Genomic DNA, 1,153,433 nt, shown 5'->3' on the forward strand with positions numbered 1-1,153,433 from the left:
CCTCAGAAGAAATAGTTTCTAGAGATAACAATAACTAATATTTGCTGAATACTAATTGTGTGCTATGCGGTGATCTGAGCATTTTGTTTGACTAGTTCATTTTGTCCTCACAGCCACCATATGGTAGGGTCTATAATTATCTTTATCAGGAAATGAAAGTACAGAGAAAGGCTACACAGCTTAAAAGTGGCAAAGTAGGCAACTAAACTCTAAAGTCTGTGGGAGTTCCTATTGTGGCTCAGCGGTATTGAACCTGACTAGTATGCTTGAGGATGCAGGTTTGATCCCTGGCCTCCCTCAGTAGCTTAAGTATCTGGTGTTGCTGTGAGCTGTGGTGTAGGCTGCAGATATGGCTTGGATCCTGCTGTGGCTGTAGCTATGGTGTAGGCCAGCGGCTTCAGCTCCAATTCTGCCCCTAGCCTGGAAACTTCCATATGCCACATGCGCAGCCCTAAAAAGCGAAAAATAAAGTCTGTGCTCTTAACCATTAAGCTACTTTTCCTCTCCTAAAATATTAAGAGAAAGGAGACGGGAGAGAGGAGGTGGAGGTGGGACAGTCTCAGCAAAATTGACCTTTGAATGTGGCATTTAATTAGATATTATCATCCTTGATATATATGTGAGTTTTGTGATTCTTTCTTTTTTCTTTTTTTTTTTTAAGGCCACACTCATGTCCTATGAAAGTTTCTGGGCCAGGGATTGAATCTGAGCTGCAGCTATGGGCCTACCAAAGCTGCAGCAACACCAGATCCTTTAACCCACTCTGCCGGGCAGGGATCTAACCCACTCCTCTGCAGTGACCCTGGCCTCCACAGTTGATTCTTAACCCACTGTGCCACAGTGGAAACTCCAGTTTTGTGATTTTTTTTTTTGTCTTTTTGCCTTTTCTGGGGCTGCTCCCACGGCATGCGTAGGTTCCCAGGCTAGGGGTCTAATCAGAGCTGTTGCTGCTGGCCTATGTATGCCACAGCCACAGCAACTCGGGATCCGAGCCGCGTGTGTGACCTACACCACAGCTCAGGGCAATGCCGGATCCTTAACCCACTGAGCAAGGCCAGGGATGGAACCCACAACCTCATGGTTCCTAGTCGGATTTGTTAACCACTGAGCCATGATGGGAACTCCAGCCACAATGGGAACTCCAATAAATATTCTTTATCTCTGTCTTCTAACTGAAAGTTTTATGACTGATGTCAACCATAATGCTGTGTTCTTCATATTTTAAGTTAATTGGGATGATAGGCTTGATAAGGATAAGGAGGTAAAAGCATCAACAACTACAGTGGAAACAAAAACCCCTGCCTGTCTTCAATCTGGCTCAGAATTTGCTCAGGGTGAATCAATTCATTGCTGCTGGTGACCTAAGTTCCTGCTTGGGCCTTGGTGACACCTTCACGATTTTAGTAAATTCAGAAAATACTGTAGGTAAAACTTGATGAATCTATTTGGCAGCTTGTTTTTGAAGAAGGAGATAGGAGGAGATTAAGAAAAGTACTAAATCTTCTCCCTTACCTTTTGTAGCAAATAGCTAGAGGGATCTTTCCAACATGCGAGAAGATCAAGACTTGAAATGCTTTAGGAGGTGTCCACCTCCTCAGGGTAAAATACCTTGGCTTATGAGGCCCCTCCTGTTCTTGGCCTCCTTTCCTCTCCAGGTGCATCTCATCTTGACCTCATACACACAGAGGCCCCTCTGGGGCCAGTGTTCTCTTGAGCTCCTCCATCCAACACACCCTGCAATTTCAATTCCAAGCTTTCAAACTTGCTGTGCCCCCTGCCAAGAACACTCCTCCCTCCCTCTGTGCCTTTGCTCTCCAACCACCCTCCCCACCTCCACCTAAAATAACCCTTCTTGAATTGTTGATTCTTAGCTTTTTCTTAACTTCCAGTTTTTGTTTATGTCAGGTGTCTATCTGCTCTAAAAGTTCTGCACTGCTGCTCCTCTTGTGGTACATAAATATAACTGGCCATACTTCATTTTCTTTCTTTCTTTCTTTCTTTTTTTTTCTTTTGTATTTTCTAGGACCGCACCCGCGGCATGTGGAGGTTCCCAGGCTGGGGGTGTAATCAGAGCTGTTGCTGCTGGCCTTCGCCAGAGCCACAGCAACTCAGGATCCAAGCCATGTCTGCAATCTACACCACAGCTCACGGCAATGCCAGCTCCTTAACCGACTGAGCAAGGCCAGGGATGGAACCCGCAACCTCATGGTTCCTAGTCGGATTCGTTAACCACTGAGCCACAACGGGAACTCCGCTCCTGAACACACTGAGTGAGGCCAGGGATTGAACCTGTGTCCTCATGGATGCTAGTCAGATTTGTTTCTGCTGAGCCATGACAGGAACTCCTGCATTTTCTTTATTTTCTTGTCAGTAGCTCTTAGGTAGGATCAGTCTATTTAACTTACCATTATATTCCTAGCAATCAGCTCCGTGAATCCTCAATAAAAAGTATTCAGTACAAATTTGTTGGATAAATGAGTAAACAAAGGTTTGCTGGGTGTTTTCATTAAAGTATAATATTCAGATAAGACCTAGGTGTCTGTACTTATCAGTCATCCATTCTTCTTGGCTATAGATGTCAACTCACACTTGTTTTTCTATCAGAAGATGATTCATTCACTAATAGAATTCCTGTAACAGGACCCTGCCATGCTGTCAGTAAGCACATCTGCAAATGCTCTTCTGTTACTGCCACTGGGATTTGCTGCCCAACACAGGAATCATTAATTGTAAGCCTGTATATTTTGTTGCAGAATTAATGTAAGGTGCTTGCTCAATAAGAGACTTGGCACAATACCCTTTACAGTTTGATCGTTTGATAGAATGTGTGCTGATAATTATGACAAACCCAGGGAACTTCCTGCAGCTCATCGGTATTTCTACTATAGATCAAGTGTGACTGTCATTGGCCACACCCTATCTATTGGTTCCGCCACTGATCAGTTCCCAGACAGGATTGGGAGGCAGAAACTCAGTAATTCTATTGTCACACTGTGTGCCTCTGTTTAGGGACATCACTTTTAGCTTCTGGGCCTTTTCTGGCTTGACCTCACCCCCATACCTATCTATGCAAAATCATAAAGTGGGGATGAAAAGGTGTTCTTATTAGAAGATTAGAGGCTTTTGAGAACCAGAGTTGAGTAAGTCTGGGATAGAAGCATTGAACTGATACACTGATACTAGTTGCTGAAGATTCTTAATCTGAAAATCATCCATATTCATTTTAATGTAATGCGTTGGAATAATCCAGCTAAAAGATGTTAATTCTGTTTTCTGGTTACTGTTAATTACTTTTCTATCTGGAAATAGGACATAAGCCTCTCACTACTGTAGGACTAGTTTATTTTTTGTTTTAGAAAAGCATTCTGAATCTGTAGAAGTATCAAACCACTATGTTATACACTTTAATATAATATTGTAAGTCAGCTATACTTCAATTTGAAAAAGGAAATAAATGCTTAATTATTAATTTTTTAAAAAGCATTCTAGTTTTAAGAGAGAACTTTGGTCTGGGGTATAAAATTATTCTTCCAAATCTTGGATTTCCATAGCTTGTGTCTGCTTTGTGGCCTAGAATATCACACAGATGGCCATTTTTTAGGCTATTAATTCCTTTCTGTAAAATGAGCTCCCTATCCAGAGGCTTTTTTTTTGTTTTTTTTGTTTGTTTGTTTTTGTTTTTTTTTATGGGGGCATCGAAGGCACATGGAAGTTCCTGGGCCAAGGGTCAAACCCAGACCTCCACAGTGACCTAAGCCACAGCATTTGGATTCTTAATCCACTGCACCACAGCAGCAACTTCTAGAGGAGTGTATTTCTAAGTGATATAAACAAATGAAGACTGGAAGGGACTAGATAAAATTACTTTAAAATAGATAAAGCACAATTGTAATATGTATGATGGAAACACATGTATGTTTCACCCTCCTCTGGAACAAATATATTGTCACAGAAAGCTCATTAAATTGATTCTATTTCTTTTTATTATTATTGAAGTATAGTTGATTTACAATGTTCTTTGCTGTACAGCAAGGCGATTCAGTTATATACAATATATGTATGTATATATATATAAATTCTTTTTCATATTTCCATTATGGTTTGTAACAGGGTATTGAGTATAGTCCACTGTTGTTTATACAGTAGAACCTTGGAGTTTATGACACTGTTTCTTATCCTGCATTAATCATAGCAAGGTCACACTGTAATCATCTAGTGATTAGTCACCATAATAATAACAGTACTTCCAGAGTTGTGGCTCAGTGGATTAAGGACCCAGCTAGTATCCATGAGGCTATGAGTTCAATCCCTGGCCTCGCTCAGTAGGTTAAGGATCCAGCGTTGCCCTGAGCTGTGGTATAGGTTGCAGATGAGGCTCAGATCTGGGGTTGCTGTTGCTGTGCCTGTGGCATAGGCCAGCAGCTGCAGCTCCATTTTGACACCTAACCTGGGAATTTTCATATACTGCAGTTGCAGCCCTAAAAAATAAAATAAAGCAAAATAATAATAAATGTTTCCAATTATTGAGGGCTTTTCACATGCCTGTAGCTATGATAATCACTTCCCTTCCATTATCTCATTTAATCCTCATAACAACCCTTAAGTACTCTAATCTCTGTTTTTTCCACATGAAAGATGAGATTCAGCAAAGTAAAGCCACTTGGCCAAGGTCTCACTGTTAGTAATCAACAGCCAATACTCAATCTCTGGTTTGACTCCAAAGCCTTGCAGGTATATTTTTAATCCCTACAGTGCTTTAAGTGTTGAGTTGGAGAGAAATTCGTGTCCTGATCTATGGACATAATAATTTCTGCTTCTGGAAATTTGCTAATAACTAATAGCTGCACAGGTAGCATTCTACTTAAAAGAATGAAGCTCAACATTTATATTATACCTTGTTTTCTAAGAGCTTTACTAGTCCACTTATTTAATGCAGATGCTTTCTCCTGAGATAGGTCAGCAGCTCTCAAACCTGGGGTGCATCAGAATCACCTGGAGAGCTTGTAAACATGAAAATACCCAGGTCCCCATCCCAGACCCACTGAGTCAGAATCTCCATGGGTGGGGATCAGACATCTGATGTTTAATAAGCTTCGCAGGTGATTCTGACACACAGAGAAGTTAGAGAATCACTGAGATCTGTGAACAGTGGCAGAGTTTTTTTAGGAATGATAATTCTCAGGTTTGTAGATTTACTTAGGGCCTCACAGAAAGTTTGGTAATGGCTAAATTATAACTCATGAATTCCAAGCCATCTGTCTAAATTCACATAATAATTGTTAATTGGCAACATCTGTGTCATGACCTATCCTAATGGAATTGATTGTCATCTCATTTTTCCTTTTTCCTGATTGTTTATTAGGGATAATAACTAGCACTCTTTTATGTTGAATCTTTTTCACTTGGTATGTGAAAGTTATTTCCTGTAACCACTATTAATAAAATCTCAAGCAGTTTAAAACAACAACTGTTCAAATTCCAAATAAAGAATCACAAAATCCCAAGATTAAAGTCATCATGTACAGCCATATGTTACTTGAATTCTCTTTTACAGCATCTCCGCTAAGTGGCCTATTTCTGCTAGATAGCTGGCTCTGCCTGGGAGCAGTATGTTCTGACTTAAAAAGTCTTCCCCATAATAAGGTGAAACCAATTTCTCAAGAACTTCCAAACATCGGTTCTAGCTCTAACCTCCTCATCAGAACTTCTTACTGAAATCAGCCAAAACCTTTACTCAAGCAAATAACTCCCTGGAGTTCCCTTCATGGTTCAGCGGAAATGAATCTAACTAGCATCATGAGGATGCAGGTTCCATTCCTGGGCTTGCTCAGTGGGTTAAAGGATCTAGTGTTGCTGTGAGCTATGGTGTAGGTCACAGAAGGGGCTCAGATCTGGTGTTGCTGTGGCTGTGGTGTAGCCTGACATCTGTAGCTCAAATTCAACCCCTAGCGTGGGAACCTCTGTATGCCATGGGTGTGGCCCTAAAAAGACCAAAAAAGGGGGGGGGGGAATTTCACTGATTGCTATTTTCTGAAAGTTCACAGGATGCCTCTCTAAAGCTGTTTCTGTTCCATGACCAAGCCATCTCTCAGACTATTTTCTGTTCAGATGCTCTTAGAATTATAGGACTTAGACTAAATTCACTGATGCATATTGTTTTTTTAAAAATAAATTTTAGTAATTCTATACAGAACGACCTATTTGGGGTATTTAAATATAGAGGTCCACATGAGAGGAAAAGGAATATGATCTTACATTTTGTTAATGCGTTCTAAGTGTGCCATTTTATGTTCATGTCATCAGCATGATATGTTAGATGTAGCAACCAGATTTAAAGTTTCAGACTTTGTTGACATTCTCTGTGAGTTGTTCAGAAACTTCCAAAAACCTGGTGGTTGTTAACAGGTCTCTTCTAAATGGGAAATATAATGTACATCAAGTTCCTGGGATTCATTTGTTCATTTGAAGCTCAAAAGAAAGAGAACATTTGTGTCCTCACTGCCTAAGAACTTCTGGTTCTAATATTCCTTCTTTGAGATAGACATTTCCTTTTCACCATCCTTTCCCACAGACCAGAACTTGACCTGGAGCCCAAAAGAAAAACAGCAAATGCATCACTAACCAGTGGTACAGTTGCCACCAATGTTAACCTTTAATGTTTGGAATTCAATGAGAATCAAATATGGACAGAAGCTAAGGTAACATGTTAGGTCAGTGATGGGAAGAGATATTTTCATAGGACTTCATTGCTATAGGTGCTTTTGGATATAAAGTCAAAATTTTAGAAGATAAAAGACAAATAGAAAATAAGCAAGACCTATGTTAGTTACTACTATGACCATTCTGATAGGCCGGCCAGCTCGGAAGAACTTTTAATACACAAATCGAAGATGGAAATAACACTTTATTCTAGCACAGAAAACCTGCAGTTCAATTACAATTTATGGTCAAGCTTAGCCATGTCCAAGAGACAGCTCCTTCTTCAGTACCCTTTTCCTGGGGCCAGAGTGAGAGGCCAGCATTCTTTTCTATCTCCCCTGATGCATCCAGAATTTTGTCCTTTTACTATAAAGGTTCTTTCCTGAAATTATTGTGATCGCTTTTTGTAACTCTTAACCAACCTATTCAAGATATTTTGCCACCACCTCTTTAGCATCTGGTTCTACCGAGACTCGTCTACCATCACTGATGACATTTTCAATATTACTATTGACTCTTTGGATGTAAAATGAAGTATAAGGAAAACCATATATGCTGATTGTATTTAGTTTATAAGAGAAGACTATGAACTTATGGACATGTTCTGACAACTGAAAAGTACACCGGGAAATTATATTCCTGCTTAGCAATAAGGGACTGAATGATTGACATTTGAAGTCTAACTATATATGTGTTAAAGTCTGATTTGGAAAATTATAAGCAAAAAGATACTGATTTGTATCACTAAACTTTCTAGTGTTAATTCCCATGCAAACCAAGAGATAAAGTGTACTAACATTTTTTTATAATTAAAAAGTAGGAAGAGAAGCAATTAAAAATTATGACCAGCTCACAACACTGCTGACATAGTGTTTCACGAAGGAGCCTGTGTGAAAATTGTAGAAATTCTGACTATCTGCCTCTGCTCATTAACTGTAGGAGCTCAGAAACCTGCCAAGTGTTGTATGGCTGCCAGTCTTCCTCATAGAATTCCAATTTATAATCTTCAGTAAACTGAGGCCAACTTAGGCATTTGGTACAGTAGGCACAGTGCCTAAGGCCCAGGGTACTTTCAAGGGCCCACAAAAATATCCTCATTTCTTTTAAAATAAGAAGAAAATAGTAAATTCCCTGTGTCACAGCAGGTGAAGGATTGGGCATTGCTGCAGCTGTGGTGCCGGCTGCAACTTCAGTGTGGGTTCTATACCTGGCCCAGGAGCTTCCACATGCTTCGAGTGTGGCAAAAAAAAAAAAAAAGAAGAAAATAAAATAGCAATGAATATACTACAATGGATCTGCCTTAATTGTATTTGTTGTTATACCAATGTAGTCATAAGCTAGAATTTAAAATTTTTTTCTGGAGGAAGGGATCTACAAAGGCAAGGTGCCTAGGACCCCCTAAAATCATGATGAGGCTCTGTTTGGGGTTTTTGGTTTTTGGTGGGTTTTTTTTTTTTTTTTGCTTTTTTAGGGCTGCACCCTCAGCATATGGAGGTTCCCAGGCTACGGGTCTTATTGGCCACAGCAATGAAGGATCCAAGCCACATCTGTGACCTGCATCATAGCTCACAGCAACACCAGATCCTTAACCCACTGGGTGAGGCCAGGGATCAAACCCACAACCTCATGGTCACTAGTCGGATTCGTTTCCACTGCACCACAATGGGAACTCCCAATAAGGCTCTGTTATAAGCGGTAATACTTGCTAATGTTGCTCATAAGCCATCACATTTCAATGGCTCTTAATAACTCACAAAATATAGCGATTAATGCTATATGAAGTTCTGTGGAACTGTTTGTCACGTGATAAGAACTAAAGAAAGAACTTGTATTTCAGCATCCTAATTGGATCCTCATAGTTCACCCATGAATAGAGGGCCAAACTTAGATGATCATAGCTCTCCCCACCACCTTCCTACTCAATGTTAGTCCATAGTCTAGCAGCAGAAAGGAATTTGTTAGAAATGTTGGACCTTAGGCCCTACCCAACCAAGCCTTCCTTATCAGACTGTGCATTTTTACAAAATCCTTAGGTGATATGGTATGCATGGAAAAATTGAGAGGCACTGTCAATTCTAGAAGAATCTGTACCTAGGTAGTATTCTGCATTCTAATAGGGAGGGCTCCTCCAAAAGTAATATGATTGAGGTAAAAAACTCTTTTGCTTTTTTTTTTTTTTTAAGAGCTGCACCCACAGCATATGGAAGTTCCCAGGCTAGGGGTTAAATCGGAGCTGTAGCTGCCAGCCTACACCACAGCCACAGCAACACCAGTATACCCATGTTTATAGCACCACTATTCACAATAACCAAAAGGTTAAAGCAATGCAAAAGTCCATTGACAGATGGGTAAAGAGAAAAAAAAAAAAGCAAGGGAATTCCCGTCATGGCTCAGGGGTTAACGAATCCAACTAGGAATGATGAGGTTGCGGGTTTGATCCCTGGCCTCGCTCAGTGGGTTAAGGATCTGCCGTTGTCCTGAGCTGTAGTGTAGGTCGCAGACTCGGCTTGGATCCCACTTTGCTGTGGCTGTGGTGTAGGCCAGCAGCTATAGCTCTGATTAGACCCCTAGCCTTGGAACCTCCATATGCTGTTAGTGCACCCCTAGAAAAGACAAAAAAAAAAAGACAGAAAAAAAAGCAGGACTTCCCCCCGTGGCTCAGTGGAAACGCAACTGACTAGCATCCAGGATGCAGGTTTGATCCCTGGCCACACTCAGTGGGTTAAGGATGCAGCATTGCTGTGAGCTCTGGTGTAGGTTGCAGACACAGATCAGATCTGACATTGCTTTGGCTGTGGTGTAGGCTGGCAGCTACAGCTCCGATTTGACCCCTAACCTGGGAACTTCCATGTGCCATGGGTGTGGCCCTAAAAAAAAAAAAAAGGAGTAGTACATAAATATAATTGATATTATTCAGTCTTAAAAAGAAAGAAAAATATGATGCAGCTACGACAGAGATGAACCTTGAGGACATTGTACTAAGTAAAATAAGCCAGTCACAAAAAGACACATACTATGTGATTTCACTTATATGAACTATGTAAAGTAGTCAGTTTCATAGAAACCGAAGGCAGAAGGGTGGTTCCTGGGGGTTTGGAGCAGGGGGCAAATGGGGAGTTTTTTAATGGTATATAATTGTCAAAAAGTTCTGGAGATCGGTTGTACTACAATGTGAATAATATACTTAAAACTACTCAACTGTACCCTTAAAAATGGTTAAGATTGTCATTTTCATGTTATTTGTATTTTACCACAACTATTTAAAAAACACAGTAAGACTCAAATCAAAGGATGAAGACTATCTAGCTTTCAGACTTATTATGCATAGATATAAACAGAGGGCTAATGTTTTATAAAGGCTGGAATGTGAGGCAGACAACACACAGAAGGCACAAGGAGGGCTTAGGGATAACTTGTCTGAGTCTGGAGTTCAACTGCTGTATTTCTCAGGTATTGTGACTGGAGCCAGTGCTTTAGCCTCAGTTCCTATGGTGCACTGAACATTCCTACACTGCATCCATTGGTCATTAATAAGTGGGACCACCAGGCTATAAGACCCTCAAAAACACAGAGGGCAGTAAGTGTTATGTAACTCCTTCATTCTAACATTTGACTTGTTTTTCACTATTGTTCAAATGCAGTAACTAGCAATATTTATATTTTAGCATTTAGAAAGCACTTTTTTTTGTTGTCTTTTTAGGGCTGCACCTGTGGCACATGGAAGTTCCCAGGCTAGAGGTCCAATTGGGAGCTGTAGCCCGTCTACATCACAGCTCAATGCTGGATCGTTAACCCACCGAGCGAGGCCAGGGATCGAATACGAGTCCTCATGTATACTATTCGGATTCATTTCCACTGCGCCACAATGAGAATTCTCTACAAACACTTTTGCTAGAATATCATGGGATGTTTTTAAAAATTTGACTCTTTTTCTAATATCAAAGGTGAATGTTTTTCCTTACGTTTATAAGTTGTTTAGCGTATCTTCACATTTCCCCACTTTATTTTACTTACATTTTTCACTGAATTTGGTGGAAGGAATGATAATTTAGAGGAAAATGAAGAAAGTGAAATCTTTCCATTGTGATTTATTTTTTTAGGACATTAATGCAAGTTAGATGCCTCTTGAACTCCATCAGAGACGATTTCAGAGGACTTCCATAGGAGACTTCAGAAAACAAACCTCGGGTGCTAGTGGGTGATAGACATTTTTAAATATTAAGGAAATTGGCTCCAGTTTACTTGAGTGAAAAAGATTAGCTAAACTACTTGAAGCAAATGAGGTTTAAAACTCAAAGGGCAAAAATCAGTTAAATACCACAGTAGTTGGGGATTAGCACAGCTAAAGTTTTCCAATCATTTAGCTAGTATTACTCTATTTTTTAAAAAAATAAATCCATTGACTTAAATACAAGTGAAGTAGCTAAGGGTATGATCCTCATTACTTTGCATTCACACTGTGATAGCCAAAATATGAAAAATAGTTTGAAAATCATTGTGATACTGAGACATGCTAACAAGAAGAATATTGTGACAGAGGGGAAAAAAAATTATCGCCAAAGATGACACTTTAAGTGATCATAAAAACTCTAGATAAGGATGGCAACTATGTTTTGGTTGATTCAAATTTTAAGAGTTCAAAGTAAATTCTATTTTATATATATTTAGCAATGTTAGCTTCTCCATTTATTTTTTAAAATAGTTTTATGTTTTAATAATTTATTCATAAAATTTATTTATAAAAATATTTAAAAGCTCAAACAGAACACTTTTTTAAAAAAGAAAGAAAAGAACTACACTTGTAAAACCCACAGTCAACCTCTGTTGGTATAATCCAATATTTATAAAAATTCCTTGTGTCTGTTGGTTGGGGGGAGTTGAGTATTCTATCTATCCCTGTCCTTGTTCACCCCCTTGTGGCCATAATTTGTTCACCAGGTAGCAAAAAAGGAAGATGGAGAAAGCAAAGATCCTGAATAAATGAACTGACCACTTCTCACTTTAATAATATTTTCCATAACTAAGATAAGTAGGTCTGATTGAAATCTACATGGGTCAGGATCTTGAGGAAATAGATGGAAGACTTGAGGTGGTGACTAAATTATCCCTTTATTAAACTTTCTTGGAAGTAAGGGGATTGGTAAGGGAAATTGAAAGGGATGTCCTACAGATACTTCCTATTGGCTGAACTCAACCTAGAAGCACGCAGAAGGCAAAGGAACCAAGTTTTTTTCAATCCTTCAAGGGCCAGTCCTCCAGGGCACAAAGCAGTGCAGAGGGCAGAAGGTGGATCCGGCTGGGCAAACAGAGCAAATTTAGCACAAAATTTTTCTAAAACATTTCACTATAATTTCATTTCTTCCATTAGGCATGAGTCCTAGGGCTACATTATGGAATAACTCTTATATAATTTGAACTTGAATATCTATGCAATTCCCATGGTCTACCTGGAAAACACCAGAGATGACAGAATTTCACAGCACTTGAAAACATTAGATTTCTCTCCTCCATCCAATGCCTGTGGAGAAGTTTAAGCCTGGCAATTATAGGGTCAAATCACTGGATTCTTTGGTATTAGAGTGACAGTAAGGTAGGGAAAGAAAGAGAAAGGCAGAAATGGGGATACAGAGAGCTCAATTGCTGTGTGTTGCTGGTACTTTCCTGCCCTTTGCCCCACATAAAAAGTAAACTTCCCAGTTTCCACCTGAGATACTGACCATCACTGATTACAGAACCAAATATGTGCCCAAGACACCAGCAAAGCTGGGTTACCAAAAAATGTGTGAAATAAAATGAGATAAATTTGGGATGAGGCTATTTTTATTTCAGTGTATTTATAAATTTTGTATTATTTTAGAAAAGTGAAATTTAACTTCATAATTCAGCGTAGTTTTGATGGTTGGTGTTGGTGGGGAGGGTTGTAGCACGTAATCTTTTTAAAGCATGTCTGCTTCTTCCAAAGATTCAGTGTGAAGAAATAGCTATCTTCAGAAGACTTAGGTAAACTACCCCTAAGCAGCAGCTGCTGATGCTCAGAATAGAGTATGAGCTGCATTCCCAGTCCCTATCAGGGATTCAGAGTATTTGGTTCCTTTGTTCTTTTTCCAATTTTTGTTACTCTTCCCTGGGAGGCTAGCTCTAGGCACGGCAATGTCCAAGGCCCAACAGAAACTCTGGGCAAGGCACCTTCCTGTCTATCATCAAGAAACGAACGGATTGAAGAAGATGATCTCTGAAATCTTGCCTTAATCCCCATGATCAACACTGGCAGGCTTCCTCCAGTTATGTTATTTTCATTACGGAAAAGCATTCAAAACTGGACGAATGGTCTAAGATAAATAAATGCAGGTAAATGTCCTCCAACTCTTTTCCTTTGTACCAGTCGAAACCCTTTATAAATAGTTTACGTATTTTTTTCCAGCTATTTTTCTGTGCAAAGACATTATCTCCTTTAAACACACAAACGGGAGCATTTTCATCTTTTACGTCTCGGGGAATCTCTAGAAGTTTTTTAAACGCTCCTTTCCGGACTTGTTTCTACCAAAGTCTCTTAAGTAGTAATCGTCTTTTACTCTGGTGTGGTCCTAAGGCCTCGAACACACACACTTCAGCACCGTTGCTTTGTGCGCGGCCCCCTTAAAGCGACGCTAATCACATGGCCCTCCAATCCCGAGCGCGCGGAGATCGCTGCATTTCAGCCTCGCAAGTTGATTGGCCAAGACTTCTGCGCTGGGGTTTGAGTCCAAAGCTCGCGCGGAAGCCGGCGCGCCGGGATGACGACATCGGCCGGTGGCGGCGGTTGCGGCAGTGGCGGCGGCAGCAAGAGACAGGGAGGGCTTCCGGGGCTGCGGGCCTGACCGCGGAGAGCTGCTGTCATGGCGGCCGCCCTGTGGGCCCTCTTCCCCGTCTTTTTGCTTCTGCTGTCAGGGGATGCCCAGAGCTCGGAGGTGTCTGGGTCTACCTCCGAGGGGTCAGGAGGGAGTGGGGCCGGCGTAGGAGATCGCTTCAAGATTGAAGGCCGTGCGGTTGTTCCTGGAGTGAAGCCCCAGGACTGGATCTCCGCGGCCCGAGTGCTGGTAGACGGAGAAGAGCATGTCGGCTTCCTTAAGTGAGCTTCCTGAGGGCAGCGCGAAAGCGGTTGGGATGGAAGCCTAAAGGCAATTCCTCCTTCAGGAGCTAAGTGTCAGAATCTGACAATGTCGCTATCCGAGGGTAAAGGGGCGGGCGCCACTAGCGGTCTGTGCTGGAAGACCTTGGGAGGCAGTCGGACGGTTTCCCCTTCCCGGTCTCTTACCTCGAAATGAGGATGGCAGGTGCTCGCTCCAGGGCTGGAGCTGTGGGGTCAGTTATTCTCAGCTCCAGTTTGGCCCTCGATGGAGACCACCACTCCTGGACCCTAGGGACAGGTGGACATTTGTCTTTTGATGAAGTTTTTCCTGTGCATCTGTTCTGGTTTCCCTGAAATCTGGCTGCTTTTTGCGTTCATTTCAGTCTCTTGGTAGCTTTATGTTGTGTAGAAGGATGCTAAGCAACTGGGAATTCTCAAAGCCCACAGGGCTTCTAGTGATGCTATAGACTTAGGAGGCTAATGTTGCTGCTTCTAAAATTAACCGGCCCTGAAGTCCCTAATCAGCACCTTTTTTTGGCTCGAGGTGGGATTGTTGTTCTTTTTTACATTTGAATTCATCGAGGAATTCGCAGCATCACACGTGTCACTTATGTGAAACTAGGGTTTCTCTACAGTGCTCACAGGCTTCTGTCCTTTTTAGATATTAGTAGAAATGGGATTTGAGCTTATATGAAAAACGTGGTGGGTTTATTAGCACTGTAGTTTTTCATAAGCCTGATTTTCAGATGTCTAGGCACAAGTATGATGTTTTAAATCTTTCAATCGCTGCTTAAACTGAAACTTTGAACTGAAAATATTTGGGAAAGGTGTTTCTGTGGTAGGTTTGTATACCAGCAAGTGGTATCTGAAAAGCACAAAATTTAAATGTGGACATTTAATTCTAAGTCTGATTTGCAAATATTCAGATTTTCTAGGTACCTTTGAATGAAAAGTTCAACCTCAGATTAGTAAATAATGACAGGAAGTTTATAGCCATTTTTTCAGTGCTGTTTATCATTAAAAATCTAGCATTAGGGAATTCTTTTTTTTTTTTTTAATTAGGGCATTCTTTAGGGTTTACCCTAGTAAATGATGTTTTAATGGTAAAACTCCCATTAAGGTTTGGAAAATTAACCACAATTAAGCACTTGATCTCTTCAGTATACAGTTTTTAAAAGCCATCTTTTTATTTGAAAATAATATATAAATAATATGTTCGTTGAAGAAAATATTATCAGGAAAATAGAGATAACATTTTATTGTATCTTTTTGAAATTGTATCCGTGTCTTTAATAATAAAATATGATATACAGTACTTTGTAACATAGTTTTTCAAAAAATTTATTGAAGTATAGTTGATTTACAATATTGTGTTAATTTCTGATGTACAGCAGGGTGCTTCAGTTATATATATACACATATTGATTCCCATATAGGTTATTAATGGATATTGAGTAGATTTCCCTTTGCTATACAGCAGGACCTGGTTGACCATTCATTTCATATACAATAGTGTGCACATTTCAGTCTCAAACTCCCAATCCATTCTTCTATCCCCTTTCCCCTCTCCCCCACACCTTTTCCCTTTGGTAACCATAAATTTGTTTTGGAAGTCTGAGTCTGTTTCTTTTTAGTAAATAACTTCATTTGTATCATTTTTTTAGATTCCACATATAAGGGATATCATATAATATTTGTCTTTGTCTTACTTCACTGATGTGACAGTCTCTTGGTTCATCCATGTTGCTACAAATGTCATTTCATTCTTTTTTTGTGGCTGAATAATATTTTTTTCATTTAATATTTTGTGACCAACCTCTGATACAGTTTCATGTTCTTTCATTTATGTGTAGAAAGTTTAATTGATAATTAATATGAGGAGCTTATGGTGGCAATCTTGTTGGAAAAGGGATAACCCTAACCCTAACCTTGTACCTGTTACGCATAACCAGCATGCAGTTTTGTTGTTGTTGTCTTTTTTTTTTTTTGCCATTTCTACGGCTGCTCCTGCAGCATATGGAGGTTCCCAGGCTAGGGGTCTAATCGCAGCTGTAGCCGCAGGCCTACACCAAAGCCACAGCAACGCGGGATCCAAGCCGAGTCTGCGACCTACACCACAGCTCACGGCAACGCCAGATCCTTAACCCACTGAGCAAGGGCAGGGATCAAACCCCCAACCTCGAGGTTCCTAGTCGGATTCGTTAACCACTGAGTTAACCACTGAGCCACGACGGGAACTCCAGCATGCAGTTTTGACTTTTTTTTTTTTTAATTTTTTGTTGTTGTTATTTCCCCAATGCAGTTTTTTTTCTATTGTACAGCATGGTGACCCAGTTACACATACATGTATACATTCTTTTTTCTCACATTATCATGCTCCATCATAAGTGACTAGACATAGTTCCCAGTGCTACACAGCAAGATCTCATTGCTAATCCATTCCAAAGGCAATAGTTTGCATCTATTAACCCCAAGCTCCCCATCCACCCCACTCCCTCCCCCTTCCCCTAGGCAACCACAAGTCTATTCTCCAGGTCCATGATTTTCTTGAATTTTGACTTATATTTCTGCTTATTGGAGGTGACTTGGCACCTGGCTAAATGGAAATCTGGGGAGTTTCACCTAAGGATCCTCCATGCCACTTCTTGCTTTTATCACTGGTATATAAACTGTGATTTATTTAACTAGTCCTCTGGGGGCATTTAGGTAGTTTTCAGTTTTTTGAAATTATGTGCTATGCTTTATGTGCTATATGTAAGATTATGTGCTATAATGTTTTGAACTTTTTATTATGGAAAATTATAGACATACGCTAAAATACACTAAGTATCTTCATAGTTTAGGAATCCATCACAATCTACTGTTAGATTTCCTGTCTCCTCTGCACCGCATTGATTTTTTGTGGAATATTTAAATATGATCTTAAACATATGTAATTTCTCTTGTAAAAACTTGTAAAAACATGTACCTCTGAAAGATAAAGGCTTTAAAGAAACACTAAAAAACATTGATTTGACAAAATAAATAATAATGCCATAATATCATCCAATACCCAGTCCATTTTTGCTTCCCCGCTTATCTCAGAAATGCTCTTATGTAATTATTGTTTTTTCAAATCAGGATGCAAGAAGGCCAATATATTGTAGAGTGCATTTCATTTTTTTTTTTAAATTCAATCCCTCACCCAGGAATTTCCATATCCTGACCCAAAAATTTCATTTTAGGATGAAAAATATACTTGCACAGTCATTAATTTAGTAATTCTTTTTCCTGGACCTTGAAAAATGTTTTGAAATTCTTTCAGTTAGGATCCCATCAAGCAACAAAAGTACATTCAAATTAGAATAATTCAAGGAAAGTTTAGTAAAAGGATTAAGCAGGGTAGTCATGTTGTAGGGAAACAAGCAGATTATGCAGTGCCCTAGGATTCATCACCTCTCAGCCTGGAGGGAGGAGGGAAGTAAAGGTACTGGAATAAAGTAAAGTTATTCCTTTAACTGAGAAAGAGCCTAATGATTTAAGGAGTTATTTCTTAACGTTATGATGAGTCTAGCAATTCTCTGATAAAGTCATCTGTTTTGAAACAGAAACTTCCTTTTCCTCAGAATGGCAGTTTCTCATTAGTAAAACAAATGAATTTTGAACTATGAACATGAAATTATCAGCTCTTGATGGGGGTAGTTTTCTAAGTCTAGAGAGTTTAGAAGAAATCAGTAAGAAGAAGGTGGATGGTTTTATGTAATTATTAGCATTTTAAACTTCTGCATATCCAAAAAGAAGTAACCAAAGTAGATGAGAACTATTTGTGGGGTTTTTGTTTTTTTCATTTTTTTGGTCACCCTGCGGCATATGGGGTTCTTGGGTCAGGGATCAGATCCAGGTAGCAACACCAAATCCTTTAACCCACTGTGCCAGGCCTGGATCACACCTGCATCCTGGTGCTTCAGAAATGCCGCCGATCTCATTGCACCATGGTGAACAGTTTGTAACAGGTGGAACAAGCAGTACTCAATTACCTTTTTGATAGAAAAAAAAAAAAGAAAAGTGCAAAATAAAATAGGAAAAAGCCATTTTTAATTTAAGATATTCTTGGAGGGGATTGGCAGAATTGGAACCCAGGTAGTCTAGGAATAATGTGTATTATTCTCATGAATGGAAACATGGCTTTAGATTTGGTATTGTGCTCCTGTCACTTGTCATTTCTATCCCCAGAAGAAATAGAAGCACTTTCTATGTCAAGGTTCTCTGTGGAATGGTCTAGGGTATTTTGTAGAACCCATGCAGTGTAATTAGGGAAGCTGAAGTGTGGGACAGCTCTTGCTAGTTTGGTGGAATTTTTTGCTTAATTACTCTGTCATTTTTAGGAGTGTTGGTTTGTGAGTTAACAGATAATTTAGGGGGGTGGGGGGATGTGCCTGGGCTGTGGGATGGAAATCCTGTGAAATCAGATTGTTATGATCATTATACAACTACAGATGTGACAAATTTATTTGAGTAATAAAAAAAATGGAAAAACCAGATAATTTAAAACGTAAGAAAAGGAGTTCCCGTTGTGGCTCAACGGTTAACGAATCCAATTAGTAACCATGAGAATGTGGGTTTGATCCCTGGCCTCACTCAGTGGGTTGAGGATCTGGTGTTGCCATGAGCTGTGGTGTAGGCTGTAGACATGGCTCAGATCCTGCGTTGCTGTGGCTGTGGTGTAGACTGGCAGCTACAGCTCTGATTTGACCCCTAGCCTGGGAAACTCCATATGCCCTGGGTGCAGCCCTAAAAAGATAAAATAAATAAATAAATAAGAAAAGAATAATCTGTTAATCAGAAGTGACTAAATATGATTTTCATTTTTCCAGGACAGATGGCAGTTTTGTGGTTCATGATATACCTTCTGGATCTTATGTAGTGGAAGTTATATCTCCAGCTTATAGGTTTGATCCCGTCCGAGTGGATATCACTTCAAAAGGAAAAATGAGGTAAGGACAACTAATTTAATTTTTACCAAAGTCTAGGCTACTGAATACCTCATTATTATTCCTTTTAGAATTTTTTGTTAAGGTTGAAAAGTTTATTTAAACTATGTTTATCCTGGAGTTCCTATTGTGGCTCAGTGGGTTAAGAACCTGACTAGTATCCATGAGGATGCAGGTTTTGGGTTTGTCTTTTTTCTTTTTTTTTTTTTTTAGGGCCACACCCACAGCATATGGAGGTTTCCAGGCCAGGGGTCTAATCGGAGCTACAGGTCCTGGCCTATGCCGCAGCCACAGCAACGCCAGATCTGAGCCACATCTGTGACCCACACCACAGCTCACAGCAACTCAGGATCCTTAGCCCACTGAGCAAGGCCAGGGATCGAGCCTGCAACCTCATGGTTCCTAGTCGGATTCGTTTCCGCTGAACCACAACGGAAACTCAGAGGATGCAGGTTTGATTCCCTGGCCTTGCTCAGTGGGTTAAGGATCCCATGTTTTGGCACAGGTTGCAGATGTGGCTTGAAGCTGGCATTGCTGTGTCTGTAGCGTAAGACAGCAGCTGCAGCTCTGATTTGACCTCTAGCCTGGGAACTTCCATATGCCACAGGTGTGGAAAGTTAAAGTTTCTGCTGCTCTGGCTTAAAATAAATGCGTGTATGTATATGTGTATTTTTGAGTTTTAGAGCTGTACCTGCGGCATATGGAAGTTCCCAGGCTAGAGGTCAAATTGGAGCTACAGCTGCCAGCGTACACCACAGCCACAGCAATTCGGGATCCAAGTCAAGTCTGCAATCTACACCACAGCTAATGGCAACTCCGGATTCCCCACCCACTGAACGAGGCCAGGGATTGCACCCTCATCCTCATGGATACTAGCTGGATTCATTTTCCTGTGCCACAATGAGAACTCCTAACATTTACTTTAAAGCTCCTATTACGATTATACAGAGAAGAGGTAAAGTTCGTTACTGTGGGAGCAAAAGCATTGTGTTTTGTCTTTTTTGTTGTTGTTGTTGTTGCTATTTCTTGGGCCGCTCCCGCGGCATATGGAGGTTCCCAGGCTAGGGGTTGAATCGGAGCTGTAGCCACCGGCCTACGCCAGAGCCACAGCAACGCGGGATCCGAGCCGCATCTGCAACCTACACCACAGCTCACGGCAACGCCGGATCGTTAACCCACTGAGCAAGGGCAGGGACCGAACCCGCAACCTCATGGTTCCTAGTCGGATTCGTTAACCACTTCGCCACGACAGGAACTCCAAGCATTGTGAAAGTTATAATTGAAATGTGATTATTAAAGTTGGAAATAATTTAACATTTCTAAGTTGAAAATATTTGTCATCTATTTTTCATTGGGATATTTTGATAATTCCTCTTGGGACCTTTTTGATAGTATCTTGAACTAGAAATATTTATAGTTCTTCCTTTCTGGAGTATTTAGTGTGCATTGTAAATTTAGTATTTCTTTAGAAAACAATTGATTACTTTTATCTTTAAGTGAGAGTGATGATAATAAAAGTACAAAAAAAGACAAAAGAAAAGAAAAAGTACAGTATTAGACACCAGCAGACTAGGAAAAAGTTTCAGAATTTACATGTAGATGAATATATGCTTTGAAATCGAGGTGAAAAGAATTTTAGATGAATTCAGGCTGTGACTCTGGAATACCACAAACTCATTTGAAGTTGAAATCAGTTGTGTAGATGTCCACAATGTTCAGATTTAGCCTTCTGCTGTTTTAACTCCCAATTTATTTATTTGGTTGGTTGGTTTTTTTCCTTTTATGGCTGCACCTGCGGCATATGGATGTTCCTGGGCCAGGGATCAAATCAGAGGTGCAGCTTTGGCCTTTGCCATGGCTGCCGCAACACCAGATCTAAGCTGCATCTGTGAGCTATGCCACAGTTTATGGCAATGCTGGATCCTTAACCCACTAAGCCAGGCCAGGGATTGAACCTGCATCTTCACAGAGACAACGTCAGATCCTTAACCCTCTGAGCCACAATGAGAACTCCTCTTTGTTTTTTTATTGTCTCATGCCAATAATACTCTCTTTGGTCTACTCTGACCAGGAAGTATAGGAAGCAGTTTTCTTGCTTGCTTAATTGAGGTGTATGATTGACAAATATGAAACAATTTTAAATGTAAATTTCTCTTCATCATTGTTTGAGCTATTGCAAAATTACACCATGTCTCAGTAATAAAGAAGAGGTTGTGCAAAGGCAAAAATAATTTGTGGTTAGAGGAACTGTATTTACTACTGACCTTTTCATTATGTGCCTAGCATATTTAGGTTATTTTGCAGAGACCCCAGATTGAGCTGATGTAAGCCAGAGAGGTTCAGTTAGTACCATAATATTTATATTTCAGTTAGTGTTTACTCCTAAAATGTTTTCCTTCTTCCTTTGCTTTTTTTTTTTTTTTGGTCTTTGAAATATTTTAAAGAATGATATGTAAATGTTATAATTGAAATAGTGAGCCATAGCACTTGCCTCATCCTTTATATCAGCTACATACTAGTCCACTGATATCAGCTCCTGTTGATGGACAGGTAGAGTTTTCTTTTTCCTCTTTTAGCATGTGTAGTAAACAGAGACAGTTATTCAGTAGTATTATTATGAAGCCACTACTGTGATGCCACTAAAAATATGTCCTTTAGAAACAAGTTACTTTCCCCCCCTTATTTTTGAAGTTAAATTATTGTCTTAGAATAGTCTACTTTGGAGTTCCCGTGGTGGCGCAGTGGTTAACGAATCCGACTAGGAACCATGAGGCTGCGGGTTCGATCCCTGCCCTTGCTCAGTGGGTTAAAGATCTGGGTTAAAGATCTGGCATTGCCGTGAGCTGTGGTGTAGGTCGCAGACGCGGCTCGGATCCCGAGTTGCTGTGGCTCTGGCGTAGGCTGGTGGCTACGGCTCCGATTCGACCCCTAGCCTGGGAACCTCCATATGCCGCGAGAGCGGCCCAAGAAATAGCAAAAAGACAAAAAAAAAAAAAAAGAATAGTCTACTTTGTCCAAATTCTAATATTTCTTGCGGTTGGCTATTTAGAGCAAGGGTGAAGCTTGAATTAAAGGCAACACCTTGTAAATATGTTTATAATTCTTTGGGGGGGCACACTTGCAGCATATAGAAGTTCCTGGGCTAAGGATTGAATCTGTGCTGTAGCTGCAACCTACGCTACAGCTGTAGCAATGTCAGATCCTTAACCCACTGAGCTGGGCCAGAGATCGAACCTGTGCTCCCGCAGAGACAATGCCAAATCCTTAACCTGCTGCACTACAGTGGGAACTCCTGTTTATATTTTTTGTTGTAATAAACAGATTGTTGAACCTCACTAGCTATTGACGTTTTCATGTCTTTTTATTTTTTGCTTTTTAGAGCTGCACCCACAGCATATGGAAGTTCCCAGGCTAGGGGTTGAATTGGAGCTGTAGCTGCTGGCCTACACCACAGCCACAGCAACATAGGATCCAAGCCTCGTCTGCACCCTGCAGCACAGTTCTCACAGAAACGCCAGATCCTTAACCCACAGAGTGAGGCCAGGGATCGAATGTGCATCCTCATGGATACTAGTCGGGTTCGTTACTGCTGAGCCACAACGGGAACTACTCATGTCTCTTTAGAGGCATAAAATCATGCATATATAAAGCATGTCTAACATTTATAACGTGTAACACATAAAAATCCTAGTATGTTAAAATCTAAATTGTAAAGGACTTATCATTGACTTTTTATATATGTTAAAATTGCAAGCTTGGAGATGGAGGGGGGTATGTAGATTACCATATGCACTATATATAGGTTTACATTTTTTTTTTAAATATTGAAAGTGCTGAATACTAGAGGGAATGAGGGTTGTTAAAATAGGATACTTGTGGGGTTCCCATTGTGGCTCAGCGGAAACAAATTCGACTAGGAACCATGAGGTTGTGGGTTCGATCCCTGGCCTTACTCAGTGGGTTAGGATCCTGTGCTACTGTGAGCTGTGGTGTAGGTCGCAAATGCGGCCCGGATCCTGCATTGCTGTGGCTCTGGTGTAGGCAGGCAGCTATAGCTCTGATTCAACCCCTAGCCTGGGAACCTCCTTGTGCCTCAGGTGAGGCCCTAAAAAGACAAAAGACAAAAAATAAATAAATAAAAGGGGATACTTGTCAATTAAAAATTGTAATTTATTTTTATTCTCTTAATGGCAATTTTTGTTTTTTTTGGTTTTCTTTGCTATGATGTGCAGTGGCTTGATGTTCCCAGACCAGGGATTGAACCTGGGCCACAGTGGTGAAAGTGCTGAATCCTAACCACTAGACCACCAAGAAACTCCCTATTTATTCTCTTTACTTTGACTTTTGAATAAAGTAGTCTAAGCAAACAACTATTTTTCTAATTATAAAATCTTATTTGCTTTTCTACCTTGGGTACAGAGTACTTCCTGCTCTAACATTTAAGGACTGGTTGCAGCAGTGGGATTCATGTTCTCAGATCCATTCCTGATGATTAGTACCTAAAGCATAGGTTAAAAAAAAAGCAAACCATAGCCCATATCATTTTAATAATGGGGTAGACAGAGTAGAGAACAAGGTGGGATTCGTATAAGATACTAATATTCTTGACCAATATTTTTATAAGCATCATTATAAGTTAGTTTGAGATAAATGTGGGTCCTCCATTTCTGACATTTTGACAGAGTGGAAAATATTAGAAATGCTGGATAAAACATGATAAACATTTCTTTTTAAATGTATAGCTGCTCCCAAAAGAAACGGGAACCCCCAGAGGATAAACTCTAAAGTACTTTCCCACCTGGGAATTTTGTTATCCTCTCACCAAACAGCTTAGATTTTATTAGTATGTAGGTAGGAGGCAAGCCTTGGGCTTGCTTGGAGTCAGAATTAGATCTAAAATTGGTTCCTCTCTTGACCCTTGGCCTGAAATCCAAAAGACCAGACTCCTGGAGTTCCCTGGTAGCCTATTGGTTGAGGATCTGGTGTGGTCAGTCCTGTGGCTTGGGTCACTGCTGTGGTGCAGGTTTGATGCCTGGCCCGGGAATTTCCATATGCTATGGGCACTACCAAAAAACCCCTAAAGAACAAAAACAAAACCAGACTAATCTAGCCCTGGCTTTTGGAGGGGAAAGTCTGTCTTGAAAACTGATAGTCACAGTCTTACCCGCATTGAAATTTGAGGTATGATCTTTTACTTCCTGCATGATCCAGAAACTTCAAATCTGAGTAGTTAATAATCCTGTACTCCTGGCAGAGACATACCTAACCTCTATGGAGGCAGATACTCTGTCCAGTCCACACATAAATAGTCTTCTTACCCTTTAAATACCCAAGAAAACAATGTACATGGAATCAGCAGATGAATCAGACCTCCTAGAACTCTAGATAGTAGAGTTAATGCATATTGATAATAAAATGGTTTAAAATACTTTTAAAATGCTTAAACAAATAAAGGAAATATTTACTACCACAAGAGTAAGATAATACCAAAGTAGACCATAGATATTTAAACTAATAAAATTGAACTTCTACAGTCAATATAGGCTTTGGAATACAAAGCTCAGTGGATATGTTAAGCAACTGAACAGAGGTTTGATGAACTAGAAGACAGATCAGAAGAAATTAACCAGAAAGCAGTACAGATAAAGGAAGAGAGTGAAAGTGAGGGTTTAACAAGATGTGGAGTAAATAGTAGAAAAGTCTGATATATGTCTAATTGCAATTCCAGAAGGAAATGATAGAGAAAATAGTGGAGCCAATTTTCAAAAAGTAACTGGAATATGTGCGAACATGGGTGATTAGAATTAGTGACGTCTTTGGTAAAACCATAATTTACATATGGCACTGTTGCAGGACTTTCTTAAATCATAAAATTTTCCTGCAAAATAGCCTTTAAAATTAGGGGTTCCCATTGGAGTTCCCTGGTGGCTCAGCAGGTTAAGGATCCAGTGTTGTCACTATTGTGGCTTGGGTTGTGATGTGGGTTTGATCTCTGGCCCTGGAACTTCTGCATTCCACGGGGTAGCCAAAAAAAAAAATTCGGGTACCCAATAATGCATATCTCAGACAAGCAAAAATAATCTAGTTTTGTGTGTGTGTGTGTGTGTGTGTGTACACGTGTGTGTCTTTCTAGGCTGTATCAGCAGCACATGGAGGTTCCCAGTCTACCGGTTGAATTGGAGCTGTAGCCACTGGCCTACATCACAGCTCACAGCAACGCCGGATACTTAACCAAACTGATTGAGGCCAGGGATCGAATCTGTGTCCTCATGGATACTAATCAGATTCATTTCCACTGAGCCATGATGGGAACTCCAAATAATCTAGTATTTTTGTATATTTATAATAAAATAAATTTATTATTAAATATAATCAAAGAGCTTTAGAGCTAGGATTTCAGAAAAAGTTTTGATATAACCAGAACAGTTAAGAACTTGTTTAACCCCACAGGCCTTGTAATAACAGAGCTATAGCTAGAAACTGGGTCTACTGACTCCAAGTTTAGTGTTTTTTCTTTATATTTTGCTAAATATTTTAGACATATAGATAAAGCTACTTTCATCAGATTTTTAAGATCTAAAGTTTAGATGCCAAAGCATTTTGGAAAAAGCTAGAGGTAATTATATGGCGTTGCAAATACAGCATATTTTTTTTTGGTCATGCCTGTGGCACGCAGAAGTTCCATGGCCAGGGACTGAACCTGTGCCACAGCAGTGACCCAAGCCACTGAAATGAAAGGAAACTCCTTTCTTTTTTTTAAACTAGTAATGTTTTTGGTAGGATTACTGATGCTTTTTTCCTGTTGCTTTGTCAGAGCGAGGTATGTGAATTACATCAAAACGTCAGAAGTGGTCAGACTGCCCTATCCTCTCCAGATGAAATCTTCAGGCCCTCCTTCTTACTTCATTAAAAGGGAATCTTGGGGCTGGACAGACTTTCTGATGAACCCAATGGTATGTATCAGGCTTTGATAAAGTATCTCTATTAATCTCTTAATTTCTTTTAGCAGTTGAAAACTTCTAAACCCTGTTAGAAAGAAAGCTGGGGCCAACTTCTTGGATGAAAGGATTATTGGAATAATTTATAAATTTCAGGAAAATAGTAGCTTGGGGAATACACAATGAAAAGGATAATAGTGAGAAAGGCACAGTAGATTTGACATTGAAATGTGCAACAGAAATTGGGTAAGTACTTAGGTTTAAATTTCAAACAGAGTGTGCGGTAAGTCACACGTGGAGCTAGATGTCTCATCCTTCATACACATGCATATTAGTCCACTGATGACTGTGCCATCATTAAAAAATTTCCCCTCTTGAAAGCATAAGTAAGGTATTTTCTCCTTTTTCAAATATGTAGTGAACAGAGAAATTATTCTGTGGTCATTTAAATACTTGATATTTTCATTAAACAATGTTGTGGTATCCACTAATATACTAATAGCATAATTCTTTAGAAACACATTGACTTTTTGAAAGTTGAATGATTATCTTAGAATTGTCTAAATGTTGATCATATTTCTTGCTGATGGCTATTTAGATCACAAACAGGAATGTTTCAGGCTATACCTCCTTTGAGAAGAATAAGTTAGTAAAACTAGTCTGCCATATTACTGTTACTATAGTACTGCCTAGTAACCCTATAGTTAGTAAAACTAGTCTGCCATATATACTATTACTATAGTACTGCCTAGTACTATATTATACATTCCATGGAGGATATAGTGTTTTCTCCAAGAACCCCAACTCGTCTGGAAAGAGAACCTGGCTGGCCATCAGGATCACCATTCTGCTAGATTGCATATTGAACAAAGTAAATGACTAGTTCTGTTTGCAAACTGTATTAGATAAAACTCTAAACTCTGCCAAATGATAGGTAGCACAGATAAGAAGTAAAGTGTCTATAAAGTCCACGCACTTATAGGTAAGGCTTTTACACTGTACAGCAGGTAGACATTGAGCTCCTTGCCATCAGCAGGGCTCATTCAGTAGAACTGAAGTGGGGGTTGCTAGATTTATTCTACATACAGTATTTAATTTCATCACTGGTTGTTAAGTGCAGATTTTATTCTACAGTTAAGTTGGGAAAACATTTCCGAATTTTTTTTTTTCACAGGTTATGATGATGGTCCTTCCATTACTGATATTTGTGCTTCTGCCCAAAGTGGTCAACACAAGTGATCCTGAAATGAGACGGGTAAGATGATTGAACTGTGTTCTGATGCCTGGTCCTGGTCCATCCTCTGAGGCTAAATGGCTTGGGGTTTTTCAGCTTTATCCTAATTCCCAGGCCAAATTCATCTACAGGTTATGTTGACACAGTATTAGTGTTCCTGGCATTTAAATAATTGCTTTCATTGGACCAGATAAAATCAGTTGGTTCTGCCTGATAAAAGCCTCGGTCTCTTCATATAACTAAAACATTCTGCTTAGCACTTGCCTCTTTGTGCCTACCTATTGAATAGTTGGCAATGCATAATAATCCTAGTGTATCTGATCCAAATATTACATAAAATGATATCGTTTTATAATCTGTCTTTACCCTACAAAACTCTTCAGAGTATACATTTAGTTTATTTATTTTTTTCCCAGCAGCTTTGCTTTTTATTTTTTAAATTTTATAATTTTTATTTTTTCCATTATAGCTGGTTTACAGTGTTCTGTCAATTTTCTACTGTACAGCAAGGTGACCCAGTCACACATACACAGATTATACATTTAATTTATGTGTTCAGACACACAAAAGAAATTTGGATAAACCAAAAAAGAAAAATAGAATAGTAGCTTGCAAACTGTCTATCACAAAACCATTCTGCTTGATAAGGGGGAGGGGAGTTGCCAAGTAAGATGTTTCAAATTTACTGCCACCACTTTGTCTCTTTTAAATATTGGTTTCCATATAAAATCTTCAGAATTTTTTTTTTTTTTGTCTTTTTAGGGACGCACCTAAGGCATATGGAGGTTCCCAGGCTAGGGGTCTAATCAGAGCTATAGCCACTGGCCTCCGCCACACCCACAGCAACACCAGATCTGAGCTATGTCTATGACCTACACCACAGCTCACGGCAACACCAGATCCTTGACCCAGTGAGCAAGGCCAGGGATGGAACCCGCAACCTCATGGTTCCTATTCAAATTCTTTTCCTCTGCACCACGACGGGAACTCCCAGAATTTTTTAAAAAACATCCATTCTTCCACCCCAAAATTTCATCAACAAATATCTCCTGAGTTCCAAGTTTTTCCATTCTATTAATGATGTAGTTATACCTTATTCATCACTGAATAACCACTTATTAATCAATTTTAAAATGGATTATGCGACTAGGAACCATGAGGTTGTGGGTTCGGTCCCTGCCCTTGCTCAGTGGGTTAACGATCCGGCGTTGCCGTGAGCTGTGGTGTAGGCTGCAGACGCGGCTCGGATCCGGCGTTGCTGTGGCTCTGGCGTAGGCCGGTGGCTACAGCTCCGATTCAACCCCTAGCCTGGGAACCTCCATATGCCGCGGGATCGGCCCAAGAAATAGCAACAACAACAACAACAACAAAAGACAAAATAAAATAAAATAAAATGGATTATGTGTTATCCCTGTCATCAAAACAGAGTTGATGATACAGTTTTGTAGGGACTCGAGATCTGTTACCATATACATTTAATTCTTATTTGTTAGGGTATATTAACATATTTGATTTGTGTTTATGTTTCTTTTCCTGGCCTTATTTGTAAAAGCACTTTTTCCTTAAAAACTCATGTGCTGGAGTTCCCAAGTGGCTCAGGGGGTTAAGGATCCAACATTGTCACTAAAGTGACCCAGGTTTCTGCTGTGGCTTGGGTTCGATCCCTGGTTTGGGAACTTCTTCATGCTGTGGGTGTGGCTGGAAAAAAACAAAAAAACAAACAAAAACCTCATGTGAAAATTCTACCTTTGGAGAGAAAGCCCAAGCTAATAATTTAATAAAAAGCTTAATTTTAAATGAGAGGTAATAGAGTATTATTTTTGTGTGTGTCTGAACTAGTACAATTTAAGTTCACTTTTGGAAAGTCACATGAAGTTCAAATGAAGCAGACATTACATTAATACTGTCAAAAATGGATCAGTATTTTATAGATTGTTGGCTTAATAAGGGGGATGACAAAACATCAAATTAAGAGTGCCAAATCCTTAAGTCTTGCGAGTGACTGTAACATTTGTGTTTCTTGACTATAGATGCTGTAATCGAGGTCACCCAAGTCATAGAATATTCATAGATTTTCTTCAAAGGCAAGGGCTCAGGTCTTGGAAATACTACTGAGGTTTTCAAAACATTCCTGATATTTTGATATATAATTCAAGATTGATTTTAGTTATATGCATCTAAAAAAAGTATGCATTTAAGAAAATGCATCAAGAAAGCATTTAAAACATCAAGAAAGCATTTTTTTGTTTGTTTTTTTAGGGCCGCATCTGTGGCACATGGAGGTTCCTAGGCTAGGGGTCTAATTGGCTACCCCACAGCCACAGCAATGCCAGATCCAAGCTGAGTCTGCAACCTACACCACAGCTCATGACAGCGCTAGATCCCAGACCTACTGAGTAAGGCCAGGGATCAAACCCGAAACCTCATGGTTCCTAGTCGGTTTCATTTCCCATGCGCCATGATGGGAACTCCTCAAGGAAGCATTTTAATCAGAAAACATAAAATAAGGTGGCAGGAATATAATCTCCCATGTCCATTATCAGAGAAAATGGCCTTTATAAAAAAAACATAAGCTGAATCAAACCCTAGGCTACAATTATTGGACATTTACTAAGGATCAAAATGCTTAGTTATAGAAAGGACACATGAAACATAGTTTCTTGAGTGCTGTTAGGTGTGAAATTGCAACATTGCTCAAACCATTATCTTTTACTTGTATTGTTCCTCTCATTCCTTAATGGAAATACCAGTTATTAAATGACTTGAAGGATCCCTGTGCCTTTTATTATCACTGTGCTTTGTCTTCCTGCAGGAGATGGAGCAGTCAATGAATATGCTGAATTCCAACCATGAATTGCCTGATGTTTCTGAGTTCATGACAAGACTCTTCTCTTCAAAATCATCCGGCAAATCTAGCAGTGGCAGCAGTAAAACAGGCAAAAGTGGGGCTGGCAAAAGGAGGTAGTCAGGCAGGTCAGAAATGGCATTTGCACAAATATGGCAACACTGGGTGCCATCCAAGTTTTGAGGGAAAACCATGTGAAGCAACTACTGTAAACAAGTCATCCTTAAAGTTGATCTCTGATAACTGTTGTGTGTGATAACTCTTCAGCACATGTTTGCGTTTGGTACACAAGAAAATCCAGCTTTCATTCTTTGTACGAGGTCAATACTGATGTCACTGAATTAATTACAGTGTCTATAGAAAATGACATTAATAAGTTATATGAAGTACTATACATTAAGTATATTAAAATAAGTCTTAATCCAGAGATAAATTTATCTTGTCATTTTTTTCCCCACTTTATATTTTTTTTCTTCCTAACAGTTTTCTGCTATCTTTCATTATCTGTGGCTTGTTAATTGTCCTTTCCTGGGGTTTTTTTTTTTTTTTTTTTGGTCTTTTTAGGCCCATACCTGCAGGATATGGAAGCTCCCGGGTTAGGGGTCAAATAGGAGCTGTGGCTGCCAGCCTACACCACAGCCATAGCAACGCCAGATCCAAGCCACACCTGCAACCTATACTGTAGCTCAAGGCAACGCTGGATCCTTAACACACTGAGCAGGGCCAGGGATCAAATCTGCTAGTATCCTCGTATCCTCGTGGATACTAGTCAAGTTTGTTAAATCAGAGCCACAATGGGAACCCCTACCTTTCCTGTGTAAGAAGAAGTAGTTAATATTCTTAGAGCATCTAGCACTATGGTTTTCTGTGTAACCAGACCTTTCAAAATTCTCACTCCTGATGAGACCCATTTAACATTCCTTGATATTTGAAGTAGAACCACATGTTCCTGATGTAGTTTTAATTTTTTTTTTTGTCTTTTGTCTTTTTTGGGGCTGTACCCTCAGCAAACGGAAGTTCCCAGGCTAGTCGAATTGGAGCTGCAGCTGCCGGCCTACACCACAGCCACAGAAACTTGGGATCTGAGCCACATCTGCAACCTACACCACAGCTCATGGCAACGTCAAATCCTTAACCCACTGAGCAAGGCCGGGGATCAAACCTGCATCCTCATGCATACTAGTTGGGTTCTTAACCTGCTGAGCCACAACGGGAACTCCAGTTTTAATTTCTGTTATTACAGTTAGTTTTAGAGTGTGGGTATGTGAGTTAGAATAGATGCTATCCATTTTTAAATTCTGGTTACCATTTGTGGTTTCATTTTACAGTTATTTCAGACATGAGCTATAATTTGGGGTATATTAAAATAAGTAATGGATAATATCCAGTGCCAGTCCTCAGTAGAGATGGATAATATCCAGTGCCAGTCCTCCGTAGAGATGGATAATATCCAGTGCCAGTCCTCCGTAGAGCTCTTATGTAGGGAGGAAGCAAAAATCACAACAGGCAGTGAATGGCCAGGGCAAAGTAGTACAGCAGTAGAAAAGCCTTGTCATCTGAGAATGGAAAATCAACCTTGGAGCTCCATGTTTTAATGGTGGTGTAGCAGAGGTAGCTCTCCCATCATTGATTCTCAGAGGTATTGGAATATAAATGATTACTTTCTAATCAAGAATACCTCAAAAACTTTCCATTTTAATAAGTTACAGAAAGTTCACACCTTTTCTTTTGGATTGTTTTAATTAAAGAAGAACTCTGAGGCCACAATATTGCTTCTAGTAGAGAGCTTCTGTCCTCTGTGTTAAAGAACTCCTCTGTGCTTTCTTAGGGTTGTTAAATCAGCAAAAAACAACAAAGGGATTGGTTCTGAACTCTTATTTTCCCTTTTGTAATAGATACTGTTGTTTGTTTTGAAATGAGGTAAATGAGTTTTCTTTTAAAGAACTAAGTTCTGAGAGTTCCTGCTGTGGCACAATGGGTTAAGAATCCAACTGCTGTGGCTCAGGTTGCTGTGGGGGCCCAGTTTCAATCCCCAGACCAACACAGTGGGTTAAAGGACCTGGCATTGCTGCAGCTGTGGCTTGGAATCAGTTCCTGGCCTGGGAACTTGCATATACCACAGGTGTGGACATTTTAAAAAAGAAAGAAAAGTTCTGATGCAGGACATTTTAAAAATTATATCTCAGATTATATTACACACGCTAAGTTATAGTGATTAAGCTATGAATGAATAAGGGGATAAACTGGTTAATGGTAGAACTAGGTCTTAAAAAATTGTCACTTATGGAAAATAACTAAAATGTTAGAACACTAGTTAAATGAAAATTGCAATTCAAAGGAGCCAGAATATAGTAAGTCATAGATGTACAACCAGAAGTCATATTCAAAAATTTGAAAATTTGGATTGTCAAAATTTTCACATGGCATACCTAATAAGCTAGAAATTAGAAAGCATTTCCAAGGAAATTACCATTTCATTTGCTAATTAAGGAACTATGTTGGTTATTTTATATAGACTCTTAACAATCTGAATATTATAATATATATATAATATTCCTTATGTTACAGAATGTTATTATATCAATTGTATATGAAAATCTTATCTTGGCATAGACCCTTCATCAAATGCTTAGTGTGCTTAAGGTACAGAATAATTGTATATTATTAGACAATATGGAATTGAGTGCAAAGAGCCCCTGTTGAGAGGCTAAATTCCATTGTGACTTTGGGCAAGCCACTTTCTCTCTGGACCTTGTCTTGTTCATTGTTGTATTTCCAGCATTGAGCATGTAGGCACGTAATAAATGGTTGTTGAGTGAATAAATAAATGGGCCTCAAGTTTCCTCATCTGTAAATCGAGGGATTTGCATTGGACCTGTAAATTCCTTTTCATATCCAAAATTCCAATATAATTTTAACCCAATCTTATTATTTCTTACCCTTAACAACCGTATGATTAGTACTAACTTTTTTCTTTTTTTTACTTCCTTGGATTCTTTCTGCTGTTTTCCACATTGAGAGAACATATTATTTTGCTCTTTTCTAGGGTCTTTCTTAGATTCATTTATATGTATTTCATTTTAAATGTAAACTTTGTGTTTAAAAATGTTTCACATCTGCTAATTTAAACCTAAATAGTGACTTTATGCAGAACAGGTCATTGTCCATTCTTGCCAGAAAGTGCTGAGTGCCCAGGATGAATCCATTGCTCCTAAGTTTGTTTGTTTGTTTTGCTTTTTAGGGCTGTACCCACGGCATGTGGAGGTTCCCAGGCTAGGCCAGGGGTCTGATCAGAGCTACAGCTGCTGGCCTATGCCACAGCCACAGCAACGCCAGATCTGAGCAACATCTGTGACCTACACCACAGCTCACAGCAACGCCAGATCCGTAACCCACTGAGCAAGGCCAGGGATTGAACCTGCAACCTCATGGTTCCTAGTCAGATTTGTTTCCGGTGCGCCACGATGGGAACTCCAATTGCTCCTAAGTTTTAAGCAGTTTTTTAGGGGTCAAAGCCTCAGGACCCATCTCAAGTCTGATTAAATTTTTTAAAAATTCGGCATTTTACCTCATCTGCCTTGAGTAGTAGAGTATCTTCATTTTGTCTTTATGTTTACTCTGACAAGAGAGAAGAAGCAACCTTTCATCAGAAGGGTTTCAAGTTCCCAATGAGGAAGGTCAATGATAAAGGAGACCTTTTTCATTTAAATAGTCACTCAGACTTTCAGGAAGTTTGAGGGTTTTTTTTAGTGTTCAACTAAAAAAGCTGTTGAGGAGTTCCCGTCGTGGCGCAGTGGTTAACGAATCTGACTAGGAACCATGAGGTTGCGGGTTCGGTCCCTGCCCTTGCTCAGTGGGTTAATGATCCGTCGTTGCCGTGAGCTGTGGTGTAGGTTGCAAACGTGGCTCGGATCCCGTGTTGCTATGGCTCTGGCGTAGGCCGGTGGCTACAGCTCCGATTCCACCCCTAGCCTGGGAACCTCCATATGCCGCGGGAGCGGCCCAAGAAATAGCTAAAAAAAAAAAAAAAAAAAAAAAAAGCTGTTGAAAGTATTTTTATGAAATATCTTAAAAATTAAAACAACTATATTTATTTTAAAAAAAATGCTTTCCAGAACTATTGCATTTGGAATGGATTAGCAATGAGATCCTGCTGTACAGCACAAGGAACTTATCTAGTCACTTATGATGGAACATGATGGAGGATAATGTGAGAAAAAGAATGTGTATATGTATGTGACTGGGTCACTTAGCTGTACAGTGGAGAATTGACAGAACACTGTAAACCAACTATAATGGAAAAAGTGAAAATCATTATTTTTAAAAAATGGAAAAAATTGCTTTCCAGTTCACATATAGACATATTTTTGCATAATTACAGTCAGTTCTTTAAAAAGTGGGCAGAGGAAGTTCCCATCATGGCTCAGCTGGTTAGGAACCAACTAGTATCCATGAGGTTGTGGGTTTGATCCCTGGCCTTGCTCAGTGGGTTAAGGATCTGGCATTGCTGTGAGCTGTGGTACGGCTTGGATCCCCCATTGCTGTGGCTATGGCATAGGTCAGCAGCTGTAGCTGTGAGTCTACCCCTAGTCGAACTTCCATATGCTGCAGGTGCAGCCCTAAAAAGACAGGAAAAAAAAAAAAAGAAAAGGGCGGAAAGTCACCTCTTAGAGTGGTTTATAGATGCATTTCATATTTTATTTTATTTTTTTGGTCTTTTTTTGCCTTTTCTAGGGCCACTCCCACGGCATATGGAGGTTCCCAGGCTAGCGGTCTAATCGGAGCTGTAGCCACCGGCCTACACCACAGCCACAGCAACACGGGATCCAAGCTGTGTCTGCTACCTACACCACAGCTCACAGCAACGCTGGATCCTCAACCCACTGAGCAAGGCCAGGGATCGAACCTGCAACCTCATGGTTCCTAGTCGGATTCGTTAACCACTGCGCCACGATGGGAATGCCACGTTTTATATTTTAACCCAACAAAAATTCTGCTAAGCGCTAACTTCAGAGAACACAATAGAAGCTAGCGGCCTAGTCTTTTAGTACCGTTCAAATTGGAGTATGTTGAGGCTGGACCTAGTTATGCCGTGCTCTCCTTTTAGCATTTTAAGTGTGATTACTGTTATCAAAGTCAGTTATTTTTTAATTTGTATGTGAGAATATCCAACCGGTACAAGTATTTATATTATTTAGGAGAACTTGAGGATGGGTTTTGCAAAATTCAAATATTGCCTATAAGTTATGAACATTGTTTTAATAGTCCTGAAAAAAATGATGAAATACTAAAAGAGCTATTTTATTTTATTTTTGGCTGTGCCTGTGGCATGCAGAAGTTCCCAGGCCAGGGATTCAAACCCATCCCGTAGTAGTGACCATACTGGATCTTTAACTGCTAGGATACCAGGGAACTCCCTAAAATAGCTATTTTAATACTATCCCCCCCCCCGAATAGTACCAAGTATTAGCTTATCTCTTCCCACAATAACACAACTTTATCATAGGGGCATAGGAAACTGAAGCCTTTCACAATGGCTTCAGTCTGGTAGGACTGAGTTAGCCTGAGCAAACCTGAGAAGAGGGAGGAGTAAATTAATAAGATCAAGTGGAAACAAGAGGAATGGGTAGAGCCATTAAAAACTAGCTGCACACAGCATTTCCAACAAAATTTTTGACAAGGCATTTAATTTCACTAAAATTTAATAAAGCAGTAATTATTGAAGATTAATATCTGTACCTCCTTAGGTAATGTTGAAATATAAGTAATTCCACCCAGTGAACTCCTACTGCATGTATTTGGATATTTTAAAACATATTTCCGAATAACTATAGTAAAAAAAATTGGAAAATATTTAGAATTAAATGGTCATAGAAACTTGGCATGAAGATTAAGAAGTAGAATTGTTCTAAAAGTGTTATGAGGTGATTCCTAAGGGACACTAGAAGATGGATAAGGAAAGCTTCCTTACAATCACTGCTGTCATGGAATCTTGTGCATTACACACAAGAAAGAAAAGAAAAATTTTGCTTTGCACTTGTCTCTCCACAGGCCTGGATGGACCTGCATTTCCTCCCACAGCTGTTGGACTGAGGGTGGGATTTGAGCCAGTCACTTGGGTGGTACTGGATCAGAGGAGGTACTGGATCAGAGAAGGTGGTACTGGATGTTGATCCTGGGCCACAGGTAAGCAGAATCAACAGTGGAATCTACAAGTCTAAGGAATCTGGTCCATAAAGAGAGCATGCAGATGCCCAGGTGGGAGAAAGACCTTGGTGACCCCAGAGATTGGTGGAGCGAGTAGCGGTGGATGACCTTTTAGATCCATGGATTCAGTGAAAGCCACCCCCACCCTAACCCCTTACTTATAATCTGTTCTGATTGGAGAGTACTAGGTCCAGTTATAGCCACTGTAATGAGACACAAAGATCAGGTCTAGAGAAAAGCTGCCGGTGACTAATATTCATGCTTTTCTATTTAAGTTAGAATCACTTAAACTACTGACCTCATGGCTATATTAACTAGATTTACTTAAAGAAGGATTCAAGTGGAGTTCCCGCTGTGGCACAGTGGATTAAGGGTCTGACTGCAGGGGCTTGGGTCCTGAAGAGGTGTGGGTTTAATTCCCCAGCCTCGCACAGTGGGTTAAAAGACCCAGCATTGCTGCAGCTGTTGTGAGGTTACAGCTGCAGCTTGGATTTGATCCCTGTCCTGGGAACTCCATATGCTGCAGGGCAGCCAAAAAATAAAAAAGAAGGATTAAAATGGATGTAATTTTAGTTTGGTAAAGCAAATGCTGAAGGGATTTTTTTTTTAAATGCTTGCTAACCTTTTTAACGCTAATTGTAATGAGCTGTGTGTTATCACATGAAGTCTGAGAAAGGAAGTGGACTTAAATTTCAAAAGAAGGAATTAGCTTGTGAAGAGGAATTTCTTGGCATGGTAAACAAAATTGTGAAGTGCCGATGAGCATGAGATTTACTTTTCTTGGAATTATTAAAAAATTGGACAAAAGTCACATCTTATGAAGGTTTATGTACGTGCCTACCTAATGGTCTCTTAAATTTCCTCCTATCCCCAAAAGTAAATTACTTTATACCCAGAATGTGAGGAATGGTAGAATCAGTACTTTATGGAAGAGGAAATGAGATAAATGTCAACAAAATTGGACAATAGGGAAAGGCAGAGGAAAAACTAAGCTCTGACAATAAGAGCGTTTCTTCCTTTAATGCACATCTGTTGAGTTGTCATTCAGCTTACCCCTGTAACTGGTTGTCCCCTGGGAGGGGGTGCAACCCAAAGAAGTGTTCTCCAGGCAGCTATATTTGTGGTATGGGGCCCTGCTTTTATGGGCATCTCCCCTGGTTAGGCCAAAGGCTGTTCCTTGGGAATTTGAAATTCAAATCGAGGGACCAGAGGAGTGGATTGCAACATATAAACTTGCAAGATGTTCATGGCACTTTATTCTGTCATCCTCACTGCAGAAAAAGAGAAAACAGGTTCCAGGGGGAAAATACAGAATGAAGCAGATGTATAGAGAGGAGTTGAAATAGAAGATGAATTTTGAGAACTGTTATCTTCATTCAAATCCTTTCTTGAGGTAGCTATGTTCTTGCCCTTGGGGTCCATGGAGCACTCCTCTCCCCTCTGGTATAGTGTTTATGTGTTTTACGTCAGCTCCAATAAGGGGTCTGTCACTTGAATTCAGCTGTTCTGACTTATGTATTTTTACCAGGACTGACCAAAATAATCTCCAACCTAACGAAAGCCTTCTCCTCTTCCTTGTCAATGCAAAATTGGTGGTGTTAGTAATATTCTTACTTTTCAGATGAAGAAACAGGTGAAAATTTTCTCAAGCTCACCAGCTGGTAAACTAGAAAAAATCCTGTTAACTACTTCCTATAATGCTTCTCTTACAAGGTAAACTAAAAAAAAAAAAAAACCCTGATATGGGTATACCCATATCATATATCTATTTTGGCTTGCCCACCTTCTGCCTATCTCTGTCAGTATGATGGGGACTTGCCCCTCTCCTTACAAACATTGTATCAAGAGAAATTGACTTCCAGAGTTTCCTGGTGGCCTAGAAGTTAAGGATCCGGCTTTGTCATTGCTGTGGCTTAGATTTGATCCCTGGAACAGGAACTTCTGCATACCATGGACATGCCCCCCCCCCACCCCCCCCAAAAAAAGAGAGAGAGAGAGAAATTGACTATTAAGAAAATGCAGTTCTAGTTTCTGGTGTCTGGAGCTTTAGACATGCTAAATCTTAAGATCTTTCTAAAAGGCAAATCCGATGGGGTCACTCTTATTAGAACCCTTTGTAGGCTCTCCATTGAGGTAAACAACCTGACCATGGTCTCTCCACACTCACTTCTTGCCGCTTTGTTCCCACATACATCTTGAAATGTTCTCATTTCCCCAGTTTAAGTTCTATGTGTGTGCTTTACTCTGGACCTTTTCGATTATTTCTTCCTTTCAACTCTCTCTCCAACCCCTGTCCTTTTCTCTTGTCTACCTTTTACATCTTCAGGATTTAGTGTAGAAATAACCTTTGACAGAAATCTTCCAGATGCTCCCAAATCTTGGATAAGAGCCTCTTTTATGTCCCCTTTCGTGTCTGTTCTTACGTGGCTATAAAATTTCATTTTATCAGATTACCTGTTTACTTCTCTGATTTCACTCTCTGGACTCTAAGCTACCTCGACTGTGAAGCACTAGTAATACAGCAGTCCTGTCCTCTAGGCAGGGCAAGAAGAATCTTTAGAGGAGTTTCTCCACTAAAACAGTTCTGGGGTGGCTGCCAGACATAGCTTCATCATGTTATAATACATCCCAACTCAGAACATTAGACAAAGATAGAGATCAGAGACTCTTGGTGAATTAAGCTTCTGCTTCTCAAAGAGCCACAAAGATACTAGCCATGCCAGAAAAACTCCACAAAACCCAAGAACCTTGCCTTGCAGCCATCTCCTACCTCAGGTAGGTACTTACCTATTTAGTAAAGACTACATTGGGAAGCCCCTATACTATTAAATGTGCCAAAGGTAAATAGGTGAGCGGACACAATAATGAGCAAAATGACTCTGGCTTCAGAACTTAGAGTTTAGTGGGAGAAATAGATGTGAATAGCAAAACACATTTGTGTAATCATATGTGTAATGAAAACCTTTTTTTTTTTTTTTTTGGCTGCATCCACAGCATGCAGAGGTTCCCAGGGCCAGGGATCAAACCCACACCGTAGAAATGATGACACCAGATCTTTAACCGGCAATGAAAACCTTGATAGGTGCTCCAAGGACAAGTCCTGGGAGCTATCAAAACTCATAATATGGGAACCCGAATGAGAAGGTGAAAGGCCAGTGTAGGACCACTTCCCTGAGTAAGTGGCCTGTGAGGTAAGTTGAAAGACGACACAGGAATTAACTAGGCTGAGGCTGAGAAGAAGGGATGAGAGAGAGGAGCTCCCTGTGTGAGCTAAGGTGGCAGGGAGGAACCGAAAGAACCATGTAGCTGGAGCATTTCCAGGAGAGGGGAGAGGGAAGGACCTGGAGAGGTAGGCAGAGGCCACCTGGAGGCCTTGCAGGCCTGAATTTGCCTTGTCTTCCCGAGGACACACCAGGACAAATAATAGGGAGAATTATGTATGTGATGTTCCGTGGTCACCTGGCCTCGCTGACTACTGATAACCCACATCTGAACAAACTGTGGTGTATGAAGATCACTGCCCAAAAGCCTAAATCTTTAGTAGAAATCTCAGGGACCCAGACACTTTGAGATAATATGTTAATGAAAGAAAACAAGCCTTCCTCCCCTCCTGCCTTGCTCCCTGCCCATCTCTGACTCAGCCTCCCGTCTTTCATGTGGCCCAGCAGAGCTCTCTGGCATAAAGCAGCTTCATTTTCCCTTCATCCTCTTTGGAGCTGGTGGGGATTGATTGGGAAGGAGGTTCCTATTCTTCAAGGCATCTCAGAGGGCTCTGAGCTCCTCGTGGGCTCTCAGCCCTTCTACTACTCTGAACTAGCTCTTGCCATCTTGAACTTGGAGCTCTTTGCTGTCCTCACTGCTTAAGTTTTATATATGTGAATGTGTGTGTGAGTGCACGTACTTGATTTTGAAAGTGTCCTTGCAGAATCCTACTGACAACGTCTCTAATTTCTTCATTTCTACCTGACCTCTATCTTGAGAAGGGGTTGGATTATGAAATCGGAAGGTTAGGCTCTATCCAGGCAAGACTTCTTTCTGGAAGGCTTAGTAGTATCCCGGCTTGTAGCCCAGGTACTGGGAACAAAATTGGAAAAAACGACCAGAAGATTGTGAGAGTTTCTAAGAGGAATGTTGGAGGTGATTCCCATTCATCTTGTCACTTTTCACTCACCTCTTTTCAATCATATAAGACTTCTGCCCTCTGTGGTTCAGATTTTGGGCTAGTTTCCTCTTCTGCACTGAAGAGCAGGTAATAAACTGGCCTGGAGAAGGGCAATGTTTGTGCTTGGATAGTAGGAGCACCTTCAGCCATCCCTGGAGTACTCTTTGTACTGTCATTCATTCTGTCCTTCATTCTGTTAGTCTGGGTTCTTGGAGGCAGGGACAATGTCTTATTCCCCTCTGCAACTCCAAGGTCCCCACAGAAATCCGTAATTGTTTGCTGAACAAATGAGTAACCAAACAAAGGAGTAATCAGATTACCTCCTGGATGGTGGTTCTTGGGCCTTAAGTGAAGGAAAGAGGGTGCAAAATTTGTGGCATTTTAAGAAGGTGACTCCAGTGATAGAGAAAAGAAAAGAAAATGTGAGTAGAAATGAAACAAGGGTTACTGATTTTGAGTAGAAGCTATTCACTGTGGATATAAAAACTCAAGTGCTTTTATTACCACTTTTACGAAACTGGTCAGGATCAAGTTAATGGCCCATTCATCCTGCTTCTAGGTAGTAAATAGACTAAGGTCTTTATTTTGTTCTGTTCTGAGATTTAGATTCTCAGGGCCCCAGAGAGATGATGCTGGGAGTTTAGGAAAGAAACTTTCCTTTGCACACACTCTCATCTACCTCTCCAGGAGTGTGCCCTCAGCTAGGCTCCAGATGTGTGGGCCTAAAGCCTCCAGAGGTGCTCCGTGCACACTAGAAGGAGCATAAAACAATAGGATTCCATTCCTTTAGTCCCTGTATTTTTTCAGGCCTGGAGACTAGAGGCAAACTTGTGTTTTAGAAACACTAGGTAGGATTTCCCATTGTGGCTCAGTGGTTAATGAACCTGACTAGCGTCCATGAGGAGTCGGGTTTGATCCCTGGGATAAGTGGGTTAAGGATTTGGCATTGCCATGAGCTGTGGTATAGGTCGCAGACGAGGCTCAGATCCTATGTTGCTGTGGCTGTGGTGTAGGCCTGCAGCTGTAGCACTGATTCGACCCCTAGCCTGGGAACCTCCATATGCCACAGATGTGGTCCTAAAAAGATAAAAACACTTAGGTGACTGTCCTATAGTAGTTAGGACCACCTTGTCCTGCCATGTCTCTGTGATGGAGTTGGAGACACTTGCAGTCTCAGCAGGGGCTCTGAAATCCTTTCTATTTGGTACTACTCGGCATTGGTCTACAGCTTGCTCATCTATGAAATAGGAAATGTTTTTCTTGTTTGGGTGTTATGGGTTGAATTGTGTCCCCAAAGTATTGGAGCCCTAACCCCCTGTATCTCAGACTGTGGCCTTATTTGGAAATGGAGTCTTTATAGAAGTAATCAGGTTAAAATGAGACCATTACGGTGACCTAATCCAATATGACTGGTGTCCTTATAGAAGGGGAAAATTTGGACATAGAGACAAACGCACAGAGGGAAGATGATGAGAAGGGGCACGGGGAGGAGACGGCCATCTACAAGCTGAGGAGTGTGTGAGGCTACCAGAGGGTAGGAGAGGGGCCTCAGACAACTCCTTACCTAGAGCCTTCAGAAGGATCATGGCCCTGATACCTGGATATTGGGCTTCTGGCCTCCAGAATTCTGAGAGAGAACACATTTCTCTTGTTTTAAGCCACACAGGTTGTACTGCGTTATGACAGCCCTAGGAATAAAATACAGTTATTTCATGTATTTATTTTTTTTATGGCTACACCCGCAGCATATGGAAGTTCCCAGGCCAGGGATGGAATCCAAGCTGCAGCTGCAACCAAGACTGCAGCTATGGCAATGCCAGATCCTTTAAGCCACTGTGCAGGGCTGGGGATTGAACCCAAGCCTCTGCAGCAACCCCAGTTGCTGCAGTCAGTTTCTTAACCCACTGCACTACAGTGGGAACTCCAATTATTTTAAAAATTAGACTGTTGGAGTTCCCGTTGTGGCTCAGTGGAAACGAACCCTGCTAGTGTCCATGAGGATACCGGTTTGATCCCTGGCCTTGCTCAGTGGGTTAAGGATCCAGTGTTGCTGTGAGCTGTGGTGTAAATTGCAGACACGGCTCAGATCTGGTGTTGCTGTGGCTGTGGTGTAGGCCAGCAGCTACAGCTCTGATTCGAACCCTGGCCAGGGAACTTCCATATGCCACACCTGCAGCCCTTAAATAAATAAATAAATAAATACATATTAGGCTGTTAAAGTCTTTTAAAAAGAAAATCCCTCCAGATAATGATTGATTCTTCTCTAGTTCAGAATTACAGAGGGCAATAATCCCTGTAGCATAAGCTGTATTGTGTGTGTCTAACAAAGATAGAAAAGGACAGAAGTAACCTCTTTCTAATCTACATTTAGTTGTAGATAGGAGCTCTTCTGTTAATTGAAGGCTTATGGTTTTTCTGCTTTTGAAGAACTGAGTGGTCATATTTTCAGCAAGATAATAAACATTAGGATTGCCAAACAGCACTTAGCAGCTCTGTGTGTTTTTAAAAGTGTATTTCTATATATAGGGAAAAGGATTACAAGAACAGACACTAAGATAGTTAGCAGAGGTTATAGTAGAACAGACACTAAGATATTTAGCAGAGGTTATAGTAGAATACTTTCTTGCTATTTGCTTATTTATTTTCCAAGGTTTCTAAGCAAATGTATGTTATTAATCACTATATTATTACATATAGTGACTATAAAACAAAACCTAGTATAATTTTTCATTTCTAACTCTCCTGAATAGGCCCTACTTCTGGGTATAAAGGATCTGTCAAAAGAGTTTCCAATTGGGAGTTCCCTGGTGGTCTAATGGTTAGGATTTGGCACTTTTACCACTGTGGCCCAGTTCAATTCCTGATCTGGAACTAAGATCCCACATCAAGCCTCTGCACGCCCCAGCCAAAAAAAATATTTTTCTAATCATGGAAGTCTGGTTTTTCAGCGAGAAGAGTGGTCCTCCAAATCCCCATTTAAATCTGTCTTCCAGTCTGTGGTGTTTCCCACCAACGTCTACTGTATGGTAGGGTAGGGGGACTGGGCTGTAGTAGTACATCATGGTCAGTAGCTTCATGAATTCTGACTGAAAGTGGCAGGACTACACACCTATCTTTGGATATATATGGGATTACTAAAAGTAAGCACCGGTTCTCCAGTGAGTGACAGTGGAGATAAGTGGGTGGATTTGAGCTGCTCTTTGCTGAAGATAAGGGTGTCCATTCCTTTACTAGGACAGCACTGAGATGCGTTTATGCAAGCTACTCTCTCTAGAAAATCATTGTTAAAGTCTGGGAATTAAACTCTTTGGAAAACTGCTTTTAGCAGGAGCCTAGGGCCATCCTTATTGGTATCTGGTGGTATGAGGCTTGTTCAAGGGCCATATAAAATAAGATTAAGACTTTCTGAAAAAGTAGATTGCCATAAGGTACACTAACGAAGACAAGTCTGAATGATAGTAAAGCCCTGTGTGCAGACCATGTGCTGTGATTACGCCTCGGCTTTCTTGGTAAGAAATGGTAACACACCCCGCCCCCTTCAACACACACACACACACACACACACACACACACACACACACACTTACTCACTCACTCACTCATCAAGGGAAATAGGGCAGAGTGCGGTTCATTAGAAGGATAATTAATCCCTGCTGGATGTGCTCTTTTTTTTTTTTTTTGTCTTTTTGCTATTTCTTGGGCGGCTCCCGTGGCATATGGAGGTTCCCAGGGGTCAAATCGGAGCTGTAGCCTCCGGCCCATGCCAGAGCCACAGCAACGCGGGATCCGAGCCGTGTCTGCAACCTACACCACAGCTCACGGCAACGACGGATCCTTAACCCACTGAGCAAGCGCAGGGACTGAACCCGTAACCTCATGGTTCCTAGTCGGATTCGTTAACCACTGCGCCACGACGGGAACTCCTGGATGTGCTCTTTTTAATTTAATATAATTTTTTTCCTTTTGGATATATATATATATATATATGTCTTTTTTAGGGCTACAATAGTGGCATATGTAAGTTCTCAGGCTAGGGGTCCAGTCGGAGCTGCAGCTGCCGGCCTACATCACAGCCACAGCAATGCGGGATCTGAGCTATGTCTGCAGCCTATGCTGCACCTCACGTCAAGCTGGATACTTTAACCCACTGAGCAAGGCCAAGGATCAAACCCATATCCTCATGGATACTAGTTGTATTCTTAACCCACTGAGCAACAATGGGAACTCCCTCCTTTTGGTTTGTTTTTGTTTTTGTTTTTTTTGTCTTTTTTTTTTTTTTTTTTTTGCTATTTCTTTGGGCCGCTTCTGCGGCATATGGAGGTTCGCAGGCTAGGGGTCTAATCGGAGCTGTAGCCGCCGGCCTATGCCAGAGCCACAGCAACGCACGATCCGAGCTGTGTCTGCAACCTACACCACAGCTCACGGCAATGCCAGATCGTTAACCCACTGAGCAAGGGCAGGGACCAGACCAAACCCACAACCTCACGGTTCCTAGTCGGATTCGTTAACCACTGCGCCACGATGGGAACTCCCCTCCTTTTGGTTTTAATGTGAATATTTAAGTGTCAGTCTTTTGGCTGTCATTACTTATGTCTTCAAAGTTGTCCATCTTGTTCTACTTGGTGTCTCATTAACAGAAACAATTATTGAACCTAGTCATTTGACTATATCCTTTTCACTCTTAAGATGAAAAAAATGCAAACAAATGTTGGAACTTTACTAAAAGGTTAGTTTTTCACAGTGATATGTATTTGCAATTCTGAAACTATGGACAGAGTAAGCAAAGTGAGCAAATGGTGATTCTTGCTGTTGGAGAAGGGAGATACAAATGTAGAATGGGAAGAATTCTGTAATATAGGATTCAAACTGCAGGTGTCAATATGAACTCATTCTTTTTAATAAGGATACAATGAACATATTTCTTATTCCATCCACTGAGAAGGCCTAATAGCAATGACTGCATCCTAATTCCAAAATTGAGTCAGGTACCATTCTCTACTTAATAAAACAGGGCTCCTTAAAGAAATGGCTCATTCTTGGGTTGGGGTAGAGAGAATGAACAGGAGCCTGGAATATCTTCTTATACCAGAAAGTAAGGGAGTGCTCAAAAAAATGTCCAGGATATGTCAAAAGGTCATGGAAGTTATCTCAGAGGAGCTCTCACTGCTTAAATTTGTGACAATTTTAACACTGAAATAATGATAGAAACGGATTTTAACCAATTACTAAAGGTAAGAATTTGTGAGCCTATAATGATAATAAGTAAATAAATAATAAAGCACAAGTTTCCCCTACAGTGGACTGCCAACCACTTGGCAGTCGTCATAGTAATAACTATTTGGGTGAGAATAATAAAGATATGTTACAGTTATTGAATGAAAACCTGATGGCTCACAGGAAATTTACAGAGACTCAGAGTCTCTTTTCCCCCCAATTTTTTTCTTTTTGGCCATGCCCACAACATGTGGAAGTTCCTGGGCCAGGGATCAAACCTGCACCACAGCAGCAACCCATGCCAAGCAGTGGTAATGCCAGGATCCTTAACCCTCTGTACCACCAGGGAATTCCCGCTTTCCCAAAATTATTAATTGCGGAGGGAAAATTAGTAAATTTATAGTGGAGAAATCTGGGGTGAGGTGGGGTGGGAGGAACACTTTTAACCAAATGATCAATATTAATATCACTGCTATTGGGATAAAACATCTTGTTTTCCTGATATGCTGCACCGAGAACACAATATCACATTTGTGATACTCCTGCCCAAATCAAAACAAACAGACTAAATTTAATGGGGAAGGAAGCATCACACAACCACAAATGGAAATTATTATTTTTCAATTGGATTGAATGTACTCTAAAGAAGCGACCGTATTATGAAAGACAAAGGAAAGCTGAAGACCTCTTCCAGGAGTTCCTATTGTGGCTCAGTAGGCTAAGAACCCAACATAGTGTCCATGAGGATGCAGGTTCAGTACCTGACCTCACTCAGTGGGTTAAGGATCTGGCATTGCCACAAGCTACGGTGTAGGCCACAGAGGTGGTTCAGATCCGGTGTTGCTGTGGCTGTGGTGTAGGCCTCAGCTGCAGCTCTGATTCAACCCCTAGCCTGGAAACCTCCATATGCCACAGGTGCAGCTAAAAAAAGAAAGAAAAGGAAAGGCCTCTTCCAGATCAGAAAAGTTAGAGAGACATGGATGACAAGTAAATGCAATATGAGATCCGGATTAGATCCTAACTGGAAAAGAATTCTTATAATGAACGTTGTTTGGACAACTGATAAAAGTTGAGTGTGGACTGACTATATTACATAATTATGTTTTATGTAATAATATTAAAGCAATGTTGAATTTCCTGATTTTTTATTTGTATTGTGGTTTTTGTAGGATAATTTCCTTGTTCTTAAGAAATAACCACTAAAGTATTTAGAGGTCAATGGACATGATGTCTCTGCAATTTACTCCAAATGGTTGAGGAAAAAAAAGGGTATACACACACACACACACACACACACACACACACACACACACACTACAGATGTGGCAAAATGTTAATTGGGGAATGTGGGTGAAGGAAATCAAAGTTCTTTTTGCTATTGTGACTTTTCTCTAAGTTTGAAATTATTTCAAAAAAGTAGTTTTATGTTTTAAAAAAAATGTTTCTTCTGGTTCCTTCCTGGATACTTTAAAAACATATTTTCCTGCTGCCTTCTACTCTTAATCTTGGATTCTTATCAGCAAGAATTTATATAATCTCAAAGTTTACTGGTGAAATTAGTAGGGGAGATGGGAGTTAGTATCACTTACAACAGGAGTGAAATGACCGGGAAACCAGCTCTTTGAAGAGAAGAAATGCTGCTGATCTGTTTGGTTGCAGGGTCTGTACTGGCTGAAGGGCAGCAGTTTGAGGTCTACCTCACCCTCCTTGTCCTTGAGTCGAATGGAAGCACTGTGGTTACAGGAATCTTGTCATCATTATTTTATCTTAATTTGGTCATTGGTAACTGAGAGGAAAGGGGAAAATCACAAAGATGGCAAGAGGGACATGTATCCACATTGTATATCAACCCCTCTCCTCTCAAAAGGCCAAGCCATGCAAGTGTGTGTGAAATCTCTAACATAGATGGATCTGTCAAGTTCACCTGAGACCATTTGCTTATTTAAACACCTTTCATTGGACTACTGTGTGGTTAAATTTCTTTAATATCCAGGATAATGATAGTACAATACAGAAAAGCAGCCCAGCCCCCACAACCCTTGCTGTAATTCCAGTTATTTACAGTAGACAACTAGATCTTCCAATCTAGAAATTAGGTACAGATTTCACAATGACAAAGAGCTGAATATTAGCATCACCCTCAAAGGACATTCACCAAAGGAGCAAAGCAGAAGCCAGGAATATTGATAAAGTGCTTTAACCAAAAATTGTTTTGAAAACAGCTTCCTGGACAAGCCATCAAATTCATAGCCAAGGAGAAACAAAGCATAATGCTAGCAACATAGCAGCATCCAAAAGGCAACTAATCAAAGATGCACACAGTTCATCATAGACAGAGCTTTGGAGGTGGGGCATAAGAAGGGCTAAGATCCAGACGTCAGCCCACACACCCCACCCATCCACCCATTTGGTCCCTGTAGTTTGGATCTATTCATTCTCAGGACCCCACCAGAGGCCCAATTCTAGAAAGCCTAGTTTCCTGTAGTAGTTTGGGGCATTATGTTTGTCTTTGTCAAGGTGCATAGGTGGTCTGCATAACTGGCTGTCTCCCAAAGCCCATGATGAAAGAGGGAGAGGCCTCTCAGTTCATTTCACAAAAGGAGAACAGTGTGGAATGAGAAAAGTGTGCCCTCAGCAGCTCTCCCTCCTCCATTCTGTGTTCTTTGCTTTGAATAAGCATGTATCTCTCTTGACTATGAACAGTGAATGTGCTCAACATGCTATTTTCTTGGAGGGATTTCCATTCTTGTCAGGAGACAAAACCTTAAAGAATTAACTGTTTATCTAGAGCTAGTGGAGCAGGTTTGCTGATGAAGTCACACTCTGTTGGCATCTTGGAGACCTGGAAGCCTCTGTCCTGGCGAATTGAGCCAGTTAATTAACATTCTCTACCAAATTCTTGGTGGGTGTCAACCTGTCTTTTGAAAAGGTTCGGCAGCTACATTACTTCTAAGCTGTCTCATCTCAACATCAAGTACCTACTGGGCTGGGGAAGCCTGGGTTAACACTTTCCTAAAGCCTCGTTGGGACTTTGAGGAAGTTCCAAGTGGAAGAGGCCCATTCACTCTCCAGGGGAAGGTTGAGACTCTCCTCTCAAGTACATACCGAATTCCCAGGACAACTTAACCAGCTGTTTTTACATCCCCTTAGCAAACAAGGCTGAAAAAGAACTGGCCCACATTAGGTGAAAAGAAGCCCAGAGATCTTTAAACACAACTGCAGTGTAATCGACAGGTTAAATAATAAGCAAGTGTTGTGTGACAGGAGTGCTTCATCTTTAACATCCTCGTTGTGTGCTCTACTGCTGCCTTCTCTGTGGACTGTTCATTGGTTTTATGCCCTATGGTATAGTTTCAGTTTCTTGCACATTGGTTTATTTTCAGAATTATCCAAGAAAGCTCTTAGATTCCATTTGTTTATATACAGAGATCTCAATTAAAATTTGGTTTTTGGATAATCCTGATGCTTAAATGTATGCTCATAACTTTTATTTTTATGCATTATTGTGACTTACATTTTGTTTTTAAGAAAATCTGGTCATTTTTAGTGACCACAGCCAGCTTCACTGGACCTCAACTGCATTTTTCCGGGCTTCTCATCTTTGTGAATCTGTAGAGGAATGAATAAGTAAGTCATTTCTGAGCCATGATTTGAAGGACCTATTTTTTTTAAAGCCTTACCCCCACTGTCCCTCCAAATGCCACTTCTGGCTGGAGGCGGCACAGTGATCTGCATGTGCCTGGGTGTGAACTGGGGGTCTGGACAAGGGCCTGCAAAAGAGCTGGGAAGAGGTGCAAAAGCATGAAGTGAAACCAAATTTGTTTTGCATTTTTTGCCTCAGGTTTGCCTTCTAAAGAGATTAGAAAGTAAGACTTCTGAAAACAGTTTAAGAGAACCATGATTAAATGGACTGGAGAAGGTCTTTCCCAGTGCAGGGCTGTCGTACAGCTAGTCCTCCTAAGAACAGCATAAGTAAATGGGTTCAAATGGGCACAAACTAAAATATAGAATTTTTTAGAGAAAAGGAAAAATTCCCACTGTTAAAATAACTGACTATGGAGATCTGATCATCTTTATTAGCAGAATAGAGGCCCCTCTGTAGGACTGGGTGTGTTCAGATTTCAATGTCCTTCCAGACCCAGGATTCAGAGAGGAAGAGTTGTTCTGTGGGGACCAGGAATTGGCATCAGTTGTGAAAAGGAAGAGCAAGAGCTTCATTCAGATGCAAAGACAGGAAAACATACCACTGTACAGAGCACATAGTAGCTGCGTAATAAGTACTGATCAGTTTATAAAGAAAGAGAGTCTTAGAAGCCAGTTGAATATCACTCTTGTTAACAGGTGGCACTGACTTACATTCTCCTGGTTCTTACTGAAATGAGACATCTTCATAGACACATATTGCACAAAATGGACAGGTTTCCACCTGGTCTCCACCATTCCCCACAGAAGGTTAAGCAGAAGCTCCCTCAGTCTTTGTTCGTTGTGTCCAGCATGCCTCCTCCTGCGAAGGGCCATGAATCTGTCTCTTTACTTTGGTGTCAAACCCCAGTGGCATCAGGTGACACTGGTCATAGACAAGATCACTCAATACGGCAGTGATTGTGGCAGCTGTGACACCTTCCTTTTGGTGACAGACCTGGAGCCTTTACAAAGTCCTCAGGGACTCAAAAGGATAGATGTCTTTTTGGAAAGTTAACCAGAATCAGCTGGCTCCTCCTCAGAGGCAGTAGACCTCTTTATTCTTTGAGGGGAATTGTTACTCTTCAGGGGAGCTTGCTGTTCCCCTGCCAGTACAACTTCTCTTCCACTTTTTTCTTTTTCCATCGGCAGAGAAGCAGCATCTTAAAGGTCTTCCTGAAGGTTCTGTTGCAGAGGGCATAGCAGATGGGGTTGACAGTGCTATTGACGTAGCACAACCAGTAGCCCAAGTGCCACAGAGAGACTGGGACACACTTGTCACAGAAGGTGGAAACCAGGACCATGATATTGTAAGGGGTCCACGTGATAATGAAAGCCAGGAGAATGGCACTCAAGGTCTGGGCTGCTTTCCGCTCTTTGACGAGGACCATCCTCTTTCGTTTGGTCATCTGATGGCTGAGGCTGGGATCGAGGCCCTTGGTTGAAGGGTCCTTGGACACTGGGAAGGAGCAGGGCATGATTTTCACCTTGTGACATCCGTTGTTGGTGTCTGGGGTCCCATCAGCTTTTACTACCAACCGGAACTTATAGGCCACACATTTCTGACTCTTGGGTCGCTGAGCCGAAGCTGGAGACAGGAAGTATTTGGGGGTGTCATAGTCATTTTTTTCAGTTTGAGCATTCACAAGAGTTTCCTTGGTCTCTTCAGCACTGAATTCTTCCCTCAGGCTTTCCTTGGCCTGGCTCTTGTAGACCACTTGGAAGACAGGGGCAGTGGTGGGCTTGTCCTCGTCTTCTGAGGAGGGGTAGCTGCTACAGGAGGTTAGCTGCTCGGCTTTGGCCCACTCAGTGCTCGGGCCAGAGGCTTGGGAGGGCTTCCCAGGGGTGGAAGTGCTCCTGCGGGAGGATGACCAAGAGGCTTGGTTCCTTTCCCTTTGGGCCAGTGGGGGCCGAGGGCAGCTAAAGCAGGACCTGAGCAGCACCTTGTGAGCTGGCTTGCTCTTCTCCACTTCAGCCACTGAGTCAGAGCCCTGGAGGTCAGCCAGGTCCTTGGTTCGCTTCTCTGTTTCCCGGTAGATTCGGCAGTAGAGGATTGTCATGACGGAAACAGGGATGTAGAAGGCAGCAATGGCCGTGCCGAAAGTGATGGTGGGCTCAGACAGGAACTGGATCTGGCACTCATCTGGTGGTACCGTTCGCTCCCCAACCAAGTACTGCCAGCAGAGGATCGCTGGGGCCCAGAGGATGAAGGAGATCAGCCATGCCAAGCCAATCATGATGCCAGCCCTCTTTGGGGTACGCTTGGCCCGATACGTCAGTGGTCTTGTGATAGAAAAGTAACGGTCAAAACTGATCACCAGAAGGTTCATGACAGAAGCATTGCTGGCCACGTAGTCCAGTGCAAGCCAAAGGTCACAAGCCAGACTTCCGAGAGCCCAGCGTCCCATGAGGATGTATGTCGTGTAGAGGTTCATGGAGAAGATCCCAATGATGAGATCTGCACAGGCTAAGCTGAGCAGATAATAGTTGTTAACTGTCTTCAGCTGGCTGTTGACTTTGAAGGAGATCATGACTAAGACATTGCCCACAATGGTGATCAGGCTCACCACAGCCGTCACAGCTGCGATGGTGATCACTTCCCACAACCCATGGCGTTCCAAAGGTTGGTGATTCACGGGGGTGCCATTGATGGTGGTTGCATTGTGGTAAGAGTCCCCTTCCATCCTGGTGCAAGAGTTTACATTAGGAGAAGGCTTAGATTCTAGGCTGTTCTCTTTTCTATCTTGTCTCCTTCGGCCAGGTTCTGGAAGAGAGGGAAATACATTAGTTCTACTCACCAGCTTACATTTATTTTCCACTCATTGTTTTTTTTTTTAAACTGAATGAATTTCATTACATTTATAGTTGTACAATGATCATCACAACCCAATTTTACAGCATTTCCATCCCCGCCCCCCTGCAACCTGTCTCCTTTGGAAACCATACGTTTTTCAAAGTCTGTGAGTCAGTTTATGTTCTGCTAAGTTCATTGTATCCTTTTTTAGATTCCACATATAAATGATAGCATATGATGTTGGGGTCTCATTGTCTGACTAACTTCACTTAGCATGATAATTTCTAAATTCATCCACGTCACTGCAAATGCCCTTATTTCATTCCTTCTTATGGCTGAGTAATATTCCATTGTGTATATGTACCACAACTTCTTGATCTACTCCTCTGTCAATGGACATTTAGGTTGCTCCCACGTCTTGGCTATTGTATATAGTACTGCAATGAATATTGGAGTACATGTATCTTTTCAAGTCATGGTTTTCTCTGGATAGATGCCTAAGAGTGGGATTGCTTGATCAAATGGCAATTCTGTGTTTAGTTATCTGAGGAACCTCCATGCTGTTTTCCATTGTGGTTGCACCAATTTACATTCCCACCAACAGTGTAATAGGGTTTCCTTTTCTCCATATCCTCTCTAGCATTTATTGTTTTCAGACTTTTTTGATGATGGTCAATCTGGCTAATGTAAGGTAGTACCTTATAGTATTTTTGATTTTCATTTCTCTAATAATTAGTAATGTTGAACATCTTTTCATGTCTTTTTTGACCATCTTTACATCTTTGGAGAATTGTCTGTTAAGATCTTCTGCCCATTTTTTGTGGGGTGGTTTGTTTTTTGGTAGTGAGGAGCAGGTGTTTGTATATTTTGGAGATTAATCCCTTGTCAGTTGCTTCATTTGCGAATATTTTCTCCCAATATGTGGGTTGTCTTTTCATTTTCTCCGCTGTGCAAAAACGTTTAAATTTAATTAGGTCCCATTTGTTTATTTTTGTTTTTGTCATTACTCTAGGAGGTAGATCTGAGAAGATATTTCTGTGGTTTGTCAGAAAGTGTTCAGCCTATGTTTTCCTCTAAGAGTATTATAGTATCAGTCTTATATTTAGGTCTTTAATCCATTTTGAGTTTATTTTTGTGTATGGTGTTAGGAAGTGTTCTAATTTTATTCTTTTACATGTAGCTGTCTAGTTTTCCCAGCACCTCCACTCATTGTTTATAATTTCTAAAAGAACATTAAATGTCCCACACCTTTTCAGAGCGAGAATATCTAAAATATCTAAAGCTTTGACTACAGTTTCATACAGGCATCATCCCTTTGCTTTTTATGATTACTGATGTACAAGAGCCTTTCCTGTACATGAGGCTGCTGCCCTCTTGTGGTTCCTATGGGCATATTTTTCTTTTTAGAGCCTAATGTGGAAGTTCCCAGGCTGGGGATCCAATCAGAGCTACAGCTGTTAGCCTACACTGCAGCCACAGCAACACTAGATCTGAAGTGCATCTTTGACCTACAGAGCAGCTCACAGCAACGCTGGAGCCTTAACCACTGAAGGAGGCCAGGGATCAAACCCACATACTTATGGATGCTAGTCCGGTTCACTACTGCTGAGCTGCAATGGGAACTCCCTATGGGCAATTTTTTACACAGTCTGGGAAGATGAGGAGGGCAAACCGAAAAGAAAAAAAAAAAAAAAGGATTGTTGGGGAGCAGTAGAGGGGGGAAGCAGGTGACGTTGTTACCTTAGACAGCAATGGCTTTGAGAGCAAACTCTGTTTTTTTAAGATCCTGATGATGAGAACCTATTCTCTCATGCACTAGGGAAAAAGACACATATCTACTTTATAATCTAATTATTAAACATTATTTGTTTAATTAGGAGTTCCTGTTGTGGCACAGTGGTTAACAAATCTGACTAGGAACCATGAGGTTGTGGGTTCGATCCCTGGCCTCGCTCTGAGGGTTAAGGATCCATCGTTGCTGTGAGCTGTGGCTCGGATCTGTGGCTGTGACATAGGCCAGCGGCTACAGCTCTGATAAGACCCCTAGCCTGGGAACCTCCATATGCCTTGGGTGCGGCCTTAGAAAAGACCAAAAAAATTTATTTTAATTAAATATTAAATTATTAAACATGAATGAGGCACTGTTGTGGGCCAAGACCGTATTATACCATTTCTCCTTGACTTAATGCACAAACTTCCTTTGCGGACCTGATTCCTTTGCGTACCTGGTGCAAAATTTGTCCCAGCTGCTGAAGATGATGATCTTCCCATCATTTTGGAGCTATTTGCAGTGTCACAAAAATGTGGCGTTTTCTTTTGTTTTTTCAGGTCCACAATAGCATCATATGGAGGTTCCCAGGCTAGGGGTCTAATCAGAGCTGTAGTCACAGCCACAACAACGTGGGATCCGAGCCTCATCTGCAACCTACGCCACAGCTCACGGCAACGCCGGATCGATTGTTAACCCATTGAGCGAGGCCAGGGATTGAACCCTCAACCTCATGGTTCCTAGTCAGATTCGTTAACCATTGCGCCACAATGGGAACTCCGTAGTTTGTCAATTTTATAATTTAAGTGGGTGAATTTTTGAGGACTTTTTAAATTAAAATATTGTGGGTTTTTTTTTTTTTTTTGGTCTTTTTGCCTTTTCTAGGGCTGCTCCTGCGGCATTTGGAGGTTCCCAGGCTAGGGGTCTAATCGGAGCTATAGAAAATATTGTTAATCCTCAATGTTGTATTAGTGTATGGTATTCAGCAAAGTGATTCAGTTATATATACATATATAAATGTATACATTTTATATTAATATATACTCTTTTTCATATTCTTTTCCATTACGGTTTACTATAGGATATTGAATGTAGTTCCCTGTGCTATACCATAGGTCCTTGTTGATTATCTATTTTATACACAGTAGTTTGTATCTGCTAAATCCAAACTTCCCCATCCCCTTTCCCCTTTGGTAACCATAAGTTTGTTTTTTGTTTGTGAGTCTGTTTTTCTTTTTAGGGCCACACCCACAGCATATGGAAGGTCTCAGGCCAGGGGTTGAATCCGCGCTACAGCTGCCACCTTATGCCACAGGTGCAGCAACTTGGGACACATCATAGCTCACGGCAATGCTGTATCCTTAGCCCACTGAACGAGGCCAGGGATCAAACCTGTGTCCTCATGGATACTAGTCAGATTTGTTGCCACTGAGTCACTATAGGAACTCCCTGTTTCTGTTTCATAAATAAGTTTATTTGTATCATATATACATATATATATGTGTATATATATATGTGTGTGTGTGTGTGTGTGTATATATATATATATATATATATATATATATATATAGTCTTTTCAGGGCTGCAACCAAGGTACATGGGGGTTCCCAGTCTAGGGGTTGAGTTGGAGCTGAAGCTGCTGCCTGCACTGTAGCTACAGCAACACAGGATCTGAGCTATACCTCAGGTCATGGCAACTCCAGATCCTTAACCCACTGAGCAAGGCCAGGGATCAAACCTGCATCCTCATGGATGCTAGGCAGCTTTGTTAACTTCTGAGCCACAATGGGAACTCCTGTATCATATTTTGGATTCCACATATAAATGGTATCATATGGTATTTCTCTTTCTGATATACTTACTCATGATAATCTCTAAGCCCATCCGTGTTGTTGCAAATAACATTATTTCATACTTTTTAATGGCTGAGTAGTATTCCAGTATATATATATACCACATCTTTTTTTTTTTTTGTCTTTATTTTTTTAGGGCCACACCTGAGGCATATGGAATTTCTCAGTCTAGAGGTCAAATTGAAGCTGTAGCTGCTGGCCTACATCACAGCCACAGCAGCGCCAGATGTGAGCTGCTTCTGTGACCTGCACCATAGCTCACAGCAACGCCAGATCCTTTAACCCGCCGAGTGAGGCCAGGGATTGAACCCACATCCTCCACAGAGACAAGGTAGGGTCCTTAACCCACTGAGCCACAATGGGAATTCCTGTTATTTGTAGACTTTTTGAGGATGGTCAGTCTGACCGGTGTGAGATGGTACCTCATTAATAAGTATGGTACCTCATTAATAAGTATGGTACCTCATACTTCTTTAATAATTAGCAATGTTGAGCATCTTTTCATGTGCTTTTTGGCCATCTGTATGTCTTCTTTGGAGAAATGTCTATTTAGGTTTTCTGCCCATTTTTCAATTGGGATTTTTTTGTTGTTGTTATTGAGTTGTATGATTTGTTTGTATATTTTGAATATTAAGCCCTTCTTTGTTGAATCATTTGCAAATATTTTTTCCTATTCCATAGGTTGTCTTTTTATTTTTTTATTTAATTATATATATTTTTGCTTTTTTTTTTTTAGGGCCGCGGCTGTGGCATATGGAGGTTCCCAGGCTAGGGGGTTGAATCAGAGCTGTAGCTACTGGCCTATGACACAGCCACAGCATCTGCAGGATCCAGGCCACATCTGCAACCTATGCCACAGCTCACAGCAATGCCAGATTCTTAACCCACTGAGCAAGGCCAGGGATCGAACCTGCATCCTCTGGATGCTGTTCAGATTTGTTAAATGCTTAGCCATGACAGGAACTCTCTGTCTTTTAATTTTGTTTATGGTTTCCTTTGCTATGAAAAAGATTTTAAGTTTGATTAGGTCCCATTTTTTTTATTTATTTTTTATTTCTATTGCCATGGGAGACTCTCTTAAGAAAAAATATTGTAGGTTTATGTCAGAGAATGTTTTGTCTATGTGATCTTCTGGGAGTTTTATGGTATCATGTCTTCTGTTTCAGTCCTTAAGCCATTTTGAGTTTATTCTTGTGTATGGTGTAAGAGTGTGTTCTAATTTCATTTACCTGTGTTAGTACCATGTGCTGAAGATACTGTCTTTTCTCTGTTGTATATTCTTGTCTCCTTTGTAGAAGATTAATTGATTGTAGGTATGTGAGTTTATTTCTGGGCTCTCTGTTCTGTTTCATTGATCCATATCTCTGTTTTTGTGCCAATACCACAGTGTATTGATTACTGTAACTTTTTAGTATTCTCTAAAGTCTGGGAGAGTTCTGCCTCCAGCTTAGTTCTTTTTCCTCAGGATCACTTTGGTAATTCTGGGTCTTTTATCGTTCCATATAAATTTTAGGGGTTTTTTCCCTAGTTCTGTGAAAAATGTCATGGGCAATTTGATAGGGATCACGTTAAATCCATAGATTGCTTTGGGTAGTATGGTAAATGGGGAATTTTTTTTTTTTTTTGCTGTTTTTTGTTGTTGTTGTTGTTGTTGCTATTTCTTGGGCCGCTCCCGCGGCATATGGAGGTTCCCAGGCTAGGGGTCTAATCGGAGCTGCAGCCACCGGCCTACACCACAGCCACAGCAACGCGGGATCCGAGCCGCATCTGCAACCTACACCACAGCTCACGGCAACACCGGATCGTTAACCCACTGAGCAAGGGCAGGGACCGAACCCGCAACCTCATGGTTCCTAGTCGGATTCGTTAACCACTTCGCCACGACGGGAACTCCAGGAATTTTTAATGTCTACACTCTGAATTTTGTTTTTTGCTTAACAAATCATCATGGACATCTTTTGGATCAGTACATCTTTTGGCTCAAAGCTGTCTTTTTTTTTTTCATTTTAGTGACTGTATATTATCCCACTTAATGGATATACTATAATTTATTTAATCATCTCCCCATGACAAATTTCAACTTTTAAAAATAAAAGGGGAGTTCCCGTTGTGGCGCAGTGGTTAACGAATCCGACTAGGAACCATGAGGTTGCAGGTGCGGTCCCTGCCCTTGCTCAGTGGGTTAACGATCTGGCGTTGCCGTGAGCTGTGGTGTAGGTTGCAGGCGAGGCTCGGATCCTGCGTTGCTGTGGCTCTGGCGTAGGCTGGTGACTACAGCTCCGATTCGACCCCTAGCCTGGGAACCTCCATATGCCGTGGGAGCGGCCCAAGAAATAGCAACAACAACAACAACAACAAAAAAGACAAAAAAAAAATTTAAAAATAAAAGGAAACTTTCCCTTTCTAGATTAAAGATCTAGAAACAAGATTAAAAAGCTTCATTAGGCACCAAAATATAAAAGGTAAAAGATCAGCCTTCCTCCCACTTCTGACCTCCTAACTCCCAACCCCTCTTTTCCAGAGGTAACCACTGTTACCATTTTTTATCTTTCCTTATGAAGATATAATATGTGCATACAATATATATATTTGATGATGTTTGAAAAATACCATTTTAATTACAAAACTCCAGGTACTTTACATGATGATAGAGAAGGGAGAAGAGTCTTTTTGATGACCCATCATGTATACCTGCTCTGCCTCCTGGCCAGTCTTGACACTTCTTTGGTAATAGTAGTTGCTATAAAGATGACAAATTTGTGAAGGGCTGTACATTTTCTTGGTTTTGTTTTATATTTTCAATTGTATTTTTAGATGCTTTCATAATACCTCACATCAGTATGGAATTGAATTGATGATACTGCCTTGTATCAGAAATCAGATTCTCCCAAATTCCTGATCTTGCACCCTTCATCCCAGGGAAGGCAGCCCAGATTACCCATGAAATACCCCTCTTATGGGTCACTTTCCATTCCTGCTGCTACCACCCTAGTCTAGCCTCCTGTTACCATATACTGATAACTCCCTGTTGAAATCAACACCCAAAAGACAGCAAAGCAAATCCCCTAGATGCCAGGTCACTGGATAAAGACTCCCTAGCACTAGAAAAGACCAGTTTTGCTCTACACTCTACAATTTATCAACTGGCAAATTTATCAGACACTCTCAGATTTAAGCCATGCAGCACAAGAAAGGACCTACAGAAATTCTTTTCTCCTTGATTTCTCTTTCTCTTCTCCCCCCCATAAATATTTATTGACTGTCTTTTATGTGACAGACTCCAATGCTGGGGATATCACTAGTCGGGCTATAGATAAATAAACAGGTAATAAATACAAGGGTTGGTCCTGCATGTCATTGGGATACATGTGAAGGACATCTAACCGAGTTCACTGGGGGTGGGGGTGGCACATCCTGAGAAAAGGATGTTTCCACTGAGACTTAAGCATGCATCACCTGAGCCAGACAAAAGGGGTGCATGTGGGTGAGTTGGGAAAAGAGTGTTTTAGCCTCAAAGTGGAAAAGCTTGTCTGCAAGCCTAGGGGCAAAAGGAGACATCAAGTTGAAGAAAGCCTAAGTGAGACGTGAGATTAGAAAGGTTGAGGGAGTGGGTAGGAGAGACAGGAGTGTGAACTAGAGAGAAGTCTGCTTTCAAGGGGAACAGTGTCAGCTTTTTCCAGATTCCCCATCTGCTCTGACGGTAGTCCCAACACTCAGGGTGTAGGACATTAGTCTGGAGAGAAGTAATGAAATGAACTAACTGCTTGCTGATCTTTCTAATCAAGTCTTCAAAATAGAAACAAATGGTGTTTTGGAGGAATTTCATTTTCTACTTAATTTTATTAGAAGACAGGGAGCAATATATGAAAGATTCTGGAATATGAGTGTGCATGTTTTGTGAACGCATGTGTTCACTAAGGACATATCCTTTGTGATCTGTTTTCTCACTTGCAGAAACCAGAAAATTGGACTATGCAGAGTTCCCACCATGGCTCCAGGGAAACAAATCCTACTAGGAACCATGAGGTTGCGGGTTCGATCCCTGGCCTTGCTCAGTGGGTTAAAGATCTGGCATAGCTGTGGCTTTGGTGTAGGCCAGCAGCTACGGCTCCAATTAGACCCCTAGCCTGGGAACCTCCATATGCCATGGGTGCTGCCCTAAAAAGACAAAAAGACAAAAAAAAAGAAAAGAAAATTGGACTATGCAATCTAGGATACCTATACTTTAATGATTTTTTGTATATTACATAGTGGGATGGTTAATTTTAAGTGTCAACTTGGTTAGGCTACAGTACCCAGTTGTTTAGTCTAACACCTGGTCTAGGTGTTGCTGTGAAGGTATTTGGTAGGTGTGATTAATATTTGAGTCAGTAGGCTTTGAGTAAAGCAGATTATTCTCCATAACATGGGGCTCCTCTAATCAGTTGAAATCCTTAAGGGAAAAGACTGAGGTCCCCAAAAGAAGCTATTCAGACTGCTAATCTGAAGCAGTCTGCCTTCAGGTTCAAGACAAAAACATTGATTCCTGGTGGAATTTCCAGCCTGCTGGCCTGCACTGCACATTTCAGACTTGTTAGCCCTCACAATCCTTAAAAATTTCTCAAAAAACTCTGTCTCTCAGTCTGGTAAATGGAATACCCACCTCCCCCACTTTTTTTGGCCAAGCCTGTGGCATGTGGAAGTTCCCAGGCCAGAGATCGAACCTGAGCCACAGCAGCAACACAGGCCACTGCAGTGACAATGCCAGATCCTTAACCTACTGCACTACAGGAGAACTCCTGGAACAAACACTTTAATAAATGGAAAAGAAGATCATTTATAGTGGTAACATCATCTCGTAGTCATACAAATGAATCTGGTGTTGGGCAAAACCTAGTTCTATTACATACTGTGTGAGTTTGGACACTTAACCTCTCTAAGTCTCAGATTTTTAAACTTTAAGGTAGGGCTATGAAGAGTCCTTACCTCATAGGATTTTTTTTTTTTTTTTGGCTTTTTAGGGCTGCACCCTTGGCATATGGAAGTTCCCAGGCTAGGGGTCGAATTGGAGCTGTAGCTGCTGGCCTGCACCACAGCCTCAGCAATGTAGGATCTGAGCCACCTCTTCGACCTACACCACAGCTCTCGGCAACACTGGATCCTTAACCCGCTGAGCGAAGCCAGGGATTGAACCCGCATCCTCATGGATCCTAGTCAGGTTCATTAACTACTAAGCCATGAAAGGAACTCTCCTCATAGGATTGTTTTAAGGATTTTTTTTTTTTTTTTTAAAGGCCAAGGCATATGGAAGTTTCCAGGCCATGGATTAAATCCCACCACAGTTGCCAACCTATGCCACAGCTGCGGCAATGCTGAATTCTTTAACCCACTGCACCTGGCCCAGGGATCCAACCTTCGCCTCGGCAGGGATCCAAGCCACCGCATTCAGGTTCCTAACCCACTGCACCATGGTGGGAACTCCTGTTTTAAGGATTAAATGAGATGATCTGGGTTAAGCGTTTTGCATACTGACAGTTTACAAGGTAGCAATCTTTCCAGAAGGACTTCACAATGACTCTTCCTGTTGTGGATGGGTCTGAGGCATGGCCTCTTAAGGGACAAGGTAGAATAAAACAATAAGGCCATCCTTGAGCTGGGTGTTTTAGATGTTTCATGGGGTTAATGGTACTTTTCTCTTTCATTATTATAGCTGGTGCCCTGCCTCTGGTGGGATAGCTGATTATTCCCAACCACTCAAGCAGAATAGCCTTGAAGGCTCGAAGTCCTCTCCAAAGTCTGCTCATTGGAATAGGACTACTTCAAGATTTCTGATAGAAAAAAATGGTTCCATAGTTAAATAAGTTGAGGATATACCATGCATTATATAAAGCTCCCAGAGACTCAGAAGACACATGAGCCTGGTGAAGGCTGACCTTGACCTGAGGTCAAGGATACTACTGAATTTGCTTTAACCCAGAGGTGGCTTAGTGTATCTGACTTTTTCCGGGGGGAAATCTGTTAGTATCTTGTGGAATCCCACAAGGTCGATCACATGTGGAAAAGGCAGTTTTGCAGGAAACATACTAAACTAGGAGTATGGAGATCTGAGCTCTCATTTCAGTTTGAGACAAATTTCTGGGCCTCATTCTCCTCACATATAAACATAAGAGATTGGAATTGGTGATTCATCCTTTAAAATGAATTCAGGCTGTTCCTGTAGATGTACAGTAGAAAATATTGGGTATCGTATTAATTTTAGACCTTGACTTCCCTCTGTTCTCAACCAGAGAAATAGTTATTTAGCTGCTCTGTAAGTTCATGTAGTGAAAGCAGCTCTCAGATAATTTTCTCATCTGTTAAACAGGTACAACAATATTTGTTCACAAAATTGTTTGGAGGACTCCCAAGTGAGATAATGGAGGGAATATACCAAGTCTTATTCTGATATCTGTTGGGGTTTTAATTATTGCAAAATGGAGAGTTAGCCTAGGTAAGCGGATCTCGCCTCAAGCCGTTCACTAGAATCATCTGGGAGCTTTTGAAAAATACTAATGCCTGGGCCCCACCCCAGACCTGTTAACTCAGAATCCATGTGGGAGATACCTGGGTGCATGTCATTTTGCAGTCCCTCAGGTGATTCTCAGGTTTAGCCAGAGTGGAAAACCAGCGTCCTCTCTACTCAAGGTGCAGTTAGTAGAGGGGCAGTACTGGCATCACCTGGGAGCACATTAGAACTGGAGAATCCCCAGCACCAGAATCAGTGCCTCTCAAAATGCTGATGGGTTACCTGGAGGATCTTGTTAAATTGCAGAAGCGCAGGGCTTGCAATTCCACACATCTCAAACCTTCTCATTGCGGCTGATCCATGAACCGTACTTTAAATAGCAAGGATGAGGATAATTTTTGAACTTCCTAGAAAAGGGGAACCATAGCATAGAATGTGCTGTTGAAAATGGAGTTTTCCGACTGACGTGTCCAGTAACAATTTGGACCCCCTCTGCCTCCCAAGGACATTTGAGTTCTTTTTATTTCTCCTATTTGAAATGAATATATATTTCCTTTCCAACTTTGTTTCCCTCTATTCTTTTCATTTTTTCCCCCTAGCTTTTTTTTTTTTTTTTTTTTTTGTCTTCTCTGGGCCGTGCTGAGGCATATGGAAATTCCCAGGCCAGGGGTTGAATCAGAGCTGTAGCTGTCAGCTTATACCACAGCCACAGCAACACTTGATTCTGAGCCTTGTCTGCGACCTGTACCTCAGTTCACTGCAACACCAGATCCTTAACCCACTGAGTGAGGCCAGGGATCGAGCCCAAGTCCTCATGGGTACTAGTTGGTTTTATTACCTCTTGAATCACAATGGGAACTCCGCTGCCTCATCTTTGAGAGAACAATTTCTCCTGATTCCTCAGCTGCTGAGAATGGACAGATCTTTTTCACAGACAAAGGCATCTGGAACATGAGGTAGGTTCCATGACTGAAGGATTAATTTCTTTTTGTTGTGATAGCTGGATAATAGGCAAGGATGAAACTGAGTTTCAGGCAGGATAGTGTTCCACAATAAACTTCAGAATCATTAAAAGATTTCTGGGAGTTCCCATCCTGGATCAGTGGAAACAAATCTGACTAGCACCCATGAGGATGCAAGTTTGATCCCTGGCCTTGCTCAGTGGGTTAAGGATCCAGCGTTGCTGTGAGCTGTGGTGTAGGTTGCAGATTCGGCTTGGATTTGGCATTGCTGTGGCTGTGGTGTAGGCCATAGGCTGCATCTCTGATTCGACCCCTAGCCTGGGAACCTCCATATGCTGTGGATGTGGCCCTAAAAAAAAAAATTTTCTGAGTAAAGGATTGTGCTTTTGGAGGGGTAACTCAATGTTTTTTTGTGCATTGTGAAGGCACATGAAATCTAAGTGGTTATCTTGGGAGTGAGAATTCTGAGTTCTTTTCGTTTATTCAAACTTTAAAAGTTCCCAGTTTTCACCATAGTGTAAAGTGTATGTTTGTTTCTAGGGTGCTACCATCAGCAGAGAGCAGATAAGCATCCCAAGTTTATTTGCTACTACTGAACAGAAAACAAGAGTCCCAGAGTGATGTCTTGTTCTCAACCTTGGCAGATTACTTCCTTGCTTCTTTGTTGTCAATAAATTACAAATGAAGCAAGGCAACATAAAAACCAAATAAGGTAACACTGTGTACCAAATGAATTCTTTTCCTTGTGGAGTGGCTTTGATGACTTCTGGGGCTTTGCTTTTTCTGAAATACCTTTTCTCTGAGAAGCTTTATGCCTGAGCCATGCTTCACTGTTTCTATAGCAACCACGGTGGAAAACTTTAATAGCATATGTCCAGTGATATCAGGACATCATCACCACCAGCTCATGTTATGTAGAGTATTCCTGAGCTGCTCCCCCTTCCTTCCTCTTTAAGGAAAAATCATGGAAAGTAAGCTTAAGTGCATGGTAATAACATTAGGTTAGATATCAGGAAGGACTTCCAATGACAAAATGTAAGGGAGGTTCTGGACTTTGCTTTTTTTGGTTTTTGTCTTCAAGTAAGTTCTATCTAAACTTTGATAGAATGGGCTGCTGTCCAAAACATATGGTGATTAAGAAAGGACTTCGTGGAGTTCCCGTAATGAACGGAAACGAACCTGACTAGTATCCATGAGGACTTGGGTTCAATGCCTGGCCTCGCTCAGTGGGTTAAGGGTCCAGCATTGCCATGAACTGTGGTGTAGTTTGCAGATCCAGCTCAGATCCAGTGTTGCTGTGGCTGTGGGTAGGCTGACAGCTGCAGCTCTGATTTGACCCCTAGCCTGGGAACGTCCATATTCTGTGAGTGCAGCCCTAAAAAGACCAAAAAAAAAAAAAAAAAGAGAGAGGCAAGAAAGGACTTCTCAATGTCATTAACAATAATATATGGAGCAGAGTTGTAATGTGACATGTTTTTAAAAACATGTTCTGGAGTTCCCGTCATGGCGCAGTGGTTAACGAATCCGACTAGGAACCATGAGGTTGCGGGTTCGGTCCCTGCCCTTGCTCAGTGGGTTAAGGATCAGGCGTTGCCGTGAGCTGTGGTGTAGGTTGCAGACGCGGCTCGGATCCCGCGTTGCTGTGGCTCTGGCATAGGCTGGCGGCTACAGCTCTGATTCGACCCCTAGCCTGGGAACCTCCATATGCCACGGGAGCGGCCCAAGAAATAGCAAAAAGACAATAAATAAATAAATAAATAAAAACATGTTCTGTGTTCATTATAGGACATGTAAAAGAGATATACAATAGTCCTTAACTGAAGTAGTTAATCTTTTACAGCTCTAAGAAAAAAAGGATGTAAGAATTGTCAAGCCTTTATACCACATTTATGCAACAGTGAAGTCTGTCACAGAGATCATCAAATGATAGCATAGGAAAAGACAGATGGGTTGCTTTACAGGGAGCATTAAGTGGGAGCCATTCAATGCATGCACTGTGACCCTCAGGCCTTGGAGCTGCCTCTGTGGGTCAGCTTCTGTTGGGATTGGTCTTGTCTTGTTTTCCCAGAGTACTGGCAGATACTATCATCTTTTTATGTGTGTCATGACATGAAAAAGTCTGGGAGGTCCTGCCACGAACAGGTTTATGTGAGATTCTGGAAGTCTAGAAGCTCTTGGCTGTATTGTTCAAGTCTCCCTAGCAGACATGGAGGCATGGATTATAGATGCATCTTTGAATTCCCAAGGATATAGTGTGTTGTTCTGGAAGCAACCAGAGAATGTTTCAAAGAGGGGAGAGTGATCATCTGTATCCACAGAGGCTGAAAAAATAAGAAAGATTAAGACCGAGGCCTGACTATTGGATGTAGTTACGTGGAGATAGATCCTGAGTCACACTGGTGAAGGGGTGAGTGTGAGAGCCCCGTGGAATGAATTAAAGGCTGAGTGGAGGAGAACTGAGACTGTGCTGCAGATGGCTCTCTGAGGAGGTTTGTGCTAGAAACAACTAGAGAAATGGGGCAGAAAGTAGATTAGGACGTGGGACCAAGAGGGTTGGTTTTTTTTTTTTTTTTTTTTTAAGAAAGGTGGAAAAATGGCATCTTTGCAGCCTAATGTGAGTGATCCATTAGAGGATAAACACTGACATGTACGAGAGAGTGGGGGTAGTTGCTGGAGAGATGTCCTCAAATAGTTGAGCAGGCATAAGACCCAGTGCTGTAATAGAGGCACTAGACTCACACTGGAACAGAGACTCCTCAAGAGCAGGAGAGGAGGCAGGGTGTGTGGCACAGATTTAGATAGGCTGAGACTTGCAGTAATGGCAGTGGTGGGAAGTTTTTTCTTTCTTCTTTCTCTCCCTCTCTCTTTCTATCTCTATCTCTCTTTTGTTGCAGCCATGAAGTTTCCAGGCCAGGGACTGAATCTCAGCCATAGCTGTGATGCACACGGCAGCTGTGGAAATGCCATATCCTTTAATTCACTGTGCTAGACTGGACTGGGGATCAAACCCGCATCCCTGCAGTGACCTGAGCTGCTGCAGTCAGAGTTTTAGCCCAATGCACCACGGAGGGAACTCTGGAAAGTCATTTTCTTTTCCTTTTTTTTTTTTTTTAGGGCCACACCCACAGCATATGGAAATTTCTAGGATAGGAGTTGAATTGGAGCTGTAGCTGCTGGCATAGCCACGGCCACAGCAACACTGGATCATTAACCCCCGAGCAAGGCAAGGGATTGAACCTGCATCCTCATGGATACTAGTTGGGTTCTTAACCTGCTGAGCCATGATGGGAACCCCTGGAAAGTCTTTTCTGATTGCTTCCACTTCTCTCTGAAATAGAAAGCAAGATCAGCAGCTGGCAGTGAGGATAGAGTGAGAGAGCACAAGGGATCAGGCTGTGAATTCTGTATGTTAGGATTTTGTTCTGTTCATTTTGGGGAGGTTTCTACCCCTGACTCCCACTCGCACCATTGTGAGCTGACAGATGGTTCACTGACCCTCATCTTCACCAGGTTACAGGCTAGAGATCTTGGCCTGAAAGTATAGCTCCTACCAGGCTTCCTCCCCCAGCAGCCTTAGCACACACCTCAATAGTGGATGCAGCTGTTCAAAACACAAAGTAAATAAAATGACATCTTTTTGAGAGAACTTAATAGTGTTTTCCTATTTGCATTGTTCATAGACTATGCATCAGAAATCAACTCAGCTATAGAAAATCTGCCTGCTTACAAAGAATCAGGAAGGTGATTTTTTTCCCCCCATAAAAATTGTATTTGCAAGGGGACAGTGCCTTTATTAAAAAGTCTTATCATAACATCTACTTGGAGCAGTGAGAGCCTATAAAATCCATGGTCTTGGACTGGGAAATAGGCGGTTTTCTTGTGATGTTTAAACGCCCAATACTAGCTTGATACAGTGGTTCTCAAACCTGAGCATGGATCACAATCACCTGATTTGGGGGGCGGGGTGGGGAGGTCTGTTAAATCCCTGATTGCTGAGCCTCATTCTACAGTTTCTGATTCTGGGGTGAGGCCCAAGAACTTGCATTTCTTTTTTTTGTTGTTGTTTTTTAACTATACTCTTTTTGCATTTTGTCTTTATTTTTTATTATTTTATTTTATTTTTGTCTTTTTGACATTTCTTGGGCCGCTCCCGCGGCACATGGAAGTTCCCAGGCTAGGGGTCGAATTGGAGCTGTAGCTGCCAGCCCACGCCAGAGCCACAGCAACGCAGGATCCGAGCCGCGTCTGCAACCTACACCACAGCTCCTGGCAACGCCGGATCGTTAACCCACTGAGCAAGGGCAGGGACCGAACCCGAAACCTCATGGTTCCTAGTCGGATTTGTTAACCACTGTGCCACGACGGGCACTCCAGAACTTGCATTTCTAATAAGTTCCCAGGTAATGCTATGCTGCGGTTCACATTTTGACAACTATTGCCTTAAGGAATTGGCTTCCTTTATTAAAAAAAAAAAAGGGGGGGTAATATATATTTTAACACATGCAAAAAGTGCAGTTTATTTCCTTAAGGAATTACTTTTGTAATTCAGGACTTTGTTTTTGATGTCTCATGAATACTACCTAAGGGAACATTGAATTTTTTATTCATGCAATGGCATATATTTAAAATCAGGACCATCACGTAAAAGCAATAGCAGAAAATCCTCCTTCCCTTCATTATTTATAAAACCAAAAGGTCTCTGTTTTTTTGCAATGCAATAGGTATTTGTGTGCCATTTTCATCCTTGATGACAGACACTGTTCCCATTTGGATCAGAATCAAATGAGGAAAGCATACTCAACATCCTAGTAAAAAGGATTTCTGCCAGTCCTCCAATTAGGAAGTGTTAGCAGGGGACCTCCAGTCTCTGTATCCTAAACACTCCTGGTTGAATTGAAAAAAGCCCTTGAATTAATAGATGGGGAGGGGAAGGTAATGTGGTCCCTGGACTCCCTGATGGCATCTGCAGCATAGACTTAAGAACACAGATTCTGAAACCAGACTGGGTGTGAATCTGTTTTGTCACTCATTAGCTTGAGCAAATTACTGAACCCCATTGTGACTCAGTTTTCTTATCTGTAAAAAAGAAATAATAGCATTTACTTCATAGGAATATTAATGAAGGTTAACTAAGTTAGTATGCTGGAGAATCCGACTGCAGCAGCTTGGGTCGCTGCAGAGGTGCAGGTTTGATTCCTGGCCTGGGGACTTCCATAAGCCTTGGGTGAGGCTGTAAAAAAAAAAAAGTTAGTTTGTGATTGCGCAGGCAAAAAGTAAATGTTAAATATTAGCTCTTACTATGCACAAACAAGTCTGTGTCCTAACAAAGTTGGCTTAATCTGAAACTCACTTATCTTTTCAACTTCATAATTTTGGAAGCTTCTTGGGGGATAGTTATATAGTTAAATCAATTTGTGCTGGTGGCTCTCATCCAGGGTGATTTTGCCTCTTGGGACAAGTGTCTGGTTGTCACATCTTTCGAGGGAAGGGTCCACTTAGCAAGTAGAGGCTGGGGATGCTGTGAAATTCTGCAATGCACAGAACAAGCCACTACCACTACAGAAAATGGTCCAGCCCTACATGTGCCAAAGTTAAGAAGCCCTGATTTGTGCTTTCTCGGTGAGAGCCCGAGTCTGTGCTATGCTGATAAATATTTAACAACCTGTTTTTGCCCCCACTTCCAACAAAGCCCTGATTTGCAGAAAACTGCCAATGGCTGTGGTATAAAAAGTCTCACTTTTTCAAGCAACCAACTTCATGTCACTGCATATAGGATTAGGAAGAGATAATGTACCAAATCGGTATAGTTCCTGGCCACACAGGGGATGAGGGCCCAGGCTGTCCAGTGGCTTCTCCTTTTAGTTCCTTTGTAGGGGTGCAGAGGAAAGGATGAAACTTTTGTTACTATTCCCATCTTCCTGTTTAGTGTTTCTTTAGGGGTGGGATTATGAATTTGCGAGTTTAGCATGAGGATGAATAACTTAATCCTGAGTACCTCTGATGGTCTTAATTTCACCAGACAAGGGGAAAAAAAGGGGAGGGGCAATAGGGTGTGGAGAAATAAAAGGGAAAGGCTGGAAAAGAGTAGAGGGAAAAGAAAGGAAAATTGATGTACTGTATGAGAATAGTGTCTGTTGACAAAAATGTTAACTATTAAATAACAGGAAAATATGAAATATGTTTAAAAAATACTATTATCCTCACACACATCCTCCCCCAACCCTGTATTTCCTCTCTTGGCTAGTGGTATCATTAATGACCTGGTCATTGAAGCAAAACACATGGGAAATCACCCCTGCTTCTCACCCTGACTTCCCCACTTAACAAGTGGATAATGAAGTCCTAACAGTTCTCTCCTATCTGTCCTATTATCTTTCTTTTTGGGTCTTAATTTAGACCCTAATTATTTGTGACTTGGATTCTTCCAGTAGTTTCCTAATTGTTGCCTAGAATTCTGATTCTCCTCTACAGAATGCTTTTGAGCAGAGCGGTTAGCAGAGTCTGAGGCCAGACTGTCCTGGGTTTGTTTACCAGCTGTGTGATTTTTTGAAGTTACTTCTTTTATACCCTCATCATTGAAATAGGGACCACACTAGTACTACCAAATAGGGCTGCTGTGAGGTTTTAAGACAGTGCCGCATGGGAGATACTTAGAACCATGCTGTGTTAAGACTGTTTCTCTCCAGTTTATAATCCTTCACTGGTTCCCTACTCTCACCTATGAACCTAGCAAACTCCTGCTCAACATCAGGCCTTGGGGTCCGTTTCTCATGAAGCCTGAGGCTATTCATTTAGGCAGCTAACTTTTCTTCCTTTGGGCCTTCACCTTGGACCTCTCATTGCCCTCAGCACACTAGTTTAATCACCTGTTTACAGTTTCCTTCCTTGTAGGAAGTGAGCTATTTGAGAGCAAGGACAGAGCCTTTTTATTTTTTTAAAAAAATCTTCAAGGAGTTCCCATTGAGGCGCAGCAGAAACGAATCTGACTAGGAACCATGAGGTTGAGGGTTCGAACCCTGACCTTGTTTACTGGGTTAGGGTTCTAGTGTTGCCATGAGCTGTGGTATAGGTCACAGACGGGGCTCGGATCTGGCGTGGCTGTGGTTGTGGCATAGGCCGGCAGTGGTAGCTCCGATTCGACCCCTAGCCTGGGAACCTCCATATGCCGTGGGTGCAGCCCTAGAAAAAAACTTCAAGATCAAGCACTCAGCCTAACACAGAATGGACAATTAGAAGCAATGAATAATGTTAACTATATATGGATGTAAGACAGGACAGAAAGGACTGTCAAGAAAACACTTGATTTGCAACACTGATTTGATCTTTTAGCCCTTCTTTGTATTATTTTTATGTGGTTTCTGTAATACATAGTAGTTAACAATGGCTCCCCCATATCCATATAACCAACTGTCCTTTTCTCCCTTGGCTAAAACACTAGATCCATATGATGGACTACTTACTGCTTAGCAATAAAAAGGAACAAACTATTAAAACTTAAAACACAGGTGAGTCTTGGAATTCTCTGGTGACCTAGTGGTTAAGGATTCAGCATTCTCACTGCTGTGGCTCCGGTTTGATCCCTGGCTCTGGAACTTCTGCATGTTGAGGGTGTAGCCAAAAAAACCGAACATGGGTGAGGCTCAAACATTTCTACTAAGTAAGTGACAGACACATACATGAATAGACTGCTGTCAGCCTGCCAGAGTTAGAATGGCAGTTCCATCACTACCCAGCTGTGTCACATTAGGCAAGTGGTTTAACCTCTCCAGGGCTATTATCAGCAAAACAAGAACGACAGTAGTACTTGCCTCATAGGCCTGACAGGAGAATTAAATGCTCATGTGCTCAATAAGTGTGCGCTAAAGCAGTCATTTCTATAGTTCTCTTGAGGACAGGCTGTACTGTTCCCTCTACTCCCAGCTGCTTGCATCCCATACTTCTCACCTCAGACTCCCCCCCCCCCCCCGCCTTTCCTCCATACCTTCTACCCAACCCAGACTTCAGTATAACTTTAATGATGACACATATTCACTCTTGAAGATCAGGAGACTAAACAGAAAAAGAGGAAGAATTAACTCACTGGAAGTCTCACCGTACAGTTAACCACTAGCGACATTTTGCTATATACTTTTTAAGACCGCTTCTTATGCAGCTACGCCATAACTATCTATTCTTTTAATAAAAGATCGAGTTCATATTACACAAACTGTTTTATAACCCGTCTTTTACTTACTACGGTCCCTCCCCCAGACCGTCCTTGCCCCCGCCTTTTCAGGTCCCACTGGTCGGATCTTTTCTCTGAACCCCTCGCTCTTCCCAGCCCCGGTTCCGGCTCCACCTGCCAGGACCGGGGGCCCGCCCCGCCCCCGCCGCGGCCGGCTTCCAGCCCCGGCCCCGCACCCCGCGCTCGCTGCCACCCGGGGCCCGTCGCTCGCGGCTCCTCCGTGCGGCCCGTTTCCGGTGGGGCAAGGGCGTCTCCGCGGCTGCCCGACTCCTGCGTGCTCAGCACCGCCGGCGGCGGCCAGATGCAGGCGGACCGAGGAAATCGGGGAGGCCGGGGTCGGCGACCCGGCCGCGGCCGGCCCGGCGGGGATCGTGACCGCGAGCGGGCGGCCACCGCAGCGGCGGTGGCGAGAGGCGGCGGCGGCGGGGATGGAGGCGGCCGGCGGGGTCGCGGCCGGGGCTTCCGGGGCGGCCGCGGAGGCCGAGGAGGAGGCGCTCCGCGAGGCGGCCGCCGGGAACCGAGAGGCCGGGGCGCCGAGGTCAGCGCGCCGGTAAGAGGCGACGGCCGGTGGGACCGGGGCGGGTGGGGCTCCGGGCCGCGAGTCTGAAGCGGCGAGCGGCGCTCGGGGCTTGCGCGAGTTGGGCTGCGGCGGCGCCTGCGCGGCTCGGGCGGAGGGCTGCGGGGGCGCGCACCGGGGTGTGCACGTGGCGCTGGCGGCTGTGTTCCGATCGCCTCCTCTGTGCTGGGCTGACCTGGAGGGTCAGGTCCGTGGACTTCCCCACCCTTCCCAAGGGGTCCTGGCCCCGTCATTAAAGGACCCAGCGACCGCGGCTCTGTGTTGGCGCCGCAAGTCTAGGGGGCCCCTTGGGTTTGGGTGAGGTGTCAGTATGATTAACCCTCGTGGGGTGCGGGCAGCCAGGACTTGTGCTCCAGGTGCCTTACCTTACGGTTGACATTTCTGTTATTAGAGGGAAGGGATTTTAGGGTCAGTTTTGTTCACTGTCTGTGCAATGCTTGGCAAACAGTAGGCGCATAATAAATTTTGTTTATTGCATGAACGACCCCAGTGGACTGGACTCTTAATATTTGGGGACGGGATCAGATGCATAGTTCTCTCTCTTTTTAAATAGCATAGTTCTCTTTTTATTAATATGTGTGGAAATCTGGGGACAGTGGCCTTTGTCTATCAGAATTCCCAATCTGTAAATGTTTCAGCAGTCAGGTCTCAATTTTAGTAACAATATAATCATATTCACACATCATAATTGGAAATGTCTTATAGCTTGGAGCAGGGAACGATTTGGGGCAAATTTTTACTGATATTCTAGCTAAAGGAGTTAAATTACTGTCTTTATGAGCTGTTCTGCTGTTATTTTAACACTTGTAGTACAAAACTGTCTTTAAATTTTGAATTCTCATGGCATAGAGTAAAAAATTATTATAGTTTTTGGTTGAGTTAAAATTTCCCATTACTGAAGTGTAGTATCTTAAGGGTATAGCAGGTAAGATGTCCCTAAAGATAGTAGTTGCATACAGAATAGAGTTGGAAAAAAACATCATAAAACTTAAGTGCAGCATATTTAACCTTGTTAGGATAAAAGTAGGTATTGAGTAAAATTTTAGTGAAATATGAAGAAATTAGAATCAGATCACCAGGAAATAAAGGAAGCTGACCAGTCTAGCAAACACCATGTTATCACATTTTGCCTTTATAACATTATTTACATATATGTAAAACATTATTACAACTTACTCTTTTTAGCAACTTGAAGTTGTTTAAACAACTTTATAACAATTTTATTTTATATATACTTTATAAAATATTCATTTTCATAGGTTAACTGACTTCCTTAAGCTGCCATGGCTGGTGGCAGAGCTGACTTTACACCCAGCTGCCCTTGACTCAGCTGTGTTTTATCTCATATTTTTGTGAACCAATCGCTGCTTTACTGAGATCAAAGTGGACACACTTTGGTTGCAGGGATAGTGTTTTAATAGTAATTGTGGTAATGGTACCTTTGATATTTACTAAAGTGTCTGTCACGCGGGCCTTTAATAACAAGTGTCTTAAACTTGTTGAATTGAGTGAATGAAGGTGCTTCTGTCTTCCTCGTCTCTGATGAACCAAATTGAGTAAAATGATGGTATATGATTTAGAGATGAATAATAGTTATTGACTTATGCAAATATTATAACCATTGTATTAAAAGTTAAGGCTTTTTATCTTTTTTTGGAATGGTGTGAAAAACTCCATCTTGTATTTTCTTTTAGGCTTTTCTCACTTCACAGTTTAATGATTCAGTGTGTCAGTGTATGTGGATGCTTGGCACAGGGCCTGGGCATAGATGATGCTACAGCCGCTGTTACCACCACCATCATATTTTCAGGCAAAGCTGGACAAAGAGAGGTTGGAAAGATAATTCCTTCATTTTGGTTTGTGTTGGTGGCCTCTAAGGTCACTGCCACTTCTGAGATTCTCAAGTGCTGTTCATATTTAGGCTCGCTAAGAATACCATTCTTGGTGGCTAAAGACTAAATGAGACTGAGAGCTCCTGCTGTGGCACAACAGGTTAAGGATCCGGCATTGTTTCTGCAGTGGCTCAGGTTCATTCCCTGGCCTGGTGCGGTGGGTTAAAGACCCAGTGTAACTCACAGCTGTGGCTGGGCTCTGCTTGGACTCAGTCCCTGGCCTGGGAACTTTCATATGGTGTGGGCATGGCTGGAAAACAAACCAACTAAATGGGACAAGGTTGATTAAGCTGCCTGAGGCGTCCTTGTTCTTTTATCTTGTGGTGCATTCGTCCCCTAGATGGAAATTGACATGATTAGAAAGAAAAAAATTCATAGTAGAGTTTTAGCTGTGTGAGGTCCAGGTACCTAACTCCAGACTTTAATACTGTGTATACTCTTTGCTTTCTACTTTAGACTATTGTGTATACATGGCTTATAAATGGAAAACAGGACAAAATAAAACTAAAGAAAATGACTTCTTGATATGTAATACTCCAAGGTAACTTAGTTGAGTACATTGCCTCTACTTGTCTCTTGCTCTTAAGTCATTCCCTCTGTAGGTGGTATGAACCCCAAGCCTTCAGAGTTTGGGTAAGCAGATCATAAGACTAATTATCTTCATTGAATACCCACGAGAAAGGTATATTGTAGTTAATGCAATTATTAAGTTAAAAGAAACTAAATACTAGAATTTGCTTAGTATTTTATTATTATTATTATTATTATTATTATTTTTGGTCTTTTTAGGGCCGAACCCATGGCATATGGAGGTTCCCAGGCTAGGGGTCTAATCAGAGCTGTTGCTGCAGGCCTATGCCAGAGCCACAGCAATGCCAGATACGAGCCGCCTCTGCAACCTACACCACAGCTCACGCTGACGCCGGATCCTTAACCCCCTGAGCTAGGCCAGGGATCCAGAGGGCAGAGATCGAACGGAACCCGAAACCTCATAGTTCCTAGTCAGATTCGTTTCCTCTGCGCCATGACAGGAACTCCATATTAATCTTTTTGATGAACTATTAACAGAGAGGAAGTCAAGGCCTATTGGCAGTCCTTAGTAGTTTTTCTCTTCCCTGTAATATTTGTGGTAACTCATGTTTATTGAGCACTTAATATGGGATGAGAAAACTGAGGCACAGTTAGATAACTCACAGTCAGGAGAAGTCAGGTGATTTACCCAGTATCACTCAATCACCAGATTGCAGAGCCTGTATTTGCCCCAGGCATTTCAGCTTCAGAGCTGATTTTTTTTTTTTTTTTTTTTTTAGGGCTATTATGGAAGTTCCAGGGCTGGGGGTTCAATCAGACCACAGCTGCAGCAATGCCAGGATCCAAGCCATATCCAAGTCAACCTATGACCTACACTGTGGCTTGTGGCAATACCGGATCCTAAACCCATCACTGACCAAGGCCAAGGATTGAACCCACATCCTTATGGACGCTAGTTGGGTTCTTAACCTGCTGAGCCACAACAGGAACTCCCAGAGCTGATTCTTTTAACTACCACCCTGAATTGCCCCTGGGGTGACTTTAAGATTTGAAGAGAAAGAATGTGTGGAGAACTGGGTGATCCTTTTCATGTACCTGTTTTCCTGATGTTTTGATATGATTATAAGGTTTGAAGGAAATATAGATACCATATTCAGTTATTGTGGATGTCAGATCTTTGCTTTCTTGCTCCATGTGTATATGTCAGCTGCTCTTCCTCATTTTTAAATTACTTACGTCCAATACAAGCTAAGACAGCTGTTTATAGCTGCAGTAAGGAGAGCAGACTTGGAAGTTTTTTCTTTTTTTTTTCCTTTGAGCAAACTTTTGCTTTTCAAGCAATAATATAAATCCTTTGCCTGACTAGTAATTAAATACTAGATGCCTTTGACATTTTCACTGCTACTCTTTCACTTGGTGAAAGGGAAATCTCCGACTTTGATGTTCAAGCTTAGAGTGAACTGGGAAGAAGAAAACGATGGCAAATCAAAGTTTGCTGGCAGGTTTCCAAGACACTTGCTCTTTCGTTGTGGCTGAAAGGTGTCACCTGCGTCATGTCAGCCAGGTAGTTTGAGGGCCTGTTAAAGCTCAAATGACAGCCTCTAGACTGCATTGCTCCTATTTTCAGAAAGCCTGAAGCAGATATGGCTAGAAACTGAACGTGCTTAAGAGTCCCAAAAGAAAATTGCTTTGAGATTAGCTCTCAGTAAACCACAGAATTGGCCCCCTCCTCTGCTGCTGCAAACTGCTGCTCCAGCACTATTTTGGCATCCTTATTCTTGCTGGTGTGTATGGTTTGAGGTCCACTTTTCTCACTGCCATTATTTCACTTACATGTTTTCATTATCGGTACAAGCAACTAAACCTTGAAACTTCAAAAGAATTTGATAAATTATATATGATTTTGTACTTTAAGGTTGATAACTAGCATTTAAATCAGTGGTTCCAATTGTTTCAGAATATAAAATCTCTAGCACATTATATATATTGACATTTTAAATAGAAGTGTTACATCATTCTTATACATGGAGGCAGTCTAAATACTATAGTCATTTAATTTTCACTATCTACCTACCTACCACCTTTTTTTTTCTTTTTTTGATATGTGTTATTTTGTTTCTTCCAGTTTTGAGATTAAATTGATATACAATGCTGTATACATTTAAGGTGTATAGCATAATGATTTGACTTACATGTATCATGAAATGATTACCACAAGTTTAGTGAACATCTGTTATCTCATAGAGATACAAAATTAAAAAAATAGAAATAAATTTTCCTTATGATGAGAACTCAGGATTTACTCTCAATAACTTTCATACATAACATATAGCAGTGTTACTTATATTTATCATGTTGTACACTAAAGCCCTAGTTTTTATTTATCTTATAACTGGAAGTTTGTGCACCATCATCCATTTAAGAATCACATTAATAAACTCTTTAGCAGTGAGGAGATTTACATTATTCCTTATTCTTTTAAATTTGTGTTTTAATTCCACATTGCCTGTAGAACTTGACCTGGTTTAATACATTTTCAAACTTTAAAGTCTTTTTTTTTTTTTTTGCTTTTTAGGGCCGCACCTGCAGCATATGGAACTTCCCAGGCTAGGGATCGAATCGGAGCTGCAGCTGCCCACCTGCGTCACAGCCACAGCAACATCAGATCCAAGCTGCATCTGTGACCTATAACCACAGCTCACAGCAAAGCCGGGATCAAACCTGCATCCTCATGGGTGCTAGTCAGATTCATTTTCTCTGAGCCACGATGAGAACGCCTACCTTTCTAATTATATGCCCCAATCATTATTATAATACATTTGAATGATCTGCCAGTTGATAATTGGGTTAGGTCCTTACTCAGTTTTGTTGAAAACGAGGAATTGGAAACTACCTGATTTGTGAAAGGTCTATGTCTCAGTCTTTTAGAGTTATACTTTCTCGACATCTACACCTATATTTCAAATTACCCTGTGCTTGGGGCTCAGGAAATGCATCACAGGCAGACTGAGAATGGCTGAGAAGGGGCTGCTGTATCCTCAGGTGCTTTCTAAAATAGACCACTCTTAGGAAAGCATATGGACACCAAATATCTGGAACTTGATTCTTTTAAAAACATGTTTCTCAGTACCTACATCTATAAAAACAAAAATAAGAAAAGAATTGACAGCAAGTCATGTCTCAGTCAGGCAATAAGTAATATTCTTTTTTTCCCCTTTTCTTTTGGATGGAAATAACAACTTTGTTGGTCTGAATATTTTCTCTGGAGGTGTCATGGGGCAGTGCATTGATAATGTCACCTTTGAGTGACAAAGGATGTTGACAGGACATGCTTAATTTTACCCTGATGTTGCTAGGATACTGTTTTTTACAATTCGACTGACCTGACGTTTCTCAGCCTTAAATTGCTTAAAAGCCAGTTTCTCTAAAGAACAATACTCCCAAGGATGCTTGATCACATATAGTCAGAGTACTTAAGTAGACCAAACTAATGTTTGTTTGTTTGTTTTTTTTTTGTCTTTTTGCCATTTCTTGGGCCGCTCCCGAGGCATATGGAGGTTCCCAGGCTAGGGGTCTAATCGGAGCTGTAGCCATTGACCTACACCAGAGCCACAGCAATGTGGGATCCAAGCTGCGTCTGTGACCTACACCACAGCTCACGGCAACGCCAACGCCGGATCGTCAACCCACTGAGCAAGGCCATGGATCGAACCCGAACCCTCATGGTTCCTAGTTGGATTCGTTAACCACTACACCACGATGGGAACTCCCAAACTAATGATTTTTAATTACTTACTCAAATGTGATGTTTTATCATTTTATGAGAATATCTTCATCATCCGTCTGAAGATTTTGGCACCTAATTTAAGTTTGTATTTTTCAGTACATTCTGAGCGACACTCACTTGTATGTGATTGATACACACATTATGTGACTTTTTCAATTCTGAACTTATTCAAATTTGACCCCTTCCAACATGCCTCCCCATATTATCAAAATTAATCTCTTTCCTTTCCTTTGGTAGAGATACAGGTATCTTCTAAGACCAAAAGTTCTACCTCTTCTATTAAATAGCAGAAAAATACCAAGAAGAAAATAAAAATTACCTATAATATCATAACCTAGAAATAATGATTGTTAACATTTTGATGTATGTTTCCTTCCTTTCTTTCTTTCCTTCTTTCTTTCTTCTTAGCTTTTTAGGGCTGTACCTGTGGCAGATGGAGGTTCCCAGACTAGGGGTCAAATGGGAGCTGCAGCCACTGGCCTGCACCACAGCCACAGCCACGTGGGATCCAAGCCATGTCTGCAACCTATACCACAGCTCACCGCAACACTGGATCCTTAACCCACTGAGTGAGGCCAGGGATGGAACCTGCATCCTCATAGACACCAGTTGAGTTTGTTTCTACTGAGCCACAACAGGAACTCTGTAAATTCCTTTTCTGCCTAAGTTAGCCAGAATTCATCTCCAAAGTTTGCCACCCAGACTCTGACTGATATTTTACATTTTTCACACTTTCCATTTTTAAATATCTTATTCATCTTTACATGTTTAGTTTGAATGCCACCTTTTTTTGGGTGAAGCTTCTAGAAGTTGTTCTCAGTTAGAAATGCTGTACTTTGTAAATATAGCACTGATTTTTAGTCTTCATTTTATTATAGTCAGTTATTTACTGTATGTCTCCTTCATTAATTGTAAGCTGCTTGAGGCCTGTACATGATATATCACTGTGGTGTTTTGAAAGAGTTCAATAAATGCTTGTTGAATGAGTGAGTGATAGGATTTAGAAGGTAATTTCAAAGGTAAATGGGACAAGCTAGAGAAAATGAGTGTTTTTAGACACTGCCATTTTGAGAGTTGAGATCAGGCAAACCCTTTATGTTTCATTTGCCTTTGTTACATTATTTGAAGTACCCTTCTTCTGGTAGTTGAAAGCTAGGTAACTAAAAAGTTGTTCCTCTCCCAAGGGCCAGATCTTGCAACAGCTTCAGTCACATTGGATTTTATATTCTCCTTGTTCTAATCTTTTAAACTTTCCAGTTTAATACAAGCCACAGGCTTTTTAAACTGTCAGAATAAAATGGGGATTATAGGGAGTTCCCTTTGTGGCTCAGTGGTTAACAAACCTGACTTGGATCCATGAGGACTGGGGTTCAATCCCTGTCCTTGCTCAGTGGATTAAGGATCTGGCATTGCCATGAGATGTGGTGGGCTGGCAGCTATAGCTTCAATTCATCACCTAGCCTGGGAACTTCCATATGCCACAGGTGTGGCCCTGAAAAGACAAAAGACAAGAAAACCAAAAAAAAAAAAAAAACAAAAAAAACAAAAAAAAACCCAACAAAAAAAAAAGGGAAGTATAGTATCCAGAAGTCTTATTACACATAGTGCCCCTTTTCACTATTTTGTTCTCTATTTATGTTTTAAACTCGTTTGTTATATGTATTTTTTGAACCTGATTTTTAAGTTTGCCTATACTTTGGAGTCCTTGCCACTTTTACCATTGCCATCTTTCTTGGTCAATTATTGAACAGAAAAGCTTTTTTAAAAAGCTGTCTGATTATATGTTTCTGTATTTTTTAAGTTATATTTGAAACGTTAGATTCCATAAGACATTTTAGTGTTTGTTTTTTCTGTTTTTTTCTTAACCATTTCCTAATCTGTTACTGATGAATTGGCAGGAGTACATGTTTGTTAAAATTAAACTAGAATTTATTTATAAAAATGTGCTGCATTTTGTGTATAGAATAACAGAATAGAGAAAAGACATTTTTTAACCTAGTAAGGAGTAATTAAAGGAACTACCTTTTTAGTAGTGTTTCTTTGTGCTGTAAAATTAGGTCAGGACTAACCTAGGACAGAGCATTTCCTGTGTCTTATTATTGTTGTAAATTCTTTCTTTTGCCAAGTGGAAATTGTAGTTTCCTTATTTGCTTCAAAGAGATGGTGGAAACATAAATTAGGTTGCTTACAAATATTTGAAAAAAATATCTGTTAATTTCCTTGGAGATAAACTTCCTAATGAAGCCATATACAAAAAGAACCTTTAAAACAATGCTTTTTAAAAAAGTGTTGCTTACAGTCAGTATGGGCTGAACTCAAACACTATACTATTCTCTTCTCTTGGTAGGAGTTGATATAACCCTTTAGTGAAGTCATTTGACATCAGAATTTTGCCTTTGGCCCAGCAATTCTGTATTTAGCAATTTATTTTACAGATATTTCTGAATAGTTAGCAAGTGTAAGTAGATGATTGTTTTTTGCAACATTGTTTAAAATAAGGAAAATCTGGATTGAATTTCCTTAATCTCTAGTGAGAAGAATTGGTTAAGCAAATCATGGTCTGTCTATACAGAGGGATACCATACAGGTGTTAAAAAATGGGCCAGATATGGAAAATATCTAATATCAAGAGAGTTATTTCAGAAAAGAAAGCATAGTGTAAACACATTTGTGTAAAAAGAAGGTATTCATGCATAGGCATAGAATGGAAGGCTACACAGGAAACACATGTAGTGATTACCTTTGGGGAATAAGACTAGGAGGAAAGGAGAATTTTCCTTTATATCTTTCTATAATTTTTTTTATAACTCAATTTATTACATTTATAGTTGTACAATGATCATCACTTTCTATACTATTTGAAATTTTATTTTGTTGCTATCAACATGCATTACTCCTATGAGCAAAGAGACAAATTAAACATTAGAACTAGAACTGCTTCTTCAGAGTAGGTCCTAAAAGTAATCCTTAAATTTAAATAAATGATGTTCAGAATCTCCCTGGCAAAGGAGGCATGCTGTGTGAAATGTAGTTTTTTTTCCCCCAGCCATGCCTGTGGAATGCAGAAATTCCCTGGCCAGGGATCGAACCCATGCCATAGCGATAACAAGAGCCACAGTGGTGACAATGCTGGATCCTTAACCTGCTCATCCACCAGGGAACTGGTTTTATAGATGGAGAAATTAGTACCTGGGTGGATTTAGGCCTTTTTTTTTTTTGTCTTTTGTCTTTGTTGTTGTTGTTGCTATTTCTTGGGCCGCTCCCGCGGCATATGGAGGTTCCCAGGCCAGGGGTCTAATCGGAGCTGTAGCCACCGGCCTACGCCAGAGCCACAGCAACACGGGATCCGAGCCGCGTCTGCAACCTACACCACAGCTCACGGCAACGCCGGATCGTTAACCCACTGAGCAAGGGCAGGGACCGAACCCGTAACCTCATGGTTCCTAGTCGGATTCGTTAACCACTGCGCCACGACGGGAACTCCGGATTTAGGCCTTTTAAAGGATACAACCAGGTAGTTGGTAATGACTTGAACTTGAGGTTGATAACTTTTAGGACGCGATAATTTCTTTTAGTTTATCAGTGATCAAAAACAGTGAATTGTGAATTGTCCCCCCCACCTCAGAACAGTTATATACTCTTCATGCTTTCCTATCAGGCATATATACCTTTCTTTTTTAATATAGCAAATGGTTAGGCTATACTGAATTGTAGTTTACCCCTTAGATCTATTGACCTAAATAAGCTTTGCTAGTTTATTCAACATGTATCTCATTGCTCATAGAGACAGAAAAAGGTGAGATAGTAAAATGTGGAGATGGGAATTTAAGATTTTCACCAAATGACACAGAAATGGAGGTTTCTGCCCAGTCTCCTGGAGTCTAGGTGTGTGGCTTCCAAACAATGTGCTTCCCAGGATGTAAAACCTATGCTTCTGTCCCTCAGATTCCATTTCCTTAACATAAGGGGTTCTCGGTTGGCTGCTGTGATAAGTGATAGTAAAAAGGCTGGGAAACTTTTTATCCTGCTTACCTTCCCTTCTCATTCTTTTCCTTTTCTGTCTAAAATTGGGACATCTCTAGCAAAAGTATTAATTCATTCTTATTCTCTCTCACTTATAAAAAATTTAAGTGTGAAAAGCTTTTAAGAGAGATCCCTTAGTTTTAGAATGTCATCATTATAGTTTATAATCAATTAAATCATCCCGAAGATTTAAAAAAATTGTGTTAGGAGTTCCCGTTGTGGCTTAGCAGTAACGAACCTGACTAGTAACCAGGAGGATTTGGGTTCGATCCCTGGCCTTCTTGCTCAGTGGGTTAAGGATCTGGCATTGCTGTGGCTCTGGTGTAGGCAAGCGGCTACAGCTCCGATTAACTCCTAGCCTGGGAACCTCCATATGCCGCAGTGCGGCCCTAAAAAGACAAAAGACCGAAAAAAAAAAGTGACTGTGAAGTGGTGATGCTTCATTTCTTTTTATAAAAGTTAAAGGTTTTTTTTTTTTTTTAAATAATAGTAGAGGTAAAAGCAAATATGTAAGTGCTGGAGTTCCCTTGGTGGCACAGAGGGTTAAGGATCCAGCCTTGTCACTGCAGTGGCTTGGGTTGCTGCTGTGGCACCGATTTGATCCCTGGCCAGGGAACTTCTGAATGCTGTGAGAGAGATCAAAAAAAAAAAAAAAAAAAGTAAGTGCTTTGCGGCCATGAAATAAAGGACAGTCGAACCATCTGTCAAATCAAATGCAGGTTGAACTAGAGGTATTAGCTCCAAGGCCTTTATCTGGCTCCAAAACAGCAATGGAAAGAAAATTTGAAGCCACTCCCAGGCATCATCTGCCGTACAGAACACGTGTTTGCTCAAAGCTAAGCGAAAGCAGCAGCCAGAGCAGTTTTAGCAGTGAACAGCAGGTGGGGTCAGCAGTCCAAATTACTTCCCAAATGAGAGTAACATTCATTTCGTACTTTAGTCATGGGTTGAAACAGCCTTGGAATGAGTGCAAACCTTAGTGTGTTCAAACCTTAGCTGAGTAGATGAAAACAACAGCAACAGCAACAAAATCTTGTTTGTGATTAAAATTCTCAATTTTAACTGCATCTTAGATGGTTGATGTGATTTCCAGACTGGAAATCTGAGAAATGAAGTATACTCTTTATTCTCTTTTGTGTTTCTCCCCTCCTTATTTTGTGAGAACAGTACAGTCTTACCCATAGAGGGAAAAAAAGTGGGATTCAGAGAAACAAGTTATGGAAGAAAATCTCCTTTTTTTGGCCATCCTGTGACATATGGAATTCCTTGGTCAGGGATCAGATGCAAACCATAGCTGCGACCTATGCGACATCTGTGGCAACACGGGATCCTTAACCCACTGTGCCAGGCTGGGGATCGAACCTGTGTCCCAGTGCTCCAGAGATGCTGCCCATACTGTTGGGCCACAGCAGGTACTTCAAAGAAAATCCTTTTTTTTTTTTTTTTTCTTTTTAGGGCTGTACCTGTGGCATATGAAAGTTCCCAAGCTAGGGGTCGATTCAGAGCTGCAGCTGCTGGCCTACACCACAGCCACAGCCATGCCAGATTTGAGCTGCGTCTGTGACCTTTGCCTCAGCTTGCTGCAGTGCCAGATCCTTGACCCAGGGATCGAACCTGCATCCTCATGAATACTAATCGGGTTCTTAACCCACTGAGCCACGATGGGAACTCCTAAAAAAAATCTTTTTTTTGTCTTTTGTCTTTTTTTGTTGTTGTTGTTGGTATTTCTTGGGCCGCTCCCGAGGCATATGGAGGTTCCCAGGCTAGGGGTTGAATCGGAGCTGTAGCCACCGGCCTACGCCATACGCCAGAGCCACAGCAACACGGGATCCGAGCCACGTCTGCAACCTACACCACAGCTCACGGCAACGCCGGATCGTTAACCCACTGAGCAAGGGCAGGGACCGAACCCGCAACCTCATGGTTCCTAGTCGGATTCGTTAACCACTGCGCCATGACGGGAACTCCAAGAAAATCTTTTGATAATGAGGTTTCTTATCTCTTGGAGGTATGGGCGTTATCTCTGATCATTGGTGTGTATGTCATGGCCAAGGATAACTCAGGCAAGAATAATTAGCAAATGTATGAGTACAATAATTAGCAAATACACCACTTAATATTTTCTCCTTACCAGAGGTATTTCTAGATGAAATATTGACTGAAGCTGACTTATGGTATAAACTCCAGGCCTGGTATGTATTATCATAGTTGTGAAGTTTCAACATAGTTTCATTGATTATAGAGCATTAATGTCTTAGAGTAAAGGTAGAGTTTATAGAATAAAGTTTCTGGAAGAAACAGCAACTTTGGGAGTTGTTCTTTTCTTTTGGGTTAGAGCTTCTTCTGATATGTTGACTTTCGTTCACACTACTTCATTTACTGGATTGTAGAAACTGAGTTTATAGTTGTAGCTTATGTATATAGTGACTTTTGGTGCTACAGCCATCTGTACTTCCCTGTTTCCAAAACTGGTATATCTTTAAATACACATTTATTTTAAAAGAACAAGTTAAAGAGGCAGCTTTCTTTTTTAGTACAGGAGCTGACTATATGTGTTGTGTAAACACATACAATTGGCCTGTATCCCTCTCTTTACCTCTGTGTATATTGGTATGTTAATAAATACATAAATTGTATATTAGTATGCTATTCGGAAGCTCTTTTTGTCTTTTTTTTTTTTCTTTTTAGGGCTGCACCCGTGACATATGGAAGTTCCCAGGCTAGGGGTCAAATCAGAGCTGTAGCTGCCAGCCTGCACCACAGCCACAGCAATACCAGATCCCAGCTGTGTCTGCGACTTACACCACACCTCAGGGCAATGCTGGATCATCAACCCACTGAGCGAGGCAGGATCGAATCCATGTCCTCATGGATACTTGTTAGGCTTGTTAACCACTGAGCCACAATGGGAACTCCTGGAAACTCTTTCTACTCCCTGGTTTTTTCCTTTTTGTTTATGGTAATCGTTATGACTTATTAGTATTCCCTAATGAATATTCTCTGGGTAAAATATCTCATATTTTGTTTTCTGGCCTAAAGAATTATTACTGATGATGTTATGGACTGAATGTTTCTATTCCCCCCAAATTCATGTTGATGCCTTGCCCTCCCCCCCCAGGTGACCATATTTGGGGATAGGGCTTATAAGTAGGTGGTGGAGTTCCTGTCGTGGTGCAGCGGTTAACGACTCCGACTAGGAACCATGTGGTTGCGGGTTCAATCCCTGGCATTGCTCAGTGGGTTAAGGATCCGGCGTTGCCGGGAGCTGTGGTGGAGGCTGCAGACGCGGCTTGGATCCCCCGTTGCTGTGGCTCTGGCGTAGGCTGGCGGCTACAGCTCTGATTGGACCCCTAGCCTGGGAACCTCCATATGCCGCTGGAAGGGGCTCTAGAAAAGGTAAAAAGACAAAAAAAAAAAAAAAAAGGAGGTGGTAAAGGTTACATGAGGTCATAAGGGTGGGGCCCTAGTGTGATAGAGCTGGTGCTTCTGGAGAAGAGAGACTAGAGCCCTCTATCCTTGACAGATGACGATACAATGAGAAGGTAGCTGTCTACCAACTAGGGAGCAGATCCTCCCCACACACCGTCTGCTGGCACCTTGATCTTGGACTTGCCAGCCTCTAGAACTGTGCAAATACATTTGTTTTTTTTTTTTTAAGCCACCCAGTCTGTGGTATTTTGTTATGGCAGTCTATATGACTAAGACAGATGGCCAACTTTCTAACCGTAAAGAAATAGATATTTCTTAATGTGATGACTTGAGATGAAATAGAATAAGAAATTGATGGGAATTTTCATGCAAACTAAGACCACTTGACTGTTAATGAAATGAATAGCCCAGCCTCCTTTTTGGTGGAGCAGCTTACCACATCAGTTCTTTTAGGTACTGGTCTTTGGATTCTCTAATTTGTGATTGTTTACTTCACATGTGAATAACACTCATCCTTTCAACTGGCCTGGGGTAAAGACACCAGCTGGGTAGAAAAGGGCTCTCCTCCTCGAAGCAAGAGAGTTCTTTCTAGATGCCTTTTATTTGTTTTTTACTGTCTCTGTAACAAATTGCTGAGAACTTAGTGGTTTAAAGCAATGCAAATTTATTATCTTATGGTTCTGGAGTCCAGTGTGGGTCTCCCTGGCCTAAAATCAAGGTGTCAGCTGGGCTGCGATCCTTTCTAGAGGCTCCTGGGAGAATGTTTCCAGCTTCTAGAGGCTGTCCACGATCCTTGGCTCTTGACTTCTTCCTGTCTTCGAGGCCAGCAACATAGCATCTCTGACTTTACCTCTGTGGTTTCATCTCTTTTCCTTTCTTTTTCTGCCTCCCTCTTCCACTTTTAAGGACTCTTGTGATTACATTGGGCCGCTCTGGATGATCCCGGGCAAGCTCCCTATTTAAGGTCAGCTAATTGGCAACCTTAATTCACCTTTGTAGTGTACCCTACCGAGCCCAGATTCAGGGGATTAGAAAATGGACATGTTTAGGGAGCCATTGTTCTGCCTATCACAGGCAGAAAGTGATATGTTTTAATAAAGCATAAGGAAGCTTTCCTTGAAAAATTATTGGAATTCTTGTCCTTGAGGCTGTCTTTTCTTGGAGGAATTGTGGTCTGTATTTCTCAACTGTTTAAACCCACACCCTCTTTTTCTTTCTTATGGCTGCACCCACAACATATGGAAGTTCCCAGGCCAGGAACTGAATCTGAGCCGGAGCTGCCACCTCTGCCACAGCTGCAGCAACGCCAGGGATCAAACCCATGCCTCCAAAGTACCGAGCAGCTGCAGTCGGATTCTTAACCCAGTGTGCCACAGGGGGCCCTCCAAACCCAGGCCCTCTTTTGAAGAACAAGTCTTGTCCGTTCTGTGGTCAATAATAAACATATTAGTTTTTTTCCCCTCCAAAATATTTACATAGCCCCTGTCCCCCCGCACTCCCCCACCGGGCTGCTTTCCCCAAAATGTTTGAGCTAAAAAAGAGTCATCGCACCTATACTTAGCCACATCTGGGCCATTGTTTCAGACTTCTGGGATATTTCAGGCTCTAGGATATCACATTCCTACTTCTGTTCGAATTAAAAAATCTGTTCAGTGTTATTCTTATTACCAGCTCCATTTCCCCCACGATAGTAATTATTTGACATTTGCTATTGTGGACTTAAAGAGCTAAGCATGCCTAGTATATATTCTCCGAACATGTCTGTATACCTAAGAGGTAGGTAGAGTGTGGAGAGTGCTTGTTCAGAAAAAGTGGACCTACAGTCTCAGTTGCTTAATTGATTAGAAGCTAATTTTCAGTCTCATTGTTGTATCAACTGAAATAACTCACAGCAGTAGGATAAGGTGATTGGTTTTGTTGGTATGTGGCCTCAGCATGTATCCCGCAGGGAGGTTTTTATATATATAGATACACACACACACACACACACATGCGTGTATATATATATGTATGTATGTATATGTATGTATGTTTATATGTACACATTGTAAATAGTTTTAAAATAGACCGTATAGACTTTTTAGAGCTATTTTATATTTACAGATAAATTGAGAGAATAGTTATAGAGTCCTCATACATCACATACCCAGTTTCCCATTATTAACCTCTTGCATTAGTATGGAACTTTTGCTACAATTAATGAACCAATATTGATATATTGTTATTGACTGAAAGCTATGATATCAGTTTTGTTTTGTAGTAGACAAGGAATAATTTGGCATTTGAGAGTATTATTTATGAAATATAGATAATGTGTTTGGGAGGGGTGGATTAATTATGCTTTATTCATCTTTAACTTTGTGATTTGACTTTGATTTGGTTTCTTGATCTGTGAAGACTGACTATGAAGTAGATTTGAATGTTAGGTTTAGCTTGAGTTTGAAAGTAAGTTTGTTTTCTTTTTTGGTCTTTTGTCTTTTTAGGGCCGCACCTGCGGCATATGGAGGTTCCCAGGCTAGGGGTCGAATCGGAGCTACAGCTGCTGGCCACGGCCAAGTAAGTTTTGGATTAAGACTGAGAATGAGAGTGATGGTCAGATTAAACCTTGCATTTTTCATGTCTCTGTGGGTCTGCCTTCCCATCACATTGAGAATAAAATCTCAATTCCATACCATACCCTATAAGGCCCTTCATGGTCTGACCCCTGTTAGCCTCTTAGACCTTATTTCTTCGCCCTGTCCTCCACGTTCCATTCAATGTAGCCACTCTTCTGACTTTAGTACCAGCTTGAATGTGGCAGGATTGTTCTCTCCTGAGGGCCTGGAACGTTCTGCCTTTCTACCTCCAGATCCCTGCTGGCTTACTCCCTCATTTATCTGGTTCTCTGCTTAAATGTTGCCTCTGAAGATGATTCACTGATGATTCTGTATAAACTAGTGCCCTCATCATTCCCTAACCCCGTACCCGACTTTATCTTTGTAGGATTTTACTCTTCGCTACCTGAAATCACTGGGTTTTATGTGTATATTTTTACAAACATCATATGTCTGTTTATTCATTTACTGCATTAGAGTGGCAGCTCCACAAGGGCAGGGAATATTCCACACAAACTCCACGCCTGCCATCCTATTGGCTCTTGAATAGATATTTGTGACCAAATAGAGGACTTTGTATTGAAGCATGGCATTAGAATATCTTGGAAACGTTCATATGTATTTTCTGTTACCAGCTTTATGCTTTTCCAATTACAACTAAAAGCAGTGAAGGGAGGCTTGGTGTAGCTATAGTAACTCTGACCCCACAGCTGCTCCCTGGGCACCCCCTCTGCATACAGTCCTCTATTTTGCCATCAGTGGAAAGAGCCAGAATGAGTTGAAATGCCAGAGAGAAGCATCTATCAGAATTTCCAACACGTGCTTGCTTTCTTTTGATGCCCTTAACCACCTGAACATGTGTAGATTAGTTTTCCTTAGTTTCTAGCTACTCAATGAGCAGCTGTTTACAATGAATAGTTCCCCACCCACCCAGCCTCTTAAACCCCCTTGTGAGGAGGGGGAAGGTGAGAGGCAGTTGGAACTTCCGGGCAGATGCAACTACAGCCGAGTTGGCTGCCTACTTCTGTGGGGTGCAGTTTGATGCCTTAGACATGTGACCCGAGGACTCAGAAAAGCCACAGAAAGCTGGCAGATTGGGAAAGAGCGAAAACCCGGGTAAGTGATCTGTGTGGGGGCCAGGGGATCGAGTTTCTCCTTGTTTTTCTTTTCTCCCTGGCCCTGATCCTTGGATCAGGTTCTCAGCAGAGCTGTAGCCTTGGTGCAGAGGTAGCTAAAAGTCAAGATAAATTCCATCTTTCTGACCAGAAGACCAGGAAAGATATAAGCTGGAGGGCATGGAGGGGCCCCTCCATTTTTTGAGTGATGGGTTGAGTGGGGGGGGGGGCAGTAGACCTTTTGAAGGGCCGGGCTGGCTGGTGGTGCCAGCAGCTAAAACATCCATAGAAATTCTGTCTTTCTGGCCAGAGGAACCAGGAAGATGGGTCCATGCAGTCCCCAAAGTAGGGGGAATGCTTGTGTGTTTCTTCCGCTTTCTTCTTTGCCCTCTGAGGGGCACTGTGGGCTGCTAGAGCTCCAAGAGAAACCCCACCTTTGGGCCAGAGGCTTGGGAGAATCCTAGAGAGGAAACAGCTGGAAGGGAATTCTGTGTATGAACTGGCCAAAAGTAGGGGCTTCCCTTGAGTTGCACATGGGGGAGACAGACCGCAAGCAGTAGTGTAACAGAAGACTCAGGAACTAAGTGACATTAGAACCATTGCCCACAGAAGCCGAGCCAGAACTTTGCCTGATAAAATGGAATAAACCATAATGTTCGCCAGGGGATTTTTGATGGAAGCCAGAGTCTAAATGACTTGATGTTAGGATGTTATTCTACATCTAAAATTTCACAAAATGTGACCAAATCTTGAGGCAAAACACAGCCCACAAATGCCGACCCCAGGATGACCCAGATAATGGAATTACGAGCCAGAATTAAAGCAGTTATTCTAACTCTGCTCCTTCCATGAGGTAAGGTATCGTGACATGGATGGAAGGCTAGCCATTCTTAATTTTTTAAATTTAATTTTTGTCTTTTTAGGGCTGCACCTGCTGCATTTGGAGGTTCCCAGGCTCAGGGTCGAGTTGGAGCCATAGACGCCAGCCTACACCTACGCCAGATCTTAGCCGCATCTGTGACCTATGCTGCAGCTTCAGCAACACCAGATCCTTAACTTTGTGGCCAGGGATCGAATCTGCATCCTCATGGATACTGGTTGGGTTCTTGGTCCACTGAGCCACAACTGAAACTCCCTAGCCATTCTTCTTTTAGAAGGAACTAGGAGAAATTGTTTGTGACCCTGAGTTAGGGAGACATTCTTTAGATAGAACACCAAAAGGGTGATCCACAAAGAAAAAAATAGGTAAGCCACACAGGGATATACGGGAAATTGCTGGAGTTTTCATGCAATTTAGCTGTGAACCTTTCATGCAATTTAGCTGTGAACCTAAAATTGCTGTAAAGAATAAATTCTGTTATTGAAAAAAAAAAGACAGACTTGGGAGAAAATATTTTCAAATCACATATCCAACAAAGGACCTGTATGCAGAAAATATATAAATCTCTCAAAACTCAACATGCAAGTAAATTGTTAAAAAAATGGTGAAGAGATTTAAGTAATTTACCCAAGAAAATTAGATTTTTTTTTTCGTCTTTTTAGGGCTACATCTGTGGCTCCCAGGCTAGGGGTCGAATCAGCTGTAGCTGCCGGCCTACACCAGAGCTATAGCAATGCCAGATCCGAGCTACATATTCAACCTACACCACAGCTCACTGCAACGCTGGATGCTTAATCCTTGAGCAAGGCCAGGGATTGAACCCACAGCCTTAAGGCTCCTAGTCTGATTTGTTTCCTCTGTGCCATGACAGGAACTCTCCAAGAAGATATATTGATGGCAAATTAGTACAGGTGGTCACCATTTGTCTTAGGGAAATCCAAATTAAAACCACAATGAGATACCACTTTATTATTAGAGTGGCTTAAAAACCTGACAGTATCAAATCCCAGGGTTTCTCGTCACATTAAACATGCACTGTTCATATGACCCAGCAACCCCACTCTTAGATAAGTGTTTTACCCTAAAGAAATGAAAACTTGTGCATGGAAGTGTTTAGTGGCTTTTGTTCATAATTGCCAAAAGCTGGAAACAACTCAAAGACTCTTAAATGGTGAGTGGATACCCAAACTCTCCATACAAAGGACTACACCTTAGCAGTAAAAAGGAATGAACCATTGTTACTCAGAACAGCATGGATGGATCTGCTCTGGATGTGCCAGGTTGAATGAGAGGAGCTTGAAGGATGGTGTGATGGGAAACCTTGAGGAGATGGGACTGTTCGTGTCTTGATCGTGGTGGTGGTTACATGACTCCTCCAGGTAAATGGATAAAAAGGAAATGAGTGGAAACCATCTAGCTACAATTTTTAGCAGATCCTAAAAAGGTAAATATTACAGAGGACAGTTGTTTTTCACGTGAAATACTTTGGCATTTAGGAAGGTCATCAGCCTTCTTCAGTTGAGAAAAGCAAGTCCATTCAGCTGATTTTTGTAAACCTGTGATGTCTTCGTAAGTGAATCGTGTGCCTTAGCTAACGGAATCTAGCACTCTGGATCTTAACTGCCTTTTGAGTGGATTCAGGACCCTTATTATAAGAATAAGAGGAATTTCCCTTTTGCCGTTTTAACCTTCAGTGTACTGAATTGCTATGAATAATACCTGATGACTGTGTGCAGAAGGAAACAGGATTTGTCTTGATGGTGATAGTGATATTTTCTTTGGGACAGACCCTCTATTTCCCAGGGCACTTTAAAAACATTTTTTTAAATGATTTTTATTCTTTGCATTATAGTTGGTTTACAGTGTTCTGTCAATTTTCTACTGTACAGCAAAATGACCCAGTCACACATATGTACATTCTTTTTCTCACATTATCCTCTATCATGCTCCATCACAAGTGACTAGATATAGTTCCCAGTGCTATACAGCTGGATCTCATTGCTTATCCATTATGAATGCAATAGTTTGCATCTATTAATCCCAGATTCCCAGTCCATTCCACTCCTTTCCCTTCCCCCTTAGCAACCACAGGTCTGTTCTCTAAGTCCCAGGGCCTTTTTCCTGTCCCTTCTGTTCTCTTGGGTCTGCCTCCGAGATGGCCCACCCAGGCCTATCTTAATAATCACACTCGAGACATTTTTTTTTCTTCCCTTGTCAAAATTATGATAATGATGCGGTTCTCATTTTGGCTCAGCAGTAACAAACTTGACTAGTATCCATAAGGACTCGAGTTCCATTCCTGGCCTCACTCAGTGGGTTAAGGATCCTGTGTTGTTGTGGCTGTCATGTAGGCTGGCAGCTATAGCTCCAATTCAACCCCTAGCCTGGAAACTCCCATATGCCACAGGTTCGACTCTTAAAAAAAATTGTGATAATGACAATATTTTACTCTCAGGGAAGGGTTTGAATTTCTAGTTTCATCACTCTAGTTCGTGTTGCCTCTGTGGACATCCAAGTGGGGGCACTATTTGGGGGTAGATGAAGCCTTTTTTGTGCCAAAGCATATTATGGAAAGATAGCATTTTTGTTCTGCCAGAGCTAGAGTTCATGTTCTAGTAGGCTTTTCAAATTTATTCCTATTGAGAATTTGGATTATGATTTTAAACTCACAGGTCACCTTGCTAGAGGAAAGTAATGCTGAGAGTTTAATTTGTGCCTCTTCCACAAGAGGGGAGCACTGTTGGTGGGGTTCTAGAGCAGGTGGAATGAAGTGTTGCTTTAAATTTCTATGGAGCAGAGATGGTCTCACCTTTATACAAAAGACGGCACACACTGTCAGTATTGCTGACCCCGGGGGAATGTGACTGGCATGCGGTCATTCAGGCTCACTGTGCAGTGGCCCAGTTTCCAGACCCTTTTGGCTTGTGTGCGCTATGTAATCCCAGTGCTGGGATTTGCATTTTGCCCGTGTGGATTGAGAGCTTGGAGAAAGTCCACCTTTCTCTAATGCAAGGTAAAAAGCTCTCTCCCTTCCTCACGTGTCTTTGCTGCCCTTTCTTTTAATTAAATTTTTTTTCCTGCCTAATGTTGGAAGAGCTTCCTAAAGGTCACACTTGAAAAGAACTGCAGAAGGGAAATGCCGATTATAGTATTCTGTCCTTTTACAGGGGAAATTGTCTCTCAAATCACTCTGCCTGTGGAGAGTGCATGTTCTTTTTCTCATTTCTCAGTTTGGGTTAAAGTAGTGAGGATTGGAAGGAATTTTTGCTAATATGTAGCCATGATGTCATTGAGTTTTTGGCAGAGAAGGCAGTTCAGCCCCAAAGGAAGAAGGTGCCAGCTGAGCGCCTTGCAAATGTCATGCTTTGTGTGGTAAAAGTAGGCCTAACATCTAATGCATGCACTTGGCTTCATTGCAAACAATGCTGTCTTATTCCAGCTACAAAATATTTACCCTTGAAATCTCTAAATACGATGTTTATGCAAGTTGTCATTTGATTTCTATGCATGTTAAGGGAGCCCCTGCATCTTTCTCTGGTTCATGTTGTCATGTGTAAGTGCTTTTGAAGGTAAAAGATTTTAATAGGAAAAAAAATCAGCCAGCCCACAAAAGAAAAATGTTATGATTTGGAACAGTTTCTATTCGTCCAGGAAGAACTGAATAGGAGGATAAATTCAGAAGAGAGGCTTCAAATGGTAGGAATCTAGAGAAAATGGAAGCATTAAATCATCTCATAAGTTTCAGAGAAAATGCAGGCACAAAGACTTTTCTGATGACCAGTCTGGTGATTTATTCCTCACTTGGTCAGTGTGTATATGGGATGCCCCACGTTACATGGGGTAGGGGTTTAAAAGGAAGAGGATTCTCATAGGTCCATTTGTTCTTTCATGTGAAATGGTAAACTAAACAGCTTGCTTTCACTTGTGGGGGCTTGAGCTTAGCCCTTGTCTTTAGAGATAGAACAACAGAAACGTATGGAGATGCTCTCTTTTATCGATTTGACCTAGTTAAGTTCACACCTTTTCAGCCCAAGGAGAGTAAGATGATAATTCCGTCCAGGGATCTGAGTGATGGAACACGCAAAACTTGTACGAAGGCACCCACATGTCTGACTGTGCAGCTACAACTTCCATCAGTCATGAATGAAGGTGCAGTGAGGCCGGCAGTCCGTTTGACTGAGTAGTGAGGCAGTATGAGATGTGTGTGCTCCCAGATGTTGGCATTCAGCCTTTGATTAACAAAAATAGACTAAGATTTAGATCACACCTGTTTGGTTATAATTTCCTTCCCCCCCCCCCATTTTACCAGTTTGTCACCTGTTGACATCTTCTGTTTCATTTTCAACAATTTTTGCATATGCACCTCAACTCCCCTGTTTATGTATTTTTTTTTTCTTCATGGCATTGATCTCTTTCCCCCAGCCTCTGATCTTATTTATTGCTTTTAACTGTAAATTACTTCCTCCTATCAAGCTCTTCCCCACACTGTGAGCCTTGCTGTTGCCAAGGATCAACATGAATGTGTTGCAATGGATGAGTTTTGGGGGTCTGATATTTGTTCTCTTGGGTGGTTGATAAGTTACTGGACTGGGTATCTGACCTGTTTGAACAGTATTTCATCTGTATACATATAATTGATTATGCATAAGTAAGGTCTTGTCTATCCTCTAAAGCTTCCTTGAAATTAAATAAGATAATCGAGACTGAGTTTTGAGAGATATAAGATGTAGTGAAGATAGTTTCACACAGACGGTTCTTGAATCACCACTCTCTGGCTGGCCACATCTCTTCTGCCCATTAGATAGTCTCATTATTTTTCTCCACTGGTAACTTGGAATTTTGAGCAGGACCTTCACAAAAGCTTTATAAACTATAAGACTTGAAACATCAGAATGATTTGTGAAGATTTTGCTCAGTGAAGAGCCGTATTTGCCAAAGCACCAAATTGCATCTCGGCAGATTGTCATTCTGCCTCTGCCATTAAGACCTTGGACAAATCCTTTTTTGAACCTCATCCCCAACGTCTCAGGGCTTAAATCAGATGATCTACAGGGATGCTTGGAGAGCGAGTGCTGTTTCAACGAAATTTTTCAATTTTTCTTCTTGGACCGATGGTTGTGGAACCAATTTGTAAAGGTATTGGTAGGAAATTCTGTTCTAGAGGTAGAAAGTGACATTATCTAGTGGTAAAACATCTATTTTGAGGCATGGAGAAGAATAGATGACTTTATTAAAAACACGTATTGGCCCTGTTGTGTGCATTGGATAGAGTATAGCAGTATGCAACAGAACTGTATATAACCTTGTGACTCTAAGTGCTGCGAATAAATAATTGCTGGATAACAGGAGTTTTCAGTCCTTTCAAAACTTCTGAATAAGGCTTACTGAAATCACTTCTAGTAATTGGCACCTTATTAGAATTAATAGGTACATGGTAACAGGGACATTGCTTGAAAAGTCTTAAATGGTAAATGTTTCAAAATAACTCTTTGAGAAAACTGCTTCATGTTACTTGAACTAGGATGAGATTTCCATGTTGTTTAAAATGGCAAGTGGAGGAGTTCCCATTGTGGCTCAGTGGTAACTCGACTAGTATCCATGAGGACTCGGGTTCGAACCTTGGCCTCACTCAGTGGGTTAAGGATCCGGCATTGCCGTGAGCTATGGTGTAGGTTGCCGTGGCTGTGGTGTAGGCTGGCAGCTGCAGCTCCGATTGGACCCCTAGCCTGGGAGCTTCCGTATGCCGTATGCCGAGAGTGCAAGACCACCCCCCCCATCCGCCCCCCGCAAAAAAAAGGCAGGTGGAGGTGGTTACTCTGTCTCATTTTGTAGGGGTTGGGGTGGAGTTAAGCTCTCCATTCTGGGCTCTGTGATGAGATGTTAACAAGTGGACTATAGGGGAATTTGGGATGGGGGGCTTTGTTGTGGGTGAAATGACACTTGGCAAATCAAAACTTTTGATAAGCCCAAGAGATGATTTAGGAGACAGTGGTTCAGAACTCTGAATGTAAAGAGGAAACAAACCTTGTTTTTTTCTTAACGTTTGAGCTCACCAGAGGAGGATATTCTCTAAGTATTTACACTGTTTCTTTATTCTCATTTGCTCACATACACACTCAGAGACACTGGGTTTAGCTAACCGTGGGTTTGCAAGTTTGATGGAGAGAAGTTTGTTGGCTGGATCAAAAACTCCCAGTAGAGATATTTTAGAAAAGATTCATGTTCAGAAGTCCCCATTGTGGCTCAGTGGGTTAGGAATCTGACTAGTCTCCATGACAATGTGGGTTCAATCCCCGGCCTCGTTCACTGGGTTAAAGGATCTTGCTTTGCCGTGAGCTATTGTGTAGGTTGTAGACCTGACTTGGATCCTGTGTGGCTCCCGTTGTGGCAAAGGCTGATAGCTGTAGCTCTGATTTGACCCCTAGCCTGGAAATTCCCATAAATGCAGCCCTGAAAAGAATAAAAAAAAAAGAAAAAAAATTCTGGTTCATTTTGCAGCTCAGGAGATAAATATTGCTGAGATACTTTTGACTAAAGTATAGTATTAAAGAAAAGGGGGAAGCTTGTTGGAGCAAGGGATCCCATATACAAAGAATGAAGTAACAAGGAGATAAACTGATTGTGAGATAGCTGCTGAGATGGACCCTGATGGGTTTATTTATATAATTACATCAGCCTGAAAAAACCTGCAGTGCTGATCTGATAGTACCGTGAACTTTCTTCTGATAAGGAACCTAGGAAGTACAACATTACCCCATGTTGTATCCATATTGTGTTACTGTTCAGACTGGAGTGTATTTTTTATTTTATTTTTTGGTTCTTAGGGCCGCAGGTGCCACATATGGAAGTTCCCAGGCTAGGAGTCCAATCGGAGTTGTAGCTGCCAGCCTCCGCCACAGCAACGTGGGATCCGAGTCATGTCTTCGACCTACACCACAGCTCGTAGCAATGCCAGATCCTTAACCCACTGAGCAAGGCCAGGGATCGAACCCACATCATCTTGAATACTAGTCGGGTTCCTGCTGAGCCACAACGGGAACTCCCTGGAATGTATCGTTAGAAGGAAAAATGAGGAGATTTTGGGAGCTAGCCATGAAGATGAGTTGTATGGCCTCACATTCTTGCTTCTGCTAACAATCACTTTTCCATACGTCTTATTTTTATCAAACACTAAGTGTTACAATGAGAAAAAGATAAGAACTTAGAGAAGGAAAGGGACAGAGGCAAGAGTCCCGTGAGCTGAGCCATTGAACAACTGCTTCATGGGTTGTTTTCCCTTTTTTTCTCCGTCCTCGGATTCTTTCCACCTCACTTTTTTTGTGTGTTTCTTCATGTATTGATGTCTCTGAGCAAGATTGAGCCTGGACAGCCTGCCTTTTATCATTTGCTCCTACAGACTGAGTGGAATTTCTAGTTACATGCTTAATAAAATAATGAAATTGTATTATGATAAGACACGTTTGGATGCTGTGTAGAATTTGTTGTGAGAATACTCTTATCTTGAGTATCTTTATCCTTATAATAACAACTTTGTATGGGATCTGAAAATATGATCCTGTTGGTTCCTGATTTTCAAGAGAAGTCAGTTTCCCAAACTTTTCAAAGGGAGACACTCTTAAGGACGGCTTTTCAGATTGATGGCTCTGGAGCCCCATCTTGTGTTATGTTTAAGTGTGAAAATATGGACTTTCTCACATCTGGTACCTCCCTGTCTCCACCACTTCTCCCCTGAATTTGGCCTCCCCCCCCCCCCTTTTTTTTTTGGTCCCTGTTGGCCTTAATTTTTTTTTTTTTTGTCTTTTTGCTATTTCTTGGGCCGCTCCCGTGGCACATGGAGGTTCCCAGGCTAGGGATTGAATCGGAGCTGTAGCTGCCGGCCTACATCAGAGCCACGTCTGCAACCTACACCACAGCTCACGGCAACACTGGATCCTTAACCCACTGAGCAAGCGCAGGGACCGAACCCGCAACCTCATGGTTCCTAGTCGGATTCGTTAACCACTGCGCCATGACGGGAACTCCTGGCCTTAATTTTTAATTTATCCCTGGACATTCCTGGGCCAGGGTTTGCCTCTGAGTCACAACTGCAGCCTACATTGCAGCTGGATACATTTTTCATTTCTTTTTTTCTTCTTTTCTTTTTTGGTCTTTTTAGGGCTGCACCCATGTCATATGGATGTTCCAGGCTAGGGGTCAAATTGAAGCTATAGCCGCCGGCCTACACCATAGCCACAGTGGATACAAGCCTCGTCTGTGACCTACATAACAGCTCATGGCAATGCTAGATCCTTAATCCACTGAGCATGGTCAGGGATTGAACCTGAGTCCTCATGGATGTTAGTTGGGTTTGTTACTCCCGAACCACAAGGGGAACTCCAACACTGGATCCTTTAACTTACTGCAAGGAGCTGGGGAAACAAACCTGTGTCTCCACAGCGACCCCCTCAGCTGCTGTAGTTGGAGCCTTAACCCACTGTGCCATAGCAGGAACTCTAGTTGAATCTACCCCCAGAAGTTTGTCTTCAGAGCAGAATTTGGTTACTCTTTAGCTGGTTTCTTTTGAGAGTTAATGAGGCCCTACCTACTCAGTCCCTTCAGGCTTTTCTGTGAACCCCTTGTGCACACCCCCTAGTGGAGCACAGAAGACACAGCACTTGTAGCCACTGTTTATTTGCAGATGCTCAGGTCTCTCTGGTGCCGCCCTCTACTTGGTATCACTGCTGCTGGCAGGGTTGGGTATTGTGTCTGTTGGTGATTGGTTTCTACCTGTTCATCTCAGGGGCTTTGTGGCCATAGCTTGCACCTAGGTTTTTGTGGATGTTTTCCATGGAGCTTTGATTTTGCTACTCTCACGGCTTTGTGTGGTTTTTATGGGGGGATTTGGGAAGACAGAAACTGTGCCATTATGCTACCATCTTCCCAGAAATCCTCAAAAGGATTTTTCTTTGTTCACACTTTGCCATTTGACCCCCCTGGGCTTTGCTCTGAACCGCTCTCATTCCTTAGAAGCATGTTCTCCAGTTCTTGAACCTGGGGACTGCCTTCCAGCAGCCGACAGTGCTCTTCCTTCAGGAGACTAATCTCAGCCCACATGTCTGGGCTTAATAGGTAATTTATATATATATGTCGTATATTGCATTTAGGAACTTTTTCAAATATGACTATACTTTAGTGTGTATTTTTAATACACAATGACAGTTGAGGGCCACCTTCCTGGTATACCTGTATACAAGGTATATAGTATGTTTTTTATTCAATTATTAAAATTTAGCTTCTTGAAATCTTACATAAAAATTATTTTTGCTAGCGTGCTTTTCTAATCACAAAAGCTGTCATCAAACTCTTTATAGTGTGATTTTATTAAAAAGATAATTAAAATCGTGATATATCAATTGATGCTTATGGTCCAAATGATTAAGATAAAAATGGCATTAATATGGTTACAAATATAAAAGTTGGTACAAATGATAATATTTTAACTATTAACTAATGATACATTTTAAAGCTTGATAACATTTAAAAATTTTATAGTAGGATGAATTAGTATAATTTTCCAATTATACACATTGTAACATTTTTGGTTGGATATATTTGACATTATTACTTAATTACTGAAATTACTTTTCAGTGACTTGCTGTAGGTGGGTTTCCTTAAATGTGTTCTCTATAATGTCTTTTTTATCCTACCCGTTCCCTTCTGGGGTATAGTTATATTTTGGGAAGAACACATGAGGTTGTTGAAAAATGTGTGATTGACTATTTTCAACCACCTTCTTTGGGGGGGAAAAAAAGGGTGAGAGGATATTTAAAAAAAAATATTGCCCACACATATTGTTTCATATCCTGTCAAGTTAAACTAATGGTAAGTTAATGTAAATTACTGTTTTAAATTAAATAGGACTGCAGCCTCAGTAAATCATTTTATTGATTCTGCTGTGCATATGGTACCTTTTGTCTAGTTGTTTTATGCATTATTGGAAATGGAGTATTGAAGTCTGCAGATACTATTGTTGAACTGTTTCTCCCTTCAGTTGTGTCAGTTTTTGCTTCATTATTATGGGCTTCCCCTGTTAGGAGCATATGTTTAAATGTCTTTCTGATTGATTGACCCTTTTACTGTTGTATAGTGTCCTTCTTTGTCTCTTGTTAACAGTTTTGCCTTGAAGTCTATTTTGTCTGATACTCCAGCTCTCCTTTACATAGAATATCTTTTTCTATCCTTTTACTTTAATGATATTTTTATGTTTGAATCTAACATGTCTCATAATTATATTTTAGCATATAATTAGATTTTTTTTTCTTGGTTTCTTTGTCTTTTTAGGGCTGCACTCATGGCATATGGAGGTTCCCAGTCTAGAGGTAGAATTGGAGCCGCAGCTACAGAAATGCTGGATCTGAGCCGAGACTTCGACCTACACCACGACTCACAGCAACACCAGATCCTTAACCTGCTGAGCGAGGCCAGGGATTGAACCTGGGTCCTCATGAATACTAGTCAAGTTCACTAACTGCTGAGCCACGACGGGAACTCCACATATAATTGGATTTTTAAAAATCTCTTCTGCCAATCTCTGCTTTTTTGATTGAATTGTTTAATCTATTCATGTTTAAATTTTTTTTTTGGTCTTTTTGTCTTTTTAGGACTGCACCTGCAGCATATGGACGTACCCAGTCTAGGGGGCCAATCGGAGCTATAGCTGCTGGCCTACGCCACAGCCATAGTAATGTGGGATCAGAGTAGTGTCTTGTTACCTACACCACAGCTCATGGCAACGCTGGGTCATTAACACAATGAGCAAGGCCAGGGATTGAACCCGATGCTAGTTGGGTTTGCTAACCACTGAGCCATGATGGGAACTCCTCACAGTTAATGTTATTGATACAGTTGGATGTTTGTGCCTGCCATTTTACTTACTGGTTTTCCACTTCTGAATATTGTTCTTCTATTTCTCCTTTACTGCTTTCCTTCACACCAAGTGAATATTTTAACATAATATTTAAATACATTTAATGTTTTTTTTCCCCTTCTTTTTGGATAGTCTTTTCCTTAGTGGTTGCTCTAGGGGTTACCATGTATATTTAAACATCAGAATTGGAGTTCCCGTCCTGGCACAGTGGTTAACGGATCCGACTAGGAACCATGAGGTTGCGGGTTCGGTCCCTGCCCTTGCTCAGTGGGTTAACGATCCGGCGTTGCCGTGAGCTGTGGTGTAGGTTGCAGACGAGGCTCGGATCCCGCGTTGCTGTGGCTCTGGCGTAGGCTGATGGCTACAGCTCCGATTCGACCCCTAGCCTGGGAACCTCCATATGCCGAGGGAGCGGCCCAAGAAATAGCAAAAAGACAAAAACAAACAAACAAACAAAAAAAAACATCAGAATCGGTATCAGATAAGTTCATTCCAATGAGATACAGAAACATTACTCCAATATGGCTCTAGTCTCCATTTCCCCTTCCTATGGCATTATCATTATGCATGTTACATACCAGCAATCCATAGTTACATTTATTACCTTACATAATTTTATCTTTTAAAGAACAGGAGAGAAGAAAGAATAAGCATGTATTTATGACTTTAGTTATAAGACTTGTCTTATTTACTATTTCTAGTCTTCATTTGTTTCTGTGTATCCCCATGTGGGTCATTTCCTTAGTCTAATACAATTTTGCTGCCACTCACCTCATTTTTGCTGTTATTCGCGAATGTATTGTTGGTCCTGTAACCTATAGAAATATAATTATGCACATATTGTTTTATATAATTACTTTTAAGTTATTGGAGGAGGGGCTGTGCCAGGTAAATGATTTGCAGATAATTCTCCCAGTTGGTAGGTTGCCTTTTCATTTTACTTTGATGGTTTACTTTGCTGTGCAGGAGCGTTTTAGTTTGATGTAGTCTCACATGTTTGTTTTTCCTTTTGTTGTCAAATTGAAAAACTCATTTCCAAGACTGATATCAAGGAGTTTGCCGTCTGTGTTTTATTCTAGGAATTATATGGTTTCAAGTCTTACATTCAAGTCAATAATCCACTTTGAGTTATTTTTTGGTGTATGATACAGAATAGGGGCCCAATTTCATTCTTTTGCATGTGGCCCTCCAGTTTTCACATCACCATTAAAAGAAGATAGTGTTCTTTCCCCATAGTATGTTCTTAGCTACTTTGTCGTAAATTGAGCCTATATATATGGGGTTATTTTTGGGCTCTCTCTCCTGTTCCATTGTGTTTTATGCCAGTACCGTATTGTTTTGATTGATATAGCTTTGTAATACAGTTTGATGTCTGTAAGTATGATACCTCCAGCTCTGTTTTTCTTAAGATTTCCTTGGCTATTTGGCATCCTTTGTGGTCCCATACAAATTTTAGGATGGTTTGTTCACATTGGGTGAAAAATGCTGTTGGAATTTTGATAGGGATTGCATCAAATCTGTAGATTGCTTTGGATGGGAGAGACATTTTAATTCTACTCCATAAGCATGGGATACTTTTGCATTTATTTGTGTTGTCAATTTCTTATATCCAAGTTTTACATTTTATCGTATATACCAGACTAATTTCATAGTGATGATGTTAACATAATAATGATGCTTCATATGTGAAACCTCAGTTTTCACATTGCTTTCATTAATATTTTCTTATTCTGTCTCTCCATCATGGGACTTTGCATATTTTATTTTGTCCCAGAGTTTTGCAAAATGAACCGAACATTAGAGCTCTATGAACTTTTAAGATGGACCTTTCTCTAAGTTATATCAAATGTCTTTTAACTTTATTGCTTCTTACTACCCTCTTGTGATAGAGGCTAATGACAACTCTTCTTGTCTCCACAGTTGGGAGGAGGTAATGAGATTCTTATCCAGTGGTTCTTCCAAGTTGGGGATGAGTGAGTCATTGAGCTGTGTGAGGACTAGCCTATTATAAACACTGTAAATATTAAATATTAGGAACGGCAGGGTCATTAATTCTATCTAGGTCTCCAGTCTCCCATTTCAGTGCTTATTTCTGTGTTAATAGTTCCTTGGGTGTTTCAGATCATAATCCTTTCACATCGAGCTAATTATTTTGCTCAGGTTTACATTTTTGCCATGGGCTATCTATATCTGTGTTCAAAGTTTTTTTTTTTACTAACTGGAGGAGCCTGTCTGACTCTATTTACCCAGTGGGTCAACAAAAAGAATATTGGATTTTCCCGGATTAAACCCAGCCCGTATTTTCAGCTGTAGTTCTGTCCCCCAATTCTCATCAGTTGCAAGACTATTTTCTTTGGAATGTTCCCAGCACTTGTTATTTATATCACAGAGTTCCTTCACTCACAAACCTTTAATCTGCCAGAATCTTTTGGTGCTGAGAAACTTGCGGGAATGGCAGGAAACCTCTAGGTTTCAGGCGGTCTTTGCAATTTCTAGATGATGATGTGGATGGCCATTTTTTTGTCCTGTCAAAAAGGTTTATGATATTTGAGGGCTGAAAGTGATCTTGAAAGGCCATTTACTCCATTGTTTGATAAAATCTTATGAAATTTGATTCGGGTAAGGATTGTTGACTAGTGTTAAATTTGTTAGATGAAAATGGTTGATGGGGAACTAGAAATTTGTAGTGGACCAAAAATAACACCGCACAATTTTCTAAATGCAGTGAGGAAAATATACCTGTACAGTGGATGGATTAGGCTTCATCATTCATACTCATTGGTTAATCTTAACATTACTTAGGTTGGTGCAGCCATTTATCATCTGTCACTTGATGTACCACCAGCTTCATCACATAAATGGCTGTGCCAACTTAAATAATGCTAAGATTAACCTATGATGTAATTTAGCCAGAAAATAATTTATTAATCTATGATGTAATTTAGCCAAAAAATATTTCTCTATTGGATATTCAGGTTAAAAAAAATTAAAAAAAATACACTATTTCCTGCAAACTAAGCCATAAACAAATATCGCAAGGAATTAGGCAGATAGAGAATAGGTCCTTCTGCCTTATACATGTACTGGTCTCTTCAATAAATCAATGTTATAAAAATGGAATTTGTGCTAGATTCAAAGAGACTTTAGGGCTAAGCCATGAGATACAATGCATAGTCTTGAAATGGACACTGGCCTAGACAAACCAATGTCCAGGAAGTTTTGTGTATCAGTTGGGGAAATTTGGAAATGAAATGTACTGAAATGTAGAGGAGGAGGAGACTGAGGAGAAAAATCTGGTTACCAAAAAAGTATAAATTTATTAAATCTGGTTACCAAAAAAGAGTATAAATATATACGTAATAAAAGATCTGGACATGTATACACTAAGGTTGTTAGTGGTACTTCCCACGTGATAGGAATATGGGGTTTTTATTTTTTGCTTGCCTCTCCCTAGTTTTCTGCAATATACATGTCCTATTTTTGCATTAATAAACGCTTTCTTAAAGTCTAAAGTAACTCGTCCGGTAAAGATGGATTGTTTTAACATATTGCACAAGTTTTCTTCTTTTTTTTTTGTCTTATTATGGCTGTACTCAGGGCATATGGAAGTTCTCAGGCTAGGGGTCTAATTGGAGCTGCAGCTGCTGGCCTATGCCACAGCCACAGCAACCCCAGATCTGAGCTGCGTCTGTGACCTATACCACAGCTCACAGCAATGCCAGATCCTTAACCCACTGAATGTGGCCAGGGATCGAACCCTCCTCCTCATGGTTACTAGTTGGGTTTGTCACTGCTAAGCCACAATGGGAATTCCCAGGAGTTTTTTCTTGCTAAGGATTTTATAACCTTCGGAATACTCCTTTGAATTGTCTTTAGACTCTAATGCATCTCTTTGTAAATTTTTTTTATTAGGGAAAATTTTAAACACCTCCAAAAGTAGGTGGAATGACATGAATTTCCATGTACACATCATCCAGCTTCAGAAATGATCAGTTACACCCAGTTTATTACATCACTACCCCACCATTTCTTTCCACCTATTGTTTTTAAATACCACATGTTATATTTTGCATCCATAAGTAGTTCAATGTATTTTCCCTTTATTGGCCATGTGACATGTGGAAGTTCCCAGGCCAGGGTCAAACCTGAGCTACAGCAGTGACAACAATGAATCTTTAACTGCCAGGCCACCAGGAAACTCCTCAATTTCTAAAAGATGGGAACTTTTATTTCTAAAAGATGAACAATAGGTAAATAAAACATTTCCTTAACAGAAGAAAATATCTTGTTCACATTTCTCCAAGAGTCTTGTAAGTAATTTTCTGTAGTTACAGTGTTTGAATCAGGGTACGGATGGGTTGCCAACATTACTATGGTTACGTGTCCATGAAGCTCTTTTAATCGATAGGTTTTGCCCTCCACCCCCACCATTTCTTCCCTTGCAGTTTACTTGTTGAAGAAAACTAGACCCTTTAGCTTTTGTAATTTCTCATATTCTGCCTTTTTCTGCATGCTCTCTTAAAGTTTTAATACTCCAAACTGGAAACTATTCTCTCGTATGCATCCGAGCCGGGCTCCCATTTAAAGCTTATAAAATGTACTTATGGATGTGTTGATAAAATCGGTAAATTGGAAGAACTAATTTCCATCCTAAAGTCCTTTGAATGTAAGACACTTAGAGCCTTGATGGTTTCAGTAAGAAGAAACAAGTATTGAAACAGGGTGCGCTGGGGTAGACTTCAGAGATTCATTTGCACAAATTTTAGGTAGGAACTCAAGTTTCCTTTTCAAAGCTAAAGGAAACGTTTACTGAGAATGTACACCCTTATGTAACTCTCTTGAAATATTATTTACATTCTCAGAGCCTGACTTCTAAAATGTGCTCTTTATCGTGATACCTGTGTGCTATTTTTTGTTTTGATTTGTTTTTATAAAATTTCACTGCTAAGGCTACTAAGGTTAAGATTTCCACTGCTTGCTTATCGATTTTTCTCTAATGATTGCAGCCTGAAGATGACTGGGATGCAGAGACCTATGGAGAAGAGAACGATGAACAGGGAAATTATTCTAAAAGGAAGATAGTCTCTAACTGGGATCGATACCAAGATACTGAAAAAGAGGTCGATAATGAAAGTGGAGAAGCACAGAGGGGGACAGATTTCAGTGTCCTTCTCAGCTCTGCAGGTAGGAATTCCAGTTGCACGCGTACCACTTCGTGTTCTCAAAGTTGCATAGACACTTGTGTTCCTTTTCAAATAGCATTTCAATAATTAGCAATTCATTGCTTGTTCTTTGGATTTTAAATCCAGGGAAAGGGCAGTGTGTCTAGCAGTTTGCAGGGGAAAAAAATGACATTTCTTTAAGTGGAAGTCAGGGTTTTCATGTTCTGATGTAGAATGACTTTAAGTAGAAATGGATAAAAGGCTTTAATAGAAACGAAAAGTGCTAAGGCATACCCCTCTAAATTGGGTAGCCTGAGAAACAGGTGTTTTCTTTGGTTTTTGGTTTCACAAGAATTGGTACTTAAGGTTTTTTTTTTTTTTTTTTTTGGTCCTTTTTTACCTTTTTCTAGGGCTTGCACCCAAGGCATGTGAAGGTTTCCAGGCTAGGGGGTCTAATCGGAGCTGTAGCCGCCAGCCTATGCCACAGCCACATGGGATCCGAGCTGTGTGTGTGAGACCTACACCACAGCTCACGGCAAGGCCAGATCCTTAACCCACTGAGCGAGGCCAGGGATTGAACCCTCAATGTCATGGTTCCTAGTCGGATTTGTTAACCACTGAGCCATGACGGGAACTCCGGTACTTAAGTTTAAACAAAGCTTTACTAAGTTTCTGGAGTATATGTTCTTTTTTCCTTCTTTTATACATACTAGTGGGTGGGCACATATAGGAGCCATATGCACTTGGACATGAGAACTTTTTTGTGTTTGGACAGTCTTCTCTATCAGTAACATGAAAAACTCTTTCCTTCTATGACCAACTGTCTTTTAAGATCGACTCCCTTGAGCAGTGCACAGCAGTGGCAAGCTGGAGGGTAATAACAGGAAATGGAGCAGAGCTGGTTGTATTGAAGGATGTTCCCTACTAGGGTGAGGCCTAAGAATTTAAAGACTAAATGGTAGATAGAGTCATGGTTTTCAAGAGTTGGGGTTGGAGGATGGGAGGTAGTGTGTTTATAGAAGTGCAACATGAAGGCCCCTGGTGGTGCTGGTACCGATCAATATCTTGATTGTGGTGGTGGACATACAAACTTATACACATACACACGAGTGAGTCCAAATAAAACTCAGGGACTCTGATAAGATTGGATTGTATCTATGTCAAATGTCAGTTTCTGGTTGGGATATTACACTATAGTTTTGCAAAATGTCCTCACTGGGGCCGACTGTATAGGAGATCTGACTGTATTGTTTCTTCTAACTGTGTGAATGTATAACTGTCTCAAATAAATTGCCAGATTACCAAGTTTAAAGGATAAGGCTATGAGAAGCAGAGACATAAAGTGGAAATGGTATTTTCAGATGATTTAGTTTGAATTCTCTTCTCCCCAGCTTTTATGTTGCTATTGAGTTGTAATCTTTTTTTCTCATCTGCCTATATTTTGAATGCCTTTGCCAAACTAAGAATTGTAAAGTGGTGAATTCTCTTGAACTTAATAGAATAAACCCTTTGAGTGGAAAGGAAGAGGTAAGTGGAGGGAGTATTAGCTTGAGTCGGAGAGCAGATTCAGTCTGGGGTCGTTATGTCCTATGTCACACGGAGCGTTAACCCCCTTGTGTGGATGATGGCTGGTGACTCATCTTTTTGCCTCTCATGTGAATTTTTCACTATTGCCATCTGCATTTTGGCCAAGTAAGGATGTATAAGCACTTTCCTTCAAGGCAGGAGAAAGGTAAAACAGGGGATGATTAGTTTCAGTTTTTATCAGCTGTTCTAAAATTTAGGGGGAAAATTGAAGTAGTGTAATAAAATTAACATGTAGGCTATTGGTGGATTTAACGGAATCAGTTGTGTAGTCAGTTACTAGGACAGGATCTGGGAGTCGGTGTGGTTTTGTATAAGGAGCACGGGCCTCTAAATAGAACAGATCCTGGATTTGAACCGTGTTCGGGCTGTTTCTGTCTAATCTTAGGCAACACTATTCCTCTCTCAGTAGGAAATGTAAAAATAGTAGGAAGTAACAGAGCTTGATTTAATATTGGCATCATATCCCAAGTTTATCACTGACTTTAGTTCTGCTTAATATGTAACTGTGGTGCTTAGATTTAGTATTTATTTGAATTTTTTGTCGCTAGAAGCTTATTTAACTATAACCAGTAAAATAAAGTTCAATATCTTTTTTCCCTTGAATTTTAGACATAATAGCAATGGTTGCCAGCAGAATTTATGTATTTTCATTTTCCTGAGGAATTAAACATTATCCTTAGGTATAATATAATTGATTTGTTGAGTCTACTTATTGAATAATCAGTGGTAGTGATCTGAGTTGCCAGGCGTTTAAATGTTGGTGGCCTCAGATTCAGTCAGAAAATAGACGTTTCCCCTTTCTAGCACTTTGCTGCCTATACTTAGAGTTATTCATCTGTTTCTCCCTCATCTCGGTTTCTGCCATATGCCAGGAAGGATGGCCTTTGCCATTGCAATGTGTACTCCAGACTTGGTTTCTCCATCAAGAGCTCTGTGCTTTGTACCGTTCTTTGGATAGTATTTTCTATTGCAGAATTAGCTGTGCTGTGCATACACCTAGTCCATGCCCTTTTGCAGGCAGACCTTTTGCTAAGAGTATATCTAGCTTAATGTGGCCACGCTCTCTGGTAGGATTTCCATTACAACAGTGAATTTTTGAAGACCACTAATGAATTCAAAGAGTAAATATCTATTGTGCATACAGTTGGTATATGTTGATATGTTCACTTTGGGGGACCGTTTGCCATTTTCAAGTAAAGTTGAAGATCAGTACTTCCAACCTTGGAAGTTACTCTGGAGAAATTCTAGCACATTTGCACCAGAAGATATGTTCATGAATATTCATAGCAGTGTCTTTCAGAAGAGCCACAAATGGAAGCAACTCAAATGCCTGTTAACAGTGGAATGAATATGTAAGTGGACGAATCTCTCAAACATAGTGTGAATACCCCAAACTACCTTAGTGTGATTCTATTCATTAGAGTACAGTCATGAGGAAAAAGGTAAAATGTGGTATTGAGGGATGCATGTTTAAAGAAGTGGTAAAATGGAAACCAAGGAAATAATTACTACAAAAATCAGGATGGTGGCCATCTCCAGTGGAGAGATGAGGGGTAATAATTGGGGAGGGGCATATAGCAGGCTTGGGATAGGGGTGAGGGGAGACTGTTCTGATGTGGGTAGTATGCTATTTCGTGACCCGGGTAATGGTTACTTGTGTGTGTTTTTAATAATTCTTTAAATTGTATGTATGTATTACCTATCTTTTTATCTTTACATATCTCTCTAGACAAGGAAAAGGTCTAAAAAGGGATTTCTCACGGTAGAATTTCAGTTACTTCCGCAGACCATGGGAATCATTTTTGGGAGAAGCAGCCCTTTTTAGCATCTTCAGCTCATGTCTTCAACAGGCTGGTTCTTTCTGCCTTGTTGGAGTTTCTGGCCCGGAGCAGCGGCATCTCATTTTTGTAAATGGAGGATATGGAAAGGGGACTAGTCTGCTTGAAGTCCTTCTATTCCTGGTACGACTGGGAATCTTCAGATATCTTTTTAGTGCTCTTTCCTAAGCCTTCATCTTAGAGCTAATCATGCCTTCAGCTTTTCTTTGGGAACAGTATGCTTGCTGCTTTATTCACGAGCTTTGAAAATGGTCTCATGCTCTCAGGCATAAAGAGTTACATCTTTAAGCAATTTTTCTGCCTCCCACTTTTTTTTTTCCCCCCAAATGATGACTTGCTGAAATCATGCCATAAGCTTTACTTTTCCTTTAAAGATGTCACAGATAACCAGAGTTAGAAAGATGTTCACAGTGTGAGCAGGGTGCACTGGAGCAATGTTGAAGATGCACATAAAAAGGCTTTTTCTCATGTGTAAGTCTATAAGCTGTTTAAGTGGAACAAATAAAAATGAAATGATTAGACTACAGTTAGATCAGCTTAGTTGTCTAGGCATGTTTTCAGTTAAATCTGGTAGAGGAAGAACTCTTCTGTAAGAGTTCATATTTTTTATGAATAAAGCCAACTAAAAATATATCTTACTATAATTTTATGAAGTTAATTTTTTGGGGAAGATTTTAATAATGACATTTTATTATTTTTTGCTTCTGTATCCTTTAGCCAGCAATTAAAAGGGAAAAGAAAGCATGTCTCTCTCACAGCGTGTACTTTTTAATACTTTTTAATAAAACTTCGAACCTTTTTTCCTATGAAGCAGCAGGACAGTAGAATTGTTTTCCCTTCACTGATTAAGTTCTTTGTTCTTTTTTAATATGGTATGTATTTTATTTTTGTTAATATTCTCATATTAAGAGTTGACTGGAAGAACCTTCCTTTTGATATTTGAATCATTTGAACTTACACAGAAGTATAGGTAAAAATTTTTTATTTGGACGAAAACAAGAAGAAGAAGACAGGTTAAATAAACCACACACACCTGTGAATCTTTCTTCTAGCTGGACGTTGAAGTGGGTCAAAATTTTTCTTTTTTCAAATCTCCAAAGATAAAAGCAGCTGAATACCTAGAAACTTGTTTTCTAGCCTACTGGTCTCTTGCACCATGGTGTTTTCTATTGTGGGTTTTTTTTGTTTGTTTTTTGGCTGTACGTGCAGCATGCAGAAGTTCCCAGACCAGGGATCAAACCTGCACCATTGCAGTGACCTGAGAGGTACTATTGACAGGGCTGGATCCTTAACCACCAGGCTACTGTGTTTTTTATTGTTTTGATTGAAGGTTCTTTGTCTGTTTTTATTGGTCCAGCTGCCTCATTTTTATCGTGTTCATCATCACGATCAATTTCATTTTTCTTGCTCTGAAACTGCTTTTCCTTTAACAGACCCAATGTAGGTAGCCTTAATTCCTTTTCCTTAAAATTGATGACCTTTTGACTTCCATTTGTTGAAAGATCCTGGCTGATCCTCCTTGATTTTTTTCAGTGCTGTGTTTTGTCCTTCTCTTGGTACTTTCCATCTTTTTTTTTCTTCCTTAATTGTAGGTTACCATTATTGGCGTTTTCAGCTTTATCTAGTGCTTTTTCAGCTTTTTCATGAAATAGAATTATTTCCTTTTTTTTTTTTTTTGCTCTTTTGATAAAGTCTATCCACTGTATTTCCCCATGATTTGAGAGAAGGAAGTATAGATCTTCTCTATAGGTCAGATCATCTAAGTCATCCAAAAATCTCAGCACACGCCAGTCTTTTCTTTGGGAGGTTTCATTTTAGCATTTATAGCACTGCTATTTTTCTTGTTTACCTCTCAATTTAGCTTATTCTTTATTTTGTACTCCCATCTTTTCAAAGTAATCTTTCTTGAAAGCTTTTAGAAACTCTGTCTTTATGCTTATGGCCAGGGGTATCTGTAAACATTTTAGCAAAATCAGACACTGGAAATACTGATCCTTTAAATGCTTTGTATAATGTGGTTCTCATTTGAAGATTTTGTGCTTGACCTTTATCTTCTAATCTTTCTTTTGTCACCAAGGGTTGTACCAGTTAGAAGCCTTTTATATAAATCTGTTTTACATCATTTTTTAATACTCATCAATTATCGAGACATTTTATACTCATGAGTTTTGCATGGAGAGCTTCTGATTTTTAGCATTATTTATTTTCATGAGTTTTGACTTTGACTCAACACTTCTATTAAAATCTGTAGGCTTTTGAATTTTATTCAAAATTGACCTGTTGAATTTTATTCTCTCCAGAAATACCCAGCTCTCACTCATTTTGATCTGTTCCCTAGATAATTTGTCTTACGGCAAATTAAAGTCATTAAAATGATACTTGGTTTGATGACAGATTTTCATCCCGGAGTAACTGTTTTCCACCATCACCATTTTTGGCTGTTGTGTCCGTCTTTCTGAGCCTCATCCTGCAGAGCTGAGCTGCAGAGTCTCTAGCAGTGACCGAAATGGCTCAAGTTCATTTTATGAACTGAATGTTTATTTAGGTTGTTAGATAATTTAGATTATTCTTACTAGAAATATAAATACATACGATATTTTGCTTCTTAGGGCCACACCTGCAGCATATGGGCATATGGAATTTCCCAGCCTAGGGGTTGAACCGGAACTACAGCTGCTGTGCTGTGCCATAGCAAAATAAGATCCAAGCTGCATCTGTGACCCACACCACAGCTCATGGCAATACTGGATCCTAAAGACACTGAGCCAGGCCAGGGATCAAACCTGCATCCTCGTGGATTCTAATGGGGTTTGTTAGAGCTGAGCCACGTTGGGAACTCCACTAGAAATATTTTAGTGATGGAACATTATTGACTCTTCTTGGGTTTGACATGTGTTCCAGATGCTGTTCTGGTTCATAAATGTCTCACTGGCTGCATCATCAAATCTGTGTGTTGCATTTTAGTAGCATCTAGCATATTCCTCTCAATTCTTCAGTTTCCCCCTCAGTTTTTTTTTTCTCATGGATTCATACTTCCGTTGAAAAAAATGACCCTTATTTAAAGGAGGGTTTTGGGAAGCAGAGCAAATAAATGCTTGTGGTCAATGTCATATTTAAGTGGAAGTTGTTAAGTTCCCTTTACTTTAGAAAAAGAGAGTAGAGCTATTTTGGTAAAGCATTTAATGAAGGTCAGAATAGAACCTTTTCTAATGTAAAAAGCATGAAACATGAATTTAAAGGCTATGAGAAGGGTAGATAGAAGCATAGGACTGTGATAACAAAGTCATCTATTTTTGGTAAGTGTACCTAAAATGTTGTATATGTAGTTTGGTATTAGGGTGGAAGGTGCATTTGATTGTCAGCCGAGCTGTCTTGGTTTTGGTTGTTAACCAGTTAACTACATGCCCTTGAGGGGAGTAAAACTCTTGAAACTTCCTTTTTAATTTTTTTTGAAACTGTGAATTAGCAATAATACCTGCCTTGCTTTAATCCAGGATGGTTGTGGGGATCATGCAGAATTATTTTAAGAAATGATAAAATGCTATAACGTTAAGAATTATGTTATAGACAAAGAAAAGCTAATTATTAGGCTAGAATACCTTGTGAGTGTGATTGAGAAAAGCTCGGTGCTGTGTTTGAAATGAGGCCATTAATTAATATGGGGCCATCATTAAATTTTAATTATCATTAAAATAACAGCATAATACTAACATATGGAATTAGAATATGGAACACAATGACCATTAGCTCATTTTTTCTTTTATGAGCTATGTTGACCTCTTTCAATCTCTACAACTACAAAGGTGACACAGGGAACTGGAAAGAAGACTAAAAATGGGAAAAATCAGATCTGTGATGAAAGTTTATGATGCTAAGGAGAAGAAGTTTGAGAAGTGGCTTAATTATGTGTTCCAAGCCCTAAAGACAATAGAAAAAAAAATAAACTCTGCTCAATTAAAATGTAGCTGATATAGATTAAGTATTAGTGTACATTGTGTGTATGAGATGTTAACTGGGCATCTCAGGGAGAGTTGGGAAATTGTCTTCATTGGAAATCTTTCAAAATGGATTTGGTCTCTAACTGGAATGGATTCAACACGGTGCTCCCTGCTGCAGAGACAGGCAAGATAATTTATCAACGATTTTTGTTTGTTTTTGTTTAACCCTATCATTCTGTTCTAAGTTCTTAAAATTTTTCAATGGTTCTATAGCACTTTATGCAGGCACATCAAGTTAACACATCCAGTGTTCTAAGAAGGATTGGTATTAAGTAAGCAAGGGATGTGTGTATAAATGGATCCCTGGGGCCATTAGTGACCTTGTGACAGCAAATGACCTTAAATAAATGAGCTGATGGCAGTAAGTATTACATTTCCTGAATATACATAGGCTCTTTTCTGTATCATTGATAATGGAGCTGCAACTGTAAGGTGGATTTTTTTTTTACCTCTACATGTGTTGAAATCAAGCCTTTAAAACAGTGCTAAATAATATGTATAAAGTTCACAAGTCTAATATGTAGCAGACTAAGGATTCAAACTTAGGTACGCCTGGCTTCAGAGTTGGTATCTTTCCATTTGATGCTATCAATTAAAATCTCTTTATATGTCATTATCTAAGATAGGCTTTCTCTGTTTGCAAAGGGAAGCTTTATTGTCTACCTTTGGTCTGCAGATTGGGAGAGGGTCTGCACTTGGCTAAGAAGCTGCCTTTGGGCTGGAGACAGAGACTCAGGCAGAAGTCCAGAGGCTAGGGAGCAGCAGTGGGACCTCAGAGGCAGAATCCTTGGAGATAATTCTTTCAACATCTGATTTCATTTCTTGAGCTCCTATTACTAAACATTTCCTAGAAATTAAGCCAATGAAGCTTAAGGAGATTGTGTGTGTACATGGTCACAATATTGACACATTTGGCATCAAACTCAGGATTTCTAACTTGCAGTCATTCATTTAGCCAACATTTAATTGGGTGTCTCCTGTGTGTCCTGTGTCATGCTAAGTGCTAAGGGTGCGGAAATGCCTAACGCATTCCCTACCATTAAGAGCATTGTTGGGAAAGAGTTCCCTGATGGCTCAGTGGGTTAAAGATCCAGTGTCATTGCTGTGGCTTGGGTCACTGCTGTGGCACGGGTTCAATTCCTGGCCCAGAAAGTTCTGCATGCCACAAACATGGCTGGAAAAAAAAGAAAAGTACTGCTGGGAGAGGCAGTGTGGGTCCTGAGCATTCCTGCATATTCTTGCTGAACAAGCAAGAATGCAGGATCCTGACTACTCTCTCCCTGAAGCAGCAGGCAACCATGAGAGATGAGGTCTCCCCCAGAGAAAGGTCAGGCTTGCTTCCACTGACTCTGAGATCAGTGAGTCTAGTGTCCCTTTCCTTAGTATAACATGACCCACAGCGTGGACAGGATTCTGCGGTGGGCTCCTTGAATCACTACTCTGAGGCAGAGGGAGCTTAAGGGATGAACACAGACAAACACAAAGCTTTGGCCATGAGTAATCAAGTCCCTGGTCTCTGACTCAGAAGTCTTATGTCTTCTGCCAGTGCCCATGAAATGGTAATAGGCTAGCTTATTATCTTACAAATAGGATGCAGTCTCAGACCCTGCATAGGACTTGGCAAGTATCACTTGTGAGATGTGATAGGTGAGGAAACTGACAGTGACAGTCCAGGGAGGGAGGCACAGAGTGCTGTGGGATGACCAAAGAAGGGTGCCCAGTTCAGTTTTGGAAGGTCAGGGAGGCTTTTCTTGAGTACATAGCTCTTGACCTGATCCTACTAGATTATGCAACAATTGAGGGTAGATCTTTTTTATCCTCGGTATTTGGCATGGTACACAGCACATGGTTTACTACTATAAGTTGCCTGAATGGATGAATACACTGTTATTTGTGGTTACTGGGTGGGATTCACTGTATCTTTGGTCCATACATTTGCTAGTACAGTTGTCTCCTTTTCAAGAACTGTAGTCCTAGGAAGATAGTCTATGATGAAAAGCAACTTCGTAGTCTAGCATAAGTCTAGCATAAATCTATTCCAACAAATGAGAGAAGTAGTCAAGTTGCAGAATATCTTGCATGTGGATTCATTTAATATTAAGTGATATTAAGGCCCAATTATTTGATTTTTTTCATTTTCTAATACTTTAGATTTTTTTCAGAAGAGTTGAAATGATAGAGTTCCCTTATATCCTTCACCTAGCTTCCGTTAATGTTAAGTAACATCTTAAATAAACAAGGCACACTAATCAACACTAAGAAATTAACATTGGCATACTATGTTGAATTCTCTGGTTATCTCCCCACTGGTGTTTTTTCTTTGTACTAACTCAGGAAACCACATTGCATTTATTTACCTCCTTAGCCTCTAATTTGTAACAGTTTTTTCAATCCTTTCTGGACACTTGTGAAGGCTAGTGGTTAGGAATTTTGTAGCATGTTCCTCAAAGCGCTTTTTTTTTTTTTTTCTCTGACGGTTTTCTTGTGATTGCACTGAGGTTATGGATTTTTTTTTTCGGCGGGGGGTGGGCAATACCACAGAGATGTGCCTTTCTTGTTGGCACACGTGATAGCAACGTGACACTACAATATTCTATGTAACTTCAATATTCTATGTAACTTCAAGTTAATCCTGTAGGCTCAGTATTAGAACATCTTGCAGATGAGGCAAATGGAGCTCAAGGAAGTTTGATTATTTGCCTAATGTTTATAACTAGTACATGATGGAACTGCAATGTAATTTCCCATCAGCCTGATTCCAAAATCCATCCCTATTCTTTACTGAACCCTTACCTTCTGAGTATGTGTACAGTTGGCTGTATGGCAGTAGTCCCTTTTATTATATTGTATAGAAAATGAGTCATTTTACCATTTTGGAAGAGTTCTTGCCACCCTCCCCAGTTAAAAAAAAAAAGCAAAACAAAACTTTCAGCTACTTTAAAAAAGTTAGCTTTGTTGGATAGTGTGTAGCCTTTTGATTGGTCATGAGAATGGGAACATTACTCTTCTTGGTACTTGTTTCATTTACACTGAAAAATACGGAAAAGAAAATAGGGATTTATTTCAACTATCTGACTTCTGACAAAGAATCTCAGGAGCTGTAATATGGAAATGAGTTTTTCTTGACTGCTGGTAATTATTAGCTCAAGCAAAAAGATAATTATGTGTTAACCTATGTATGCTGTCTGTGTAAATGAAATTCATCTGCTTCATATTAGGAAAATTGACAAGGCATCACTATTATTTTTCACGTTACCCTTTGGATTTCTTATTTAGATATCATCTTTGCATAATTGAGAGAAAATCCAAAAAGATTGTTGCCTGGGCTTGGAGGAGTCTTGGAAAAAGTTTTGATTATAACATTCCTACATAAATCCAGCATAACCTCAGTAGACTGAGCATTTTTGCAACTTGATAGCTGTTTTAAAGTGAGAGAGTCCTTATTTGCAAAGCTGATTCTGAATCCCAGGTTAGTCTTTTTTGAATTTTGATTGGAGTTCTAGTGATGTCACTTTTAGGGTAGCCTAAAGTTACTTACATGAGAGCTGTATCTTTTCCCTTCTATTTTGAATTCAGGATGGTATTGCAAGTTAGTACTTTTCATACTATTCTTATACTATTCTTGAAGCTTTAATTTACTTATGATATAAATGGAATTTGGGAACAGATAAGGGACTTCTCTCCACCTCTCTGGAGAGCAGGGAATAATTTTGGGTGCTCTCTGTGTATAGCTAATGATAAATGGGCCATGTTGTGGGCCAAGTTTTATCTTTAAAATTCCACCTCTTTTTTTTTTTTTTTTTTTTTGGTCTGTGGCACTCCCTTTTCTTTCTCATGTAGGTGGTTGACTTCCTATTGTAATGCCCAAGGCTTTTAGGTACCCACTGATGCTCTGTCTGCTCTGAGGGTACCTCTGCCTGGAAGCCCATCCATGTACTTGGGTATTCACACTTTGTGCTCCTATCATATGTGAGGATTGGTGTGAGAATCGGTCCACAGTGGAAGAAATGGGAGTGTTGCTTGAGAGGCAGTCCGTATGGAGTGTTCATGTGAGGGACTGTACTTGGATACCCTTATATAAGTAAAGCAACATGAACAGTGATAGCACTCTAGAGCAGCTGCTCCATGAGGTCGTGTCAAGTTAGGACATTCCTGGTGCGCTGGTACTTGGAAGGGGTGCTGCTAACAAAAAGATGTTATTAAATCCAATCTGTGTAGGAGTGTGCATGTCTGTCAGCTATACAGTATAATTCCTAAAGAAGAATTTTGCTGTTCCTGATGTAACTTTAACGCAATGTATCTTCAGCTCTTTAAGTTTTATTTTTCTGGTGCCTCATTTCCTCTGTGCCTGGTTTCTATAAGCCATTCTAGTTTACTATGGGATTATTAAAAAAAAAAGTACTGGAGTTTCCTGGTGGTTCAGCAGGGTTTGATCCCTGGCCCAGCAACTTCTGCATGCTGCAGAGGTGGCCAAACAAACAATCAAGCAAAAACTCATTCAACCAGAGTAACTTAAATCCCGTTATTCTTGTGCTCTTTCTATTCTTTCTTTAACACTCAGAATCATAGTGAATGAGTTGTTTCTTATTTTGAAACCCAGAGAATTAAGAACTCTTAGCACATAATGAATTCAGAGCTAAAACAAGTAAGGCTTCACCTGAATGGTTTCTTCTAATAACCAGTCTTAAATTTCTGGGGTTGCTCCTGCTACTCCAATAACAAGCAGTTGACATAAAAATAAACTGCCACAGAAAGACAAATACCATGATGTCACTTATGTTAATGTGTCATATTTTAGATTCCACATGTATCTATGAAATTCAGATGTAGAGAACAGACTTCTGGTGCCAAGAGGGAATGGGGGGGGAGGGAAGGATTGGGAGTTTGGGATTAGGAGATGCAAACTAGTGTATACAGGATGGATAAACAACAAGGTTGGGAGTTCCCATCGTGGCTCAGTGGTTAACGAACCGACTAGTATCCATGAGGACGCAGGTTTGATCCCCGGCCTTGCTCAGTGGGTTGAGGATCCACCATTGCCATGAGCTGTGGTGCAGGTCGCAGATGTGGCTTGGATCCCAAGTTGCTATGGCTGTGGTATAGGCCAGCAGCTGTAGCTCCAATTCAACCCCTAGCCTGGGAACCTCCATATGTTAAGAATGCAGCCGTAAAAAAACCCAAAAAGAAAACCAAAGTGACAAGGTCCTTGTTTGTAGCACAGGGAACTATATGCAAAATTGTGTAATAAACCATAAAAGAATATAATGCGGAAAAGAACATGACATATATAACAAAGTCACTTTGCTATACAGTAGAAATTAACACATTGTAAATCAACTATATCTCAATAAAACTGGAAAAAAAAAAAAACCAAAAAACAATTCCACACCTAAGTTGCTGCTTTTTTCTTTACTACTTGAAGGTCCCTATTTTTCTACATATACCCTTTAAATCCCTAAGGATCTTAATTGCTCTTATTTGAGTGAAATTAGTATTTTGAACTTTTGATGTCTTTACCTCATTCTTCAAGGGGCACCATAGAATGTACACCCTGAACAATCTTTGATCTCATTTGATCCAGATATTTCACTTTTCACATTGGGAAACTGAGACTCTTTAAGTTGGGGTTTAACCTAAGGGCACAGAAGTATTTTTTGGAGGTGAATTGTTCAGATAAGTATCTTTTCTGTAGGTTCATAAGATAGCATGGTTTCTAAATATCTTTTCTGTAGGTTCGTAAGATAGTGTAGTTTCACTGCAGTAGACACCCCACTGAATTCCAGGTTTTATTTGGAGAGGAATTTAAGTGGATTCCTTTGGGGTAATCTATAGTCAGATTGGTATGTAGAGAGGAAGTAGGGATCATTTTTTTCAGAGTTAAAAATTATGAATACTCAAGTATATAGACTTTCCTAAACATATTCATAGAGGATGAAAAAGAAACTTGGAGTACCATATAAGCCAAGTCCCATCTAGTGTCTGTTTTTTTGTTTGTCTTATTCTGCTACCCCTGCCCTCTACTCTTGCCTGTCAAGGACATACGTCTTTTTCCTCTATTCATCTTTTCATGTTTGCTTTCATTAGACCTGAGACTTAATATGGAAGTGAATATCACTCACTGGCTTCCATGTTTGTGGTTTATAGCCTTCTAATGATTCTTGGGTATAGGAACCATGGGGAAGGAAAAAATTGAGACTAATTTGTTTTTCTCACACCCTTCAGGGACCAGTTTGTATAATTTAATTTTCATCTGGTATTTTTTTTCCAGGTGTGTTTTCTTTTTCTTTATTTTTTCTTTTCTTTTTTTTTTTTTTTTTTTTTTTTGTGGCTGCATCTGAGGTATATGGAGGTTCCTGGGCCAGAGGTTGAATCAATGCTGCAGTTTAGGCCTATGCCACAGCCGTAACAACACTGGATCTGAGCCGCATCTGCAACCTATGCTGCACCTTGTGGCAACACTAGATCCTTAATCCACTGAGCGAGGCCAGGGATCCAACCTGCATCCTCATGGACACTATGTTGGATTCTTAATCCACTGAGCCACAATGGGAACTCCTTTTCCAGTTTTTAAAATGTATTTAAAAAAAAAAAGTCTTGTGAGAGACCACCTCTGTCTATAGTGGATTCACCATAGTCTGGTAATACAACATGTTCAGAGGCTGTTCAGGAAATATTAATAGTACATAAATGCCACATTGGATCTCTGCCTAGAGATTTTCTACTCTTATCTACTCTGATCTCCAAATTTTTCTGGACCTGTTTATTTGTAGTTTTAAATAGGAGCAGTAAATCTTTTAAATTCTTTTTAAAGATTTTTATTGAAGTATAGTTGATTTACAAATGTATTTCTACTGTACAAAGTGACTTATATGTATGTATGTATATTTTTGCGTTATATAATAAACTTATGGTTTATTACAGGATATTGAATATAGTTTCCCATGATATACATTAGGACCTTGTTGTTAATCCATCATGTATGTAATAATTTGCATCTCCTAATCCCAAACTCCCAATCTATCCCTCCTCCCTACCCTTGGCAACCACAAGTCTGTTCTCTATGTCCGCGAGTCTGCTTCTGTTTTGTAAATAAGTTTATTTGTGTAATATTTTTAGATTCCACATATAAGGGATATCATATGGTATTTGTCTTTTTGATTTACTTTGCTTAGCATGATATCTCTAGGTCCATCCATGTTGCTGCAAATGGCATTATTTCCTTTTTTATGGCTGAGTCAGATTCCATTGTGTATATGTACCACATCTTCTTTATTCATTTGTCATTGGACACTTACGTTGCTTCCATGTCTTGGCTATTGTAAATATTATGGCTATGAAAATAGGGGTGCCTGTATCTTTTCAAATTCTAGTTTTGTCTGGGTATATGCTGAAGTGTGGGATTGCTAGATCATATGGCAACTCTATTTTTATTTTTTTGACGAACTGCCCTACTGGTTTCCATAATGGTTGCACAAGTTTACATTCCTATCAACAGTGCAAGAGGGTTCCCCTTTCTCCACACACTTTCCAACTTTTTAATGATGGTCATTCTGACTGGTGTGAGGTGGTACCTCATAGTAGTTTTGACTTGTGTTTTTTTAATAATTAGAGATGATAAGCATCTTTTCATGTGCCCATTGGCCACTTGCATGTCGTCTTTGGAGAAATGTCTATTTAGGCCTTCTGCCCCCCCCTTTTTTTTCGGTTATTGAGCTATATGAGCTGTTTGTATATTTTAGAAATCAAGCCCCTGTCAGTCACATCATTTGTAAATATTTTCTCTCAGGCGGTAGGTTGTCTTTTTGTTTATGGTTTCCTTTGCTGTGTAGAAGATTTTAAACTTGCTTTATTTTGTTTATTTGTTGCTTTGGGAGATTGTCCTAAGAAAAAATTGGTACGATTTATGTCAGAGAATGTTTTGCCTGTATTCTCTTTCTAGGAGTTTTATGGTGTCTGGTCTTATATTTAAGTCTTTAAGTCTCATTGGCTTAAGGAGAACCTAAACAAAACACTTTACATGGCTTAAAGGAACAGTGAATTTTGAAACAGTCTTTCTGACTTAAGCCTGACTGCTTTAACAAGGAGAAATCACTTACCTAAAGATCTTATTATTGGAAACTTAGAGTATAATAGAGCACCTGTGATCCTCCATTTGTAGAATTACTCAAGGTTCAAAATTTCACCGACATAGATAGAGGGATGTAATGAAAAGGAAAAATATGCATGGACCATCCTTTCTTTGAAAATGTGCTTGAGGGGGAGAGAACATATGAATTGTGCTCAATGAACCCACTGGGCTGAAATACAGCGTGACTCTAAGGGTGCTGTCAGAGCCTCCTAATGAGCAAGAAAGTGAATGTGTAAAATTGGAACTTACTGTGATGTGCACTGTTTGATGTGCTGGTGGATAAAGGCAAGGGGAGAGAGTTAGGAAGTGTTGGTGAGGAGGGGAGGATTTGTTTGAATTTCAGCTTCTGTTGAAATGTTAATCAGATGACCCTTCTGTGGTAGCAATATATGAGAAACGGTATCTTTTAAGGGGTGAGAGTACTGGAGCTCACTCCCAATCGTTATCCTGAAGGCAAGCTTCCATTTCTCCCTGTAAGAAGTCCAGCCTTTATGTTCCCTTTAAATGTACTTATTGTTGTGGTTTTCCTTTTGTTTCTAAAATGGGGAGCAGCTGGATTTTCCCACTGTCTTTTGACTGAGGAGATGTGCATTTTCAATCTTCCTAGCTCTTTGGTACCAATTCGAGCCAAAAATACATTTTTAAAACACATGATTGCTATAACTAGTTTGTGCTTTTGTGACTACAGGTTGAGGTAGCTCTCTTCTACATAAGAAATCACTGTTGAGAGTTGATTTCCATTCTCAAGAACCCTGTAATATTGATGATTTTACTTCCACCCAGGATGTTACTACACCACAGGAAGTTGACACACGGAGGAGGTAAAAGAAACTCACTTACGATTCTCTTGTCTAGGACATTTATTTCAAAAGTTCAGCTGATAGCACTTACATCTGGAGTCTAATACACGGCACAAATGAACCTTTCCAAAGAAAAGAAAAATCATGGACATGGGGAAACAGACTTGGCGTTACCAAAAGGGAGGGGGAAGGGGAGAGAACGGGTTGGACTGGGAATATGGGGTTAATAGATGCAAATTATTGCCTTTGGAATGGATAAGCAATGAGATCCTGTTGTATAGCATTGGGAGCTATACCTAGTTACTTATGATGGAGCATGATAATGTAAGAAAAAGAATGTATGTATGTATGTGTGATGGGGTCACTTTGCTGTACAGTAGAAAATTGACAGAACACTGTAAACCAGCTATGATGGAAAAATAAAAATCATTTAAAAAAGGAAAAAAAGTTCAGCTGAGCAGGCGTCTGAGACAGCAAGGGTACTATAAATTAAAAAAAGTCATGTCTTGGTATTTACATTTATTTAAAATATTTGGAGTGAAGATAGTTCTATAATGAATAATTAAGTATCCTTCTGATACTTAAAAACCTTAGTAAAGATGTAGAATTAGAACCAGCTCCAAATACACTTATCTCAGAGAAAACGGTTGTATTGCCTGCTGGAGTTTTTCTTCATAGATCTATGTATGGAGGGGACATAAAAAAAAATCTGATGCAGAGATGGCAAAAACTGTTACTTGTTAAGGATGGGTAGTAAGTACATGGGTGTTGGCCATCTGTTTGAAATAATTCAAAGTAAAATATTAAATAGAATCTCAAGAATATATTTAGAATCTCAAGACTATATTTCAGAAGTATTTTAAAAAAATTTTAGGGAGACAAAGACTTCTCTTGAGAGATAGACTTCAAAATAGGAATTACTTGAGATTTTGGAATAATAGTTGTGAGAATTCCTTAGTAAGCAGAAATAATGCTAAGAGATAATTTCTTCATTTCTGTTCATTGATGATTACATAGCCAGTGTAATTGAAATATTTTGGGGGGATGGAAAATAATATTTCCTCTTGGGGGAAAAATGTTGCTCTTATCCACTATATTCTGCTAGATACATGATTTAGATATATATGGTTTATAGTTTAAATACTTGAGCCCAATCTCACTCTCAAAGTATATTACAAAGCCCACGAACCTGGAGTCAACTGAAGGCAGCTAAAATGTTTTGGCACAATGTTATAAGTGAAAGAATATTATAAAGAAGCTTCTTGGATTTCCACCAGTTAAATTCTGTTGATTTCTCACACTGTATTTTGATTTCTGTTATGATAAATTCTCACCGTTTGATTTCTAGGCCTTAACTTCTTGAGATAATGTTGATTTTAGTTACTTCTTGGATATCCTAGCCTAAATTACAGATGTTTAGTCCTTGCTTATCAACCTGTAGCTTATTTGAATCCTTGGTCTTGGTTGCTTAAATAATTGTTGAGACAACAGATTGAGTAGCATCTGCCCTGTTTTGCAAGCTGTGTCCCCTTGGGCTAGCAAAAGCTAAGACTGATGTAGCTTATTCTAGGAATTTTAGATTGGAGTATTGGGTGGTGTCTACATGGAATCAAATAATGTGTATTAAAATAGAGAGGAATACTTTTGTGGGTCCTCTAGATGGCAGAACAGTTACGACAAATACACTTCAGGAGCCTGTCCAAGAAGCGTGGGGAAGGGAGAGCAAGGAGGGGGGTGGATAAGGGGACCTTCTAGCTAACAGGGCTCCAGGCTTTCTATCTCAACCCAGCCAGGACAGATCTGCCTTTACAGGCTTTATCTTGACAATCTATCTGAGATCTTGTTTGAAAGACTGTAACACCGCTAAAAAATAAATAGCATAAAGATAAAAACCAAAACAAAAACCTTATAAGTAGTGTACGGAAACATCCGGCCAGATTCCTGTGAAAACTTAAATGAATGTGTTCATCCAATAGCCTGAGCATCTCTAGAAATGGTAGCTGACTCTGCCCCAGCACACGGGCTGATGAATTCCAGAGCAATGCTGGCCTGCTTCAACATGCTTCTTACCTGAATTCCTATCAAAGAGAATCAGGTGCTGCACAGACCTAAACCTTTGTCCCTACTTTGAAAGAGGCCACCATTGTTGGCATAGATTTAACAGATGAATCTGGCATGGTGGCTCTCAGTCTCAGACAGGGGGCTTCACTTAGAAACCTGCATATATTCATTCCTCACATAGAATAAGCATAGAATAAGATTTCTAAGTAAGTCACTTTTCTATTCTGATCTTTGAATAGAAAGCCGATTGTAGTAGTACTTGAATTTCTTTTGCAAAATGCTTATACCAATTGTCCTGTAAATCAGTCACCTTTTACTAGCAAGGTCAGTTTCAGTCCTTTTGGACTATTGATGAAGTTCTTGATCACAATATGGTATGGCAAGTGTGATTTCCATATATCAAACATGGAAAGAAATTGAAGGGATAAATTTGCTATCCCATGTTTACAGGCCTCATAATGTTATATAATGTGCTTAACAGATCTGATCGCTTTGAAGCTATTATTTCTGTAGGACTATTCTAAGAAGTTCCCCACATTGAGACACTTCTGTCTTTGTCTTAGTTGCTCATTACTAGTGAGTCGAAGCTGAAGTATATTTCAGGATCCCTCCTCTTCTGCCCTTTAGATGAGATTATACTTGACAATGTAGTAGGATACATTTTCACATTTACTTAACTATTAATTAATAGACAAATTAATGAGACATGGCCCTCATTCTTGAGACCCTCACCCATGAGGATGCAGTTTAATAAGCAAGATAAATATATAGATAGATAGTCAAAGCAGTCTAATAAGATGTTTGAAAAAAGAGGTATTAGAAGTTCCCTTTGTGGCTCAGTGGTTAACCAACCTGACAGCATCCATGAGGATGCAGGTTTGACCCCTGGCCTCACTCAGTGGGTTAAGGATCTGGCGTTGCTGTGAGTTGTGGTGTAGGTCACTGATGCGGCTTGTATCTGGCATGGCTATGGCTGTGGCATAGGCTGGCAGCTACAACTCCGATTGGATCCCTAGCCTAGGAGCCTCCATGTGCCGCAAGTGCGGCCCTAAAAAGACCAAAAAAAAAAAAAAAGGTGTTAATTACCAAATGCTATAGAAGTATCTAGGCATAAAAAAATTCTTTGGGGAGTTCCCGTCGTGGCGCAGTAGTCAATGAATCCGACTAGGAACCATGAGGTTGTGGGTTCTATCCCTGCCCTTGCTCAGTGGGTTAATGATCCGGCGTTGCCGTGAGCTGTATTGTAGGTTGCAGACGCGGCTTGGTGTAGGCTGTGGCTCTGGCGCAGGCTGGCAGCTACAGCTCCGATTCGACCCCTAGCCTGGGAACCTCCATATGCCGTGGGAGCGGCCCAAGAAATGGCAAAAAAAAAAAAAAAATTAAAAAAAATTCTTTGGTAGGTATTACTCACAAGCAACCCAGAAATTACTGCACTCAGAAGATTGTGTCCTTGCAACACAATATGAAGGAACACATGTGATTGATTAAATATTAGTGGTATCATATTATGTATTAAGCCTAATTTATAGACCAGCCAGCATATTTATATTATTGGCAGCAAGAAAAGTCTATAAACAGCTAATGATTTTTATTGGGATAACTGAATTGGAAGCTGACTTTTGCTGCTCCAAGAGAGCATTATTCAGTGCTACATTCTTATAGTGATGATCAGTAGATAGGAAGCCCACATGTTCTAATGATGACAACAATGTGACATCACACTATGAGTCTATAAAAGTGGTAAACTTTGGTCTGGATTCTTTTTTTTTTTTCCTTTTTTTTTCTTTTTTAGGGCCACATCTGCGGCATATGGAAGTTCCCAGGCTTGGGGTCAAATCGGGTATCTAGCCCACTGGCCCATGCTACAGCAAAGCTGGATTCAAGCCACGCCTGGGACTTACACCGCAGCTCACAGAAATGCTGATTCCTTAATCTACTGAGCGAGGCCAGGGATTGAACCTGCATCCTCATGAATACTATTTGGGCTTGTTACCACTGAGCCGTGACAGGAACTCTCTGGTCTGGATGCTCGAGCTATTTTACTCAGACCCCCAATACCATTTGAAAAGTAGAGGATGGCAGGGTCTTCTTCAAACAGCTATTGAATAATAAAAGTGATAATAATTTCAGTACATAGGACTGAAAAAATGCTTTTGGAATTTTCTAACACAGCATTGTTTCAGGCATTCTGTGTAACTACAGATGACAAGACTTCAGATTGGCTTCTAGTAAGCCATAGTTACTGGTTTTTTTTGCACATAATCTTTATATAGGCTCCGTGTCTAGGAGCCCAAGACACAAGTGACTGATACTTTGAATAAGGGCTACTGCAGCTACTCAAAGGACACACTGCACATGTGTTCAGTGTGGAAGGACTGGTTGGTCTGCCCTGTCCTTTGAAGCTAGAGCTGCATGAAAGATGATAAAAAGATAGTCCTTGTATGTTTATGTGTTTGTAAGAGCAGCTCTCATTCTCTCTCCTTTATTGAGCTTTAATTCCCAAATTAGTTTCATTTTCTGCAAATTTTTGTTGAAGACCTTTCTAGAACACAGTAGTTTTGTGTATGAAAGAGATTTCTGTTGTACGAGTTGATGTTTTCTTAAAAGAACATTCATCAGCTTCCTCCTTATCCCCCACCCTCAGGTCACAGTACTGGTGTCTGTGGCTCACACTGAGTCTGTGTCATGGGAACACTTTATAACCCCTATTCAGGAGTCTTTCTCATTCAGAGACTCATTCCCATTTTGAGTGTCTTGGTAACTTTCTCAGCATCCTGAGTGGCATCAACATTTCTCTTAGAACAAGGGTGCAGTTTGAACTATCTGTCTTCCTTCATTGTCTGGCAGCTGGCTGGTACTTCTCTCACTCCCATTTTATCATCATCACGAATTTGATTACTGTGATGTTTACTCCCTCTTTTAAATTATGAATGAAGTAAACTCTGCAGTGGTACTTTGCGTAGTTGATGCTGTGAAAGTGATAAATGCAACGCAAGCATCTTTCCCTCTGTCAGCCCACCTCGTGCGTCTCCCTAGTGTCTCTGTGACAGGACTTGAAATGATAGTGCTCCCATCTCCTCTGCAGCTTCTTCACATGAAAGGACTTAATCATCGGTTTGCTCTCACAGCCACTTCCCTGGCTCAGATTGTGATGTCACAAGCCAAAGATGCTTCCCTCTCAGCAGGAAGAAGCTGGAGAGGAGATGAAGCTCCATGATGAACCATCAGCCTAATTCAAATTCGGTCACTTCATGAAGAAAAAGTAACCTTAATAAAGAACAAAGATACTGGCTAGTTGAAATACCCTGTTGAATTAAGCTTGAAAAAGTTTTGCATGAAACTGGAATATTCTTTGAAAAATTCTAAGAAAAAGTTACAGTAAGGCAGATATCGGTAAATAGTTACTAAATTAAAAATATTAGGTAGTGCCAGCACCTTTGAAGTAAATGTTAACACTTGAAAATAAGTTTGAGGTCTCTTTCTAATTTTATATGGGAAATAATGTGACCTTGCTATTTCAAAGATGACATATCAGTCTCAAAGTCAGCAAGGCACTAAATGGATGGACTTTATTTGACCTATACACCTACTTTCATATTCTCATGGTACAAAGAAAAAGTGGGGCTTTTAGATGATTGAGCAGAACCTAAAAGTACAGTAATAAATATCATTGTAAAGATATGGTATCCAAAATATTTGCTTCATTTCTATGAAAGAATCTAATAGTCATATTACTTTTATAATATTTTTATACGTGTGCATAAAATACATTCTAAATTACAGAAACAATTAGTCATTGAACACTTCCCACGCAGGTTCAAGATCTCTTTAATTGTTAAATCTATCAACATACAACACACAAACTCCTGTAATTAAACCAAGTCTTTAGGTGTAAAATTGAATCTTCTAACATAAAATTCCTTTTCCATTTGTACCCATGAAATGCTAAAGTTGAAGCAGTTTTCAACCTGAATTACTGATAAATGATGTGTTGAAAATTAGCTAATGTTTTTACTTTCTCACTTAAAATGAATAAGAAAATGCAGATTATTCTAAAATGCTATAGTTTTTTTTTTCCCCCCCAAAGGCTGTTCTTTAAATCTCAATAATCTTTATTTAGAATGGATTATTAAAGAGAAAAAACTTTGATTTAGATAGGAAAGAAAATGAAGATTTACTGGGACAGATGCTGACCAGGGCTAGAGGGGAGTTTGGTTTGTGGGACATTGTGTTTATGACTTATCATCTAAACTGGTGAGACTCAGGTCTCTTTGTATACTACAGTGAGTAAATAAAATCCAGAGGACTTGGGAATGTAATTTTATACCCCTTTCAATTCTGCTTATTGGAAGCAAATTGAGCATAATACTGTCAGTTTCTATTTTTCCCTAAGTTCACTTAAATTGAGTTAAAATAATATTTTTTTCAACCTAAAAATATATGCATATTTTCAAATCATGTCAGTTTACAATGAGGAAAAAGATGAAAAGAACCCTTAAGGGTTCAGGTATGGCTCAGCGTAGTTAAAAAACAACAACAGGTACACCAGTTAGGGCTGGTATACAAAATAAGTATTTTGAAATTTCTAAGTAAATGTTTTTTGTCTGTAAGAAATTGTACACTGCACTATTACTGATTACATTTAAATTGCTGCTTTCTTTTACTGGGAAATGATGGGTGAATTTCTGTAATGAATTTAGATGCAAAAGATTTATGATATTTAAGGTTATTTATAGACTCTTGAAAAGTGGGATAATGTAATACACTGTTTAAAATTTGAAAAAAGGTAGAATTTCAAATTTGTGTTTCTGGCAAGTACTGAATAATTAGATTAATTTCCTTGTATTATCAGAAGATCTCGATAGTTAGGTGTGATTTGCTTTTATTGTTTCCCTTATCTCTTGTCTTCTAAGATAATAGAAATATATTATTTGTTGTAGGGCTTCTTTATGCAAAAGATTAAGCTTTGAACTTTTCCTATTGACGTTATATGAAAACTAATGTTGTTGAATTTTTGCTAAAAATCTATGTAGGATCTGACAAATCCTGTAAAAAGACACAAAAACAAAAAACAAAAAAACAAAAAAAAGTCTCTTAAAGTCTCACTGTAGAGTGATTTCTAGGGAATTTCTAAAAGGCATTGTATCCTTTAAAATTCTTTGATGGTTTCAGTAGTTCTTTGCATTTCACAGCTTGGGGCATTTGACCTGAGTTAAATCTTTTGAGGTATTAAGATACCAGACGTTTTTTGTTCTGTTGTTAACTCAGAGGAATGTCCTCATTATAAATGTTATGAAAATATGTCCAGAACCTCAGCATATATTAGCCCCATTCTACTGAAGTGCTATACCTGCATTTACTAGAGATTGTTTTTCTTGTGTGTGAATGAGGGTGACATCAGAAGGATTTTTTTTTTTTTGCTAATGATAAAAATCAGTCATTGAGCTTTGTTCTTTTGCATCGATAGAAATAATATTAAAAACACATTAATTGTTCTTTGTTTTACCAAAGGCCCAGGGAATGTTTGGTAAATAAAGCACCTATGAATGGCTCTTATGCTCCGTTCAGGGCTCTTTTTGTGCATTTGTTTCAAGCTATTAAATAAAACAAAATTGGGATTTTTAAGATGAAGACAAAGATAGGACAAATCTAGTGAAAAATGAGTGGAATTTGGGGGGTGGTTTCTTATCTAGTTATGATTAGTTTACACAGCATACATTAAAAACAAGTGTTTACCTCAGAAAGCTTAAATCTGCACAAAGCTTAAGGGAGGATCAACACAAAATTCACACTGACTGGCTCATTCACAGCATCTGTAGGTTCAGTTTCAGTAACTGAGACATCAGTTAATATTATAAAATTAAATCTTACCTGGCAGTGGTTTGTTTGAAGCTCAGTAATTTGAACTCTGGCTGGAAATCGTCAGCTCCGGTACCTGAAATGCCTTCTCTACTTGCTTTCGTGTTTTCTTTGACCACTGTGTTTTCTTTCATGCAGAGTCTCTGTATCTAATCCTGGTCATCCTGTAGCATTAGTTAGGACAGCATGTAGTAGATGAAGATTCCATTTGGATGAGATTATAGAACAAAGCGTGAATTTTGCCTTTCTCTCTGATAAAAGCTGTTGAGCTGACCACAGACAACTTGAGTGTTCAGAACTTATTAAAAATTCATTGACTGTTTCAGCACTTGAGGAATCCTGGTTCTTTCTATAGACGTTTTACCTTCTGCAAAAGTTCTGTCCATTTTTTCAGAATTACGTATGCTCCTGAATCAAGTTGCTTTCAGAAAAATTGTCTGGACTGGAAGCATGGATGTTCTCAGCATTCTCTGGCTTTCCTTGTTTTTCCCTTTACCAACTTTACAGTCCATGAGCTTCCTTTCTACAGAGGATGGACTGATTTCTTCTGTCTGTCTTGGGTTTCTGTGACACATAGTTCTGGTCCACTGTTGTGTGAATAGTGAGGGAAAAATCCAAAAGGAGGCATGGCTTTACCATCATCTCCGGACAGTGAGCACACTTGGCATGAATGAAGAGCTGATGTGAGCTATTCAAGTCAGACAGCAAACTGATGGGATGACGCTTTCATACATAACAAACCCATTAATTACTTCTTCTGATGGACAGCAGGATGCCCTGAAAGGAAAAAAGGAAGGAGCAGATGCTCACATTCGGTTTAATAGGTGCTCTCTGAGCAGCCTGTCATTGAGAAGTGAATCCAGGAAAAGCTGCAGCTTTGGAATGTGATCAGGTAGAGTGGGCAAGAGTTGTTTTGACAGACAGTTAAGTGACGTATTTGGGGAGGAAAAAAGAGAGCTGAGCGCAGAGGTAGCTGAAATAAGGCTCCAAAAATGCTTCTGAAAATGTTCATTTTTTTTCTCTGTTAGTCCTTTTGGCTGGAAGAAAGTAATCTGTATTTTACTTATGTGTTATTTGCAGGAATTTTGCTGAGCTGTTTTCTCATGATACAGCTTTCCCCAAGGAAGGAAAATGTTTAAAAAGTCTTTGAGATAGAAAAATATGTTGTGAGTTTAAAAAAAATTGTAGCAGGGAAAAACCTGATTTTTGTGAAAGATTTTTTTCTTTTTTTAAACAACCTTTCAGCTGTTTTCTGACATAAATCTGAGGGTAAGCAAAGAGGCTTCTGTTTAAAAGATAATAAATCCGAGGGTAAGCAGAGAAGAGGCTGCTTTTTAAAAGCTAAATTTTTATATTTTTACATATGTTTTAGCACATGTATTTTGTTGCTTTGGAATAAGGCATCACTTGACATAAAAATTTACCAGGGTCTTCATTTTAAGATGTTCTTAAATTAGTTGGAATTTTGAATAGTTGTATAAATAAGTAGATCTAATAATGTTCATTTCATAATTTTTTACTTCATCTTGTGATAGTTAAAAAATGATTTTTTTCCCTACCTGTTCAGAGTCCTTTTAGGAGGGTTCGTGAACAATAGCATACTTTGAAATGTTTTAAAAATTGTTTATTTCTTAGTGCTTTTTATTTCAATTCTTTTGACATATCTAAATATCAAAGTACACACATGCAAAATTCAGAACAAGTTCCTAAAATAGTGTTGGCCAGTCTCTGACATCTTCATTTTGAAAGTTTGAATTGTCTAAAGTGCATTCTTGCAGCTAATCAATATCAACATTTGTTTTGTTTATAAAACCTTAAGAAAAATCCAGACAAGAGGTGGAAAAATCCCAATAAAAAATAAAACGTGATCTCTATATATTCTTCCTTAATCAGCCAAGACAAACACACATATGAAATAGTTTATAAGTACACAAGAAATATACCAAAAAAGCCTTATAAAAAAGTTTGTTCAGCAATGAGAAAAGGGGCTCTTTCTCTATTAATATTAAATACGGCAAGGCATAGAGTATAATAGTTTCTTAAATCATAGATATCTTTGGAGCCATGGGGGGATCTTCGATGTAGGCCATTGTATAATGGATCTGAGAAATCTGCGATTTTCAGCAAAGCTGGAGTTCTACAAGAGGGCTCAGAAGACTGCTTCTGAGGTAGCTTTGGAGAAATCACCAACACAAATGAAAATGTTCTTTCGTTATTGAGACCATCAGTTCATGGCTTCTTGCACTTGGGCTGTGCATGGTGCAGATACCCAGGCTCCAGCTGAGATCCTGCTCTCATCTCCATAGCTACAGAACACCTTATTTCTGTGTCAATCCATTCAGACTCTGTTCTGTCTGGTTGGGCAGGTGCTACTGTGGAAGATCTTCATTTTCGACCAGTTGGTGATTGTTTTTTAAAGTCTCAATATCAGTAAACTGGACTGATTGTCCACCATTCCTTGTTTTATAAACATCACCCTTAATTAGCTTAATTTCTGTCTCCCCAATGGAGGCTAGTTCCTGGTGGGTCAGCATGTACTTCTCACATTTAGCTAGTGCCTTTTCATTTGCAGCACATAGAGTGATGCCATGAGGGACATGTGGCTGCATGACTGTCTGAGTTTGCACTTTAGAGGCAGGCTTATGATCTACCCATCTGTCTCCTACAGAGCGAGATTGTCTATCACAGAAAATTGGTGGTGCGTTAAGTACTGGTGATGGAGATCCAGATCTGAGTAACCTTTTCTTGATGCCCTTCCCAAGAGGGTCTCTCTGGCTTTTCAGTTTGGGGTTCAGTAACAATAGCCTTCAGTTGTGGCAGTTTTTCACCTTTCACCTGGAGTTTTATTTTGCATCTCCTGCTGTTTGGCCACCACTCGATGCTCACATTCTTTCTCCCATTTCATGGTTGTTTCTGTCACTATGCTTTGCAACCTGGCTTCTAGTCTGGTTTCTCAGAAAACTGTCACTGAAGTTTCTGATTCTGGGTTTCAAGCTCCTGTTGCAGATTGCACTTAGTTGTCTTCTTCATAGATTGTTGTTTCTCTAAAATCTCAATCTTACATTCTAAAGTTTTGTTTTTCTTCTCCAGTTGTTTTATTTCCAGTTTCTGTCCCAAGATCATCTTTTCTATTTCTTTTAGTTTTCCTTGAATGTAGTTTTGTTTAAAAGCATTGTCAAATTTTTGCAACAAAGCTTTTTTTAAAATGATTTTTATTTTTTCCATTATAGTTGGCTTACAGTGTTCTGTCAATTTTCTACTATGCAGAAAAGTGCCCCAGTCACACATAGATATATACAGTATTTTTCTAACATTATTCTCGATCATGCTTCATCATAAGTGATTAGATAGAGCTCCCATTGCTATACATTAGGATCTCATTGCTTATCCATTCCAAAGGCAATAGTTTGCATCTATTAACCCCAGATTCCCAGTCTGCCCCACTCCCTCCCCTTCCCCTTGGTAACCACGAATCTGGTCTCTAAGTCCATGAGTTTCTTTTGCGTGGAAAGGTTTGTTTTGTGCTGTATGTTAGATTCCAGATATAAGTGATATCATATGTTATTTGTCTTTCTCTTTCTGACTTACTTCACTTAGTATGAGAGTCTCTAGTTCCATCCTTGTTGCTGCAAATGGCATTATTTCATTCTTTTTTATGGCTGAGTAGTATTCCATTGTGTGTGTGTGTGTATACACCACATCTTCTTAATCCATTTATCTGTTGATGGACATTTAGGTTGTTTCTATGTCTTGGCTATTGTGAATAGTGCTGCAATGAACAAACAGGTGCATGTGTCTTTTTCAAGGAAAGTTATATGCCCAAGAGTGGGATTGCTGGATCACATGGTAGTTCTATATTTAGTTTTCTGAGGTACCTCCATACTGTTTTCCATAGTGGTTGTACCAATTACATTCCCACCAAGAGTGTAGGAAGTTTCCCTTTTTTCCACACCCTCTCCAGCATTTGTTATTTGTGGACTACTAATGATGGCTATTATGACTGGTGTGAGGTAGTATCTCATAGCTTGGATTTGCATTTCTCTAATAATCAGTGATGTTGAGCATTTTCTCCTGTGCTTGTTGGCCATCTGTATATCTTCTTTGGAGAAATGTCTATTCAGGTCTTTTGCCCATTTTTCCATTGGGTTGTTGGGTTTTTTTGCTGCTGAGTTGTGAAGGTGTTTATATATTTTAGAGATTAAGCCCTTGTCAGTTTCATCGTTTGAAACTATTTTCTCCCATTCTTTTTTTTTTTTTTTATGGTTTCCTTTGCTGTGCAAAAGCTTGTCAGTTTAAGTTCCATTGGTTTATTTTTGCTTTTATTTCTGTTTCTTTGGGAGATTGACCTAAGAAAACATTTGTAAGGTTGATGTCAGAGAATGTTTTGCCTATGTTCTCTCCTGGGAGTTTGGTATCTTAAGTCTTTAAGCCATTTTGAGTTTATTTTTGTGCATGGTGAGAGGGTGTGTTTCTGTTTCATGGATTTACATGTGATGGTCCAGTTGTCCCAGCACCACTTACTGAAAAGACTGTCTTTTTCCCATTTTATATTCTTGCCTTCTGTAAAGAGGAATTGATGTAGGTGTCTGGGTTTATTTCTGGGTTCTCTGTTGTGTACCATTGGTCTGTATGTCTGTTTTGGTACTGCTAGCACACTGTCTTGGTTCCTGTGGATTTGTAATATTGTCTGAAGTCTGGGAGAGTTATGCCTCCTGATTGTTTTTTGTTCCTCAGGATTGCTTTGGCAATTCTGGGTCTTGTAACAAAGCTTTAAAAATAACAGCTTGTTGCAGTTACTGTTGTGGTTCAGTGGATTAAGAACCTGACCAGCATCCATGAGTATACAAGTTCAATCCTTGGCCTCACTCAGTGGGTTAAAGGATTTGGTGTTGCTGTGAGCTGTGGTGTAGGTCTCAGACATGGCTTGGATCTGGTAAGGCTGTGGTGTAGGCTGGCAGCTGCAGCTCTGATTAGACCCCTAGCCTGGGAACTTCCATGCAGCCCTTAAAAAAAAAAATTGTTAAACTCATCAATCATCTTTTGTTGTAGGTGATGTCGTTTCTCTAATGCTTCTGTCAACCTGGGAATAGTCTGCTCATCATCGATATCCAAAATTTCACAGGATGGCAAAGGTGGAAAACTCTGTAAAAACCACTTCTGAAACCAGTGGTTCATCTCCAACTGGACCTTCCTGGGCCTGGTTTCTGTATCCCCTTCCTGGTGTTAAACTACATATTGCCTTGTCATTTGGTCTTGCTCCCTCAACTTCTTGGGTCACTTTTGTAAATCTCATAACTTGAAGCTTTCTTCATAATCAAAGTAGTTCTTGGACAGAAGGCTTAACTTTGAATCTCTATATGGAACCGTTGTATTAGTTCCATACATTTGGTTCTCTCTTGGGACCTCCATACATGTTCTTAGCATCATTAGTGACTGGTTAATGTTACCAGCTTCATGTAATCTGTTTCTGCTTTTGTCTGGTTAGTTCTTTCACTTCGGGCAAGATCAATCAAGGATAATTGGCTTATGGTGATTTTTTTTTTCTTTTTTTTCTGTAAGACATTGTCTCCATTTACGTCCAAGGGAGCCTGAACTAACTTAATGTTGAACATGCTATGGGAGTGGCTGGACACACGATTCAAATGTGTGTTAGCAATGTGTCACATTTTGTGGCCTCTCTAGAAAACTTCAAAAGGCCGCCTCAGTAAGATTTTACTTCTACTTCTATAAATCCTGTTCTTAACGTCACAAAGCAATTTTGATTGTGGAGGTTTAGGTGTTATGGGATTAAATGGCACTTCTTCCAATAGATCATATATGTAATTGTTATATATTTCAATATAAGAGACAAATACACTGTAGACACTATCTTTATCACACTCTTCTGCTTTGCAAAATTCTTGTGCATTTATCATATCTAAAAACTCTAAATCCACTTACTCGCTAGAGAGGGTCTTTAGATTGCACATGGCTTCTCTTTTCTGCTGCTCTAATAAGGCATCAAGTTTACACCGTATATCCATGCTATTCTTATTATTAGATTTAAAAACAGGAGGTCCTATTGTGGTTCAGTGGTAACAAACCTGACTAGTATCCATGAGTATGTGGGTTCAATCCCTGGCCCTGCTTTTTTGCCATGGAGCTGTGGTGTAGATTTCGGATGTGGCTTGGATCCCATGTTGCTGTGTCTGTGGCCTAGGCCAGCAGCTGGAGCTCCCATTCAATCCCTACCCTGGGATCTAAAGTATGTCAGGGGCGCAGCCCTAAAAAAGACCAAGAAAAAAAATATTATTTAGCTTGAAATGACCCTGTGCTGTTAAAGATCATGTCTGGATGGTGAGGAAGCATCCCTCTTTCCCTGGAGAACCATCATACTGTGAGTTTTTCCACTTCTTGTCACACCATATGTAAAAAAGGAGACCATTTTTACCATGAATGAGGTCATCTACCACGGGATTAGCCACAACATCAAAGAACTCTTTCTGGGCGTCTGAGTGCTGCATACTTGTTTAAATGAATATCGAGTCTTCTTATGGTCTCCATTTCCATTGAATCTGTAACCCTTAGGAGTATGACTAGTTGAACTGTTGTATTGTTGATAACATCTATGCAATACTCTTGATCAGGAAGGCTCAGTGGGCGTACCCTACAGTACACCCCAACTGTGTCTTCTGTAAATGTTGTATTATGGCATGATTGCTGGGTCACTTTGGTACTTTTTTTGTGTTTTTTATTAATCTGTGGTTGACTACAATGTTGTGCCAGTGTCTGCTGTACAGCGAAGTGACCCAGCCATAATTATATATACATTCCTTATATTCCATTGTGGTCTATCCCAAGAGACTGGATATACTTCCCTGTGCTATGCAGTAGGGCCTCATTGCTTATCTGTTCTAAATGTAGTGGTTTGCATTGTGTAGTGCTTCTTTATGTTCTCAAGTTATGCCTTATTCCTTAAATCTTGCTCAACAAGGAGTATGTGTTTATTTTTTACATATGTGAAAGCCTGGTGAATAGTTAATAACTATGACCATTTTATACACATAAATTTAATAGAAAAATATGAGCCAAAATGCTTCTGTCTTGTGTAGGATGGACTTTCTGCCTGGAAGGCAAGGCATTGTCTCCATGAACTGATGTTGTTCAGAGATGTAATGGGTTGTGCACCCAGTTGGGTGCATGGCTTGTTCTCTCCACCCCCCCTCCCCCCCCAGGAAGAGGAGGGAAAGTCTCAGGGGAATGGATTTTATGTTCTCCTTGGTGCATATAATAAAGCACAGTTTTCTTTTGTTCAGATGTTTCAACTCCCATCTCCCATTTTGTGACTCCCTTTATTTGCTAAGTTAATCTAAACTCTCCCATCTCCCCTATAAAATTGACTGAAGAACTTCAGAAGTTTTATAGTCTTCAAAGAATTTTAAAGAGTTTTATTTATAAAAAGAAATGTTTTTTTTTCCCCCCCGAAGTTCTTTCTCACAGTAATGTTTGGTCCATACCAAGAAGTATGCTCACAGCTGTTTCTGAGTCTTTGCAAAATTGGAACTTCTTTTATTAAAAAAAAAAAAAATACAAGATAGCCACTTTTTGTTCTCCAGCTCTTAGATGAGTAGGATTTGTGTTGCAGAACTTCTGTGGCAACTGCTTATTTTTAGGGCGTTTTAAATATTCATAATCTCAATTGAGTGTGGTTTTTTTTTTTCAGTTAATAAACCAAGAAAAAAGTTGCATTTTATGAGTATTGTAGAATTGTGCAAGTTCTCTCAAAAATATGCTTTTTTGATTGCTCTTGTTAAAGACATCAATTCTTTGTTGGCTTACCTGGGTCAGTCTAGATTACTTGAGCCCATTAATTGTACTTGATTCCTTCCTAGGTATATGACATGACTTTAGGTTCTTTGAATATATGATGCATCTATTTTTCGTAGCTTTGAGGCAGAGACTGTTTTATAAAGGAGGAAATTGAGATAGGAAGGGTTAGGTGACCTGGTCAGTTTACCCAGCTAGTTAGTTGTTGAACTGTGGTATGAATCCAGTAAGATACCCTTATTGAGAAAAAAGATCTTGGAGCCTTTTCCTTTAAGTGTGAATTTCCCAGTTTAGTTTTGAGAGTGGTGCCTCTTCAGCACTACCAAATGAGGTCTGCAGTTTCTCTGTAGATCACAGATAACCCTAAGAGTAGACTGTCTTTGAGAAAAGGACCAGTAAATTTTAAAATTTTATTGGAGTATAGTTTACTTACAATGTTATTAGTTTCAGGTGTATAGCCAAGTGAATCAGTTGTGTATTCTTTTTTCCCCATATAGGTATTACAAACTATTGAGTAGATTTCCCTGGGCTGTATACAGTAGGTTCTTACTAATTAACTATTTCATACAGTAGTATGTATATGTTAATTCCTATCCTCCTAACTGCTCCCTCTCCCCTATGGTTTCCCCTATGGTAACCATAAAATTGGTTTTGAAATCTGAGTTTGTTTTTTAAATATGTTCATTTGTGTCATTTTTAAAATTAGATCCTACATACATGTGATAACATATATTTGTCTTCCTCTGTCTGACTGACTTCACTCAGTATGATAATAGCTAGGTCATTCATGTTGCTGCAAATGGCATTGTTTCATTCTTTTTTATGACTGAGTGATATTCCATTTTGTATGTACCACATCTTCTTTATCTCTTCCTCTGTCGATGGATATTTAGGTTGTTTCTATATCTTGGCTGTTGTAAAGAGTGCTGCAATGAGCACTGAGGTGTGTGCATCTTTTCAAATTACGGTTTTCTCCAGATATATGCCCAGCAGTGGGATTTCTGGATCATACGGGCTTTGAGAAAAAGACAGTGAATTTAATATAGAGGGAATGTTTCCTTTGTAGCTTCCATGTTTAACATTTATAAAGAGTGATTTTTTTTTCTTTTTAAAACTATGTATTCCTTTATAGACTCTCAAATAGCAGTATGTTTTTAGAATACCACTGATTTATGTTTAGTTAAAAAATTTGAAAATGTGGTATATGAGAGATAGGCATTAGATTTGTACTTTTCCACAAAATTGATGGGAAACAATTCCTCATATGTAGCATATTCAGATTTACAAATTGCATGTTTATTGTCTTTGGATTTGTTTTATGTTTCACTTTTAGACTTCTTCAGTTGATTATTCCACTCACTTGTGTCTCTTAGCTTGGCCTTAATTTGTGTCCTGGTGTTTGGCCCTTGCCAACCAGCGCCCCCTTCAGATTTTTGCCTTTTCCTGGTGAATGGCTGACCACTAGAGGTCTCCAGACCACACTTGAGAAGGCTGATTCATGCCCATCTCAGTGGCTGTAGGCATCTAGTCTTTAGGGAATCACTTCATACAAGAGTCAGCCTTGGGAATAGGGTACACCCCACAATTTGAGATCTTCCATTTCCACTCTGATTTATACTAGGGACATTTTTTAGAAAGGGTCTGTGTCCTGTTTGCATTTCTTGTGTTAGGAGTGGTTACACGGAGAAATCTCTCTCAGTAATGTGTGTGTAGACTTACTCTGAGTCACCATGAGCAGAACCCAGTACAGTGTCTGCCACACAGATGACAAGTCAGCAGTTATTATGAAGATGGGACTTAATTTTAGTACTGGAAGGACTTCAGAGAATTTAGTCTAACAATCCATTTTACACAATAAGTTTTATTTATTTGTCTTTTTGCCTTTTTCTAGGGCCGCTTCCCACAGCATATGGAGGGTCCCAGGCTAGGGGTCGAATTGGAACTGTAGCTACCAGCCTACACCAGAGGCACAGCAATGTGGGATCCGAGCCTCGTCTGCGACCTACACCACAGCTCATGGCAACTCAGGATCCTTAACCCACTGAGCAAGGCCGGGGATGGAACCCGAAACTTCTTGGTTCCTAGTCAGATTTGTTAACCACTGCGCCACGACGGGAACTCCCTGTACGATAAGTTTTAGAGTTTTTGTTCAGATGGGGTGTTTAACTGGAGTTATTATTGTGAGTGCTATCCATTCCTGAGTAGGAAGACCAGAATTGTGATTCAGTTATTCATGTGGATAAATGGTTTGAAATAAATGGCATTTGGGAGTTTTAAAAGAAATTAAGAGTGAAAACTGGGAGAGTACTAAACAAAACATTTCTATGTAAACAGTGATGGTATAGAAAGCTTGGCAGCTTGTTAGTATTTTACCTGTAACAAAAGTTCCAGGGGGAATTACAAAAATGATAGATTAGTAACTTTCTATTTTTAAACGTGTGGAATCCTTGACTACTTGAATAACCAATTATTGAAGAAAAAGTAGCTCAGTTTCAGAAGTAAATAACTATATGGATGAATAGAAACAGGGGGGTTATATTTTAGATTAAAATACATTTTGAAAAAAACTTACCTTAAAATCTATTTTAAACCCTTAATAAATGACTATATAAATAACCTTGGGAACCTTTAAATGAATAGCAAGAGCTATAGGAAAAGACATTGATTCTTGGGAGGAGCTGTGGGGATCCTCTAGAGTTGAGACAGTCTTCATTTTACATTTTTGTAGATGAGTTGAAAGACAGAGGATAAGAGGAAAGCCGCAAGATTAGGTAGTAATAAATTTGTCAGGGATACATTCCAGGGTGAGACTCTGAGTGAGTAATGTAGATGCATTTTAGTGTGGGCACAAATAAGTGGAAAATAACATAACAGCTATGTGATGATGTGCGCTAAGATGAGGAGTCGTAGGAAGGTTTTAAGCAGGGGCATTCCATGATTTACTATGTCTTTTTTTTTTTTTCCCCCCAAAAAAACCCTGTGAGTTCTTTATGGCATGGAAGCGATTGGTAGACCAGGAAGGAGATGACTGTGATGATCTAGGCAAAATATGGTTCCTGTCTTAGTCAGCACGGGCTGCAATAACCAAGTACCATAGATAGGTGGCTTAATCTACAGGTGTTTGTTTCTCACTGTCCCAAGGGCTGGCAAGTCCAAGTTCAAGATGCCAGCATGGTCAGGTTCCAGTGAGGGCCCTCTTCCTGTCTTGCAGATGCTCCCTTCTTGCTGTGTCCTCACATAACCAAGAGAGGAAGCTCTGACATCTCTCCCTCTTCTCATAAGGGCCCGAATCCCATCATGGGAGCTCTACTCCCACAAGCTCATCTGAACCTAATTACCCCCGAAGGCCCTACTTCCTAGTATCATCATATCGGAGATGAAGGGTTCAGCATGTGAATTGAACAAACATTCAGCCCATAACAGTTCCTTAGACTAAGGGAGTAACAGTGGAAAAGGAAAGAGGTGGCTAGATTAAAAGAACATTTTGGACATGTGAAGGAGAGCTTGCTGATGAACTGGGGAGTGATGTGAAGTGTTGAGAACAACCCTCAATAGTCTGGCTTGAGTAACTGGGTGGAGATACCCTTCGCGGAGACTGGGGAAGCTTGACAAGGAGCAGCTTTGGGAAGGGGAAGACCAACACAGGGCCTGTTGAACAAGCTGGACTGTGGATCTGACAAGTCTTAACCTTCTTAAATACTTGGAGCATGTGAAAGAACAGTCTTTATGTGTGGGAATCAATGTATTCCTCTGTTATCTTTGTAAATCTTTTCCTGTTTCAAAATCATGGTTGTTAACCTCTTTTTTTTTTGTTTCTTCTTGTCCCCACTAGTTACATGTAACACATACTCATGGTAACTTCTTTTCTTGCAGGTATTCCAGGGAGGTAGGAAAGGAATTGATAAATCAGTCTCTCTGTAGGGGACGTGGCTTGAAAAAGCCACTCTAGGAGTAAGTACGCCCACGTAGAGTTCCATCCTCACCCCTACCTGGTTGAGAATAATTAAAAAAAACAAACTTCTGTGAATGGTGTTTGACACATGCAGATTCCTCTAATGTTTTTTTCTTCTTTTTTTTTGTCTTTTTGCCTTTTCTAGGGCCGCTCCCACGGCATATGGGGGGTTTCCAGGCTAGGGGTCTAATCAGAGCTGTAGCCGCTGGCCTACACTACAGCAATGCAGGATCCAGGCCGCATCTGCAACCTACACCACAGCTCATGGCCACGCTGGATCCCTAACTCACTGAGCAAGGCCAGGGATTGAACCCACACCCTCATGGTTCCTAGTCAGATTTGTTAACCACTGCGCCACGACGGGAACTCCTAATGCTTCTTGATTCCTCTTTTGAACTGGCTCATAGGAAGGGCTCTCCTCAGTTGGTCTAGCTGCCTCATTTTCTGGATGAGAGTGCTGAGCATCCGAGAGGTTGGCATTACCTCAGGGATGCAAATCTTGCAACTGGTTAACAGTAGCTATGTTAGAATAGTAGAACCCCAGGAACTGGAATGCCAGCCTGTAGTTCTCTCCACGAGACAGACTATTTACTTCTACATTTCTCTCATAAGAGGAATTCTTATGAATAATAAGAGATAAGAAATTTTTTTTACAAGAAACATGTTTTATAAAGGTAAAAATAGTTGTCCTATTATTATTGTTATTATTTTTTGCTTTTTGTGGCTGCACTCATGGCATATGGAGGTTTCCCAAGCTAGGGGTTGAATTAGAGCTGCAGCTGCCGGCTTTTACCACAGCCACTCGGGATCTGAGCTGTGTCGGTGACCTACACCACAGCTCACGGCAAAGCCGGATCTGTAACTCATTGAGCAAGGTCAGGGATCGAACCCGCATCCTCATGGAAACTAGTCCGGTTTGTTAACTGCTGAGCCACGACAGGATCTCCAGTTGTGGTGTAGAGATCTTTTCTGTTTATAATTTGGTAGGATTGATACTTTACTCCTCAGTGGAGCAGTTGAGCACCTAAAATATCTGCATCATCCCAGGCTAGATGTGTAAGAGTGACCAAGGATAAATTATTCCAGGTGGCTGACAGGGAGTGAGGGAGATAAGCATGTAAATGAATGGTGTTGTCCTTAAAGTGATAGTTACTAAAGTGGCTGTAGAATAGGTGATAAAATGGGCTTGCATGCTGGAGGAGATAATTTCATCTGGAGAGATCAGGGAGGTCTTCTAGAGGAGGTGTGTCAGGGGCTGGGGGTGGGGGGACATGGGTGCAGTGTTCTCTGAACTCCTCCAGAAGAATCCATTTTAAGAAGCCCATTTTCTTTTTCTTGTTAACCCAAGACATTGACAAGAGGCTTGTGTGCTAAGTGGAAAATGTAGTTGGAGATTACATGTAAAACATATAAAATATTTCTAATGGGAGTGGGAAGAAAATCTGAGAGACACACACACACGCTCTCTTCCTCTTTTTAATCCAAGTATTCTAGTTGCCATAACAACCTGATTATGGTGGTGCATTTGCTCGGATGGTTAAGGTTGTGTCAGCAGATCCCATTATAAGCTGCAGTTTTCAGGATTTTAAAATTCAACGTCATGTTCACTGATGGGACAAATAAAAATCCCATCAATCGATTTTATTTTCCCATCTAGCGGAGTGCCCCAAAGTCATTTTCCTCTCCCCTCATGTTGACAGAGTCCACATATTCAGTGTCTAGAATGCTGCTTTTGTGAATATTTTATTGCTAAAAGAAACCTCCATATCTGGTGAAGTGCTCTTATTTTATAGTGAGGAAATTGAGGCTCTGTAGGGGTAAATGCCTGAGGGCTAATAATTCAGCAGGAATTTGGTAGGTAATCCACCACAGCACTCTTGGTATTGGAGTTCAACATACCTGTGCTTAGTGGTCTCCTGGACCTTTGGTTAAATCTCACAAGGACATAGCTTTAATTTATTTAAATGTCTCTTTGTATCACTGACATGTGTCCTTTCTTGTATAACAGCACTCATCTCTTACACATTGCATTGTAAAAATTTGTTTATATGTCTGTCCAGTCTTTACTAAGGGGGCTTCTCCAGGGTAGACAGTAGGCTTTATCCAACACTTGCTGGGGAGAGACTCACTCTAGCCTCTTCCTTCTTGACTCAAATTTTCTTGGCTTCTGATCTTCTTGGTTGCCTATTTATAGTTCTTAGACCTGATGACCTGTTGTTCGTTTGTTGTAGTTTGACTCCCAGCCTTCCCCTCTCACTAGGAGGGAGGAAGCGGCTAGGGGAGGGAGGGTATTCTTGCCAAGGGAGAAAGAAGAACTAGGAAAGAGTCTGGAAACTCAAGAGAGCTTGGTGCTTGGGGCCATTGCTTTGCTTTAGTATTAGAGGGAGTAGGTAATAAGAGACCCATTGAAAGGTGGTAAGTAGTGGAGTGGTAGGAGATTACCTAGAACAACTGACTTGAAGACTGAAATGTGCATGAAAAAAAGTGAGGCATCGATAGATACATTGTGTGAAGTAGGAAAATGTAAGCACAGAAGGAAACAAATAATTCTGTCTGCAGCATGATGATAGGGAACTTTTACAAAAGCGGTGATATTTCAGCTGGATTTTAATTGGTTGCTAAGATTAATTACACCGGCTGGGGAAGTGGGAGAGATGGCGTTTTAGAATTTGAGAAGCAGTGTGAATGAAGAATTTGGAGGCAAGAACATGGCAAATTAGGAGAATCTTGACTGTGCTGAGGCTGGTGCAGTGTCAGCGTGTAAGCTCCAAGGGGCCAATGGTTGGGGCGAGACTTACGCCCTAGAAAGGTTTTCGGTGTAGACTTACGCCCTAGAAAGATGGGAGTCATGGTCTTGATACAAGCAGCAAGGTAACACTGAGCTGACATAGAGAAGTAGTTTTGGCAATTTAGAGACTGAATTGGACAAAGTTTGAGGTGTTGAGGTAAAAAATGAGGGTGTCTGTTGAACTGGGGTGTGGGGTTAGAAATACTAAAGAAAATGGAGGGTAAGAATTGAAGGGGAGAGGCCTTCAGAGGTAAATTTCCCAGATGTGGTGATTGACTGCAAAGAGGGAAGGAGGGGGAGTTTTTTCATTCACGCTTGTAGGTGGATTGTTTTGCCAAGTATCAGGATTCGGAAAACAGGAGGAGGAAATAGATTTGGGTTAAAGATAATATTTAAAGAATTATATCCAAATTCTGAAAATTGAGTTAGCATTTGCTTGTAAAGTGCTCAGAACCCAGGTGAACTTTTAAATGAGCTTTGACAATTGTATACACCTGTGTAATCACCTTGACAAATAAGATACAGAAAAGTGGTGGTTCTTAGTCTTTAGGGAGCATCGGAAACACCTAGAGGGTGTGTTGGACCCACCCCCAGAGTTTCAGATTCGGTAGGTCTGGGGCTGAGACTTGAGAATTGACATTTCTAACAACCCCCAGGCCTGCTGGTTCAGGGCCAGGACTTTGAAAAGCATGATACAAAAAATTACCATCACTCCAGAAAGGCCTTTTCTCCTCTTCTTCACGCCCCAGAGAGTCGTGATTTGATCCCTATCATCATGATTTGTTTACCTTTCCTTGGATGGCATATGGATTTAATTATATAGTATGTTCTCTTAGGTCTGGCTGTTTTTTTTCACACTACATTACATACAGTGTAGTGTAATGATTTGAGGTTTACCTATTTACATATAGTTTAGTCTTTTTTTTTTTTTTTTCTTTTAGGGCTACACCCTGGTATATGGATGCTCTCAGGCTAGGGGCTGAATCTCAGCTGCAGCTGCCAGCCTACACCACAGCAACACCTGATCCAAGCTGGGTCTGTAACCTCTACCACAGCCCATGGCAACACCAGATCCTTAACCCACTGAGTGAGGGCAGGGATCGAACTGAGTCCCCATGGACTCAGTTGGGTTCATTACTGCTGAGCCACAATGGGAACTCCAGTTTATGACTTTTTATTGCTGATAAGTGTTGTTTATAAGACCTGTTCTGACATGTGTGTTAGTTTTTTTTGGCTATTATGAACAAATCTTATATGAGCATTTATGTACAAATCTTTTTGTAACTAATTTCTCTTGGGTAAATATCTAGGAGTAAAATTGTTGGGTCACGAGGTAGATTTATGTTCGGTTTTCTAAGAAACTGTCAACTCATTTTCTATAGTGGTTGTAAGGTAACTAGTTGAATTGTGATTAAACATTAATTGACTCTAGAGAGGTTACTAGACTTTGACTAGACTGAAGGATTTTGTCATAGAAGAAAGGACTAGGGTAGACAGGGGAGTTGGGCAAAATTGCCCTTTGGGATGTGCATGCAGGTAATCAACAGTGATGCAATCGTCTCCAAATCCTAAATTAATGTAAATGTATACTTTGTTCTAAGAAACATAGATCACTAGTCATTCAAAGGATGTTCTTTAGGCAGTTGTGTGCCAGTCTTATAAAGGTACATGGGTTCTCATACCTGCCTGAAGGAGCTCACAGGTAAATTCTTGTACTTTAAGAAGGTGTAAGGTAGCACTTTAAGTCTAAATTGCTCTTAATTCTGGTTTACCTGCTGTCATTGTTCTAGAAATCCTTAGCACCAAAGAACTGTGACATAAGGAAATATCCCAACCCCCCCAAACTTGAAGCATTTCATATCACTGGGAAAAAGATGGCTTTGTCAGTCAAGGATGTTGGTCCAAATGGAGTCACCATCTGGGAAAAAAGTGGGATTCAGACCTCAAACCATATAATGGGATAAAGTCTACATGGGTCAGAATTTTTCATGTAAAAACCTCCATGTTAGAACAAATCACTGACAAATTCTTCTCTAATGTCAGAATGGGGAAGGTCCTTCTAAATATCACACAAAATCCAGAAACCATAAAAGACTGTTAAATTTAATCATATAAAAATTAAGAATTTCTGCATGGCAAAAACCATAACCAAAGTCAAAAGACAAACGATGATGTTGATGGGGATGGGGGTTGGGGGGAGGATCATAACTCATATTACAGAGAACTAATTTACAGTATAAGTATAATGAGTTTTAACAACCTTATTAAAAATGGGCAAAGGCTATGAGCAGACTGTTCACAGAAAATGAAATGCAAATGGCTCTTAAACATGTGAAAAGATGCTCAACCCACTCATGATAAGAGACATGCAAATTAAAATTGAACGGAAATGCATATTTTCAGCGATCAGACCGACAGACGTCAGAAAGTTTGGAGATTGTTGTTGGCAAGAGAGTGGCTGTGTAGTGTTGGAGAAGGGTGTTGGGGTTGAGGGAACAGCAGGAACAGAGACATGGAGGCTGAAAAGTAGTCATCACATTGGAACGGGGCAGGGAAAGTGGGGGCAAACATGTTGACAATAGCGAGGAGTAGCAGCAGCAAACTAGTGTCCCGGGGAAGAAGACAGGGAAACTAGACATCAAAGCAATAGCTCAAAATGTTCACGACTGTGGAGGCAAACAGCCCTGCAGTATCAGTAGCCCAGGAGGGTCACTGACCAGGGTCACTACAAAAGGTTGCATCATGCCCAATGTTTTGTTTTTCATTTTTTTTTTTTAATATGGAAGTTCCTGGGCTAGGGATTGAATCTGAGCCACAGCTGCAATGCTGGATCTTTTAACCCACTTCACCAGGCTGGGGTTGGAACCTGTACCTCTGCGGTGACCCCGAGCTGCTGCAGTCAGGATTCTTTCTTTGTTTTTTTTTTTTTTAAGGGCCACATCTGCTGCATATGAAAATTCCCAGGCTAGGGGTCCAAATGGAACTCCAACTGCCTGCCTACACCACAGCCACAGCCATGCCTGATCCTTATGGGAGCTGCATCTGCGACCTACACCACAGCTTGTGTTAACTCCGGGTCATTAACCCACTGAGTGAGACCAGGGAGCAAACCCACATTCTCATGGATACTAGTTGGGTTTGTTTCCGCTGAGCCACAGTGGGAATTACTGAAGTTGGGATTCTTGACCCACTGCCCAACGTTTTTATTTAAGAAAGCATTAAGAGATAATACTCTTCCTTTTTTTTTTTTTAAAAAGTAGTTTTATTTTATTTACTTATTTTTTTGGTCTTTTCTAGGGCTGCACTTGTGGCATATGGAGGTTCCCAGGCTAGGGGTCAAATCAGAGCTGTAGCCGCCGGCCTTCACCACCGCTACAGCAACTCGGAATACACACCACAGCTCATGGCAACACCGGATCCTTAACCCACTGAGCGAGGCTAGGGATCGAACCCACAACCTCATGGTTTCTAGTAGGATTCGTTAACCAGTGAGCCTTGACGGGAACTCGTACTCTTCCTTTTTTACTTGTTGAAAGTCTGTGGATTTGTTTTGAGGATTAGGTACTTAGATTATTAGAAATACTGTATGGTAATGAATGAAGTAACTTATTGTTAAATCTTGGGTTTAGGAGTAACCTATGTTCTTTTTCTCTCTTTTAAAAATTTAATTTTTAAATTGAAGTGTAGTTGATATAACTTGTATTCTTTTCCATGGAAATGTCTTTATTAGGTTTTGAAAATTTTTCAAATTGTTCTTTGCAAATAATTATTTCAAAAGTAATTTAAAAAGACACTCAATAGATGAATTTTAGAATTTAGCACTTTGAATAGTTAATGTAAAGATAAGGTTTTTTTTTCAGTTATCTCAAATTTAATTTTCAGAGGGTACTTTATATTTGAAAATGCTGACTAAACACATCATAATTTTTTGTTGCTCATTGTGATTCTTAGCTTCTCTTACAGTGAGTTCTGTTACATTACTGAATATCTAGGCCAAGAGTGGCCAGTTGCCCCTCTGGCTCTCTGTGGTTGCCAGGGAATAGGTGACATAATTTACTCATCAGGAGAGAGATGAACTACTACTGATTGATTTTGTTTAAAAAGCAAGTAATATGTTTAACAGAATGGCGCTTTTATTTTTAGTTCCCATTCCCTCCCCCCTTCCTATTTCTTAGCCTCCTTTTATTACTTCTGCTTCATTGCCTATCTTATTCTCAGAATTCTAAAATTCACATTGCTTCTAAAAGTGAAGTTATTGTCACTTTTCATGACTAGTTAGTATTAGAGATAAAGGGTTAGGTAAGATGACTACTCGAGATACCTTCTGGTCTAGACTTATCATTCTCTGCAGTACTCCATGATTTTAAGCATTGTACACTGTAGATTATGCCTTCAGATTTTGTAAGTATTAGGGGCAAACAGGGCACCAAATATTTAATGAGATTCTTGTCTGCTTACATTCCTAGCAAAGAATGTAATTATATGCTCAACCCAAAAAGTGAACTTAATTTACATTTTCCTTCTTACAATTTGGTTGCCGTCTAGAATTAAAAAAAAAAAAAATTTAATCCTTTACTCAAGTATATTTCAGCCGTCTCTGAGTCACTAAGGCAAAAGCTTTAGCAAAAAGATAAACCTTAATTGAGTACTTTGAATGCTGATCAGCCTGGATCCTTGATGATTTTCTGAGGGGCAAGCCTTTAGGTGCTGTTTAGAAAGAAAAAAAAAAAAAGGCAATGGTGTTAAATGATTACTATTCTTTTTGGGATCTGTAAGGTAGGCTGATCATTTTGTATTGAATTTTTGGGCAGGTAATCACTATCCAAGATGTTTTGTATCCTTTTCAGTACAAGGTTGTAGAAAGATAACCATCTGATGATTGGCAGTGGTCTTTTCAGAGACTTGTCTATGTAGACAATCTAATGATTGAGCAAGGGTGAGACGGATAACTCCGGTGTTAGTCATCTTAGTTAAGAAGAGTTGAGTTTGTGAGACCAGAAGTAGATGGAGAAGTCTTGTTTTCTAATCCTGGGATACTTGGTTTTTCTTTTGAGATCCTGGGGGACTGTGGTCATTTAAACATGGCATTCTTGGTGTACGTAGCTGTCTTCCTGTAGTGTCATGTTAGATGCTCAAATATGGTTATCGCTTGACATTTTTGTCTGTATTGTTTTCCTCAGTTGGACAGTTTCATTTCCACATCCAGTTCCACTGTCTCAGAGAATTAGGTAAAATTGAGTTGTTACGCAAAACCCTAATGCATGTTTACTCTTTTTCTATTTGTGCTGTTTGGGAGCAATTTAAAAAAAGAGTTGATACTATTTCATTATTTATGCTGTTTCATATCATTTCAGAGATTCATTGTAATTTTTTTCCATTGAGTGTGTTGATGTCTGACTCGGAAAGAGAAGAAATACTGAAATTGCAGTGAATGAGACTTAATTTCACATTTCCCTTGAACCAACAAATACTACAGGTGCTACCAATTATGGGCAAGTATCTACAGAGATAAAGTAGTTTAAATTTAGGAGTAATCTTCTAATTGTTCAGGGAGTAGATTGCAAGGTATTTTTGTTGTGTTCTCAGCGTTTTGCCTCTTCCAACTTCTTCCATCTGTACCCTGGAAAACTAGAATGAATTTTGTCTTTTTCGATGTGGAAAACAGAAGTGGCATTTTTCTAGCTGCAAATTATATTAATCATCCTCCCTCCCCCCTGCTGTTATCTTATAGCCTTCTTTGTACAGACTCTGATTTCTAAAGTTAGGCCAGAGAGAATTTGGTTCTAAAATCCATCTTTTGTTACTACAGCCATGTTCACCCTGGGTGATTTAGAGATCTTGCTGTTCAAGTTGAATGGATTTTTGAGCTCTAGAACTGTGCTTGCTTGAATGGAGAATATTGAGTTGTGTGTGGTAGGTATTTGGGAAATGATGATGGTTAGCATCAGTCTTATCTGGCCTTATAGATGGAGGGGAGAGTGAGTTCTCTGAAGAATAGAAGCCTCCTCCTCAGTTAAGATAAAGTTTAACTTTGAAGTCTGTCTATCAAACTTCCCTCCTGTGTAGGCTACCCTGGTCTTACCTAAATAATTTCTTCTTGTAATTATTTTATATTAATTGCCACTGTGATACTTTAATAGTAGACCTGGTCCTAGAACTTAGGAAGTAGCCCCCACCTTTGTTTTCTTCTGCCATCTTGGTTTGCTTGGCTTGTTCTCAGGTGACCTTAATTGGGTATGTAAGTACCTTTCCCTCCTACTTGGGAGTAGATGAATAATTTCAATTTTCCCTAGTCCTATTATGGAGACTCGAGGTGCTTGTCATTCGGCAGGAAGTGAATTGAGCTTTTGAGGGCTTGTGGGCTCATTTGGCTAGAGGAGTACCTTGTAACTTTTTATAGCTTTTGATACTGGATGAGCTGGGCGCCAAATGATAAATGGTAAACACTTTTATTTTTATTTTTTAATTTTTTGTCTATTTAGGGCCGCACCTGAGGCATATGGAAGTTCCCAGGCTAGGGGTCCAATCAGAGCTATAGCTGCCAGCCTACACCACAGCCACGCGGGACCTGAGCCGAGTCTTCAACCTGCACCATAGCTCATGGCCACGCTACATCCTTAACCTGCAGAGTCATAACGGAAACTCCTAAACACTTCATCACTCGGTTAAACATTTAAAATTTCATTTATACGAACTGCAGACAGGATTATCTTAGCATTACATGTGTTTATATGTTAAAAATATTAAAAAAATTGACTTTTTTTCTTTTTAGGGCCACACCTGCAGCACGTGGAAGTTCCCAGGCTAGGGGTAGAATCAGAGTTGCAGCTGCCAGCCTTCACCACAGCCATAGCAACGCCAGATCCAAGCTGTGTCTTCGATCTATAGCTCATTGCAACACTGGATCCTTAACCCACTGAGCGAGGCCAGGGATCAAACCTGAATCCTCATGGATACTAGTTGGGTTTGTTACCACTGAGCCACATTGGAACTCCCAGGAGGAGAACTTCAAAGTGCCAGTGATTGTGGCTGTGGAGTCACCCTGGTGAGGGCAGTCCTTGTGGAGGAGTGAATGCAGCCTACTGGGGTCTGAGGAATGAGTGAGAAGAAAACGGAGGCAGAGGAGGTGTAGCTCACGGTAAGCAGTTTTAGTGGAGAAACAGCAGAGGTTGAAGGAGAGACAAGTCCAAGGAAAAGTGTGTGTGCATGCATTGTGGAATATTTAAAATATCTTCAAGTGTAAGAAGCTTGAGTTTGTAGGTGCGTTGAGAAGAAGCCATAAAGGATGAGACTGAAATGAGAGAAAAAGGATAACTATCTGTAAAGCAAAAGTCTGAGAAGTAGGAGAGGATGTGTAATAGAAACAATGAATGCCATAGGTCATTTTGTTTCGTGTCTCCACGCGTCATTCTCTGGGAACCTTAAAGAGCAAATTTACCATCACACAAACTGGAAATACAGTAGGCGTAATTCAGGAGCATATTTTCTAACAAGGGTCCAGGGCCACATTTCGTATAAGCTAGGGTGAATTCAGAAAGGGAGTGAATTAGAAACTGCATAGAGGTTATAGAATTACTGAGGTTGTAGAGAAAATGCCCTAAAGGACATGAATGCAGAGCTTTGATTTGAGAATGTCTATTCAGGTAGATTGGGAAGGAAATTCCCGTGTTTGTGGAGTCCTTTGGGCAAAATGCCTCCTGCCTTCATGGAGACAGGTTTGATGAGAATGGGAGAGTGTGGGCTTGAGAATAATGCAAGCTTCTACAAAGAAGCAAAGGGAAGTGAAGGAAGGGATTTCAAGGCTAATTTAGTCTTTATTTAATTTTTGGTTCAGGGAATAATAGCTGTATTACATTGACATGGTCAAAATAGTCATGGTTAAGAAGTGGTTTCAGGAATACTGTGAAGCACGTGGAGCCTGGGAGGCTAAACAGTGTTTTTCCTCTCTCCCTGTGGAGGCCTTTGTAAAGATTTTGAATCTGGGAGTTTCCATCATGGCTCAGCAATAATGAGCCTGACTAGTGTCCATGAAGATGCATGTTCGATCCCTGGCCTTGCTCAGTGAGTTAAGGTTCTGTGGTGTGGGTTGCAGACATGGCTTGGATCTGGCATTGCTGTGGCTGTGGTGTAGGCCGGCAGCTGCAGCTCTGATTCAGCTGCTAGCCTGGGAACTTCCATATGCTGTACCTTCCACTGTAAAAAACCAAACCAAAACAAAACAGATTTTGGAGCTGCAGATCATCCAGACGGGAGGGCCACATGAGACTTCCCAAGATCTGGCCTTGGCCAGAGTCCTGCCTCCTCTCTCACACGTTCACCATCTAACTGCTAATAGTTTCTTGAACATACCAGACCCTCTTCCCTTTTCCTGGTGGTTTTATCTGATTATTCCCCTAACCTAATAATCTGATTATGCCCCTATTTTTTTGCACTCATCCTCATTTCCTTCCTAGAATTTTCCTTGATGGCCCAGTGCAGTCGGTCAGTCCTTCCTTTCCCTGTCCCCTGGACTCGTCTTCTCACAACCATGGTAATGACTTGTCATGACAACTTGCAGTGTTTAGGCATCTGTCTCCTTCATAGCTTTAAAAAAAAGTTATTAAAATATAGCAGATTTAGGAGTTCCTGTCGTGGCTTAGTGGTTAACGGATCCAACTAGGAACCATGAGATTGTGGGTTCGATCCCTGGCCTTGCTCAGTGGTTTAAGGATCCAGCATTGCTGTTGAGCTGTGGTGTAGGTCGCAGACACGGCTTAGGTCCTGCGTTGCTGTGGCTCTGGTTACACCCCTAGCCTGGGACCCTCCATATGCCATGGGAGTGGCCCTAGAAAAGGTGCAAAAAAAAAAAAAAAGGTATGGCAGATTTACAATGTTTTAATTTCTACTGTACAGCAAAGAGCAAAGTGATCCAGTTATATATGTATGTGTGTGTATATATATATATATATACACACACACACACAAACATATATGTATAGTCTTTTTCATTTCCATTATGGTTTATCACAGGATATTTTATATAGTCCCCTGTGCTATGCAGTAGGACATTGTTGTTTATTCATTCTCTGTATACTAGTTTGCACCTGCTAACTCCAAACTCCTAATCCGTCCCTCTTAGCAACCACGTCTGTTCTCTGTTGGTGAGTTTTTCTGTTTTGTAGAAAGGTTTGTGCCATATTTTATATTCCATATGTAAGTGATATCATATGGTACTTGTCTTTCTCTTTCTGACTTCATTTAGCATGATAATCTCTAGGTCCATCTACATTGTTGCAAATAGCATTATTTTATCTTTTATGGCTGTGTAGTATTCCATTGTACATCTATATGACATCTTTGTCCATTCATCTTTTGGTGCACATTTAGTTTGCTTCCATATCTTGGCTATTATAATAGTGCTATAATGAACATTGGGGTGCATGTATCTTTTGTAATCAGTTTTCTCGAGATATATAACCTCCCTAATAACTTTTGAGTTCCTTGAGGGCAGAAGCAGTGCTTTTCATCTTTGAGGTGTGAGCTGCTGGTGGGATACTTGGAATATAGTAGTACATCAGTAAATGTTTGAGATGAATTGAGTTGAACAGTCATACTTAAACTTCAGAAACCAAACTTGGTCTTTTCAGGGCTGCTCCTGAGGCATATGGAGGTTTCCAGGCTAGGGGTCAAATTGGAGCTGCAGCTGCTGGCCTATGTCACAGTAACACAGGCTCCAGGCCACGTCTGTGACTTACACCACAGCTCACAGCAACACTGGATCCTTAACCCACAGAGTGAGCCCAGGGATCGAACCTGCATCCTCAGGGATACTACTGAGCTACAATGGGAACTCCCTCCAAATTTATTTATTTTATTTTTTTATTACTCAATGAATTTATTACATTTATAGTTGTACATGATCATCACAATACAGTTCTATAGGATTTCCATCCCTCAACCCCAAACTCCAAATTTATTTTAGGTGCACTTTTGGGGTCTCAGACTTCTGTCATAGTATCTGTGAGTACAGAGATGGCTTTTTTCCCCTTATATTTTTAGTAGTTTTAGATACTTATTAAAATATATTAAAAGTATTACTTGAAAGCATTAATTGTTCTGCTTTTTCCATCAATGGCATCTTTAAAATATTAATGATTTTTTTTTTCTTTTTAGGGCCACATGTATGCATATGGAAGTTTCCAGACTAGGGGTTGAATCAGAGCTTCAGCTGCTGGCCTACACCACAGCCATGGCAATACCAGATCCAAGTCAAATCTGTGACCTACATGGCAGCTGTGGCAGCACCAGATCCTTAACCCACTGCAAAGCTAGGGATCAAACCCATATCCTCATGGATACTAGTTGGGTTCTTAACCTGCTGAGTCACAACAGGAACACCCAGCTTGATTCTTATTTATTTATTTATTTATTTATTTTTTGTCTTTTTGCCTTTTCTTGAGCCGCTCCCGCAGCATATGGAGCTTCCCAGGCTAGGGGTCCAATTGGAGCTGTAGCCACCGGCCACAGCCACAGCAACGTGGGATCTGAGCCGCATCTGTGACCTACACCACAGCTCACAGCAACGCCGGATCCCCAACCCACTGAGCAAGGGCAGGTATCGAACCCGCAACCTCATGGTTCGTAGTCGGACTTGTTAACCACTGTGCCACAATGGGAACTCCCCAGCTTGATTCTTTTTTATTTATTTTTTTAATTTATTTTTTCCCACTGTACAGCAAGGATCAAGTTATCCTTACATGTATACACTTTTTCCCCCCACCCTTTGTTCTGTTGCAATATGAGTATCTAAACATAGTTCTCAATGCTATTCAGCAGGATCTCCTTGTAAATCTATTCTAAGTTGTGTCTGATAAGCCCAAGCTCCCGATCCCTCCCACTCCCTCCCCCTCCCATCAGGCAGCCACAAGTCTCTTCTCCAAGTCCATGATTTTCTTTAATGAGGAGATGTTCATTTGTGCTGGATATTAGATTCCAGCTATAAGTGATATCATATGGTATTTGTCTTTGTCTTTCTGGCTCATTTCACTCAGTATGAGAGTCTCTAGTTCCATCCATGTTGCTGCAAATGGCATTATGTCACTCTTTTTTATGGCTGAGTAGTAGTCCATTGTGTATATATACCACATCTTCCGAAACCAATCATCTGTCGATGGACATTTGGGTTGTTTCCATGTCTTGGCTATTGTGAATAGTGCTGCAATGAACATGAGGGTGCACGTGTCTCTTTTAAGTAGAGTTTTGTCCAGATATATGCCCAAGAGTGGGATTGTGGGGTCATATGGAAGTTGTACGTATTTCTAAGGTATCTCCAAACTGTTCTCCAGAGTGGCTGTACCAGTTGACATTCCCACCAACAGTGCAGGAGGGTTCCCTTTTCTCCACAACCCTTCCAGCACTTGTTCTTTGTGGACTTATTAATGATGGCCATTCTGACTGGTGTGAGGTGATATCATGGTAGTTTTGATTGGCATTTCTCTTATAATCAGCGATGCTGAGCATTTTCTCATGTGTTTGTTGGCCATCTGTATATCTTCCTTGGAGAACAGTCTATTCAGGTCTTTTGCCCATTTTTCCATTGATTGATTGGCTTTTTTGCTGTTGAGTTGTATAAGTTGCTTTTATATTCTAGAGATTAAGCCCTTGTCCGTTGTATCATTTGACACTATTTTCTCCCATTCTGTAAGTTGTCTTTTTGTTTTCTTTTGGGTTTCCTTTGCTGTGCAAAAGCTTTTCAGTTTGATGAGGTCCCATGGGTTTATTTTTGCTCTAATTTCTATTGCTTTCGAAGACTGACCTGAGAAAATATTCATGATGATGTCAGAGAGTGTTTTGCCTATGTTCTCTTCTAGGAGTTTGATAGTGTCCTGTCGTATATTTGTCTTTCAGCCATTTTGAATTTATTTTTGTGCATGGTGTGAGGGTGTGTTCTAGATTCATTGCTTTGCATGCAGCTGTCCAGGTTTCCCAGTAATGCTTTCCCATTTTATGTTCTTGCCTCCCTTGTCAAAGATTAATTGACCATAGGTGTCAGGGTTTATTTCTGGGTTCTGTCTTCTGTTCATTGGTTGGTCTGTCTGTTTTGATACCAGTACCATGCTGTTTTGATGACTGTGGCTTTGTAGTATTTCTTGAAGTCTGGGAGAGTTATGCCTCCTGCTTGGTTTTTGTTTCTCAGGATTGCTTTGGTGATTCTGGGTCTTTTGTTGTTCCATATAAATGTTTGGATTGTTTGTTCTAGTTGTGTGAAAAATGTCCTGGGTAATTTGATAGGGATTGCATTGAATCTATAGATTGCTTTGGGTAGTATGGCCATTTTTACAATATTGATTTTTCCAACCCATGAACATGGAATATCTTTCCATTTCTTTACATCATCTTTGATTACTTTGATTAAAGTTTTATAGTTCTCAGCATATAAGTCCTTTACCTCCTTGGTCAGGTGTATTCCAAGGTATTTGATTTTGTGAGGTGCAATTTTAAAAGGTATTTTCGTATTCCTTTTCTAATATTTCATTGCTGGTATACAGAAATGTGACTGACTTCTGAATGTTAATCTTCTATCCTGCTACTTTGCTGAATTTATTAATCAGTTCAAGTAGTTTTGGGGTTGAGTCCTTAGGGTTTTCTATGTATAGTATCATGTCATCTGCATACAGTGACAGTTTTCTCTCTTCTCTTCCTATATGGATGACTTTTATTTCTTTTGTTTGTCTAATTGCTGTGGCTAGGACTTCCAAAACGATGTTGAAGAGCAGTGGTGAGAGTGGGCATCCCTGTCTTGTTGCAGATTTGAGTGAGAAGGCTTTCAGTTTTTCCCCATTGAGTATTATATTTGCTGTGGGTTTATCATATATGGCTTGATTATGTTCGGGAATGTTCCCTCTATACCCACTTTGGCGAGGGTCTTGATCATGAATGGATGTTGGACTTTGTCAAATGCTTTTTCTGCGTCTATTGAGATGATCATGTGGTTTTTGACTTTTCTTTTGTTAATGTGGTGTATGACGTTGCTTTTCTTGCGTATGTTGAACCATCCTTGTGAACCTGGGATGAACCCTACCTGGTCATGTTGTATGATTTTTTTGATATTTTTTTGGATTCGGTTGGCTAAGATTTTGTTGAGAATTTTTGCATCTATATTCATCAAAGATATTGGCTGATAGTTTTCTTTTTTGGTGGTATCTTTGTCTGGTTTTGGAATTAGAGTGATGGTGGCATCATAGAATGTCTTTGGGAGTATTCCTTCTTCTTCGACCTTTTGAAAGAGTTTAAGGAGAATGGGCACCAGTTCCTCTTTATATGTTTGATAGAATTCACCTGTGAAGCCATCTGGTCCTGGACTTTTATTTGTAGGGAGTGTTTTTATGACCTCTTCAATTTCATTTCTGGTAGTTGGTCTGTTTCTTCTTGATTCATTTTTGGCAGGCTGTAAGATTCTAGCTTGATTCTTTATATGAGTTTTTATAGTAACTGAGACAGCCGATATAGGCAATTAAGATACATTATTTGATATTTTCATAAGTACGTGGATAATTATAGAAATAACATGTGATCTCATGTTTATATCTAATTGTATGTATACTTGAGTATGTTTACACATATTGCTTTGAAAGATTTTGTTGGAGTTGCTATTGTGGATCAGTGGGTTAAGAACTCAACATAGGAGTTGCCCGTTGTGGCTCAGTGGTCATTGAATCCAACTAGGATGAGGTTGCAGGTTCGATCCCTGGCCTTGTTCAGTGGGTTAAGGATCCGGCGTTGCCGTGAGCTGTGGTGTAGGTTGCAGACGTGTCCCGGATCCAGAGTTGCTGTGGCTCTGGTGTAGGCCAGCGGCTGCAACTCCGATTAGATCCCTAGCCTGGGAACCTCCATATGCTGCGGGTATGGCCCTCGAGAAGGCAAAAAGACAAAAAAACAAACAAACAAACAAAAAACAAAACTCAACATAGTGCCTGTGAGGATTCAGGCTCAATCCCTGTTATGGCTCGGTGCTAAGCATCTGCTGTTGCCGTGGCAGCATAGGTTGCTGATGCAGCTCAGATCTGGGGTTTCTGTGGCATAGGCTGGCAGCTGCAGCTCTGTTTTGACCACTAACCTGAGAACTTTTGTGTGTCACAGGTGTGGCTGTAAAAAGAAAAGAATGTGGTCTTTTTAAATTTTTTTAATGGCTACACCTGTGGCACATGGAAGTTCTTGGGCCAGGGATTGAATCTGAGCCGTAGCTGTAAACTGTGCTGCAGCTATGGCAATGCTGGATCCTTTAACCCATTGCACTGGGCCAGGGATTGAACCCATGCCTCCTCAGTGACCTGAGCAGCTGCAGATGGATTCTTAACCCATTGTGTGCCACAGCGGAAACTTTGATTTTATAATTCTTGAAAAGGAAAAAACTTTAAAACAGTTGGAATTGCTCCTGTATTTTTTATCTAGTAGAAACTTACTATTGCAAGGAGTTCCTGTCGTGGCTCAGTGGTTAATGAATCTGACTAGGAACCATGAGGTTGCGGGTTCAAGCCCTGGCCTCGCTCAGTGGGTTAAGGATCCAGAGTTGCCGTGAGCTGTGGTGTAGGTCGCAGACACAGCTTGGATCCTGCGTTGCTGTGGCTCTGGTGTAGCCTGGCAGCTGCAGCTTCAATTGGACCCCTAGCCTGGGAACCTCCATAGGCTGCAGGTGCGGCCCTAGAAAAAGACAAAAAAAAAAAAAAGAATAAAAGAAACTTAATATTGAAGTGTTTTCTGTCCATTACAGATATAGCATACCTATCATTTTTGTTACAAATGGTTGTGTCCAAAAGAGTTTAAGCACTTATACTTCATGATTAAATTACTTATCTAATTACATAGCTTCCAAATACAGCCACCTGTTACAGGTATTTCTGTTTTCCTCTTTTTTTTTCCTCAGCCTCTTATGACCGTTTTTTTGCTTTTCCTTCTCGGCTGGTGGGATATGTGTACCTCTGTTTTCAAAAAACTAAAGCACTGGGAACACCCCAGCTGTGGCTTTTCACTACCTCATGCTGGAAGCATATTCATTGTTGTCTATGCCAGTATCAGTCTCCACCTGATGCCTAAGAGTCTGGCTGCCAGGATTTTTTGTCATTGGTTCTGGGAAAGAAGGTTGGAGGGGCTAGGAGTTTGTTATTTTTTATTCTATTTTCCCGTTTTCAGTGGCGCCCCCTCCCCTTTCTCCCACAGCTCTGCTCTGTATCCGATGAGCCTAGAGCTCCTCTGATTCCATGCTTCTAACCTTGTCTACACATTGGAACGACCTGTAGAGATTTTGAAACTGCTGATAACCAGCTACAAATAAGAACTATCAATTACGATCAGAAACTCTGGGGTGGGACTCTTTTTTAATTTTCCAGGTGTTCCAAAGTGCTGCCAGAGTGGGGAATCACTGTTCTAGTGGATCTTTCTGTGATCGGGCTTTTTCTGGCTTCTTCTGCCAGGTTCACCTTCACCTCCCCATCCCCTCCCCTCCACATCAGTTTCTCATTGTTTGCTGATGGAACATGCTTCCCCTTGAGGCTGTGCCCCCCACCCCCTGCCCCTGCTATGGCTGAAATGCTCCTTCCCTGTGTATCGCCATGGCTCACTTATCCTTTTTTCTGGTTTCTGCAGCCTAACAAGAAGCACAGCCTGCTGCCTTGTGCCTGCCCTGCTGCCGCTGCTCCAGAGCAGTAATCGCACCTAATCTGTCACGCACCTGCCTGCTAGTTACTCTGGTTTAGAGTGGCAGCTCCGTGGAAGCAGGCCTTAGCTGTGCCTCCACAGAGATTTCTGGGCCTCAGGGACAGAGCCTGGCACAGAGTAGGTGCTCTCTGTCTATCAGTTGAGTGAATTTCTATAGTGTTCCTGCTGGCTTTGGAGGGAGAGTTGATTATATGACAGTGTCCTCTTGCCAAGAGCTCTGGGGAGTCTGATGATGCTAAGATTTTTTTAGCCTGCCTTTCTCTTTGCAGCCCTTTCTACACCCATGTGCCAGACATACCTGTGCCTTCACTCCCAAGCCTTACTTGTGGGTTCTGGGCTGCCCTTCTAAGGTTTGCACAACTGGGGCGGCCAGGTCACTTGTCCCACGTTGGGCTGGTTTTATTGGTTCTCTCTATCCTTAGGGATTTATGCTTTTTTTTAAAAAAAAAGACTCTACCAGTTATTTAAGGGAGAATTCAGGAGGGAATGGAGGTGACATTTGTATTCATTCCACACCCTGTTTTCACCAGAAGTTGCACCCTTATTAGTTCCTCCTTCACTCACTTACAGATTAATTTCTTCTGTGAGTTTATTGAATATCAACTCTGTGCCAGACACTATGAATAAAATATGCAGTTCCTGCTCTCACTCAGGCTGTGGCCTAGGGTTCGTGAGTGGCGAATTGGGATGAAAGAATCTGTTCTTTTGACTATTCCTGCCACGTTTCTGTAAGTTTGAAATTATTTAAAAATCATTTCTTTCTTTTTTTTTTTTTTTAAAGTGTCATGCAGGGGCTAAGTTGTTAAGAAGCTCCTATGCTGTGTCAGAGATCCCCAAGGCTTCGTGCACCATGGGAGGTTTTAGGCAGGGGAGCGCCTTGATAAGTTTTGGATTTGGAAAGGTTCACTCTGAGTGTAAAAGCAGGATGGGTTTGAGGCAAGCAGGATGGGTTTGAGGCACGCAGGATGGGAGGAAGGGAGAGCAGGTAGGAGGCTCTTGTAATAATCCAGAAATGATGAAGGCACAGAGGATGGAGCAAAGCTGCTTTTCCCACGATGCCCGGGTGTTAGATTCCCGCAGAGGGAAAGCTGTTTCTGTGGCAACGCAACCTGTGGAATATACCGTTATTAAGGAAAGTAAGCTCATTCTCAGAGACTGAGTGTCTCTTGTGGTTGTACCTGGAGATGAAATACTAGGATTTATGACAAAAGTGATACTGCTCTACACAAAAGGACCCACTCGAGAGTAACATGGATTTTTACTGTCCAGGGGACAGCTTCGGGTGCTGTCATTGTGAGACATTGCTTAGAACTGAATTCAGCTGGTCCGATGGAGAAAATGTTGGGCTTGGTACAAATACATTCCTTTATAGCCACTTCAGCCATACCTGTCCCATTTTTACTGGGTTGTGTATTTCTATTCTGTTGAGCAGCTTTTGCTGGCTCCTGTTGCTATGGAGCCTGTCCCTGCTCTACTAGGCTCCTAAGTGCCTTAAGGGTTCTTTATATATCTGCTTTAGTGGAAGGACAGGTCTCTCATTATGATGTCAAATTTTCCTCATAACAAAAGGACTTTTGGGGGAATTCCCTTTATGGCTCGGTGGTTAACGAACCTGACTAGGATCCATGAGGATGCGGGTTGGATCCCTGGCCTTGCTCAGCGGGTCTGGCGTTGCTGTGAGCTGTGGTGTAGGTCGCAGACGCAGTTTGGATCTGGTGTGGTTGTGGCTCAGACCAGCAGCTGTAGCTCCGATTCGACCCCTAGCCTGGGAATTTCCATATGCCATGAGTGCGGCCCTAAAAAGCAAAAAAGCCCCCAAAACCAAAATACAAAACAAAAACCACCACCAAAAGGACTTCTGGTTGGTTGAATGTTTATTTTATTTTTATTTTTATTTTTATTTTTTCTTTGTGGCCGCACCTGCAGCATGTGGAAGTTCCCAGGCCAGGAATCCAACCCTCACCAAGCAGCCACCCAAGCCGCAGCAGTGATAATGGCAGATCCTTAATCCACTGAGCCACCAGGGAACTCCTAGTTGATTGTTTTAAAGATGATACTGACTTCTGTCCCACATGCAGTTATTGTTATTTGTGCTTACTGTAGGGGAACTTTGTCCAGAGGAACTTCAGAGAAATCTCACTTTTCTCCTACAGTTTAGGAGGTCATTGAGGAGGATTATAGAACTAGTGGATTCATTGTACAGGGAATAGGTTCCCAGCACTGAACTATGTGCAGTTGGTTTCTCTGATCTGCTCAGGAGCAGGGATCATGACTTAATTAATCTGTATTTTCTCTTTCAATGACCTCAGACAAGTTGCTTGCTTGATATCTGTTGAGTTGAGCAGGGGATGTGAGAGAATCAGGTTTGTCCTAGGAGCTACAAGGGACTCTTAGGCAGCTTTACTCAGTAGTTACCCATCATACTGAGTAAATAAACATCAATTTTACTTGAAGATTTGGGACAAATAAATGATTAAGCAAATTTAAAATTGTGGTAAATAACATATACCATGAAATTTACTACCTTAAGTGTTTTACATGGTTGTGAAACAGATCTCCAGACACTTTTCATCTGCAAATCTGAAACTTTATACCCATTAAATAACAACTGTCTTCTTCCCTCTTCTTCCAGCCCCTGGTTACCACCATCCTGCTTTCTGTCTATGAATTGGGTTACTTGGGTTCCTCATAGAAGTGGAATCATATGGTGTTTGTCTTTTTGCGACTGGGTTATTTTACTTAGTGTAACATTTTCAAGATTCATGCATGTTTTAGCATGTGACATGATTTCCTTCGTTAAGGCTCAGTAATGTTCCATTGTATGAATGTATCACATGTCATGTACCCACTCATCTATCAATAGACATCTGAGTTGCTTCCTTTTCTTGGCGATTGTGACTAGTGCTGCTGTGGACATAGGTGTGCAAATACTTCTTGGGGACTCTGCTTTCAGTTATTTTGGATATACACCTAGAGGTGGATTGCTGGATTGTGTGATACTTGTAAACATTTTTTTTTTCATTTTTAGGGCTGCACCCACTGAATATGGAGGTTCCCAGGCTAGGGGTCCAATCAGAGTTGCAGCTGCCGGCCTCCACCACAGCCACAGCAACGCCATATCCAAGCCACGTCTGTGACCTACTCCACAGCTCATGGCAATGCCGGATCCTTAACCCTCTGAGCAAGGCCAGAGATTGGACCCTCATTTTCATGGATGCTAGTTGCATTCGTTAACCACTGAGCCACGACGGGAACTCCTGAGAGTTGTAAATTTTTTTGAGGCACCTCTTTTAGCCAACACAACATTGTATAACCTTTCAGCAGCACACAAGAATTCCAGTTTCTCCCCGATCTTGCCAGCACTCAAACATTTTCATTATGTTGTAACAAGTGTAGTGTGCGTGTTGAATCTTATACTTTGAATGACTTTTAAAGGTGAAACAGAAGATTTCAGACTTTGATTCTGTGGTAGAGCCTAGTTTAACAAAAGGAGACTTTGGTAGAAACATCTGAGAAGCTATAAAGGCAATCCTCAGAATAATCTGGTTGAGAAGAATTCATGCACATACATGGAGATAAAAGAGCGTCTTCCCAAAGCCGCATGTCACAAAGAACAGCTTCATCCTGAAACATTAAATACCATAGGCGTTTAGTAGGGGAGTGAAGTCTAATTATGTCAGTAACACAAGACTTCCTGAAAGTGATATGTTTGATTAGGAGCTTGAAGGAGGATGGTAAATGTGAATTGACAGCAGGAAGACTATGCATTAATGTAAGGAAGAAAATGATGTCATAATTACTCATAGAAGTTGCCATTAAGAGCAAATAGTTAAAGATTTTTCTTCCCTGTATGTAGTAATAGTTGTAATTGGATGTAGTGACTTGTGAGTTTATTTAATGAGGACAAGTTCAGTATTTTTATCTTGATTTTCTTCAAGATCTGACAGTATGTCTTCAAGTGCTATCATGAATTGTGTCATGCAGGTCTTAAGAGTGGATTTAAAAGGCGGCTTGATAAACACCATGTTGTTAGCTAATCCCCTAGGACCAAGCATTTGGGTGATTGTGATTTAGGGTAGGCTGTTCCTTGATTCCCTTTTTCTTTGACATGGCTTGAAGGAAGAAGAAACACTTACTGTCAAGAAAGCAAATGCTGAAAAACTAAAGTGTGTAGATGGCTAACTAAGTGTTCTACTTGTTGTAAGTATTGCCCCATCTTGTGTGAATCTAAGTCAGTCTTGATTCAAGTGTTGACTTATTTTTCAATGTGAATATTGACTTTATGACTCATTCCATAAATCTTTCTGTTTTTTTTTTTAATTTTCCTTCTCAGAGATTTTTCTCCTTTTGTAGTGTATCTTAAGACTTGTCCATTTTCAGTTTTTTAATCTCCCCCCTTCTACTGGTGATTTAAATTATATTTACCTTGTTTTGTGTGTGTACATGTGTGTTTAGGGCTGCACCCGCGGCATATGGAGGTTCCCAGGCTAGGGGTCGCGTTGAAGCTGTAGCTGCTGGCCTACACCACAGAAATGCCAGATCCAAGCTGCATCTGCCACCACAGCTCTTGGCAACACTGGATTCTTAACCCACTGAGCGAGGGCAGGGATCAAACCCGAGTCTTCATGGATACTATTTGGCTTTGCTAACCACTGAGCCACGACGGGAACTCCTGTATTTACTTTGGCTGTACCTTTTGCTTGAAAGTTATGTTTTGTTTTTTAAATGTACACTGTGCAGGAGCTCCCGTCGTGGCACAGTGGTTAATGAATCCGACTAGGAACCATGAAGTTGCGGGTTTGGTCCCTGCCCTTGCTCAGTGGGTTAAGGATCCGGCTTTGCTATGAGCTGTGGTGTAGGTTGCAGATGAGGCTCAGATCCCACATTGTTGTGGCTCTGGTGTAGGCCGGCAGCTACAGCTCCGATTATACCCCTAGCCTGGGAACCTCCATGTGCCACAAGAGCGGCCCAAGAAATGGCAAAAAGACACAACAAAACAGACAAACAAAAGTACACTGTGCAAAACTAATGCTAAAATAATCAGACTAGAGCAAATAGAACTTACATTCTGATGGGGTAATAGTAATTGGAGTACCAGGATCAGAGAGCCTGGCGATGGTTCTTATCACACTTGGCTGTACACTTTGGTTGGTAGGTTTCAGGTACTTGTATGAGGGAGACAGCCTTACTGTTTGCTTAACCTTGAACAATTCAGTGTTGGAAAAACTAATTTCATGTTCAGAAATTACTCAATGACCCTTTGATGTAGAATGCTAGTAGCAGAAAACACATCAGTTTCAGTTTAGCAATGTGTGAATTAACTAGCATCACATTTTGAGTAAATTATGTTTAAGCAAACACCTTCTAAAGGTGGCTTCCTTGGAGCCCTGATTTTATAGGGTGTTAATAGATATTCTGTGAAAAAAGAGTTTTGTGTTTACTTGCATCGAGGAACCTTGGATTAAATAGTATAAATCTGGTTTATTTACTCTCTAGGGCTTCTTAGAGCCTTTAATATGTGTGTGTTCATTTGTAATTGCTCAAGAATGAGGTGTTACAGGCAGCATTTTGGACCCATGTGGCATTCTTTTTTTCTTAGAGCATCTTGCATTCTGTAGAACAAACTGTGGAAAGATGGACTAGGAATTACTAGAGCCAGAGTTTTATTGCAGGTTATAGGAAGGATATATAGTCCAAATGATGTGGAATTCCTCATGGTCAGTTTGAGATAAGAATCAAACAGATCACACAGACAGTTCAAGTATATTTTATGTGTGTATGCTGTCCCCAGTTTCATAAGTATAACTGAAATCTACTTTCAGGACAGAGAGCAATGGGGACAAGAATCCTGCCAGTCAGTAACTCCTAACATCATATTTGCACTTCGAAACACAGGGAGGAAGGGAAAGGCTGATGGATGAGAGGAAAGAGAAAAGGATGTTTGTTCCGTTGAAATACTTGGTCTTACTTGATTTTATACTCTCTCAATTTTACATATTAAAAGAGATAATAAATACCTTCATAGTTTTTCAAGATGGTTAAAAGGAAACTGAGATGCTGGTTTAGCCCAAATTATTGTTGAGCCCAAATTATTATTTCCAGCTCACGAGGCCACATTTTCCCCATCTGTGGAGAAGAGTTTATAGAATCATAGAATTTTAGTGCTTTTAGAAATTTTAGCCATCATTTCACCCTATTTTTAAGAATGAGAAAGCCGAAGACTAGGGGTATTACATTGCTCCCTTAATTCACAGCTAGTTTATGGCAGAGTTTAGAGTAGCATTTGGGTTCCTTGATGCCGAGTAAAATTCTTGCCAATGCATTTTGGAACTTTTTAATGTGGCTGTTACCTCTCCCTCTCTCCCTCTCTGTTCCTTTATAGAGTTTACCTCTATAGACGACTTTGTCTGGAGCTTACTTTATTCAGTTTTGCATGTTACTTGTAGCCTCTGATCCTATCTCCTGAAATGGTGCCATTTTACACTCTGGCAATTCATGAATTATAATGTAACCAAATTCTGGCAACTACATTGGAAATTCAGTGATACTTCAGGGGGAAGAGTGAAAGGGTGCTGGGAGGTCTCAAGGCTTCAGTGGCTGGGACCCGTGATAGTGCTATTAAAAGGAACAGGCTTGGAGTTCCCTTTGTGGCGCAGCAGTTAATGAACCCAACTAGGATCCATTAGGATGTGCGTTCCATCCCTGGCCTCGCTCAGTGGGTCAAGGTTCCACCATTGCCATGAGCTGTGGTGCAGATCACAGACATGGCTCAGATCCTGAGGTGCTGTAGCTGTGGTGCAGGCCGGCAGCCACAGCTCCAATTCGACCCCTAGCCTGGTAATTTCTGTATGCTGCCGGTGTGGCCTTAAAAAGCAAAGAAATAGGCTAGATGATGCTAGAGCTTTGGCAAGAAACTTGATGTTTGTGGTAAGACATCCAGAGTTCATTTAAAATAATAGCCTTATCATTTATTTTGATTATAAAATTAGGACATTCTCAATTCAAAATAATGGAACAATATGGCATGTTGATTAACAAGATGCTGCAAAGTTCTATATGATCGTCCAGCAAGTAGTTTAGAATTGTAGGAGTTTTTGGTATATTCTAGAACTAGATGTTAATTTTTGATTGGCAGCATGTGTGAAAATATTTTCCTCCCAGGACATGGTCTGTTAAGAAAAAAATTTTCTTAACCTTGTACAATTTAATAAATTAAAGCAAAATGGATCATAGGAGTTACCATCGTGGCTCAGTAGTTAACGAACCTGACTAGTATCCATGAGGACGCAGGTTTGATCCCTGGCCTCACTCATTGGGTTCAGGATCTGGCGTTGTCATGAGCTGTGGTGTAGGTCGTAGACGTGGCTCAGGTCTGGTCTTGCTGTGGCATAGGCTGGCAGCTATAGCTCTGATTTGACCCCTAGCCTAGGAACCTCCATATGCCACGGGTGCAACCCTAAAAAGACAAAAGATCAAAAAAAAAAAAAAAAGGATCATAGACCTGAAGGTATTAAAATTTTGGGCGAAAATAAGAAAATCTTTGAGGTCTGAGTTGGGCGAGTACTTTTTAGATAGGACTCCAAATGAACAAATTATAAAAGAGAAAAATTAATATGTTTATCTTCATCTGTCTTAGTGTGGTTGGGCTGCTGTAACAAAACAGCACCATGAACTAGGAGGCTTATCACAGAAAATTTATTTCTCAGAGTTGTGGAGGCTGGGAAGTCCAAGATCAAGGTGCTTATATGGTCAGTTCTGGTGAAAGCCTTCTTCGAGGTTGCAGACTGCAGCTTCTCCGTGTATCCACACGTGGTGGAAAGAGAACGGCCTGTTTTAGCTTTGGTCTGTGGTGTCTTTTGTTGAATGTAACTTTTAAAATTTATAGGAACAAAATTTTATCAGCAACAGAATTTGCCAGCATTTCCCTTTATTGTTTCAGGTCTATTACTTCAAGAAACTCTTCTTTTGTCACAAGATTTTATGTGAATGTATTTACTTTCTTGTTAAATTCCTTAATTTTCTTTTCTTTTTTTAAAATTATAGTTGATTTACAATGTTGGGCTGTAAAGCAAAGTGACCCAGTCAATATATATATATATTCCCTTTCATATCTTCCATCATATTCTATCCCAAGAGACTGGATATAGTTCCTTGTGCTGTACAGTAGAACCTCGTTGCTTATCCATTCTAAATGTAGAAGTTTGCATCTACCAACCCCATAAATTCCTGTATTTTTGAAGTTAGTACTTTATTTCACTTCAGTGGTTGGTTTTTTTTTTTTTTTTTGGTGATTTGTGTTAGTTGTCTCAGGCTGTCCTAACAAAATACCATCGACTGGGTGGCTTAACAGAAACTTATTTGCGGAGTTCCTGTCATGGTGAAGCGCAGTTGAATCCAATTAGGAACCATGAGGTGGTGGGTTCAATCCCTGGCCTCGCTCAGTGGGTTAAGGATCCGGCGTTGTCGTGAGCTGTGGTGTAGGTCGAAGACACGGCTCGGATCTGGCGGTGCTGTGGTTGTGGTGTAGGCAGCAACAGCTCCGATTAGACCCCTAGGCTGGGAACCTCCATATATGCCACAGGAGCGGCCCTAAGGAAAGACAAAAGTTTAAAAAGAAAAAAAAAAAATTATTTTCTCACAGTTCTGGAGACTAGAAGTTCAAGATCAAGGTGTCAGCATACTTGTTCCTGGTGAGGCCTCTTTCCTTGGGTTGCAGATGGCTACCTTTTCTGTGTCCTCACATGGTCCTTGGGGGGTGGGGCATGCTAGGGGAGGTGGTAGAAAGTGTGCAAGCTCTATGGTGTTTCTTCTTATAAGGGGACCAATTCCATCATAGGGCCCCCATCCCCATGATCTCATCTAATCCTAATTACTCCCCAACGGCCCATATCCAACCCATCACATTGGGAGTTAGGACTTCAACATAGGAACTTTAGGGGGACACAACACAATTCAGTCCATAGCAAGATTTTATTTTTTTCTTCTTCTATGTGTCCTACTAGTTGCCCTGGTGTCAGCTATCCTTGCCCTACTGATTTATAATGACATCAAGGTCTATGTCTGGAGTTTTAATTTTTAATAATTTTTCTTTAATTGTGCTACTACCACACTATCTTAATTACGATAGTTACATAGTAAGTTTCAATATCTAAGGAGGCAAGACTATCACTTTATTATGTTATAAAATTGTCTTGGCCCTTCTATGCGAAATTTAGGAGTAGTTTTTTATTTTTATTTTGTTTTTTTATTAATAAAATGTGTTACATTTATAGGTGTACAACAATCATCACAACCAAATTTTACAACCTTTCCATCCCAAACCCTCATTTCATCCCCCCACCCTGCAACCTGTCTCATTTGGAAACCATAAGTTTCTCAAAGTCTGTGAGTCAGTATCTGTTCTGCAAAGAAGTTGATTGTGTCGTTTTTTCAGATTCCACATGTCAGTGATACCATTTGATGTTGGTGCCTCATTGTATGACTGACTTCACTTAAAATGATAATTTCCAGGTCTGTCCATGTTGCTACAATGCTGTTATTTCTTTCCTTTTAATGGATGAGTAATATTCCATTGTGTACCACATCTTCTTGATCCACTCCTCGGTCGATGGACATTTAGGTTGTTTCCATGTCTTGGCTATTGTAAATAGTGCTGCAATGAACATTGGAATACATGTGTCTTTGTGAGTCATGGTTTTCTCTGGGTAGATGCCCAGGAGTGAGATTGCTGGATTGAATGGTAGTTCTATGTTTAGTTTTCTGAGGAATCTCCATCCTGTTTTCTACAGTGGTCGCACCAATTTACAATCTCACCAACAGTGTAATAGGGTTCCTTTTTCTCCACCCCCTCTCCAGCACTTACTATTTGTAGAGTTTTGTATGATGGCCATTCTGGCTGGTGCAAGGTGGTACCTCATAGTGGTTTTGATGTGCATTTCTCTAATAATGGGTGATGTTGAACATCTTTTCATGTGTTTTTTGGCCATCTGTATTCTTCTTTGGAGAATTGTCTGTTCAGATCTTCTACCCATTTTTTGATGGGGTTGTTCATTTTTATGGTATTGAGCTGTAGGAGGTGTTTATAAATTTTGGAGATTAATCCCTTGTCAGTCGATTCTTTTGCAAAGATTTTCTTCCATTATGTGGTTGTCTTTTTGTTTTGTTTAGGATTTCCTTTGCTATGCAGAAACTGTTAAGTTTGATTAGGTCCCATTTGTTTATTTTTGGTTTTACTATGAATACTCTAAGATGTGGATATGAGAAGATGTTGCTATCGTTTATGTGGGAGAGTGTTTGGCCTATGTTTTCCTCTAAGAGTTTTATAGTGTCTGGTCTTACATCTAGGTCTTTAATCCATTTCGAGTTTATTTTTGTGCATGGTGTTAGGGAGTGTTCTCATTTCATTCTTGTACATGTGGCTGTCCAGATTTCCCAGCACCACTTATTGAAGGGGCTGTCCTTTCTCCATTGTATATCCTTGCCTCCTTTGTCATAGATTAGTTGGCTGTAGGTGCGAGGTTTAATTCTGGGCTCTCTCTCCTGTTCCGCTGATCTCTATTTCTGTCTTTGTGCCAGTACCATATGGGTTTGATGACTGTTGCTTTGTAGTATAGTCTGAGGTCAGGGAGCCTGATTCCTCCAGCTCCATTTTTCTTTTCCAGGATGTCTTTAGCTATTCTGGGTCTTCTGTGCTTCCAAACAAACCTTAAAATATTGTGTTTGAGTTCTGTGAAAAATGTCCTTGGTAATTTGATAGGGATTGCATTGAATCTGTAGATTGCCTTGGGTAGTATAGTCATTTTGATAATATTGACTCTTCCAATCCAAGAGCATGGTATGTCTTTCCATCTATTTATGTCATCTTTGATTTCTTTCATCAGTGTCTTAGTTTTCAGAGTACAGGTCTTTTGTCTCTTTAGGTAGGTTTATTAGAAGTAGTTTTTTAATCACACACACAAGCCAAAAAATAAGCCCAAGCTGAAGAATTTTGTTTGTATTTGTATTGAGTTTATAGATGACCTGGAGTGAAGTGACTTTGTGATAATGGGTTTTCCTGTCCATGATCATGGCACATACTACATTTATTCAGCTCTTTTATATTCTTTTTTGTTGTTGTTGTTGTTGTTGCTATTTCTTGGGCCACTCCCGCGGCATATGGAGGTTTCCAGGCTAGGGGTTGAATCGGAGCTGTAGCCACCGGCCTACGCCAGAGCCACAGCAACGCGAGATCCGAGCCGCGTCTGCAACCTACACCACAGCTCACGGCAACGCCGGATCCTTAACCCACTGAGGAAGGGCAGGGACCGAACCCGCAACCTCATGGTTCCTAGTCGGATTCGTTAACCACTGCGCCACGACGGGAACTCCTCTTTTCTATTCTTGAATAAGATGTTGTAACTTTTCACCACAAGAATCTTTTGACATATTTCAATGTCTTTATTTTTAGATAATTTATACTTTTGTTGTTATGGTGCATAAGATTTTTTTAAAAAATCAGTTATATTTTCCTAGTTGTCAATGGAACATGTTTGATTCAGTAACCTTAGTGAACTCTCATATTAGTTCTTACAGTTTGTCTGCAGAGGCTCTTGCATTTTCCAGATGGGTAGCTGGATTATCTGAGTACAAGATGCATTTTGCTTCTTCCTTTTGACTTTTCATGCCATTGACTTCTTTTCCTTATCACACAAATGTTTGTACAAGGTTGAATGGAGGCAGTGATGGAGGACATCCTTGTTTCGCTTTTTCCTTGAATAGAAATGATTATCAAGTTTCACTATTAGGTACCTGTGCTGTAGATTTTCGTTAACTTGTATCAGTTTAAGAAAGCTCCCTTCTATTCCTAATTTTGTTTTTGATTTTTTTAGTCTTGAAAGTGATTCATTTTATGATTGTGTTTTCAGGAAAGTAAGTGGTTACTCTTAGACAAATTTCTTGCCAGTGATATTATAAAACCAAATCTGTGACCATATGTTGTCGCAGTGAGAATAACTTTTTAAAAAAGTTAATAATCTCTCTCAGTCTTAAACATTTAGAGTATATTATAGAAAATTTGGAAAATACGCAAACATATTAAAGGAAGTAAAAATTAGTCATAATCTCCTTAAATACTTTTTTTCTATTCATGTTTTATGCGGTAGAGAAGGCATACTGCTTCTGTCCATCTCTGCTTCTTGCTTAGTAACCACAGACTGATGTGTATATATTCACCTTTTTTCCCTGCATGCAGGAAGGAAATAATCTGAAATTATATATACGCACATACACCACCTGGAAAAAATTCCCAACAAGGATCATGCTGTATATATTTTGCAGATTTTCCAATGCAGCACTCTTTAATTGAAATCTCCCTAGGCCTTTTAAAAATGCTACTTAGAACTCCCTTATACGGATATACCGTAATTCAAATATTCCACTGTTAAAACAAGTTCTTCCAAGTTTTGTCTTGTTTTAATGTTTTTAGGGCTGCAGATGAGGCATATGGAAGTTCCCAGGCTAGGGGTCAAATCAGAGCTATAGCTGCTGGCCTGTACCACAGCAACTCAGGATCTGAGCTGCATCTGTGACCCACACCACAGCTCACGGCAACACCAGATCCATAACCCACTGAGTGGGGCCAGGGATCGAACCCACATCGTCATCGTCATGGATACTAGTCAGATTCATTACCACTGAGCCACAATGGGATCTCCAAGTTCTTCCAAGTTTTTGACTACTACTAATAATTAACTACAAGGAGCTCCTGCTGTGGCCCAGCGGGTTAATAAAAATGCAGTTACTATTCATGAGGATGCAGGTTCGATCCCTGGCCTTGCTCAGTGGGTTAAAGATCTGGCTTTGCTGTGAGCTGTGGTGTAGGTCACAGATGTGGCTCAGTCCCTAGTTGCTGTGGCTGTGGCATAGGCTGGCAGCTGCACCTCCAATTTGACCCATAGCCTGGGAACTTCCATATGCTGCAGGAGCAGCCCTTTTTTAAAAAGAAAGAAAATTGTGAACACACGTTTACATACATCTTCACCTACTTATGCTAGTATTTTTGTGTGACAGATACCTAGAAAAAGGACTGTTAATATGCCTAACTTTCTGTGTCTCATTATTTTTATGGCGACTCATGGCAGGGTGATTTCTTCATTTTAAGTGTCCCCAAATCTTTCCTTTGTGCATTTGTGACTCAAAATAGGAGAAAATAGGGCCATCAGAATACATGAACCATGTCTGTGCATTATTACTGTTGAATCATAGCACTTTGGTGGATCACACCCTTGCTGAAATTGGCCTTAGTGACATCTGTTTGTTTCCTCTTTTATATGTAGACAGTCTGAAGACCAGAAGTTGTTTCTGGGATTTGAGATGAGCATGATTATTTTCAAAGAAAGTAATATTTGAGGCCTTATAATGTGCCAGGCAGTGTGCTTTACATACATGATTTAATTTGACTTTTATTCAACCCTATGAAGTATGTATTCTCATTTACCCTTTACAGTTGAGGACACTGAGGTTTGGGATTTAGGTGGGTAATTTTTTGAGTTACAGTGGTAGAAAAGTGGTAGAATCAGAGTTTGGAAACCATAGCATTCTGATAATAGAGCCATGTCCTTTTCATTAAGTTACTTCCTTTCTGTGAGACCATGTAACCAGGACACTAGGTACATACGTTATATTTAGGTTGTGTCCATAATGTATTGATTTCATGAGGCGAAGTGTTAAATATATTCATCCTTTACCAGTTAGTCATCCTCTTTAGTGAGGAAGCTAACATGCTGCTAGGAGAGTCAATAGAGAGGTTGCTGGGAAGGGAGCCAGCTGATGTTTGTGTTGCTCAGAATGGCCAAGATCAATATAAAAAAACAAAACCAACCTGGGTGTAGAAAACACTGTGATTTTCTTTTGGTCTCCTGTACCCTTGTAAATTCTTTTTGATTCTTTGAGTTTCTAGAAAATTACTGTAATCTAACTCCTGAAGATCTTTTTAATCATCATCTTAATTCTATTAGATACTTTTGCCAAGTATAGATTTAGCCTCAGCAGTGAGTAAAGAGGGTTTTTTCTTTTTCTTTTTCTTTTCTTTTTTTTTTTTCAGGGCTGTACCTACAGCATATAGAAGTTCCCAGGTTAGGGGTTGAATCGGAGTTATAGCTGCCGGCCTATGCCACAGCCACAGCACTGCCATATCCGAGATGAGTCTGTGACCTGCACCACAGCTCATGGCAATGCCAGATCCTTAACCAACTGGGTGAGGCCAGGGATCATCTCGAGTCCTCATGGATATTAGCTGGGTTTGTTACTGCTGAGCCACAACAGGAATTCTGAGAGGGATTTCTTTAGCCATGAAAATTCCTTTTCTCAAACCAGTTTTTATTTTTATTTTTATTTATTTTTTTTATTTTCCCACTGTACAGCAAGGATCAAGTTATCCTTACATGTATACATTACAATTAATTTTTTTCCCCACCCTTTGTTCTGTTGCAACATGACTATCTAAACATAGTTCTCAATGCTACTCAGCAGGATCTCCTTGTAAATCTATTCTAAGTTGTATCTGATAACCCCAAGCTCCCGATCCCTCCCACTCCCTCCCCCTCCCATCAGGCAGCCACAAGTCTTTTCTCCAAGTCCATGATTTTCTTTTCTGAGATGTTCATTTGTGCTGGATATTAGATTCCAGTTATAAGTGATATCATATGGTATTTGTCTTTGTCTTTCTGGCTCATTTCACTCAGTATGAGAGTCTCTAACTCCATCCATGTTGCTGCAAATGGCATTATGTCATTCTTTTTTATGACTGAGTAGTAGTCCATTGTGTATATATACCACATCTTCCAAAACCAATCTGTCGATGGACATTTGGGTTGTTTCCATGTCTTGGCTATTGTGAATAGTGCTGCAATGAACATGCGGGTGCATGTGTCTCTTTTAAGTAGAGTTTTGTCCGGGTTTTGCACAGCAAAGGAAACCAAAAAGAAAACAAAAAGACAACTTTCAGAATGGGAGAAAATAGTTTCAAATGATGCAACCGACAAGGACTTAATCTCTAGAATATATAAATAGCTTATACAACCCAACAGCAAAAAAGCCAATCAATCAATGGAAAAAATGGGCAAAAGACCTGAATAGACATTTCTCCAAGGAAGATATACAGATGGCCAGCAAACACATGAAAAAATGCTCAACATCGTTGATTATAAGAGAAATGCAAATCAAAACTACCATGAGATACCACCTCACACCAGTCAGAATGGCCATCATTAATCCACAAATAACAAGTGCTGGAGGGGTTGTGGAGAAAAGGGAACCCTCCTGCACTGTTGGTGGGAATGTAAACTGGTACAGCCACTATGGAGAACAGTTTGGAGATACCTTAGAAATCTATACATAGAATTTCCATATGACCCCACAATCCCACTCTTGGGCATATATCTGGTCAAACCAGTTTTTAACTGTTGAGGGTCCCTCTTTTTGCTGTTACTAATTTTTAATTTCAAGCGTGTTTGATAAGTAGAATCTTGGCTGTTCCATCTGTCTCAGTAACTTGTCATCCAGGTCTTCTTGCAAGCAGAAAGCACCTATTAACTGACCTTTTTGAATGAAGCTTCATAACTTTGACTTTCAAATACTTGTAGAACCTTTGCTGACACTGTGAGGGAATATATCTAAAATTATGTGTAGCCATCAAAAGTATGTTGGCCATACACATTTAACAGATTTGCATTTATTATTGTATTTGGTCTGCTTTATGATTAGTTCTTTTAGAAGAGAGAAATCATCTCTCACAGTATCTTAGCAAGTTTGGATCTTTGAGGTTATTTTGGAGACAGAGCCATTGGATTCCTCTAGAACAAAGATTTCCGCTTTCTTAAATGCTTTAATTCTAAAAGATGCGATGTTTTAACTCTACAATTTAGTTGTAGCAAACTTGTTTTTGATTTCTCACTTTAGCTTTTAAAAAAGGACAGGTAGCTTCTCACTGAGACTTTCACTGCAGCTAGTGTTAATGTGTGGCTAGTGATGCTAGGAAGTGACTGAACCTTACAGTTGAAGAAAAAAATCATTTTCTAGTCATATTTTAGACCTGTCAGGCTTACAGCCATTTGATAAAATATGGGTGGGGTGCTTTTATGTATCATGGTGGTGATAACCCAACTTCCTCTCTTGTAGCTTCTCTTCTTGTAATGATTATCCAAATATTGAAGGCTTTTGTTATTGGCCACTACATAGTTGCCATATATCCTGGCCTGGGGTTTCTCAGGATTTCCACGTGGAGGTGGACAGATCACTCAAGTCAAACCATGTTCTCTCAGAGCTTCACAACCTTGTTCCCGCTTCCAACAGCTCATTCTACTCCATCAGTGCATAGACAAGACCTCTTTTTGGAATACGTTCCACTCTTCTCAAGTGCCACAGAGTGATTCTTTGTGATTCTGGAGCTGTAGGTATGAGAAGGAACAGGATTCTTTCAGGTTTCCCTTCATCTCAAGCTCTGGTTAATCATGTTTTGTCTTGTAAAGGCAGTGCTTGAAGCCGTAGCTTTCAAATTTTCTTGAATAGGATCCAAGTAAAAAAATACAGTTTATATTGCCACCTCTTCACTAACGCACCAGAAATAAGACTCATGAAATCTTGTATTTACTACATGCAGTGTCTTTGATATAGTCTAATACTTATTTGATTTAAAAATGCCTGCTATATTGATATAACAAAATATCGATGTGTAAAGACTTGAAATTTAAATTTTTTCTAAATTAAAAAAATTTTAAATTATAGTTGGTTTACAATGTTCTGTCAGTTTCTGCTCTACAGCAAAATGACCTAGTCATATTATATATATTATTTTTCTCACATTATCCTCCATCATGTTGTATCATCAGTGACTAGATATAGTTCCTTGTGCTATATAGCAGGATCTCATTTCTTATCCATTGGAAATGCAATAGTTTACATCTACTAACCCCAACTCCCAGTCCATCCCACTCCCCCTTGGCAACTATAAGCCTGTTCTCCATGTTGATGAGTTTGTTTGTTTTTTTCCTGTAGGTAGATACATTTGTGCCATATGTTAAATTCTAGATATAAGTGATATGGTATTTGTCTTTCTCTTTCTGACTTAGTGTGAGAATCTCTAGTTCTATCCATGTTGCTGCAAATGGCATTATTCTTTTTTATGACTGAGTAGTATTCCATTATGTGTATATATACCACATCTTCTTAACCTATTCATCTGTTGATGGACATTTAGGTTGTTTCCATTTCTTGACTATTGTGAATAGTGCTGCAATGAACATATGGGTACATGTGTCTTTTTCAAGGGAAGTTTTGTCTGGATATATGCCCAAGAGTGGGATTGCTGGAGCATATGGTAGTTCTATATTTAGTTTTCTGAGGTAGCTCCATACTGTTTTCCATAGTGGTTGTACCAATTTACATTCCCACCAACAGTAAAGGAGGGTTCCTTTTTCTCCACACCCCCTCCAGCACTTGCTATTTGTGGACTTATTAATGATGGCCATTCTGACTGGTGTGAGGTGGTACCCCATTGTAGTTTTGATTGGCATTTCTCTTATAATCAGTGATGTTGAGCATTTTCTTGTGTGTTTGTTGGACATCTGTATGTCTTTGGAGAAATGTCTGTTTGGTCTTCTGCCCATTTTTAAATTGGTTTGTTGATTTTTTTTTTTTTTTTGCTGCTGAGTTGTCTAAGCTTGTATATTTTAGAGATTAAGCCCTTATCAGTTGCATCATTTGAAACTATTTTCTCCCATTCCATAGGTTGTCTTTTTTTTTTTTTTAATGGTTTCCTTTGCTGTGCAAAAGCTTGTCAGTTTAAGTCCCATTGGTTTATTTTTTGTTTTTATTTCTGTTGCCTTGGGAGACTGACCTAAGAAAATATTTATAAGGTTGATGTCAGAGAATGTTTTGCCTATGTTCTCTTCTAGGAGTTTGATGGTGTCTTGTCTTATGCTTAAGTGTTTAAGCCATTTTGAGTTTATTTTTGTGCATGGTGTGAGAATATGTTCTGGTTTCATTGATTTACATGCAGTCATCCAGTTTTCCATAAAAATAATTCTGGCTTAAGGAGACTATGTATTTTTTTCCATTATAATTGCTTAGTATTCCTGTTGGGTTAACTTCCTCATAGAAGCAATCTTCCAAAATCCTGTACCTTGTAATGTAGTGTATGCAACGCATTGTTGTTCTAAAACTCTATCTTTTGTGTGCACACACGTAACTGACTAAAGATTACTGTATGACTTTTCAACATGTGTATCCACTGGTGGAAATGAAGACTCCAAATTGTTGATTTAGAAGTAGTAGTTCTGAACTTGCAAACTTGAGTGTATGCTATTAAATAGTATATATTACAAAGGGGACCAATGGTTCTTGGAGCTTATTTTGATTCTTCAGATTTCTGCTCATTCATGTCAATAGACAAAGCTTGTTTATAACATCTAATGCTGTTCTTGATGGCCTGAATCTTGACCTGCTAAGATGTACTTATTAACTCAGTGATTTTCAGATTTTTACATGCTGGGAATCTGTTCAAGCTAACCTTATTGGATGCTAGACAGTACTTCTCGTTGTGATTTTTTTTTTTTTTCCCTGTAGATCAATGTCATCTCAGAACTAAGCCTATTCAAGTGAGTGTGAACTGAGTGTTTTATTCCTTCTCTGATTTCTCTTCTGCTTGACACATTATTTTGACCTTGATGAGCTATTTGCTGTATTGCAAATGATCTATACTTCCAGATACGAGAAAGGAATCTTTCTACCCAATTAGATCTTGTATTCTGCTTACTTCATGAATTCTAATGACCAATGTCTTTATTAGGAAAAAAAGATAAAATACTTGAAATTAAATGCTTGATTTTGCTATAATATTGTTTATTTTAAGGAATTTAATAAAAATATTTAGCATAGTTTTCTGGCAAATAGGTTTAAAAAGATTTCTTATTTCAGTCAGCATATAACCAAATTAACTTCAAGATAAATCCACGCAAATGATCCTATAAGTTGAATAAAATATGTAAATTTCAGTTTTTGAAAGCTGCCTTTAAGTGAAGAGGGATAATGGTTTACGATTCAGGCTGTGGATAATTTACATACTGTTTATACCAGACCTGTCATTGTAGTCATTCTGAAAGAAAAGCACCTATTTGTACCTTCTGTTTTTTTTCTAAGGGGTGGGTGGGGTATGCGAGTGAAAGATCAGATCTACCCAGGGAAAAGGGGGCTGTTGAAAAATTGTGAAATCATTGTTATTATGACAATGCAATATGCTCTTAGTATTTATTAAATTATAACAGATTGCCTTTCAGGATTTCATATTTAATGCGATAATCTTAATTTTGGGGTCTAATGACTATTTCCATAGCATTTTACATTTAGCAAAAAGGTATTTACAGGCAGTTTCATGTTTCATTGCTCAAAGAGTTATGGATTATAATTTATGCATATTTTATTCATGGTAATATTCTTTGGAGGAAGTCTCTTTGTCTGGGATTGGACTTTTACTTGCCTGAAACTGGACTTGAAATTAGTAATGGGCTAATAAACTGTCTATGGATTGCTAAAGTGGTTCTGTGTCACAGATGGACACAAAATAGTACTAAGTCACACGTTACTTCCTTGTGTCGAGTGGCGAGATGTCAAGTTGCTGTCTTGAATCAGATCTTTACTCCCCTAATACAATCTTCTCAGCTGTGGAACATGGTTCTGCTTGCTCCTAAAAAATGAGGAAACAGGCAGAGGGACAGATAAAGGTAGCAGATTATTTGTAAAATGCTGGAAGGTATTTGTTAATTTTTTTCTGTCTTGGGATTTACCAGTTTGTCCTGGGACAATTTGCTAATCTCATCAAGACACTGATATCTTTACAGTATCCTTGTGGTATGTCTCAAGCACATGATTGATTTAAAGCACTTAGGAAGAAAGGACTAAATGGATTTTTTTTTTAAGCAGCAGTTTTTTTAAGCACCAGTTATAACGGCGCACACTTGTATTCATCAGTCTGTTATCATATAATCTTTATTCAGTTTGCTAGTAGTTTAATGCCTTATGTTCTATTTGTTCTGAATAAATTTCCCTTCTTAGATACATGAAGATTAGACTGATCTGCTTCACTGTGTATTTAGGGACACTGTGTTTCCCATTTATCACCTGCTGCTAATCTCCAGCAGTAAAATTAAATTGACATTTGTTAAAGGGTGTTTTGATCTATCTTTGAAAAGGGTAGTAAAGAGTAATTCGTCACAGTAATAGCTACCTCTCTCCCCCACCTTTGTGTGCAAATTTAGGTGGCTTGCTGAAACATTCTAATTTTGTAATGGTGGTAGAGAATTCTTGCTTTAGTTTCATGGTTTGTTTAAACAATTACAAATCCAGTGAATCCTTGCAGCATTTATAAATTCAGCATCCTTGAAAACCAGCCTGCTTTCTGTGGTCTCTCACAAGGTTGGCCCCGGCACCCAACCTACAGTTGCTTTTCTTTTTTCTTTTCCTTGACCCAGAGGTAGGCCCCAGTCCTGTCTTTTGAAAGACTGTCTACAGCTATGAAGATGTGGGCAATTCGCCTGAAATCATCACTCAAAAATAGGAAGACAGGATATCAGCGATCTGACTTTAAATTTCCTGGGTGACTATGGTTGGCACTTCTGTGCCTCTGTGGCTTTCAGCATAAAGACCTGGGAGGGAATAAGATGAGACTGGGAGGCAGGATGCATCAAATAGCAAGTAAGACTCAGGTGCTCAAGTGATAAAACTGTGTGCTTTATATGCTGTATGTAATTGATTATTCTGGGTCGGGTGTCCCATTCTCCACCTCCATGGTTCTTAAGTGCCACCAAGAGCAAGTTTTCTGCCTCCCCCAGTGACCTATTTCTTGGAGAACATTCTTTCTGTTTCACTGTTCCCCATCATTCAGCTTCAGACTTCTGCACTGTTGGTTCATCCTCCAAGTGCATTCTTCAGCCTAGACTTGCTGTCTGCAGCCTCTCTCTTGCATTCTTTCAGGGCCACCTTCTCTGCTAACCCCACAGACCTACTGCCTTCTGCTTTGTCCTTGCCAGCCTTGCTTCTTTGGTCAAATTCGGGAATACTTCTTTTAGCTTTCTTTCATAGCTTGAACAACTTTGAACCTAATTCTATGGCGCTTTTAAGTTTTCTTGTGCAGAGACTCATCTCTGAATTGACAGCACTTAGGAAAGTGTTTGTTCTTGTCTCTGTTGTAGTGGCTTAACCTGAGTTTCATGGGACTTTTTTTTTAAATAATTTTTACTTTTTCCATTATAGCTGGTTTACAGTGTTCTGTCAATTTGCTACTACACAGCAAGGTGACCCAGTTACACATGCGTGTATACATTTTTTTTCTCATATTATCATGCTCCATCATAAGTGACTAGATATAGTTCCCAGTGCTATACATTGGATCTCATTGCTTATCCATTCCAAGGGCAATAGTTTGCATCTGGTAACCCCAAATTCCCAATCAATCTCATTCCCTCCCCCTTGGGAACCACAGGTTTATTCTCCAAGTCCATGGTTTCCTTTTCTGTGGAAAGGTTCATTTGTGCCATATATTAGATTCCAGGTATAAGTGATATCATGTGGTATTTGTCTTTCTCTTTCTGACTTACTTCACTTAGTATGAGAGTCTCCAGTTCCATCCATGTTGCTGCAAATGGCATTAATTGTTTTTTTATAGCTGAGTAGTATTCCACTGTGTATATATACCACAACTCCTTAATCCAGTCATCTGTTGATGGACATTTAGGTTGTTTCCATGTCTTGGCTATTTTGAATAGTGTTGCAATGAACATGCAGGTGCTTGTGTCTTTTTCAAGGGAAGTTTTGTCATGGGACTTTTTTTGGTCATTTCTTTGGGCTGCTCCTGCGGCATATGGAGGTTCCCAGGCTAGGGGTCGAATCGGAGCTGTAGCCACTGGCCTACGCCAGAGCCACAGCAATTCGGGATCCGAGCCGCGTCTGCAACATACACCACAGCTCATGGCAACGCCGGATCGTTAACCCGCTGGGCAAGGGCAGGGACCGAACCCGCAACCTCATGGTTCCTAGTCGGATTTGTTAACCACTGTGCCATGATGGAAACTCCCATGGGACATTTTTTAATAGTCATACCAGTGCATTATTGAACAGAGGGGGTTTCCTTTTGTGTGTGTGTGTGTGTGTGTGTGTGTGTGTGTGTGTGTGTGTGCTTCCTGAAGCACTTACTATTTTTTTTTTTTTTCGGTCTTTTTGCCATTTCTTGGGCCGCTCCCGTGGCATATGGAGGTTCCCAGGCTAGAGGTCTAATCAGAGCTGTAGCTCCCAGCCTACGCCAGAGCCATAGCAATGCGGGATCTAAGCCGCGTCTGCAACCTACACCACAGCTCACGGCAACGCCGGATCGTTAACCCACTGAGCAAGGGCAGGGACCGAACCCGCAACCTCATGGTTCCTAGTCGGATTCGTTAACCACTGCGCCACGACAGGAACTCCCTGAAGCACTTATTTTTAAAACTTTTTTTAAGTATAGTTGATTTACAATGTTGCGGCAATTTCTGCAGTACAGAGAAATGATCCATGCAATATATATATATATATTCCTCCCTATACTATCTTCCATCATGTTCTATCCCAAGAGACTTGATACAGTTCCCTGTGCTGTACAGTAGGACCTCATTGCTTATCTATTCGAAATGTAATGGTTTCCATCTACCAACCACAAACTCTGTCCATCCCCTCCCTCCCCCCTCCCTCTTGACAGCTACACATTCCTTCTCTATGTCTGTGAGTCTCTTTCGTGGATAGGTTCATTTGTGTTATAGATTTCACATATATGTAATATCATATGGTATTTGTCTTTCTCCTTCTAACTTCTATTAGTATGAGAATCTCTAGTTATATCCATGTTGCTGCAAATGCCTAAATATCCATCATCTGTTGATGAACTCCTGTATCAAGATGTCTGGAAGTGACTGCAAACCACATGCATTAATAAATTGTACACATTCTAAGCGCACCATTTAAAATGAAGATTAATTCATAAATGTGTCCAAAGTTACCATATATTTTTCAACAGCCCAAACCTAATGGCTGTATAATACTCCCTTTGATAGTTATCACACAATTTCACCATTCCCATATTGGTGGAAATCGAGATGGTTTCCCCTGTTTCATTATAAATGATGAATCGATTAACTTTCTTATGCATAGATCTTATATATTCTCCTACATCCTGCCTGTGTCTCCAACTCAAATTCTCTTTATTCAAATCCCCCAAAGGCCCAGGGCCACACCAAAGCTACCCATACAAGGGAAAGCGTAAAGTCAGAGTCAGAAGAAAGGATGCGCTTAATATTACCTTTACAATATCTTTCTTTTGCAAATTCTACAAAAAATTCTACAAATTCTACCTATGACTGATGAATTTATTGCTAGGCCTCCCAGGGCCTTGGAAGGAGCCTCTGCAGATGAGGTGCCCCAAAATGTAGGCCTCATTAGTTTTCTTGTAAACTGCCTCTGACTGTTCTTTATCCTCTATGGTAGAGAAAGATCTGAATGTCTGACTACAGTTAGGAGCAGTGCCTGTTAGAGTGTCTTATACATATAGTTGGCCCTGGAGAATCACTGAAGTGAATAGATGTCAGTGTACAAGGCATGATTGGTGATAATGGCAGACATGGCGTTAGCGTTTTCCGTGTGCAAGGCTCTGTCAGGAGCCCTCAATATATTATCTTGTTGAATCCTTAGGACAGCCCTGAGAGTGAGGTACCATTATTCAATTTAAACAGAGTTCTGAGGCTCAGAGACTTTAAATAACCTACATGGCTGCTCAATAATAGAGGGGGATGAAAGCTCAGGCTGCCCCCTCTACGTCCTTCACCTTCTGCACCACGTCTTGTTCCTGGTAGTGCTGCTATAACCCTGACCTGCTGTGGAAGGTCGGGAAGAAAACCTTCCAGTGTACTTAGTACGGGTGTCTTCTGTTCTTGTTGTTGTGAAAAAGACGAAGGTTCATAGAAAAGATGCTTCAACGAAAGAAATGATTGAGCTCCTAAGAAAATTAGAGTTCAGATTGTTTAGCCAGGGAGAGAGCAGTTGTTGAAAAGCTACTTAATTTTACTGTTTTCTGAAGAAGTACTTCTCTTCCCACTTTTTGATTTTTGTAGTCAACATGAGCTTTACAGATGAACATAGGTGACATGTTCCCCTCCCCCATCTGAAAAGCTGTTTTTAAACTGATGATAGAAATGAAAATGGTATCTTGCAAAAAAAAAAAAAAAAAACTCGTAAAGGATTGCTAGAAAAACTGTTGTCCAATATCTTCCTTTGCTGAAAAGGAATAATTAAGAGAAAATAGGTTAAATGATAGAGGAGGAGTTTGAGGAAACAAATACTTTCTTAAGTAAGGACTAGGGGTGATTACATGTACAGCATGATAAATATGATTAACACTGCTGTGTGTTATAATAAAAGTAAAGAGTAAATCCTGAGAGTTGTCATGAAAAAAATTATTTTTCTGTTTTTAAAAATCTGTATCTGAGATGATGGATGATATTGTGATAAACATTTCATGATGTATTTAAATCAGATCATTATGCTGTATACCTAAAGCTTATACAGTGCTGTATTTCAATTACATCTCAATGTAACTGGAAGAAAAAACAAACCAAAACAAAAAATGAGGAAACCTGGGAGTTCCCGTTGTGGCGCAGTGGGAACGAATCTGACTAGGAACCATGAGGTTGTGGGTTCGATCCCTGACCTTGATCAATGAGTTGAGGATCCGGCATTGCCGTGAGCTGTGGTGTAGGTTGCAGATGCAGCTTGGATCTGGCGAGGTTGTGGCTGTGGTGTAGGCCAGAGGCTACAGCTCCAATTCGACCCCTAGCCTGGGATCCTCCATATGCCGAGGGTGTTGGCCCTAAAAGGACAAAAAAAAAAAAAAGAAAATTTTTTTATTTCTAATATTAGAACAGTATATCACAAAGAGGTCTAAAATACCAGCTTCTCAAGGTATATAAATATGATGAAGAGCTTTCCATTCCAAATGTGTTAGGGGTTGAATTCTAACAATGGTTTGGGAAACTTCCTGACACTTAAGACTCAGCATACAGGCTAATTTTGCTTTGGAACCTTTTTAGGTAAAAATCTCTTTGTGTGTCTTATTCACTACAGTCTTTCTTCATATTATTCATCCTCACCTGTGCTGATGGGCAGGCATTACCTTTAAGTATCATATGCATTTAATAACCAGTAACCTACACATCTTTCTTAAAAGCTCTGCCTTATGATTCTGGTGGTGTCACTGTAGTAGTAACTGGAGCCTGAGCAAAATGAATGGCAGTGGAATGGTCCCGCTCTTGTTTTACCCATTCCTTCAACCGAGGTGTCATAGGTGGCCATCAGAGATTTCCTTCTTTGACTGCCAGTTTCACCTTAATCCTGTTGGGATCAGGTGAGCAGCCCTGCTTTTGTCTTAAAGAAAGTATCAGAAAGGAGATTGGGGTAGATTTCTCTCCATCCCCTGTCAGCATGAATCATTTATCCTTCTGGGACTTTGTACACACAATATTGTTAGGTGAGAGGAGTGGTACCTTTTTTTTTTTTTTTCCCCCTGTAATTGTTTTAGGGAATCATTAGGAGAAAGGTCCAAGGGGCTTGTGTGAAGTCATTGAGTTGCCTTATAACCAGAAGTTTTGGAAAAGTTGACATAGTTGACGAAGTTTAATGATGAGTTTCGATTCTAATTTTGGATGTGGACAATTAAGTATATTTTAAAACAAGGCTTTTTATAACATAAGGGTGTTTGTTATAAGGAGTTTTTTCTTTCCTTTTTTTTTTTTTTTTTTTTTGCCCACACCTGCTGCACTTGGAAGTTCCCAAGCTGGAGAGCGAACCTGCACCACAGTTCTGACCTGTGCTATGGCTGCGGCAATGCTAGATCTTTAACCCTCTGTGCCACAAAGGAACTTGCTATTATGAGGAGTTTTAAAAAGACTCCTGTCATGGCTCAGGGGAAATGAATCTAACAGCATCCATGAGGACGAAGGTTCTATCCCTGGCCTCCCTCAGTGGGTTAAGGATCCGGTGTTGCCCTGAGCTGTGGTGTAGGTTGCAGATGTGGCTCAGGTCCTGCGCTGCCATGGCTGTGGTGCAGGTCGGTGGCTATGGCTCCGATTTGACCCCTAGCCTGGGAACCTGCATATGCCATGAGTGCGGCCCTAAAAATAAAAATAAATAAAAAAAATAAAAATAAAAAGCATTTGATCAGTTATATATGTTAAAAACATAATTTATAGTTTTCACAATATAGAATTATGTATTCTCTCTAATTCAGAGCAGGAAAAAATTGTTTCAGTTATTTATTGCCTACCTCCTTCAAATAATGCCAGTAATTCTGGACTAATCTATAGTGGAATATTCTACAAGAGAAGCAGGAGTGTGTTGTGAATGCTTACCCCTGTATAACTCGAATGCTTCAAAATGCTTTGAAAAATTCCGGGGGCATGTTTGTTAAAATAGTTCAAGACAGTCATAGTAAAACATTTAAGATGAATGTGCTATGAAAAGCTCATTGACCACCTAATAATCACACACAGGTCTCAAGGGGTCTGAAAGGGACCTCATCCGCTTTATGTAGATCTGGCCATCGGATCTGCACTCTCTCACCTGTTGTGCATTCCTCTCCAAAGCTGTGTCATACTTTGGTTAGTTTTAAACTCTTGTGCATTTTTGCTCAGCTGTTTTCCCCCAGTGAGAAGCACCCCAGGTTTCATCCTGTTTTCATTTGTCTAAATCCTACCTTATTTCCACTTTTTTATGCTCAGTATGTGCTGCTTTTTTATTACTGAGCAGCTGTGTTACTTTTTGGAGGGTAGGGACCAACTGTACCCTAGGTCCTCTGCATCCAGCAGCGTGGTTGGTGGAGATGAAGATGCCCTGCATCACAGATGAACATGTTACCGCCTGAAGGCCAAATCTGGCCCATTGCCTGCCATTTTTTTTTTCTTTCATTTTTTAAAGTTTTGTTGAGGTACAGTTGATTTACAATATTACCATTTCTGCTGTACAGCAGAGTCATTAAATTACACATATACACACATCCATTGTTTTTTAGATTCTTTTCCCATATAGATCATCACAGAATATTGGGTAGAGTTCACTGTGCTATACAGCAGGTCCCCATGGACCAATAAAGTTTTGTGTGGTTTTTTGGCTGCATCTACCACTCATGGAAGAAGGATCGAACCTACACCACGGCAGCCACTGGAGCCACTACAGTGACAGTGCCAGATCCTTAACCCGCTGCTGCTGCAGGGGAACTTTGTATAAGTTTTATTGAAACACAGCCCCACCCATTTATTTACTAACTGCCTACCAGCGCTTCTGCACTCTATCAGTGAAATTAGTTCTTGCGGCAGAGACTATGTAACCCATAAAGCCTAAAATATTTACTATTTGCCCTTTGCCAGAAGAGTTTGCTGATCTTCACTCTGCATTTGTAATATTGCAGGCTCTCACAATCTGGTAGTGAAGGAGTAAAATCATTTGGTATGCCCAGGTGAAGTAACTGTGATTACTCTTCATTAATGCATCTGCTTGACTGTGATTGTAAAGATACATATAATTATCATTAACATGGTGGGAGTTAAACATCTATTTCAGGGATAGAATAAATTCCCAAGTACTCATTCCTTTAATTGGTAACACAATGTTTGACTATATCTTCTATTGCTAATTCTTTTTTTCTGCTTAATAAGGATGTTTCACTGAAATGGAGCAAAAGCATGGCAATTACCAAACATATCTTCTTCTTTTTTTAATATCTTCTTCTTTTAAGCTTATCCCTTTTACATGTAGTTTGCCTTAATCTTGTAAAAATTTTCTAATTATAGTATAAAATTTGTATCCTTAAAATATGTGCTCTTAGGTTAATGCAGAAAACATTTATTTTAAGCTGATACTTATTAAACATATATGTGATACTGATTAGAATGCCTGTAAAGCCAATGCAGATTGAACATTCCACTCATTTCCTCATTTTTTTTCCTAAGGAAACTTTGAGCTTTGTACAGAGATTTGTGAATGTCCTCAGGATTGGTCACAGAACCAAAAAAAGAGGAGGAACGTATTAAGTATCTAAAGTAGAAAACATTTCATGAAATAAGCTGTTCAGAAGAGAAGGGTTCTGAGATAACACAGCAGATTCAGCTGTCAAATCAGAGTCATGAGAATCTGATCTTCTCTCCCATTAGGTTTTACTAATAATGTTTCAAGGATTAGGATGGTCCTGAGGCACCGCAGGGCATGCTGAGAACCAGGACTACCCCTCGCTCCCTAGGTCCTCTCTGATTGCATTATGGTCCTCTGGCCACATTTAAGGTACCACATCTCTAAGCAATGCCTCTGGTGTGTTAGTATATGTTTGCATTGGGAAGTATTTTCATTTTGTACTCTGATGGTGACATAACTTCTGTGACGTATCCCCCATTCTATTCCATAAATCCAAAGGTTCCAGATTTGTCAACTGTAAGTGATCCTGGAAAGAATAGGTACATCCTGCTAAACTGACTCCGTGAATAAAAAAAATATGAGGCATATTTACAATGGAATACTACTTGGCCATAAAAAATGAAGTAATGCCATTTGCAGCAACATGGATGAACCTAGAGATTATCATCCTAAGTGAAGTAAGTCAGAAAGAAGACAGATACCTTATGTTATCACTTATATGTGGAATCTAAAATATGACACAAATTGGCTTATCTATGAAAGGGAAACAGACTCACAGACATGGAGAACAGTCTTGTGGTTGCTGAGGAGGAAGAGTGGGGATGCATTGGGAGTTTGGGATTAGCAGATATAAACTATTACATATAGAATGGATAGACAATAAGGTCCTACTGTATAGCACAGGGAGCTATATTCAGTAATAAACCATAATGGAAAAGAATATGCAGTTAATGTGTATGTATAACTAAATTACTGTGCTGTACAGCAGAAATTAACACAATATTGTCATTGACCTATATTGCAATAAGATAAAATTATTCCATAGATAAGGACTCTCCTGCTATTAAACACAATTAGATTTTTTTTTTTTTTTTGTCACAGTCTGACACTAATTGTTTACAAGAAGACCTGACCAGGTTCACTGCCCTCCTCCTGCCCTAGAGCATTTCCACATTCCATTCCTTCCCAGCCCACAAAGGAGCACATGAATTCTAGGCTTGCTGGTAGCTGTTTCTTCCCAGTCTTTCTCCCTGGCCTTGCCCTCCTCCCTCCTTGCTGCCCCTGCGCCCATACACATATTTGTGCTGTGGAAGATGATAGAAGACCTGAAAGAGGAGGCAGGATGGTACAGCCATGTCAGCATGTGCCCTGAGTTTTTCTTTTGTTCTCTTTCCTTAGCAGTTACGGAGATTTGTGGACATGCTTAAATTTTGTGCCTATATTTTCAGAATAGGGAGAGATGTGTCCAGATGAACCTGGCTCTCCGTCCTCACAAGGGCATTACTTTCTCACCATTCCAGCTGCCACTTAAATATCATCTCCCACCATTTCAAGGCAATGCACAGTCTGGTCCCAGCTTACCTTTCCAACTCTCTTGGTTTCCATTTTCCTAAAGAACCTGCCTTGCCCAACAGGAGAGAACCACCCCTGCCTCCAGCATGGCTTCCTCATGCCTGTGACTCTAGGCGAAGTTCCTCCTGCCATGAACGTCCCCTCTTATTCACTCTTCTCACTCCAGTCTATCTGAATCATTCCACTCCACACTCTATTGCAAAAGAAATCTCATCTGTTCTGCCAAACGGTTTCTGACTATCCGTTTACAGCAGGCTCTTTTCTGAAATGTGAACAGTCCCTGTTTGTGTCTATCACTGGAACTTGGCTGTTTCTCCTCCTAACTAGTTTGTGAGCTCCTGAAGGATAGGCACTGTTTTGTAGACATCAGGTGTATGGGTACAGACCTACAGAGGTTAGTCTGTATTTATTAGGAGTTGGTTCATGTGTTGAGAGTGCTTTAATAATAATAGTAATAAAATATGGGTGGGGCACTATTTTTCAAGTTGGTAAGATGTTTTTTCTGAGTTTTTGTGTTTTTAAGAGTCAGACTTGTCATAGAGAACAGGCTTGTGGTTGCTGTGGGGGAGGGATGGACTGGGAGTTTGGGATTAGCAGATGCAGGCTGTTATATATGGAAGGGATAAACGACAAGGTCCTAATATATAGCACAGGGAACTGTATTCAATATCGTGAGATAAATCATAATGGGAAGGAATATAAAAATGTATATAGATGATAGCTGAATAACTTTGCTTATAGCAGAAATGAACACAGCATTGTAAATCAACTGTACTTTAATAGAAAACTACTTTCTGTAGAAGAAAATCATACCTGTCAATCCTGCATGAAGCCAGCACTACAGAGGCAGCAGGGTGGGTAAGAGCAGAGGACTTTGTAGCCCGTACGAAGGGCCACCAGGATTGCACTTGAACGAGTCCTATAACCTTCTATTCTTGAGTTTCCTCATTTATTACTGTAAAATGGGGCGGTAGTAGTACTTCCTGCATATGAAGAGTATTGAACCTATAGTAGAGCTGCTGCTGTTGCTGCTGCTATTTTTTGTTATTTTTGTTGGGATATGAGAAGAGCCAATCGTTTTTCTTTAAAGGTCCTAAAATAAGTCAGTCATTCACTGGTGGTTAAGAGGTTACTCCGGCAAGCTGGTTATGCCTGCAAGAGACTTTGACTATATGTGAAGATGAATTCCCATGCCAGAGGAATTCATGCTAGCTAAATATGAGAAACATTCCCAGGGCACGCTGTTTTCCAAAGCCAGTTCTTCTGTACTGGAGATCCTGTCCAACAGGACCAGTTTTCTCTTCATTAAGCTGTGAGAGCCCCAGAGGCTTAAGGAAGTGGCAACAAGGAGGGTGCTGATGCTAGCCTCTTTCTTGAAATAATAACTAGCAAACTTCAAAAGAAGTATATGTACAAAGTAGATGTTCTGGGCTTTTTTAAAAAAAAAATTTGAAAGAAGACTTGGTATACAGCATAATAAATAGGACAAGGAAATAGACATGTGGAAGTGGAATCCAGGTTCACTAAGGTAAGGAGGGTTGGTGAGGAGTGGGGGCTGTCTCAGAGCTTAGAAAAGGTAGTTATTCTGTAATCTTTTAGGTGTTCAAAAATACAAACTCAGTAAGTGTAGAACATGGTAAAGAGGATGAGAGAAGAAGATAGGGACCATTGGATCAGTGAGATTGTTCTAGTTAGTCTTTTAAGAGCCAGATTTAAAAACTATGGCTGTTAATAGCCATCTCTATTCCTAACTAGTGAGATTGAATGTTATTTTGATACACTTATCCATAGAGTACAGATCGAAATGGTTAAATGTAAAATGCCGTTTCCTATCAAATCAGTGAATATAAAGGAGATGATGATGTTCCCTGTTGTTGAAAGTATAGTGTGAGAGGCACTCTGATGACATAGTTATTGGCAATGTAATTGATAGAACCTTTAAAGTACTATGTTACTAGGTATAAAGAATGTTCTCCCTTTAAAATAATTTTTACAATTCTGACTCTAATCATTAAGAAATAGAGGATCAGGAAGTTCCCATTGTAGCATAGTGGAAACAAATCTGACCGGTATCCGTGAGGATGTGGGTTCAATCCCTGGCCTTGCTCAGCAGGTTGGGGATCTGGCATTACTGTGAGCTATGGTGTAGGTCGCAGATGCAGCTTGGATCCTGCATTTCTGTGGCTGTGGCATAGGCTGGCAGCTGTAGCTCTGAATGGAATCCTAGCCTAGGAACTTCCATATGCCACGGGTGCGACCTTAAAAAGTGCAAAAAAAAAAAAAAAAGGGATCAGATAAAGATTTATGCCCAAGAATGTTAATCAAATCATCATTTGTAATGAAACATGGGAAGCCATCTAAATTTCCACCAATATTGGAGTGGTTAAATTGTGTGACAACTATCACATTTTGCCCCAGTATTTTAGTGGGTTTTTAAAAATTGAAGTATCATTGATTTACAATGTAGTGTTAATTTCTGCTGTACAGCAAAGTGATTCAGTTACACATGTGTGTATACACATATAAATGTGAATATACATATAAGTGTATATATTTATATACACATGCTTTAAAAAGTCTTTTCCATTATGGTTTTTCATAGGATATTGAATATAGTTCTGTTTTATTTGTTCTCCATGCCACACAGTAGGACCTTGTTTATCCCCTTTGTATATAATAGCTTCCATCTGCTAATCCCAAACTCCCACTCCATCCTTCCCCCACCCACCTCCCCCTTGGCAACCACAAATCTGCTCTCCTTGTCCATGAATCTGTTGCTATTTTGTAGATAATTTTAGGAATGAGAATCTTAGTGTAGAGAGTGTCACTTTTTTAAAAACTAAAATCCAGTGGGAGGAATGCAGTGGTTGAAGCTAGACTTTGTAGAAAAGCATTAAATATTATCCAGAGCAGACAAAAATCCAGCTATTGAAAACTGAAGAAATGGGAAAGTATACTTAGAAAATTAATCATCAGACACTTATGGGGGTGTCTTTTGTGTACTTGCCACTGTGCTAGAGATCCAAAGATGAATCAGAAGTGGTCCTTGCCCTCAAGCTTACAGTCTGGTGGTAGGATAGACAAACATACAGTGAGTCATTAGGAAACCGTGTGGTACATCCAGTAGCAGAGGAATGTCAGGCTGTTAGAGTGAGCAGAAAAGGGCTGCTAATTCAGGCTGCATGGGTTAAAAGGAACCCTTTGTGGAAGGGGATGAAGAAGGTTGCTTTTAAATGTATAGTGAGTGAGCTAGATGATGCAGAAAAGGGGGGCCGTCATTCCAGAGGAGGAAGGAAGGACAAAAGCCAGGGCCTGGAGGCGAGATGCATCACAGTGCGTTTGGGGAGTCACTGGAGCGTAAGGAGGCAGGCGGGTTAGTGGTTCGGGGTGTCAGGCTGCTGAGGTTGCAGGGAGCAGATAACGGTGCCCTCTTCAGAGTCCTAAAGATCTTTGACTTGGTCTTCCATGTAGTGGTTATTCAGGGGTTTTAAGCAAAGCGTGACAATGAGATTTGCAAATTAGGAAGACTCTATATGGTGTGTGGTTTAGAGGTCCAAGACGAAAGGCAGGAAGAACGTTAATGGTCTTTACTGAAGTGAACCTAGAACACGAAGGGAACAGGACAAGGAGAAGGACAAAAACCTACGGTAGGATCAATGAAACAGAAAAGAAAAATCCATTGTGTGTGTTGTAATACCAGTTTGTAAAAATGTTTCTCTACATCTGTATGTATCCAGAAACAAGACACATAGAATAATAACAACTGTAAGGACCTTATTTGGACTATAATATAATTATACTCATAGTGATTCTTTTTAAGTAGTAGGCCTTCAGGAACCAATACCTTTTTTCTTTTTTTCTTTTTCAAGTATTTTGCTTTGAACACGGATTCCTTCTATAATCATAAAAGCGATGTGTCCTTTCCCAAGTAGTAGGAGAAAGATTAAAGAGAGTACTGGGATTAAGATATTGGTCAGATTTAAGGATGGGACTGCTATAAAAAGGAACCCCATAAAGTGTTGACAAAAAAAATAATAGGACCAAGTGAAGTCACAAAGAATCACATAGTGTGTGACTGCAGTTAGAAGAGTAATCAAGCACAGAGCAGTAGTAACTAGAAGCGGTTTGGGGTTGAATCAGAGCTGCAGCTGCTGGCCTACATCACAGCCATAGCAATGCCAGATCAAGCTGCATCTGTGACGATACCCCAGCTCATGGCAACACCAGATCCTTATCCCAGAGCAAGGCCAGGGATCAAACCCGAATCATCCTCATGGATACTAGTCAGGTTGGTTACTGCTGAGCAATGATAGGAACTCCACACACCTACTTTTTTGAGAAATTCCAGTTTTGTCTTGCTAAGGTTAGAATTACCTTACTGTATTTGCCTTTGCTGTTTAATGTTCACCATTACCCAGTGTTTTTGAATATTATCGAAGGCTGGCCTAGGGTCTGGAATATTTCTCCTTTTTTCCCTAAGAAAATTTCTACTAAAATTTTCTTTTTAAAAGATGTGTCTTTTTCTTAAAGAAGTTCCTGCCATGGCTGAATGGAATTGATGGGTGGGGGTGTCTCTGCAGTGCCAGGATACAGGTTCAATCCCTGGCCTGGCACACTGGCTTAAGGATCCAGTGTTGCCACAGCTGTGCAATAGGTTGCAACTGTGGCTTGGATTGGATTCCAGGCTTGGGAACTCCATATGCTGCAGGGAATTAAAAAAACCCCAAACCCCAAAAACAAAATAAAGCAACAACCAAAAAAAAAAAAACTCCACAAACAAAAGCAGAGGTTGCTTGTTCTTGTTTTTTATGAGAAGTCAACAGTATTAACCTCCATTAGAAAGGTGGATTAATTTTCTCCACATTGAGGGAATTGTTTAGTCATTTGAGACCATATAATTTATAAGAAAAAGTTTAATTATAAAAAAGCGTGCTCTAATTTAAAAGCCTGGAAGACATAACATGCTTCATCAAATTTCATAAAACGCTGTTTTTCTTTGACACAATTGTAGTAATGTTCAGCTTGTGTTGTCTAAATTATTTAATAAACAAGATTTAGAAGAAGATTGCTAGATTTATAACATCTGTTTGATTTTGAAAGTCCTAGTAGGAGCTAAATGAGCTTAAATTTTTATGGTCATTTAAAAGTACCTTCAAGAAGTGTTTAGAATTTGGTTAATTTTTTCCAGGCCTATCAATTGATTCTGCTTTGCTTTTCTTAGATACATATAAGAATCTGCTTTATATAAAAAAATTAAAGTGGAATATCTTATTTCTGTTTTTGTCACATAATTTTATTAAAATAAAACAGGTACAGAAAACTACACAAAATAAATGTTTCTTAATCACAGGGCAGATACCCTTGTGATCACCACCTGACTCAAGAGAAAAAAAAAAAAAATCACACCCCAGAGGTCCGCTTATGTCCCATCCTAGTCCCAGCCCAGGCCTTGCCTCTATTAGTAACCACCATCCTGGTTTGTAGTAATTACTTCCTGTGTTTTAAAAAAGTTTTATTATCCAGTGTAGTTCTAGACACTATAGTTTAGCTCATTAAAAAAAAATTGATTTTTTAAATCTCTTAAAAAACACTGCTGTATGGCAGCACTGTGCAATAATGGGAGCCACATACATGATTTAAAAGTTTTTAGTAGCCACATTATAAAAAGTAGGAAAAATGCAGTTAATGTTAATAATATACTTTAGATATATCCAGAATATTATTTCAACATTTAATCAGTGTAAAAATTATTGGTATATATATATATGGGAGAGTACTAAATATTTGAAATCTGGTGTGTGTTTTATAGTTGTAGCACATCTCAGTTTATTCTAGAGGTGGCCATTTGAAAGCCCCTTTTAGCTGGCTGCTGTATGCTTGTGACATACCCCATCATTTTTGGGGTGTACTTTGTTGACTTTCTATTTTTCACAATATTCCAGACTTGTCTTGTACCCGTCCTGTTTCAGTAACCCTGGAATTGGCCATTTATCTCGGAAGTCCTGGTTCCTTTTAGTGCTGATGGATCTAAAGACGGAGATGTGGTGCTGAGTGTGTGCATTGCTCCTAGGGGGCCTTTGCTAGATGGTCAGAGGTAGGGAATACATGCATGTATATGTGTGCATGTGTGCATATACATATGTAGGTAAATACAGATGTGCATACATGTGCTTGTATGTAACTCTACATACACTTTTTATTTTTACTTTTTGTAATCATGAATTCACACCATACTTCCAATTCTAGTCTATCCTCTTCGTTTTGTGTGGTCCTTCATTCACAGTGAAAAACTGACACTCGGCAATATCAACCTGTTCACTTATTTTTCAATCCTGTAATTCATCATCTAGTATAGTTTCCAAATTGTGTCTGTCACTTCCCACTACAAAAAACAAACAAACAAAAAACCAAAAAAAAAAAAAAAGCCACTGGAAAGACTTAGGGAATTTATGGGCTCTTTTCTCTCCGCCATTCAGAGTATACAGCCAATCAAATACAGTCTTTGTAGATTGCTTGAATTACTTCTTTTTCCTTCCCTTTCTCCTTCAGTGTGGTTATGGTATTCATTTGAAATACAAAGGAATATTTTTTTTTTCCCTGTTTCAGGTGCTTCTCCCCCTATCTACGCTTACTGATTTAATTATATATGTGACGTCGCTAAGCTTCCAAAGGTTAAAACTACCTAAGATGCATCTAGGGAAGTGTTCCTCCCTCCTACTTCTGTTTCACCCTGTGTCCTCCACCCCTTGTGGGTAACTTCCATCACTGCTTTCATAGCTTATCTGTCTTATGTTTCATTTTATAAGGATAGGCAAATAAATACATGCTTTCTTCTTTTCCCCTTCCTTCTCAGGTACTGTTCTAAGAGACAGAAAGTAGACACATGGTGGCCTAGGGCTGGAGATACTGGAGGCAAATGAGGAGTGACAGCTAATGGGCACAGGGTTTCTTTGTGGTTTGACGAAAATATTCTAAAATTGCAGTGATGGCTACACAACACTAAAGGTACGGAAACCATTGACTTGTGCCCTTTAAATGGGTGTGTTGTTTGGCATATAAATTTTCTCTCAATAAAGATTTTTCTTTTTAAGGTAGAAACTCTCTTTGCACTTAGCTTATTTTACATGCAACTGTGTCTCGTGGAAATTACTTGACATTCATAGAGATTTTGCTTTTTACAAATCACAGCTAGAAAGCCTTTCCCTATCCTCATGTTAAAGAGGAATTCACCTCTCATTTCTTTTAGGACTTGGTGAGTTTCATGCATTTGGAGTTTATTCTTCAGTGTGGTTTGAAGAATGGATCTAATATTGTCTTTTTTCCAATAGCTATCTAGTCATACCATCTCTTTTTATTAAAAAGGCTGTCTCTGCCTCAGTGGTTTGTGATAGATCTCCATCATATGGTAGAGATGGGTCTATTTCTGGACTTTTTGATTCCACTGGCATCTTTGTGTATATGTGTGCTACATACTGTCTTAATGAAAGGCTTTTTAATGAGTTTTAATATTTCTCATGCTCTTCCTTTTCAGTGTGTTCCTAGCTATTCTTGTATGTTTATTTTCACATTTGAACTTTATAAAAAAACAGCTATTAAACTACCATAAAAGAGCTCCTTGCAATCCTGGGGATTTCATTAAATTTATCCATTACCTTAAGGAGAATTCACATTTCACTCTTAGCACTCCTTCAGATATAGATGTAATTCCATTCACCTCCTCTTTCCTCACTCTTTGTGCTGTTGTTTACTTTTCCATACAGGTAATGAGCCCTGCCTTCCAATGTTGTTGTTTTTGCTTTAAACATCAGTTGTCTTTTTCAGGAAATTGAGAAGAAAAAAAAAGGTCTTTTATATCTCTGCACATATTGACCACATCCAGTACTGCTGAGTGATTTCTGTAGGTCCCAGTTTCCACCTCGTACCCTTTGACGACCTTGAGGTGTCCTTAGGAAGGGCATGGGACAGCTCTTTATTCGTTCGAATCTCATCTCTTTGTGTGTTCTCGAAGTGGTGGGAGAGGACATTTCTTGCCTTGTTTCTGATTTTATGGGAAGAGCATTCAAGATGCTAAGACTAATGGTATTTTGGTCATTTTGTTATGACTCAGTGGGCTGACTATACATTTCCTGTAAAACTGAAAATGACTTGGCAATTTGTATGTGAGAGACTTGCTGTTTTAGGTCTCATCCCAGGCTCATTGCATTTGCCACTTACATACTGCTAGTCACCCCACTGTAAGGCTTAGGAAATGCCGCAAGGCAATTTTAATATTAGACTAAGCAAACCGTAATTAGGAATGTAAATCTGCTCAAAGCCCCTTATGTTCTGTAATATGCTGTACAGTACCAAATTAATGATGTTTTGGTCGTCTTTATTACCTTCTTCATTAATTGAGCAATGGTAGTGTTGACTGTTTGGGAACCAGTATTGTTCCGCACCTGTATGTGTATTTCTACTCTGTTTAAAACCAATCAGTTTAAAAGATGAACTGTTTGGTTTCAGCCTTTGTTTAAAAGTAGGTGTGGCTGCTAGGTTTAAGTTTAAGCCTCTTTATCATATAAAGGATAAAATGAATAATCTCTAAACAATATATGCAGGCTATAAATGACTGTCGTATTAATTTTTACTAATGAATTTTGGAAAGTTCTTCCCAAATAGGGATTCTAGTCACTGAGCTTCAGGGACTCCGTTTTTCCCTTTGCCATCAGCAAGCACATCAGTACACCATCATTGTACACAGAGCGTCGTGAGTGTCGTTATGTCACCAGTGTGGAGGTGATTAGGTCAATTAGCAAGGAAAGACGAGCTTTTCCCCTAAAAGAACACGAGAGAAATAAGATTGGGATTGGCATTTCAAGTGGGCTGAACTTCAACCAAGATGCCCTCTTTGAGAGGACTTAGGTTTAAGTGTTGATGGAAGTCTGTACTTGGGCAAGTTTTATATGGTAGTTTTGCCCTTTCACTAAGAACTCTCCTAGATATATATATATATATAGTGTGTGTGTGTGAGTATAATTTTTATTTATTTTAATTTTATTTTTTTGCAGAATAAAATATATATATTTAAACACAGTTACATTCACACAGATTATTATATCATGGATCTTAAGAAACAGATTAAGTGACTCCCTCTGGAGAAGTAGAATGGAAAATATGCTGAGACAAATAGGAAATTTATTCTATACTTTATCCCATTGTGTATGGCTTTCATTTTTACTACTTAGTATTATCTATTACATTTCCATTTTTCTTTAAAAATTAGCATTATATTAAAATTGTGTATATTATGCAATTAAAATTTATAAAGAAAGCCTTATATACCATTAAATATTTTATAAAGCATAATAAAAAGAATAACTGGTAAGAATAACAAAAATAACACACCCTCTGAAAATAAGTAAAATATAAAATGCATGAATTGGTTAAAAAAAGTGTAATTATATAAATATGTCCTCACAATTTGTCACATCTTATTGAGTCTTCAATATAGGCATTACACCATTCTAGGTGATGTGATAAACAAGACTTTTATAGACCTTACATTGTACCATGGAGAGAAATGGTTATTAATAATACAATTGTAGAACTATGTTATTTAATTGGACAGTTGCATTATTTAATTATAATTATCATAAATTCTTTGGAGAGGAAATCAGAATCAGATTGAAGAAGACTTCAGCATTCCAAGAATAGTGTCAAATGACCCCTTTCATGGTGGATTATGCACTTATTTACTATGAGATATATTTCTTCTCCAGAGATTCCTTGTTTATCAATTATAGATTTTTGGTTTGCAGTTATTCTGAAGTTTTGATATGAGTTTATATGTATATGAGATAGCTTTAAGTTGTTCTCTTAATTGCAAGTACATCTCCAGTGTCCTGCATTTGTACCCACCTCTTCTCATGATTTCTGATTTTGGTGGTATAATTGTGCATGGATGATTTCATATCTTTACTGTATATATGCCAGTAAAGGTGAGCCTTGTCATTTGTGGAATTTTTGTTTCCTGTTGCTGTCTTGTCTTTTCTGCCTAGAGAAGTTCCTTTAGTATTTGCTGTAAGGCTGGTTTAGTGTTTCTGAATTCTCTCAGCTTTTGCTTCTCTGTGAAGGTTTTGATTTCTCCCTCAAATCTGAATGAGAGCCTTGCTGGGTAAAGTAATCTTGGTTGGAGGTTTTTCCTTTCATCACGTTAAGTATATCATGCCACTCCCTTCTGGCCTGCACAGTTTCTGCTGAAAAATCTGCCGATAACCTTATTGGGGTTCTCTTGTATGTTACTTGTTTCTTTTCCCTAGCTGCTTTCAAGATTTTCTTTGTTTTTAATTTTGGTCAGTTTGATTAATATGTGTCTCGGTGTATTCCTCCTTGGGTTTATTTTATATGGTACTGGTTGTGCTTCCTGGATTTGAGGGAGTGGTTCCTTTCCCATGTAAGGGAAGTTTTCGGCTATTATCTCTCGGAATATGTTTTCTGTCCCCTTCTCTCTCTCTTCTCCTTCTGGCACCCCTATAATGCAGATGTTGGTGCATTTAACGTTGTCCCAGAGTTCTCTGAGACTCTCTTCATTTGTTTTCAATCTTTTTTCTCTTTTCTCTTCTGCATCCGTAATTTCCACTAATCTGTCCTCCACCTCGCTTATTTGTTCTTCTGCCTCCTGTACTCTGCTGTTAGCTGCTTCTAGTGCATTTTTTGTTTCAGTTATTCTATTTTGCATCTCTTCTTGTTTATGTTTTATATCTTGTATCTCTTTGCTTAGTGTTTCCTGTAAGTTATCCATCTTTGCCTTCAGTTTATTTCCAATGTCTTGCATCATCTTTAGCATCAACAATCTAAAGTCTTTTTCCTGGAGGCTGAGAATCTCCTCATTGCTTAGCTGATTTTCTGGGGTTTTTCCTTTCTCCCTCATCTGAGTTATAGTTCTCTGTCTTTTCATTTTTATAAGTTTTTGGTGTCGTGACCTTTTTATAGATAATAGAGCTGTAGCCTCTCTTACTTCTGATGTCTGCCCCCCTGTGGCTGAAGTCAGTATGGGGGCTTGCTGTAGGCTTCCTGATGGGAGGGGCTGATGCCTGCCCACTGGTAGGTGGAGCTGATTCCTATCCCTCTGGTGGGTGGGGCTTAGTCTCTGGATGGGATTAGAGGCAGTTGTGTGCCTGAGGGGTCTTTAGGCAGCTTGTTTACTGAGGGGCGGGGCTGCGATCCCACCTGGATTGTTGTTTGCCCTGAGGCTACTCAGCACTGACTGACTGACTGATGGGTGGGGCCAGATTATCCCAAAATGGCCCCCTCCAGAGAAAGGCAGCTGCTGAATATTCCCAAGAGCTTTGCTTTCACTGTCCTTCCCTCACAACAAGCCACCTTCACCCCTGTTTTCCCAGTAGGTCCTCTAAGACCTGCAGTCAGGTTTGACCTGGGTTCCTGTGGAGACCTCGCTCTGCCCTGGGACCCAGTGCACGTGAAAGTCCGTGTGCACCTTTTAAGAATGGGGTCTCCATTTCCCCCAGTGCTGTGAAGCTCCTGTGCACAAGCCCCACTGGCCTACAATGCCAGATGCTCCAGGGGCTCTTTCTCCCAGTGCCAGATCCCCGCACATGAGGGTTTGATGTGGGGCTCAGAACTCTCACTCCTGTAGGTGAGTCTCTGTGAACCAGTTAGTTTTCAGTCTGTGGAGCTTCCCATCCTGGAAGTATGGGGTTGTTTATATCACAAAATCACCCCTCCTACCTCTTGATGTGGCCGCCTCTTTTTCTTCCAGAGTAGGGTATCTTCTTTAAGGTTTCTGGTCCATTTGGAGATTGCTCAGCCTTTAGTTGTGAATTTTGTTGTTCTTAGGAGAGAAGTTGAGCTCCAGTCCTTCTATTCCACCATCTTAATCCTCCCCAAACTCTCCTAGATATTATAGATGATAATTTTGTGAGGAATCCCATTTGGATGCCCATATTTGAATAACCTTTCCTATGAATATTTTACATTTCTCCATATTTTTAAAAAAAATATCTATTTATTGGAGTTCCCATCATGGCTCAGCAGTTAATGAACCTGACTAGGATCCATGAGGATGCAGGTTCAATCTCTGGCCTCACTCAGTACTTTAAGGAGCTCCCGTGTTGCTGTGGTGTAGGCCAGTGGCTACAGCTCCCAGTCCTCGGGAGCTCCTCTCCATATTTAAGAAAACATTTTTGTAAACCAAATTTTAATGATGACTGTTCTGTAACTGATCATTTAAAAGTATTAAGCAAAAACTACCATGCTTTGTCACAGACTTTCCAACTCTGGTCTGTTACCTCAGTAAGTGACCACTGATGGTGCCTCTTCTGAAAGACATTCTATATTCTTTCACTTAAACATTAACAGTGGCTCTATGAAGTAGATAGGATTAAATCTTATTTTACAGATGAGAAAGTTAGGGATTAATTAACCTTACTGAGGTCACAGAGGTGTGGAGCTGTTTTTTAAGCACTTTGTCTCTTTGATTTCCATTATCTCATGCTTTCAAAGATCCTTGGATCGTTTGCATAATGCAGGGAATATATATATATATATATATATACACAACAGCAAATCCTTGAAGCCTAGAGTTCCTTCCCTTTACCCTCATCAAATCTAGTTATTGGAAGATTCATTATGAAAGAGTGAACTTGGAGTTCTAGTTGTGGCACAATGGAAATGACTCCAACTAGGAACCATGACATTGCGGGTTTGATCCTTGGCCTTACTCAGTGGGTTAAGGATCAGGCATTGCCGTGAGCTGTGGGGTAGGTCTCCGACCTAGCTTGGAAATGGCATTGCTGTGGCTGTGGCATAGGCCCGCAGCTGTAACTCTGATTCGACCTCTAGCCTGGAAACCTCTGTATGCCGTTGGTTTGACCCTAAAAAGCAAAAAATAAATAAATGAAAATAAAAATAGCAACTGACTTCTGTTTGCCTGCTCCCTCCCCCACCTCTCTCTCAATATATAACTGAGAAAAAATGCAAGGGAACCATGTAAGTCAGTAGCTAGTTGCCAGCCTCTAAGTAACAGGAAGTTCACTAAGATGATTCTTAATTACTATTCCACATTTCTGTGTAATTTAGAGCAAATTAGACTTCCATCTTCTCATATTGCCAATTAGATGAATACACAATATCTTTTCAGTGTTTAAATAATATGTGCTTTTATTTTCTGAGCTCTGGATTATTAACTATTGTATTTAGCTCTTCAACTGTCTCAATTTATGGCTCAGAGATGCTTATTTTAAAACCCTGGCCCTGGGAGTGCTTTAGGTTTCAAATGTAATGTATGCTTTTAACAGAGTTATTCTAGGCATTCTCCCATTTGGTCTTGCCATACTGGAGAAAATATATACCTCTTTTTCCAGGCATTGCATTATTTCTAAGCGTTGCTTTGAATGAAAGACATAGGTGCCTTGTGAAAGGCTGTGTAACATATTTGAGCTTTTGTATACATCTCCTCAAAAAGAAATGGAAATGTGTATATGTAAAGTTGAATCATTTCGTTGAAATTTTCACAACATTGCAGATCAGCTATACTTCAATAAAACTTTAAAAAATGAAAAAAAAAAAAGAGGAAATACTAATTAAGGCACATGGAATTCCCATCATGGCTCAGTGGCTAATGAACCCGACAAGTATCCATGAGGATGTGGGTTTGATCCCTGGCCTTGTTCAGCGAGTTAAGGCTCCTGTGTTGCTGTGAGCTGTGATGTAGGCTGGCAGCTACAGCTCCAATTCGACCCCTAAGTTGGGAACCTCCATATACCAAGGATGAGGCCCTAAAACAAAAGAGAAAAAAAAAATTAAGACACAGATGAAAGTAGCTAGTGACACTGTTGATTTTGTTGTCCTTGTTGTGCTTGTGACCCTCTCTTGTTCCTCATGAGGTGTCCAGTACTGGCCATAGTCTGCTGCCTTCATGGTAATATCCGGTCAGAGGAACAAGTCTTTTTGTTTGTTTTTTAGGGCCATACCCACAGCATATGGAACTTCCCAGTCCAAGTGTCAAATTGGAGCTACAGCTGCCTGCTTACACCACAGCCACAACAATTCAGGATCCGAGCTGCATCTGTGATGTACACCACAGCTCACGGCAATGCTGGATCCCCTACCCACTGAGTGAGGACAGGGATCGAACCCACATCCTCATGGATTTGTTTCCACTGTGCCACAAGGGGAACTCCCAGAGGAACAAATTGTAACCATGTGTTTTGCTTGACTCCTTATAAGGCATTGACACAGAGGTGGTTTATGCTAAGAATGATGAGGAAAGTGGGAATGCTGGAGTTTGTCCACAGAGAATAAGGAACATTTTTTTTTTTTTTTTTACTGTCTATAAATATTCTTGAGAGTTCTTTGTCATTGTTGTTGTTTGCTTTTATGGTTGTACCCATGGCATATAGAAGTTCCTGTGTCAAGAACTGAATCCAAGCCACAGCTGGCACCTATGCCACAGCTGCAGCAATGCCAGGTCATTAACCCACTGCACAAGGCTGAGATTGGAGCCCATGTCACCACAGAGGCAATGCTGGATCCTTAACCGGCTGTGCCCCAGTGGGAACTTTTGAGAGAAAATTTTATTAGATGCAGTGCAGGTTAGTTTTCATTTTTTGGGGTTTTGGTTTGTTTTTGTTTTTTTTCCTGCCTGCACCCTCAGCATGCGGAAGTTCCTGAGCCAAGGATTGCACTCACACCACCACTGTTGAAAATTGTGCCACAGCCGTGGCAACGCAGGGATCCTTAACCCTCTGCACCATACAGGAGCTTCCTATGCAGTTTAGTTTTTGAAACTGTTCTCGCTGTTTTTAGCTTCTCTCCCCTAATTCAGTGTTGAGTCACAATGATTCATTCATGTAAGGTTGCTTTTCTTCCGAAGAGCTCAAGGCTCTTTAATAGGGAATATTTATGATCTTGATATCTGCTCACAGCGGGCACGTGGAGAGCTAAAGTTGATGACTAGTTGTCAGTGATAACTAGTATATCTACCACTTCATTAGAGCTGCCTTCTGTTGACTGGACTGTGGAAAACTCGGCTTTGTTTCAGACCTGTCCCTGTAGGAGTAAATGCCTTGCTTCATTTGCAGGACGTTCCTCTTACCCCAAGTTCCCCAGTAGACAGATCTTCTCCTGGCAGAAATGAGTGGGGCTCCCTTCAGTGAGTTGAGCATTTTATGAAGTGCATTCTGTCACTTTTTAAAATCCTAGAGCAGAAATTCCACTTGTATTGGTGAGAGTGGAAGCCTATGCCCAGCATCACTTTAGCCCTTGGACAAGTAAATATACATCAGTACTGGTAGCAGGACCATTAGGCACCCATTACTTCTGCTCACTTTTGCCTTTGTGGCCAGGGTTCTTAGAGTGCTAGGCACAAAGCCTTGCAGATATTGAATGTGGGGTAGATGTGTTTGCTTCGTGGTGTTTTTACTTCTCTTGTCCTTCCTGCCGGTGATTTCTAAATAGACAACCCAATAGCAGTCTGGCAAAGTTCACAGTCACCTCACAACTTCCCACCTTGTCTGTTTTTAACACTCCCTTGAGCTCCTCATTGACAAATGTCAGAGAAAGAGAAGGAATGTGTTTCTCCCCCAGATGCCAAGGGGACCCCAAAAGAGACTCATTGTAACAGGCAGTACCTGGCTTACCAAGCACATGCTTTTAATGCTTAAAAAAAAGTCCTAGATAAATACAAAATGGCAGTTTTTACAATTTTATATACATGTTACATTATAGTAATTTTGTCATTCTAAAATTGTTTTGATTTTTAAACATTAAAAAAAATACTGAGATAATTTTTTAACTAGTAGCTTGTTGGGGGTAGTATGAATATAATTGACACTTTAGCATCTAACCAAAATTCTTTTACTTCTGAAGCTAAATTGCTAATTCCAAGGAACAGTGTGCTGACAGTACCTGCAATTAAAGGAGCTCTCAACTCTGTAGACGACAATTTTGTATTTTCCAGCATGTGTTTCCTGTTAATAAAAAGCAATGATTCCTGCTTTCTCTTTCAAACCTTAAACTGGTAACATATCAGTATTCATCCATATTACTGTTAGTGCACTGGTATAATGTAACATCACTTTATCATCACAAATGGACAAATAGTTTATTTACATGAGAGCTTGCCACCCCCCACCCCCCCCCGTACATTATTCTTTTGTCTTTTTTTTCTGAATTGCCAGCCTATTAACTAGCTTTCTTCCTCGCTCTAAAGTGGAAGGCACGAAATGTCTTTTTTCCCAGGCATGAAAAAAAGATGTTTCTGCTCTATGCCTTCCTGCAAAACCTGGGATTCTGTAAAATCACCCACTAAAATATCAATGCTTAAAAGAAAAATAGGTTATGACCACTCAAAATTTAGGCAAGTTTGTAACCAGATGATTAACTCAAGTACCAAAAAAAAGCAAAAAACAAAAACAACCAGTACTTAGGTAGATAATTTGAGGGGTAAGCCCAGGCAGATAGCTCAGAGTGGCAGGAGGCTGCTGCAGGGGAGATTAAGAATGTATGAAAACACTTTAATCTCTGTAGCAGTTTCAGAATTCACCAAGCATCCTGTGAGGGGCACTGGTTATGCTTCAGCTCTCTGGCTTTGTCACTCCAGACCTACCTGGCTGCTCCAATCTTGGCTGGGTTCTCTTCTCTAGCAGCTGTCTTCTTTATGGACCAGGACTTGGGCCTCCTGGAGTTTTGTCCATTAACTGGATTCTGTCTTCTTAAAAAATTGATTTGGACAAATAGCCAATATGTGGAAACAGCCTAAGTGCTGGTTGATGGATAAAATATGTGGTCTCTACGTACAAGGGAATATTATTGAGCCTTAAAAGGGGAGAACATTATGGGAATTTCTATTGTGGCTCAGTGGGTTAAGGACTGAAGAGTGTCTCTGTGAGGATGCAGGTTTGATCCCTAGCCTTGCTCAGTGGGTTGAGGATCCAGTGCTGGTGTAAACCGCAACGTAGCTTGCAGATGAAGCTTGTATTTGGTGTTGCTGTGGCTGTGGTATAGGCTGCAGCTACAGTTCCACTTCGACTTTTGGCCTGGGAAGTTCCATATACTGCAGGTGCAGCTGTAAAAGAAAAAGAAGGAGGAAAAAGGGAGAAAATCCTGACTCATGCTGCAGCGTGGATGAACCTTAAGGACATGATGCTCAGTGAAATAAGCCAGGCGCAAAAGGACATATATCCTTCCACTATATGAGGTACCTAGAGCAGTGAAATTCATGGTAGAAAAGTGGTCGCGAGGGGCTGGGGGGAGATGGGAATGGGAGAGCACCTATTATTATTGAGTAATAATGACTCAGTTTCAACCCTGGCCCAGGAACTTCCATACTCCATGGGTGTGGCCATTAAAAAAAAAGTTCTAGAGATGGATGAAGGTGATGGTTATGAAACAATGTGAATGTACTGAACTGTACACTTTAAAATGATTAAAATGGTAAATTTTATGTTGTCTGTTTTAAAACAAAATTTTAAGCAGAGATTTCTAAAATGTACTTTGTGATAGCTGGTCTTTTATCTGTTGCATTGCAAATAGTTCTCTTGCATTGTCATTTGTCTGTAGAATCACAGCTCTTGGCTGTACAGATGCTTTATATTTTATGGAGTCACATGCATTGTATTTTGTGTTTATAAAGGTCATCTTCACTGCCCATGTTTTCTTCTAGCATTTTCACTTTTTTTTTTGTTTTCCTTGTCACCCTGACCCGTGGCATGTGGAAGTTCCTGGGCCAGAGATTGACTCTGAACCACATTTGCGACCTACGCTACAGCTGCGGCATCACCAGATCCTTAACCCACTGCGCTGGGCCAACCAGCAGCGCTACAGAGATAAGCTGGATCATTAACCCTCTGCGCCACAGCAGGAAGTCCACTTTCATTTTTTAAAAAATCTTTAAATCTTTGCTCCATATCACCTTTTTTTAATCTTTAAATCTTTACTCCATATTTTTATTTTTGGTGTTGGGAATTCAGTGGTTTAGGACAGTACAGCAAGGCTATTTCTGATGCTTTATTATTTTCAAGGATTATTAGGACTTCAGGGAAACAACCTTGCTCTCTGTTTTGATTCTTACAAACTGTTGAATTGTAATTTGTATGCAGTTATCAGAATGGAAAGGTGAGGAGAGTGAAAGAGACATGGCAACATGAAATCTTTGTTTCTAGGGGTCTACTTGATAAACTGGGAGGATTTTTAGATCATGCTGGCCTGAAGCAAGGTTACATTTCCTTCATTCTGGATGAACTGGCTTAGCAACGGGTTTTTTTTTTGTTTTGTTTTGTTTTTTAATGTGTGAAAAACATTTGAGCAGAGGGTTGACAATGTCCTTTTAAGAAACAGTGTCTCATTTAAAAAGCATAATCCAGTTTGGAAGCAAAATAACCCTGGTACCCCAGGCTTTCCTATGAGATAACTCTTAACATTATCAGGGTATATCATGGGCAACTGGCCTCAGGTGGCTGCCCTTGACAATGCAACATCTGTGTAGGGAGGAGAGCCAATGGCTTTTAGTTCCATCCTTTGGAGTCTCAGTTGTTCAGAGAGACCAGCTAATTCAGTGCCTCCTTGGTGTCAGCAGGGCACTGGAGTTGGGCAAGCAGGGCATATCCTAGTGATACCTGGAATATCATAATACTAGACCAGAGGTGGTCCAGATGCTGATATGGAAGACATTCCAAGTCCATAATCATTCTTCTCATAATTCATGGTTTGGTGATAAGAGCTGTGGGTCATCAACTAGAAGAACTTGGTCCTAATCCCTGCTTGATCACTAACTAGTTGTTTGAGGTTGGAAATTCAGTCAGCCAACATGGGACTCACTTTTTTTGTGTCTGTAAAGGAGGCAGTTGAATCAGATGATCTCTAAAGCCCCTCAGGCGTCACTAATATTCTCTAATTCTCAGCCCAGAGGGCTTCTCCCTCCTTTGGGTGAATGTTCTGTTTGCTCTTCAGTGTTTGCTTTCCTGGCCCTTTGCTCATCCCACCCATCTCGTGGGAACAGACAAATTGCACTTGACTCCAGCTCTGATCAAAAAGTCAAGGGAAATGTGCACCCATTCATAGATAATTGAGCAGCTTTAAGCTTGACTTTATTCATTTTCTTTCTGTTAGGACAGTGGCATTAAAAAGTTAGACTTAACAACTTAAATGTATGCCTTCATGGGTATAAGGACAATAATTCATGTTTAGGAGGTACTCAGAAAAATCTAGAAATATGAGAAAGCATATTAGAAATGAAGGAGAGAGTTTTCTAACTAATACACTAAGCATAAAGAAGGATGTTGTATCGCGGGGGTCAGTGCTTTGGTTAGATTGGGTCCAGGAGTGAATTTTACTTTCCTTTTCCTCCGTTGGGAAGAAGAAATTCTTGGAGATTACTTTAGATTTGACATTGAGAGAATGGGCAGGTTATGAGGGAGGACTAAAGAGTTTATTTAGCATCGAATCCATGTCAGATGCTGGAGTAGGAGTTATAAATATATTTTCTCTCATCCTGGGAATAGTCCTACAGAATGAGTGTTACTGTCCTCATGTTTCCATTGAGAAAATTGAGGCCCAGAGAGGTTAAATGACTTCCTCAAGATTTCACAGCAAATAAGCAGTGAAAAGTAGTTCTTTCTGACCTCAAAGTGCATATTCTTTAAAATATCACTGTGACCCAGGTCGACATGAGGACTCACCAGACCTGCAGGGAGAAGGTGCAGTTCCTCTGGCAGCAGCCCCAGACACTGATGGGTGTTTACCTCCACTGGAGGGAAACGTTGCACTGGCTTCTGCAGGAGACCAAGGGCCAGAGGAGAATTCAGCAGCCCTGCAGGGAGAGCCTGCACTGACTGCCCCAGCCCTCCCATAGTAGGTCCTGTGCTGGCTCTTGTAAGAGCCCCGGGCCAATTTCTAACACCCCACCTTCCCCAAGGTCCACTCCACCTCTGCAAATGCCCTCCCCATTAGCTCCCCCTAAACTCCATCCACCTGCTCTCTCTCCTGGAATTTACTCTCCTTCCCCTCTCGTGATTTATCTTTGGATGTTTGCTCATTGCCTGTTCTTCTTCCATATTATTTATGGTATACTTTATGTTTTAAGAATAAAATTAGAAAGTTGGACTGTGGGGAAAAAAATGCCACTGTGATATTGTGATTTTTATTAAGAAATATGTTTGATCTTCCTCCTCCTTTTTGGTACAGAGCTCCTAAAACTCTTGCCTCTCAGTTGCTTAGGAAATTCCAAAAGTCTTCTTTTGTTATGTGAATGAAATGACTTTTAGACCCTACGGAAGGATGGGTGCTGGTTGCCAGAAAAACCAACCCTGTAATTGGAGGGTTGGAACTGTGAGTCCCACTGTGACCTCTGGGGAGGGGAAGGGCAGTGATTTAATCAGCCTTGCCTAAGAGGAGGTGTGTGGAGGGTGGTGCTCTCCGAGCACAGAAGCTCAGAGCCCTTTCCCTGCACCTTGTCCTATGCATCTCTTCTATTTGGCTGTTCACTTGTGCCCCTTATCATACCCTTTTATAATAAACAGGTAAATGAAAGTAATGTTTCCATGAGTTCTGAGAGCTGCACTTGCAAATTGAACTAAAGGAGAGGGTCACTGGCCCCTCCTATCTGTAGCCGGTTGACAAGCACAGGTGGCAACCCTGACTTGAGCCTGGACTGACATCTGAATGTGTATGTGATGGGGGAAGGGGAGGGGGATTGTCCTGTGGGGCTGAGTCCTTAACCTTAGGGATCTGATGCTATCTCTGAGGTAGATAGTGTCAGAATTGTGTTAAATTGTAGGACACGCAGCTGGTGTTGCAGAGAATTGCTTGGTGTGGGGAAAAACCTCCACACATTTGGTGATTGGAAGTGGAGTGATGTTTCTGAAGGTAAGGAAGGATGTAGTAGGAAAGAACTGGGTTTTTCCCTACATAGAAAGGGAAAAGTTGAATTTTTCCTTTCTAGCCGTACTGTTTTTCATTCTTTTAGAGTCAGTGAAGATCTATTCTTTGCAAATTTAATATTGTATATATATTTTCCCTGAACATATTTCCTTACATAGGATCCCATCTGTGCTTTGAGGAAACTTAATGAGGTTGTATAATGCCAAAAATATGTGAAATTAAGTAGACCAAGATACTGCATCAATCAAGGTCTTAGTTGTAAGCAACAGTATCTGACAGGCTAGTTTAAGCAGAAAATGGATTTGTTAGAAGTGTATTGGGCAGCTCATAGCCTCTCTGGAAGGGCCTGATAAACAGGCTCAGGGTTAGAGGGCCAGGAACAGGGCCTCAAATTACACCATGGAACTGGCGGAGTGAGGACTTGCTGCTGCCTCTGTGCAGAGGGATCCTGTGGCTGGCTTGTGACACCCACACCTGTATTACCAACAGCTGGCACTGCTTTGTCCTGTGGAGCTGGTTATAGTTGCAACCACCCAACACTAAGAATGGGTTCTGCATAATGGTCCCTTATCCTTGTCATTAGCTTTTTTAAATTTGTTTTTATAGCCACACCTGCGGGTTCCCAGGTTAGGGGTTGAATCCCAGCTGCAGCTGTAGCCTGCACCACAGACATGGCAACACCAGATTCGAGCCGCATCTTCGACCTGTACTGCAGTTTGTGGCAATGCCAGATCCTTAACCCACTGAGCGAGGCCAGGGATGGAACCCACATCCTCACGGACAGTATGTTGGGTTCTTAATCCATTGAGCCACAGTGGGAACTCCATTGTCATTAACTTTTGATTCAAATATTGGGTTGGGTATTTATGATCAGCATGCTCTTGCTTACTGCCTATGTTTTAGAGATGTGAAAAGGGAGTGGCTGGCATTTTCTGAGGAAGATGACTGTTTGATAAGAAAGGGGACTCATACCTGGTAGCCAAAAGAATGATACATGGCTCCCACAGGTGACAGTTGCTTTAGCAGTTCTGGGAACTTGTCGGGGTCAAATAGTCCCATCAAACCATAAGAGAGACAGCTAAAGCTAAGCACATTACGTTAAGGCAGAAATGAATTAAAGTATAAAAGCAGGAATTCCTGTCGTGGCGCAGTGGTTAACGAATCTGACTAGGAACCATGAGGTTGCAGGTTTGGTCCCTGCCCTTGCTCAGTGGGTTAACGATCTGGCATTGCCGTGAGCTGTGGTGTAGGTTGCAGACGCGGCTCAGATCCTGCGTTGCTGTGGCTCTGGCGTAGGCTGGTGGCTACGGCTCCAATTAGACTCCTAGCCTGGGAACCTCTATATGCCACGGGAGCAGCCCAAGAAATAGCAAAAAAAAGACCAAAAAAAAATTAAATTAAAAATATAAAATCAAACACAATCTGAGTTCAAAGAAAATAAATGATATTAACTGAATATATAAATAAAATGTTCATACAGTAGAATAGTTAGAAGTAAAAAATAGTGAAGTACTGACAAGTATTACAACTTGGATGAACCTTAAAAACATTATACTAAGGGAAAGGAGCCAGTCACAAAAGACCACATATCGTTTGCTTCCATTTATATGAAATAGCCAGACTTGGCAAATTCACAGAGAGAAAAATAGTTGAGTGTTTGCCTAGGACTTAGGGTATAGGGAGAAAATGAGGAGTGACTGCTTATGGGTACAGGTTTCCTTTGGGAAGGATGAAATATCCCAAAATTGGTTGTAGTGATGGTTGCACAACTGTGTGAGTATACTAAAAACCACTGAAATGTGCAGTTGAAGTGGGTGAATTGCATGGCATGTTATATCTCAATAAAGCTGCTGTTAAAGAAAAAAAGATCAAGTGGGAAAATTTAGGAAACAAGGCTCTCCATTAATCCAAGGCAGGAAAGGCACTACGAATACAAACCAGTGGCTTACCCTTATATGATTGGTGACAGTCCTCAGACCCCTTGGTCTCACCCCTTCCTCCTTCTAGCCCTGGCCCAGGCAGTCTGTGTAGGGGAGGGAGCAGACCCTCTGATGGTCATTGCTGAGGGAGACCCGCTCAGCCAATCACTGGGTGATGAACATTGAATGATATTGCCATATATGAAGATGAACAGTTATGAGTTAGAAAAAAGAGTTTGATTCAAAGATTTTATTTAAAAGTTCCTATTTCTTCTTTATAAAAGATATATTTATAGCTGAATGTCAAGTTTTAGTTCATAAGGAAATTATATTGTGGTGGGTGGAAAATAGGATACTTGATAGTTTTATTGATATATCTGGCTATACAATCAGACTTTTTTGTATTTAAAATTAAATGTTTTCCCTTCTCTCTTGCTGTGGTAGAGTTGCCATGATTGCAGTTGAGAACATTTAAGACACAATGTAGCTTTGTGGGAGAGGTGACCTTCTAGATCCAAAGGGTTTCAAGGACTCCTTTCCATTGAGCAATTACAATTAAATAGTCCTAGAAAAGGGTTTAGAAGAAAAGGGGAGAAAAAAGATTCTTATATACAGATGTGGGATGCTAGACAAGAATACATGCAGTAATTGTGACCTTGGCCTTCTCACTGTGAATTGCAGTAGAATCGCTGTCAACTAGATTCTCTGTTCTGAACTTGTTTGCATGTGACTTTCTCCCTGTATGTAAAAAATCAGCTACAGTTTGAGAATCCTCAGCTTTGTAACCTAAAAAGAATGAGTTGGTTTACACTCTGGGAACATTCTTTGGAGAGAGGAATTACCTATGAGAAAACTGTTCCTCTTTGAGTTAGAAATCTTCCTGAATCTTGTGTGCTGGCTTGCAAGTTAACAGAGGAAAAGGCTTTCACTTTTTTATTTTTCAAATAAATGCAAACACTTTTGAATTAATGTTGCATTTTCAAGAGGGAACTATTTCAGCAGATGAATGAAATAGATTACATGTTAGTAAATGTGTTTGGGGCCCTCTGGCTATTTCTAGTTTTCTAGTTTCTTTTCTTTTTCGTTTTTCTTTTTTTGCTAGGGCCATACCCACAGTTTATGGAGGTTCCCAGGCTAGGGGTGCAATCGGAGTTGCAGCTGCTGGTGTATGCCACAGCCGCAGCAGTGCAGGATCTGAGCTGTGTCTGTGACCTACACTATAGCTTATAGCAACACTGGATCCTTAACACACTGATTGAGGCCAGGGATCCAACCTGAAACCTCAGGGTTACTAGTTGGATTGTTTCGTTTCCGCTGCATCACAATGGGAACTCCTTTTGTTTTGTTTTTGTTTGTTTGTTTTTTTTAGATCCATGCTTTAGGCACATGAAAGTTCCCAGTCTAGGGGATGAATCAGAGCTAAAGCTGCTGGCATACACCACGACTACTGCAATGTGGGATTTGAGCTGTGTGTGAGACCTACACTGCAGCTCACAGCAGCACTGATCCATAACCCACTGAGTGAGGTGAGGGGTCGAACTCGAATCCTCATGGATACTAGTGGGGTTTGTTACCAGTGAGCCACAATGGGAAATCCTGTTTCTAGTTCTGATGTTAGATGTCGGCTGAATCAGTAGGGGAAATTCACAGTTTGGGCACCAGTAATTGTAGACTAGATAATGAGAAGAGTCCAAAGAACTACGTTTGAAAAGTAGTCTTACGTAAACTTCTTCCATGTGTTATCTGGGCAGGGGTGAGAAAAGAGGGCTGTTTCTACCACAGTTAGTCCTTCAGTGGCCCCCAAACATCTATTGAGTGAAGTACAGGCTCCTTATTTAGACTCCCTGGTCCCCAATATATCACACTTAGAGCGAATGCCTTCCTCAAACTGGATTCCTTCATGCTTATCATCCACCCTTCCCTGCCTTTGTCTTAGAGCATGAGAGCACTTCTTCCCTTAACTTAGAATGTCCCATCTTTGAACTGAATATCTCCTGCCCAAGTCATACTCTTCTGCCATTGCCAGCTGAATACCTGAGGGGACCCTCTCTAGAGCTCAGAATTCACTCCCTTTCTGGAGCTGCTGCTTCTCTGGGATTCTCTGTTGAAGCCTCCATTTACCTTGATGTCCCTGGATTTTTAGTTTCTTATCTCAGTGAGTCTGCTGAACTCTGTTTAGTTTCTCCCTGGTTTCCCAGTTGTTTTAGGTGGGAGGATGAGCTGGGTTCCTGGTAGTCCATCTTGGCTGGAAATAGATGTTAAACTTTATCGAAAATCAGTGGAGGGCAATTGAAGAGAGGTTTAAATATGGGGCTGCCAGGATCAGGCTTGCATTTGACAAAGATCAATTTGTCTGTAATACAGAGAATGGGTTGTTCTGCTTCCCTGGTGGAATTACTGGGGACCAGAGAGGATGATATTGGAGGTAAGTAAACCAGTTAGGACGCTGCTGCAATAATTCAGTTATCAGAGATAGTGGTGATTGATACCAGGAGTCAACAATATGGATTGATAACAGGTGTGTAGGAGATACCTGTGAGCTAGAAAATATGAACGAAAGAACAACAACAATGGAAAATCACTACATTAAGCTTGAAAGACAACAAATCTATTAGAACCCATGTCTGTTTTTTTTTTTTTTTTTTTTTTTTAAAGATAGTCCATACTAGAGAGTATGAGTGAGTTAGTATAAATTCTGCAAGGATGCCAACCTGAGGTAAAATGTGAAAACTGGAATATGGGTATGAAAGAGGTGTGACACTAAGCCTTTAGGAAAGTTAAATAGGAAAAAATGCTTTCAACAAAGGAGAATCCTTGGATTTTGCTGCACAATAGAATCGGGGACCCAAAATTTAATTCCCAGATACCACCTTGTAATCATATAGCTTGAACATAACAATTAGCATTTAAGGAAGTATCAGGAAAAATTGTGTGTGTGGGGGGGAGAAAGAGCTTTCCAAGGAATAAAATAAAAAAAGCACCATTATACTATTTTAATAAGCAAGAAACCTTTTACTTAAATACTTAATACACATAATAAATAAGAAGCCTTATTTATATGTATCATTATTAGTTGTGAACATAAATACAAAAATTATTGATAGGGCTTTTGGAAAATCAGGTAAATTTAAGTATCTTTTCCTCTTTAGTAGACATAGAAGTAATAGAATATAAATTCTAAGGGAGCAGGGACTTTAAATTTCTCTATCTCCAGCTTCTAGTTTGGCACACAGTAGGCACTTAATATTTGTGTAAAAGTAGATGAACACTTTGCAAGTGGAGTTACCAATTGGATTCAGTAGAGCAATGTACAAAATTAACATCAAATTCTATTTTATCCTTGGGCCCAATAGTTCCAGTTTCCAAAACATACATTAAGAATTAAGAATGCCAGAAACCTTAGCATTATGTTGAATTGAGAACCTGGAAAAAATCAGTGGCAGGGAGGGAATATGCATTTGGCAGACTGAGTTTCTGTTTTGTTTTGTTTTCAGAGAAAAACCCCATTACTCTTAACTATGAGCATTTTTTCACTCTTAGATCATTACAATTAGCTCTTAGTGGAAGGAAAGTTGTGTCAGTTGTTTGCCTATAGTCTTTCCTGCCTGAAAACTCTTAGCAGAGGAGGGAAGTGAGATCTGAGAAAGGTCTGTCAGTGCCTTAATGTTCTGTGACCTCATTATCCAGAGGGGGCTCCTTCTGGAGATGTGACAGGATTCAGCAGCTTCTTCTTAGTTCTCCTTTTTTGGGAGCTGGTGAAGAGCTATTTAAAATTCTTGGCATCAGGGTCATTCCTCCTTCACACTCGTTTCTCTTGGAAAAACCTTGAGAAGGAACTCCGTGTCATTGATGGAACACTGACTATTTTCCAACTGCTGCTTCTGTTTATTGAACATTTGGTGTGAACTCTAAGTAGCTGCTCAGAGATGCTACTGAAACAAAGAAAGGAGCCAGGAGCGTGGCCCCGTCCTGTGGTTCCTCTCATCCACCCTGAGACATCTCAGGCCATTTTCATTTTCCTCGTAGTGGTGGTCACAGTTCTTATTCAGGAAAGATAAAGTGCAAAAAGAACAAAAGTAAGTTGCTAAAGAAATTATATTCAATCATTATGTATTGCAAAAAATCATTTAAAAGTAGAGAATCCTTAGGAAAACATTGCTTTCTAATACAAGCGAGGTGGGTGTTTGGATGAATCTTCTTCTAGGAAAGTTTCCCTGAGGATGAATATCTAAAACTTGCTTATTAATAACAAGTGGAATATGTTATTTTTTATTAAAGTATAGTTGACTTACAGGGTTTCATGTGTATAGCAAAGTGATTGTTATACATACTTTTTCAGATTCCTTTCTGTTAATAGCTTATTACAAGATATTGAATATAGTTCCCTGTTCTACACAGTAGATCCTTGTACAAGTGGAATATTTTAAAGCCATATTTCCTTGTAAATATTTTGGGACTTTTTTCCTTTTTATTTTATTTTATTTATTTATTTTTTTGTCTTTTGTCTTTTTTGTTGTTGTTGTTGCTATTTCTTGGGCCGCTCCCGCGGCATATGGAGGTTCCCAGGCTAGGGGTTGAATCGGAGCTGTAGCCACCGGCCTACGCCAGAGCCACAGCAACACGGGATCTGAACTGCGTCTGTGACCTACACCACAGCTCACGGCAATGCTGGATCCTTAACCCACTGAGCAAGGCCAGGGATCGAACCCGCAACCTCATGGTTCCTAGTCGGATTTGTTAACCATCGCGCCACAATAGGAACTCCAGAAGTATTTCTAATTAAAGAAATAAAATGTAATATTTAGTACTTGTTTTTCTTTTTATCATGATACAGGAACTGTTTATAGTGGATTTTTTAACATCAGTGTACTGAAAAGTACTTTAAATGTCTTAGAACAATGGCGGTTTTTCCTATAGGTCTCATAATTTAGGCTCAACCTTTGATATTTGACAGTAGGTGATTGGTCTTTGAAGGCACTACATATTCAGGTAGAATTTCTAACCTTATCCTTTTAATTCACTCTCATTCAAGATTATAGTTGAAATTCTTTACAGTAGAAAGCAAATATGAGCTTTCAAACAATCACAATACTTGACTTTTGCTCGTTCGACTTTATTTAACTTTTGAAGTCCCATGGCAAAAGGTTTTTTCTTTGTTATCTTTCCCAAATTGGTACAGGTCAGTCTGAGTGACATTTTGGGACGGGCCCTGGCATCACATAGCTTTGGGGGACACAAGATACTCAGCATGGAGCAGCATCATAGTCTCTACTCACACTTCAGCCGTTAACGTAATCATCAAGTAAAGGTACTAAGCATTTGCTGTCAGTGCCGGTGTTAAAGCCGTTTATGAGCATAGATCATTTAATCCTCATAATCCTGCAAAGCTATCAAGTATTAGTGTCCCCATTTGACAGAAAGAAAGCGGAGGCACAGAAAGTACCAGCAACTTTCTTAAAGCCATACAGCCACTGAATAATGGGGCCAGGATGGAAATTCAGTCTGACTTCAGAGACTGATGGCGCATCTACCGTAAAAGTATAAAGGTGTCACTTTACTTTGATTTACCAAAATAATTCTCCTTAATTAACATCCCCAATTTTGCTCCAGTGGCTCACTTAACTTCTTTCATCTCTGTTTTTCCTCTTTCCTTGAAAATTAAGTCTGGGGATTTGATTTGGAATCCTTCGGGTAGATCTCATTTTTCCCTTGGCACCTTTCTTTGAACAGTGTCATTGACTCTTCAGTAACATAGTATAGAGTCGTTGAATCTGTCAGGTAGACCTTGGTTGTTTCTTTAAACACTGTGAAATCAAGATGGCTCTTGAAGTCTCAAATGCCTACTTTGTGACTCTCCTTTGATGTCCATGATGTTGGGCTGTCATATCCCTTGTCAGCAGTGTGGGCATGATGTGACCATTGGGTCTGACCCCATGGAGTCAGATAGGATTTTATATGTAATTCATTACCTGGTGCTAATTGTGATGATAAAAGGCTTCCTTAAAGCTGACATTTCACTCTGATCCCAGTGGATTTTCCCCAGGTTCTGGGAGGCAGGAGCAGGTGAGAGTGAGCTCTGAGCTCTGGCTCATAGTCTTGGGTCAGAACAAACATACCATCTTAGCTCTTGGTTGTCCAAGAGCATGTGGCCCCTTGTGTGCCACACACATGTCATGATTCATAGGTCTTGATGGGTGGACCTACTTTGAGAACTTTGGAAAGTCCACAGGTAATAATCCTTCCTTTATGTTCATGGCTTTCTGCATGTTGCTGATCTCTGCCATTTATTTTGGGATCCGTGTCATGGCTATTTCTTCCTTCCCGCTGATGGCTAGTGTGTATGTTTTGATGTAGTTTATGTGTGTTCATTGCTTAAGGGCACCACTATGAAGATAGTCTGCTATGGTCTTCATGCCATTGGGCGACCACAGGCCCAGCAACCAACCCAAGAAAAGGGAAAATTAACTATGTTAGTTACCCAAGTTCACAAAAAAAATCTTAAAAATAATCAAACACATGTAAACTACGTAACTTCAGTCTTTCTCTGGAGACAGTTATCTTGAAGGACTTTATATCTATAAATAGAATTATTAGCTTTTGAATGTCACATAAAACTGCAAAAAAAAAAAAAATCTACTTCCCATTTGCCAGGAGGATGGACCTCTCCAGAAAAGAAACCAAAGGAAAGCAGTGCCAGAACTTATTACGTTTAAATGGTTCAAAATATATCTTGGGTTTAGCAACATTGACATTTCAAATAGCTATTTTTTCTTCATTCTTCACCAGTCAAGAGAACACCTAACATCCTCTCCTGAAGAGGGGGTGATTAAAAACTGAAATTTTATTTTGGGGCAAAATACTGCTTTACAACTCAGTTTCAGTTCTGACACAGACCGTTTTAGCAAGACTACATCTTCACAATGGCAGTCATAAATAAATGAACTTAATACGTAACATTCACTAAAATTTTGCTTGAGAACACAAATGAATGCTTTGTACAACTCATTGGAAACAGGCATGGGGAGTAGTAGGAAGGGGTTCAGGTCCCCCTCAGTGTTGGAAGTCCTGGATTAGTAGGAGAAAGGAAGATTGCCCACACCCTATATTCAGGTGAGGAAATGGAACAATCAAACCCTGGGGTTGTGTGTGTATTGGGTAGGGGGCCCTGTGTGTGGTGTGTGCGTGCACACCTTTTCCTTCAGTGTGTAAACTCTGCAGGCACAAGGGTCATGTAATTCCATAGACCCCACAAAACATCCAGCCCAGAGCATTGGATGAAGAACCTCAGATAGCTCATAAATTGACCTTTAGAAATCTAATTATGCACCAGTTTTTGAAATTTCCTTGAACAGAATTCTTCTGGATTTACCCTGGATTTAGCATGGATCTCCTTCTCATGGATACTTTGGATTTTTTGTTTGTTTGTTTAAGGCCACAACTGTACCATGTGGAAATTCCCAGGCTTGGGGTCAAATTGGAGCTGCAGCTGCTGGCCTATGCCACAGCCACAGCAATGCCAGATCCAAGCTTTGTCTGTAACCTACACTGCAGCTCATGGCAATGCCAGATCCTTAACCCTCTGAGTGAGGCTGAGAATAAAACCTGCATCCTCATGGATACTAGTCAGGTTTGTTTTCACCGAGCCATGACAGGAACTCCCTGGATCTCCTTCCCTTGACATTCTGTCTCTAAATTAGCAAGGTGGGAAAGTGGCATGGAAAGTGACCCTCATCTCTTCTGCGTGGAAAACAAGATGGGTTCAAAACTAGATACAGGACTTCCCGTGATGACTCAGCAGAAACGAATCCAACTAGGAACAATGAGGTTGCAGATTCGATCCCTGGCCTTGCTTAGTGGATTAAGAATCCGGCATTGCTGTGAGCTGTGGTGTAGGTCACAGACACGGCTCGGATCTCGAGTTGCTGTGGTTGGCAGCTCTAGCTCTGATTGGACTCTTAGCTGGAACCACCAATGTGCCACTGGTGTGGCCCTAAAAAGCAAAAAAAAAAAAAAAAATAAAAAAATGTGAACACAGATCTTCCTGGTCGTACAATGAGGTTTATATATGATGAACCCCTCGTAAGCTGCGAGTATAATTAAATCAGAAATGCATTTACTACACTAACATACTGAACATCAAATCTCAGCCTAGCTTACTTATCTCAGATGTGCTCAGAATACTTAAGATAGCATCTGGTTGGGCAAAATCATCTAACTCAGAGCCTATTTTTAAATAATACTGTGTATCTCATGCAATTTGAGTACTGTACCAAAGTGGACCACAGAATGGCTATAAGTCTATCAGTTATTAACCCTCGTGATTGCATGGCTGACCAGCAGCTGTAGCTAGCTGCCCTGCCCCGCATCACCAAAAAATACCAACATACCACTAGCTTGTGAAAAGGTAAATTTCAAAGTATGGTTCCTTCTTCATTATATCATGTTAAGCACCATTATAAAGTCAAAAAATTGTAATTGTCATAAGTAGGGGACTGTCCGTGTGCTGTCATTTTCCTGGCTGATCGTGGTCTGATCTGCTCTCATCTGAAGAAAGGTTCATTGTCAGTTAACACCCGGGATTTTATATAAATTCGTTATTGATGGCCATACAGATTATGCATTATTATCAATCACTTTACTTTTTTTTTCCTCTTTTTATGGCTGTACCTGTGGCATATGGAAATTCTGGGGCTAGGGGTTGAAATGAAACAGCCACAAGCCACTGCCACAGCAACACTGGATCTGAGCCGCATCTGAGGCCTACACCGCAGCTTGTAGCAACGTCAGATCCTTAACCCACTGAGTGAGGCCAGGGATTGAACCTGCATCCTCATAGGCACTATGTTGGGTTCTTAACCCGTGGGGCCACAATGGAAACTCGAATTACCATTTAAAACTTTGCTCTATTCTAATTGAAGCTTATCTTAAATTCACTGCTAAATGATATTACTGATGAGAAACTTTAGGATCTACTCATTTCCTAAAAATTTCAGGCAAACAGTAGGGTTACTTTCCTCCTGTCCAGATAACTCTAAAAGCCCGATATTATATATCTTTATCTAAAATTGGATTCTGTCCTTATAAATTTCAATTAGTTTCCCTGATTTAAAAAGCATCCTTCCAAAAAATTGAATTTCAATCTGATCAAGCCTCTAGTTCTAGCTGCCAGTTTATAGGAAATATAAGGAATAAAAGAACAGATTAGACAACAATATAAGAGTACAAATCAGCAAAACCAAAAAGTCAAAAAACCAGCAGGTCAATTGCTTTGGTTTCCTCAATAAAAAAACTATGAATACAAAAAAAGATTTAAGAGACCCATCAACTAAATGCATTGTGGAGAATTTATTTGGATTATGATTTGAATACATGAACTATAAAAAACCTATCTTCCACCCTTCACCTTCTAAGAAAAACCCAAAACATCTTATGGGACTATTTAAACATTAAATGTGTATTTGATAATATTTTAAAGTACTGCTACTTTAAATATAATTTATATTATTAAAAAGAGACCTTATAATTTAGAGGTGTATATATTGAAGTTAAAAAAAAAAAAAAGCATGCTCTTGGTTAATATCCAGAAAGCCCCAAGTGGGGTGAAATTTACAGAAAGGCCCTTGGCATGCTGAATTCTGCCCAGTGGCATCTCTTGGAGACAGGAAATGGAGCAAAGCTTGTTAATTATATCAAAAATAACTAAAACATGTCAAAAGGAGCTTAGTAAACAGGTTCACTCCACTGGCACCTTGCCTGGCCAAAGTTTCACTTATAATAATGGTGAAAGGATTTAGAAGATGTCTTTATTTTTTTGCTTTTTAGAAAAAAAGGGGTCGAATTGGAGCTGCAGCCATCAGCCTACACCACAGCCACAGCAATGTAGCATCCACGGCTCACTGCAATGCTGAATCCCTGACCCACTGAACAAGGTCAGGGATCAAACCTGCATCTTCATGGATACTAGTTGGATTCATTTCCACTGAGCCACAACGGGAACTCCTAGTCTTCCTTTAAAATAGCCCCTCTCCCCCAAAAAAAACCCCACAAAAAACCGAAAAACAAAAAAATCCCACAAAACACCAATCCAGCATTCATTGCCTTTATCCTACTCTGAAAATATAAAAGATACATCAGTGATTTAGAGATATGACTCTGATAGTTCACTTGAACAAAGTCTGCTCTAAGCTTGAGAACCTTGAAAAAACTGCTACTTTTGACTGTACCCATGAAAAGCAAAATATTTGAGTATCTAGTAAAATACAAAGATGATCATCAAGCTGGGAACACTATAGAGTTAGCATCGAAACAACAGATGTTTCTTTATAGATAATCCACTGATGTTCCTACCATTTAACAACAAACATATTCTGAAAATTTTTAAGTAAAGCTTTTGGAAATTTAATCACACTTTAAATATACCAAGGAACCTCCATATCTAAGAATATAATGAATCCTTTGATAAAAATGAGTCAGTTACAGTTCAGCTTATCAAGTTGCTGTTGCATAATTTTGTCTTTCTGTATATCAGATTTCCTTAAAACTCAGCACTGTCTTTTAAATGGAGCATGAAAACTTCAGATAAAGCCAAATACACTCTCAGGTAGCTGTAAAGAGAGTCAACATCCATACTACGGATGTTCACAAACAGATCCACCCAATGCAAGGGAGCTTGTGACCTCCCAATCAATGCAGCACATACAATTCGCATAAATAATGGCAGGGCCTGCAAAGTGCCCATCAAAGTTTGTCCAGTAAAAACAAATACTAAAGACTTCCTATGTCACTTGCATTTCTGCTTCGTAGTGCTGCTTGCACTTAAGAGTTGAACATTCGTAAACTATCATCAAAATATGTTCTGGCCATCTACGTGAGGAAAACAATAACCATGAAATGGACACCAAAGTAAAATAGCAGGCCTGGGAAGGCTGGATGTTTAATGTGGTCAAATGTGGGCTGAGGTTCATATTTAGTAGTTGGACCAGGATAGGTGCTGATCAAAATAACTGTGTCTTACATGGCTAAAGTCTAGGAGACGGGATTCAGTAGCCAACACTAGATACTGGGGTTAGAATGTGTGGGCAACTCTGACTAGGACCAGAGAACAAGGAGGGTGACAGGCGACAGGGATTTGTCATGTTATTGGGGGAGGTGTACGTCCCCCAATTTCATTCTCTCTGTCCATACATTTCCTCTCTCTTCTATCACTGACAATTTGAAGGTCTCCTTCCCAGATAAGCAACTCTGGATGTTAATTAGGGAAGTGGCTTGTTCTTCAGCATGGAGATTTTTCCATGCCCAAACTTCGTTGACATCCCATCAGCTTTCCCGCTTGAGCTAATTACCAGTTGGGATAGCTTACCAAATTCCTTAGCTTCATAGTTGGAGTCTCACTTCTCATGAGTGACTTGGGGAGACTTTATCACGTAGGTATGATCAGTCATCTCTTGGAGACAGGAAATGGAGCTAACTCAGTTTGAATGTTGAATGTTCCAAACTTCTAACCATGCCTCGGTCTTTTTGGTGATGGGCCCTAACCCAGATGCCACCAGGAGTCACCTCATTAGAACAAAAGACACTCCTGTCTCCCAGGAAATTCCAAGGGATTTAGGAGCTTAGTGTCAGGAAGCAGGGTCAAGACCAAATATTAGAACAAAAGATGCTCCTAGTCGTGGTGTTTCTTCCCCCTGGCTTTTCACCAATCAACTTTTAAAAAAAATTTAGTTTATCTTTTTTTAAATTGAAGTGTAGTTGATTTACCAAGTTGTCTTAGTTTCTGCTGTACAATAGTTTTATATATATATATGTGTGTGTGTGTATACATATATATATATTTTTTTCATGTTCTTTTCCATTATGGTTTACTACAGGAGAGTAAATATAGTTCCCTGTGCTTTATAGTAGGTCCTTGTCTATATGTATATGATATATATACACACACACACACACACATATATATGTTAGTTTGTATCTGCTAATTCCCAACTCCTGATTTATCCATACCCACCCCCTTTCCACTTTGGTAACCATAAGTTTGTTTTCTATGTCTGTGAGTCTGTTTTGTAAAGAAGTTCCTTTGTATCATACTTTAGATCCAACATATAAGTGATATCATATTGTATTAGTCTTTTTCTTTGACTTACTTCACTTAGTATGATTATCTCTATTTTCATCCATGTTACTGCAAATGGCATTATTTCATTCTTTTTTATGGCTAATACTCCATTGCATATATCCATACCAAATCTCCTTTACCCATTCATCTGTTGATGGACATTTAGGCTGCTTCCATGTCTTGGCTAGTATAAATAGTGCGGCTATGAACACTGGAGTGCATGTGTCTTTTTGAATTATGGTTTTCTCTGGGTATATGCCCAAGTGGGACTGCTGGATTATATGGTAGTTCTATATTTTGTTTTTAAAGGAACCTCGCTACTGTTTTCCCTTGTGGCTGCACCAGTTTACATTCCCACCAACAGTCTAGTAGGGTTCCCTTTTCTCCATACCCTCTCTGGCACTTGTTGTTCCTAGACTTTCAATGTAGACTTTCTGACCAGTTTGAGGTGATACCTCATTGTAGTTGTGATTTTCATTTCTCTAATAGTTGGCAATATTGAGCATCTTTTCATGTGCCTATTTGCCATCTGTCTGTCTTGGGAGAAATGTCTATTTAGATTTTATGCTAGTTTTTTGATTTTTTTTTTGATATTGAGTTTGTATATTTTGGAAGGTAAGCACTTCTCAGTTGAATCATTTGCAATTTTTTTCTCTCAGTCTGTAGGTTGTCTTTTTGTTTTAATATAGTTTTCTTTGCTATGTAAAAGCTTATACATTTGATTAGGCCCCATTTGTTTATTTTTGCTTTTATTTCTATTTCCTTGGGAAATTGACCTAAGAAAACATTGGTATGATTTATGTCAGAGTATGTTTTGCCTCTGTTCTCCTTTAGGAGTTTTATGATGTCATGTCTTAAATTTAAGTCTTTAAGCCATTTTGAGTTTATTTTTGCGTATGGTGAGAGGATGTGTTCTAACTTTGTTGATTTACATGAGGGTGTCCCGCTTTTCCAACACCACTTGATGAAGAGACTGTCTTTTCTCCATTGTATATTTTTGCCTTCTTTGTGGAAGATCAATTGACCATAGGCATGTGGGTTTATTTCTGGGCTCTCTATTCTGTTCCATTGATCTGTATGACTGTTTTGGTGTCAGTGCCATGCTGTTTTGATTACTGTAGCTTTGCTATGTTGCTTTAAGTCTGGGAGGGTTATGCCTGCAGCTTTGAGGGTCCAAAGAGCTTCCATAGGTGAACATGTGGAAGTGTGGGGAGAGTGGCAAGCTCAGGGCATGGAAGCTGTGTGCCCCTACCCACACACCTCACCCTCTGCATCTCTTTCATCTGGCGGTTCCTGAGTAACATCCTTTTATAGCAAACATAATCTAGTAAAAAAAAAAAAAAAATGGCTAGGAGCAATGGTGTATAGCCACAGTAAGGTTAATTAGAACAATCATTACCCAAGAGAACTTTTGTGTCTTCCACCCTCTTTGTTTTGAAGGTGACAATTTGGCAGACTTTGCTTTTTAAATTTTTTTTGTTTGTGTGTTGTGTGGTCTTGTTTAATCTGTAAGTGGTAAAGATAATTGTCGCTTGAGAGTTGCTGTGTGTTTGGGTACTTGTATAAAATGTGTTTGACAGATAAGAACTAGGATTAGTTGATTTCACTGAGCCTGATTATTACTGTGGAATATAATGTTGCGCAGTGATGCTTGATAACTGCTTGAAGGAGTTAGCATAAAGAATATGACCCAGCCTTCTCTTCAGCCTGGTCTGGCTTCTTCACCCCTCACCGTGCTGGAGCCGTACTGGCCTGTCTTCTGCTCCTCGAATGGCCAGCCTTCCTTCTATCTTGAAGCCTCTGCTCACAGGTTTCCTCCAGGGAGATGCTGCCCTACCGAGCTCATTCCAGGTGAACTCAAACCCTAGAATTAAGAGTTTTTAAAAAGATCACAATGTTGTTAATCAACTTTACATCAGTGAAACTTTTTAAAAATGGGGGAAAAAGAGGGAGTTTTAAAAAGAAAAGCAAAGATCTGGGATATGAGGATGTTAAAACTAACTTCTGTAGGTTGTATGTTGCCTACATGAGTTGACCTCAGTAAAAGTACATTGACTAATGATCTCCTGTCTTCAGCTTGGGTGTGACTGATGCTTGCTAGAGCTGCTCAGTTGGAGATTTTATGAAGAATATGGTGCTTGTGAGCAGTGAATTCTTTTTTTTTTTTTTTTAATGGTCTTTTTTGTTGTTGTTGTTGTTGCTATTTCTTGGGCCGCACCCGCAGCATATGGAGGTTCCCAGGCCAGGGGTCGAATCGGAGCTGTAGCCACCGGTCTACGCCAGAGCCACAGCAACGTGGGATCCGAGCCGCGTCTGCAACCTACACCACAGCTCGCGGCACCGCCGGATCGTTAACCCACTGAGCAAGGGCAGGGATCGAACCTGCCACCTCATGGTTCCTAGTCGGATTCGTTAACCACTGCGCCACAACGGGAACTCCAGCAGTGAATTCTATTAGGAAAATCCTCATGATTTTTTAAAAAAGGTTTTATAGCATCTTATGAATGAAAGGAGTTCCTACTGTGGTGCAATGGGTTAAAGATCCAGTGTTGTCTCTATGGTGGCTTGGATTGCTGCTGAGGCGCCAGTTTGATTCCTGGCCTGGCTCAGTGGGTTAAGAATCCAGCATTGCCACAGCTGGGTGTGGATCTCAACTGTGACTTCATTTTGATCTCTGGCCCAGAAACTTCCATATGCCGAGAGTGTGGCAAAAAATAAAAATAAAAAACTTAGGAATGAGAGTAGAAGCTAAAAGTAGAAGGAGGGAGAAAAGAGCAGTCTGCAGCTAAAATTGTGGATATGAATTTGGATTTTATACTGAGAAGATGTGAATTAGTATCAGAGAGATAATTTCAGTGAACTGAACTGAGCTGTATTGAGAAAATAACAAGGAGATCCCGCTGTAGCGCAATGGGATCGGTGTCTTGGGAGCGCCGGGACACAGGTTCCATCCCCAGGCAGGTAGAGTGGGTTAAGGATCTGGCATTGCTGCAGGTGTGGCTTAGGTTGCAACCACGGCTCAGATCTGATCTCTGGCTCGAGAATTCTATATGCCACAGGGCAGCCAAAAAAGAAAAAAAATAATGAGACAAATCAAAGATAATAGACTTTTTTTTTCTTTTTTGGCTCTTGTCCTTTTAGGGCCGCATCCATGGCATATGGAGGTTCCCAGGCTAGGTGTCTAATCAGAGCTGTAGCCCCTGGCCTATGCCAGAGCCACAGCAATGCGAGAACCGAGCCACATCTGCAACCTACACCACAGCTCGCGGCAATGCCGGATCCTTAGCCCACTGGGTGAGGCCAAGGATCGAAGCTGCAACCTCATGGTTCCTGGCCGGATTCTTTTCCGATGCGCCACTACGGGAACTCCTAGAGTTCTTAATTCTTTAATATATGAGACTTGGGTATACATTTAGCCAGTAAACAAATTGAAAGCAACGTTATGGTCCTTTTAAAAATATATTTCTTTTTTTATTGAAATATAGTTGATTTACAGTGTTTCAGGTGTATAGCAAAGTGCTTCATATATACAGAAAAATTTTTTTCCCCTAGCACCCACAACATATGGAAGTTCCCAGGCCAGGGATTGAATCTGAGGCACAGCTGTGGCCTCTGCTAGATCCTTCAGTGCAGGGGTCAAACTTGTACCTCTGCAGCAACTTGAGCTGCTGCAGTCAGGTTCTTAACCCACTGAACCACAGTGGGAACTCTGTATGTATTTTTTTATTCTTTTTCATTATAGGTTGTTACAAGATGCTGAATATAGTTCCCTCTGCTATACAGTAGGATATTGTTTATTTTATATACAGTAGTGTGTATCTGTTAATCCCAAATTCCTAATTTCTTCTCTCCCTTTCCCATTAGGTAACCATAAATTTGTTTTCTATGTCTGTGAGTCTGTTCCTGTTTTGTAAATAAGTTGTGTTACTTTTAAAGATCGCACATACTGATATCATATGCTACTTGTCTTTTTCTGGCTTATTTAACTTGTATGATAATCTCTAGGCATTTCCATGTTGCTGCCGATGACATTATTTCATTGTTTTATGGCTGAGTAATATTCCATTGTGTAAGTGTGTGTGCATGCACACACACAGACACCCCATATATTTTTATTCATTCATCTGTCAATGAACATTTAGGTTGTTTCCATGTCTTGGTTATTGTAAATAGTGCTGCTATGAACATTGGGGTGCATGTATATTTTCAAATTGAAATTTTTGTTTTTTTCAGGATATATGCCTAGGAGTGGAGATTGCTGGATCACATGGTGACTCTATGTTTAATTTTTAAAGGAACCTCATACTGTTTTCTGTAGTCAACTTCCCATTCCTGATAGAAAGGCGTTCAGACATTTTCTCTCACAAACTCCGCAGTACTCTCTGAGGGTGTGCTTTGAGCCATCTGCTTCATCATGGGATTACAGTGTTTGGGGATTTTAATTATTTAACAGTGACCTTGATGGAGAACTTTAATTTCAAGAAGAGGTAGAAAATACCATGTTTGAGAGACATAAGTGGTAGGGATAGATTGATTTTCAAAAAAGTATCCAATGCAGGAAAGAAAATGGAATAGTAAGGAGGAATGGATGCAGGCCGGGAAGTTCAGGGAAGGTTGGACTCTGCTTTGGGACCAAGTTACTGAAAGTTTTGCAGTGACCTTTGAAAGGAGACTGTCATTGTCCTGGTGGGACTGTGCTTTCTCTGTCCTCCTGCACGGATGTGTGTGCAAGTGTGTGTTTGAATCTGTGAGCAGCCTACACATACAGGCTGTTTTCCAAATAGTGATCAATTAGCATTGATCCAGCTTTGCTTTCTCATCTACTGCCTCTGGAAATGATTTGTATGTCACTGCAATGTTGTGGATGGGACCAGAGGGAGATCTACTGCTTCAGGTATTAGACTTGGAACTTAGATTGTGGGTACGATGGTTTCATCCACTGTGATAACTAACAAAGTCAACATTTGGAGTGTCAGGTTATAAATAAAAAAACAAGGAAGCTATAAAGGTGGACTCAGCCTTTCGTGAGGAACACCATGAGTGAATTATTTTATGTGTATCTATGTGTGTGTAAAACCAGAAAGGGAGAGAGTGCAAACCCTTCTAAAACTTTGGGGAAGGGATTAAAATTTTTTTTAATTTCTTTTTTTTGGGGATGTTGTTTGTTTTTTGGTAGTTCCCTCTTTTGTCTTGTTCAATTCAGGATTTGAGAGCAAGGAAAGCAAGTATAGCGTGTCTTCTCTCTGTCATTAGCACCCAGTCAAGCTTGGCACATGCTTGTGCTAAAAAATGTATGAAGAATTAAAAAAAAATCTGATAAATTTAATGACTGGGTACCCCCAAAGTCATTATTGCTTAACTTCACATTATACCCATTTCCCCTGACAATGGTTTCAAGCAGTGTTTTGGTAAAAAGGCCTTGCATTTTGCTGGAAACTAGAATTTTATCTCACACTTAACTTCATAACAGAATTGGGGAAAAAAAGTTGAAAGGCATGTTTTGTCTAAAATTAATTTTAATTACAGTGTGAGAGGTTTGGATGTTATAAGTATCTCACTGAAATCATTGGCGACAGCTCATACCTTGGTGAGTACAGTCACTAACTAGCAGCTGACCCTTCCTAACTACCTACCTCTTGAGTAGGACCCTCTGGTAATCTGTCAGAGTATAGTTGCTTCCCCACCTCATATTCATTCTCCCTTTTTCTCTTCAAACCCCTGATTGTTCTCTGGGTACACAGCCAGCCACCTGGGAAGAAATGAATTATCCTGCATTTTTTGTGGCTTGATAAAATGATAGATACAGCTCTGGCCAAAAGAGGAATAGTGGAAATGTTCTCTGGTAGTTTCTGGAAAACTTGACAGATGGTGCATGCCTTTTACCTCATTTTCTTCAGCTCTTCTTCCATCTTGCTGTCTGGAAGTTTGCTTGTATAGTATTATTTAATTAAGTTGTGTCACTCTGCTCGGACTGTAGCCTAACCAAGGCCCTCTCCTGAGTGGGAAAAGGTCCTTTTTCAGTTCAGGTTTGTGTAGACAAGTAACGAACCTGAAGTTGAGATTGTTGCTACACAGGCTTAATTCAGTGGCCAAAAGAATGGAGAAGTGAGAACTTAGTTCACAGATCAGCTTCTTGCCCATGTGATGAGAGGTGTTTGATTTGAAAAGTAAAGACAGGAGGGAGGAGTGAGGCTAATGATAGGGAGGCATATGCATTAGTCTGTGGGGAAGGGGCAGGGCTTTTAAGAAAGTGGGGTGCCATCCCCCTTTTATCATTTTTTGTTCCTTTATGTCTAGTCCTGGCCACCAGTAGGTGTGTCATTTAATATGCTAATGTAGTAAAACCCAAGTATAATAAGATGCTGTTGGAGGTCAGATTCATAGCCATCTTGGTTCCAGCTGGTTCTCTGTGGTTTTTGTTTTCCTCTTCCTATAGCTTCCTTTCTTATCTCTGGACCCTGTGACTTAAAGATAAATGTTAACTCCTGTTAAAGGTGAGGGTTGGCAGGTTTGAGCAAGGATCTGGCCCTGGCTCTGGCTGCAGTAGCAGCAATTCTGCTCATCATCTTGGATCATGGCAAGAAGGGCCTCCATAGGAATGGCAGAGCCATGAGCTAGAAAGAGCCCGAGCCTTTGACCACCTAGGTCTCAACTTCATTTAGTTGACAGAACTAGAACCTTTTATCTAGTCTGGGCCATAATTTTTCAGGGCTTTGTTACATGCAGCCAGACTTAACCCTCACTGACACACTATTTTACTATAGATAAGTTCTAGGATCTTATGACTTCATTGTCCATCTGAAGATTAATGTGTATATATATTATATATATATATAATTTGCTTTTTATGGCTTCAACTTTGGTGTATGGATGGTCCCATGCTGGGGGTCGAATCAGAGCTGCAGCTGCTGGCCTACACTACCGTCGAAGCAATGGGGGATGTGAGCCATGTCTGCAACCTACAGCTCACAGCCAATGCTGGATCTTTAACCTCCTGAGCGAGGGCAGCGATTGAACCCTCATTCTCATGGATACTAGTCAGATTCATGACCCACTGAGCCACAATGGGAACTCCTGAAGATTAATCTTTATATTCTTTTATTCAGCCTCATCTAGATATTTGCTGTCATCTTGGAGTACTGTGCCAAAGTTTGATGTTGGCCTTGTTTCTGAAAACAATTGATATGAAAAAGTTTACCGGATTGTCTACTGTAGTCCAGGATTGATATGGGATAATGGCCAACAATTTGGGGGGAAACAAGCTACATTCTAAATTCCAGAATGTCAGCATCATCCTTGCTCATAAAGCCTAGAACCCTTGTATGGTACCTGAATGTATTTGGTTTTTCCTTCAGCATAATCCTTGCAGATGGGGAAGCTACTTTTTAGAGCCATTGGGAAAATAGGCACATCCTATTATGTAGTGCTCAATGTGGATATTTGATGCTCAGGGGCCTTTGGGGCCCCACAGCCGGTGAGAAAGCTAATTATAAGTCACTATTGAGCAGGAAGAGAGAGTTTTCTTACCTATTGTTCTTTTGGTTCAACCTAACTTTTTTATGCTACAGGGGCTTGTATAGTCTTCCTCACAAAGACCAAAGTGGTAGCTGTTGTTTTATGATAAATATTGGAGTACTTGTCATCTGCACATAGAAAGGGTCATCTGCAGAAGCTAGAACATTGGGGGTGGCAAGGACTTTTTATATCCTATAGGCTGAATGGTGGATCATCTCTGGATTGATCTCTGTCAGCCTGTGGACTTAGGCTCTACCTTGACCTTCCAAATACGCCATCTTGCCTGGATGAGCTAGAGAAATCCAGAGAGAAGAAAGGGTACGTTTCATTTTCTCTAGCAGCCATTGTGGTGACCATTGGAATGTACTCTCTTTCTATGAAAATTGTGAACTTGTCAACCTATAAAGTTTGTTTGTGATTTCCAGGACATGGGGTTCTGGTTGTGTATTCTAAGGACAGTCGGGAGGCATAAAGAAAGGCGCTCATGATAAAGAAGAACCAGGAAAATGAGCTTAAAATGAAGGACTCATGTAGAAACAGTGATTCATTCCTCTTGCTTTCTAGAGTGGGTTTCTGAAAGGACACCACAACAGCCTGGGCCAATTTATGCAGAAAAGATCTAGATATCTAGGACACACGTCCGTTGTGGGAACTGCCACTCCTGAATCATTGGAACTGAAGTGTAGGCGTGGGCACGTTTTCTGTCCTTCACACTCACTCTTCATATATATCTGATCTGTATTGTTGAAATTGAAAGTCTTTGCAGGTTTCTCTTTGCCCAGATAAAGATTGTTCCTTGTAATCTCCCTGAACTTCCACTGAAGAACTTAATGATCATGTAAGTTCTTTTACTTGGCCCAAAGCTGATGTGGCTGAAAGGGTCAGCCTAAAACTCAAAGCTGTTTTATCTCTGACTAGTTTTTTGAACATCTTTTGGTATTGCGGAATTCTAGCAAGCTTAGGGTCCACTTTGTCACTGATCATGAGACCTGTGTTAGACTTAGTTAGAAGCCTGGTATCGTATATATGGTGGCAGTTAGTCTATCACTTTGATTTCTCTGATGCTGTCACTATTAGAATACTCAGAGTTCTATTAAAACACTCTTACTGTTAAAAGTACTTATTTAATGGAACCCCTGAAATGATTCTTTCCTAAATGAGGGATTCTTTGAGTTTGGACTTTCATGTCTTCAAACATCATCAACATACCAAATAGCAATGTCGTAAGATATTTATTATCTGTTTTTGTCCTAGGGAATTCAGTTGAGAAGCTTATAGAAATAATGGAAAGAGTTTTATTAGTTTTAGGTATAATAATAAATGTTAGGAGCCAAGAAGTTTTGGTGTCCAGCTGTTAACTGGACTGGCTGGTCAGGTCATTGAGCCTCTCTGGAACGAAGGTTCTTTATTGCTTTATGAAGTGAGAATTAAAGTGAATGACATCTGGTGTTCCATCTATTGAGATCTATGGATGTTTTGTCTTAAATACATTTTGAGAAGACCTTTTCTCTTAAGAAACTTTAGCTTTTTCCTAGATTTCCTTACTTCTGTTTGGCTCAGTTCCAAAAATAACATGTGCTATTTGTAATCATGAAGGAAAATTCAACTGGAAAATGTACTATGCAGCAAGGAAAGGTCTCCTTCAATCCTGCCCTCTGAACAAGAATCATTTTTAAAATAGGTATATAATCATCTCCACTTATTTCTATGCATGTATTAGTATTTTGCTATATATATATATATACACACACCATATGAATGTGTATATATTTAGTATGTGCATTTATGTATATGTATCTTATCCATGGTAAAACTTGATTTATTTCATGTAACAATTGAGACAGTGGACATCTTTCTATGTCAGTATATACAAAGCTACACTGTTTTTTCACACTGAGTATAATTTACATGTAACATTAGTTTCAGGTGTACAATATAATGATTCAATATTTGTATATATTGCAAACATCACCACAGTAAGTATAGTTAATATCTATTACCATACATAGCTACAATTTTTTTCTTGGAATGAGAACTTGAAGATCTACTCTCTTAGCAACTTTAAGTTATGCAATACAATATTATTAACTATAGTCCTTATGCTGTGCATAACACAAACAACTGAATTTTCAAAATGACCCCATAAGGCATCACTAATTGAATATTGGAAACACACCAAATATGCATTTTAGCCAAAATTTCAAGTGTTTACATTATATTCAACTGAAGCAAAAGCTAAATATCACTGTAATAAGATGGGCATGCTTGAGTATATGAAAGAAAATCTGAAATTTCAACAAAGCTATTAAAATTTTATTATAAAAGTTTTTGAGTTCCTATTGTGGCTCAAAAGAGTTAACAAATCTGACTAGCATCCCTGAGGATGCAGGTTTGATTCCTGGCCTTGCTCAGTAGGTTAAGGATCTGGTATTGCCGTGAGCTGTGGTGTATGTCACAGATGCGGCTCAGTTCCTGCGTGGCTGTGGCTGTGGGGTAGGCCAGCAGCTACAGCTCTGATTCAGCCGCTAGCCCGGAAACCTCATATGCCACAGGTGTGGCCCTAAAAGCAAAAAGCAAAAAAAAAGTTTTTAGTAGCCGGGTGTAATTTAGACAGCATACAGCCATTCTCACTTCCCACCAGGAACATGATAGCATGTTCTTGCAGTCACCACGCCAGACTACACATTTGTGATACTGAATAGATGGTAGCTTGGCTGAGGTAGGTGGAGGAACTAGAATGGTTCTGCCAGAATAGAATACTGTGGAGGGTATTGGTGCCCCTCATAGTTAAACTTTGTCCTCTCTAAGAGTGACTAGATAAAGGCTAGGTAATAGGTTAGGTAGACATCTCATTAACCCCTCTACTTGGATATTTGTTTGATGATCATGACTTTCATTGAAAGACCTCCCCCAAATTGAAGTACTATGTGCTGCTTTTTTTCCAAATTCTTTCCCATTATGGTTTATTACAAGATATTGAATATAGTTCCCTGTGCCATACAATAGGATTTTGTTGTTTAGTAGATTCACAATACTATATATAAAATAATCTGAAATTCCCCCACCCCCTCTGCCATTTTGTAACCATAAGCTTGTTTTCTATATCTGTGTCTTTGTTTTCCAAATAAGTTCATTTGTATCATTTTTAAAGATTCCAAATGTAAGTGATATCATATGGTATTTTTCTCTTTCTGACTTACTTCACTTCGTATGATAATCTCTAGGTCCATCCATGTTGCTGCAAATGGCATTTCATTTTTTATGGCCAAGTAGTATTCCATTATGCATATATACCACATTTTCTTTACCCATTTATGTGTTGATGGACACTTAGGTTGCTTCTATGTCTTGGCTGTGGTAAATAGTATTGCAGTGAACATTGAGGTGCATATATTTTTTTGGATTGGGTTTCTCTGGATATTTGCCCAGGAATGGGATTGCTGGATCATAGGGCAACTCTATTTTTAGTTTAAGGAACCTCAGTACTGTTTTTCATTGTGGCTGTAGAAGCCTGCCTTCCCATTGTGGGGGAGGGTTCCCTTTTTCCACACCCTCTCCAGCATTTACAATTTGTAGACTTTTCGATAATGGCCATTCTGACTGGTGTGATATGATATCTCATTGTGGTTTTGATTTGTATTTCCCTAATAATTAGTGATGTTGAGCACCTTTTCATATGCACTGTGCACTGCTTAAAACATCCTTTCTGATTATTTTCAGAAGGATACTTAACATCACATATCTCTAACTTCCTAATTTTTGTTGTTTTATACAATTAGTTGATGGGAAAAAGAAAAATGATCATTAATTTTGGTTCCAGAAATGTGAGAGTAGGGCAATGTCATTGACTTCATAGATGTAACAGCATTGTTTCAGTATCACCTGCATTTAGCTTTCATTGCATGCATCCCAACTTCAGCATTGTTGCTGGAATAGGATGACATGGGGCTTTTTATTATGTAGGAAAAATGTGAACTCTCAAGTATATCAGTTTTGTCTTTTTTTTTTTTTAATCAGATTCTGGTGAGTAAATTAATAAACACTCATTGGATTTAGCAGGCCTACTATTCTGATATTCTTATTTGTAGAGGAGAATATTATGGGATTTTCTTGTTGTTGTTCAAGCAGCCTTTGTAAGATGCACTGGCTGCTCCATGTCTTGTTTGAGGATATGACATGAGAACACAACAAGGCAGTTCCACAACCTCCTCTACAGCTTGACATTAGTCTTTGGCTGAAGGAGGAAAGTGCTATACTCCTTTTGTGCTTTCTGGTTCTGTTCATTACACTGTGATATAATGGCTTTCTGAACACACAGCTGGTGAGGGTGACCAAAACTTGGAACGCTTACTGACTCCTAAGACATATTTCATTGTGTGTGTTCCATTGTTAACTGCAGGTGGCTGTTTCTGTTCTTCACTGGTTTGTGTTCTGTACGTCTTCACTCGGATTCATCAGGTTGGAGTGAGAGACCAGGAACTCTCGGCAAGCGAATAAAGGAACAGGGTGCATTGTGAATGCACCGTGCTGTCTTATTTATAAAAGGTCTCCAACTGTTTCTGCACATCCACATGTCTGATGTACAGAGTATAGGAGTAGCACCTTTGCTAATACCACCTTTGTTTTTGTACATGTCTCAGTATAATTCAAGAAGAATTTGATAATGTGTTTTCCAGACATACTCTTGATTCTAGGATTCCTAGTTTTGACAAGTCTGGACACATTTTCATCTTCAGTGAGAGGATGAGGGAGGTTGCCATTCCAGCTTGTTTTTTTAAAAATCAGCCTCTATGTGCTTTTTTTTAAATTAGGGTTTTAAAATTGTGTTGTTTTGAAGTTCAATTTCTGTAATAAAATGTGCTTAAAGTTATCTTATTTTTTCTCAAACATTTTCTTCTTTGTATTTGTGTGTGTGTATACTTTATGAATCAAAAATGACTTCATGGATGTCACTCTAATGTTATAGTTTTCCCTACTTTTGAAAATTTTACATTGCAAAATCACAAAATCTGTTAACTCCAAAAGTTAACCTTTTTAAAAATGGTCTCTTGTTTTTCTGTTTGTTTGTGTTTTCCCCTCTCTCATAGTTTTCTCTTATCTTGGTCTCATTTCCTGATACACCTCATGGTGTTTGTTTGTTTTTTGCTTTTTAGGGCCCCACCGGTGGCATATGGAGATTCCCAGGCTAGGGGTCCAATCAGAACTACAGCTGCCGGCCTATACCACAGCCACAGCAACGCAGAATCTGAGCCGTGTCTGCAACCTACCCCACAGCTCACAGCAACGCCGGATCCTTTACCCACTGAGCGAGGCCTGGGATCGAACCCGAAACCTAGTCCTAGTCATATTTGTTTCTGTTGGGCCACGAAGTGAACTCCCACCTGGTGGTTTTTAATGAATTTGGGGGCACTGTGTATAAAGTAGAGTAGAGATAATTCTAGGCTATTGATAAAGTCATCTTCCTTACAAAAAGACTTATTTTTGCTTCTTGGGGTGAGAATCTGAGACAGCTGGTTAACTGCTTTGCCTGACTTTGTGAGGCTGGCCTATTCCTCCTTCATCCCTGCTTCTAAGATGTAGTCATTGGGGATCTCACTTGAAAGGCTTGCTTTTCCAAAACTCTTCCTCACCCGTGTGCCCTGAGTTCCGGTTTTTGTCCACCCAGGGCCATAAGACTAGCAGAAACTCTGCATCTTCACAACCTCCTGGTTGTAACTTTATGCTCAGCTTTTCAATTACTCGGCACCACCTTGGAAACTAACAGATGCCTTAGAGGGAAAGGCAGTTCTAAATATTAGACTTAACTCCTTGTGCTTCTCTTCACCCTGGGACCTTTGGCCCTCGCATCCTCGCTAGCTCTCTAATGTCTTCAGAGAGATTATTTTTTGGGCCCAATGTTCCTACTTATTTTCAGCAAGAGAATTGGTTAGTGATAAGCTATTTAGCCGCTCTTGGAGTCTTACCTGTCTTTGATGTTAAATAGTCACATATTAAAAATAAATACATACGGCATGTCTTGTTTGCATTACTGTTATCTTGTATTGACTACATATTATAGGATCTGTTCAATCATAGGATCATTTGTAATATAGAAGTTCATGAATGCCAAAAAGAATACTTATTAAAAAGGCATTCAGCTTCTTTATAAGCAAGTTTCAAAAATCTGCCAAATTATATTTTAATTTATTCATGATTTATTTCATATATATTAGCTGCTTGCATTCCTCATTCTCATAACTTTCCTGTTTACCTACTAGGTGGTTTTGTTCTGGTTAATTTGCAAAAGCTTTTTGTATGTAAGTGACAGGCTCTTTGCTTATATGTGCTACAAATGTTTATCATCAGTAAATATGGCTGCTATGTTTTAGGATTTTTTTGAAAGTTTTTTTTTGATAGCCTTTCTGTAGTGCTTTTAAATATTAATATTGCACAGATGTTGATAAGGAAAGTACCCATAATCAGAAATACATACTTACACACAAACATTTGTATATCCACATTCAGAGTTAGTCTTTATTAATTATATTATTCAAGTCCTTTATATCATAAAATTTTTGAGGGGTCATACTGATTTGCCAATAACTAGGGGTAGTGACTTCACCATGTCTCATGATAAATCAAAGGGTGCTTAGTCTTTTTTATCTTGAGTTTGGTCTTGTCAGATGTTACAATGTTGCGATCCCTGTGTTTTGCAAATAGTGTGGGTGTGGTAGAGGTTCAAATTTTATCTTTGTTTCTTTAGTTTGAAATTCTTTAGTTCTTTTTCCCCTCTTTTATTTATTTATTTTTTTTCTTTTTAGGGCTGTACCCACGGCACATGGAGGTTCCCAGGCTAGGAGTCCAATAGGAGCTGGACCCCACAGCCACGTGGGATCCAAGCTGCATCTGTGACCTACATCACAGCTCACAGCAACGTCAGATCCTTAACCCACTGAGCGAGGCCAGGGATTGAACCTGTATTCTCACGGTTACTAGTCAGATTCGTTTTTGCTGCACCACAGCGGGAACTCCCTTTTCCCCCTCTTTTCAGTTGGAACCAAAGAATGGATTCTATGATGAAATAACCTGAGAGGTACATAGGAGGAGGAAGTGGGCCTGTACCTGCATCTTAAAATATAAATAGGAAATGAATGAGCAGAAGTTTGTGGGTCTTCCAGACCAGGAAGAAGGATTAAAAAATAAATGAAGTTGCAGGAGTTCCCGTCGTGGCTCAGGGGTTAACAAATCCGACTAGGAACCATGAGGTTGTGGGTTTGATCCCTGGCCTTGCTCAGTGGATTAAGGATCTGGTGTTGCCCTGAGCTGTGGTGTAGGTCACAGACGTGGCTTGGATCCTGAGTTGCTGTGTCTGTGGCATAGGCCAATGGCTACAGATCCCATTCAACCCCTAGCCTGGGAACCTCCATATGCTATGGTGCGGCCCTAGAAGACAAAAAAATAAAAAAATAAAATAAAAAAATAAATGAAGATGTAGACTGTTGCCTTTGGAATGGGTTAGCAATGAGATCCTGCTGTGTAGCACTGGGAACTATGTCTAATCACTTATGATGGAACATGATAATGTGAGAAAATAGAATGTATACATGTATGTGTAACTGGGTTACCATGCTGTACAGTAGGAAAAAAAATTGTTTTGGGGAAATAACAATTAAATAATAAAAATAATTCAGTGCTGCAAGCAAAATCAATCAATCAATCAATAAATAAGGATAGGGAGTTCCTGCAGTGGCTCAGCAGGTTAAGAACCCAACTAGAATCTGTGAGGATTTGGGTTCAATCCCTGGCCTTGCTCAGTGGGTTAAGGATCTTGCTCAGTGGGTTAAGGATCCTGACAATGAGCTTTGGTGTAGGTCATAGATGTGGCTCTGATCCCGCATTCCTGAGGCTGCTCTGATTCGACCCCTAGTCTGGGACCTTCCATAAGCCGCTGGTGTGGCCATAAAAAGAAAAAAAAAATGAGGATAGGATATAAAATGAAGCATGTTTAGAATGTGAAAAGAAGATGACTCTGGAGTAGGAAGTCTAAAGAAACAGGAAGTAAATATGGGTTAATGAGATAAGAGAATGTTTTGCAGGACCCTAAAAACTAGATAGAGAAACAATTCTTTTATTTTTTTATTTTTACTTTTGTCTTTTCAGGGCTGCACATTCGGCATGTGGAGGTTCCCAGGCTAGGGGTCGATTTGGAGCTACAGATGCTGGCCTTCACCACAACAACACCAGATCCAAGGCTGCGTCTGCCGCCTACACTACAGCTCATGGCCACACCAGGTCCTTAACCCACTGAGTGAGGCGAGGGATTGAATCCACATCCTCATGGATATGAGCCGGGTTCGTTACTGCTAAACCACCACCACAGGAACTCTGAGAAATAATTCTTTATTTATAAATTAGCTGTTCTTAGTGCAAATAACCAGATAGGTACACATTTTACAAAATTAGCCTTGTGACAAAGCTTGCTGTACAGAGTCATCTGTCATGCTTGTTTATCTTGATTCATTTTCCTTTATTCCAAGAGCTCAGAGCAGTGCATCCTGATTCACATTTACTAATCTAATGCACATTCTTTGTGTTCTATTTTGTTCTACTTGACATTCTAAGTGAGTAATTTTTGGAGTGATGGTTGAGGTTGGTAACCTCACCTCAAAGAGATATTTTAAGTCTGTCATATTGTGGATCAATCTAGCACTGCTTTCCTTCAGGTCTGTTTTTCTCCTTCATTTTCTGCTCTGCTTCCCCCCAATCATAAATCGAAGTTTCCTGCATATATTAAGCAGATGAGATGAAAACATGCTACATATGGGTAGATGGCCATGTATGCAGGCCTGGACTGTTGAGTTGTCTAGAAGCATGTAGGATTTTGACTTATTGAGAATTGAATGCAGCAGTGAACGCAGTTGCCAACAGTATTTTCAAGTGCCCGCCACACACAGATTGCTATGGAAAGATGTAGAAGCCAGACCTTCTACGAAATGATGTCACTAGTTTGCAATGGTTGGCATTTCAGAAATGGCACTTTTACTCCCAAAGGGAAGTTCAGAGAACTGAGTGTTTTCCTTTGGCTTTGACATAAAATTGTATGGTCTTTCTATTCCAGGGGACTCCTTCTCGCAGTTCCGGTTTGCTGAGGAGAAAGAGTGGGATGGTGAAGCTTCATGTCCCAAACAGGTAAGGTAAAGCTTTGTCTTGAACGTGGATTGGCTCTTTTCAGGACTGAAGACCAGCACTTTTTTTTTTTTGTCTTTTTGCCTTTTCTAGGGTTGCTTCTGCGGCACATGGAGGTTCCCAGGCTAGGGGTCGAATTGGAGCTGTAGCCAACAGCCTACGTCAGAGCCACAGCAATGTGGGATCCAAGCTGCATCTGCAACCTACATCATAGCTCACGGCAACGCCGGATCCTTAACCCACTGAGCAAGGCCAGGGATCGAACCCTCAATATCATGGTTCCTAGTCGAATTTGTTAACCACTGCGCGACGACGGGAACTCCTAGACCAGCACCTTTTGCGTTATTCTTGAGATGGAGTCCTTGCATAGAGAGGAGCTTAGGAATTCATGGACAGTTTAGTCTCAGTTACCTAAATTGCTCAGAAAGTTTTTTCAGGGAGCTTAAATTATGTAGGCCATTAAAGCTGGAGTTGACCTTTATAACTGGCCATCTGTGTGGACCGCTCACGTGGTTCATATATGACTCGAGTTCATATAGACAGGTTTCATGGATTACTTTGCCACTTGGCGGCCTTCCTTTCTTTTTTCCTTTTCTGTAAAAATTCCCCTTAGGTTTGAAAATTAGTTTTTTTTTTTTCTCCCACACTGTTTTTGGTGGTAGGTAAGAACATCCTTAGCTTTATCTTTTTAAATAACTCTTCTTCTATAATTAGAGAATAAAGCTATACAATAAGAACAGATTTCATAGAAGTCTTTCAGGGAATCCATAAAAACCCACATACTCTATTTGTATTCCTGCCATATTTTCTTCCCAAGGAGTTTTGATGATTCACCGACCAAGATTTCACAGATTCCTTTTTCCTTATGAGAGAAGACAGGTATTCTTAAGCTTTTAAAATGCACAGAGGCTGCATGAGTAGTGGCTTGTCATAGCTCCCCTGACTTCAGGGCTAGAGTGCAGTCTGATACAGACAGCATGACCAGACAGCGTGCCCACAGCTTCAGGCAGGAGACCGAGCAGCAGCCCTGAAGGGTATGGAACAGCTTCCTCCTCCCCATGCTGCTGTCAGCTCAGGACACACACAGTAGGTAGCTCACGCCCGCAGGTGGGCTGGTGTTAGGTTTAGTTGTTTGGGATGGACATTGATTTATTGGGGGGGGTACTGACTGTAAAACAGCTGTCTGTCCTCTTCACAAGAATATGCATTATAGTACAGAAAGAGTTGGAAGTTAAAAATATGTGTCTCTGCCTAGAGTGTAGATTTCAGAGACACACACCCGAGTTTCTTTGGCTGTGTACCTGAGTTCAGTTTCGAAGGCTAACTCATTGAAAACAGGTGAACAGACATCCTTACAGAATTCAGTGAAAGCCAGACAATTCACACTTTACCTCCTTTGAACCATGTTGGTTCTCAGAATACTTCAGTTACCCCGAGAGCTTCAGATAATTCTAAGGTTCTTTATTCATCCGAACACCGAGCACTTGTTCCTTATTAGGTGCCTTATTAGACACAGCGTATTGGAAGATGAACGAGAGAGACTGTGCTTGTTCAATGCCCTAGGCTCCTTGCCTTAGTTCAGTGGCTAATGTATAGTAGGTGATTAGCAAATATTTATATGACAATTGAAAGGCAGTGCAACATAAAGTAAGTGGTATAGTAAGTGAATGAACAGAAGTCTGTGGGAGAAATCTGCTTTGGGCTAGAAGTGATTGAGAGTAGGGACATGGACTAAAGATCATTTGAATGGGCCTTGGTGGATGAGGATGGTTCTTGTAGGTCTGGTCGGGGAACAACACAACGCTGAGATCTGGAAGACCAGGCTGTGCTCAGAGACAAGAGCAGAGCTGGGGCATAGCTGGAGTCTGGTATTCTCAATAGAGGAGGTTTCAAGAGTAGGTCTGGGCCATTTAAAACCAGCAGTCTGGGCATCATTTTCTTTTGGGGGCAGCTTAGCGTGTGAGTAAGAGCGTAGAATTTAGAGACACATGGCTGAGCATAAATCCTTGCCCTCAGCTGTAAAATGGAACTAAGAATAAAATATAACTCAGATTTGTAATGAGGATTAAGTTAGATCCTAAAGCAGACCCCTCTGTGTAGTTCCTGACATCTATGAAACACTCAAAATTAGCGCTTATTACTACTGTTACTTGTTAACAGAGGTTTTGTTGAGTGAGAAACTGGAAATGACTAGATGTGACCTTGGCAATATTGGGAAGGAGGGACTAGGGAGCCAGGGGCAGGAGGCAGGGAAGCCAGGGAAGGGTATTATGTTGTGTGAACGGGGGCAATGAGGGACTGAGGGTGTGGGGCCGTGAGAGTGGAAGGTGGTTCCCCTACAGAGGGGACTTTGGCGGAGGTTGAGGTAGATGTCACAGGTCAGATGTGAGACATGAGGACAAGAGTGATTGGCAAGGGCGCTGAGCTTTCTCACATGATGATGAGGTGAGTGGTGATGATTGATGGAAGCAAAAGAAGGCAAGCTTGGGAGTTCCCGTCATGGTACAGAGGAAATGAATCTGACTAGTATCCATAAGGATGCATGTTTGATCCCTGGCCTCGCTCAGTGGGTTAAGGATCTAGTATTGCCTTGAGCTGTGGTATAGGTCACAGATGCGGTTCGGATCCCGTGGTGCTGTGGCTGTGGTGTAGGCTGGCGGCTACAGCTCCAATTCGACCCCTAGCCTGGGAACTTCCATTTACCGTGGGTGCAGCCCTAGGAAAAGGGGGGGGGGGAGGCAAGCTTGATTTTGAGTATCTTGAGTTGAGTTGATGTAGTAGTAGGACACATCCCATATTCATCATTTCGTCCTCAGAACTGTTTTGTTTTCCACTTTTCCTCCTACTTTATTTTTGCTTACTTGAGAAAAAGATGACAAGAATTTTATGTGTATATGTGTATATATATATAATTGTATATGTGTATGTTTATTCCTCATGTGCTACCCTGTCCCCAGTGTGACCAGGACATGGGATGACAAAGACTGACGGTGGTGGTGGGGTGGTCCTCAAAGGGCATCCTGACAGGAAGGGCCCAGTGGCATGGTTGTGACCCCACCTTCACGTCTCTGCAGCTCATGTGCAGGGTGAAGGGGACTTGGTTTGCCCCCACAGGGGCATTGGGGCCTTAGATCCATGAATGGGGTTTGCAGATTTGTCCTTTAGACACTGTGGGGACATGTGAGGAGGGCATGGGTGGGAGGAGAATTTCTTAGGGTGGGTAAAAAAAGAGATTTATTATTATTATTATTATTATTATTATTATTATTATTATTACTATTATTATTATTATTTTGCCTTTTTCTTGAGCTGCTCCCGTGGCATATGGAGGTTCCGAGGCTAGGGGTCTAATCGGAGCTGTAGCCACCAGCCTACGCCAGAGCCACAGCAACGCAGGATCCGAGCCGCGTCTGCAACCTACACCACAGCTCACGGCAACGCCGGATTGTTAACCCACTGAGCAAGGGCAGGGACCGAACCCACAACCTCATGGTTCCTAGTCGGATTCGTTAACCACTGTGCCACGATGGGAACTCCAAGAGATTTATTATTATTATTATTTTTGTCTTTTGGCCTTTTCTTGAGCCGCTCCTGTGGCATATGGAGGTTCCCAGGCTAGGGGTCTAATCGGAGCTATAGCCACCAGCCTACGCCACAGCCATAGCAATGCGGGATCCAAGCTGTGTCTGCGACCCATACCACAGCTCACGGCAACGCCGGATTGTTAACCCACTGAGCAAGGCCAGGGATCGAACCCGCAACCTCATGGTTCCTAGTCGGATTCGCTAACCACTGTGCCATGATGGGAACTCCAAAGATTCATTATTTTTTAAAAAAATCCCTTGAAGCTTTTCTGTCATTCTGTTTTCCATTTTTGATGACTAGTGACTTACATATTCAGTAGAGCTTCCTTGAGCACTGCTGATCTGGGCGATACTCCGTACTTCCGAATGCCTGGTTTCTACAGGCGCAGATGCCCCGGCCCACCCCCCAGAGTCCAGTTCTGAGCAAGGCCCCAGTCTCTGCATCATGGAAGCTTCCCAGCTGACTCCAAAGTGTTGCTTGATTTGGACGCTTCCTCTGCCAAGTATATCTGTGGTCCCCGAGTCCCAAAGGAACGTGGACAGCGAGTCTGTAGCCCCCAAAGGTGAAATGTCTGATTTAAGGCTGAGAGTGGGGTTTCTAGCAGTTCTTTTCTTACCAAATGGTGTCCCTTTACACAGACACTGAGCCTCAGAGTCTGGTCAGCATCCTAGATGGGGAGGAACCTTCAGGATTAGGTGTGCTGTGCACAGACCGAGTGCTGTGCACACTGATGGCAGAGAAGTAGCCAGGGTGAGGGAGACTTTGTCCTGATGGTCAAGGCTGGCCTCCCCCGACCAGCCTCAGAGTCTGCATGAGAAGGAGGCACTGGGGTGGCGAGGTTGCATATTCCAGTTGTAGGTGGCCGTCAGGGTCGGCCATGTGGCTGTGGAGATGGGGCTCTCCAGGCAGAGATGACCCAGCCGTTCTTCTATAACACGTAGCAGAAGAGCTCGTTCACAGCCTGTTTTAAAATTCACACTTTACTATTACTATTCACTTCAGCCCACTTTATTTTTATGTCTGTCTGTTGTCTGTCTTTTTAGGGCCACACCCAAGGCATATGGAAGTTCCCGGGCTAGAGGTTGAACGGAAGCTGTAGCTGCCAAACTACACCACAGCCATAGCAACTCGGGATTTGAGCCACGTCTGCGACCTACATACAGCTCACTGCAATGTGGGATCCAAGGCGTATCTGTGACCTACACCACAGCTCATGGCGACGCCAGATCCTTAACTCACTGAGCGAGGCCAGGGATTGAACCTGCATCCTCATGGATACTAGTTAGGTTCTTTACCACTGAGCCACGACGGGAACTCCCACCTCAGCCCACTTTCTGGCTAAGGTCTTCTGTGTTAGCCCTTTAGGGGACAAACCAGTGACAGAAAAGGGAAAGTCTTCTTACACAGAGGCATTTAATGGCAGGTTTGAGGCTATGGGACTCCTGCAAGGAGGCAGGAAAAATCACTGTGCTGGGCTGAAGTGTTTCGAGGGCCTGTAGGAACAATGCCCTGTCAGCTGAGCTTGGATGGGATGGCGATTAGAGACTTGGGGAAAGGGGACACTGCAGTGGCTAAAGATCCGTCACTCAGGACTGGGCCCAAAAGCACATATGGGCCGTTCCTTGGATCTCAGACTTTTCATTGTTCACGGTACACTTTTAACCACATCACACATGATGCAAAACAGGGGTGGAAGTTTGGGCACCTCTAGCCAGACCCCAGCACATCTCACGGGTCCTTCTCCACAGAGCAGAGGCAGCAGGGGGTGAGTAGTTAGCAGGCCTCCCTGAGGGAATGTTCTTGCTCTTTCATAGGCTGAAAGCAGGGGGTCTATCTGGGTGACTTTGCAGATACCTTGGCAGTGGGAAGGGTGAGATTGCCAGTTTGTGATGTGGGGACTTACCCAGGTGTTGGGGAGCCCACCTTTCTGATGGTTTGAGAGAGTTTTTCCAAACTTTGAAGCAGAGACTGGCCATGCTGGCCTTGATTAGGTACTTGATGTACTGAGGGCAGGACTGAAGCAAGGCCTGCTCAGGGACAGAATTTCACACTCTCTTGTTGGGCTTTGTTATATTCTATCCTGTTTCCTAAAAATGCTGTATATTTTTTTAGATGTAAGTTCCTTTTTTTGCAGGGCAAGGGACCACATCATTCCTGCCACAAGGCTGCCAACGTTGCTTGGCTTAGAGCTAGCCACCTACAGAAATTTTCAGGGGGTCCACCGAAAAGCTCTGTTGTTTCTTTTGATCTGTGTGAACCTCTGTCGTGGGGCTCAGGGCTTCAAGTGGGCCTGGATTTAGTGTGGGGGCTCACCCTGAGAGCACTAGGGTGATGCCCCACCTCCAGTCATAGGAAACCTCCTGACCCAGAACATCCGTACAGTGGAATCAAGATTAGACCATATGACCCCTGGCTCTTCTTCTCTAACTCAAAGTCAGTGACTGTAGCCTAAGACACGGTCCTTCCTGGGCCTGTGACAGTCCTTGCTTGATGAGGTGGTTGGTGGTGTCTGCCTCTAATGTGGTCACTGTACCTGCCTGTTAGTTGTGTCCTTCTCTTGGGTGGCCAGGACACCTAGAAGCAGCTGTCACATAGTCATCTGGGGTGTTGTCTCAGTACCCTCAGTTTGTGAGGCCATTGCCTAGATAGGACTTCGCCTCTGTGAGTGAGAAGGGCATCAAAGGGAGTTTTAGTGTTGGCCTCACACAGAGTCCTGCTGGCAGGGGGGTCAGCTTCCATCCTCTGCTTTCTGGTTAGAAGAACGTATATCGCACGGGTTCCTTTGGCTCTGCCTGGCAACCCTGTCTCACTTCCTAGTCCCTTTTCCCTGCCCTCCTGCAGCCCAGCCATCTGGATTTGGGGGAGATGTCCAATCAGATTCCTTTACAGGCTTTGAATTTTTACCCTAATTCCAAGAGTGTCCATGGTTTCCAGGTGACCATGCAGGGTCGATGCAAAGTGATCACTACCCGGCGGCTGCCCTGACCGCCTGAGCTGTGGCTGAAGAAGATGGTCTTGGGTTTGCTTATTTTCATGCAGAGATGACAGACAATCATAACCATATTGAGTGTGATTTATGATCTGATTACTCCCAGCTGAAAGTCATGGATGCTTTATTTAGTTACTTCCTATCATTTTGTGCTCTTTTATTTCTCAAAGGCCATAGGTAATCATCTCGATGGATCAGTCTCTATTTTTTTTTTTAATACAGAATTCAGCATTTTATGTGGACTGTGAGTCACTGGTTCGAGCCCTTCAAGAACTGCCTCTCTCCCTCCGACTCAATGTTGCTGCTGAATTGGTCCAGGTAAAAACCCTGACAGCATTCTGAAGCTGGTGTGGATGAGGGCAGGAAAAGAAAAAGAATGAAAAATATCCCCCTGCAGGATGTCTTAGACTCAGGTTATTCTTTCATAAAGTTGAAGGTTTTGTATCAGGTAGAATTTCATAAAGTTTTGAGGGAGGATGAAATACTTTTTCAAGGTTTTTTTTTTTTTTTCATTTTATATTTGAAACATTTTAAAAGATCTAATGAAACGGAATTGAATGAAATGTCGAAAGTATAGAGTCTGGCTCATATTGTACTCAAAATGTTTATGAGCCAGGCTCTGGGTTAGGCACTCAGGTGATAGCAGTGAGTAGACAGACATGGTTCCTGCCTTAGGGGAGTTGAATCTATTGGGAAAGATGGATATTCATCACATTATCAAATTTTGATAAGTCCTGAGACGAAGTACTGTGTACTCTGAGAATGTGTTAATAGTGAACCTGATCTATCTCGGTGGGATTTCAAATGACTTTCCTGACCACGTGACAGATGAGCTGCAATCCAAAGTATAAGAACATGTGAGTTGGGATTTAAAGAAGGATGACCCAGCTAATCTGCATCAACAACTGTGCTAATAATAACAACAACAACAGAATATTCTGGCTGCAGAATGGAGAGAGGACTTTACTGGAGGTGTTTATGGGCAAATCTGTAAACACCTGCCCATGCGAGAATAGAGTGGATGAGGGGAGGCAAATTAGGAGGCTGTTGCCCAGTTCAGGTGAGTAATACTGTACTGGGGACACGGTAATGATGGTAGAGATGGCAGAGATTTAGAATCTACCAAGGGGTGTACAACAAACTAAAACTAACAGGCCTTGGTGAAATTGAAATACTGGACATGGCAAAGAGGCAAGCAAAGGATTATTCTTGGCCCTCCAGCTTGTTCACCCCAGTGGTAGGTAGTATCAGGAAGGGCAAGGTTTGGATTTTATGCGTTCGTGTTTCTGAGATATCGGAATACTGATATCTAATAGAACCGGGAGTATTAGTCAACTGGATATAGAAATTTATACCTCAGAATTAAGGCTATAAATATAAACTTGGGAGACATCAGGGTAAGGGAGCCAAGAGAGGAGCCCTTGAACTGGCTGAGAGAGGAGGGGCCTGAAGGCTGTACCATAAGGAGCTCTGAAATTGAATGGCAGCTTGATTGGGGGTTTTTAAGAAAGTGAAACCTTGGCCAGTACTAATTTTAAATGCCATCCGAGCAACCAGAATGGCTGACTGTGATGCTAAGCTTGAGCATAACTGTGACTTGGTTACCCAGCTGATTGTGTTTCTACAGCACTTACTCATCTCAAATCTATGGCAGCAAGTAGAATTCAGGGCTGGAGGACACTCAGGGGCAGGGCAGGGATGTAGAGAGGATTTCGTTCCCCATGATTGGGAATCACCCTGGGGCTTCTTTAGGAATGTTTGGGGTTGTCTTTGTGACTGGGCAAGTGCTCCTTTTCCTCTGGGTGTCCAGAGATGGTCAAAGTTTGCCATACCTGGTTTGGTCCTACAGAATGAGGAATGGTTCACAGAACCCATCAGAGGAACATCGAGATGAAGGTGATGGGGACGGGGGCCCCAGGACTCTGGAGAGAAACAGAAGTGACGTGAGCATTTGCAAGTGAAGGATGTTGTGTCAGTGGCGGGCCTTAGAGGAAAGATTTAAATTGCAGTAACTTTGAAAACCCAGCTAAATAGTTTTGAAATCCACCCCCCAACCCCATGATGTAGGGCAGTTATTCTCAGCTGTGTGTGCACCTGAGAATCACCTGGGGGAGTTAACAGACAAACCATGCCAGACACCCAACCCAGACCAACTGAGGGATCGCAGGATTAGAACATGGGCCCACATCCCAGCTTTGCCCTGCATGCTGACAACTGCCAGATGAGTATTTAAGTTTGTGCAAAACCATACTGTCCAGAGGAGTCATTAGCAAACTGGATCTGCTCAGGATGCTTAAACGTGCAAAGAAGGAGATAGTGCCTCCAAGAGCAGCTAAATCTTCAGAACCTTCCCACTGATGCCAGAATAGTCAGCTCAGGCCTCCCTCAACTGTGGCTCTCAGCCTTCCTTTACATTAGTCACCTGGGGAGTTTTTAACTTTATTAAATTATAACACGCGGAAAAGTGTACATATGAGTCTTTCTAATTTTATGGCCGCACTCACAGCACATGGAAATTCTCCAGGCCAGGGACTGAATCCAAGCCAAAGCTGTGGCAAAGTCAGATCCTTTAACCCCCTGTGTCTGGCTGGGGATTGAACCCAGGCCTCCACAGTGACCCAAGCTGCTGCAGTCATTCTTCTTGGTCAATTTGTCCTTCACCTTATATATGTGTGCGTTTCAATAGAGTGAATAGATCTGACTTGCTAATTCCCTCTCGGTGGCTTCTACCAATGCGTGCCTCACCTTCAGGCTTCAGTATACATTACCTCAGGCCCGTGACAGGGACACACGGCTCTTTCGATTTCAGCTCCTAGCTGGGGTGGGCCCAGTGGGAAGATCATCAGGAAGGAGGGGTGCTGGGGCAGGCCCTGGACAGAGACCTTTGGTGAGCTTCCAACCCCACAAAGCCTGATGGCTTCCTTAGTTTTGTTTATGTCAAGCAGATATGGCAGGACTCACATTTTAAACTGTTATTGTGCTTTCCTTTCAGACCACCCTCCCTTTAGAGCTTCCTCAGGTGAAACCAAAGAGAAATGATGAGGCCAAGGGACTAGGGATGCAGTTAAAGGGGCCCCTGGGGCCTGGAGGAAAGGGGTCCATCTCTGAGCTGAAAGCTGCCACTGCTGGCTGCCCCAGGTATCCGGGTAAAGACAGCCCAGGACCGGGCCCTCAGAAGCCCGCTTCCCCACTGCACTCAGCAGATCTTTTGGAAGAAGAACTAGATCTGCTGCTTAATTTAGATGCACCTGTAAAAGGTGACATCTCATCAGACCAGACGTCATGGGACCTGGAGTCCGAGAAAGGGGGCCAGGTGGCCCAAGAAGAAAAAGGTATGGCTTCCCTTTCATTCCTCATCTTGACTCTGGTGTTTTCGTGAGAGTAGCCTCCCCTCCGTCACATCCCCACACATGGCCACCGGTGTCTGCCATCGATCTGGCCTGGTCCGTGGACATCCATTTCTGAGCTCACCCCTCCCCTTCCCCCTGAGCTGACCTTTCTGACAACATCACTCTCACTCAATAGACTGGACTTCTGAAGCCGCTACCTGCCTGATGGCAATCTTAAACCCAGGGCTGCAAATTGAACTCGTGCTATAAAAAGGCATTTAGATACCCATGGCCTCAGCTGTGCACCAGCAGAGCTTTGAATCGACTGTCTGAACACGCCTGTTGACCAGCTCTGAGGGCTTCTTGCTGTTATCGATTTTTTTTTTCTTTAAACAAGGAACACTACCTCACTTGTGCATGTGCTGTGAGATGGTGGCCCATCTGATAAGGGAGAGGCCTAGCGACCAGCCTGTCTGTACACTGAGTTCAGGACCCTTTAATGGCTTTTCAAGATTGCTACAATCATAAAAAGGAAACTGAACTATTGGTCTTAAAAAAACAAACAAACAAACAAAAAAAAACCAGGAGTTCCCGTCGTGGCGCAGTGGTTAACGAATCTGACTAGGAACCATGAGGTTTCGGGTTCGGTCCCTGCCCTTGCTCAGTGGGTTAACAATCCGGCGTTGCCGTGAGCTGTGGTGTAGGTTGCAGATGCGGCTCGGATCCCGCGTTGCTGTGGCTCTGGTAGGCCGGTGGCTACAGCTCCGATTCAACCCCCTAGCCTGGGAACCTCCATATGCCGCGGGAGCGGCCCAAGAAATAGCAACAACAACAACAAAAAAGACAAAAGACAAAAAAAAAACCCACAAAAAAAAAAACTAGTCAGCTGTCAAATTCAGCATCCAAATAAATAGAAGAGCAAATCTCAACCCCCTTTGTTAATTTGTGTAAATATTATTGGATCTTCTTGGGGAGTAGGAACAAGAACCGAGTGTTTCCCTTATCATGAACAAAGTAATAATGAGGGCAGATTTATGGCAGGGGTCAAAGCCCAGAGAAGATTAACCCTCAATTTTGGGACTAAGGTGAAGTCCTTAATGCTGTTTTTATTTTCTTAGATCCGGCACAGCCGTCTGTGTTGGAAGAAAAGAAGGTAGAATCTGAGCAACCCCGTACATCAAAAAATGTTACCGAGGAAGAGCTTGAAGACTGGTTAGACAGCATGATTGCCTAATAACAACCCAAGAAACAAGTAGAAGAGACAGAAAGAAACTGAAAAGTGCCTGAAGCCAAATCTGGTTACCTTGTAAGGGCAGGTGGGCCCAAGGCTGTCCTTGAAGATTAGCCAGTTTACAAGCTTGGCCTGAGCCTGTGTGGCCATCACGCTTAGCACAGTAGATGCCTTCCTCCACGTTCAACAACCTCCGAAACAAGACATCTAAGAGGCTTGCTGCCCTTGTTCTCTGGCTTAGTAATTGACTAGATTTCTTAAGGGCAGGCGATACTACGGCCCTTGTTTCCTGTCTCTGCCTTTCATTGCTGACAGCATCGCAGGTGCTGCTGAAGAGTAGAGCGACAAGCAACCAGGCATGCATTTGGTCAAAATAAACAAAACGCTGGTCTGTGGATTTTTTTTCTTTCTTGTGGGGGAAGCCTTGGGCTGTTTGTCTCCTGTCCCTTTTCCCAGCAGTCTCAGGGTGGTGGTAAATCGTCCAGAAGATGGTGCATGACAAGAGGACAGAGCACGGATTGGTGTGTATTACTTTATTGCAGTGGGCACTTCATTTTATTTAAGGAGATTCACCTAAACATAGCAGCTCCACTACTTACAAGGGACCATAAAGCATTACTCAGTTTGGCATAAGATTGAGATTTTTCTGAATTTTCAGTACAGTACTTTTCTCCTAATAACAGCAGTTGACAAGCTGTTACTGAAAACAATTATATGAATAACCTTCAAGTGCAGTTTCATAAAGACAGAAGATCAACACAACTAATTAATGAATAGTCCATCTTGAACATAAACATAAAAAACTTGCATAGCTATATCTAAAGAGGTTTTTAAGGCACTTAATCGATGTTTCAGAGTCGACAAAGTGGTGGTTTTTGTTTCTATTTCTTTAACTGCTTAAAGTTTTTCAAGCTGATTCTGGATACATTCACTAGCAAGTACCATGGGAAAAATTAGGCTGCAGTTAAGATGATTTTTTTGTAGCTCAGACCAGGAGACACGAGTGGGATAGCAGCATATCATGGCATTCAGGTGTTTAAAATTCCAGGTATTATTTGCATTCAAAACATCCTGCTCCTCTAGCCCTTCCCTCAGTGCTGCCATCCCAATGACTTAGTTTGAACTGAAAAACATGACGGCATTCAGCTAGAGCTTCCTTGGTGCTTTGCCTTTTTTTCTTGTAACAAGTTATCTCCCACAGTGTACCTCCATTAGGCACAAAAAGCCAAATCAATTCCAAAACATCACAGGGTTTTGACACACACTTTCTTGTAAGGGAGGCATTTAGGAAACAGCACTTTTTAAATGTGTGTGCAGAACTTCTAAGAGGGGGATTTTATTTCACTGGAAGCTGAGGGTCCAGCATGGTGGCGGCTTCTTTCATTCATATCATTTATCCAAGCTGATCTTCGTACTGTTTCCGGAAGCAGTCACCAGCTGGGAAGAAATCCCAACACCTTTCCTGGTACATCTTCCAGACATAAGATTCCTGGAATAAAAGGAGCAGAGGGTTGTTTTTTTTGTGTCTTTTTAGAGCCACAGCTGAGGCCCATGGAGGTTCCCAGACTAGGGGTCTAATCAGAGCTGCAGCTGCCGGTCTACACCATAGCCACACCAGATCTGAGCTGTGTCTGTGACCTACACCACAGCTCACGGCAACGCCAGATCCTTAACTCACTAAGTGAGGCCAGGGATTGAAACTGTGTCCTCATGGATGCTGGTTGGATACGCTTCCGCTGAGCCACGACGGGAACTCCAAGCTACAGTAAGTTAAATCACAGTTTGTTTCTACTCTCTCCATCTCCCTTTAGGACTTTTGATGTGGATTCACATGAGGCCCAGCCCAGGATGTTTTGGGGATAAGAAGTCATTTCTCCCATCTCCTCATGTTGTATCCCCCCCAAACAAAAATCCCACAGTGAAACCAACTCAATAACTGCCACTAAAAATACTTGAGATTTAGCAGTAGGCTGACTTTATGGCAGACAGCAGAAGAACACACAGGAAGGCCTATTGAGTTCTCCCTGAGACAGATGCCTGCAGAGCCAAGGCCAGGTCTGGACACCAACCATCTCTGTCTCAAGTGTCTGAGCTGTGAAGTCTTCCCACAAATCCAGTGACGTCTGCATCTTTGCTAACCTACCTTCTCCTCCCCTGTTCTCTATCCTTACATTTCTTTTTCATACTTAGGCACATAATCCCTTTGACACATACTTTCACTGTCACCCCCACACCTCCGCATTCCGTGTCACCCACACAGGAGGTCGTTATCTTTCTTATGCTGTCTCTCTCGCACCATTTTATCCTGACGCACCTGCTCTTTGTCAGAGCCACCCACTCGGCTTCTCATTGTCTCCTTGTGACGTTCTCCCCAACTCCAGCTAGTCTATTCTGAAGCAGCAACCGTAAGGGTTTAGAAAACATCAGTGTTTGCTGGGAAGGATAACATGGGAGGTGGGGTGTGCCCTTTGGAATAGATTGGAGTTGTGTTAGAATTTGGGCTTGGGTCACAAAGGGATGGGACAATGGAGAAAGCAGTGGGGAAATGCACTCAAGACACAAGGAGGGTTTTCTCTCAGATACCCTACGCTCTACTGAGGCTCGACTAGGAAAGGGTATGATTTTCTTTTTTGTCTTTTTAGGGCCACACCCATGGCATATGGAGGTTCCCAAACTAGGGGTTGAATCAGAGCTGCAGCTGCCGGCCTACACCACAGCTCACAGCAGTGCCAGATCCAAGCTGTGTTGGTGACTGACACGGCAGCTCATGGCAACGCCGCATCCTTAACCCACTGAGCAAGGCCGGAAATCTAACCCTGTCCTCATGGGTACTAGTTGGGTTCATTACCACTGAGCCACGATGGGAACTCCAAGGGGTATGATTCCTAAAGATATTTCTTACCTGGCCTGTGTGCTCTGTTTCATCTTTATTAATCAAATACATCAGGAAGAACCTGGAACAAGGGGAGAGCACAGACAATATTAGATACTTTATTTAGGAAACCAAAGTTCACGTCATCAAGTGAACTGGAGAGCTGATTGCGTATGCTGTTTAGTATCATACCGACAATTGCACCTTTCAGAGGTGGGGAAATGTGGCCTAATGACACATAACCATTTTCTAATAATAATAATATAGGTTAATCTCAAAATTAGCCTTTCCGTGAGAAGTCCTTTTGACTATATTCAAACCTGGAGCTAAGATCACTTATAAGGAAGTATTCTGGCTACCATTTTAATGTTTTTTTTTTAAAAAATCCTGAACAAAATGGTAACCCAAACTCTTACCATGTAATTTTTAGTAGGCCAATTTTTCATCTTGTAGATGTAAGACTGTAGGATTAAATTTATACATGTGTCTCCAAGATAACATCACACAAAAGTAAAAAGTAGGTAATCTCTGTCATTTGCCCTAATTCTTCCAGAAGCATAGTTTATTTTGAGGACAGACAACTGAGAAAAGCCAGTGCCATTTCACTTGCTCTAATCATGCTGTGTCTAAGGTTTGCGTCTGTCTACAACACAGGGATCCCCGGAGCTGGAGGTAACCTCTTGACTTGCATTACACGACCTCAGAGACAGTTTCCAAAGGAACCAGCCTGGTGTCCTTTAGGAAAAGGAGTCAGGCTGGTGGAAGGAAGAGAAAGCAAATCTATAATCCTTCTGAGGTGGCCCAGATTTTGAGTTCTGGCAGGGTTGGGGGTTTTTTTGTTGTTTTTTTTTTTTTTTTTTTTGCTTTTTAGGGCCACACCTGTGTCATATGGAAGTTCCTGGCCTAGGGGTCGAATTGGCATTGCAGCTGCCAGTCTACACTATAGCCACAGCAACATCAAATCCGAACCACATCTGCAACCCACACCGCAGTTTGTGGCAATGCCGGATCCTTAACTCACTGAGGAAGGCCAGGGATCGAAACTGCATCCTCATGGGTATCAGTTGGGTTCATAACCCGCTGAGGCACAATGGGAACTCCCTCGAAGGGTACTCTTAGGTTTAAGTTTGATTGTGGCCCACAGAACAGGCAATAAATATATTAGCTTCCTTCCTCCCTTTTCTTTTATCAGACTAAGAAAGGAGGCATGGCCAATATCTATCATGTAGGACATTACTGCTTTCCCAGCACATTTATTTGACAGCACCATTGGGCAGGGGTAGTGTTTCAAACACGAGTAAGAGCGGTCCTCTCCCCTCAAGCTTGCTGCTAGAGCCAGAAAGTAGACAGTTATGTTACAGTGTAACATGGGAAGATGCAGAAGGGGTCCCGACCCCTACACCAAAGGAACCCCTTTTTTTTTTTAATTTTCCCACTGTACAGCAAGGGGGTCAGGTTATCCTTACATGTATACATTACAATTACATTTTTCCCCCAGCCTTTCTTCTGTTGCAACATGAGTATCTAGACAAAGTTCTCAATGCTATTCAGCAGGATCTCCTTGTAAATCTATTCTAAGTTGTGTCTGATAAGCCCAAGCTCCCGATCCCTCCCACTCCCTCCCCCTCCCATCAGGCAGCCACAAGTCTCTTCTCCAAGTCCATGATTTTCTTTTCTAAGGAGATGTTCATTTGTGCTGGATATTAGATTCCAGTTATAAGTGATATCATATGGTATTTGTCTTTGTCTTTCTGGCTCATTTCACTCAGTATGAGATTCTCTAGCTCCATCCATGTTGCTGCAAATGGCATTATGTCATTCTTTTTTATGGCTGAGTAGTATTCCATTGTGTATATATACCACATCTTCCGAATCCAATCATCTGTCGATGGACATTTGGGTTGTTTCCATGTCTTGGCTATTGTGAATAGAAGCATCCCCTTTTTACTCTTCTCTTCCATTGGACCTCACTTTAGCCACAGGTTCACCTTTTCTAGGACATCCATCCTGATCTCCTCCAGGAATATGCAAACTCTTAATCAGAATTAGCAACAATGAAGGCTCAGGACTTGAGGAAGGGTAGGCTGAAGTTATTTTTAAACCTGTGTTTTTGTCTTCTAAAAACCTCATTCCAGCAAAAAGACATATTGTTGCTAGTTCTTTTTGACAGTAAACACCTTTCTCAAAGGTGAGGTCTATTCCACCCTAAAGAAAGATTAGGATTTTCCAAACAATAAAATGCAGACACACAGGGGAAGGGCCAGGTTAGGGAGCAGAGCTTGGCAGTTGGTTTTCTTGAAAATGATGATCACTTATAGAATCTGAATTGTCAGGTGCTTTAAACTCCTTACAAATTCTCTAGCTTATAAGTTTCCTAAGCAGTCCAGGGTACACAATAGGCTCTGAAATTTTTGTTGTTGTTGCCGCACCCGTGGCACATGGAGGTTCCCAGGCTAGGGGTTGAATCAGAGCTGTAGCCGCCAGCCTCCGCCACAGCAATGCAGGATGCGAGCTGCATCTGTGACCTACACTACAGCTCAGGGCAACGCCTGATCCTCAACCTACTGGATGGGGCCAAGGACCGAACCCATGTCCTTATGGATACTAGTCAGGTTTGTTACCGCTGAACCACAACCAGAACTCCTGAAAATTTTATTCTTGAGTGAAATATTATTTGCCTACCAGGCGCCAGACCTCAGGGTGTTGGGATAGAACAATATGAAAACACATTAAAACACACACACAAAAACACCTGCTCACAGAGGGCCCGCTGTGGTGCAGTGGTTTGAGAATCTGACTGCCTTGGCTTGAGTCACTGTGGGGGTGTGGGTTTGATCCCCAGCCAGCACAGTAGGTTAAAGAATTCAGCAGTGCCACAGTTGGTTGGATTCAATCCCTCGCTTGGGAACTTCCCTTTGCTGTGGGAGCAGACAAAAAAAAAAAAAAAAATCCCACAAAACCTCCTCATGAGTTAATATGACTTTGAGAAGGGATGGAATCTAATTTCAGGTTGAGGGGCTGATATCTGCTTGGAGCAGAAATAGTTAGCAACCTCCACCTATCAAAACGGGAGAGGCAGTGTTATGTAGACCAAGATACAGCTCAGGGCGACTCCTACAAGTTCTCTCCTAGTTGCCTGCGTTTTCCAGAGACGGAGGAGGATGACATAACTGTATTTTACTCCCTGCTCCCCCTGCCCCGCCACCACTGCTGACCAAGAATACTCACAAGTAGTTGGCTAAGTTGTGTTCTTGTAAGGTGTGTGTTTCAAAACCATGAGGGGTCGTGTCAAAGTAGTCATTGCCAATCCCACAGATGAAACATTTCGTCTAAGAAAAATAACAGTAAAGGCATGAGTAGGCGTGACATTTACAGGCAGGTGGAAAAAGGTGATGATCTCTGCTTGAATTGAGAGACACTGAAAAATATTTCTCTTTCCTGCTTCAGGCTGTTAGTCATTTCCTCCGTCATGTCACATACCCAGCTTCTACCTAGCAGAGGGTGTTTGTGCTTCCACCTGAGCTCGGGGAATGGTGGAGGTGGCAGGGTAGCAGGTGGAGGCTGGGGTAGGGGACAGAGCTCGAGGGTGGAAGAGGAGAAATGCTTAGAGCTTAGAGATAGGCACAGAGAAGAGCGCAGGCATGGAAAACAAACTCGGGTGGTAATTTTTCCCAGGGCAGTTTTGCTGAGGGCTGACCTTAAGTAATAGCACAACTTATTGCTTGAAAAACCCATTTGCTGTGAGCCACTGTTGGATCGTGAGGGGTAGAACATACCTCCATATCCTCTCGTACTTGTTCCTGCTGGTCTCTCAGCTCTCCAAAGGCATCAATAATGAGACCTAAAATTTTAAATATGAAGGCTGACAAAACACTTTCAATAATCTGTTTAGGAGTTCAGGGAAGGGGAATGATAGAGGGAATGGCAGAGGCCACTTAGTTTCATAAAAATGTGAATTAGGAAACTGAACTATGCAATTAAAGCAAAATTAGGAAAAAATGCTTGTGTTATCAAATGCTGCATCCTGACCAATCATTTCTCATTGTTCCTCTCACTCCATCCCTCTGCAAAACTGGATGCTAACTCTTCACTCCTCCTCTGCTCACTTTCTTCTCATTCTTCTTTGTCCTATTTGCTTGGCAGTCCCCTTTCAGTCTTCCTTATAGGCTCGCCCTCTTCCAGCCCATAAGGCACAGATGTGTATCAATCAGGGTTCCTCCTCAGTTCCTTTGCTTCTCTTTCTGGGAAGTCTCTACACCACATCTTTGACCATCGCCACCATCCCTAATGGAGCCCATTTCTTTGGTTTATTTTCATATTCATTAATATTTGCTTTGTGTGTCCTTATTAATATTTCTATCCTATTCCATTACTGACATGTCTCTTGAAAGGTCCATTACAGATAACTGCTTATTAGCCTGCAAAGCCTGCTTGTCCCATAGGTACCTCAGCTTGGCAAGATGCAAACTAAATTCATCACCATCGTTCTCTATTTCTGACAAGCTATTGACTAAAATACTCGTATCCCTCCCCTCAAAGTAGAAAAAACCACGTCCCGCTCTCAGAGCATCTCTTTATGCTCCTTCCCCACCCCACCGCCTGGGAGGAACATGATAAGGGCAGGAATCAGGATGATGTGGGGTTTGATGGGCCACAGGAGATATCTAGGAAGCAGAATGAGAAGTAACCAATTCCGACTGGGCAACGAAGGAAGGGGTCTTCTGTAAGGACGCTCAAGTGTCTTGTAACAGTGCCTGTGTGGATCTCTGGCTTTATGCATAGTAGACACTAAAGAATTGTCCTTGAACTAACGAGCACATGCACAAACACCTTTATATAAAACGATTAAGTCACAGATGCAGAATGGTAAAGAGAACTAGATCGACCGAGCCCCGTGCATATAACACAACGCGCAGGCCTACCTTGGATGATGGCCAGCAGGATGACAATGACAAAGAAGAAGAAAGTGATGTCAAAGACGATGCGGTACATTTCGTATGGGTCCCCAGCAGGGTCTTCAATTTCATCACCAATGCCACCTCCCGCTCTCACTCCCACGTACATGTGGAACAGGTAACACTAGAGAAGAGAAATAATGGTGATTCAAGTAAAACCTAAGCGTTTCATTTGTTTTTATGGAGATGGCAAGATTGTTCATGTCATTAGACAAAAAATGTGACAGCCCGGAGCCTGGTGAAAGGTACTCTTCACAATAACATGTTTATGCTGCTAGTTCTGCCCTCTACACCCTCTGGTTAGCTTGATGTCTATAAAGATGGAAAGACTACTGTTCCATGTAGCCTTTAAAAGATATTCTTTGCTCCTTTTAAAAACAGTTTTCTGGAGTTCCACTATGGCACAGTGGGTTAAGGATCTGGCACTTGCACTGCAGCGGCTCGGGTTACTGCTGTAGCACAAGTTCAATCCCTGCCCTGGAAACTTCACAGCCAGAAAAACAAAACAGTTTGAAACTATTTGACGCACACATGAGAATCCACTGAAAGTGTATGTAAGTTAAAAGAACTTTAGGCCCTGAGGAGGATGGCATATGCCAGATATGTGTTTTTCCTCATTCAATTTTAAAGCACCAGCCTGGTCTTTGGACACAACCTCCAGGAAAGGCCTCACCCACTTCTGCACCCTCTGCACACCCAGGAGGGTAGGGCTCCCTGCAGCATCTCCTCCTGAGCTGCACCTGTGCCCCAAGCAGGCACCTGGGCCCTGGCTCCCAGAGCAGGCTGCCCTCCATCTCCTCCGGACAGGCTGCCACAGGCTCAGGGTGGGAGCGTGGGGGCAGTCTAATGGCTGGTACATCAAATGCCAGGGGCAGCATGGAGCCTACGCTCGCTCACCCTGAGCTGTGGCTTCTATCCATCCGTCTCTAGCCAGAGAGGACCCCCATACCTGCTGCTCCCCCGACCCCAACCTATGGCTGTGATGTTTCTCAGCCCCATCCTGCAGCTGTTCTGAAAGCAGCCCACTGGCTTTCTGAAATAAATTGAGCCCCAGGCTCATGGGACTTTGCTTCCTGCCCTCAGAAGCCAAGAATCGGAACTTGAGTTCCATGAGACGTGCATACAGGCAATTCACGTCTTCACCCTGATGGGGGTGGATGCACCCTCTTGGCCATGTGCTTTTCATCCCACCTGGGCCCAGATAAGTGGTCCATCCATCATATCTGTCTTTCCAGGACCCGCCTCCCTTTCGGACAAGCCATCTGTATTCCATTCTCATCGCCACTCTGCTCTACACCCACTCTACCCACAGCCCCCTCCCTCCTGGCCAGGCTGGGGGACCAGGTGGCCCTGAGGTAGCCTCTCACCGTCATCATGTCATCGCACTTCATGTCAGGCTCATCATCATCTTCGCTTTTGTTGTAGAACTTGCGGAAGAAGTTGAATGCCACCACAGTGTAGAGATAAACCACCACAGCCAGGAGACCAACGGTCAGGACCAACTGGGAGAGGAAAAGAGAGAGAAGGAAGAGGAGGTGGGTTTTCTCCACCTTGAAAGGTCGGTGGGAGACTCCAAGATAACAGAAAGGAAAGGGGAAAAGATGAGGGGTGGGAATGAAGGCTGTCATACTGCAGGTGCCCAAGGAAAGACCAGAGAGAGAAACAGGTGTATAGGGAGAAAAGAGTGATGATGGGCAGTTACAGACTAAATTGTGTCCCCCAAAATCTGTATGTTGAAGCTCTAACCCCCAATACCTTGGAATGTGACTGTATTTGGAGATAGCGCCTTTAAAGAGGTGATTAACTTGGAGTTCCCATTGTGGCTCAGCGGGTTAAGAACCTGACTAGTATCCATGAGGATGTGGGTTTGACCCCTGGCCTTGCTCAGTGGGTTAAGGATCCAGTGTTGCCGCACGCTGCAGTGTAGGTGGAAGATGTGGCTTGGATCTGGCATTGCTGTGGCTATGGTGTAGGCCAGCAGCTGCTGCTGCTCCAATTCACCCCCTAGCCTGGGAACTTCCATAAGCCATGGGTGTGGCACTAAAAAGACCGGTGGGGGGGGGGGGGGGGGGCGGGGGGGAAGAAGCGGTGATTAAATTGAAATGAGGCCATTAGGATGGGCCCTGCTCCAAATCTGATTGGTGTTCTTACAAGAGGAGGCAGGCGGTCAGGATTTAGGAGGAGAGAGAGCAGAGAGCCACACACACTGGAGGATGATCAAGTGAAAAAGCAGCAAGAGGCAGCCAGCTGCATGCCCAGGAGAGGCCTCAGAGGAAACCAAGCCTCCCACACCTTGAGCTTGGACTTCCAGCTTCCAAAACTGAGAGGAAATCATTGTCTGTTGTCTAAGTATTTTGTTATGGCAGCCTGAGCTGACTAACACCCGGGGCCCTGCAGGACACAGGAAAACACAGCATTAAGGATGAGGACAGTGAGGTGCTCTAAGGGGCGTTACTTGGTTTTTTTGCAGAGACAGCAGTGGCCTGAAGCTTCCCAATGTAGTTTTTACTCCAAGGCTGCTTCTTATGTATTTATTTACTTATTCATTTATGTATTCAACTGAAGTATAGTTGATTTACAATGTTGTCTTAGTTTCCAGGGAATAGCTCCATGATTCCAATTTATATACATATAAATACACACACACATATGTATTATATAAATTATACATACACACATATGTATTATATAAATTATACACACACATGTATTATATAAACTATATAACACATATATAAATTATATAACTTCTTTTTCAAAGTCTTTTCTCTATAGGTTATTACAAAATATTGAGTATAATTCCCTACTCTACAGAGTAGGTCCGTGTTGTTTATCTATTTTATATCTAGTAGTGTGTAGCTGTTAATTCCAAACTCTTAATTTATCCTCTCCTCTGCTCCGCTTTCCTTTCTGGTAACCATATGTTCTAACACTGCTTCTAAAGAAACTAACAATGAACTGGATAACTGTCACAGCATTGAAGTTACTGTAAGAATTATGATGGTTGAGCAAAGTAACATTTTTCATATCTAAGAAACCTACCTTGGACCTTTGGTGGGGTCATGGGGCATGTGTGTTTCTGGCTGTAGGAGGCCTGAAATGAGGATTACATAGGACCTGCTCATCTGGCCTACATGAGGGACTAGTTTCAGGGCTGCAGCACAAAGATAAGCAAGATTAAATCTTTGCCCTCAAGTCGCTTCACAAAAGATAAGCACCAGAAAAGACATATTTAGTGGCTTCTCAAACAATGAATTTGGTGAGGTAAACCTTGGACAGCAGACCTCACAGAAGCAGCTGGTTTACAAAAAGAGAAAGAACCTGGGCTTTGCACTGAGAATGAAATGGGCTGGAATCTAAGGTCTGCCACTTAGAAGCTGTGTGCTCCTGGGTGAGACACTTAGCCTCTCTGAGCCTCAATTCTCTGATGTGTCAAGTGAGTATAACATCTACCTTGCAGGGCAGTTGTGAGCCTGTCATGGTTCCTGGCACATAGTAAGCTGGGTACATTTCTTTTAAAACAATCTTGCTAGAGTTTAGTCAACATTACAGATATTAAGATATACTCATTGTATAAACTTCTCATTTGGAGTTCCCATCGTGGCTCAGTGGTTAATGAATCCGACTAGGAACCATGAGGTTTCGGGTTCGATCCCTGGCCTTGCTCAGTGAGTTAAGGATCAGTGTTGCCGTGAGCTGTGGTGTAGGTTGCAGACGCGGCTTGGATCCCGTGTTGCTGTGGCTGTAGTGGAGGCCGGCGGCTACAGCTCCAATTAGACCCCTAGCCTGGAAACCTCCATGTGCTGTAGGAAGCAGCCGAAGAAATGGCAAAAAGACAAAAAACATAAATAAATAAATAAAATTAAAATAAATAAACTTCTCATTTAAGGTACAGTTTTGTATAATGCAATTAAGCCACATGAATAAAAACTTGAAGTTTCAATATCCGAGTTAAGTGCAAGAAAAGAATTCTAAAAGAACATACTGTGGAACTGGCGTTCCATAAACTACATTTTGGGAAATGCCACCTTCATAGGATATAACTTCCCAAAACATACATGTAAAAATAATACACAATGCCCTTTCTCCCAGGAATCTATAAGGAAGCATTTACCACTCTTTAAGCAAACATCTATTCCACAGGTTCTGTTATTACCTCCCCAAACTTTAGCCTTTTATGTGGTAGCAAATTTCTCTGTCTAGCTTTTATCCATTCCTTTTAGTATCAAACCAGAAACAACCAAGAATCTGCAGCTGCTACCAGAAGCCTAGAAAAAAAATAATAAACCACCTGAGGACCTAGCACTCTTTAATTTTAGAACAATTAAAGGTTAATGACTTTTTCCTGGTTGGAATCTCCATTTTTTTAAGGTGTCCCCTGTGATGATTAAACATATGCATACATTACAAAATGACCACCACAATCAAATTACTTACAGATCCATCACCTTATACAGTTACTCTGTATGTATGTGTGGTGAGAACATTTAAGGTCTACTCTCTTAGCAAATTTCAAGTATAGAAATGGTATGTGGAACTATAACCACCATGCTTTATGTTGGTTTCTCAGAACTTACTCATTTACTGACCAGTACTCCCCATTCCCCACCCAGCCCCTGACAACTCCTCTCTGGCTCTAGAAGTTTGCCTGTTTTATGATTCCATACATAAGTGATACTATACAGCATTTGTCTTTCTGTGTCTGACTCCTTTTACTCAGCATAATCTCCTCCAAGTCATCCATATTGTTGCAAATGGCAGAATTTCCTTCTTTTTTTAGGGCTAAATGATATTCTACTGTATGTTCATAACAAATTTTCTTTATCCATTCATCCACTGATGGGCACAGGCTGTTTCCCAATCTTGGTTATCAAAAACAATGCTCCTGTGAACATGAAGATATGGATTTCATTTCCAGATACTGATTTCATTTCCTTCAGATATATACCAGAAGTGGAAATGCTGGGTCATATGGCAGTTCTGTACTTAATTTTTTGAGAACCTGCCATACTGTTTCCCATAATGGCTGTACCAAACTGGGCACATATTAACTTCCTTCTTTTCTTTCTTTTCCTATAAAGATTTAGAGATGTGAAGGAACATGTCTTATCCATGGATTTGCACTTAATGAGGAATAAAATGCTAAGGAGTTGGAATTTGCTGATAGGAGGAGCCATTAGAGGATTTTTTTTTGTCTTTTTTTTTTTTTTTTTTTTTTTGCTATTTCTTTGGGCCGCTCCCGCGGCATATGGAGGTTCCCAGGCTAGGGGTCTAATCGGAGCTGTAGCCACCGGCCTACGCCAGAGCCACAGCAACACAGGATCTGAGTCTCGTCTGCAACCTACACCACAGCTCACGGCAATGCCGGATCGTTAACCCACTGAGCAAGGGCAGGGACCGAACCCCCAACCCCATGGTTCCTAGTCGGATTTGTTAACCACTGCGCCACGACGGGAACTCCCCATTAGAGGATTTTAATCAAGGGTTTGACACTGGCAACAATGCTGTAGAAGACAGACTGGATATCAATAAGACTGGAGAGCAATGACTATATAGATATATAGAGAGGTACAAATTCGTATAGACATAAATACAAAATACATAAAAACATATGGCTATATATGTCTATATATATATACACCTACAGCGGTGAGTGGGTCTATCTATCTAAGTCGTTGGTTCTTAACTGGAAGCATGTATCAAAGTTCCCCACGGAGTTTTCTAACTACATATACTGATCTAAACATTATGGGTTTCTGCATCAAGATCTTGTGCCTCTTAAGTTATGGCTACAATTTTGCAAAACCAATCACTACTCATTCAGGTGTCTGTCCAAGAGAGGTGTATTATACACTATGATGACACAAACCTTCCTGTCATACACAGTCGTACTACCTGTTAGCTTTTTTCCTATCCCTATCTAGGTCCATCCCATCGGGCACCAGTATAAATCCAATACCTGTTTGCCATTGTGAGTGACAGATGACAGAATAGTCCTCAGGGTCTTGAAGCCCATTGCAATATCCAGCAGATGAGCAGCGAAGAAGAAGTTGTTGTAGTGGCCCAGGACTGACATGGTTGTGTACCAGGCAAGGTAGAGAAAGGACTGGGAAAAGAGAAGAAATTGAGCAGCTTTTCAGGCATTCGTGACACCTTTTTTTTTTTTTTTCCCCTCATCTCTGGGGGCAGAGTGAGGATAGAGGGTACCTAGGTGCTGAGGTGCTGTCAACTGGCCCAAGAACTGCCAAGTGAAACCCCAGCTTCCCTAAACTATTACACAAGACAGAAGGGTCCCCCCTGCAGCCTACAGCCCTCTGCCTTCAACAAACGATCCCTGGATCTTCCTGGGCCTCCTCCATTGCGGGTTTCCTTGTGCCATCTAGTGACTTCCCTGGACGTGGCACACAGACATCTGCTTCTTCAGATGCCATACTTACATTGTCAGTAAAAACAACGCCCAGTTTCCAGATATGGTACTTCATGTCGATGGAACTTAGCCTAAAGGGAAACAAATCAGTTCAAAACTTATACATGTCAAGATTTACTTAAGTGTTTCATAAGGGGGGAAATGAAGCTTTTTTTTTTTCTCTCGGGTATAATAATCGAAATACGACCCTGAGCTTTATCAAGGTTTATGTGTTTACCATGAAACCAAGAATGGCTGAATCCTGAAACTCTAGTCTTTCTCTTGCAGCTCTAATCAGGCATAAAGGCTGATGGGTCTTTAGATTTTTAAAAGCAGTGCTGCTTCCTGCCCCTCCCCACCCCCATGTTAGAACCTAGAAGAAACACTTAGGCCAGGCCAGACCAGAGCCCGAGAGGACAGTGACATGATTGCAGATTTTCCCTCTAGCACACAGAAGAGAACTGGCAAGACAGAGGGCCTGGTCAGCCAGACTTTGGGATTTAACTCCTAAGCTCTGTACCATGACACCAGAGAGGCCGCCTCCGCTTTGGTCTCTTCCACTGGGCTAAAGTCAAGGGCATTTTTGTCCAAACCCAGGAGTTCAGCAATGCGTTCTGCTCCGTAGAGATCACCATACTTGTTGATTACCTAAAGCAGACAGGATGGCAGGGTGAGAGCAGGCCACACGCTCCCATCAATGCTTTCTCCAGCCCCGAGGTCTTTAGAGCTGTGTTACACTCTGGGCTCTTCTAAGGGATTGCTAAATTCAAAATTCAACCAGAGAAAAATACTCCCCAGAGAAAACAGAAGTGGTAAAACAATAAAGTAAAAAACTGCTTTTCAAGCCATCTTTTTGGAGGGGAGAAAATAAACCTAGCACACAGAAAACGGTGATTATGTTAAGCTTTTTAAGGCAGATGAGTCTAGGAATTAAGCCCCAGATCTACGAGCGTTCATAGAAAACCCCTTCTGGGACTTACTCTTTGGGCGAAACTATCATAAAAGCTACATTAAATTTATTCCTGTTTGTACATGGAGAACTCAAAAATAAATTCTACATTTCCTTGGAGGGTATGGGACTCCCCTCCTACCGACAAAGCATACCTTTCTCTTTACAAACTTGTCCCAGTAGTTGTTAGGAAAAGATCTGAAAAGAAAGTGAAAAGAAGAGATGCTTAACATCAAGGCAAGCACATCAAGAAACTTTGCAGTTTCTGAGTGTCTGGACCTGTGATCTTTTTGGGTTTTGTCCTGCTCATTGAAGAATTCAAGACTTGATTGAAGTTCAGAGTCACCGCAGGTCTCACTGATTTCTAGTTTCACTACTTTGTGATGAGTTCTGAAGCACTTGGAAAGCTCCTTTGCATTTTATCCTTCAAAATTATGGTTAAGAGCCAGGAATGGTGATGATGGACTAAACAGGAGCAGAAATATGTGTCTCAATCTCAGTGCAACTACAAAGCAAACCCTGCAGGAAGCACATGCGTTCAACCTTCATTCACTGAGACCTGCTTTATGGCAGTAACGGCTGTGGGGGTAGATGCTGAGGTAGGTGCTGGGGACACAGGGGTGGGGAGTACAGGCAAGGTCCCTAACTATGAAGCTTCTGGCCTGGGAATCACTGTTAGTTAATTTACATGGGATTCCTTCCTTCCTTCCTTTTTTTGATTTTTAAGGCCACGTCTGTAGCAGCATATGGATGTTCCCAGGCTAGGGGTGGAATCGGAGAGGCAGCTGACGGTCTACGCCAGCAGTGTGGGATCTGAGCTGTATCTGCAACCTACACCACATCTCATGGCAATGCCGGATCCTAAACCCACTGAGTGAGGCCAGGGATCGAACCCGCATGTTGGTGGATACTAGCTGAGCTTCCTACAACCGAGCCCATAATGGGAACTTCCTTTTTTTTTTTTTAATACTTAAAAGTTTCAATGGCCTTTATTGCCCTTTGGAAGAAGATACAAAAACTTGAATGAATTAATCTTCCAGCCTCATCAGGGCTCCCATATTCTCCAAATTCCTTCTGTTCCAGGCACCACCCCACTTTGACAACCACCCCCAGCCCCCAGTCTTCTTTTTTCCTTCCTCTCTCAACACAGGGCCTTTGTATGTGCCAGTCTATGTGGCATTTTATTTAAAGGCGTGCTCTTCCCCTCTGTTTTCCATTCCTGCATAACCCTTGTGGGGTATGCTTTTCCTAAGGAACCAGGTCCTCTCTCCTTTGGAATTGGTGCCTATGCCCTTCCATCCTTAAGCCCAGAGAGAGAGAGAATGTCTTTCTTCTGCCACGTAGCTTGGACCAGCTTCACTGCAAATGGTTTCTTATTGTTAAAGTCAGGAAAGAACAATTGCTTTTAGGTATGTTCACAAAAACCATTTAAATATTTTGCTTCTCTCCAGAATGATTTAGCCTTCCTGAGAGGTTCCTTGTGAGTCTAGTTTGCAGCCGAGGAACCTCTGGCCCTTGGTGCAAGCATTCTTGCTTCTGCTTTCCTTCATTTAAGTCATTGTCATTAGCGCTGGAACACAACTGTACCCCATCCTATAGAGGCCACCCAAGCTGGTGATGGGGAAGGGGGGCCGCCCTCTGTTCACGGACCTCTCACACAAATGCCACCTCTTCCCTTATAGAGTGGCAATCTTTAAGAAAAATTGAAAATGTTTTTTGGATAATTAAATGTTTCTGTCTTAAACATCCAAATGCCACCTAGAAGCAAAAACAAATGCTGAGTTTACGGAGCAAACTACTAATAGATTTTATTTATGGGGGATGGAAATAATTATTTTGACTTTTTTTGTCCATTTTTTTTTTTGCTACTTGATTTCTGTCCTGTATTTAGATCTCAAATAAAGCACATAAAAATAAGCCAATCTTCCTCAGCCCACACTGATATTTCCTTTCTCTGAAATCTTTTATACAAACGGACTGTAACATACAATGCAACCATGGCCACATTTGGGCATAAATGGAAAATTCCACAAGCAATGCTGAAGGGTCCCTGGCTGAAGGCTCTGGTCAAGACCCTTTCACAGATGTGGGATCTGACTTTGGTCTGAATATTCATGTCTCCTGACTAGATAAGTAAGCTCCTTCAAGGTAGAAAACATTATTTGATAACATTCCTTTAAGTGTAGGGTAGGCAAGAACCTTCAGAAGGGAAATGCATAAATAAAAGACACATCTACACATGAATGGTCAAAAAAAATAAGATGCTCAATCTCTTCATATTTTTTATTTTATATTTTTGCTTTTTAGGGCTACACCCAAGGCACATGGAAGTTCCCAGGTAAGGGGTTGAATTGGAGCCGCAACTGCCAGCCTACGCTACAGTCATAGCAACGAGGGATCTGAGCTGCATCTGCAACCTATGTGACAGCTCATGGCAACGCCAGATCCTTAACGCACTGAGCAAGGCCAAGGATTGAACCTGTGTCCTCATGGATACTAGTCAGGTTCGTTAACTGCTGAGCCATGATGGGAACTCCCCTCAATCTCTTTATAAGTCAGGAAATGCACAATGAGATGCCCTTACACACCTACCAGATTAGCAAAGTTACCTGATATCAAGTGCTGACAGGAGGCAGAGATCCCTCACTGGGTGCTCGTTTAATGTAAATCGGGACAAATATTTGCATATCCTGTATTTGACAAAGTCATTTCTTGGTCTCTACTCTACAGAAACTCTTTTCCTTGTGCATCAGGTATAAAATATTCCTTACAACCCTGTTTGTAACAGCAATGGAAACAGTTGAAATATCCACTGTCAGGAAAATGGATAAATACATGATAATACACTCACAAAATGGAAAATGCCACAGTTTTGAAAATGACCAAACTAGGGCCACACACATCAAACCTAGACAAGTGCCTGAATGTGGTGCTGAGCAAAAGATTCCAATGACAGTGCAATGCATGCAGTGTAACTCCATTCACATAAAGTTCAAAACTAGTTAAGATGGAAGTTCCTGTTGCGGCTCAGTGGGTTAAGAACCCAACATAGTCTCTGTGAGGACATGGGTTCAATCCCTGGCCTTGCTCAGGGGGTTAAAGATCCGCATTGCCGTGAATTGTTGTGTAGGTTGCAGATGTGGCTCAGATTCCCTCATTGCTGTGCTGTGGCTGGCAGCTGCAGCTCCCATTAGACCCCTAGCCTGGGAACTTCCACATGCCATGGGTGTGGCACTAAAAAGAAAAATAAACCAAAACACGAGTTAAGATGGAACCATGTATCTAGGGACTCGCAAACTATAAACTAAAGCAGAAGAACGAACATCACTGAAGTCAGGAGAGTGGTTAGCTGGGGTCTGGGGAGGGTAGGCACCAGGGCTGATGACAGCTGGGATTTCAAAGCTTCCAGGGATGTTCCAGTTTTAATCTTTGTAGTTTGTTTTATTGCTATACTTTAAAATATACATCTATATTTTATATTTTCTTCTATATGTGCACTTAACAATATAAAAATAAAATGAAAAAAGAATGCTCTCCATGACACATAGTTAACCAAAAACAAAAGCAGGTTTCAAAGCACTATGTGTACAATGATGCCATTATTGTGAAGAAAAAGTAAAGGTTCATTTATCTAAATGTTTTATTTTATTATATTTTGTCTTTTTGTCTTTTTAGGGCCACACCCATGGCACATGGAGGCTCCCAGGCTAGGGGTCCAAGCGGAGCTGCAGCTGCTGGCCTATACCGCAGCCATAGCAACGTGGGATGCAAACTGTGTCTGTGACCCACACCACAGCCTACGGCAACGCAGGATCCCTAACCCACTGAGCGATGCCAGGGATTGAACCTGCATTCTCATGGATGCTAGTTGGGTTTGCCAACTTCTGAGCCACAACAGGAACTCCAAGCTAAATGTGTTAAAACAACAGTTCTACTTATTTAGGCATTCCCCTGTTCAAGGGCATGTAAGCCACTTCAGCTATCCTTGTTGAGTCAGTTCAGTGAGCTTGTCTCATAATCTTTGCAGAATAAATTTCTAGAAACTGAACTACATTTTTACTGGGACTTTAAGGCTGTTTCACCTTGTGCCACAGACACAATCATTACTGATGATAACTGTAGAAAGTTTACCAAAGAATGAAATTATTTAATATTCAAAATTTCTGGGAGTTCCCGTCGTGGCGCAGTGGTTAACGAATCCGACTAGGAACCATGAGGTTGCGGGTTCGGTCCCTGCCCTTGCTCAGTGGGTTAACGATCCGGCGTTGCCGTGAGCTGTGGTGTAGGTTGCAGACGCGGCTCGGATCCCGTGTTGCTGTGGCTCTGGCGTAGGCCAGCGGCTACAGCTCTGATTAGACCCCTAGCCTGGGAACCTCCATGTGCCGCGGGAACGGCCCAAGAAATAGCAACAGCAACAACAACAACAACTACAACAACAAAAGACAAAAAGACAAAAACAAAATTTCTGTACTATAATAACAAAGGGTCAGAAATAAGTCTTAATAGTTTTCCTTATTTTTCCTTAAGTGGGGAGATTGGTAACAACCTGCAGGTGGAAACGGGCTTTTTTTTTTTTTTGTCTTTTTAGGGCCACACCCATGGCAAATGGAGGTTCCCAGGCTAGGGGTCCAATTGGAGCTGTAGCTGCTGGCCTATGCCAGAGCCATGCAACACCAGATCTGAGCTGCATTTGCGACCTACACCACAGCTCATGGCAACACCGATGCTTAACCCACTGAGCAAGGCCAGGAATCGAACCTGAGTCCTCACGGATACTAGTCGAATTCGTTCACCACTGCGCCACTATGGGAACTCCTGGAAACAGGCTTTTGATTTGCGTGATTACACCCCCCTCCTTTTTTTTTTCCTAAGAGAAGGGCCTTCCCTTTCTAGGGACTCAAAAAATGCTCCGCTGTCCCTTTGTTGAGCTGCCTCTCTCAATAAGCTTAACCATCTTTGGGCAAGTGGCATTCTATTCCCCCAGGGGTGAGGTTGTTGTTTCTAGATGTACACATTTTACTGGCACAGCTGACAGTTTCAACAGCTACCTTTGTTTACAGGTTCAGCCCTATTTCTTTACTTTTCTTTCAGCCCATTCATTTATTTTGCAACTCTCATCTTTCCTATTGTGAATACATTGGCTTTAGAGCATCACCTTTTCTAATGGTGATGGCGTCTTTTAAACAGGGAAAGGGTGTAACAGCCCTGTGCCAAGCATGTGACATCCACTCCTGAATCATCCCAGGACTGTAGGAGGTGGGGTTCTCATCCCTCTATTAATGAAGAGGACGCTGAGGTTTATAAGGCAGGCTTAACTCCACTAGCCTTTTTTTTTTTTTTTTTTGGCTGTGCCTGTAGCATGTGGAAGTTCCTGGGCCAGGGATCGAGCCTGTGCCACAGCCCCGACCCTAGCCACTATGGTGACAATGCCAGATCCTTAATCCACTACACCACCAGGGAACTCCTGACCCCACAGCTCTTAACATCCCCACCCAGATGGTCCTATTTTAACTGCCCATGAAACTGCCTATCAAATAATATTGGAGTTCTAGGACCAATCAGACTATTTGTTTAAGGAGAAGACTTCAGAGATGGTGCCGTCATAGGACTGCCATGCCATCTGGGGACTCCAGAGAAGCTGAGCAGCTTGATCTCTGAACCCCTGAGCCAGGGAAGCACTGTTTGACTAAAACACGGAAAACTAGATTAGGTAGTATTGTGCTAGGCCATCTGGTCCTAACGAATTATGCCCAGCACTTCCTGATGGTGTCCTCTGTCCCCCACTAACTGCAGAGAGACACATACAACTGTTTGAGGCAGAACAGGTTACCCAGAAACCAAAGAGAGCCTTATATTAATCAGTCTCCAGGGCTGGCAAAGAAGGTGTTGTTCTACTTCCAGTAGAAACTCCTTTTTCTTTGGGGGATGGGGGAGACTTACGGTGTGTTGATCACCAAGCGATCCCACTGCCCCTTGATGTCATCCTCAGAAGGCTGTTCGGTGATGTACAGCCCATCGAACTCCAGCTTCCTGGCAATTTCTTTTTCTCTTTTGAATACCACCAAAGGGACCTAGGCGTAGGAAGACACAGGTTACTGAGAGAAGGCTTCCAAACAAAAGCATCCTCTTCCGTGCTTACGGCACAGATGGGCCTTCCAACTCCTGGGCAGCAATATCTTTGTAGATGATGCCTAGTTGTGGGTCCAATGCCAAAGAAATCACCTTTCACTCCTTTGGCTCATATGCTGCCCTCTCTAAAGCTGATCTGATTCGGGCCACTTTTTAATCAGCTGATAGTAATACAAACTGGCCTTGACCCATCTTGGTGAGAAGGCCATGTGGAGATGAATCCCAGAGTTGACTGAGTTAGGTCTCCCAAAACTCTTAGGAGGTAAACCAAGACTTAGGAAGGATGCTAAACTGTGCTAGAATATATGGGACAGCTGCAGGAACAGGCTGAAAAGGTCCAACCCCCTTTTCAAAGGCTAGGGTTGTAGTCATCTCATGTCTTTGAGGTTTGTTTAATGAAACATGTTGATAGTTTAGAATAAGGGGATTCAGTGTCTCTGTGCAAAGTCTTTTGCTGTTTAAGTTGTCTTCCTGATACTCTGAGAAGAGCTCCTGCCAGGCGTACTAATTTGTTCCCTACTATCACCCCTTATTCTCTTGCAGTTGTAACTTTGATGCTAGCTTAGAGATGGTAGCATGGCTATAAAAATCTGCCATAAAAGAGGCATATACACAGAAGAGGCTGGAGAAGTAATCCGCTTGCCCCAACCATCACCAGATACACACACACACTTCAAATAAAGGTTCGAGTTAGTGGCAAAGTCAGAGGGTATTACTGGAATCCCAGGAAATGAGAAGGCAGAACGGCCAATGCCCCACCAGTCAGCAAAGCTTAATTCAGACAGAGCCAGGGCTTTTCGTCCATCTGGGAAGCTGCTGGTTACCTGGCAACATCTCTTAGACCTTGGCATCCAAACTGTTTATGTAACCTTTTTTTTCTTTCTTTTGTTTGCTGCAGCAGTTCCCAGACCAGGGATCAAACCCAGGCTGAAGCAGTGAAGGCACTGAATCCTAACCACTAACCATCAGGGAACTCTCTGCTTACCCTTTTTTAAAGCCAGGCGACAACACTTGGGAAATAACGAATCATGATAGGAAGGTGGCAGGGGCTAAGAGTGGGCATCACACACAATCAGTGCCTGCTGTTAGTTCCTGGGTGATGATGAGTAGACACAACCGGTGTCTGCTGTATGTTGAGGTGACTCTAAACAACATCATGTTTTGCATCAGTACTGATATCTGCGATTTGGAGCATTCCTCTTTAGCTTTTATGAGTCTGTACACCCTTGTAAGTAAAAGTCCCTGCATTTTTATTCCCTAGAGAGTATTTCTTTTTGTTTTCTCTAGGTCGCCTGTACACCTGCACCTCAGGTGAGCTCTAGGACGGTGAGCAAAGGAATAGCAGCTGACATGTTTCAGTGTTCATTCCATCTGGTTCTGAGTACTTTTATACATGTTCATTCATTCAATTCTCCCAGCAACTTGGCTGGTGTTACTATTATAATAGTCACTGTTACACAGAGGAGGAAACCGAGGAATCGTGAGGTTAAGGGGCAGAGCTGTGAGTCCAACCCAGGAAGCCTGGCTCCAGGATTGGTGCTTTCATAGTTACCATGGAGACCTCAGAGGGGTTTAGAACACGTGGTCTCTCCAGCAGGGCAGCTGGACTTTCTACATGATACTACTGTCTACTGGGGGAAGTGAGGGCCACAAGGATAGGAAAAGATTTCTTGGACTCTTTCCAGGGAAAAGAGGGCTTAGTGCAGAGCCAGGGGAACTTTCTACTTAAGAGAAGTAAGAAAAAAATGTAACAAGAAAAAAAAAAAACCAAACTGTGGTGTAGTAGAAAACCACACCTCCTGTATTCATGCCCTTGGGTAGCCCTCTTCCTCCCTGTGCAGCAGTGAATCTGGGTTGGCCCTGTGATGTGCCTGAACCAAGAGGATGCAGCAGAAATGGTACCTCACCAGTTTGGGGCCTAAGCTTTAAGAAGGACCAGCAGCTGCCCTCTGTGCTGGTTTTGGAAACCTAAGTCAAATTATGCAAGAAGTCTAGCTACCCCAGCTGGAGAGAGCATGTGGAGAGGCCACATGGAAAGGGGGTTGTCTTGAGTCTATATGGAGGGTGAGAGGGGGCCCAGCCACCCAGTCCTGTCCAACTGAGCTCCCAGCTGGTGGCTGATGTGGCCACCTCCATGTGGAGCAGAGGAAATGCTCAAATGTGCCTGGTCAGATATAGAATCGGAGAGAGAAATATCTGTGGCATACAAATACTCCAGAGCTAGGGATCAAACCTATGCCATAGCAATGACAATGCTGGAACCCCAACCTGCTGAGCCACCTGGGAACTCAAAAATGACTGTCATTTTAAGCCACTGAATTTTTGGATGATTTGTTATGCTGCAAAGGATAACTGCACCAGTAACTTGGATAGTGAAAAACCTAATAATTTTTGAAAAGTGAAAAGCATTTTTATAAAAATCCCAACATAAATTCAAAGATCTGAAGAACCCCTCATTGCCAGCTCCACCTATGACTTAGCCTGATGATTCTAATTCTATGAAATGTAACAAGAGGGGCCTGAAGTGAGATTCCTGGATGAAGCTTCTCAAACCAGAGTACAAGTACAGATCACCTAAGGGTCGTGTTCATTGCAGATTCTGTTTAAAAGGGCCTGGGTCGGGGGCGAGGGTCTGCACTTCCAACCAGCTCCTGGGTGATGCCCAGGCTGCGGCTCCACCAACCTTGGTCTATTAGTAAAGTCTCAGAGAACAAAGGGCTGGCTGGGTTAGAAAATGATGCTTCTTGGGAGTTCCTGTCATGCTCAGCAGTAACAAACCTGACTAGTATCGACGAGGACACAGGTTTGATCCCTGGCCTTGCTCAGTGGGTTAAGGATCCGTGTTGCCGTGAGCTGTGGTGTAGGTCGCAGACATGGCTCGGATCCCGCATTGCTGTGGCCCTGGCATAGGTGGCAGCTGTAGCTCCAATTCGACCCTTAGGCTGGGAAATTCCATATGCTGTGGGTGTGGCCCTAAAAAGACAAAGGACCAAAAAAAACACAAAACAAAACAAAAAAGGATGCTTCTTTCCCTAGGAGTCAGATTAGATTCAGGTACTACTTACCTTTAGGCAGTAATAGCCCACCACGCAGACTAAAGAGATGATGGTGTGGATAATGGCCAGGGCCCGAAGTGTGGGTGCCATATACCCAGTGCTTTCCTGCAGGACAAAGAATACCACCGCGTCTTCCTCTTCATCATCGTTAAAGGAATTCCACAGGTTTGCAACATCCTCTGTCTCTTCTTCTAAAGGTTCTTCGGTGACCTGGCCCAAGACACACGCTCTCTTAGAAACATCAGAAAGGCCTCCCCACATATTTTACACTGCTGGCATTTGCTGGGCAGAGAGTAGTGACTCAGGGTTACATGGTGAGTGAAGGAGGCTTTTAGGTACCTTATTCCTAGGAATCTCCAGTATCTTTAATAATTGCAAACACAAGTTTTTTTTCTAATCAGGCTATATTTATCTGGCTGGTCAAGCTCTCTCCTTCCAAATTACAATGAAATAAAATCATGTATGTGAGTCAAAACCAGTTTCCTATCATATACTGTACAGGTCTTCCAAAATGACAAAATAAATGCGAGGTGTCCGTCAAATGATTCTTTGCTACGTTCTACATGTCTTTCATTATCAGGCAACACAGTAAAAGAATCCTCATGTGCATTTAATCATTATGCAAATAAATTCAAGAATTAGTGAGCTACAGTGCATTCAAGAGTAATGTGGTGATAGACTTTTTTAATTAAGAAATTTTAATTCAGTTTTTTAAAGTTTTGCGGTCATTGATTTACAATGTTGGGATACTTTCTGCTGTATGACAAAATGACTCCATTTTTAAGAGACACAACTTCTCTCCTGAAAATAAGCTCAGTAGTTAAAAGTTAGGAAAGTTTGAATCCATATTCTACAATCCCTATCTGTGCTGCAGGAGGTAATCTCTGGAATGCCAAGGCCTGGGAGGAGGCCGAGAGTCACATGCATGTGCACAAGTGCACACACGAAGCATTTCCGTTCTTTCCCAGAGGCCATTAACATCCATGGCTTCACCTGCCATTCTTACGACTCTATAACCAACCGGCAGGTCCAACTGCCTCTGGCTACCTCCCTGCATGGCTGTCTGCGGTCACCTCGACCTCAATACACTTAAAACCACTTCACCCAACTCCTCTACAGGCTTCCAGGCACCAGAAAGCCATTAGTTTGTCAAGCAGAAGGCTGATTTGGATAAGAGTATGCTTTATAAAAATTGGATGTGTGGTTTTAAATAGGAAGGGAGAGAGGCAAGAGACAGAAGAGCCGGTTAAAGACTATGTCAAACATCCAGGACCTATATAATTCATCCCACTAACATTTATTAAGTGTCTACAGTATGCAAGACCCACTTACTAATGCTCAAAAATCTTGATTTATTGTGACAAGTCCCTCTCTTCCATCTCCAGAAACCAATTCCTACTCATTCCCCCTTCGTAATGGTTCTAAAATATGGGTCAACTATCATGGCTCTCTGTTACCTGATTCCTCAAGGAAAGAAGTATATTTATGACTCACTTTGAAATACCATATAGCTCCTAATATAGGGTCAAACACATTGTAGACACCCAACAAATATTTGCAGAATTAAGTGATAACTAGAACAAGCCTGAACTATTGACACGGTGCCCAAACTGGCTTCCCTTGCAACATGTCCCTCCATTCTTCCCATTGCTAATGACAGTATTAAAGTATGGTTGATTTACAATGTTGTGTCAATTTCTGTACAGCAAAGTGACCCAGTCATATACACACACACACATTCTTCTTCTCATATTATCTTCCATCCTGTTCGATTGATACAGTTCCCTGTGCTGTACAGTAGGACCTCATTGCCCATTCATTCTAAATGTAATAGTTTGCATCTACCAACCCCAAACTCCTAGTCCATCCCACTCCCTCCACCCTCCCCCTTGGCAACCAAAAGTCTGTTCTCCATGGCTGCAAGTGACAGCATCCTCTTATAGAAGCCAGTGTCTTAGAAATTTCCTTAGATACTAGAATTTTTGCTCTAAGTAAGAGCATAACTTCTATTACTTTAAAAAGTATATAATATAGTCAGCAAATAGTCCCTGAATGAAGTATCACCTTATAAAAGAGCAGGATGAAGTTGATAGCGAAGGCTACAAACAGAGCAAGGAACCTCAGGTTGTAGAAATTCCTGGCCAGGTAGTGCTGAAAAGGAAAGGACAGGCAGAAGTAGAAGAGCTCTGCAAGGGACAGGGACCTTCTTCTTTTCACACAGAAGATCTTTTCTGATTCGAGGGTTATATGGGGCTAGTCCTCCTCTTCAGTAACCACTCTTCTGGGACAGCCCTGTCCTTATGACTTATTTGTGGGCACCAAAAATGATAATTTTTTTTTACAGATTGCTTAGAATGATGCTCAGAGAAAGCCTGTTCTGGTTTAAACTTCAGGGAACCATATGCTAAAACAGCACAAGATATAAATTCTGCTATGAAGGTACCTGTGTGTGTGTGTGTGTGTGTGTGTGTGTAACTCCAAATGTAGTCAGTCTGGAAATTATGAGTAATCAAAAGACCCCTGCAGCTCCCACCCTGGCTGCAGCAGCCTGTGGCCTACAGTCTTTGTTCCTTTGTAAGTCACAGCAGCCAGGGCCTCTGCTTCTCCCTTCTCAGGGGTACCATTCCCATCCCTCTTGCCATTTTCCCTAGACAAATCAGCACTGGAGGACTGCAACGGTAGCTGCTTGGGGAAGCTCTCACTCTCTGTGGCGAAGGGGGCTCCCTCTGGGTGCTGGGAGGGTATTGTCCTGGCCATCAGTAACTGTGCCTTGGGAACAATTTGCCAGTGAGAGGCTACTACGAGCTGTGCTGAGGGCTGACTGTGTCTGCAGTAACAAAGCTCTAGGGACTAGTGTGAGAACCTAACACAACACAGGACAGTTTTTTCCATACCTGAACAATCACACCACTTCTGAACTCCTGGATGGGATGGGACTGGTTCCCACCTCACACACATAAGGGACCAGCTCTCCTGGAGAGCACGGGACAGGGAGGGCACCTGCTGTGGGGCAGAGGAGCTGGAGTGCTTGGCTTTTCCTGGGTTATCCCCTCTTCCTTTCCCTCCAACACAGGAGACACAGGCAGATTAAAGGAGAAGAGGAAAGGAGGAAGGAGCACAATGAGGAAGCACTATGACTAACCAAATGGTGGAACAGAGTCAGTGGCCAGTTCTCTGAGGTCTGCCCAGGCCAGTGCCCACACCCGAGCAGGGCTGAGGCTGGAGTGCTTACCAGCAACTTGGTCTGATAGATTTCCAGCCCCTTAAAGAAATTGGCCATGAAGGCTTCAGGCTTCTCAACTTTCTGACCACACCGGCGCTTCTTCTTCTTTGTCACATCTGCCCACAGGGCCTCGGCTTGCTCTTCCTCTTTAGCTGTGTCCTCTTTCTCCCCATCTTCCATGCTGCAGGAATGAGAAACCCACTCAGCACGGAGGGCACAGGGAGACTAAAGGGAAATCTGGGCGGAGAGGGGACCTCAGGTCCTTATTACCCCATAGTGCCTGCACGTCAACTTTACATTTAATGATTGGTGTCTGCTTTGATGAGTAATGTTCGCAGGTGTACACCAGTTATATACAAGTTTATAGGCTTCTTTTGCAATTTGGCTTATAAACCCTTTTCCCCTTCAGAAATGTTGTCCTTTATTTTCTAAGCTTTCATGGAAATTACCAATGGTATGTATGCTTCTAAGTTTGTGGTAGGAATTACAAGAGATTTTGCATAAAAAAGCTTAGCAAAAGGCCCGTAACTAATAGGTATTCAGTAATTATTAGATATTTCCATTGTCAGCATTAGATGAGCTTGCTAAATGTAAGTGTTTGATAATTTGCTCAGTCAGATGGTAAAATTCTGATTTATGACTTGGATTATAAAGTCAACACGATTATTAGAATGTGTTTACGGTCTGGGTGGGGTAAAAAGATATATATCTACCCATGAAAAGCTGCTCAGCACCACTAAAAACCAGGGAATGAAAATCAAAACCACAAAGCCTCATACCTGTCAGAATGGCTATCACCAAAAAGACAAATAGTAAGTATTAGTCAGGATATGGAGAAAAGGGAACCCTTGTTTACTGTGAGTGGGGGTGTAAATTGGTGCAGCCACTGTGGAGAATATTATGGAGGTTCCTCAAAAAACTAAAAATTTATATACCATATGATTCAAGAATTCCACTCCTGGGTATATATCCAAAAAATGAAAACAATAATTCCAAAAGATACATACACTCCAGTGTTCACAGCAGTATTATTTACAATAGCCAAGACATGGAAGCAACTAAAGCATCCATTAGTAGATGAATGGATAAAAAAGACACACACACACACACACACACACACACACACGAATACTGCTCAGCCATAAAAAAGAAAAAAGAAATATATCTAGGGCTCACATACAATATTTGTGTTTTATAATAACATAAATCAAGCTTTCTACTTGTTATAGCAGCAGAATAGTAGATAATATTGAGAACTGTCAACCAGAGTCGTTAGAGTAGCTGATGCTACTGAGAACTTACTCTGCTTTCTCAGAATCTACTTTTCCCTCTGCTTCATGAGCTGCTCTCATCTCTGCTGCCTAGACAAAGATAACAATCAGTCAAGCTTTCCTCAAATAAATGAATTCATGGTGATGAACCATATCATTGGCCATTTTCCTCTTCTTGGTCACAAGTCCCAATGGCTTTCTCTCTTTATGCTTCTGCTTTGCTCAGGATCACAGAACATAAGTGTCCTGCTATATGTCAAGCTGCTCTGGAGAGATGAGACAAAGATTTCAAGCTTGAAAACTCAATTTCTCTATTATCATTCAACCCAAAGAGAAAACTTGTGCCAGAACACCGTCAGAACCCTGGGGCAGTGGTCCTGCTGCCTCACAGGACTGGGGAGATGGAACACAAATCACGGCAGGTCTAATCCAGAACCCACTTCCATCAGACGTATTCCTGCCCTGTCATCAATTCTCTCCCAGCATCCCAGTCCCTCTGATGACACCACACTTAGAATAAAATTCAAGCTCTTTACCAAGACCTATAAGACCTACATGATCATGGCCTTTCTCTCCATCTTCATCTTGCACCATTTGATTTGTTTCCAACACAAACACCCAGACCCCCTTCCCTTTCCTGAGACATTCTAAATCCTTTTCTGCACCAGGACCTTGGTACAAACCATATCATCTGCCTGAAAGATGCTTACCCTGGTTTTTCATGTGCCTGCTATTCTTTATTTTATTTTATTTTTTTTTGTGCCTGCTATTCTTTAGGACTTGGTTCAGATAACACCTTTTCAGCTGCTCTGTGGGCATCCTGTTTATAGTAGGGCCCACATTCACTCTGTAACACACAACCTTGTTCACTTATTTTAGCTTCTGCCACAAATGGTAATTATTTATTTGTTGTCTTCTTCCACTAGAAGTTAAGCTCCATTAAGCAAAAGTGTTGTCTCTCTTGTCAACCTATGTATTCCCATATCCTAGCAACACAGCCTGGCATGTAGGAGGTCTTGAACGAGTCCCTATTAGGTATCAAACTCTGTTCTAGGCCCTGGGTTACATCAGGAAGGAAAAGAGAGTAAATGCATTAATACTGTCAGAATTCTATGATTCTGATGCTTTCTTCCCTCTCTAAACCAGATGAGACTTCTCATCTATACATTGCCATAGAGGCTGGAATTCCTCCTTCCTAATCTTTTTCATGCTTGTACTGACTTGTCCAATGTTTATCTTTTCCACTAAATTACAGGAACAATGAATTTCTCATTCACGACTGTATTCCTAGAACCTAAGACAGTGATAAATGCATATTAACTATTCAACCAACATTACTGCAATAAATGAATAAAGGTTGTCTTTGGGCTCTGATCTCTTTATGCTCCTCTCCATACTCTCTCTATTGCTAGAACAATGCTGTGAGTTGGATGTTGCAACACCCAGAATTTTCCATGGCCAAGGGGCTCTGCTATCTTATTCTCTTGATTTAATCCACTGACTTGAAGTCCAAATTGGAAGAGCAGGTGCATCCACAAGGATGGAATTGTCCCAAGCATGATCAAACTCTCTGGGCACTGTGCTCAATCATTCGATAATATCTGGACCTTCTAGGACACTGCAGAAGTACTGTCTTACCAGAAATGTCTCCTTTTATGCCCTACCTGGTTTTCTATACTTTCAATTGCTGAATGAACCTGAGAACTAACCTAATCAGGGTGTGAAAGCAAGTTGAAAGTCATGGACTCTACAATGTAAACTGGAAGACCACTCAGCAATCAGACATTGAGACAACCATCTAAGTCTCATCTCCCCAGACATGGCAGAGTTGAAAGGATTAGATCAGGGTAACCAAAGAAGAGCTGGTGTCTAATACAGTGGTGGCTCTTGGGGAACTGGGGTACTGATGGCAGGGTAGAGTGGCAAGTCCTAAAGAGAGCTGATAGAAACAAATGATGCTTACCTGTGCTTTCCTTTTCTTCTGTACAGTACTCTCTAATGTAGGGGGCTCATCTTTGCCAATAATCTCAGAGAGGTCACCCAAACCCACTTCGGGCCCATGCTTTAAGGCACCTTCCCTCTTTGCGTGGAATCCAAAGAGATTTGACATAACATCTGCATCTCCCTTCTCCCCCTTGACGAAGTGTACAAGTTCCGTGGGGACGCCCGTCTCAGGCACTTCTGCCCTCTCAGCCTCCAGAGCATCATCGTGGATCCCAAACTGGGTTGGGTCAGGCATGTCCCCCAGGATCTTGGTGACTCTGATGTTCTTGGCCCCTTCTACAAGGCCCCCTCCAAACACTGTGCTCCAGAGGATCTGAAAGATTCCTCCCAATATGGTGAAGAGCAAGTGGAAGAGCCCCACGAACAGCATCCAGAAGAAGGAGAAGAACACCCTCACCAGCTCCTTCAGGGTCATCTTCTTTATCTTCCTGTACTGCTTCCTGAGGTTCTTCAGGGTGGCCCTCTGCAGAAAGCGGGCCACGTTTCTCTTCACTGAGGCACAGGCTACGGCAAATGCAGAGGCACATTCAAAAGACCTGTTGTCCTCCTCTTCGTCCTCAACTTCTAACGGATAAGAAGACTCTTCATCCTCTTCCTCCTCCTCTTCTGGACGGTCGGCTGAGTCCGATTCTGAGATCTGAGATGCTAACTGCATTTCAAAGATGGTATCCTCACAGAAGTTCACAAACAGCTCCATCTTTTCTTGTTCTCCGCCTTCATTGACGACGTCAAAGATGAACTGCCGCTTAGACTCCTTCACCTGGGGCTTTTCCCATTGAGTTCGGCTGGATTCGCTGATCTCAAAATAAACACGCTCAATTTTCTTGGCCCCACCCATGATCTCAATGCGTCCCAGGTAGGGTTCAAAGTAATTCAGCACACTTTCTGCTGGGTCCAGCAGACACTTGAGGCGAGAATCATTTGGCATATGTTCAGAAAGATTTGTCAGGAGCACGGCCACGTTAAACCCTATGTCCTTGGCTGGCTCATGGAACCGGTCTACAAAATCCATGTAATTAAACATGTCATTCTCATCAGCTTCGGCACACGAAAGGAGAAAGTCAATCTCTGACTGTGTGTACTGTTTTTGCCCTTCCATGGCCTTCTGGAATTCCTTTTTGGAGAGGATCCCTTTCCCATCGGGGTCATATTCTTGGAAGGTGTCTGAGCTGGTTAAGTCTTTAAGTTTCAAGAACATGTCAAAGAATTTCAAGATCATTTCTACATTGGTAGATGACTCTACCAGTGTGTCAACCATCTGCTTGCCAATAGTTCCATTTACCACATTCCCTGTGAGGCAGGTTCAAAAAGACATACGGATACATCAATAAACCCAAGTCATCATGTAACTGGTCAGGCAGGTCTTTTTAGGAGACTTCTATGCCAAATCAGTCAGCTCTTGTCTGACCATGATGATTTGGAAATGGGTAGGAGGGAGCAGCAAGCCATAAAGACTACACCACTAGGAGCCAAGGGGGAGAGAAACACAGGGAAGGAGGAGATGGCCACACCAGTGCCTTTTAGCTGGCCTGGGGCCTGGAAAGTGGTTTTATTATCAGATTATTGGGGACACATAGGGATAAGCAGTGCCCCTCTTATCCCCTTAGACCTAGGAGGGTGCCCAACTAGATGGCTGGCATATACACTGGCAGCCAGATGTACTGAAAAGCAATGGGGAGAAGGAGAGGATAGGAAAGAGCAAAGCTTGGAGGTTTTCCCCAGTTCATTCTGGCTTTCCTATTGATATAAAATGAGTTGGTTTCAGGCTTTGTCCATCAGACCATGTGCCCCTCACTCATTTTTCATTTGTTTCTGAAAATTTGGCTTTCTAACCAATGTCATATGGCATCAATGACCTGCCAGAAGGATAATCTGTGTGATTAGTATGGTTAGTGCTTGGACCAATTACAGTTGTGTGAATGCCTAGTTATACCAAACAGCCCAACCTTCCAGGAGGGACAGAAGCATCACCACCATGTCCTGAAGGAGATCCAAGAGTTCCTTCAGCAGCTCGATCTGACTGGAATCCTAGAACAGAAACAGGAGATACCCCTGAGCTATCTGATCCCTCAGCAAAGTACAGGGCAGTGAGCAAGGAGAGCCTGCTCTGGGCAGGTCAAGTGAGGGCTGCATCCATCTCCAGAATGAGCTCCCTTCTCATGGTGAGTGTGGATGTCTTGGCATCCACGTTGTGTAGCATCGGGAGGCTCACTGTAGCAGGGCGCAGCCAAAAGAACTCCTTTACAGTTTTCCTTTCGTTAACACAATGTGGCAGATACACCAGCTGTTGTCCAAAACTACTGAACAACCCAATCCACCAAGCTTATGTTGCCATTTTTCATACTGAAGAATGACCAGTGAGCTTTCTGGGAATACTGCTGCAATTCAATCAAAGTATCAAGGTTCTAATTACCAATTGGGTTCTCCTTTCTTTCTTAATTGAGGTTCTCCTGCTTCTAACTGGTGGTGATCTGGGTGCCACTGGTCCCTTAAAATGTTACACAATAGAGGCTATTCCTCTGGATGGTTTTGATACTAGTCTGTTTGGTTTTGAGTTCAGCACTGAAGACAGGGCATTGCCAAGGGAGCTCTGTGCTTGATACCTATGTCACAGAAGGAAAACAACTCTTGGAAGAAGATCTGAGGTGGGGAATCTGAGGATGAGATTAAAAAATAATGCATTCCAGGCCACATGTCTTTTACAGACTCTCACAAAGACACAGTTCTTGGGCTAGCCCTTCATTTTTCAGAAGGATTTTCTCCCACCTTTGGAGTGTATCATAGTTATTCACAGCATATTACAGAAGGATAAACTCTCAGAGCTAGAAGAGCCCTCAGAGATCACCTATTCTAACTTCCCATCTTTTACAGACGATGATAACAAAAACCGGAAAGGGGAAGTGACTTCCCGGAAGACACCGGTGAAGAGATGGCAGGGTCAGGATCTTGTCTCTGGAGCCTCTACACCGCACTGCCCCGCTGGGCTGACACAGCAGTGGACGTTTTACTGCCAAACTGGCAGCCCTCCCAAGAACTCTCTCCTCCCATAAGGCCAGAGTCAAAAGGGGAAAAATGAAAGGGTTTAGTAGCACATTCCAGACGAGAGAGGCAGATGTGACAGCCTTGAAAGTTTTAGACATACATTATTTGAATTAATGCTGCAAATGTTACTCTAATCAGCTTGAAACACATCCTGAAGTTCTGCTTCATGTGTTGCCATGGAGAGAGGCGATCGACCACTATATACACTACATTTATTTGTTCATAATAAATGCTCTGAGTGATTCTGATTCATCTTGCCAGAGAGATGGGGAGTGAGGAGGAAAGGCAGAGATGGGGAAGGGGGTGGGAAGCAGAGGGGGAGAGAGAGGGGACATGTAAATTACAGAGACATGCAGATGGACAGACTAGACAGGGTAGTAGGTTGTGTTTGGAAATTGCAAAAACAGACAGGGAAGCAAAGGGATTAGCACCATAAAAAGCAAGTGTGGAGGCAATTATGAAAAGGGTAGGTTGGTGGGACACAAGGAAAGAAGCTGCATCCATGCAAAAGCCTGTCCGGGATGCCCCCTGGAGGTGTTCATTCCTGTCTCCCATTTAGGCCCTTGTTTGAAAAATGAGACCTAATCTGCATTGGCTTTTCCAGTCATTTGGTCAAGCAGCCACATCCATGATGGGAATACCAAGGGTGGGGACTGACTCAGCCTTTCACTCCAATGACACACAGGGAACGGGGAACAGGCCACAGTACCTGAGAGAGTTTCATCTGCATGTTAGCAAATACATGGAGGAAGCCAACCACTGCGTCCCACAGCCTACTGTGAGCCAGGCTCTGCTGGTTCCCAATGCAGGGGCCCTAGAGAGGGAGGACATTCTTATTTCACTTAAGCATCACAAGCTGCTCTGAAACTTGCCTTTGTAAGGGCATCAAACATCAGCTTATATTGCAGACAGCTCTTTCCAAAAGTCACATGCTTTGTACCTCAACATTTTCCCAGGATATTCTTTCTCCCCACCCCACCATCATAAGATCCTACCTTCAGGAAAAATCACTAGGAATTTCACTGTGCAGTGTTTTTCAGAGATTTTCTTTTGCTTCAGAATGTTTTCAAATAAAATAAAAACATTATTTAAGAGTTAGGAGTTTCCATCATGGCTCAGCAGAAACGAATCTGACTAGCATCCACAAGGTCGCAGGTTCGATCCCTGGCCTCACTCAGTGGGTTAAGGATCCAGCATTGCTGTGAGCTGTGGTGTAGGTCACAGTTGCAGCTCAGATCCCACATTGCTATGGCATGGTTTAGGCCAGCAGCTACAGCTCTGATTCCCCCTAGCCTTGGAATCTCCATATGCCATGGACATGGCCCTAAAAAGACAAAAAAAAAAAAAAGTTAAATGTGCTGTTTGAAATAGGACTGAAGGGCACTCCTGCCAACTCTAGCCCACTCTAACCCCTTAAGAGAGGTTCTCAGCAGATTTATTTCTTTTTTTCTTTTTTCTTTTTCTTTTTTTTTTTTTTTTGTCTTTTTGCTATTTCTTTGGGCCACTCCCGTGGCATATGGAGGTTCCCAGGCTAGGGGTCGAATCAGAGCTGTAGCCACTGGCCTACACCAGAGCCACAGCAACGTGGAATCCGAGCCGCGTCTGCAACCTACACCACAGCTCACAGCAACGCCGGATTGTTAACCCACTGAGCAGGGGCAGGGACCGAACCCGCAACCTCATGGTTCCTAGTCGGATTCATTAACCACTGCGCCACGACGGGAACTCCTCAGCAGATTTATGATTGCCAGGGGAGGGGGAGGGAGTGGGATGGACTGGGTGTTTGGGGTTAGTAGATGCAAACTACTGCATTTGCAGTAGATAAGCAATGAGGTCCTGCGGTAGAGCTCAGGGAACTATATCCAATCACTTGTGATGGAGCATGATGGAGGATAATATGAGAAAAAAAATGTGTGTGTGTGTGTGTGTATGTATATATATATATACATGTGTGTGTGTGTATATATATATATATATATATATAAAACTGGGTCACTTTACAGCAGAAACTGACAACATTGCAAATCACCTATAATTAAAAAATTAAAAGAGGAAAAAAACAAAAACCAAAACAAGAGGGGTTCTCAGGAACTCCATGGTTCTGCAGAGCACAGCTTAGAAACCAGGCCCTTGTGCATCCATTGTTTGCAGGTAAAGCTACATATTACATGTGATGACCAGGGGACTACCCTCACAAGGAAAAAAAAAAATTCTGAATTATATTCCTAAGGTTCAACCACTTTTAGGACTCTCTTATCATTAACCCAAACGTCAGGTATATCATTTCTTAACTATTTTTTTCTGAAAGCCAAACACAGAAGGGGGACTTGATGACCAGTTTGCACTTTCCATGTTGATAACCTTTCTTATATTTGAACATCATTATTGAGCAAACGTTTTGTTTCTTTTCTTTTTAAAAAGAAGTTATTTGAAATTCTTCTGTATGGAGAATTGTCTATTCTTTCTTATTTGTTTCATCATTTATTTATTTTGGCTGTGCCTGCGGCATGTACAAGTTCCTGGGTTACGGACTGAACCTGTACCACAGTGGCGACCTGAGTCACCACAGTGACAACACCAGATCTTTAATTGCTAGGGAACTCCTCTTTAAACATTTACTGACATCAGTATGGACTCCACGCATTCATTTTATGCTTTGGGTTATACTCCAATGCTACTTTATTTTATAAGCTGTACTTTTTCCAGTTTTGGCCATTGGGAGTTCTTTCAGTTGGCTCCTGTACCATACCATCATTAAAAAAAAAATTTTTTTTTTTTTGCATTTCCTTGCTCTATAGGATGTTTCAGGCTCATCTTGTATGTTTTCTGTGCCAGTTTTATTATTTTTATTTTTATTTTTTTTGTCTTTTTGCCTTTTCTAGGGCCGCACCCGCGGCATATGGAGGTTCCCAGGCTAGGGGTCTAATCAGAGCTGTAGCCCCCAAGCCTATGCCAGAGCCACAGCAACTCGGGATCCAAGCCACATCTGCAACCCACACCACAGCTCACGGCAACGCCGGATCCTTAACCCACTGAGCAAGGCCAGGGATCGAACCCACAATCTCATGGTTCTTAGTTGGATTTGTTAACCACTGCGCCACGACGGGAACTCCTCTGTGCCAGTTTTAGAATTAGCCATTTCTCTAAGAAGCCTTGTTCCTTTCACTGGAGAATGGTATTAGAAGGCAGGATCTGGCCTCTAGTAGTGCTTGTTGCTACTGAAGTATCATTTTTTTCAGGTCCTCCTTGCTGACAGAGCAGCAGATACATGTGTGTTGTACTAATCCACGTGTATACACGTATCTAAAAATATTTCCATATGTAACCATCTGTAGCTACAGAAATCTCAAGTTTAGCATACAGAAATCTCAATTCTCATCCATTTCCACAGGGGTCTTCTAGTCTCTTCTCCTTGCTCATTTGTAACCAGCTATTCCAACAGTGAAAAACCTGGCTCATTTCCATTATCTGTGTATAAGGGTTTTAAGATTATTAACACATATCCCCGTGAGAAAAAGTTCATCAACTAAAGTCCCTGTGTATAGTTCCTTTTGCCTTTGGTCTCACAGACTGTACTCATTTCCCAAGTTTCCAGAGTCAGCACCTTATTCCCCACCTCTTCAGTGAGACTGTGTTATATATTTTTATACACTTAGGATCTTGTCATATTCTGCCTACATTTCTTATCCTTAACTCTTCCTTATACTTTTTTCCCCTATATTTTCCCACCCTTCAGTCAACCTCCAAATCACGCATCAATGCATTTTCAAAAGGAACACTGATACTATCTTGAGTTCTATAAAAGGCTTGGCAGAATTTCCAGGGAAGAGGTGAGTAGGATAAACATTGCCTGCACCCCTAAATCACGTTAGCTTATTTGAAAACCACTATTTATGCACATTTGGTGTCTGATCCCTAGAAGCCTCTAGATTCTTTTTTTTTTTTTTTTTTGTCTTTTTGCCATTTCTTGGGCTGCTCCCTCGGCATATGGAGGTTCCCAGGCTAGGGGTAGAACCGAAACTGTAGCCACCGGCCTATGCCAGAGCCACAGCAATGCAGGATCCGAGCCACGTCTGCAACCTACACCACAGCTCATGGCAATACCCGGTCCTCAACCCACTGAGCAAGGCCAGGGATCGAACCCGCAACCTCATGGTTCCTAGTCGGATTCGTTAACCACTGCGCCACAATGGGAACTCCCTCTGGATTCTTTTTTTGAAACAAAACTGATTGTTGAAAGAAACTCAGATTCACCCCCAAATAAACTTTTACTTTTGGCTTAAGTGCTCTATGGGAAATTCTGTAGATTAGGATGGCTTCTGCAGAGAGCAAATCAGATGCCTGTCAGCTCTGTTCAATGATCTTCGATGATTTCACATGCTGTGAAACTTCAGATCAGTCACCTGTTCCTAGGTTTATCTCCCTATGTTCTTAGAATCCTTGAGTAAAGTGCAGACCAATCTCTTCCTTAAAATCTTCTTTTCAAGTCTTAGTCCTGTGTTTTAGTAAGCAAATATGGTCTCATTGTGCCAGGTGGTTCGTCATATAGATCTTAAAGAGTCTTATATACATCACAGAGGACATGAGATGGCTCCTGATTTCAAACCAGCAAATTCTGCCTGAGCACGACCTCTACTTCCTTTCATAGTAGCTAGACCACTGCAGGCAATGAACAGAGTGTCACGAACAGAGGAAGTAACGCTGCAAGAAGTAGACATTCAGCCTGACTTGACCATCACATTTTGCTTATGTGCTTCTGAAGTTAAGCTCCCCTAGATTTAATTTCTGATACATTAGTAGGATCTCACAAATTCTGTTTTTAATCTCCAGACTCAAATAACATCATTTGTCCCTTTATTCCTTTATTCTATCAGTAATTTATCCACTTCACTCTCCGTGCTTACTGAACACCTGTGATGTGCCACACATGTTGGAAATATATAATTTATTTTATTTTTAATTTATTAAAAAAAAATTTTTTTTTTTGCTTTTTAGGGCTGCATCTGTGGCATATGGAGGTTCCCAGGCTAGGGGTTGAATCAGAGCTACAGCTGCTGGCCTACGCCACAGCCATGCCAGATCCGAGCCACATCTGTGACCTATATACACCACAGGTCACAGCAATGCTGGATCCTTAACCCACAGAGTGAGGCCAGGGATCGAACCTGCAACCTCATGGTTCCTAGTCAGTTTCATTTCCACTGCACCATAAGGGGAACTCTGAAATAAAGAATTTTAAAATGAATAAGAAATTTTCTGTCTGCCAAAAGATTTCAGTCGAGGAGGGAAAGCAAAAGGCATCTAGTTCAGTGCAAATATAGCATGACAATTCTATGTACAGGTCACAGTGGGCTCTATAAACTCTAGCCTCTCATAGTATAAGTACTGTTGGTTCCTATTTAGATAAGAAATGCTATCAGTGCTGGACCTGGATGCACAGTCCACACGTGCAACCAAATACTCTGCAGGGAAAATAGAATATGAGAATGTTAAAAATGTCCTCTTTGTTTTCAAGCATATACTCTGTAGCACATACCTGAATGTATTCTGTAAGAGAGTTGAAAATCTGCTTGGTGACGGCTAGGGCTTTGGAAAAATTGTGCTGCCCAGACTCATCAATGATGTCTTTCCCTGAATAATACCAGTAGAAATCACTGATTGATTCCTAAGAACAAACAAGCAAGAGTTGAGTACTTCTCACGTAATAGTCGGTGATGCTAACCCCAATATCCAGGAAGCGTGTAAGAGCATTGACCATCACTATAACCTCTTCGTGATGACAGGAGCCTGGGACTCTGTGAAGAAGCACAGAGGTAACTGATCCCTAGCATCTTTTAGCACATCTGTACTAAAAGGAAAGACCAGAGAGGAGACAGGACGGCATTCAGCTGGACCTGAGTGACCATGTTACAGGACCATTTATTCACAATGAAAAAGGTACATCAAAGATCATAACCATCATGCAAATAATTGTGATAGCAGCAGCAACATAATAGCTGACACTGTAAGTGCCAGGCGTTGTTCTGAGCACGTTGCATGTATTAAACCTCTCCACCTTCACTACTGCCCAATGAGATAGTACTACCCATCTTACAGGTGAGGAAACTGGAACACAAGGAGGTTGACTAGGCTGCTCCAGGTCATGAAATGGTAAGTAGCTCAACCAGGCTGAGCGAAGAGAAAAGAAAATCCTTTTCTTCCCCCTTTATGTGGCTGCAGCTGTAGCATAAGGAAGTTCCCGGGCTAGGGGTCAAATTGGAGCTGCAGCTGCCAGCCTATGCCACAGCCATAGCAACACCAGATCCGAGCTACCTCTGTGACCTGCACTGCAGCTTATGGCAATGCTGGATCCTGAACCCACTGAGCAAGGCCAGGGATAGAACCTGAATCCTCACAGACATTATGTTGGGTTCTTAACGCGCTGAGCCACACGGGAACGCCAAGAGAATCCTTTCTTTGTGTTTGTGTAGATGTTCCTGATAATATTTGGATTTTCCTTCAAACGAGTAAGTCAAGTGGCTTCTCAACACTAAGAACTTGTAAACTCATCTTATTCCTACCATTTTCTGTATCTCTTTTTCGCAGTGAAATCTGTCCTCACTTCCAGGTTGTGTGAGAGTAGTGGAGCACCGTGGCTAAGTCTACACTGGCACCAACACTAAAGTCAACCAGCAGTTTCTGACACAAGATTCCATACCTAACCATTCCCTCCCATTTTAGTCTTCGAACTCACCTTTAGGTATTTGGCTTGCCATGGGTGTGTGCACGGAGGTGACAATCCCTTCCTTATTGGGGCTGAACTATACCCCGGGCCAACCCTGACCCTGTGGGGCTGTCTTTCCCTTCTGGAAGTGTATGTGAGGCGTGCTGCCATCTCAGGCCCACTCACCTGCAGACGGAGGAGATAGTCCACGGTACTGATGATGACGTTCACGGTGGTGGTGTTGCCCATCTGAGTCCGCAGGAAGTTCTGGAAGTCTGAGAACACCAGAGCTGGGTCAGAGCCCAGCCCTGTCATGCCCTCTGCGCTAAGCTCAGGAGAGAGACACCACGTGAAAAGGCGTCCAAGGGCATGCTGGTTGGGTCCTGGCAGATCCGGCAGGACAGAGCTCTGCCTTGAGCCCTCCCACCCCAGGGACACCAGAAACTAGACTTAATGAGCCCTGAGAGACCTGACAGAAAAGGGGTGGGTGTTTAGATTCCACATGTGAAGGTTCTAGAAGCAGCTTAGCCTCAGTGTCACTCAATAGCATTAGCCATGGTGTTACAGGTCATGCTACAAAGGGTTCCTTATTGAGGAGCAGATTAGCTGTTGTCCTTGAGTTAGCTAGTGGTTGTATTAAAAAAGGAAAGCAGAAATGAATCATAATTTTGCACCTGAAGGTTGTTTTTCCCTTGACAAATCAATCTGTTCCACTTACCACTGTTATGTCCTTCACAAAGTAACTGTAGGAATCTAAAGAGATCACGTGTAAACTCGTCATTCTGGAGTACTTTTTCACCTTGAAAACACAGAATACCAGTGAGCACTTGTTTGGCTTCTCAACACAGAACACTTTTGAATACATAGGACTGCAAAAGTGCTAAAGGAGCTGTATGAGAACGGCATGGAAAGGGAACTTTGGATGAACAGTGGCAAACCCAATTAAATGGGAATGGAGGCAATGTCCAACAAAGCAAAAAGGGCTGGCCCCAGGATGCATTTGTAAGGAAAACAACTAGGCTCATGGCAGTCATGGTTCACAGTCCATAACTCATGCTTTGGAAGATGGAAGACACTTCTTTAATTAAAAAACAGACTGCTGGGTTAAACTCAACATGCAACCACCAAACTGAAAAAGTGTCTGTGCTGAGGCAATTAAATAAGCTCCCTTAGGACTCACACACATGGTGGGAACTCAGGCCAGAAACTCAAACTTACCCCGTTCACGAACAATCACTGGTGATAAGAGAAAAACAGGAGAAGACAGAGTAAGAAAACCACAAACATTAAGAGAGACTTAAGCTTAAGTCTTAAGCTAAGGCTGGCTCTATGGACACATCAGCCTGGAAGTGCTTCATCAAATCTACAGATGGGGGAGCTCCCGTTGTGGCTCAGCAGGTTACAAACCCCACAAGTATCCATGAGGATGTAGGTTTGATCCGTGGCCTAGCTCAATGGGTTAAGGATCCCACAGCTTTATGGGATAAAGCTGTGGTGTAGGTCACAGATGCAGCTCACATCCTTATGGCTGTGGTGCAGACCTGCAGCTGCAGCTCTGATTCAACCCCTAGCCTGGGAACTTCCATATGCTATAGATGTGGCCCTAAAAAGCAAAAACAAACAAAAAAACCCCAACCAAACAAAAATAACAACAACAAAAAAACCACCCCAAACACAAAAACTACAGATGGAAATATCTTGCTGAAATGGACCCAGTCCTTGTAGATGAAGCAGCACTGAGCAGAGGCTCTAACCAGCAAGTTAAATCAGATTTTAATCAAGAAGAGAACAGCCTTCACCTTTGTTAGTTACTTACGTGTTCCTTCCTCAGTAACCATCCCCAGGCCTTCAGCTTTATTCTGCCTCTCAAATGCATTCAAATCAAGGACACTTGTAACAGAAAGAAAACAGGTTCAGGGCTACACGCAATGGGAAAATGGCTTTCTAAAGTCAATGTGCCCATCGACTAAGAATATCCTGTCCTTGTATCGTCATAAACACACTAATGCGTTACCGTGTGGTTGAGAGTCTTAATGGTTCCCCAGGTTTTCCAGGCAGTGCTGCCCAAGGATACCTACTCCTCACAGCCCTGACCATGTGCAAAGACGAGGGTCAGAAACTCTTATGGCCACAGTCATTGTTGGTAGAGTTTGAGTCCTTTCTTATGGATGAAGATTTAGAAAGGCTTCCCAAATAAAGAAGGAATAATCTATTTCTAAGATTTCTTAAGGGAGAGTATAAACAGCATTAATTATGTTCACCAACCACATTTACCTACTTTGTGAATCACAAGGAATTGGGGCCCTTAGTGTTCAGGATGAATAAGGATGGAGAGAGATACAAACTTTCAGATCTTGAAGAGCCACACCCTTTTCTTCTGTCACTCAGGAGCCAATAGTAGCCACAGTTAGGCTTTCTAGAGGCAGTGGTGTTGCTAGGTGTTTCTGAACCTGTGATGAGTTGGCTTTATGTTCTCATCTTCTTCGACCTTCCCTGTCAAAGCCACCACCAAATCCTACTTAGCCAGGAACCCCTAGTACAACCACAAAGCTATGATGATGAGGATAATGACCATATTATTTCCAACTGGAGCTCACTATTTTTCTGATAGAGTCTAACTCCTTCCCCAATATGAAAGATTCCATAGACTGAAAGACCAAAAAGTCTCATAAGAATATAGATCTTAGGTAAGATTATGAAAAACCTCCCTTTCTTTTCACCCCTAAGCAAAGGAAACAAATCCTGGTTTGGAAAGACTTGGGGGGGAAATCCAGCACCCTCTTCCCCCTTTTAGGGATTCCTCTCTAGGGATGTTCTTTAGGGAACATCTTGAGAGATGTTCTGGAGTTTAGACGAATTTTAATGAGAAAATGAAAATTCCTATTGCCATTGTGTTGTTTTTGCCCACACCCTGCTCAATAATCCAAAACTATCCTTTGCTTTTGGTTTTGCTGTCAAGGGAGGAAAATATGGAAATAGGACATTTGGACATAGCCGCTTTGAAGCATCATTTCTGATTCAGGAGACAATCTGTGCAGTGGACATTTCTGACCCTTAGTCTAACCCAAAATACCCATTTCAAATGTTTTAATTTCTTTAATGCTTAACTATTTTACAAATAAAATTATTTTTATAATCAGCAAAACCCATTAAAATATCTTAAAACTTCTGTTAGAATTCAGGTGGCCTCTAAGGGTATGTCATCATCCTTCTAAGCCATCATTATAAATGACATTAGTGATATTAAGTACTATGGACTATCAGGAGAACGCTTTGAAATTTAATTGAGAATTTCATGAGCAATATGGAACTGAAGTGCCTCAATTTTGCCATCTTTGAGTCCACATGTACTATTTCACCCTCAGTGAGTCAGGTCTGGCAATATTACGTTTTCTTTCCCTGGGAGAGGTAATAGATGAGTTGGCTGCTGGTGGGGGGAAATGGAGCTGAGAACAAGGAATTGCATTACAGCTCAGATATGCTCTCTACAACCCCAGGGTACAATATTGACCCAATCAAATGTGGCTAGCAATGGTACGAGGTCCACCATAAAAAAGAATCCCAAATTTTCAAATGGACCAATGTTCTAATTTTAAGAATTATTAATTGGAGGCAAATGAGCTAGATAATTAGAACTTTGACGTTTTCAGAATGAGTTGCAGATGATTCAAAATAATATGAATCTTGGAGAATAAGCTGACACTTTTCTTAGAAAGACTGCTGGCTTGTTTCTGAAACAAGCAAGTAAGGTAGCTTTATGACTTCTGGTTACCTACTGTTCATCTGTCAGAGGGTTCAGCCATGAGGAGAGGCTTACACAACTGGATAATATAAATGGAAAGTTTAAGGCTTTGTTTCTCAGACAATGTCAAAATGTTCCCACACTAGGCTGTACCCTTGTCAAAATGGATGTGTCAAAATATGTACCCACAAAACACATATTGGGGCTCAAAGAACTGTTAAGACTAGAGATTACCAAAGTGCCTCATGGGTCTAATGAACACATAGATTTGAGTCATACTCAGGATTCCTCCTCTTTTTGATTCTTTTCTAGTTTGACTTTTAAGGGCATACATGTTTAAGAGAAACTTGCACTCGGCGCTGAAGAAAGCCCCATCATAAGAAAGGAGGCAAGTGTGATTAAAAAAACAAACAGGTGTAGAGGTGTGTGACTGTGTAGATTACATCCTCTCCCAATGCTATTTGAAGGTAATCCTGAAGGTTGGAGGAACAATACTCATTCTCTTAGCTTTCTAAAGTAGGTATTCCATTCTCACTAACTCCACAATCAGCTAGTTTATTTTGTGGCCCATCCACCCCATTCTCCTTTCCTTGAGTAGTGAAGGGTTTTTTTAAATATGCTAGAGATGGTTTTTCCAGATTTACCTGCAAGACTGCATAAGACCAGAAAGGCTTTGAAAGAACCCGGCATCCTTTTTCTCCTTTAGGTAATCTAGCATTTTCTGCAAGGGAGAGACATTTAAAAAGGAAAAAATGATGACAACTATAGCACAAGCACTGACCATCTTAATTATGACGGACAGCTGGCAGGTCCCAGCCATGCAGGAACATCGAGTCAGATCCAAGGTGGTGGTTAGTAACCCCAGGTAAGCATCAGAATTCACCACCCATGGATTGAAAGCTTCCATGTGCCTAAGCCTTGCCCTCTACTATGGAACTAGAACCTCTTAGGGCGGGTGTTTTATTTTAAAAAGCTTCATTGGTATTGAAAGTATTGTAGATCTTTGACATTCACAGATTTACTGTTTGAAGCTGCTTCTATGTGGGAACAGGTGCCACAATCAGGGATCTAGTAATGCTTACATTTGCTGAGGTATAATCTGAACAGCTCATGCAATGAATTTAATGCACTGGAGAAAGGAGCTTAGTTTATAATGAGCCTAGTTGAAAGCTCAGTATCTCTTTCACAATGAGACTTAAGTTTCCTCTGTTCTCTGTCACTAGGAAACCAGGAACTTTGTATGACATAAAAAGAATTTTTCTTTCTTTCTTGCTTTCTTTCTTAAAGGGCTCTGTAAGAAAGTCAGCTAATGGGGTGGTGATAGAAGAAAATAAAGTGAGGGCTGCCTTTGGAAATGGTAGTTCTTACTCAGAAATCTGTTTGGGATGAATTAAAGGCTGGAAGAAATCACATGCAATAATGGTAGTTATGGATTTGAGCTTCTCAAAGGCCCTGGGATATAACCCTCATGAATACCAAGAGTCTTTGAATTTCATTTTCCTGTGCACACAGATGCTTTTATTTTTAGCCAGAGCCTGGAGTGCTCAGGAGACACCAGTGCATTTCTGTCTTCTGTAGCCAGTTCCAATTCAGATTTCTGAATGAATTCTATGTGCCAGGCACACGCCACTATGTCTTCTCTTATTTAATGCATGATGGCAGGGGTCTTTATTTGCACTATTCACTGCTATACCCTCCACCCCCAGAACAAAGCCTGGTCCTGGTGCATAGTCAGTGATCGTTAATGGCTGTTAAATAAAAGAATAAATGAATGAATGGACACACAGTAGGTGTGTGGGGTTATGAACCTCACTTAACTGATCAGGCTCCTTGCTCACAGTAAAGCACTGATAGGCGAAGGGTTGAAATAAAATCCTAAGACTGGAGTTCCCCTCGTGGCTCAGTGGAAATGAATCTGACTAGTATCCAGGAAATGCAGGTTTGATTCTCTGGCCTTGCTCAGTGGGTTAAGGATCTGGCATTGCCATGAGCTGTGGTATAGGTCGCAGGTGTGGCTCGGATCCTGCATTGCTGTGGCTGTGGTGTAGGGTGGAAGTTAGAGCCCCGATTCAACCCCTAACCTGGGAATCTCCAGATGCCAAGGGTGCAGCCCTAAAAAGACAAAAAAAAAAAAAAAATTTAAATCCTAAGGCTTAGAAAATTCCCTCTAGAGCCTATTTCTGCAGAAAATCATGTAGTGATGAAAAAGGGAAATGTTTTTCTGTTTGAACTCTGGGTAAAGCCTCTTTTAAGTACACGCATGTCTGTAAACTCCCAGTCTTGGCTCAGCTACTCAGACATAATTGGCCACTAAGGACAGACACCAGCCAAGGCAATTCTGGGTAGCCACCTCTGTAGCAGAGTCAACACCTCTTCCTGAAGTGTGACAGCTGTCAAATGGAAACACCACCTCCTGCGAGTCCCCATTACCTGCTGCACGCCGGCGTTACCCCCGTTCAGGATGGCAATCCCCAGCTTCAGAGTCTCAACCACCATGGGGCTCATCTCACCTGCCGTGGTAAAGATCTGATTGAATCACCAAGGAAACAGAGGGTAAAACACATCTACTGGGCTTTATGGGGACCCTTTAATAGTGCCTTCATGTCACCGTGTGACAGTTCTGTGGCAGTTCCGGAGCCCGTGCAGAAATCTCAGAAATCACCTTTGCTGGCGCTTATCATCTGAAGGACCATCTCAGCAGCTCCACGCTCATGCAGACGAGCTTGCTGATAGAGGGTTTTCTGCTTTTCCATTTCTTTTTCCTGGAAAACAAAAGCGGGGGTATGGAGATCTGTTTACCCCCAGGGAATTCAGTGTGGTCAGGTGAGTTGACAGAGTGCATTTTTACTTGCCTTGCAAAACAACACACATACTTTGATTTTTTTTGTTTTTTGTCTTTTGTCTTTTTAGGGCCATACCCGAAGCATATGGAGGTTCCCAGGCTAGGGGTCTAATCAGAGCTACAGCTGCCAGAGTATACCAGAGCCACACCGACACCAGATCCCAGCCACATCTGCGACCTACACCCCAGCTCACGGCAACGCTGGATGCTTAACCCACTGAGTGAGGCCAGGGATCAAACCCGCAGCCTCATGGTTCCTAGATGGATTTGAGCCTGCTGCACCGTGACGGGAACTTCCAACACACATATTTTGGAACAAAGCAGACCTGGGAAGTTTGTTTTTAGATGCTATCCAGCTTTCCAAAACTGCTCACCTATAATGTACTCACATTTTGATGCTGAATTTTCTACTTTTTGTACTGACAGCTGACATAATCCATTCCCCTGTGATCCTATAGGAAGGACACCAGGAAGTGTGTCCTTATAGGAAGTGACACCAGACTAAAATGTGTTTGTTTTCAATGTCCAGTCATACAGGAAAACCTGCTGGGGGCTCAGCTGGAGTCTCTGAGTGTAGGAAACACCCACCAATCCAGAATGCTCAGACCCTGCTCAACAGAGACTCTACCTGATATGAGATGCTAGAACGTCAGGACTTTCCAGAACTGTAATTATGGTCATTTACTTCTCCTGTTGCATACTTTGTCTACAAAACAATGCAAGTAAACTAAGATAGTTTTATCCTGAGCGATTCAGAGATTTTGCACTGCCTCAAAATCAAGATAGTTATTAGGGACATTTACAAAATAATGGTGCAAAAACCATCCAGTCTCTCCACTGCTTTGAATGTTCTCCTTTGAGTGTTTGAATTTGCCCCCTCCCTTTTTTTTGATTTTTAGGGCCACACTCTTGGCACATGGAAATTCCCAGGCTGGGGGTCCAATCAGAGCTACAGCCGCCAGCTACAGCCACAGCAACATCAGATCTGAGCTGCATCTAAGACCTACACCACAGCTCATGACAATGCTGGATCCTTAACCCACTGAGCAAGGCCAGGGATCGAACCTGCAACCTCATGGTTCCTAGTCGGATTCATTTCTGCTGGGCCATGATTGGAATTCTGAATTTGCCCTTCTATGGCCCCCTTTGCTACCATGCTTGGATAGATGTAGGAGGTTTTCCAGAAGAACAAACCTATGGGGCTGTGTGTTGACTGGCTGCCTGCTCCCTTCATTTAGATGGACAGACAGACAACCACCACAACTGACAGGTGTGCTCATCCAGGGCGACTTGTGCATTTGCTGCCAGATACACACGGTGGGTGAGCTGCATGGCTAATGTCAGCCCCCACCCCACAGGCCCTCCTGTTGGCCTCAATCTTAGCGAAAACTTACTTCAAATGTTTTTTCCTTGTCTTCCTCCTCTTCTTCATCTTCCCCACTCTGACAACTCTGAATTCCATGGAAAAGAAAGAGAAGGAAACAGACAATCAAATGAAAGGGGAGTGTAATAAACAAGACTTTGTTCTACCGGGTAAGGGCAGGGGACAGGATGTAATTCACAGGCACTTCAGGACCAGGAACACCTGGACCACTGCAGGGCCACATTCTACTCCCAGTGCTGCCTTTGCAGTGACCAAGTGGTTTGGAAATGAGAAACGGGACCCAGATCACAGGTCAACAGGGACCTATCTGGTTTAACCACGGGTCTAAACGCTGCTACTTAGTAAAGTTCCAGTGTAAATCAAGAGACAGGAGGGCAGGGACCTGGCCCTTTCCTAACAAGAACCAGGGCTTGGCCATAAGCCTATGGAGGCTCCGGATGTGAATCCCAAAGGGACCCCAAGGTGCAGCTGGTAGAGTTACAGGTACTCCTGTACCCCAAGAGACTCCTCCTTTTCTGCTCGACCTTAAGTTCTCCCATTTGAGATGCAGCAGTTTGCTTAACCACTTAGCATTCCAGGGGCCCCCATCCCTCTATGTGACATAGAAATAGCATCTCTGGTCTCTCTGTCTCTTCCAGAACACGAGGATCTCCCGCTAGTCTCTAAATTTGTTTGCAAATGTGCCTAACTTCCTGCAGCTACAGATGTGTCTGAACGGCTAGGCATGTTCTGAACACTGAGTGAAAATTTGAGGATGATTTGTTTACCCAAACCCTGCTTGGCTGGCTTAGGACTGCCATGTGGACCCAGCCACTAGACTCCACCGTCTCTGCAAAGCTTCAAGGTGTCCACAGGATGATGGTGGAGTGGTTTATTAAAGTTGCCCATATAGCACATGAACTGGGCAAAGCCTGGAGCCCATGTCATGCCCCAGGCCTGGACCCGGGGCTCAATGTGACAGTTGTGCCTGAAGAGGTCTAAGGGAAGCAGAAAGACTGAGAGAATGAGCAGAAAATGCAGGTGTACCTTGGCCATCATGCTGGAATAGGAGGTGTACAAAGGGTCGTCTTCCAGTTTGCTGGAGAGAAGGGAAGAAATATTTAGCAGGCTACCTTTAGATTCAGCAGGAAAGACTAAATCTTAAATGAAATGTATTAGTGAATTCATTAGAACCACCCCCTCCTCCAGCCAGATTCCTAGAACCCACTCTGAAAATCTGAATGAGGATTGGGTCCACATGCAATTCAGGACTGAAATGACAATATCAGGTGGCTTCATCTTCAGACTCAGTGTCACACATTATGATGAAAGGGCTGTGGCTTATGTAATTCCCCTCAAGGTTTCTTGATGGCCCACTGCAGAGCAGCAAGAGGGGCTGCTCAAGTCTGGCACCCCTCTCTGTGCACACTGCCATCTGCAGGAGGACAGCTGGGGCAGACACAACTGAGTCTGGGATGAGCTGGTGCTCCGGTTTGTGCTGACCTCCTCTCCATCAGAGCATTGCGGCTAAAGTGGAGGATGATCTGATGAAGCGGGTCTGGCTGCTTGTCTGTCTCCTCCTCCTCCTCCTCTTCCACCTTGGGAGATTTCTACACAAACCAAGGCAGACAGGTTTCAGGCATGGATTTCAGCATGTGGCAGGCCAACACACTTGAACAAAGAGAAGGGAAAGCACCAGGCACAGAGCGCATCAACTCAAAGCACAAAGAGAAACCACTATGTCATACGTTCACTTCAGGACAGAAGCCTCAAAGACGCAAGGTTTGGAAAGGAGATATAGATAGATATTTTTTTCAGCCCATCAAAGAAACATTCCAATTTTAGGTTAAAATGAAATGAAAGGAAAAGCAAAAGCCTGACCGCAGGAGAGGTGCTACAGACCGCAGTGAGCAGAACTCTCATGCAAGCCCTGGGCACCCGTGCTCAGGACCCGGACAGTCCCCTAGAGGCTGCATCTTTTGGCCGACACCTGACATTTCTCTTGAGAGCTGGGCTGGTAATAGGAGTGGGGTGAGAGTAACAGGGATGGGGCCATTTGGGGATCTGCTGCTAGTCTAGACTCAACCCAGCAAAACATTTCTCTTTCCTGACCTCACCCCCTGATCCTGAAAATCTTGTTGTTTCTGAGAGATGCCATCCTGGAGCTGTGACCCTTGCAGTTACTCCTCTCCTCAAGTCTTCTTCCTATCTCCTCTGACAGAAAGGGACAAAGCAGCTGATGCCAGCGGTATAAGTGGGTTTTCCAGTAGTGGCAGAGCCAGCAGGGTGGACCATATTCATTAAGTTGGTGAGAGCTTTATAGGTGGTGTGAATGGTTCAGAAGGGGAGAGTTGCAATGATGCTCACGGTTGAATTCACACTCATCAAGAAAACCAAGTAATTGTCTTTCTCATTGACAGGAATATATGAAAAGACTGAAGGGCACAGAGAGAAATGGCAAGAAAATGCAGGTGAAAGGATTAAAGGGAAAAAGAAGGAAGAGGAAGAGAGAGAGAGGGAAAGAGAAGGTAACATGGGAAGTGTAAATATGAGAAACCAAGGATTAGACTAGTGGAGAGATTAGGGATGAGAGAAATAGATGAAGGGAGAAATAAGGAGAAAGAGGAGAAGAATTAGGGCTTGGCCAAAGGAGAGGAGGTTTGTTTGCTTTCTGAATCAGGTTGAAGCTCAGTGGTGCGGCTGTCATAAGCACCCCTGCCTGTTGCTTCAAGTAGTTCTAGAACATGAAGCTTGTTAGAGATGGGGCATGGCAAATTTTCAGAGGGGCCAAAAAAGAAGTGTGAGATGCAGGAAGGGGATTTAGATGTGTCTCTCCCATAGCGGAGCTACTGACCAGAAATGCGGGGCCTCAGCAAGGGCAGACCAGCCTCCTGCAACCCAGGGTGCTCAAAACTTAGTACGAACTTGCCATGGCACAGCTGTGCATCCCAGCTAATATTAGTTAATAATGAGGAGGAGGATGATCACAGGACTGGCACCTCCAAATGAAATTCATCCTCTGGTTCTTATGACCATTATTAGCAGGGCTTTCTCTAATAACTTACACAGTTAATTCCTTGCAAAATTATACACCCAGTTCTTTGTGAGTCTTGAATGGTTACAATGCACACACATGAATACAAAAGCCAAATTCATTCGCACCCGTATCTGCTCCCAGTTGAGTCAGTACTTACAGCCAAATCCTGTACTAGTTTCTCTTCAAAGGAATACTCCTCTGTTTCTATCCAAAATCTCTGATAGCCATGGAGGAAGAGGTTAATAGAGCGGTGCCTGAGCGGAAGGGGTGAGAGTGAGGTCAAGAGGGGTCCACGGGACACCTTGTTTTAGTTGGGGCGGTTAACGGTTAGTAAGCAGTTTTGCACAATTCTTATCTTCTGATTGGTCAGGGTAGCCAGGAGCATGCTGTAAGCCAACGCTCTGACAGGGCAGATCCTGAATATCTGGAACACCTTCTGAATGAAACGTACCAGGGTTAGTTCAAGACCCAGGGGTAACCACACCCCTATTTTGGTCTCATTGGGTCTTGATCACATTTCCTCTCTAATGCTAATTCATTAGCCAAGGCACAGTCCTGACAGATCTGCTAACTATGGCAATTTGGTTATTCCTTTTGGCCTGTCCAGGTAACCTAATCTAAATTATGCTGATGGTGATTTAATCTTAGGTACACTGAAAACAGCAAAGTGTGGCTTCTTTACGGGGCCTCTGAGGAACCCCAGGGGCAAGGGCCCCAGCTTCTACTTAGGAAGCAAGGCTTGGGCATGGTACACTCATTAGCTCAACTTCTGCATGTCTTATGGGTTCCAGCTGAGCCCTGGTATCTGAGAACACTGAATAAAATGGGCCAAGCCACTTGCTCCCTAGAAGACAGGAGTATTAGCCACTGAAGAGCAGGTAAGTGCTTATCCAAATGTGAGGAGGACAGGAGAGAAAAGAAAGGTCAAGGTCAAGACCAGAGTCCTCAAGACCAGGTCATGGTTTCCAGTACACAGCCCTCAGCACCTTTCTTCAAAATCTGACCAATCAGAGTTCTTTTAAAAATTGTACAAATGTGTGTTTTTATGGTCATGTTAAATCATGGTCAAAAAGGAGGAGTGTGCAGAGAATGAGCGGGGTCTCTCCACAGGTTACATTACCATTAAAATGAGTATAAGCCTGTCATACTGAGTTTTTTCATTAACCTTTTCCAGCCAAACCCGTTGAAAGGTGCTCAGGAAGAAATTGTTAATTTTGTGTCTGGGGAAAAGCATACAGGTTTTCTTTTAAAAACTCACATCAGAGAAATGTTTCCACATCATAAAATAAATCCCTTTAGCCCGGTGACTTGGCAGACTCCATGCCATTTAGATCCTCACAAGACAGAGAAAAGGAGTGGTCTCCACCCCTAGCTTCTTAGTTTTTATTGTTATTGCTATGAAATCTATGTATGATCCTCTATGCTAGGGATAAATCCAGGGCCACCCCTCTAAAACAACTGTGTTAGAGCTGGGGGTGGCACGTTTCATCAAGGGCACAGGGAATTCCTGGACTTACCATTATCTAAGACAGGGGTACTGTTGCTGAAGGAGCAACCAAAGTAGTTAAAGGTGGTACTAATACTTTCAGTGGATCTAGGGAAAAATGCTTGTTTTTGAGAGCTGTAATTGCTGCCTGGCTGGCCCTGGAGACAAGTGCTAAGCCCTTCTGGAGGTCACATTAGTGTGTCCTCAGATGTGGCTCTCTACCAAGGGGAAAAGCAGATGCCTTCTGATGTTTTACCACTTCCAGAAAACAGACAAAAGGCCTATGCATTTCCGCTTTTTCTACTGGGCTGTAAATCTCATTCTTCTTCCAGGACTTTGGCAGTCTTCATGCCCATGACTGCCTGGCTTAATTTTTTTAGCTTTTAAATAATGAATTCTCCTTTGAGATGTGGTGCCTCACTCCCTTGCAGAGACACTAGTCAGTTTGCTCAAGAGACTTGGAGGCACAGGTGTGTGTCTCAGAGGCCATGATTCTCCACCATCTTCAAAGACCCTCACCAGGAGAGCTCAGGTAGCCAGCTGGCTCGGGACAGGGCTATAGGACACTAAGGACAAATGATGGCCAAAATGTACAACTGGATGAGAGCAAATGTCAAGCACAGGAATAGTCTTTCATCTGATAGTCCAAAGAAACACATTTGTTTATGTGGGATTCAGAATCTACTTGGCCAAGTCAGTTTATTTTTCCTGACCAGGAGAGGATATGCCTACTGATTTGAAAGTTGAGGAAACAAGGGCTGATAGTAACCACCAGCTTTGTTTTTTGATCATAGGCCCAACCTTGCTGATTATGGAATGAGTCTGTGGATGGGACTGTAGTAGCCACATCACCAGCGACACAGAGTCAGTCTCAGCAGTTAACACTAGCCCAGTCTATACTGATAATCTGCTCTATGCTGACACAGCACATGTGTTCACACACATTCCATATTCCAAATATTCACAGATTTTTGACTTCAGGTATGGATGAAACACCCAGGTAGAGACCTTAGGCCCATGACTGGACTCTTGGGCCATCTTCCGCCAGTGCCCTTTCTTCATCTTGAAGGCAAGCACATCATGCTAGTCTCAGGATCCATTTATGTACTTGCTGAGAAAATGCAGTAATTTTGGTGTCATCCAAGTACTTGAACATGGGAATATTGTTTCATCTGTGGGTGGAATTTGTGGTAAACTATTTTCAAAAACAGTTCCCTTTTTCTGGAGTGCCTTTGCAGCCTCACAAAGACCCCTACCTAGGTAAAAGTAAAGAGCTCCTGTAGGCTTACACAGCTGATTTTACAGTGCAAAATGGTGAGCTGAGACAGGGTTGGGGGCACTAAGGAACCTTATCTGTTTTCAGTTTTTAATGCTTACCTCGATTACCTTAGCAGGCCATTATCTTACAGGCAGATTGTAAAGGCTCTGTGGGTGTCAGGGCCAGAGAGAGCACAGCTGTTGGGGGGATGCCTTAAATCTCATCTCTGACTCACATGCCAGGAGGAAAATGACACAATACTTGCCTGGGAAGGTTGTAGAGAGGGGCCATTCTGAAACAGGCCACCACTGCCCGTTTCCGCTGCTTTGATAGCAGTTTGTGCCAGACCGCCTTCTTGGACCTCAAAGGCTGTTCCACCTAAGAAGAAATCTCACAGGTAGGTACGCACTAGGCTGATCTGGGTGGCAGAAGATAGTCATCTGCAGCCCAGACTTCTCAACCCTGGAAGAATACTGCTTTCCCAACTGTAGTCAGCAAAAGGTACCCAGCAGTCAATGATTCAGTTTGTGGAAGTCCTGGGTCTTCTTTCTTCTCCCCACTGCTTTTGGTGGTTTATTGCTTAACAGCAGCTTTACCAAAGAGTAGGGAACTCAAACGGGTCATTTCAACTAATGGAAAAAATTTGTAAAACATTGGGAAGATTAAGTACTGAGGTGTCTTGGTACCACAAGGCACTAAGATAACACTTTGGGTGAGCTGGGATAATCCTTGCTCTTTGCTTTCTGTCTTACAAGGGTGCTCTTAAATAAGAGCTGAGTGTGGAGAGAAGCTTTGTATTCTCCAGGGCAGTCTTGCTTCCTCAGTTCTCAGGGCAGATGGTACTCACCTGCTCCAGGTGGAAGACAGCTGCTGAAATTCTTTGTACACGCTCCACTGTCTTTTCTGGGTTGGAAGGTTCTTCACTCTTCAAAACATCCTTGTATAGGTTCAGTTGCCACTTTACAGCTGGGTCATCAGACTGCAAATTGAAGCACACACATGAAATGAGCAATCATTTACACTTCTTGTACTGAAAAAGCCTTTTACTCCTAGCATGGTTCTATAGTATTCAAGATTCTTTTCTATTAATGCCTCTTTCATTTTCTCTATCATCCTTTTTTCTGGAATACTGTAGATGCTTAATAGGAACTTCTCATTCTGGTCTGTATGACTCTTAACTCTTCTGTCATATTTTCCATTCCTTTCTATGCTGCATTATTTCCTTAAATCAATTTTCCAACTCATAAATTCTCTTTCCAGCTGTATCTATACTATTTTTAATCCATATAGATATTTAAATTCAATGATTATTAAGTTAAATGATTATTTTTCATCATTTAAATCACATTGAAGTCTTTTTCTTTCTCTTTTTCTAAGACTGCACCCATGGCACATGGAGGTTCCCAGGCTAAGGGTCAAATCGGAGCTACAGCTGCCAGCCTACACCACAGCCACAGCAACGCCGGGTCCTCAATCCACTGAACGAGGCCAGGGATCAAACCCAAACCTCATGGTTCCTAGTTGGGCTTGTTTCTGCTGCACCATGATGGGCATATGAGACAATGAGGTTCTTTTTCAATCCCACCTTTCTCCTCCTTTAAAAAAATAATGTCCAAATCTTGCTTTATAGTTTATATTGATGCCTCTATTTCTTTAAATATTTCAAGCATACTTTAAAAATTTCTTTCTGTAGTTCCTTTGCTTGAATTCTTCCTTTTGCTGCATTTTTTGATCCTCTACTGGTGGTAGATATCCTTTTATACTATATATTTTATTCCATTTATAATTTATCGAAGTATAGTTGATTTACAATATTGTGTTAATTTCTATGGTACAGCAAAGTGATTAAGTTATACATATATGCACAGCCATTCTTTTTCAGATTCATCTCCCATCTAGGTCACCACAGAATACTGAGTAGAATTCCCGGTGCTATACAGCAGGTCCCCACTGACCATCCATTCCATATGCAATAGCATGCATATGTCAATTATTATTATTATTAATATGAGTTTTTCTTGAGGAGGAGTTTTGTTTACTAGCATCTCAGTCCATATTCTAGCAGGTAGGGACTCTCTAAGTGGTTTCATTGCTGTTTTTGCAAGAGATTCATGGGTTTCACTGGTTCAAGGCTAATTTTATGTAAGTTTCTTGCTCTACGTGTATGCACAGCATGGGGAATTAGGCCCCATACTCCTCTTCCAGGTTATTGAAAACCATGGCTCCTATATCTGGTCTGAAAGCCCTATAGCTTTTTCCAACTGCATCATCTTCTCATTACTACGGTTTAGAGTCCCTTCTTTTTTCTGGCACTTGGAACTTCTTTTTACTGCTTTTTGTAGTGTATTTTACCTACCATTGCTATATATTTGGGATGGAAAAGAGAGGCTATCTGTGTCATTTTAGGTTGCCATCTTAGATAACAATGTATCTGAGGAAAGAGGTGTTCAGATTTGCAGGCCTGGAAAAATCTCAACTAGCCTTAAAATCAAAATTGACCTTGATTTTGTCTTTTTTTTTTTGGATTATACTACTCAGATACAAAGTTACTTTGTTTTCAAATCTCTAGAGCTGGAAGGGCTAAAATTTCTCCCAGGTGTCTCTTTCACTCTTTAACTAGCCTCAGAGTCAGTAAATTCTGAGACCTAATCTAACTCTCCTGCTATGGCTTGATGCTAACACAGTGGGAAGTGGGAAGATATGTTTTATTGGGCTTCTTTCCAAGAGTGGAGGGATGAACAAAAATTAAAAGCCAAACAATTAAAAATTAATGACAGAAAGTTAGGTCTACCAATTAAGCACAAGTACACTGAGAGTGTTTTTAGAACACATAAAAAAAAAAAAAAAGAGTAAGCTAAGTGCCAGTGTGGTGCTCCACAGCCAGGAGGAAGGCTATGTGAGTTCTCACTGTCTTCCTGCTGTATTACCTTTTCTTGCAAGTGCAAATTATTCCGCAGGTGTTCCTTCACCTCTTCATCTGTGTCCCTCTGTGAAAAGAGATGTTAAATCTTATTCCTATACGTGTAAATGTAAAGCAAGGTGCAGAGATGTGCAGAAAGCAAATGGACAGTTTTGCTTGGATCTTTATCACAAGAACAAAAGCAGAGAAATAGCAGAGACTTGTTGCAACAAGCATGTGCTGACTCCCTAGTCAGCGGCAAAGACAAGGGCGTGTTGCCTCTGTGCATCTCAGCTTATGCTCACTGGTCCCCAGGGAAGGAGGACTAACTCTTCACGGGCCAAGCACCATCACCACCACCTACATTACCTGTGCAGCCAAAGCAGATGGGTGACTTACACAGCTGTATCGTGATTTTGCGAGGGAGATCAGCTCCTGATCACCTGGGGTGCACATATTCAAACCGATGGGCAGCATTTTCTTGAGTGCAGCCACGATGAGGGAGGTCTGGATGGAATACAGGTCTCCCCTCCGCTTTGTCTTCTTCCGCTCCTGGTCCTGTCCTCCAGACTAGGAGATGAGGTTGAAACAGAGGAGCTCAGTGATTCTGAAAGGCACTGCCTCATCTCGGAGGCAGATTGCCTCCTGTGGCCCCATCACTACAGGTTGGGCCTTTCTACATTTCCGAGGATAGCAAACGAACTTGTTTAAACAAAGACAACCAAATGGCCATTGAAGACCACCTCTGAGCCCACACCCTCTGCTTGTGCGCATGCTCAGGGAACCACGTGACCCCCCCCCCCCCGCGAATACCCCCAGTCTCTGCTCACTCATTCATTGGTCAGAATTAACAAACTGTTGTTTTCGAAAAAAGAGGATTTAGGAACTGACAAAGAGACTTCAGAAAAGAACTGAGAATCCTGACGCTGGGCAGCAGTAAACAAGCGAATGAGCATCTACCCTGGAATAACTGTTCGTGGCCAGGGCTGGACTAGCGTTTTGGAACACCGGCACACCACTTGGCCTCTGCCTGGAGGCAGTGCAGAGAGGAACCACCAAGTAAGTAGGGCTGTTTTGGAGTCTGGCTCGGGGGAACTTAGGAGAAGCAGTACAGATAAGTGAGAGGCAGCGGTTTAATCTGGGGGGAGTCCACCCTCTTGGGGTTACACTTTTTCATGCTTTTCTGGGAGCCTTAGTCCAGTGAAGTGGGAGGTTTCAGAGAAAAGGAGGAGGCACGGCATCTATGACAGCTCCAGGAAGCCAATTGAGAACCCGTCCCCACACAACACGTGGTGGGTAAGGGTAGGTTCAAGAAGATGAGGCTTTGCAGTAACTTGATTTTAATGAGTCAGGCTCTGAAACAGTCAGGTTTCCCACGTGATGCCTCCCTGCACTGACTCTGGCTCAGCTGAGGGGGCATGTTCTGGAAGTGCAGGAGGGCTGGATGGTGGGAAGTAGAGCATGCAGGGACTGTGAGACAGGAGACTCGGGCCTTTTTAAAGCTTTGCTGAGGTGCCCTCTAGAGTCTGCAGCGCTGTAGTTTGCAATGACACAGACACGGGTCAGTGGGAACTGGTGGGGAGGCCAGATGCCTCCTCTGAAGCTAGCAATATAAGACCTAGGGCCCTGGGCAGCAGCAAAATTCATTTTTTGAAGGACTGGCTTTCTGTGAGAAGAGTAGGGTCAGAATTAAGACCGCTTTGGGGGCTGATCTCTTTAAATTACTTTCCAAAGTGTGAAGGAAGTTGATAATTATTAATGGACGCTCTTAAAGTGGAGATGACTTCTTTTATCCAGCTTGTGGATGCTGCACTTTCAGGTCGTTACATCATAGAAGCCACTGGCTAGCAAAACCCAGTCTGACCGAATACTGCCAGATAATTCTATTTTGTGCCCGGTGCTCCAAAACAACAGGTCTGACCCAGGACAGCAGTGGGAGGGGGCAGTGAGAAACACGGGGGCAGGGGGAATGAGGCGCAGGGGAAGAGGCTTTTTGTGTTCTAGATATACTCAGCTGATTCACACAAAGACTTGGAAAGCTTTGCCTTTTCCTGAGTGGCTTTCTGGATTCCTTACACATCCTACCACCAGGTATAGAATCTAAAGGCAAAACTCATTTGAAGTCTAAATTACCCTTGAAAATACTTCAAACCATCCATCAAGGATAGAACTCAGTTCTGTGTATATAAACTGTGAGGTATCCTGAACATACAAACAGTAAAAGGTCAACAGTAACATGACATATACATGAAGTAACTTGAAGTATACAATCAAGTAAAAATGCAAAATGTAACCATGTGGATTTGATACACAATTTAAATAACTTCTTGCTCACTTTATTCAGCCCATCTCATGTTCTGACTACAAATGCTGCATAGAGGATGTGACTCCAATGTGCCTGCTACTCCAATAAAGCATTTCTAATCCTCCCAACAACTCTGAGATACTAACACGTCAGTTTTACAGTGGAGAACATGATGCTCGGGGAAGTTCAGTGATTTTTCCAAGGTCACTCAGCAGTTAAGAGTCTGGGCCAACATCCAGTCCCATGTCTACCTGGTTATGGCTCTATTTCCCTTTTCTGCCTCAGAGCTGCAAGTGACCTCATCTCTGCACATTTCCCTTTCTCTGCTCCATACCTGAGTGCAGAGGGCTTGGGCCAATGGCACACACTTTAATGGAGAGATAGAAAAATATTCTCAAGCAATAACCTGTTTGGGTCACTAGGAAATTGTCCTAGGGTTTATTCTACCACATGTACATTTTATGCAAAAACTCATGGCTATGTGCTGATTTCAAATCCTTGACTTTAGTCCTTGGAAAATTCTCTTTGACTCTTGGGAGTCATATCTTGCGTAAGAGGCAGATAAGTATAGTGAGCAGGGGTTGGGACCACTAACAGCCAAGAAGAGGACTGAGTCCCCCGGGCTCTCAGGCCCGTCAGCCTCCCTATCTCTGTTAGTGTGCTGGCTGCAGAGTGGGCAGCTGGGGAAGGGAGCAGAGATGGCAAGGAGACCTCGGATAGGGCGAGGCTTGGCTGGCTTCCCCGGCTTCCCCATTCCAAGGGTGGGTAGGCCTACATTCACTCTTTGATAGGCAGTTGTCTTCCCTGGAGCAGGCCTGGGGAACTCCAGGTGGGAAAATCCATTCTGTACCACCCCCAAGGTGATCACAATGCAGAGGGTGGCCAGAGCCTGGCACCTCTAATACTAGGACAGAAAAGACACGTCATGCATTTGACCTGTACCTTTACTTGCATGGCCTGTGTGGAAAGACAAGAGAAAAGAAACAAAAGTTGGTCAGTAAAAGCAGGGGTCCGAAGCATAAGGTACCACATGTTAGTCAGAGTTCCTTTGGCCCAATTCCTCAGTCAACACGACAGAAACCCAACTGCTCTGGAAGCTGATTGAACATGCCATGATGTAGGAGTAGGAGGTTAGGATGGAGGTTAATTGGATCAAAAGGACTTACACCCAGACCAAGGAGCACACCAAGGTCATCTGAGACCAGCCTTCTAGAATGTGTGACACTCAGACCCAGTAGTCTTTAGATTTGACCACCCATGCTAACTCTTTAGATCTAATGCCTCCCCCCTCCCTCCTCCCATCCGTCACCTGGGTGGGCTGTAGACAATCTGCCATGTAACCAAAAACCCTGATTTTCTTTCTTCCTTCCACCCACCACATTATCACCTCCAGAAGATCTGTGGTTACAAAAAGAGTAAAGAGAACTGAGCTAAAGGGTCATATATGTGCTTCCAAAAAAAAAATTTTTGCTCAAAAAATGTGCTCTAGGAATATGCAAGGTGATTCAGGATCACCCCACAACCCAAACGATGGGGCATCTTCAGTCTTGGGCTGTGACCTTGAACTATACCTTAGGTCAAAGGCTTCTACATGTCAAAGGTTCTAATTTTATTCTTTTCTTCACAAATTGCTAACATTGGTTAACTCACTGCATTTCCCTAATGCTGGAAATACATTTATTTATCTAGTTTAAAAATTTTTTTTTTAATTTTCCAAACAGAAATCTATACATTTCTATACGTTTAAAATCATTTCATTTCCCCACACTTTATCACCAATAGTTGATGATCGAATAGCAATTTATGTGGCAACTTAAGGAAAAAACAGAGACTCTTAAGGGCAAGGGAGCTGGAGGACACAGCACTTTGAGGGTGGTGTGCTGCACTGAGCCAGCAAAGGGGGAGGCACTGGGGACAAGGACAGGGCTGTGCCATCTGGGGTGGTCATCCCCACTGAGAGGGTAAGCCAAGTAAAGAGAGGGAAAGGGGAATTTTCAAAAGCTGGTCTGGAAATGAGAAAGCAAGAGAGAGCACAAAACAAGGAGCGAAGGCAGTGAGAAAGGAGGGAAGGGTGGGAAGAAGAGGGGGAGGGGAGATGATGAAGGGGGGAGGAGGAGAAGAGGTAGGGGGAAAAGGAAGGGGAAAGAGAAGAGAGGGGGTGGGGGGATGGGCAAAGGGAGAGAATGCACTTGAACTGCCCAAGTGCAAGATCAAAGGGTATACAAATCAAAGTGAAAAAAGTAGTGGGTACAGGGCATGAGAGAGGGGGTGAGCAACTAGCGAGACAGATGAAGAAGACAATTCACACTTGTCACTCTGAATACCCTTGACAAGCACAAAGATATCTTCCCAAGTCTACCCTGTCCTTTTTCAATATACTGAAATCACACTCATGGGGTGGAGGGGCTTTAAGCAATGAGGCACCCCAATATTTCCTGCATCTCAACTCTTTTGGTGTTTACAATCTGGGTCAAGGAACTGGCATTTCTTGGGCTAAACACATTCTAACTTACCATTCCCCTCCAAGGAAGCTGCTGCCATTTTTCCAGAAAACAAAACGAGTTTAAAAACAAAACAAAAAAACACTTGCTCAGCTTTGTTATGTATAGCTTAACATAGTATTTGCAAACCTGTGTTATATAAACAAAATATACAATGCGCTCTCCCCAAAATGTGCTTTAGCTGCTGGAAAAAGAACACTTCTTTGAACTGACCTTCAATTAATCAAATATGAACAATGTGGTCCACGTATATTTCCCCCCCCTTCCTTTCCAATCACAATGGCATGTGCAGGGTGTGTGCAGTGTGGAATGCAGCATTCCAGTACACTTATCTCTGCAGAGGCTGCCATGTGCACAGCAGCCAATTCCATTTGTACAACACCAGGATTCAATTAAGAGTGGAGATAAAAGCAAGCACAGGTGATCATTCAGATCAGGTAGTAAAGAAAACATCTAAAATCAGGAGATTGGGGATTCAGCTGATAAGGCAAATCTTCCCTCCCCATCCTCTCAATACGTAGTTCTACATCTAAAAAAAAAATACCAGAAATGGCTGAGTTGCTGTTTGTTGGAGGCAGGTATTTCTCTGTTCGAACTAATGTGCTGCATTTATGTAATATTATTCTAGTGATGCATTTAAAACTGACTTTTCAACAGGGCCCACAAGTGGAGCTAAGTCAGACAGCAAGCTCAAGCCCATTCTACAGATTGGTAAATTGTGGCTCAGAGAAGTTAAGTGAATGAAGCAAGGCCATACCTAAACTTGAAAGCTGGGCCAGGAGCAGGACTTGGCTTCCTTTCCGTCTCTGGTCCTATTTACTACTATACTTTGTGTCTCAACTGAGGCAACCGGACACAAGAACAATACAAATATTTGTCACCCTGAGAAGCACAGCAAATATTATTTAACATGGGAGTGTCCTTATATCCATTATTCTGATGGTCTGATGTAAGTCTAACCCTTTCCCACATGGCTCAGAAAAAAACTGGCATACAATGTCAATGGAAATGAAATGAAAGCACTTGTTCCTGTGGACTAACCTTACCAGCATGGAAGATGCACAGATTCTGAATATGACCAAACTCTGACAAGTCAAACATAGCTTTTCCTCATTCAGTTATGTCAAGGAACACAGTTCCAGGTTAGTTTGTTAGTAGGTTAGTTTTGAAACATCATTTTTTGTCACTTCCTCTCTTTCCAGTATAAATTCAAGGACCCTGAGTATCCACTCATCTATAGAGGGTCAGGGTATCTTTGCCATTTCTGCTCATCTGGGATCCAAATCCTTGTATCAAAGTTATTTCCATTGCTTTGTGGCCATCCACTGACAATAATAATGGCTGCATCAGGAGCCAAAGGACCTGCCCCAATCCAAAGGGGTCTGTTTGCAATTCACTGACTTTCTCTAGGTGGACAGGATCAAAGAGGAGCCTGTGACGGCTATAAGAAGACCCTTCAAAGGGAACTCAGGGATAGATATCTGGGAATCATGAGTCTGAAAAACCTCTCTCTCTGTACCTCACCTGAGCAGCTGTGTTTTCCAAAAGTCGAATGCAAAGTAAACTTTGGAAAATCAAATAAAAATTATCTAAAGCACAAAAGGATCCACCATAAGTAAGGTTCCCTTGCAGCAAAGATTCCTCTTGAGTATATCTATATGTACACCTCTATATCTATCTATCTATATGTACACCTAATCTCTCTACATTGCATGTGCACAGCTTTATTAAGCCTTACTAAACAGCATTCACCAGATTCTAAACCCTGAGAATCAATTTCTGGATGCTAGAAGAAATGTTATGGTCAATGTAACTAAAAGGTGGAAGAGATGGGAAGTTCAGGGTGATTGCTGCTGATTAGAACTAGCATGCTTGGTAAGGCTTTGGGTGCTGGAGTTCTGGTCCCTTGTCTACAGCTTGGCATAGCATACAAAGGTCTTTCTTCCCAAATGGTTACTTGAAAAGATGCCCCAAAGGCTTCGCTACAAACCCGTGACTGTCATTTTTCCAGAACTAGTTCTCACTCCTGAGGGGTCCCCATGAACACTCCACCTTCATGGTCCTCGAAGGCAGCACTGTACTGGCCATGAGAAAGATGCACATCTCAGGAGTCACAGGTCACTTACAAGTGACAATACCATCAAGCCCCACTGAGGCATGCTTCTCCAAGGAAGAGAGTTCAGATAAGCCACAACAGCCAGTAACAAAACAGCGCATGTAAAGAAGCCTTGCTTTTGTGTGTCCACCTGAAGGAGCATGTCTGAGAATTCTCTCGAATAAAAACAGCGAAGCTTCACTGCTGAGCTGACTCAGGAGCATCTGGGAGGCCAGCTCCCCGTCCTGTATTCCTGCAGCACCCCCTCCCTGTAGGTGACTCTGTTTTTAGACATATGTTTGCAATGCCTTCTTTCAGACATTTCCTGCAGGGGCTGGACAAAGGCTTGGGCTTCTGAATGCAACTCACATGGAAATTAAACAGAAGGTATTAAGAGGTCAGCACAGCTGAAATAAAGCAGCTATTGCATGATCCAAATAGGAGGAAAAATCAGTGTACTCTAAGAATATGTGCCAAGGAAATCTTCAAAGCAAGGTGATTTCCTCACAGCTAATTAAAAGACGGCTCTAGGCAGGTATATTTTTGTAGCTTCTCTCATACAGGAAGTCCACTCTAACACAAGCAACAGCAGCTTTTGTTTGGGAGACTTCTCGAATGCCTTCAGCATGTCTTGAAACTTAAAACTTTTTGACTCACAAGCAGCCACTTATGCATAAAATGTAATGACCATGCTTATTTGAGAGTGGTTTCTTCCAGCTCGTTGGTTCGTTCTCAAACAACGGTGGACTGTTGGTTTTAGTGGTTTAACCTAAAGGCAGTACAGAGCTCATCCCTTCCTACATCCAAGATACGTAGCTTAGGTCAAGGTCAGAGAGTCTTTGGAATTGCTTTCTATGGACTTACTTTTGACATCTTGCTTTTGCTGTCTCCAGTTAAGAACGCCAAATTATTAATTTCATTCTGAATCACAAAATTTTGTTCTTCCCGCTTGAAGTTCTAAGTGTGGGGGAAATAAAAGAGCAAACATTACAAGAAAGTTTTCCAAGGCCTGAACCTTTCACAGCTGACTCTAAATCCAGGGCCCCCGCACCGCTTACGTGAGATTTGCACCACAGGATGAAGACCTCTGCCACCATGCGGAAGAGCTGGTCAGAGTCAGCATCTGGGCTTTTGAGCCAGTTAGATCTGAGGAGAAAGATAAATGAATATGCATGTAGAACTGAGTAATGATTAAAACAGTCACTGGAGTTCCCGTCGTGGCACAGTGGTTATCGGATCTGACTAGGAACCATGAGGTTTCGGGTTCGGTCCCTGCCCTTGCTCAGTGGGTTAACGATCTGGCATTGCCGTGGACTGTGGTGTAGGTTGCAGATGCAGCTCGGATCCCACGTTGCTGTGGCTCTGGCGTAGGCTGGTGGCTACAGCTCCAATTGGACCCCTGGCCTGGGAACCTCCATGTGCCGCGGGAGGGGCCAAGAAATAACAAAAAGACAAAAAAAATAAAATAAAATAAAAAATAAAATTATAAAAAAACTCCCAAAAGACAGTCACAACCTCAAAATTATACCGACATCAGATGTACACATGTACCCCGATAAAACTGCATTCCACAGAAGGCTATCTTTAGAGAGACTAAATATCAATACACTCTTCGCATGCTTAGATATAGGCATGTATTTGTAAATATTTGTGAAGTACCTACAAGAATCATTTCCATTTTAGCGAAGGAGTCTAGGATTACCTGAGCAAACACATGTCAGAAATCAACATTTTGAAATAGTCAAAGTTAGGTTTTTGTTTTTGTTTTTGGCTGCACCCATGGCATACAGAAGTTCCCAGGCCTGGGATCAAACCCATGCTACAGCAGTGATAATGCTGAATCCTTAACCTAGTAGGCCACCAGGGAATGCCTGGTTTTTTTTTGGTCTTTTAAACTAAAGAAGAGGTGATTAAGGCTACACTCTAAGTTTTGGGACAGGCCTCCTTTATTCCAGAAGGCTAGCAAGACTAGGGAAGTCTTAGTCATGATGCGGTCTAATCTTTTTTCTTTTTACGGCCACATCTATGACATGTGGAAGTTCCTGGGTTAGGGGTCAAATCAAAACTGCAGCTGGGGCCTGTGCCGCAGCCACAGTAACACAGGATCTGTGCTGCATCTGCAACCTATGCTGCAGCTTTCAGCAACACTGGATCCTTAACCCACTGAGTGAGGCCATGGATTGAACCTGCATCCTTGTGGACACTATGTTGGGTTCTCAACCCACTGAGCCACAGTGGGAATTCCTATGATGCTGTCTAATCTTGTTACTGATGCTTGTTATTGTCAAGCCTTTGAAATTCTAAGCATTCTACAAATAGTTCAGGCCTCACCCCTTTTTCTTTCAAAGCTACTTTTATGAATGAAATCTGTAGGATGATATAGTTTTTTACGTTACTTGACGTGTACAGATAGAGACCAAACATCTCCTGTGCCCTCTGAAATAGTTTGGAAATTCCTTATAAATAGGTGTCACTCTTTTCTTCTTCTTCTTTTTTTTTTTTTTTGGGGGGGGGGCCATGCCTATGGCATGTGGAAGTTCCTGGCCAGGGATCAAACCCGAGTCACAGCAGTGACCCAAGCTGTTGCAGTGACAATGCTGGGTCCTTAACCCACTGTGACACAAGGGAACTCCTAAATAGGCATTGCTCATCTAAAAAACAAACAAACAAATAAAAAAAAACCGTAAAAAACTAAGCTAGGTTCAAAAATTGCACAGTGGCAGCAAGAAGGCTAAATTACAGTAAAATTCAGTCATTTCCTAGAAGCTGTCTAGCCCCTAAGCATCTTACACATTTGAATTCAATTATATTTTGAAAGGGGTGAATGAGGTGCCATTTTCAAATATTTGCATAAAGTAACATATTAGAAGTTAAACTATCACCCTTCTTGGGTTATAAAAAAACTTTGGCGCTCATGAATAGTCTGAAAAACCCAGTGTCCCTTGGTGCGTGCAGGGTCATAGCTATTGAAAGTCAGTTCTCTAAGCCCTGGGACGTCAGACTGAATTGCCCTGAGCAGCCTGTGCCTTCTGACCATCAGAGAGAGCACCTCAGGAAGAAAGTGAGGGCCCGTGAGGCCAAGACCGCTTCTGGATTTCTCATCTCCCAGTGACTTACTGCTGGGGTTCTAGCCTCACAGATGTTCTTGTCTAATCTTTTTTTGTTTTCTTTCCTTTTTTGTCTTTTTTAGGGCTACACCTATGACATATGGAAGTTCCCAGGCTAGGGGTCCAATCAGAGCTGCAGCTGCAGACCTACTCCACAGCTATAGCATCGTGGGATCAGAGACACATCTGTGACCTACACCACAGCTCATGGCAATGCCGGAAACTTAACCCACTGAGTGAGGCCAGGGATCGAACCTGCATCCTCATGGAGACTATGTTGGGTTCTTAACCTGCTAAGCTAGCTACATGGGAACTCCTAATCTTTCTTGTTTTCTACCTCACTAGCCTCTCCTTCACAGGTAGACACTACTCTCCTCTTTTTCCTCAAAAACAAACCTCCATTTTAGTCCAAGTGGCATTGGGTCCCAAGGTGAAGATCACACTGCCCAGCTTCCCCTGAGGGACAGCCAAGGAACTAAATTCTACTCAATGGATGAAAGCAGAAGTTGTTGCATGAGCTTTCTGGAAAAGCTCTCTACAAAGGATCAGACAGCTGAAGGTGCCCTTTTTCTTTTCTCCTGTTGCTTTCCTATTGTCCCCCCTGGAATAAAAATATGATAGCTTGAACCCTAATTGGCATATTGCACCATAAAGTAACTTTGAAGCTGGAAATCAATGTTAAGGACAGAAAGACAAAGGAACAAGGGTTTCCAATGGGGAGCAACCATCCTGGCCACAGAGTGGCTCTCTTTATGTGTGAGATTTAACTTCTAATTTAAGCTGTGCTAGAACGTGTCCATTACAAGCAGCCAAATGCAATCCACACTTGAGGCTTGAGCTTGGTAATGCTTTTTGATTTCTTTCATATTGATTTTTCGGGAGTACTTTTTTCAGGGTCAAGTGTCATGTTTTATCAGAACTGCCAGCTGCTCATGCCTTAGTGTTTTGGTATAAATGAGCTTTATAGCTTGGTACTAGGCCTTGAGTGGGAAGAGGTGAGGGGTCACATCATATCTTGCCAAGGAAAAGTACAGCCACAGGGAGAATCAGCAGCAGGAACACTGAAAACAAAAATCTTAGGTAAACATTTGCTCATAGGACAAAGAAGAGGCTTTGGATATTTTGCCTTCAAAAAGGAATGCAGTTTCAGTGGAATGAATTGTTTCAACACCCTTCTTCCAACAGGCAGGTCTTTACTCTTTTTTTTTTTTTTTTGTCTTTTTAGGGCCTCACTCATGGCATATGGAGGTTCCCAGGCTAGAGGTTGAATTGGAGCTACAGCTGCCAGCCTATGCCATGGACATAGCAATGTGGCACCCAAGCTGCATCTGCAACCTACACCACAGCTCATGGCAACCCCAGATCCTTAACCCACTGAGCAAGGCCAGGGATCGAACCCATGTCCTCATGGATACTAGTCAGGTTCATTAACCACTGAGCAACAGTAGGAACTCCACTCTTTGCCTTTAGTGAGGTTCTTTCTTTGGATTCAGAAGGGTGGGTGCAGATGAAGACTATCTTGTTTATTTATTTTCTTCTTTTTAGGGCTGCACCTGTGGCATATGGAAGTTCCTGGACCAGGGGTCGAATCACAGCTGCAGCTCCTGGCCTACACCACAGCTCACAGTAACACTAGATCCTTAACACACTGAGTGAGGCCAGGGATTGAACCCATATCATCATGGATACTAATTGGGTTCTTAACCCTCTGAGCACAACAGGAACTCCAAGATATCTTATTAAATGCCCCCAGGTACATAATCTCTCTGTACCTCTCATGCCATATTAAGATGGGATTTTGGGGGCAGAGGACCTGAAATTGCTTCTCCAATCTGCCCATATCCTTCCTGTCTCCATGGGATACAACCAGGCTCTCTCCTTCCTGATCCTAGTCTTCCACAGAATTCAGGTCTCTCTCGACATTCAGACATTTGATCCTTTTGCAAGTACTTAACCAATCTATGAGTTTCCTTTAGCATCTGCCCTGCATGCTGCCAAGAGGGAATGGACAAGAATAACATCTTTGATAATGGCAAGAGAAAGGAGAGTTAGACTGCTATTTTCACGACAAGTTAGCAGATCTCTGAAGACAGCAATGCCAGTTAACAGGTCTGGACAGAAAGTAAAGCCATGCTCCTCTGCTCCCGGTCTGAGTGTCTAACTAAGGGTTAAGAGCTTCTCTCTGCCTTGTTCTGGAGCCTCCTGTAGAGGACACTGCTCAGGATTTACTTAGATTCCCTTCAACAGTTTAAAAGATGGATTTTTATCCCAAATCACACTGAAGTTGTTCATTTGTGTTCTGGGTGTTTCCGAATTTCAGAAAGCAGGCTGAGGATTTGTTGCCTCCAGTAGAGAGATTTGTTGAATCTGTGTTTTTTGTTTGTTTGTTTTTTGTCTTTTTAGGGAAGCACCCACAGCATATGGAAGCTCCCAGGCTAGGGGTCCAATTGGAGCTGTGGCTGCTGGCCTACACCACAGCCATAGCAACACAGGATCTGAGCTGCATCTGCGACCTACACCACAGCTCATGGCAACACAGGATCCTTTACCCATGAAGCAAGGCCAGGGAGCAAACCTGCATCCTCAAGGATACTAGTTGGGTTCATTACCACCGAGCCACAATGGGAACTCCAGAACCTGTGCTGACTTATAATCTGATGGAGGAGATGGAGCCTGATTTTCCCTGCTCCCACTGCACCACACTCGGAGTTCTTGCTCATTTGGGATCAGCTCCAGACTGAACACTGACCCACAGAAGCTTCTCTTCAGAGCAGTGCCAGTGAAGAAACCTGAAACACTGCTGTGACAGGGCTGAAAGGGGTACAAATGTTTAATATGATGAGAGAAAGCAGGGGAGGACAGGACAGGATGGCTCTCTTCAATATTTAAAGAGCTGCTGCAAGAGAGGTTGGAGTAATTTTGTGCGGCTCTGAAGGGCAAAATCACTGCTGATGGGTAGGAGTTACAGACTTGAGCCCAAATGGTTTGAGGCAGGGGTGGGGGTGGGGGAAATCGGATGAAGGTGACCAAAGGTACAAACTTCCAGTTCTAAGATAACTACGTACTAGGGATGTAATGTACAAAGTGATTAATCCAATTAACACTGTATTACAGAACGTTGTTAAGAGAGTAAATCCTAAGCGTTCTCGTTACAAGGAAAAAGTGTTTTTTTTCTTTTACTTTGTGTATGTGCAGGAGGATGGATGTTCCCTAAACTCACTGTGATAAGCATTTCATGATGCATATAAGTTAAATCACTATGTTGTATACTTTATACTTTTAGAGGCTATATGTCAATCACATCTCAATAAAACTTGAAGGAAAAAAATGACAAGGAGCTGAAAAAAAAAAGTGGCCGAGACAGTGTGACACTAGAACAGGAGGGCACGCAGGCATAGCTATACCTGTCGCTGTGATGATGGTGGATAATCAGAGGCAGGAAATGCATTGCTAGGAGAGAGGAAGTGGGTATTTATTCATCCAGGTAGAGGTAAGGTCAGGGCACCTCTAACATTCCTGCCAACTCTGCAATCCTGTGCTTCCAAGCCAGCTAATTCTTTTTTGGTGAAGAAAGGATTTCATGAAAGGAAAAGGCACACACACAGGAAGGAAGTATTCTAAGCGAGGCTCAGACGGCCAAGATGCTCCCTGGTGTTCAGGGAAGAACAGGCTGAAAAGTGGGGATGAATGAATTAATGATGATCTCAGAGACTCTTGGACATGGCCATTTTTAGTAACTATCAAATGCCCGTGTCAGTGGAACACGCTCTATCTTGAGTCTTGATCATCAATAGTGACAAATGCAATTAAAAAGCTATTCCAGGAGCAACCTTATTCTACTTTCATTTTTGTTTTCACCTCAAACCCTGACACATTCCTTCTCTAAACTGGTAACATAATTATGTTATCGGAAATAATGAACATGATGACCCTTAGAGGGGGATTTCCTTTGAGAAAGTGAGTAAAATCCCCCATAGATAGGTAAGGAATTTTATATATATTTAAAACTATATGCCTATATACAGTGTGTGTAAGGTGTTTATTTTGAAAAAGCTGAACATAAATAGTCTTAAGTAAATTGTTTTAAATAGTAAGCACAATTTATCTTATGACGTAAATGCTAACATGAGCATACCCAGACCTATTTCCTGCCTATGACAGAATGGCATACCACTCAAAAAGTTATCAAGACTCCCCCAAATATCTCTAGATCCTTCCAATATCTACGATGGAGTATGTTAAAATTAAACCTTCTCAAATTTAATTTTAGACCTCTAAGCTTTAAGAGAGGATGGTAAAATAAAAATATCTACTTGGTCTTTGCCTTCCACTGGGATCAACAGTCCTTTGTTCCTTTGTCTGTTCATGAACATTGGACTCCTATGCCCTCATTTCCTCCTTATCCTTCATCATCAGTATAATCACCCTATTCCCTATACCTTCAATGCCCTAACCCCTTTTTCTTGGCCACACTCATTTTGCAAAACCCCAGGCCTGGTTAAATCCATTTCTCTTCCTACTCTGGGCCTATACCTGCTGGCTGGACTGGCTGGAAAGCAACACAATTTACTGATGGTTATTTAAATTCATGACTGAGGATCTCAGGTGGAGCCCTTGACACTGCCTGGCAATCATACTGCACTTCCCTGGTCCATCAGCTCTCCAGCTCTCCCTTGCCACTGCCTCATAGCACCTCCTTCCTCCTCAACCCTCCAAGCACCTTCTCCCCATCCTCACTCTCAGCTGATGATCTTGCTTCTTCCTTCACTGAAAATGGAAGCAGTCAGAAAAGGACTCCTACAGACCGCCATCCACCCACATATATGAGTGCGTGTGTGTGTGCGCGTGCGTGTGTATGTATGTTACAGCAGCAGCACCCATGCTCCCTGCCCTCTTGCCCATGCTGTGGAAGAATCATCTCAGGCTGACCCTTTGCCCACTCGAGGATATTGCTTTAGAAATTTTCTCTCTCTTACATCAATTTCCCCCTCCCATGATCATTCCCATTCACAAAGAAACAAGGTGACAAGTCTCCCATGATAAAGACTCTTTTCTTGAGCCTCCTTCTGCTTCCAGCTAGCAGCCCATTTTTCTGTTCCCCTTTAGAGTAATACTTCTTGGATAAGTTGTCTGTACTGCTACCTCCAAGTCCTTTTCTCCAGTTTCTTCCCATCTAATTCTGAGAGGCCTTTATCTCTACTGCTCCACTGAAACTTCTGTCAAGGTCACCAATAACCATCATTCATCATTCTTTCCTCCTGGAAATCCTTTGTGAAGTTGGCACTCAGCACACAGCATTCTCTTGGCTTCCTCCTGCCTCACTTGTTGGGTGCCTCTGAGTCTCAGTTACTGTTCCTTCTCTTCTGCTGAACCCTTTAGTGTTGGAGAGTGTGAGGGTCAGTCCCTGAACCCTTCTCTCTTCCTCTCCATCTTTTATTTATCTCATCAGTCTCATGGCTCTTAAAGACCTGTATCAGTACGAAGATGACACAAATTCCAGACTTCTCCTGTGAACTCTAGACACATATATTCAATTGTTCACTCATTTTCATCTTTATATTGAAAGGCCATTCAAAGTGAACACGTCTGAAAGTGATCTCCTGATCTTCCCCTAAAAAACTTCTGTGCCCACAGTCCTCCCCAACTCAACTGCTGGCAACTTCATTCTTCCATTGGCCCAGAATCCTTGTTGATGCACCTCTTTTCTCTTATGTCCAGTCTGGAAGTCCCGGGGGTTCTACCTTTAAAAATCAACCCATTATATATATATAAAATAGACCCACTATCACACATCTTCTGTAACTTCGTGACCACCAGCCTGGCCCAAATCACTACCCCTTTTTCTTCTTTTTAATTATGGTCAAATACACATAACCTAACATTCCCCATTAGGGACATTTAGTACATTCACAGTGCTGGGCGACCACTATCACTACCCGGTACAGGATATTTTCAGGTCTCTGAAAGGAAACCCCAATCCCATTAAGCAGTTGCTCCCTATCCCCCTCTGCCCCAGGCTCTGATGACCACTAGTGCGCTCTGTCCCCACAGATCACCATCAGCCCTCGACTGCATCACTGTGAGCCTCCCAGCTGGTCTCCTCACTTCCTACTTGCCCCGATCCCTTACCACAGCATTCAAAGAGTGCACCCCAGCAGATCAAAGCTTACATGAAAGCCTGTACCAACTTCTTCTTCTTCTTCTTCTTTTTTTTTTTTTTTTTTTGCTTTTTAAGGCTGCACTCGCGTGGCGTATGGAAGTTCAGGCTAGGGGCTGAATCAGAGGTACAGCTGCTGGCCTACGCCACAGCCACAGCCACAGCCACAGCAGTGGGCGATCTGAGCTGCATCTGTGACCTACACTACAGCTCACAGCAACACTGAATCCCTAACCCACCGAGCAAGGCCAGGGATTGAACCCGTGTCGTCATGGATGCTAGTTGGATTCATTTCTGCCGCACCACGATGGGAACTCCTGTACCAACTTCTTGCCTCACTCAGGGTAAAAGCCACGGTCTTCACAGTGACCTCCGGGGCCCTGTACTCTCAGGCTCATGGGAAGAGGATGGCTTCTCTGACTGCCCCCACCCCCCGTCACTCTTCTCCTGCTACACTGGCCTCCATGTGATCCCCTGAACATCCCAAACACAATCCTCCCCCAGGACTTTAGCTGGATGCGCTCTCCTCCTAGGAATATAACCCTTCCCCAGATCCTCATGGTTCCCAAATTCACCCCCTTCAAGTCTTTGTTCAAAGGTCGCTTTCTCACGCATGTTCTTTTAGAATTGCCACCATGGCACTCCTACTTCCCTGTACTTTGCTTGTATAATTTACTTAGCTAAGTCAGTTATAAGTAAAGTGTATCCGTAAATATATAAGGACATAGGTAGGTACAGTACAAATATATAAGTATTTATTTTGTTTATTGTCTCCCAGCAGAATGAAAGCTCCTTCGGCCAACGTCTTTGTCCATTTTCTTCTTTCCTATCCCCAGTGCCTACAATAGGGACTGACACACAGTCAATAATATCTGTTGGATGAACATGTGACAGAACAGCAGAAGGGCAGAAGTGGGTCACTGCAGCCCTTTTTTTTATCCAGTCCCTCTTCCCTATGGTAGGCTGTGAGGATGGAAGGGGCGGCCACACCCTGATCATACAGAATCACTGGTCAGGGAAAGCACTGCCCAGAGGTACACGAGGGATTTGGGGAGGGGGGAGTTGGTGGTGGCAGCTGTGACCCACCTCTCTCACCTGTAACAAAACCCAATACCGTCTCCCATCCTCCGTACCTGTTGTTGTCCACGTAGCGGATCAGCATGGGGTAGAAGGCGTAGAGATCCCGGCAGAGGACGGCAAACTCGTCCAGGATGAGGAGCTCTGCCTCCTGGGTGTCCCCTTTGCTGTCGGCTTTCAGCTGCTCCTCTTCCTGCACAGTCTTGACAGCCTTCTTCTTCAGCTTCTCCAGTGTTGGGATGAAGTGGCTCCTCAGCAGGTCTGGCCTGGCTTTGCTGATGATTGGCTGGGCGTACACTGTGTTTGCAAACAAAGGGCCTCCCCCTCATTTCACATGTTTTGACAATCGATAAAAGGAAAGAAGTGAGACGCAAAGGTGAGGCTGCGAAAAGCTGACAACTCGGGATGGCACTTGCCCTTCTTTCATTTTCCACTTGGCACTTCCCTCTCACGAAGCCACAGTGCTAAGGGATGGGGTAGGGGAGGGGGGAGGGGGTAGAGCTATAGGAGAAGTCCTTATTGCCATTATGCTTCTCCTGGCCATGGGGAGCCCCTGCCACCCCAGAAATCTTGCATGCATGGCATTTGCTATATCTCTGAGCTCTTTGCAACAGTCTATCTCATTTCATTCTATTGTTTATTTTATTTTTTTATTTTTTTGTCTTTTGTGGCATATGGAGATTCCCAGGCTAGGGGTCCAATCAGAGCTACAGCTGCCAGCCTACACCACAGCCACAGCAACGTGAGATCTGAGCCGTGTCTGCGACCTACACCACAGCTCATGGCAATGCCGGGTTTTTGACCCACTAAGTAAGGCCAGGGATCGAATCTACATCCTCATAGATTCTAGTCAGATTCGTTTCTGCTGAGCCACGACGGGAACTCCTCGTTTCATTTTATAGTATATTCAAATTGGTTTGGATGCACTATCTAGGTTATAAACTCCTTGAAAGAACCTCTTATTCATAATAACCAGCACTGTGCTGAGTCAGGAGTAGGCACTCAAGAATATGCTTTCTGGTTATTTTATAGAAAAAAATCTCTTGTTAAAAGTTCAACCACAGTTCTCAGCCCCCAACACTTGAGAACTGCCAACCGATTGCCTGAGGGCTCCTCTGGACCCTGAGAAAAGGAGACAAACTGAAAGACAGAGCTGACATATCTCACTTCATAAATGGACTATCCTATTGGTCTAATTCCTGATAAAGATCAGAATCAGAGTAAGAGTAAAAAATAAGTGAAATAAAATTCACAAGAGTCACAAACCATTCAAAAAATACTCTGTATTCTGTGTATTTCAAAGGTTGTTTAGGAGCTTCCTTTGTGGCTCAGTGGTTAATGAACCTGACTAGGATCCACGAGGGTGCGGGTTCGATCCCTGGCTTCACTCAGCGGGTTAAGGATCTGGCATTGCCGAGAGCTGTGGTGTAGGTCGCAGATATGGCTCGGATCCCATGTTGCTGTGGCTGTGGCATAGGCCAGCAGCTGCAGCTCTGATTAGACCCCTAGCCTGGGAATCTCCATATGCTTCAGATGCAGTGCTTAAAAAAAAAAAAGATTGTTTAGCTTAGGGCATTTCAACTGCAAACAGCCTACACATTCCAGCAGTTTTTCATGTCAGTTTGTCTTTTTAGGGCTGCATCTGTGGTATATGGAAGTTCCCAGGTTAGGGGTCTAATTGGAGCTACAGCTGCTGGCCTACGCCACAGCCACAGCCACACTGGATCTTCAATTTACATCCCAGCTCACGGCAACGCCGGATCCTTAATCCACTGAACGAGACCAGGGATCGAACCCACAACCTCATGTTTCCTAGTGAGATTCGTTTCCACTGCGCCACATCGGGAACTTCCTCAATCTCTCTTATTTTTTGCTTTCATAAAAAAGACTTAGAAAGAGGAGGTGAAGGCAGCTCTTTGCTAAGATGCATTAACTAAAAAGTTAAAACTTAGCATTACAATGGCTCACATTTCACACCCAGCCCTTAGCAGGGTGCACTTCTGGAGTACTGGAATTAAAATGGCTATTCCAGATATGGGTGATGGGGGATTGCTATTTAAAAATGACTTTGTTTAGGCAGCAGGAATGATGTGGTCTGACTGAATGAGGTCTGGGTTCACCTATGAAATATCGGGCCAAATTCAGTTCCCATCAGTGTGGTTGGTGCTGTGGCATCTTTCCTCTGCATCTCTGGGAAAGCTAAGGGAGTCGATCCCTTGATTTCCTTCCTTCCCTTAATTCAGATTTACAAATGAGAGCTCCTCAACAAACTGCCTTAGGGTTAACAATATCCTTGGGCTAAAACATAAGGAAGAAACACCAACTTTATCTACTCATATGTTCACAGAAGCCTATACTATGTAGGACCACCACTACCCAAAGTATTTATAATTCAAATCTCAGTTCATTTCAGAAACAGAAAGAGGCTAGAAAGTCTTCATCCTTGGTCTTGCAGAGGAATATCTACTCATCTGTCCAGGAAGCCAATAGCTCCTGCTGACCTAGCCACTGTGTTTCATAGTCCAGAAGGTTATAGGGGTGAAACAGCTATCCTGGAACTATTGTCTAAACTGCAGACCTAACAAAAGGCAACAACTCTTCCTTAGCTCCTGTCTCCTTAGACTCTACTCTGACAGAGCACACTAAAATATCCATGTTTTCCTGACTGTGACAAGTATGGTTATTCATTTTCCAAGACTTTCCTTTCTTGGTGTCGTTGCAAGAACAGAGAATCTGCTAACAGCACTCATTAAGAGCCTACTGCATGCAAGGAGTTCTAGAGGAATATACAATAAAAACAAAATCAAAGTGATGCTACTGTGAACCCAAATTAAAGAGTGTCTTAGAAAGCATCAAGTGAAATACAAACACTGGAAACTTTCAGTACAGCCCAGATGGGAGTGAGTTTTGTATGCGGGGAAAACACACAGGGTCATTTACTGAGAAAATATGGACAATCATTAACGTAAGAGCAAATGGGATTCTTAAGTCCCAAAAGCAAATAAGCAATGATCATCAGAGATGGGTAGAGCTTATCAAGAAGGGCTTTCTGGAGATGTGAAGGGCCTGGATTAGCTGGGGAGTCAGGCAGGAGCATTTGTTCCAGAAAGCTCTATAGGGGAATAAGTCAATTCTTTTTACTGTTAAATAACTAAAGGGGGAAGGGGAAGAGCTTAACTATTGACTAAGGGATGAAAAGCAAGTCCAGGCATTGAGGTCCTGGGCCGGGGCCAGGGAGGAACGACGTGCACGGTACCTGCAATGCGCTTCATCCAGGAGGCCTCGTCGATGCCCAGGTTGTTGTTAATGATTTTCAGAATGTTGCCCAGGATGACACTGAGGTGTTCGGAGGTGACTTTGGTGCACCAGGGCCCTGTGCTGGGCGGCAGGTGCTCAGGTCCCCGCTCCCACCAGTAGGACAGGTAGTTGCAGAGCATGGGCAGGATCACCTCGATGACGTGGGGCATCTCTGTGTACCGGGCCCCTGACTCGGCCAGGTCGTTGATTTCCTTCATCAGGCCTTCCAGCTGGGGGATGTCCGGGCACATCTCCTCCACCGTGTCTGGCATCCCCAGAACTGACCGAGAGGGTACACAAAGAAGAAAGAGTCACTCAAAAGCACAACTGGTACCTTTTCTCTCTTTGTCCACCCCCCCTTTGGTCTTTAGACATCATTTTCCATCACAGAGCTTCGAACAAGCAAGCAGGGGATGTGGAGGAGCTTCTGTCCTCCAGCTGTCTTTTTTTTTTTTTCCCACAGCAGATGGGGTTCCCGGGCCAGGGATCAATTGCAACCTATACCACAGCTGCAGCAACATCAGATCCTTCACCCACTGTGCCAGGCTGGGGATCGAACCCACAACTCAGGGCTTCAGAGATGCTACCGACTCCATTGAGCCACAGCAGGAACTCCTCAGCTGCCTTTGTAAAGGCTGCAGGTTCCAGAGGCTGGGCTATCGTCCTAGCTGTCACATCAGGTTAAAACACTTAAATAGAAAGTTAAAGGAGCAAAACAGAGACATAGCTGAAGGACCTTTTCTTAAGACTTCTCTGTGCTAAAAGCCAGTCTCTCGGCTTTACCCTCCTGGCCTCAGTGAACACACTGCAGGACAGGCAGCATTAGCAGGGGAAAAGCAACCCATCGGTGTAGGGTTGCCAACTTGCGGATTAATCATCTGGATCATGTCTGTACTGTGTAGAAAAGGAAAAGGAAACCTCCTGCCTCAAAGATTCTTTCAGCTGCACCAGAGACAGTACTTTCTATCCAATTTAAAGTTAGGGGCGCATACACTGATTTCTGCATTTACCACATGAGTTATTGATGGCCTGAGGTGACCTGTGCCAAGACCTCTCATCAATCACTTATATCCTTTTGTTTCTGAAGGCTTATGTTTAAGGAACAGTGAGTTGGCCCCATCTTTTCCTCACAGTGAACGACTGCAGTCATTTCACTGAACAAGGAGAGACAGGATGAAACGACCTCAGAGTTCAACATTCAAAGTTGTCAGATACAAGAATATAGCAAGTAGAAGAAGCCAGGGCTACTTGCCCTATTCTCCTTCAGGCAAAAGACACTCTCTTCCCCAAGATGGAAGGGGAGACCAGAAGCATCCTTAAGTCCCTGATGGGTGAGAGGATAACAAGGGCTCTGAGTGGCGGGGTGGGGCATGACTGGCAAAGAAGCAGGAGCTCAAAGCTCTGCTGTTATTTCCTGACATTTATCTCCATTCATCTCATGGCTCTGGAGTTCCCCTGGGCCTGGGAGGCAGCTCTTGAGCAGACTCCAACCACAGGCCAAACTTCTCCATGGGGCTAAAGTATTAGGCACTGCAGGGGCTAGGGAGTCAGAGAAGCAATAGGAAAATGTGGAGTGTATCCTTGGAACATTAGATCCACTAAAAGATTGGAGGAAATCATTATTATTATTTATATATTTGGCTGCACCCATGGCATGTGGAAATTCCAGGGCCAGGATCAAACTCATTCCACTGCTGTTACCAGACCCATGGTGTGGACTTAAGCTGCTGAGCCACCAGGGAACTCCTAAGGAAATTATTTTTGATGTTAGAAGTAAAATGCAAAGTTCTTATAAATTTCAAAGGGCAAAGCAGAAAATTTCAAATAAAATGCTACAGTTAGTGAACAACTGGGTTATGCCTTCAGGCCTTTTGCCATTGGGTTGCTACCAGCATGAAGTCTCTTTAGATTTTTAAATCCAGAGGAATGGATGAATTAATGAATAAGAGGCCACAGCAAATTCTTTGGGCTTTAGGAATATTGGCCAATTGAAGGGACTGTTTTGATTTCTTTCATGACTGCACTGCCTGGGGCAAAGATGCAGAATACTCCTGACTACCTTGGAGACAATGAATCTGTAGCGGAGACTAGCGGTTCTACTGGACAGTGTGCGATTGCAAAGCCATGGACCCTGAAGAGCCTCCCTGCTATGCAGCAGGCCTAGAAGGTCCTAACACCATTTCCCTAATTATGATTTTCTGTTGTTATGAGTAGGGCCTTTTGGCAAGTAAAAGGCTACAGAGTTCTCCTCCTTGCAAATAAGGAGTGAACCAATGTCCTTTAAAATTCAGACTATTTGGAATTCCTGTTGTGGCTCAGCAGGTTGAGGACCTGATGCTGTCTCTGTGAGGATGCGGGTTCTATCCGTGGTCTGGCTTAGTGGGTTAAGGACCTGGCATTGGCGTAAGCTCTCCTGTAGGTCACAGATGTGGCTCAGATCTGATGTTACTGTTGCTGTGGCGTAGGCCCCGCTGCAGCTCCAGTTCAGGTCCTGGCCCAGGAACTTCCACATGTGACAGGTGTGGCCATGAAAACAAAAAACATAGGAGTTCCCATTATGGCTCAGCGGAAACAAACCTGACTAGTATCCATGAAGACACAGGTGTGATTCCTTGCCTCACTCAGTGGGTTAAAGATCTGGTGTTGCTGTGAGCTATGGTGTAGGTTGCAGACGTGGCTCAGATCTCGCATTGCTGTGGCTGTGGTGTAGGCTGGCAGCTACAGCTCTGATTCAACCCCTAGCCTGGGAACCTCCATATGCCAAGGGTATAGCCATAAAAAAGACCCCCCCCCAAAAAAAATCCAGACAATTCAAAAGGATGAGTTGCATGAAAACCAAACAACACTGAACTGCTGTGAATTACAGCAAGAGGGAATAATACGGGTCAGATATAGTCCACTGCCAATGCTGGTCATTTGCAGAGAACAAGTCCAGCCTGTGCCTTGCCACAGAGCAACTAGAATCAGGAGTGACATCAACATGGGGGTCTGGGGAGACTCTCATGAACAAAATCATTTGACACATAATGTGTCATAATAAATAGGTACAAACAGTAAAGTCAAACATTCTACCTTCAGGCTCCACGCACAGTACGATGCCAATGGCCAAGGATGCAAGTGAAATTTATAATCGTTTGCTGTAAAATTATATGTGAGAAGGATCAGAGGTGTATGTGTGTTTAAATGTCACAGACAATCCATCATCATGGACACTTCTTTCCTACCTACCAAAAACACAGAATTGCTTGAGGCTGCTTCACTGGAGTCATGATAATGACCTTTAAAAGTTATTTATACGTAATTGGTCCTCGAGGGAAAGAAACATTTATGATGCAGGTGGTGTCTGGTATTTCAAATGCCACATAATAAGCTACAGAATGAATGCTGCCGTTATCTACCTGAGAAACAGCTCAGCTGAGTCTTATTAGAATTAGACACAAGACTGAGTTGGGACCATCAAAACACACTGTCCTTTCATCTAGATCAATAGTTCTCAAAGTGAGATCGTCCTACCAGCGGTGGCAGCATCACCTGGAAACTTGTTAGGACCTTGTTACTGAATTAGAGACTCCAGGGGTAGGACTCAGCATCCCTTACTTTAACAAGCCTTTGGAGTGATTTTGACACATGCTAGGGTTTGAGAACCACTGGGAACCACTGAGTTAGATTCCAAAGGTGTATTTTCTTCACCAAATAGCTCTTCCTTTAAGAAGACAGCATCAGAGGGCACCATCTCTTTGCAGCTTAGAGGGAGACTGGACATCCTTTCTCTCTGGTTGATTATTCCAATGAGGATGTGGAAAGGAAACTGGCAGGTGAGTAGGATGCTTTGGTAAAATTCTGATTCATAGAACACTGCCACATATAACCAAAGATTTTATCTAGTTTTGAATAACTGGCACAGAACAGTATCAAATCTTTTCTAGGCATATCTTAATTTTTGGATGAGTCAGAAAATGCTCCAGGATGTTACAGGATAGAAGCGTTCCTAATATGAGTAACTCTGCTGGCAAAATACCAACCTCCAATGAATAGAGATGCCCAAGTGACTGACAGCTTGATAAATCAGTTCATATTGTATATCTAAACCAAAGCCTCACATCATTTGTCATATCCCTTTCCCTCCCTGGTCTCTCTGGCCACCTAGGGGGAAGTGCAGTGAATGAAGACTACCTTCTCAGAGGCCATCAAACCATCACCCATTCTTTGGTTCCAGGCAAACCTGGTTATCTCAGAATATATACTCATGTACACTTTACTTTTCAAGATTCATACACATGGTCAGCATTTCCTCTTTGTTGACTAAGTGAATGATGGGAAAACATAGGTTCACGGGACTTGGGCCCTGAGTCCAGTGTGTCACTGATAGATGAAGAATGGTGTCATCTCCAATCACCTTGTTTCTTTTCTCCCTTATGGAGTTTGCAATGATTGATATTTATTTTCAATTGATGAATATGTCTTCCTAAATCAATGTAAAGGTACATAAAACAAGAAGGAACATATCTCCAGTAGGCCTCGAGAAGAACAATGGGACAGAGTCGTTTCCTTCCTTTCCCAAACCAGTCGAGTGTTTCCTCCTTTTGGTCAAGTTCACACTTGCCTGCTACTGTACCTCTCTGAGCTCAAGAGCACAGTAGGTTTCACTCTTTCCCAAGATGCAAGCTCTACGCATTGGTACTACAGAGACAGAGACACACTTTTTCTTGAGTCACAGCTGGAGCAGAATAAATGTATACACATTCAGCACTGTCGCAACTGGACACAAGTCCCTCTGGAGTTGGGAGCAATGCTTTATTTTACTTTTGCTTTTTAGGGTCACACCCACAGCCTATGGAGGTTCCCAGGCTAAGGGATGAATTGGAGCTGTAGCTGCTGGCCTACATCACAGCCACAGCAACACAGGAACTGAGGCACCTCTGCAACCTACACCACAGCTCACAGCAATGCTGGATCCTTAACCCACTGAGCAAGGCCAGGGATCAAAGCTGCGCCTTCATGGATGCTAGTCAGACTCATTAACCACTGAGCCATGAGGGAACTCTGCCTTATTTTATTTTTTAAGGCTGCACCTGTGGCATGTGGGAGTTCCAGAGCTGTAGCTGCTGGCCTACGCCGCAGCCACACCAGATCTGAGCCACTTCTGGGACCTATGCCTCAGCTTGCAACACTGGATCCTTAACCCACTGAACGAAGCCATTGTCTCACTGAGACAATGTTGGGTCCTTAACACACTGAGCCACAAGGGGAACTCCTGGGGAGCAACACTTTATCTGGCTTCTACCTGCAGCTGTCCCAGCCCTTGCTCAACATTACCAAAGCCTCTCAGTTGTTCACCTCCTATGTTAGCTACAAGAGGTGACTCATTGGGAATCATGAGCGGGTAGAGAAAAACAAGGGTGGAACTGTATTTTGCTGGTCCATGAAAGGGGAGAAAGGGTGAGATGAGGGTGAACGGGTGGAGGAATGAAGTTAGAGATTTCATGTGAGACTGCAACATGGAGGCATCTGGCAGTGTTTCTCTCTGGACCAACTCTGAGAACACCAGTCTCCACTGTCTTCTAGCCCAGGAGGAGAACTTCTTAAACAGTCTTGTCTAAATTGTCCTGGTCACCTTTGTAGGGGCCATGTGCTTCTTTTATATGAAGAAATGAAAGCAAGTGGGGATAAAGCCAGCATGGCTTAGCACCCTGGGTTCTTAGATGGAAAGAAGAGCAATGACAGGAAAAGTGTGGCCAGAATCCTTCCTCCTCTAGAGCTCTCTCCCTTAGGACTCACGACGGTTTGAAAGGGGGCTTGAACCAAACAGAACTGATGCACCATCTAGTCATTTTCTGGTAGTGTATGTCAATATTTTAAGAAAAGAGGAGTTCTTGTCTTGGCAGAACGGAAATGAATCCGACTAGGAACCATGAGGTTGCATGTTCAATCCCTGGCCTCGCTCAGCAGGTTAAGAATCCGGCATTGCCATGAGCTGTGGGGTAGGTTGCAGACATGGCTCAGATCTGGTGTCACTGTGGCTCTGGTGCAGGCTGGCAGCTGTAGTTCCAATTAGACCTCTAGCCTGGGAACCTCCATATGCTGCGGGTGCGGACCTAAAAAAAAGACAAAAAAGAAAAAAAAGAGAAAACATTAGTTCTGGAGTTCCCATTGTGGTGGAGCAGAAACGAATCCAACTAGTATCCTGAGGATGAGGGAACGATCCCTGGCCTTGCTCAGTGGGTTGGCGATCTAGTGTTGCTGTGAGCGGTGGTATAGGTCACAGACATGGCTTGGATCAGATTCCATGTTGCTGTCGCTGTGGCTAGCAGTTATTGCTCTGATTCAGCTTTAGCCTGGGAATTTCCATATACTACAGGTGTGGCTATAAAAGAAAAAAATTGGTTCTGAATAGGATAGATTCTGGTTTGAAATGGTTTGCTACTTTTTCTTAACCTTCCCTCCTGCCCGCCCTCCTCCCCTCCACCACCGCCTCCCCTACCCCACACCCATGGTGTATGGAAGTTTCTAGGCCACAGATGGAATCCAAACCTGAGCTGCAGTAACACCAGATCCTTAACCCACTGTACCACCTCAGAGACAATGCCAGATCCTTAACCTGCTGTGCCACAGTGGGAACTCCTCTTAATTTTAATCAGACCCATGGTATGGTAATTTGTGCTTCATGGTACATGAAGTCATTCTAGTTCTTTCCATTTAGAGTCCAAGGTGCCTGCTGGAAGCTCCTCTGTTCTTTTTTTTTTTTAATTTTTTTGGTCTTTTTGTCTTTTTAGGGCCTCACCCATGGCATATGGAGGTTCCTAGGCTAGGGGTTGAATTGGAGCTATAACTGCTGGCCTATACCGCAGCCACAGAAAGCCAGATCCAAGTCATGTCTGTGACTGACACCACAACTCATGGCAACGTGGATACTTAACCCAGTGAGTGAGGCCAGGGATTGAACCCCTGTCCTCATGGTTACTAGTCGGGTTCATTAAACACTGAGCCACGGCGGGAACTCCAAGCTCCTCTGTTCTAATCCATTGCCCTGCAGCAGGATCACAATTCACCCACATGTGTGGACTCTCCCTTCCAGAAGCAGATTTATCACCTGCCTTGGATCCAGGTTATTCTAGAATAGGGGATGGGCAAACTTTTCCTATAAAGGGGCCAGGTAGTAAATATTTTCACCATCGCAGGCCTGACAGTCTTTGCGGCTACTACTCAACTCTGTCACTGTAGCTGAAGGGGGGCAGAATGGATCACCCCCATTAGACACAGGGATCATTTTGAGCTGATTATTTCTGAGAAACCTCAGACACAGGAGAACTTCCGAAAACAGATTTCCCCTTTTGTAAGGGAGACCTACATTTATAAAGCAAGTTTACTTAGATACAGGTGTCTGCTCCAGAAAGAGAGTGCTTACCCGAGGTCACTTTTTCATCTAAAAGACTCATGTGCATGGCAGGGCAACGTGTTTCCCAAACCTTTCCTCGTCTCACCTTCCCATGAACTGCCTACCCTCTTTGAGACTCCAGACTCCTAACCCTTTCCTTAGCTCAGGATGATAAACAAGCCTCACTTATAGGGCTGGCTTTGTGGGCCTCCCTTATGCATCCATATGCACCTAATTAAAAGTTGGTTTTTCTCCTATCAATCTGTCTTTTTTAGAGGGTGTGTGTCTCAGCCAAGAACAATGAAGAGTAGAGGAAAAATTATTTTTCCTTCCCCACACAGTACTAATGCAGCCACAGACAACATGTAAATGAGTGGGTGTGACCATGTTCCAATAAAACACTATTTATAAAAATCGGCAGAGGGTCAGATCAGGCCCATGGCCAGTTTGCCTACCCGCTGCTCTAGAACTTAGCATGTCAACAGTTCTGTCTGATTCTCTTTCTTGGAGAATTTCAATTCCTTCTTGTGTGTTTCTGTTCTTTAGTCTCTATGGAGACGGGGAGGATGTGGTCGTCATCCTCGGAAGCAGAGCCTCTCCATGGCCTTGAAGAGGAATGCGGTGCAGAAGGAGAATGGAGACCAGGGCAGACAGGAGAACCCGAGCTTTTAGGATGCAAGGGATTGAGACATCAACTGTCTGTCTCCTCATTTTACAGAGAAGGAAACTCAAGTTCAATAAGAAAAAAGTACTTGCCCGTATCCACTGTTCCAGTAAGATGGAGACACGTTGCAAGGTCCCAGTTCTGACCTCCTGGCCCCGCTCAGACCACATCAACCAAGAGTGCTGTGGGCTGCAGTCCCTGCCTGGGCGGCTTCCCTCCCACTGCCTTCCTCTAAGCATGTGAGTGATGACCTCTGTGGGATGGTACTTACTAGACCTCTCCCTGGGGGTTTTGGTGTTGAAGACCGAAAGTGGATTGTAGCGGTTAAGGGCAGGCTCCAGGAATGCCACAGGTATGGCAGCTGCCAGGGAGGCCAGGCATTCTCCAAGGGCAGGCCGTTGCCTGGAAACAAAGAAGTCCATTTAGAAGTGGTGCCATCCCCATGCTGGCCCCATACACTGGTGAGCCAGGCCTGTTTCCCAGGATGTCTCAGGCCACTTCCCCATAGGTTGCTCCACTAGACACCCCCTGGCCCTGGGCTCAGCAAGGCTGCATACTCTTCCTCCTCCCTCATCTTTCTCTGGACACTAACCAATGGTTTTACAAGAGACTCACTTGCTGGAACCTTGTTCTTAAGTAACTAAGGTGATATCACATCATATGTAGCTTTGTTCTTCTCTCCCAGCATCTTTGAGAGCAAGTTTTGCTGGCATACAAATTGAACTGGATACTCCTTATTCTCAAAATCTTTGGCATCTTTAATTTCTCTGTCTATTCTCTGCTATGAATGAAGCTTCTGTCCACCAGTAGGAACAGTAGATGATGGGTCAAAAACATCAATTAGACACAAAATGAAAGACCTGCTTTGGAAGAGAAACAACAGGTCCTAAAGCATATTGCTCGATTTAGAGGAAAGAGTTCTAATGCCCATTATTTCTCTCCCTCTTTCACAAAAATTTGAGTGCCCTCCATGTATTAAGCTCTGGGTTTTAAATCTTTCTATGAAATAAACAATCAAAAGCAAAATGCTTGGGATTCCTAGTTCAGAGTTCAAGTTCTCCAGCTGAGAGGACTTGTGCTCCTCTGCAGGATAATCAAGGCTGCAAAGCGCATGTGATGTGAACCAGCCTTTGGCTGATCAAAGCAGTGCTAGTACTAAAATAATGTTTGCCCTTCCCAGACCTGGACTTAACCTTGGAGCTGTACTGTCTAACCCAGCAGGTCCCTTCCACTAGTGAGATGATACAGTGACAGTGCTGGCTTGAAAGGCCCTGTATGGGGGCTGACATCTGTTGCATCTGTTTTCTACTCATCAATATTTTCTTTCTGCCACTCACTGGCATTAAATCACAGACACACTACACACTTGCCTAGCAAGTTATATAAGAGAGGTCAGTTCCCAAATAAGGGGACAATTTCTTCAAATAAGCCAATCATTTGAGTCCTTTGTTAGATCATGATACAAAGATAACTAGTAGAAAATGTAGACAGTAGGTTGATGATGAAGAATTAGAAGGGCTTAATTGGGTTCAAGTCCATTTTGTGTGCCTTCCTCTGTGACTGATCAGCTCCAATTGGATCAGCTCCACAGTATATATATATATATAAAGACTGCTAGCAGAAGCCCTGGAAACTGAGGGTGTCAGGCTGAGACTTGGGGGAGGCTACAGAACCATCATGGGGAAAATTGCCAGCTATAGAGGGCATGATTGGAGCCAAGACCCAACGCTTACCCCACTAATCTGTGGAAACAGAAAGGCATTCAGTTCTCAAGGTTCCCGTCAGCTCCCAGCAAAACCCACACCCAAGAATTAATTTCCCTTCATTATAGCAATTCCAGCAGCTGTAGGGCCTCTGGATGGGATACCAAGCACTTATTATTATGTGGGGTCAGGAGTGGCTATGGGAGCCACTGTTTACTGAGGGGTAAGCCAGATAGTCTTAGCCTTGGTCTTTGGCTTCCAGGTAGTGAAATGCATGCAGAGGAAATACAGAACCCTGGGGCAATGTGACAAAATAACATATCTTCATGGTCTACTTATAAGGACTAGAATCAACCTGTGACTTCATTATAGCACAGAGAAAGACAAACTTTTGAGCTGGACTAAAAATGTGATCTTATATCACTTATATTTGGAATCTAAAAAAAAAATGATCCCAACTCAACTTATTTAAAAAACAGAAACAGACTTATAGACATAGAAAACAAACTTATGGTTACAAAGGGGAAGGTGGAGGGAGAGATAAATTAGGAGTTTGGGATTAACAGATAATACCAATATATACAAAACAGATAAACAACAAGGACCTACTGTATAGCACAGGGAATTATATTCAATATCTTGTAATAATCTATAATAGTAAAGACTCTACATATGTAGAATATACATATGTATATATATTTATATGTATGTATAACTGAATCAATTTGCTCTATACCTGAAACATTGTAAATCAACTATACTTTAAAAAAAAAATGTGATCTTGGAGTTCCTGCTGTGGTGCAGCGAATTGGTTAAGGATCTGGTGTTGCCATAGCTGTGGTGTAGGTCACAGCTGTGGCTTGGATTCGATTCCATATGCCGTGAGTGCAGTAGAAAAAGAAAAAAAAAAATGTGGTCTTAACGGTTCCAGGAAAAATGACTTGACAAGACTCTCTGGGGTAGAATCAGAATCTGCAGGGGGCTGGCCTGAGGGTATGCAGAACTGTTCTGCTTGAGATGTCAGAGGAATCTGGGGATCAGGGAGAGAAAGGAGACGGAAGGTGGGTGAGATGGCAGAAAGCTGTATATCCCTTGGGACCCCACCCCCATAAACTTTAGTCATGTTAGCAAACTTATGCAAAAAGTGGTCTTTCAATGATTTTAAAGGACAATTATTATATGTGGTTTTATTCCTTATCTTGTCTTCCTCTTGGGCTTGGCTTGCAGGGGACTGGCTGATTGACAGCTTATTTGACCATGAAGTATTTGAGCAGATGACTTTCGAATCTGCCTCCATCAGGCAAGAACACCCTCAGCCAGACCTTTTTTTAATTGAATAAAATATTCTTTAAATTCCATACTGCTTTACAATCACCCAGTTTTACACACATGATCTTATATAATCTCCTAATAACCCTTTTCTTCCCCTCCTACCCCTCTCCCCACTGGTAACCACTAGTTTTCTATATCTGTGTCTGCTTCTTTTTTGTTTTACTCACTAGTTTGTTGTATTTTTTAGATTCCACATACAAGTGATATCCAACAGTATTTGTATTTGACTTATCTCACTTAGCATAATGTCCTCCAAGTCCATCCATACTGGTGCAAATGGCCAAATGCCATTCTTTGTTATGGCTGAGGAATATTCATATCTATCTATCTATATCTATATATCTACATATCTATCTATATATATATATATCTCACATCTTTATCCATTTATCTGTTGATGGACACATAGGTTGCTTCCAAATCTTGGCAATTATAAATAATGCTTCTATGAACACTGGGATACATGTATCTTTCTGAATTAGTATTTTCACTTTTTTTCAGATATATACCCAGGAGTGGGATTGCTGGGTCATATGGTAGTCCTATTTTTAGTTTTTTAAGACCCCTCCATACTGTTTTCCACAGTGGCTACACCAATTTACATTCCCATCAACAGAGTACGAGGGTTTCCTTTTCTCCACATCCTCACCAGTATTTGTTATTTGTATTCTCTTTGATGATAGTCAATTCTGACAGGTGTGAGGTGATAGCTCACTGTGGTTTTAATTTGCATTTCCCTGATGATTAGTGATACTGAGCATCTTTTCATTTGCCTGTTGCCCATTTGCATGTCCTCTTTGGAAAAATGTCTATTCAGTTCTTTTGGCTATTTTTGAATCAGGTTGTGTTTTTTGAAGTTTAGGTCTATGAGTTGTTTATATATGTTGGATATTAACCCCTTATTGGTCATACCATTTGCAAATATCTTCTCCCATTCAGTAGATTTTTTGTTTTGTTTTGTTTTGTCGATGGTCTCCTTTGCTGTGCAAAAGCTTTGAAGTTTAATTAGATCCCATTTTTTTGTTTTTGCTTTTGTTTCCTTTGCTTTAAAAGACAGCCAAAAAACATATTGCTGTGATTTATGTCAAAAAGTGTTCTGCCTATGTTTTCCTCTAGAAGTTTGTAGTATACGGTCTCACATTTAGGTCTTCATCCATTCTGAGTTGATTTTTGGGTTTGGTGTTAAAGAGCGTTCTAATTTCATTCTTTTACATGGAGCCGTCCAGTTCTCCCAGCAACGCTTATTGAAAAGACTGTCTTTTCCCTCTTGTATGTTCCTGCCTCCTTTCAGATAATCACCTCCTGGCTAACCGCACAGCCTTTCGCCCCCCCCTGGAAGGACGGCCTGTTAAATCTCCTATCCAGGTCTGCTCTGGAGGCAGAGCAGCTGTCTCCCAGGGCCCTGTGTATGCACAATGCCATAGTGCCAGGGCCCATTTGGAGGCAGCAGCAAAGGTGGAGGGAAGGAGTGGGACTGTGGAGACTGCAGAGACCTGGGTTCCTCTCCGAGAAGCTCTGCAAAGCTGCTTCTCTTCTGAGCAGGCCCAGGTTAGTCCTGTTCCCCACCTCTCATCCTTACTACCTCTTCTTCCCCCTACTCCTTCCCTTCTTTGCTCAGCTCACAGTGGACATGGAAAGGCCTAAGAGGAGACCAACATCCTCAGGGACTACTGAGTGGGAGTGAGGGCTTGTACACATCAAACATAAGGATCCACAGGAGCTGTGTTTTCAGGCAATGGTCCTGATAGAACATGCTCTGGAATGATAGAATTGCATTGTTTCCTCTGGCCCTGCTCTGCCGTAACAAAATATTGAAATGGTGGGCGCATTATAAATTTATTAAAGTGAAAGTACATTTTCGGGGGTGTGTGGGTGTGTGTGTGTGTGTGTGTGTGTGGGTGTGTGTGTGTGTGCGTCCTGCAAATAAAAAGAAGGCCCGCCTCTATTTGCAATTGTTTTTAATATCCTTGTGTTGCGGACCTGGGTGGGGCCTGATTCTCCCTGCCCTGGCTCACTGATTCTTCCCTTCCTGGTTCATTCTGCATGCATAATGCCTGAGCGTTGATTGGTCCTTGCTGATGTGGTGTTGATCCTATGATTGGCCTCGGGCAGGATACCTCATTTGCATGGGGAACAGGTTATACAGAGGTGGGGTGAAGAGTAGGTCCCATACCTTCCCAGTGGGGAGCAGGCCAGGGTGCTTAAGGTGGAGGAAGGGGCATTACAATGAGACACGGCCAGAGGCTTTTGGGTTTAATTTCCTTGAAGGGGACTTGAAGCCCATAACAGTCTCACCATTTTTACCAACTACAGGGGCCAGTGAAGAGAAATACCCCATTTCATCTTCTTGGTCTTGCCTTTTGAGGAGGAAGAGGAAGTAGTTAAGTTACCAAGCAAAGAAATACCATAGAGGGAGCTCTGATGAAAAAAAATTCTGGGTGAAAATCAGGGGATGACAAGGGGGGGTAATATCAAATCTGACAGCAAATTTTAGTTGGCCCAGGCAGGGGAACCTAGGAAATAGCTGGTCCTGGGTTGTCTTGGTACTAAACTGACTCATTTCTCCTTCCTTTCTCTTTCTCTTGCCAAAATGAGTCATGATCTCCTGAAAGTGGATTTCTAGAGAGTCGGTCTGATACAAAGCCAATCTTGGAGGCCGAAGATAGTTCTCTGGTGCACTGCTGACTCCTTGACTCAAGGGACAGGGACAGGCATGTCTCTGTCCTTGCTGACGTTAATCACTGACAAACCGAGTCTCTAGGAGCTCCACAGAGCATTTTCTAGTCTGGAGCACACAATGATGCTAATTAGCTGCCAGGGATAAACAACAGTTCTCCTGGCCTAGCTGTTAACATTTGGTAAAAGTAAAGCCCCCAAAGTTTGCCAATTAATGCTCCTGGCTGTGAAATACCAGAGTGAATGCCCTTGGCCTCCAGGCTGAGCTAGGCAAAGGCCTGCAGTTAAAATTCCTCACTAGTCATTAGCGCCCCCCAGGGGGCGGTGTGGGTATGGACCACGCAGAGCAAGGGCTACAGAAACAGCTCCATAGCAACCAAAGGATCTACTAGGAGAGTTTATCACAGGCCAGGGAAACTCATTCCCCCCCCCCAACCCTTTCCCCTCACTTCTTACTGCCTAGAATGGTATTTTTCACATAACCGTACTTGGTCAATGTGACAGATGGAAGAGGGTTCAATTTGTCTTTCAGTTTTTGTTACTTCCTACAGTGATCTCTCCCTTTTATTTCCATGAGCCTTGCTTCTCAGGGACACAGGTAGAGACAAAGGCATCACAGTAATAGTAATTATGCTTGCACATTTCTGGTGCTTTGCAGTTTTGAAAGTTCCTTCTATGTAAATTCCAGAGGATGTTAAAGAGAGGAAGCAACATGTAGCAGAGGGGTGGAAAGTGGAGGCAGGGCATGGGTCTATACAGCAATACTGGTAATCTCAAGGTTCAGGGAAAGCACTATTTGAGCAGAAAAAAGCTGGTCAAAGGGGGCAAGAAGAGGAAGGAAGAAACAAAAAATAAATAGCTCTAAAGTTTGAAAGAAAAAAACACAGTTTTAATCTGAAATAAAATGGAGATTCAATGCTTAATGTAATCAATTTCCAAACTAAGTTTTCTTTTCTTTTCTTCTTTTTTTTTTTGTCTTTTTAAGGGCTGCGCTTGTGGCATATGGAGGTTCCCAGGCTAGGAGTCTAATTGGAGCTGAAGCTGCCAGCCTATGCCACAGCCACAGCAATGCAGGATCTGAGCCACATCTGTGACCTACACCACAGCTCAGGGCAATACCAGATCCTTAACCCACTGAGCAAGGCTAGGGACTGAACCTGTGTCCTCATGGATGCTAGCTGGGTTTGTTAAATGCTGAACCACGATGGGAACTCTGGATGCTCCACGTTTAAATATGCAAAAGCCTTTATCCTACTTGGAAATTCTATATCTGAAAACTTTACTTCTCAGTGCCCTCTCAGTATTGTGTCAAGTAGAAAATATTAAAAAAAAAAAAGTCTCTGCTCTGTTTCAGCGGCTTTTTCCCCTCACAGTCAACCCTATCACTGAGATGTATGAGATCCTTTCTATTCACAATGCACTCAAGCCATAGCCCACAATCAAATATTGAGTGGATGCTTTGCAACCTTACAGAAATTCATTAGCTAAAGGAACTGCAGGAAAAGGTGGTAGAAAAATGTTTTTTTTTTTTTTACATTTTCCTCCCTAAATCCCACAAGAACTGGGGGGAAAACTGGGGAGAAATTTAGCACTATGCTGAAATTAGAAAATGTGTGATAACTTCGCACCACAAAGGATGAAACAGATCAAGGGAGGAGGCAGAGACTGAAACAAACTTTGAAGAGCTATAGCAGAGTGTAGAGATCTTTGGCAATGAACATGGAGTTTTGAAGAGCTTAAGATATGCGTTTTGCTTGAAACAATGAGGGCTGAGGCTATAAGCAGGTCCCAGGAGACCTGTTGGAGTATGTGTGGGGTCCAGGTTCCACATTGCAGAGAGGCAGGCAGGACCAGGGTAGGAGGGAGCATGCATGCCATCTGCCATAACTGTGACCTGGATTTCTGGCTGGGAGAACCCTTGTGAGGTGGAGGGCAAGAGTGAGAAGCAACCTGTTTTGCAGCTGCTGCCCCAGCTCCCCTAAAGTAGAGAATAAATGTAATCACGAAGCAAAAGCAAAAGGCCTATGGCATAGGATGCATCAAGAATTTTGCCAGCCTCTCAGCTGGGCCAGCTGTTTACTTTGGTTAAGGAAGGACACGAAAGGCTAAAGGTGGATGAGCTCCTAGCTCCTAGGGCTAAAGACACTGCTGGTAGAGTGAGAAAAATTACTCCCCAGCCAGCTGCTGAGGTTCAGAGTTGCCTGACATTCCATCCCTGTGCTCTCTCCTCCCCGTGAATACACACACACACACACACACACACGTGTCATATGCACACACAAACTCCTTTCCATTCTTGAGGACCAGCGATGTACCTAGTGACCAAGAAATAGATGAGAGAATTATCCAGGGGAAAAAAAAAACAGAGAATATACACTCAAAGAGAAATCATATAAGAAGGGACAGTAACACAAAGGAAGTTTGAGAAAAATCATACAAACACAAAATAGAAAAGAACCATTAGCCAAAAGACTAGAGAGAAAAATGAGAGATGGGGGAGATTAAGGGAAAAGCCAGTAAACGCACAAAATTTCCCTTGCTGAGTGACAGATTAGGAACCCCTCCCTGCAAACTATATAAGAAAATAAAAGATTTGTTAAAGAAAAACTCAGTTCTGAAGACTGTGGGGGCATATTAAGTTCTGAGAAGAAGTACAGGGGCTGATATGGAAAGAACAACCCTGGGACATAGCAGAGTGAAGTGAATGAGCTTCAAGACCAAAGAAAGAACCCAGGGAGCAGCAGCTTCTGCCCTCCCACTCAAAGTCACGTGGACGTGGAAGAAATCACCAGGTCCAGGAATACACACTGTCAGAACACACAAAAGCAAAGTCTATATACTTCTTTTTTTTTGTCTTTTTGCTATCTCTTTGGGCCGCTCCCACGGCATATGGAGGTTCCCAGGCTAGGGGTCTAATCGGAGCTGTAGCCACCGGCCTACACCAGAGCCACAGCAACACAGGATCCGAGCCGCATCTGCAACCTACACCACAGCTCACGGCAACGCCGGATCGTTAACCCACTAAGCAAGGGCAGGGACCGAACCCGCAACCTCATGGTTCCTAGTCGGATTCGCTAACCACTGCGCCACGACGGAAACTCCTATATACTTCTGAGGGAGGAAAATTATGACCCAAGGGTTTGATACCATGGAAATTGTTCATATACAAAGTCAAGAGATGATATTCCAGAATATGCAAAAATGCAAGAGAAAAAACTCTCACAGAAGCAATTACATCATGATGAATACGGCCAAACCAAGAGATAAACCAAAATAAAGGTTTGGGATTGGGAAAGTCATGGTTCAAAAGGATTGGCTCATGCACCAAATCACTTAAATACAAACTAAGGCAAACAACTCAAAGCATATTACTTCTAGAATATTCCAGGATAGAATGTACATATTATAAGGAATTATATACCAAACAACAGCAACAACAACAACAATAAAAGGATAGGAAGTAGCTAGAAATATAAATGTACTAAATTTGCTAAATTTTTTTAAGGTAGAGAATTAATGATTATTTTCTCCAAGTGATAAATTATGAGGTGTATGATAAGGAAATTCAGTTTTTAGCTTCGTCCAACAAGACAAAGTTGTAAAGCAATGTTATGATCCTACATGTGCAAAAATGTCCATGTGCAGAGAATACCTGGAATGGCGTACACCAAACTGTTACGAGGTGGGGTGGTCTGCGGCAAAGAAAACAGCAGACTTTTAACTTCACACACTTTTGTATTTTTCAGTTTTTTTTTTGAATAAGTATGTCTTACTTTCACAATACAAGAGATAACATACAAATAAAGGTCATTAATAGTGGCCACATCACAAGTCTAGAATTTTCAATCTTCATTTCCTTTAGTTGTTTGATCAAGTAACAGAGAGACAACAGGGGCATATCTGATCTAGATGCTTATTCAAGTCTTGCCTTCTACGTCCATGGAATGTAAAACACAGGCATCAATATTCACAGGGCTGTGAATGTATGAATATACTATAAAAAGTCATATGAAGAACAGTCTTTTTCTGGTCTGACATTTTAGAATTGACCTTTCCTTGACTTTTTTATTTTTTTATTTTATTTTATTTTTTGTCTTTTTTTGCCTTTTCTAGGGCCACTCCCGCAGCACAGGGAGGTTCCCAGGCTAGGGGTCGAATCGGAGCTGTAGCTGCCGGCCTATACCCCAGCCACGGCAACACCAGATCTGAGCCGAGACTGCGACCTACACCACAGCTCACGGCAACGCCGGATCCTTAACCCACTGAGCAAGGCCAGGGATCGAACCTGCAACCTTATGGTTCCTACTTGGATTCGTTAACCACTGAGCCATGACGGGAACTCCTCTTTGATGTTTTTTAAAAAAGAGAATAATGCATAAGCTCTTCAAAAAACTGCACAGAGAAACACACAAATAGATGTATGTACATATACACATATAGACTGAGAGAACAAGAAAAGATATTGAAGAAAATATTTACGAATGCTTAATGGAAGAAACCTTCCCTAAGTGAAATTCTGATTAAACAGAAAAATTTCATTACTCCTCTTATTGATTTGGTATAAAATATGGTTAAGACATCTGTCTGCCCAATTCCTACTAAAGGACAAGGATATTTATCCATTTCTCATGTAAAATACTAAGGAAAGCTATGCAACTCTAAAGGATTTAAATCATAAATAAATTAGTCATTAGTTCTTCAATTAATTTCTTGAACTCTAGAGGTTTTTTAAAAACTGTGAGGACACAGATGTTTCTTCAAAATTGGTTATTAGCACATGATTTCAAGATATCAATTCTTAAATTTTTGAAGGAGTCAGTGTCTTTTTTTGCTTGATCAAGAAATGGCAATTAGAATTTATGTAAGTTTCAATGAGAAACAAGGATTTACTGTTGCTCTGTTTGATACAGGCCTCCTAAAGTGAGGAGGTACATGGAGCATGGACACCAAGGGGATTCAGATGATTAGATTAGAGTACTTTTCTTTTCTTTTTTTTTTTTGGCCACCCTGTGGAATATGGAGTTCCCAGGCCAGGGATCAGATTCAAGCTACAGTTGTGACCTATGCCACAGCTGTGGCAACGCCAGATCCTTAACCCACTGTGCTGCGCTGGGGAGCGAACCTTCGTCCCCATGCTGCAGAGATGCCACTGATCAGATCACACCACAGCAGGAACTTCTAGATTGAGTAATTTTAATCACAGATCAAATTCCTTCCAGTTTCTTTGTCTGAAAGGCAAAAAAGGAAAACAGGTCTTCCAAGGATAAGACTACGTCTGGAGTTTGGCTAATACTGTGTTTATCCTTCTAATCTTCCCCACGGATTTAAAAACAGAGTCACGCAACACATGGTATTTGATGCGGAAAAGCAGGGGGTCACCAAAGGCCTCCATCGCTCCAGGCAGATTAGAGAGCCAAGTGGGAACCCAAACGCCTTGGCAAATCAGCTTGTTCGGATTCAAGATCACTGAACAGAATTTCTGCTCCCACAGTGTGGACTTGTTGAAAATTATAGCTAATCTGACAGCCGAGGATGGTAAAGGTCCAGGGTGGTATCACACAGAAACTCATTAAACACTAAAGAAACTGCCTCATGTCCCTTGAGCCTCTCAGCGAGCTTTAACCACAGGAACTCTGAGAGCTATTTGGAAGCTGCGATTATGAAGAAAGAGACATTTCTTGGACATTTTCTGGCCACCAGCCCATGATTCAGCTTGGCCATGGGCTGAACAGCTCCTGAACATTACCATAAACATTTCATACCCAAGGCTCAGAATCACCAAGCTATTTCAGCAAGCATTTTGCTTTTGCTGAATTGGAAAGATGCATTGGAAAAATGCTACTGTTAAGTGTTTAAAGACTAAATAGCATTTTTCTCAGTCTGCATGTGTTAGCCTTTTTCGTTCTCTAATTACCTTTCAACATAGATGTTCTTTCCGGTCCCGAGGGAGTAGAGGCTGCACAGTATGTGATAGCATGAAATCTGCACGTCACCCACTGAAAAGAACAAACAGGAGCTGTCAATTCTTGAGCATCCCTCCCAGCTGCCCACCCTCACCCCCTACCCCACACTTGGAAAGGGTCCACAAACAGAAAACACAGGTTGGCATCACCGAAGAGCCAAAGATCTCTCTTAAACAAATATAGCCCCTTTCTACTCAGATGCCAGTTGCTGAACTGGGAGAGAAAACACTGACAGGAAAGCATCTTCCATGAGCCCAACCCAGTTCTTTTGCGGGACCTGTGATACAGATCCTTGCTTCTCAGGGAAAGGAATCATTTGACCAGAGTCCTTCCACAGGGTTTTGTTTTGTTTTGTTTCCCTGCCTATAGATGGTATAGTCAAATTCTATCCCAAGCACTATTTCCTTCTTTTGAAAGGAAGGATGCAAGAAATCTGAAGTCTGAATCAACTTTTTGTTCCCTTCCTAGCAAGGTATGTACAAAGTCCCTACCTCTTCAGAAACAGAACAAAATTCCTCATGTCCATCTGTCCCAAGTTCTCTGCTGGATGTTTTTTTTCTTTTTCTTTTTAGGGCTGCACCTGCAGCATATGGAGGTTCCCAGGCTAGGGGCTGAATGAGAACTGCAGATGCAGGCCTACTCCACAGCCATAGCAACACTATATCTGAGTGGCATCTGCAACCTACACCAAAGCTCGTGGCAAGGCCAGATCCTTAACCCACTGAGCGAGGCCAGGGATCAAACCCACATCCTCATGGGGACTATGCTGGGTTCTCAACCCACTGAACCACAGTGGGAACTCCATCTGATGGATGTTTTTCAAAAGGCAGTTCAACCATATCCTGATTTTGCCATGCTTCCTTAGGGAAGGTCATGTTTCACTCAGGAACTCAGAGTTTAATCTGCAAGCTATATGCCTCTATTCATGTCTGGAACTCGTAATAAGGCTGGGACTAATTTAACACAAAGAGAATTAATTTCATTTTTCAACAAGGAAGTGCATTGTTCCTATGACACAGAATGAGTTTGAAGGTTTCCCTACTTCTTTCCTAACTCCATGGAAAGAACTGATTTTCATTGTTCAGGTACATGGACGACACAGCCTTAGCTACTGACGAATGAATGGTTAAACTACATTAAATCATGTGCCAACATTTAAAGTGTGACACTGAAGCCTGGTGGGAGGATAAGGGGGCTGGATGTGGTACTAAATGCAAACTAAAAGAAAACCAACTGACTATGGTCTTCTCCTGGAGACTCAGATAATGAAACATGAGCAGCTTTCCTTTGCTCCTGGTACCTGATGAATAAATTAAGGCTTCTTAACAGGAAAATTGGTGTCTGAAAAACCCTGGGAGCAAACCTTTATCTCCTGCTGGATTACTCAGATAACCTTTTCAAATTAAGCACAAACACAATGGCTGAGAGCTAAACCTGTGGGTGGAAAATTCTGGTCCTGAATGACAGTGAGAAAAGATGAAATGTTACACACTCAAATTTGGGCACTGCTTCTTCTCTAAGCATCTACTGCTTCATTTTTAAATCTAAGAATGGGAAAGTATGGAATAATGATCTCTATTCTGCCCTCAAGTTCAGCCTAAGTGAATGAACCACATGTGTCCTAGCCATCTGCGGGCAGGTGGGTATGGATCCATGACAGACGGTGGGCTGACTCACAGAGTAAATCCACCCCAAACTGATGCTGAGCCACGTGCTCAAAGATGGACGTCAGGATGGGGAGCAGAGCCACCGTGGTATAGTTGATATTTTGAGAAACACCTTTAATCTGTGTTCTGGAATGGGTAAACTTCCCGAGCTTCAGGTTTTCAGAAGTCTTCTCTAAATCTTCTGCTGCATTTTCAAAGAATGCTCGTAACCCAGCCTTCACTAGCTCCGAGCCTGACTTCATGACTGTCCTGTAAACAAACAACATTCAAAACCAGAAGCAAAACTAATTATTAGAGAAATGCAAATCAAAAGTACAAGGAGGTACCACCTCATACCTGTCAGAATGGCCACCATTAATAACTCCCCAAATAAGAAATGCTGGAGAGGGTGTGGAGAAAAGGGAACCCTCCTACACTGTTGGTGGGAATGTAAGTTGGTACAACCACTATGGAAAACAGCATGCAGGTACCTCAAAAAACTAAATATAGAACTACCATATGCTCCAGCAAGCCCACTCCTGGGCATCTCTCTGGACAAAACTTTCATTCAAAAAGACACATGAACCCCTTTGTTCATTGCAGAGATATTCACAATAGCCAAGGCATGGAGACAATCTAAATGTCCATCAACAGATGAATGGATTAAGAAGATGTGGTATATATATACAATGGAATATTAGCCATAAAAAGAACAAATAAGGTCATCTATGGCAAACATGGATGGAACTAGAGATTCTCATACTAAGTGAAGTAAGTCAGAAAGAGAAAGACAAATACTATATGATATCACTTATATCTGGAATCTAATACATGGAACAGATGATCCTATCTATAAAACAGAAACGGCTCAAGGACATGGAGAGCAGACTTGTGGTTGCGGGGTGGGGGTGGGGGTGGGGGCGGTGAGCGAGAGGGAGTAGGATGAACAGGGAGTTTGGGGTTAGTGGATACAAACTGTAACATTTGGAACAGATGGGCAGTGGGCTCCTACTATACAGCACAGTGAACTGTATGCGACTGGGTCACTTTGCTGTACAATAGAAACTGAAGAAACATTATAAAAAAAATCAACCATACTTTAATTAAAAACAAAACAAAACAAAAACCTGAACTTTGGCCCACTCCCTTCTTGAGACTGGTGACTTGCAGTGCAACCTAGACAGACATTTGACACTCCATCCCCACCAGGACATTGAGTCAGGGGATAGAGAGAGTGGTTATTAGCATCAAAAAAGAAACCCGAGTTACACAATCCCCAAGGGGGCCAGCAACTGGAAGGCATGCTTGGCTTGAGGGAATGACTGCTCACCTATTAGGAAATAGGCAGGGTGACTTCGAATGAAACTGAAATTGGTCACCTGCTATCTATAGAATATTGCAGCTGGCTACATTCTCCTGGAAATAGTTAATTAAGAGGAAGGAGAGAGGACTATTTCTTGCAGCATTTATAAAGACTACTGGTTAGAAGTAACAGCTCTCCTGTGATGCAGGACCCTTTAGAGAGCGAGAACAAAGGATTAAGTCAGCTGAAGCATAGATTTCTATCAGTTTTCAGGGATGACCTAGCTTGGAGGGGGGGAAGGGGAGAGGGATAGGCAGCCCCTTTTAAACAGCTTATCAAACCACTGGAGAAACCATGTGAGAATGGAAATTAGCTATGGGTATCTGAGGCTTTCCCTCAAAACTTTTATAGAACTTAGAATTGGAACACAGCCTACAAGTCATCTATTATTTTTCCGTATTTCTACATCTTGTTCACAAGATTATGACAGGCTTGCTACAAGGACAGATGCTTTTTATCCACAGCATTTTCATGATAATCAGTCAATCAGAAATATGAAAACAAGGAAATAAAGTCAGTGAAGCTTGCTCTTGTCTCATAAGTATTCATGAACCATCTTTCTAACTTTCCAGCTGCATGTTTTCTCAGGAATGACTATCAAATACACTGACCTGAATTTTTTAAGAAAAGGACTCCCTCTCAAGGCATTCTGAATGCTTCTGGGAATAAAAGTTCCTTATCACAATGGCAAAGGATTTCAGTCCACTGGGATGCTTTGGTCTGATCCTGCAAATTTTGTGCTGTCTTAATATCTCTACAGCATATTTGTGTCTTTCAAAACCCTAAAAAATCCCCTTTAATCACCCTTTATTTATTTATTTTTTGTTAATCATTCTTAGTTTATAGTGGATTTTCATCATTTGGTCCTGTTTTTAAGTCAGTGCCTCTCTTCTGCAATGGGTTTTGGGATGTGGGTTCTCCTGACCTGGACGAGGGCTCTCCCCAACTCCTGCAGAGGGATGACATGTCTGCTGCTTCATGAGTGTGGTTAGGAAAGTTCCCTGTTGGTCATTTGCACTGCTTCTCTCTCTCTCTTTTTTTTTATCTCATCAAATAATTTATGAGGTTTTTTTTGGCTGTGCCTGCAGCATATGGAAGTTCCCGGACCCAGGTTCAAACACGAACCACAGCAGTGACAAGGCTGAGTCCTTAACTGCTAGGTCACCAGGGATCTCCAAATAATTTATATTAATACTACTAAAATACACACATACATGCAGAGATGTGATATATACATAGATGTGATATATACATAGATGTGATTACCAAAGGATCAATGTAAAGATAGATTCAACCCATGATCTGAAGGTCTGGTGGAAAAGATGGCTGAACAAGAGAGGAGGGAAAATAGACTTGGAAAATAGACTTGGAAAACAGACTTGGGAAATAGGACTTCTATTTTCCTTCCTTTCTTGTTCAGCCATCTTTCCTACCAGACTCTCAGGCTACAGGCTCGAATTTAACTCTATCTCTGATCTTTTGGTAATCACTTCTCCTTCCTTGGCCATTCTGAACTCAGAGTGCTATGGTTTCCCTCTCCCAGGATCCTTAAGGACTTGCCACCTATCAGGCAGCTCTTCCGTGTGTGTGTGTGTGTGTGTGTGTGTGTGTGTGTGTGTGTGTGTGTGTGTGTGTGTGTAGAATTAGGTACAGAGTGTCACTTTTCCACGGGATGTATTTTATCTTCTGAAAAGTGAATTCTCAGTAGGAGAGAACAAGCACTGAGCAAATGCTCCGCTTTCGGTGTTCAGACAGCAGCTCTCCATCATGTGAGCTGAGGAGTAGAACGTGCTAACGTCAGAGTAGGATCCATTTTTCCCTGCCTGCTTTTCTCCCCTGGCTCCAGAGCAGTGACAGTCTTTTCTTTCGCACAATAATAAGGGAGTAGAGAGGGTCAGAGAGGGAGTCCTGAGAAACTACTGGAAAATTCTGGACAGACTTACCTTGTGTCAAGTGTCTGAGCTAAGATGTGAAGACAGCTCACCATTGTAGTAGAATCGCTCCCTAAAATAAAAAAATACCACCTGTGACTCCCCAAGCCAATCAGCCTATCATCTGTATTCGATCTTCTCAATATGCACAAACCACAGCCCAACATAATTAACCACCAACCCACAAAGTGCCAGGCTGCTGTTTGGGGACAAGGCATTTATCTCTGGCCTGACACGTCATTTTATGATGGATGTTAGAGCCAGAGCTTAAAACATTCACTGGTGTGGAAAATCTGAGCTGTTAAGGGGGCAGAGAGGTCATTTATCATACTTCAGACCAATTTTATATGGCAAATTTAGGTGACACCTTAGTCCTAAGGCTCAGATTGTCTGCAAGAGCCACAGATGAAGGCAAAACACAAGCGCAGGATAATTACATTGCCTTTGGCAATACCTCACTTACCGAAGAGGGAAATCCTGTGTCGAACAAGAGCAGCGAGTTTGCAGAACAGGCTGAAGCAGAAAAGAACGCAAGTCGGAAAGGGACAGAGATTCAAGGAGGACTCCTTTGTATCCCACCCCTCGGCCCCCACGCTGTAAAATAAGGTTGCCCCCAGAAGCGCACCCCAAGAAGATGTGCTGTATTTCCTCCACTGGACCACATGAGGAAAATGTGTGGTTCCCACCATCTTTTTGGAAAATCAGGAGAAAACAGTATTACAGAAAACAATCCCTTTACAATAGGTAGAGCATTTTGCGATGAGCCAGCTGTTGCAAACCATCCCTTGCTATAGAGTACGATGTGTTGGAACATTCATTTATATAACATTCCCGGATAAACGAGGCTTCTGGAAGGAAGCATGACTTTTCCATTCTTGCAGTTGACTGAAAGCCATTTGTAGCCTCCACTAGTCTCAGCTGGAAGGTGGGCAAGAAGGTGGGATTGGAAGAAAGTTAAAGGTTTAGGTGTGGGCAGTATTGGGTTGAACCAGAAACATTTTAAAAAACTGCTTTTCTCTGTCATCTCCCTCCAGCCTACAGGTCTGACTGGCTGCTGTTCTATCTCGGTCTTTGAAGGAAGGAAATACCGTCTGCTACACTTTTGTGGTTTTTTGACCCTATTCCATGCTTTCACCCATGTTTTCTACCATGACCCCTTGGAGACCAGTTGCATCCTACTGTTTTATTTTCCACAGCACCAAAGAGAGGGCTTGCACTGTCAACAAAGAGCCAATAGATGTCTCTGAACATGCTCCTGATGGCCCCTACCAAGTATCACCAGGGCCGTCATTTGACCTGTGCTACTGAAGTTCTTGGGAGGAAAGAGCTCAGAAGGCTGACATTATTTGACATTGGCACAGCTAAACAAGAACTTAGCAGCCTCTTCAGAAAGCAGTCCTTCCTGGGAGTTCCCATCATGGCTCAGTGGTTAACGAATCCAACTAGGAACCATGAGGTTGCGGGTTCCATCCCTAGCCTTGCTCAGTGGGTTAAGGATCCGGCGTTGCCGTGAGCTGTGGTGTAGGTCACAGACGTGGTTTGGATCTCACATTGCTGTGACTGTGGCGTAGGCCAGCAGCTACAGCTCTGATTCGACCCCTAGCCTGGGAACCTCCATATGCTGTGGGAGAGGCCCAAGATATCACACCAGAAAAAAAAAAAAAGAAAAAAAAAAAGAAAGCAGTCCTTTCTGGTGGAAGAGAAAGAGGAAAAATAGGATAATACCACCTGGCATAGGCCATGAGATTCCTAGGTGAGACTAAGCTGAAGTCTTTCCCAGGGTCTTCTTAAAAATCCCCAGGGAGAGAAGTCTTTAGGGGAAAGCTCAAGTGGAGAAGAAATCCACCACGAGTGCTGGTGGGGGTGAAAACCTGTTCACCTTGAATTGGTTTTCAGTGAATGCCATGGGCCTTTCTGGGCTGTTCCCTGGAAACCACAGCCAGTGTCTCTCCTAGTCAGTCATTTGTTCTACAGCAGAAGTAAGTTGGAAACCCTGGCCTAGAGCTTAAGGGAGCTCAGAATACTTAACAGAAATTTGGCAGCTAGTTAGTGTGAAATTAAATATGGACTGCTTCTTTTTCTTCTCTTCCCAGTGTTTATTTTTCCTCTCGGTATGTATCTGATAAAAGCTAGTGGAGCTAGGAGGATCCTGGAGGAACTTGAGATCTGTTGGCTTGGCTGGGATGAGCTGAGCTGTTGTGGTGAAGCCACTTCGCTGCTCTGTGTTTTTTGTTTTTGTTTTGTTTTTTAGGGCTGTATCTGGGGTATATGGAAGTTCCCAGGCTAGGCGTCTAACTGGAGCTGCAGCTCCTGGCCTACACCACAGCCATTAGCAACATGATAGCTGAGCTGCGTCTGTGACCTACAGCTCATAGCAACACCAGATCCTTAACCCACTGAGTGAGCCCAGGGATCAAACCCTCATCCTCATCACATAACCCTCCTAGTTTTTAGAATCAGGAGCTGATAAACTCACATATTTCTGGTAAAATGCTTCAAAGTAGACCCACTGTGTATATATACACAAAATAACAGTTTTTTTTTTTTTTTTTTTTTAACGAAAGCAGATCCCTGGGTTGTTTGATCCCAATACAAATGTGGGACCCCTTGCTGTCAGAAGTGCTTTGTCAGGAATGCCAAGGCCAGGACCCAAAATCCAAAAGCCCCTCTTGCTGTTCCCTGTGGGGCCCATGAGTTAGGAAGAAGCATGGCCCTTTGCCCAGAGTCCCAGGCACCTCTTTCTCATCTCAGAATTTGAAGGTGATAAATGAAGAAGATGCCAGGGGAGAGATTCTGGAAAGCACTGGTAAATGGCATCAGATGCATGGGTGAAGGCTGCAAACAAAAGGGGTCTAGAAATGTGAGCTGGTGCAGATACAACTGCTTCTGGGGGAGGGCGGTGGCAGGCACACTGATGGATTTGAAAGCTATTTGCAAGGCTGATCAGCTCCAGGTTGTATTCCAGCCGTGACAAATGGTGCCTGGCTGAACAAATGTTACATTTCCATGAATTAATAATCTAAGAAAAACAGATGAAGAAAACAGACACACCTGCCCTCTGTTGGCTTATCTGAATATCTCACTTTGCCCCTCCTTTCCCCAACTTTTCACAAAATACATTGCCGCATTGCGAAAATACCTAGGAAATCTTGGGTCAGTATCTAGGTGCATCTCATTTGACAGCACAGGCTCCTCCCTGTTTAATAAATATTAATGAATAAGATAATGACATTGTAGAAAAAAATGGCACTTGATCTGGATAGAGAGGGCCTGGCTTTCCTTCTTGCCCTAACTTGGTGCCCTGGTCACTTTAGGCATCTAAGTGAACCTGACCAAACCTCAGCTTCCTCATCTGCAAAACAGAGATCACAATACACAGGTGGTTCTTGGAACTAAAAGTGTTGTGGTGTTTCACAGCCATACTTCCACAAGGGGGCAGCAACTTGTGCCTATGAAAAACTGAGCTCACTGCTTAGCCATGCTGTGCTTAATAAATATTAGCTAAACCCTAAGGCTGAATATCTTCCCAAAGATGCTGACATTCAAGGGCTGGGCCCTTATAAAAAAATAAAGTACACTGTTCACCATCAATGGATGCTCAGGAAGGGGCTGAAAGACTGCTTTCACTGCAGTGCTTAACACCGCCATTTAGAAGTCTAATCCATTCCTTGTCATCCATAAATCCAATACCCAGAGACCATGAGGCATGGTGGGATCCCTGCCTGATCATGAAGCATATCCTATGTTCTCAGCTCTGCTAAGGCATATGCACGTCATGCCCAGGTGAATGCGAAGGGAGGCCAGTGCTTTTGATGAAAACTTGTTTCCTATGAGGAGTTAAAATTGAATTCACGTCACTCCAGATTTCAAATCTCAGACTATCCACACAGGGAATGATAAGATCTGCTTTTTAAAAAACATTGTAATCTTAAAAAGCCTGATAATAATGGGATTAGAAACAGCAGGAGCCTCTTTCTTCTCAATGTTGTGTATTAGCTCTCCCCAAGCTTTAGAATTACCTTCACCTTTTTCTAAATGTTATTTCAGGACAGAAGTTGACCTAGTATATATATTTTCTCTAAATCCTACAGATGCCCCCAAAGAGTGCCCTTCTCGTGGTTGCCAAACTAATACACAGATAAATGTGAATAAAGTTACTTTCAAAACCAAGATAAGAACCCAAACCTCTGAGCTGCCAGTCGTCAGGGATTCACCACTTAGGCCTCAGGTCTGGGGTTTTATATAGGTCACATCAGCACCTTGACCTTCTCTTCTGTAGACTCACCTGGCCACCATTTCTTTCTCCTTATGGGAGGCATACCCACTGCTGCTCAGGGGCTTCAGAGGGGAGGACAGGAAGTAGAGGCGGTGATTGGTGAAGTACTGGTCAACCAGAGGGAGGAGGACCTGAAAGAGGTACCAGAAATGAACTTCTGAGAGGGTGGCCCAAGCCCTTTCTCTGGCTCCTTTGAAAAAGTTCATTCTCAATGAGCAAAAAAGCTTCTCAACACTGGTCCTGGAATTTCCAGGAAACTCTACCCTGTGAATCCCAGTTTCCAACAAAGTTTTCCTTCTCTGCCTCTAACCAGAAAGGATAGGGTGGGCCACTGACTAAGGGCCCAAAGTAATGCACAGGCAGCCGTGAGCCAACATTTTCAGGGGCATCCTGCTGGACAGCTGCACTCCGAGGTCAGATGTGGTTTCCTGGGCATGACATCCAACAGTATTCTTGAGGCAGGGTCCAGGACAACTGGCCTTGAGCATCCCGTCTCCGCTTCTTAGAGCGTGGCTACCCCAAGGTCTCACTTGCATTTAGTCCTCTCAGTAGGGTGGTGGGGACGAGACACCTCACTGGCACCCAAATTCACCTTCTTTCTCTTAGTAATAGAAACACCTGTGTTCTAGCTGAGGCTAAAATGATTGCATTCTAGCCACTGGGCCTATCCCAGAAGGTGAGTTGGGTGCCAGCCTGCCCTCCCCTCTCTTTTCTCCTGTCCTCACAGACATGGTATAGATGAGTTTGGACCACCATCGGAGACCACGTCTTAGGAGATGGGAGAGCAACAGGAGAGGAAGAACCTGAGTTCCTGGGTGATGGTGTTGAGCAGAGCAGGCTGCCTCCCTCCTCAGACCACCCACCTGCCTCAGGACTGTTCCACAACCCAGAAATACATCTGTCTCTTCAAAGCCTTTATTGGAATTTTGGATATCTTTGTTGGATCTGCTTAACTCATACCTTACATTGTACAGAATCTAAGAAGAAAGTGACTTGGTTAAAGGCAGAGAGTCACTTACCTTGGCAAAGAATTTAATCTCCTGGTCATGGGGAGACTTTTCAGTTTTCCCACTGCTGACAATGGCTTCTACAAAGACAAAAAGGAACACAAATTTGGTCAGAGCTAAAGAAAACAAAAAGAGTCACAGCGTTTTAGAAGAAGATCAGGTTTTCTAACGGCCATGAAAAGGTCATTTGATTTCACGAAATAATAGTTTTTTTTTTTTGTCTTTTGTCTTTTTGTTGTTGTTGTTGTTGTTATTGCTATTTCTTGGGCCGCTCTCACGGCATATGGAGGTTCCCAGGCTAGGGGTTGAATCGGAGCTGTAGCCACCGGCCTACGCCAGAGCCACAGCAACGCGGGATCCGAGCTGCGTCTGCAACCTACACCACAGCTCACGGCAACGCCGGATCCTTAACCCACTGAGGAAGGGCAGGGACCGAACCCGCAACCTCATGGTTCCTAGTCGGATTCGTTAACCACTGCGCCACGACGGGAACTCCTGATTTCACAAAATAATAGTTTACAGAGTCCTTTACAACTGTGAGGGTTGGTTATTTCTTGTGTCAATTCTCTAAGGTTTCACCATCCTTTTTTTTTTACTCTACTGATGAGAAAGCAGCTTCAGAGTCATAGGTCACAGCCAAAAAGGAAAACAATGGAAAACTCAGAATACGATGAGTTTGAGAAAAACGACAATGGTTCAATCAAACCCAATAGGGAACCAAAGACAAAACCGATTTTTATTTTAAAATGGGGGTGAGGGGAACTCTCTGCCACTGTGTCTTCCCCAAGACCCTATGTCTAAACAAATCATGAACAGCTACAGTGTGAAAGCATCCTCCTTTGATAAAGAAATATCAAATTATTTTTGGTACTATCTGAGAAGCATACATTTTTGCAATATTTCACAATGGTACTTACCCAAATGGGCAATAAACTCTTGAGCAGAGTCAACATACTTCAGGATCTTCTTTAAAAACTTATAGGCAAACCTCTTTTCCATGGAGGAGGCATCCAGCTCCATATCCTTCATAGCTCTAGGTTGGAAAGGGGTAAACCCCAGCAAGTAACAGAAATAAATGACAACATGACTTCAGTGCTCAGCAGTCTTCCCCAAGTCAACTCTGTTTTCTAAACGTGAATGGTTATTGTGGCTTAGTGACCTGACTCATCCTTTGATTCATTTCTCCTCGCACTTGAAACGTGCCTCTGTGAGCATGTGACATCCATGCTACAGTCATTTCTGAAAAGATTTTTCAGAACGATCGTTATCATTCATTCAACAAATACTGAGCTGGGAATAAATCAGAGACACAAACTAGAACCCCTGCCCTCATGGAACTTAGATGTGAGCCAACGAACAGATGCAAGTAATACATCAAACAAAGTGTAAATTATATGGAATGCTGGACATTAATAAGTTTTGTGAATCAAAGAAACGCTAAAGCAAGAGGAAAGGGCCCAAGAGTGACTAAAGTGGGAGGGAGGCCAATGTGGATGGGCTGGAAGTGGGCGGGCAGTGAGAGGGGTGCGGGGTGGGCAGTGGAGTCAATCACACAGACTGTCGTTAGCATTTGCTTTTGCTTTGAGAGGGGAGGTTGGGAACAGAGGAAGGATGTGATCTGGCTCATGCTCTGGCTCACCCTGGAACAGAATTATTCTAGTTGTTGGGATTGAAACTGACTGTGAGGGCAAGGGTTGAGCCCTGGAACACGGGTAGGAAGCTGGTTCAGCAAGGATGGAGGCAACAGAGAGGGTGAGAAGTAGTCAGATTCTGGGTGTCTTAAAGGGAGAACCATCAGGATTTCCTGAAAGACTGGATGTGGACTGAGGGACGAGACAAGGTTTCTGGCTGGATCGCCAGGGCAACAGGCTGTCATCAAGTGAGGGGAAGCTGAGGATAGAGCAGGTCTGAGGTGTGGGGAGTGGGATCCTAGGAATTGGCCTTGGGGACAAGAGTGTCACCTCCTCTCCTGTACATCTAAGTGTCCACCACAGGCTCTGGTACTGGGTAAACCTTTACAAAGATATGTTTGCTGAATTCACCGTTGTTCCCCACCCCCAATTTCCTTGATTTCCTTTTTAAAGAGGAATTTTTCGTTTCTGTGAGCAAGTTTTTTATTGGCAGATCACAGTCTGCATGCCTCTTGGTGTTAAGAACGGGATTAAAATGACGATAGGAGTCTTTCTCAAATGCTTCCCCAGAGGCTGTCTCCTGCTGCCTGACCTTTCCCGCTCAACAACACGGCAAATAAGTTTTGTTTTTTTTTCTTATGAGCTACAATAGAAATATTTGTATAGATTTTTATTTGGGTATCTGCCATTCAATGGCAAAAATTCTGTAGGAAATTAAAAGAAGAAACAGCAGCTGGCTGAGCAGACATTTCTTTCAGATGGGCTAGCTTATCAGGTTGGGGGCCCTGGCCAGTTTTCATTCTACAAAGGACTCAGCAAGCACAGCCCACCACTGACACCTGACCAGCAGGAAAACACATTCTACCCTTAAGACTTAAACAGACCAGACCATGGTCATCTCAAACATGCATCTAGACAATTTTTTTTTTGTCTTTTTAGGGCTGCACCCTCAGCATACGGAGGTTTCCAGACCAGGGGTCAAATCAGAGCTGTAGCCGCTGGCCTATGCCACAGCCACAGCAACGCAGGATCCAACCCACGTCTGCCAGCCTACACCACAGCTCTCAGCAATGCCAGATCCTCAACCCAATGAGCAAGGGCAAGGATGGAACCCGCATCCTCATGGATGACAGTCGTGTCCATTGACTGCTGAACCACGGCAGGAACTCTGCCATCTAGACAATTCTGACAAACATAAGTTTGAGATAAAAGCTCTTACAACATCGTGATTCATCCAATCTCCCCAGTGGAGCTGCATTTTTGTTCAGAGATTCTTTAAGTCAGTTAGGCTACCTATTGTTATTATGGCATTTAATTAAAGATCATGTGAATTGACAAAAAACAAGTGTGAAGAGAACTGTTGATTCTGTCGGAACTAAGGTGCATATTTTGCAAAGACCTGCAATTTTTCAGTTGCCAAATACAGAATTTTTAAATTAGCTGTGAGTGAGGCAACTGTAAAAGTTAGGGAAGAAATGGGAGGGAAAACACCCCTAGTATATTGTGCTTTCATTGCTCTGTATGTGCTGTAATTTTCACTGCTCTTTAGCGAAGCCCAAATCCTAGAGCGCTGATGATGCATTATGGATGCAGTTTATAGTTCCGATTAACAAAACAACAGACAAAGGTAAGGTCTGGGAGCCTGTAGCACCTTTGTAAATGAATGCATGTTTGCATGTTTTAAGGTGAAATTAAATATTTAAGGTGCGTATGTATGTATAATTTGTCATGATTCTTTGCTGTAACTGGTTTTTAGCAGCTGACATCAGCCAGTCTTGTTTATGTCAGAAGAGAGGGCTTCATGTTCCAAAGTAAACATTTACTCGTTTCAAAAGGCTTAATTGCTATCCTTTCTCTGATCTGTTTTGCAGGCAGGTGACTAAATACCTGCAGCGGGAGAGACCACAGGTGCCTGCCCCGGCCCCACAAACAACACCTGGAAGGTGACTTACCTAGAAACCACAATGCCATTCACTTGGAGGAACTTAAACAGGTCCTGCGCCTTCTCTCGGTCCCTGAACTTTTCCTTGGCAGTCAAGGTGTCATATGGGACCAAAAGAGGGTGACTGCCGCCACCTGGGGTCAGTAAAGTGAGAGATGACAAAATATTTGGCTCTTCCTTTGCACTTCTGGGAAAACACACCTGCCCCCCAGCTCACCTCCTGTGGGGGAGGCTGTGAACCTAGCTCACCTTTGCTCTCCAGCTCCAGCTTCTTCTTCTTGGCCCAGATATTGTGATAGTTCTCAGCTACCACCTCCACCATCCCCTGTGTCCCACCAGGGAGACGACAGTCAGAGAGAAAGCAAGCAAGAAAAATGGGTTCATATCTGCCAGGCTATTTCAGGCAGCCTCGGGAACACAGCACCACCAAATGCTAACAGCACATTGCTGAGTGTCGCCCATCATTAATTAGCCTGTGCTTATGCACCTCATTAGCTTTCTATCTTCCCGTGCACGCAGAAAACAATTTCTAATTCTGTCCTTCCCTGGTAACTTATTATCTTGGCATTTTGATGCATTTCTGAGAAACACACATTTCCATTGGAAACTGCACTCTGGCGGCACTTCATTTGTCACAGGAGTTGAGAATCCCGATCCGAGATAGGGAGTTGGAAATCGGGGTAGGGGGGTGGTCAAGCAAAAATCTAGAATCCCTGAAGCCCTTTCACTTAGCAAACTAAAAATAACCACATATTGGAGAAGCTGCAAATAAGCTTTCTTAAATAGAAGGTGATTTTTTTTTTTTTTAATATGACCGCAACCTGAGGCATATGGAAGTTCCCAGGCCAGAGACTGAATCCCAAGGGCAGCTGTGATCTACACCCCGTAACCCACTGCACTGGGCCAGGGATTGAACCTGTGCTTCCACAGCAGCCCAAGCTGCTGCAGTCTGATTCTTAACTCACTGTGCCACAGTAGGAACTCCTAGAATGCATTTTCATAACATTCATAAAATAGTGTCCTGCAATGAAGGGTGTACTTGGGCAAGAAACTTTGTCTAAGGTCCAAAGGGTTAGTCTGATGGAATCTCTGGGGCCGGTCACAGCCACCAACCCAAGCCTGTGGGAAGAATGGGGGGAGGCACCTTAAGGCTTTTAATTTCATCCTCTTGGTTGTCTGTCCCTAAATCCTGCAATAGTTGCTTGTCTGCACTATCCCAAAGAACTCAAGTGAATTCACCATGGGATGTGCAACTATCCTCAAGGTTGGGGGAACCCACCAGGACCAGGCCAGCACCCCTACTCAGGCAGGGGTTGTCACTTATAGATTTCTCCCAGCTGTTGTTAGTTTTGTTACTAGCTTCTTCTCCTGGCTGACATAAGTTCTGTTCTGAGTTTTGCTAACAGTAGCTTGCTGTTTGTTCTTCCTCTTACTGAATCATTACCTGTTATGGTGTCCCTGGAAGAAGTGCAAAGCCTCACCTTCTCAGGTGATTGGTTAATTCTCCTGAGACTGAGACTGTCTTAGGTGAGCAGCCTCTGCTCAGTATGGCTTTCCCCAGTTTTGATATGTTTAGCATTCCTTCCCTTCTGTTTTTTTTTTTTTTTTTTTTTTTTTTTTTTTTTTTTTTTTTTTTTTTAACTCTCTGGAGGGTAATACGGCCTGCACTTGACAGGTTTTAGAAAACAAGTTACACCGTTCTGCAGGTATTGGCACTGACCTGGAGTTCTCTGGACAGCACGACGTTGGAGAGGTCCAGGGGAGCAGGGCTGTAGCTGTTGCCCTAGGAAAGCAAAGGCAGAATCCCTGGGTTTCCCATTATTTGCCTTATTCTCATCGGCATCCCCAGCTTCAGATGCCAGAGATGTGCCCACCAAGATCCTCAGGGCTCATGGGTGGTGGCTTCACCTCTGATACCACAGGGAGGGCTTTCCCAGATTTCCCCCCCAGGTTCTACTGGCCACTGGTGGGCTGGCCTCTGGAGTGACCATCATACCTGGCTGGCCTGGGACACGCTTCGAAGCTTCTCATTTTCCCGCTGTTGAACTAGGGCTTCTCCCTCTTTGGTTCTCTCTACTGTCCAGCCTACAGCCAGCATGGTTTTCAGGGACTCTCTGGCAGGCCAGCGATAAATTTCCTTCTCCTGGAAGAACATTCGAGCAGAGTGGAAGAGCCGTGCAGGGCACGCCCCAGCATTCTGGTGGCCCATCTCCCCAGAGAAGTCACACCCTTCAGTGGATGGGGGCTAACTGGTTCCCGCCTCCTCTCAGTGGGTCAAAATGCCCTCTGCAGCCTCCTGCCTGAAACACATCATCAGTCTTTCCGAGGTTGGAAGTACCAGACCCTGCAGTCTCCTGCTTCTAGAGGGAATGTGCTAGACATTAACCACAGTTTGTGGATAGGAGCCCAGAACAAGAGTGACTTCCTCCTCCACCACCTCCCAGCTCCCATGCCCCAGTCCTAGCCTTGAGGCAGTCTTTACCCATTCCCGCCAAGCCCCACCCCTCCGCCAAGCCCCACCCCTCCGCCAAGCCCCCCACTGCGCAGGTGTCACCAGACTAGGTCCCGCCCCTTCCTCTTCATAGGGACTTTTCACGTTCTCTGGTAGGTATTTAAGATGGGACTTGTCAAAATGCATCTGCACAAAACTCTCCTCTGAGCTTGGAGAATAGACTTCAATTTAGAATTCTCTTTTCAGCTATACACAATTTTATAGTTGATCAACATGCATATAGAGATACACATCTTTACCTAGGCTTTACACTAGGTCCAAAACCTACAAAGAACTCTCTTACTGACCGCAACATAGGAATTCAGAGTTGAGTTGAACCAAATTTCATAATTAAAAAAAGAAACCTATCCATATTTCCCTGGGAACTCTCTTTTCTATTTCTTTTATCCATCAAGATTGGAAGTCCTTTCTACCTAAATTTTCTCCAACAATTCAAGTGTTCCCCTGCCAGCCCTCGCCTCAACAATCTAACAAAAGTCCCTCTTAGCTCAGCGACGAGCAAAGCACAAAACGCGTTTTGGCCCAGCCTCTCAGTGCTGACAAGTGCTTCCTTCTCCAATTGGCTCTCAGAGCCAAACAGCAGAACAGGAGGCTGGGCTTTTGGAAACTGGTCCTGGGGCTGTGGCCCACCAGTGAGCTCCTGAGGAGTCTTCTGAGTCCTGGAAAGTCTCTAAGAAACTGGACAGCAAATGTGCCTTCAACTCCTCTGCCATCGGACACAGTTCCCAGGGAAGGGAAATCAGCACGGCCACTCAGTGTTAGTGGGTAGCCTGGTCCTTACCTTCTCCGTTAATGTCTTGAAAGGCCTGATCAGTGGATGGGTCTTCACATTTTCATCCAGGGAAATTCCATATTTCCATCCATTCTGACTCTGTAGAAATGTTCTCAGTTCAAGTATCCTTAGCACCCAGACAGCCCCACTTAGGTGACCCAAATCCCAGCTTCTATTTTCACTGAACAGATGGAATAATGGAATGTGGCAGAGCTTGAAAATTTCTCTCCAAAATGTCTAACTGATCCTTTAAGGCTGTCAGGCTTTGTGCCCCCTGAATTTTGAACCCTGTTCCTTCATTGCTTCTTGTTTTAGTTGCTGTCCTCTCCACTTAGCCACTTGTGTTTCAGGCCCACTACAGATGGAAGGATGCGTCCAAAGACCTGAGAACAATGCTTTTCAGGTCAATGTGTCACAATCACAAGCAAGGAGAGCTGTCAAGGCTGAAGACTGAGGGGCACTGGACCCACTGCCCACGGCATGGAGGAGGCTGCTCGGTTTGCACCCCTTGCCTGCCACCCCTAGAGCCAAACTGTGCCAAGGCATGTTTCCTAAAGTCATAGAAGTTTAAGAATTTCAGACTCATTCAACAAATACTGGTTGAATGCCTACTAGAGAAGGTGCCAGACTCCATACCAGGCACCATGGATACAGAGATCAGGAAGAGTCTGTTTTCCACAACCTCATACCCCTCCCCACCCCACCCCCAAGACTTCTGACTGTGCTTTCTCAGTCTCTGCCTCTGCCTCCTTGTCAATGTGTGTTATTTCTTTTTTTTCTTTCGTTCTTTTTTTTTTTTTGTCTTTTTGCCGTTTTTAGGGCTGCTCCCACGGCATATGGAGGTTCCCAGGCTAGGGGTCCAATCAGAGCTGTAGCCGCCAGCCTACACCACAGCCATAAGGGATCTGAGCCGTGTCTGCAACCTATACCACAGCTCACAGCAACACCGGATCCTTGACCCGCTGAGCAAGGCCAGGGATTGAACCCGCATCCTCATGGTTCCTAGTCGGATTCGTTAACCACTGAGCCATGACGGGAACTCCGATGTGCATATTTCTCAGGTGTCTGACCCTTCTCAAGGCACATTCTTCCTGGGGGTCGTAATCTGGGCCCCTGGGTCCTAAGTGGACTAATCCTGAATCCGTATTTCTAGCCCAGATTGCCCGCTAATGTCCACACCTATTTAAGCTCTGCCTGACTGGCCACAGGTACCTCACAACAGGTCCGAAACAGAACTCACGATCTCATTCATTTTTTTTTTTTCTTTTTAGGGCCGCACCCAGGGCATAAGAAAGTTCCCAGGCTAGGGGTCGAATTGGAGCTGCAGCTGCAGGCCTACACCACAGCCACAGCAACGCAGCTCCAAGCTGCATCTGCGACCTGCACCATAGCTCCCGGCAATCCCACATCCTTAACCCACTGAGTGAGGCCAGGGATTGAACCCGCATCCACATGGATACTAGTGGGGTTCTTAACCTGTGGAGTCACAACGGGAACTCCAGAACGTGCAATTTCACTCCTCGAAGGGGCTCTTCCTCTTGGGTTCTCGGCATCTCCATGAATAGCACCAGCTCACACTCACTCTCTAAGCCAGAAACACAGGAATCTTCCCTGGCACCCTCTGCCCTGCACCTGATTCTTGTGTTCAACCTCTCAGACTTATCTATCTGCCTCTCCCTTGCTTTCCTGCCAGCATTTTGGCTCAGGCCACCATCACCTCCCACATGGCCTCTTCTCCTGCCTCCAGTCTCTCCATTTCTCACAGATTCCATTTTCCACACCACTGTCAGGTGATTTTTATAAAATACCCTGATTGGGGCACTCTGCTGCTTTAACAATTTCTGACTCCCAGCTGCCATCACAGTAAAATCAAAAGTTCAAACTCCCTCCTGCCTCTACCACTGGAGCAGCAATCTCATTGGCCCCTCTAGGCTCACGTCCTGCCCTTAATGGGAACTACTCATCCTTTACCACATACTGTAGGTGTCAGGAGCTTGAGGAGGCATTCCTGGACCCCCAATACTGGACTGGGGTTCTCCTGGGTGCTCTAACCCTGACCTTATGCCCATCACAGCCCGGCACTGAGCGACTGGTTTATCTGGTTTCTCCCACAGACTGTGGGGTCCTTGAGAGCAGGGGAAAATACTTTTTTCCCTGTCAGATTATCAGTGCCACCTGGCCATGGTGAGCCAGTATGAAGCTTGCAGGCTGGTGGGAGAGAGATTCATCAAAAGTACCACACCAGTAAATGCATGGTTGGTAACTGGTGTAAATATCTAACTGTTGTAAACACAACTAGATAAGACTGCTATAAAAATACTCAGAAGGAAAACAGCAAGGTGCTAAGAGAGCTTCTATCTGAGAAATCCGAGAAAGAGGCATCCCAGGAATGCATACTTGGACAGGTTTTAAAGGAGGAAAGGGTGAGTAGTATATGTGTGAGTACACTTGGGTACGTGGCTCAGACGGGGGTGGATCCAGGCATATGTAGAGTGTGTGTGTGTGTGCGCTCAAGAGTGAGAGTTCACTTAAAAGAAGGGGATGTGGGAGTTGCCGTCGTGGTTCAGTGGTTAACAAACCTGACTAGCATCCATGAGGATGCGGGTTCAATCCCTGGCCTCGCTCAGTGGTTGAAGGATCCAGCGTTGCCGTGAGCTGTGGTGTAGGTTGCAGATGCGGCTCAGATCCTGAGTTGCTGTGGCGTAGGCCGGTGGCTACAGCTCCGATTCGACCCCTAGCCTGGGAACCTCCATGTGCTGTGGGTGCAGCCCTAGAAGGACAAAAACAAAAAGGGGGGGGATGTGGTCGGCGGGGGGCAGAGGGTGAAGGGAGAGAGGAGGCTAGAGATGGTAGCAGAGGCCAGATTAAGCAGTGCCTATTGGGCCCCTTAAAGATTTTGACCTTTACATTAAAATGGTTAGACGGTATTAAGGAATTGTAATAAGCAGAAGGGGCTGGTCTGGAGAACATGACCAATCTGGGAGGTTATGACCAAATTTGCACACTGAATCTATCATTTGCCCTTAGCATGAAGAACAGAGAAAATGCACGTGGACAGACTAGTTAAGAGGTTGTCACCATCATCTGGGTGAATGATGACTGTGGTTTGGACTAAACCATGGCATAGGGGCAGAACTATAAAAATTCAAGAGGGAAAATGCACATGGCTTAGGGATGGACTGGATATTGCGATGTATTCACGGAGGCGTCCTTTTTCCCTAACTAAGTCAGAGGCTGGACAAACGGGCCTACGTGAGGAGCACTGAGAAAACACCGATGCTCTAATGTAGGAGTCAGCAAACCACAGCCTTTGGGCCACATCCAGCCGACTCCCTATCTTGGAAATACGGTTTTACGAGAACATTGGCAGCTTCCTTCATTTATGTGTTATCTACGATTGCTTCTGCGTGACAACAGCAGAGGTTGGTTGTAATGGACTGTCTGGCCCACAGCGCCTAAAAGGTTTCCTATCTTGTCCTTTACAGGAAAAGAAAATGCCAACTTCTGCTCTAGAATCATGAGTATTAGCCTGTTCTACAGTTACAATGATTGTTGTCATCATGAGCCCCAAAGGGGCTCAGAAAAGAATCAGAGCTGAGCCTGGATCATCACAGAGGCCGAGGCAGGGCCTCAGGTTGCTCCTTGTCCCGGGTGCCTCACACGGAGGTGGTTCCCAGGGCCTTGCTCTGGGCTGTAGGCTGCAGCTGAGCAAAGGCGCCAGTGCTTAACGGGCTGCCCACAGGAATCCTGGCTGTTTCTGGCACGTTCCTCCCCCTTTGCCTGCCAGCATTAAAGGGCTGACAGAGCAATTAAACTTATTAAGCAGCCTGACCTCATGTGGTGAGGAATTTTAAACACCAGATGGACAGGCTTATTAATAAGGGAGTGTCTAGAAGTTCCAGCGCTGTCTGCCATAGGAAGATGTGTGTCTTCCCTAGAAGAAAACCCAGGCTTCTGGCAAAATGCAGTGGCAAAGCATTCCAGTTCACTTCCCCTTGTCCAATGCTATCTTCAAAGAAAAAAAATTTAATAAAAACCTCTGGCCCCACATTAGGCATTTACGTCAAACACCTGTAAGCATGTGCTTGGGTGCTAGTTCCAGGATATGTGATGTCAAGAGAGACATTAACACCTGCAGAATCAATCCTTTTCTTGAGAAACACAAAAAAGCCACACCAGCAGCTGCTGCCAACTATTTCTCCGACTTCCAGCCACCCTGGAAGTTGCCGCTCAGAAATAATGAATGCTCTTGGCATGGCGAGTCTGTCACTTAGATGAGCCAGGCACATTTCCAGGATTGGACCTTTAATGCTCGTGGGCTATTCTCCCCACCCCCCCAACCCTGACAATTGTCAGTTGGATGATAATCCCTACCTTGTCACAGGCCCATTTATCATGTGAATGCTCCGCGTACTTGGTGACGATGTATTCCAATTTTTCAGGCAAGGAGAAACTGTGAAATGAGAGGAAGAAAAAACATGATAATCTCCTCGAATGCTTCAGCCAGATGTGCCAAAAAGATGGTCAGAACTGACAGACAGCCATCAGAAGTCAGATGTGGTCAACCAGCTAACCCCACATTTGCAGCTGGATTCTACACTTAGGGGCTGTCCTGAGCCCAAGCATTGCCCATCCTGGACCGGGTCACAGACACACCCATGACCAATCAGAGGGCATCTCTGCAGCAGCCCCTGCTGCACAGGTAGTCTCCTTCCTGCTGCTCTGGGTTCCCTTGACTCCTAAGAACCACTTTGGCTCCTGGGACAGGCCTGCCCGTGTGATGGTTATGTGAGAATCCCTTCACCCAGACATGGCCCTGGCATATGCACACTGTGGTATATGCAATGGCTGGTCAACGGGACCTGCTGTATAGCACAGGGAACTCTACCCAGTGTTCTGTGACAACTTATGTGGAAAAAGAATATGAAAGGGAATGGATATGCATACCCGTATAACTGAACCACTTTGTTGTACAGCATAAATTATCACTGCATTGTAAATCAACTATACTTCAGTAAAAAATTTAAAACATGAAAAAAATACATTTACTTCAAAAATAAAAATACCAGGAGTTCTCACTGTGGTTCAGCTAGTTAGGAACCCACCATAACGGCTGTGATGATGTAGGTTCCATCCTGGGCCCGGCTCAGTGGGTTAAGGATCTGGCATTCCTGCAAGCTGTGGTGTAGGCAGCAGATGCAGCTTGGATCCTGCATTGCTGTGGCTGTGGCGCAGGCCTGCAGCTGCAGCTCTGATTGGACCCCTAGCCTTGGAACTTCCATATACCTCAGGAGTGGCTATAAAAAGAAAGAGAAAAAAAAAAAGAAGGAAAAAAACTCCCTCTGCTCCCCAAACAAAGATACTGCCGTGCCGTAATTTAGCTCCAGTTTGGGAATGGCTGAAGCGGGATTGCTCAAAGGTCAAATGATACAAAACAGGGCTTGTCTACCTTTGTGGGTTCAGTGACTCACGTTAAATACTAGAATCGTGGCCTGACACCTGTGGTTTCAGTTAGCCCCAAAGCTCTTGCCCCTTCTGTTGGGAACTTGCCCCCACTTCCCTTTAAGAAACGGGTCTTCTTGTCCCACAGTCGTATGTGACCTGTCACTGAGGATGGGCTCTGATGAGGCCAATTGGATTCACCCTCCCTGGAATTTGAATCTTTTTTTTTTTTTGTCTTTTTCCCATTTCTTGGGCCACTTCCGTGGCATATGGAGGTTCCCAGGCTAGGGGTCAATCAGAGCTGTAGCCCCCAAGCCTATGCCAGAGCCACAGCAACGCGGGATCCGAGCCACGTCTGCAACCTACACCACAGCTCACGGCAACGCTGGATCATTAACCCACTGAGCAAGGCCAGGGATTGAACCTGTAACCTCATGGTTCTTAGTCGGATTCGTTAACCACTGCGCCACGATGGGAACTCCCTGGAATGTGAATCTTGAGTTGAGGGAGCCCAGAGCAGCCAACTCTTCAGGGTGACTCACCCAATGGTGACACCTGGAGGTTGTCCATCTGGTCACCCTGCCTTGGTTCCTGTCTTTGTTGAGGCCTATGCAGTCAGCCCTTCACTAGGTTTTGATAATAGCCCTGCATCCTGGCAGTAAGGTCCTTTTCTGTTTTGGTTTTGGCCAGAGGTAGCCCCCATTATTCATATTCCTCAAAGAACCATACTGTGTCAGAGGTATGTTTGAAGGAATCAGAACTCTCAAAATAACATGGAACGAGTCACCGTGAGCACATAATCACTAATGTATCACATCATCTCATAGTGTTTATAAAAGCATCCATGTGATCACACCTTTTGTCACCCTTTAGCATACTTCGGTTTTCACAGGGTCAAGTTCTCCAAAATCAATACCTGCCTTCTCTTTGGCCTCAGCTGGATAGTTTGCCATTCCCCTTATTTCTTCCTTACAGCAAGGTCAATTCTGTTCCCCACCATCCACTCAGCTCCAAGCTCTGTCCACTGGAATGTCTATTTAATTTCCCCAAAGATGAACTTTATATGTTATCAGAGCTGACAGCTTGAAGGAAGGGCTCTAGCTATGGCTCTCATCTGAGAACTACCACCATAAAACACATCCAAGGGGCTCACAGAGGATGCCTTCTTTGCCCTTCTCCTTCTACAGCAGTTTTGGAGCAGTTTTTTTTTTTTTTTTTTTTTTTTTTTTGGTCTTTTTGCCATTTCTTGGGCCGCTCCCACAGCATATGGAGGTTCCCAGGCTAGGGGTCCAATCAGAGCTATAGCTGCGGGCCTGCAGCACAGCCACAGCAACGCGGAATCCGAGCCGAGTCTGTAACCTACACCACAGCTCACGGCAACGCCGGATCCTTAACCCAGTGAGCGAGGCCAGGGACCAACCCCCAACCTCATGGTTCCTAGTCGGATTCGTTAACCACTGCGCCACGACGGGAACTCCAGTTTTTCATTTAAAATACAGCTGGAGAGGAAGACTGCCTGCCCCGCAACCCATAATCATAATTGGGGTAGACCTGCCACAAGCCAAAATCAAGCACACCTTGTCTAATACCTTGTCCATGGCCTAATCACACCAGTGAGGGGTGCTGGAGAATCAGAGGAGAAATTAAAAGGCATGATTGCAGAGTGAATCCAAAGGTCCAGCCTCCCGTGGCCTTGCAAAGAGCAGGTCCAGTCTCTCAAATAGGGACCCGTGCTGTTCTGCCGACACACCCTGAGGCCTTGCCGTAGTTCAGCTGAGTGTTATTTATGGAGTTGTTTTGATGTACGATGCTATTAGTACCATAGGGCCTAATTCACAAAGAGCAAAGATTTTGTCAAAAAACTCATTAATAAATTAATTGCATCATTTGTCAGGGTTCCGGCAATGCTTCAGGCGACGTGTGTGGAAAGCATCCATCTGTTATAATAAATAAACCAACTCCATCCTCTAAAAAAATCCCTGAACATAATAATATAGTATATCATCAGATATGGATGAATTAGACCTTCAGGAGTTGAGGACAAAATCCAGCGCCTGATGTGACTTGCCGTGTCAAAGGAAATGATGAACCGTGTTGGCAGGAGGAAAGGAAGGGACGCTTGCATTTCTGGCTACCTTCTGAAAGAAACACCAGCCATGGGGCAAAATATAGGACCAGCTCAGAGATGATTCTGGACACTCACTTCATAGTGTTGATAGGTTTGGGGTCAAAGTTGCCATCTGCATCCACTGAGATCTGTTTCTCCAATGTGGTGGAGATTCTGGTGTCTAAATAATCTGGTGGCAGAGCCCCAGCGATAGCACTGAGACAAGGCAGGGCCATTCGGAAAAGATCCTGGTCGTACCTCTGTGAGGAAGGACAAAGACCATGTTAGTATAAACACCAGAACCCTGGCCACCAGGCAGAACCGCTCACCAATTAGCGGAAACAACAACAACCACAACAAAAACCACATGAATTCACCCAGGTTAACCCAAATGGGGAATGTGTAAGGCCTGTAATACATTCTGGCGGAAACAGGGATTATCTCTTGTCACAGAAAAGGGACAATCAGATCTCAGTGGATGGGTAATGCTCTCAAGTGACTGTTTGCTTTAGGTCGAAAAACCTTAAACCAAGGATTAAATCACTATTTCCCAAACAGTTAATTGCAAGGATAGCGAAAGGTTAAAGTGGTTCTCGCTGGATGGTTAGAGAAACTGAGCCAGCCTGTGACTGCAGAGCACATGGCAGCTGTTTCAGGCCCCTTGGGAGCTGACAGGGGTCCTAAGCTGACAGCATCAGCAGACTCCTTGGCATCATAGCCATCCTCTTCTGAACTTGGCCAGGCATGACTCAGTCAAAACATGTGGGGTGAGGGACAGCTTTTGATCTGCTTGTATGACACCAAAGGAAGAAGGTGTGGTCATTTAAGTGCAGATAAACACCAGATTGCAGCTCTGCACCTGCTTCAGGCTTCTGTTTGAAAACCAGACCTATTCACGGTCTACCTTTAAAGCTGGTAACCTGTTTATGGCCATACTATGCTGAATGTTCCTGATCTTGTCTAAAGCCGGTGACCTCAAAAATCTAAGTGTGAGTTAAGGGAAGGGGAGGTGAGCATAACAGTCAGGGCTTATTTCAATCAGACTGCACAGTGAGGCTTGGAATTCAGAGGACCTTCATCCCCCGCCCCTCCCCAAACCAGTGGCTGGGGACCGCCTCCCATGAATGGCATAAGGTCTTCTGTGAATCCCACATCTCAGCCTCAGGGAAGATGCTAGGACTTCTCCAGGCTTGAACTTGGTGAAGGCCAGCTAACAGGGGCCGGACAGAGTTGCGTGTGGGTAGGGGGGAGGAATGGGGGCAGGGTAGGTCATTAAGATGGGAACCAGGAAATATTTTGTGATTTACAGAGGAAGCAGCCCTCCCATTTATTAGTGTCATGAGTCTGGCAAGTTTCTTTCTTTCTTTCTTTTTTTTTTTTTGCTTTAGTAGGGCCACACCTGTGGCATATGGAGGGTCCCAGGCTAGGGGTGGAGTCAGAGCTACAGCTGCTGGCCTGTGCCACAGCAATCCAGGATCTGAGCCGCATCTGCGACCTACACCACAGCTCACTGCAATGCCAGATCCTTAACCCACTGAACGAGGCCAGGGATCAAACCTCATGGTTACCAGTCAGATTCATTTCTGCTGTGCCATGATGGGTAATCCCTGGCAAGTTTTTCAATGGCTCTTCGCACCTGTCAAAGGAGGATTGGGGCAGTTTCTATTTGAGCAAGTTGGGATGAGGATGAACGTGAGATGCCTGTGAGGTGCACAGTCCCTGGCACGTGGTCAAGGCCGCTGAGATATCAGCTCTTGGGATGTGCAAGAGCTCGTATCCCCAAGGCTGCCCACCCCACTTATTTCAGGAAGCACTGCTGTTACCTTGTGGGAGAGGGAGTCAAAAATCCCCCAGAAGAGCTTCTCCGTCAGATGCAGCTCTTCCTCCACAGCCAGACCGTAGCTCCCCCATCCCGAAGGCAGACAGTAATACTTCCAGCACTGTTCGTAGTGATTTGTCAGAAGCTGGGGGGTTCAGGAGAGGTGTGCACCAGTGTCGTGGGGCAGAGACGATCCACAGCATCAACAACACACAGGGGACAATGGAACAGCACATGGCCATCAGGAGAGTGAGACCAACCATAGAAACGGTGGGCTATCAACAGAGAACCCCTCCAACACCAGTGGAAACTGCTCTTGTGCCTAGCGAGCTCCTGCCTGAACAGAATCTGCCTGATTATTTCTCCTGCCTCCTATCTCACCCCTAGCAGTTCTGAAAAAGGGAAAGGAACCATCTCTACTCGAACTTAGAAAATGCTGCTCTTTGGAAGCAGTCATGGTGTGCTGTGCCAGCCACTTTGGGGTGGCGAGAATTTCTTCTAAGATCTTTGCTTATAGATCTAGGAGTTTTTGGTAATACTGATATGGGGAGGGGATGGTGGGGAGCACACGATGGGTCTGAAGATTTTCAAGGCATGCCCCTGGCTTCCCTGCCTACCGGTTTCTTCCAACGGCCCAGCCAGGTGACAGCAGTTCTCCACAAGGCCAGTAGAGGGCACGTGTACACTGTCAATGGTCCCACCCCAACAGGAGGGATCCGCAACCTCCAAGAAAACCCGCTGATCTAAGGGGTAATAGTGAGCTTATGGGGTGCATCTGATGATGCCTTTTGGGAACCAGCACCCAGCTGACAGCACAGGCCTGCCGAGAAAGCAATGACAAGCTGAACTGTGAAAACCGGGGTTTTAAGCTAAAGGACTTTTGGGGATGACGACTGGGAGTGTAGGAGTCAGAGAGGAGAATGGGCCATGGCGAGTTGTGGGATGTCTCACAACATACAAGCTGTCTTCTGCCTGGCATGGAAAAAGAGGACCGAACTAATGTCTTCTGTTTATCCCAGTAAAATGCTTCTTGAAATCCTTGCTTATTAGACTCTTCTGAAAAGAAGGGAAAGTTCTGTTGAAATCACCAGACAGAATTTTCAGGTCTGTCTGGCCATTGCCGACACTTCTGAATATGCAAATATACCTGGTGCCTCAGAAGCAGAAGATGAAAAACACTGCCCTCTATGTGGGCTGCTGATTCTGGTGTCCCTCACCCAGGCGTTGGTGCTCTCAGTACCAGCAGTAAAATGACTGTAATTTGTGGGAAAATCAGGAATCAAATAACCAAGGGCTCTGTGGCCTTTCCTTTCATTAATTAAAAAAGACAAAAGAAGTTTAAAAAAAAAGTAAAAAGAGAATCTGTTACAAAAGGGAAAAAAAGCACCACACAGTAGGGAACAGACAAAGGACATTTTGTTTTCTGGACCTAAATGAAGAATCACAGGGCCATTGAAGCCTTTCGAGAATGAAAATATTCAGAAAACCTAGTTAGGACAGGAAAGTGCAAAACCTGAGTCTCCTCACTAACCTCTGCTAAATAAGAAGTAGTTGGTGGGAGCCCAGGAAGGAAAATCAGAGCAGTTAATGGATCCAGCAAAACTATTCTTTTCAACATGGAAACTCAAGAAGGGGTTTGATTTGGGGGAGGGGGAGGTGTATTCAGTTAGCTCTCAACTTCAAGGAGTGAAAACCACTTCAGATGTATTTTGCTCTCCCAATTGTGAAGATCATGTTTTACATGGCAGGTCTCCTGTGCCACAGACTGTGTTTCTGTAACAACAGAGAGGTTTACCTTCAGAGGCATTTTGCAGTATTCATTGAGTTGGGGTACATCAAAAACCAGACGTCGCAGGAGCTGCTGTAACATGGAAGGCCTCAGGTGACTGCAGGGTGGAATAAGAATAACAAAGGGATAGAAGAAAAAAAAAATGAGGAAGAGAGAATGAAACACACACTGTGAGAACCATATATTAGAGTTAAGCTTCAAAACACTTAGGTCCTAAAACATAAGACTGTGGGTAAACTCCAGTCAATGATAATACACTTTAAAAACACAGGGTAGTTAAAATGCAGAGAGTTCCCTTGTGGCACAGTGGGTTTAGGATCTGGTCTCACTGCAGCGGCTTGCGTTGCTGTTGTGGCATGGGTTTGATCCCTAGCCTGGCAACTTCCACATGCTGTGGATGCAGCCGAAATTAAAAAAAAAAATGCAGAAAAATGCATAGGTATCTCATGATTTAAGATATCTAAGGTTCAATTCTAATCACCATGTGACAAAATGTTCAGGGTCTATGCACACTCAAAATATAGCTGCTGATTAGGTGCAAAGAAATGCGTAACAGAAATATTACAGAAAGAAGGAGCAGCTGATTTTAGAACCATTTCTATATCAACATCCACCTAAACTCTGCAAAGGTGGAATCTGAAGCCACCTACTGGTGTGATCTGAAGGGCGCGCTGAGTTACTACCTGATCCCAGAAATTCTCATTATTGAAATCATTTCTTTGGGTTAAGGGTCTATCCAAACAAACAAACAAACAAACAAACAAAAAACCCTCCTTTAAAAGGCAAAGAACAATTTATCGAATTATCAAAGCATTCATGGCCTTGGAATTTGGTGCAAGTAAATTCTAAGCTACATAAAGGTGAGATAAGCAATGCTGATTTAGCCTTAATTTTGATTCACTAATTAATTTTTATTTTGTTGATGGTCAGACCCACGGTGTATGGAGGTTCCCAGGCCAGAGACTGAATCTGAGCCAATGCTGCAGTAATGCCGGATCCTTTTAACCCACTGTACCAGGCCAGGGATCAAACTTTCACCTCTGTAGTGACCCAATCTGCTGCAGTTGGATTCTTAACCCACCATACCACAGCAGGAACTCCTTTTTAAAAAAAATTTTTATTTTTAGATTGCCAAACCTTTCAAAACCAAGTAGAACCTCTGGATTCTTCCCAGAGAAAATACACACACACACACACAGTTTGGCATGTAAGTTCAGCTCACGAGCCCCTGAATTCCCTGCAGAGATGCCCAGGAAGCCTTGGAGGCAAAGTCAAGAACTCTGATGTGGAATGCTGGAATGCCAGGAAAGAGAACCTTGGAGGGGTCAACCACAGGAGGGTGCACATGAGTGGAGATGGACCAAAAAACTCATCTGTTTCACAAAGCTGGCTAGTGCTAGCCTTGTGATGAAAAGCCCTGAAGTGAAAAAGTCAGTCATAATATATGCAAGTAAAAGCTTGCTGCTAAATGTAGTAATTATAAGTGTATAATGTAAAATCCCTCATTTTTCACTGTTCAGCTAATTAGCAATATCGCCTTAGATTGACTAATAAAATCAAGGAGTAAAAGAAATCTCTAATCTATTAATCCCTGACTCATTAAAAATAAGTTATGGAGTTCTCTGGTGGTTAAGACTTGGCACTTTCACTGTTGTGGCGAGGGTTCAATCCTTGTTCTGGGAACTGATATCCCATATTAAGCCATTGCATGCTTTGGCAAAACAAACAAACAAACAAACAAACAAACAAACAAAAAAACCTTAAAAAATCAAACATCAATTTTTCTGCTATCTCTAGAGCTCAGATGGCCGAGAGGAGTGTTGGAAGCTGCTAGGGGTATAGAAATAGGGCTGTGAGCTTTATTTTTGGTTTGATATAAAATTCAAATTTCCCCAAGGTCTGATCTGATTTTTTTTTTAAAGCAGTTGTGCTAAAATTAGTCTTGCCATGACTTCCTTAAGTGGATCCTTAACCCACTGTGTCAGGCTGGGGATGGAACCTATGCCTCAGCAGCAAGTGGAGCTGCTGCATAGGACAACGCCAGATCCTTTAACCTCCTGTGTGACAGCAGGAACTGCTCTGCCATGACTTTTTGTTTTCTTTTTTGGCATATGGAGTTCCTGGTTCAGAGATCAGATCCAAGCCACAGTTGTGACCTATGCTGCACCTGCGGCAATACCAGATCCTTTAACCCAATGTGCTGGGCTGGGGATCGAACCTGCATCCTGGTATTGCAGAGTCCACCCTGATCCCACTGTGCCACAGTGAGAACTGTAGTGATTTTTTTTTTTTTTAACTAGGAAATAGCTGGAGTTCCTGTCATGGTGCAGTGGTTAACGAATCCGACTAGGAACCATGAAGTTGCGGGTTTGATCCTTGGCCTTGCTCATTGGGTTAAGGATCCGGAGTTGCTATGAGCTGTGGTGTAGGTTGCAGATGCAGCTCAGATCCTGCATTGCTGTGGCTCTGGTGTAGGCCGGCGGCTGCAGCTCCGGATTAGACCCCTAGCCTGGGAACCTCCATATGCCATGGAAGCGGCCCTAGAAAAGGCAAAAAGATAAAAAAAAAAATACCCATGAGTAAATAAAAATAAAAAAAAAATTAGGAAATAGCTTATGCTGGAAGACAGAACTCTTTGGTTTAGTTCCTAAGATACCTGCTGAGTTCAGATGTAGTAAAAGGTAGAACAAGATGTACAGGTGTGACTGATGTAGCTACCACCTATTAGACAGTCAATGCTGATTGGAAGGATTTCTTTCTATGCAAACTCATTGTAGCAACAGGGAAACCCCAGTCACTCTATTAATTCTTAGAGGCCTGTAGTGTGTTTATCAAGCTTTGTTTCTCTTCTAAGGCCAACAACATTCAAGTGAGCTTAATTCTCTGCCCGTTTTAGTAATACCAGAATGAGTGGAGTGGTATCAATGTATAGGGCTTGATTTAGGTAGAGGATCTTAGAGAGAAGTCCTTTTCACGAGTCCTGGATGGAGATTCCCCTCCCACCCTCCACTCCACAGCCTAGGCAAACAGTACTATGCATGACACAGCTTGGCCCCTAAAATAGTTGAAGCCTACAGGCCTTAGATGACAGAAGGATAGCAGATAGAGGTTAATTTTTTTTTTTTTGTCTTTTTGCTATTTCTTTGGGCTGCTCCCCCAGGCTAGGGGTCGAATCGGAGCAGTAGCCACTGGCCTACGCCAGAGCCACAGCAACGCGGGATCGGAGCCGTGTCTGCAAACTACACCACAGCTCATGGCAACGCCGGATCGTTAACCCACTGAGCAAGGCCAGGGACCGAACCCGCAACCTCATGGTTCCTAGTCGGATTCATTAACCACTGCGCCACAATGGGAACTCCGAGGTTAATTTTAATAAAGCATCTAATGGCCAATAGGCACATGAGAAGATGTTCCACATTGCTAATTATTAGAGAAACGCAAAGCAAAACTGCAATGAGGTATCACCTCACACTGTTCAGAATGGCCGTCATCAAAAACTCTGTAAATAACAAATGCTGGCAAGGATGTGGAGAAAAAGGAATCCTCGTATACTGTTGGTGGGAATGTAAATTGGTGCAGCCACTATGGAAAACGGTATGGAAATTCCTCAGAAACAAAAAATAGAATTATCATATGATCCAGCAATCCCATTCCTGGGCATATATTTAGACAAAACTATTTCAAAAGGATAAATGCATCCCTATTTCATAGCAGCACTATTTACCACAGCCAAGACATAGAAACAACCTAAATGTCCATTGACAGGTGAGTGGATAAAGAAGATATTGTACATATATGCAATGGAATACTACTCAACCATAAAAAAGAAAAATAATGCCATTTGCAGCAACATGGATGGACCTAGAGATCATCATACTAAGTGAAATAACTCGAAAGAGAAAGACAAATACCACATGATATCACTTACATGTGGAATCTTAAATATGGCACAAATGAACCTATCTACAAAAGACTCACAGACATAGAGAATAGACCTGTGGTTGCTAAAGGGGAGGGATGGATTAAGAGTTTGGGGTTAGCAGATGTAAGCTATCACATATGGAATGGCCAGACAACAAGGTCCTACTGTATAGCACACAGAACATATTCAGTGTCCTGTGATGAACCATAATGAAAAAGAATATAAAAAGAAGGATGTGTGTGTATGTGTGTGTATCTGAATAACTTTGCTGTACAGCAGAAAGTAACACAACATTCTAATTCAACTATACTTCCATTAAAAAAAAATAAAGGATTTGAAATGGAAGGGCCATTGTTACACTTGAAATGTAAATGTGAGATTACCTTTTAATCTGATGGTCTAAAGGGACTGATCAATTGCTTTTTTTCTAGGCAGCCCTAGGACCCCTACTGTGCAGTCACCTCATGTGTGACTCGGATACAACCTATTCAGCAACAATCAGGACCAGATCATCTGACTGCTAAGGAAGATGCCTGCTGGTTCTGACTCCAGGACAACCTAAAGCAGTCATTCTCAATATTGGCTGCATCATGGTATCATCTGGAGAGTTTCACAACCTAGAGCCCTGGCTCCCAACCCTAAAGGTTTTTTGACTTTGGGGGCTTAGGTGTGGCCAGGACACTGGGGTATTCATGTAGTAGCTTCACAGGAGATTCTAATACACGGTTGGGGTGGAAAACCACTGGTTTAAACATCGGATCCTGGTCCAAGATTGCGCTGCTGAGATCCATCATTGGAAGAACCCTTCTTCCTTTGATCCTACCAGACCTGATGGAGTTTCCTGACAATCCCGGCTCTGGGGGTGACTCTGTCCTTGGTTGGCTCTGATGTCCATCTGTGGTGATGAAAACCAGTGCCCTAAATTCCCCACTGAGACTGGAGATCCCTTATTTTCTTTCTTCCAGATCTTGTAGATTTTGGAGGTAGGGTTGCTGTTATTCACACTTCGACAGTCTAGTGTCTGGGTCAAGGTTCACTCATTCAGAAGGGGAAAATTTGCTTCTGGCTCTCTTTTAGGAACTACAGCATTAGTTCTTAACCTGAGTACTTCAGTCCTGAAAGACAGTCTCATCTCCTGGTCCACCAACCCTCAGGATGCAAGCCTGAGCTGTTCCCAACTTCCTCATAGTGAGAGATGAGCCTCAAGGGAAAGGCGATCAGAAAAAGCCTGCAGGATAAACTAAGAGTATGGGATTAACAGATACACGCTGCAATACATAAAGCAGGTCAACAACAAAACCCTTACTGTATAGCACAGGGAGCTATATTCAAAATCTTATAAGAACCTATAGTGGAAAAGAATCTAAAAAAAGGAGATTTATATATATGTGTGTGTATATATACATATACGCATAAACATAAATACACATATACATTCATACATATACATTCTACACATATACATTCATACATATAAATAACTGAATTACTTTGCTGTACACCTGAAAGTGACATGATGTTGTAAATCAACTCTATTTCCATTAAAAATTAGAAAAAAAAAAGGAAAGAGCCTGTGGCAAATAGGGGACCCAGCACATCCTTAGAGTCTGAGCACCTCCTCCTCAGACTAGCTTCGGCAGGTTTTAGGTGACACAGGTAAATGCGGCTGCCATGGATGCACACAGGGAAGGGAACAACACAGGAGCAGGTACGTACTTGCAAATGGCGAGCAGACACTCCTCTATGGTGTCCCTCTGAGCTTTGGTGAGGGAGCGCCCCTTGGAGAGCCTGTATATCGTCTGGAGTGTCGAGTCGATCAAAGAGGTGTAGTGCTCTGTTCCGGCAAATAGAGGGGCGCACCTTGTGAGCAGCGGCAGCACCGCTGAGCATATGTACCTGTTCAGTGCCAGCGCAGCCTCTGTCGTGCTGAGGGAAACCTAAGGAAAGGGGGGTTTGGGATGCTGGTTAGTCCCCGAGAAAGAAAGACCCAAGCTTACCCCTGAAGTGTGCACACATCTGGCAGGGCGGGGAAGCGCTCACACATCAGTTTCACAGTGACAGACTGAACGACCTTCTACACTAAAGTGACCCATTTCTCATCTGCATCTTCAATGAGAAAAAAAAAATAATCAGGTTAGGAGTTCCCATCGTGGCTCTGTGGTTAATGAATCCGACTAGGAACCATGAGGTTGCAGGTTCGATCCCTGGCCTTGCTCAGTGGGTTGAGGATCCGGCGTTGCCGTGAGCTGTGGTGTAGGTAACAGACACGGCTCGGATCTGGCGTTGCTGTGGCTCTGGCATAGGCCCGCGGCTATAGCTCTGATTAGACCCCTAGCCTGGGAACCTCCCTGTGCTGCAGGAGTGGCCCTAGAAAAGGCAAAAAGACAAAAAAAAATCAGGTTAAAAGAAATAATAAACAGGTTGGCACTCATTCCAAGTGGTCCACAGGCATCTGGTTCCTTTCAAAGAAGGACCCTCAACTTTTTATTAAAACCAGCTGATGACCAGTCTAACCCGACACCCTTGATATTTGGAAAGTCCAATTGCCAAGCCACTGTGTTATTATTCTGGTTTTTGCTCTTTATTCTTAACTTGTGGAGACTCACAAACCGTACTCTTGTGATCTGGAGATAAGGAGATGGTTACAGGCCGACCGAGCTCTCAGACTCACTGGTTTTACACAGTTTTACAGAGAGAAAGTAGAGCTCCAACCTCCATCACTTAATATATGAACCTTGTCGGTGATTTGCATCTGATAATGGTAATACCACTGAAGGAAGCCTAACTTTGCCTGGGAAAAAGAGTAAAGGAACAGAAACCTTGAACCTTCTCTAAAACTGCTGCAATCTTCACTTACAATGTTTTCTCTTGCTCATCAAGATTGGCTGGCTTTAAGGAAGGCCCACTTAGTGGCACTAAATATAGCCAAAGCATGCTTAAGTACCATCTTTGAAAAGTACAATAACTTCCAAAGAAACCTTGGGGTCCACAGAGATCAAGTATTATCCTATTTCTGGTGATTATCACGGCTGATACGTCTGTAACACATTTTCTATAACTTATAATTTGATAAGCTGTTTTCTTTGAATGGTTAATATTTCTGGGTGTTCCTATTAATTAGCAAAAGTATGCCTTCTAGGAGCTGAAGGAATCATATGGAAGGAAATAACTAATCTTTCACATTTATCACTTTAAAAGACAGAGTTGTTAAAATGAGAAAGGAAGAGCTTTGATTCAAGCGGCTTAAAACTTTTCAAAAGGGACTGCGTGAAAATGAATGTGTGAGGAAATGAACATAAAGCCTCTTTTGTGGTAGATGGTGTATAGGCAAGCATGTGATTTGAACACCAGATGCTAGTATGTGCTGTTTATTTGATCTATAAACAAATTGACTGCTTTGATCAAGAACCTTGGGAGTGTCCCATAGGTTAAAAAAATTACTATTTTTTAAATCAAGGAATTTATAAGAAAGCTTAAAAGAAAAGTAGCTGTGGAAGCATTGTTGAATTTTATAAAACAATCATATGCCCCTGATACCTTGATGGATATATCGTTTCTTATCTCCACACCACAGACAGGGCAGAGCTCCCATTCAGACTGGGGTTTATACTGCTCACCATTTCTGGGTGACCCTGTCCTTTTCTGAGTAACTCATTCCAATGGAATCCATCCTAGTTAAGGTATTGGCTAGCTGACCACCCATCACCAGGGCTTAGACTTCTACCTCTGTTGGAGGGGTAGCCTTGAGACAGATCAAGAAGATAATTTACTGGCTCTTTAAAAACAATTCTACACTGGCCAATTTTCTTTTTTTCTTTTTCCTTTTTTCCTTCCTTTCCTTCCTTCCTGTCTTCCTTTCCTCCCTCCCTCCCTTCCCTTCCTTCCTTCCTTCTTTCTTTCTTTCAACTTAAGCTGATCTAATTGGTCTTTTCTCCTTGGATCCAGGACTCCTGGTGGACTGTTTCTCTGCTTTGTCGTGACTTGGGGCATCTGACACCTGTGTTCTCTGACTCCTGGGGCCTCCTGTCTTGATGTCTGTTGATGCTGGATTACACTACCTTACACATGACTTCCAAACCTGGATTTGCACTTGGCCTCTCACACTGACCTTGTCATGCAGAGCTGCAGACTATCCTTCCTGATGGTCAGTGCATGCAACTTAAGGAGTGAGAGGAGGAAGAGTATTTCTAGCCTACAATGAATGCTTCCTACCAGCCTTTCTCCTAAGAGAAAGATAGAGCCATAGCTCTCATGTGAAGGTGATTTTGTCTCTCAGAGTACATGTGGCAACATCCAGAACTGCTTTGGGGGAGGGGTTCCACTGGGGGAGAGGCCAGGGATGCTGCTAAATATCCTACAATGCACAAGATGCACCCACTACCCCATGACAAGTAATGTTGAGGTCGAGAAAATCCTGCAATAGAGGGAGCAAGACTGAATACTTGAGGTCGTTTACCTACATCTAAGTCTCTGGACCAGTATATTCAGATCTTCCATTTCTTGGTTCCTCTATTTTCTCACCCTTTAAAGAAAGCTACTAACACGTAATCAGTGAGCAGATAGAAACTGTTCACTTCTAATTCCAATGTTCATCTTTTCCAATGATGAAATTTTTTTTTTCACCACTTACTGTATCTAGAGAGGCAGAAGCTCTTAAGTCCGGTAAAAACCCAACCTCCAGCAAGTGGAGCAGAAAAGCTTGGTCCTTGATGCCATAAACGCGGTCCAAGAACAGCACCATGGGTGCCTTGTGGTCGGGGCAGAAGTTGGCTGCCATATCTGGTTCACTGACAGACCCATCTGAAAGATACACAGAGATTGTCATTTCCCCTTTTCTATCTCCACAGTCTCAAATGGATCACAGAGGTTGTCTGCCTATGTGTCTTGCTCTCCTAACAAGAAACAGGAATTTTGGAAATAATACAATGCTGTGCTGGACTTAGCTTATACTGGCATGGAAGAGCTGATTGTTAAAATCTCAGGAATTTTGTGACCCAGTTATTAGATATGCCTATTATTAAATATCAAAAGTTGCAATTAAGTGAATTGTATTTTTAAAAGGTAACAAATTCTCAAAACTCATCGCTTCCTAATTATTTATGTGAGGTTATTTGCATCTATTTTATGTTGGAAATACAGTATGATAGGGTGCTATGTACTTTCTCTGTCCAACTCCACACTCCATGGCATCACATCGGGGGCTTGAAATTGGTAGGCAAATGCCGGGAACCAGGGCTTGATTTATTGCTTTGTTGAATGACGACATAAGAAAGGGAGGGAGAATAGGTAAGGAAGATTAAATGGAAAAGGGTATCATGTTTGTAGCCACTGTAGCAGAAATAGTACAAAACTGAGGCAATGCCCTTTCATTATTTAGAAGCTATAATCTGATTCAGGTGAAATATAGATCAGCTCATCCAAAAATTCTAACCTTGTTTTAATAAAGTGGTTCAAAGATAAAGTGGAGAAGTGTCATAAAGAAAATAAAAATTTCTGGACTTGGAGAAGATTTTGAAAGAGAACTTAAAAAGTCTTCCTCCTACTGTTTTGTTGACACCAAAAACTAGGGAAGAAAACCCCTAAAATGAAATAAGCTAAAGTCATGGCATATTTAAATACTATACTTCATAAGGCATCCTGAGAGCTGTAGATATTTAGTGCTGTCTAGCCCAAACCTAATTCAGCCCAGAGCTTTGTGCAGGGCTCTTGGGAGAGCAAGGAGAGAAGATACATTCCAGACAGGAGTCTGCCTGCTTCTCCTCCCTTAAGCACCAGGGGGAGCTGTTTCTGAACATCGGAGGCTGAATTAATCTATCAGTCAGCACTTTTACCAGATATTAATAAGTGCTTTGTGTTCAAAAAGTTTGGGAAATACTGGGTTTAACATTTATATTCTTTATCATATGTTTTCTCGGAGGCTTTATAATCTTAATGTGCTTCATGAAGTAATAAAATATGACATAGTCAAGGATGATGTCACCAAGACAGGGGAGGAGGAGACCCCAGTCTCTGTCCCCCAAAAAAGATCGAGAATGAATAGCTGTCCATGAAAAAAAGATGAGTTCTAGGAGAGCTCAGAGTCATTTAAGAAACTTCAGAAACACAATAAAACAAAAAATCTGAGAGTAAATACACAAAAAGGGAAGGAAGAACAGCTTAATTGTGCCTGCATTCATCAGGCTGGCACTGCTAAGTGTCAAGAGTGACACTCTTCAGCTAGAAAGAGTTCCCTCTGCCAGAAAGTAAGAGTGAGATGGGCGACTGGCTTCCCCAGCCTTCTCGGGGGCCACATCATGAAGGACTTTGGTTTCACCCTACCTAGAGAGTTGGCAAAGCTGAGATGTCCAGTGATGGCTGGGAACAAGGATGAAGGGCAGAGACTACCAGTATCATCCACACAGTAGGAGACCAGTTGTTACAAGTGACCTGTTTTCTGAGGACTCAGAAGCTTTCATCACTGAAGAAGCATAAACCAGCACAACCACCATAAAAATCCAGATTTCACTAGTTTTTGCCCCACAGGCTTTTATGTTCACAGATGCTCAGTCACCTGACTCTCTCCCCATTGCCTGTCCATCAGCAGCCAGAACCCCAAATCCACAATGGAAGCCAACCCCAGTCTCTATGGTTGTGCAAGTACAAGATGCTACCTAGACCCATTTAGTTGATCTCACTGCCATACATGCACTCCAGGTTAGCCATCCAGCTGTGCAAATGCACATTGCTAGCCCAGCTCCTGTCACTGAACTCCATTGCTGAGCATGCACCTAGGTGAGACCCTGCAGCCATAAAAGTGCATGCTGATAGCCAGGTTCTCTGTAGACGTCAGTGTACCCACAGATGGCTCTGGTTTTTGCTGCTGGCCCCTGCCCTTGCCACTATGTGTGTGTTTGCAGTTGGCCTCTACCACTATATAGGTACCTGGAGCTGGTCCCTGCAGCCAAGTGTGTGTACCATTGACTCTTGCCACTCCCACGGTCCCTAGTTAGACTTGGAAGCACTGTTTAGGACCCCAATGGCCCTTGCAGCCACTGAGGATTACAGGCAGCACTTTTCAAGGACGATGCAATTGTCAATATTATTGACTCCAGTGGCCTGAACTGACATCATGCCCCCTCTGGACCTGAAGCTGCCACATACCCCTACACTTGATGCCCTGTACCACTAGACCTTGGGTCACAGCACACTCTAATGAACCTCACTTGAAGGTGAAGGTCTTTCTTTACCAAAGTCAGTCCATAAAGTCTAGAAGAGGTGATTGCTTGTTCAAATGCACAAAACCTGTGCAAGGATCATGAAGAATAAGGGAAACATGACACCACAAAAAGAAGACAGTAAACTTCTAATAATTCAACCCAAAGAAGTGGAGATACATGAATTGCCTGACAAATAATTCAAAATAATTATTCTAAAGATGCTTTAAGAGAGCTACTAAAGAACCCGAGTAAACAATTTAATGCCATAGAGAAAACAATACAAGAACAAAATAAGTTTAATGACAAGATAGAACAGAACATTAAAAATATAAAGAACAGAAAAGAAATATTGGTATTGAAGAATACAGTGACTGAATGGAAGAATTCAATAGAGAGCTTCAAAAGCATATTGGACAAAGCAGAAGAATCAGTGAATTCAGAGACAGATAATTTGAAATTACCCAGTAAGCAGAACAAAAAGAAAAAAAAAAAGAATGATAAGGAATAAAGAAGGCCTACGGGACTTATGGGACACTATTAAGAGAAACAACTTACATATCACTGGAATCCCAGAAGAGAGGAAGAAAGAGGCAGAAAGCTTATTCAAAGAAATAATGTAAAAATTTTAACAAAATACTAGCATACCAAATTTAGCAGACCATTAAAAGGATCTTGCACCATGATCAAGAGGGATTCACCCCTTGGATGCAAGGATGGTTCAGCATATGCAAATCAATAAATGTGATGCACCACATTAATAGAATGAAAAACAAAAACCCTATGATCATCTCAATAGATGCAAAAAAAAAGCATCTGACAAAATTCAACATACTTTTATGATAAAAATCTCAATAAATTTGGTATAGAAGGAACATAATTCAACATTATAAAGGCCATATGTTACAAACCACAGTTAATGTACTCAACAGTGAAAGGCTGAAAATTATTGTTTTGGTATACAAACATTTCACTTCTTGATTAAATTTATTTGTAACTATATAACTGTTTTTGATGCAGTTGTAAATGGCATTGTTTTCTTTATTTCTTTTTTTCAGCTAGTTCATTGTTAGGGTATAGAAGGACAACTGATTTTCATATGTTGATTTTGTATTCTGAAACTTCACTGAATTAATTTACTAGTTCTAACAAGTTTTTGGTGGAGACTAGGATTTTTCTATATACAAGGTCATGGCCTCAGGAAACCGGGACATTTCACTTTTTCCTTTCTAATTTGGATGTATTTTATTTCTTTTTCTTGCCTGATTGCTCTAATCATGATTTCTGGAACCACGTTGAATAGGAATGTCAATAGTAGAGACCCTTGTCTTGACCCTGATCTCAGAAGCACAAAGATTATTCAAAGAAATAATCAGTTGTTCTTTGATTCCCTAACAATGAGCTACCTGAAAAAAGAAATAAAGAAAATAACACCATTTACAACAGCATCTAAACCAATAAAATAGTTGCAAATAAATTTAACCAAATGAAAGCTTTATATACCAAAATAATAAGACATTGATGAAATAAAATGAAGAATAAATGAATACATGGAAAGAAGTCCCATGTTCATGGATCAGGAGAGTTAATATTATGAAAATGTCCATACTACTCAAAGCCATCAGTAAATTTAATGCAATCTCAACAAAACTCCAATGTCATTTTTCACAGAAATAGAAAAAAAAATCCTAAAATTAGTACCATATCACAAAACACCCTGAATAGCCAAAGCAATCTTGAGAAAGAACAAAGCTGGAGGCATCACACCTTCTGATTTCAGACTATATTACAAAGCTATACTAATCAAAATAATATGGTACTGGCATAAAAAACAGATACAGAGAACAACAGAATAGAATAAAAAGCCGAGAAATAAACCCATGCACATATAGTCAACTAATATTTGACAAAGGAGCTAAGACCAATCAAAAGGGAAAGGATGATCTCTTCAATCAAAGATATTGGGAACTGGATAGTCACATGCAAAAGAATGAAATTGGATCCCTTTCCTACACAAAAGTTGACTTGAAATGGATTAAGGTCTTAAATTTAAGACTGGAACTAAAATTCCTAAAACAAAATATAATAGGTAAACTCCTTGACAGTGTCTTGGCAATGACTTTTTGGATATGATACCAAAGGCAAAAATCAACAAGTGGGACTACATCATACTAAAAAGCATCTGCATAGCAAAAGGAACAATCAACAAAATGAGAAGGTAACCTACAAAATGTGAGAAAGTATTTGCAAACTATATATCCAACAAGGAGTTAATATCCAAAATATATAAGGAACTAAAAAACTCAACAGCAAAAACAAAAAATCATATTTAAAATGGGCAAAGGACCCAAATAGACATTTTCCAAGAAGACATACAAATGGCCAACAAATACATGAAAAACGTCCAATATCACTAACCATCAGGAAAAGTAAATCAAAATCACAATGTGATATCACCTCACACCCATCAGAATGGTCATTATTAAAAAAACCCCCAAAAAACCAAAAAAACAAGGGAGGACAAATGCTGGCAAGGATGTAGAGAAAAGGGAATCCTTGTGCATTGTTGGTGGAAATGTAAAATGGTACAGCCACTATGGAAAACAATACTGAGGTTTCTCAAAAAATTAAAAATAGAACAACCAAATGATCCACTTCTGGATACACATCCAAAGGAAATTAAACCACTATTTCAAAGAGGCATCTGTGTCCTTATGTTCCCTGTAGCATTACTCATGATAGCCAAGATATTGAAATAAAATAGTTTAAGTGTCCATAGACAGATGAATGGATGTGGTGTGTATACCCATACACACACAGGGGAATATTATTTAGTCATAAAAAGAAGGAAATTCTACCATTTGCAACAATATGGGTGGATCCTGAGAGTGCAATTATAAGTGAAACAAGTCAAAGACAAGTATTGTATGATTTCACTTTTATATTGAATCTAAAATAACTGAACTCATAGAAACAGAGTAGACTGAAAGTTAGTAGGTGTTGAGGCAAGGAAAATGGAAGATTTTGGCTAAAGGGTATACACATTTTCACTTATACGATGAATAAGTTCTAATGCACAGCTTGCTGACTATAGTTAACAATATTGTATACTTGAAATTTACTATGAGAGTAGAACTTAAATGTTCTCACCATAACAACAACAACTGGTAATTACGGGAGGTGAAGGTTGCATTAACTAGCTTTATTGTGGCTAACATTTTCCAATATCGAATTATCACATTATAGGAGTTCCTGTCATGGCACAGTGGAAATGAATCCAACTAGGAACCATGAGGTTGTGGGTTCGATCCCTGGCCTTGCTCTGTGGGTTGAGGATCTGGCATTGCCATGAGCTATGGTGTAGGTTGCAGACATGACTCAGATCCTGCATTGCTATGGCTGTGGTGTAGGCTGGCAGCTGTAGCTCTGTTTTGACCCTTAGCCTGGGAACCTCCATATGCCATGGGTGCAGCCCTAAAAAAAGCAAAAAAGCAAAAAAAAAATCACATTGTATACCTTAAACTTATTTAACATTATATGTCAGTTACATCTCAGTAAAGATGAAAAAAATGTGATATAGTCCACAGATTCCCCAAACTCATTCCAACACCTTTGTTAACATGTACACCAAATAATAGCTTTTACCAATATGTTCCAGGGAACACCAGTTTGGAAAACACTGTCATAGAGTCCTCCCTTTTCAATTCTTCCATCTGCCAGGAGCAAACTACCCTGAGAACAATCTGGAGTGGCATGGAGAAACTGTATGCTCTGGAGAGTTTAAGTTTTGGAAAGTTAACACAGATTGATGCCCACTGTCACAAGTAGCACCGGGGGTGGGGTGGGGTGGGGTGCGGTGGTGTGGGGTAGGCGGGAACTTCATGATCCATGGCGGTGAAGTACACAGCACCATGGCAGAAGGGGAGCCTGGGTCAGGCCCTATCCTTCTGTTGTCCCAGCTGGCTGCACATATTGGGGATAAGGAGGGGAAGGAGGAGGAAGGCTTGGGGAGAGCTCTCGTTGGCCCCAGCCCATCAGCCTCCTTCCAGAGGGCTGGAGTACATAAGACAGTCAGGTCTGGATCAGCTGTATTAATCGGAAACAGGATATTGAAGGTTCCACACAGGAGAGCAAGGGGGGACAGCAGCCAGCTGGAGCTGGGAGGAGAGAACTCTTTATCACCAGAAAAAGAGCAAGAGACTCAGCCTGCACAGCCTGCCCCGCAGTAGGGGGCGGGGAGAAGCCCTGCACCGTGGACAGAATCCTGTTGCCAGTGGGTGCTCCCAGGAGACCAGCAGGACTCAGCCTTCAGCTGCTTCCTTACCTTTGTTCAGGGAGGGCAGTTTCAAGGGGATGCTGATGATCCCAACCAAGTCCTCGGTGGGGACCAGGGAGCGTAGGATGGACCTGATCCGGAGGGCTTCCCCCTTTCCTGTCTGGATAAGCTGCAAAGCAGGGTTGGAGAGTAAGAGCAATGAACTCCCACACTTCCGCTCCCCCCCACCTTCAAACATCCAGCAGTGAGATGGTCCTTCTTGGGGGTGGGGTGGGTACACATCTGTGTTTCCCTAATTGTTTGGACTTGTGTGGCCACAAGGAAAAAGAGAAGCCCTTCTCTTGACTTTCCAGAAGAGATCCCACTTAGGGAATAACTCTGGCCAAGGAGGGCAAGCGGATTCCTTTGGCGTGGTAACGATGGTCCTGCAGTTTTGATATCACATCTTAGCAGTGGCCGTGCAGCTTGTTGGTATTGGTGAGTCTCAGAGTGACTGTAATACCAGGAGCTCTCAGTGGCCATGACAGGAGCATTGACAATGTGGCCCCATCCCAGACCCTAGAATTCTGCTAAATGCAGAAATGATGAGTTTCCATTTCCTAAAAGTTTGATTAATGCCAGGACTAGGGCAATACGAGGCATGCAGAGGATGTCAGAGAGAACTTGAGCATCTCAGGGGAGTTATCTGGGAACAGATATCCTGATCTTTAACGCCACGGATGGGCCAACCGGCATGTGGAGGTGCACATCCTCCTGGACGTGGGGGTAGCAGGTACGCTTTTGGGCGCCGGCTCTTAGCTGGCAATGGAACTGTCATGAGCTCAGGACTGAATCTACCCAGGAGGTGGCTGGATGACATGATGGGTCATAACGCTTGAAGGCCCAGAGAAAGGAGAATACCTGTGTGACCCTAGCTGCCGCCTCTCATTCCTGAGGGCAGGAGTGAGGCTATCAGTGATGGAGGCATTGCCCCTTCCCTTCACTCACAGAGAAGGGGCCAGGGGAGAAGTGTGTGTGTGTGTGTGTGTGTGCGCGCGCACGCACGTGCATGTGTTTATAAGATGTTGAATCTGAGGGGCAGTAAGCAAGGAAGATACTCCTCCCCAGGTGGGGCTCTAATGGCTTAGCATCCCACCACCCCCACGGTCCCTGCTGCTTGTCCTCTGGAGACTAGGCAACTGTGTAACCTTCTTTTTAAAGTGGTTACAGGTGACAGGGGAACTGACCCTTGCCCCAAGACTATAGGATAACCTATTATTTCCCTAGCTTCCTTTCAAGTTTCCTTTATTTGTTTAAAGGCACAGAAATGGAGAGAAAGGCCCATGTGGGTAAGGCAGTTTATCACAGTAGGAACTGGAATGCTAAGAATTCTGATCAGCCTCTCCTTTGAAGATTTAGACTTTTTTCTCTCCATCTTTAGAAACTTTATCCTAGATTCTTCCATGTTGGAATAGTTTCCCTAAGCCCTTGTAGATGGATTTGCCAACAGGCCACATTGTTTATTAGGCAAGACCATGACACAATGGAAGAAAGGTAATAAGAGTGAGTGCTTCAATGCCATGTCTTTCAAACTATGGTCATGACCAGTTAGTGGGTGGTAAAATCAGTTAGCAGATTGCGACCAGCATTAGAAAGCATGAAAGAAATTAGTTTAGAATACAAAATATTAGAGTGCATTATTCCTAGTAAGGATAAATTTTGTTTCTGGAATATATGTATACTAGGTTGCAATGTAATTTGTGTTTGTTATTATGATCAAAACAATTTTTTTTTTTGGCTAGAATGTTTGAAAGACACCACTTTAATTGATTGCCTTTCGTTAGCATTAAAGAAATACAACATATCCACTGTCATCTTGGCAGTGACCATCCATACCAGATACCACTATTTAAGTCACCCCAATCTGCACTGCAAGAGCTTTTGGGTGATGGTCTGGCTTAATCCAAATGCAGTGAACACTGCGGAGGCAGGCAGGCCCCTGAACCCTGAAGGAGCAACTGGAGCAGTTCTTTTAAAGAGCTACCAAGTATTTTTAAAATATAAATCTATCTCTTCTGTTTTCCTACAAGAAGCAATTGTTTCCTCTCTCACTTCTGATGTGAGGCTTTATTTGAAACAAGGCCATTCTCTTTCTCCATCCCCAGCAGAGATGAAAAAGGGAAGGTGAAAAGTTTTTGGTTCAAAACCAGAAGTCGGAGGAGCTATCCCATAATAGAAACCACCTTTTTCAGTACGCCTGCAAAACTAACCACTGGGAAATAATCAAATATGAACCACAGGAAGAAACGACCTGCTTGATACCTAACACCATGGTCATCAAGAAAAGACTTTCCATGTGGAGTATCCTGATAGAGTCAAGAATCAATCCGGTCACATGTTGACCATGCTGAGGCATATAATTTGGTGAGGATTCTGAAACAGAATATGTTGCAGATGTGTCCTGCTAGTATTACAGAGAAATCACACAACACAGGGATTTTCCCAGGAGTCTTTCCTTAGAAAAAGCTGAAGAATTAGGTACCAGAGATGGGAGCTACTTTTGACACTAGCTAAAAGGACCAGAGGGAAAGGCATGTTAACGAATGCCAGAGACAGAAGGAGAAATGACATTCAGGCAATCTACGGTGTTCTGGGTTCAAGCCCCCCAAAATTGCTTGCTGGGAACTCTTATCACTTACATGCATTTCAGGGGCACAGCGGCCCAGAAGGTCTATCAGGGCTGAATAGAATGACATAATTGCATTGCCCATGTGCACAATCTCCTCTTCATTTTCATTGTCCTCCGTGCTGCTGAGAGAGAACCAACACAAGGAGGTGTAAGGAAGCCTGGCAGGTGGTGCCACGTCATTAGACACCACATGGCAAGACTCGCTCTGCTTGTCCTGGGCATCACGCATCCTTTCCACTGGACCCCTTCCATCCCTCACCAAGCTCAAAGGACTCAGATATTTGTCCCTGATATTCCTGGGGTCCCATGAACTTTGAGGCACAAGTACTAACTTGAGGGGATGAGGCAGACCACACAGACTCATGGAGTAGGCCTATCACCCCCCAAAGTTCCCACCAGCAATCCCTTCCCTTTTCCTTCCTGAAGAGACCTGGACAGCATATTGGACAGTATAGAGGAATACTGTCCTGGCTCTGGTGCTAACAAGAGATATGGCTCTGGGCCTCAGTTTTTCTCACACATGAGGAGCCTGGGGTGGCTTATGTTTTGGGCTCTACTGGATCACCTACTAGAACTAATGCCAAAAAAAAAAAAAGCCACTGGCTGGAGAGTTACCTCTGCTGAGTTATATCCTTTCTCTAGATTATGGGGTCTAAGCTAGAGGCTGGGCTGAGAGGAAAACGGTCAAAGACATAAAGAAAGGACGGTCACAAGGCAATCTGATAATGTACTACCTATATCTTTAAACTGTTAAATATCAAAATTATTAGTGCTATGACTTTTTTTCACATTCTGCAGCTTTCTTTGTACCTAAGGAATCAAATCAAAACACTTTTAGAAGAGGAAGTGGCGGGTACTTCCTCTTTTTAAGTGAGATGTGTGAGAAAAAGAAAATCTGTGTGTATATATATATACACATATATATATATATATATATACATACATATATGTGAATGACTAGATCACTTTGCTGTACAGCAGAAATTGACAGAGCATTGTAAATCAACTATAATTTAAAAAATTTTTTTAAAAGTGAGGTGTGAGATGAGACGCCAAGGTTTAAAATACTGATGGACAGGGGCTGGACTTAAGACAGTGACCAGAATCCTGTTGGTCCTGGCCTCTTAGACTGTACAGCTTCCTCTGGTGATGATGTTGTAGGGAGGTGGCGTGGGGGCTAAAAGAACTTGCCACCTTATTGATTCGCCAGTAGGCTTGAGTGGAGCAAGAGAAATGGAAGAGGGTAGATATGATACTGATCACTAGGCTTATTGGAAGAGTCATGATAACCACATGCTTGACCAAGTGACCTAAAATGTTTGATGGAGTTCCCGCTGTGATGCAACGGAAGCGAATCCAACTAGGAACCATAAGGTTGCGAGTTTGGTCCCTGGCCTAGCTCAGTGGGTTAAAGATCTGGCGTTGCCGTGAGCTGCGGTATATGTGGGTCGCAGATGCAGCTCGGATATGGTATTGCTGTGGCTCTGGTGAAGGCCAGCTACAGCTCTGGTTAGACCCCTAGCCTGGGAACCTCCATATGCCACAGGTGTGGCCCTAAAAGGACAAAAGACAAGAAAAAAAAATCATAAATAGCTGTTGCTTTAAGTTTGGGGATGGTTTGTTAATGCAGGCTACAGATACAACAATAAACATTTATTCTTTAAAAAATAAAAATAAATAAATAAATAAATAAAATGTTTGAGCCACAGCTGTAAAGAGCCTGTGCTTTCTCTCCCAGGGGAAATTACTGACACTCACTTTATCATTGGTGTATACCGACAATATGTGGGAGCTCACCAACCACATGGGCCAGAAGGCAATTCCATGCACTTACACGTCTCTCTTGTATCCCTGAGAGGGGAGGTCAAGGGCTGGGCTCTCAGAGATCTTAATGGCGCCTTGCATGGCCGCCAACAGACCGTTTCCTCCTTCGCCCCGCAGGGCCGGGCCAAAGCACTCGGGGCGTCTGATGAGCAGCTTGACCACGACACTAGCATTTTCTTCCACACTTTCACCTAAAGGAAAGAGGCATGATTACCTTCTCTTCCGAGAGGACAACCGATTTCTAATTGACGAGGCTGGGGGAACAGTATTTGATCGAGCTTGTCCCACACATTTAAGATGAGGAGGCAATACTGATAGAGAGAAAGGTGAACTCTGATAAATTAGGTCAGAATCTATTTATTTGAAGTATTATGATCAACCAATATAGAACAGTCTTACTTCTCAGTTCAGGATTTTTTTTTGTTTTGTTTTGTTTTTTGTTTTGTTTTGTTTTGATTTTTAGGGCCAGCAGCCTACACCACAGCCAGAGCAACTCGGGATCTGAGTTGCCTCTTCAACCTACACCACAGCTCTCTGTAATGCCGGATCCTTAACCCACTGAGCGAGGCCAGGGATTGAACCTGCAACCTCATGGTTCATAGTCGGATTCGTTTCTGCTGAGGCACTACAGGAACTTTGTTCAGGATTTTGTGCTGTTCCCATTATTTCACTATATTTAGGTCCTCAAAGGACAAGAAAGACACTACTGAGTCTGCCAGACTCCTGATTAATTCACAAGAGGCTTAGAGAATAAAAGAACTTTACATCTTTATCAACTCCCTGAGGGGTACTGACAAAGCATTTCCTTTCCTCCTCAAGGGAGGAAACAAGGTAACTCAAGCTGGTGTGTCTCCATTAACACCTGGAGAGGCGACATGCTCCCTGTCTCAGGGGGTAATACACACCCCAAGACAACCAGGTCTGTGGGGATGGACCTCAGGGCATTCCTGAAATTGTTTATCTAGGTAAAAATCTACTTGAAGTTATCTTGGTTACTCTTAGAATAGCTCTGTGAGAAGCTAAAGGTTGGAACACTGCATTTTGCTGGTATTTCTCTTTGTAAAAGCTGTAGACAACTAAGATAGGACGTCACTTCCCAAAGAAGTGACTAAGGAGTGGAGCGGCACATGTAAAAAGGGAGAGCCAATGCTTCTCAGAACCCAGTATTTATAATTCAAAGTAGTTTTACAGCTTGTTTAAACAATTTCATAAAACACACTTTCTGTCTCAGGGTCTCAGACGAAATCTTACTTTGTGTTTGAGAATTTATCCCTGGGCTAAGCTTCAAAGACAAGACTTTTTGACACTTGGTATTGGATGAAGCCTGAAGAAAAACTTTTTTATAAAAGCATTAGATATTGGAGGTTTGGGTTCTATCACAGAGGTTGCATCTTGATACACTGTTGTATTTATTTATTCTTGTGTAAAAAATTACCTCCGATCTTAGCAAGCTAAGACAGTTGCTGTATTATCTTACAGTTTCTGTAAATCAGGAATTTGGGATGATTAAGTAAGTGGTCCTGGCTTGGGCTCTCCCATGGGGTTACAGTAAAAATGTCAGCCAGGCTGCAGTCTTCTGAAGGCTTGCCCGAAGATGGAGTATCAGTTTCCAAGTTCACTCATATGGCTGTTGGAAGGAGGCCTCAGCTCCTCATCATGTGATCTCTCCATAGGGCTGCTTGAGTGTTCTCAGTACCTGCCAGCTGGCTCCCCCCAGTGCAAAGGATCCCAGAGAGAGGGTAAGGCAGAAGCTGTGATACCTTTCACAACCTTATCACATACTGTTACTTCTGCCATACCCTATTCTTTAGAATTGATTCACTGAGTCCAACTCATACTCAAAGGGAGAATTAGGTTCCATCTTTTGGAGGCAAGAGCATGGAAGAATTTAAAAATACATTTTAAAACTATTGTAAGGATTTAAATTGTGTTTAATGAAAAATTTTATGAATCAACTTAGAGCATTAGAATAGGAATCCAGAAAACCTGGCTTCCCTTCCAGCTATTTAGCAAATACCTGTGTGAGTTTGCACACTGCACACCTTCACTGGGTCTCATGTCCTGCTGCAGTGCTTGTGCCTCTTCTGGTTTTAGAGTGAATCTATTAGTCTAACCCATATGGACAGATTTCTCCCATCATATCCACAGGATCAGAAGGGCTGAGCTTGCTGTCCCAACACTTGAAATTAACTTGGGCTCACCCAAACTCACCTGTGAATACACTGCTGTGTCTCACAGCCCTGGAGAGTCTACCTGCAGTCCTGGTGTAGAGCTTGGCCTGCTGACATCCTTTTTTTTTTTTGTCTTTGTTGTTGTTGTTGTTGTTGTTGTTGTTGCTATTTCTTGGGCCACTCCCGTGGCATATGGAGGTTCCCAGGCTAGGGGTCGAATCGGAGCTGTAGCCACCGGCCTACGCCAGAGCCACAGCAACGCGGGATCCGAGCTGCGTCTGCAACCTACACCACAGCTCACGGCAACGCCGGATCGTTAACCCACTGAGCAAGGGCAGGGACCGAACCCGCAACCTCATGGTTCCTAGTCGGATTCGTTAACCACTGCGCCACGACGGGAACTCCTGACATCCTTTTTTAAAAATCACTTGACCTTCTACACCACAGGAAAAATTCAAGATTGTAAGTATAGACCATTGCAAGTTTTACAGCTGTATACACAGGTTCAGAAAAATTTTCACTAAACTGAAATTTAAATAGCTCATCTGGAGTTCCCGTCGTGGCGCAGTGGTTGATGAGTCCGACTAGGAACCATGAGGTTTCGGGTTTGATCCCTGGTCTTGCTCAGTGGGTTGAGGATCCCGCGTTGCTGTGAGCTGTGGTGTAGATCACAGACGTGGCTCAGATCTGGCATTGCTGTGGCTCTGGTGCAGGCTGGCGGCTATAGCTCTGATTGGACCCCTAGCCTGGGAACCTCCATATGCCACAGGAGTGGCCCTAGATAAGGCAAAAAGACCAAAAAAAAAAAAAAAAACAAAAAAAACAAAAACAAAAACCAAAAACAAAACAAAAACAAAAAACAACCAACCAACCAAACAAAAAACAGCTCATCAACATGCATTCACAGTTGTACGGCTCAATCCTTCCAGAAGAAACTATATTTTTTATAAAGAAGCTTTTCTTCAAGTTTCATCTAATAGGACTTCAAAAAGGAATTTGCTTTTAATTGGACCAGAATTCATGTGAACAAAATTCTCAGGAGATGCTAAAACGGTAAAATAATCACAATCATGGTACAGTGGAAATGGTCTGTGAGGGAAAGAAACTCAAGGAGAGGTTCAGTGACATTGCACAGTTTACAAAACAGCTCCGATTAAGCGGTGATGCTCAGGGAAACGTCAAGAAACAGCTCCAGGAGAGTCAATATATTTGAAGGCAAATATTCTTCGTTACAGATATAACTCACAGTTGACTACTTTCCAACGTTGTTGGCCCCCAAATCTTATTAGGCAGCACGTATATCCACACTCCCAGCTATCATTTTCCATTATAAGAATAATGAAGCTAAAACTCTGAAATTTTATTTTTTTCTCGTTGATTTTTTAATTGAAGTATACTTGGTGTACAATATGTAATACAATACAGTGATTCACAATTTTTAAAAGTTTTCCTTCATTTATAGCTAGTATGGAATATTGGCTATATTCTCTTTTGTACAATATATCCCTGCACCTTATTTTATACTTAATAGTTTGTACCTCTTAATCCCCTACTCCTATATTGCACCCCCCTTTTCTCTCACCTCACTGGTAACTATGGTTTATACTCTATGAGTCTGCTTCTTTTTTATTATATTCACTAATTTGTTGTAATTTTTAGATTCCAAATATGTGAATACAATTCCATATATTGACATTATACAATATTTGTCTTTCTCTGTAAAAACTCTGAAATTTTAAGTGTCAAAAACAGAGGAAAAAACTCCAACCCTGTTAGTCGAGCTCAGTTAAAAACTGTACTTTCTTTCAGTTCTCAGGATGGAGACACTTATGGGTTAGCCCTCGCCTTTGGCAGCATGCTGAATTTAACCTGGCTCTCCCCCAAGTGGCCAGCATCACGGCATTTGATGGAACGTGGTCCACCATGTCCAAAAGGATTCAAAAAGTTAGACCCTGAGTTCTCTATTGAGATTGCTATTGAAATTCATTTGCCACATGAGCCTTATTTTATCTGAATCTCAGCTCTTCAGATCCAAGCTAATTAGGTTGGCTGCTACAATGGACCCAGGAAGCCATTGCTTGATTACTGAATTGTGGTTGTCTAGGGGGAATGCAGAGGGCACAGGAAGGAACTGAAGTGTGACCACTGATGCTAATTGGAGAGGGGACTGAGGAAAAGAATTTCTCAAGGCTTCACAAGGTAGAGAGGATGGCATGATTAAAAGAGAGGGAACATGCTCGTCCTAATTACCATAGCTCAATAAGCTGGGCTGCTAACCAAATCCACTGTGGGGAAGCTCAACACTGACCTTGAGGGCATTTTTCAAGGGAGAGAGAGATCTGAGCTGAGTTTGTTTTGCTCAAGGGCTTACAACCATGTTTTTTGCTTGAGTTCCAAATGAATAATCACCTTAAAAACAGTGTGAATGTTCACAGGGCCTTTCTTCAAAAGCTCTCAATACTGCCTTGGCATTACTGCCTTCTTTTCAATGTTCCTGTGAATTTGGATGGAAATGGGCCGATTCTCCCCATTTTACTCTGAAGCAGTCATTCTCACCCAGGGACAATCGGGAGGGATGCAATGACTTTACCTTCAGCCCATCGCTTTCCTTACTCTTTGTGTTCTTTTTTTTTTTAAAAAAGTTTTTATTATAGTTGATTTACATTGTTCCGTCAATTTCTGCTATACAGCAAAGTGACCCAGTTATATATCTATACCCACTCTCTTTCTCATATTATCTTTCATCATGTTCCATCACAAGTGATTGGACATAGCTGCCTGTACTATACAGCAGGACTTCATTTCCTATCCATTCTTAAGATAACAGTTTGCATCTAATAACCCCAAACTCCCTACTCTCTGTATTCTAACCACAATCCTTGTTTTACGTCCCTTTCCCTGGAATGCGCTCTTCCATCCCATTCCCTTGACATAAAACTCTGACCTAGGCAACTCCATCCTTCAGGACTGGCTTCAACTGGGAAGCCCCAGAGGATCTAGTCCTCCCAAACACCCTATCCTCTTTCTTTAAATCGTTTCACACAAGTGTAATTCATGAGCTGTTTTCATCTGTTCATATTTTTCTCACCAGACTGTGTATTTAATGAGACCAGGGTCCTATGTCTGAATTATCTAACTACAGACATGCAAGCATCTTGTTAGCATCACGAAGAACACTGAAATGATCAGACGGAAAGCTGAGGGTGACTATGCACCACTGCATTACCAGACCAATTACCAGCCTTTTTACCAGAACTAAGGCTGTCCAAGTCCTAGGATTCTAAATTTGAGAACAAGAACAACATCTTAGACATCTGAATCCTAATCGTCCCCAGTCATTGGTATCAATCACACTGAAGAATGGTTATTACATTTTTTGACTCTGAAAACATGAATACACAAACCAGCTTACTCCTTTAAGCATCTATACTTACTATGCCCTTCAATGCCAAAACACTGTGTTTTACTCTGGATCCTAAACACTGATTTCCTCAGTGTTACTGAGATACCAGTGACATATCCTAAAAGACTTGTGTCTCCCAGCTCAATACCCACCCTCTGCCCCATGATGCTCTCCCCATATATGCTTCAACTATATCCATTGCTTTCTTTAGGATGTTCTTCAGCATCTGCCTTCTTCCTCAGGCATTCCTACGTCCCCTTTACCAGATCCCCATAAACACCATCGTTTTTGGCAGGTCTAAATTGTTACCATGTAGGGGGGTGTAGTTGAGTTTTGAGTGTCTATGTATATTTCTGATAGTTCTGCTTGGGTTTATTCTGTTTGCTGCTTTGATGTATAAGTGACCTCAGGGCAGAACTTCTAGAGCATATCTCTTGTCACTTTTCAGAGCCCCTCATGTACACTTAACATGTCACAGGGTGGATGCCCAAGTTATAGCCCCTGATGATAAATCTTCCCAGAGAAGCTGACTCAGCAAAGCTTGGACACACTGTGCTCCTCACAACTAAGTTTGTAGCCTGAGAAAGATATTGCTAAAATACTCCAAAGACTCTAGGAAGCCCAGGATATTTTCCCTTTCTTCCTGATGGTTGGTAAGGAATTTCTTTCTTTCTTTCTTTCTTTCTTTCTTTCTTTCTTTCTTTCTTTCTTTCTTTCTTTCTTTCTTTCTTTCTTTCTTTCTTTCTTTCTTTCTCTCTCTCTCTCTCTCTCTCTTTCTTTCTCTTTCTTTCTTTCTTTCTTTCTTTCTTTCTTTCTTTCTTTCTTTCTTTCTTTCTTTCTTTCTTTCTTTCTTTCTTTTTTGTCTTTTGTTTCTTTAGGACTGCACACACGGCATATGGAAGTTCCCAGGCTCAGGGTCAAATTGGACCTGCAGCTGCTGGCCTAAGCCACAGCCACAGCAATGCCAGATCTGAGCCATGTCTCATTGCAACCCTGGATCCTTAACCCACTGAGGGAGGCCAGGGGTTGAACCCCCCACCTCGGGTTACTAGTCAGGTTTGTTACCACTGAGCCACAACAGGAACTCCAGGAATCTTTTTTCTTCTTGGTATCTACATTACAAGGAGATTCGTCAGACACCCAGACACATCTTTGTCTAGAGTGGCTATAAAGTTTGCAACTGCTGGGTTAAGAGAAAGTTCTCAACTTCAGGACTTTCTGGAGTTAAATGCAACCCAAGGCTCCCCAGCAAGCTAATAAAATATAGTGGAGAGGAGTTCCTATTGTGGTGTAGCGGAAATGAATCCGACTAGGAACCATGAGGTTGCGAGTTCGATCCAGGGTCTTGCTTAGTGGGCTAAGGATCCGGCATTGCCGTGAGCTGTAGTGTAGGTCGTAGATGTGGCTCAGATACTGCGTTGCTGTGGCTGTGGCTGCGGCCAGCAGCTGAAGCTCCAATTTGACCCTTAGCCTGGGAACCTCCATATGCTGCGGGTACGGCCCTAAAAAGCAAAGCAAAAAGAAAATATATATATATATATATATATATATATATATATATATGTAAATAAATAAATATACATATAGTGGAGAAAATTATATGCTCTAAGAAGCTCTTTTAAAGACAAATCTTGTTTAAGAAGATTTAATGCCAACATTAAGAGATGCTAGAAAATAACATTAGAATTTTCTAATTCTATTATTTTGACAAGGCAAGAGCTTTAGATTTGACTTAAAATTTTGAAAAAATATAAGCATCAAACAGAAATTAAATACTTCCACAATTTTTGACAAGCTCATAGAAGAAAATGCTATTGTTCCTTGTTCATTAGGGAGACAAGTGTTACCAAGGAAATACTGAATAATGTCTGAGTAAAGTTTGGCTTTTGGAACCAAACTGCTCTGGTTCAAATCCTAGTGAAAGTCTATTAGCTGTGTGATTCTGGGAAAGGTACTTGATCTCTCTAAGCACTGGGGTCTTTATCCATAAAATGATGAAGAGAAACTTCCCTAAGTCATTAGATTGTTGTATAATAGAAATAAGCTAGCACATATAAAATGCTTTGGACAGTGGCTGGCACATGAAAATGCTGAGTGTGGGCTGTTATTAGCACCACCACCATCCTCACCACCCCCATCATCACTTACCACCACCTACCACTGTCACCCCTACAATTCACTCTATCTACCCATCATCACCATCACCACCCATGACGACCACCTCTCCCTCCCATCACTTATCACTACCCACAAACCATTATCACCACACCTACCACCACTAACCATCACTCACTCTGATCTGCCCTCAAATCCACTCAAGCATCATATCCCACCATCACTATTGTCACCAATCACTACCAACTATTACTACCCCCTCATTATCATTCACCCATCATCACCACCTACCACCACCCACCATGACCTGTGACCACCACCCACCCTCCCACAACCCCACCATCACCAGCCCCATTACCATCCATGATCACCCATAACAACCTCATCTTTCACAACTGAGCACAAAAGTATCCAGGAAATCCTACTTCATCACTTTTTGGCTATGAAGACTTTGAAGTAAAAACACAAGGACAAAGAAATTTGAGACTCCAAGGAATCTGTTTATGAGAGTCTTCCCACTTCAAATGCCCGAATACTCTTGTAAGGAGCATGAACAGCAATGACAACTAACTCAACTGTAGGCTCGCTATGTTTCTGGCACAGTGTTTTCCATGGATTATTTCATATAAGCCTCACAACAACTGTGTGAGGTACATGCAATTATTATCTCTGTTTTATATGCAAATATACCTGAGGCTAGGCAAGTTTTAGGAACTTGCCTAAATTCGCAAAGTGAGTGACAGAGCCATTTCTGAACCTAAGACACTCCGTCCTCCAGCCCAAACTCTTCCACTTCATACTGCTGTGGCTGAGACAGTCTTTCTCCTCTAGGTGCTCAACAGGATTCTAATGTTTTCTTTTCTCATACGCACCATCTCTCTCTCTCATGCTCTGCCCAGGGACAGTCTCCTCCCACCCTTTCAACTGCAGGTGACCTACAAGTCCACTCAGTCCCAATTTGTTGCCTGATTGACCTCTATTCTATGGCCCCCATGAGAGGCATCTCCCTTTGGGGTTCATACATTATCTGAACCACACAAACTCGTGACCCTTCCTCGTAAACCATTTTCTCCTTCAGACTATCCTATTTCTTTTCTCCCTCCCATTAAATCTCTTAAGCTTCAATGTGACTTCTCTTCCTTTTCTCTCAACACACCCAGGCTTGGCCACCGTAATCATCACCACTAGGGCATCCTACAGATTCTGTCTCTGTAATTTCTTGCAAATGGATCTCCTCCATTCCATTCCATTCCACTCCATTCTTATCACCACCACTGTTAATTCCAAAGTTCATCCTAACCTGGGTACAAAAGCTTCCAGTGGTTGCCAGCAATCTCTTTTCTAATAGGTTCCTGGTTCTCTGCTCACTGAATCAAGACTAAGCTCTTCAGCTTGGTAGTTGGATTCTCTCCCTTGCAGCTGTCTACCTACCTTGTAAATTTCATCTTTTACCACTGTCATCCTTATATCTATCCTCCAGTCTAGCAGGTCACTGTGTTTCCTGAGCACATGTGCTTTAGTCCTCAGGCCACAGCTCATGCTGCTCCCCAACTGGACCACATTTCCTGCATCCCTGCATCTGGAGCTTTGGCCCTCTGAAACTCATCTCTAATATCACTCCCCCAGGAGGCCCTTTCTGATTTCAAAAGGATATGAGTTTCCCCTAGTGAAACCCTCCAGCTCTCCATCCCTGCCTTACTCTACTCCTTATTATACTGACCTCTGTCCACATCTGGTCCCCTTACTAGACTGTAGATTCTTTGAGAGCAGAAGCCAACATCCTTTGCTAAAACCACGTGTGTGGCCTTTATGTGATAGAGATGCAATAAACTTTAAATAAAAGTGTGCTACCTTCCTACTGAGGGGCAAATTTGCTAGAGCTTATTGCATTATGAAATTTTACTGTTCAGGATAGAGAGAACAGATTTGTGGTTGCCAAGGAAGAAGGGAGGTTAGGGGAGTGAAGGATTGGGAGTTTGGGATTAGCAGAGGCAAACTATTACATATAGGATGGATAAACAACAAGGTCCTACTGTATAGCACAGGGAACTATATTCAATATCTTGTGATTAATCATCACGGAAGAGAATGTGAAAAAGGGTATATGTATATATATATGTATGTATAATTGAGTCACTTTGTACAGTAGAAATTAACACATCATAAATCAACTATGCTTCGATAAATTAAAAAAACTGTATGTAGAGAATATATTTAAAAGGCATAAAACAACATGAAAGCAAAGAGGGTGGACCTAACATTTTAGTTTAGAGATTGGTTGAATACAGTCATACTTAATAAGCAGAAGCAACCACTGGAATTTGGCCATCCAGGTAAAAGCCTAGTCTATGGTTCTTCTACCTTCATAACCCATGTAGACAGTCCCATTAACTGACTCATAAAACTCTTTTTTTTAATTTTTTTAATTTATTTTTTTATTTTAAATATATATATTTTTTATTTTCCCACTGTATAGCAAGGGGGTCAGGTTATCCTTACATGTATACATTACAATTACATTTTTTCCCCCACCCTTTCTTCTGTTGCAACATGACTCATAAAACTCTTGATCTTGACTGTGAAGGTGGCCAAGATGAATAACTGGGTCCTGCCTGGATCTGGTTTGTGTCATACAATGTTTACATGATTTGGTGACCTTCATGAATCCTTAAAATCTACTTTGCAATAAATTTCCCTTTACTATCACAGTAACTCTGCCTTAATTGTGGACATCCAGTCATCTGGACTAGAAGGAGAATGGACTCCTAGAGGTCGAGGATGGAGTTTAGCAGGGCTGATGATGAACAGAGACAGGGAGGAACACACAGGGAGGGGCAAAAGATCCAAATTCCTAAAAGCTGGGCTGGAAGAGTCCCAGGGGAACAACAGACAGACACCTCAGGGTTTTTCCCAGGGGAAAAACCGAGTCAATGGAAGCCATTCAAATATTAAGAATAGGAAAATAAGCTGGGTGGACAGGTGGGGGAAGGGAGATGAGAAGAGCATCTGGGAATATAATGATTGTGTCAGGTCAACATATTTTGAGGTGAATTCTCATACAACGATTGGCATGACTGCTTATTGGCTGCAACCCCTCTTTGTGATCATTTTAGGAGCCCAGTTGGATTTGTTGGCCTGGAACTCCAAACTGGGAGAAGGGAGAAGGATCATAACTAGAAAGTACATACAAGTGAACTGGTATTATAACGGAATCTTGGGAGACAAGGTAGTTTTAAGAAGGTAGTCTACTTATTTTACATGATATTCAGCACATGAAACTACTGACAATTTTTTTGTCAACTTGGAATTCACTATAAGTGAGAGGTGGCTTGTATTGAGAGGAATGTTATTTAGAATTTTCATAGCAATTCCCCCCCGACCCAGAGTTTAGTTACCTTTAACAGCTATTCAGTTATTCTTGATTTTTATTCATTCATTCATCCATCCTTTCCTCCATCCACCTTTCCTTCCATCCATTCCTCCATCCATCTTCCTTCCTTCCATCCATCTATCCATCCACCTATCCACCCATCCATCCATCCATCCATCCGCCCATCCATCTGATAGTGTAAATATCTGAAGGCACGTTCACATTTAATTCTGTGAAATATGTGAGATGAAGATATTAATGAGCCCCCTCTTTTAGGAGAAGAGGTACAGAGAGGTGACAAGCCCAAGCCTGAGCCCATGCATTGAATTCCTTGTAGACTCTGGTACTAAAGCTCAGCACTCTGCCCACTGGACTCTGGATCCTTGTCTAGCCTGATTTTCCCTGAGATTTTACTCCCAGTTGCCACCTACCTGTGGAATCCGCATCATACTGATGCAGAGAAAGCAGTACAAAGGATCCTGTTCCTAGTATATGCCCGTGGATTATGCCACCCTCAGTCTGAAAGGCATTGAAACTTGAGACTCACTGTTCACGAAGACGGCAAACCTCAGGAAGGACAGGTAGCGCTCCCCTTCGATGGGGTTCCAGCCGACATCAGGATACCCTTTGGCCAGAAGCATGGGGCAGCTCTGCAGGCCACAGCCTGCCAAGTAGGTCACCACCTGCCAAGAACAATACACAATTAAGTGCCTGTTCATTTTTGTTTCTAAGCCATTGACAAGTCTGATGATCACAGCTATGCAGGAACACACCATGTGCTACAATTTCTTGGATTTTTCAGTTCTGGCAAGAAGGAGCTGACATTTAAAAGAAGGCCCAGGAGTTCCTGCTGTGGCGTAGTGGGTTAAGAATTAGACTTTAGCAGCTTGGGTTGCTGCAAAGGCATGGGTTCGATGTGCAGCCTGGTGCAGAGGATTAAAGGATCTGGCACTGCCATACTGTTGGCAATCCCTGGACTCGGAATTTCCATTTACAAAAAATCAGGCATACCCAGGGTGTCTCTGGGGAGGATACAGGCTGGCTGTGTTCATTTGGTCATGGTATATTTCAAGACCAAAATGTACAGTCTTGGGTTGCCTGAGTGGGCCCTTGACCCATCTGGGGTCCCTACTTAAGTGCTGGCTCAATGACAGCTGTCCCAAATCAGGAGCCGAGATATTCAACGTAGGCTGGCTAATGAAGAAGTCACAGTCAGTTAAGGACTAGGATTGGCAGTGTTCTCTTTGCGTCCAGGTTGCCAAAGACTTATCAGAGGGGCTCAACTCTGTGATCTGGTAGTGTATTTTAGAATCTGTCTACTTTTCAGAAGGTGTCAGGCCAAAAACTGGGCAAACAGACCGTTACTTGAAATATAGCTGTCATTCTAATTTAGGCTTTGATGTTTTATGTAGGCGGGGAGGAGAGGGGAATGCATTCTGCTGCAAATCCTCTAAGTCACGAATGGCATATTCACATTTTAATCCCCAGGGTCTGGCACATAGTAGGCTCTCAATAAACATTTGTCAAATGAATCCTGTATTTGCTGATGGCAAATACTCTGTCATTTTGTGAGAATGATGGATCTAAATCAAAACTTGGTAAGAAACTATCTTCACATTTTTTTCCTTCTTAAACCAGTATATATTATTCTGCGTGGAGCTTAGATTTCATTTGGTTTTAAAACTGCCGGGAAGGAGTTCTCGTTGTGGCACAGTGGTTAACGAATCCGACTAGGAACTATGAGGTTGCAGGTTTGGTCCCTGGCCTTGCTCAGTGGGTTAAGGATCCGGCGTTGCCGTGAACTGTGGTGTAGGTTACAGACGTGGCTTGGATTCCGCGTTGCTGTGGCTCTGGCATAGGCCGGCGTCTGCAGCTCTGATTGGACCCCTAGCCTGGGAACCTCTGTATGCCATGGGAGCAGCCCTAGAAATGGCAAAAAGACAAAAGAAAATTGCCAGGAAAAACATTGATAGGCAGGAATTAAGCAGTTTTCAAGGTTATGGGTGCAGGACATTTCATTGGCCACAAAAATAAGTGCTTGTGTCTCTCATGTGTGTGCCTGTGTGTGTGTGCCTGTGCGTATGTGCATGCACGTGCATGCATATTGCTGTTCAGTCTCAGGCGTGACTTCTGTTGTGACGGACAGAAAGGCGGAATAGCAGCCTTCACAGGTCCTGCCTCTTCTCCCTCCAGGCACCACACTCAGGTTGCTTCCTGACACTGGTCTGAATAAATTCTGTGCACTGTGCTGAGCCACTTGCAAAGGCAGCAGCAACCCGCCATCATCCCTCTCCCAGCCTCCCAAGCCTCCACTTAACAAATCTTGCATCTGTGGAGGGAGCTCAAGGTCCTGGTCCAGCCGTGTCACGTGCACAGCTGATCTGGGGCTGAGGGTGGGGTGGTGAGCATGGAGCCCAGTGGCCCTGCCTTGTTGTAAGAGAACCATTAACTACTTTTAAATGCAGGTGCTGGTTAGCATCACAACACCTGAACAAACACTGTGATGCTTATTGCTGTTGAAGTGTATGAATAGTGAGTTTGACTGACCCACCAGCGGCAGAGTCCAGGAATACTGGGCATTCATGGAATGGCAATCATGCAATATGCTGCTGGGCACCTGAGTCCCTGTGTGTATGGGGGGAGGTTGTCTTGTTTCTTTTCCAAGCAGTTCTTAATGAAACCAGGACATGTTTTCCAACATACAGATTGTGTTGTGCTGTTCCTCTGCTTAAAGCCTCCAGGGGTTTCCATGGCTCTTGGCTCTACAATGAGCTCCCATAATCTAATAGGTGAGAGCACGGCCTCGGAGCCCAATTCCTCTGAGGCCTGGCCTGACACTTACACACCCTGGACACTGAGGTGTCACCTACTCTCTCTGGGTCTCAGTTTCCTATCCTTTAACAGGGGCAACAATAAAAAGGCTTGTCCTGAGGGTCATGTGAGTTCATTTCGAGTGGGGCCAGGCACAGTGCTTCCATAGGAGTGTGGACTTGTGTTATTAACAGTAGCAGTAGCGTAAGAACCATTCCTTTCCACTCGTCCTCACTGCTTGCCACTCCCTGCAAACACTCAGGGCCCTGGTCACATCCAACTTCTGCAATTTCAAGCACACCACTCTCCTCCCTGAACTTCAAACACACCTGGCACAGGCTTCCCCACAATGTGTCTGAGTAGCTCTGCCCACCTTCTGGGTCATGTCTTTGCTGAGCACCTTTCCTGATCCCCTTGTCAAGGTCATGTGACCTCTCTGATGCACCCCCAAACCCACCACACAGTGGGTGACCTTTTCCTCACCCTCCCCAACTCCCGTTAGATTGCTCTTCTCCACACTCAGAAAGCACACTGCCAGCCAATCTCATCAGCCATCCCGACAACAAGGAGTTCCTGTTGTGGCACAGCAGAAATGAATCTGACTAGGATCTATGAGGATATGGGTTTGATCCCTGGCCTTGCTCAGTGGGATAAGGATCTGGCATTGCCGTGAGCTGTGGTGTAGGTTGCAGATGTGGCTTGGATCCTGTGTTGTTGTGGCTGCAGCGTAGGCCGGCAGCATAGCTCTGATATGACCCCTAGCCTGGGAACTAACAAAAAGATGGGCAAAGAGGTAGGCAAGGCACGCCCCTTCAGTCACCACCACCACCAGGAGTGCAGCTCACAGCTCCGATGTACGGCAGCTCAGTTCTGTCTCACTGTCCACAGAGAGGACACATGGAGGTATTCTTTACATTTACACTGAGTTTACAGTCTTCTGTCATGGCTCTTTCCTTTTAGTGCATAAACCTAAAATTCTGTGCCCCAGAACTTTATCAGGAACCACAGGTCTCTGATAGGGTTCCATGTAAACCAGAGAGTCTAGGCTGTCACACACAAAGAACACTTGTCCACATGTCCAGGCCAGTGGAGCTGGTGAGCCCACAGAAGATGCTCTGGTCCTAAGCTAAAGAGGCTCTGATGGAGACCCAGCCTCTGGTCGGCTTCTCCTTGGCCTGGCTGTGCTACAGGCACAGTGTCTCCCCAGGGCCAGTTACCTTCTCGAGGTCTGGCTCCTCCAAGCCCAGAGCTAACTCATTGTTGTCCATCACAGAGGAAGCAGCCACATCCAGTGGGGTGGATCCTCTCATCGAAGGGGAGGCTGAAGAAGGAGGAGAGAAGGAGAGAGAAAGGGAGAAAAAGGCCACTCAGTGCTGAGCTGAGTTGCAGTGCCCATTAATGGTCAGGAGAGGGCAGCAAACACAAAACTTGGGTCACATCGCAGGTTTTCTGAGGGGGCGGGGGCTGCCCATCCAGTTTAAGAAACGCTCTGTTTGAGATCCTTGGTCCCCACACTCATTACTGATTGTGAATATGGCTTAAGTTAGAAAATCAGTTCACAGGATCAGCTGGGACTATGTATTTTAAAGTGCTTTTCTAACACGAAAGTTCTTGGGCCTGCATTTCATTCACAAGTCTCAGATGTCACTTGACCAGCTAAGCTTACCTAAGTTGGCTGTTTCTGGGGTCACCACTTAGAGTTTAAAATTAGCTTCAAACAGCATTAGCGCATATGGTTACGTCAGGTCACCAATGCTGTCTTTCATTTTTCCATTATTGGGTTCTTAGGCTAGAAGTGAGAAAAACTCCAGGTAGGAATCTTACAAAAAGGTTGGTAGCCTAAGCTTGCACCTGAGAAACAGGAAACCCGAGGCTGCAGATTCATATGCACATAATGTGTGCATTTGAATCTTCTACAAATACATCGGGTTTACATCCAAAACAGTGAGTAAGGCATATGCCTGCATTGATTTTCTAGTTGTGGTGATGGATTTACACTATCCATGGTTGCTCTTGGCCAGTTTGCTTGGCAGCTATGAAAGCACTGGCTGGTTGGCCAATGAGGCAGACATGCAGCCTGTAGCCAGCCTGTAGAGAAGGGATTGGACCCATGACCTTGGTCTCATTAGCACGGCTCCCTGGTCAGCTGAATGTGCTGGGAGGAGCTGTGTCTCCAGACTCTATCCAGTCTCAGGCAGCATTTCACAAACTGTGAGCCACTGGTCCCCAGAGAGAGGAGGCAAAACTGTGTGACCATGCCAACACAAATCTGTCGCCAGAGCTGGCTGGTAGCAACTTCTCTACTTGGGTTGGAGAGCAAAGAGAGGGTATTATTATCTCACCTGTTTTTAGATCAGGCAGGGTTCCCTCTTACATTTTAAAATACCATAGCATGCATGTGACTTTCCCTTTACCGCCCAAGTGGTCAGCAGGGGGAGGGTAACCTCTGAGCCAAATGCAGAATTAGAACGTGACCTACCTAGGCCAACACTGCTATTCTCCAGCAGGTAACTCAGGTGCTCGAACATGGCCTTCTGATTTTGCCGGCTGATTCGACAGAAGTAGCAAAGGAAGCGGCAACAGCTAGCAACCATCTTTGGAAAGGCAATCTGTAGGGAGGAGTAGAAAGTGCCAAGGAAAAGAATCTATCGTGAGGCCTTTCTGGACAGGCTGATTTCCAAGAGTCTTAAGTTGACGTCTTGCAAGCTGTGAACAGTTTGGAAAATGAATTGTCTCCTTATGTCTAGTTTGTTCCAAGACTTATTCATAGGAGGGACAGAGAGTACACACTTGAGAAGAGGCTTCTAAAAATATTGAGAGCTAATTACAGTTCCCAAAGCATGCTTCTTTAAAAGAAAATAGATGTCAAACCCGAATCCCAGTCATCTTAGGTGGCAGGAGAAACTGTACAATCCTCCATCAGACTTCAGTTTCTAACTTGGAAGGGAGTGGACAGAAAGGGAGCTGGGTGATCACAGACAAATGAGACTGAGCACTATATCAAACCCCAGTCCTTTGGGTATAGATTGGCCTCTACAGTTGTAGAGGCCTCCAGACCATCACCCTCTCAGACTGTGAGCCTTCCCCAATTACTTCTGTCCTGGACAACCTACTCTCCTATGGCTCCTATAGCATTCGTAACTCGATTCTTACAATTTAGCACTGAGAGGCCAACTTCTATTACCATGGATAGTGCTTCGCTTCTCTGCTTAACACAGTAATTAGCGTCTCTAGGGCCTGACCACATCTTATGTTTGATTCCATAATGCTCTGTAAATGGTGTCTGTGTTAACCTTGGCTCGGGATCCTAGAAAGCCCTTGATTTCTGCCTGGAGAATCATGGAGGGCGTTCCAAGAAAGGGAGGTTCTGAAAGCTATTCTACCCACTTGCTGAGGCATCCAGACATTTGCTCCAGGATCTTCTGGAGAGAGTCCCCTTTCCCAAGAGATCAGAAGGAAGCAAGTGAGGAGGAAAGTGAGCTTGGCTCGTTCTTCCCTTACAAGCCCTGCCTGTCAATACGGGTGGAACTGCTTTCCTAGGACCCAACACTTTGGAATTTCCAACATTTGAAAACGTACCTTATCTACTGCCTTCAGAAGCTCTCTGACTCTGAGAAGGACCCATACACGTTGGGACACATGCATAGGTGGGCCCTATCTGCACTCCCTTCCCCTTGCCAGCAGGACTCCCCTCAGATAGCAGGTTCCTTATGGGGGTGCTGGCCAGGAAATCTGATGTCAGGAACTTGGCTCACAGAGGAAACATGCACACTGCAGTGGGAACATTGCCAGGACTGTTATGAAAACTGTAGAACAGCCTTCTCCTGACATGGCACCAAACACACCAGGCTCCTAAGTGGAACCAGGAGGAATTCCATTTGGGAAGGAGCAGGGCTGCAAAGTAGAGGAGGGAGACTGAGCAGCCCAGTGGAATGAATGAGAAGAGCTCTTACACTTGCTGGACCCCATCTCCTGCGTCCTTCCTGGGTTTATGTGTGTCCCTTCCCTTCCCTAGGAAGGATCGCTGAGGCGATGGGCACTGGCTGTGAAGAGGTCACCTCATGTGCCCCTGTCCAGGGCTAAGTTCTGATTAAATTCTCCTTGGAGCATTACCTGAGATTTCTCTGTACCCAGCACGTTCACCATCACCTCCATCACTGTCTCGTGCATGCCAAGGACTCGCATGAGGTTGGGGTGCTGGTAAAACACCTTATTGTTCATTATGTCTCTAGGGTACAAATCAGAGAGAGATGTCAGCACTTACTTATTTCAATGCTATGAAAATTCAGGGGTGAGAACACACAAATGCACAAACACACTTGGGGTGAAGTAATGTATGTGATGGGCTGGAAAGATGCTCAGAAGGTACTAGGTTAGTGGGAATATATGTGGAGGGACTTTTTTAGCTGATAGGAATATTCTGTGCTTCTTTATGTCTACTAAGTATACTCTTTCTTTGAAATAGTTCCTTCTAATGACATTAAACAGTGGTCCCTTGGTCTTTTTGCTTGTGATTGCTTTGTGACAGCCCAAATCACTGGATCTCTCTTCCTCTGTGTACTACAGGCCTTCTATATTTTTTCTTCTCTTATATCTATGTCTCTATGTACTTCAGTTACCCAACTGACAGGGCTGTGCCCTTTTCTTAGGGCAATTGTGTACTAGACACCAACGACATTTTTGGACAGCAGTGCACAAAGATCAATGAAACATAAAAAGAATTATGCTTTTAAGTTATTCAACACAAATTCATAATAATAAATAATTGTAAATAAATAATAAAGCTGCAGGTGAATCAATATCCAGAAGCAGCTTATGACCTGGCTGTCTAATCACTTCTGGGTGGTTACTCTAACCATACCCCTCCCCCTGAGCGCTACAGCTGTTCAGAGTCTTTAGTGCAGCTGTGTCTATAGCAAGGGCTGGAGGAGAGGCTAATTCTCCAGCTTTTCTTCTTCGTCCATAAAATCTCTTGATCTCTACTATAAGATTTCATTTTGGAAATGAATTTAAAGAATGCATGTACTCCCTAGACTTCCCCTTCCCCACCAGGTATTCTCAAAATTCCTATTCTGGGCCTTGCTGATGCTCCTTTAGTTTGCTGGCCCAGGGTGGTGGGATGGAATATCCAGCAGTAAGAAGGCTGTAGTTTTAGTCCTTGATTTTAACCAAGTAAAACTGTGGGTTGGTCAGCAAAACTTTCTGGGATTCAGCTTTCTCATCTGCAAAATGGAACCTCAATAACTAATAAGGAAATCTTTCTGATGTCTAAAGTGCAATCTTGTGGTACACACACACACACAAGGAATACTACTCAGTCATTAAAAAAAAACAAAAATTTGCCATTTGCAGCATCATGGATGGACTTGGAGGGTATATGCTAAGTGAAATAAGTCAGAGAAAGGCAAATACTGTATGATATCATTTACATGTGGAATATTAAACATTACAACAAACTAGTGAATATAACAACAAATAAGCAGACTCACAGACATAGAGGACAAACCAATGGTTACCAGTGGGAAGGGCAATAACAGGTTAGGGGGATGGTACAAACTACTGGGTGTAGGATAGGCTCAAGGATGTATTGCGTAACATGGGGGAGACAGTCAATATTCTGTAATCATTGTAAATGGAAAGTAGCATTTAAAAATTTAAAAAGTTAAATAATGAAAATAAAAATAAACAAATAAAATGTGATCTTTCTGGTGACATGGCTTCTAAGGAAAAGCCAGGAGCTATTGTCATGGGGCAAGGTGTCTGGAAGAACGGACAAAAACGACTCTACATTAGTCCCAAGAAAGGGATAAATCAGGCCGTCATTTTTCAGAGGGAAGTTGCAGAAGATTCTCAGTCAAAAAGCTCAAGTGCTCCAAAGAGCAAGTACTCTTACTGGGTTGAACACAGTGCCCCATCCTCTGAATTTTGGGGCTATTTTTATCAGATTCAAACTAAATAATGGCTTTTCTCCAAGACTCCTCCCACTTCTGGCCATATCCTTCACCTTGAGTGGCCCACGGATCTGGTCTCTCAGGTTGCCGAAGGAAACAATTTTGCAAAGATATGATCCCAAGGTGAGTGAAATCTGCATGGGGGCACGTGGGCATTTTACACAATTCGATTCCGGAACAGCCACGTAGCAAGTGAACCGGGTTTCCCACCGGCCCCTGTGCAAACCTCTCCACGCAAGCTCGGGATGACCTACCCCAGCCCGTTGATCATGAGCAGCTCCTCCTCTTTGCCCATCCGCACGCTGAGCAAGCAGCGGATCTGGCCCAGGGCGGCCAGCAGGCTGAGGGTGTCGCTCACAGAGGCCTGGCTGATGGTGTAGGTTTTCCGCAGCGCCTGCAGCAGCTCCCCAATGCTGTCATACTGCCTCCGTAGGAGGTTGAACATCATTCGGACCAGCTCGGCATCCTGGATCTGGTCCTCCTGGGCCCAGCGGATCATGGTCTGCGAGATGAGCTCCTTCAGCGTTGCTGGAAGGACAAGAGGAACGACCGGTCCTATGGCAGTGGAGGCTCAGGAGAGCTGAGCACCTCCACCACTTTACTCAGTGACAACACACATCATCAGCTGGGCAAGCCTCAAAAATTCTTTTTCTTTTTCCTTTTTTTTTTTTTCTTCTGTAACCCACAGCAAGCAGAAGGTCCAGGACCAGGGATCAAACCTGCACCATGGCAGTAACCCAACAACTCCAGATCCTTTACCCACTGAGCCACAAGGAAACTCAAAAAATTATTTTTTAAGGGTGGGATATGACATGTAAAGAAATAGAATATATCACCAAAAGGTAAGTTAGGCATTCTGTTGTGGCTCGTGGGTTAAGAACCCAACATAGTATCGGTGAGGATGTGAGCTTGATCCCTGGCCTTGCTCTGTGGGTTAAGGATCTGGCATTGCCACAAGGTGCAGCATAGGTCACAGATGCCTGTGTTGCATGGCTGTGGTGTAGTGTGTAGCTGCAGCTTCAATTCCATCCCTGATCTGGGAACTTCCATATGCCATAGGTTCGGCAGTGAAAAGGAAAAAAAAAAGGTAGGTGTGTGAGCCATACTACAAGAAAAGACTACCCTCCCTTTGAATTGAAGGTGCTAAATATGCTATTTTGATTAAACGAAATTTGAACGCTGCTGGATGTAGAAAAGTAAGACTCTGTTCTTGCCTTCAGGGTGCTCACAAGATGTTTCTTTACATTTTTATTTTGACTTGAAGGTTCCCAGGCTAGGGGTCAAATCAGAGCTATAGCTGCCAGCCTACACCACAGCCACAGCAGTGCCAGATCCAAGCCACGTCTGGGAACTACACCACAACTCACAGCAACACTGGACCCCCAACTCACTGAGTGAGGCCAGAGATCAAACCCACATCCTCATGGATACAGTTGGACTCATTTCTGCTGCACCATATAGTGGGAACTCCTATCTTTATTTTATAATACAATGTATACACACTACCATGAGTGTGTGTTTAAGCACCATGGAATGGAATGGGGAGTGTGTGATTTTGGGGTGCACCAAGGCAAGAGAAGACATTGTTCTCTGCTTCTTTAGAGTAAAGCACTATTAAGCACTGGGATTTTTGCATCATAAAAACTATTCTTTAGGTTTTTTTTTTTTTTTGCCATACCTATAGCATGTGGAAGTTCCCAGGCCAGGGGCTGAATGTGCACCACAGCAGTGACAACACTGGATCCTTAACCCACTGTGCCACAAGAGAACTCCCTATTCTCCAAGTATTTTACAGACACCACATCCCATGAACTGAGTAAATCATGCCATTGATTCAAGAATTTTAAAATATATTTTAGATGACATAAACATAACAAATCCATTAGGCATGGAGAGAAGTGGGCTGAGAACACTGTATTAGGTCCAAAGTCTTTGCAACTGGCTATCTGACCATCCTCCACTGAACTGACTGTGCTGTCCTGGAGCTCTGGCAGGAGTCAGCCGACGATGCATCAGGGACTACTTTCACAAGCATCAAGGGAGAAAACAGTATGACTCTGAATTCAGAACTTATCAGGGTTCATGGTGGTTGCACAGAAACACTACTGGCTGCCCAAGTAAAAGAAAGATGGCTGAGGAGTTCCTGTCATGGCTCAGTGGTTAACAAATCTGATTAGGAACCATGAGGTTGCGGGTTCGATCCCTGGCCTTGCTCAGTGGGTTAAGGATCTGGCGGCTCAGATCCCGCATTGCTGTGGCTGTGGTGTAGGCCGGTGGCTACAGCTCCGATTAGACCCCTAGCCTGAGAACCTCCATATGCCGTGGGAGTGGCCCCAGAAAAGGAGAAAAGACAAAAAAAAAAAAAAAAAGAAAAGAAAGACGGCTGAAGTAGGACTTAAACCAGCTCTGGGACTTTCACAGGATGAACCGAATGGCCCCTGAGAGGTGTTGATGGGCACTGGTAAGGAGCATGACCAAAAGAGAGAGGCAGATCTGAGCAGGAGGTTGAAGTGGAAGGGGATGCTGCCAGAATGTCTGCTCATCCTTCTCCGTGTCATACACATTCTCAGAAGATGCCATGACAGAGGTGAGAGATGCTGCTCTTATAACTGCATCCAAGTCTGGATCTGCCTATTCACATTCCTGCAAGGTGTGAATGGCACCAAGGTCCTTAATTCGGACCCAGTGATAAAGTTAGAGCTCAGGGGACAACGAAGGTCACACAGTTCATCACTGAAAGGATGGGGGATAAACTCCGAGGGGTGCTTTGTCTAGCCCGTGTGACATCTTTAACAATCTAGTTTTCTACCTTCATGTCACTAAATATGGCAGATGTCTGCTCTACATACAGTCTTGGCTCATCTTAAGGATATAAAAATAGAACTTCGTTACCAAAGCTTCAGAAGAGATCTAGATGTAAAGGATTAATTTAACTTACTGCTGTGTCTATCAGCCCTGTGGGTGTTTTAGGTTCAAACGGGAGACATAAGCTGAAAAACTTGAAAAAGGATACCCAAGGCAGAGAGAAGCACAGTTAAAAGATGTTCTTAAGAGATCTCACTAGGCAGGGATTGCTGACTAATATCTGTTAGGTTAGATAATATCTGTACTCTCTTGGGGAGAAAAGTTATTTATGGTCTAAGCCTGTGCTCCTCTCAGTAACTTGTTTTCCCAGTAGCCAATGTATACGTCCCCGTTTCTTTTACCAAACAGTCACACTCAGGAATAAAAGCAGGACAAAAACTATAGACCCTCATAAGTTTCTCTAGTCCTGTAAGTACAGTTCCCTCTTCAGCCTGTGTTTGACCTGAAAAAACTACAGTTCTCAGCACTTACAGTGAAAATCTCTGCAGAGGTAATATACATCACAACAGTCACTGCCACACAGGAACACTAACCATCAGAGTCGCACCTGTGGCATATGGAAGTTTCCAGGCTAGGGGCTGAATCAGAGCTGCAGCCGCCGGGCTATGCCACAGCCACAGCGACGCCGGATCTGAGCCTCATCTGCGACCTATGCTGCAGCTTGTGGCAATGCTGCAATCTTAACCCACTGATTGAGGCCAGGGATCGAACCCGCATCCTCATGGTTAAGAACCTATATCAGGTTCTTAATCCACTGAGCCACAATGGGAACTCCAGGACCATTCTCTTTCCAACAGGGAGTTTTATAGAGTCATAATAAAACCAAGCAAATATTAGCTTTCCCTTCACCTGGCTTTCAGATTAATTCAGGATTTGGTGAGAGCTCTTAGCCACACAGTGCTTTATCAATTCAAATCAACATTTATAGCCTAGAAAATGGAACCTTCCCAGAAAAACACACCTGACTAGAAGGCAAATGGGAAAGGCAACAGCTCTTTAACCTGAAAGGACAGAGTAGAAAATACTCCATGGATCCTTCGTACAGGCCAGCCTTCAAAGTTTGGATGAGACAACAGGATAAACAATTATCTGTGTGTGGCCAAGCTAATGCTCAGTTTAAAAAATGTCACCCTAAGATCTCAACATAAAAAAAACACCTCACCATTGCGCATTGATGGGCAGATGTAATTCGGTGGAAGGCATGATATTTAAGGCCATTTTTGTTGGATGGGGTTTCAGATTGTGAGGCCAAGGTCCAGAAAGTGAGGGGAAGAATAACTATGAGAAGAAAGAGAACTAGGGGTGTGGGGGAAACATTCTCAAGACCTCCTGAGAAGCATGGCCTATTTTGTGGCTTGACGTATGCTAGAGACCTAGCACCCACCAAGCAAACCAAGGCTGAATCATGAATTTTTAAAGGTCTAAACACATCTGGGACTGAGAAAATGGAGCTTTGTACCCCTGGAAGCAATACTGTTGAAAATTCTGCAGATTTTAATTAGCTCCCATGAACCAGCGGCAGAGCAGCATAAATGAACCAGGGTAGAGAGGTTAAAAACAATACATTTTCTAGAATTCGGTAGGCTCACCATGTATCTGTACCTCTGAGGATTAAAATAATTAATGCATATAACCATGTCTGGCACACACTGTGGGCTTAATAAGGGGTAACTCTCATTCTATCTATGCCAGTAGCTATAAAAGTGTGGTCCACAGACCCCTGGGGTCTCCAGGACCCTTTGGGTAGTTTGCAAGGCCTATTGTAATTTCATAATGATTCTAAGATGTTATTTGCCTTTTCCATTGGGTGGATAGCAGCACTGATGGTACAAAAGCATGAATCAAATCAGCAGCACCAGCCTCTATTCTGTATCACCATATCCCAAGAAAACTGCTCAGGGTCACAGAGGAATGTCTCGAAGGAAATAAAAAAATTATTAACTTTATTAACAATAAACTCTTGAGTATACATCTTTTTAATATCCTGTGTGATGAAATGGGAAGCATGCCTAAAGCATTTCAATAGTACATCAAAGATCAATGGTTTTCCTGAGGAAAAACACTCAAATGACTGTTATGAGCTGAACAAGCCACTTATTTCATGGAATGCCATTTTAATTAAAAGAACGCCAGACAAACTACGGTTAATCACACTTGAGTAACCCAAGGCTACTTTCTTAACAATGAAAGAAGCCTGTCACTTCAAGGAAAACAACTGATAGTACCTGTTACCAAGTTTAAAATTTGAGCTTTCAAGTGAAAATTGGAGTTTCAGAAAATGTTTATCTGCTACTGTGAACTTAACAGCTTGCCAATAGTTAAATACTCTTCTGATTAACTTGCTGATATTAGTGAATGTGATTTAAAAATATCTTATAATAAAATGTGTCAATATTTGAAAGCACTGTGTAATTCGGTGAACCAATAATTTCCCAATGACTGATGCATGATGTTACAGAAACATCACAGGTAAAAGACTCCATTTAACACCAGACAAACTATGGTTAATCACACTTGAGTAACCTATGGCTATTTTCTTAAAAATGAAAGAAGTCTGTCATGTCTAGGAAAACAAGATAGACCAATGGATTATTATATAACCAAATACAAACATTTCTTTAATACAATTTCAGATTCTACATGGCAATTAACTCATGAGAAACTTTTGACACAGTACAAAAGAATATCCACAATGACCTGAAAAGGCTACTACAACACACCTCTCCTGTCCTGTTTGAGGTCAATTTTCTTTCTGTTTTTTAACCAGATATAAGAATCCAGCTATCTTTTAAATCAGACCTAAGAGATTTATAAAAATGCAGAACAGGAGATCCCGTCATGGCTCCCCGGAAACAAAACTGACTAGTATCCATGAGGATGCAGGTTCAATCCCTGGCCTCAGTCAGTGGGGTAAGGATTCGGCATTGCTGTGAGCTGTGGTTTAAGTCACAGATGCGGCTCAGATCTGGCATTGCTATGGTTGTGGTGTAGGCTGGTGACTACAGTTCCAATTCGACCCCAGCCCGGGAACCTCCATATGCCGCGGGTGCAGCCCTAAAAAGACAAAAATAAATACAGAAATAAAAATGCAAAACAATGTCACTCTTCTTTTTTAATTTTGAAAAATTTAGTTGTTTTCCATAGAGGTATGTTATTTTTGTAGCATGGAATGGGTTATTTTTATTTTTATTATTTATCTTTTACTTACTGAAGTATAGTTGATTTACAATATTACATTAGGTTCGGGTGTACAACACAGTGATTCAATGCTTTTATAGAGTATACTCCATTTAAAGTTATTATAAAATATTGGCTACATTCCCTGGGTCATATATCCTTGTAGCTTATTTAGTTTTTTTGGTTTTTGTTGTTTTTGTTTTTTGCTTTTTGGGGCTGCACCTGTGGCATATGGAAATTGCCAGGCTAGGGGTTGAGTCGAATTGGAGCTACAGCTGCTGGCCTACAACACAGCCCCATGACCAAGGGATCTGAGCTGAGTCTGCGACCTATACCATAGCTCATGGCAACACTGGATTATTAACCCACTGAGCAAGGCCAGGGATTGAAACTGCACCCTCACGGATACTAGTCGGATTTGTTTTCATTGAACTATAAGGGGAACTCCCTATGTGGTTTGTACCTCTTAATCCTCTACCTCTATCTTGCCTCTCCCCACTGGTAACCACTAGTTTGTTCTCTAGCTCTGTGAGTCCCTTCCTTTTCATTATATTCATTGTTTTACTTTTTAGATTCCACATATAAGTTATGACATACAGTATTTGTCTTTCTCTGACTTATTCATTAAGCATAATTGTATTATTTTTAAATGAATTAACAAATATTTTTAAAGTTTCTCAGATTTAAATTCCAATTCATTTTTTAAAGATTTTTATTTTTTTATTATAGTTGATTTACAATGTTCTGTCAATTTCTACTGTACAGCAAAGTGACCCATTCATATATATATATATATTCTTTTTATCACATTATCCTCCAGCATGTTCCATCACCAGTGACTAGATCTAATTCTCTATGCTCTACAGCAGGATCTCATTGCTTATCCACTCCAAATGCAATAGTTTGCATTTTACTAACCCCAAACTCTTAGTTATAACCACAGAAGCATTTTGGGATCCTAGGTCATTTTTTAAGAGCATAAAGGGGTCTTAAGACCAAAAAGTTAAGAGAATCACTGGTCTCTCAAAAGGGCCTATATTAGGTGATGGCTGTGATTGGAAAGCAAAGCTCTCCCTCCAGTTAAGATAAAATCCTGTTCCATTAGGCTATGTTATTTAATCAAGTACCTCTGACCTGAACCTTGACAACTGCAGCTTAGGAAGCTTCCTCTGTTTGTTTCTGGATGGGAGGTAGATTAAATAAGAGTAAGACAGCTCACACTGAGAAATAAAGTGAGGATTAGGGGAGATGGGATTAAGATGGCAGAATAGAAGGACTGGAGCTCAACTTCTCTCCTAAAAACAACAAAATTCACAACTAAAGGCTGAGCAATCTTCAACCAAAGGACTGGAAACCTTTAAAAAGATATCCTACTCCAGAAGACAAACAGGAGGCCACATCAAGAGGTAGGAGGGGTGATTTTGAGATATAAACAACCCCATACCTCCCAGGTGGGAAGCCCCACAGACTGGAGAAAAAAAGTGAGAATTAAAGAATCATTACTTTGAAAATTGAATCCCAGCAGTCAGCAAGGGGCCCGGGCATTATTCATTCATCGCCAAAGGGTTTCCTCGCCAGCCTGACGGGCCCTAAATGCTTCCGTCTTCAATTTGGGTTGAAGATCAGTCATCTTCAGAGCAAGGAGGGAGCCAAGTATCTGTGGCACCGAGGCTGCCAGGCCTTCGGCAGTCTGGCTGCAGTCGGTACAATGGGGCACACAGAGAAAGGTGGGTTGCAGGCTGCAGAGGGGGCACTACATTCTCTGTCCCCGACATTAGCTGACTCCTCAGCAAAGACTTTACTCTATAACACCGGAAACCAGGGCTGACCACTCTGCAGGGTTCTGCTGGGGAGGCCATGTGTATCCAGGCTTCTGGCTACATACGCCACTCACCTCTTTCTGCCTATCCTCACCTAAGTACTTCAGTTGTGTCACTCCTAAATGAGCTTGTTAATGGCACGATACGCTCTGTTAGGTACCCCGAATTGAGTAAAGTGCTCTCTAGGAACACAGTTATGACCCACAGCAGTCTTGCTGGGAAAACTAAATACACACATGGGAAGAAGTACAGTGCAAAGTAAGGGGCAAAACTGTGTGGCCCAAGACATTTAGCAATAAGACAATTCATAAGAAGACACAACTTCTACTTTCATATATATTATATAATAGAAATATCTACCTGGGAGTTTGGGGTTAGTACATGCCAACTATTGCATTTGGAGTGGATTATTATACACAATAATCCAAAGGAAATCAGAGAAGGAGAGAAATGGTCAGGTCTTCTATTTCTTACTTTTTTTCCTTTACCTAAAATTGAATGAATCCTTGATCTAAAATTCTTTATGTTTCTAGAATAAGTCCACATTTCATGGAGACTAAGGAAGCAGGCAGGAAAAAGTTCTATCATGAGATTAAAGAAGATCCTTCCAAGGGAGATATGATCTGCTAGAAAAGACATTCCAAGGGTTGGAAATATCATTTTCCTTCAAAAGATGATTCGCACAAGTAGTTCACATAGTAGATATTTTTTTTTTCTTTTCTTTTTCTGGTATCAATGGGAGAGTGCTGCAATTTTGGAAAGGTTTTCAAACATGTAAAGAGAAGCAATTCTTGAGATAAGAACCCTGTTCTTAACCAAAGACAGATACATTAAGAATGATTATAACTAAATACTGATTTCATTCATTTTTTTTTTCTTTTGTCTTTTTAGGGCCGCACCCAAAGCTTATGGAGGTTCCCAGGCTAGGGGTCTAATCAGAGCTAGCTGCCAGCCTGCACCACAGCCACAGAAACACAGGATCTGAGCAGCACCTGCGACCTACACCACAGCTCACGGCAACGCTGGGTCCTTAACCCACTGAGCAAGGCCAGGGATCAAACCCACATCCTCATGGTTCCTAGTTGGATTTGTTTCCGCTGTGCCATGAGGGAAACTTCTCATTTGTTGTTTTTCTAAGTTCATCTTTGGAAATGACTAAAAACACTTTGGTATTCATAAGAAACAAACCTCCTGAAAGGGGGTGAGCCTTTGGGAAAAAGATGAAGGTGAGGTGGGGACTTTGCTATCATATACAGGCCCCTTCTACTTTCTTGCATGTGTGCACAGACACAGATACACACACACATGGATAATGGCTCCATTCAGAACCTCTAGTCCATGGGATAAAACTGTTTCCACAGTCTTGGTTTCAACTCCAGGATTTTTATCCACCGATTTACCTGTTTCAAAAAGGCCTTGTCAAGTGTACTAGATAGTTCAACTCAAGGGATTGTTTTTTTTAATTTCCTGATTATTAACATCTTTTATTATGGTATACTTGTCAAAATTAATGAACAATACTGATACATTACTGTAACTAAAGTTTACAGTTTATTTAGCTTTTTTTTTTTTTTTCAGTTTTTACCTAATACCTTTTTTCTATTCCAAAACCCATCCTAGGTGCATTACATTTAGTCCTTGTATCTCTTTGGCTCCTCCTGACTGACAGTTTCTCAGATTTAACTTGTTTTTGATGTCTTGACCATTTGGGGAGGACTGGTCAGATACTTTGTAGAATGTTTCTCAGTTGGGCTTTGTCTGAGGTTTTTCTCATGATTAGATTGGAGTTGTGAGTTTGGGGGAGGAAGAAGAATACAGAGGCAAAGTGCCATTCTCATCACATCACATAAAGAATACTTATCAACACGACTTAATCACTGTTGATGTTAACCCCACTCAGTGGGTTAAAATTCGGTGTTGCCATGAGCTGTGGTGTAGGTCACAGCTGATGGGATTTTTAAAAAGTTATAGTGCTCTTTTCAAAAAGGAAGAAAGATGTGTAACCAAACTCTTGTTTTTCTGATGAGAAATGAAAACAAATCCTATGAAAAAGAATGCCTTTGGGAAGCTAGACATGGTTTCCTTGATGATTATAAATGGCTTCATTTATGAAATTATTAACATTCTGACTCACACTCCACTTTTGTAATTACTGTAATTAGGGATAGTCACATTTAGGCAACTATATCAAGTATATGATCTAGAAACTGCATTTCAAATGATTGCTCAGGCTAACTCAGAGTGGAAATATTTTGAAGGCACTGTACTGTTTAGGGAGATTTGATGACTAAACGATATTCTAAAAGAAAAACAGCTACTTCACTACTTACTTTCAGGACTAGTCAGACATTCCACATGAGAAGAAAGGGTTGGACTGTCTCTAAATTAGAGCCAGCCGTAATACATCAGTTTGGGAGCCCAGGCAGTATTTTTTTTTTTTTTTGGTAAGTTGTCTATTTCCTTCCACTTTTCGCTTTGCAACCTACTATTGGACCTCAGAAATTCAAGCCCACCCTTCTATGAACCTGGGAAGAAAATTCTCTAGGGAGTTACCCATCCGACTTGGTATAACTCTTTGTTAACTGGTCAAATTACCAGCTTGGCAATGCCAACTACAATGAGAAAGGTCATTTATCCTCATGGTGCAGGTATAAATTTTTAGGCTTCAGAGGTCTGGAAAGAATCTTTTCATCTCTAAATTTAGACCACAGTCCAAGTGACCATCATGCGACGAAGCACATGCTCATTATCAAAGGGCAGATGTTGGCCACTGGCAAAGCAAATCCCTGCAGCTTACAGATTCCAAACCTATTCTGCTGTTACATTCCTTTGAGTGTGCTCTTAACTCTGGGTCAGTTTGGGAGAAAAAAGTGTTCTGATTATATTGAGGAGACAGAGCACCCAAAATTGCACTGTACATAGTTTAAACTTAGAAAGCAATTTATAATGCTCACACATACAATGGGAAAAGAAAGATAATTATGTGCTGTAAATTATGTCCACTTACTTTTAAATTCTAGGTGATTAAAGAGTCAGCCTGTGGTATGCTGTAGATACTCTGGGGGCATAACAGGTGGTAGATCAATTCCAAGTAGAGAGGACAAGTATACTTTGACCTCTATTTTCTTACTCCCTGTGGCAGGCTGAATATACATCCCCCACCTCCCGCCTGCCAAGATGTTCAGTTTCGAATTCTCAGAAACTGTGACTATGTTACCTTACAGGGCAAAGACACTTTGCATATGCGATGAAGTTAAGGCTCTTGAGATGGGAAGATTATCCCAGATGACCTGGGTGGGCTCAGTGTAATCACAAGGGTCCTTTATGAGAGGGAGGCAGGATGGTCAGAGTCAGAGTAGATGGGATGATGGAAGCAGAGGTCAGACGGGACCTCTGCTGGAGGGGTCACTAGTCAAACAATGCAGGAGGCCTTATGAAGCTGGGAAGAGCAAGAAGTGGATTCTCTTGAGAAGGACTGAAATGCTACTGACCCACTTTAGCCTCATGACCTCCACAGCTGGGTGGTAACAGATGTGTTGTTTTAAGCCACTCAGTTTGTGTGGTAATTTGTTATAGCAGCAGCAGGAAGCTGATAGTCTCCCACAGAGAGAAAGTCTTGGGTTGAGGATATTTGACTCCTTTCCCAAAGCTCCAAATCAGATTGGGGCGTCTCAGTGAGCAAGTACTAAAGACGTCGGGAACTGAGAGTGAGCTGATTTTCTAGGCTTTTGCTGAGACAACTGGAATAAATAAATGACAAGGTTGCTGACACAAGGGAAGTCTGTCTGCATCTAGCCCAGAACCTGTGTCAAATGAGAAAAACAGTAAATGCAGAGAAGCACCTACTGTAGAACTGTTATGACCCATTAGACAATGTATACACATCATGGATGGCAAATTCTCTATTCCTGGAATATCGTTTTTTGTCCTCTATTCTCCCTCTGAACATCAAGGGCAGCACCACCTACATCTCAACACCACCTGCTGAGTAAATGAAAGATGCTAAAGGTGATAACCATCATGGCATAGTGAACATTCCTGACCAAAGAGCCAGCATCCATTTGACCCTCCTTCCTTCCTAAAAGAACCCTGCTTTTGTACAGATATCTGCCTCTCTACCTTAGGGCCCATGTTCCTCCATGAAATATGACCCAACCTCACTCCAAAGGTGGCTGTGTTGGCTACGTGCTCAGCATATTTTATTTCCTAGGTCCACTCACTGGTTCATGAGTTGACATGTGATCAAGTTCTCCAATCAATGGTGATCTCAGGATCCTTGCCTCCAACACCAGGGCAGAAGAAACTTTCTCACTTTCCTCTTGGACACTGCAGTGCATGAATGTGAGGTCCACAACTGCAGCCACCATGCTGCTGCTCGTCTAAGGGCAAAACTGAAACGTGGACCAAGAAGATGCGGAAAGTGAGCAGAGCCAAGGGATTCACTCAACCCAGGGCCTGGCTCCATCTCTAAACAACCAGCTAACACCAGTCAATGATGTACCTTATCAGCTAATCTACCCGAGTTAGGTTTTCTGTTCTTTTTTGCTGAAAGCATCTGAAATGATAAACATGGAGGTGACATTCCCACGTACAACCTACACTTTGTATATTCACTTTAAAAGCTTAGAGGTATACCACCTTCTAAGTGCCAGAACATTAAACCGAGCACTGCTTTGCTGGATTCTTATATTCCCTGCCCCTACTCCATGGGGTAGGAATTATTTTTCTATTTTTATAGATAAGAAAACATACACAAGTTATAGAAACTTGCCTAACATCATCCTTAGCAAACGGTGGAGCTTGGATTCAAACCTTGGCATCTAAACCCGTGTACTTTACCATGTTAGAGCTGCTTACGCTCAATAGCTTCATAATACTCAGAAAAATAGTTGTCTTTATTGATGCTACATTTATATTATATTGCGTAGATGCTTTCTTAATAAACTCTGAGATGGATTCAGAAATAAATCCTGAAAATCACAAAGCTTTAGCTCTTTTTCTAACTGACTCAGAGTTGGGCAGATCTGTCACTTTCCCAAAGCCTTGAATTCTTCCCCAATAAGAAGAAGAAGATTCCTTTCAAAGAAAATAAGATTCCTTTCAAAGAAAATAAATGGGAGCATGGTGTGATGACAAGAGTGCTGAGTACTTTGTTCTAGCTCTGCCTGTGTGACCTTGGTTGAATTACTTTACCTCTCTGGGCCTCTGTTCACTTCCAGGAAGTCAAGGGTCTTGTGGCTTAATAGTCTATGATTCTGTGTCTCTCCGACCCATTGAGCTTTTGAAAGGGTTGTGCTAATTTATTAAAATGGTGAATGAATGTCTATGGCTTCATCGAGTTAAACTGATGAGCACCAAAAGTTTTACTGCTGCATTTTAATGCCAACTGGCTCTATCATGACATTATCCAGCTTGCTCTTACTAACAGTAAAACCTGAAATTGAGGAAATAAAACCTTAAAATGCCAGGGTTACTGACCATGGCCAGGAAGCAGCCATTATCAAAGCATCACTGCGCACCGCTAATCGCTTCCATCAAGGAGATGAGCTCTGGCTATTTGATGGCCTTTCTGATGACTGTCCTGATTGCTGGCGGGGAAAGAGCCCTTCCTAGGCCAGGGGGTCCATGGTGCAATAACAACCTCTGGCTTCAGCTGGGAAGATTTACTGGAGAACGTCTCAGGCCCTCTGTGCTCCATGCTCCAGAACTTCCTCTGGGCTGAAAGTCTGGTCTGCATTACAAAGTGGACAAATACCTACAACTACTTAGTGGAAAAAGGGCAGGGAGAAAGTTAAAACCGTCTACTCCCAGGAGACTTGGAAAATTCATAATGCTGATTTTGCTGAGCTTTCCTGGTGCCTCTTTGGCCCAGGCTGAGCGCTTGGTACCACTTTTGGCTCATTTCAGTAGAACAAGGATGCTGTTGAGAACAAGGTGACAAGGCTCTGAAAATCTGCAAGGCAGAGCCTGCAAAGATAATCAGGCATTGCTCCTGGGCCACCAGAAAGAGCCGCTCTGTTTAGGATGTGTCATGGGGCCCAATGCATGGGCACTGGCTGTCAGCTCCCCCAGAGGCATGTATTCCCCGGGCCCACCACTGGTGCTGCAGCAAGTGGCTGAACATCTAAGAAAGCACCCAGCTCTCATTCATCTCAGCTCTATGTTTAATTTTTGGACATGTACATTTTTTCCTTCTCTGTTGGCCTCAATGGCCAGGGGATGAAGGTAAAAGTTCAAGTGCCTTGCTAGAATGTTTTATTTCTCATCACAACAGTAGTAGCCAATACTTATAGGAGCTTCCTGTGTGGATCCCGGTGCCAAATGCTATACCTGAGTTATCTTTTAACCCTCACAACTACCATCTAAGAATAGAAAAGACAGATGTGGCAGAAACTGAGTTTCCCCAACACTGATGTCTGTTGTTAGACTAACCCTCACTTTATTTTTTATTCAGGCAAAAAAATACTTCAGTTTAAAAGAGGAACCAAGGTGTCATGGAAGCACTATTCACAATAGCCGAGACATGGAAGCAACCTAAATGTCCATCCACAGATGAATGGATTAAGACAATGTGGTACATATATATAATGGAATACTACTCAGCCATAAAAAAGAACAATGCCATTTGCAGCAACATGGTTGGAACTAGAGACTCTCATACTAAGTGAAGTAACTCAGAAAGACAAAGACAAATACCATATGATATCACTTATATTTGGAATCTAATATATGGCATAAATGAACCTATCTACAGAAAAAACAAACTCATGGACCTGGAGAACAGACTTGTGGTTGCCAAGAGGGAGGGGGAGGGAGTTTGGGGTTAGTAGATGCAAACTACTACATTTGGAGTGAATAAACAATGAGTTCCTGTTGTACAGCACAGGGAACTGTATCTAGTCACTGGTGATGGAACATGATGGAGGATAACATGAGAAGAAGAATGTATAGATATGACTGGGTCACTTTGCTGTATAGTAGAAATTGACAGAACATTGTAAATCAACTATAATAAAAAATTAATAAAAAAAAGGAACCAAGATTCCTATAAATAGGTGGTCTGCCAAGGCAGCATGGGAATGAGGAGCCTCCCACTACTGTGAACAACCAGACCCCACAGACCATCCATTCTCCCTGGCCTGGATGCCCTTGACCTTGGCTCTCAGGGCAGGCCCTGTGTGGACAGTCCTGTAGCAGCTGGATATTTCTGCTAAATCAGTTTTCCTCTCCATGGTTTTCTACCTTGGCCAGAGCCTCCTCCCCTGCGAAGCAGATTGCTTCACCCCAGGACCATTTTCCCAGCTGGCTGGATACCCCCTCCCCTCAGAGGCAGCCCTGCTAAGCACCAGGGAGACACATTTCGTCGCAGCGTCACTTCTGCCAGCCCATCCCTGCAGCCTCCTGGGGTCTCATCCATCATATGGAGATAATTAGCCTGTTGTTTTTGAAATCAGTCAACCAGCCTCATAATCGCTTTCTCAAAAACATTCAGGCGATTAAATGACCGATGATGACAAGGGGGAGAGAGCACAGAGATAACAGATGATGTCTGCTGATGTGTCAGGGAGCGAAAGCCCTGCAGTGGAGATGGAACAGAGATGGACAGCAAAGGACTCAGGGACCTGAGGTTTCTGTGTTTACCCTATTGGGAAAGTAACTAAATTGCCTTTATTTTAGTTTCTATGTCTGTTCAGTGTGAAGAGTAAATTGATGACGAGGCAAGGTCCTGGCCACGCATCCTTGTTATCTGTGCTTCCCCATCTTCCCCTCCCTCCCAGCCCCACCCAGTTCTGAAAGAGTATAGGCCCTAGATATAGATAGAGCATGAGTCCAATCTTGGCCTCTTTTTAACTTTTGGTTTCAAAAGTTGCTTGTCCAAATTTCACTTCTCTCAGGCTTGGCTGTCCCTCTATCTGGGTGTTTGCTGTGGGGATGACCTCAAAGGAGGTAAAAAGCAGGTGCTAGCACAGAACCTGGCCCAGAGTTGGTGCTCAATCAATGGTAGCTCTTCTGTCTCCTGACAATCCGATTCTTATCTGTCCCTGAAACGCAGGCTGCTCCAAGGGTGGGCCTGACACTGACTGAGAAAACGGATGCAGAACACCTGTCATGCATGGAGGGCTGTGGTGCTTCGGACTGGGAACCCGTACGTGATCACAGTGAGTTCTGACCCTGCTTGGGGTTGTGGGGATGGGGGCAAGTCGCTAAGTGCCTTGGAGTCTCCACTTCCCCATTTAGGCATCAACGATGCCTGCTTTATCGGCCATGCATCGAGACCAGGTGTGGACAAACTTCTTGTAACTTCTATGGAGCTAAATAAAAGTTAAGCTCTGCACCCTCCATGTGTGTTAACACAATCACCCATCCTGATCCATCAGGAATCTACAAGGCCATTGTAATCCATTCCTCTTCCTCATATTTTCAAGAGGTTGCCAAGATATGCCAACCCTACTTGTAGAATGTGTCTGACTCCTATTGCTCACTTCTTGCTGTTACTACCTGTATTGGGATTTTTATTGCTGCTGTAGAAAGTTACCACCACAAGTTCTCAGCACCTCTCATCTCGGGCCTGCAGTGACATCCCTGTGGGCGTCTATACCTCCGATGTCTCTCCACTGCCTTCCTTGGGAATAGTTAGCTTGCTAAAACAGATTGTCTGGTGCTTACTATAGTGTCTGAGATATGGCAGGTGATCTGCAAACATTTTAATAGCCAAAAAAAAAAAAAGCTTGAAACTAGTGCTTACTCTGCGTCAGGCACACTTTTAAGCCCTGTGCATATATTAACTAATTTAATCACTGCATCCACCAAATGAGCGTTAATGCTGTGCCCATTTTACAGATGAGAAAACTGAGGCACTAAGATAGTGGCACACACTTAGTCTCACGGGTATTACATGGCAGAGCAAGAATTTAAGACTAGGCAGCCTAAGCCTAGAACACTGTGCTCATAACTACCTCACTATTATTGAGTAAAAGGATAATTGCTTCTCAGAGACCAACCATAGCCATTGCTATGATGTTATTACATAAATAACATGGATGGGAATGAGACTCAGGTGGACAAAAGCTTGAATTTTTATGCCACCCCTGTGTGACTCTGGAAAGTTACCTAATCTGCCTTTATTTCTGTTTCTTCAATTGTAAACTAGGAACGAAATTGTTGACTGCATATTTTTGTTGTGAGAATTAAGTGAGGCAATATGTAGAGAATGCTGGGGACACAGTAGGTACCAGGAAAAAGTTAACCTCTCCCTCCCTGCAGCTGTAAGGCCGAGTACTATAAAACCCATGGATACAACAATACGTCACACTCTAAAGCTGAACACAGTTTAACCACTGGATTTTTCAAGACGCTCTGCTCTGACACCGCTTACCTTTCCACTCTGTCCCCTTCTGTTCCTCTTAGAATTTGGCCAATCTCAACTCATTGTCACTCTTGGAATACAATTTTTTTTTTTTTTGCCTCTGGACTTTGTTGAAATAGCTCCTTTCATCAAAAATGCTTTTCCTTGGAGTTCCTGTTGTGGCTTAGCTGCAAACGAACCTGATTAGCATCCATGAGGATGTGGGTTCAATTCCTGGCCTCGCTCAATGGGTTAAGAATCCGGCGTTGCCGTGATCTGTGGTGTAGGTTGCAGATGTGGTTCAGATCTGGTATTGCTGTGGCTGTGGTGTAGGCCGGCAGCTGTAGCTCCAATTGGACCCCTAGCCTGGGAACCTCCATATGCCATGGGTGCGGCCCTAAAAAAGGCAAAAAGACAAAAAAAAAAAAAAGCCTTTCCCATATATACCAACCCATCTCCAATTTTTATGGACACTTTTCCAGTTCCCTCCTCTGGCCATCTACTGTACTTTATCCATACTTTTTTTTAAAAAATACCTTTCCTAGGGCCACTTCCACAGCATATGGAGATTCCCAGGCTAGGGGTCCAATTGGAGCTGTAGCCACCAGCCTATGCCAGAGCCACAGCAACGTGGGATCCAAGCCGTGTCTGCAATCTACACCACAGCTCATGGCAACACTGGATCCTTAACCCACTGAGCAAGGCCAGGGATCGAACCCGCAACCTCATGGTTCCTAGTCGGATTCATTAACCACTGCACCACAACGGGAACTCCTATCCATACTTTTATTACACGACATGCCACCTCACGATTATACTGAGTTGCCTGTCCACCCTTCTTTTCCTCCTTTGTCTGTACAGTCCATTATTCACCTTTGTGGGTCTCAGAAGACTACTAACATGGCATCGGAGCTTTAAAAGATTTGTGCCAATGAACTGCATGTGAAAAGGAGTAAGATGTAGTCCCAGTACAAAGTCCCAATAAGAAAATGGGGGTACACAGATACCCTACCTAAGGTGGAAAGTCATATGTGCCCTGTTAGAAATTCCACAATATGGCAGGGGCAGAGGGATGGGGAATGAAATTGAAAAAAAAAAAGGGCTTCATGGAGGAGATGTCTGTGTGTGTCTGTCTCAGAGAGAGGCTGTTTGGACAGATGCTAAGAGCCTTAGAAATACTGCCTAAGCATCACAGAGACATCTACTGCTAAGTTATTTTACTTTGCATGTGAGTATTTGCATTAGGGCCCAGACTTGTTCTGGAGGTGAACAGTAGACTCTTCCACCCTCCTCAGGATGAGAAAAGGTTGCAGCATTTAGGTGGGGAAGAATTTCAGTCTAGGGCTCTTAGGTTATTCAGTGACTGGGTAAGAGCTGACACAAGTAGCAGTTTTCTTTACAGAGAGAAGATGATGAAAAAACCTGCCATGGGAAAAGCATTCAGTGAATGACAGGTCAGGAATGGACTCACTTTGGGCTGTGAAGTGACAGGTGATTTTTATTTTGTTAATTTAATTTTGTTAATTTTAGCAGAATAAGCTGGTCGGACTCTTCTGGAAGGCTAACAGTGGCTTCAGATTTATACTCCAGGAAACCTTACTTAAATTGTAGTGTGTGATAAGAACTGGCCTGCAACTAACAGGCCACAGGTTTTCTAGGCAATCTGCTAGATGGGGATATTAAAAAAGAAATGTGACTTAGTATGGTGGGCTGCTACTGTTAAAGAGTTTTTTAACCTCTTCATTATCATATGATCATTTGATAAGATTGTACATCTTAACAACTTCCATCACAATATGGCTTGGAATTAGCTTAGGCAAATCCCTATTAATGCTGAACCAGCTAGCAGGATTCTTATAGGTTTTAGGATACCATTGCTTCCTGTTTTCTCAAAGGTTCTGGAGTTCCCTGCTGGATCAGTGGGTTAAGGATCTGGCGTTGTCACTGCTGCAGTGCAGGTTCAATGGCTGGCCCAGGAACCTCTGCATGCTGTGAGTGCAGCCAAAAAGAGGGGGAAAAAAGCCGAGGGCTCTGCAGGTTACCTGGCCAATACCAACTGCTCATAGAAGAGAAACTGCACTACCTACTCTGAAAACCCTGAGCCAGGTCTTTCGTTGGGTCAGCTTTTTTTTTGTTTTTTTGTTTTTTCTTTTTTTGCCACCCCAGGGCATATGGAATTCCTGGGTCGGGGATCAGATTTAAGCTGCAGTTTTGACCTACACCAAAGTTGCAGCAATGCTAGATTCTTAACCCACTGTGCAGGGCCAGGGATCGAACCTTTGTCCCAGTACTCCAGAGACGCCACCAATCCCACTGCATCACATCAGGAACTCCTGGGTCGACTTTTGATATCAAAATTTTGACTTCTGTTGGGTTCAGATTCCTACGTACAACGATGAGTCAGAGCAGTGAGTTACCTTGAAGATACAGTATGAAAAATTAAAAGATGATGGCTTTAAGAAGTCATTCTGCACGTAATATATGGGCTGGGGGTTCATGATATATATGCTGATAAATTCTTTGGCAAAGTTTCCTGGGATAATGGAAAGAGCATGGAGTCAGAGTCAAAAGATCTCAATCAAATCACAGCTTTACTCATCTTAGTTACATTGGGCTATTGCCATCTAAGCACCTAGAAATTTTTCTGAAACCAGGTAAGGGTGGAAAGAATTAGTGAATGAATAAGTATCCCTTAACTCTTCTGAGTCCTGTGTTCATCAACTATATAACAAAGTGAAAAAAAACTATATAACGAGGTGAGAATAAATATATATATGAAGTATTGGTAAACTGTCAATTCACTACAACATGCTCTTCTCATTATCTATACTTCTAATATTTTATTAAATGCAAAGGTAAGAGAAATCACAAGCAATAACACAGACAAACTTAACCAATATTTTAAAGGTTCGCAAACCTTTATGGGAACTGGCCGTGCATTCAGAAGCGTCATTTCCATTGGATCATGTTAAAAATAATTTGGGGGGATGGAAGTTAAACAATTCCTAAGATTTTCTCCTAAAATGTCAGCCCTGAGTGAGATTTATGTCTCTGGAACACTTGGCAGGGAACCCCTATGCTGATAACCAGACAGGCGTGGCCACCTTCTATTTCTATTTCTGGGACTCCAGGATAGAAGACAGGACACACAGCTTGAACCTCTCACAATTCTGTTTGTGGAAGGGAAGCAGCATGGGGTGAACCATGGAGTCTCACGCTGGGGTGACCGTTCAGGTTTGTTTGCACCTCCTGCCAGACAGACAGAACATCATCTTTTTGCCTGAGGCAGCAGTGCTAACAATTTGCAATCCTTGGATCCTGGACATCATTCTTAGAGTCAGGGAGACTTCACAGAATCTGGTGACTTAACCTGAGTCCATTTACTTAACATTAAATGGTCACCTTGTAGGACCCCCGCCCCCCACCCCCGGTTGTGACATTGTGTTAGAAAAAAGCATCCACTTTCAAAATAGACTCTCTGCAGGTAATATGGGTCAGCTCAGTCTATTTTTAGTTCTGCTTTGCAGTGACCACAAAGGGAGTCTAAACTCACTTTTTTGGACCTTTGAATCCTGCAGGCATGTCCTCACCAAAGACCCCCAACCCCCCCCCTGCTGCCATGGTGATAAACAGAACTGTTCCAGGGTTGTCAGTGCAACAACTACCCAGTACCCCACACATTCTTCCAGAAGCTTCAACACTTCTGCTGACAAATTGAGACAATTCTTCCCCTTCAGAGACAGTCTGTCAATGATGGAAGGTCACAATAAAGGGCAATAAGATATATGAACCCCAAAACAGTGTTTTCAGACAAACTGATCGTATCATGACAGTCTATTGCCCTAGTCTGTAATTTGAAAGCATGTTCTAAGATGGATAGGACCAGGGAACAAGATAAAAGGCAACAGTTTTAAACCTGGGAAATCTCTTCTTTAGACAAGTAAAATATTTGCAGAATCTGTTACTATGGAGCAGACTAATTATAATATGCTGATAGAATTCCCCTTGAAATGTTCATGGCTTATGGACAGCAAAATGTCCTGCAGAACAAATTATCATCTTGTTTCAGCATGGGTAGAAATGGTAGGAGTCATCTGTACTATAAGGACTAGAGAAATGAATTCGGATAAGATTTGGGAATGTTAAAAAATAGGAGTCCAAGTCCTCCAGGATGCTATATTAAGAAAATAATAGGAGTTCCCATTGTGGTTCAGTAGTTAACGAGTCCAACTAGGAACCATGAGGTTGCAGGTTCGATCCCTGGCCTTGCTCAGTGGGTTAAGGATCCAGTGTTACTGTGACCTGTGGCATAGGTTGCAGACGCGGCTTGGATCCCAAGTTGCTGTGGCTCTGGCATAGGCTGGCGGCTATAGCTCCGATTCGACCCCTAGCCTGGGAACCTCCATATGCTGTGGGAGTGGCCCAAGAAATGGCAAAAAGACAAAAAAGAAAAGAAAAAAACAAAAAACAACCCAATAATAGCTAAGAAAATGAGAACAATTTCTCCCCTCAAAACTCACATCCTATCCCATTTACTTCTCCCTTATTATTATTATGTTATTCCTCACTGGGGCAATTTTCAGTGCTAAGGAGCCACAAACAAAAGTGACAGAAACAATAATGGTTAAAAGAGGAAGGCTATGAAAACATGAAAGAAAGAAGAATCAGAACATGTTTACAGGCATTTAAAAGCACAAAGATGAGGAGTTCCCATTGTGGCTTGGTGGGTTAAGAACCCAACCAGTATCCATGAGGATGTGGGTTTGATCCCTGGCCTTTTTTCGTGGATTAAGGATCTGGCATTGCCACAAGGGGTGGTGTAGGTTGCAGATGTGGCTCAGATCCGACATTACTGTGGCTGTGGTATGGGCCAGTAGCTGCAGCTCTGATTCAACCCCTAGCCTGAGAACTTCCATGTGCCACAGGTACAGACTTAAAAAGAAAAAAAAAAAAAAAAAAAAGGGCAGATAGACAAGAGTTAACCACTGAGCAATCCAGCCCTTTCTGAAGACTCTGGAAGTAAGTTTCTCAAGTCAGAAGGAAAGCATAGCCCCAAATATATAGCCAGAAGTACCACCAATTATAACAGAATGTCCAGATGCTTCCTTGAAGCTAAGCAGCCCTTCTCTAACCACAATATTTGTTAGGAAGTTGATTAACTTAAGTCTTAGAAGAGCCCCATGTTGGAAGAACTATGATTGAAAGGCCCTGGCACTTACTAGGGCATCTCTCCTCCTCCTCTGTTGGCTGCTCCTTCTCTGGCTTGGGAGGCCCTCTGATTTTATACACTAAGGCACGGAATTTTCCAGTCCAGGATATGTCCTCTTCTTCCTCTTCCTCTTCCTCCAAGGGAACCCCTAGGAAGACACAGAACAGAGTGACGACCTCAAATGGTATATGAAACCAACATATGATTGAAAGAACACAGAAACACTGCTTTCCACTCTTTGGAACTTTCTGAGGATACTATAGACAGCCTCCCATAAATATGTATCTATATGATATCTTTGGGCAAGTATTTTTTTTAAAAGATAATTTTCTGTATACAAGAACATCAGGTAATTTCAATCCCAAGACTTAACTTTTTCTAACCTAGATCCAAAATGGGCTCTAGAATGTCCAGAAAGAAAGAGTTAACCATGAGTAACTTCATGTGAAAAAAATCATCTTTTATCCACATGTTCCTCAATCCACCCATGTACAAGCAGAAAAAATACTGAGAGCTACTGAACACTGGCAGGTACGTATGAAAGTAGGGAGGACTAGTTTATTTTTATTTTTTATTTATTTTATTTTATTTTATTTTTTTGTCTTTTTGCCATTTCTTGGGCCGCTCCCACAGCATATGGAGGTTCCCAGGCTAGGGGTTGAATCAGAGCTGTAGCCGCCGGCCTACGCCAGAGCCACAGCAACGCAGGATCCGAGCCGCGTCTGCAACCTACACCACAGCTCACGGCAACACCGGGTCCTCAACCCACTGAGCAAAGGCAGGGATCGAACCTGCAACCTCATGGTTCCTAGTTGGATTCACTTACACTGCGCCACGATGGGAACTCCTATTTTTTTAAGTTTATATGATCTTTATTTTTTTCCATTATGGTTGATTTACAGTGTTGTGTCAATTTCTACTATGCAGCAGAGTGACCCAGTCATACATACACACACACACACACACACACACACACACACACATATATATATATATATTCTTTTTTTCACATTATCCTCCATCATGTTCCATCACAAAAGAAACTCACGGACTTGGAGAATAGACTTGTGGTTTGCTGAGGGGGAGGGGGTGGGAGTGGGATGGACTGGGAGTGTGGGGTTAATAGATGCAAACTATTGCATTTGGAGTGGATAAGCAATGAAATCCTTCTGTATAGCACAGTGAACTATATCTAGTCATTTGTGAGGGATGACTAGTTTAGAATTCTTAAGGGCAGACGTGCCCATACCTACATCCCTGCAGAAGCTAAAAAGCAAAGGGAATCAGAATCTTGGCTCAGGTGGGAGCAGAGTCTCAACTATCTGACTTTAGGTAAATTGGGAGAGGTTTATATGAAGATCAGTTCTTTTCCTTCCTTCTTCAGAGACCCAGTGCCCTCTCTTAGAGCTCAGCAAAATTTCTTACAGGTAGAAGGAGTTTCAGTCCTGTATTATACCAAGATTATGTCCTGTAGTTCTCTGACCCAAATAGTTTGGAGAGAATCATCTCTTGGACACTTAGTATTTTTACTTTATTTATTGTTCATTTTAAAAATTACAGTTGATTTACAATGTTTTGTCAATTTCTGCTGTATAACAAAGTGACCCAGTCATACATATATACGTTCTTTTTATCCTCCATCATGTTCCATCACATGTGGTTGGATATAGTTCCCTGTGTTATACAGCAGGATCGCACAGCTTCTTTTAAATAGAAAATTAACTTCACAACCCTCTACTAGCTTCTAAGCAAGGAACTACGAACAGACTTGTCTTTGATAAAGTTCTTGTCTTGGGAGCTCACCACAGTGAAGGAGAAGGTCCTCGTGGAAGTCGTACAGCTCCTCCCGGATCTCTTCTGGACACGGGCAGTTCTCTCCCAGTTGAAAGTTAAGAAGCATGTTGATCTTTGAGGGCCAAAACCAAACCAAAACAAAACAAAAAGGGTGAGTTGGTTCTCAACATCTCTCCAAATAACTCAGATCCAATCTTAGACACCTAACATTTCTGCAAATTTCATTTAACTCACTTTTCTCTTTTTTGGGTAAAGATGGCCAACACTTAGAAATAGTTTTCAGGAGTTCCTACTGTGGCTCAGTGGGTTAAGGACCCAATGTTGTCTCTGTGAGGATGCAGGTTGGATTCCTGGCCTTGCTCAGTGGGTTAAGGATCTGGCATTGCCACAAGTTATGATGTAGGTCACAGATGCTGCTCGGAGCTGGTGTTGCTGAGGCTGTATGTAGCCTAGGTCTACAGCTGAAGTTCCCGTTCAACCCTTGGACTGGGAAGTTCCACATGCCACAGGTGTGGCTACAAAAAGGAAAAAAGAAAAACCTAGTTCTCACTTGTTTTCTGATTATAAAGGTAATTTGTCAATTAAAAAAAATTGAAGAGGAGTTCCCGTGGTGGCGCAGTGGTTAACGACTCCGACTAGGAACCATGAGGTTGCGGGTTCGATCCCTGCCCTTGCTCAGTGGGTTGGCGATCCGGCGTTGCCGTGAGCTGTGGTGTAGGTTGCCGATGCGGCTTGGATCCCGCGTTGCTGTGGCTCTGGCATAGGCCGGTGGCTACAGCTCCGATTCAACCCCTAGCCTGGGAACCTCCATATGCCGTGGGAGCGGCCCAAGAAATAGCAACAACAACAACAACAAAAAAGACAAAAAGACAAAAAAAAATTGAAGAATACTTAAAGAAGAAAATTTACTGAGTTCTCACCACCCAAAGATAGCTTCTGCTAAAATTTTAGTTATTGTCTTTATGTATGCTGATTGAGATCACAATCTAAATAAACTTTTTTGAATCTCAATTTTTCCACCTAATTTTCTCGAGCATTTAATTTTCTTTTAAAGATCAGGTGCACTGCATTTCATCATATGGATGAACAGCAATTTATGGAAAAAGTCTAAAATTAATGATCTGCTATGAAATATTTAAGTTGTTCTCCTTTTTTTAATCCTTGTAAATAAAGTTGGTTGGAATTTCCTTTTACATAATTTTTGTTCACATCTCTGATCATTTATTTTGGATAAACTCATTTAAGCACAATGCCTGGATCAAAAGGTTTGCATGTTTTAATGGTTTTTGATGCGAACTGCCAAATTGCCCTCCAGAAAGCTCACAACGATTTGCATTATTACCAAATTTATACAAAAGTGTGTATTACTTTGCCATTTCCATTACAATAATGAGAGTTAACATTTTCAAATATTTTCCAATTTAATGGGTAAAAAATGTATCCATGTTGCTTTAATTTGCATTTAATTGGTGAGGTTGAACTTTATTTTTCCACACAGGGCTGTTTTTATCTCCTAGTTTGTAAATTTCCCATCTATATTCTTCCTGCATTTTCTGTTGTGGGACAATCTTTTTAAAAATTAACCAACGATGGCTTTGCCCATCTCTAGATAACTTTTGGTAATACATACTCCAAATGCATTTCCCAGTTTTTAGTGAGCTTTTAATTTTGTTTACAGAATTTTTGTTGACACAGAGGCTTAACATTTTGCAGCCGGTCTATCATCTTTTTCCTATACAATTTTTTATCAGAGATTCTCAACTGCTTTTGTTCCATAGATCACTCAGACAGTCTGGTGAAGCCCATGGATTTTTTCCCTCAGATTAATATTTTAAATACCTAAAATGAAATATAGAGGCTTGCCAAGAAAAACATTTCTTCTGAAATCTAGTTATCAAGATCATAAAAACAAATCTGTGATACAGTAACATATATATTTATTTATTAACTCTTTAGACAAAAAGGCCCAGCAGCAGCTTTCACATCCAAGCTGTGATCTTGCAGTAGTGGTGAATGCAAATGATATTTAAGGTATTACAATCACTATAATGCGATATGAAAAAATATGCAATTTCTGTGGGTGACAAAGTCAGGTGTCTGTTTTGCCGCCCACATCAATAATTAAAGAAACGCTATTAGAAATGAATGAAAAGTTGGTAAAAACAAAACTGTCATTTTCCCACTCAGATTCCTGAATGTCTAAATTCTTTCACAGACCCAGGACCCCAGGTTAGTGAATATCTGAAGACACTAAAATAATAACTAGAGGTAATCTTGTCCCTTTTGCTGCATTAGGCAGGGTGACCCAAACACCAGGCCAAGGGGGTATTTGCACCTTCTGTTTAGGATTTCCAGGTTAAAAAGAATTTATAATCTCTTTTCTTTAACCAGGAACTTTATTTAACACTATTAGAAAGATCCTTATTCAAAGCTTCTACTGCGAGCATTTTTTTTGGGAGGAGACGGTAGAAGTATTGTTGTAATAATATCCATAAAACAGAAAGGAAAAGTAATTTTTGCGGTTGTCCCACAATGTTCAATTATGATAATTATTACTCTTATTTTCTCATTCTCTTTCAGATTCTTTTCTCACATAGATTATCACAGAATATTGGATAGCATTCTCTGTGCTATACAGCAGGTCCTCGCTGGCCATTCCACATACCCCAGTGTGCACTGTAACAGCAATATATATCGATGGTTGTTTATCACGTAAAAATGAGATCTGAAGATCTGCTTCCAGAAACAGAAAGTTAATTTCTTTACTGAAAGGTCTTTCCTGGGATGGAACACCTAGAAAGCAAGTGCCCCACCAGCCCTCCAGGGCATAACACTGAAAGGGGAGGGAGCTGAATTTTCTGCTGAAGGTCATACCTTGCAAAGACGCCCTTTTCAAAGTGAAAGGCTTGCTGACCATGCTTGGCTAATTTGCCAACAACTGCTAGACTAATCTTAGTTTTACCTACTTTTGCACTTAGTTACATCCCTTAAGTATGTTTTATTTTTTCCATCTTTCTGAATAGTATATGGATTTAGGGCTGAAAACCTCTATTTCATCCTCCAAGGTTACAGAAGAATGAGGCAATCATCTCACTGTTTTACAAGTCTAATTCCTATGTATCCTATTTTCCAAGTGATTTTGCATTGCTAGGCCCTGAAATGGACTGAAATCCTCCATATCCTTTGTTGATACTACATTCTTAATGATTTGGAAAGTTCTATGGGTAAGTTCCTCCTAGAAATGAACACTCTGGGAGGGATGGCAGATGGGACAGCTGAGTTTGGTAACAGTGCCCCTTCTTTTATTTCATTTCTAGACCAGCAGCACCAGCATCACCTGGAAACATACCAAACATGCACATTCTCTGGCTTTTCCTTAACTCCACTTAATTAGAAACACTACAGGTGGGAACAGCAATCTGTGTGTCATTAAATCTTCCAGGGATTCTGATCTTTGCTCAAGAATCACTAGCCTAACACATTGGAGAAGAATTTCTTGAAATCATTTCTGAAATGGGTCTGCAATGACTATTCAGAAGATTCTCTAGAAGGCTATAGGAGAACATGATGGTGGGTCCAGAGGATGGCAGAAGAGAAGGTAAGGAGGCAAAGGGGAGAAAGACAGGGTGGAGCCAGCATGGCCCTTCCAGGAGCCAGGATCATGAGCAATGCATCTATAAGGATAGATGGATAACCCAATCCTGGCTGGGTTAAGGAGATGCCAGAAAACATGCATAAACTCTATTCCCTGGCTCACTGACATAGGTCATAAAACATGGCATGAGGCAAATGCAAATACCTTTGACACTAAAACTAATGATAGCTCATCGTCCTTACAGAATGTTTATGATCTGATGGGTTTCCTGCTAAGCAATCTAAGTGAATTATCTCATGGGATCCTCATAAACATTATCCACATTTTGCAGACTGAAGAAGCAGAGACAGAGAGAAGAACTGTGCTAGAGACTAAACAGTGAGTGATGGGGGAGCCAGGGTGGGAACCAGGGTCTGAAGCCAACACCGGTGTTGTAATCACCGCATCATCTGCCTTCCCATTTTTCACAAACACGAGTCAGCATCTGCCCAGCAAAAGAGGAGATCTTCACACCTGTTGCCAGCCTAAAAGCAGCCTGACAACATTTGTAAAGCCTTCAAGAATCATTCATACTCATGACATTTTCCTCAGCACAGCACAAAGGCTCTGCTCCCATCAATCCACAGGGCCTCTGCATCTTGCCTCTAGCAAAGAGATGATGAGCTCTGTCTGCTCTTTATCAAGGCCAGTATCAGTCAAGGGAATCTATGAGTTTCATTTTAAAGCCAGCAATAACTATCTGTCACCTATAAAACAGGCTTTAGGAAAGTTAATTGGGCTACATTGTGGTTGCGTCATGAATATAAAAGCGTGGTAATTATACTGACAACAATTTATGGATAGGCTGCTTATTAAGTATATATAAGATCCAAAGGTTTGGTTTCAGAGGAAGAAAATGAATTTCTTCACTGAAATATCTATCTTCTCTTTTGAACACTGAAGGAGCTGTGTCAAGCAGCCTGCAGGATACACGTGAGTAGCTAAGCAGGGCGACAAACGGAAAACTATTATTTCACAAGATGTCCTTCTCTGGTTGGCAAGTTTCTCACCAGGATTTTAATTTTTTTCAAAGCAGCCTTTCTGTCTGCTCAAGGCTGACTACAATGTGGGTACCACCAATAATGAAGATGACACATCACAGGGGACACACTTTCTCAGGCCCAGAGGTGGGGGATGCTTAGAAGGGGTCTCCATCACTATGTGATGAGCTTTGGGTACTTGGATGTGGAAGACCATGCAGGGCACCTGCTCTCATGAGTGGGGAAATGCTGACCATATTCTGTTGATCTCTGATGGAGAGCAGTGAATTCTGGAAGAGCTGGACAGAAATTCTTCTAAGGGTGCTGGATATTGATCTGGACTTTGACTCACTGATGGGGTGCTGGCATAAGGGAACGAGGTAGGGAAAGACACCTGGACCCACGTGCCTTTGGAAGATTATTTTCCCACCAAAGACAGATGTCATTTGTCTCAGCATAGGACTAGCCTGCTTCCTGGTTCTAGCCAGCATCTTTCTATCTCCTGCTCTCTCGTGGCTGCCTCTTATCCTAGCATTTAATGGCTTCGTGTACTCTGCATCGTAGGGTTCAATTTCTTCCTAGGAACGGGATGGAGGATCAGGAGGGGTTCTCACCTGCTCCTGTGGGGGTGAGCGGAACTCCCTGGTCTTCCGGGCGGTCAGGGCTGCAGACATGTTCAGGGCCTGCATGAGCTCATTGTAGCGGAACTTCTGATTTGCCTGGAGCTTGGAGACATAAATGTCACCAAATGCCACAATGGCTTCCACCCGGTGCTGCAGCTCACAGTCACAGAGATAGCTGAGGAGTTCACACATCTGCAAAAGTGTACACACATGAGAACATAACAATACTTCACGTACAGGAATGAAGCAGCTGCCACCCCCATTTTACAGACGGTAATACTGAGACCTAAGGAACAGAAGATTTAAGGAACTTTCCCAGTGTCACACAGTAACCATTGAGCTGTTACTGGAATTCAAGTTGGCCATTACTGGGTTACACTGGATTAGTACTGGGACCCGGAACCCAGCTCTTCACTGCGGAGGCTACAGAACAACAGGAGAAGCAGCTCACTAAAGACAGGGCACGTCTGCCTGTACAGAGAACGGCATCTGTAGGAGAGCATTCTCCTAGGGCTCTAAGCTCAGTACAGAAACCACCTGTCTGCACTGGCTTCTTTCTGACTTCTCCCAGCTCTGGATGATGAGAACGTGAGACTTCTGTTTCTGTCCCCATCTTCCATTGTTTTTGTTTATTGGTACGGCTTTTCTTTGATCAAGTCATTAGGATGGTTATAACTGAGCTTATCACCATTAAAAGTTATGCTAATAATGAAAAACTACAGCCATGACTTATTGAGTGCTATTTGCCAGACTTTGTTCCAGGCATTTGCCATACTTGATGTGTGTTTCTCCCGTTTTTGCTAAAGGACAAGTTCTATTAACCCATCTTCTTAGCCCCTCACAGGTGACTGAAGGATACTCTGTGGCGTATCCGGGCACAGACAGGGCCCCTGGTGGTGGGGTGCTGTCACCAAGCAGGACAGTTTCTGCACACCTCTGCTCCAGGTAAACTGGGACCCAGAGTTTGTGCTTGTCCTACTTATGATTACAATTACAGCATTTTATTAAAAATTATGTGAGTCAATGAAATAGGAAAACTAGGTTAAATGACTAGGAAACATCACTGGAAGGTAAGTTTTTTTTTTTTTTTTTTAAAGATGCTAAGATAGAGTGTGAATTAGAAAACTATACAAAATTGGGGGAAATGATAACAATCTAGAAGCATTTTACATTCAGGTTGCCTCCCACTTACCTCTGAATCTGTAGTCTACCCGAAAGACCCCGCACTGGCAGTCGTAGATGGTGTGTGACAGGTGTCACCCATAGAAAAGAGAGGACTCTCCATGCCAGTCTGGGACTCATTAAAGAAAAGATCTTTGCCCTCCATCAAAAGAGTACATTTCTATGTTTTAATAAAACACTGATGGTATATATATAAAATTTATTATGCTTCTCCACTATATTCAACGTTTTGATGAACCGACCGCCTACCAATCCCACTATAGCTTCAACTATGGATTACATAGTTGTATTTTAAGATAAAATAGATTTCAAATCACATTTTATAAAAAGACATCTTAATATTATGTTTTCTTATATCATCATCCACATTTTACAAATCATAAAATGAAGGCTGATGGGCAACTGATTTGGCAAATTTATTTAGCTAATGAGTGGCTGAGGAATAGGAACTGAAATCCAGGGGTGCCTGAGCCAGGCCCACGCTACTAAGACAAAGTCTTCTCTTTATTCTCATTTCTCTCTTCTCACTGCATAGGAGATAAAAGTCACCATCACCTTCGTTGCATCCCTGATGCTTGCTTATATCAAGCATAAGACTATGCTTTAGGAAACACTGATGTTCCCCAAGTGATTCCAAGGGGGCAGCTCTAAGCGAGCAGGACCCAGCTCAGGTGGCATTTTCTCTGAATGCCCAGGTAGCAGGTCCATGACAGGGAGTATAGCAAGAAGTGAGAGCAGGTGACGAGTGTGTCATACTATAAGCCAGTTCCTTTGGTCTTCTCCACAGCCAAAGGCTCCTCCCTGTGTCTGGACAACAGTTCACAAATGAGCCCCCCTGCCTTTTTTTTTGTCTTTTCTAGGGACCCACCCATGGCACATGGAGGTTCCCAGGCTAGGGGTCTAATCGGAGCTGTAGCCGTCGGCCTATACCAGAGCCACAGCAATGTGGGATCCAAGCTGCGTCTGTGACCTATACCACAACTCACAGCAACACCGGATCCTTAACCTACTGAGCAAGGCCAGGGATCGAACCCACAACCTCATGGTTCCTAGTTGGATTCGTTAACCATGAGCCATGATGGGAACTCCCACAAAGGAGCCCTTTAGCCCCATCGAGTAGGAGATAAGATCAGGGCAAATCCAGCACTGGTGCCAGATAAACAATTCTAAAGCCTGTGCCTTATTGACGGGGCTGGAATTCTTGCTTTGGTTTGGGGAGACTTAGGGAAGACCTTCCAGCTTAGAAATAAGCAGGACAAATGAGCGTCCCCGGGAGCATCTCTGCTACATTCCACTTTTAGGTCAGCGTCCACCATCCTGGCCTCACCACCAGGCTGCAATCTCCCTCCCCCAGCTCTGTCCAAGGGTGGGATGCCCACTGCCTGGAGTTACCTGCAGCTTGACCGACTCCGGTAATCGAGTCTGCAACAAGCCTTTGACAGGAGCCTCCTTGTTGGCCTTTTCCCCAGCCTCCACCGCCTTCTCTTCCACCTGGGTCACCTCCTCCTTCTCTGTGCCCTCCTCTGACTCCCCACTGTGCTCCCCGAACACAGAGGGATCGATGAGGAGGAGGATCTGCCGAACGTCGTCATCGTCGAACACCCCCATGACCAGCAGGGTTCCGATGAGCTTCAGCACAGGCACGAACTGGAACTCCACTGACCCCCCGACAGGGTCCCGGATGTGGGCTCCGCTGCACTGCACCGCCTCGGTCAGCATGCTCAGCGCCTTCGTCTTGAGAAGCTCCAGGGGGATCTCAGGGCTCTGCTTCTGGTGCTCCTCGCCCGTGGCAACAAAGCAGGGGGTGGAGAACCTGAACCCCGGCTTGAGGCAGGTTCTCAAGCCCACCCCAGGGAGCCCATGCCTCTTGGACTCGTCCGGGTACAGGCGGATTTTCCTGGTGGCGCTGGCGATGGGGATGATGTATTCGTTCTTCATCATCAGCTTCCTCTCCTTGGCGCTGGCCAGGTGGATGCTGATGAGCAGGTCGTAGAAGCCGGAGCGCAGGAGGCCGGGGAGGTACTTGTTGTCAATGGCGTGGAGCAGCTGGGAGAGGTCCACGTGGCTGCACAGTGCATAGGCCACCCGGTTGTTTCCCAGGGCACACACGGCGCTGTAGAGTCTCAGCGTGTGGTAGTGGAACCGCATCAGGTCCTCCTGCTCGCAGAGCTCCAGGATGTCCACACACCTGAGGAGGAGACAGGGAGGAAGACGTGCCAGAATTCAGTGGCGTGTTTACCCTCTGAATCCCCAGGGATTTCCCTTGACCCAGTGAAGGCAAGGATGTGGGGGGAGGGGGGAGCCTGCTGGAGTCTTTGCCCCACTTTCTCTTACAGGTTATGATTCCTCTCCTAGTTCTGTCCATATTCCAGCTCCTGATAACCCACCATTTCTAATTATAAGGGTCTCAAAAGCCGGTAAGAGACTTTACAGACACTAGCTTACCCAAGTCTCTATTATCAGGGAAAACCCACAAATCTCAAAACTGAAAACCATCAGGGAAATACTGCGTAATAACCTATATGGGAAAAGAATTTGAAAAGGAATGGAGAGTTGTCTATGTAGTCACTTTTCTGTACACCTGAAACTAATACAACTTCGTAAGTCAAATAACTCCAATTAAAAAAATAAAAAGCTGATGGAATTCCCACTGTGGCTCAGTGGAAACAAAACTGTATGCATGAGGATGCGGGTTCAATCCCTGGCCTTGCTCAGTGGGTCAGGGATCCTGTGTTGCCGTGAACTGTGGTATAGGCTGGCATAGTCAGTTTCTGATCTCCATCCTGATTTTAGAGGTGGCTTTGATCCTGCGTTGTTGTGGCTGTGGGGTATGGCAGGAGCTGCAGCTCTGATTCAACCTCTGGCCTGGGAACTTCCATATGCTGCGGGTATGGCCCTAAAAAGCAGAACAAACAAAAAAACATACAGGCACATGACAGGTGACTTGGTCCTCTTATCTGTAGGCTTGGGGAGATCCTGTTTCCTGATGTAAGAGCCTCTCAAAAGATGTCGCCAAAGCCCTCCATCAATCTACCACCTGTGTCATCTGCATAATCTTCAACCCACCATCATCCATGGGGCCTTCCTTCGCCTGAAATCACACATACACACCCCTGCACTCTTGTCCAGAGAGGACACACTTTCCAACCTGAGATGAGCTGGCATAGTCAGTTTCTGATCTCCATCCTGATTTTAGAGATTTCTTTGCCCTGTACTATGCCCTCGTGTTTGGGGGCCCAGAGCACAGGCTGTGATCTTTGCTGAGACTTTACATTGTGTCTTACTCCTCACTGTGGATCTGAGGACCATTTGCAATTGGCTAACTTGGCTGGACTCCTGGTCTCTTCTGCTCCCTCCCTACACTAGCCTGTCCTGCTGCTGCCCAGGACCCAGGGGGATACCTAAATGGGAGCTACACGGGTGTCAAAAACCTCTGCTCTCTATTACTTTAGTCCAAGAGATCAAGGGGTAGTAAATATTGATAAAAATAAAATCTATTCTTACCATATACATAAACTGAACTAGATTTTACCTACCCAATTTCATCCCCCTCCCAGCAATCCTTTGGGTGGGTATTTATCTCATTGTATCAATGAGGATTCTGAGGCCTGGGGTACATGAGTTATTCATGCAAGGCCTCAGAGCCAGGAAGTGGTAGTGCTGGAATTAAACCTAGGCCATAATCCAAGAGCACCTCTTAAAGAGGAGGGACCAGGAGGCTAACTCTTGGTTCTCCAAGCAAGCCAGACATGCCTCATTCTTCCCCTTCTTGCCATCAATAACATACATTTCTGGGTCACACTGGGGTCTTTGATTAAAGGCATGGGAATGTTCCTGAATGCAGGTGCCCAGAGCTGCAGTGAAAGAAAGCAGGCACATCATTGTGAATATCCTGCTGATTTTGAGTGAATAATGCAAACAGGGAAAGGAAAAAAGAGAAACCAAGGCTCCAGGGCAATCAGCAGTCATCTTGGGACCTTGGCCAATGAGGATGCTCTCCATTCCCTTCTGGGCTCACTGGGCCCTGCCTCCCTGCCTCCCAGGCCGCCCCTTCCTCCGTGGGCCCCTCCACTACCTGTTCTCCTCAGGGATGTGCAGCGCCATCATCTGCAGGGGCTCCAGGCACTGCACCATCCAGCCGTGGCGCTCGCTCACCCGCTCCATCTCCACTTTCAGGAAGCTGTTGGGCATGCGGCTCCAGAGCACGGGCTGGATGGTCTGGACGTCCAGCCGAGGCGGGCACTGTGGGACTGGGTTCTTCTCTTCGCTCTTGAATATGGCTGCCGACAGGGGCATGGCATTCTGGGGCAAAGCAGTAAGGCATTGGAGAAGGAAACACACGTGCAACCCAGAGACCCTCTGTGGCTGGGCAATGAGCCTGGCTCCCACTATCCACCAGGAGGAGGATACATTAAAGAGAGAGGTATATGTAGGGACCAGTGAGGGCTCTACCAGCATCAATTAAGACCTGACATAATGGGTTCTATGAGCATTCATTAACTTTTTTTTAAAGCACCCAACAGAAGTGGGGGAAGGGGAAAATGGGAACCTATGTTGTGTTGTATGAATTTTACAGGCAAGTACAGAAGTTTAGGGGGCATATGAGAAGCAAGAAGGGACAGATTCCCGGTTTTATTAGGTCTGAACTTCCCCCCGCAATGGTCAGTACACCTTCTCATGTCACAGCCATTGGACCGGGGTATGGAGAAATACCTTCAGCTTCCCGAGTTCGAACTGAAACAATGAAGTGCTCGTAGGCTGCAGGAAGACTGCTGGAAACACTTTGGTATTGGGCTCCACCTGGAAACCAAAACAAAGCCAGAGGTTTGCCCAGAATTCTAAAATCACAGACGGCTAGGTCATGGCTATTTCAATCAACGCCCTCACTCCAGGTTGAGCTGAAAGAGGACAGTTAACTGGCTGCTCACTCTCCACTGCTCAGACGTCTCAGAGATGGGGTACCTGCTGGTCGTTGTTGTCACGGCTTCCCACCTTCCACGTGCCCTTCCTTCTCCAGGCAGGGCTCAACAATCTCCCATCCTTTCATTTTCTCTTTTGGGGAACCGAAGCCAGCAGCTTTCTCCAGGGCTCAGGAGGACAGTCCCAGTGTGGGGGGCTACCAACTTGCTACCAAAGGCAATGGCTGCTCTGGTCACAGAACAAGGTAAGGCGCTGGCCCTTTGCAGAGCATGGGGACCCCTGGCCCACGGGCAGCACCACCACCCATCACTCCTGCCCATGGCAGGTGATACATGAGGGTGGTGCAGTGACTTCAGCGTTACTTCTGAAGGCACCAGGACGTTGGTCATGCAAGCCTCCCAACCTTGGGAGCAGAGCATCCCAACCTCGGTACTATCGACATCGTGGGCTGGGTAAGTCCCATGTGGGGCTGTCCTGTGTGATGTAGGCAGCTGACATCCTCAGACTCTGTGGACTTAGATGTCGATTGTACTCCTCCCGCCCCTGCCCACCTCAGTCAGGACAATCCCAGATGTCTCCAGGGGTTGCCAAATATCCCTGGAAGGGAGACGTGCCCCCACGTGAGAGCCTGATTTGCAGGCAGGGACCACACGGTGCTTCCCTAAAGTAATATTAAGAGGCTGCCCCCTCCCCCACCTCCCGAGCCTGTCTCTTCCCTCAAAACTGCCCCCCTCTCGCTGGGTCCCTCCGCACTTCTCTCCATCCTGTCCTCACTCATTATGATTCTAGTTCTTATACTAAATGGTGCAGGATTTACCAACGGCCTTTTAGCTGCCACTTAGATGAGGCACGTGGATTTATTTATTTATAACACCAGGGCCTCTACTTATTACTGGCTCACTTTGATGTAGGGCCTTTGATCAGATTCAGAGGGACTATAGAAGAAGAAAAGAGACTTTAATTCCATCAACCGAAGTCCTCTGCCTTTAAGCAAAGTCAGACATTGGGCCATTCTTGCAACTCTTCTGACCAACTAAATTAGGGGATGCTGTGTATTTTGAGTGTACCCTAAAGTACCGCCCAATAGGTCACCTCCTTGCGTAATCCCTATCCTCAGACCAGGGTCTTGTTTCGAGCCAGCAGAGTATGGCAAAAGCGAAAGGACTGTCACTTCCTTGCTTAGGTTACATTGTATAAGATTTCTTCCAGATAGCCATGGAGAAGCAAACTGCCCTGCTCTAAGAGAGCCATGTGACAGGAGGTTCCAGGGGTTCTCCTGGGGCATAGAGTGGTTGGCCCCTGGCTTCAGCCAGCAAGAACTGGAGCCCTAGTTCTACAAGCACAAACAACTGAAAGCTGCCATAACTACGTGAACTTATGGAAAGGACCCTAAACTCCAGAACAGAATGCAGTTTGGTGGAGACCCTGACTGCAGCCTTATGAGATGCTAAGCAGAGGACCCAGCTAAGTTGTGCCCTGACTCTTAAGACATGGATATGGAAGGACAATAAATGGATGCTTTTTTAAGTCACTGAGTTTGTGGTAATTTGATACGAGGCAATAAAAAATGAATATAGCAATTTTCCTTTTTTGTCAGGGTATTTGTTACAGGCTTCTTTTAAATAATGAACTTCCTCAATGCATTTCGATGTAAGACTTGTAAACACACATTTTTATGGTTGGAAGTGACTTAAAAGAGTGTACGGTCCAATGCTATCATCTGTTCACTACAAAGAGGCCAGACTTGTTAAACCCCAGGCTTGCACCCAGCACATGTCACTCCAGCACTGAAGTGGGCTTACATTTCAGTGCAAATATTTACTTCACACCTGATGCTTTACATACCCATGGATGACGTGAAGGGGAAATGCCTGTAAAATCAGCATGAAAGGGGGGGGGGGACTGCCAGAACTGCCTGGATCTGTCTGAAATAAACTTTGTTCAGGACATCCAACAATTATTTAGTGTCTATCCTATACCTGGCTTTGTGCCAGGCTCTGGGTTTACAAAGGGGAGAGACACATATGGGAGGTTCTGATTTGACGCTGTTGTGATTTCGGTCATAGGGCAAGAGTCATCACTGCGCTGGGCTCAGATTTTTCAAATACCCAGGACATAACATCTAGGACAATGTGTGAACCCCGAGTCACTGCAACTTGAGGCCAGCAGAGGTTTGGTGGCCTCAGTTTGCAAACTTGAAAACTTTACCTGGAAAAGCCAGAAGCCCACCAGTCGGTGCTCAAGGGGGAGGGAGAAATACATTCAGGTTTCCTAGCTGAACTAAATTGTACCAGTACAGGGGGTGACAGGCTGAAGAGTTTTGGTCTCTCAGGACTGGTCCCTGTAAACTTCATAAACTATCCAGCCAAGAAGTGGAGCCCCACATTTGTGAGGGCCATTCTCAAATATCCCTGCAGAGAGGAGGTCTTTGAGAGCATTTAGGATGGATGCCCTGGGCTAGCTTTACTTCCACTGTGTAGAGGACACGCCTACCACAATTAACAATGGACATTTCTCTTCAATCACCAACAGAACAAGAACATACAAGTGGGAGGTCCTGATGGGTGTGTGCAAGGAGAGAAGCTGCACTGAATGGTGTAAGTGGAATCCTGGTCAGCCCTCCTGACCCCTGGGGTTAGTCCTGTGGATTGGGTACGTCACAGGGCACAAGAGATGCTGAAAACGTTAGTAAGGCTACTAACCAGCTGACTAAAAGACAGACACTATCCTGTGCGCCTAATCCAATCACCCTTGAAAAGCAGGTGTTTTCTCCCATGGTGGGGGAGGGCAGCAGAAGGGAAAAATCAGAGAGCGTCAAAGCAGGCAAAGATGGGGATGTGCCCTTGTTGGCTTTGAAGGTAGAAGGGGACACGTGAGAAGGGATGTGGGTACCTCTGGGAGCTGAGAGTGGCCACCCATCGAGGAAACAGGGATCTCAGAACCTCAGCCTACAATACGGCTGAATCCTACTGCCAACGTGAATGAGCTTGGAATGGATTCCTCCCAGAGCCTCTAGACGGAGCCAGCTCAGCCCAGCCAGCACCTTGATTTGGGCCTTGTGAGAACCTGGGCAGAGAACCCAGCCACACTGGGTGAACCGTGAAATGATAAGTGGATGCTGTTTAAGCTGTTCATCCTGTGGTCACTTGCTAGGTAGTAGTTAAAAAACTAGTGGCTTCCCAGCCAAGCTGGAGAGTTTGACAACAAATACTCGGCAAGCACTCGCGAGGGGCCAGGTACCGTCTCACACGCAGGGGACACAGCAGTGGACATCAGGGACAGACGGGAGATGGCCTCTGCCCTCAAGGAGCCCACATTCTGGATGGGGACCTTGCGTTCTAGTAGAATGAGCAGCGAGCCCAGGTTTGTGGCTGTCGTGAAGTGCCATGGCCTTTCTTCACTTGGTGTTTAAGGTACCTTTTATCACCGGCTGATCCGTTTTGTCTCTGCGATACAGAAGTTCTATTTCTAATCATGTGTGAATGTCAGGGTGTAGGAACTAGCTTGAAATGAAAGGTAACCCTTTTTGTAAATCTGCATCTCATAGCTGGTTCTGTTCTCAGAGCAGTGTGGCTGGGGTGGCAGTAACGGAGGGGGATCTCTTGAATCTACTTTTTCTTTCTCATCTCTCCCATGATTATATTAAGTGAGACAGAACAAGCTTTTCAAATTGTGTGGCAGTATTTAATGGGGAGGTCCAAAACCATTGTTTGAGAGAATCCTTCTCTCGTTATTTTGGTTACTGGTCCTTTCTGAATGGAAAGCCAGAGTATAAATATTGCTGCCCTGCTCCTCTTGAGATAATTGAAAAATGAAAATGGCTACAGCTGCAGAATAACAATTACCCCACTGCTGGGAGACCTGACACACGGCTGGACATGTTACCATCTCTCTGGGAATGAGAAAGGGGAATGAGCCTCCCGAGGGTCCCTGCTCAGCGTCCTGACATCCTCTCCATTCCCACCTCAAGGTGGGAGAGGGTTGGGACCACTGAGCAGAGCCCTCAGGATTTATACGCATGGAGTTGCGGCAGGCATCTTGGGGGCGGGGGGTGTCAACATACAGCTCAGAGAAGACAAGTGACCAGCCCAATGTCATCCAGGAACTCCTGTGAAAGACGGGATACACATGGCACAGTGTCCCGCTCTTTGCTGTAACCTGTTCTCACCACCATGGGCTCTTGCCTGGAGTAGGCAAGTCATTGCTGCTGCAAATGCTATGGGCTGGTTGTTTTTATTTATTTATTTATTTGCCTTAAAAGTGATTAGATGCTTTGGAGCTCTCTGCAGCTCAGGGAGGACCCTTTAGTCAAACTCATTTCAAAAGTTAATGGGAAAAAGCTAATGGATTCTGAAGGACAGCAGTAATGTATATAAAGCATCCTCTCTGGGGGCTGAGGTGGGGGGAAGGTGGGAATCATGAAAAAATACTGGAAGAATAATACCTTACTTTTCTGCTTTAAATCCTGGCTTTGCAAAGGCTTTAAAGGTCGCTTTCTGGGAGTGGCTGGTTGGGTCCCAGCTGCTGGGTGGTGGTATCAATTCTGATTCCACTTCTTCCCAGGAGGAGGAGGTGGTGTCCAGAGGGTTTCCTACTGTGGGAGGTACCCGAGAGGGCCTCCACACCTGCAGGCTGTCCCTGGCCCCCCAGGGAGGGTTCTGCCCATTTGGTCACCAAACATTTCAGAGTTGTGGCAGCTATTCTTATCTCTCCTCTACAGACCCCAGCTCTCCATGCCCAAGTCAAACAGCTACCAAGGGGGCTTTTCGGCCTGGAGGCAGTAACCTGGCGCTGATTCTGGAACCTGGGGTTTTAAACATTTCCGTAGGAGCAGGTTGGTTTTTGCCTGCTGTAGTTAGCTAAGCTTCCCTAATTACTGCCTGCCACTGTCCTGGTCAGAACCATTCAGGAGTTACTCATTTCTCACAAATACCTTCCTACCGTTCCAAAATTTTTAGTTACCACAAACCATAAACCATCTGATTCTGTCCACTGTTCCTCAAACATATCTTATGCCCCCATGTCCATTATGCATCTTGTGTCATTCTTTCAACTCCTCTCTCTCCACTGGAAAGAATTCTTGTGTGTGTGTGTGTGTGGGTTTGTTTCAAAATCAAGATTTCTCAGTAATAAACATTTTTCTGACCACTCTCAACAGAAGCATGCTCTTCCTTCTCTGAGCTTGGATTACATTCTACCCATACACATGAGACTCTCCATTCTATCCTTACAGGGTCAAGAAAATTTAATATAGAACTTTTTAAAGTCCCTAACTTAGCTTTTCCCATCATATGCTCTCTGTACAGCTCTAGGCTTGTAGAATATAACTAACTGTTAAAGTAAAAAAAAAAGCTTTTGGAGTTCCCACTGTAGTGCAGCAGGATCAGTAGTGTCTTGGGAGCCCTGGGATTTGAGTTTGATTTCCCAGCCCAGCACAGTGTGTTGCTGTAGCTGTGGCTCAGATCTAATCCCTGGCCTAAGCACTCCATATGCTGTGGGGCAGCCAAAAAAGAAAAAACAAAACAAAACAAAACTTTCCTTGGTAAAATAATACGAGAAACGCTTGGTTAGGTTTCTCTCTGAAGCAGTTGTTAAAGTTTTCCTGTACTAACACTCACTGAAAAACTTCCAAAGGAGGATATAATTTGCGGCATTTCCCAAGTTTATTTGGGCATCAAAGATGAAAATCCAACTTAAAGGAGGTCAGGCTTTTGTGGTTAATGACAGGTAAACCTACATGTGTATAATTGATGGTTTCCCCAAGTAATTCTATCCAAGTCCACAGTCAATGAAAGAGGGAAATATATTATTTATGTGAATGCATTTTTAAAAGACCTTTTGAAGGATCCATAGCATTGGATTGTTATCCATAGCATAACATTGAAGGATCCAATGTTTTTGCGAAGAGAATACTCACTGGCAGATTAATCAGTATCTATAGGTCTATATTTTGAGCACAGAAATTTCTCAAAGAGAGGAGTATCTTGGAGTTCCCATTGTGGTTCAGCAGTAACGAACCCAACTAGTATCCATGAGGATTCGGGTTTGATCCCTGGCCTCATTAAAGATCTGGCATTGCCGTGAGCTGTGGTGTAGGTTGCAGATGTGGCTCAGATTCCGTGTTGCTGTGGCTGTAGCTGTGGCTGGCAGCTGAAGTTCCAGTTTAACCTCTCGCTTGGGAACTTCCACATGGTGTAAATGAGATCCTACAAACGAATAAAAGAGAGAGAAAGAGAGGAGTATCCCTATGGACCTTTTAAACTTTGCATCTTACACAGCATAGGGAACATGAAAGGTGCACAAAGACCACTGGATTCAGTGAATCTTACCATATAGAAAGATGACAGGTATATCTGACCAACAAACAAATGAGATCTTTCCCTCTCTGAACAAGATGGAGTCACTTTGTTCTTGTTTGTTTTCCTAGATGGCTTTGGACCACATGGGCCCTTGGACTCCACGCTCTGATGTGGGGATGCTTGCTGTGGAGAAGACTAGAGCCCTGAGCACCCAGTCCAGAGATGCTACAGTCTTGGCCCCAGAAGCTGCCCCTACCTGGTAGCAGGTGCCGAGTTCCCTCCCGTTGGCAGAGAAGGACAACATGCCCATCGCCAGGTCCACAAGGCAGCCGATCTCCAGGTCCACGTTGCTGCGACTTGTTCTTTGGGAGGTAGCTACGATGTCCCCACCCCAGACCATGTAGCAGTTGCTGCGTTTCACACTAGGAGCCAGAGAGAGGAAAAGGCACAGGATCTGGACACAGGCAGTTTGCAATCAAGACTCAGGAATGAAAGGTCCCCCAAGCTTTCAGTGAAGCTTTCCATCAGCCCCCAATAATTCTTTTTTCTTAAATAAACCCACTCAGTTTAGGAATGTGGTGATCTATTTGTTCCAAAGAGCAGAGTGCTCAGGTGATGGGTGTCCTGGCTCAATGACAATTCACGTCTCTGAAACAGATAATGGGGACTTTAGACTGGGAAATAAAGGCACAGAGAGGATGACCACCACTGCTGGACTTATAGAGGGCCTTGGTATAAGAGGCAGGAACAAAAAGCCACGTCCTGGGTCCCAGTCCAGCATCAGGGCAAAAGGCCATTTGACACTTGAGAGTCCAGGCCCACATTCCCGAGGGTGGCAGGCCTGGCTCCAGGAAAACTTGAAAAGTAGATACGGTTTGTCTCCAACATCCTCCCCCTGCTGACCGTACTTGCCCTGCCCGCCAGCTCCCTCGAGTCCTGCCCCCCTCCCTCCCAGTCCAACTCTTTACCACCTACCAACCCAGGTGCCTTTCTCAGCTAGCTGTCTATCAACTTCCAGAATGAAAGCTCCACCATAGGCACATAGATTTAGAAGCCAACTACAACAACCAAAAAGCTTTTAAGGCTTCAGAGCCTGATTTCTTAATGGCCAGATTTCAAACCCTGTGTGGGCTTTGGAGAAGCAGTACATGGATTCCCAGAGCCCCTCATGGTGGCTGTGGGCAAGAGGCAGTAGGCTTGGAGTTCCCACTATGGCACAACGGGACTGGCAGCATCTTGCTAGCGCTGGGATGCAGGTTCCCTCCCCAGCCTGGCACAGTGGGTTAAGGATCTGGTGTTGCTGCTGCTGAGGCTTCGGTTGCAGTTGTGGCTTGGGTCTGATCCCTGGCCCAGGAACTCCATATGCCGCAGGGCAGCCAAAAAAGAAAAAAAGAGAGAGAAGCAGCTGGTTTTTCTCCTCCTAAGCACAGTCATGGTGTGGCTCATCTGAGGGACCTGGATGCTGGAAGTAACACCAAGTGATTTGTCCTGAGGCTAAAGGAGAGCCACTCTATACCTGAGGCTAGAGTAGCCCCTTTAAACTTCCTAAGGTCCATCTGATTTGGCCTTGGAAAACTCAGAGAGTCTGATTAAAACTCACTCATGTTCTTTCCAGTTATAGAAGTCTGTCACACTTGGAGTTCCCGTCATGGCTCAGTGGTTAACAAATCCGACTAGGAGCTATGAGGTTGCGGGTTGGATCCCTGGCCTTGCTCAGTGGGATAAGGATCTGGCGTTGCCATGAGCTATGGTGTAGGTCGCAGACGCGGCTCCGATCCTGCATCGCTGTGGCTCTGGTGTAGGCTGGCGGCTACAGCTCTGATTCGACCCCTAGCCCGGGAACCTCCATATGCCACAGGAGTGGCCTAAGAAGTGGCAAAAAGACAAAAAAATTAAAAAAAAGTCCGTCACTCTCCACACAACTGGAAATCCCTTTGTCATTATTCCTTTACCTCCTCTCCTCTCCTCTGGAGCATCAGTCATGCTGGTTTCTCAGTGTGCATGCCCTCAGGCAGGGCCACTGCAAACTGCTCCTTCCAAAGAGTTACAGCCACTGCTAGATTTCCATTGAGGTTAAACTGTGGCCATGTTATCCCCTCTTTCCAGTGATTAGAGTACTAAGTACACTGATAACTACAGAATTCAATTAATAATGTAAAAAGCCACAGAGTGAGAAGTGCCACACTTTGGTCATAGTTTAAAGGGCCCAAGTTTGAAATGCCTGAAAACATCTGTAGATTGATCCTGTATTTCTTTATTACACAAGACAAAGAACCAAGAGTTACTGAGCACCTACTATCTACAGGATCTTGTTCTAGGTGCCAATGTGGCAGTTAATTTTCACAAGGAATGGGGTCACTGAGCCCCAGATAAATCAAGTCATCCACCTGCCTTGGAGGAACCAGCAAACTGGAGCACGAGACCTCAGCAGGATGGGAACATCTGCTTTTTGTTCTTTTTGCTGGAGAGCAAAATCTGGATTGGTTAACTGCTTTCGCATACTCCTCTATCTAACCAAACCAGATGTTGCACCTGGTTATAGCACCTACTCTGGGTCTCATAGCAAGATGGACATTCAGTAATGGTAATAATAGTGATGCTTGTTAAGTGCTTGGATCAAGGCATTGTTTTAGCCACTTATCTATGTATTATCTCATTTAATCTTCACAACACTCTGAGATTGGAATTATTATTTTCATTTTCTGGATGAGGAAATTTAGCCCCAGGGAGGTTAAATGACTGGTCCCAAGTCACTCCTCTCGTAAGTACTGGAACCCCGTTTAAAACTCAGGCTGTTTGCTTCCAAACTGTCCTCTTAACCACCTGCCCATAGGGGTCCCCCAAGACACAGCAATTGTGCCTGAACTCTGGCCACTGGTCTTTGTCAGTCTCACCTAACGAGCAGTGATGGCAAAACATTCCTGATTTTGTAGGGATAAAGGTTGGCATGGGAACCAACATATTATATCTCTATACAACCCTGTATGGGAACAGACTCTATTAAATCTCACTTAGGCAGAAGTAAGGCATAGTCTGCTGGGTCACCTCTAGGATCATCTCTGGCCAAGAATCCTTTCTCTGGCGGCAGTATCAGGGACCAGAGCAAGGGTATGGGTGTGCCTAAAACATGTTTTCCTTTAAGATCCCAAATTTCTATTCAGAGGTTATTATTCATGGATCTGCTCTGTCTCTTTTATGTTCTTTCTGCTTTCAGCCATCACAAAGTCTTCGGATGTGGCGTTCAGAGTTGATCAGTTGCTGTGTGATGCAGTATATCTTTTTCATTCTTCGGAACTGACTTTCCTCAAGCACTTGGGGATTTTTCTCTGTCTTATTCCAATGCTGTAGAAATTAGGGCTTGCCCAGAAATCGTGAAGAAAGGTTTGAGAGGGAGCCCAGACTTCACAAGTGTTCATCTGTGTCTCCCACCCCTTGGTCCTATTTTATACACGTGATGAAGTTTCCCTTTATTTTGGCTAAGAACACTTCTCCCACCACAGTAACCTCTCTGTTCCCCCTCCTCCCAGTCACTTAAGGATTTTAAGCCTGTGCTTCACTCTCCCTTTACAATAGAGGCTGGGATGCTTCCTTCTTTGGGGCACGAGGGGGAAGGGAAGAGGGCCCTGGGGGAGAGAGTGAGGAACCTGATGGCCAAACCTGGCCTCTTGGGAGTCTCCTTACCTTTCGTGGACCCGGCCTCTCTCATCCCCCAGAGTGACAGTCACGGTGCAGTTTTTATTCAGGTCAAACTTTTCACTGTACAAGTGATAGTCTGGAGTGACCCATCCGACCCAGACGCAGGAGGGGTCCTGTCCAGCAAAGATGCGGATTGCGTAGTAGCACTGCTGGGGAGAGACCACAGGGGCAAGTGAGTGACCCCCCGTTGGGGGGTGTGGGCTCAAGGCAGAAATAACAAGTCCAGAGCTCAGTGCAGGGCACCTCCAGGACAGCCCACTTGGCCTCTTTTTCTTAAAAAAGTACATGCTGTTCTGAAGGTGCACTGTCCTGTGCTGACGGGGGGAAGGGCTGACGACAGAACTTGGCTTCCTTATTCTTCCTTTTTCGATTGTGCTTTTGCACCTAAAAAACCAGCCACCTAATCTACTGCCCTCTGCTTGGAAGATGCTGCTGCTAAGATCAGGGACAGCCACTCAGAATGGTAGCACAGAACCCTAAGTCTCTTCTGGGTACCAGGACTGCTGGGGAGAGCTGAGCATGGTCTTTGCCCTCAGAGAAACCAACTGGTGGTCAGAGAACTCATGCCATACTGTCCAGTTTTGCAGGGAAGTCCAAGGATTTTTTTTTTTTTTCTTTTCAGGGCCGCACCTGCAGCATATGGAGGTTCCCCGGCTAGGGGTCAAATTGGAGGTACAGCTGCTGGCCTACACCACAGCCACAGCAACACGGGATCTGAGCCATGTCTGAGACCTACACCACAGCTCACGGCAATGCCAGATTCTGAACCCACCGAGCGAGGCCAGGGATAGAACTTCAACCTCATGGTTCATAGTTGGATTCGTTTCCACTGCGCCACGATGGGAACTCCCCAAGGATATTTTTTTTAATGTCTTAGAAAAGATGCTACAAAAGAAAAATCTCATATTGTGATCAAATATGTTCTCTGTGGTCATTGGGCTCAATGACAGGCAAGGCTGAAAATTACAAAATTAATTATAAGAATTTGTGAAGTGTATCAGTATGTTATAATAACAACTAAAGCATTGAGGTAGTAACTGCTTCATTATTTTCTTTCTGAAATAGAGCACATTTATTCTAAATAAAGTCCTTTTGTTTGTAGACTGTCCTATTTTTTTGACTGGAAGATAAAAGAGGCAGCCAGACAAACCTGTGCTTGAATCTTGGCACTGGCAGCTATGCATCGTGTGACCTTGGACAAGTCATTTGTCCTCTCTGAGCCTCAGAGTGCATGGGATTGTCTCTCTCCCGGGGTTGCAGTGGAAATTAAGTGGGAAGGTGACAAAACGTGCCCAGGGCACTGCCCTGCACATAGGAAGTGTGTGACCTGCCACAGCAAGGTTCTTACTCCTGACGGTCAACCTACGAACTTGGGCTGGCAGGATAACTTTATAGGAGGGGTAACATGTATTTCATTCAAAGAAATGTATTTTTGTACTACGTATTTAGAAGGGGTAACTTGCATTTCTTCCAAAGAAATATATTAACGAAGGGTGAGAGACAAAAAGAAATTAGGAAGCATTGTTTTCTGACCACTGTCTAGCTGACAGAAAAAGGACCAAAAGCAGCCCCCATCTTCTGGGCTGGCTTCCTGCTCTTTTTTCTCCTTTGATTGTTTTCAACATCATTCCCAGCACTGCTCAGAGAGATGGGAGAGTTGATTCATAGAAGTTTACATAAAAGAGCAAACAAAAGGATTAAATTAAGCGTCCCCCTTCTCCTCCCCAACTGATGTTCCTTTCAATCAGAAAGGCAGTACGTGGTCCCTGGTGGCACATAGGCACCAAGTACACAATGATGCCCAATTAGATGCTCCAGGTAGAGCTCTCTTTTGCACTGAATAATTGTCTTTCCCCCACTTGAGAAATGCCATAGCTGTGTTCTGGAAGCATCAAGATGGATATTAAAAGATAGAGTAATTGGCAATTAAAGAGGATCTCTAGACAGATCTTGGCTATAAGGGGCACATAACCAGGCAGAACAAAGAATCAAATAATTAAAACCACAATGGAGCACATTTACTTACTGTTGTTGTTTGAGAGAGTAATTCTTGCATCTGTTTCCTGGCGGGGAGATAATCCATGTTTTAGTTCTTCAGCTGTACAGAGAAGCCTACAAGTCTGACAGGCAATTGATCTACCTTTAATGATGACGGCAGTTTAGGAAGCTGGCTATTTCCTATACATGAGTGATCCCAATGAGTCTCGGGACTTTGTTCATTGGTAACCTGCTGCCACCAGGCAGGGCTGTGACTTTCCACTCTTGTTCCTCAGCCCAGATGCAAGTTAGAGCTGGGGGAGGTGGGGGAGATTATAATAATGCAGGTGGGGACACCTCTGAATACATTATCCTATTTTCTCAAGCAGTTTTTCTTTTTTGGTTATATCTGTGGCACCTTCCTGGGCCAGGGACTGAACCCATGCCCCAGCAGTGACCTGAGCCACAGCAGTGACAATGCTGGATACTTAACCCACTAGGCCACCAGGGAACTCCATCAAGCAGCTTTTCTTGTTTAAAGCTTGGTAAATAGTAAAACCCTAAAGGAAATCTGGACAAGACATACAACAACGATTAAAAATAGACATTAAAGGGAAAAAAAAGAAGGCAAGGAATATATTCCTTATGAGGAAGAAGGAAGGCACATTACTCATGAGTCATCAAGCTGCTGGACTGGATACTGGCCATGGTTATGCAAAGAGTCAGTATTTCACTACAGAAGCTTCTCATTTCACACAAAGGCAACAGCAGTTGCACCCTCTCATGCAGTTACATTCTTTTTACTCCAAAAAACATAGGAATTGAGACTGACATGCTGCCAACTGCACAAGGAGGCAACTGTCAAAAACACAGGAATTATGCATATATAGAAAATTTTACGTATATAGGAATTACAGGTTGCAAGGAGACTAGGGACTCAGAAAGCCTGGAAAGAACAGCAGCTTATCCATCAGATGTACCCAGTTAAGCTTGATCGGTCCCCGAATTGTACACTGCATACCCACACACATGTGGGCACACACATCCTCACTGCTTTCCTGGCTGAAAGCAGAGGCAACCCTACCCACAGAGCTCTCGCTGGGCTGAGGTAGAGTAAGAAGCAGACAGACAGACAGCTGACTTTGCAGCAGACATGCGAGCCCCTCTAAGAGCTGGAGGCCCCTCCCTCACCTTTTCTGGAAAGCTTCACTGTCCAGACAGGGGCTATGACTGAAGGACGAGTGGCACTCGACGGGCATGCTCAGACGGCAGTAGACCATAGTGGCGCTGCTGTTCTGTGTGCCGAACGTCTTGTGGGTCACCTTGAGGCAAGGAGGGCTGTCCATGGTGCCGTCAATCCTCACGACCTGGAAACACCCCGGTCTCCACTGACACAGCCCGACCAACCCTGACCCTCCCCTCCTTCCCTCACTGATTACAGATGCCAAGCCTTTCTGTGAACGACAAAGGCTGTCACGAGCGATAATCAAACCATTACAGTCATCTGTACGTGGACCCTGTCCTATGAAATATCATAGACCTGCCTCTGGCTGGGGAAATCAGGGATTTAGAAACATGCTCACTGGGTCTTCTGCAAGGTCAGGGGTGCCAGGGGTGATGCAGCGTGGTATTTGCTGATGCTGACCTTTTGGGAAGGTGGCAAGTAACTAAAGCAGAAAAGCTTTGCAAAAGTTTTCCTCATCAGCAGGCATCTAAGGGAGAAGGCACCAGAAAGCCCAATGTGCAAGAAGAGACATCAAAGTTTCCTCAAGGTCACTGTCTCCCACCCAGGACATTTCCTAGTTTTACTGTGGTCACAGCCTGATGCAGAGGCTCCTCTAGACTGCTCTAAGTCCTGGGGAGATCTCAGCTCCAGGGCACAAGCCTTGAAGGGTTGGAGGAGGAAAGATCAAAAACTGGATTTTTGAAAAAAGAGAGAGAGGGAGAGGGAGGGGGAGGGAGGGAGAGGGAGGGGGGGAGAGGGGGAGGCGGGGGGGGAGGGGGGGAGAGAGAGAGAGAGTGTGTGTGTCTGTTGGGGCAGAGAGGTAGCAGAGAAAGTAAGCAGACTTAGGAGAATAATTTTCTAATGATCTAAGCATTTTTCTCTGTGTTCTAGAAAAGAGTTCCTATCCTGGGGTCCATGAGTAGGCTTACATATTTTTGTGTGATTGGCATATTTTTCTAAGTGGAAGGTCTATAGATTTCATCAGTTTGTTAAAGGGGCTCATGATTTCCCAGAAGTTTATGAGCCACTTTTCTAAAGGAATGGTCAGGTAGGAATCAGAAAAATCACATATTATTTAAGAGTGTCAGGGAAAAGGTGGATTAAGAGGTGATGCTTGGGGAATTCCCTTCGTGGCTCAGTGGTAAAAAACCTGACTAGTGTCCATGAGGATGTGGGTCTGATCTCTGGCCTCGCTCAGTGGGTTAAGGTTCTGGTGTTGCCGTGAGCTGTGGTGTAGGCTGCAGACATGACTTAGATCGTGCATTGCTGTGGCCGTGGTGTGGGCTGGCAGCAGTAGCTTCGAATCCACCCCTAGCCTAAGAACTCCATATGCCTCAGATATGGCCCTAAAAAGACAAAGGAAAAAAAGAGGCGATGCTTGGAGTTCCTGCCGTGGTGCAGTGGATCAGGAATGCGACTGCAGTGGCTCGGGTTACTGGAAAGGTACTGGTTCCATCCCTGGCCTGGTGCAATAGATAAAAGATTCATTGCTGCCACAGCTGTGGCATAGGTTGCAGTTTTGGCTTGGAACTTCCTATGCCACAGGTGTGGTCATAAAAAGAAAAAAAAAAAAAGGAGGTGATGCTTGCTGAATTCAGATTGGGAGGTGAGTGAAGGGGACATAGAGTTTGACGGAAGCAAGCTATGGAATCTAATGCTTCAAATGGAGCTGACTTGTCTGACACTGCATCAGCCCATCCCACATTTACACCATGAAAACAACACAGTGAGTGTGGACACTACAGAGGTGAGTACATGGAGAACCAGCACCTGAATCAGGCTCCTTATAAGCTTTGGTTTCTCTCCCTCTTTGTTTCCCCCACAAGGCAGGGAGGATCATCATCAATTACGATGCCTCCAGTGAAAGAACTGGAAATGGTTCTTAGGAACTAAACGGAGCCTCAAAGACAGCAAGTCATGAGCAGAACAGAATCATGAGTGGGACATACCATCTTTTTTCCCCCTTTCTTCCCTGTTCTTTTCCTTTCTTTGATTCTTCTTCTTTTCCTCCTTTTTATGGCCGTATCTGTGGCACTTGGAAGTTCCCAGGCTATGGGTCGAATTGGAGCTGCAGCTGCCAGCTTATACCACAGCCACACCAGATCTAAGTTGCATCTGTGACCGAAGCTGCGGCTTGTAGCAATGCTGGATTCTTACCCAATCAATCAATGGAAAAATGGTCAAAAGACCTGAAGAGACTGTTCTCCAAGGAAGATATACAGATGGCCAGCAAACACATGAGAAAATGCTCAGCATCGCTGATTATAAGAGAAACACCAATCAAAACTACCATGAGATACCACCTCACACCAGTCAGAATGGCCATCATTCATAAGTCCACAAATAACAAGTGCTGGAGGGGGTGTGGAGAAAAGGGAACCCTCCTGCACTGTTGGTGGGAATGTAAACTGGTACAGCCACTATGGAGAACAGTTTGGAAATACCTTAGAAATCTATACATAGAACTTCCATATGACCCAGCAATCCCACTCTTGGGCATATATCCAGATGAAACTCTACTTAAAAGAGACACGTGCATCCGCATGTTCACTGCAGCACTATTCACAATAGCCAGGACATGGAAACAACCCAAATGTCCATCGACAGATGATTGGATTTGGAAGAGGTGGTATATATACACAATGGAATACTACTCAGCCATAAAAAAGAATGACATAATGCCATTTGCAGCAACATGGATGGAACTAGAGACTCTCATACTGAGTAAAATCAGCCAGAAAGACAAAGACAAATACCATATGATATCACTCATAACTGGAATCTAATATCCAGCACAAGTGAACATCTCCTTAGAAAAGAAAATCATGGACTTGGAGAATAAACTTGTGGCTGCCTGATGGGAGAGGGATGGAGTGGGAGGGATTGGGAGCTTGGGGTTATCAGACACAACTCAGAACAGATTTACAAGGAGATCCTGCTGAGTAGCATTGAGAACTATGTCTAGATACTCATATTGCAACAGAACAAAGGTGGGGGAAAAATGTATACATGAAGAATAACTTGATCCCCATGCTGTACAGCGGGGAGAAAAAAAAAAAGAATATCTGGAGAAAACATAGTGACCCAAGGGTTTAGGGATGGCTCTGCAAGGTGGTTACTACCTGTCAGGTGCCACTCAGCTGACAATTAAGGTGCCTGCAGCCCCAGCTTTGAGGGCCAGTGAGGAGGCAAAAGGGGGAAGCCAGGCTGTGGACTTAGGTAAGCATCACCTGGACACAGGAGCATCAGAGGGAGCTCTGTGCCTCAGTCCCCCTGCCCTGCCACCCGCAATGTGGAATATTACCTCTATCTGTGGATGGTCCTTTGGCACATTGACAAACGTCGGGAGGCGCTTGCTGAACCACATGGCCACATCGCGGTTCATGTTGACAGCGAAAGGCTCAAAGCCCTCTTGTAGACCACACATGGTATAAAATTTGAAGGTGCTGGCATCCATCCCAAGATTCATGCGGCCAATCTGAGACAGTCCCAGAGAGCAGATGGGTACAAAGCCTACAGAATGAGAGAGCCTCGTCAGCTGCAGGATCAGCCCAGGGAGCTGGGAAGAAGTGGCACCTCTGCATCCTCAACATGCTTTGAGTCCCAGTAGGAAAGAAGAACTCCCTTCTTCCCAGTACATAAACTCAACAAGAGGCCACGTGGAGGGTGTGGCCGCCCCTGGTACATCGGAAAGAAATGAGAGCCTGGTTCAAAAGGATCTGCAGAAAAAACAATCTTCTAGTTAAGATTATTCTCAGGATGTAAATAAATATCAGACAGAACAGTGAAAGCAGTAAGAGAAAAAGTGAAATTCTTTATCAATCCCTTAGTTAAAATTGCTATTAGGTCTTGGATTATTTTATTTACCTCTGGAGACATTCTTGTTTAAAATTTGATTTATAATATTATATAATTTTCAGGTATACAGTATAGTGATTCAGTATTGTAATAGCTTTTACTCCATTTAAAGCTATTATAAAATCATGGCCATAATTCCCTGCACTGTACAATATATGCTTGTTGCTCATCTCTTTGATACATAGTCGTCTGTACCTTAATCTTCCACCTGTATCTTGTCCCCTCCTTCCTTCTTCCCACTGGCAACCACTAGTTTGTTCTCCATATCTGTGAGTCTGTTTCTGTTCTGTTATATACATTCATTTGTTTTGTTTTTTTTAGATTTCACATATAAGTGATAACATAGAATACCTGTCTTTCCCTGTCTATTTCACTAAGCATAATACTGTGTAGGTCCATCCGTGGTATACAAATGGCAGAATTTCATCCTTTTTATGTTTGAATAATATTCTATCTTATGTATATATGAATATATGTATTCTATTGCATCTATGAATATTTATGTTCATACATGTACAATGGAACATTACATATCTTTATAGTATCTATTATATATATATATCAATCTCTCTCTCTCTATATATATATTATATCTTTATCAACAGCAACACAGAATCTGAGCTACATCTGCCACCTACACCAGAGCTCACAGCAACGCCAGATCCCTAACCCACTGAGCAAGGCTAGGGATCGAACCTGCATCCTCATGGATACTAGTTGGGTTAGTTAACCTCTGAGCCATGGTGGGAGCTCCCCTATGTAATTTTAAATATGCCCTTTATGACCCCCCCCAAAAAACAAAACAATGAAAGAAGCCTGAAGAATGACTTGGTATAAATTGCCTAACTTTTCTCAGTCTCAGCATCTTCTCCAGTGAAATGAGAGGCCTAATGGTTCTTGTCATTTTGAAAATATGGTCCTAAGAAGCTATGGATGCTAGCACTGTGACTCTGCTTATTTTGCAAAACACAATTTACAAACCCCACCCTCCAAGACTGCTGTTACGGTTCCCTCCTAAGCCTGAAAGCAAGATTTTCAAGCAGGAGCTGTAGACAACTCTAGTTACTCCTATAGTTACTGTCTCTCCAAGCTCTCCTCTGTATCCTCATCATATTAAAGCACTGCCATGCGGAAGAGACCCAAAGCAGAAGTTCACATTGTTTGGAGTTCTTGTTTGTGGGCTATTTATGAATCATAATTGTGGACCAACAAATCAGCAGAGCTGGGAAAGCACTAATTACCCCAGATCTGGGAAGATGTAAGAAGCAGGCAGCCACAGGGCAGCTGAGGCTGCCAGGAGTGCTCAGAAAAGGAGGAAGAGTTTGGAGCTAAAGCAGAGGTTGGAGTCCCCAGAAAGCAAACTGTCTCTCCTAGGACAGGGGTATTTATTTAAGGGAAAATTTAAAGGTTAATTTGGGGAGAACTTATTTTCAACAGTAAGTCTCTCATAGAGACTAAGCCTAGAATGCACTCTTCCTGGAGCCTGTGCTTATATATTGTTATTTAAGCCACAGAGTTTCAATGTAAAATAAGTCGCATTAAATAAAGGTGAATTCCTCCCAAGGTGAGTTGGTTGATTTCAGAAACTACGAATTCATTGAGGACACTATTTAATACTATTTTTCAGTAAAGAGAGTGACAATGAAATCCCAGCAATGAAGGTGATGTCTGTATAAAGACTGGCGGCCCCACCCTCAGGAAGGTAGACGGTCGGGTTCCTCAGACAAGCACTGATTCCTGTGCCACCCTGAGCATTGCTATGCTTCTGGCATAGTGCTTGGGGCGGGGATGGATGAAACAATCCCCTTCTATATACAGACATTTTTATAAATAAGGAATTTTCAGTGACTCCAGTGTGGAATAAGGATTGTTTGTTGGCAAAATTTCTTGGGTCCCTACTGGGATAGAGGGCTCTGCTCTGTGCTATGAGAAGATGTGAAGGCAGGAGAAGAAACCATCCTGATCATCAGGAGCTTGTAGAACTGGGGATGAGAAATGGAACACAGAAGAGAGAATGGTGTGTATTGGTAAAGCATCCCCACTTTCAAGATGGTACTTTTGCTTGTGCTAAGGGGCGGGGGGTGGGGAATCCAACCCAGAAAAGTACCACTATAGTTGCTTTACCCTGGAGCCATGACTCTGAAGCGCTCCAGCCCTGATGTGAGCAGAGACAGGACATCATAAGAAAGTCTCTCCTTTGGTGTGGAGAAAAGGAACTCCTCCTACACTCTTAGTAGGATTGTAAATTGGTGCAGCTACTGTGGAAAACAGGATGGACATTCCTCAAAACACCAAAAATAGAGTTGCCATAGATCCAGCAATCCCACTCCTGGGCACACATCTGGAAAACATATAATTAAAAAAATGTGTGCACTTCTTATGTTCATAGCAGCACAATTCACAATAGCCAAGACAACTTAAATATCCTTTGACAGAGGAGTGGATTAAGAAGATGTGGTGCATATATACATAATGGAATACTATTCAGCCATAAAAAGAATGAAATAATGCCATTTGCAGCAACATGGATAGACCTAGAAATTATCATACCAAGTGAAGTAAGTCAGAAAGAGAAAGACAAATACCATATGATGTTACTTACATGTGGAATCCAAAATACGACACAAATGAACTTATCTACAAAGCAGAAACAGACTCATAAACATAGAGAAGAGACTTCTAGTTGCCAAGGGGGAGGGTAGGTGGGACAGGGAAGGATTGGGAGTTTGGGATTGGCAGAGGCAAACTATTATATGTAGACTGGATAAACAACAAAAATCCTACTGCATAGCACTAGGAACTATATTCAATATCCTATGATATGGAGTTCCTGTTGTGGCTCAGTGGAAACAAATCTGACTAGCATCCATGAGGATGCAGGTTCGATCCCTGGCCTTGCTCACTGGGTTACAGATCTGGTGTTGCCGTGAGCTGTGGTGTAGTTTGCAGATGCCACTCGGATCCTGTGTTGCTGTGGCTGTGCTGTAGGCCAGTGGCTACAGCTCCAATTCACCCCTATTCACACCACATGCCACAGGTGCAGCCCTAAAAAGAAAAAAAAAAATCCTGTGATAAACAATAATGGAAAAGAATATGAAGAAGAATATATATAAAACTGAACCACTTTGCTGTACAGCAGAAATTAATACAACATTGTAAATTAACCATACTTTAATAAAATAAATTTTAAAAAAGACCATCTGTCTTCTCCTTTATTCTCCACTAACTTGAATGATGGGAAAAGTGAGCAACAGACTTAAAAACAATGAGGACTTCTGAATAACTCAAGTCATATAAACGACTTCCTAGTTACAGACCCCCTGACAACGGAAGATGCACATGGAGAGGATAAAAGGTCATATTTGCATGAGGACTTTTTTCTAAGGAACTTGGGCTCCTCATTGTTCCTAAGCTATCAGCAGTTCCAAAGCTATTTTGCCGAAGATAAAACTGAAGACTTGAGGAGCTAACAGACTTGACCAAGGTTATGAGGAGGGCAAGTGACAAAATGGGAAAAGATTCCACACCCTCTGACTCATAGAACAGCTGCCAGTCAGCATGCAAGAGAGGGGGTGAAGCTTCCCGGGGATGGCTGCCCCAGATTTAAACAGCAGTTGCATCCAGGGGCAGAGGGCTGTACTCATTACAAAGCAGAGTGCTGTCCCTCTGGGGTAGAAGCCCTCTCTATGGGGGAGAGTTGAACCCTGCGTGCAAACAGGCTTGGCAGCAAAGTCGTGGATGTCAACGCAATGGGAGGGATTGTGAGGGACCTCCTGGGGGCTAAGTGGGCACAGCAGGGACAGCTCTGTACAATGGCAGAGGAGAAGCTAAACCCCAGGTTTGAGCCAGAAAAAAGAAACCCAGAAAGAGCAAAGCTACATCCTCATAAGGCACCAGCACTTTCTTCTGGGGAAGAAGATTTGAAAACTGGCTCCAGCTAAGGATCAAGTGATTGCTACAACTTCTTTTTTGAGGCATTACAACTCATGTAACCTTATAACTCTGCTTGGTGGACAGATAAGGGGGAACAATGATGTAAACCACACCTGCTAATATATATCCAGTACTTTCTAGGTGTCAGGCCCTGGGCTCTGTGCTCTACAGATTTAGCTTATTACTGTGTCCATTTTACAGATGGGGAAACAGAGGCCTAGTGAATTAAAGGACTTGCTCCATGTCTGTCTCCCAGTGAATGTGCAGAGCCAGCTTATGAACAAGGCTGCCTGAGGAGCAGTCCAGAGCAAGCAGTGGGGACCAAGGCCAGGATGGCTGCATCTTTCTAATCCTTAGCTTCAATGACTCTTTTTTGTTTTGTTTTTTTAACCCGAACTATAATATTTTATTTCCAAAACAAAAATGTGTAGCATGGCAAAATGTTAGGATTTAATAGTACTAACTGCTGTTATGCTCTTTTGGTTTTATATGCCAAAAAAAAAAAAAAAAAGTAGGATTGGAGTTCCCGTCATGGTGCAGAGGAAATGAATCTGATAGGAACCATGAGATTGCAAGTTCAATCCCTGGCCCTGCTCAGTGGGTTAAGGATCTGGTGTTGCTGTGAGCTGTGGTGTAGGTCACAGATGAAGCTTGGATCTGGCATTGCTGTGGCTGTGGCTTAGGCCGGCAGCTGCAGCTCCAATTTGACCCCTAGCCTGGGAACCTCCATATGCTGCGGCCCTAAAAAGACAAAAGACCAAAAAAAAAAGATTGATTATAAATCTAAGAATGTGTATGGAAAACAATAAAACAAAATAAATCATTAGTTTTGGCCTACTCAAGAAAGAAAATGTGAGTAGAAATCAACGTATGACGAGAGCCAGTCACTTTTTGGATGATTTTCCTAAGTGTTATGTACTTGACCAGTTTGCTTTTAGACCTGGCAGCTGGAGACTCACAACCACAAAACACTCCAGGCCCCTTAGAAGCAAAGGGCTGCCTATTCCAAGCAGCTGCACGGCTCCCTGGAGTTGATCTGGGTGGACAGATCCACTTGGCAAGGCCACATGGCAAGAGTGTGTGTGTGTGTGTGTGTGTGTGTGAACCATGACACATACACAAAGCTTTGCACTTTGCAGACCACTCAGTGAACCCCTAGCTTCAAATGAGACTGGAGAAGTAAGATGGAAAAATAAAGGGGAAAAGCAATACTCTGACTCTACCTGCAGCCTAGGAGATGCCATTATGCTGACATCAGTGAAGAGCTGTGAGGAGAACATTTTCCAAAGGTATTATTTTGAATCCAGAGGTGCACAGAATTGCTGTTCCAGGAAAGAAATGGGAAAAACACCTGCATTCAAACCCAGCAGAGGATCCCAGGTTCTGAAAGACTATGTATCACAAGGCCTCCTACGGTTTTGTGATCAGGAAAAGAGACAACCAGGAGGTCATCCTTTTGTAATTCAGGATCTTGGAAAGAAACCAGTTATGTAGAAAATCCCAACCATGGATCCACTTTTAATCCATTTGAAACTGAAGGAAGACAGGAGAGCCCATCACTGCCAGCAACAGAAGAACTACAACCTTGGGGAGGAACTCTTAGATGGCTGCCTGGGCTATTCCTGTGGTGTTCCTGCATCTCAATCCAGCAGCTCATGTTTTACTCATTAACTTTAACTTTCTAAGACCCTCCTCCTGTTTTTGCTCTTTTTTTTTTTTTTAAGGGCCACACCCATGGCATATGGAAGTTCCCAGACTAGGGGTTGAATCAGAGCTGCAGCTGCCCACCACAGCCACAGCCATGCCAGATCCTAGCCACGTTTGCGATCTACAACGCAGTTCATGGCAACGCCGGATCCATAACCCACTGAGCGAGGCCAGGGATCAAACCCATGTCCTCATGGATAGCAGTTGGGCTCTTAACCCACTGAGTCACAGTGGGAACTCCCAACTTTTTAAGCCTCTGGAAGATGGTATTCAGGAACAGCACTGAAGTGGTCACAAGCCTGGTAGAAAACACAGGAAACAAGAGGCCACAGTTCCCCTGCCACGGCCACTTTCTGAAGTCCAGCACCCCTCCAGGGAGGGAACGACAAAGGACCCTGGGTTCCAGGGTGTCTGCACGCAGATGGCAGCAGCACTGCCCGCAAATTAAGTTTCAATTGCTGCCTATGGAAGAGCTGCCAGCCAAGCTTGAGGGATCCGGTAAACCTAGGGGGCTGCCCCTGCAGATGCTAAAGCTCTTGTGAAGCAGGATGTACCCCAGGGGGTGCCTGGCAGAGAGCAGCAGGGGACACCAGCTCTACAACCTCTTTCAGATGTCATGTTCCAAGGCCAGGCAAGATGTTCAGGATTTTATCTTCCTTGCCTTTAAATGGAATAAAAGAGAAGACTAATAGCAAAGGTTTCACGTGGAAGCTTCTGAGCTTCCAGATATCTTTTAGTGACAACACTGAGAGCTATGACGGTCCAGGCCAAGGAACAGGGTAGGGAACAATGATGAGGAAAATGCTAATGAGACTGATAAGAGTACATCATCTACGATGCAGAAGAGGATGGAGGTGACAGCTTATAAATAACCCAGAGGAAAAAAAAAAAAAAAAAAACAGCCAGGGATTGTACTGCCTTCCCCCTTCCCCCAAAGGACTAAAAACTTCCCACAGCACAACCCCCACTGGGGTAAATGGCCTGAAGCAAGGCTGGGATGCTGGTGACCAGAACAGAAACCTATGGGGGATTTTGCTTTATGAGGGGCTAAAATGCACTACATTTTTTATTTTCAACAGATGCTTTTCCTAACAGCTCAAGGCAAGAACTGCTGCCTCTTTCCACATTATGCAGAGAACAGAGAGATGCATTAGGGTTCTTCCAGGCCTCTGGGCTACTGTCCTCAAAGAATGACCTGCTGACTCCCTTTCAACTGCCCCTCCTCTGACTCTGAGCCATCACAGAACTGAAAGAGCCTCCCAATTATCTTATCTCCATATTATTGAAGTGTGATACGATGCTACAGTACGATGCATTAGCACAATAGGTACCATTCTATTATAAAACAGCTTCCTAATAATACGCTTTGTTATTCTGAAGGTCAAGTCCTGTCTCTGCACACAAAAGGTCAATGACGCATCTCTTTCATCTCAACACAGATGGTCTCTAAAAGCGGAGTTCTTCTGAAACATGCCTCTTCTTTATAGTACTCCTCTGCTCAAACCCTGCGACAGCCCCACGTGTCACAGAGAGCAAAGTCCAACGGTGTGTGGGGCCCAGATTAGACAAAAAGAGTTTCTTGAATAAAAAGACCAAATCTTGGTATTCAAGGCTATAATCTGTACCTTATCTCTCGCTCCAGCTTCTTCTTCTATAAATTCCATGCACGAATCTTCCAAAACATATCATCACTCTTTCTTGTAGTTTCCTGATTCCCCACTATTACTCTGCTTACATCCCCTGAGAAGAACGCCCTTCTCTTTAGCGGTAGACAGCTCATGTTCTTTATTTAACCTTAGTTCCAATCCCACTCTTACAGAATTTCCATTCTGTATTGGTCATTTGGTGTTTCTAATCTACCGCTTCGCATTGGGAGTCATATATATCCATGTATCCATTGGTAGTTACCTATGTGTCCATATTGTCACCTTATTTATTTTTCCAACTAGAAAACAAACTCCTTGACATTGCTACTGTTTGCATTTGTGTAAACTATAGACCACTGCTTCTCACACCTGATTTATTTATTTTTTGTCTTTTATTTTTTGGGCCGTGCCCGAGGCATATGGAAGTCCCCAGGCTAGGGGCTGAATCAGAGCTGTAGCTGCCAGCCTACACCACAGCCATAGCAATGCCAGATCAAGTCGCATCTGCAACGTATACCAAAACTCAGAGCAACGCCAGATCCTTAACCTGTTACGCAAGGCCAGGGATTGAACCTGAATCCTCTTGGATAGTAGTTGGGTTCGTTACTGCAGAGCCGCAATGGGAACTCCATGATTCTCATATTTTACAATTTTTTTTTTGTGTCTTTTTGAGGGCCGCACCCTTGGCATGTGGAGGTTCCCAGGCTAGGGGTCTAATCAGAGCTGTAGCTGCTGGCCTACACCACAGCCACAGCCACGCCAGATCCAAGCCACGTTTGCGACCTACACCACAGCTTATGCTTAACCCACTGAGCAGGGCCAGGGATTGAACCCACAACCTCATGGTTTTGGTCAGATTCGTTTCCACTGTGCCACAAGGGGAACTCTGCTTCTCATATTTTAAAGTGCATGCAAACCTCCAGAGCATCTTGTCTGAAGGCAGTTTCTGGTTCAGTAGGACTGGCGTGGGATCTGAGACTCTGCATTTATTAACAAGTAGATCACACTTTGAGTAGCAAGGCTTTAGACTTTACAGAGTTCTTAGAACTCTGCACACAGGCAAGATTCTTGTTTCCTCCTTATGCTGAGCCAAAGCCTCATAGATAAGCAACCTCCTCCAGTCCACACTCAGGAGAGCCACGAAAAGGTGGCTGGTCTTTGGACCTTCCCTGCTCTCCTTGGGGATGAGCCTGAATCCTCCAGGTCTCCCTTCTCCTCCAGCCTCACAAAGACAGCACTGCCTGCAGGGACTACTTTGTCAATATCTGTTTCCAAAGAGCAGAGCCAGAGGAGATGGATCTTTGCTGGTGCCCTTAGGTCCGCCCTTTTATCCAAACCAGTGCATAAGCCATTCTTTCTGCTGGCAGCATCCTTTCCAGTTGTCTCTCAAAGTACATTTCTTTCTTTAAAACTTTGATTTTATACCTTTTCAGAAGGCATTAAAACATGACCCCATCAGGCTTCAGGCATTCTATCTTTCTAGGAAAATACACTGACTTGCAACTTTTCTGTTTGCTCAAATATGGAGCTCTTTTTTTTTTTTTTTTTTTTGCTATTTCTTGGGCTGCTCCCGCGGTATGTGGAGGTTCCCAAGCTAGGGATCTAATTGGAGCCGTAGCCACAGGCCTATGCCAGAGCCACAGCAACGCAGGATCCGAGCCACGTCTGCAACCTACACCACAGCTCATGGCAACACCGGATCGTTAACCCACTGAGCAAGGGCAGGGACCGAACCCGCAACCTCATGGTTCCTAGTCGGATTCATTAACCACTGCGCCATGACGGGAACTTCTCAAATATGGAGCTCTTAAAAAAAGTTTTAAAACTCTTTTAAGGTCCAGTTGGGTGGGTATGTGGCTGATAAAAGGTGTCTGTAAAAAGTGTGAAAGTGAGTTATAAAGCTAAATCAATTTGTATATAAAGAATATTTTAGGAGTTCCCATCGTGGCACAGCAGAAACAAATCCGACTAGGAACCATGAGGTTGCGGGTTTGATCCCTGGCCTCGCTCAGTGGGTTAAGGATCTGGTGTTGCTCTGAAGTGTGGTGTAGGTTGCAGATTTGTCTCAGATCCTGCATCGCTGTGACTGTGGCGTAGGCCAGCAGCTGTAGCTCTGATTCGACCCCTAGCATGGGAAGCTCCAGGTGTCACAGGTGCGGTCCTAAAAAGCAAAATAAATAAATAAAAATAAATAAAATATAAATAAAAAAGAATATTTTATATGTATTAAAAAATATACTCATGTGTTTCTGCTGCTCTATCCTCTGCAGTTTTATCTTTTTTAACTGTCTGGGGGAGGTGGGACTATTTCTTTTTGTAAAGTCTCAGAAGTTTAGAGCTACCAGGAGCTGTGATCTTTTACAGAGGGGGAAATGAGGTCAAAGAGGTTAAATAAAGTCAACTCAAGACGTCACAGGTCGGGAGGGCAGGGGCAGGATGGGAACCCAGCCCTCCTGCCCTGAGCAGCCTCTTTTCCTCTCAATCTCCCTACCTCCTCCTCGTCTGCACCAAAGCAGCGGAGACTGGCCCAACATCAGGGAAGGGGCTGTGGACACAGTAGGTGTTGAGACACTGCCATAGAATGTGACACCTGAGGAGGGTGTTGGCCCTTAGGTAGTCTACTGTCTTACTTCCTGGTACAGATGAAGAAGGCAAAGCCTGGCAAAGTCAAGACTCTGGGAGCCACACAGCTTCCTAAGAACGGGTCAGCTGACCTGCAGTCCAGTGCTTCTTCTCTGAGTGCCAACACCTTGGGTACATAACGGAGGAGTTAAATGTAGATGGGAAATAAGAAGCTCCCTTGGGTAGCTGGAAGCAGGCCCTAGTGGCTGTTTATTTGTGGTGACTAACAAGTGTGACTGTACTTGGGTTTCATGGTGTGTTTGAATTTAAAAATAAATTCTATTTCATTCAAGGGAACTGCTAAGTTGAACTTCTGTGTTTCATTGATTCTCATCAAAGCATCAAGTTCAATTACACAAACATTCAGACTGACAGGTCAAATCAGAATAAGAGGATAATTCTTTAATTCCTGCCTTTTCTTTTGTGTCAGGGACATTGTCCATATGCAATTAGCATTTCCTTTGTGATACTACTGGGAAACCCCCAGGAACCTTAATGCGCCAAGGCACAGGGCAGGGAATTAGAGGGGAGCTTCTTTGTCAGTCTCTCTGCAAGTACATCAACTATCAGTAGTACTTGACTTGATTCTTCAGAATTGAGTGTAAGGGCGCATCTTCACCACCAGGGTTTCAAATCTGCAAAAGTCAGTGTGCCCTGAGTGAGTAGGTAGAGGGCCTCACCCTGCTCCCTGGATCATCTTTCATCTTCTGGAGGTGCAAGGGGGAAGGTAGGCAGACTTACCGTTGTCAATCTCGTAGTCAGCGAAGGCAAGTTCAGAGCCTTTGTTGGTGATCAGCAGCTCCCCATTCAGCGTGAAGATCATTGAAGCATCTTCGAGGTTGATCATACATCCAACCACATCTCCTGGCTGCCAGGTCCGTCCAAAATACCCACTCCCTTGATGCCAACGTTGACCCTGGAAGACAAGTGCCCAGGGCTTAGAAAAATGAGGTCCTAGAGGTCCCCTGGGCAGCTAAAGAAATGATCTCATGTGCGATTTCTCCTCATGGGCAGTTGCACCTGACTTCCACAAGGCATTTGCCTTTATACTAAGGACAACTCATAGGGAGAAATGGTCTACGTACAGATAAGTGAAGTTGAGACACACATGGCTCATCAGAAAAGGTGACGTGAATCTCCTGTTACCTAGTAAGCTATGAAAACAAGCTGAACTCCCTCTTAAACAAAATGATACGATTTCCCCACATATTCACTACATGGTGTTCTGTAAGCATCCTCTGCAGAGGGGGGCACAGGCTCAGAGGGGCAAAGCAGAGACAGAGGTGATGACAGAAAGGCCTAGAGTGTGCAGGCCTTCCTTTCTCTAGAGCAAAGCACACAGGGACAGGCGTTAGGTGATGGTCACTCAATGGTCTAAATTAGCCAGTGGGGGCTCCTCACTCTTAAAGCCAGCAGTCCAGATACTCAGTCCTTCTAACTTCTGGGGACATGTTTGGAGCAGAAAACCCTGGGCTGAGGATGTGTGGACACCAGCCAGACTCACCCTGCTGCCTTCAAACACAAAGGCTTGGTCGTCAGCCCCCAGCTCGATGTCAGGCCGACAGCCTGGCCTGGCCCAGCCGACCCGCATGTCTCCTCCGGTCACCACCTCAAACTCAAAATACCACTTTCCTGATCTCACTGCATAAGAGCGTTCTACCCGGAAAAATCGGATCTTGTCTATGCTGACTTTCTCCACGGCTGGGTCAGCTGTCAAGAAAGGAAGGGAGTCAAGGGTGCAGGACGGAGTGAGAGAACAGAGGCTTTTAATAATTAGGTAGCATTCCTCAAAGGACTTTGAACAACGAAGACTGATGATAGATCTTGTACCATCCAACAGAGCATTCTGTGCATAATATAATCATCATCACTATCATCACCACATAACAAGAGTACAAGTTACCACGCACCGAGTGATGGCTCTATAGTAGAAACTAAAACTCAGTTTTCTTCACAACAATCCTATGATGTCAGTATTACTGTCTTCATTTTACAGATGAAGAAATTGAGGCTCGGAGAGGTTCATGTGCTCAAGGTCACAGAGTCAATAAACCAAGGACAGCAAGCATTTGAACCCAAGTCTGTCTTACTCCACATCTACCCCCTTAACCACTTTTTTACTGCCCCACTAGCTTAGTATCTCCTAGTATATAGAATATCCTAGTATCTCCTAGGGTCTGAGATGACAATGACCCTTTAAATATGCATAAGCTGGTGATGTTAATAGTGCTAGAATTCAATTTAAAGTAAGCTGATATTCACAAGTTTGGAAAACAAGACAAATAACAGTAACTTGGTTTTGTGACCAAATATCCTGAAAAGCTCAGCTACGCTGGAGGATAACTTATGCCCCGTGGGACTGGGTCATAGACGTGCTCGTTACAGAAACATCTGCCAAGGGGACATTGCTTTATTATCAGCATGGTTCCCTCCTTCCTCTCCCTACTTCTTGAAGTTCACCATTTAGACCAGCGGCCTCTACACCAATAGCATTTCTAACACTGTAAGTTAGACCTATTCAAAGTCGGCATTTCTTCAGAAGAAGACCTGTTGAGTAAGTTGGGGCCAGAATGAACACTCTCCACTCATTACCTAGTTCTTGGTCTGACGGTTCAATGTTATAGCCATAACCAACAAATGTCCGAACGGCCTCACGAAGGCTGTCTCTGTTCGACTTCTTGGTCCGCTCATCCAGTAGTGCATAAGGCACCAGACGAGGATTTCTTTTGTTTTTTAAATCCTATGTGAAACCAGAGAAAAGAGAGGGTGAAAAAGTGCATTTCGTTTTGACAGAGAGCTTGTCCTGCTCACATATTCTTAGTGACAGTCCTGGCTTCCTGCTAGGAGTCTGCTAGTTCTTCTCTCAGTGCCTTGATATTTAGCAATGTACATACTTGCCACTTCTTTTCAGGATTAAATGAGTATAAATTAAAATTTTTTTTTTACTAGCATTCAAAGCTAGCATTTAAAAACACATTTTAATAATGCCAGCCTGTGAATAAAATGAAGCGTCATGAAATTGGTTAGAAACCTCTCCATTCCCAAGGCGAGGCAGATGGGGGTTTGCCTAATTATTTCTCTAGGAAAGAACATGCCAGGATTTAAGCTGTTGTGGCCTCTTCACAACAGATAACTAACAGAGACATCTCAGCTCATAGAGAAATATCTGAAAAGGTAGCAGAGCCACAGTGGGTCCATTTCATTGCAATAGACACATATTTGAATTAGAGTCCTCCGTTCCTTGATATGGACTAAGAAGACGACAATGGTAGTGACAAGTCACCATAACATAACATGCTGTTCTGAACCCCTCACTTTCTTTGCCATGGTTTTCATAGTTGCGGTTTTCTTGATTCTAGGCACTGAAGGCTCATTTATGAATGAACATGCATGTGCACACAGCTACCCCTGAACTTCTCTCACCCTGAGCTGAACCCAGTACTTACTGAGACGAGGGGAGTATTACAAAATGTGAGATGTGCCAGATGGTTTGGGGTTGAACTCCGGTTCTTAACTCTCCCTAATTCCTTACTGGGCCCTGGCTCTCTGGCTGCCTCTAGACAAGCCAAGAACGCTGCCCAGGAATCTCAGCCCTGGGGACTGCAGGGCATGGGCTTCTTGGCAGGCTGGCCTGCCCCTCTCCTGGGCTAGCTTCCCATCCTTTTCCCCTTCGGTGGTAGATACTTGGGACCATCTAAGAAATGCTGCTGAAACTTGCTTACTTAACATCAGCTGTGATGTTGATTTGTGTGAGCCTTACCTTGGCCTTGGAGAGTGCCTGAAAGCTCAGCTCTCCATGATGCAAGCAGCAAGACAGGGAATGAGAAAAGATGCAGGCCGTGGCCATATATACAGCGCAACAGGATCACAAGGGAACCAGACTAGCCAAGAAAAGGTAAACCTACCCATCGCTGCAACATTGGAATTGTGCCTGGAGTTAATGTCAATGTGACCGTTACAAATTCCATCCAGTCCTGATTCTATAAATAATGAATGTGCTGAAGCATGAGGAACAGAGTGCAAGGGCAACCTCCATCTCCAATCTAATCCCCACCAAAGAAAATGGCATTTTGATGGATGATCACATCCCCAAGCTTCTCAAGCAAGCCTGACCGGGCGCTTCTCACCTGTTGAATGCCATAGGTCCATCCTTGTTTTATCCTGTCTTTTGCCCAAACATTGTGTGCATTTTCTGCAAGCTTATCCACTAAAATTTCTTGGGAAGGTAACAGCTTCACATCAGACAAATCCAAAGGGGCTGGCTTATAGCCGTTGGACATCATGTAGCTATGAGTAAATGGAAAATACATATTTTGAACAGAACTATCTGACTCCCCCATTCAAGATTTCAGATCAACAGCACAGCCTGTGACAATAAGGCTACAGTCACAGGTTCTACCCTTGGCAGATGAGTAGTTCACTTGATTTCAAGTCTTCAGGGGAAGCCCTAATCTACCATCCTATTTGCCAATGTGTCACAGATTCCAAGGAGACTGTTAGAGAAAGGGGATGATCTGTGCAAATCCATCCTTCCTTCTATACAAACTACTATGTGACCTACAAACAATGGTCACACTCAGTGTAATGCAACATTACCTGAAGCTCCATCATTTCACTTTCAAAACATAAAAGGTTATGACCACATTGGCAAGGATGGCACCTTGAGCCGAATGGGTTCTTATAAACCAGCAAAGAATGATCACTCAGTCTTAGAAAAAAAAATAATAACTTCAAGGTTTTTTGTTTTGTTTTGTTTTGTTTATCTTTTCTAGGGCCACACCCATGGCATATGGAGGTTCCCGGGCTAGGGGTCGAATCGGAGCTGTAGCCGCCTGCCTATGCCAGAGCCACAGCAACAGGCAATCTGAGCCACATCTGCGACCTACACCACAGCTCACAGCAACGCCGGATCCTCAACCCACTGAGCAAGGCCAGGGATCAAACCCTCAACCTCATGGTTCCTAGATGGATTTGTTAACCAGGGAGCCACGACGGGAACTCTGAGATTTTTTTTTTTTTAATCGTAACATCAGTGAATTTGTGAGCCTGAAGTGACCTTCACGGTTTGCTGTCCAGTCCAGAAGTCACTGCTGCAAATGTCTAGAACTTGCCAGATAATTCAACAGATATTGTGAAAACAGGAAAAGCTCAGGATGAGGCTGGGTAGATGCATCGTGTAAGTGGAGAGGAGCAGAGCCCAGTGTGCAGTGATTCGCAGGAGAGCAGCTGATCACAACCATGTAAATCCAGAGGCACTCATGGCCCCCAGGCCACTGACTGCCCAGATGAGGGCCAGAACCTAAATGTGATGACTTGCAAACCTGTACTCACTCTCCCCAGGATGCTCTGAGCAGCGTGAGGTACAGGGTCTACGGCAGACAGGACACTGCCCCTCGTCCACCTTGTGGGGGATGCCTGGTCTTGGGCAGAGTCAACATGTGTTGAGCACTGAGCACTGACTGCCGCAGCCTGGACTGGCTGCTGCCCCTCAGAAATGCTGCTCTCAGCACTGGGCACTCCTGCTGAGAGTGGAGAGCTTGGCAGCTTGGAAGTTTCATGGAGAAGAAGGCGAAGATAAGCATTTGATTAGAGCTGGCATCACCTTGGCTCGTGTTCATCATTATGACACCTGGGTGTGAAAGCGTTCACACCCAAAGCCAGCACACATAAGGGCCAGCAAATGAGCCGGGGATGCGCCCATGAGTGTGCGCCTGAATGTGTGAGAGCACACGATTCTGTGAGTGTACAGATGGGAGGGAGAGTAGGACACAGGCAGATTTAGGGGCCAAATTAAACCTTGGCAGAGACACCCATTTCCACTAGGGATTTGCAAGGCTGGCCCAAGGCCAGGGGAGCAGATCTTTGCTGTTGCTACCAACCATGTTCAAACTCCCGTGCCAAGTGCAATTCTTATAGACCGAGACAGCATAGCCATCTGAACACTGCATCTTCTGGCTCAAAGCTAACAATAGTAGTGTAGGTCCAGGTGGAAGGAACAAAAAGAGGAATAGCCTGGAAGTGCTGTACTTCAGCTGGCTTCTGTATGGGGTTTCAGTGCGGGATAGGTACCTGGAGGAACCACTCTGAGCTGGTGCTGGAAGTATCTGAGGCCATCCCCTGCCTCTATGAATGGGCCTCCTGTCCTCCCAGTTTAAAATTCAGACTGAAGCATTAAAACCTCCAATGATAAAAATAAAAAATTCTAAAGAAAGGTCTCCGACCATTAAGAAATCACCTACTTTTTGGGCAATTTGACCTTCTTGAGCTCCTCCTCAGCAGCTGGGTTAACATGAGCAATGTGGCAGCCCAGGGCCAGGAGGGTTCTGTAACAGAGAGAGAGGACAGGATCATCTGTAGGTGAAGGCCAGCAAAAACCTGACCCTGTGTCTGAAGTGATAAAACCCGACAATATTCCTTCATTTACAACAGAGCTTGCCAAATGTTTTTCTGTCAAGGTTGAGATAGGAAATGTTTGAGGCTTTGCAGTCCTTTTGTCTCTGTTAAAACAACTCAGCTCTGACACTGCAGAGCAAAAACTGCCATAGACAACAGATAAATTTATGAGCTTGGCTTTGCTACAATAAAGCGGTTTTACCAAAAAAACTGAGTTAAGTTGTTCAATTTTAATATGACCTACAACATAGGTGGCTAGTTGGATTGGTCTATGGGCCTTAATTTGCCAACTCTTTGGTTTTTTGGCTGCACCTATGCTATGCAGAAGTTTCTGGGCCAGGGACTGAACCCACGCTACAGCAGTGACAAAGCCAGATTTTTTTTTTTCTTTTTTTTTTAGTCTTTTTAGGGCCAAACCTGTGGCACATGGAGATGCCCAGGCTAGGGCTCCAACTGGAGCTGCAGCTGCCGGCCTATGCCACAGCCACAGCCACTTGGGATTCGAGCCGAGTCTGACCCACACCATAGCTCACGGCAATGCCAGATCCTTAACACACTGAGCAAGGCCAGGGATAGAACCCATGTCCTCATGGATACTAGTCAGGTTTGTTAACTGCTGAGCCACAACGGGAACTCCCAAAGCCAGATTCTTAACCTGCTGGGCCACTGCAGAACTCCTGTCAACCCTTTATTTAGATGGTACCAAGCATAAAAATGCAACCAAAAAAGTTTGTGAATAGCCCCTCTGGGAGACATTTTCTAGTTTACAAATTTGCATTAGGATTTTATCTGGCTTCTTTCTCTCCAGAGAACAGATAGGATCCTAACAGCAAAGCCAGAGGCCAGCAAGTATTTCCTGCATGCTCTCTGTACAAAGTGCCCTGAGCTGTGCCGGACACCAGGAGGTACCAAGCCTGCTGCCTCAACAAGTGTTGATGTGACTGAAGACATCACATACGGGAGCCTATAAGACAAGGCTCTGTGACAGAGCATCAGTGCACCAGCAAAACCGCATTAAAACGTTCTGCACCAATAGCCAGAGAACAGAGAAATACAATGCAGACAACACCAGTAACAAGCACAAAGGTAATTCGAGAAGGGAGGTATAAGCTTGGGCTAAAAAAATGAAGATTTGAATCAAGGTTTAAACCATGGGTAAGATCAGGGAGATGGAAACATTATTTTTAAATTGAATTAAGCCATGTTTTTCTACTGGTTTTTAGACATGCCTCATCTTTTTTCTTTTTCTAAAAAATATTTATCATCTCATTTGTTTAACCATGACAACAATTAGATAGAGACAAGGACTCTCACTATCCTCATTTCATAGATGAGAAAATGGAGACTTAGCGAGGTTAAGTTGTTCAGTTTCAATATGACCTGCAACACATCACATTTTTCTTTCTTTTCCTTTCTATGTCTGGACCTGTGGCATATGGAAGTTCCCGGCCTAGGGGTAGAATAAGAGCTGCAGCTGGGTGGGGCCTACACCACAGCCCATAGCAACACCCCATCCAAGCTATGTCTGTGATCTGTGCCACAGCCTGTGGCAACACCAGATCCTTAACCAATTTAGCGAGGCCCAGGATCAAATCTACATCCTCATAAAGACAATGTTGGGTCCTTAACCTGCTGAGCTATGACGAGAACTCCTGTATCTTTTTTTTTGCATTTTTTTTTTTAAGGCTGCAACTGTGGTATATGGAGGCTCCCAGGCTAGGTGTCGAATTTGGAGCTGCAGCGGCAGCCTACGCCACAGCCACAGCAATGTGGGATCCAAGGCATATCTGTGACCCACACCACAGCTCATGGCAATGCCAGATCCTTAACCCACTAATCGAGGCCAGGGATCGAACCCACATCCTCATGGATATTAGTCAGGTTTGTTACCACTGAGCCACGATGGGAACTCCTGTATCTTCTTTTCTTGATTAAACATGAACTAAAAGAGGCACTTGGTCCCTTGATTCTAAGTTTCTCCTCTTTTTCTTTTTCTCCCTATGCTTTTCCTCTCCCAGGCAAACAGCAAATGGTTTCTTGAGAATGATAGGTCCTAAATAACAACAGCGGATATATTATTCACTATGCTAAATCCATTTGTGGCATGAGTAATTCTCATCCTCACTAATTTATCAGAACGCATCATGTTTTTGAGGCAAGAGAATCAAGTCTAGTTTAGTCACAAGGCATTAAATCATCCACTCACTGCTGAGTCCAAATTCAATTTAATTAAGCACTTACTTTAAGGTTTCGGTTGACATCTGTAGGTTATAATTCTTCTCAGTTTCAGGCAGCTTTGAAAACTCGACAAGGCAGGGGTGTTGTCTTTTATTGTCATCCCGTATCTAGGTGACAACATAAGAGAGAACATAATTTAAGTTTTGACAACCAGCACTGCCTTGGAAAACAGAAAAGGACACACTTTGAAACACGGTCCAGGCCATTCATATCAGGCAAGACAAAGACAGCTATTTGCTGATAGGCAAACAGACCATCTTCTCTCTAGTAAATAACACATGCGGTCCCCAGGCTGCCAGTGGCTTGTGTTCTATGGATTGCTTCAAATGTCTGCATTCGGAACATGCTTTCCCAGAGATGCAGTTTCAAGTGTGGTAGCCATGCTCCTGCCTGTCCAAATTCATGGAACTATAGTGTCACTGCAGGGTAGCATTCTGCAGAACATAAAGGACTACAGAATTGGGGCCAGCAATGTCTGACAGAAACACAAAAGCAGCTGCCAAGGTGAACCACATTTGTAATTTCAAATTTCCTAGTAGCCACAAGAGAAAAGCAAAAAGAAACAGGTGAACTTGAGCTTAATAAGGTATGTTACTTACCCCCATGTACCCCACATCTTACTTTTTTTTTTTCCATCTTTTTGCTATTTCTTGGACCGCTCCCGTGGCATATGGAGGTTCCCAAGCTAGGAGTCTAATCGGAGCTGTAGCTGCCAGCCTACGCCAGAGCCACAGCAACTCGGGATCCAAGCCACGTCTGCAACCCACACCACAGCTCACGGCAATGCCGGATCGTTAACCCACTGAGCAAGGGCAGGGATCGAACCTGCAGCCTCATGGTTCCTAGTCGGATTTGTTAACCACTGCACCACGACGGGAACGCCACATCTTACCATTTTAATAAGTAATTAACAGCAGGAATTATTTTTGAGCTATTTTATATCAGTTTTTCAATGCAAGTCTTGAAACCCAGCATGCATTTTACACTAGAAGCACATCTCAATTCAGACTAGTCACACTTCAAGTGTTCAGTAGCCACATACGACCCATGTCCATTGTTTTGGACAGTGCAGATCCAGGCATTAACTAACTCATGCTTTCATTCAGCAAACATTGCTGAATGTCTCCTATGGGGAAGGCAGAGAGCTAGACATTAGGAGTTCAATGGTGAGCCAGGATAGCCCCAGTGCCATGAAGGAGAAAGTCTGATGGAGTAGTGATAAAATCATCATTGAAATAAACATAGGATTGCAATTGTGATTCATTCTCAAAGGAGAGGTGTATGGTGTTTGAAAAGCACACAGCAGAGAGGTGGTCATATACAAGGAGAATCTTTGTGGGAGCTCTTTGAATATATAAGTGCTCGAGTTCAAAGACCTTTACAGTAACTAAGAGTGTCAGGGTCAGAGGAAGCTTCGGAATCATGGATCCTTCTGTCTTCAGACATGATCTTACACAAATCACAGAACAAAGTCAATTTACATCCTCTTTGAAAAATGTTTTCTAGTGAAAGAGATTCCTTAACCTTCTCGGAGTGTCCATTCATCTTTGTGCTACATCTGAAAACCACATTAAACAAATCCTGATCCACAATAATGAATCAGCCTCTTTTCACTCCCCAGGCAGAGAGGATGGCTTTTTTTGGAAGGGAAAGGGAGGTGTGAGGGCTCTGAGGGATGACTGCACACGATATTCCCTAAAGAAAAAGCCCAGCATTTGGGAGTAAGAAGGAGATGGACTCCTGGGTCTGTCTGTGCAGAGCTGGACTCCCCAGTTCTCCTGACTGCAGCTGGACAAACTCCAAGGCAAGGCTGCTGGATGCAGTGCTAGCTGGATGAGGGTCAGGAAGAAGCAGCGGGTTTGGGCACCATGAGGTTTCCATGTCATTTGAGTCTCTGAAGAACCCTTGCAGGTAATGAGGCAATCCAACCCTCCAGCCCACCCAGCCACTCAAACATATACCTTGCCAAAAGTCCAGCCAAGCTCTATTTTATTCATTCCCCAAAGCTCATGGATGTTTTCAGCCAGCCTGTCTCGGATCTTCTCTAGGTGAGGTGGCAAAACCACCTAAAAGGAAAAGGAACAAGTGAGAAGTTGGAACTGCAAGAATCACCTGTACTGAAATCTGTCATAAAGTCTAGATGGATCAGTTGCTCAGTTAAATTCACTACACGTCACCCAGAAGGGGCTGCTTCTAGAAATTCTTTCCTTTCTTGGATCCCTCTGGACCTTATCCCCCTTCGTCTATGCTTCCTCCTTGGGGGTTCTCTTCCACCTATAGATGGTCCCTCCCTGCCACCCACCAACCAGCCTCCAGCCATGGTCTCTCCTGAAGTTCAGACCCACTGTCCCAACTGCCTGCAGGATTCTCCCACCAAAATGAACTCAGTATGTTATTCAAAGCTGAATTCATAATTTTTCCTTCAAAACTTTTTTCTTTTTTCCTCTTTTTGTTGAATAGCCCTGCCATTGCCCCAAGCTTGGAAGTCAACTCAGGGTTTTCCTTCTTGGTATTACACCCCTTGCCCTCCATCCTGGTGCAATCACACCTAATCAGTCACAAAACCCAATGTGTTGATGTCCTAAGCATCTTTCTGAACGTTTCCCTCCTCTACATTACTCAACCTTGTTATTTTCTACCTGGACAATTACAAGAGCTTCATAGTTGGTCTCCTCAACTCCCCACCAATCTCTTCTTCACACTGTGGCCAGAGTGATGAGCTCACAATAACACAAGCCCATCAAAACACGCTCCTCCTGAGTGTCCCTCTGACACTCGTAAGACACAGATCAGATGTATTCACCGAGCATATAGAGCCAGACTTCAGGCTTCTTATATTGATCCTCCTAAACACATCCTTTCCACCTCCTGATATTCACCTGAAAGATCACACTGTCTCACAGTGCTGTGCCCTTACATATGCCACCTTTATTCTCATTAGTACTCCTCATGATATGCATAATAGTTATACCACCCTTTTCCCCATGCCACATGGAAATGATGACATCTCTCCTTGACCAAGTTCTAGGTGCATGCCTCTGAGCCATTTTTGACTAGACTTGATCCCTAGGCCTTGTCCTCAAGACCCCAGTTTTAGCAAGAATCTCGCTCTATCAGTTTAGTGACCATCCAACAGCCTTGATATCTGATCACCCTCCATGTCTGATCAAATTTCTTCATCCTCCTTCCTCCCACAGGTGATATCAGATCACTCGGACCTGCTTTCAGTAAGAATCTCCTTAGGTCACTTGAGCAAGAATCTACCCCAACCCCTGATGTTCCTCAGAGTGATTTTCCATCACTGACATGCCCACCCAACCCTAAACTTGCTCTTGCTTGTAAATCCCTACTTGTTCGTGTTGTATTCGGAAAGGACCCCAGATCTATCCTGGAGTTCCTTTTCCTTCTAAGTAAAATCTATTTTTACCCCTTTAACTGCTGTTTGGCTCTGATTTTAATACAAACACCCACAGCATTTATCATTCTCAATTTAGCTCAAATGTCTCACAACATTTGGGAGGTCTTCCCTAGGTACCTTCAGGGAGAGTTTCTGTTTTCCTGCTATGTTGCTCATCTCTCCCCACAGAGATCATAAATTGTTTCCCTTTTCCTCCCTCTTATTTTCTTTAATTTACTATTACTACATTAATAACAAAAAAGTTATTACTATTTTCATTTATTAATTGAGAGCTCCTAAGTAATGAGAGATTTCATATAAAAATCCAGATTTCTAATTTCTCTTGACCAGTTAGAAGGTTGCTAACGCTGGCCACACATTTTTGCCTGGGCATAATTAGTTGAGACTAAGAAACAGCCACCTGCTTTTAGGGGGTCAGCACACTGGTCCTGTTTCCCTTCCATTTCATTCCTTGGTCCCTACAATCCTTGCTCTATTATAATGATTATTAGTGTTTCCATTATTTATAACAATCGCAATGATCATTATTATTATTTTTGCTTTTTAGGGCTGCACCCGCAGCACATGGAAGTTCCCAGGCTAGGGGTCAACTTGGAGCTGTAGCCCCTGACCTACACCATAGCTCATGGCAACGCCGGATCCCTGACCCACTGAGTGAGGCCAGGGATTAAACCTGCATCCTCATGGATGCTATCAGTTTTGTTTCTGCTGTGCCACAATGGGAACTCCTAAAAATTGCAATTATTTTGAAGGAGAGAAGCTCATGGAGAAAAATTTTTTCTTTGTAGAAAAATCATCAAGTGATACACAAGAAGACCATAGAGAAAAGTAGCAATGAAATATTTAAACTATGGGTCCTACTTACCTTTCAACTCAAGATATTCTTTTAAAAACCAACTTATTATTGAAAAGTGGCATAACGTTTTGATAAGAAGCAAGATGGGGAAAATCATTTGCAAACAAATGATAACCGTATTGGGGTTTTACTGGTTAACTATGATAATCTGTTTAGACTAAGTGCTCCTTTGTGGATCACAGCCTGAAAGGGATTTTCATGAAGAACCACATGCTTCAGTAAAGGGGGGAGTAGCGTGTGGAATGAAGCCTCCAAAAATAATCCTCCAACATAATTTCAGTGATCTCAATAGGTGAGACAGAGTAACACTGGCTTGACGATTGCCTCCTGGTTATCTGGGGCCCCCAGGGAAGGTCTGCTGGGAGCTGGGCTCTTTCCTCCCAACTCTCAGTGAGGGCCTGGGGATGCTTCAAGCACTAGGTACTGTTAACGCCAAAGGGATAGGGCTCTTGTTAGCCATACTTCATCTGCAATCTGTTTAACGTGCCCCAGTAGGATGGAGTTGACTGTGTATCATATATTTAACTTTGTTTGCAACAATTTCACAGCATGATAGATTCTAAAAAATTACAAGGTCTCATTCAAAATAACAAACAATACCTTTCCAGTGAGAATGTCCTTATTATTTGATTCCCAGCAACATTTCCCTCTCTCTAAGGTCTGTACAAATTCAGCTTTGGATCCAGACATCAAAATTCTTCTGGCTTGTCGATTTACCTCCAATCTTTGACTTCTAAATCTTTGATGTTGCATGTTTAGAAACTCTTCTCGTGCTTCGGTCGGCCCTCTTCTTCTCCTGCATCAAAACCTCCCCTCCTTGAGGCTTGCTTCCTCCAGGAAGCCCTGTCTGAGTGACTGTTACTTCTCTGACTACTTGGTAAGGAGGGCAGCACTGAGAAGTAGGAATCATGTCCATGAGCACCTCCTCTCCCTGTCTGGGCACAGGCCGCCTTGTGTCCACGAAACACCTCATCCAGTTTTGTGGGCCCTCAAACCCTTGTTCTCTCTGACATCTAGAATAGTGATGTGACTAGCACTGGCGTGGTGGAGGCACTGAAAGCTGTTGTATGCCCCTTGTCATAGCCATGTGAATGTCTCTCTCAAAACAGAGATCCCAGAAAGGGAAAGAAAATGTCCATTTATCGCCAGGGTCAAAGACTTCCACACTTGTCACTGTCTCTTGCAGGCTTACTTCCCACTCTTCTCTGAATGGTCCTCTTCCACCAAGGGTCCAGCCACAGGAAAATAGTCATTGCCATCCCTACTTTATGTCTCTACTTCCAAGCCCTTATTTAATCTCATTCCTGTTCCTTCGCCCCTGGATGCCCCTCATTTACGTTTATTAAAGGTCCTGACTGATTCTATCCTCTCTATACAGACTTTTAGAAACATTCTAGCTGAAAGAATGTCTCAAGCATGTACTTGTGCATATTGTTTATTCTGCATGTTAACCCAGCCTTTAGAAACACAATTTATTTATTTTTTCAACCTGATTGTGAATTCCCAGAGAATACTGAGGCACTTCTGCCTATGCCCCCCTGAGCAAGTACAGTGTCTTGCATGAAGCAAGTACCCAACTTGTTTGTGGGTTGCAAAACCCTTAAAGAGGTCAATCTTTGCATATGGTAGAAATGTGAAATGTGTAATGCTGTTCACGTTACACAACAATGCTGTAGAACATATGATAGGAATGGTTCAAAGAAGCACAGAGAGAAGGAAGATTTTGGCCTATTACATCATCTCTGTGGGCTGCCTCAACGTACCTGACTGGTGTCTATGGGGCACGGGATGAAAGAGGCTTGGGAGAGGAACTGTGTGGTACCCAACAGATCTCGAATGCCTTCAGCATCACGTTTATACTCTTTGACAGGCTCCAGTCTCATCTTTTCTTTTGGAAGTAAGGCTTCATAGCAAGGAGCATACCCAGAAGGAGGCAGGAACTTAAATTCTCCATGACGTCCACCCATCAGGAAACGTACTCTGTGTGATTTGGAGAGATCAGGAAGGGAGAGGTTAAAAAAACATATACCCCAGCCCAAATAAATGAAAGTTAAAGATCAGCTCCCTCCCACCCAAATTATTCTGTTGGGATGCGAACAATTTCAGATTCATCACAGAGAACACCCTAAAGTATGCAACAAACAGTGGAGAGAGGTGAGTGTCAATTCATGACCCCTATGACCCTCAGTTGACCATGGCGGCTAAGTACTTAAAAATTAACGTATACATTAAAACCATTAGATTTTAAAAATCAAGTCCATTCTTATTCTAGTGGGGGGATCATTATTATAGCTATTAATACTAGAGTTTGAAAAGAGTAACAATGATAACGATAATGACATTATTCTCTGAAAAGAGAATTCAAATTACAGCATGAGAACTTTGAGTCTTTTTATTTGAAAGATTACTCTCACAACAATGAAAGAAAACATGATACAAATAGTTGGGGAAAATAAGAAGTTCTTATTTCAAGGCACAGGCAAAGGATGGAGCAACATGAGAGTATTAAACAGAAATGGTGTTTGTGCTAGGAGACATTAATAGAAATAATATACTACTCAGCCATAAAAAGAATGAAATATGCCATTTTCAGCAAGATGGATGCAACTAGGGATTCTCATATGAGAACAGAGTGTGAGAATAGAGATTCTCTTCTCTTCATAAATGAAGTACATCAGAAAGACAAATAACATTTGATATCACTTATATGTGGCATCGAAAACATGGCACAAATGAATCTTTTTTTTTTTTGTCTTTTTTGCTATTTCTTGGGCTGCTGCCGTGGCATATGGAGATTCCCAGGCTAGGGGTCCAATCGGAGCTGTAGCTGCCAGCCTACGCCAGAGCCACAGCAACTCGGGATCTGAGCCGCGTCTGCAACCTACACCACAGCTCACGGCAACGCCGGATCGTTAACCCACTGAGCAAGGGCAGGGACCGAACCCGCAACCTCATGGTTCCTAGTTGGATTCGTTAACCACTGCGCCACGACAGGAACTTTTTTTTTTTTTTTAAATGAATCTATCTACAAAACAGATTCACAGACATAAAGAACAGATTTGTGGTTGACAAAGGATAAGCAATGAGGTCCTACGCTTTAGCACAGGGAACTACATCCAATCTCTTGGGAATGGCCATGATGGAAGATGATGCAAAAAGGAATGTATTATATATGTAGGACTGGTTTACTCTGCTATACAGCAGAAATTGGCACACCATTGTAAATTTACTTCAGTAAAAACATTTTTTAAAAAACGAAATACTATAGTGCAGAAATTGCAGTTCGCTAAGGAAGCCATATGAGGGTGACTGTGAAGAAGCATCATCAAGTGGTTACAGCTGCATGGGGTGTGGGGGGTCAAAGGGTGCCTACTGGGGGTTACCACCACCTTGCTGGCATCCAGCATGACATCCTGACTCTAGTAGTGACCACAGGGACCTCTCAAGGAAGAGGGTAGGACATTCGCGGGCCCGCAGTCATGGCAGGCACTAATTATCACCACACTGAAGCCTTGCAATATTTAATTCAGCATTCTGGCTGAATGTCAGCCCATACGTATGGTTAGGTTAGGGTTAGGTTTAGAGCCCAAAGTTCCTCTGCAAGAAGAGAGTGAAAGCGAACTATTTCAACATGACACTTTGTAAGTTCTTAGGACTGTGACTAGAAAGATAGGTTTTGCAAATCAACTGCAACCACATTAAATTGAGAAAATATAACTGCAGTTTTAAGTAGTTAAGGCATGGCAAGAAATTCAGCCCTGCAGGTCAACAATAATTTCACACAGGGAAAACACATCCACATACATAAGGGCTATACCCATTTACTCCCTCCCTCCTTCCCTCTGCTTAACAACTATTTACTGAGTTCGTACGACTTGCACAGTTCTCTGCACTGGGGATTCAGCGAAGAACAAAGACTGCCTGGTGTCACAGCGCAGGTATCCAACTAGACAAACAGACATAATTACTAAATGGGAGACATCTGATGAGGGACTAAAGAGGGCGATGTGAAACAGCTCGGGGAAGGAGGAGGGTCCTAAGCAGGAGTCAAGGAAGGCTTGGCTGGGGAGGGAGACACTTCTGTTAACCACGAGGGAGAGGTGGAGCCAATGAGTTCAAAATCTGAAGGAAGAACATGTGCAAAGGCCCTGAGGTAGGGAAGCGCTTGGGTGGAGGACAGTGTGGGTGAGGACATGGAGAGCCCAGGGGGCCAGAGGTGAGGTGGGAGGGGGCATGGCTGGATAACTTGGGGTTTTCTTCCAAGTGTGGCACTGCAGAGGGGTTTTAAAAAGAAGAAATACAAGATTCTTCTAGCTGCCCTATGTAGACAGGTCTAGGGACCAATTAGGAGGCACTTGGAAGCAGCTGACACCACTCCACTCCCAGTGGGACATGAGGGTGGGTTAGACCAAGGTGATGAAGGCAAAGCTGGAAAGAAGCAGTTAGATCCTGATTTGTTTTAGAATTAGGATTGTTAGGAGTGGGTGATGGAGTGGACCTGTATGTGTGGAGGGGTGGTTAGGTGTGTGTGGGAAAGGTCGTGATCTAGCAAAGCTCTTACAAAAAACACCCTCCACCAGGTCTCACTTCCTCTAACTGGAATATCCTGGTGGGGCAGCCTTGCAAGAGGGTCTCAGTATTGGCTAAGTAGTTATGATTGTGGAAACAGCCTCATGATTAAACTGGAAAATAAAAGTCTGAGTAAAAGACATTAAGGTTCCCCCCATCCCCAATAAAAACAAATTCTTTATCCAAATAGCATTTTATAAAATGCTGTTTTAAAATTAATTATAGAAATCATAGGAAGCCTCCCACTTTCCCATTTTAAAGTACTAAACAACGATATAGATTTAGAATCACAATTGCCCCTTGTGAATGTGCCTACATTAAAAGTTATATAATAGGGCACGATCTATGTGTATTAGGAATATGAACAATGACATTAGAACAAAATTGAGTCATTAGCCTGCAATGTTACTAATATAGAGAACCTTCAGGAAATAATGACTAAGCCTTAAGATTTGCAGAGAACTTTCCAAAATTCAATTTCAACATAACAGATTGTGTTACTGATGTGTTAAAACTATGGGGTAAAACTGAGTCATTTTGAGCAAAGAATCAATGTGGGAAGGTTTTTGCCTCTCCTCATTGTGTATCCTTCCTGTAAAGAGCTGAACGCCCAGAAGCTTGTCCAGCAAGGGTATGTATTCTTTGTTACTCACTAGAATACAGATTCTGATCCAAGTAAATGATCTCCTGGAAGGACTTCTAGATGGACTTAATTATTCATAAACTCTCCTGCCAGTTCTGTTTACTTTTAACATTTCTCTTATGTTTTAAAATCTGCTGTTGTCTTCTGGAGAGATAACAAGAAAGGGGGAAATCCATGTAGCACTTAAGGAGAACAAGGCTGCCTTCATATTCAGTTATTAAAAGGAGAAGGATAATTTGCTTATAAATCTTAACCTGCTCTCCTCATATGGCCGCAAAGGCTATACAATGAAAAATTAACATAGCCAGAAATCAGTGTTGACTGCTTACTGAAGCATTCTGTCTTCCAATGCCATTATGCTGTGCATCAGTGGATACAAGGAACCATCCTGAGTAGCTTCCCAGCCCCGCCAGACAGGAGCCTTGCTCCCCAGGAGGCGGGGCTGGTAAGGAGCTGGGCAGGCATAGGGCCATCTGTCACTCCTTCCCCTGCTGCCCAGTCTGTGGGAAGGGCTCCAACAGACCACCACCAAAATGGGTGGTTCCCACAAACTCCCGCTGAAGACAACCCACAAGGTCAAAGGAAATATCTAGGGATAAAATACAGGTTTAAAGGGAACAATCGCAAGAAAGAAAGAATAGGGAGTTCCTATTGTGGCTCAGTGGAAATGAACTTGACTAGTACCCCTGAGGATGAAGGTTCGATCCCTGGCCCCATCCAGTGGGTTAAGGATCTGGTGTTGCCTCAAGCTGCAGCAAAGGTCGCAGATGCAGCTCAGATCTGGCGTTGCTTCAAGCTGCAGCATAGGTCATGGATGCAGCTCAGATCTGGTGTTGCTGTTGCTGTGGCTGTGGCCAGCAGGTGCAGGTCCAGTTTAACCCCTAGTCTGGGAACTTCCATATGCTGCACCTGCAGCCCTAAGAAAGAAAGAAAGAGAGAAGGGAAAGAAAGTATCTGAAACCGTTTTTTGGGGAATTGTCTTTTTTTAATTTTTAATTTACTTTTATTTAAAACACTTTTTAAATTTTGATTTACTGTGTTGTGTCAATTTCTGCTATAGAGCAAAGTGGCCCAGTCATAAGCATATATACATTCTTTTTCTTAAACTATCTTCCATCATGGTCTAAGAGATTGGATATAGCTCCCTGTGCTCTACAGTAGGAACTCATTTGCATATCCACTCTAAATGTAATAGTTTGCATCTACTAACCCCAAACTCCTGGTCCATACCACTCCCTCCCTTCTCAGCAACCACAAGCCTGTTCTCCATGTATGTGAGTCTGCTGAAACCCACTTTCATTATGTGAGGCTATTAAAATGGGATCCCCTCTGCCTGAGTTTTAGCAGAAGTCCCAAAAGCAGAGGGTTCAGAGTATGCCCATATCTTCACATCCTGAAATGAAGTGCTGGACCAACTGCAAGGATCTGTCCCCAAATTGTGAAAGCAGTGCGGCTTTAGCCTACCTGACACTCCACGCTGGTAGGAGAGGTAAAGACTTCCATTGGAAAAAACCAACAGGGAGAAAGGGATGATTCTTTCCTAGTGGGAGTCACAGGAGGGCTTTAAGGAGCTACTCAGAAACTTGTGTGTGTCCCTTGGAATGGGTGGTGAGGGACAAGTTTGTCTCATGACAGAGCAGAGACAGAAAAGGGCCAGTTGCCAGCCATCAGAAAGGAATTCTTCCTGGAAAGGCTATGACTGAGCAGAGATCAGAAACCCAGGGGCTGGGGGGAGGTGAGAGGCCCATGGAGGAGGGACGGGGAAGGGGAGAGGGATAAGTGGAGGGAGGTTTGGAGTCAACCAGCAGGGAGCTGTCAGCACAGGTGGTAAAACCTTGTCAAGAGAACTGAAGTCAGATGCTTCCAGCCGGGGGCTCTCCAAGAAAGCTACAGAGTGCCTCTGAAAAGAAAGATGCAGCAGTTGTGTAACTGCTGCAAAAGACCTGATGCCACAAGGCAGCTGCGTCAACTCCACAGATCTGCCCACCACCCAGGCACCTTGGCTCTGGGCTGGAGCCTAGAGGGGCCTGAGACAGGAGCTGACTGGCCAGAGAGAAGCCTGACCTCAAAGTGCAGGGGGAGTGGGAAGGGCTCAAACATCAACTGGACACAAATCTGCAGTTTTTATACTATTCAAATAGATAGAACTTTTTTCTTTTCTTTTTTTTTTTTTGTCTTTTTAGGGCCTGTGGCATATGGAAGTTCCAAGGCTAGGGGTCAAGTTGGAGCTGTAGCGGCCAGCCTGTGCCATAGCTGCAACAATGTGGAATCTGAGCCACATCTGCAACCTACACCACAGCTGACAGCAACACCAGATACTTCAGACAGTTAGCAAGGCCAGGGATCGAACCTGCATCCTCATGGAACTAGTCTGGCTCATTACCACTGAGTCATGATGGGAAGTACTGGCAAGATGATGCCTGGTCTTAAAAGGAGTAATAAAGGCTACGGGATCTGCCCAAGAACTTATTTAGGAGTCCAGAGCATGGACTTCAAGGGGTGGAAAGAAAAACAACAAAATTACATCTTTCTAGTCTACTTCTTCCAATAAATCTCTTACCTGGCACTTACTATTTATCTTTTAAGTCCTTTGTCTCATTTGTCAATGAGAAATTTCCAATTACAATGTAAACCTCTCTTCCCTGCCCCTTGGGCTTTGCTGAACCTCCTAGCATCACAAAAAATGTCAAATTGAAAAAAGATAATTTAAGAATGGAGTTCATTAAAATTAGTTCTTTTTCATCCTCAGATTTTTCTCTATATTAATGGATTTAAAAAATCGATTTCATTAATCAATTTAATCTCTTCCACTAAAGCACTTATATCATCTTCTGGGGTTCTTCCTCAACTCAGACATTCCATCAGCTCTCAAAGGCTTTTTCTTCCTGAAGTGATTACAGTAAGTGACTGTGTCCTTATATTTCTCTACTTCAGAGATGAGCAATAGCTTCAGTAATAGCCGCTTGGGAGTAGTGCAGTTTGGGGACGTGCAGAGGAATTTTTTATTTACGTGTCTGACTTTAAAAACAGAGGAAACTGTGTTGAAAAATCTCTGCTAGCATTTCCAATGTCATCTTTTAAGATTTGTGCTTTTTTTTTTTTTGGCCTTTGTTTTTTTTTTTCTTTTCTTTTTTTTTTTTTTTTTAGGGGCACACTAGTGGCATATGGAGGTTCTCAGGCTAGGGGTCCAATTGGGACCTGAGCCATGTCTGTGACCTACACTACAGCTCATGGCAACACTGGATCCTTAATTCATTGAGTGAGGCCAGGGATCAAACCCATGTCCTCATGGATGCTAGTCAGGTTCACTAACCACTGAGCCACAACGGGAACTCCCAGATTTGCATTTAGAGATGAAAATATGTACTGTAAATCCCCAAATTTGAAAGACTGACCCATGAGTGAAAAATAGAGTAAAGTCAAAGCAATCTTTACTATGCTTAAAAGGGATGACTAGGTTCCCTTATTCATAGCTTACTAGCAAACTATGAAGTCATTTCAGTCTTACTAGACGTCTCATTATTCTTATTGAATCCCTCCCAGGAGTTGGGATAGTGTTTCAAAGAAGAAAACGATACAGGCTGTGGTTGGGAAGAGAAAGAATTAGTAAGCATTTGCTGATCTGAATTCAACTCGCAAGTCATGATTCATAATTCTGTCTTCAGTCTGTATCGCTAAGACGGGAGAACAATTTGAGTTATGTACGTTCCCACATTCATATTTCTTTCTGGCCAATGTTTGATGAGAACCCAGGGCAATCCACCTAGCGCTCATCATGTTCTCCGCTGAAGTATATTTATCTCAGCAATAATTTCCACAGCATTGACCACAGCGAGCTGGAAATAGCTAAGCTATTGGTTACGTGAATGTTAGCCAAGTCTGGTGGATACCAAGAGAAAACAAATAGCAACCGTAAAAATACCAACCACCTTTGGATACTGTTGTTTTACAAACTGGAAAAGGCTGGTAAAAGAGGTATATAAGGCGAATAAGTAGATCTATGGGGAACATACCCACAGCCACAAAATATATTCCACCATGGTGACAAACTCATTGGTTTTCTGCAAAACTAAAAGTAGCACCCCAATTTCACTAGACACTGCGGCTTTTGTGTGACGCCCCCATGTGGACATGTGCCTTTGGCAGAGTGACCCTATCTTTGAATAAGAGCTTCCTGGCATCAAAGTCATTCAACCTTTTGGGTGGGTTCCAAGGTACACGTGCCTCATCCCAAACTCTGTCCCAGAACGAATAGGGTTGTTATCCTGAGGACCTGCTGCACTAATAATACCACCCACAAACAAACCACGGTGAGCAGGAGACTAAGAAGGCATATTCATGACAGAACAGAGAGTGCATATTGATTTGTGATTGGGTTGCTCATGCTGCTTTTGCCTTCACTGTGGGTAAATCTAATTGAAAAAGATTTTTGCTCTCTGATGACTGCTGGCAGGGACATCCTAATCAGGTGTTATTAACAACATGGTTTGTAATCATAAAAATAATCATGGGAGTCACAAATTCAAGACAATTAAAGAGGAGGAAATGGGGCTGTAGGAGAGAAATCAAATTTAGAGGCCACACAGAAGTTGAAGATAAATAGGAGAAAATTCTGAATGCTTCTATGATGGGAGAAGAATCCCTTTCCAGATAGACATAACTTTGCACTTAGCCAGGAGAGACACTATTAAAAACTAGGCAAGAATTCTACTGTATCTGCTGAAGACAGTAATTTCTTTTCAATTTCATTATTAAATATACTTCCTTTCTTTTTTATTTTCTTTTCTTCCTCCCTCTTTCATTCCTTCTTTCTTTTCTTTCTTTCTTTTTAAATGCCTGCATCTGCAGCAAGTGGAATTTCCTGGGCCAGAGACTGAATCTGAGCAGCAGCTGCAACCTAAGCCAGCTAGTTGTAGCAACATCAGATCCTTAGCCCACTGTACTGGGCTGGGGATCAAATCCATGCCTCTGCAGTGACTGAGTTGCTGCAGTTGGATTTTTAACCTACTGCGCCATAGCAGGAACTCCATAAATGCATTTATTTTTCAACAAGATACTTTAATTACCTTGGAATTAACATCTTGCTTTCTCTTTCGAGCTTTTTGTACCACTGAGCTAAAGCAGTAGAGAGAGGAAGTGCTAAGTTTCAGCACCAAACCACATTTTACGAGTTGATGTAAGAGTAAGTACTCGTATGTTGATCCCATTTGCTCAAAAGTGAACATGGACCAACTGGCTGCTCTAACACAGGACCAGCATGCATCCTGAGCAAAGACATCATGTGACAGACTGGGTGTACTTCAGCAAAATGTATTTCCCAAGTAGGCAGGCAACTGGGATTCCATCTATCCTCAAACCACTCATGTTCTAAGAACCAAAATATCAGGTGATATCTTCGTGATAGAAAGGAGGCTTAAGAGGCATCAAGGCCCCTGACGCTACTCTTTCGCTTACCACATAATCACTATAAGCAAGAAGTTCTTATGTCTAAGGTGTTAACTTTTCAACTTAACACATCAGTTAACTTGGATTCTTAAATTCTCTCAGCAGTTGTGCCTTATAAATGGGTTAGACATTTCATTTTTCTTATCTCAGAGTTTTGCTTCTCTTTTTTCCTGTGCACTGAGAAGGCTGCATGATCCTTTGACCTGGACATAAAATGCTAGAAACATTTTCTACATAATGAATACCTTTCATATTTCTTTTCCAGCCAGCTGCAATCTTTGCCAACAGAAAAAAAATCCCAACAACAAAAAGGTACACACTCAAAAATCATATCTCAATGTTCATAGCAGAACTATTTACAATAGCTAAGACTTGGAAGCAACCTAAATGTCCATCAACAGATGAATGAATAAAGAAGATGTAGTATGTGCATACAATGGAATATTACTCAGCCATTAAAAAGAATGAAATAATGCCATTTGCAGCAACATGGATGGACCTGGAGATCATCATACGAAAAGAAGTAAGCCAAAGACAGATATCATATGATAACACATATGTGGAATCTAAAATATGACACAAATGAACTTATCTTCAAAAAAGAAATAGACTCACAGAGAGAGAAAACAAACTTATAGTTACCAAAGAGGGAAGGGGGGGAGATAAATTAGGAGTCTGGGATTGGCAGAAACATACTACTATATGTAAAATAGACAACCAACAATGACCGCACAAGGAACTATATTCAATATCTTATAATAATACATAATGGAAAAGAATCTGAAGAACAGATTCATATATGTGTGTAACTGAATCACCGGGCTACACTTAAAACTAACACAACATTGTAAATCAACTATACTTCAATTAAAAAATAAATTAGAAAGTCCTATCTCATGGCTCTGATAGAGGCTGGATGAACGAGCTAATGATTAAAAATCATTATGTAACATGTGAGATTGGATATACTGTTCACTAAACACAGAATACACAGGAAAAAATCCATTAGCCAGTAGACTGGGAAAGACCTCATCCCCAAAGATTTGCCTTCTAGCTAAGCACTTCTGTCTGATGAAGTAATGTCCTTTTTTGGAACATCAGCAGACCCCAGTGAGTGGGATGTCATCAAAACAAAGAAAGAAGGAAACAGCGGCAATGCTGGGTGACCAAAGCCATTAACTACCAAGTGTGATCCTGGGAACCGACTGCTCCGAGTGACCCCGCTTCCCCAGAGAAGGCACTGAATCAGCAGGTGGGTGATCTAAATACTATGATACTGGATTTAGGTTTCTGCTCATCCTCTTTACTCCCAGGGAATGGAGTGGGGAAGGTGTACAATGAGGCTTACACTAGCTTTCATCAGCACAGAGAAACACAGGTAAAGAACCCTCAACTCTTTAAAATATGGTCCCTGGGGCTGATATTAGAGTCTCTGGGTTGAACCTGTGATGTGTACATTTGCAGTCATACTAAGGTTTTACTAGAATGGTTCTTCATTTGTTACAAGGACCTCAAACAGTGAAAATGCCTAATTTCAATATATTGCATCCATCTACATGGGTATGTTCATAAATATGCCTGTATATGTGTGTAGGTATGTAGGTGTGCATATGCTGCTACTGTGTACCAGAGATTGTCAACATACATTATAGGCATACCTGGGAGATATTGTGGGTTTGGTTCTAGACCACCACAATAAAGTATCACAAAAAAAGTGAGTCACATTAATTTTTGGTTTCCCATTGCATAAAAAGTTATGTTTACACTATACTGTAATCTGTTAAGTGCACAATAGCAGTCTGTCTTTAAAAAATGTACCATGTATTAATTTAAAAATAACACTGAGGAGTTCCCATCGTGGCTCAGCGTTAATGAACCAGACTAGTATCCATGAGGATGCAGGTTTGATCCCTGGCCCTGCTCAGTGGGTTAAGGATCTGGCATTGCCATGAGCTGTGGTATAGGTGGCAGACATGGCTCAGATCCCATGTTGCTGCGGCTGTGGTACAGGCTTGGTAGTTGCAGCTCTGATTTAACCCCTAGCCTGGGAACCTCCATATGCTGCGGGAGTGGCCCAAGAAATAGCAAAAAGATGAGAAAAAAACAAACAAACCAAAAACACAACATCTGCCAAGTGCAATAAAACAAGATACACACCTGTGCTGTATACTATGTATATCTGCATATCTGTGTCAAATTCCAAAGGTTGAATATCATATCCAAAGGATAGTCCTTTATTCCTAGTTTATTTAGTTGACACAGAATGAAAATATTATCCTTTAATAAAAAATATATAAATATGTCTTGGTTTATCAACCTACATGAGGAGCTGAGCCTATCACAGCAGTGTCACTCTGGAAGTCCCATCATCACCTGGATACTAGAAGCTCTCAGATGGATTTTTTAAGGTCCCAAATCTAAGCGTCTGCTCTATACAACTCTCCTCTTTTTGTGGCCCTTTCCAGTGGAAATCTGTATAATTCTCACTCTACTGACTCTAGTTTCCCACTCAATCATGATTTCTTTAATAAGCAGAGATCAAGAATGGCTAAGAAAATTTTGGGACAAAAGAGTTATAGTGAGGTCTTACATTACAAATGTTACAATGTATTGTCAGACTAAAATAATTCATGTAGCATCCAACGAGTACAGGGAAAGGGGCAGAGCAACGAACATGATAGTTAACAATAGTATGAAGAAATAGCATGCATAGTACAAGCCCAATTTAATATGAAAGTATCGAGATGTATAAATAAAAAGGTAATGATTATCTCTAGGTGCTATGATTAATGGGCTCTTGGTATTTTTTTTTTTTTTTGACATGCATTACTTTTGTAAAAGGGTACAAGCAAACAAACCAAAAACAACAGGAAAAAAAAAAATCCTAAGCGTAAAAAGGTAAATCACAAAAGGTAAGTCACAGAGTTCCTGTCGTGGCTCAGCGGTTAATGAACCCGACTAGGATCCATGAGGATGTGGGTTCCATCCCTGGCCTCACTCAGTAGGTTAAGGATCTGGCACTGCCATGAGCTGTGGCATAGGTCGCAGACATGCCTCAGATCTGGCATCGCTGTGGCTGTGGTATACGCCAGCAGCTATAGCTCTGATTAGACTCCCAGCCTGGGGACCTCCATAAGCAGCGGGTGTGGCCCTATAGAGTTTTTAAAAAAAAGGTAAATCACAAACTGGGAAAATATTTGAAAGCAATAAGACAATAGTTTAACAATCTTAATACATAAAAAATTGCCCCCCAAATTAATCCTGAAAGGCTGAAAAAACAGAATTTAAAAAATACCGAGTTGGCAAAGGGGGAGGGGGAGGGAGTGGGATGGACTGAGAATCAGGGGTCAATAGATGCAAACTATTGCATTTGGAATAGATAAGCAACGAGATCCTGCTGTATAGCACTGGGAACTATATCTAGTCACTTGTGATGGAGCATGATAGAGGATAATGTGAGAAAAAGAATGTGTGTGTGTGTGTGTGTGTGATAGAGAGAGAGAGAGAGACTGGGTCACTTTGCTGTACAGTAGAAAACTGACAGAACTCCGTAAACCGACTATAATGCAAAAAATAAAAATCACTATAAAAATAAAAAAATATTGAATTGAAATAATATGTAAGAACAATAAGCATAAAAATGTTTAACCACAACAGTAATCAAATAAACAGGAAGTTAAAACTTCAAGATTCAGTTTTCTCCAATTAGCAAAGATTACAAATAACCAGTAAAAGTTAATGACGATCCAGTCAGCAGGGTATTCCTATATGTTACTTTAAATGATACTACAGGCCCAAATCCTTCACCTAAAGCTTTTGGAGTTGTGTTCAGACTTGAGAATTCTTTTGATTTTAAAAAAGACAGAAGTTAAGGCACGTAGTATGTATTAACTAGAACCTCCAGCTAGGTGAGAGGCCACACTCCATAACAAACACATTGATATTCCTGCAGTTAAACGTGTAAATATTCACAAGAAATGGAATAAATGAAAGACTGAAAATGGCCTCATTTCTGTTGATGATAGTTTTTGCCACAAAAGGAGTCCAGGTCAGATTTTGCAGTAAAATGAGTTTACACGGTTTCAGAATTGCTGATAATGAATCTGGAACCGTTCATACAATCTTCCTGAAAATCGATGGTCACGAGATTATAACTTTATACTTGAAAAGGATTATACCTTTTGACCTACTTTTAGGAGGAACTAAACGAAATGCAGACAAAGTGTTCTCCTCCAGGATGTTCATGATGATTTTATTTATAACAATAAAAATGAAATCAGCACAAAAGTCTAACACAAAGTAATGGTTATTTTATGGGACAGCCAAATAAAAGGATATTATATAATCAAAAGAAATCATTGTGAGGAAGATACTTAATAACTCAGGAAATGGCTCCTTACTTATCATTGAGTGAAAAATAATCAAGACATAAAGCTTCACATTTAGTGTGATGTCAATTAAAAAATACATATATCTGTAATATAAAAGACAATGAAAATACACCTAAACATTAATGAAGATTATAACTAAACACTGGGATTATGGGCGATATTGTCTTATCTATAACCATGTCTTTCAAGTTTTTTATAATGAGCATGAAGTACTTTTTATAATTATTGAAGTAATTTTCTCCATAGGATTTATCTTATTTGCCTTACTATTTATCAGAGGATTTTTTTTTTTTGTCTTTTTGCTATTTCTTGGGCCGCTTCTGCGGCATATGGAGGTTCCCAGGCTAGGGGTTGAATCAGAGCTGTAGCCCCCGGCCTACACCAGAGCCAAGCAACGCAGGATCCAAGCCGTGTCTGCAACCTACACCACAGCTCACGGCAACGCCGGATCGTTAACCCACTGAGCAAGGGCAGGGACCGAACCTGCAACCTCATGGTTCCTAGTCGGATTCGTTAATCACTGCGCCACGATGGCAACTCCCAGAGGATATTATTATATAAACCCTGGCAGGAAGTATGTTTTCAACACATGACTCTAAATTGCTTCTCCCTTTTCGCCATCACTTTCTTGGGGGAGTTTGGCTCATGATGCTGAGCCCTGAAGGAGATTACGATGCTCCCCAGCTTACAGAAGTGGTGGGCAGGTGGGGGGAACAGCTACTCTCCATGAAATCACAGCCATAACTTACTTGACACCTGCTGAAAAGCTCACCACAGGGAAGAAGAGCCCATCTGTGTTGAAATTCTCAAACATCCCCTGCACAGGCTGCCCGTTGATACGGAAAGAGATGCTGGGTGCTCCAAGGTCCAGGCAGCAGCTCACCACATCGTCCGACTTCAGGAGGTGCTGGTTGATGGAGGCCACAGCTCTGGGTATGCGACCTGGCAAGCAAAGAACAGGAAGAAGGCGTGTGGGACTCTGGAGGAAATGCTCCCAGGCCACCTGTGGGAGGTGGGGAGAGAGGAGGGCACATAGGAGGTCTGTTGCCTTGGAGATGCGACGGTGCTTTCCCTGGGTGAGGTGAGCAACGAGACACGGTTTCCTAAGCTTTGTGAGTGGGCAGCCCAAAATGAGATGAATCCCAGAGGAAACTCTCAAGCTGCCAGGAATGAGAACAAACAAGAATTCAACCCAGTCAGTATGCACTCAGATTCTGGCCTGGTGGCTGAAGTAATGGGCAAACTCCGTTGCTGGGTGTGCATCTGCGTGTGTGTTTATCCATAGATGCCCAAAAACCTTGCACTTTTTTTTTTATCTCCTCTTAAAGATGTGGCTCTTCAGCCCTGGATGCAGGAGCCATTAAAGTGAGGAAGAGCAAGGCCATCCAGCCACGAAGCACGGCAGCTTATTTTGCTTGCTGTTTTAAAGAATTTTATTACCTCAGTGAGGCAAGGGAACACATTGTCCGTTATACTCTGTATTGCTGAGTCCTTTTTTTTGTTAAGATTTTTTTCTATTATAGTTGATTTACAATGTTCTGTCATTTTCTGCTGCAGTCATACATATAAATGTGTGCATATATGTGTATATATATATATATATACATCCTTTTTCTCACATTATCCTCCATCATGTCCATCATAAGTGACTAGATATAGTTCCCTGTGCATCACAGCAACATGATTTCTTTCATTGTTGCGTATCTTTAAGATGATTTGTCACTTTCTAACCTGACTTAAAGTGTGAGAAAAATCATCTTCCAGGTTTCCTATATCGTACCATTCTATTCGGGACATTGTGAAAATAAATGATCATAACCACTCTGCCCATTCCCCTAACAAGTCTTCAGTTCTACTGGGACAAGAGCAGTGAAAGGGCAAAAGTTAGGTATTAAAGGGGGTTTCAAGCAAAACATTTATAAAAACATAACTTGTTTCTGGTCACAGAAGTAATACACATTCAAAATAGATTTTTTTTTTCCCCTTTTTAGGTCTGTACCTGCAACATGTGGAAGTTCCCGGGCCAGGGGTCAAATCAGAATTGCAGCTGCTGGCCTACACCACAGCCAAAGCAATGCCAAATCCGAGCTGCGTCTGTGACTTATACCATAGCTCATGACAATGCTGGATCCTTAAGCCACTAAGTGAGGCCAGGGATCAAACCCACATCCTCATGGATACTAGTTGGGTTTGTTACCATTGAACCACAATGGGAACTCCCCATTCAATATAGATATTAATTCTGTATACATAAAAGTATAAACAAGTAAAAAAATTACAAAAAAATATTTCAACCCATATTTTATTGCTGTATTTTTTACTTGCTATATTATATATAAATATTCGCCCAAACTGAGATATTGTAGGTTTTGTAACTTGCTTTTTATTACTTTTCACACTGTAAATATTTGATTGTATAAAGGAATATTCATTAGAAACTAGATTTTAATGGCTTCATAATATGCCATGAAAAGATAATTTTTAAAAATCCCCTTATGATGAGTGTGTGTTTTTCATAAATTTTGTATATCTATCTATATATCTATATGCTTTGTAAGATTTCCTTTAAAAGTTTTTTGTTATAGTTTATTTACAATGTTTTGTCAATTTCTGCTATATAGCATAATGACCCAATTATACATATACATACATTATTTTTCTCATAATATTTTCCATCATGCTCCATCACAAGTGATTTCATATAGTTCTCTGTGCTACTCAGCAAGACCTCATTGCTTACCCATTTCAAATGCAATAGTTTCCTACACTGTTGGTAGGAATGTAAATTGGTACAACCACTATGGAAAACAGTATGGAGGTACCTCAGAAATATAAACATAGAACTACCATATGATCCAGCAACCCTACTCCTGGGCATATATCTGGACAAAACTTTCAGTGAAAAAGATACATGCACCCCTATGTTCACTGCAGCACCATTCACAATAGCCAAGACATGGAAACAACTTAAATGTCCACTGACAGATGAATGGATTAAGAAGATGTGAAGTATATATACACAATGGAATGCTACTCAGCCATTGAAAGAATAAAATGATGCCATTTGCAGCAACATGGATGGAACTAGAGAGTCTCAAACTGAGTGAAGTGAGTCACAAAATAGAAAGACAAATATCATATGATATTGCTTACATGTGGAATCCAAAATATGGTGCAAATGAACCTATCCACAGAAAAGAAACAAACTCATGGACATGGAGAACAGTTTTGTGGTTGCCGGGGGGAGGGGGGCAGTGGGATGGACTGGGAGTTTGGGGTTAGTAGATGCTTTGTAATATTTCTCATCTCAGTTTAGAACTTTTTCTTTTTTTTTTTTTGTCTTTTTGCCATGTTCTTGGGCCGCTCTCACGGCATATGGAGGTTCCCAGGCTAGGGGTCAAATCGGAGCTGTAGCCACCAGCCTACACCAGAGCCACAGCAACGCGGGATCCGAGCCGCATCTGCAACCTACACCACAGCTCACGACAACGCCAGATCGTTAACCCACTGAGCAAGGGCAGGGATCGAACCCACAACCCCATGGTTCCTAGTTGGATTCGTTAACCACTGCGCCACGATGGCAACTCCTAGAACTGTTTAATATATTCAGTGGTTACTACAATTCTAGTAATAGATATCAAACTAAGGGGTGGATTTTAAAACAGTAAAACTACATTCTCCTTAATAAAAAAATTACTAGGTACCCCCTTCTGGTTATTTTGGGCAATTGACAAATCATCTTGTACTCCCTCCCACCCTTCCACAAACAGCAATGAGGCGCTACACTGTGTCAGATATTGTACTTGGGGCAGAGATACAGTTCCTGCCAGTAAGAAATCCATAGTCTCGATGGGAAACAGCCGTTCAAATGAAGAACTACAATTCAGTCTAATTGCTGCGATAAAGGTATATGTGACGGGATGCCTTCTAGAAGTAGAAGAAGGGGCTCAATCAGCCTGGGAGCATGTGACAAGTTAAAATTTGAAGAATGAAAGGTTTGTTAGATAAATGAGAAAGGAAAGAGTATTCAAGGAGTGTATGACATATTTGCAGAATGACTAGAGCTTGGTGAAGCTAGAGTGTGGGGCTTGATGGGGGCTCGATGAGGGGTGGTAGGGGAATAAAGCAAGATGAACTGGACCAATTCAACAACATATACTATTTTCAGTGCATATTAGCAAATTAGTCTGGGATGGCCTTGGACTCTGTTCTTATAACGTTATACCTTGTGTCATTACTGAGAAGAGGGACAACTTCCTCATGGTAGGACCTACAGTCAACACTAAAACAAAACAAATCTAAGCCAACTTGACAAGTGTGTAGGTTTGACACCTTTCCAATGTCTCCACTGGAAGAGACTGAATCCTCTCAGCTCCATTTATAGTTTTAGATACCCCAAGGTTCCAGAATCTTTCCCCTTCCTTATCATATTCAACTCTGTTATGAAAAGAATCTATGGCATTAAAACTCAACAAGCCTTGCCAAAATTGTCTCATTCTTAAGAGTTCTTATTTTCCCATTAACAGCCAATCTTTCCTGCTTCAATTGTTTCTTTTTCAATTAGTTTACCTTCTGGAAAATACCACCATAGTCATTTGAACAACTCTCGAGAGAGTCCTATGAATTTGGGAAAACCAGGAAATAACTGAAATGCTGGGTTGGACAACTACCTTTAAAAGCATCCAGATGCTTACTGCATAAAAATACAAGGGAGAAGGGCCCTTACTTTTCTGAGACCCATATCAACTAAAACAAAACTGACAGTGTTCAATTGTGACTCCAGGGCCCCCTCTTCCCACCCTCTTAGAATTCACTCTTGGCTTATGTGTTGGTCTGAGTCTCAGCCAGTGAAGATAAAAGAGTAGTTTTCATGGGGGATGCTCTTCACACAGTAGGGCCTTGATGCCACCGGAGGACAAATTCCGAGTCTCATTTAGCCTTCGATATACCTAGTAGCCAAATACCTTTCTGAGGAAGGATGACTGGGAGAATCTCTCCTGTCTGGTTTGCTCTCTTGGCTGAAAACCACCACCAGGTTGGGTAATTACGTCCTTGAGGTGAAGGACACTGTCTTTTACCTCCCTTATTTTACGAGACTGAGTGCCTGGTAGAAGTCGCTGTTAGAACACTGGCTAAAAGCATCTATAGGCACACAGCAATCATAGTCTGAGCCTAGAATTAAAACATATGAAGAATACAGAGTTGGGACCAATATTATCAGAAACTAAAGGGAGACTGTGGATAACCATTGGATATAAAGCATATACTTAGCAAGTGCTTAGAGCAATGTAATGGAAAGTCTGTCTTTTTTTTTTTTTTTTTTTGTATTTTCTACAGCCACAAATGCGGCATGCGGAGGAGGTTCCTAGGCTAGGGGTCTAATTGGAGCTGTAGCCGCCGGCCTACACCACAACCACAGCAACGCAGGATCCAAGCCGCATCTGCAACCTACACCTCAGCTCACGGCAACGCCAGATCCTTAACCCACTGAGCAAGGCCATGGATCAAACCCACAACCTCATGGTTCCTAGTTGGATTCGTTAACCACTGAGCCACAATGAGAATTCCCTGGAAAGTCTATTTGAATAAAAGAGTCCACTTCATAGAACATTCATTCTGTAAAAGGTCATCTAATAAAGTACATCTAGTTTTAAAGTGTGAGTAGTGTGAAGATTTAAAACTAGAAAATGAGAGAATTGTGATTGCTTTTGTATACTGTTTTATAAAACTGTTCCCAGCTGGAGGAAGCAATCTCTACCCCTGGGATGGCTTTCATGACTCCAGATGATTCAGAAGGGTCTTGTACCCCACATTTAAAAAAGATTGGCCAATGGGAACTGCTGTGTAGCACAGAGAATCTGAAAGAGAATGTACATGTGTATATGTATTAATGAATCACTTTGTTGTACAGCAGAAATTATCATAACCTTGTAAATCAGCTACACTTTAATAAAACTTAAAAAAAAATAAACAAGATGCTTCTCCTTCCAACTGTTCTCTAATGAGGTAGCATGGGGGGTGGGTGGGAGTGGTCTCAGAGCCACAGAGGGCTGAATTCAAAATACCAAGCCTTTACTGCTGTGATTTTATTAGAAAATCAACTTCTATGTCCACAAAGTGGGTACAGTAGTATCCATAGTGATGCTGTCAAGAGTTGTTTGTTAGGCACCATTATTATTTCTAAGATTTTGATGATACAAATGACTGGTGTCTTGGGTACCACTTGAGAGGCAGTAGTGTGTAGTGGTAAATGGCTCTCCGGGCTTGAGTCCTGACTCTGCCTCTTACTGTGTGACCTTGGGCAAGTCACTTACCTTTGTGGACTCAAGTTCCCTCATCTATCAAATGAAAATAATAATGATGTCATGGGGTTATTATGAGTTTCAAATTATTCCATATAAAGTCATTAGAAGAGCCTGATACGTGGAAACCCAGAATAAAAGCTATTATTGTTGTGTTTCTAACTCCAGATACTTTAATTACTAGGATAATAATAGATAAGCTTACCAGAACATTGTAGGGGTATTATACCCTTAATAATATTAGGATAAAAATAACAACATGGAGATTCACAGCATTGAGGAATGAGTTCAGAAAGTGATTTGAATACTGAGTTACTGAAATCAATAAATCCCTTTTGGAAGATAGTGCTCAAAAAAAAAAAAAAACCATTTTCGAATACTTTTAAAATGTCTTTGACCCAACAGAAATGTTATGCTGTAGAAAGGAAAAGCAAATTTGTCACAGAGCATTTTTAGAAATCACCCCAACTGCTTTTCAAGATATTGGGGACTCTGAAAAATTCCTGAGACCATCTACTGGGACAGGCTGGGAAGTCTCGTGGCCTCTGCTAGCCTGAAGAAACCTCCTCTGACCTAGAAGCTCAGGGCCATCTGAAGGTCCCAGGAAGCTTGGAAAGGCCATTCTAAGCCTAGCATTTTTAAGGTAGAGGAAAAGGCCACTTTATCACATGGGGCACACCTTCAAATTAACCCAAGGATATATTACTGTGGGATTTCATCTCCTCTGATGAGTAACATAAACAACTGGAAACACTGACGCTCAGCATGTCCATTGCCCCAGGCCCCGCAGAGTTTGGCTTTACGATGTAAACACAAATAAATACTCAGGTGTTTGGAAAGAGAAGGTCCCATTACACAAAAATGCCGGTGTCTGAGGCTACTCCTTGAATCCTCTCCACTCAGCACTGGGGCTGGAAAAGTCCGAGTCACAGTGGGGAGTATTTTGATAGGTGAACCAATACCCTGGAGCTCATCTTTGCAGGGAGCCAGGTAAAGATCCTCTCATCCAAATTCAACTATTTTTTTTTAACTGACTAAATTATCGTGACAAGTCAGAAGTCATAATTAAAAAGGAAACACAATTTTATTCCATTCATTTACTTCCTGTATTTCCCATCCCTTGGGAAGATGAATTCCTCTGTTTATTCTAATTTTGCAAGAGAAAAAGGGGCCAAAAGGGAAGGGTAGGTGTGATTCCCGCCCCCCCCCGCCCCCCGCCGTGCAACTACTACCTAACAAGTGATGCACTTGGCTGCCTTAGTCAAGTTCACCTCCAACTTCAGTTCTGAAAGGCTACATACATAAAGGCTACATCAAGAGGGGGAAAGCAATGCCAAGACAAGAGCCTTTGCTCAGAAGGGAAAATCACAGTGGCTGAGCCAACCGGGCAGTGTTGTGATGGGAGATATTTGTACAACTGATGCTTGAAAGTGACGTCACAGGCTCAGGTGGCTAAAAAGACCTATGAAGGCTGCTCTTTCCCTGCACAGAGAAAAAGCTCATTCATACTCCCAGGATGTCGCTTTGAAACTTCCTTTCCCATTCAGCACAGAAACCTGGGTTCTTCTTCCCCTTTGGATGGAGCTCAGGTGGGGTACCTTGAACTTGGGACTTGGTCTTGATGGTGACAGTCAACTTCACAGTCAAAGAGTGAAAACAGATCATAATTACTTTATATCTAGTGTGCATCAAGAACTTCCATGCTCTTCAACTCATTTAAATTTCCTAAGAGACTTGTATCATTTTCATTTTACCTGAGCAAAATAAGTGTCTGAGAAGTTGAGTAATTTGTCCAGTGTCAGATAACCAAGTTAAGTTAAGAGCTAGGATTCAAACCCAGGTATAACTCCAAAGCCATACAGTTTCTCCTTAAATTTCTCTGCTAACAAAGTGTCAGGGGCTCTACATTCTTTCCAACTCTGGAAACATCCACTTTGCTGTAATAAGTACCATGAAAGACCAGTTCAAGGCAGTGGATTAATTTATTCACATAGATAAGTTTAAAGGTAATAGTCCTGGGCATTTACCTCTCAAGGAAAAGGAGAAAAATCATCAGACCAGTTTCCAGTATCTCTCTCTAGCCACCCTCTATTTCCTCCTATAGTAAGTTGGAGCATCACTCCCATTTCATTCCCAAGCAGACAACTACCCTTTCTTGAGACAGTCCCAAATATATTGCTGCCCTGGTGGGAGTTGTTAACAGAAACCTTATTTCTTTAGCTGGAACACACACTGACATATTTACCTGCAGTGCCTTCTGCAAGATAGATGTTCCCTGTGTCCTAGTTGCAGAATTCAGAACGATGCCCAGATCAAAGAAAGCTTTGTATTTTAGTGAGCATGAAAGTGTCCATTTTGTAGATGCTGGTTTCTCCACATCTCACTGAAGACTGAGGGGTGAAATCCCCCGAATGCACTTATATGGAGTTCTATTACCATGTGAGTGATGTTCAGAGAGCCTCAGTCAACTTTTGAAAAGCTGAGTCGCAAACACCCATCCCTTGTATTTCCAATCAGATGAGCCATTGCTAGTGATGACTGTGTGGGCTCAGCACATCCGGCTGGTCTTGAGCAGACAAGAGGGAAGAAGAGCACACTGTCCACCCCTAGGCACTCTGTACCCCTGGAACAATACACAATGGATGGATGTCCAGGTCCTGAAATGCACTGACAGCAGCCCTTTCTGGACCAGTGAGTGGGTTCTCTGCCTCCTGACTCACAATGTACTTAACCTGTACATTTTACAAAGGGCTCTGCCCACAGAGTGCTGCAAAATCTGGAAAAGAGGGAATGAATGTTTCCTTTGAGAAAGATTGGTTTCTCTTTGAAACTAGGGGCCAATGTGCTTCACCCAAGGGTCTAGGTGGACTTTCTATTTCATTAACAAATCCAGAGTTCTCTTTAGCTGTAGCCTGGGATCCAGAGAATATGCTTGGGAGACGGTGAGGAGATGGCAGGAAGTGAGCAGCCATCTGAAGAGAGTGGGTCATGATTTTCTCATCTCAATCCCTCTATGTCCCTCACAGATTCAATTCTACCAAACTCAGGAGCTGTAGATGTGTGTGAGCATAACGACGCTCTCTTTTCAAATCACTTCCTCTGAGACAACCTTATGAGAACCTCAGGACATCCAATGATCACCTAAGCTAAAGGCTACAGACATGGTGCCTCCACACTGGGTCTCTGAGAACCATGGGGAGATAAGCTATTCCCTCCCCCTTAGAGGTGGAACCAGGGAAGGCTAAGTGGGGAGGATAAATAGGACAAAAACCAGTCACCCTAACCCATCCTCTAGCAATTTTGTACCCGCTTTTGTCTGTACCAACCTCACTGTCCCCTGGGACAGACAAAACATAGACAGATGATTTCTTCCCTTAAATGGACCAGGGTAAATAAATATTTAAGTAAATTCATTTATACCATTCCTCAAAGTTAAAAAAAAATGTGTATACTGAATATAAAACAGCACTTTTTTAGACTTTTTTTTTTTTTTTTTACGTCTGCACCTTCGGCATATGGAAGTTCCCAGGCTAGGGGTTGAAACAAAGCTCCAGCTGCTGACCTACACCACAGCCATAGCAACTCAGGATCCAAGCCATGTCTGTAACCTGCACCACAGCTCATGGCACTGCTGGATCCTTAACCCCCTGAGCAGGGCCAGGGATCGAACCCACAACCTCATGGGAACTAGTCGGGTTGGTGCATCACCATGGGAACTCCAATTTTTTTTTTTTTTAATCTTGATCAATTGAAAGTAAAGACCAACTGTAAGAAATATGTCATCAGGACCTGGGCCGTTGGCTTTAGCTGAAGCAAAGGGAAGAAGGAAAATGGAATGGGTTATGTAGTTCTCAGTTACAAAAGAAAATACAGAGATTTTGTCTTGTAGAGACAAGCTTTCCCCTGGTACTGGATTTAAGAAGGAAGGTGTGTCCTGGTTCCTTACATAAGAGGTGCTAGCACAATGTAAGGCATTTCTTTAAGGGACACAATGTTCCTCCTTGCAGTTTTGCAAAAGGTACAGATGAGACACGATGTGGACAACAGACAAGAGAGGCAGAGCTTCTGTTGTGGGTGAAAGCCTGAGAGTTAGACTTACTCTTCACCCAGGCAGAAGCCAACCCACTCCTCCACAGGCACAGGCCATGGGCATGTCTGGGGAAAGCATGAGTGTTTGTCTAATAAAAGAGGATGTTTTGAATTCTTTTAAGAGATTAGCATCTACTATGTGTCTGGCACAGATCCAGACATTTTACAAAGTGTATTATGAAGCAACATGTTGCATCAACAAGATAACGGACTTGTAGTCAGATCTGGATCCTTCCCAGTATGACTACAAATAAATTAATTAAACATCTTTGGGTTCAGTTTCCATGTCTGTAATATGAGATCAGTATTATCCACCTTAGGTGGCCACTGTAAAGATAAAATGTACAAAAGATATGTAGTTCCCTGCCTAGTAAATGAACAGTCAGTCTTTTCCTCCTTCCCTATTTGCCCACATAATCGTAACAATTCTATGCAATTAGGGCTGTACAGAAGCAGACACCAAGCTTGAGAAAAGTGGTCTGTACTTGACCATGCCGTTGAGGTGCCAGACTCAGGGTATAAAAGCAGGACAGCTCATTTCAGATGTGATGCCCTTCCTACCTAACCATCTAATGAGTTCAGACTTGAGCCTATCTCATTTCCATAAAAAAGGACCACTTCAATTTGAATAATTTGAGCCTCCCTTGTGCCCAGTAAGGGATGAGGGGCCTACGTTTTGGCACGGTGCTCACCTGACCAAAGCTGAAGTCCATCGAAGCCATAGGAGTACAGGTCGTCACCAACTCCATTGCCTCCCCATCCTTCTCCACCTCCAGGGTATGGGGCATAGCCTGAGGAGGAGGCCCAGCCCACCCGTAGGTGTGTGGGCTCTGCTGTGAGGAAGGGGTCCACCTGGTCGATGATGAGCTCAAAGTACCACTTCTTATACTGTGCAGAGCCCTCAGCAACTCCCAGGAAGATGTTCGGCCGAATACTGAAATTAAACATGGGACAGGTGGCACCTACAGATTCTTAAAAACTGAGAAAGAAAATTGAACCAGACTCTAGGAGGCGGAGACCCAATTAAGCCAAGGGCAAGATCAATTTTATGATTTTCATCTTGTTCTTTTTTTTTTTTTTTTTTTGTCTTTTAGAGCCACACCCACGGCATATGGAAGTTCCCAGGCTAGGGGTCGAATCGGAGCTACAGCTGCCAGCCTATGCCACAGCCACAGCAACTCAAGATCCGAGCCATGTCTGTGACCTACACCACAGTTCATGGCAATGCCAGATCCTTAACCCACTGAGCAAGGCCAGGGATTGAGCCCACGTCCTCATGGATACTAGTCGGATTTGTTACTGCTGAACCATGATGGTAAGTCCTCATCTTGTCCTAAAGTAGGAAAAGCTTTGAGTCTCCAATACTTGTTTAAGTTCTTAGTGGGAGGTGTCAGGACAACACCAGTTCCATTTTAAACTATATAGGCCATTCTTTAAATATTCCATTCAAGGCAACCAACATTTACTAAGTGCCAACCATGGATAAAGATGCTGAAGACATCATACAGAGTTATATGATTATAAACTCCTGCTTTTTTCCGAAAGTGAAATAAATGACTCACTTGAGTTCCATCTTCTGATAAATTGGTTTAAGTACCCCTAAACTGTTTTTCATAACAGCAGCGTCTCCCCCTAGGCATTATTAATAATAATGACCTCTCAAAAACATTACAAAGTCACTAGTAGAAATAATCCTGTCAGAGAAAGACAAAAACTGCATGGTATCACTTAAACATGGAATCTAAAAAAAAAGTCCAACTCAGAAACAGTGTAGAAAAGTGGTTTCGAGAGGGCAGTGGGGAGTAGTGTGTGTGGGGTAGGGAGTAGGGAGAGGTTGGTGAAAGTGCACAAACTTTCACTTATAAGATGAAGAGAGTCTGAGGCTCTAATGCATAACATGGTAACTATAGTTGATTACACCATATTGTATAACTGGAATTTACTGAGAGTGTACAACTTGAAGGTTCTTTTTTTTTAAGGTAAGTATGTGAGAATCCTTTCATAGTGTACATTATATCAAATCATCACTTTTTTTTTTGGTATTTACATTCTTCTTCTTTTTCTGTATTGCTCGAATTTTTCATAATTATTTATTTATTATTTTTTTAGGGCCACGGCCATGGCATATGGACGTTCCCAGGCTGGGAGCTGAATTGGAGCTGCAGCTTCTGGCCTGCAGCAACACCAGATCTGAGCGGCGTCTGTGACCTACACCACAGCTCACAGTAATGCTGGATTCTTAGCCCCCCTGAGGGGCCAGGGATCAAACCCCCATCCTCATGGATACTAGTCAGTCTTGTTTCCACTAAACCACTATGGGAACACCTCCATAATGTTTTTTTTTTAAAGTTTGCTTTTTTTTTTATCATCACATTGTATACTTTAAATATCTTAAAATTTCATTTGTCAATTATACCTCAATAAAGCTGGAAAAAATTCACCCTAGATAATACAAAGGCAGGGTGGGGAGAGATGTCACTATTGGGCAAATTTGTTAAAGGCTAAGAGGTTTTTAAGGGATCCAGTGAAAATGGTTACAAGCTTCAGACAAACCACTTGGAGAGGCTCTGGTTGGACTCCTTCTGCTAGAGGCCCACTGCTCTGGGCTGGGGCTGTGTCCACTTTGGGTGGGCAAGGGAAGAAGCAGACCAGTACCCGGAAGAAAGTCCGTGTGATGGCTCAGGTCTGGGGGCTACTCCACCTTCAGAAGGGAGGTTCTTCCCTCACACCATGGGGTAGGGAGGGGACCTGGGTGGAAAGTTGCTGCCTAGTGCGTGTCAGTGAGTTAATGACTCCCATGGGGTTGCATGTACGGATCAGCAGGCCAGGGGTCCACATGGGCCCATTCTGGCCTTCACAGGCAGCCCGTAAATGGCCATGTGCCAGAGGATATGAGAAACCACGGTCCCAACATGGGACACCCACTCTACCAAAAGACTTTTAGAAAAAAAATCCAGTTGGCCTATCGAAATAAAAATAAATGTTATAAAAAAGGTACAAGATACACATAGATGTTTAAAAAAGAAACTTAGTAGACCCCTTAAGGCGGAATTCTTTAGCCCTTACTCTGTCTTTGGCTACTTCGGAGGTAAAGTTTGAGCTCAGCTGAAGGGGCTGAAGTTCAAGGTCCTAGAAATGTACCCATTTTCCTGGTCTTAGGCACCTGCATCACCATGGAAATGATGGGCAGGTGGCTTTGGAGTTCAGATCAGCTCTCTTCCTTTCTGGGGACAAGATGGGCATTTGGAATGATGGTGGTGACCTTACCTTGTCACATCGTTAATCAGCCGCGTCTGCAGGAGCAGGTTTCTTCGGGGCAGCAAGTTGTCACAGATCAGATTCTGGTTGGCCCTCACAGCGACTCCATTGCAGAGACAGAGGGAACACAGCACATCCAGAACCTGCAGCAGGACACACCCCACCAGACCTTAGGACCCTGGGAGGGCACAGCAGGCAGGACCTGGCAGCCACAGTACATGAAGGAAGTGGGTCTTGTGAACGTGGGGGCCAGGGGCCAGGGGCCAGGTAGAAGGACCTGTTCAGAGTCAAGGAAGCCACACCTGCCTTGCTGGCAGGAGTGAGTGCTGCCTCTCAGGGAACTGAGGTCGGGCTTCTTTCTAGCTGCTCTGCCCTAGACTTGTGCTCCATCCCTCCAAACTAGGCCTGTCACCTGTGGTCACTGTTAAGGTAAGTAGGAGTCTGAGCTCTGAACACAGCCTGTCTAGGTTAATACCCCAGCCAGGGCCAGGACCAGGGAGAGGTTGAGGCATTGAGGCACAAAATCCAGGCACAAATTTCTCTTACGGTAGGTGGTAGAAGGTCCTTAACTTGGCCTGACCTTGGGGGTCCTCTGCCCTGGATCAGTAGGCATAAATAGAGCTCTTCCTGAAAGGCACTCAGGTTCCCATCTGGCTAAGATCCCTCACAGGTAGCAGGCTTGGGACCCTCACTAGGTGTAGTAGAGGTGAGAGCTAGGCAGATTCCAAGTCTTGGGTCTCTTCGTATGATAGCATCAAATTTCAAGAACACAAACCCTTGTGTTCCTAGAAATCCCTGTTCAAAAACCTTTCACCTGCTCTTTCTCCCCTCCAGAGTGAGAGCGAACCACACGAGCAAGCGAGCCAGGTGGCCCCTGAATCTACCAGACCCATCCTGAGTTGTTCCCAATCCACATGGTCTTCCAGCTGCCTGGGAAGTGGCAACAGTGCCCAGCCACCTCCACCAGGTGCCAGCCCCTGTCTGCTCATTGCCTTGGGCTGCATCCTCCCTCATTCGGATGTGGTGTTCCTATCCTGGGGGGCAAGCTGCTGGGCCATGCATGGCCCTTCCCTCTCTTCCCTTTGGGGAGGAAGGTGCAAACAGCAGTGGATGAAGGACAGCCAATAGGTGAAGGCAGGCTGTGCTGACAGGGAGGGGCCCACCACGCTTCAGTCTTACAAAGTGGTCATGGAAGACCCCATGCTTAGTGGGGCTGGATGGCTTTTAGATTATTGATGGCATTTGTAACCATAATTCTCATAACCCAATTTTCTACCTGGCTCCCTGAATGTCAATTTTGCTCCAGAAAAATACAAAGCACATTTATGGGACAAGCAGAAAAGAACCCCAAAGGTGGTTTTACAGAGAAGTCTTACCATTACCACGCCAAGAAATGTTATTGACTGCAGCACTGGAAATCCAGAGGATAATTTCTTACTCGAAGAGAAGAGCTTGTAGATGGCCAGGAAATTAAGTACTTATTATCTGGCCTATCACACATTTTCATCTGTTCTGCCTTGGAGTGACAGCTGTAGGAGCCTTGCTGTCACAGCCAGAGGGAAAGCAGAGCTTAATCCACACACAATAGAAACAGGAGAAAAAGGCTCTGTGGAAAGCGCACAGCCTAATGGAGTAGCACATCACCCATAAATAAATGATGCCATAAAGAATGTGCTGACATTGTTCAGCCTTTGTTTTAGGAGGTGTAACTTTGGCTAAAATAGGGAATGGGAGCAAACTTCCTTCTCTAAAAAAGTTTAAATGGTTTTAAAAGGGAGTATAGCTGGGCTGGCCCACTGAGGGGGACAGGCAGGCTCAGAGCCTCGGGGTCATCTGCACGTTTTGACAGGGAGGGAGCTTGTCAGTGTCCTCTGGGATGCAAGACTGGCTATGGCAGGTACTGCTGAGGGGTCACCAGACTCCATCTCCTTCTCACCCTGAGCACAAAGAGGCTGTAATTTCCATCCTCCTGAGAAATAAAATATTGCTTGCCATACCAGTAAACAAAAGACATCACTGCAGTCCTCAATGATTACAGCCACAGAGAGTCTGAGCTGGTGATCCCCGAGGGAACTCAGAATTAATTTCTGATGGAATTAGCAGCCATCAGACGGCAGCCACTCCTGACACTGGCCCCAGACAGTGAGCTGAGGTCCATCTCAAAGGAATGATTTCAGTGATCCCTGACTCTTGCATCCTCCCATACATAAAAAAATACTAAATTCTTTAACTTGAGATACATTGTTTTCTTTTATTAACAGTAAACTTTTGTTCCAACTACCTGCCCTTTGTTGCAAAACTCCTATATATCCTCACTCTCTCCTCTCACCTCCTTGAAGCAGTTATCTCAGGGCTACTTGAGAGGCTGGCTCCCTCCCGGGCTTAAGTCCTCAGTGTTATCCATCAGATAAAATGTAACTCTCAACTTTTATGTTGTGTATATTCTTTTTATTTTTTCTATTATAGTTGATTTACATTTTTCTATTTCTGCTGTACAGCAAAGTGATCCAGTCTTACATTTATATACACATTCTTTTTCTCACATTATCCTCCATCATGTTCCATCACAAGTGACTAGATATATAGTTCCATATGCTATATAGCAGTATTCTGGTCAACACTGCCTTGCAGATCTGCAGCATCACGTGACTGAGTTCTGGCCAGGGGAAAGCAGTGGATGTGATGTACACGGCTTTCAGGCCTGGCCCCTAAAGACCTCTCCACACTGTTCACCATGCACTCTTGCTCTTTCCAACTGGATGTGGAGATCCAAGGAGGGATTACAAAGCCCAAGGGTCTCCTCACGCCAAGCGAGATCCAGTAGCACTTGCATCACCTAGAAGCCTACCAGAAGTACAGATGCCCAGACTGGCCCAGACTTACCACATCAGAGTCTTGGTTTTTTTTTTTTTTGGGGGGGGGGTGGCTTTTTAGGGCTGCACCCATGGCACATGGAAGTTCTCAGGTCAAAGATCCTAGCTGCATCTGCAACCTACATCAAGGCTCACAGCAATGCTGGATTGTGAACCTACTGAGTGGGGCCAGGGATTGAACCCATGTCCTCATGGACAACAGTTGAATTCTTAACTCGCTGAACCACCATGGGAACTCCCAGAGTCTTCCTTTTATTTATTTATTTATTTATTTTTCTCTTTTCTAGGGCTGCACCTGTGGCACATGGAGGTTCCCAGGCTAGGGGTCCAATCAGAGCTGTAGCTGCCAGCCTACGACAGAGCCACAGCAATGCGGGATCTGAGCCGCATCTGCAACTTACACCACAGCGCATGGCAATGCTGGATCCTTAACCCACTGAGTGAGGCCAGGGATCCAACCCGCAACCTCATGGTTCCTAGTCAGATTTGTTAACCACTGAGCCACGACGGGAACTCCCGGAGTCTTCCTTTTCAAACAAACCCCAAGAGATTCATAGCACAGAACAGTCTGCGAAGCCTGGTCCTGGGGGACTGTGGGGCTGTTAGATGGAAGGAGGCTGAATGAGCACACAGCATGTAGCCCTCCCACTGGCTGGCCATAGAGTGTGGCTTCACTGAGAGAACATAGGAATTAGCCTTCTCTAACCTATACACTGTCCCAAGTTGAGAATTTCCCTGGCCCACTCTGTGGAGTTCATTTGCTGCTGTGTTGTAGTCACTGTCATCATGGATACTGTACTTCATTCAAGACCCTCTCTTATGCTTTTAATCTCCATTAGTCCCTGCTCTAAACACAGGATTATGGGGGAATTCTGCTTTAAAGATAAGAACTATGTATTGCACACCCGTGGAACTATCATTTGGCTGTTGCATTTTGTACTCAGCTTTTATCTATAAAAACAGCTGTATTTTAAAAATGCAAAGGATTTGGCATCGTCACTACAGTTGCTCAGGTCAGTGCTGTGGCACAGGTTTGATCCCTAGTCTAGGAACTTTCACATGTCATGAGGGTGGCCACATTTTTTTTTTTAAATGCAAAATGTACTTATTTCTGTGAATTTTGTAACAAGTTGTCTATTTGAGAAATGAGTGCTTTGCTGCCTCTGAGGAACAGGTTCTGTTCTCCCTGTGGCTGCACAAACTGGTTGGTTGGGAATGCTATATTGCCTGGCTGCCTGGCACTCAGAAGTGACTTTATGGAGCTACTATACCAAGTCTGGGGGAGTTAATGGTTTGCTTACCTGTGCACTCTTCTGTGCCCCACTCCCCAGGCTAACTTTTCAATTCTGATTTATACTTTCTCAGGACCAATGATATTACTATTTGTTTTGTTTTGTTTTGTTTTTGCTTTTTAGGGCTGCCCCCATGGGATATGGAGGTTCCCAGGCCAGGGATCAAATCGGAGCCATAGCTGCTGGCCTACGCCACAGTCACAGCAACGCAGGAATCTAACTGCATCTGCAATCCACTTTACAGCTTAGGGCAATGCCAGATCCTTAACCCACTGAGTGAAGCCAGGGGTCGAACCTGCGTCCTCATGGATGTCAGTCAGATTTGTTAACCACTGAGCCACCACAGGAACTCCTGATATTACTATTTTACCATATATTTTTCTCACATGTGGCTTCAAATCCTTGTGAAATAAATAAAGCAATAAAAAATATTTATCTATGATAACACTGAGCAGGTTTAGAGTAAGGGGAGTTGGGGGAATGGCAAGTGAAAAGGACGTATTTTATTTTTATTACTAGATGCTTATTCCATGGAAAACTTACAAGCTTACTATTATAATTTTCAACAATTTTTCTTTTTACCAAATAAATTTAATGCTTTCAATACAGTAAGTGAGTTTTTTTTTTTTTTCCCCTCTTTGTGGCTACACCTGTGGCATATGGAAGTTCCTGGGCTAGGGGTTGAATCAGAGCTGTAGCTGCAAGCCCTTGTTTTAGCCATGACCACATTGGATCCGAGCTACATCTGTGAACTACTCTGCAGCTTGTGGCAACACCAGATCCTTAACCCAATGAGTGAGGCCAGGGATCTAACTTGCATCCACATGGATGCTATATGGGTTTTTTTTAATCCACTGAACCACAATGGGAACTCCATAAATGTGTTTCTTTACTACTAACAGCTATTTATTGGATGGGATGAGACGTGTATGTATATGTGGGCTTCCATCCATTCAAGGTGAGACAGGAGTAGATTCTGGCTCTACTCATTCATTCCTCTTATTCATTCATTCCACCTTCAATGACATGTATTAAATGCCTGCCATGTATAACATGTGAGCTTGGCACTATGGGGATGACAAGGTCCCGCCTGTGAGGGAACTCAGCCTCTGAGAGAAATGTCCACATAATATAACTATAGTGAAAGGCAGGGTGGAACCACCATGCAACAGTACGCATGCTGTACAAGGAGTGAGGAGAGGAGACCCTGTCCAACTGTGATTCAGAAAAAGCTTCATGGAGGGGGTGACATCTGAACTAAGTCATGAAGAGGGATAGAATTCTGGTGGGTCCTGGAAAAGCAGAAAGGCAAGACATGCTGAGGGATCAGCAAGCACCTTGTCACTGCGAGGTCAAAGGGTAGAGTGCATTCAGAAATTGGGGAGTGGGCAGTGTACCCTACTCCTGCCCCCTTCACTCCAAAGATGGTGTTCTTTCCCACTAATTTTCTGACCTAAATTTGATCATGTTTGAGAGGAGTGGCAATGCTTTCCATGGCAAGGACAGAGCTGACAACTACAAAATCTTAGGGGGAAAGAGGAGGTGATAGTAACTGTTAATCCTGTAACCACTCCCTATTCTCAGTATGTATGCGATCAGAGGTGGCATGGTACAATCAGGGCATTCTCACACCCACCACATCTACAAAAGTTAAAAAAAAAAATGTCACAACCACCTTCATGGACCCACAGGGGTCCCCAAATTCCCGTCTAAGCAGTATGAACTTATATGAAAATGCTTTCTGCTGGTGAATTTTTCACTATAAGGAGTTATATTTATATAATAATAAAATAAGGACACAGAGTTCCTGTCATGGCTCAGTATCCATGAGGATAAGGTTTCAATCCTTGGCCTTGCTCAGTGGGTTAAGGATCTGGCATTGCCGTGAGTTGTGGTGTAGGCTCAGATTCCGTGTTACCGTTTGGCATAGGCTGGGAGCTGTAGCTCCAACTAGACCCCTAGCCTAGGAACCTCCATAGGTCACGGGTGTGGCTCTAAAAAGCCAAAAAAAAAAAAAAATCAGGACACAAAAGTAAACACAGTCTCACAGAACACATCAGACTGCAGCTTGAGAAACACTGGAAAGAATATTACACATGGAGATGGAGACCTAAATTCTGGTCTGAGGCTGTTACCAATTAGCTCTGTGGCCTTTGAGGTGTTGCTTAACATTCTTGGGGCTCACATACATTGGCCTTGTTTTTGCCATTGTCAGGTGGGAATAATAATAATAATAATGCTTCTTCATGGAGTCATAATGAGGACAAAAGAAAATGCATGTGGACACTAAGAACAGCAGCTGGCACTCATCAAATGCAAAATAAATGTTAGCCATCATTATCGTCATCATCACTGTCACGGTTGTCCGAAGGGTTGTGCGGTGCCTTGTGGCTCTAAAATTCTATATATTTTGATTCACTGTCTTCACCAAAAACTAAGTGAATGGCCCAGAGATGCCTGGAAACCTGGCACTAGAGAAAAAAAAAAGAGCAGCCTGGACAAGAAAACATTACCTTGGCATTTTCCAAGTAAAGATGAAATGTTGCAATGGACGTCTGGCCTGCATTCAAGCCCATTCTTTGCAAAGCTACCGCAAATATCCCCAGGGATGATCTGAGACGAGATTTCGCTTTGAAAATAAAAGTTCTGTACTTGAATACTCCCTAATGGGGGACCTGAATTCATGGCAAGCCAGCCTCCCTCCAAGAATCTATCAAAAGACCACAAAGGCGACATCCTTGAGAAGACTCTTTGCACTATGACCGCATTGCTTCAACTTTGACAGCATTGCCAGAATTTCTCAAACAGTGCCCTGGCTCTGGAAGATTAAAGACAACTCTGCTAGTGCTCAGGGGTTAACACAGCAGCCCGGGCATTGGTTCCTAGCAAAGTAATGCAGCTTCTTAGGCCTCAGTTTTCTCAACCGTGGAGTGGGCAGTACAGTCATCAACTTTCTCCTTTGCGGCTTTTGGCTGAAAGAAGCCGTAACAAAGCTGGTTATTTACTAAGTGTGTTACGGGGTGTGATCATAAATCAGCCCAAGGAGCAAGGGGAAAAAAAGCAGCTTTCCTGTCAAAGAGCTCCTCCTGATATCCTCATGTGGCTCACGGCTCACGCCCCGGGTGCTAGGGTATTTATCCATTACTCTTATTACATTTTGCAGTAGGCAAGGAACGTACTGGAATGTGGCAAAGCTGGACTCAAGCAGGAGCCTCATGCCTGCTTTTGATTTACCACATTTGGAAAGCAATTACAGACCCCACATATTTCTTTTCTACTCTTCGCCAAGCAATTTCACAGATGCCAAGGACCACAGCTTTTTTGTTTCCTAAAGATGATGCATATCATTGGAGCAAGGCTGCAGAGGCTTGTTCTCCTGCACCCCCTGAGATGTGTCTCTGATGGGCAGTGGCCCAGTGGATAGCAAGAAGTGAGGGCCAGTGACCGAGCTGGGGTCTCTCTACTCCTCATGAGCCAGCTGCTGTCCCTCACGTCCAATCATGCCATCTGGTCTTGATACACCCCCTCAACCTTAGGGGACCTGCCTGCTCACTACAGTAACCCTCATGTGTGGGGCAGATGCTGAAAGATCAGGATAAAGCATATTCATAGGCTTTCTCCAGAGATCATCGTGTTTTAAAGAGATAATTCCATAAATACAGAGACATTAGAACTTTAAGAAATTTCCACAAAACTTGATATAGCCTTTCACCTTAGTAAGTGAGCTGGTGTTGCCTTCATTTCATAGCTGAAATGATCTGGGCTCAAGGTCACCTACCTGTTTTCTATCAAAGGGCAAGTCACCCCCAGCTCCCCCACTCCTGCTTGTTCGTGCGGATCTATCTACTTTGCCTGGCTTGACTCATGGCAAGTTGGATTTCATTTAAGAACACGCTGTGTTGCCAGGACTTTCTACATTATTCTAAACCTGATTTCTGTGTAGCTTCCTCATGCAGTTTGGTACTAGTTGTTTCACTACTAAACTCCCAGACTGGCATTAGCTGTTTCATTAGTAAACTCCCAGACCTGAGGGTGGGAGTAAATCCCACCGCTGGCCTTGCACAGAGCTCCGTGCCTCACATAGCCAGCTGTGTGCTAAGGGGTAATGATGAGTCAGGCTTAGGGAGCTGGTGGAAACCGAGGGGACCACCCAAGATCCAGCGTGACTGTCTGGGTCAGAATGTGCTCCTCTGACTTTCAGGAGGAAGGGTCCTTCAGGACTACAGTTTCCAAAGTTTTTTTTTTTTTTTTTTTTTAAATCAAAATCAGGAGAGTAGTCATCACACTCTCCATCTCACACATGGTTATTAGTGGCAGGGAGGGAAAAGCTAGGTACAGTCAATCACTCTTTGGGGTTCTTTCCACACCCACCTTGTGGTTCCTCCCGTGCTTATCCAACAGGGAGATGATGGACTTGATGTGACCCTCTGCTATCAGATTTAAGGCTTCCGGGCTTTCAATCAGGATGCAGTGCAAAACTTCCAAGATACCTACATGAATGCCACAAAAATCATTTGGACATGAAATAACCTGAGTGGTTATAGAACTGGCTATAATTAGAAACCTGAGAGTGAAAGGGCCATCCCAAGGGGACAAAATAGCATCAATTCTTTGAGTCTATTAAACATTTCCTGCCAGAAGAAAGATGAGGCCATCTCTGATAGACTTCAGGAGCCACTGGGGGCCAACCAGTCTGTAATTAGGAGGTGAGTGTTATTTACCACTAACCCCAACTCCCTCTTCCCAAAGACATGATCCTTCTGTGTCAAAATTTAGAGAAGCAGTTGCAAAATAGAATTCTTAATTTGATCAGACCAAGCAGTATTTAATTTAAAAACAGAAAAGGAGATACCTAGTTTACTACAAATTCTAAAGGTCATTCAAGTAATTTAGAAAATATTCTGAGTGTTCCTTGAATGAGAATTTTTCTATGAATCACTTCAGAATTTTTATTTCACTCAAATCAAGCAATATTTAATTTAAAAACAGAAAAAGGAGATACCTCATTTATTACAAATTCTAAGGGTCATTCAAGTAATTGAGAAAATACTCTTGTGTGTTCCTTGAGTAAGAATTTTCCTAGGAATCACCTCAGGATTTTTATTTTAGATGTACCAATGTATCTATGTATTTTAAGCTCACTAAATAAAGACTATTTGGCTTTGCCCCCTTTCGGGGCATGCTGAGTGGCTTTCTGTATTAAGTGAAGGTCTAGAAAAAAACGAGCAGGTGCCCCTGCAGCCTGGCACCTACAGGATAACACCAGGGTGGAAATGCATGGGAAGTAGTTTGTTGGTTTTATGAAGATTCCTCTTGATTCTTTTTTTCCCAAGGTTTTTATAAATTACCCTAAAATGTAGTCTGACACATGGAAGAGGATCTGAAGAACACGGAGGCTTAGGAAGAAGACATCTGTGTAGGTGGATGGTCCTGGAGGAGCCTTCCCTTGGCCTGTCTGTTCAAGCTCCCGCCATCGCTAGACCATGAAAAGCATTAAAACCTTTCAGCTTCTCAGAGGGGAGCCCACACCTGTCCTGTTCTCTCATCACTGAGGAACCCAACTGCAGAGCCCAAGGCATTGCAGGGTCACTTAGCAGTGATGACCACTCTTCTTGGCGCAAATTCTCTGAGTCATCAAGATGGTCTTGCGATACGATGCTGAGGATGATTTGGGGGGTATGAGGATCATTTCCCCTTAGTTCTTGGTCCTGCATCTAACCACAGGGTTGAGAGGACCACTTCCAGAGAGGGTTTAGAAACCCAGAGAATAAAAGTCCAAGTAGTAGTTAGAAGGACACTAGGAGTTCCTGTAGTGGCTCAGCAGGTTGAGAATCCTACATAGAAGTGTGAGGATGCAGGATCGATCCTTGGCATCGCTCAGGGGGTTATGGACCTGGTGTTGCTACACACTGCTGCATAAGTTGCAGACACAGCTCAGATCTGGCATTGCTGTGGCTATGCTGTAGGCCTGCAGCTGCAGCTCTGATTCAATCCCTAGCCCGGGAACTTCTACATGCCACAGGTGCAGCCCTAAAAATAAAAAAATAAAAAGAGACCAGTGCCCTGGGGCGGGGGGGGGGGTATGATTCAAAGACCCAGAGGGTGGAGATGAAGACACAAAGTGAAAAATGAAGCAGAAAAGGAAAGATTTTTGAAGTCTGGGTTACAGTTGTTCAATCAAGTTATAAGAGTGCCAGGAAGATATAGGACTTCACTGCTTTTGGCTGAAGGAATTATTAATGATTGCTTGCAATCCAGTGGAAACAAAGAGTTGCTCAGAGATTCAACTTTTTTTTTTTTCCAACAGAAAGCAAAAAACAAAACAAAAACAAAACCCCACCACCTCCAGTTATATTTCCTGTCAAATCTTACCTGAGGAAGATTCTAGTCTGTCCAGTTTGCTGATTAGCCAGTCAAGGTTATTGGAGAATTGAGCGCAGTTGTTTCTGTTTCCACGAATGAGAGCAGCTGTGAATGAGAACAGTTGGATGATGTAGGTTAAAGGGCACAGTGATGGGGCTGAGAACCTGGGAAGCTGTTCAATACTTTACCTGCTTAGCAACTAAACAGAACTGAGTAACACACTTCCCCTCCTGAGCCCTTTGATACAATCCTATTTCAATATTGGGAAGAGTGGAACCTACCATTCACTCACATATTTCCAGAGATTCTACTATGTACCAGGCATCTGCCTACTTGTGGGGACTAGAGCAGTGGGAACACAGCCAGAGATTCCCTGCCTTCATGAAACAGGAGATAATACACATACAAATTAATACAATTACTTCAGATAGTGATAAAAGAATGATATGTGCTTGGTCACTGACTTAAGAAGTTTCTTCCATTTTTTTTTTTATATCCAGTTATTGGAAAGTACGATAAGCTAATTCTTTAGTGCCAAAAGAAGGCATGCAAATGAACACAGCTGAAAAGGAAAGTTAAACTAGTAGGCAAGTAATAACAAAAGATGAAACTAATAAAATAACTGAAACACATCAGTCCTGTGACAGTGGTTCCCAAAGCGTGATCCCTGGACAGGAATGTCAGTATCATCTGAGAACCTGTTGGAAACACACATTTTCTGGCCGTATCTCAGGTCTGCTGAATCAGAAAGTCTGGGGATGAGGCCCTGCACCTGTGCTTTAACTAGCCCTCCAGCTGATTCTGATGCCTGCTCATGTTTGAGGACCACTGGTGGAGGATACTGCAAAGGGAGAGGGAGAATATTCTGGCCTTAGATTGGCCAATCTAGACCAAATAACCTTCCCCCGGGCCCCCCAGCATAGGCCAGTATCAATATTATAGATGCAACTCTGGAACAAGTCCATGGAAACTGGCCTCCAAGTAGCTTGCTCTTCGTACTGTTGGTTTTCAAAGACTAGGAGGTTTTCCAGATGCTTTTGTAAGGTATTTAGCTAAGGAAATGTCTTCCTCAGGACCTCTGCTGCATACCTCCATGGTCATTAGAAGGCAGAATTCACTGAGCTCCTACCCTGCTTTTCAAGCAAGAGGGGTGAGCCCAAGGCTCTGGGGTCAGGTTGTCTGGGCTCAAGCCATTGTTCCACCACTTACAATGTGTGTGACCTTGAATAAATTAGGAGCATTTCTGAGCATCAGTTTCTTCATCAGTAAAATAGTAATAGTACCTACACATCACTGTGTTGTTCCGAGAATCAAAAAAAGATATTCCACTGCCTGGCATACAAATCTCAGCAAATGTTAGCTATTCTTGTTCTAAGATTTACTACTGAGTTTGAGCTATAGAGTTACAAAATGTTAGAAGTGGAAGAGCCCTCACAAGGTCACTCAAGACAGTAGTAGTCTAATCAGCCTGACACTTGACACTGAGAATGGATCTAACCTGCTTTCTTTGGTCTTCCCTCTTGACCACTCAACTTTCTATAGACTTCCTCTCAAGGGGACATTTACATCAGAGCAAAGCCTAAAATGCCGCCCTGTTCCCATGTCTGAGTGACCGCAGAGGCCGAGGCTGTCTTCCACTGTCCCTCCCACAGGCTGGGCACATGTGATGGCACTGGTTACAGCAGCCACTGGAACCTCACCATGCACTCAGAGTTGTGAGAAGGAAGGCTGGGTGCTGGAACATCCCTACTCCCCACCTTCTTCTTTCCACCTGAATGAAATAAGGAATAGGCCCAAGCAGCAGGAACTACGGCTGCCCAACAAGGGGACAGTGAAAGGGCATACAGTCGAAAATAGTAACCACCCTCCAACTGCAGGTATTAAAAGCCTAGAACTGAAAGGTACCTTAAACATTTTTGTCTTGTTGCCTTATTTTATTATTTTTATTATTTTCTGCTTTTTAGGGCCACAGATGCCGGATATGGACGTTCTCAGGCTAGGGGTCAAACAGGAGCCACAGCTGCCAGCCTACGACACAGCCATAGCAATGCAGGATCTGAGCCTCATCTGTGGCCTACACCACAGCTCAGGACAACATCGGCTCCTTAACCCACTGAGCGAGGCCAGGGATGGGAACGGCATCTTCATGGACACGAGTTGGGTTTGTTACCACCGAACAGTAACTCAGAAGGGAACTCCTCTTGTTTCCTCATTTTAAAGATGAGTTATATAGCTCAGGGAAATCTATTCAGTACTCTGTGATAGCCTATATGGGGAAAGAATCAGACAAAGAATAGATGTATATGTATGGCTGATTCACTTTGCTGGACACCTGGAACTAACACAACATTGTAAGTCACCTACGCTCCAATAAAATTTATACACACACACACACACATATAAGCCTAATGCAAAAAAAAAAAGAGAGAGAGAGAGAGAGAGAGAGAGATGAGGAATCAGGTTCCAGAAGTGTGTTAGTCAAGGGTTTCACTGGCATTTTTAGCAAAATGATTCACCATTTGCTTCCACTTTCTGCTGACTTCCTATTGACCATTTGGAAAGTACAATAAACTACCAGTGAATAGAATGAGTGGCTGGCATAAAAAAGAATGAAATAATGCCATCTGCAGAGAAGTGGATGGACCTATAGATTATCACACTAAGTGAGATAAATCAGAAAGAGAAAGACAAATACCACATAATATCAGGAAGTTCCCATAGTGGCTCAGCGGAAATGAACCTGACTGGTATCCATGAGGATATGGGTTCGATCCCTGGCCTTGCTCAGTGGATTAAGGTGCCAGTGTTCCCATGAGCTGTGGTATAAGTCACAGACATGGCTTGGATCTTGCATTGCTGTGACTGTGGTGTAGGCCAGCAGCTGTAGCTCTGATTCAACCCCTAGCCTGGGAACTTCCATATGCTGCACCTTTGGCCCTCTAAAGCAAAAGGCAAAAAAAAAAATGATATCACTTACACATGGACTCTAAAATAGGATACATATGAACTTATTTACAAAACAAACAGACTCACAGACATAGAAAACGAATTTATGGTTAACAAAGGGGAAGTGGGGGAGGAATAAAGAGTGTGAGATTAGTATGTAGAAACTACTATATATAAAATAGATAAGCAACAACATCCTACTTTATAGCACAAGGAATCATATTCAACATCTTGTAATAAATTGTAATGGAAAAAAATACGAAAAAGTATATATGTTCCTTGTGTGTGTGTACATATATAATATTTATATATAAATACATAACTGAATCACTTTGGTGTATACCAGAAACTATCACAACCTTGTAAAGAAATTATACTTCAATTAAAAATTAAAAAAGAATGAATGGTTAGGTTAGAATCAAAGGGTTAACAAAAGGCTTCCAAGATGACAATCTTCGTCTGTTCCATGGAAATCTCCAGAGACCACCCTTGGCCATCCTCCCAGGGAGAGGGCTCTGCGTATGCACTTACCCAGCAATTTGTACAGGAGGTTCAGAATTTCTTTCCAGGCCATGCCACTCTCCTCCCTGGCAATCCCTGCAAAGTGTGCTATGCTATTGTAGATATTTAAGCGATCAATGCAGTTCAACACAAGGGCCAACATTCCCTGTGAAGGTGAGTGGGGGAAAAAGTAAAAAATACTTGATTAAAAATGTGGGATCCCTTTTGTTCTTTCCCCTCCCATTAGCATTCACCTTTCAAAGCTGGTAAGGCTAATATACAAACAGACCTGCGTAGTGCCAGCTTGGGTTCTGTTATTTTCTTTCCTCCTAAAAGCAAAATACGCATTTTTATGTTTCGGAGATCTAAATAGCATCCATTTGGGGAGTGAGTCAGAAGTCTCCTCCAACGGGGTTGCCCCCACATGTTAACTCAATCCAAGGACATAGTGAGGAAGAGGGGGTGTGAATGAGTCTCACAGAAGTCTGCTCCCTGTATGGTGTGAAATGATTCTGACTCCCCCCCGCCCCCCCAAAAAAAACAGCCGTGGATGTAGGTCGTTTTTCTCTTAGGTGAACAGGATAATTTGTGCACCTCCCCATCCCCTCCAAAAGAGGCAGAAGTTAGAGATAATAAGATGAAGAGAATTTTTAACTACTTTTCCATCAAATTTATAATACTATGCCATCCAGTAAAAACATCTGTGCCTAGCTATTCTTCAAGGTATAGCAGGAGGGAGATGGTCAACATAGTTTCAGCAGCTTATAAGGCACACATAATGTTTCCCCAGCTTCCATCAGAAGGCTAAGTAGAGATGGGTCTACTTCCTCCATGCCACCAGCTTTGGAAATGCCCAAGGGACAAGCCTTGACCTCAGGTATGGGAGGCTGCAGGAATATGACCGTGGCCTTAAAATTAGTGCCAAATCATCACGTCCAAGTTGAGAAAAAGCGTATGACTTGTCTAAGATCACAGGCACCCAGGGAGGGAGCCAGAACTAGGGCCAGGGCCCCCATGAGTCATAACTTACTATCTCCCCCATATCCAGGCCCCCAACCCTAGAGACTCAGATGCTCAAGTTCAACTTGAAACAGAGCATCGTCTCTATCTTTCCAACCAGCTCTTCAGACATCTCTGATGTGGTAGAACCTGTGTGTTTGCATATTTCCAACAGCTTTCCAAGGTAATTCTGACATCTCCCAAAATCTGGGAATCACAGCCAATGCCTGCTCTCATAGCTGAGACTTATGGAAGATGGATTTTGGATATATAGGTGACACAGAGGCTTTAAATATTATCTGGTTGGAATGCGCCACCATGTTCACTGCCAATGTGACTGGGGCACTGACAGGGAAGGGTGGCTTCCAGTGAGCGCTTTTCTTTCCAGCTTCTGCTCTTTCTTGTCTCTGTTTCTTTGATAAACATGTGAATGTATGGAGATAGAGCTAAGGTGCACTCATTGGGGTGTTTGAGCTCTGGTCACAAAGAGAATCTCAATTTTTAATTTTTTAGACTTACCTCTTCCTTGAAAAGGTTCTGTCTGTTTTTGAGCGAGCGGAGCTTGTTCTGCTTATCCTCGTGCTGCATCTCCTCCTCGGGGGGCTGGAAGTAGGCAATCAAGTCGTGTAAGGTCTGCAGGACCTCTTCTATTGGCAAGGTGACAGGGGCGGCTGTGCGGTTGTTTCCACTAAAACCACAAGATGAACATGGCTCAGGCAGTGGTCACCAGCAGGGCCCTGACAGGCATCCACCAGGTCCTGGCTCATCTCTGTCCCTCACTGGGCACATGGACTGCTGCCTGGGGTAGTTGTTGTACAGTGACCACAATGGTTTTTTGTTTGTTTGTTTTTTGTTTTTTGTTTTGGCCATACCCATGGTATGAGAGAGTTCTGGGGCCCGGGATTGAACCCACACCAGAGCAGTGACAAGGCTGGATCTTTAACCCAGTGAGCACCCAAGGAACTCCTAGATGACCACAAATTGAAGTTTGCTGACACACAGAGCAATGGGAGAGGATTTCTGATTCAATTTTAAAGCCATTTTCTAAATAACAGGGAATGACCCCTGGCTGTCTGCCACAGTTTTTCCTTTTTAAATGGAAACACTTGAAAAAATAATAAACTTATTAAGACACAGTTCATACCTTCTTGGACTAGGTTAAGATCAGCTAGAAGGGTTTCCATCACTTGGTCTCCTGGCTGACCCAGAGCTTTGTCTTCTGTCTCTCTCCATGTGTCTTTGCAATACCTCTGTATATCTCTGCAAGCAGGTGTGTCTGCATGCACACATCTGCTTCCCCACTGCATTTGCTGATGTCTCCTTCACTCAGTATGTCTCTCTCTCCTGTGACCTCCTCTGTGTGCCCTCCCTCTGTTCACCCCTTCCCCTCTCTGTGTCTCATCTCTCAACATCCTTCCCTTTTGCCTCTGTGTCCACATCCCTCAAAGTATTACTACCCCATCACCTCCCTCACTTTCTCTGCTGTGTTCCTTCCCATCCTCCACGTGTGTTTCTGATTCCCTGTGTTATGATCCCCCCCCCCACCAAAAACTCTTAATTAAATCCTTTCATTATAGAGAGATTACAAACCTCCACAGACGATAAAATGAACCTTCATTTTCCTGTTTCTCCTTGAAGGGTACACTGCTGAGCCTTTCAAAGGCCAAGGCTAAGAAGAGGATGAGGAAATGGACTCAGCCCCCTGGGAACGTCATCAGTGGCCCCAAGGGATTGAGAACTGGGTCAGTGTGTAAATATCATCATGGGTTTTCCTTGGTGATCAATTTCAAATGAACTCTACATTTACAGTGGGTTTGCTTATATTTTAATCTAGACACAAGCTAAGCAAATATTGTGATCCAGGCCCAAAGCAAATACTTAACAAGCCTTAAAAACACTCAGGTGTTATAAGTTGACAATTATGAGATGACAGTAATTCCATTTAGCCTAAAAATGCCACGTGCAGGCAGTGAGGGTAAAACACCAGTGAATACAGGCAGGGGAGGACTTGTGAGCGCTGTGTCCTGTGGCCCATGGCAGGTGCTCAGGAAGTGGTTAGTAATGACTCTCTGGGATATTGCTGGACACTAAGATGGGGGCAAAAGAGTCCCGTAAGGATATGAGGTGAAGGTCTGGTAACACAAAATCCAATGACTTCCCAATTTTAGATTCAGTGATGGATGATTACATTTTGCTCAGAATTTATGGTCCAGTTGCAGAGTTTCTCTCTCCTTCCCCACCCTCTCCACCCTCCCATTTTTTTTTTTAACATTTTGAATTTACTAGAGACACCGATGCCCATTAAGCGAAGAATGTTTCTTCACATAAGAAATGAAGATGAAAGAAGAGGGTTATGGGCATTTCTGGAGCTTGATGGGAGGGCACATGCACTACACAGAGGATGGGAAGCCCAGGTTACAGTCACTGCCATCCCCCCATGCGATATTCGGAGCCTCTAAGCCTCCTGTGCTTCAATTTCACACCTGAGAAACAGGAGAGGTGCATTCTGTGGTTGCCAGGGTCCTTCCGGGTCTCATTTTCTGTTCTGTGAGTTCTCCCTGCCCAATCACTTGATCTTGAGCCATGAAGAAATCTCAATATAACAGCTCTCCAGGGACTGAGGCAGATGTGTCCTTTCTCCAAAAAAGAACACATTCCATGTGCTTGGCATTGGAGACAGTGGTGAAAGTGGACGTGGTATCTGAATGGCTTTGTGGTCCTCATATTCTACTCTAGAACCTTAGGGAAATGATGGACCCAGATAGACCAGAGCAAGATGATGCCTCAGTTCAGAGCTACAACTGGCACCCATCTCATCTCAGCCTTCTTTCTCTCCCTATAGCTACTATCCCCCTACATTCTCAGATCTTTGCCAAGGATTTCTTCTGTTAAATTCAAGTCAGATCTCGAGTGACTCTGAGTATTCGCCATACGGTTACCATAATGTAATTATTTACATATTGTCTCCCTCCAGAGGTTAAACTCAGAGGATGGGTGGACAGCATCTTCTCTCTAGCAGGATTTCTGAGACTCCTGCATCCATCATATTATTCATTTGTCCTGCTGGACACTTCCCAGCAACTGCATAGGAGATGATGAGACAGCACAGGAAACTTTAACCTTTTCTTCTTTGTTGTTCTTATTCATTCTTTATTCCTTTCATTTTAATTGCTTCTCCCAGATGTCCACTCCCTCCTTCCTGTTTCCATTTGTACACAGCATGCACTGTTGGTTTTTCAAAAGGCACGGGAGGGGAGAATCTGCTTCCAAATTATTTTGTCATCCTTCCCTTTCCAGCTCTTGAAAATTTAAGTACACTGCTTTTGAAGCCCCCACCTCTCCTGCATTGGTTTATGGCTCATTAGTCCTCCTTTCTTGTAAAACATTCTGTGGCTGGGAGAATCTGGAATTTCCCCCATTGAGGGTGGGGCTTCCAGGAGTTCCCCCTGTGGCTCAGCAGATTAAGGACATAGCTAGTATCCATGAGGATGCTGGTGTGATCCCTGGCCTCCCTCACTGGGTTAAGGATCCCGCATTGTTGCAAGTTGCAGTGTAGGTTGCAGGCTCTGATCTGGCATTGCTGTGACTGTGGCTGTGGTGCAGCTCCAATTCAACCCCTAGCCTGGGAACCTGGGAACTTCCATATTCTTCAGGTGCCGCCTTTAAAAAAAAAAAATCAGAGAGGTGGGGCTTCCAGAAATAATGAGCTCAGTAAGTACTTTCTCCCATAAAAGTGATAACATTGGACAAAATCATCCAAAAGTGGAAATTATGACACATGCTATAATATAAATAAAGCTTGAAGATATTCTGATAAATGAAATAAGCCAGAGCTCAAAAGACAACTATTATATTATTCCACCTATATGAGGTACCTAGAAGGGTTAAATTCATAGAAGTATAAAGTAGAATAGCAGTTGCCGGGGGCTGGAGGGAGGGGAGAATGGGGAGTTACTGTTTGGAATTTCAGTTTGGGACAGTATAAAAGTTCCGGAGATGGACAGTGGTGATGGTTGCACAGTTTGAATGTACTTAATCTCATGGAACTGAACACTTGAAAATGGTTAAAATGGTAAATTTCGTTATGCATACTTTACCGTAAAATATTAAAAAGTTAAATATAAATTTACATAGGACCCAGCAATTCCACTCCTAGGTAAGCTACGCAAGAAAAATAAAAACATATCCAAAGACTTTTATTCTAATATCCATAGAAACATTACTGATAATCACCCCAAAGAGAAGCAATCCAGCTATTCCTCACCTAACAAACAGAAGGTGAGATGAACGTGTCTCTGTGTATCTGTATCTGTCTTCTTCTGTAGGAAGGTATATAAAAATCTCTCTCCACACACACAATCATATATATACATCCATTTATACCTTTATGTATACATATATGTGTAATATATATATATATATACACACATAGATATAAAAACTCCATACACAGAAATACTCCTCAGTATATAAAAAGAAACAGAATACCACTATGTATTGCAACAGGGATGAACCTCAAAAATATAATGCTAAAAGGCCAGATTCCAAAGATCATATATTGTATGATTTATCAACTTAATGCATTAAATTGTGAGAGAAAGTAAATACTTGGCTACCTAAGGCTGAGAGTGGCAATTAGTATAAACGGCAACAGGCAAAAGGAATCTTTCTGGGGTGATGAAAATGTTCTAAAACTGAATTGTGGCAATTTTATTAAAATTTTATTAAAATTCACTGAGTTGTACACTTAAAAGGATGAATTTTGTGATATTTAAATTATAACCCAATAAAGCTGTTTAAAAATAATTTCTGCATTGTTAGGCATGTAACTCCCACTGAATTTTTAAAAATAAGAGCTTTATTGAACATAATTCATGTATCATACAGTCATCTATTTAAAGGGTACAATTCAATGGTGGAATGGATTTTAGTACATTTACAGAATTGTGTGACCATCACCTAAATTAATGTTAGAAGTTTTCATCAGCTGCCCCCCAAATCCCATACCTATTAGCAATTGTTCCCTTTTTCACCTGCTACACAGCCCCCAGCCCTAGACAAACACAGTCTATTTTCTGTCTCTATAGATTTGCCTATTCTGGATATTTCATATAAATGAAATAATACAATATTGGCCTTTTGTGACATCTATATGGTAGTGTCTATCAGGACGTCATTCCTTTTTTAGGGACACATAATGTTCCATTGTATGGATATAGCACATTTTATTTATCCACTTATCAGCTGATAGATGTTTGGGTTTTTCCACTTTTTGGCTACTATGGGTAATGCTGCTTTGAACATCTGTGTACAGGTTTTTGTGTGGACCTGTCGTATCCCTTGGGCATGTGTCTAGAATGAAATTGCTGGGTCATATGGTAACTCTATCCTTAATATTTTGAGAAATCTCCAGACTGTTTTCCAGAGTGGCTGCAACATTGTACATTTCCACCAGCATGTATGAAGGTTCCGATTTCTCCACATCCTATCCCACACTTATCATTGACAGTCTTTTTGATTAAAGCCGTCTAGTGAGAATAAAGTCTTATCTCACTGTGGTTCTGAGCATTTTTCTGATTTACCGAACATCTTTTCATGTGCTTATTGGCCATCTGTATATATTCTTTGGAGAAATGTCTAATTAGGTCCTTCACTCATTTTAAATTGGTCCAATTGTTTTTTTTATTTGTTTGTTTGTTTATCCTTTTTAGGGCTGCACTGTGGCATATGGAAGTTCCCAGGCTAGGGGTCTAATTGGAGCTACAGCTGCCGGCCTATACTACAGCCCCAGCAATGCCAGATCCAAGTCGCATCTGTGACCTATACATACCATAGCTCACATAACTGCTGGATCCTGAGCAAGCCCAGGGATCAAACCTGCAACCTCATGATTCCTAGTCAGATTCGTTTCTGCTTCACTTGTCTTTTTAATGTTGTGCTGTGAGAGTTCTTCATTCTAGGTACAAATCAGATCTATGATTTACCAATTTTCTCTCCCATATTGTGGGTTTTTTTTTTTCCCTACTTTCTTGATGGTACCCTTTGCAGCAAAAAAATTTTATTTTTTGATAGGGTCCAATCTATTTTTTTCTTTTGTAGCTTTTGTTTTTGCTGTTTTTTTTTTTTTGGTCTTTTTACCTTTTTCTAGAGCCACACCCATGGCATATGGAGGTTCCCAGGCTAGGGGTCCAATCAGAGCTACAGCCGCCAGCCTACACCAGAGCCACAGCAACAGAGGATCTGAGCCACATCTGCTACCTACACCACAGCTCACGGCAATGCTGGATCCTTAACCCACTGAGCAAGGCCAGGGATTGAACCTGCAACCTCATGGTTCCTAGTCAGATTCATTAACCACTGAGCCACGATGGGAACTCCTGGTGAGCTATTTTTAATCTTGTTCTCAACTATAGCTGAATATGAGAATCACCTGTGGAGCTTTAACAAAATACTGGTATCTGGATCCCAACCCAGAGACCCTGATGCATCTGGTTTGAGAGGCCATCTGAGCATCAGGGTGTTAAAAACGCCCCAGATGAATCTAACATGTGCTAAGGTTAAGACCTCTATTCCAGGGCAATAGTTTGTAAACTTTAGCATGCATCAGCATCAACTTGAGGGCCTATTAAAACCCAGTCTTTCTGGGGTACCACTCCCAGGTATCTGATTCAGTAGGTCTGGGGTAAAACCCAGGAGTCTGTATTTTCAACAAGTTCTCAGGGGATGCTGCTGGGCTGGTCTAGGAAAATATGTTAAAAACCTGTAGGAGGTCTCAACAGAGCAAGACAGAAGGAATCTGAGCCCCAGGAGCAGGTCAGTCTTTTTTCTCTAAACCACTTGCCTCCCCTATATTGTTACTTGAAAAAGAAGTAAAAGTTTATTCTGAACCGCAAGAACAGCTTAGCCTGTATCCTAAGATACGTTGCTTGGATCACAGAATTTCAACAGGAAGGAAAGTAAAGGTGTAATTTTTTCCCCTCATTTCATACAAATTCACTCACGCAATTTAAACCCTCTAGGCTTTAGGGAGATTTTCCTATGAGAGAAGGATGGCTTGGAACACTGCACCATTTACAACTGAATCCTTTCCTCATGGTAATTGGTGAACCCGATCCACAGAGCTCTGTTTTGGCAGCATTGTTGAGGCTGGAGGGATTATGATCCAAGCAGGCAGTTCAGTCACTTTCCCCATTATAGGCAGTCATGGGGGTAACGCAAGCCTTCCTATGCAAATCTCCTTGGACCCAAATCAGAGCAACAATTCTGAATGACACAGAAAGTCCTTCTAAAAAGCATGGAAGGTCTGCATCTCTTTCTCCCCTTTCCTCACGTCTTCACGCATTAATAAAAAAGGGGCTTAAAGCACTCCAGCTCTCCCCACTTAACTTTCCTGAGAAGATCTTGGGTATTCATGAAGCAACCTGAGTAACCAATGGGCTTGGGCATCTGTTGGGGAAAGAGGAGGTTCTTACCTCATGGGAAATAAGTTTCAATCCCAAGCCCTTTCTGGTAAAACTCTTCAGTGGTGCGTAATTATTTTCTGAACACTCACAGTATCAAAATGGGATGGGTGGAGTTCCTGTTGTGGCTCAGTGGAAATGAATCTGACTAGCATCCATGAGGACACAGGTTTGGTCCCTGGCCTCGCTCAGTGGGTTAAGGATCTGGTGTTGCCACGAGCTGTGGTGTAGGTTGCAGACGCGGCTCAGATCCTGCATTGCTGTGGCTATGGTGTATGCCAGAGACTTCATCTCTGATTCTACCCATAGCCTGGGAACCTCCATATGCCATGGGCACGGACCTAAAAAGATTTTTTAAAAAGGGGGAGGGATGGGCAGGTGGGCTTGGATGGCCATGGAGTAGAAACTGACAGGCAGAGAAACGGAAGGAGCTCACATACCTTACAAACTGGCTGAATAAGGCTGTCGTGTTCCGAATGATCCGAGCGGCCTGGGACTCCTCACGCTGGCATCTCTGCAGGGTTAACCCATCATCCATGTGGCCTTCCTGATGGAGTATGACCTGCCCCAGAGCCAAGGACACCGGGTCCAGGTTACACAGCCGGACAGACAACACTTCCTGCCGTGGGTCCCTCATCCCTTGTCCTCCTTCTCCCCAGCCAAGCTCCCCTGGGTCCATCTCGAAAGTGGGACACGAACTGAGTTATTCTGGCCATACACCCTATTACTGACATATGACTCACTCCTGAGGTGCGGTGCTTTGATGAAAATGAAATTTTATGTGCTAGTGCGGTACGAGTTACAATACGTTCCTTAGGCCTAGATGGCCACTTTGGAAGGGGAAAAACATATTTTACAATAGCTTTTTCTCTGAATACAAACCCTTATCCTTGGAGAGGAAAAAAAAAATCGCTGTGTTCAGAGCCTTTTCCTCCAGAGATAAACTAAAGAAGAAGAAGAAGGGACAAGTTAAAGTAAAATCCTGGGAAACCCAGGGTCGGTCATGGTGCTCTCTCTCAGAAGGATAGCTGCACCAGGTCAGCCGACTGTAGAATGGGAAAGCAGTGGGATGGTGGTTTGCTTGTGATGGAGGCTACAGAGGGTATTTGAAAGGATAGGCTTGGGCATAAGCCAGCCTGAATTCTGGTCCTGCTAGGCTACTTCCTAGCTCTGTGTCCTTGGCGAATTATCTAACCTCTCCCTGCTTTGACTTCACCATCTGTGGGTGGACTTATCTTAGAGGGTTGCTTGGAGAATTAGATGATATACATGGAAGTCCTTTAGTATGTTTCCCAGCCTGTAAGAGGTACTCGATGAGTATTTGCTATACATGCCAGTTATCACTGATCTCAGTTCAGTTATCTGGAAGCTAAGTGTACGTATGGTCACTAGTGATATCATGATACAATTTTGGTGCAGGGCTAGCAGCTTTTTTTGTTTTTGTATTTGCTTTTTAGGGCCACACCTAGGGCACATGGACGTTCCCAGGCTAGGGGTTGAATCTGGAGCTATGCCGCTGGCCTACATCACAGCTACAGAAACTCCAGATCCGAGTCATTCTGAGACCTTTATCACAGCTCACGGCAATGCCAGATCCTTAACCTACTGAGCAAGGCCAGGGATCCAAACTGCATTCTTATGGATACTAGTTGGATTCATTTCCACTGTGCCACAATGGGAACTCCGGGGGCTAGTAGCTTTTGGTGTAGAGGTAGTGGTTTTTGTGGGGTTTTTTTTTTGTTGTTGTTGTTGTTTTCTCTCTTGAAAGGGTCAGGCATGTGCAGATATTAACTGGGATGGTCTGACTCTGGTTCAAGTTAGGGTTAAATCCTGAGTCAAGTTCCCGGCGTGGTTTCCTCTTGAGGTGAGTAAGTGAAGGGAGCACCATCTGTAGGTCCTGGGAAATGGGGGGAGGTCAGACAATCTCTATGTCAATTAAATAAAATAATGTGGCTTCAGGAAATACCTTTTGAACAAGCATTTTTGTTATCTCTCATTTTCAGCACAAAGAAATAACTTATTTTCCTTTGCATACGAAAATCTCTGTTTTATATTCTTCTGAAGGTATGCCTGGATTTAATGAATTCACAGAGGAAGTAGAATACCAGCTTGCACATATTTCTGTTCATTTGTGAAAAAAGACCTTGCAGCTCATCTACATAACGCAGTTTGAGCCTTAGCAAAGGATGCTCTGACTACTGGATTCACCAACTCTTTCAAACTGTTACTTTCTCTGAACATCCCAGCAACTGCTTACCCATGCTGCATTTAGATTCAGCAATACATCTCACTAGGTTTACTCTGGCCTCAGTCCCAGCGTTTGGGTCCCTGGAGACCAACGTCCTCAGATTTTGCTTGCTCAGATAACACTTTCAAACCCGCCAGCCAAATAAGAAAGTGAAGAGAAATGGAGGAAATGCAGTTGTTGGAATGTTGTTACTATGTGTCCTGTTGATCCCTACGGTCTAGTTCCTCAGGTTCTTTTTTCTCTTGGAGAAATCCCATAGCCCAAGGGCAGAGAGAAAAAGCCCAAATGGGAATGGAAAGAGAGCACTTCCTTTAAGGTGAGGAACCATTTGTCAGGTTTTTCACTGTGTCTATTTCTCACTGGTTTTTCTAAATTCTTTTTTCCATAAAAGGCTTAAACACAGAGTGGACATCCTTTGTGCTTTTAGAGGGGAAACTGAACTTGTTCCTCATGAAATGGAGCTGGGCAGCTCTGTCAAGGGCTGAGCATTATGGCACCACATGGAGAGAGAGTTCTTAAAGCATCCTCCCAAATCACATGCACATTCCAGCAATGAAATGGCTCTACAGACTCTTGTCCTAGAAGAAAAAGGCAGGGACAGGCACGATAAATCAGCACTGTAAACTTGGATCTCTCCTAGTGGACAGGATCCTTTGAGCATGTCCGCGCCCACCCAGAGCTACAGCCAAGATCCACAAATTTCACTCTCTTTAAATGTCATCCTTATCTTAGTAGGTAGGAAAAATTGCGGCGACTCTAGATGATATTAACATACTCTTTAGAGGATTTAATTTTATTCTGATAGGCTGTTGGGGTAGATGATAGGTTTTTGGCATCTACTTGCAATTTGCTCTCACTTCCAGGAGACAGCCCCTACTTCTGGGAGAGAGCCTTTTCTGGGATTCAGTTGAAAACCTACTGTACTTTCAAGAGCCAGTCCAGCTTGGGGACCTGGAACCTCCACCTATGACTCCCTAAGCATGTCATTCTGTTCACATGTCTACTTTGCTCTTCTCCACCATGGCACTTTCTGTTTGCCATCTTAGCTTCATACCCTAACCACAGTCAGCTTAAGATCCTAGGGGAAAAGTGCATACAGAATTTCAGGTTCATATTTCTATAGTTTCCTCCACTTGGGAATGTGGCCCCTCAAGTCCTAGACACCATGGCTGACCTGAAAAATACTATGTCTCTCCAGTCCAGTAAAATTCACAGAAGATCCTATTCCTTGTGCTGTAGCTCAGCAAAGATGCTGAGGGGAAAATGATGACAAAGGGAACTCAACTTGGTGCATTTACATTCTACTGGAGATCTTTAGAGCTTGTGTCCTGGGTGCCTTTCTTGCTGAAACCTTCAAATGGTTTGTTTCTGTGTTTAATCCAGCCTTTATAATTGTTGGCAGAGGAAGGGCTGGGGTCATATGAGCTTGTCTTTGTGCCCTCTTTTTAATTCAATTTTCTATTTCGTCTTCATAATTTTATTTCCCCTTTCTGGATATTTTCCTGGTATGGTTTACTTTACACAAAAAGCCTTATGGTTTCTTCCCAACCCCTTTTCTTACAATAACCAGCACTCTGGGAAACTTTTCATCACCTCCACATTAGGCTGACAAATACAAAAAAATACAGTATACAATGCTTCCTAGAGCCTTATTATATGACTCCATGACTACTTATATCCATGTTTTTTAAGGATTTTCAAAAATAAATAAATTTTAAAAAGCATCATACCTTGGGCATCTATTTCCTGGTTCCTATCAAGTGATTATTTAAATCCACGGGAAAAGGAGGTGGTTTTGTAGGGTCTCTCTTTGGTTCCTATTTTATATCATTCTCCATTATATTTTCTACTTTCCTCATCCTGACTTAGATAACTTAATAACCAACCCATTCCTATGATGGCAACTGACTTTCTGGAAAAAAGATGCTGTATATATCCAAGCCGGTTTCCCACCGTAGCAGGCTGTGATGGACCACTCAGATCTAGATACATTCTGTGGAAACAGCATCCTTCCATGGTATCTCATCTTTCAGCACCTTGGTTCCTTTGTGCTTGTTATTCTGCAATCTGCCTTTTCTCTGTAGCGATTCTATTTAGTCTCTGTATTATGAAAATTGCACAGTAACTCAATTATCCACTTAAATGAAAGGACCAATGATGTGGATAATCCCCAAACAGCACACCAAAAGTAATTTGGCTCAGATTTTAGAGCACAAGGAACATACTCTATCCCCTCCTCACAGATCTGCCATCTATTTAACTTTTTTTTTTTTTTTTAACCATTGAACATGAGGTCAAAGTAACCACACTGGGTCATAAAAATCTATCACATTCTTCAGAATAGTAAGAAGTAAAAATACACTATGTCCACCCAGTTCTCATAATCATTTCTCTTGCCTAGCTGCTTCCAGATCACTGTAAAACAATCCTGGGCAGGCCTTCTGACCCCTCACCTTTCTTTTCAGAGGTCCAAGGCGGGATGTCTTGGCATCTTGTGCTTTGTAGGTCACCCACAGACCACTGGCTACGTGCTGGACAAAGCAGATGGAGTCTCCATACTTGATTTCTGGGACTCCCATGCCTTCTATATCGCGCTTGTGGCTGGAATCCAATTTCTCCTTGATTTCCTATTTCACAGAAAGTGAAACAAATGTAGGCATGCCTGATTAAATAGAAATGAAATGTATAAAACAAGTCACCTATGCAGAATTTCTCAGCCAGGGAACCGATTACCAGAATTACATGTGTCTGTCTGAGCCAGGATTTCAGGAAGGCTTGCTTTTCTGATCTGCTGCTAATTGTAAAATCAATAGATTTTAAGTTTCACCTACCTCAGTGATTATTTAAATCCATGGGAAAAGGAGGCGGCCTGTAGGGTCCCTCTTTGGTCCTGATTTTATGTAATTCTCAATTATATTTTCAACTTTCCTCATCCCAACTTAGATAATAATTAACCCATTACTAGCCAGATAACTTATTTTCAGCAAGTTGTATCTTCTATGATGTTAATGGTTGTCTTATATAAATGCCCAGACTCAGGGTTTTAAATATATCTGTTATAATCATATAAATATTTTTAAAATAGAAATCAGAAGAGAAAACAGACTCTTGGAGCAGGTAGGGAGCTACTGTGCCTTAAGTTTAACACAGTAATTGGTGTATATGTCTCTCATGACCTTCTCAGTTGTGTACTGCGGTCAATGGATTTCATTCTTCAATTGCTATTTCACAAAACGTATTGTCTAGTATGGAAAAAGGAGTTGCTGTGCACTAGGTGTCCACTTGGTGACAACCTTCGATGCTGTCACACAGTGAGTCAGGAAGGAGACCCATGGGACATGGTAAACTCTGTTCCCCTCCTCATCAATCAGGGCTTCTGAATGGTTCCACCCTATTTCCATTTCTTCTCTACATCTGGCATTAAATTGCTCATTTGTAAAAACCATTAGCTAGCAGCATTTTGAATTTTTTAATGCATGCTGTTCCTTCTGCTTGTGCCAACTTTAGTTTTATTCTTTCTTTTTGGCCATGCCCATGGCATGTGGAAGTTTCAGGACCAGGGATCGAACCCATACAACAGCAGTGACCCAAGCCGGTGTATCCTTAACCCACTACACCACAAAAGGACTCTTCATTTTTTTCTTTTTTGGGCCACCCTGCAACCTATGGAGTTCCTAGGCCATGGATCAGATCGGAGCCACATCTGTGACCTATGCTGCAGTGACACTGGATCCCTTTAACCCACTGTGCAGGGCCAGAGATTAGGCCTGTGTCCCAGAGCTCCAGAGATGCCACTGATCCTGTTGTGCCACCAGAGGAACTCCTCCTTTTCATTCTTAATGATGGAACTATAGCACATGCATCAAGCTCTTCTGATTTGCAACACAGTGTTCTAAGCGCCATACATACACTAATTCTTCATAATAGCCTCTGATGTAGCTACAAATATTATGCCAGTTCTACAGAGGACAAAGTGAAGGTACCAAGAAGTAAGTAATTGGTCCAAGGTCCCTCAAGAAGTAGTGAAAGAGCCAAGATTTAAACCAGGAAGTCAAACTCCAGGAACTGTGCCCTTCCCATAGCCACAGACTCCTACTCACCCTTCAATACCCTGATCAGATGCCACCTTCTTTGTGAAGGCAGAATTAGTCTCTCCTGCTGTTTTTCCTCAGCACAGTCTCATCCCTCTACTGAGTACTTAGCACATCATAATGTAAATGTGCTTGTTTATAGGACACTTCCCTTTTGCCAAGCTATAAGAGAATGAAAAGTATCAGCCAAGTGACAATTAATTTTGGATTCCTGGAGTTCCCATTGTGGCTCAGTGGTAATGAATACGACTCATATCCATGAAGATGCAGGTTTGATCCCTGGCCTCGCGCAGTGGGTTAAGGAGCCAGGGTTGCCATGAGCTGCAGTGTAGGCTGCAGATGCAGCTCAGATCTCGTGTTGCGGTGGGTCAGCAGTTGAAGCTCTGATTCAACCTCTAGCCTGGGAACTTCCATACGTTGGGGGTGCAGCCCTAAAAAAAAAAAAAATTGGAATCCCAGTACAGAGAATCCAGCACTTATCAATTACATAACAAACATATTGAAGAAATAAATACACATGCACACGTATATACAGAGCTAAGTAATTTTTTCTTTCAAATACTTTTTTTTTCCTTTCAGCTCTATTTCCTTCCAACCTCCATAAAAGCAAAATTAGTTATTTTGCACACATTTACAGGATCATTTTGAGCAATTTGAATACACTGCAAGAAAATTCTTATTTTAAATGTGGAAACATTAGCTGGATTGTTAAGTACGACATTTCTCAAAAGGAAACATTTACAAAAGAACATATTTCCAATTTTATAACAAAATTCAATGGGAAAAATAGAATTTGATATTTTATGATTTCTTCATAGGCAAGTGGTCAAGGATGTGTTTACTTTGCAAAACAATGGCTACTTGATTTTTAGTTCAAAAATATCCATAGTTCTGTAGACATTCAAGTCAGTAAATGGACTTAAAATATGCCAAAGTTTTCAACTCCAGCCTGTCCTCTAACCATAAGCACTGCAGAAAAATAAAAAAGAATGCATGCTATAACTGTTAAATATGAATTGGCTATGCTAATTACCAAGGGCGCATCGTTAAAACAGCACTCCTTCTGAAATGATCAGTGACTATCATCATTTCACTTATTTTATAACTTTTCATTGATTTAAATAGGACTTGGCTAAAGAGAATAAATACCAGGATTTATTTTCCTAGAGTCTCTGAAATAAATAGATCATTACTGTTTATAGAATGGGGTGTCTCTGTGTCTCTGCTTTTACAAAAGAGCCTCAACGCCCAAAGTTGGCACTGCAGGGGCTGCTTCTAATTTAAAAGAAAAACAGGAGCAACAATAGCAAAAACTAAAACATACAAACTAATACTAGAGCCAGCTCAATCCAAACCTGAACAATGACAAAGCATTCAGGAACTGAGCGTCGTAGGCAGGAGAAGCAGGATCTGGCTATTGCTGATGCATGATGTCCTTCTTATTTAAGCAGGAATGCTCCCCCTTCTGTGTTCACTCAATATGTCCCCAGCTGTATTTACTCTATTGCTGGAAATAGAACCTTCCTATACAACAGGGATCTTTCAATCACTTCTTTGCAATAATTCCCCAGCTTCTGTGGAATACAGCTCTCATTTCTTAAGTTTATATGCAACACATACTTGAACCAATCTGGACTGTTTCTTTGTCATATCAAGTGTTTCCCCCTTTAGGGCCTTCCCTGACCTTACACTTCCTATTTGAAATGCCCCCTACTTCATCTCTGCATTTTCCCTCTCATCCATCAAGCCTTTCCCAGATCTATCTGTGCATTTCCTCTGATCTCATGGAATGTTCCTTCCCCTCACTTAAGGCTCTTTACCATCTTCTGTGATAGGGATCCTTTGCTGGCACACATCCTGTCCTCTGCCAGGCTGAAAACTCTACAGGGGCCAGACTGAGATTTGCTTGTCTTTACAGTTCACACGAAGCTCTGCCTGGGTTGCAAATCATCTGGATTTGCTTTATTGGTCTGTGGGCATCAATCTGTTTATCAGCGTCAACCTTTCCTATGTTACACGATTCTAAGAAGGAACAGGTTGCTTGGCCTGATAATGGGTGGAAGGGTAGTAACAACCATTAGCCCCTGTCTCTGCTGAGCATTTAAAGGAAACAGTTTTCACGCCATCATAATTGTCACATAAATATGTATTTAGTTCAGATGGTAAGTTGCTGCTCTCCAGATTGATTTAAAATTTCTAAAAGGACAAGAAAGAGAACTGGAACTAGTGTGCTTTTTTTTTTTGCTTTTTTAGGGCTGCACTTGTGGCATATGCAAGTTCCCAGACTAGGGGCTGAATCAGAGTTGCAGCTGCTGGCCTACCCTACAGCCACAGCAACATGGGATCTGAGCTGCATCTGTGACCTACACCACAGCTCATGGCAACACCAGATCCTTAACCAAGTGAGCGAGGTCAGGGATCAAACCTGCGTCCTCAAGGATACTAGTCAAATTCGTTACTGCTGAGCCACAGTGGGAACTCCCTCAGCTAGTGCTTACGTTGAGAGAAGCATTTTGCCAATGACTTTACAGTGACAACACCATCTTGTGAATTAACCAAGGCCCTACGAAGTGATGTGTATTACACATGACACTTTAAAAACATTTTCTCTAAATCTTTCAATGGCCCTGCTGTTTTAATTTCTCCTGCTTTATAGGTGATAAAATGTGGCTTGCAGAGTTTGAGTTATTTGCTCAAAGCCCTGTAGCTAGTAAGCAATGGAATAGAATCCCAAAACAAGTGTAATTCCAAAGCCCGTTTGTCATTTGATTTTTTTTTTTTTTCTTTTTAGGGCTGCACCCGTGGCACATGGAGGTCCCCAGGCTAGGGGTCAAATCAGAGCTGTAGCTGCTGGCCTACACCACAGCCACAGCAACGCAGGATTCGAGCTGCATCTGCAACCTACGCCACAGCTCACAACAACGCTAGATCCTTAACTCACTGAGTGAGGCCAGGGATCAAACCCTCAACCTCATGGTTTCTAGTCGGATTTGTTTCTGCTGTGCCATGATGGGAACTCCCTGAACATAATTTTTTGAATGGCTACCATCAGCACAGTTAAGTTTTGACTGTGCTAATGTTTTAGCTGTTTGGATGCTATTATAAAGAAGCAGCTGAAAATATGTATTATTTTGAGGGACCAGTGGCTCTGAAAAAAATCGCTGTGGGTTCAGAGAAACTTTAGGCATCATATATACAAACCATGAATGACAACACGGTGACATGGTTTATATTCAAAATACAACTGGAATTTGTAAGAGAAACTACTTATTCTATAGGGAGTTAGGGACAATTTTATATAAACTGACACTTGAGGGAGTTCCCACTGTGGCTCAGTGAGCTAAGGACCTGGGACAAGCTGTGGCATAGGACACAGATGTGGCTCAGATCCCATGTTGCTGTGGCTGTGGTGTAGGCCTGAAGCTGCAGCTCCAATTTGACCCCTAGCCTGAGAACTTCCATATGCTGCAGATGAAGCCCTAAAAAGCAAACAAAAACAAAAACAAAATAACCCCAAATTGACACCTGATGTGAGCTTGGCTAGGAGAAAGAGGGAAGAAGAGAGATATGAAAGGGGATGGCATCCTAGGTAAAAGGGGGATGCCTAGTGTCTCAAGGAGAGTGGTGAAGCCCAGAAAGGGACTCGAGCAGTGACGACTCTCACTTTATCCTATAGATGCACATTTCTCACACTCACACCATTCATAGACTTTCTGTAGGGAGTTCCCGTCGTGGCGCAGTGGTTAATGAATCTGACTAGGAACCATGAGGTTGCGGGTTCGATCCCTGCCCTTGCTCAGTGGGTTAACGATCCAGCGTTGCCGTGAGCTGTGGTGTAGGTTGCAGACGTGGCTCGGATCCCGCGTTGCTGTGGCTCTGGTGTAGGCCGGTGGCTACAGCTCCGATTGGACCCCTAGCCTGGGAATCTCCATATGCCGCGGGAGCAGCCCAAGAAATAGCAAAAAAAAAGACAAAAACAAACAAACAAACATAGACTTTCTGTAGGAAAAGAGGAGTTTGGACAGTACTGTATCTTCTTCTAGGAGTCAAAAGAAACGATAAGATGTTCTTACGAGTCCTACAATAAAAAGCAAAGAATAGCCAAAAGAAACTAGACAACCTATTGAACTCTGTTTAACCTAGCATTTGACTTAAAACAGCTTACTTAGCTTGGGTCACTGTGGCTCGGGTTCATGGCATGTGTTCAAGCCCTGGCCCGGGAAATTCTGCCGGCCAAAAAGAAAAAAATGGGCCCAAGAGGAGGTGGTCTATAGGGATGCTTTCCACGCAGAGCAGAGGGAACAGCAATTTTTAAAGGGAAGTCACGTTTGGCCAAGAACACAGATCTTAGCCTATAGCAGATATTTGCTAAATGTTGAATGGAACATTTTTAGACATTAAGGAAACACTTCCGCTGAAAATAGTGATAGCTCTCTGCCTTTACGTAAAAGCCAGATTTGAGATTCCACCTCAATCATTCAAGACTTATGGCAGAGTCATTAAAAATAGCTATAAAATAAATGGCTTCATGTGATCAGGCTTGCTTTAACATTATTAGTTCACCCATCCCTGAAAGGAACTGTTAAAAACCGAAGCAGAGACATGACATCTAAATAGACAGTACTGCCGTGCCAGAGTAAATATTCAATCACATCACCCGACAATCCTTGGGGAATGGCCTTGCAATGTCAAGACCATGGGAAAATGATGTGAAAACAAGTTCACAGAAATTTGACTTCGATGTTCAAAGTAATGGCTCTCCTTCCTTGAATGTTTACAGGGATTATGTTATGCACGAAAATGATTACACAGCGATGATAAAATTCCTCTATGAAGATGATAGAGATTATAAGGGAATGGATTTTCACTCTATATTGGTGTATGACCATGTTTATGTAGCCGTTCGGCAAGCAATTTTCAAACTTAAACTTGGTACCGCATACTGTGCTGGGTGCTGGGATGCAGGAAACAGGGGGGTATGTGTCCCTTGTCTTAGGGGGCTTCTGGCTGACTGAGTGATGGCTGTCATGGAATCATGAGCAGGCCCTGCTGGGGGACAGGGGATGGGCCTCCTTCCAGTGAGAAGGAGAGGAGTTTGCTGATATTAATGTGTGGAGGGTTAACAGGCATTCTGGATACAGGCTTAGCAGTGAGAAAAGATAGCGTATTCAAAGACCATACGCACTTAGTATGCTTGAGCCCAAGGCAGCTGTGAGCTGATGGTGATAGAGACCATGGAAGGGCAGGCAGGGGTCAGCTCTTAAAGAATCGTTTCCAACAGACTTCAAACGAGCTGCAACTAGGTTAAGAATTGTGTTCAAGGTTTCACAGAAGGGAGATGGGAATTGTGGCCAGATCCAGGAGACTTGAAAGTCATGCTCTATACATACCCCACCCCTTCCAGGTTAAAGGAGCAAGTATGATGCTGTATATCAGAGCCCTCTGTACCTTCCAGGCCTCTGGTTTGATTTGCATCACCTGCTGAAGGAGAGGGACACAGGCTTTGGCCAAGATCCCATCCTGCTCATTCACTTAGCTTGCTCAGAGACTGCAGTCTGATTCCACCTGGGCCAGGCCAAACCAGTGACTGCAGCCACTGCTCAGCCTTGACTCCCTCCCAGTAAGGCTCATTCACATCCTGTCCTGTCCTGTGGGCACAAGATCTACAGGGGCACCTGCCATCTTCCTTGTAAGGGAAGCTTGCCAAGGATGTGAACACACACCTGCTGCTGTCCCAGGGCCCCCGATCTTGTCATAGCTGTCATGGGCTAATGCAACCTGGCAGCAAACATGGGGTGGGAAGCCCATCATTGCCAGTGACTCACAGCTCAGGTAACACAATGTCCTCTCAGAGTGCAGGAGCCTAAACCATGCTCCTTCTGGGAGTCGCTTCTCTCATTTCCCAGAATCTCCAGCCTAGAGAGGATCAGATGGATACTCCCACTCAACCCCATTCACTGGGGGCACAAAAGACACACTACCTTCCCCTCTCGGCCTTCCCCCGAGTCCCCCCAACCCCTGTGCCACCATCCAGATCCAGACATGCTATTTCAGACTGCTGTCTGCCGTTTGCTCTGTCACCTAATACCTGGTACAGATGGGTGCTGGCAAGACCACGCAGCACCTTTCTGCTGTTGAAAAACAGAGCCACAAATCTCTCTGCTGGGGAACATCACTATTCCCCACTGAGGGCAAGCACGCTAGAGGGTGCATTTAAGGAAGAGAGCCTGCACCAAGCAAGGTAAAAATACAATTCCTAAGGAGGAATCTGAGGTCCAGAGTAATCAAGGCATCTCCAGAGATCTTCCCCAAGAGCTTTTCAGGTTGTGGGTGGCAGAACTGTGGGTTCCCCGCACATCTTCCTTCTCATGGAGGGAGCTTCAGCTATGATGCCCAATGCCCCACCCACACAATGTCCCAAAGAAGCTCCCATCTCTTGGGGAACACAGCCTTATTTTGGCCTACCACAGAGACTAGGTCATTTTAATTTCAGTCCCTTTCAAGTTAAAATGAAGGTAGCTGAGTTGAATATACCTGCGCTGAGAGTTATTTAAATCTCTGACATAGTGACGCCAATGAAATGTAGCCACCTTACCAAGAGCACAGGGTAGTGTGATTCATGGGTGACTTTTCGTCCATCTGCTATGCTGGCAGCCCCCTGGGACTACAAGGGTTTTCAGCCATCAGCTGCTGGCCTCCCTGTGCGTGGAAACCGGACCAAGGGACTTGGGGAGCCTTTTGAGGGTCAAACGTGCTCACAGGCCAGAAGTGGTACCAAGAGGAAGGAGTGTGATAAGGACGCTCTGCAGCGCTCTGAGCACTTCTGGCTTCCTGCAGAGGCCTCGGCACAGCGCTGAGCCACGCTCCACAAGGCTGAGCCAAGAAAGGAATGGAATGGAAGAGTCCCCTGGGGACTGGATCCTGCCAGCTGCCTGCAAGGTCACATGACTCATCTGCTGTCACAAGAGAAGCCCCTTTCTGCAATGGTAAAAGCCTCAGTATCAGGGTTTTGTCCCAGGACTGAGACCACGGTAGAATGTTCAAGTAGGAGACAAGTCGAGCTGGAATTCTTAGGCATTTACTTGGTCATCTGCCACGAGGAGTCACTTCTCATTTTCCACCTCCTCCCTGACCTCCCACACTTGCCCATGCCCCCTGACACCTCATGTCCAGGTTGTCTTTTAGGGAAAAATGGGATCTTGCCCGTCTTTGCTCCTGGGATTTCTCTGTTGCTTTGTTTTTCTGATCCTTTTCCCAAGTGACAATGCCCTAACTCACTTCCTGAAAGACAAAATATTTTATTACACGGACATAAAGTTGAATTTTAAATCCTTCTAGTGTTGGGACTCTTAAAAAACAAAAGTGAGGGTAACATAAAAGAGATATGCTCTGAAAACTAGAATGAACCAAGGAGTCAACACGCCATTGGAAGAGGAGCAAATGGAAGGTAATGCTTAAAGGGAATTTTAGGCAGGAAGCTCTCATTTCTTAATATTTGAACTATGGCTATAGGAAAGCCTAACTCTGATATAGGGTAGCTGAGAGAAAAAAAAAAAAAACCCATATGCCAAAGAGATTCTCCACCTAAAAAGACTTTAGGACCATAACAGGATCCAGGGAAGACAGAGTCTGACCCCCTGCTTCAAGGAAGATGGTGCTGAAAGACTGGCAGAGATGTCCCATAGGAATTCAGCTGTCAGCTTCACATTGAGTCCTACATGAACAGAATCATCAATAACCCTTAACTGAAACTGTATTGAGAACGCAAATCAAGATCTATTTCTGGAAAACAGCAAAGAAGACTGAAACTAGAGATGAAGCTCCCAGCAGAGACATTGAGCTGTCCTCCCTGATAGCTTTGCATCCATTGTGCAAGAGCCCTGCTCATGCTTGGGTGATCCTTCCAGAACAATCATAAAATGACAGAGCACAAAGCTGTCTGTCAGAAGTTAGTTCAGCATGCAGTTCTGACCGTCCAGCCAGATCCAGCTCTGAGTTGGGCAGTCAAAGCCTGGCTGACCATTAAAGATGGAGGTTTAAAAAAAAGTTTGTCTTTCTACATATCAAATGGCAAAACTACACATTTGGGGTTAATCTAGCTACTACAGAATTCACTATTTTAAAAATTTTTAAAGTTACTGTACAGCACAGGGAAATGTGTATGATTGGCTCACGCTGCTGTACAACAGAACCTGATGAAACATTGTAAATCAACTGCACTTTAATAATAATAAAAAAGTTTTATTTTTTAAAAATTATAGTTGATTTACAGTGTTATGCCAATTTCTGCTATACAGCAAAGTGACTAAATCACATACACACACACACACATATCCCTTTCGTATTTTATCTTCCATCATGTTCTACCCCAAGAGACTAGATATAGTTCCCTGTGCTATACAGTATGGTCTCATTGCTTAACCATTCTAAATGTAATAATTTGCATCTACAGGAGTTCCCGTCGTGGTGCAGTGGTTAATGAATCTGACTAGGAACCATGAGGTTGCAGGTTTGATCCCTGTCCTTGCTCAGTGGGTTAACGATCCGGCGTTGCCGTGAGCTGCGGTGTAGGTCACAGACGCGGCTCGGATTCCACATTGCTGTGGCTCTGGCGTAGGCCGGTGGCTACAGCTCCGATTCAACCCCTAGCCTGGGAACCTCCATATGCTGCGGGAGCAGCCTAAAGAAATAGCAAAAAGACAAAAAATAAATAAAATAATAATAATAATTTGCATCTACAAACCCCAAACTCCCAGTCCATCTCTCTTTGTAACCACAGGTCTGTTCTCTCTGTCCCCGAGTTTCATAGATACGCTCATTTGTGCCATGTTTTAGATTCCACTATAAGTGATATCATATGGGATTTGTCCAGAATTCACTCTTGACTAAGGCTGGGATGGACAGACCAGAGCTAAGAGATCTGGAGAGGAGAGATGACCTAGGAAAAGGAGGAGGAAGGTACTAATAATTTTGTATAATATGAATAATTGCAGGACAATGTCATGTCCTGAATGACATCTTCTCTGCATCTTTCTGAAAGAAATCACTTCCTTAATTTAAACCAATACAGCACTGAAACTCTTGTTTGCCTGTTACCCTTGCTTTATGGAAGTGATGCATATGACTTAAAAGTATTAAAAACAACTTGGACTGTATTAAACAGCAATATTTCCCAATAACCTCTGAGCAACACGGTGCATTTTTGTTTGTTTTCTAGGGCTTTCCACTCTCCTTTAACTCCTTTCTCTCTTAAGACTTCAAGCTTCAACCATGATACACATTCCTCTATGAACTCAATTCAAAAGATAAAAGAAGAAAGCATTTTGAATTCCACTTTGTTCAAGCCTAGTTTCTTTTCAGTCATAGTTCTACCTGGAGGTTTCAGTTTTCACTTTTAGAACAAGGTCCAAGTCCACGTCATCACACTTTACCTTTGATGCCCGAAAGGAGAAGGCTGTGGACTTGGTGTCTGATTTTCCCCTGTCCTGCAGTATAAGGCCTTGGTCCTCTGTCAAGGCCAAGTAGTGGCCTGTAGTAAGATGCCGAAGTCGGAAAGCCTGGCCCCATCTGATGTTACTGCCACTCCAGCTAGATAGATGAAACAGACAAGAAATTGTATTTACATAAAATAAATCTTTTTCAATATTTACCCTGTGCTTTTTTAATACACGCTCTGACTTAGAACCCTTCTGGGGTTCATCCTCTGACTCCTGGCTTGCTCTAGGACTGCAAGTCTGCCTACAACTACACATGCTGCTCACTTGTGACACATACACACACAAATACATACACATATTGTAGTATGTTAGAAGGTGGTAAAGTCTATGGAAAGAGGTAAAGAGGCTAAGATAATTGAGATAAGAGAGATCCCATGTTGAGTGCCAACCTTTTGATGTAGGACCCCATGGGGTTGGCACTCAATGAAAGTCATGGTAAGTGTTAGGGGAGAAATTATTCACCGAATAATATGAATCAAATTTATCTTTTAAGTTAGAACAAACTGTTTAAGAAATATATGTATCAACTTTTTTTTTTTTTCTTTTTAGGGCCATACCCATGGCATATGGAGGTTCCTACACTGAGGGTCTAATTGGAGCTACAGCAGCTGGCCTATGTCACAGCCATAGCAACGCCAGATCTGAGCCTCGTCTGCGACCTACACCACAGCTCACAGCAACCCCAGATCCTTAACCCACTGAGCAAAGCCAGGGATCGAACCCATCTCCTGGATGCCAGTTGGGCTCATTAACTGCTGAACCATGATGGGAACTCTGGTAACAACTTTTAAATTGACTCTCCTCCTAATTCTTTGGAGCATCGAAGAATCCAAATAACATTGATAAAAAGGCTTAAATGCTTCATGTTTAAGATTATGGGGAAATAGAGAAACACAAACTGGAACTATATATATATGGTTATATTTATATAGTTACATATAGTTATATATATATATATAGTTACATATATATAGTTATATATGTATATTTTAAAGTCCATTCAACAGGAACCAAGCCTTAAGATCCTGAAAACAATAGTGTGCTACTATAACAATGTTAACAGGCTTAGAAGAAAACATAAATGCCACAAGCCATCTAACAAGTGGGTGCCCCTTAAAACCAGTATTCTTTCAAACAGCCATCTCCAGAGTTTCTCAGTAAAAAATCTGAATGTACTTGTGTGTGTGTGTGTGTGTGAGAGAGAGAGAGAGAGGGAGAAAAGCTCTAATATTTTCTCCTAATCTCCAATGAATTATCTTGAGGACCCCTTGGGAGAAATCCCCCTCCCCATTAGAGATACTTTTACTTGAACAAGAGACTTAATTTGAACAGGGAGACAGTGAGCAGAGAACTAGGGGGAAAGTCAGAGAAGGAAAACCAAAGATGGCAACATGGACCTTCCTCTCTTACCCCGAGCAGTTTAGCTCTAGCCTAACTCATGATCTCTCTCAGCAAGATAAATGTTCAGAGTGTAACTGGATCCCCCTTCTGTAGTTTGATGTTTAGAGATGCCATGTTTTTACTCAAGTACCTGTTTCCAAAGTCCAGCCTCCTATTCTGTGTATCCAGGTGCAACTGTTTCTGACAAGGTCTAGCAAATACGGTTTCCTACAGAGCTACGCTTCAAGTGATGTTTCAGTCTTCCTCACCTCATGCCATCACAGATACCATTCTGCCACTTAAAGCTAACTTTGCCCTGGAGCCAACAAGGCTACTGGGAGCAGGAAGACTTACCTGAGTTCCAGAGAATCTATTTTAAAAAATAAAATAAATGGGAGAAGAGCTTTGGTGCCTTTTGGTGGACATGTCTGTACTTGCCTTTTGTAACATAGCCACTGCAAGGGCACCAAGCGTCAGGGGCTGGGTTCAAGGCAGCAGAGCTCATTGGCTTCCAGGTCAATACAGAGGTCTTGGAAATCCTGTGTGTGTGTGTGTGTGTGTTGCGTGTCTGTGTGTGTATTTTGTTCTTTAAAAACAACAACCACCACAAAGTCACAGACATTTCAGAATGTAGCTCTTGGCCAAGGAACTTCTGAGAGGTTGCCAAGTAATGTGCGGAACAAATGAACTATGTAGGACAGTGGATTGTCCTGAAGAAGGAAACAATCCTGAAAGAAGGCCACCCCGACCCTCCATTACCTTATCCGAAGGGGTTCTACTCTCCACAATGATCTGGCTCTTGTGCCAGCTCCTCCGGCTTCGTAGAATATCCTCCTGTGAGCAGAGTTGGAGATTAGCCCTTCTGTGCCTGATGCTGATCAACACGGGCAGGGAACAACTCCCTGCAGAGGCTGCTCAGAACCCACTGTATTTCTAAGCCCTCTTGGAGTCAGGAAAATGAGAAGCAAGAGTCAAAGGAAGGTATAATTTTCCAGTCCCTTATAAGGGGAGAAAAAGTGCTAAAGGGGAGATTACTGCTCAGCACACACAGGCCATGGACACCCATGGACCGTCACATGTACAATGAGAGGATCACCGTCATTTCCACATCAGGACTTCAAACAGCTCAGTCACACATCATCAGACCTGAATACGCCAATTCTTTCATGTTAAGCTCTCAGATACAGTTTCACATCTTTAGAAAATATATTTGCACTTATAAAATTTATACATAGGACAGTATGAATTCATTTCCATTATTCTAAGAAGCTTGGAAGAAAGCTTTATGCATATTGCCATAGTGTTCATGATTTTTTTTACTATATTGTTGTCTCCTTTCCCTGCATTGATGATCGTCTTCTAATGTGTTTTTAACTAAAATGCTGATTTTGGAATAACTCTAGATTTATAGATGACAAAGATAGTACAGAGAGCTCCCGTTCAGTCTGTTTCTCCTAATATTAACATCTTAACTTACTATAGCACAGGTGTCAGAACTAAGAAACCAATATCAGCACATCATTAGCAACTAAACACAAGACTATGTGGATTTCACCAGTTTTCCTATTAACTTTTTTTCCTGTTCCAGGATTCTCGTTAGGATGTTACACTGCATTTAGTTGTCATATCTTACCTGTTTCCCTTTGGTCTGTTGGTTTCCTTATTTTTCATGACTTTGACACTTTTAAGGAGTATGGGTCAGGACATCCGTAAAATCCCTCAAGTAGGGTTTGTCTGATGTTTAGATGATGATTAGTAAAGTTTGTTTTTCTTAATCCATACAATAGGGACCAATCCATCTATGTCACAGATTATAAGGAATTAAATGAACTATCCTAGTTTAACAGTGTGTCTCTTAAACAAACAGTGGTCCATCCCTGAGTTACCTGGTACAATGAATCCAGACTCTTTCTGAGAATTTCGTGACCTTAGATCAGAACTGATCATTTGCCTGCATTTAATTTCACTAGTTTAAAATCCTACCTCTACTATAAAAGGTTTGTACAGATCACAATTGTATTACTCAAACTCAAGAAGAATCTTGATCTAAATTTTAAGACAATCAGGTAATCAATAGAGGGGAAGAGGAAATGTGTAGTAATTATTTCCTCCTCTTGAGAAGTAATATAATTGTGGGCTGATTAAAAATATGGGCTTGGGAGTTAGGCAGACCTGAGTTTGACTCTATTAGCTGTGTGACCTTTTGTCAAATCCCTCAAATCTCTGCATCAGCTTCCTCACCTATAAAATGATCCTAAAAGGGCATTTAAGTCATAGAATGCTTGTGAGAATTGAATTTGTGTTTTTTGGTTTTTTTTTTTTAAGTCATGAATGTGTACAAAGGAGTTCTCATCGTTGCTCAGTGGTTAATAAACCTGACTAGTATCCATGAGGACATGGGTTTGATCCCTGGCCTCTCTCAGTGGGTTAAGGATCTGGCATTGCCGTGAGCTGTGGTGTAGGTCCCAGACATGGCTCAGATCCCACGTTGCTGTGGCTGTGGCGTAGGCCAGCGGCTACAGCTCTGATTTGCCCCCTAGCCTGGGAACTTCCATATGCCATGGGTGCGGCCCTAAAAATACAAAAAATAAAAAAAATGTTTAAAATGAATGTGCACAAAGATGTTCACGGATGTACAAAATACTATGTATTGTGCATTTATCCAAATTTTATATAAATATAAATGTTCATAAACCTGTAAAGAACATACATAGAAAACTACATTACAGGGTTTAGAAACAGAATAAAACATATCAACAGTGGTTATCTTTGGGAGGTGGGATTAAGAAGATACTCTAAACCCTTTTCAAATGCACGTGCTCTCAGGAAATAGGTAGTAAATATTAAGAAAGACACCCCTTGCTACTTTAGAGCTCCAACACTCCAGGTATCTCTTTGCCAGGCTCAGAATGGTAATGATGCTGCACTGACCTAGCCCCGTGGGAAAATTTGTTGAGATTTTCACTGATGCTTCTTTATCCTCTGTGAGAAGGGTCTCTTGGTTGGAGCAGGTGAAGCAGGTCATCCTAGGTCACTGGTTTGAGAACTCTCTCCCTCTGACATCTAAAGAATTCTAGAAGGTTAGTCCTTCCCACCTATACGTGCAGGCGGTTTGCTCCATTTAATCTTGTAAGGTTACAGAGGTTGAAACAACCTGTTCCCATCCTCTGAAACAATTACCCAAGGAGAGGAGGCAGGTGGGTGGTGAGCTGAGGTGCTTTGAAAGCTTGGCTGACAGCTTAGCCTTGGCTTCAATAAGTTAAGTGACTTACCCCAGGGTGCTTGACAGGCCCGAGGCAGAGCCAAGGATCAGAGCTCAGAATGTTAGATTATTCTTTTGGCTTTGCACACCCTGGGACAGTCGGCCTCTCCCTCTAGCCAGGCTGCTCTCAGGCTTTACTAGGAATAGAAATTATTTCCTCCGGAAAGTCAGCCCCATTACAGTAGAATCACTTGCATGTTTTAATGGCTGTGGGGACCTTTTACTGTATTCTCAATTTCCTAATCCTTTGTGTTCTCCCAAATTTTGGTATTCCTGGCCATCATGGCCAGTTCTGAGGGTTTACCTGATGACATACGACAAGGATGAGGCTTACCACTCACCTCACCTAGGCAAACCATGCCAAACCATCCTGTTTTGATTGAGAGACCAGTTGCTCCAGAAATTCGAGTTCCAGTATAATGAACAACTGCTTACTCACCCAATCTCAACCCCTTCATGCTTCCTTATAAAGGAATGGAACAGACTTTTTGTGTTTATCTGTCAAATAGTTTTTCCGAAATAAACTTTAGACAATGTGGAATCCTTCACCAAAGGAAGGCAACCTTTGCTCTTAACTCAGTGATGGCATGCACGCCTCATTCAGGGAATTCCTCTCCCTCTGTTTCATTCTCTTCAGCATCTTATTTCAAACGCTTGTCCAGCCTTTCCTTTTGGTTAGGATCTTGTCGAACCACTCAGTGGGAATGCCTACCAAATAACAAGCTTCTCCAAGTAAGTAGCATGGTTTCTGCCTAGGCTGCTCCAATTTCGATCTAAATTTAATGACAGGGGCATGTGGGTGTGTGTGCTGCGGAGGTGGGAGAGTAAAGGGTCATGCACAGGTTATCATTTCAATTTTTCCCAAATCCCTGTCCTTAAAAGAACAATAGGGATGGGAAGAAAGAACATGTGAGTTCCCATGTCCTCCATCTTAGATGTAGCCAACTCTGCAAAACCTACACAATTTCTTTATCCACCTGCAAGCCTTCCCCTTATTGTGGCAGAATTGGGTATGAAAGAGACATTTCCTGAGCCACTCTATAGTTTCACTGTTTAAAAAAAAAAATCACAATGGAACAGGATCACGTGACCTTATTTAGTGTAGGGAATCATTAATTCCAAGCAAAATCAGGTCAGTCTAACTTCTCTACTCAGAGATAACTGTCATCCCTGAACCAGTGCCAGGGAGGCAGTGAGTGAATTATTCAAACCCTTGCTGTAGGTCAGTGCTTTATGTGCCTCAGACAGTGTTCTGGGCCATAGCTGGTTCTCATGAAGGGATACACAGAGGATGGAGTCAGTAGGAAGAGGCTCAGAACAATAAAGTATTAGATAACACCCCTGGATAGTTTCTAAGATGCCCAGTAACACATCCAAGTGCATTGCTCTTGGGGGTTCTTTAAAACATAAAGTAAGGACGGAGCCCTAGCTGGAGTGTCAGCATCTCTGGTCTTCAGGCTCTGATGTGAAACTCTCCAGTGTGTGACCTTTGGCAGGAGCCTGACTTAGATGATTTCTAGGTCGTGTGGATGTGATCCCGTGCATGTAATTGTGTGGATGTGATCCTGCATTCTCAACAAAGGCAGTTAACAAGGATCTGGTAGGTGTCATGCAAAAACAAGGAATGTATTATTACCAGGCAATAAGACTCATTGTTTCCCCAAGTTCAGCTGAATTTGTATCTGAGATCTTATTTTTTAAAATATATCAGAGTTCCATAGTTATAGGGGCCAAGATCGTTATACTCTGTTCCTCTCAATATACACAGAATACTAAAGGATGCTTCCATATGAATTTAAGACCTAGGCTAATATGTTCCATCTCTTGATTTTGAATTTTTGGAAAGCAGCCACTGAGCATATAACAGGGGACCAAAGAAAGCACCATCCCCAGTGCCACCCTCTAAATGCTGCCCTTGGCACCATCCTCTGTTAAATCCAGCTCTGGGTGGATACTGACATCTGACTTTTCCAATCCTACTTGGTGACAAGCAGAATGAAATCACCAAACTTCACCTTAACTACTTGGCACATAAAAGGGGAGTAATTGAAATGATCTGCCTTTGAAGAGCCTGGTGAATAATTTATGTGAGTGCAAAGACGCATCAGAAGGATTATCCTGATTTCCCTGACCAAAATGGGTGCTCTGGCTTACAGTGAATGCCACCAGCAACTCCTTAGATTCAGGAGCAACCAAAGACAATAAAGGATGGAGAAGCATTACAGAATTGCTTGCCAAAGAAGCAGCAAGCGTACAAAGCTATTCTTGTGAGCAAACTCCAGAGCACTGACTTTTCTGTTGTACAAACTGCAACCATGACTGGAAGGAAATCTGTCAATCAACCAACACAATTCAGCTGTGGCCACATCCAAATGCAAACTCTTTGAGCCATGGGAGACCGGAGACAAGGGAGGGATGAAGCAATTGGCTTACCTGTGCTGGGAATCATTCTGGTCTGTAGATGGTATCGTCATACACTCATCATGACCGTGGAAAAGACGTACTACGTGACCACCAAGTAGGTATCCTGTAAGAGAATTATATCCTACCAGGAACTGACAGGAAGTTTAATAATGATAACACTGTGTTGAAAAGGGATAAATTCATGCAGGTCTGAGTCAGTTACGGAAAACACCGAGAGAGAAGCATTTGGGAAATGACGGATTCCATGAATTCAGGTCTCAGGTAGAAAGGAAAAGAATGTCAAAACAATTCTAAAACTGGAAGTTAAATAGAATGTCAGAGTTGAGCAAGTCCAGCCTCAAAAGTGAAGGTGAAAACATTGTCAAGTCATATCATTAAAAGCCAAAAGGTTACCTGAAATAGTATAATATTACATATGAATTATGCTTCAATCAAAAACAATGCAACCTTTACGAAGACACACACAAACCCAAAAGGAAATGTAAGTTGCTACTCTTAGGCAGATAACGATTTTCCAATTGTGTAGGGTATAAATATATCCAACACCAAGTTCCTGGATAAACTCTTATAACCTGTATACTTTGTGGCCAGTTCCAAATACAGCTGCAGTCATCAGAAAGAAAGGAGCTGGGAAGAGGGAACCAACTATTATTCTGAACTTTCTTGGCAGGAGCTAGTTTTTGAAGGTGTTAAACACAGATGAAACCTGGGCACTATTCCTACAGCACCAAAGAGAAGGCAGAATGACATTCCAGTGCCCTTAAGTGGACAATCAGAGAGGCAGCTCTCAAGGAGCACTTAGCTTTCAGAATAAGGGAAGGAATCTCAATAGCCATGGAGTGCAGAGATGGAGAGGAAACAATGAACTTCAAGGACACAATGACCAACTAGTCTTCAAATAAATTGTGAGCCGCCATTTAAAGAACACAGGTGCAGGATAGGGTCCCAGTCTGAGCTTTCCCTTGTATGGAGAAATGGAATTTATTATCCTTATGAATAAAAAAATTCTCCAAGCTAGTCTCTTCTCAGGAGACATACGGACTTAACGAGGCTCAATGTCTGTATCGGGAGGTTTGAGAAAATCTCATAATTAGATCACATTAGGGGCTGCCAAACTATTTTGGGTGCTGGATTAAAACAGTAGGAATGAGAAGTCATGGCAGAGGAGAAAAGGGTGTTATCAGTGCATCTTGTGCAGAGACAGTCTGATAGTCCCTAGTTTCTTTATTTTTTCCATCCAGGGGAGGCAAGTTCTTTGTAAACATCCCTCAAATATTTAGAAGTCATTTTCCTCTCTCTTACTGTCCTACCATTTCCAACTGTATACTTTTCTGCCATAAAATAATTCATGATGTCCTGTAGAATTGTTAACAGCCAAATTATTTAGGAAATTAAACCTTTCCATGATCATGCTCTTGATTAAACTCTCCATCATCTCGCGATGGTGAGGCCATGCTCCATCTGGAACTTATTCATTACAGTCCTCAGACTCCTCCAGTCAACATTCTATTCACGCAGAGATAAACTGCCAAGTGCTGGTGCATCTCAACATTTCTTAATTGAAATACACCAGGGAAAGAGTCAGAAAAGAAGGGTCTTGTGCAGAATCACTCACTCTCTCGAGGGCTGAAGTAGGTTCCCACCAGCAGGTGCTGGGACAGCCCTGTCCACAGAGTCAGAAGCCTCAAGTGAACAACTACCCAGGCTCTATCACAAGAACACTCAACACTTCTAAAAGCATCCTGTGAAGTGATTTGCACTTAATTAATCTCCACAAGCCCTCTTTGGGGACCAGCCAACGATTTTATGCCTATGATGGAAATGAAAAAAATTAATGAGGAGAAGATTCAGTCACAACTTCCTTGAGGAAGGAGCTCCCATCCTGGCTCAGCAGTAATGAACCTGACTAGTATCCATGAGGATCTTGACTAGTATCCAATTCCTGGCCTCGCTCAGTGGGTTAAGGATACAGTGCTACCAAGAGCTATGGTGTAGGTTGCAGACGCTGCTCAGATCCCACATTGCTGTGGCTGTGGTGCAGGCCAGCAGCTGCAGCTCCAATTTGACCCCTAGCCTGGAAACTTCCATATGCCACATCTATGGCTGAAAAAAACAAAAAAAAAAACAAAATAAAACTTCATTAAGGAAGATTTTAACCCAAGGTTTCTTGATTCCTGATGGAAAGGGAATGATCGATAGTAGACTTAGAGTGGTTGGTGAATTTTGGTGTGAAAGAAGAGAGCTAAACATACCCTGCTTTTGAGAAGCCTGTCACCAGTTGCAAAAGAGTCAAATACATGCTATGTCCTGATTATTCAATTTATCAACAATGCCTCCTAAAACTTGGGTATCCCCTTGACAACTCTCGGTTTTCCCTCTATTTTGCAACATCATCTCATAGAATCGCATTCCAAGTTTGAAACTACTAGGCTTAAGATTTAAAACAGGGTTAAAGCCTATGACATAAGTCTTTTTAAAAAATACTGGACTCAGGGAGTTCCCATCATGGTGCAGTGGTTAACGAATCCGACTAGGAACCATGAGGTTGCGGGTTCGGTCCCTGCCCTTGCTCAGTGGGTTAACGATCCGGCGTTGCCGTGAGCTGTGGTGTAGGTTGCAGACGCGGCTCGGATCCCACGTTGCTGTGGCTCTGGCGTAGGCCGGTAGCTACAGCTCTGATTCAACCCCTAGCCTGGGAACCTCCATATGCCGCGGGAGCGGCCCAAGAAATAGCAACAACAACAACAACAACAACAACAACAAGAGAAAAGACAATAAAATAAAAAAAAAATACTGGACTCACTCTCACAGATATAGCGAACAGACTTGTGGTTGCCAAGGGGGAGAGGGGGTGGGGGTGGTGGGAGGAGTGGGAGTTTGGAGTTAGCAGATGCAACCTATTATATATTAGATGGATAAACCACAAGGTCCTACTGTATAGCACAGGGAGCTATATTCAGTATCCTGTGATAAACCACAATGGAAATGAATGTGAAAAGTGTATATATATGTTTAACTGAGTCTCTTTGCTGAACAGCAGAAATTAACACAACAGTGTTACTCAACTATACCTCAATAACATTTTACAAATTCTGATCTTGCCACAAATTGCTAGAATGCAATGTGATAACCCATAGGTCACTGACATCTGATTATTCTGTTCAGCTGTGATATTACCCATGATGAAGGTAAGGCCAGTCAGTGTATTTATGATATAACTTGAAAGGTGTATTGACTTTCCGGCTCCAAGAAATAGGATATGTTGAGCAAACTTTGATGATCTTACTTCTAAGGTGAAAATAAAGTACTGAGAAAATACCATTTGTTATTTTTAAATGGCCTTCCATAAATACAAGCAAAAACAAATGGCCAAACTTCCATTTATGATAGAGAAGGTCCTTCTCTCACCTGTATAGAGAGATGCATTGGGGAGAAATAGAAAAATATTATCTTCTTGGCAATAATGTCTTCTAAAACTGAAACTGCTAAGGTCTGTATACGTACAACCATAAATAAAAATGAAAAGTCAGTGAAAAAAGGTACATTTCCAGGTCCTGAATGCACACGGTTCCAAAGCAATGGTGGACTCGGAAGGATTGAAGATAATGTCAGCAATGCTCATGTAATTGGAAATCAGAACAGAAAATAATTCACACTAACATCAAAGAAAGGAATTCAAGTGAACTAAAATGTGTACTGAGACATTCAGGTACGAGCTGGCAAGTCACAAAAAATGTCAGTCTACCCAGGACAAGACAAACAGGCAGGCTGAGGGCTGAATGCACATAAAGAAGCTCAAACCTTCTTCGACGCTGCTTCCTGAGCACGTGGGATGTACATTCCAGAGGGTTTGCATGAAGGAGGCGTCCACTTGTATGTTACCATTTGATATTGAGAGATGCTGCAATAGAAACAGAAATCAGACAGGCTTTAAATCACTGGGCCAGTCCTGACAAAAGCAGCTCCCCTAGAATTTCAAGGATTAAATTATACACTGTTACTGTTGTCAGGCTCTTTCTACACAGCCTGAGGGAAAGTGCTCCAGCCCATCTAGAAGCAGCTTCAAAATGGGACGCTTGATTCAGGAAGAAGCAGCATTGGGCCACAGAGGTGGCAGGCAATCATTGACTGCATTCCCTCAGCTGAATCCCTGATGCAAGAGGAAATTATAAAAATGCCTATTCTTGGTAGGAAAAGGGAACTCACAAATAGGAAAAATTACTTCAGCTTTCGGTATGGGCAAAGTAACAATCTGCTGGCAGGATTGGCGCTGATAAGCTTAAAAACTTTTCTCTGACATTGCTCTGATCTGCAAGGTATCGCCCGCACCCAGCCCCCTGCAAGGGCTTGATGTCAATGATGCTTGCCCAGTACCATCCCCAGGTGCAAAATTTCACCTGTCTTCCAACCACTATGACATCCAACATCCCACATGCTGAAACATGCACAGTTCTCTTTCTTCCTCCAACCTAAGCTGATATTTCTCTATCCAGCTCTTTCTGATTTGTTCTTCATGGGTCAAGAACTAAAACATAGGATAAACTCAGAGGAATGGTAGCTAACATGTAAATAGCTGGATTTCTCAGGAAGTGCCTGGGGGCATTTAAGCAGTTTGCTGGCAACAGTACTTTAAAAAAAAAAAAATAACAGTTACAGCCCAGGCCCCATGATAATATGGCAAATGAGAGAATTTAACCACCTCTGAGGCACACAAAGGCATCTTATCCTACCCAATCTGATATGGCTCTGTTCTCCTTGGCTCTCTTCCTAAAGGAAACCATTCTGAGAATGAAAAGATGCTTGTGTTAGGAGGTACTTACAAGGTATCTTTCAGAGGACACGCTGACAAGGATGAGGTCATCGCCAATTCGAACCTTTTCTCCCTCAGACCTCTGCTTGGAAGCGGGATGTATGGTCCACCAACAGGCTTCTCCTACACAAAGGCTCCTTGGATTAGTGGTTGCTTCATAGAAGCCAGTGTCCCTAATTCTGTCCCTCATCCTCTTTCCTCCTGATGAGAATTTCAAACACACACACCCACACACACACAGGCGGGTGTGAGCACGCATACTCCACACCTCGATTTCTATTTATCTATAAGCATTCCAGGTACCCTACATCTACTCTTGATGATGTTTATCATGTTCATTTTCTTTAGAGGCAGAAAGACAGTGTTTGGAAAAGAGTACTGGAGGCCGAGACTTTAACAGTCTTGGAGTATTTTTTGATAAAAATAGAATAAGGCTTTCTTCATAGGCACCTACCAATCTTCAATTGACTTCATTGATCTACTGACTCTTTATAGACTTTTATCTTTGCTCCACCTCTTCCTCATGAAATTCTAAGTCATCAGTAATTCCCCCAAAAGAATCAGAGATTTTCATAAGGCCTCCATCTACAGGGACTAACAACAGGTGAGAGATAAATAGCATGAAGAAAAATTGGGATTTTGGAAAATGGAATGTAGATAGATGCATGTAGACAAGAGAAAGCTGAAACTAAAATATTCAGGTAAGAACACAGATGAAAAGTCAGTGTTAAGAAATTAGGCCATTCCTGGAGTTCCTACATGGCTCAGCCAGTTAAGAACCTGATATTGTTTCGGTGAGGATGTGGGTTTGATCCCTGGCCTTGTCCAGTGGATTAAGGATCTGGTGTTGCTGCAAGTAGTGGCATAGGTTGCAGATACAGCTTGGATCTGGTGTTGCCCTGGTTGCGGTGTAGGGCCAGCAGCTGCAGCTCTAATTCAGCTTCTAGCCTGGCAACTTCCATATACCACAGGTGCAACCATTGAAAAGAAAGAAAGGAAGAAAGGAAGAAAGGAAGGAAGGAAGAAAGGAAGAAAGAAAGGAAGAAAGGAAGGAAGGAAGGAAGGAAGAAAAAAGAAAGAAAGGAAGAAAGAAAGCAAGCAATTCCTGCTACATTTTCCCCAAAACTTTTCTGGAATTAGAGGTAAAAATTCCTTGGGAAATCAAGCATAGAAGATAGCATTGCAAACAGCAGGATCAGCTAAAAGTTTTAAAGGAGTATTTAACCTTCTGCATCCTTTTCTCTGTCATAGACACCAGGTGACCCTTTCTCCTCTCTAATTTTCCTCTACAGAAAATTAGAAGTTAAATCCATGGAGTGACCAATCATGAGAGGTCTGGTTTTGGAAATATCAGGTACTACCAAACAAGGAAATGAAGAATATTGTTGAAAATGGAGAATAATTAAAATTCTATGCCCTGATCAGTAAGACCACAGATCCTATCCTTTTGTCTCCATTACTCAGCTTCCAGAATGCCAACTGTGATGCTGACCTTCCCCCATCCAAATCTGAAGATCATTTCAGGGAATCCAAGCTACCCAATGTGAAAGATAAGCAGCACTGGAGTTCCGGTCATGGTGCAGCAGAAAGGAATCCGAATAGGAATCATGAGGTTGAGGATTTGATCCCTGGCCTCACTTACTGGGTTAAGGATCCAGCATTGCCATATAGTTGCCATATAGTTGCGGTATAGGTCGCAGACGTGGCTCAAATCTAGTGTTGCCGGGGCTGTGGTGTAGGCTGGCAGCTATAGCTCCTATTAGACCCCTAGCCAGGGAACCTACATATGCCGCAGGTGCAGCCCTAAAAAGCAAAAAAAAAAAGGGGGGGGGGTACTGGACAACTCAGGTGAAATGCTTGGGTCCTTGCTAGATGACTCCAAAGTGAAGCTTAAGAGATGGCAAGCCACTGTCTCGCAGTCAGTGCTTCACGTAGGCGTCTACCTTTACTGCCTGGACCTAAGTCAGCATCAGCTGGGACCAACGACTACCGGACATTTAAGGTGAGTTTCTAACATGAACCACAGGAACAACCCAAAAAGTGGGAAAGGGAAAAAAAGATTACAGAGATTGGGTTGTGATGATGATCACTGTACAAATAAATGTAATAAAATTCACTGAGTTAAAAAAAATTACAGAGAACCAAAGATAACTTTAAAAAATCTTTAATTAATCATCTTAGAGAGATAAGAAAAAGTAACATTCAGGAAGCAGCTATGAAGTATCTGTGAAGACTCTCTTAAAGAAAAACTCTGATTCTGAAAAAGAAACAAGAGGGATATAGGGTAAAGTTGAAAAATTTTCCCAAGACGGAGAATGAAGTAAAACAGATTAGAAACAGGACTGGAAAAAAAATGAGATACTCAATCTAGAGGATTTCCAGAAAGAAAGAATAGTGAAAACAAAGGGAGGAAATTGACAAAGAAATAGTATTAAAATTTCCCCAAAGCTGAAAGATAAACATTTTCACATTCAAGAGTCCCACAGAGCCCCTAGCACAGTGAAGAATGGACACACACGCCCGGGTCCTCTCCTGTGACACTTAGAACAAGAAGGATCCAGGCCAAGTCACAGCACTGTGGAATTACAGACATCAGGGCAAAAGAGAAGATACAAAGAGTTCTCAGAAAACATACACAAGTCACACACAAAGTATCAGGAATCAGAATGTAGACATGGCAACAGGTAGCCCATAAGCTAGAAGAAAACAGAAGAAAACCTTTAGAGAGTTGAGGGAAAAAAATATTTCTAATGTAGAATACTGCTGTGAATTTCTCATCTAACTGGAATTAAGAAACTTTCTGGGAACGATTTACCTCCCATGGATCTTTTTTCTAAAAGCTTCTGGATAATGGGCTCTATCAAAGTTATGTGATAAACCAAGGGGGGAGAAAAACATGAGATCCAGGGAACACAAGATCATGGAGAGAGGAAACAGGAATTTCCTGGACAATGGTGGACCTTCTAAGAAGATGAAACTGATAAAATAGCTATTGTGATTGAATCTAATCAGGAAAGAGTTTCTGTTCTAGAGGACAGTTTAGAAATGAACAACTGGGTCACAGAAAATAGAGCCACAAACAAGGCAATCAACTCCTGAAAACCTCAAAAGTTAATACAATGAAGTGAACTAATCATAGCATATTACGAGTTTTATTTGCAAATCAAAGTCAGAGCTATAGCAATGTAAGTACTTAATATTGATTTGGTCGTTAACATAAAAAATAGATGCAAATATATTGGGAGGATGGAAAGAGAAGACAGGAGAAAGCTAAATTTTTATTATTCATTTAGGACATCTATAGATCATACCTAATCTGGAAAGAATAACTGAATAGCAGGAAACTGGATGACTCAGCCACAAGTGGGGAACATACTAGAGGTGCTGAAAGTGGATGCCCCTGAGAGGCAGGAATCCAGAACAGGGAGGGGTGGGGCAGGGGATTGATGTTTTCAATAGGCATAAAAGCATTGTTTCTCTTTACAGGTATTACTTTGATTTACTTTGGTCAAATAAATGTGACCATTTTGATTACATTTTGGCCATGCCCATGGCATGTGGAAGTTCCTAGGCCAGGGACTGTACCTGTGCCACAACAGTAACCAGAGCCATGGCAGTGACAACACCGGATCCTTAACCTGCAGAGCCACCAGGGAACTCCTGATTACAGTTTGATTAAACTTAAAATATTGTAACAGAAGAGGCTGGTCTCTACATTTGAAGGGGAAAGTGACATGTACATCCATTACGTGCTCTGTACCACTGAGGAGAACTGGGATGAAGAGGTCCTAAAAGGTGCATGGGAGAAGAGCATCCTTGTTCTCTCACCCTCTCCTGGCAACAGCCATAGGGATGGGGCCGGTCCGCAGTCAATAGGATATGTATGGGCCAGTGGAAGCTTCTAAAATACCTACCAATGCTTTTAGTGTTTTTTTTTCCTCTTAATTCTAAAGCTATGTATAAAATGAAAACAATGAGAAAACTTTTGAAAGGAGAAAAAGAACCCAATAAGCAAAATCAAGGTCAAAAGGGTCCCCAGTTCTGTTAGGTCAGTCAAATCATTTATCATCTACTGTGTAGGCAAAAAAGCTTCCAGAAATATTCAGGAAACTGCTTCCAAACTCCTATTTACATTCCCCTAGAGAGTCAACTCAACTCCGATTTTCTAAGCCAAGAGCTTTCTGAGCCAAAAGCATGTTCACAGAATGACCTGGGTGAGGATCAACGCTAGTCTGTTGGTTCCCAAGCAAATTTTCTCCTGAAGTAAGAAGACCCACCTGGCCATACTGAACCATGTCTGAGCTGGATGAGCCTCTCCTGCTTCCTCACAAATACCAAGATGGCCTTCTTCAGGGAGAATACAAAAGGGCTTGGGGGAGTTCCCACTGTGGATCAGAGGTTAACAAATCTGCCTGGCATCCATGAATATGCAGGTTTGATCCCTGGCCTTACTCAGTGGGTTAAGGATCTGGCATTGCCATGAGTTGCAGTGTAGGTCACAGACATGGCTCAGATCCTGCGTGGCTGTGGCATAGGCTGGCAGCTACAGCTCTAATTCAACCCCTTGCCTGGGAACCTCTGTATGCTCTGAGTGTGGCCCTAAAAAGCAAAAACAAACAAACAAACAAACAAAAAAAAGGGCTTGGGGGCTAGAGAGGTAAATACATTATTTTAGCCTCTAGGTTTTCATCAACACCTGGTTGACCCTTTTCCCTGGGTCTTTCTGCCAAATTCAGCTTCTCATCAGCCAGCTTGAACTTGGATTGGTGCATGTGTTTCCCTTGCCTGTCAGCAGAATTCACACCAAGTCTGATTTTAGGAATTTAAAGGAAAAAAACAAATGCTAGAAAGAGTAATATTCTCTACTGCTATTTCACTCTTTTCTATTGGAGCCTCTCATAATTAAACAAAATAGATTTCCCAAATACATGATTAGAAAGTGGTTATTTCTCAATTTCTTCTTAACTCTCAAAAAGTCCAAAGTCATTTTACTGGTATAAATAGAAGAGCCACATATGACTTTTCCAATTATGTGCTCCATGACTGACGGCTGGTTTATATTTAGCGGTCAACTTACACTCAGCATGTGTCGCACTTCACTCATTTTGTAATTTTCAGCAAAGGTTGACAACACCTTAGAGGAAATTATATTTTAAGAATAACACTTTAGCTGAAAACAAAGCAACCTCAAATCAAATTCAAATATAATCTTATTTTAGGAAAAGACACCTAATGGGCAGAGGCAGGCTTGCTCTTTTGCTCTGTACAAAAAGGAGAAGAGGAGGAGATGAAGGGGTTCTCCTTATTCTTGGAAACCACTGTGCATGATGTAGAAACAGCAGGTGCACAAGGGTTAAACTCTTAAATATTTTTTTTTTCTACACCATCTGTAAAATCAGACAATCTGGATCATTGCCTTATCAATTGATGTAGTTTTAGAATAACCCCATGGACTTTGTCCTTTGGCCACCCAACAATGAGACTCCTCTTCTATCTGGGGGCAAATGTCATGTTATTAAAGACTGTCTCCAAGTTAGACTCTACCTGTGGTTGTGACCTAGGCTGTTTGCTCTTCCTTGGCCTTTGTTCCTGGCTTTTTTCTAAGTCAGTGGATCAGCCTCAGAGAAAGTCTATGCAACATCCTTCCAGTAAGCTCTCGTTTTGTTTGACTTAAGCAGTTTCTGCTATTTACAAACAAGAATTCTGATTTGGTATATATGCCCAATCTCTAAAAGAAGAAGACATTACATATGTAAAGCCCTTGACATAGATTGTCCATGAATATTTCCAGCAACAGGGAGCATCCTCCATTCTGAGGCTGGCTGTTCCTCTTCTGGATAACTTCAGATATTACAAAGTGGTTTCCTTCAATATCTATATGCTGCTCCATTGGCCTATGGCATAACCCACAGCAAGTCAGCCCCTTCTTTGATACTATAACTATAAATATTGGTTGATAGTTATCTTGGTCCTCCATTCTTCTTTTTTGGTTTCTAGGGAAAACTTGCATCATCCTGGTCACCCCCTTCGTTAAGATCCACCACTTTACAGTCATTATTTTTGATTGAACTGGAAAAAAAAAAAACCCAGAAAACTACCAGTGTTTGCCAAAGTACATGACATATATGGCACTGGTGATAGAGGACAATTAAATAGCATTGAATCATACACTAAGAAATTTCTTGTATTACTTTTAAGTCCTCTGATTCTACCATAAAGTATTCAATTTGGAGCTTGTGTGTCATGAACACTTTTCTAGTATTTGCCAGCATCTCTTCAATGATTTAGTGACATTGTTTTCTTTATATTTACTTTACAGCAAGCAATATCAGTTTTCCACTTATAGCAATGATTTTAATTTTATCTATAAATTTTTAAGTACAAAAGTAAGTAAGTTTAAGGAAAAATATAAAATAAATGATAACAAAGGTGATGCCCAGGAATGGCAAAAACCATTACGGCGCATGTCACTGACTGACATTTGGGAAACACGGCTTTAAAAATGGCTGGTTTACTGCAGAATAAAATGGGACTACTCTTTTGATCTAGACACTATATATACTTCATTATGTAAACATGTTATTTTTGTTTTCTAGCAGTTATTCATTGCCTTTGGTTTTTTATCAGTAATAACTTCTCTTGTTTTTCAGTACCTAACCCTAAACACTGTTTTTCTTTGAAACACTGGCAGACTGTGGCTAAAGCATTATGTTCTCATTCTTAGTTCCTATGTTTTTATTACACATACTTTTTAAAAAATTAGTCTCCAAAGTTTTATCAGACCTATTTATTGACTATGTTGGTTTGAACCCCCAATGAGTAGCATTCTGTATCCTCCTCTAAAGCCCTTAGCCCAAGACTCCACTGTAACAGGAGACCTGGCTGTGCTGACTTACCTGTGGCATGTTCCCGTAGACCTACATCAAAGGCAAGTTTATCTGTCTGGGATCTTGATGTAGTCAAACATGTTAGATACTGTGGAAAAAGAGCAGATGCTAGTGAAGTCATACTCCTGTCAAATCTTGGCATCTCACCACTAGTTGGCTTTCAGTTGTCAATCTCAACATTGAGCTACTATGGAAAGGGCTTGTTTATCTTGTTCATTACTACAAGGCTTATAGGATATATTTTTATAATGTACTTAAAACCTCAAAGATGATTCTTATTTGACAACCCAGTGATTTAACTTGTAGGTTTATATGTTATAGAAATAAGTGAAATATTTGATAGGCTTTAGTTAAAAAATACTCCTAGAGACTTTTAACCTGGGAACGGTACAAGTAGAACATATACAACCAATAATAATGGAAAGATTGATAAACTTTGGTACTTCATTTTATGGAATATTATGTTTCCATGCAAAGTTTTTTCATCAAGAGTGTGTAATAGCATCGAATATATACAAAATAGTATATTAGTATAGCTGCCTCATATGCAAAATTTAAATGCCTAGAAACCAGGCTAAAAGGAATTAATTACACCAAACTGAACAACAAATTGTCTTTGGACAGTGGGAGCAATCGTGATGATGTCCCCATTTCTATTTATTTTCTGTTTTTCAAATTTTCTGAGCTTAAAACTTCTCAAATAATGTCTTTTTTTTTCTAGTTCCAAAGACACATGTGCATGTAAAACTTAAAAACTTTAATATCAATAAATTATTAACATTAACTTAATTAATTTAATTACTAAAATATATTAAAATAACTTAATAACGGGAAAAAATCCATGGTCATTTCCTGCTCCTTTGTTAACACGCACAGTGGGTGGTCTTAGCATTAGAATAGGAGGCAGTATGTACTTGGCACATGCTTCCTGAGTTATACCTCAAGTTCTCTGCAGCAGGAAAACAGAGTCACCACATTGTACCATATCATCTCAGAGGCTGTATTCTCAGAGCTGCTTCTAAAAGGGACTGTCCACTACAGTCTTCATGTTAACTGTGAGGGGGGGATTTCTTGGGGGAGGGCAATCAATCTAATGACAAATAATATAAACTTTCCTATCTCTACCACAGTGTGAGCCTGAGTTTTCAAAGCCATGAGAAGTGTGCTATTTGAGCTTTTGCTTATTCTATTTAGGTAGAAAAAGAGAGGCATGAGGGTTTTATTGACCCTATGGGTAAACACCAGATTCTTAAAGGATCAGGCCTTTCTCAAAAAAGAAGAAAGATCCCAAATGGACAACTTAACCCTCCACCTAAATGAATTAGAAAAAGAAGAACAAAAAAGTCCTAAAGTCAGCAGAAGGAAGGAAATTATAAAGATCAAAGAAGAAATCAATAAAATAGAGACTCAAAAAACAATAGAGAAAATTAATAAAACCAAGAGCTGGTTCTTTGAAAAGGTAAACAAAATTGACAAACCCCTGGCCAGACTCACTAAAAAGAGGAGAGAAAGAACCCAAATAACCAAAATTATAAATGAAAAAGGAGAAATCACAACGGATACAGCAGAAATACAAAAAACCATAAGAGAATACTATGAACAACTATATGGCAACAAGTTTGACAATCTGGAAGAAATGGACAATCTTCTAGAATCTTACAGCCTGCCAAAACTGAATCAAGTAGAAACAGACCAACTGAACAGACCGATCACTAGAAATGAAATTGAAGAGGTCATAAAAACACTCCCTACAAATAAAAGTCCAGGACCAGATGGCTTCACAGGTGAATTCTATCAAACCTATAAAGAGGAATTGGTGCCCATCCTCCTTAAACTCTTTCAAAAGGTTGAAGAAGAAGGAATACTCCCAAAGACATTCTATGATGCCACCATCACCCTCATTCCAAAACCAGGCAGAGATACCACCAAAAAAGAAAACTATCGCCCAATATCATTGATGAATATAGATGCAAAAATTCTCAACAAAACCTTAGCCAATCGAATCCAACAACATACCAAAAAAATTATACACCATGACCAGGTTGGGTTCATCCCAGGTTCACAAGGATGGTTCAACATACGCAAATCAATCAACATCATACACCACATTAACAAAAAAAAAGTCAAAAACCATATGATTATCTCAATAGACGCAGAAAAAGCATTTGACAAAGTCCAACATCCATTCATGATCAAGACCCTCGCCAAAGTGGGTATAGAGGGAACATTCCTGAACATGATCAAAGGCATTTATGATAAACCCACAGCAAATATAATACTCATTGGGGAAAAACTGAAAGCCTTCTCATTCAAATCTGGAACAAGACAGGGATGCCCACTCTCACCACTGCTCTTCAACATAGTTTTGGAAGTCCTAGCCACAGCAATTAGACAAACAAAAGAAATAAAAGGCATCCATACAGGAAGAGAAGAGACCAAACTGTCACTGTATGCAGATGACATGATACTATATATAGAAAACCCTAAGGACTCAACCCCAAAACTACTTGAACTGATTCATAAATTCAGCAAAGTAGCAGGATATAAGATTAACATTCAGAAGTCAGTTGCATTTCTGTATACCAGCAATGAACTATTAGAAAAGGAATACAAAAATATAATACCTTTTAAAATTGCACCTCACAAAATCAAATACCTCGGAATACACCTGACCAAGGAGGTAAAGGACCTATATGCCGAGAACTATAAAACTTTAATCAAAGAAATCAAAGAAGATGTAAAGAAATGGAAAGATATTCCATGTTCCTGGATTGGGAAAATCAATAGTGTAAAAATGGCCATACTACCCAAAGCAATCTACAGATTCAATGCAATCCCTATCAAATTACCCATGACTTTTTTCACAGAAGTAGAACAAACGATCCAAACATTTATATGGAACCACAAAAGACCCAGAATCGCCAAAGCAATCCTGAGAAACAAAAACCAAGCAGGAGGCATAACTCTCCCAGACTTCAAGAAATACTACAAAGCCACAGTCATCAAAACAGTGTGGTACTGGTATCAAAACAGACAGACAGACCAATGGAACAGAAGAGAGAACCCGGAAATCAACCCTGACACCTATGGTCAATTAATCTTTGACAAGGGAGGCAAGAACATCAAATGGGAACAAGAAAGTCTATTCAGCAAGCATTGCTGGGAAACCTGGACAGCTGCATGCAAAGCAAGGAAACTAGAACACACCCTCACACCATGCACAAAAATAAACTCCAAATGGCTGAAAGACTTAAATATACGACAGGACACCATCAAACTCCTAGAAGAAAACATAGGCAAAACACTCTCTGACATCAACATCATGAATATTTTCTCAGGTCAGTCTCCCAAAGCAATCGAAATTAGAGCAAAAATAAACCCATGGGACCTCATCAAACTGAAAAGCTTTTGCACAGCAAAGGAAACCAAAAAGAAAACAGAAAGACAACTGACAGAATGGGAGAAAATAGTTTCAAATGATGCAACCGACAATGGCTTAATCTCTAGAATATATAAACAACTTATACAACCCAGCAGTAAAAAAGCCAATCAATCAATGGAAAAATGGGCAAAAGACCTGAAGAGACATTTCTCCAATGAAGATATACAGATGGCCAACAAACACATGAAAAAATGCTCAACATCGCTGGTTATAAGAGAAATGCAAATCAAAACTACCATGAGATATCACCCCACACCAGTCAGAATGGCCATCATTAAGAAGTCCACAAATAACAAGTGCTGGAGGGGGTGTGGAGAAAAGGGAACCCTCCTGCACTGTTGGTGGGAATGTCAACTGGTACAGCCACTATGGAGAACAGTTTGGAGATACCTTAGAAATCTATACATAGAACTTCCATATGACCTCGAAATCCCACTCTTGGGCATCTATCCGGACAAAACTCTACTTAAAAGAGACACGTGCATCCGCATGTTCATTGCAGCACTATTCACAATAGCCAGGACATGGAAACAACCCAAATGTCCATCGACAGAGGATTGGATTCGGAAGAAGTGGTATATATCCACAATGGAATACTACTCAGCCATAAAAAAGAATGACATAATGCCATTTGCAGCAACATGGATGGAGCTAGAGAATCTCATACTGAGTGAAATGAGCCAGAAAGACAAAGACAAATACCATATGATATCACTTATAACTGGAACCTAATATCCAGCACAAATGAACATCTCCTTAGAAAAGAAAATCATGGACTTGGAGAAGAGACTTGTGGCTGCCTGATGGGAGGGGGAGGGAGGGGGAGGGATCGGATCAGGAGCTTGGGCTTATCAGACACAACTCAGAACAGATTTACAAGGAGATCCTGCTGAGTAGCATTGAGAACTTTGTCTAGATACTCATGTTGCAACAGAAGAAAGGCTGGGGGAAAAATGTAATTGTAATGTATACATGTAAGGATAACCTGACCCCCTTGCTGTACAGTGGGAAAAAAAAAAAAAAAAAGATGAAGGATCACCTCTCAATTCTACAGATTGCCAGAGTGAAAAGTTTCCCCACTCTCTCAATGTCCCCATCTCCTGCTCAGATAACCTTCTATTTGGTCATTTCTGTTCTTTGTCCTTTGCCATAAGGGACTCTAACAGATGCATGTTCATGCTGAAAAGGTCAACTTCTTACCAGTGCTCAGGAAAAAAAAAAATGCTGCAATAAATAAATTATTGAAGAGGCAGCTGTTTTCCCTGCCAGTTTGACAGTTCAAGCTTTGAGACGAACTTTGCAGCACACTGCAGGTGTAAATGTGTGAAAATAAAGTCCTAAATTAATGGAACAGTTTTCCACTAGGGCTAGAGAAAGAAACCTTCCTTACAATGATTACAGGTGAGAATGATACATAGAAAACTGGGAGTAAATGTTATTAAAGCTGGCATATATTATACTTCATTGAGATCACAATATTCCTCTTACACTCCCTGCAAAAGAACAGTAATATCTGTATTTTATCAGTTATATTTATTTAAATCTTCAGAAATAAATTTTCAAGTTACATCAAATTACCACCATCTCAGTTAATTCTGGTTCTAAATCCCTAATTAGCCTGATCTGCTTTCCATGCCTGCTTTGCTCCTTATCTGCCGCCTGCCTCTGGATTAACATAATACCTTTAAACTCTCCCAGGACTGAAGGCACTGGATATCATCCTCTTTCCTTTAACTAGTAAAAGAAGAAAATGGTCACAAAAACCTCACTTGATGGCTTTTCCCCTATGCTGGTTATCTTCAGATACTCAAGTAATCAGTTATTTCATGATTTATGTGATCATCCATTCAACAGATATTTTCTGGGCATCAGGTCTGTCAAAGCACTGTTCTTGGTAGAATTATATTTAGTTTAAGTAGATAAGTAAGTAAGTAAATACATAAATAAAAAGACATGGCCCTTTTCCTCATGGGCTGGGGAGGAATGTGGTCAGATACAAAGTAACCACAAATGCCTAATTGCTGAAGGCACTAAATTACATGATAGAAACAATCAAGAGAGTCATGTGCTATAATCGTTTACATTCCGAATTACTCCTGCTGGCTACCTGACCAGATCGAGTGCTGGTTTCCTGCCCTTCCTCCCCCTTTATCTCTCCCCTCCCCTTTCATGAAAGCAAACATCTGGATGTGCTTACCATTCCGCTGAAAGAGTGCCGCAGGAGAATCGCGTGGCCGTAGAGCAGGGTCCTGTGGCCACCCCCTTGTGCCGCCTGTGGGGAAGGAGGGGGGAGAAATGTCAGGGCAAATCTCAGGGCCAGGATAAAGCAGCCTGAGGGTAAAGCAGCACAAGAATTCTTGGAAGACAGACTACAAAGAAAAGACCCATCGCAAAGCTCCCAAGGAATTCATTCTAGAAGCGAGTGGCCAGCCTACAGGCGGGGGAGAGACTGGTGACCACAGCCATGCAACATCCTTGGGAGAGGTTGAGAGGGGCCAAACCTCTCCTCTGAAATGGCCCCTGCCCAGGATCAGCAGAAACCCAGAGCTGTTCTACCGGAGAAACACGTAAATGAGATAGGTACTGCTTACCTTCCTTTGAAACTTCTCAGAAGCATTCAGAGTGAGAGAGAGAAACAAATGTGATGTAACTACAGCCTAGCGACAGAAAGGCAGCATGAGGGGCAGGCATATGTCACAGTCTGTGCCTTGTAGTCTTTGCCCTTCAAGGCACTGGTGCCTCCTGTCCACTCACTTAAACAAGCCTCTTTACCCAGATCTCACCAATGAGAGATGGTGCTGAAATTGGGACTTTAAAAGCAGAACCAGGGATTCAGAAATAGATCCTCTAGTTGAGGGGCCAGGTTGATGCCCTCTCTCCACCTCACCAGGCAGTTCCACTTGGCTGTTCACTCAGTGGCAACCCCCACAGTGAGAGAGGCATGAGAAGAAGAAACAGCCCAACATGAAGCCACTTGTGACTACTTCTTGCTTCATGCCTTATCTGATCTGCACACCATGAGCTGAACTGAACAGTACATGATATGGGACAAATTTTATTTAGAGTTATAGGTGAGTGGGTAACATGAAAGACTGAAATCTACAGAAAATTCTAGTTTGTTTTTTGTTTGTTTGTTTTGTCTTTTCTAGAGCCGCTCCTGTGGCATATGGAGGTTCCCAGGCTAGGGGTCGAATCAGAGCTGTAGCCCCTGGCCTACGCCAGAGCCACAGCAACACGGGATTTGAGCCACGTCTGCGACCTACACCATAGGTCACGGCAATGCCGGATCCTTAACCCACTAAGCAAGGCCATAGATTGAACCTGCAACCTCATTGTTCCTAGTTGGATTCGTTAACCACTGCATCACGACAGGAACACCTAGAAATTTTTCGATATTACCATTTTCAATCTTTTACCCAAACTTCTCCCTGTCATCTTAACCTGACCTCAGAGGCAGTCAAAAGTTCTTAATCACACACTCCTTTCAGGAAAAAAAATTGCACATAGGCTCCCATCCCCAAATATGCACAAAAAGAGAGTTCAAAGCCTGAGATCAAAATTAATCATAAAGAGAAATTCTAACATTTTCCTTCCATATGCCAAGAGCACCTCTTATGCACCATATTTTATTCAGAGCTACAGAGCAACAGCCCAAGGGGCTGGGTTGAGGATCTGCTCCATTTCTGTGTCCACCTCCCTCCATCAGAGCCACAGACAATGAACAGGGGAGGCTGGTGGCATGGAGAGAAGGCAGAGGTCTGGATACTATGGCCTGGAGTAATTCCATTTCAATTCTACTTGGATTAACATAATCACTCTGTCAAAGAGATGATTTTTCACGTCATACAACGAGCCTAAAGAAAAGGAAAAAGATAAATGTGGTATCATTTTTTTTTTTTTAAAGCTGGTAACTATATATAAATGTGGCTGTGCTTCCTCCACAGCTCTGGAAATGTTTAAGTGCCCTCCAGATGTTAATACAAGAATCAAATGCTCTTTGCAGTATTTCTGAATTTCTTGAAATTTGAGCTGTATTTACAAATGTATCAACAGCTTATGTTAAAATTAGTCATACTAAATAATTTTTATATTTTGTCAGTTGATATTTTTCCTGTACAGTTATGGTATCACAAGTTAATAGCTCATGACAACTTATGTTGTAGGGTTATGCTCCTGGACTAGTCCTGTGCCTCAAACTGAGCTACTGACTCAATTATACTTACCACCGTTAACCATGAGCCACACCTTCCTCCAATTCTTCTTTCTTCCTATCAACTCTGAGACTCATTGTATGTAAAGAGTCAGGAGATGCTGAGCCCTAGAAGGGACAGTAAGGAGCCTATGCCCCCCCTTCTCTGGCAATGCTGAAAATATCTCTTGGCCCTCATGGCCTCTATTCTGATTCAACGGAGAAGAAGGACTTAATTCACCTGCTGGGATTGAATGGGACATTGCATGCCAACTCCCTCTACTATGGCAGTGGGTCTTAGATACCTGGGCACATCAGTTTGTTAACACACAGGCTTCTGGACCCCACTCCGCAGTGTCTGTTGTACTAGACCTGGGGTAGAACCTGAGAACTTGCATTTCTAACCAGTTCCAGGGAAAGTGAGAGTGATCGATGGTGTTGGTCTAGCGACATTTTGAAGATCGTTTCTCTTAGGAATGATCAAACTTCAGTGCCAGAAGCTTTGATAATCACCCTCTTGGCAACAGCCATCACTGGCATACACTATGCATCAGGTGCTTTACACACCATCATAGCTCATTCTCCTAACAACTTCTCAAGGCAGGAATGATTTCATCCACTTGGAACATATGGGATTTGAAACTCGGAGAGGAAGGATCTTGGCAGATGTCACACAGCTGGATGTGGTGGTGGTGGTGGGAATTGAACTCAGAGTTAACTCCAGAACTTGAGCTCATTTCATCCTACTTTTAATAATGCATTCATTTGCCTACCGTGCACCAAACCAGGGTCCACAACACCAGGAAAATCAGGATAGAAAGATACTTCCTCAGCTCCTTAATGAAGGTGAATTGATCGAGCTGGAATAAATGAGCTCTAGTGGGAGTTCCCACTGTGGTGCAGCAGAAACAAACCCAACTAGGATCCATGAGGACTCAGGTTCGATCCCTGGCCTCACTCGGTGGGTTAAGGATCTGGCGTTGTCATGAGCCATGGTGTAGATCATAGACCCATCTCAGATCTGGCGTTACTGTGGCTGTGGCGTAGGCTGGCAGCTGTAGCTCTGATTTGACCCCAGCCTGGGAACTTCCATATGCCATGGGTGTTGCCCTAAAAAGAAAAGAAAAAAAAAAAAAGTTCTAGTCAGATGGCAGGTACACACAACTACATCATGTACTGTATATGGGCCATCTCATTTTATCTCTTAATTAGTGCTGCAAAATAACAATGGAATTTCTGTTTTACAGAAGGGGAAACAGGCTTAAAGAACTAACTTGCTCAGAGTCATACAGGTTCCAAGGGAAGAGCCTGGAGTTAATAAAGACAAGGGATTTAACCCTACACTCTACTATCTCCCGCTCTATTCTGGCCGGAGACAAAACTTGTGTATAAAAAGCCATGTTGCAAATAGAAATGACATCCCTGCTAAAAGAGGTGAAGACAAAGAGCACCAGACCAGACCAAGAGGGTAAGGAGGGTGTTGAAGCACTGCTCTATCAAAAGTAGACCCTAAGTAAGTGAAGTCAGAAAGAGGAAGACAAATAGCATATTATATCACTTATATGTGGAATCTAAAATAGGCACAAATGAATCTATCTACAAATAGAAACAGACTCAGAGAACAGACTTGTGGTTGCCAAGGGGGAGGGGTTGGTAGATGCAAACAATTACATTTAGAATGGATAAGCAATGAGGTCCTACTGTACAGCACGGGGAACTATATCCAATCTCTTGAGATAGAACATGATTTAGTATGAGAAAAAGAATGTACATATATGTATATGTGTGTATGACTGGGTCACTCTGTACAGCAGATATTGACACAATATTGTAAATCAACTACACTCAAATAAAAATAAAAAAGTAGACCATAATATTGTGATAGGACTGCTGAAATGTAACAACAGTTAATAAAAAAAATTAAACAGGATACCATGTGGACAAAGAGCTGGCAGCAGAGAGTATGACGTACATGTGGAGACTTGAGGACAATTCATTGGTTAGGACCGGCTTTGATGAAAGGGAACCTTTGGAATTGAGTGGGGATGCAGGGGCAGGGCTGTGAGATTACAGCAGGCTACACCTGACCATTCCAGGCTAACAGGACATGGGGGTGGGTCTCTGAATGGAGAATGTTGCAATCAAAACCGTACCTTAGGAAGGTAACCCTGACTGCAAAATGGTAAAGGAACTGGATGCATCAAGCCTGAAGGGCAGATAATATCATTCTCATTCAGTTTCCAGGACAATATAACGAGAGGGTGTAGCCCCAAAACTTCAGCATTCTCCTTTACTCCTTTCTTTCCTCTCACGCTCCACAGTCGATCCAAAGCATCTTCAGTGCCACCTTCAAATTATACTCTCTTTCCAACTACTCAGAGTCCCGCTGCTGCCCTGTCTCATCTGGACTATAACAACAGCCTCCTACCTGTGCTCCCTGCTGTACCCACCCCATCAATGGTCTGAGCAAAAGCAGTAGTCAGAGCCATTATTTTAAGAACGTCAATCACATCAGGGTACTTTCTTGCCAAAAACCCCCAATTGCTGCCTTTCATGCTTAGAAGTCCAACATCCTCACCGCAGCTTCTAAGGCTATGCATCAGGAATTGGCAAATTTACCAGATAGTAAATGTTTGTGGCTTTGCATAATGCATGTCATACAGTCCTCTTTATTATTTTTTTGTCTTTTTAGGGCTGCACCCATGGCACATGGAGGTTCCCAGGCAAGAGGTCTAATCGAAGGAGCTGTAGCCATTGGCCTACACCACAGCTGCAGCAATGCCAGATCCAAGCTGCATCTATGACCTACACCACAGCTCATGGCAATGCCAGATCCTTAACACACTAGGCAAGGCCAGGGATTGAACCTGCAAATTCATGGATGCTAGTCAGATTTGTTTCTGCCAAGCCACAACGGGAACTCCCAGTCTTATATTTAAAATAATTTTTTTTCAAAAATTAAAATATGTTCTTACCTAGGGGGTCCATAAGCACAGGCAAGATTTGACCTGCTGGCTGCTGTCGAGATCCCTGCCCTACTTGATCTGGTTCCCCCCATCCATCTGACCTCATCACCTGCCAGCAGCATGGTCTCCACCACTCCCTCTGCTTCAGCAACATGCCCTTCCCCCTATTCTTCAGACACATAAGCTCCTACCACAGGGCCTTTGCACATGCGATTCCCTCTGAAATACTCTTCCTTCAATATTCTCATGGCTCATTTCCATCCTTATTCAGCTCTGTGCTCAGATATGTCATTAGAGAAGTCTTCTCTGATCATCTCTTCTAAAAGAAAAATCACACTTACTCTATCACATTTTTTTTCTGCCCTATTATTTCTCATGGCATTTGTTAGTTGACATATTATTTTTGATGTGTATCTACCCTCTTTCCCCCTAAGACACAAGTTCCATGAGTCTTTGCTGGATCAGTATCTTCCACATCAGCATCACCTTTATCAGCGATGTGACAAACAGGAGGTATTTCCTATTTCCTATTCATATTTTCTGAATGAATGAATGAATGACAACTGGATGAGGGGGTTCTTTTGTTTCCCTTACACAGATGGGAAAAGAGAAATTTTCCCATGGCTAGCTTGTATGCAGAGAGCTTGGATTTGAACTTGGGTCTAACACCTTTCTAGAAGGTCACAGAGAAACATTTCTACCAACCTTGTTCACTATTTGATATGTCTGTATAACATCCCAGGGAAGATACGAAATACTGCACAGAAGACTGCCCGGACCTGTTCACCAGAGAGATACAGACCTCAAGACTCTGAGACATTATTGGGATGGCAGTCCTGTTCTTGCTAGGAGTGACCTTGGCTGTCACTGTTGGCAGAGGGAGAATATATGGTACCAATTGCCTCACAGGACGGAAGTGGAACAGGGGCGAAGCCAGCAAAAGTGCCCAGATGCCACGTCCTGAGGAAAAATGTTCCACTAGATCATTAACTCAATCATCTCACCTGTAATTTCAAAATTGATTCCACCACTGACATTCTTTTGGTCATTCCCAGAGGACACTGTCACCCAGTACGATAAACCTGGCATGGCAACAAAGGAGAGGGGAACTCTGCCTGTCTCCAGCCATACATAAATGTTTCAAGACTATTAAATTTCTAAGCCTAACCTCTACTTTGGGGGTCCCAGGATCTTGGAAGACTCCTTGTGGATCTAAGAGAAGCCGCAAAAGCTTCAGGGGCCACCTCCCTAACGGTCCTGTGTGCCCTGACATCACCTCCTGGATGTGGATGTGTGTGTTTTCATTTTCCTATCCTCTCCCTACTTCACTTCCTTTCCACTCTTTCAGGCTATTAAAGGAAGCAAGCCCTTCTAGAAGGTCACAGAGCAACATTTTCTGAACATGTTGGAGGCCCTTTGCTTTGACACAAGTGATAACTAAATAACGATGATGCCATATAAGTAAAAAACAAAATTAACATCTAATAGAAGAAACAGAAGTAAATAGTACTTTCAGTTAGAAAACAATGAAATTTTCTGTTCACAATTGCTACAAAATATTAAATTGTAAAGGAATTTGTCTAAAGGTTGAGCTAAACCTTCAAAATGGAACTACAAACTTTTGCTCTATAAAATAAAATTTGATTGGGTGAAATGGAAAGGTGTACCTTGTTACAGAATGAGAATACTAGTATTTGTTGTTGCTTAATCTCCTGAATTTAATTTACAGATGGCAAATTCCAGGAGGGCATTTTGGAATTCAATAAAATTGCTAGAAAATTAACCTGGAAATATAAAGAGTAAGAAATCTTTCTTCTGAAAAGGAACCAAGTTTTAGAAAAAGTTATGAAGCAAAATGAACTCATTCTGGTCATGGTTCAAAAGAAGAATGTACCCCAATATAGACAGTCCATAAACAAATATGAAATGTAGCACATTTATCAATAAAGTAGATTTTTAGTACAATGGGGAAAGATTATTATTAAGCAATGTCTCTTTGATATGTGGATAGCAGAACAGAAAAATATTCAGTCAAATCCACAGGAAATATAAAAGACTCTGATGGATAACAATAAATAACTCATGTTAAAATGAAATTCTAAGACAAACTAGCATGTAATAAATAGCTCATACTCCTTTACAGATCTAATGCTCATCCATGCTTTGAAGCAACAGATAAACTCAAACAAAAAACAGATAGGATTGTACCAAGATTACTCAACTTCAGAACAATGGAAACATCAACACCAAAGAGTCTACAGGAATTCTTTCTTTGTATTACTTTGACAAAAAGATTAACATCTGACTGAAATGTAGAAAAAAATAGGCAAAGGATATGAATAAATGATGTATATCTGGAATAAAATTAAAACATACGGCAGAGGTTTTATCTCTTCTAGTAATGAAAGAAATGATAATTAAAGCAACTTTTCTTTTTCTTTTTGGCCAGCTATATGGAATATGGATGTTCCCAGAGCCAGGGATTGAACCTCCACTGCAAAAGCAGCAGCAGCAGCAACTAAAGCTGCTGCAGTGACAATGCTGGATCCCTAACCTGCTGAGCCACAAGGGAACTCCTAAAGCAACTTCGATGTATCATTTTACATCAACTAAATTTTCAAAAATGGGAGGAAAAAAACCTTAACACCATCAGAGTTGTAATTGAGCTGGTATGATCCCAGGCGAGGTGGCACTGAGTACAACTCTTTTGCAAAGCAATACAGTAATATAAAAAGAGTTATAAAGAAGTCAATAACTTTGCTGAAGTAATCCTACTTCTGGGAGTAATTCAAGAAAAGCAAACGCCTATGCACACTGTTGTCCTAAGAGCGTCATAATGGGGCAAACAAAAAACCTGGACAGGACATGAATATCCCAAAGGAAAACTGTCTAGTAAATCACGGAGCTTTCTCAGAATGTTCTATCCTCCAACCATTAAAGAAGAAAATTGACAGAGGCTAGGGAAAACATAGAAAATGTTTATGATATACCACTGTGAAAAAGGCAGAATGCAAAATGCCTTCAACTATCACATACATATATATGTGTGTGTGTTCATGTATGTATGCAAGAGTGATAAGGAAACCTTAGGTGGTGATTTAGGTGGTTGCAGAACCATTACACTCTCCTCTTCTAAATTTCTCTCTAGTACAACTACCATGTGATCATTTCAGTAAAAAGTGTATGTACATGGGAGGCAACACCATCTTGAGATGTGTTTTAAAAGAATGGAGAGCTACAAAGTGTTTCATCTCTTCGTTAAAACTTCTGCTGCTCCAGGTGTGATTAATTTGCCAGAGTCCTCTGTAAGTGACTTTACCTACCTGAAAGGTGACTGGCAAGGCACACCTAGCAGGCCTGCAGTTAGATACTAACTCCAGATATAGCCATACCCTGGTGTAGGATGGAAAGCCCAGAGAGCCAGCCTTCATCCAAGACACCTCTGTCATCCTCTGAGTTCCCTTAGGGCCCAGCCCCAGATTCCAGGGGGAAAAAAATCCCCTGCCCAGGGAGTCACTCTTGCTGGGATCCCAAACACACTGGCTCTTCTGACAGCCCTTAGTGGACCCCTGACCTTGGATCCTATTCTGCTCTTAGAGACTTAGTTTTTACACTATTTCATGCTTCCCAAGGCTGCCTCCACCAGCCATCAGATTCCAGGTCCACCTTCCCCAACTGCTACAGGCCATCATGCCCTTCTGGACACATTCCCAAGACTCCACTCAAGCACTTCATTTTTCTAGGAGGGGTAGACAGAAGGAACTGCATAATCAGTGGGACAGATGGGACTTCACAGCTCAAATGGCACCGAAGGAACTGATGGGGCATTTTCCAAACAGGTCTTAGATTGGAAACTCCTGGTAACAGAGACAGTTTTCCCTCCTTAGTGCTAGTTAAAGCAGTACACTGGACCTCAGAGTGTAGTCCAGGGCTAGGAAGGCACATGCACAGATTAGTTTGACTATGTGATCTGGTGTCAGAGTTAGGGAACAGAGAAAGAGAACTTCAACAGGCACCTTCCAGCCATCCTAATTCTATTACATGTGAAATCCTGCAGAGCTCAAAAAAAAAAAACAAAAAAAAAACCCTTTTTTTTTCTAACACTTTTTCTGGACCAGGTACGCTATTCTTCAGCTAGGTAACTGCCAAGTCCAGTTTCTGGTTCCCCTCTTTGGGATATAAAGACACTTTAATTAGGCTAAGGTATCATTCTTTTAATCTGATACCTGGATTTTCCACTTGGAAGAGGATGGTTAATATGGATCTAAAACTCTTACGTAAAGAATTCTGAGCCATTGGTGATCCAGAAAGCTACATCATCAGGATGGCATTCCCCTGTAAGGAACCCTTAGAGTAAGTCTGGGCCCACTTGATCAGGACAGTGCAGGCCCTTAGGGCAAACATACATGAAAGAAGGCCATATTATTAGCATTCTTCACAAGCCTCTCAGGATGTTGTTAAAAACCAAAATCATGAAATAGAATTTAGTGAAGTTCAGAAAAGAGGAAGAAGTGCAGTCCATGGACTGATAGTCCATTTCCCCAAGTTCAACAATCATGGCAGTTCTCCCTAGTTGTCTTACTGAAAAGATAGGCCCACGATTCACAGGGTTCAAGCACAGTACAACTCCAAAGAGAAAAGGCTTCAGCCAGTCTGCAGAGGACCTATGGCAGCCTCCCAGCAAGGTCAGTAGGGTGACCTTGACTCCAGGGAGCCCCACCTTCCGCCCACTCATGCTGCTCACTCCCCATGACTACATATCCCAGGGCTGAAGAACAGAATGCTCCCAAATCTGTGAACAATGACAGGCTAGTTTCTTTTCTTTCTTTCACTTCTTAAATAGAGAAAACACAGGCAAAACTCACACAATCCATCTCCCGACCATCTACCACTGAATTCCAAATTTACTTTTCCCATGGTTTGTTATTCACTGAATTCAGCCAATCCGCCTTCTTGGAAGCACCTAGAACAATTCTTCCTGGGTGAGATTTTGGCAATCTCATTTTTGTTCAAGTCACTCATTTTGTAGGCACATGGAAGTAGTTCAGGACAAAAGGATGCAGAACCAGAGCCTGATGTGAGAAAATGTAAGTTCTGGGTCATGAGCATCATCTATAGAGAGAGCCTGCACAGCAAGGAGGTATTTCCTTCCATGGAAGTACCTACATTGCTTTTCTCCTGCACAGATTTGGCTCAAATGAATTAGGGATCGCAGAGCAGACACTGAGATGACCCCGGGTTCATTATCTCCCACGAACACTTAAACTCATGAGAAGGAATAGCCCGTTGATTTTGCAGACTTGAGCCCTGAATGCACAAGTAAAGACAAATGAGGACTCTCTTACCTCTCAAGTCTTTGAAAATAAGGGTCTCTGCTCTTAGAGAAGAGTGGATACACGCAACCCTTTCCCCAACCCATGGTGCTTGGTGAACAAATTAAGTGAATTTTGGAGGTTCCCACCCGGGCTGGGATTTTACAAATGCCGATTCTGAAACAGGGAGATAAGCATTTTCCATTGAAGGGGGAAAAGATGGCCACTGGGGTGCCTCCAAATTGAGCATGGGGTCATTCTAGAGGCATCTGTGCCTCTCCCTGAACAGACACCACAGTGAAACCAGATAACCAGAATGGTAGCTCCAACATATTTCCTATTATGGTGTCTTTTAAAGGAGCAAATTGACAGGAGATATTTGTCAGAGTATTAGTGACATTCAGATTGATGCCAAGTATACTTTGAAAGAGGTTAAGCAATTATTTTCTTCTCTGTATTAATTCCCCCCCTTTCTCCTACAGCTGACTAACAGATTTCTAAGAATCTGACATCGCCAAGTTTATTCTTTACATGAAGTACTCTGTCAGCCAGACTTGTTTTCCAGTCGCTGCTCTAGTTTTCCTTTGAATCACCCATCCTCATTATCTATCAGGCCTCTCATGAAATGATGGACCAGCGGCCACAGAGTCAAGACTAAGAACTCTGCTCAACCATTTCTTTTCAACCAAGCTAACATATAACAAGTATTTCCTACAAAGAGTTTAAAAGGTCAGATTACCTTGACATGAAAAATCAAATACTGTCTTTAATTTACTATTTCTCTAGGGGAAAAAAAAATCACCCTTCATCCTGGGGTTACCAAATCAGGACTCCATTTTTATCATAAACCACTATTGAGCCTTACTGTGCACAAACACCTCTCCCCTTTAGGGCTAGGAGGCAGAAAAGGAACCCAAATATATTTTGTTGTTTGGTTCTCCTCCCTCTCTCCTGCACTCCTTATTTTTTTCTCTCCTGGTTATCCTTTATCAATACAACTTCTGTTTCCTTTGTCCCTCTAAGCCCCTTGCACTGTTCCCAATTATGATCTTGCTAGAGAGAGATAAATTGATCCTGTTCTCTCTACATCCACATAGTAAGCCCAGAGCCAAGTTTATATTTCCAAGCAAAGCAAACAAAAGCCTGATCTTTCCTCAAAGTATATGAAGTATCTGTGGCTGAAGAAGCTGATTCTCCAAGAGTTCTGTGTCTGTATGTGTGAGCCTGTGGATGAATAGAACAGGTGCTCCTAATGCTTCTATGTGTTCATGGATCATATGCTGCTCAGAGGGCAATAGCATGCTTCTTCTGAACCTCTCATAGGATGATCTTACAGAAGTGGTCCTCAATCCTGGCTATCCATTACAATCATTGGTAGAGCTTTAAAAAGGAAAACAAAGCCAAAAATAACAAAACACTCCCTTCTCCCACTCCCCACAGCTTCAAAGGCAGGGCTGTTTCCCTAAGACTTTTATCTGGGTAGGTGTGTAATGGGACACCTCCCAAGTTATTCTAATGCAGAGCCAGGTTTGAGGGCCACTACCGCTCTGGGTGTTCCCTATCACACCAAACAATTCATCTAAGTAATCAGAATGATGCTTACACTCAGCAAGTACTTCCCTATTCTCAGAAGTATCATTCTAGACCAGTGGCTTATTTTCTTTTTCAGCATTTCTCCAGAATCCAACTGAAGCAAAGAACAAACATGCCCTTCCCCTCGCCCTTGACAGCTCTAGGACTAGCTATCAAGGTCAACTCTAACTCTCTGTTTCTTAGCTCTGCTGCCATACATGCAGCAGGTGGAAAGACACAAGTTTCTGCTGTAAAATCTGTGTGTCGAAGTCTTCTGACAATTCAAACTTGGTAGAAAAAAGAGTTCCAGGCCCACCACGATCATCTCTAGATGTCTGCACCCATCTTTATCGTGTCCAAGGTCATCTACACCCTTTTGGAACTGCACCACCCACAATCTGGACTTCCATCTCCCACATTCTGGACTCTATCAGGCCTGGGAAGAGATGAAGTTGAGGGCAAAAACTGGAGCAGATTAAAGGGAAGGGACTTTCAGTTTTCTTCTCTTACCATGTGGTCACCCCCTCCCCATTCAATTGCTTTCAGTCTTCTTTTCTCATTCTGGTTTCTGTCTCCAGTCCTTCAGAGTACCCTTATGCATTCTCACTTATTTCTCTCTGTGTCTGTAAGGTCTCTTAGTGTTGTACTGAATCATCTAACACTTGGGCAGTGCTATTCACATGGCTGCTTTCAAGCCTAACTTAAGTCTAAGTGTTCTTGCCACCAACTAGCTCTTCCGTCAAAGAGAAAAAAATAACTTTTTTTTTAAAGCCTCCTCTGCTGATCTGTGAATGGAAGCCAAGACCTGGATAGAGCAAGTGCTATCTGATCTATTTTCTCTCATTGTGCAGGGAGTGAATTCATCTCACACTGACTTTGGGAGGATAAACAGCTGCGACTGACAGTAAAACTCAACTAGAGCAAGAAACCACAGCAGAGCTTTGTGGGCAAGAGGGAGAAGGTACATTAAAATTAGCACCTGCGATCTGTGAGAATAGGATAGTGCCTGAAACACACCAAGTGTGGTTTACAATTGGAAAAATAATTTATATCAGTATAAACAAAACTAAGTCTCAGTTGTTCTGATGTTTGCCTCCTTCAACAGCTGGAGAAAACATTAATTAATCATTTCCCAGTGAGCTTGTGATGTGATGATTAATATAATGTAATGTGATGATTTGGTACAAGAAAGAACACTGCAAACAACGAATTAGCTAAAAAAGAAACAAAGAAAATGATCCTATTTACAATACATCAAAAACAATAAAAGCCTTATGAATAAATTTAGCCAAGAAGGTAAAAGATGTTTACACTGAAAAATATAAGAGCTTGATGAAAAAAATTGAAGAAGACACAAATAAATGGAAAGAAATCCTGTGTTCATGAGTTTGAAGAATATTGTTAAAATGTCCATACTACCTAAAGCCATCCATAGATTCAATGCAATCCCCATCAAGGTTCCAATGACATTTTCATAGACACAGAAAAAAAAAATTTAATTTGGTTGAACCCATAGAAAATCCGAAACAGCTAAAACAATCTGAGAAAGATGAGAAAAGCTGGAAGCATCACACTTCATGATTTCAAACTGTATTACAAAGATATAGTAATCAAAATAGTGTGGTATTGGCATAAAAACAGACACATAGACCAATGGAACAGAACCGAGAGCCCAGAAAGAAATTCATGCATAGATGGTCAACTAACATTTGATGAAGGAGAATACTCAATGGGGAAAAGACAGTTTCTTCAATAAAGGTGCTGGGAATATTGGGTATTCACATGTCAAAGAATGATCTTACACAATTCAAAAATTAACTCAAAATGGATTAAATACTTGAATGTACACCCTGAAACCATAAAACTCCTTGAAGGAAACAGAAAAAACTCCTTGACATAGGTCTTGGCAATATTTTTTTGGATATGACACCCAAAGCAAATGCAACAAAATTAAAGAAAAAAGTAGGACTACATCAAAAACATAAAAACTTCTGCATAGCAAAACACATAATCAACAGAATGGAAAAGGAAGGAAATATTTGCAAGTCACATATCTAATAAGAGGGTACTATCCAAACCATATACAGAATTCAGACAACCCAATAGCACAAAAAAAAAAAAAATCCATATAATTCAATTAAAAAATGGGCAAAGGACTTGAAGGGACATTTTTCCAAAGAAGACAAATGGCCAAGTTTATGAAAAGGTGCCCCACATCACTCATCATTGGGGAAATGATATGGTGGTATATCATCTCATGACTGTTACAATGGCTATTATCAAAAAGACAAGTGATAACAAATGCTCAGAAGGATGTAGAGAAAAAAGAACCCTTGTGCACAGCGGGTGGGAGTGTAAGTTAACGCAGGCGCCATGGAAATCAGTATGGAGGATCCTCCAAAAATTTAAAATAGAACTGTCATATGATTCAGCAATTCCACTTCTGGGTATTTGTCTGAAGGAAACAAAATCACCATGTCGAAGAGATATCTACACCCTCACATTCAGTGCAGCATCACTGTCAAGATATGGAAGCAAACTAAGTGCCCAGCAGATGAATGAATAAAGAAAACATAGTATAATGGAATACTATTTAGACATAAAAAGAAGGAAATCCTGCCACTTGTGACAACATGAATGGATCTTGAAAAATTATGCCAAGTAAAGTAAGTCAGAGAAAGGTGAATACTGTATAATCTCACTTTTATGTGGAATCTAAAAAAAAAAAAAAAAAACCCAGGAATTCCTGTTGTGGCTCAGTGCTAGTGAACCTGACTATTATTCATGAGGATGCAGGTTTGATCCCTGGCCTCACTCAGTGGGTTAAGGATCTGGTGTGGCCATGAGATGTGGTGTAGGTCACAGAAGCAGCTCAGATCCCGTGTTGCCGTGACTGTGGCACAGGTCAGCAGCTGTAGATCTGATGTGACCCCTAGCCTGGGAACTTCCATATGCCACAGGTGCAACCCTAGTAGCAAAATATTAAAAAATAAAAAAATTTAAAATCCCACAAACTCATAGAAAAGATATCAGATTTGTGGTTACCGAGGCAAGGGATGGGGGAAGGAGAAATTGTATAAAGGTGGTTAAGAGGTACAAACTTCCAGTTATAAGATAAATAAACCCTGGGGATATTATGATGTCTAGGTAACACAACTCTATGGTATGTTTGAAAAATACTGGGAACGTAAATCCTAAAAATTCTTACCACAAGGAAAAAAAAATGTTTAAAAGATCATGGATATCAACTAAACTTACTACGGTCGTCGTTTTATGATATGTATGTGCCAAGTTGTCATGCTGTATACCAGTGCTGCGTAGCATTTAATATCTCAATTCTACAACAACAAGAGTATTGCATTTGAACTCTGCTCTTTACACTGGTAGAGATCACTGCTGTCTGTGAATGATCCTCAGAAACCTGAGCAAGAAATATGTTGTTCTAAGCCTGCAGTGAGAGGGCGAATCAGAGGAACAGACAGACTGCCCTGAGCCAAGGCAGCTACACAAATTCCTGGTAACTTGTCACTGTCTAGTGATCAATATGCATCTATAGCTATCTAGGCAGTTTAAGGAATCTAGGAAGATGATCTTCCTTAATACACTAGAAACCTGTTCCATGAAATCAGAGAGTGGAAGGAATACACGGCAGGTTCTCCTTAAGTGCTTTTTAAATACGTGGAGAAATGACAGCACAATTCTCTGTAGCAGGAAACCTGTTACCTCAAAGCAAAAAAAAAAAAAAATAGTTTACTAAGTGCTATGTTTTAATAAGGCAGGAAAAGTTAAGCAAGGCTGGAATTTATTGGAGTTATTTAGTAAACTTTAAATTCATGTTCTTCATAAAGTCTCAATCACTAAGCATTTAAGTAATTTTCTCTTCTAGTATCATACTAATACTTCCTCCCACTCGCCATGGTGGGGCCAATGGAACACACCTCTCTCACCCCAGAGTTAGCCTTTAACATTCACCGTGAAATGGGAAAAGTTGTGCAATTTCATGTCTGTAACCAAAAATGATTAAGATGGGCCTGGGCTGCCTTGTTGCTGCAAGAAAGCAAGGCTGCTCTCCACAAAGACCTCAGCAGGAATGCTAAAAAGGCTAATGCTCATCCCCTCAGATCAAGCACAGAGGGTCTGAGCATCAAAGAGAAAATGACAGGGACATGTCAGGTATCTGAAGAGAAGTGTGAGTCTAATGTACTACTAAGGCAGGAATGGGGTGACACAGGATGTGAAAGGGTCACTGTAACATACATAGGAGTCCCTAGTCATCTTAAAGCAAGGATTCCAAGCTCAAATTATGAAAATCCTACATAGATGTAGTTTGCACTCACTAGATTATAAAACAAGGGTAGAAAGTAGAATGGCTATTTAGAAGGTTGGAGAACAGTTTGTCGTGTGTTTGGTTCTCACACTGATTTTGATAACATGTCCCAGGTGTCCCTTAGTGATTATGAACCAGAAGAATCACTTTCAAGAAAAAATTTATTACAAAGACTTGCAGGAGCTCCATCTGGAAAGGAATGGTGTGCAAGGCTCATGGACCACAAACTGGACAGTCTGGAGCCAAGTGGCTCCAGCTTAAGGAGGTTGGGGACCCAGTTCCAGGGGTGTGTCTCAGCCTTCCCTGCTCTAGATGCCCCTGGGGTTTGTAGGAAAAAGATGGATTTAGCCTGAGATTTCTTTCCCAGATCAACTGAGCATATTTAAATCAAGGAGGGGAGTGGGATGGATGGGGAATTTGGAATTGATAGAGGCAAACTATTATATTTAGAATGGATAAGTAAGGAGGTCCTACTGTATAGCACAGGGAACTACATCCAACCTCTTGGGATAGAACAGGATGGAAGATAGCATAAGAAAGGGAATGTATATATACAGGTATCACTGGATCACTGGGCTGTACAGCTGAAACTGGCACAACACTGTAAATCAACTATAATTTTTTTTAGTCTTTCTTTCTAGGGTCGCACCTGTGGCATATGGAAGTTCCCAGGCTAGGGGTCAAACTGGAGCTGTAGCTGCCAGCCCATGCTACAGCCACAGCAATGCCAGATCTGAGTCACATCTGCAACCCATACCACAGCTCACGGCAATGCCAGTTGCCGCACCTGCATCCTCAAGGATACTCAAATATACTTTAATAAAATAAATGAATAAATATAAATAAATAAAATAGATCTTATCAATTTGGAAGTTTTATGGTTTTGAGGGATACACCTATGTATATATGCTAAAATAAAGACCATTTGGGGAGTTTTGTGCTAGACCTGAGGATAAGATAAAGTAGGATGAAACATGAGTGAATGTCCAGCAACAAAGTCTACTAATGTTTCACAGTATGCAATAATCAGGATTATCACCTTTAAGAAGGAGGGGATTAAGGAACTGAGTTTTCAACATAGTTTGATACAAGAAATGAAAATGGAGGCTATTTTTCTTCTGTTAGAATTCTTAGTAGAATAGTACTATAGGGGAAAAAGAAATTAAATAAAAAGGACAGACACAAATAGATTCCTTTTATATTGGGGGGTTAGTTTGGAAAGACAAGTGTATATGTGGGCAAATGTTGGGTGACATTTATTATTCACAAGAAAGAAAGATGCCAAGGTTCAATGATAGAATTAAAATGAAGTGGATATATATTTTTTAAAAGCACACAAGTCATGAGTCCTTACAGACAGACAGATAGAAGAAAGCGACTGGCAGAACTGAAGAGCATTTTGCATTTCTGCAAGCACAAAAAAACTAGGTGAAACAAAAAGTCAGTTGGAATTGCATCTGTTAGTGCCAGGATTTAGCAAGTGAGAGTATCATTCTTGGTTGCTCTGGGAACAGATCAATCTAATAAAATCTTAAAGAAATTATGAATTAAATCAGTGCTGTTAGAGGTGAAGCAAGTATGGCCTAGGAAGCTCTACTTCGGGAAGAGATACAGCAGAGTTTAAGAGGAATTTGCACTTTAGGAAAAGTCTGAGGTTCTGAGACAAGGAAGTGGAGTTTTATATAAACAGGTTAACTAGACAGGGCATTCTTTATTTTTTTCAATAAAAAATTTTATTATAGTTGATTTACTATGTTCTGTCAATTTCTGCTATACAGTAAAGTGACCCAGATGTGTGTGTGTGTGTGTGTGTGTGTGTGTGTATGGAACACATTCTTTTTCTCAGATTATCCTCCATCATGTTCCATCGCAAGTGATTAGATACAGTTCCCTGGAGTTTGGGGTTGATAGATGCAAACTATAGCATTTGGAGTGGATAAACAATGAGATCCTGGCATATTCTTTTTTTTTTTTTCTCCAGTTTTCTTTCTGTCATTAGACCATTAATTTTTTTAAAAAAATTGAAGCATAGTTGATTTATAATGTATTAATTTCAGATTACAGAAAAGTGATTCAGACATATAAGGACATATATATATACACACACACACACACACACATACTCTTTTTCAGGTTCTTTTTCATTATAGGCTATTATAAGACATTGAATATAGCTCTCCCCCCTACTCCCTGCTATACAGTAGGTCCTTGTTATTTATCTATTATATATATATTCATGTATATATGTTAACCTCAAACTCCTAATTTATTTCTCCCCTTCCTTGTTCTATGGCAGTGAGAGACTGCATTTGTGAGAGAGCCTGGGAGTACTGCGGTCCTACTGTTTCTCCCGCTGACACTGAATGAAATCAGTGTAGCTAATAAATCATGGACCTGTATATCCCTGCTGCCTACACATCAAAGATGCTTCCCGGAGGGAACAATGAACTGGGCAGCAGCAGCTGCTCATTGTCCTGGTGACCTGAGTCAATCATGTGGGGTCAGAGAATTGTGACCTCTGCTGCTCAGACCTCTCCCAGGCCCTGAGCATCACCCAGGGCTGAGGCACACTTGGCGCAATGCGGGAGTGAAACAAGGAGTCGAAGCCACCAAAACCTTACAACACTGAGCAGAGCAAGAGGTTATGAAATGCTAACATCTTGTCAAATATTCACCCGCCATTTTCCGTATTAGAAATCTCTGGATGAAACTGGTGTAGAAACATGTCATTGAACCCAGTTAAAGGCTGAGAGAAAGAACGTGAATTTGGAATGTTTATACTATATCAGGTCATTTTTACCCCCCAAATTGTGTAAATCCTAAAACTGGATCAGGGTTTGCCAACAGTCTCTTTGGTAAGCTGATACAGGAAAACCCCTATGAGAGCAGGGCATAAGGTAAAGTCACTGGGGTAAAACATGGCACATAGTCTTTTAGATGTCTGGGGCAAAATGCCTGGTCTCTTGCCCCAGGCCCCTGGAGCTACTTCCTGAGCTGAGTAGGTAGCATGCTGCATTAACTTAAGGAATCAGCACCACGGACAGCTCCCTCTCCCTCTATCTCTCCTTGACTCAAGAATTACAATTCAGATACCTGTATCTACTGATTAGATAAAATCCAGAGATTTTTGTACTCCAGAAGGGATTCTGAAAATTCTAATATCCAGTCATAAACTTTAGAAAAGAAACAACTGTTTAAAGATATACACCTAGTTAAAAGAAGGGGGGGAAAAAAAAGGTAACGCATTCAACTTAATTTTTTAGCATCTCACCAAAGACATGCAAATGGGTATTTTCAGGAGTGATAATACCATGAGTTTCCATCACTGACTCCACTCCCACCTAGAGAGCAGGACTCAGGGGAATTAGGAATGGGAAGCACCTCCTCAAACGAATCCCCAAAGGCTGTTCTTCAACAGAAGTCTGCAGAGTGCTGGCCATGCTGACATGGGAATAGCTCCAAATGCATTCTGAAGAGTAATACCCCAGTTCTCCTGTCCACCACTCTCCACGTTATAAAAGCAGAGAAGCAGCGGAGAAATGGGTGCTGGGAACCCAGTCTCCAGCCACACTTCACTAATGAGATGGCAGCAGGGGATTCTTAACAATGTGCTGGCTCCACTTTTCTCTCCACAACAACAACAACAAAAAAAGATAAAGAAGACACGACTGGTGCCTGTGAACTCAGATGCCTCTCCCTTCCATCACAGGGCTAAGATCTGGAGTTACCCACGAAGGAAGATGCAAGTAACAACCACTGACAAGGACACCGACTACCTGGATTTCATTAAAAATAAATTGTAAATAAGCCAAAACAATGGGTGTCTGGTGTTGGGCTAAAACTGCTTAAAGCATGGAACCCCAAAAGCGTACATGAGAAGAGGTCTTAGGGGTTCATGAGTTTAAGAATTTGTATAATTTCAAGAATAGGACCAGAACAGATCATCAACACACAGTTCCCAACCTTACACTATGCCCAGCTAGGGTATTAAAGAAAAAAATATATATCTATTACCTATACTCTCACTATAATTTCCAAAAGCAAAGTACACCAACTTTATTACCATTATGTTATGGAATACTGAAAAGGACATCATCACAGAAAATAAGGCAGACCTTTCCATTTATAAAGTTAGCTTAACAACGCATTCATTGCCTTTATTTTCCTAATTGCAAATTCCTGACTTGCGAATGCTTCCTCATGGAGAGACAATGGTCCCAGAACAGTGTCCTAAGATGTTCAGGATCCACTAATGCAGTTCAGAGGCCCCATGGTGCAGAGGGTCCGAACAAGGCCTAGAGAGCAGCAGCACCCTGGCCAGAATGCCCAGCCCCTCCTATCCTATGCTTTCCTCCCTCCCACTGGAGCAACATCTTCAGACTGGGGAACAAGGCTTAGCACTCTCCCTCTTCCTACCTCAGCACCTGCCTTAGTCTCACCTACAGGAGGTGCCAGGTAAGAACAAGTATTCTGCCTTCAGCTTTCCTCTTCTTCCCCTGCAGAGTGGAAGGCCTTTTCTGCCCCATCAGTTTCTTGTTCTTTGCTTTGCTTTTTTGCTTTTTAGGGCTGCACCCAAAGCATATGGAAGTTCCAGGCCAAGGGTGGAAATAGAGCTACAGCTGGCAGCCACAGCAACTTGAGATCCAAGCCACATCTGTGGCCTTCACCACAGCTCCTGGCAACACCGGATTCTTAACCCACTGAGCAAGGTCAGGGATTGAACCCACGTCTTCATGGGTCCTAGTTGGGTTCATTACCACTGAGCCATGATGGGAATTCCCCAAACCTTCTTGTTCTTATTCTTGCTTTCTTTCCATTGATTCTAGATCCTCCAATTCTAAAACCAGATATTTGTGATCATAGAATTGGGACACTGGCTACAGGGTTTTCACTCCAGTGAGGATTAAAATGTCCATGGAGATCGGGGTTTCTCTGGCACCAAGTTAATTTTCCTTTGCCAGAATATCCAAATAGATGCTTTCATTAAACTTTCATGAAATGAAAATAAGTTGGAGTTTTTTTCTAGTTCATTCAATTTTCCCTACTAATATATAATTTATACTCCAGTAGATATTAAAAGTAAATTACACAATCAAAGGGAAAGTCTAATAAGTAACCTGGAAGGTTTCTATTCTCTCAGGATTCCTTGAATTCCAAATGTGTTTCATTTTTAAAAGGTAAGTCAATCTCTTAAAATGAAAGACTGCCTCTCAATTCAAATATCCTACAATTTAATATTAAAACCAATTCCTAAAAATGCAGCTGAAATCCATCTCTGAGCCCAACTAGTCATTTAAAAAATATTTCAGCAAAATCTGGCATCAATCCCCACCAAAAATACAAGTATTTACCTACTCAGCATGTGCTATGGAAAGTTGAAGTACTCCAATCCCTACTCACTCCTCCAAGAAACTTTAGTGACGATGTTTATTTTTTTTTCTGCAATTAAAATGTAAACTACACACACACACACACACTGAAAACCACATTTAGTCCAGCTCTGGGGAAGAGGCTCAAGCTTCCTAAGATGACTGTAGTCATTCTGGCACGGCTGTATTACCAGAGGATTCGAATGTCCACAGCAAGAACAAGAATTCCAGGGTTTGTGTAACATCAACCAAGCTATGTGTTACCAGATTTGCAAAATAGGCTCAAGACATCACACAGGTATATTGATTTTAAACAGGAGGCACTGACTTCAGAATGAAAAAAATTCCACAAAAGGAAAGGCAATTCTACTAAAGCTGAAGCACTATATTCAGAAAGAGGGAATGTGATAGAGTCTAGAGCTTTAAAAATTAATTCTGCGGGTTCTTTCATTAGAAAATGCTTCTACTCAGGATATGAAGAAGTGTAAAAAGTGAGTTAATTTAATGGTTATTCTTAACTGTTGAAATTAACATTTGATTCTTCTGTTGGCTCACTTTGGGGATGTTGCATGAGAAAGGGAAAATATCCAACTAGCTTTTTCCATTTTTATTACGAATTTCAGTCTTCTGGAAGAGCAGATCGGGAGCGGCATAATAGACTAGACAAGTCTGAAGACTGAGAAACTTGGAGTAAGGCAAGGCTGTACACCTCTCTCATCTCCCCTAGTTGAACCCTAGGGCTACAGGCCATCTAGACCATATTGAGGGAAAAAAGAAAGACTTTAAAAAACAATTTCCAATATCTTGAACAACAACAAAAAATGTGTTAGCAGGCAAGCCATTCTTCTAATTGCAGAGCAATAGTTTAACAAGCTTCTTGGCAACAAATTTCTATGTGTGCAGCTCTAACTCCACCAGATTGAAGTGTGGGGTACACTGGTATTTTTTTAAATTGCAGAGACATGGAAGATGAAAACTGCCCTGAACACTCACAAATGAAAGGCCCATTACAAATACAGCTGCAGTCAGTTGTCCATACAAAGTTTGTGTACAGTAAGGAAGTGAATCACATACCCATTCTGAGAGGTCACTGAGCTAGCAAAAATCAAAAACAAAACAGTAAATGGATATTTTAGTATGCACCAGTCTTGCTGGAAGCTTTCAAGTGATTTGAGGAATCTGCTGATACTTATTATAGAGAAAACCCAATGGAATAAGGGATATGGAGTTCCTATCAGGTGTGTATTTTGTTATTTTAGCTAGAAGTTAGCAGTGGCATTAGATGTAAAAGTTTGTTTTTACTTTTCCAGTACAGTGCTGATGTCATCAAGAAACTAGCAAGCAAACAACATGCTGTAGCCTAAATTTGTCTGCAGCACTTTTTCATACTTATATTTATGCAAGAATATTCACCCAAGGAACATGGCCAACACCTACATCAGAAAATACGGAATTTCTTTCTCTGAGAAATATTGCCAACAATTGATTAGATTTTTCTTTTACCACACAGGTGCTTTCTTACCATGAAGTAAGGTATTCTAGATGGCAAACTGTAATGAGATACCATGTTACCAAATGGCCAGTTCAACAATAAAATGAGTTTCTTGCAGACATTTTAATCAGTATCAGTGTACGAGAGAAACATTAAAATCCATTACATCAGCATTATATCTAAAATAATAGCATAACATAGGAGAGAACAGTAAGGAGGGGAAAAGAAAGTAGGAAGAGAAAGGATATAAGTTTAATGACAATTTGGTCTGTGGAAAAACACCCTAAAAACCTTAGTTTGGAGGCCTTTTCCTATTGTTTAATTTCTGAAAATAATATCTGGATCATTGAAGAAAATATTCTGTCAGAACTACTGAATGCATCCTATGTTCTTCACAAAAAGACTTATAGGAGATTTACATCTCAAAAAAAAAAAAAGTGAAACTATATTGTTCATCCCTTAGTGACTGCTTTAGGGTTGTTATTCTGGATGGAGTTTGAAAAAATTTTCCCCAAATTTTCTGCTTTCTCCAAAGCAGAAAGACAGTAAATTAATTCATCCATCCACCTACACTTAAGGGAGCTAGGATATCCAGAATAATGGGCAATACACACAGGCTAACATTTCCACAGCTAATCAGTGATGGGCTACTGTCAATGGGACACAGCAGAGGAAGTGAGGTGCTAACACTTTTCCATTTCAACTTGATGTACTAAGACCAACACTAGTGGGAGGAAGTTCATTTGCATTTTGCTGTCAGTCCTAAAGCCCAGAGGCAGGGCAAGATTTGCCTGCGAACTTTCAGTCGATGGCAGTGCTAGGACTGAACTCCTGCTCTCAGCTTGGCCACCAGAACAGGCTGCCTCCCACAAGCAAAGGTGAGGAAACACTAAGACACGGCAGATTTTCAAGACCATTTGTTGACATATAAACCCCTCAAGCTTTTGCATGTAAGAGCAATTTCAACAAGTAGAGTGGGTTATTATTAAGTTAATAGAATTTTTTTTTTCTTTGCAGCAGGTGTGGATAACCAGCCCTAGGTTAAAAAGAAAGGGAAACACCCCAAAATAGGATTTTATTTTTCTCCCTTTCAAAAGAAAAAGCATAGTCAAATCAAGCAAGTTGAGGATTTAATATTGTGGTATTTGGCTCCTGCCAACTAGGCAGCAGGCACGGGTAACACCCTGGAGATGACAGACACTGGCGCTGGAGAGGAGAGGTCCTGAGTGAGAGCAAGGAGGAGATACTTGGAGAGCTGGATGCAGTGGTTTTTTTTACCAACTAGCACAAAGGAGGTTTAGACTTGAACCCTAATGTGGTGATCCTCCCTACTCTAGCTTTAAGGCATTTAGGGGCAGGTCCTGGGACCGACATCCTGACATTTGCAGACATGACTTTGTACTTTTTCTCCAAAGGAAATTCTATGCCCTCTTCTAAAGGTGTAATCAATGCCCATGGTGAGACTTATCTCAATAACTTCTTTCTTTCTTTTAAAAAATGTCAACAGGGGAGTTCCCGTCATGGCTCAGTGGTTAACGAATCCAACTAGGAACCATGAGGTTGCGGGTTCAATTCCTGGCCTTGCTCAGTGGGTTAAGGATCTGGAGTTGCCGTCAGCTGTGGTGTAGGCTGCAGATGCGGCTCGGGTTCCGCGTTGCTGTGGCTCTGGCGTAGGTCAGCGGCTACAGCTCCAATTAGACCCCTAGCCTGGGAACCTCCATATGCTGCAGGAGCGGCCCCAGAAAAGGCAAAAAGGCAAAAAAAAAAAAAGTCAACAGGAATGAGGTTTATTCAGAATTGTGTACAGAGTTCCTCCATCAGTCTTGGTCCCTCCCCACATGTGTGCCAGCATAAATTCTCATTCTGGCTCTTTTCTGACAATTACAAAGGGAAGATGAAAACCTTAGATTGAGAGCAAAATCTGGACGATGGGGTTTATCTCTTCTCATCTATAACATAGAACTCAGGGCCCCAGGAATAAAGAGGTAAGGCTTCTATTTGCCTTCTTCATTTTGGATGTGTTGGCACACTGGTCACAGCCAGAATTCCAGCTTTAAACAAGGGGCTTCTAATTCTCTTCATTAGCATCTGTTTTCATGCATTCATTATCTAAAGATGTCAGGGGAGATGCATCTTTAGCAGATTCTTTTTTAATGATGTTGTCACCTTTCTGTGACTAAATTTTCTGTGACTTTATAAGATGGATGAATGTCTTGAACTTGGCTCCAAGATAAGTACCTCATGATGTGTATTTTAAATGACATTTATAGGAGTACAGCACAATGTAAGATTATACCTCCTAGGCCACTTACAAGGTCACTCAATGCTAGGAGGCAATCCCTAGCTTCACAGAAAACATAGGCACATCATCCCCAAGCATGACAAATGCGTCACCACAGTGTGCGTTCCTTTAGTGCCTGTGTTGTTTGGAATATTCTGTACTCTGAGGATGGAGCAAGTGAAAGAAGCCTGAAATTCCTCTTAGCTCCTCCTAAAGCTCATCCCATAAATAATATGGGGAATTAAAGGACCACCTCTCAGTGATGTTATCTCTAAGAAAGGTTCTTGTATAAATAGCACCTATCCAGGTCATATTCCTGAATCAAGTTTTACTTAGTATTATTTTTTCTTTTTTTTTGCTTTTTAGGGCTGCATCTGTGGCATATGGAAGCTCCCAGGCTAGGGGTTGAGTCAGAGCTACAGCTGTCGGCCTACGCCACAGTCACAGCAATGCCAAATCTGAGCCACGTCTGCGATCTACACCACAGGTCATGGCAACACTGGATTCTTAACCCACTGAGAGAGGCCCGGGATCCAACACACATCCTCATGGATACTAGTCGGGTTTGTAACCTACTGAGCCACAATAGGAACTCCCTGAATCAAGTTTAACAAGCAGATTGTGTATTAGCATTCTAGATATTTTAGAATCTAAAGTCACGATCATATATAATCATAACATTGATTCTCTTTACATGTATATTTCATCTCTCTCTCTCTTTTTTAACATGGTAAAAGTCTAACAGTGATTAAGTCAACTTTTTACAGAAAACCAGAGCCCTTATCAGGAGTGCAGTTGGTAACTGCGTTAATCAGTCTTTCATTTTGGGGAGCACTACACTCATCCATGTTAAAACCCATTTGTAGCAATACGGCCCTTGATTTAACATGCACCTGGTCACACGCATGTTAACTCTCTCCTTTAAGGCATTTGAATATACCTGAAGGATCTGGGACATGAAAAGAGGTACTGATATTCCTTTTCACACTCACAGGCACCTGTAGCACTTACCTCATTGAATTCTCACCAATCCCCATGAGGGAGGTTGCATTTTAAAGACACGGAAAGTAAGGTACAGAAAGGAGAAGTAATTTGTCCAAGGGGCCACCTGGTCTAGCACAGCCTGGACCAAAAACACTTGCCTGCAAAATGGACTTCTCTTACTACAAATGCTGCTATTTCTGAATTCAAAGTCACTGCTATTGGATGATGAGGATGGAGGGCACAGAGGGAGATGGTGACCTCTTTTTGAGCCCCATGTCCTGCTGAAGGGGGCTGGGGACCTCACATTCTGTAGATCCCATTGTTCCACAATGGAAAAAAAATATGTTGGTATTTGTAGGCAAGGATTTTACTTCAAACTCCAGCTATTTAACTGGCCACAGTGCCAAGCATCCATCTCTTGATGATATTCCCCAGAATAACATCGGGTAGGATTTAATCAGAGTAAAGTGACCCAAGGAGGAGTTTAGCGAGGGTGGACGCTGAAGGGCACCAACGTCCTCTGCCCCCAGGGCCTCCTCATCATTCATGCCCCTTTTCAACATAAAGCTGGATCCCACGTGCTCCTGGCTGTAGCTAAGGACATTTCAACAATAAATTCCCTGTTGTTAAACCAGGATAGACACCTCTGTTTCCCTGGTTAGCAAAAGGAATGCTGCAAAACCATCAATCCTTGCAAAAAGACTTCTGTACACTCATCATGTGAGTAAACAAACAACTGAAGTCATTAAAAAGAAAAAAAAAGTCCAGTTGCTGTGCAGCAGCAAACAGACCAATTGATGCCTAGACGGAAAAATGACGCTCTTCAAAGCATCCCGTTTGGTGGCAGTCATGATCATTAGTGAAAGCAGTATCTATTTAAAAGCAGTAAATGCCTCTTTCCAAACAGAATGGACTGGCATGCAGCGGCAGTGCCCACCCAGTCAGACATCTCCGGGCTCCTCAGAGAATCATTATGGTCTCTCATGTTAACTCACTTCCTCCTTGATTTTTCCTCTTTTTCTTTTTCTTCCCTGCTGATTATTATCATCTCAAATCAAATTAAGTACTAATAGTAAGTATGCACAGCAATCACTTCAGAAAAGCAAAACATTCAGACTCAAGAGGTTATAGAAAACTATTATTTCTCATAATAAAGATTGAGAGCCCAGATGGAACTGTGGGAGAGTTCTAAGAGGGTTATAGCAGCTGTTCAGGTAACTGGTAGGGCCTCCAACCAATAATAAAATCTTAATCATTTTAAAAGAGGATCCTCTCCCCTCTGTACTCTAGCTCTTTTTAAGTCCCTTCCTTCCAGCTTGAAGAGCCGCAGTTATTAAAAATAACAGCAATAATGCATCAAGATGTGAAGTAACTACTAAGCAGTTCTTTTCTTTGGTAAAATAGCAGAAAACAGCAAAAGAACACATGGGAAATTTCAGAATTGGACTCAACATGGTGATTGTTATCCAATGATTATTTAATAATAAAAATGTCATGGATCATTTATTTCAGGCTTGAGTTGTCAAAGAGGATGGATCTTCCAATATTGGTTTTTAAATGTTGTAAATTAAATATAGCCCCTGAAATATATGTGGAGTAACCTGCTATAACATGGCTGGTAATGAAGGTATGTCTCATTCATATGCTCCAAAACTAAGCACTCAGTCTTTTTTTTTTTTTTTGTCTTTTTGCTATTTCTTGGGCCGCTTCTTCGGCATATGGAGGTTCCCAGGCTAGGGGTCGAATCGGAGCTGCAGCCACCAGCCTACGCCAGAGCCACAGCAACGCGGGATCCGAGCCACGTCCGCAACCTACACCACAGCTCACAGCAACGCCGGATCGTTAACCCACTGAGCAAGGGCAGGGACCGAACCCACAACCTCATGGTTCCCAGTCGGATTCGTTAACCACTGCACCACGACGGGAACTCCTATTTTTTTTTTTTTTAAGATAAACCAAGTTGAGATTATTGTTTAAGTTCCTGGCAACAAACAAGAGCAAGGATTATAACCAGAGCCTTTCAATTTACTTTGTCATCTTCAGGACTCCCTAAACTATTCAAACTAAATGGTAAAGAATTTTTTTGAAATGCACTTTCTGAAGAAAAGAGGATAAGAGAATTCCCATGAGCTAATTCTTCAGTTAATATAGCTTCTATTTTTTTCCCAATTTCTATTCTGTGGCCATAAATTGGCAGGGTCTAGGCTGATCTTGGGTTGACACTGAAAGTGGGATAGTTGTGATTATCTTGGGAAAAAATGTGAGCAATTAAAAATAAATTTGTTATATTGAAGCAGAAACATTTGAGGGTGTGTGCCTAAGGAGGAAAGCATGGTGTACTGAGGTCAATCAATGCAAGGGAGAAGTGAACAGTGCCTTCAATGGACATCAAAAGAACAAAAAAATCAGCTGTGTTATTGCTCCAAGAAACAAAACAAAGCTATTTTCATGTGGCTGATAGCAGCACATTATTCTAAAGCAAAAGAGTGAGGAATCACAAATATTGGTGTTTAGGACCCTAGAAAACTAATTAAACATCCCCATTTTATAGATGAGAGCACTACAGCCACAAGAGATGAGAAGACTTATGTAAGTTCACATTAAGAATGAGAAGATGACCTCAATGTAAATATTATTTCTCTTGAGTCTGTGGTCATTGTCTCTTCTACCACAAATGAGATACTTCTTCATTATGTATGAGTTCATTCGAGTCAAGCAACAAAGTGCTGGGTACTGCAAACAGTTCCTACCCACATGCAACATAGGATGCAAAAAAAAAAAAAAAAAAACCAAGCAAACACATACACTTGCAATTACAGTATAGAATGTTAAGAATTATTCACTAACTATTGCTCAAGCAAGGGCACCTATCCTAGACCTAAGGGGTCAACAAAGGCTTCACAGTCAGTCTAATATCTTGTCCCTTGACAGAGAAGTAAAAATCACATAAGGGAAGAGAGAGGGGAGGAGGAAGCCATTCTAAATGGAGGGAACAGCTGACATTTATGATCTGAGGCAAAGAGAATTGTCATGCTTGAGGAAGTGAAAGGAATTCAATGTGGTTGGATCACTGAGCACTTGGGGGATGTGTGTTTTAATGCCTAGCTAAGGAATTTGGGATTTCTCTCAAAGTAATGGAAAGACAGAGAATTTTAAGACAGTAAAATGTAATGATCAGATATGCATTTTTGAAAGAACATTGTGACAGCTGAGTTGGGAAAAAAATGATAGGGAAGGTAAGTACAGAAGGAACCAAAGCAGTTAGCAAGCTGATGGGGTAAACCAGAAAGCAGTGGACAGTCATCTAATACAGTGTCTAAGGGCAGTGGAGAGGTGGTTGGACTTGAGATATTCAGGGCATAGAATTAAATATTTTAAAAGTGAATATAAATACATGCGGGTTATTAGGAAAAGCATCAAAAATTACTCTGAGGTCTCTGGCCAAAGTCTGCCCAGGAGACCTTTGGGAGACCATAATCCCTCAGTAAAATACTTAGAGACAATTCTACTGACAATAGAAACTCGAGACAGCTCTGTTTTTGCTCATCATGAGTCAATCTGTGGAGATCTGGAAACAGTTCAAAGGCTTTGAATTCTACAAGAAAACCTCTCCAAAATGCTATAAGCTGCTTGTGCTCCATTAGGGCAGTCATAAATCTCTGATGAGACTTTCTCAAGAACAAAGAACTTGCCTCACAGGTACCCTCCATCCCAAGGCCCTTTTAGCCTCTCCACATTTCCTGATGGATTATGAGGTCAATGTCTCATGCCCTGCTCAGGCAGCATTAATGGTGATCTATTTTATTTTTTGATGGAAGTTGGTTAATTCATAGGAAGCTGCGTTAGTTGGCTGCTAACTAAGAGGAATAAGAGGACTGACTCAAGGATACCAAGGTTTTCCAGCTCACAGCTAAAGGAATGAAATGAAGTGTACTTTTGGGCTGTGGTGTGTCTCAGTGCCCACCTAGGACATAAACCAGGTACTCACCCCTTCACCGCCATTTTCACCTGTGTTGGCAAGCATTTCCTGAAGGGCTCTGACAGAGAGGGACTGTTCTAGCACAAAATTGCAGACGCAGAGATCTGGAGGAACATACTGTGGAAATAAAACCAGAATGAGGATCCTTACTCATATCAGGTGTGTATCACTCAAGCAATAACATCTCAAGGTTATAGAGCCAATGACTCAAAGTAACAGTTGGATGGATGGATGGATGGATGGTTGGGCGGATGAGTACACAAGGCAGATTCTCCTTACTCAAGTTCAGATGAGTTTCAAGCTGGATTCTAAAGGATGAGGAACAGAAAATCCTCAGGTCTCAAGGGAACAGTGACTAAGATGTCAACTTGGGGAGGGCACCCCTGGGATTAAAGAACACCCACAGAGCCTTGCTAAAGGAGGGAGGGCTGATTGACACTGCTGTCTCGTGGAACCAAAGAATGAAAGTCAATGGGGGAGTTCCCGTCGTGGCACAGTGGTTAACGAATCCGACTAGGAACCATGAGGTTGCGGGTTCAGTCCCTGCCCTTGCTCTGTGGGTTAACGATCTGGCGTTGCCGTGAGCTGTGGTGTGGGTTGCAGACGCGGCTTGGATCCCGCGTTGCTGTGGCTCTGGCGTAGGCCAGTGGCTGCAGCTCCGATTCGACCCCTAGCCTGGGAACCTCCATATGCCGCAGAAGCAGCCCAAGAAATAGCAAAAAGACAAAAAAGAAATAGCAACAAAACAACAACAACAACAAAAAAAGAAAGTCAATGGGGTCTCATCTACAATAATTTGTAAGAGGACAACGGACAGAGCAAAATGTGGCTCTAGACAACAGTGACCACAATATGGAGCCCATTTATTCATTAAGAAAATCTAGATACCAGCATGTAAACAGAGGCAATAGAGGGGATTAAGAACTATATTAAATTTAATTCTGAATGAAGAAAGGTCCAGAACCATGAGAACTGATGACCTCTATAACAGTCATTCTAATTTATTATGCATGCCAATAAAAATCATGCTATTCTGGAACGTTTCTCATAAGAAATTACAAATAGCCTTCTCTGCAGACTGACTAGTAATAGCTAATGTTCATGGAGTAATTTCCTGTGCCAGGTATTGTTTTAAATGTTTGGCATATATTAAGTCATTTAATCCTCATGAACAATTTATATATCATTATTAGTAATATTCCAGTTTATGGCCAAGGAAACTAAGACACAGAGAAGTTAGATCACCTGCCCAAGGCCATGGCTTATATTCAGCCGAGCTGGATTCAAATCCAGGCAGTCTGTCTCCAGATCCATACACTTCATACTGTTCCTGCTGCTGATGAAAATATTACAGATTTTTTCACAGCTAGAGTATTTTTCAATAAGCAAATATTTAAGTTTTATATTTATATAAAACAATGCTTGGTATTGAGAAAGATACAAAGACATGCACAACAAAATCGCTGCTCTTCAGGAATTTTACAATTTGGTTCCAGGATACACCATTTTCCTTGGGAATGCAGCTTATATTTACTTTGCATACTAAGCCTTTGTTTCCAACATGATATTGGCTGGACATTAACACCATGAAAGTAACAGGAATGAGAGCTAGAAGTCACCAACAACTATGTCAAACATTCAGAGACAAGCAACGCTGTTTCCGTGGAGCTCCAATTTAAAAGCGAAAGCAAGCCTGCTGCCAAGGCACAGATAACCCCTCTAATTTCAACATTTTCATTTTTCTTATTCTCTTTTTTCTTCTTTTTAATGGCTGCACCTGTGGTATATGGAAGTTCCTGGGCTAGGGGTTGAATCGGAACAGCAGTTGAGGGCTATGCCACAGCCATGGCCACACCAGATCTGAGCCGCATCTAAGACCTACACCACAGCTTGCACCAACACCAGATCCTTCATCCACTGAGCGAGGCTACTAATGGAACCCACATCCTCATGGATACTATGTTGGGTCCCTAACCTGCAGAGCTGCAATGGGAACTCCCATTTTGAAAATAAAGATAATGGGGAGTTCCCGTTGTGGCTCAGTGGTTAACAAATCCGACTAGGAACCATGTAGTTGCGGGTTCAATCCCTGCCCTTGCTCAGTGGGTTAAGGATCCGGTGTTGCCGTGAGCTGTGGTGTAGGTCGCAGACGCAGCTTGGATCCTGTGTTGCTATGGCTGTGGCAAAGGCCAGCGGCTGTAGCTCTGATTGGACCCCTAGCCTGGGAATCTCCATATGCTGCAGGAGCGGCCAAAGAAATGGCAAAAAGACCCAATAAATAAATAAATTAAATAAAAATAAAGGTAATGGAATCAGAAATCCTTAAGTTCCTTTTAATTTCCACGTGTTTGTACATTCTTCCTCCTCCCTGCCCCAACCTCTAGGCCCTCAAAAATGATGTCCCATGTGTTGGACCTTCCCAGTAGTTCCCTTTATTAAAGTTCCACACTCCCTAAGCCGAGAGTGGGTAATGCTATCCCAAAAGCTACTGGCCCATTGGTGACTTACATTTTGCCCACCTGCCACTTAAATGCTTTTCTACTCAGGGTCTCTATGGTCAGAAATCCTAAAAACCTAGGCTCCGTAGAATTCTGGGGCTATGGGAAATTGCCCAGTTCTCTTTATGAACATGATGTAACCCAGGAGAAACTGTTACACAAAGAGACAACAGCCTTTATTTTATACGTTTCTTGCTTTGTTTTCAAAGTCTGCTGCAGGTAATTAACTCATTTGTATGGGACTTGAGCAAGCAGACATCTGGTGCTGCAGGGCAAGGATTCACATCCAGGTAGTGGTTTTTAGAGCACATACCGCATCATTACAAGTAGTATACAATAATATGATAAAGCATTTCCATAAGGACCATATGCTGGAAACACATCATCTGACTTGGTCTCCCAAAAGAGGATGCCGTCTCAGAAGATTTTACAGAAGTTTCTGTCCCTACCACTTCTTGGTCTATTTGGATTTCATGTCACCAAAATAGGAAGCAAAAAAAAAAAAAAAAAAGAGCCAAGATTTGAGTGTCTCGTCCTCCTCCTTCACTTCACCAGACCATGAGATTGGGAGATTTTCCATTCAGGAATGTCTGCAGGTATGGTTGGTACTTTAATGGGTGCATTTTGGCTCATCAACTTCAATGATCTCAACATTCATGCTCACTTTTTCAAGAACCTCATCTAGTCCAGTCTCTTTCAGGCAGAAACTTTCACAGCTCCAAGTGCACCTGAGACTGCATGGTCCTGAGCCAGCTTCCGTTCCTCCCATGTCTGGTTTGCTTGGACAGCAGATAGATGCTCTCCTCCAGCACTATCTTCATCCACCCTGATGGAGGACCACGGACACCAGACACTCCAATTCTACTTTTCCTTCCTTCCAGATATTAAAAGACCAAAGGTGGTCATGATTTACTTACTGGTGCAAATGGGTACATTTCTGTTTTGTTTTGTATTGTTTTGTTGGCTTTTTAGGTCCACACCCATGGCATATGATGGTTCCCAAGCTAGGGGTGGAATCAGAGCTGCAGCTGCTGGTCTGTATCATAGCCACAGCAACACCAGATCCAAGCCGCATCTGCAACATACATGACAGCTCATGGCAATGCCAGATCCTTAACCTGATGAGTGGGGCCAGGGATCAAACCCACATCCTCCTGGATACTAGTCAGGTTCATTACCACTGAGCCACAATGGGAACTCCGAAAATGGGTACATTTCAACAGAGGGATAATGAGCATGGGGAAGAAGCATCTCACATGGGAGTCCTTGATCAGCCACTGGTTTATGTAGTTTCCTTCCCGTTTTTCTACCTCTAGAGTGTGGTCCTGCCTGGACCCTCCGTGCTTGGGGATAAGGTCATACCCATTCCCACAGGATGTACGACACGTGGGCAGTGGTAAAGGAGGGAACGAGGGAATGGAAATATCTGGAGAAAGACAAAACGCAGCCAGCAACTTGTGACATGAATGGACTGCGGAGCACAGAGCTATCTGACCCACTCCACCAGCTGTCAACCTTAATTAAACTACACACTGGCCTGAGCTCCCACCTCCACATTCCCCAAGAATGAGCAAAGGCCACTCGTCCATCAAAGCTAATTTCTTTGCAACATGAGCGTCCCCAGGAGGCCGGCTCATCGTCTCTGGGCTCTGGAGCCTGTGTCTCAGTCACTGCCTGGCAGGCATGGGGCATGTGTTTGATGATTCTCAGCACGGAGAGAAGGACTCTGTTGACATCTGTTCTGAAATAGCTCCTAATCACTCTCCCCAGCCCTGTCCTCAGCCTAGAGAAGCGCAATGTTTCCAAATGTCCTACAGAAAACCTTGAGATGCCAGAAGCTCTTCGTAAGCCAGGAACTAGGTATTCATGCAACCCCACTACGTAGAAAACAGCGGAAGGGAAGGTCTCCTAGTTCCATAAATCTATGTAACATATTCCTCACTGCATTCAAAGTCTTTTTCGGGAGCTTACTAAATCCAAGATGGTGGGGATTTAACATTCCTGTTATTGGATTCATCTGGCATTTTCCTACCCCACAAGGAACACTCACCAGTGTACTAGTTTGTACTAGAAAAGCCTTCAGGGAAATGAAGAGGATTAGTTAGAAGGAGGACTGTCCTCCCTCTGTTATGCTGTTAATCACACTCTGTTGTGCTTATATAGTTCTTTATGGATGCAGTCTGTTCCACTAGATTGTGGGTCTCTTGAACAATCTGTGCCTTATTCTACTTTGGGTATCCTCAGTATACAGAACAGCAAGAGTTCAAGGCAGGCCTTCTTGAACTGACTCTGTGTCCCAGACTGAGAGTATGTGACTGATGGTGGCTGTGGTTGCAGACAAACTGCACTGAGCATGCCCTTGCCTGTCTGAACCCCTTCCTCAAGTCTCTCGCTTGAGATCTAAGGGATACTTCTCTTACTACCATGGGTCTCCTCCTGTCTCGAGACATGTTTCTACAATATTTTCTTAGCCTCTTTGCTGAAAACTCCATCTTGTCCTGCTTTACTTTACCCCATCTTCCGGCTTGAGAAAGTCACAGTGCTGATAAATGACTTAAGCTTAAGAATGAAGACCTAAAGGCATAAGCTATTCATAGGGTCAGCTGAATGAGGACATAATATGTTGGTCTAGGCACACCAGACCTGTGCAGATTGGCACGCCATTTACACAAGCATGATATGTCCTCTTAAGAATAAGAGAAAGAGGAACCTCATGGCCCCAAGTGGTTTATGAGGGCTCTAGCAGAATATGCATTAGTGAAGAGAACCAAGGTGCAAACCTAGGCATGCTGGGGGTTGCCACTGATAGGCATGCCTTTTGCAGAAGTACAGTGATGATTCTCTGGAATGCTATGCATAGATAGCTAACACCAAGCTTCCTCAAATGCTAATGATGTTAAATGCCTAAAGGTCAGAGTAAAAGCTTAACCATCTACCAGTTATGTGACTTTCAAAATAAAGAACTTATAAAATAATAATTAAAAAACTATATCCTGTACCTATAGCCCCCTCCTCACTTGACATAACCCTCAAGAGCACAATAAAAGCAGTGTGGTTTCTAGAGGCGGCGCTCTTGGTCCCTGAGACCTTGAGTCCCCCGGTTCCCACCTTTGCTTAAGATAAATGTCTCTGTGTCTTGTTTTATGTTAACTTTTTTCCTTAAGTTTCATAGCACTCGTTCTTCAGCTCCAACCTGCTGAGCTGGTCTCTGCATCCTCCCACTTCTCTGTTAATCCATCTGGTTCTCACACAGCCATGCCTCAATAACGCACCCTGTAAATGCATCAACAGCTTTGAAGTAAAAGCAATATAGGGTATACTGGTGAAGAGTGAACACGCTAGCACAGGAGACTACCTAAGTCCCATCTCTGTTTGATGACTTATTAGCTGCATGATGTTAGGCAGGTAACTTCATCTCTTTCTGCCTTAGCTTTCCTATCTGTAAAACAGAGATCTAATATTACCTACTTCTCAGAATAATTTTTTTTAAAGTTTTATGGCTACACCCATGGCATATGGAAGTTCCCAGGCTAGGGACTGAATCCAAGCCACAGTGTAACCTATGCCACAGCTGCTGCAACACCGGATCTTTTAACCCACTGTGCCAGGCTGGGGATTGAACCCGCACCGCTACAGCAACCCAAGCCTCTGCAGTCAAATTCTTAATCCACGGCACCATGGTGGGAACTCCAAATCAATTAAGTTTTTATATTTAAAGAGCTTAAAATATGGTCTGGCACACAGTAAGTATTCAATAAATGTCAAATGTTACCTGGCACAAAGCTGTGAAATCAAAACATTAATAATTCACTTAAATGTTCCTTTACATATCAAGTGTTTTTGAATTTCTTTTTTTCTAGAATGATTTTTATTTTTTCCATTATAGCTGGTTTACAGTGTTCTGTCAATTTTCTACTATACAGCGTGGTAACCTGGTTAGCAGGATCTCATTGCCTATTCATTCTAAAGGCAGTATTTTTGAATTTCTTATTTTGTGTAAGGATAAGGCAAAATCCCTGCCCTTTGAGGCTATATGGTCTAGCAGAGTATTGGGGAAACAAATGGACAATTTCCAAAGTACGATTCAAAAGGCCCACAGGCAGCTAAGAAAGCATGTTAAGGAAGCACAGAGTTGAGCAGGGCTCGAGTGGAGAGAGAAGGAGGAAAAAGGGAACAAGCAAAAGGAAGTGAGAAGTGAGGCTGAGGAAGAAAATAAGTGTTAAACCGAGGGTCTTGAGTTTCCTTGTCAAGGATTTTGGACTTTACCTTCAGAGCAGTAGATGACATAAAGGATGTGATAAAATCCATTCTATATGCAATCAATGGTCAATAGGGACCTTCTGTATAGCACAGGGAATCCTACTCAATATTCTGTGATCATCTATATGGGAAAAGAATCTGAAAAAGAATGGATATATGTATATGTATGACTGAATCACTTTGTTGTACAGCAGAAATTATCACAACATTGTAAATCAACTATACTTCAACAAAACTTAAAAAATGAAAAAAATTTAAAAAGGAAGCAATAGAATCAAATCTGCATCTTTGAAAGATCACTGCAGGTCTAATGTGAAGGAGGCTGGACCAGGGAAGAGAAACAAGTTAGGAGGTTATTGCAATAAACTGGTTACAAGGTGACAATGGCATGAATCAGGTAATAATGGAGATGGAGATAAGGCAACCAACTGGAAAAATCTTCAGAAGTTAGGAGAAAGAGCATCTGGTGACTATTTGGATGTAGGAGAAGGAGTAGATGATGACCAGTGTGTATCAGATGGAAAAAGAATACAAGTAAGACAGAATTCAGCAAGAACAAGCTACCCCAAGGTAGCTTTAGAAGTGCCATGTCGACAGTAACGACACTCGGCAAATTGTCCCTGGATCTCCCATTTGGGCAACAGAATGATGGGAGAGTAGAATCCCTATGATGTTACAAAGGGTACCCTTGCAGGTGTCAGCAGATGGGGGATCGTCCGGGAGGAGAGGAAAAATCTGAGAGCAAGACACACTCCACAAAAGGAGAATGCCTGGAGACCTAGCAACCAGTCAGCCCAATTCATCTCACTTGCCTTTTTTCACATCCATCAGGCAGTCAGCTGGTATTTAAAGAGCCTAACAATATGCCTTCTGTACTAGCTGCTGAGGGGAACAAACGAGAAAAGACATGGTTTCTATCCTTTAAGGAGTATTTAAGCTATCTGAAAAGACAGCTCTACTGTGCATGGGACTTGATAAAACAATACAGAAGAGCATACTCAATGCTAAGTTGAGAGGTAGAAGGTCTATGTCTTGCAGGATCCAGAGGCCTCCCAGGGATGTTGTGATTAGGAAAGGCCAGCCCAGGCTGGTGAGCAGCCTGAAGAGGGTTTACGTGGGCAAGTTGCTTCTGGCACATAGCAAGAACTCAAGTTTTGTTTAATGAATGAACAAAATAAGTGAGTTATTCACCCATTTTCTTATGTGGATTCTTCCCTTCTGTTTAAAATTCCATTAGTGAAAGCAGCACTTTTGAGTCATGGGCTTTACAGAACCTCTGTCCTTATTTCCATTTGCTTTTTTACCCAATGCATCCCCCCAAAGTTCAAGTACTTTAAAGTATCATAAGTCAAGAAAGCAGCTGGGCAAAAGGAGAAGGTAGTGGATACTCCTGTGTACTGATTTTTCTACCTAAATCTTCCACTTCAGTCCCAGGACTGAGCAGCTAGATGAATGCCACTGGTGTCATATTATACCTATGTACTGATGGGTTTACACAGACTCAGCCCTACTGCCATGGGCTGATGATAGAGTCTTACCTGCAAGGTGAAGTAATTTCTAATGCCACTCAGCTAGGAGAAGGAGTGACTGTGGGCACAGAAACCAGAGCTGAGACAGCTGGGAGAAGTGAATTGTACATGCTTGGATCCACACTATGGAGAGTTAACATGGCCAGGGGGATAGTCCTTTGCAGTAGATGTACAGAAGGTGATAGGTCTGGAGGTGGGAAGGAAAGGACTTGGGAAGGCCATATTCCGGGGTCCCATGTAAACAGGGACAGAAACAACGAGTGTGTTAGTTGCATAAGAATAAGAAATTTAAGTCAGAATGTTGGAACCCATTAGACCTTCCATCTTAATTTTTCTTGTGTTATTCCTTAGTATTTAACAAATTCGGGAGTTTGGGGGAAGTCCTAGCTTGTTTTGGTTGGAGTACATAAATTGAGGAAAGAAATTTGGTCTGTAAGTGAGCCTGAACATTAAAGAAAGTAAGATGCCTACATGTGGCCAACAGGATGATGGTAGTAATTAAAACAGGAGAACCACAAGATAGCAGCAAAACTCAGCAGGCAAAGCTGGTTGGCCTTGACCAACCAATACTCACCAACAGGACATCTCTACTCAGGGATAAATCTTGAAATTTCAGAATTTTATTGAGGACAGTATCTCAGTTGTCCCCTTCATTCTCTATCCATGCTGCTTGAGACCACCTAGTCTGGGAATGAATATGGCTGGCATTCATTCTCATGGCTCTAAATTTCAAATGTATATAGAAAGGGAGTCTATTGCTTCAGGCACTCCAGGTCTGCTGGTAACAGGCAGAACAGTCCCCCATCCCCAGTGGCCTGGCTTCTACACACCTTGTCTGTTCCACTTCATCACCCCGCCTCAAACAGGACTGATAACCATCTCTGTATGATGGCTTGACGTTGTCCTACTCAAAGATGATGGATAAGAAGACTTCCCAAGCCCTTTTGGGTGAGGTGGGTTAGAAAATTATTCTCTCTTCCCAAAAATGTTTGGGGTCAACCAGGCCCCATTGGGTACAGTGTGGCATTAGACCAATGTTCCAAGGGAGAAGGGCATCAGAATGGCCAGAGATGGCACATGTAGCTTATATTTCAGGAGCTGAAGGCACTTCACAGACATGATCTCACCCACCTAAGGCAGACCTGAGCTCATTGGAGCACTGCCTCTCTCTTATTGATAGTATATAACTATCTGTATTGTGTTTATACTTCACAGGTAGGGCCAATCATTAACCAAATGAACACCTACATCTCATCCCAACCAGGTTTTATTCAAGGACATATGCAGTTAAGTGCCTTTTAAACCTGCCTGTGTCACCTCTGCTAAGGTTTTGATAGATTATAATGAAGAAAGTTATACAGGGACTCTTTAGATCTGAAGCTGTTGCCCAATCCCCGGATTCCTGTTAAAATTGTTGGTAGCTTTACAACTGTTTTAGAGGTGGGTCAACTAAGATACAAAGGAATTAGGTAAAAACTTACATGGGCAAAGTGAAGAAACAGGAACAAAATTCATACATACATTTAAAATGTATCTATTTACCTACCTATATAATTGTAGTGGGTATTATACTCAATTCTTTATAAAGATTATCTCATGTAACCCTTTAACTCTTTCAGCAAATAAAACATACTTTATAAATGAAAAAACTAAGACTCAGGTTCAAACATTTCCTGGTGCTAAGAATTGCATTTACATTGGGAATGCCAATCTCACTCCTGATACTGTGTCAATATTCCTGAAGAGAAGGTTTTCATACTTACACCAATGTTATGGGACTCTAATTCTACTAGGATACCTCCTCTTGATGCTTATATTTTACTAAGTTAAAGATTTCATATTGGGTTCTTGACTATCTCACAAAGAGTCCTCTATTCTCGAATGGCCACTGGGAATGCAAAGATTGCAGTCAGTGGAACTATCAGGGTTCAAGAGCTTTATAAAATTGAGATTCCTGGCAGGCAAGATCATTTCCATCTTTATGCACTCTGAAATCTGAAAGTGACTTACTATGTAAGCTCTTTCTTCCAAAAAGCAATTCAACCCTGGGTATGACAAGGCAAGTTTCCACCAAGGACACCGATGCGTCGATTTTAAACCTGTGTCCATCCAGATTTTAAACATTTTGAGGGAAGACAATTTGCCTATCTGTGTTAAAAGTTATCATGAAACAAAATGTAGAAAATGTTTTAAAAATATAAAAGCTTTTAAGTTTTTTAAAAGTATATTTTGTGATGGCAGAGGATAGATGGTCTTTCTGAAAATGTACACAGAAGACATTCAAAACATTTGAGTTCAGATTTTTGCCTGAACTTTGCCAACAAAAGCCATTATACATAAATAGTAAGGCACACAAAATTTAAACTTAGAGGTGGAAACCATTCTTGTGGGGGAGAAGAGGAGAAAGATGTTATTTTCTTTTAAAAGAATGAAGTGAAGAAGGTACATTCTGAAGAAGGAATTAACCACAGGAAGGCAATGCTCTCAGCATCTACTGGTCCCTAGGTGGCTCTTCATTCTAGGGAATAGTGAGCAGCCCTGGGAGGGCTGGCAGCTGTGGAAAATCACTATCACAACTCAAGGAGACTTACACTAAGCAAAAGCACTCACAGCCATGAGCAGAGCAACTGCAGCATCTGATGCCATGCTGGCCTAAGGTCTACTCCAAGACAGAGGAAGTATTGAGAAGGAAAGGGATGCAATAAGTTGACTATGCCCAAGGGAAAGGGGGAAGGTTATCAAATTATAGAAAGGTGTTGATATTTTTAAAAATAAATAAAAAGATTCCACTAGAGAGTTAAATATTTACTTGAGAACACTACTTCCTGAAACACTTCTTATGGAACTGAGGCACCACTGCCACCTTGAAGCAGGAAGTGCTAATTGCAGGACAAATATCCTTGACAAAAGTCTTGCCAAGAAATACCAACCCAGAGTGATCAAACACTAAAAACACTCACAATCACTGTCTCTTTGCCTTATTTCTCAAATGCTCAGATACTGGCTGATTAATTGACACTGATCCACAGACCCATTACAGACTAGCCTCACATAGTGAGAATGTTTATTAATTAAAGTAAGAGTAACACTTACAACACCAGTTATCCTTTTGATGATGCACAGAGATTTCTCACAAGAGGTAAGACAAATAAGCTTGTTCCGGAAGCATGAACGCAGAAACACGGTTGGCCCAAGAATCTCCTGGACAAGACTGCTAACATTGCAGATTCCCGAGACCCTTCTCCAAGGTGGTACTTTAAAAGAATATCCCAGGTGATTCTGAAGCAATATATCTCTGACCCCAATTTAAAAGACGCTGCAGAGCAACTAGACCAAACAAGTAAATTCAAGTCCCTCGTCAGTAACTGATTCTTGCTCTAGATCTTTTGTTAAAAAGTTCAGTTCTTCAAAATATAAGAATTTTGTTCAAATGAATAACCCATAAATTTGAAATCCACATAATTGTTGTTTTTATGATCTTGCCTGCTACGGCCCCAACCAAAAGTAATGCTGAGATGCCCTGGATGCCTATATTCTGCCAAGCATCAATTGTTTCTGGCACAGTCAAGAAGAATGCCACCAAGAGCCTGGCAAAAATCAGTGCTGCAAAGCTTGTGTTCTTTAAAATAAGGAAGAAGGGGCAGCCAAAGTATCAGAGACAAAACGCTGGGCAGCTGGCTTGTAAAGCTGCCTGCTGGGAAAATGCATAACTGACAGGCTGGATGGTTGATTTGGTTCTTGATTGAGCCAAGTTTTTCTTCCCTGCCTGGCATGGTCGGCATGTTAAATAACAAAGGTGCCAAAAGGTGGAAATGTGAAACACTCGCACCTGGAAAAAACAAGCTGTGCGGATGAGCAGCAAATAATACTGTTTATAGACAGGGATAGCGGAAACAATGACTCTATACAGTTCTAAAAAATATGGCCATAAATAAAGCTCCAGCTTAATGAGTAGCACAGTAATAGAATAAGCTCTGTGGATAAGGAATGGAACCCTAAGTTCCTAGTTTTCAATGGGATCTACTGCTAGAAACTGAAGTTGTTATTCTAAAGAGCTTACATGTTAGAAAAACAGAAGAGCTTGGGAAAGAGGAAAGGCAGAATGTCAGCAGGGAGGTGGAACCAGTATGCGCGTCCCAAGTGCTGTGACTAAATTAGGGTGGTGGGTGTCAGCAAGAGGAGCAGCATAGGGTACACAGGATGGCAGAATCAGAATGAGATGTGCTGGGCAGAAAGATCAAAGGAGGAAATCAAAGCTGGGGGTTGGGGTGAGCTGGTGGGAAATCCTAGTTTCAACCTAATGTTTATGTTTCAGTCTTGGTTTCCTTTAGTTTTGGTGGGAGGAACACTGATCAGCAGTGCACCGTCCCTATATTCCTTGGCTATTTCACCAACTCTCTCCTCCCTTTTGAGTCATGATGCGGTTGTTAGAGGATTTAGATACCATAGCGAGGCTTTTCTCCATTACCAAGCAGTAGCATCCAGCAGCTGCAGGAGGGGACAATGTGTGTCTCTTGGCCTCTCATTGCATAACAGGAAGAAGATGACTGAGGAAAGTGTTCTGAGGTGCCCACAAGGGCAGAGAAAATGCCAAGCTCAACTAAAGGGCTGATGGAACAGAGACACCAAGGACCCAGAGGTGGTGCAATGATCACCACTCTTATTATAGGGGAGAACCTCCAGCGTACTGAGTCCTGCTCGACTGCAGTACCAGCTCGACGAATCTCTGAACTCAGGATCTGAACTGGACACAAAGCTCAGGGCAGCCAAGGGAAAGGACAACAGCTTGGCTTCCAAATGTTTAGGATTTTTCCCCTCAATGCCTCCTTCCCACTCTCAAAGTGAATCCAAATTCCAGTGTGGAAATGCAGGGTTTTTTATTTTTTGTCCCCTTCGGGGAATTTTTGTTTTGATAAAAATAAGCATATTATAATGAACTAAGTTCTGAATTCAAAAAAAATTTTTTGGCAGGAGTATATGAATGTATGTTCATAAAAGTTGCAGTTTTAGAAAGTCTTTGTGGAAATAAATAACAGCTATAAATACTTTTCTCCCATATGGAAAAACCCTCCTATACCCCGTTCCCTTCATCTGCCTTTTAGTGCCTGAACTAAACTACTACCACTAGATGTTTACATTTGCAAGGATTAGTACCACACACCCCCATCCGCAAGCGGGCAGGTTGTACTCATAGATACTTTAAAACATATATAGTGGAGAGGGATTTAGCACTGCCAGTCAGGAAGTAGCTGCACGAATTGAAAATGTTCACTTAATAATAACTGCTTTGATGTAGTGGGCTATATCTACTTCAATAGCACCATCCTTGCCAGAAGCATTCAAAGAATGAAGGATGAACAAACATTGGAATGCTCACTGAATTGTGGAGATCTGCTGAATTCCATCCCTTCTTCCCACTAAAGTCACTGATGCCTCTGACTCAGGTTGTGAGCCAGCTTTGACAAACCCAAGGAAACCATTAGGTAGTTCATCCATGCGTACTTGAACTCAACCCATCACTCAGAATCTGGGGGAGCTGGCCAGAAAACATCATGTCAAAGACTGACTCTGCCCAGCCATGCAAATTCACACAACAGAGTTCCCTTGAGTTCCCTTAATTTCCCTTCTTCAGCTGCACTAGGTGACTAGCCAAGGTTACGGATGTTTCCCATCAACGAGGACAGACTATCAACAGATGAGTAGATTAAGAAGATGCAGTATACATACACAATGGAATACTACTCATTCATAAAAATGAACAAAATAATGCCATTTGCAGCAACATGGATGGAACTAGAGACTTTCATACTAAGTGAAGTAAGTCAGAAAGAGAAAGACAAATATGGGAGTTCCCATTGTGGCGCAGTGGTTAACGAGTCTGACTAAGAACCATGAGGTTGCGGGTTCGGTCCCTGCCCTTGCTCAGTGGGTTAACGATCCGGCGTTGCCGTGAGCTGTGGTGTAGGTTGCAGACACGGCTCGGATCTCGCGTTGCTGTGGCTCTGGCGTAGGCCGGTGGCTACAGCTCCGATTGGACCTCTAGCCTGGGAACCTCCATATGCCGTGGGAGTGGCCCAAGAAATAGCAAAAAGACAAAAAAAAAAGAGAAAGACAAATATCATATGATATCACTTATAGCTGAAATCTAATATATGGCACAAATGAGCCTTTCCACAGAAAAGAAACTCATGGACTCGGGGAAGAGACTTGTGGTTGCCAAGGGGGTGGGGGAGGGAGTGGGATAGACTGGGAGTCTGGGGTTAATAGATGTAAATGATTGCATTTGGAGTGGATCAGCAATGAGATCCCACTGTATAGTACAGGGAACTATATCTAGTCACTTGTGACAGAATATGATGCAGGATAATGTGAGGAAAAGAATATATATAAATATATTGGTGACTGGGTCACTTTGCTTTACTGTAGAAATTGACAAAACACTGTAAAACAACTATAACGGAAAAAAAATCACAAAAAATAAAAACATCAAATTAGTAAAAAAAAAAAGTATATATATATATATGTATATGTGACTGGGTCACTTTGGTGCACAGCAGAGGTTGACAAAATTATAAATCAACTACAATAAAAAAATAATAAAAATCTGGAAAAAAAAAAAAACAAACTATGAGGACAGAGAAGAGGTATTGCAGGGCAGGTTATCCAGGAGGGAAGAAGAAAGGAAAAACCAATCATCAGGAGTTACCTCCAATACACCATGGTTGGGTCAACTTGGCACCATGAGAGAGAATAAGCACATTGATAGAAACTGATGGAGCAATGCCACACTTCAAAAAGGAAAGACATGGTGACTCAAGATTAGGCTGTCAGACCTTATTAAGATAAATGCCTTAAATTAGCCAGCTGCTCTCCCGAAGCATCTGTCCTCAGTTCTCAGTGAACAAGATGAAGATGGGCGCCATGTTTGGCTTCCTAGTAAACTTATACCTTTTGGGAAAGAAGCAAGTTCATTCACTACTACAGCAACTGGAAACTTCCATGGCAGGCTGTAGGTAAGTTTGAACATGATACTAATTACATCAAGGTCAGTGTAGCTTTGCTTCATTTTGTGATGACATCTAGCTACTTTGTTATTATTTAGTCAAACAAGGAGACCAATGTTTAAAGCTGATGACTGCAAATTTGGACCTGCCACAATTTCTGAAGGTGTGGTCTGTGGACCCCTTGAGTAAGAATCAGGCAGGAATTTGTTTTAAAAAATAAATAATAAAGCAGGAGTTCCTGTCCTGGCTCAATGGAAATGAATCTGACTAGCATCCTTGAGGATGCATGTTCAATCCCTGGCCTCGCTCAGTGGGTGGGGGATCTGTTGTTGCTGTGAGCTGTAGTGTAGGTCACAGACATGGCTCGGATCTGACATGGCTGTGGCCAAGGTGTAGGTCAGCAGCTATAGCTCCGATTTGTCCCTAGCTTGGGAACCTCCATATGCCACAGATGTGGCCCTAAAAAGATAAATAAATAAAAGCAGATTTCTGGACCCACACAAGACAAAGACAGTTATCTAAGGATGTGCTCACTCAAGGTTGAGAATCATAACCTTCTGGGTGAGCTCAGTGCCAACCCCAAAGATCAAAGGCTAGGATCATCACCTTTAAAGATAAAGCCTCCATAACATAATTTACCTGGGAAATCAGGTAGAGAGCAAAAACCACAGTGCTCATTTTTCAACTTGAAAGGTGATCAGAGGTGGTTCTGGAAACTTCCTCCTGAAAATCAAAACGTTCTCATCTTCCGTGTCTAAACTTTTCACACAAAAGTAATCCTTGGAGTTCCGGTCATGGCTCAGCAGTTAACGAATCCGACTAGGTACCACGAAGTTGCACTCGATCAGTGGGTTAAGGATCCAGAGGTGCCGTGAAGTGTGGTGTAGGTCTCAGATGAGGCTTGGATCCCATGTTGCTGTGGCTGTGATGTCAGCTGGTGGCTACAGCTCTGATTAAACCCCTAGCTTGGGAACCTCCATATGCCGCAGGAGTGGCCCTAGAAAAGGCAAAAAGACCCCCCCTCCAAAAAAAAAAAAGTAATCCTCTTTAGCTATTTGCTAAGAAGTTTTGCTGAATGATAACGGTAAGCCTTCTTGTGTTCACTCAGTCTGAGAGCTTGCATTAAATTTTAAAAACTCTTCTCATCTTTAGGTAAAAGAAGCAGAACTGTTTGAACCTAGATTCTATAACTAATCAGGGTAATAATTCAAACCTTAAGTTTCAAGTGATTGCTCTTGGGAGGAAAGAGGTGGGCTGGAGATCAATTATTCCACCCTCTGTGCTCTGAGGCAAAATGCACCTGAACCACCCCAAAGACACGAATATCTATTCTATTTTGGAGCAGAAATATGTTGGGATGTATGATGAAGTGCTAAAGTAGGGCTTGAGGCAAAACTCTTTGATGAACGTGCTCTAATAAGAAATGGATCATTAGGGTCAAGGGTTTTAAATCTTGTCAACCTCTCAACAACTCAAAAACAGCTGACAGAGGCTTACAAACAACTTTCTTGTACCACTTATCCTCCCCCAAATGTTTTGCATAAAGCTCAACTGAGTTTGACAGGAACAGAAGAAAAATGATTTGAGAATAGCCTAACAGAGAAAGCAGCTAAATCCTGGAATGACTGTTTTAAGAACAATGTATTATCATTCCCTGAAATAATTTGGATGAAGAAAAACAAATTAATTCTCCATAGTGTGTTGAATTATTTAAAATCACCTATTTGCTACGCATCAGGAATTTAAGAACAAACAAGATATTGTTTGCAAATGACACATAAAATGTTTCAGTTCATATAATTTGTTCAGGTCACCATTTAAAAAACAATGAAACTACTGAATGAACTACTGAAAAGGAGAAAAAGTTGTCAACTTAAATGCCCGGAAAGCTTAACTTCTAAAACGATTTTAAATGTTTCCTTTACAGGAGTTCCCATCGTGGCTCAACAGAAATGAATCCGACTAGAAACCATGAGGTTGTGGGTTCGATCCCTGGCCTTGCCCAGTGGGTTAAGGATCTGGCGTTCCGTGAGCTGTGGTGTAGGTCGCAGACGTGGCTTGGATCCCAAGTTGCTGTGGCTCTGGCGTAGGCTGGTGGCTACAGCTCTGATTAGACCCCTAGCTTGGGAATCTCCATATGCTGAGGGTTTGGCCCTCAAAAAAAGACCAAAAAAAAAAAAAAGTTTCCTTCACAAAACTCCCCTCATGTGGTGGCTAGGTAATCAGACCTGAGGGGTTATTTTGTGTAACATTTTACAGCATGTTGGAGGAAGAACAAAACCACATCTCTCCAATCATTACCCAGTGTTCTTTGTAAACACTAATTTGATCCATGAATTACGAATATACACATAGTTTCAAAAGATCACAAAAAGATTTTGTGTTTAGATTTTACCCTCAGGTTTTAACATACCCACGAGGAATAAAAATGATGGATGTAAGGTGGCTCAGGTTCTTAAGACTGAAATTTTAACACAAACACAATGCATTATTTTAATTCCATGTAAAAGTACCAACTAGAAAAGAGACGTTCTCCTAATCTCAGGGGGGAAAAAAGGCAATTCTCTGTGATCTAATTAGTAAGTTCAGGAGTTGGTGGAGGGAGAAAAACACTGCTAATCGAGACCAAAATAGCAGCTATTAGGTCTGAAGAGCAAAGTACTAAGTGCTGCAGAGAAGCCCGGGCATGAATAATACCTACTCATAACTCACCTGGGGCCATTTGCCTGCTGTGAACAAGTAAATGACAAATCAGCAGCAGAGCTATGGTGCCACTTTACACACTGAATAAATTCTTTGTGAAGATTCCCACCACTAAAGGTACAGACTGTCTTTAAATAAAAAGAGGGACAGGTATTGCCTCAAGCAGATAAGTTATCAAGACAGTATTAAGAACTCAAATAGGAAGGCGGACAATATAGATGAGAAGAGATCTCAGGGATAACACTTCTTTTTAACTAGGTCCTCGGATCCAGCAAATGACAAAGGCGTTAATAAACTTGACGTGTGTTGGTCTTGACTTTGATGCTATTCCTTTGGATATCCGTTTTCCTTCTCATCTCTTTTAACTGTTGAGAATAGCAGAGCATGAGGCTCAAGGTAGATGTCGAAATGGGAAGAAAAATTCTGGAAAGAAAACAATTGCTGAATGCAAAGAACTGGAATGTAAAGCCATGGTTTTTCAGAATCTGAGCACAGTGAGGATTGGACCACTCCAACCACTCCAACCGCTGGACTTGATGAATTCACAAACAGACCAATAGGAAATAAGCCTTTTGTTCCACCTACACAAAACAGTAATAGTCCCTGGCCCTATCTGAACAATCTTCCCACAGGGCTCTCCTGATTCTGGATACTCGTTCTCTCATCCCTCAGATGACTTGGGGTTAGAAAATGGGGTCTGCATCCTTCTCCTGCCCAGGACAATTCTAGATCATTGCTCTTCCACAACTTACCTCTTTCTCCTCTAAGCTTCCTATGCCTGGCACCATCACCCTCTGCTCCCTTCCTTTTTGGTATTTGTGTATTTCTGTGACCTTCCCATCTTCACTGAATTATTGGCCCCTTTTCATTCCTGCTCCTGTGATGGGAACATTCACATGGTTATTTGTTGAACTGTCTGCTCCCGCAAACATCTGTTGAAGTCCTGACCCCCAGCAAAGGTTAATATGATCGGACTTGGAAATCAGGTCTTTACAATCAAATGAAGATGAAGTCATTAGGGTAAGGCCACATCCCATATGACTGATGTCCTTAATAAGAAGGGGAAAAATCATGTGAAGGCAGAGCCACAGAAAAAGGAGGTATATGAAGATGGAGACAGAGCCTGGGTTATGCTGCCACTGACTGAGGAACACGTGGACTACCAGACACTAGAATGGGTGAGGGAGGATCCTCCCATGAAGGCTTAGGAGGGAGCACAGCTCTGTTAACACCTTGATTTCAGCCTTCTAGCCTCCAGAACTAGAATAAATTTCTGTTCTTAGAAGCCACCTAATTTATGCTAATTTGTTAGAGTAGCCTTAGGAAGCTAGGGGGTATATGAATAATCCATCACATATTATGGCTTCTCAGTTACTCTGTTTCCTCTTTTTTTTTTGTCTTTTTGTCTTTTTTGTTGTTGTTGTTGTTGTTGTTGCCACTTCTTGGGCCGCTCCCACGGCATATGGAGGTTCCCAGGCTAGGGGTTGAATCGGAGCTGTAGCCACCGGCCTACGCCAGAGCCACAGCAACACGGGATCCGAGCCGCGTCTGCAACCTACACCACAGCTCACGGCAACGCCGGATCATTAACCCACTGAGCAAGAGCAGGGACCGAACCTGCAACCTCATGGTTCCTAGTCGGATTCGTTAACCACTGCGCCACCACGGGAACTCCCTGCTTCCTCTTTATCAATGATCTTCTGCACTGAAGTTCAGCCACCCCCTTTTATGGTCATAAACTGGGGCCTGGTTTCAGCCAAACTGCTCTATTCTGAAAGCTCTGGTGGACACACCCCACTGTCTAACTGTGTAGTCATCTTACAGCTGGCTTGTCCACTCAGCTACCCTCATCACCATTTACATTCCTTATTCCTTTTCACTCCTAGTCCCCTTCTATCTTTAGTTCCTTCCTCATTCAGCTTAAATTCCAAAATTTCATGGTCCAGTCTCAGAAAACTGGTAGCACTGAAACTTCATGCTTGCCATTATCAACAGGCCCTCAATCAGACCAGTCTCCTCAAAGAGGCTCACTCTCTGAAGCTTTCTGCACCCCTCCTACACTGTTGGTGGGAATGTAAATTGGTACAGCCACTATGGAAACAGTATGGAGGGACCCCAGAAAACTAAATATAGAACTACCATATGACCCAGCTCTCCAACTCTTGGGCATATATCCGGACAAAACTTTCATTCAAAAAGATACATGCGCCCATATGTTCATTGTAGCACTATTCACAACAGCCAAGACGTGGAAACAAACCCAGATATCCATCGACAGATGAAAAGATTAAGAAGAGGTGGTATACATACACAATGGAATACTACTCATTCATAAAAATGAACAAAATAATGCCATTTGCAGCAACATGGATGGAACTAGAGACTTTAATACTAAATGAAGTAAGTTAGAACCAGAAAGACAAATATCATATGATATCACTTACATCTGAAATCTAATATATGGCACAAATGAAGCTTTCCATAGAAAAGAAACTCATGGACTTAGAGAACAGACTTGTGGTTGCCAAAGGAGATGGGGAGGGAGTGGGATAGACTGGGAGTCTGGGGTTAATAGATGTAAATGGTTGCATTTGGAATGGATAAGCAATGAGATCCCACTGTATAGCACAGGGAACTATATCTAGTCACTATGACGGAACATGATGGAGGATAATGTGAGAAAAAGTGTGTGTGTGTGTGTGTGTGGTTACATATGTATGATGGGGCACTTTGCTGTACAGTGGAAATTGACACAACACTGAAAACCAACTGTAATGGAAAAAATACAAATCATAAAATAAAAAAAATAAAACTTTCTGCACAAAACCTATAAGTCCACTCCCATCCCTCTTCTTTCTATTCAATGGACTAAGAATTCTTCCTTTACCTGAAGGCCAATTCCTTATCTCCATTCTTAAGGCCAGCCCTATCCACTCTATCAACCATCTGCTCACTAAACCAGCTCTTCCTTCTCCTGCATCTCTTCCTTCTCTTTCTCCACTTGTACCTTCTCATCACCATGGGAACCTGCTCAAGTCTTTCCTACTACAAAAATCCTTCATCTTCAGACCTTCTCTGACTATCACTCTCTCTCTCTTTCACAGATTTCTTCACTGAACTGTTCTTCACTGGCTGTCTTTGGTTTGTCTTTATTTCCTCTTGTGCCACACCTCTGCTAAACCAGCTCTGCCCTCATCACCCCACTGAGAGAGCTCTCAACAAGACTGCCATTGGCCTCTGCGTCCCTACACCTTATGGACACACTGCAAACTCACATTGCTTTGCCCTCTTCATTTTTTTAAATTACTTTTTATTAAGTTTAGTTGATTTACAATGTTGTGCCAGTTTCTGCTATACAGCAATGTGACCTAGTCATATATATATACATTCCTTTCCTTATATTTTCTTTCATCATGGTCTGTCTCAAGAGACTGAAAATAGTCCTCTGTGCTACACAGTAGAATCTCATTGCTCAATCCATATTTTTTTCCACTCAGTCTCAAAGCTTGATTTACTATCCTTATACCAGTATCACCTAAATATTATCTCTATCCCAACCTCTCTTTTGAACTGCTGATCCCTACACCCAGATGCCTATCAAAATTTCCTCTTGGCTGTTTTATAGGTCTTTTGAATTCAAAATGTCAAAAATTCAGCAGTATCACCACCCTCTGTCCTAACACATTCTTTCTCCTCATACCATATTTCACTAAATAATCTGCCATCCATAGACAGCTAAAGCCTATAACTTTAGAGTCACACTTGACTCCTCCCACTTTGATCCTTCACCATTCTATGCATTCCATCAACGGTACCCAATGTCAATTTAATCCCTGTCTATTCTTTTTACATATGAAGAACCTATATAGCTTCTACAAGTTCAAGCTTTCCTCTGACAATCAGCTCGTTTGTGTTCAACTCCCATCCTTACTACCGCTAAACCTGTGCCCTCACCTCTTCTCTTCTGCATATGCCAAAGTTGCATGCCATTTAACCCCTCACTAGTAATGCCATATATTATTCCCCCACCTCTTTTTTTATGGTCTCAATCTCTCCTTCTCTAGAGCCTCCTTTCTGCTTAAAACATGCTGTGTCTCTCACCATGGAAACTCCTTCGTCATAACCCATATTCTGCTTCAGCACCATTTGCTCTTCTTCTTCTTAACTCTCAGCTGCTTCAAAGAGCAGCGAACACGCACTGATGAGGTTCTGGTTCAGGTAGTGGTGGAGAAGCAGAATAACCCTTCTGACAATAACAATGATAAACCCTGGAAAAAACATTAAAAAGGTAACTGCTTGAAGGTACCAGGGAGCAACCTAAAGCCTAAGGGAATGTGACCCTTGAAAGAAGGGAAGCCAAGTAGGTGCTATCCACATTTAATTAAAACCTCCCCTGAGGTCACACCCCTGTTTATGAGGCTCATGGGGGATAGATCTCAAGAAAAAAGGCTGCCCTGGAGTCAGAGGACTAAGACTGGGGCTGTGGCGAGTCAGGAAATTGAAGAGGGGAATGTGGAAAAAGAAGGAAATCCTATACGAAAACTCCAAATCAGCATACAAATTTCTGGCCCACTCATCAAACATACAGGGCAGCGCTGCAAGTGCCCAGTGTGAAGAAACAACTGGAATGCTTAGAAGAAAAGAAGGTCTCAGTAGCTACCTGGTTTGGGAGTGTCAGAATCGGATGTTCAAGCCTCACTATCTAGAGGGGGTTAGGAAACCCTTCAGGATTTTCATTAAAACCCAGAAATGCTACATCCCAAAGCTAAGGACCATGTCCTAAAACCAAACGCAAAATTAAAATCAACCAAGCCTCCACAAGATCAAGGCACTCCACCAGTAATTTAACTGCCTGCTAGACCAAAATACAATACTCCTCAGGGGAAGAAAAGAGAAAAGAGCGTAACCGCACCACCGACAGCTTTGGCATACAATAAAAATTACTGGACTTTCAAAGAAATAGGAAAATATGACTCATAATCAAAGGAAAAATCAGTTGTTAGGAGATCCACAGAAAATCCATATACTGACATTAGTAGCCAAGGATTTAAAATAACTATTATAAATATGTTAATGAATTTATAAGAAAAAAGGGAATAATGGGAGATGAGAATGAAAATATGTAAATTTTAGAAATCTAGCACTAGAAATGTTATAATTAAAATACAATTTTGGTAATAACATCATTGCATTAATAATCTAAAAAATTTTTTAATACATTAAAAAATTAGGAAACACACAAGCAAGTCAACAGGACTTATTCAAACTGAACCACAGAGAAAAATAGTTGAAAACAATGGACAGAGATTTAGTGGCCATGGAACAATAAGAAAGTTTAATATATAAGTAACTGGAGTTCCAGAAGGAGAGAATACATTTAATAGAATAAATATTTTAAGAAATAGTGGCTGCCAAACTCCCAAACTTTTTTTTTTAAACCCAACAAAGAAGGACACAGGCAAATTATCAGTTTTTAACATCTCTCGCAATAATTGATAGAATAAGTAAATGAAATTTAGTAAGGATATTCATCATGATAGTCATAAAACCCTACATTCAACAAATGCATAAAACCCTACATTCAACAGCTGCAAAAACAGAATGCAGTTTTTTAAGTATGCATAGAACATTCACCAAGATAGACCATACCCTGGGCTGAAAAATAAGTTCCAGTAAATTGCAAAAAAATTGAAGTCATACAGAGTATGTTCCCTGACCATATTAAAATTCAACTAGAAGTCACTAACAAAAAAACCCATACATTCCACTGATTCATTTTTATTTTTTAAAACCATTCACTCATTGCTTAATCCTTTTCCTCTAACTTACTCTGACTCTATATGTCATTTTTTTTTGTCTTTTGTCTTTTTGTTGTTGTTGTTGTTGCTATTTCTTGGGCTGCTCCCTCGGCATATGGAGGTTCCCAGGCTAGGGGTTGAATCGGAGCTGTAGCCACCGGCCTACACTAGAGCCACAGCAACGTGGGATCCGAGCTGTGTCTGCAACCTATACCACAGCTCACGGCAACGCCGGATCGTTAACCCACTGAGCAAGGGCAGGGACCGAACCTGCAACCTCATGGTTCCTAGTCGGATTCGTTAACCACTGCGCCACGACGGGAACTCCTATATGTCATTTTTAAGGTCACATATGTCCTATGGATTCTCTAATCTAGGTCCTTAATTAATGATCAGTACATCCGTAACTTAATTGAATAAAGCAACAGTTCCCAAGGACCTAATGTGTGTCTGACCCTCTCCTGGGGATAATAAAAGATATTGTTTAAATAGTACTTTGGACAGGAGATGCTCGACGGTAAATACTTCACAATTATAAACGCTTGTAATTGAATTTCATAATAATCCTATGAGATGGGAACATTTTTAAAGATGAAGAAACTGAGGTGAAGAGAGAGAAGTCATTTGAAACATGGTCAGAAAGTTACTAGGCAGTGAAGCCAGGATTACCAGCCCAGAAATTCTAGCTCCATGGCTGTTTCTCAGCTACTGCACTATACAGGCATACCTTGTTTTATTGTGTTTCACTTTACTGTGTTTGCAGATACTGCTTTATTTTTTATTTTTTTTTAATTTATTTTTCAAATTAAAGGTTTGTGGCAACCCTGCATCAGGCAAGTCTATCCTTGCTAGTTTTCCAATGGCATTTGCTCACTTTGTGTCTCTGTGTCACGTGTGGTAATTCTCACAATCTTCCAAACTTTTTCATTATTATTACATTCACAATGGTGAGCTGTGCCCAGTGATCTTTGAAGTTACTACCAAACTGGCTGAAGGTTCAGATGATGGCTAGTGTTTTAGCAATAAAGTATTTTTAAATTAAGGTATGTACATTGTTCCCTTTAGACATAATGCTATTTCATACTTAATAGAACTCAGCATAAGGTAAACATAACTATTATATGCACTGGGAAATCAGAAAAAATTATGACTCATATTTGCTTTATTGTGGTAGTCTGGAACTGAACTTGCAGTATCTCTAAAGTATGCCTGTACAGTCTTTGACTTTAGTGATTCCAAAATAGTGGAGAGCAGGGGGAAAGACAAATAAACCATCACAATTCAATGCAAGAAAATGTTTTGATGCCCTGACCCCTATTTTCAGTGTTCCTCTGCCTTATGTTCCAATATATAGGCACTTAGTAATCTGCTTTATCTCCCCTTTATAAACTTACTTTCTAGAAAAAATAGGACAATCTTTACACTGTAAAAAACTAGCTATAAACATTTTAATACTGTATTATGTGCTCTCTGAGAACATTTGCATTTTAATATGCTGTTCGATTTAAGCAAAATATGTATTTCTAACTTTAGCAGACAGATAGATGCGGGAAGGCTGTGGGATGGGATATGGAGATTTACCGTATTCTTAAAATTCAACTGCTTGTAGAAATATTATTTATTTATCAAGTTAGAGTCATGATGGTCTTTTTTTTTTTTTTTTTGGTCTTTTTAGGTCTGCACCTGTGGCACATGGAGGTTCCCAGGCTAGGGGTTGAATCAGAGCTACATCTGCCAGCCTACACCCCAGCCACAGCAACACCAGATCTGAGGCACGTCTGCAAACTACACCACAGCTCATGGCAATGCCGGATCCTTAACCCACTGAGCGAAGCCAGGGATCAAACCCACATCTTCATGGTGCCCAGTTGGGTTCGCTAACCACTGAGCCACGACGGGAACTCCAAGTCATGATAGTCTTTAGTGCTAAGTATTAATTAGACACTGATTCGAGTTTGGAATAAATCATCATCAGGAAGTCACTTAACTTTGTCTAAATACTTGTATTTTTCTTTTTTGTAAATGAGAATACCACTTGCTCCATAGGGTTAAAAACTGAGAGTATGAAAGCCCCCACAGCACTGCATGGCATACAGCACATGATGCTTGATAATTGAACAAAAACTGAAAGATCAAAATTTTAACTTATAACTGTCTTTGTATTAGAAGACAAGGGAACTTTTTGAAGTAAATTTTGTAATACTTTGGTCTTTCATAAGATCTCAAGTTCATAGAAAATACTAATACTAATTCAAGTTCGTAGAAAATGCACATTAAAATATCCACTACAAGTTCAAAAAAGAGTATACAACTTCAGGCTGAGCCTCTGTCTCTATAAACTGGCACAGGCTTTGTTTTTTAGAAGGAAACAGTGTATCTCTGAGTTGAAGACAACAAAAGCAATAGAAAATAAGTTTTCTTTTTTTAAGCCAAGAGCTCCATCTTAATTTATGTCTTTGACATAATGTTTGCACAATCACAAATGTTTGATTTGGGGCCTTGAGAACCTATATACAACTTCTGAGAAACTGTAGAAGACTTTCCCATTTTCAAAAAGGGAGGTGGAAACAAAAGAGATAAAATTTCCCCTGAAAATGTTCAGTTTGAAAATTAGATTTGAAACTGGATTTTTCATTTTGAATAAACCATGATCAGTAAGAAACAGTGCTCCCTGACAGAGAGGTGGAACTTCCCTCTGAGATACTAGAGCCCAAAGACTTTAGATGTGACACTGGGTTTTAAAGGGCACTAGGGTTGTTATCAATTTCAGTTTTTATTAGCATTATCATCAGTGAAACAAATAAATGTTGGTCTGTTGCGACTGGCTATTTTATTTATGTCTTTTTAGGGCCGCACGTGGAGCATATGGAGGTTCCCAGGCTAGGGGTCTAATCGGAGCTGTAGATGCCAGCCTACACCACAGTCACAGCAACACAGGATCCGAGCCACACCTGTGACCTACACCACAGCTCACGACAATGCTGGATCCTTAACCCACTGAGTGAGGCCAGGGATCGAACCCACGTCCTCATGGATGCTAGTCAGATTCATTTCCACTGAACCAGGACGGGAACTCCTGTTGTGACTGATTTTACACAAAACATTCCCATTATTTCCCTCCTTTTGCTGGTCTACACTTAAGGAAGAGAGAAGTCAAGATTTGGAAAGATGTCAGGGTTCTGAAAAGGTGACAGCAGTTAAATAATTGTCATCCATGAAGATTCCTGCAGGATAAGGCTTATGAAAGTCTTCTCTTTCTGAAGGAGAATTTGACCTTCAGTTAATTGTCCAGTTTTGTTCTTGGGACAACCTGGTAAAACTGATGCGTTAATTATGTTACTAAGAACATAACTTAGGGTGAAAGTAAGTGATTGGTAGCCTATATCTGGATTAGGAAGACCAGCAGTATCTGATAGAAAGCACCACCTTTTTGATTCTCCAAGTGTGAGAACACTTTTAGCAGGGGTGGTCCTTTGTGGGCACCTAAAAAGCTATGCCTATGGAGTTGTTACAAGATACACTGGCTCCTGTGGTCTGGGATGCTTTTAAGCCATGGCGACTCCCACACCTGCCTGATGTGGACCTTGTCTCTTTGAACCTGAGCTGTCATCTGGGGTGGGGATTCAGAAGCCAGGCCCTGGACAGCTGCAAGGATTCCAAGTGCTGGACACTTCCCAGCAGACCAGCCATGGTTCCTATCCTCCTGAGCCAATTAAATCTCTCAGCATCTTAAGAGTCTAGATGTTAAGTTGAACCAAAGAAGACCCCCTGGTGGACACTGCAGATACAACACAGATGAGAAGGACCAGAGGAAAAGCAGTAAATTCCTGATTCCTGGGGACAAATTTTCCACTTAAAAATGACAGTAAAAAAAAAAAAAAAAATTTGCTGTTATTGATACAATAAAGAAGCATCATTTCCCTTTGATATTTCTGGGTCTCTGGTTTTGACCTTGAGTCTTTTATATAAAACAGAATACCTTTTTATTCCTTAAGCTGTGCTCATTTGAAGGGAGAGCTGAAAAATGGTGCCTCCATGAATTAATATCTGCAATTTTAGGGGCCTTCAAAGAAGGATAGGCCATGACAAACAGGACTCAAAGTCATGAGAACTCTAAGTGTTCAACAGTTTCCATGTCTATACCAAGTGTTGATATTCTTACACTTTTGACTCTTATTCTTCTACCCTCTCAGTCCTTGCTTCAATATGACCTCTTTTTTCCTCAGGGCTCTATACTAAGAATATCTTTTGAGCACCTTATCTCATGTTTTTTTTCCTCTGAGGTCTTTCTTCTCCCTAGAGTTCACCGTAATTTTATCTGTTTGAATCTCAACTTGAAATACCCTTGACTCGAGGGCTCAGGGTCACCAGTTGGCTCTGTAGCTGGCTGATAAAAGTGACGTTTGATGTCTGTGCTTCATGCCCAGTGCCAGGCTTGGGAATACACCTTCACACTTCATTGCATGGCTTACATTAGTTTCCAGGAACTGAAGAATGGCAAGCTGGTTGAGAAATCTGATGGTAGAGAATTAGAAGAAATATCTAGTGAAAAGAGAGGGACAGGTCAGAAGAGGTGTGTGCATAGAGTTGATTGTGGGAAGCCTGAAGCCACAGATAATGGGCTCATCTAGCAAGATGCTCCCAGGAATGGTGACGGGAAATTTTAACTTCTGTTCTATCATTTTGATGAATTTTACTTTCTTTTTCGATAAGAAGCCCTGATAGTACACTTTCCTCATACTATGTATAAAAGAGACACACCCCAAAAAATAAAAAAAGGAGTTCCTGCTGTGGCAGAGTAGGTTAAGAGTCTGGTGTTGTCTCTGCAGCATGGGTTTGATCCTTGGCCTAGTGCAGTAGGATGAGGACCTGGCATTGCAGCAGCAGAGATGCAGGTCGCAGCTGTGGTTTGGATTTGATCCCTAGCCTGGGAACTTCCATATGCCACGTGTATGGCGAATTAAAAAATTGAAAAGAAAAATAAAGACACAGTCATGCAATGATTGTGTGTGTGCCAATCATAAAAATTGGTATATCTTTTTGGGAAAGTGGTTTAATACTATTTCTGCTCCTGATACCATTAATTCTTCTCCTGAACATTACTCCAGGAAGCAAAAGTAAACCAACAAAACCACATCCATGATTTTTTTTTTATAATAACCATGAACACTGCATAGTAATGGAACTGGCTGAAACATGAAAGAAAAAAAGCAGGATGTCTGAATATCCACTATGACTTTGAACACCTGTGGGTACATGCAGACAAAGGCCAGAGTGAAAAACAAAAATGAAAATAGCTGTGACAAGGGAACAGTCAGACAATACATTATATTGCCTTTAAAAATTCTACAAATTCTTCAGTCTTATCTTCTTTTAAATTATACATGAAAAACGAAAATAAGAACGATCACTTGGTTATAAAGTGGGTGTGAGGAAGGATTGTTCTCATCCCTAATACACTTATGAGTAGTGTGAGTTATTATTTTTCTTCCTGGGAGATACATTCTTAGGTTATGATACATAGTTCTCTTTGTTTTAGGTCATCTGGTCTAGGTACGAGTAAATCACAACAGCCAATGGTTAAATAGAATTTAAAATAAGTTGGGCAATTCAAATGTATTAACTCATTTAATTCTAGTAACAACTATATTAGGTAGTTATTAAATTCCCATTAAACAGATGAGGAAACTAAGTTCAGAAAGGTGAGGTACCTTGCTCCAGGATTTGGCTTAGGTAGTGAGAGGTGGAGACAGGATACTGTCAGTTGAGCTCCAGAGTTGTGCCCTAAACCAAGGTCCTGTGCTCCACTCAATGGATGACTATAAAAAGGTACCACTGGTTTCTAATTCAGGCCAACACTCTTTCAGGCTGCATCTTACCTGGCCGATGAGAAAGCTCAAAAACAAGAATGAGTGACTTCCTCCTGGACACATGACTAGCTAATGGCTGAAAATTAACTTCTTGACGTATAATTTAATGATTTTCCCATTATCCTAGACTGCTGGGAATGAACAGAAAAATTCCTAGTGAGGAGCAAAAGCAAATAAGAAAAAACCTCAGGGAAATTAAGCCTAAGACCTTTAAAACGATAAAAATCTTCCTTGTTTCTTTGCTCTGCCATTTGTTTTAATGTGACTTTGTCCTGCCAGCACTGGCCCCACACGCCCCTGACAGATGTCTGTACTCATGGATCAAAGAACTAACGGGAGGGAGGTAGGGTGATGGAGAGGAGAGGGGCTTCTGGGGGATGTGGCCATCCTGGGCACATCTGGTGTTCTAAGGTTTGGCCAAACTCTTCATGTGTTGTACATGATCATGTGCAGAAATGCCATGCCAAGTAGGTGGGCTTACTGGTACATGTAACCATTTTCTGATTGACCAAACAAAAGGATTGGTAAGAAAAACTGAGCTTGGAGGGGTGACTGGTTAATTGGGTAGCAACTTGGCTAGATAGTACCCATTAATTTAATCAAACCCAATTTAGGTTTAATGTGATTTTTCTGTTTTTGTCTCTTTTTTTTGCTTTTTAGGGCCACACCCACAGCACACAGAAGTTCCCAGACTAGGGGTTGAACTGCAGCTACAGCTGCCGGCCTATGCCACAGCCACAGAAATGCAGGATCCAAGCGGCATCTGTGACTTACACCTCAGTTCACGGCAACGCCAGATCCTTAACCGCTGAGCAAGGCCAGGGATCAAACCTGCGACCTCATGGTCCCGAATTGGATTCGTCTCCGCTTAGCCACGATGGGAACTCCAAAATCAATCTATGTTTTGATGTGAAGGTAGTTGTAGATGTGATTAACATCTGCAATCAGCTGACTTTAAAGAGGGTTACTCTTGAGCATGTGGTTGAGCCTCCCCTAATCAGTTGAAGGTCCTAAGAATTAAAAACAGACTTCCTGGCGGGGGAACTGCCTTAAGACAGCACTACCTCATGCTTGAAGTTCAAGCTTGTCTCACCTACTGATTTTAGGCTTGCCAGTCCCACAGTTGCACGAGCTAGTTTCTTAAAATAAATTTTTTATCTATCCAGCCATCCGTTGAGATCCTGTTGGTTCTGGTTCTCTATTTCTCTGAAAAACACTGACTGAGGAAGTTCCCAGTGTGGCTCAGTGGTTAAAAAAAAAAAAAAAACCCAATTAGTATCTGTAAGGATGTGGGTAAGATCCCTGCTCTCATTCAGTGGGTGGGGGGTCTGGCATTGCTGTGAGCTGCAGTGTAAGTCACAGACACGGCTCGGATTCTGCTTTGCTGTGGCTGTGGTGTGGGCTGGCAGCTGCAGCTCCAATTTGACCCCTAGCCTGGGAACTTCCATATACTGCACCTGCGGCCCCAAAAAGCAAAACAAACCAAAAAACAAAACAAAACAAAAAAACCCTGACTGATACAAAGGCCTTTCCAGGACTGATAAGTACTGTGAAAATATTGGATATACAAAACCATCTGACATAGAGGGCACAGACAGCAAAAAAACATCTCAAAATGGAGGAAACAAAGTTTTTCTGAGGAGCTATGCCATTACTGCCCCAATGCAGGGAGGACCAGAGCAAATGTTCCTCTCTATACCTAGGTTCCAGCAGGCAGTTACAGCAGCCTCAGCACAGTCACAACTGAAAGTGGTGAGCTTGCTGGGAACCACAGGCACAAGGACCCATGAGTCCCTGTAGCAATAAAAGGATGGCTGGGAGTAAAGAACACACACTCAGATTTCTAGGCTAGGAATTAACAACATAAAGGGATTCTGGGAGTAATAAAAGCACTTCCTTCAGGAAGACTGACAGTTACCTTAAGGCATCCCTGAGTCCTTGGGAACACTGGGAGGCAGGTAACTAATTCTTTACCTTCCTCTGGTTTCTTAGCAGTTTCCTAGGTTAGGGAGAGCTTAAATCTCACCTTCTTCCTGTCTTAAAAATAAATGTGTCCTTTTAAATCTCTTCCTCACCACCTCCCAGCAGTCCCAGCCCCCGGATGACTGCCTGGGGTGGGGTGAGCAAAAGGGAAGATGTGAGGCAGATTGTCGATCTCACCTTGGCTTCTGAAGTAGGTTCCAAGAAGCACAGGCGATTCCCAAGTCCCTCAGCTGCCAGACAGAACTTCCTCTGCTCCTTGTGAACGTTGGCGATGCACTGGAGGACCACTTCATCTTCCTGCCAGGGGAACAGAGACCAATGTGAGCATGAGGGACCACCTTCTGATCCAGAGCTAAGCCCCCAAAGCACCTCGCTGTATCTTTTTCAGGTACGCTGAGGGGCAGCACATGCCTTAAATGTTAAAGGAGAGTTTGTTATTCACATGGCATAATAGAGCTTCTCCCCCAAGTCAGAACTCTATTCAGTTCTGGGGTAGGGTCAGGGAGCAAGTACATGGAACAGAGGTGCTACTTAAATATACAGCATGAGCCTCACTTCTGAGATGTGCAAACTGCACACCATCCAGGTGAGCAGATGATTTCAACACTTGAGTAAACGTGAAAGTAAACCTAAGCAATTCTCCAAACGAACAATAAAACAATGAGAGGTGACTGAGGGAAGCAGAGACAACAGCAGTGATTAGAGGGGGGTGGGGTTTGTGGAGGGAAAAATCCATTTTTGTCAGGTTGAGAAGGGACAGGTTTGATGGGGGGTGAGGTGTACACAGTGGCAAAACATTTGCCGGAGATGACAGAGAAGACTGCGGACGAGAGGGGGAGATGCATGTTAGACATTCAGGAAAGGAAGACTGAAGGAAGCCTTGAGGATCTAGATTGGAAGGGAGAGCTGAAGGTCAAGTAGAGGAGCTACTCTGAGTTCCCAAGCAGGGGACCTTCCTCCTAGGCATCAATCTCAAAGGCAGCCCTCCTCAAATCACAGAAACCTTGTTTGCACAGCATCTCTCTTGTTGACGGTCTGGAAAGGATACTGTAAATGGAGGGCAGTATCCCTTCCAGACCATCAACAATACACTAATCTGCTCACTCCCTGCACAGCCCTGCCTGAGGCAGACAGAAAAACCTCCCTACCAACACCTCATTCCCGCTCCTCCAACCTGTCAGTGCACATGCTCTCTAACCACCACCACCTGACTTTGGGTTTCTTTTTTCTTTTTTGTCTTTTTAGGGCCACAGCCACAGCATATGGAAGTTCCCAGGCTAGGGGTCAAATAGGAGCTGAAGCTGCTGGCCTACACTGCAGCCACAGCAATGTGGGATCCAAGCTGCATCTGTGACCCACACCACAACTCATGGCAATGTGGATCCTTAACCCACTGAACGAGACCAGGGATCAAACCAGGGTCTTCATGGATACTAGGCAGGTTCCTTACTGCTGAGCCTCAAGAGGAACTCCCTGACTTTGGGTTTCAAACACGGAGAAGACTCTCAGGTGTGGTTCAGTTAAAAGAATAAATGGCAGAGAGCCAGGTGGTGCTTCCTCCTTAGGATTCCTCTCCTGTTCCCCCTCTCATCCCCATATCCCAGTGTTAGAGCCTGTCCTGGAGCACAGGGAAGGCATATTAAATAGCCAGGGTTTTCCTTGACTGTGTCGTCACATGGAAAGAGAAAATCCTTTACTTGGTGGGAACATGAAGAGATTCAAGAGAACCAACCCTCACCAAGTTGTCTGCAGCTGTCTAGAGACTGGTCAGGGGTGACAGGGAATTCAGGAAGCCACAAATCTCTGACATCTGAGGCGAAGATGGAGGGAATTTACAAAAAAGCTCCACACTCTCAACTAGTCACTGTTCCTCACTAAACTGAGCCTGTAATAAATTCAAGAGCCTCTGCTTCTAGTGAAGCCAGAATTCATAGTCTTCATTGGAATTGAGGCAGAAGAAAACCCCAGAACATCACTACTCTGAAAATGTGGGCTCAGGGAAATTGCTGAAAAAGATGAAGTTTTTCCCCAAATGGAGTCTCCCCCACCCCCCCAGATCCCTCAGCAGCCAGGGGCAATACCATCCTCAGACGGAGCACAGGCTGTGGGGAAGGAGGGTTTCTCTTGTCAAAATGACAGAAAGGCACTATGAAACAGGGGCCATGGGAATTAAATGGTCTTGACTGGAAGAGGATGTCCTCAAAACACATCATATTCCTGTCCAAAATTTGAAGAGGACCCCCTACCAAAAAATATTTAAGCATCTCACACCTACGCACCATTCACTCATGAAAACAGGCATTTGGAAATCACAGGAGTGGGTCCATGACCAGACTTTTCATGAACTAGTCCGTCAACAAGATTTTCTTTTCAATGTGTGTCCTCGACAATCTCTTTCCGTATCTTATTTCCCATGAGCGTTCTACCCCAAAGTACCCAAACTACTTTGCACTAGCTGCCTCGGGGTCTAATTATCCTATGAAACTGACTTGGGCTATAATTCACATTCTCACAACCCATACTGCCAATTAACTAACAAAATAAAGGACTCTCCCAGGCTCAGTAACCACCACGGGAAGACCACCCACCTATAAGCGCCATCTAAGTCGGCATTCTGGGTGATGCAGATGGCTGTGCCTCTCTGGGCCAAATGTACCCTTCTCCAAACACTTTCTCTATTTCCCCCACACACCATCTGGAACCATATGCTCAGTGCTGACCTGGCCGCAGACACCACCTGGAGTGGCAGCCTTTGCTCCAGACAGCAGCTATTAGCTCCACAAACCTTCACTAGACAGACATGTGGAGCCTTGGAGTGCTTGACCCTGAAATCTTTGCACCATTTGGAACCATTAGATGAGTTAATTCAATCTATCTCATTAATTCTTCACTCCCTGGTAAAACACAGAACACAATCTCCCCCTCCACTCACCAGCCCTAACTAGTTTACACATCCCTATACTGACGCTGATATCTAATTTCTCCCCTCTTGTTCCTTTCTCCTTTTGTTTTATTTTTTTACTTTATTTTTTTTTGTCTTTTTGTTGTTGTTGTTGTTTTGTTGCTATTTCTTGGGCGCTCCCGCGGCACATGGAGGTTCCCAGGCCAGGGGTCGAATTGGAGCTGTAGCCACCGGCCTACGCCAGAGCCACAGCAACACGGGATCCGAGCCGCGTCTGCAACCTACACCACAGCTCACGGCAACGCCGGATCGTCAACCCACTGAGCAAGGGCAGGGACCGAACCCGCAACCTCATGGTTCCTAGTTGGATTCGTTAACCACTGCGCCACGACGGGAACTCCCTCTCCTTTTGTTTTAAATCACATCTGGGAGGTTCCAGATAATGCTATTTTCTTATTTGTATTTTATTTTTTAATTTTTTATCACAGTTGATTTACAATGTTGTTAATTTTTGCTGTACAACCATGTGACCCAGTTATACATAAACACATTCTTTTTCTCATATCTTCCATCATGTTCCATCACATGGAACTATGGATATAGTTCCCTGTGCTGTACAGCAGAAACCTCATTGCTTACCTATTTCAAATGCAACAGCTTGCATCTACTAACCCCAAATTCACAGTCCATCCCACTCCCTCCCCCTCCCTCTTGGAAACCACAGGTTTGTTCTCTATGTCAATGAGCTTGTTTCTTTTCTGCAGATAGGTTCATTTGTGCCGTATATTAGAATCCACATATAAGTGATATCATACGGTATTTATCTTTCTCTTTCTGAGTTACTTCACTTAGTATGAGAGTCTCTAGTTCTATCCATGTTGCTGCAAATGGCATTTTGTTCTTTTTATGGTTCAGTAATATTCTATTGTGTATATATACCACGTCTTAATCCATTTATCTGTCAATGGACATTTAGGTTGTTTCCATGTCTTGGCTACTGCGAATAGTGCTGCAATGAACATATGGGTGCATATATCTTTTCGAATGAAAATTTTGTCCAGATATATGGCCAGGAGTGGGACTGCTGGATCATATGGTAGTTCTATACTTAGTTTTCTGAGGTAGCTCCATACTGTTTTCCATAGCGGTTGTACCAATTTACATTCCCACCAACAGTGGAGAAGGGTATCCTTTTATCCACACCCTCTCCAGCATTTGTTATTTGTAGACTTACTAATTATAGCCATTCTGACCAATGTGAGGTGGAAACTAATTGTAGTTTTGATTTGTATTTCTCTAATAGTTAGTGATGTTGAGCATTTTTTCAAGTGCCTGTTGGCCATCCATACATCGTCTTTGGAGAAATGTCTATGTAGGCTTTCTGGCTATTTTTAAATTGGATTGTTTGTTTTTTTGCTGTTGGGTTGTATGAGTTGTTTGTGTATTTTGGTAATTAATGAAACTAGAATACACCCTCATACCACATACACAAATAAACTCAGAATGGCCTAAAGACTTAAGCCTAAGATAAGACACTATAAAACTACTAGTAGAAAACTTAGGCAGAACATTCTCTAATATCAACTGTACAAATGTTTTCTTAGGTCAGTATCCCTAGGCAATAGAAATAAAAACAAGAATAAACCAATGGAACCTAATCAAACTTACAAGCTTTTCACTGCAAAGGAACCATTAAAAAAAAAAAAAGACAACCTATGGCATGGGAGAAAATAGTTGCAAATGATATAGCTGACAAGGGTTTAATCAACAAAATATATAGATAATGCTATTTTCAAGGAAGCTCCTTTAACTGAAGGGTGCAAATTCATCTAACATTTGTTATCTCCTCTCCCCAGAAGCTTGCATTCTCCTTATGTTCCCCCAGTGCCAGTTCTTCTACTCAGGTGCAAAAACCTTCTATTTTGAGACATGTGATAGCCAATCTTCACACCTTCTGTGGCAATCAATCAACAGACTAGTTACTTCTCCCACCACTTAATGACAATCAGAAAATTTGATGAAAATGTGTGTGTAAATTCAACACACCTTTATTGACTCCCTTCCAAGGACAAAGAATTCTTCCAGGATACTATGGAGTACACCAGGTATTGTGAGACAAGATCTGTGAATTGTAGTGATGGAGCTGACTGCTGAAAGACAGCCCATGGCCTTTCTCTAGGCTGCTTTAGGCTGCATCTCAAGGAACTTCAAGGTTTATGTAGACAATCTATTCAAAATGAACACCTTGACCTAGTTACTTCCACTCTGTTTTAGTAACATACTCTTTCATTCCCTGTCATAACCTAGAATGATTTCAAGTCTAAAACCCAAACTAGACTATCTTACTCTATAGATGCAGTCTTCTTTCTTGTCTCTTTCACTCTCTTTCACTATTCTTACTCTCCTTAATGAAGATTTCGAGTTTTGAGAAGATGCTGCCAGCTCCCTTATTTCTTCCACCCCAGCAAGGAGAATAATTGATTTTTTTGATAGAGAAAACAAACAACTCTCAAGTTTTGTTCATTATATATATATATATATATATATATACACACACACACACGCATATATACACACACACATACATTTCAGCTTGTTCAAATCTTTTTTCACTAGAACAAGACCGTAAAATTTCTCTTTTTGTAGGACTTACGGCAGATTCAACTCAGTTGATATCAAGTAATAATAACACCGTCCATCTATAAGAGAAAGAGAGGCAAACTAATGAGAAGAAAGTCCTGGGAGTTCCTACTGTGGTTCTGTGGGTTAAGGACTCAACATTGCCTCTATGAGGATGTGGGTTTGATCCTTAATCACTAGACACTCAGTGGGTTAAGGATCCAGCATTGCAGCAAGTTGTGGCTCAGATCCCACGTGGCTGTGGTGTAGGTTGGCAGCTGCAGCTCCAATCTGACCCCCTAGCCTGGGAACTTCCATATGCCACAGGTGCTGACCTAAAAAGAAGAAAAAAAAGGAGAGAGATGGAAGTGCTAGGTTGGAGGCACAATAATCAATAACAGTGAACCCTTTCAGACTGGGGGTCTGTCCTTAAGGATGAGGAGTATGAATCTCCTAAGTGTCCCAGGAAATAATCTCTGTAAGATCATATAAAGGTTTCTTGCTTTCTACCAAGTAAGTCAAAAGGTCTCTGCTTGGCTTTTTAAAAAAATAATTCTTTTTTTATTGATGTATAGTTGATTTATGATGTTGTGTCAGTTTTTGGTGTATAGCAAAGTGATTCATACATATGTATATATATGTGTGTACATATATATACACATATATATTCTTTTCAAATTCTTTTCCCATATAGGTAATTAAAAAATATTGAGTATAGTTCCCTGTGCTATACAGTATATCCTTGTCAATTATCTACTTAATATATAGTAATGTGTAGCTATTAATCACCAACTCCTAATTTATCCCTCCCCTCCTTCCCCATGGTAATCTTTTCCACGTCTGTGGTTCTGTTTCTGTTTTGTACTTAAATTTGCATAATTTTTCTAAAAAATTCTACCTATAAGCGATGTCATATGATATTTGTTTTGTCTGTCTTCCCTAGTGTACCTCCCCACCAATGCTGAGTTTTCCTCTCCACCTCTAGGCTTACCTCTCCCTTCATCCCTATTGCCTACTGTCTCCCAAGTAAGTTTTGCTAAGCATTTACGAAATGCTCCTTCTTGAAATCCCTCCATTCCTTCATTCAACTCTGTATTCTCCTAGTTGTCTTACCATTCGATGGGTCCTCCTCTGTTCTTCTCTTCTGCCACCCTTCAACAGAGGCAATGCCCAAGGACAGTTCTTTGTCCTTCTCCCTGAGCAATCACAGCCATTACTCAGGCATCCAGTTTTCTTCTGAGGAGTTGTTATGCCATCTGTACCTCCAATCTGATAACTTTCAAAGGTTCTAAATCTCCACCTATTCCTAACTTTATCCATGGACTTATCAACATCTCAAACCAATATGTCCCAATGCATCCAAAGGCTTCCTTTTCAACCTATTCATCTTTTTGTTTCCTGTTTGTTGATGACACACCCAAATTCTCTGCAGTCTAGGCTCAAACATCATCACCTCCTGTCTGTCTATGAGTCTCTCTTTCCTCCTGTCCTATAGCAAACAGGCCCTAGACAAAGCTATAACACCCAGGGCCTTTTCTTTCTGGTATGTTATTGGAGGCATATCTCTGACCTTATTATGATCCTGCTGAAAAGCCCCAATAGTTCTCTCCACACTGTTCACAAAATATACACATTTCTTGAACTAGTGTATGAGGACTTCACTTTCCAATTTATCTTTCCAACTTCTTCCCTACCAAATTCCTTAGCCTTCTCTACCTCCATGCCCTCAACTCCCTGTCTCTAGTTTGAAACTTGCTGTGATTTTCCTATTCATAGATCCCCTAGTCTCCCAAGCTTAGCATAAATACCATATTCTTTGTGAAACCTAAGTTATCTTGCCTCTCTCCAAACTTCCGCAGCAAAATCACCATACCCCTGCATTATGATTATTCACATGCATGGCTCACCCGCAACTGTATATATGGAAATGGCTCACATTTACTGTTCTCTGATTGTGTCACAGGCACTGTGCCTTAAGCTTCCTCTGATGTAGTACTATTGCTAACTCCATTTGATAAATGAGGAGCCCCTGCACAGAGCAGGTAAGTAACCTGCCTAAGGTCTCATGGTGGCAAGGGGTACAGCCTGGCATCCAGTCCAGGAAGGCTGCATCCATGCTCTCACTCCCAACTCCTCTCAACTGGCTTTGAACACCTTGAAGGCAGGATCCCCATCTGGTTCACGTTGACACCTATGAGGATACTCACAAGCATAGTGTCTTGCACACATTACACTCTCAATTACAATTTACTGAATGGGCATGTCTTTACCTTGTAAGTCCAGTCGATTACAAACTCTCAGAGCAGAAAACTGCTTTCCCATCTGAGCTGGGAACATAATGTGTTGGGTAAAAACATGCTGGCTGATTGGGATGTGAAATCAGTTTAAAAAAGAGGTTTCTCTCCTTTCACTCATGTAAGAATAGTTACTGTAAAAGGGGGCACTGTTTCACTGATGAGTCAGAACTGAGTCATCTCATAAAAAGAGAACAGATGTTGACATAAAGAAGTAACTGGGAATGACCAATAATGAGGCTTTGGAGTCCATTTCAAAAGTTTTTAGTTTCTGTTGCTTTATTATTATTATTATTGCTAATAATAACTATTCATTCTATACTAGCCACTCTGCTGAGATTTCCCTCTAGATGATTTGACATTCACAAAGACACAATCATTTTAAGAATGAAGAAACCAAAACTCTGAGGAATTAGGCAATTTGAATGAGGGAATATTTAATGAACAGTCATTATGTACCACCATATTCCAACATTTCAGTTTAACCCTTATAACCACCCTATAAGATAGGTACTAATAGCCTCTCAATTTGTAGATAAAGAAGTTGAGGCACAGAGAGGTTAATTTACTTACCTAGCACCACACAGCATGTAAGTAACAGGTTCTGACCTTGAATTTAGGATCACATGAATCAGGAGCCTGCCCTCTTTACCATGGTGCCAAACTGGCTCTCGACTCCAAGAGACTGACCTTCGCAACAGGTCTGAAATCATGTCTTCCTCACTCAAAGGTCCATGGTGATGGTGCTGATAAAAATAGATCTATCTCAGCCCTCTCACATGGTCATACAACTTTAAAAAGTAACCAAATCAAGAGCACAATGCCAGAGAGAACAGCCAGGGAGCTTAAAATCAAATAAAACAAAATTTGTCTGTAACCAATGACTATAACAATGGAAGGAGTGAATACCATTCTAAAACCTGTAGCCAAGGGGGAAAAATGATGAAAATCCAAGCTGTATCATATATCAGCATCCCTCTAAGCTATGCAGTTCACAAGCACCAACTATTCCTGTCAAAGCTTCAGCCTGGGGTGGTGTTGAGTGATTGTCCCTGAACAAGGATCTACAGCCTTTGGCTCTCTTTGCCGAGATTTCATATTATCACAGGTCTTGTCTGACAAGGTAAAGTTCTTTCTATACTCCTCTAGCCAAAGAACTTTGAACTTGAAAATAAACGTAGCTTGCCTAGTCTAACCCTACTGCTTCTCTCCTACACCTGGCTGCCTGCCCAAAGGCCAGACCATCCATGTCTGCCACCTCTGAGTTGATGGAAGGGGGGCACCTTGGCTTCCCCTCTTCTCTCGGGGTCACTTGCAGAGCACTTTGTGGGGCAAAGCAAGACGGCTGACAGCCCTATTTAAGGTAGATCATTAGGCAGCCGATGACAGCCCTATAGTTAGATCTGCACATCAGTGATACCAAGAGGCTTGTGCACAGGAGCACGTGGGGCCTGGTGCAGTCCAGCTGATTTCATGGTCCACATTTAAGTGCAGATATGACTTCCAAAGAAAATCCAGGATCATTTAAAGCTTTAAAAAGGAATACGTGGCCTGGCCACTCATCTTGAACCTCAGGCACTATTTTGGGGACTATTACAGTTAGAGCTACGGGCTAAATAAATACAGACATGGGTGTCAGAACTCCTTCTAAGGCTATCCCCCAAAGCATCTCTTAGATGAAAACTAAGTGGGCTACTGGGATAATGAGATCACCCACAAATGATTTCACAAGGAATAATGGCACTGGCTATCTTCTGTATTCTTTTTTATGTATTTTTTTTAATTTTTAATTTTTTTTTGGTCTTTCCTAAGGCCACACCCTTAGCATATGGGTGCTAGGGCCACACCCACAGCATATGGAGGTTCCCAGGCTAGGGGTCTAATCGGAGCTGTAGCTGCCAGCCTATGCCACAGCAGAGCAACACGGGATACGAGCCGCTATCTGCGACCTACACCACAGCTCACAGCAATGTCAGATCCTTAACCCACTGAGCAAGGCCAGGGATCGAACCCGCAACCTCATGGTTCCTAGTCAGATTCGTTAACCACTGAACCACGACAGAAACTCCTATTTTCTGTATTCTAAATTTCAAATCATTTTGACTATTGGTTTCTTTAGATTTAAGCTTCTTAGGGGCAGGAGCCTGCCTCTTGTTTCCCTGTGAATCCTCAGTGCCTATCATTGACTGTTTCAAGTACAAATAGTTGTAAATTTAATCACATATATTTTGAAAACTAATAATATTAACAGAATGTTTATGCATTAAAATTTGCACAATACAAATATGTCTGCATTTTCTTACTTGGAGCATCTAGGATGCCAATGTCGAAATAGCTGGGATTATATAAAAGGTTCAATGATGCCTTGTTTGTCCACAATGGCCCAACGAGACATATAAGTATTCTTAATGCCATTTTAAAAATTATGAAGCTAAAGGTGATAGACTGAGGGAGGAGACTTAACTAGACCAATGTTTAACTCTCAAGGCTGATGAGATGTTGTGTCTCTAAGCTTAACATTTATACAGTTTTGCCGCTGCTAGTGTCTGTTTGGGTTTTAGTATGATTATGCCTTTGGAACTCATTGTTTTTCTAATTTGTCAAAAATTAGGAATGGCTCCCATGTTTGGTTCCTTACTGCTCAATGGTTGTTGCAAAATGCAATACAATGGAAATACCATGATCCAAGAGACAAGATTGATAGAATTTAATCATTCCTCTCTTTTAAAAATACTCCCTTCATTTGGCTCATAGGGTAAACTTTCCCTTGCTTTTTTTTCTCCTATTCACTAGCACCTCCTGCTCAGTCTCCCTGGCTGGCCTCGCCTCATTTCCCCTCTCTAATGCTGGAGTAGTGCTCCAAGACCATTCCTCAGAGTTCTCTTCTTTACCTGAACTCCCCTCCTTGGTGATCTCATTTGGTTTCATGGCTTTAAAAACCATGTGGATATGAATAACTCTCAAATTTGTATCACCAGCCTAAACTGTGAACTCTAAACTGTTGTCCCCAGTTGCTTAGTATGTCCCAAATTCAACATCTAAGCATCTTTCCCATATGTTCCTTTACTGTCTTAGGACACAGCAACTCCATTCTTTAGATGCTCAGACAAAAACAAAAACAAAAACACCTTGAGGTCATACCAATTGTTTTCTTCTTTCATCCCCTTCCGCATCGACAACAAATCCTACCCACAGGCTACCTTCAAAACAAATCTGATTGGACCCCCCTGCATCCTCTTCACCACTAGCATCTGGTCATGCCACTGCCTCTTGTGTCACAATTACAACAGCCACCTCTGAACTTATCTCCCACTCATCTCTCTTCTCTACAGTAGCCAGAAGAAAGCTTTTAAAGCCTCAGATCATGTTTCTGCATGACTCAGAACTTTCCAATGGCTTTCTCTCTTGCTCAGGAAAAAGGCAGAATTCTTACTATGGCCTTCAAAGTCTTAAAATTATGCCCAGTTGGCTATGGTCTCCCTTCTACCACTCTTTTGCTTGCTCAGATTCAGCTGCACTGGTGCCCTTCTAGGAGCGCACATTTTTGAAGCATGTTCTTCCCTCCAACCCTTTGCACTGGCTGTTCTCCTCGCCCAGAACGCTCTTCTCCACATGCCTTTATGGCTCCCCCCACCCCTCACTTCCTCAGGTGTCTGCTCTGTGGGGTCATCTTATCAGAGAGGCTTTCCTGGGTTACCCCATGTAAAATTACAACCCCATTCCCACTCTGCACTTCCCATCTTGCGTAATCTGCCTTCTTTCCCCACTAGCATTTACCATCTAAGAACATACACTTATTTATTTCCTATCTCTTTCCTCCTTCATTAGAACGTAACCTTCATGGACACTGTTTTGCTCACCACTGTATCTCCAATGCCCCAAACAGTACCTGGTCCAAGGCAGGCACTCAGCCACCAAAGAAAAGACTCATCTTTTAGTTCCTAGTAAATACAGTGTCCACAATAATGTATGAATTCATTATACTCTTATTTTTCCTTTACAGGAAATGCCCAAACATTCCTCAGTCCCAGCTGGAATCATTTGCCTGTGTTAAGGGCCGACAAAGGAAGCAACCCACAGCCTCCAGAGCTCTTTCTGCTCCAACAACTGGAAGGAAGGTTCTGTTTCCTCTTTATAATTTTGCCTATTGCCAAGAAGGCTGAATTTGCAGTCTGATGGTAAAATCATCTCAGTCTCTCCCACGGCTAATCCCTTTGAAAATTGCACAGAAGAAGGCAAAGGGGACAGTCTTAACCTAAAGTGATTAGGGAGATAAGCAGACACTAAGGTTGACACACACAATTAATTCTCTCTCAGATAGAACATGCTGTTATCCAACATGGAAGAAGGTAGTGACCCATGACACAGTCACCTAGAAATAATGGTCAATTTATTTAAATTTCCTATTCTCAGGAGATAGAAAAATAATGATCTAGTTGGTACCAAGTGAATTTCAGGTTTTGCAGGAAGGCTTTTTTTAATATAAAATTATTTGTAACTTGATATTTTGAATACTTCTCTCCCACACCAGGCAAATGACCACACCCAGGAACATACCCACACCCCTTTGGTTTCTTTCTTCTCATCAACCAGGGTAAAGAATGAATGAGGAAAAGCTAGAACATCAAAACAAATCATAATGTTCAATGTTTAGGCTAAGAGGTAGCAAAGACTGGTAACAGTTAATGGCAGGGAAATGTCCTCTCTGAACCTAATATAACAAGGGGATTTGACTAGGACACCTCAGCTTCCCATGCTCATACTATAATTGCTGATGAGTTTGCACTCCATCTTGGTACACACTGAGGCACTGTAACCCAAAAAGACACAAAGCACATCCAGTTCTGAGAGATCTTGAATTGTGCGATGATACCCGCATTTTTATGTTATTAGATCTACTCTTTAAATCCATTTCCTTTGCTTTTGTCACTGGTTTTGGGATCTGTGGCTTCTGAGTTGAGGCATAACATCTTCCCTGGGCCAAGCAATTCACCCATAAGAGTCTACTCATTTTCAGCCAGAGCTTCTAACAATACAGGAAGTGGGTAACAGTACCACCTGCTTCTGCTTCTGAGAACTAGGTATCAAGTTTCTCTCCACTAGTCTAAGGCATTGACTCAGAGGGGGAACTTTCTGGAATTTTCCTCTTTAAGATTTATAGAAAAAGCAAACAAAACTAAAATACCCTCCAAGTAGGACACATTCGAGCACTCCGTGTGTGTGCATAATCACTCCAATTTACTGACAGATGTAAAATCTGAAAGCAGGAACAAAGCATCCAGCAATTACCATACACAATCTAATAGCTAGGGAACACTGTTCCTTTTTCGTAAAGGATGCTTGATGAAGTTAGCAGGTTATAATGAAATTTATGGGCTGACATTTAGATGGCTAAGTCTTTTGAAAACAGATCACTTAAAGGCAAAAAAAAAATGATTTCATAGTTTCATGGAGCATCAAGCCCTATGAACTGCCCCAGACTAGCTTCTTTAAAAAGTTACCCATTTCTTTCAGCTTACACACAGTTATTTAATAAATAGCTGTGTGTCTGCTGATTCACTGGACTCTGTTTCATGGCCTGGGGTGAAGTGATGGACATGGCGCTCCTGGAGTCCCCAGTCTAAGTGGATGGCTAGCACCATCTAGACTGGCTCTGGTGGCTTTAGGTGGCAGTGGTTTGCAGAGATGATGATATAATTCAGGACCAGAAGAATCAGAGTAAGACAGAAGAACACAGGAATGTTTGAGATATCTCTCTCTCCTGACACCTTTTCTGTCCATAATGAATTCCTGTGTTATGTGCTTCTACCAGAGAACTTACCCCTGCATATTGTAGCTCTTGGATATCTTAGTGAAGTCCTCTTACCCAAATTTTTTTCTGCTTGGAAGGCAAAGTTACATCTTGCTCATCTCCATCTTGTTTGGGCGGTCTCCCTAAACCTACCACATGGCTGACACATTACAAATGTTTGTTGAATGAAAAGCATGAAGGTGGGAAGAAACAGCGGATCAGAACGGTGAGTCAAAGCTGAGGGAGACGCTGTAGACCAAAAACACCTGAGAGTCAGGAACTGAAACCAGACGCTTCTGGGGATTCTAAGACACATCTCACAAAAAGACAGAGGATCCAGGAGAGCCAAGCCAAGCCTGTTTCTATTGACAGGGGATCACCTGGACACATCCTCCTGGGGCAGGACTCAATCCTCAGAGTCTAATCTGGGGATAAAAGTCGGCTACTGAGAGTGACAATATCCCACACTTGAGGATGTCACTGCTTCTTCCTGTCACACAGCATTAAGGGAAGGTATGCACTAGCAGTAAATTAAATATAAAGGGAACCCTCCAGGCACTGGTTTAAAAACATTCTATCTATAAAATTTCAAAAATCTCATCATGTATCATCAGTATCCCCTTTTCTAGGTAAAGATGCCTGGGCATAGGCTCAGATGTGGTACTTAACTGCCCAGAGTCATCTATTAATTTACGAAGTATTCCTTAGTGCCTATTATACACACAAACTGCTAGGTCCTGAGGATACAAAAATGCATCAAAGCTAGTAAGTAGGGATTTAAATCTTGTCTGTGTGACTCCAAACCCCATTCTTCCCACTATACCAAGGCTCCTTGGTGAAGAACGCACTTTGGTAACTTAATAATTGACACTATTTCCACTTAGTGCTGCTGTTTTTTCAGGGTCTCACCTTCAGCCCCAGTAAGGTGAGACCCATGCCACAGGTCACGGCAACGCCAGATCCTTAACCCACTGAGCGAGGCCAGGGATCAAACCCGCAACCTCATGGTTCCTAGTTGGATCCATTTCCTTTTAAAAATTTTTTTTTTATTAAAGTATAGTTTATTTACAATGTTCCTTCAATTTCTGCTATACAGCAAAGTGATCCAGTCATACATATACACCAGCAACTGCAAGACTTTAATTGAAGAGGCAGCTTCCTCTTTCCTAAATAAAATATAAATACCCAATTGTTTCTTAATCTTACATCAAGTCAAAGTAGAATTTCAAGACCCAGGCTCATTCTTTTTGTCCTCACTCTACCCCTGCCATTCACTACCACACTGCTGCCTCGAAGTCCTGCCTTTAAAAATTCCGAGTCCACTATATTCTATGAACAGGCTTAGAAAATGCAAGTGTCCTTCTGAAGCAAAATTAAGTCCTCGGAGTTCTTGACCAAACCAAAATCTAATGAAAACCCAATAAAATGAGAAGCACATGAGATGGGGTAATTCAATTTACTTACACCTGATGGCTTGATTCCTTCTGTTACAGAGCAAAATTTATTCCGCATCCCTAAGATACAAAAAAAGTGCCATACTGCCTTTTTTCCCCCCCTCAGTACAGTAACGTCTGGCTCTGAATCTTTACCTACAATAATTTCAATCTCAGTCATGTTTAGGGGAAGTTTTCCCCTCTCCAGGGTTGTATAACAATCCCCAGAGATTTATTAGGTTCATAAAATTTGGAACAAAGCAGTTGACCCTCAGCCCATCAAGATTGCTGCCAAGATGCCCATAGTCCAAGCCCGTGTGGTCCATTTGTTGGCAGGGACCCAATAGTTCTTTACCCTTCTTAGCCACAGAGATGGTGGACCCCAAGGTCTTGGTGCTTTGAGGATCAGCATCTTGATCTGGATCACCTTACCATTTCCTGGGTAGTGTATGAGCAGTGCTGAAGGTATCTGCCACCTATGATGGCCCTCCTTTGCCCTTCCCTCCAGCCTTTGAAGCAAGGCTAGGCCACGTTTGGCAACTTAGCCTCACCCTGTTGAAGCCTCAGGACCCATGCCCTACTAGGGCCACTCAAATTTTCATCTCCAAGAGACTTTGGGCAACAAAAGTCCTCAAGGCAAAAAGAAGCCCCAGATCTCAGGACACAAAGCCCAGCCCATCTTGGTGAGATAGAATAAATTCATTTTTATTCTACTTTTTCCCTCCAATTTTTCTTACTTTTCCTACATCAACAGGAAAAAAAACAAACCTACCTCTGCTGCAGAGCAGTGGGGCTCAACCACATGTGAACATGAGAGTCAACTGGAACACTTTCAAAATATGCTGATACTGGGGCCCTACCCTGATGGGCATCTCCCAAATGATGGGAATCTCTAGGGAAGGGTGCTGGGTGCAGGTCTTCCCAGTGCACAGTGAGGATGAGGAACTCCTTTATCCACTCAGATCAGAGGTGCTAACCGTAGAAGTCAGAGGAGGCTGGCTGATGTTCTGATAAATGTTTGGAATCACAGGGGAAAACAAATGAGATCTGGATGTAATAAAAGGAAAATCCTGAGGGAAGATCAAGTATCCTCATTTCCTATTCTACTGTACTATATTTTATCGTTGCTCTTTAGGGCCGCACCCGTGGCATATGGAGGTTCCCTTAGGGGTCCAATCGGAGCTACAGCTGCCACTCCTACACCAGAGCCACATTACGCCAGATCCAAGCCGCGTCTGCGACCCATGCCACAGGTCACGGCAATGCCAGATCCTTAACCCACTGAGCGAGGCCAGGGATCAAACCCGCAACCTCATGGTTCCTAGTTGGATTCATTTCTGCTGCACCATGATGGGAACTCATCCATTTCCTTTTTAAAGTTTTTTTTTTTATTAAAGTATAGTTGATTTACAATGTTCCTTCAATTTCTGCTATACAGCAAAGTGATCTAGTCATACATATACACACGTTCTTTTTTTTTTTTTCCATACCATCTTTCATCATGTTCTAACCCAAAAGGTTGGACATAGCTCTCTGTGCTGTAGAGCAGGACCTCATTGCTTATTCCTTCTAAACGTAATAGCTTGCATCTACCAACCTCAAACTCCCCATCCATACCTCTCTCTCATTTTCTTTTAATCAAGGATCCAAAGGTTGGCCACGGTTGACCTGAGACACTATGATCATCAAGGGCTGTCATCCACGGGCCCCTCATCAGATGTGCACCTCCAGAACATAGCCAGATTCCTTTCTGCTCTTTTTCTCTGGGCCTCTGTGCTGCTGCCTCATGAGACTTCTTTTCCTGAGGATGGGGGACTGGGGAGACAATCTGTCAACTGTAAATAAATCACCAGGAGAAACTCATCTCACAGACCTCTCCAAAACTAGGGACTCATAAAGTAGCAAGAGTCTGAGAAGTTAAAACAGAAAACTAGAGCCAACCAACCAACACTGAATGTTTTCAATGTACCAGGCACTGGAGTTTCCACTGTGACTGTGGCTCAGTGAAACAAATCCAACTAGTATCCATGAGGATGCAGGTTCGATCCCTGGCCTCGCTCAGTGGGTGAATGATCTGGTGTTGCCGTGAACTGTTGTGTAGGTCACAGATGAAGCTCAGATCCCATGTTGCTGCGGCTGTGGCATAGGCTGACAGCTATAGCTCTGATTCAATCCCTAGCCTGGGAACTTCCATATGCTGTGGGTATGGGCCTAAAAAGCAAAAGTTTAAAAAAAAAAAAAATCAATGCACAAGGCATTATCTGTGCCATGATACTTGGAGATCTTTGCTCTCCCTTCCCCAACCCGTTCCCAAAGCCCTCCTTGACGAGTGTGAACGACCTTCTGATAACTTCAGCAAAGAGCAAGTAAAACCATTTTGAATGAAAAACATTCTTTATATTCCCTAAAGAAACTGAAGGGCTCCATAGCCAGGAACAACCAAGCCTCAAAATGTGTAAGGGGGCTGTTCATAGCTGCTCAGCGGTCCATCCTGGAAGAGAATCAAGTTCTCTTCTCCCCTCCACAATAACACACTTCCTTCTCCACAGCAGGAGTCAGAATATCTAAACAATGCCCCAAATCTAAGAGAAATCCGTCTTTTTCTCTGGCACATATTTTCGACTTGGAAATAGGGAAAGCAATTTCAGTCCTCTTTCCTTAAGGTGGGGAATATTTATGGTTGGTGTCACAAAATGTTAAATAATTTCTGTGACTTAGAGGTAGATGCACTTTTTTTTTCTTTGAATTTTTAAAAATTTTATTGGAATAGAATTGACTTACAAAGTTGTGTCAATTTCAGGTGTACAGCAAAGTGAATCAGTTATGCAAATACCTGTTCCTTTTCAAATTCTTTTCCCATATAGGTTACTATGCAGTATTGAGTAAATTTCCCTGTGCTCTACAGTGGGTTCTTGTTACCCATTCATTTTATATTATATATCAATCCCAACCCCCTCATTTATCTTTATTTTTTTTATTTATTTATTTTTTTAGCTGCACCCATGGCATGCGGAGGTTCCCAGGCCAGGGATTCAACTCTTGCCACGGCAGTAACCAGAGGCACAGGAGGGACAACATCAGATCCTTAACCCACCGAGCCACCAGGGAAAGTCAAAGTAAATATATTTCAAACAAACTTTTGCAATCAGAGTTCATCTATAGGTGGCTACCCATGTGTTGAACACAAACAGAATTCCAGTCACTATAATATTTATGGTCCCAGAAATCAAGAACCTTTCCTTCAACAACTTTAGGCTATAAATTCTTGAGTCAACTTAGAATTAAGCATCAATAACCACTCCTTTTTATTTATTTATTTGGCTTTTTAGAAACTGAGGTGTGGGGGATTTAAAGTAATATATATATAATTACATATATATATAATTATTGTATTAGTTTCCTTTTATGATAAACAGATCAACGATGCAGAAAAGCCCCTATTTTATCCTACAGTTGCAACTAACTGTAGTTCTTATGACTAAAGCTATATAGAGCAGACCACACCAGCAACAGTCAAAAGCCATCTCTCCTAGCAAAATGCTACCTGGTCACAACCTCACTCCTCCCTGTATTGGCATTATCAGGTTCTCCTGTGCAAATTTACCTTCAAATCAAGATAAGGGGAGGAAAAATGATCTACAGGGAATCACAGCATAGAGGAGAAACCCCTCAGCAGTCATTGGATCCAAGATTCTTGGGAGTTTGCCCATAAAAATTGGGGGAAAAATTTATGGGCAAAGCACCAAAAGAGAATCTAAAAACCAACATGTAACTGAATCACTTTATTGTATAGTAGAAATGATCACAGTGTGTATCAACTATCCTTCAATAAAACTTTTAAAATGACCCCCCTGAAAAAAACCCGAAAGATGTAATACTGTTCTGTACATCTCTCAATACTATTTGCACACTTCTCTTCGCAAATTCAAAACTTCCTATGTCACCTGCTTGCCTGCTCCGCCTACCCACATTTGGTGCCTGTTAACTAGTTAATCCTCTTGGCATTCTGTGAGATCAGTTCTTTAGGCTTTACTAGAGTTATTTAGCCTGGGGAATTCCAAGCAGAGAGGAAATCTGTTATTCATCTGCAAGGGTAAGAAGGATTGATATATGGAAGCTGGTAACCATCTTTTATCCACTGAGGTCAGAATGAGACAGGAGAGCCCCCCAAAAATATAGCAGAAAAGACTGAAATGAGATATGAGGAAGGAGTTACTGAAAGTGAGGGTTAAACACAACCATAAATTATCAAGATTGGATTACAGTTACAAACAGAACACACAACTATCTCCTGTGGGAGTGCTGAAAGTATCTTGTGATTGGAATCCTGTAAGAACACAACTCTGTGGAAATATCATTAAAAGAAGATTACTTTTGGTCAATTTACCCAATTTTAGTATCTTGATACTCATGCACTAGGGGATGTGAGCTCTGTGAATGCATAAACTGTGTTTAATTCTCCCTCTACTCTGGTTAGCCTGGCATTATGTACAAATAAATAGGCAATAAAGTATTTTTGCTGTTCTTTGTTTAACAAGGTAGCCATTTTGCCTAATACTTTTGTCTGGAACCAACATCCAGAGACCAGGATTCCTAAGATCTGTCCCTTGTGACCATGTGACAAAGACTCATCCATTTATTCAATGACCCGTGACATTATCTCTGCTCTCATAGTCAATGGCTTCCACTTTAGGTCACCAGGAAACTTCAATTTGTCATAGCTGGGGGATCATTTTTGACTTTGTCTTTCTTGACCTATCTATGTGGCCATAGTGCAAATCTCTCCATTTTCCTAGAAACATCTCTTTTGGCTTCGAAGGCAATACAGCACTCTCCCAGCGCCTTCTCTTTTTTTTTTTTTTTTTTGGTCTTTTTGCTATTTCTTGGGCTGCTCCTGTGGCATATGGAGGTTCCCAGGCTAGGGGTCGAATCGGAGCTGTGGCCGCCAGCCTACGCCAGAGCCACAGCAACACAGGATCCAAGCTGTGTCTGCAACCTACACCACAGCTCACGGCAACGCCGGATCGTTAACCCACTGAGCAAGGCCAGGGACCGAACCCGCAACCTCATGGTTCCTAGTCGGATTCGTTAACCACTGTGCCACGACGGGAATTCCACAGCGCCTTCTCATCCACTCACCTCTCATTCAGCCTCTCCCACATTTTGAGAGTTGAGAGTTTTTTCAGGCTCTGGCCTCAGGCCTCTGCTCTGCTCATACTATTTACCAAGTAACTCCATTCAAGTCACTGGCGTCAACTCACATCTCTCCCATCTCACCTGTCCATGTCCAGGCCCCTGTATTAGAATGGAAGCCATGGTCATGTCCACTTGGATGTCCCTGACACACCACAAGCTAATTTATCCAAAACATCTCATCAGCCCTCCTTTCCCAGACTTGTTCCTTCTTGGTGCCATACACTCCCTATATGGGCAGTGGGTACCATCATTCACCCACACACCCCTGGCAAGAGCCTGGAAGTTACTCACAGGTCCTCTCTCTCACATCCAGTTATAATTTCCTTTCCTTCTCCCCTTCTCTCCATTGTCATGGCTCCTGACTTGGTTTAGGCCCCTAGAGTCACCACAACATTCCTTACTGAGCTTGGCCTTCCGTTTCACTCCTCCCCATCAACCCTCCATGCTCCTGACACAGTGACATCCCCCAGAAGGCAAATCCAAGCAGCTCACTCAATGGCTTAAAGCTCTCCAGTGGTTTCCCTACAACTTCAGATTCCTCCTCCTCACCTGCCTCCTGCCCTCTCCTCCCACAGCCTCAGCTCCACCCCTCGCCTACTAACCCTCACCCAAAGGCTAAATGTCAGGGCTTTGGACCTACTCCTGAAATGCCATGCTTTCTCCGCACTTGAGCCTTTGCACACGTTGTTCTTTTGAAGCCCTGTCTCCATCACACTCCCTGCTTTCTGTTTTTGTTTTGTTTTGTTTTGTTTTCTTTTTAGGGCGGCAACTGCAGCATATGGAAGTTCCCAGGCTAGGGGTGGAATTGGAGCTAGAGCTGCCAGCTTACGCCACAGCAACTCATGATCTGAGCAACATCTGCAAACTATACCACAGCTCATGGCAATGCCAGATCCTTAACCCACTGAGTTAGGACAGGGATCAAACCCCCGTCCTCATGGGTACTAGTCAGGCTCATTACCGCTGAGCCATAATGGGAACTCCTCCCTGTTTTCTAAGACTTATCATACACTTCATCCAATCTGGAAAGGTCCACTACAGTGTTTCCATGGTACTCCCTGCATACCTCTGGCATTGCTTTTTTCTTTTTTTCTATTTAGGGCATATGAAAGTTCCCAGGCTAGGGGTCAAATAAGAACTGCAGTTGTATCTGATGCCATAGTTACAGCAACACCAGATCTGAGTCACATCTGAGACCTATACTGCAGCTTGGTAATGCTGGCCAGGGCAGTGACTGAACCCGCATCTTCATGGATACTAGTCAGGTCCTTAACCTGCTGAGCCACAATGGGAACTCCTGGCATTGCATTTATTACCTTGTACCCTAACTGCAGTTTTGCCTGCCTCCTATTAGATCCCTGAAGATGGGAACTGTGAACTGATCTGTGAGCCTAGAACAAGGCCTTGCCCAGAAGAGGTGCCCAGTAAATGCCTAATGCATGAATGATGACTTTGGCTGGCCCGGGGTCTTAAACTCAGCCTGTTATACCAATACAATCAAGGTTTAATATCTAGTTTTTATTTGTTAAACTGGGCCACTGGACAGGAAAGGGGTGAAAGAAAAAGCCAATGTCCCATGCAATACAGCAGCAGGCTGGTTTAAGCAGTCTTCCAAGCAAATACCTCAACCACCCTCTACTTTGGTTTGACAGTGCTTGGCAACAGCGTTAATTCTGGTTTCTTAGCCTTCAAGTCTTCTCTTGGCTGGGAGCTCCCTGATGTCCGGAGTTGTGGTTTTTGGTCCTCTAGGATCATCACAGAACTTTGCCAAGGGAACCCACCACCTCGGAAAGAACTGAAGGAACAGACCAGAGGATGTCCTTCCAGCCTTAAGCTGCATTTCCATTACATCTGTTCAAATTTTGAGCATTGCCAATTTTCAGAGGCAATTTCATCCCCCAAGCCTCAGCCTGACCAGTATCCAGCAACTCCTAGTTAAACATGAGTCCATTGCTTACCTTTGGATCATCAGAAGAAGCCCAAAGGAATGGAAACATTTTATCTAATTCCAGCTGCCACACCAACTGAGTCAAAAGGTGATTCATTGTGCATTTGGGTTCCTTCAGTGTGTGCGTTAACCCTATGTTTGCCCCTTTGAAACTAATACTTTTTTTAGAAACAATATCCTCATTGTTCTCTTTTGATTTAAAAAAAGTCATGAACTGTGTTGTTGACTGTTGCAGAAACAAAGATAATGCAATACTACCTGTCTGCTTATTTTCCAAGTATAGCAAGTAGGCAGTATAATGGCAGAGTCAACATTTGCATGCAGATGTACACTTTTAGAGAGGCTAAACACTTTATACCCTACCAGTTGGTCCTTTTTGAATTAAACCTGCAGAACTGTCACATGTCTCTCTTAAGACTACTGCTTTTTTTATGGACAAGTAACTGATACCTAGGACTTTCTCATCAGGCAATCATGGAAACAGATGTTCTCTCTTTCTACCACATGCAATGCCAGACTTTTATGATGCGTCGGCCCTAGGGGACAAATATCTAGGAATCCCCAAACAGTTAAAGGTAACCACTAGCAAAGCCAGAAAAAGCTTGTGGAATCCGCCGCATCTGGGCCAGGCTAAGAGGTAAATGAATACAAAAGGGTGAAAAGCCTTCTAAATAGTAGCGATTACGATTTATTTTTTCACAAATCTTGCTTTAAGATGGCACTCAACCTTCTCAACTTTCTTCCATTTCCGTTGACAAAACGAGTGTTTTAATAAAGGTCTCAGTGTATTTAGAATTTAGAGGTACCACTTGTTGCTTCGCTATATACATTGTTTGAAGCTATGAGCTCTAACTCCAGTTGCTGCTCCTAAGAAGAAAATCCTTGTTTCAACAGGAGCAAACCTCACTGGAGTCTTTGAAGACAGGGAAAAAGACAGAGCCTGAGTGCCGTGGGTCTTGCCACTCTAGAGATTTTTATCTGACAAGTTACACATTCAGAGAGAGAAAACCTCCACTGGCAGTAACAGATTGCTGTAGGTTTTTATGTAATTATGGTTAAAGCGTTAAGATGTTTTTTCAAGTCTGTCTTGCACATTGATTGATTTTGCTACTTCAATTTTCATATAAAATCCATTACAGCAGAGTGGTGAAGAGTACCAGGCTCTGAAATCAGACTGGCTGGGGGCTAGACATCTGACCTCTGAATCTAGCCATGTGGCCTTTGGCAAATGTTATTACCTTCTTACCTCAAACTTTTTGGTTGTGAAATGGGAGTAATAAATAATTTCTTCATGTATCATTTGAAGTGAAATAAGTGGGGAAATATAAAACCCCTCAGATTATACTTGCACATAACACATACTCAAGAGATCATGGTATTATGTTAACATTACTATCATATTTTAAGAATAAACAATGTTCAGGAGTTCCCGTCATGGCGCAGTGGTTAATGAATCCGACTAGGAACCATGAGGTTGCGGGTTCAGTCCCTGGCCTTGCTCAGTGGGTTAAGGGTCCGGCGTTGCCGTGAGCTGTGGTGTAGGTCGCAGACATGGCTCGGATCCCGCGTTGCTGTGGCTCTGGCGTAGGCCGGTGGCTACAGCTTCGATTCAACCCCTAGCCTGGGAACCTCCATATGCCGCGGGAGCGGCCCAAGAAATAGCAAAAAGACAAAAAGACCAAAAAAAAAAAAAAAAGAATACACAACGTTCAATAGCCTATGTCTCCTTATAACAACAGAATAGTTTGATCTTCACAGACATATTGTTGATGTCTCCAAAGTTACAGCCACGGTTTAGAAGAGAAACTAGGCTGATCTGGGGTTTGGGGTTGCTTTTCAACAATGGAAATGCCAATTTGGGCTCCACCCACTACGCATGGAAGCTCCCAGGCCAGGGAACAAATCTGAGCCATAGATGCAACCTACTCCACAACTGCAGCAACACAGGATCCTTAACCCGCCATGCCACAGAAGGAACTCCCTGAGATGCTACTTTGAACCCAAACATAAGATCCCCCAATAGATTACTGACCCAAAACCACAATAACTGTCCTGCTTTTGTAAGTTGTCAGTTCAATGAAAAACGTCTTAATTCTGTCCTGCACTAAACTGTCAGCACTCTGGTTGGTCACCAGGACTGACCAAACAGCCAGTGATGCCTGCCCTGGACCCCACAACCAAGCTTGCCTGTCCACTCCCAATACAGCTTGGCTCTTTCCCATTCTTTGAAACCAGTTCCATTTCTGGGAACAAGACAATAAACATGCCCTGTGGCCCAAACAGTTCTGCCCCATTCTCATGGTCTAGTTGCTTGCTGGACCAAGAGGCCTTTTCCTGTCCTTCAACCTGACTTCCATTGCCCTAGACAGTTTGATTAAGTCTGTGACATTGGATTTAACAGAAGCATCATCAAAATGAAATTCCCAAGTCTCCAGGTTGAGGGCTGATTAGATTACTCACTGGCCGCATGGCTTTGGATAAGTCCTTACTTCTATGAGCCTCATTTACAAAATAAATCTAATAATGCCCAAGTCAGAGACAATAGTGAGAAGTGACATTATCATGCATGTAAATACATTCTATAAATGGGGAAACAATACAATCATAGCAAATATTAGGGACCCAAATTCTTAGGCTTCAATTTTATTATTAGTTTCCCAATTGTCCTGGGGCCATCTCGTCCTTGCTAAATAACCCCTGACCCCCTCCCTGGGCTTGACCTCAGGTCTCTAAATTTTCTGGGTTCTCTTTCATCCAGCCAAAAATTCTGTCATCTGCAGCTGCAGATGTCACAGAGGCATTCATAATCCTGGAGTTACTGGAATCTGCTTGTCTGCCTCACTAATATGATTGTACATTTTTTTTTTCCATTTTTCTTGTTTTATTTTGGTTTTTTGATTCGGGCTCCTCCTTCTTGACAATCCTGATAACTTCTAACAGAGTTCTGCAGCTAGATACTCTACCAGGCAAATGAGAAATCTTATTATCCTGAAAGGCATGAGGGTGAAAAGGGGAGAGACCAGGGCACAGGACTGGATGGGGGTAATGACTGAAAGCCCTTGACTATAGTCAAGGGCTATAAGAAGAAGAAAGCCACCATTGACTGAGTGCCTGTCATGTACTGGTTCTGTGCTAAGCACTTTGTAAACAACGCTTCATCAGTCCTGACGATAACCTCATATACATTGCACTGATGAGAAAAACGAATAAGCTCAGAGTACATGTCATTTACCCAAAGCCACACAGCAGAAGAGATTAAATGAGAATCCAGATCTGCTAGGGAGTTTGGGGAAGGAGAGAAATGGGAGAGGTAGATCAAGATGGACAAAATTCGAGTTGCAAAATAAATGAGTCATGGGTATGAAATGTACAGAGGGAGAATTTTTTTAAAAAAAGAAGAAGAAAAAGAAGAATAATCCAGGTCTGCAGTAAAGGATCACGGGAGAAGTCACCTCATCCTTCTGTTGCCTCTGCCAACATTGGGTTGCCTCAGCCAGCTCAAGGAGTCTCCAGTAAGACCAAAATTCACGCCATCTCCACTTCTTTCAGAGATCACTGCAAAGCTCAGAAGGGCTGAGAAGAGACACTGGAACTTGTGAGCTGGAAAGTCACTAAGTATGCCTCCCACTTTGGAGCATCTGGAAGAGGAGACACATGGTCCTGCTGTTTCCTGTGGTCCAGAACACGTGTTTGGGGAGGCTTTTCTTTCCTGGCATCTACAGGTGCATGTGAACCGGGCATGACCAAAATCTGTTTATCTGATGGGAAGATCAGGGAGCCGGGGCTGATGCTTCTGCAAAAATAAGATTTCTGCAAGCACTGCAGTCTAAACAAAGGCTACGTGTATCATCCAGAGGCTGACACTATATTTAAACAAATGAACACAAAAGGGGGGGGGGGCTCTCCTGTGGTACAGTAGGTTAAGGATTCAGTGTTGTCATTATAGCAGCTTGGGTCACTGCTGTAGTGCAGGTTTGATCCAGGGAACTTCTGCATGATGTGGCCATGGCCCAAGGTCTACCTGATAATAGAGAAGTGTCACTCTGATCCAAAGATCTCACCTCAGAACTCTGGGATCTGTAAACTGCTGTGCAGAAACATTTGAATTGAGATGAAGGCAAGAGATGATGCCTTTGTGGCATGCAAAGCTACAACACGCGGCTTGGGGCTTGGCGGCATGCGGTCCCTCCCCCTCTCCTCCTGGCCTGAGGAATCAATTACTTGCTATAAACTCACGATCAGGCTCTTGTTTCCCAAATCAAGTACAGCCAACAGACTGAAGAGCTAATTAGTTAGCTGGGTAGGTTTTTGTGCGCATAGAAGGGCACTGGAGAATCTCAGACTCATCAGATGCATGGGTCCCTGACCCCTGCTGGGTGAAGCCAGGTGGGCGAGTGATGCTCTGGGTATTCTTCCATGTGAGGGGTGGTGCTGCTACAGTGTCCAGGGAACTAGCTCCCTGCTGCTGCCTTATCTCCTCTCTAGACTTCAATGCTTCAGTCACAGGAAGGCAGGGCAAAGGGGGTTGAAATGGGTGAGAGAACCCCTGATAATTTGGTCTCCGATAGCGAAAGACAGGACTGCCCATAAACAAAAATTCAGAACATGTTCACGTTTTGTTTGGGTTATTCTCCCGCTTCATCCAGACTCTTCCTCTTCCTGGACTGCCGTTGTCCCTCTCCTTCTAAAATCTCAGTGTCTTCATGCTTCCCTCTGGCTAAATACCTTCCTTTCTCACCAGTACAGGCTCCCAAGTCTTTAGAGCCAAGAGATCCATGCTTCAAAGTTCCTGACCTCCTACACATACTCTCAAAACTTCCAGCTCATGATATGATCACAAAAAGTGATCTGATTAAACTTTAGGGAGCTGTCAGGATTTTTTCAGATTCCATTATGGCATTTGTGTTATTTTTATAGGCAGTATGGGACTACACATGGCACTGTTACATTTTCAAATTTGTTACTGAGAACACAAATGTATTTCGGTAACGTGCTCAATATCCTGCCCTCCCACTACAACGTGCTGCAGACAGGCTCTTGGATGGACTCTGGGGATCCCCACTGTTCTGTGGTTCACACCCTGTGTAATCCCCGGCCCTCTGAGTGTTGCTAGAGCTGGTGACTTCCTTCGAATAAAAAGGATGCAGCTAGTGGTGTATTGAAATTGGCAGCAGCTCTGTAGCACTAAGACACAGATTCAATCCCCAGTCCAGCAGAGTGGGTTACAAAGAAATTGCTGCAGCTGCAGCATAGGTCACAACTGCGGCTTGGATTTGGTCCCTGGCCCAGGAAATCCATATGCCTCAGGGCAGCCAAAAAAAAAAGATGCAGCTAAATAGTGTGATGTCATTTCCAAGATTAACTTATAAAGAGACCATGGCTTCCATGTTATGGGTCCTTGCTTGCTCTCTCTGGTGGATGGCAGCTGCCCTGTGGGGAGGTCCATGTGGTCAGGAACTGCTATCTCTGGCCAATGGCCAGCAAGGATCAGAAGCTTCTAACAGCCAGGTGAGTCACACTGGAGGTATATCCTTCCCCGGTAGAACGTGGACATGACTAAAGTCTGTGAGATACTCCAAACCAGAGGACTCAGCTAAGCCACCTCCAGACCTCAGACCCACAAAAACTGAGAGACGGTAAATGTCTGATGGTTGAAGTTGCTAAGTTTGGGGGTAACCTGTTATGCAGCAAGAGATAATTAATACCTCTGTAGATCAGGACATTCTTCTCAGACAACTTGTGGCACAGATACCTGACATTTGTACCTCACTTCTCTTTCTGAACCTGTGGACGGTGCAAATAATCAGTCACCACATTCTCTCCCCGAACAACAGGCAGCCACTTACAATTGATTGGAACAGACCACCAAGATAAGGCCATTTGTCCTCAGGAGCTGACTGCATGAGCAGAGAGCCATCACCTGTCATCCTCTGTCACCTAATGAGGCCCAGAATCTGCTTCCCATGGCCTTGGTTCCCTCTCTTTGATTTTATTTATTTATTTTTTTAGGAGCCCAACTACACTGAAACAGAAAGCACTGATTTCCAGATAAATTTCACCTTTGCTTTGTCAACATCTGGGGAAACTCCTATCCGTGGTTGGTATTTTATATACATTTCCTTACTTCATTATGGCTCAGTCACTTTCATATCTCACTATTAAGGGTTTTTTTTCTTTGTTTCCTTCTTTAGAAATAGCTGTCCATTTCTCTAGCAAGTCTCTGAAAGTCTCCCCTCATCAGGGTGTCTTAAAACCCACAAAGAAACATGAATAAAGGGTTGACATCCTTAAGACTTTCAAGGTTCTTTCCTTGATCAACAAGGGCACCTTTTCATTGATAGACTGGGTTGCTTAAGAGTTTTACCTACTCTTAGTTCTAGTTAAACATGATTTGCATCTAGAAAAGCAGCAGGAGAACAAGCCATCATGGTGCTCAAACCTTTCTTTCTAAATGAGATATGTCAAGATGGGGAGCTGCATTCTCTTCTGCTTAGCAGGTGGACAGATTCTGCTTCTCTAACAGGGGCTGCTCATGGTCAGAAGCCCCTCAGGGAAAGACTTAGCCACCCCCAAGGCACTGGAAACCAAGACAAGGTGGGCAGTGGGAACCTGAGACCAGCTTAATACACGATCCAACCTCCCCAGGACCAACTTTCTGCTATTTAATTTACTATAGAAGAATCCAAGTTGAAGCTATAGTAAAGGACTATTTTATAGACATTAAATTAGTAACTTTTAAAAATAATGTGTTTTTATTAATCTTCTAGCTCTGCTATTTTCTGCTTTGGAGATCTGGGCAAATTATTCAATTCAATGAGCCTCTACTTCCACATGCTTGAATTCAGATTTTATAGCGTCTCACACATGGTGAGTGCACGCCAAATGCTACTTATTGTGATTATCATCTACTGAACCAAATGACCAACAAAAAGCTGTGATCTAAGCTTGAACAACAGAACTTTCTGTGATGATGAAGTGTTCTACAATCTGTGCTATTCAGTATGATAAGCACTAGCCACTGGTGGCGACCGAACACTTGTAATATAGTCAGCATAACTGAGAAACTGGATTTTACATTTTATTTCATTCACATTGAAAGAGCTACATAGGGCCAGAGGCTACTCTACTGGACAATGCAGCTTTTGAGGAATATCTTATTTTCAAAGCAGCCTTCCAATCTCACATCCTTCCCCAGGGAGCAAAAGCAGATTGCCTGCACTGACCAGAGAGCACTGCAAAACATCACCTTGACCTCTTAAAGCATCCAAGAGTGTACTGCTGGTTATAGGAAAGCACTCAGTGAATGGGCATGGGTTGGAAAGGGAAGCCCTTTTAGGCAAAGAGTGCATCTGACCTACTGTTTTGTTTTTGTTTTTGTCTTTTCTAGGGCTGCGCCCATGGCACATGGAGGTTCTCAGGCTAGGGGTCCAATCGGAGCTGTGGCCACCGGTCTACACCACAGCAACAGCAACATGGGATCTGAGCCACATCTGCGACCTACACCACAGCTCACGGCAACGCCAGATCCTTAATCCACTGAGCGAGGCAAGGGATTGAACCTGCAACCTCATGGTTCGTAGTCGGATTTGTTAACCACTGAGCCACGATGGGAACTCCTGACCTACTATTAACAGACTATGCAGTTCCATTGTTGTGAGGAGTACTGGGCATCTTGTACCCAGTTATCATCATTAGCATCTAGTCACCCTAATGGCTGCTGGCTGGCTGAAGTCAGAAGGCTCTCTGTGTAAAGCTAATGAGAGCCTGGGAATTTAGAGTAATAAATACTACATGCTAAGCAATGAACAAAAGGGTTACCGTTACCAACACTCCATGACATAGAAGCTGCCTTTGAGCTAATATTAACACCTGTACATGTCTCACCTTATTGATCAAGCACTTATTATAAGCCAGGCTAACCACTAGAATACAAAGCTGAACACAGCTCTTCTCACTCTAATCCAAGTCAGAGAAGCAAGTGAAGAACCGTGATGTAGGATGAGAAGTACAATATGGTGGCATAAAGCGTATGTAATCCACTGCCTGTGTTGGAGACAGAGCAGAAAAGCCTTCTCAGAACAAGAGGCAGTCGAGCAGGGTTTGAAGGCATCACAGAACTTGCCTTCATCGAAGTGTATAAGAGAAGGAAGGGTGCTCCTGGCAGAGAAGAAGCGTGTGCAGAGTCTGGTGCCTTTGAGAAGCATCCATTCAAGACCCTCAGGGGGCAGCTCTGGGAAGAATACGGAAAAGTAAGTGGGGTCAGAACGTAACAGGCTCTCCTAAGGAGTTCTGATTCGCTCTTAGAAAATGGGAAACCACTGAAGGATATCAAATAGCATAGTAATGGGATTTGTGTAAATCACTCTGATCTGTGGGAGATGGACTGGAGGGAGGGCGAGCAGGGGATTAGTTAGAAGACCCAGCTCATGCTGGAGGGAGAGTGGGATGTGTCTGGAGGGGAAGGAGCAGAGATGGGGAATCCGCAGTGGTTAACAGTGGTTCTTTTTCTAAAACAAAGGATGGAAGTTTCCACACCAGAGTCAGTTTTGTAGGAGGAGGAGTTTTACAAAATTGAAATACTGTTATGGGCTTAACTGTCTTTTTCCCAATTCACATGCTGAAGTCCTGGCCTCAGGACCTCAGAATTTGACGGCATTTAGAGATGGGCCTTTGAAGAGGTGATGAAGGTTAAACATGGTCATTAGGCTGGTTCTCGATCCAGTGTGACTGGTCTCCTCAAAAGAAGAGATCAGGATGCATGCACAGAGGAAGCCCAGGTGATGACCTTGGATAAAAAGAACCATTTGTGAGCCAAGGAGAGAGGGCTCAGAAGACACCCAGCCAGCTGACACCCCAGTCTCAGACTTTGACTCCAGAATTGTGAGAAAATAAGTTTTTTTGTTTTCATTCTTTTGTTTGTTTGTTTGTTTGTCCTTTTGCTTTTTCTTGAGCCGCTTCCACGGCATATGAAGATTCCCAGGCTAGGGGTCGAATCGGAGCTGTAGCCACCGGCCTACACCAGAGCCACAGCAACGCGGGATCCGAGCTGTGTCTGCGACCCACACCACAGCTCACGGCAACACCGGATCGTTAACCCACTGAGCAAGGCCAGGGACCGAACCCGCAACCTCATGGTTCCTAGTCGGATTCGTTAACCGCTGCGCCATGAAGGTAACTCCAGAGGGGTGGGAATATTCTTAAGAAGTTGGACTCGGGACCCTAGACCCTGAAGTCATTCCTGAGAGTTCATGTAAAGGTTTAAGGGAAGCAAGTCTCCTACTCAGGTGCTCAGAGTCCCAGGACCTTTAGGACCTTAAAGTTTATCTTCATTATATAACGTAAAAGCACTTCTACTGTTATTTACAACAGTATAAAAATTACATCAATCTTCCTCTTTGGCTATAAAATGTACAATTCAGTATCCCAGTACAAAATAAAGACCGATTCAGTTGATTATTTTTTTTTTAGAAATACATTTTATAATATCAAAGTTTAATTTACCAAATATATGTAATATCCATAAGTTTATATGCAACTATATTCTTAACTTTCATCAAAATATGATTTCTTCCCTTGAATTTCTTGAGTCTCAAAGGGTTTTCACGTACATATATATGCGTGTGCACTTGTGGCAAAGTGAGATAAAGAGACAGGAACTGACTTTCACGTTCGAGACTGGAAAACTGAGAGGCAGCTTCTCTGCACCTTGATGCTATTTAGTAAACCTGAGGCCTACCATGTGTTTGCCACATTCCCCAGAGGGGATGTCAATCAGGAAAAGTAAGAGGTATTTCTTCACTTAGATGGCTAAGAGGCATTTCAGTGTGATGCTACCCCAAACAGTTATTTTAATCTCCCCTCGTCCCTTCCTCAACCCTGCGAATACCACCATTTATTCAACTTCAAACTTCAGCTTCATTCTTGGTCCCACCTCTCCCTAGCCTCCAATATCCAATCCCTTGCTACCCCTATCACCTCCAAAACATAGCCCAGCTTCTCAGCACCCTCACTGTTGACTCTCTAGCCCAGGATCTCACCATCTCTGCTCTGGCCACTGCTGAAGCATCTTAGAACAACTTCTGCTTCATTCTCCCCTGCACCCTGATGGGTCAATTTAGCAGTCAAATGCAGTCTTTAAAAAACTTAAGATTCTACTCCTCTGCTATAAATTTTCAGTAGTGTCCTATTTTTCTTAAGATAAATCCAAATGCCTCATCGTGCCCTCCAAGGCCTGGCGGGAGCTGCCCAGGGTCTTCATCTCTCCCTCCACTGCCATATGATGTCCCTCCTGGTCACTGGGACCCATTCACACTGGCCTTACTTCAGTCCTCGAATGTGACAAGCCCCTTCCCTTTCAGAGCTTGTGAACTTCCTGCCATTCTCGCACCTGCCATCTTTTGCGTGTGATGCTCACCCAGCACTTAGAATGTGATGCTGAGATAGCCCTTGCCCTCTCCCACACCACTGTTAATATTAGCCCTTGCCCTCTCCCACACCACTGTCAATATATCAGAGCACCTGCTACAATCTGTATTTATTCCCATGCTTTCTCCCTTGCCTCCTCCCCACCAGACTGTAAGTCATGCCCCCTCCACCCCCACCTCTCCAGGGCAGGAAGGCTCTGCCTCCACCACTGTACCACATGCATGGCTAATGCTTGGTAAACAGCCACCAAATGAGCAAGAGCCTCAAGCAGGGATGGTGGCAATCTCCCACTGAACCCAGCATAGGGAGGTGCTGTTTCCTAACTGCTCTGCAGTTGATGTCAGCAAAATAAATACTTTGAAACCTTCTATTTTTCAGAAAGCAAATTAAAATGCAAATCGGCTTAATTGGAGGCACTGCTGCTAAGAAAACTTCCGGCTCTAACAAGCTTCCCACTCACAGAGCTGAATAATTAGTGTCACTTACCTGTCTAGACCAAGTCTGTGATAGCCTCCCAGTCCCAGCTTTGAGTATGGACCATGCTATGAGCACTAGCAGGCTATGACACAAAGCAAAAATCCCTCCAAAATTGTATTATTGTGGGTTCCAACCTGGTTTCCTGAACTGGTTTCCTGAACTGAAATTTTTATTTTATTATTTTATTTTGGTTTTTTTTTTTTTTTTTTTTTGCTTTTTAGGGCCACACCCATGGCACATGGAAGCTCCTAGGCTAGGGGTTGGAGCTACAGCTGCTGCCTATGCCACAGCCACATGAGCACATAAGCCACATCTGTGACCTGTACCACAGCTCACGGCAACGCCAGATCCTTAACCCACTGAGTGAGGCCAGGGATCCAACACACAACCTCATGATTCCTAGTCGGATTCATTTTCTCTGCACCACAATGGGAACTCCTGGACTAAAACTTTTAATTTCAAAGAACTGCTGGAGTTCCCACTATGGTGCAATGGTTCAGTGGGTTAAGAATTCAACAGCAGTGGCTTGGGTTGCTGTGGAGACAGTATGTTAAAGGCTTCCACATTGCCACAGCTGTGGTGTAGGTAGCAGCTAGGGCTCAGATTCAATCCCTGGCCCAGGAACTTCCATATGCCATGGATGGGGCCATAGGAAAAAAAATTTAAAAAGAAAAAAAGAATCTCTATCCACAAAGCCCTCAAATTCATTTCAGGCACATGGGGCACCTTGCAATTATCACCCCAATATAACCTACATGATATGAGAGAACTCGACTTCATGCTACGACTGTCTCCCCAGTAGCTGTGCTACACTGGGTAGAACAGATTTTCAGATTCTCTTACAGAGAACCCCAGATGAACCGTCAACATGTAGGCTGAAGTCACCAAAGATAGCAGGAGCTGGATGAAGGCAGAAAACAAGAGGGAATTGTAAAGAGAAATGTGACAAAGAGCAACCCACCACCATGACAAGTATCTGTGGCATAGCCCAAGAATTCCTGAATGCACGAGCAAGGTGGGCATGTTAACTGTGTCTGCTCCATCTCTTTCAGACCCTGGGGCCCCTGTGTCATGTAAAACAATAGAGGGCCTGACAACCTGACAGTTACTATTCTGAGCAGCATCACAAGCTTCTTTACCATCTTCAGTAAGCAGCACTTTTGATAGGATACTGTTTTGTTATTAGGAGCTGTCCACTAATTTCTCAGGGAAAACAATGAATGTATCTCTTTTTAAATAGATTATAAACTTTTGTTTTATGAAACAGCCTCTACCGAGCATAATTTAGCCTACCGTTAATCATTTAGGCTCACTGTAATCAAGTTAAATAATGATGCTGTGGCCTTACTGTGTCTGGTGGCCTATCTGAACAGCCCCAGGCCATTGCCCTTTGCTTGTTCCTGATGTGCAGGGTTTGGCTCCTCTTCTAGCTATCAGTGAGGAATGATGTGCTTTAGTTTATGCAGTTCCTAATTCCCTCCTTTCTCCCACTTTCTACTGTGCTCAGATCTGGGAATCCTAACTAGCAAAACATTAGAACTACCTAACTTGAGAACAAATGCCCTTTGTTTATGGTCCTTTTTGGTGAGTGAAAACAGGCACTTAGTGTTTTGGCTTTGTGACATCTATTTTGGCTGCTCAGAAGCTCTGCTTGTTATTTGATCACCAATTATATTGTAAATGTTTACAGATACTGAATAAGTGACCTCCAAATAAAAGAAGTCCTGCCTTGGTGGAAATTTCCTTCTAAAATCTATTTGGCTTAAGAAAAGGTAATAAAAGGTGACATTTCCATGCCATGTGCAATCTGCTGATATACTCAGGTAGCTATAACCCGAAATGCTAATTGTCTTTGTTATCAGCATCACCACTATTGAATGTCACTTCTTTGCAAACTCACTCTTCTATTTAGTTTGGCCAGAAGCATCACAAAAGACCATTTCACACTCAAACTCTCAAATTGAATTCTTCTTTGCAACTTTGAAAAGAATTTTAGATGCAAAACATGAGAGTACTAAATATATCTAAGTTTTAAACTACCTAATATTAAGCAAAATAAACCAAAAAAATGAACATAAATGCTCAAAGGTAAATTGTACGTACATTTCTTACTTGGTTCCAGGAGAATGTAAAAATGAAATGACATGAAAGAATATAATTAATTCGTGGTGGAAATGCCAACTGCTTGGCTGAATATTGTTTTCAGAACCATCTTTTAGTGACATTTCCATTCTTGGATGGAAAAAAAGGTAATTTAAGGTAATGACTACTTTATCATTATAGTCAATTTCAAATACAAATGCAGAGGATAGGTAATACCAAATTGAGAAATTACTTCTTGTTATTGTTGGGACACACTCAAAAGTCACTCCGACACCAACATCAGTTTCTAACTTTGCTTTCTCTCTAATTTCAACCTATAGTCAAAAGCCTGTGTCAATGAATTTGGCAAAGTTGCAGACTACAAAATTAATACACAGAAATCAATTGCTTTCTTTATACTAACAATGAAAGACCAGAAAGAGAAATCAGAGAAACCATCCCATTTACAATTATATCAAAAGTAACAAAATGCCTAGGAATAAACCTACTTAAAGAAACAAAAGACCTATACTCTAAAAACTATAAAACATTGATGAAAGAAATCAAAGATGACACAGATGGAAAGATATACTGTGCTCTTAGATTGGAAGAATCAATACTGTCAAAATGACTATACTACCCAAGGCAATCTACAGATTCAATGCAATCCTTATCAAATTGCCAAAGACATTCTTCACAAATCTAGAAAAAAATATTTTAAAATTTGTATGGAAACACAAGAGACCCTGACTAGCCAAAACAATATTGAAAAAGAAAAATGAAAATGGAGGTCAAGCTTCCTGACTTTAGACCGTACTACAAAGCTACAATCATCAAAACAATATGGTATTGGCACAAAAACAGAAATACAGGCCAATGGAACAGGATAGAAAGACCAGATATAAACCAAGTACCTATGGGCAATTAATCTATGACAAAGGAGGACAGAACATACAGTGGAAGAAAGATAGTCTCTTCAATAAATGGTGCTGGGAAAACTGGAAAGCTACATGTAAAATAATGAAAGTAGAACAGTATCTAACACCAAATACAAAAATAAACTCAAAATGGATTAAAGACCTAAATATAAGGCCAGATAATATAAAACTCCTAGAGGAAAACACAGGCAGAACACTCTTTGACATAAATCACAGCAACATCTTATTTGATCCACCTCCTAGAATAATGACCACAGGGTACAAATAAATCAATGGGACCTAATTAAACTCAAAAACTTTTGCACAGAAAAGGAAATCATTAAAAACAACAACAACAACAACAACAAAAAAACGAAGACAACTCACAGAATGGGAGAAAATCTTTGACAATGATATAACAGACAAGGGCCTAATCTCCAAAATACACAAACAACTCATGCAACTCAACAACAACAAAACCAACTAAAAATGGGCAGAAGACCTAAAGAAACATTTCTCCAAAGAAGATAGACAGATGGCAAACAGGCATATGAAAAAATGCTCAATTATCACTAATTATTAAAGAAATGAAAATCAAAACTACAATAAGGTACCACCTCACACCAGTCAGAATGGCCATCATTAACAAGTCGTCCAATAACAAATGCTGGAGAGGGTGTGGACAAAAAGTACCCTCCTCCACTATCTGTAGGAATGTAAATTGGTATAATCACTATGGAAAACAGTATGGAGGTACCTCAGGAAACTAAATATAGAGCTACCATATGATCCAGCAATTCCACTGCTGGGCATGTATCTGGACAAAACTTTCATCAAAAAAGATACATACACCCCTATGTTCATAACATCAGTATTCACAATAGCCAAGACATGGAAACAACCTAAATGTCCATGGACAGATGAATGGATTAAGAAGATGTGGTACATACATATATACAATGGAATACTACTCAGCCATAAAAAAGAACAAACTAATGCCATTTGCAGCAACATGGACAGATCTAGAGACTCTCATACTAAGTGAAGTAGCCAGAAAGAAAAAGACAAATACCATTGATATTACTTATTTGTGGGATCTAAAATATGGAACAGATGATCCTATCTAAAAATAACAAACAAGTGAAAAACAGAAACAGATCATGGCCGAGAAGAACAGACTTGAGGTCCCCAGGGGGTAAGAGGATGGAATGGGATCTATAGGCATTTTGGGGGTTTTTTGGATGCAAACTGTTATATTTTGAATGGATGGGCACAGCAGAATGTGTGTGATTGGGTCATTTTGTCGTACAACCAAACTTGATAAAACATAGTTGATTTAAAATGGTTTAATAATAATAAGAGGGGGAAAAAAGCCTATGGCCCAGCTGAGAGGTAGAGTAAAATGAAGTTTGGAAATACCTATGGATAATTCCCAGATGGTAACTGAGAATTTATTGAATGATATTCCAGTGATAAGTCTACAAACCAGTTCTTTCCTGTCCAGTTAATATCTCTTGCCTTTTCTCTCCTACTCTCAAGGAAAGAATTCAATCTCTGGGAAGAGGCTGACCATAGAATCTAATGTGGTGACGTATAAGGACCTTGAACAGATATTTAATACTCAAAAGTAGGAAGATATTTAGGATATGTGAAGAAATGGAATTATAAATCCAAATATATAAAGCAGAGCATTCACTTAAAAGTAGAGGTCTTTAACAATGAACTTCCAGGTCATGAACATTTTTTAAATTTAATTCTATAATCACAAAAAATATTTGTGAGAGGTTGTTTGGTCCAGTGGCTGAGAGTATGGACTCTGGAACCGAACGTCTGGATTTCAGTCTGCATTCGTATTATCTGTGTGACCATGGGAAAATTACTTATCTTACTCTGCCTCAGCTTCCTCACCTTAAGACTGGGAATAGTAATAGCACCTACCCATCAAGGTTGTTTTGAAAATTAAAGCACTTTTCCATTGTAGCACAGCAGAAGCAAATCTGACTAGGAACCATGAAGTTGTGGGTTTGATCCCTGCCTTCACTCAGTGGGTTAAGGATCCAGCATTGCTGTGAGCTGTGGTGTAGGTTGCAGATGTGGCTCGGATCCCACGTTGCTGTGGCTCTGGCGTAGGCCAGCGACTACAGCTCTGATTAGACCTCTGGCCTGGGAACCTCCATATGTGGCGGATGCGGCCCTGAAAAGCCAAAAAAGAAAATTAAAGCACTTAGAAAACTTCCTCTAAAATTGTAAGTGCTGTGTAAATATTAGGTAAAAAAGTACCTACTCTACAAAAATGATCCCTATAAAGGGGCTTTTGGTCAAAATGACATCAATTCATGCTATTGCTGAAATGGATGGTCCAAAAGCCAGAATAAACAATCGGCAAACAGAGGATAAAGCCGGATGTGCAATTTCCTCTAGGTATTCTTGTCCCTAACTGCCACCAGGATTGAAATAAATATATTTCTGTGCTGAGTACTATAAATTTAATCCATAGCACTCAGCCTTGTTTGCAGCCTGCCTAGAATGATGGCAGATCCTCACCACTGAAGTGACCCTGAAGATGTGGCTGGCTGAGCACAAAGTACTTGATAACGACAGAAATCGTTTAGCTCTGTGCTGTGCATGTAACTGGGGTAAGAAGCCACGGCCACACAAAGGCAAGTGACATGAGAAGTCACTGTTACCAGCACCAGATCCAGCTGAGAGACTGCTGCTCCTGAATTCTGAGCTCTAAGCACTATTATTCTTGCTGCTGCCCTACCATTCTTTCCTTTTTTCTTTCTGAATACTTGGTGAATGCATTTATTAAAATGCTCTTACTATAAGAGTTCCCTAGTGGCACAGCGGGTTAAGGATCCAGCATTGTCACTGCAGCAGCTTGGGTGACTGCTGTAGCATGGTTGGATCCCAGGAACTTCCACATGCTGTGAGCGCGGCCAAAAAAAAAAAAAAATGTTCTCACTACGTCTATTTCAGTTATTTCCTAAGATGAATTTTCTGGACCACCTACATCAGACTTATCTGCATGTTTAAAGAATTAAGTTTTAGGGCTTTGGGAGTTCCTGTTGTGGCTCAGGGGTAACAAACCCAGCTGGCAACCATGAGGACATGGATTCAATCCCTGACCTTATTCAGTGGGTTAAGGATCTGGCGTTGCCGTGACCTATGACACAGGTCACTGACGTGGCTCAAATCCTGCATTGCTGGGCTGTGGCATAGGCCGGCAGCTATAGCGCCAATTCCACCCCTAGCCTGGGAACTTCCATATGCCATAGATGTGGCCCTAAAAAAAAAAAAAAAGAAAAAAAAAGTTTTAGGACTCTACTAAGATGAAACAGAATCTCTAGGGATGGAGCCTAGAGTTTTTAGAATTTTGAAGAAACCCAAAATACACCTAGAGATGCTATATTGGAAAGTCACTTTGATACACGTAGGTTTTAACGTTAACTTTATTGTCATTTTGGATCTGTGTTATTAGGACTGCCCTGTGCATTTTACGATGAGCAGCTGAAACTCTTGCTTCTACCTCCCAGAGGCCAGGGGTACCACCGACATCACATTGCACTAATAACCACTGAGAACATCTCTAGACATCATCAAATCTCCCCTGCAGAATAAAATCACCCCTGGTTAGAAACTATTAAGCTATTCTCTCTTCAAACTCCTGCGGGATCAAGACTCTGATGACTACCCTGAGTGAAGCTGTGAGGCTTGTGTGTTCACCTATGCACTTCCCTTGTTCAAATGGGTTCAAAAGGGCTCCACATCCAAGTTTCAATTTTATTTGTATTTCCCATAACATATGCATGAGGTTGAACTCAATTTATTAAAAGACAAGTTCTAATTTGAGAAGCCAAAGGGAATCTGTTTTCAACTACCCGTTGCTAGTTTCTCTGACCTTAATCCAGAACAAGAGAGAGTTTTTAAGCCAAGAAGCAAGCTCCCCACTCAAAGACCTGCCCTCTGACCATTTGGTTATTTAAACTGTGTTCAAAGGGAATTAATCCTAGCACATTTAGTGGTTTCAAATATCCATGCTTCTGTAATTAAAGCACATAAAAGGCAACCTGTTTTCCATAAGGAAGGAGCAAGTCCATATGTTTATGGATGAAAAGGGACTAATGAAGGATAATACAATTTTATCATTTTTTGCACTTTTGCTTCCTGTGTGCCAGTCAATGAACTAAATGCTTCACATAGTTATTTTCAATGAATCCTCTAAAAATCTGATGGCACTGGTACTATTATCATCCCCATTTCATTTATAAGGAAAGTGAAAGGTTAATGAGATTGAGTAACTTGTCCACAGTCACACAATCACTTTGTGCTTGTAGTCAATTTAGTCTTAAAAACATTCTGAATAGGAAATATTTCCTACTTCATTTTATGAGATTAAAACCACATAAGGAAATTGGGGGAAAGACAAAGACTGCTTCATTCATGAGTATAAATTTAAAAAACCAAAATAATGGCCAACTGAATCTAATGTTGGAGTAGAAAAAAATATTGTATCATAATCTAATTGAGCACATTCTAAGAATTCTAAAAGCGAGTACATAAATAAACTTTCTGATGTTGCACCAATCACATTAATGGAATAAGGTAGAAAAACTCAATGATGATGTTAATAAATACAGAAAAAGCATTGGAATATTCATTTACAAAACAAAAATCAAAACCATAAAACAAGCCAATAGCCCCCATAGCCAACTAGAAGGTGAAGGGAATTTGCTTAAGTCACCAATGATCAAACACTGGAAGCAGCCCCTTTAAATATTAAAACAAGTAGATCATAGTAGATACTATTCAACATTGCACTGGGCAACAGGGCAAAAGAAAAACGCTGTCATTGTTTGCAGTCTATATACTTTCATGTATAGAAAGCCTAAATGAATCCAAAGACAAATAGAAAAATAAATTTACAAGTTGGCTGGTTCTAAAATTCATATACAAAAAAGCAAAAGCATTCTATGTCCTCGCAATAAAAAATTATGAAAAAAGAATTTTTAAAATGATTTAAACAACCAAAAATAAGCCAGAAAAATGCAGTAATGAAAGACTATAGAAGTTTCGATTTTTTGAACATTTTGAACTTTGAGCTAATAATCATCCTTACCTTTTGGCCTATAAATCGACATTGCCTCATTCACTTCCTTTCCTACTTCAATTCCAGAGCAACTATGGGAAAACATCCTAAAGCATGTGATTTGTATCCTTGTTTGTATGAGTGCCTGTAAAGTGTGGATTACTGTTGTATGCGCCTGTATATTTATCTGACATACACAATAATGTGCCATTGATTCCATGCTTTCTTCTAGTTATCATTACGTTTTCCAATCTATCAACTTCAGGAGACAATCATAACCTTTACTGGAAGACATTAAGGAAGACCTAAATAAATGGGCTATGATCAAAGAGAAAAAAGATATTGTAAAGATGTCAATTATCTTCAAATTAATCTATAAATTCAGTCAAATGCAACAAAAGTAGGCTATGTGTGTGTGTAACTTGGTAAGTTAATTCTAAAAATGATGTGGAAGATAAAAGAATAGCTAAGATGCTTGAAAGAAGAACAACAGGGAGTAAGGAAGGAAGATTCATGCCAATACGCAATGATCTTTTAAAATTCTAATAAATGAGATAATGTGATGTTGGGGCCAACATAAACATATAAGACCAATGGAAAAGTTATAGCTCAGAAACAGGACACTGTGGCAGATACTTTAAGCTGGCTCAATCAATAGTTATTTCAACCTGATTCCATCCTGTTCTCCTCTACAGTGGAGGCCACCTAATTACATACTCTAAATTCCCAGCTTCCTTTAAGCTAAGGGTAGTGTATGAATAGTTGTATGTAATAAGATTTCCTCAAGGAAAATTCCTCTTCCTGATAATGCAAGGTAAAACACCACAAAGACTGGGTCTTTGCCCTTTACAATTCTCCCTCTTTTCCCTGACTTGAACACAGACATAATACCTGGAGGTGCATAACCACCTTGTAACCATGAGAAAAAAGTTAAGACGTGAAGGATGGCAGAAGTGTAATGTAAAAGAAGTTCAGGCTTGCTGATGTTTTTGAACTTCTGTGCCAGCCTGAAGTGCTTTTCCCTAGACTACTTATTGCAGGAAATAAATAGGCCCATGTTCATTCGATAGGCCATTTTAGTAATATTTTCCATTGCATATAATCAAATAGAATTTTAACTCACTCACATATACAATCTTGATACTGACAGAGCTCAAAGTATAAATTGTTACTGTAAGTGATGCCAAGACAACTGGTTTCCTGAAAAGCAAAACTAGATCCCCACTTTACAACACAAAACATCCATCCCAGGGGGTTAAATGTTTAAATCTAAAAGAGAAAAACTTTCAAAATTTTAGAAGAAAGAATACTTTGGGCATTGTGATAGGTAAGGATCACTTAAGAAACAAACAATACCACATATCATGCAAGGCTAATACATCTGACTGTATTAAAATGAAAAATACAGTTTCATTCAAAGATAAGGTAAAAGCATAGGCCATTGGAAGATCTTTGTAACATGAAACCCACAGCTTTAATAGCTATAAGAGTATAAGAAGTATTACAAATGATTTAGGAAGGAATGTAATTCAGTATAAGAAAAGTGTGGAAAGCAGGCCTTTCCAAAAAAAAAAAAAAAGAAAAAGAAAAAGAAGCAGATCTAGTAAGTACATGAAAAAGATGCCCAGTCTTAGTAATAAAAATTAAAACACAATGTGATACCATTTCTATCAGACTTGCAAAAATTTATACAAATCCAACAAAAACCAGTACAGCAAGGACATAGAACAAGGTGGACTCAAACAGTGATGGTGGGAACATCAACTGGTATAAGCACCACTCTGGAATACATTTTGGCATTGTACAACATGGATGAAGATGCTCACAGCTCATCTGACCCATCAATTTCACATCTAAGTCTAAATCCTGTAGAAACTCTCACATAGGTATAAGGATGTTTGTAATAGTACAGTTTTTGAAAGAACTCACACATAAAAAAGTCCCAAAATCTCCACTCACAGGATAAACACATTGTGATAAATGTGTGCATTGGAATATCATAGACTAATTGAAAACTAACTGATGAGAACTATATATATATATATTAATATCAACATAAATGAAACTCTCAATACTAAGCAGTAAGATCCAGAAGCATATGAGACCATTTACATAAAAATTGAAAAAAGGAAAAAGTATCACTTATTCGTGTTTAGAGAAATGTAGCCAACCCTACGGAGAAGCAAGAGAATGACAAATATAAAATGTTGGTCAGATATTACCTCTGCGGAGGAGGGAAAGAAATATAGAGAGGGACACACAGTTATTGATGTCTTGTTACTTTAGCTGAATAGTAATCATGTGTGCTTGTTTTACCTTTATTCTTTATATCTTATATATAGGTACTAAGTATTTTTAATATATCTGAAATATTTCATAAAATTGTCAACATTCCATATCAAGCTCTGTTTTAAAACACTGCTGCCGTGAAATTGGTCAGCACTGTTTTGTATTATTGAAAGGTGATCATTTAAGACACATTAGAAATATGGGAAGGAATGAATGGATTCAATTGAGTTTAACACCTTCTGGAGTAAATGTGCTTAGAAATCTTTAAACGTGTAGATGACACAAAACTGCTGCAGCAGTACATAAGGACCACAACCACCAAGGAATTGGAGGTGATACGCAGAGCAAACATCTGAAGCTGTGACTCACAATCAACAAAACAAACATCTAATGAATTTCGCCAGGCAGCACAATGTAGTATTTTTACTAAACAAACAAACAAAAAATAACCCATATGCTCCCAGCTGTCTGATGAGCTCTCTCTCCAGCACAACTTAGAAAAGCCTTGGTGACATCACGGACTATTTTAATGACACTGACCCTGTGTGTTATTGCCTGGAAAAATGGCCAACAAAATGTCAACTATCATTAGAAAAGGTACAAAATATGATCCTATAATTTTGGAGAACAAAGGTGCTTACGCATTGGGTACACTGTGTGCAGTTCAAACTGTTGTTCTTAAAAAATGCAAGGGATCTGGAGAAGACTAAAAAAAACAAAGTATAATGATTAAGAGGATGAAGTTGTATCCAGTGAAGTCATACAAAGAGTTCACCAGCCTAGAAGATGAGGATTTGAAAAGGAATGAAACTGTAATGTATTGACTTAACATTCAAAGGTATAGAGGAGGCATCTAAAAGCTTCAAAGGAGGAAGGAGAAACCAACAAACACTGAAAGTCTGAAATGTACTGGCTACTAAGTTAACTGCTTCCTCACACATTTTCATGTTATTTTTAAAATACGAAAAGTAATTCTTACAGAGAGTAATCTTGTGAAACTCATTACTCCAAAAGATGTTACAGAATCAAGATATAAATGGGCCAGTTCTCATTTTCACCTTTTTTTTAACCCTTATTCATACTCCCAACACTGCATTTATTTATTTACACATTAATCTTCCCAAATGTTATTTAGACTCTTTGAGAGTAGCCACTTGCTTCTTTTTCATCTTTTAGGTCCGGCACACAGAACCTGACAAGTTTTTACCATTTAACATGTACTTATTAAATGAAATTATGACGACCAAAATAGCTTTAGATAAATCCAAAGGTACACTAATGGTCTAATAATGGAGTAAATGGTTTGGGGGCTTAATCTTTAATACTAACATCTTGAAAAAATCATAGCAGCATATTCTTCTGTAACAATGTATTTACTATGGTAGACAGCAAACTGAACAGCATGGGGACCCTGGGTCCAACCCTGAGTGCAAACTTGATGCTCCCTACACACTCATAAAATGCATCTCTATACAGAAGACAGCAAGGAACTGGAAGATTGCATTTTCATCTTCCTCCAGAATGAGGAGAAAGCCTGAAAAAGGAAAAGGTTAATATGGGTTTTGGGAAATGGACAAACCAAGTGAAAGGGTTAATCAAACAAATTTAAAATGCAGCCAATATGATGGTCATTATTTCCAAGGATGTAAGACTAGAGTAATTGAGACCAAAGAGCTGATTTCTATGGATTTTTCTACCGTCACTGCATATGAGCCACACACTGAAAAACTGTGTGTGGAATTCAATGTGGAATTACTGGGACCAGAAATAGCTTTGCATCTAGTGAAATAAAAGTCCTTCCTATGGTCAAAAACTGATGGATAAGATGGTTGACTCTATCTCAAGACTAGTTTCATAGTCATCTGAAAACCCCACTTAAATGAGGCATTGTTGCAAAGCTCAGGAGCAGGACTTTTTTTTTTTTTTTTTCTTTTAAAGGGCTGCCTCTGCAGCATATGGAGATTCCAAGGTTAGGGGTCAAACTGGAGCTGCAGCTCTCTGCCTATCCCGCAACCATGGCAACACTTGTGGCAACTCTTGATCCTTAACACACTGAGCAAGGCCAGGGATCAAACCCACATCCTCATGGACACCATGTCTGGTTCTTAACCTGCTGAGCCACGATGGGAACTAGGAGTGTTAACTCTTAAGTGACAGGCACTTGCACAACCCAGAGGGAAGGAAAACCTTGAAAAAGCAATTTTTCTCCAACAGATGATGCAGCTACAGGATGAGGGGCTGGCAGGTTAAATGTAGGTGTACTGTTTTGAACAGTACATCTGTGTAGCTCAATAGTATCCTTTGTGCTCCCTAGATACCAAGCTGTTCTTCCTTAACTTAAAGCAGACACAGCTCTTTCCCTGCTGTACTAGTCATCTTTGTACATCAGCACCTATAATTTTGACAATCCTCACAAGCTCCTACTGTGGCACTCCCCCTGGCTTACTCTAAAAAATTTCATTGAGCTGTGAAGAGAACATCAACTTACTCTCATCTGAAACTGAATAATTAATATTATGAGGCACCTCTGAGTTAGATGAGAGCCAGGTGTTACCTACACATTTTACAAGTAGCCAAACTGCAAACAAGGCAAGGGAAAGTAATAATGAGTGAGGGCAACCCATTGACTTAGCAGTAGAATCAGTTTCTCTCTCCAGTCGGTCAAGCTGTTTTCTAAAATTTGTCAGCAGATCACGTGATGATGCAAAAGCCTCTCCCAGCCCCACAAACTTTCCAGTCCGCACCCACGCCTACAAAAAGGGCAATGCTCTTCTTTCTGTTTTAAGCTATAAATTATAACAGGAATATATGAACACCTATTTAAGTCTTTTTGGCACTTCAGAAAAGGCTAATCCTCTATGATCATCCACCATCCTGGTTTCCACTCTTTCTTTCCAAGGTAAAATTAGTTTTGTCTCCTTCCAGAAATACTTTCACACCTATACACACCCATAGTTATGTGTGATTGTATGTAAATGTAGCAACAGAAACTATATAGTATCTCATAAAAGGCACTGCATATAAAGATTAGATTATTTATACATATACACACACACATGTATATGTGTAAATATACATCTTTCCTTTTTCTCCCCCCCCCACTCAGTGCATCTTAGAGATTCCTTTGTATTAAGCTGGAATAGCCAGATCTAGCTTACTCCCTTTAACTCCTTCATAGTTAACACTAATAATGACCCATTTTCTTTTTCTTTATTTTTTTGCCACACCTGTGGCATGTAGAATTTCCTGGGTCAGGGATCAAACCTACACCAGAGCAGCAACCTAAGCTGCCGCAGTGACAATGCCAGATCCTTACCGTGCTGCACTGCAGGAGAACTCCTGAGGTTTCAGGATCCTTGGGGAAGAAAGTATGGAGTCTGAGCTCTCTGATCACCTTGAGAAGACACATTTCAAAGAAGAGAGGGAATAATGATAATAATTTCCCCTCTTTTGTAGAGGAAAGAAGGACAAAGATGGTATGTAGTTTATGCAAAATCAGCCAAGTAGAACTGGTTCATTCAAAAATCAGCACTCTCGAGTTCCAGTCATGGCTCAGTAGTAATGAACCTGATTAGTATCCATGAGGACGTAGGTAGGATCCCTGGCCTTGCTCAGTAGGTTAAGGATCCAGTATTGCCATGAGCTATGTATAGGTCACAGCCACATCTTGGATCTGGCATTTCTGTGGCTGTGGTATAGGCTGGCAGCTACAGCTACGATTCGACCCCTAGCCTGGGAACTTCCACATACCAAAGGTGCAGCCCTAAAAAAAAAAAAAAAAAAACCCAGCACTCTTACCCACTTAACAAATACCAATTAATCATCTGTTGCTGAAACCCAGCCCCAGCCACTCCTCTGTACAACAAATTGAATCTCAGACAGTTGTGGCTAAAGAAGTAAAAAATAGCTTTATTGCCTTGCCAGGCAAAGGGGGCACAGTGGGCTCATGCCTTGAAAATCTGTGTCCTAACAACCCATTTTCTGCAAAGAAATATTATTTATGTCACACAATATTGAACAGAGCTCTGTCTTTCCAAAAGCCAACTGTCAGTGGCACCCAGTCACTTTAAAGAACAGCTTCCTAAATTATTCACCGGATCTTTGTGATTTTCCTATACAAAGCCCTCAACAAATCTATTTAAACAAAATCTACAAAAGAAGTTCCTCAGAATAGTGTTTTGAGAGGGAATGTAAAGGAGTGTTAGAAGCATTCAGAATTGTGAGGAATGTTTCTTCTTTTCAAAGAGCTTTACTACAAGCACAAAGAAAACATTAGTGCCACCAAAGGCAGTTTTTAACCAGTAAATTACAGTACCATTATAAGCTCAAATCTGATAATCACCATTAAAAGCTCAGCCTCCCAGAAGCTAAGAAGAGAGGAATCCTGCAGCACTACACACTTATAATTTATTACCCCAGATATTTTTAAACCTTTCTCAGAAGATTTTAAACCTTTCTCAGAAAAGGATGACTTTATTGTTGCAAGCAAGGTAGTTTACAAGAAGACAAATTAAATCTCTTTGAGCTACACGACAACCCTTAGTGATTCCTACACTTCACTAGCGTAGGGCACTATGAGGCTAAAAAAAAATATTTCCTTGCTTCCTCACAAATTTCCACTTCAACCCATAATAACTGAGAAGAAATAAAATGATAACTTCTCTGGGTACCCTAATGGTGTAACTCTTAAAAACACTTAGTGACATTGAAAAATTGGTCTCATAGGCCTCTGCATCAGCCTACATCATGTGCTTCAAGGATTATTCCAAGGCAGTTTTAGAAAACACTAGGATCAGAGTGGGAGAAAAGGAGAAAGAAACTCCTGCAGTGTTCCATCCCTAACTTATTTTTTTCCTCAAGATGCTGGAGTCACTGGCCATGTTGATGGCTGGGGGAAAAAGTTCTGGTGTGTATGCTCCTCTTAAAATTCTCAGGTTTCAACAATAAAAGAAGTTCAACAGTTTAGAGGAACAGAAGGCATCAGATATTCAAGTCACACTCTGGATTGGGTCCCATTACCTCAGGTATTTGTAAAACTTTAGCTCAGGACCTGATGGTTTCACAGGTGGATTCTACCAAATGTTTACAAAGAATTAATATCAATCCTCCCCAAACTCTTTCAAAGAAAAACAGAAAAGAAGGGGACACTTTCAAACTCATTTTTATGAGATGAGCATTACCCTGATATCAAAACCAGACAAGGACACCACAAAAAAAAAAAACAAACAAAACTATGGGCCAATATCCCTGATGAACGTCAATGCAAAAATCCTTAACAAGATATTAGCAGGCTGAATTCAACAATACATTAAAAGGATCATATACCACGACGAAGTAGGATTAATTCCAAGAATGCAAGAAAGGTTCAAAACCTGAATTTCAATCAATGGGATATATACCACATTCACCAAAATGAAGGATAAAAATCATATGGTTCTCTCAATAGATACAGAAAAAGCATTTGAAAAAATTCAACATCTACTTATGATAAAACTCAGTCAAGTGGATTTAGAGGAAATGTACCTCAACATAATGAAGGCCATATATGACAAACCCATAGCTAACATCACAGTCAATGGTGAAAATCTGACAAGTTTTTCCTCTAAAATCAGGATCAAGACAAGAATTTCCAGTCTGACCACTTTTATTCAACATAGTATTAGAAGTCATAAATGCTAAAATGAGGCAAGAAAAATAAATGGTATATAAATCAGAAAGAAAGTAGTAAAATTGCTTTGTTTGCAGATGGTGTGATATTATATATAGAAAGTCCAAAGAGATTACCAAAAAAATGACTAGAACTAATAACTGAATTCAGAAAGTTGCAGGATATGCAATCATTTTAACAAAATCTTTTGTATTTCTATACACTGGCAATGAACTATCAGAAAGAGAAATTAAGATAATATTCCCATTTGGAATTGCATCAAAAAACAATAAAATACATCAACATAAATGTCACCAAAGAGGTGAAAAATGTGTACCCTGGTAACTAAGATATTGATAAAAGAAACTGAAAATGACACAAATAGATATTTTGTGCTCATGGAGTATAATAACCATTATTGTTAAAATGTACTGTCCAACACCATCTACAAATTCAATGAAATGCCTATCAAAATTATAATAGTATTTTTCATCAAGATTAAAAAAAAATCCTAAAATTTGTGTGGAACCATAAAAAACCCCAAACAGCCAAAGCAAAAAGAGAACAAAAAAAGCAAAAAAAGAACAAAGCTGTAGGAATTATAGTCCCTGATTTCAAACTCTATTACAAAATCATAATAATCAAAACAATATGGTATTGGCATAAAAGCAGACACATTGATCAATGGAACAGAATAGAGAACCTAAGTAAAGCTTGTGCATACATGGTCAATTAATTTACGACAAAGAAGTCAAGAATATACAATGAGAAAAGGACAGTCTCTTCAATAAATGGTACTGTGTAAACTGGACAGCCACATAAAAAAGGAGGAAAGTGGACTACTACATTACACTACACTATACATAAAAAATAACTCAAAATGGATTAAAAACTTAAGCATAAAACCTGAAACCACAAAATTCCTAGAAGAAAACAGATAGTAAGCTTTTTGATATGGGTCTTGGCAAGTTTTTGGAATTGACATCAAAACGAATGGCAGCAAAAGGAAAAATAATCAAGTGGGAAATACATCAAACTAAAAAGCTTCTACGTAGGAAAGAAAACCATCAAAAGAATGAAACGGCAACCTACATAATGTGAGAAAATATTTGCAAGTCATATAGCTGATAAGGGGTTAATATCCAAAATATGTAAAGAACTCATACAACTCATAGCAAAAAAACCCAAATGGTTTGATTTAAAATTGGGCAGAAGAGGAGTTCCCGTCGTGGCTCAGTGGTTAACGAATCTGACTGGGAACTATGAGGTTGCAGGTTGGATCCCTGCCCTTGCTCAGTGGGTTAAGGATCTGGCATTGCCATGAGCTGTGGTGTAGGTCGCAGATGCGGCTCGGATCCCGCGTTGCTATGGCTCTGGTGTAGGCCGGCGGCTACAGCTCTCATTCAACCCCTAGCCTGGGAACCTCCATATGCCATGAGAGTGGCCCAAGATAATGGCAAAAAGACAAAAATAAAAATAAAAAATAAATAAAATTGGGCAGAAGATCTGAAGAGACATTTCGCCAAAGAACACACACAGATGTCCAGCAGGCATGTGAAAAGATGCTCAATACCACTAATCACAGGGGGATGCAAATCAAAACCACAATGAGATATCACTTCACACCTGTGGAAATGGTTATTATCAAAAAATAAGTGTCAACAATGGTATTTAGAAAAGGGAACCCTTGTGCACTGTTGGTGAGAGTGCCACCATGGAAAACAGCCACAATGGAAAACAGCATGGAGATTCCACAAAAACTAAAGTTAGACTATAAATAAAATTATGGGGAAGTCCTATTATGGTTCAGTAGTAATGAACCCATCTAGTATCCATGAGGATGCAGGTTCGATCCCTGGCGTTGCTCAGTGGGTTAAGGATCCAGTGTTGCCATGAGCTGTGGTGTAGGTTGCAGACATGGCTCGGATCTCAAGTTGCTATGGCTGTGGCGTAGGCCAGCAACTACAGGTCAGATTTGACCCCTAGCCTGGGAACCTCCATATGCCATAGATGTGGCCCTAAAAAGGAAAAAAAAGAAAGAAAATGATCCAGCAATAATTCCACTTCTGGATATTTATCCAAGAGAAATGAAAATATACTAACTCAAAAAGATAGCTATATCCCTATATTCATTGTGGCATTATTTACAATAGCCAAGACACAAACCATCTAAGTGTTGATTGATGGATGAATGGATAAAGCAATTGCATTGTATGTATGCAGTTTCTTCAATATGTATATATCTGCAGTGGAATATTATTCCACCATAAAAAAGAATAAAATCTTGCCATTTGCAACAACATGGATAGACTTTGAGGGCATCATGCTAAATGAAAGGAATCAGCAAAGGCAAAAACTGTATGGTCTCATTTATATATGGAAGCTAAAAATAAACTAAACTCAGATATACACAACAGATTGGTGGGTGCCAGAGGCAGAAAGTAGTGGATGGGTGAAATGGGTAAAGACGGTCAAAGGGCATAAATTTCCAGTTATAAAGTGAATAAATCATGGGGATATAATGAAAGCATGATGACTACAATTAATACTGCACTGTATATTTGAAAATTGCTAAGAGAGATCTTAAAAATTATCACCACAAGAGAAAAAAAATTATAACTATTTTACAATTTTAACTAGACTTATTGTGGGATCATTTCTTGATATATGCATATATATAATCATTATGTTGTATACCTGAAACTAATATGTCAATTATCTCTTACAAAAAAACTTCAATGAAAAACCTAACACAGTACCCTAGAGAATCATGTTAGCCACTTTGACTTTTTCATTAAAATATTTCCTCTAGGAGTTCCCGTCATGGCGCAGTGGTTAACGAATCTGACTAGGAACCATGAGGTTTCAGGTTCAGTCCCTGCCCTTGCTTAGTGGGTTAACGATTCGGCGTTGCCATGAGCTGTGGTGTAGGTTGCAGATGCGGCTCGGATCCCACGTTGCTGTGGCTCTGGCATAGGCTGGTGGCTACAGCTCCGATTCGACCCCTGGCCTGGGAACCTCCACATGCCGAGGGAGTGGCCCAAGAAATAGCAAAAAGACCAAAAAAAAAAAAAAAAAACACACACAAAATATATTTCCTCTAAATTAGACTCATTCACTTTAAAAAGTCAAATCGCAGGAAAAAAATGTCTGAATTAGGTCTATGTGAATGTTAGAAAAGAGTAAGAAATAAGATAAGCTTAGAATTGGAATTAATCTGAGAATTTTCCCCACACATCTTCTTCTTCAAAGAGGAGAGAAAAGAAACCCCAAATAACATTAGATTACGGTTGTACTTCCACATGGGTATTGTATTTGCCTTAAATGGATGTGAGAAGGCCCAGAAACACGGGTCTGAAGTATTCTGTTTTTGTTGTTTGTTTAATAACATTGATCATTTTGTTTATCCAAGACATTTGGGTAAAGAATCATTAAAATCTTCAAAGTACAGATCTTAAAGTCTTCACACACAAAGCTAATTTCCATAAAGGTGATTAAAGGAGAGAAAGTGAAACCCTTCTTGAGCAGTGCTTGTTAAACCTGAGGTAGGGCCCATAGTTATAAATTACCAAGTGCTCACAAGTCATTGTGTCATTTGATACAGTTTAAGAAAAAGTAGAATATTAAATTGATACTACTGTAATTCTATAATCAATACCCACTGACTCACATACCCAAACACACTCAGTTTAATGCTTTGCTGCATTTTCTCCTCTGGGTCCTTGTATCCATCAGAGGCACTATTTAGTCAGTGGCTATGGAATCCAACGAATTCATGTTGAGCATGGTGGAATGGACAAAACCTGGGCCTGGTTTCCAATCTTGGTTCTGCCACAAATCGGCTGTTGACTTAACCTTTGAGTCTCAGTTTTATCCATGTTAAAGTTGGATGATGATAAAACATTAGAGTTGCTGGGGAGGCTGAATCCAATTAGGTGCACGTAAAAGCACTTCATAAACCATGTTAACTCTTATGCCATTTTGGTACCTACTAAATTGCCTTTACTACAATATTACACTTTTACCACTACAAGGATGGCAGGGTGCCATTTCCAGGGGCCGACATTTTTAATGATTTGCTAAGAAATGTGGACTAGTGAGTGCCTGCAGCCTCCTATCATTCAAACTTAGGAACAAAGGTCTAGCCTCACTTCGAAGCCTGAATCCAACATCATCCCAAATCTGGAAGAAGGCTGAAGCACATCAAGGACCATCATGGATGCCTACATTCGCCACATTTTCTTAAAAACAAAGACTTTCGACTAAGCGATTTCAAGGTTTTGAAATCATACTATTTCAGGGTGTTAATTCAGTTCCTGATGTTTAGTTTATGATTCTCTTTTACCTTAAATGACAAGAAGCTCAGAACTAAATTTTATATCTTGTTTTAAGAAGAATGCTTAGCTTGAGCTTTTTGCTATAACTTTTTGCTTGAGTCATCCCTCCTCCCCCTTTCATCAACGCCTTTTCAAAAGAATGCTACCGGATTTGGAGCTTTTTATTATAAGATCAGAGAGTCAGGAGGGCAGATTATAAACAATGAGGGAACATATCAACACATTCTTTAAAAGATAAAAGTGGACAAAATTGACCTAGTAGAACTTCAGACTAAATCGCAGGCATCAGAAAACTCTCTGTAGCCTGCAGATGACATAGGATTATTTTGTTGAGTGTTTACTTCTGAACTGCTACCTATTGTGATTTCCCTCTTGACTTCTTTGCACACAGCAGGAGTTCTCTTGTCTCTCTAGTTTCAGATTTCACCAGAAATTCAGGAGCTGAGTCAGGACTACAAGTGGCCCCATCTGCCAACCAAGAAGGATGAAGTGTTTTGGAAATACAATGATGCCATGAGGAGTCAGAACTTCCCAAGGCCTCTGTAGCAAATGATAAAGACTACAATTTCTCCTCCTCGATTTTTACATTTTTCAAAGCCACTGGGCAAGCAAGATCATTTATCTTGAGAGAAGCCTCATTAACAGAAACATCTTACACAATTTTCTGTCTCCCTGAGGGGTACTGTTAAGTGCCTTCTACAAACTGGGTGTTCAATAAAGTTGCTGAATAAATAAAGCACTGTCAAGATCAACAGCAGCAAATAGGATTTGCTTTTAAGGTGTCTATTCTGATGACTACATGGGCACCAGGAAAGACAGGTTAAGTTTTAAGATACGGAAACTATCTATGATCCTGACCAACCACATCAGGCTAGATAACAAGGTAGTAAGTAGAGCTGGTTTCCATAAATGACTAGTGCAGTTAAAGTAATTCCTGTATTTTCATCTTCAAACTCCTAAAGTCTGTGTGATATAAATAAGACACAAAAAAGAGATGAAAAAGAGGAGTTCAATGCAAAAACACCCATGTGATGATAAGTAATCACTGTAACAGAGATAAATGGGCCAGGACCCAGCCCCGCGTGTCAGGTAGGGCTTGACAGCTAAGGAATCTTTCTGTGGGCTTGAGAGTCAAGGATAAATTCCTTATATGAGGTTCAATCAAGCAGAGGGAAGAGCATGCTGTAAGCTCTGATCACATGAAAGTGTCTGGTCTATACTGGCCAGTGGCTCACAGGCTGAGGAAAAAGGGTTAGGCAGCAGACAGGCAGCACAACCTAGGCTGTGAGGGACCTTGTGTGGACTGCCAAAAAGTTTGAAGCTTGCCTGGGGAAAGTCAGAATCCAAAGGAGTTCTAGCATCAGGTTTTTAGAAAGCTAAGTCTGTAGGCAACAAAACGGGTCCCCACTTAACAATAATTGAGTGTACTCTATGTGCTAAGTCAAGTACCTAGGGCTCTGAGAGCAGGCCAATGAAGCAGACACTATTGCTTCCCCTTTCTGTAGGTAAGGATACAGAGATGAAATGACTTGCCCAAGGCGACACAGACAGTGACAGCTCTGAGACAGAGTAGTATCTCTGATTAGGGTCTGCTTCCAATGCCTTCGCTCTTAGAACTAGGAGAAAGGAAGTCACAGGCAGGAAGAGAAGCAGTCAGGCTGCTGCCCTAATCCAGTCCAGGGACAAGGAGGATCTGAACAAAGGCAGAGAAAATAGAATTCACGTAGCTAGAGTACTGGGATAGCCAGGAGCCGCTGTTTTAGCAAATTAATCTGAATGCAGTGGAGGGTATTTCAGAGCAAAGGGCTGCAACTACAACAGAATTCACTTGAAAATAAAAGTCTACAATCAAACATTTTTTTCATGACAAAAATAGGAACACTTATCTTAAGAAGCTTCGTGAACAAAAATGTCTTCAAAGGCTGGTATTACTTACTAGAAAATGGCTTTACATATCCCAGAACTGGTGGGCACAAAACCACAATGAGGTTGTACTTCACACTCACCAGGATGACCATAATACAACGAAACAACAATGAAAAAGGAAAATAAGTATTGGCAAGGATGCAAAGAAATTAGAGCCCTTGTATATTGCCAGTGGGGGTGTGAAATGGTGCAGCCACTGAAGAAAACATTTTGGTGGTTCTTAAAAAGCAAAGCACAGGATTATCCTATGACCCAGGAATTTCAATTCTAGGTATATACTGTAAAGAACTGAAAGCAGAGATTCAAACAGATACATGCAGGCCAATGTTCACTGCAACAGTATTCACAATAGTCGAAAGTAGAAACAATTCAAGCCTCTAGCAACAGACGAATGGATAAATATAGTTGTGGTATACACATACCATGGACTATCCTTCAGTTATAGAAAAGAATGATGTTCTGATAGAAGAGCATTCGGACACCTGCTACAATACAGATGAACCTTGGAAAAATTCTAAGTAAAATAAGCCAAATACAAAAGGATAAATTTTGTATGATTCCATTTACATGAAATACCTGGAATAGACAAATTTATAGACACGAAAAGATTAGAGGTTACCAGGGGATTGAGGGGGGATGTGGAGTTTTTGCCTAATGGTTACAGTCTCTTTTGGGAGTGATGGAAAATTCTTGAAAATAGTAGTGATGGTTACAAACATCGCAAGAGTACTTAATGCTACCGGATTGTACTTAAAATGTACTTTAAAAATAAAAACGGTTAAAATGGCAAATTCTGATAAATATACATCCATCTTTATGCACACACACCATGATACTCAAAGAAACTTAAAAAAAAAAATAATGCATAGAGTTGTTTCAACCATGGTCAAAAGGAATAAATGCAATCTTCCTTGTCTAAAGAACTGTGTCAAACCCCTATGCTGGATAAGAATGACAATATATGCAAATGAACCTAGACCCTTCAAGAGATGCTATTTAAAATAATTCAATGGCTTCCTACAACCTACAGGCTATTATTCAAACTATTTAACAGGCCTTTTCTGATCTGGTTCCTACTCACCTGCCAAGTCCAGGCCCGTCTCCCACATCCCCTCTGCTTTCTCTCTAACTCTACGCTTCAAGGACACTGACACACCCAGGACATGCTGGGCTCTCTCACACATCTATTTGCCCACACTGTTCCATGTGCTTAGGAAAGGCTCACTCTTTTCCCCCCACCCACCCCACCTCACCAACTTTTATCATCTATCGAATGCCTAGTTAATCTATCATCAAGTTTCAGTTCCATGAAGCCTTTCCCAGACTGCTTACCCCTGGTCCATTGTGTTATTTACTGATCTCTCTACAGTAACAATTAAACTATTCCAATTGCTTATTCGCATGTCAATATACTACCAGATTCTTATTTGTTGAAAACAGTAATATGCCATTTCACTTCACTCAGAGGCATTAGGATTTCATAAATATTTTTCTAACAAATTGGCAAGACAGTAAAGCCCAACACTCAGCTAGAGAATGAAGACTCAGATCCCCCAAATTCTAAGGAGTGGCCCCAAATTGGTACTTCCTCAATGTACTTCAATCGGTACTAAATTTCGGTATGAATACCAGGTATGACCTAAAACGTCACACAGTCCAAGTCACAAAAGCTGCTAAGGATCATCCACACCTATGGGAGTAGAAGAAATCCACACACCTTGGAACTTGAAGTTTTCTGAGAAGACAAATGGGAAGCAGTTTGTTGGAAATGTACTCCCAGTAAAATAGAACTATTTGATTATAAAGAGGCACTGAGTTGCATTGTAATGAAGGGAAGCAAAATCTGAAGGTGGAAAATAAAAAATGTTTGTAATCGTCCAACACTACCAACCTCAGATGGGTAATTTGATTATTTTTGTCACAAATACATCTACATTGAAAACCTTCCATGTTTTATGTGACTAAATAAACCTCCTTTAAAACCCAACCATTTTTGTTGCTGTTCTGCTTCTATATACATCTGATGACTGGGTTACTCTGAAGCCCTACCTAGCAGATGGAGTTGATATAAATAGGGGGGTTTCCACTCATCAGAGAAATGTTTCTTTAAAAAAAAGAACAATTTGATACTCTGATAAACTCTCAGGAGTTTGGTCAGCATGATTAGGACCTAATTAACCCTACATGAGCATAATTAAAGTGAGCATTTAGTTCTTTAGGACTGAAAATTCCACCCTGGGCTTACAAGCACTTCTTTATGGCCAGAATGTGGGTCATATTAAGGAAGACCTCCCCAGTCACCTTCTTTCTTCCTCCCCTCTAAGAGGCTGCCTGGTTGTTAAACTCCCTAAATTTCCCCCTTTCATCAGTTAGCCAATTCCAGCTCTGCTCAATTTTTCTCACCTACAACTCCCACTAAGGAATTAAGACCTCACTTGAAGCCATCACTCACGGCTGCCTCTCAGAGATCAAAATCACCACTGAATTTTCATCTCCTTCGTGCTAGTCCGGTCATGCTGACAAGCATGTTGGATCCCCTAGAGAGCAGAGAATTAGACACAGATATCAAAGTCTTGCTCTTCTGCTTTTCAGAGCTTCTTAGCATCCGTAAGCCTAAGCCCTTACCCAGCTCTCAGAAATGACTGGTGTTCTGAGTCTTCTCTCTTGGAGCCACCACCTGTCACCATGTCATGTGCTGTGCTGGTCTTCAGAGGCAGTCCAAAAAAAACCCAAGCAGGATGCTGCCACGCTCGAGTCCCTGAGGACCCCACTGAGAATTTTACCTAAAGGTCATGCCACATTTTATCAGAACCTCACAGAGGCTTCTAACATGCTCAGTTCAGAAGAACGTGGCTTGGCCTGGTCTTGAGTGTTCAGGCCCAGAGAAGGTTCACACATGCCCTCTAGCAAAGCCGCTTAGATGTTCCCCATGTCCCACACCCAGAAGGGCTAGACCATGTTGCAGCTGATGCCACAGCAAGAAACGATGATGTGCTCCACAGGAGGATGAAAGCTCTAGGTTTCAACTCTGGCTCCCTGACTTAATCCCACAGGTGAAGCTGGGATTGTCATCAGTCACTCCCCCAATGCACTCCACTGTATTCCCAGTTTTAATACCTGTGTATACACCCTTTATATTGGAAAAGTTGGTCCCCTAAAATAGTTCTACAAAGAATAGATCATTACAAACAGAAGGGCCAGAAACTTGAACTTGATTAATTGCTAAGAGGGATTCACAGAAGCTGGCTCTCCTGAATCTGCTGCCCATGTACCTGCTCTCACGAGTACCTGAGCTGAATTTTCCTTGCCTCACTTCCATTTTAACTCTCAGGGCAGCTCCAGAGAATTAAAGTGACAAGGACGTGACACCTCAGTGGGGGATCCCAGGGAGACTGTGGGCTGAGGCTAAGCCCTCAGATGCAATCGGGGAAAACATGCTCTTGATTTAAGTCAAAAGATTTTAAATTGCCATTTTTGCAAGAATGGGTTCTGTTTATTCTATGGCTGAATAAGAAAATAAAAATAAAGAGAACACTGTTCACTCAGGAGTGATATGAAAAATGATGGTAATCCAAAGCCTTGGATGCCTCTGAGTCCTTTTACAATTATGGCTGCTTTGTGCTTATTGTACCAAGGAAAACACTTTTCACAGTCTTATGGTTTTGAAATGAGATGTCCTTCTCATGTTGACGCCTTGTTTTTAATTTAATTTATTGAATTTTTAGCCTAAACTTCTAGGCACACATGATTCTCTGAGGTAGATGAGCCCAGCCTGATGCCTGAAGGCTTTCAAGAAAGGCAGGTGAAAGGTGACACCAATTAATAACATCTCTCTGTCCCCCAACCCTGATCTAACCCAGCCCTCCCATAATTAAGGTGTTCAGTTTACTGAAGGTCCTTCTAAAGAGGATCATTGTATTAAGATACAATTTATATACCATACTTTCAAGGTGTACAATTAAGTGGTTCCGAGCATGTTCACAGAGTTGTACAACTTTCACCAGCACCTAATTTTTTTTAATTACTCAATGATTTTTATTACATCTGTAGTTGTACAATGATCATCACAACCAAATTTTATAGCATTTCCATTCCTAATTTTAAAATATTTCATTACCTCAAAAAGAAACACCACAGGCACTGGCCATCACTCCCATTTTACCTTCTTCCTGGTGATCATGTGTCTGCTTTCGGTCTCTATGATGTTGCCTCTTCTGGCCAGTTCATAGAAATAGCAGGCATCATAGTCACAGAGTATTTGTCCTTTGGCAACTGCTTTTGGAATTTTTTTTTTTTTTGGTCTTTTTAGGGCTGTACCTGTGGCATGTAGAAGTTTCCAGGCTAAGGGTTGAATAGGAGTTGCAGCTGCCAGCTTACACCACAGCCAAACTGGATCCTTAACCCACTGAGCAAGGCCAGGGATAGAACCTGCATCCTCATGGATACCAGTTGGGTTTGTTACCACTGAGCCACAATGGGAACTCCCTGGCAAACTGCTTTTGATGCTCTTTTTTAAGCTCCTCTGCATGCCCTTCTCCCTCTCTCTTTCTGGTTCTCTCAGGGCTCCTCCAACTGTCCGCTGTGTGTTTGGGTCATCTCACCCCCAACACCACCCTCAGCAGTTTTTATTCCTCTGCTGAAGCTTCAGACTCAGACCTTTATGTCCAGCCTAGATCTCTCAACAGGCTTCTGGTCCATACATCCTCCACTGCCTCTTGGGCCTCTCGCCCTGAATTTCTCACAAAGTTAAATGAGTCTAAAAGCAAGCTCATCATCTCCTGTCACCCCTCAAAGCCACTGCCTCCTCCTCCCTTCCTCACCTCATCATCTCCCTGGGTTTCAGAACCAGAAACCCAAGGCTGCATCTTGGAAGGCTCATTCTTGGCCTTTTTCTCCACATCCAATGATCCCCAAGCTCTGCAAAATCTTCTCCAACTCATGTGGATCACCTCCGTCCTCACTACCATTCTGCTGGGCCAGGACTGGATTTTTAGTCTGGGTTGTAAATGAACTCCATATGGGCTCCCAGCCTTTAGTCTTATCTCCAACCTGTCATTAGACCCAGAGTGACTGACTGAAAGGAGCTCTGATTAAAATAAACACCCTTGCCAAAGCACTGCCCCCCCTCTTTTTTGCTTTTTTAGGTCCACAGCCATGGCATGTGGAAGTTGCCAGGCTATAGGTCAAATCAGAGCTACAGCTGTCGGACTACACCATAGCCACAGCAACACAGGATCCAAGCTGCATCTGCGATCTACATCACAGCTCACGCCAATGCCAGATCCCTGACCCACTGAGTGGGGCCAGGCATTGAACATGCATCTTCATGGATACTAGTTGGGTTCACTCCTGCTGCACCACAATGGGAACTCCCACAAAGGCCCTTCTAAGTACCAGGCACAACCTTCCAAGTCTTCTCTGACCTCTTCCTCCTTCTCCAATCTCACCAAGCACCAACTCAGCTTTCAGTGGGTTTCTCCTCCAACTCATGGGGATCTTTCTGACCTCCAGGCCTGTGTTCCAGATAGAATAAAAAGTAACCCCCTCTTTTTTTTTTACCTGGCTAACTTATCCAAGTCTCTCTTAGTCATCTTTTCAAGGCAATTCTCCCCAACTGTGCACTACCCCCAAGAAAAGGTTAGCAGTCCCTTTTTTGTGTGCCCAAGACACCTTGTATCCTAGTTATCACAGAATTTTTCATATCATTTGAACCATCTGTTTGCTTGCCTCTGTCTCCCACTAGATTGTGGGTTCTGGGAGGGCAAGGGTGGCATCTGTCATTCACCCTGTGTCCTCGGTACCTAGTGTGCTTCCTGACACAATGCAGGGGTTTAAAAATGCTCCTAGAATGACAGCTTATCATCAGCAATAGGCAGGCAATGGGAAGGGTGGGATTCTACCTTAATCTCAGCCATGGAGGGCACTGATACACAATATTTTTAGTTTTTTTTTATGTCTCCTCCTTGGGCATATTTCATGATGGGGCCTGATGAGAAGCCACAGATTTGTCTCTTATAGGGTAGGCAAAGAACAAAGCAAACAACTCAAACATCAGTTCCATTTTTTTTTAAATTTTAAGTTCTGTTCTCCTTCTAAAAGGAAGGACACCACCACCACATTGGACGTTTAGAGACCCAATTCCAGTGCTCCACCTATTCCTCACCTGCCAGGCCAAACTTGACTCCCTTGTGCTTTAACTTCCTCTGTGCAAAATGAAGATGAGAGACCTTGCTTATTAGGGTGCAGCAGGAACAAAAAGAAGAGATATGAAGGGACCTCAACTCTAAAGGGAATAGCCCACAAGAAACTGAACAGATTTTGCCTTGCTCTTCTAGGTTATTAGAAAAGTATTAGCCCCCAAACTTAAATACCAACACAAGTAATGTCTTCACAAAGCTTAATTCATGCCTGTGTGTCACATCTACACAAGACCCCAGGCTTGAGCCACCCAGGACACCAATGGAACACTCATCCCCCTGACACTCCAGGTCCTCTATCTTTTGGTTGCTTAGTTGCAGGTAAGGAGAAAACCCATCGAACTTTCTTTTCTTTTCTTTTTTTTTTTTTTAAAAGACTTGTTGGATGAGCAAGCACACTCATTTCCCCTATTCCATCCTCTATGCAACTCAAATTTGCTAAAGCAAGGCTCAATTCTCCAAAGGAGAAAGTGTGATTAGGGTAACACGTTAAGGATCACTTGTGGTAAGTCACCTATTGTCTGATAAATTCATAATTACAGGTTGCATCTCCGCTCTCTTAGAGGCACCACAACACTCTCTTAGTTTTAATTCGGCTGGTGGAGAGGAAGACCGTACATCATTTAGGAGGCCAGCTGTGTTGTACTTCAGCTGCAAAATACGCAAGTTCTCAAGTGTGCTTGGCATATATTCCAAGCTGAGCATACGCTGCTTACGCAGGCAAAATGTTCCTGGACTGCAGATGCCTGGTTAGGCGACACAGGGACTTCATGCATATGTGGTCCATCGACGCCGACTCCCTCACTGAGGAGCACACGTTGTATCACTTTGTCCTTCTGTTTCACATCTTGTAAGTGGGCACTGATTCAACTCAGAGCTAGGCCACTACAGAATTTCAGAACTAAAAGCAAGAGCCTTAGCAGTCATGAAACCCAATGCTTAAGTTTTTGAGATAAAGAAAACCGAAGCACAGAAAGCATATGTGGTCAACATGATCAGATTAAGGTGCTATTTCTCTTAAGTGTCGTAGAACCCTTTACCAGCAAGCTACTTTATTTTCTCACAACTTTTCAAACTAAAGCCCAAAGAAAAGCACCTAGATTTTTTTTTTTTACTATAGTTGATTTACAATGTTCTGTCAAATTTTGCTATATAGCAAAGTGACCCGGTCATACACACACATTCTTTTTCTCACATTATCCTCCATCATGTTCCATCACTAGTGACTATAGTTCCCTGTGCTATACAGCAGGATCTCATTACTTGTGCACTCCCAGTGCAATAGTTATTAGATTTTTTTAAAAAGTGGGGAGGGCAGGAGTTCCATGCATATGATCAGAGATAGGAAGGTCCAACATCAGACTGACCGCTTCCTGGCAGAGCCCACCTTCAATAGCCAGTACCAACTTTCCAACTTGAGATGGATTCCCTGCCCCTTTTAGGGTCAACAGCAAGCAGGAACAGCCCAGACACCCCCGAGATGCCTGTTGCAAGGTGATGAAGTTAAAGTCTGTGGTGCCTCTGTGACCAAAAGAGATCCAACTGAGGGTTTCCGCATCCTCAATTTTCCACAGTAGCTTTTTTAACATTTGACTTCTCTCCTCTACCTAATTCTTGATTCCCCGGCCCTCTCCATGTCTTCCTAGGAACCTCTGTCCACTAACTACCCCTGCTCTTCTGCCTCTACTTGCTCTCTTCCTACTTGGTCCTACCCCACCCCCAAAGCTGAAGCTTCCCTCATCATGAAACACACACAGCAGGGTGGCTGTGTACCATTCCCATGTCCGCCCACCAAAGGCTCTCACTTTCTGCCTTTTCCTGTGCCCTCGAGCTTCTGGAAATAGAAAGGCATCCATCCTCACAGCTGCCTCTTCTTCACCTCTAATCACTCTTTACAACTCAGAACTATATTTGACTTCTGCCCTCAACATGCTAGGGCATGGTCCTGACTCCCCAAAGCAACTCAACTTCCAAATCCCATTTTCTACACCATTTAAATATTTTGTGAATGTGTTGCCTTGTCTTTATGCCTATTTCTGAGGTCTTAAGTCAAGGGCCCTGGGTTTCTGGACAATGACTTCATGCCTGGTCTTGGTGGGGGCTTCTTTCTTTGCCTTTCCATTTACTCAGTTATACTGCTTTCAGAGCTAGTTGTCTTAAAATATGAACCTGAAGTCATGTTATGTTCATAAACCTTTTATTACATATCACTTATAGGCTAGCTTATTCTATAGGCTAGGTTCTATAGGGTAAAGTCCAGTTTCCCCGACTATCATTCCAGGACCATTTTGTTATGTACTGCCACCCCTCGCCACACTGAATTCCTGCTAGAACTCACTCTGTCCAGCTCTTTCATGTCTGGCTGTGCTCCTTTATGCTTTTCTTGCTACCTAGAATATGTTCTATTTTCTCCATATGTTCTTTATTTTTTTTAGTGGCCATACCTGTAGCATTTGGAAGTTCCCAGGCCAAGTGTTGAATTGGAACTGCAGCTGCCATCCTACACCACAGCCACATGACAGTGGATCTGAGATGCATTTGTGACCCAAGCCACAATAGCAACACCGGATCCTTAACCCACTGAGTGAGGCCAGGGATTGAACCTGCATCCTCACAGAGACAATGCTGGGTCCTTAGCTTGCTGAGCCACAAGGGGAACTCCATCTCCATCTCTTCTAGTTCTGCTCTAAAAACCTATTTTCAAGTGTCAACTCCTCCCTGAAACCTTCTCCACTCTCTGGCTTGCAATAATCACTCCCTCTCTCACTGTCCTCTGTGCTCCTATAGCACTGGTACACTTCTCTATCACAGCACTGATCATGCTGCACTGTAATGATTACTTTTAAAAGAAGACCATATCCTTTATCAAACAGCATGACTCCTCCACTGGGAATTAACAGTTCTCTACTTTGGTTTCAGACTTCTTTAGGGAATCACACTTGCTATAGAATCTCTTTCTACTGTTCATCATTTGAAAAGGTTGCAGAAATATGATGAACTCTTGCCTAAGACATAAATTTTTTGAGAATCATCTAAATCAGCAAGAAGAATACATGGTGTTTTGACCACATTTCTTGGGAAATGCAAATTATCTTCCTTAAAAAACATAACAAGACCCCTCCTAGAAACACAAATGCCAGAATTTAAGAGGTTGCAAGGATGCCTTTTTTCCTTCAAAAAAAGGGGAGACATTTTATACATGAAAAAACAACCTTGGCATTAAAAAATTCTTGATTATTGAGAGTTCCCATTGCAGCACAGTGGAAATGAATCCAACTAGGATCCATGAGGATGCAGTTTCGATCCCTGGCCTCGCTCAGTGGGTCAGGGATCCGGTGTTGCTGTGAGCTGTGCTGTAGATCGAAGACTTGGCTTGGCTCCCTCATTGCTGTGGCTGTGGTGTAGGCCAGCAGCTGCAGCCCAGATTTGACCCCCAGCCTGGGAACTTCCATATGCCATGGGTGTGGCCTAAAAAGCATAAAAAAAATTCATGATTATCAAAATGGTACATTTGCCTTTCCGGCTCAGAGATGGGCAGACCATTCCCATCCTCAAAAGAACCCAGTAAAAAGATGGAGAAGCCATCCTATGGAATCTTATTTTCTCAAACAGAATCTTTTTCTCTTGATCAAGAGTCACCCCAGCTGCCTCCCTCCAGGAAGACTGGCTTTCCTCCTCCTTCCCCTGACACAAATGCATACAAACTTGGTTTTCTCCATTTAACAAGCAAAACTGTTTGCAAACAAGAAGCTGCCAAAGTGGGAGGGTGTGAAACAGGCAAACCGGAGGACAGTTCTGAAAAAGCACCAGCGGAGCAGGAGCCTGATTTAGCCACACTGCTCAGCTTCTGAGCTACAACCAAACCCATCCATTCCCAGAGGTGCAGGAAAAGGCCCTAGTCCCATCCCCCTGATGACAAAGGCTAGGCCCCGAAGGAAAGCCATAGGGCTTTCCTCTCCTTTCCCCAGAGGGCAGGGAGACCTCTGCGAACAAACACGGTCTGTTGGTTGGGATGGCTGCAAAGTGATCCTAGTGGTGACAACCAAGTTATTTGATGGAAACCCACACACCACCACCTGCTGCCTCCCCAAGGGCTTAGAGAGAGCCAGAGTTTCCGCTGTCAGCTCACTCCCCTGGGAGGAGCAGCATCAAAGCTCAGATCCATCTCAGGAACATACCTCTGGCACTTGGAAGAGGTCACCAGCAAGTCAGTACCCAGTACACCCCGCCCTTTCCAGCTACAAGCCAAGGGGTCATTACATGGAAAAACTGCATTCTTTCACCAGAAACCACCAACTCTATCAGCTCATAACTGTGTCTGCAGGGGAAATGAGCTCATTTCATTTCAATGATTGTATTTATAATCTAGTTGCCTAGGTAACTATCCCAAGTAACTTAGAAACTCTTCACTAAGGAGCCTAGTGAGTGGCACCAACAGGTGTAGCTGACACACAAGAAATGTCCATTTGATATTACATCCACAGTAACATGAGATTTCTTGGCAGGCAACTGTGACAAATTTTTTCTTGGGGGTTAATTTGGTCTTAAAATGTCTTCATGGAGCTGATGACCACAGAAAACCTCCAAAAAACAGCAAAGACAGATGAGAAATTTACTAAGTGTCCAACCGTTTTCTCCCTATGTCTCGGGGCTTATTACTGAGGTGATAGCCACCAGCAAGGTCCATGAGAAGCCATCAGCATATAGCCGAAGAGCTGCACAGAAACACAATTTTCTAAGACACATCCTCTCAGAAAGTATGAAACCTCTGCAGCCTCCTGATTTTTGTGTGTGTGGGAAGTCAGGGAATTGACCACTCAAGGTCAGGTTGCTATTGCAGTAAGTCCTAGGATTCAGATTTTGGCAGCTTTGCTCAATTACTAAATAACTAACAAAGCAATTCTGAAGACAGAGCATGCCCAGGAAACAGGTGATGCTGCCCACTGACCCCACACCTATCCGATCTAAACCAGCCTTATACCCATTCTTTCTCATGTCTAGATGTGGCCGCATAACTTCCTCCCACTGGGTACATTTGGATAGAATGTACCAGATAGATTTGTTCACTTTGATACTTGCAATTACAAATGTCTGTCTCATATCTCTTAAGTAGCAGGAAGCTCATTTGCCTGGTATCACTTAATGCCTTGAAGATGTCCAGGTGACGGCTGAGTGATGGGTAGAGATAATGACACAATACTGTTTACATTTAGTCTGCATATTGCACTTTTCTCAAGGGCTCAGCAGGGCAACTTCAGCACTAGAGAAACAAGACTTTCCAACAGCTGGAGAAAGAAAAACCCAGGCAGAGGGGGCTAAGACGCAGAGAACCAGCAGGAAGCTATCTTCTAAGCCAAGGATGGATGTGGCAATGGTACCCCCTGGGCCTTCTACCCACTGCTGTGCTGCCTGGTGGGGGAAGGGGGGGGATACACCCCACCCAGCACTCCAGAGATGAAAGAATTTACAGTGAATGCAAACTTCTCTGAGAGGCGTTTACAACTCAATTCCAACTCTGACAATGAGATGAAAACATAGCACTAAAGCACACAGACTGCTCGTTGCTTTCTGAACAGTCAGCTTTCTTCACCTGACAAGCTTTTCTTCTCGAATCCATTATGGATGGCTAGTCCTGTGTTTGAATAATGAGGATGAACTTCAGTGACAAAAAGTTTGTCTAAACTTGTAACAAATCATTCTCACCATCTTGACATGTAATGAATAATTAATTTCCACTGTAGAGGCTACCTGCCTGTTCACTTCAACTCTTCTCAGATGATTCCAAATTAGGGGAGCCTTGGGCTGTCAAGCTAAGGATTCTGAAGAAGCAAAGCGTTGTGTTCAGTTATTTAAAAATACATGAGAAGCAATAATGCCAGCGAGTCTGATGAGCTAGGAAATCAGGCCCAAATATTTGCTTCATCAGTGCCGTGCCGTGTATTCCCCAGGCAGCTGCATCATATGGGCTGGTTCCACAGTTCCTCTGACTCTCATTTCTCACTGTACAAAGAGCCCCAGGTCGTGTTTATGCAATGGGAATTCCAAGTTCAAAACCAAAGAGAGAAGAGAAAGAGAATCTATTTTAACTTGACTTCCCAATTCTCTGGGTTTTCTACCTGCCTTGGACTGCTCTAAGCTACAGACATGATTGGAACCTGAGGATCACCAGACCTGGTACTTTCAGGAATCTCTTATGTTGCAATCCTCCTTCAAATCAGGTCTGAAGAAAGAAGGGAACGGGAACTGGCATTTCGTGATCCCCTTGTAACTTTTTAGTCTATAAAATAAATTGATGGGCTCCAAGAGGTGGGCTTTAATTCAGCTATTTTTCAAACATAGCTAGAACCCCAGGACTAAGAAACTCCTAAGACGCTATCTCTTGGATACCTACCTCTGGCCATGATGGAACAAAAAGGACCTTAATTGAAATGACAATAGAAGGAAAAAAAAAAAAGACTAAGACAAGATAGGGTATAGGAAACAATGGTTTTAAATCACTGGCCATCAGTGAACCCTACAGCTAGCCCTGCTTCCTTCTTGTGGGGGTTCCAGGCTGTGGCATGGGGAGGGGACACCCAGGGAGAACCTGAGTGAAGGAGGTGGAAGGAGCTGAGAACCTGCAGAGACCAAGAAGCTGCACAGACAGGAGCTCTGAATTATGCCCTGGAACAAGGATGCCTGTCCTGTATTTCTAAGGAGAATAAAGTCACCTAGGTCACTGGCCAAGCCCACTGGCTAACTGGAAATTCTCCACCTGCAAACACAAAGGTCACTGGTTCACAGAGTGAATCCCTGCGGTGTTATGAAAACGAGACACTTCAGGTTCTTTTTTTCTTTCTAACCCCCATCTGGACACACAGGCCCAAGTAGGATTTCTGTCAAATTTGTGAGGAATATTTTTCCAGGCATCAGTCACTGTAAGTCAATGACGATACATCTTAAAGATACATTTTTTCACTCAACGGGGACGGTAATTGAGGTTCAGACCCCAAATACTTTTTTTTCTGCCCATGAGCATTCCCAGATAAAATGCATGCAGCATTTGAGACATACCAGAAAGTTATTTGTTCTTTATCTGCAATTCAAGTTTAGCTGGCTGTCCTTGCCCCCCCCACCTTTCTAAATCTGGGAACCATACTCCCAAGCAATGCTATATAGAAGAACACCCCAACACCTGACTCTTGAGTGAGGGAAAAGGGGAAGGAACGAATATATAGGCTGCAGGAACTGCTCAGATGGCAATTGACAACTCACAGTTAATCTGGAACCCAGCAGTCATCCTGGGAGCAAAGGCCTTCCTACTTAACACTCTTTTTTCCTACAGACTCCACTATTTCCTCTTTACTCGCACTCTTCCGCTGCCAAGTAGCAAAGGCTCCACTTGGTTGGTATGAAGTTTTGTGAACCCCATCCTACTCCATCTGATAACACAAAATGAGTTACCTGACTCTCAGGTCTTAGTACCAGAGTGAAATGGCATGTCACCTCTCTGGTGCCATCCAATCTCTCTGAGTACAAGTCAGTGTCCCCACTGTGGCCTCCAAGGCCACCAGCAATGTAGCTCCCACAACCTCACTCACTGTGTCTCTGTCACACCAAGCACGGCCTATCTCAGGCCTAGGTACTTCCTGTTCCTTCTGCCTGGAACTTTCTCCACAGATCATGCCAAGGCTCATTCTTCCATCAGGTCTTTGTTCAGTGAGGCTCCTTCCCTCCACCCACACTAGCCTTCTCCCATTACTCTGTTTTATTTCTCTTCTCTCCCCCCCATATATATATGTACATAATATGTATATAAAATTTGCCTTTCTATTTATTGTTGTTCTCTCTCCTGTTCTAGAATAGACACTCAATTAGGTCAGGAACTTTGCTCCTTGATATACCCTCAGAACCTAGACTCGAACCTGGCATGGATCTAGAATTCAATAAACATTTGTGGAAGGACTCAATGGACTGGCCTGAGGTCATTCTTCATCCTCAGCAGGAGGGCTCTCATCCATCAGCTCACCTTCAGCTATGCCCAAACGGATTCTTCAGAGCCCAGGGCCAGAGACTCTAGCCCGAGTCTCTAGGCTACCTGTACTGTATCACATAAGGATTTGCAAGGCAGGGCCACCTAAACTCCATTTAGAGACCCTCCTTTATGCTAATTCTTTATTCCTAGGCTCTTATAAGCTTATTTTAGGAAAAAAGCTCCAGTGTAAATGTTCTTGAGAGGCAATTAAATCTCATTTGGTCAACACTTTCACTGCCAGGCTGATGTGTACAGGTCGCAGACAGAGGTTTTAAGGCGGTGGGGTGAGGCCAGAGGTGTGTGTGGGGGAAATGGAGGATTCCTGGGAGGGGAGCTGAAACACTCAGAGGTCCAGCCATCTGGCCAACGGGAGCTAGCTATCTGTCATCAGTTGATCTTCCTGAAACTCCCTCCTCACCTATCTAATCAGAGAAGATAGTAATAGAACACTTCTTTGGCATCCAATGACACTGCTATATCCAGGGATGCCTGACAAAGCACACAAAATGCTAACAGGCCACTGCAATATGCTTTCCATCCTTACCCCCTACTGTAGTCAAATACCCTTTCTAGCCACAGGGATGAGTGGCTAACTCAGGCTGGAAGGCTGGAGCAACACATTCTTCTAGGTATACTGCTTAGTTCAAGGGTAGGCACATGACCTGAGCATGGTCATTAAAGGTCCTTTTGAGAATGAATAGGGATGAGAGAGAACAGAGGAATACATTCTTTTCTCCAGAATCTATAACAGTGAGGATGCTAAGGGTCTGGGCCTCTGTCCCCCTTGGAGAGAAGCTGCCTGAAAATAAAGCAGAGCCAACCAACAGACACAGAGCAGAATCCTGATGACATCACCTACATCCTCAGATCAACTGGGTTTGAAGCCAAGACCATCACTTAGACGATCCAATTACATTAGCACAAAAGTGTCCCATTTTACAAGCTCATTTGAGTTGTGTTTCTCACATGTGAAACTGAATGGGCATCTTTAATACACATCATTACTACCTACATGCCTTACCAGCTTGTAAGTGTTGGAGAAGCATCTATCCAGTGAGCTGACCACTGTTCTCTACTGGAGAAATTACTGATTGAACACATAATATATCCAGGCTAAAAGAATTTATCAGCATACCAGAGTGAGTTCATGGTTCTCCAGATTTGCTCAACCCTCTTTCTTTTCACTATGGAAGGCAAGATAAACCTCATGCAGTCCCAGTATCTTCTCTCTCTGGCCTAGAATCTTAGCCAAGTAACTCAGTGCAAAGTCCTAGGGCACATCCCTAGAGAGTGGATGCAAGACAGTTTATAAGGTCACATCTTACCCAGTGAAACCCCAAGCCAAATACTTAACACAGTGGGTCAGGACTGGGGTTAGTGCCTCAGTCTTCAGTGCCAGGACTGTGGCCTTAAGAATGAAAACCAGCCATGGCTGCCTGCTCAGGTCACTAAGCCACCTCTCACACTAAAAATACTCACCCAGGAAGACCAAAGTTTTCCTTTGTACGTGTCATAAAAAATATCAACTTGTGGCTCAGAGAAAACTTTGTGTATTTACAATATTTACATAAATGTTATCTCACTGGGGCTTTCAGAGCAACTTAGGAAACACTATGGTTCCTACTTTCCAAATGAAACAACCAAGGCTTTCCAAAGTTACCATGTGCCCAAGGTCACCAAGCTAGTCAGCGGCAGACTAGGACTTAAACTTGGGCCATGTGTCTTAAGGATTCCTGCTCTTTTCATTCTGCTTCCAAGTTTCCCCAAGAGATAGCCCCTCAGATATTTGACACTTGATACCCGCCCCAAAAAAGATTTTCAACAAAGATTATACGTGTAGATTAAAGGTACACATTCTATCTAGGAAGAAAAAAATTAGTCTACAGCTTTCAAAAATCTAATTAGTGTCAGTCCTATTTATAACTTTGTTATGAGCATAGTATGAACTTTTAACTCTTTTCCATTTGCATTAAGACTGTTATAATGGTAATGCTTCAGTTTAATAATGTGCTTGGTATGTATATGTACATATTATATACATATATAGTAGATGTATACATGTACATATACATACATGTAGAGTATATGTACAAATCTGTATACAGTTGTATGTATATATGTGTGTATGTATATATACATACACACACACACATATATATATATTTTTTTTTTTGGCTATACCTGTAGCATATGGAAGTTCCCCAGCTAGGGATCGAATCTGAACTGTAACTGCAATCTATGCTGCAGCCAACACCAGATCCTTAACCCACTGTGCAGGGCCAGGAATCAAACTCACACCACTACAGAGACAACACCAGATCCTGAACCCACTGCACCACAGCAGGAACCCCTATGCTTGGTTTATATGTTTTTAACAGTGATTCAAGCTTAGTATTCCAATTTTGATAGTTAAAAGTAACAACAGTAGTAAGCAGACATTCTTCACTTTAAAATCATAAGTGGGTCCCTACTTTGTGATATGTTTATTATGCAAATTGAATTCACTATTTCAACGACAGTCACCGCATGAATGAACCAGCTGGCTCAAGAGAATGGTCCAGCCCAATGAACTTGAGCTTTGAGATCACCTAAGCTTCAATTTAGATCCCAGCCACCACCATCTATGTGACCTTGACCAAGTTATTTAGCATCTCTGAAGCCTGCTTTTTTAATTGGTTCATAAGGGATGAATATTTACCATTTAGAACTGTTGTGACAATTAAATGAGCACATGAACATGTAAATGTTCAATAAAAGTGAGTTCCTTCCCTTTAAAGATCACCAATATGTTTCCCCATTTATAGTCAACAGTATAAGCTAAAAAACAACAGCACAACCAATATTTTGATTTTATATCCTGTCATCATTTCTACTAATAAAAGTCACCACTCCAGATGCAAGCTAACTGTTAATTTACTACCATATCACCCCTGAAAGGGAAAGGCAAACACTTCTGACACAACAGAACATGTGGCCTGCTATCATAAGCGAGAAATATCCATACAAAACAACTGTTTATCTCTGAGTTAAGATATTCCATATGCTTTTTCGCAATTGCCTTTTTTTTTAAAAAAAAAAAGCACAAATCATCTAAAATTATGGCTGGCTAAGAATCTCTTTTGGCTTTAATTTGGAAACCATCCAAGATTTATTTAAAGAACAAACTCAGCCAAATTTAACTAAGAGTAATGATTATTTTGAAGAAATTGGAGAAAACAATGCACTTGATTATGAGCAGATTCCACTTAACCATTTACGTGCAGCATTGGATGTCAAAAATACACAGAAATAACTTGAACTATTGCCCATGAAGCTTATGGGAGACAAAAATGTGGTTATTTACTTCAACGAAAAAAGAAAAACGATTCACTTTGTTTTCTAAAATTACATTTATATCAATGCATCACACATGTTTACTGAAAATTGTTACAGTTATTACGGAAAAGTGAAATTTACAATTGGACCTAGAAGAATCTTTAGAGATTTCATCAAATCTATTAATATGGAAAGATGTACAGAAAGATGTACATTTTCATTTCTTGTGCCTATATATGTACATATATACATGTGTATATATATACACAGACTAAGGATGTTTGTATTTAATATGTATCAGGCACATGCAATCTTGGGTAAAATGCACCACTGACATATAAAATATTTCAATTCATCTCTGATTACTAAATATATCTAATACCCATTACCAGAAACAACAATCTCAGCATTTTTCAGTATTGTTTTCAGAATTAACTTCATGGCTTTAAGCATATATCTTATTTAGAGTTTAGTTTTGTTTATCTTCACAAACCCAAATAATTTATCAAGATAAAAATATTGGCTCAGAGTCTAAAACACAAAACAAAACAAAACAAAAGGACTGTCAGGTTTAAACAGGTTTAATTTGCTACCTATATATGGTTAGAAAGCAAATACCAAAATAGCTAGTTAGAGGGATCCCCCATCAGTTACTGGGAATCAAATCTCTTTATAGAGTCTTGGTTCAGAAACAAAGTCTTTATGAGTCCTCATGTCCAAATCAGCCACTCATTCATTTCTACACTGCCTCATAATAAACACTCCAGCTAATATAAAGTACCAAAGTGAAATGCCAATAAATGCTCTTTTAAATAATTCTATCTCCCGTCTTGTGATGGTGGATGTGGTCACTCACAGCAGGGTTGTGGCTGAGACTGAGGGGCTGGCACTGAACCCCACTGTCCATCTGTGGGCAGCTCACTGACCACTAGCATCTCTGCAGCTGCCACCATGGTCAATCTAATTAGTGTTGGCCCTACTGGGCATATGATTCCATAACAACAAATAGCACCAAGTCTGAAAACACAAACTCGATATCCTACAACAACAAGTATTCTGAGCCCTGGAGTGGCAGTCACTGGGCACTCTCCTGCCTAGGGTCAGTTCTGACAGACATGCTCTCTGTCTGTGCAGGATTTACACGGAATGGATCATCTCCAAAGCTGGTGGCCTAACTCTAGCAAAGCTGTTTAATATGTTACGTTCAGTCTAGCAGTAACAAAAACAACAGTAGCCTAGTTGTCTCTATTTCCACCATAAATCAGGCTCTCAAGTAGAGGTCTGAGTTAAGATGATGAGTAAAGGATATTTATCCAAGGCAGATGGTGAACCTACACAGGTATGACAGTAACACCAAACACCTGGTGGGAACGCTTTTTACATCGTTGACTCAACAAGTGTATGTAAGCCTCCTCTGCACCTTCAGTATTCGGGGAGTGAAAAATCAAATGACTAATTTACTCATCACACCAATTACTAATCATACCACTGTCATTTACTAATCCTACCACTTCAACAGTGCTATTTGTTATCCTCCCTCATCTATAAAGTGGAAACTGCTATAGTCTCCCTGATCTATTAGGAAGGCACCTGTGAATGCATCAACCACAACAAGTACGTATTAGTCTTATACGTCTTTTCCATCTGATATCCTTACACTGTAAAGAAATATCTAAGACAAATTCTTAAAATATATGATGTACATTTCTAAAATTTACTTTTCCCCTAAACAACCTCTCTCTAAATACTTTTAACCATTTCTGCAAGAGATACTTACAGGTGTTTTGCTTCTCTAGCTGCTCCTTTATAATAGTCGCAAGGAAAGAACATCTTTCTCTGAGCATACTGCCCTGATTAAGGGGTCTGTGGGCTTTAAGTATCTGTATATTATCTCTTTGAAAATTCATTGCTGAAATTAAATTATATTCACTCATAAATTTTGGAAACCACACACACAAGAAAATAAAATTGCTCAAGTCCTCCACCAGAGATAATCATTGCTCACATCTTGGTAGATACTATTGTCCAATTATTTATATAGATACGCATTTGAGAGAGGGAGATCATATTTGATCCCCAAATGCTATCAAATTTAAGATTTGCCATTTTTATAATAAGAACCCTGTAAGGGTGGGACATGTATATTGTAAACTGTATCCTTATTTCAAAAATGTTAAGCAATGGAAAACAGTTTGTCTAATACTAATGGAATACTAATTTGTCTAATATTAAAGATGTCTTCCTCACATTAAAGAAATGACATTTTTTCCACATTAGCATCACATGAACATACTGTTTGTAACCCAATTTTTCAAGTAAAATATTGTGAGTTTTTCCCCTGTAAAAATCACTCTACTGTTAAGAAATTCTCAAATTTCTACAGGATCATTTTAATGGCCATATAATATTCAGCTGGGGAGGTGGCAGCTGAATATAATCTTTGGATGGCCTGTCACGGGATTTTTGCAGGTGGCTTAACCTCATGCAATACAGAGTACTTGTGAAATCAACAAGAAAGTTAAACGCACTTTGACCAAGGCTATTACCCCAAGGATGAAATGATTAATTTTTGAACGAGCTCTGCAAAGTTAAAAGCACTCTATAAATGTAATGTGGTACCTCCACCATCTCAAACAAGGCATCCAAGGGTTTCTGGACTCTATTCTCCTTCAGAGTGGTTGCCCCAACAAGGCAGTGCTATTTTTAAGACCTACTAAAAGCTGAGTAGAAGATACCACTAAATGAGACTCTTGAAGGACATTATCTCACGCGGTACAGGTAAGAAGACCATTGGTCCATATCTGCCTAGGGTTGCTAATGCCTTTCACATGTCCTGGTAACCACACAATGACCCTGACTGGACCTAAAGTTGGTTCAGGGTGTCCAGATCATGGTGGGTGAAGGCGTGCTGCTGGCCTCGCCAATCATTTCTCCAAGATGGACCTGCCCAGGCAGCCCTGGCTCTAAGGGGGTATGACTGACATAAACAGTTGCTCAGAGATCAGAGGCAAGGAAAAGACATTGCAAATTTACAAAAGGAGATTCAGAGAGTATTTTTTTCTCATTTAGGGCATAGCTTCAGTATATTGAATTGTGAGCTGGGGAAGAAAAGAGTGATGAAAACCTCGGCAATACCCTTCCCCAGTGGAAACCAATTCAGGCACTTTTCCATGGATGCTGTTTTCTTCCTTGGGGGGGGGGGGGGAAATCAAGCCCCTTGCCCCTTACTTCCTTGTTTCCCATAGGAAATCGCCCTCTCTCTTACCTTGTTTGCAAAGCTCTCCAGGAAGGAAGAAGGTCTCCAGGAAGGAAGTTCACATTTTGACAGAACTCAGCCCTACCTCTAAGCAGTGAAATGGCTCAAGGCCTTATCTGTGCTCTCCCAGCACGTAAATACAAAGAAGAACAGGTTCAATCAATTACCTTCATCACTGGGCGTGGTTTTGAAGGAAAAAGAGTTACAGAAGGGGGGCCTCTAGAGTTTGTGGGAGGAAGGATTTTAGCTCCTCGCCTTGGTGGTAGGTAGGGTGGTCATTCAATTTATTATCCAAATCAGGATACTTGCAAGAGTGAAAACATATGCAACCAATAATTAGAAGATAATAACAGAAACCAAGGAGGTCCTAGTTGCATATGGTTACCTTAGTGTTAGGAGATACATTTAATGTGTTAAGAGTCTCACAAATACAAGTCTAAGAGGAGTTTTTCAAACAAAAGAATACATACATAATTTCATTTAAATAAAATTCAAAAAGATGTAAAACATAACCACCAGTTTACAAATCTAGTTAGTTTTCCTTAGGGTAAGGGGTGAGAAGGAGAGGAAAGGGGCATGAGAGGGGCTTTGGGGATTTGGATAACATTGTTTCCTGACCTGGGGGTGTATGGATTTTGTGATAATTCACTGGGCTATACTGTTATGATCTGTGCACTTCTCTATTTGTTGTACTTCAATTTTAGAAGTTTATTTAAAAAGGGAGCCTTAGGATTTGATTGTATATTGGTATAGACACACATATACATGCATATATGTCCATATCTTTAGCTACAGCTATAACTATAGATGTATCTTTCTTCCAGGTTTACTTAATATCAGCGGCTATGTCATTTTTCTCCCTGCTTGTGGAACTGGGAAGGTACAGGTAAAATAGCTATGACCCATGAACGATTCAGGGTTATCTTTGTTAATATAGGGGAAAAAAGCTTGGTTCTAGATCAACTAATTTATTAAATTGTAACAGTGCAGACCTTAATAATATATAAATGCTGTCCATAGGTTGATAAGAAGCAAATACAAATTATATCAAAGTCTCACCACATGTAGTTCTATTTCACGGGTGAAAAAATAGAGACTTAGAGGAAGTCACGTGTCAAAGGTGATGCCAGGATTTCGCTGCAGGTGCGATGGGTTCTAAAACCTGTGCTCTTTACCATGACGTCTCTGTTTTAAGAGTTGCTGGTTTCTACTCATCTAAATCCCAGCCCTGGTGTAGGATTCTGGATTTATATTTAATGCTACAGTTTGGAGAAACTAATAGTCAACCTAGAGAACCAAGAAATGTCACCACAATCTGGAAGGTCCATTCTTAGCATGCTCTGGGCAGGTGACAGCCTGCAGTGCCCATTGGCACTCAGGTACCCTGACCACTGGAGATACCCACTTCCCCCAGGTTAGTGAGCTCCTCCAAGTCAGGGCCCCACTCTCCCCAGGGCCAGGTGAATAGCTCAACTCTGCCCCCGGGGTCCATGTCACCCATCACCACTCAGCTCCAGGTCTCTGCCCACCTTTGTGCTCAATGTCCTCACAACAGCAACTCATTCCCATGGAATCCCACCAAAGACTTCCCTGCCTGGTAAAAAAAGCACAGGACAATCCTTCTGGAAATCCCACGCACCTGTTTTTACACAAAGTGAAACTAGAATAGGTCCATTTGCCGTTTGAAGGCATTGTATCAGGATAGCACATTTTAGTAAAACCCAAATTTTTGGTGACCTAATTTTGACTCAGATCCCCAATTTTCAAACTTTGAGGCTACCAGACACCATTCCCTGTGTCTACTACTTATGTTCTGGACAGTATGGATATTACAAAGTCACAAACTCTTCCCCTTGCTACTACACCAACAGGTGTAGTATACCTGATACCCACAAACACTGTGGATGAATTGCCGCCTTGACAGCTTCTAATAACTAACCTTAGCAACTGTGCTCTGACCACTGACATTTCGTGATCTACATACACTTTGAAAAAAGTCTTTATGAAAATGGCAGTTCCTCAATAGTTTTTGCAAACATTGTGTATTTGCCATACATTTTATTTAAGGGTACTTTACATCCATAAAGGATCATTCTTTAAGGATCCCTGAGCTGAATATTTTATCTTGATTGGACACTAGAAAAAGAATAGGTTACTATATAGACATTAGATACACCAGGCTTTTGAAATATCACAAAAATCAAATGCATTCTGCTCCCTTCTCTGGGAATATATAGGCTCCAGTTCCTCTCCAGAGACTGTTCCTTGCCTTATCATAGTAGTATTAACAAAGTATACCTGGCTTATTTTTTTCTTTTTAGGGCCACACGTGTAGTATATGGAAGCTTAGGCTAGGGCTCAAATTGGAGCTGCAGATGCCGACCTACACCACAGCCATGGCAACACCAGATCTGAGCCACATCTATGACCTATGCTGCAGCCTGTGGCAATGTCAGATCCTTAACCCACCGAGCAAGGCCAGGGATCAAACCCACATCCTCATGGACACTAGTTGGCTTCTCAACCTGCTGAGCCATAATAGGAACTCCTGGTGTAGTTTCTTGACCAAGGAAATAAAGACACAGGTTGTGTTTCAAAGCCTATAAAGGAGGTGGAAGGAGGAAGGTGCCTCTCTAATTCTTCTTTCCTATGGGATGAGCTATCTGTGGGTGAAAGGCAAACAACTCCCCAGGGCTCCATACCTAGGTCATCTGTTATCTCACTGACAACAGTGAGCCCAGAGATCAGGGCTAGATCACTTCTACATGCTCATGTACAATTGAGAGGCTGGGAGAGGCAGGGGTGGGGGCTAGAGAGATCCAACAGCACAGAAAGAGGTTGCTTCTGAAAATGACTAGAAATGGCAGCCCCAGACCCTACCTAGCAAGTAGAAGTTTTTGTCTCTCTCAGGCTCTTAAAAATATTAATTTGTTGTCAACATATAAAATCAAGAGATTTCAGATAATGTTCTGTAAGTATTTACAGGTGCTGAAACTCTTGGGTCTCAAGTTTCTTCTTGGCAACTAGCTGGAGCTGAGCGGCAGGTGTTCCCTGCGGATGGGTCACCTGTTCCCCACTTTGCCACAGTGGCCAGCACTCCCCGTGTCTCTTACCCCAGCCTGTCTCACTCCTGTGCCATCTGTGTGGCCATGTGATATGGGTTTGAGAGCTCTGATATAGAGAAAGAGGAGTGGAAGGGTTAGAGAGCTTGTGATAATGTCCTGATGCTTCACTAACAAGCAGGTGATGTGGCTCGCAGGTGGGCAGAGGCCAGGAGAAGACCACTGAAGTGAAAGCCATGACTCTAACCAAGGGATTGGGGGATGCTCTACTCCCACCCAGACAGACTGGATGTACTTTCCAACTTTTAATCCAAATGAGAACAGTCCCAACAAGGCCCACAATGGGCTCCTTCAGGGAGGCATGTCATTTTGGGTTAGAATATATCCAGCTTTCAGAATTTCCCAAGTGGGCCCACCAATGAATACAAGATAACATCAGACACCACCCACCACTCTTCAGACACCAAGACAAAATCATAATCCAAAATGTCTGTGTCTCTGAATGACAGGTGGACAGAGCCTCTCACCCACTCAATCAGGCCAGACCTCCCCAGGGCACGAGCTCAGTGGGACGGATCCGAACTCAATTCCTAGGTGAGAGGTCCCCAAGATAAATCACTCTGCTAACTAGAGAAGACTTAACAGGCAGGATCCGCAGGTCTACGTTCGTCACTGCGTGGAGCAGCCAGATATGACTTCTAGGATGTCTGACAAACGTGGGGATCCAGCTTCTGGGGAGGAACTTAGCAGAGCTCCTGCCTGTGTCCCTGGCAGCCTGTCAGTCACTGGGTCCTACACGGATTCTATCACCAGCTCAAATTTTATGCTCTGCCTGTCTCTCTGGTGTGCCTGTCAGTCAGCTGAGAGCTAGTCTGACATTTAGAAATGCCCAGTGTCAAACAACTTCTGTGCATTGCATTATGCAGACGGTATTGGAGATAAAAGGGCCCTGGATGGGTTCCATTTTGGAAGAAGCTGTCTCAAGCAAAGCAGGGCTCTAGGAGGCATGGCTAAGAAAATACATCATCTTTGAATTTGAAGTCCCTTTCCATCCCCAGTCTACTGCTTGAGCTAATGGATCCAGCCAGCCAGACCCCCATGTTTGTGACCAACATGGAAAGTGACACCTTGATGTGTACACAGCTATGAGGGGGGACACTCATTTCTCAGACCTTATAGCTGCCTTCTTTGCGAATTTGATCAAATCTCGTTTTTCCTCTAAAAATTACCTTGACATCACAATCCTGGGAAGAATACACATTTCTCTTTCATCTAGTGGTTCTCACATTTTGGCCTTGTACAACCCCAATGCCCAAGCTGCACTCCATGGTATACCAATGAAACCAGAACCTCTAGGGACCAAGGCATCCATACTAAAAAAAAAAAAAAATTCTCATAACTCTTGCGAATACCAATCTGACTCTCCCTCCCTTTCAAATTTCCAAATTTTTCTTCATTCATCTCTCAGAATTGGCTTTCAGAATCAATTTCCCTCCCTCTCATTACTGCCCAAACTGTTGCTACGTTATTTGGAAATTAGCTTGACTTGTGAAAAACAGAGTCGGCATCTTTCGGTTGCTAAAAGCCCCAGAGATTCAAAGATAAGCTTTTCTATATGACATCGTTTCAGAATCAAATCAGCTTGTGGCCTCAGCCAAGAATCTCATGCAATGAAGGAAAGAATTCTTCCACTGAAATTACAGTTCTCTTCACAGGATAACACTCCAAAGAGATACTGAGGGGAAAATCAGCTCAGCAGCCAAAGTGATGACTTGTGACTCAACATGATGGAAAAAAACAAGGTGTCTCATACACCCCCCCCCCGCCAGGCCTAAAAATCAAAACATCTGAAATCTGGGCCAATCAAAATGACAGGGAAAGTTGGACAGTGAAATGTAAATCCTTTCTGTTTCTCTGACCACTGGATTCAGATTTCTACATGCTCTGATAGTCCGCTTCTCCCATCTCTCTTTTGGGCTCCATGGAAAATATCTTAAACAATGTTGAAACCTACTGAGAGGTCTGTATTCTGTAATGCCTTGCTTCCTCCCCCACCTTCTCAGCCCATAGGAGGGCTGCCACCATGCGAATACAAAGGGCTATTTTGTTCTGGGAAGGAGACACTACCAGGCAGTGTTAAATGTGTGGCCTCCTACATTCCCCGTAAGAAATGAGGATAACACTTCAACTGATTTCCCAAGGTCATACGAGAAGAGAGAGGTCACCTGTGCCTCATGGGGTGCCACAAACTTTGCAACTAGACACATGAGAATCTGGTCCTGCCACTTACTAGTTGGCTGACCTCAGGAAACATGCTTTGTTTCTCTGTTTCAGCTTCTTCATCTGAAAAGAAGATTGCAAAGTCTAGGTCACGGGGCTACTGGAAGCATCAAGTGAGGTACTATATTGTAGAGCACCTAACATTGGGACAGGCATATAGTCCTTGCTCAGGGTGCTTATGCTCCGTCCTTGGGATAGATCAGGAAAGACAGCAGTAAGTGCCATGTTGTGGTCCAGGGATCCGAGACTGTGAGTGTGCCTGGTTTAGAATTCCAAATCAGCATCCAACAGAAGTTCTGAGAGCTATTACACTGGCAATGTGCCTAAAATACATGATGGAGAGTCCCTAATCCAGAGTCCTACCCAACAGTCACCCCGTGGTGTTGAATGTTTCTCATCTTGCTCCCCAACTATAATGAGTTTGAGGGGGCTCATTATTAAGGCTCACAGAACATAAAACCGCTTCCTTTCCTAAAAAATAACCAACTTTTCCTATTTTCATCCCTTATTTTTAAATATATGGTTCCTTCTCACCTGATTCCCAGAAATGGCATAAAAATGTTGCATCTTCAGCAAAAGAAACCATAAAAAAATGAAAAGACAACCTATAGAATGGGAGATAATAGTTGCAAACAATATAAGTGACAAGGACTTAATCTCTAAAATATACAAACAACTCACACAACTCAACAGCAAGAAAACAACCCAACTGAAAAATGGACAGAAGACCTAAACAGACATTTCTCTAAAGAAGACATATGGATGGTCAACAGGAACAAGAAAAAAGTTCAATATCACTAATTATTAGAGAAATGCAAATCAAAACTACTATGAGATACCACCTCACACCAGTCAGAATGGCCATCATTAATAAGACTACAAATAACAAATGTTGCAGAGGGTATGGAGAAAAGGATACCCTCTTCCACTGTTGGTGGGAATATAAATTGGTACAGCCACTATGGAAAACAGTCTGGAAGGGTTCTTCAGAAAGCTAAATAATATCAGAGATTCTCATACTAAGTGCGGTAAGTCAGAAAGAGATAGACAAATATCATATGATATCACCTATACATGGAATCTAAAATACAGTATAGATGAACCTATCCACAGAACAGAATCAGACTCACAGACATGGAGAAGAGACTTGTGGTTGCCAAGGGGGAGGGGGAGAGAGAGAGATGGACTGAGAGTTTGGGCTTAGTAGATGCAAACCTATATTTTGAATGGATAAAATATATATATATTATATATATTTCTTATGATAAAAAAAAGGAAAGGGGGAGTTCTCAATATGGTAAAGTGGAAACTAATCCAACTAGTATCCACAAGGATGAGGGTTCAATCCCTGGACTTGCTCAGGGGTCAGGGAGCCAGCATTGCCATGAGCTGTGGTGTATATAGGTCACAGACACATCTCGGATCTGGCATTGCTGTGGCTGTGGAGTAGGCCAGTGGCTATTGCTCCAATTTGATCCCTAGCCTCATATGCTGCACATGTGGCCCTAAAAAGCAAAAACAAAAACAAACAAACAAACAAAACCAGCATCTTCAAAAAAACTTTACACATGTTCTCAGCAAGGTTCCGGAGATCTTTTTAACAACCTTGCTATAGAAAGAGAACCACTTCCTGAAGGGAAAATCAGTAGGTGTGGAGAAAGTTCACTGAATATTTATGCTGACATTCTGAGAACAAGTAATGATTGGGGCCCAAAACTCAGTCCAGGGATGAGTCACTTGCTTAAAGTCAGATCAGTTATTAGATTCTACCTGTTAGTACCCACCTAGGAGGACTCTTTCCTAAAATTGTTCAAGCAATTACAAAACACACTTAAACCCTGTTGACAGTATCTCTCTGGATAAAGATGGCTCCGTGGGACAGAGGTGAGATGGTCAGAGCCACTCATTCAGGGAGCTTAGAAGAACCTTTTTCAGAGTTTCCAATTCTATAGGCAATATAAGTTTTCCTATGGCTGCAGCTATACATATGCTGTGTGTTAGCTTCATGTGCAATTCACTGGCCCCCATCCTTCTCAAATATACTTGAACAATAATAACAATTGCATGTGTTGAGATTTTTTTTTTTTTCCTTTCGTTTTCACCATTGGACACAATTAGAGATTCTCCTTGTTTCAATTTCATCCAGTTGGTTTCTGTCACAAAATCTGTTGGTGACCCATCACCACATCCCCTCAACATCATTCCAGTAGAGGCTGACGCCTTGCTATTACAGGTATTTTCTCCTCTTTGCCTCAGGGGCTTCCCTAGCCACAGGAGCCTGCTTGGCCCTCAAATGGAATAGGGTAGAAGGATTAGAGGGATAATCATCCAGGGAGTAGCCTTCAAACAGGACAAAAGGGACTAAATATCCAATGCCTTGAGGCAGGAGGTACATAGGAACAGCTGGGACTTATTAGGCCAAGTAAACTAGGCCTTGTTTCTCTCTGACACCTGAAGGAAAAAGTTAGTTGAAGGAGCTGAGCGCAGCTGGAGTAGAAAAATAAAATTTTTAGAATGGCGGGGAAGAAGGAGGCAGAGGCTGGGGCAATGAGATGGCAAGCAGAGTTTATTGACCAACAGAGTGGTCAGGAGCTTTGAGCATGTGAGACTCAGGCTCCCCTGCTGCAGGGGAGTGCTTGGTTTTTTATAGACAGGGGTTGTTTTGTTGAGCCATGCAGTCTGTGGCCTTGGGCCATTTTTGTCTTTGGAAACTCATCCCTTGCATGGGTTTGATAAGAAGGCGTCAGTGTCCTTTTAGGCCTTGTTTCATTTTCCACCTAAGAAAGATGACTTCAATCACTTCTGGGGTCAAGGAGATCTCCCCAATTACACATGCACAGTAAGACTCCTAGGAGTCAGAAAGGGAGGGAGCGCCAGGCCATAATAAGTCCTGATACCTTCCCAGCATCCTTTACTTGGGAATTCATCTTTGTCAAAAGATGCGCATGCCTATTGGGGAGGGTCCTATGTCCAGTTAGGTGTGAGAATTAAAACAAGACAATTGGCTAAAGGTAGACAAAGACCCAGAAGAACTATCCTATGTAAGTGATTTAAATCACCTTTCTGCTGCACTCATTAAGGGCGACACCCACACCTGCATTCCTCCTTAGGGTGTGTATTATTTCTTCGCTTTTGACTTAAACTACTTCTCTGTGTGCTCTCCTACATGTTGTACGGTGACTCTAATTTTAATAAACTTATATCTGTTTTCACAGTCTTTGCCTCCTTGAAACATTCTTGCTTTTAACAGAGGGCAAGAATCAGGGCAATTCTACTTTCAGCCTCTAGCTGGTGTAGTGGCTAGGACCTCTGGTTTCCATCCAGCTGCCCAGGTTCAATCCCTGAGCAGAAAATTAAGGTCTTGCTCCAAGCCATCATTCACTGCTGTCTCTCTAAGACCAGCCTTGCCCCTCAGAACAACTCTGAGGCATGTTCCACACAGTCTCTGAGGCCCCAAGGGCAGAGTCTCAGCTGCCCACAGGGGTGACCTGCTATTCGCCCTGCGTTGGCTTCCCTTACCTGCCTCATGTCCCCACTCCCCTACCAATGCTCCCTGAAGGTACCTTCTAAATAAACTGCTTGCACTTCTACCTTATCTCAAGATATGCTTGGGGCTCAGTCCAACCTAAGACACAGACACAAGCAATGAGACCAAAACAGTTTGCCATCAACCAGAGTTTGCTCATGCCTTTATTCAACATAGCTTTTTTTTTTTTTTTTTTTTTCGAGTGTTCACTGTGTAGCTGGCCCTGTCTTGGGTTCTAGGATTGCAACAGTTAACAAGACAGACACCATCCTTTTCTCATTAAATTTACAGTCTAGCAGGGAAGACAGACATCAAATATCAAACAAAACATCAAAGGATTTAATTGACAGACGCTATGAAGACAAATTGCAGAACACTACCCGTGTATTCAAGGAGACCTAGGTCCGTCTGGGGAAAAGGAGTTCCCTTAGGAAGCAGCTTTTAGCCAAAAGGTGGGAATGAGCAATGCAAAAGGTGAGTGGGTGGCAAAGGAAACAGCATGTATCAAGGTCCTGAGGCTTAAGGAATCAGTGTTTCAGAGCAAAGGCAAATGTGGCTGGAGCACCTAGAAAACCCTATGTCCTCTTTGAATCCCTTATGAATTATCATATTGGGCAAAGGACCCTAAAGAAACTGACAGGACTATTTAATTTCATTTGAAAGTTCAAAACTCAATACACTATCACAGGATATTGAATATAGTTTCCTGTGCTATGCAGTAGACCCTGTTGTTTATCCATTCTATAAATAATAGCTTGCATCTGCTAATCCCAAACTCTCGATCCATCCCCCCTCTATCCCCCTTCCCCACGGCAAAACATCTGTTCTCTATGAGTCTGTTTCTATAAAACTCAACACGCTATTAATTTATTCCTTGAATGACTTATTGATTCTACTTATTTGGTCCAGTACTCCAAAATTTGGTTACTTTTAGCCTCCATTTAAAAACATGAAGTCTGAAAGTTGTTCAGAAGTAAAGTCAGTGGGCTGCCTGGAAAGTGTAAGCTCAGTGGAGGCACACCTGTTCAGACTGGTTGGACTTCCAGTCCTTTCCTAGTAAAAGGGTGTTTGAGAATGAGTGTTTGAGAATTACTCTCAAATCTTTGACCTGGTGGTAGGAGAGGGTGGTTTAGAGAAATAATGATTGCTCCACTCCCTACTGCTTTGTGGAGCCCAAGGATCACCACCACATTTGAAGATTCACTAGGATTCACAGAACTCAGCATGGAGTCCTACTCTTGGCTAGGATTCACACGCAGCCAGACCATAACAGAAGAAGACAGAGGTAGAGAAATCAAGGCCAGTCTTTCTTCTGCCTTCTCCCTCCCATGAAGAGGTACGCTTGAATGTGCTTCTTTCTCTAGCAACTAAAACATGCAATAATGTATAATGTTTCTGCCCAGGGATCCCACTAGTGATTCAGCATACAAGGCTTTTGCTGGGATATGGTCACACAGGCACCCTCTGTCTAGCACGTACCACTCTTCTAGATTCCCAGAAGCAAGCAGGTGTTTGGCATAATCACATTGTGCAAAGGCAGTGGACCACTCTTATCTCTTGAGGGAATGAGTCAAGTGCCAAATTCCCAAATATCACTGAAAGGCCAGCCTTGAAAGCAGGTCCTTCCAAAGAAGGCCTCAGGGCTGCTATGGAAACTTTTTCTGCACATCTACCACGCCTGTAAATAAGAAATGTGGGAAGCAAATGTAACACGCTTTCTATTTTCAACATCATACAATCAACAAAGAATGATACGCAGCTTAGTAAGAAGTTTTATAGGAATTCCCTTCTGTAGCAGCTGGATCCTGAGTGGTTTGGAAATGTCAGTATTAAGTAGCTCAGGTGTAGTGTAGGTACCTCCAGGTATACAGGTACTGAAGCCAGTCTTGATCTAGCCAAAAGAACAGACCAAAAAAAACAAAAACAAAAACAAAAACAAAAACAAAACAAAACAAAAAAAAACTCGTTTTGTAGGTCCCCAATAGACAATACAAATGGGCTATACTTAATGATAGCTTTCATTTGGGAAGCACATTAAAAACTAAAACTATCTCTTCTCTTGTCTCCCCAACAGCAAGACACGGCCTGGAATAAAAGTACAGATTTCCAGCAATGAGGCCAGCCCTCCAGTGACATAAAATCCATTTACGACACACGTAAACCATGCCTTCAGCAATAATTTACATATCTGAGATGAAAGAAATGGGAAACCAATCAGCATAGCCTAAATAAATGGTTCTCTTCATTGTAACTCTTTTATAGCCAAAGTGACCTTTCTTAGTGCAAAGGCAGCATATTTATAGGATGCTATTTTCTCATGTAATTCACTGTCACATTACATTGTCATAAATATTCCTGAAAAGTAAAACAGCTGCATATAATAAAAACCATAAATACTAAACTGTATCCTTGAAAAAGCAATATATAAATATTAAATTTTGCAAAGAGAGAATCATTCACAATTTCACACAATATCTATAATATCAGCATTTAACCTTGTAGTCTTTGTCTACATGCTTATATATTTCATGAAGTTATGGTCATATTGTACTTCTACTTGCACAAATTGTTCAATATGCTAATATTTTCCAAGTTTCTCTATAAATGTCTTAAGATATTATTCGCTCCATTATTTGCTATAGATTTAATATGTCTTTTGTTAAAAATTCTCATTTAATCAGTGTAATCTCCACACATTGTTTAAAATCAAATGGTCAATAAATGAGTTATTAAAAAAAGTCACAATCCACTGTCTTATACCACATCCCAGCTGCTGTCATTTCCCAGTAGTAACTTATTTTTTAGTTATTCCCCCAATACAATTTTTTTCTACTATACAGCATGGTGACCCAGTTACACATACATGTACACATTCTTTTTTCTCACATTATCATGCTCCGTCATAAGTGACTAGACATAGGTCCCAGTGCTACACAGCAGGATCTCATTGCTAATCCATTCCAAAGGCAATAGTTTGCATCTATTAACCCCAAGCTCCCAGTCCATCCCACTCCCTCCCCCTCCCCCTCGGCAACCACAAGTCTATTCTCCCATTTTTATTTAAATGTTCCTGTTTAAGTTTTCTACTGGTTATCTTTATTTCACTAAATGACATACTTATTATTTCTCAAATTATTGATTTCAGATATTATCTATTAGCATATTACTTTCAGTTGCTTTATTGGTTTTCTTTGTATTTAGATACTATACTTATCTCTTCGTTTCTTCTTCCATCTACTAGAAGTAATATTTTTCTTAATTTCCCACTCTGAGGATGAAGAGTTAGGAGTGCTCTTATCCTCCCCTTCATTTTTTTCCATCAAGTTCCAATTCTTAAATTCTGACGCTTATATTTACACTCTTATAGTGTAAGGTTGATATTTTTTAAATGCTGTTTTGTAGCCATGACTATCTTCCATGCTTACCCTATAGATTAATTTTTTTTTTTTTTTTTGCTTTTTAGGGCTAGGAAGTTCCCAGGCTAGGGGTTGAATCAGAGCTGCAGCTACCAGCCTACACCACAGCCACAGCAATACAGGATCTGTGCCGCATTTGTGACCTACACCACAGCTTCCGGCAAGGCCAGATCCTTAACCCACTGAGCAAGGTCAGGGATCAAACCTGCATCCTCATGGATACTAGTCAGTATTGTTACCACTGAGCCAGATGGGAACTCACTATAGTTTAATTCTAAAAGTTGAAATCAATAAACAGTACCTATATAATGATGACTCCATAAATATTGTTCACTCAGAGCTAAATGGTGCAGTATGATTTAATTTCCTTCTCTCAGCTCTTTATTTTTCCTTGAATTTCTAGTAGCCTGTTTTCCCTCTCGAAATGTTTATCTGTATCACCTCCTAATATATTATGTAAACAGTCAAAGGGAGGAATATATTTGTGGACTCTTTCCCCCACCTACAACTACTTCTTAAATCAGTCTTTTCTCCTGCTCTAATCATGACTAGTTGCTACAAATCAGTAGGTACAACCTGGCTGTCATACTGGTACCCCCCTTCATTATACTCCTGGGTGAAATTATTTTTCATAATTCCACCTTCTCCTTTTTTTTTTTTTTTGTCTTTTGTTGTTGTTGTCGTCGTTGTTGTTGTTGCTATTTCTTGGGCCGCTCCCACGGCATATGGAGGTTCCCAGGCTAGGGGTCGAATCGGAGCTGTAGCCACCGGCCTAGCCAGAGCCACAGCAACACGGGATCTGAGCCGCGTCTGCAACCTACACCACAGCTCACAGCAATGCCGGATCCTTAACCCACTGAGCAAGGGCAGGGACCGAACCCGCAACCTCGTGGTTCCTAGTCGGATTCGTTAACCACTGCGCCACGACGGGAACTCCTCTCCTTTTTTTTTTTTTCTTCCTCTTAGGACATATCTGAAAATATCTGTCCTCTACATTCACGTCTGTCCAATAATTTTGCTGGACAGGGAAACTTAAATTGAAAAAATTCACGCAAAACCCTCCAATTTTATCCCATGAACAAATTGCATCCCTTGCTGCTATAATTCTTGTTCCTTTGTGGATTGCTTGTTATGTTTATTTTGCTTTCTTCCTCAATCATAAAAGTTTCCATTTATTCCAGGTATTCAGAACTTTCTGAAACTGTGTGTTTTCTCTGTAGATCACACTTTATTCATTTGTACTGGACATTAAGTGAATCCTCTCATTCTTGTTCTTCAGTTTTAGAAAATTATCTTAAAGTATTTCTTTGATAAGTTTCTTCTCTTTTGTTCTATCTTTCATACATTTATGCGCTATGACTTACTTTTTCTCTCATATTTTCCATTACTATATCTCTTTATTTTACTTTGTAAGAGATTGCCTTAACATTATCTTCCATGCTTTCAGTATTTTTTAAATTTCAATAGTCACTTTTTTAAAAAATGGTAGTTGATTTGCAATGTTGTGTTAAGTTTTAGGTGTACAGCAAAGTGATTTAATTATACATATATGTTCTTTTTCAGATTCTTTTCCATTATAGGCCATTATAAGATATAATTCCTTATGCTATACACCAGGGTCTTGTTGTTTATCAATAGTCACATTTTATTGTTTTGTCATTTGTTCATTTTTTCAGAACATCTTGTATTATGAATACAGCATCTACTCATGTTTTCCTGAGAATCATTAAAGAGAAAAGTTCTCTTACTGTTTTGACTTGTTTCTGTCTTCAGGGAGGTCATATTTTTCTTTCCTTCATTTTTAAAACTTTCTTCAAATATCTGGTGATCCTTAGTTATTCATAATTAAGAATCAAGCAATAAAAAGCTGATAGGTAATTCATAATTATCCGTATGGCTACTATCAAAAAATAGAAAATAACAAGTGTTGGCTAGGAGGTGGAGAAATGGAATCCTTGGGCACTGTTGGTGGATATAATATATAATATGATACATCTGCAATAGAAGACAGTATGTGGTTCCTCAAAAAAATTTAAATAGAATTTCCATATGATTCAGCAATCTCACTTCTGTGATTATACCCCAAGGAATCAAAAGATGAGTCTTCAAGAATTGTGAACTCATGTTCACAGCAGCATTACTCACCATAGCCAAAAGGTAAAAGCAACTCAAGTGTCCATCATTAATGGATAAATGATGTAGTATATACATACAATGGAATATTACTCAACCTTAAAGAAGCAAAAGATGTCTATCACGTGCTACAACATGAATAAATCTTGAGGCATTATACTGAGTAAAATGAGCCAGTCACAAAAAGATAAATACTGTATGATTCCATTTATATATGGTATCTAGAGAATCAAATTACAAAGAATCATGGTTCTTAGAGGCCAGGGGAGGGGGAAATGGGAATTATTGCTTAAAGAGTTTAGAGTTTCAGTTCTGCAAGATGAAAAGGCTCTAGAGATGGCTGCACAACAACAATGTGAATACAATTAATATTGAAATGTGCATTTAAAAGTGGTTAAGATGGGAGTCCTGTCATGGCACAGCGGAAATGAATCTGACTAGGAACAATGAGGTTGTGGGTTCAATCCCTGGCCTCGCTGAGTGGGTTAAGGATCCAGTGTTGCCATGAGCTGTGGTATAGGTCACAGACATGGCTTGGATCTGGCATTGCTGTGCTGTGGCATAGGAGGCAACAGCTCCGATTCAACCCCTAGCCTGGGAACCTCCATATGCCTCAGGTGTGTCCTAAAAAGGTAAAAGAAAAAAAAATTTAAATAACTTAAGAAAATAAAAAAATTAATAAATGGGATAAAAACAGCAACCTATAGGAAGCTATAGCAGAGACATTGGGATCCTGCCCATACTTTTTCAGTAATAACCATTTTCACCTTATGCTGGCATGTTTCCAAGTAGAATTGAGTATCCTAGCTCATGACAATTTTATCAATTTGGGTTGTGGTAATGATCAATACTAATACTGCACATTCATATAAACATTTTTCTCTGAGAGAATGGGTTCTCTGACATGTTAAATGTTCCGTATTGGGAAATAAATCATAATTATGATAAAATAAGGGCATCAAGGAATGAAAGGCTAGTGAATTGAGAACTTAGCAGTTCTTCTTTTTTTGGCTCTGCCCCCGGCAAAAAACCCTGCCACCCAGGATCCTTAGTCCACTGAGCCACCAGGGAACTGCAGCAGTTCTTATGCTCCATTCACAACTTCTTCTAAAAAGATACAAAGCAAAAATGGGGTGGTGTTGAAGGAAAAGAATTTCAGGCTCTATGAGTAAAATGAAAGAAATGCTACCAACTTAAGAAAAATTGACAGAAGGAAAAAAATTGTAAAGATTTCACGCTTTTAAATTGATAAATCCTCTTTCCCTGAAAAAGTATTATTTCTGTTTTACAAAGATGGACACTTTCAAAGAAACAAGGGCATTGGTATCAGCATATATCATGAAAATTCTTGATAATCATTTCTGTCCCAAATCAATGATAACATAAAGGATGAATATTTGACTTTGTCATTCAGGTTTTAAATTCACTCTGAAGTTCTGTTTTTGTTTTTCAGTGTAGGAAGATAGGTAAGTACTTCTAAACTTCAGGTCTCCTCACTTTATATATAACAGCAGTACTGGAGGGAGCTACAGAAAAAAAATGACTTGAATCATATTGCTCATCATTCAGCTAAAAATAGGGAAGCCACGCTTAAGTATCCTGGCATTTACAGGGGGTAAAAAAGAAAATTTTTATGGTCACTGTTGTTAGCAAAGAGAACATATTTCTTCATCTATGAGGAAACCAAAGACCAAAAAAATTGCCAGAGTACAAAGGGGTAGCAAGCACCTGGCTCTAATTCAATTCTGCCAAGAGGCCCAGAAGGAATCAATAAACACTTATTAACTAATCACACAGCATCTTGCTTCTGTGAAATGGCAAGTTTGTACAAATGATGAAATTAAACAACCCTTAATATAGATGGAAATGTAGGAGACTAAGGAAAAAGCTGAGCGACTAGTTTGACATCAGATTTCCTAGGAAGTGGTTTATCTTTCTTCATTCTATACCTTGTGGGGTCCATCTAAAATGTGGAGGGGAAAACATCAAGCCTACTGTATTACAGCCTTATTTTCCTGTGCCTTCCACCATTACCCTTCAGCTTTATATGCCTGTGATAAAGCCTTGGAAATCCTACACCACCCCCAATCAACCTTTAGAAAATCATTAGTCAAAATAACAAATGCAAAGTACTCAATTTGTGTCTAGGAAACTGAATTACAATCGGAAGATCAAAGGCATTATCCAGGTAATTCACATGAAACCCACCCGGCTGCCCTTGGCCTGCATTATTTAGTAAACTAATTGCCCTTTCCTTCACTTTCCATTTCAAAATGCCTAGGGAGAGGCAGATGAGCTAGATTTCTGGGCTCTCAAGGTTTAAAAAAGAGCATAAGCAGTTAGGCCATCTCCCTTCATTTAGGATCCAAAACCTGTATCACGATAGCAAGATTCCCCAACAGAGCCTTGGATCTAAGATCTAGGAGACAGAACTTACCACCCAATAAAACAGGGACAGAGTGCACAGGGCGAAAGCTGCTTTGATTTTTTGCCTCCATGGTCCTACTAACTAGAGACCAACTGGACTCTTGTAGTTTGAAAGCTAAGACTTAGGTGCTGTGGATTTCATGAAAATGCTGGAGGTAATCCATGTTATTAGCATGAAACCCAGAAGAATTCAATTCTTAGAAGATACCAACAAGGACCACCAATCCTCTTAGTCAAAGAATACTAATGGCCCAACAGAGGCACCCCAAATGGGACATGTCTAAAAATTGCATTCATTTAAAAAAAAACGCTTTTCCCCATGTTCCCTCTCCAGTGACAGCAACACTGGATAGCCAGTTGCTACAACAACAGAAACCTTACAGCTATGTTCTCTGTTCCTCATATGTATTCCCTAAAGCCCTGACAGGCTCATCTTCCACTTTTCTATCACATTTGATCTTGACTTACTCTGCTGCATCCCATCACTACCCCCAACCCCATCACTGCTCCCTGGGATTCCTCCAGGAATTTCCATCACTGCCTGGTCCCCTGCCTCCATCAGGCACTCCCCATCTCCTTCCCTACTGCTGTCCTATCAGCTTTTCGAAATGTGATCACATCACTTCCTTATTTAAAATCTCTCAGGGTTCCAAGTGGTTCCAGGTGTTAAAAATTGCTCATGTTTCACAGGTACTATATTTGATACCCTGTAATAATAATCCATGGGTATCTATGTATAACTGAATCATGGTGCCATATAACAGAAGTTAACACAACATGGTAAATCGACTATATAGTTCACTAAAATAAATTTAGATTTAAAAAAGGAAAAAGCAACTGCTCATGTTTTAACCAAGAATTTTCTTTTTTGTCAGGCTGATACAGATACAAGTTTAAATGTATAAAAATTACCAAAGGATAAACACTGAAACATCAACTTTTTCACTTATCCTAGACCCTGAGAGCTCCTACTACTTTTTTTCTTCTTCTTTGTCTGCACCCATAGCATTTGGAAGTTCCGAGCCCCAGCTGCAACCTATGCAACAGCTGCAACAATGCCAGATCCTTAACCGACTGCACCAGGCCTGGGATTGAACCCATGCCTCAATAGTGACCCGGGCTGCTGCAGAGACAATGCTAGATCCTTCCTCTGAGAGCTCCTGCTATTAATAGTTTCTCAGGTACCACAAATTTCTTTCTGTGATAAACACACACATACTTGCAATTTTACATTATTTTTTACCCACTTTATGTTGCAGATTCATATGAACACTTACAGCTGTACTTTATGCATTTGAACAGTGTCCAACTCCAAGTATAAACAGTATATAATTTATTTAATTAGCACCTCTCTGTGGGGATTTGTGTTGTTGGTTTTTTGTTTGTTTTTACTCCTTTACTCTCTCTTTGCAGAAACAAAAATGCAATGAATGCAGAGTCAAGTTGAAATTCTTCAGCAGACAAGTTCTTCAGGATTTGGCTACTGCCCATACTCTGCTTCCTTTCCTCCACTTCCTCATACACCATCCTCCTTGTGGCCACACCAAGCTACCTGCAGTCCCTCCAGACACGGTGCGGCCAGGTTACCTCTGCCTGTGATGTCCTCTCTGCCCTTTTTTTTTTTTTTTTTTTGTCTTTTTACTATTTCTTTGGGCCACTCCCGCAGCATATGGAGGTTCCCAGGCTAGGGGTCGAATCAGAGCTGTAGCCGCTGGCCTACTCCAGAGCCACAGCAACGCGGGATCCGAGCCGCGTCTGCAACCTATGCTACAGCTCATGGCAACGCTGGATCATTAACCCACTGAGCAAGGCCAGGGACCGAACCCGCAACCTCATGGTTCCTAGTTGGATTCGTTAACCACTGCGCCACAACGGGAACTCCCTCTCTGCCCTTCTTTATCTGGCCAACTTTGACTAAGCTTTTAAAAGGACTCAAATTTTGGAGTTCCCGTCGTGGCGCAGTGGTTAACGAATCTGACTAGGAACCATGAGGTTGCAGGTTCAATCTCTGGCCTTGCTCAGTGGGTAAACAATCCGGCATTGCCGTGAGCTGTGGTGTAGGTCACAGACGCGGCTCGGATCCCGTGTTGCTGTGGCTCTGGTGTAGGCCGGTGGCTACAGCTCTGATTCAACTCCTGGCCTGGGAACCTCCATATGCCATGGGAGCAGCCCTAGAAAAGGCAAAAAGACAAAAAAATAAAATAATATAATAAAAAAATTAAAAGGACTCAAATTTTATCCTGATTTTGATGTCCCTCCCTCCCTTTCCGAACTCCTTTGACTCCTGTGCTACACTATGCTCCATGAATTCTGGAAACAATCGATACACCTACCATTGTTCTAGCACACCCAAGACATGGGATGGATGAAGGCAGGCATATAGCTAGGTGAAATTAGAGATACTTGAAAAGAAGATGGGATGATGCGTATAAGACCCTGAATGAAAACCATCACACTCCATGGTGCTGCCATGCTCATTACCAAAGAAAAGAGCCCCTGAAGGGCAGAAGGTGCTGAAGAGGGCAAGTGGCAGAAGGTGCTCCTGGGGACAAACATCAGCGCATGGTAGCCTGGACTAAGTGAGCCATGCATATTGCAGATACCACAGGAGGCCAAGTGAGTAAGAGAAGACAAGATCTGGAGCTGTCAAAAATGATTTGGTGGGACTATAAACTGGTGTAGCCACTATGGAGAATAGTACAGAAGTGCCTTAAAAAACTAAAAATAGTTACCATATGATACAGCAATCCGACTCCTGGGCATATATCCAGAGGAAACCATAATTTGAAAAGATACATGCACTTCAGTGTTCATTGCAGCACTATTTAAAATAACCAAGACATAGAAGCAACCTCTATTATCACTGACAGATAATGGAAAAAAAAGATGTGGTACTGGAGTTCCTGCTGTGGCATAGTGGGTTAAGGATCTGGTGTTATCTCTGTCATATGGGTGGCTCTGGTTGCTGCAGAGGCATGGGTTTGATCCCTGGTCCAGAGCAGTGGGTTAAGGATCCAGTGGATCCCTGGCCCAGGAACTTCCATATGCCATGGGTGTGGCCAAAAAAAAGGATGTGGTACATATACATAGCCATAAAAAGAATGAAATAATGTCATCCGCAGCAACATGGATGGACCTGGAGATTACACTAAATAAGCCAAAGACAAATATAATATGATACCACTTATATGTAGAATCTAGAAAACTTCTCTGTGTGTGTGTATATATATATATGTAAACAAACTTATTTCCAAGAGACTCGCAGACATAGAAAACAAACTAATAGTTACCAAAAGGGGAAGAGAGATTGAAGGAGGGCTAAATTATGAGGTTGGGATTAATATATACACACCTTCACACAAAATTTTTTTTATTTATTTACTTGCTTTTTAGGGCCACACTTGCAGCATATGGAAGTTCCCAGGCTAGGGGTCAAATTGGAGCTATAGTTGCCAGCCTATGCCACAGCCACAGCAACGTGGGATCCAAGCCACGTCTGCAACCTACACCACAGCTCACAGCAATGCCAGATCCCTGACCCACTGAGCAACGCGAGGGATTGAACCCACATCCTCATGGATACTAGCCGGATTCATTTCCACTGAGCCATGACGGAACTCCCCACACCTTTATATAAAACAGGCAACCAACAAGGACCTACTGTATAGCACAGGAAACTACGCTCAGTATTTTGTAATAACCTATACAGAAAAAAAGAGTCTGAAAAAGATTATATATATATATATACACACATATATTCTTAATATATAAGAATATATAAAATATATATCTACATAAACTGAATTGTGGTGCTGTGTGCCTAAAACTAACATGATACTGTAAATCAACTGTACTTCAATAAAAAATAAAATTAAAAAAAAGAATGATTCTGAGGGGGTGGTAGGATTGAATTGAGTCTTGAAGGAAGAAGTAGACTGAGAGAAACCAACAGGCTAGGAGGATTCCCTGAAGAAACAGGACGATTAAGCTGGGGCAGCTGAGGTTTGCAGAGGAGAGCAGGGAGGCAGAAAGAGGGCTGAGCTCAGATTTTGATGACTGGTGGTCTAGGGCTGGCTCTTGAATTAATTCAAGAAATATTTATTCTGTCTCTGGTTCTTCTGGGCACTGGCGTCAGCAGTAAACTAAAAAATCCCTGCCCTCACAGAGCATCCATTCTAGGGGTGCTGCTATCCATTCCCGGTGTAACCTTGAGCAAATCCCTTCCCGACTATCTGCCTCCTTACGTGTAGCATATGGACCTTGGGCATTTATTTCTAAGATCGCTTTTCTCTCCAACATTCTAATATTAATAGGAAGAGGCTGGAAATCTGAGGGAGCTACAGGAATAAGACTCTTTCACCTTTGTTTCTCTGTGTATGAAGGTCACATCCAAAGTTTAGAAGGTTTAGGAAGATTGATCTGCTCATCTGAAGGCAGAAAAGAAGAAATAGGAGGCTGCAAACAATTTAGGTGATAAGTGATCCTTACAAGGGGATGAAGACTCAGACATATATTCGAAGATTCAAAATCAAGGGAGAAAGGCACAGATTTGATAAACCATGAATAAGCCACTGCTTCCTAAAAATATTTTCTCTATAAATAGCTGGCCATCAAGGCTTCATTGCCACGATGCTGACCAAGATCAGCAGGAGTAGAGAAAACTTTCTAGGCTAAAGACAATTTTGGATCTCTATAAGACTGGGCTTAAGGGTCCATGTGCTGCTTCATGGGCTCCAAAAGAATGCCCTACATACCAGAGGAACACCATACAGCCCATACCAGCTGCAAAACACTACACGGAGTTTGGCTTGACGACACGTAAATAAAACAACTGGCTACACGATGGAAGATGAATGAAGCCCAAGCAATGCGAGTTGTCTCCTTGGCATTCTGATACTAAGCACAGCATGTGGAATTTGCTATCTTTAGCCCTCTCCCTAGAAAATTCTAGAGTGCTTAACACCCTGATAGTTAATCGCTCAGCCATCTCTAGTTCAGCCTTCCCATGGCTAAAAGAACTTTAGAAGTCACTCAGAGATAAATGTTCCCTGCCAGAATATGCCTTAAAATAGAATGTTGGAAGGATTTTCCTGGAGCAAGCAATAGGCACTTGCCTAAGAACCCCCACTCTGAGTTCTACCGCCTGCCTCCAAGAATAGTCAGTCCAAGAGCAGGGACTGGTCAGTCCCTGAGCTGAGTCTGGGGCACCGCGACCCTTACGTAAGATTGGCAGGGAGAGAAGTCACCAGTTGAGACTCTGGAGCAGAATTCAATGGTTCAGTCTCCGTTCTGTTCTTCTTGACGTATCAATTCCATTATATACTTCCAATGAGGAGAAAAACAAACTGGAGAATGATGAAATCTAGGGTGGCAGGAAAGTCCCAAGTCTAAGCCACGTGGATTTCGCTAATGGAATAGACAAAAGGTTTCTTTTGAAAACAAACCTCAAACCAGACCTTAGTGTCTAACCTGCCCCTCCCCCCAACACAACCCTTCAATTCTATCCCTTTTAGGCTAAAACGAGGAAGAGCCATATGGCTAGTCATCAATGACCAAGTATCATGTCCATCCTTATTCCAGAATATTACATCAGCAACCTTTCAAATTCATGAAAACCGTTGTGTTTTATATCATGGACAAACATTTCTCCAACTTTATGTGATTACTAAGGAGTAACCAGACTGCTTGTCCTCATTTCTTTCCTGACCATAAGATTATCAGAATCTGCTGCCTTTTACCATCTCCATTTTTATCCATATGGGTGTGGAAAGATTGTCACCCTGGGGGGGGGGGGGTGAAGTAGTTTATCCACAGTCATTAGAAAGAAGAAAAGGGAGTCTTTGTAGTAACACAGACAAGGCTTTCATTTAGATTAAACACAATATGAAAACATATTTCCAGTCTACTTTCTGTCCAAATACTAACTTCTGACAAGCTAAACAAATACTCCAGCTACACCTAATTTATTCCATAAGGAAACACTAGGTCCTCCTTCCACACATGGTTCTCATTTAAACAAACTAAAGTTTCATTGCTATCCTGCTAACCAGCTTATCACCAATCAGCCTCTGTCAAAGATGAAAAGAAAGCCTCAAAATAGTTACAATCCAAGATGCTTGGGACTAAAAAAATTCTTTTAAAATTCTGCTATGCATGACCTCTGACCCCTTGACAATATTTCTCCCAGGAAACAACACTTGTAAGTTTAAAGCAATGTGAGGCCTATTGTATATTAAATAGATAAACAGCAAGGATATACTTTATAGCACGGGGAACTCGATTCAATATCTTGAAATAGCCTATAATGCAAAAGAATTTTTAAAAGTATACACACACACATATATCCAAATAATTTTGCTGTATACCTGACACTAACACGACATTGTAAACCAGCTATACTTCAATTAAAACAAAATAAAGAAATGTCTCTAATTGGAAAAAAAAAAGGCAATATGAAGATTAGAAACAGGCAGTGGGGGAGTTCCCATTGCAGCTCAGTGGGTTAAGAACCTGACATAGTGTCCGTGAGGACATGTTCCTTAACCCACTGGCCTCCCTCAGTGGGTTAAGGATCCGGCACTGCTGCAAGCTGTGGCGTATGTCACAGACATGGCCGGACCCTGTGTTGTTGTGGCTGTGGTGTAGGCTGGCAGCTGCAGCTCTGATTTGACCCCAAGCCTGGGAACTTCCACACACAGCAGGTGCAACTGTAAAAAAACAAACAGGCAGTAGGGCACAGAGCTGTTTCAGTTCTGATGTTGTAGTCCCTCCAAGAGCTCCCAGGACTTGTGGAGCAAAGTACTGAAGACAGAGGGAAGGAAGCTGGGCTGAATCGGCCCCTCTGACTCAACCCTTTCTAGTAATGCCAACAGGCCTCTGTGAATGAACATAACAATAACTACTGTTGATTAAATGCTTATCCTATGCCGAGCCTATGCTAAGGGCTATATGTATACTGACTTTTTAAATTCTCACCACCACGTTTTAAGTATTACTATCCATCGCATTTTATAAAGAATCTGAGGTATCAGGCTCCAGGTCACCCACATAGTAAGGAGTAGAGATGGGATTGAACCTGGAGACATCTATGTCTGGAGCTCATGCATTAAACCCTCTGCTACAAAGCCTCCCACAAGGGAAGTCCTGCGTCTTCACTGCGCAGGCCCACCTGTGGCAGAGACAATGCTTATGTTTAATAATGACAACATTTCTGGGAGTTCCGCTCATGGATCAGCGGTAATAAACCTGATGAGTATCCATGAGGATGCGTGTTCAATCCCTGGCCTTGCTCTGTGGGTTAAGGATCCTGCGTTGCCATGAGCTATGGTGTAGGTCTTAGCAACAGCTTGGATCTGATGTTGCTATTGCTGCCAGAAGCTGTAGCTCTGATTCGACCCCTAGCCTGGGAATTTCCATATGCCCTAGGTACAGCCCTAAAAAGACCAAAAAAAAAAAAAGACATTTCTCAGCCTTCCTGGCAGTTAGGCTGGATCATGTGACTGGGTACTGACAGTTAGATGTAAGCAGAAATGTGAGCAGACCTAGGACAAATACTTAAAAGTGTCCTATCCACCCTGCTGCTTCCTCTTCCCAGTCCGTGGAACCTTGGAAGGCATAAGTTCCAGATGGCATCGTTTTAAGATGGAAGCAGTTGGGGTGTCCCAGTCATTGCTTGCAGAAGAGCTACCCAGGAGAGACCCTCAGCTCACACCAGTTAGTGATGTGAACAAGAAACTTCTCTAAGTAAGCCGCTAAGATTTCAAGATTGGCATAGCCTAGCCAATTCTGAGCACATGCCACGCGATTTACTTCAGGTTTTAATTATGAGGGCCAATTATTGTCTACATCTGTCTGAGTCTGCATGAACCATACTACTTTCCTTGCTTCCCAAAGCTACTAAATTACCTTCCTGATCAAAAAACGGTTTCGCTGTTTCTGCCAGATTTCTTTCAAAACACTTCCTCATGTAAGGATAAATAGATCAATGAAACAGAATGGAGAGTCCAAAAATAGACCCACACATATGTGGTCAATTGATTTTCAACAAAGGCACGAAGAAATTCAATAGGGAAAGGGAAGTCTTTTCAACAAATGGTGCTGGAACAACTGGATATCTGCATGTTAAAAAAAAAAAAAAACAAAAGAAAACCTCAATTCCCAACTCACTCTGTGCATAAAAATAAATTTGAGATGAATCATAGACATAAATGTAAAAGAACCATAAAACTTCTAGAGAAAAACATGAGAGAAAGCATGACAGTGCAAGAGAAGATGTCTGAGATCAGTGTAGTGGATGCTGTAGTGAGCCACCCCGGTTCCCCTCATCAGACCAAGCACCTCATTTCCCCAGGTGCAAGTGTTTTGGCCCTTGTGGTTCACAGCTGAGTCTCTCCCTAGAGGCTTCCCTCTGCAAAAGGGATCTACACTGGAGTTCCCGTTGTGGCTCACCAGGTTAAGAACCTGACATAGTGTCCATGAGGATGCAGGTTTGATCCCTGGCCTTGCTCAGTGGGTTAAGCATCAGGCGTTGCTGCAAGCTGTGGTGTAGGCCAGCAGCTGCAGCTCCAATTCAACCCCTAGCCTGGGAACATCCATATGCCACAGGTGTAGCCCTCAAAAGGAAATTCCTTTCTGTCCCTAGGGATAGCTATTGTCCAAGGACTGGGAAAAAAAACAACCTACCCCTTTGCTTCAATTTGGGACAACTTTGAAGGGCCAGCCCATGAGAAATAAAATATATATTCACAAAAGACTTATTCATGAATGTTTTGCTGTAGCCTTACTTATGATGGCTACAAAATGGAAACCCAAATGTCCATCACAAGAGTTGGAACAAATTTAGGGTATTTATACACATGAATACTACTTGGCAATTAAAAGCCATACACTACTGATATATCCAATGTCACAGGACCTTAAAACATTAGGTTAAGCTGAAGAAGCCAGACACAAAAAAGTAAACACAGTAATGATTCCATTTGTATAGAATACAGGATAAGGTAAAACTATGGTATCAGAAATTAGAAAGTGGTTGTCTCTAGAGTAGGGAGGGGGAAGTTCCCTGAAAAGCAGCGAAAATGAACTTTCTGCATTGACAGACATGTTCTAAATCCTAATCAGAATGGTGGCTGCACAGGTGTATGCATTTGTCAAAACTCAAATCAGGAGTTCCCATCGCAGCGCAGCAGAAATGAATCCGACTAGGAATCACGAGGTTTCAGGTTTGATCCCTGGCCTTGCTCAGTGGGTTAAAGATCCAGTGTTGCCATGAGCTACAGTGTAGGTCGCAGACATAGCTCAGATCTGGTGTGGCTGTGGCTGTGACGTAGGCTGGCAGCTGTAGCTCCAATTAGACCCCTAGCCTGGGACCCTCCGTATGCCATGGGTGCAGCCCTAAAAAGACAAAAAAAAAAAAAAAAAAAAACCTCCAACAGTATGCTCAAGCTTTGTGCATTTTTCTGTATGGACATTTCAATCAAAAATGTTTGCCTCACATCTGGATTTGCTCTCTCACCACCCCCACCCCCCAATGTGGGCATGGTTCTCTATCACTGTCGTTCCCACTGCAGTGGATTTAAAGGGTGGTGCAGAACACCGCACCCTTTGATTGAGCTCAAAGCCTTGAAACTTGCCTATTTGGCTTGATCCAGAACTCTGTCCCTCCTTTCATTTTCTCTTGCATCAAATGCGTAAGTTGTCCTCCTTTCAGGAATTTTATGGTTCTTTGAGATCTGTGACAACTTCCCTCGTCATCTACTCTCCATCTCTGAGGTCAGTTGGCTAGATCACTATTTTGATCCAGCTAAAGGATCAAGCTTTTTCCAGGCCCAAACCAGGGAGGACTCAATAACAACAGCAGTAATAGCAATTGCCCTTTCTTCGGGACTTACCATGGGTCAAGCAGAGTTCTAAATACCTTGTTGACTGCTTTTGTCTGTTTGGGCTATTGTAACAGAAACAGAAATTTACTGCTCACAGTGCTGGAGGCTGGGAAGTTCAAGGTCAAGGTGCTGGCAGATTCAGTTTCTGGTGAGAGCTCACTTCCTGATCCACAGATAGACCCTCAAGTGGTGCAAGGGTTAAAGAAGTGCTCTGGGATTTCCTTTCTAAGGGCACTAACCCCACTCACATGACCTACCACCTCCCAAAGCCCCCACATCCTAATACTGTCACTTTGGGGGTTCAGTTTCAACATACAAATGTTGGGGGAAGACAGATATTTAGTCTGTAGCATATACATTATCTCACTTAAAAAATAAGAAACCCCTTAAAGTAGGTATTATTATCCCCATGTTATAGTTGAGAAAACAGAGAAATCATTCAACTAATCCATATTCATAGAGCCAATAAGTAAAAAACCCAGGATTCAAATCCAACTCTATGGGACTCCAAAGACTGGATCCTCTCCACCAGACACTATTTGCTTTTGACATATATTTAATAAAATATCTTACTTGAATAAAAAAAAATGGCACTTTTCATAATGTAAGTATTCAAGACAGCTTTTAAAAATAAATAACAGCATTATTGGGTTTAAAAACAAGGGGCATCAAGTTGAAGCTAATTTAGGCTGGGTAAAGGTCATGGAGAGCCAAGGTCAAGGAGCAGCAGACTGCAGCTGCCAAATGTCCTGGAGGGTTCTGGGAAACATCCAAAATGCCCCAAACACACGCTACCACAATTACATTTCTGCTCATTGGGTGTTTAGTGCAGTACACTTCACCTGCTGGCAATTATAACATTACCATTTCATTACCATTCAGAGCACACATTTGCTGTTGGTTTTTTCGTTTTTTTTTTTTTTTTTTTTCAAACCCCAGTGAGATTCATTTCAGGCCGCCAGATACAACTTCCAACTGTCCCAACTGCACGTTGGATCTGGTGTGTTGAAAAATCTTTCCTGATGCCACTAAGTGTGGATATTTTTCACTTCCCTGTTGGGGCTGCCCAAAGCAGAGAAGGCAGAAATGTCATTCAGGATGATTGAGAAAGGATCAGATCTGGGTTTGGGTGTGTGTGTGTGTGGGAGGGTGTGTGGGGGAGTGTGTGTGTGTGAGAGACAGAGAAGGGGAGGGAATGATATTTAGCCACTGACTAAATGAGGGATGAGCTTAGAACTAGTCGAATATCAGTCAGCTGGAAAGGCAGCCCATAGTAAACAGTCAATTATTCAGACACTGAGTTTCAAGGTCCAAAATTAACTTTTTTTTTCTTTTGATTTCATTTTTTGTTACTCATCTTCCTCCCTCTAGTTACCTGCCTTTTCAATATTTCACTACTGATTAGCTGCTCCATTGGAGATTTGACAGAGAAAATAAAAAGCTAGCAAATGAAACCAGTCAATTTTGTTTTCTGACAGAATCCCCGATTCAAGGTATTATGAGGAAGGTTGTTTAAACCATTACATAACATTAGATTTATTTTCTTTCATCATCTGTAAATTTCAATGATTCTTTATAGTTCCTGTTACCCTATTTTCTATTCCTATTGCAACTTGTTAAAAAATGCTTTCAACTTCTATTTCATCTGTCTTGCACTTTTACAAAATATCACAAATATTGGCAGCTGGTGAGAAAGTCTGAGATTCTTGGTATAGAGAGTCAGACATAGATACTGCGTAGGGACCAAAACCCTTGCCCTGAAATAGCTGTTGGCTCAATCCCCCTGAGATGCATATTGTATTTTAAAGGTTGTAAGGTTAGAACTCTTGGCTATTTTTAAAGGAAATGCTATGTTTTAAGACCCACACACCATTCGAGCCATCAGGGCCTTGCAGGAGGTGTTATGCTCTGAGAATGAGAGGCAGGCATTGCTGGTGATGCAGCACCCTCAGCTGGGGGTGGGGGGTTACCCTGAGGAGCACAGTTCCCTCTGGCCCTCTCCATGCAAACCCTGGGGGACCAACTGCATCTTCACAGAGCCTCAATAATGAGCCAGTGTACTGCCTCTTCTCATCCACATGTGCTACTTCTGACAGTCCTCAGTTTAATCGTTTTGAACCTATTCAAGGGAATCCAATTTCATTGTTGTGGGTCTGCAGCAGAACTAAGCATTATGGTGCCATTTCCAAAGATTATATGTCATTTAAAACACATCAGAGGAGTTCCCGTTGTGGCAAAGTGGTTAACGAATCCGACTAGGAACCATGAGGTTGCAGGTTCGATCCCTGCCCTTGCTCAGTGGGTTAATGATCCAGTTTTGCCGTGAGCTGTGGTATAGGATGCATACGCGGCTCGGATCCCACGTTGCTGTGGCTCTGGCGTAGGCCAGTAGCTACAGCTCCAATTAGACCCCTAGCCTGGAAACCTCCATATGCCGCAGGAGCGGCTCGAGAAATGGCAAAAAGACAAAAAAAAAGAAAATAAAAAGCAAGTCACCTCCTAGAAACTTATCCTGGACAAAAACAAAACCAAACAAAACAGAATCTAGAGCAGCTGTTGCATTAACCTATGACACATGAGGGAGTTCCCGTTGTGGCACAGCGGAAATGAATCTGATTAGGAACAATGAGGTTGTGGGTTTGATCCCTGGCTTGCTCAGTGGGTTAAGGAGCCGGTGTCGCCATGAGCTGTGGTGTAGGTCACAAACACAGCTCGGATCCCACATTGCTGTGGCTGTGGTGCAGGCCAGCAGCTGCAGTTCCAATTCAACCCCTAGCCTGGGAACTTCCGCATGCCACGATGTGGCCCTAAAAAGCCAAAAAAAGAGAAAATATATATATATATACATGAATGACATATGCTTAGAAATATATGTATTGAGATTCCACTCAATGGTCTATCACTAACACTATTATTTTTCCATTTACTATGCCAGACCTTCTTCCTCATTATTTTGGTTAGACCTTGTGGCAAGCTTAGGAAAGAGGTATTATTCAGTCTATTTTACAGACACCGAAATCAAATTCAAAGAGGTGAAATAACTTGTTGAAAGTCTCTCATCTGGTAAGTGAATGAGGAATAAATACCTCACATGATATGGACCTTCTCTGACACTGACAGAGAAATGATAGAAAAAGAAGTTGAAAACAAGTAGGGACTCCAACATGGAGATTTGTCTTAGAAGAACTAGGACTATGCTCATCAGCCATCTGCAGATGCTTATTGGTGGATTCAAGACACACTAGGAAGAAGACTTGATCAGCATAAATTCACCCTTCCTGGAAAACCAGCTGAAAGCGATGGGTCATTCCATCAACTCATTGATAGAAGCAATGGCAGAGACACATGTGAGAAGCAGGAGACAGTGTCTGTTTTTGACAATGATGTCCCCCTCAAAATTCATGTTGAAGCCCTAACTCCCAGTGTGATGGTATTAGGAGGTGGGGCTTCGGGGAGGTAAGTAGGTTTAGATGAGGTCATGAGGGTAGGGCTCTAACAATGAGCTTAGTGCCCTTATAAGGAGAGATAGCAGGGAGTGAGTTCTCTCTCTCCTTCTCTCTCCATCTTTCCCTCCCTTTCTCTCCCTCCTTCCTCCTCCCTCTCCCTCCCTCTCTCCTTCTCTCTCCCTCTTTCCCTATCTCTCTCTTCCTCTTCCTCCCTCCCACTTTCTGCCCCTGCCCCTGCCCTTGTCCCCTGCCCATCATATGATAACACAGCCATAAATGCCCTAGGATGGCATGTCAGGAAGATAGAGGTCTCACCAGAACCTGACCACGCAGGCACCTTGATCTTGGACTTCCAGCCTCCAGAACTGTGAGGAAAAAAAATACTTGTACTTAAGCCACCAATCCATGGTATTTTGCTATGGCAGCCTGAGCAGAAGCTAGGAAAGTGTCCATGCCTACAAAGGGAACATAACCCAGGTCAGTGCAACCTACACACGGAGACTTGAGCAATGCAGGGGTATCTGTTGTCCTGCACTGAGTTAAAGGGCTCATGATTCTGGAGAAGGCATAGTTTCACCCAGATTGGAGTAGTCAGGAAGGCTGATGAGGAGCTGAAACTTGGGGGGAGCTTTAAATCATGAGAGCAGACAAAAAACTGTTGTGAGTCTACAGCAAAACTTGCAGTGGGGAGGCCGGCAAAGGCAGGGCAAGGAGGAGAGGAAAACAAGGGTGTCTTCAAGGTTCACCTGCCCGGGTCAGCTGGTGGCTGGGGAGAAGTAGGAGGCCCGTGATGAAAGACCAGGTTCTTCGCGAGAGAAGCGGACCAGCAAGTCCTTTAAACTCAGCAGTGAAGGGATCATAAAACTTCGTGAGCCAGGCTGGGACACCATCAAAGCCTCAGACTCGCGGTTTATAGACTGAGGAGGGCAGGGTCTCTCCTCCACAGCTTTGCTGCCAGGGCTGAACACCTGACCCATGAAGGGCAACTAGCACAGGGCCTGACCCACGCGAGCATCAATAAGTGTCAGCTCTCACCTGCCCAGCAGCATCAGGAAGGCAAGGGCCTTGTTGGCCAGGATGAGTGAGCTTCGACCAAAGCCCTCCAGGCCTCAGCATCTTGGCAGAAATGCCCAATAAACACACTGGCCGATACTCAGGAGGGCTCAGAAGAGCCAGCCCTCCCTGCTGGCTCAGCCTGCCGGCCCTCTGCGAACTCCCCACCTCACAACAGGCCCTGGACTCATCCGTGTCTAGGGCCATGTTTAGAGCCCAGCTGCACTTGCCACAGCCCGCCAGGCCTCAGGAGTTGCTTCATTTCCAGCCTTCCGCTGCCCAGCTGAAGAATCATTCATTCCCAGAAAAGAGACAGAAGGTCTGCTAGATGTCAGTCCATCCCAAACGCTATGCTTCCCCATCTCTGTTGGCTCATCTGCTCAGAGGCAGCCGACTCCAAGTTGCAGAAGGAACTCCAGACCGAAGCCCTGAGATACCACTTTCCTGCTGAGCAACCCCAGCCCTCAACCCCTTTTACCCCCTGCCTACTCCTTCATTCATAAAACTGGATTATAAGAGTTCCCACTGTGGCTCAAGGGGTTAAGGACCCAACGCTGTCTCTCTGAGGATGCAGATTCGATCCCTGGCTTCACTTAGTGGGTTAAGGATCCAATGTTGCCACCAACTGCAGCACAGGTTGCAGATGCAGCTCAGATCCAGCATTGCTGTGGGCTGTAGTGCAGGCTTCAGCTGCACCTCCCATTTGACCCCTAGCACAGGAACTTCCATATGCTGATGGTGTGGCCATTTCAGAAACAACAACAACAAAACCTGAGTAATACACTTCCCAAGAGCTGCTACAGGATCACATGAGATGCTGTGGGTGACTGCTTTTGTTAAACGTTACAAAATAATATTAGGTTCACTTATTCATTAACCAAATATTTACTGAGCACCTTCGACATGCCAGCAAATATTCTTGGGGTTGAGAATCAAATCCTTGCTTCAAGGTACTGATATTCCAGGGCCTGTATCTCCCTAGAATGCAGGTGATAGACAGTGTGCAGAAGCGCCCATCTCCTAACAGCTGCTCCTCTAGTTATGAGTTATCTTCATTTCCAGGGTCTTCTGTCTTCCCTTTCCAACGGGGCCTTAAAGCCAACTTGGCCTTGATTCCAGCTTTGCCTCTGGTTCCTCCAGATGCTTTGCTTGTCTTCCTTTACTTGACTTTCCCCATCTTGGCTCCCGGTCTTGCTTGTCTTGCACCAAAGCTGCCAACACCCTGGCAGGAAAATTCCCATTTAAATGCCCAGCTGGAAGATGAAAAACTGGGTACACATCACCACTCCAGTAAGTTTATTTTGCATTGGGGCCATGATAGTGATTACCCATGTGAAAGATGAGAAGCAAAGCCAAGAACTGAGAGGCAGCGCTCTTGGTGGCTAGCTGTGTCCGGTCTGCAAGCAGCAGGGCATGGCCTACCAGCTGCCTTTCTCAGCACATCTGGCAGGGGAGTTCTGGACCTTGGTGCTCTGAGCACCATGGGAATGATCACTGTTAATTTTCTGACATCATGATTACAGGCCTCAAAATAACTCATGGGTACCCAGGTGAGAGGTGGAGGTGGGGCAGACCATGTGGAAAGCATGTCACAGGGCGCAGAGTCCAGGGCTCTACCTACTCAAATCTGTTCAGATGGAAACAAAAGCCCTATTTGGAAAGTGTCTCACTGCATGGTTTTTATAGCATCAGGTAGAAGGAAAAGCCTTTAGCTCCTAAGACATACTTCCAAATCAAACCATTTTGGTTGCCATGGTACCAAGGCTTCTAACATGGGGGAAGAAAAGATGCAGTTTCAGACACTTGTTTGAAATATTCAAATAAATGGCAGTGTGAGGGCTGAAAGTGTCAGGACGCCCCTTCAAGTGAACAAGCAGTCACTGATGAGCACTTCCTATGTGCTAGGCACATGGTATTAGGTGTGGGAAGGATGCTGGGGTACATAAGATGCTGGCCATGTTCAATGCCTTAGAGCCCAAGGGCTTTATGATCAAGTCTGGCAGAGAAAAACTTCACAGTGAGAACTAAAACATAGGGTGAAAGGTGTAGGCTACTAAAAGAAAGGCACAAATATGTCTTCACTTATTTACTCATTTATTAAAAAAATGAGTCCAAGCTCTCTTCTAAAACATTGGGTATTCAGTGATAAGAAAAATAAGCAGTATATACAGGATAGATCAACAACAAGGTCCCACTGTATAGCACAGGGAACTGCATTCAATATCCTGTGATACAGCTCAGAATGGCCATCATTAATAGGTCCACAAAGAACAAATGTTGGAGGGGGTGTGGAGAAAATGGAACCCTCCTGCACTGTTGGTGGGAATGTAAGCTAGTACAACCACTATGGAGAACAGTATAGAGGTACCTTAGAAAACTATACATAGAACTACCATATGACCCATCAACCCCACTCTTGGGCATATATCTGGACAAAACTTTCCTTAAAAAAGACACATGCACCCACATGTTCGTTGCAACACTATTCGCAATAACCAAGACATGGAAACAACCCAAATGTCCATCAACAGATGATTGGATTAGGAGGATGTGGTATATATACACAATGGAATACTACTCAGCCATAGAAAAGAACAAACTAATGCCATTTTTAGCAATATGGATGCAACTAGAGACTCTCATACCAAGTGAAGTCAGTCAGAAAAAGAAAGACAAATACCATATGATATCCCTTATATCTGGAATCTAATATATGGCACAAATGAAACCTTTCCACAGAAAAGAGAAACATGGACTTGGAGAACAGACTTCTGGTTGCCAAGGGGGAAGGCGAGGGAGTGGGATGGATTGGGAGCTTGGGGTTAATAGATGCAAACTATTGCCTCTGTATTGCCTTTGGAATGGATTAGCAATGAGATCCTGCTGTGCAGCATAGGGAACTATGTCTAGTCACTTATGATGGAGTATGATAATGTGAGAAAAAAGAATAGTATACATGTATGTGTAACTGGGTCACCATTCTGTATAGTAGAAAAATGACAGATCACTGTAAACCAGCCATAATGGAAAAAATAAAAATAGTTGTATTAAAAAATATCTTGTGATAAACTATAATGGAAAGAATTTTGAAAAAATAGAAGAAAAATGAGCAGGATGTCTTCCTTTACCAACTATGGCAGGGGAAGACTTGAGTAATAGATGATAAATGAGAGATGAATGAAGATAAATATATAGATAGACAGATGACTGATGGTGGCAGGATGGGTGGATGGATGATAGATAAATGGATGGATGGATGGATGGATGGATGGATGGATGGATGGATGGATGGATGAATGGATAAGGCAGATAGATAGATAGATAGATAGATAGATAGATAGATAGATAGATAGATAGATAGATAGATAGATAGATAGGCAGGAAGACAGATAAGGGATTACAAAGTGATGTTTTTCATGAAGATAACAGACAGGATCCCATAGTAAAAGGGCTGCTTGAGCAGAGAGGTGGGGAAATGTTTACAACTGGAAAGAGAAGGGTTGACTTCATGGAGGAGATAGCATGCGACCTTGGCTATGAGGATGAGCAGGTTTTAACAAGCAGGGAGAGGACCAAGAGCATCCAAGGACAAGAAGCTGAACAAAGGCACAGAGGTGGAAGAATGCCAGTGGTCACAGTGACAGTGGAATGGCCAGATTGTAAGGAGAATGCTTAAAGGAGGAAGGAGGACCCCAACAAGGTCCACGCTGAGGCAGCAAGGCACGGTGGTTAGGACTTTGTTGTGGAGCCAGGCTGCCTGGCTAGGCCACTTACTGAGTGTGTGACCTTTACCTTTTGGCAATTCAGTTTCTTTATCTGCAAACTGGGGATTACATTGTTTTTTTTTAGGGACTAAATGATTTTCTAAAATTCCAAAGTGTAAAGGAGCATCAGGCACATGGCAATGCATGTTACAGCCAAGGAGAGAACAGATGGTTGTTGCAGGTAAAGGACTTCCACCAGCGCTGGTGGAAAGCAGGGGCTCCCTCAGGCCCTCTTCCAAATTTGGGAAATGTTCTTGATAACAGCCTATAATTCTGAGATGCACTGAGAAAGGTCAAGCTCTCCAAGACTTCCTCCTCTCTGATTGATTGATTGACTGTTTTTAAATGGCTGCACCTGAAGCATACAGAGTTTCCCAGGCTCGGGGTAGAAGTGGAGTTGGACTTGATGGGCTAAACCACAGCCGCAGCAATGCCAGATCGGGGCCACATCTGCGAACTATAGCAGGGATCAAACCAGCAACCTCATGGATACTAGCTGGGTTCTTAACCCACTGAGCCTCAACAGGAACTCCCGTCCTCTCCCTGATTTAAATTTCCTCTGGGCCTTGTGTGAGTTTGGCCCTCAGGCACTAGGACCCACCACCAGCCAGGGGGTCCCTCCCATGGCTCTCCCTGCCGAAGGAGCTTATCCACTGCTGAGGGTGACAGGCTATGGAGGCTGCAGGTCAACGGACTGCATTCTGATGGGATGGAACAGAAGGAGGTGACTCACTGCCTTCTCCTTGGGAGTGACGAGCCTCACTGGGATGATGCGACCGTCTGACACTGAACATGTCACTGAATTGACCACCACTAACATGGGACTGGCAGGCACATCTCTCCATTTCACCACTTCCTGTAGTCACAGCTTAAACAGCCTCAGAAAGGCCCCAAAGGCAAAGCCAACAACAGATGTGCAGCTGAAGCTGAACTCTGCTACTGCTGCTAAGCTACAAGCCCTGCTGATGCTGAAAGGGGAGATGCAAAGTGGTTCGCCAGACCTTGGGATGGGGAACCAGAGAAAGGATGTTACAACAGGGAGAGACATTCCCCCTTCTCAAGCTGTAAAACCAGGCTATGACCCAGAATCTAATCCAAATGATATATTCAGATGAGCTGAGGTCATATAACCTCAGTAGGGGTCTGTTTGTTCCTAATTCTACATCGAGTCCTTCTGGTTTTTTTGTGCTTTGCCATAGCAAACTGGTAGCTAGGCTGGCTTTTCCAAAAGCGATCGATTAGGCAGCCTGAGCCAAGTTAAAGGGTTTTTGCAATTTACTGGCAGAAAAACAACATGGATAAAACTAGAGTTCATATTTTTAGCTTCTATTCCCTCTTCCTGCCTATACCAGTAACAATACCTATAAACATGTATTATAGAAAATATGTGTCATATAAACACAGTGAAGACCAACATCTGATGTAACAGATTATTGGCTACAGAGACGCCATGCAACTTTACATGAGTCAGTTATCTCTGTGCGCCTTGATTTTCACATCTGCAAAAGGATGAGGTTGAACTGGGAGATCTCTTGGGCTCCGTGCAATATAGAGTCTGGGGAGATAGAGCCACGTGTTGGCATCAGATCAGCCAGCACTGCTGCTGGGTATAGCTTTGGGGATAAGGAAGCAGTTCAGAAATGTATAATACTGTACTTTTCTGCATGTGAAAAGGGCTTAGTTTTGCTTTCTTTTTAAATCATGGTGTACACAGGCATTGTTTAACTTGTGAAGAACAAATCCCTTTACTGGTAGCCTTAGTACCAAAACAATAATTGTGCTCATTAGAAATGGCCCTTATCCAGCCTCAGTCTGGTCAGGATTTTAAGTCCTCATTGTCTCTTTCATCTGGCCACAGAGTAGGTGTTCTTACGATCAGAAAAGCCATATTATTCTTACGAATGAAAATAAAATTCATCAGGGCTACTGACCATCAGTTTCCTTTTCTTGTTCAGATTTTTCATTAATGAGATCAGACTTCACCACCATTTAAGTTAAATCAACTGAGGGAACATCAACAACATGGTGGCACAGGAATTTCTAACACCTGTTCCCTCCCAGAAATATCCATCTGAACCACCATCCACACTCGAAAATACCTTCACAAGATCTAAGGATTCCAGGTGAGGAATTGTAACACTTGCCTGAAATGCAGAAATAAGAAAAGATGTGCTGAGGAGCGTAGATAAGAGAGATTCACACTAACCCATCACCTCTTCCTCAAGCCCAGGCAGCCCAGCTCAGAGAGATCCTTCCTCTAGAAGAAGTGGGTGGCCCATTTCACTGAGGACCTCAGCACAGCCCACCCTATCACCAAGCCAACTCCTATGACCCAAGGAGGCTTCTGGTGTGCTCCCTTGAACCTAGACCTCCCAGGTCTGGCCAGATCTCATGGCCGAGGCAGCTCCTACGGCCCCAGGCTCCCAGTCAGTTCCCACAAACCCAGGCTTCAGGTGGGCACCCACAAACCCAAGTGTCTAGGTGGGCTCAATGCCAGGCTGACCACTGAAGTCCCTGGCCCCTGCCAGGCCAACCCCCACAGAGCTAGACTCCAGGCCAGACCCTATGGACCCAGGCTCCCAATCCACTCTACCACAAGACTGGCCTACAGACCCAACCTGCAGGCAAACGCCTGGGACACCATGCTCCTGGACTGTCCCAATACCAAACTACTGCCCAGGGCCCCAGATGCTAGGCCCACCTCTGTGGCCCAACACCTGTTTGACCCAGTACATAGGTTCCATCCATGCAGATCCAGGTCACAGGTCCATCACCACAGACTCAAATACCAGGCCCACCCCAGTGACAGTAGGCTCCAGGCTTGCCTCCATGTACCCAAGCATCAAGCCTGTCCACTCTCTAGCCCAGACACCAGACCTACCTACCCAAAGACTCCAGCACAACACTTTGATAGGGTCACAAGAAAAGGAAATATAGGCCAATATCTCTAGTAAATATAGACGTAATAGTTCTCAACAAAATTCTATCAAACCAAATTTAACAGCACATTAAAAAGATCATACACCATGATCATAAATTTATCCTTGAGATGCAAGAATGGTTCAATATACACAAATCAGCAAATGCGATAAATCACATTCATGGAAAGAAATACAAAAATGATACAATCATCCCAAAAGAGACAGATAGAGCATTTGGCAAAATGCAACATCCTTTCGTGATTAAAAACTCTCAAAAATCAGGTATAAGAGGAATGTACCTCAGCATAATAAGGGACACATATCACAAACCCATAGCTTACATAACCCTAAACCATGAAAGTTTGAAAGCTTTTCTGCTAAGATCAGGAAGAAGACCAGAGTGCCTACTCTCACCACTCTTATTCAACATAATACTGGAGGTCCTAGCCAGAGCAATTAGGCAAGAAAATGAAATATATGGTGTCCAAATAGAGAGAAAGTAAAACTGTTTCTATTTGCAGATGATATGATCTTATATACAGAAAATCCTAAAGACCCCACCAAAAATTATTAGAATTAATCAACAAATTCAGTAAATTTTCAGGATACAAAATTAAATTACAAAACTCAATTGCATTACTATGTACTAAGAACAAACTATCTGAAAAAGAAATAAAACAATCCCATTTGCAACAGCATCAAAAATAATAAAATACTTAGGAATAAATTTAACCAAGGAGGTAAACAATCTGTACACTGAAAATTATAAGACATTGATGAAAGAAATGTGACACAAATAAAAGAAAATGTATTTGTCATCATAGAAGACTTGGTATTGTTAAAATGTCCATAGTCAAAAGCACTCTTTAGAGTCAATGCAATCCCTATCAAAATTCCAATGGCATTTTTTTACAGAAATAGAAAAAAAACAATCTTATTGATTTAACACAATCCCTATCCACACTACAATGCTATTTTTCACAGAAATAGGAAAACAGTCTTAAAATTCACATGGAAGCACAAAAGACTCAAATAGCCAAGGTAAGCCTGATAAAGAAGAAAAAAACTAGAGGCATCATAATTCCTGATTTCAAACTTTAGTACACGGCTTCAGTAATCAAAACAATATGGTACTGGAAGTTCCTCTGATGCAGTGGGTTAAGGCTCTGGCATTGCCGCAGCCGTGATGTAGGCTGCAACTGCAGTGCAGGTTCTACCCCTGCCCCGGAAACTTCCACATGACAGGAGTGTAGCCAAAAGTATAAATAAATAATAAAATAAATTAAAAAATATATATATAGTACCAGTATAAAAACAGATACATAGGCCAATGAAACAGAATGGGGAGCCAAGGGGGAAAAAATGCACATGTTCAACTAGTATTTGACAGTGTAGCCAAGATCATTCAATGGGGAAAGATTATTCATCTTCAAAAAATGGTGCTGGGAAAACTGGATATTCACAAGCAGAAGAATGAAACTAAACCCTTTTATTACACAACTCACAAAAATTAACTTAATGGATTGAAGACTTAAATGGAAGGCTTAAAACTGTAAAAATACTAGAAGAAAAGGGAAGGGAAAGGCTCCTTGACATTGGCCTTGAAAACAGCTTTCTGGAGATGATACCAAAAGCACAAGCAACAAAAAGCAAAAATTGAGGAATGGGACTACATCAAACTGAAATCTGCATAGCAAAAGAAGCAATCAGGAGTTCCCATCGTGGCGCAGTGGTTAACGAATCCGACTAGAAACCAAGAGGTTGCGGGTTCGATCCCTGGCCTTGCTCAGTGGGTTAATGATCCGGCGTTGCCGTGAGCTGTGGTGTAGGTTGCAGACGCGGCTCGGATCCTGCGTTGCTGTGGCTCTGGCGTAGGTCGGTGGCTACAGCTCTGATTCGATCTCTAGCCTGGGAACCTCCATATGCCACTGGAGCAGCCCAAGAAATGGCAAAAAGACAAAAAAAAAAAAGCAATCAACAAAATGAAAAGACAACTATGGAATAAGAGAAAATATTTGCTAACCAACCACCTGATAAGGGGTTAATATCCAAAATATAGAAGAAATTCATACCACTCAATAACAAAAAAACCCAAATAATCTGCTTTTAAAACGGGCAGAGGATCTGAAGTAGACATATTTCCAAAGAAGATGTAAAAAAGAACAATAGATACATAAAAAGGTGCTCAATACCACTAATCATTAGGAAAATGCAAATCAAAACCACTATGAGATAGCACCTCACCTCTGGTAAAAAGGTTATTATCAAAAAGACTAGAAATAACAAGAGTTGGTGAAGATGTAGAAAAAAAATGAGGAACCCTTGTGCACTGCTGGTGGGAATGTAAACTGGAACGGTCACTATGGAAAACTGTATAGACAGTCCTCAAAAAATTAAAATCAAAACTACTGTATGATCCAGCAATCCCATGTCTGAGTATACATCCCAAGGAAATGAAATCATCGTCTCAAAGACATAACTGCACCTCCATGTTCATTGCAGCATTACTCACTCTAGCCAAGACATAAAAACAATCTATGTGTTCCTCAACAGATAACTGGATTTAAAAATAATAATATTGGGGAGTTCCTCTCATTGCTCAGTGGTTAACGAACCCGACTAGGAACCATGAGGTTGCATGTTCAATTCCTGGCCTTGCTCAGCGGGCTAAGGATCCAACTTTGCCGTGTGCTGTGGTGTGGGTCATGGACTCGGCTTGGATCTTGCGTTGCTGTGGCTGTGGTGTAGGCCGGCAGCTACTGCTTCGATGTGACCCCTCGCCTGGGAACCTCCATATGCCAAGTGTGGTTCTAAAAAGACAAAAAAAAAAAAGCATACTTCAGCAAAAAACAAATTTTTTTTAAGTAAAAAAAAATAAATAACAATATTATTCAGCCACGTGAAAGAAGGAACTCCGGCCTTTTGTAACAACGTGAGTGGACCTTGAGGACATTATGCTAAATAAAATAAGTCAGCCAGAGAAAGCCAAATATTATATGTTCTCCCTTAATGTGTGGAATCCAAGGAAGCCAAACTCATAGAAGTAGAAAGTAGAATGGTGGTTACCAGCGTAGTACTAGGGAGTGGGGAAAATGAGGAGAGGTTGGTCAAAGGGGACACACTTCCAATGATACGATGAATAAGTTCTGGGGCCCTTGTACATATAGCATGATGATTACAGTTAACAATACAGTATTACATACCTGAAAGTCACGACAAGAGTTCATCTTAAATATTATCGCCAGACACACATTTGTGAGGAAGTGGAGATATTGACTAACCTGATCGTGGTCATCAATTTGTAATACCCATGTGTTATCAAATCACCATGGTGTACACTTTAAACCAACAAAAAATGTTTTTAAATCTTTGAGGTCAAAAGAAATATTAAAATAAACTAAATCAATTCTATCTAAAAGCTAGAAGTCAACAACAGAGTCGGGAAAAAGGGCAGGAATAAGGAGGTAGAGACGAAGAAGAGGAAGAGATGAGAATTCAGAGAAGATAAAGATAAGATCTCTATAGTTATTTCTTGGTTATTTGTTTTCTTTATACTTTCTGAACTCCTTTTCAGAAATGCAATGTGATGAAATTTAACATCTGGCAGTAAACTGCATGTTTTCTGACTTGATGACATAACCACTGGTGGTGTCACAGCCTCTAGCTGGCTGAAAGTAATGTACTTATACAAATAATAATAATGTTTTGCTATTTATTTTTCACAGTTCTTAAATCATCTGCAAAGTCTTTAGCAGCATTTAAATGAATGACTGAACGAAATGTTTACTCCCAGTGCTAGAATGACCTCTCTGACATCAGACACATACAATGTCATTCAGGCATCCTTACATCCCTCCAGAGATGGGGTGGCTTGTTTCCTCCTACAATATTCCAATTTATCTTTGCTGTTAGAAAAGTTTTTCCTATTGTTGGACTCAAATCCGTCTTCCTCATTTTCTACCAAGTGCTCCTATTGTCCCCCATTTGGCCCATGTATAGAAAGGCTCTAATATTTGGAGCAGTTAAAGCCATTTACTGTGTGTCTCCAGTCTCCATCATTCCATGGGTCCAATGGTTTCTTGCAGCTCATAGTGCTTAAGCTATTCGGTATCCAGTCTTTTGCCTAACAAACCCTTACTCCAATTTGTCTACCTCAGTGTAGTCCAAGTTCACATTAGTTCTTTATTAGGTACACCACACAGTAAACTCACATTGAATTTACTATCAACTTAAAACCCCTAAGTCTAGTTCACATGTATCACTGCTGCTGCTTCTCTCTTTTTTTTTTTCTTAAGTGCAGGACTCAATATTAATTCCCATAAAACTTTATCTTGGATGGGGCCCATCATTCCCATTAAGACTTTTTTTTTTTTTTTAATTTTGCAATCTAGTATATTAGCTACTGTTGAAAGCTTCATGATAGCTACACACTGAAAAGCACGTCTTGGGAGTTCTCACTGTGGCTGAGTGTGTTAAGAATCTGACATAGTGTCCGTGAGGATTCAGGTTCAATCCCTGGCCTTACTCAGTGGGTTAAGGATCTAGCGTTGCTGCAAGCTGCAGCTTAGGTTGTAGATGCAGCTCAGATCTGGTGTTGGTGTTGGTGTTGCTGTGGGGTAGGCCTGTAGCTGCAACTCTGATTCGACCCCTGGCTGGAGACTTTTCATATGCTGTTGGTGCAGCCCTAAAAAAAAAAAAAATTAAGAAAAGAAAGCATGTCTTTTTCAAAGTTACCTAATTCATTGACAAAATTGGTTGCATTTCAGTAAGTGAAAAATGATGGGTCCTTTAGTTATGAGCATTAGTTAGCAAGCATAATTCTGGCACCATTCAGTTTGTTTCTCTTTCTTGCTTACAAAAATTTCACAAAAGGCCTTATTAGGTGCAGGATGAACTGTAGATATCCAAGTAAAGCACTATTATCTTAACAAATTAAGGAAGATAAACTTCTACGAGATCACTTACACTTGGTGAACCTAAACTGACTTCTGCTGATCACCGATGGCTTTTTCTAATTTTCACCTAATCTGTACTAGCAAATTAGACAGAATTGACGTCAAACTTATTCTTCACAATCACTAGTCTTTACAATCTACTTCCTTTTTCGTTAAATCTAGAAACTCTTCTTTCCCCCAATCCTGAGCACCTTTATTCCCTTTTCAATCACTTAAAGATTCTGTATTGATAAAGGGGATGGGGAAGAAGTGGGATGGATGGAGAGTTTGGGGTTAGTAGGTGCGAACTATTACATTTAGAATGGATAAGCAATGAGGTCCTACTGTACAGCACAGGGAACTATGTCCAGTCTCTTGTGACAGAACATGATGGAAGATAGTATGAGAAAAACAATGTATACACATGAATGCCTGGGTCATTATGCTGTACAGCAGAAACTGGCCCAACACTGTAAGTCAACTATAAAAAAAAAAAGATTCTGAAGAAAGCGATCTTGCTGACGGCTGCTTGGTCCCATGAGGTGTAATTCATCCAGGCTAGAAGTCAGAGCTCTCAATTCCCTGTTATTAACGTTCACTCTCTCATTCTTAAAGACGAGCACCATGGCCCCAAGGAAGAGATCTATCCAGACTGTCTCCTTTTGTTCTTCTTCCTGCATCAACTAAAATGACTCTTAGTTTTGCCATTATTTTTCACCAGCATTAGCTGATCCCAACCCTCAGCTTTCTGGCTACTGTTCTTACATGTTGCTGCTACTTTGTCATACTCTTTTTGGTTACATGTCCTTCTGTCCATCTGTGTTATTTGTCCTCTTTGCCTCTGAGCTCTTAAAGAAGCTCCCTCTGCATTCATAATGGAAGTATAGATGATATCTCAGGAATGAAGGAAAGAGGTAAGTTCTTAAATATATGTTCTTTTTTTTTTTTTTTGTCTTTTTGCTATTTCTTGGGCCGCTCCCACGGCATATGGAGTTCCCAGGCTAGGGGTCAAATTGGAGCTGCAGCCACAGGCCTACGCCAGAACCACAGCAACACGGGATCCGAGCCGCGTCTGCGACCTACACCACAGCTCACGGCAACGCTGGATCGTTAACCCACTGAGCAAGGACAGGGAACGAACCTGCAACCTCATGGTTCCTAGTTGGATTCGTTAACCACTGCGCCACAACGGGAACTCCTTAAATAAATGTTCTTAAATATCTTCTCTTCTTCCTAGCAGAGATCATTGGCAAGTAGTTGAGTTACTTTTGGAGAACTCCCTAACACTACTGAGCCCTCTTTCTTGGTAGAATTGAATACCATGGAATCATACCTCCTGCTTTTTCTGACATTTCTGAAACCGGCCTTACTCAAGTCAAGGGCCCTTCTGACTAGTCTTCTTTAAATTTTTTCTGATGAACTCTAAGGAGAGAATCACTTTCTTCCAGAATGCATTCTTCTCCAGCTCATCAATCTAGGGCTCCCTGGTTGGACAGAATTCTGCCCACACTGTCACTTCTTCGACTTCCTAGCAGATGACTTTTACCGCAGAGCATGTTAATGCACTGCCTGAGCCTCTGCTTTTCAGCTGAATGTGTCTGCCTATGCAGGTCCAGATATTTGAAGTCTCTCACTATTATTCTCTTTTGCATTTCTCCCAGTCTTGTGCCCATGGTTTTATAAGCCGCTGGCCAAAATCATGATCTTGTTAAAATGAATATTTAGAAAAAAGGTACAGATGAGGAAGAGAGGGATCCCGCAAAGGGGTGCTCATGAGGGATGCATGGAAAGCAGCAGTTTTGCTTTACTGCTCATTCTAAGGTGATCATAGAACCCCTCTGTTCCATATGAAACAGAGAATAAGGAGAAAGAACAGATTTGTGCTGTGAAGAATCAGGCAACTGCTGAAAGACATGGTTTAGTGCTGCACTGTCCAACAGAAGTAAAAGCAAGGCACCCATTACCATAAATTTTCTAGGAGCCACTTATTTATGTATTTATTTACTTTGGCTGCCCCTGTGGCATGTGGTCCAGGTTAGGGATCAAACACATGCCATAGCATCAACCCAAGCCACTGCAGTGACAACACCAGATCCTTAACACAGGACAACTCCTAGGAGCCACATATTAAAAATGTAGAAAAAGACAGGTGGAATCAATGTTAATAATATTTTATTTAACCCAATACATCCAAAATATTGTCATCTCAGCATGGAATCAATATAAAAAGTCACTGTGAGATAATTACATATTTGTATACTATGTCTTTGAAATCTGGCATGTAGTTCTTACTTCACACCTTAATTCTGATGCTAAATTTTCCTCAGAAATATCTGATCTGTATTTAGATGTTTCTATTTAGCTGAAAAAGTAAATTCACATGTCTGCATTGTTCCAAAGATACCTAAACCATTTCCAACAGCTGGATCCCATATTGGTTTTAAAATTTAAACAAATTAAAATTAAATAAAATTTGAAATTCCAGCCCTCAGTTGCACCAGCCACAGTTCAGGTATTTAAGAGCCATAAGTGGCTGATGGCTACCAAACTGGATGGCACAGTGTAAAGATACAGCAAGTTTCAAATGTGATAACCTCTTGTTTAACACACATTTCTTAGGCTCAACACAAGATATTGATTTTTAAGCTAACTTCCCATGATTGAGAAAATGCAACAGACAAAAAAGATGTATTTAGTAATTCTCTTTAAATAATTTCATTCTACTCATTACAGTTACACCTACCAAAAAAATTACTAAGACAAATATCTCAAAAGACTGTATGTTTTTAGCCAGCACACACTTCTTTGAAACCCCACCATTGTAACTCTTTATTCTTTTTTTTTTTTTGCCTTTTTAGGGTTGCACCCATGGCATATGGAGGTTCCCAGGGTAGGGGTCAAATTGGAGCTACAGCTGCCAGCCTACGTCTACACCATAGCCACAGCAATGCCAGACCCGAGCCAAGGCCTACACCACAACTCATGGCAATGCTAGATCCCCAACCCACTGAGTGAGGCCGGGATCGAAAGTGTGTCCTCATGGATACTAGTCAGATTTGTTTCTGCTGAGCCAAGATGGGAACTCCCCCACTGTTGTAACTTCTACTGTAAACTATGAACCTTCATGCTGCAAGCTAGAACCCACTGGTCAAAGGACCCCAACACTGAGCGTTAGAGATCTTACTGGTTACAATCAGAGAGAAAGCTCTAGAGGGATTACCAACCTTCAGCATCTTCACAAAAATTTGTGATCAAATGTCAGCAAGCCAACGACGTAACAAAGAACCAAGTTGCTTTCAATGGAATGAGGGAGGGAAGTAAGAGGGAAAACTGGGTGCAGTGACCAGACTGGCTAAGAAAGCCTCTCTGCGAAGGATGGATAAAGGGGGAAAAGGAGGGCAGGCACTGCAGAAGCTGCCTGCATCCTCTCTGTCGCTGAGGGCTAATACACATGGTGCCCTTGCAATGCTCATTCTGTGTTTCGCCGTTCAACCAATGTGTACAGATTTGCCACCACATGTAGATCCCTGGGCTGGGGAAGAAGAAGCTAGGACAGGATGAGGATATAAAGAAATACACAACCCACAGCCTTGTCCCAAAGCCACTGCCCTTCCTCTCTAACTGGAGAGAGCCAACCCAAGCAATTGATTCTACGGCAATGTAGAAAGTGTAAGTGGCCTAAGGGGGGCGGGGAGAGAATTACACAGGCAACCCCCTGAGATTTCACAGGAGGAAAATTTTAATACTGTCCTGGAGGGTCAGGGAAACCTCAGAGGAGGGGTGACTCGAGTGCTTTGTCTTGAGTACTGAAGGATGGCCACGATGTATGATGTTTCAAGGAAGGATTTTCTAAGCATGGAGTAGAGGGTGAGAAGACTCGTGGAGAAGCCTGCGAGGAACACCGAGCAAGCCGACTCAATGACAACACTGAGTGAAAGCAAAAGCTAAGATTAACGAGGAAGGCTGCGGTTGGCCTTGGCTGCCAGGCTAGGAGTTGGACCCCTGGGAACCATAAAGATATCTGAACAGAGGGTTTAAACATATGTACGTAATTATACACATGCGCAGGTTTTACACTGCTGAAATGACAATGGTGATGATGATGACGAGGATATGGCAATGATGACAACATGCATTGAGGGCTTATGAGTGCCAGGCCCTCTTCTCAATGATTTACTACCTTATCTCACTTAGTTCTCCCAACAACCCTAGGATAGGGAGGGCAGGTGGAAACATCGGGCTGTTCATTCTGTTTTTGTTTTTTGGGGTTTTTTTTTAATTGCTATTTTCCCAATAAAATTTTTTTTCTACTGTATAGCATGGTGACCCAGTTACACATACATGTATACATTCTTTTTTCTAACATTATCATGCTCCATCATAAGTGATTAGACATAGTTCCAAGAATTACACTTTTTTTTTAAAAGGCTGTTCATTTTGGAACACAGCGAGGCAAAAGAGAACAGGAGACAAAAATACCAAACAATAAAAGCAGTAACACAAGCCAACAGGGAGTTCTTATTTACAAGAGCTGCAGAGCCTTTGGTACAAAAAATAAGAAGTGACACACTGCAGGAGGCAGGAGCAATGTGTTATAAATAACACAACACTAACCTGTTGGGTTCACCTTCTGTGAGCTACCGTGCAGACAGTCTAAAGAGGGTACTGCCTGGTGATGGATACCTGGCCGGTGGCCAAGTGGCTCAGGCCCTGGGACCCGGGCGTCTCATCAGCTGGCTGGTAGTCAGTTATTTTTGTGGGCTCCACTGAGCCCAGCTCATGGAGGATGATGCTGGCCTTAGATCACTCTTCTCTTAGTTTCCCAAAAACCAGCATCCAAATCATCTGGGGATTGCTAAAACATAGAATTTGGAGCCCCATTCCAGATTGAACTGCTTCAAATCACTAGAACTGGGTTTTGGGAATCTGTGTGGGTTTTTTGCTGGTTTTTTTTTGTTTGTTTGTTTGTTTTTGTTTTGTTTTGTCTTTTTAGGGCCACACCCTCGGCATATGGAGGTTCCCAGGCTAGGGGTCTAATTGGAGCTGCAGCTGCTGGCCTGTGCCACAGCCACAGCAATGCAGGATCCCAGCCGCATCTGCAACCTACACCACAGCTCATGGCAACACCGGATCCTTAACCCACTGAGCTGCAGGGATTGAACCTGCAACCTCATGGTTCCTAGTCAGATTCGTTTCCACTGTGCCACGACGGGAACTCCCGGAATCTGTATTTTTAATAGGGCACCAGGATAAATTCTTCACATGCAGGGGACCAGGGACCATTGGCTCAAGTACCAGCCAAGTCACTGCCTCTTGAGAAGGGAAAAGTGAAAAATAACGGGGCTCCTCAAGGCTGGGTACTGTTAACCTCACAGTGAAGCGAGCCCTTTCTGCTGCTAATTAAGCCCATAATTTGCATTAATGATGCTGCCGGAGGCCTGGGCATCTGCACTCCTTGTAGTTTCTTTTACTTGGCTCTGCCTTGGCTACTCTTCAAAAGGTGTATGGACAAACTCCATTCGCCCTTATCCTCTCCTGTGAAGTCCACCCTCTTGATACTGCCATGTCATTCCCACATTGCGAGAATGGGAAAAGCCATGCATAGGCAGGTAGTTTTATTCCTATAATGTTTTTGCAAAAATGGCATTAGTGTGTATTTGCTCACCGTCCTTTCAATTAGGCTGTAGACTGCCGAGGGGTCCTATCCTTTGTTATCATACCGTCCCACGTTTGGCAGGAGAATCCCAGGTGAGGAAGAAGAGAACTTTTTTACCAAATAGGAGAGCTGAGATCCAGTGTCTCCCTCTTTCTTTCTTGTCTTTTTAGGGCCACACCCATGGCATATTAAAGTTCTCAGGCTCAGGTTTGAATTGGAGCTACAGCTGCCGGCCTACACCACAGTCACAGCAACTCAAGATCCAAGCCACATCTGTGACCTACACCACAGCTAATGGCAATGCTGGATCCTTAAACCAGTGAGTGAAGCCAGGGATCAAACCTCAGTTCTTGTGGATACTAGTGGGGTTCATTACCACTGAGCCACAATGGGAACTCCTCCAGTGTCTATTTTTCACCCTACACATGGGAGTGCTAGAGCTAAGCTACACCAGTCCAGCTGATGATCTGAATCCAATCCCATGAGCAGTGTGGTCCCAGCTACGTGCAGGCTGGGAAGCCTCAGCTAGCAGAGAACATGCCATGTGCTCCAGTTAGACGAGGAGCTGCCACCACGCAACATCTTTTTCTTACGAGAGCCCCTACTGCTCTAAGCTGGAGAAGAGAGGCAAGAAGGAGAGAGGGAAGGGAATTGGGCAGGAAAGTGGATGTCCAGACCCTGGTCCATGGCTCTGTGTTCCAGAAGTAGAGAGCTGGCCACTCCGAAGCATGTGCCAGACTCCTTAGCTGCCTGCGGCTATACAAATCTTCAAGAAAAATTCAAAACTAAGGCTTTCTGGAGTTGAACCTCTTAGGTACAAACCCCAGCTCCTGACTCATTGGCTATGTATTCCTGGGGCAATCATTTACCCTCCTTAAGTTTCCTATTTCCCATTTGTAAAATCCATTCAAATATATATGAAGCCAATCCTACGTATTTACTCGAAAGAAATGAAAACATATCCTCAAGAAAACATATACATAAATGTTCATAACAACTTTAGTTTATAGCCAAAGACTATAAACAACCCATATGCATCAGCAGGTGAACCGATAAACTGTGATACATCTGTATAATGCAATACTACTCAGCAAAAAAAAAAAAAGAAAGAAAAAAAGAAAGAAAGAAAAGAAAGAAACTACTGGAACATGAAATAACATAGATGAACAGATAGATCTAGAAATGGATATATATTCTATCTATAACATTATGCTGAGCAAAGGAAGCTAGACACAAAACAATATACTCTCTAGAATTCCATTCACATGACACTCTAGAAAAGATAATCTAATCTGTAGTGACAGAAAGAAGATCAGTGTTTGCCTGGTGCTAGGGGGGCAAGCAGCAGGCAGGGACTGATTATAAAGGGCCAGGGGGAAATCTTTTGGGAAACTGCTCTATCAACGACTGTACCAGTGGTTATGGAGGTTTATACATTTGTCAAAACTCATCAAACTATTCACTGAAATGGGTCTTTTTTACTGCATTTAAATAACATCTCAATCCTAAAATTTATTTATATATAGCACTACCATGAGCTGGGTACTGTTCTAGGTGCTTGAATACAATCGTGATCAAAAAACAGCCTCTGCCCTCGTGAAGCTTATTTTCTTTCTTTTTTATTTTTATTATTTTTTTTTTCTTTTTATGGCTGCACCTGAAGCATATGGAAATTCCTGGGCTAGGGGTCAAATCAGAGCTGCAGCTGCAGGCCTATGCCACAACCAGGGGAACACCAGATCCAAGCTGCATCTGTGACCTATGCCACAACCTGCAGCAATGCCTGATCTTTGACCTACTAAGTTAGGCCAGGGATCAAACCCACTTCCTCACAGAGACTATGTCTGGCCCTTAACCCACTGAGCCACAATGGGAACTCTGTGAAGCCTGCTTTCTACAAGAGGGGAGACAGAAAAATCAATGCATAAAAATGGATTCAACCCATTGTGATTAATTCCATCATCCAAATAAAGTCAGGTAAGGGGATACAGAGAGTTAGAGGTGGTACTTCAGACAGGGGGTTAGAGAAGGCCTCTACGAAGAGACGACATTTTGAGCAGAGACATCAATGAAGGGAGAGAGAGCACAGGAACAGAAAGAGGGGGAAGAGGTGGAGGAGGAAGAGATCTGGGGAAAGCATCACAAGCACAAGGAACCGGAAGTGCAAAGGCCCCGGGGCAGAGCTGTGTCTGGCGTGGCTGGGAAACCACTAGGACTGAAGCCAGCTGAGCAAAGTTAAGAGGAAGAGATGAAAAACTTGATCCTGCAGGTTCTTGGAAGACAGAGGAAGAATTTGGAATAAAGTGTACAAGAAAGTGAGTAGGAACTTTTGTTTGTTATTATTATTGCCATTGCTGGGTCTTTTTTAAAATAAGAACCAAATGATTTGACATGATCTGCTTTATATTTTGAAAGCATCACACTAGCTGCTCTGTGTAGAAGAGGTGGAAGGGAGGAAAGATGGAAGCACTTGTTATAAGACAACTGTAGGGCCCAAGCATGAGGTGACTGGCACTAGGGTGAAGGTGGCAGAAGGCGGTCAACATAAACTTGGGGAGTAAAGAGTGCCCCCCTCATAGGGTGGCTCTGAGGGAAAACTGAAAAGAACTTCATATACGCTAGGTACCAAAGCACAAAAAAAGTTCTAGGATACCCTAAGCACTAGTCTAACAATACTTAGACTAGTCTAAGGAAAACAGTATAGAAATGTGCTTAGACTATGCTAAGGCCCTGAAAAGTGCTTAGAACAGCACCTGGCTCAGAGTTAAGGACTCGGCCCTGTGAGCTGGGATTATCACTCCTCTGCAGTACAAGGACAGTCATCATCCCTGTATGGAAGGCCGGACTTTGTGTTTTTGGCCAAAGGCTTGTGAGGGGACCTCATGTTCACAAGTTTAACTGCTGCTAAGGTGCCAGGGACTATGATAGAAGCAAAACTTAATCAAGTGTTAAAATTAATGTTAAACAATTTCTGTTTTTTAACAATACTTTTACCTTTGTTTCAATAGTCATTACAGAGAGACTAAGTCAGAATTCTTATGAATATTAGACTCAAGGGCAGGAGTGAAGGACCTGAGCTCCATCTGGGTCCCAGCCTGAACCATGTCAGCCCCCTTCTCATATTAGTACAACAGAGAGTTTTACTGGCGGAGACAGACTGAATCTGATGCACTTCAATCTGGTCTAAATCCTGTTGTTTGTGGGTCAGCTAGAGACACTGTCCAACAGATTTCAAGGGAGCCCAACAGAGGCCAAGAGAATTTTCCAATGGTGAAATCCTGGCCTGTTTGCCTGATTGCTGCTTGAGTCTGGGCTCAGAGACAGGCAGGAGTGCCCAATGGGTAGTGCCCAGCACAGAACCACGGCTGAACCCCAGCCTGCCTGATCCACTATGGTGAGTCTGGATGAGTCCAAGAAGTGAGCATAATTATCCTCATCTTACCAAGAAGGAAAGCGAGGCTCAGTGCAAACATGTGAGCTGCTGACGGTCACTCAGCCAGGATTTGAACCAACCTGACTCCATATGCTTCTGATGAACCTGCCAGCACAGAAGGAAGTAACCAGAGGTGGAGAGAATCCCCAGGCTATTGCTGAGGCAGTGATGCTAAAATGGCATAAAAAGAGCTTAGACACAATCCTCCTTTTAGCGAAGTTTCCCATCTAGTCCCATACAAGTTTGCCATTCACTTAAAATACCTCTTGCCTAAAAGAATTAAAACATGATCAGGTTCGATGCTGATGGCAAAAGGGGAAAAGAACCCTGTGTGTTTGTTTGAAAATGGTAATTAAAAGTTAGTGAAAGGAGAGGCTGCCTGTTACAACTATTCATAAATTAATTCTAAATTTGCCAGTCTTCTTCTAAAGACCCTTGTTTGTTTTAAATAGGCATTATGAGACAACATCAAAGACAAAAATGCAGCAATTTGGGAAATCTGGATGGGTTAGTCTGGAGAGCTAAGTTCAAACTGTGGAACTTGAAGGTGTTTGAGCATCAGAGAAATTCTGAAATCTCGGAGAATTCATGACAGATTAGGGTGATGTGGTGTGACAGGTAGGTCACTAGGTTGCATGATATCAGGTCATGATCCGATCTTACCTTTTGTCTTGTCCAATGTGGCAAGTAAGTTTCCCCAACGAGTAAGTCCCTACAAGGCCAGGGGTTTTGGTTTGTTTGGTTGGTTGGTGGTTATCTGTTCTTTCTCAGATCATTCAAAAACAGAGCTGATTCTTCATAAAGATGCCCAGCAGCGCCTACATAGTCTAGGCCTGATAAGGGTCAGAAAAGGAGAGCTAGGCCCTCTTTCACCATTTTTAGACTTCAGTTTGCGGCAAACACCACACATGCCCACTACCAGGCCACATGGTAAGAAAGCAAAGACAGAGACGGCAAACAGACAGGTCAAGGAAGGCAGGACAGAGAAGGGAAGGGTGGGGCATACACCTCCCACTTCCTAAAGTCAGGGAAAGTCATGAGGCATAGGAATCACTGCTTTCCAAAGCATCCAGGCTAGACTACCTGATAGTCAATGACTTTACTGAACTATGCACCCCCCCAAGTCCTATCTTCCCAGGTTATAACTATTATTATCTACCATGTATTAGATGTTCACCATATGCCAAGTTAGAGGGAAGTTAGATGTTGCCTGGGTACCTGGAGAACCAACTTCAATCTCATCTAGGGAACAATCTCCTTAGGACTTGGAAGAAAGCTTTTCTTTGCAGACGTCAGAGTTCCCAGAGGCTTTGGAGAAGCCTAAGATGTGTCTGAGACTCCACCTCAGTGACTCAGGGACCTCTCCCCACTTCGTTCCTTATCCAGCTCTGTACACTCTCCTGATCTGAGCCTGTGTCCCTGCCTCCATCATGTGTCTTGGTCCCCTCTCAGCAGTCTCTCCAGAGGGGCTGCCTGGCTTTCAATTTCCACCTCATTCCCGTGATCTTCTGAGATGACTTAGATCCATGTATTGTGATTAACCCTGCCTGACCCCACCTCATTCCAGAACCCGGGCCCGAAGCTCCCCCTGACCCTGCTCATGCAAGAGGGGAGCCCCTAACAGTGTTGAGGAAAAGCATCACAGGTGTTAGCATATGGCATTACAAAGGAAGCATGAGCTGCTACTGTTAAATTCATTTTTTTTTGTCTTTTGTCTTTTTAGGGCCTCATCAGCAGCATATGGAGGTTCCCAGGCTAGGGGTCTAATCGGGAGCTATGGCATCTGGCCTACGCCAGAGCCAGAGCAACACCAGATCCTTAACCCACTGAGCAAGGCCAGGGATCAAACCCAAAACCTCATGGTTCCTAGTCGGATCTCTCCCACTGCACCACAACGGGAACTCCCTGTTAAATTCATTTCTAAAGTAAATCCTGGGAGTTCCCGTCGTGGCGCAGTGGTTAACAAATCCGACTAGGAACCATGAGGTTGCGGGTTCGGTCCCTGCCCTTGCTCAGTGGGTTAATGATCCGGCGTTGCCGTGAGCTGTGGTGTAGGTTGCAGACTCGGCTCGGATCCCGCGTTGCTGTGGCTCTGGCGTAGGCCGGTGGCTACAGCTCCGATTCAACCCCTGGCCTGGGAACCTCCATATGCCGCGGGAGCGGCCCAAGAAATAGCAACAACAACAACAAAGACAAAAAAAGACAAAAAAATAAATAAATAAATAAAGTAAATCCTCCTTCAGTCATGGCTAAGAGCTGATAATCTAGTCCAAGATGATACCTTTTAAAAACAGACTAGATTTAGAGAATGTTGATATTTTTATCATTCACTCAGCTCCATTCTAGCGGTCTATTGTATACACTTTAATTTCAGCCATCACCAAATCACCAGATTTTAACAAAAGCATTCTCAGATTTGCTAACAGTAAGCCTCTCAAAGGGATCCTAGTGCTTCTGATATAACACATACAACGAAAGACTCCTTACATAAACTTATAACAATAGCTTTTATAAACTACTTGTGATGAACTGTGACTTAATGTAACAACCCATCACTCTAATTATTGTTTTGGAGTTAACATCTTTTGTTGATTGACAGCCTAACTATGATGCTTAGTGAAGTTAATAAATCCACAAGCCCATGCACTTAATATTTTATTTGGTTATATTCTTTCAAGTGAGTAAAATGAGCTGATCCTTCCTTTTCCCTATAAAATTTTGGGCAGTAAATTCTGCTTTCACTTCTGCTTCTCACCTTTCCCTATAGATAGCTCACCTGTGGCAATTCAAGGTCTACCTGTCTTTTCTAGGTCCTTTGGCTCTGGCTCGGTTGAATATTAGAGTGGTCAGAAGCAGGGCCTAACATCCTACCAGTCTAGACAACTGATCCTCACTAATGGAAAAAAACAGATGGGAATTTCCCATTTGGTCCCATCTGTCTAAATACTTATCCTCCATGGATTTTAATTCCACTAACTCACTGCATAAACTTATTGCTAACAACACCAACCATTTATTGGACGCTTACTACATGGCAGCCACTATCATCATAAGCCTCTATATACAAATGAGGGAGCAGAGGGAAGAAAACTTGGGTAACTGGTCAAAGCCAGGGGCAGGGCTCACCAGTCACCAGAGCACTAGGCTGCTTCTAAATGGTTGTTAGGCCAACTTCTTTTTTTTTTTTTTGTCTTTTTGCCATTTCTTGGGCCGCTCCCATGGTATATGGAGGTTCCCAGGCTAAGGGTCTAATTGGAGCTGTAGCTGCCAGCCTAAGCCAGAGCCACAGCAACGCAGTATCCGAACCACGTCTGCAACCTACACCACAGCTCACGGCAACGCCAGATCCTTAACCCACTGAGCAAGGGAAGGGATCGAACCCGCAACCTCATGGTTCCTAGTCGGATTCGTTAACCACTGCACCACGACGGGAACTCCAGCCAACTTCGTACATGTGCAGGGACTGTGCTAAGAAGGTTTGTGTTTATATTTTTAATATGATGTGTGTATAATCATTTCCATTCTACTGAGGAAGAAACCAAGATTCAGAGAAATAAGTGATTATCTTTTTCTATACATAATTTTATGTATTTTGATAGGTTCTGAACTATCATTGTTTCTTCCATCTTTGCCATTGCATCTGTCCACAGAGAAAGGTCTATAATTTCAAATTTGGACATCTAAGCCGGCCTCCAAAATTCATAGCCAGTAACCAGGAGGTATGTTCCATATAGATCCACCCCAACCTACTTCTGCTTTTTTTACTTAATTGTAACGTAATAATAATAACAACAGCAGCAACTTAAAGAGTAGGTTAAAAGCATGTCAGAATACTCTTTTGCTATCCTTGTGACAACATTGTAAAGTAGGAGTGATTTATTCTGCTTTGAGAGATAAGAAATCTTGGGTTTAGTTGAGATTATATAGATTGTCAGAGGTCAACCACTAGACAGAGGCAGAACTAAGACTGTTACATAGGCCTTCTCTCTTCAAATTCTGGGCTCTTTCCAACAAGCCATGCTGTTTCACTTAGATTCACTGAACCTCACTATATGTATGACTCATAAATCTATGTATAGTCCTCACTGTATCTTCCTAAGAGTCCATGAAGAAATATGGCAGAAGAGAAGCCCGAAGATAATTGTGGCTTTGCTTTCTTAGGGTCTTCACAGTAACAGCAAACCCATTTCTAAGGCTTATCAGCAATGTGAACCTGTCCAAACATCTTAAAGTTTCCAAACCTCATTTTCTTCATATATTCAATGGGGATAATAATATAGACTTCACAGAGATGGTAGGAGGCTGCTAAATGAGGTATCACAAAATGCAAAATAAATATTAGCTATTTTTGTAAGGATAGTCTTATTCTCCTTGCCATTTAATGAGTGCAAGTTAGAAACCTTCATGATTAAACACTGAAAACACAAGTTTCCCTAATTCCATGTTTCTTTTGGAAGATATAAGGACGGTAAGCCTGCCCAAAGCAGCTAATGACATGCTCTTGGCTGTCAGGCACATGGTGAAAGTGCTGAAAGACGGTTCTGTCAGAGGCTAGCCATGAAGTCTGACTACTTTACTTGTGAATTGCTAAGGAAATAGAGGATCACAGAAAAGGGATGCACTTCCAGATCAGCCTGGATAAACTGCTCCCTGAAAGCAAGGTCTCCATATTTTTTAAAGAGTATATGCGAGAGTTAGTGAGAAACTACTCCCTACCCCCATTTCAATACCACATCTTCCCGCCATGCTCAAAAAAAGCTGATTAAATCAATTCCAGAGCAGGTTTGCAAAGCAGATGAAAGGCCTAGCATTCCTGAATAATAAGAAGTCAAGAGCTGCATTATGAAGTGATACTTGACACTTAGCAGTTTTTCTTTTTTGTAAAGATGCTCTCATTTACAGGATTTGAAAAGACTCTCAGTATTTCCCCACAGGAAGGTTCAGGGCTTCATATGTGGCATTAGTCAAAATGTTTGCACTTAATGTATGCAGTTTGCAGAAAGAAAAGCAAACAGAAAGGAATGCTATGTCAGGAGAGGTTGGGGGTAGACCAGATTCCAAAGAGAGAATTAGAACTAAGTGGATGAAACACTAACAAACAGGCATTCTACTACATAGTTCCTATGCAAGTGATTTCTTGGCAGGTGCTGCAGAGAGGCTGAATTAAACAGCTGCAAGGTCAAATGCATCTCTAAGGATCCTCATGGATGTCACCTGTATCTGAGAAAATGGCATGTTAAACATTTACCTTGGGTAATGACAATAAATACTCATTAAATTCTACATTTGCCAACTTCTTTTGCTTTTGAACTCAAACCATTTGCCAGAATCACAAAGTGACCTCAGAAGGTCATGTCAACCTTTCCTTTAATTCTGAGCAGCCTTCAGATGAATGGATAGTCTAAACTGCTCTTCGAAGATCTCTCAAAAGGAAGAGTCACAGCTTTTCATTTCCCAGGGCTATGCAGTTAGAAAATTATCTCTTTTATAGACGCTAACGCTCCTCTACTGAGAAGGAATTCTTGCATAGATATCATAAGGATGGAGTGTGTTATTCTTATAGAGGATGCCTTCTTCTGAAGTGTCTTCCCTAGCCCTGACAGAAAAAAATACCAAGATTGCTATTAGACCTTCTGTTTTTTTTTTTTTTTTTTTGTCTTTTGTCTTTTTGTTGTTGTTGCTATTTCTTGGGCCGCTCCCGTGGCATATGGAGGTTCCCAGGCTAGGGGTCGAATCGGAGCTGCAGCCACCGGCCTACGCCAGAGCCACAGCAACGCGGGATCTGAGCCGCATCTGCAACCTACACCACAGCTCACGGCAACGCTGGATCGTTAACCCACTGAGCAAGGGCAGGGACCGAACCCACAACCTCATGGTTCCTAGTCGGATTCGTTAACCACTGCGCCACGACGGGAACTCCTAGACCTTCTGTTAATTGTGGGAAAACTACAGCAATTTTCACAGGATCACAGCAACAGAGAATTTTAGAGCCAAGAAGAACCTTCGTGATATGTGAATTCAATGCCTGATTTTAAAGAGTGGGTAGATCCCCTACTAGCATGACCTGTGCGAAAACTGGGACATTCTTGGAAAAACCAGTGTGGTTGGTGGTCTCATTCCCTAATCAGTTATAATCTCTCAACAAGTCTACTTAGCTCCACCTTCCAAATATGCTTCAACTCTGACGTCTTCTCTCCAAGTCCACTGGTTTCCCCTGGTTCAAGCTATTTTCTAGCTTTGCCTATCATAATCACTCCCTAATGTGTCTCCCTGTTTCCACTCTTGTCCCCCTAAAATCTCTTTTCCTTATACCATCAAGAGTAATCTCTTTTAAAAAGAGATCAGGAGTTCCCGTCATGGCTCAGTGGTTAACAAATCTGACTAGGAACCATGAGGTTGTGGGTTCGATCCCTGGCCTTGCTCAGTGGGTTAAGGATCCAGCGTTGCCATGAGCTGTGGTGTAGGTCACAGATGTGGCTCGGATCCTGTGTTGCTGTGGCTCTAGCGTAGGCCAGTGGCTACAGCTCCGATTCAACCCCTAGCCTGGGAACCTCCATATGCCATGAGAGCGGCTCAAGAAAAGGCAAACAGACAAAAAATAAATAAATAAATAATAAATAAAAAGAGATCAAATCACATCAATATCCTTCTTAAAATCTTTCAGTTGCTTCTTTTGGCAAGTGGAATAACACAGAACTATCTGACCAAGGCAAAAACCAGACTTGGCTGTACATTACTACCTTCCCCATAGCCAACTTAGGTTGTTCTCAGTGAAATCCAAATTATATTAAAACATGCATTCATATACCTTAGAGGAGAGAATAAGATGTAACAATACTTGGTTTGCTGTTCTAAGCCTTTTTACTTAGTATAATAATGTCAGAAGGGGAGGTCCTACATTTTGGGAAACCCCTTCCAAAGGAGAGAGCTCACGTTAGCTCTAGAGGAGATTTCAGAGCCCATGGTAAGTATAACATACTAAGAGAAGAGAAAATGGGTCCGCAAGTCCTGACATTTTAAGGGAGACACTTGGAACTGCTTTTACATATTTTCTAGAAATGGTCTAGTTACAGCTTTAACATTGACTCTAAATCACCACCATGCATGAACAGAAGCGGGTACAGACTTCTGCTTTAAAAGATGATGGTAACAGCAACTCTGAATCTTCGTGAGAGTAATCAAGTACTCAGACACTAACATCTCATACATTCTGTGAGCTTAAAGAGTACCAGATCCAAAGTAACTGAGCTGCAGAGAAACACCACTGTCATTTTAAAGCCACAGAGCTAGTAATGAGCAGAGCCAGAACTAAGCACAAATCTCCCAGGTCTTTATGCATCTACTCCCCCGTTGCTTCAATCCGGTTAAATCAACTAGGGAGGCTCCAAAATGTGGTGGGTTTGGCCCAACAGTGAGAATCTGGAACAGAGGTTATCAATATAAGTAGGGGAGGAAGAAAGCACTGGCTGTATCAGAACAACTGGTCCTATCTATCACCAGAAGGCTTCAACCCTAAAGCTACTCTTTGAGACTAAGGAAAGTAGTGATGACATGAACGACACACGAAAGACACTGTTAAGAGAATGAAAAAGTAAGCCCCAGAACAGGAGGAAATATTTGCAAAACACATACCTGGTAAAGGACGTATATCTAAAAATGTGTAAAAATAACTCTTAAACCTCAACAACAACCCAATGAATAATGGATAAAAAACCTGAATGGTCATCTAAAGATCTACAGATGTCCAAAAGCATACGAAAAGAGGCTTACCATCATTTGCTGTTAGAAATTACAAAGTAAAATGAGATGTCACTAACACACCTGTTAGAACGGCTAAGTCCAAAAAACTGACATAACCAATGCTGGTAAGGTTGCCAAGCAACAGGAAGCCTCATTCATTGCTGCTGGGAATGCAAAATGGTAGGGTCACTTTGGAATACAGTTTGGCAGCTTCTTACAAAGTAAACATAATCTTACCACCCAATTCTGCATTCATGCTCTTAGGTATTTACCCAATTGATTTGAAATTTTATGTCCACACAAAAACCTGCACATGAATATCATTTATAGCAACTTTAGTCATAATCGCCAAAACTGGAAGCAATCAAGATGCCCTTCGATAGGTGAATGGATAAACAAATCATGATAACATCCATCCGACGGAATGTTATTCACTGAAAAAAAGAAAAAGATGGGAGTTCCCGTCGTGGTGCAGTGGTTAACGAATCCGACTAGGAACCATGAGGTTGCGGGTTCGGTCCCTGCCCTTGCTCAGTGGGTTAACGATCCGGCATTGCCGTGAGCTGTGGTGTAGGTTGCAGATGCGGCTCGGATCCAGTGTTGCTGTGGCTCTGGAGTAGGCTGGTGGCTGCAGCTCCGATTCGACCCCTAGCCTGGGAACCTCCATATGCTGCGGGAGCTGCCCAAGAAATAGCAGAAAGACCAAAAATAAATACATAAATAAAAAAAAAAAAAGAAAAAGAAAAAGATGGACGTTCCCATTGTATCTCAGTGGTAATGAGCCCGACTAGTACCCATGAGGATGTGGGTTTAATCCTGGCCTCACTCGGTGAGTTAAGGATCTGGTGTTGCCATGACCTGTGGTATAGGTTGCACATGCTGCTTGGATCCTGTTTTGCTGTGACTGTGGCATAGGCCAGCAGCTAGAGCTCTGATTCGGCTCCTAGCCTGGGAACTTCCATATGCCGTGGGAGCAGTCCCATAGAGAGAGAGAAGAAAAAAAAAAAAAAAGAGCTATCAAGCCACAAAAGGACATGGAAGAATCTTAAGTGTATATTCCTAAACGAGAGAAACCAGTGTGAAAAGGCTACCTACTGTATAATTCTAACTACACATATGACCTTCTGGAAAAGGCAAGACTATAGACCAGTGAAAAGACGAGTGATTGTCAGGGGTTCAGGGGTAGGAAGGGCGAGATGAAGCACAAGGGATTTTTAGGGTGATAAAACTACTGTGGATGATGCTATAATGGTGGATATATGATACTAAGCATCTGTTGACACCGAATTTGATAGCATCAAAGATGAATCTTAATGCACGCACATCTAAAAAAATCATTTTGGAGATGAGAAAAACATCAGGAAAGAATTAAGATGATAGCAAGAGAATCTAATTGTACTGCAAATGTATGAAACAACCTCACTGAGGAAGTGGGAAGAAGATGCCACCCTACATTACTTTGGAAATGAATGAAGTCAAGAAAACTAATGGCAAAATGAAAGGTACATGGCCCTGTATTCTAGTTGCTTTAGTTGTTGCCCACAGGGGTATGGGTCAAAAATTCTGATACTGCTGCACACACAGACCGGAAGTGAACCATTAAGTAAATGGGTGGTAGATGGGAGGAGATAAGTTTTCTCACTGCTGGAGTGAAATTTACAGAAAAGCACAAAGAAAAACCTAGAACAATCCATACAGTAATGTATTAGCTTGGAGACATGGATAAGTACTGTTGTTTAACTCAATACAGACATAGATTATTTATAGATTATTACATGTAGAATATTTATTGATAAATGTATATGCAAAGGTTTTTATACACATGTACATTTCTTTGTTAGTAAAAAGGACCTAAAATAAGCAAAATGCCTGTAGCAACAGGCACTCATAGCCCTCAGAACTTGGTGCCTAATACCATTCTCCAGTTAAAGAAGTAACGACTGATTTGAGGAAAAGAGCTGGGAATATGCAAGATGAACCTGGAGAATGTTTTAAGTGCCAGATAGTAAGGAGGTGCTAAAAAAAAAAAGGGATAGGAATCTAAGGGGCACAGGAGCCAACTGAGAGACCTCCTGAGAGCTGAACAATAATATGAGCAACAAAATAAAGTGATATCGGATTATAGCTCAAAGTATAAAATAAAAGTATATAAATAAATGATCAAATAAAATAAATAAGGGGGAGAAAAGGTGAATTTCCTATGCAGAAGACTTCCAAATAATTTATGTAGATGCTCCGTCCTCAAGGAGGTGGAGCTCAACTGCCCACTCCTTGAACGTAAGCTGGGCACAGTGACTTCCCTCAGAAAAGGAAAGAGGTAATAAGAACCTTGGCCATGGAGAAATCTGACAAACCACTGTATCAGCCAGGTGATCAAGGTCAACACCAATCATCCATCATCTTGATAAAAGATACTCTTGATATGACGTGATGAACTTGGCTCTTTGCCTCTGTGATCTTCCTCTCCAAAACCCAGAACCCAAGCCTAATCATGAGAAAAACACCAGACAAATCCAACAGAGGGACGTTCTACAGTATACCCGGTAAGGACTCCTCAAAATTGCCAAGGTCATCGGCAACAAAGAAAGTCTGAGAAACTCTTCCTGTCATGAGGATCCTAAGGAGACTTGATTCCTAAATATAATGTGGTGAGGGGATGGGGTCCTGGAAAGGGACACTGGATAAAAACTGAGGATATCTGATTAACTAGGGATGCTAGTTAATAATAATGTATTAATATCAGTCCATTAATTGTAACAAACGGACCCTACTAATGGAAAATGCTGACAACAGGAGAAACTATGGCAAGAGGGGGAGTAATACTGGGACTCTGTACTTTCTGCCCATTTGTTTCTGTAAATTGAAAATTGTTCTAAAAATAAAGTTTATCAATAAAAAAAATCCACAATACTAATCTGTGTTCTGGAGTGCTACTTTTTAGGGCCTTTATCAAGAAAGCACCATGATTGTGCTGGTTGCCACTCGCTCTTTCTGATGTATTATAAAGAGAGTTACTGGAGAACATCACCTACCAGTTTTTCTCATGTCAATATGATTTCTAATTATGACAAGATACCCCCCAAAATAGGGGTACTAGTGCAGTTAAATACATGGCAATTCTTACATTTGGATATTGGTATTTGAAATATTCCCCTGGACATATCTGTTCAAAGTAGGAATTAAAGCCATGAAATATATCACTGTATGCCCTTCCCAAATGGTTCTGGATTTCCCGATCTTTTGGCTCCATGGGTCATGCCACATTTTGGTGCATGTTTCATTTAAGTATGCAGATGATTAATTAGGAGAAGAGGACTTATTCCATTCATTCCAGTAGCACGGCACTGAAAACATTTTAGGTCAGTATGTAAGAACAATAGAATGCCATCATTTGTCCAGAAATTAAACTTTCTTTTTTTTCAATATATTTTTATGACCCATTTCCCATCAGCTATGTCTCTCTCACACAACACATACACAAAATGAAAGAATTTTACCTCACTCATATTCCAAAAAATCACACATCACCTTTATCTTAAAACAGAAAGGTCAATGTCCTTCAGAAGCTGGAATAGTATTGTTGTTTTAGAAATAGAAAAAAACATATAAATGACAGTTTAAGATTATGATATTCCCATTCAATGGAATGCTACAGAGCCTCTCAAAATAAATATACTAACATGGAAAAACATCCAAGATAAAGTCAAAAAGTTGAGATCTAAGTGAACATAATTTGATTTTTATTAGGAAAGGGGGTATGTTAATATAATACATATAAATAATATATACATGTTAATGTACTCAGAGGAGAAATGCACTCCAAACTGCTCTATAGGAGGATGACATGATAAAGATTTTCACGTACAGATTTCTATAATGTTTATAAACATTTATAAACAGAGCATATTAATGTAGTAATTTAAAACTTTCTCAATATTAAAAAATGTCTATGTACTTCTGGAGTTCCCATCATGGCTCAGCGGTTAATGAATCTGACTAGGAACCATGAGGTTGCGGGTTCGATCCCTGGCCTCACTCAGTGGGTTAAGGATCCAGCATTGCCGTGAGCTGTGGTGTAGGTCACAGACATGGCTCAGATCCCGTGTTGCTGTGGCTGTGGTGTAGGCTAGCGGCTACAGCTCCAATTAGACCCCTAGCCTGGGAACCTCCATATGCTGCGGGAGTGGCCCTAGAAAAGGTAAAAAGAAAAAAAAAAAAGTCTATGTATTTCCTCTTGAATATCATGTGGCCTGATGCAATGAGGTGCTGGCACTGCTGGAGAGATCTGTGCACCCTTCCTTCTGGAGTTCTGCCAAGACCCAGCTTGGTCCCATGCATGACAGAGAATGAAGTCTGAGACCCTCTTTGGTCCTGGGGTTGATCTAAGTTACACACTAACTTCTACTCTGCTCCATCCATATCTATAACTCTGTCATGAAAATATTTATAAAAGCTTTTTCAGGAACTGCAGGACTTCAGACCTGTAAAGTCATTCATTGCAGAAATGCTTTATTGAATCTCCCCCTGGTGGTTACCTAGCTGCTGGCTGGACACAAGGACCACATTACCTCTAAAGCCATTTTATTCTTAGGAGTTTTTGATATTTCAAAAAAATTCTAAATGCTACCCCAAATTATAGACTAGTTTTTCAATAACATCCTGAACAGCCATTTTTAGCTGTGTCTAGCATAATTCATGACAAATGGCTATTCTATATATATATATGTATATATATATATATATATATATATAATGTGTGTATATACATACATGTGTGTATATATATATACACACATTTTTTTTTAAGGCCACACCCATGGCATATGAAACTCCCAGGCTAGGATTCTAATCAGAGCTGCAGCTGCCTGCCTACACCACAGCCACAGAAACTCAGGATCTGAGCAGCGCCAGTGATCTACACCACAGCTCATGGCAACGCTGGATCTTTAAGCCACTGAGAGAGGTCAGGGATCGAACCCGCATCTTCCTGGATACCGGTAGGGTTTGTTACCGCTGAGCCACAATGGAAATACTTAATGAATGCGCAAGTTGATTGTTGAGAGTAGACAGGCTTACACTCAATAAATACTTACTGAATGCATAAGTTGGTTGTTGAGAACAGACAGGCTTACACTCTCCTCTATTCTTCTCTTACCTGAGTTGCATCATATATTTTAGCCACTACATCACACAGTGACTTTGCATTGAAAAAGCAGCCATTGCAAAAAAAAAAAAAAAATGCAATGAATTAGAAACCAAGAAACATGAGTTCTGTTTCTGGCTGTGTTATTTATCAATTTTTCAAGCTTAGGGATGTCATTTCTCATCTCTGAACTCCTCTTTCCTACGTATAAAATGTGGGGAGGATGGGGAAGGTAGATTTCAGCAATAAAACTCTGAAAATAAGTTACAGCATCAAGAATTCTCTCATGCTATATGAGCAGTCATGCCTAAGCCCAGGACTTTTCAGTTATAATTATTAAATATGACCTTTACACATTGGTCTTTTATTATGTATATTAAGTCAAATTTCCTATACCCTCTCCCCCGGCCCTCTTCAGCTTTCTAGTGGCTGGAGATTTGATAAAAACTGAAAGAAGAATGAATTGAAAGTAGATCTTATTGTAGAAAGAAATCATCTTCAAGATGCTTGTATTCTTATACTCATCAAGAGTCTTTCACCCAGAACCTGTCTTTGAAGTTAGGACTGAATGGAAAGATTTGAGAAATGTTTTGAAAGCAGTAGTCTAAGAACCACCCAGAATGAGTATGTGTATATGTATGACTGAATGATATGTATCTATGTATGACTGAATCACTTTGTTGTAGAGCAGAAATTATCACAACCTTCTAAATCAAATATACTTCAATAAAACTTAAGAAAAAGAACCACCCTGGAGTTCCCTTCATGGCGCAGTGGTTAACGAATCCGACTAGGAACCATGAGGTGGCGGGTTCGGTCCCTGCCCTTGCTCAGTGGGTTGATGATCAGGCGTTGCTGTGAGCTGTGGTGTAGGTTGCAGACGTGGCTCGGATCCCGCGTTGCTGTGGCTCTGGTGTAGGCCGGTGGCTACAGCTCTGATTGAACTCCTAGCCTGGGAACCTCCATATGCCGCGGTAGCGGCCCAAGAAATAGCAAAAAGACAAAAAAAAAAAAAAAAGAAAAGAAAAGAAAAAGAAAGAAAGAAAGAAAAGAAAAAAAGAAAAAGAACCACCCTGAAAAAAACACTTTGCCTGGGAAAAATAAACATTTTTTTTTCTATATGAACTGGCTGATTCCAAAACTTCTTTTGGAAAAAAAAGGGTCTGCTAAAAGTGGATATATTAAAAAACAAGCAAAAGGAGAACTGAAAGCTTTATTAAGAAACACATGCCACTATGAATACTGCCATGATGGGATCGAATCTTCCCAATTTTAGCCTTAAATTGGCAAGTGGTCAGTACTGGGAAATACTTTCTAAGAAGAAATAACTTCATTACTCAACTCAGTGTTACCACGACACATCTGTTCAACCGTTTGGCAGATTTTGGTACTAAGTACAAATGTTTGACAAAGTCATCAGGGAAATTTCCTTTTTCACTGGAGGTTTACACAATGGATTGAAACCTCACTTTCAATAAAGGCAAAGAGATTCCTGTCTTTGGCTGATGGGTAGCCTCTCACTACTGGGCAGTAATACTTCTTTGTAAAAAGCAACAGCAAAAATTCCAGCAAGTCGATGTACATAGTTGCATTAAGCTTGTATCAGCATTTCAGGACTTTTCCTCTGGTAGAGAATTTTCTGAATCTTAAAGTAAGACTGCTAGAAGCTGACATCTTTGGAAATCTCCTTAACCTTTCTCCATTCCACTAATATTCCAAAGCCAGAAGATACTAAGAATTACTACTGTAGAGGAAAAATGCAAATGCCGAAGATACTTTTTAAATCACTAAGTAGTCAAGCTGTCTGCAACTGGGCCAGATAATCAGAAACCGAGGCAAAAGCCTGCTTTTATTCTTGGGATGGGACACCTCCTGGTTACTTCAACTGCAAAAAAAAATGGAATCAAAACAATGGGGATAGAATATAATAATAAATGTTCAACTATTTTGAAAATACCAAAATGTGTGGACGGCAATAATGCTAAAGGGAAAAAATAATATTTTTCCACTTATAGGAGCAATCTCTTTTCCTGACACAGTGAAAAATAGGCAAGGATGATCACACATCACTCTGAAGATGGAAAGGGCAGAAACATTCAAAAGATGGTGACGTGAAAGCTTCTTAGGAAGTCAACATGGGGGGTGGGAGGAGCTAAAAAATAGTGACAAAATAACCCAAAATAAATTCTACTGTGTGATTCAGCAGGAGGTACCGCAAAGAAGAAGACAGCACAAAGAAAAACACGAAAGGAGGTATTTGTTAGACTTCAGAAGAAAAAGGGAATAAAAGATAAAGGCAATTTTTTTCATTTTTTTTGTTTGACAACAAAGGGTAGGTTAGGGAAACTAGGAGCTTGTGGGGAAGCAAAGAGCCATCCCCTCGCTTTTAAAGAACTCAGAACTTTCAGAGGACCTGTGGAAGCAGCGTCTCTTTACATATACCACGACGATGCCATAAAATGCTGTACTCCTAATAAAGACAACTCCATGCATTATCTCAATGGCTGCACTTTTATATGGTGGGGAGGTGGGAAAGTAAGAAAGTCATGCTCCCTTACTCCCATTTCTCATTTCCATTATCAAAAAGAGCTTTGCTGTGGATGTTCCTTTCTGTCTTAATTAACTGGAGCAAGACAGACATTTAAAATAACCAACTCTGTTTTGTTCAAAGCTTTATACTTCTGCCCCTTTAGAATCCTCTGAGCTGAGAGAATACATCTGGATACCTCATTACAGATCACAATCTGTCCTCCAACATTACTTATGTGGAGAGACCTGGGGGCCAGAATTGGAACAGAACTAGGCTGTGAGTTAATATCAATAAGAAATATCGGAGTTCCCGTCGTGGCGCAGTGGTTAACGAATCCGACTAGGAACCATGAGGTGGCGGGTTCGGTCCCTGCCCTTGCTCAGTGGGTTAACGATCCGGCGTTGCCGTGAGCTGTGGTGTAAGTTGCAGACGCGGCTCAGATCCCGCGTTGCTGTGGCTCTGGAGTAGGCCGGTGGCTACAGCTCCGATTCGACCCCTAGCCTGGGAACCTCCATATGCCGCGGGAACGGCCCAAGAAATAGCAACAACAACAACAAAAAAGACCAAAAAAATAAAATAAAATAAAATAAGAAATATCTTTCTTTTGGAAATGGTTTTGAGGTTGAGTCTCAGAATGTGGCTGGGAAATTCACCCTTTGATTACAATGGTAATTAAGAGCCACAATAGGAGACATAGATTCTGGTAGCTGGAGAAAAACAGTTTTAATGAAAATCCTACAATTCTGAGAAACATCTTGTTTCTGATTTTGAATGTGGAGGATGGAAAAAGGAATCTGAAAGAGGAATCTGACTGATACGAACTGGTGTTAACTACACTTAACAAGAGCACTGGATGATATCAAGTAATCAACGAGAGACCCACTGTCCTTGAAAATAAATGCAGGTTATGGAAATTTCCCTTGTGAATGTTTTCAATACTTAGTCAGTGGACATCAACGCAGTAAGCAGAAAACTGGCATGAGGGCTGTGATTAGCACAAGAAATTAATACTACATCCCGACTGAGTTGAGAAGAGTGAACATGTCTCAACTGTCACCAGGCAAACCTTTCTTTTAAGAGGGTCACTTTCATTATCTTGTATTTCATTCCTCATTTGTAAAAATTGAGTTCAAGATGATGCAACAAATTGTCAGTTTTCTAAACCCCGCATTCTGGAAATTTGCAGATGGCAGGGGCTAGAAGTCAGGGAAGAATGCCCAGCAGGAGCGTTTGCATAACATATGCCGCCCTTCCCAAATGTTGAAGCAATCCATCCCACCCCAGCTGTGGGGGCAGGACTACTGCTCCGCTGGAAAAGCAGAAATCCTGCCCACCCACTCCCATACTGATTCCCTTACTTGTCCTGCTGAATCACGTGTTTACCATGCTATGGAGTAGGGAGCACCTGGTCTGGCCAAATGAACCGTGAGACCTAAATGCTAGTTCCAGCCCTGCCACGAATTCACCAGTGTGGCTTTGGGTAGGTCATCCTTGAACCTCTGTTTCCTCTTCTTAAAAAAAATTAAAAAAAAAAAAAAAGAATTCTGGTCTAGAAATAGTTTACAGTCTCTTGGAGAGCTAGTATTTCATGATATTTTAAAAATATCATTTTTGGGAATTCCTGTCGTGGCACAGAGGAAACGAACCCAAATATGAAGCATGAGGTTGCAGGTTCGATCCCTGGCCTAGCTTCAGTGCGTTAAGGATTTGGCATTGCTATGAGCTGTGGTGTAGGTCGAAGACACGGCTCAGATCTGGCCTTGCCATGGCTGTGGGGTAGGCTGGCAGCAACAGCTCAGATTAGACCCCTAGCCTGGGAACCTCCATATGCTGTGGGTGCGGTCCTAAAAAGACAAAAGAAAAAATATATATATCCTTTTTGGACAGTAGAATTTTTGACAGGCTATTTGACAGGTTTCTGCTGTCCTGGAGGCTGTAGACAACAACTTGAGAAAAGTAAAGTTTGTCACTGGGGTCCTCTGAGCACAACTGAACCTCTAAAATCCTTTTTCAACAAAGTTTCCAGAAAGGAATGAAGCTAAGTATCCCCTTTCTGTGATGAAAGAACTTCCTCCTATGCGTTTAGATGGGTATAGTATGTATCGTCCAGGCACTCAGATCAATTTCCAGGTTGTGTGATTCAGATGAGAAACTGAGAAAAGCTGCAAGACATTACCTAGCCATAGAATCATCATAGAATGCTAAGGCTAAAAGGATCATATGGATCGTTTTTATTTCAATGGTTCTCAGAGGTGGTCCCTGAACCAGCAGCAGCACCTGAACTGGTTCAAAGGCAAAGTCTTACTCACGTCAACCCACTGAACCAGAAACTCTGGGGATGGGGCTCAGCAATGTGTTTCAACCAGCCATGCAGGTGATTCGAACACATGCTAGTGTTTGAGATCCACTATTCCAGTCCTTGCACCTGCATTTTTGGATGAAAGTGCAGGAAAAGTCACTTGCCCAAGATCCTACCTCTTGTGTGTGGTAAGGCATTGATTACAATCAAGAGTTACATTTATATCCTCCTTCCAAATTCATATGTTGAACCCCTAACCCCCAATGTAGCTATATTTGAAGATAGGGCCTTAAAGAGGTAATAAGGTCATAAGGTCGGAGCACTAATTCAATAGGGCTGTCATCCTTATAACAAGAGGAAGAGGCACCCAGAATGTGTACACACAATGAAAAGGCCATGTGAAGACACAGTGAGAGGGTGACCATCTACAAGCCAAGGAGAGAGACCTCAAGAGAAACCAAACCTGCCAACACCTTGATCTTGGATGTTCAGATTCTAGAACTTTGAGAAATAAATGTCTGTTGTTTAAGCCACCCAGGCTGTGGTATTTTGATGTGGCAGCACTAGCAAACAAATACACCAGGTCTTCTGATTCTCTGGACATGCATATTTTATTTCAGCCAAGTGACTCTGGAATTCTGGAATAAGTCTGAATACCTAAAGAAACAAATGAGTCTCTAGGATGGCTGTTCTGTCAGCATGACAGATGCTAAGAAGAAGGCTTCCTGGGGTTCTGACCATGGGCACAGGCCAGACACTGCTCAGAGGAGGGTGAGTTCTCCAAACCTGTAATTGTGTAATGGTTCTGCCACAGCCCTGTGACAACTGTGGTTCTTTACAAGAGGGTTTAAAGGGGCCACTCAATCAGGGAAAGTTAAAGAAGACTGAGTAACACAACGCAGTGGTGCCTGTCTTCCCAGACTCTAGAAGGGCAGTGACCAAACCCAGGCCAACCCTGAATACACCTCAAGCTCAATCTGTCACCCTCCTTTCCCCTTTCTGTAGGGCCACAAAAAACACGCCTCCTCTGGTTTCCACGGCACAGGTAACAGCATTTTTGTCCCTCTGATGATGCAGGCTAGACTCCTTGAGGTCACCTCAACTTTTTTGATCCTCTCATCTGCCACATCCACCAGGCGGTACCAGATGCTGTCCGTTCTGCCTCCGAGATATGTTTAAATCCTTCCTCTCTTCTTTATCCCAGCTGCTGCTACACTTTTTTTTCTCTTTTTAGGGCCACACCTGCGGCATATGGAAATTCCAAGGCTAGGATCAAATGGAATCGGACCTACAGTTGCTGGCCTATGCCACAGCCACGGCAAAACCAGATCCCTGACCCACTGAGCGAGGCCAGGAATCAAACCCTCATGGATACTAGTCAGATTCATTTCCACTGTGCTGCCACTACTTTTGATGAAACTTTCATCATCTCTTGCCTTAACCTGAAGTCTTGTAACTAACTGGTCCCCTGGTCACTGAGCTTACACTTTCACATCTTCTCCAAAAGATGGTCAGAAGTCTTCCCTCCAAAACACAGACCTCAGGCCAGGCCCTTTGTAATTCTATCTGCCCTTTCGGTCTGGCCTTTGGCCACACATCCATCACCTCTGCAGGTACAGCAGCCCCATGCCTCTCCAGTCCCTGAAGCCAGCATGATCGATTCCTCTGCTAGGTCCAAATATGTGCTAGCCCTAACTCTTTCTGCTAAATATCTATTTTTTTTCCCCACGTGTATGTATGTCAGTGTGTGTAAAATGTCATCAATGATGTAATAACAACTCACATGTTCTCACCACCAATGTAAGAAACAGAATAATACCAATTCCCATGTTAGGAGCTCTCTCCTCCTTTCTCCCCTCCTTCATCTGCCAGAGGTAGCAGTTAACCTTGATTTGCAAGTTCTTCAGTCTCCTGCTTTCATAAGTAGTTTTACCATGTGTGTATGTACCCATAAATAATATAGTTTAACTTTGCCTGTTTTTTTAATTTATTAATTGAAGTACAGTTGATTTATAATGTTGAGTTCATTTCCGGTGTATAGCAAAGTGATTCATATATATATATATATAGTTCCCTGTGCTATACAGTAGGCCCTTGTTGGTTATCTATTTTAAATAGAGTAGTATGTATACGTTATCCCCAATCTCCTAATTTATCTCCCCTCTTTGTTTTTTATGTCTGTGACTCTATTTCTGTTTTGTAAATAAATTCATGTGTGTCATTTTTTTAGATTCCACATATAAGTGATAGCATATGGTATTTATCTTTCTCTGTCTGACTTACCTCACTTAGTACGATAACCTTTAGGTCCATCCATGTTGCTGTAAATAGCATCTGTTATTGCATTCTTTTTTATAGCTAAGTAGTGTTCCATTGTGTGTGTGTGGTGGGAGGGGTATATGTTCCCACATCTTTATCCATTCATCCGTGAATGGACATTTAGGTTGCTTACATGTCTTAGCTAGTTACAACAGTTAGAATAGTTACTAGTTATAATAGTGCTGCTGTGAGCACTGGGGTGCATGTATCTTTTCGAATTAGACTTTTCTCTGGATATATGCCCAGGAGTGAGATTGCAGGATCATGTGACAACTCTATTTTTGGGTTTTTGAGGAACCTCCATACTGTTCTCCGTAGTCGCTACACCAATTTACATTCCCACCAACAGTGTAGGAAGGTTCCTTTTACTTCACACCCTCTTAGTTTTACTTGTCAAAACAAGAAAAACCAAATGTCTGTAGTTTTTGAGAACTTGCTTTTTTTCCCATTATGTTTGTAAGGTTTACCCACATTGCTACAGGTAGCTAATTCATGTCACCTCCACTACAAATCTATGTAGATATATATGTATGGTACACACACTCTTTTCCATGCTCCTGTAGATTGGTGTGTGGGTTGTTTGTTCAATATTATGAACATAGTGAACACATGTCCACGTACACATGCATGAGTTTAGAGGCTGTATCTAGAAGAACTGCTAGGCCATGATGTGTATGTGATCTCGCAAAGCTAGGTTGTTTTCCAAAGTGGCTGTACCTATCAGTAGTCATAACCTTTTCATCTATTGATAAATTCAGTAGATGATATTTTGCTTAGGGACTTTGCTTCTGTGTTCAAAAGTGAACTCGGTAATTTTCCCTTCTTAAATAATGTTTGATTGATTTTGGTGTAAAGGCGGGACTAACTGACCTCATACATTAATTTTGGAGTGTTTTTTCTCTTTACACTTTTGTAAAAGGTTTTGAAAAATGTAATTATCAGTTGCTTGATTTTTTTGTTGTTGTTGTCCAATTTTCCTATACATTTATCAAAGCCCTGTGTTTTTGAAGGAAACTTTTTATAATACAGTGATTCATTCTATTTAATAGTGTTTAGGAGCATTCCAATCTTCATTTTCTTAAATCAGTCTTAATAATTTATACTTTTAGGAATATGACATAACACCCAAGTTTTCAAAATTATTGACACAAATGGTTCATAATATTCTCATTTGAATTGCTGCTACATCAGACGCGTAACAATATTATTCCCAATACTGTGCACTCATGCCTTCTCTTTTTTATATCTGTCCTTCCAGACTTTCAGAATTATTAGTCTTTGTATTGCAACACAAACCTATGTGCATGCTTAGATTTTCCTTTTTAGGGCTGCATCCACAGCATATGGAAGTTCCCAGGCTAGGGGTGGAATCAGAGTTGCATCCGCTGGCTATGCCACAGTCACAGCAACGCGGGATCCGAGCCATGCCTGCGACCTATACCACAGCTCATGACAACACCAGATTCTTAAACCACTGAGCGAGGCCAGGGATTGAACCTGTGTCGTCATGGATACTGGTCAGGTTAGTTTCTGCTGAGCCATGATAGGAACTCCCATTCTTAGATTTTCTTGACCACATTCTTCTTTCTCTCTCTTACACTGAGCCTACACACACTAGATCACCCTTCCATTGTTACCTGGATGCAAGACTACACTGCTGAGTAAATATGCTGTGTTCTTTGACAGTTCCCTGTGATTCCTGCTACTCTTTTTTTAATCTCACTCTCACAGCCCTGGGCTTCATTTAAAAAAAAAAAGGGTTAGGGAGTTCCCCTATGGCTCAGCAGTAATGAACCCAACTAGTATCCATGAGGACGCAGGTTCTATCCCTGGCCTCACTCAGTGGGTTAAGGATCCAGCATTGCCAAGAGCTGTGGTGTAGGTTGCAGGCATGGCTCGGATCTGGCGTTGCTGTGACTGTGGCTGTGGCTGACGGCTGCAGCTCAGATTAGACCCCTAGCCTGGGAACTTCCATATGCCGAGAGCATGACCCTAAAAAGCAAAATTAAATAAATAATTGTTTTTTAAAGTGACTTTTGTCTTAACCTAAAGTTCTGCTTTTTGAAGCACTTGTGCCAAACAGTCTTTTTAAAATAACCAGAGTTTTGGCTTTGGTTTAGGGAGTCTTTCTTTTCATTCATTTCTGCTTTAACATCTCTATCCTCTTCTTTTATCTGAGTTTCTTTTCTTTTTGTTCGTTTGTTTTGAAAGTTCTTGTGTTAGATGATTAGTCATTTAAACCAACCATTCTCTTATTCTGAATATCTATCTGTAAAGCAGAGGTCAGCAAATCAAGATCCTTTACTCCTGTTTTGGTAAATAAAGTTTTACTGGGACACAGCCACATCAATTTATTTTCATATTGTCCATGATGGCTTCTGTGCTACAACAGCAAAGTTGAGCAGTTGTAACAGCATTGTGACTGAAACCAGCAATATTTTATTATCTATTTCTCTATAGAAAAAGTTTGTTAACCTCTGCTTTAAGTGTATAGATCTTTCTCTATGTATTTCTTGAGTTATGTCACATGAATTTTGCTATACAGTGTTTTCGTAACTCTTCCTAACTTAGTGCTTTCTCCTATCTAGTATGATTTCTTTGACTCAGGGGTCATTTAGTAAATGAGTTTCTTAGTTGCCTTTTGCTCTTTAGTGTAACTTTTCTGCATTGTAATTACCGTATTGCTTTGTATTTCATATTTTTTACACCCATGACTTCAGAGTTAAGTACCTGTACACCAAGTATTGCAATCACCTTTCTCTTCTTGTACATGCAATGTAACAACATACAGTTTTGGTGCTTAACAATATTCCTTTTTTTCTTTAATAAAAGATATTTATTGAGTTTAAAAAAAAAAAAGAAAATGCATTTCTTAAATTTCCAAACATGTTTCTTCCCAAGGCTACCTTGTGGTAGCTGATTTCTAAGCTAATTAGTTCTGTAATGAGAGGGTTAGATCTGTGGGATACTGATTTTGTAAACATTTTAGAAATTTCATTCCTGCCTAGTATATGATCACTCTGGGGTCTCTTTAGGGCCACATCCACAGCATATGGAGGTTCTCAGGCAAGAGGTCTAGCCAGAGCTGAAGTGGAAGCCAGATCTGAGCCGCTTCTGTGACCTACACCACAGCTCATGGCAACACCAGATCCTTAACCCACTGAGCGAGGCCAGGGATAGAACCCGCAACCTCATGCTTCCTACTCAGGTTCGTTTCCACTGCGCCACAATGGTAACTTCCACTTTTGTAACTTTTTAACATATGTTTGAGAATAATATGTATTCTGTATACATATGTATATGTAGTGTCTTATTAATTGTATCTTTGAGAACTTTTGTAACCTTACTGATTCCATGCTTAATCAATGAACTATTGAGAAAAGTGTTAAACTTTCCCACTAAAATGTGGATTTATCAGTCTCACTTATAGCACTAATCATTTTTGCTTTACTTTTTCAGAGACAGAACAATTGGACCATCTATAATTTCAAGGTGAACTGATTCTTCTATGAAGATAAGCACTGTCCCTATTCATTCCTAATAATATCTTTATTTAAAAATTTTTCTACATCTTAAGTGTGTCCCTTATAAACAGTATATAGCTGATTTTTATTTATTTGTCTATTCTGAGTTTTTGATTTTAATTGGATGATAAGTACATTTAGTTTACTGTAATCATTGCTATATCTGGGTGACTTTGAGAATCTGATTTTTTTTATTTTTCATTTTGTCTTCTTTCAGATTGATTAATATTTCCCCCACTATATTTTTTTCTTCTTTACTTGCTTTAATGTTATATAATTTTTCTTGATTTCTTTTTTAAAAGTTAATTTAGAAATGTTAACATGCATAGTTTAACTTTTCAAGTCTCACATGAATATCTTTACCTTTGCACAACACTAAAAAAATGAATTATCATCAACCACCATCTTCCTGATTTATATGCTATTACTGTCCAGAATTGTGGATGTATATTGATTTTTTAACCTCCAAACTTATTGTTACTGTTTCATATCAACTTGTTTACCATTTATTTTGTTTTTATTTTGTTTCTCTTACCATTTCCTCTTTCTTCTCAGCCCTCTTCCTGAAATCATTTTTATTCCATATAATTTATATCCTTTAGTTGAGTCCTATTAGTGGCCAACTTTCTTAGATATGTTTTGTCTGTAATTATTTTTTTGATCACACCTGTGGCATGTGAAAGTTCCCAGGTCAGGGATCAAACCCGTACCGCAGCAGCAACCTGATCTGCTTCAGTGGCAACACTGGCTTCTTAACCTGCTGTGCCACAAAGGAAACCCTGTAAATGTTTTTTATTTAGTCTTTATACTTGAAAGATCATCTCTTGGATATCTTTCAGCCTTTAATATATAAATATATATTTATGCATATATTTTTGTCACTCTATGATTATTAATTATATCTTTATTAACATAATTATATAATTGCTACATGTAATATATAAATATGCATTGCATGGGTATATATTTTGTTACTACAGAATAGCTAGAAACATTATCACTAGGTTAATCAAGAAACCTAAAAGTCTATTTCTAGTTAAACTATTAAGAGTCTATTTTATTTCCCAGTGAAGAGTCTATTTCTCATTTGCTACCGGAAATTAGTTAATTAAACCAGCCTATGATGCTTCAGTACATCTTCCTAAATGGAGAATTTCCTAGTGATCTACTTTATAAGAACATCAGCAAATTAAACAGCTATAAGACAATGGGTGGGATGAATTTAAGAACAGGTTATTTTACCTTAACTACGTGAATTTACCCTAAAGTGCTAGGCAGCAGGAACATTTTTAAGTTACTATGTATTTGTATTTCCTGGGGGCAGGGGGAAGACAATGGGATAGACAGGGAGTTTGGGGTTGACAGGTGTGAACTATTACATTTAGGACAGAAATGTAATGGGGCCCTACTGTACAGCACAGGGAACCATGTCCAGTCTCTTAGGTTAGAATGTGATGGAAGATAGTATAAAAAAAAAAAAGAATGTATATATGCGGGGGGGAGGGTCATTTTGCCATATAGCAGAAATTTAAGGAACATCGTAAATTAACTATACTTTAATAAAAAAAAATTTCTTTTTCTTTTTGTCTTTTTAGAGCTGCACCCACGGCATATGGAGATTCCCAGGCTAGGGTCTAATGGAGGCTGTTGCTGCCAGCCTACGCCAGAGCCATAGCAAGGCCAGATCTGAGCTGTGTCTGCAACCTACGCCACTGCTCATGGCAACACCAGATCCTTAACACACTGAGAGAGGCCAGGGATCAAACCTGCAACCTCGTGGTTCCTAGTCGGATTCATTTCTACTGTACCATGACAGGAACTCCAATAAAAAAATTTTTTAAAAAGAAAGAAAATAAACCAATTTTAAAAGATTATTCTTCCAAACTTCTTTGGACTTCCAAATAGTCCAAAGGATATTTATCTAGAAAAGTTGTTAACTCTAATGTCTTAAAAAAATATACAACAGGATGAAGAGGCTGCAAACCTTGAATGTCAACCTTTAAAAGAGGCTCAACTCTGCACATAAAACTGCAAAAAGGCACTGACACTTGGGTGCTCTGCTCTTCACGTGGAAAAAGGTGAAGTCCTCTGGCTGGTAAATCTGGATATGTTAAATTATCAAGTGTACCCTCCTCCACCCCAAAATAAAGCAAAACAGACATACTAAGCACAAAGATGCCAGAAAAATGCTGAACATCCAAAGCAATCTTGAGAAAGAACAAAGCTAGAGGCATCATGGTCTGTGATTCCAAACTCTATTCCAAAGCTATAATAATTCAAAGAGTATGGTGCTAGCATAAAAACAAACACATAGATCAATGGAACACAATAAAGAGCCCAGAAATAAACCCATAAGTATAGTGTAAAATAATTTATGACAAAGGAGTCAAGAATATACAATAGTGAAAGGACAGCTTCTTCAATAAATGGTTTTGGGAAAACCACATGGTCACATGCAAAAAATGAAACCAGACTACTACCTTACACTATACACAAAAATTAACTCAAAATGGTTTAAAGACTTGAACATAAGACCTGAAACCATAAAAATCCTAGAAGAAAACATAAGCAGTAAGGTCCTTGACATAGGTCTTGGCAATGATTTTCTGAATCTGACACAAAAAAGCAAAAGAAACAAAAGCAAAAACTAACAAGTGGGCCTATATCAAACTAACAAACTCTGACCTACACAGGAAACCAGCAATGAAATGAAAAGGGCAACCTACTGAATGGGAGAAAATATTTGCAAATCACATATCTGATAAGAGGCAAACACCTAAAATATGTAAGAGAACTTGAACACCTCAATAGCCAAAAAGGAAATAATCCAATGCAAAAATGGACAGAAGATCTGAAAAGACATTTTTTTCCAAAGAAGACATACAAGTACATGATATAATGTTCTACATCATTAATCATCAGGTAAATGGAAATCAAAACCACAGTGAGATATCATATCACCCTGTTAGAATGGCTATTATGAAAAAAAAACTAGACATAAATGTTGGTGAGGATGTGAAGAAAAGGGAAATTTTGTGCACTGTTGGTGGGTGGTGCAACCACTATGGAAAACAGTATGGAGGTTCCTCAAAAAATTAGAAACAGAACTATGATAAAGATCCAGCAATTCTACTTCTGGGTATTTATCTGAAGAAAATGAAAACTCTAACTCGAAGAGATGCATGCACTGCAGCACTATTCACAACAGACAAGATAAGGAAACAACTTAACTGTCCATCGATGGATAAAGAAATTGAGGTGTACATATACAACAAAATATTATTCAGCCATAAAAAAGAATGAAATCTTGCCTTTTGTAATAGCCTCAAGGGCATTATGCTAAGTGAAATAAGTCAGACAGAGAAAAAAATTATGATCTTTCTTCTATGTGGAAACAAAAAATATACACTCATAAATACAGAGAACAGATTGGTGGTTACCAGAGGCAGTGGTTGGTGGGTAGTAGAAACAGGTGAACTGTTTTTGTTTTTTAGGGGTTTTGGTTTAAATAAATTTATTTTTAAATGAAAATAAGCACAGAAATGCACAAACATCACCACACAAAGCAATCTTCAACACAGTGCAGGGTTCCAGCAAACCTTGGTCGAAGCCCCCTCATCTCTCCTGGACCATCGCAGTCACCTGCTTCCCTCCTCTACCACTAGGAGGAAGCAGAAGTGTTCACCCACACATCACTCCCTTCTTAAAACCTCCCAACCACTTCTCATCAGAACACTATCTCAACAAATCTCACCTCAACTTCTTGCTTTTTAAAGGTAGAACACGCAGTCAAGGGTGGAGTCTCTAGAGCCAGGACACCTGGTTCTGGCATGGACAGAGTTGTGAACTTGGAGTAGTTGCTTACACTCTCTGAGCCTCGGTTTTCTTACGAGTAATATGGAGGTAACAATGACTACCTACCTCATAGGGATCCGAACCCCACATGACTGGAGACCCTGCTAGATCTGACCCCTGCCTACCTCTAACTCCACGTCCTGCAGTCTTCCCCTTGCTCATTCCACACCAGCTTCTCAGCCTTAAGGCCTCTACCCTATCCTCTCTTCACTCATGTGTTCTCTGTGGCTTCTCTCTCGTACCATTCAGAGCTCAACTCAAATGGAAACTTCCAATCATTTTGCATTAAATAACCAACCAGACTTCCATAAACTCTCCCTCTCTATCCCCTGATGATGTATGACTTTTCTTCATAGCTTTTAGCATTATATGAAATTACCCTTACTCATTTTTTATATGTTCTTTGTCTCCCTCACAAGAATGCAAGCTTCATGAGGGCAGGGGTTCCCTATGTCCTGTTTACTGTCATATCCCTAGTGTCCACTGCAGGGCCTGGTGCATAGTAGACACTCAAAAAATATCTGATGCTTACTAAGGTCTTCACAAATGACTGTCAGTTACTGTTACTGTGAGAGAATATTATGTCTGGAACTGAATTTATATTAGCAATATATATAGATGCATATTCATATATATATATACACATATACACACACACACATACACATATATATTGCTAATATATATATATTGCTTTTTAGGGCCACATCTGTGGTATATGGAAGTTCTCAGGCTAGGGGTCAAATTGCAGTTGCAGCTGCTGGCCTATGCCACAGCCACAGAAACATGGCATCTGAGCCACATCTGCAATCTACACCACAGCTCACGGCAATGCCAGATCCTTAACCCACTGAACTAGGACAGAGATTGAACTCGCATCCTCATGGATACTAGTTGGGTTTGTTACCACTGAGCCACAGTGGGAACTCCTAGCCCCATCCATTTTAGAGAGGAGTGAGCAACAGTCCAAATTTGCAGAATTAATGGCAGAGCTAAGCCTACAAGCCAAATGCTAAATGGGTGGGTACTTTCAACAGTTAATTCCATGGGAAAACTAATATTTCACCGCTTTTCAGTTCAAAGTTGAATTTTGTGCAACAGTACATAAGGTTCACGAAGGGGATTAATAGCCATAGGACTACAGTTGCTCTGAGTCCCTACAACCTATGCTGCTCTACTAGTAGTATGCCTAGAATTCTAGTTATTACTCACTTGTAGGAATAAAAGCATTGAAGACTGATTTTAAAATAAAATTATCTAGGTACGGTATTGGTCAATCTTTAATATCCTAGCTCAAATTAATTCATATAAACAGTAACAATATACTAAACAGAATCATGACGTAAAGGAACACGAGAAGGTGGACTCTGAAGGGGAGGAAATATAGGACCATTTGAGCACAGCACAGCTAGCCTCCTGGATGAGCTGGCTTATGAGCAGCACCCCAGAGTGTGTGTATAGAAAGGTACCAATAGTCGGTGGGAGGAAAGCTGCAGAGCAAAAAAATGACATTCTGGCAACTGTTCCTGTTGAAACTGAGACTGTTTCGGGGGTGGGGGATATCAGGACAAAGAAAATAAAAACAAAGACACTCTTCTTTTAGCTTTATTTAGTATAAGTTCTTGGAGTAAAGAGAAGGCATGAGGAAGGAGTCCAGGTAGATTTGCTTAGCGAATGGAAGACAAGGGAGGCCACAAAAGGGTGTACCCTAATAATTGTGGGACAGAGAAAATGTTACCCTGATATTGAAGCTAATATGAATCACCACTTGGAGTTCCCTCTGTGGCTCAGCAGGATAAGAACCTGACATAATGTCCATGAGAATGCAGGTTCGATCCCTGGCCTCACTCAGTGGGCTAAGGATCCAGTGTTGCCACAAGCTATGGTGTAGGTCATAGATGTGGCTTGCATTTGGTATTGCTGAGGCTGTAGCACAGGCCTGCAGCTGCAGCTCTGATTCAACCCCTAGCCCAGGAACTTCCGTATGTGGCTATTAAAAAGAAAAAAGAAAAAGAATCACCACCTTGAGATCAGTTACTCATGAGATTAATTGGTCAGATCGGTGCCTCCGTAGAATGTAGCATAAGCAAAAACTGTCCAGCCTGACTGAGACCCAGAATCCCTCAAGCCTGCGGAAGAAAGCTGCCTTGAAGGACCCACAGGGTCTCTGTATTTATATCCAGGATGGCTTCCATTTTGCCCATTTGTACTGCCATCTTGATTTACGAACTGTTGTCTTCCTAAATCCCAAATTTTGGCTCCATTTCCTGGACTTTGATGACAATCCCCTTCTTGGCATCATATAACCACAGACAAACATCTCTCCATTTAGCACAGTCTGGAGTCCCTACAATTGGGCACCATTCTGTGGGTTGCTTATATGATCCAGAGACCATCCTGTGGGCAAGCACTGGCTAAAAAATAGACTACCTTTTGTCAAATTATAAGAGATGGATAGTGTCATGACAGCTAAAGATATTGTGTTAAGGAATAGTGAGAATATTGAGCACTGGAGAGTAAGCATTTACAAGTATGGGACCCATTTCAAGTAGGTAATTTATGTTCTACTCACCAAAATACACCCAAGTAGAACACCTCTCCACACACTAAAATGAGTGACCCTGGTGCAAATATCCTCTCAGAAACTTCAATATCCTTTCATCAGCATCAACTCTCCATTCATCAAAGAGCTTAATGAATTTTACAACCCTACATAGATATTAGGTTTGAACCAAGTATATTCAACTGGCAAATGGAAAGCCTGACTTTCTAGTTTTTCTATAGATCTTTTTGGAACTTTATTAGCCTCACTCATGTCCCTTAGTAAGTGAATTCCCTGGGGACATTAAATTTTCAGTTTCTCAGGAGATCAAGTTAAATATTTGATGCTGATCCACTCATGGGAACCCAGCTCAGAACTACATACCAGCTCTTACCCATACAAAATAGAGGAAAAAATTTACCAGTCCACATGCTCCACATATCCTCCAGAAACCCTTTTTTTTTTTTTTTTTTGTCTTTTTTGTTGTTGTTGTTGTTGTTGCTATTTCTTGGGCCGCTCACGCGGCATATGGAGGCTCCCAGGCTAGGAGTTGAATCGGAGCTGCAGCCACCGGCCTACGCCAGAGCCACAGCAACGTGGGATCCGAGCCGCGTCTGCAACCTACACCACAGCTCACGGCAACGCTGGATCATTAACCCACTAAGCAAGGGCAGGGACCGAACCCGCAACCTCATGGTTCCTAGTCGGATTCGTTAACCACTGCGCCACGACGGGAACTCCCAGAAACCCTCTTTAAGTCAGGGGAAGGAAGTGGGCATGGGGAAGGGGAGAAGATGGGAGACGGACCCTAGGCTTACAGACTAGATGGAGTGGACAAGTACTGAAGGTCCTTGAGACAGGGGCAAGTGCTGTTGCCCTAACTTTGTGTTTCCTTTCATTGCAGCCCTGCTGGCCCATATTATATTCCAGGGCTAAACTTTATGTGTCTTTACGGACATTTCTAAGGAAAGACTGGGAATAGAGAGTTACAAAGGAGAAAAAAGATGACAGGTAAAGATAGAAAGCAAAACCACAATGTTAAAACAAAGTGAGCAGGGGGAGAAAGAAAAGAGAATACATAAGCACAAGAAGGAGGAAGAGAATGAAAGTTGTCTCCCAGGGTTAGGCGCATGTGAATGAATGCTAGGTCTGGGTTCAATGTGAAACTGCACATGATTCAGTCATTTTCATGGCAATATGAGATCCATGAACCAAAGTCCAAGGCAACAAGTACACCTCGGTAACATCTGGAAAGGAAGGCTACAGATCAATCTTAACTGAAACACGGGAAATATGTGCACCTGTAACTGCATATGTGTAATGTCCCCAAAACTACAAAGAAGCTCTCTCTTTTTTTTTTTTTTTTAAAATAGGGCCGTATCCGAGGCATATGGAGGTTCCCAGGCTAGGGTTCCAATCGGAGCTGTAGCCACTGGCCACAGCCACAGCTATAGCCCACATCAGATCCAAGCTGCATCTGCGACCTACACCACAGGTCACAGCAATGCTGGATCCTTAACCCACTGAGTGAGGCCAGGGATCGAACCCGCAACCTCATAGTTGTATTCGTTTCCACTGCGCCATGACGGGATCTCCCAAAGAAGCTCTTGATGAAAGCAAAGAGGGTCACATCTGGGGCTTTCAGTATAATGGCCCCATGCATATGGGTGAGAGAGAAGGGGCTCAATTGAAAGTGTAGCACAGAACCTTAGACCTGAAGAAAGGAGTCTGAGGAGGGATAACTGGAGAGCAGGTGAAAGGAAAAACCTCTGATGGGTGGCTCTCTTATTTAAGCACATGTACCAAGGAGCAGTGGTAAGCTTGAGAGGGGACAGACAAACCCCTCTGGGGGCAGAGCTGGAATAACTCACACACAGGGGAATAAGTGACACTTCAAAGGTAGACATGAGGTAGAGTGTAGTTGGAACATAAGGTATCGGATTTCAAATAAACTTAAAGTTTCCTCCTGTTTTCTCCATGTTGTTGTTTTATTATGTTGTTCTAAACATGTTTACTCAGTGTATACCATAGGCTGTGCTCTCTTTGCCACTGGGGACACATTAGAAACAACAACAAAAATCTAAAATGCCTTAATCTTCCCCCTGCCCCCACCCCCACACCCACATCCACACCTTTTACACTTTATAGGAAAAGAGTCAGTCCTATGAGAACTTCATGCTGTCTGATTCAGAACAGAACCTGCAATTTCTGAAGATGGAGTCCCATTTTCTAAGCAACTAGGTAAAAACACGCCAATTGGGTGTGCTGAATACCTAGTCTAAGCAAGGAGGTCTTGCAGAAACACTGAATAAGAAATCATTCAGAAATTACTGAGTTACTGTGCACATAAATTAGGGCACTTATAGGAACTGGAAGAAATCAAACTAACTAAAGAAGACCTTGCCCCCAGGGAGCTGTTTGGTCTTGTGGCGAAAAGGAGATTTATGTACCATGGGGCCAAGTTTGCACAATGGGGTCAAATCGCAGATTATTTAGTTCAGACGGCAATAACTAGGAATTACTTTCCAGTCCTATTCCTCACTTAACTTTTAGCAAAATTTTAAGTGAACAATCTGAATGTGTTGATTTGAATTTTGATTTCCTCTTCTTCCTCTTTCCTCCCCCTATTAGATACAATCAAATGGTAGGTCACCAGAGGTGAGAGCCAGGGTAATAAGGCCTGTAAAATCTATTCAGGAAAGGACCACATCCCACTACTACTGTAGTTTTAGGTGACCCAGGTACCCCATGGCCTAGAGATGATCTCTCTCTGAAGGGCAGCCAGAATCCTCCCTCAATAAGGACTTTAGGAGTTCCCGTTGTGGTGCAGCAGAAATGAATCCAACTAGGAACTATGAGGTTGCAGGTTCAACCCCTGGTCTCACTCAGTGGGTTAAGGATCCGGCGTTGCCATGACCTGTGGTGTAGATCACAGACATGGCTCAGATCCCGCATTGCTGGGGCTGTGGCATAGGCCAGCGGCTATAGCTCCGATTGGACCCCTAGCCTGGGAACCTCCATATGCCGTAGGTCTGACCCTGAAAATACAAAAGACTACAAAAATTTTAAAAAAATAAAAAATAAAAAAATAAGGACTTTAATAGAGCTATAGCCCTTCAGTGCTAATCAGTTTCTATTTTCTAGATGTTCTTCAAGTGCTTGCTTCTTCTGTCACCTTAAACCCCTTGACCTAAGCCAAGGAGAATCATCTTTTAGAGCCACTGAGTATTTCTTATTCCATGAAAAAAAGTTTAGGTGCAATGGGAGACTCTTCTTTCACTTCCATTCCAGGTCCCTGTCAGTGGAGGTTCTCACTGGCTAATAGCCTCAGACCCCTCAAGTCCAGTCTTTACAGATGCTATTGCTCCCATGACTTATATCTGTCCTTAAAGGGCCAACTAGATTTTCAAAGCATCAAGCATACAGCTGTGAAATGAAGAAACCAGTAGAAAGAGCACCCTCACGCAATCTCTATCTATAGCATCTACTTGACCAAAACCATGCAGTAGTGAATTAACATAAGCAAATCCTTTGAAATCTTCAGAATTGACTGTATTTACATTAGCTGCTTCTCCATTACCTAAAGAATTAAGGCCAGATCCCTTGATTTGCTCTCAAAATAGCTTTCTAGTTTTAGCCCCAGTAGTCTTCCATATACCCCCTAAACTCTAGTCTTTGTAGTTCCCTGAATGTGTCACAAATTCTCACACCTCTGGATTTTACTTGATAATGATCCTTCTGTCTGAAATGCACTTCAAACTCCCTTTTCCATCTACAAACATATTATAGAATCTACCAAGTTCAAATACTCCCTCTCTTTTCAAATTTCCCTTAACTCCCTAGTCAAAATTAAATATTCCTTCTAGGGTGTATCATTTTTATTTTTATTTAACATACTATTTGTCCTAACCTATACTAACCTATACTAATAGAACTAACCTATTGTTAGTTCTTTAGACATCTAAACTCTCCTACTAAACTTTAAGATGCTTGAGGGAGTTTCCGTCATGGCACAGTGGTTAACTAATCCGACTAAGAACCATGAGGTTGTGGGTTTGATCCCTGGCCTTGCTCAGCGGGTTAAGGATCCGGTGTTGCCGTGAGCTGTGGTGCAGGTTGCAGATGCGGCTCTGATCCCGCATTGCTGTGGCTCTGGTGTAGGCCTGTGGCTACAGATCCGATTAGACCCCTAGCTGGGAACCTCCATATGCCACAGGAGCAGCCCAAGAAATGGCAAAAAGACAGAAAAAAAAAAAAGATGCTTGAGTATAGGAGTATGTGTTCTGCTCACCTCTAAATCTTCTTCACTTCCTAGCACATGTATTTCACATAGTAAGTGCCCAACAAATGTTTGTTGGATGGATGAATGAAGGGATAGATAACATACAGTATCTCAGTTTCCTAACACAAAAATTAACTGATGATTTCCAAGGGTCTTCAGCTAGTTATAAATGTCTGAGGATTCTTTTAGAATGCTATTAGCTCTAATTTAGCTCAGTAGACATTAGGGGTGAAAACCACCTCAGTAGACCCATATAAAAAGGAAAGAATCATATACAGGTAACTTCAGAGGGAAATCTCAGAAGGTCCAGCAGAGTCTCTGGGTTCTAAAGAAGTGGGGCTTGGAGGAAGCAGAGATAATATAAAAGTATAAATAAGCTGAGCAATATGAAAGTAGTCAAGTACATTTCAAAGCTAAACAAAAACCAAACCTGATTTATCAAAAATTTGAACTATTACTAAAATGGCTTCCTCTCATCTGTAGATATGAATGGTGGCTAAGTTTTACCTCGAATCTGCATGTGCCAGTGGAGGATTGTGGTATCTGCTGTTGCTAAGAATTTCATGGGCATAAAGGGGGCCATGTAGAGTGATTGCTAGTTTCTGTCTGGTATAGATTAGAGACTTTTAAAGCACACAGAAATATTTTCCAAGATAGATGGACATCAAAATAATCTTCAGGTATCCAAATAAGCATCAGTTTGCAAAGATACAGAAACACAAAAATTATAAGAATGTCAATAGTCATCAAACTGTTATCAATGACATATAGAGCAGATATATATTCCATTTATATGGAATTGTCCCATATCCATTTTCTACTTCCATAAGGAACTAGAAACATCCCCTGTACATTTAGTCCTGAGAGTGAGGCAAACATATATATGACGTTAGAGCCAGCTTCATTTCTCAATTCTTACAAGCTGATCTCACATAAGTCACTGAGGTCAGAGACATTAGTCTCTGTATCCCCAAGCCTGGATGATTCCATGATACAACTGGGATTTTTATCTCCATGGTAACAGACATTTCACTTACCTCAGTGTCACCAACTAGGAGAGCACAGAGAAGGGAATTTAGGCAGTGAGACTACAGTGAGGTAGAGACACAGGCTGGAAGACCAGCATGTGAGAATTTATTTATTCATTTAACAACTATTTCCAGAGACCTACTATGTGTCAAGCATCATCCTTAGTACTGAGAATATAACAAATAAAAAAAGACAAAAGTCTGACCCTTGAGTGGCAGGAGAGATGCAATCAGGATAAGGACATAAAATATGTAGTGTGTTAGGCAGTGCTAAGTACAAAAGGTGAAGAAAAATTGGCAGGAGGAATGAAACAGTTAGCATAATTGAAACCACTGAGTTCTATCTAGGATACTAACATTTACAAAATAAGACTGGGGTAAAAATTATGAAGTTGGGGATACTTGGCCTCTTTGCTCCATTTCCTTACCCTTTAGATGACTTCTTTTTTCTGTTTTTAATGTACTCTCTCTTCCCTCTATTTGCCTAGGAGATCCAGGGTAACCTACTGTGGAATTGAACCTGTCAGTGCATTGGTGACCATTCCCTTTTTTTTTTTTCAACCCCCAAATACTATATTACCATAAACCATATTCGATCAAGGTTTTATTTCTAGAGAATCTGATCATTAAAGAGGAGGTATAGCAACATCTAAATCCACTCCTCCATCCCCAGACAAGATATTTGCCTTGGAGATAATGCCTTAATATAAAGGATTATCTTGAATGTCAGGAATTCCATGCACCTCATCATATGGTGAGAGACAAGGGGCATATCTTCCCAAAGAACATATTATACCTAACCAATGGGCTAGAGAGAGGTTAACCCTCAGTCCCTTTTACTCTAAAATCCCAATAAACCTCCACTTAATTTTCATTTGATTTGGGGCTATTTGCCTTCTTATGCGTATTCTAGAGGCCTCACCCAGACGTGCACATGAATGACATGCACTTAGCATAGCCAGAGACCACAGCAAAGCCCAGGGATCAGCACATGTATTTGTCATCACTTACAAAGCAGCTGGGAGTCAGGCTTGGTTAAAAGCATGGTTTGGGACTGCAACCTTCCCGCATACAGAAAACCCAGTAGGAACACGTGCACGCCCACAGGATTTCAGTTGGCAAAAGCTTCTGGGGAGCAGGTGGGAGAGCTATTTAGATTTTTTTCCCAATTAATTGAGTTGGAAATTGTAGTAAATAAACTGTTTTAAGTATATCTTTACCCTCTAAACAGTTCCCATGTCACTGAAGAGCAGCTGCTGCAGATCCCAGGTGGCTTGCAGAGCACAGGCTGAGCATCGGTGCTGGGGACCTGGCAAAGGGAATCCCCAGCCACTGGGAAGGAGGATCTACCATGAAAATATGTATTAGATCACATCATAGATTGTAGCAGAGAAGAGAAAATACGCACAGCTGCTCATCACAGCTCTACAAACATGAGCATACTTAAGGATCTCAACAGCTACCTGAAAAATTATCAATAGTCCCATTTCAGAGATGAAGAAACTGTCAGGGTCTTAGAGCTTGAAAACGATCAATCCAGAACTCACACTCAGGTCTGTTTGACCTTGAACTCTTCAATGTTCTCTTATCAGAGACTACACATGACAATGTTGTTACACTGATGACACTGATGATAATGGTGATGGTACCAGAGAAGTCTTCAACTGTAAGGTTAATGGTACGAGAGAACTAAGACACTCAATAAAAAAAAAAAGTTGGTCTGGCTGGGAAAAACTTATACTAATTACAATCAGATATGTGACTCATGTCCAATTGTGCCTAATTATAAGTCACTACAATAATGTTTATGTACAAAAATAACTATGTTAGAATACCTTTGATCTAAAACATACTTGAATAGAGTGAGCTCTTTACATATGTAACCAGACTTCACTGTAGCCCAGGTTCTAAGATGCAAGTGTGACATCTTGATAGCATTTTACACTTTATAAAGTATGCTTTCTGTGGACATCCTCGAGCATCAGACATTATCAGATGTTGGTGGGAAGGAATTAACTAAGAATAACAAAACAGAGCTTTGCTCTGGAGAATCTCTTGGCCCAGTCATTTCACCCTGACACCTTTCTGTGAGTTAGTTAGGACAGCTGTCATTCTATAGATTAGGAAACTGGGGCTAGAACCGATGAACTAGCTCACCCATAGTTTAGTTTTCTATTTACAACTAAAAAAGAGAAATTTATTGCTAGTGAAACATCAGATTCAGTATCAAAGGAAAAAAAAAAAACAACTCCTTGCTTTAAGGAAATCAAAAACTCACTTTTAATTATTTGGGGAAATCTCACTTTAATTTTTTTAAATGTAATTTCTGATTTACTTAGTCCAATTAAGCTTCAGTTTGGGGAACCAGCATTATGAATGAGAATAAAGAGTCGATTAGGGGATTACAACCTAATCAAAAATAAGGATGCATCAGCCAGCCTACATGCCTAGAATTCCATTACACCTGTCACTCCTCAAGGATCAGAGAATTTTAACTAAGTAAACATCTACTCTCATCTGGAGAAGGGAGGATTCTTAATAAAAATTAAATAACCAACATGATCCAATTTAATTCCATAGAAAGCAGAGGGGGGAAATGGGAATAATGTTTAATAAAGAAGGGGGAGGTAAAAATCAGAAGCTTGGGCCACTGCCTGCAACAGGACCCCTTAGAGGAAGGGGCACTCAAGTACGAGCAAGAATCAAGCTTTACATTAAGTCCAGGCTTTGCCCCTGCAGGCATGAGAAGGCATCAGGTAAAGTGTATAGCCAGATCTTCATAGTGGGATGAAAATACAGCAAATTCCCTAAAAGGTATATTTCCATACTTAAAACATTGGTTGAAAGAAAAATCTCCACACACCAAGGACAATGAGTTGCTTGTGTTTAGGATTCTGCAAACCATGTTACCCATCCGATCCAGGTAATCAAAAAATACCGGAGGCAGAGCCAAGCAGCATTTGCATCAAGAGGCTGTGCAAGCTAGACACTCTGAGAATTGACCTTTCAACCTGTGCACTTGGGCCCAATGTCCATTCCAAGCTCACATCCCTTCATGAGGCCTGGTCATCTTATAGTTAAGCAGAACGTTGGCTATCAAGACCAGGGAATAATCACAGGGTACTGTCCTTTTGTACTTTCCACTATAAGATGAATGTGCAATGACATTTGGAATAGCTAGTGTGACTAATGTCAATGTATTACACTGTTTGTTGAGACAATATTAATAGCTAATATTTACTGAGGACTTACTATATGTTGGGCATTCTTCCAAGCACTTTGCATGGATTAAGTCATTTAATCCTCACAATAACCCTTGGAGACATGTACCATTATTACTCTCATTGAACCCATGGGGAAACAATCACAGAAGTTAAGAAACCTCCCCAAGGTCACATATTTCAATAAGAAAAATTTTGTGCCACAGAAGTATGGAAACATTAAATTAATTGTTATAAATGCATCTAAAGTGCCTGATATCCTTGTTACCTCTAAACAAAACTGAGGTCCCTCTTGACCTCTAGTTGTTGGAGGCATGGAACATTAAGATGTCCTATTCATCTACGTAACCCTGAGTATCCTGTCAGGGCCAGGATAGTCAAAAAATGTTGAATGGATACCCCAGTTACTTTATATTTCATGATATCTATACCTATATGATCATTTTAAAGGATATTTTAAAGGTTAGCACAATCTGAATTCATTTTAATGATCAAGTCTATCATTTATTAAGCCTACTAATCTGTCTGCCTGCCAATCTCTCACTCATACACAGATGATACATTGTCTTTTATGTTGACATTTTCATCCAAGGACCTTGATGTGTATTATGAGCTTGATCCTACTCATAAAAATATTCATGCATTCCAGGGAGCACATTCGCTCAGAATCGGACACTTCATCCACGGTTGCTAACTGGCAGGCAGCTCAGAATCCTGCTGCAGATGTGTTCTGCTTGGCTAGCAGTGTTTAAGGTTTTTTTTGATTTGAATGTGTAGATAAGGCCCACCTCTCTGCAAATAAAGGCTGATTCACACATTTAGTTACCTGTCTGGCCTCCAAAGTGTTTAAAAGTGAGCCTTCCGATCTATAGGTACCTAAGAATTTAGAGTAGACTGCTATTTAAGACCTCTGTGTTCCTGGAGTTTATAACTTGTGGCCAACACTTTAGGTTGACAGGAAACTCTTCCGGTGATGGAGCAACTAAACACCTTTTATTCCAAGCTGTTCCCTCCATATACACTTATCTGACTTTCCTGGAGGAGCCTCAGAATCTCCTCACTCCCATTTTCAAGGCCTCCCTGAAATAGACTCATTATTGCCATATCTTCATAAGTGAATGAACAAAAACCCAGGGAAGGGCAGACAATCCTACAGGTATCTGGTGATGGAAATGCCACCAGATAAAACTAACACTTTTGCTCCAAGTTTATCCACTTGACTGGTATGTTCTCTGTTATGTTTTTCATCCTAAAAAAACTCTTGCGAAGAAATGAGATTATCCAGTCTCTTGGGAAACATGATGGGGGATAGCAGGAGAAAAAGAATGTGTATATATACACACATTCTTTTTTGAATGTATATATACATTCAAATATATATATGACTGGGTCATCATGCTGTGCAACAGAAATTGACACATCACTGTAAATCAGCAATACTCTAATAAAAGCAACATTTTAAAAAAAATGAACATATAAAACTGGAATTAGTGCAATTATAACAAAAAATATGAAGCTTCAAAGAAAAATCTGGCCACCTATTAAAGTCATGAAACCAGATTCTAACTCCTATTATAACCAAACAGAAAAGGAAATTGTTTTACAAATTAAAAAAAAAAAAGAAATGAGATTTGCTCAAGACATGGCTATGGCTTATTCTTGGACGACTCCTTTCTAGCCAGTCTAGATGGAAAAGAGGCTGTCAGAGGGAGGCCGCGGCTCTAATTCAGAACAACCACGATGTGTCCTGGATATTAGAGATGAAGGAACTTACAAGGGGCTCACACTCCTCTAGGACTGCCTACCCTATCTTGACGTGACCTCCTGGATTCAGCTTTTACTTCAATGTGAAGTTGTGGCCAACTGGATCCCCTTCTACTGCCCCAGTGTTATTTACAGTCTGGATCTGGTCCACGGCATAGAGTACAGCAGGTCCAATCAATACTTCTTACACTGTGGACATTTATGTGCCACTGATGGAGAACTTTCCATTTCCTCCTGTAGTCCCACTGACTAGCTCTCTCTGCTCAGGCCCATTAGAGAACTCAACTGTGAAATTATCAGAGAGTAAATGCCAGGCCCTGTCACTGGTGTGTCTGAGAAGCACATACCTTCCAGTAAGAGCCTTTCCTATTTGTTCTGTTGGGAGATAGGCAGCTCTCCTCGGAACTCTCCTTTTTCTTTTGCTGCAGGAGTGGTTCTAAGTTGGTTTTAGGAACTCTGGAGCATTTGCTTGGGATAACAATGAGCAATGCACCATCGAATATGATAACCGATAATGGAGTTTTTCTGCTTGAACACTTACTTCGGGAAGGCAGTGCCTTAGTGCTCACTTTAAAGTCAGGTCACCTCACCTCCTGCCCCCACCCTCCACTGGCATGTGTTTTATTAAAAAGATTTTTTTGTTGTTGTTGTTTTTTAGGAATGCACTTGTGGCACATGTTAAGTTACCAGGCTAGGGGTCGAATCGGAGCTGCAGCTTCGTGCCTATGCCACAGCTATGCAGGATTCTAGCCATGTCTGTGACCTACACCAAAGCTCGCAGCAACGCTGGATCCTTAACCCACTGAGCGAGGCCAGGGATGGAAGCCTCATCCTCATGGATACTAGTTGGGTTTGTTACCGCTGAGTCACAACAGGAACTCCTACAAAGATTTTTTATTATAGTCGATTTACAATGGTGTGTCAATTTCTGCTGTACAGCAAAGTGACCCAGTTATATTTATATATATTTATATATATACATATATATGACCAAGTCATAAATATATATATTCTTTTTCTCATATCATCCCCCACCATGTTCTGTCCCAAGAGACTGGACACAGTGCCCTGTGCTATACAGTAGGCCCTCATTGCACATCCATTCTAAATGTAATAGTTTGCATCTACTAACGCCGAATTCCCAATCCATCCCGCTTCCCCCCACCCCCCTGACAACCACAAGTCTGTTCTATGTGTCTCTGTGAGTCTACTGCTGTTTTGTACATAGGTTCATTTGGGCCATATTTTAGATTCCACATATATAAGTGATATCATATGGTATATGTCACCTCATCTTATAAAAATCCGAGACTTTCTTTTTCTAACTGTTGTCTCTGATGCTGAGCGATGTATCTAAAACAAAGTATTTACTAGCACCAGTCTTGGCTGTAAATAGTGATCCTCCCAGTGCCTGAAATGAGGTTCACACTTTCCCCCACGTAGCTTAAGGACTTCTCTCCTCCGATCAAAGGTCCCAAGTAGATAAAGATGCCACGCCCCCCTCCCCCGAACCCAGACTTCTGTGCCCTGATGCTTCTATTGCCTACTCAGCATTCCCTAAGAACTGGCACTATGCTCACCCAGGCTTGTTCCTCTCAGCAGTGTTCCCAAGTGTTCTGATATTCCCCCAATCCAATTCCTACTCCTTCAGGATCTGGCTCTGCACAGCTGTTAATGACGCTAATCACAAATGGTACCCACCAAGCTAATACTTTTCCATTTCCGTATTTTGATAGAGGGAATTTCTTGAGTCAATGTTTTACCCCAAAGGCAAACCAAGGAGAAAGACAGCCTTCTGGGTCACACTGACACTGACACCAAGTCAGATTTTCATTCTTACACCTTCCTGAAAGTGGTGCTGCCTTGTTCATCACAGGGGTTGCTTCCTAAGGCATAAGACCACACATAAACTAAACTCAGTAGATAACTGTTGATGGCCTGTAACATTCTGCACAGGCAGCAGCAGCTCTGTCCCTAGAGCGCTCTCCTGCCTCCTTTGCACTCTGAAAAGTAAGCAGCGGTGAGCAGCTGTCACCCCAGAGGGGGTGGCTCCTGTTGAGTGAAATTTCTGAATCTCTTTGTGATTTGATTTTTGGATATGTTTGCGGTCCTTCTTTCTGAGCACTGAATCCAATGAAATAAGACCTCTTCCAGTAGATAAGCCTGTATGGGGCTGGGAGACCTGAAATCAGCTAGGTGTTCACTGTCCAAGGAGGTAGAGGGTGAAAGAAACACTAAAAAAAAAAAAAAAGAAAAAGAAACAAAGAAAAACAGGGCCTTGTGCCTCAGTGTCTCATACTTGGAGGCCATGTCCTGCCTCAAAGGACAGTAGCCCAGAGAAATCCTGTAGAGTCAGCAATGTGCCCTGAGCTAGAGGAGGAAAGAAGTGCATGTGAGGAGAGGAGGCACAGCTCTTTTTTTTTTTTTTTTTTGCATATTGCGTCATCAGTCTTGAGGCTGATCTGATCTCTGTTTTCTAACAATCAGGAAACAGAAATGACATAAAGAGGAAAAAAAAAATTCTTGGCAGCTCATAAAGCCCATCCCTGCAGCAAGATCGGGGCTAAGGTGCCAGCACTTCTCCTTTCCTCTCTCTGAGTTGAAGAGGGGCTATGATGGCAAAACTCACTGAAGCAAAGGAAGCTGCAGTGGCTGGAAATGTCTTTGTCCCCAGAATACCCCACCGGCTTCCAAACAGGAAAGATGATTGAAAGGATGCCAGCCCAAAGACAGAGGACCCGACGTGGCTCCCTAAGGAGAAGTGGTACCTGCAGCCTCAGCGCTGGCTGGGATCCCACCACCAAAGTACCTGCTTCATCCAGGTGCAGCCCAAAGGAACTTTTCAAAGTCTCTGACTCTCCAAACAGACATGACTGAAGCAGCAAAATCCCCGAGAGGAAAAGGATGCCTGCCTTTATAGGAAAGCAGGTCCCACTCTGGGAGAAAGGAGAGGGGCCTCACAAAAGAGATGGGAGGGAAGAAGCGGGAGGGGTAGCTTTGAAAGGAAGAGATACGGGATTCAATAAGCAAAGGTGGTCCAATGGGAAATAGCAGCTTTGGTAATTTTCTGAGAAGACAAAAAAAATAACTGAATGTTCTGCTTCTGCCCAGTGGCTGGAATCCTGGGGGCCTACCTGGCCTTTTGAGGGTTCTTGCACCAACTGACTTGCCTTCTCAATCAAGTCTTTGAGTCAAATGGCTTGAGAGAAGCTTGGGTTTGCTTTAATCAAGTAATTTCCAAGATATGCAGGGTCTGGACCAACACTGGAGACCGTCTAACGACTCTGGGATGATTATCAGAGGAAGGGAAAGTGTGCTTTTTAACAAGATCTAGTCATGAGCAGGGTTGATTTCCTCATGCAGGAAAAACACAATGGTGATACTCAATGAAACACATCTTCTCTTCTTTGGGTATTGCTGGAATTACTGTTGCCACTCATGACACTTCTGCGAAGCTATTAAAGCAGGTTCTACCTCTATAAGTGAATAAAACCTTCATTTTCTTAAGGGACTCATTCAAGGTCATAGTGAGCGAGGGCTAGACATAAGAATTCCTGTGTCTAAGTTAAATTCTTTTTTATTACATCATTTCACCTCTACTGGATAAATCTTGTACTAAGGGTAGCTTAAAGACAGGGCTAATAAAGAAGGGTTTAGGTGGATGTGGGATTGTAGGAAATGAGCTAGAGTGCTGGTTTCTGCAGACACAGGACCTCCTGGGCCTGCACAAGAGCTTGGTAAGAATCATGCAGGAGGATGCAAGTCAATTAGAAAATGATGGAGCTGGTAGTTTCTAAACTAAACACTCTTTAAGTTGTAAGGTAAAAGAAGAGTCAAATTATGAAATAAAAAAAAATCCTTCCCAGAAAGCAGCAAATACAGATAATCACAAAAAAAGAAACAGAGGCAAATAAACACATATATTCATAAGATCTACTTAAACCCAAATCCTTCAAAAATAATTATCAGAGTATTTTGCTCTCCAGATAAATTCCTCCCACCCTTTCTTTGGCAACATTTTCCCCCTTCTCAGATCAACCCTAAGGAACCCAGGAAATATATTTGTTTTTCCTCTAAGTCAATATTGGAAAAGAAATAAGGAATTGCTGAAAGTGCATTTCACTGAAGTGCCCTCATCCTGCTCACAGTCATATTAGCATCAGAAAAAACATGGAGACATCAGACACACCTTATACAACTGCAGACCTGTTCCTGGTCCCACTCCTCTCACTCTGGGCTACTCCTCTCACATTCCAAGTGTTTCCAAGTTCACAGTCATGACTGCCTCACTCCCCAGAGCTCCACAGTTCACAATCCCTCAGGACAGCCCTGGTTATGGCACTCAGTGTCTCGGGGGTAGAAGCTACCACCCCAAGTGCTGATATGTTTTTTCTGATGCAAGCTAATTTCTGTGAGGAGGTCCTGGCTTCCTCATACATCCACCCAGGGCATTTTCCTGGAAAGGAGGGGAGAGCAAGTGTCCAACACCTCTGATCCAGCTCCTTAATAAGGTCAGCTCTCCAAAGGCAAAGGAAGAGACTGAGAAAGTGGAAAGTGATGTTGGGAGGCTTAGGGTGTGGGAATATTCTGAGTTTTGCCATTTTAACCATTAAATCTAATTCTGCAGTAGAGCCCAGCCCAGCTTTCCAACACCATATGCCTGACCGACATGGGTCTGCCGTCAGGCATTCCTTCCATCATTGCTCACTGTCACTCAGAGCCCACGGGCTCGAAGGAAGAAGTCACTTGTGACCGTCTCCTCCCCTCCCCCACGTGGCTTCCCTTGGGGGAGGAGGGGAAGCTACCAAAAGCACACTGGCATCCCGGCCTTATGGCTGTTACGTAAAGAGACTCAGCTGAGGGGAGAAGCAAGCAGGACTCCATAAACCACCAAGGGAAAGTTCACTGTCATCCCAACCTGGGACTATATGCTCTGGACCAATGTGACTCATGGTAGTGCTGCAGCTCAAAATCCAGGGATTTGTCCTAGTCACCCTGGAGGGAAGAACCCAAGACCATAGCAGCAGCCTGGATTCTCAGCCCAAGTGCCTCTTCTTGTCCCTTAAGAGCTACAGTTTTAGATGAAGGAGGACAACCTTCTATGAAAAGGAGGGCTAAATGAGGCATCTATGACCAATCTTAACCTGACACTAATGAAAACGAATGTCTGTCTCACTTTGAGTTCTGTTTCTGTGAACTTTGTGGTGGAGAGGTAGGTTTGGCAAGGAGCAGGACTGTGGCATTTGAAAAACAATAAGCTGAGGCTTGGAGGGTTTTCTTTCTCTCTTTGTTGAATGGATGCTGTAGTCCAAGGGGGGGAAAATGTGGGGGAGAAACCATCTTTTCCCTGGCACTCTCAATGCATGATGCAGTGCCAGCCGCTCCACCGACTAGCTGAAGATAGAGTAATTGTCACTCTCCTAACCGTAACTTCTTGCTTTCAGATTGGTGGCTGGCAGCTTTATCTGCTTCTGAGCAGCTTTAGAGCCACGTCAGTGACACTGGCTACGTCAGCAAGAGCAATTGGAAAGGAAGATGATGCCACTGCCAGCAGCAGTGGGAGGGAAAATTGTAGCCTTAAAGAAGATTCTTGGGTCTATCCGGCTGGCTGACTTGCTCTCACTGACTTAGATGCCTGCCAATGATTTCAGGAGACTTAGAGAGACTAGGTCGTTTTACCCAGCCATTTTAAAGTTTGGGGTATGGGAGCATTTAGTTAACATGATGCACTTACACTTCCAAACCCCTTGTGTGGGACCTGCCTCCAACCTAGGAGAAAGAGGGGGCTTCACATGCATCAGAAGATGCAACCAAGGTGAACACCACCACCTAGCAAGTGTCTTCCAGTGATGACTGCAGTAATTCTGGCCCATTTCAGGTCATCCCTACTTCTAGCTGCTTTCATTTTCGTCTCTATCATGACAAAGAGGACACAGTAAATGCCAACAATTTGACAAGGATCTTTGACACAGAGCTATCCTAAGGTGTATTTTTTAACAGGAAGTTTAAAAGCTGCTGCCCTGGCATAGCAATCCTGTAAAGTTCATGATTGCAAAGATGGAATTCCATTCCACTGTCAATAATCAACCACCTTCTGCTCCGGAACAACAACAGAGCCAAAAGGCATAACATACGATCAAAATGCTTTAAAAGATATTGTTTTGAGAAAAGAAACTCTAAGGGGGTGTTCAAAGTGAAATATGTTCTCAAACCCAGTTGTATTCAAAGGTGAAAAATTCCCAATGGTAGCACAGCCTTGTAATTCCTGACTCCCAGAAAGGCAGCAAGACAAAGCCAAACTTTGGTGCAGATCAAAAACTTACCCATCTGTTGGGTTTGAAGAAGTAGTTTTGTGAATTCATGCTACAGAGGGAGAATGTCAGAATTCAGAAAGTGGCAGGCTTCATCTCAGTATATTCTTAAGACTATAATCTCTGGAATAATGCTCAATGCCAAGCTCAAGTAGGAATTTAATTTGTCAGAATGACAAGTATCAGCAACTTGCTGGGCAAACATGGCCAAATCACTTGATTTCCCTTGTCTCAGTTTCTTCACCTATTCTCTCCCCAATAAGCGAAAGATGACCACGTTAAGCTACTTTACAGGGTTACTGAAGAACATACCTTAAAAAATCCTTAAGGTGATTATTAGAAGAAAAAGAATCAATGCCATATTTGGAGTCATTCGCCCCTATGGTCACTTCCAGCTCTCTCTGAAAGCCATAACTGATATGCAGTAGCTCTGCAACAGAGATTCTTAACCTGGGTCCTTGAACCACGTAGGGCATTATGGATGGGCTCTAAAATGAGCACACCCGCTGTGATCTAGGACACAGTTCAAGAAGCACCGCTCTACAGTAAGCCTTAGTTACAGGTGTACCAAAACACAGCTACTCTGTTTGATAGAGAGGAAAACTCAGGAAAGACAGCTACGGAAGCCAAATACACAGGATGGGGATCTCAAGAAAGCCACTAGGAGTTCGCCTTGACCCTCTGGGCCAGCTATCCAACACTGAGCCTATCTGTCAGACTGGGATTTCTTCAATCAACAATGCCTAGAAGATCATTAATAATAAGCAGAAAGGACTGACTGAGGAAGGCACAAGGCAGGAAGTACCGGAGCTGCCATCCATCCAATACCAAGAACACCTGTTGGAAGGAAAGCCCTAGGATTTCACAGGGCTTTGGCGAAAATGGGAAGATTTACAACAGGGCTGTCAAGAGTGGTAAGTGTGTCTTGTGTGCAGTGTGAGACATGAGGATGGGGTCTGGGTCTGCAGATCAGAGATGAATTTCTGTAGTATCAGAAGGTGTCCCAGGAGGGGAGTGGGTCCTAAATGAGACCCAAGTTCTAATCCCCAAACAGGCACCATGTTTAGAAGAGAAACTAAAGGGAACTGTAAATGGAAGCACTTCAAGAAGGGGAAGAAATGGTGCAAAAGATGGACAGAGACCAAGTTTGAAGGTGCCACTTAAAGAGAAGGAAAGACAGAGAAAGAATTCTAATTCCTGAGGGCTAGGCAATGCATATAGAATGATCTAACACTTATAGAGCAATTTACAGTTTACAAAAATTATGACATTATGTCATTTAATCCTTATCACTCTAAAACACTAGTGGTATTTCTTCATTTTACCCAGGAGGAAACTGAGGCTAGGAAGGGTGGATAATGCGACTCGCTCAAGGTCACCTGCCAGAAATCAGACCTGGGAGGCACCCCAATTCCCCCCACCCTCTCACCCACCTTAAAAACCTTTTCATTAACTGCTAAGGGGCAGGGTTGATGTGGCTACCATCACCTCCCACCCCTGCCACTTCCCTAAAATCTGGGGCGGAGCAGCGCCCTCCGGTGCCAGGGAGGGGACCTGAGTGACGCGGAGCCTGAGACCGGGGTTTCCCTGTCCTGCGGGGCTCCGGAAAGCGGGCAGCAGAAGCCACCGCTCTCACACTCGGGGCAATCAAGTAACGCTCCAGAAGCAGCTGCTGGCTTGGGGCTTAATGTGCGAGAGGGACAGAGGTGGGAGAATTTCCTTCCTTCCAAGCAATCCCAGATCTGAGACCCAATGCCTGCTCCCGCTTCATGGTTTCCCAAGCTCGCCCCTGCTCCGCTGGCTCCTTCTGGCGGTTCCCCAATGCATGGTGGAGGAAATAGGGGGCTGGGGAGGTGTTGGGGCAAAAGAGCCGGCCAACTCTGGGGCGAGATCTTCCACTTCTGATCCTTTGGGTCAGAAAAACCACGAGCAACCCTGGATGGAAGTTTGGGCATCAGAGGTTTCAGATCAAGTAGCAAGTTGCCCGGAGAGCGGTGGAGGTGGAGGTCGGGGTCTGGGGTGGAGGTGGCGTAAGTGGGGGAAAGAACAGGCGAAAGAGGGTGCCCCTTCCCATGCAGACCCCTCGCGGCCCCGCGGGTGGGTGACCCGTCCGTCTCTGCAGCACGCGGGTGCGGAGAACTCGCGGGGCACCGGGCATCAGGCACCGCGCATCGAGCACCGCGGCGCAGCGCAGCCCCTCCTCGCCCGGCTCCGCGCTCCTCCCCACCTGCCCGCCGCCTCTCCCCCGCCGCGGAGACTCACAGTCCGCAGGAACTGGATCTCGTCCTCGCCTCCTTCTCCCCCTTCGGTCATGGCTCCCGAGGCGTCGGCGGTGCCCCAGCCTCCGGCGCCTCTGCTTCCCCTGGCAGCCGCTCGGCGTGCGCCCGCTGCTGCTGCGCTCTTTCTCCTCCTCCTTCTTCCCCTCCTCTTCCTCCTCCTCCTCCGACTCCTGGCTCAGCCTCAGCTGCGCCGAGCTAATCCCCGACCATATAGGGAGCTGGGCTAACACTCCACTGCACTGCAGAGCGCCAACGCCAACCAAGCAGCCCGCCTACCCTCTCGCCTCTCGCCCCAGCCAAGTGCGCGGCGGCAGCGGGACCGGCGGAGAGCGCAGCGCCTGGGCGCACGGAACGGGCGGGGGCGGCGCGGGCACCCGGGCGGGGGCCGTGGGGCCTCCCCCGCACCGCGCCGCACCGCGCTGTCAGCTCAGCGGAGACGCGCGCCCCGCGGCGACGAGAGGGTGCCCCTACCCTGCTCCAATTCGCAAACAAAGGCCAGTTGCTTAGCTCTAGCGTGCCCAGACAGGGCACCAACCCTCTTGCTTTGCCCACTTTGCGTGCGTGCGTGTGTGTGTGTGAGCGTGTGTGTGTGTGTGTGGACTCCAGTGCTTTGTTCTAACCCGAGTACATCGTTCGGACCCCCAGCCGCAGGAAGGCTGAGAGAGGTGTGCAGGTCATCTTCTGCCTGGCAGAAGGAAAAAAAAGGTTCAGTGAGAAGGCTGTCTGGCCATTCACAGATGGAGTCTGTCCATTCATAATAAAGTTTGCAACTCTCCGGATAGCCCTTTCAGCACCTTAAGAGCGTCCCTTCTCCTCTTCAAAGCCCAATCAGTACGTTTTACAAAACCCCTCCATTGTCCATTGCTGCTAGGCAGAGTAACGTCTCTGCACCCCAGGAAGCTTCTAGGGATTCCCCATTCCATCCACGAATCACAGGTCAGGTGGCAGCAGAACCCTTTCTCTCTGGCTACCCCTCATCTCCTAAACTTAATCTGCATTTTGGGGTGACAGCCCTGTGAGCTCTAGAAGAGGCAGAGAAGAGTACAGACAGTGGGACCACTTCCAGTCCTTGGACTGCTCACATCTTGCCCAGCCTTAGGTCACTTTCTGGATCTGGGAGACTGTCGGATTGCTCCTTGCTAAAGCTGAGGGTACAGAATGCCCCCTTCTGTCTGCTGGCCAAGAAGTTCCAGGGCAAGAGAAGCTTTCAGGAGAAGGGGCACTAGGAAGAGATGTACACCTTTGCTGGAGAGGAACCCAGAAGCTGTATGGTGACAGAGGAAACTGGCAAGCCCAACCAATTTCACAGTTTCTTTGTAGATGACCTCTCTTTTGGCTCTACCTTAAGACCCTTTCACCGGCTCCAGTCCCACATTTTCAAGTAGACATCAGAGATGCTAAGAAAAATGTGATTTTTTTCCTTGTATTTTACCTAAACTTCTGTTTCTTTCAGAGGCTGCACCCTGGCCATAGTGCCTCTTCTGAAGCCTGCCTAGAATTAAAAAAAAACCATCTGAGCACTTCACATGTTGGAGGGGACTTGTCATGCTCACCTCTCTGACCCACCATCTACTTTTCCCTTCTCCTGGCTAAATATTCCTCTTCCTCTCAACATCCCCTGTAGCACAATTTTCAGTCTCCATCATTCCTGACGGTCTTATTATAAAGCATTTCAGTTTGTCTTCTTCCTCCTAAATCATAGCGCTCTCCTCCCTTGTTTCAGACAGTCTGTACATGCAGCCTAATATTAAATTGGCTTTGGAGTAGCACCAATGACACTTTCTGTCTGCATTTAACTAGAATTTCTATAGGGTTTTTTTTTTTTTTTTCCTCTTTCTAGCATGAGCCACTAAAGTCGAGATTTCCCCACTTTGGTCATGCTCAAGTACTTAAGTACCAGCTTTAAAAAATATTTCTATCATAATTCATTTAACTTATTTCTGTCTGCATATGATCCTTTAAGATACTTTCGAATCTAGATGCCATCCAAAGTGCTAATTATCACTAAACTATGGTATGGCATACCTTTGCCATAACCCTAGACACCTTCTTGGGTTGTTTCATACTTTTGTCTATGATTACTTAATAGGTAAAGAACCTACCTTAATATATTATTTTGCAGCCCCAATACAGCCCATGAAGTCCTTCTTGTTCATGGGGAGACCACAAATTCCTTTTTCAGGCACTTCACTGAAATCAAGGTACATGAGGTGGGACACCACCTGCTCTATTGGTCAAATAACCCACTGCAAAAGGAAGTGGGACAGGAGTGCTGGAACACTGTGAGTGCATCTGTTTGGATTTGGGTAGACTTTGCATTCTTTTAGTGTGTGCACAAGTAAGCTGTTTAATAACCTAGTCTAGGATCTGTTCTGTGGCTCAGCCTATAGTTGCAGCCTATAGTTTAGGGAAAAGTAGAACATTTACCCCATATGTGAAATCCTCTTCCACTCGCTAAGATTTTCCCCAAATTTGTTAATAATGACACCATAGACAGGCGATCACATTCACATTATCTCACCACTGTAGGATTTAATTTATCCAGATCTGCAAATACAACATTGAACATGATAGCCAAAGTCTTTATCCGCAGGGATAGTTGAAAGAAAAAGAGTAGAAAGAAAGGAAATTAGGATGGATAGAAAGAGAGATTGACAGACAGATAGATGAATTTCAGATATTGGGCTTTGGTCTAGGTTTTGTTAGTCCACCCATGAAGTCTGGAAGGGCACACTAAAGCTAAGTTACTTGTCTAAATCTATACATCTGGTAAGTGGTAGAGCCGTCATTCCCCCTTGGCTTGTTTGACTCCAAGCCTAATACTTTTTGGTACTTTTTACACTGTGTCACCTTGTTTTATGACAGCAAAATGGAAACCCTGAGATTGATACACTCCCCTCCCGACCACACTACACCTCCCTTATATGTAGACGGTTTTTTTTTTTTTTTTAATGTATTTTTGGGAGAAGGTGAGAGCCCCATCTTACTCCTCTGCCATCTTTATCCCATGTTTCCACTCCCTATATATGAAGTTTGCTTTCCCACACCCTGTATTTTAAGCTGAGTCTCTTCCAAAACCACTTACTTTTTTAGAGAGCTAGAGGACTGGGACCTCAGGTCTTAGAGGATATAGCAGCTGCTATAGTCTCTTTGGAAAAAGCCAAGCCTCCCAGGTTTTAAACTCCTGAAAGCTATCTGCCACTATTAAACTTCACTGAGGTGCCCTTAGAGCAATAAAGTACATTTGGGATGCTCTAGTTGTTCAAAGCCAGCCCTGGAAACCAGCAGCATTTGAATGTGGGGCGCTGTGCAGCCAGTATCACCAGCAGCTGGAAAGCACATAGTCACAGCCCCAGGCCTGTGGGACCAAACTAGAAATTTTTAATTTTTATCGTCTTAGCACTTCTGTACATTTTACGTATTTTGTCAAGGCCTGGAAAAATGTGAAGGCTTATTATTGAAAGAAAATTCATGTATTTATTTTTCCCTTTGGCAAATTCTCAAATGAAGCATTGGTCCTAAGGACTTTTCTCATATAACAGGGCCTCTTACACGTGTTTTACCAGAAAGATTGATATAGCTTTAAAATATTAATGAAACATGGCTCTAGTCATATAATTCAGGATCTCATTTGCTATGCTTTATTACTCATGGTGGTCAATTGCTCAAGTGGCGTTAATGAGACCAGAGTTGTGGATTCAATTCCAGGAGGGCTAGTTAGTCTCACCCTATTTGCTGGTCAAAGACCTTGGCCCCTTTACTCTGGCAAAGGGCCTCATAAATCTTTGCTGATTTAGCTATGGGGAAGGCGGTCCCAAACCTGGTGACTAAGACTTACCATGCTTGAAGACACAGACACTAAGAAGCCACACTTGGTAAAGATAGCCTTCACCCATATTATTGGAGATATATTAAACTCTACACAACATTGAGTCTGTCTTCAATATCCATTCCAGCCTTACCTCCCAACTATAGGAGTCATCCACCTCCTGAAAATACATTCCTCCAGGTAATCATGCTCAAGACTTTGGCCTGCATTGACTCACATTCCACCAGGGGAAAGTATAAAAGGCAATGACAGAATAACTGTAGAGGTAAGGGGGACTGACCTCTCCAGCTGCCATCTTTTTTGATCCATCGCCATGTACATAATTATCTATGTATTGTCTGAAGCCTTCTTTATTTTTCCATTAGCAAAGAGACACACACAGAGAAAGAAAACACCTTTCTGTGCTTTTTCTTCAAGGGTTTAAACTGTGAAGCTCTTTTCTGGTGGTAGAGCAAGAAGGTGTTGTCACTAATTAAACCCAAGAACAGAGATAATTCCTTAAAAGGACACCTGCTTTTGATTTGGTGCTGATAGGGATGATGGCATACTCACAGAAGTCTTTTTTATATAAAGTAATGATTATCAAGATTATCATCTTGATTATCAATGACTATCCAAGATCTTTGCAATAAACAACCAAGTGCATGAATTTACTTAATCCAAAGAATTGGAAGCCATACCCCAAACCCTTGACTTGAATTCCTTTCTTCATTAGCAAGGGAACAGGGGCAGGAAAAATTTTGGCTTTTTTTCTGATGATATCTGTTTTCTCTCTCTTATAAAATCCACAGACATCACAACTGCTTATCACAGAAAAGGATTCACAGTTAAGGATACCTCCTGCAGTTGAAGCAGTTGAAAACTTGGGAATGTCTTTATTTAATTTTTTTTTCTGACAGGATTGGAAGATTGTATAATAAGGTCAGAGTTAATGTGATGAAAGGCAGCTGAAACTAAACCACTCAAAGAGGGGACTCTGTACGGGGAGGGATGGAGGGATTCCTTGACTGACTCTCAGCAGAGATGGAAGCAAGCTGGGCACACCTGCAGAAGCCTGAAAGGCAGATCTTCGTACCATCCTTTGAGCTGATTCATCTTCAGGGCATCTCCAATTGGAACAGTTTGTTAAAGCAAAGGATTGAGCTGCAGAAGTATCATTGCTTATTTGCATTTGCCTCCAGGTCAACCTCTGTTTAACCTCAATGGTTAGCATAGAGCACAAAGTTTACATTAGGCAGAGGAGGCTTTGAGTCCTGGGTAAGCCTACAATGTAACGGTTATATGACCCAGAGCAAGTAATTTAAACTCTTGGAACCTCTTTCCTATTCTGGAAAATGGGAATGAGAATACCTACTTCTCAAGGTTATTTGAAGGAATCAGTTACTTAGTGATTAGAAAATGCTTATCAAAGTGACCCGTAAAAGTGCTCAGTAGAAAACACCCATCCCCTTCCTCTCCTTTGTATGGATTTCCAATGCCTGCCCTTCAGGCCTATTTGTGTGCCCTCCTCTCTTTACTCACAGCAAAAGACAAAATGCCTCTGATTTTGGAAAACAATTTCCTACCCCAAATGAGCAAAATATTCTGGGCAGATCTTTAGTGTGGTGAGTTCATGGTGAACACCAATACTTTCTCAGTGTTTTGTTTCCTATGGAGTTTTGTTCTGAGCTGTACAACGTCCACATCTTTAATAAGAAATGTATTCTGTTGCTAAGGCATGTTGAAATTCATGGCTTCCTTGGGTAAGTGGCATCACCAGAGCCCACCTCCCTCAGGTTTTGCCCAGGACTTGATGAGATTGAGATCTAGTGGCTTATGAAACCACACTTAATCAGATAAGTCTCAGTTACACTTTACTCAAGGCCTTTGATTTCTAATTTCTGCATTTTAATTCTTCTTGCCTGCAGTTCAGTGGCACAGATTTATTGAAGCTGCTGCCAGCAACAATTTGCTCTGACCTGCTACAGTTTTCAGAGTTCCTGCCGAAATAGGCAGGTACACAGTGGGAAGGAGACGAATGGAGTTTTGTGTCATTTATTTTAGGTGCCAGGGTAAGACCCACATTTCAGTAGGTAGAAATGGAGGTAAATAACTTTTATTCTGGTTCTAAGGTATTGTTTCCGTGGCAAGCTTCTGGGTTAATTTGTCTCTCCAGGCTGTGCTAGCTGGATCTCATTACTAGTATCTTTGAACTGGTGAAATTTCCTATAAAAAGATTCAAAGAATTTATCAAAGCAAGGCTTCTTTCTCTCCACTCTACTCTACAAGGGTGCACAATTTTCTGTTGACATTCAGAGCTCTGGTATCCCAGGATGTCCTCTGTTTTTGAAATTTCTTTTCAATATGTCACTGCTGCTGACAAGTCTGGCAGATTGCTTCCAGACTCTGATAAGAAATTGAGACCGACCAGCAAGGCTGCTGGGTGCATCCTGTTGCTCTCATCTGAGACCCGAAGTCAGATATTTTAAACTCTACCCACCACATGCAATCTAGAATTGAAGAAGAAATAAGCATTCTAGCCCAGTGGGTCCACAGCTCAGTAAAAATCTAGAGAAAAATTTCAACAGGATCATGAAGTTGCCAGCTTTTTATGTTGCTATGTAAGCACATTAAAACTCCAACTGCTAATGCCTAAACCATTGTCTTATAAAAGAACATTTTAGCATAACAGAAGAAATGACAAATCTTAGAATTAAAAATAAATAATTTTGACTTTATAAACAATTCAATCCATAATCCCCACCTCCACCCCTTTCCTTTGCTGCAAAGCAGATGCAAACATCATCAGAGACCAGTGCTAGTCTGGGAATCTCTATGATAAAGTCAATCTCCTCATTCTAAACTGAGAAAACTAAGGCTCTCTGAAGTGAACTAAATTGCTGAAAGCTGGGACTAGGCCCAGATCTCCTGGCTCCTTGTCCAGTATTTATTTTTTCCTGCTTTCTTTGTAATGGAATTCAGGATAATGTCCCAAAGGTACAGCCAGATCCTGGAGTATCTTCTTAATCATCAAATACAATTATTTTGTCTTCTATTAGGTTATGATGTTAAGTGAATTGACCATGGTCTAATTTTTTAAAAATCATTGACACCTGTGTGGGAATTCTCTGGTGGCTAGCTAGACTACTTGTTCCCTAAAGAATGATTTACTAGTCTTTTAAACCAATAACAGCCAACAAGCAAAATAAACCCAGAAAGTTAAGGTTGAGGTCAATCTTAAAGATGCCTCACTTAAACACCTATACATTAGAACACTGTGTTGAGGAGGTTTGGGGATTGGGTGGTTCTAGAATATCTTCACAAAAGCAAAGGATTGCTTTACTAAATTGCATGACTTATACACAGCACTCTTCACATTTTCCAGACCTTTCCTCTTTTTAGTTTCTGCCTCTTCTAGTTTCTGACCTCCAAGATTAAGAGAAATGTCCCAAGCACGACATTTTAATTTTGCTCCTTATTATCCTCCTTGACCATTGCAGGATTTGGCCCTGTTGATTTGTTACTATCTTGGAAGTAACACCATTTCTTCTTCTTCTTTGGGGTCCATACTTGGGAGTACTCTCCTGGCTCTCCTACCTCTCCACCTCCTCTGGTCACTTCTCTTCCTCATCATAAATGGGCCCTCTCCATTATTCCATCCTTGAACCTGCTTTATCCTCTGCAAATCCAATTCTTACCCCTCTATGGTCTCAGCCACCAGAACGTCTAGGCTCAGATCCTTTTTTATTTTTTTATTTTTTGCTTTTTTAGGGCTGCACTCACGGCATATGGAGGTTCCCAGGCTAGGGGTCAAATCAGAGCTACGGCTGCTGGCCTACACCACAGTCACAGCAACATAGGATCCAAGCCCAGCCTGCAACCCACACCACACCTCATGGCAACACCATATCCTCAACCCACTGAGCGAGGCCAAGGATTGAGCCTGAAACCCCATGGTCACTAGTGGAATTTGTTTCTGCTGTACCACAACGTGACTAAAACAGAATTCCTCTCATAAGAGTCTTCCCCAAGAACTCTCCTTTTCCTTTCCATACCAGCTGACTTCTCTTTACTTCCAATATCTCCGTCTCTATTATTGGTACCACCATCCTTGGAGGAATGATTTCTAGAGTCAAAGCCTTATTCCTCCAGTGACATGGACAAGGGAACCAGCAGAAATAATGTGTCTCTCAATCAAGATATCAGGATACACTACTCCCTGTTACACTGTCCCTGCTCTGATCTCGTGATAGAGTTGGACATGTAAGAAACAAAATAAGGACTCCAATAGTCACCTTCAAATCACAGACCAAGGCCATCTATACTTAAAATATTTAAAAGCAATGCAAGATTCGAGAGTTAATGAGAAAGGCCAGAGTTCCCATTGTGGCACTGTAGATTAAGGACCCAATGTAGTCTCTGTGAGGATTTGGGTTCAATCAGGGTTCAATCCCTGGCCTCACTCAGTGGCTTAAGTATCCAGCGTTGCTGCAAGCTGCTGCACAGATCACAGATGCAGCTCAGATCCAGCATTGCTGTGGCTGGGGTGTAGACTGCAGCCAGAGCTCTGATTCAACCCCTAGCCTGGGAACTTACATATGCCACAGGTGTGGATGTAAAAAAACAAAAAAACAAAAAAACAAAAAAACAAACCAAAAATCTAATGAGAGAAAATACACTTCGCTGGGTCAAGGACTTCTGGAGGAAGCCGAGATTCTTATCCCATGGGCAGGGAATCTACCAGATGAGCAAATTTCAGTCTTTTCGTTACTGAACCATATGCTTTGAATCCTGGCATCTACATGTATTAGCTTTGTCAACTCGGATAAGATACCTGATCTTTCCTTGCCTTGATTTCCTTCTTTGCAAATGAAAACAAAATTTAAAAAACTGTATAGGATGGTTGAGGAATTGAAATGCTCAGTATCTGTAAATCTTTTAGAAGAGTTGTTGGTAATGAACAGATGCTGAGTTAATGTCTGGTTTCACAGAAGCAGACCCTGAGACAAGAATCTGGGAGATGATCCTAGGAAATACCTTGAGGCGAGGAAAGGAAGAAAGCTAGTAAGGGCTAAGTTATTGAGGCAGTTTCCACTGTGAGAAAGCGGGGTCTAATCTCACTAGGGAGCCTTGGGAGGCAGTGAGGAACACCCACCTCAGAGTCACCCCCAGAAGGACAAGCAGCTGAGATATTTATACTATCTCCCGTCAGTCAGTGTGGAAGTCTGGTCCCAGGGATGGGAATTCTCTGGCGCTTCCACCTGCTCTGGCTGCCAGAGGCTCTTAGGCAGTTGGAAACTGGGCTGGCAAGTACCCTACAATGGTAGAGCCCAAGGAGATCCATGGGGACATTGTCTACCAGTGTGCTCAATAAATATGCCATCGTCATCATCACCGTTGAAGTCCAAGAACAAAACAGATGGAAGCCAGGCTCTTCTGGATGGGGCTGCTAGGAGAGAGTGGGGGTGATGAGCCCAAGATTTGTGCTTGGAGCATGGTCCTCTCATCCTGGGTGACAGATCTGTGTCACCTCTATAAGAATCTTAGAGGAGTTCCCATAGTGGCTCAATGATAAAGAATGGGACTAGTATCCCTGAGGACATGGGTTTGATCCCTGGCCTCACTCAGTTGGTCATGATCTAGCATTGCCATGAGCTGTGATGTAGGTTGCAGAGGCTGCTCAGACCTGGTGTTGCTATGGCTGTGATGTAGGCCAACAGCTGCAGCTCCAATTAGACCCCTAGCCTGGGAACTCCCATATGCCACAGATACAGGCCTAAAAAGACAAAAAAAAGAGAATCTTATAGATCCACAGAACAGTGTGTGGAGCACAGTTCACAGTACCCGCAATAGGGAACCCCCCCCTTCCGTTCTCAAGGGAATGCAGTTTAGTTTCAGTGACAAGCTGTGAACATAGTACAGTAAGGTAAGTGTCAATGGAAATTGGATTTTCTCAGTGTCCAGTGAGTGGAACGGAAGTAGTTTGATGAGCTGACATTGCCACAGGCTGGGGCAGTCAGAGTGGGCTTCATTGAGTCAATAGGATTAAGCTCAGCTCTACACAATGATTGGTTTTCAATTAGAAGAACAGAGCCAGAGTAGAATTTCCAGGAGGTAGCCATACACTGATTGGGCCCAAGAGTTCCCTTGCTCCTGATTCTGGCTGTCAGTGTTGGAGGCCTAGGGGCTGGTATGGCTGCTTTGCACAATCCTTCAAGTTATCCTGGAATGTGCAAAGGTCTCTATGCTCACAGTGGTGCCATTCTTCCTGAACCAGCACTCCCAGAGGCAGATCCAGCTTTTCAATCTCTCTCTCTCTACCCCTATACCAACCTTCCATCCTGGGCATTACCTCTCATATCATAATAACAGCTATCAACAACTCTGCGAGGGAGGCATTTTATCACCATTCTATAGATGAGGAGAGTAAGAGTGAGGGTAAAGGAAAATCTCTAAAGCTAAAATTGGATAGGCACTGAAACCTCTAAAATCCTTGTGTTTTGAAGGAAAAGGTTTTTTTCCTTTAGCCTCCCAGGCTTCCCTTCAGTCTCAAAAGGCTGACTCAAGAGTTAATGATTAGGAAATAGTTACAGTTAAAAACTAGTTAAAACAGTCTCCATTATGTTATGCCCTGTCTTGGCCCACTAACTTATTCCTAATATTTGCTTTCTGGTTAGAGTTATATTGCACCTAGTGTCCAGCTTTTCACAAATGATTCTTCCTTGCTTAATTGCTTTCTTTTACTAATGGTTGCTTTATATGGCACCTAGTGTTTTCTTTTGTAATTGAAACACTCCCTAACACCCCTTCCCTGTAAGCGATCTTCATTTCAGAGAAAAGGTCAAGGCATGATAACCCTGAAGACAACCAGAAACCATCACTGGACCGACTGATGCCAGATTTGACAACTCTGAAATGATCTATGGATGAAAAATAAGATAGACACTTTAATTAATAAACCTGTCTGCTGAGCTAAACCTATAACTCTCCTTGCTGTCCCCTTTCAAGACTGGACAGAGTTTTGAGGCATTAGCCTGCTGTGTCCTCCTTTGCCTGGCAAAGCAATAAAGCTATTCTGCCTTACCCAAAACTCTGCCTGTGAGACTTAATTGGTGCCTGTGTACAGAGGTCACATTTTGGCTACTGCCCCCTAGTTTGTCTTATTTCAAAGCCAGGCCAAGTCACTATGCTTCATGCCTCCAGTTCAAGCAAAGAGAAAGAACTCTTGTAATTACTTGAAATTTGGGAGAGTCAAATAAGATCCTGAAGATTGATGCAAAGCACTTGTATTTACGGGTTGTTTCTTCTCCCTCAGGATCAGCCCAGCTATGGGTTCCTCTTCTAAGGCTACTTGTATCCCAGCAGCTGCTGCAAGCTTACAGAAAACAAACTGGGAAGGGACAAAAGAGAATAGATTGAACCCCATTTGAGTGACAGCCTCCTTGCCTCGGTCAACAGATGGTGTCTTTATAGCATTCTTGGATCTGTAAGAGAAGAAGAATTCCTTGAGATCTGAGTTCAGCCCCATTTCTGCAAAAATTGCAAGGCTCATTCAGCTAGTACTTAACATTCCATCTGTTACCTTTTGGCAGTCTTTTTTTTTTTTTTTAATCAAAGGTACTCATTACCTGAAGCCTCCTTTTGATATCACAGATGTGTTAAAGATACCATCATTCAGATATTCATTCATTCCTTCGTTTCTAATAAGACAGCTTAGACAAGTAGAGAGAGTAAAATATTATTCTTCATTTACAGGTAAGGAAAGAGAGAGGACTCTTTAATTTGGTCTTTTCCTCTTGCATCCACCCCCTGCCATCCCTACCCCCTCCCAAGTCAGCATTCCTGGAGAAAAAGCTCAGTAAGATCCTGGAGTAATCATAGAGAGGGCAGATGCAGGCTCTTCTCAGAGTTCCCTTTAAGTGATGACTTGCCAATTTCTGAGCCAGAGGTCTCCTCCATTTTTTTTCCCCCCATCAGATAAGTCCATGACTGGGTGCTGAAAATCCTTGGGTAAAATCACACCATGATGAAAGGGATCAGACACAAAAGGATGGCTGTGGAGGTCATTGCCTAACTACTTCAGAAATATTTCAGGATATTCTGGGCTCGGTGAGGCACTGGACCACCTGTGTATGTGGACGGGCCATTCCAAATTTAGAATTGCATGAAGCTAGCAAGAGTTTGAGAAATTCATGTTGAAAATTTAAGGCCAACTCCCTAAGGAGCAGCAATTAGTCTTAATTGCCTGGTGGAGATGTGTGTTTTTCTAGAAGGCTGTACACAATCATCCTTCCCTAAACCTTTAATGATGACAGAGATAATCATAGTAGTCACAGCAGCAGTAGGAAGTGCACATTGATTGTGTGCCAGGCACTGTTCAGTTTTTACCTGTATCAAATCATTTAGTCCTACAATAGCTCTAGGCAATTGATTCTGTTATTATTGGCCACATTTTACAAATAAGTTGGCTGAAGCCTAGAATTCAAGTTACTTGCCCAAGGTCACACAGCTTATCAGTGGTGGGATATCAATACAGGCAGATTACATTAGTTATGTCTTGCTGTATTACAAATTATCCCCCAAACTTAGTGGCCTAAAAAATATGTGTTATGCTTTCTGTGAGCCAGGAATCCAAGCAGGGCTTAACCGAGACTTCTGACTCAGGGTCTCTCCCAGGCTGCCTTCAAGGTGTCAGCAAGGGCTGGTCATATCAAGGATTGGTAGGGGAAGGGTCTGATTCCATCCCTTCTTGTGTGTTTATCAACAGAATCTAGTTCTTCATGGCCTATTGGACTGAAGGTCTCAGTTCCTCTCTGAATGTTGCCAAAGTTGGCCCCCAGCTTCTTGCCACATGGGCCTCTCCTTAATGAAGTTTAAAACATGGCAGCTTACTTCATGAGAACAAGCAAGCAAGAAGATTGGTGGGGGGAGGGAGGGAGGGAGAGAGAGGCACAGGATGCAGGTGGAAGTCACAATCTTTTATAGATCAATCTCAGAAGTGACGTCCCAGCATCCTGCTGCATTCTACTAATTAAAGATGATTTTCCAGGTCCAACCCACTCTCAAAGAGATGGATAATACGAAAGTCCCGAATACCACAGGGAAGGTCATTGGGGGCATCTTAAGGCTTTAAGCAGTCTGACTGCAGAGCCTAAGGCACTGATCAAGAGAGGAAAGGGGACACATTTCCCTTATGATCAAATTTAGAAGAATCAAACTGATAGGGATGGAGTAGACACGGGTAGTTGTAGACGTCCCAGTAAAGGATCAGAGATAAAGAGGGAAACTTCGGGGACATTGGGAGATCACTGTAAGTTAATAACTGCTCAAGAAAGCCATCAGCACAAGACAGGCTTGCAGGACTATTTATAAACAACTTCTGCAGCTCCATGCCCAAAAAACTAACAACCCCACCAAAAAATGGGCAGAAGATCTAAACAGACAGTTCTCCAAACAAGACATACAGATGGCCGAGAAACACATGAAAAGATGTTCAACATCACTCATTATTAGAGAGATGCAAATCAAAACCTCTCTGAGGTACCACCTTATACTAGCCAGAATGGCCATCATCCAAAAGTGTACAAACAAAAGTGCTGGAGAGGGTGTGGAGAAAAAGGAACCCTAGTACACTGTTGGTGGGATTGTAAATTGGTGCAACCACTGTGGAAAGCAGTATGGAGATTCCTCAGAAAACTAAACATGGAACTACCATTTGATCCTTGGGGGAAAAATGTAATCGTAATGTATACATGTAAGGATAACCTGACCCCCTTGCTGTACAGTGGGAAAATAAAAAAAAAAAAATTAAAAAAAAAAAGAACTACCATTTGATCCAGCAATCCCACTCCTGGGCATCTACCCAGAGAAAACCATGACTCGCAAAGACACATGTACTCCAATGTTCATTGCAGCACTGTTTACAATAGCCAAGACATGGAAACAACCTAAATGTCCATCGACAGAGGAGTGGAACAAGAAGATGTGGTACATATACACAATGGAATGTTACTAAGCCATTAAAAAGAACGAAATACCAGCATTTTTTTGCAACATGGATGGACCTAGAAACTATCATGCTAAGTGAAGTCAGCCATACAATGAGACACCAACATCAAATGCTTTCACTGACATGTAGAATCTGAAAAAGGGACAGACTGAACTTCTTTGCAGAAGCGATGCTGACTCATAGACATTGAAAAACTTATGGTCTCCGGAGGAGACAGTTTGGGGGGTGGGGGGATGTGCCTGGGCTGTGGGATGGAAATCCTGTGAAATCAGATTGTTATGATCATTATACAACTACAGATGTGGTAAATTCATTTGAGTAATAAAAAAAAATTAAAAAAAAAAAAGAGTATTGCCTCAGGTAGTTGGGTGTGGGGTGGGATGAGGCCTACATTCAGATTCAGACCTAGGGCAGGAGTTTGAGGACTGCCCTTCTGCTGGTCTGAATACACACCTTACCAGACACCAAGGAGGAGCTACTACTCCCAGAAAGGAAGGGGCGGTCTTTTTAGACCCCCACTCCCCTTGGATGATAAAAATGTAGCCACCAAATCTTGGAGCAGAGCTTCTTTTCCTGCCTGCTTGCGTCTCTCACAAATGTCCTATCCTAATAAACCTATTTCTTGCCTATCACTTTGTCTCTCCCTGAATTCCTTCTGCGTGGAAGCATGAAGAACCTGAACCTCAGTAAGTTCAGACACTGGGTGAAGGATTCTAATTTAAAACCGTGGGTTTAAATCCCAATCTGGGTTTAGACTGGGTTCAAGTCCCGGCAAGTGGGTTCAAGTCCCAGTTTGTGTTCTGGCTAGGTTCAGGCCATTAGTTCTGTCAGTTTCAAAACTTATTTCCCAAAGAGTCTGGGGATGGGAAAATTCTAGCTCAGGGACCAGCTCTAGCCAAGATCTAAAGTTAATCATTTTCAGGTCACTTAAGCTTTGGGAATTCGTTTTCCCAACCTGGAAAATGCCACCATTCAGCTCTAAGGGTAAGAAAGATGAAGAACTAGGAATAATCATAATTTCTCCAAATCCTACTTTAAAGTTAATGATGAGAACAGTTGGGAACAGCCTTTCTTCCCTCTTTCTCTGTCTTCCAGTCCTTTGTCTTTTCTGCTCCAATTTTTTTATGTCTCTCTGTGGCAATTTTTCTGTCTCCATTCTGTGTCTGTCCTCCATTCATTCTCCTCCTACCTGACCAGCTTCCTCTTCTTGATCTGTTTTTTTTTTTTTAATCTTTTATCCTTCTTACTTTTTACTCTCTATTTTAAAATTTTAATTTATAAAAAGGTTTTGGGAAAGAAGAAGTTGAGACCAAAGAATTTTACCTAAAATGGTGTAACGGTCAGTTTTATGTGTCAATTTGGCTAGACCATTGTACCTGGTTATTTAAGCAAATGCTAATCTGGTGTTGCTGTAAAAGTGTTTTGTCAATACAATTGTGATCTACAGTCTGTTGACTTTATGTAAAAGAGATGATCCTGGATAATCTGAGTGAAACTGATTTAATCTGTTGAAACCAAGGTTTCCTGGAAGAAGAAATTTTGTCTGTGGACTGCAACATCAGCTCCTGCCCAAGAGTTTCCAGCTTTCTTGTCCTAACAAATTCATTTAATATGCTAATGTACTGAACATCATCGCTTAGCCTAGCCTGGCTTAAACAAGCTGAGAACATTTACATTAGCCTACAATTGTGCAAAATCACCTAACACAAAGCATATCTTTAATTAAAGTATTGAATATCTCATGTCATTTGTTGAATACTTTACTGACAGTGGACAACAGGATGGTTGTACAGATGCAGAATGGCTGGAAGTATATCAGTTGTTTATTCTCTTGAGCAAGTGGCTGACTGGGAGCTGTGGCTCACTGCCCTGCCCAGTATCACAAGATGGTAACAGATTATCTCTAGCCTGGGAAAACAAAATTCAAAATTCAAAACATGGTTTCTATTGAATGTGTATCATTTTTGCACCACTTTAATGTCAAAAAATCATAAGTCAAACCATGGTATGTTGGAGATCATCTGTATTTTAATATAGGTATAGATCTAGAGATAAATACAGAACTTGCTGAATCCACTTCTCTGGTGGAAGAAACCCAGAATGACACAGGTGGGAATGTCCAGTGGTTCTGAGAGTGGTCTCTATATCGGTTGGGAGAGGAAGGGATATGTTCATTAAAAAAAAAAAGTTGATTAATTCAAAGAAATGAGTTCTTAGAGCTACTTCTTTTCTTTCCAGATAAGAATTCTGCAAGTTCCTCAACTTATACATGCTGGCCACCTCCACTTGCGTCTGAATTAGTCCTTGACAATAACCATCTTCAGACTTTTCTACTCTGTCCCATCAAAATTTGCTTCTCATGTTTTCCATTCTTTCAGGGAACTCATTGCTCATAAATTGTTCTATTATTCTGTTTTATGCACATTTCCATTCCTAGCTCTGAGTCTTGCACATTTATGTCATGTCTTACAGGTTTATGTAAAGGCTGATTGATAAATTTACATTTAAATAGGAGCATTCATGTCTTAACCCAAAGACAGGTCAAATGGTCAGGTTCATGCACCCTGAGGGGACAGTGAAAGGGAAATACTTTGCAACGGGAACACCTCTTCATGCTTCTCAAATCCTATCACTCAGCTGCCTAATTGGCCACCCATGTTCATACTATATCTCTGTGTCTGTTTCAATATGTTGTCACGGACTGATATTAAACCATGCACATTGCCTGTGCCCAAATGCCACATAAAGATCACTGGCCTCAAAGTGTGGTCCAAGGACTCTTAGAGGTACCCAAAACACTCTCAGGGGGTCTGCTAGTTCCTCCTTTTCCACCTACATATCCATGTGATGCTGTATTTTCTTTGTACACTTCAATCAAAACAACATTATGACAGGAGTTCCCATCGTGGTGCAGTGGAAGCCAATCTAACTAGGAACCATGAGGTTTCCAGTTCAATCCCTGACCTTGCTCAGTGGGTTAAGGATCTGGCGTTGCCGTGAACTGTGGCGTAGGACAGCAGCCATAGCTCCAATTGGACCCCCTAGCCTGGGAATCTCCATATGCCGTGGGTGTGGCCATTATGACAGATTATAAATAAAAAATAAAAAAGCAGATATAAGCCTCAGACTCTCTTTTATTGCCATCCATTAAAGATATTTTGTTTATTTGTTTTTGCTTTTTTTGGGCCCCACCCATGTCATGTGGAAGTTCCCAGGCTAGTGGTTGAATCAGAGCTGCAGCTGCTGGCCTGCAACAGCCACAGCAACACAGGATCTGAACAACATCTGCAACCTATGCCACAGCTCAAAGCAATGCTGGGTCCCCCACCCACTGAATGAGGCCAGGATCAAACCTGCATCCTCATGGATATTAGCTGGATACGTTTCTGCTGCACCGCAATGGGAACTTTGAGATTTGAAGAAAATGTATAATGACAGAATTTTTTTCACTAATTTTTGGGGAAACACATTTATTTTGCATAAAGTATAATATTCAATGAGTTTATTATTATTTTAAAATAAATACATACCTATTTTTAGAAATTTAATCTCTTTGAGTTTTGAATATAAGAAATGTCATTAGATATAATGCACATAAACAAAACTTCTTGTGTTCTCAATAATATTTAAGAGAGTAAGGAATCCTAAAACCAAAAATCTTGAGAAACTGCTGCTATCAACCACTGACTGTTTCTGCTGGACCAAGAAGCACAGTGGTCCTGGAGGTGACTGGCCAACCCCAGGAACTGGGAACAATTTAGAGTGACATGGAGCTGTGAGTTTGTCCCTTTCGTTGATGGTCAAATCCACATCAGAGGCCATGTTTTGTATTCCTTCTTTATCTCCTATAGAGCTTAGTGAGCCCACAATATGCACTCCATAAAATGCACTGATCGATTTTTGTTGACCTTCAGCTGTGCAAAATGTATTCATTTGGAGTAAGGAGGTCTTTGTCACACAGCTCAAGAAGCTTAATGTCAACCTCAAGAAGCTAAAAGCTGAGTGGCTTGGGAGCTCCATCCTCCCTTAGCCTAAAACCTGGAGCCTTTCCACAATCCATGGAGTCACTAGGTTCACTAGGAGATTCTGAAGTTTTCCTTTCGTTTGAAAAACCAGTAGGACAGGACATCAATTTTTATAGCATGGATCTTAGGCCAACTCAAAATTAGTGATCAGTGATATAGAACCCAAGGTGTATTTCTTGTGTACATGCTCTATTCTTGCACAGTCTTTAAGTCCAGACTAAAGTATGGTTACGAGTGCTGAGTGAAACTCATCCTCCTGGTGGTGATATCTTGAGCAAATTTCTTACACATTAGTAACCTCAGTTTCCCCATCTGTAAAATAGGGATATTAGCAATATGGGTTGAAAAGGTTGGGGTGAAAGTTAAAGGATACAGTGTATGCCAAAGGCTTAACAGAGGGGCTTGGCACTGTGGAATACCAGGAAAAAATGTGAACTACTGCTGTGCTTATAATATATATAATACTTTGTGTTAGGCAGAATAGAGGGCCTGGAAAAATGGACTTTCTGTTCTTATTTTGTTGTTCATATTGAATATGTCAAGCACTGGAGAGACCTATTGTTTCCCCACAGTGCTTGCTGCAGATGAGAAAGGGAAAAAAAAAAACAATCTGTCTTGCTTCTTTCTTATTCTCAACAAAAGCTCAAAGGGGGGAGAAGAAGGACAAGGAGGACAACCACTGGTTCACTGAAGAAAATGTGCTTCCACTTTAACCTTCTGTTGTGTGTGATTTTGGGACAATCCCGTCAATCCAACAAGATCCTGTTTGTGTTGGAACAGGAGCTGCTTTTGCTGGAGTGAAAGGGCACACCATTGACCAGGCAGTGTGTTTATTTGCCACAGGTCCTCTGGCTGCTGGTCATGGTCGGCACGGAGTTGGTTTTCTGGAGCCAGGAAAACATACTCCTTAATGTCCACATATTTGCAGTGTGACACGCGTCTTGGAAGCCCGTCACACAGATTGCAGTAGTCACTTGATTTGTTTCCCAGGAAAGATTGTCTTCATGAGATATTATTAGGGATAAAAGCTGTGAGCCATGTGTACCGGGGACAGGATGGTTGCCACCTAACTTCAAAGGCTCCTCCCCTCCCAGGTCCCTGCAGGCTGAGTCCTGTCATCGGCTTGGCCCCAAAAGATCTTTCAGCATCAAGGGGACTCTGACTTGCCTGGTAGCTGCATTTGAGCATCAGAGGACTGATTTCAGTCCATGATATGCTGTTTGTCCTGTTCTGCTGAAGGAATGGAAGGAAAGCACTGTGAACTATAACCATAGTAAACAAGAAGATACCTGCCATTTCACTAATGATGCACTTGTCAAACTAATGCAGGAGGTTGGAAAAAGAGAGAGCTAAATAGGAAATCCATTGATTGATCTGCTTGTTTCAGAAGCATGCACCAAAATCACAGTAAAGATGGAAAGTCATAGTGCCAGGTAATGTCTGAGAAGTTGCTAAAAAGAATGCATATTATTTAACTAGAAAGCAAAAGGCCAAGGAAAAGATATAATACAACTTTCTGTATGTTTAACAAGATGCTTCCATCACTGGACAAAGGAGGCAGATGTGGGTTAGGAATCTGGGTTAAGTTGTGAGAACTCCGAGCTCTGTTGCTGTAACTACATCGAAGGTTATGCAACAGATGTCTGAGTGCATCTTTAAAACAGAAGGGGCCCCACTACGCTTTAGGAGTACCTCGGGGCCACCCTTCAATTTTAGGCAGTGAGTTGCGAAGATCGCAGCGCTTTACGTTCTGTATAATCTTTTGACCTAAAGAAACACTTTTGTTATTACCTCAGGCTGCAGTGAGGCAATGGCAGGGTTTAAAAATAACCAAGGCAAGAAATAAAAATATCAAGTAGCAGTGAATAAACATGTCCCTAATGAATGAACAGGTTTTTAGAGACAAGGAAGGTATGAATACGGAAAATTGGGAGACTGCGGGCATGGGTGTTCTTTTTTTAATTTTCCAAATGTATGTCCTTGTTTGTGAGACTCCACCTCAAAAATGTGGGGCTCACCACAGATTGTATTACCTTTCCTGGGATCCCCACACCCATATAATGAGGTTAGGTCGCCCTCTGGTGTCAAGGAGCTAATCTAGCGTCTGATAATGCTTGAATATCCTTCGCCGTTCCCTCAGATTTGAGTTCAAATATTCTGCTAAATAGTATTTTCATGTGTAGCAAATGCAAACTTGAAATTTTTAAAGAATAAACAATAAAATCTAAACTAATTATGGTTCCTATTTCTTTTAAAGAAGTCGGAAATCAATTTGGGATCTTAAAGATCCTAAGTAATAACTCTTATACTATTATATTCAAAGATGTGTCATTAATAGGGTTTCTCCATTACTGAAGTGGATAGAAAATCTGACAATAAGCTTTTACTATGGCTGGCAAATAAAACACTCTGGTTTATAAGGAGATGTTCTCAGCCAGAACAACCTTCCTAAACCTACACGAAAAAAACCTCAAAAGATGAAAAGGCCAACGATTACTGAAAATTTCCCAGAGATAAGAAAAAATTAATAATTGAATGTCAATCACTATCTAAGCAACATTAAGCATGCAGGATTCTAGTCCTGATCCTGTCGCTAACTGATCCTGTGCTTCCCTGATTTCATTAGATATTCTGATCGTCTCAACTTTCCTCTTTTTTTCTCAAAATACTTCTAATAGTACTAGCAACCTAACTATTCACCAAAGTAACATTAACTCCATGTGAATACTCTCCAGAAGACTGTGATCAGCACAGACCCAACAATATGTGCATACACATTATAAAGGTAATTAAAAACAATGAAAGCATGAGGAAGGTTTCCTCTGATTATTTAAGAGACAGTGGGAAATATGGCAAAAGCCAGCCTCAAAGTGGGCATGTTATGGACACAGCTACAAGGAGAGAGCCTGACATTTCATCTCAAACTCAGATTGTAAAAGAAGAGGTTATAACAGCTTTGGTCAGGGACCCATCTGAGACTACATAACTGTAACTGAAAATAGGGAGAGTAGAATGGGATTGGGGGCTGGCGCAGGTAACTAAGTAGATACCCACTGCAAGAGCAAACTCATATCAGTCTCAAATAGGTGAATGATCTCTTGATTTGACTCCTGATAAGTCCATGTCTATGCTGTTGCTACTGTTGCTGATAATTAACAAGGAAGTGGTACTGATCATTTATCTCACTGGATTTAGGTCATAGAACAAAAACCATACTACTCAGTGAATGTATTCTAATCCATGATACAAAAAGGTTTTATGTCTCTGTAAAAATTCTTACATGGACTATAGCACAGTAAAAACATTAATCTCTGAGATAAAAATGCATCTGAGCTTTAAATGTCTGCTCTAAAATTCCATAATTTGAAAAAAAAAGGGCAAAATTTAATAAAAGGATTAGAGACAAGAGCAAAGATCATTGATGAAGTACTCTTTTACTGTTTTTTGCCTATGTTACCAGTGTCTTTAAATTCCTACATTAGCTGTTTCCTATAACATTGCAGGCAGTAGGATTATTAGCTAATTACAGAAAAAAAATGAGGGATTTCTCAAGATCACAGAAAAACTCCTAGGGGAGTCCACATGGGTCTTCTTTGATCCATTCATCTATCCATCAAATTTTTCATTCATTCATTCGTTGTGTATACTGAGTAAATATGTTTATTATGTGTATACCCTTGTAATGGTAGCAAAGGTGAATAAGATAAAATATGAGTTTTCTATACAGTAGGACCAATCAGGCAACTATATAGATATAGAAAATAGGCTGAAATGGTGCTTTAGAAGTTCATAGAACTGGAATTTCAGAAACTAAAGGGACCTTAGAAATTATGCAGCCTAACTTCTCTTGTAGGGGACACATTATAGAATATTTGGTGTCCAGGGTCATTTTTTTTTCTTCTTTCTTTTTTGTTTTTTTTGTTTGTTTGTTTTTGTTTTTGTTTTCTTAGGGCCACACCTGTGGCATATGGAAGTTCCCAGGCTAGGGATAAAATCCTAGCTACGGCTGCTGGCCTACAACACAGCCACAGCAATGTGGGATCTGAGCCGTGTCTGTGACCTACACCACAGCTCAGGACAAAACCGGATCCCTAACTCACTGAGCAAGTCCAGGGATTGAACCTGCATCCTAATGGATACCAGTCAGATTTGTTTCCGCTGCGTCGCAATGGGAACTCCCAGGGTCATTTCTTATCACTCTTAATATACGTATATTATATATACATTTTATGTATGTATAAAGAATATTAAAGAAAAATATGTATTTACACACACACATATATCCCATGAGAACAGACCATTTTGCATTTAAATAGTTTTAACTGAGAAAAACATTCCTCCTGATATTTAGTAAAAACCTTCACTGACTTTAATCTTAGAAGGTTATGCCATCTATTTCTGAAAACATTTTTCTTCCCTAATAGGTATTCTAGCATCAAACCCATCTCCTCTTAGGTTTTCTGTTTTCCAGGAAAGAGCTTGAAAGTCTTTCTGAATTCTGGTTGGCCTTTTCTGGAAGAATGAAACTGGTATTGTCTTTAGATGTGATGCCCATGTTGCAACGGGGCCGTTTCATCTCATGATATTTGTTATACTTCTACTAATGAATTAAACAAAGGTGTGTGCTTTTGTAGCATCTGTGGAACATTGATGGCTTGTACTTGAAATCAGCTAGAGCCCAAGATCTTGCTTCTTTAGCAATCATCTTGGCCAGGGGACCTACAGTGTGTGGTAGAAGGGGAGAGGGGAAAAGAAAGGGCTAGTTAAGGAAATGCTTCTTGCACTAGCTAAGTCTCTGGAACAGAGTCTGGCTATGTGGACAGAGGAGCGAACACAGGCTGGCCCTTATCTTGGAAGAAATGGAAAAGGGAGTCCTGAATAAAGGCAGAGTAGAGAGCAAGGGAAAATTAGAAATTTAACATCTAAGAAGCAAATCAAGATAAACATCAAGATCCAGAGTGAAATAGCTTCAAGCAGGAAGAGGCAAGGATGCAAACAAAGCTGGTTTCAGAGGAGGAATCCAGAAAAACATGAAGCAATTTTATATCTTCCAGGAGTGAGCCCAGAGAAGAAGAGAAAATTGTTTAGAGGATCAAGACTATTCTAACATCTTCATTTAATCAATATTTACTACATGCCATGTCCAGGAATAGCACTAGGTATCAGAGATGAAGAAGCTCTACACCCAGATCTCAGAGTTCTTGCAAACTCTTTTGGAAAATGGTCACAGGCCATGTACCTGCTACGTAATGATGGAGAAAGCACAGGAACCACAGAAGAGGAGAAAGACCTCTGAACAAGATGTTTCTGTGTCTTAGAGGATGAGGAGCTGTGGTCATGACAGCAATGGGAAGGGACTTTCTAGATGGAAGGAAAAAGTTAAGGGAAGGACCAGAGAGTGAAAAATGGCATGATGTAAAAAGGAGCACAGGGAACTCTGCCCAATATTCTGTGATAGTCCATATGGGAAAAGAGTCTGAAAGAGAATGGATGTGTGTATATGTATAACTGAATCATTGTGTTGTACAGCAGAAATTATCACAACACTGTAAAGCAACTGTACTTTACAATAAAACATAAGAAGAAAAAAGAGCTAGTTTTAGTTCTGTATTGCTGGTTTGCCAAGTGTAAAACACTGGGAGTCAGATTTTTTCCTTTCCTGTACTTGGGAAATTACATTTATAACCTAAGTAAAGGTCATTATATTTATTAATTTTAATATTTATATTATTTGTTTTGCCCTTTCATAGTAGTCCTAGAATATTCTCAAAATATCAAAGGGCTATAGTCATTATTTCCTCAAGCTGAAGATTATTTGAAAATTAGAGGAGTATTCTTTCTCTAGTTTCCTCTATCTTTGATTAAAAAATAAATAAGGTTGAACAGTGCTCCAAGTATAGAGCTCTTCTGAATTCTCTACAGATCTCCCACCAAACTGATTCTGATCCAGCAATCAAGAGCCTACACATATGGATGTTTAATTAGGTAACACTCTGCAGCAATGAGACATAGTATGGCTACCTGTGACCAGGGAGGATAGGTAAGGATAATTTGGAAAGGATCCAGATACCAAAGTGCACCTGCCAAAGGGGAGGCCAGGCATCAGAAGAAAGATGCACATGTCAATGCTGGAGGGAACCCAGTCCAAAAGGCAGTATCTGGAAATCATGGCAATAGACAACAAGCAAGTATTAAAGGGGAGAGGGAAGGGAGAGAACGAGGATTATATACTGTAATGGGCTTATTTCTAAAAGATGAGTGGGGCAGAGTGCTGGAGAGGATATTTGGAAATCAAGGGCAACGTTTAACATATGAAATATAGTTTATGATCTAGTAGATCCCGAGCGACCAGGAAAGCTCCGAGGCAGAACTTCAATTCCCAGGAGAAGATTCAGCAAAAATCAAAGCATGGTCCTAGAAGGTAGCAAAGATGAGTACTGGAGCATAGAAAGCCAATAAGAACTGGATCTAGTTACCAGGACCCAGACAAGTTGGGACTTAGTTTCAGAAGCAAGAAGGCAAACTAGAAATGCAACACAGAGTTAGAGCTAGATGAGTCACTAGTATGACTTGAGCTAGACCACCAGATAGCCTCTTGCTTGGAGACAGAGGAAGGATGAACCTGTGGGTGAGGAAACAGTAGCCTCAGGTTTAGAGAGAGAAAGGCTCCAGAGGCCAGGAATCTGTATGTCAATAGTATAATCAGCTTGTATTTGTCCCCTGATTCATGCCGCAAGACTTGGTCATGTGCCTCACCCATTTAAAGATGTCTCTATTGTTTCCCTGAGCCTCAGTCTTACAACCTTATCAGGAAAGGGAATGAGATTATGCCACACAGCTTGCCCTCACTGTGGGCAGCTGGTGTCTAGAAGTTGTTGCTTCCTTCTCTCTCTCTCTCTTTTTTTTTTTAAGCCTTTTTTTCTCTTTTGGGCTGCACCCGTAATGCGGGGAGTAGAGAAGATACAAGGAGCCGAGGAAGGGAGCTTGCCTGAACGGTACAAATCCGAGGGCAGGTTCCTAATCAGGAAAAGGGGCCTGTCTGAACGGTACAATTCTGAGGGCAGGTTCCTAAACAAGGGGATGCCTGCCTGCACAGCACAATTCCAGAAGACAATAAGGCTCGCCTGCTGACATAGGTGGAAAACTAAATTTCCCAGAAAATAATTTCCATTTTGCGTTGCTGAGTGCGGATTGTTCCATGGATGACTTAGTCTTTTCTGTTATTCACTTGTTATTCAGTTTTCCTCAGTCTTTCCTGATTATTTACTTATTACTCTTATTTTCCTGTGGTGATTTGTGATTTAACAAAATTACAGCAATAATAAGAATTTCATCCTGAAAGACTTTCCCCTATTCAAATCCAACTTAATTAAAACATGGTGTTTATGTACTAACTAGTTATACAGTAAACTTTTAGAGTTAGGATTTTAATGAGGTTCTTAGAAGTTAGACATATATTATTCTTGATCAAAAAAAAACCCAGCTGTGAGTCTTGTCCTTGATTTTAGAAACTTTTAGTGATAGCTAGCCAAGTTGATTTGTATTTTCTCATACTGTTTCCCTGCCAAGGACACTTTGAAGATAGACACTAGTCTGAAGACAGGATTTTTTGTGTCTGTAACCTCTTCAGCTTGTGGGAATTGGCTGGCCATGAGATGGTTTGTGCTAGGTTTCCTCTTTCCCACATGATATGCTGCACCTGTTTGTCCTTGAACTGTACTCATTAAATTTAGTTAAGTTGAAGATTTTAAAATGTGATGTATCTATCGCTACTGTACCATGTGATCAAAAAACAAAGCCTAATAGTTAACCAATGTACTTTTAACACTATGATGTAATCTGTAGTAAAAAACTGTCTATATAATCAACCACTTATGCCAATGAAGTTTGAGCAGTCCAGCTCCCTGAAAGAAGGGACAAAGAGGCTATCTCCGTTCTTTCACTGACGCTGTCCATCTTCTTCGGAAAAGTGTACACTGCCTGGCAGCCGGAGCTGGCCTCCGGCACTGCAGCATGTGGAGGTTCCCAGACCAGGGGTCCAATCGGAGCCAGCCTATGCTAGAGCCACAGCAACTCGGGATCTGAGCCACATCTACACCACACCACACGACGGCTACGACCTGCACCACAGCTCACAGCAACACCGGATCCTTAAACCACTGAGTGAGGCCAGGGATTGAACCCAAGTGCTGACGGATGATAGTCGGGTTTATTAACTGCTGAGCCACAACAGGAACTCCAGTTGTTACCTTCTCTTAAGAGCTCATAAACGTGTGTTTCATAATTCATCCTCATTTTGCTGGAGATTAACACAAAAATCTCAGCAAAGCCCAGAGAAGTTCAGTGAAGGGAGAGGATGATTCCATGACTGGCAGAAAATATGGTTACTTGTACCTGGTACTTACATTCATCCTTGAAAGAGGAAGTGTAGGTAACAGTTGTTGAATGGAAGTGGAGAGAATGGTGCAGCATCATATGGTGGAGAGAAGGAACAGCTTGAGAGATGACTGTAGACTGCTTTCCAGGCTGACTGGTGTAAAAATTTAGATTGGAGAAAGGAGAGTCAGATCCTTGGAGACAAAGGATACAGACTTTGCTGGGGATATAACAGGTAGTAACAGAAGCTATTTTCCTGGCCTGAATGGAGCTTTAAAAAAAAGTGATGCGAATAATAAGAAAGCATCAGGCAAAATTCAAACAAAGGGCCCTCTGCAGGATAAGGGCATTTTAGTCGTTAAACTGTTAGGGCTGTGGGAGGTGAAGAAAGACTAAGAAACTGTTCCAGAGTAAAGGAAACTAAATAAACATGACAACTGAAGACAACCAGTGATGGGATTCTTCCTTCCTCCCTCTTTCTTTTTTTCTTTCCTTCTTTCTTCCTTCCTTCCTTTCCTTTTTAGGGCCGCTCCTGCGTATGGAAGTTCCCAGGCTAGGGGTCAGATTGGAGCTGCAGCTGAGGCCCACACCACAGCCACAGCAATGCAGGATCTGAGCCTTGTTGGTGACCTACACCACAGCTCATGGCAGTGCCAGATCCTTAACCCACTGTATGAGGCCAGGGGTGGAACCCACATCCTTATGGATACTAATCAGTCTTGTAACCCACTGAGCCGCAGCAGGAACTTCGGATTTTTCCTTAAACCAAAGACATTATTGGGATAATTGGCAAAATCTAAATAAGATCCATAGATTTAAAAATAGTATTGTGTCAATATAATACCTGATTTTGATTATTGTATTGTGACTATGTATGAGAACGTTCATTTTTTTAAGGAAGTGTACATTTCAGCAATTAGGGGTAAAAAGACATATATCTGCAACTGTCATGCAACTGTCAACTATATATATATACCACACATATATACATATGCATGTATATGTGATGTATAAACCAACTATACATATATGGGTTTTATGTCTATCCATCTACCTATCTAGAGAAAAAATTTTAAATGTGATAAAATATTAATATTTGGATATTAATTTTGGATATTAATATCTGAGTGAAAGAATGCTTGAAGTCTTTGTACTTTTCTTGAATATTTTCTGTAGAACCAAAAATATGTCCAACATAAAAATTAAAAGAAAAAAGAAAACCCATAAAGTAATGGTGGAGTGGAGTGGAATGACTGATTAGGAGGCTCCAAGGGGCTAGTGCAATTATCCAGGTGAGAGGTCCTCAGTGCCAGGTGTTGGCAGGGCTAGACAGGAGAAGGAAGCAAAAAGCATTCACAAGTAAAGGTCCTTATGTTTGGCGACTCAATAGATATGATATAGGAGTTCAAAGGACTTGAAATTTTCTTTCTTTTTTTTTTTCGTCTTTTTTTGTTGTTGTTATTGTTGTTGTTGTTGCTATTTCTTGGGCTGCTCCCGCGGCATATGGAGGTTCCCAGGCTAGGGGTCTAATCGGAGCTGTGGCCGCCAGCCTACGCCAGAGCCACAGCAATGCAGGATCCGAGCTGCGTCTGCAACCTACACCACAGCTCACGGCAACGCTGGATCGTTAACCCACTGAGCAAGGGCAGGGACCGAACCCGAAACCTTATGGTTCCTAGTCAGATTCGTTAACCACTGCGCCACGACGGGAACTCCAGGACTTGAAATTTTCAAATCGAGCTACTAGAGAAAATGGTGTCATCTTCATAACTGGAAACATTTGCTAGATGATCACAGTAAAGAGTTTCTGATGAGATTTCAAAACATAAACTACGATTTAGGGAGTTCCTGTCATGGCGTAGCAGAAACAAATTGACTAGGAACCATGAGGTTGTGGGTTTGATCCCTGGCTCGCTCAGTGGGTTAAGTATCCGGCATTGCTACGAGCTGTGGTGTAGGTTGCAGACATGGCTCAGATCTGGCATTGCTGTGGCTCTGGTACATGCTGGCAGCTACAGCTCCAATTCGATCCCTAACTGGGAATCTCCACATGTCGCGGGTGCAGCCCTAAAATGACAAAAGACAAATAAATAAATAAACCAAATTTATTAAAAAAAAAACTATAAAACTAGAAAAGAGGCATGGGGAGAATAACTTGGATTGAGACTAAAATCCATGAATTTAACAGGAAAGTTGACAATTTTTTTGTTGTTGTTAAAGTGTATAATTAAATTTCTTTGTGGTCCACCTGGTCAATTTGTGTTTGTACAACCAGCCGGAAAAAAATTGCATCCATCCCAGTGAAGATGAAGAATGCTGGATGCTGGAAGGTAAAAAAAAAAAAAAAAGCAGCCTGCTAGTTGTGCGGTAAGCTTTCCGAAGATTACAGGGGCTGGGCTGACCATCCCTCTTCAACTCACAACCCTCTTACAGAGCCTGGACCCACCCAGCTCTGTGTCTTTATCAGGCCACTCCTATGACCACGCCCAATAAGAGAGGCCACTGTCGACCAGAACCTGCTGGTGGCCCTCTTGTCTGCACTTTGATGTCCTGAAATCGTAAGCCTCTAACCTCGTCAATTTTCCCAGCAAGTTTATTCTCTTATCAGCTATTGAGGTGGAATGTATTATTTGATCACAATTCTTCCTTCCCTTCCTGGTTCGCCATGTGGACCTCCCTACCTTTTGACCCTGGGCTGGGCCATTTAGAGGAAATGACATGTGAAGTTCTCAACAGAAGCACCACCTGTTTCTGCTCTCCCTCTTGTCTTCCATAACCTTTTTCTTTGTCACAACCACATACTCTAGCTAATAGCTGCTCCATTAGCCATGCCATGTGGACCCAAACCCTTGCACCCAAGTCTAGATAAGCCCAGCCAAGTCCAGCCAAGTCAAGCAGCACCACAGATGAACTAACAGACATATGACAAAAAAATGAAGGTTCATTGTTGCAACCATTGAGTTTTGGGGTTATCAACCCCATAATCACAACAAAAAGAGATGAATAACTATCAGGATCTTATCTCTTTGGTTTGCAGGTTTTCACTCACCCTTTGGATCTGACACTTTAGACGCCTCCTTTGGAACTGAACTCGGTTTTTTCTGGCCTCTCTGGCTTTCCCCTATAAACCACCTTAATCTGTGGATCATACAGTTGCTGGTCACCCCTCCTCCCCACCAACTCTGACCCATCATGGCCATTCCCTGGTATTGCACCACCACTAGATGTATACAAGTCCACAGAGCAGGAAATAGACACAAAGTGGGCAGTATTCAGATCAGGAATGTCCTCCCGTATGCGAAACTCAGACTCAGTTATTTAGAAAGCTTTCCTCCTTTTTTTTTTTTTTTTTTTTGGTCTTTTTAGGGCCGCACCTGTGGCATGTGGATGTTCCCAGGCCTGTAGCGGCTGGCCTATGGCAGAACCACAGCAACTCAGGATCCGAGCCGCATCTGTGACCTACACCACAGCTCATGGCAACGCCGGATCCTTAACCCACTGAGCAAGGCCAGGGATTGAACCCCCAACCTCATGGTTACTAGTCAGCTTCATTAACCACTGAGCCACAACAGAAACTCCAGAAAGCTTTCCTCTTAGAACACAGAGGAGTAAAAATGAAAAGGGAAGAGTGAAAATCATAAATGCTCCCAAAGTTCAGGCCCACGGGCAGAAATACATGACTCAGAGGAGAATTTCTCACTCCAAAACGACACGCTTTTATATTGTGTGTACTTGTAACAAACATAGTTATGTGGTTTTCAAGGCCAAGGTTTGACCGGAGGAGGAGAGGGCTGCTATAGACAGGGACACTAACATCCAGGAGGAGGGACAGCTAACATTCTCCAACTTTTCCAGTGTGAAAAACGAAATCAGCATTTGATCAAGAATTTTCATGTTAATGATTCCTGAGTCTATCCATTCAAACAGGGTTTTTCCTTTTTTTTTCTTCAAATGGCAACCCACAGTGAGAAATACATCTTATTTTCTTTGATATACTCCCATAATAGGGAAGAACCTTTGTATTCTATCACAGGTCAATCACTAAAGGGATGCTGCCTATAAGCTTAAATTTCTTATAATGACCCATCTCTGGGCACCCTGCCTCCCAGATGATGAGTGTTAAACTGGAAATCCCTTTGTTCAGCTCGCAGGACCCCTGCTGACCAGGCCCCCATGTGAATGGCTAAGGAAGGAATTAGCACCTCCCCTCTGGAGTCTGAGCAGAACCAGGCCTTGGCCCCCTCCCCTTTTAGTATAAAAGAAGCCTGAATTCTAACTCAGGGAAGGTGGTGCTTTGGGACAGGAGCCCACTATCTTCTTGGTCTGCTGGCTTTCCAGATAAAGTCACTACTCCTTGCCCCCCAAACTCACATCTCAATTTATTGGCATGTCATGCAGTGAGCAGTACAGATTCAGTAACACTGATCTATTCTGTTTTGTCCTCATCTATTCATTAAAAAAAAAAAAAATATATATATATATATATATATACTGGTAGTGACCAGTGGATTATGATCTGTAGTTTAAAAAAATCATAATCTCCTGGGGTCTTAGTTTAAAATGCAGATCCCTTTGTTTCTTTCCTGGATTCTGAATGTGAATACATTTGCCTGTGGCCATGGCTCCTGGCCTCTATTCTCATTCAGTCATCATCCTGGGATGGGGACTGGGCTGATGGAAGATTATGTGTTCCAGGAAATGAGGCCCAAAGATAGAAGTTTAGCAGGGATCAGACCTGAGGGGCCAGGGGAGAAGCTTCAGGACAAAGAGACCAGAGGTCAGGAGGTGAGAAGAGCAGAAATAGAGGGAAGTGGAAAAAGGATTAGGGGGCTGAGCCTGGCTAGATTTGAAAGTGCGGAACTGAGCTGCCAAACAGGGTCCAGTCAGGGATGGTCTCTGTCGTGCTGGCCAAAAGCAGAGTCTGAGAGTGAGGCCTGCGATTCTAGCTGAAATTAGCTCCCCAGGAGATGTTTAAGCAAATAAAGTTGTAGAGACATTGCCCCCGTTGCCAGGCATAAATCGTGTCATTCACACGCCAAGAAGGAGGATATTAAAATTTGCAGCTGCAGGCATGAAATAAATGTTTAATACGCAGCCATCCTCCAAAGTGAGGTTTAGTTACTTCCCTGCCATTGTAAAGCATATTTGCTTCTTTCAGTGGGGACTCCCTTCTCTTCCCTGCCACAGTTTCAACAAAATATTTGATCCTTCACCAGAGCCTCCTTGATGTGTTTCAGTTATTACCTGAAATTCAGAGCCACTTCTCACGACCAGGTGAGACACAGGGCCTGTGTCCACCCGAGGACATACAAGGGCAAATGTGTTAGCCAGACCAAAGGAGGATTTCTGAATAAGAGGCTTTGAGGGGAGGCTCTTCTCAGAGAGGATCTGCAAAAAAAAGTCATCATCTTAAAAACGAAATCCAGAAAGCTAATATATTAATTTTTAATGAAGAAAATATAACTCTCAAGAAAATGAATGTGTGTGTGCCTCTCCCTGTAGGCAATTTTCCTAGGATACTAAATCATCAGAATGTTGCTTGGTGGTCATGGCATCACAGCAAGTGGAACTCGTCAGGTGACTTCCTGTATCAGTACTGGAATGGATACATCTCAGGCTCTCTTGTTGCTGGAATTCGGCCCTCTGTCTGCTGGTGCTGAATTGAAACGCAGAGACAGAGTTTTGGGCAAAGGAGAAAAAATAGCTTAATTGCTTTGCCAGGCAAAGGAGGGTCATGGCAGGCTAATGCCTTAAAGACTGTGCCCCCCACACCCCCTGAGAAAGAAATGTGAGGAGTTTTCTAGCAAAAAGGAGAAAAACAGGTTTTCAGATAGGAATCAGGATTAGGACACATGGGGAAGCAGGTTTTGGGGAGAAGATCAGGTGTTCAGTTGGGTATAATTTTGCAGTGGCTCCTGGGCATAAAAGTGGAGATAACTACCCCTCAGGCATATATTTGAGAATGCCAGCATGTGACGTAGAAGGAGATCAATCAGGGAGAAGTAGATGGAGAAGACAAAAGCTCTAAATAATGACTCTTCCTGGATCACCACACTATTTAGAGATCCGGGAGGTGGACCAGGACATGAATTTCAGCATGAGGACACAGGAAGGTGAGGGGAAACCAGGAACAAGAAGCCAAAGTGAAAGAGGAGGGGGTGGTTGACTGGGTCACATCTAGCGGCGTGCCCAGGGAGACCAGCTGGGTTTGGAGTTGCAGGAACTGTGAATGGCCTCAACAGCATTGGTTTTAGTGGAGCCATTGATGGGGGCGGGGTGGTGAAGCCTCGTGGCAGGTGCTTCAAGATAGTAAGTGAGAAGAGGAACTGGGCACAGAATAGACAATTCTTTCTGCGAGTTTTGCTCTAAAAGGAAAGGGTTAAATGGGGTAGTTGCCGGGGGTGGGTGTGAGAGTCATGAGAAGGCTTTGGAGGAGTTCCTCTGTGGTGCAGTGGGTTAAGGATCCAGTGCCAACACTGCAGGAGCTTAGGTTGCTGCTGTGGCAGAGGGGTTTGATCCCTGGCCTGGGAACTTCTTCATGGCCCAGATGCCATGTATGCTAGTGGGCATGATCCACCAGAGATGGGGAAATGATGATGGGGAGAGAGAGGAGCATTGCCAGTGTGGTGTGCTTGTGTAGAAGAGAGGGAGGGAGCTTAATGCATGAGTGGAGGGATGCACAGACAGACCTCCTCCCTGATACCAGGATGGGAGGCAGATTACCCGGCACAGATGCCTGTTACTGAGTTGAGATGGTGGTGGGAGGTGATGGACATTCTCTTCTCCTTGCTTTGGCTTTGCCACGAAATGTAAGCAAGTCATGAGCTGAGAGTGAGGTTGGGGCAGGAAGTATAGGAGGTTTAAAGAAAAAGAAGCACTTGGAGGGGAGAAGAAGAATGAATGGATTAAAGACAGGCACCCTTGTTCTGAGTGCTTTTTACAAATTCATTCATTAATCCTTACAACAGACCTATGCAGTAGGAACTGATCTCCTTGTCTGAAAATAAGGCAACAGGATGATGAAACAGATGCACCCAGTAAAGCAAAACCTCACAAGAGGCAGGCTTCACCAGCCAAGAGTGAAAGAGACCTGTCTCAGATGTCAAAGTCCTTCAGGGGTTGGTTCTTGCGTATCTGTATGATTTACCTTATTTTTTTTAACCTCGGTGACTGAGGCTCCACTCCATGCCATAAGGAAAATCTAACTAACACAGTATTATAAAATATGAATGTTGCCCCAGCTCTTTCTTTCTGCTGGCCAGGCGCTATGGTAAGAGGCAGGAGTTCTACTTACATCTAGCAGGTCACTTCCCAGCTCTCTCGCCTTTTGGTTCGAATTCAGTTAGACTTAGCATGCTTCTGGTTCTAGCTTGAGAACTGGCTTATTAGAATCACTGTAGAGAAGCATTGCCTGAGAATGACAAATCTGGTATCTCAAAGCCTGGCCCTTTCCTAAGGCATGAAAGAAGTATTTTAATCAAATTAAAGAGAGTTGGACTATTTAGCATTTCAGTCCTTCAAGCTGATCGTGTTTGCATGCATCACCTCTCTGACTCTAATTTGAGAAGAGTTTTCTGTGTATAACTCAACTTACCAATTAATAAAGGTCTTTTCTTTATTGTCACTATTCATTACTTTTCCTTGATCCCAGAGTTACGTTTTTACCTTGATGTGTCAGTACGAATGGTGACAACTACTGATTGTGTTGACATCCAGCCTTGTTCAAATACTTTAATCAAAAGTATGTGTAACCATGCATATCTGCCAAGTATTAATTGAAATAATTTTTTTTACCATCTTCCCCATTTCAAGTAGCTATTGTGATTTTGGCAGTTATCTTTATCAGAAAAAGAAATATTGTCTGTTCTGGGAGGAATACATGAGGAAAGATAGTACTTTATGGCTTAAAGTAGCTTAACTGAAATCTGGCAGGAAGACCCCTCATTCAGATTCTAGTTTTGAAACATCCATCCAAAGTGATCTAAATATGGTCGGGAAAAATATTTTTTCTGGCTCACTTTGGTCCAGAGATACAGAATTAAACATTTCATAAATAAGGTGTACAAACTTGACCTGATGTGCCTTTAGAGAGGAATGCCCTCTCCCATGAACTGAAACCCCCCATCTTTTGTCTTCCTATTTTCTGGATTCCAAGATAAACCAGAAGTGAGAAAAACCATATCTCAGTGTTCTTGCTGATCCCACTTAAATCCACCTGCTCTACAAGAACACATTTTAAAAAAAATTACAGACACTACATTCACTGTTTAAAAACAGAAAAGAACAGCATTCAGTTGGTCAGTATAAGGATGTGAAGACACACACATAAACCCCAGCATTATTTAATGAAAGTCACTTTTGTACCAATAGTTTTATTGTATGACATTTATCAACGGCAAGATAGATTATGCACCTACCACGAAAATACTCAACTACTTCACCTTGGGGATTTAGCTGAAAGGAGCTATATGACAATTTTGACTCACTCATACGACAGATATTTATTGATTGCCTATCATATGCCAGTCACTGTAGTAGTAACTGGCAGTACAAAATTAGGGAGACTGTGTGCTTGAAGGCTGTATAGCCCACTCAGACAGAAATGCGCCTGTTAAGGGAAAATTCTATAAGGAATAAGCTTATCTGGTGTGCTCATTCTGAGCACCAGAATGTGGATTGCTTTTTTTTTTGTCTTTTTGTTGTTGTTGTTGTTGCTATTTCTTGGGCTGCTCCCGCGGCATATGGAGGTTCCCAGGCCAGGGGTTGAATCGGAGCTGCAGCCACTGGCCTACGCCAGAGCCACAGCAACTCGGGATCCGAGCCGCGTCTGCAACCTACACCACAGCTCACGGCAACGCCGGATGGTTAACCCACTGAGCAAGGGCAGGGACCGAACCCGCAACCTCATGGTTCCTAGTCGGATTCATTAACCACTGCGCCACGATGGGAACTCCTGGATTGCTTTTATGATTTTTGGATAGGTTGAATTGATTGCGATAGCTGTCTATGATAATACTTGAAATAGTATTTTTAATAAGACTAAAGACTAAGACTGTTTAATAAACTGTAGAATAAATTAAAATGCTGGAGTTCTCGTTGTGGTGCATTGGAAATGTACCCGACTAGTAACTATGAGGTTGTGGGTTTGATCCGTGGCCTTGCTCTGTGGGTTAAGGATCCAGTGTTGCCGGTGAGCTGTGGTGAAGGTTGCAGACGTGGCTCAGATCCTGCGTTACTGTGGCTGTGATGTAGGTCAGCAGCGGTGGCTCCGATTTGACCCCTAGCCTGGGAACCTCCATATGCCTTGAGTTAGGCCCTAAAAAGCAAAAATAAATAAATACATAAATAAAATAAAAATAAAAATGCTGCAGCATGGTGTTTGGGGATTAACTTCCAATCTGTCCTTATAGCAAATCAATAAATTATTTCCCTTTGGCTCTGCAGCCTCTTCTGCTTGTTCAGATTCCTCTGAGAGCTGTTTCTGCTCCTTGCTAATCTGGCCTTAAATGGCAGCTTCCTTGTATCAAGGCACTTGTTGCCCATTTTAGAGTTCTGTTTTTTGATTTGCAATTGTATAGGTTTGAATATTATCTAACAGGGTCTCATCAATTTTATTTCTTAGGAGATTTGCTTTGTTAAGTAAGCTTAGCGAAATGTTTGCCAATATATATTCATTAACTGGGAATAGTTTCTTGATTTGCATATTGCTGATGCTTTCTATCTGTCTCTATTCTGAATGTTCCTGAAGCCTCTGTAGGAAAAATAACATATGGGTTGCATTTGAATTGGAAAAGAATTCTCCTATTGCACAGAAATTAACAGGTGCCACCATACTTATTTCATCTCTTAACCTTTAGACGCCCTTCTGTTGAGGCTCCATCATAGTTTTAGGACTTCATGTTCTAACTGGGGTTATACATTTATAAGGTATGTACATATAAAATTCTGTGAGGTTAAATAGGACAGGATAATTAATGGCTCTAGGGGTTAGGGGTGCCTGGAAGACCTCACAGAGGAGCTAACCTTGAGAGAAGACTAGGCATTTGCCAGGGAAACAAAAGCAGAAGACTTTCAGCTAAAGAGGACAGACACAGAGGGAGTAAACTCTCATTATGTTTAATTTCATCATAATTTTTAAGTAATTCAAATCTAATTTACTCTATTTCTACTACCAAATATGAGAATTAACCCTGGAAAATGATGGGAAATCTTACTCTTCAAATTCAACTTTATGCACCTAGTTGATCCCACAAAGACCGGCTCTCCCAAAAAGCTATTAAACTCCTTTTCACACCCAAAGTAACTGTCTTGCACCCTTGTTCACCCCAGACATTTGCTTCAGCTTTCCAAAGCAAAACATTTATTTCAAAAGTTCAAGGTAAAAACCTCAATAACCGATCATAACTGCTGCAGTACTCTTTCCAGGCATGACAGTACTTTGACAAGTTGATTCTAAATGCAAAAAAGTTTACTGAAAATTAGTGAATCTTTATTTGTGGACTTTTTGTCATTTTGTTAGATTGGTGGGGAAATGTCTTAGCATAACTTTAATGTCTAGATTCACAGTCTGGACAGAAACTGTGTGAAATACTATCCCTCTCTTGAATAATCAGATGTTAGCCTTGTCTCTTAGCCATAGCAATCTTTGTTTCACTTTATAACCAAGATTATATTTTTCCCAATCCATGAGGAACTGATTTCACTGGAAACTGGAATAACTTTTTTAGGCCTAATTTGTTTTAAAAGTAGAAAGAGAGGAATCCCTGTTGTGGCTCATCTGGCTAATAAACTCAATTAGTATCCATGGAGATTTGGGTTTGAGTCCTAGCTTTGCTCAGTGGGTTAAGGATCCCACATTGTCTTGAGCTCTGGTGTAGGTTGAAGATGCAGCTTGGATCCCACATTGCTGTAACTGTGTTGTAGGCCAGCAGCTGCAGCTCCAATTCAACCCCTAGCCTGGGAACTTCCATGCGCTGCGGGTTAAGGAGCAAAAAAAGAAAAAGAAGAAAAAAAAAAAGCACAAAGGGAGATGGCAATTAAAAGTGCAGAGAAGCATTTTTCCAATCTAGCTGAATAAGATTGCACTAAAAGAGTGTTTTTCTTTTGTAATGAGGCTTAAAAATGGTAATTTACCTTTTTTTTTTTCATTTTTTGCAAAGAGCCTTCTTCCGTCACTCTTCTGGATTTCCCACTAGTAAGTGAGAATCTAGTGGGAATGCATTAATTACATTTCCTAATAAGATTGTGTAGCTATTGGTCCTAAACTCTAGGGAAACAGTAAGTCCCTAATTACAGCTTATCAGTTGCAATTAAGCCTTTCAACTACTCCCCAGATGCACTTGAGAAGAGGAGAATGAAATGCTAATAAATTTTAGAAAAGATTGAAAGCTCTGTCTGGGACTGTCAAGGGGCTCCCTATCGACTTGTGGGAACTAATCCCACAGCACATTTGGGAAATCTTTACTGTAGAATAGTCTTATTTTCCTGAGACAGCCTCAGGACCTGGGTTTTTTGTGCAGTGGGTCTTGTGGAGGTGGGTTGGTCTTAGGCACGATGGCTCTGACTTGCCCCTGCAGACTCTGGGTTCTACTGTAGAGCCTTGAACACATTTTCAAGTGTCCCAGTTTCAAAAACCTGGAGTTAAGCACTCAGAGTGAGGCAGAGAGTGGATGGAAGAGAGTCTATAAACCGGAGAAACAGAACAAAGATAAGATGTGGTGTTTAGCGTGAAGGACAAGGAAGGAGTGCAGGAGGCTGAAGGGCTAAGCCAGCAAAGCTCTTCAGAGGCACACAGTGAGCCTGGGATGAAGCTCAGGGTTTCTCAGCTTCAGCCTTTCAGGGGTGATTACTGAGCCTTGCTTATAAGGTTTGTAGATGGAAAGAGTCTTTTGTTAACTTCTGCTGACTGAGTCCCTACAGTTGTAGTATCCTTGAACTAGAATATCATTCTTGGTTTTGTATCTGAAAAGATTCTAAGCACCTAGCTCCTGGACACCTGAAGTTTAGATAGCATTCTGCTTATCCACAGCTATAAGAACAAACCACACACACAACCTAGATGCTGAAGACAGTTACGATATTTTCTTTTTTCCTTACAAATCTATAACGTGGGCAGGTCCTGCGGGAACAGCTACTTTCTTCTTCACAGTGTTAGCTGGGGCTGTTTGACTGGGAGCTGGAGGACCTAACTTCAAGATTTCTCACTCACATGGCTGGAGAGCTGACAGTGGCTGTGACCAAGAAGCTCAACCAGGCCTATGAGCCCAATACTTTGGTCCTTCCCTTGGGTTGCTTGGGCTTCCTCAAAGTATGGTGGCTGAATTCCAAGGGGGAACCAGGCAAAAGTTGCATGGCCTTTTCTGGCCTAGCCTTGGAAGCCACTCAGTGTCACTTCCACTGCATTCTATTTTGAAAACAGTCACAAGTTTGGCCAAATTGAAGGAGGAAGGGATGTAGATTCCCCTATTGATAGGGGAGTGGCCAAGTTCCTAGAAATACCTAGTATGGCCATCTTTGGAAAATGTAAAAAGGACCCCCTTCCACTGAGAGGGGTCCTGTTCATGAAGCACCTGATGTTTTGTGTTCTTTCTATCCAAGTCCCACCAGCCTTCAAGCTCTTGATTCCTTCACGGAGCCCTCTGAATATATTGCAGCCCTCACCAAAGCTTTTCTTATGTGCCAGCTGCCTAATGGAAATGTAAAAATTGGATTACTTTAAAAAAATTAATTTTTAATTAGCTTGTAGACTAAGATTTCTCATCTGTAAAATTAAGCAACATGGAATAACTTCAGTTTCCTTGAGCACTAAGATTCTCTCTCTCCCTATCTTAGTATTAAGAAGATTATGTACTATAAGGAATATTCTATGCAACATCTGGCTTATCCTCTTCAAAATATTAGGGTCATGACAGACAAAAGAAGGCAGAACTGTTTCATGTAAAAGAGGACTGAAGAGACGTGACAACTTAAATGGAAGGAATCCTGGATATAGGAAAAATGCAATAAAGAACACTTGGCACAATTGGCAAAATTCATAATACTATATAAACAATAGGCATTATGCAAATATGCATAGAATTTAAATGAGTTTGATTTGAATATATTTTAATTCCAGTACCTAGAGTGGCATGATTGACATGACAGCAATTATAAAAATCAACACTTGTTTATATTCCAGTTAAACACCCACCAATCAGCACTGAGGCATAGTCAGGTGAGGCAAATAAGTGAAACATGTTTAACCAAATATTCTCCTTTTTAGAACTTTTGACAGACTCCAGCAGCAACTCAGCTCAGGGTTTCTCTAACTTCATCCTCCCTTCTCCCCAACCACAGAAGCCTCCTGGCTCTGTGGGTCATAGAGGAATGGAAAGAGTGCTCAGCTCCCACCATAGCTCTGATTGATCATAGTCCCCTTTGCACCATCCTTGCTGACTTCCCTTTGGATTCGAGATTTTGTCCACCATTTGACTGTTTCACTGGGATCTGCCCCTTTGCCTGCCTGGTTCTAAAGTTGGACAGGCTCTTCCTCTTAACTGAAAGTTCCTTCCTCCACTCTAGAGTCTGAGTCTATTGGATTCCATGCTAGGGGGTAACCCTTATGAATTCTGGATTCTCATTGCCCTGTATCTGTAAGTATCTGCATCAGGTTCAAATAAGAATCCAGTTTGCCACCCCCACCTACTGCCAAATAGTAATTCTAATCTTTACAATGTTCTCATAAATATGAAACACATTTTAAATAATAAGGGGATCTTATTTATTTCATGACTGAAGTGACCCTCGTCTTTACCTTTCTGCCCTTCACAATCTTCTTGCTCACCACATGGCCCTCAGGCTGAATCACTCATTACACAGCCTCCTAGCCTCTTTCCACCCAGTCCACTTTCTCCCCCTCCCCACCTCCTGCTTTTTAAAAAAAATTTTTTCTTTAAATTTTATGGCTGCACCCTGGGCATATGGAAATTCCCAGGCCAGGGACTGAATCTGAGCCACAACAGTGACCTGCAATAGCTACAGATGTGGTGACTGCCAGATCCATTTTTTTTTTTTTTTTTTGGCCACCCTGATAGCATATGAAGTTCCTGGGCCAAGCTGCAATTGCAAGCTGCACCAGTGCTGAATCCTTTAATCCACTGTGCGGTATGGGGATCGAACTTGTGTCCTGGCACTGCAAAGACTGGGCAATCCCCCTGCACCACAGCCAGAACTCCATGCTGGATCCTTTTAACCCACTGTGCCCTGCCAGGGAATCTACACCTCCAAAGTGACCTGGGCAGCTGCAGTTGGATTCTTAACCAACTGCATCACAGCAGGTATTCCATACCACTCTTCAAGATCAATTTGACTTTTTTCCTTCATTTCCCCGCCTTCTCCTATTATCTGGGCTTTGCCCCTACCCATTTCTGATTCTGCTCTGGCATCTGCAAGTACAGGAACTGGGATCAGTAAAAGGAGAGTGAGGGAGAATAAGAAAATAAACTATCAAACACAAGATTCTCTTTTCTGAATGGGAGGAGAAACAGGAACTGAAAATATTTATGTGTTGTTATTATTTTTTAACTCCCATCAAAATAGATAATCATAAAATACCATGTAAAAGGAATGAATGAATGGTCCTATAACAATCAAGGCTCAAAAAAGTTTGTATTTCTTTTTTTCCTCCATCAAGCCAAATCTGTTTCTGAGCTCACTTTTTCAAGATCAACAAGATGCCCACTACCAATACATTTCAGTGGCATCCTCCACTTACAGCCTACCCTTCCTTGTATTATGCCAGCCTTCTCAAGCTTTCTCCATCCAGGAAAAAATGATAGAGAATAGCAAGCCATCCCTCATGATCCCTGCTGACATTCTCCCCACCTGGTTGCTGTGAGGCTGAGGGGCAGCCATCCATTGAGGCAGTCCCTCCATGCCAGGTCCATGCAGGACCCCTCATCACTGCTGCTTCAGAGACCATATCACATATTGACCAGCCTCCATGGCCATTCTTGTGGCCTCGGCCATGCTCAGGCTTGTTTCTCAAGTACTGGAAGTAAAAGGGCCACATTTTCTGTGCCACTTACAGAACCTATAAGCCATGTGTGGCATGTGCAAGAATGGAGGTCAGTCCACTCATGCAAATGAGGGGCATCCGTGTCAACCAGTGGGGAGCGATGACAGCCGTGCTGAACAGAAGGAATATTCCATCAACACTGGCATCCAATGCCATCAGATTTGATTTTTTATGAGGAACTGAAATTCAAGATTTTCCCATAAAATCTCCTATTTTTGAAGTTGATACTAACTATCTTAAAAAATTATAAACACATGTGACTGTGGGTCCAGTCTAACATGTACGTGTGCTTGTGAGCCCCACCCCCTCATAGGCAGTTTGCAAACTCTGAGTCCCAGATCCAAGCTTCCCATTTTGGAAAGCCCTTCCTATTTCTGCTTAAAGCCATGCTTGCCATAACTTTCCCATCTTGGCAAATCCAGGATGGTTGTTTCAACAGGCCTAGACTAGATCTGGACTGTTGACTTAAAAAAATGCACAACCTGAAAGTTGAGAGTTGTTAATTTTTATTCAGGGCAAAATTAGGACTTGGGCCTGGGAGTCAGCATCTCAGGTAGCCCTGAGAAACCACCCTGAGGAGGTGAGGGAGGAGCTAGGATACATAGGAGTTTTTGCAACAAAGAGCAGGTAGCAGGAACAAAAGAGGTCAGGCTCACTGAAATCATCCCTTTAACATGCACCTCCACAATTGGGGCCAGTATCCTGAGTTTTCATAGCCTGCAGGATGACAGACTCTCACCTTTGGAGGTGGTTGCATTTTCAGATGACTATGACATCCTTTGTTTTGTCCACTTAAGTACAGCCTGGGTAGCTGTGGTATTTCAGATAGCTTTGCAATACCGCCCCAAAGAGGAAAGGGGGCTATCAGGATATAATAAAGGTGAGGGGGAGGTGAATGGGGATGGGTTAATGCTCTGTTTTGCCGTTTACAGTTTTCCAAAAATGGTTTTGCTGAAGCAGTGGTTTCTACAAATTGTTTTACACGGTTATTGTGCCAATCTACATCTCAATGGCAGTGGGTAAGATTCTTGTTGCTGCACATAAATTATTAGGCCATACGTAACATTGCCTAACTGAAATTTTCCTTTTTTCCAATGAATCCAGCTAACATAAAATGCAAGAAAGACACCAGCAAATTTTCAACAAGCCTCTTATACGTGGCCTTACAGGGCAGAAAACCCAATGTTGTCATTATTTTGATCTAAAATGATCCCACCATCCTAAAGATAATCTAGGCGTTCTTAGAGTATAGAGTCCCTCTTAGATATTAAGATACAATGAAAAATTTTATTATCATGATGGGCTGGAAGACATATATATATATATCTCCCCTCCTATTTATATATATATAAAATATATGATGAAGTCCTTTATATTTTCATCCCGGTGTCATTCATAAACTTTGATTACAAATTGTGAAAATCCAATGTTACCTTGTGAACAACTCTGTTAATGATATAGGAAATTTTTGTTTTATTAGTTTTAATTGACAACTTAGTTGTAATGCTATAAGCTACACAAAATGCAAAGTGAGTCTCTTCTAATTTCAGAAGATTTCATTTTTTCACATTTGCATGTAAAGTGAGGAGTGCAAGATCTTTAAAATGTTTAAAATCTACATTTCTGATCTTCTTCCAGGTATGCAATCCAATGACTGAAAACTTAATCCTCCTTAATCAGAAAACAAAGTTAATTCCTGATACCGTAGCAACAATTTGTCTTGCCAGGTTGTGATATTTGTAGAGAACTAAAATAGCACGACAATACCAGTCCTCTGACTTGTGGGATTTCTAAGAAAAAGATTAAGACTGCATTCTGCAGTCATGCCAATTAGCAACATAGACCTCCTCTATAGGCTTGGGTACTGGAACAAAACAGTAGCAGTTCTCAGTAAAACTAAGCTATTGAGAATAAAATGTCAAAATCAAAACAGTAAATAGGAGCCACCAATTCTTTTTTTTTTTTTTTTTTTTTTTTGCTTTTTAGGGCTGTGCTTGTGACATATGAAAGTTCCCAGGCTAGGGGTTGAATCAGAACTACAGCTTCTGGCCTATGCCACAGCCATAGCAATGCAAGATTTGAGCCATGTCTATAACTTACACCACAGCAAGGTCTGAGCTGTGTCTATGACCTACACCACAGCTCACAGCAACTCTGGACACTTAACCCACTGAGCAAGGCCAGTGATCAAACCTGCATCCTCATGTATACTAGTCAGGTTCTTTATTGCTGAGCCATGATGGGAACTCACAGGAACTGTCAATCTTTGTTTCCCTAAATTACTGAAGCTTAGAGCTCCCTGGTGCATCATCACAAGTATGTTCCTAGGTATAGGGAGGGCCAGAGGAAGTCCAAAAAGTTGATTGTTTTTAGATTCATTTTGAAATTGAGGTATTAAAAAGGTCTTTGTCATCTTGATAAAAATATCCTTTTTTCTATTTTCTAGGATCACATGAATGAAACTACATCAAGAAGGCATGTATTTGGGTATGATTCACAGCAAATGTTTCACATTCATGGATTATACAATATGCCAGGAAAAAGAACATATGAGCTATACTCTTAAAAGTTTATGTCCATGGGGACCCATGACTTCAGATTACTTGCTATATGCTCTAGAAAGATCCAAATGCACTTTACTAATTAGTCATACATATGTAATCACTAAAGGCTAATACAGTTACTTGAGAAGCCCAGAAAAGATAGATTTAACTATATATTTCTACTCAGCCAATGAACAAGAAAAAAAATCTTCATTTACAACGGCATTTGCCTAGGAGCTAAATGTTGTATTACCACAACTGGATCTAATCAGCAGAAACTGTTGAAAGACCATTATTGGGCCAATAGGTTTTTGACAAAAGTGCAAAAACAGTTCGGTGGAGGAAGGCTAGTCTTTTCAACAAATGGTGATAGAGGAATTGGATATTTATAGATAAGTAAGTGAACCTCGACATAAACCTCACACAAAAATTAACTGAAAATGGATCATAGATTTAAATGTCAAATGTAAAATTAAAAATTTTAGAGGAAAACATAGTAAAATAACTCTGGGATAGAGGTCTTGGTGATGAGTTCTAGACATGACAATAGAAGCATGACCCATAAAAGAAAAAAATCCACAAACTGACATTAAAAATTAAAAATTTTGCTCTGTGAAGACTCTGTTAAGAAGATGAAAAGAAAAGCTATAGACTGGAAGAAAATATTTGCAAGTCACATACCTGATTAAGGATTTTTATTTAAAATATATAAAGGATTCCCTAAGCTTAACAATAAAAAAACAATTCAAGTGAAAATGGGCAAAGAACATAGAGAGACATTTCACCAAGGAGAATATTCAGAAGGCAAATTAAGCACATGAAAAAATGTTCAACATCCTTTACCACTAGGGAAATGCAAATTAAGACAATGATGGGATATTACTGCAAATCTGTTAGAATAGCTAAAATAAAAATCACAACCTAATACCTATTCATGATAAAAAAAAACTTTAATAAACTAGAAATAGAGGAAAAAAATTCAACTCGGTAAGGATTATCTACAAAAACCCTACAGCTAGTGTCCTACATAATGGTAAGAAACTTGGAGCTTTCCCATCAAGATCAGATACAGGCAAGGATGTCCATTCTCATCATTTTTTATTTTCAGTATCATACTAGAATTCCTTGATAATGCATTAAAGCAAGAAAAGGAAACAAAAGGCATACAGATTGAAAAGGAATACACAAAGCTGTCTTTGTTCACAGATGCCATGATCACCTATATATAAAATCCAAAAGAATCAACAACAAAACAAAACAAAAACAAATCTCCTAGAATAAGCAACTGATTATAGGAAGGTGGCAAGATACAGGATTAATATAGAATAGTCACTTGGTTTTCTATATAACAACAATGAACAAATAGAATTTTACATTAAAAACATGATATTTACAATAGCACCCCCCAAGTAGAAATGCTTGGGTAAAAACCAAACAAAATATGTACAAAGTCTATATGAGAAAAAACTGTAAAATTATGATGAATAAAGTCAAAGATGAACTAAATAAATAGGGATATATTTCATGTTCATGGAAGATTCAGTATTGCCAAGGTGTCAGTTCTTCCCAACTAGATTCATGTAAATGATGCAAACCCAGTCAAAATCCCAGCAAGTTATTTTGTGGATACTTCAAGACTTCCTATAAAGTATTGTAATAAAGACAGTATGGTGCACGTCACAGTGCAGCAGAAACGAATCCAACTAGGAAACATAAAGTGGCAGATACAACCCCTGGCCTCGCTCAGTGGGTTAAGGATCCAGTGTTGCCGTGAGCTGTGGTGTAGTTTGCAGACATGGCTCGGATCCTGCATTGCTGTGGCTCTAGTGTAGGCTGGCAGCTGTAGCTCCGATTAGACCCCTAGCCTGGGAAACTCCATATGCTGCGGGTGCGGCCGCAAAAAGACAAAAAGACAGTATGGTATTAGGGAAGGAATAGACAATGAGATCAATGGAATGGAATGGAAAGCCCAGAAATAGACTCCCACAAGTATAATCAACTGATCTTTGAGAAAGGAACAAAGCCAATACAATGGATCAAAGATAGCGTCTTCAACAAGTATGCTAAAATAAATGACATCCACATGCAGAAAATGAATCTAGACACAGACCTCATATCCTTCACAAAAGTTAACTCAAAATGTATCAGACAAATGTAAAATACAAATCTATAAAACTCCTAAAAGAGGGAGTTCCCATCATGGCTCAGAGGAAATGAATCTGAATAGCATCCATGAGGACACAAGTTCTATCCCTGGCCTTGCTTAGTGGGTTAAAGGACCTGGCATTGCCATGAGCTATGGTGTATGTTGTAGATGTGGCTTGGATCTGCTATGGCTGTGGCGTAGGCCAGCAGCTATAGCTCCTGATTCAACCCCTAGCCTGGGACCCTCCCTATGCTGTGGGTGTGGCCCTAAAAAGACAAAAAGTAAAAAAAAAATAAGAAATAAAACTCCTAAAAGATAACATAAAAGAAAACCTAGATGACCTTGGATATGGCAATGACTTTTTAGATGCAACACCAAAGCCACAATCCATGAAGGAGATAATTGATAAGCAAAACGTGATTAAAATTAAAGACTTCTTCACTGTGAAAGACAGCATCAAGAGATTTAAAAGACACACCATAGATTGGGAGAAAATTGTGAAAGACACATCTGATAAAGGATGGTTATCCAAAATATACAAGGAACTCTTAAAAACTCAACAATAAAAAATTAAATTACTGTATGTTACGTATAAAAACTGTTAAGGGGGTAAATCCTAAGTGTTCTCACCACAAGGAAAATTTTTTCTATTTTTAAAATTTTGTATCTATGTGAGATGATGGATTGTCTTAAATTTATTGTCGATATTCATTTCATGATGCATATAAGTCAAATCATTACGCTGACTACCTTAAACTTATACAGTGCTGTATGTCAATTATATTTCAATAAAACTGGAAGAGAAATGACTTAAAAAATAAAATAATGGCAATATCAAATGCTAGAAAGGATACGGAGAAACTGGATCTCTCATACATTGCTGGTGGGAATGTAAGATGGTAAAGCTAGTCTGAAAGGTGTCTTGAAAATTTCCTTAAAAACTAAACAGATAACTATAATACAAGTCAGTAATTTCAGTCCTGGGTATTTATCCCATAAAAATGAAAACTGGCATCTACACAAAAACTTGTATACAAGTGTTCACATCAGCTTTAAATGTAATAACTTAACATGGTAATGACCAAATGCCCTTCAATAGGTGACTGGCTTAAACAAAGTGTGGTACATCCATACCATGAATGAATTATTATACAGGAAACTACTTGGACAGATCTTAAGGCAAAAAAGCCCATCTCAACAGTTCACATACTAAGTGATTCCATTTATATAACATTGTCATAGTGGCAAAATTAGATAGAAACAGATTAGTGATGGCCAGGAGTTAAGGATGGTGAAGGGGAAGGAAGTGGGTGTGTCTATAGTAGGATAGAGTAGGGGAAGTTCTGTGAGATGGAATAGTTATGATCTTCATTGTGGTCACGGTTATACGAATCTACACTTTTAGTAAAATGTCATAGATATATTCACACACATTGTACTAATGTCAATTTCCTGGCTTCAATACTGTACTATAGCCAATTAAGGTGTTTGGGGAAAACTATGTGAAGGGTGTATGGAACCTATCAATACTATATTGTAACTTCCTATAATTACTTAAAAATAAAAAGTTTTTTTTTAAAAAAAGACTATCCTATTGAAGCAACTCACCAAATAATAAGGTGACAACTAAGAAACTTTAAGACATCCTGATATGCTAGCTCCTTGCTAGCATAGTTGAAACTCTTTCCTGACTAATGGATGATAACATTAGTTTGAATACATCCAATGCAAATATATAAATTCACTTGTCCTTACCTAGAATGCAAACTTTTAATTGTTAATTAGTATAACCCACCCAAACTCATGTTTCTAGCAATAACATCCCCCCTCCCCAAGTAACTTTTCCTCTCCAGGTAATTATGCAGTGAAATAAATGCCATTTGTTTACTGGTCTAGGTCCCCATTCTCTGGCAAGCTGATGTGTTCAGGGCTCACTTTGTTGGCCACTTTTGTGGCCATCACCTTTCCTTTGTCACCACAAAAGATGTGACATGTCTGATGGAATTCATGCCCTATATAAACAAATGGGGACTTACTGTTCCAGGGGATAGGCTAGGTACAGGGATGAAGAAGAATGTTTTATGGGTGACAGAAAGTACAACTAAGAACCCAAGGACAGGGTTTAGTGGGGGGGGGAAAGCCAGACTATCTAAAGGTCACCTTGGCAGCAAATATGTGAAGACAAGAGAACTGGACAGAAAAGTAGAAGTCAAAGAAAGATGTAACATAGGAAAGAGTGAAGAGCCATCAGAGAAGAACATAGGCTTAGGACGGTTGATGGAGATGGAGCCTGGAGGAACTTCCCCGAGGCAAAGGATGGAGAGGAAACTAATTGTGGATCATCCTCCTGAGGGATGTGGCCCTCTGTTGAGAATTCTCCTATGGGGCACTGTTCTGCTAATGAGAGTATGCAGGTGAGCATCTCCCAGGTGAGTTGGAAGGAAAGGGAGAATCATGCCTGTTCTAGATAAAGGGAGTGGAATGAGTCATTCATTCATTCTAAAAACATTCAGCATACGCCATATGCAAAAGTAATATCAGACAGAAAAATGAAACATCTATTTTGTTGGAGAATGGATGAGAATTCAGTATTTATACATGCCACACATTATGTTAGGAGCTTTACATATCTTAGTTCATTTAATCTCTACCACAACTTTGTGAAGCAGCTTCAATGCCTACCTCATAGGCCAGGAGACCTGAGCTCAGCAAGATTATGCATCTTGCCCAAGGTAACACAACTACAAAGGGCCAGTTTAGAATGAAACTCAGGTGCTTTTTGTATCTAACCCAACCTACTTCCACTCTATGTTTTCAGGGTCCTTCCCAGGAATAACTGCAGGAGGCATCATTCCCATTGAATTCTGTAAATGGTGCTCCTGGAGCATAACTAGGGAGGGAGATCAAAATGGCTTTGATTACAACACAGTCTTTCAAGAAGTTTATAGGCTGATTGTGGAATGAAGACCAGTGTGGGCACATTTCTAAAAACAACGTAAAATAACAAGGAAAACAGTACTTGGAGGTATTAATTCCACCAGGATTTAGCATGTGGTATCTCAGAAAGTATAGACGTGGCATCAGCTGAGCTGAGAAGAATCGGTAGGACTACAATGATAATTGTTGCATGGGAGAGCTATTTTCCCGGAAAGACAGTGGTATGTTTTATAAGACATTTCCAAGGACTTGAGACTAGTATAATTTAGCTGGAAAAGATTAGACTTTTATCATGGAGAAGTGAGTTGAATGTAAGGGGTAGAAATGGAAGATTTGAAGACCAAGTACACACCTTTATTGATATCTCGCCAATTCTGTATCCTGCCTCATTTTCTCCATCAGCACAAAGAGAAATCTAGAACTGGACAGTAGAGTTACACTGGTATGTAAAATCATATCTACTCTTCTAGTAATTTAAGACCTCGAAAATGAGGAAGGAACTCTGAAGGAGTGGGCAGCAGAGCTGGGTCTCTGAACATGATGCTCTCTTTCCTCCTTCCTGCTAGACCTCCACATACTCCCCCATCTTTGAAATGTCAGACCTTTCCTTTCCAGTGACTTGTTAGTGTCTCTTCAGGGAGTATAAAGAAGTTTGTTTCATAGCTCCAAAAGTCCAGCTTTGTGAGAATGAGGGCTTTCTTGGCTCATAGATATGACATCTCTCAGGTTCTTCTTGGCCTACTCTCAGACGTTCCTACCCTAAACCTGTGGGATGCATTGAGGAGAGGTGCATGGTTTGGATTTGGGTGCAGCCATTTACACACATACCACACAGAGATTGTGAAGGAAATGAGAGTGATATTAACACTGCTAGGCCTACAGATTTGGAAAAATGAAGGAATGTATTCCAGAGAGCTGATTGCTGTTTCAGAACTGGTTTAAACTGTGTCCAGAAATGTGTTCCATCGATCTTATTGCTCTTTAGGAAGAGAATGAGACTGTCCCAAAGTACTGAACTCTGCTCCCACTCTTCCTACAGGGATGATGATGAGTGGCTTCCACCCCAGCTACTCCTACCCACTATGACATGTTGCCCCACCCTGCTAGAGATGACAGGTCCAGCTATATGTGGGGCATTCAATCATCAAGGAGATACATTTTCTGGAAGCTCTGACATTCAGTTGGACATCTCAGTTGGAGAAAAAGAAATCTCTGTTGGGATGAGAAGGGTGAGCTCAGAAGGCATAATCATGGGCTGGGGTATCTTGTGCGTAAAGAGTAGAAAGAAAAGGAAGACACAGGGAGAGCTATGGAAGGAGAAGAAGGGAGAAAAAGAAATTAAAAGGGGAATTAAAACAAAAAAAGCTTCAAAGAAAAGAGGAAGGAAGAGAAGGTGGAATGTGAATGGAGATTTTGGTGTACTTTTCTTAGATTGGTTTCAGTCCTGAACTTTACTTTTGGTGCAATAGAACAGATAACATCCCTGAGAATCCAATTTTTTTTTTTTTTCCTTTCAGTAGTTCTATCCTATTGTCCATGAGGCTGTTTCTGCTCCTATTTCAGGATCAACCCAGCAGTAATATGTAGATTTTGTTAAAAAGGAGGATGGTTAAAGACCAATAAAAAAACCAGACAGCCAACTTTTTTGTACCCTCTGACTGTTCTATTAGTCTTTTCCCTTGTCTTCCTGAATATCAGGGTGAGAAATGATCTCTCAGTGAGTTCGCCAACAGACATAAGCTTGAGTACTCCCAGCACTATACCCGTGACCAGACAAATGCAGGCGAGAAAAGGGAAAGGTAGCTAAAGTGTGAAAAATTGCGAAAACAAAAATATTCCTGTATTCCAGTGGGATTCCTTTACGACATTCATTTAATTGATATGATCTGGCTTATTGAAATGAAGCAAAATATTGCAACTGATTCTGGAATATGAGTAGGCCTGGGAGCCTGGGTTTCTTCTTGGCTCTGTCTTGCCTGGTCAAAATTTTCCCTGTTCCTTCCTGGGTCAATGACTGTATTGGAAACTAGAGACTTCACTTCCATAACACATGTTTGTATTAACAACTTAGGAGACCTACAATGGAAGAAGTTGGACAGGACCCATTGGATGATGTGTAAGTAATAAGAACGAGGAACTAGGCCGGGAAGTGTCAACTACAATCCCATAAGGAAGAAAACCTTGACTACACAGGACTTTATCTCCTCAAGCCCAGAAGTCTTCTAGGGAGAAAAGAGTTTGGTTTCAGTTCTTTTGGACTTTATCATACCATAAGTGGGGTTTTCAGAGACAACTAATATCCCCCAAAGCAAATCAGTCTTATTTGGGGAAAAGATCCACCCCTGTCCCTTTTTCCCAGCCAGCCTATGCACCTACCTGACTAGGGTGAAATGTATTCAACATAACAAACTCCTTAGGAGACTTCAACAAAAGGAGACTGAAGAAAGTCCTCTCCCTTGCAGATATTTAAGTGCTTTATAGGTGTGGCTTGGAATCTACATACTCCATATAAAATTTTTAAAAACAAATAATTTTGGAGTATAACTACTCATATGGAAAAGATATTTTTTGTCGGATAAAAGATTTGTGTTTTAATGGATTCTACTTACCATATTTAAAATTGAAATGTGATTTGACTCCACAAATTTACTTAATGTAAAACACTGTAAAAATCAATTTATCATGGAAAATGGTAATGCAGAGGTGGTTAGGCATAGTAACAACAGAAGATGGAGGAATAAATGAGATGACAGCTCATATGTTTCCCTGTCCTGAGTGTGGTAATGAAGATGATTTTTCTGCAGGCAGGAGATGATGGAAATACCGAAATTAGAAGTCACAAAACAAAACCTTGACTACTTGAACTCAGACCTTGAAAAGGACCTGCAGAGACTGGATGAGGCAAATCAGGTCCTTATCAAAAAAATTCAAGAGAGAGAAGAAACTATTCAAAGGTCAGGTTTTGCAGTTGGTGGGAGAAGGGCTTCTTCTCATCTGAACTCCCTTTGGGGTGGAGAGAGGGTGGAAGGAAGGTTTACTTCTTTGTCCATGAATCTGGGTATTATTCAAATCCTGAAACATAAACAGTGGTGCCCTTAAAAGGTTTATGTACAGATTTTTGCACTTAATTACATGTTGCATTGACATCATATTATGCACAGATTTTTGCATGAAAGTACACATTCGGTTGACATTTTATTGCCACTGCATCAGGTAGTCACTCTGCCCCTTGAGACCTTGGCAGTGGCTTCCCACCAGGGGCCCTGGCAGCTTCCTTAAGTCTGAACCACACCTGGGTTCTATTTTTCAGTCTGGAAAGAGAGATTAACCTGTCAGCAGGACAAGCCAGAGAGAGTGAGGAGCTGAACAACATCACATCTGAGACAGAGGAAGCCCTGAGGGACCTGGAACTGGAGACAGCAAAGCTGGTAAGGAGATGCCTAGAACAGGACAGTCTGATGCATTTTGCTCTCAGCCTGCTGCTCTCTTGCCCAGGGGACCATCATCACAGTTCATTGCTGTGTCTGTGGAAATCACAGCTGTTTAAGGGAGTGCTTTGGGAATAATATGCACTTGGAACGGGGCAGGGTGTGTGTGTGTGTGTGAAGCCTGGGCTCAGTCCTCAGACCCCCTCTGTGGGGCCCCGTGCACTTTTCCCGATTGGTACCCCCATCCCCCAGATGGGATTGCAGTGGCCTGGTGAGTGGGAGGGTATGAGAGCAAAGTGGAGTTTATTTCCTTTACCTCATTCTTTTCCCCAGGAAAGGAATAAGGAGATCCTAAGAAAGAATGTGATGGAGGTTCAGAAGAAGGTAAGATGAGCCATAGATCTTCAGGGAGAGGTCCCAGGATAAGCCCCACCCTTGAAAAGAGGCTCATTTCTTAGGAATCCCAACAGAGTCAGCATCTTCCTGGATTCCCAGGTCAGACAGACAGGAAGAGGAACAACGGGCAAAGTGGGTGTGCTCCCTCTGGACTCTGCTGTCTGAATCTCTCAGAACAGGCTCTGATTAATTGATATCATCATTTGTCCTCTGGGAATTACAGATCTGGGCTGGGAAAGCTGAGGACTGTGAAGGGAGAGATTTGTCCCTCCCTCCCCCAACTACTCTGCCCCGGTTTATTGTTCTTTCTTCTCACCTCACCTTCCTCGCCTCCTTGTGCCACACAAGTTTTCATGGCCTATGGGGACAAAAACGTCTCTCCGGCTGGCCTGGTGTCAGGCAGCTTCCATAGAAAGGAGACGCTTTCCTGTCAAGCATCTATCTGGAATCTGAATTAATTAATCACCACTCTGCCATCCTCAGACCTTCAAGTCTGACTCTATCCCAGCTTTCACATCTGCATGCCTTACTGAGTGTTTTTATAATTTGGGGGATGGCATTTCAGATTTCCAGGAGATTTAAGAATGTTGGCCTTGATAAAGAAGCCCTAAAGCAGATGTTGGCAGAGTTGAAGGTGAGTAGGAAAGCAAAGCTACATATTTTCTGGGATAGGTGTCAATTGTGAGTTTGGGGTAGAATGGCTCTCAAGGTCTCCCCCAGGCTAGATATGTCTGTATGCTTATGGAGGGGAGCCAATGTCCTCTGTTCTGTATTCTCTACCCCCTGACTTATTAGTCACACTGGTAGCAGAGATGACTGCAATGGTGCCAAAGTGGCGAGAATTGTCCCAGAGAACTCATCATCCATTAGTCAATAGAACACATTCTGAATGCTCATCAGGATATGCCCTCATGAAACATGATCTAAATAGCAGACAAACACACATAGTCAAGGAGGAAGAGAATACTGTCTTCTGTAACCACACAGGGATAAATCAACAATTGTATCTGATTTTCCAATCCATGGCTTATAGACCAAGGAAGTTTTATTTTTTAAAAATTTTAACTTTTTCTTCAGCTAGAAGGTAAATCCAATGAGGGCATGAATTTTTGTCTCTGTTGTTCACTCCTATTTCTCTAGTGCCTAGAATAGCATCTGGCACATAGTAGTAGCTCAATAAATGATTGTTGAATGAATGAATGACTGAATTGCATGCCCAGGAGGGCAGAAATCCTGCTGAGAAGCTCTTGCAGCTTTATGTGGCCACTATGGCAATTTGGCTGAACCCACCATGCCAGAGCCCTCCTGTCCTGTTTTTCTCTGGAAAAGAGGCAGGAGATTTCTTTTTTACTCTGTGCATCAGAGGGCATGTGGGTGCACCCTGTGACATACAAGAGGGAGGAAGGGGCTGGTGCTTTGGTTGTTAGGACTGGAAGAAGGATTATTAGGTCCACAGATTGGGCAGTTACATGACCAAAGCTTAAACATCAGCTCTGCCACTGTGTAATGTTAAACAAGTTATTCACTTAACCTCTCCTTGCCTTTGTCTCCCCACCTGCAAAATGGGGACAATAATAGTGCCCACTCCAGACTATCATAGCCTGCCTCACAATATAATAGCTATTATTGGCCATATGAACTTTACCTATTTTCTTGCCTCAAAAGAGTGCCATTGCAGTTCTCACTGTGGTGTAGTGGATTAAGAATCAGACTGCAGTGGACAGGGTCACTGTGGAGGTGAGGGTTCGATCCTTGGCCTGGAACAGGGAGTTAAAGGATCCGGCAATGTTGCAGCTGTGGGGTAGGTTGAAGCTGTGGCTTGGATTTAATCCCTGGGCTGGGAACCTCTGTATGCCACTGGTACAGCCATTTTCCTAACTTCTGCTGCCACTCACTGTCTTCCACAGGTGAAACTGCAAAAGTCAACAGAGTCCTGTGCAAATCAAGAGAAGGAACTGGTCAAGGTAGAGGCAGTGTCTCCCCCCATGAAGTGTCTGTTCAGGATACAACTGGGAGAGAACCCCAAAGAACTTAGAAACAGAACAGGTTGAGGCATGGGAGGGGTAGATATAAGAACATCTGGCAGGAGTTCCTGTCGTGGCGCAGTGGTTAACGAATCCGACTAGGAACCATGAGGTTGCGGGTTCGGTCCCTGCCCTTGCTCAGTGGGTTAACGATCCGGCGTTGCCGTGAGCTGTGGTGTAGGTCGCAGACGCGGCTCGGATCCCACATTGCTGTGGCTCTGGCATAGGCCGGTGGCTACACCTCCGATTCAACCCCTAGCCTGGGAACCTCCATATGCTGCAGGAGCGGCCCAAGAAATAGCAACAACAACAACAAAAAGATAAAAGACAAAAAAAAAAAAGAGCATCTGGCAGATGAATCTCTGATTCATCTGCAGGTGAAGGGAAAGAATGCTTATAAAGTACAGGTCTTGCTATTTCCTCAACACTTTCTGCCTCAAATACTCAAATACTATTGTTGAAACCCAAACCTAAGTGCCCTGAAACATCTCCTGTTGTCTCACCTGAGAGGCACATGAGAACCCGGGCAAATAACTTCCTTAGCTTAAAATTAGACCCTGGCCATGAATGATGAGATCATTGCTTTGTGATGTGGTTTCTTGTTCTTGAGTAAGAAGTTGCTAGGTAACCACCCAAATGTCCAATGTGCCAGTTGGCAGCAGCCAAGGCTTCGCTGTGATTTAATCCTTGAAATCTGTTAATTCTTGTTCCTTTCTAGATAGAGAGTGACTATCAATCTGTGTATCAGCTCTGTGAGGACCAGGCCCACTACATAAAGGTACACTGCCTCTGGAGGAAAGTCAGAGTACAGTATCGGCAGAATTTCTCCAACGTCATGGGCTCTTGATTTCTCATTAAGGCTAACATTTGCCACTGGGGAATATGCCATTTATATAACAGCAACAACAAAATGGATCTATGCTAAAGATGTACTTTGTGCTAGGCACTGGCATATATAGAATTTTATTTTATTTTTTAAAGTGATTTTTATTGGAGTTCCCATTGTGGCACAGCAGAAGTGAATCTGACTAGGAACCATGAGGTTGAAGGTTCCATCCCTGCCATGTGTAGGTCACAGACACAGCTCGGATCCTGTGTGGCTGTGGCTGTGGGGTAGGCCGGCAGCTGTAGCTCCAATTTGACCCCTAGCCTGGGAACCTCCATATGCTGCGAATGTGGCCCTAAAAAGAAAAAAAAAAGGTTTTCATTTTTTTTCCATTATAGTTGGTTTACATATGTATAGTATTTTAAAACACACATCATATAGTATTTTTCTCAATCAGTTTGCTTAATAACTCTTTGGGAGTCATTTGTTATGATCAAGAGGACACATGTTCAAAGAAGTTTGGTTACTTGCTCTGAAAATGCAGCTAGTAAGTGTGAGATCTAGGATTTGAACACAAGCAGGACCCAAAGAGAGAATTCCTTTTTCTTTTTTACCATATGTATCCATCTAGTGCCTGATATCTCCCAATTTTTCTTAGAACACTGTCCTACTGTGTGTGCACATTCATGAATGTACTATTTGGAATATTCACAGTTAGTCTTAGGAGACTCTTTCATCAATGATACAGTAATGAAATATATGGAAATTCTTGGTTATGATCAAAATTTATTTTATTTCCATGGGAAGAAATACCAGGAAATTCTGAGGCAGATGGAGAAGGAAAAGGAGGTGCTCCTTCTTGAAAAAGAAGTGTAAGTTTGGGAAAATGAACTAGTTGATGGACTGTGGCGACAAGCCCTGGGTGGTCTTTGAAGGGCAGATTTATTCTCAGACCAGTTTGTGTCACTAAATGGTTCCCAACAAGTTAGTCCTGTCGACTTCTGTTCCATGTTCTGTACTGGAAAATTATCAACATCCAGGCTTATCTCTTGCCTTTCTCAGCACCTGATGTTTAAAAGGTCTCTTTTTGAATGTTCTTTTTTTTTCATGGGTCCTAAGTTGAGTGGTATTCTTGAAAATTGACTGTGCTGACCCCTTTCCCAGCACATGGTGAATCCACCACACTGACTGGAGGCCCCAGCAATACCCAGTTATGTACACTTTGTATCCATAGACTTGTGTGGTTTAGGACCTGACACTCTTTTGTTTTTACTTTTTGTGTTGTGTAGTATGTTGCTAATATACATAGAGTGCAAAAATCTTAAGGGATGTGTTAACACCACTCAGATTGAGATATAGACCATTCTGAGTATCCCAAAAGATTCCCTTATGTCATTTTCTCAGTCAATATTCCCTGCAAAGGCAACCATGATTCTGAATTTTATCATTTTTTTTTTGTTTTGTCTGATTTGGGACTTCACATAAATTCAATATGTCCTCTCGCTTCTGGCTTTCACTGAGCTTCATCCACATTGCTGCATGGCCCTGTGGTTCATCCTTTTCATAGCTGTATGCTATTCCACTGTAGGAATACGGTAAAATCTATCACTTTTACCATTGATGAACATTTTGGTTATTTCCAGTTTGGGACTATTCAGCTAATGTGGCTCTAAACATTCTTGTGCATGTCTTTTGGTAGACATAGGCACTCATTTCTCTCATATGCCAAGGAGTGGAATTGCTAGAGTACACATTTGTTTGGCTTTACAAGACAAAAACAAACAATTTTCCAAAGTGCTGTACCAATATCTCCTCCCGTAAGAATCTTTGCTAGTTCTGGTTTTTCTATTTCCTCATTTTCATTTGATATTTACAGTCTTTTTTAATTTTAGCCACTATGGCAGGAGTGTAGTGATATCTAAAATTAGTTTTAATAATGCATTTCATTACTGATTATTAAAGTAGTATATCTTTTTAAATGTTTATTGAAAATTCAGATACCCTCTTTTATAATATATCTTTTGCCTATATATTTTGGAGATTGTCAGTCTTTCTCTTATTAATTCCTAGGAGTTCTATACATTTTTCTCATAAGGTCCTTTGTCAGATATAGATATTATAGTTATGGCTGTCTTTTTTTACTCTCTTAATAGAATATTTTGATAAACAACTACATAATTTTAAGGAAATCTAATCCATCAAATTTTTTTCTTTTTTTTTTTTTTCTTTTTAGGGCCACACCTGCAGCATATAGAGTTTCCTAGGCTAGGGCTCTAATTGTAGCTACAGTTGCCGGCCTATGCCACAGCCACAGCAACACAGGATCCAAGCCATGTCTGAGATCTACACCACAGCTCATGGCAATGCCAGATCCTTAACCCACTGAGCAAGGTCAGGTATCAAACCCACAACCTTGGGGTTCCTGGTTGGATTTGTTTCTGTTGCGCCACGACAGGAACTCCCTTCTTTTCTTTTTCTTTTTCTTTTTTTTTTGTACATGACTTTCTTTAGGTCATAAAAGTATTGTCTTATACTTGCCCTTAGAACTTTTTGTTCATTTTACCTTTTATATTTAAGTTTATATTCATCTGGAATTTTTTTTCCTCCTGTGGTGTGAGTTAGAGATCAAGATTACTTTTTTTCTATGTTGATAGCCAATTGCTCAGCACTGTTTACTTAAAAGTGCATGCATTTTCAGTGGTGCCTTGTTTTATAAGTAACCACATATGTGTGAGTCTGTTTCTGGATACTTTTGTGTATGCCATTAGTCTATGCTTCTATGCTTGTGTTGGTACTACGCTTTTAATTCCTGTAGCTTTATAATTAGCCTTGATTTATTGTACCTTAAATTCTACAACTTTTTGTTGCTCTTTAAGTCAATCTTGGCTATTCTTGGCCTTTTGAATTTCCAAATATATTTTAAAATTAGTTTTCCAATTTCTACCAAAAAAAAAAGGCTTGCTTAGATTTTTATTGGAATAACAGAATCTATAGATAAATTTTCAGGCTAATTTTCAGTATCTAAGGACATTTTGTTCTCTAAGCCACAAATATTATTATCCCCCTGTGTATTTAGATCTTCTTTACTTTCTCATAAATATATTTTGTAGTTTTCTATAGAATGCTTGTGCATTTTTCATCATCATTCATCAGAGTTATTCCTAGGTATTTGATATGCATGTTTTTTTGGCTGTGCCTATGGCATGTAGAATTTCCCAGGCCAAGGACTGAACCCTTGGCACAGCAGTGACCTAAGATGCTGCAGTGGCATTATCAGGTCCTTAACCTCCTGCGCCACAACTCTTGATATTTTTGATGCTCTTACAAATAATGTACTTGTTAATTTCATTTTCTATAGATAGAATAGATTACTGATTACTGATAGTATATAGAAATACAATTGGTTTATAGATTCAGTTGGCCCTTGAACAACAAACATGGGGGTTAGGGCTGTAAATCCCCTGAACAGTTGAAAGTGCATGTACTATTTTCTCTTCCTCAAAAACAAAGGAACTGATAAATGACTCATCAAAGGGCAGGAAGCTGAAACAGCTTGGATGGACTCGGGACTCAAACCCTATTTCTTTTGATTCCACATATTGTGAACACAAGCTTTTCTCCACATGTAAACATCTGTACAATGAAAATATTGTATATGTTGAAAAAAATCTACCTATAGTTTAAGCCTATGTTGTTCAAGGGTCAACTACGTTAAACTTGTATCATTGACCTTGCTAAATTCACTTATAATGATTTGTTTATAGATTCTTTAGATTTCCATCTATAAATAAAAAGTTGTATTTATACCTTTTTAATCTTTCTACTTTTCTTTTTCTTGCCTTATTGTACTAGCAAAGACTTTTAGTACAATACTGACAAGAGAAGGTGAAAGTGGGCATCCTTGAGTTTCACTCAACTTAGTAGGGAAGTATTTTATATTTCATTAAATAGGGTATGTGAGTTTCTTGTAAATAGATTTAAAAACTTCCCTTTTGAGTTTGTTGAGTTTTTTTTTTATTACTATGAGCATATTAAAGTTATATATTGAAAGCATCACTTCTTTTTCCCCCTTGCAAATGTACCAGTGGCACTTCATGTTTAACAGGTCTCAAATTCCAACATATACTCCCCAGCACTGCATGACTAGTCCAATCTTTGCTCAGCTCTTGAGGAAACTTCTACTTTCTGGGCTTTTTTGGAATCTTGAGCTACCCATGTAGAGCTTAGGAGCCAGCTATCACCTTGATAGGGAAGTTCATGCAAATATTTGACCTCATTTCTCTGTGGTTCCTTTCTTCCTTGGATTTTTCACCTTATGGTCTTAAACTCCAGCCTCTGTCTTTTCAGTCAATTGATCCTATGCTTGTTCCTTGGACTCTATTCCATGTACCACAAATTGACAAGTGCCCTTGGGGAAAAATCTTGGATGAGTGAGGAGGTTAGGTCACTTTAGTATGTTTTGTATCCCCTCATCTTCTGACTACATTCTTCAGTGTATTCAAATGGCTGTTTTATGTATTTGGCCCAGTTTTTATAGTTGCTTATAGAGTTGGTCTAATCTGATATAAGCTATTCCATCATGGCCAAAACCTGGAATCTGTAACACTGCCCTACTTGCTTCTCTATTTGATGATCACAAAAACATTCCCAAGCAAAGGCTAGTAAGTTTTCACTGGATCTGACTCTCTGACAGAAAACAGCTCTAAATTCCGAACAACAAAGCAAAACAAATGAATGAACAATCAGAAGGCACTGGAGAATGAATAAAACCAGGCAGATTCCAGAGGTGGGTAGACACTTGGAAGAAGGGAAAGGCAAAGAGTGATTTCCCCATTTTATCACGTCTAGCCTGAGGGCAAGCTAAACTGAATGTTTGAAAGTCAACTAAAATACTTGGAGAAAACCTACAGTCTTTCTGGGATGAAAACAGAAGGCAGAGTTCAGGATAGTCAAACTGCTGTTGGATAAAAAAACAACAACAAAAAACAGAGTGCCAGAGATGGAGAGGCTCAAATTTTGTCTAAACTCCACCCAAATCACAATCTGACCTTGAAAATCATGAGTGCCCAGGTCAGTCTGGAACAGCCCAGCTGAGGATATCATACCTGAGCTGAGGTTTGAACTGCCACCAGGAGACAGGCTTTTCATAGTGGGAATCTTAACATCAGGGTTGCATTCCAGTTATTCTTCATTGATCATCTTTTCTCTGGAGAATGGACTACATTTTCCTGCTTCTTTGTATGTTAGCAAATTATGAATTTTGAATATTGAGCATTGTGAATATTTTCAAGAATCTAGGAAATAAAACATAGATGCTGCATGACATAGAAAGGCACTTTTCCTCAGCCCCACAGATTATGTTACTTAATTCTTGGCTCTGATCTTTTTCACCCAGAATCAAAGCCCAGAACAATTCCTCCCAAACTGTGAAACCTGGGTCAATTCTGGTGGAGACCATCCAGAGCAACATGGTAAGTCTTCCTGGTCCCACATTGGAGTTTTCCTCTATCCCTTCCTCCTCTGGCTTCTTTCTTCTTGCCCCTCCCCCCTTCCCTTCTTTTCAATAACCCTAGAGTTAGGAGATAAGGAGAGACTCAGAATCTTGCTTCACACCCTGGCAGCTAGGAAGTGGCAGAGCCACTGACTTCTGAGTCTAAGCTCCTAGCTGCCCTGCTATACTGCCTCTCTTTGAGCATACGGACAGGGATATCCTGTGACTTTTTTTATTGCTTCCCACAGGAGAAGACCATCATTAAAAAACAGAAGAGAATCTTTTGGTACAGGTAGGTGGTAGAATCTTGTTTGTTTTTCCTCCTAGCCTAGGGTATATTCACTCTGTAGAAGTAACTTGATAAGAGCATACAGAGTAAAGGTAAACACATCCACCAACCAGAAAGTATCAGGCAGCCCCAGATTTCCCCCAACCCTTCCTTCCTTCTTTTCTCAAAGTCAGAGTAATACAGGACTTGGTGGCTGGAGAAAGTGGCTATTTTTGAGAAGTTCAAGGTGAAGCTTTCAGATTATGATTCACTTTCAATTTCTATTCCTAGAACCCTTAGTTGGGCCCATTTCTATTTTTTATATCCAGAACCTGATAATCTGCTTTTCTCTTCACCAGAAAGTTTCACGGTGCATTAATTTTCTTAGTTCTTTTACTGCAGGCTTTAAAATTTCAGAAAAAAATTTGAACTCTCTGCCTTTTCTTTTTTAATTTTTGAAATGAGGAGACTAACTCTGAAATGTTCTGTGTGGCACTTCAACAAAAAGCTTCAGTTTATAACATTTCAGAATAGTTAAAGTGCTTTTTTTTTTTTTTTTTGGCTGCACCTGAGGCATATGGAAGTTCCTGGGCTACGATGGAATCTAAGCCACAACTGCAAGAAACACCACAGCTCCGGCAACTCCAGATCCTTAACCCACTGCACCACCAGGGATCCAACCTGCATCACCCCAGAGACAATGCTGGATCCTTAACCCGCTTGCTGTGGTGGGAACTCTGAGACCGAAGTCTTATGCCAGTTTTCAGGGTGGAATTTTCTTGGGTGCACACAAGAAAACACACACATGCAATTATTCTTTGAATTGGTTTCTTTTGGCACCTGATGTTTAAAAACAACTGACCCTGATCATTTTATGTGGATGTTAACGTCGGAGATGGCCCCGACTCATTTCAAATTCCAGAACTGCTCGCTATGGTGAATCTGAAGAAGGCTACTGATCTTGAGACTTACACATGTGATGGACGGTCCTGGATGTTTTCTGACAACCCCCAGAGAGGTCTGCTTATATAGTACCTGGAAGCCTTCACTTTCTCTAACTCTTCTACATGGACATCTATTCTGTTGGAGGGCTTAAATGTCAGGAGGGCTGCATTCGATTCCTCACCACTATGTCCATCTTTTCTGTCATTGCCTGTCCCCTCCCTTTGCCCTTTGTGTCTCCGATCCCCTCTTCTCCCTCAGGTTGGCCTGACGAAAGCACCTCACCTGTCCTTAATGAGTGCGATGTTCGCCTCCTGCTGTTGGATCTTGGTCTGTCTCTTTCCCCCAGGCTAACGATGCATGTCTCTTTGCAGGCATTTCAGGTGTCTTGTCTTCATGGTCATGATCTTCATGAAGCTGCTGGGTTATGTGCTTTTCTACCTGCAGTACATACACCCAGACCTCCTTGTGGATGCCCTGCCCTTGGTAATGAGCAGAGACACCTTGAAGAGGCTGAGGGACATCTTATTTCCCTTCCTCACTCTAGAGGTGGAAGAAGTTCTACCGCATTAGTCTGGAGTGGCCTGGGGTGTCATGCCGCACCTGAGTGGGTGGGAGGAGGGGCATGGCTGAGGCCCCAAGTGGGGGCTGGGCCAGGAAGGAAGTGGGAGCTTTGACTCAGAGCTGCTGCTTGGACCCCAAACCTCTTCATTCCATCCCCTTCCCTTGCTTTCCCTCCAGAGTGTCTCTCTTTCAAATAAAAAATATGTTTGACCAGAGCTCACTGTGTTGGTGGTCTATGAAATTGGTCTATAACACATAACACATTACCTTTCCTAAAGCTCTTTTATGAAGTTCCCTGGTGGTTCAGCGAGTTAAGGATCTGGCATTGTTGCTGCTGCAGCTCTGGCCACTACTGTGGTGCAGATTAGATCCCTGGCTGTGGAACTTCTGCATGTGGCAGATGTGGCCAAAAAAAAAAAAAAAAAGCACTTCTTTTATTTTATATTATTCTATGTCTTACAGGAGTGAGGTACCCTGAAAAGCTGACCTTTACATGTACACAAATAGTCATTCTCAATTAAGAAGAAAATTACCCTAAAACTCTAGGATTATAATAAATCCAAATCCTAATTCAAATTCCATCTCTTCCATAACAACTCCTCTGATCCCTCCCACCCTGAGACAGTCCCACTTGCCTTCTTCCATATGCCGCCTGTGCTGTCTCTGGGCTTCCCACGCTGCCCTGCCCACTTATGCCTGTAATGCCATTACTCTGTGTCTTGACGGCTGAGGGCTGGGCTTCTGACCCTTGATTGTATCATCCCACAGCACCCCAAGCATGGTGTCTTCACAAGGATTCCTTGAAGAATTTGTCATTCCCTTCCATGGTATGTGGAGTGTGACAGGTGGAACCATGAGTCTAGAATCTGCACTGTGAGAGCTCTTTCTTGCTGGTACAGCCAAAAGGGGATCGATGGTAGAAGCGAGGGAGGTAGAAAGATGTGGCACAAAACACAGTCGTGTGGCCAGCCAGTGGTGTCTATTGGGTGCCAAAGCTGAGCCGGGGAGGCACTTTCCTTGGGCAGTTCTTCCTCCTGCACATTCCCAAGGCTCTTGCTTTCCGGTGGCTCTTGTCCTTTGATGGACCATTCTTGATGGTTTTAACTGAATTTCACTTGCACAGTAATGTTGGGGTGGAAGAGACACACTGTATGTTTGCCTTGGCTGCAGACACATCTCTCCTACATTTTCTTTTCAGGGTCTGGGAAAGAGAGAGAGAATGGTCTCGGAAGGTTCCCCCAAAATAAAAACTGATCAACACCACCCTCTTGTGGCCAAATACAAGCTCTATTGCATTTCAGCAGGCTTCCTTTCAAAAGGCAGGAGTGTCATCAGCAAGTTGAAGCAGAAAGATGGATCTTGGACTATTTCTTGAGCTCAAATAAGTCCAATGAATTCATTCATTCATTCAACAAATATTGAACCTCTTCCTTGGCCAGGCAGTGTGTAGGTGCTGGGTTTATAGCAATAAACGAAACAGACAAAAATCTCTGCCCACATGGTAGTGAGTAGAGACAAGACAAAAATATCGGGTGACATTAGGTGATTCTAAAATTTAGATGGGTTTTTTTTTTTGCTATTGAGTTGTATAAGTTGTTTAGAGATTAAGCCCTTGTTAGTTGCATCATTTGAAACTTTTTTCTCCCATTCTCTAAGTTGTCTTTTTTGTTTGTTTGTTTCCTTTGCTGTGCAAAAGCTTGTCAGTTTGATTAGGTCCTATTTGTTTGTTTTTGCTTGTATTTCTGTTTCCTGTTTCCTGACTGACCTGAGAAAACATTTGTAAGGTTATGTTAGAGAATGTTTTGCCTATGTTCTCTTCTGGGGGTTTTATGGTGTCTTATCTTACGTTTAAGTCTTTGAGCCATTTTGAGTTTATTTTTGTGCATGGCATGAGGGTGTGTTCCGGTTTCATTGATTTACATGAAGCTGTCTAGTTTTCCCAGCACCACTTCCTGAAAAGACTGTCTTTTTCCCATTTTTTATTCTCCTTTCCTTGAAATAGACACATGCACCCGTATGTTCATTGCAGCACTATTCACAATAGCCAAGACATGGAAACAACCTAAATGTCCATTGAAAGATGAATGGATTAAGAAGATGTGGTATATATACACACAATAGAATACTACTCAGCCATAAAAAGAACAAAATAATGCCAATTGCAGCAACATGGATGGAACTAGAGACTCTCATATTAAGTGAAATAAGTCAGAAAAAGAAAGACAAGTACCATGTGATATCACTTATATCGAGAATCTAACATATGGTACAAATGAACCTTTCCACAGAAAAGAAAATCATGGACTTGGAGAACAGACTTGTGGTTGCCAAGAAGGGGGGTGCTGGGAGGGACTGGGAATTTGGGGTTAATAGATGTAAACTCTTGCCTTTGGAATGGATAAACAATGAGATCCTGCTGTATAGCACTGGGAACTATATCTAGTCACTTATGATGGCAAATAAAGGAGGATAATGTGAGAAAAGAATATATATATGTATGTGTGACTGGGTCTCTTTGTCATGCTATAGAAAATTGACAGAACACTGTAAACCAGCTATAATGGAAAAAATAAAAATCATTTAAGAAAAAAAAAGTTAGATGTGGGGAATTCCTATTGTGGCTCAGTAGGTTAAGAACCTGACTAGTATCCATGAGGATGTGGGTCTGACCCCTGGCCTTGCTCAGTAGGTTACGCATGTGGCATTGTCGTGAGCTGTGGAATCTATCACAGATGCAGCTCAGATCCCATGTTTCTGTGGCTGTGGTGTAGGCCAGCAGCTGCAGCTCCAATTAGACCGTTAGCCTGGGAACTTCCATATGCCTCAGGTGCAGCCCTGAAAAAGAAAAATTAAGAAAGTAAGGTGGGGGAGGTGGAAGGTGTGATGAGGAGCGGCAGTTACAATGCTCCCTTGAGAAGGTAGCGTTATAACTCAGACCTGAATAAGATGAAGGAGGCATGTGGATACCAAGGGGAGGTAGTGGGCCAATAGCAGGACATTAAGCACATGGCCTTGAGGGCGGAGTGTGCCCCTTGGTGCTTTTGAGTTTCCTTTGCTGATTCCCTACTCACACATCCTTCATTAAACTTGCTTCATAGGAATCCTCCCATTTGAGTTCTGGTTCCTGCTAAGACTCGGGCTGATCCACTGTTCACTGGCCAGAAGCATGCCTCAGGCTGGGGGATTTCAGCATTTGGGCGAATCTAAACTACAGGTGTATGTGAAGAAAACGCCTGCAAATGGCCAAGAGATGTAAAGAGAGTATTATTTCCTGAGTCGTTTCCAGAGCATCTTATAAGCTCATGGAACACCGAGTCTCTCATCCACCACCCAGCCCTTCCCACAGGCACAGCCTAGACAAATGTGGTCCTATTCCAGACTGGCTGGGAAATGTCAGTTTAGGAAAACTGGGATAAGGTAGCCCCTCCCTTGCCATCAGGGGCCCAGTGGGGATGGGAAAACTTGACTTGATGCTGTACTGGAAATATACTTTGTAGGAACACAGAGGCATTTTCTGTGATCCAGTGAGTCTGCCTACAAGTAGGAAGCTGGCTCCAGGAGGACCTGCCTCAATTCAAAACTCTGGGAAGCAGAAAAGAGTTTATTGCTGCTTTAAATGGGCAGTGTTGAGGGAGAAATCCGGCTTCCAGCAACTGGTGCCTTACCACCTCCCAACATCCATCAGTCTCTGAAAGATCTTAACAAAATAATGTAAGGCACCTAATGCAACCCAGGACACATGGTGGCCATTCGACAACACGAGACTCCTTTCTCTTAGATAAAATTTGCCTTTGTCTAGTAGTTAAGCTTACATAGCAACACAGCAAAGGGACTGCCTCCTTTATATTTTAGTCACTACAATGAGCAGACTTCTGTTCTCCAAATGAACATTCCCAATTCCTTTAAGCTGTCACAAGACATGGCTTCTAGATCTTGTATTCTCTTATGAAACTTCCCTGGCTGAAAGGAACACTATAGACGAGGTCCGATTGGCCCTATTCTGCTTTTAGTCTAAACACTATGACTTTATTAATGCTGCCAAAGAGTTCATTCTCTGTTTTGGCGGCTGCACCACACGAAGATAATGAGCTTTGTGTCAGCTGCGATTCTTAACCTTTTTAGACATGAATTATCCTTGTATTACATCTTCTCTGTTCTGTATTTACACAGATTCCAAAAAACATACTAAGTATAAGACTTACCATTTGTTCTACTAAATTTCATTTGTTGGTTTGGATGCTTTATTTCAGTCTGTTTCAATCACTCAAAACTGTGATTCTAGGAAGAAATTAACTAGCCCATGTAGGGACCAGAGACCCTTGGTAGAATAGAAATTGCTGAACTTGGGAGTTCCCACTGTGGCTCAGTGGTTTAAGAACCCAACTAGTATCCTTGAGGATGTGGGTTTGATTCCTGGCCTCACTCAGTGGGTTAAGGATGCTGCATTGCTGTGGCTCTGGTGTAAGCTGGTGGCTGCAGCTCTATTTTGACCCCTAGACTGTGAATTTCCATATGCAGCCCAAAAGACAAAAAAAGAAAAAGAAAAAAAGAAAAAAAAAAAGGATATGCTGAATTTTGGATGCAGAGAGGATTAGGTGTGACATCTCCTTTGGCCTTGTAATGATTGTTGATCCCAGGCAGCTAGTTAACCCTTTAAAGTGGCTACACCCTCCCCTAGGAACCTGTTATAATGGCTGCCAAGATTCTCAGCATTCTAACATGGAATGTCTTTGGGTCTGAAGACTTGAATTCAGTTAAGTGGATTAGGCACTTTCCTCATACCTTCTCACCTATCTTAAAATGTGATATTACCCGTTAACTATTTTGGACTATCTTTTTTTGTTTGTTTGTATTTTAAATCATGCTAAAGATCCATTTCCTTGAGAGGGAAGGCTGATGTGAAATAGGACTCTTGTCTTTTAACATTACACCCCATGCCCTAAGGAGTGGCCTACCCTCTTCACCTCTCCTGTTCTACACATAGCGTTAAAAGTGCCTCTTTAGGGTCACCACGAAGGTGGAGACAACTTTAAGAATATACCAAAACATGCATGGTCCCCTGCTCCTTATTTTTCTGTAAAAACCAGACAGGTGAGCTAATATCAATCCTGAAATGAGAGCCACTGAAAATGGACATAGGCATTTTTTTAAGGTGCCGGAGATACCTTAACGAATGGGAGACACTAGAATTTGCACTACAAAAAAAGCCTTTTGAAAAAAAAAACGAAATTTATTTTTTATATTTGCAAATTCCAGTGTTGTCTTAAAAAAAGAAAAAGCACAGAATAAGGAAGAAATTCTTGGACCCTTGTTCCAGGCTTTTTGTTATGTATCTGATTTTCTACAAGTTACATACACTTTTCTGCGCCTGAGGTTGATTTCTGGGTGCCTACTACGACCATTTGTGTTGACATTCTTTGGTCTTACAAACAAGTCTATTCAGGTCTTTGCATGAGTGAGGAACAACCGTTTTCCTAGCCTTCTCTAAGCCTGTCAGTCCTCAGCCCTCCCAGTGATTTTAGCCTTTTCCTGGCTTCTTTCCCAGGGAATCCCTTTGGAAGCCTAAAATAGCTTCCATCGTGTTTGTCAGAAGCCTTAGTGGGTGATGCTTCTATAATTCTTATCTTCTTGAGAAGAAATCGGGTTTCTATTAACCCTAAGAAGGAGTTAAGAAGTTTGGTTTAAAGTCTTAGTTTCAGAAACATTTGCTGAGTGCCTACTATGTGCCTGGCCCTGCACAATCAGTGTACTGGGATGCACAGAAGGGAGGGGGGACAGGCGAAGACATAAGCAATAAATCATGCTCTCAAAGGTTCTCAGTTGTGTGGCAGATCCCAGGACTCAACGTCAAGGTTAGCAGTAACGCTGAAGCTTCTCTGAACTATAAATGCTGACTAATTGGAGGCTTATAACTGTCAATAACCACATTTATCATCCATCATCGACTGTACTGCAGACATTGAATTAGATACTTCCATAAGGTGTCTACTTTGCAGTTTTCTAAACTGCCTGAAATCATCCAGATAGTCAATGGCAGAGCCCAGGCTCATAGGCCACCTCTGGACTCCTCCAGGACACAGGAAAGGCAAGGAAGAAAGAAGTAGTAAAGACCCACAAAGTCATCCTCAAACAGTAATATTAACCTGCCAATTGCTAGAACTATTGAATCAGCAATTGCAATCATTTTTCCATTATTTATTTTCCTCTCTCCTCTCCAGCATTACTGTAGAGGCCCAGGACCCTTCCATCGCTGCCTTACATTTTCCTTCGGAGTGGAATTATCCCCCTAGTTTACGATTCCCATTAAAATAAGAAACACCTCAGACAAATGCTTCATCAAGGCATGAAGGGCCTTTCATAGATTAGCACGAACACAAAGCAGAAGAACTGAGTTGTACGGAGGTAGGGGAGGCACTGAAAGAGACATTAAGGCCATTGTCCCCCGAAGGTGGGTGAGGGGTTGAATCGAGGGAGGAACAGGGAAGCTGAAGTAGTCATTAGAATAATGACTCTACCAAGGGCAGTTTTGCCTGAAATAGCCCCTGGGGAGCCTACGGAAAGCTTTAGTTCTCACACATAGCCATGCCATTCTCACTGTTACAGCTTTTAGTAAAGCATAATGGGACTGGGGGAACCTGACCCAGTCCAGGGGTGCATTATCCCCCATAGGTTGCTCTCTGGCATAGTCCAGGTGAACTGTTCTTTCTCCCACAGTCCATAGGTACTCACCAGTTAGGACTTCAGATCTTTTGAAATCCTTGCCTTTCTGCCATGGTCACTCACTCCCGGTGCCTAGTGCCATCTTGAAAGAAAGATGTTAGTCGCTCTCTCTGGGAATTCAGTGAATTTGAACCTGAGGTTCTCTGTGGGCCCAGAGCTCAAGAGCCTCTGGCTCAGTTTCAGGGACCATGGCCAGGCAGGTGCTGCTCCTTCCACTTGCTTGGGTGGGTCGAAGGCTTCCCCGCTGCTAACCTAATGGCTTTCAGCTGGCAAAGCTGCCCTAGTGTGGGGATGTCTACCCTTTGCCAGCAGTCTGCAAGAGCCCGAGCCCCTGCTTGGAGCTCAGGATTTATTTTTCTTTTTTTAAAATTTAATTTTATTGGAGTATAGTTGATTTACAATGTTGTATTAGTTTCAAGTGCATGGCCATGTGAATCAGTCATACATATAAATATATCCATTCTTTTTTCCCACATCCATATAAATATATCCATTCTTTCTACAAACCATTGAGTAGATTCTCCTGTTCTATCTAGTAGGTTCTCATTAATCATCTGTTTTATACAGTAGTGCGTATATGTTATTTCCACCCTCCCAAGTCTTCCCTCCGCCCCAACGGTTTCACCTCTGGTAACCATAAGATTGGTTTTGAAATCTGTGAGTTTCTGTTTTGTACTTTATTTTTTTAATTTCTTTTGCTTTTTAGGGCCACACCCATGGCATATGGAAGTTCCCAGGCCAGTGGTTAAATCAGAGCTGCAGCTGCTGGCCTACTCCACAGCCACAGCCACGCCAGATCCTAACCCACTGAGTGAGGCCAGGGATGGAACCTGGTCCTCATGGACACCAGTCAGGTTCATTACCACTGAGCCATCACGGTAACTCCCCCAGGCTTTTAAATAAACTAATCTAAACTGCCCCTGGAGAGGGTTGAGCTCCACTAGTCCTATGAATGTTGAAAAAATTTCTCCCAGGAGAGACTATCTGAACAGTAGTTTATTTGATTACTGAGTTCAAGAGAGGTTATTAATTATTCACTGACATTGGGTATGCAAGAGAGAGTTGGATTCAATAACCATTTGTGTTCAGTGGATTTGATATTGAGAGGGTTGGAAGGAGGAGGATTTCCTGGAAAATCTGAAGGTCCTCTGTGGGTTCACAGACTGGCTTCATACCTGGAGGGTAAGGAGAGACCAAAGAGGCGAATCGCTCCAGATTAGTAGGTGACAGTTTAATCAGCAAGAAATTCACATGTGAGGCTTTTCTTAAGAGGCTACAGGATGAGTGGAACTCTGCACCCATCCACTGGAATCTTAAAAATTTATGCAGAGGACTTAACGGGGTTCAGTCACATACACCACCCAGATGGTCTCGATAATGCTTTACTTTCTCAGGGCTTCATCCTTGAGGCATCTTCTAGTGTGGGGAGTGGGTTGGGCTGGGGGAACAGGTAAAACACATTCTAAGAACAGGGGAGGGATGGGGAGCCTCTGAGTGCCCAGGCCCAGCAGCTGGTCAACCAGTGGTCACGGCCCCTTCCACACCCATTCCAGGCTGAACTTTCTAAATTCTTAAACCTGCAGGGGCGGTGATGTTCAGAGAGACTCAGACCACAGTGAAATATTATTTAGTAAAGAAAAGAAAAAGGAAGGAATGGTTGTGGGTCTGTGGAAGAGGAATTGAATTCCTTTATACCCGAGTCTCTTATTAGAGTAATAAGTTGGAATCATCTGGGGATATTGACAAACTTTGGTGCCCAGGCTCCAACCACAGATATTTTCATTTCATTTAAGGTCATTGACAGTTTTGAAAACAAATCCCTTCCCAGGTGATTCCAATATATAGCCAAGGCTGAGAACCTTTGCTCTAAAAGCATTGAGCATAACCTCCAGATTCTTTATACAGAGAAATGTGGGGACAGCTATTTCCAAGTTGGGAAAATAAGTGGGAAGAAGCAGGGACATCTCTGTGGGAAGACAGAGTTCAGCTTAATATGAATCCACCCATCTGATCATTCTCTCTTTCTATTTACAGCTGCTTCGGCATCTTCCCCGTAGGTCTACATTTGCTGCTAACTCAAACTGATAAGATGTTTCTTTAGCGTATGGAGTTTTTTTTCTATTCTGTGGAGAGAGTATAGAGATTAGGATAAAGGAATACCTTCTGCCTTTCCAAGTGTGGGAGGCAGAATAACGGCCCCCCAAACATCCACATCCTATTCTCTGGAAGCTGTAAACATGTGACTTGCATGAGATTTTGCAGATATGATCAAGTTAAGGATTTTGAGGTGGGGATATTATCCTGTACTTTCCAGTCGGGCCTGACGCAATCGCAAGGGTTGTTTCAAGTGAAAGAGGAAAGGAGGAGTATCAGAGTTGGAGGAGAGATGATGACAGAAGCAGAGGGCAGAGTAAAGGCTTTAAAGATGGAAGGGGCCATGAGCCAGGACAAGCAGGCGGCCCCTAGAAGCTGCTAAATGGTTTATTTTTTATTTTATTTTTTTTTGTCTTTTTTCCTTTTCTAGGGCCGCTTCCTGCGGCATATGGAGGTTCCCAGGCTAGGGGTCGAATCGGAGCTGTAGCTACTGTAGCCTACGCCAGAGCAACGCGGGATCCAAGCCGAATCTGCAACCTACACCACAGCTCACGGCAATGCCGGGTCGTTAACCCACTGAGCAAGGCCAGGGATCGAACCTGCAACCTCATGGTTCCTAGTTGGATTCGTTAACCACTGTGCCGCAACGGGAACTCCCCTGCTAAATGTTTGTAAAACATTATCTTATTTAATTCTCACAACAACCCTAATCCATGGGTCCTCTTGGTGCTCTACTTTATGGAGGAAGAGTCAGAGGCTCCGAAGGTTAAGATTTATATTTCCTGGTAACCTAAAGTTTAAGGACCTGGTGTTGTCACTGCTGTGGCTCTGGTTTGATCCCAGGCCTGAGATCTTCCCCATGCTGTAGAAGTGGCTACAACAAAACAAACAAGATTTGTATTTCTTAGTATTTAAAATGTCACTAATTTTCAGACACACCATTATATTATGTGCCACTAAGGGGAAAAATACTGCTAATGAAACTATGACATGTCATCAACACAGGTCATTTTAAATTCTAACTTAGAAATCACAAAATGAATGAGATACAATTTTCCATATGGCAAATTTTATATTGCATGGTGGAAAAATCAAATATCAAATTCTTTAAACCATGTCCTACTTAAAAATTTTTCTTTTTGGAGCTCTTAAGTCTCCACTGTCCAGTATGGTAGCCATGAGCCACGTATGGCTAGTCCAAAAATGGGAGGGGAGGTAGATGCAAAACACATCAGATTTCAAGGACTTACTATGATAAAAAGTTTAATATTTCACTAGGAATTTTCTATATTGACTACATACTGAAGTGATGTAATATTTTGGATGTACTGGATTAAATAAAATTAAAATGAATTGTACCTGGGGAGTTCTGGTTGAGGCTCAGCAGGTTAAGAACCCAGCTAGTATCCATGAGGATTCAGGTTCGATCCCTGGCCTTGCTCAGTGGGTTAAGGATCTGGCATTGCTGTGGCTGTGGTGTAGACCAGCAGCTGCAGCTCCTGTTCGACCTGACCCCTAGCCTGGGAACTCCTATATGCCACAAGAGCAGTCCTAAAAAGCAAAGGACCAAAAAAAAAAAAAAAAAAAAAAAAAAGGAAAATCAATAGTACCTGTTTGTTTTTACCTTTTAGTGTGGCCTCTAAGGTATTAAAAGTTTCACATGTGCTTCACATTCTACTACTGCTACATAGCACTGCCCTAAAGCATGTGAGTAATTCGCCTATTGGGTAAAAGAGCACATTTCTGGAGTTACGAAGCTATTCTGTGCCTTTTTTTCAGAGGAAAAAGGATGATAGTCATGAAATCTACAAAATTCAGGCAGAGTGAGGTGTGTGCGCGTGTGTGTGTGTGTGTGCATGTGTTGCTGGAAGTAGCTGGGGTCAGGGCAAGGTGTTCTCGTAGGTTTTCATTTTGGAACATGTCACTTAAATTTTTTTTTTGTCTTTTGTCTTTTTTGTTGTTGTTGTTATTGTTGCTATTTGTCACAAATTTTTTATTGCAATAAGATGTGTGCAACACGAAACTGACTATTTTAACTATTTGTAAGTGCACAACTCAGTGGTATTAAGTATTTTTCATTTTGGAATATGTTACTTTCAAATTTTTTATTGCATTAAGATGTATGCAACACGAAATTGACTATTTTAACTATTTGTAAGTGCACAACTTAGTGGTGTTGAATATATTCACAGTGTTGTGCAATCATCAACACCGTCCGTCTCCACAATGTTTTCATTTTTCTGAACTGAAACTCTGTCCCCATTAAACCATAATCCCTACCCTCTTTCCCACTCAGCCTCTGGCAACCATCATTCTACTTTTTGTCTTTATACATTTGATTTTATACCTTATTATAGTTGGAATTCTACATTTATGCTCTTTTGGGTCTGGCTTATCTCACTTAGCAAAATGTCCTCAAGGTTCATTTATTCTTTTCTCAGGATGAATAAAAAGGAATAATATTACATTTTTCTGTGTATGTCACATTTTTTTATCCATTCATCTGGTGATGGATGCAACATACCACCTTGCACTGGCTATGTTACTTATAAGCTTTTTTTTTTTTTTGTCTTTTTGTCATTTCTTGGGCCGCTCCCGTGGCATATGGAGGTTCCCAGGCTAGGGGTCCTATCGGAGCTGTAGCCACCTGCCTACACCAGAGCCACAGCAACTCCGGATCCGAGCCGCATCTGCAACCTACACCACAGGTCACGGCAATGCCAGATCCTTAACCCACTGAGCAAGGCCAGGGATCGAACCCACAACCTCGTGGTTCCTAGTCAGATTTCATTAACCCCTGAGCCACGACAGGAACTCCACTTATAAGCTTTTTGATGAAGGGCTTTAGCTTTATCTCATTGCTTTTGTAGAGTCTATTGGAAGTCTTATGGCATAGGGACTCTCAATAGATTCCTTTCAATGAATTGTGCTTTTCAGAGCTATTTACAAATTGGGAAATTTATAGAAGAACCAGGAGTGCACATTCTCTGTCACAGTGTCAATAGATTTTAATAAGTGATAAGAAACATTGTAAATAAATGATTTGGCAATAAGTCATGCAGACAAGACACTTCTATTGAGATGCCGAATTCTCATGTAGCATTTAAGACTAGGAACCGTTATTCCACTGTCATACTTTCCCAAGGTGTCCTGTCCACAGTCTTGGGATAATAGACATTTGACATGGTTACTAGGTTTTAGTGAATCTGTGTATAGCAAACCAGAAACCAGGAAGCGAAAGCTCCCCCCACCTCCGCCTCACCCCCAAAGTCTATCCGCTGTCCTCTATTGACAAAGCTTACACTTAGCTCGTTGGCAAAGGAACAATATTTGAAGGCCAAGATCCATCTTCACAGAGGAACTCAGAGTCAATAATTTGTAACTGGCACAAAAACTTAAATAAATGGTAGGAAAAGGCTGATGCAAGCTACAAGATGATCAATCCTGTTCTCACAGATAGGGAGTGAAAGGAGTTTGCTGGGAAACATGAAAACTCTATGATATGTAAAAAAATATTTTTTTGAAGACTCCAACATGCCCTTGGTGACCTGACGTGAGTAAATAGGAAAACCTTGGCAGATGTAAGCTAAAGTGTTTAATAGTGCTGTATAAGAAAGATTAGGGGTTCCCTTCGTGGCTCAGTGGAGACGAATCTGACTGGCATCCATGAGGATGGAGGTTCGATCCCTGACCTCACTCAGTGCGTTAAGGATCCGGCGTTGTTGTGAGCTGTGGTGTAGGTTGTAGACTCGGTTGTAGACTGGAGTTGCTGTGGCTGTGGCGTAGGCCGGGGCTACAGCTCTGATTCGACCCCTAGCCTGGGAAACTCCACATGCCGTGGGTGCGGCCCTAAAAGGCAAAAAAAAAAAAAAAAAGGAAAGATTATATGGTCTATCTCCTCTGCCCAGTTGATGAGACCATATATGTCCTTTCAGCGAATATTTAATGAGCATATTTTACGTGCAAGTACTACTCTAGTTACCAAGGAGACAATAGTAAGCAAGGTAGATGTGACACATGACCTCTTGGCCATTAAAGTAAAGGAAGACAATTAATAAGTAATGATTAAAACAACAGACTATTAACATGACAATAAATAACAAGCAAATCAAAACGATGTCTAAGGCCACACAGGCATTCTCTGCTGAGTCCTCACACCATGGTCCCAGAGGGAAACCCACTCATTAATTAAAACCTGCTCAACCGGGACTCGGATAAGAACTGGCCATTCCGCATCTGAGCACCCATGGTGTCCTATGTACCACTGCGAGACCCAAGACAGGTAAGAGGGAGTTGAAGCAACTCTAGGCAAAAACCTGGCCCACTGGCCCATTGGCCCACCACATGATTTCATTCCTAAACTTTATTCCTGACAAATTCGATTTCATTTTTTATTTTCTTTATTTTTATGTTTTTGTTTTTTGCCTTTTCTAGGGCTGCTCCTGCGGCATACGAAGATTCCCAGGCTAGGGGTCTAATCAGAGCCATAGCCACCGGCCTACGCCAGAGCCACAGCAACACGGGATCCGAGCCGTGTCTGCAACCAACACCACAGCTCATGGCAATGCTGGATCCTTAACCCACTGAGCAAGGCTAGGGATCGAACCTGCAACCTCATGGTTCCTAGTCGGATTCGTTAACCACTGTACCACAAGGGGAACTCCGACAAATTCGATTTTAAAATGGGAAACTGAATCTCTCAGAAAAACGAGGGGTGTCTGGAAGCCAGTTTCCAACTAACACCTCAGCCAGCTTTACGTTTGCACAAAACCTATACATGCAAGTATCTACTTAACTGGGTATTAAAGGGAAAAAAAGAAAACTGTCCTAAAAACAGCCAAAATGGGCTCTTTAATTGCACATGCAGTTAGAGAAAGCTAGCTTGAAGAAAAAAAATTTTTTCTTTTTTTTTTTTTTAAGAATTCTGACCCCGAGGGAACACATCGTACTAGTGATAGGGCTAGAGCAGGCACAGGTGGTTGTGGAAGTCCCAATAGGGAATCAAAGATAGTGAGGGAAACCTGGGGGATGTTGGGAGACCACTGTAGCTTTAGGAGAACCATCAGAACAGGCAGGCTTGCTTAATCAGTGAAGGCGAAAGAATCACTTTGGCTCATTGGGTGAGGATGGGATTAGGCTTGCATTTAGATTCAGACCTAGGGCAAGGGTTTGAAGACCGCCCTTCAGCTGATTTGAATACGCATCTTATTGGATACTAAGGAGGAGCTAAGGCTCCGGGAAAGGAAGAGGCGGGGCTTTCCGGCCCCCATGCGCATTGGATGGTAAAACTGTGGCGCACCAGCTCCTCCGGCAGAACCTCCTTGCTTGCCCGCTTGTGTCCCTTACAAGCTGCTTCTCGCTTACCACTGTGTCTCTCTGAATTCCTTCTGCGTGGAGGCATAAAGAACCTGAGCCTCGAAGAATCCAGACACAGGGTGAGTAACTCAAATTTTAAACCGTGTGTTCGAGTCCCAATCTGTGTTCTGGTTAGGTTCAGGCCATTATTGCTGTCCCTTTCACTAGGAGAACTTGCTTCCTTCCCCTGAAACTTGAGACCAGGGCTCTTAGGAACACTTAGCTAGACCGCCTCTCTTGCCTGAGAATGAAGGAAAAAAAAAAAATAGGGAAAGGAGTCTTTTAAAAACTTGTTCCAACTGTTATTTATAAACTGGTGAGTTTTATTTGTGGTATCTGACTCGTGACTAAGCTTAGAAGTTGAATCTATGAGATCTTTGGGTGTGTTGGTCTATGTGTTTGTGCATTGCATATGTCTTAACTTTTGGATGGTATTATCAAAAATAATTTGTAAATGAGCCCTACTTAATTGGCTTAAAGGAAATTAAAATTAATGCAGGGATGGAACCCAGGCTGCAGTGGTAAAAGCATGGAGTCCGAACCACTAGACCAACAGGGAGGGAACCCCCTGGCTAAAATTTTATTTTTTTTTCAGGGCCGCACCCCCGGCATATGGAAGTTCCCAGGTTAGGGGTCTCTCAGCAATGCAGGATCGTTAACCCACTGAGTGAGGCCAGGGATCGAACCTGCACCCTCATGGATATTAGTCAGGTTCTTAAACCGCTGAGCCACAGTGGGAACTCCATGGCTAAAATATTTTTAATCCACTCCCTATCTTTGCCTGAACAAAGAAGGTAAGAATCCAGGAGGTGTATAGCTTATGCCTTGTGTATGAAACCCAAAGCTTGATTCCAAATAGGTTGTTTCCAGCCACTGGGGATTGCTAATCCTTGGCCACCTCAAACTTTTTAGTGACTACCTTTCTGTTATGCTGTTGCTACTATTATTGTTTTGTTAAAAAGAAGAGTTTGCACGACCAATTTGGCTTATATCTGTTTGCAATACATTCCCAAGTGACAAAAAACTGGCAGCAGGCGTTTAAAAGAGAGCAATCAGAGGAAAGCAGTTTTCTCTAAATACATATTAGGATTCTAGACTTACAGTCTGAATGTCTGACTGCCTGAGACATGCACATTTCTTGCAGTTGGCAATAAGGTCTCCAATGTGAGGGCATGTCTATCCCCGAACAGGAGGAATGTGGCACAAGAGGAGTGGCGAGCTAAGGAAGAGGCCCCAGCACCCTTTAGACAGGGTTCCCCACATGAGGAGAATCACATTTGGGAGGGTGAAGGTGAACATGAGGGTGGAGCCTTCTTGAGCATTCTCATGAGTTTCATGGGAGCTGGCACTTTCACTCTGCTGTTCCCTTCCTCCATAAAAAACAAAACAGACTGCTCTGTTAGCATAAAAGTGGGTCTAAACCAGGAATGATTGTCTTTTTTTCCCCCTATTTTCAAATAAATCAAGAGTTCCCTTCATGGCTTATCGGTGACGAACCTGACTAGAATCCATGAGGATGCGGCTTCGATCCTTGGCCTTGCTCAATGGGTTAAGGATCCAGTGTTACCATGAGCTGTGGTGTGGCTCAGATCTTGTGTGGCTGTGGCATAGGCCAGCGGCTACAATTTGACCCCTAGCCTGGGAAACTCCATAGGCAGCAGGTGCAGCCCTAAAAGGACCAAAAAAAAAAAAAGAAAAGAAAAAGACCAAAACACTTCCTTGGGCCCTAAGTGCAGGGCCTGTTGAGCTGATGGATCCCCCACCTCTGAGAGGGTTAGCTTTTTTCCTGCTTGTATACTTTTTGTCATGTGCATACATTTGCAATGAACAGTTAGTTCCTAGTTACAAGCAGGTTGCTTTTTCAACTGATCTATGATGTAATTAAGAGCCACATCAAGAGACCCAGTTTTTGACTTTCAGGTGTAAGCAGTGTTGTGGATTCTGAAGGGTAGGGGCTCAGACCATTGATCATTTCTGATAGGGTCAATTCCTTTGTGGTCTGATTTACTGTCATGGTGGGTGGCTGGCTCACTTCTGATCTGCTCAATGTATTTGTGATGTGATTGGCCTGAATTCGACAATCTGGTACTAGGAGCACTATTCAATTCTGATTGGCTGAATGCAAATGCTTTTTTATTGGCTGAAGCTCCACAGTGCTCAAAAACAAACAAAACACTTGCTGAGAAAACCACTCTGTCACGGAATCCTACTAGTTGTACCAGTACAGAAATGCCCCATCTGTGTCAATAAATCTATAGCTTGAAATGCCCCCACTACAAGTCTTTCTGTAAAGGTAACTGGAAAACCCAGAAACATTCATTTTGCAGAGATGCTCTAAAGCTGTCTGGGTATGTTGGTAGTAAGTATCCTAACTTCACTAACTGGCTGGATGCTGCCATTAGAACCAAGGATCTTTTTGGGCCCCAGCAAGTCTGGGGCTGGGCCCAACTTTGTCTCTTGGTGGATCCTGGCCTGCAACAGCATGGAAGTGGACAAGGCAGCCCTGGTGTTCTGCTTTATCTTTTCTCTGCTCCCATTGCCCCCCGCCCCCCAGTTCCTTTCTGGCTCTTCCTAAAAGAATCCTCAGACTGAGACCATGGAACTCTGCCAGTAAAACTGAAAGGAGATAGGTGTGGACCACAGGAGATTTCCAAATGGTAGGAGGAATAACTATTAAATTCAAACAGTGGGTCTCAGCATGGGGCCCTAAACCAGCAACATCAGTGGTCACCAAGAGAACGTGATAGAAATGCACATTGTCAGCAACTCCAGATGTGGCCCAGGAACCTTGTTTTAACAAGCCCTCCAGGGGATGCTGATGCAAGATCAAGCCTTAGAACCCATGCCCTGTTATGATCTCTGCTAGAAAGAACACAGTCTTTTCCTCTATTTGAAGGAGGCCTTCCTATGACAGCTTTGCTAACCTACCTAGAGACCAGCAGACAGGCGTCCTGGGCTGGCTGTCTCTACCATAGGGAAGCGGGCCCTGCCACCGCAGCTTCCATGTGCAGTGTCTGGGAGTCCCAGGATTGCTACTCTAGCGAACTTTTAGTCTCTCGTCAGCACCCAAGCGGAATAGGTCCACCCGTGTATAGGTTTTGGCCTTTACTTCTCTTAATAATGTGGCATCAGTAGCCACTCATGTTGTTTAAAAAGATCAGGAGGCTGTGTCACTGCTCTGTGACCACGGATGGCACAGGACCTAAAGGGGAAGATTCAGCTGATCTCCGCTGATGCCCCATGAGGCCACTAGATGGCGCTGTTGCACTTTCCTGTGGGCTCCGCGGGGTGCGGGCGCCCGGCTCCTGGCTTCCCTGTCCCACTAGAGTCCCCGAAGTGAAATAACAACGTGCCATTGTGAGCCCAGGCCCGCTTCACTAAGATGTCCAGGAAATGATATCAGCCCGGAGGCTTTGACCAGAGGAAATGCTGACTGTGGGGCTGGGGTTGCAAAGGCCTTTAGGAATTTACTAGTCTTTCTCCCCATGTTCTGCGTGGTTCCCCTCAGCTCAAGCCCGGGCCCCTGGGCTTGCAGAGTTCTGGTCACAGGCCCTGATATTAGTTGGGTGTAGGAGCTCTCATAAAAGTGGCGACAGGCTATTTTCTTCCCCAGGGAGACCTCTATTCTGATCGTATTCCTCTTGTTCATGTGTGTGCATGTGCGCGCAAGTGGGCACATCAATTCAGCCATGACAGGGAGTAAAAGCAAAAACACCATAGACTGCCAAGGGACCTGCAGAAGGCCCCATTGAGAAGGAACAGTCTAGGGTTTGAGGATATCTGGCTTGGGCAGGTGAATGAGTGGACCTGAAGGGAAGCAGGAGGGCAGGCAAGGCCAGCCTGGGACTGGGTTTAGGACCCACCGGGGGTCAGAGCCCAGTAAAGCACCAGTGCATTTGCTAGACACCCGTTGCACAGGGATGGCCACATCCCAGTAATCCCACCAGCAGGCGGCTGTCACCTGGGAGGATGAGTCTGAGATGGTAATAAACACAATAGCAGCAGTGACAATAAAATGCTTATCAGGTGCAGGGAACTGTTCTACTACCTGAGATTCCTCTCCCCACCCCAAGACCCCATGAAGGAGAAACTGCTATATTCCAGAGGCATGGAGAAGCTGAGTCAGGCCACACCACAAGGAAGGGCAGAGGTAGGACTCACCACCAGGCTCTCTGATTCCACAGCCTCCTGACACCAAGCTGGTGGTCCTTGGCTTTGACAAGTGGCCTCTGGAAGCTGTGTCCCCCTGAGGGAGGGTGATGCCCCTGCCTCAGGGTCTCTTGGAAGCTGGAGGGCCCAGTGCTCTGGGGTCATATTCTTCTGCTGGAGGCCCCGCCTCCCTCAGATCAGCTCCAAGGCCCTGAAGCTGTCTGAGGAAACCATATCAGCTCTCAAAAGTCACAGCTTTGATTCCACAAAGGGGTTTCTCTTAAAGGGCTCAGCCCTCCCCCAAAGGCTGCTGTGAAGAGGCATGGATGAAGCCGCAGCTTTAGAATGAGGCCTCTTCTCTAGAAGAGAATCCAAGCCACAGGTTCAGAGGCAGGACCAAGTGAGGGTACGCGGGGACCCCCAGAGCAGAGCAAGCATCAGCCAAAGCCTGTCCTGGAGGAAGACAGAACTCGGGGAGCTGGGGGAGTGTGAAGCACACTGAGAAGCGGGCCTCGTGGATGGTGCCTCAGAGTGAGCGCTGCTCCCCAGGGGGTGGGGGTCTCTGCTCAGTGGGTGGCACCAGGGCACCTAACTGCCCAAGCCCCTGCCCCTCCCTGGCTTTTGCAACCATGAGACCTGCAGGGACTCCCCCCCCCCCCCCCCCCCCCCCCCGCTGCCCCCGGCCCCCAAGGTCTAGCTCCTCATGCCTCCTGCTGCTGCAGCTTGTTTTCCTAAGATGTGATCTAATCTAGACTTCTGATTTTACTTTCTCACAAAGTCTCCTCTTTACTTTTTTATGTCTTTTTGAACTTGTCTCCATTTGAGAGCTTTCAAGTTTGTGATGATGACTCACTTGTATGCTTTCTGGTCAGCCATCCGCCTCCTCTTCCCCTCTGTAAGCTCCTCGAGACTGTTGGTTTCGATCTCCAGCTTGCTGGGGCCTGAGGAAGATTCTGGAACCTAGTGGTGCCAGAGAAAATTGGACTTGGTCCTTTTCTGGGCCCCACACTGGACATCACACTTCGCTGCCAGCTAATGCTCTCAGGACTGAGCATGCAGACACTCAATTCAGATAGATTTATTTAGGTATTGTTTTTTCTTTTTACAGCCACACCTGTGGTATAGGGGTGTAGAGGCTCCCAGGCTAGGGGTCGAATCAGAACTGCAGCTGCCGGCCTATGCCACAGCCACTGGCAACACTGGATCTGACTGGCATCTGCAACCTATGCCACAGCTTGTGGCAGTGCTGGATTCTTAACCCACCAAGGTCAGGGACTGAAGCCACATCCTCACAGACACTATGCTGGGTTCTTAACCCACTGAGCCACAAGGAGAACTCTTCAAGATCAGATTTAAACATCACTTTTTAGTTGGAATGAATTTTAAGTTTACAAGAACTACTAAAATGCAGACAATACAAGGAGAACTCCTGTGCCCTTTGCCTAGATTTGTTCTGTGTGTATTTTTTTTTTCCTGACCCATTTGAGGTTGTTACATAAATCATGACCCTTTAACCTTGAACATTTCCACATTTTTTTTTTTTTTTTGATAGTGATGTGTCTTAAGCATGCTGTTCTTTTTCAAGTGTAATGTCGAGAGGCAGATTGAAAGTCAGAAGCTTCCTCGAGTGCCTTCTCTTAGTGCCTTTTTCTGTCGTTCTGTGCCGGATCTGGGCAAATGATGCTGCTTTCAGAGGTGGCTCTTTTCCAAAGTGGGCTCTGAAAAAAAGTCTTCTCAGCTGCGATTGTCAGAGCTGAATGAGCCTCCTGACTTCTGGAAGGAAGGCCCGGCTTCAGGCTTCTAAAAGGCTGTTTCCTCTGGACTTAGTGCCAGGACCTCGCTATAAACTTCTCCCCAAGGAGCAAATCTGGGCTGGGAACAATCTACCTTTTACCTCCTTGGCAGGGTCACTGCATAGTTTTAAAAACACTCCCATGTGTGTTCTGCCACAAACAGCGGGGTTCGGCGGGAATGCTGGGAAGGCTCGCTCACACTTGGAGAGCAGCTGAAAATGCTAACGTCTGAAGAAGAGGGGACACCAGAAGCTATTACTGGCCCTCGGCTATTGGGGATGACCTGTTCCTGATTGTCTCTTGGGGAGGGATCATGGAGAGCTGGGCCACTGGGGCTCTGGGGCTGCAGCAGTGACATCGTTGCAGGCAGCCTTTTCTGTGTGGTCCTTGCTGGACCAGAAAAGCAAAAGGACACATCTTTTTTGATGCTTTAAAGAGTCCACTGGGAAGGCAGCCCAGGTTTGAGCTTTGAGTTCAAGTCTTGGTTCTACATCTGACTGATGTGGGGCTTCAATTACCCCTGAGCCTCTTCTGTGCTCTGAGTTTGTAGCAATGACAAGAGACCATGTGTAATGGGCATTGTACCTTTATGGTGCAGCGGTCTCTCCCCTCTCCTACCTTCTGGCTGCCTTTTGCACTCATTCCTCTAGCCTGGAGATGGGGAGGGACCCAACAGAAGGCTGCAGTGCTGAATGTGCCACCCTGACCCTGGCTGGAAGTGGGCACAGGCATGTGTAAATGCCCACTGTAAATGCCATTTTTGACTTCTGCACTTTGGCATTGTTTGAAGGGTACCCAGGATCCAGTAAGACATACAGAAAGCAGAAATGAAGAATTTTATCATACTTATAGTTTTCTAGAACAGAGGGTATAGTACTTTATCTTGAGCCACACAGGGAAGCAGCAGGGTGGGTCAGGGGTGGGGGATTGAGGGGACATGTGGATCTGAGCCTTTTCTGGGGTTTCCATGGAAGGAATGATTGAGGCAAGGTGAGCAGACTTGGGATGAGCTGGGACACAGGGGCTGTCCTGAGTTGTCCAGAACCTGGCCCTTGTGTGATGAGGGCCGGTGGAGTGGGTCTGAGTGTAGGAACCTGATAGAGGAGCCTCCTGTTTAAGGATGTGGGGTCTGGATTAGCTGGTCTGCATATGAAAAGCATCCTCAGTGTCACAGTGTGGGCTAACCCTGAAAGGGACATTCCCTCCAGGGTCAGCCTGCCCCACAGGTTAGAGCATCAGGAAACAGAAGATAAATGGCAGGGTTAACGCAGATGCTTATGGCCTGGTCCCTCAGGGCTGTAACTTGTGCTGGTCTTCTAGAACTCACGTGTCACTGGTGCGAATAAAAACTCCCTGGATGCTTGGTGAAGGGCTGGACTTTCATTCAAATAGAGATACTTCCAACATTGCATAAATTTTGGCAGGCAGAGCGGTGCTCACAGATGCCTTGTGGAGTGTCCCTCTTTAAACATTTTCCTGCTCATTTGACCCAGGAGTGCCAACCTCAGGTGGGCTGGCGATGCCCAGGAGATGATGAGCCCTCCAGAAGAGGGCGGCATGCTGAGCATTGCCTTGTGTCTCCCAAAAGTTTCTCTTCTTTCCGACTGGAACATGGGAGGAGACGGAGAAATTGTACAGACTCTGGAATGTGAGAGTTTAAAACTTAACCAGATGTTGTTTGCAACTGGGAGTGAAGCCATCTGCCAGCACTGGGCAGGTCACCAGCTCCAGCACTGGGCAGGAGAGTCAAGTGGCCCTTTTTATTAGTTCCTATGCACACACAGCTGTGTGCATGTGTGTGCACCTGTATGTGTGCACTCTTAGGCTGTGGGGTGGGCAGACCTGTGTGGGTTCTAGGGATGGAGGTGATGGCCAATGGGCAAGGTCACTCTTGGGCCCCAGTGAGAGAACACCGGGTGGAGAGAAGACAGACCCCTCTTCTGGGGCTCTCTGACTGGAGAGGAGGGGCTATTGATTAGGAGCAGTGCTGCGTGATGTGCTGGGACAGGCATCTACTTCGATAGCATCAAGGAGTTTGGATTGGTGACGTTTTAGAGGGGTGACAAACTCTTAGGAGACGACAGCATGGTTGGTTGAGCCAAAGTTAGTAATAGCCCTTCATCCAGCCTTTAAGTTTCTCCAGAGAATGTGGAGTTCCTGTTCTGGCTCAGTGGTTAATGAATCTGACTAGAAACCATGAGGTTGTGGGTTCGATCCCTGGCCTCGCTCAGTGGGTTAAGGATCTGGTGTTGCCGTGAGCTGTGGTGTAGGTGACAGATGCAGCTCAGATCCTGAGTTGCTGTGGCGTAGGCTGGTGGCTGCAGGTTCGATTAGACCTCTAGCCTGGGAACTTCCATATGCTGTGGGTGCAGCCCTAAAAAGACAAAAAAAAAAGAGAAAGTTTCTCCAGAGAATGTGTGATGCCTCTTTCCCTCCTTTCCTGCTTACCTTCCTCCCTTCCACACCATCTGTGAACTGGGCACAAAACAAAGGACAAAGAAAGGCTCAATGCCTGCCTGGACGGAGCAATATTCTGGACCAGGGTTTCTTGGTCTTGGCAACATTCAGATTTCGGGGTGAATCTGGATGAGTCTTTGTGGTGCAGCATCCTGAGCTCTGGAAGGTGTTTAGCTGCATCCCTAGTCTCTGTCCAGGAGAGGCCCACAGCACCTCTCTTGTCTCCACAGTTTTAACAATGAAGAAATATCTCCTGGAGTTCCCATTGTGGCTTAGTAGGTTACGAACGTGATATAGTGGGTTCGATCCCCGGCCCTGCTCATTGGGTTAAGGATCCAACATTGCCACAAGGTGGCATAGGTCACAGATGTGGCTCAGATCTGGCGTTGCTGTGGCTGTGGTGTAGCCCTCAGGTGCAGCTCTGATTCGACTCCTAGCCTTGGAACTTCTATCTGCCGCAGGTGTGACCATAAAAAGAAAAAGAAAAAAAAAAAAGTCTTCAGGTGTTGCCCAATGTCTCCTGGATGACCCAGTTGCCTTGGTTGAGAACCACTGATCCAGGGTAGAGACAGACAACTAAATGTAGCCCAGCTCATGTAACTGGGGGGGCTTGAAGGGATCTGTCCCAGGATCACCTCCTGCTCATCATCAGGCCAGTGAAACTGGCAGATGGTACTTAGTATGTGTTTGTTGAGAAAGTGATTGACCACAGGTCCCAAAATAAAACTCCAGTCTAAGAGAGGACCCATCTTAATAACTTTCAGGGTTGTTGTGGAAGCTCTTAGCGGGTACCACCCAAAAGATAGGTGGAGGCCTCAGTGATGATGAACAAAATGAACTTTCCTGTTACTACTATTTTGCTTTTTAGGTCTGCAACTGCAGTATATGGAAGTTCCCAGGCTAGGGGTCGAATTGGAGCTACAGCTGCTGGCCTACGCCACAGCAACGCAAGATCCAAACCACATCTGTGACCTACTCCATAGCTCATGGCAACTCCAACTCGTTAACCCACTGAGCGAGGCCAGGGATTGAACCTATATCCTCCTGGATGTTAGTGGGGTTTGTTACCACTGAAGCACAATAGGAACTCCTCCCGTTAGTCTATTTTGGCCTTTCCTTCACTTGGAAGTAACTGCAGTGTTGAAGAGTGAGTGCATTTGGTAGCAGACCTACAATCTGAATTTTGTCTGCTTTTTGAGTTAAACCTTGAATTCCCTCCATTTCTCTGGCCCCTTTGAAAGGGAGGCAAAGGAGAGCGTACAAATGAATTCCTTTGTGCTGGATCCAGGGGCCAACTTCAGCATTTTCCAAGTGTTTGGCTGTCTGGAGCCTAGCTAAGGCATATACATCTGCTGCCTGTGATGTCCAACAGAAGAGCACCAACTGATTCAAGAATCATTTACAGGAGATGCTGTCAGCACCTTCTGTGTGTTCCTCTCTGTGTCCAGCTGGGTTTCTTCCTCTCTGCTCAGCTTCAAAGTGTTGATGGGTCAATCAATGCTGTGCTGACAATTTTGTCTCAGCTGGGAGTTCTGATGGGCGCCTGTGTGCCCATGTGGATGCATGCGTGTGAGCTCGCTCCTTGGTCCACACAGACTGGTTTCCAGTGCTAAAAGATGCTGCTGGAAAGGATTTTATCTTGCTCATTTGACCATTAAAAGAGGCCATTCCTGCTTCAAGTTCCTCAAATGCTCAAGGATGATTACAAGCAAGACACAGAAATGGAAATTTTTAGCAGAACGAGATATATGCTTTGGCTGTTTCAATCACTGAAATGACAAATTTGGAAATCCCTTCATGTGATATTTTATAAGACGCTGCTTTTGAGAAGATAATTTTTAAAAGGAAAGCTTTTCTAAATACCCAAACTAACAGTGGTGATGATATTTATGATGACAATGGCACATCCACAGAATATCCATTTCCAAAGGCATGGAGGTGCCTCTGTCATTCAGGCTCCAAACATTGCAATAACTTTTTTTTTTTTTTGCTTTTTAGGGCCACACCCCATATGGTAGTTCCCAGGCTGGGGGTCAAATCGGAGTTATAGCTGCCGGCCGCAGCCACCACACACGGGATCCAAGCCAAGTCTGCAACCTCTACCACAGCGCAAGGCAACACTGAATCCTTAATCCACTGAGATGGGCAGGGATAGAACCCACATCCTCATGGATCCTAGTCGGTTGGTTACTGCTGAGCCATGATGGAACTCCCTGCGATAACTTTTTGATATTTCTTTTCTAGCCCTCTCATTGTCAAGTTACCAAGACCTGTAATATTTCTACCTTTCATCAGTCATGGGCTTTCCCGTCCTTTCTGTCCCTACCACCTTCATCCAGCCCCTCCCTTGTCTTCCCCAAACTTGGCAAGAGCTCTCTAACAAGGCTCCTCCATGTTAGCATTCATCCTCCAGTATTTCCTGAGCATCCCAGTGTACTAGTACCCCAGCTGTGTAACAACGCCCTAAAATATATTGGCTAAAAACAACACAACTTTATTATTTCACATCGTTTCTGAGAATCAGGGATTCGGGAGCATCATAGATGGGTGGTTCTGGCTCAGGGCCTCTTGTGAGGTGACAGTCAAGACAGTGGCTGGAATCACTGTCATCTGAAGGCTTGACTGGGGCTGGAGAACCCACTTCCAAGATGGTGCATTCATGGACTGCTGGCAGGAGGCCTCAGGTTCTCACCATAGTGCTGCTTGAAGGTCCTCACTACATGGCTGCTGTCTAGTCCCAAAGCAGATGGTCCATGAGGGGCAAGGGGGAGGGAGGGTATAATGCCTTATAAGACCTGGTCTTGGATGTCTGATCCATTTCTTCTTCTAAATTCTATTTGTCAGGAGCCAGCCCATATTTTAGGGAGGGGAGTTAGGTTCTACCTTTGAAGAGAGTGGTTTTGAGGAATTTGTGGCTGTATGTAAAATCAGCCTATTTCATGTGTAAATGATGCTCTCTGTGTTCAAAAGTCCCTCTCACTTTTGTTAATCTCTGTCTAGACAGAGAAGTTGCCAGCATAAGTCAGCCAGTCCTTGCTGGATCATTGCTTAGAAATCTTCAGGGGCTGCCCCTCGCCTATGGGGTTCAGCACAGAGTCCTTTCCAGCCCCCTCGCCTTTCTGGCCCCTGACATTTTCTTCTTCTTGACAACATTCCACTTCCTGCCTCACTTGGATGACTTGCTCTTTTCTGGACACATCCTGGCTCCCCCATCCTTCTGTCTCTGTGTCCCGTTGCCCTCAGAACTCTTGCCTCTCCTTTACCCATACTTTTTTTTTTTTTTAATGACTGCATCTGCAGACTATGGGTCGAATTGGAGCTATGGCTGCTGGCCTACACCATAGCCACAGCATCACTGGATCCGAGTTGCATCTGCGACCTATGCTGCAACTTGTGTCAACACTGGATCCTTGACGCACTAAGTGAGGCCAGGGACCAAACCTACTTCCTCATGGATACTATGTTGGGGTCTTAACCCACTGAGTCACAACAGGAACTCCTACCCCTACTTTCAATCCCCAAACCCTGCTGACTTTATTTCTCAATTTATTTCAGAAACTGGTCCTCACTTCTCTCTCTTCACCAGCCCTAGGTCAGATGCCTGGCCTCTCCTGGGAGTCCTGCAGAAGAGTCCTCTCTGGACTCTTCCTCCACTTTCACTTCCTCTCCAATTTCTAGAGATACCTTTGTCCATGATCCATCTGAAGTGCACATCTGATCAGTTCACTCCTTGCCTGTCTTTCTACTAAGGGCTGGATAACTTCTAGCCTCCATCTCTGGTGACTGGGACTGTGCCATGCAGCCCCCAGCCTGGTCGCTGTGCTCTCCTCTCTCCATGTCTTGTTCTGCAATACCACAGCCCTTGCTGTTGGCACCACACCAGGCACCTCCCTGCCTTGGCGTCTGGCTCCTGCTTCCCTTTAGCAGGTGGGGTGAAGGACAGGGGAGAGAGGAAGTGGTATGATGGGGGGCCCTGTGAATGTAAGCCTCAAGAGTCCAGAGACATTTGGGGAGCACTGAACTTTCCAGCTGGCAAGGAATGGGGGTCCACAGCCAATTTTATATGGGTCTCAGAGGACATATATATTCTAAGCGTACGTACAGATTTTGTAACCAAGGTGCTAAATAAACTCCCTAATGCTCTTGATCTGGAAAATGAGGGCCTTCCCTGGGTCCCCTGTAAGTCTGGCAGCACCAGGGACTCTTGATGCCACTGAGAACTCAGAACCATATCTGGTGGAGTAACGTGCCCAGAGGACCTTCTGCTGCTGTGTGCACTTTAAACTCACTTCCAGGAGTTCCCGTCATGGTTCAGTGGTTAGCGAATCCGACTAGAAACTATGAGGTTGCGGGTTCGATCCCTGGCCTTGCTCAGTGGGTTAAAGATCTGGCGTTGCCGTGAGCTGTGGTATAGGTCGCAGACGTGGCTCAGATCCCGTGTTGCTGTGACTCTGGTGTAGACCAGTGGCCACAGCTCCAATTCAACCCCTAGCCTGGGAACCTCCATATGCCGCAGGAGCGGCCCAAGAAATGGCAAAAAGACAAAAAAAAAAAAAAAAAACCTCACTTCCAAATTAGGGAAAGAAGCACTTGGTCACCCCTGTGCAAGATTCCAAATGCTCTGGGGAGTTCTGTCCTGTTCTCGCCCAATACAGGCAGCATTGCAGTGTGACCTGCACACTCATTAGTGTGAATACAGTTGACTTTTAAAGAGAACAGTGAGCAAATTTGGAGCTCTCCACCCTTTGCTAAATGTGAAATATCAGTCTTTTTTTTTCCCCATTGATGCATTGTTGATTTACAATATTGTGTTAGTTTATGGCATATATATATATATTTTCAGATTTTTTCCCTTACAGTTTATTAAATGATATTGAATATAGTTCCCTGTGCTACACAGTAGGTCTTTGTTGCTTATCTATTTTATGCATAGTAGTGTGTACCTGTTAATCCCAGACTCCTAATTTATCCCTCTTCCTCCCCCTTCTTGATAACCATGTTTTCTGTGTCTGTGAGTCTGTTTCTGTTTTGTATATAGATTCATTTGTATTATTTTTTAGATTCCACATAGAAGTGATATCTTATAATATTTGTCTTTCTGTATTTGATTTACTTCACCTAGACTGATATTCTCTAGGTTCATCCATGTTAGAGCAAATGACAAAATTTCATTCTTTTTATGGCTGAGGAATATTCCATTGTGTGTATATTACACCTTCTTAAGCCAGTTGTCTGCTGATGGGCACTTGAGTTGTTTCCATGTCATGGTTATTGTAAACAGTGCTGCTATGAACAGAATTTTTTTTTTCCCCCCAGATAAATAATCAGGAGTGGAATTGATGGATCATATGGTAACTCTTTTTTTAGTTTTTTTAGCAACCTCTCTACTCTTTTCCTCGGTAGCTTCGCCAATTTGTGTTCCTACTAATAGTGTAGGAGGACTCCCTTTTCGCCACACTCTCTTCAGCATTTATTATTTGCAGACTTTTTGATGATGGCCATGCTAAATGCAAACTAAAGCTACCTTCTGCGCTGACACCCCTTCCCCCCTTCTGCTCTGAGCTGCTAGATCTTGGGAGGGGTTTTTTTGCTTCCTTGTCACCACTGTCTTGGGCTAGTCTGGCTGGAGCTTCCTAGGTGGCCTCTTCTCTTGTGGTGTGTGGTGCCCCTTAATGCCAGCCACTCACTATTTCCCTTTCTTCCTACTCTGGCACATGCTGGGATTGCACCTCCTGACCACCTCAAGGTGGGATAGTGCCAAGTGATTAGTTCAGGCTAGCGGTGGTGCATGGACTGTGTCACCACAGGAGGGACATTTCATTGCCAGTATGAGACGCTCCAGAGCTGTCTTTCTTCCTGGCATTGGTGATCAGCCCCATTTAAGATGCTAATTGTTCAGAAGCTTGGATCTTTAAGAAGAGTCTCCTTGCTGACCTGTATAGGACACGTGACATGATTTTTAATCCACTGCAATTCTGAAAATCTTTGTTACCACAGCACACTCTAGTGTTCCTTGACTGACACATAGCCTTGGCATTTTCAGCCACTTAATATTTGCCACAATTTCACTTACACAGAAGCAGGGTCTTTGCCTTTCCTGGTTTATCAATTCACATTTTTGAGGGGATTTTCACTGATGGCCTATTGGATGGTCAGAATTTATTGTCCTTTTCAAGATTTGGAAGAGAGAAGTCATGATATCTTTTGGCCACTCAACTCAGTGGTCTGACATCTTAGAATGACCTTGGCATACTTTGTGGGGTTAACCTTTTTGACTTGATAACAGATTCCCCAGCTTTGGCCATGATGCTTCATGGCAGGGCTTGGTTAATATTGGCTTGGTTGATATTGATAATTACTTAGCGCCGACCCTGAACCCGGCACTGAACATATCTTATCTATAGTTCTCAGCATAGCTCCATATGGTAGGCCTTATTCTCTAGGATAACACTGAGGGACAAAGAGGCTAGATACCTTACCTGAACTCCCTTTGCTAGTGGAGTGAAGATTTGGACCCAACTCTTGGTATGAAATATGATGTTCTTTTTATTGCATCTAGCCACTTATGCTTGGCAAAATTTCCAGGAAAGGGATAAAATGTGCCGCCTTCCTTTGGCCTATTACCCTTGGGGATTTTAGCATTTTGATACTCTTTCTTTGGTTGGATGCTCTGTTTTTATTCAGTCAGTCACTCACTCACTTTCTCACATCTGTTTATAAATACATTCACGCATTCATTCATTTACTTATTCAGTAGGCTTTGCTGAGTCTATTAGGTGCTGGGTTTTGTGTGGGGCTCATATTGAGATATGAACAGGTTATGATTTTTACCATCAGTGTTAATGGACTCACAGACTTGGGGGGATGGCTGTATGTATATAGACCCACAGAAAGTGTTACAGATGTATTCAAGAAAGTCTGGGCATTCTTGGTTGGTCCTGGGTCTTGATGGGGTATCAAGTTGTATTAGGGCAGACTTTCCTGGAGGAGGTGACACCAGAAATAGTTATAGAGGTTTTGTCTTCTATTTGTCTTTGAGACTCTTTCACTGTTTGCATCCTCCTACCCCATCCCACTAAATCTGTATCCTGAAGATCAATGTCATCACCAGCCAAGATCCTTCTGTTTCTGAAGGTTGCAGCATGAGTGGCTCCTAGTGCCCATCCTCTTACCTTGGTAGGTGCCTGGCCCCCTTCCTGTTCTGCTGCCCCCATCGGAGTTACCAGGTCCCAACATCCCTTACCAAGAAAGTTAGGCAGCCCCTCCTAATGAGTCATGGTATAGAATCTTAGCTGTTTGGGGGCATAAATAGATTTTTCCAAATTTGGCCTGTCACTTGTTCCTAATGGCTTAGGGTTGGTAGCGGAACTCTTCTCCAGCAGGAAAAATGAACAGGACCTGCTGATTATGCGTTCCTGAGATGGCTGAGGTGATTTGAGCAGAAACAGCTTTGTAGCTCTGGGGAAAAATGTAATTCTTGTGTATGAAAAGCACGAACCAGAGTTGTCATGTTCGCTTCTTGTTTTTAAACCCCCCACAGGCCAAGGCACATATCTGGGTCAGAGGGTCTATTGATTACCTGTCAGGGCCTGAGGTGTGGGTAATCAATAACACTAACCTACAGGAAAGGTGGCCTTGTATGCAGAAATCCCATCACGTTGACCTGCTATTTCATCTGGTCTGTAAGTGTTGTGCAGGGAAGTAAAATTCTCCAAACTAGAGCCACAAACACCCCCAATCCTGACAATGTTGCTTTATACCAGGACTTTGGAAATGCCCCTCCCCCCCCTGAATGCACCAAAGATAGTTTTCTCTCTGGGTCCCTCAGCCCTTAAATATCCATGGGGTTTGTAGAGGCATGGGGAAGAGACAGGCTTTGCAACAGGAGGGTTCCTGAGGAAGAGAGATGAAGAGTGATTTTGCCAGGAGGTCCCTAGGTCCCAAACTTTGACCTTTTATTAATGTTTAATTGGGTGCTTAGAGCAAAGAATGTTAAAAACTCCTGTAAATCCCCAAGACTGATAAAGGGTCTTGTGATGGAGGAGGCTGGCTTTGCCTCGGTTGGCTTATGACACTCCCCACACTTACTGTGTGAAGAGAGTTGCCACCCACAGCAGGTGCTGGCTTTTCAGCATTTGTGTTCAGAGAACCGATGTCATAGCAGCTGCAGTGGCTCTTAAGGCTGTCTACCCAGTGTCCAGTCCCTTGTCCTTCTTCCTAAGGGACCACACTTCCCAGGGACAGCTGTGGGAGGCAGGAAGTGTGACTCAGGACAGTAGGAAGCTGTTTCCCTGATGGTTGGGCTGAGCTGAGGAGTGAGGATATGACCTATGCTGGCCAATATGAGAAATGTTTCAGAGTCCACAGAGGGAGGAGGGGGTCTCTTTCTTGCAGGGTGACAATTCTACCTCCCAGCCCACCTGTCTGATGGAGGGCTGCTGCTGGCTGCAATCTTTCAGCTTCTTGGAGACTAGTGTTAAAATGCAGTTGACGATGGACAGGCAGGGCACCATCCTGGAATATACTGTAGAACTGAGAAACCAGTTGCTGACCTGGATACCCTATTATAGGAATTAATCGATGTCTATATTTTACTGTCTTTTGTCCTTTTAAAGGACGCACCCATGGCATATGGAGGTTCCCAGGCTAGGGGTCTAATCGGAGCTACAGCTGCCGGCCTACACTAGAGCCACAGCAATGCAGGATCCGAGCCATGTCTGAAACCTACACCATAGCTCAGGGCAATGCTGGGTCCTTAACCCACTGAGCAAGGCCAGGGATCAAACCCGTAACCTCATGGTTCCTAGTCAGATTCATTTCCGCTGCGCCACGACGGGAACTCCCAATGTCTACATTTTAAAACCAGTTTGAATCTGGGTTGTCTGTTACTGGGAATTGAAAACTGAGTGGATATTGGGGTACAGCTGTGAACCTGCATTGTGGTCATATAATGCAGATAAACATTACAAAAATCTCACAATCTGGGAGTTCCTGCTGTGGTACAATGGGATCGGCAGCTTCTCTGGAGTACTGGGACCCAGGTTCGATTCCCTCAGCCCAGCACAGCGGGTTAAGGACCATAGGTGGAAACTGTGGCTTGGATCTAATCCCTGTCCTGGGAACTTCATTGCCGTGGGGTGGCCAAAAAATAAAAAATAAAAAAAAAATTAAAAAATTAAAACCCCACAATCTGGGCCACTGAGTGTAAGAAGGGAGTTTGAATTAGAGGATGTCTGAAAACAAGTCATGTGTTGTTCATAGGGAAGCTAGTGGGGTCAGTAACATCTTTCTTGATGATGGAAGGCATCCTGTGGGGAGGGACCATGAGTACTGGATGACACAGACCTGGCTGGGCAAGTTGTTAAGATAGTCAGAAGTGGTCCACAATACCACTTCCTTGTGGGTAGCACTCTTTAATGACTTGTCATTCTGTGACTGATGGAAATAGGGCTTTACGATGCTTTGCAATAGTCTATTTTCTAAAGAACAGCAGAGCCTCAGATCTTCAGAGACCAACCTTCCAGCACCTTCAGATTTCAAGAAAAACTCCACACTTGGAGCACAGGGGGAGAAGGAAAGTTTCTCAAGGGTGAGGAAAGCGGTGATCCCAGTGCTACTGACTCAACCTAAAACCATCCGTAGGGACTGCAGACTGCCTGGCCCAGGCCTTCGGAAAAGTGGAATCTCCCAGGATGGGGAACAGGATTCTGTCTTCTCAACAAGGATTCCCAGGAGAATTTTTTTGGGGGGTGGGGTAGATAAAGGCTGTGTGTGTTTGCTTTGAGGATCAGTAGTGATAGGGGCAACAGGGAAGCTGAAGATGACAGGGTTCTGTTTGGAAGGAAGGGACTAATGTGGTTGACAGAGGGATGAACTGCGTGCGTGTGTGTGTGTGTGTGTGTAGCAGAAAGCATATGTTCTTCCATAGCACATCATATGTATATGATTTGTGGAATCATAGCACCATTTATGATGTACATCTAACTTGGGTTTGACTATGGAAATGGGAAAGTTACTGACTGAAAGTGGTGGGAGCCTGGGGAAGGGGGACAGCGCTATCAGGGACAGCAGGGGCACAGTGAGGTCCCAAAGGGCTAAACATTGTGGCAGTGGAAGCAAAACCTAAACCTGAGTCTGGTTGGTTGAGAGGCACAGAAGACCCACACCGTGCCTCTTAAAGACCTCCAGGGATTGAATCCCCGCAACCTGATTGCTCTGAAGACTGCCCAGGAGGTAAATGCTATTGGTTGATTTAGTTAAGGCAGGTTTTCGACTAAAAGCCTAGCTAACTTCACAGTTGGGTCTAAAGCAACATTTGTAGAGGTGGCAATGAGTCTGGTCGCCTTAGAAGTTTCCTGATACTGACCCCTTGGTGACAAGGCTCCGTCTCAACAGAGAAGGAACGTACCCTCAAGCTGGCAGGACAAACGTGCAGAAACCACCAGCAGATCCAGTAGGGTGTGGGAGCCCCCGGGACCTCTGCCCACATCTGGTGCAGTTTGGGGTCAGTAAGTGGAGCAGATCATTTCTGTGGGTTCAGCCCCCCACTTTCTTTCCCTGGCCCCTCGCTGTCCCTCCTCTGCTGCCCTGGCTCCTTCCCTGCCTGACACCGTTGTTTCCCTCAGAGCCTGAGTCCACTCGTGTAGAAACCAGAGCACTATGACTAATTATAAAATCATTATATGATTAAACTCAATTAACTTCAAATAACCCTTGAAATTTGCTTAATGTCAGCCCTTGGCCCGGCTTGAACTGCTAAATATTGCTCTCCTTCAAAATTCTGTGGAGATGGGCTGGTTCCGCTTTGGAACCTGGTGCTCTGTGGGACACGTGTGTCTCTGAGTGCCGGGCAGGAGGTGGTGACTGTGCCGAGGGTCCAAGAGCAAGTGGTGGAGAAATTTTGGGAGACAGAGGAGGTAAAACTGGGGGGACCTGCAGCTCTGCTGGGTATTAGACCATGATTTGCTGCCTGGGGACGTGAAGGGGGAGCTTCCCTTGGGCTCTGACAAGTTTGCTTAAACCTTTGACTTTGGACTTGGTGCCTGTAAGGGGCTGAATTGCACCTGACACCCTCAACCCCTGCTGCCCCAGTTCACATATTGAAGATCTGACACCAGTATCTCAGAATATATTTGACTGTATTTGGGGACAAGATAATTTAAAAGGTAATTAAATGAGGTCTTTAGGCTGGGACCTGAGCGACGGGATGGGTGTCCTTATAAGAAGAGGTTAGGACACAGACATGCACAGGAGGAAGACCAGGTGAGGTCACGGCCATCTGTAAGCCAAGGAGAGAGGCTTCCAGGAAAAAGCCCTGCCCATACCTTGATCTCGAACTCAGACTCCAGAACTGTTGTTTAAGCCCCAGGTCTGTGGTATCGTGTTATGTCAGCTTGAGCACTACACTGCCCTTCGTTCTGCTTGACTTGGGGCAACGCTCTCCTACCCAGCACTGTTTTGGGGGTCATCAAATTGAGGCAGAATATTAACTCAGGTAGTCTGTGTAGGAGCATGGGCTTCCATGCATTCTTTGATATGGCCTTTTATTAACATAAGGGCTCTAGGGAGTAACATCCCCACTGGCCCTGTTTACTGTAGGGAGTGTACCTATGCCCAGATGGACATTAATCTCTCATCCCCTGTGACTCAGTTTATGGGATGAAAAGAACAAAGCAACTGTGAGACTTATAGGACATTTCCACCCCTAGGACCCTATTGGACAAGGACTGATAGAAGTAACTAAGCAAGGCCAATGGGAGAAGACCCCACCTTGGTACCTTCCCTCAACTTTAAGGATAAAAACTCCTACAGGACAATAGAGAAGGGGGGCTCTTCTCCCCCTTCCAGTAACCCTGGGAGCTATCTGCTTTTCTTCAATAAAAATTTGCTTGCTTGCTGTCTCTGTGTTCGCGGAGTTCATTCTTTGACTGCCGTGAACAAGAACCCGGATTCTGGTATCATCTTTCTGGTATCAAAGTCATTTCACTGGATGAGGCACCCTGTCAGCCTCTAAGACAATGAGACTGGAGCCCTGGTGGCAGAGTCGGGAGGCAGGCACCCCTCAGATTGATTATGAGTAGAGAGATGGAGGGCTGGGAAAGGGATCCAGAGCCTTTCAGGAAGGAGGCTGGCAGCCACCTGGAATTTCAGTGCTGACTAAATCTTAGGAGAAATGGGTAAGAAGGCATCTGAATGGCCAATTAGTATATGAAAAGGTGCTCAACATCACTGATTAGCAGAGAAATGCAAATCAAAAGGACAATGAGCTATCGCCTCACACCTGTTAGGAGGGCTGTTTTCAAAACGACCAGAGATAAGGGAACTCCTTATCTTGTGCACCCTTGGTGAGAATGTAAATTGGTGCAGCCCTATGGAAAACAGTGTGGAGCTTCCTCAGAAAATTAAAAATAGAACTACCCTTTGACCCAGAAATCTTTCTTCTGGGCATTTATCCCAAGGATAGGAAATAAAGATCTTGAAAAAGTGTTTGCCCTCCCATGTTTATTCACAGTAGTCAAGGTATAGAAACAACTAAGTGTCTATCAATGGATGAAGGGATAAAGAAATTTATATATATATGTCTATATATACATGCAATACACTCACATATATGAATACAACAAAAATTATTCAGCCTTAGAGTTCCTTCCATTTGCAACAATATGGACAAAACTGGAAGATATATTGAGCGAAATAACCCAGATGCAGAAAGAAAAATATCCCATGAACTCACATGTGGAAACTAAAGTCGAATTCATAGAAGTAGAGCAGAATGGTGGCCCCCAGGAGGTAGGGACGTGGGGGAAATATTGGTCAAAGGTATAAAGCTTCAGTTATATAGGATGACTACGTTCTAGAGAACAAGAAAGTTCTAATTATGGGAGGGGATGGATAGGTTAATTAATTTGACTAGCAATCACTTCACTGTGTATATGTGAAATCAAACATAAGGTTGTACAGTATAAAGATATAAAATTTTTATTAAAAAAAAAAGAGAAATGGGTAAGAACTGGCTAAATGCTCAGTGTCCTGGTCTCCTTTCCTGTGAAATGGAGATAGGTTATGAGACGTAATTGAATGACACTTCTGACTGTCCAGCAGAGAGGGAACACTAATTGTAAGCGATTGCATTTGTTTTTCCTCTCCTTCCTTCCTTCCATTCTTTTTTTGTCTTTTTAGGACTGCAACCACAGTATATGGAAATTCCCGGGCTAGGAGTCGAATCAGAGCTTCAGTGCCGGCCTATGAAACAGTCATAGCCACGCCAGATCTGAGCTTCATCTGCGACCTACATCACAGCTCACGGCAGCTCCGGATCCTTAACCTACTGAGCGAGGCCAGGGGTCAAATCTATGTCCTCATGGATACTAGTCAGGTTTGTTACCACTGAGCCAGGATGGGAACTCCACATTCGTGTTCTATTGCTATGTAATTAAGGGCCACATACTTAATGGATTCACATGTTGCCCGTATATTTGCCCAAAGTTGTGTACATCAGAAGACACGGCATGGCATGGCTGGGTTTTCTGCTCAGGGTCTGACGGATTGAATTAGTGTGTTGGCCAGGCTGGGTTCTTTTTTTTTTTTTTTTGTATTTTTTGCTATTTCTTGGGCCGCTCACGCGGCATATGGAGGTTCCCAGGCTAGGGGTCCAATCAGAGCTGTAGCCACCGGCCTATGCCAGAGCCACAGCAACGTGGGATCCGAGCTGCATCTGCAACCTACACCACAGCTCGTGGCAACGCCGGATTGTCAACCCACTGAGCAAGGGCAGGGACTGAACCCACAACCTCATGGTTCCTAGTCGGATTCGTGAACCACTGAGCCACGACGGGAACTCCCAGGCTGGGTTCTTACGGAGGCTCTGGGCAAGAATCAACCTCTCAGCTCAGTCTGATTGTTGGTTAGATTCATGGCTTTACTATTGTACTGATGAGTATGCTGCTGCTTTATCCTTCAGCCTAGACTCTCTCAGCTCCTAGGGGTCACTCACGTGCCTTGCCATGTGGCCCCCTCCATCTTCAAAGCCAGTCACAGAGATCTACCCTTATATCCCATCCCTTTCATGCTTTGAATCTCGAACCAGAAGGAGCCCCATCCTGTCTGAAGGATAACCTGACTAGGTCTGACTTGCCCAGTATAATTTCCCTAAGGTCAAATGATTTGGAACCTTAATTACATCTGGGACATCCTTTCACAGTGGCACCTAGCTAAGCGGTTGATCAAACATCTGGGATAACATACGGGCATACCATGGAAGGGAGGCCAGGAGCCAACCCAGAATTCTGCCAGACATGGCAATCCTTGTTATTCTAAGTGTATCAATCCAGCTGTATTTGGGGAGCTCATCTGGATGAAAGCAGCCTGGTTTGCTTGCTTCTAAAAATGTCCCCTGCCCATAGGGGCTGCAGCTATGTGAAGAGTACGTTCTCCTCTTGAGTCCTTTCTGTGTACTTTCTACTGATGTCCTGGGAAAGGGTCCTCATTGTTCTCTACTGTTTAGTCCTAGCCCCTTTCAGCTCTTACTGTGCTCCTGGACTGTTGAGTCTGAAGTATGCTTTGATGATATTTTCTCAGTGAATAATTGAACACATCAGCTTGGAAGGTGTTTTGGGATGAGATTAACTCTTAAATAGGTGGACTTTTAGTAAAGCAGGTTGCCCTCCATGATGTGGGTGGGCCTTGTCCAATCAGTCGAAGGCCATACTAGAATAGAAAGATTGGACCCTCCAAGCAGAGGGGGGAAAAAAAAAATCTCCAGCAGACTTCCTTTGGTCTGGAAATGTGCCATTAGCTTTCCTAGGTCTCTGTTACCTCCCTACAAGGCAGGTGTGGACTTTCCAGCCCCATGACTCTGTGAGCCAATTCCGCATAATAAATCTCTTTCTCTGTATGCCACGGGAGTGGCCCAAGAAATGGCAAAGAGACAAAAAAAAAATTTTAAAGCTGTTTACCTGGGGTCCTTACTACCAGTTTAACCCTCTCATTCTCTGCAGAGATATTTTCCCCAACCATGGCCACTTCCCTTCTTAGATCAGTTTACATCCTGGCCACAAATTACCCTTCCAATTTCTTGTCCTGAACTTCTTGCTTCCCCACCACTCACTTACGTGACCTTGTTCATTTCTCATGACTTCCCTCAAAGGTCATCTCCCCAGTAGAGCCTTTTTCAAAGCCTTTTACGGTTTTTTTTTGAACGTGCATGACTTAGGGATGTGATCAAAGTGCACATCCCTATTTCCCCATTTTTCTCCCCATTTCCCACCGTGCCTGGACTCTATGACCTCACCAGTCAAGGTAACAGGCAGTCCTGCAGTGTCTATAGCAAACAGTTTCCATCCAGGACTGAAGATTCTCAGTCTTGAGTAATGTTTAACACTTTGAATCTGGTTGAAGTTAACACCTCTCTCCTCCGTGCACGAGGGCCAGCTGCCTGCGCTCCCACAGGGCGCCTCACTTGCCCTCCCCGCTGGCTTCTGACCCATTGAGGCCAGAGTGCAGAGAGAGAGTGCAAAGGAGATAAGGACAGATTTACTTGATGTTTTTGTCAGCGTGGGCTGCCTAAACTGCAGAGTAGGTGGCTTAAACACCAGAAATCTGTTTCCTCATAGTTCTGGAGGCTGGAAGAACAAGATCGAGGTGCTGGCAGGGTTTACTTACAGACGGCTGCCTTCTCACATGGCAGAGAGAGAGGAAGCTAGCCCTCTGGTGTCTCTTCATGGGGGGCTTTACCCTCAAGACCTCATCTAGACCTAATCACCTTCCAAAGGTCCCATCTCCAAATATATGGAGTGTAGGGCTTTAACATATGGATGGGTGGGTGGGATTTGGTCCATAGTATTTGATTAATGCCACTGGGAGAGTCTATCATCTGGGTCTAGCCTACCTTCAAAGCTGCCTCTCCTCCATCATGCAAATGAGGGTCTTTCAGAAGCTATAGCCTTCGTGAAGTGGGCAGCTCTTGCCCCCTCTTCAGGCCCAGTTTCTCTACCTGTCTCCTTGTGCAAACCTCTTTGTGGTATGATCTTTTTAAAGACGTTCCCAGGACAAGCCCCCACTGGTGGGCTCCTCTCTGGGCCCTTGACTCACCTGTAGCAGGAGGGAAGACCCTTTGCCTTGGCTCCATCCTCTCCCCTTCTGATCCCTCAGGCGCTGGCCAGACTCAGTCCCCTGCATCCCCCACTGCTCCCACTCCAGGGCTGTTGTTCAATTCTCCAAGTCTCTGCTCCAAGCCCCACTGTGGGAGAGAGCCTGCCAGCTGTAGCCTCAGGGGAGGTCAGCATCTGGGCTCCTGTTCCACTTCTGAGGGGCTGCAGGCTGTGTGCAATCCTGCACACGTCCACATTCACCTCCTCCTCCTCTGCAAGCCCCAGGCCACAGGGCCTCCCTGCTGCTGCCTAGACCACGTCTACCTGCCCTGTCTCGTGGTGCAGCTTCCCAAGAAACACTGCCCCTGACTCCTGCCGGACCTCTGAAGGGTGCCTTTCCTACCTGGGATCTGGATTTTTCCCTGTTGAGACTAGCTGTGGCTGTGGGGTCTCAAGACCACCTGCCCAAACATGGCCATTGAAGCCTGGGGCTGGATGGGAGCTGGGAAGGCCCTCCAGAACATGATCCCTGCAGCCTGGGTCTAGATTGTCTTTTTTTTCCTTCACAGTCCTTGGCATCTAGCCCATCACTTTGCATGGAATAGGCACTTAGTTCACCAGCTAGAAGAATGCAAGCCTTTGTCAAGAAAGGCACCCTGCTTGCTTGCTTTCCTATACCCCTCACAGCACCTTGCAGCATGTTTTATATGACAGATGTGCTTAATAAATATTTTTGACTGATTTACTGGGAAAAAGGTGATCCAGACATGCCTCCTGGAAACGTCCAATAAGCCCCTTTATTCCATTTTTTGCAGTCAATTGTCGTGGAATGGGCCTTTTGGCATTAATCCCGAAAGGGCAGTAAACAAAGATGGCTGTATAATTTTATTGTCACCCATCCTCCATCCAAGCCGGCTTCCTCGCCTCCATCCGCAGCTCTGCCTCATTGCGTCGGAGTTCACCCCAGTACAGCTGTTGGATTGCGCTAATAGCCCCTGGATCTTCATTTTGAACAATAATGTTTGTTTCCAGAGTAATTGAATTCAGCGGGGACTCAAAGGGTGTAGAACACTTTATAACACTTGCTGTGAAAGAAGGGGAAATCCAGAATTTGCTCCACGGCATTTAATCCAGGAAACACAATTTATCAGAGCTGTCTTTATCTACTTATGTTTTAGTGATGCGGTGCTGGGGGAAAATAGCCTCAGACATAAAATTCGAAGAGCGCTTCTGGCAAAGCCTGGCAGTTTAATTCAGATGTTAAATATTTTTAGGAGGGTCAAGTGCTCAAGGCCCAGTATGTTTTGTCCTTTGAGTGAAACTAGCTAAAATAAGAGCGGTAATCAGTAGCTCCAACCTGGGCTGCACTTCAGCGTCAAAAGGTCAGAGGTCCCAATTTCACAGGAAACTCATCTACCAGCTTTGGGACTCTGAGAAAAGAGTTTGGAATGTGTATAATTTCATTATGTTAAAAAGGCAGCTTAGAAAAATCCTGATTCCTGGAAAGTAGATGCTTTATTTGAGGTTGGTAAAGTTGGAACTCTTTATCTGTAACTTAACCCACATAGACAAGGGGACATTCTTGCCAGGGAACCATGCAGAGTGACTATTCCTGAGTGTCCAGGGACAGGTGGGCATCAGTTGGCTCACGGTCTCAGGAAGCAAACCTGTAGGTTCCTGGAGAGAATTCTTGCTGCTGGGGGCTCCAGTTTGCATTGTGAGGTTTGTCCCAGAAGGTTTATTTCCTCCCTGGCACCTCCTGTCAATAGAATCGACTCTGTGATCTCTCTGCTAAAATCCCGAGGGGGTGTTCTTCCAGGAACTAGCAGCAGTTTCATCCCACAAAAGTGGGCCTTTAACACAAAGAAATCTTCATCACACTGATGGGCCAGTCTGCCTTAATAACTAACCCAAATACTGCACTTAAAACTTACGTAGGTAATATTTAGGGAATTATACTTCTAGGTTCAAAGTTCCTTGTTAACTAGCTAGAGTGTCAGAAGTAACTGGAAAGAATTCTGGAAAATGAAACTCTTTATTAACTTGATTAAACAGAAACGTTCATCAGTTTTAATGTGAACATTGTCTTAAAGTATGCCGTTAGGATGAGATTTAAATAATTGTCTCCTTTATTAGCTGCGCTCATGAAATAAATGAGAAGCAGGCAAACTGAAGTTGGAACATAACATAAGCCAAACAGAACCATACACATAAGCTTACATTTCAAAATAGAACAAGATTTTGAAACAGCATTTTGGGATGATCCTCCACCCCCAGGGACCCTGGACTTGTGGAGTTGCTTACGAAGATACCAAACACTTCAATGATGAGAGAAATACTCAATAATCCAGATTAGGTTTAAGGACTTGGTTCCTAAGAATCTTACATCATGAAATCTCACCTGCCTGGGGTTTTGTCAGTTTCCGCAATGCCTGACTCTTGGAATTCCTTTTATTATTCACTTAAAGTGTATCTATCTTTGCAAAAGTTTTAGCCCTAGGGTGACCATATAGTTTACTGTCCTTGCCTGGCCACTTTCAAGTGTGAAAGGGGAAGGGGTTAATAATTAAGTGGGGACATTAGACAGCAAGTGAGGGGAGGGGGGTCAGGTGTGGTTTCTCAGGAAACTAGATACCAGTGCAATCATGGTCTCTTCTTTCTTTGTCTCCCCTTTACCATCCTGATATTTGCTCCAAGTTCTCCACTGGGATATTCCTATGGGTCTAAAATGTGTCAAGCAGTAGTATTAAGTCCCCCTGAAGAAGCGCTTGGAAGGTGGGAGAACTCAGTAGTTAAGGGGACCCACATTGGTGTCACCCCTTATTAGCTCTGCGTCATAAAGTGACTTAGGGCATTCCCGTTGTGGCGCAGTGGAAACTAATTGGACTAGGAACCATGAGGTTGCAGGGTCGCAGATGTGACTCAGATCTGGTGTCACTGTGGCTGTGGTGTAGCTGGCAGTTGTAGCTTCGATTCCACCCCTGGCCTGGGGACTTCCATATGCCGCAGGTGTGTCCCTAAAAAGCAAAAATAAAAAAGTGACTTAGTTGATCTCATGTGCCTCCACAGTCCTCATCTATAAAATAGGGAGGGTTAAAGAACCCAATACAACATATATTAGGGCTTCCATATGCTGCATATGCAGCCCTAAAAAGCAAAAAAAAAAAAAAATTCTTAGAAACTCTGGTTGTTCAAATGTAACAAATAAAAATCACAGTATATAGTGAACACTCAATCGCTGTAGCTATTATGGTATTATTGCTAAAAGCTTTAAAATGAGGGATTGTTCAGCCTCAAAAATAGCAAACCGGGAGTCTGACTTCCCTCCAAAATGAGATTTGCAAGGGCTAGATAGGGTTGGAAGGAAATACAATGAAAAGGTGTTGTTGTACTTTATTAAATATTGAAACATTTTCCCTGGGAAGCAGCATGTTGGGGGGCAGGTCTAAGAAGTGCCTTTAACTTAAACTTCCTCAGATCTGCGCGGGAGGGGTCTGTGCTTTCCTTAGTGACTGGCACGTGTTCTGGAAGGATACCCTGGTTTGCCAGCCCCTGTGCGGTTGATGAAGCCCATTCACCTGCACTCTTTGAATCCTTGCTTAAGCCATGTGAGGAAGTGATGTGGACCCATTTTGCAGATGAGGATTATTGAGGCTCACTCGATAAACAGAGGAATCCACGAGCGAAGCTAGGACTGGTGCCAGATCTTATGATGTGATGTTGGATTTCTTTCTGTTGCATTGCCCACCTGCCTCCGTTGAGTTTTAGCGCCCAGAATAGTCACAGGAACACACCCTATCACAGAGGCTAAACTCGGGAATGTGGAATGAGCATGAGGTCCAAGGACACACATTACCAGCAGTGTTACCTTCAGGTGGCCCTCCAGGAAGCCAGCAAGGCCGCCATCCCACAGATGCTCAGCTGAGACTTATTATTGAAAAATTTAGGAGTTCCTGTTGTGGCTCAGTGGTAATGAATCCAACTAGTATCCATGAAGATGTGGGCTCAGTCCCTGGCCTCGCTCAGTGGCTTAAAGATCGGTGTTGCCATGAGCTGTGGTGTAGGTCACAGACTCGGCTTGGATCCTGCGTTGCTGTGGCTGTGGCCAGCAGCTACAGCTTTGATTTGACCACCTAGCCTGGGAATCTCCACATGCTGTGGGTGGGGCCCTAAAAACCAAAAAAAAAAAAAAAAAAAAAAAAGATGCGGCTCAGATCCTGCATTGCTGTGGCTGTAGTGGAGGCTGGCAGATGCAGCTCTGATTCAAATCCTAGCCTGGAACTTCCATGTGTCACACTTGTGGCCCTAAAAAGCGAAAAGAAAAAAAAAAAATCTTACATGCTCTAGTTGTTCAAATGTAACAAATCGGAATCATACACAATCACAGTGATTTTCAAGGTGTATGTAGTGATTTCCTTTTAAAAAGAGGAAGAAGAGCAACGCAGTTTCATAGATTATTTCCACAGCATTACTCCCCCCAACCCATACAGATGGATTTGCACATCAATGCAAAAGACACACAGTACTTCAGCTGGCTTGGCTGGTAGCTGGCATGGGGGGGTGTGTGTGTGTGTGCGCGCGCGCGCGCGCGCGCGTGCATGCATGCACTCATGCCCACTGAGAGGGTGATTAAAAACCACGGAAGGACCTCCAGATGTCTATTTGGGTGTGAATAGCCACACTTGCCCACACTTGCCCACACTTATGTTGACTCAACACCACGATGCTCGCTCTGCAGTGTGCATTTTGCTGTCCAACATCTTTATTTCTCAGCACTTGGTTTCAAAGTTGGAAAAGCTGCAGTTGATGTTGAAAGCTAAGTTCACACCAGGCAGGGTATTTTAAAACCCAGCATCTGATGCCTGAAGTGTGAAAAAAACATCGTTTTTAACTCTTTTTGTGCATACCAAAAGCTGGGAAAGTGTTTTCTTAACTTCCCAGGGCACATGAAGCATTGACAGAAGGTGACAGTGTTGTGAGGGTGATGATATCTGACGTTCCAGGAAGCATTTAGGAACCATCCCTGATATTTTAGCCATAAAACTGTTTCATTAAATAATGGTTTGGTAGAAAAAAGGTCTCCATGTTCAATGACAGGGCAATCTTTTGAGAAAAGATTATTCAAATTCAAAAATAAAAATGGATTTATCTGACTTTTTAAAAATTATGTAGTTTTGAGGCTTATAGAATTAAACAGTAATGCAGGAAGCAAGTGAGCAAATCAGAGCCTGAAGAAAGAAAGAGCAGCACGATTCTAAAGAGGGAGGGCAGTTATTTGCCGGCAAGATTACTGCACACTCCAGCGATTTGAGCCTTCTGCGGGGCTGGCCAGGACTCTCTCAAAGCAGCACCTTTCTTGGAGGCTCTTTCTGCCTGATTTTCCTTCCATCCTTCCCAGCTTCTCTCCCAGCTGTCAGACCTGGATCACAAATGGAAGTCTCCCCATCCTGCTCCGGTTCTCTCTTCCCTTTACTCGTCTCTTGCACGTTTAACTCCCTGAAGAGCCAACTGACGGGTGTGCTTATCAGTCACCTGCCTGTGAGTCCCAATTTCTCACCCGCTCCCAAGTATGACTGCTGCTCCCTGGTCCACACATTGTGTACAGGTGGCACTTTGTATCACAGGTTTTATTTTATGTGTATATTCCCTGTCAGAGTTTAGGCATCAAGGAGAAAAGAATCCCTGTCTGGTTCATCTTTGTTCCCCTGCAAATGTCTTTCCTAGCATAGTGCCTTTCCCATGGATAAATTCTCAGCTAAAAGTGACAGTTTATGGAAGCAAGTTGGGGGAAGAATCTCTTGCTCAAAATATCTCATGGGAAATACATTCTATGTTTGCAGAAATCAAACCTGGTCCCACAGTGGGCTTCACTGCTGAAGGTGATTCTTTAAAGTTAAGGTAGCTTGGAAAATAAATGATGGAAACTAAGAATTCTGAATCCTAGGGTCCCCCATTGAGTCAGGAGCATTATCCACAGTATAAGTTTAAGCCCTGTTTCAGGGCTGGGTTATAGAAAGATGGGCGAAACTCATGGGCATCTTCCCCAGTCTTCAGACCTCTAGGGGACAGCCACCACCCAACGCTAGACAGTGTTAAGGGAGAGGTGCCATGTACTAAGACCTGTGGCCTCCTTGCTCTCTTTTAGAATGGACGTTGGCCAACTTGCTATGAAGGGCCGGCGAGTAAATATTTTAGGTTTTGAGGACCAGAAGTTCTCTGTTACAGCTTCTCAACTCTGCCGTTCTAGTGAGCAGGCAGCCATTAAATTTCTTGCTGCAATGATAAATAAATGAGCATGGCTGTGTTCCAATAAAGTTTTATTTAAAAAACCAAGTGCTTGGCCTGATATGGCCAATGGGCCATTGTTTGCTGACTGCTGCTCTAAAACTCTTTGTGACAATAGGAGAGGTATATATGGAAAAGATTCTTGAAGGTTTCTCATGAAAAGGGCATTTTCCTCCTGACCTCTCTTTAACTCAAGGAAGGAGGTGGCCTTGCCCCATTTGATAGATGAGGACACTGAAGCTTCATAGCTTCCTCCAAGTTGCCATGGCAGCAGAGCTCGTAAGAGATGCAGGAGGCATTTGAGTCCAGATCTACTGAGCAGACTCCATTGTTCTTTTTACACTACGATTTCTTTGGTCTTGCCTTAGAGTGTGGGTTATAGCTCAAAATGCCACTGTGCAGTGTAAGGTCACCCCACTCAGCAGTCCTGGAATGGAAACCTGTCCTACACTAACACTAATGGCAGGAAACTGACTCTTACCCAACTTTTTTGCTTACCAATAGGCACAGTACAGATGACAATGCATCACCTTGAAACATGAAGAAGCTGGCTGACTTTTTTTTTACAACAGGCCTTTGTGCACAAGACAGTGAACACCAATAGAAAAAAAATAACCTTATCACAAATTAAAAGAACAATCTTTAGAAAATAGCTGCAATGTAAGGTTAATTGGAGCCAGAAATGTCAAATTAATGCAGCAATGCACCGGGGAGCCTGCCCTGGCCTTTGTGCACAGAATCAGTGCACACAACGAAGGGAAGCAGGGAACGCTATAATAGGATTTTAGGGAGTCCCCTGTCATATTAAACAGACTTTGCAATTAATTTCTTGCTGCAATGTTATTTTCATTGGCCTATATTTGCTTTGACCTCTCACATTTTTTAAGCTACCAATGCGGGGCAAGTGGGATTTAGGACTGAAATGGTATAAACGCACAAAACTCTTTGGACTTAAAATCAGTAGAAATGTGATAAAACTGCAGTGGGGTGGGTGGGTACTCAGAGCATTCCTGGGGTGAGCTGGGGTTCACAGGTCCTTTAGTGGGCAGGCGCTGACCCCAGAACGGGAAAGAGGGGCTGCTCTGCTCTGTGATCAGTGTTTTTACTACTACCCCTGGGTCCCATCTGGCAGGAAGGGCTTTGGCTTCCCACAAGGAGAGCAATGGCCTTACAAGCCAAGGTCTTGCATGTACGGAGCACGAAACACAAGCACCTTTTAAAACTATTATGTTATTTAATTTTATGAAACCCCGTGAGATATGTTCCATAATTATTGCCATTTTCAGATGGGGAAATGGAGGCACCAGAAAAGTTAAGGGCCTGGTAGAAGCCACATTGGTGGCAAATACCCAGGCTGGGATTTAAACCCAGGTCTTCCTGATTCTAAGGACTGTACATTTAACTGCCCTTTGATGCTTTCTCCTCCTCAGGATGACATCAAAGTTGACCGGGAATGCCTGCAGGCTATATAATCATAATCGATTTTATTTGTACTTTTATCTCTTTTTATTTATTGAATTATTTTTTCTTTGAAGGGCTGCACCCTCAGCATATGGAAGTTCCCAGGCTAGGGGTCTAATTGGAGCTACAGCTGCTGCCTACGCCACAGCCACAGCAACGCAGGATCTGAGTCGCGTCTGTGACTCACATCACAGCTCAGGGCAGTGCCAGATCCTTAACCCACTGAGCGAGTCCAGGCCTCGAACCCACAACCTCATGGCTCCTAGTCAGATTTGTTTCCGCTGAGCCATGACAGGAGCTCCTATCTCTTTTTATTTTGAATCATGGTGAAAATACATGTTACCATCTCAACTATTTTCAGATGTACAGTTTAATAGCACTAAGAATATTCACATTGTTGTAAAACTAACCTCCAGAGCCCTTTTGGTCTTGCAAAACCAAACCTCTGAAACCATTAAACCAATCATTCCCCATTCTTTGCTCCCTCCAACCTCTGGTGACCACCACTCTACTTTGTGTCTCTATGAATTTGGCTCCCGTAGGTACCTCATAGGAATGGAATGATAGTATTTGTTCGTCCGTGACTGGCTTACTTCACTTAGCATGAAATCCTCCAGTTTCATCCATATTATAACCCATCAGGCTGAATAGCCTTCCATTGTATGGCTAGACTACATTTCGTTTAACCGTTCATCCATCATTGGACATTTGGGTGACTTTCACCTTTTATCTATGTGAATTAGGCAACTGTCTGGAGTAGTTAATGTTAAGTGAGTGCAGCCTCCTTGTATATCACATTCATCAAAGTATTCATCCTACATCAGGCTGATTTGGAATCAAATGTCATACTAATTTAGAAATGTATTCCAGGAGGCATGAATGGCTTTTTTTTTTTTTTGCTATTTCTTGGGCCGGCGGCCAATGGAGGTTTCTAGGCTAGGGGTCAAATCGGAGCTGTAGTCTCCGGCCTACACCAGAGCCACAGCAACGTGGGATCCAAGCCGCGTCTGCAACCTACACCACAGCTCAGGGCAACGCCAGATCGTTAACCCACTGAGCAAGGGCAGGGACCGAACCTGCAACCTCATGGTTCCTAGTTGGATTCGTTAACCACTGCGCTACGACGGGAACTCCTGTGAATAGCTTTTGAAGTACCACTCTAGGACCACAGAGATAGCTTCCTGTCCTGCGAACAAGATTCTTAGAGGACCAGGGGCCCTGGCCAAGGGTGGGTTGGAGGGCTGGCTTCTCTCCTGGAAGCAAGAAAAGAAGAAAATAAGCACCTGGCTTCACCTATTTCAATTCTCGCCACAACCTTCTAAGATAGATACTGTTTTGTCTACTTTCCCAAGAAGGAAACTAAGGCTCAGGAGGATCAGTTTGCTGAGGGTCCTATCCTAATAAACAAAATAGCCAGACATGGTCCCACATTCTGAGTCTAAGTCCAGCCCTTGTTCCTGCACATTATGCTGGATTTTCTGTCATTTATTTTTTTAGGATAAGTGGTAAAGTTAGAGGTTGGAAAATGTTGGCTTCCTTATACGTTTCCATATATGTATCTTCCACAGACCTATTTTCCACATTTATGTGTGTGTTTATACACATATTAGCACCAATCATTTAATATGTACGATAAATGGAAGTTGTTCTTCCATATGCTAATTACTTTTTTGAAAATGTGCAATTGTTTAAAATTCACCCAAAATGAAGAATGCGTTTGAGTGTATTTTAGCCAAAATAATGATTCGTCATCTCTTAGGAGACATGATATGTTGTTATAGGCCAGGGTTCATGGCCTCCTTAATCAATAGAAATTGACAAGAGGCCAGACAAGAATTCAGACAAGGCTTTACAGGGGCTCCTGCTGCAGCAGGAGGAAGCAAAAACAGTTAACAGTTTCCCTTGCTTGCTCCCTGAGGGGAGGTGAGCTGATTCCTTGTATGGGATGAGGGTAGGAGTGGGTAGAGGGGTCAGGCTGGAGCGGTGGCTTATTTGTCTGCCCACCCTCTTGGTGCTGTGTGCAGGGTGCAGGCCCAGTACCTTACTTTTGCTCCTGACACCTCTGGTAGTTGGATTTTTGGTCTTTTTGTATCTTGATCAGAATTTGCCCCAGCTGTGTGTGCACAGCTATTTTCAGTCCCTTATAGTCTTTGTATTTTGTTACTGGAAGAAATAGTTGTCCATGTGCAAGAACTGCAGTAAAGGGTCCCAGATCCCAGGCTGTCCAATGTGACTTGTAGATAAGCCTGACAACTGGCGTATTTCCAGCCCTTTGGACTTCTTGGAGAATTTAGAATTCAGAGGTATCTTTCAACCTTTCTTACATTCCGCCTACCATGAGTGCAACTGTTTGTATTCCTAGCATGCTTCAAAGGTGGCAGGATTTTAGAAGGTGGGGAGAATTTCGATGTCATATGGGCAAATCCTTAATTGGCCCTGCTAACCAGGTGGCTAGCTGATGAACCACTTTATTTCAATGGTATAAGCAGCAATTTATAGTTAAATATTTGCACGTGTATCTAATTGCCTATGTGAAATTGTTCCTGCCAAATAGAAGTCTGGTTGAGCCTTCAAAATAACTTGGCATCCAACACACATTAATATTTTAAACCATTGCTAACACTTGGTGCTGCAGATCCAATTTTACTAATGTGTGTGTGTTTTTTTAAACACCTCCCACTGGAGTGGGTAATTTTTGAATCTCTGTAGCATGCTTAGAATACTAGTGTAAGGTCCCAAGAACCCATAATTCTAATGGTGTAGTCACAGTGCCCAAATAACCAGTAGAAAAAAAAAAGCAAAAATTTCATTAATTAACTCTTTTTTAAAGTTTTTCTGAAGTGATGATAAAAGCTGATTTAACTTTGTCTTACTGCCTTGGAGCAGGGGGGAGGGTCTGTCACTCAGTGCAGCATTTTGTGGGCGAGGGCACAGCAACTTTAACCCATGAATAAAGCCCTTCATGGAACATGTATGTTCCTGGTTCTGGGCTGGAGCAGGGTGGCCAGCGTTTGCAGTGATGCAGCAGGTGGGTTTGGGAGCAGTGATTCTGCTGCCTGAGGAGGGCGATGGTGAGCTCAGAGTCCACAGCTGAACCACCCAGAGGCATCCTGCTGGGTGGTGAGGAGCCAAGAGAGTCCAGGCAGAAGGAGGAAGGACAGGCTTAGGAAATGCTGGCACATTGGCTTGGTGGCGAACAGGTGAGGGGCCCACGGGAGTGGGTGGGGAGTGAGGCTGGCAAGGACACAAGGATCCTGCAAGAACTTACAAGTTCACTAATGACTATGGACTTCCCCATGTGGGATTTTCTGTGGGGGTGATGTACCAGGGCCGTTGATGGCTCTGGCTCTGAGATAAGCAGCTCATGGGCACTGAAGCTCTGGGTGAGGGAACTTCATTTAATTCCATTGAATATGCTGAGATCCATTGACAATGAAGAGTAAATCATCCCACCCCTGGGATCTTACTTCTACAAAGATTATGAGGTTAAACATTACTGGAAATTAAAATTCAAAAGCAACATTCATGCAGCTACACTCTCAGACAGTGCAGTGACCGTTTATTTAGTTCATTTCCCCAACATTTATTTTGTTCAGTGGTTTCTCAACCAGACAGGAGACATTTTTGATTGTCATAACCACTGTGGGCTTGTTCCTGGCTTCACATCTACAGGGAAGAGGCCAGGGATGGAGCTAAATATTCAACATGGTGGAGGACAGACCATGATGAAGAATTATCTGGCCTCAAATGTCAATAGTGCCGAGGCTGAGAAACCCTGATTTAGTACCACCAGTGCCAGACATTGTGCCAGTTGCTGGGAATATTGAGATGAATTAGACTGGCTCCATGGTGTTGAGACAGCAAAGACAGACTTAGAGAGGCATAGCTGGGAGTCACCGAAGGGCTGCAGACTGAGCTTTGCCAGATGCAGAAATACTTTTCTCTAGGTCCATTCATGTTTGCTTTGCCCCTTTTCGTGTGAAAAAAAAAAAAAAGCCATTTCCTTCCTTCATTGCTGGGCCAGCTCTTCCCTTGTTCTGCATGACAAGTGAGGCAAGCATGGGATGTTGGGATGGGAAAAAAATAAGTTGAGGGGAAAATGGCCGAGAAAAGACAGACCGAACTTAGAATGCCTAGCTATACTTTAACTTTTATGTCTAAGTCATCTTTTATTGTTAGAGGCAGGCAAGGACCTTGACTGTGTTTTTGCAACCCAAAGTTGTAGGTCAGAGCTGACACAGAGGAAGTGCTTAAGAAACTCTTGTTAATTTGAAATCTGGTCTTGCATGAAATCTCTTACAACTTCTACTTGGTACACTTATAGAGGGGATATTTTTGGTGGTGTCTGAGGTTTCTAAACATTGGGAGGCACATCCTAAAGGGAGCAGGGCCACAGAGAAGCAGCCATCCCACATCATTGAGGCCATTGGTTCCTACCTTCTTTTTGCTTTTGCAATCAGGTAAGTTACTGAAGTCCCTGTTTCCTGCTGACCTTCTCATGCTGGGGAGGGCAGGTTGCAGCTGAACCGCCAGCCAGGACCCTGAAAGCTTCCCAGATGTCTGTGCTCCAGGGGTGATGGTCCTTTCTCAGCCCAAATGCCCCACTGTAAGGGCTCCTGAAAACTCGAGCCTGGGACCACCCTGTCTGAAGCCCTCCTAGGTTTCAGACTCATTCACTGTCACTTGAGTCACAGCAGCAGGTAGTGTGACAGGATGGGAGAATCACAGATGGACCCCAGGCCCAGGCTTAGGCAAGAGTGACATGAATGGAGAAGAAAAATGTAAAAATTCCTGCCTGCTGGAGAAAGATTAAGCCGGCTTACCCATTGGGTTCCCACTGAGCACAATTGTAATTGGAATGTATTCTTTGCAAAGTTTATTGGGTCCTGGAGCGACTTGTTACTGAACTGGTCAATTAATCTATTTTTTTTTTTTTTTTAATGAGTTCTGGGATTTCCTTCAGCAGAAAATCACCAGGAAGCATGACCAAATGCCCAGAGCTCAGGGAAAGGCTGCCCTTTCCTTCTAGAAAAGCCTATTCAACAATTAAAAGGGGGAAATGGATGCCTCCCGCTACAGGTAGCAAATGGGGCTGATCTGGGAACCAAAGAGGAAGGGTTTACCCTGCACAGAGGTGAGCGTGGGCCATCTCCATGAAACCGATTACTCAAGTGTGGCAGTTTGAGGATTTGGAAATAAATCCATTAGTGTCCCTGCTGAGAGACAAATGATTTCTATTTAAAAACCTGCTTGTTCCATGCAGTAACTCCCAGTGTAGCAATAATTAATGATATCAGAAGGTTAAGAAAGACCTTCTACTGGAATCCCTCTGCTCCAAGCATGAAATTGGATTAAAGTGAAGATAAACTTAGACACTAAATCTGTGGAGGAAATCAGTAATTATGTGGAAATGCACACATTTTGAGCTATTTGAGTGAGTCAGGTGGCTGATGTGTGGACAGTCTTGTTCCAGGCACTTAGGCCTTGGAGGAGATAAACTGTCAGAGGATGCCGAATAAAGCACTAGACTCACCTTAGTTCCAACTCTAGATTTATTTCCCAAAGTGAAGTTCTGTGGGCCTTTTTCATACATTCTGTGGCCAGTACTATTGGCTGCCTACCTAATATCCATTTCCCTTCTACTTATTAACCTTTTTTTTTTTCAGGGAGACAAAGTGTAGTTCAAAGAATATAATTTCCCAGGCAGTCTGGCACTTGGGGGTGGCAGTGTGTATGGTTCTGGCCTAAGAAACTTAACTGGAAATCTGTAGGATGGGGCTTCTGGGAAAGTGGTTTTTCTTGATAAAAAGGGACAAAGTCAGCTGACTGGCTGACTGGCCTTTGGCCCTTTGCTTTTTGCCCTTCCCTTCTGCTCTATTCCCAGTCTGGAATAGCAGTGGAACAGCTGGAGGTTGGGCAGCCATTTCGTCACCAAAGGGATGAAATTTCTGTCCTAAGTGTGATGGAGCTAGAAGGAGCCTGGCTCCTTGTGGTTTCCTTGGGCAAATGGGAAGCAGAAGGCCCTGACATCAGGCATTTCAACTGACCAAGCCATAAGACGTGAATTTTAGATTTAGAACAATATCCTTTCTCTGATTTCATGCATAAAGCCCAAAGAAGTCCAATCACCGGCAGCTTGGTGATGCTATTTGGGATGAGTCAGTGTGACTCTTCCCTGAGAGGATGAGCTGGACCGGCTGGGGTGTATTCTCAGGCAGAGGAAGGATGAAGGAGGTACTGATGGCTTCCTCAGAACTACTGCTGATGGATGTGGCTCTTTTTGTCCTCTCTAGGTCTCTCTTGTCAACCTTGGGGTATCGCATATCTGTCTCTAGGGCTCTGATCAGTTCCCTTCACTCTGGAGTCTGAGTTGAACAGGAGGCCAACTTATATCAATGCCTTTAGGACTAACAGAAACAACAACAGCAAACAATTTCACGTCCCTCTTCCTGTCAATATTCAAAGGTCACTGTCTAGACTGAAGCCTGGATTTCTGCCAGTTCTTTTGTTCCTAGAATGATGCTTTTTGGATGCAGGCAAAGCTGAGCCAGAGGATATTTTCCTCCTTCCAGGCATCTCTGTGAAAGAGCCATTGTGGTTGGTTATAATCTGGAGTTGGGTTTCCCTCTTAGGGAACCACACCCTGCCTTGCCTTTCTTTGCGATGGGCTTCTTAAAGCCCTCTGGGTCCTCCAAATCAGGGTATTCGTCACAACATTCCCTGTGAATCCCAGGGAGAGACTGGGATGCGGCAGAGACTGAGATGTAGGGGGTCTGTGCCAAGAGACTGTACTGGATTTGGGCAGGGAACAGCTTTCAGGCTTGGTGGGTACCTCCTGAAAACCCCTTTCCCACCAGCAGGAATCTTTAGTTCTCTCACACTTTTTGGGTGACATCGAAGTCCTTCCTTGGCTGAAAGGTCCAGTATTTGGTCTTTCATCATTTAAAGCCCCTATTCCTACATACCGCTTTAATAAGTTTAATATAAGTTGTCCTCATAACAACTTGATATGGTTATTTTTAACCTCACTTTACATATGAGGAAACTGAGGTTGCAAGATGTTTGCTATCTGGGCCTCAAATTTCCCCCTTGATCTGTCATCTGAATTCAGTGGAGCCTTCTTTCTTCTCCCACCACTGCTTCTACACCTGCTCCCCCTCCTCTCCACACATTCCTTCCCATGCTGGAACCCTGGGATTCACAGGGAATGTTGCTTGAACTGCTTGCATTCAAATATTCAGTTTTCTACTCTTTCCTGGACACACTAAACCTCTCCCCCGTACCCCGCCCGGCCTCCCTTGTTTTGGATGGTATAGTGAGTTCAGGATGTGGACAGAAGTGATTCAGTCCTGGCTCCTAAATCTTCCTGTGTGACGCATACCCTGATTTGGAGGACCCAGAGGGCTTTAAGAAGTCTCTTTATCAATGGCAGAGCCACAGGTAAAATGTGTCTGAGACCTATCTTAGAATGGAGTTGCCAACTTACACTGGTCTGTCATGACAGTGAGAAATCTGGGGCCTTTTTGTTATAGTAGCTAGTGTGAATAACCCTGACTAATACAGGCTGCTTGGGTTGCTGACACACACGTGTATGTATTGACTCTTGTAAGTCAATGGCTGGTTGTTGGGAAGAAGCCATGTCTTAGATTTTGAGATGGGTAGAAATTTTTTGTGGAGAAAGTCTCTTAAAATTTGAAATTCTTATGACCACATGTCTTGGAAGATGGCTGACAAATGGATTGTTTTTAAGGATGGAACCATAAAAGTGTGAATATAGTCTCCAGCTCCTAGCTACCAGGTCTGTCTTTAGTCTCTTAGAATTTTTCCCTAATGGTATCTTTAATCCCCAAACCGAATTCCTCCTGGAGTTTTTCTGTAAACATAAAAGGGTCCTTCTTGCAACCACTTCCTAAATGTAGCTTATAGTGATTTCTTCTCAAGTTGTAGAAGTAGCTCCTAGATATCTTCATTACCTTCTGCCATACTCCTCATGCATGCACACACACACACACACAATTGTACTTGCACTCATAGAGTTTTGGTGGTCACACCTGCAGCATATGGAAGTTCCCAGGCCAGGGATTGGCTCTGAATGGTAAGTAGCTGTAACCTATGCCAGAGCTGCAGCAAAGCTGGATTCTTAACCAACCCACTGTGCCAAGCTGGGGATTGAACTTGCACCTCAACAGTGATCTGAGCGGCCAGAAATAAAACTCTGGATCCTTAACCCACTGTGCCACAGTAGGAACTCTGAGTCAATCTACTTTTAAAAAGAGGTTTTTAGTGCTTTTGAAAGCATTGCATTTATCAGGATTCCAGGACTTTTCTCCTATCATTGTGTTTCACTTTTTATTTTCTGTCTCAGTTAAAATCTACCTTTTTATCATTCCCCTCAAGGCAGGTTAGTATATACTATGTGGCTTGTTTTAAGTGAAAAGTCCCTTACAGTTGAACACTTATTTATTATTTATGGTAGTAAAAGAAGGCTTCCCTTCTCACACTCTCAGCACTAGCCCCTGACACTTGAGATCAGAAGCTGGATTTAGAACATCCATTCCTCTCGGTGAATGCAGCAACTACACTGGCTGTCCTTTTGAGATGCCTCCCTTTTGGAGCGCTGCTTTATGGTGCCTCTTTTCTTCCTTTTCATTACAGTTTTAACTTTGCTTCTTCTAGCATCAAGTGGAAGTGGCCAGAGTTGGCAGCTCTTGCATTATGTATCCAGAGAAATATTTTGGGGACCTATTAATTCTCAACCACTTCAGTTGGCAAGCAAATGCCTAGAAACAAATGAGCTTGGCCAGCAGCCCAGGCTGTCAAACTAGGCTGCTGTTCATTCATTAGTGAGGACCCACCACCTTCCATGCTCTGACGTGTTTGTACTCTGCCTCTGGGTTTCTTTATCCAAGTTGGTGGATAGCTTTGTGCTCTTGGGGTTATTACTCTACTCACTTAAGCAGGAACTCAGAGACAGAGTCATGTGTAAAAGGGAAGCTGCAACTGGGGGTCTCTGTTGAAGGATCCTGATGCATTCTTCTTGCCCATTGTTTTTATTTCTGGCTCTTGAGGTTTGCATTTCAATCTCATCAATGGGGAAATATATATGAGTTCAGAAAAATACCTTTCTCTTTTCTTCAGAACATGAAATCAATTTGGATTCATGTCATGTGAGTTTCTCTTCTGTGAGCAGAGCCTTGGGCTTCTTAGCTGCTCCATCTTTCTTTTCTAATTCACTCTTCCCTCCCAGCCGCCCTCTTTTTCTCTGCCATTGGTCTTTCCGTTGTCCAGGATAAAAGTAGGAGAAGTTTCTGGATATTCTGTCTTTCCCCTTCCTCCTTTTTGTTTCTTCTAGAGAATAACTCTTATTTATTACAAAAGTGTTAAGTGTTTTCTGCAGAAATTGCATAAAATGCCCTTGCAGAAAATGCTTTAGCTGAGTTTAAACTAGGATTGAGATATATCAGAGACTGATCAACAGTCCCTTGCCCCATCTTACTCTCCCTTTCCACTGCACCTGTAAATTTATTTCCATGAGTTTATCATTCATTTTCTTCTTGCAGGGGCACAAAGTAGGAGGCTTTCTAAAGGAGAGGTCATACCCTAAGGCAGAGCATTTGAATTAAAAGGACTGTAAAAATGTACCTGGCCTTCCTCCATGCAATCTTTAGGAACTGCATGTACCTTTCTGGACCATCTTCTAAATCAGCCTTTTGTGAAGGGTTATCTGAGGGCCCCAGGAGATTACCAAGACTCTCAGAGATTCTGCAAGATCCTTTTCCCAATTGCATATCTGTGTGATGCTGGATTTTCTTCACACACCCTAGCCAAATGATATATTGCAACAGATTGAATGTAGGAGAAGACTCAATGAGATAGCTGTCTTCTATGAAAGTAGATGTTAAATTTGCAAACTATAAAATAATGCCCTCTTGTAACTATTTTCTGGGAAATATGGTTTTTTCCAGAAATGTAAAAATGTTTTTATATTAATATTTAATAGGTTTACTATCATTATTTTAAAATGAACTAACAAGTATTTAAACATTTATTGACTTATTTTTTAATATAGTAACTGTTGATAGATGCAATCTATATAAACAAAGTTGCTTTGGAGTCCTCAGTAAGTTCTAATTGTGCAAAGAAATTTTGAGAATAACTTTTTTAGTTTTCTCTTCTGGTGCACCAGTGGATATTTTTATGCCTTAAAATCAATGATTTGGGGTAAGCATCCTAAATGAAAGTCAACCATAATGGGTAATATACTGTGATCTATTTCTGCAATGGAATACCATATAGCAATGAACATGAGTAAGTTACAGCTACACACAATTACATACTGAGTGAGAGAATTCAGGCATAAAAGCATGTATATTGTAGGTTTAAAAACTAGTAAAAATAGACTGTAGTGTCTAAGGCTGCATACATAGGTGAGAAAAATATAAAGGAAGCATAGAGGTGATAGTTAAATTATCTTTGTGAAGTAGAGTCAGGGTTGTGAATGGGAGGGCTATGTAGGAGCTTTAGGGGCTTGCAGTGTTTAAGTTGTATACAATGAAGTTTTATGCATTTCTCTACAGTGGATGTGCTGGTTATTAACCTATTGTCTCTGATCTCTAAACCTACCCCTTTATATCCATTTTTTCAATGATGGGGCTGGGACAGAGACTCTGAAAGCCACATCCTCCTTTGCCAAATAGCTGAGGCTGGAAACCTGGAGGAAAAAGAAGGGACTTTGTCCTTCTAATGCCACTCAGCCACGGTTCTTTACCCTGGCAGGTCCACTTGTTTCCAGTAGCAGCAGTTGATTCCAATTTGCACTCTTCTTACGGTCCTTGAACCAGCCTAACATTCATCTCCTCAGAGGTCATAGCACCAGCCAGTATGGCACCTAGTCCAAATATAGCAGTGGTTTGTCCTTGAAGGTCTGATTTCCAGTTCTGCAGGATCCTATGTTCAAGCTTCTAAATTTTAACAATCCCAACTCTTCTCTTGTCCCAGCAGTCCTAGTGTTAGTAGCTCTTCCTACAGGTAGCTGCTTTCAGTGGAAACCACTTGCATCTTATTGCTACCTGAGACAATTAAATAGTATAGGGCCCTTTTCCTGTTGCTGTCATTTATAGTTTATTACCAAACATTACAGATTGGAGGAAATGCCTAAGAACACCATTTGGGATATTCTCTAGGTGTTACCTTTGTGATAAGTATGTGTCTACATTGTTTCTTTCCATTCTCAAAAATTTAGCTAGCATTTCTTTATGTTAAAATCTCTTGATCTTTGGTTTAAGATGGCAGGGTAGGGAGATCCTGAACTCACTTCCTGCCATGGACAAAACAAATCCACAACTGCATATGGAGTAATTCCCTTGAAAAGGGGCCTGAAACCTGGATAAGCATAGCCTTTGCAACCAAAAGTAAATGGCCAGAGTTGAGAATGGTAGGAGAGGCAGGAATAGTCTTACCAGGGAAGAAATCACACCCTAGCTGCAGTGATACACAATTGGGAGGAATCACAAAGGTATGGATCATTTCCCTGAGGAGCAAGGGATTCACGTTCCACATCAGGTACCACAGTCCTTAGATCCTGCATGGGAGAGACAAACCCTGAAAACACCTGGCTTTGAAAAACAACAGAGGATACATGCAGGACAACTATAGAACTGCAGGGAACAGAAAACCTGTTCTTAAAGGGACTGTGTGCAGATTCAACACCAAAACCAGTGCAAACATCCAACTGAAAAGTGCATGGACCACAGGTGAAGGGAACCTACTTACTAGTCTTGAAGTGTTAGTAGAGAGGTAAGAACTAGTTCGGATACTCTACAGGGACTGAGAAACTGGAAGGAACAATTTTTGTGATCTCAGTCTATTTTGTTAACATTGGCATTGCTGGGTACCATTTTGAAATTATCCCCCTAACCTGTTAGTGCCAGTGAGTGTGCACTGCTGAGAGCCCTACCCACTCCTGCACCTTGGCTAGGTCTCACAATGGGCCAAAAATATCCCCACCCATCAGCACAAAGAAGTTGAGTATAGGCCTCCAAACCTGGGCACAAGGGGCTATTCCTGCCCCCTAGTATGAAGCTGGAGCTATTGCTTAGCCTTGCATCTGGTCCAGGGGCCAGAAAAGCCCACTGGAGCACTGCAGAAGCATTGGCAGCCCTATCACAACAGGTGAGTGCACACAGTCCACATAAGGAATATCCCTTGAGGGTCTGACTCTGGTACAGCTGGGATTGACATTCCATGAAAATGAAAATCTAAAGAAATTTGGAGTAACTATATATATATATATATATATATATAATTTTTTTTTTCTTTTTGCCATTTCTTGGGCCGCTCCCACGGCATATGGAGGTTCCCAGGCTAGGGGTCTAATAGGAACTGTAGCTGCCAGCCTACGCCAGAGCCACAGCAATGTGGGATCCGAGCCGCGTCTGCAACCTACACCACAGCTCACGGCAGCGCCGGGTCGTTAACCCACTGAGCAAGGCCAGGGATCGAACCCGCAACCTCATGGTTCTTAGTCGGATTCGTTAACCACTGTGCCACGATGGGAACTCCTGGAGTAACTATATTTATATCAGACAAATAGACTTTAAAAGGAAGACTGTAATAAAAGGCAAAGAATGGCATTACATAATGATAAAGGGGTCACTCCAACAAGAACACATAACATTAATAATTGTATATGCACTCAGCATAGGAAAACCATGATACATAAAGCAAATTATAACAGACTTAAAGAGAGATGGAAAGTAATACAATAATATTAGAGAACATTAACATCTCATTTATACCAATGGATTGATCATCCAGACAGAAAATTGGCAAGGAAAACACACGACTTGAATGACACATTAGATCAGATTGACTTTATTCTATCCAAAACCCAGCAGATTATACATTCTCAAATTCGTATTGAACATTCTCCAGGATACTTCACATATTAGGACACAAAAGAAGTCTCAATAAATTCAAGAATATTGAAATTGAAGGTATTATGCTAAGTGAAACATATCAGATAAAGACACATCATATGATTTTAAACAAATTATCTCTGTTAAAATAATTTGTGTGGCTCCTGTCTCATGACTGAATGCTTGATAACACAGAAAACGGTTCCAGGAGTGACCCCCAAGAGAAAGGTCCTTAAAGTTGGCATTTTCAGAATGAGTTGATTGTGTCCTTGGGCTCGAATACAGTGCTGAGTCCTTTGTTGTGACATGTGGTCACAGAATGAGTTATCTATGTATCACAGTGATGGCTTTTAGTACAATGCTTTCTGAAGCAAAAGCTGTGCAGATCAAGTGTGTACTGCCCATCAAATAAGGTAGTCATGATGAGATCAAAGACTGTGAGATGGGATGGGTATTTATCAGGGCTCTGGGGCACTTAGAGAAAGGGAAACAACATGTTCATGTTTTTAACCTTTCAGTTCCAGTCTTACTCAGAACCAGGGAGCATCTAGAGTGACCACCCATGCCAATCCCTTTTTCTTGTAAACTTAGGACTGAGTTTGCTGAAAATCAGATATGTTTAATTATGTGGGATGCAGAAATACCAACTACAGTGAATTCAAAACTATGGCAAGTCTATCATGCAAAATTTAGGGCATTCTTTGGGAAGTACTGGGACACTGAGGCCTGGAATAAAGACATCTGGATGGGTTCAGGTGAAGCTGATAATTGTGAAGCTCTGAGGCACTTTGATCCTTCTTGGCCAGTGGAAGCAGCTTGCCATCTGTGTCTGGGGAGATCAGATTTTATTGTGTCAAGACATTGTAAGAATCATAGGCAGCAAAGTTTGCCTTGGGAGGCAGACCCAACCTCCATGCTCACACCTAACCAACTACCTCTCATGGCTCAGCATGCTCCAGAAAACAAGGGCAAATTCTACACGGGATGAAGCAGCCTGTATTTCTAAAGATTTGTAAGAGTTTTCTAATTGACAGTACTGGAAACCTGAGGAATATGTGTAGTCATGTATTTTAAGGGTATTAGATATTTCCCCAGAGGAGCAAATTTCTCTACATTGTTGCACTTACCAGAAATCCTGGATTTCGTGTGCAGCTGGAATTGGATCTTGTAGTTCATTTGCTTGGATGACTCAAGCTTGGTCTGAGTGGTGTGGCACTTAGTAACAATGAAATGTCAGAACTTCCTTGGCATGATGTGGAGGAAGGAACCCAAAGGTGTAAGTATGTGGGAAAGTTGAAGCAGATTTATTTTGTGGAAACCTTCATTTTCCTCTCCCCATTACAACCCTCAAGAGGACCCAGAATGCCTCCCTTTTGTTAAGGGTCTGAGAAATGCAGGGGTGATGGGAACACTAGCATTCTGGAAGAATTTTGCTGGTTGGTCTTCATTGTGGGCTGGGTGATGATGCGAGATGCTGTGGCTCCAGTGGGGATGATGGGATCCCAGAGCAGCAGAGATCAAATACTACTCTTAACACCAAGACAAAGCAGGCTGTGCAGGAGCAGATGGCTGTGCCCACAGGGACTTTGGAAGGGGCTAATGATCCTGGAGTCTTGAGGAATGAAACCAAAGGCAGCCTATTGAAATGTATCTGTATTGAGGTCTGGTAGACAGAGGTGCCACAGTGGAGAGTTCCAATCTCTCATTCCAATCCTAGGCCTAAGCCAGCTCTTGCAGAGGCAGCCCCTTGATTGAAGGAAGGTGGGGGTCCCCTTGAAGATTGCTGTACTGTCCCAAGTGTAGACTGTTTTTCTTCCCCCAAGCCTCTAATGATATTGGATCATTAACAAGGGTGATGCCACACTGAGGAAAATACATGGACCCTTCAGGATTTTCTGACTCTGAATTGATGTTAGTTCCTGGGGAGCCAAAATGCCACTTGCACTCACCCATCAGCTTATGGTGGTCAGGTTGTTAATGGAGAACTGAGGCCTTGTGCACAACCTCCAAATTTCAGCCTCTGGCTCAAGATCAAGCTGTATTGCACAATGACACCCCAGTGCTAGGTGCTTTGGAGCCAGGCACAAAGGGCTTCATTTCATGATAGATTGTGAGTCACTTGGTCAAATGTTTTGAGAGTTAGGTAGGGGTCAGTAGCAACACACCATCTGGGTTAACTAGAAAATAAACATGACCATCAGAACCTGTTAGAGATGCTCCTGTGTCAGAAATGTGCTCTGGCAAGGAGATTTTCCTCTCTTTTTTGTTGTTTGTTTTTTCTTTTTCTTTTTTTTTTTTTCTTTTTAGGGCTGTACCTATGGCATATGGAAGTTCCCTGGCTAGGGGCTGACTTGAAGCTGCAGCCGAGGCCTAAGCCATGCCAGATACAAGCTGCATCTGTGACCTATGCTGCAGCTTAAGGCAATACTCCATCCTTAACCCACTGAGCAAGGCTACAGATTGACCCCACATCCTCATGGAGGCAATGTCAGGTCCCTACCTGCTGAGCCACAGTGGGAACTCCTGTTTTTTCTTTTAATGAAGGCAGCAGAAAAATCAGAAGCTTGGAATTAGCATTCAAAGAACGAGACTGAGCTCTTACCCCAAAGCAGGAATAAGCCTGCAAAATACAGAGTTATACACATAACTGCCACTGAGAAAGGATGGGAAACAGCTCTCTCTCTTCACCCTTGGATTTAAATGTGATTCTTTTGACTTTCTCCTTGGCCCTTGGGGCTCCTAGTATCTTTGTTTCTACCACATGGTTCTGTCTTTAGAAATTTTCTGGGCCACTTCTGCTGCCATACTCTCAGCTAGCAGAGAGGTGTGCCTGTTTGCTATTCCCAGGCCTTGACCACAGATATGTGCTCAATAAACATTTTCTAAATGGACAGTTTAATTTCTTTTTTATCTTCTTATCTCTCTGCACTGTCCACCTCTAACTCCATAGATAACAGACTCTCTTAAGAAAGATGGGCCAGAGAAGAAAGGTTTAGATTTATGTTTTCTGTTTGAGTTTTATGCTATAGGTCATCCCTAAAGAATTGTAAATAGTCTCCCCAAATGATTAAAACTAGATTCAAACTCACAGATACCAAGTGGGATTTATGTTTTGTCTCAAAGAGAGGACACGGGACAGTTTGTGTCCATAAAGTTAGGTTATGAACTGGACAGTTATGTCAAGAAAAATTTTAAAAAATTCTCTCAATAGATACTAAGTGATTTAAATTTGGTAACTGACTGCATGAGAGGTATTCTTGTTTCCACTGCTAATACTCCCCGACTCAGGATTTCAGTGATACTTGGAGGAACTCTGAAGTCTTGTAACCAAACACCATTAAAAAGAATATTGCTGGCTTCCTTGCATGTTGTTCCTTGGAAAGGTTCTACCGCAAAATGGAATGTGGGTTGTAGATATTTCGATTGGGGAAAGATCCTCACGAAATAACTACAAATCCTGCACTATTGCTGTGTTGTCATGCCTCCATTTTGGGGCCCTTTATTTGCTATCTATTTAATTTTCGGAGCATGCCACAAATGAACAGAATTTAGCTTCACTTTGCAGACGAGAGTTCTGAGACTCAAAAATGGTACAAAAAATTTCCAATGTCTGTAAGAAAGCAAGTGCCTGAGCAGATTCCACCGGGGCTGTCTGACTCCTGTTGCTTCTCAAGTGTCTTTTATTTATTTTTTTTAATTTTTAATTTTTTTTTTCTTTTTGCTTTTTCTAGGGCCACACCTGCGGCATATGGAGGTTCCCAGGCTAGGGGTCTAATCAGAGCTGTAGCCACCAGCCTACGCCACAGTCACAATAACGCAGGATCAGAGCTGCGTCTGCAACCTACACCACAGCTCATGGCAACTTAACCGGATCCTTAACCCACTGAGCAAGGCCAGTGGGATCAAACCCGCAACCTCATGGTTCCTAGTCGGATTTGTTAATCACTGAGCCTTGACGGGTACTCCTCAAGTGTCTTTTAGATAAGAGCTCGGGCCCCCTGTGGAAAGCAGCTCTGAGTGTGAGAAGGGTTCCAGGCTTGGACTTGAAGAATGTGGCAACTACATGGTTGGTTGTTTTACCTCCTGTGAAAAGTTGAGGGTGGGCTTTATCCTCATCCAAGGCTCTTGAGAACTAGATTGTCCTTCTGTTTGGGCAATTTGCTCAACCATCTGGTCCTTAGTTTCCTTCTTGACCATAAATGAGGATAAATAGTGCCCTAGGTATGCTGTGGGGTTAAATGAAGAAATGAACACAAAAAGTGCCATAAATGGAGACTTTAAAAACATGGAAGCTGCATGCTTTTATTCATTCAGTTGGTGACTCTCTGAGCCAAGGATGTGCAGCACCCAAGCCTCCATTTCATTGGAGAACCCACTGACCTTTGCCAGAGAGTGTATTTGGGATTAACGAGAGTCTCTACGATGGTGTCCAGTGGCTTAATTTTAGTGTCACTATGTATGTCTTTTAACCATGACTTGGAGGTACTGTCATTGGAAAGAGTTTCTCTCTTCTAGTTGAACACCAAGTTTTAAATTCATTAAAATTTTCCCCCTTATATCCTATTTTTGGACTGGCACTAGTGTAAATGTGGAAAAGTTTATCTAGATTTATATCCGAATGGAAATCACAGATGAAATAGGGGCAGGATGGGCTTTTTCTGCCCCCCATTCTTTTCTTTGCTTTGCATTCTTTCCCAGAATGTTTTTTTGCGTGTTGTAACAGAAAGTCTTTTAACACTCTAATTTATTTATCTAAGCTGTACTATATGAACTGCCCAGTGATTAATGGTCCTCAGATGTTTCATTTTGAAGGACGTAGGCAATGTACCTAAATGCCCTGACAAGGTCTCTCTGGAGTCCTCCAGTCTGGTGAACTGGAAGCTGAGGGTCTGCAAAGCAACAGTGGGAAAGGCAAAGAACTGAATGTTATGGTGTGACCATGATCATCCGATGATAAGATTTCTTTCCAGCAATGGATTGTACTATCAAGCACTTTTGGACCTTACTCGCACTACTAAGAGGTTACACATGTAATCTTAATATTTGTCTTTCTGTCACCACTTATTTAAAAAATGGACCCAAATCAGTTTCTCTTTTATCTGTCATGAGTAGGGCATAGATATTGAGGTCAATTAAATTTTGCAATGAAAAGTAGCAGGTAAACTAGACACACTTCAACAATTTTAAGGACACTGACAACACAAGCACACACTTCATATTCAAATATTATAGAGCGAAATGTCTGTCCCTCTGTGGATGGGGACTCAGAGGTCTTAGGGCCTCCGTCATGGAAGAATACCAGCTGTCATGGACTAGGAGAGGTTCAGGGCTCTTAGCCATCATTTCACTTAGGGAGTTTTGGGTTGTACCCTGTGGGCTCCAGAGACAGGAAATTAAACCAGAAGATTTAACCTGAACATTAATGCTGAAAGTTTTCTAGGGCTGACAAAGCAAAAGTGCCACAGTGGGTGACCACAATGCGATGTCTTAGAACAAAAGAAATTTATTGTCTCACAGGTCTTGAGTACAGAATTCCAAAGTCAAGGTGTCATTAGAGCCTACATCCTCTGAGGGGTAGGGGATGAGGAGGGTGGGAAAGGTGGTGTATCTGTTCTTGGCCTCTCTCCTTGCTTCTCATAGCCTCGGACTTGTAGAAGATAATCTTATGTCTGTGTATCTTCATATTGTCTTTCATTTGTGCATGTCTCTCTGTCTACATTTCCCTTTTTATAAAGACATCAGTCATATGGGAGTAGGACTCATCCTTAAGACCTCATTTTAAATTGATTACCTCTCTCTAGATAAGGTCACATTCTGAGGTATTGAAGATTAGGACTTCAGTATACCTCATTTTTGGAGGGGGCAGAATTCAACCCATAGCAGAGGCTTACAATAAATTGGAGCTCTGGATAAGACTTGTTGGAAAAACAAGTTCATTGCTAAGTATTTGAGAATTCACTATCTGAAAGGTGAGGACACTTAGGTCAGGGAGAAGGGTAGTTGTTTCATTCAAGTTGTTCAATTCGTGTAGCAGATTTGGGATTCAAACCCAGGGTCTTGGGAGATCTCAATGTATTTTCTACTATACAGCAGTAGCTCCCACACGAGTTGACAGAAAGTTCTGATTGCTAGCATGGCTACTAACCCAACTTTATCCTTTAAAGTTTTTATTAGTCTTTTTCAAAAATGTCCCTTTTAATTGGAGAATTTGACATTGACATTCTGTTGGTTGGAAAGAGCCTAAGGCAACATAAAGTAATTGTCTTTCATTAGAAGAGTTAACAATTTTGATGATCTCCGACAGTTGCTGAACAAATACTCATTTTTTTCCCTGGAATAATTTTGAAGTGAAAATGTAGAAAACAGTCCTGTGCAATCAATACTGACATTTTTTTTTTCTTCATGATTTGACAAGGCTATTGACAGATGCTAATTTAAGGAATTCAGAACTTCTGAGAGAGATGAAGCTAGTTTGGAAATCCCACGTAGTCTTAATTCTCTTGTGATATTTGGGAATGTGGAAACCCACAGAATGAAAGTAATCAGTCAGTGAGATTTCTCTTGTTTGGCCAAGTCTGGCATGAAAGGCAGCCTGTGGTCAGTCCAGGAGGCCAACTCCTTGGCACATGGGGTGATGGGTCACATTTGTCCTGATGCTCGTGACTCTCTCCCCATAGCCCTTCCTGCTCATTGACTGTTTAGGCACCTGGGGCTCTCCTTACTCACTTCCTATGTCACACCCAGGGAACTTGGGGAAGATGGCAGCTTGAATGCACCTCTCCGATCCCTCTCCCTCTTTGGAGAAACACAATGACTGGTGGCCAATGCAGTCATGACCTGGTTTGTTTGAGCTCTCTGAGGAAGATGGGCAAGGCATTCTCCAGGGCATGGGGTGAACTGGAAAGGACCAACACAAAGAGGAAGACTTGCCTCTCCAGGTGGCCTGGAAGGTAGACTGCAGACATGGTGCCTCCTGAGCCCATCCAGCTGTCAGAGGCCTGGGTCCTCCCTAGGGATCCTTCTGAAACTTCTGCTCCCAGGCTTCCCATAGTGCTGACCCCAGAGAGTTAGAGGGCCCCCCACAAAGAGGCTGGAGAACCATCTGTGGGCTTCAGGGTTGGGAGATAGTCTGCTGGTTGAATTGGGATAAACTCAAGAGTAGTGAGTCTCCTTTGGTATTTCTCAGGTGACTAATGAGTCTGACAGTTTTGGATCTTCCAGGAAGCAGCTGTCAAGACACAGAAGAGCAAGATATTCTGGGAGTTAATGTGTGTAAAAGCGAGGAGGAGGAAGAGCAGGACCAGGAAGGGGAAACCTTCAGACTGTGATAGAGGGCTGTGTCTGTTCAGAAGAGGGCAAGGAAGAAGAACAGAGAAGCAACTCTGAGGAAGTGAGTCATCCCAGTGGAGGACTACCACACAAAAATTGCTCACAGTGTCAGGTGGGACAGACATGGCTGGGCCTAGTGCCTCAGCTGGGCCTCAGTCACTGGCTGGGAGCTGCCTAAGGAAAATATGGCCTTGGCTTGAACGCTGTGGCAACTCTTCAATGTACTGCAGCTGGAGGCTGCCCACCACTAACAGTTGTAGTGGAAAGTTCTTGCTGGGAGAACAGTGACCTCTGTAGCTGTGACAAGGGGTGCAGCTTAATCCCTTCATTTGCCATCAGCACAGAAGAGCAAGGTCAGCCTTGCCCTTCCACTTTCTGGTTTGTGTTGCTGGAAAGACCCTGATAACCTGAACTGTGCCTATTCTCCAATCAACCACGAACAGGCCAGCCCAATATAACCATGCGAGGGGGCTTGCGACTTGAGGGAGAAGGGCCAAGTTGCAGAGCTGGAATTGAATGAAGGAATGGAGACAGGAGACAGTGACAGAGAGAGACAGAGATGAAGATGGAAATATATATATAAAACCTTCCTTCTTTTCCCTGTTCCTCACATATCTATATCAAAATCTATATTTAAATCTACACCTAGGTGTATACAGGCTAATTCAACAGTATGCAGTAGAGCAAAAGATTTTCTAGAATTTAAGAACACAGTTTTTAGTTTCAAAGATTTTCCATATCTATATGCCTTTGTAATACATACTTGTATGTTATATATATAAATATATACATATATAAAAATGTAAATATACACATATAAACAGGTATAAACAGATGGACAGGTACATATGTTACAAATAATTTGTCTGTTTGTGTTTGTGTTCCGACAGGCATGGAGAAATTCATGCAAAGATAAGCACATTCATGAGTGTGGTTATCCCTGGGGTGAGAGCAAAGGGAGGGTTTACTGGCTGGTCAATGATGAATAGTTTTCTTTTACAACTTTTAAGTTGTATGCTTGTTAGCACAAATTATGTGTGCATTAACATTTTAATTTTATTGAAGTAAAACATGTACATTTTAAAAAATCTAGTCGTAGCAAACAGATGTGTAATGAAGAAAAGAAGCCCTGCCCTGCTCTTTCCCACTGGCACGTCCATCGTCAAACAGGCCATCACGTAATTATTTCAGCTGTCTCTTTCAGTTGTTGCGCCCATATTTCCACGTCATATGCTCATGCTACTCTTTCCTGATTTTTCCCACTTTAGGAATTGTCCCTGTCACAGGGGAGCATTTCTCTCCCTGGCATCTCCCCACCATGCCCACTGGCCTCGCCTCTCCTCTGTCTTTCCTATATGATTATGTAGTATCACAATGGTTAGTTAAGCCGATGAAAACCGTCTGTATCATTACAGCTGTATGACTATGCTTTCCCAGAGAGACAGAGATCATTCTATGATTGCATTTCTTTTATTATACAGTTTATTTGTTGTTTTTCCAGTAACACATGTTATTTCTACCCTCGTTATCTCCTAGCAATCAGAATCCCACTACAGAGCAACATGCATTTCTTATCAATCCTTCTAGAGAAAATCACACACATGCAAGCATGTCTGTATATATTTTCCTTCCCTTTCAGAAATAGTAGTGTATTATACACACTATCTCTCACTTAAAAAAATATATCTTAGGAACCGTTCTACATTAACACATATAAACATACCTTGTTCTTTATAGTGGTTGTATAACTCCGCCAAAATCTATTTAACTAGTGCTCTACTGATGAACATTTAGATTATCATCCAATACAGAATGCATACTCTATACACGTCATTTCTTTTTCTTTTTGTTGTTGTTTTTTTAGGGCTGCACCCGTGGCATGTGGAGGTTCCCAGCCTAAGGGTGTAATCAGAGCTATAGCCTCTGGCCTGCACCACAGCTGCAGCAGTGCAAAATCCGAGCTGCATCTGCGATTGACACTACCGCTCACAGCAATGCCAGATCCTTAACCCACTGAGTGAGGCCAGGGATTGAACGTGTGTCCTCATGGATACTAGTCAGATTTGTTTCTGCTGAGCCATGAGGGGAACTCCAATATATGCTCTTTCATGTGTGCATTTATCTACCTAAAGGATAAATTCGTACATGTGGAATTTCTAGGTAAAACAACATGGTCATTTTAAGTTTGGATGAGATGATGAAGTTGTCCTTTAAGGAAGACATACCAGTTTGCATTGCCATCAACATAACTGTTTCTCCAGCTTTTGCTGGCATTGAGTATCGCTAAATTATTTCTTCCTTGCCAAACTGATAAAGAATGGCAATGAGATATGATTATAGTTTTATTTTGCATTTCCCTTACTATGAATAAGTACACGTTTATTTTCATATATTTAAGAGCCATTTATAAGAGCCATTCCTTTTATATGAACTAATAGTGTATTTTGCTAATTTTTCTACTGGATTCTATTGGTTTTATCTTACTGATTTGTTGACGCTATTTATTTTTAAGGCTTTTCTTTGGCTTACATCTTATAGATTATTTTCATCTGTTTGAGTTTTGTCTTTTGACTTTGTCTATAGGGTTTCTTTTATGCAGAAAACTTCAATTTTTATCTAATCAAATTTTGCAATTATATATAGCCTAACTCTGTTGAGAAAGCTTTAGACAAACTCAAACTGAGGAATCGTACTAAATAATGTAAAATTTTTCACACTAAGGAAGATTAACAACTAAATCAACATGGTATCCTGGATAGGATCCTGGAACTGTAAAAGGTCACTGATGAGAAACTTGGTGAAATTGAAATACTTTCAAAGGTCTTTAGTATTGTGCAAACATGAATTTCCTGTTTTTGAACATTATATTATGGCTATGTAAGACAATATTAATGGAAGCTGGGTTGGGGAGATATGTGAAAACTCTGCTCCATTTTTATAACTTTCTGTAAGTCTAAAATTAAAGTTGAAAAAATGCAATTTTGGCAGGGGCTGCCAACTGTGAAACATACTTATTTTACCCTCTTTCCTTATTAACAGAAACCTGGGCAATGTTCCATCTTCTTTGCAGAAGAGTGTAGCTAAAACAGATTCTTATGTGGGGCTTTGGTGAAAGCCAATTTGCTTTTCTCTTTCCAGCTGCCTGGAAAGCAGAAAATGTGGCTGGAGCTTCAGCAGCCATCTTTGGTTGGTGAAAGAAGGGATAGAAGAATTTCAGAGACCTGATCCTTGGCATCATTAATATTCTGAACCACCAGCAACAAAGGTCGACCCTTTTGTGATTAAGAATCTCTATACCTAGAATACAGTTTCTAACTGATAAAGCAGCATGGCTCATGGTATTTCTCACTTTAGGAACTTAAAAAAAGATTCCATGTTCTTTCTAGTATGATTTCAGTTTCTTTCTTTCTTTCTTTCTTTATTTTTTGGTCTTTTTGTCTTTTTATGTCAGCACCCGCGGCATATTGAGGTTCCTAGGCTCGCTGTGCCTGGACTCCTGACCTGGTGACACTGAGATAATAAACGTGCATTGTTTTAATCCTCTAGATTTGTGGTAAGAACAAGGGCACACAACCCTTTTAAACATCCCACACTAACACTACATGTGGGTGTTGGGGCTCCCCTTTCCCAGATGAGGCCCTGAAGCTCAAAGTCAAATATCTTGCTCACATCAGAGCTACTGTGGAACAGAGGTGGGACTCCAGCCTCAGGGTGTCTGAGCCTACTGCCACATTTCTCCTCAGCAAAGGGTGGAAAACAGACCCAATAATGAGCTTTGAGAGATGGTAAGGACAGAAAGAAGAAACAATTTGTTATGCATATGTAAACAGAGAGTTGAGGAGAAATTTAAATTCCTTTTATCAAGGAGTTCCCTTGTGGCTCAATGGGTTAAGAACCTGACATCGTGTCATGACGTTGCAGATTCTAACTCTGGCCTTTCTCAGTCGGTTAAGGATCTGGCATTGTATGCTACAAGCTGTGGCTTAAGTTGCACATCAGCTTGGATCTGGCATTGCTGTGGCTGTGGTGTAGGCCGGCACCTACAGCTGCAATTTGACCCTTAGCCCAGGAACTTCCATATGCTGCAGGTGCAGCCCTAAATAAATAAATAGATATGATTTTTCATGAAGAAAGATTCTAGGAAGCTGGGTCACTTTCCTCAGGGGCCAGGTCCTTGAAATGCCTGAGGGATTCTTAGCTAGAAAATGAAGGTTTAACACAGTCTGAACTGATCTTCCTTTGCAAGAGTGTGTGTCCTTTGATGCAGACAGGTTTGATAAGAGGGGAGTAGGATGCCATGTGGGGTGGAGGGTGTGGGATTCATGGCTGCTTTTGTCCAGGGCTGCTCTTGAGCCAGCCTGGAGGTGCTGAAAGTCTGCTTGACCATTGCCTTCTACTCTTGCGGCAGCAACCAACTCCTTGGGGATAGCGCTTCCTCCTGTTATCCAAGGATGCTGGGACTTTTTATTATCCCCATCTTCTGTCTTGGTGTAGGAAATAAGACTAGGACAATGTTTGGGGATCCTTGGGGAATACATGCATCTCATCTGGTCATGAGCTGAAGAGATCAGGTGCCAGAACCACACAGCATAATGTTATTTGCCCCATTCCCCGAGGTTGGCTCTCAGATGAGGACTCCCTTCTTAGACTCTTTGTGGTTCTGTGGATTGTAAACTGTTGATCCCGAAAAGAAATCCTTGCTTACACTTCCTCCTTTTCTCTAAAAATAAATGGTTTATTGCTTCCTTTGAGTCCCTTCTTACCTTCTAAGAAGCTTCCTGAGTTTAACCTATGAGAATCCAGCTCCTCCTCCCTACTAACTTCTCAGGCAAAGTTGCTCATCCTTCTCAGTCTTTGTTTTGGTTTTATGTTCTCTGTTCCATCATGTGTGACATGCTGCATGAGCTGGCACTGCTCACAGCTGTCTGGCTTTTCCTTTGGTCATCTTTCCCACAGTACTTAAAATGTCCCAAATATGAAACCTGGGATTAGACAGAGTTTTAGAGCAGATTTCAACAGCAAGAGATTCTCTCTCTCTCTCTCCTTCTGATTTTATATCCATCCACCCATCCACCATTCCCTCCATCCTTCTTGCATCATGTCAGAACTTGTTGATCCTCAAAACAAATTAGAGTTGAGTTATTTGTTAACTTTGTTGGTTAGTCAATGAAATTGACAAAATTAATCAATTATTTTGGTTATATAAAATCAGTTAAAATATTAAACACATTGTCTCAAAAAATATTGAGCAGGGTCTTCGTTCTATTTTTGATACATCATTCATTCTTAATATATATTACCATGAATAGTTACTTGTTATCAATAAAGGTGGAGCTTTGGTGATACCAGAAGATCCAATGGGTCTTTGATAACTCTCCTGTCATCCCATCTTCCTGTAGGCACTCATGATTGATTTTTTCCCAAGGCGCTTCCTTTGGTGCTGATTGGAACCATTAAATGCAGCATAAGGGAAAAGCTATTGGAACCATTAAATGCAGCATAAGGGAAAAGCTATTGCTTGGATTACCATCCTTGCTAAATTAGATATAGAATCTTCTTATTTCATAGGGCCTTTGGCAAATTTTTTAAAAAAATTATTCTCTTTCATTTATGGACAGTGCCTCAGGCATCCATTATATGATAGGTGCTTAATAAATAATAATGACAGTTATTATTTTGGAGCAGAAATCTGCTGATCCTTTCACATGAATAGAACCTTGAGACCTCTTTTGTATTATGGAGGAGGCTGAATTTGTTTTAAGACCACACTATTGTGGCTTTTTATTTCAATGCCTTAGCATTCCATTTATCCACATCCTTCAGGATTTATAGTTATTACTGTGTCTGTTTCTCTGTCTCCTCCATATTCCCAAGCTTCAAATTCTTTTCTTTCTAAATTCCAAGAGTTCAGCTAACAACATAAAATGCATAATAAATTTATGCCTCAGTAAATAATAAAGTGAATGACACTCTGCATATGATTAGACTTATTTTGTTTGTATTTTTATCACTTGAAAAAAATTTATCAGTTTATTCTTTATCACTTTAGGAAATAATATAAAATGTGATTAGAGGCATGCATAATCTGGGCTGCATTCCTAGAACTGTTTTTATTTAGTGTTGCTGTATTTGGGTAGTGAAATGTTTATGCTGTAGCTATAGACTTTCAAGTTATACTATATTCAGTAAAGATAATTGCATTTGAACCCCTTCTTGTCCATTTTGGGGTGATTGGGACAGGGATTTTTTTTTTTTTTTTTTTACTCTAAACCTTGTACAAAATGTATTGGATGGAAAATATTTTAATAGGCATGACAGTTTTCTCACCATTTCATAAAGTCAATATAATTTGATGTTTTCTTTATGACTCAAAGTTGTTATGAACCTAAATTATGGAGCATCACAACGTCTTCAAGAGTTTTCAAAATATTCTCATACTAAGTGTTCGCAGGCTGTTTCTAGAACTTCTATTTCATTGGTTGTGTCTCCTACTGTATTACCAGGCTGTTAATTTTTCTCTCTTTGCTGCCGCTTCTGCCTAGTTCCCCTCCCTCTCACCCTACAGTGGTAATGTGAACTTGGAGATAGAAGAATACATAATCAGTATTGTTGGTATTGTATGTTAAGTAAGAGTCAGTAAGCTAGGAATAAGACACCAGGCTCTGAGTGGGAACTCAACCATGTGGACTAAAACTCTGTACTAAGAGCTGTTGGTATGTACCTCTCAGGTCCTCAGTTTCCCCTGCTGTAAAATGGCAATAAGATTATAAGAACCCCAGTTTTTTTTTGTCTTTTTGCTATTTCTTTGGGCTGCTCCTGCGGCATATGGAGGTTCCCAGGCTAGGGGTCGAATCGGAGCTGTAGCCACCAGCCACTCCAGAGCCACGTCTGCAACCTACACCACAGCTCACGGCAACGCTGGATCGTTAACCCACTGAGCAAGGGCAGGGACCGAACCCGCAACCTCATGGTTCCTAGTCGGATTCGTTAACCACTGCGCCACGACGGGAACTCCAAGAACCCCAGTCTTAACATTTATGGGTTTTTAGTCTTTGTACTTTATAACACATGTGTAGCCTCCTTGGATGACATTTCTGTGTACTTCAGGATTTTTGCTATATTCTCATCAAGGTGATCAGCTAAATGTTTCCCCTCATGCCTTTAGCCTCATTGTTACCTCACTTGGCCTCAGGTGTTGATCTGGGATCACTCCCTATAAAATATCGGGACACAAATCTCCATCTCAGAGGCTGCTTATTACAGGAAAACTTGACCTGTGACAGTTATTCAGTAAAAGCTTGTGTACTTGACTGTATATGCTGTACTGAAAAACAAAATAGCAAAATAGTACCTATAAAAAAAATGTAAGAACAAATGGTAGGACGAATTATGGTTCCAAAAAGACATCCACTTCCTAGTTCCTGGAATCTGCAGTTATATTACCTTATATGGTAAAAGCAACTTTGCAGGCATGATTAAGTTAGGGACCTTGAAATGGGGGAAATGATTTTTCATGATCAAGTAATTGAATTCATTTACAATTCAATGTAACTGAAAGGTCATTATAAGAGGAGACAGGAAGCTGGTTTTGGAGACAGAGGAAGGGTCCACGGGCCAGGGAATGAAGGCAGTCCCTGGAAGATGGGAAGTGGAAGAAACAGATTCTTCCCTAGAACCTCCAAAAGGATTGATACCCTCCTGACTCACTGATGTCAGCCTCATGAGACTTCTTTTGCATTTCTGATCTTTAGAATTATAAGGGAATACATTTGTTCACTGAAAGAAAGCTTGTGTTTCTTTTTTTTTTCTTTTGGTCTTTTTGCTATTTCTTTGGGCCGCTCCCACGGCATATGGAGGTTCCCAGGCTAGGGGTCTAATCTGAGCTGTAGCCACTCGCCTACGCCAGAGCCACAGCAACTCGGGATCCGAGCCACGTCTGCAACCTACACCACAGCTCACGGCAATGCCGGATCGTTAACCCACTGAGCAAGGGCAGGGACCGAACCCGCAACCTCATGGTTCCTAGTCGGATTTGTTAACCACTGCGCCACGATGGGAACGCCTTGTGTTTCTTTATTATTGCAGCCGTGGCTGTGGGGAATTAACGCAGAGTTGCTGTTCATCTCGTCTGTGGCTTGCTCTCTGTTTTTCACCTCCTTCATAAGTAAACTGATTAAAAGGTTCTAGAAAGGATGTGCTAGAGCCATTTTCCCAGACAGAAACCCAAAGCTGTGCTGTACTGGGCCCCTTTGTCCTGCCTGGTATCAAGTGTGGACTCCCTTTGCAGCCTCTGCATCCTGGGACAGAGGGAGAGACCCTGGTTTTGGAGGATATGAACTTCTCTAGACTCTGCCCTCTGGCTGACCAGGAGATCCAACACTTCTTTCTTGGTCCCTGGTGCACTCTAGTTTCTGCCTGGGCCTGCAGTCTGCTGACCTTCCTGGGATGTGTCATGTGTGTGGGGGTGCCCCACGCCCCACCTATTCTTCTAGGTCTCCTCCACCAGGTCCTGATGGTATTTTGAGCCTTTCTGCTCCCTGTACTCCCAGGTCCCAGAGGGTCCCCCGAGGATTCTGGGACTTACTGCCCTCCTCCTCCTCTGTGACATCATCTGCTCTAATCTGAGGGTCAAAGAGCTCTCCAGCCTGAATACTTTTAATCTCAGCCTCCGTATTTGACATCATTCAACACTCACATTCCAGAAGAATGAGGAGGAAAAAGGACCATTGAGATGTAAAGTCCTATAACAAGAAAAGACACAGAGTGGTTATTTTCCTTGGTTTGCATTAGTGCATCTTCCTTCCACTTTCCCCTGAGAGGTACCTGATACTCCAGATGCTCCAAAAAGAACTGTCTAGACGGTGCCTCATCTGAATCAATAAGAAGCTATGTTTGCCATGTGCAGGAGAATTTCCATTTCAGAATTCTGAAATGCCACTCAATTTTCCACTTTCATTAGGGCTAGGCTTCCAGAGTCCTTAGGAGTAAAGCTTATGGAGTTGAGGGAACTCCATGCTCTCTATTTATAGCAATTTTTTCCCTATTAAATGAAGGTATTAATTATAGGCCTCTGAAAATTATGCTCTGTGTGCTGCCTGGTGAGGCGGGCAGCCACAAAAGTAACTAGATGAGTTCCACTCTCTCCAGCATTTTACCTGGGGGCTCCACCTCATGCCAACCAAGTCAGCCATGCCTTGGCATCCCCAGCCCCTTGACAGAGCAGCTGAGACATATGTGTAAAGCACAGAATCAGCCCATTACCTGCTCTGACCTGAAAAACTGGTCCAGCGTGTGTTGTATGGAAATCAGTTCTCCACTAGATTTGTGGGAATGATCAGAAATTCAAATGGGATCAAGTTTGTTTCATTTATTACTTGTTTGATTACTGTGAACTGGAAGGAGGTGGAAACAGGAAAGCAAATGCAACTTCACATGGTGCATCAGAACCAGATAGACCTGGGTTTGAGACTCAGCTCTACCTTTTTCTAAAAGATAAGATCAGGGTGAGCTCTCAGTTAACTTATCTATAAAATGAGGGATACTAATATCTACCTTTCAGGATTGTTGGTGAATTAAATAACATGATATAAAGTACCTTGTTGAGTACCTGGCATATGGCAGGGGCTCGATAAGATCTTAATTTCCTTACCTCACATTATATAGTCTGTAATCATGATAGACTTATAAAGATTCAAACTGTAGGCTCTACTCAAGCATGCCATTGTTTTATGGAGCATACTTTTCTTTTTCTGTATTCTTAATTTCTTATTCTATGATTTGGGCCTTCATGCCCACTGATCGATGGGGGTTAGGTGTTTCAGGGATGTGGGAATATCTACTGGAATGAGTCATTGCTCAGCTGGGACCTTCAAGTTAGGCTTTGCTTTGATGCTATCAGCATCATCAAAGCAAAAAGGATTTTCCATGGAGTTCCCGTCGTGGCTCAGTGGTTGATGAATCCGACTAGAAACCATCAAGTTGTGGGTTCGATCCGTGGCCTTGCTCAGTGGGTTGGGAATCTGGCGTTGCCATGAGCTGTGGTGTAGGTCGTGGACATGGCTCGGATCCTGCGTTGCTGTGGCTCTGGCGTAGGCCAGTGGCTGCAGCTCCGATTAGACCTCTAGCCTGTGAACCTCCATATGCTGTGGGGTGTGGCCCTAAAAAAAGACAAAACAAACAAACAAACAAACAACAAAAAAGGATTTTCCAGATTCTTGAATGGAACAGAGAGGAAAGGTTGGAGGCATTAGATCACATAGTTCTTCCATAATGTGGAGAATATCATCCTTCACATACGAAGTCTAGACCTTGAGGCTCATTGACCAAGAGGAAGGAGAATGTCCAGTAGAAGTGGGAAGGTTCAAGCCCGCCTCTCTGGCAGTGGAGCGTGGGATAAAGAAGGGACTGAGTTGTAGAATGGAGGCCTGCACCTTGAGATGCATGAAAGGCAGTTTAGAAATATTCATATAGGTATCGGAAGGGGGTATTCACAGGGGATGGGACTGATGACTGCCTGCCTGGATTATCCTCCAAGGAGCTGCCTGTTTGTTCTCTGACACTTCCAACATGACACTGGATGATTGTGTAGCAGTATTGGCAGGAGGGGGCTTGATCAGTGAGCTAGAGATGGGCCTGAATATGGCACAAGTTGGGATGCAGAGATGCCTGTGTCCTAAAGATGGGATACCTAGGTGTTGTAGGGCCAGGAGTTGGCCTTTGAAACTGGCAGTAATTGACTCTGGTCATGCTTCTAGATGGAAGGTCCATCATGCGCAGGACAAAACGCCACAGGAGACCATTGATACTTTCATAGTAGAGACCACTCAGTAGCAGAGAAAAAGGAGGATTGAGAAAACACTGGGTCCAAGGACCTTCTCTCCCTTCCTACTCCACACGTGAAGACATGATGAGCTCCCCTCACATCTGCAGACGTAGCTTAAGGAAGAGGATGAGGTTCTGCCTGATGAGAGGAGGTCAACAAAAATGATTCCTGACCTGCAAGTCAAACTTTGTACAGACTGGCTGTTTAAACCAAGAAGAGATGATTCAAATCTAGAAAGACACAAGAATGGCTAATTAGCACATTTAAGTTTTTCTGCTAGCAGGGAGAAAATGTATTAAGTGCATTTTCAAAGCACATCTGAATGTAGTGTGAATACATTTGCAAGCCATTAGCTATTAAAGCTTGGTATATGAAACAATACTTTAATTAAAACGTATGTTAGAGTTAATTCACTTCAGTGGATTTTGAGTCTCTCTTTGGTTCTCATGCTACTGCTGTGATTTATAAAACTGTGTGTGTTAACATGTCACGTGCCTCTTTTAAGATTTCTCTTGCCAGAGTTCCCATCGTGGCGCAGTGGTTAACGAATCTGACCAGGAACCATGAGGTTGCAGGTTCGATCCCTGGCCTCGCTCAGTGGGTTAAGGATCTGGCATTGCCATGAGCTGTGGTGTAGGTCGCAGATGCCACTCGGATCTGGTGTTGCTGTAGCTCTGGCATGGGCCTGTGGCTACATCTCCGATTAGACCCCTAGCCTGGGAACCTCCATATGCCACAGAAGTGGCCCTAGAAAAGGCAAAAAGACCAAAAAAAAAAAAAAAGATTTCTCTTGGTCTTTGGCTTTCTGCAGTTGGAATGTGATATTTTATTTATCCTGCTTGGTGTTCTCTGAAATTCTTGTATCTGTGGCTTGGGATTTGTCTTTAATTTTGCAAAGTTTTCAACTATTATTACTTCAAATACTTCTTTTCTGTTCTCTTTTTGTATCCTTCTGGTATTCTGAATTTTCATATGTTACATGTTTTGAAATTATCCCACAGCTCTTTAATATTATTTTTTTAATATTATTTTTTTTTCTTTTTGCATTTCAGTTTGAGAAGTTTCTATTGACATTACTTCAAGTTCTCTGATTCCTTGGTCATGTCTAGTTATGGATTAATTTATCAAAACATTAGCTTTTGTTATGGCAGTTATCTTTGTTTTTGGTTTTCAGTTTTTTTGGCCAGGCCCACATATAGAAGTTTCCCAGCCAGGGATCAAACCCACACCACAGCAGCAACCAGAGCCACTAGAGTGACAATGCTGGATCCTTAACACACTCTGCCACAAGAAAAATCCTTGTCATGGTGTTTTTGATTTTTAACACTCCTTTGAGGTTCCCTTTTTTTCCCTCTTGTTAGCCATATTGTCCACTTAGTGGCTGAGACAGAGGCCCACAAAGTTACCTTAAAGAAAGTATCTCTAAGCATAGTCAGATTGGACCAGAAGTTGATCTGAATGTGCTTACTTAAGTCAGTTTAGAGGTTAAGAGAAAGTCGCTGCTTATGGAAGCAGTTGATGGCTGGCACCATTTGACATCCTTTTAACTTTATTTGGTTGCTAGTGATAGAAACCTATACAAATAAGAAGGAGGGATTTCCTCTCAAGGTAAGACGCTAACTGAAGGATGGTATGTACACCAGGGAGGGAATCAGTTCTCAGGGTGGTGAAGTTATGGACTGGGTAGCAGGAGGTTAGGGTGATGACTTCTCATCATGAGGAAGAGTGCATCCATCACTTCAGCTGAGCTATACTCTTCAGGTCTGGTTCATGTCTTGGTTCTGATTTCATGTCACACATGGCTGTTTCTGATTATAATTTGATTTTCTATTCTACATTTTCTCCTGGCCATGCCCAAGATAATGGTCCAGTTATTCCAAGGGCATTAACCTACAGACATTGGGTTTATACATCAGTCTCTATTAATTTGACTGTGGTGAGTCTGTCCTTCAGTGACAATTCTTTCTGTTGGTTGATGCCAGGACTCTGACCCTTTAAGGCTGAAGGGTATGACTCAGCTCTCTGGTGAATTCTTTAAGAGATATGCCATTCCATTTTCTCCTGGAAATATTCCCAATGTATAATGTATTTTTCCTATCAAGCAAAAAAAAAAAAAAATTGTAGATTTACTTAGTTATATAAGTCTATGAAGGACAATGTTCTTAAAATATTTATTTTGCTGTTCTGGGCAGGCCCAATTTCTTCCTTTTTAAATGTCTCTAATCCCAGGTTTTGATTTTACTCACGCCGGGTGTCTTAAGATCCATAACTCCGTAGAATCCTGTAAGCTGCCTCGATTCAGGGCTCCTTCCTGGTTAAATGGGGGATAAAATTGTTAACTGTGGTCTCTTCAAAACAGAAGTGCTTACGAAGCAGGCTGCTGCTGTTAGGTGTGTAACGAACAGCAGCCTGTACCTGATGAATGCCTACCTGAGTCGCACATTTGGTCCTGATGTTTTCAGAGGAGGAACGACTGTGCTTATCACAGCTATCATACATTTTTGGACCACTATGTGCTGCCTTGTGCTCTTGACTGCACTGCCCCAAATGGGGCAGGATGTAGCTCTCTACTAGACAATCTCTGGTTTTATTCAACCTTTGCTGAATACAATCACATTGTGCACAGTGGAATCGTGTTGGAGGGACACCTAACTTAAGTTCAACTCTATGAGCTCCTTACTAGAGGAAAACAATAATATCGCTGGCATTATTGAGAAGAGACTCATTCATACGCATTCACATAGTTCATCAGACATTGGATTTTTATGCAAACGCAATGTGTCTTATTGGATAGTATACACCTAACCCTGTGTACTGAGAGGCAGTAAAGCAAGGGATTAGGGAGAGGGCTCTAGAGCCAGACTTCTAGCGTTTGAATCCTGGATCCACCACTAGGTGGCTCTGTGACCTTAGGAGGGTGTAATCAAATTCCTCTAAGCCTCAGTTTCCCATGGCTCTAAAATGGAACTCAATCATACCTTTCTCTTAAGAATAGAGTAGGAGTTTCTGTTGTGGTTCAGCAGTAATGATCCTGACTAGTATCCATGAGGGCGTGGGTTTGATCCCTGGCCTCACTCAGTGGGTTAAGGGCCCGACATTACTGTGAACTCTGGCGTAGGTGGTGTAGCTATGGTGTAGGTCACAGATGCCACTCAGATCCTGCATTGCTGTGGCTGTGGTGTAGGCTGGCAGCTGCAGTTCCGTCCGATTCAACCCCTAGCCTGGGAACTTCCATATGCTGTGGGTATGGCCCTAAAAAGATAAAACAACAACAAAAGAATAGAGTAGAACAATGCTGGCACATAGTAAGATCTAAGTGCTAGGTATTATCATGATTATTCTTACTCTACCCATTGAGCCATTTAAGGGATTTTTTTTCAAGGGCAACTCTGACTCCACATGATTTTTCCCTTACTTGCTGATTTTTAAAATCTCATGGGGCTAATTTACAGAAATCAGGACTCTCTGCCAGGCTTATCTCCAAATCTAAGTCCTCTCAGGGGGTCCAGGAATTGTGATCTTCCAGCTGGGTGGGAAGGAAGGCCACACCCCTACCTTCGCCCGTTTCCTCCTTGTTGCTTGGCTAACCTTGATGGAAACTTCCAGCAGAGAGTTTCTGCAGAGCAATCCATAAAGCATGACCTAGAGCTATATTAAACCTACAAAAATCAACTTCCAACAGTGAGAAACAGTTTCATATGATAAAGTAGTGATTACATTTTCTAATGATTGCTCAAAGTATTTTGTAATCTATAGGGAATACATTTCACAGCTCCCAGGAGCCCTCCCAGCTCCCCTATTTGTCATCCTAAGTTTTAAGTAGAGCACAGAATATGAAGAGAGCCATCTTGGCATATATTCTCCTCTGGGGAGCTCAGTATATGCAGTGCTCAGGCAATTAACCTGTGTTTAGCCGGTCTGCCCATGATAAGGCTGTTTTGTCCCAGCAACAGAGACGAAACATTGTGTGAATGGCACTGTGGACCCCCACCCCTACCCCCATCCCAAATTTCCTTTTAAGAAAATCACATATTTTTCAGACTCCAATTGAAGTGCTAGTGTTTTCCATTTTCCTATGAGAAAGTATTTTCTGTTAAAAAGTTGAGAGCTGGAAGTTCCCTTTGTGGAATGTGACTAGTATCCATGAGGATGCGGGTTCGATCCCTGGCCTCACTCAGTGGGCTAAGGATCCGGCATTGCCATGATCTGTGGTGTAGGTCGCAGATGTGGCTCGGATCTGGCATTGCTGTGGCTGCGGCGTAGACTCTTAGCTGCAGCTCCTATTTGACTCCTAGCCTGGGAACTTCCATATGCTGCACATGTTGCCCTAAAAAGAAAAAATAAATAAATAAAGTTGAGAGCTGCAGATCCTTTGCAATTCCTTTAAAGGGTTTACAATCATGTGTAGTGTGCCCTGATTTAACATTCTTTTTTTCCTGTTTTTTCTTCCTTCCTTCCTTCTTTCCTTCCTTCTTTTGCTTCCTGCCTGCCTTCCTTTCCTTCCTGCCTTCCTTCCTCCCTCCCTTTTGGTCCTTGTACGGCTGCACCTGAGGCGCACCTGAGGCATATGTTGGTTCTGAGGCTAGGGGTCAAATTGGAGCCACAGCAAAGTGGGATCTGAGCCGCATCTGCGACCTACACCACAGATCATGGCAATGCCGGATCCTTAACTCACTGAGCCAGTCCAGGATTGAACCCGTGTCCTCATGTCTACCAGTTGGGTTCATTAACTGCTGAACTCTTGATTTAACATTCTTCATAAAAGCAGTTTCCTGATCAGAGACATTTTAGCTCTTTTTCTTGCTTCTTTGTCAACACTGCCCAAGTTCCCAAGGCAAGAATTCCTGGCTTGAGAGGTTGGGGTTTGGACCCCAACCACAAAAGTTTACAGCTTTTCTGGAGAAAGAACAGGTGATGCTGCTGGACATGAAAGAAATACACTGGGTCTGGATTTAATAGGGTGTGGAGAAGGTGGAAGAAAGAACGGCGATAGAAAACTAAAGTGCGGGGCTGAGCAGAACCTCCTCTGGGCTAGATCAGTGCTGGGTTGGAAAGTAGCTTTGTTGCTGCTCTCAATACGGGATCTTTGGCTGTGGCTGAGAATAGTCTGCATTAGAGTAGACCAGCCTACTCTGTACAAAGATTGTTTTCTCATTTGAAAAGATGCACTGGATCTCAAAGATTGCTATTCAAAACATAAGCTAGGATGAATAATAAAAGATATAAAATAAGTGGGAAGGGCTTTAAATAAATTTTAAAATGCATACACATAGGACATATCTATCATGTATGTTTGTATGCATATATACATGAGACAGGTTGTGACCTAGGACCTGGGACCCTTCGCTACAGTGCTTGCACATGGACAAATGTCTTCTTGAGCAAGAAAATACAAAGAAACTACTAGGGACCAAAAATAGCTATGTGCATACCCAGCTGGGGCAAATTATAGGCAAGATACAAAAAGACCAAAAATCCAATTGCCACTTCTGAAGAGCCGGGAGTAAAAAAATAAATAAAATAGGGTATCAGGAGCAAAAGCAGGGCACTGCCCATGCACCCTGCACATGGCACCACCAAAGGGATGGACAAACCCTAAGCCACTCCTCCTCTCACCCCATATAAGGAAAAAGCATGCTCCCCTCCGGGGTAGTGAGCAAAGGAAGATGTTACTTGTTTTCCCGCCCCTCTGCTGTAGCAGGGGCCTCCAATAAAGCTTCCCCTGAGTTTCTTATCTGGCCTCTTGTCAATTTCTATTAATTGAGGAAGGCCAAGAAACCTTGTAGGTAACAGACACACATTTATTCCTGTGTTTGTGTGTGTGTGTGTGTGTGTCTGGGTATCATTAAAAGAGCACAAATTTGGAGGCTGGACTGTTACTTCCAGTGACTTGCAACTCCAGGGCAGCAATGACATGGAAAAGAGCAGGGCATCCTGCTCTCTAAGAGATGTTCACTGTGTTCAAAAGGTCATATCATGTTCCTGGCAATTGACTCCATGAATTTGGATTCTACAGTGTAGTTCTGGGCTGTTTCCACTCTGCCTGTGTTTCCTGCAGAACCTGCCTCCCAGTTGTTTTCACATTGACCTCATTACCCAGCCCTGGTGACAAGCCTGGCAGGCCTCTTTGCAGTGACTGCTTGTTCATGGCTGCCTTGCTCCCAAACCCCCACACCTCTGCCCAGGGTCAGGGTAGCAGGTAGGGGGAGCATGGTGGGTGTGGATGCCTCTCTCTTGGCTTTGAAAGGCTGATACTGCCCCCACGAAGACCGGCTGTGGTCACTAAGTAAGGAGTGCTGGATTGCAAGGGTGTACTAGAGACTGTGGGGACTATTCCACCCTCATGGGAGGGTGGGGAGTGGAAGGAGGAGAAGGCAAGAGACACCCAGTTTCCTAGACTCGGATTCTTAACCCACGAACAGATGGACTCAATCAAGACCAACATCAAAATTCCAAAACCTCCCAACTCCTTTCAGATCAGTTCTGGAAGCTCATTTTGAGTCATAAGTCAGTATTTTTTCTTTTTTAAGTCCACTGGCTTATATAACTCCCGCCTGCAAAAGGCTCTCCCTGGTCACTTTCAAAAGAATTATAGTGTTTGTGAAAACAAGGTCATTCCAACCTTGGAAAATGAACCCATCTTAAATTACTCAGTGAATTCTAAGCTTTATCCCCCCAGTCTACTGAGGAACTTGAACATGAGTCCGTGGCCAAAGTGCTTCTTTCATCTGAATATGAGGAAGCCAAGTGGACTGGGATGGCGCTGGGAGTGGGCTCATCAGACTGCCTCAGGCATGGTCCCCTCCTCTTGTTTTGGTCATGGCCAAGTTACTAGAAATCTCAGAGCCTGTCAAATGGAGACCCTGTTTCATGTCCTTGTTATGATTAAATGAGATCTCATCCCAGGAAAACTTAAGTCTACTTTAAGCTTTTTAACACCATATTTCTGAGTTTTACTGTAGGACTAATTCATTCACTGGAGTCTGGCCAGTTATCTGCTTAAGTTCGAAGAAGGAAAACTAAAGTCTGACAGGAAAGAGAACATTCTGAACCATGAAGGTCAATCAGGCAGTAGAGTAATTTTGCTCAAAAAGCTGTCAAGACACTAGCACTAGAGGTATTCAAGGGAAAATTGGATGTAAAACTTAGGGAAATCGTACGGGAAGACTTTTTGCCCTTGTGTTCAATGTCTGAAGGAGATGACCTGGTGGCCAATCTATAAATAAAATGCCTTTGTGTTGTTTTTATCTAAGATTTTGGCCCTTTGGGAATGATGGGATGTGTCGGGCATTTTGAAAAGTGGTAATATGAAAAGCATTGTAGTAAAATGAAATCCCGATATGTCTCTTCATTATAAAACTATATTAGAAATGTACAGCCCATTCTAAAACACAAATCTGACCATGTTGCTCATTCTGCATTAGAGCAGCCAGCCTAGTTTATACAAGCACATATGATGATTCAACACCACAGAACTTTGTTTTTTGCTTCACAGTTGGAGGCAGCTGTTCTGGCTGGCAGGAATCTTTCTTCCACACAGTGATTCAGGAATCCAATTTCTTTTGTCCTCTGGTTCCACCATGCCCTACACCCTTGCCATCCTCTGAATGCATTGGTGGAACGAGAAAGGATAAGAAAGAGAGTCAGCCACTTCTTAAAAGCCTTAGCAAGATCAGACACTATCTTCCTTTTCCCATTCCATTGGTGAGGATCTGGTCACATGGCCACACCTGCCAGCAAGTGATGCTGGGAAGCGGGGTCCTCTGGATGCCTGGGAAAAGGAGAGATGGCCCACACTCTCTTCCTTAAAGTCCTTCCTAAGATTCCCTCTGCTCTGAGATTAGAGCATTTATACCAGGCAGAACAAAGTCAGTCTTTTTTGGGTAACAGATAAAAGCTACAGAACCTCTCCTTATCCTTACACCCATCGCCAGTTCTGCCTGTAAGTTTAAGAGCATTCAGTGGGTTAAGGACCCGGCGTTGCCGTGAGCTGTGGTGTAGGTTGCAGATGCGGCTCAGATCTGGTGTTGCTGGGGCTCTGGTGTAGGCCAGCGGCTGTAGCTCCAATTAGACCCCTAGCCTGAGAACCTCCACATTCCGCAGGAGCGGCCCCAGAAAAGGCAAAAAAAAACAAAAACAAAAAAAAACCCCAAAAACAAAAAACAAAAGCATTGCCAGATGCCTAGGCAGAATCCCTGATCTAGAGGGGCAGAGAAATTGTTTTCTGGAAATGACCCAGTCTTTGAAGTAGCTTTTCCATGAAAAACCAGTGTACCTTCTGAAAGCCTGGTATGGATAAGGGAGCATGCAAGGGGTTTATTTTAATACGAATGTCCCTAAAATTGGTTGCCTGAAGACATGCATGGATAGAAAATGCTAGTTCCACACACAACGAGCCAAACTATTTTTTCCAGAGGCGTTGCTGTTGCTAATAATGTCCTGTTTGATTGCCATCCTTGGCCATGGGAGACCATCTTGGCTCCCCACCCTAGAGGTGATGCGGATTTGTATACACAAGGTGGCCAGTCCCTGGAGCCCAATTGCATAGAAACGCATGTAGGTGTCATAATTAGCCATTTCCTGGCAAAGCCCCACAAATGAGCTACAATCCTAAAGACACAGCCCTCTGGAACCTTTCACAGAATTGTTTGCAGACCAAATAATATTCATGTGTAACCCATTTAATTACCCAAGCTGTATATTTAATGGCCCTTGACTTGTTGGTATGAGTTTTACAGTGAATCGGATGTGAAGGGGGTTAATAGCAGGTGGGGCTCCAGCCACCATGTGGAGCTCAATAAGGTCCAGACTGAAGCGGGTCTGCCCAGAGACAAGTCAGGTGGGTGCAAAGTTGTAGTTTCCTGCTGGAGTCTTTGCCTGTCAAGACCAACAAACACGTCATGAAGTGACCAGATAGGTGTGAAGCTGAGATGTTGAACATTGAGTACAGTGTTTCAGTGGTCTGAGCATGTTCTACTCTGCCCTAGGAGGGAAGTTAAGGCACTAGATTGTTTGAGTGGCAAGAATACCTCAAATACCCCACTTTCCTCCTCCAGGTATTCCCTGCTACATCCCAGCTAATATACAAATCAAATGAACATTTTCCCTTCTAGGAGAATGTCAAAGTTCATGTTAGAGCCTCACCCATGTTAGGGCTTCACTTGTTATTCATGACATAGATGAGGCCCTCTCTACCCCAGAAGCAAGGTGTTGGGGAGCTACTCTGCATCTTACACAACACCTTCTGGGGATGCACTCACATGCTGAGCCTCCAAAGGGTGCAGTCACTGGATTAGCAATTGCTCATGCTGTCTGGAAGTTCATGCAAATGTATTTTCATCACACAGTTCATTTGTCAGTGAGCAGACATCACTACCATTGTTCCACTCTGAGGAACTTTGTTCTCGTATAGTTTAAACCCATTAGCCTTCTCAGGCTGGGAGTTGCACAGAGACTGTTCTTGGACAAATGCAAACTTAACTACATGGTTCCATGAGAAAGTTTGATGGGAATGTGTTTGTATGAAATGCAATGCATTTCTCTTTGGAAATATTGGGCACCAACAAATTCTGACAGGATGGAGAAGCAACAATTTCTTTTCTCCTATATTTCCATAGTACAGAATTATCTGTGTGTGAGAGAGAGAGGGTGATCTGGTCATTGAGCAAAGGTTTATTTGTTTTCTTTACAAACCTTTATTGTTTCCTTTTCTTATTATTGTGAATAATTCTTTGATGAATATCTTCCTGCAAATAACTTCTTCTTATGAATTTTTTCAAGAATAAGTTTTACACATGGGAATAATTGATTAAAGGGTATGACTTTTTTTTGACATTACAAATACATTGCTAAATATACATACTTGGAAAAGTAAGTACTTTTCCAAGCGATTTATACTAGTTCATATTGTCACCAGCAAATATTAAGCTTAAAGTTTTAGTGCAGTTTTACCAGTGTTGGATTTTGCCTTTTTCTCTTGTTCATTCCTGTACCAGGCCTGAAATGTCACTAATTATTATTTCAATTTGCTTTTCTTTTATCCATAGCAATGATATTTTCCCATGTGCTTGCTTACTCTGTATTTTTTGGTGACTATTCAAATATCATGACGTTTTACTGATTTTGCTATTTGGCATTCTTTTCTATTTGAATGAACTCTTTATAAAACATGAGCATTGTTCTTTAAAACAAAGTGATGCCTACCAGTGATAATTATATTCATATCTATAAAATGTGCCTAAAATTCTTTCCCTGGGCTATTGCATCAAATTGTTGTGATAATGCATTTGAAAGAGCTTTGAAAAATTCCAAGTAGTATATACATGCAAGATGATATTAATGTAAAAATTTATTTTTAGCTAAAAGTGTGAGTATAAGTATAAATATACATTCTTTGGGATAAATCATCTGATAGGAATTTATATGTAAAACTCCTGAGTATTTCAACTGATTACAAACTCAGTAAGAGACAATGGGGGGAACTAAGTGATGAGGTCAATATGAGACACAATTTATGCTTGAACACATGTTTTTTTCCTACCAAATTTATCCATCACAAAAAAACCCAATTCATATTCAAGTTCTAGCAAAGTCTCTGATATTATAGGAAAAAAGTGCTTATTAGGAAGGCATACTAACCTAAAAAGACTTCAGCTGATGCTAGTTTTGATGCTTGCAGAAGCCCCTTGGTAGAATCATTGTAAAAAGGTAGCAAAGAAATATAACATCAGTTTAGCGATTATTCCCAGGTGTGTGACCTCACAATTTAAAAAGTTGAATGTTGATTTAAACATTTTGACATTTCCAGGTCAAAATTCATTATGTAGGCATGATCAGTTGAATCCTTGACATGTGACTCATTCTCTAGGCCCCCTCCTATCCCTGGAAGGCCTGCAAGTATCAAAACCCCCACCATCTAATCCCATGGTTATTCTTTCTCATAGCCAATCCTCATCCTGAGTCACCTTAGCATAAACTATCCAGGGACCTAACATGAATAACAAATATGTTGCTGTCACTCAGGAAATTCCAAGGTTTAGAGGTTACATTCCAGCTGGAACAGAGCTGGGACAGATGCCAGACATCTCTTTGGGTAAAATTCATTCTTCACTACACGGGCACATGCCTCCAGCAGGCAGCCTCTGAGATGACCCCCAGTGATTGCCACTGCCTGGTGTTCATACTCTGTGTGATCCCCTTCCTTTGAGTTTGGGGTGGACGTAGTGACTCCTTTATAGTAAATAGAATTCTGAAAATTGATAGGATGTCACTTCTGGGATTAGGTTATGAAAAGACTTTGGCTTCCCTGTTGCTGCCTCACTTCTTGCATTGATGAAACCAGGTGCCATATTGTGGACTTCCCTACAGAGAGGCCAATGGGGAAGGAAGAGAGGAAGGCCTCTGGCCAATAGCCAGCAAGGAACTGACGCCTTTAGTCCATCCAACAGCCTGTGAGAACTGAATCCTGGCAACAGCCATGTGAGCAAGCTTGAGAATAGACCCCTCTCCAACTAAGCCTGAGATGATACACACTGACATATTCACCAGCATCTTGACTGGACCTTGTGAAGGACCGTGGGCTCCCTTGGGACACCCAGCTAAGCCACACCTGCATTCTTGACCCATTGAAACTATGAGAATGTAAAGGTTTGCTGTTTAAAGCTGCTAAGTGTTAGGATAATTTTTTTTTCACGAGGCAACAGATAAAATGCCACTTTATCCTATCCTTTGCTCTTTTCCCTGAGAAATCTGCTTGCCAATAGTTTATAGCAACATCTTTCAGATCATGGCTTGAAAGATGGATTATAGACACAGTATTTAAGTTTAAATATGTCCTTCATGGCTGTTCACATGATCTCTGACAATAAAATGATGACATTACTTTATTCCCCTTTAAGACATTCTTACGTATTATTTTCCTTGAAACCAATCAGTGTAAAATTAATACAGTTTGTAGGTTTTTAATTTTTGTAATTCTTTTTAAAAAAGCACACACATCTATCCATTTCTATTTAAAGGATAAATGTTTCCTCAATAGGATAAATTAGTGGAAGCTATTTAGGTTCATCTTCATTACACATCAGGTGTATTTTCCCCAGTTTTAGTATATGTCAAACTAATAGGGGTTTGAGCTACTGAAATGTTACCTTTGGAGAATATGTGTTTAAAAATATGAACACTCAACCCCAAATGCTATGCTTTTCCTGAAAGTTACTATTTTGGAATTTGAATTTTCTTGGAGCTAAGCCCTCTGATAGTTGTAAAGACTACACCTGTGAATTTGCTTCCTCAATGACACTTTCGTTTCGTGACCAATTGTTTCTTTGTGGATAAAGTCAGTTACAAATTACAATAGGCTTGGGTTTTTCAAGGCATCCCTCACTCACCCAGTACCTTAAAGTCCTCCATGGATAATAAAGTAATTACAGTACTCGAAGGACAGCTTAATAATTGTGGACTCGAATACAGACTCTCCTCTATATTTGAGAAGGACTCGTTCCCAGCTGGGAACATTAAGTTGGGTTTTATTGAGACTGAAGCCAGGCAGCTGGGTGATCCCCTGTGCTATTTTGAAAAGTATCCTGGGATCATTAATTTCCACCTGAATGGTCAGGGAGGTGAGAGAATGACCTTACTGGGAGTGACCTTGAGTTGCACTTGGAGTCTTGAACCAGGCACCCTCCCACCCTGGAGGTGAGATGTGCAATATAGGCAAATTATAGGGCTTCCTAATGATTTGTGATGAATCCCAACTGCATTCCCATGGTTTGTTCTCTCCCAGGTGAGTTCAGAATGGTGGCTGAGAAGAAATGCTGGAAAGTTTCCTAAGAATGTTTTGATTGGTCTATACGTGATCTTGTTTTGTTGTTGTCATTTAATGCATTTTTTTTTTTTTTTGGTTGTTTGCCACCACCTTCCTTTGGCACATCTAAGATCCTTGGTGTCTTTCTGCCTTTGTTCCTTCTCCTCTGCTGCCTTGGTACTACTGATTTAGCAGATTCATGGTTATTGTGTCTTCTGCACCTCACCTTGACAGACTTTTCTATGAAAAGGTGCTAATTAAGCTGTAGCTGTTGGCCCTGTTGTTCGCATGTCTCCAGGACGCCCAAGACCAGGGTTAGCCTGTGAGTGAGTGTATGTGTGTGTTCACTTTTTAGCTTTTGCAGTGATTTTTACTGGTTTATGTAACAGTGTTGGTTTAGAGAGCTGATAAATATGATAGGGCCTTCAAACTATCTATGGGGTTGACTCCAAAGCAACTCAAAGGGAGTTTGGCAGTTTGATCACATGCCATTCGGTTTGTGATAATTGTGACTCCATGTCCACTAAAGGTGAATAATTTCTGAATCTACAGAGAAGTATTTAAGCAATGCCGGGTAGTTATGCTGCCAGCCGCATGGGAAGTTCTACAGAGAAGAATTTAAAAATAATTGTCATCTTCCTTTCTCAAATGTTGGGGAAAGTAATGGGGATAGTGCTGTGAATGCCTACAATGAGAGGTAAATTCACACCACTGCCTGAATCTGTGAGCTCACCCCGGGGGGTGATAACCATGGCATCCTCTGGGGAACTGGTTCCCAGGCATTGACCACATTTCTCCTGAAGCTAATACTTAGGTTTGCTTCCATGCCTTTGAATATAACTCCGGCAAATTTCTAAAGAGCACCATTCAATATCTTTCACAGCTCAAAATCATGAATTTTTAGGATTTCCCTCCTTTTCACCTACAGTGAGAATGTACCTTGTTTTAGCACTATTTTTCTGAAATCCCATTCATCTGTGGGATGAATTTTAACACGATTTTTCTCAGATCCCATTCATCCCACGGGATCTGAGATCCCATTTTTCTTGCTGTGGTTAAAAAAAAAATCACCACATTCTCTACATAGATGGGAGATTTTGGATTGTGAAATCCTTAAAGTTAGATGGGACCAGAACTTTTTAATCCCTATATCCTTGCCTAGCACCAAGAAGGAACTCAACAGTTATTGAGAAGCAGAGAGTTGCATGGAAGTTACCAGGGGTAGCGAGGAGGGGGAAATGGGAGAATAATGGTCAAAGAGTAAAAAGTCAAATTCATGTAGAATGAATAAGTCTAAGATCTAAGGTACAGCGTGATGACAATAATGAATAATACTCTTTTGAATACTGGAAATTTGCTAAGAGACTTCAGGGGTGTACACCACACACACACACACACACACACACACACACACAAAGACAAAGATGCTCCATGGTAGTAGTAATCACTTCACTGAGTGTATCTATATCAAATAATCATATCATATACTTTAAATACATACACTTTGTATGTATGTATGTATGTATTTGTCCTGCTGGCACCAGCAGCACGAGGAAGTCCCAGGGCCAGGGATCTTGCACCCACACCACAGCAGTAAACATGAGGGATCCTCCACCTGCTGAGCTACCTGGGAAGTTTTTAAATTAAAAATAGTTAATGAGGGATGTAATTTAAATGGTGGAACAGTTCTGTCAAACACTCTACTGAATTATTTTTATGTGCTTAATTCACTGGTTGACTGAATCACCCTACTGAAGGGTAGTTTGTGCATTGCCACTGTCTATACATTTCTGAAGAAAGTATGGTCATCTAGGTTAACCATGTTTGCTAGAGGCATTTGATTGCAAGAGGCCCAAAGAACCATGCTTGAATTCTGTTTGGGCATCATGCCATTTTTTTTTTTTTTCCCCCAGAAAACAGATGAGAGCTTTTCCATAATTGATATGAAAATTTCACCTCTGAATGACACCCAGAAATTCCCCTTCTGCAGAAAAACAAACAAAATATTCTGAGGGATTCTGAGAGGAGGTCTTTTATCTCACTTGGGGAAGAGGACTCCTCTAAGTCTCTTAGGCGAGGATGGTCTCATTAGGAAAAAGAGGAAGGGCAGAAGAACCCACCAAACGTTTATGTTAGGAGACAGAGAGGGAGCTTCGAGTTTATGTGAGAGCCAATCACAATAATGAATGACAGCTGAAATAATGACCTGTCATCCATGCTACTTTTTGGGCAGAAACCATAACATCCTTGTGAAAGTTAGAAGAAAAACGTGTGTTTTGATGCTGGGGGGCAGGGCTGATGGATGGAGGTGGGGGTGGAAACATAAAGAGTGGTTTAATGTGTCTTGTCGGAACCTTTCAGCTTAGCCCCCAAGGCTTTTACCTCACCCTGTCACTATCCCGACACCTCCTGGTGCTGACAGTCTTGGTAATTGATGGACTGGTGGGGGCTCTTTTCTGCAGACACGTAAAAGCAGGAGGGGATGTGCTGCCCTGCCTCCAGCCGCCTGGCACGGAGACCCAGAGGCGAGCGGATCCAGGGCCTGGCTGTGTTGGAGAGAAGAAGGGATCGATTCTGTCAATCAGGCAGCCCAGCTACTTGTCAGGCTCCAGGACCTTTCACCTACTCCTTGGTGTCATTAGAACTCCCAAATCTCTTTGCAGACTTTTTCTATTAGACACAGACTCCCACGTTTTGATTTTTTTGCTCTCAAAGTCATTTTTTTTTTTTTTTATAATTACCTGCATTGAACCACACTTACCATCGTGGGCTGAGAGCAGGCAAATGATTTATTAGTCTTGGTTTCTGAGCGTGCCGAGCAGCATGGGATTGATTTGGCTGGTGACACGCAGCTGATGGGTAGGGGTCCGCGTCAGGGTGACGCTTTTCCTGCAGCTGACACGCACGTGGGGACTGGGTTTGTTGTTCAGTCGGCCAGCTGTGACATTGCCGAAATAGAGCCTCAAGTCAGGGTGGGTCACAATGGGGGGAAAAAGCCATGAGGGCCACGTGGGACAGTTCTCTTTGAGTAGAAAGTAAAACTGTGTGAAAAGAGGAGACAGCCCGAACAACTCACATGGTTTCTGATGAGGCTCTGGATTTATTTTGTCCACACTGCCTGATTTGTGTCCAAGGATTTGACTGTGCAGTGGCCAGTTATGGTGGTGGGTCCTTGAGCTCTTGACTTGGCTTTTGGGTATTTGCCTTGATTTACACCCAAATCATGGTATCTATAAATATCTATGTATTTTCCCACTATCAGAATGCCTATTAGGCATTCTGCTTTCAGGGCTATTTTCTAAAATTTTTTGTCTTTTTTATTAAAAGATCATTGAAAATGTTGTATAGTTTCTGGTATATAGCAAAGTGATTCAGATGTGCATGTTCTTTTTCAGAGTCTTTATTACAAGATATTGACTATTGTTTCCTATGCTATACAGTAGGGCCTTGTGTATTTATTTTCTATAAAGTAGTGTATATCTGTTAATCCCAAGCTCCTAACTTATCCCTCTCCCCGTCTTTCCTTTGCTAACCATATGTTTGATTTTTGTCTGTTTGTTTTGTAAATAAGTTCATGTGTATCATTTTTTAAAGATTCCACGTATAAGCAATGTCATGATATTTGTCTTTCTCTTTCTGGCTTACTTGACTTAATATGATAATTTCTATGTCCTTCCATGTTGTTGAGAATGGCATTATCTCAATTCTTTTTTATGGCTCAGTAATACTCCATTGTATATATATGTCCTATATTTTCTTTATCTGTTCATCTGCTGATGGACATTTAGGTTGCTTCCTTGTCCTGCTATTCATGCCAGCCTCTGTGCATGTGGGGTGGGTGTCAGTATTTATCAGATGGCTTCTTTCCTTCATCTCTTATTCCCTCCCACCCAGAACAGTAGGATAGAGACTGACCCAAAATCCTTGGAATGTGGAGCCAATGGTGAGGGGTGAAGAGGAGGGATGTAGTGTGACCTCTGTGCCTTAAACACGTTTGCCTTCTTGCGACCCTTTTTCCGTTAAAAAAAATTAAGAAAAATAGCATTTTACTACATGTTGCTATAAAGACGACATCATTAATGTTATATATAAAAGCTTTTTCTTCCACCTAAAAGTTTGTGTTCATTCATTTCCTTTTGGTTTTCAAAGAAATGAAAACATTTTCATGGCCCTTAGGAGTATTATGGGCCTGGGCACCATGTCTGCTGGGCCTCATGGCTATTGTTGGTGTGCAGAAGGGATGTCAGGGACATTTAATGTCCAGCAGAAAATGTAAACTAAGAGGATATTTTCCCATTGATACACTAGGTAAGGCACACAAAGAATGTTTTATTTTTTTCTTTGGTGAATTACGGGCTCTTAGTTATGAATGCTGTCCCCTTTAATTTTATAAGGTTAAGTTAGAGCCCATCTGTGCTGACCACCATGTTCTCTGAAGTTTGGCCTTTTTGATAATTCCATGATATGAGCTAAATTTGTTTCTAGTTATGACTTTCACCTCAATTCTAAATGTACAAGTTCAGTGTAGTTAAATTGTGGTAGTGGTGAATTACAGTGACATTTAACAACAAATTTACTATTTAAACGAACCAGGAATGCCCAGGCAGGCCATTTTTAAAATAAATCCTTTTGGAGTTCCCATTGTAGCTCAGCGGGTTAACAACCAGACTAGTATCCAGGAGGACTCAGGTTTGATCCCTGGCCTTGCTAAGTGGGTTAAGGGTCTGGCATTGCCGTGAGCTGTGGTATAGAACACAGATCCAATGCTGTGGATCCCGCATTGCTATGGCTATAGAATAGACCTGCAGCTACAGCTCCAATTTTACCCCTAGCCTGGGAGTTTTCATATGTTGCAGGTGCGGCCCTTAAAAAAAAAAAAAAAAAGAAAAAGAAAGAAAGAAAAGAAAAGAAATAATAGTTTTAAAAAATCCTTTCTGCTCAGTGCAAAGGAACTTGTCACTTAGGTTTTTCAACTACTGAAAAAAATTTTTTTTTGTCTTTTTTTTGTTGTTGTTGTTGTTGCTATTTCTTGGGCCGCTCCCGTGGCATATGGAGGTTCCCAGGCTAGGGGTCGAATCGGAGCTGTACCCACCGGCCTACGCCAGAGCCACAGCAACGCGGGATCCGAGCTGCGCCTGCGACCTACACCACAGCTCACGGCAACGCCGGATCGTCAACCCACCGAGTAAGGGCAGGGACCGAACCCGCAACCTCATGGTTCCTAGTCGGATTTGTTAACCACTGCGCCACGACGGGAACTCCCTGAAGAATTTTAAACTAGATACATCCTATCCTTTCTAATCTGCTGAGTCCTGAGGGACAAGACTGCTCTGATGTTTTCTTTTTCCTACCCTGGCAAATGTTTCACTGTTACCTGTTACCCCAGAGCAAGTAATAGTAATAACCTGGGCCATAGAAGTGGGCGAATGGGGTTGAATCCTGGCTTTACCACTTGCACCGGGTGATCTGGGACAAGTTACTGAAATGCGCTGTGCTTTAGTTTTCTCTACTATAAAAAGAAGACAGGAGCGGAGTTGCCACTGTGGCGTCGTGGGTTAAGCATTCAACTGCAGCAGCTCCAGTGCTGTGAGGTGAAGGTTTGATCCCTGGCCCTGCACAGTGGGTTAAAGGATCTGGCATTGCTACAGCTGAGGCATAGGTTGCAGTTTTGACTCTTATTCATCCACTGACCAAGGAACTTCCATATGCCGTGGGGGCAGCCATTAAAAATAAATAAATAAAAATAAAGAAGATAATGGTGCAACCATCCCTCATTGTCCAAAACAAATCTGTCCCTGGAATCATATGACTGTGAATGTTCATAGAAGAGAAACCTACATCACATTATTTAAAAAAGGAGAAGTGATGGGTATGTTTCTAGCTCATTGGAGAATCCAAGGTGATTCCTCAAAAATCACTAAAAATCAAACAATTTACGACAATCCACTAGTAATTTCTGCGTACAATGAAAGTGTTTAAGACATTATCTCAGTTTTTAATCACTCACTCAATCAACTCATTGGTGGGTATATTTGTGTGTCCAGCAGCTGTAGGAATTATTTTCTCTTAATATTTCATTACATGTCAATGCTAATATAAATGAACAATGAAGAAATATGGTAAAAATGCATAAAATACCAAAAACACAGAGTGGAATAAAATAATACTAACCAAATAAAAAATAATTTCTTTCAAATTGAAGGTGAGTGAGATTTGGAGGTGAGAGAAGAGACGTACGTGGAGGCTGCAGTCTCCACTGGATCTGAAATGTCTTGAATATACAATAACTCTTTGGTACCTAGGCTAGAAAGGGACTTGGACTTTATCTTCATAATTAACAGCACGAGGAGTGTCTTCTATCAATACAAGAGTGTTGACTGCAGAGTTTCACGCTCCATATGATCATTAGTGGATGGTGACAAAGAGCTCCTAACATTAGCACTGCTACAGGCCTCATGATTCAGATGTCACAAGGCAGGCAGACAATGCATTCATTCTCTTCAACACAACTCTTGAGAGCCCTGGGGCTGTTGGAGGAATGTACCATCACCAGTCAGAGTTTTAGCTTAATACTTCCCTCCAAAAATTAGTATTAGCTTCTCTTTAGAGCCATCATGCCCTGGCACATTTTCTTGTCTTCTGAAATGCATGTATAAAATGGCATCCATTAAGGAGTTCCTTGGTGGCTCAGTGGGTTAAGTATCTGGTGTCACCACTGCTGTGGTTCAGGTCACTGCTGTGGTGCAAGTTTGATTCCTGGCCCAGCAATGCAGGGTGCAGCCAAACGAAATATTGTGTCTGTTAAAAAAATAAAAATAAAAACAAAAACACCCCCCCCAAAGAAAACCCCACCTAGTTGCAACATTAAAAATTTGTTTTGCAGTAAACCACCCTCCCTCAGGGTTTTCTGCCGTTCTCAGCAGCAGAAGTCTGCAGACTCACCATCAGAAGAAGCTGCTTCACCTGTGATCTTGAAAAAATACTTTCTTTCACAGTTCATACTTTCTTTAGTATTTCCAACCATCAAGACTGTGGTTTGGAACTCAGCTTCTCCAGTGAATGCTCTATTTCCTTCTGACTTTTGAAGTTGAGTAGCCTCTTCTTTTGTTCCCACAGAAGGTTCTGGCATCCCACAGTGGCCAGCAAGTTCCTTACCTGGGGTTCTTCCAGCTTCTCAAAAATAGTATGATCTTCTGGGTAACACTGTGAAGCTCTCCACAACCAACCACGCTTTTATAGTTTTCTGTAATTTTTTCTATGCATGAAAAATGAAACCACTGTGGGTTTTTGACATGGTCAGAGTTGTATCTTCATGTGTCCATTTTTTTCAGCTCCATGATTTTGTTCAAGGTTTGTGTTTTGCTAGGCTTCCTAGTCTCTCAGAATTTTCTACTTTCTTAGCAGGCATTTTCGCATTGTAACATAGGGAAGATGATTGCAATGAGGCACATCGTATTTCAACAATGTTTAAATTAAGTCACTGAGTGAGCATGACTTGGTCCTATGGCTGCAAACAGCTTCATGCATCCTCTCATCAGATGCAGAAGCATCAAGTAGTGACTTTGGGGTAAACCTTTTGGCAAAGCTTTGAACAAATATTCTACTAGTGAGATTCAGGTAAGTCGTACTCGAAGTACCCTCAACTCACAGTGCAGCTACAAGAATGAAGATGGGCCCCAAGGGCAGGAAGTTGCATAGAGAGCCTATCTGTGGGCTGCACTGACATTGCACTGAGTCTCCAAGCCCAGGAGTGAGGTCATGTGGATCATCAGTCATGAGCTGTTTCTATAACTCGGCTCTCCTGCATGCAGCTGGGCTCAAAGCAGCTTCAATGGTTGCGAACAGGGTTCACTTCTGTTATTCTCTTTCCATAGATAGAAAACTACCACAGGGAGAAGCCCAGGCAAGACTGTTTAGAAAGAGAGAACCCAAGGGAGCTTGGGAGTGGCTAATGGGAGATAAAAGAAATGAGGTAGATAAAGAACGATAAGAACAAAAATAAAGTTCCTTCTTTGGAGGAAGCTGGGTGGGTTCTGCCTTGGGTCCCTAGGTTTGTTAGTGTGGAAAGAGGCTGGAACAGAGCTGAAAGGTCTCCATGTGGCTTTAAGGGTCCAGGGAGACAGGAGGTAGAAGAGGTCTCTGGGAGGAGCCCAGGAGGGTAGACAGAATTTCCCAGGAAACACCTTCTCACACAGTCAGGAAGCCCATGAGGAAGAGCAGAATGGAGAATCACTAGCTTATGCTTGTGGTTTTTAGGTTGACATAAACACAGTATTTCTTCAGGTTAGCTTTGCTTATGTTGGGTCTGAGTTAGCCATGTTCACAAGACAAGTGTGTTCTCCACCTCCAACATACACTAAACAACTTAACTGGCTAGCAAATTCTTGATTGGGGCACTTCATGTCATATGGAGGTAACATTTAGATGATGTAAAGTGTATTAAAAAAAATTTTTTTTTTTTTCATAAAATGCTGGGAGGATAGGGCCGGTTTTTGAATTTTGTTTATTTATTTGTTTCCAGCGATCTGGTAGATGTTGAATTGAAAAGTCAACATTATTTTGGGTCAGGTTCATGTATGATAATGATGAAACACATTTCACTAAAGGAACCAGGTGGATGGAGCTCCCTGATTCATTCATTGCCTAGGCTTTGTAACTTTCTTGCTTCTCTAGGAGATGCTACTGGAAACAGGGGAGAGAGTCAGAGCTTTGGAACAGTGAGTCTTAGTAAATGTAGAGAAAAAAATGTATGAATATTGAGAAAAAATTTACATAGGGAGAACACATAAAAGCCACAGAGAACTTTGGTGCAAAAATTACGTGTGATCCAAGACTCGTTCACGTTAGAAATGATCCCTGGATTTTAAATTCCTGCTTTAAAATGACTATTGTGCTGCCGCCACCTGCTGGCCAGTAGAGGTATTAGGTCAAGGCACCCTCAGTAACTGGGTCTGGTCTTGAGGTGGAGTGAATGGTTTCCCATGGTTGTTTTTAAGTATAAGGAGTCTTTACAAGACACTTTCAAACTCCTGGAAGAGAACATAAGCAAAACATTCTCTGACATCAACCTTACAAATGTTTTCTCAGGTCCATCTCCCAAAGCAACAGAAATAAAAGCAAAAAGAAATCAATTGGATCTAATCAAACTGACAAGCTTTTGCACAGCAAAGGAAACCAAAAAGAAAACAAAAAGACAGCTTTCAGAATGGGAGAAAATAGTTTCAAATGATGCAACTGATAAGGGCCTAATCTCTAAAATATACGAACAACTTATACAACTCAACAGCAAAAAAGCCAACAACCCAATTAAAAGATGGACAAAGGGCCTGAATAGACATTTCTCCAAGGAAGATATACAGAGGGCCAACAAGCACTTGAAAAAATGCTCAGCATCTCTGATTATTAGAGAAATGCAAATCAAAACTACCATGAGATACCACCTCACACCAGTCAGAATGGCCATCATTAATAAGTCCACAGATAACAAGTGCTGGAGGGGTTGTGGAGAAAAGGGAACCCTCCTGCATTGTTGGTGGGAATGTAAGCTGGTACAACCACTATGGAGATCAGTATGGCGCTACCTTAGAAAACTATACACAGAACTACCATATGACCCAGCAATCCCACTCTTTGGCATATAGCGGGACAAAAGTCTCCTTGAAAAAGACACATGCACCTGCATGTTCACTGCAGCACTATTCACAATAGCCAAGACAAGGAATCTACCCAAATTCCACTGATGGATGATTGGATCAGGAAAATGTGGTATATATACACAATGGAATACTACTCAGCCATAAAAAAGAAAATGAAATAATGCCATTTGCAGCAACATAGATGGAACTAGAAACTCTCATCCTGAGTGAAGTAAGTCAGAAAGAGAAAGACAAATACCATATGATATCACTTATATCTGGAATCTAATATATAGCACAAATGAACCTTTCCACAGAAAAGAAAACCATGGACTTGGAGAATAGACTTGTTGCCAAGGGGGAAGGGGAGGGAGTGGGAGGGACTGGGAGCTTGGGGTAAATAGATGCAGAATGTTGCCTTTGGGATGGATTAGCAATGGGTCCTGCTGTGTAGCACTGGGACCTCTGGCTAGTCACTGATGATGGAACATGTAATGTGAGAAAAGAGAATGTATGCATATAAGTGTAACTGGGTCACCATGCTGTACAGTAGAAAAAATATACTGATAAATAAAAGATAAAAAAAGAGTCTTTATACATAAAATGTAAAAATGTGAACAAGTTAGAAAATTTTGAAAAATGTGTTTAAAAATCTTTCTGCCATATGTGTTTAAAAATTATTCTAATTTTTATTCTAAAATTTACATTTTAAAAATTATAAAAATATTGCAATTGTGGAATTGAGAACTACAGGAAAGTTTAAGAATTATGTCACCTATTTTCAGCTTTATTGAGAAATAATTGACCTACATCACTGTATAAGTTTATAAGTGACATACATCACTATATAAGTGGTGGTTTGCATTCCACACATTGTGAAATGATTACTACAATCGGTCTAGCTAACCTCTATCTTCTCATATTTTCTTAATATAAAAACTCTTTGGGGAGTTCCTGTGGTGGCTCAGCGGTTAATGAATCCAACTAGGAACTATGTGGTTGCGGGTTCCATTCCTGGCCTTACTCAGTGGGTTAAGGATCCAGCGTTGCTGTGAGCTGTGGTGTAGGCTGCAGACGTGATTCAGATCCTGTGTTGCTTTGGCTGTGGTATAGGCCTGCAGCTGTAGCTCTGACTTGACCCCTAGCCTGGGAACTTCCATATGCTGCGGGCACGACCCTGAAAAGACAAAAAAAAAAAAAAAACTGAAAAAATATTTTGAAAAAAAAAATTGGGATTGTTTTAGATGTATATTTTATATATATATATCATATACATATATTTGTTTTATTTAGTTACTGAACATTTTTTTTTACCAAAAGATATTTAAAAATACCCCCAAATATAGAATAAAACAAATACCCATGAACCCATTGTCTAGATTTAATCCATTTAACATTTTGCTCATGTTTGCTCTTGGATTTTTTGAGAGGAAATACAATTTACAGGTATGGATGAAATTCACATCTGTCCCCACCCTCATCATCAAATTCCCCTCCATGTATCTATAAACACCTTATCAGCATTGTTTAACACATTTTAAATTTCACACAATTGGGTGATGCTCTGGTTTTTCAATAATCTTTTTCCACTGAACATTATATTAATGATATTTATTAATGTTTTTATAAGTGAACCTGTTAGAGTCATTGTCACATGTAGCTGATCTGGAAAAAATGATCTTTAACTGGAGAGTTTAATCCATTTACATTTATTGTGAATATCTTTAGATATATTTCTAGCCCATTCTTTTTGTTATCTATTTATCGTGCTTTGTTTTCAACATCTTTTTTGTTGTTTTGTTTTCTATTAGAGACTTAGTATTTTTAAACAATTCCTTTTCCTCATCTATTTGTTTTGAAGTTATATATTCTCTTGCTTTTCTACTTTTAAATTAGTATGGTGCTTAATCGACTTAATAAGTCTAAAGATAATAGTCATTGCTTCCCTTCTTCTGGAGAGTACAAAGACCAATAATGTTATAAATGCCTTTCACATTTCTTCATCTTCTGTGTTACACTTTCTAGGATTTAATGCCTTATTAGTTTAGATTTCCCACATTAGATGCAACTTCACTATGTGCATTACCAATCCATCTATGGTTACTTAGATTTATTCGCTTGGCCACTTAAACCATCTATGGTTACTTAGATTTATTCATGTGGGGTTTATCTTAAGATTCGAATGTTTGTCTTCTGCACTCTAAGAACTTTTTTGAGGGGAAATATTCTTTTTTGGAGAGGATAAGTTGAAAGGATGGGGTAACAGTGGGATCTAAATGGGGCTGTAGCAAAAGCTGAGAGGGAGAAGGAAACAAGAACCTAAAACATAAGATGTAAAAGTCCAAGACCAGCAGAGAATTTGCCTAAAGCAATAAGTGGGGTTTATTCCCTGTTGCCATATGAAAGGAACATATATGGACTCCATGTTAGGACATCTGGACAAGATACTACATATATTGTAACTGAGAGCTGCTGTTTACATACAGTGAGTATCTGTTAGTAAAATCCATGGTCCTGGATTTGGAAAACAGATTTGGATTAAATACAGAGACTATTTCCTAAACTTGAACTTTTCTTTCCTTAACCAACTGATCTGATAGAACAAGACACTAGATCAAATTGTTTTTTTGAAGTAAACAGATGAAAAGACAAAGTTTTATGTACTATTTAGAGATGTCCTTTGTTTATTTTTATTTTACACTTTTTTTTTGTACATTGCCTGTTGTTTGTTTTTTTTTGGGGGGGGGATGCCTTCATCTTTGCTTGACCACAGTTTGGCCTGTTAGGATGGAATATTAAATGGCTCTGCTTTTGGAAGTTGCTTCTGCAGTGGAAGGCCAAAGGAGTTTTGTTTTTTTTTTAAATAGCCTCATTTTGAAGAGGACAGCTACTTGGATGAGCTGAGGCACTGTGAGGAGAGTGTTTTAGTTTCATTGGCAACTCCTTTAGTTCCTCCTGAGAGAAGGAATCTTCTCTGAACCACTCATGGTAGTCACACTTAGATCATAGAATCACAGTAGGCTAGCCTGGGAAGCTCCTTAGAAATGTATTTATCCATCCCTGTAACTTTCCACAGAAGGAAATGGGGGGTTGGGGTGGTCAGTTATTTGTAACACAATTCTGCCTAGCTTGCTGTCCAGATGGTCCTTCATTTGGAACAACTGGGAGCATCATTTTGAACTCAAAGATAACCCACACATACTCATAATAAATAGTGGCCTCTCTCTTCAGAATCATGGGCTCCATCTCATGATCTGAGGAGCTCTGAACTGAGTCAGAAGGCTGGGAGTCTAGGCCTGCATGGCCAACCCCAGGTGGTGGCCAGGAACTTCAGCTATGACACAAGGGCATGGAGAGCTGACACTTTTCCTGTTTCCTCCCAGTTTTAAAGTTCTTCACGTCTCAGTTCCTGCCTGGGGGATGGATGTAATTTGCAAAGCAGAGTCTAGAGGTGGCTGTTCCCTCTGTCGGGACATTATCCAGGGGCCTTTACTACAGGTCAGATTGTTTGATGTAGCTGGGCCACTGAAAATACAAATGGAAGATGAGCAGACCATATGTAAGTATAGAGTTCTCAAGAGTTCCCGTCTTGGCTCAGCAGTAATGAAACTGATGAGCATCCATGAGGATGTGGGTTCCATCCCTGGCTTCACTCAGTGGGTTAAATATCTGGCAATGCCATGAGCTGTGGTGTGGGTTGCTGATGTGGCTCTGATTTAGCATTGCTGTGGCTGTGGATTTGGCTGTGGCTGGGGGCTACAGCTCCAATTCAACCATCCATATGCTGTGGGTGGGGTCCTAAAAGAAAAAAAGACCAAAAAAAAAGTATATACATATATATATATATATATATAGAGAGAGAGAGAGAGAGAGAGAGAGAAAGACCGCGTGTGCATGCGCAGGTATGAGCACTCTGACCCACCGCCTGTAGCAACCTGCCCAAGAAACCAACCTTTGATCTATACTAACCAGCCCAGGAAGCCAGCCTACCGTAAGCCATCTTTGCAGGAAGTGAGACGCACAGGAATCCATACAGCAGTGCCTGGTAACAATCCTGGACCACTGGTCCCCAAATAGCCTGGACTCAATGACTTATAATTTCCTATAATTTCATCACTGCTTCCATTTTAGGGCTGAGCAGAGAAAAGTAGATGGGCTTCCACAACTAATCACATATGAGGCCCTTCTCTAGCGTGGTCTCCAAGTTCCCCATCCACAGCCTCCACTGAGGGCCCACCTGAAGCTTTTACTTTATCCATGAAAAACTCCCTACTCCTCTGCCGAAAGGCAAGTGACAGGGCTGACTCACTGGCTACAGGAAGCTCTGAAATGCCTTTGTCTCTTCTCCTTTGGTTGCTCCTCCTATTTCCATACAGTGGTCATACCAGGAAGAGAACCAGAACCCTGGGGCCCATCATCCCCAGCCTTTCTCATGGCCACCAAAGCTCTAGCAAAAGGATCAGAAGCCAAGGACTCCTGGGAGAGCAAAGGACCCTCACCCTCAGCCCCTCCCATTCCTGTGCTTTCAAATCCTGTTTGTGGCATTTCCCCAGTGGCTGACCCCCATGTGATTGATAATGACAAAAAAAGACTTTTTATAAGATATAAAGTCCATGTAATTTCAACCTGGGTCTCACTGCTGGCAGTGGATTTAGGTGGACATTTCCAGTCAGTTTTGTCACCTGTGAGCTGGAAAATTACAGTGTGGGTTTAGGTCATTGGTGTTGGGTCAAAATCCTCTTTGAAATCTTTTGCATGTGAAACCTGGTCTGTTTTGCTTGGACTGTGCGATCTTTCTTCAACTTGCTTTGGCTGATGATAAATAATGCAGTGTTTTAGAGCAAAGGAAACTAAAAAATAAATATTTTTTAAAAAGGAAAACTCATCTTTTAAGCAGTTTTGAACTCCTACTCTTTGCCAGGCTCATGACTTACTATCAAAACACATTTTCACCATTTCTATGAAAAGACAGGTAGTGCAGACACTTGATTTTTTTGTCACCACTTATGTTACTTTCTTGTCTCCATAGTTTACCGATTTTTTTTGGCCACGCCCACAGCATGCAGAATTTCTTGGGCCAGGGATCCAACTTGCACCACAGCAGTGACCTAAGCCACAGCAGTGACAACACTGCATCCTCAACCTCTAAGCCACCAGGGAACTCAAAAATTGGTTGATCGACAGAATATTGGATGAGAAAAAGGCACAAACTGCTGTTCATTTGAAATCCTCTGACAATCTGTGTCCATACTTTCAGAGATGCTTACTCTAAAAATGCAGTTCTCCAGGCCTCGTCTGGCCTTACAGAATCTGAAATTTTGGTAGGATTCTCAGGAGAGATGTGAACACCAATATTACAGAGCACTGAGAGTCTAGGTCACAAGACTTCTGCATTATTGGATGGAGAGGGATTTTGTTGTGTATGAAGAAACTCCACAAAGGAGGTTAAGTGTCCTGCTAAAGGTCACAGAACCAGTTGTGATTGTAACGTACAAAACTCAAGGAGTTGATTGATAGAGTGATTTGAATATGTGAGTCTCTCTGAGGCTTTAGGTCAATTGGCTACTATTTGCAACTCAAAAAAAAATCGCTTAATAAACTGTGATACTGTTTTCACTCAAAAGTTCTTTAAATGAGGTGGAAAATATGGTGCTCTTTCTGGAATCTTAGTTTCTGGCCTGCTGGGAAGCCAGGCATTAGGCTCTGGGAGAACTGGGTCCCAACCCAGCCCTTGTCTCAGACAGAGCAAGATCCTTGTGGCTTTTTGTTTTGGTTTGGTTTGGTTTTTTTGGGTCCCTGCCTGCAGGGTGTGGAAATTCCTGAGCCAGGGATCAAACATGTGCCACAGCAGTGACAACCTTAAGCTGCCCAACCTTAACCTGCTGTTCCATCTGCAAAGTCCCAGAGCAGATCCCTAATTTCCCCAATTAAGGAGCTGGGAGCTCTAGTTCCCATTTGTAAAGCTGCAATGACGTTGCCCCTCTTCTCCTGGAAAGAGATGGACCATCACAGAATCTTTGAGTGGAAAATTCATGGACATCCATTTTCCCCTGAGGTCTGAAGAATTCTGGGGAGTTGAAGCAGAGCTAAAAAGGTCTTTCTCATTTTTTTTTTTAGAGCCACGCCATGGCACATGGAAGTTCCCAGGCTAGGGGTCAAATCAGAGCTGCTGCTGCCAGCCTATGCCACAACCACAGCAACGCAGGATCCAAGTCACATCTGCAACCTATATCTCAGCTCATGGCAATGCCAGATCCTTAACCCACTAAGTGAGGCCAGGGATTGAACCCGCATCCTCTTGGATCCTAGTTGGGATAGTTAACCGCTGAGCCATGAAGGGAACTCCCTCATTTTGTTTTCAGTAACCTAATCGGGAAGACTGCTTTCACTGTAATGTTGCCCCTTCTTCCTTGCTCCACATTTTCCTTTTGTGTTTATTTTCTTTTGCTGCAATCACTTTGCAGGGTGAATAATCTCTCTGCAGTGGGCTGCATACTGAGTTGAGGCTCTGTCACCTTCGAAGCAGTGAAGGTGCTGCAATGTCACAGTAGCCTTGTGGTCTCCAAGTAGTTCAGAGTTCAGGTCTCCGGGTATCCCCTCTACCCCAAGCTAGACTGGTGCCTGGGGACTCCCCCCTCTTCCCACACTGCTTTTCAAATGAACACAGAATCAGCAGCCAAACTTATGTCTTTCCAGAAAAAGAAAATAAAGGTAAAATAAAAGTCTACTTATGTAGAATCTGAATTTCAACAAAATGCTTTTACAAAATACAATATACCTGGAAAGAAATAATTTTTGCTAAAGCAACAGATTTTAAAGTGTTTATTTTACCTGCTTTGCTATTCTGGATTCCAAAGCCATGACTACCAAAATCAGGCACGTCTGCTGATCCATTTGCAATAATCCAATAATTTGGTGCTGATGCCACAGACCATACATGCCCTGTAGCCAGGTCCTGAAGCAAGTGTCCAGCTGTTCCTCTCTAAGACACAGCTGACATCTTCTTAAGGGAGAGGGCTTATTCTGCTCCCTTTGCCCTCACCTGGGTTTCATGCTCTTCTGGACTGAAGCAAACTCTCATAGTCTGGATGGTTCCCTGTAGATGCCTGTGCTTGAACTTGCTCAAAGTTCCAAGTCTAGAGTCTTTTTTTTTTTTTTTGGTAATGTTTACAAGGAAGCATTATTTTCTTCCAAAGTGCTCTGAGAAATGCCGGCCACTAATTGCTTATTAATAACCTGGCTGACACTTCGGCTCCCTGCTTTGACCCGAGCCATCTGCTGGGTCAGTGTTGTGGCCTCTAAGAATTCTCTGCTGCACTGGGGTGAAGGGAGGGTGAAGACAAAGCAAACAAGCAGAACCAGCCATGATTCCTTCACTCATGAAAAGGATGATCAAATTATGCACTATTAAAATAAATAGTAACATGCAGGTAATAAATACACGCACTATACAAGTTAGAAAATACAGATGAGCTAAATGGAGAGGGGTCTCTCACATCTCACTGCAGAAATAGAAACATCAACATTTCAGTCCACATCACATGCTGATCTTCCATCTGGTAATCTGTTCTCTCCACTTACATGATGTCTTGAGTGTATTTCATGTGATTCTTAAAATTTTTTATTTATTTAAATAAAAAATATTTCAGCCATGGCAATTTGGGGGGTTGTTATTTCAATAGCAATATTTTTCTCTCTCTTGCATTTTTTTTGTCTTTTTTTGTTGTTGTTGCTATTTCTTGGGCTGCTCCCGCGGCCTATGGAGGTTCCCAGGCTAGGGGTTGAATCGGAGCTGCAGCCACCGGCCTACGCCAGAGCCACAGCAACGCGGGATCCGAGCCGCATCTGCAACCTACACCACAGCTCACGGCAACGCCGGATCGTTAACCCACTGAGCAAGGGCAGGGACCGAACCCACAACCTCATGGTTCCTAGTCGGATTCGTTAACCACTGCGCCACGACGGGAACTCCCTCTCTCTTGCATTTTTAATGATAATTTCCTATGTCTTTGTATGGAAGATCTGTACATATCTGGCTTTGATTGGACAATATGGACTGTTGCCAAATTTTTGATATTTCCCACAACACTGAGGTGAACATCTTGTGGCTGCCTGTTCACACCATCCTTGATTATGGAAAGGCTGCTTTTAATGTCTTTTTGGTTATGTCGACTGAAAAAAAAAAGTGCACAATGTGAGAGTCTGACTCTCCCAAGACTAGCTAATTTCTAGAGATAGTAGAAGACTCACCTGAGAGTGCATCTTTCCTGTGCAAACCAACCAATCCAGAGCCCACCTGTCCTGCCATTATGCTCCTATACCCTGGGCCATCAACCACTGCCCTAATCACTCCAGACCAGGTAAGAAAACACCCAGAGCCCATTGAAATTATTTTAACCAGCCAATCCTAGGCCTGCTTACCCTGCCTCACTCATTCTTTCCCATGGAAACCACAATAAAGGCTCTTGCCTATGTTTTCCTCCTGCTTCTTCTGCCTCCTGACCAACCTCAGTGCTTCCCCATGTAGCCCTGTGTGTTGTGCCCCAGCTTCTAGGCAAATGTGAGTCAAAAACGAATTCATGACAAACATTTCTGTGTCTGAGTGTCTTACCATAACTGATGAATACAAAAGCCAAGTATATTCTAAAAGAGGGCCTGGCCCAAGTAAAGTTGGCAATTTCTGTGCCCCCACCATTCTTTTTTTTTAGGTTGTGTGTTTTTTTAAATTAAAATATAGTTGATTGACATTGTGGTGGCAATTTCTGCTATACAGCAAAATGATCCAGTCATGTGTGTGTCTGTGTGTGTGTGTGTATACACACATATGTACATTCTTTTTCTCATACTATCTTCCATTATATCACAAGAGTTCGCTGTTCCCCAGCATTTTTTATTTTTTTTTCTCTCTCTCTGCTAATCTCCTTGGTGTCCCCAGAGGCACTCAGCATTTTTTATCCTTTCCCCTCATCTGGAATCCCCTGCAATGTCATTTAGTCTAGCGGGTGACCCTAACACCAGCCTCCTAACTCCAGCTTAGTAAACAGGTGGGTCAGGGTGGAAGTGGGAAGCTGGGATTGGGGTCTATGCTCACCTTTTGCTATCAGACAAGGTCGCTAAAGGAGGGGATGGGTTCCCTCGCTTGGTCTGTGTAACAGTGAGGGAGAGAGTCTCATGACAGTTCTGAGAGGCCATGCTTTCTCCTTGAACCAGAACTTGCTTTGAATACAGGAAGGTGAGTGTTCTAAGAAACTCCAGCTGCCAAGGAACCTATCGTACCCTTTCTTACCCATGTGGCTTGACTGTGTTAGCCACCTGCTTGTGCTGAGTGTTATGACGTGGAAGGAAACCAGCCAAAGGCAGAGAGCCTTGGTGGGATGTACACAAATCAAGGAGTGAAATGAAAACAGTTGGGTTTGTTTTATGCAGCATTTCTAATGAAGGCCTGGTTAGGATACTGGAGGGCTCAGGGTGATTATGTTATTGTTGTACCCCAGAAGTCAATCCTCTATACTGTGATAAAAGTACGCATGTATGTAGAAGCTATGACTTAGAGTTCTGTAATTTCTTTTTCTTTTTACAGCCGCACCTGTGATATGGAAGTTCCCAGGGTAGGAGTAGAATTGGACCTGCAGCTGAGGCCTCCACCACAGCCATGGCAATACTGGATCTGAGCCGCATCTGTGAACTACTTTGCAACTTGCAGCAATGTCAGATCCTTGACCCATTAATCGAGGCCAGGGATGGAATCCACATCCTCACGGAGACTACATCGGGTTCTTAACCTACTGCTCCACAATGGGAACTCCAAAATTCTGTAATTTCGAGGATGTCACATTTGAGCTGAAGGCTCTTATACTTACATTTTAAATGGGCATTGCACACTGTAAAGATACATGGTAATTTTTAAAATTAAGATTTAAGTTTTTCCTCCCTTAAGATATATTCGATGGAAAATAAAAACATCACACAAGAGAGAGACCATGGAAGAAAGGAAAAGTCTTTATATTTTAATCCCTTTAATGACCCATCTCCCCCTGCTTTTGGAAGAAGGGGTCCCACTTCTGCATTTTGCACCAGGCACTGCAAATTATGTAGTCAGCCCTGGCCAGCAAATTACTGGGCCCTGCTCCTTCCTCTTGGAGTCCCAGGAAAGCTCAGCTTTGAGTGGGAAAGAGGGGTCGGCACCAGGGACTCAACCTTGGTCCCAGAGAGTTTGTGCTGTAGTTCCCAACTCTACATTTATTTTCAATGAGTTAGGAGAAGAACTTTCAAAATACTCCCCAAACATCATATTTAGTTTGGGATGAAAGATGTGTCTATTCTCCTTAAGTAGGAATAATAAGATATCTAATTGTCTAGAGACCACACAGTACAAGAGGCCCAGATATTTTTAAAATTAAAATTTCACACAACCTCAACCACATCATGAAAAGAAAAAAAAATATAGATCTTCTAGGAAGTGTACAAACCCTTTGAAATTTCCATGACAGAAGGTTTAGAACATTCTCTAACTCAAGGTGATTTAAATACTGAAAGAAAAGGTCACATATCTACCTTATTACATTGCCAAGGGCGAGGGGGAGGGAGTGGTATGGACTAGGAGTTTGGAGTTAGTAGATGCAAACTATTGCACTTGGAGTGGATAAGCAATGAGATCCTGCTGTATAGCACAGGGAACTATATCTAACCACTCATGATGGAAAATAATGTGAGAAAAAGAATCTATCTATCTATATCTGGGTCACTTTACTGTACAGCATAAATTGACAAAACATCAAAACATTGTTAATCAACTATAATAATAATAAAAAGATTTCCTAGAGATAGAAAGGCTGCACAAGAGCTGGTAATTTTTGATGTTATCTTTAAAATAAATTCCTTCCCTGTTAACACTAGAGGTCACTCTGCCACCGCAGATGTGAAATAAGCACCCTGGGGCTGGGAAGGTCAGCACAGCTAATCTGTATAAATTGCTGAACCATGAGCCAAATTTGTACCTAATTATGAGTTGCTTTGATGCAGCCCCACTCCTATTAAAAGTTTCCCTCTTTTCTGCAGAACTGTGGTTGGTGTGACGTATATTTCAACCCAAGCCCTACAATTTCCTAGTGAAGCTGTTGCATTTCAAGCTCCCTCATCTCCCTAGCCTCCAGATTTTTTTTTCCCCGGCAGTGTCATTGGCTTGTGGAAGTTCCCAGGCGAAAGAGTGAGTCATGCCCACCAGCAACCCAAGCTGCTCCAGTGCCAGATTAGCTGCTGCACCATAAGACAGCTCCCAGCCTTTATTTTTTGATGTCCATTTTCAACTTGGAGAAAACACCTGTCACTTTGCTATCAAATGGTGATAACTTGGTTGATGTTTCTCTATGAGTCTGAGGTAGAGATGTTTTTTTTTTTTTTTTTTTTGTTAGGGCTGCACCTATGGCATATGGAGATTCCCAGGCTAGGGGGCGAATCAGAGCTACAGATGCCGGTGTACACCACAGCCTCAGCAATGCCAGATCCGAGCCGTGTCTGCAAACTACACCACAGCTCATAGCAATGCCAGGTCCTTGACCCACTGAGCAAGGTCAGGGATCGAACCTGCAACTTCATTGTTCCTAGTCGGATCCATTTCCGCTGTGCCACAATGGAAATTCTAAATTTAATACAATTCTGGGTATGGGATGGCAAAGACCACAGGTGGACCAAACTGTGTGGAAACAATTGTCTAGAAATTTCAGAGTTTCTCTCCTGTTTTTGGAGATACACAAGACTAGTTACTAGTATACCTCTACTAGTATCCTGCATAAGGAATAGTATTTTTTGCATGGGAGGTGGTTGAAGTTTGGTGTCTGAACCTCAAAATGGCTTATCAATTGGAAATTAAAACCATTACTTTAGCATCCCTGGAAAACTTCAGTTTCCTTAGGTGTAAGCCTTTTCAGAATAACATTCTGATTTGGATTCCTGAGGTCTGGCATGTTTGTCTTTGTGGAAATTTCATGTACAATTGCAGACAGAAATGTCTGCCTCCTTTTATTAATGGCTCCAATTCACGGGTGTTCCGTCTGTAACCCACGGGACATACGAGGGACTTTGCAGTCTCCTCATTGAGGAAGGGTGTGGTTCCCGAGCTGGGGAGGCATCAGAGACCTGAATACCGAACTTTATGAGAAATAAGGAGAACAGTGGAAATGTATCATTCCAGTGGAGCTTCGTGAGGCATAGGTGAGGAGTATGTGGGAGAGACACTTGATGCAGATGACACACAGGGCCATGTTAGAATGACCTTAACTAGCGGACTAGCCAGACCTTCCCTCTGTGGTATGCATGCCAGCCACAGAATCGCCCTGACCCTTTTGTGGTGCATTCAGGCCTGGACTGGATTTTCAGAGAGTATTTTGCTTAGATTTAGTGCCCCAAGGCAGTAGAGATCATCCTTCTCTGTAAGAAGGTAACAAAAACAGTCCATGGTCACTTACCTCGGCAGCTGTGTTTCTGCCAACCATAGATTTCCCATCTCTATTGGAAAGGTGCTGAATGGAGCTGATCGATTTAATAGCTGCTGATGCGTCTCAAATGTTGCCATAATCTGTATCACCAGTGGGCTGCCTTCCCAGTGTCCTCATCTGACCTGGTCACAGTGGCTTCTTGATGTAAGAGTGGAAGGAGGCTTTGAGATGTCTTTATGGGAATGTGTCCTCTTTAGCCCCGGGTTGGGGAGGGTTGGGGAGATCCTCAAGTCCACAGCTTCCCTCCTAATGCTTTTACTATTGTACCTGCTTACATCCTCCTGCTTAGATTTAAATTAAAAGCTCTAATTAGTCTCCTGTTTTCTAGCAGCCTGTGAAAATACCATTTAGGGAGGAACTGTTTAGAAAGCAGGTTTTTACTTAATAAACAGTGATCGATCGAATCGATTAACCGTGAACACATTCCTGCAGCGTCTGTGGGTGGCACTTGTTGGTAATTGCAGTTCACATGGACCAGACTATTAAATGGCTCCCTGCAAATGACGTTCAGCTCTTTCACTTAACAGAAAGGGGGTGGGGGTGGGAGTGCACCTCTGCTGAGGGCATTTTTAGGGTTGTGACTGTGCCTCCAGCCAGCCTTTGTCTCTAGTTTGTCTTTGCAGCAACTTGATCAATTGTGGCCATTTACTAAGCACTCACAGACATTTCTGTAAACCTGGCACCTGCTTTTTGACTCATTCGTATGGTAATTAGATCGTCTCATCCTGGCTTTGCTGCCTGCATATCAGAATTAGTGATGTGGCCTGGGCGAGGCTTCTGACTGTCCAGCTTCTCTCTGAGGAGACTTGGCTAGAAACCGTGAGGTGAGCTTCCTGGCAGCATTATAGAACTAGCCACCTCCTAGGGAGACGAAAATGACGGAGAAGAAGGAGGTTTGTGCAGGGAAGCCACCCGTAGCCCTGCCAAAGCTGCAAGGGTGCCTGGAGCTGTGGCTGATGGAGGCAGCTGGGGACAGCGGGCACGACTGGGTGCACCCGGAGAAGGGGCTGGTCTCTGTGTGACAGAGGCGGAGGCACCAAGGAAGGACGCCCATCTGTTGGAGTCGTTGGTGATGCTCTGGTTCCTGTGGGATAGGCTTCTTTGCCTTTCTGGGCTTAGTTTATCAAAATACCAAAAGCACAAAATAGTGACACGGTGTATACGTGGTCAGGATTCAGTAAGACTTAGCGGTTCTGGGAGATGGGGCATCTGTGTAGGTTGGACTATGCTTTGTGCCTTTGACACTCTCCCTAGGTACATGGGAAGCACCCAGAGATCTGGATCAGGGTTCTGCAGGCTTTTTGAGTCCTCAGAGCTGAGTTATCTCTTACGCCCTCTCGTGGCTCACTTATGCAGTCTCCGGGGGCGCCTAATTTAGTGGTCCTGAGCTTTCACAGTGAATCACAATCTTAGGCCCCACTAGGGTTTGTTGGTCTGAGACGAGATCCAGGTGTGGGTGAGCTTCACAAGTTCTTCTGGTGATTCTAATGTGCAGCCTGGAGAACTGATATAAACCAAGGAAGGACAGAACTCCAACTGCATACATTTGCCTTTGAAATGTTTATTATGTATGTGTTTATTTTTATTTTACTTACCCAGGTAGTTCTAATCTGAAAATGTCTAATTCCCTGGAAAGACCCTGTAGATTTCCTGGCCTGACAGTCACTCCCCGCCTAGTACAGAAACTGAGGATACCAAGTATGTGATGCAGTGGGTGGCATGTAAGGCAGAGCTAGTCAATATAATGTAAGGAAGACCCCATCGTTGGGTGATTCTGGGAAAGCCTTTTTTTCTCTGTTAAAAGAGGTGTGGAAGACCACCACTAATTTCCTTTTTTCCTGCCTTGAATGTGGATGTGATGCCTGGAACTCATGCAGCTATCTTGCTACCTTGAGGGTAAGGCTAAGAAAAAAGGAGAGACCCTGGATTTTACAAATCAACCCCAGCAGTGACTTGCTTATAGATTTTTTTACTATGGGGGAAAAGCAAGCCTCTATTTGTTTAAGCCACTAACTGGTTATCTGTTACTGGTAGCCAAACATTTCTTAGCAAATACACTTTCAAATGGAACATCATGGTGAAAAGCTGACCAGGAGAGAGCCGAGAAGACAAACACATTTCTTTGGAGTGTCTACCATGAGCCAGGCACTGGGCTTTCACATGAGTTATTTCAAGCAGTATCAGAGACATTGGTTATTACCATTTCAGCTGAGAAAACTGGGATTGAATAATTGCCCCATGTTCAAACAACCAGTTTAGTGTGAAGAACCAATTACCAAACAAAAGAATCAAAATCCCAGTGAGTTTTATCTGTCTCCAGAGCCCTTGCCCCTACTCCTAGTCAAGAGGAGATGCTCTAGCCCAGGATTATGGGGAAGGATAGTCAATCCAGTAAAGCTGCTGAGCTGGGGCAGGTGTACCCTGACTTCAAGGAGAGTATGGTGTGTCCTGTACTCAACCTTGAACTGCCTCCCTCATCTCCACAGCACACAGAACAGTAATGGGGGCCAAGATGCTGGGCTGGCCTCTTCCATCAGGGAAAGACAGAGAGGAGGAAGGGGAGGAAACCTCCCAGGCAAATTCCTTTTGAAGGGAGCATTGATATTGGATGATAGAAAGATGGAAAATCCAGTCACATGGGCTTGGAAATGAGAAGTGACAGCCCCCTTCCAGGTCTGTGTCCAAAGCAGAGATCTGTGTATTTAATAGGGAGGGTTGGAGCACTGGTACCAGGAGCTCCCTGATTGCCCATTTTAACACATGCATTATAAAAATTCATGTATTATAAATAGGACTTCATCACTGATTGTGGGGTCAGTCATTCCCCATACATCTTTTATCTCCATATAGCACAAAGTTAAAGACCCTTCACCTCCAGGCACTGCTATGTATGGCCAGGGGCACGTGGACCTGGATGGCTCTGACAGGATTGAGGTGCCCATAAAGTGTCACACTCATCCTTCTGTCCTAACCCTGGGAACTGGCACCAGAGCAGCCCGCCCCCTGAGTTATAGCCGCTGGCCTCGCCTCCCAGTTCCTCGTCTCATTGATTTGCACCTTCCCAACTGGAAAGATCATTAAGAGAATTGGTTTACAAGGCTCTTGCTGAGCTGTTGGCTGTGGGGGAGAAAGTAAACAGACGCTAGATAGAGCTGTAACATATGATGTTATATCCAATGCTTAATGAGGCCAGTAAAAACAGGAAAGCAAGATTAGCTGCAGATAAATGAACATGCCTTGTGTAGAATCGAGAGTTGACTGTACTTTATTTGATTTAGCCCTGGAAATAGCAGTTGTTGTGTCAATTATTGCAAAAGAGTTCTCACCAAGCTCTTCATTGAATTCACCTCCTTGACGTGAAACAGATTAAAATTTCACTTTGTTTCCATGATTTTAAGAGTTACGCAGTCTAAAGCAGAAAATATAAAGAAGAGACATAAAATAACGGATCATCCCACCACTAACAGTAATTTGTAACAGTAGGTAACATTACAAGTGCTCGCAGGTGCCAAGCTCTGTCTAGAACCATTACTCTATCAGCACATTGATTTAACCCTCTGTGAAGTAGAGACAACCAGCAACCACTTGCTTAATATGAGGAAATGGAGGCAGAAAAGTTTAACAACTTCTCCAGGGAGGCAAACTCGGAAGTGATGGAGTTAGGATTCAACCCTGGAAGTCTGGCTCTGACACCTGAATTTTTAGCCATGCAGCTCTAGTGTCTCTGAGGGAAACTACAGATAATGTGGTTTTCTCCCTTTGAATATGCATGTCAACATAATATATATTTACACATTCAGGATTACGTGATATCTGCTGGTTTGCAGCATGCTTTGTCACATAACTTTATGTGTCATTATTATAAGTAAGTTTTTGATGACTGCATAGTATTCCTTCCTATGGGGGTGTACAGAAGTATTTTTAAAAATCAGTCTCCTAACATCAGGCATTTATACTCTTTCCAAGGGCTGGTTCATTTTATAAATAATGCAGCGATGAAACCTAGTTTTCTATACACATCTCTGAGTGAACGCCTTATTTCCTCTAGCTGCATTCCATAAGAAAAATTATGGGGCAAAAACACATGGGCACTTTTAATGCTCTAGATGCTTACATAGATTTAACTTAATGATTCATTTGACCATGATGATGAAATGAATGGCCAGTTTCAAGTTTGAAGTTGTGAGCAACTCTATCCTCAGCTGTGTGACAAGGACACTTTTGACAAGTTGGAAAATGACGCGCGGTGGCTTTAGTGCACCCCGTAGGCGCCGTGATGGACTGTCCTTCTTGGACCCCTCACAGTGCTGTGTTACAACCCCTTGCTTGCCTGTCTTCCCTGCTGGACCTTGAGCAGGAGGAGGGTGGGTTACTGACCATATGTTCACTGAGCATCCTCTTGAGGCCAGTCATGGGTAGGCAGGGCTCCTGTTCTCACCTACATCCCAGCGCTGGTACAAACCTGAGGGCTTGGGGGTCCCCCGAAGGGTCACCTTCTCCCTCTGCTTTGCCTTATGTCCTTACACTCAACCTCCAAAACTCAAGTCAGGTGCCTTCTAATGGAATGGAAACAGACATTTTTGGAAGACAAATGTGATCGTATATCCAATCCTTGCAAACATCTTGAAAGTTGGATCCTGATTGTTGTATCCCATTTCACAGATGAGGAAGCTGAGGCACTGAGAAGAGGCCACACTTTTGTAAATTTACCTGCCGAATTCCCAAGGCTCTATTCTTTTCACTTCCACCCTGTAGCTTTTAGGAATGAACTTCCAGGGTCCTGGCGAGGATTAAGCTTAGGGCTCAACGCTCGCCTGGACTCCTACAGAGTCAGTGTGGTCCCACCTGGAGCTACTCACAGAGCCAGGACTGACATTTTTGGCCATATTTTCAGGTTCAGGTCATGGATCCAGAAGTCCTCGTGATGAGAGGGGAACCCTGTGGTCACACCAACCACCAGGCTGAAATGAGTGTTTAGAATGACTCTCTGGTAGCACTTTAGTTTTTTCCATCTGGTGACAACAATCTCACCCTGCTTCTTCTAACTAAAAAGGTGACTTTTGTTGTTGGTGTTTTTAGCAAAATGGCTTCCACCACATCGTTCATTTCACATAAGGCAATCCGAGGGCTCTTCTGTTTGATCATTTGTTCATTTATCTGCTTCTGAGTCCTGTCTAGGAGGCAGACCTTGTTCTTGGCATGGAGAATCCAGAGGGGGCTGAGAGAAAGATTCTCCCTCAAGGATCTCCCAGTTTAGTAGAGAGACACACAGAGAAATAACTGTATGCCCCACAGAACAGGGTGGTGGCTTTAGGTGCAAAATTCTCTGGGCATGAGGGGAAGGAACAAATTAATTTCTCTTAATCTTTGGAGTTCCTGTTGTGGAATAGGGGAAAAGAGCTTGACTAGTATCCACAAGGATGTGGTTTTGATCCCTGGTCCCACTCAGTGGGTGAAGGATTCGGTGTTGCCATGAGCTGTGGTGTAGTTTGCAGAACTCGGATCCTGTGTTGCTGTGGCTGTGGTGTAGGCCAGCAGCTGTAGCTCCGATTCAACCCCTAGACTGGGAGCTTCCATATGCTGGGTCACTTGGCTGTACAACAGAAATTGAAAGAACATGGTAAATCAACCATATTTTAGTAAAAAATCTAAAAAAAGAAAAAAAAAAGGACAGAAAATGAAGATGTTCTTCTGAGTCCAATGGCGACTGTAAATATGGCGCAGCGTTGTTTCCTGGAAAAACATCATACTTGCTCTCAGCTTGCAGATGGCTGGCAAACCCTTCCTTTATCCTGGTCCTGGAAGGTACATGAAGCTATGGAGGTACATGGGACTGGGCCCCTCAAAGGGTCCCAGGCCAGCCTTGAATCTGCACAGGGAGCTGTCTGTGACACTGCTCTGCAGCTCCAAGGGGCTCTGGGGTCAATCATTTGCAAATTAAGAAGGGTTTACATTTTAAGCTGTAACTGCAATAGTTTCAAAAGGAGGTGCTGGAATCTTTCAGATCAAAAGACTTTTAAAAAGTGCCCTCTGTTTTCACACTATAAGCTGGAATGGCTCCACTGGGTTGTACCTAATAACTCAAGCTTTAAAAATTCCATTTCTATGTTGTATGTTTAAATGTTACAAAGCTCTGTCATAAATCACCTTCTCCTGTGGCCACCTCCTCTGTCAATGAGAAGCCCTGGTTATAAATCAGGATCAAACCAGACATGATGGAACCCCCCCACACCACCCCTTTTAAGAAAGTTTATTAGACTTTTTAATTATAAGAAATAATATTCCTTGTAGACATTTTAAACAATAAAGATATAATGAATTTGTAAAAAAACCAGCTATAACCCCACCAATCAAAAGCAGACCAACTGTTAATTACACTTTTTAAAAATAGCATAGCTATGGTTATAATATTGTTCAGGATGAATGAACCAGGATGGACTGACATTCGTGTACTCTTGTGTGCTTTTCAAATGTTTTCTCCCTAAGACAATTTTGACATCTTGGTGCCACCAATATGTTGCAGGGTGGGTGCAGGGACAATGAAGACTTTTTGTTTCTTCAATGGACCCTTGAAGTATTGTGACTCTACTTAAACTCTCTTAGTTACTGGGAATAGGAATACTCTTCAGGCAAGACCAAAATGCCTCATCTCTGGGGGTGCACACGTGGGATGGAGTGATTCAATCTTCAGTTTGAAAGGAGGATGTCTGGAGTTCCCGTTGTGGCTCAGTGGTAATGAACCCAACTGGTATCCATGAGGCTGTGGGTTCAATCCCTGGCCCCACTCAGTGGGTTAAGGATTCAGTGTTTCCATTGAGCTGTGGTGTAGGTCTCAGGTGAGGCTGGGATCCCTTGTTGCTGTGGCTGTGACTTAGGCCAGCAGCTGCCACGCCAATTCAACCCCTAGCCTGGGAACTTCCATATGCTGTGGGTGCAGCCCCCCCACAACAAAAAACAAATAAAACAAACAAAAAAAGAAATAAAGGAGGATGTCTGAGTCTTCAGGGGCTGCTCAAAAAAAATCCCATACATGGTGTGGCTTAATAAACAAATATTTATCTTCTCACAGTTCTGGAGACTGAGAAATCCGAGATCAAGGTGCTGGCCAAGTCAGTTTCTGGTGAGAGCTCGCCTGCTGGCTTGCAGAGGGCCCTCCTCTCACCAGGTCCTCAAGTGGCCTTTCCTTGGTGTGTGCCCAGAAAGAGAACAAATCTCTGCTGTCTCTTCTTAGAAGGACACCAGCCCTATCAGATCAGGGCCCCACCCTTAGGACCTCCTTTAACCTAAATTACCTCCTTAAGGCTCTAGCTCCACATACGAGGATATCAGAGGTGAATGTTTCAATGTATGGATTTTGAGGGGACCCAATTCTAGTCCATAGCAAGTGAGGTTGCAGTTGACAGCAGTGACATCCTTCTTCAGTGGCATCAAGAATGCATCCTCTCTTGTCATGAAGGTTGGCAGACATATGCTTTAAGCATCCTTTAAAATAGGTCCTAAAGGAAAATCAAGGCACTTTTCTTTCTAGTTTGAGTTATAGAACCCTAGGCCAGTGGTTCTCAGTTGGGGGAAATTTTGCCCCTCAGAGGTATTTGGCAAAGTCTGGGGACATTTTTTAGTTGTCACAGCTGGAGAGATGGGGTGCTATTGACATTTACTGAGTAGAGGGCAGTGAGGTGGCTAAATGTCCTTAATGCACAGGACTGCCCCCCTTCCCCAATAACAAAGAATGATCAGGCCCCAAATGCCAACAGTGCCGGAAACCCCATTCTAAGTTTTCTCTTTTCTGGAAGGGATAAAACTACTTGGTATAGGGAGTAAAATGAGGAGAATTGACTTGTATTGATCACCCATTACGTGCTCCATGTTAGACCCTCTACAGGTTAGTGCATTCAGTCTTCACAATGAACCTTTGAAGTGGGTATTATCCCATTTTACAGATGACACACTAAGGCTCAGAGAGGTTAAGTAACTTGCCCAAAGTCACACGGGTAGCACATCTGAACACAAATATGTCTTGTTTCAGAGCCCACACCATTTCCACTAGATACACTGTGTCCTGCAGGTGGTGGGATGTTGACTGCTTCCAAAGGAAACCTATATTATTAGATGAGGTAGACTATCTGCAGGAGGGGTGTAGTGAACCTTGTGTACTTTCAGACCTAATGGATCTGGAATATGAAAATTTGACCAAGTCAAAGCTGGCTCAACCTTCCCTTTGCATCACCCACCAACAGAAGACTGGCTCTGTGTAGGTAAGAGACCGCTTTCAGAGAACTGATTTTGTATTTTATTTTATCTTTAATAGAGTATAATTGATTTACAGTGTTGCATCAATTTTAGCTCTATAGCATGGTGATCCAGTCATCCATATATATATACATTCTTTTTCTCATACTATCTTCTATTCTGTTCTATCCCAAGATATTGGATATGGTTCCCTGTGCTGTACCGTAGGACCTCATTGCTGATTTTTAAAGCAGTGATTGTTGCTTAGTAGGCCTTTAAATGGCACCTGCTTCCCCATTACTCAGTTAGAAGACCTGGGAAGGTAGAGTATCCCCAGGCCCCTGCATTCAGGGAAAGGGGGCTGCCCCCACTATGCTAGCCACCAACCCCTTCCACCCATATTTACTGAGCATCTGCTTTGTGGCTGATGTCCCCTGGGTCCTGGAGACACCCTAATAAGATGCACTGGGCTGGCAAGGTGTATAGTCTACTCAGGATGAGAACTAAAACAAAGAATTAAGATGCTCTGTATGAAGTGTCAGCACTGTGGCACTGGGCTGAGATGTGGACATCACTTTGCAGATGATAGGGGATGGCAAATGGGATGGTGAGGATCCCATCTGGGAAATAAGCACAGGGAAAGCTTCTCTGAGGAGTAAAGATTGTTCTGGGTTTGCTCAAGGACAAGTAGAACTTTCTTGAGTGCCCCTGGGTGATAAGGGCACGTCAGGGAGCAATAGGGGCAAAGGCCTTGTAAGCCCAGAACATACTGTTTTCAGGGAACAGTGAATACGCATTCATAGACAGAGGGTTGAGCCCCTACTGGGCTCAAATACTGGATGGTGATGAATAACAGAGACACATAAGTAAGATTTTATCAGAGCGTTAGAAGTGCTACCAACCCATAGAATAAGGCCATGAGGTAGAGAGACAGGAACATTAGAAGGGGGGTGGAATTGTATTCAGGACCCAAGTGGCTAGAATGATCATTTATGTGGCCTGAGATTTCCAGGGCTATATTCTTCCTTGCTCCTGTCCTAGGCCCCAGCCCAAGCATTTTAGGTAGTAAAGCCTCATCATCATTTTGAAGGTCCCTGGGCAAAGGAACCAGGACACAGTAAAAGTCACAGGGAAAGAGAGTCTTCCTGCTTCTCCATTTCCTGTATTGGTCCTGGCGGGGAGGAGGGGTCCTTGCTATTGTCAACCAGCCCTCTGAAGAGCCCCTGAAGCCCCACACTGAAGATAGATGTACCAAACATCCCACCAGATGCAGGTCATCTCTCTGACTAAGGCATCACTGGAAAGTTTCCATCCTTAGGGGGACTGTGTCTCTCCAGGGTCCCAGAAAGTGTGACTTCATTGAGAAGGCACAGACAGACTCTGCACAAGTATTTCCTTCCATCCAAGACTGGGCAGAGAATCTTTTCATGCAAGGAGTATTGGGATGAGGAGCGGGGGGTGGCTGGGTACCCACTTGGCTTTGTTGGGAGGCAGGGCCGTTATAGCATCATCTCCAACATCCAGGACACCCTGGATGGAGGTACCAGGAGAACCAGCTGGATGATAGATGAACAACGTGAGAGAGGGGAGAGACCATTCTGGCGAATGTGGTTGAGAGGTGAGACGGGAGAGGGCTGGGGATCCAGGAAGAGCTTGTGATAAACCATGATGTAGACCTTGGATTTTCCCCTGCATGCAATAACTCAAGGGTGTTGAGTAACGAATGGCAAGAATGATTTGTACTTTAGAAAGTTTCCGTCTGGAGACAGTTGAGATGATGGCTCTATAGATGAGGGACAGACATGGCCTGACTGTCAGGAGGCCAAGTTAGAGGTTATGGGGTGAGAACCAAATGGAATCCCAGCTTCCAAAAGTGGGATGAGAAAGTGGATGGCAGTTCCGTCAGCAGACAGAGAATGTGCGATCAGAAATAGGCTTGCTGGGAAAGATTAGGACTTTGGTTTTGAAGATGCCTCAGGAAATTCAGGTCTGATGTTCTGGAGGCTTGCGGCAGAGGAGATGAAAGAGTAGAGGAGTTGTGGGTGGTGGGGGCTAAGGGTCAAATCGGAGCTGCAGCTGTGGGCCTACACTATAGCCATGGCAACACCATATCAGAGCCACATCTGTGATCTATGCCCCAGCTTTGTAACAATGCCAGATCCCTAACCCACTGAGCAAGGCCAGGGATTGAACTCGTATCCTTACAGTGACTGTGTTGGGTCCTTAACCTGCTGAGCCACAATGGGAACTCCAAGATCCCAACTTTTAATGGGTGGACAGGGCAAAGTGCTGCATAAAGGTGATTGGAAAGAGACCAGAGGGAGGTGGAGGGAAAGTCAGAGAGGGTGCTGCCCCCTGTAAGAAGAGTTTGTCCCTTTTCATGATAACACTGAAGCTCAGAGCTAAATGATTCTCTCAGCTCATTGAGTTTGTCAGTGGAAGAGGATGCAGGCGGCAGGTCTCAGCAACTCTAGGTAAGGGATGGATTCATTAACCAAACTACTCAGTTTTAGATTCATTTGAAAGGCTCACAAGAGTCACATTTACAAACATCATGGGTTTTCTTCTTTCTCATACCAGATTAATATATTTTTTTTCCTTTAGAAGGCATATAAATGCATTGCAGAAACTTTGGAGAGTAGAGGAAAAGGGAAAATGATTAACCATAATCCTCTCCTTTTAACCCTGTTGCTATTCGTATTTTGGTGTGACTTTGGTTATTGTATTTTTATTCTGATTTATATTCTGAATTTGTAAACCTAAATTGTAATCAATTGTTCAGATTTTGCACAATCTCCATAATCATCCTTTTTAATGGTCACATGACAATCCACCAAGTGAATGGGCCACTTACTTGAACATATTCCACTTTTGAACATTTAGATTATTTTCTTTTTTTCTCATGGCTTTTTTGTAGAATATTATTACATGGTATTGAGTGTTTTTCTGAATTAAAGATTATTTCCTCATAAAAGTTTCACAGTCAATATTTTTATTGTTCTTAATACATATTGCTAAATTGCTTCATGAGGGGCTGTATAAGTAATTATCCAGCAAATGTGTGACTAGAGATGTTTATTTTTTCATTCTGGATTTCTTCACGGGAATTTCTCAGCTCAGCGAGATGGAAATCAGTGGCAAAAAGGATGGCCGCTCTGGGCTGAAAAGTGGCTTCAGGGCAACATTTCAAGCAAGTGGGGATTGAGACAAGCCCAAGATGATCTTTCAGCCCACACTGTACAGTCAGTCAGCAGAATCTGCAAAGGGAGAGGCCCAAAGGGATCAGGGTAGGATTGGGGATGGGTAGGCAGGAGCAGATTAGAGGAGGAAGAAATCCTGACAGTGTGAAACCAATGAGCAGGCAAGAGAAGGTGAAACAGGCAGGAAACAGACACAGGTGGGAGCTCTCTAGGTCACCTTGGCCTGTTCCTAGAGTCTTCAGAGGATTTATGGCTGGAAACCAGGCCCTTCCAGTTCTTAAGGGACCAATTTGTGGGACTAGCCAAGGGACCCATCACATCCTCCGGGGAGCTGTGGACTTGTAAAGGAGCCTCTCACTCGTCGCTCAGTGGCATGTAGGCATTGGGATGCCACCAGCCACATCCACTACTCCCGGGAGGGCTGAGCCAGGTCACCACTTATGAGCCCCACGCTGGTGTCTTAGATCCAAGGGTCGTGTGCACATTGCTAGCCTGAGTAGGGCTAAATGCATCCTCTTGTGCATGATTTAAAAAAAAAAAAATTTTTTTTTTATTGCTTTTTAGGAGCAGAAGTGTGGCATATGGAAGTTTCCAGGTTCCCAGGCTAGAGGCTGAATCAGAGCTGCAGCTGCCCGCCTACACCACAGTCACAGCAATGCCAGATCCAAGCCGGGACTACAACCTATACCACGGCTCAGGGAAACACTGGATCCTTAACCCATTGAGGGAGACCAAGGATGGAACCTGTGTCCTCATGGACTTTAGTCGGGTTCTTTAACTGCTGAGCCACAATGGGAACTCCTGTGTGCACGTTCTTATTTCTTTGGTCCCTCTGAGGTCCTTAGAAAGATAATAGTGATAGAAGAGAGTTTAGGTGATGGGACGGGGTTGTACCCTGGCTTCTGTAAGCAATGATGCCAATGCAAGATATAAATACTGCACAGCCAGGGAGAGAAGGACCATGGGGAAGGGAACTTCCTGGTCCTCCTATTGGTATTAGTGGGTGGGAAAGGCTTTCGAGTCCAACTTTCCTTTTGTGTATTTCTTAATTCTGAAAGATTCAGATAAGGGCTCTGGAGTCCCAGAGGAGGGAGGGAATAAACACTGCAGAACTGCCGCTCCAGAAGCCTTAAGACAACAGAGCACTCATTACTGGGAGAAATATACCCAGGCAGCCACCTTTATTTTTGTTTAGTCTTTTGACAGAGCTGGAATGAAAAGAGTTATGAGGGGGGCTGGGGTGGCGATGTGTGTGTTGGGGGGAGACCTCCTTGCGTTTAACTTCTGTGCGCTGCAATCGGGTGTAATTACCTGTAAGTGTAATTACAGAGAAGACAAATGGCGTTTGTAGCTGCGCTCTTTAAGAGGCGAGTTAATTTCCGACTTTGACCGGAACTATGTTAATTAGCCCCATGCTCCCTCTTTCTCTGAATGGAAGTTCCTCACCCACGACTGAGCTGTGGCTGCCTCTCCAGTACCTTTGAATAATGAAGGGACACCGCATGCCAACCGAATTGGGGCTGCTGTATTAATAAGGCTACTTTCCTGTCCATTTATCATCAATTAAAGGTGCACTAGTTTGTAAAGTAACCCCACCTTCGGCCCGGCTGCCCAGAACAGCTCCTCATTTATTTTCTGCCTGGTTTCGGTTGGAGTTAGACCCACCTTGCAGCTCAGAGGTGACAGGCGGTATGAAAAAGTACACTAATTGAGACATCTCAAGGGAGAAATATAAGAAAACTGAAACGGTAATTAGAATGAGAGGATTTCAAGCTGGGTGAGGAAAATCGAATAGAAGTGCATATTAGAGGCTGTTACAAATGGGGATGAAAGTACTTGGGGGTGGGGAGAGAAATGGATCTCAGAGTAGAGTGTGGCCTTTTAACACTGCAGGGAGAGGGGGTGGGGGGACGGTAAAGAAATATCCTGGGTCAGGTGTACAGGCTTTTAGGAAGGGTGAACTGGCACGCAGGCTGGAAGACAAAGCAAAGTGGAGAACCGGGCCTGCAAATCCCCAGGGTTTAAATGGGATGCTGCCACTTTGGGGAGAGGAAAATGCTCCATCTCTGGTGGGGATTGTGGCTCTGAAATGAAAATATGATATCATGTGCTCCCAATCTTTTGCACAAAAGGAGAGAAGGAAGCTGCAGGAATAGTTCCTGTGATTTGGAAGCTGAATACATTCTCAGGTTTCAGCTTTGACACTCTCCCTTGGACACCCTGGTAATTTGGACATCCTTGTAGGATTTGGAGGATGCTAGCATGAATCCAGATCTTCCTAGGCCAAAAAGTAACAGAGACAGAGCCTTTCTTTCGATGTCATGCCTTGCAAATGTTGAGTGGGGACACATTTTTTTTTTTTTTTCTGTCAGAGATTTGTATTCCAGTTGATCATTTTCTCCCTGAAATATCAGTTCCTGGAAACCACATACACATGGGCCATTTTAAGAAATGTTCCTCAACATGTGAGGATAGGTCTGAGTGGCCAGCTCTTAGTTCAGTTTAACAGATTATAACCCCCTAGTCACTACCTATCAGAAGTTCAAGCGCAGAGAACATGGCAGGGGGATTTGTCCCCATGTTCTCATCTACTCGTAAAGTCTTGAGGTCTAGACTGGAGTTCTTTGGGTGATGGCTTAAAGATGCCCAGATCCTTTAGGTTGAAAAAAAAAAAAAAAAAAAAACTCTCATAGCCCAGTCCACACTGGGAACTTTGTCAAGAGCCTGAAGACTCAGGCTGAATGAACACTTTGAGCAACAGGCAGCCTCAGGAGGTGTTGTTCCATTAGGAGGTGTGGTTCTACCTTCTCTCTGCTGAGTAGAAAACCTGCATTGTCATGTAAGAGAGCTTCAGATATTTGCATCCAGTGGCCATAATTTCTCCACCTTGTTTCCAGCCTAAATGTACTTTGTTCCTTTAATGTTCTTGGGAGAGCATGGTTTTGAGCTCCCCAATTTCACTGTCATCTTGGTGTGGCACTCAACACGAACTCCCCTGTGTGACCTGACTGGCACAAAAAAGGGTTTATCTATCAGCTCCTTTAACATATATATTAAAGATACATATATCTTTTAATGCATCCCAAGACCATCTTGATTTTTTCCCACACTAAACAGCATCATCAATTTCTATTCACTATAAGTTGAGTCCTATGAAGTGCTGGGCACTGGGAGTAGTGAGCTAAGTAAGACGGACATGCCCCTGCCTGCATGGAGTTCAGAGTGCAGTGAGGGAGATCTACGTGGGTGGAGGAATCAGGGCTGGGTGTTAGGAAAGGAGAGGTCTGGATGCTGATGGAATTATGAGGCATGGACTGGGATCAGATTCAGTGGAGGGTGAGAAGCCCCTGAGAAATAAAAGTTCAAGCTGAGACCTACAGTCTGTGCAGGTGCTGGCCTGGTGAAGCAGGGGTGGGAAGTGAGGTGCGGCAAGTCTTCCTGGAGAGAGAATAGTATGTGCAAAGGCCCAGAGGTGAGGAAGGGTAGGGTGTGTGGAATGAAAAGCTAGAAGTCTTGGATAGCAAAGAGAGAAGGGGGGGGGTAGGGTGGAGCCAGCCTGGTCTTGGGAGAACCTATGAATCCAGACAACCATTCTGCATCCTGCTAAAGCAGGAGGCCCTTTTAAACAGGTCATATGATTAGATTTTCAGTTAACTTACATCAGGAGCCCTTGAGACTTTTTCACATATCCTCCTGGGAAATTCCTCTCCTTCCCCTATTCCCCTTCTTATGATTGTGTCCTGGTTTTTCACATTTCTATGAAGAATTTTACATTTATCCATATTTTAGACTTCATCCTTTGCAATCTTGACAGTCTATATGGACATTAATTTTTGGATTTTGGTTCTATCTCCTGATATATGTCCTCTCCCTCCCAGATTGCTTCAGTTTTGCTAAGTGTGTCTCCTATGACTGATTACAGGTTGATGAGGCTTTTGAACCAGAGAGAGCCCTGTGACACTGTCTTCTGGCTTAGTCTAGGTCCATGCATGGGCACCAGCTGAGTCCATGTTTAAATCTCTTTTGAATCCTCCAAATTGTACTAACATCAGCCTGCACCTTCTGCTTTGCATCATCTGTGAGGGTGCAGGGGTTGGGGAGGCCATGGGGCCTGGGGTCATCCAGAGCTGGGCAGGGCTGTGCCCTGGACAGCACCTCAGGGCCATCCCCCATCCTGGGCAGTGTGGGGGTCTCCACCTGGAACCCCTTCAACCCTCTCACAGACCTCTTCCTGAGAGTTTTATTAGAAAGGTTATTTCCCATAAATCCTATCTGGATCTTGGCTGAGAGGGCAAGGGCCAGGTGACACCCCTGCTGCGACTCTTAGAAGCATGAAAGAAACCTGCGGTAGGAATGACTTTGAAACCCATGACACGTCCAGAGAGGCCGGGATTTGAAATCATGTCTGAAAAGGGTTTGTTAACATACTGACTCGGTTTTCAGAGGGTCCAAAGGCTTATTTTTTTAATTAAAAAAAAAAAAAAAAAAAGCTTTTTTAGGGCTGCACCCATGACATATGGAGGTCCAGGCTAGGGGTTGAGTTGGAGCTATAGCTGTAGCCTATGGCATAGCCACAGCAATCCCAGATCCAAGCCATGTCTGCTACCTACACCACAGCTCACAGCAATGCTGGATCCTTAACCTACTTGAAAAAGGCCAGGGATTGAACCCTTGTCCTCATACTAGTCGGGTTCATTACCTCTGAGCCATGACGGGGACTCCCAAAAGCCTATTTATTTTATTTTTTTGCCAACACCTGAAGCAGTTTGGGGCTTTCTAATTATTATTCCAGAAACTGCACTAATTCCACTCAATAAATGTTGGGCCCCCAAGTGCTAAGTGGGCTAATTCTGTTATCAACCCTGGGTCCCTCTTGAGTTCCAGTCTCCAATGGATGAGTCTCCAGGTCTGTCCTGGTCCCTCTCTGGCTTTCGTCGGCCTGGTGGATGTGTCTGCTGAGCCCCTTTTGGTCTCCTGTGTTGTCACCCACCTCCTGTGCAACTCTGAGTGTGAATTAACTTGGCTTTCATGGTGCTTTCAGTGCCCAGTGTTGGGAATGTTTAGTCTCTCCATGCGCAGTGATACAACAATTGTCCCCAGACTCGAGGTGCTAAGGGATGTTTCTGAAACCCACGGCATCTTGCTTTCCTCCAGCGTGTACTTTGGCCAATTCCTGGCTGCCCCCTTGTCATCAGCTTGGAGGGCATCAGGAGGGCTTTTACATAGACTGAGCCCAGCTCCCTCCTTGGAAGTACATGCTCCCCTTGGCAAGTCCAGCAGAAGCACCTGCACTGTTGAGATGTCAAGACCTCAGTCACCTCCCTCCACCGTCTTCTCAGACTTTGTCCTTATGGCATCAGAAAGATAGCTCCTTTACCCTTTTGTGCCTGTTTTAAATGGGCGACCCATTTTGGATTGCAATTGCCAATTAGCATACTTTACTATGAAAAACCATAGTAATGGCATGGTGGATTTCACCGAGCACCCAGAAATAGTTATCAAGGCAGCATATGTGAGTGAGAATGGTTAATTTTATAAAGCCATGAAGAAATGGCCTCATGAAGGTTGAAAATTCAAAGCCAGCTCCACTTGGATGTCATGGCATTGAATTAGCTAATTATAGTGTTTTAAATCTGTGTTTGATCATTATTAAAAAAATTTCTCCTCCTCCCTCCCCACCCCCAACACACATAGGAAAGCAGGCAAAATCCTATCAAACAAGTTTCTCTTTGAATTTAAAATTACTCTTGGGGCCAGGGAGGTTTCTGAATCACAAATGAAAATTTGGACATCAAAGAGATTTTCCTCCTTCTTCTAAGGGAAGAAGAGCCTTTTGTTCCCAACTATGTAAGAAGGAAAAAAGACATATAGATTTGAAAATAAATTTTCACCAAGGCAACAAGAGAGTGGAAAACACCAAATTCCTGTGGGTAGACAAGTTCGAATGTTGCTCTAACAAGATAAAAATGGCCTTAAGATAGTGACTGATGAACAGGGAAAGCATGCCTTGTGCTAAGATCAGGTCCAGGACTGAAGTGACCATTTCTTCCAGGGCAGAACCCACTCAGATACTAATTTTTCATCCACTGTCAAATCAAGAGAAGGGATGCCTGATGCCTCAAAATAATTAACTCCAACTTGGCCTCAAAATTTATTCTTTTTTGGAGGATAGATGTAGAGGGACTTTAAAAATTACAGCATTCTTTGATTTAGAAAAAAGGTATTTGTCTCTGAGTGGAAAATCAACTTCCAAAAGGACAGTAAAGCCACCATTTGGAGGAACTAGTAGGTCCATTTTATTAATTTGCAAAAAACAATCATTGCCATCTCTTCTCAGTTTGAATTTTTGTGATACACCATTTTGGCAATCATGTTTTCATGGACTGTTCTATCTTTTTCTTCTTTGTTTTGTTCCTTTGCTTCCTGGGAGTTCATGAATACTGGTAACTAACATACAATAACCTATAGATTGTAAAGGGCTCTCACGGGTTCTCATAACCATCTTGTAAGCTAGGGAGATGATAGCTTTCATGTGGTCAAACAAGAATCTAGCTAAGAGAAATCAACAGCGGACATCACAGTTAAGATTGGGGCATGACATGGCAAGGATGTCTGCTTTCACCACACCTTTTCAATCCGGGGGAATTTGTTAATAACCATGTATGGAATTTCTTCAGGATGCTGGGATCTGCATCATATGCTACCCATCATGGTATTTTGTTTAATGTTCCCTACAACCCAGTGGTGTAGGGACTATTTTCTCCATTTTATAGATGAGGACGTAAAAGTTCAGAGAGGTTATGGTCTTGTCCAGAGATGCACAGTGAGTGACTGTTACAGCAGGTATTTGCCACCACGGCAGTATGGTGACCTCCAAGCAGGAGCACTGTTCTCTGTCTTGCACAGAAACCCTCTCTGCTAGCTTTAGGAATATGGATTCTGAGAGGCACCATGACCACCCTGTGTCTGCAGGTGGTAGGGCCAGGACATAACTCTAGGCAGGGTATGCCTGCCTTTCCTTTTCACTTCTCTATTGTAGACCAGACTATTGGTGGATCTTCAAAGTTTTCATAAATTTGAAGATCTTGGATACTAGTATATACATGTAGACACACACACACACACACACACACACACACACACACACACAATTTTCTTTCCTTTCCAGTGAAAAATTCCAGTTAGGAAATTTAAAGAAAAAAAAATTGGGTGCAGTGCTTATATTTTAATGCTCTTTAAATTTCTGAGGTCATTTTAATATACTGCCTGGTTTTTCTCAGGAAAATTTGTTGTTCCTTAAGTGAAATAGACTATTATAATTTAGTTAAGCGAGGTTTCCCATTTAGTGATTGATTTCCATTTTCTTGGGTTATTGATTAAATTTTAGGAGACACTGGCACCAAGTGGAGGGCAGAAGTCTCCATCAATGTGAAACTATCACAAAGTTGTGGTGATATATGGCTGTACCAGGCTCCACTTCACCAGAGTCAGGGCATGAGGGTGGCTGCGGGTGGCCCAGCATTCATCTCCATCCTTAGCTCTTTCTCCATCAGATTCCTGATGGGAGAGAATTTAGGCAAAAGCAGGGAGAATAAAAGGGAAAGAAGGTAGGGCTTCCGTTTCTTTCCAGCAGTTTCCATTTCCTTCCTCTTAAGCTTCTTCCTTGTGGCCACAAGGGGGCCAGATATGGAAGGAGGAGGAATATTCTAACCAGAATTTAAGATAGGGATGCTCCCTGAGGAAGTGACTCCTGGTCTGGTCCAAAGATTTCCAACTGCTTAAGGCCCAGGGGCCAGAAACCATTTAACATTAACGTATGTAATTCCAGCCAAGTAGAGACCATTGTATTAGGAGAAAATAAGTCAGTCAGAATTGCATATGAAGATTCTGCAACTCCCAGCACTTTCCAAGAATTAGTATTTCTGAGTTTTTCTATTAAATTAATGGATGCTTATTCTTTCATTTTATTATCTGCCTTCGTTACCAAACAGGCATTAGCATCTGTCAAATACTTAAGAACATTTTCTAGAGAAAACATGATGTCTAAAAAAATCATTAAGGTTTTGGAGGTGGCCAAAAGAATCAGGTAATAAAGCTATTTACAGCCTCTGTGTGTGTTCCTTCCCCCTTTACTTCCAATTTCTGATCTTATTAAAGTATAATACCCTAGCATGATGATAACATGAATTAGTCATATGGAAAATACAGAGGTCACCATATTATTAAGGGAATGTCCTCCGATAAGGCTGAATATCTTGGGTTTTTTATTTTTTTAATTATGGCAGTCTCTGGAGATGATTAAACTGCTTATTGTCCCTCTTATCCAGTCCCTTGTAGGCATATTAACGTTGCTCATTTCAAAATGTAAGTGTTGAGAATCTGTCCATCCTTTGGAACAAAGAAATCCAGGTGACTGCTCTCCACTTTTTCCTTGGATTTGGAAACATTTGGGTGAACAGTTATTTGAAGGGATGCACGTGGTTATTTCATCAAACCTCAAGATTTTGCTTTTCATAAGAAAATTGAGAGTTGTCATTTATCTGTATTTTTTCAGCTTACTGGATGGACTCCTTTTTCTCACCTAGTTCTCCTCTGATAAATCTTGGGGAGCAAGAGTCTTATCTTCCAGACACATGCTTGAGGGTGAGGGTATCTCACAGGTCCATGCTAAGGAGGTGAATCGGGGGAAGTAAAGAGAAGCTAATATGTGGGTCATATGTGTCATATGTGTCACTGAGCCTTTCTTACGGCATCAAAGGACCTGGAGCTTTTGGGACCTTGGACTCCCTGGAGCCACACCCCCAGTGGGTAGAAGGGCTGGGCTTTCCCCTGACGTCTGCCAGACATAAAGCCCATTCTCTCTGCACCTCAAACTGTGTTGTTCCCTTACCCAAATGCACTGGACACAAATTTATATTTTTAAAACTGAATAAGGGCTATTCAGTTAACACCAGTCCTGCTTTTTAAAACAAAGATTTTTACTTTTCCATTATAGTCGATTTATGGTGTTCTGTCAATCTCTAGTGTACAGCAAAGTGACCCAGTCATATATATATTATATATATATATATATATATATATATAATATATATATTCTTTTTCTCACATTATCCTCTATCATGTTCCATCACAAGTGACTAGATAGTTCCCTGTTCTATACAATTCTCCTTTTTAATGGACGCATACTCTGTAATTGCTAATGATAACAATACTATCAACTACTGTTTACTGGGCATTTTCTTTCAAGCCTTTACTATGCACCAAAGACTCTATGTACCATGTTGTTTTAGCCTCACAACAACTCTCTGAATTATGGGCAATTCAAAAATAAGGAAAAAAAATTCTTGGAGGTTAAATTATCTTGCTTAAGGTCATCACACAGTTAGTGGAGACTCAATTCCAGGTGTCTCTGGCTCCAAAGCCAAAGTACATGTGTGTGTGTTTTCCCCCTTTCCTTCCAAATTCTGGTATAATAATAATAATAGTAATAATAATAATAGTAATAGTAATAATTTACTACTGATGACAAAGAGTGTTTTTTCTTTTCTATAGTGAAAAGAGGGTAATGAATCAGGAATTTCCCGCTTTATTATATGAATTATCTACCTTTAAAAATGGCTCTGTTGGAGTTCCCATTGTGTCTCCTCAGTGGAAATGAATCTAACTAGTATCCATGAGGGTGCAGGTTTGATCCCTGGCCCCACTCAGTGGGTTAAGGATCCAGTGTTGCCGTGAGCTGTGGTATAGGTTGCAATCGCAGCTTGGATGTGATGTTGCTGTGGCTGTGGCATAGGCTGGTAACTGCAGGTCCAATTCAACCCCTATCCTGGGAACCTCCATATGCCATGGGAGCGGCCCTAGAAAAGTCAAAAAGACAAGAAAGGAAGGAAGGAAGGAAGAAAGAAAAAATAAATAAAAATAAAAATGGATGTATTAACATATGAATCATATTTGTTTTAAAATCATTGTTCTGAAGTTCCAACATCTTGTCCATTGATTGCTATGCCTCTTGATAATGGCTTGATTTACCTGACTTATTTGTATGTTGTGTAATTTTTGAGTGAATGCTACACATTGTGTGTAGAAGAAAGTAGATTCTGACGTAATAGGAGCCTGGAAATTGTTCCACTTCAGGTGTTAGGCTGTTAGTGTGAAGAGTGGAACCAGTAATAGTTAGAACTTTGTCTGGGGTTGAATTTTGTTGTTGCTACTGTTACCCTTAGTTCATCTAAGGCTTCAAATTTTTATAGCAGTAGGTTGCACTAATGTTGTGCTTAGAGTTGGGGCTTGAGTGTTGAAGGGTTTTCCTCAGTGTTCTTCTGAATTATCTATAAGTTATCTCTGCACACCTGAGGCCTAAAAGGCAGTGTCCTAAATTCTTCTTTGTATTCGATGATGTGTTAGAGCTATCTCATACTGGCTCATGAAAGCCACCTCTCTTTGCATCTCCATGTTCAGTGATGTCATAGAGATAGTTTGAAGTAGGAGATTGTTGTCACACTTATACCATGGAAACTGGCTAAATTTCCTACAAATCTGCAGGCTAATGTCCTGCAAAACTGCAAATCCAGAGAACTGGTACTTAAACCTTTATCAACACACCACCTCCAGTATTTATAGTTAATCTTGAGTGGGAAAGTATAATAATTCTTCCTTTGTGGTTAAAAAAAAAAAAATCCTCTGCTTTGTGTCAGTGAAAGATCCTGAGCATAAGACTATTCTAATCTCTCCCCGGGGTGGAGGGTTTTGATTCTACCATTCCTCCAGCATCAAGAAATTTTTGCCTATGTTTCAGGAAGAGTTCTCTATCCTTTAACCCAAGAAGACACTTTTGCTTCTGTTTGTCTCTCAGGGCCATGATCTTTGTGCTCTTGTGAATCAAAAACTTTCTGCTCCTTTCCCTGTGGCTTAGGCTTTTGATTCATGTATAGGAATGTATAGGAATAAAGTGAAGTTTCATACCTGTCTTATTGCTTCCATTGACCATCTCCTGATGCCTGTAGGCATGCGTGCTGCTGAAGGAATCTTTTCAGTCTCCTGTCCTGACCAGTCTTTCTCACAAGAAGCTAGTGGAGAAGAGCTTGTGAACAACTGCAAACTTCCTTTATGTCTGTATTCTTTTCTCTGCCTAATCTATCAACCAGTATTCTGTGATCATCTATGTGGGGAAAAAAATCTGAGAGAGAATGGATGTGTGTATATGTATGATGGGGTCACTTTGTTGCACAGCAAACATTATCCCAGCCTTGTAAATTAACTACCATACTTCAATAAAACTTAAAAAAATAAATAAAATATATGTCTAAAAATAAAAAAATTGCAATTTGAGGAGAATGTTAAATAAATAAATAACATTATAATACAAAGAAATAAAGAATAAATTTTAAAAATTCTATGTCACCGGCATAGAGAAATTTGGTATGTATTTTATTGAGTGAATGCCTCACATACCTGACTATGTCATTCTAATACCCTCTTTCTTCAGATTGGAGTTTCCCAGTCCTGGGTTCTCACCTCTGTCTATTGCACACTTTTTTCTTCGGTAATATTATCTAGTCCTCTGTCTTTAAATACCTTCTATATGCTTTTGGATCCTAAGTTCATACTTACAGCCTGGACCTGCCATCTTTGTCCTCCGCACTAACATGGCCAATGGCTTACTCAACATGTTAACTCTTCCCCACTCTAGTCTTCTCTGCAGCAAGAAATTGCACCACCATCAACCCAGTTGTTAGGCCAGAGGTCTTGGAGTTATCCTTAGCTCTTATCTCTTCCCCAAATCACACAAGACCTATGAGCCAATCCTATTATTTTTTTAGCACCTCCATCCCCAATGTTGTCCGAATGACCATTAATTTAGCCAAGTGTGTCTGAATCAGGGTCACAGCCTTTTGCCTCATTGATCATCTGCTGAATTTCAGACACTGTGTACTGTGCTCAGCACACCCTTGAGGATTGACTTCTAGTGGAAGAGAGAGACATGGAAACAGGCAGTTTTGTTATCACAAGGTATGGGCTAAAGCAGAGGTGGGTGGGAAGTCACTTGGGAGGACAGTCAAAGAAAAGCAACTAGTTGTGGCCATCAACTAAGGAGTGTTTGAACTCTATCTCCAAAGATGAACATGAATTTGCTAAATACATAAATGGGAGAAACCTATTCAAAGTAGATTTAATGGCAAGTATAAGACTTGTAAAATTGCATGGTGTCTTAGGCAGTGATTTTTAAATGGGTATGTGTGTACTCCTGGTAGCTGAATGTTTTCTAGAAAGTGCACATATATGAACAGCTTTAAGGGACTCTATTTTCAGATCACTCACATTCAGACATGTGCTTTTCTAGAACTGCTCTGCTTGAGAAGAAGTTCATGTTTGCAATGGCTCTTTTCTACTTTCCAGTAATAAGGCATACCTCTCACCCCTTCCAAATTTCACTTTGATGAATTGCCCTGTACTAGGATGTGAAAACCCTTAGAATGTCAAGTAGAAGGATAGATAGAGAAAATCAGACTGTGATAACACACGGTTCTTCAGGTTTCTCCTGTTTTAAACACATTCCTATTTAAGGTGTTAGAAATAGGATTTGAAAATGCTAGTATATTCTAAATTTGGATAAGCAGAATTTGTATAAGATAGCAATAGTATTCTTCTAAAAATTATGTTCTGTGGACTACTAGAAATTTAAGGGTGCATTGATTAAAACCAATGGCCATCCATCTTTCAGGATTACATTTTGATTTAAGGGCCTTTATTCAATAAAGTAATTAAGAGCTATATTTAGGTATATAATTAAATACATATTCCCATTCTAGTTGATCTTCCTATGAAACGTGAGTGAGCAGCTCATGTGCAGAAACTGAAACTTGGCAAAGAAGCAACTGGGATTTGAATTAAAATCTGCTTGACTACAAAGGCCCTGCCCTTGGCTATGTGAATGTGACTTCTGACAAGTCCGTGGGTTCTTTTCCCATCTGTGGAATGTGTATCTGGCTGACACTCAGTGAGGGGAGTATGTGGAGGAAGGGCTAGGGCCCAGCACTTGGAGCCTGGCCCATAAAAGTTAACTCTGTCATTTGCCAAAGGGAGGCAGGTAGCTCCATTGTTTCTAGGAGTAGTCTTGGGAGATGTTAGAATTTTATCATGAATGAAATAACTCTCAGATAGTATGGATGATTTCCATGCTTGAAAATGATAATCTGCCCAAACTCTTCCCAATGTTTCGTGTCCAGTGCTGCAGGGAAATGGGGGATCCTGGAAGAGGGATGGCATGGTATAACAGAACACACAAGACTCCTACATTTAGAAATTGGGGGACCAGGAGGCACTCTGTTCTGTAGAACAGAGGAGCCTAGGCTTTAGCCCACATGATTTTTATTAAGGAAGGTGATGAGATTTTTAATGGGATTAATGAAGGTGACAAGATTAGTGGGCAGGGACAGGCATAGGCAATAACGAGATTATCTTCTTAGTAATATTAAAGGGGGTAACCTTAGGACATAGTGCAGCTGTTTATAGAATAATATGGTTAATGCATAAGTCCTTCATTTTGTCTTTGAAGGAGACTCTGCACGTTAGAACTCTGAGTCCATAGATATTTGCCTTCTGCAGAGTTCAGCTGTTCCATGGTCTCCAACACCAATGGACTCTCCTGATGTTTTATTGTTCCTCATTTGAAGGGTCCTTTGAAGCCAGACTCTACTTCTTGTAGGGTGTTCAACAATTTTTGGAAACTGATGTCTACACTCGCAATTTCCTTTTCTTTGCATTTTTACAGTTGAACTCAAGCATTCTGGCCCTAGGAAGGAAGGAAGGACAGAGAGGCCACTGGAAAACTCTCTCCTGGGGGCCCAGGTTTAAGCAGCCTTGGGGATAAATCTGTGTTCTGTTATGAGCTGGCTTCCCTGCACTTCCTATACTCCTCTTTGAATTTAGACAGGAAGTGGAAGGTGGAAGGTTAAGTTTGCTCCTCCAGCCCATGAGTGGCATCAGAGTCTGGTGGTGTGATGCTGGCTGGCCCTTCCTTCTTTTTACCCCTTTCTTGTCCTGGTGAGGATGAGGCCAGTTTTGCTTCCTGCAGAAAGTTTCCCCCAAGGAAAGTGCTGTGACTCCAGCTATGAAAGTGATGGATGTCCTTTTAGATCCCAGAGGCCTCTGCAGGCATCCACTGTCATTTCAAAGCAGAAAAAAAGTGCAAGTGTCTGTGGGAAATGGTGTGAAAAAAAAGCATTTTTCTTTATTTTGTCCAAATGGGGAGGAGGGAAAGGGAAGAAATGTGGGAGTAAGTACTGGGCTTCTGTGATAAATGGACTGCTTAGGTTTTAACATTGAGGGAACTCTTCTTCAAGAATGAATTGTTTGGCCATTCAGTCATTCATTGAGCAGATACTGAGACCCTATTATCTGCTGAACCCTGTGCTGCCTTTGGAATAAACCAAGATGCATAAAATTGAGTGCCTACCATGTGTGGTTCACGTCTTGTGGTGAATCCACATGTTTAAACGAAAAATATTGCAATGCCATTTGAGAGCTGATGTAGGGAGGTGGGAGTACTACAGGAATGAGGGACTCCTCTCCCCTCAACCCCCCTTTTTGGGCTGTTGAAAGGGAAAAGGATGGGCTTCATAAAGACAGTGACATTTGGGCCGAATCTTCAGAGAGCCATTTAGTATCAGGGCAAGGAGCCCAGCTGGAATGGGGCTGTGTGCATCTGTAAACTTTCTCCCCCACCGCCCGGCTTTGTGGCCATGCCCACACCAGTAAATGAGCATAGCAGCAAAATAGTGGCATTGTGAGCTTTAAATGAGATGGTGTCTGCAGACAAAATGCTCAATGCATAGTTATGCACAGACAAACTTATTGATAAAAATGTGATCGGTCATCACGATCCTTGCTTTTTTTGGCTTTGTTTTTTGTTGAAGGATAAGGAAGAATCTATCAATCAGAGAGAAGGGGTAGAGCAGGTGAACTGGTCATACAGAGAAACAAAGTTTAATAGGCTGGATAGAGGGTCTGCAGGTAAGGGCAGGGGGAGAAACTTCGCTCTGTGACAAGGTACTTGATCCTCTTTGATTCTTGTTTATATTTAGGGGTAGTGTAGGGAGGTGTTATAATTCTCCAAGGGCATTTACAAAAAAATAAAGAGAGTTCCCATTGTGGCTCAGAGGGTTAAGAAACCCCATAGTCTCTGTATGGCTGTGGGTTTGATCCCTGACCTTGCTCAGTGGGTTAAGGATCTGATGTTGCTGCAAACTGTGGTGGAGGCTGCAGATGCGGCTCAAATCCAGCATTGCTGTGGCTGTGGGTAGGCCTGTAGCTGCAGCTGGAATTTGACTCCTACCTTAGGAACTTCCAAATGCCACAGGTGTGGTCCCAAAAAAGAAAAAAAAAAGAGAAGATGATGTGATTCAAATTATTTTATTTTTTAATTTTACTGAAGTATAGTATTTATTTTACTGATTTACAATGTTGTATTAATTTCAGGTGTACAGCACAGTGATTCAGTGTGTATATATTTTTCATACACTGTCTCTTTCTTTCTTTCTTTCTTTCTTTCTTTCTTTCTTTCTTTCTTTCTTTCTTTCTTTCTTTCTTTCTTTCATTTTTAGGGCTACACCTGCAGCATATGGAAGTTCCTAGGCTAGGGGTTGAATCAGAGCTACAGCTGCTGGCCTACACCACAGCCACAGCAGCTCAGGATCTGAGCTGTGTCTGCGACCTACACCACAGCTCATGGCAGTGCTGGATCCTTAACCCACTGAGTGGGACCAAGGATCAACTAGTGTCCTCATGGATACTAGTCAGGTTCATTACCACTGAGCCACAAAGGGAACTCCTCAGTGTGTATATATTCTTTTTCAGATTCTTTTACCTTATAGCTTGCTATGAAATATTGAATATAGTTCCCTGTGCTGTGCAGTAGGTCCTTGTTGGCTCTCTTGTTTTATATATCAAGCTATTTTAGGCCCATTCTCAGGAGGGGTATGCTGAAGCATGCTTTAATTGTGGGTATTCAGAGTCAATTTGATTTTATAGATGCATATTTTTTTTGTGTGTGTGTCCTGGTGAGAAGCAGGCAGGCTGGATGTCGGTTGAGTCAGAAGGCTTCAGGCATGTGCCTGGCATGAACTGTGGTGGCATCACTCTGGGTGAGCTTCATGGGAATCTAATGGAGTTACCTGAAATCTCCTTTCCTTATCTTTCCTTTGAATCATTTTTGCATTAGGCCAGTGGTTCTCAGCCATGGTTGTATATTAGAATTACCTGGAAGATTTTATTTTATTATTTTACTTTATTTTTTTCTTTTTATGGCCACACCCATGGCATATGGATGTTCCCAGGTGAGGATGTTCCCAGCCATGGCAACACCAGATCCCAGCCACCTAGGCTGCAGCTTGTGGAAACACTGGATCTTTAACCCACTGAGCAAGGCCAGGGATCGAACTCGCATCCTCCATGGGTACTAGTCAAGTTCTTAACCCACTGAGCCACAACAGACACTCTTCACCTGGAAGATTTTAAAAAATAATCCCTAGAGAACTTGTTTCACTTGGTTAGGGGGATGCTCTGGGCCCTTATATTTTTGTAAAAGCCTGCCAAATCATCCCAAGGCACAGTCAATATTTACAGCCAAGGTCTGAGGGAGTCTGTTGGTCAGGTGGTTTAGAATGACCACACATCTACTTACTGACATTAGGCCAGAAGAGGTAGGGCTGCCTCAGTGATAATGTATATTTCACAGTGAAAAAGATGTTCTTACTAAATGTGTTAAATCAGAAGGCACTTCTAGCTCATCTGAGCCAGTTGTCCACTCTTATCCAATCTACCTCCTGGACATCAATAAGAATAATTTCTGGGCCTTTGAGTGTTGTCTTTGGAGACTACATAGGACCCACTGTTTGCTCTTGGTCTTCCTCTCTGCTCTCCAGCTCTATCAGCTTTGCCCAAATTCTCACCCAAGGCTCACCTTTCGAGCCTTAACCACAGAAGCTCCCTGAGCCTTGACCTTTGGGGCTGTTCTGAAGGAATCTCCTTGTTCTGCTGTGACACTGTGGGAATTCTGAGTAGCACACCTCCCCTTTGCAGCCCTGTCAGCAGATCTCTCTCCTACCCTGAACTCAGCCCATACCCCACTCCCAGATGTTATGCTGGCATCCTAAGAGCACCATCTCTTAGGAAAATGCCCAAGGTGAGTCAGCTGTTGAATTGGTTCAAACAGGTTCCTTTGAGAAACATTAAATAGTGCTTGCTCCCCAATAAAAAGGTTGAATTGATATGAATTACTTTTGCCAAAAACATGCTGATTGGACTTGCAGAGGGGAAAGCAGGACCTTTTGATCTCTGCTGAGCCCCTGGGCAATTCTGACTTCTGGACTAAATTCTGGGCAGATTAGCTCAGATTGAGTACAGTGCCAGGGGCTGAAGTTTATAAGTGCTATTCCTGCAGATTTCCAAGACTCAGGAACTGGCACTTTAGAGACAGGAAAGTTTGAAGGGCCCAAAACACAGCAATTGAGGGGGAAAAAAGTCAAAAAATAGGAGAGAAAAATCCCATCCATAGAAGGACTTCAGAAATCTTTGTTCCCCTCTTAGGAAAGGAAAGGATGGAAAGGAAAAGATACATTCTTTATATATGAAGTGCCTTACGCATTCATTTTTGGTATTCTGGTAAGACTTTTTTTTTTTTTTTTTTAGTTATTTGACCAGCAATAGTGGGGAAAAAGCCCTAAAGAACTTATGCTCTGAAAAATCACATTAACTATAGATTATTTTCTTATGCCTGGCAGAACATCTAAGTCATAAAAAACCCAAGTATGACTGAAATGGACTTTTTAAAAAAAGTTACATAAGAATCCCAAGCACAGAGTTGGTGATGATATATGTAGGAGAGGTTACTTTCAAAGCAGTGCCATGATGATGCCAGTAAATAAAAAATGGTGGTGAGCCCAGCCTTCCTCCAGCAAAGCTGGCTGTAAGCTCACCTGGGGGGCACCATGGGAGATGAGGTGTGGTACCTTCACCCCTTCCACCAGAGCTGTTTCATAATGCAAGCCTGTTAATCGAGGGAGAAGATGACATTATGTTCCTTGCTCCCTAAGGCAAGACCACACATGCTGTTCCTTGGAAAAGTGGGCATAAATCTGGATCGTTGCAAAAGAATTGGGGCCATGAATATTTGTTTTTTCTTTCTTTTAGAAACCTACACTCTTTAGAGGGGTTAAGATGGTTGAAAAGTTGTTAAATAAACAGCAATTTTTGACCATTGTCCGTAGACCGGCAGTATTAGCTGTTTATTTCACTGACGTATTCTGAAGGGTCTAGAGGGGGCCTTTTCAGAAGTCAGGACCTCAATGTAATATACAAGCATTGATTCTGATATTTCCCTTGGTAACAGTACTCGACCATATTGGGGTCGTAAGTCAGTAAGGTTCATTGGCTGCCATAATGCTCACTGTCACCAGTAATAAGTACAAAGGACTTGCTCTAAAAGCTGGCTTATAAAACTTTAAGGAAACTTGCATTGCTTAAGTGAACTTGCAAGGCTCTGGAGGGGGGCAAGTGGGCCTTAGTTGTCTACTTATATTAATTTCACAGAGTTTAAAGGGTCAAGTAAGGTGGCCGGTGATGCTTATTAATTTATGAAAGACAGACTCTTGTCTGTCTGCCTATCTTGCTTTGACCATTCTGCCTTTCCTTTTAGAAAATTTAATATAAACTCAAGCTTACCAGACAAGGGTGCCCTAAAGGATTAAGTCTAAAGTTCACAGCTGGACTAAAAGGACCCAGAGATGCTATGTCTCTTTACTGGCACAATTTCATTGTAAGTGATGTTTGAACAATAGAACTACATAATGGATGTAAATCATGAGGAGAAAAAAGAAATCACAGACATATTGCAGTTAGTCAAGGATTAGGCTGTTTTAAAAATATGCAGCATACTTGCTTCTAAGGATTTTTTTCTTGTTTCTCCAAGAAATAATGGCTCATAACAGGAGCATCTCCTTGGCTTTAAGTAGGGGCATGGTTCTTGTTAAGATGGGAATGAGTTTATGTGTCATTACAATGTCTCAAAACGTATCTCATGGCTAAGGCCAGACTGCTGAAAAAAGGGAAGTGGAACATTGCCATAGAAACTCAAGCCAGTCTGAATGATGGAAATGTTCCTTCTTGGTTGATGTGCTTTGGTTTAAAGAGGGAGACCAGTGTCATGGAAAGGCAAGCATTTAAAAATGCAGCTCCTTGTTTAGTCCTCACCAAGAGTTTTGAATATTTCCCCCATTTTACAGATGCAACACATTTTCTGGGGTTGCACAGCTAATAATTGCCAGAGGAGTATTGAAAAATAAATGGATCCCCCTCCTCACCCCCACCATCCAAATCAGGGAACCGGGTCGAAGATCACTACTGTAAATCCAGACTTATCCTCTAGGAGGGCTTTTCCAGAAGCATATCCAAGGGGGGGAACAACATGGGTGTCAAGGCCTGGAGCGAGGGATAAAATTTGCAGCTTGGTTGCAGTGCAGTGGGTGTGAGGAATGTAGAAAATGCAAGGTTATTCTGGGAAGGTAGCAAACAGACATGTAGGAGAAAGTGGGCTAGTAAATTAATTTTACTCTAATCACTAGTAGGGGTCACTTGGAGATATGAAGCAGAGGAATATTCCGATGTGTAGATCTGTGAGTTTAAAAAGGTTACATTGACAGACTGCCAAGAGTGGCTGATGGAAAGTTTGATCCTGTAGAGAACAGCTGGGAAAAAAAAAAAAAAAAAAAAGAAGATACCAGAACCAGTGAATGGACCAGTTTAAAAGAGGCTGTAGAAGTCAGTTCACTTTTCCAGATTCTTAGCCACACTCATCCTCTTTGCCTTAGCAATTATGTGCTGCCTTCGAACAGATGATTTCTATATTTTATCTTTACTTTTCACAGTCTTAGTCCTTATGGATCTAAGTTTCCATCTAGTGTAATTTTACACTGGTCTAAAGAACTTCCTCTGGCATTTCTTGTGGTGTAATTCTGCAATTCTGTACCCAGGGTGAATATCCAAGATTTGCACTAGTGGAAGGCTGCTACTGGAGAAAAGGGAAGCCAGCAGAGCTTGTGGGAGAGACTTGGGAGTTCTCATGCATGTAGCTGGTTTCCCCTCAGTTGAATTCTAGGCTGCATGGAGTTGGAGGCAAAAACCCTAAGTACAAATCCTTTGGGGTGTGAAAAACACTGCAGAGTTTTCATTTTCAACAGTCTTCATAGTTTCAAGAGATGAAGATTAGAGCCCAGAACTCATTATGGAGAAGTGATACAGTGAGTGTACCAGGCTTTTAGATAAAACTCTTAGAAGACTGTGTCCTAAATAAAAGAAAACAGGAAATAGACTGAACTTTACCTTGATGACAACACAACCTTGCTATAGCATCATCTCTGATTAGGTTAAAGTGATCAGCTACTACTCTATCTGCCTAAATGAGGGAGTGACAAATGGTCTATGGAGGAAAACAACATTACCTGGACTATCTACAAGTTTTATAAATAATATACATGAATTTACCAATTAACACCCTCATCAGAACACAGGACTGCATGACTGAAAAACAGCAGAAAAGGAATGGGCCCACATGTGATCTAGCTATAGGAGTTAGTCAATAAGACTTTTAAGTAAATATGTATATTTAAGTAAATACACACAAACACACACATACACATATTTAAGAACATGGAGAAAATGGCTGTGACTATAGAGGATATATCAGAGGTTTGAATCTATAAGATCAAATCAGATGGGAAATTCTAGAACTGAATGAATAATATCAGTAACAGTAAGAGTTACTAGATCTAATAATAAGTAGAATTAATGACCTGGAAGGCAGATCAACAGAAAATCTCCATAATTTAGTACATGGGGATAAAATACAGAAAATACAGAAAAGAGGAGTTCCTGTTGTGGTGCAGTAGAAACTAATCTGACTAGGAACCATGAGGCTGTGGGTTTGATCCCTGGCCTCACTCATTGGGTTAAGGATCTGGCATTGCTGTGGCTGTGGTGTAGGCTTGGCAGCTGTAGCTCTGATTGGACGTCTAGCCTGGCAACCTCCATATGCCATGAGAGTGGCCCTAAAAAGAAAAAGAAAAAAACTCCTGAGAATACAGGAAAGAAACATAGATATAGACAAACAATACATCTAATACATAAATGGAATTCCAGAAGGAAATGGTATTAAGAAAGCAGGAGCAATATTTAAGCAGATAATGGCTGAATACTTTCTAGAGTTGATGAATGATATTAATCCTCAGGTTCATGAAGCTCTGTAATGTCAAGAGTATAAATACAATAATCACAGTAATGTATTTCAAGTAAATATGACAATAAGACCAAGATAAGATAATAAAAGATAGTAAAAACCAAAGTCAAAAAGAAAAATAATGCACATTCCTTTCATAGGAGCAATAATATGTTTGATATCTGACTTCTCAATAGGAGTAATGGAAGCCAAAAACAGTAGGGTGATTATTTTCAAAGTATGAGAAAATTTGCTATGGCTTCTAGTATAGATTTTGGGGGCTACAGTTGGTTAGATAAGATATGGAAAAAACAATTCATAGACTTCTAAAGTCTTATAACAGTATCTTATAAGAGGTGATTGTAGTCTAGATTAGGATAGAAATAATGGAGATAAAACAAACTAAATATAAGAGGTCAAAATCCTTAAGAGAAATAAAGCAAACTCACTAATCCACCCATGGCCAACTGCCCAAAGACTCTGCTTCATTTCCATGATTGCTTTCTTCTTTCCTTAAAGGTTTCCTTAACCACCTCATGGATCACCTGGTTGACTGAGACGAAAACACATCTTTCCCAAACAGTCTCTTTGATAAACATATGCTCTTTCATTCTTGTCTTCTCTTTTGATGCTCAGTGACTAAGCACACCTCTGGTCTTTGTGTAGCATTCTGTGTTGCACCATAACAGAAACTCTGGCGGCGGGGGGGACTTCATCTCCAGTCTTAACCAAGTACGTGATGGTCAGAGCTTGGGGTTATAGACAAGTGGGTATAATGACAGGCCAAGGGATGGGTGGGGCAGATGTGGTACTTTTTTGGGAGTCCTTCAGTTCAGAGAAATCTGGACTTGGTGGGGCTGACTTTAAGTTGGACTTAACTGAATCCAAACAGTCCTTCTGCTAGCTGCTGGTTATACAAACGTGGATCTCAGTTTCCTTCATCTGGAAAATAAGATCGCAGGTAATATCTGCACAGGGCAGTGCCAGGTTCTGAGCTCAGAGTCAGATAGATGTCAGTAATGCCACTTCTAGGCCACCAGCCTGCCTAGACTGAGGAGGATGATCTGGCACAGACCATTTGCCAGCACAAGGCACTCAGAGCTACAGGCCATAGTGGCTGGTTCTCTCAGGACATGACACGGTGATTTTTGAGTTCATAATGTTCGTCCTTGGTCAGGAGAGATCTAAAAGGAGAGAAAAGCCAGGCATGTTTGACTGAGGCATAGTCGTAGGAATTGAGAGGGGTGGCAGATCAAATATCAACCACTTTTCTGTAAGTTCAACTCGGCTCTTGATCAAATCAGAGCTCTTCTAGTTTAGTACCTGCTGAGACGAGGCAGCTGACACCAAATGATGAGTGTTTGAAGAGCAGAGACTATTTAATTTATGTATTAATTTTCTATTACCACAAACCTAATGGCTTAAAACAACACAAATTCATTCTCTTAGGGTTCTGGAAGTGACAGATTTAAAATAAAGATCTGTGGGCCTGTGTCCTATCTGGACGTTTCAGGGAAGAATCTGTTTTCTTGTCTTTTTCAGTCTCTAGAGGCCACCTGTTCTGCATTCCTTCTCTCATGGATCCTTCCTTCTTGTCACATCTACTACTGACCCTGATTTTCCCATCTCCTTTGAATAAAGACCTTTATGATTACATCAGGCCCACCAAGATCATTCAGGACAATCTCTCTATTTTACCTTAATTGCATCTACAAAGTTCTATTTACCACACGAAGTAATATGTTAAACAAGTTCCTGGGATTAGGGTATGGACAGGATATAAGTCCTTAAGAAGCTGCCTGGAATAAATGTGGATGGTATTGGGGATAATGAGCTTTGTAGCCCAACTTCATTCCCATCTTCTTGGGGGTACCCATCATTAACCTTGCACTGGCAGGTGGGTAGGTATTTTTTATTTCTCCATGCTTGTTTGCCTTTGTGGCCACATTGCTTTGCTGGGTCCTCGTACATGATCTCAAGGCATGTGACCCAGCAAAAGAAGGGCGAGCTGGAGCAAAGCATCATGTGAAAATTGATGCAGCTTATTTGGTTTGCCCCTCTGGCCACCAATGACTGCACTGGTTACTTGGAGTTCACTGACCAGACAGCTATGTAAAGAAAATTCTGAAGGGACTATTTAACCTGGAGCTAAAAGAGTCAACACAGGAGTTAAAAAGTGAAAAAAAAAAAAAAGAATGCAAATTTTTTTACAGAGTTAAATTTAACAAAGGCACATGTACCCATATGCATGTATTATGGCTAATCCCTCCTCCTGAGGAAATTACTGAAATCCTTCATCAGATGTGGCTAAAGAAAATTCCTCAGTCCCATTTCAGTTTAGATTCTCTTATTATTCACCTATCTCTTTTCTCTCTTTTTAGTTTGCTCATTTCTGCTGCTTTGATTTAGAATGTTGCTTCTTTAATCAAGGACTCTAAGGATTTTAAAGTATTAATTGCAGAGATTTCTCAGCATTTCCATCAGCAATGGCTCGGGTTCCTCCTTTCCTCTAAAATGATTATCACTTACATTTTTTAAAGTTCCAGTGGCATACAGGTCCATTCAATCCTGACATTTACTAAGTCTCCCTCTCCTTAAAAATGCCATATTGACTTGTGGGTAAAGTTGCCTGTATTCCGTGGGTCCCATACCCTTTCTTCTCCTTTTTTTCCCTCACTCAGCACCTTTTTTTTTCTTTTTTTTTTTGACAATCAGTAGCTCAGATATTGAGAAGTTATCAGAATGTGTTTCTGTCATGAAATACAGCCAATAATCTGGTTGAAAATAATGGTTCTGGAATATTCTTGAAAGTTAGTTTTCCAAAGAAGCTCCAAGGGCATCTGGAAGTACTTTTTGCTCAAGTTTGAGAGCCAAATGTTTCCCCCCTCCCCGCCCTCCAAAGTTTTTTAGGTAAATGGGCTTGGACTAAAATGCTTTTCAAAGAATGCTTTTAGGTGAGATATTTGTTGATTATTAGACTCTGTGTGTGATCAGTACATGTTCACTGACCCACTTCTCTTCCAAGATAGACTTTCCTTTCTCTAACTATATATTAAATTAGTTACTCTCTAATTTATCTTAATAGTTTTGTGAGTATTGGGGATAATAGTAATTAAAGAGCAGTTCCAGATTGCTGAAAAGGACTTATGATAGAAGTACTCAAATCTCTCATTTGTGCAATGTGAATGATAATAATAATATTCACCTTGTCCACCTTCCAGAATTGCAGAGATTATCTACTTAGACAGTAGATGTGAGAGTGTTTTGCAGATTATGAAACCTTATAGAAATATCATTTGTTACTACAACCTTCATGCCAATGTGTTCTTTATGTTTCTTGGCCCAAGCTAATAGAAAGATTGTAACCTTTTACTTTCTACCTTTTTTCCTTTTTTTTTTTTTCTTCTTCCTTAAATAGCTTTGCTTTATTTTAGTTGCCATTGACAGAAATCTAACTAAAAGTAAACCTGAGCGAAAAAGCTTACTTGGCTCATCGTATTGGAAAATCGAAGCCATCTTGAGGCATAATGATATCCAAGATCTCAAACAATCTCATCAAGACTCATCACACTCTAGTTTCTAGTTCTGCTTTCCTCTGTTTACAGGCCAGGCTCTCTCCCTTGGGCTTAAGTTTCCTCTGTGTATCCAGGGAGGATGGCTATTGACATGGCCATGTACTTCAACAGACAGAGAACGTTTTCCCCCTAGGGTCTAGCCATTTGTTCTAGGGAAGTATACTTGGGGTGGCCCAAATTTGGTGATGGCTTGGAGCAGGGAAATGCACTGCCTTGATTGGGATTCCTGCTTACTGTGCTGATTCCTGTGGGCTGAGGAGAAGTTCCTGTGTCTGACTGTCTTGTTAGAGCTGCAGGAGTGGAAAATCAGTGTTTCTCCAAAAGAAGTCTTGTTGGACAGAAGCAAACATCATGTGCCTTTTGCAGAAGATGAGTTTAAGCATTTCACAGAAGAGGAATCTCAAATAGTGCATGAACATATGAAAATGTATTCAACTTCGTTAATAGTCAGGGAAATTACAAAGCACCATGAAATACTATTTCAAACCAACTAAATGGGGAAAAATGTAAAAGTCAGATAATACAAATTTAGAGTGGATGTGGAACAATGGTCTCTCTAATAAACTGGTTGAAGGATAATCTGGTATAACTAATTTGGAAAATAATCTACTGTTATTATGAGGAGTGAATATTCATATAGTCAAACGGCTAGAATTTCTACTCCTAATATCTACCCTAGAAACTCTGTGCATGGTGTGCTGGGAGAAGTGCAAGAATGATCATAACTGACTTATTCCTAGTAGCAAAAAGTTGTAAATATCTTAAATGTCCACCAGCAGGAGAAAGAATAAATAAACCATGGTGTAATCATACAGTGGAATACAATGCAGCAAAATAAATATCAAAGAATGGTCCAACACAGATTAAATTTAGAAACATAGTGTTAAGAGAAAAAGCAATTTGCCAAAACTAACTACATTTTGGTTATACTTTTATAAAGCTCAAAACAAGAAAAATCCCAAAAAATACAGTGTTTTGTTAAATAACAAAAGCAAGAGCATGACAAAGATTAAAAATAATAATGGTTACTTCTGGGGTTGTTCAACTGGCTGGGGAATAGTAACAGTACTGCTGGAGAGTTTTCCCTTAATCATGAGGATGAGTTGGCAGGGATTTGTTTATTTTGCTTCATACAACACACACACACACATGCATATATATATATATCTGTGCATATATTATACATATTCTAAAATATTAGGTAATAGAAGCATGGGAAAACAAAACTTGTTTTCCCTACAAGTTTTCCCAAAGTAGGTAAATATTTATTTCAATAGACAATATGCATATAACAGGGGAATTTTTAGAGTCAGAGTATAATTTATAGCCAACTATTGCATATTAGGACACACTAAAATTTAGCTTTGTCAAGAAACTTACTGGACATTTGATAAGTTACCAACATTTGAGTGACACAAAGAAAACAACAAAGGCGTAACATGCCTTTTCCATCCTGATGCATAGAACATTGGAATAAGTGAAAAAAATTGGGAGGCTGGTTTAAGGAATTTATTTTGAAAATTTAGAGCATTATTTCCACCTCAAAGCTATTAGACCATGGAAGAGTTACCCAGGGGTGGGGGGTGGGGGGTGTTTCAGAAAATTTACTTATTGCATCAATGGATATTTGGATACATCCATTTCCTATAGAATAGAAGTCAGCATTAGGTATTGAGGACATGATTTTTGACTCATATGGAAATTTTTAACTCATGGGAATCGTTTAAATTTGTATCCCTATTAGGATTTCAGAACTGGATTTTTACAAAGCCTAGCATTTTCCTCAAAGGAATTACGAGTTAGGCAAGGGGAAAGGAGAATTATCTCTAACAAAGAAAATGATAGAAAAGAGGGGGAGGGAAGGAATGGGAGAATAGGCTATAGAAGACACCCAGTGAGGCTGAAATTTGCTGTGGGATGTGGACAAGTTCCCCACCGTCTCTGATGTTCAGTGAGCACATCTACAAAGTGGGGACACCAGTGTTCACCTCCCCACATTTTTTTGGGGATCAATCCCTCTGCAGGCACACCCAATTTGACCCAGGAAGGATCAGTGAAGAGACAGAGGGAAGATGAGCCCCATTCTGTAACATTAGACTAAGAGAATGTGATTATGATGAATGACTAGCATGGATGAACAACTTAAGGGTTGTTTTGGAAGTGTGGGGCTTCATTTGTTTGCCTGGAGCCCAACCTGTAGCTGAGCTACAGCCTGCCACCTCAGTTGAATGCAGATGTTGTGTCTGGCATGCAGACATAATGTTAATAAATATATCTGTACTCTGACGTCTACCATGTCTGCTTGTTCTTTCCCAACATTAATTAATGCCAATATGGTAACTTAAAAAGGAAAGTTAGATAGTATGATTATACTGTTAAAATACAAGGGATCTGTCTCAGAAAATGGCCGGTTTGGGGTGGGGGGACCCACCTCCAAGGATCCCTTTCTGTTGGGGGGAAGCAGTAGTGATGGAAGAAGGAGTATCTTCTCTGGAGCCAGGCACACTGCAAGTTTTTCCTGGTTCCTACATTTAGAGCTGTGTGACCTCAGACATGTGACTTTACCTCTCTGAAAAGACGTCACTATGCTTCCTTTCGACTGTCACCTTATCTTTGCTTTTCCATCATGGCTTTTTACATTCCTTTATGGACTTGACCATTGGACTTGCCCTTCACTTGAGATGGGATCCAAATCTGATATATTGAACCCTTCCTGATAAACCACTGTATGTCATCATTCCCTATTATCTCTCACTCCAATGGAGCTCAGATGGAAGGGGCTGGACTTTCTCATTGACAGTTCCAATCACGACTATTGGTAAGTTTCTGTCACCTTGGCATATCATAATGATAGCCCCTCCTGAGTGGTATTAACATCAGCACAATCGCTCAGTAATTCTGTGCAACATCAGAGAGACTTACTCTTCTCTCCTCTAGGGATGTCCACTCAAGGGTCTTGTTTATCCTGCTCAGTGAGAAGTCACCATTTGTACATGCTTTTGCTGAATGGGGCTTCTGCCACTGTCTCGTCTCTATCCATGGACTAGAAAGCACAGAAGAAAATCCCTTGGTTTTCTTTCCATTTCTCCTTTAAAAGACATGAGAGGGATATCAGTTCTGATGATGATATGAGTCCCAACCACTCAGATTCTTTTTCTTGAGATTTGCTCTGTTCTGGCCTGTTTTGCCTTTTCCAAGGAGAAGGGTCTTCCCACTTGGAAAACAGTCCAATTCCTTGAGTCTTAGCACCCCAAATTCTTCTTCTTTCCAAAGGACCCCAATTGGCCTCCTTTGTAGCCCTTTCATTCTTTCTACAAGTAACTCCCATTACCAGGTTCGTGGTATCTTTACGAAGAGGAGGGAGGTGGGTTGGGTTCATCCTGGATGCCTCTAGCCCATGCTGTTCCTTGCTGTTGGCCTTTTTCTGTGAGTTGAGTCTAGAGAGATGAGGAAGGGGCCAGAACTGGAGCTGACAGGCATTCAGATCACAGGGGCATGGGTTTCAGCCACAGGTGCCAGAGGATGTTGTAGATTTCATGGTCCCATTTGCAGACCAGTTCACTCAGTTGGACTCAGTTCAGATATCTATAATAATAATGCTTGGGGAAGGGAAAGACCAATACTTGCTGAGCACCAGTGCATGCCAGGGTATCTTATATGTTAGTCCTTTAGTTTTCACAAAACCTCTTCGTGAAAACTATTATATCCTAAATTTAAAAAATCCACTTTATTGAGATATGATTGACACACAAAAGACTGTGCTTATTTATAAGTACACATACATCTACCTATGTATACATATTTAATGTATACAGCTTGATGACTTTGGAGATAAATATACATCCCTGAAACTACTGCTGCCATCTATGCCATAGACAAATCCATCACCTCGAAAGTTTCTTCTCACCCTTTTATTTACTATTATTGTAATTATTTTTATGATAAGAATACTTGACATAAGATCTACCCTTGCAGCACATTTTATTTTTTTAATTAAAATTTTTTTATTAAAGTACACTTGATTTATAACATTGTGCCGATTTCATCTATACTGCAAAGTGACCCACTCATACACACACACACACACACACACACACACACACACACACACACACACTCTTCCTTTCTTTTCACGGCTACACTAATGGCATATGGAAGTTCCCAGGCTAGGGGTCAAATTGGAGCTACAGTTGTCCACCACAGACAGCAATGTGGGATCTGAGCCTCATCTGTGACCTACACCACTCTACTGAGAGAGGCCAGGGATTAAACCTGCATCCTCATAGATACTAATTGGATTCATTTCCACCACCCCGCAATGGGAACTCCCACACATTCCCTTTCTTATATTATCTTCCATCATGGTCTAACCCAAGAGATTTTAAAATATACAATGTAGTATTGTTAACTGTAGTTCTGTGCAGTAGATCTCTAGAAATCTCATATAACTGAAACTTCGTACCTTTTTATGCATTCCTCTCTTAGCTGCTGGCACACACCAGTCTCCTCTCTGCTTCCATGAGTTTGATTATTTCAGGTTCTCTAGTGGTTTCCTTCTGATCACATATTGAAGCTCCATATTCACATTTAAGGACACCTGGCTACAAGTCATGGGGTCTGCCCACTAACCCACACTGTCTCCCCTTTGATAAAATACTCACAGAGTCTATCCTACTTGGATGTTGCCCCCAAACCAAACCTCAGGAAGGAGCCATGGAAGGCATTTCTCAGATGAGGAAGTAGGTGCTACTTGTCTGTGAGTGGGAGAATGGGCCATGGAACTGAGTCTTTTGACTAAGTCCCGCTGATGGAGTGTTGTATGGAGGTCAAGGAGGAAGCCACTTTCCCATGGGATCCTACAGGCAGAGTAGAACCAAGAGGGCAAGGGTAGAGACAGATTTTTGGGTGAGCAAACAGGAAAAATGAAATTCCTGATGGGAGCTGACCATGAAGTCGGCTACTGCACTGTGAGCTGTGGTGAAGAGGTAAGTGTATGGTCAGTCATGGTGGAAGCTGACCAACAAACTTGAAGTGCTATGACTCTTGTGGTTCCAGAAGCTTTTCACCTCCTTTCACGGAAGTATAGACCATCCTCCACTCAAGCCAAGATGGGGAATCAGTGCCTCAGAGTTCCAAGTGCCTCACCATTGCAAGCTTGGAAGATGGAGACCATAAATGATTCAAATACTGCTCTCTGGTGTGAATCACCCAAGAATTCCAAGTGATTTGCCTATTGATTTTCTGCATTTGGCAACAGCCTATCCACTCTGTGGGATATGATTTTGTCTGCAATTCTTATCATAGGGAAGCTCCTCTTTTGTTTAAAAGGCTCATCCGTTTTCCAAAACTTGAAAAATACTACCCTAGAATGCACAACCCCTGACCCCATTGTGGCCTAAAACAATGGATATCACCATTAGCTGGTGATATTTTCCTTAAATCTGCCCTCTTCTCAGCTCATATGCCAACAATTCAACTCTCCCAGAACCGGGCATGTGTTTTTCAAATGAAATTGCAGTTAATGTTACAGAATATTTACATCTATGCCCCCAATCCAAAGAGCCACAAAACTTTATTTCTCCTTTCATACTTTCAATATTTAATTAGCAGTGAAGCACCAGAAACCTGTAGGGAAAAAACACCCCATTATTTTTTAAGTTGTAGTATATTTACAACCCATTTCCACCTGCTCCCTTTGTCTCCACCTGTCTCCGTTGTACACAGATTCGTCTCAGCCATCCCCTCAGGAATACAGCTGTGTCATCACATACTATGGCATCCTAATATTTCATAGTAAGCTTTAAACCAATTAGGCATGACTACTGACTCTGCTGACTCATGGAAAGAGAAAGGGATAATGTGTCCTTCAGGTAATGAACTTCTTTGGGGACTTAACACATATTTCATTTTTTAGCACTGTTGGTTTTCCACTGTCACATTTCTGTGGCTGTGGCTTCATTTTGCTTCACTGTGCTAGGAGGATTATGCAGGGATTAATATTTGTGAAGTAACCAAGCTTATATTAATGATGTTAGGAACTGGATCAATACATGGTGAAGTTATTGAGCCAAATTCAGGGTCTCAGGGATATCTTGGAATGGCAGACATATTTGGGGAGGTGGGACCCATTTCAAGGGGTACTCTCAGCTGACCTCCAGTTGATTGTGACATGTGGAAACCAGAATTTCTTACTTTCTTTTTCTTCCTTCCTTCCTTCTTCCTTCCTTCCTTCTTTCCTTCCTTCCTTTCTTTCCAGAAGTTCCCTAGCCAGGAATTGAATCTGAGCCACTGCTGAGACCTATGCCACAGCTGTGGTAAAGCCATATCCTTTAACCCATTGAGCAGGGCTGGGGATGGAACCTGTACCTCCACAGCAACCCGAGCCACTGCAGTCAGATTCTTAATCCACTGCACCACATAAGGAACTCTTAGAGTTTCTGATTTTTATGAAATGACCCCCAAATCTTGGTCTTTAAAATGTGAAATTTCCCTATTTCAAAATAGAGCCACTATACAAAAGAAACAAACCACCCTTTGGGTGATAGCTGAAACTGGCTCTCAGTTGCCAGTGTGTGACTTATAGCTTAAACTAGTCTACAATTTTATTTTATTTTTTGTAAAGAGAATAGATAGCAGAATAGGTGCATAGCATCATACACAGAATTTCTTTAGGGTTTTTTACAACTTTGCCACTTACCCACCCTAGTCCAGTGGAGGACTTGTGTCCTGATTCCCTGTCTGGGTCCATGTGATGGAAACCTAAGACAAAGGGCTGGCCAGTTGGGAACAAGCAGGGTCAAAACTCTAGTGCGCAGCTAGAAACCAGGAGGGAGGTTTATGTATAAATGACATGGGATGAAACAGACTCTATTGAACTAGAAAGAAGGATTCTAGCCCATGACGGTGGTTGGGTCTGGAATAATTACTGTGTTTGTGTAGGGGCAGCAATAGATTTCTATAGAGCAGATGCTTGCAACCCACAAGAGAAGAGGAACAAGACTCGGTTGTGGTTGTATCCCATTAGAGGAGGACGCTTGTCATAGGAGCTTTCGTAGGCTGCCTTTCACTTAATCCACACACACATAATGAGACTGTTATTGCTGTTTTGCTGAAGGTGAAATTGAAGGTCTGAGAGTTTCTGCTGTAAGTGGTTCAGTAAGTAAGTGGTGGAGCTGCAAATTGAATCTAGATCGTTTGATAGGAAGGCAAGTAAACCACCACCCTCAATTAGGGCTAATATGCCCCTGCCTCCTGGCCCAGGAATATAGCCTGACAAACGGAAAGAAGACCATGGATTTCACCTATTTTTATGACCCCAAGTTTTACAGTGGGAATCTGGCCTCACATTTGCATATATTTCTACCTAGGAAGAGCTATATTTTCATGATTAGCATAAAAAATGACTACAGGAGAAGTCCATTCTCAACTCAAGTTAAAATAGGATATGAACAGAAACCTCCTCTACCCTGCAGATCCCACTCCTGAGCCATTACATCCCTGTTTGACCAGGGCAGATCCTAATTCTTCAACTGAGATTTCTTTGCTCCACTACATTCAATCCATGTTGGGGCTATTAAAATGTCTTTTTTAGTGCTTAGTCTGAAATTACCTCATTTTACATATTTCCCTGTTACATAGATCTGTAGCCTTTTGGAAAATGAATTTCTTTCAGTGGGGGTGGTGGAATGTCTGTGATTTTAATGTTATTATATAATGTGTCTTGATTAATCAGTGTTTGAGAGCCATCTAGCTCTAAGCCCGAGTATAAGTAAATAAAAATGGACTTTGAGCCTCCCTTCTGCCTCCATTAAAAAAACCCTCTGAAAATGAGATGATAGGAGAAAGGGGATGGCAGCACCTAAGCCCAAGAACCTGGAAGGTTTAAGCGAGGCACTTAGTATTCATCTGGTAGTCACTGCAATAATATCAATCTTACCAAATTCTCCTGGTATTAATGTAGATGTTCTGCATTTAATATATATTTGCAGTGGAATTTCATTGTAATTGAGCACTAAATGATACCCACTTATGGTAAAGTGGTTCCAGAATTTTTTGTAATAAATGGATTGTAGTGGAATAGAAGATCCCAGATTCATTGCTGAGTCTATATTAGACTCTTTATGCTTTAATCGTCATTGACTGTCTTTACTGTATTATTTCGAGAGAGTTCATAATTCCCCGTGCTGAACAAATGATGATTTGTGAGTGAAGTAAGACAGTGCCTGGATTATGCAGTGCCATTGATTTTTTTTTTTTTGCTCTTGTTTCACAGAATACCTTCTAAAATCATTTGAATCATCTCTGTTGGTGTCATTACTAATGGCTGTAGATTCATGCGGGGAGGGATTTGTATAGTGACAATGACAGCAAACGTTTATTGAGTGCTTACTATGTTCTAAACATCCTATAAAGGTAAATACTTTACATTCATTGTCTCATTGGAACCTCACAACAATTCGATAGATTTGGTTACAATTCATATTTTAGCCCAGTAAGTTGAAGTTCAGAGGTTAAGGAATTTGTAGGAGGTATACAGCTAGAAAGAGACAGAATTGGGTTTGAATTCATATCCACCTGGCTTCAGGCTTCAAAGTCTGTGCTTTGATTCACCATACCAGATGGCTCGTGGAATGGAATCCCTGTAGGGAGACGGAACAAACTATGGATTCCTGGACTAGTAAAGAAATCCTTGTGTTCCTTGATCACAAGCAGATAGATTTATTAAGATAACTCAGAAACTATAATTCAGACTCAGGGATGAGGGGAGCTAATGTTTTTTGTGGGGGGAGGGGGTGGAATATCTGCCTAAAAACTGGAAACACAATGATTCTAAGAAGTGAATAACCAGTAAACCAAATAAATTATATTACTGTACTTGTTTGCATGGAAGTGGCTTTACCAGACACGTGACAGTGGCTACTTAATTCCAGGGTTAGAGCAGGTGGCTGTTAGAGCTGAGGTTGAAAGCTCTGTGTGATTTGTAATCCTCACGCTGCCCATATTGAGTGTTCTGGGAGGCCCATGGGAAGGGGCTGTCCCAGCTCTGACACTCATCAATGGCCTTGGCGAAACATTGACTTGTCTCATCAGCAAAACGAAGGGACTGGGTTGAATTCAGGACTTGGAAATGTATTGAAATTTTGGCATCATGCGTCTTCAAAAAATATAATTCAAAATTAATTCTATGTAAGAACAGATGAGAAGAGAACATATATGGTTGAAGTAAGTGTTCTCCCTCCCCATTCTAGTGCTTGGGTGCCCCCTGTCCTAGTCCAGACCCTCTGAAACCCCATGGGCTGTTGAAGACAAGTCTGGAAAACCTCTGGTTGAGCTGCTCCCAAAGGCTCTGCTAACTCATACTCTCATACCCATAACATCCAGATATAGAGCACACCCAGAGCCACGTCTGCTTTAATTTTGTGAACGCCGGGAATTGTCACTGATAAGTGTTCCTTGCCACAGTGATTCTTGGGCTAATGGTTTCCTTAGGGCAAGGGTACAGGGCATTAAGCATCTTGGATTAACACTAATTTGTTTTGGATTAACCACAATTTATGTTCCCACCATTTCATTTTTCTTTCTCCTCTTCTTCTAGTGCATGTGATTGGCTATTTTACATAATTCTGCAAACTGTTTCAAAAAAAAATTTTTTTTGAGCAAGGTGGATTAGGAAATGAGCCAACCACAAACAAAATCTCCCTTGAATCATTTCTGATTCCATGCACAAAACCTGTCATGAAGTCCTACCTATTTCGTCAGTTGGAGCTCAACTGACACTTTGTTGCTTTGGTGGTTCCCAAACTTAGGTGCATCACCTGGTCCCAGGGTCACTCGTATTACATCTGTGTGCTTCCTTGATCACACTTAGCAGTTTCTGGTCATGAACCTGTGTGATTATGTGACTTAGTACTGAATTCTCACGGGACCTCAAACTCTCCAGGTATGAGGGAAGCAAACATACCCATGCTGTTCACTATTTTATCCTAAGTATCAACACATTTTCTGGCATGGGGAGGATGTGCACCAAATGTCTGTGGAATGAATCAAGGTTAAAATTCTTTCTGTTTGGGAGCAGTCTAATCAGATAGCTATTGATTTGGGTGAAGCTCTGGAGCCAGGCTACTTGGTTCAAATCCAGGCTCAAACACTTCCTCACTGTGTATTCTTGGATGAATCACTTAAATCTTTTATGGCTTGGTTTCTTCATCTGTGAAATAGGACTGATGAAAATATCTGTGTTGTAGTGTTTGTATAAGAAATAATGAGAAAACTTATGCAGAACATTTAATTCAGTGCCTAGTTTATAGCAAGCCTCCACAAATTTTAGTTTCATATTATTATGATGTTTATTTTCCTAGCCAAATGCACAGTCCCATATAGGAGACAAATAAATTGATATTTACAGTATAACATGATAAATTGAAAAATTTGGCTCAATTTCACTGGGGTGCTGTTGAAGTTCATTGGAGGAAATGGAGAATGAAGTGATTAATTAAAGAATACCAACTATTCATGTATTTATTTATTCATTTTATGACTAGTTCACGTATAACTAATAAACGACTAATTTATTCATTTATTCTAGCCTTGAGCTAGATATAGGGATATAGGGGAAAATATGATACTGCTCTTACCATTGGGGAATTTAAAACATCTGGCTAGGGATAAAAGGGATAAAAATATTAGTAAAATTAATGTTGTATAATTTATACTTTAATCTCAGTGAGACTGAGACCTTAATGTCCTTAAACTGTGGAATGATTATGGTTTCACCCCCACCGTTACTCCCCATTCAAATTCTGAATGAAATCAATACAAGTAAGAAAAGTCAATAAAATCTGGATTTTTCCTGAGATGACTATTGTGATACTATTCTGGAATATTGTTCTCAATAAAACCTACTCTCCTGGTGACTTGCAGTCATGCTGGTTGTGCCCACTGGGTACCCAACACAGAGCATGCGTTGAGTGTATGGCTCTGGCCCTGGTGGGTGTGAGTCCAAAGCACTGTGGGAATTCTGGAGTCTTCCGTGGCTCTGGTGATAAAAGATGAAGGCTTTGCATGGCCTCTGGGCACTTTCTCACCCTGTACCCTCCCAGGTTTCTCATGCACAGTAGACCCTCTCTGGGAGCCAGCAGTCTTGTTACTTACTGAAGCGTCACTCACCTGCTCCTCTTGCTGGTTCTTTCCTTGGGCCATTTTTCTGTTCTGGAACATTATCACACATAATATTGAAGTAGGAAAATCGTGTGTTTTGATAACTCTCAAGATCATTTCTCTTTATCTCATGTGTAATGTTATTTAACACTTGCTTTCTTGGTTTTGAATTTGCTTCAAGCAAATTCTTTTCACCATTTTTTTTTTGTCTTTTCACCATTTTCTTGGGCCACTCCCATGGCATATGGAGGTTCCCAGGCTAGGGGTCCAATCAGAGCTGTAGCCACCAGCCTATGCCAGAGCCGCAGCAACGTGGGATCCGAGCCGCGTCTGTGACCTACACCACAGCTCATGGCAACGCCGGATCCTTAACCCACTGAGCAAGGGCAGGGACCGAACCCACAACCTCATGGTTCCTAGTCGGATTTGTTAAGCACTGAGCCACACATAATTTCATCTTAAACAAAGTCTCTGGGAGCAGAGCCCTGTTGCTCACTGGCTTCCTGCTCTCAGTTCATTGCAGTGCAGTCCCTTCTGCTGGGTACTGGGTGTGATGGATGAATGAGGCAACCATGTCTAACCACAACGAGTGTGTACTCTTTTGGGATGACATGTCCTCTGATCCCTGAGAATCTCTGAGCAAAGTGAAGATGCAGAATGGGGGCAGTGGCACACTGTGCCCCAGAGACTGAAGAAATTCCAAAATGAGAAGGACCTCTCCAGTCAGAGAAGGGGTTTGTATATCAGTGTGTGTGTGGAAGGGAGGGCTTTGTGTGTGTGTGTGTGTGTATGTGTTTGGAGGGAATTGTAGGTGTGTGTGTGCATGTATTGTATATGTGTAGGACTTTGTGTGTGGAAGTGTGTATAAAGTTGTTGATGTGGGTTTTGAGGGTTTGTTAGGAAGTTATATGTGTGTTGTGGAGTTGTGTGTGTGTGTGTATATAGAAATTTTGATGTGTGGGGGGATCGTGAGTGCATGGAGAAGAATTTAACATGTGTATGGTGAGTTGGGTGTGTAGCCTTGTGGGGGTATTGTGAGGGAGTTGCGTTTGTGTGTAAATGCTATATGTATGTTTGTATAGGACTGTGTCTGGATGTTTTGGGGGGATTTTATGTGTGCGAGGGCTGTGTGTATATGGGGTTGAGGGCGTGTGCATGAGAGTTGTGGTATGTAGATGGACCCATTTAAGATGGAAATACACATGCCCAGAGAATGGAGAAGTGAAAAGCACAGCTCTTTGGAGGATGGTGAGTTTTAACAAATCCGACTAGGAAAGTTTGGTTTACACCAAATCTGGTTAAGGCTGGGGCCATGCTAAGGTATTTTGGGCTTTCCCCTGTTGAGTTAAAAAGCCACCTCGATGTCCAGTAGGTCCTCAGTCGACTGTTACTGAATGATTGCAGGAGACAAATGATTCCCTAGAGAATTAATAGGAGGCTGCCATCGCCACTTAAGGCTCCACGATGGGGAAAAGCAGCTCTTTATTGTTAATGCCAACACCTCAGATAATACACTTTTTATCTCTGCTCATAATGGTCATGTAGATAAATTCCATAAATCAAGTCTCAGCAGTAAAAAGGTTAATAAGTTTACGCTGTATAATTGAAAGCCATATTGGTGATTAAAAGGATTTTATATATCAGTTTTCTGGGTCACCAACTAATTATTTTCAATGACTGGTAATAAAACACAGCACCATGGCTGGCCAGACACTGCAAACTGTCAGATGTTAAATTGTGTAGAAAGGCCTACACAGGGTTACCTTACGTTGGCTGGCCTTTCTCTTGAGAGGTGATGCCATTGAAATCTGTGTTGTCTGTGCTGTCCCAAACCTACGTGATGCTTTGGGGTTGTCTTCTCACCAAAGTAAGGAAGCTGGACAATCCTCCAAATATAAAGAACGTGCTAATCTTCTGAGACCCCAGGGTAGCTGTAATCATTCATGTTTAATGCGTTCCCTAAAATAACACGGAGCAGTTTCTCCTACGGCAAGGTGGTACTTGGCCACCCTTGCTCAGAATGGAGGACTCAGAAAGGAAAGGGAAAGTGCATGTCATGGAACAGATGAATATTTATGGACCCCCTAAAATGTTCCGGGGCAGTGCTTTGTGATTCATATCCACTGGAGGCCCAAGGTTAGGGACATGAAAACAGAGGCCTAGAAAAATGTAGCTGCATTACCCAAGGTCATGGTTTTCCAAGTGGCATGACCCGTATTCAGCCTTGGGTTTGTCTGATCCCACACTGAAGGAATTCCGCTATTGAGTTATATACTTTTTACTGCTGGCTTTGCGGAGTACCATCTGAAAGCACAACAACAAAGATAGCATGTTATGGCTTGATCTTGAGCTTAGTTTGGGCAATTGGAGGTTTGTGTAGCTAGGGGCTAAAGAGGAATTGTTGCTGCATTGCATAAAACACACTGTGTAGGGGAATGGTGCCCCCCCACCCCCAGTGCAGCACAAGGCAGCAATAAGTGCTGGAATGGTCTATCTACCTGTTTTGTAGGCTTCCTAAAGATGAATGGAAGTAAGACTGGGAGGAGGAAGTAGGGGAGGAGCATTTGTTCCAAATCTTGCTTTTATTCCTTGAGAGTGACCCCAATGCGCCGCTTTTAGCCAAAATACCATCTCTTCCAGGGTTTCTTCAAAAGACGTATGTTTATAGCATTTGCCTATATAATTAAAGGAGCACTATTGTTTATTTGTATTGTAAATTATTGTATATTTAAGTATGAATTCATAGACTTAATCCAGATAAATTGCTAGGTACAGCAGTCAGCATCTTTTCTTTGACACTTGAATGTGTCTGATCTTGCTGTATTAACAGGTGGAGAAAATAAGTTAGGCAACCTTGTGGTTGAAGTCTTTTTTTGTTTGTTTCTCGAGTTTTTTGGTAGGTATTATCTTGCAAAAAAAGGCACAGTGTTGGGTTGTGAGTGGTGTGTGTGTGTGTGTATGTGTGTGCAGAGGGGTGGGAATATTTGTAAGATCATTCTACTGGGGCTCTACAAGGTCTGCTAATAACAGATGAGTCAGAAAGTTTGAACTACTCAGTTACTTTCTTCAAAGGCAAGTGAATTGCAGATGAAATGAAGGAATGAAAATTGCAAGGTGAATGCCATTATCTGGGCCACAGAGTTTAGTCGTTTAAAAACCAGCCAAGATCATTCAGAACTGTGATGACTGGTTTAAAAACATGTAGTTGACAGATAGGGTAATTATGCCACCAAATAAAGGAGACAATCTGAATATGGCTCTGAGACTGGACATTCCTGGAACTCTCCAAGGGCTTGGTCATTAAATGACAGGTGCTTTCTCTTCTTGGCATCCAGTCCTAGGAAAGGCGACCTACCAGTTACTTCCTATTCTCATCTGCCATCAGGCAGTACGGGACAGGTAGGAGCAGCCTCAGGTCCTCCCTAGAGTGAGAAAGAGAAGAATTAACCCAGTAACCCAAGGGCAAGGCTCAGAAACATTCACAGAGGGAAGGCAAGTAACTTACCTCCGGTTCTAGTGGAGCAATTCACCGTTCAGGGAAAAGCTGGGCTTCTCACTTCTCAAGGATCTTCATGTCCACTGTGACAAGAGGTTCCAAAGATGACAGATCCTTAGCTGCTGGGCCATATTTTAGAAAGACATACTGGGGTAGGGTGAGGAGTGGGAAGTAAGAGGAGAAGAAGGAAGTCTGAGGAACAGATTAGAAAGTAAAGAGAGAAAGAGAAGAGAATGGCAAATGTAGTACTTAAACAAATATGAAAACAAATAGGCACAAGTGACATTTCTCTTTCACAGGAAGCACACTTTGAATAAAAGCAATCATACATCATCCATCATCTTCCCTTCAGATACGCCTTAACAATCAGTGTGCATGAGGCCATATGGGGCTCATGTGAGGATTGTGGGTGAGAAGAGCTGTAGTCAAGAAAAGAGACTTGTCTGGGCTCCAGGGGCACAGATCTGGGCACCCAGGGGTGGCTGCAGGTGAAGGAAGCCAACATCAAAATATATCATCAAGGGTCTCCTTGGTGGACCATTTCTCACAGGGAAATCCATCTCTGTCATGGGCATACTCATTGTGGATGGCTACTTTTTGCCTAAGAGGGAGCTGGTGGAGAAAGGAAGGTGAGAAGGTGGGTTTTATTTATCCTTGGAAAGGCTATAAAAATTGTGTGCCTTTGTCCTTGCCCACTCGCTCCCTCCAGGAACCATAGCTTTTCCTGACTGATAGGTTTTTCCTGTATTCATCTTCTCCCTAATCAAAAGTTTTATGCCCCATGCTCACTCTCAGCTTGTCTGATGGACACAACCTATCTGACATGAGAATACCTACAAATGGGTGCACCTGTGATTATCAGGTAATGGGCTAAGATCATGAAGAGCCTATTGGGAAACAATGCCTTGATCCAGGGACAGGTTTAGAGGGAGGAATTTCAGACACCCTTGTAGACAGGGCAGTGCTTAGTGGGAAGTAAGTGAGGCCCTGGCTATGGGCATAAAACTGAAGGAATTAAAAAACCCTCAAAGGTTAAGAAAAATAATTTATAATGTCATTTTTATGTTTACTTCTCTCTCTCTCTCTTTTTTTTTTTGTCTTTTTGCTATTTCTTGGGCCACTCCCACGGCATATGGAGGTTCCCAGGCTAGGGGTCAAATCAGAGCTGCAGCCACAGGCCTACGCCACAGCCACAGCAACACGGGATCCAAGCCGTGTCTGCAACCTACACCACAGCTCACGGCAACGTGGGATCCTTAACCCACTGAGCAAGGGCAGGGACCGAACCTGCAACCTCATGGTTCCTAGTCGGATTCGTTAACCACTGCGCCACGATGGGAACACCTATGTTTACTTCTTGATTTATCATTTCTTTTTAAAAAATTTTATTGGAATATAGTTGACTTACAAAGTTGTGTTAATTTCAGGTGTACAGCAAAGTGACTCAATTATACATGTACATGTATCTGGTCCTTTTCTTTTTTTTCTTTTTCTTTTTTTTTTTTTTTTTGGTCTTTTATCTTTTTAGGGCCGCACCCGTGCGGGATATGGAGGTTCCTAGGTTAGGGGTTGAATTGGAGCTGCAGCTGCTGGCCTACACTACAGTCACAGCAACTGCGGGATACAAGCCATGTCTGCAACCTACACCACAGCTCACTGGCAATGCCGGATGCTTATTTAACCTACTGAGCGAGGCCAGGGGTCGAACCTGCGTCCTCATGGATGCTAGTCAGATTCGTTTCCACTGAGCCATGACGGGAACTCCCTATCTGTTCCTTTTCAAAAGAATCCCATGTGGGATTCTTTTCCCATATAGGTTATTATACAGTATTGAGTAGAGTTTCCTGTGTTATACAGCAGATCCTTGTTACTTATCTATCTTACGTATAGCCATGTGTATATGTTAATTCCACCCTCTTAACTGATCCTTCCCTGCAATATTTCCCCTTTGGTAACCATAAGTTTGGTTTCAAAATCTTCAAGTCTGTTTCCATTTTGTGAATAAGTCCTTTTGTATCATTTCTTATTAGATTCCACAAATAAATGCAAAATCCATGATGAACAAAATGTTGAAGCTGTAGTTAGAGAACCCAGGGGCGTGTCGAGAGTGAGCAGTGAGGCAGACACCTCTCAGGGTCATGCAAGTCTAGGGTTGGATCTAGTCTTCACTTAAAATGTTGATGTCTTATTCATGTGGCCTTGGGGCTGGTGAGGCCAAGGTGGGGCCTGTGCCTTCTCCTCTGGTTCTAGCCCAGCCTTGTCCTGTAGCCCAGCTAGGATTCTCTTTCTGAATTCACTTGCTGTCTTTGCAATAAATTCCATTTTATCTAAGTGAGATTAAGTGGGGTTCTGCTCCTGGCAACCCATAATCTCTAAGACAGAAGTAAATCTTCATGTCTTTCCCTCCCAACTTCACTGAGTCCTATCACAGAATTCTTTCTTCTAGATTGTCTTCTATTCCAAATTGTAAAGAGAAATTTTATCACAGTAATAAAGGATTTAAAAAAATATATATATATTTTAAAGGATTTAATATATATATTATGTATATATATATATATATATATATAAACCTTCTAATCTCACAAATCTAATATAGTGTTTTTCACCTTTATATGCTCCCTTATAAGATCTGATCATAGTTTTACATAGTCATAAGCATAGTGAACATGTAACTTTGCACTCTGTTCTTTCTGGTGAACTTTGTGTACCAAAGATTTTCAATGTTGTTACACGTCAGTGGTTCTAGGTCATTCTACTAAGTTTCTTGTTCCATATTAAGACTCTTTAAAACTCTTATTATTGACTTATATATTGTCTCCAATTTTTCCATATAATAGATAATATGAAAAAAGTGTGTCCATTTCCATAGGTTTTCTTTCTTTAGTTATTTCTTTATATTATATCTCAGAAGTCTTATTTCTGAGCCAAAATCCCTTGCTATGCTTAGTTTATAACTTGTATTGCCATGTAATTTTTAACAGCACTTAGAATTTTACAGTGAAAACAATAGAATTTGAACCCAAAGAAATCTTAACATCTGAGCTACCTCATTTCAGATTTAAGTGGGAGTGGGGAAAATATTCATCTTTAAAATTTGATTTATGCTATTGCTCTTTTTTTAAAATTGAGCCCCAGGTATATATTTTTTTTCCTTTTTCTTGCAGTAGAGCTTTATGGCTGTGCTGACTACTTTGTCTTTCTACAGTTTATTTTGTGAACCAGAGAAGCAATCATATTTTATAGTTTCTTTACCAAGAAAATGGATTTGACACCTCTGATGATAACCAAATAGTCGTAGAAGTTACAGATTTAAATTGTATCTCTAATACACATAGTAGATAACTGATGCCAAAACATTTATTTAAAAAATAGCAATATTAATGTCATGCCTCTAAGAAAGAATAAAAATCTTTTGTTTCAATTGTGAATTGTGCTAAAAAGCACAGTATCCCCTCTACTACTCAGCAATCAAATATATGCAAATGAAAATCCATATTTCACATTTCTGTGCCTTATTTTCAATGTTTAAGGACATCTTTAAACAAATACTAAAGACAAAAGAAGGACTTGAGTTCCCCAAAGGCTTCATTTTCCCAAATTGAGTCAATGACTAAACTAGTGATTAAATAAATATTCCTTATACATGGGTCATTGTCTCTCTATAAAAGAATATTATAAACATTTTCCCCCAAGCCAACATCTTGAAACGTTAAACTCATTCTCAACCTAGATAAATAAAATGGAGGTGGAGAGCCAAAACGTGACTATTGAGAGAGGTCAGTGTTTTAAAAGCAAATCTGATTCCGGCCATGTCCATTAGCAGAAATATTTTCATCAGCCACAGTATTAAGTCAATAGCTTTACAGTCATCATTTCCCCCCTTAAAGATTTTTCTGGGAAATGGGAAGCAAAGGATAGGAAGAAACTTTTTGCATCTTGGAGAGGATGTTTCCAGGAGGCAGGATGAACTAGGGAAAGTCTAACTCCTGAAATAGGTAACACTGAAGATAAGAGGTGTCTTGAGATTAGCCAGTAAAATAACCCCTTGGTCTTATTTATGAAAAATTGAAGGCTCCACAGCTTGCTCAAAGTCCGATGGCTAGACTGTTCCAGCACCAAGGCTACACTTTAGCTTTTTATATTTCTGTGCACCCTCATTTCCTTCTACTACCATTTCGCTTAACAATGATGTTCTTCCGGAGACCCACCTCCTTGCCCTCTTCCTCCTGAGTAACCCAAGTTTCTATTCTGGGAACTAACTTGGGGGTGTTCCCCATTCCAGGTAGTGCCATGATCTCTGGGCTTCTAATACTGAGCAACATGGTAAGCTCTCTCCCCAAATTCTCTTTCTCTGTACTATCAGGCTAGGACCAGCCCCTCCCACCATTCAACAACTCAGTCTTAGTTTATCTTAGCTCAAATTCTCCAGAATATATTTAACAGGCTTTATCCAGCTAATGGATTCATTCTGTTTAAATTAGACTTGTGCCCCGGCCCCTTCCACAGGGGCTGAAAAGCAACTTTAAGGAAAGAGCAGCTGTCTCTACAGATAGCATAACAGTATGTCTCTGATAACTGAGCATCATTTTGGGGCCCAGTTTTTTGATACATACAAGGTCCTGGAAGGAAATAATTCAGTCAGGTGTTTCAATGAAGAAACATTCAAGAAAGGACTATCAGTGACTATCCTTTTCAAGAAAGGAATGGACAGTGTTAAGGGACCAAACAAGAGGTGTTGAGGTACCCAGAGAGTTGCATCAGTGAGGGGTGTTGCTGTGGAGGCTGAAGTGTAAGATCGGGGGAATGGTGCTCTAGAGCCTGGAGGAGGATGGCGTCCTGGAGGAAGGGCCACTTCCCAGGCAGCTGCAGCCATGGAGGATGTTGGTGCTTGAGCTGTTGCACTGAAGCAAAAAGGGCAAGAGGAAGAAATACACCTGCCTCTCTCTCTTACCTTCCTCTTCCTGTTGGCCAACCATTGGCCAAATACAAAGGGAAGTCAACCAGCAAAGGATTCAGGGATGCATTTTGTCAGGGTCAGCCTCCTGGGCCACAGAGCAGAGAAGGTAAAAGAATGTGGTTGGAGAATAAAAGAAATAATATTACCAACTGTTTTTCTATAAGTCTCCTCATGTAAGATCCCACTATCCCATTGTGTGGGTGATGAAACTGTAGTAACTTGATTGGGTACACTGAATCTTTTTTGAAAGAAGATAATGTATCCATCAATAAACCTGCTCCTGGTCATAGAACTAGTTTGTCACTGGGATGTGAACACGTCTGACCTCAAAGATGACAACAGTATCTAACACTATGTGTACAGGTCATATGCAGGCACTGTGTCAAGACCTTCACAATTGTTAGCTCATTTGATCTTTGCAGCAGCTCTGGAGGCTAGGTTCTATTACTCTTCTAGGATGTCAAGTTTGGGGTGCACCATCCTCAGCAGGTCATGAGATATTCCTTTATGAAATAATGATGATTCAAAATGGCATTTTCCCCTAGTCCTTAGAACAAGACTGCTAGGCAGGTGCTATCCCTATCTTACAGATGGTCTAACTCAGGTTTCTGAGAGATATGTGACTCAGGAAAGCTCCCTTGGTACTAAGTCACAGCTGGATTTGAGCTGCATTGAACTGACTGACAGTAACATTTGCTCTCCTTGCTTTAATTCCCACATTTTACTTTCTCATCTACCCTTTAAATCAACAAAAGAACTTAAAAAGGAACCTAGTAATTTGTTCCTGAGAGTCAGGTAGATCCAAAAATTTGCTTCTTTGGCAATCCTCATCTCTTCATCCAAACATAAAGAATGAAACCTCCTGTCTCCTTCTGTCTGAACAGGGTAATTGGAAAAAGTGAATGAATAAATGCATGAATGAATGAATGAGCATGTGCATTCTCATTCTGACTGTATGAAATTCATAATGTAAACCCTTTATTGTGTCATTAAAACCCTAGGATTAGTGGTTATTCTTGTTTTATTGAAAAGGAGGTCCTGGGAAGATGAAAGCAACATGATCTCAATTTAGTTTTTCCTTATGCTTTTCACCTTGCCTCCACTAGCTTTTCAGATGGTGGAGGCTGAAAAAGCCTGCAGCAAATATTTAATAGACGAATTTATTTGGTGTGCTGGGTACTGGACAGAACCCTTTGAGGGTTTACAATCTGAGAAATAGATTTTAAATCCTGTAAATTAATGTGGCCCTGAAACTTTTCCAGGAGCAAACTGCCAAAGAATGGCCCTTGAGATGCCTAGTCCAGTGTTTCTTCTTGACAGTAGAATAGTCCACTTTTAGAGGGATGTTATCCAAGTGCTTCTTCAGTTTCATGTGCATACAAATCACCTGGGGGTGTTATAAAAGTGCAGATTTTGACTCACTAAATCTGGATGGCACCTGAGTTTCTTCATTTCTAACAAGTTTCCAAGTGATGCTGCCATCACTGGTCTAGGGGCCACACCTTGAGTAGCAAAGTCCTCGAATATGCATGAGATCTTATTGCAGTAGCAATCTCATGATTAGGTCAGTGATTTATAGCTAGCTTTCCCTGGGCCAAGGCAGATTTTACACAAAAAAATTTGAGGCCGTGGAAGTCATTGTCATAGTCACTGTACTCCCCTTGGAGTCATCATTGTTCTTGCCACTATCTGTTGAGTGTCTCAATCAGGGGAAAATGTTTGCAAGCACCAGAAATTCACTCAAAAAGACTCAAAGAAAATTTGTTGTAACATAGCAACAAATCCCTTAGAACCTAATTACAGCTCCATGAGCACTGGAGATACAAAAAAGTGATTCCTCTGTCTTTCCTTCATGTGCCTCATTTTCTCATTCAACTTCATGCTCATCAAGACTGGCCTCCACGGCTGGTCTTATTGACTGACTCTTCATAACCTAGAAGCTCATCCTCTCTTTGTAAACCGACTGCACTTTTAAAGCCCGAGTTTTAAATTCCCAAGTGCCAATAGGTCTAGATTCAGTCTGGGGTCTAGCCTGGATATAATGCTGGGGAGGTGGGGCCAGGTGGTGTGGGCTGGATATCATGGCCCAGAGGATGCCAGGACTGAGGGCTCAGAAAGTGGCTGAGTCAGGAGACATGATGCATGTGTCTACTGCAGGTGGGTCTTAGTGCTGTTTACCTTGTTTAGTAGGAGACTGAGATTTCCTAGCTCACGTAGCCATAAATGGCTAAACTGGGATCCACACTCAAGTCTTTCTTTCTTCCTTTCTCTCTTTTCTTCCTTCCTCTTAATTGAAGTACTTTTTTTGGGGGTCCTTTTCAGGGCTGCACTTGCAGCATATGGAAGTTCCCAGGCTAAGGGTCGAATCGGAGCTGCAGCCATTGGCCTACACCACAGCCACAGCAATGCCAGATCTGAACCACATCTGCAACCTACACTACAGCTCATGGCAATGCCTGATCCTTAACCCACTGAGTGAGGCCAGGGATCAAACCTGTGTCCTCATGGATCCTAGTCAGATTTATTTCCACTTAACCACAACAGGAACTCCTGAAGTACTTGACAGACCAATGGAACAGAATAGAGAACACAGAAATAAACCCTGACACCTGTGGTCAATTAATCTTTGACAAAGGAGGCAAGAAAATAAAATGGGAAAAAGACAGTCTATTTAGCAAGAATTTCTGGGAAACCTGGATAGCCGCATGTAAATCACCACATCTAGAACACACCCTCACCCCATGCACAAAAATAAACTAAAAATGGCTGAAAGACCTAAATATGAGACAAGACACCATCAAACTCCTGGAAGAGAACATAGGCAAAACATCCTCTGACATCAACCTTACAAATGTTTTCTCAGGTCTGTCTCCCAAAGCAACAGAAATAAAAGCAAACATAAACCAATGGGACCTAATCAAACTGACAAGCTTTTGCACAGCAAAGGAAACCAAAAAGAAAACAAAAAGACAACTTACAGAATGGGAGAAAATAGTTTCAAATGATTCAACTGACAAGGGCTTAATCTCTAAAATATACAAATGACTTCTACAACTCAACAGCAAAAAAACCAACAACCCAATGGAAAAATGGGCAAAACACCTGAATAGATATTTTTACAAAGAAGATGTACAGATGCCCAACAAGCACATGAAAAAATTCTCAATATCCCTGATTATTAGAGAAATGCAAATCAAAACTACCATGAGATACCATCTCACACCTGTCAGAATGGCCATCATTAATAAGTTCACGAATAACAAGCGCTGGAGGAGGTATGGAGAAAAGGGAACCCTCCTGCAATGTTGGTGGGAATGTAAGCTGGTACAGCCACTATGGAGAACAGTATGGAGGTAACTTAGAAATCTATACATAGAACTACCATATGACCCAGCAATCCCACTCTTGGGCATATATCCAGACAAAAATCTCCTTAAAAAACACATGCACCTGCATGTTCATTGAAGCACTATTCACAATAACCAAGACATGGAAACAACCCAGATGTCCATTGACAGACTATTGGATTAGGAAGATGTGGTCTATATACACAATGGAATACTACTCAGCCATAAAAAAGACTGCTATTGTGCCATTTGCAGCAATGTGGATGGAACTAGAGACCCTCATCCTTAGTGAAGTAAGTCAGAAAGAGAAAGACAAATACCATATGGTATCACTTATATCTGGAATCTAATATACAGCACAAATGAACCTTTCCACAGAAAAGAAAATCACGGACTTGGAGAATAGACTTGTGGTTGCCCGGAGGGAGGGGAGGGAGTAGGAGGGATGGGGAGCTTGGGGTTGATGGATACAAACGATTGCTTTTGGAATGAATTGGCAATGAGATCCTGCTGTGTAGCACTGAGAACTATGTCTAGATATGTACAATGGAGCATGACAATGGGATGTGTAACTGGGTCCCCATGCTGTACAGTGGAAAAAAAAATTCATTGGGGGAAATAACAATAAAAAAAAGAACAATGTTTAAGGCATACAGCGATGTGATTCAGTTATATATATATATCCACACATATAAAAATATATGTATATACATATTTTCTTTTTCAGAGTCTTTTCCATTATAGGTTGTTTCAACTCACTGAATATAGCTCTCTGTGCTATACAGCAGGTTCTTGTTTATCTACTTTATATATATAATAGTGTGTGTCTGCTACACAGGCATGTCTTTCTCATGTCCCATTTGAGGAACTTTCCATTGTTACACCTCTTTTCGTGATTTGATGAAATGCTGCAACCTGTCTCCTTTGCACCTTTTACCTTTAGGAAATCCCCTTCTTTGGTTTCACATGCCTCCTCCCAGGAGAACTGCAACTGAGAAGGTGGTGGCATCATTTTCTCAAGGGATACTCAGAGCTAAGCCCCTTCATGTCTGCCCTGTAGTTTCAGATATATAGCCAACATTGACAGAGGCAAAACTTTAGGGTTAATCTTTGTACAGGTCTCAGTCCTATGAATGTTCACCCATAACTTCCTGGTTTCTGAATGGTCATCAAGTACCAGCTCCTGACATCTTTTACCTCACATCTTGAATGTCCCTTTTTCACTCCCGCTTGCCTTCTTCTCCCCATCAGGGACTGCCTTCCACTTTGTCCTGCACTCTCACTGGCCTGGGCCTCTGCAGGTCATGGGCAAATCTCCTAGACACCATTGCCAGCTACTCAATGTCCAGTTCACTTGGATACCCATCACCACACTTCTGTGGGATTAGAGATCCAGGAATCAAAGTTGCCTGGTAGTCGTGACCTCATTGACCCTGCATGTTTGGTGCTTCTGGATCCCCTCCAAAGTCTCACCTTTGTGAGACTCTGGTATGATTCACTCTGATGAGCAAATTGGGATGCTCTTCCTGCCACACTGTCTTCCTGCTGCCTGAGCAGGACATCAGGCCTTGCCCATAGTCACACTCACCTTTCAGTGAAAGAATGGACCAAGTGATGGGGGATGAAAGGAGGGATATTCACCCAAAGACAACATTTGCTGCACTTATGATGCTGCTTGAGGTCTTCTTGACCCAAGAGCACACTTCCAGCCTCATGGCTCTTTTACGATTGAAATCTGAAAACCAAATGTTCTCCACCAAGTTGATGGTGTTCTATCTGTTGAGCGGAGCAAGGCAGTGATGATGCCATTTGTAAGGAGAGCAATGGGCTTCCCTGAGGTCTGGTGGGGAGGGTACAGGGAAAAGGAGGGCCCAGAAGGAGAAGGAAAAGCTCCTAATGGGAGTGTGATACCAGTCGGGACCCTAGGGCCACAGGAAGCCACTGTCTGGACAGTGGGATTGCTGTGGCTCTGACAGCCAGCTAGCCCAGCTCCAGCTAGGACAGATGCTGTGCCATGGTCAGGGCACTTGGAGAGTCAGCTGGATGAGACTAACTTGTCTTCAGCAAGGGGGTTAAGGGAGCTAGATGGTGGTCCAGGGGTCTCTGGCAACAAGGAAGCCAGCTGGGTATGGCGGGCCTGAGGAGGCTTTCTCAGGCTTGGTTTCACTGGGCAGTTGGTTTAAAATCCCAGCTACATAATTACAGTTATAACAATTTGTGTATCCTTTTACTTCCCTCAACCTCGTTGGAAAGTCAGTTATTACTCTATGGTGATGGGAAGGATTAAATGAGATAATGGCAGACAATACATTAATTACTTTCTTATAAAGGCAGGGAAGGTGGGACTAATTTAGGGAGCAATTGAAGGGAAAAGATTGTGTAATAATCAAAAGATTTCAACACTTCAGCAACACTACTCCATTTAAAAAAAGAGATTTTGAAAATGAGTGGAAGTAAGTTTTGGCTAACAGTGGCCCCAATTTGCTTAGTGATTATCTTTTTTGTTTTTTGGGTTTTTTTTTTTTTTTTTTTTGTCTTTTTAAGGCTATACCCACAGCATATAGAAATTCCCAGGCTAGGGGTCAAATCAGAGCTACAGCTGCTGACCTACACCACAGTCACAGCAATGCCAGATCGGAGCCATGTCTGCGATCCACACCACAGCCCACGGCAACTGCCGGATCCCCAACCTACTGAGCAGGGCCAGAGATCGAACCCTCATCCTCATAGATACTAGGATACGAACCATCCTCAGTGGTTCATTAACCACTGAGTCAGGACAGGAACTCCTGTTTTTGTTTTTTTTTTTTCTTAGTGATTATCTTCATAACTGTAAATTTTATGCCTCCAGCAAAGCATCTTACACTTTGTTAATTGTAACTTGAGTGGTCTCTTCTCCCAAGGGGACCCTCCTCTCTGGCACCCCTGTCAAGCAGTGTGTTTGCCTGCGGTGTGTTGATATCCTTTGAAAAAGACTATAAAAAAAGACCCACAAAAGATAACGATCCAGCGTTGCCGTGAGCTGTGGTGTAGGTTGCAGACGCGGCTCGGATCCCACGTTGCTGTGGCTCTGGTGTAGGCCGGTGGCTACAGCTCCAACTGGACCCCTAGCCTGGGAACCTCCATATGCCGCGGGAGCGGCCCAAGAAATAGCAACAACAACAACAACAAAAAAAAGACAAAAAGAAAAAAAAAGACCCACAAAAGAAAAATCAAGCACCTTTCGACTTCTTATCCACTTTCTCCTTTTTATGTTTCATTGACCATTAAAAGTTTTTATGGGTCACACGGAAAGGCATTTTGCCACTTGAAGCTAAGGTGTGATGCAAATCATAGGACAGCAGAGCTGGGTATTTAGTGAATTGTACAGATAATCTTGTTTTTTTCACAGAACATTTCTTCTGGAGCAGAATGCCAGAAAGAGTGGAAGATTTAGAAGCTCTTGAGTAACTGACCTTGAAGCCTAGGCCTGTTTACTTTGCAGCTGGTCCAGTCTTTCCTCTGATTACTTTCCTTTGCCCCTTATGGAACAACCATAGTACCCTGGCCCATGAATGGGCTCCAGGCCACTTACCTACAGAAGCTCCCACCTGGGCATGTAGGTGACTGGGATCAGCAGGTGCCCAGAAAGGCCTGCATCCTTGGGTGAATATATTATTTTCTGTGTTCAACTGTCTGTGGGGGTCCCATGTGAGGTCTTTGCATTTACGCCATTTAAATCTTAGTATTGTCTTTTTTTTTTTTTTTTTTTTAAGGGCCACACATGAGGCATATGGACATTCCCCGGGTCAAATGGGAGCTGCAGCTGCTGGCCCTATGCCACAGCCACAGCAACTAAGGATCCGAGCAGCACCTGCAACCTACACCACAGCTCATGGCAACACTAGATCTTTCACCCACTGAGCAAGGCCAGAGATGAAACCTGCATCCTCATGGATCCCAGTCGGGTTCATTTCTGCTGAGCCATGAAAAGAACTCCTGTCTGTATTTTGTTCTCCGTTGGGTAAAAAGGAACCACATACTGGTTGAAATACAGATCATTGTCATTAATGCTTGCCAAATTTGGGTTTTGAAAACTGCAGACTTTCTGTTTCCCAAAGGATAAGAACAAACAAGCAAACAGAATTGCTTGATGATTTAGTAGAATGGGTATGCATTATTATTGGCATGCAGATTAAATGTAAAAAACCCCACAGATTTAAGAACCATGAACTAATTAATACCTGCAGCTCCTGCAGTGAAGACATGTGAACCTGTTCTCTCTTTCTTCTTGAAAGCAATGTGTTCTTGCCCAAGGCATAACCATCTAGTTAATCTGGTCAATAATTGAAGAGACTTCTTTTAATGTGAGGGTTGATTTATCCTGTTTGATTTTTTTTATTGTTTGTCACATTAGTTGAATAATCACCTAATTGATACTTTTCACTGCATAAGGAGATCCAACTTGAATATAGACCAAATTAAAAAATGATTTTCCCTGCCAATTAGAAAAGAAAGCAGTTCTCACCCATCTATTGCTGGATCTGTCACAGTCTTCAAGCAGTGATCCAATAAAACAGGTTTGGAGTGGGGGTGAGGCAAACCCACTGTGAAAGTTTTATTCTTTTCACATTTAGCATAAAACCATCTCCATCAACAAAGAGTGGCCAGTTTGGCTCAACTAATATTAACATGCCTTAAAAATTAATGATAAAATCCCCTCCCACGTCTAGGTACACACATTTCTAACTGAACTAAAAGACGTGGGAGAGAAAATTTTTAAACTCGCAAGAGAAACTTCTTCTCCCTTTAAAGTCAAGCAAATCTGAGTTGACTTCTCTCATCAATTCAAGAACAAAAAGTTATAAATTGAACAGATGAAGGACACTGCCTCCTTTTAAAAGTGATGTTTCCCTGCCTTAATGGATTTCGCTGTGGCAGGGAGTCAGAGTAGAGCTGTCTTAACTAAATCTTTGACTGATTATGCATTTTTTCCTTATTCATACAAGATAGATTCATCATCCCAATTTGTCAAGCTGGCGATGTTCCAATTAATTACACTCCGCAAACCTCAGCTTGTGCTGTGCCCGTGTCAGGCCTAATCTAGTGCCTCATTTGCCGGCGGCCCAATGAAGAGGTATCAGAGGTGTTGTTCCTCTGGTCCTTACTGTGATGGATGCCCCTGGCGGCACGGCCCATGGCAGAGGCAGAGTGTTGAGTGCCTCTCTCCTCCAAGCCCGAGGGCTTGTGGCTCCTCACTAATTTGAGGGCTCATCTGTATAGTGGATGTTGTCGTCAAGTCTATCCTTCATGGCCAGGCTGAAGGCTCTCCCTGTCGCACGGGCTGTTTAAATATCTACACAGGTTCTACATTTCTGTCAGATTTGTCCTTGCAAAACAGAAAAAAAGGAAGGCAACGTGTCCTCGAGCTGAGTTTCTGAGCTCTACGATTTAGTGGCTGAGGTGTGTTGGAGGAGGAAATCACAGGTCCTGGTGAGGTGCACCCTAGGCACTTATGAACGTATCTGTATGTGCTTGTGCAGGTGCTTCAGGGCTGTGCAGAGGCAACGCCGTGTTCTTTTGATTATGACGACTTTGCTTTCATGCTTTTAGTTTTTTGGGCAGTGACCTGTTAACAATTATAATTTATTAAGCAATGTGAGGCCACTGGATTTTGATCTGTGTTCCCAGGTGCATGGAGGCATTCATGATTGGTGGGTGACTAGAACCATCTGCTATGCTAAGACCTATATTGGCATAAGATCTCTTTAGACCAGTTATTTTGATCATCATGGGGATTACTTGGAGTTCCTGTTGTGGCTCAGTGGGTTAAGAATCTGACTAGTATCCACGAGAATGCAGGTTTGATCCCTGGCCTCACTCAGTGGGTTAAGGATCCAGAGTTGCAGATGTGGCTCAGATCCTATGTAGCTGTGGCTGTGGCATAGGCCAGCAGATGCAACTCCAATTTGACCCCTAGCCCAGGAACTTCCCTATGCTGCAGGTGTGGCCCTAAAAAAATTAAAAATAAAAAAAAATGGCGAAAGTTGCATAGCTAGTAAGTGTGGAGATGGAATTTGAACCAAGATTTAATCTGATTATAAGGTTTGAGATCTCTTCAGGACCCCATATCATTTATCTTCTCCATTCACACTATGTCCTAGGCCTCTGACCCAGGCCTTGCCTTTCATTTCTTTCTTTTTCATCTATTTTTTTTTTTTTTCTTTTTAGGGCTGCACTTGTGGCATATGGAGATTCCCAGGCTAGGGGTTGAATCAGAGCTGTAGATGCTGGCCTACACCACAGCCACAGCAATGCCAGATCCGAGCCTCATCTGTGACCTATACCACAGCTCATGTCAATGCCAGATCCTTAACCAAGTGAGTGAGGCCAGGGATAGAACCTGCGTCCTCATGGATGCTAGTCATATTTGTTTCTGCTGAGCCATGACGGGAACGCCTGACCCCTGTTTTTCTAACCTGAAAACCTCAGCAAGAGGCTACAGCACCTTGGCAGAGTGCAAAGCTTTGTGACAACACCGTTGCTGGGGCTGTGTCACTTCTGGACCCATGGAGACAGCAGGCACAGGGGTGTAATGGGGCTAAAGCATGGGCATGTTCGTAGGTTGCCTGGACCACCTCCATTCCCTCTAAGTCTCCCACTCATCTTAGCCACCCTCCCATTCTTTGAAGGTCATGGGGCCTGGATCCCAGAGTGAACACTAGAGGGCCTCATGGTACAGCCCAGAGGTGCTCGGTAGTCAGTGCCACTTGGAGTGAGCCTGGACCCACTGAGGAAGGGTGGATGGAAAGGATCCAAGCTGATACAGACCCCTCCCTTCCTGCTTCTGTGGACCACCCTGAGGTGTGGTTCCTCCTTGATTCCCTTCAGATAACATGCTAAGTGAACAGGACTGCAGAGTTATGGGCTGTATTTCTGTGGCTCACAGTGAGTCAGTGCTGGGCCAGTAGTTGGCGTCTTGATCCTTACCTCTAGACCCTAGTTAAAGTGGCACTAGGAGCAAAGCTAATTCTACCTGTGCAGCCCCCACAGAAGAGACCCTGAAAGGAATTCTCATGTTTTGGAAATAACCAAGTCACGTCAAAGATCAACTTTTAATTTAAATAAGACTTTAAGCACATTAACATTCAGGATTTACATTCCTTCTTGGTTCTTAAATATAATGTGTTTTACAGTTATCAAAAACATATGCTACTTTTCAGCAGCATTTTATATACAACTTGTTCAACAGAAGGTGCCAGCATCCCAATATGTCTTGTTTAGTTTTGGCTTTAACTATTGTGATGAAAGAATTCAAGTGCAAGAGAGTCATCTTTCTGAATGTAGATGGAGGTGCTGCCAAAGGGTGCCTGTGCCAGGAAAGAAAGAAGGGAATTATTTATATTTCTTTCACTGAACTGATTTTTATGATGTTTCTATTATGAGGAAGGCTCTGTATGTACCCCGTTTCGTGAGAGCTACATGGGCAAATCAACCAGATCTTGTTTTCAAGGAACTTTCAGTCTTAAAAATAAAGTACCTTCTTGAGAAAGCTGGTAAAATACTGAAATATGCCTGTTAGTAAATATGTATTGTCCTAAGCTTCCCACACCTGGCATAGCTGATCCCTCTCCTTTGGTCCAGCAGCTAAAGCAATAAACACCTTGTAAGGCAAGGGATTCCAAGAACTTCCTCTAGCCCTACAGCCAGCCTGTGCTCAGAACCCATGCCTAACTTATTAAGGTCATAAGGAATGTCTTCCCTGAAAGGAGTGATGCTGTGATGCTCTATACTCTTACTATTGCAATCTCCAGTGAAGATTGTGGATCTATATCTGCCTTGTTTTAGTTCTATTACTTTTGCTCTATGTATTATGAGACTCTGTTATAGGTGCATATTCATTAAGAGTTGTTAAATTTTCCTGACGAATGGATTCATTATTCACCATGGAGTGTCCCTCTTTACCTCCTTATCTTGATATTTATTTTATCTGGTCTTAGTAAAATTTATTTTACCTGTTTCCTTAAGTTGAGGAGTTTTCGTAGTCTGTCTTTTCCCACCTTTTTTTTTTTTTTAGGTCTGCACCTGTGGTATATAGAAGTTTCCAGGCTAAGAGTCAAATTGGAGCTGCAGCTGCCAGCCTCTACTATAGCCATGCCAGATCTAAGCTGCATCTGTGATCTACACTGCAGCTTGTGGCAATGGCGGATCCTTAACCCACTAAGCAAGGCAAGGGATCCAACTCAAATCCTCATGGATACTAGTTCAGTTCTTAAACCCCTAAGCCACAATGGGAACTCCCTATCCTTTAATTTTTAACCTATCTTTACTTTCACATTTAAAGTTATTCTCTTGTAGATGACATGCAGGTGTGTCTTAAATTTTTGTTTTTGTTATTCATGTATTTTTTTTAATCCAGTCTGACAATCTTTGCCTTTTAATAAGAATTGTTTCTCTATTTATCTTTAATGGATTTGGGGATATCATTGGGTTTAGTCTGGATTTTGCTATTTGTTTTCTACCTGTATATCTGTTTTTTGCTCCTTTGTTTCTTCTTTCTTGCTTTCTTTGGGTGATCAAATCTATTTTTATTATTTCATTTTCATTCCTCTATTGGATCTTCCCTATATCTTGTAGTATTTTTTAAGTCTTTATTCTAAGAATTATATATATACCTCAGTATATTATCCCAGTCTATTTAGTGTTATTATTATAACACTTCTTGTAAAATATAAGACCCTGAGACAGACTGATTTTAGTTATTTTCTTCCCACACTCTTTGTGTAATTGTTATTGTCTATTTTTATACATACATATGTTATAAACTCTGAAATACATACATATTATATATATAAAAATATACATGTACAATAGTCAGCTGCTTTTTAAAGACATTAACAAAAAGGCGATAGTCTTGTTTTTGGCTATAGTCACCATTTCCAGTGCTGTTTATTCTGCCCTGTGGATCTAAGTTTCCATCTCATGTCCTTTTACTCTGGTCTAAAGAACTTCCTCTGGCATTTCTTATGACGTAATTCTGTACATCCAGACATTTCATCCAGGGTGGCTCTAGTTTCCTTCTTCTTTGACTTCTCTCTAGTACCTTCACATAGAAATAAATGTGGATTAAACACAGCAGAGATGACTGAACTCAAATTTCTGTTGACAAGTCATTTCTAGGCACCCAGCCTTTCTGCCAAGGCACTCAGAATGAGATTATAAAACTGGGAGCCTCTGAGCCAGCTTCTGCCTCTACACAGATTTTACTGACCTACACAGTGTTTAACATCTTTTAAATATACTTTTAGATTTGGAAGATTTTGCATAAAATTGTGGATTTTTGGCTTCTCTTGAAAAAAATGAAAAGCTCTATAAATTTAGACCCCAAATCCTGTTATTCCATTTGGCACCATTGTCCGAGACAAATAGCATTCCTGGCCCCAGGGAAACTTGTGCTATTTAGTCCTACCTGGTTTCCCACTAGGAGACACTCACCAACATTGTCCTGCTGGTCTCCAGGTTCAAGAGCAAGGAACTAGAACCTCTCCACGCAATACATCATCCAGGGATGTATCCTGAATGATCTAGAAAGTGAATTGAAGGGATTTATACATTTGTAATTCACATCAGTTAAGAGATTAAGTGTGAGGTTCAGAATATACTTTGCTTGTGCCCATCTAAGACCAAATTAAATCTTCTCTGAAGGGAACATGAACATGGGGAACTCTTTACATAGAGAAGATAATCTCCTGAATTCCTAGATGAAGACTGCAAGCCTGACTACATAGCACTTAATTTCTCAGGCTTAGTAAATTTATGCATATTGGATAAAGGATTTCCACTCCCAAATCACAGAAGAGTTCACATTTTCTGAAAGTGTTTCACATCTGAAGATAAACCTTAATCATAAAGGATTGGCTCAGAACTATAATCTCAGGGATGGCAAGGCTCCAGATTGTGCTGGGGGAGATATAGGTGACACACAAAATAATCTTGCTGCAACTATGGTTAGATATATTGAATTTTCGATGACTCCAGAATGATGTCAGATTCAGACACTTTGCTTCTGCAGGTTAGATTCCATGGCCCTTTCCAAGGTTCAGAGCTGCAATGATGAGCAAAAGTATAGGAGACAAAAAGAGCAAATGAGAAGAAGGTATCCCCAAAAAAGGAGTACGTGGATGGTCATTAGTGAAGAATGGGGTTCATGACTTAGTATGAGATGAGGTTAAACTTGAGTGATGCATTTGGCAAGAAGAAACTTCGAATCCATCTAGAGTGGTGCAAATAGCCATCAGTCAATGTGGAAAGAGAGACAAATACTCTTCAGGTCATTTTGTCCTTTTTGGAGATTCATAGGGAGAAAAATACTTATTCTGATGATAGAAAATTAGAAAAGACAAGAGGAATGGGATCTCTGCCCCAAATCTATCCTTTTAGATTAATGCTCACTAATGGATATTAAAACATTGTAGATTAATGAAAGCCCGATAGACCATGCAACTGAAAAAACACACTTTATTTTGACAGGCAGTCAAGAGAGGCCCAGGGATTAAAGAGCAATTCAGATTAAATTACTCTCTCTGTTAGGACATCCTTTCCTTGGTAAATTGTGAGCTGGAGGAGAGGGCCAAAGAGATGCTGTGGCCACCAGAGGGCATTTCTTCCACCTGCAGTTTGAAATGATAGAAATAAAGGGTACACTTAGATTTCATGTCCTGGCAGGTGACCCAAACAGGGGACAACAGGAAGCAGGGGCAAGGGATGCTGAATTTTGGATTGACAGCTGTTGATCCAGAGAAGCCTAGATGGAGAAAAACAAAGGAGTTTCCAGGTGTCAGTCGGTCAGTGTACCAACAAAGTGCATTTTCATCACTGAATTGTTATTTACTCTCTGTGGTGGTTATGTGCTACATGAATTTAGTTAAACTGGAACTACATTTCCCAGATTCCCTTCCCTGTCTGGTTCCTTATTAGGGTTGGTCACAGGAGGAGTGTGTGTGATTTGGAAGATGCAAGGGAGACAGAAACCAATTTTATGCTCTGAGGGTTGGGATAGGTAGAGCTCCAAGCTCTGTGGCAGACAACACCTACTGCCCTCAACATGCCATCTCACCTTGCTGACTCAGCACAGCACCTGGACCTCCAACTTCTCTGGCTCCCATAGGTTCTCACCTACATGCAGCTCTGCGATAGAGGATACCAGCGCTTTCTTCATGCCACCATGGATTTTAGGTGGTGAGAGACAGATGTGGAGGGGTCCAGGTTGCATTTGTGGGTTCTGGCTTATGCATGTGAGTCGAGCTCTTCATTGCCCTCCCCCATTTCACATACAGCTTTCCTTCAAGACTACCCACCTGGATGACTTAATAATGCTGTCTTCAGCCACAGTGCCAGATGGAGAGGCAACTGCCTTGTGTAGACTCCCCTCCAACCTCCAGGTCTGATTTTATCAACACATCTCTTTCTTTCTTTTTTTTTTTTTTTTGCTTTTTAGGGCTGCGCCCACAGCATATGGGTCATTTAGAATCTCTGTTGCCTTATTGACTTTTTGTCTAGAGAATCTGTCCATTGATGTGAGTGGGGTGTTAAAGTGTCCTACTATTATTGTATTCCCATCAATTTCTCCTTTTATGTCTGTTAGTATTTGTTGTAGGTTTCTGGGTGCTCTTATTTAGGGGCATACATATTGACGATTGTAATATCCTCTTCTTGAATGGATCCTTTTACCATTAAATAGTGTCCTTTTTGTCATTCTTTATGGCCTTCATTTTAAAGTCTATTTTGTCTGATATGAGTATTGCAACTCCTGCTTTCTTTTCTTGTCCATTGGCATGAAATACCTTTTCCCATCCTCTCACTTTCAATCTATATGTGTCCTTTGCCCTAAGGTGAGTCTCTGTAGACAGCAGATTGTAGGTTTTTGCTTTTTCATCCAGTCTGTCACTCTGTGTCTTTTGATTGGAGCATTTAGATCATTGACATTTAAGGTAATTATTGATAGATATGTATTTATTGCCATTTTAAACTTTGTTTTCCAGCTGATTCTATGTTTCTCCTTTCTTCCTTTCTTTTTTTGATTGGATGATTTCCATTTATTTTATGCTTGAGTATTTTTCTTTTTAGTTTTTGTGAATGTAATGTTTGGTTTTGATTTGTGGTTGCACTGTTTTTTAAGTATGTTAATCCCTTTCCTGTGTCTCCTTGCTTTAGCCTGATAGTCATATAGGCTCAAAGACATTATTAAAATAAAAAAAAGGATCTATATTTTCTTACTTTCCTTCCCCACGTTCTTTGATTTTGAAGTCTTTTTTTTTTAATATGTTCATGTTTGTCCTTTTGCTGTTCCTTGTGTTTATCATTGCTTTTACAGTAGGTTTTTTTTTTTTTTTTTCTCTTTTAGATCTGTATGCTGGCTTATTTAAGTGATTGCTTTCCAATTGCGGTTTCCTCCATCCTATTTTTTCTTAACTTTTTTTATTTAGAGAAGCCCTTTTAGTATTTCTTTTAGAATGGGTTTAATATTGCTGTACTCCTGTGGCTTTTGTTTGTTGGAGAAATTCTTTATTTCCCCTTCTATTTTAAATGATATTCTTGCTGGATAGACTATTCTAGGTTGCATTTTTTTTCCTTTCAGAACTTTAAATATATCTTGCCACTCTCTTCTGGCCTGTAGTGCTTCTGTACAGAAATCAGCTGATGGCCTTATGGGGATTCCATTATAATTAACGCTTTTCTTTTCTCTTGTTACCTTTAGAATCTTTTCATTAACTTTTGCCATTTTTATTATAATATGTCTTGGTGTGGTCCTATTTGGGTTCAACTTGTTTGGGGCCCTCTGTGCTTCCTGTATCTTTTTTTTTTTGTCTTTTTGCTATTTCTTTGGGCCGCTCCCGTGGCATATGGGGTCGAATCGGAGCTGTAGCCACTGGCCTACGCCAGAGCCACAGCAACGAGGGATCCAAGCCACGTCTGCAACCTACACCACAGCTCACGGCAATGCCGGATCGTTAACCCACTGAACAAGGGCAGGGACCGAACCCGAAACCTTATGGTTCCTAGTCGGATTCGTTAACCACTGCGCCACGATGGGAACTCCTGCTTCCTGTATCTTGATATCAGTTTCCTTTAGATTTGGAAAGGTTTCAGCCATAATTTCTTCATTTATGTTTTCAATCCCCTTTTATTTTTGTTCTCCTTCTGGAATTCCTATTATGCATAGATTGGCCGATTTATATTATCCCATAGATCTCTTATATTGCTTTTGTGTTTTTTCATTTGATTTTCTGTCCTGATTGGGTGATTTCCATTATTCTATCTTCCAAGTCACTAATTTGTTCCTCTGCATTATTCATTCTTCTCTTTAGTGCCTTTAGCTCATTTTTTGTCTCTGCAAATGAATTTTCCAAGTTCCTCCTTATATTTTCTAGTTGCTTTCTAAAGGAATCTGCATTACTGTTCATATCCATTCTTAATTCCTGGATATTCAGCCTTAATTCCTTCAGTATTTCCATTACATCCGTTTTGAACTCAGTGTCTGTCAGACTGCAGAGGTCTATTTTATTGTTTGCTGCTTCAGGTGAATTCTCCTGTTCTTTTAACTGGGAATGGTACCTGAGCTTCTTCATCTTGCTTACATTTTTCTTTTTCTGTGAGTTTAGGGAAGCCAATCTATAGTCTTAGAGGGCTACTTCTATGCAACAGCACCTCTTTGTATTTTGTGGGGGTTACTATTTATTTTTGGCATGGGAGTTTGGATATTTGTTGTCTTTTTCTTGGTGTGAGCAGGCCATTATCCCCAGGGTGCTGAGTGTGTTTCCAGGGAGAAGGAGGCGATGGGTAGGGCTAGTGGTCAGTGCCTGGTTGCTGGGCTCTTAACAGCAGCAAGGACCTGCAGGAAGGTGGCACAGGCTACTCCTAGTTGCAGGGCCCTGGGAAGTGGTAATGAGCCTAGGCAGATTTACAAGGTGCCCAGAGCATTTGGCAGTGGCAGCAGCAGGGTGGGTGTGCTCTCCAGAGCTAGAGCAACAACAGGTGGTATTCTGTTGCAATGTCCTTCTCTGTGGTGTCCTCTGAGGTGGTTGGACTGCAAGTGGTTCTTGTTCAGGGATCCCCAGTGGCGGTGGGCCACACCCACCTCTGGAGTCAGGAATAACTGCAGTGGTTTGCCCCCACCAACTGCAGACCACATAAGAAGCACCCTGTCCCGCTTAGCCCACGCAGGAGGTGCTGTACCAGCTGCTCCAAGTTGTAGGGTCTTGGGAAGGGACAGTGATCAAGTGTCTGGGCACCGCCCAGAGCATTTGGCAGTGGCAGCTGCAGGGTGGGTGTGTTCCCAGGGGACTGAGAGCAATAACATATGGTGCTTGATTGCAGTGCCCTTTTTTTTTTTTTTTTTTTTTTTTTGCCCATCCGTGAGGTGACGGGAGCTGCAGGTGGAGCCCACTCACAGTCCCTCCCTTTGGTCTCTCAGATGACTGCCATGGTCTGTCCCTGATGCCTGTAGATCACACAAGAGGCACCAAAGCACACTTAGCCGGCCGCCTCCCCCCATCTTCCCTGCCTTTAGCCCACACAAGAGGTTCCTCCGGCACCCACAGCCTGCTTCGGAGGCGCCCCGCTCTCTGAAAGGCCGAGCACGCACGCGCAGGGAGATTTCTATGGTGGTCCGCCCCTCCTCCTCTCACTCTCCCTCAACAGTGGTGCCTTGCTTCTCCTGTGGGCCCAGATCTTCTCCCTGATTCCCTCTGCCATGGCGTTCCACTCTCATGCTCGTAGCACACAGCTCCCGCACCCACAGCACAGGGCTCTTTAGCCCCTCAGGCTGTCCCCACACAGCCAACCCCAGTCCTCTCCCCTGGAGTCTAAGTCTCAGCACCCAGCCCGTGCTAGAGAGTCTCAGGCCGTGGCGTCCTGGCCGGTGGTGTGCAGATGATCTGTGCGGCTCTCACTCTGCTTTGTCCTGAGTCCAGCTGCAGCGCTTTTCTCCATGACTTTGAGGTTCCCTCCGTCTCAGCTGATCTCCCGGTAGGTTAGGTGGCTTCCCAGGATGTGGATTCCTTTTCTCCTTCACACCTCCCTTTCAGGAATGCTAGTGCTGTCCTGATTCCTTTCCTCTCTCTCTTTTTCTTTTATTCTACCCAGTTATGTCAAGAGTTTCTTGTCCTTTTTCGAGGTTTAAGTTCTTTTGCCAGCATTCAATAGATGTTCCTTGTGATTCATTTTACATGTACATGTGTTTTTTTGGTTTGTTTGTGGGAGAAGGTGAGCACGACCTCTTACTCTTCTGCCATTTTGCTCCACCTCACCCATGGCATATGGAAGTTCCTAGGCTAGGGGTCAAATCAGAGGTGCAGCTGCCAGCCTATGCTGCAGCCACAGCGACGCAGGATCCAAGCCATGTCTGTGACCTACAGCACAGCTCACGGCAATGTCAGATCCTTAACCCACTGACTGAAGCTGGGGATCAGACCTGCATCCTCAGGGATTTGCTTCCAAGCCACATTCGTTTGAGCCACAATGGCAAGTCCAACACATCTGTTACTCTAAATAGCTCATAGTGGTTCTGCTTTTGGTGTCAAATCCCCACTGATACCCAGATGATACATGGTGGATTAACATCTGGGGGTATTACTGATTCAAGCTTGGATCTGTTTATTGGTGTGCAATAAAGCCAATCTATTGACACTGCATTGCAGCAAAGAAAAGCGCAGCATTTATTGCAGGGTGTGAAGCTTTCAGAGAAAGACTTTTAAAGACAGAGTGGGGGAGAAGATTATGGAGTATATGACCACCTCATGGACACTATTGTAATTGGTTGATGTTAATTGGGAATTAACGTCATCAATCTTATGGTTCCCATGGATCTGGGGGTCTGTGTGCTTGTGGCTAACATGCAGTTAACTTCTTCCACCTGGTGGGTGTTTCTACATCTGCAAAATAGCTCAAAGGATTTGGCTCGGGATATTACCTATAGCCCTTGAGGAGGAACTAAAAGTCCTTGATTTTGTTGAATGGCTAAATTGTTATTATTTTGTCTTGCTTGACTCTTCCTTTATTCCTACATTTTCCCGTTTCTCTGATTAAATCTATTCTTTGGATCTTGGAGAAGGCCTAGGAGGCTAAAGTTTTTCTATAAACAAGAGATTGGTGGAGAATATGGGGAGATCTGTCCCAAGAAGGCCCCATAAGGTCCTGCTTGGTTACAGGGGGATTATTGCAAAGTTTCTGGGGGTCTCTGTCATCTTAAGTTCTAGCCTCCCTTTAGCTTCAGTCTCTAGGAGAATCTAAGTTTAACTATGATGAGCCCTCTGTGTCCCCTTTATAGTGATGAAGGCTATTGAAATAGGTTTTCTGGTAGAATTACCCTATAGTGGTGGAATACAACTTGCCTCTCTGTCTCCCTGTCACTGCCTTTGACATACAGAGTAAATGCAATCGCTGCATCTGTGCTCTCATAACACTCAAAAGTTGAGGGGTTTATCTGTGTTTTTTATCTTCTGCCTTCAAGAGTTAGCAGTGTAGCCACCTTCCTAATCCAGAAACAAACAAACAAACAAACGAACAAAAAACCCCAATATTTAGCTATAACACCTAGGTTGGAAATTCAGTGAATGCAAGACTTGAGGTTATTTTTTAATGAGTTATTTTGAATTGTGAGACCGAGAGCCATATATCATGTTCAAGATCTTATGGGTAAAAGGAAAGAAACTAGCCTTTGTTGAGTTATTGCTCTGTCCCCTGTGCTTCAAGTGCATTTTCTGTGTTATTTAATCCTTGAATTATGCAAGGAAATAGGTATTAGTACTGCCACCTCACAGATGAGATCATGGAGCCTTGGAGAGGTTAAATTATTTGGTTGGGTTCCATTAGGTTATGGATAGTTGGGGTTTGAATCTAGATATTTCTAGCTCAAAAGCTTTTTTTAAAATTTTATTTTATTATTTTTTTTCCCCCACTGTACAGCATGGGGATCAGGTTACTCTTACATGTATACGTTTTTTTTCCCTACCCTTTGTTCCATTGCAATATGAATATCTAGACATAGTTCTCAATGCTACTCAGCAGGATCTCCTTGTAAATCTATTCTAAGTTGTATCTGATAACCCCAAGCTCCCGATCCCTCCCACTCCCTCCCTCTCCCATTGGGCAGCCACAAGTCTATTCTCCAACAGATGATTGGATTAGGAAGATGTGGTATATATACACAGTGGAATACTACTCAGCCATAAAAAGAATGACATAATGCCATTTTCAACAACATGAATGGAACTAGAGACTCTCATACTGAGTGAAATGAGTCAGAAAGACAAAGACAAATACCATATGATATCACTTATAACTGGAATCTAATATACAGCACAAATGAACATCTCCACAGAAAAGAAAATCAAAAGCTTTTGATTTCATAATACAGGTATACCCTGCTTTTCAAAAATGTGCCTCAGGCTATTTCACTTTAATGAAAGTCTGCATTAATACCTATTTTTGCTAAATGAAAGAAACCCAAAGAGGATTTTCACATTTACCAAAAGACAAAACAAAACAAACAAACAAAAGACAGGTGAAAAGTGAACACAGTTTTCAAAGTTTTTTTTTTTTTTTGTAGCAGCATTCACTATAGAGGCAGAGCACACCCTAAGCAGTGAGAGTGGCACCATCAAACTCCTTCCTGGGAACCACACTCAGCATCTCAACATTAAACCATCATAGCTTTGGACTGTATCTCTGAACACCTGTGCTTTTTCTTGCTTTATTTCTTGTATCCTTTAGCAAGATATGTCCTAAGGTTATTGCTTCTTTGCTTTACACCATTTCTGCTTACAAGAAGTCTCATAGGAGCATTCTATTTTAAAACAGCCAGAGGAAACTATAATAGCTAATAGGAAGTTTAATTTGTTGATTTCTTCCACAAATCTTTGTCCAGCAAGGAACAAATTTTCCCCTAAAACATCTGAAGTATCCATGATGATGTGGGTCTAATCCCTGGCCTTGTTCAGTGGGTTAAAGGAGTTGGCGTTGCCATGAGCTGTGGTGTAGGTCACAGATGAGACTCAGATCCTGTGTTGCTGTGGCTATGGTGAAGGCCGGCAGCTCTAGCTCCAATTTGACCCCTAGCCTGGGAAATTCCTTATTCCTCAGGCACTGCCCTAAAAAGCAAAGCAAAATACAATACAATAAAATAAAGTAAAGTAAAATAAAAGTGTAAGATAACCAAATCAAGTTCCTTCCAAACTTAGTGGTAAGTGGATGTAGATACTATACAATTCTGAAAAAATAAATTGCAGAGTAGTGGCCCCTAGCCCTGGGCATTGCCAAAAATGATGGTGCCTGTATAAGAAAACCACAGAAGTGCTTGTGAGAGGGAAATTTCCTTTCTTGGAGCTTGGAGAGAACAAAGATGGAAGGGAAGCCCATGACAAGGGGGAGAGCAGGGGGCAGTGTTGGGTGAACTGCTACTTTCAGTGGAAATTCCATCATCTCCCTAGATCTACTTGCGTTGCCTAGGTGTGTGTGCCATCATATGGGAGTGGCATCCTAGTGCTGGTGGGGGAATTTGACATCATTTTCATCAAAAAAGCTCCATTTTAAAAATCATTTTTAACAATGAGATTGGAAAAATTAAGGATTTAGTTATTTTTAGAGCAGTTTAAGGTTGAGAGCAAAGTTGAGAGGAAGTTACAAAGATTTCCCTGCACAGACAGTTCTCCCTATAATCAACAACTCCCACAAGAGTGGTACTTCTGATACAATTGATGAACCTGCAGTCACACATCATAATCACTCAAATTAATCCATAGTTTACATTAGGGCTCACTCTCGGTGTTGTACATTCCATGGACTTGGTTGAATATATAATGACACATATCCAACATTATAGTATTGTACTACAGAGTATTTTCACTGCCATAAAAATCCTCTATGCTGCACTGATTCATCTCTCTCTCCACTTCTCAAAATGAGATTTTTATATTGGAGTAATGAGTCAGTTTGATTAGAAATAATAATAACAGTTAAAAAAATAACGAGTTTCTGGTACTCAAATTTGAAAGCCACTGATGTTAGATAAAGTTCTTGATGACTTCATGGTTAGGAGAAACATGAATTGGGCAGGAAGATGTCCATGTTACATGCAAAAGTTTATAAATCTGGAGCAGAAGGCAAGTCTAGGTACAAAATTATGGTATGTATTAGGGAAAGTAATTATGGAGAGTCTAAATTCAGTTCTGATTTTGCATGGTTGGTAGAGAGTTGTGAAAGAATATTTAGCTCTTATCTGACTTTAGGAGGTGGGTAGCTAGCAGTGGCTCGGCTAACTAGGAGTCAGAATGCCAAGTGGCATAGGTCTTAGAAGGAAAAAGAGACGGCAGAGCAGGAGATGTAGATCTAGTAGAGCAATTGCACCAGGGTGGGGTAATTAGCAAGTCCCTTCCCCATGCGGATGCTCATTTGAACATTCACACAGATTCAGTGTCTTTTTTGCATAGGTACTGAAGCCAAATCGATAATATCATGAGCCTCTAAAAATATTCTCATATTTTAATGCTCAGTTGTTGCTGTTTAGGTGGAGTGCAGTTGGGCACAGAGAATGGGAAGAATTACTCAGAAGGTAGGGAGAGAGGAGCGAAGAAGGTGTGAAGTTTGGAAAAAGGACCATTACCTGAATTTTCCTCTCCTATCATTACATTCTTTTTTCTTTCCACAGTAGTCAGATTGATGCTGGGGTTTCAGGGAGGTCCATTCCTGAAAGTATTTGCTAAGTCCATGATCTGAATATCCAAATGGGCTCCGTCCTTTACTGGACTGATTCCAGTAGCCAGCAGAAGCCATCTAGGGAAGTGGGGCTTTCTACGGAGATCGCTCTTTTCAGAAGAGGGAAATGGGAACCCATCAGGCTAACCTTTGGTTTTGCCAGCAAAAAGCATCAGAGCTGGCCAGCTCACTTGTGAACAGCCATTTTTGGCAGCAATCTTCAAGACAGCAGTGGTGGAGAGCTTTTTTATGAGGATGCAGGGTATCCATAGACATAAAAAGCAGAAGAAATGCTTGTTAGTTATGGGGAAGGTGAAAGGCTTAGAAAACTGATTAGCGTAGCAGTGTGGTCAGATAGAAATGAAAGCTCAGAAGCATAATCGTTAATTGGGTGCTTACCTACTAATTTGAGCTTGGATGTCAGCAGAACTGCACTTCATTTCAAACCCAGGGTCAGACTTTAATGCTACATCATAAATTACGTAAAGGCACAACACTAACAATTAGATAATTATGGAGACCCATGCTGTTGCAATTTAACTGGGCAAGTTCAGGGCAAACATGACAGGATTACTGTTTAACCCTTAGACTGCTGGCAGGTTTCTCCCCCAAAGGGAGAAATGAACACATAAGTTGATGTGGTTGGCTGTTTTTCAAAACTTAGGGGTAAAGTAATTTCTTTCCAGTAGCTAGATTCCTCAGATGACCTAAGCAGACTCAAAAGAAATATTAGAGAAGTGTTAATTATTTCTTAGAAAAACCTAGTCTTTAAATCCACACCAGCTAAACTCCCTGGGGGTGAGCTGGGTTCCAGCTAAACTTTAAGCTTAAAAATCAAAGCTAATTTTTACCATTATGAGACTTTCTGTAGATGGAATGTGTCATTTTTCAATTCCAGTTTCCTCACATTAACACATGAATCAAAATAGAAGAGCCAGGGTCCATATTTTATTTCTCATTACATTCTTGCTGGCAAATAAGTTGCTGATTGAATTGATGAAGGTGTTTTTATAATCAGTGTGAAGTGACAAGGCTGTGCTGGGGCTTCTGTGATGTGCATCATTCATTTGTTCATTTATTTATTCATTTTTTATTAATTGACATCTGAAATATTTTGAGCACCTCTGTGTGCTGGGTGTGGAGGATACAGGCATCATTAGATAGGCATTTATACATCAGTCTGGTTTCCTGATGGAGTCAGAAGATGTGTGGAGTGTTGGCCCACATGCCAGCACTAAGGGTGTTTCTGGGAGTTTTATTTTTATTGTCAGAATGTGAGCTTGAGAAAGTCAAGAGCCACGCCTTGTTTTCCTTCCATTCCCACACCCCCAGCACAGGGACAAGAGTACATTCATTAAACAGACAGGTCTAAGAGCTTCCTGGAGGAATTATTTTTATCTAGGAAGAAAAAGAAAAAAATGGACCATTTCAATGAAATTTATATTTTGAAAACTCAAATTGTTTGACAACTGAGATCATATTTTAACTTCCCAAAAGTAATACTGAAAAATAGAATTCTATCTTATGAACAATTGTCTGTTAAATGTAGATCTGCTTTATTTGACCCTTCTTGTTCTAAAAAGACACAGTGCGACCAGCCTTAGTGCATCGTGTAGATTACTGAGATCACAGAATAAGGGACCATAGAATTTAAGGTTGTAGGATTCATGGGGAGTTTGATGTTGAGTCTCTTTGTAATGTGTAGGAGAGTGAGTTTTCCTGAGACCTTGAGGTGCGAACACCTAGACGGAGAGGGATGTGACTCAGGGCTGTGATGAAAAGATGGAGATGGAAGGGAAGCTGAGACTGAAAATCTGGGGATCACCTGCCTGGCACTAAGAACATGCCATGGGTAAAAGTGCTTAGTGTATGTGTGTGTGCACATGCATGTGCATGTGTGTGTGTGCAATCATGAGTATCAACCACCAACAAAGTAGTGTAATTCCAGAGCTATGCAAGAGTAGAGTTAGAACCAAGCCTACTCCTTGGGGGAGATGTCCACTTCCACCTGGTTCTACCTCTCACCAGTGAGAGTTGGTGCTTGGTGAGTTGTCCTCTGTGTCTTTTCTCTGATTCATTGATTTCATCCACAGAGTGACAGCACTTGGAAGGTCATCACAGAGCCTCCAGAGTGGACCAGAGCAGCAGTGGCTGAAGACAATGTGACTCCTTGATCATCAGAGCTCTCTCCTCTGAAAGAATGTGGCTAGGACTGACCCTGAAAACCCAGAGAACATGTAAGTATTTTTGAGATTTATTTCCTCTGATTTTTATCATTTCCTTCCTTCTGCTAACTTTAGGTTTCATTTATTCTTGTTTTTCTAATTCTTTTAGGTGGCAAGGTAGGTTGCTTGAGATTTTTCTCTTTTTTTTTTTTTTCCCGAAGATGGTCTGTATCCCTATAAACTTCCCTCTTAGGACTGCTTTTGCTGCATCCCATAGATTTATGTGGTTGTGTTTTCATTGTCCTTTGTCTAAGGTATTTTATGATTTTCTCTTTGATTTCATTGCTGACTCATTGGTTTTTTTATTAACATGTTGTGTAGGCATCATGTAATTGTTTTTCATTTAATTTGAATATTAAAAGGATCTCTTCATTTTATACCCCAAGCCACTTAAGTGGGAATATTGGTTACATATAGACAAGGAAATTGAGGCCTAGAAAGGATAGAGAACAAGGATGTTTCAGATTGTAGAAAGTGCAGTTGAACCATCCCCTTAACAAATGGTGGTAATTTTTTTTTTTGTGTGTGTGTGTATGGCAGTAATACACAAAATGAGAAAGAAGAGTGCAGAAATACCATTTCAGGATTTTCCTTGGCAAAAGTCCTTTTTACCACTTCGCCTTTTTGTCCTTCCAAATTCTCCAAAAGAAAGGTCCAAGTCAGATAAAAATTCAATAAAAGCAATGCATTTCATAAACTGTCTTCATTTTGAAACCCCTTTGAAGTGTCTTTGGTGAGCTTTGATGCTGGTAGATGTGACTTGTTTGGCAATAGATGTCTTCATAAAGGAACTCTGGGGAATTTTGCTAGTGATCGGAATTTGAGATGATTTTCTTCTCCTCTGTACAAAGACATCTGGTGGTCCAACTTTGAACATTAATTCATTTAAAGTTTAAGGAAATTTCCATCATGGCTCAGTGGTAACAATCCTGACTAGTATTCAGGAGGATGCAAGTTTGATACCTGACCTTGCTCAGAGAGTTAAGGATCCTAGTGTGGCCATGAGCTGTGGCACAGGCAAGCAGCCACAGCTCTGATTCAGGCCCTAGTCTCGGAACTTTCATATGCTGTGGGTGTGGTCCTAAAAAGACCAAAAAAAAAAAAAATTGTTTAAAATTTAAGCAGTGACCCGTTTTCTTCTTTTTTCTTTATTCTGAAATTTTGTACCTTTTAACCACCTTCACCCATTTTTCCCAATTTCACCCTCTGCCTCTGGCAACCATCAATATGTTTTCTGTTTATATGAGTTTTCTTTTGTTAGATTCTACATATAAATGAGATTATACATTATTGGCAGTATTGGTCCTTCTCCGTGCTTCTCTGTGTGACATTTCATTTAGCCTAGTGCCCTCAAGGTCTATATATATATATATATATATATATATATATATATATATATATATATATATTAAATGAAAATGTAATGCCCTCAAGGTCAATATATACACACATACATATCTCACATTTTCACATTTTCTTTATCTATTCTTCCATCAGTGGACACTCAGATTGTTTCTAGGTTGTAGCTATTGTAAATAATGGTGCAGTGAACATGGGGAAGCAGCTATCTCTTCAAGACCATGATTTCATTTCTTTTGGCTATATACTCAGAAGGAGAATTACTGGATCCTATGGTAGTTGTAATTTTAGTGTTTTGAGGAACCTCCTTGCTGTTTTCCATAGTGGCTGCACTGATTGATATTCCTATCAACAATGCACAAGTGTTCCCTTTTCTCCACATCCTCACCCACACTTGTTATCTCTTGTTCCCTTAAATGATAGCCTTTCTAACCGGTGTGAGGTGATACCTTATTGTGGTTTTGTTTGCATTTCCTTGAAGATGAGTGGTATTGAGCACTGTTTCATTTACCTGTTAACTAAGAAATAAAAGTTCTTTAATTTATTTAAAATTTAAGCAATGGCCCATTTTCAAGGGTGAGTTAATGTCAGAACACTTATTTTTAGCCAATGTTATATACACATCAACAATAATAATGCACAGAATATTCTCTTAATTCTTAAAAATCTTACAAAAAGAAGCTGGTAAGGTTAGCAGAGTGTGGCTTTTTGGAACCATCTAAATAAGAGAGTAGTCAACTGAGTATAAGTTTGGGCTTGCTGTGTGCTAGCGATTGTCTTTTAGTGAATAAGTAGCCACAGCACTTTGGGAAGCCAGCTTATGGAGAAATCACTACTTTAATTCAAGGAAGTAATCTTTTTCTAGACAAGCACTATCCATTATTTGAATAACCTCGTATCTCCTATATTTTACCTCCCCCGCTCCACTCTTCAATTGGGTTTATCTGTGTAAACTCAGCCAATTTTCATCACAATTAAATGACACAAAAGAATGGTGACTCCTTATAGGCCCAGGAAAGTTGCAGTTTTCTCTGAAATTGTGCTTCTTCCTTGTTAGGCAGCATTTATGTTACTCATTTGTCTACCAGGTTCCTGGCAATTAGAGCAAAAGGAGAAAGACTAGACAGTAATGTATGTAGGGTACTTTCTCCTTCTTAGAACACACGTCTGTCTCAACTTTCTCTTTTTTCTTCCCCCTTCCTTCACTCTTCTTACCATGGGGAGCATGACATTGTTCTACACTTGGTTTTTTTGCATGTGACGACATACCCTGTGGATGTCTCACTTCAGTATGTGGAAGGTCACCTCATTCTTTCTAGCATCCTATTGTGTGGACAGACCATGGTTTAGGAACCCGTGCTCGAAAGATGAATATCTTCTTAAAGATCCCAATCTTCTGCCTTTGAAAAGAGTGCTATGATGGAAAAATTATTGTGCATGTGCCTTTGATCACATATGAGGATGAATTACTGGAAATATAGATTATTGGATGAAAGGGAAAGTGCATTTAAAATTTTGGTGGATACTGTCATATTGTTCTCCAAAGATTTGGCAGTGATTTGGGATGCTATTTCTCTGTGTGATGCTAACCCACTGTTCCAAAGACACCTTGAGACAGAATTTGACCAAGTGGAATTGGTTCAGACATTAAGACAATTTTAAAAAGAGATAAACACTGAACTATGGCTATGGGGGAGAGGCTGATGGTCTATCTGTCAGATGAAAGGGGAAGGAGTTTGGCTTGTCCTATGGGGACCCAGAGGCACTGGAACTAACAATGGATGAGATGCATTAAGGCTTAGTATGAAGAAATAACTGGTTTCTAATATGGAACTAACTGTCTCAAGAGAAGTCAGACAGCTATTACTATACGTGACCAGGTCAAGGCTGGTTGTCTTTGGTCATGTGTGTGTGTGTGTATGTGTGTGTGTGTATGTGCATGCATTTGTGTGGAGGGGACATGGGCATACAATGAGAAGCTAAAGTAGATGACTTTAAAATCCTAAGTGTCTGAGACACAGATTTAATGAATGAGCCAAAGTATAGAAAATTATATATGCTTAAGACACAAGTTTTTGTTTGACTGAGTTGCTCAAATCTAAATATCCCCAGAGACTAGCTTTACTGTATTATTATGCTGTTTGTTCATTATTTTTATGAACAGGTATTGAGTGCCCTATTGTAAGGCAGACAGGGGAGAGAGCGGACAGACAGACAAGGTCCTTGCCCAGAGGGAGCATACATAAGTCTCAGTGACACACAGAGTCAAGGTGAAGGATGGTAAAAACACAAATGCCCTGGGAGTGCAGAGGCCACACCCTGAATAGGAGATCAGGTTAGGCAGAAATATGAAGGCTGAGTAAGAGTTCCCTTAGTACAGTTTAACTCCTTGATGGATAGAGGCAGAAAATTTTGTCCAGAGACCCAGAAGTTCCAGGAACTAAAAGAATCTGGATGTGGACATTTGAAGCATGGAGCCCGCAGGGAAGGCCGATGAGAGCAATTACTGTGAGATCAGAAGGCAGGCTGGGGACAGAGTGTGAAGGGCCTTGGGGACTTTGCTCTAGATCATATTTGAAAGGTTCGAACAGGAGTGTCATGTGTTAAGATTTGTGTTTGTGGAGTTCACCCTGGCACTTTGGCAGTGAGATGTTTTAGGGCAGGGTTTCTCAATCTCAGTACTACTGATATTTTGGACTTGTTACTCCTTGCTGTAGCGACTGTTCTTTGCATTACTGGATATTTAGCAGCATCCTAGCCTCTACCCACCAGATGCCAGTAGCATCATACCAGCCTCCAACTATGACAATCAAAAATATCTCCAGACATTGTTAAATGTCTCCTGGGGTGTGTGTGCATGTGTGTGTGTGAGTGTGTGTGTGTGTGTGTGTGTGTGTGTGTGTGTGTGTGGAGGAGGGATGTGAAATTGTCTTTGGTTGAGAAACCTTGTTTTAGGGACTAAGATGCTATGACGATCTGAACTAGAAGGAGGATCATGGCAGAAGTGTGGGTCATAAGGTCACAGGGAGCATCAGCAAATCTTGGGTGTGCACTGATTTTGGAGAAGAGGGAGAGCTGAAGGTGAAGCCCAAGTTTGAAGATTTGGCAAATAAGTGATGGGTGGTGTGATTTCTGAGCTATAGGACCTAAGCTTGGTTTTGCAGAGAACACAAGAAATTCTGTTTTGGAAATACTGTATTTAAAGTGCCTGGAGAACATCCAAGTAGACATCCATTGGAGGTGAGTCTATCTAGGCTTCAGGTGAGTCTTGTAAGGATTCTGAGTTGGGAGGTGGTATTTGAGAGCTACTGTCTTATAGCTGGTTGTTGGTATTTCATTATTATGCTCCTTCCAACTCCACTAATAACATTGTGCAGTTGTGTATCTTGGATGCCCAAGGGTTTGTGGTGCTTGCTGGGCCATCTACCTAGGAATGTGTGGCCAATTCCAGATGCTCAGAGTTCCGGGGTCATTCAGCAGGGCCACCCTGCTGGAAAAAGATCCACATGATTTCCCAACTAAGGAGGGGTGGCCCTGCAAGTTTGACCTTTCCTGCTCCAGGCAGCTGAAGTGTTTCTTAAGTGTTGGCTGAATGGCCGAGGCTATTACTCTAACTGTAATTTGTAATGGCTCTCTAACACTTCAGAGAGAGCTGGGTTTGTTGGGATGAAAGGTGACTTTTAAAAGTCAGTAATTATACTTCCAGTGAAAATGTGTCTTTGGCATAGTGCGTAACTATAGTATGCAGGGCACCCAGGAATTCACTCCTGGACAAGGCTTATATTAATCATAGTTTCAATGCCCAGAGAACATGTTCTCAGCAGTTAACCATCCTCTTCCCCCTCCTTCAAATGTGGGCCTTGTAATCAAAAGAAAGACACACCCTTAACTATAGCAGGGCTGCCATACTAAATAAAAAATTATAGTTATTATACAAGGACTTCATACTGAGGAGGGTGAAGTAATAACACATCTGGTAACCTCCATTAAAGAACTGAGTTATGTTCAGCTTGTGTTTTAATTAGCCTGTGATAAACAAAGAATCAAAGGCCATTCCGCTCTGGTGGTTTTTATATTTACGGCTGCCTTCACCTGCACTTAGATACAAGTTTATGAAGTATAAAAAGGCGAAGAGTTCCAGTCGAGCTGTCTAGACCATTTACTGTAATAGATCAGTTAGGAGGCTGTATTTCTGAACCAGCCAGATGTGTACGATGTCTGCAGAGCTAGTCAGCTGTTTGGTTTACAGAAATGTTTCGGACAAACACAGTGTAATCTCCCAAGAAAGTATCTGGGATCAATACTTCCAGATCACTCAGAAGCTTTCACAGTTTGTGAAAACACCTCCGAACAAAGGGGTTTAGGAAAAAGAAAATGTTGTCTTGGGGGTTTAGACCTAATTCTTCCTCAAAAGTTATAGGAGCCAATGAGAAAATATTTTGATTGCAGTGGTGGTGGTGGGGTTCAGCCAAGCAAGAGCTCCCCCAGCCCCACCTCCCAGCTGAGATAAATACTGAGCTAGTTTATGTGGAAGGCTTTAAGAAAATTTGCTCTAAGACCTTCTAATGACCTTTAATGATCTCCCAAGTATGTTTCAGCTCTGCAATTCTCATGTCAAGGATTAATTTAGGTATCGTACTTTCAAGGTTATCTCACCATTTCACTGGTTGGGCCTGTGGAATTGGCCTGGAATAAGCATCTGGAATGACCCTGTTTTTTTCTGGCCCCTTGGAGAGCTCACCACCTGCCTGTACTGGAAGGGGATTCTGGGCCAGCTCCCAGGACAGGGACTTGATTCACTGATTCAGCTCCATTTCTATTTTCTTCCTTTCAGCCACTTAAAAAACCCTGGGTTTTGAAGTATAATATGCATGCAGAAAAATGTGAGCGTTTCAAAGAGAGCATACTTTTGGAACCCCGCCCCCAGGTCAAGAAGTAGGTTATCAACAACAGCCCCAGAAATTCCCTTGGGGTCCCCCCAAATTACTTTCCTTCCTTGTTCTCCAAAGTAACTGTTCTGACCTCCAAGGTAGATTCATTTTTTTGCTAAGATATAATTGTTTCATCTTTCTTTGAATTTCATCTAAATAGAATTAAATACAATGTGCTCTTTTGCATCTACCTTCTCTCATTCAGCATTTGTGAGATTCATCAATATTGTTGCACACAGCTGTAGTTATATTTAAAAAATTGTGATGTATCATTCCTTTGTATGACTATATTCCCTAATATATTTATTCATTTTACTGTTGATGTAAATGTATCCAGTTTGGGATCAAGAATAAAGAAACGGACAATTTGGAACATGCCATTCTGTGCTCACATGCAAGCATTTCTCTTGTGAGTTGACCTCTGACAAATCATTCACCCTTTTTAAGATTTGTTTGTTTCCTTCTCTTTAAGTTAATGAAGTCAGCCTTGATACACCCTCTCCACCCTGCTGTCTGTGGAATGTTTCTAGTAATCTTGTTATTCCACAATCTCATCATTATTCTCCTGCTTCCTCCCTGTAAGCATTATTCTCCTGCTTCCTCTCCTTCAGACCAATAGTTCTCATGGTGTGGTCCCTAGATCTGCAGCATCAGTCTCACCTGGGGACTCATTAGAAATGAAGATCCTCGGACCTCTTCCCAGACTTACACAATCGAGAGTAGGTCTGGAGCCCAGCACTCTGTGTCTTTACAAACCCTCCAGGGATTTTTGATGCCTATTCAGGTTTGAGAACTATTGTTTTAGTCAACTCTCCTTTCTGGTTACCTTTCTCAGCTTCTACATAATGCAAAGCACTTGGTAGGAAATATATTCATTTATTTACTATTCATTCATTTGACCAGTACCTGCTGAGCCCCTGCTAAGTCCTGGGCAACAGTATGCTTAGCATTGGAGATAAGAAGATACATTAGAGATGGTCCTAACTCTCAGGGAACTCAGCATCAGCAAACAGATATACGGTATGATGGCTGCTTGGAGATAAGAGAAGGGGAAGTCTCTGGGAATGTTTTAATGTTTTAATCAGGAGGTGAGACTTGAACTCAAATAAGAGTTGAACTAAATCTTTAAATGTCATGACCCATGAGTGAAAACTAATTAATGCTGGCAAATTGCTAGTAGCTCCTTAGATATGGACATGGACTATGTTGTCATTTTGGAAACCCACGTGATTGGAACATAGCCAGTCATTATATATGTGTTGAGTTTCTGAATGAATGGGCTAGATTTTCCCATGCATTTTTGGTCTTGGATCTCATGCATTCAACATGCATTGATTGAACAAATGCTGTATAATGGGAACTCTGCTACATACTGAGTCAATGAGGTGAGTGGAAATAGACCTAATAAGGGCAGTAGAAATAAACAGTGTCTACATTTCCCGAGACCAGGAATTGAGGCCACTGATGAGAAGTGTTTGAATGATGGTCAATGGTGGTGTTTACTTCATGGTCTTGGCTGCTCCCAGCAAGCGATTTCAATGCTTCTAATTGGTCATGTTAGTCCAAATGACTGTGGGGCTGGAACAAGCCTATGTATTTGAGCTTCTTGTATGAAGAAAAGGATCTATTCAGTTCTCCATGGTATTTTATAAGGTTTAAAAGTTATTTTGATGGTCTGATGAAACACACTCATGCTCACATAGGTGAAAGACACAGCACTTTGTTGCATATACCTTAGGGTGAGAGAAGGCTGTCAGGCAGGGCCATGTGGGGATTTGTACCAGGGGACGGGATAAAAGCAAGCAGAGTTGTTGGGGCAGGTCTTGTATGACCAGTGTGGTGGTGTTAGCTTGGTTTCTTGTTCATGTAGATTAGCTAACTGGAATATTTTTTGTGGGCTCTGGGGTATAGAGGCTGTTGCTAGTTATCTGGTACCTGGCCCTGGGCTACCCCAGGGAGAATGGTGCACAGCGGCCCTGGACTGTAAAGTGGTTGGTGTATGGACTTAATCAGCTTCTCAAAAGGGGAGCTGAAAAGCCTCTATCTAGTCAGGGCCTAAAAACTCAGTCAAGGTGGAATTTTGAGGAAAAAGTTTGGGGAATGACAAAAATCTATTTTGCTGTAGTGAAGCACTTGTTCAGCTTTGGGATAGCTGTCCCACTTGCTCTGTCCCCAACATTTCCATCTATCCTTATCCTTGTAATGGACAATTTTTTGATTTTCACATGGGAATAAAGAATTCTGCAACAGTACTACTAAGCCATAAAAAAGAACGAAATAATGCCATTTGCAGCAACATGGATGGAACTAGAGACTCTCATACTGAGTGAAATAAGTCAGAAAGAGAAAGATAAATACATATGATATCACTTATAACTGGAATCTAATATACAGCACAAATGAACCTTTCCACAGAAAAGAAAATCATAGACTTGGAGAATAGACTTGTGGCTGCCTGCGGTGAGGTGGGGGGAGGAGGGAGGGAGTGGGAGGGATCCGGAGCTTGGGGTTAACGGATGCAAAGTATTGCTCTTGGAATGGATTTACAATGAGATCCTAATGTGTAGCATTGAGAACTATGTCTAGATACTTACATCGCAACACAACAGTGGGAGGAAAAAGTATGTATACATGTATGTGTAACTTGGTCCCCATGCTGTACAGCAGAAAAAAAAATTTAAAAAATTAAAGAAAACACACAAACAAAAAACCCAAAAAATAAAAAGAATTCTGCAACAGTGTAATTGAGCAAATATTTTCATATACATTATATGCAGTATTTCTAGCCTGGTGAGAGGAATGATGTATTAACAATAAGCCCCACAGACCTCATTTAGTACCTCAAGTTGACATTAACTGTGGTGGAAGATGGTCCTCAAAATAGGGGTGGCCAAACGTTCCTCATTTGCATTGTCAGTAATCAGCCAAACGCTTAAGAAGGGCCTGTGATTATATAAAGGTGCTCTTGCACAAAGCTTGCATGCATTTTCTGGAGAACAGATATTAAAGGTGAGTAACCACTTAAACAGTCTAAAAGATTCCAATTAATGTTACTGTGGCCTATCAAGTGGTACAACTTTTTTTTTTTTTTTTTTTTTTCCTGGAGTAATGCAGAATAAAATCTGTTGAGGTATAAGAAAGGAGTAACATCAGAAATGAACTTCTGCTATTTTGGAGCCCATTTTTCACTGGAAGTTGTCTGCATGGGTTATGGGAGCTGGGGCCAGTCTCACTTAGAAGCCTGAGTTGTAAGCTGTGTCATCTGGATGGAACTTTTCACTTGAACTCTTCCTGTGCCACCAGGATGTCTTGTTCTGCTGTGCCCAGAGATGGCTGTGCTTAGTGAGTGCCCATGGCTGAAGCCGGGCTGCTGGGCTGGACTCTGGGGAAGAGCAATTAGGTCTCTCCAAAACTCCAGACAACCTTTTTTCCCAGTAAAGCTTATTTCTGGAGTTCCCATCGTGGTGCAGCGGAAATGAATCTGACTAGGAACCATGAGGTTACGGGTTCGATCCCTAGCCTCATTCAGTGGGTTAAGGATCCAGTGTTTCCATGAGCTGTGGTGTAGGTTGCAGATGTGGTTCGGATCTGATGTGGCTGTGGCTGTGGCTGTGGCATAGACCAGCAACTGTAGCACCAATTAGACCCTTAGGCTGAGAACCTCCATATGCTGCAAGTGCGGTCCTGAAAAAAAAAAAAAAAAAAAAGCCTAAGTTCTGCTGAAACTGTCCTGAGATGCAGATGTGAAGTTCATTAAGATAGACTGAGCCGTATCCATATTTAAAGCATTGGTTGTCCCAAGATGCACAGGTAAAGTGGTGGGATATTATTCTTGGTGGATTTGCTCTCTGAAAGCTCAAACATCCCTTTCATATCATCCTGATGCTGTAATTCATTGTTTATTTTTTTTAAATTCAACCTTCTTCTACATTAAAAAACACCATATACACTGTGCTTATTTTAGTAAGTTTATTTTTAAAAAAGACAAAAATCAATATTCTCCCTTGCACAGCTGATGTCCTGGGGGATGAACTGCAGGAATCATTGTTAAATTGCTGCTAGTCTGTCTGTATGATAGAAAAGGTCAATATTTTTTCTAGAAAGAAAGCCCTCTGCTTTCCTCTTGGGAGGCAAAAGAATGCACAAGTGGTAAATTACTGGATTGTGTGCCCAAGTGATTGCCAGGGAGAACTCTACTCCCTTAATGGAAATACCCCTCTTCTGCTGCATGTCTTCTCACTTCTCATGCTCTTAACTCAGAGGGGCTTTCCTTTGGTCCAGGTCACTTGCTTGCCCCTGCAGAATTTCTCTGCTAGGACTGCCCCACCTCCTCCATTCGGTCATGTAGGAAGTCAGTTCTAGAGGTTGTCTCTGAAGAGTTAAGATCTAAAATGCCACCACATCAGTCAGGATCAGCTGGGTTACATGGAGATAACAAAACTCTCCAATCTCAGTTATTTAAAACCAGTTTGATTCCTGCTTATAGTGCAGTCCCACTGCAGGTCAGTAGGGGGCTCTGCTCATTGAAATTGTTCAGCTAAAGGAGATCCCATCACTTGCCTTGAGAGACACACTGAAGTGATGGAGATGGAGCAAGGTGGGTTGTGCCTCACTCTTTGCTTTAAGAGTTGCATGTTGCATCTGTTTACATTTCATTGGCCAAAACAAGGCATAGGGCACACCTACATTCCAGAAGAAGGAAATAACTGGAATATATGTGAAGAGCCCTAATGACCCCTGAGTTCAGCAATCTAACAAACTGGGAAGTTGGAAAGGATCTGAGAGGCAGTATCCTCCAGACTTTCTTTCTAAGGGAGAGAGCTTTTCTGCAATTCATTGATTGCCTCTCGGGGCTCAGCCTCTGCTGAAGCATCCCTGGTGAGCAGGCCTCATTGAAGCTCCAGGATACCATTGCATTGTGGAGCAGCCATTGGAGAGTTAAAATCTCTTTGAGCCTGAGTATTTGGAGCTTGGTCTCATCCTGTCCTCTGGCTGTGTAACCCTGACTATGCAGCTCACCTTGCTAAGCCTTTGTTTCCCCTCTTATAAAATAGAAATACTGCTTTTATTTAAATTTGAATGGACAATTCAATGAAATGAAATAATTTCTGTAAAGCTCCTTTATAATTGGCACGTAATTGAAAGCAAAGGCTTATTCCCTTCCTCTTGATTCTAATGTGGGATTGAATATGAAAATATATTAAAAGTGCTTTGCTAAGTGTAGATAGTTAAAAAAAAAGTAGTATAAGCACAATCTAAAAATATACCCATACTAATATACCCATATTTGAGCAGAAGCAGCTATGGAAAGTCTTAGAAGTCCAGGGGCATGGATGAATATTTATAAACTGTTCAATCATATCAGACATTTATTTAAAAATGGATGGATTTTTATTTTTATATTTACTTCCAATTTGTTGCCTGGAGTACATCTTTCTCCCTGTCTTTTATTCCGAGTTATTCTTCCTGTCTGTTTCTCTCCAGAGCTCACTGACAAAAATGGCCTGTATTTTCCCATATCTCAGCATTTATCACGTGGGATTGCCTATGACTTCATGTATCTGAGCACTGTGTTTGAATGCCATTGTATACACCCTCGCCTTTTGGAGAGAATGAATGGATGACATCTACAAGGTGCCTGTCAAGGTCTCTAACACTTAGTGAGTCCTCAACATATAGTCACTCTTCTCTCTTCCCCTTGGGTAACCTTGGAGGGCAGATCCCCAGTTCTCACTGTTTAAGCTCAATATGCTAAACGGAATTCAGAAATGTGTTGCTTGTCGATGCCTTTCCTAAAATATTACCATCATTTCGGACAAATAGCTCAGAGGACATCTGGCTATTCCCTGTGAGTTATGATGATCTAGCAAAGCAATGGCTATTTGAAGAATGGCTAAAGGCATTCAAGAACAGTGGGTAAGCAGAAACTACACTGGGGTCAAGGAAATGCTTCAGAGGAAGGGGCAAATAACTTTGTAAAACTTTTAAAATAACATAAGTTGATTTAAAGAGTGCTTTCCTTTAGAAATCATGCTTTGTTGAATGAATACAAAGTTTTACAACTTCACTGGTTACTTGGACAGTGAATCTGGAGAGTCACTCTGAATTACCACTTTAAACAACAACAACAACAAAATCCCAGAAGATACAAACTCAGAGTACTGTTGTGGCTCAGTGGGTTAAGGACCCAATATTGTCTCTGGGAGGATGCAGGTTCAATACTTGGCTTTGATAAGTGGGTTAAGGATCTGTAATACCTTCCTGGTTAGCTCTGCTTTGGTGCTTTACCTTTAACACGGATATTCATGTTTGTGAATATTATACTATTGTGAAATTATACTATTTAAATTGAGGCTTACAATAATTTTGTGATATAAACACACCTGATTTATTGCTCTCCAGTAAATCAAGGTGCTTATCTCAAGCCATGTGAATGGCGAAGCTAGAAGGTCTCATTGAGTTCTTCATGCCTAGGACTGACCTGTCCTGCCCCAGAAGGTGAGAACTGTTACAGAATAGAGACCACGTGGCTCAAACTCCTCCAGGGACCAAAGCAGCAGCTCTTCAGCGAAGGTACCAGACTCTTCAGACTTGGATTGTCATCTGAGGCTGTTTGGGAGGTGGAAAACCTACAGGTTGACTCAGGGGATTAATGAATACTTATCGTTGGTGATTGGGGTTAAGTTAATGTTACTCTTCTCTTGAGTGTACTTTTCCTCTGGTTGTCCCACATTTCCCACAACGTACAATTGTGGGGTGTCTTTATATGACTCTAAGACCTAATTTGACCACTGTGTTATTTAATCCTTTATGGGGAAGTTTGTATTGATTGTCTACTGATTGACAGGAAAAATCAAGTCAACCAAAAGCTTACTTAAAAGACATCTCAAGCTTCACAGAGTGGCTTTCCTCCAAAGAGCACAGCATGAAAAGGGGGTAAAATAACTTTACAGTGTAGAATCCTGACCAACACTACCTCAAGGTCAACATCAAGGTCAATGCAAACCTGAATAAGTCATGTTGATAGTACGTGATGATGAGAATAGCAATTTACCTCTGTGGTCTTCCTCCCAAAATACATGACTGTTAATCCAATAATGAGGAAAACAAGACAAATCACAATTCAAGGGCATTTTAACAAAATACCTGGCCAATATTTCTCAGAACCATCAGAGTCATCAAAAACAAGAAGAGTCTGATAAATGATCATAGTTAAAAGAAACCTAAAGAGACATGATGGCTAAAGGCAATGTAGTATCATGGGTGAGATCCTGGAACAGAAAATGGACATTAGATAAAAACTAAGGAAACTGGAATAAAATATGAATTTTGGTTTACCGTGTATCAATTTTAGTTCATGAATTGTGGCAAATGTGCCATACTAATGGAAGTTGTTAGCAATAGGAGAAACTGTATGTGGGTTTATAGGAACTCTGTACACTTTGCAATGTTGGTATAAATCTAAAGTTATTCTAAATTTAAAATATATATTATATATACATATATATAAAGTAGACCACTCAGCCTTGAGGCTGGCTTTAGTTACTTATTTCTCTATTTTTGAGAATAAAATTAAACGTCATACTTGTGACGTTTAAGCGATCCGAAGAATAAAGAGTTGAAAATATAACTCTTGATTCCATACTTTTGACTGTCCAGGGGGAGAGGTGAGAACATAGAGGAAGAAGGAAAATGATGGTGAAATGAAGATATGCCTAGAGAGAGGGCAGGAGTGGGAGCAAGAAGAGGTCATAGACTGGAAATCCAGCCAGGCACAGAGCAGAGGTTCAGATACCCACTCCTACACGAAAAAGAGAAACATAAAAAGCTGCCAGGGAAATGAAACTTGAAGACAGCAATGCATCCATCTTGCACTTAGTTTTTGCCCGTCAAGTCCACACACACCTGTTGCCATTTTACAAGTGTAGTTGATAGTTTTATTGGCTGTGAGGCTAAGGATTGCTTTTCCCAGGGTTCAGAAGCTCCATCTTTCTGCATTATATAAACCCTTTCAAAATAATATTTTATCAGTGTAATAATTTAAAAAATAATTTTGGCTAAATACAACTTGCAGCATTAGAATGAAAATAATTAGCTAGAATCACAACTGTTGCCTAACAAAATTTATGGGAAATAAGAAATGAGCTCTCTAGGGCTTTAAAAACTTCAAACCTCAACTTATGCACATTTTAAAGTCAGAAGAAACCTTAGGCATAATAATTAGTTGACATTCTTGATGTTATCAGGAACTTATGCTAAACTTGACCACAATGGACCTCAGTTTTGTGGTGGTCTGAGCTTCTTTCACCTTTTATCTGGGAACAAAATACCGTATTGTTCATTGCCTTCCAGGACCTCAGTGTGACTGCAAGAATTGGTGAACAGACAAAAAAGCCAACAGAATTGCACTTCAACTTGTGTCTTTAGGTAGTGATTTTTTGTATTAATCACTGGACAGGACTTTTGCTTATCTATCATGACTACTTGCAAAATAATTTGTATTTGAGCACGTCTTTACATGTATCATTTTTAGTTTACTGGAGTTTCTCATTCTTTTTTTTTTCTTACCGAGAAAACATACATGCTTTCTACCACATTTCTACTAACTTTCAGCTACTGAGTCATATTGTTGAATAGAATCACTTTAATTTTCTTAAATTTTTCCAAGCACAGTATGACCTCCTCTGTCTTTGGATCAGTCAAGCTTTTTACACAGCATGGATGCCAAGGGTTCATTTTATTTTTCATCCAAGTTAGTTCCTCTAATTTTAAGATCCTATGTTTTCTTTCATTCTGTTTTTGTTTGTGTCCTCATTTTCCTGGAGTATGTTTTCAAACAATATTTAAAGTTTTTTAATTTTTTTGCTGTGTCTAAAAAAGTATACATTTTACCCATTCCTGACTGATAATTTGGATGATATTGAATCTGAGGTCAAAATAATTTCCTTTTATAACTCTTAAGACAGCTCTCTGTTATCTCCTAGTAGTTAATTTTTCTGATGACAAGTCTGATGCCAATCTGATTCTTGTTCCTTTGTAAATAAACTAGTTCTTCAAATCTCTCTAATAGCTTTTAAGATGATTTCTTTATCCTGGCATTCTGAGATTTCTTTACATTTTTTAATTCATCCTGCTTAGCATTCAGTGGAATCTTTCAATCATAAGGTTCATATTTCCTTGGTAATTTTCAGTTGTTTTGATTATTTTCTCCTCTCCATTTAAAAAAAAAAAAAGTTTTGTCTATTGAACTTCATGGATTGATCTTCATGTTGGCTATTTTCTCTCTTATATTTTCCTTTTTCTTTTTGAGCAATGTTATAGAGATTTCTTTGATTTCAGTCCTTTTTAATTTCCAAAAACTCTCAAAATCCATTATATTTCTAATTTCCAAAAACTCACAAAATCCCTGAATGTTCCTGCTTTTGTTTTATGGATTTAAAAAGTTAGGACTTTTTTTCCTGGGCTACCGACAACTCTCTTCTATTTCCTGACAACTTCTTTCCTGGGGGTTGAAAGTTATATTTGCTCATCTTGGTTTTCATCTTTCGCGATACCTGTTTTGTTCAAATATACACTAATTCCTGGCTGCCTATTCAAATTTGTGAATGGAAACATATGTTGGTAAGTGTAGTCAGCTGGCTTGGCTTTCCTGGGATCTTGATCCCTTCTCTTTCCATACACAGGCCACTGGGACTACAGCCTGGGGGTCTGTGAGCTGGGAGCAGGGAGGTCAGCAGGCAGGCCAACACCTGCTCTTCTTCCGTGCACACTCCATGCTGCAACATGGGGGGCTTTACAGTGGAGACACAACACCCACCTAAGGAGCCCTCATTCTCTCCTGGCCAAGCATTTGTCATTACAGCAGTCCCTAGATTTCAACTGGGAGGTAGTGATTGTTGCTTTCAGTGGCCTAGAAATTGAGCAGGAAAATCACAGTGTTTGAAGGAGGGCTCCAATCCCCCAATCCCTTTCTCCCATGGCCCCTTTTTTCTCTTGCTCCCTGAGTTTTGCCGTCTCAGGGAAACTGGTTCTAATCTCTCCTCCAGATGACTCTCTTGCTTATTATAGCAGTTGGCATTGTCCACTGTGTGCTTTTTTTTTTTTTTTTAAATCAATATCTAATTTAACAAACCTAATTTGGAATCCTTTTTACAGTTTATGTTTTGCTGATTGCTATACCATTCCACCTTTTGTTTCTTAACATAGTTCTGGACTTATTTCCTTTCATACATACATCAATACTACACTTTCTTTTTTTTGATTTTAATTTTATAGTCACACCCCATGGCATATGGAAGTTCCCAGGCCAGGGATTGAATCCAGCGCCCTGTGGTATATAGGTCGCAGCTGCAGCAACGCTGGATCCTTTAACCTACTGTGCTGGGCTGGGGATCCAACCTGCACCCTCATAGCTACCTGAGCCACTGCCGTCAGTTTCTTAACCTGCTGTATTAATTCTTAACACAGCAGGAACTCCTAGATACTATACTTTCAGTGGGGTTTGTGAGGACGTGAATATAAATGAGTGTGTTCAGACTGCATATGAAACCAGAAATCTTTTCAATTCATTCTTAATTGTACAGGGAGGACAAAAGCATATGACCCTTCTTGGCCTATGACTAAGAAAATGGAAAGATGAGTTCATTAAATACTTTAATTAAGACAAAATTTTTATTGCACAGTGGTTAAAAGAGCAGGTTTAACTCCAGGTCCACCACTGCCTAAGCTGAGGGGCCTAGGGGGCACATTTCTTAGAGGTTCCCTGCCTCTCTTTCCTCATCCATAGAATTGGAGATAAACCAGTACTTCATTTAAGGGGTGGTGTAAGGGTTGAAAGAAGGTCCTAAGCCTGCCACAAAATAAACTTTCAACCAATGCTTGCTCTATAAGTGTCATCTACAATGGGGGTGGTACATTCATTGAAGATGTGCAAAGTTAAGTCTGATATAAACATTGTTTATATCTCCACTTCAACAAAGAATCATATGTATTTAGTCTGAAAAATGGTGTCATAGGTAACAAACCACAGGTTAAGCATGGACAAGGCTGGAAGGGACCTTCAGGCCTGTCATATGCAACCAGAAAACATTGTCCAAGAAGTAGGAGTTGGTAACCCTGTGACAGAGCCCTCATCTGTATCCAGGTCTTCCAACTCTCCATGAAAAGGAAGTGAAGGGCACTTAGTGTTTGCCAGGCACTGTTCAGGTCTTTTTATTTAGTCCCCCCAACAGAGAAGTACTTCCACTATTTCTATATTTTATGGAGGGAAAACTGAGTGTAGCGGAGAAGCAACTTGTGTGGTGCTGGGTCTCAAAGTTAGCGTGGGAAGTGAAAAACTCCATGTGCTTGTGTTATCCTGACATTCCTGCAGGAAATGCTATGTTGGGGACCAATATATGAGACTGTCTGTAAACCCGACACAACTCATCCTTTATTCTGCCTTGGATTAAAGTACTGTTTCTTCAACTAAACATAAGATAAAGCAGTGGACTTGCAATTAGCAGGGGGTGCTATATGAAAAAAAAAAATGAAGAATTTCATTACAGGAATTTCCTAGATGGAAAGAGGAGATGGAGATCTGAGCTGAGGATGGCATAGATCCCATGGTCTGTTTTCCCTCTTTCTCTGGGGTAATTACTTACTGAGTGAAATAGTGGGTAGGATTCCCTCTCATCTTTAAATTCTCTTTCCCTTTCCCAGATTACTGCAGTTGAACTTGTGAAGTTCAGCTAGCACAAGAGGCAACCCACAGCCATCTGAACAAGTCACATAGCTGGTGGGTGGGGATCTGGGGATGTGTACCCCTCTTCTAAGGCCCAAGCTCTTTTTAAGGGCTCCTCCCGTGGTCCCAACAGGGCTCACTGTTCTCCAGCTCACCACACTGGGCTAATTTAGTTCAGTTTGACATTCAACACACACAGCTTCTGTTTTCTCCTATAAATCTCCAGACATTTTATGGACCAATAATGTCCAGCACGTACATGGACTGTTCTGCTGCTTGGTAATTACCACTGACCTCTTTCCAGGACCCTTCTCCATAAAGAGGCCACCTCTTTGGGGCAGCTCTGCCATCCCCTTTTCTCCAAGGCTGTAGGTGGAACAACCAAGTTCTTAATTAGCCAGCCTGCACAGGGAAGCTAGGTGTCAGATTTCCAGGTCAGCATTTGATAGAAGGGTAATCAGGGGAGGTGATGCATTGACTTTGATTAAAGAGCTGTGATGAATCAAGATAAAATTGACACTTAATTTCTTTCAGACCAACTAATCTTGTAGACCAAACTTAAAGGTGAATTGTCTTCTCTTCTGGTTTGTGGGGCAGGGGGAGTTTATCCACAATGGAAATGGCAACCCTGAAAAAATTTGCTATAATCTCTTTCTCAAATCATTGATATATAATTGAACCGGGGCTCACGAGGTGATTTAGTGGAGTTATAATTCCTCCTCACTTTTCTGTGCTCAAAGAATCTCCCCATGTCTTTGCAGCACACAGGAGCACTTGTGTCACACTGCTGTCAGCTGGGGAACCCCATGATGGAATGGGTCCTGACTACTTCTTGAGCATCTCATTCAATGCCCACCTCACTCCTCATGCCAGTGGGGAGATGATCCTTTGTAATTCAAGTAACGAAAACAACAATAACAAAACAAACAAACAAAAAAAACCCCAAAATCCAACCCAAACAGCAGCACACATAGAATAACGATGTGCTTTGAAAAAAAAACTATCACAAAATGCGTGTTTTTTTCCCTAATTAAAAAAAAAAGGGAAACATCTTCAAGTGATAGTTTTTTTTCCAATTGTCAAGAGTGAAATCAAAAGAATAGGAAAACAGTAACTCTCCAGTTGATAGACTAGGTTACTGTTAATTAGTCTCAGAACATTCACACACACACACTGACCTGGAAATCTCTGAGATGAAGTGACTTAAGAACAGCAGTGGATCCTCAGGCTGTAGTCAGCTTGGACTTGGAAAGGGCAGAGGAGGAGCACTTCCGGAGAAGTAGCAGCCTCTTATCAGTAGGTGGGAGTAGAGTAACACAGATGGAACCGCGGGGCAGCCAGGCTGGAACACATCCTCAAATCCATCCTCTCCTGCTCCTTTGGCATTACTGCAGGGAAGAAAGGAAAGACGTACCAACAGAGGCTGTCAATCATAAGATGGTCTTTTAAACCCACACTAGGGCTTCTGAGATCAAGGGAGTAACACAGGGAAATTCAGGAAACTGTATTTCCTGCCAAGTTCTACGTTGCATTGTGGACTTCTTTAAATTTGCTTAGGAAATAAAATGATTGTTTTTAGTTTTATTTCTGATTATCCTATTGTCCTCTCATTCCTCGTTTTGTCTCTTCTTGTTTTATTCGTTCCCTCTTTTCTTTATAGCCACAACTTCTTTTGCAGCCATCACAACTTTTTATAGTGGGGTGAAGTATAACTAAAAATTTTAAAATAGCCATAAATGTTCTTTTGGAGTGTCCAATGATGAAACTTTTTCTTTCAAGTATGGAAGGAAATGAAGTAATGGGATTCCTAGTACAACTTTAATACATGTGCACACACACACACACACACACACACGTATATATCCATTTATTAGCATGAGTTCTTAGAAAATATGGGTTGTGAGCATATTTTGTAATTTATATAAATGGTATTTTGCTCTTGACCATATCCTAGTACTTTCTTTTTTCACCAAGCATTAGCCTTTAAAAAATCTATTCATATTGCCATGTGTATTTTCAGTCTTTTGCATCCAGTTGCTGTGGAGGATTCTAACTATCAAATTAGGTGTTTCCATTCCCCCAAGAAAGGACACCTAGTTTGCCGATAACTCTCCATGCCCCAAACAATGCTGTGATGAGCATTCATATCCAGGCATCCTTGCGAACTTGTGTAACAGTCTCTGGAATCTATGCCAAAGAGCAACATTGCTGTGTCACTGGATGTAACTATGGTTAACTTGATGCTCCCGGAAAGGCTGCACCATTTTATTCAACCAGCAGTGCCTGGTCCCATATCTCTGTATCCCTGAGTTGCAGTTGTCTGGAGAGCAGAGAAGTCCTCTCCTTTTATTTAGATATTCTTTTATATTCCTTGTTAGACTTTAAGACTATTCTTCATAGAAATTTTGTATATTCCTGAGTAAATTCCCAGATATTTTACTATGGTTGTAGCTATTGTGGCTTTTCCTTACAGTTGTAGTTCCTAATTGTTTATTGCTGGTATTGTAAAGACTGCTAAATTGTTTGTGAATGATTTCGTATTTAGCAAGTTTTTGGAATAATCTTAGTGGTTCCAATAGCTTATCCATTGATCTAATTGTGTTTTATTGATGAGGAACATATTGCCTGTTGGTAACAGTAGTTTGCTTCTTTACACATTTTACTTGGGTATCACATTTCTTAAAGGATAGGCCAGGACCGTTAGTGTTATGTTAAGTGGTAGCAGTAATAATGGGAATTCCTATCTTGCTTCCAGTCTTGAGGTAATATCTGGTATTTTTTTCCTTAATATACTGTTCGCTATAGGTTTTTGATATACACATTTTTATCAATTTAAGGAAGTTCCTTTCCCTTTCTAGTGGGGTGAGATACTTTTCTGTATCTGTTGGGATGACCACGTGATTTTTTTTTTTTTTGCCTGTGGTATATTGCATTGATAGATTTCTCAAATATTGAAATACTTTTATGTTTTAGGGAGGGATGTTGTTTTGGTGATAGGGAAGCAGGATGGCTCTGAGAAGAAGTCTTCAGCAGTAAATTTCTCTGACACTTGGTGCTAATTTATTTTGCAAATTACATGTATTTATTTATGCCTTTATTCAATTAGTGCAGCTTTTTATTTTCTCTGGATTTGGCCTCAGACTGTACACTAAAGATATTCTTTTCATTTCATCAGTACTGAGTTTTTTCAGTGAACGACTTGACCCTATAGTTGCTGCAGTTTCCACTGGCCCTCAGGCCCATTAAATGAGATATTGAGGAAGCCACAAAACCTCTGTTGATTTTTTTTTTTTTGTCTTGGCCATAAAAGGCAAGTTGTCAGTTCTGATTGTCATTTAAGAAGGAGGGGGGCTGCATAAGATATAAAGCATGTAACCTGGGAAGTATGACCTAAAGAGACCACTGTGCATATGGGCTGGGCTTCCATCCAGCTTCACTGCTGATAGTATATGGACTGCTTTCTGGATTTATCAAGCCTAAAAAAAGGCTGTGATCTCTTTGTTTATTGCTAAGTTACTTCAGTTGCATCGATGTGATTATAAACCAATGAGAATGATAAGTGATCTCTTGGCAAAACAAGTGTTCAAAAAAATCCCCAAGGAAAATGATTGAAACAATGAAAGTAGAACTTGTTCTTGGCCAATTACTTTTTTCCTAGAAAATATCTCAACTTAATACGCATTATGTCCTTGAAGGGAAAAAGGATGCATCCTGGAAAAGATTCCAACTTTGATTCTGAGCAGTGAGCCGTAGAGGAGCTTTTGCTAGTCCCTGGGTGCACACATGGAAGTGCTGGGTTGCCTGTGGTCAAGGTAGTCTTCACCCTGAAAACTAGGTTTGGGAGGAAATAACAACTGAGATACCTGCGACGAAGTAATTGGATTTCCTGATCTTTCCTCTCACCTAATTGGAGGTGCAAATGATCCATCTGCACAATGAGCCTTTGCCCATGGCTCTTCTCCCCTGCATTTGTATGCAGTGCATGTGTATGAATTCACACCAAATCGCACAGGTTCTATTTCCCTGTAGCAAGATCTCTGTACCCCCAGAACAAAAAGAAAAAAAATGGCTCCTTAATTGTGATGATCTCTGTAACACTGCCATGCAGTTTTCTGGTTGTTTTTTTGTGACCTGTCATAAAGGTGGGGGGGCAGAGATGAGGCGCTGCCTATTAAAGGGGGTTGTTATAGGAGCTTTCGTTGTGCATTGGTGTATATGCTGTGCTCAGCAGGGGCCACTTTATTATGTATAACCGCAATATTTTGCCTGTACGTGTCTCCTACCCCGGCATTTCAGACATTGATTTCATTTCAGCCACTCCCCTATTGTGAGGCTGCTAAGTATAGGCTAGACTCTGATCCTATGGGAAAATCTCTCTGTGGTCCAGAATCCTTTTAGGGATTAGCATCTCAATCAATATCAGTCCATATTTCTGTATGAGCTGACCTAAACTACTGGATAAATTTGTCTTAAAATTCTGTGTTTTTTTCCCCTTTTATACTTTACAATATCTGCAGCTTTAGACAGTATCCTAATGTATCCTGGAGGATGAAAGTGGAGGGGAGTGGGGAGTAGTTAGGAAGAATTTGCTATTCCTTAAGAAGAATTTCCTAAGACTTATACCTGAGTCTTAAAGAGGAACCAGGGCAGGCCTGGTGAAGAAGGGGGGGTAAGGGTGCTCCAGGCAGAGGGCATAGAAAGGGCAGTGGCTTAAAAGTGCTAGAGCAGGTGGCCTATTTGGAAAGGTAAAGGTGACAGTGTGGTAGAAGGATGGGAAGCAAGAGAGCAAGGGGAAGATGGAGTAGGCACAATATAAGTTTACTGTCAACTGTTATCCTAATTACCTTAGGAAACCATGGCAGTGTTTGAGGCTCTATCTTCTCAGGTTCTTTGGCTCTTGTAGCTTTCTTGACCTGTGAATCTGCCTGGCTGGCTTTGGTCTTTGTAGCAGGTTAGCATAAGATCAGTTTCTCCAGAGTAAAAATATACATCTAACCTTGGGGCATTTTTCCTGCTTTAGGTTAGAATTTTTCTTCCCTCATTTCCACTTACTTAGGCACTCCTTGGCAATAGTAGCCTTAAATGAAACTAATAAGTGAATAAATGCCACTGTGATCCTCAAGTTACCATTTTGTTAAAGGCACAGGCTTCAGGCTGCCTTTTTTTCAGTTGCATTCCTGAAAACCACAGTCATGAGTCCTGGTGATGTTATTATACCATGTGAGGGTCAGGGAAAGAGTTAACTTTGGGGGAGAACTCTGCTTCCAGCCAAGATGGGGTAACATGGACCTTCTCAATGGAAACAACTGAATTTACCTTTGGACTCTGCTCATTCAATTATTCTCTTCAACTGCCCAAAGTATATATGACTTAGATTTGTGGTGAGGGAACCAATCATGAATTTTGTCTTGGTTGAATTTTAATGGTTTATGGAGCATGATAATGGAAAGAACATTGGTTTACAAAGAGCACTGGGTTCTTGGAAAAGACAAAATAGGGAAAGGAAAATCAATGTTTATTGAACACCTACCATGTGCCAGGTGTGGTAAGGAGCGTTTTCTATGTATTATGTCATTGTGTTCTTATTAAAATGTTGTAAGGAATAAGTTATCATTTATGGGTACAGAAACTGAGAGTTTAGGGGCTTGTTCTAAGGTCAGACAATGATGAAGAGTCACATAGTCTGATTATCAAAATTACTGAAAAAGAAACTAGACAAAATGAATGAAATAATGATTTTCAAGATATTGGACATCTGGCAGGAGGACAGTGATCCCAGAGAGAGGAAAACAAACTAAGTGAATCCTACAGTTGCCCCCAGATTACTGCCTGTGGAGTTTCTGTGTTGTCATGAAGGGAGGAGAAATCCAGGTACTTCCCAGAGGTCGTCTTCTGGGAAGAGGAAGGAGACAGGAGACAGAGACAGCGGAGGAGAGATGCAGAGGTAGAGGAGACAGGAATGCAGAGAGATCAGGGTATCTAGAGTTTACAGTGCAGAGGACCAAACAGGAGAGCTTCATGGAGGAGAGGGAGAGATGTGGAGAGAGAGATCTGGATATCTTTAGTGAGTCCTCATTGAGTCTTCAGTTGTGATTGATCAGAACACATGTGTGAGGAATTACCTAGGCTTTGGAAAGAGGAACAAAAAAGGATTAGTGTGAATAATCCCCAGGACTCCTCTATTGTCCAAAACAGTTCTTTTGCCACAAACCAGAGTGGAAAATCTCATAATTCAGTGAACATAATATATAGTATTCATAAGTACTTTGTCTTATTTAGTATGCCATAAGTAAATGGAAAATTAGCCCCAAACTAGATGGGGTTTTTTGAACTAAAACAACTGAAAATTAAGACATGAAAGGATTAAACTATTTTAAAGTAACTTAATTGCATGTCAGAACAGAGTCCAAGAATATTTATGAAAACTGCAAAATATCCAGTACTCAGTATAGTAAAATGCATAATGTCTGGACTCTATTGAAAATTACCATCCATAAGAAGCAGCAGGAAAATATTAAAAAAATGAATATGAAATAATTCAATCAAAACTGTTGCAGAAATAGCATAGGTGATAGAATTACTAGACAAGGGTATTCAAACAGTTACAATTGTATTCCATGTGTTCAAGAAGCTAAACACTGAATATGTTAAGTTAAATACAGAATATATAAAAAGACCTACAGTGTATGAGATGAAGAAATACACAGATAAAATAACAAATGGATTTGCGCATAAAAGAAAAAGTCATGGGAATTCCCATCGTGGCACAGTGGTTTACGAATCTGACTAGGAACCATGAGGTTGCGGGTTCGATCCCTGGCCTTGCTCAGCAGGTTGAGGATCTGGCGTTGCTGTGAGCTGTGGTGTAGGTTGCAGATGTGGCTCAGATCCTGCATTGCTGTGGCTCTTTTGTAGGCTGGAGACTACACCTCCGATTGGACCCCTAGCCTGGGAACCTCCATATGCTGTGGGAAGTGGCCCTAGAAAAGGAAAAAAAAAAGAAAAGAAAAGAAAAGAAAAAGTCATGAACGTGAGAACAAAGCAATAGTAAACCATTTAAAATGAAATAGAGAGAAAAAAAAGGCCAAAAGAAAATGAATACCAATTAGACTTGGGATAACCAAAATGGTAAAATATAGTGGTAATCATAGGAGGGTGAGGCAAAGGATATAGGGAGATAAATACTTCAAAAATTTCCAAATTTGATGAAAATTCTAAAGATCAAAGAATCTTAGCAAACCCTAAGAAAAATAAAGATATTTATAACAGACTGCATCCTAATCAAATTGTTCAAATCCAATGAAAAAGATAAAATTCTAATAAAGGCCAGAGAAAAAAGACACACTATGAACAGGGAAACCAAGATAAGAATGACAGAAGATTTCCCATCAGGATCATTGCAAATGAAGAGATAGTGAACAACATATTTCAAAGTACTGAAAGAAAAAAAACCTGTCTAGCAAGCAAAATAGCTTTCAGAAACAAAGATGAGATAAAACTTTTTGAGCATAGGTGTGCATGTATCTTTTTGAATGAAACTTTTGTCTGGGTATATGCCCAGCAGTGGAATTGCTGGATCATATGGTAGTTCTATATTTAGTTTTCTGAGGTACCTCCATACTGTTTTCCATAGTGGTTGTACCAATTTAAATTCCCACCAACTGTGTAGGAGGTTACCCTTTTCTCCACACCTTCTCCAGCATTTGTTATTTGTAGACTTATTAATGACAGCCATTCTGACTGGTGTGAGGTGGTACCTCATTGCAGTTTTGATTTGCTTTTTTTTTTTTAGCTTTTAATTTTTTAATTTTTTCCTTGTTACTCATCTATTTTTTTTAATTTTATTTTCCCACTGTACAGCAAGGGGATCAAGTTATCCTTACATGTATACATTACATTTTTTTTTCCCCACCCTTTGTTCTGTTGCAACATGAGTATCTAGACATAGTTCTCAATGCTACTCAGCAGGATCTCCTTGTAAATCTATTCTAAGTTGTGTCTGATAACCCCAAGCTCCCAATCCCTCCCACTCCCTCCCTCTCCCATCAGGCAGCCACAAGTCTATTTTCCAAGTCCATGATTTTCTTTTCTGTGGAGATGTTCATTTGTGCTGGATATTAGATTCCAGTTATAAGTGATATCATATGGTATTTGTCTTTGTCTTTCTGACTCATTTCACTCAGTATGAGATTCTCTAGTTCCATCCATGTTGCTGCAAATGGCATTATGTCATTCCTTTTTATGGCTGAGTAGTATTCCATTGTGTCTATACACCACATCTTCTGAATCCAATCATCTGTCGATGGACATTTGGGTTGTTCCTATGTCCTTGCTATTGTGAATAGTGTTGCAATGAACATGGGGGTGCATGTGTCTCTTTTAAGTAGAGTTTTGTCCGGATATATGCCCAAGAGTGGGATTGTGGGGTCATATGGAAGTTCTATGTATAGATTTCTAAGGTATCTCCAAACTGTTCTCCATAGTGGCTGTACCAGCTTACATTCCCACCAACAGTGCAGGAGGGTTCCCTTTTCTCCACAACCCCTCCAACATTTGTTATTTGTGGACTTATTAATGATGGCCATTCTGACTGGTGTGAGGTGGTATCTCATGGTAGTTTTGATTTGCATTTCTCTTATGATCAGCGATGTTGAGCATTTTCTCATGTGTTTGCTGGCCATCTGTATATCTTCCTTGGAGAACATTCTATTCAGGTGTTTTGCCCATTTTTCCATTGATTGATTTTTCTAATAATTAGTGACATTGAGCATTTTTTTCATGTGCCTGTTGACCATCAATATGTATTCTTTGGAGAAATGTCTATTTAGTTCTTCTGTCCATTTTTCTTTTTTTTTTTTTTGCCGTTGAGTTATATGAGTTGTTTGTATATTTTTGAGATTAAGCCCTTGTCAGTTGCATCATTTGCAATTATTTTCTCCCATTCCATAGGTTGTCTTTTTGTTTTGTTTATGGTTTCCTTTTCTATGCAAAAGCTTGTAAGTTTGGTTAGGTCCCATTGGTTTATTTTTATTTTTATTTCTATCACCTTGGGATACTGATCTAAGAAAACATTTGTACAGCTGATCTCAGAGGATGTTTTGCCTATGTTTTCTTCTAGGAGTTTTAAGGTGTCTTGTCTTATGTTTAATTCACAATAGCCAAGACATAGAAACAACCTAAATGTCCGTTGACAGATGAATGGATTAAGAAGATGTGTTATCTATACACAATGGAATACTACTCAGCCATTAAAATAGAAAATAATGCCATTTTCAGCAACATGGATGAAACTAGATACTCTCATACTATGTGAAGTCAGAAAGAGAAAGACAAATACCACATTATATATCATTTATATGTGGAATCTAATATATGGCACAAATGAACCTATCGACAGAAAAGAAACAAATTCATGGACATGGAGAACAGACTTGTGGTTGCCAAGGGGGAGGGGGAGGAAGTGAGATGGATTGGGAGTTTGGGGTTAGTAGATTCAAACTATTGCATTTGGAGTGGATAAGCAATGAGGTCCGGCTGTATAGCACAGGGAACTATATCTAATCACCTGTGATGGAACATATATATATATATATATATATATATATATATATATATATATATGCACATACATACATATATAAAACCAGGTCACTTTGCTGTACGGAAGAAACTGATGGAACATTATAATCCAACTATAATAAAAATAGAGTTCCAAAAAATTAAAAAATCTTTTTTATAGACACTCACTAAAATGATTCATTACTAACCTAACTTACCTATTCATGCTTACCCCAACTTTTCTTATTTTCCCTTTGTCTCATTGTTTTTATTCATTTAAAGTGTTTTTATCTAGCTAATTTTTTTCCATCATCATAAGTTTCCTAATTAAAACATTGAGGTAGTATATAAATAAATACCTAATAAGAAATGCTATATTAGGGAGTTCCCATTGTGGCACAGTGGAAGCAAATCTGCCTAGTATCCACTAGGATGCAGGTTTGATCCCTGACCTCACTCAGTGGGTTGGGGATCCAGAGTTGCCGTGAACTGTGGTATAGGTCACAGAAGCAGCTTGAGTCCATCCAGCATTGCTGTGACTGTGGCATAGGCTGGCAGCTGTACCTCCTATTTGGCCTCTAGCCTGGGAACTTCATATGCCACGAGTGTGGCCATAAAAAGGAAAAAAAAAAAAAAAAAGAAAAAAGCTTCATTAGTTCATTAAAAGAAGGCATCAACTGAGAGACATTTTCTCCCATGGCTGGTTTATATATTTTCTAATGACTGATATTTGCAACAACAGTGTGAAAGACATATTTCTGACCTTATTCCTGTGCCCTTGATAAATGCTGAGGGCATAAAGCTGAAGTGGGCTTTTGGAAGGTGTGTTTGTCCCCCTGGAAGAGGCTGACATTGAATGGAATTTCCAGCCAGACAGAGCCCAAGGGGAAGGGTGTGTTCACTGCTGCTCACTCAGAGTGCCTAGATGGCAACTTCATCCGTAACTTAAGTGGTGCATACAGATCATCAAACCATTACTACTATGATAAGTCAAGCTTAGTGTGAGAGGAGCCAGGGTACAGAGTTCTAGGGGAAGAATCTGAGTCCTGAGATGTAGGCAAGGTGGGATTTTTGGAAGCCAATGTCACGTACAAGTCAGGAAAAATAACTTTAGGTGGGATTATAGCATGAGCTATGTGCCAAGCAAAAATGCCTGTAGCTTGTTTTCCATGTTAGGTAAAGCTGTGTAAGGGAAAGGGTGTAGAATTTGGAGGATGGTATGTGAAAAGTTTTAAATCTAGACATAGAGCAAGGCAACACAGACACACAGATTCCTGGGCCCCAGTGTTTTCCTGAATTGTATATGAGAGAGAGAAATGGACACAAGTTCCAAGGAGCATCTCTGTACCTGGCCTCTACTCCTGTGACGTGGGAATTGGGATGCCAGCTCTCCTCCCTCACAGACACCAAGAGGCTCAGGCTTGAATAAGAGGATGCTCCTGAAATGCTTTCAGTACAGGAGAGGCTTTATTGACAGCTAGCTTGTTTTGAGGGTGGGGAGGGGAGAAAGGATCTGGAATTCTTGAGTGGTGGAGGGATTAGGTCAGTTTCAAAACCTTACTGCTGATTTGCTGAAATCAGATATTTTAGGCAGAGATACCTGGAGAGCCACCAAGTGGATGAAAAAGCCCAGGGCATACCCAGGACAGCTGTGGATGGAGGAGCCTTGGCTTCAGATACTTCAAGGGTTGCTTTTCAAAGCCTCCTGGGTTGGAGGTGAGAAGGTACGGAGTGCGGAAGGAGGGAGGGGATGGAGTGTGTTGATTGTACTTCTTCCTACAGAGCACTATAGCTTGCATTTGTTTAACACAATGCATTTTCTTTAAAGGTTTTACTTGAGTGAAATGTCCCAAGGCTTATTTAAGAACCAAACAAAAAGACTAAAAGCACTTCTAGAGAAGGCATGATTCTAAAACATGACATGCCAGGCAGGTGGGAGCATAGAATGAATGCCTTATGTTCATTAAGGAACCCAGATAAAAATTATGGAGAAACCTGTTGCTTTTGGATAAACTATGAAGTTCATTCATACAGTGTTAAAGGTATTGTTTTGATAGTCAATCAAAGTGGAAGTACTGCATGCTTTCTATATCACTTATCTTTCCATAAGCCAGTTAAACAATATGAATAATAATCAATGCACAATGTAGTTCTAGCTTCAGCTCCCAATCCCTCTTCCCTGGGTACTTAATGAGGACTCATGTCCCTTTATGTCCGCTCTGGATTTCCTTGTCTTAGGTGCTCTACCACCATCACCCCCATGGATTTCCAACTACAGAGAGTTCAGCCTCACAGTGGGTCAGTAAGTGCTCAGGGTTCAGGCTTTAACTGGGCATCCTTATTAATGGCTTCCTCTGCCCTTTAGACCTGTGCTCTTCCCTGCAAAGGATCTGGGAAGTTATAGCTTCTTCCCATGCATGATGAAAAAAATGTCTAGCACCTGTTTGATTTATCACCAGGGATAGGCATTTGGGTTCTCTCTGTCAAAGTGCTGAAGTTTTAGCCCAGCCTATTGCCTTCCCATGGCTGCCCTCACATGAGGCCCAACTTGGCCCTGGGGAGTCTTTGTTGCCCCTGTAATTTTGGCAGTAAGAGTAGCTTCAAGAATGTGTCTGAGCTGGAAAGAGAGAGGCATCAATTGCATCAATGTTATTTATTCATTCACTTGACATATGCTGATTGAACCTCTACCAGATACCAGGCATTGTGCTGGGGATAAAGGGATGAACTCAATAGCAGTGTCACTCCTGCAACCCTCCAAGATAATAAGATCACTATTTGTGGTTTGATTTCTGCACCTGTCATTTTTTAAAACATAGGAGATTTCATTTTCTAATAGTGACTTAGAAGTCACTATTCTTTCTTTTTATGAGTAATTCTCCTAGTGAGAGTGGGCTTCCATTTACCTTAAAAAAAACAAAAAACAAAAAACTTCCAGTGTTGTGTTAACTTCTGTTGTAAAGCATAGTGACCCAGTCATACATATATACATTCTTTTTCTCATACCATCTTCCGTCATGTTCTACCCCTCGAGTAAATCAGCTATACTCTAATTAAAAAAAAAAAAAACTTCTAATACAATGAGGATTAGGATTACACTAAAATATCTTCCTAGAACTTTGCTGGCAACTTCTGTAGAGCATATCTCACATTCTGTTTTGAATTGTGGATAATGTTCCTACAGCTCTCATTTTTGCTTCTGGACTTGAGGGCAGACACCGTGACTTCATTATTTCTGATTTCTCGTAGAGCCTGACATCATTGTTATTTGAAGAAGAGTAAAGAGGGGAGCTGCTGGTTGCCTGCTGGTACCCAAAACCTCCTTTCTATACCTGGAGAGTGGGTGGGCAGAATGGCCTCTGAAGCCTACATGTAGTCGAAGAAAAAGAGAAACCCATTTAATTCTTGTCCAGAGAATGCTGTAAAGGGAACATTCCTAGGTATGCATGTTGTTTCTGGCTATGAATTTGGATCCAGCCAAAGGATTCAGTGTGATCATTGACATGGTCTCAATAACCTGCCCATGAGCAGGTCATTGGTCCACTCATTTTGGTCATCTTTGGCATCCTCTCCCTGTCTCTTTTCAACCTTCCACTTAGATTTGCTTCCAATAGAAACATCTATGGCTCCAATGGTCTTTCAACATCTGACATATCCCGGGTAACTGGTATGACAGTTAGGTACACATTACCATGTTTTAACTCTGGGAGGTACATTCCCAATTTTATAAAAGGAGAAACCCAGGTCAGAGGGCTAATGAGTGGCAGAACAAAGAGACAGATTGAGGGTTCTTGACTTTACATTTAATATTCTAGTTTTGATTATTTAGTTTTTAAAGCACACCATGTATGGGGAATGAAGTCAGCTTACATGTGTCCCCTGTGGGGCAGGTATGATATTACCTACGTTCTATAGGTGAGCACCCTGAGGCTGGACTGGGAAGGCCCACTGATGTTCCCAAGGTCAAGAACTAGATTGTATCATGCCCAGGATGAGAACTTTCGTCTTCCTGAACACAATTCCTATTCTTTCTCTATTCCACTACTCACAGTGTGAATAAGCCCTGTAATAAATGGTAGTCTTTTGAGGAACGTGTTTGAAGAGATCAGGGGCCTCTTAGAAGCTGCGATTGTTCAGTGGTGACTTTCAGTTTTATGTGCTGCTCCCTGATATGTTGCCATCATGGTCCAAGCCTTTAGTGAGTTTCTCAGAGATGCCTCACTCTTGCATCATAGGGCATCTCACCCAAGGGCATTGTCTCTAGAATGTAGCCCTCGGGGCTCTGGGGCGTGGGTGATAGGACCTCTGTGTGGCTCCCTTGATGCACTGAGGAATCTTACTTCTAGTTCTGTTCCAGTGAACAGAGAGACCTAGAGAAATTCTTTCACCTGGTGGCTGTTATTGTTTACCTGTAAATCCAGGGCCCTTGGCCAGGCAATTTTGAAGGTTTTCTCCTGCTTGGAGACAGTTTGTAATAGTATTTACTAGTGCCTCCCACCAGCATGCATGCACTCTCTGCATATTAAATGACCATTTTTCTTTATTATCCAGCTTCTTTTTTATGATCTCAATTGTGTGATCTCAACATCAACAATTTCTTGAAGAGTGGCAGTAAAATCTCTGTGCATGGCAGTATTTGAATGAGCCCAATGATGAGAGATTTATATTTTAAACCAATCGCTCATCTCATTTAAAAAGAACACGGTGTCGGTCATCCTCATGTAAAATACTGATGAGTCGGATTAACTGTCTGAAAGTGCTCCACCAATTCACTTCTGCGTAATTGTGAAGCAGAGAGTGGAACTGCCATAGCATTTACAAAGCAGGAGCTGACACCAGGCATATTTGAACATGGTGAGATATGGTATCGCTGGGGACAGAAAGTGAGTTTAGTTAATAATGAATGGCATATCCCATAAAATACCATTACACAGTGTTCAGGGCCCAAGAATGATGACATAATTATTAGGAGACTGGGAGATTAAGATATAATTTAAAAAAACATGACAGGGGAGGGTGTAATTGGGGAGACAAAATACACAGGAAGTTTGTAATTTACATGTCAAAATACCTTTTTCATGTTTTGATTGGATTAGACGCTGCCTTTCCACTCCATTTATCCTGGCTTCAATTAGAGGCAGCCGAAATGACATCTCACGTTCATATTCTTGACACACACTGCTCATAGGCACTTTCTAATTCTAACCGACAGGAAGGGGAAAAGGGAAAATCAGTTTTGCCTCCGTCATGCACTTCTTACTTAACCTCTAATTTGTTTCTAAATGAGCCTGTCACTGTGGTTCACATGGCTTTGCGCGTGGGCTGTGCCTCCCGGTTCAGGTGGAAGCAACTTGATGGGCTCCAACCCTATGAAGCCATGTGGGGAGACTAAACCAAGCAGGGTTATATGGAAAAGGATGGTGGGTTCCTTTCTGGGCAGGGCAGGGTGAGGACATATCTTGAGGAAACATGGAGATGTTACCAGCATCATTTTTTTTTCCATAGCATCAATCATAATCTCTCCAAACCAGAGGTCATGGGATAGCAAACACTCTCCTTTTTTTCCTTTGTTGCTTACTGGGTTTGATCTGCAGACATCCATGCATTCAATGGGGACACATCCTGAGGTTTTCATTTGCCTTGCGTCCCTGGTACCTCCTCTCAGAGACCCAGTAGCCCAAAACCCATCACCTGAAAACCATCGGTGAGATATTTCAGTTAACTCCTTTTCACTACAAGGGTCATACATCTACCAAGATGAAGGCATTAGGTACCCAACTAGCAATTATAATTATGTGTAACATGGAAGCTTTTATTCCCTTCTTATCTATTTGATGCAAGCACCTATGCTTTATTTTATCATCTTGAGGTTTTTCTTTGCATTGGGTGTAATGATGCTACTACATCTAGATACATTTCAGTATCTACTGGTAAAAAGTAGCCTATTAAGATCTGACTGGTGAATATAGCCTACTGATCCTTCCCATCAAGTGTTTGGCTGCAGCTTTGAAGAGCAAGCCTCGGCTAAAATAAACCCTAAGCCAACTAAGTGCCATCTGGTAGAAGCAAAGGGTTCTTCCCTACCAGCTGCTCCCTTGGTTCCCTTTACCATTCATGCTTACTGATTCTTGATCAACAGTTTTAAATTGGGTGTTGTTTTCTTGGGTCACTGAGTGGGTGATTGGAGAAAACTTTTAAGACGATCAAAATAAATGAACCTTATAATAGGGAGGTGATATCCTGGGAAAGCAGCAGAGTGTAGAGGTTCAAACAGCTTGGTTTCAAATCCTCTGCCGTCATCGGTTTAGCTCTATCCACCCTAAGCCTTGGTTTCCTCGTCTGTGAATTGGACATAATTGAGTACCTATCTCACACTGTTTATATGGGAGTTAAACGAAATGGAGCTGGCTGAATGCCTGTCAGGGAGCTTGGATAGCAAAGTACTGGTAGAGGTTAGTGGTTACTTATTGTCTGGTTTCAGTCACATTTTCTGACTGTTCCTGCCAAGCTGTTTACTCTCTGAACCTCTGTATTGGGCACTGGCTTCAGCCCTGGCCCAGTGACCAGCCTCTAATGGACGGCTGCTGTTCCCATAAGAGAACCTTCCTCCCATGTTCAGCTTCCCCCTTTTATGGTTTCTGATCCTGTGGGGAGAGTGGGTCTGTACCTATGTCAATGTGATGATGGAAGAAGAAAGAAAATGATATCAACTCAAGACTCTATAGCAATATTCCATTAAATCAGGCTTGGGAGACGTCCAGGACTGCTGAGCCTGGTTGAGCGGGGACAGAGTTGTATACTTCAGATACACGGATACTCAGGTGCCCCCAGAGACTTCACACACCCCCTACACCATCTAATCCCACCAGGTAGTGGGTGTGCGTGATTCACCTAAGACTGTGAGCCATCCCTGAGCCCTCACTCCATCCAGGCACTCTGCTTTAGGCATTATGGAAAAAAAGCCTAATACTTGACCTAGATATGTTCATGGTCTTTATAATACTCCCCTGGGTACAAAGATGAAAGAGCCAGTCTTAACCACCAGGAAGGGCACGACCAGAAGGGGGATTGCCTTTTCTGTAAGGCTCTATGCAGTGTAAAGAAAAAAGAGGAAGGAACCCCTTTCTGGAACTTTTGCTAAATGAAACCACTAAGCCTTATGTGCAGTGTCATCATAGAATAGCTCATATCAGTAAAATGTGGTACAAGGCGTTCACACTTATTTGATTCTTAGAACAACTGTGAGGAAGGTGACAAAGAGGCTGTTACCCCATTTTAAAGATGGGAAATCGAGGCTCAGTTGTGGTGACTGAAGGTGTAAGGGCCACCCAATCTGGTTCCTGGTACCAGATTCAGTAGCCTCTCTGTTAAATCACATGCCTTACCACCTGCATCATCAGACTTTTTCTATTTCACCATCCTCCTACCTGGGCAACAGAAACTTCCTTAAAATTGGGACCATCTAGCTCCAAATTTGCCCTAAGGTAAAAAAAGTCCCCCGAAGACTGAAAAAGTGCTTTGGGTGGGGTGTGATTCTCTTTGGAAATTGAACAACGGTTTAAGAGTGCATTATTTATTTGTGTGTATTTACTTTTTCTTTCTTACATTTAAAAAAAAAACAAGTAGATCATTCAGTTATAACGAGCTGCTTACTCTAATAGAGTTCAAATTCTCTGAATGGGGAGGGTGTGTTAATTTTATGTAAAATTTTGAATGCAAGAACAACTGAGAGACAATTGGTTTATTGTATCAGAAACTGAATGATAAAACAAAACAAAACAAAACCCTCAAGTTAAAGAAATACTGCACCAGAGGTGAGGGACCATCCTCTCCTTCTCCCTTAGACATTTCCTTAAATCATTTACCTTGGAGATAGTGTTGGAGACAAAGCTCTTGGATTCTTGTGAGAGTGTTTTCATACTGATTTTGAAAACCACATCAGGCTCAGACATGGAACCCGCATGCAGCCCCTACTTGTCTCTTCACGTAAGCCTGGGCTGGAGTCAAAACTGGAACTCAGGTACTCAAATCCAGGGTCAGAGACAGTCTCCTCAACTTTTCAGCCTCCAGCATGAAACCTTGTATAAGGGCTTCATGTTAAATCACTTTGCATTTAACTGAGCAGATGTGGTGAAATGGGCTGGAGAAAGAGAAGGGAAATTTATTGGATGTGGCTCCTCAGAGAAACAGAACCAATAGGAGATAGATCTACTGTCTATCTATCATCTATCTACCTATCTATCTAGCTACTATCAATCATCTATTTATCTAAGTATCTATCATCTATCAACTATCTATCATCTATCAATTATCTGTCATCTATTTATCTATCTACCTATCAACTATATATCATCTATTTAAGTATCTATTAATCGTCTACCAACTATCTATTTATCTATCTATCATCTATCAACTATCTATCACCTATCTATCCATCTATCTACTGAAATTGATTAATTTTCAGGACTTTGTTCACACAGGCAGGCAGGCTGGAAGTTCAGGGAAGAGATGAAGCTGCAGTCTTGACACTGAAGTCTTCTGAATGGAAACTCAGGCAGAGTTTCTATGTTGCTGCCTTAAAGCTGAATTGCTTTTTCTGGACTCCTCAGTCTTTATTCTTAAGACTTTTGACTGATTGAATGAGGTCTAACCATATTATGGAGGGTAATTTGATTTAAATGTTAATCATATCTAACAAGTGACTTCACAGCAGCTTCTAGACTAGAGTTTGACCAAAGAGCTGGGCCACAGGCTAGCCCAGTTTTCATATAATATAACCATTGCAGGACGATTCCCAAATTGGTCTGTGAAGGACCTCAGCTGTGCTTTTTTACCCAACTAAATTTTTTTTCCCTCTTGGCAAAGGAGAAAATAGAAAGAAAAAGCTAAAATAAAAACAAAACAAAAAATCAATTGCTTGTGCAATTTTATCAAATATTACTATAAATATAGAACCAATTGAGATGTCTAGTAGACAGTTTGATAAGAGTTTGAAGCTCCCAGGAGAAGGCGGAACTGGAGATATAAATGTATGAGTCACAAGCATAGAGACGATTTTTTTTTTTTTTTTAATATGGCTGAAGCTGTGGGATATGGGTGTTCCTGGGCTAGGAGCCGAAATGGAACTGCAGCTGAAGCCTACACCATAGCCACAGAATTATTGGATGTGAGCTGCCTCTGCAACCTACACCGGAGCTTGTGGCAATGCCAGATTCCTAACCCAGTGATTGAAACCAGTGATCGAAGCTGCATCCTCAGAGACAACATTAGGTTCTTAACCCACTGAGCCACAATGGGAACTCTGAGATGATATTTAAACAATGGGACATATATAGTTCCCATTGTGGCAGAGCAGGTTAAGAACTCAAAATAGTGTCGGCGAGGATGCAGTTTCCATCCCTGGCCTTGTTCAGGGCATTAAGGATCCAGTATTGCCCCGAGTGGGTCACAGATGCAGCTCAGATCCAGTGTTGCTGGCTGTGGCATAGGCCTCAGCTGCAGGTCCTATTTGACCTCTAGCCTGGGAACTTCCATATGCTGCAGGGGTGGCCTTAAACAAACAAACAAACAAATAAACAATGGGACAAAATAAAATTCTGTAGGGAGAGAATGTAGATAAAACAGGGGCAGGATTGGGAACCAAGCAGTAGGCACTCCTATTTTTAGTGAATTGAGTAAAGTCAAAAATATAATTTAAGTACTAGAAGTGAGTTTAACATTGTTCTTTGTTCTCTGAAAATTCCTTAATATTAATAATTTTAAAACAAAGTAAACTCATCTAAGCAAATATCCCTGCAGTGTGTTCTACCAGACTGGCAGCCCTCAGTCATTCTCCTGAATCTAGAAAAGGAGTATTGCCTTGAAACATTCTTGAAATGAGTCCGGATGCCTTGCCACATGACTCTGCCATCATTTGAACAACCTAGGTCATTTTAGTTGTGGGATATTTTGTGCTTCCAAAATTTGGAGCATAACAACACTGAACACACAGGAAAACATTGACAAGCCTATGGGTCCATTGGGAATGCTGCTTATGTGTATTGTCTGCCCTAATTTAATTTATCTGATGTAAACAAAGACCATTTGAAGAGTACAAATTGCAATTTGGGCAGAGTGTGAGTGAGCAGCTGCCAACAGTTAATGATGGGTACATTTCTCTAGTGACTGGGCTTCAAATTGAAGGAAGAGAGAAGGAAAGGGCTGGAAACTTTAATTCAGTCCGACTTCCCAATATCCTTTAGTTTGTCTTTTCTTTCTGTTTTCTGTGTTGCATTGTGGTGAGAAGGTCAAGGCAGACTTACTTTTCATTCTCCACATTTCTACATAAGCTGTTTTTGTTTGCTTGTTTGTTTGTTTGTTTTTTGCTTTTTAGGGCTGCTCCTTGGGCATATGGAAGTTCCCAGGCTAGGGGTTAAATCAGAGCTGCAGCTTGCAGTCTACACCACAGCCACAGCAACATGGAATCCAAGCCCTGTCTGTGACCTACACCACAGCTCTTGACTATGCTGGATCCTTAATCCATTGAGCAAGGCCAGGGGTGGAACTTGCATCCTCATGGATACTAGTCAGGTTCATTACCACTGAGCCACAATGGGAACTCTGTGTATGAGATGAATTTTATTGAGTAAATATTCCTGAATTGTTTTTGTATTGGGAAAAATACTCTAACATGCAATGTCAGCCAGGGTGTAGCTCTCTTAGACATGCATTCTCGGTTAGCTGAAATTGTCCTAATTTGGGAAGAAAACCTTTGCATCATAAATGTTGTCTTGAGTTGGTCTTATTTTTTAGTTGCTGCTGTTTTTTTCTTTTTATTATAATTTGCTGGGTTTTTTTTGGCTCTATCAACTTCATTTATTGTGTGTTCTGTTTAACCCTGTGACGTACAGTGATGTGTGTTTGTAACAATAGTATTTCGCAGATATAATTTCCTAATAACTAGACTTTAAGACACTCGCATTGTGGCTTGGCTGTGTTTGAATAATCTGTATCTCACTTGTTCACACAGATGTCTATAATGATATGACATCACATGATAAAATGCAAAATGATACTATCAATGACATGCTAGTGCATTCGCCACTGGGAAGTGAGGTTGGTAATGTCAGGAGGTTATCAGCATTTTGCCCAGTAATGTGGGCTTCAGACATCTTTAGAGACTGCTCAGCCATTGTACACGTGTTGAGGAGTTGTCCTTGGCAGAGTCAACATCCTTTTTTTGGCTTGAAGGGGCTTTCTGAAAATATTTTAACCTATAGATATAGAACTGGAATCCTATGGCACTGTCTCATTTAACATAATGTTGAAGTGCTTTCTAATTTTTTAGATTTAAAAAAATGGCTTAATTTTATTATGGATTTGTGTTTGATAAAGTAAGAATGTTTATGAATGTATACTTCTGTTTAAAGTTATCCTCTTGGCTTTTCTCATAAATGTTACACACACACACACACACATATGCAGGTGCACGCACGCACACACAGCATACAGCAGATCTCAAGAGCCTTGTTTTGGATGCTGACCCTCCATTCTTTTCTCCCTGGTCTATGAGAAGTTTCACTGTTACTTCTTCACCTTTCTCTCTAGAATTATGTGCACTCCTTGCATTTCTTTAATATTAAGGACTTCAGAGATTTTTTTTTCATATATTCATTGGCCATTAGTATTTCATTGTGGTTGAAGCGAGTCCATGTTTTTTGTGCTTTTATATTAGGTTATTCTTTTTCTCATCTACAGGTAAGAACTATTTTTGTATTAATGTTAGAAATGCTTGGTCAATCATACATATCACACACGTAATTCCCCATTATGCTTGAGGCAAAAAAAATTAAAACCCCTCTTATGAGAAATTTCAAAAAAATATGAAAGAGAAGAAAATAATGAGTAAATCCTGTATAGCCATTGCAGCTGCCACAGTTGTCTACTGATGGCCATCTTAACCCCATATCCACACATTTTTACCTCCCTGAGTTATTTTGAAGCAAGTCCTTGGTATCAGCCCATTTCACCTGCAGTATTTGAGCATATACCTCTATAAGTATGTATGTATGTATGTGTGTGTATATATATATATATATATACACACACACATAAATACCGTACCATTATCTCATCTATAACCTAACAATATTGTGTAATATTCAGTGTTCAGATGTTCCATATGGCCTCATAAATTTTTTACAGTGTTTTCGTTTGAATTTGGATTGGAATTATACCCTCATTACAGGTGAGTTTATGTCTTTAATTGTCTTTTACTCTATAGGGTTCTTCCCCTCCCCACCCATCTCCCCTTCTCTTTCTCAGTTATTTAATGAAGAAACCGGGTTGCTTGTCTTGTAGAATTTTCTGCTTGCATCCTTAAGGTATTCTTCCTATGTTGTCTAGATGTATTTCCTGTAAACTCATAGTCAGATTTAAAGAATTGATAATTTCCAGATTTTATTTGTTTGTTTGTTTTTTGCAAAGTTAAATCATAGGTCATGTTGGTACCACTCAGAAGCTGTGATTATGTGAATGGGTCTTGTTGACTTTGAGCTCAGGAATGGGTAAGCTAATTTATGCAGAATCTCTGATCTCAGCACCTCTGGATCTTCTGTCCACGGACAGTCATTTCTCTAGGTGAGACCCTTCCAATAGTCTGTCTGGGATTTAGAGGTTGGCGGTATTTAGTCTGGGCTTGTAGGAGAGGAGGCCTATGTTCATCATTCAGAATGCACGGTCACCCCCAATTGTGCATGGCCTTCCCCAGGCCACATCTTCTGTTTTACCATCTCAGAAAATGCACCTACAGTTTTCAGCTGGGATGGAAGATACAGAACCTCTCCTTGAATTCTATCTTGAATTCTACTTGGATTAACTGCTTCTCAAATACATTTTGCCCATTGCTCTTTATTTCCGTTTTTGCCCCTCTCCTGTTGAAATTGCTTTGCATGATGAATACATCCATGAGCATTTTGGGGGGAGATTACGCTTTGCAATTGAGTCAGCTTTCATTTTCCACACAGCTGCCCTGGTGTTTAGCTTTCTCAGGTTTGCTATGCCTGTTGTTATGCATCCATCTTTCTTTCATTATAGGATTTGGTGGCTGTGCTCCTTGCAGGTTAAAGTGTATTTTAACAAGTTAACAGATTTGAGAAGGGAAAATTTTAAGATTTATATGTTTAATCTGTCAACTTCCCTCTTAATATGAAAAGTTTTTAACGTTCATTAGACATGTCTTCCCTGTAAGTACATTATGAATGGTTAAAATCAGAAACAGGCAATGAGGACCTGCCTAGTTAATTCCTTTGACCAACTGTGATTCTCCACTGACCAGGGCCATCCGTGTAAAATAACAAGGCAGTCAATGCATTCAAACAATCAACATGCTCCTGACAAAACATGTTTGCCCTTAGACTGCGTTCATGGAAAATAGCCAAATGATTAAGTTTCACACTTTTCAACCTGACTGCTTTCTTTTTCTTCTTTCTTCCTTTTTTTTTTTTTTTTTTTTTTTGCTTTTTAGGGCCACACCTGTGGCATATGGAGGTTCTCAGGTTAGGGGTCGAATTGGAGTTAACAGCTGCTGGCCTACACCACAGCCACAGCAATGCAGGATCCAAGATGCATCCGTGACCCACACCACAGCCCATGGCAACACCAGATCCCCAACCCACTGAGCGAGGCCAAGGTTCAAACCCACAACCTCATGGTTCCCAGTCAGATTCGGTTCTGCTGTGCCACGATGAGAACTCCAGCCTGTTTTTGAAGTCAGTCTGTATAGAGCTGGTGTTCTCTCTCAGTTTTTTTTTTTTTTGATTAGACATTAGTGTTATGAATTCATAGCCAGGGCTGCTCTTACGTGTTGGTGGCCTAGTACTTAGGGGAATGGCTAAGGATTAAATTTCCATGACAACCACAAGTCAGCTTCCCTCAGGATCATTACTAAAGGAAAGAAGCATGAAATCACAACTCAGGGGGTTTGGAGTATAGTTCAAGAAGCCACCCACTGGTAGTGAAAAACTTCAGCATATTTTGCACTATACTCCATAATATATGTGTTTATTTAAATATAAAATCAATTACTATACACCTGAAACTAATATAATATTGTAAATCAAATGTACTTCAATAAAAACAAAACGAATGATTGACCATGGAGTGTAAGGACTGCTCCAGAAAGATGAATTGTGATTATTTTGGAATTTCTATATTTTTGGACATTTGATTATGCCTATTCTTCAGAGGTTTGTCACAAATACCTTCTCTAAACTTAGCAGTGGAGGAATTTCTATTATGTTTTCAGTCTGAAAATAGAAAATTTGGGGGCTTCTCTTCATTGGCAAAAGGCTAATGAAAATTTAACTCTACATGATTTGGTTTCTCTTTTTTTTTAGAAAGAATTCCAAACCATGCCCTCTGACCTCTTTTTTAAATTATTGTTGCCAACTAATGATAGGTGCCTGATTGTCCCATTATTATTTCTCTAAAAATAAATCTCAGTCACTTTTATAATGTACTAGCACAAACAGTATCCCATAGAGACACAGCCTGAGTTTGAAAGAAAAAATTTTTTTTTCACAGGAAACCCAAGGATAGCTGAGTGTGGGTTAGAGTTCCAAACTTTTGAATTTTGCATAGTACTTAAAGGTAGACAGGAAGGATGTGAAACTACATTACAAGCTTTAGCTCCTTGGCTGGAATGGACCCTGGATCCCAGGATAGGGTTCGTTAGGTTCTCTCCTCCCACTCTTTCCCAAATTGCTTGTCCCAAGACCCTGCTTGTCAAGAATGACCATTGAGCAGAGAGTGGTTATTACAAAAAAAAGTATTCAAGTAGGTTGATTGTCAATTTGCCTTTTGAAGGTGGGCTCCTGTTCTGAAAGCAAGAAAACTTGAATTAAATTCATGTGTTGATTTGAGGGAATCTCTGCAATTTATATAGTCTCTAAGTCACATTACTTTTCTAGTAGTTGTTGGGGGGATGTGGGTCTACCCAAGTCTCTGTAGGAAACAAATTTGAGGTGAAATTCACCCTGTGTCCTTGACTAGTATGTGACTGAAGGAAAGTTATTCAATGTCTCTGAGTGTCATTCCTGTGAAATCAGGGGTTTTTCTTTGTTTTGTTGCACTCTTATACCCAGACACAGAAAAAGCCTTGGCATATGGCAGGGATGGGAGAGGAGTGCTTAGGCAGTGATGAATGAGTTAAGTGATGAATGAATTAGCTAATTAGAGCATTCCTAGCCCAATTCAGAGGAGCTAATAGATGCTCTGTTAACAATACTTCCTCCCCGCGCCAAGGATGAATGCTGCTCATAACAATATTAATTACTATTACCACAGCCAACATGTGTTGGGTGCTGGGGGTTCTGCCTGAACTAACTCATTTACTCTTTACACACAACTCGGTGAAGCATTATAACTCTGTTAAGGTTGAGGAAACTGAGGCATGGAGAGAATCAATTAGTTGTCCAAAGCTGCAAACAGTAGAATCAGGACCTGATGCAGGTTGGCACTGGAGCCGCAGTGATGGGCGTGTCTTGCTTAGTGGCTCACATCTCCTGCATCCTTCACAGCTTGAGTGCAGGCATTTAGCTTGGCCGTCAGACACCCCATGTCAGACTTTGGTAGTAGCTAGTGATGTAAGGAAGTAGAGATTTCTTGAAGTTCATACTGGTAGAGGTGTGGCTGTGTTGATGGTTTCCAAGTCCATAGTGGTAGGGTTCTGACAGCAGGACCTAGTGTCTAGTGTCTGTGTATCAGCATTTACCAGCAGCATCCCATTTTGGAATGGAAGAGGATACTTCAAAAAGGCCCAGTTGCTTCCTGAGGATATATATGCATGAGGAATGGATCAGCTTCCAGCTACTGCTGGCACTGCCATCCTCCCCCAGTCCAGCTCATGACTTCCTGGAGATTTCCATGTTGAGAGGAAGGGCAAAAGTCCTTATTCCTAGTTTGTTGATGTTCCAGTACAGTACACTGACACCATGCAAGACGGAGGGCTACTGCATAAGAGCACCTCTTAAAGAGAGCCTTGCATGAGAGAGGGCATGGGACATTTTCCAAGTGGCAGAACTTTGTGTGACTTCTCAATGTCCCTTACCTGGAAAGAGAGTTTGGGTTAAAAATCTTCATCAATTTGTGGACAGTGGCTGATGATTTGGCGGGTTGCTCAAGGTCTAAGAAGGGACCATGACTGGAAGATCGGTGTCACGGAGAGTCGAGGAAGAGGGATGTGGATAGTCCCCTTATAATGGGCTAAGAATATGATACTATTTGCCTCCCATATGAATTTGCCAAAGGGTCTCCACTGCAGGGAAGACCTTCAGAAACAAAGGGACTCCCCACTCCCCCCGCCTTTGTAGATGTCAATAAGCCTCTCTCCAGCCAATCCAGTGTTTGTCCAATGAGCTCTTGAAGTCAAGAGAATGAGAGGGATAGACACATGGATGGACTCAACACATGGCTTTCCTTTCCTGAAGATGACTCCATTCATTTAACCACTGCTAAGTGCCCAACCTACTGGTAAGGAGCGATAGTTAATCCAAAACCTTGCTGTGGTACCTCACCATGGAGTGGATAATCAGCCACCTGGTGAAATGCTAACTACATTAGACTCAAGTCATACCTGGGAATCAAGGGTTGGAAGTGGAAGTGGCATCTCTCACTAGAAAATTCACTTGTAAAACTGATGCTTCTTTCTCTTCGGACTCAGGGCTCTGCTAGCTTTATGCACTTAGCACCCAAGGGAGAAGTGCTTTCACCAGAGAGTGAAATAATGATTCCGTGTAACTGGAAGGTGACCATTTCAGGCTCTTCTTATTATTGGAGGTACAAAAGGAAGAAGAAGTGTGTGTTTTTGTTGGGGTGATTGACCCCTAGATGCCTCTAATTGTTATTACAATTTCTTTTTCTGATACCATTTCTGACACCACATATATGTGGTTTCTCACACAATTTCTCCAATTCCTTTCACAACAACAAAGTGTCCAATAACTCAGTTAAATTCTGACACTACCCAGCGTTAGTGCAGAGCCCCCAGGTTTAGGGTTCAGACCCACAAGACTCCCTCCACTTCAGATACCTGTTGTAAGTTACAGGACCACCTGTACCTTCAACCAGCTATGAATTCAGGGGTTCCCACACTGTCTCTCAGTTTTTCTAATTTGCTAGAATAACTCAGAACTTATGTTTACCAATTTATTATAAAGTACACAACTTGGGAACAGCCAAGTGGAAGAGATGCATAGGGTAAGGTATGGGTGGTGGTGGTAAGGAAGGCTATTTCATGCCCTCCAAGTGTGTCACCCTTCTAGCACTTCAATCTGTTCATCAACATGAAAACTCTCTGAATCCCATCATTTAATATTTTCCAATGGAAATTGCATTACACAAAGATGATTGATTAAATCATTGGCCTTTGGCGATTGAACTCAATTTCCATCACTCCTCTCCTCCCTGGAGGTCCAAAGCTGGGGCCGATGATTCCATCCCTCTAATCATGACTTGGTTGGTTTGGTGAGCAGCTCCCTACTCCACCCTGAAGCTGAGAGTCATCTCTTTAGCAGACAAAAGACACTCATCATTCAGGAGATTACATGGCTTTTAGAAACTCAGTACCAAATATAAATTTTTTTTTATTGTGTTATAGTTGCCATACTTACACTTCAGAAGAATGAACTTCAAGCTCAAGTTTTTTGGTTCTTAACTTACATTTTAATAAGAAAATGTTGAATGGAGTTATTAATATGGTATTTAGCTTCCTTGGGTGGAAGAGAAATTAAAAAGCTACCTTGTACCCCTGCCATATATTACTCAGGCTCTTAGGTAGGCGTGAAAAGTCAATTTGCACTGATGCTTTGTTTTTGCTTTCTTTCTGTGGAAAGGTGTTTAAGATAATGTCTTAACACGGGTGAGGAAGAGGCAGCCAGATACTGCCTCCTAGAGGCTTACCTGAGCTGAAAAAATAAGCTTCTACATGGTCTCACCAAACCTGGTCTCTATGCTTATTGAGAAAGTGCTGTATCTTGCCTCAGCTCTGCTGAATTAACTCTTCAGTGCCTGACTAATACAACAAGCAAGTACACAGAGTTTCCTGAGATCTGGCACCAACTTATTTTTGATTATCTCTCATCACTGCCCACATACAGACAATAGCCAAGGAAACCACACAATTTGCCGGCTCCCTAATACACATCTCTCTTTCCAAGTCCTCTCTCTGTTGCCACTTTTGAAGAATCTGACCCCTTGAACACAACCTATACTTGCTTCCATGTTTTTTTGATTTTCCACCTCTGCCACCACACAGGCTCCACAGTCAGAAACGCTGCCCTAAAGCAGCAGAAAGTTGTCCCTCTTGATCTGAACTCATGAGATAGTCCATACTTTATTATAAAATAGGCTTTGTGTCAGAAGATTTTGGCACCCTAGAGGCTAATGTAAGTATTCTGAGCATATTTAAGGTAGGTTAGGCTAAGCTATGACGTTCTATCAGGTAGGTATATTCATTTTTATTTTTATTTAATTTTTTTTTTGGTCTTTTTGTACATTTAGGGCTGCACCCACAGCATATACAGGTTCCCAGGCTAGGGGTCATGTCAGAGCTGTAGCTACCGACCTACACCACAGCTCACAGCAACACCAGATCTTTACCCCACTGAGCAAGGCAAGGGATGGAACCCGAGTCCTCTTGGATACTAGTTGGGTTCGTTAACCACTGAGCCACTACAGGAACTCCAAGTCATGTGTATTTAATGCATTTTTGACTTAATGATATTTTCAAATCACACTGAGTCATTGGGACATAACCTTACCATAAATCAATGGTACATTATAATTTGAAACTTCTTACGAACATCCTTTATATGTAGCATTATGACATGAGAGAAGGAATGTCAAACTTGAGTTTGAGTCTGGGTTTGAGCATTGATTCTCTTGTATAATTGATGTTATACGAGAAAAGTTACCTCTTCTTTCTTCTGTTTTCTTGCTTGTAAAATGGGGCAATAAAACCATACATGAGTATAAAAGAGGTCAGAGAAGTAGAGGAATTTTATAAGTCTTCCATCACCCTACCCCCTGTGTGGCCCATGCATTTTATTCAAGGTCACATGTCTCCTCATCTGGGGTAGCTTTCACAATTCCCCTAGACTAAATTAGTTGTATCTTAACTGCTTCAACAGAAGCACATGCTAAGGGTCTGAGAACTCTAAGAATGACTGATTTGGTGTGAGGAGTAAGAGGGTAGTGGGGGGGGGGAATGTCAGAGAAAATGTCCTTGGGGGGCTTACACTTGAACTTCAGTCCTCTCTACTGTCCGTCTATCCTAGGCCAATTAGATGTTGGCAGGAAGGGTTCTGGAACACCCTCCTAAGTGACCCAGAGACATTAACTCTGGCCCAATAAGTGGTGGTTGAGGAATCATTCTGTCTTAGCTGACCTGCAGTGCATGCTCTGACCTCACCAATATCACTGGAACATTTGATGTCACTGGGTTACCTCATCCTCTGAGATTCAGCTCAGGGGCCCATCCTCCAAGAAACCTTCTCCCGCGATGCCCCACAACTCTGCTTCTTGGCTGGATTCTGTGCCTGTATCAACCAGTACAGGTTAGGTTATGCTTTGATAACAAACATTTCCAACATTGAAATGGCTTCAAACAACAAGACTTGCTCAAGCTTGTAGTGCACACCTGTTGCCCATGAATTGAAGATGATACTCTAAGTTGTTCTGGCTCAGCACACCTGAGTCTTAAGGACTGCCTTAAGGATTGCTGAGGCAGGCACTGCTTTTATGGCTTCTGCTGCAAGTGACACGTGGCACTTGTGCTAACATTTCATTCCAAAGCAAATTGTACTGTCACCACTACCACCTTAGGAGACAGGGAAGCAGAATCTTGTTATAAAGTGCAAAGGGATAACTGGAAATTTTTGGTGTGCTGTCAGATTACCCAGAATGACCCCTTTCTGTGTTTTGAATGTCCTATGCCTATAGCAATCCCAGGCCTTATATGTCGAAGATATATATATATATGTGTGTGTGTGTATATATATATATATCTTCCTGTAAACCCATCTCCTTTATAACCCATAAGTCCGCTTAGGGCAGGAGCAGTGATAGTGGCATGTCTGTAGTACTAATCCAGAAAGTGAGTGAAACTTGTCCAAGCCTGGTGGTCTTTCATAGCCAAACATCACTGTATTTAAGATCTCTTCTCTCAGTGGCCTCTCCAGGCTTTTCCAAAGGCTTCCAAGCTACCTGGCTTCATTCTTCCTTGGCCCTGGGTGAGAATATTCAATCAATCCAGACTTTGCATATCAAGAGTAGCTTGTATCCTTTGTTTGGGGTGAAGCTAAGTTTTTAACCAGACCCCAGGAGCTTGTCCTCATGATCATCAGAGGATAGAGGGGAACTGAGGGCTCAGCTCCTTTGTTCAGAGCAGGCTCTATGGGTGCCAAATATCCACAAACTCATCACATATAGGCTCAGGGTACTGGTGTCTGATTCCCACTCCCCAAGTTCTAGCCCAGGCCCCAGAGCTCCCAGCTGCCTGACTGCAAACAAATCTCCATCCCTGTGGGGCTGGGAACTGTCCCATACGGTCCCCATCCTTCTGGCACAGGGAACACTGGGAAGCTGGCCACTGGTTCAGCCAGGAGATCACACTCTGATGGGACAACCTGTCAGCTTTTCCCCTCCAGACCGCAGAAGTGAGATGTGGATGGGGCCAGCTGGCAGTTACCATCAAGCTCTACACACTTGGCTTTGGAGCTTCTCCAGCAGATGCTTAGCCTTAGGCATAGATGCTTCCTGATCTTCTCTCTCCTTTGCCTCTTAAAAGCAAATGCCAGAAGAATCTGGGTGGAGAGTACCTGGCCTCTGACTGGTGCCAGGGGTGCTGAACTGGATGCTGAGTCCTGCCTCTCAACCAGAGCCTCTGAAGAAAAAAAAATCAAAAGGAGTCAGATCTGAAAGAAAGAAAATGAAATGGGCCAAAGAAATTTCATATCATATCTCAGATTGCTTGAAGATAAAGACAGTCCAGAGAGGAATTCCCTAGTGGTTCAGCAGGCCAAGGATCCAGAGGTTGTCACTGCTGTGGCTTGCATTGCTACTGTGGCACGGATTTGATCCCTGGCCTGGGAACTTCTGTATGATGTGGGCATGGCCAAAAATGAAAACAAACAAACAAAAAACAGTCCAGAGAAAAGATTCCCATGAATTAAAAGACTCCGCATGGCCTTTTTGATACCAGTAATGGCGAATTGATTTCTCTTCATTTCTGTCTTCACATTGCTGACGGCCTCCCTCATTATCTTAAATATTGGGTTGCCAGAGTCAATTAAATATGCAAGGAAAACAGTATACATTTTAGGGGAACGTAATGATTGTTACAACTTAGAGAAGCTTAATGAATACATTAATAAACGATGCTTCGCCAGGATTTTCCCCTAATAGCCATCAAACTCTTTGTAAACCTACAGCACAATGCATAACATTTTGCTCCAAGATTTGCTTAAAAAAAAAATCAATGCATACCTAAGTTATTTGTGTCAAAACTCATTTATTTTCACAATAACACAGGCTGTCAAACCTGACATCCTGCTAATAACATCCAGTGCATTTCCATATTATTCAAACATTTCCTTTTATACGATGGGGGACTTACACACTCAGACTGCCCCACTTGCCATGCACCAGGCTTATGCACATCGGCTCAGTTCATGCAGCCATAGAGGGGTTACCTGTGGCAACTAATTACGCCACCCTTTATGCATGTTAATGAGTCTATGAGCAGCCATGCTCTGCTCTGCAGAGAGGAAAAACAATTCCAGCCTACATGGGAAACCGATTACAGGCAGCATACCAGAAAGTCAGGCAGCGATTTTTGATAATTTTCCATTTTTGATGTCCCTAGTTATAATCATTTTCTAGTGCTGCTGTATCAAATTATGACAAACTTTGTGGCTTAAAAGATAAATCTATTATTTTACAGTTCTGAAGGTCACAAGTCCCGCTTGGGTCTCCCAGAGTTAAAATTAAGGTATCTGCAGAGCTGCATTCCTTTCTGGAGGCTCCAGGGGTGGATCTGCTTCCTTGACTTTTCCAGCTTCTAGAGGCCTCTCTGGTCTTCGCCCACAGTGCCACATTTCAGAACCAGAAAGACGTGTTGACTCCTTCTCATGCCGCCATCTCTCTCTGATTACAGCTTGGAAAGAATGTCTCCACTTTTACAGACTTATGTGATTAGATACAGCCCACTTAGATAATTTCGGATTTTCTCCCCATTTCAAGGTCCTTAACGCTCATCACATCTGCAAAGCCCCTTCTGCTATGTAAATATTGACAAATGGACAAGTTCAGTGAATCAGATATGGACGTCTTTAATGAGGGCTGGGGTGCTCGTACTGCCTCTTACCCTGAATCTTTTATATCCAGCTGTGCTTTAAGAGGGAAAAAAAAAATAAGTGGAATTGCAAATTTCCACCCAGGTTAATTACTTACCTGTCATTTACTACTTGCCCTCATTTACCTTTCATCCACTTTCTTCTCTTTTAGCTCCACATGGCTTCCTTTATCTCCTCAGCTGCCCTACCCCATGGATTTCCTCTGCCTCTTTCTATCCGTGGGTGATTTCTCCTAATCAGTTTGCTTATTATCCAGAGAACTCTGGAGACTTTCTTTGAGTCACCTACTCTTGCTGAGCATCCACTCTGTCCCTGATCTGTGCTTTGTGTTCTCTGTAGCTCCTCCCATTGTGTTTAACATGGCAGCCTCTAATGGCTGCCCCACTTCATTTCAACCTAAACCTACTCATCACTGCAACGTGCCAGGCTCCCCGCATAGCAATGACACCACAGACACAGAATAGAACAGGCACCTCCATGTCTTACCCATATGCCCTTGAAACACCACTGGTCCCTCCAGACACTTTCCACTGGTGGCTTTCTGCACCTATTTACCTGAGAGCCAGTGGGCTGGGTGGGAAAGAGTGGATGGTGCCTGGGCACTAGTACTCCTAGAGCCACCCTCAGCCCACTAAGAGTTGAAGTTCATGAATAAACATTCCAGATTCCTCAGTTCTCGGTGAGGCAATGCCAGGGCCTATCTACTTGGCTCTTGGAGGTTGAGAATGGGTCGAGCCCTGGTTGTCTTCAGTGGCAATCCAATTGCTTTTCTTCTCTGTCTCACTCTCCCACATCCTCCAGGGATCACCTTCCACATAAAACACTTGCCCCAATTCTTATTTCTGGGTCTACTTTGGGGAGAACCCCAAATCCAACAGAAGGCTGACTCCCGTGCTGGGGAGGATCAGGGTGGCATGAACAGTACAGGTGACCCGAAAAGCGAGGTGCTATGCAAATTGTTGCATCCTGAGACCTCTGTCCCTTTCAGTAAACCTTCCTCACAAAGGAAACTGTACATTTCCTTTAAAAATGCTGTTAACTTTTTTTTTTCTATGTTAGAACTATTGGTTGGCATAAAACTGGGTTTCTGGTTTTGCAAATCCCAGAGGACCTTCTTGCTCCTCACCTCCAGGCAACACAAGGGAAATGAAGAAGGTGGGGAGGTCTGGTCAATGGCTGGCCTATCCTCATTCCAGGGAGGAAAAAAACTAGATGTGCAAAAACAAGGCCAAGCCTTTTTGCAGGAAAAATGAGTGAAGAGTGTCCCAGGAAGCAATCCTGTACCATCTTACACTGACATCCCCCTCCCATCTCCTGGCTACTTCCTTCTGTCCAGCCCCAGGTGCAGAATCTAGCTGTGACATTGACCCTTTGACCTGGTGGAGGAGATTCAGACTGCCTGTGTCCCCCAGATGCTCATTCCTGAGCTCCCTGGTGGAGCCCCCAGGGGGCCTTTATTTTAGGAAACTGCGGCTGCTGTTGACATCATCACGGGCCATGTCAAATTGGGAAGCTAATTTGATTTCAGAAGTAGGGCCAAATCTCTGCCTAAAATCCCCTCAACGGGCCTTGAATCTACAGCAATCATCTCAGACTCAAGGAGGGTTATGACCGTGAAAGTCATAAATACGTGTTTGTACCAGACACCTAACTAGGCCAGATTGTAGAAGTGACCACTATGCTCTGGCTGGAAGTACAGGTAGGTTGGCTGAGAGGCGTCCATGTTTTTAGGAGGAGATGTAAAACCAACTCATTTGGAGGGGACATCAAATCTTTGGGGGCTGCTGCAGTCTGATTCCCTCTCAATCTTACTGCGGTGGCAACAGTGGGAAGGGGCAGGGAACACGTTTTCTTCAGGGACATATCAGAATGGGGGTGGGAAGGAACAGATGCATGGTTTGAAAAAGTATATTCTGAAATGGAGGTTATTCATAACATTAATGCAAATTTAAGCTTCTTGATTGGATATGAAGGGCATTTGATAATCTTGCAGGTGGGAGATTGAGTTTTTAAATTTGTTGAAAGGGACAGCATTTTTTTTTAAAAGAGATTGCAAACACCTTTTAGGTTCAGATATAAGGGAAGGTCAGTAACTTTAGACAATGTCTGAGATTAAAAGCAAGAAATGAGTGGAAAGGGAAGTGAATAAATTGGGAATATAGAATGAACAGATACAAACTACTGTACATAAAGTAAACAATAAGGACTTAACTGTATAGCACAGGGAACTATACTCAATATCTTGTAATAACTTAACATGGAAAAGAATCTGAAAAAATATATAACTTAATCACTTTGCTATACAACTGAAACTAACACACTATTGTAAATCAACTATACTTCAATTAAGAAAAGAATGAGCAGGCATTTCTATCATCGTACAGTGGTAACAAACCCCACTAATATCCATGAGAACTCAGGTTCGAACCCTGGCCTTGCCCAGTGGATTAAGGATCCAGGGTTGGTGTGAGCTGTGGTGTAGGTCACAGACACAGCTCAGATCCCCCACTGCTGTGGCTTTGGTGTAGGTCAGCAGCTGTAGCTGGAGTTCAACCCCTAGGCTGGGACCTTTCATGTGTCATGAAAAAAAAAAAACAAAAACAAAAATACAGGAGTTCCCGTTGTGGCACAGTGGTTAACGAATCTGACTAGGAACCATGAGGTTGCGGGTTCGGTCCCTGCCCTTGCTCAGTGGGTTAAGGTTCCGGCGTTGCCGTGAGCTGTGGTGTAGGTTGCAGACGCGGCTCGGATCCCACGTTGCTATGGCTCTGGTGTAGGCTGGTGGCTACAGCTCCAATTCGACCCCTAGCCTGGGAACCTCCCAAGAAATGGCAAAAATACAAAAAAAAAAAAAAGAAGAAGAAGAAAGAAAGAAAAGAATGAGCAGACAATGTAATAAGCTTGGACAAGCCAATAAGAAATTGTTCAAGATTCAGAATGGAGAAAGCCCTTCCTTACCCCACCTTCATCCCCAAGGGACCAAGAGTTTTTATGAGAGGAGGTTTCTTGCTTAGGGTGGAGGACAAGGTGGGGTGAGGCAGTGATTCTTTTTCTTTTTTAACAGCCACACCTGTGGCATATGAAAGTTCCTGGGCTAGGGATCAAATTGGAACTGTAGCCGTTAGCCTATGCTGCAGCCACAGCAACATCAGATCTGAGCTGAATCTGTGACTTATGCCACATCTTGCAGCAATGCTAGATCCTTAACCTATTGAACGATGCCAGGGATCAAACCCTAATCCTCATGGACACTGTATCAAATTCTTAACCCTTCGAGTTATAAGGACAACTCAGAGAGGTGATTTTTACCCATAAATGCTTTTGTCAATTCATTCATTTATTCAACAAAGATTTCTGAGGACCTACCATGCCCCAGACATTATGTCCAGCACTGGGAACATGGTGATTAGCAGGGCAGTTACATGCCTGAAAGGAAAGACGGGTACTTCTCAACCATTAGAAGATCAACCATTGGGTAATGACAGGGAGAACACAGGGGTCTGGGGTAAAAAAAAAGCAAAAGGTCACAGGTAAACTGAGGCCTGGAGGATGGAAAGAAAGTGCCTGGATAAAGCAGGTAGGGGGATGTTCCAGGCAGACTGATGAACTCTTGCAAAGTTACAGATAAGAGGGAACACAAGACATTCAGAGGATGAAAGTAAGCGCCAGTGTGGTTCAGACAGCAGGGGGGAGAGTGACAGGGGAAGGGCTGAGGAGTCAAGCCAAGAGGGCCTGTTTCAAGAAGGGCCTCCCAGGCCAGACTCAGCAGTTTAGACTTGATTCTCAAGTTAGAGTCCACCAGGCAGGGAAATGATGTATTAACAGCAATAGTTGACCTTTCCTGAGGGCTTGCAACCTGCCACTTTGGTAGGCATGTCTGTGGTTATCTTACTAGTCCTCAAAATACTATGTGGTTGGAATAGTAACCCTGGTGTGACACAGTGATTATTCCTATTTTATTATTATTTAGATTACTCCTTAGATAACAAAACCAAGGTTCAAAGATGGTATGTGATTTTCTCGAGTTCATGTGACTACCACATGTAGTCATGTAGAGGAGGGATTTTGTTGTAGGCCTGTGTGCCCTGGAAGCCTCCTAGCTTAAACACTTCTCTATATGTGCCCCTGGATTACAGGCTTCTTTAAAAAAGACTTCTCTAGAGTTCTCTTGTGATGCTATGGGTTAGGGATCTGACCTTGTCATTGCAGCGGCTTGGACCATTGCTGTGGTGTTTGATCCCTGACCTGGGAACTGCCATAAGCCTCAAGTTCAGCCAAAAAGCCCCATGAATTAAAACAAAAAAAAAAAAAAGGACTGCTCTGCTGAGGAGCAGGGCAAGGCTAAGTGCAGAGACAGCTTTGAGAGCGTGGACCTCAATCTTCTTAGGAGCTGAAGAGGGTGCTCCAGATGAGCGAGCATGGAAAAGAGGAATGGGTTGAGATATACACAGGAAGCAAAAACAACAGGAAGCTGAGGTGTGTTTGACAAGAGATGCTTTTCTTTCACAAAGTATTTTTAGGTCAGTTATCCTTTTTTAATAATAATATTACATTGTAGAAATATTCCAAAATTGTATATCCATTATTTTGCTGACCCTTGGGCTGCTTTGCTATTGTGAAAAATGCTCCTGGCATACTAGAAACAGATCCAAAATGGCACGTTGATTTTGAGTTCCTGCAATGGAATTATGCACAATTCCCTAAATTTTAATATTTGCATATGACTAAAGACAATTAAGTAGTAATCCCATGTATTGATGATTGGGTTTTGAGATGTAATTTTCTTCTCTAAGTATTTTTTTCATAAAATTATTTTTCCATTTTCATAAATATTTTTTTCTCCCCATTGCAAATTCCATTGGTAATGATGGAATTGGACATGTCACAGAATTCATAATCAAAAAGTGTTCAAATAACTGCTCTAAGAGAAGATATGGAATTTGGACTTGGAAAAAACACAGATAAAAGAAAAGAAACATGGATAAAACATGACAAGTATATTACTCATCTATGAAATGGGTATAATCATCAAGGATTGGTGTAATCATTACATGAAGTAGTGTAGATGAAACTTTCTTTAAGGTTAAAAAGTGCTATATAAATTCTGTGTGTTTAGTATTTTTCTTCCTGGAATTCCAAAAATGTAAATTTCTATTTAGGTAGATTATTGTCCATATGAACAGTTAATGCTAGTGTACAAAGATATTTTTACTGAAAAGAAAACACAGATGCAGAAAATCATACAACATCAATGTATAGCTTAATGAGTTATCATAGGGCGAACATCATGCCACCCCAGGTGATGCCAGGCCACATTAATAACCTAGGAAGCATCTTCCCCTCTCCATTTGTCCCATCCCAGTCACAGACCCCTCTCTCCATACCCTCTTGACTTTTACAAAAAAAATTTTCTTGTATTTCCTTGTGTTTTATTATCCAGCTGTACATCCCCAAACACTGTGATGTAGTCTTGCCTTAAAGAAGTTATGTTATGTCTTTTAAAGCTCTTTTAATCTACCTTCTTTTTCCCATGCAATTGATGTGGTGAAGAACCAGGTTCACTGAGCTGTAGTTTCCCTGTGTGTTTGTTGATTGCACACACAGGGTGCAACTCAACACAGGCCCCTCCCTCCTCTGCATTTCCTGCACATGGGAGCTGGATCCAGAACTTGCTCATATTCAAGTTAGACCCCCTTGGCCAGATGAATAGGTGGAACCATGTCCTTGTACAAGAAGCCATGATTTCTGGTTGTCTCTTTTTTATAATGTGAAGAGGCATTGATGTGCAGTGCCTAAGTCCATTGCTTAATGCGGGGCTGTGTAATAGTGCTATCATAATTCTATACGTTTTTGCCATTTACTCATTGGACTTCCTTCATAAAAAGATGCTTCTTCTGATTTACCATTTGGCTAATCTGCAGTTCAGTTCATTAAAAAGGCAGGATAAATACTTGATTCTTTTCTTTTCCTTTACTTAACAGTTTTCAAGATAATAGACTGATTTCCTTTCAGCCTCTGAAGGTGATTTATTTTTCCCTTAAAATCATTGTCAGCTCATGGTTTTAAAGATACTTGATGGATTAAATTCTTTGAAATCATGCCAGCTCTCTTTCAAAGTCAAAAGTTCTTGTTATCAAACCCCTCCTCTACTTTCTCACTGCTTCTGCTTTATCTTTTTTTTTTTTTGGCTAGCCAGTGAAAACTTCTTTCTGACTAGTCTCACCTCTCTTCCAATCCTTCTTTTTTTTTTTTTTTTTTTTTCCTTGGGAGCATCTATAGCAGGATTGAATCCAAACGGCTGCAACCTGAACTGCAACAGTGACAATGCAGAGTCCCCCACCTGCTAGGCCACCAGGGAACTCTTCCAGCACTTCTTTTGTTTTTAAAACCTTTTATTTTATTTTGACTTTTGACCTGTACATAAAAGAGCACAAAGAATGATGTACATTTCTATAAGTTATCACCAAACAAGCCATTCTGCGAACGGAACCTGCCGGTACCCTAGAAGGTCCTTCTTCACTTGCCCTCCCTATCATGATGTCCTTCCTGCCTTCCCATCATTCTGAATCCTAACACTGTAGTTGGATTTTGCCTTCCTACTTAACATCATATAAATGGAATTCTATGGTATACATTCTTTTGTGTTTGGCTTCTTTTGCCAAAGCTCATGTTCATGTGTTGTATGCATTGTGGCTCAGCATTCCATTTCAAATATACCCCAATTTTATGTGTCCATTCTTCTGTGGATGGACATGTAGGTTATTTATAGTTTGGGGACATCATGAATAATGCTGGTGTGAACATCTTTATACAAGTATGTTGGTTTCAATGTGCACAAATCTTTGTTGCTTTATTTCTTAGTTTGGAATTCATAAATTCACACACACACACACACTCAACCTTAGTAGGTAATTATAGTTTCCCAAACTTCTCATATTGATTTCAAATCCCACCAGTAGAATGCTAGAATAGGAGACTTCTCATTACTGGCTATCCTCCTATCCTTGCCAACACTTGGTATTGTCAGTCTTTTAATTTTAGACATTCTAGTAGTGTGACGTTTTATTGTCATCTCAATTTGTTGTTCTGATTGCTGATGAGATTGTGTACATTTTCATTTATTTAATGTCTAATTGGATATCCTTTCTTTTGAGGTTCCTATTATACATTTATTTTCCACTGGTTTGACTGTCCTTTGGGAGGGGACTGATTTTCATTCATTCTTTACATATCCTGGATAAATGCCCTTTGTCAGCTATATGTGTTGTAAGTAATTTTTCACTGTTTTCCCTTTCACTCTTTTAATGGTGTCTCTGAATGAAAAGAAGTTCTTGATTTAAATGCAGTCAAATAACTACCCAACTTCTCCTTAACGGCTAGTGCCTTTTCTTAAGAAATATTTCCCTTCCTTGAAGTCTTTTAGATCAATTACTATATTGCTTTTCACATTTGGATCTATAATTCACTGGGAATTTTTGTATAGGCTGTGAAGTAGGGGTTGAATTTCTTTTCTTTCTTTTTTTTTTTTTGCAGGTGAATAGCCAATTTTCAGACTCTTAGCCTCACCTGCAATTGGTAGATATGTCCTTGCCACCTCCCTGAGCCCTGGAGAAAAATGCTTCTAAATGTTGACCTCACCGCTCTAGATTTCCATCTTGGCCTGTAATTGTTCACTACCTACTTAGTGCTCTGACATCTTCAAGAAGAGATTTTGTTGATATTTTATTTTGTCCAGCCTTTTAGCCTCAGAGAGAGGGTTGATTCAGGTGATGTGGTCCATCATTATCTGAAAGAGGTCCCCCTCCAATTCATTCCTATTTATTGTTGTCAATGATCATTTCTAAAATGTAAATAATTAAAATTATCTGATTCCTTTAATTAAAACATTCAATCACTCTGGAATACTTTTGGGGAGCATTATTCAATGTGTTTTCAAGGCCCCTCTAAAAGAGTTTCAGGGAAAATAGAACGTTTCTGTGGTCAGATGCCTTCTTCCTATGCATTTAGAATGTGCTGGTATAAAGAGCCTCACTCAGGGTTCTTACTGCAGGCCTCCTCAGGAGCTCTGGTGTATAATGTACAATGTGAGAGTTGTGGTAGAAAAGTGTTCCCCAAATCTATCTGACTACGAGCCCTTTCCTTGTCAAACATCTCAAAAAACTACTCTTCTAGGGAATACACTAGAAAGATAAAAGTTACTTAGGTGCTTTAGGTAAAAAGGACTTCCTCTGTAGGACACAGGATCTGCCTCCACTTTCAGCTTCACTCCTAGCCTCCCCCTTCCCCACACTGTGCTCCAACCCATTGGAGCTGCTCATGCTTTTCTGTGCTCCCTCTGTTCTATTCTGTTCCTTTGCTGCTACCTAGGATGTCTTCTCCTGCTCTTGGCCTAACTCATTCTTATCCTCCACAGTAAGGCCTCATCTCCAGGGAACTTTGACATCCTGGGCCTGTGGAGTACCCTCTCTGCCCTCTGGGGCTCCTTCTCCTCACAGTACTCATGTGTCAGAGTAGAACTGTCAACCTCGCCCTCCGCTTCCTTGATTGGGCACTCCAGGGGAATAGGCTAGCCTGTCCTTCATCTAGCTCCCTGGTGCTTCAGTGCAATGGGACCATCAACAAAGGTCCCGATCATTCATTTACTTATCCCGCCAGTGTTTGTTGATTTTCCATCTTGGGCCAGGCTCCATGCTAGGTGCAGAGAAGTAAACAAGAGGGTGAAGTCAACTTGAACCTCACCTTCTCATAGACTGTCATAGATTGTCTCCAGACAAATCAGTGTTGCAAACAATTGACAAGACATCATTGGTTTATGCAAGCCCCACCCCAACCTCATAGCACTGCAGGGCTGCCTCTAGATGCGATCAGATAAATCATCTTTATCCAGTAAGCCTCTGGCTTGTCTGCCATCAAGGAGGGGCTGGAAACTGGAGCCTCTAGGGACTTATAATGTTGTGTAATCTATAGATTCTTTTTTCTAAATCTTTCAATTTTATTTTCTTTAAAAATTTATTATAGTTGATTAGAGTGTTCTGTCTATTTCTGATGTACAGCAGTGACCCAGTCATATATATATATACTCATTCTTTTTCTCACATTATCCTCCATCATGTTCCATCCCAAGTAATTGGATATAGTTTCCAGTGCTGTGCATCAGGATCTCATTACATTTGAAGTGGATAAGTAATCTGTAGATTCTTAACTAAAAGTAAAATCTGCAAGAATATTCACTCACATATGTGGTCTTGTAACTGCAGGATAGTGGCTTGTTGTTTCACTTGTGAAAAAGAATCTTGTGTATCTTCACATGAGACATATTCCAACAGGGCTCAACCTTGGGCAGCTATTTGTGTTGAGATCATCATTCTCCTTATCTTGGTGTTTATGGTTGGAAAATGAGTCTTAATTAAGTTCTGCTGCAAGTGTACTTTGAGTACTTTGCATTAGTTACTGTGACCAACATGATAATAGTAATTATTATTGTTTATATAAAAACAGTGGCGATAATGATGGTGCTATTGTTTATTGAATGTTCACCATGTTCTAGTCAATAGTCAATAAATGCCTTGTTTGGAATGGAATCCTGCCCCCAATATCAATCAATTCATTTTGGAGACAACATGGCACAGTGGAAACCATGCACCACAGAGTCAAACCTGGGTTTGACTTCCAGCATTGTCACTTATTAGCTGTGTAACTTAGGCAAGTTCCTCACTTTTCTGAATTTCAGAGTCCTCTCCAATAAAATGATCAACTCAGGCTCACAGAGAGCTTAAGGAGAATGAAATCTAATGTACGGATTTTGCATTGCTCAGTAGCAGGCACATAGTCAATGCTCAAAGCTTAGTTGATTTTCCCTGTGGCATACTGGATACCTCTCTTTGGCCATCTTGGATGACTAGCCAAGGAGCAGGGGTGGGTCTAGGACTCCATATCTGAAGTCCCTGTTTGGGACTTTTCCCAGGACCATGAGAACTGTGGGGTTGGATACCTTGAGATTGTGAGAATTTTTGTGGGCTGGAGTTTCCTCCTGCTAAATCTCCCATACTCCCTGATGGGGCCTTTATTATGAACTCTGACCTCAAGCAAGCTTGAGCTCTTGAAGTGTTGAGATTCTCTTCTTTCTTCAATTGAGTTGTGATGAAACATGGGCTTTAACAAAAATGTTCCAAGGTCCCACAGAAGAGCCTTCTGGTGGAAGAGGGCCAATGATCACTCTGTGGAGTATGTGTGTCCAGTGTGATTTCACTTAGAGCTCTTTGTGGGGACGTGGCTCAGAGCAGCCCTGGGGGCCACCTGGTGATGGGCTGACAGCATAGCTTGTACACTGATTGAAAGGAGACTAAAACTCACTACCTGCCAGGTTTGGTTCTAAGTACCCTCAGTTTATTATCCCCAGTCCTTCTACAAATATCCCCTGAGGAATGAGTAGGCTTGAAGGCTTATGAGGACAGATTAAAAAGCTGGTGCCCAAAGACCCTGGTACCATTTATGATAACCTTGTTGGCCCCCCATAGGTGGGGACTCTTATTTGGAAGCTCAGGTTTAGAGATCCCATGTCTTGAATGACTCCAAAGTCTATCTCTTTCATTTTTCTACCAAGGCTTTTCTACAACTAGAAAGGGTAGAGATAATGTGGGGGGCTATAATTATTTAAACATTATATTGAATATTAATTGAATAAAAGAGATATAATTATTGAATAAACACATGAATGAGTGAATGAATGGATGCATGAATGAAATATGACATATTTTCTTCTGTGGAAAACATATAGTATAGAGTCTCCCAGAAGGACTGGACTAAATCTCACCCTCCATTCCCACCAACCCACCTTACTTCTGCCTCTAAACACTTTATAGCTCAGTCACGAAATAAATTGTGGGAGTGGGAGTAATTTAATCCAGAGGCTTTTCAAAGTGTCAATCAAGATTCTTAAATGAAACATATTTTTGTCCCATTTTCTTGGATAAAGCCGATATCTTCATATATTTTTATATTCACTTATAATTTATTCAGTGTGTAGAGATTATCCCTATGCTAGATACTCTGCTATGTGCTAAGAATAGAAAGGTAACGAAGAAGCGGACGGCAAGAAAGATCCCGGAAGAGTTCATAACCTAGTAATTAATCAGATGCCATAGTTCTGTGGGAACACAGAAAAGTTGAGTGTTAAAGGACCAGTAGAATTTTTCCAGACAGAGGGAATAGCATGTGCAAATGTGCAGAGGCCTGAGAGGCTATTATACTTATGGGATCTTCAAGTTCAGTTATGGTTGGAAGGGCAACTTGGCAGACAGGTAGAAGCATGGGTATTGATTCCTGTCTTGATACAACTTTTTAAATTTGGGCAAATTATTTAATTATGTAAGTGGCAATTTCCTTCTTTTAAAGACTGGACTATTGATGATGATGGCAACGATGATGAAAAAAAAGGTCTCTATAGCCATGCGTGCCTGTTGTTGTTCTACATGTTTCACCTGTTATTACATCATTTTATCCTTAAAATAACCTAATTAAATGGGTACTATTATTTATCCCATTTTAGAGACAACAAAACTGAGGCAAGTACCTCAATGAGTTATTGAGATGATTCAATGTAAAGCAATATGTATATGTGTCCTGTGTATATACACATGTGAAATCTACTATTAGGACCTTTTGTTCAGAAACCATAGTTCTTTGGATTCTGAAATAACAAAAAGAAATAAGACTTGTCTGATTACAAAGTCTTAGAGTATTTTTGTTGATATTATAAAGTCTGTCCATTCTGGGAGCAAGGGATAGATCCTTCCTATCATGCATTTAAGGAAATCATAGGGAAAAACCCTCACCTGTTGAAGCTTACAATTCTTTCCCAAGGTCAAATTTCTCCTCCTAACATGGCCTTTTTTGACATTATCAGGGATGAATCTTGACAGCCTGCTGCTGTGAAATCTTCCCCCCACTGAGAAAGTTTTAACTTGTAATATCTTTTCTGATGTTCTTCATGGGAATTCTCAGCATCTTGCATCATTCAGCTGGACATTTTGGAGCTGAATCCTCCCCTAGGTTTAGGACCAAAAGATCAAACAAATGCTCTGCATTCCATAAAACCTACATGACAACAAGAAGAAAAACAAACCTTTCCAAAACAATGTGAAAGGACAGCATGTTCCCAGCTGGCACTTAGTGGATAAGGGCCAGTGGGATCATGAGGAAGCATCAACAGGGTAAAAATAAAGGGTTCAGCAGAGGAACTCTGACTCCAAAACTCTGTGTATGGGAACATAATGGGCTGGGTATGGAGCATATCACCAAATGAGGGGGGTGAGGGACTGTCTTAGAGGCTAGGCTATGAAGTCTGAAAGTCTTCCTCTAGTCAATTGGAAGTTTTGAAGTATTAAATCAATGACATGACAAGATTTAAGGTTTACAGAGATGATTCTGAAACAGTAGAGTAGACAAATGGGAAGAGGCCATGGAAAAGGAGAGGGAGATGAGTTAAGAAGCAACTTCTGTGTCACACTGGAAAGGAAGAAGCTTTGAACAATGTATCAGTAGAGAGAAGGACATGTTTGTGAGATAGTTGGGAAGCAAAAATTGTAGGTTTGGGAATGATCTAAAGTTAACAAGAAATTCTTCATAAATCTAGTCTTTGAGCTCCTCTAGGAGATCTTGAGACAAGGATTTGGATGTAAATTTTTCTTATTTAGGTTGAGATCTTAGGCAGGATAAGGTATTTCCTTGGGACGGGAACATAGCTCCACCCCTAATGGTAAGGCAGGAAAGGGAAGAGAGTTAATACAGGATGGCTTAATATGTAAATTACCACTGTGGTCCTCTTGGAGTCTATGTAGACCATACCTCAGAGCTGTTCCACCCAAGCAGTGTAAGCTTGGGTGATTTCCTCCGACTCCCATCCATCACTATTGAGAGCTGCTCAAAGGAACAGGCAGTAACTCTCTGGCTCTTCCATCCTTCCCTAGAGATAGACTCACATCTCCTCCAGAAAATACATTCTGTTAATAAGTGGAAAATTGAAAACAATCAGGTGGTGAGCTCCTGTGGCCAAAGAAAGCCCTAAGCAGGAAATCAAAGGTGTTCACAGAAAGAATCCCTGGACATATACTAAAGGGTGAATGCTAAGGCGCTAGGGATGGATACCAACAGTATATGTTACACCTTCCCATTTTAAAACGACATAATGGGAAAAGTTTGGCAATAAGCCTGCATCTCTGAATAATAAGGTCACCCAGGGTGACAGTTGAATATAGCCTCTATTTGGGGTTCATCTAAGATGGGTCGTGTATCCTGCTTGGAGATGAGCCTTGGGGCACTGTCTAGCCTGAAATCTGTCTTACCCAGACCTGGACCGGAACTAGAAACCCCTGCCTCTTGGGTATTCTAATGCTCAGTGACTTAAAGAAATACAAGTGCAGTATCAGAAAAGGGCTTATTACTCCTGGCAGAACTCCTGTGAAATAAGAAATGTGAGGAAACCGGGTCTCACAGAAAGCTACAAAACAGTGATAAATACAGGCTGATGGGCTTAGATAAACCCATCTAGTAAATAGGAGATAAGAAGCATGATCTTGGATGGGGTGAATGCTAATGAGATGACCCAGCTGATGGAAGCCCTTCCCCATGATGTCAAAGCACTTACTGGTAATGCAGCCCAGATTACCACCTGCTTCTCATGTCCCCAGGCTGAGAAATGGGTGGTCTCATAGAGATGTCTAACCTGGCAAAATAATGATTAGTTTAGAAACAGTGGAAAATGGAGAAGAGATTTGGTTGCACTGTAATCTTATTTAATTTGCCAAAAAGGTAATTCAATCTGGAGATTGAACCTTTAAAGCCAACATGTTTTATTCAGACTCAAAAGCAGAAATGGTTAAATGTCCTCATGCTTTGGGCATATATAGAGACCATGGCTCCTTGAAAGGGTACACCACAAATTAGGTCATGATGGATGCCTTTGTTCTGTGAGCTTCACCATATTTCATCTTCCACTGTCTTTAATTCTAAATTGTATGTAGCTATAGAACCTGTCTGTTTTTTTTTCTTTTTTCTCCATGCCCATCACCACTACCCCAGTTCAGACCTTGTCACCTCTTATGTGGAGGTTTTAGTAGCTCCCTTCTTCATCCATCTCTCCCTACATTTAACCCCATCCTATTCTACCTCCATCCTAGAAACCCCTGCCAAGGCGGTCTTCTCCAAACCACAACTGATCATATGATTTCATTCTTTAAAAATCTTCCAACACTTCCCATCATCTAAAATGACGTCTTGCAGAAAGAATCTGACCTGTAGATGTCTTTTATTTCACCAGGTCAATATTTACTTGTAATATTAATTTGGAAAGTCTTTTCATCCGGACGGGAACTCTAAGGAGGAACAACTCTCATTTTTATTTTCTATTTTCTGCATGTCTTGGTTGCTTGTCTGACCTCTATTGGCATTTGAGATCGCCATAAAAAGGCTCATATTATCTGCTTTCTGCTTGCTTTTCCTGTATCATCTTTGCCTCCACCTATTTATTAAATCACAGAAAGTTCTGGAATATGCTATTCTGTTTCATGCCTCTTAGTCTTGCCATATGCTATTCTCAATACATGAAGTGCCTTTTCCACCTACGCTTTCAGAATCATTCAAATGTCAAGTACTTGGCAAGGGTTTTTCTGACCTCCCCAGATTGAATTGGCTACTTTTGTCTTTGGGTCCACAGTATATTATTCATTCATTCATTCATTCATCCATCCATCCATCCACTCTACAATGTATTGCACATGTAGGAGGTATCAGATTACAGAAAGAAGTATTGTGAATATAAAAATATCCAAGCCATAGGTTTGGCTCAAAATAGGTCGGCTTGGTTGTAATGAGGGGTGTGAATGAAATGGGGAGAAGATAACATTGGAAAAAGCAGCGGGAGCCAAACCACAGAGCACCTAGCTAGGTATGCCAAGTGTAGAATTGTCATGAATTTGGCATGAAAATTTTTCACAAGAGAGTGAAATGGTCAGACTTGTGTACTCTAAACATTTCTCTTCAGGAAAATGGTAAGACTGGGTTACAGTGAAGTTAATTCAGAGTTGGGTCATCTGCTTAGGATTCTGTTCTCATGAACTTGGTGGCAGATGCCGAGGGGCTGAACTAAGACCCACACAATGGGAAGGAAAGGAGGAAAGGGGGTGCTGCAGGAGGAATTTTCACCCAGTAAATAACTGGTTGTGGAAGGCAAGGGTAAAAGTGGTAAAAAGGAAAAACAGCAGTTTGTCTGCTGGTGCCTGGTGATGGTGTGGCCATAGAAATGAGACATACTGAAGATAAGGTAGCACAGGTTTCAGGCAAAGACTAGAAGTTTAGTTTTGAACTTGCTGACTTGTTTTTTAAAAGAATAAATAAATAAAAATTGTATATAGTTAAGATGTACAACAAGATGATTTGATATACACATACACAGTGAAATGATGACTCCAGTCAAGCTAAATAATCTGTCTCCTCACATAGTTGCCATTGTGAGTGCGTTTGTATGAAAGTACCAGAAAGCTTCTCTCTTAGCAAATTCCCAGCACTCAATACCTGTCAGTTTGTTGAGTTCTTGGTTTTGATCACCAAGGGAATAGCCAAGTACATGAAAGAGCTGGGGCTCAGGGATGGGTGTCCCTCGGGTGTGGGCACCATTCCCAGCTGGTCAGTAGCCTGAAGCCCTGTTGGGCGAGCATGGGAGAGAGTAAGGAGAATCGAGCCAGGACAGGACTTTGAAGATCAGCAACCAAAACAAAGGAAAAATAGCCCTCCCTTCACCATCAGTGATGCAAAAAGAAAGCAGAAGGCAGCACAAATGCCATAGGACCCAACTCCCCAATGAGAACACACCTCTATCAATGAACCCCAAATATGAGAATCATTTTGGGGGACCACATTCCACTATTAAACTTATTTTTTGACTATCCTCTAAATTGTCGTGCACATGCCACCTGTCTCCCTTTTGGTATTTCTTCCATCATTTCTTGGGGTGGGTTTCCTTAGCTGCAGGGATTATCCTTGCTAAATTTCATCTGACAATGTCCACCCCATTGTTTTAGTCTGTCATTGCCTGTGGGGGGTCTGTCAGTTGTTTTCCACAACCCAACCTCCAAATTCCTTCCAGCTTTAGTCATCTACGCAAATGAAGAGCATATGCTACAAGCAAACTAAATAAATAAAATCAATCAATCAAGCAAGCAAGCAAGCAAGCAAGCAAGCGATATAAATAAAAACATCAGATTTCCCATCGTGGCTCAGTGGGAACTTGCAGGTAAGGAACCCCACCCCAAGAAATGATGGAAGAACCCGACTAGCATCCATGAGGATGTAGGTTCAATCTCTGGCCTCACTCAGTGGGTTAAGGATCCAGTGTTGCCATGAGCTGTGGTGTAGGTTGCAGATGCGGCTTGGATCCCAAGTTGCTATGGCTCTGGTGTAGGCTGGTGGCTACAGCTCCTATTGGACCCCTAGCCTGGGAATCTTCATATGCCATGGGTGCTGCCCTAAAAAGACAAAAAGACCAAAAAAAAAAAAAATCCTGAAAACCCCTCAGTGACCTACCATGCCTGACATGGCATGGCCTCCATCATTCCTGACAGTATAGCAGTTCATCTGGTTATTAATCCACTTATTTTTTATTTTATTTTTTATGAGGGTATATTGATTTACTATTTGCCCTTGTATCCAGCCCCTGTTTTCTGCGATGTAAATTCCAATAGAGTGGGGATTCTTGCTTTATTTATTTTTATTTTATTTTTATTCTTTTTATGTCTGTGCCTGCATCATTTGTAAGTTCCCAGGCTAAGGGTCGAGAAGGAGCTGCATCTGCCAGCCTATGCCACAGCCATGGCAACACAGGATCCGAGCTGCATCTGTGAACTGTGCTGCAGTGTGTGGCAATTCAGGATTCTTAACCCACTGAGTGAGGCCAGAGACTGAACCTGAATCCTCACAGAGACAGTGTTCGCTACTTAGCCTGCTGCTCCACAACCGGAAATCTGGGATGCTTGCTTTATTTCTGTATTTTCAGTGTCTAGCACACCACATGGCACATTGTAGGTACCAATTTCTGTAGAATGAATGAGTGGATTCAAAACCTCTCTTCTCCTCAAAACAAATCTCACTCAATCTATGATTCAACAAGCTTATTATAATCTTGTTAAAATGAAATAATGTCTAAGGATCCATTAACAGATGAGTAGATAATAGATAAAGAATATTTGATAGATATACACCATACACGTGTGTGTGTGTGTGTATGTGTGTGTGTGTGTGTATGTAGGAGTACTACTCAGCCATAAAAAAGAAGGAAATTTTGCTGCTCTCTTTCTTTATGAGGGAGGATTTTACCTAGAAGTCCCAGCTGATGTCCCATGACATCTCATTAGCCAGGAATGGGAGGTCACCTCTACACTGATCGCTGACCAAGGGACTGGCATTGTCATGACTGATTGACACTAATCATGATTCATGCCCAGCGTTACTCCAAACAAAAACAGAGGTCTATTAAGAGAAAGAGAGGGAATAGATCTTCTGATCAGAAGCTACCAACAAGGCGTGGTGAACATATTCTTACACCCTCTCCTCACTAGGCTGCAGACATGTTAAAATAAGCAACTATGTGTGGAAAGTAAATACCATATTTTAAAATCAGAGTTTTTAAATGAATGAAAATGCTATTGTCAGAAGTTAGAAAAGAGGCTTCCTTCTGCAATCCAGGTAGGAAGCCCTACCAAGTTATAAAGAGGTGCTCATGGAAGGGCTTGGATTGGATACGTCAGTCAGGTTTAAAAAAGTAATTCTTAGTTTTCCAAGAAATTCCAAGAATTGTCCCCAGGGGAATAAAAATGAAATGCAGGAGAAATGGAAATAAATGGGCTTTTAAGGTGTTCTCCTGACTCCTTCTACTTTGTTCTGAATTCCTCCAAGACAGGAGCCCCTGTCATCACCTGTTTGGCTGGTGTAAAAAGGGCCCTGGGGAACTAAGTCCTTGCTTTCCTCCATTTGACCATGGCTTCTGGGATGTCCTTCTTCCCAGATGAAATTGCAGCAGAAGACTCAGCCCCTCCACCTCCCCTCCCATGCACTTGATTTTTCTTCTCTTTCCCTTGTTTCCTCTTTCTCAATAGCATGGGTCATTAGCATTTTCCCTTCAGTTCTGATACACTGTCTTCTCAAGCCCCAGGATCCCTGCAGCATGAGCAGTGACACTGGTGTCCCTTTTACCCAGCAAGACATTGCACTGGCCCTTCCTATTGTCCCACCCTGACATGTCCTGGGGCACCATCTCATAACCCTCTTGCAGCTATTTATCTGTTTACATGGTGACCGGGCCCTGCTTCTAATTAGGAACCCTTTGGCCATCACACAGAGGGCACAGGCAGAGACAAAGCAATTGAGGGATAAAAGGAGGATTTTGAAGATAACCAAATCTGGACTCAAAGTTCCTATCCACCCTCTTACTAAATAGGGGTGTGGTAGCTGAAAGAAAATTGTAATTCTTTGCTACACCTCCCATCGAGAGAGGGAATCCAATTTAGGCTGGCTTTAGAGACTTGCTTGATCAACAGGGTGGCAAATGTGACAACCAGAGATTTCTGAGGCTACATCTTAAGAAGTCATGTAGACTTTTGTGACCTTTGCCCTGGGGAAGGTCCACTGCCAGGCAAGAAGACCAGTTGCCCTAAGGCCGTCATGCTGTGAGGAAGCCCAAGCTAGTGACATAGAGAGAGGCTGGAAGGAGACAGTGATTTCAGGCAAGGCCAGGAATGGGTGAGGAAAAATTGTTCATGTGGACTTTCCAGCTGGAGCAAATATGATAGAACCAAGGAATCTAGAAGAAACCAGAATCAAGCCACCAGTCACATTGTTCCAGCCATCTCCAATCATTTGGGCCAAACTGGCTGAAGACTCACCACTGTGGAGCAGAAAGTAGCCACCCCATTGTCTCTGTTTGAATTGAACAGCCATGGTTTTATGCTGCTGACTTTTGGGCATAGATTTTACTATAGTAGATGGTGCCAGAACAAGAGGCACTGGGCAACTCCCTAAGCTTTCTGAGCCTCCATTTCCTCATTATAAAAGGAGGGCAAGAATAACACCTATTTATTTAATGTATATTACCTGTCTCAAGTGGATTAAAGTAATTTCCTCAAGGTGCAGCCAAGAGCTTTTAGGAGGTAGGTACTGATTTACCACTGAGTCCTTTGATATAAAATAAAAACATATTCTAGGCAAACATATGTTAACCTCTAATTAGGAGACTGTTAATCAACAATGGCTCTTTTATCATTGGAAGCTGAGTTGAAATCAAGAGAATTGCTCATGAGTGTCTCACAGGCACCAAGTAAAGCCCGCAGTGCCAGCCCCAGGTTTTGCTTCCCAGGAAGATGGATCAGCTTAGAAAAGCCATGTGTGCTAACAGGAAAATGCAAGCAACTGTGTGATTTAAGGCCATTGAAACAATTCTCTACGTATAGGAGATGTTATATATTATATATATTATATATGTCCATCCTATTGGTTCTGTCTCTCTGGAGGGCCCTGACTAATACAGTTGTCAGTCCTAGATATCTAATTGCAAAATGAGGCTTATCTCATCATGTATGAACCATATGAACTCATGAACATCAGTCTGATTTCAGGTCAGCACCCAAACTCCACAACTCAAGAGGTCTTTAGAAATCCTTGAGCTCAGCCTGCCATGTTCTCATTATTTCCTAGGAAAATTATGGATAACTATAATTTACTTTTAATTGAAATTATAGTTAATATATAACATTATATAAATTATAGGTGTATAATATCATGATTCACAATTTTAAAGGTTATATGCCATTTATGTGTTATAAAATATTTACTGCATTTTCCCAACTGTATAATATATCCTTGTAGCTTATTTTATACATAATACTTTCAAACTCTTACTTAATCCCCTACCACTATATTGCCTCCCTCTCTTTCCTCTTCCCACTGGTAACCATTAGTTTGTTCTCTAAATCTGTAAGCCTGCTTCTTTTTCGTTATATTCATGATTTTCTTGCATTTTTTAGGTTCCACGTGTAAGTATTATCATACAGTACTTGTCCTTCTCTGTCTGGCTTATTTTACTTAGCATACGCTCTCCAAGTCCCTCCATGCTGCTGCTGGAAAATTCAGGATACTGGCCCAGGATAGTTAAGGTGTATATCAAAGGAATGATTTCAATGAGCCCAGACTCTTGCATCTTCCTATATATAAAAAAGCACTAATTCATTATCTTGAGATGTTTGTTTTTTCTTTAATTAACAGTAATCATTTGATGCTCTGGCTACCATGTTTTTGTTGCAAAAATTCCTAAATATCCTGGCCCCTCCCTTAGCTTTCCAGAGTGGTCCCTCTGAGTCATCTAAGGAACTACCTCTCAGGCTTAAGTCCTCAGCAGGTCCATGGAATAAAACATAATTCTCAGCTTTTAAGCTGTGCATTTTTTTTTAAGTCCACAAGACTGAAGGAGGAAGGATTTATTTGGAAAGAGAAAAAGAATAGGAAATGGCTACCCTGCAGGACAGCTTTGGAGCAGACTTTGGCCGAGTATGTTTATATGTGACTTAACCCAGAGGCAGGAGAATGATTGGGCTGAGGCCGGCTGAAGGGATTGCCTGGTGTCAGTGGTGTTGGTGTAGGAAGGATGACTTTACCCACATAGATATGGGCCTTAGAACAAATGAGGAGGGATGTGACAATGGTCCTAGGTGGTGATGCCCAGCTGTGATTGAGAACTGTCCCATGTACCCAGCACTGCTGTTAATGCTCTATACATGTCACATCTCCTCTGAGGTCCTGCTTCCCATCTTGGGCTTCTCCCCACGGCCCTGTCAGCAGACTTCACTCTGCCTCCTGAAAACATTTGGGCTCGACCACAGGTGAGCTGTGTCAGAAGGTTGATGTCAGGGGCTGGGGGTGGGGCGAGGACTCAACTAGTGTTTTTAAATTCCTGACAAATATCTTGGGAATTCTTGGGAATAACTAAAATCTTAAATTGCTCTGTATTACAGTTGTATTTACAAAGTATTTTCATAGTGTTTTAAAAAGTATTTTAGGGGTGTTTACAAAGAATTGTAGCCTAAAGCAAATATTCAAATGGGGGGAAACACCAGTGAACAATAAGGGGTACTGTTGAATAATGCACCATTCAGTATTTTTAACAGGCTTAATAACACTGCACAGAATCACGTGATGAAATGGCAGATTTAAAGATATATAATTTCTTCCTAAACTTGTTATTTCTTGGATCATCAACACCATTCATAGGACTTGTATAAGATATATTCTGTATGTAAACTTATTAATATCCATTGCATTTGTAAGAATGGCGTTAGCAGCAGACAGGATCAGGAACACGTCCTTGTCACAGGGCCACAATACCAGCAAGACAGTTTGGATTGTAATGTTTCTCTGCTGCACACAGGTTCCTGTCTGGTTCTTGGAAAAGCAACCTTAACCTTCTACTCTACCTGTCAGCCTTGCCTGCTCCTGCCTCCACATGACTCAATGGGTTTTTTTTTTTTTTAATCAGTGATGTCTTTATGTTGATTTTTCAAATGTGTAATGCTTTTTCACATTTTCTTATATCTTCATATGATTATTTGGGGGGTGGATTGGGGGTTTGAAATATATAAATTTCTGGTAAGGAATTTCCGTTAGAAACACCACCTTCAGCCAATGAAGAATAGGGATGTTGACTGGAAAAACAAACCAAAAAACCCCTCAACTTAAAAGCTAAGAATTACATTTTATTTGTCAGACTTTCTTAGGTTTCAAGACTGGAAGGCACCCTCTTAGCTCTGAGAGACTACTCTGAAGAGGCATGAGAAGAGCCAGGATACATAGGAGTGTCTGCAATAAAATCCAAGTAGTTGAAACATCAAACGATTACTCTTAATTAAAGAAAACCCAGAGTTCCCACTGTGGCACAGTGAGTTAAGGATCCTGAGTTGCTGCAGCTGCAGCTTGGATTCAATCCATGGCCCAGGAACTTCCATATGCCAAGAGTGCAGCCAAGAAAAACAAAACAAAACAAAAACCCAAAAACAAAAACCAGACATCACAAGCCAATTAATTTAGTGCTTTTCTCTACATAGGAAGATGCAAGAGCCTGGGCTTATTGTTCATTCCTTTGATATGCACCTTAACTATCCAGGGCCAGTATCCTGAATTTTTCCATCCTGGACCTCTCCATGGTGCACAGTTGGGGGCAGCTGCAGTGGCTCATGGCCACGTGATTTGTTTACTGATAAGACAGGTGACATTTTTCATCCACACCTTCATGAATTAAAATCAGATCATGAGTGTGGGCCCTAATCCAATGTGATGGTGTCCTGAGGAAGAAGAAGCTAGGGCAGGGACACGAACAGAGTAAATGTGAAGGCAGGGAGAAGACGGCCATGTACCAGCCAAGGAGCAAGGCCTTCAGAAGGAATCACCTTGGTCTTAGAGTTCTGAACTCCAGATTGAGATGATACATTCCCTTCTATAACACACCCAGTCTGTGGGGATTTTTATGGTAGCTCTAAAAAACTAGCTCAGGTTTGTCTCCAGATCCATCTCTTGCTCTTGAATCTTGGTCTCAGGGTCTACTATGGCAGGAAACCAAACCACAAAGACAGTTTGTCTTTTCATCCCCACAACAGATTTGGAGGGGAGCCTTTATGCATATCTTCTTTGTTAAGAGTTCAGTGAAGTGAAGCCCACAAAGATAAAGGGGATGGACATTTTGCATTTAGTGTCATCAAAATCCCAGCCCCAAGCTCTCTCTCATGCTGCCCCCTGCTCCCCCCACAAAGTCTGCAGCTGATCGCACTCAGCAATACTTTCTCTTCCTGTTGGATTTGGAACTTGCCACTTGCCATAACAAGACTTTAGCCTGGGGATTCCTTTTCTGTCGACTTCAGTGGATCAAAAAGGCCTTGGTCTTGCCTCCCAGAAAGAGCACAGTGAGAACCGTGAAGGGCAAGGCCCTGCTTCTTTCTCCAGTGCTGTTTCTGTGGCTCCACTTTAAGGTTGGAAGGCGGGTGAGTGGCAAATGTTTCAGATTTGATCCTTGATGCTTCAACTCATGGGAGAGGTCAGAGCCCTT

The 1,153,433-nt window shown here is 42.1% G+C and overlaps 5 protein-coding genes and 1 pseudogene across 5 annotated transcripts; 3 read left to right on the top strand and 3 right to left on the bottom strand.

Moving 5' to 3' along the window:
* The first annotated feature begins 13,460 nt into the window (after nucleotides 1-13,460).
* On the top strand, nucleotides 13,461-30,221 carry EMC7 (ER membrane protein complex subunit 7). The gene is made up of 5 exons (XM_047796588.1): nucleotides 13,461-13,807; nucleotides 18,661-18,780; nucleotides 25,592-25,730; nucleotides 26,890-26,970; nucleotides 29,762-30,221. Exons 1-5 carry the CDS (start codon nucleotides 13,575-13,577, stop codon nucleotides 29,912-29,914), a joined length of 726 nt encoding a protein of 241 aa, XP_047652544.1. The 5' UTR covers nucleotides 13,461-13,574; the 3' UTR covers nucleotides 29,915-30,221.
* Nucleotides 30,222-49,434: 19,213 nt separating this feature from the next.
* CHRM5 (cholinergic receptor muscarinic 5) lies at nucleotides 49,435-51,813 on the bottom strand. Its single transcript, XM_047796126.1, has one exon. The coding sequence runs from the start codon at nucleotides 51,740-51,742 to the stop codon at nucleotides 50,144-50,146; it is 1,599 nt and encodes a 532-aa protein (XP_047652082.1). The 5' UTR covers nucleotides 51,743-51,813; the 3' UTR covers nucleotides 49,435-50,143.
* Nucleotides 51,814-70,548: 18,735 nt separating this feature from the next.
* AVEN (apoptosis and caspase activation inhibitor) lies at nucleotides 70,549-253,247 on the top strand. Its single transcript, XM_047797533.1, has 7 exons — nucleotides 70,549-70,552; nucleotides 71,170-71,693; nucleotides 105,885-106,062; nucleotides 241,651-241,721; nucleotides 248,515-248,610; nucleotides 251,285-251,624; nucleotides 252,740-253,247. The coding sequence occupies exons 1-7, from the start codon at nucleotides 70,549-70,551 to the stop codon at nucleotides 252,853-252,855; spliced, it is 1,329 nt and encodes a 442-aa protein (XP_047653489.1). The 3' UTR covers nucleotides 252,856-253,247.
* Nucleotides 132,541-232,831, bottom strand: LOC125135573 (kinesin-like protein KIF23; annotated as a pseudogene).
* Nucleotides 253,248-253,370: 123 nt separating the features above from the next.
* On the bottom strand, nucleotides 253,371-824,018 carry RYR3 (ryanodine receptor 3). Its single transcript, XM_047794870.1, has 103 exons — nucleotides 823,895-824,018; nucleotides 647,166-647,285; nucleotides 615,353-615,460; nucleotides 585,070-585,144; nucleotides 579,440-579,518; nucleotides 572,554-572,666; nucleotides 571,535-571,634; nucleotides 567,743-567,836; nucleotides 562,807-562,881; nucleotides 560,602-560,758; nucleotides 549,533-549,706; nucleotides 545,272-545,393; nucleotides 537,891-538,059; nucleotides 536,403-536,538; nucleotides 532,935-533,030; nucleotides 530,934-531,052; nucleotides 522,407-522,540; nucleotides 519,832-520,073; nucleotides 509,498-509,690; nucleotides 495,464-495,680; nucleotides 491,388-491,492; nucleotides 489,430-489,533; nucleotides 487,035-487,118; nucleotides 484,923-485,082; nucleotides 483,388-483,535; nucleotides 482,300-482,505; nucleotides 481,537-481,711; nucleotides 470,334-470,542; nucleotides 466,996-467,171; nucleotides 465,854-465,890; nucleotides 463,813-463,976; nucleotides 460,388-460,553; nucleotides 453,626-453,712; nucleotides 452,988-453,214; nucleotides 450,305-451,100; nucleotides 447,722-447,922; nucleotides 442,503-442,605; nucleotides 440,710-440,847; nucleotides 418,537-418,810; nucleotides 416,445-416,559; nucleotides 414,811-414,940; nucleotides 413,549-413,652; nucleotides 410,068-410,203; nucleotides 398,472-398,652; nucleotides 396,648-396,759; nucleotides 394,018-394,138; nucleotides 387,131-387,300; nucleotides 384,217-384,437; nucleotides 378,585-378,675; nucleotides 376,794-376,934; nucleotides 375,067-375,230; nucleotides 371,796-371,874; nucleotides 367,431-367,520; nucleotides 366,134-366,280; nucleotides 365,858-365,920; nucleotides 364,387-364,462; nucleotides 364,148-364,271; nucleotides 361,482-361,597; nucleotides 360,577-360,644; nucleotides 359,567-359,688; nucleotides 355,745-355,794; nucleotides 355,294-355,354; nucleotides 352,019-352,257; nucleotides 350,293-350,374; nucleotides 338,939-339,069; nucleotides 330,588-330,908; nucleotides 327,388-327,628; nucleotides 318,049-318,136; nucleotides 317,855-317,947; nucleotides 310,489-310,659; nucleotides 310,118-310,177; nucleotides 308,038-308,169; nucleotides 307,456-307,568; nucleotides 304,604-304,700; nucleotides 302,913-303,019; nucleotides 302,457-302,508; nucleotides 301,441-301,497; nucleotides 299,867-299,966; nucleotides 299,635-299,714; nucleotides 297,849-297,925; nucleotides 295,279-295,352; nucleotides 294,681-294,698; nucleotides 294,181-294,261; nucleotides 293,649-293,737; nucleotides 292,296-292,424; nucleotides 287,469-287,573; nucleotides 285,664-285,745; nucleotides 283,677-285,007; nucleotides 281,745-281,803; nucleotides 280,452-280,623; nucleotides 279,284-279,370; nucleotides 277,229-277,429; nucleotides 273,975-274,105; nucleotides 268,190-268,232; nucleotides 267,606-267,733; nucleotides 267,117-267,177; nucleotides 266,639-266,785; nucleotides 262,047-262,181; nucleotides 260,647-260,803; nucleotides 259,501-259,565; nucleotides 258,953-259,053; nucleotides 255,755-255,806; nucleotides 253,371-254,341 (listed from the first exon to the last, which is right to left on the bottom strand). The coding sequence occupies exons 1-103, from the start codon at nucleotides 823,943-823,945 to the stop codon at nucleotides 254,246-254,248; spliced, it is 14,601 nt and encodes a 4,866-aa protein (XP_047650826.1). The 5' UTR covers nucleotides 823,946-824,018; the 3' UTR covers nucleotides 253,371-254,245.
* A 50,873-nt stretch (nucleotides 824,019-874,891) lies between these two features.
* LOC125136741 (transmembrane and coiled-coil domain-containing protein 5B-like) lies at nucleotides 874,892-886,904 on the top strand. The gene is made up of 10 exons (XM_047797534.1): nucleotides 874,892-874,926; nucleotides 876,055-876,238; nucleotides 876,572-876,622; nucleotides 877,200-877,268; nucleotides 878,542-878,598; nucleotides 879,377-879,436; nucleotides 880,292-880,356; nucleotides 884,880-884,955; nucleotides 885,224-885,267; nucleotides 886,560-886,904. Exons 1-10 carry the CDS (start codon nucleotides 874,892-874,894, stop codon nucleotides 886,756-886,758), a joined length of 840 nt encoding a protein of 279 aa, XP_047653490.1. The 3' UTR covers nucleotides 886,759-886,904.
* The last annotated feature ends 266,529 nt before the right edge of the window (nucleotides 886,905-1,153,433 follow it).

The sequence above is a fragment of the Phacochoerus africanus genome, chromosome 9 (assembly GCF_016906955.1).
Source record: "Phacochoerus africanus isolate WHEZ1 chromosome 9, ROS_Pafr_v1, whole genome shotgun sequence".
NCBI lineage: Eukaryota > Metazoa > Chordata > Mammalia > Artiodactyla > Suidae > Phacochoerus > Phacochoerus africanus.

Excerpts from the sequence above, each read along its gene's own strand:
- EMC7 (XM_047796588.1), top strand. The coding sequence starts at position 13,575 with ATGGCGGCCGCCCTGTGGGCCCTCTTCCCCGTCTTTTTGCTTCTGCTG. Across the intron at positions 18,781-25,591 it reads ACTTCAAAAGGAAAAATGAG|AGCGAGGTATGTGAATTACA; the intron begins GTAAGGACAACT and ends TTGCTTTGTCAG. Across the intron at positions 25,731-26,889 it reads ACTTTCTGATGAACCCAATG|GTTATGATGATGGTCCTTCC; the intron begins GTATGTATCAGG and ends TTTTTTTCACAG.
- CHRM5 (XM_047796126.1), bottom strand. The coding sequence starts at position 51,742 with ATGGAAGGGGACTCTTACCACAATGCAACCACCATCAATGGCACCCCC.
- AVEN (XM_047797533.1), top strand. Across the intron at positions 106,063-241,650 it reads TGTCCTTCTCAGCTCTGCAG|GGGACTCCTTCTCGCAGTTC; the intron begins GTAGGAATTCCA and ends TTTCTATTCCAG. Across the intron at positions 251,625-252,739 it reads GGTGGCCCAAGAAGAAAAAG|ATCCGGCACAGCCGTCTGTG; the intron begins GTATGGCTTCCC and ends TTATTTTCTTAG.
- RYR3 (XM_047794870.1), bottom strand. The coding sequence starts at position 823,945 with ATGACCGAAGGGGGAGAAGGAGGCGAGGACGAGATCCAGTTCCTGCGG. Across the intron at positions 367,521-371,795 it reads ATAAATGGGCCTGTGACAAG|AGTCAGAATGGATGGAAATA; the intron begins GTAGGGATTATC and ends ACATTTCTACAG. Across the intron at positions 308,170-310,117 it reads ATTTGCACTTGCAAGAAAAG|TCTGATGACCCAGCTGTAAA; the intron begins GTAATACAGCAG and ends TTCAATTTGCAG.
- LOC125136741 (XM_047797534.1), top strand. The coding sequence starts at position 874,892 with ATGGAAGAAGTTGGACAGGACCCATTGGATGATGT. Across the intron at positions 877,269-878,541 it reads AGATGTTGGCAGAGTTGAAG|GTGAAACTGCAAAAGTCAAC; the intron begins GTGAGTAGGAAA and ends TGTCTTCCACAG. Across the intron at positions 884,956-885,223 it reads AGACCATCCAGAGCAACATG|GAGAAGACCATCATTAAAAA; the intron begins GTAAGTCTTCCT and ends TGCTTCCCACAG.